This window comes from Lynx canadensis, chromosome B4, assembly GCF_007474595.2.
Source record: "Lynx canadensis isolate LIC74 chromosome B4, mLynCan4.pri.v2, whole genome shotgun sequence".
Classification (NCBI taxonomy): Eukaryota; Metazoa; Chordata; class Mammalia; order Carnivora; family Felidae; genus Lynx; species Lynx canadensis.
This window is the reverse complement of record NC_044309.1, coordinates 86,561,774-87,652,436: the sequence shown is the minus strand read 5'-3', so window position 1 is coordinate 87,652,436 and position 1,090,663 is coordinate 86,561,774. Positions and strand designations below refer to the sequence as shown.

Below are 1,090,663 nucleotides of genomic sequence, written 5' to 3'. Positions count from 1 at the left end.
GACATTCAAGTTTCTAAACCTTCCAAATATTCAAACTTTCTGGAATACATAACATCAGACCTTCTAGAAACTTCACTTCCCCTTCCCCTTCACTTCCTCTACCTTATATATGTAAAGATAGATTGGTCCTATACATAGCATTCTCTAGAGACCATCTCACTTAGGCAAGGAAGCTCATCAATCTCAAGTTATATAATGCACAGCGTGATAGCTAAGGAAGCCTGCAGAGAATACTTAGACATGAAAACTCCTTTGATGCTCAGCTTCCCTAGGCTAACACAGCCTAGTCCAAGTACATTCCTGAATTTAGTACTAAGGGAATAAAACAAGAAACTGTTCCTGGAATATCTCTGAGAATCATGATATCAAGCCCTTATACATAAATGTGTAACTCCAGAGCTCTTGTGTGAGATCCAAACGTGAATATTCTGCTGCCTACTCGACATCCTTACCTGGAAGTCTCATTGGCACCTATACTCCTTCCCAAAAAGAGGTTGATTCTCTTCATACATTATCTTTCTCAATGAGAGAAATTGGTTGCCACTATCCATCTGGTTACCCATATCAGGAAACTAAGAATCAAACTTGACTCTTACCCCTCCCTTATCCTCTACATCTAAGCTGAATCAAACTCTGTTACATTCATCCCCCTTTGTAAATTTCAGTTCATCCATTTTCTCCATTCTCAGGCCATCATCATCTCCCACTGGTTTAAAATAACAATTCCCAGGGGCGCCTGGGTGGCGCAGTCGGTTAAGCGTCCGACTTCAGCCAGGTCACGATCTCACGGTCCGTGAGTTCGAGCCCCGCGTCAGGCTCTGGGCTGATGGCTCGGAGCCTGGAGCCTGTTTCCGATTCTGTGTCTCCCTCTGTCTCTGCCCCTCCCCCGTTCATGCTCTGTTTCTCTCTGTCCCAAAAATAAATAAAAACGTTGAAAAAAAAATAACAATTCCCAATGTATAACCCCTACCTCTCTCTAGTCCATTTTTAATTTATTTTCCACACGTGTCAGAGTCCTCTTTCTAAAATCAAAGTATGAAGCCTTTTATGATTTTCTAATGTTTTGAGATTAAAGCCCAAACTCCTTTACATGGTATACTAGTTAGATTCTTTTAGACACCTCAAACAGTAGGGCTTCAAATAACCCATGTGAAATTAAGAGACCAAGGAATTTCAGCCACAAGAGAGAGCCCTATGGAAATATAGGAAAAGCTTGGTTTCACAGAGCCTAGGATGTAGTTTGGAAAACTAGAAAGCCCTTGGGTGTTCATACTCCTTGACTCATCTCAGCAGCTGTTATGTTGCTTCCTTCTCCCTCATCTGATCCTGCATGTTTCTGCTAATATTTCTCCTGCTTCTACCAACCAGTTGCCTCACTCCTGACTCCACATGTCACCAGAATCCAGTTCTCTCATAGCTTTAGTTTCCTCGTGGCATCTGCTCTTTTCTCCTTTCTCTATGTCCATTTAACTTCTGTTCTCTACCCTTCCAACTACATACTCTCTCTTGATGTGTCACATTCAAATTTTTAAAGAGAAAATATCGAAGTAGTTGAACAATCGAGTATCAATGCTGTATTTCAGTTTCGCTATGCTTTTTGCTGGACTGCCTTCTAGGTCACTGAAAAGAATACAGATCAACTGTCCTTGGAGACAGAACCAGGAGACACCCCTGATTCCAACAGCTGTGGTCAAAGGTGATTGGTTTATGTGGTCAGGGTAAGGAGTTCACATGATACAGAACATGGATAACTACGTTGAAGAAAATATATCAGAGATCTGTTAGTTGGATGAGTTAATATGAAATTTTATCTGCAAATGTATTTGGGTTTTTTTTTTTATGTTTATTTTTGAGAGAGAGAGAGAGACAGAATATGAGCTGGAGAGGGGGCAGAGAGAGGGAGAAACAGAATCCAAAGCAGGCTCCAGGCTCTGAGCTGTCAGCACAGAGCCCAATGCGGGGCTCGAACCCACCAACCGTGAGATCATGACCTGAGCCGAAGTCGGAACTTAGGCTGAGCCACCCAGGCACCCCTATATGCAAATGTATTTGTAAATGCTTTCTTACCCACTTCTTATCAGTAATTATATTCTAAGTATTATGTATAATTTAAACTTTATATTTAGAGATGAAAATATGTTAAACTCATAATTAATAGTTGTTATGAATTAAAATTTTAGACTTATTTCAGTCTTACTCTATTGTCTTTTTTTCCGTCATCATTAATTCTTTATCTCTGAATTACTTTTCCTGAAAGGAATTCAGTTTTACAGTTTTCTCTTTCAAAGAATTTTCCAGAGTCCAGAAATTATTAGTCTTTAATGGCTCTTGGTACATGCTGTCTATGTATTTCTTAAAACATATTTTCAAAGAATCCCTTAACTTTAATTTTCAGAATTAAAAATTATAACTTGCTGGCTGGTCTAAATTACATACTGACTGAAGAACACATGGTTTCTTTACAGAATAAAGAAATGATTACAAAAGACAAATTATAAGTGGAGAACCTATAATTTGCTATTTTAAACACTGTGTTCCTAGATGTAAGAATAAGTTGTTTATATGCTTCTTATGGTTACTCTTTAAATCCTTTTTTTAAAGATGAATTTTTAAAAAAATGTTTTTAATTTTTAAGTGATGTCTACACCCAATGTGGCACTCAAACTTACAACCCTGAGATCAAGAGTCACATGCTCTACCGATGAGCCAGCCAGGTACTCCTCCAAGATTATTTTTAAACACTTTATTTTCTGTCTTTGTTGTAACTGCTTTAAGAACATATTTTATACTTGGTGCATGAGTTTGTTGCCTGTTGCATGGAAGGTCAGCAACAATGTAGTAACAATGAAGGAACAGATTTTTAACAAGACAGCCATCTTTATTAGGAAACTTCTCTTAGCCAGTCCTTCCCAAAACCATCATATCAGTCACGTACCAGAGCGCACCTGAGTACAAATAGTGCAGAAATAGTTCTGCTGTAAAAAAGCAGAAGCAACAGTCCCAGCCAAAAGATGTCCTCCACTCCTGGGATCTCAAAGAATGGTTTAAACAACAAAGGGAGCAGGGAAGAATATACAAATTTTCCAGGTTCTTTCTACATTACAGAAGTACAGATTGAAATACTCCCTTTCAAATTTTCAGAGTCCAGAGGATCACAAACTCCTTCATTCTGTGGTGAAGATTCTCTGGAGATATTTAATATTAACAACAAATTATTTTAGAGGTATTTCCTCTAATAGTTCGGTTATTTTTATATTGCCTTGACGCTTTGTGCTCTATTCTTGCTTTCAGCTTTGTTCCTGAGACCAAAACCACACTGTCCAGTCCTCTACAGCTTTTAAAATCACCTCTCTCACTGCTGGATCTCATGCTGGAAATCACACTGATGGTGGGGGGTTGGAGGGTGCTCAGGCCAGACTCATCATTCATAGTCTTCATTCTTTCCTGGACTTGTTTCTCATACCTGAGTCTGTTTCTCAGGTCAGCCCTACTGCCTGTATTAAGCTGAGTTCCCTGGGAGCAGACCCTATGGAGAGATTTGTGTGTAGTTAATCTATTAAGGATGTGTTCCCAGGAGAAGCCAGTAGAAAGTGGGAGCAGGGAAGTGAAAGAGGCCAATAAGAGAAAACCCCAACCCCTAGGCAAGGGAGATCTCTTAAACACCAGCCACTGGGCAAAAGCTCCCTTAGGTAGTATGGCTTTCCAAATATGTGGAGCAAATTAACCCCAGAAGTCCATGGGCAGCACTTTGGGAGCAACATCATGCTGAAAGTCTTCCAGGTGAACTGGGGAGACCCCACGCCTTCGACCCAGCCCATTCCCAAAGGTGTCGTGGAAGGTTCTTGGTCTTCTCATGAGAAAGAATTCAAGGAGAGCAACACAAGTGGGAAAATTTATTAAAGCAAAAGTACACTCTTGAGATGTGAGAGCAGGTGAGCTGAGAGAGAGAGGGAGAGAGTGAGAGAGAAAGAGAGAGGATTGAGAGACGCATGGCCTGGGATTTGGGTTTTTATCTTTTATTGACAGCTGTTAACTAGGGGGTAAAACATTCATTACTTGAGGCAGAGATGCAGGATTTCGCACCTTTTCTTCCCATGTTGGTCAGGGGCTTCCTGTCATGGCACCCACCATCATGGGCCTTTCTGGTTTGATCCGGCTTCTTGTAGAGTGCTGCCAGGATAGGCCTCTGACTCTTCTGATAGCTGGGTATGACTTCCTTGTTGCTGGCCTCCAGGCATCCTGTTAGAACCTTACTGCCTATTCTGACAAAAGAAGCATAACAGGAGTGTCTGGGTGGCTTAGTCAGTTGAGTGTCCAACTTTTGATTTTGGTTCAGGTCATAATCCCAAGGTCGTGGGACCGAGCCCTGTATCGGGCTCCAAGCTGAGCATGGAGCCTATTTAAGATTCTCTCTCTCTCCCTCTGCTCTTCTCCCCGCACGCCCCCCCCACACCCCCCCCACTGCTCAGCGCTCTCTCTCTCTCTCTCTCTCTCTCTCTCTCTCAATAATAATAATAATAATATCAAGAAGAAGGAGAAGAGGAAGGAGAGGGAGGAGAGGGAGAGGGAGGAAGAGGAGGAGAAGAGGAAGAAGAAAGGAAGAAAAGGAAGACAGGGAGAGGGAGGAGGAGGAGGGAGAGGAGGAGGAGGAGGAGGAGAAGACCAGACAAGCTACACAGAAATGATAGAAGGGGCAGGGATCTGGGCAGAATGCTCACTACACTGTCTTACTGGGCCACTGACAGTCATTGCTTATTGTGGATCAGCTTATTGGTGAGACCCTCTCCCCCTGGCCTTCACCATTGGAGCAGCACTCTCTCTGCAGTGCTCTCTCAGCATCATCTAACCCAGTGGTTCCCAACTGAGGGAGGACAATTTCCCCCCTCCCATCCTGTCATCCTCCCTGCACTGGGACCCCTTGGCAATGAGTGCAGACATTTTAGATTGTCACAACTTGGAGAGGGGATACTAATGGCATCTGGGCCAATGCTAAACATATTACAATGCATGCAGCAGCACCCCCCAACAATGAATTATCCAATTCAAAATGTCAGTAGTACTAAGCTTGCGAACACCAGTCCCAGTAGTTAGATCACTGTTTTGTTCTCCTATGTTTGAAACCCTGGTTTGTAAGCTATCTGGTACCCCCTCAATTCCTTAAGATTATTTTTATAAATCCCCAGACCCCTCCTTGACTGAGAGTTCCTCAATCCAGCTCCATATTATCCCCACCTGCCTGAATCTCAGAATATTGCCTGCTCTTAGGTCCCTGTATCCAAGAGTTTTGTCCGCACACATGGCTGAACATTCAGTCCCTCTGGCTGCATCTTCCTGAAGTCAATGATCCACCCTGAATATTAATGTCAGGGGTTATTTGTTCATCTTTTCTTGGATTTCAAATGCTGCCTCCTCATCTAGATTTCTTACGGCCTCAGTTTAGTTCATTCTCTGGCCGTTTCTTCCTGCTCCTCAAGCTTCTGCTCATTCATCAAATGTTATTCTTCCTGCTTAGCCTTATCTCATTGCAGCTGATACATCTATGTCCAGCTGCTTTGGAGTTAAAAGATATGTCCCATAAAGCCAGTTATAGAGGTAGGAAATCATGTTGGCTTAGCTCCATATCTCCTAACTGGAGAAATCGGGAGACAGAACGTTCGTGCCAAGCAGCATCCAGACTAGGTTTGTCTTATGAGACCTCCTCTGGGTGTGAAGAGAGATAATAGTTATCATTTACGGAACAGCTGTGTGGAAGCCCTGTACTAAATGCATTTACTATCTCATAGGATTTAACCTTTGGAAAAATCCTGTGAATGAAGAATTACTGTTTCTAGTTCATGGATGAGGAAACTCAGTCTCAAAGAGATTAATTCGGTCTCTGAAGGTCCTCTAGCTAGAAAGTAGTGAGTCAGCATTTCAGCTTTTTTGACTGTCACACATGTGCTCCTACTTCATCTGTATTTCAGAAGTGGCATGGGGTCCCTTGAAAAATCTGTTAAAGTTGGAGCCTGTGTCCTCCCTTCACCTGTTTCCTGTGCATGTTGTGACTGGAACCTTCCTTTCAGATTGATTGTTTGCTTAGAAAGAATGAACTTGGGTTTGTCTTAACATTCAGTACATTTCCCTGTGGGGAATAACGTATATCCCGTGTAACTGTAAGGTTATCTTTCTGTCTTACAGTTTCTTCGGTGGACAGGCCTTTGCATTATTCATAGCTATGTTCCTGGCAACTGGAATGTGTATAGTGGGCTTCGTTAACACTTGTTTTAGTTATACGGATTCTTGTCCTCAATCATAGAGGAAGAAAGGTACTGAAAAACATGACAAGAAATCAGGCAAAGAAAAATAAAATGAGGTACTGAGGTGTACATACTGGGCCACCTGTTCCCCTGCTCCTGCAGACAGGACTGGGATCAATCTTGTGGAAGCGAGAACTGCCATGCATCTTTTCCCATGTAGCTTTCCCTGAATAGCTGCATCCTTCCCTCAAAAGATGTTTATTGAGTGAGTTAGTCAATGAGTGCGTGAGTACATGAATGCTGCCAGCAGAATGAGATATCTCGGGGCACCTGGGTGGCTCAGTCGGTTAGGCATCCGACTCTTGATTCTGGCTCAGGTCATGATCGCACAGTTCAGGGGATCAGGCCCCAAGTCAGGCTCTGAGCTAACAGCACAAAGCCTGCTTGGGGTTCTCTCTCTTTTCCTCTCTCTCTGTCCCTCCCCTGCTCACATTCCTTCTCTCTCTCTCTTTCACTCACTTTCTCTCTCAAAATAAATAAACTTTTTTTTTTTTTTAAAGAATGATGGGGTGCCTGGGTGGCTCAGTTGGTTAAGTGCCTGACTTTGGCTCAGGTCATGATCTTGTGGTTTCTGAGTTTGAGCCCCACGTCAAGCCCCACGTCGAGCCTGGAGCCTGCTTCAGATTCTGTGTCTCCTTCTCTCTGCCTCTCCCCAACTCACACTCTGTCTCTCAAGAATAAATAAACATTTTAAAAAAATTTAAGGGCACCTGGGTGGCTCAGTCAATTAAACATCCGACTTCGGCTCAGATCATGATCTCAGGGTCGATGGGTTTGAGCCCCACATCAGGCTCTGTGTTGACAGCTCAGAGCCTGGGGCCTGCTTCAGATCCTCTGTCTCCCTCTCTCTCTTCTCCTCCCCCTCTGTGTTCCCTCTGTCTATCAAAATTAAATAAACATTAAAAAATTTTTTTTTAATTTTTAAAAGAAGAATGAGATTTCTTTCTCCTGATTTTAATACCTCCCCTGTAACAATACCTGGCCACTGTGAAGGCAACAATATGTGGCACATGGTGTGTGCCAGAAATACGTGTCTTAAATCTTTGAAATAAAACTTGAGTAACTACAGGAGTTCTTCTTCAGATCAATGAAAACAGTGTAGATTCTTGACCAAGTCTTGGTTACTTTGCACACAGTAACATATGACTTTCATGACTATGGTGATATGCCCAACATTTCATAAGTCTTTCTTTTAAATAAATTACTGCATTATAAGATTAGTGACTTTATATTTTTAAAATCAGGGTCAGGGGTGAAAGAAACCAGGGAAATAGTTAAGTCCAAATAGCTCCTTGCTTCTCAACTATCAGGAGACTCTGTGAAAGCTAGTGGCCTAGAAAATTACGATACAGTAGACAGGCATCTATGTGGTCTAGGGGCTTCAGTAAGCAACGAATGGCCCATATCACTGAGCATGTTGATTGCACAAGATCCAGAGACACGATAGCCATGCTTTAAAGAGCAGCTTCCTGGTAACATTGGACACAGCCTGAGCACGGCCCAGGCTTGTTTGATTGCATTGCCCCTAACCTCAGACAGCTTGACTTTTGGCTTTCTGAGGGTTATGCCAGAGTGGGGTGAGACCCAGCAGCTTCCTAGGTGCTTGTCTTTAATAGGGAAGCCAGAGAGCGCAGCCAGTGTCAGAAGGAGCATGCTAAATTTCAGGTTTCAAGAAAAGCTAGAAAAAGAATGCAATTGCTATGACTGAGAGAACACTAGGTGCCCCAAAGCAGGAGAGCATGTTGAGGGTACAGAGGGGATCAGACGATCTCCAGGTCAGAGGGAAGAGCCAACCTGCCCAAGCCAGTAAATTACCCAAGATCCTTATGAGCAAGACTCTACTGGTCCTGCCACAGAACAGAGAAGTCCTTCCAAAACGAAAATGGAGAGGGCGGGGGCGGGGAACCATAATGAGCTAAGTGCCAGGAAAGACTACTGCAAAAACCCAACTCGGTACCAGGTTCTGTGTGAAGCCGAAGCTAAGTTGAAAATAGAGCTGACATTATGAGTTTTCAGAATCCTGGAGCTCCCGGGGCACATACAAGTCTTGGGGTGGATCCTTGGAGAGAAACAGGATCTTAGGCAGAAATTTCCAGCATTTGAGGAAAGTCAAAACAAGGAGGAACTCTGGGTCCAGGCATAGTTTTTGGATGGGAGATCCAAGGCCATCTCCTGCCCAGATTGAAGGAAAGGGACACGTACCACATTCTACTACCACTGAGCAGGCTCTGAGGCTGAGGGACATCCAGCAGGGACAGGATGATGAAAAATGAGAGTGATCCTTACAAAAGCATAAGGCATTTTTTCTGGTTTCTTCCACACCCGCCCCATCCCATGTCCACACTCTAGGGAGACTCCACCTCAAACCAGGATGCTCAAGCATGGACCAAGGTCACTTTCCCAACTAAGACAGGGATGTTTTAGAGCGATGGGGTGTTTGGGGTATGTTTTTTCATCAATTAAGCCAGGAATTAATCCTTTCTCCTTTCCAAGGAGGAAAATCTCTGGAAGCAATGTTTGTATACATACCTGGACAAAAATCTAATAGCCCTGATGCTAGCAATCTTCTAAAGAGGATGGTCTCTGTTTATCATGAGCAAGGATTTTTACTGTTCCCTAATTGTTTCTTCTTAATAGCAGTGTTCTGTTGTCAATACTGAGTGGGGGTATATGTCAGGGTATCCCAGGACTTTGGGCATAGGAAATAGAAAGGGTCAACTTTATTTTTTTAAATGTTTTCAGTGTTTTGTTTTTGAGAGGGAGAGAGAGAGACAGAGTATGAGTGAGGGAATGGCAGAGAGAGAGGGAGACACAGAATCTGAAGCAGGTTCCAGGCTCTGAGCTGTCAGCACAGAGCCTGACACGGGGGCTCAAACTCATGAACTGTGAGATCATAAATACAATAAAACATTCAGGAGCATTTCACAGTGCAAAAACAATAAAATCTATCAGAGCTGTCAGAGGACAAAGATGAGTGAGGGAGAAGCCTGGGACTTGAAGAGTCAGTCCCTCGGACCAACATGAAATGTTAATATCCCAAGTAGAAAGTAAATCTTGCCTAAGAGACTGTCACTCAATTTAACAAAAAGTTATGTCGGTCAACATGTGATCCAAGGGGCTTAGAAAGGGGCAAATCATGAGATACGTTATCTAACCCTACACACTTGGGATAGAATAGATAACTCTGGTGTCTACTGAAAAGGTAATGGGGTACCAACTGACCAGGATCATTATTTCACCCAGCATATTCAAGGGTATTGGGGGATAACTAGGAGCTTATTCCAGGGAGAGAGGATTTATTGGGACTACTATGATTGTAGTCTGTTGTCTTTAAATTTGGGATATTTTTAATCCAGTGTCCCTTTTCTTTGCACTACCTGCGGCCATCTTTATCTACTAGAGAGTCAAGGATGTCCCTGAGGCCTTGGGTCACAAAGATATTCTCCTACGTTATTTTCTATTATCTTTAGGAATTTGCTTTTCACATTTAGTCTTGAATATATTTGTGGTCCACATTTAACTATCCTGTCAGGAAGGAAAACAATTTTACTTTTTTCCATTTGGTGATCCAGTTTTCCCAAAACCATCCATTAAAAGTTCGTCCTTTCGCTTCTTTCCAGGTAATAAGTCTCAAATACATGTGGGTCTATCTCTGAACTCTCTATTCTGTTCTAGTGTCTATTTGTCTGTTCTTATACTCTACTCTTCCTTATTTCCATGGCTTTGTAGTGTATCTTAACACCTGTTCCTCCCCATTTGGCTCTTCTTTTACAACTGAAGAAGTTAGGTAACCATGGAGTTTTGTTCATTCAAATAACTTTTAACTGTTGAGTTTCCAAACAAACAACAAAACCAAACAGAACAAAACAAAAACACAGCTTCAATTTTGCTTGAGATTGCATGGAATTTGTGAATTAATCTGGGGAGAGTAGATGCCTTCATAATAATGTTATCTCATTCAACATAGCAAACTTTCTTTCCATTTACTCAAATATTTCCCTATGTCTTAACAGTTTAAAAATATTTTCATAGATAACTTGTCTATCATTTGGTAAATTAAATTCTTACATATATATGTATATATTTTTAAATGTTTATTTATTTTTGAGAGAGAGAGAGAGAGGGAGTGCATGAGTGCATGAGCTGGGGAGGGGCAGAGAGAGAGAGAGAGAGAGAGAGAGAGAGAGAGAGAGAGAGAGAATCCCAAGCAGGGTTCACGTTGTCAGCACAGAGCCCAATGAAGGGCTTGATCACAAACCATGAGGTCATGACTTGAGCTGAAATCAAGAGTCAGATGCTTAACTGACTTAGCCAGGTACTTATATTTTTGTTGTTTATATTATATTTTTGTTGTTTATGTTCTATTTTTCAGTTGATTATTAACTCATAAGTGAAACGTAATTATATATTTTCCAGTTGATTATTAACTCAGAAATGTCAAACCAATTGATACAAATTGATTTGTATCAATTCATCTTATATCTGGTGGTGTTTCTGAATACTCTTTCATGCTGAATAGTTTGGTTGTTGAATGTAAATTTTCTATATACATAATCATATCATTGAGAATCAGTGACAGCTTTATCTTTTCTCCCCCATCCCAATTCTTACATCACTTATTTCTTTTTCTTTTCTTACACAGCTTACTTGGTGCTGTGGAACCATGTAAAATACAGCCAATGAATGTGAGCAACCTTGTGTTTTCCTGATCTCAAAGTGAACACATGTAAATTTTTTCCACTGAGAAAAAGTTTGCTCTAAGTTTTTGGTATTAAACCCTTGTCAAGATAAGGGAGTTTCCTTCTATTTCATGTTTGTTAAGATTTTTAAAAGGGGGTGCCTGGGTGACTCAGTTGGTTAAGCATCCAACTCTTGATCTCAGCCCAGGTCTTTTTTTTTCTTTTTAAGTTTATTTATTTTGAGAGAGAGGGTGTGTGTGCTAGTAGAGGAGGGATAGAGAGAGGGAGAGAGAGAATCCCAAGTAGGCTCTGCACTGCCAGTTCAGAACCCAATATGGGGCTCCATCTCACAAACTGTGAGATCATGACCTGAGCGAAATCAAGCGTCGGATGCATAACCGACTGAGCCACCCAGGCATCCCTCAACTCCTGTCTTGATCTCAGAGTCATGAGTTCAAGTCCCATGTTGGGCTCCACACTACTCATGAAGCCTACTTAAAAAAATAAAAACTAAAAAAAGAAAAAAAACATAAAAAAATCTTAGCATAGGGGCACCTGGGTGGCTCGGTCGGTTAAGTGCCAGACTTCAGCTCAGGTCATGATCTCACAGTTAGTGGGTTTGAGCCCCGCATCGGGCTCTGTGCTGACAGCTCAGAGCCTGGAGCCTGCTTTGGCTTTTAATGTTTTAATAAACATTAAAAAAAATTTTTTTAATCTTAGCATAAATGAAAATCATAAAAATTTTATGAGTTTATCATATGATATTCTGTAGAATATTATGAAGGAATTCTATTGCTAGATTTTTTTTTAATGTTTTTATTTATTTTTGAGAGAGAGAGAGAGAGAGAGACAGAGCATGAGTCGGGGAGGGGCAAAGAGAGAGGGAGACACAGAATCTGAAGCAGGCTCCAGGCTCTGAGCTGTCAGCACAGAGCCCAATGCAGGACTTGAACCCACCAACCGGGAGATCATGACCTGAGCCGAAGTTGGACGCTTAACTGACTGAGCCGCCCAGGCGCCCTGCTAGACTTTTCTGATATGGATTATGCTTACATTCTTAGGATAAACTTGACTATAATGATTTTTTTTATTACATTACACTACACTATTGGACTTAGTTCCCTATTACAGTCATTTCCTGCTTAATGTCATCAGCCCTTTTTGAAAATGAGAGGTTGTAACTGAGAACAAACTGAGGGTTGATGGGGGGTGGGAGGGTGGGGAGGGTGGGTGATGGGTATTGAGGAGGGCACCTTTTGGGATGAGCACTGGGTGTTGTATAGAAACCAATTTGACAATAAATTTCATATTAAAAAAAAGAAAATGAGAGGTTGTGAGTTATTAAATAGTAAAAGTTATAATGCATTTCACATCAACCCTAATTCCAAATAAATTTCCTAAAACAAAGACAACTCATAAAAAGCCTATAAGTAGCAAACAGTACTGTAAATGTACAAAATGCTCAAAACATCCCTTCCTGATAATCTTACGGTTAAGTGGAAGTTGATAAGTAGGACTTTGAAAAAGCTCAGCTGAGGTGTAGTCTTGGCCCTTCCGTCTTTCCTGGAAAGACAGATATGATGGCTGAGCTTTCATGCAGCCACTTTGTGATCTTGAGGGTGGAAACTTCTTGCTAAGAAGGGTGGAGAAAAAAAGCCTGGCTTCTTATGGCTCTGTGCAGCTGGTTTATTAGCCCTTGATTGCTTATTTCCCTGGACTTCAATTATGTGGGAAAATTAACCCTTATGTATCACTATAGATGTGTTTCTGTTACGAGCAGCAACTACCTACCTGATCGAGGTATCTTGTTATTCAGGCCTGTGAGCTCATATTCCTCTGAGGTATCAGTTCCCTGGTCTGATCTTGTGTATTGAAGAGGTCACAGCCTGCTCTCATTGTTACTCTTCCTGGTGAGTTTAAGCTGAGGGGTAGTGAAGGGAGGAAATGGGGATGAGACCCCAGGGCAGAAGGCCCCTGGATGTTGACCACTCCCTCTTTCTGCCACTTCTTTACACAGCTCTTCAGAGACTCTTTCACGTCTTTACAAGAAGCAGCATGGGAAGAAGATGAATTCCTTACACCGCAATACATCCGTTCCAAGGATTAGAAAGGGAGACGATGAGTTTTCAGCCTAATGTTGGAAAAGATGCCAGGCATGCCCACATTCCCTCAGCTCAATCTCAGCACCATCAGCACTACTGCTGGCAGCTGCCATATTGAAAATTTGGCGGGAGCATCTTTGGAAGAAAGCTTGTTTCATGTAATGTCACAGACACAGCACAATCTCTCACCTGCAGATATCTGGTAGGTAACGTTTCAGGCACCGACTTCATAGTCTATGTCCTATTTTTGTATGCCGTCAACCATTTTGCCAACTCTCTTTGAGGTCATTACTCAGATGTTGCTTTCTCCCCGAGCATCCAATTTACAATTGCACACCTTCCAACTCCCCCATCTCCATTCCCTGCTTTATTCTTCCTTCATAGCATCGAACATACACCATATATTTTATTCACCCTGTTTATCATCTGTCTCCTTCACCTGCATAAAGGTTCACTAGCACTGGAGTATTTGTCTGTTTTCCTCACTGCTGTATTTCCAGTGTCTGGCAGATAACAAACATATGCTCAATAATTATTTATTGAATAAATGAATTCCGAGGTGTTACAAGGGTTGCTGCATTCCTTTAGGTCAAAAAACTAAATTATTTTATTCAGAAGCACCTCCCAGTGCCTTAAGCCACCCCTGAACTCCTCAGGCTCATAAGGAATTCCCTTGGTGGAGGATCTGTTTCTTAGTTTGTGTGATGTATCAGTCAGGAGACAAGCAAGCAATGGATGGCACTCCTACAAGGGGTATTTAAGGATTGCTTAACAACAGGGTTATTTACAAAAGTATGGGCAGGTTAAAAGAACCCTTAAGGGAAGGTGAAATACCCACCGTGGGCTAAAAACTATGATGACCTATTATTCCTCTCCACCCTGAAGACACAGGGAGAGGACCAGTTACTGGAATCTAGTGTGAGTAGCTGTAATGTAGCAGATGTCCCACAGCGAGCCTGTAGGAAGTGGGCTGGAAGAATAATGCCTTGCCCTCACTCTCTTCCTTCCTTATTCCCTCCTGCCAGTGCCTCCCATTGGCCAAACCCAACAGGAACTTCAGGGATTCAGAAGCTTGTTGATGTTCAGTATTCATATCTTAGAGTACAGAGAAGGAAGCAAAATAGGGGAGAGTGGATTTAGAAAAGAAAGAGGAAAATACCCAGCACAAATGGTAATGATTCACTGGTCAGGTGCAATCAGCAGCTTTCCTTTCCATAAAAGTCTTTCCTGCTATTGCTAAGCCCCAAACGGATTCCAGGAGCCCAAAGGTGTGTGACCCTGATTGTTTTCATTTGTGTGTCTACTATTCATGAGCATGTCTATCTGGATCTCCTACACTTCAGCACATTCAGTACCTCCATCTACAATCTATGGGATCCACTTGTTCTCAGCAGTAACTGTAGGTAACATGCCCCCTTTGATTAAGTACATGTTTTAACCACAGTCTACCCATTTACCGAGTACACGGGTACCTAATGTACTTTCTCCCTTCACTCCTATGCCAGCAGATACTCATTGCCAATGGCAAAGTTAATAGTATTCTTTATTCTTTTCCTAGCATGGTGAAGCTCTCTAATATCTTTTTCTAATGGAACCAAAGCATCATCTTTCTAATGTTGAAGTAGATTGCTACAGTATACTTGGGGAATTTTACAGAAATTAGGCCTTCCCCAGGATTAAAGAATCAATGTATCCCCCTCCCCCCACCTGCCCCTACAGGTTGTCACCATGTCAGATGGTTCCAACTGTTACATAGGGTGATCTTGCCATCTTAGATGTCTAGGTTTATGGTCACAAACTAGGATTATCCACATTAAGTAACTCACTGTGCCCTGAACTACATACAGCCCCCTTGCTCAGATCACAAATTCAAACCCCTGCCCTGCTAAGGCATCAGATTAAAATTGGCCCTTCTCCCTTTACATCTCTGTCTCTGTGGTCGCTCCCTCAAATCAAAGTGTGATAGGAACTTGGTTCACAAATCTTCCACAGTAAGTATGACTATATTGCTATCATGGTACCTTCCAACTACATGACCACCCTCGGATGCAAACAGTTTTCCTAGGATTTCATAGGTATGTGTGGTAGACAAAAAATTGCCCCCACCCCAAGATGGACCCCCAAGAGTCTAAATCTTAAATCCTGGAACCTGTGAATATATTACCTCACACAGCCAAAGGGACTTTGCCTATGATTGAATGAAGGATCTTCAGATGGAAAAATTGTCCTGGATTATCCAGGTGGGCCCAATGTAATTGCATGGATTCTTGTGAGAGAGATCCAGAATGGTCCAAATCACAAGAGGAGATGTAACAACAGAAGCACGGGTATGTGAGAGAAAAGGAGTGAGGAAAATGTGTAGATGTTATTCTGCTGGCTTTAAAGACAGAGAAAGTGACCATGACCGAGGGATGTACATGAACTTAAGAGCTGGACAAGACAAGGAAACAAAGTGTCCCATAGAGCCTCCAGAAGGGACAGAGCTCTGCTGAAGCCTTGATTTTAGCTAATAAGACCCATTTTTGACTTTGTATCTCCAGAACTTTAAGATAATAAATTTGTCTTGTTTTAAGTCACTGAATTTGTGGTAACTGTATTACAGCAGCAATAGGAAATTAAAACTGGTGGCTTGGAGTAGAATGTTGATGTGGTGGTGTTTTCTGGATATATTTTTTAGGGCAGAGCCAACGGGATTTGCTAACAGATTGGATATGGAGGGCGGGGTGGGGAGGAGCAATAAGAAATCAAGGATGACACCAAGGCTTTTGGCTTCAGCAACTGAGATACATATGTAGTAAGGCAAATAACAACAAGGGAGGGATGGAAACCACAAACTTCTGTACAGTATTTTTCTTTGGGGGTTGGCAGGGGTTGAGATTAGAGAGGAGCCCTCAGGCAGCTTCAAGTATTGATAGTTTAGTTCAGGGACTGGATGGAGGGCTCCACGGTGTTTATTTTATTATTCTTCAAACTTACACATTCATTACATATTCTTTTATAAATATAAAACAATAATGTTTTTTTCTAAAAAGAACAATAAAATCCCAACAGTAGATGAGAGTAGGGGCGACTGGATGACTCAGTCGGTTAAGCTTCTGATTCTGGATTGCAGCTCATGTCATGAACCCACAATATGTGAGATGAAGCCCCACATCGGTCTCTGTGCTAACAGCGCAGAGCCTGCTTGGGATTGTCTCTTTCCCTCTCTCTGCCCTCCGCCCCCCTTAAGGAAAAGAGACTGGATATTTGAATGTGATTGTGTTAGATACACACGTCACCCAGTATATTCGTTTGAATTAAGTATGGCTGTGAGTTGCAGAAATGCCAAGCACAACGGCTTAGCAAGGTTGAACTCATTTTGCCTTCGTGTAAACATAGAAGTCCAAGCTGGAATGGCCATCCCAAGGTAATCCAGAAACTCAGGCTCCTTCCATGTTATTGTACTGCCAGTTTCAGCATGGGGCTTCTTGTAGTTAAGCTAGCTACTCCTGCTCTGATCATTATTGTTTGTATTCTAACTAGGGGGAAGGAGGAGAAAGAAAGGAAGGGCATGCCCCTACTTTAAGGAAATTTGCTAGAATTTTCCATTCATTCATTTGTACTTATAGCCCATTGGCTGGAACTTAACGTCGAATGGCCACACCAGGCTGCAAGTTGAGGTGACGGGCTGAACTAAAACTTTCGGATCTTACTACTAAAGAAGATAAGAAAAACAAATAGTGGGAGACAGTTCTCAGCCTCTGTCATATCCAGTGTGATTCCATGTTTCTTAAAGATAGAGACAACCAGGGGCACCTGGGTGGCTCAGTCGGTTAAGCATCTGACTTCAGCTAAGGTCATGATCTCACAGTTCGTGGGTTCAAGCCCCACCTCGGGCTCTGTGCTGACAGCTCAGGGCCTGGAGCCTGCCTTGGATTCTGTGTTTCCTTCTCTCTCTGCCCCTCCTCTGCTCTCTCTGTCTTTCAAAATAAATAAACTTTAAAAAAATTAAAAAAAAAACGGTAGAGACAGCCAGACTAGAAAGATATATAGCAAAACATTAGTGCTGGCTGTCACTAGTCAATAAAATATTAAACAATTTTTGTCTTCAACATATATTTCTCAAAATTTTTATCTTGAACTTGTATTATTTTTTTAATTTTTAAAAATTTTCATTTTATTTTTTTAATTTTAAAGAGAAAGGGAGAGAGCATGAGCAGGAGAGAGGGGCAGAGGGAGAGAGAGAGAATTCTAAGCAGGCTCCATGCTCAGCAGGAGCCCAGTGTGGATTTGATCCCATGACCCTGGAATCATGACCTGAGCCAAAATGAAGAGTTGTATGTTCAGCCCACCGAGCCACCCAAGCGCCCCAGAACTTGTATGATTTTTGAACATTTAAAATAAAACACTCATGATTAAGAAGAAATTAAATAATAAAAACAAGGAAATTGAGGAGTATTCTCTATACGGGTTGTCTCAAGGAATATTTAGAAAGCACAAATGAAGCCTATGAAAGCCTGCAACAAGGCTAGAGAACAATTTGTTTGTTGTGTGGGAACTCAAAACATCTTTTGTAAAATAAATATTAAACAAAGAGATAAAAAGTAAGATCCCTGGAAACACATAAGAAGCCTAGATTTTTAACACAGTTGAGCTGGATCTGACTTCTGGGAATGCATGGCTCTCTGTTGTAACCACTGTGAGTGCAGAAAGCCAAGATATTAGGCAGCAAGGTGATATCTGTGGCTTAGCTCTTCAATGTCAACTGGATGAATCCTCTTTCTTTTTTTTTAAGTTTTTATTTATTTATTTTGAGAGAGAGAGAGAGAGAGAGAGAGAGAGAGAGAGAGAGAGCAATGGGGGAGGGGCACAAAGAGAGGGAGAGAGAGAGAATCCCAAGCAGACTTCACACTGTAGATGCAGGGCTCGAACCCACAAACCGTGAGATTATGACCTGAGCTGGGATCAAGAGTTGGCTGCTTATCCAAATGAGTCACCAGGTGCTCCTAACCTGGATGTATCCTCTGAATGTCCACAGTCCCTGAACGGTGTGTTTCCCTGGTCAGTCTAATATAACCTCCACTCTAGTCTTCGAAAAAGTCTTAAGCAGGGATGCCTGGGTGGCTCAATTGGTTAAGTGTCCAACTTTGGCTCAGGTCATGATCCTTTGGTTTTGTTGAGTTTAAGGTCCGCATTGGGCTCTGTGTTGGCAGCTCAGAGCCTGGAGACTGCCTGGGATTCTGTGCCTCCCTCTTTCTCTCTTTGCCCCTCCCTTGCTCACACTCTGTCTCTCTCTTTCTCAAAAATAAATAAACATTAAAAAAGAAAAAAAAGGAAAGAAAACATATTAAGCAAAAGCTCAGAGAAGTTAAATAAGCCAGTCCAAGGTTGCCCAGCTGATGAGGCCTGATATCTTGAGAGTAATGTTTTTCCCTCCATTCCTATCTCCAGTTGACATGATCTGCTGAATGTGAAGATAGATTTTTTTTGTTTGGAGGTCTAAGGAGAGGACAAATCTTTGTAGGAAATCAAAACCAAGAGTCATAATCAGAAACTGATTCCAATTTACCAGTTTTAACATGACAATACCCATAGCCATTTTTTACTATGCACCAATTGCATAGCTGAAAAACGAAAAGATCTGGGGCACCTGGGGGGCTCAGTCGGTTAAGTGTCTGACTTCGGCTCAGGTCATGATCTCGAGGTTTTCGAGTCCAGGCCCCGAGTAGGGCTCTGTGCTGACCGCTCAGAGCCTGGAGCTTGTTTCGGATCCTGTGTCTCCTGCTCTTCCTGCCCCTTCCTTGCTCATGCTGTGCCTCTCAAAAATAAATAAACATTAAAATTTTTTTTTAAAAATGAAAAGATCTGACACATCAAATTAGAAGCACTTCTTATTGAACACAGGTTTTGGAAAGACCAAAAGAACTGCAATGACTTGTACAGCTAGACACTCCTGCCCCCTGCTGGCTGGAACTGACTGCAACCAGACTATCTCAGACTAGCTGCTAACAGTAATAATTGAAATCTGTCTACTAATAGACAGGTTTTTCTATTCTATTCTATTCTATTCTATTCTATTCTATTCTATTCTATTCTATTCTATTCTATTCTATCCTATCCTATCCTATCCTATTCTATTAATAGAAGATAGCTAGCTCTTTGTGTACTTTGACCAGAAAATTTCTTAGTTTAATTTCCTTCGGGAGGCATACACACAGAGAGAGAAAGAAAGGGGACAGAGACAGAGAGACAGAAAGAGAAATAAAGGAACAGCATAAATACAGAATACCTTGCATCCTGCCTTCTCCTCTCCTCTCCCCACCTCAAGGCATTGTAATAGTCTGTTCAAGTACTGATTTGTTTCATTATATTGTAAGAAGACAAGAACAATGCTTAAAAAATTTTTTTTTAACGTTCATTCATTTTTGAGAGAGAGAGACAGAGTGCGAGTGGGGGAGGGGCAGAAAGAGAGGGAGACGCAGAATCTGAAGCAGCTCCAGACTCTGAGCTGTCAGCACAGAGCCTGACACGGGGCTTGGGCCCACAGACCATGAGATCATGACCTGAGCTGAAGTCAGGTGCTTAACTGACTGAGCCACCCAGGGCCCCCGATAATGCTTTTTTAATTCAAAATATAACCACAGCCTAAAATACCACCTGGCACACAGCTGCTCACTAAATATTTGCTAAGTGAGTGAGAAGTAGCAAAAGAGAAAATTGGAGAGGGATTGAGAGAGAAGAGGAAAAGAGACAAGACCTATTCTTCCAAGGACTCTTGCCACCTCTATTTCAGAGAAAGATTTATTTCAGGGATATAAATATCACACTTAGTATGTTCCAGGCACATGAAATAGGAATCCAATTAAGGTGGCACACATAGGCATTGATCTAAGCATTTTACAAATATTCTTATGTAGTTCTTATAATAATCCTATCAAATAAACACTCCTACATCCATTTTACAGATAAGGAGACTCAAGCAGGAAGAGGCTAAGTTAAATTTCCCATGGTTAAATAGCTACATGGTGGGCTGGGAATACAGGAAGTGCGGCTCCACATTTCACACTTTTATTTTTTTTTTTTTTATTTTTTTTTTCAACGTTTATTCATTTTTGGGACAGAAAGAGACAGAGCATGAACGGGGGAGGGGCAGAGAGAGAGGGAGACACAGAATCGGAAACAGGCTCCAGGCTCTGAGCCATCAGCCCAGAGCCTGACGCGGGGCTCGAACTCACGGACCGCGAGATCGTGACCTGGCTGAAGTCGGACGCTTAACCGACTGCGCCACCCAGGCGCCCCTGCACATTTCACACTTTTAAATAGCAGCATGGTACTTCTCCAAAGGATGTGAAGAAGAGGGGAGAGAGGAGACAGGGGAGAGAAACACAGCTTCAGCAGTATTGTACCAATATGTTCAGGTAAGTCATCTGCCTGCTGCAATGTAATCAGAGCTGATAACACTATAGCAGAGAACCAACTTCATCAACCTGGTGCTTCTCCCACTTGATCCCTTAAAGGGGCACTACTAGCACAGGTGGGTGAAGTATAGAAGGAGTGGGGTAGAGGACCTGAAACAGATTCAGGGGAAAAATTTCTTAGTAGTTTTCTCTTATAACTTACAAATTCATGGAGTCTTTCCACTTTCAACAATGGGTAGATGGATCATCCAGACAGAAAATCAGTAAGGAAACACTGGACTTAAAACTACACATTAGAAAAACAAAACAAAACAAAATACAACACAACAAAACTACATTAGATCAGATGGACCTAACAGACATTTATAGCACATTCTGTCCAACGGCAGCACAATACACATTCTTCTCAAGCACCCATGAGATATTTTCAAGAATATATCATATACTAGACCACAAAACAAGTCTTAATAGATTTAAGAAGATTGAAATCAGGGGGAACCTGAGTGACGCAGTTGGTTAAGCGTCTGACTCTTGATATCAGCTCAGGTCATGATCTCAGGGTTTGTGAGTTCAAGCCCCATGGTTTGTGAGTTCAGTGCAGAGCCTATTTGGGATTCTCTGTCTCCCTCTCTCTCTGCTCCTCCCCTGTTCATGTTTTCTCTCTCTCTCTCTCAAAAAAAAAAAAAAAAGAAGATTGAGATCATATCAAATATCTTTTCTGACCTTGATGGCATAGAACTAGAAATTAATTATAAGTAGAAAACTAAAAATGTTCAAATATGTGGAGATTAAGCAACATGCTCCTGATCAACCAATGGGACAAAGAAGAAATCAAAGAGGAAAGAAAAAAAAATCTCGAAATGGCAACATAACATTATTAAAATTTGTGTGATGCAGCAAAAGCAGTTCTAAGAGGGAAATTTATAGTAATAAATGCCTTCATTATGAAAAAGAAAGATCTCAAATAAAAAAATCTAACGTTATACCTCAAAGAACTAAAACAGAAAAAGAACTAAGCCCAGTGTTAGTAGAAAAAAGGAAATAAAGATCAGAGTGGTAATACACAAAATAGGGACTAATATGACAAGAGAAAAGATTAACAAAACTAAAAGCTGGTTCTCTGAAAAAAAAAAATTGACAAACCTTTAGCTAGACTCACCAAGAAAAAAGAGAATTCAAATTAAAAAACATCAGAAATGAAAGAGGAGACATTACAACTGTTACTACAGAAATACTGAAGATCATATTACTATAAATAATTGAATGAATTGAATTCAATGAATATTGAATATGACAATTTTTTTTTTAAAATGAATAAATTCCTAGACACATACAGGCTACTGAAACTAAATCATGAAGATATAGAAAATCTAGGGGCGCCTGGGTGGCTCAATTTTTTAAACATCTGACTTCGGCTCAGGTCATGATCTTGAATTTTGTAGGTTTGAACCCTATGTCGGGTTCTGCGCTGACAGCTAAGAGCCTGAAACCTGCTTTGTATTCTGTGTCTCCCTCTCTTTCTGCCCCTTCCCCACTCACGCTCCATCTCTGTCTCTCTCAAAAATAAGTGTGTATTTAAAAAATTTTTTTTAATTTAAAAAGATACAGAAAATGTAAAGAGACCGATTACTAGTAAGGAGATTGAATATAACAGAATGACATAAGTTAGTATTTCCTTATCAGTAAAAACTTTAAATGTAAATGGAATCAACTCTTCAATCAAAAGGACAGAGATTGGCAGGATGGATAAAAACACATGATCCAACTATATGTTGTCTGTAAGAGAGATGCACTTGAGATCCAAAAACATGAACAGGATGAAAGTGAAAGAATGGAAAAAGATATTTGATGCAAATAGTAACTGAAAGAGAGCAGGGTTGGCTACACTAATGTCAGACTTAAAATTTTTTAAAGGCTACAAGAGACAAAGACATTACATACTAGTAAAGGTTCAATACAGCAAGAAGATATAAAAATTATTAAAATTTACACTTTTAATGACAGACCATCAAAATATATGAAGCATATTGTTCTGTAACAGAGTTTTTGAACTTTTCAAAATTGAAACTCTGTATCCACTGAGCAATGACTCACTGATTTTTGAACTAATCTTGAATTTTGGGGATAAATCCCAGATGTACTATTCTTTTTATAAATTGCTGGATTCTTAAGCTAACATTTTGTGTGTGTGTGAGGATTTCTGCATCTATGTTTATTGAACCTGATAGGTCTTAGTATCAAGTTTATGTTGGCCTCATGAAATGAATCCATGAATGTTCCCTTCTTTATTTTCTGGAAGAGTTTTTTTTTTTTTTTTTTTTTTAATAAATTATTATCTTCTCTACTCCCTTTTTATTTATTTTTTTTTCAACGTTTATTTATTTTTGGGACAGAGAGAGACAGAGCATGAACGGGGGAGGGGCAGAGAGAGAGGGAGACACAGAATCAGAAACAGGCTCCAGGCTCTGAGCCATCAGCCCATAGCCTGACGCGGGGCTCAAACTCACGGACCATGAGATCGTAACCTGGCTGAAGTCGGACGCTTAACCGACTGCGCCACCCAGGCGCCCCTCTGGAAGAGTTTTTATAAGATTGGAATTATGTGTTCCTTAAGTATGTGATAGATAGGCAGATATCAGCAGTAAAACTTCAAGGCTTTTTTTGGTCAGATTTTTAAAAAAATTAGAATAAAATTAACAATTTGGCAGGTAAAATTAACATTTTTTTGGGTGTATCATACTATGGGTTCTATGAATTTATGAATTAAATAAGTTTTCCTCTCTCTCAGGGAAATACCTAGAAGTGAGGTTTCTGGGTTCTATGGTTAGTGTATATTTAACTGCATAAAAAACTGCCAGACTGTTAACCAAAGTGTCTACCCCATTTTGCATTCCCACTAGTGATGGATGAGAGTTCCAATTGCTGTACATCCTCACTAAAACTGGCTATTGTCAGTAATTTTTATTTTAGCCATTCCAATTGATCTATAGTGGTGTTAACACTGTGGTTTTAGTTTGCATAAATCATTACAATGGCTTATGTTAAGCATCTTTTCACTTGTTTATATGCCATCTATATATCTTCTCTGGGGAAATGCCTGTTCAAATCTCTTGCAGAATGTCTTTATTTCACCTTTATTGTGATAGATAATTTTGCTACATAGAGAAGTCTGGGTTGAAAGTTCTTTTCTTTTAGCACTTTAAAGATGTCCTTTCATTGTTATTTGGGTTTCATGGCTTCAGATGAGAAATCCAAACTCATCCAAATCATTGTTTTTCCATAGGCAATTTCATTTTTCTCTAGTTCTATTAAGATTTTTTGGAAATATATACGTATATATATTTTAATGTTTATTTATTTTTGAGAGAGAGATCAGGCACCCACATGTGCCTGTGAGTGGGTGAGGGGCAGAGAGGGAGATAGAGGATCCGAAGTGGGCTCCGTGCTGACAGAAGAGAGCCCTACGTGGGGCTCAAACCAACGAACTATGAGGTTTATGACCTGAGCTGAAGTTGGACGCTCAACTGACTGAGCCCCCCAGGTATCCCCTCCAGTGAGTTCTATTATGTTCCAGGATAACGGGGCACCTGGGGGCTCAGTCAGTTAAGCCTCCTACTTCAGCTCAGGTCACGATCTCACAGCTTGTGAGTTCAAGCCCTGCATAAGTCTCTGTGCTGCCAGCTCAGAGCCTGGAGCCTGCTTCTGATTCTGTGTCTCCCTCTCTCTCTGCCCCTACCCACTCACGCTCTCTCTCTTTCTCCTTCAAAAATAAATTAACATTAAAAAAGTTAAAAAAGAAACTTTTTAAAAATTATTATGTTCCAGGATCACATGTTGAATTTAATTCCATGTTGCTATACTGTCTTTTAATCTAGAACAGGTCCTTAGTTTTTTCTTGTTTTATATGACCTTGACATTTTTGAAGAGAACAGGTGTGAGGTAGAAGGGCAGAGATGGAGGGAGAAAGACTAAGCAGACTCCATGCTGTCAGTGGGGAGCCTGACTCAGGGCTTGGAACTCACAAACGGTGAGATCATGACCCGAGCCAAAATCAAGAGTCTCATCCTTAACTAAGCCACCCAGGCACCTTCTATTAAGATTTTTAAAAAATAGTTTTTTAAGTAGTTTTCAGTGGTTTTGTTACAATGTGACTAAATGGTTTTTTCCTTGAGTTTATCTTGTTTGGGTTTTATCACGTTTCCTTTATCTGTAAATTTATGTCTTACTAAGTTTGGGATGTGTGAGGGCATTATTTCTTCAAATAATTTTCCTGGCTCCAATCTTATCTTCTCCTTCTGGGATCCCAATAAAAAGTATGTTAAAAATTTAGAAATATTGTTCCACAGGTCCTTGATGCTCTGTTCTTTTTCTTTCTTTTAAAAGTCCCCCCCTTCACCATGTTCTTCAGACTGTATAATTTATCACTCTTCAGGTTCACTTTTTTTTTCTCTTAGATTGCTATTATGCTATTGAAATCATCCAGTAATTAGATATTTAACTTTTAAAGCCTTTTCATTGTGAAATAATTATAGACTCATAAAAAGTTGCCAAGAAAGTACAGAGAGGCACTATGTATCTTTCACCCTGTTTACCCCAATGACTACATCTTATATAATTATAGTACAATATCAAAATCAAGACATGACATTAGTACAATGTCTGTATATAGTTCTGTATCATTTAATCACATGTGTAGATTTGTGTAATGACCACTGCAGTAAAAATACCAAACTATTGCATCATCGTAAAGACCTCTCTTATGCTTTTTTATAATCATATCACTTCTTGCGCCCACCACCTAACCTCTGAAAAACACTAATTTCCTTCCCATTTCTATAATGTCATTTTGAGAATTTTATATGTATGGAAGCATACAGTATGTGACCTTTAGAAATTGGATTTTTTTCACTCAGTACTATGCCCTTGACATCCAATAAAGTTGTCATATGTATATATGTGTATATATATATATATATGTGTGTGTGTGTGTGTGTGTGTATAAATACATATATAAATATAAATAAACTGATATATCCATATTATGGATAAAGGAAATAAATTATGGATATATAAAGGAAAAGGCCTTTTCCTTTTTATTGCTGAATAGAATTCCATAATATGGATATATCAGTTTATTTAACCATTTACCTATTGGGAGACATTTTGGTTGTTTCTAGTTTGGGCTTATTACAAATAAAGCTATGAACAATCATGTTCAGGTTTTTATGAAGACCTAAGTTTTCATTTCTCTAGAATAAACATCAAGAGTGATTCTGGGTTGCATGATGATTGCATATATGGTTATAAAAGAAAATGTCCAGATATTGACCAGAATGGCTGTACCAGTAACGAATGAGATCCAGTTTTTCTGTATTCTTACCAGCATTTGCAATTTCACTAAGTTTGATTCTTTTATGTTATCTTCTTTTAGTTTTATAGTGTTATGCTTTGCATTTAAATCTATGATTCACTTTGAGTGGATTTTTGTTTGAGGTGTGAGTTTAAGTCTGGGCTTATTCTTTCGCTTATGGCTGTCTCGTTACTCCAGCACCACTGTTGAACATTATCCTCTCTCCACTGAATTGCTTTTGCAACTTGTCAAAGATTGATTGGTTGTCCTTGAGTGACACTATTCTCTCTTCTGTTGCATTGATCTCTGTGTGTTTATCCCTCTGCCAATACTAATCTTATTACTATAGCTGTATGTCTCGAAATCTGTTAGTTTTCTTTCCCTGTGTGAATTGGTCACACATTCCTCATGCTTTGTATGCCAAGTAATTTTGGATTCTATCCTGGAAATTGTGACTGTGATACTATGGAGACTGTGAGTTCTCTTATAATCCTATGGAAGATGTTAACTTTTTTTTTTTTTTCCTTAACCAATCAACCCAGTTTAGGCTCAGACCAAAAGTTCTGTCTTGGTTTCTATGGGCAGTGCTTCCAATCTCAGTTCCTTTTTCAAAGTCTTTTCTATTTTCCTTTCAGACATTCCCACACATCCACCTCTCAGATTTAGTCTGAGAATTGGGCCATGGTTTAAATCTCAGTTCAAGCCACAGTGTTTTGGCTATATTGTTTTGGGTCTGTCCTGCACATGTGTTTCTTAGGGGTTAGTATGAGACTTGAGCAATGGTCTAAATATTAAAGGTTATGATGTTTTAGATTTCTCCTGTTCATGCACAACTCAGAGGTGAATGTTAAGTGTTGTGCTGAGTTAATTAATCACCTTCCATAAATCTCTCCTTTCCAGAATTCCTGTTATACTTTCCAGCCTGCAAGGTTCCCCTTTCACAGTTCATTTAGAAAGGAAAACAAGGCTCCATTGGAGGTTAGCCATCTACATGATTGAGATTTCTTTAAGTGGGCCTGGTCTTAGGAGCATAGCGGTGAGACAAAAGAAACTCAGGAAACCCACCCCTTTATGGATTGCTTTTCCAACTTCTGACTTCCTTCCACAATCCCCTCAGTTTCATGTACTTTTCAGAACCTTCAGGTGGTTGCTCTAGGAATATTCTTGATCTTACTGTAATTCACAAAACAGAAGCTGTAGTGGGCTTCAGTGTCTTGATGGAAACAAAGAGAGATAAATTTCTGTTTTTTAATATACAATTTGTGGCATTTTATTACAGAACCCCAGCAAACTAAAACGGTCTTGCTAATTTACTGCTTTTATTAGACTTTTATTTTATTTTTTTAATGTTTACTTATTTTTGAGAGAAAGACAAAGTGTGAGTGGGGGAGGAGCAGAGAGAGAGGGAGACACAATATCCGAAGTGGGCTCCAGGCTCTGAGCTGTCAGCACAGAGCCCGACGTGGGGCTTGAATTCACCAACGGTGAGATCATGACCTGAGCCAAAGTCGGATATTTACCGACTGAGCCACTCAGGCGCCCCTATTAGACTTTTCAAAAACCAGCTTTTGCCTTGATTTTCTTTTTCTATTTTACCGATTTCTTCTTATTTTAATTTCTTTGCATTAAGTTTGCTCTTCTTTTATGAGTTTCTTGAGAATGTTTAAACAATTTATTTTAAAACTGCTGCTTTTCTAAAATAAGCCTTTTAGGGGCATCTGGGTGGCTCAGTTAAGCGTCTGACTTGATTTTGGCTCAGGTCATGATTTCATGGTTTGTGAGTTTGAGCCCCACATCAGGCTCTGTACTGACAAGTGTCAAACCTGCTTGGGATTCTCGCTCTCTCTGTCTCTCTGCCCCTCCCATGCTCTCTCTCTCAAAAAATAAAATTAAAATTTAAAAATTCTAAAATAAGCATTTTAAGTCATAAATCTCCCTTGAAGAGGTTTTCACTTCACCCCACAAATTCTCATGTAGTTTTCTCCTTTGACCCATTAATTTTCTAGATAGCTTATTATTTATTTCCAATATCATTATCTGGTGGTGAGACAGCATATTTTCTATGACCTCCATCCTTAACAATTGGCTGACTTAATTATGGGCCAGCATTTGGTTTATGTAGACTATTCCACAATGCTTTTGTAGTGTATAGTGCTCTAAAAGTATCATTCATCTTATATTAATGTAGACACACTAAATTTCTTATGCTAAGTGTTTGCATGGTATATCATTTTTCCATTTTTTTTCATTTTCCATCTTTTCACTTAAAACTTGTCTTCATGTTTAAAGTGTGTCTCTTGGGAAAAGCTCATACTTGGATTTTTTTTTTTTTTTGTCTTATCTTACAATTTCTCTGCCTTAGAGAATTTAGCCCATTACATTTAACTTGATTGATATGGTTGGGTTGAAATCTACTATCTTCCTTTGTTTTCTACCTGTTCTTTCTGTTCTTTGTTCCTTTCTTCTCCTTTCCTACCTTTACTTTTTCTGGGCAAGGAGGGGTGACAATAGTATTATTTTTCCATTTTCTCTTTTTGGGGTCTTTGAAAAAGTTTATTTTGAGAGATCAGAGAAAGTAAGAGAGAGAAAGAGAGAGCGAGCGAGCATGCGTGAGCAGGGGAGGGGCAGAGAGGGAGAGAATCCCAAGCAGGCCCCGCACTGCTGGTGCAGAGCTCAGTGTGGGACTCCATCTCCGGAACCGTGAGATCATGACCTGAGCTGAAATTAAGAGTCAGAGGCTTCACTGACTGAACCACCCATGTGCACCCTTCTTTTATTGGCTTTTAGTTAAGCCTCATTTCTTTTTTGTGTGTATGTGGTTGCTCCATGACTTATGTGTACTTAATATATCATGATCTTTTTGCATTAATTCACACATAGATGTAAGAAATTTATAACAATACAATTTCCCACACACTCCACTCATCCTATTGTTATACATATATTTTATTCCCACATTACAAATCTCACTGCACATTATCATTTTGCTTTGAACAACTATTTGATTTTTCTAAGAAAGATAAATTGTTTTATATTTATCCACATATTCTTTTCACCATCTCCAGAACCCTCATTTCTTCCTGTACGTAGACCTGAATTTCCATCTGCAAATTCCTCCAGCATTTCCCTCAATACGCCTTCAGTATAGGTTACTAATGGACAAATTGGTTTTCTCTGAAAATGTTTAATTTGCCTTCACTTTTGAAAGGTATTTTCTTGTGTATCAATCCTAACTTTGACAGTCCCTCCCCACCCCATCCCTTAGCTCCCCAAAGATGTCATCCCATTTTCTCCCAGCCTTCATTATTTCTAATGAAATGGTTACTTGTCACATCATTTCCTAATAATGTGACTTTTTTCCTATGGTGGCTTTTAAGAATTTATTTTTATCTTGGAATTTTAGCAGCTTGACTATTAAGGGTATGCATGTGGTTTTCTTCTTATTTATCCTATTTCATGGCCTAATATATGATATATCCTCGGAAATATTTCATGTGTGCTTGAGAAGAATGTGTGTTGTGTTATCTTTAGACGGAATGTGCTGTAAATGTCTGTTAGGTCCCCGTCTGATCTAATGCATCATTTTGTTTTTTTCTATGTGTGGTTTTAATTCCAGTGTTTCCCTATTGCATTTCTGTCTTAATGAGTCGATTTTTTTATTATCAAATTTGTAATAACTTCAGCCATCTTTCCTCAATTCCATTTTTTTGCTCCATTCTCTGTCTCTTCTGTTTGGTTCTGTCTCGCATGGTTTTTGAGTTCCTGTTAATTAAGTAAAAAACCTTTTATTTTGGATAAATTTTTGACTTATTTTTAAGTTCTGTTCTGCATTAATCCATCCAAAACAGTTTTTGCTTTCAGTTATTATATTCTTTAGTTTTAATATTTCCATTTGGTTATTTTTATAATTTTCATATAGTTCCTGAAATTCTTTATTTCTTATTCATTCTAAACTTTTCCTGTTGATTCTTTATTTTTATTTTCTTCAAATTTTTATTTAAATTCTAGTTAGTTAACATAGAGTGCAATATTGGTTTCAGGAGAATTCAGTGATTCACCACTTACCTAACACCTAGTGGTCTTCACAAGTGTCCTCCTTAATACCCATCACCCATCTACCTCACCTCCCTCCCACCTTCCTCCATCAACCCTCAGTTTGTTCTTTAAGAGTCGTTATGGTTTGTTTCCCTCTCTCTTTATCTCCCCTATGTTCATCTGTTTTGTTTCTTAAATTCCACATGAGTGAAATCATATGGTATTTGTCTTTCTCTTACTTATTTCCTTTAGCATAATATACTCTAGCTCCATCCATCGTGAATGGCAAGATTTTATTTCTTTTGATGGATGAATAATTTTCATTGTGTATATATATCACATCTTTATTATAGTTATTTTAAAGTTCTTGTTTGCTACTTCCAACATCTTGGTTATTTTTGTATCTGTTTCCATTTACCAATTTCTTTATATTTCTGGTGATTGTTAATATGTTATTTTCTATTTAACAACATATGGAGGTAATGTGGTAATGTCAATGCCTCATCAAAGAACATTTTCATGTGTATCTTTGGAATGTATTTTCTCATTCTTTTTTTTTTTTTTTTTTAATGTTTGTTTATCTTGAGAGAGCGAGAGAGTGTGCAAGCAAGGGAGGGGAAGGGAGAGAGAGGGAGAGAAAGAATCCCAAGCAGGCTCCACACTGTCAGCACAAAGTATGACTTGGGCTGGATCTCACGAATCGTGAGATCATGACTTTAGCCGAAATCAAGATTTGGCCTCTCAAAGGGAAACAAAAGCAAAAACGAACTACTGGGACCTCATCAAAATAAAAAGCTTCTGCACAGCAAAGGAAACAATCAGCAAAACTAAAAGGCAACCAACAGAACGGCAGAAGATATTTGCAAATGATATATCAGATGAAGGGTTAGTATCCAAAATCTATAAAGAACTTCTCAAACTCAACACCCAAAAAATCCAGTGAAGAAATGGACATTGAATAGACACTTCTCCAAAGAAGACATCCAGATGGCTAACCGACACATGAAAAAATGCTCCACATCACTCATCATCAGGGAAATACAAACCAAAACCACAATGAGATACCACCTCACACTGGTCAGTGGGGCTAAAATTAACAACTCATTAAACAACAGATGTTGACAAGGATGTGGAGAAATGGGAACCCTCTTGTACTGTCGGTGGGAATGCAAACTGGTGCAGCCGCTCTGGAAAACAGTGTGGAGGTTCCTCATAAAATTAAAAATAGAATTACCCTACGACCCAGCAATAGCACTACTAGGAATTTACCGAAAGGATATAGGAGTGCTGATTTGTAGGGGCACATGTACCCCGATGTTTATAGCAGCACTATCAACAATAGCCAAAGTATGGAAAGAGCCCAAATGTCCATTGATGGATGAATGGATAAAGAAGATGTGGTATATATATACAATGGAGTATTACTCGGCAATCAAAAACAATGAAATCTTGCCATTTGCAACTACATGGATGGAACTGGAGGGTATTATGCTAAGCGAAATTAGTCAGAGAAAGACAAATATCATATGACTTCACTCATATGAGGACTTTTAAGAGACAAAACAGATGAACATAATGGAAGGGAAGCAAAAATAATATAAAAACAGGGAGGGGGACAAAAACATAAGAGACTCTTAAATATGGAGAACAAACTGAGGGTTACTGGAGGGCTTGTGCAAGGGGGGATGGGCTAAATGGGTAAGGGGCATTAAGAAATCTACTCCTGAAATCATTGTTGCACTATATGCTAACTTACATGTAAATTAAAAAAATTAATTAAAAAAAATTAAATTAAAAAATAAAAAAAGATTTGGTCTCTCAACTGACTAAGCCTACCAGGCACCCCTTCCCAATTATTTTTATGATAAATTTTCATGGAATGATTTTGATCCTGACATTTGTCCAAGAACTTGGTTTTTCTGTATTTGAAATTACATTAAGAAAACAACAACAATAACAACGATGTCACAGTTGTGGAAATACAGTCGCAAATGGTTTACTATAGAAGTACCTACTTCATCCCTTAAGTTAACAGTCTAGTTATAGGCAGTGCAGTCAGTATAGTTTTCTTATTCATTATGGGCAGCTTAGGAGGAAGGCAGATCAGGGCAGTCAAAGAAGAGAAGACCTACACAGACACAGAAGGTGAAACTGTAACTTTGAATTTTAGGGTTAAATCCCAACATCACATTTTGACAAACCAAACCACAACTGCAGAGTATGAGCAAACGTCAGAGTCTGGACAGATAACCCATGCCCTTGGAGATACAATATAGTTGTAGAAACAGACAAAAGTTACAAAAGAATGGCTAGGTCAAAATTCAGGTTTACAGAGATACCAGCCAAGTATCGGGGTAGAAACATACAGGCATAAAAGTTTTAAGTGAACAGAAGTGTCTCGGAATCTGTGAAAGGTAAGCGGGCCCCTTGATGGGAGAGGGAAAATATGGCTAGTATCTAAGGTAAGGAGTTATCTCTGCTCTGGTCTTAGGCTGTCTCACTTTGAGGGCAAAAAGGGCTGGTAGGACTACCCTAAACTCTGAAGCTAAGTTTTGAATTAGTTAATAATTTTAGTATGAAAGCAGTTTTCAGAATTCTAACAATTTCACTAGCACTGAAGAAACACCTGGTTTTAGCACCTTTCATCTCATTGTGAGCCTATTAAAATAGCACAAACTGTTAGCACAAATAGTAAACTGTTACTTACTTCTAGAATATACATCAATTAAATCATTTGCCATGTGCTTCAGAAAACATATTTTGAACAAGTTAAGCAATTTAATTTTCCTCCTGAGTCTATTTATCTAGGGTTTGGAGGTTTTGTTAATGAGTTATGTATGCAAGTAATTCTGGTTGGGCTGTTTGATTTTTACACAACTACAACTGGTATCATTAAACAGCTCATCTTTCACATGCCTTTGTACAAAATTGGGAAGATGCAGGATGTTTCAAGTTTACCTAGTTGTTTAAAGGGAATTTTGGGGAATATTTCCGTGAAAATATTTTTATAGTTTAACTCACCCGCAAAAGAAAAAAAAACCCACATAAAACCTCTTTTCCAACCAAACTTGACTATTTTCTCCTTTCTCAACATTTGGTTCCTTTTGTTTTCAAAATTAATTTACTCTGTTGGGAAACTGAGTCTTCATCTTGGCCATCAATAAGAATTTTTGCCTTAAAAGTGAGATCTTTTTAAAATGGGGATTCAAGTCTGAAAACTATTTCACTCCCCAAATTAGTAATTTGCACACCTATTTTTGTGTATTCCAACCAAATAGTTAATGTTTTATTATTCCAGTGTGCTTTGGGTGGTGATGGTGGGGGTGATTAGGAACTTCTAAATAGTAAGAGCAGTAACCACTCAGGCTGATTCATACTATAAAAATTGTGCCCTTTCATGGAGATGGGGTCTCGACACAATGTTTGTGGACGCCATGTTTGTTTAAATGCAGTACCACTTGTCAGGTTGCCTGGAAGCAATTGCTAGGTAAGCCTCTCATCAGCACTTAAGAACTCTGCCTTCTCAGAGGATGGAGGAAGACAGACTTGTTGACTACATTTTCAGTCAATGCAGAGGCAAAAAGAATCTAGATCTTTTTGGTTGTTGTTTATTCTCCTGGAAAACCTTGGACTCTTTTCAAGTAAAATGGACAATCTTAAGACTTAACATGTAATATTGGGCAGAAGGAAACTATTAGCCTAGTCACAGCATGCTTTACTTTGCCATAGAAACCAGATAAGATCTGGGTTGGAAGATACTCTTTACAATACAAAATCTTTATTATTAATTTAAAATTTACAAGTAGTTTTATTTTTAAAAATATAATTTATTGTTGAGTTAGCTAAGATACAGTGTGCTCTTGGCTTCGGGAATAGATTCCCATAATTCATCGCTTACATACAACACCCAGTGCTCACCCCAACAAGTGCCCTCCTCCTCAGTGCTCATCACCCATTTTCCCTCCCCATACTCCGCCCCCCCATCAACCCTCAGTTTGTTCTCTGTATTGTTTGAAACTATTTTTTTCTCCTTCCCTTCCCCAATGGTCCTGTTAAAAGTTTCTCAAATTCCACATTATGAGTGAAAACATTTGTCTTTCTCTGACTTATTTCACTTAGTATAATACCCTCCAGTTCCATCCACATTGTTGCAAATGGCAAGATTTAATTCTTATTGACAAGTAGTATTCCATTGTATATATAAATCATATCTTCTTTATTCATTCATCAGTTGATGGACATTTGGGTTCTTTCCATAATTTGGCTATTGTTGATAGCGCTGCTATAAACATTGGGGTAACAACACATGTTGACAAGGATGTGGAGAAGTGGGAACCGTATTGCACTGTTGGTGGGAATGCAAACTGGAAAGCAGTGTAGAGGTTCCTCAAAAAATTAAAAATAGAATTACCCTACGACCCAGCAATTGCACTATTAGGAATTAATCCCAAAAATATAGGAGTGATGATTCATAGGGGCACATGTGCCTCAATGTTTAAAAACATCTTTAGAAAATACAAACTATAGGGGCACCTGGGTGGCTCAGTAGGTTAAATGTCTGACTTCAGCTCAGGTCATGTACTCACGGTTTGTGGGTTCAAGCCCCGTGTCGGGTTCTGTGCTGACAGTTCAGAGCCTTGGAGCCTGCTTTGGACTGTGTGTGCCTCTCTCTCTGCTCCTCACCTGCTTGCATTCTCTCTCAAAAATAAATAAAAACATTAAAAAAGAAAATATAAACTATAGTTCTTATTTACATTTAATTTTGAATATTCCAAATTTCATAAATGATACTGAATTTAGACTCTCACTGTATTTTTTATGTTTTAGTGTCCACTCGTGAACAAATTTACCTTTAAAATATATATTTTTTAATATGTCAGGGATGAAACAACATCACAATACAATGATGTTTGAGTTTTAAGAAAATTTCATTTGGTAATTACCACACTTAGGAACACTGAACAGGATTCTCCCATCAGATAATTCAGTTTAATGGGGTAAAGAAAGTTATGGCAACTTATGTGTCAGGAAGACTAAGCAGGTGCATGCTGGGACACGTCTTGAAGAACGTGTATGGGAGTTTGCCAGGTAGAAGATAAGGCAAGCCCTGCAAACTAGAATCATATATGGGGAAGCCCAGCATTGTCAAATTGTATGGTATGTTTGAGGAAAGGTAAAGAGTTAAGGGCCAAATTCTCAACCTTTTCCCTTAAACACCAGTTGAACAGGCAATCTGGTTACCTTACTCTTTGCTCTCTTGCTAAAAGCAGCTCATTAGAAACTGAGAATGAATGATAAAGAGAACAATCATTCCTACATGTGGGTACTTTATTAGTAATAAAACCTGCTACATTCTTCACCAAGATCAAGACACAAACTTCACAATTCTGAAAGGTAGGTAATGCAGTGCCAGAAATGGATGGCTCAGGTTGATGGGGAGTTCTGTTTCCTCACAAATAATTAGTAGCCCACTAGTAAACTGTGCATCCTGAGAAAAATCATGTGCTTGCTAAGCAAATATGCAGTTTTGACAGTCTCAGACTTCCTTCTAATCAGACCCCAAGACCTCCTAGGTGGGAGTTCAAGAGCTGATCTAGTTTGTAAACTAAGAGTGAGAGGCAGAGAGTGACATGACTTGCAGGAAAATGGCAGGCCCAGAACTCAAGTGGTTTAATTCCTGAGTCTATGCTCCAAACCAGAGGAGAACTTGAAGTTGGACAGAGGAATAGAATCTGACCTTTTTTCTTTCTTTTCTTTCTTTTTCTTTACTTTCTTCTTTCTTTCTTTCTTTTTTTTTCTTCCTTCCTTCCTTTCCTTTCCTTTCTTTCTTTTCTTCCTTTTTTTTTTTTTTTTAAATGGTGATCACTCTGGCAGAATAAAGAATGAACTGGAGTAAGAAGAGGCTGGTGGCCAGGAGGCATAATCCTGGTGAGTGGATATGATTGTACATTTACATTTTTCAAAACAGGATGCAACATTTTAGTCTGCCATGACATGCAGTTATTTAGTACTGGTTAAATTAAAATAATTATAATTGTTACTAAATATATTCAGACAAAATAAAAGCCATAAACTCTGGAGTTTGGACTATTATCTTTAACTCAAATGATTATAGACAATGATTAATGAAATTGGGGGGAAAACCCAGCACAATCCATGTCTGCCCAAGACAGAGAAAAAGTTCTAAATTTAAAAGCTATGAAATTATGCTCACAAAAAGCTTTAAAAATCATATTGTTAGTATACAACTGGATTCTAGTATCCATGATGAAATTTTTAAAGCTTACCATCACACTGATACTTTTGCTCTTTTACAGGAGTCAGGAGAAGGATTTAAAACAAAAAACAAATTTTAATTTGGCCCATCCCATTAGTTTTTCTTTTGCTAAGAATATATACTTCAACAATAATTTCCCAAGTTGAATTTGAGCCTTCCATTTAAGAAGTCTTTTATGAGTGATGCTACAACATTCTCGTTGTCCATACTACAAAATATGGTCTTATTTTGCACACCTGGAAGTTCACACCTACGTGTCCATTACTTCCTCACAAGAAACTGATATGATTTTATGGTTGAGAAAACTGAAACATCAGCTAATGACTTGTTTAGAGCTAGCTGTGGGGAAATGGTTTCTAAATTTAGAATGTTCCCTACCAAATCTCATGGTATCCCAACAAATATACTAACCAAGTATCTGTAATTACTGATGTTTACTGTTTACATCTGCAGTATCAATCACCTCAACTCACGCATAGACACATGGCTCAAAATGGAATGTAATTCCGAGTTTTTTAAACTAAAGAGTTTAATTTTACTAAAGTCACTCAATATTTAAAAGTTCTACGGGAATCCACCCTCAAAAAAATACACTACAAATAGTTTCTCTATATTTACAATTTATTGTTTTTGTTTCTCTCAATTGAGGGCAATTCTAAAATGATCTGTATTTGTTTGTAGGGTGCTTTGTTTTAAGTTATTTTCAGGACACTGATAATTCACCATTTGATATAATGGAAAGATGGTTTTCACTATAAAGAAAATGAAATACTTTCATTTGCTCATAGGGAGAATTGAAGGTCAGAAGAAAGCAGGCCAGATGAAACAGTGAAGGCACACATGGAAGGCCAGACAAGCAGAATATTTTAGTGGAGTCTAAATTATGTATATTGTATCTAAGACTCAAGGAGCAGAAGAGGAATAAGGAGTTACAATGTCTGTGAACCTACAACGTTCTCTTATAAAGTTTGAAAGAAAGGCAAATACTGTAATAAAAGTTTTAATAAGAGATTTGAGATGTTACAAAATTTAATAATCCTAAAGGTTTAAGAATTAAAAAACAAAGTGATATTTAAGCTTTTAAACAAGTTTGAGAAATTATGTAATTATTGAAAAAAATGTAATAATATACATTATGGGAAAAGACTATTGGGATGGTTCAATACTTTTTACTTTTATGTATGGAGCTTTAACTCCAGCTAGCAATGGACTTGAAGATCACAGTAAATGAAACTATGGTTTGTTTCACCAAACTATATAGAACAAGCTACAAGGTCCTGATAGGAGGAAAATTTTGAGCAAAATGAGTACCACCTTCAACCAGGATTTTCTGCAGTAGAATATAGTTAATTACCAAAACAGTTTGAACATTTAAAATATTTGATTTTGTGCATACTGGAAGATATTGGTCTTATTTTTACAGCATTTCCATTTAAAAGAACAATTACCAAAGAGATAGCTGTATTTTCAGCTGCTTTGTGTAATCACATTTAACATTTCTAGGGAAAAAACAAAAAAACAAAAACCTCAAAATCCATTTGATTTTCTTCCTGTCCTTTGAGACTCTAGTCCAAAATGTTGTCAAGGCTTGATTTTCATGAATGGTTTACCAACTTTCTGGATTCCCTTTATAATGTAGGCTCTTTTCCTCTTATTACCCTGGCAATTTCCAGGCTCTCAAAGGCAGAGTTGGGATATCATTAGACTACGGTATGATGTGGAGTATGTTTCCCAATGCATATATTTGCCAAAAATGATTTTTGTAGTTTTATATTATCCATCAAAATATTCTTTACCCCATCATTACTGAAAATAAATTTTGACTGATAATTTGAATTTTACCATATACATTTTATCTTCCCAATTCTAATATTTAAAAACCTACTCATGTAGCTTATAAAAATTTAAATATACTTTTTAAATGAAAGTTTTGTTGTCTGAGCTATTTGGAAAAATTTTTAATACAGAGTAAATATAAATTGAACATATCAAAAACATACATATCTAATTGAAATGTCCTACAACCTAACATGCTTATAAGAAAATTATATAGATTTCTCATTGGAAAAATCTGGTCACAAAACAATTTACTATAGTTCTGCATCTTAGTATGTAAGTCGTCAAGAACATGCATGTACTCTCCTTCCCACCTCTCTACTACCCTCTGGCCCTTTAAGTGTCATTAAAAGAATTACTGGGGAATTATCCACATAATTATGTTTTCAAGAGAAGTGATTTCAAAGAAAAAGAGAAATTTTATTTTATTGAGTAAAAAATACAAACAAAGGTGTCCACTATTCTTCTTTGCCTCCAGAAATGCAATTACTTTCTTTACAGTCTTACTCCTCTGAGATTTTAGAGGATGTCTGGTCCCATGCCCTAGTATATAAGAATTTTCCACATTTGTACTTTAAAAACTGAGTTAAAGAGAATGTGCTAATGCACACTGCACAAAGATCAGAAGCATACCAAGAAAGGAGGGTGGGAAGCTGGCAGTAATCAAGTGCACTGTCTATAAAGAACATAAAAATAAAAAGCAACTTGAAAGTTGACTTTTTATTTTCACCATACACGACTGTAGTGTCAATTCCTCTGGGGGGTGGAAGGTTCCAACTTGAATATGCCCCATCCCCACCCCTTTGGTAAGCTACTGGGACTCCCTTCATCTTCTCCCATAGTTTCCTGGCTTATTTTAAGATGTCCTCATCTCAATGAAATTAGTTGGTGACAAACTACTATCCATATACAGAATCACTGGCTTTGGTAGTTACTGGGTTTCTTCTTGCCCAAATCAATGCTTTGTGTGGTTTTATAGTGCATTGCCAGGAAAGCAAGGATAAATATAGGACTGCTAAAAGAACAGACTATAGGAGAAAGCAAGATATTTAAGCAAAGTATTAAACTGTTGCTTTTGCTCAGGGATTAAAACTAAACTACAGGTGAAGAAAAAAAGTCATGAAAATCAGGGCTGCATTTGCAGAAATATACAGAAGGGTGTACTTGAGTCAGATAAACAAGGAAAAAAATGCCATATTACACTTAAAATCAGTAATGAGTATACCACATAGTTTACAAAGCACCTTTCCATAAAATACATGATTTCATTTGGGATCTCAACAAGCCTGTGAGGCAGACACTGTCACAAAGTGGGAGGCAGTGCACATATCTGAGGGCAGAATATTGGCTCTATCACACAGTAATTGAATGAACTTGGGAATATCACTTAACTGCTTTGTACCTTGGTTTCTTCAAATGAAAAATGGTGACGATCAATGTCTGTCTCATAGCTACTGTGGGCATGAATGAGATAATACATATAACACTTTAATACACTACCTGGTCTGGAGTAAATGCTCAATGAATACTACCATTGTTATAATTTTACAGATGAAGAAAGATAGTAGGGGAGATTAACTTCAAAGTCATATGACTACCAAGTAGAAAAGCTAACAGAATTCTAGGTTGGCTGCATTATTACCACCTTTATTACCTATGAATATCTACTTTTAATTAGAGCATGGACTAGCCTTTTGCACTGCCTTTTTTTGCAGCTGAAAATGTAATTTGAGTTTGACAAATTCCATGGTATTATTAACATCCTTTTCTATTTTAAAACACCTCTTTTAGTGGGAATAAAAGTTAATCGCAGGCATTAAAAAGGAATGGTCTCGGGGCGCCTGGGTGGCGCAGTCGGTTAAGCGTCCGACTTCAGCCAGGTCACGATCTCGCGGTCCGTGAGTTCGAGCCCCGCGTCGGGCTCTGGGCTGATGGCTCGGAGCCTGGAGCCTGTTTCCGATTCTGTGTCTCCCTCTCTCTCTGCCCCTCCCCTGTTGATGCTCTGTCTCTCTCTGTCCCAAAAATAAATAAACGTTGAAAAAAAAAAATTTAAAAAAAAGGAATGGTCTCTATGGACAGTTAGGGTGGAGACTACAATTTAGGGCTGGAAAAGTTAATTTGGTTTTTCTTTAAACCTCAGAAAAATGGAAAGTCTATTAAGTGGTAGACAGCAGAAAGACTGCAAGCTCTGAGTGGAGGGATGTTTGTTTACTGCTATATCTCAAGACTACAGAATAGTGATTAGTAGGTGCACAAATATATGTTTAATGCATATTTTTAAAAACTCAACTTTAAAACACATCCTTAACAGGATTTGTTTAGCTGTGACATGCTTTCCTTTCTATTTTTTAACTATATGATAACTAAAAAGTCTATCATATAGTCACCTACCCACATAGAATTTTTATCAAGATTCAGAGTAAGAAATAAAAGACTTAAATAAGGCCTTAAATAACTTTATTGAAATCTGTATAAATAAACATGCACATTTCAAATGTAAACTCAAGTGAACTCAAGTGCAGACAAAATTTTAACCTCTGTCATGCAGGAGGTTAGTTTACATTAAAAAAAAAAAGGAGAAAAGAAAGAAAAGAAAAGAAAAAAGGAAAAAAAAACAAAAAACAAAAAACAAACCCAAAGCAGCTTTTAAAATACCAGGATGAAAAACCAGCTTTAATATCAAGGTATAAAGCAAAGCCATGATCAACATACCTCATTTATCCTGGTCAAATGCATTTTTTTCTTTTTTACTTTTAAATGCTAACATAAATAAATAATTTACCAAAATGTGCACTCACAGAGTGAACTTTTATTTACAATACACAATTTATAATCTATTGTATTTGATTAGTTCAAGTGAAGAACATTATACTTTTTGCTTTAATAACAGTGGGACACAAAGCAATTTCTCAGGTAGTCGATATGTGAAATGTGCCCCAGCATTTAGATTTTTCTATTAAAGGCAGTATTGTATGCCAATCGACAATACATTCTTTCAACTAGATCAAAGGGAAAAAGCAGCAAATGAAAAATGTTTCAAATGTTCACACATATTTTTGGCATCCTGGATCCTTGAATGTGGTGAACTAAAAATCAAATTCAAGGTTTGTATACTTTATATACTATACAGGTTCTGACTCTAGAACATGCAAATGCCAATTCTCTTATAACAAGTTACCTTCTGAGAAAAGCTGTAAGGCTATGGTGAATTCCATCAGGAACACACAAAGAAAGTTAACAGACCTACCTTTAAAGCCAATTGTCCATTAATGATTTAAAGGCCAGTATATGAAAAAAAAATTCTCATCTAAGCTTGATGTAATTATTACTATGGACACAGAATACCATAAGTCTGTCCTTATATGTATTATAGCAATTGGAAGGGTTAAAGGTTGCCAAATTACCAAAAAATGGGGTAGAGAAAAACAGCAAAAATTTTAATTTTGGACCAACACCAGATTAAAGATATGCGTTTTAAAGCAAGTCAACAAAATTTGAATACTTAAGGAATAGATCTCAATAGCAGTAAAAAATACTTACATTTAACTGAAAAATGATTTTAGATGGAGTGTGAAATCTAGAACCTGTTTTTCACAGCGGCAGTAATATGAACATAACATTCTGGATTTTTAATGATTCTACAGAAGAAAAGAACTTTTCCAAGATTGTTTCCTGTATCATGATTTGTTTTTTCAATAGGCCCATGTTGATTACCAGGGACAGATTTGAAAATTTGGTTTTCCAAGAATACTACTGCAGTATTTATGCCACATTGATACCGCAGCTAAATATCATAGTAATATATGTGGCAGCCTAATGCACATGAACTAGATTATCCAAAAACTAAGTTCAGCCATAGTTTTCTTGCAGTATTATTAGAGCAAAATAAATGACCAACATCCACAAATTTAACATCTGTCATCAATTAACTCACATCCAAAAAATTAAAGAAAACATAATTCATCAAAACAGCAGCAAACTTAAAAGGGATTTATTTGTGATTTCCTATATATATTTAGCTTGTAATTACAAGACTGTAAATGTATTAAGAGACAATTTCTGTTAAAGTTTTCATTGTGTTTCACTTCAAGTACTGCACAAGTTAAAATCTGATAAAGGATTTACATTCGGTTATCTGAAACTCCCCATCTCAGACTTTTGTTTAATGTGGTGGGTAACCTCATCATCCATACCACCAGCAGGAAAGTCTCTCTTTTATGGCTTCTAGGACTTTCATTAGTTAGTGTGCATACAGTTTTCGTTTTCTATATCATTGTCATTATCATTGCTATCTTCATCACTTTCTAACGGGATGCCTGTGGCAGCTGAAGCACCTTTAGTTTCTCGGTCAAGAGGAAAAAAGCCAGTTCCACTGAAAGTGTCTTGTCTCTGGTAGAACAGTACATATGCTGCTTTAGACTGTTGAAACAAACAAAGGATGTCAAAATGGGCATAAGTCTCAAAGATCATATTAAGCACAGTATGGATTTTTCACCTGGTAACTGATTTTGGAGACAGGGCATAAGTCAAATAGAAAAACTGTACATGGACAAACGGAACTTATTTAAATTGGTTAAATACAAGATCACTTCTATATATAAAGGAAGAAGAGTCACTAGAATGAATATTTTTATTCTTTTAAATTAGCTAAACAGATGAATAAATGCAACTCTATCACAGATTAACCTAGTTACTGCCACATGAAACAGTTCTATGTCTGCTTCCCTCCTGTGTCTAAGGAAAAGGGAAGCTTCTTTCTAATACTCATCCCTTCCCTCTCAGTTTGCTCCGGAGTCCAGCTTTTCCTGCTGCTTTCAGGGTACTGCTCCATTTGTCACCACTGCGTATATTTAGTGATTCCAATTGGACTTCTTGGCATAAAAAACACTCATGTCTCTTCCCATTATAAATCCCTCTCCACTCTACCACCTGCTCCAGCTGCCAGGCTATAGACAGAGCCACCAAATAATATCCATTTTTCACTCTCATGCAAACCCCTATATTCAGCATGATCTGTTGCGCCCATCATTCTACTGAAATTTCAGGCTTTCACTAGGGGCAATAACCGGCTGTAAACAAATTAAATGGATACTGTTTAAAGTTCTTTTATTCAGTCCCGCTGTAGCATTTAATGCTTTACTATTTTTCTTTCCTACATCAAACAATTTTTGGCTTTCATGACACTACTTTACCATAGATCTTCTATCTCCACGGTTGCATCTGACTTTTTTGTGGGCTTAGTAAATCCCAACTTAAAAAAAAAAATCATGTTCTGTCCCCTGCCCACCACTCTTTCTTACTCTGTATCTTCTCACCAGGTGACTCATTCAAACCTATGGCTTCAAGTATAAGACCAACAACGCAAAGTTATAACTTAGGCTGGTACTCACTCCTGAACTCATAATCTCATAAATCCATTTCCCTGTTGTTTATACAATACTACCACAACTTTATTTTTACTTGCTTACTTATTACTACTACCATGCTTTAAATTTAGAAATCTGTATTGCTGAAGTGACATGACAGCCTTGTTTTTGCTGGAGGCTGTAATAGCCTGCTTCTTGTCTCAAATTCCAAATTTAATAATGTTCTATTGCTTAACAATCACCTATGATTCTCACAGTTTTTAAGAAAAGCTTTAAACTGTGAAGAATGTCATTTTCCTTGATCCGACTGCCACGTTTAGCTCTAGCCTAATTTCTGCCCCATATTCCTAACAGGTATTTCCTTTCAGTAATACCACATTGTTTGCTGTTTTGCTAAATACCATGTTTTATCATGCCTCCTTGCTTTTGTAGTACTGTTTTCTTTGCTTCTTTTGTTTAATTTTTCTATTTGTAGTTGCAGACTCAGGTCAAACACCACTTTATTATGCAAACTCCCCTACACTGGTCCTATCTCCTTACACCCCACATCAGCAGAGATAGCTGTCCTTTCTCCTTATAGCCAAGATATTTAATAGTGCTTATGATATAATTGGTAATTTACTTCTCTCTCATCTCTGGACTGTAAGCCTCTTTAAGTTAGAGATAGCGGTCTTTTAATCTTGTTTAGAACTGAGTCCTACATGAAGAAGGTACTCAAATACTTGTTGACTAAATGAAGTATCATCATTGTTAAGATGTAAGGTAACATTAAATACATGTATTGTATAAAAACAAGATATATTGTTTATTTGAAGGCAAGATTAGGGCAGCACTGTCAAAGACATGTTGAAAGAGAATATAGGTAATTTCAGGATGTTCTGGCTGGGAGACTAAAGAGGAAAACACGATTGAAAAGTGACAGATGAGAGCTGAAATTAGAAGTCTAAATATAAACTGGAAATGTAATTAACTTAGGCACATACAGATTTTAAAAATATTAGCGTTCTAGTCTTTCTTTTATGTTATAGCTATAGGGAGATAAGCAACAGTACATAACACACACACACACACACAAACTTAAAATACCTGTAGAGAAACAAGTCAAAATTATTTCATATCTCTTCACCCAATGGTGAATTGAAACTATGCCAATAACAGAGCTCAGAAGTTTATTAATTTACTAAATTGAACAATATAAGTTGAAGACATTTAAGGCATTATGAACTCAAGAAAAAGCTGGTTTCTGCCCTCAACTGAAACTGGGAAATAAAGCAGTCAGTGCTCTGAACACCAAAAGAAAATCTCTACGTGGGAAATATGAGCTCCGTGCTCACAGGAGCAAATACTACATTTCTCACTCTTCATAATATTGTGGTCAAACAGTGAAATTCATAGAAGGCAAACTTTAATAGAAAAATAAACCTTTATCAAGTGAGTGTTAGCTTTCTTCTTAGAATCAACTCATCATCCCTTCACCAATCAATATTTGATAATAAAAATATGCTCTGATGGGAAGCAAAGCAAATGCCAATATTTTGGCTCCAGCTGTAGCTGGTTAACTGATGTAAATGTGAATAGATGTTACTTCCTCATTTTTCTACTATTCAGAAGATATCAAAGTAACAGATACACAAGGTTAATTAAAAAAAAAATCTCTAATTTGTTTTATCTAATCATGTAATTTTGAGTTTACATGTTTAACTGTCATACAGGATAAGACTTTACTTTAAAAATCACAAGTATGGTAAGGAAGACCCTTAAAGGATTTTCTTGTTTTCTATATTAGTACTCTGATTTTAAGTAGTCAATGTCCAAAATATCTGAGCTCATTTCCCAAAGGAATAATTTTAAATTCCAGTTTTCATGTTGAAAAGTACCAGAAAAAATTTCATGTTGCAATTTATGTTTATGTTAGTGGGCAGATTTAGAAGACAAATTTCCATTTAGAGGACAATTTTACATTTCTTTAAATCAGAGCAAGTCTCTCTTAACTATTAGAATGGCTAGAATACAGACTAGAGTGTTCCATTCCATGGGCATCTTTAAAAAAAAATGGATCTTGTAATTTTCAGGAAGTAAAAGACACACTTACCACAATCTGGTCTTCAGATGCAGTTGAGACACTACTGTCATCAAAGTAGTACCATTTTCCATCATCTTTATTTTTTGCGAAAGCAGTATCTAATGAAAAATATAATCACTTCTGTGACTGGAATGATCTATGGTTTCTGGGGGGAACCTGCAAATCTTTACAATCATCTATATAAGGAATACATACTAAAGCTGCACGATAATCATGTACACAAGGCCTATATTTTACACATTCAACTGATTCCATCGATTATAGGTTTTAGCATAATTTCCTAAAATCTAAATACCTAAGATGGTTTTCAAAGAAGTTGAAATCTGTGACTTTTTTTTTTTAATCCCAAGGACAACAGAATAGATCTATTATTTTTTAGTGCACAGAATAACAATATGAATGACAATAAATGAGAATTAACATTTATGTAGTGCTTATTGCGGATCAGGCACAAAGCTCTGTACTTTACATGTATTATCTCATAGAGAAGGTATTATCTTATTCTTTTTCTAGTTTTAGAAATGGGGAAAGTGAAGCATGAAGAGAAATTTAATGTCCAAGGGTAAAGCTGTTAATTGGCTGAGTTAACATTTAAAGCCAGGTCTGTCCCTGACTACAGAGTTTGACATTTCAAACATAATTTAAATTTTGTATTTCAGTTATTTTTATAAATATTTACAAATTTTTTTTTCAATAATACTATCCCAGTAATTTGTAGTTTTTACACCAAAAAACAAAAGTACTAAGCAAGAGAAAAATAAAAAGTGATTAATCTGTAAAATTTTTAAAGATTCGCTTTATCAGGGCACCTGGCTGACTCAGTTGTTTAAGCATCCAACTCTTGATTTCAGCTGAGGTCATGATCTCACAGTTCGTGAGATCAAGCCCCATGTCAGGCTGTGTGCTGACATCACAGAGCTTGCTTGGGATTCTCTCTCTCCCTCTCTGCCCCTCCTTCACTCACACTCTCTGTCTTAAACTTAAAAAAAAGTAAAGATTTGCTTTAAAAGTTAAAAAAAAAATGCTCCCTCTCACATCCTAGGCTTTATATAAACTATCTAATAACCGAGGAAACAAAGTTACAAAATGTCCCCCAAACAATTATCTGCTGTCATAGCTTCTAAAAAGTGACACCTTATAGGCTATATCTTCTGGATAATTCTACACCTCACAAAACAAAATTATTGCTCTTTTGGGTGGATCCTAATGTGGGTTGTAAGTTTGTCAATTGAACTGAATACCAATGCACCCACAAATTAAAAGAAACATATTGCCAGGCTGAATAAAAAGACAAGGTCTAAGAATAAAATGGTTTATAAGAGACAAATCCAACAAAAAGGCACACAGAGTTTGCAAGCCAACTGATACCAAAATAAAAAAAGTCAAATACTGGTAAAAGGAATGAAACAAAAAGAGCTACCCATTTTAAACATAAGTGCAACTAATAGTGCAAAACAACTAATAAAGTAAAAATAGATAAATCAATATTTTAGTTAAGAATCCTGACAAATTCCTCCCAGAAATATAACAAATATATCAAAAATAACCAGAGATAGTAATGATTTGAATACAACTGATAAACAAGTTATTAGAAACATATAGAATTCTATGTCTGAATGAGAAATATATATATTTTTTCAAGCACACAAACATTTAAGAAACAGACCCTGTATTAAGTTAAGGCACATGGAAGCTTTAATAAACTAAGGATTAATATAATACAGGCAATATAACCAATTGTTCTGTAATAAAATTAAGACAAAAGGAGAGCTTTAAAAAAACTATGTTTTGAAAAGCAGACCATATATGAGGTGCCTGGATGGCTCAGTCAGTAAGCATCTGACTCTTGATTCTGGCTCAGGTCATGATCTCATGGTTTCTGAGTTCAAGCCCTGTATCAGGCTCTGTGTTCATGGTGTGGAACCTGCTTGGGATCCTCTCTCACCCTGTCTCTCTGACCCTCCCCTGCTTGTGCTCTTGCTAGCTCTCTCTCTCTCTCAAAATAAATAAACAAACATTAAAAAAGTAAAAAGAAAAGCAGATGATTAAACGACCTTAGACTAACTGGAAATCATAAAGGAAATTAAAAAGATACATAGAATTTAAAGTCAATGAAAATACTACAACTCAAAATTTATGGAATAAAGCAGTATTTAGAGGGAAATTTAGAGCTTTAATTATAGCCTTCAAGAGAGCACGGAAAAAAAGTGAAGCAAAAGGTAATAAAGTATTCAAACCAAAAGTTAAAAAAAGAGGAATGGAGCAAACTCAAAGTAACAAGAAGAAAATATAACAAAGTGGGGCGCCTGGATGGCTCAGTTAAGTGTCCAACTTTGGCACAGGTCATGATCTCGTGATTTGTGGGTTTGAGTGCCTCACTGGGCTCTGTGCTGACAACTCAAGAGCATGAAGCCTGCTTCGGATTCTGTATCTCCCTCTCTGTCCCTCCTCCACTCATGCTCTCCATCTCTCTCAAAATAAATAAAAAAATAAACATTAAAAAAACAAGAAGAAAATATAACAAAGAAATCAGTGAGAAAGAATACATTCACATAACAAAAAGAAAAATTTAATAAAGTGAAAAGCTAATTCTTTGAGTAGATTAATAAGATAGACCTCTGGACCTAGAGAAAAGAACGAAAAAGGGACAAAGACATCGCACAACTGTATTATATATAATGATTCTCAAATAAAGTGGAATACACAGATACATTTTTAGAAAAGTAGAAAATGCCATAATGCATACATCTTGGGGAAAAGAAAAGTGAATAGACTTCAATAATCATGACATAAATAGAAAAAACTATGGCTATGTAAAAACTACATAAAACCAGATGGTTTTACAAGTGAATTCTACTAGACTTTCATGAATAGTTAATTCCTATACTATACTATCTGCTTTAGGATGGAGAAAAAAACTATCCCAGACTGTTTTATTAGGACAGACTGTAATCTTGATTCCAAAGAAAGAATATAAAAAAATTACAAGATCATTTCACTTATGAATGAAATCTTAACCACTCTAAATAAAATTAGTTAACCACATTCAACTGTGAATTTAATCACAATTTTAAGTAAACAAAAATTAATTTCTAAACAAAACAAAACAAAACAAAACTTAAAAGGTTAAGTAGGAATGCAAAGATGGTCCAACAGAAAAATCTATCAGTTGGAGAGTGTGGACTAGTATAACTGTCCTGGAGAGCCATCTGGCAGTACCTAAATACTCTGTAACTCAGCAATCTCACTTCTGGGTATGTTGCTCAAAGAAATTCTCACACAGGGGACCATAAACAACAATTTTTATCAGTCCTGTGGTGTTAGAAAGTTAAACGCAATTTGGATGTGGACCATGAAATGAGCACAGAGATAAAATATGGTAGATCTAAGTCCTAAGTGGTTAGAAGCAATTAACTAAATGGACACAAAGTAACATAGAGATGTCTTATGTGTTAAGAGAAAAATGTAAGATCTGTAACATACTGCACCGACCATGTAAAAACTAACAATGACACATGATTTATAACACATACATCAAGCATTTTAGAAAGGGGAAGGGAAGGAGAATGGAAATGGACATGAGTCCTGACCATGATGTCCCTTTACATTAAAGTGAAAAGTATGATTAACTCAATACTTTACTCCTGATGTTAAAAAAGGTTCAAAAGCTAATTCATTCATTAGTCAAATTTACTGAACAACTACTGTATGTAAGACACATTTTATATTTCCCCTTTAAAAAATTTTTATTTTAGAGAGAGAAAGGACACGAGTGGCGGAAAGACAGAGAGAGAGTCCTAAGCAGGCTTCATGCCCAGTGCACAGCAGGGGGCAGAGATCATGCCCTGAGCCGGTAACAAGAGTCGGACACTTAACCAACTAAGCTACCCTGGCCTACTGCCCCCCCATCCCCGCTTTTTTTTTTAGAGGCTCCAGGTCCCAATGTGGAGCTTGAATTCATGATCCCAGATCAAGAATTACATGCTTTACCAACTGAGCCGCTAAGCACCCCATATTTTCCTTTTTAGTAGTAAATATCTTAAGAAAAAAAGTCTGCAGTTATCAAGCATCATAATTTTAGCAAAATGGTAACTGTCAACTTACAGTGTCCTCCTCCCATCCCTCCATAGTGGTTTGAAACAGCAATCAAATTATAGCGGCAAGGACCTGCATTTGGATTAATTAGGAATTCTGACATATCCAGGTCACTGTTTAACAAAGAGATCAAATTAGTTTTGTTTTCTCTAAATGTCATGAATTCTATTCTCTGTCAATGTTGCTTGACTCTCATTTATATAAAAAATAGCTCTTTCACTAAAGAAATCACTAAGAACCAAAGAACTGTAAAACAAATCACACAAACACACACCCTCTGAGATGTGAACATTTTGGCAAAATTATTCTTAAAAGGTTGGGAACTTCCAAATTCTCTACTGAATGCTGTTATTCAGATTAATGTTTTTGTGCTAATACATTTAACTTTCAGTATACTAGTAAAACAGTCATCACCCTTTGCCATTTGGACCCTTTTAATTTTTTAGATTTTTGAAGTCATTTTTAGTAATTATTTATTTAAGGAAGAATAAAACAATAGTGAAAACAAACTTTCACAGAAATTTTATAATAATGTGGATATATCTAAACCCAATATTTATTCTATTTTCCTGGTTTTGATTATCTATATATCCTGAGTAGGCAACATTCTTTGAAATGCAGCCAACTGTTTGTAATCTGTCATGCACAAAACTGTAACATGACCATTTTATAGCTTATCATTATTCATTTTTGGGTACTTGTGTCATCAAAAAGCAATGATCCTAAATTTCAAATATATCTCTCATAGATTCTAGATTATCATTACTGCTGGTTCTTCTTATACTTACACACTATTAAAATGTTATATTTTTGAAAACTTTGATGATTCATAATTAAGGACAAAATTGCCATTGGTTTCTGATAAAAAGCTGCAAAACATTTTTAACTTTATAATCAACAATCAGAGTAAGCAATCCAAAGAATGTTTTCAATATTACATCATCTATTTACTTCCAGTCATCTAGTACACACACCTGCCTATGGCAGTTGTCTACTTATTAACTGTCTCAAACTTGTGGTGCATAAATATCATAAAATATAGAAGAATACTATCGATTTTCTTTTAGCAAAATGGGAGAGTGCCAAGTTATTGCTGCAAAATGTTATGTGATGAAGTCCTTCCTGGACCACGTGAATGAGAATACACTATTTCATTTTTGTCCTTATGAATGCTCTATTAAATTTAGTGAAAGCTTAAAAAAAAAAAAAAAAGACTACAGAGATGCTGTCTCCAGACTTTTTAAAAAAGTGATGTAATACTCTGGACAATGCGATACATAAACTGAAGTATGACACAACAGGAATGACTGATCACACTACTGTGTCATCTTTTTAAGCAATTACATTATTCTGTTTCACATTATTCCAGTCTTCTTTAAAAAGCATACCAAGGAATAACTGATGATTAATGATGAAATAATTCCTAGGAAAAACAAAATCACTAAGATCCCACAGAGTATCTCAGATATATAAACAGGGCCAACGAACCCGTATGATAACGTAACATAAAATTACTTTTATTTTGTTGTTCAAAAAGGTGTATTTTCTTTTTGTACTTTGAAAAATATCTAAAAAGGAATAAAATTGTTACTGATCCTTACAAACTGCTAGAATGACTCACAAATACTGGATCTGATGCTACCTTATGTTTATAAAAACCTACAGCTGTCCAATGCTGATAAAGCACAATCAAAACTTACTTGATGGGAAAATCAACTAATGTATCCAATTTGTCTCTCATGTATCGACTGTAAGAAAATCGTTTGAGATGTACCACAAGTACTGGAGGCAGGGACCATAAATCCAATTTCTTTGTGGCTTGCTGATGTTCTTTACAATTTGGACAATACCTAAAAATAAAGAGAAATCTTTAAAGCTTGATAGAGGTAATGAAAATAATAATTAAAAAATGCTTGGAAAGTTCTTTTATTCAGTACACCTAATATATACCAGACTGATAAACTCCTTTATCATTTTTATCTTCAAAAAAATCAGATAATGAGATAAATTAGTATGTAAATAGGTATCAAAGAAATGATGAAGGCTAGATTATTTACATTTTAGTATGCTAAAAGAACACAGAACTATGTTGAGAAATAAGCATTAGAAAATCTTAATACTTCTGGGCTCTAATGGAATTAAAGCACCACAAAACGTATGACTTTCCTAAAAAGGTTTCTATCAAAATGGCTGCACAGCAAAAAAATTCTTGGGAAAAAGTAACTAAAATTAATTATCCATAGTAAAACAGCTATTAGAGAGAATACAGTAATGAGATTAGAGCTTAACATTGTAATAATATTTTTAAAGACATTTTAATCACTTTTAACAGACTATTATCATATAAAGAAATGCTTATTATTTAAATTATCAAAGGGAATTTAGTACTTTTTCAACTTGATATATAGCACATACCTTAGTATAAATCCTTAAAACATAATTAGAAACATTTTTTAACTTTGTCTCTTACCAGGGATCTTCAGCACCTAGCTTTTCTTTTGTTGTAAAAAGCTCAATGCAATCTTTTAATTTCACAAAGGGTTTTTTAGGAGGTTTATATTCCACACTTTCATGTTTTTCAAAATCCTAAAGAGAAGTATTTCTTGAGTTAAGAGAACAAATGAAACAAAACTCATTTTAGTGATACCATCTTACTATGAATAGTAATGAAAAACTCCTAAACTTTCTCAGAAGAATTATAAAGCTTTTTTCAGCTGAGATTTACACACGTCTAAAAAACTTATGATTACACACCTACATGGATGATTGAAACTGTTAATAGAAAGCATGTTCGAAACCAACAAGCCTTTTCTAGTCTATAACCAGCAAAATAAACACATCTGGTAGCAGCAAAGAGTGTAACAAAACAGTATGATCAACATGGGAATGAACGATGACTTACCTCAGCGGCATTTTCATCAAAATATCTTTTTTTCAAATCAGGATCCCAATCCAAAGCAAGAAAAGATCTTTCTAAGATGGAAAACATATTTCTCCTTTAAAACTTAATATGCTTTCATGTTAAAATCAACATATTTTAATATTAAGATATATACCAGAATAAACAAATAGCCATCTTTTCTACTTGCACTAGGTGATCAGGATAAATTGCTATTTCCAAGCCATTAAAATATTTAAGCAGTTAAAGAAAAAAGATACAAGACTTAAGAATAAGTCCAACCCCCATTTAATAAACAGTGATGTGTTTAATATACTTAGAAATTAAGACTTTTCATTCAAGATTTTATACAGATAGGTAAAGGTTATTTCCCATGACTGTTGAATTTCATAGTTTTCACCTAAAAAAAAACATGGTTTGCTCAAGTTCAGTGTTCAAGCCATTTTTCACACTTACCATCTAGTCTAAGCTGCCTCTCGTCAAATCTTATATGCCTGGTGTCATCTTTGATGTAGTTGATATCAGTATTGCCTAAATTGTTGAACTGGAATGTAAATAGTCTTTTTTTGTGTCCCGTGAGTTGACTTTTACAAGTTTCCTCAGTACATAATCCATTTTCAGAATCATTATCTCCTCCAACTGAATCTTCAGACTGACTGTTTTCATTCTCGGAGGGAAGTTCTTGATCCTGGCTGGATTCATCATCTGGTTCATCTGTTTCCATCTCACCTAATTTTAGACATTAGAAGTCTTTAAATAAACCCAATGCTACATTTCAAAATTAATATTAACATTATTTTTCCCAGCTTGAAGATATTTTTCAGTTCCTTAATCCCCATCTTCTTTTTTTCTGAGGCAATAATCCAAGTGAAAGGTGTTATAATTTAACAGGAAAGTCTTACTTGGTGAGCCTTCTTCATGTATGCCATTTGGGCCGTTCCCATTAATATTTTGGTCCTTACAGCAGTGTAGGGATCCTTCGGTTTCTTCGGTTTCAGTAGATATTTTGACATATCGGCTTAAATAAAATCAGAAATCAAATTTAAGTTCTATGAAGGTAGAAACCTTAAAAAAACATTTTCCATTCCTTCAGTAAAACACAACTTTTTAATGGAGTAATGCTAGTCTTATACTACATTCAAGGATAAATTCAAACTCGGGATCTAGCACCATAAGTGCAAGTGACTAATCATTTCTGTTTTGGTTGTCTATATAAAAAGAAAGACAGCAATTTGTTACTTCTAGGGTTTTAACATCTTTCTATGTTAAAAGTTTGTGGCAAATAATTTCTTGACTTAAAAAAATTATTATATAAATATCCACATTTAGATGATATGTATTATTGCCAAGATTACTCATAACTCTATAATATGATCTTTATGTATGGGTTCTGGGATTGTAACAATTCAAAGAGGTATGCAAGAAAGAATACTACATATGTCAGTTAAAAATGATAAAAGGGATCAAATGGAAGTCTTGATTATATTATAATTCAAATCAAGGTTTTAGGAAGACAAAAAAGGGGTTGCCTTAAAATACTATCAAGCATGAACGTTTATCCTTTTAAATAAAACCATCAGTAGGAGTTCTTAAACTGGCAATGTGTTTAACAAAACGAAATATCTGAAATTTGTTTTAATTTCACAGTGCTGATATGACAAGTTCCTATTTTCTTCCAACTGTAAACTTCTGGTGTAAAACAGCTAAAAGAATTCACTTTCAAGGTTTGAAATTACCTCAGTAATGTGTTTTACATGATTAAGAGACAAAATTAAACTATAATTTGATTTTTTAAGTTGCTACCTGTTTAAACAAAGTTGAGATAATGTAGGGTTATCAAATTATATTCTGATAGTATGCTGCATATTTTTTATTAACTATTTTATTGTTTTGTCAATGAAGAACTGTCTGACACTTACCACATTCTCAAAAGCAGGAGATTATAGAGTTTATCTTCAGTGTTGTTTCGTGGTACAGCCATAAGAAAAGGCTGACCAAAAAGTGAGGAACCAGTATGGTGGGTATAACTTGAGTGTCTAAATTTTTCTCTTAGGCAAACAGGAATAATCACATGCTCTGTATCTTCTGTCCTATTGATATTAATTTCAAACCTGTAAGGACAAAACTGACCATAAACTCTGAAAACTTTTACGTTATTTCCTCTGAATTTTTCCCAAATAATATTTTGCACAATGAATTTTATACTTACACATAAATATCATCCCGTTCCATAATACTACTAAGGTTTTCATCCATAGCGAATATTCTGTGAAATCTATGATTGTATATATCAGTAACTATCATCTAAAAGGAAATAAATTTCTATTAATCTGGTTTTACATCACTGAAAAACTCAACTCCAACTTACATACTTCAAACCCAGAAACATCTTACCTTATCTGCAGGTACTCCTGACAAAGCAGACAATGCTGTACAAAGATCAAGTATGTTTCCAATTTTGGGGACAACCACTTTGTACTAAAAAACAAAAAAATGATAATGAATTGATTACTTTGGAAAAAATATTCAGTAGTTGGAAATGACCTCATGTGACTTCCTCACATTCGCCTGGTATTTGGCTTACAGTGTCTGTCTCCAATCCTGCCGTCATCCTCGCCACCATTTCTCATTGGGATAATTTATCTTAGCCTTACTGTTTCTTGGCTCTTTGATACAAAGACCCACACTTACTTTCAACTGGAGTTCACTTCTTGCGCCTTGTCATAAACTGGCTTCACCTCTGATATCTTAAACTCTTTTCATACTACTGACTAACCAACCACTACTTAATTTTCCTGGAAATTCATTTTTTCCTATTCTTGGCTTGCATTTAGAGCTCTAGTCCTTTTAATTCTCAATTTTCTCCAAGTTTACCAGCTTCCTACTGTCTTCATACACCTTCCATCCAGATCCCATATGATTGATTCATCACTTCAACTACTCTATTGCAAAACCTTTATTTTGTTATTCAGTTTTATTTTTGCTATACTTTCTTAGAGCTGTTTGGATATGCTGGAGGAACCTGACCAACTTTAGAGACTGGTTTGCTACAAATTCATAGTGCCCAAGTCTCAACAGATCCTTCAACAGTTGCCAGAAATTCTGTACATCTCTTATTTGCTTTTTCTCTCATTTCTCTCAGTTACCATATAATTTACAAATCTCTCAAAAAAAAAAAAAAAAAAAAAGGAAACCAGTCCCTCATTGCTTTCCCTCTAAAAATTCCCCTCTAATTATCTTTCTCCTCTGCTTTCTAAATAACATTGTTAAAAGTAATGTCTACATGGACTATCTTAACTTCCTCACTTCCCATTCACTTATCAATCCATTCATGGCTTTTGTCTTCATCTCTTTATTTAAACTGTAACCAAGGTTGTCAAACCCTGTTAGAGTTTGACCCTAGCCCTCTTCTGAATTCTATATGCTCTCTTTAGAGACTGTGATAATATATCCCAGTCTGCTTTGGCCAGTCCTGATTTAGTCCGCTGTCCTTGTATAATTATTAATAATGGCCCCTTTTATTTTTAAGAGTTCTGGTTTAGGTGATAGATTATAAGGTCATCCTAGCCTTGGGGATCTCATGCTTCTAAGATATTCACTATCATTTTCATAGACCTCACTACCCAATTTCTATCTCAAGAACAGACATCTCTTCTCTAGTCTAGATACATAAACTCAACACCTAATGAAAACTCTACCTAAATTTTCTTCATGCATTTCTTTTTTTTTTTTAATTTTTTTTTTCAACGTTTATTTATTTTTTGGGACAGAGAGAGAGACAGAGCATGAACGGGCGAGGGGCAGAGAGAGAGGGAGACACAGAATCGGAAACAGGCTCCAGGCTCTGAGCCATCAGCCCAGAGCCTGACGCGGGGCTCGAACTCACGGAACGCGAGATCGTGACCTGGCTGAAGTCGGACGCTCAACCGACTGCGCCACCCAGGCGCCCCTCTTCATGCATTTCAGCATGTCCAGGACTACACATGATTTAAGTCATTATTAGGTCAACATATCCAATATTAAAACAGGTTTCTTCCTAAATCTTTCTTCCTATATATCCCATTAAAATAAATAACACCACTATTTCCTCAGTTTTACAACCCAGTAAGCTTGGCATCATCTTTGTATACTTGTAAACATTTTTGTTTCTTATACTCAACTGGTTCTTCAAACTGTCATCCTGACATTAATATTAAGAGTTCAAGCGCTTTTCATTTGTCATCTGATCACTGCAAAAACCTCTTACATGGTCTTAGTACATCTGACCTAAGCTTTTCCAATCCAATCTTTGTACTAGCTTGAATCTTCTTTCTTTAATACAAATCTGTTTAGTAACCTTCGATGGGTGCCCTAGCTTTTAAGATGAAGTCCAACTTCCTATCATGGTGTCAAAATTCTTTGTGAGCACTTACCATATTATCTACTTATAATTTCCAGAAGTGGGACATGTCCTCTTTCACCTTTAGCTCTTTGTATATGCCAATCTCTTGGTCTACAATACCTTTATTTTCAGCTTTCACTTGTTTAAATCCTAATCATCCTTAAGGATTCAACACCGGCATTATTACCAGTTTGGGTATGTCACTCCTTCTATATACTCCTAAAGTACCTTATTACAGCACTTTTCACACTGCATGACAAACTTCTTGGGAACAAGAAACAGGAACACTTTTGTATTTCTAGCACTTTGCAGAATCTTAAGTTCCAATACATAATACATGTTCAATACAATTACTAATAAACTTCTATGACCTAAATCAACTTCGGTGATGGGAAAACTCATCAAGTAGGTTAACTCAGCTAATTTCCCTTTCCTCTCCAGCTGGTTAAAGCACATTGTTAATGATGCTATCATTTTGTATTTGAGTTGTTACAGCCTCCAACTGGGAAAAAACCTCCCAATTCTTCTGTGCTGACCATGACTCCAACCTCTACAAATCTGTACTTTTGGTGAGAAAAAAAATCAAGTGAGAAAAGAGGTATACTAATGAAATTAATATTGCTGGAAAAATAATTTAAAATCCAAATCATGGGAGAATATTCAATACATGCCTCTGGGCTAATGTGTAATTTGAATGCAATCTGTCTCTACGTAATATAGATTATATTATTGGCATGGGAGAATACGGTCTTTAACAAATGTACTGTGGAGGAACAGAGTATATTCTTTTGTTGTGATCAATTTTTACTTGTTTTATGCTGCTCTCTCATTCCACTATACTCTTTGGCATATACTTGTAAACTTACAACTAGAGAGGTAAGGGTGTAGTTTAGCATTGCCATGGTTTCCCTCCATTGAAAAGAATGTTAATTCTATACTTATTAAAGGATGTGATTTTAGAAATGTGAACACATCTCCCCCGGTCAAAAATAAAAGCGGGTCTTTACTGGCCCTCCTTAATATTCTTAGTACTACTGAATGAAATATTGACACGAGGGCATCAGGCTCATTGACTTCAGGAAGGAAACATAAAAGCAGCAGCAAAAGAAATAGGGGGAATTTCTACAACTGAATACATGACTAGTCTCCACCACACTTTAATTACTTTGAATGAAAGGACTGTACTTTTATGATGAACACTTCATTTACTGTGCCCTTGCTGACAGTAAAACCAAACACTTTGACTAAATTAATGGTAAGACTGTAAATGCGTTAAAAGCAAATGTTTCATATCGATTTCATGACATTGTTATTAGCTGAATTGTGTCCCCTTAAAATTTATATGTTGAAGCCCTGACCACCAATGTAATAGCCTTTGGAGATGGGGCTTTTAGAAAGTTTAGATGAGATCAAAAAGGTGGGTGCCCTTACAGATTATGTGCATACATGTGGTCTCTCTATGTAAACACAGTGAGGACAAGACAGAGTCTGCACTAGAAACCAACCATGCTGGCACTCTTGATCGTAAGACTTCTAGCCTCCAGAACCGTTTGCCAAACAGAGCTTTACACTCTCACTAGGCGTCCAACACATATTTGAATGAATAGAATTTTTGAATATTTCTCCATTAGGAATGCATTTCTGCAGTAGAACTCATGGTCTAGCAGAGAAATGATTAAGTAAACCAAAGTTATAGGGAAATTTGGTTAAGTGCGGGAAGAGAATTTTAGGGGAACTGAAGGTAGAAGAGGAACTACTTTTGTTAGGGTGGGTCATGTGTCAGAAAAGGATTAATAAAGGGAGGAAATATAGTGCTTTGCTTCACAAATTTTAAAAATAATCCTATAATACTAAGCAATGGAATCAGGCTGACAACTGATATTAAGGCCTTTTTCAGGGCTCTTGAATTGAATAAACAGTGTTTGATACTCCAAACCGTTAGAAGATTAGAACATTACTGAAGCAAGTATTTATAGCTGAACTAAATTTCTTTAATTTTTTTTTTTAATGTTTACTTATTTTTGAGAGAGAGCATGAGTGGGGGAGGGGCAGAAAAAGAGAGAGAGACACAGAACTCAAAGCAGGTTCCAGGCTCCATGCTATCAACACAGAGCCCAATGCAGGGCCTGAACTCGTGAACGGTGACATCAGGACCTGAGCTGAAGTCGGACGCTTAACCAACTGAGCCAGCCAGGTGCCCCCCCTTTTTTAAAATTTTTGAATTTATTTATTTTTTTTGAGAGAGAGAAGGAGAGGGGTGAAAGGGGAAGGGAGAGAGAGAGAATCTTAAACAGACTCCATGTCCAGTATGGGGCCCGATGTGGTGCTCAATCTCATGACTGTGAGATCATGACTTGAGCCAAAATCAAGAGTTGGACGCTCACCCGACTGAGCCACCCAGGCATCCCAGCCCAACTAAATTTCTATTTCTCCTCCAAGTTGTTAAGATGCCTAAAAATTACAGGTATTTAAATATACCATTATCATAACATGAATCAAAATGTGTACTATTAGTTTTATTTTCAAAAGACACTAGAAAAAAAATTACAATTAACATTAAAGTTGGAAAATAGGGGGCGCCTGGGTGGCGCAGTCGGTTGAGCGTCCGACTTCAGCCAGGTCACGATCTCGCGGTCCGTGAGTTCGAGCCCCGCGTCAGGCTCTGGGCTGGCGGCTCAGAGCCTGGAGCCTGTTTCCGATTCTGTGTCTCCCTCTCTCTCTGCCCCTCCTCTGTTCATGCTCTGTCTCTCTCTGTCCCAAAAATAAATAAACGTTGAAAAAAAAAAATTTTAAAGTTGGAAAATAGGAAAAATATTTATCATAACATTGCAAAATTGAACCTCTCATTTTTTCTTTTGTAAGAAAAAGCCTTTGAGAATTTTATTTTTACAAATAATGATACTTTACACATCCCTCAGCCTTTCACAATTCTAAAAAGGTGTATTAATTTCCAAAGTATTTAGCTTATAAAATCTCTTACATATATAAACTTAATTATTGAATTGTGCTCGAGACACAAGGTCTCAACACTTAAGTTTTTGTTTTGTTTTTTTAATTTGAGAGAGAGAGACAGAGTGCATGCGAGTGTGGAAGAGGGGCAGGATAGAAAGAGACAGAGTCTTAATCAGGCTCCAAGCTTAGTGTGGAGTCTGACATGGGGCTTGATCCCACGACCCTGGGATCATGACCTGAACTGAAATCAAGAGTCAGACACTAGACCAACTGAGCCACATAGGCGCCCCTCGACACTAAGTTTTAATAAAAGCAACAAAGGCAAAGAAAATAATCATGACCTACCTGCATAGGTTTGGTAAGTGGATCCATTCTAACCAAATAAACTTCCAAAGTACGTTCTTTTTTCATGGGCAATGGAAGTGTCAAGTAACAAAAAGGATCAAATGTTACTGAAATCTTAGCACATTCAGGACAAACTAAAGTTGATTTGAAAAGGCCGTGAAATATATCTACTATGATAGAATCATTTCTTTTTAAATGGTTTTCCCAGGCTTCTTCAGCAACTATCTGTAAGAAAAACAGACACATATTACACAGAAATATCACATTATTGTAACAATGGTGACAATGATATTATTAAATTTACCTTATCTGGCCTTCCATCAGCATCTTTTAACTGTATATATGGTTTTTTCCTAATTCGATTCAAATCCTCATGCAGTCCATCTAATAGGAAAGCTAATAGCTCTTGACAGTCCTGCTGCTGGTATCCAGAGAACTGAGGTGCAAAACGTCCTACTTGCGTCTGCAAGAAAAGCAAAAATACAAAATCAGTTACGGGAACAAAATTGATTAAAACAAATATGATTCTCATTATTTATGGATTTTATATTTGTGAATTCACTGACTCTGTTACAATCTATTTGTAACCCTCAAAACAACTTGTGGCACTTTGGCAGTCATTTGCAGATATGGTAACTACAGACACACAAGTTCATACAGATAATTACATATCTAAAAACATTTTTAACTAATCTCTAATGTAGAAATGTTGACCTGAGGAAATAACAAGGAGAAAATATGGTAGAGTTTTGTACAAAGGATTTGGAAATACTCAAACTTATTAAAATTCAATAATATTTCCGGGTCACTAGAAAAAATTACAACGCTCTCCTTTAGTTTCTGTGTATAAAAAAGAGGGTAAATTCCAGAGATAAAAGGAATGTTTGTGTTCATATATAATTTTCCTAGTCTTTGCAGTACTATTTTTTTTATAAGACTGAAAAGAAATGTGAAAGGAAAGTCAGATATCAAGAGCCTGTTTACACATAATTTTAAAAGAGAATAGCTGGCAAAATGAAACTAACTAGAATCCTGGGTAAGGATTGAGAAATAGGTTGTCTAAACTAGCTTGTTCAAAGCTTAGAAAGTTAAGATAAATACAGGAGTATTTTGATTTGTTGTTTTTATGTTTTAGGAACTAGTATACAGTTAATAAAATATTGCTTAGCAGATGTCCTATATGAGCGTCATTTGTGTATATTAAAAAATGGCTGAAAGCTGAGAGCTTCTTATTCTCTTTTAAGTTTAAAATTTCCCATAGATCTCACCTGTAAATAAATAGGAAAACTCTTTTAACTATATAAAACTAAATTTCATTCTTATTTGAATGACAAATTAAAGTTTTACTGGTTGTAAGAAACCACAAAAAAGAATGAACTTAAAAGTGTAAGGATTATATTGAAAGTAATTCATATTTAGCGCTGGTTATATAGACTAGTTTCATTTTAATGATTTTTCAAATTTACAAGGACTCTCAAAATAACCTGAGTGCTTAGACTTCAATGACATGCCCAAATTTAGCCTTTACATTTGTATAAATAAATTTATGTAGGTTTCTCATATATGTACTTATTATAAAGCAACCTGCCTATGCTCTGCTGTCTCTTTCTTGTCATTTTGTACCATAACAGTGTTTTCCAATCTTTATTTCAATATTTCCCTCCCCATCTCCCAGAGATTTTTTAGACATTTTAAAGTAATCGTCCACCACACCTCCCACCCAGAAAATTGAACAGCACTGATATACTGTGTATCTTTCTATTTGTGCTAGGTCCCTATGGAGGGCCATAAGCCAATGTAACAGCTATGATTTTTCAGGGCTTCCCCCAAAGAACACATTTTTGTTCTGGGGGTCATATAGCCCTAATGAAAATGTATTAACCATACTAACCTTAAAGGCTCTTGGCGTGACATAGCTAAATTTTCCAGACCACATTTGTTTGATCAATTCAGCGTAAGATTTAGCTATTTCACCTCTCATTCCTAAGGGATTGTCAAAATTGAGTTCTTCTTGATACTTATCATTGAGGAAATATTCAGTAAGTGGAGGAGTGTTGCTCAAACACTGCAAAGAATAAAACACATTTTCAAGTAAAAGTAACCACAGGTTAAACATGTAAAATGAAGAGAGAAACAAACGGACTTGCCATAATATATAGAGAAAAATTTAAATGATGGCCTCATGAACTAATAAATAACTGGTCAAATGAACACTCAAATGATGCACTCAACTATTCATTTCCCAAATTTCAAATCAATTACTTATAATAAATGAAAATGCTATTATTTGTTGCTGTAAAATCTGCATTAATTTTAACCACAGCAAACTACCTGTTAAATGGGAGAGAAGCTCAGAGTTTTCTTTCCTTCTTTTACTTGATTGGTAGAAATTATGGTTTGTCTACTCATCCCAGGCACCTGCAAATTAGCCTGAGTAGGTAAAAACTGAGATAGAGTGCAAGCAAGAAATTAACTTTAAAGAGGTATTTATTGCTTCCATTGTCAATTCCTTATGAAAGAGCAGCCTTTACATTTTCCATTTGGTCAACCAATTTTAGAAGGGACAGTACAGATTCGCTGAGCCTGAGGAAACTTAACTTTTGTTATGTGAACTCTGGCTAAGTGTGTTCCTACTTCCTCCAGTTCTTCAGTATCATGACAATTCAATTTTCCTTTTTGGCAAGATTAAAACTATGAATTAGTTAATTCTCCATCTCCTTTCTATTCAGAATGAAATAATTTAGGAGTTAAAATAAAATAGATGCCAGAAGTACAGTTTTTCCGTAACACTTTATCTCAAGATAGAATAATTTTAAGTTGATAATACCATATAATTTGAACCCAATGTTATTATTCTTTATTAAGAACCCAATATTACTTTATGAATTAGATGTCTAGAGTCATTAAATAGAATATGTAATGACTGACATATACTTTTCTTTTTTTTTTTTTTTTTTTTTTTTTTTTACTGCAGGAAGACATTTGTCTTGGGAGTCAAAGTTTTTCACAGCTTGCTTACCACTCAGTTAGGTTAATAGTCTGGGATTAAACAGTCTTGGTAGCTATGAAAAGTTCAACCTGCTGGGTTCATGCCAATAACTGGCATGCCATAAACTATGTCTATATACCATGTACTGTTTGACTAAAACTTCAAAATTAAGCATATTTGATTTTTTGAAATAAATTATGATGTTCTGTTTTGTGGTTTCAATTATGAATTAATTTAGGTTTACGTAAGTAACCATAACATCTATTTTGGTATTTTCAATGTAATAAAAATAATACTGCTCAAATTGGTAGTCTAGTACCCATAATAAGGCAAAAGGGAAATTGTTTATAATATCATGGAATTTGTTATTATATAATTAATTCTTAGGCAATGAAAGCAAATAAAAATGTTTAGAGTAGACTATAAAGACCTTAGTGTCATTTACAAGCCATTTTCAGCAGATATCAAATTTTATGTGAGCAAGAGGAAGATAAAGGTAGATTACAATGTAGGAGGCGATTCAGGAAAGGATACTTTCCAACTTCTGAACTCCTTTTACATGTCAACCTCTCAAAATCTTACACAGCTTTTGAGATTCATTCTCTTTTCCTTTTGCATTATATGTTCTTTTAACTATAAACCCAGCACTAGAGGTAGGGTCAGGCAACCCAGAATACACCATGGCTACACTAAATGCCACCACTTAGTGGTATCATCTGATTTAATACAAACAGGATGAACACTATATAGTCAATGAGGCAAAGGGGAGGTCAGACAGCATTTCCAACAATTAACAGTTTTCAAATCCTTGTATTTGATCAGTTCAGGGTTATACTAAGAATATGATATTCTACTAATGTAACACAATTATACAAAGAACCTAATTTATGGTTTTACCAAACTAAGAACCAAGTTGTACAGATGTGAATAATTTTTGAACTTTGTTTTCACTTAATTCTATGTATCCTTATCTTGCAAAGAACTTCCAAATATAATTTAAAATCTGTAGCTTTCCAGTAGCATCCGGAGTGATTTTTCTAAAATTTATATCACTTTCATGCTAAAAATAATAGCAATTTCAGATTGAAATCTCAATTTTTGAGAAGTCTGTCTTTTGCCCGCCTATGTGGCCTCTTATCTTGCTAATACCTTTATGTGACTCTATCCTAGCCTCATTTAATTACTTGAGGTTCCTTGACCTCCATGTATTCTCTCACTCTTAAATTTGCAACATCAATCCATCTATGTGAAATATACCTTCTTTGTTCTATTAACTTCTACTAAACCATCAAGATTCAGGTATCCTGTCTGGGAAGTATTCCTAGATTTCCTTCTAATGTTTCCTTTGGTATGTTTCCATATTGCATAATGCTCACTTGTACTATACCACTTATTTTCTAATATACTGTAACTTTAATTTTTAGTTTATCTGTCTTGCCAAATGGACTGTGACCTTCATGAGAGCAGGAACCATAATATCAATTATATGTATATCTCCAGCACTCAGTATGTGTACAATAAACACACGTTTAATAAAACATGTTTTTGCCTATATATACAAATGTTTTTATCCTTTTGGCTTTTTAAATCCTTTCCTCCAATGTTTGGCACAGAGCAAATTTTTCTTGAATGAATTATTACTTAGGGAGGCAAAAATATATTAGCTGGTAATGGATAATCTCAAAAACTTCATCAAGCACTTCCACCTGATTTAATGGTTTAAATCACTTGGTTTAAATTATATAAACCAAAAGAAGGACAGCACCTATTAAAAACTTGCCCATGCTTTTGTGTGACTCTTGATCTCAGGGTTGTGAGCCTGAGCCCCACAGTAGAGATTATGTAAAATAAATAAACTGAAACATACAAACAAGTAAACACCAAAAAACTTTCCCATCCTTTTAACTTTCATTCAATTCACTATCTACTTTGTAGTGGGTCTCTGCTTGGATTTTTTTTAGTCCTTGATACAGAGACCAATGATTATTTTCAAAGTGACACAAGCCATTTTGAAGATGACTATAATTGAACAATAACAAACTAAAAACAAAACACAGTTTTAATAAGTGCTTGTATTACTTATCAAGATATCATAACCAATATATTTTGAGGTAACCCTTATGTTTAAATTAAAAAAAAAACATTCTATTTGTTAAACATAATTTAAAAAAAATTTAAGTATAGTTGACACACAATGTTACATTAGTTTCAGATATACACCAGAACATACTGTGTTAAGAAACTCACAAGCTACATTTTTCTAAAAATTTATACAAACATATATAAATACAGAAATTCAATAGACAGTTTAAGTGTTCTACTAATGCACATATCATAGTAGTTTAAAAACTGAAACTGATGTCAGACTTTTCTTTCTCATATTGTAAAATACAATACTTTTCTCCCTCACCTTGCAATTATTATTCTGGGAATCATTATATTCTTGGACTAGTATAAAGACCACTTAAAATACTAAAAGTTCTCTTTTAATTTTTGGTATAAATTTCAAGGTATAATTAGAATACAGGTCAAACAACTAAAGTATTTCCATGCCTCAAGTGTTGTCAGTATTCAATGCCATCACCGTGGCAGAAGTAAGAAGGTAGTTTCTTAATATTGGTCATACTGCAGTTTGAGTTATAATTTATACAATTCATTCTATCTTTTAACATGGGGCTATCTTAGAAGAATGAACATCTTTGACAAATACAAGAAAACTGGACATTTGGACTAGTTGCCATTAAATACAATGTTTTAAAGAATAAAGATTTTGGTTAGTTCAATAATAAAAACAATAATAACCATAGTTCTGAAGCATCTCTCTCAAAGATTCCTCTGCTATAACAAGTATCACTTTTCCATCTGATTGGGACTGTCCCAAAACAATTCCTTTCTTAAGACATATACAGACAAGGGAATTTCTCCTTTTAACCTGTAAGATACTTTATTGAGTGACATAATATGGACCTGAAATCACACGTTTTATGCACCTATGTGGATATATTTCTCACTCTCAATGATTCTTGAACTGCAGAACAGAACAAAACTCATCCTTTCCTAACATAAACGGTTTCTCCTAGCAAAACCTGAGAATACAGATATAAATAAATCTATTGTAAAAACAAAAGGGATTACATAAATAGTATTAGTATGTTATTTTATGGCTACTTATGAGTTTTGTGATGTTCTACCAGTCATATGCCATTTTGAGGTTCACCTTTGTTAATTCAGATTTCAACTACCTGACATTGACAGATAACAACACTTCAGTATTTCAAGGAGAGCTACCTCTTACAACTCACCACCAAAAAAACTGAAGTTCAAGTATGAGGTGATGTGACTCATAATAAAACACAGATCTTAAGCCACATTTTACTTATATCAGAATGGTGCCTACAGTGGTTCTTACAATTGGTAGAATTTTATCAAATACTATGTTAAAAATAAAGCAATAAACAGAATGAAGAGAAGGATTCTGTACCAGTAGTCTCAATTCTTAATGTAAAAAGGAGGAAGTAAAAACTTACAGTAATGAACAAGCAAAATTGCTTTAGTTAAAAAACTAAATTTCACATTTAGTAGATGTTAAAGAGTTTTGGCATTCATTAATTTAAATTAGTCTTTGTGATAAAACAACCAGTTGGTTAACTGGAAGGTCAGGACATAAGCTAGTATGAAAAATTGGTTTATCCATGAGGAATGAGAATGCCTGGGTATGTGCAAGCCAGTCATTTTGTGAGCAGACATGACTACTAAGTATCTGTTCCTGAAAGTGGCTCTGTGGTTCTCTACCTGTGCTTACATATGCATTTAAAATAGAAACCCCAAGTAATAAGAGTATTCTTGAATGTGAATTTAAATTAGGAGTCTTAAGACATATTAGTCCTTAGTTTAATGTATTAAGATAGAACCTTAGCCATGTACTTCTTCCTCCCTTTCTTAGAATGTTCTTCCCCTGTAAGAAATTCCTATTCTTTAACACTCATGTCAGTATCTCTTACAACATTTTATCTTGCTCAGCACCTCAAGGAAGAACTAATATTACTTCTTCTGAGCAAACTCTATACCTTGAATTCACTTACACTGCGCTTATTTTGAAAGCAGCCTCCATGTCTATTTCACCTTTGTACCTCAGGGTCTACAGCACAATGCCTGACACATACCTTAATAAAGGTGTGTTGAATGAATGAAAACTTGTATGACGGAAAGACTGGAAGCTGTCCTTACAGAAACTGAGAACAGTGGGAAAACACTAAAGAGACCTGAATTACACCCTGGTATATAACTATAACCTATCTAAAAGTTCTGTAAGTTCAAAAACAAAAGTCCCAGTAATGCCTAGGCAGGCTTTTCTAATGAAGAAAAACAGCTACTGTGAATGCCCCAAGCTATCAGGATAAATCCATATAAGTCAAAGACATGTGAAGGAAAAGTATTTGGAAATATATTTTTATCAAGACTCCTCACTAAATCTTCGACCTAGAATGAGGTATAAAAATTCTGAAGAGAGTTCTTCTAAATAATCGAATGTCTCAATCAGTGGACATTCTGCAATATGGTTCAATGTATATAGAACTTTAACCACTGCCACCATGAAGAACTATTTTTAAAAAGAATGCATATACCATTCAACTATTTTATAAAGTAATAATTCTCTATGAAAAACTCTCTGGTTACAAATTTCCATACATGTAAAATTGGAATATTATGTGAGGTTATGATTTTCTTTCATTATTTAGTTAGCTGGAAAGGCTACAATGCTCTGTACATAAGTTTTCCTTATACACACATGCACAAATCCTATTGCTCTTACATTATTTTCAAAAAGTTCTTCCGTTAAATATGTTCTGATCAATAAGACTGATGTTTCTAGAGTTCTCTGGAAAAAATTAATGACTCATAAGAGTCTCAATTTTGTATTTCACTATAAATTTCTATATCATTTTTTAATTGATGAAGTGAAATAAAGTTCTACTATATAACCAAATCTCAAGTCTGTAATCAACATATTTTAGGAAATGAATAATTAATAGCCATCCCAATAACTTGTAATGAATCTGGAATTTCCCCAGTACCTGGAAAATAGCCAAAGTAATCCCCTTCAAAAAGAGAAAGTTGTCTTTTGTAATGCTGAATATGAACCACTCCCTTTCTGTTCAGGTGCTCCAGAAGCCCAATTTTCAAGTGATCATGTATGCTCACTATTTTAGTAAACCGGTAACTAGAACAGGAAAGAAAACAAACTTAATTTTTGATTACCTAAAGCTCTGAGTTGTGTAACTCATTCTGTAACTGATCAAAATGTAATGCCACTCACACCCTTTAAAAAAAAAGTAGCTATACCTTCAAACTAACCAATACTAAAAATAAAAACCCAATCTAAAATGAGGAAACCATTTTCTTTTCTTATAATTTAAAAAATTACACCTGAAGTGACCTTAGAATAATCCAATATTTTTTTCCTGGATTTTAATATTAGATGGATAAAGAATTTTCAGATTTGCCATGCTATCGTTTTTCACTTTGTCATGACAACAGTATAGACATTCTAAAAAGGTCTGAATTCTGAAGCATTTCTCTAAATACTGGGATATTGGCTCTAGTTCTGTAATGAAACAGTGGATGAGAAAGGAAAGTATGATGTAGATTTTTACAATGAAGAAGTATAAATATAAGCCTGCCCCTTCATCAAGTAAATTTTAAAAATGAGGTATTTTTAAGACACCTGATATTTTATTCTTCGTTACTTTTTCCCTTAGGAAAGGCCAATCTCGTTACATTTGAGAGATCAATTCTGAAGCTTCTCCACATATTTTGGGAAAGCATATACAATCATTCTATTTTGCTTTTCATTTCCAATCTCCCTCCAAGCTTTCTTTAAAAAATAAATTCAGGTAAGTAAAATATAAGTGGGAATAAATTTATTTATTTAAAAAAAACCCCAAAAACCAAAACTTCTGTTTTTCCCTCTCCCAACTAGTCAGAGAAGAGAGAACTGACATACACTCAACTTAAAATATTGGAACTTTACATAAAATAGTTTCAAAGGCTGCATTTTTGAATTGGACAAAGATAATGTTCTAACAATGTATGTTATTAACCTGGTCACTATGCTTAAGACATAAATTTCATTTAAGTTCCTGCTGTCACCCTTTCTTTCAAATTCTATGAAATGTCTTCTTCATACAATACTTAAATTCAATAAAGAATTATTATGAAAGCTCTGGGAAATAGGAGAACTAATGGGGAACATTTTGTGGGCTACCAAAGAAATAGTGTTATTTTTTTCTCTAATCTATAAAATTGAGGAAGGAGAATTCTAAGTTTGTGAAAAGGTCTACCCCGTTACTGGCAGTGAGTAAAGCTTATAACTAGAGATTTCAATGTTAAAAAAGCCATGATTATATAAAGACCATTAATTTTCATACTAAAAGCTATCAGCAGAAACTAGACGGAAGATCTATTTTTAATATAAGTAAATTTGAAAGCTTCTGAGATGATTATACCAACAACAATACTGCAAGTTTCAGGCAGAATGTATTTTAGTGAGGTTTTCAAACTACTCAGCTACAGCATCAATTGTCTAGAAAAAAATTTTTTTTTGGTAAGAGGCTATTTAATGAGTGATTTTATGTTTAATATTATTTATAGGAAGCAAGCTAAAATCAAATGGTTCTAATAATATTAATAAACTTTAGTATAAATTGCATTTATTTTAAAGAACTAAAGCATATGAATTCAATTGTAATATTTAGTATTATTATCTGCTCTACACTGTTAATAATTCAAAACTGGCTCACAATGAAATGAATGCCACTATTTTAGGCAAGCAAGATGAAGGACTTTAGAAAAAGCAATGGTTCTTCATAATTTTGTGTGTGGTTCAGTGCCTTGCACATAATATTCAGTATAGAAACATTTTTGAAAAAATAAGTATCACAAATTTCTGATTCACTGATCTTTTAGTTTCCCTGTGAAGGCATACATGAAAGGATAGCAGAAATTTTTCACGAAGTTTAACTGAATTTTTACATTCTTTAAGGGAAATCACCAAGTCATGTACTTCTCTTCATTATTTCATTACACTAGACCCCAAACTGACAATAAATACTTCAGCTGAGTTGAAAAAGAAGTTTAAGGACCATGTAATAGCATGAACTATGAAGGGTTTCTGATTATTTTCATAATCCAAAAGAACTTTAAATTTATCTAAATAATCACTCAACAGATATTTATTAGGAACAGAAAATTATTATTTGAAGAGTTTCTAGTAATATAAAAATAATGTTCCAAAAGGATTTTTTCCTATCATTCACTGTGCATTCATGGAACTAGTTGCGTGGGACTGGGGGTTGCTCTGCCAGGCTGGGGTTAACATAGCAGTCCGATGCAAGTGCCATCAGACTGGTTACACCGGTGGAACCTAACGCTGTATTATTTCTTGAACTTTATATATAGCTGGGTTTCTGACTTACTCGGTTGCAAGAAGTAAATACATATATTATGTGCTATTATTCTTTTTAAAATTAATGTGCTCTTTTGGAGTTAGCTCCAGAAAGATCATTAATCTGGTCCAGGTGAAGTTCTAAACATTTCTGGTAAATTTTCTAATGCAGTATTTCTCTGTTTATGTGAAAGAACTAGTTTCTTAACAATTTCCAAATCATCATAGACTGAGACTTTTATAAAGTACAGTAAAAATGAACCACTAGAAAAATGAAATAAAAAACGACATACAAAAAAACAAAGCCTCATCTTCTATTATGAGATTTAATAGATATAAAATACCCTGACCAAGTTGCTAGAAAAGTTTGACCACTTATACTTAATTGCTATGCTTATTTGTCAACCATGCTGTCTCATCCATAGACAGACTCTGAGAAATACTGTTCTAATCATTATCTGGCATTATGCTAAACATTGGGGATATAAAAGAAAACCAAAGACAGTCTCTACTTTCATGACTCTCACTGTGTAATAGGTATTTATCCAGAAGAAAGAGAGGAAAGGGGGGAGAGATAGAGATGTGGGAAAGGCAACGAGGGAAAAGGAAGGAGTATACACAAACAAGTTTGATACATAACAAATTCCAAGAACCTTTAGTTTTGGCTTAAGAGGTAGGAAAAGCCCCATTTGGGTTTTATCCTTTAGGTGATGAGAAGCAAGTTTTAAGCAAAGAGATAAATAATTATATTTGCATTTTAAAACAACGACTCTGGAAGCAATGCACTAAATGGAGAGGAAGAGGATAAATGAAGGAATAAAGATAGGAGTTAGAGATATATTTCAACAGGTCACATAAAAGATGCTCAAGTACTCAAATATTGTACTGACAGAAGAGAAGATGGATGGAAGTGACACTAAGAGGTAGTGAAATGAACAGGATCTGGGGAGAGTCTCCAGTTTTTGACTTGGGTTAGTGGGTGGACAGTTGCAACTAAGGGAGTATGAGATAAAAGGATCAGGTTTCTTGGGAGAGTGTTTGGTCTTAGTAGCCAAGGTTAGTTTTAAGTGTAATATTATCTAGGCAGAAATGTCCATCTAATTGTTATATACTGGAAGGAAACTCAGGAGGGAGAATTATAGTGGAGACAGATTTGAGATTTGTCAGTTAAAGTGGATGTCAACATCTCAAAGGTAAAGAGTGACATCTCAAAGATAAAGAGGCTACAAACAACCCTGCAAACAGAAGGTCAAGAATGACTTTATCAAAAGCAATTTTTTGGGGGTGGTATGATGGTCACAGTGATGACATAACAATAGTTGATAACTGCATATTGTTTACCAGGTACCAAGCACTTGTTAAACAATTTATCTTCATTTAATAGATGAAGAAACTAAAAAGTTTCTTATTCAAGATCACACAACCAAGTGGCAGAACTAGGTTTTGAATCCAAGCAGTCAGGTTCCAAAACCTATGCTTGTAACTACTATGCTATGCTGCAGAGGACGACTGAATGGAAGATGAGAAAGTAGGAAGAAAGTACAAACCATTATTTTCAGTTTTCAAGGTTAAGAGTCCTCTTCACTTCTCACTTAGAAGAAAAAAAAAAAGACTTGACGATATATATATATATATATATATATATATATATATATATATGCTGAAAGGAACACAGTGAAAATGTGAGGTAAAAGGTACATAACAAAGATATGATGATTAATGGAACAAGTTTTGGGAAGATAGCAGAGGTCCCAGGAAGATGGTGGTATAATCATGATGACACAGACACTTCAGGTATGGTACAATGAGAATAAGAGGAATCTTAAAATGTTCTAGCTTACTATTAAGAATTTCCTTATAAACAATTAGTAACATTTTGGTTAAAAATTTATAATTTCTTTTCAAAAGTTATTGAAAACTTTTTCTTGTCAAAGTATATAATAATTAGGTCCTGGGCAATTACCGAAGAATCATTCATAATACTTCAATTACATACCAAATCTGTAACAACAACTATATATATCTGTTTATATTTACATATATAAATAGATATATATTTATATTCATATATACATAATGAATATACGTGTGTATATAGATTAGTGCATGTGTGTCAGTGATTCAGTTTATTTTCAAAGCAACATCTCTCTAAATGAAAGCCAGAGACAGACTTTCAATTTTTAATTATACACGACATGGTTATAAAGCAGTGATTTTCTGGTAAACCCTTCAAGTTCAAATGAACATCATCTTTGATGTAATCACTTTAGAAGGCTGTATGTTTTCTTGATACTGTCATTGCTCAAAATATTTTAGGTACTTTTCAATAGAGCTGGCACACATATGAAAAAGCATTAATATCTAGCATACAGTGGGTGCCAATGTGTGTTTCATGTGTGTATACTCAATGAGCTTTTTTGTATGGTAACATAGATTTGTTTTCATTTATTTTTTTAATGTTTATTTTTGAGAGAGTGAGAGAAGGGGAGGTGCAGGGGGGTGGGGGGGGAGGGAGATACAGAAAGAATCTGAAGCAGGCCCCAGGCTCTGAGCTGTCAGCACAGAGGCCAACATGGGGCTCAAACCCATGAACTGTGAGATCCTAACCCGAGCTCAAGTCAGGCGCTGAGTGAGTCACTCAGGCACCCCATGGTATGGTAAAATAGATTTCTAATGTAGGGATTTTTGTGATAGAAAATTATGGGAACAAGCATGAGCTGTAATGTTGTATTTGTACCTTTGGTGATTCAGGGTTATTTTTATGACCAGATGAATAAAAGAGAAGTCATTATGAATAGTGTACTTTATCAAATAAAATCAAGGCCTGACTCAAAAGTCACCTCCTTGGTGAAGCCTCACTTATTTCCCAGGGGCTCATTTTTCTTTGCTTCTGTAACATTTGGCTGATCATGCTTTCTATCATATCACATACTGTGTCTTATTTATTTATACATCTATTTCATTCACAACACCAAGAACTTCTAAGAGCACAGGCAGTCTTTTTCAATTCTATTACTAATGGCTAGAATACTGTTTGGTACCCAGAGACTCAGTGGATGTTTGTTGGATTAGCTAAATAAATTACCCCGATAAAAACAAGACAACTAGTTTAGCTGCTCTTAATTCCTTTGCCCTTTCTCTCTCCAACCCTAGATAAACCCAGTTACTTACTATATGAACCCAGTCATCTACTGTACGCACCATGTAGCTAAACACTGCTAGAGAAAATTTCAAGTGAATAAACCCACACCGTTCTAAATTGATCTCCAGACTCAAATGAGATTTCAATACTGCCAAGCAATCTTACTCTTTCATTCTTAGCAAATAACCTGGTCTCATATTTTTAGGATAATGAAAGTCAACACAAAATCTAGAAACTACTTGTAAACAATCTTCTTTTCTCCTGTTGGCAACAGCAGTGTTTTTACTCCACTCAAATGTTACATTTTAAAGCTTAGTCTTGGGACCTCTTTTTCACAGATGCCCTCATTTAGATGCAACTATACCTGATATTAAATATCATCTATAAGCAGCCATATTTCCACTGCTAACCTAAGCCTCTGGTCTGTATTCCTTGTTAGAATATCCATCTGCCTATAATGTATCTAACTTGGGATGTTTCATGGTTGTCACAAACTGAATATGCCTAAAAAAATTAACTCATATTCTTCTCCCTACCCGAAATTTGCTCCTGCTACTGTGCCTCTCCTCCCATCACTCCAATTTCATTAAATGGCTATAATTATGATGCACAAGCCAGTACCTAGAGACAAACGTGACTTTCTTCACTTTTCATTAACTCGAGTTCCTTCTACATATCAAACATTGTTCTAGGTAACAGAAGTACAGCAGTGACTGAAAGCCCCTGTGTTCATGGAGGATGTATGTGAGAGAGAGGTAGGAGGAGGTAGACAGATATTTGGGTCTATAGCAGTGACTAAAACAAAGGCCCTGAGCTCATGGAGTGTGTGTGTGAGCATGCAACTCTGTGTGTGTGTGTGTGTGTGTGTGTGTGTGTGTGTGTGTGAAGTAGGCGAAGGCAGACAGACAACAAACCCAAATATGTAGAGAGCATATGAGCTGGTCATAGCTGATGTATGGAATGTGAAGAGGGTGGTTACTACTGCATATAAAGTCAGTGTGAAGGTTCTGACTGATAATAAGAGACCTAAGGAAGAGAGAGAACAAGGATATAAGTATCTGGAGGAAGAAATTCGAGGGCTAGGAAATTCTAAGTTCAGAGATCCTGAGGCATGAACATTCTTGGCATCACAAGACTAGGGCTAATAAGGATGGAGAAAAGGGAACATGGAAGAAAGTGGAAGGAAATAAGATAGCATGCAGCCATATCATACAGCACCTTGTATCTGTTTTAAGAACTTCACCTTGGCTGAGTGAAATACGAAAGCATTTAGTATTACAGACAAGGAGTAATGGAAATGCCTTAGGTTTGAACAGGATAGCTTTGGCTGCTCTTTTGAGAAAAGGTCATGAGGATGAAGAATGTAAGCAGATAAATCAGCTAGGAGATAACTGCAATAAATCAGATGAAATTACGGTAGCCTAAGAATCTTTAATGCTTTCATAATACATTAAAATCCAAATTCCCCCTACATGATCTGGCTTTGCCTACTTCTTCAGACTCATTTTATACCACTCCCGTTCAAATATTATTCCACAGGTTACTACTCATCTTTTGGCTCCTCAAACTTGCCTGTCCTAGAGGCTTTGCACACGTTATTGCTCTCCATCTAACTTCAACTCTCACCTAATTCACACCTAATTCATGAGTTCTTTGGTCATAACTCAAATGTTACTTATGGACAGTATGACACCCAAGATCAAGCAGGTATTCTCCAAGTTCTTGTTATTTTCTCAGAGCACCCCATTTTTCTTCTTCATGCTGCTTATCAGAATTCATGATTTATTTAATGTTTATCTTCTCTACTAGACTATGCTCCATGGAAACAAATACAGTTTTGTTCACGTTATAATTAGTGCCTACGAAAGGAACTTAGTAGGCCCTCAATAAATATGTGCTGAGTAAATGAATGGATGAATTCATAAGTATATTTGATTAAAAAGAATTACCCAGCTTGATCACCTACAATACTCTGAAGATAAGGTTCTGAAAAACTTCAGGTTTTTGAAAATCAACTTCATCATCAAAGAAGAGAAATATCAATGATATTAAGAAAAAGGAAAGCAATTCCAAAAGGAGTTTTAAAATGTTTTGAACACTCTATCAAATGAGTAAATGTGTATATAATCTCCTACAAAACTATTTTGATCTGTACAAAAGTAATACTACTTTTGGGGGACCATCTTGTATTAAGGGGACCATATACTTGGCCTAGATAAAAAACATTTTTAATGGCTGTACAATATGTATACTTAAGGCCACTGAACTGGACATTAAAAATGATTAAAATAGTAAATTTTATGTTATGTATATCTGACCACAATTAAGTATTTTTATGCATTTCTTACAAGTTGATTAGTATAGTTTTGACAGATACATTATCTCAGAATGTTTGGAATAACAACTGAGTTTTAACTCACTTATTAACTTGTTCTAGACAAATCACTTAAACTTTCCTTGCCTCAATTTTCTCATCAGTGAAATAAGGATACCTTACGCCCTGACAGACCTCTGTGAAGAGGAAATTAAGAAAGTGACAATGATATAAAAACCTGCATTCTGCAAAGAAGGGTACTGTTTTCAGAGGCTGCAGGTTCTTTACTGGGCTGTTAATTTTTAATATGAGTTTAGGGAAATGAGTAATTTATTTCAAATATTATTATTAAGTAATGGTTTTCAGTAACCAACTCACTGACCCTCTCCCTGCCCCGTATAGCATAGTTTACAAATCACTGTTAAGAATCTATTGATATTACTTAGCAACTGGTTTCCATACATGTATACACTACTAAAGGAATATGTAACTAAGCAATTATTTGTAAAGTGACTAATGAAGTGGTTCATGAGCAATAAGCATAATCACAAACTATTTCTACGCAAAAACTAAAATAGAAAGGTGATTTTAAGATAAAGGACATTAAAAAGAAAAAGAGTCCAGAAGATTAGGGAGATTTTAGTAATAAATATAGCACAGCTTCAGTTGACCAGAGTTTATATGTATACATTAAAACAAATAGACAAAAGATAACAAAACAAGCCCTTAAGAGGGATTTAGAGGGGATTTAGTGTGCCTTTCCTTTTCTTAAGGCTCTATCAGTCCAATATCCTATATTTTCTAGTGACACTATTCCATAATAGCAATTTGGAATTTAGACTATAAGCCTGACATATTTTAGAATCTTCCAACTATAAAGTGTTGAATATTAGTGTATATTTAATAAAGGAGGAAATAGATCTTAGAAAACATTCTGCCATCAAGAAAATCAACTGTTTGATTTTTAGGTGATAGAAGTAAATCTGGAACCACTTCCACTTTGTTTTTTTTTCGGTTTTTATTTTTAGAGGGGAAGAAATTTGTAGTTATTGTTATAAATTATAGATTGACATTTCTTACATTTTCCTTTGATTACAAATAAACATCCTTTTTAAAAAAATGTTTATTTTTGAGAGAGTGAGTGAGCGAGCAGGAGAGGGGCAGAGAGAGAAAGAGAGAGAGAATCTCAAGCAGGCTCCATGCTGTCAGCATGAAGCCTGACGTGGGTCTCAAACTCATGAACTGAGAGATCACGACCTGAGCCAAAATCAAGAGTTAGACGCTCAACTGAGCTACCCAGGCACCCCATAAATACCTTTTTTTTTTTGTCTGTTTATTTCGAGAGAAAGAGAGCACGAGCATGAGCGGATTAGGATCAGAGAGATGAGACAGAGACTCCCAAGTAGGCTCTGTGCTGTCAGGACATAGCCTGGAACAGGGGCTCGATTTCACAAACTGAGATCATGACCTGAGCCAAAATCAAGAGTTGGATGCTTAACTGACTGAGCCACCCAGGTGCCCCTACAAATAAATATCCTTACAACAATTATTAAAATCAGTACAAGAAGGGCACCTGGCTGGCTCACTCCATGGAGCATGTGGACCTTGAAACTGGGATTGTGAGTTTGAGCCCCATGTTGGGTATAGAGTTTACTTAAAAATTAAAAAAAAAAAAAAATCAATACAAGATATTTTAGTCTGATTGTATTAACCACTGCTATAAGGTGTGATCACTGTAAGTAATCCTACCTAGTGAGTATATGTAAATTGGTGTTGATCTTTTTATAGCCAGAATAATGTAGAAACAATTCTGTATTAGAATCAGGTGTAATTATTTACAACTCCTTGAAATCATCCCTCTATTTCTCCACAATCTATACTTAATGTCATTTCCTATTATAGAATTAGGGGCAGATAAAACATTTAAGTCTATATTAATTCAGAAGTTGAAGCATTAATCCTAGAGAAATTTGTATTTTCATTCAGAAAATGTGAAGAGCAGACAAATAAGTTTAATTGCTTCAGTATCTGATTTTAAGAAAGGCATCTTTTCTTAAGGAATCTACTCCTGAAATCATTGTTGCTAGCTAACTCAGATGTAAATTAAAAACTAAAAAAAAAATTTTTTTTAATTTTAAGAAGGCGTGTTTTCATGACAAAAAAATCACTATGAGGCAAGTTACACAGGCTCAAGTCATTCTTTTAAAGATACCATTTCTCCCCCAGTCATGAAAACTATATTCTTACAGAACTATGCTATATATATTCTTCCCCCAAATAAAATGCCTGACAAATCAGGTTTTCCTTTTCCACCCCCTTCTCTTTTTTTTTTCTCCAAGTTTATTTATTTTTTAAGTTTATTTATTTTGAGAGTGAGAGAGAACGTGCAAACAGGGGAGGGGCTGAGCGAGAGAATTCCAAGCAGGCTCTGTGCTAACAGCGGGAACTCAAACTCACGAACCGTGACATCATGACCTGAACTGAAATCAAGAGTCAGACACTTAACTGACTGAGCCACCCGGGTGCATCCCCCTTTCTGTTTCTGAAAGAAGGGGTGACTTCTCTCTTACCCTAGCTCAAACAAAGAGAAAAGTAAAAACATTGGTATCTGTGTTGAGAAAGTGAATGGTTCTAAGTAAGGTCATTTCCATTTTACATCAAAATGGAAAGAAGACCCAAGTGAGCTGCCATTTGATAGATGATTCAACATATTTTTGATGATAGTGCCATGTAATTTTTGGCACATAATATGGGAGGAACTCAAATAACTGATTTTAATTTCCTGGATTAGATACGTCAAGTACAGCATACAGTTAATAATTTTGTAATAACTTTGCATGGTGACAGATGATTATTTTGTAACATATAAAAATATCAAATCATTATGTAGTACACATGAAACTAACATAATATTGTATGCCATTTATCATTTTTTAAAAATCTTCCCTACGAAGAAATATTTGAATTTTTAGCTATATTCTCTGTTTATTAGAAGAAGTCATTTCCTCAAGATCCTCAACTGTTTTTTTTAAATTCTTATGTCTCAGGGGTTAAATGATTCTTTTTTTGATGAAAACATTTCATTTATTTAACTATAAATCTGGCTAAACAAAATTAGCTTCATGTTAAACCGGGCTTCTAAGAATTGGTGTTCCAATTAATGCAAAAAGAATGTCTCAGGGTGAGAGAAGAACAGCATTATACTTCATCATATGCAAAGCTATAAAGTACTACAACACAAAAATAATACCTTCAGTAATATCTTTTCCACTGTTTCACGGTATTACAGGATTTTAGTTTCTTAAAAAAATGTTATTTCTGTGTATTACTCATTCTGTTTATTTGAAAAATAAACTTTAAGCTTTCTATTTAACATTCTTCTGAATTTATTGAATAGATTTTTTCCTAATCCAACAGATAATAATAATAATAAAAAAGTTGACTTTAAAAATGCTTGGAATCACAACTGATTTTACACTATATGACAGAACAGACCCTCGATTATTTTTTTTTCAATGACTTCCTACAGTAAGGAGCCCTATTACTTCCAAGTAAAGAGTTTGAAAACAACCATCTTACGCCATGCTGCCTTCCAGTGGAAAAGACCATATCACTTCCCTGCTTCAAATCCATCTGAAGAGTTGCTTCTTCCAGGAAGCCAATCATGAGCTTCCTAGGCCTTGACAATGAAAAAGACAAGGGTTGGAGTGCTCCTGAATCTACTCAACTGATGCTAATTAAAATTACCTCCAATAATGCAAACTTTTATAACTAAACATTCTCTCAAAGACTTAGGACATTAGAAAACTATTTTGCTAACTTATTTGTACCACTGGGACATGGTGGTATATGCCTACAATCATAACTACTGAGGAGGCTGAGGCCAGGGATAACCTGATCTCAAGAATTTTGAGCTCTCTGAAGACTAAATATGCACAAAGAGTTCTTCATTATTATATTCCTTGCCTATCAGTTTGTGTAGGGAGAGTTAAACACAGTTCAGAAATGGAGCAGATGATAAATACCATTATTAAAATAATACTGAGTGAAAAAGAATTTAAAAATATAATTAATTCTTTCTTCATTCACTAGGTTCAACCCAAGTGGAATAAGACTTGTAGGAAAGGGGAATAAATACAGGGGTTATTGAAGGTAGACTTTTTTCCAGAGTCACTCTGCTTAGCTCCCTGAATTTAAAGAAAGAAAAAAAAAAGAAGATAAAATATTAACCTAATGCCTACTCATTTATGATGTGCCAGTCACTATTCTAAGAGCTTTATATTCAACTCATTTAATCCTCATGAAATTCCTAAGATACAGGTACTATTATTTTCCTCATGAGAAAAATGAGTTGTGGAAATAATGTAAACAGGGCAACACAGCTAATAAATAGGAGAGACATATTTTCAATCCAGACAGTGTAACTCTATAGTCTGTGCTCCTAATCTATATTATTAGTTTTTAATGTGTTCTTTTCTTTTTTTCTTGCTATAATATAGTTTTTAGACTGTTCCTTAGAGTCTTAGAATCCCATGAAAATGCTTCTGGGGCCATTAAGAAAAGAAAGTAAGAGAAAGCAGATGGGACTCCACATCCTTTACCCAAAACAACTTCACTGCATCTGTTTAAAAAGAGGATAGAATTAAACTTTTCATAGTAATAATTAAAAAAAAAAAGATTTTCATAATGAAATACAGAAAGTGTGAAAATCAAATTATCTAGACTATAATCTTCATGAGGTCAGGATTTATGTCCAAAAGTATCTCACATGTTTGATATTCAATAAATATTAACTTAAGAAATTAGAACTATATGGCAGTACTACTCTCATCAAAAAAATTTAATATTCATTCATACCATTACATCAGACAAAATCTTGAATACCAATATAATTAAATAACACTAATAATATTAAATTCATAATAAGATTGGTGCCACTTAGTTTTTAATAAGAAACCAAAAGATTTCATTACCTCAAGGCTACTGATCGCTTAATAAGCATAATCCATTCTCACATAGAAAAAAAAAAGGTACGCTTTCCACTCACATTTTTTAAAATATATCAGTAATTATACTGCTGAGATACTAAAATGTCTATGCATTTTTTAGGATTGGTAAATATAAGAAGTTACACTGAAATTCAAATTATCAGGAGAAATATTGGAATATTTCTGAAGCTCATGAATTGTCTTCAACTTCACAGGTATTATAAGAAAACTGGAAAAAAAGGATAATTGAGGAAATAGTATCTAAAAAAAATACTCAAAAAAATCTACTCTATTAGTTATCTTTTACCCCTTTCATCTGTAGACCTAACAACTTACATACGTGTTCATGAAACAGGGATAAAGGCTACCAACATTTTGTATTCCCTTTAATGGTGAGTTTTCAGGTTGAGAGTGGACACCTAACCAATCAAAAATCACAAAAGCTTTAAGAAAATGAAACTAGTACTAGCTTTTCTAACTGTGGATTTAGATTAAAAGTCAAAAGTAGCAAAAATAAAAACTCATCTTTTTCTCTTACCCAAACTGATGTAGAGATTTTTATTTTAGAGAAAATACAATTTCCAGCCAAGACACAGACATCAAATAATATCCACTGCTTAAAAATTTTAAATCCCTTAAGTTTTCATCAAAAGTTTTTCTTATTTTATGACTAGTACAAGAAAGTAACAAACTATCACCCTAACAAACCTCACCCTCATGAATCTAATTTCAACTGAAATGAAACATGCGAAGGCGATATAACATTAAGAGACGGTCAGCAATAGACCTACCAATTTATTGTAATAACACTGCTTTAAAGTGAGGCAAAAACTAATAGAAGTTTCTGATACCTTAAACATATACAAGAAAGTTCAACAAATGCCAAATCTAGCTCAACATAAGTGGTTAGAAGATTTAATTTTAATACTCATTTTTGAGAAATTATAACCATCTGGAAACAAAACACTAAAGACTGTATCAAAGGCAGAGGTAATTAGAATGTAATAATCCCTTCAAAGGAACTCAGTTTGAATGAAAGCCAGAGCTTTCTCTGAATGATTAGCATGAACATGAACTCGTTCTCTTCTGAGAGACTCAAATTTTTTAGTGCCTATAATGTTAAAATTATTTTCTTAATCCTTATGAGAAAGCATCAGGATTGGTTTTCTACACTAGATTAAAAAGAAAACAAAAAAAATTTCTCAAGTTTTCATCAAGTGTCTAGAACCAAAATAATTTTGGCAGTGCAAGGATAGGAGTTATACAAAAATTATGACCTGGTGACACAAGAACAGGGTTTTCTGGTACTGATGAAACCACCATTTATATAAAACATTTTCCAGAGATGGTATTAAAGATGATGTTCAGAGGTCAGGTAGAGTAGTCCAACAGATACCCAAATAAAATGAGAACCTGTCTGGCCTGTTCCTGTCTCTGCAAGCTCAGCACCCACACACTTTATCTAAATAGCTGTCAGGATAATAATATGTTTTGACTTGTTCTCAGATGATGTTCCCATTCTCCTCTCCCAGAAAAATAAAGGTAAATGTTTTAAAAAATTGCTAGGATCCCAGAAAAATAATTTTGAATAAAAAAATTCACATTAGTTTAGGAAGAGTTTATTAACCTTACACAGTATATGCTTGAACAGAAAGGCTATTTCCTGAGTGGCTCAAATCTAAACCAAGAAATCAGAAATTAAGCATATTTATGTCCCCTATGCATTTCTAAAAGATTTCCAATTCCTGATCTAGAGAATTATGACAATTAAGTTCTAATTTTCCAAGAATGCTGCAAAGGCAATGGTTAATTTAGGAGACAAATTGATTAATGCCAAAGTACAAAAGGATTTATTTAGAAATTTGGGTGGTTAAGAGTCGTATACTATTCTTAGTGAAAAAGAATTGTAATAATGTCCTTAATTAATCCATACTCTATATGTAATCTATATCTTTGTGGGATGACACGTGGGCATAGGAGATTTACTATTAAAGTATGAATAGAGAACAAAAAATTCATATTTAAAAATAAAATTTCAGAATTTGCAAAACAAAAACAAAAAACACCCCAAAACAAAGGACCAAAAGAAAAAAAAAAGATTAAAATTGAAATATCAAAAATAATATACCATTATTTTGGGCTTTTTGAAATACAGAATTCTATCAAAGGGGAATGAAACAACCAGCTCTAATTTTATAAACAGTGAGATATTAAAAAATATATAGATTATTGTCATTACTTCAAAGTCGATCAAAGACATAAACATTTAACAAGTTGGAAGAGGATATAGACAGAGCAGGAAGAAAAGGGGAGTTCCATGGAGAGACAAAGGGAAAAAAGGGGCAGTGATCAATTATATCCCCAAATTAAAAGATCTTTAAGGGAAAGTGATTTGTTAAAATATGTATGCAAAAGGAGGTTCATAGAATTTTCTCATTAAAAAAAAATCTTAATTTCATATTAAGTTTAAAAAAAAAGATTTAAAAATAAATTTATTTAGAGTTAGAGGACTGGTGACCATAAAAGATTCATTCTCTAACATTCCCACAGATGTCCAAAAAAAGCATGAAATTTCTACTGAATATGTAAAGGAGAGATCTCATGTGGTGTTTTTCTTTCTTTCTTTTTTTTTAAGAGTCTAGGTTTTCTGTTTGAAATTATATTTTTGCATGAAGTGATAGTTAATCTTCCACCATGTGGTAATCAGTCATATGCCACCTAATTGAGGAACATGATAATGATACTAGTACTAGAATGAGTGAATCAAATATACATGCTTAAATCTTCCATGAAAACAGAAACTTTCAAAACATATATAATACTTATGTTTTGATATGTAAAAGTCTACTCTTCTTTTATTGCTGATTTCCATGAAACACATGAGTTTCACTTTGGAAAGGACCTACCTGAATAGCTGAGTTCATGAAACACGTATTTCCCAAGTTACTTAGGCCGCAGAGGCCTGGCTGTTCATTGTTTCTGCCAGGTTCTGAATAATCATAGTTCTTATAAGCAGTATATGATGGGAGACAATAATTTGAATTTTTCACACTGGAAGAAAACAAAGAATATTTTTCATAATGCAGCTGATTATAATATAGTTATATGAACACAGTACTTTAAACTTGAGATAGGTGGTCAGTCATTAAATTCTTTATAAAAAAAATTAACTCAGGTACTTTTAAAGATATGAATCTAAATCAAAAGAACCCCTCTAATCAAGATACATCCCATCAACAAAATCACTGCACACTATGCCACACCAACCAATACAAACCACTGTTATATCTTTCTACCCTTGATTAGCCGGAGCAGCTCCACAGCTTGCTCCATTCTTCATTGCTCCATCAAATTTAAAACATTCAGATTTTAAACACCACCCACAGCAATAAATCATCTCATTTATGTCCCTTTTACATCCTGCTACTGTAATTGAATGAGAACAGTAGAAACAGGAGTTGTGCTTTAGTTACAGGTGAGAGAAGAGATTTCCAAGGCCTCTGTGACATCACTGGTCTGATGCACTGAAGATTCTATTTATAGTTTCTATGCTAGACCAGCAAAATCTAGTATTGAAATGCAGAAAAAGCCTGGGCTGATCAAGGCTGCAAAATGAAATGATTCTACGCAAGAACATTCCAGTATTATTTGCCTTTTCTTTCTTCTGGCTTGTTATAATAACGTAGTTTATTCAACTAGATGAATATAACCTTAGGATAATTTAGACTATCAGTAGAATAAATATTAATCTTAAAAACAAAGAGCCAAGTCATCTTCAACGTTAGGGAACCAGGGTAATTTTAGAAAGAACTAAGGAAAGTCAATCAATAAGTTAAATTGTCCTCTTTCTTTTTACATGTAATAAAAAATAATTCTGTGGAAAAGGATGGATTCTTCCTTAATTTTTAATAGGTTATTTTATAAAATATTTACAATGGACACTTCAGATTATTATTCAAAAGCATACTTTCAACCATAATTTTTTTTATTCATTAGAACAAACCTGAATGAGAATCAAGGTCATTGCTAAAAGCAAATGATGATTCAAATAAAAGAATACAGTGTTACAAATAAACATGATGAATCAGTAAACCTGACAATCCCAATTGGCTACACTTTATTCCTGGTATTCTTTTTTAAAAATAATTTTTACTTAAGATTTCAAATACTTTCTATTGTAGCTTCTATATTCTCACTTTTCTATTATAACACTTTAAGTGAACTATACTACTACCTGTTTTAACAAACCCTTTAGTAAAGACAGACACACACACACACACACACACACACACACACACACACACACACACACCCCAACAAGCTAAACAGTTTAAACAAAAGTACCTCAACCAAAAACTAAACATACGATGCTAACCAACTAATACTTTTGCATTTTTAAGAGCATATCCCCCCCCACCAAATAAAAAGACCAACTCCAAGACTCAAAAAAGCAATATAGCCTAAGATTAAAAAAAAAAAAAAAAAAAAGAGGGCCCAAAGAAATGCAACCTTGATTAATTCAAATTCAGAATTTCTAGACTTATAACTATATTTACTTGTTTTAAACTAAAAAAAAGTATAAAACAAAAAACAAGCATCTTTTGGTTTTGTCAGGTCACTAGCCTTATGATTCATATTTTATATGCCCAATAACTAAAAAAGTACAAGACACCTGTTAGCAATTCTTCAGTCAGTAACTGGTGATTGGATTATCAAATCTAACTTCTTCAAGGACATGTAACAAAAAGCTAAATTCTGTTTTTCTGTTAGTCCTATAAGTAGTGCTAAAAATCAAGGTCTCTACATACAAAAATGAAAGGTCTATATTTTCTATACATGCTACATGTTCCAGATATAAAACTATAATAGAATTTGAGCAGAGTATATAGCAAAAGTATGCTCAAATGCATGCTCATGCTTAGACACACACACACACACGAAAAGACTAAAAACACATTTACATACATCTTCCTTAAGTATATATTCAGATATCTATCTCTGCCCACAAGTAACCTGAATGGATGCTGGAAGCTCTCCTCTTCGTAGTGGCAACAGGATGGAATTTGCTAGGATAGGGATTTTTATTTACTGAGAAATGAACAAAAAACTTACTTGCAGAACAATTTTTTGGTTTTGTCTTAAAAAAAAATTTTTTTAACGTTTACTTCTGAGAGAGCGAGAGAGAGACAGAGTGTGAGAAGGAGAGGGGCAGAGAGAGAGAGAGAGAGAGAGACAGACACAGAATCCAAAGCAGGCTCCAGGCTCTGAGCTGTCAGCACGGAGCCCGATGCCGGGCTTGAACCCACAAACCAGGGGATCATGACCTGAGCTGAAGTCCGATGCTTAACCACTGAGCCACCCAGGCACCCCTTTTGTTTTGTCATTTAAAATTTGAATCCTTAAAGGATATCTACATTTTAGACTAAGTGACAGGATAAGTATAATTCTTGCTCAAAAACTGAAACAGTCTAGATGCTCAATGATAGTAATGAAAAGTGATAAATTTAAAATATGTTAATACTATATAGATTAGCCAGTTATAATCCACATGTTATGTGCTTTGTGAATCAAATATTAAAGTCATGGAAAATACCAAAACTAGCAGTTCTTAAACACTTCAACAAAGTCCTGGAAACCTAGGCCTAAAGATAGCCTCTGTTATCTTTCATGACTATTTTTTTCCTAGAGATTGTAAACTAATCCTTATCCTCTAAGGCTATGCTATTTTGCAAAAATAAATATGCCTGTAATCTTAATGGGAATTTTAGTACTTACTATACTATATAAATTCTGTATTATAAATTTATCACCCTAAATGAAGACACTGAAAAAAGTAAGTTGTTTTTTGGTAAAAATGAGCTCTATCTATACAAATTTAAGACTGACTTTTCAATTAGCATTTACACTTGACATTATGAGCATTAAAAATCTATAATTTAATCCTCATAAGTACAATGATACCTATTTTGCAGTTAATGAATGATGCTTTCCAGAAGTAACTTGTAAAGAGCCATATGGCTGGCTAGCTCTGGCAGTCTCCAAAATCAAGTTCTTTTTCACAGTTTAATCTCTTACAGGGAGTCATTTCCATTTCAAATAAAAGAGCTTTAAATGAATTAACATAAAAATAGAAATGTGTTCTGATGTGGAATGCCACGAGTTGGGACAACACACACATTGAAAAGATTTTTTTAAAGGCAGTATTCTATCAAGGCAAATGCAGCAAGACAGAAAAATGCAGTGAACAGAAAGAAACTGGTGCATATTAAAAATGCGGGGCGCCTGGGTGGCGCAGTCGGTTGGGCGTCCGACTTCAGCCAGGTCACGATCTCGCGGTCTGTGAGTTCGAGCCCCGCGTCAGGCTCTGGGCTGATGGCTCAGAGCCTGGAGCCTGTTTCCGATTCTGTGTCTCCCTCTCTCTCTGCCCCTCCCCCGTTCATGCTCTGTCTCTCTGTGTCCCAAAAAAATAAATAAACGTTGAAAAAAAAATTAAAAAAAAAAAATAAAAATGTACTTAAATTATAATTGAGGCACAACCAAATACTGTATGTACCATCAGGCAAAATTACTACATCAGGGTGAACAACTGATTCTTCATAATATTAGTCTTTAGTAAAAGCTTTATTAAGTTTATATGAAATAGTTCCAAGTATACTTTGTTACTATCTTTATGACCAATATCCTTATTTCTCGTAGTGAAAAATTTTATCTTAGTAATGTATCCATTTAATTCAAATCTTGAAACTGTAGATAGTTTCATATAAACTTGTAAGTCATAACTACTGATTTTCATACATACTTTGTTCTTGTAGAATATCTCCACATACTTGAAGTTTCAAAAATGCAATTTATCTAAAAAATGTCATTAGCCTTTTTACATACTTTTAATTAAATGAAGCATGCTATTTCCATATGAAGCCTTAAGCCACTACTTATTTCTACAAGCTGAATGGAAAGAAATTTTGTGAAATAATTTAGATAATTATGACGATATTAATTTAAATTCAAATATTAATTTAAAATAATCAAAATACTAAGTCAAATTAATGTAAAACATTTTTTTCCATTTTATAAATTTTGTTTCACCTAAGAAAAGTAAACTTGACTTTTAAGCGTGGTGGTAACTCATTAGCTATTTGCTATAAAAATTTCCTAATATGAAGGACTATTTTAGTGTCTAAATTAAACAACTATACCTAAAAATATAATCTATCCATGGGAGGAGAATCATTAGTTAATCATATTTTAAACTTAAGAAAATCCTCCAATTCCTCTCAGTATCTTCTGCAGTTAGAGGTTTTAAGATCCGATTGTAACATCATATTTTTACTACAGGAGGGAGATAAGACAAAAACAGAGACTCACCAGACCACATATACTAACTAATAAGACGACTCCAGTCAAAAGGTCAAAATACAGTCTATGCTCAATACAGTCTACATACAATGTTAAAAGTCTCTCCAAAGAATAACTATAAACACATTATACCTGGAACTGCTTCTTTTACAGTAAATGTGTGAGCATCTCCAATTGGCAGAAATACAAGAAGTACTTTAATCTCCTATGAAAAAATTACTTTGATGAATTTAATTAAAAGATACCATATAAAATAATACAAACCAGATTATAAGGGTATTCCCTTTCACTTTTTTGCCTGTGGACATACATTTTTAAACAGAAAAGAGCATACTAAACTGCAATACTGGATAGAGTCTTTGATATTTCACTATTACAATACAATGTAATGTTATTACACTATGGTACGTGTCTTTTTATAAACTACTAAAGGGGATGAATGTTTTAAATCTTGATACTCCAACCACTCCTTGCAAGAATAAGTATAATTACTTAATGTTTCCCAGTGAGACTGAGATGGAAAGAAGTGGATGGAGTTTTTTATGGTTTTAATTTGCACATTTCTAGTTAGTTGTGAATTTGAATATTTAAATGTTTATACATTTTACTTTATCTTATTTAATGTCTATTGATTTTTGAGAGAGAGAGAGAGAGGGAGAGAATGAATGAGAATGAGCAGGGGATGGGCAGAGAGAGAGGGAGACACAGAATCTGAAGCAGGCTCTAGGCTCTTCTGAGCTGTCAGCACAGAGATGGATGTGGGGTTCAAACTCACCAGCAGTGAGACGAACTGAGCTCAAATCGGACGCTCAACCAACTGAGCCACCCAGGCATCTCTAAATGTTTATATATTTTAATTATTTTCCTTTTATTGCCAGCTGCATCACTGCCCAGTTTTCTACTTGTCTTAGAAAATTTCTCACTGATCTTTACAGCTTTGATATGTTAAGAATATTTATCCTCTATTTGTAGCAAGTATTTTTGCCATTTATTTGCCTTTCATTTTTTATATGCCTAACAATTTAAGTCAATTTAATATAAAGTTTTACAAAGAAATTCTCAATCGTGATCCAATTTTCCAAACAACATTTCCTGGAATATCTGCCCATTCCCCATTAGTCTACAATGTTTTCTGATCACATTAAATTCTTTTATGTATAAAGGGCTGTTTCTGGACTGTCTTTTCTATTTCATTGATTTGTAGATGTTATTCTTGGGTCACTACTATGCTGCTTGAAACCTTATATCTTTATAACAGGTTGTCATTATTCAGTAGGGTTAATCCTTTCTCATTTTCCTTTCCAAAATTACTTTGGGTATTCTTACACATTTATAATCTAGATGTACATTAAAATCTTTTTGTCAAGCCCTCTCCCCACCTTAAATATGAATTTTAAGGTCAAATGAATTTAACCTATAAATTCATTTAATGATGTTATTTTAAATATTATTTCACAAATAGCCTTATTCTTTTGAAATTAATTCTTTGGGAAACCAGATGCCCTTTATGAACTGGCCAAACAATGCAAATATTTAACTACATAAATACAGTCAACCTAAAAAATAAACGACAATGTAATGTATATATTCAAAAAATAAAACAAGGATAAAATTGTCTAGATTAAAGGTTTTCCCCTAATTTGACTGAATCACAAACAATAAAAGGTTTCTTTTTATCCTTTTCTAGAAAACAGAAACCAAGCCAGTTTTCAAGGTAATACACTCATGTCAGATGTTATAGTGCAGTCCAAGTGATTTTTAACCTTTTTTCTTATGGCCATACAACACACACTTTCACGCAACTCTTACAAATTCCAAGATTGTGAATATTATTCATGATGGGGCAAAGGAATTGTTTCTCTAAACTTTTTAAAGAAAAAGTGATTGCCTGTTGATGAACGTGAAAATCTGTGTATGCTTTCCAGGTGAGAATCACTGATACACACTTTTAAAAAATACTACATATTGTAGGTCAGTGACATCTGAAATTTACTCTCTTCCTAAAAAATCGAGTTCTAACAGACTTCTACATAAATTTCAATAATTAGCGTTTAAAATGTAAAATTCTGAAAGTACTTTATTTCTTTTTGTGAATTACTATAGTGTATGTATTAAAGAAGTTTATAACTGTGATTTCTTTCTTGTAAAGTTACTCCTAGAAGAAGTGATCCGTAATTTAAAAAAAAAAATCAATTTTAATGCATTAAGACTTTATCCTAAATTTTAGATACAAGAGATTTTTTGCAACCACAATAGGGCGATCGATTAAACAAAGAGTTTTTAAGATTCAGTGCTTACTTTCTGTTGTTGATGTTGTTATAATTATTTGACAGAGATGAAGGAGAGATCTTTGGTAAAGCTGAAAAATTGGATGCACCTGGGGACCTTTAAAAATATGAAAATGTTAAATTAGATAAAAAATGCTGAATTTTGAAATTAATTATGAAATAAAGAAAAGACAGATGACAATGTATGTAGTAAATGAATGCTGGAAAACAGATTCATGAGCAAAATCACTGTATATCCTTTGTTTTTCTATTTCCTATGTACTCTTTCATATAAAAAATAATGGTACAAAAGGGAACTATTTTCAAAAGAAATTTACCAAATTAAATATACAACTTGATATTTATTATTCCTATATATCTACTGACTCAGTACACCCATTTCTGAGTTCAAGTAACCATTTTTAATATTTTACAATCAATAATTTCATTAAATGAGTAGAACTAAAATATTAGTTTTTTAAAGGAAGCACATAAAAGCAATCCAATTTGGGTCCCAGTGGGTACCATGGCATTCTAATTATACACAACAATGATACAGATATCTGAGAATTTAACAATTCTTTAACATCTAAGGCAATAGGGACAGAATAGCATAAAATAATTCAAAACTAAATCCCAAGAAGTAATTTTTGGCCAAAGTTATCTCTGCAAAAACTGAAAGGACATACATCTGACTATATATTACACACCTCATTAATTCAGAATCTTTTTGGAGAAATCTCAATTACTAATGGCTTTTAATCAACCAATATGCTTTAAAGGCATAACTTATAATCACAAATCCATTACACAGGAATGATTACTTTCTTAAAGATTTAATTTCCCTTGTAATTTTGTTAATAATTTTATTTTATGAGGTAACGTCTAGTCTATGAGCTGTAAAAAGCTAACTTTCAGTTCAGCATCTCAGTCATCATAAATTCTAAATTAGTGAGGTCCAAAGTGAGTAGTTTTAAAAAATTATTTTATTTCCTTTACTTAGGTGCTAATGAACAATGAAATGGTCAATGGGCAGGAAAGTATATCTACAGAATCTGTTTGAAGTCTATAAATTTTAGGTGATTTGGATTTCACCTAATCTATATACTTGCAACATATTTTGGAGAATAAATTTTGGGCAAAAAAATGTCTTACACACAAAAATTTTATTTATCTTTTGAGGTTTTGTATATTATGAAATCTCAGTAGAGATTTTTTTCTTATTTTAAAGGTGCTTCTTTTTGTTGATACAGGTTGTATATAGGTAGATTACATTAAGTGAGACTTCTATTTAGAAGCCTTTCTGACAGAAGATCTTACAAGATATTATTTTACCGTGCTTAAGTTAAAAACATAAAACACAATCAGCCAAGTTTTAACATAAAAGAGAGAACACATCTAAAATGTTATTTAATATTTTAAGGTACTAGTTTTTAAATATTAATAGAAATATAGAAGTATCCTGGCACTTTTGCTTTCATGTTAAGAATGCTAAATTAGCGAAGTAAAAAAACCCCCGAGTTTATTAGAGATTGAGTTACAATGAATTAAAGGAAGTTAATTTTTCAAAATGTGATCCATTTACTGCATTTTAGTTTAATTCACTTCAATTTTTCAGAAACAGAAATAAACTGAAATGTTCTCTTAAATTTTACTTGCAATAAAATTTTTGAAAATAAAGATTCATTACTGTATCCAATAAAGTGGCTGAGGCACATATATTTTTTTCCTTTTTCTGCCCATCTCTCCCCTTATTATTCATTAGCAACTCTATCCAAGGATATTATTAGAAGTTTCTATGAAATTCACTGAAACACTCAAAACATTTATTAAGTGACTACTATAAGCCTTGCTCTTGGTAAATACTAGGAATACAAGGAGAGACACAGTTCTTGACCTCAAATAGCTCACAATCTAATGGGAGAAAAAGACACATAAGCAAAGTAACTATAACATAGTGCAAGTCCTGTAACAAATTTCAAAATTATAACAAAATATAAAATTTTGTGGGTAGTAAAATGAAGTGATTCAAAATGATGTGCAGAGTTGGAGGGAAAGGTAGAAACTGGACGTGAGAGTCCTCCAGTAGAAAGAACAGCACATGCAAATGTATGGGACTGTAGAAACCATGATGTGCTTAGGGAAGTATCAATAAATTCAGTTTGGCTTAAAGAACAGGAAACAGGTAGTGACAGGAACAGAAGTTAATAAGGTAGGCATGATAATAAAAGACTTTTATATTCTATGAAGGAATTTATTTTATTTCATTATGCTGGGCACGTTAAAAGTTTGGAAGAATGTGTATCTACACAATCAGATTTGTATTTTAGATAGCTAATTCATGAGAAAAAGAAAGGAGACTGAGAGATCATTTAGGAAACCAGAGGTGATTAATAAAATTAATAAAGGATGGGGCTAAGACTATTGAGTGGGCAAGGGCAACATGTCTTGGATGTTTAGGAAGTGGTTCTCAATGGACCCTTAGAGGGTCGCACAATTCTTTCAGACTGTACATCTATGAAGTCAAAACTATTTTCATAATAACTTCAAGGTGCTATTTAAGTGTTATTTGACCTTTTTCACGGGTGGATATTTGCAATGATAGCACAAAAACAATGGTGGTGAAACTGCTGACACCTTAGCATGAGTTGAGGCAGCAGCACCAAATTATAGTCATTGTATTCTTCACTGCCCCTTGCAGTAGAAAATGGCCATTTTCACTTAAGAATATCCATGTTGAAAAAATAGAAAATACTGATTTTATTAAATCTCGACCCTTAAATACACTTCTTTTTACTATTATGCGACCAACTGGGAAGTTTGCAGAAAGCACAAAGGTTCTATACTGAAGTAACATGGTTGTCATGAAGAAAAAGACTTGCATAATTATTTGAATTTCAAGCAGAACTAGCAACTCTTTTCACAGCAACATTCTTTCACATAAAAGGCTATATGGTAGAACATCTTCTCAAAAATAAATGAAGGGAGCCTATCACTTCAAGGAAAACAAAGTATTTGTTGCCAATGATAACATTCAAGTGATCATATAAAAAACAGAATTTTGTAAAACTTGACTTTGCCACCATGAGGCTTGACAGCTTCCCACTACTTGTAAGATTGGTAATGTTTTAACAAATGTGATTTAAAAATATTGTAGAATGAAATATGTCATTAATTTGGACTGTCTGCATAACTCAATTAGTATTTTCCAACTACATCAAGTTACACATGATAGATATTTCTTAAGTTTATGTATTTATTTAGAGAGAGAGGAGAGAGAGAGAGAGATCATAAGCAGGGGAGGGATGGGGGGAGAGGGGGACAGAGAGAGAGAGAGAGAGAGAGAGAGAGAGAGAATCCTAAACAGGCTCCACAATGTCAGCACAGAGTCAAATGTAGGGCTTGATCTCATGAATTGTGACATCATCACCTGAGCCTCAGATGCTTGACTGAGCCACCCAGGCGCCCCTACACGATAGATTTTTAAAATAACAGTATAAAAAGTTCACTGATAAGATTTCAGTTTCAGATTCCACATTGCGATTAAACTTTGATCATTAAACTACCACTGGTTGAGTTCAGATGTGGTAGCAATTATTTGAAATATTTCTCTCTGTTCTACCTATCTGTGTGAGGCTCAGTATTCTCTATGTACTTCAACCCAAACAATGTATCACAATAAACTGAATGCAGAAGCACATAGAATTTAGTTGTCCTCTATTCAGTCAGATATTAAATAAATTTGCAAAAATGTAAAACAATTCCACTCTTCTCAGTATAATTTTTTTGTTTTGAAAGTTATTTTTCATAAAAATATTACTTATGTAAAGATACAATAGTTTAGTATTATTATTTTTAAATAAATATTGAAAAATTTATTTTTTATTTCTAACCCATATAAAAGAAGTTCTTCGGGTCCTTAATAATTTTTAAGAATGTAAAGGGGTATTAAGATCAAAATATCTGATTTAGGAGGTAGAATGTGCAAAGATTGAAGTTGAAGGAGGAATTCAAGATGGCTCTGAGATGGTACCTGAAGTAGGGAATACAGGACATTGATATAGATTAGGTTGAGGGAATGGGAGAAGGTGGGGTAAAAAAGATTGTAGGTGAATCTTATATGGCGAAACCTATACCACATTTAGAAAAAGTCTGGAATTCAGAAGAGAGTTCTAGGCTAGAAATACAGAATGGGATGTTTGTGTGGGTTTGAGCTGAGGGACAGAATTAGCGTTGTCTATCCACTGATTTTGAGAATCTATTATGGTATGAAAGGAGGGGTCATCCGATGGAAATTTGTGAAGTATCAATGCGTTGAAGTTGTGAGCAGAGCTGCTGCATATAGACAAGCTGTACATTGCACAATTCCAAGGAGGTCCTTTCACAGAGAGATTACAATGTGGAAAATGCCCAAAAACTGTGCAGTACACAACCCACACAAGCAAACATGGCAGTTATGGAAAGGAAGAGCACCAGCCAGCCAGAGAATTGGTTAGAGAAAGTGAAAACACTCTTGAATCATAGACTCAAATTAAGAGAATTTCTTTAGGAGATAGTTAACAAAAAGAAGTATTACAGAAAGGTCAAATAAGATGAAACAAAATGAGAAAAAGTCAAATGAGAACTTTGTTACACTCTTAAATGAGTGGCAAGGAATAATTAAGTACTACCTTAAAAAAATTTTTTTTAGGGGCTCCTGGGTGGCTCAGTCGGTTAAGCGTCCGACTTCGGCTCAGGTCACGAGCTCACGGTCCGTGAGTTCAAGCCCCACGTCAGGCTCTGTGCTGACAGCTCGGAGCCTGGAGCCTGCTTCTGATTCTGTGTCTCCCTCTCTCTCTGACCCTCCCCCATTCATGCTCTGTCTCTCTCTGTCTCAAAAATAAATAAACGTTAAAAAAAAATTAAAAAAAATTTTTTTTAATGTTTATTTATTTTTGAGAGGAAAGAGAGAGAGACAGCATGAGCAGGGGAGGGGCAGAGAGAAAGAGGAAGACACAGAATCAGAAGCAGGCTCCAGGCTCTGAGCTGTCAGCACAGAGCCCAATGTGGGGCTCGAACTCACAGACCATGAGATTGTGACTGGAGCTGAAGTTGGATGCTTAACTGACTGAGCCACCCAGCCACCCTGTAAGTACTAGTTTTTTAAAGTTGACCAACAAAGGAAAAAAAAAAAAATAAAGAATGGTATTTGGAGTAAGTTTACGGTGTTTGTTTTTATTTTTGTTTTTAAAGAAAGGATAGATTTATATTTATAGGCTGGGGGGAAGATGACACTGGAAAAGAAAGAAAAGAATGAATTACTGTTACTTCTTACTATACATGTCTGCAGAGGCAAGGGAAATAAAAGCAAAAATGAACTACCGGGACTTCATCAAGAAAAAAACTTCTGCACAGCGAAGGAAACAATCAACAAAACTAAAAAGTAACTGACAGAATGGAAGATATTTGCAAATGACGCATAAGATAAAGGGTTAATATATAAAATCCATAAAGAACTTATCAAACTCAACACCACCAAAACAAATACTTCAGTTCAGAAATGGGCAAAAGACATGAACACTTCTCCAAAGAAGACATCCAGATGGCTAACAGACACATGAAAAGATGCCCAACATCACTCATCATCAGGGAAATACAAATCAAAACCACAATGAGATACCACCTCATACCTGTCAGAATGGCTAAAATGAACAACTCAAGAAACAACAGATGTTGGTGAGGATTCAGAGAAAGGGGAACCCTTTTGCACTGTTGATGGACTGCAACTGGTGCAGCCACTCTGGAAAACAGTATGGAGAGTCCTCAAAAAATTAAAAACAGAGAGGCGCCTGGGTGGCTCAGTCAGTTAAGCATCCGACTTCGGCTCAGGTCATGATCTCACGGTTTGTGGGTTCGAGCTCTGCATCGGGCTCTGTACTGACAGCTCAGAGCCTGGAGCCTACTTCGCATTCTGTGTCTCCCTCTCTCTCTTCCCCACCCCTACTCTCACTGCATCTCACTCTATCTCTCAAAAATAAATAAAAGTAAAAAAATAAAAATAAAAAAAATAAAAATAGAGCTACCCTACAACCCAGCAATTGCACTACTAGGTATTTATCCAAAGGTTACAAAAATGCTGATTCGAAAGGGCACATGTGCCCTAATGTTTACAGCAGCACTCTCAACCACAGCCAAATTATGGAAAGAGCCCAAATGTCCATTGACTGACAAATGGATAAAGAAGATATGTGTATGTGTGTGTGTATAATGGAATATTACTTGGTGATCAAAAAGAATGAAATCGTTATTTGCAACAATGTGATGGCAATAGTCTATTATGCTAAGTGAAATAAGTCAGTGAGAGAAAGAAATATCATATGATTTCACTCATATGTGGACTTTAAGAAACAAAACAGACGAACTTATAAGGAAGGGAGTATAAGATAAAAACAGGGAGGTGAACCATAAGAGACTCTTAAATACAGAGAACTGAGGTTTGCTAGAGGGGTGTTTGTGGGGGGATGGGCTAAATAGGTGATAGGCATTAAGAAAGGCACTTGTTGGGGATGAGCACGTCTACTCCTAAAACCAATACTACACTGTATGTTAACTTGAATTAAAAAAAATTTTTTTAATGTTTGTTTATTTTTGAGAGAGGGAGTATGAGTAGGGGAGGGGCAGAGAAAAAGGGAGACACAGAATCTGAAGTAGGCTCCAGGCTCTTAGCTATCAGCACAGAACCTGATGTGAATCTCGAACTCCCCAACTGTGAGATCGTGACCTGAGCCGAAGTTGGATGCTTAACTGACTGAGCCACCTAGGAACCCCTAACTAGATTGAATTTAAACAAATAAATTAAAAAAATAAGAATGAATTACTGTTAACTGAGTGTCTACTATATGTGTGGCAGTATGGTAGGCATTTATACATATGTAGAAGGGAGGAGATAGTGAAAGAAAAAGCAAGGTCTAGGAAGCATTGGGATATGCTCTATTTGGGATAAATAGCATTGGTAGAGAGATTGCTCTTAAAAAGCATAATGATCAGAAGAAAGAGAAGGATAGATGTGGTCCACAGGTAAAGCTAAAGTATATCAAGACTTTTAAAATGCCATTATAGACATTACTGATAAATGTTAACAGATCACTTATTTATTCTGATTCCAGCTTCTGACATAAATTATACATAGCCCAATCTAGCTAACATTTGTAGAGTTAATTTAAGGGTTGACTAGCCAGTCTGTGGATTATAACCAGAGCTCTTGAGATCTATTTCTTTGAAGTAATTTAGAAATTACACCGTTCCTCAGCAACCCTGCTCTAGTGGATTTTTAAGGAGAACAGAGAGAAAAAAAAAAGCGCTTAGAATATCACTCATAGATTAGATACTAAGCCAGTAACCTAGTGTTAAACTAACTTTGGCTAATTTGGGCTAGGGTTATAATATAAAATAGGGATCCAAGTCTTAAACAAGACAGAAAACAGTAAAACATCAATTTAACTGAAATTATTTCACGAAGACAGAAATTCAAACTTCATGCCTGACAAATATAGTATCTGAACTGCCCTACTTCAAACTGGAGTTTCAACTAAAAGCATGCAATTCAAGGCTAAGTTGAACTTCTTCCTTCAACAGAAAAATACAACTCGATAAATTACCTGAATATTCTTGATAAATTAACTTAATAATTAAATTACATGAAAACCATGTAATTTAAAAAACCATTTTGAGCAACCAAAATATGGAGATGTTAAGTTTGAACGCTGACATGGCAAAACAATGAAAGATTTTATAGTTATTTTCAAATCTGACATAAAAGAACCCCATGTTGTAAAATCTAACATTGTAAGACAAAAATTATCTTATTAAGAAAAACAAGACCAATTTTAAACTTTCCCCATTTCTTTTAATTTCTTTTTTAGTGTTTATTTATTTTTGAGGGATAGAGCATCAGCAGGGGAGGGGCAGAGAGAGAGGCAGACACAGAATCCGAAGCAGGCTCCAGGCTCCAAGCTGTCAGCAGAGAGCCCGACGTGGGGCTCAAACTCATGATTCATGAGATCATGACCTGAGCTGAAGTCGGCTGCTTAACCCAACTGAGCCACCCAGGCTCCCCTCCCCATTTCTAAAGATAAGTTCTTGGAGAAAAAGAAAAGTTTAAATCTCTCTAAAAATTAAACACTTTTACTGTTGCAAGATACAGATTAATTCAGTTCAACAAGCATTTGCTGTGTGCCTCTCCTACGACAGGCAGGGTATTAGATATTTAAAGATAAATGGAAGAAAGTTTAAGGGAATTTATGTATAAATTGGTTCTCATAACTTTATTTTTGTTCCTTATTTTGACTACCAATGGTACTTACAACATAAAACATTCCACTTAAAAATAAAATTAGTTACTTTCCTTTAGTCATTATGAATCCCAGTACCAAAACTGCAACCCATTTTTTTTCAACTTATTATAGAAACTTCCAAATATATGCAAGTCCTCATGTGCCCAGTATCAGATCTCAGCTTCAAAAATTAACATTCTGCCACTTTTATCTGTATCCTCTCAGCCTCCGTTCCCCATGTTTTTGCTGGACTATTTTAAAGCAAATTCCAGACATTTATAATTTCACCTGTATATATATAATGGAATATTACTCAGCAATAAAGAAGAACGAAAGCGTGCCATTTCTAACAACATGAATGGAGCTAGAGTGTTTTATGCGAAACAAAGAAAGTCACAGAAAGACAAATACTATATGATTTCACTCATATGTGGAATTTAAGAAACAAAACAGATGAACATAAGGGGAAAAAAGAGAGGCAAACCATAAAACAAACTCTTAACTACACAGAACTATAGAGAACAAACTGAGGGTTGCTGGAGGAGAGGTGGGCAGTGATGGATATCAAGGAGGGCACTTGTTGAGATGAACACTGGGTGTTCTATGTAAGTGATCAATCTCTAAATTCTACTCCTGAAGCTAATATTACACTATATGATAACTAACTGTAATTTAAATACAAACTTTAAACAAACAAAAATTTATAGTATAGATCCCTAACCCACAAGAGATACGATACCCGTGCCAGTCCCAATTAAACAGTCAGTTCATGTTCACTTTTTTCTCCCCAGTTGGTTAGTTTGAATCGGGACCCAAATCAGGTCCATATATTTGCAGATCAATTTTGATAACTTCAAAAGCCCTTACTTGCTCCCGCCAGCTAACTTCTCCTCTGGCTTCACCTTACTGTGACTAAGTTTAGTTTACATTTGAGTGATTTCTGTATCTATTCATATAGTTAACATTGACTTATACATGTTACCATAAATTGCTCAAATCTTTTTTGGAACAAACCAGGGAACAAAAAAGAATATATCCAAAAATTATTTGTGAGTACCTGTGATTATTAAGTATCTATACGAGAACTGTAAACTTATTCATTTATGCATGAAATACACTAAATTTTCTAACTTCAATTAATGGCTTTTAAATAACTGGACACTAGGGGGCGCCCAGGTAGCTCAGTTGGGTGAATGATGGACTCTTAAATTTCTGTTCAGGTCATGATCTCGGGGTTCCTGAGTTCGAGCCTCATGCCAAGCTCTGCCCTGGCAGCATGGAGGGGATTCTCTCCCTCTATCTAACCCTCCCTTACTCATGCTGTCTCTCTCTCAAGATAAATAAACAAAACTTTTAAAAATTTAAATAAATAAATATCTGGACACTAGTTAACATAAACTTGACTATGACCATGCTGTTTGGCAAAACTTGGGAGACATGGTATTGGTACTAGATTATATATTATTTTTCCAGAACAGGAAGCTGGTACAGTGTTTAGAGGAAGGAAATATTTATTTAGTCCATGTGCATTTTCAGCATGTCAAAGGAGTGTGTATATATCCACTCAAGGTCTTAATGGGTGTTTTATTAAAATGAGAAACCTCAAAGTACAGTTATGAGGAGTGTATTTATGTGTAGGCACAAGCATTTCCAAAAAGAATTTAGAATTTGGACATCTAAAATAACCAGAAAAAAGCTGCTTATTGATAACCAGCAGCACACAGGAACTTCATTCTAACATCATTATGATGCCTATCTTTAGGTGACAAATACCTAAGAAAGATGTATATATTCAAATAACAAAAAGATTTATATATAGTTTCTCTTGGAACCCTGCCTTTCCAACCAATTTACCCTCTTAGTTATCTTTCTTCTGTCAGTACATTTCATGGTGAGTGATTTGATCTATACCAGCTGTTCCATTTTCTGACTATTCAATTCCTCTTTCCCTATCATCTATTTCTCATTCCCAACATACTGTTTCCACTTGTCAAATACACAGAATCTCTTTTGTTCCCCATCCCTCTCCCCAGTCTCTGCATCACTTAGCAATGCTGACCATTCGCTATCTTCTGAAAGTGTTTCCCCTTGTTCTCTTCGATATAATATGTTCCCAGTTTTCCTAAATGTTCAGGATTACTCTATTTGATCTTTTTGTTTTATATCATTTCTTAGGGACATCCTTTAAAATTCAGTATTTAGTTCTTTACATTTTTTATTAGATAATTCATATATGCTTATATTTCTCACTTCCAGGAATAGAACTCTGCACCTGCAGTTATTACTCTCCAAGCTTTGGTTCCTGATCTTTAACTGCATACTAGGCAGTTTTGTTTGGCTGTTCCATTATCTCAACTTAGAGTCTTGGAAAAAGTCACTGTATGTCTCTTACTGAAGGAGAACAAAATAGGAACAAAATAAAATGATATAAAGCATGCAAGAAAACTTACAAAAATTCAAAACGTCTTAAAAAATGACAACAAACTGCAGATTTTGGAATACTACCCTAGATTTATGGCTCAGAGCTTACATTTTAAATAGAAGACACATTATTAATTTAAAATATGTGAATATAAATGAATGGACAAGGAATTGAAAGCTGGCTTATGAGCCATTCTCTCAACTCCCACAAACTCAAATCATTCAACCCCCTACTCTGTGTTTGAACAAGGTTAAGATTGGTAACAAGTTTGTATGCTTTCATAGAAACTTTGAGGGTGCATTTTCTGTGAATGCTAATAACTATAGCTTGTTTAGTACCCAAACAGAACTGTAATAACCAAATCTGTTTCAAATAAGCAGAACCTATCATGTACAAATACTTAAAAAGTCTCAGTGCAATGTGTTAAAATGAAACCAATACTTTACGTGGTAGGAGTTTCCTAATATTTATTTTAATAATTTTCAGTCAAATAGGTCTATGCACCATTTCTGAATCCATTTATACAGTTAATGTTCTATTATTAAGCAAATTGGGCTTAATCACTCTCTAAAAAGTTCTAAAGAATTATGCACTTTTTGAATGTATTTAAGCGAATACAGATTTGAAAACGATAGTAAACAAAAACAATACTGCAGAGTCACCTAGGTGTTTTTATTATTTATCTTGGGCAAAAAGTAGTATGCAATAGTTTTATTTATAAAATGCTCCCTCTCGCCAAGCAGAGCACTCAGGGACAGAGTGCTGTAAAAAAAACTAATATGGCACCAGATTAAGTTTATACTTAGTGTTTTGGTCACCAATTTGGAATTTGTTAATTAGAACAACACAGATGGCTGAAAGATAAGTTTTCCATTAGAGTATTTTTGGCCTTTCATGCATTATCTAGTTGATTTTGGATTCTTTCTCTGGATGTTTTCTTAGCCCATGAAAACTGCCTTTCACAATCATCAATAACACTTAACTTTTATTCACCCAATACTTAATCAACATGCCTTTTATCAATATTTGTGAGCAATTACTGAAAATACCTGAATTAAATCAGTTTCTTGGGCTGCTCTCACAAGAATTTTATTTCAGTAAAACCGTAAAATTTGGATCTTTTCATTTCTATAATATTAATAATCTCAAAACCATTCTTTGAAATAACTATACCTAAATAAAACCATAGAGAAAAAATTTGCATAATTTTTGAATGAATTCAAAATTTAATAAAGTTGTACTTCAGAAGCTATGGCTAAGGAAAAAAGTATTTTTTTTTTCAACGTTTATTTATTTTTGGGACAGAGAGAGACAGAGCATGAACGGGGGAGGGGCAGAGAGAGAGGGAGACACAGAATCGGAAACAGGCTCCAGGCTCTGAGCCATCAGCCCAGAGCCCGACGCGGGGCTCGAACTCACGGACCGCGAGATCGCGACCTGGCTGAAGTCGGACGCTTAACCGACTGCGCCACCCAGGCGCCCCAAAAAGTATTATGTTTAAACAAACTGGAAAGTAAGGGATCATCTGTTGGTCAGGTTTCTCTTCTTTTTAGGAACTTCTATACTTTTACAATTTATCTACTGTAAAATAATTTTTTAGAAATACAAGATTTAACTAACTATATATCTCCACCTGAATAATTACACTATGTACCTGATGCCAACATCTTTAGAAAATAAATGGTCAAATTTAACAGAACAGAAAACTGTGGGTTAAAACTTCTCTAAGGTATTATTAGAAAAGATTGTGTTTTTAGAGGTTGTAAGAAATCAGCAAATCTAGATGAGAAGTGCAAGTTCTGAAAAAACTAAGCACTTAGTTTTTAAAAAATAACATAAATATGAAGTTGAAAATTTCAAATCACATGCTGGTATCTAGCAGAAAAATCCAGATGGAAAACTCTTGTGTATTTTTTAGGTAGGTTTAGATTTCTAACATGGATTTTGGGTTATTTTAGGGTATATGCATTTTTATAACTGCAGGACTACATATTTTAAACAAAATTATATTTTACCCTTAACATTTCTTAATATTTAGCATTTCTTCTCAATCAAGTAGCATAAAAATTTAGCTTCAGCTGAGGATATACAGGCTCAATTATGATAAAAATGGGCTCAGGACAATTTTAGGACATTCAGAGCACTTTAGTTCCTGTTTTCAGTGGTGTAGTAAAGTCAGACAATTAGATACTAACATGCTTTCTCTCAACAAACATATGCCTACTATAATGGTATTTTCTTGTTCATAAGCAGCACCTAAAATGAAGATTCCTGGGCCCACCATAAAGATTTATCTTCTGCTTATCTGGGGTGAAGACCTTGGAAGCTGCCATCTATGGTGTCCCACACAGTAAATATTAAGAAACATTACCTACAGAATGTCTCAAAGTGTGATCCTTAGACAAACAGCATTAGAATCACCTGTGAGCTAATTAGAAATGTTAAATTCAGGAGCTCCACCCAGCTCTACCAAATCAGAAATTCTGGGGATGGGGCCTAGGAAACCATATTTTAACAAATTTAACAGATGATTCTTCCTTCTATCACCCTATTACAACTTTAATGTTTTCCCCTCGACTTTTGATGCTCTATGTAGGAACCAGGTATGTGGTAAGCAATATGAGCACCAGAAAAATCCAGGTTAGTGATGTTTATTAGAACTAGCATCTTCACACCATCTTGAGGACTAGGAGTTGTCTCCTGCCAGATATAATGGCAATAGAATGTTCTACACATTAATATGCTGAAATTTCTCTTGAGGGCCTAAGATTATAGGCTCTCTGCTGGAGCTGAATTTAAGTTATATGTGCTTATAATGTGACTTCAATGAACACAAAGAATTCCACTTTTTAAAGCTGGCATTTGCCCAGAAAAAACAATGTGCATCCTTACTTATACATATAAAAGAAGTGGTAATTCCTTCATCTTTTTCTTCCTAATCTGTACTCCTATTTTCCTCTATACTAGGTGCTTTCTCTATGCTCTTAAATATTATAATTTTATGTAATATGTTCTGCTTTGTTTTAAATTTATGTAAATGGTACTTAATTAAAATCTCATTTTGTTTTTTCTTTTCTCTCAACTGTATATTTTAAACCTTACCCAGTTTTAAAGATCTTGTCATTGTGTACTTCTACCTGCCGCTCTCGTATTCCACAGCATACCACCACTCGTTTTAGCTAGGCTGCCTCCAAATCCCCACTACCAGCAACAATGCAGCTACAAAGCTTGTATCTTCAGGGACCTGCATAAAAATTCCCCTGAGTGCTGGGTCAGAGGGATTAAACAATTCCTGATTTCGGTGACACCGACTGGTTTATAGAATGGCAGTTCTAAGGTGAACACTCCCACCACTGGTTCATAACGCTTCTCCTACAACCCTTCAAAACTCGGTATTAGCTATCTTTTACATTTTTGTCATTTTGGTGGCTGTTAGGTTGTACCTCGTGCGTCAAGCTTTCTGATTACAAGTGAGTTTGTATATCTCTTCATCTGCCTGTCAGCAATGGAGCTTCCCCTTCTTTAAACTATTCATATCTTTCAGTTATTTTTTAAAAGATTTTTGTTTTGTTTCTGTTAATTTATAAAAGTTCTTTGTACATTAAGGTATTATTCTCATGTAGGTTTTAGATATTAAAAAAACTGACACTTGACTTTTTACTGATTTATGGTTCCTTTAACAGAAATACTTAATTTTGATGTAATCAAACCCACTAATTTTCACATTATGTTCTCTGATTCTTAAAATATAGGTATTTCCTGAAATTTCTTATTAGCTTTAAAGTTTTACATTTCATATTTGAGTATTCCTTCTGGAGTCGGTCTTTGTAAATAATGTGTAAGCTGGTGATCCTGTTTTTCTCCAAACAGCTAGTTTTCCTAATATAATCTAAGCATCTACCTGCTTTAAGCAACCTGTTTCTCATTGACTAGTGGTGCCACTTACCAAGTTCTCATATTTACATGAGCGTTTTGAGCTCATTAATTTATTCCAGTGTATTTGCCTTTCTTTTGTTAGCATCATACTATTTTCATTATTATGGCTTTGTAGTAATTCTCACTATGTAATAGGCTCAGAGCTTCCTTCCTCTTCTTTGTCAAAAGTGACTTAGCTAATCCTGGACCTTTACTGGGATATGTTAATTTTAGAATGAGTTTGTGAAGTTTCTCAAAAAACAAAACAAAACAAAACTCAGGATAGAATTTTTAACAGGAGTCAGTGACAGGATAGATTTCAAGAAACAGGCATCATCAGATTAAAACACATAGTACATGATAATCCTTTGTCTTCTAATAGGTTATTTACCATGAAGGTTTTATGCATTCCTAATTAGGTTAATTTTTGTTATACTATTTTCTGATTGGGTTACTTATGGAGTATATACTAATGATATTTGCAGGGGTCAGGAACCTATGGCTCACAAGCTAACTCCAGTTTGCCACATTTTTCTGTAAATAAAGTTTTACTGGAATACAGCCATAACCGTTTGTTGACATAATGTCTATGGCTGCTTTCAAGCTCTACTGGCAGAGTTATAGTTAAGTCAGAGACCATATGGCTCACAAGCTAAAATATCTAGTTCTTTATTAAAAAGATTGCTGACCTCTGGGTATAAAAAACACATTAATTTTTACAAATTAATCTTAAAGAATCTTGCTGAATTTTCTCAGTTCTAATAGTCTGCTGATGGGTTTTGGGTTTTACATAGATGACTGTATCATATGCAAATAGTGAATTTTTTCTTTCACTTTCAATCTTACTTGGTTTGTGTTCAAAATTTCTCAATATAATTTTTGCTACAGACTTTGGGTATACAGACTTTATTAAGTTAGGAGAATTTCCTTTTATTCTTAGTTTTCTGAGAGTCTTTTCATACACTGATGCTAATTTCAAAAAACACATTTTTTTTTTTGCATTCTAATGAACTATCATTGGGCAATTTAGGACATTCTGTTATATGGTATTAGGCATATTTTATAGTAAATGGATACTAGATCATAGGCTATAGTATAAAATGGATACTATATAATATACAGTAATAGACACTATAATATATATACATTATGTATACGTGTGTATATATATATCATGTATATATACTATATATATGTATAATGTTTTCATGCTTTAACATTTGGGTTCTGTATTAAAATACTGGGTAATTCAGTGAAGAATGGAACTCTTAACTAAGCACATTTCTAGTATAGTACTTTCATTCACCAACACTTTTTATGTTGTTAGGTATTACATACGAGAAATTGTGTTTTCTCTTATAGAAGGACTGCAGCTGTTTAATAAAAATGGTATTGTGTGCTAGCAAATAGGGAAGAAAATATATAGTTTTATCTTTCAAGTGAAAATCAATAATTTTAAGTAGAAAAGATCTCTAAATCCTTAGAACTCATGGTATTTCTTAAGGCACAAGCAACTTTGAAATTTCAAAAATTATTTAAAGCTGTTAACAAATACATAACAATCTAACAATAAGCCAGAAAAAAGCACATTTATCTTGATCTAAAGACTAAAAGTAAATATTCGCAAAGAAAACATTTCTAACTTCTAAGCTTCATCAATCAAGAAATTTACAATTATCTACCATGTGCTTTCAATATCTTCTTATTCTAAGTTCTACCCTTATATTACACCCTACTAAGTGGGAGTAATAATAAAATCTAATTAATATACTTAAGTGGTCTCATAAAAAATTTAAATAAAAAAACTTCACAAGATAAAAAGGACAGAGAGCCACTCATTAAAGATGCATTTTAGTTTTAAAGATAAAAATTAAGTACCAGATCATTCTTCTCTTTTATTTGCGAGATTAACATTTAATAAATTACTTTTAATTTATTTAAGAATCATTATTTTAAGTATTTCAAACTATAAGTTTATAATCCCTTATGGAAATTCTGAAATTTCAAAAGCTGTGAAAATGTTTAAAATATTTCACAATTCACTTGAGGGAAACCTAACCTAAACTGATATTAAACTATTTATAGTCCTTTATCCTACTTAGTGTGAATATTTGCTAAGATTAATGTATTTGGTTAAGAGAGTCCCCTTGGATTCTACAGATATACTAAAATAATAGGCACCATATTATTTCTCAAAGGTTTGAAAAGTCTAAAATTGAAATACAACTGGCACTAAGTGTTTTCGATAATGTAGTATAAAACTGATCATTCTAAAACCTTTACAAATATTTTCTCCCAATCGGTTTGTTGTGTTTTCACTCTGTTTATTGTTTCCCTTACTGTGCATAAACTTTTTAGTTTGATGTAGTCCCATTTCTCTATTGTGTTTGTTGCTTATGCTTTGGTGTCATATTCAAGAAATCACTGCCTGGACAGATGTCATGATGCTTTTCCCCTAAGGTATCTTCTAGGAGTTTTATAGATTCACGTCTTATTTTTAAATCTTTAAACCACATATTTGATAAGGGGATAATATCCAAGATATACAAGGAATTCCTACAATTTCATGGCAAAAAAACAAATAACCAGATTAAAAAGTGGGCCTAGGACTTGCATAAACATTTCTCAAAAAGAAGGCATACAAATAGTCAATAAGTACAGATGCGCAACATCAGTAATTGTTGGGGAAATGCAAATCAAAACCACAATGAGATATTACCTCATACCTATTAGGATGGTTACTATCAAAAGAACAAATGATAACAAGTGCTCACAGTATGTACAGAAATTGAAACACTGGTATAGTGTTGGTAGAAACGTATAATGATACAGCTGCAATGGAAAACAGTACAAAGGTTCCTCAAAAAATTAAAAATAGAAGTACAATCTGATCCAGAAATCTCACTTCTGGGTATATATCCAAAAGAAACAAAATCATCTCAAAGAGATATCTCCATTCCCCTGTTCACTACAGTACAATTCCTAAGATAGGAAAACAACCTGAATGTCTATAGATGGATGAATGGATAAAGAAAATGTGGCATATACTGCAATGAAATATTATCCAGACTTTTTTAAGGAAGTAAGACTGTGTTAAGTAAGGAAATCCTGCCATATATGATAACTTGGATGAACCTGGGGGACATCCTGTTAAGTAAAATAAGCCAATCCCAGAAAGACAAAAACTGCATGATTCCACTTACATGTGGTATCTAAACTTGGTCAAATACTCATAGAAACAGAGAGTACAAGGATGGTTGCCAGGGGCTGGGGGGAAGGGAGAAATGGGAAATTACTGTGCAACAGAAATAAAGTTTCAGTTATACAAGATTAAGAAATTCTAGAGATTTACTACACAACAATGTGACTACAGTTAACAATACTGTACTGTACACTTAAAAAATTTGTTAAGAGGGTAGATCTCAAATTAAGGGTTCTTACCATGTTCAAACAAATGTTAAAACGATTTCTAATTCTTTCATCCTTCCTTCATTTACCATCAAAAGCAATTCTTATACTCCTCTATCTCTACTTGTGCTTTTATATTCTAAAACATTTAAATAAATAAAAATATTAACTTTATGTCAGACTCATTTTGATAGTGTTCTTTAACAGATACTTTTAAAAGAAATCACAAAAAGCTTGAAAAATAGTAAACAAAATGTTTAATAGTGATTTGATGTATTAGACAATGTAACAATATTTATAACATATGTATATTGTACCTTATTCTAAAAGAGATCCGAACTGGAAGGCTTTTTAATTATAGCATATTAATTTAAATGCAAACTTAGAAAACGTCTATAATGGGAATAAAATATTTAAATATAAAGTAGGAATATATACTTGCAATGTACAATTAGGTATCTTCTATCATTCTGGATTTTGTTATCTGAAATCAAAGGCTTTAAGATCATGCAATCAGCCATAAAAAGTGGGAGCACTTACTTAGGAGCAGAAGGACCCCTGGGCCATGTTCCATCTTCATTTTTCTGTTCTATCACTAACACCTGTAAATATGACACAATAAAAGAGTGTTTTTCCTTAACTCTGAAGTTAAGATAGCTTTAGAAGATTAGGTGAATACACTAAGAAACTAAAGTAACTCTGGGATTAAAGGACATAGTAGACAAGGTGAAGAGGTATTTGAATTTTGATTCCAAAGCTGGGCAATATAAATAGAATATAAATTCCTTGAGTTTAGGGAGTATATTTTCTATTTCTTTTCTATTTATAGGTTGTGACATAGTAAGTACCATGCAAAAAAACCCAGATGCTCAATAAAAGGTCAAAGTTGTTAAACATACTGATATATAAACTTAGCTATCATTACGCAAATCCTGGAAAATAGCCCCACAGATAATTCCAAATTACAGATCACACATAATTTATTTGGGGCTTTAAAATTTGTCTTTATTTACGTTATCACTATGTAAATTATAGAATCTTTTAATGTATAAATGATAGAGTCACATTTGTGAGATTCAGACTCAAGTTCTTTATTGCAGCATGGTAAAGGCAGACAGAAATCAATTCTAATAAATGTAAAGTACAGGGCAAGGGAACTATGCTTTATTCTAAAACATGTCAGAATCCTCCCCCTTATCTGCCAGTCTAAAAAGTCTTTCTTCCAGTTTTTGCTATGGGTGAATCTGTGCAAAGAAGAAAAACTAAGCAAAAATAACTAAATTAGCAAAAGAAATATGTGATATATCAATACGTTAATAACCAAATTTCCATGGGAGAACTATAACATAGAAAACATGTCTTCAAGTAAACTCAAGCATTACAAATTGTGAATACATCCTACATAATCACCTTCAACTCTTTTTCTTGAAATTGCGATTTTGTAACCTACTCTACATACTCTCAGTAAAATACTTTTGTGGACTGTATGTTTCAGGCCATTTGTAAGTTGGCATTTGGATCCTAATAATATAAAATGTAAGCCTGTTTCAGAGCACATACAACAAACAATAAAGCATCAATAAAAAAAAAATTAATGGAACCAGGTTGTTGAGAGTATTCTAATTAAAATATAAAAGTTATCTTTAAGTGTTAATACTTCCTACATTCAAGGAACGTGTATGAAGTACATGTGTAGTATATAAAGAATAAGAGCACTCTACCTACTATCCTGATCTCTCCCTGATCATACTTTTCTCCCTTCCTATCATATACAATTTATCACTCTCCTCAATTTTCTGATATCATTCCGATATAATCATATATTCATATATTTTCATAGATTTATAAAACTGAATTTAGTAATTTTTAACTCCTGAAGTTTTTCCTTACTGAAACTTATAACTCTACAGACATCTATATATGAACTACACATAGAGAGAAAACATGTCTTGGCATTACAAATTTGAATATATATATGTTTTGTTTTATATATATATATATATACACACACACACACACACACACACACACATATATATATACACATACACATATGCACACACACACATATATATGTAAGCTTCAGTCATTTGGAAGACTTAAATTAGTTATAAAATGAAAGACTTCAGTTATAAAAATTCCAAAATTATGCATTTAGTTATCATTGTTTATGGTTTGCTTTCCAACGGAAGGTCCTACAACTGAAAAATTAAAGGTGAACCATAATATTTTAATTCCTAATAGTGTGTGTAGTTAAAATTTCATGTTTTACAATCAGATACTAATTTTGAAGGCCATCAGAAATGTTAATGTTCACTCCTTTATTCAAATATATTATTTTCTGAATAAAATTTTGCTCATGGTTAAAACTTTCAAGAAGAAAACTATTTCAGAAATATTTCAAAATTTAATTAAGCTGAATGTGTGCATGCACACGTGCACACACACGCACACACTCTTTTAAGGGAGAGAGATAAGAATCGCCCATTTTGGGAGGCAAACTCTTCAATTATGTATCTTTGTTTCACTTTCTGATGTTTCAGTTTACTTTCAATTTCAGTAAAAATTTAAAAAGTCCAGGACAATGTGAGTTCACTTATCATCAGTCAGAAAATAACTGTTTACAAAATCTGGAAAATTTAAATCATGTTGTTTGAAACATCATTATTTCAAAAGATCAAATGTTCTTAAGGATATTTAAACTTGTTACAATAATTTATCGTCAGCTGCAAGCTGATAAGTGCATTCCCATCAGGAACATCAAATTATTTAAACTGTCTAAGTCTCAGTTTTCTAGTGTACGTGATGGATGGATAACAGCCATTACATGGGTTCGATCCTGGAAAACATTTAAAGAAATGATTCCATGTGTTTCAAATTGAACTCTTGGAGTTCAAGACTTATGGATGGTAACTCAGGAGTCAAAGAGGAAATTGGCCAAGGAGGGGAGTGTTGACTAACCAACAGAGTTCCAAATTCCTTATACCACCTTCAGTCAGGTTAACTCTGCTTTTAATTATAATACTTGTTAGTTTTTGTAAGATTTCCATTAAGACTATAGCTAAAATAAGTCTGAAAATTAATGTTTTTATAGCCCAATACATGACATACAGTAGACTTTTACTAAAAATTAATTTCTTCTGTTCTGAATTTTTTAACTTGGATCAAAATACCAATGTCAATAGTTATTTTTAATAAAACAGAACAAAATAAAACCCTCCATATATCAGAGCACCAGGCTCTGTGTTAGGTACTAAAAATAAAAACAAAAATACATAGACACAAAGTCCAACTAAAACAAGGAACTCATAGTCTAGCTGGGAAGCTCAACATATAAATAAAGTACATAACGAATGACACAAAAGACCTATACATAAATCATTATAAAGTTAAGGGAATAATTTTTTCTCCAAAGTAGAAAACTCCTATACCTGAAATAGATACTGAGAAAAATAGACCAGGAAAGGCTGAAGAGATGACGTGACATTTGAATTGGAATCTGAAGGATGAAAGATTTGATCTGGTTAGACTACATGAAAAAATGGAATGGTTAATTTGACTATTTTGATGTTTAAAAGGACTTTTTGCTGGATGGATGCAGGCATTGGGAAGAAGGGTATAACAGGCAGATGGAATAACACAAATGAAAACACAGGAGTTTGGAATAGGATAGTATGCTTAGAGAACTACAAGCAGTTCAGTTTGGTACTTGTCAGAGTACAAATCACAAGGCAAGGATAATGTAAGATGCTGGAAGACTAGGAAAAAGGTCAAACCTTGACTTGCATGCCGTGTTAAGTTGCCTGGACTTTATTTAATTGTTAAGGAACCAGGAAAGGTTTATAAAAGGGAAACACTGAGGTTTTACATTTCAGAAAGAGTATTCTAACAGAAATATGAAAGACTGAGAGTGGATATGCAAAAGATTGGATGCAGAGGGATCTGTTAAGACACTACTGATAGGGCTGAGAATGGAATAGAGAGATTAATTCAAGAAATATTTAGAGGGTAGAAGCAGTAGGACTTGTTGACTGTGTCTAAACATCTTCATTTTTCAACACATTCATTTCTTTGGATTGTATCATAAAGAAGGACCAAATTGGGGGTTGATACCTTAGCAGAGGTTGGCAAACTACAGTTCACTTAGCTCACTGACTGCTTTTGTAAATGAAGCTTGTTGTTTACATATAGTCCATGACTACTTTGTTACTACAAAGGCAAAGTTGTAGTTGTGATAGAGACCATATGGCCTACTCAGCCAAAAATATTTACTATTTGATTCTTTACAGAAAGTGTGCTGACCTATATTTTTAGCTGTTTTTTGATGGAAAATCATTTCTTTTTAAAAAGTAGGTTATTCTCAAGCTCAAGGAGGGAAGCAAAAGCTATTGCCAATGAACAGCAGGAACAGGGAAGAGATGAGTTAGAAAGAGGAAGCCAGAGAGAGTAGAACCCACTATAGATTGTCAAGATATTCATAAAGTTTGTGACTCCAAAAAGCTTCATGTATAGTATGCTTAAAATAAACAGTACTGCTAAACAATACCTGTCCTTGGTATAAACCAGCATCCTGAATGGTGCTGTCTGGTTTATTCAGTGGTTCAAATGTATTACTCATGTATTTGTTCCACAATCTGGTCTCCTTTTCATCTGGAATATTGAAGATTTTTCTTATTTCTTTTTCAATTGTATCTAGATTTAAGGAGGAAAGATATATAAATATAATACATATTTTAAAATATACCACATAGAGCTAAGTGCTCACCAGCATAAAAATCCTAAATTTAAAATACTGATATAATAGCAAGAATAGGTGAACAAATATGTAGGACATATATAAAGAACAAAAAAGATAAGACCAATGTGTTTTTTTAAAAACAAAATGGTAATTATAATTCTGACAGATAATTACTTGGGAAAACAAAGATCTCACAAGGTAGAAAAATTTAATCATGTAACACTCCAGTATAATTTATATTATACAGGATGAAGTTTAACTTTTTACACATTATAAATTCAATGTATTTTTCTGATGATATGATGGACTCAGAAGAAGTATGAGTCACAGATACTACAGATAGAAAATTTTATTTTTAATTGTAACATAACCAATTTTAGGATAATTTATATTAAACTGAATATAACTTACAGTTTGAATAGTTCACTAAAATTAAACAGAATAAATGGACACAAAGGAAAGTGCCTTCTTGAAGGAATGTCTGTATTAGTAAAAATATCTTGTTTTCATAGTAAAGCCATATATTTTCCTTATTTCTAAATCAATTACGTGAGTAGAAAAAGTATTTTTAACCTGGAGCAGCTTAACCTGCTATACAACAGGAGTCCCCACATATGAGAGTAGAGATGTAATTAAATTTCAGTGCCATACAGTTAAATGAATCTTTAAAATTTTTAAACATGAGAGATTATTAGAAAATAGCATTAAAACTATTGAATTCTGGTCAGTAACTTGCCTACCTTAGACTCATGAAAAGTGTAAAATATCTTATGACATATGAAGAAATATATAATACTTCTGCATTTTAGAGTACCTGGCTAGCTTTGGGAAGAAATTATTTATAAAACACTAAACCTATCAATACATGTTCTCTGAAGAAATATAAAAACCTATACCTATCCTACTTCATTAATTTTAGTCTAATAATATTGTTTATGCTCTACTTAGCTAAAATTCATTAATAGTCTTATAGTCAATCAGATTTTGATTAAGGCTTTAAATAAACAGGAAATCTTACAGTGTATCTGAAAACTTGGCGCAAATTAGCTAGAATATTTAAATAATTACACAAAATAAATATACTAACAGTACTGCTTTCTATTTTGGTGGGTTGGTCTTTTTCCTTTTTGTTCTTTTTATTGAAATATAAATATATAACAGAAAAATTCACAAGTCACCAGTATATAATGATAAATTTCCAAAGTGGATACACCCCGTAACTAGCATCCATATCAAGAAACAGAACATTACCTAGGAAGGAGGGTAGAGGAAGAAGCTGAGGAAGGGAGGTCATTTTCGTCTTTCTATAAAACTAAGTGCTCTTTTTCCTGATTGCATAAATAATTCTTGCTCATTGCAAAAATTCAGGAAATACAAACACCACTGTTAACATTTTGTTATTTCTTCTTTCAGACCTTTATCTGTTAATACACAGATACATAATACAATACATGGAGACACATATGGGAATTTCCTCTTCAATGAGTTCTGCAATCTACTCACATATAGGGGAAGAACATTAAAGACAGAAGAAAGGACTGCAAAGGCCCTGAGATAAGAATGCATTTGGCATGTTTCAGAATACTGTGGTGCAGCAGTGTGGCTGAAGTGAAATGAGCAAGGTGGAAATGGATTATATAGAATCTTGTGAGCTATGAGAATATACTATTTTATCTGAGTCAAGGGTAGGAGACTAGGCTAATGAAGCAATCAAAACCAAGGGAGAAGCAATGTTAAGTGGTCAGAATGAGAACAGATTCTGAAGGAACTGCTTAGAAGATACACTGCTTAGATTACATGCAGGGCATGAAACAAAAGAGAATCTGAATGATTCCAAGGTTTCGAGCCTGAGCAATTGGACGAATACAAGTGGGGACTACTCAGATGGGGAAGAATGACAGGGTAGCAGGTTTTTTGGGGGGAAGGGACAGACTTTAGTTTTGTACATGTTGTATCTTGAGATTCCTATCAGGCAGAAGTGAAGTTAGGGAATGATTAAAACTGGAATTAAGGGAGAGTTTTGGGTAGGAGATATAAATTCAAAAGATATTGATACACAGAAAGTATGTGAAGTCAGGGCACAGAAGGAAATCACCAAAGACATGGGGAAATCCAAGGACTAAGCATGGCAATACCCTGATGTTTTGAGATCAGAAATATGAAGAGGATCTTTTCAGATTCTCTGAGAAGATGCAGGCAGTGAGAACTTGTGCCCTGGAAGCCATGTAAAAAGGAAATATTTGTAAATGGAAAAGTGAGTATGTATATTAATTTTTGCTGGCAGGTTAAGAAAATGGAAGACTGATATTACCATCAGATTTATCAATGTAGAAGTAGAGACCATCATAGCAGCAGTGCCAAGGGATTGGTAGGTCTGACGGTCTGACGCAGCAGAGTCAAGTGAGAATGGGAACAGAGTAAGTGGTATCTAGAAAGCAGGATGCTCACATTGAGATTCACCAGGTGCAGCTACAGATAACGACAATCTAGGGTATAACTAGGGAATTAATGCCTCAAATTGGATACAGATTAAAGGTCACTTGAGAATGTCAAGGTATTGAGAGGGTGTGTAGACTTTTCCACATATGAATCTGACTGTGTCAGGCAGTTAATAAAAAGCATAGAGGTAGAAAAATTATTACCTCATATAATAAAAACAAAATTGTTGTGACAAACATTTCTAGTAAGAATATTTAATAAAGTTAAGCAATTCTATTAATAAATTTTATAGAAACAAAGTACTTTTCAATAAATTTTATAACAAACATTGTTTTTTCCAGTGTATTCGTAAAGAAAAAATAAAAACCAAACTTTATGTTTCTTATTGGAACATTTTCTATATCCAAATATGTCAATTTAAGGAGGAAAATACTCAAAGGCAAGGCATTTTGGCTCTGAATGAGGTAAATTATTTAGATCCTGCCTGTGGCTACTATCATTATTATTATAAGTCAGTGTAAATAGTAGTAGCTGAAAATGAGTTTTGATTTGGCAAAACCAGAAAACAAATACTTCTATTTCTTAATTCTATTTACATAGCATATAGCTGTATTTTATGGACATAAATATTTGGATCATTTTTAATCAAGATGAGACCACAAGGGAAAAATATACATCCCATATTTCCTTATTATCCAAATTTTTTTATCATTTCAAAACTTACTTCCTTTAGAAAAACAAAATCAGCCCAATTAACCCTTGCACAGATTATATAAGGCAATAATTAAAAGATGAGACTGTGTCCAGTTAGAATATTTTCACTTGGAACCAGGGTGATCCTAAGTAAGTCTTTTAACCTTTCTTAGCCCCAACTTCATCATCTATACAATGAAGATAAAGTATTGCTGAAGTTTAAAAAGAAATTTCCTACAAAGTGCCAAAAACATAGTCCCACAACTGCTAACTACTATGATAACTATTTTATCAGGTCTCTAAAATTCCCAGTTTAATTTTAATTTTTGTGAAGGTTTTACAAAATTTCAGTTTTTGTAAAACCTTTTGCTTAGAGAGCAAACTTGCTCAAGTACAGATTACTGAACTTTAAAAACTAAGACCTACAGTAAGAAATCGTGGCCCTATATACACGTGTTGTTTTCTATTGTGATATTTTCTGTTCCATTCTTTTCACTCCCAAACTACTTATACCACCCAGAGTATTGACAAACATGCTCTAATACAGTAAGAAACTTTGGCTGTACAAAAATTCAGGTCACTTACAATTTTAAGGTATATATCCAATGTATGTAGCATTTTAAAGTATTAGTATGTTGATTAAAATCTATACAAATCATAAACTTTTTGAAGCAGATTCTTTACAAATGATTTAACTCCATAAGACAAATTCTTATGTAGTACTTAATATGAGAACTCCACACTGCTTGTACTGAAATCAGAAATTAAACCAGCTGATCTTCATATAATGAGCTTAAAAATATTATTCCGTGAACTAATGTTCTAAAATAAGATTTCTTTTATAAATATTTTTTTAATTTTAATTTTTAAAATGTTTATTTATTTTTGAGAGGGAGAGAGACAGAGCTTGAGCAGGGAAGGGGTAGAGAGAGGAAGACACAGAACCTGAAGCAGGCTCCAGGCTCTGAGCGGTCAGCCTAGGGGCCCGATATGGGGCTCCAACTCATGAACCACGATCACGACCTGAGCCGAAGTCAGATGCTTAATCAACTGGGCCACCCAGGTGCCTCTCTAAAAGTAAGATTTCTGATTGTCCCATATTTATACATAATTTTTCTACAGAAATAAGCTAAGGAGAAAAGGAAATACCAAACTCTAGTTTAAAATAACTAGAAAACATTATCTGTATAGTAGCTTCTCATTTATATTCCAACTAGCTGAACATTTCAGACATTATTTAATTTCAACAGACTACCCTTATTAGACTTTAGAGTCTTACTCTGCATATTTTAATATCGTGATTAATGCAATTTTATATATATTGATAACTTAAAAAAATTTTTTTTGAATGTTTTTATTTTTGAGAGAGAGAGACAGAGCGTGAGTGGGGAGGAGCAGAGAGAGAGGGGAGACACAGAATCCAAAGCAGGGTCCAGGCTCTGAGCTGTCAGCACAGAGCCCAATGCAGGGCTCGAACCCATGAACTGAGAGATCATGACCTGAGCCGAAGTTGGTCGCTTAACTGACTGAGCCACCCAGGTGCCCCTATATTTGATAACTTTCAGTTTTTCATATACAGAAGAAATGTTTTATTTTCCTGAATATGTTCCACAAGTCTAGAAGTTCAAAAGTCAACTAATTGTACATATTAATATAATAAAATGACATTTATATATGGAATTCTTACTATTTTAAGTATTCATTGTATTTTTTTAAAGTTTGATTTTGAGAGAGAGAGAGAGCACATGCACATGCAAGCAAAGGAGGGGCAGAGAGAGAATCTCAAGCAGGCTCTGCACTGCAGCACAGAGCCCGACGCAAGGCTCAATCTCGCAAACCGTAAGATCATGACCTGAGCTAAAATTCAAGAGTCAGATGCTTAACCAACTGAGCCACAGGCACCCCTTAAGCATTCATTTCAGAAAGATGACTTAATGAGTTTACTAAATTGCATCACAAGCTTATAAATGTTCTAGGTAAATAAAGAGGGGGAAAACAGAAAATCCATACATAATATCATATTTGTAAAAACATGAGGATTAACCAAGCACTAGTTATTGAAGAATGGTGTTATTTCATGGAAAATACAGTTTTAAAGGTATGTTCTGCTGTGAAATGGGTAAGTGGTGAAAGTCAAATATACTTGTGAAATTCAGAAATATTTTTATTTGCTTTTAACGAAAGTATACTTAATGACTGGTTTCAACAAAGAAAGCTATACATAAATTTGCAATTTTTTTTTTTTTGGCTGAGAAGTTCTGTTCATTAACTGCTATGTCTCCACTGTCTGTCTACATTTTCCAACAAGATCAATATTACCATTCATCTTGTTTTCCAATAACTTTATTATAAAATAACTACCTTCTATAATTTTTATTTTGAGCTGTGTTCTATGAACTACAATTTTGTTATTAAATCCATAATCATTTATTTAAAAAATATCTTATTCAACATAGTCTGACCTTAAATTAAAATGTGACTTTAAAATACAATAAAAAATTGCATATATTTTAATATGCACTTATATGTGTAGATATATAAATATATTATGATATGTAGATATATATATATATATATATATATATATATATATACACATACACACACACACAGAGGGAGTTGGGTACACTTGAGACTATAATTTCCTAATCCACTCATTGTTAAACAAGAAAAAAATTAACGTATCATAAAAATGCTAACTCTACTAAGCCTACTGCCTTATTTAAGTAGCTACTTAATTGTATTTAAAGTCCAAAGAATAAACAGGAAAAAAGAAAATAAACAGTTGTCATTTTCCATGTTAAGTAACAGTTTCCATGTTACTTACAGTTCTCTAATTTATACTCATGTTACAAACATGATATGTATTTTTTCAAATGCTAAACTAAAACAGTAATTATTTCATTTTTTTAAGTAAAATAACACAAATAATAAAATCATCTAATAATGTAAACTAGATCTAGACATGATAAATGATTCAACTCTAGGCTAAGATTTGTTGCCTCAAGCTTGGAAATCTGTAATGTTTAAGTGTAAACCTAAAAAAGTTATCATCCTAGAAGCATATAAGAAATAGAATTACAGTTAAATTTCTAATAGCAATGGACAGGATGTTGCATACCTATTGTGTCAGCTTTGCTAAATCTTCGAGTTACAACATTGTTCATGTTTCCATTTTCACAGAGCTTCAATTCTGTGAGATATACTTCTACTTTGCAGTGCTTTACAAACATACCCTGTTCAACCACCTAAAAACCAAAGGAAATCAGTTAGCCAAAGCTCAATATATTTCACTGTCTCTAACAGCAATCAATATATATCTCTAAAGAGGCTTTAGAAAAAAACTACGGATCTCCAATGAAAAACATCTATTAAGAACTGTCAATATAAAATAAAAGATACTAGATAGTTTGAAAAGCAAGAAACATATTTGGAAATTTTAATATTTAACAGAATATGAATAATCATTTTAGATATTAACTGGTAGTTTGGAAAGGCATTTACTGATCTATGAAGATATTTTGGTATACTATAAATAACAAATACATTCAATATTTATAATGAGAAAGTTTACCCCAAATGTAAATACAGCTCTGATTAATTATCCAGACCTACTTCTAGCTTTTAGTACTTGAGCTCTAGCAGAAAACCTTTAAATATGATAAGTTTTATAAAATCTCAGCAGCAGCTAACTCTATATGTTAATTCACTCTATATGTTAAATCCTTTAAAATAACTCCAAATTACTGCTGCCAAAATATTCAGCTATGGTCTGTAACTGATACGTTAGTTTTCCATCCTAAGATGACTCTGTTTGACCTTTATATACGCCCTTAGTAATTCTATTCAACAAATGGAAAAAAAAAGCTGCTAAACATGCAAACAACAAAGCAAAAAAGGAGTAAAAAAAAAAATATATATATATATATATTAGGGTCACCTTTTAAATAAGTATATTTCCTTTTGATCTTCTAAAGGTTAACTGTAGGATTTCAGTCATGAATACTGTTTCTGAAAATAGTAATCGGCCTGATATGTGATACATTAGACAAATATGGCAAAAGGGAGGCTCCAAAAGACTGTTGTACTCACAAGCTTAGCATCAGTTCAGTAAAGGACTTACAAATTTGTCTTTCACTTGCAGGGAAGTTGTTTTAGATCAACAAATTCAAATGTAGCTTAGCTAATATTTAATGTCCAATCCAACACTAATTTTTATGATACTCTTTCATTTATATTCTCTTAATTATACTTGTTATATTCATATTTCTAAAACAGGCCAACAGCCTGCATCTCTCCATCTTTTAATTTTACAAACTTACAGTCTCTTAACTAATGAAATTTGTTTTAAATTCCTTTTGCTTATTTATTTTGAGGTTAAGAATGTAACAAAAGATATCATATCATTTAATTTTATAGGATTACTGGTAGCTATATTTAAGAGGAAAAATTAGAAATCAAATATTCCTGTCAATCAGAAATTTCCACTCTGGGACTCTAGTATCTGAGTGAGAATCCTAAAATAGTATTAATACTAACCACTGGCAGGTTGCTAAAACTGAGGTGGCTATAGGCCTCATTTTTAGGAGGGAAAAATGGAATGACCAATAATAGAATAGGGTAATAGGATAACAAAACAGGATAAAATAACAAAAAAGAAAATCCCTCATTATGATTTATATTGAGACATATTTTCTTCTAAATAAGCCTATTCTTTAAAAAATGAGAATTTTAGTAATACCAATAGATATTTTCCTGGAAAGAATCTGGTGATTCAACTATCAGAAACTCATTGTAAACAATGAAAACAAAACACCAAGATTATTTCAAAATCCACTTTATTGGGTTTCAGGATTTTTCTCGTCATTTTTTTTCTTTTCTCCAAAACTATCTTATATTATTAAAACCCTCATCATCAGTACTCAAAATACTGTTATATTTTACTTCCAAAAGTAGTGTAATAAAAAGATGTTCTTTTAAATAAATGTGAGTTTGTCCTCTCAACTGTTTTTATTTGAAAGAACCATACTATATGAATAATTAAAGCTTGAATACAGTAGCTCCACTGCAGAGAAAAATAATTAACATATTTATGTATGTGTTATTACGGTTTTATGTAGATTATTTATTTACATAACATCTTATTTATATTTATTTATATAAAGTCTACTGCCTTATTAAAAATGCACAGAAAATAACCATTTAAAATAATGACTATGAAGACTGTGCAACAGGAAGAAACAGGCTCATAAAAAACAAGGTATAAAGTTATATTTACCTAATTATTATAAACATTAAAATATATATTTGAAATTAAGACTGCAATGTGAATATTCAAAAGCAGTAGTTATGTTTCAGAATTAGAGATAACCACGGAAACATTTTTTTCTAAGTGAATTATGTTATGTTAATATGAATAAGAAGCAAATACAAGATGAAATCTGGCTCCCTGTCCAAAATTTAAAACTTATGGCTAAATAAAAGTAATTCCATTAATTGATATCCACAACAAAGGTAAAATCTCTTTACTAGTGAGGGAAATAAAAATTTATATTGAATTAAAATAAATATAATTTCTATTTGTTCATTTTGCTGTGAATATTAGCATTTTCCCCCCTTTGGAAACAGCAAGTGATTTCTAAGGAAATCTGGTATCTAAAACAAGTTGATAATACGGCCTAATGGACACACTTATTATTTTTGAGGAGTTGGCTGCATTCATTTTTGTAGCACTTACTGAGTACTATGCTTATCCTAGTGGTAAAAACAGACAAGTAGTGAAGTCTAACAAAATTTCAAAATCATAGGTGTTAATACATAAAAAAATCCTACATATGATATTCCATCCACAAATATTTCAGGACTTATTTCTTCAAAAACAAGAAAACAAGGACTCAGGACCATAATACCACATCACACCTAAAAAAAACTTTAAAACTAGGGGCGCCTGGGTGGCTCAGTTGGTTAAGCCTCCAAACTTTGGCTCAGGTCATGAACTCATGGCTCGTGAGTTCGAGCCCCACATTGGGCTTTGTGCTGACAGCCCACAGTCTGGAGCCTGCTTCCAATTCTGTGTTTCCCTCTCTGTCCCTCCTCTACTTAGGCTCTGCTTCACTCTCTCTCTCTCAAAATGAATAAACATTAAAAAAATTAAAAAAAAAAACTTTAAAACGAATCTTTCATATCAAATATCCAGTCAATATTCAAACTGCCCCTACTGTTTCGTTTTTAATATACTGTTTGAATCAGGATCCAAATCAAGTCCATACACAAAAGTCTCTAAAATGTCTTTTAACTGCAAGTTCACCATGCATTTTTTTATTCTTGCAATTTTTAGTAAAACTACTTCATATTCTTGCAATATTCAGTAAAACTACTTCAATGAGATACATTCTAAATAAGATGCATAGTTATCTAGTTGCCCCTCTTTTTGTGATGTTGGTAGGCATTAATTAACCAGTGCTGAGATCAGGGATGGGGAAACTATGACCCCACAGGCTACATCTACATCTGACTTGCTATCTATTTTTGTATAACATTCTACTAGAACACAGTCATGCCCATTCACTTATATATCATCTATGAGTGCAACCAAAACAGCAGAGATGAATACCTTCCAGAGACTACCATGGCTTGCAAATATTTACTATCTGCTCTTTACAGAAAAAGTTTGGTGACACCACCCCCCACCCCAAGCATTATTTTATTTTTGATCAGTCTTGCCCGGACTCATCTTCATTTTACTGATCCAATTTTACTGTTCTTTATGAGCCAACTTTGTTCATTTAATATAGGTTTTTTTCTATTTTATGTTATTGTTTCTTGATTAGGCTTAATTTCCTTTTCATAACTCCTTGAGACAAAAGATTTTGACTTCTTTTCTAATATAAGTATTTAAGTTAGCACATTCTAAGAATGGCTTTAGTCATTCTTTCATGTTGTGTTATTATTATTCAGTTTAAAATGTTTAATTTTACTTTGTATTTCTTCTTTAAGGATTACTTTACAAGTATAATGTTCCATTTCTAGATAGCTAGGAGATTATCTAGTTACCTTTTTGTTACCAACTTCCAAATTCCACTGGGGACAGAAGTCACTGAATAATTTCTAACATTAGAAGTGTATTGGAATTTGCTTGATGGCCCCGCATATGGTCAATTTTGGTAAAAATTCCACTCAGGAAGAATCTGTATTCTGCACTAAGTGCAATGCATGTCAATTAGGTCATGCTGTTTAACCACGTTGTTCAAATCTGCTTCCAAGCTCAATCATGTGGTTGCTGGCAGTTCTCAGAACCTCTCCAGCTGCTGGCAGAGAATTTAACTCCTCATTATGTGAGTGCCTCTATAGGCTGCCTGCATGGCAATATGGCTTCACTCAGAGTGACTGATCCGAGAGAGAGTGAGTGAGTGAGTGAGTGAGCGAACGAGGGAGGGAGGGAGTGACAGAGAGCACACGCGTGAGTGCACACACAAAAGAGCACTTCCCAAGTTAGAAACACCAGTTATCTTTTCTTTTAGAAACTAATCCCAGAAGTGACATACTATCACTTCTGCCATATTTTACTGGTCACACAGACTAACTTTGGTACAACGTGGGAGATTACACAAGAGTATATAAGTAACAGGAGGTGGCAGTCACTGGGAAGCTTTTTGAGGCTGGCTACCATAGTCCACTCTCTGGCTCCCAGTAAGTCACAGTCCCTCCCTACAACATGCAAAATACATTTAATCCCTGCAAAGCCCCCATTAGTATCACCCGATTATAATATCAACTCCAAGTTTAGAAACTTGTCATCTATATCGGATCCAGGTACGGATAAGGCCTTGGATATAGTTTCTTAAACATCTTGGGTATAGTTCCTCTTTATCTATAATCCTGTGAACTACGATATAAGTTTTCTGCCTACCATACACCCTAAATAAAATGGTGGGGCATACAGAAGACAATTTTTTAGATATTCCTGTTAAAAGGGATGGGGATGGGGTAGGGAGAGAAACAAAGGAGTCAACGGTCCATGGAAATTCTGAAATCCACCTGGGCAAATACTTAAAGTTCCTTGATCAGGGCCTGAAAATGACTCTTTACAACATTGTTTGTTTCCTGAATCACACTTTTTTTCATGAAAGTTAGCACATGTGTGCAGTTGAGTAAATTCTTAGTCTGACCTCTGCTTGTAGAAGTCTCAGAGATCAAAGGCCTCTTTGATCTTAACACTGTTTCTGTAGTCCAAGATGGTAGCAGTTCGTGAAAACATCACAGGTCTCCAGTGGATCTCACTGGAGTCTCATTCCATTAGACAAAAGTCACATCCACAAATGTCCTCTAGATATGTCCTATCTTGGGTTTACGCTGAAAGCCTGAAGGGCGATGCTCTTAAGCTTCTTAGAAGCTCCACTGTTCTTAGAAGCCACATATTGAAAGGAAGTGTGAAGTACACCCTGAAATTCTTTAAAGGGCCTTTTGTCTGAACAGTATTGTGAGGTACCACCTTTGACTTCTCTGAGGTCTTAATAAAGAATTTTACAGTTGTACTCTTGGCTTCAACTTTCGTTCATGCTTTCCTGAGAGTGACTTAAGTTTGATCTTTGCTTGGGAACACATCAGAGTTTCAGCATTGTCATCTGGAGAGGCCATCAATCTTCCAAACCAGGAAGTCTTGGCTCCTTTTTAACAGCCCTGTCTTTAGTTTCTCTCTCCCTTCTCACATGTGACTATATGAAGCACAAGAAGAAACCAGGCAGTACTTCCAATATTTTGGCATATCATTCAGCTCATTAGATATTTTTTTACCTTTCAATTTACTGCAGTTGACAAATGCTGCTAAACTTTCTGCTACCTTACAACAAAGATCACTTCTTCTGGGTTCCATTAAGATTTTCCTCACTTTCCTGTGAGTCCTCACTGGCAGCCTCCTCAAAGTCTAAAACTGTGCTATCAATTTATTCAAGACACTTTAAGCTTTCATTAATACTCATAATTTCTTACAGCTTCTATTCCCTGCCTGGTTCTAAAGCCACACCACACTTCAAATTTTGATAAGGCAGCACACTATTTCCAAAACTACCAAAATTAGTTCTTAGTTTTCTTTTATATACTTTTTTGTTTTGTTTTGAGAAAGGGAGAAAGAGAATCCCAAGCAGGCTCCACGCTCAGCGGGAGCCCACTGTAGGACTACCACAACCCCAGGACCACTACCAGAGGAGAAATCAAGAGTCAGACGTTCAACTGACTGAGCCACGCAGGCATCCCAGTTACTAGTTTTCTAGTGCTGCATAATATATCATCCCAAAATTCAGCAACTTAACATTAGTTCACATAGTTTCTGAGGGTCAAGAACCTGGAGCAGCTTAGCTAGGTTGGTCTGCTTGGGGTCTCTTATGAGATTAAGGTCAAGCTGTAGGCTAAGGCTTCAATTATCTGAAAGCTGTAATGACACTGGAGGATTCACTTCTGAGGTCACTCACATGGTTGTTAACAGGTCTCCATTTCTCTCTATTGCCCAGAGATCTCAGTTCCTTACTATATGAGCCGTTCCACAGGCTGCCTGAGTATGCAGTTAAACTTCCCAGAACGAGAAATGACAGAGTGCAAGAGGGTGTGTGCACCCAAGATGGGAGCTGAAGTGTCTTCTATAATCTCATCTTTTCTATTTTAATGAGGTATTATTGAAATGTAACATTAGTTTCAAATGTAAAACAATGATTTGATATTTGTGTATGTTGTGAAACATCACTACAAAAAGTCTAGTCAATGTCTGTCACCCTATATAGTTAGAAACATTTTTCTCTTGTGACAAGAACTTTTAAGATCTACTCTCTTAGCAGCTTTCAAAAATGCAATACAGTACTATTAACTATAGTCACCATGCCACACATTACAACCCCATGACTTACCGATTTTATAACTGGAAGTCTGTACCTTATGGATCCCTTTACCCTAAAATCTAATCTTGAAAGTGACACATCCACTTTAACTTTTGCCATGTTACTGCCACAAGGGACTACCCAAGGATATGGATATAAGGAGGTTGTCTTGGAGGCTACTATCTTAACTTATATACTAATATGATGTATTTTAAGTTTATGTATATATTCATCCTAATAAGATATTACTACCATTTTAAATAGTCTGCCTTAAGATTTATTCACAATATTTACTTTTGTTAATCTACATTTTTTCCTGGGTATCCAAGCTTCCATACGGAATAATTTTCTTACCATTCTGAAAACTGCTTTGTATTTCCTTTAGTGCAGGTCTGCTAGTAACAAATTCTATCAATTTGTTTATCTGAAAATAGCTTTCTTCACTACCCGAAGGATCCTTTTCTGAAGGATCCTTTCCTTGGATACACATTCTAGGTTGGCAGTGATTTTCTTTCATCATGTTGAAGATGGTTATTGTTATTTTTCAGATTTCATTTCTTCTGAGAAATAATTTCTTTGTTTATTCTTACTTTGAAGGTAAATAGACCTCTTTTTTGGCTGTAAGAGGAATATCTTTCTGCTTTTGCTATTGAACATTTTTATTGGGTATGGTTTTGTTTGTATTTTTTTGAGCATGGGTTTGTTTCACAGCATTTGATTCTGTAGCATGTTACCTTCCACTGGTTTTAGAAAATTCTCAGCTATTATCTCCAGCACTACTTCTTAAAATTTTGTTGTTGTTATTTATTTTTGAGAGAGAGTGTGAGCAGTAGAGGAACAGAGAGAGAGGGGGACAGAGGATCCAAAGTGAGCTCCAAACTGACAGCAGTGAGACTGACGCAAAGCTCAAACTCACAAACCACGAGATCATGACCCGAGCCGAAGTGGGACACTCAACTGACTGAGCCACCCAGGTGTCCCACCTCCAATGTTACTTCTATGCTGTTCTGCTTTTTCTCTCCTTCTAAGAGTCCACTTGTATGTATATTAAACTAATGTACTTTGCTCAAAGTGCCTTTGCTTATTTCTGTATATTCCATCATTCAGTGTCTCTAAGCTTCAATCTGTATATATTTTTTTAAAGTTTATTTTGAGAGAGGGAGGAAGCAAGAGCATGAGTGGGGCAGGGCAGAGAGAGAGACAAAGAATGTCAAGCAGGCTCTGTGCTGTCAGCACGGAGCCCGAGGCAGGGCTCAATCTCACAAAATCTGAGATAATGACCTGACAGAAGTCAAGAGTTGGACGCATAACCAATTGAGCCACCCAGGTGCCCCAAGTCTATTTATTTCTACTGATGTTATCAGTTAGTTTACAAATTTTCTCTTTGGTTCTGCTTACTGTTTTACCCAAATACTGATTACTTACTTAATTTTTTTCATATTATTTTAGAATTACAAATTTTATTTGGTTCTTAATAGTTTTAGAATTATATTTAATTCTTAACAGTTTTGAAGTCCTTCAACGGTCTTATTTTTAAACATAATAAGCACAGTATTTATTTATTCATATTTATTTTAGAGGGAGAGTGTACGCATGTATGCACAAGTGATGGAGGGATGGCGGGGGGGTGGAGAATCTCAAGCAGGCTCCACGTCCAACATACAGCTGGACTACGGGCTCGTTGTCATGACCATAAGATCATGACCTGAGATGAAATCAAGAGTCAGACGCTTAAGTGACTGAGTCATCCAGGCTCCCCATAAGCACAGTATTTTAAAATTTCTGTCTGATAATTCCAGGGACAGAGAGAGAGACGGAGAATCCCAAGCAGGCTCCGTACTGTCAGCGCAGGGCCCGATCCCACAAACTATGAGATCATGACCTGAGCCTAAATCAAGAGCCAGACGGTTAACCAACTAGGCCACCAGGCACCCCAAGATTTAATTCTATACCCAAACCACCAATATACACATACAAATTGTTAATATAGCAACTCTGTAGCAGTTCCAAATAAATCCATGTATGGTTTGGTCTACTACAGGTCTATACGCTTGTGTTACCTAATTTGTTTTTTTAATTGTTTCTGGGTTGAAAAAAAAAAAAAGATAAATAATTATATGCTCAGAGATTCTGGTCCCCAAACTCTTCCTTCCTCTCTTCCCCCTCCCTGCCTGATACACTATTAAATACTTGTGTAAGATTGGCAGACCTACTTTAAACATTCGGTATTCTGTTAAATGACAACACCCTTACTTTCATAAATGACTTTTTAGTTCCAAAAAGTAAAAACAATGGGTCTTTTTTTTTTTTTTTTTTTTTTTGACAGAGACTAAGAGAGAGAGATGGAAGGGAAGAGGGAGAGGGACAGAATTTTCAGCAGGCTCCATACCCAGCATGGAACCTGACACAGGGTTCAATCTCACGAATGTAAAATCATGACCTAAGCCGAAATCAAGAGCTAGAGGCTTAACCAACTGAGCCACACAGGTACCCTGATAATGCATCATTTTTAATGTTCCTAAACTCTAACTGTAAAACTTGCAGCATAGTGGTTAAGAAAACAGGCTGCCTAAGTTTTTAAACTGATGTGACTTTCTAAAAGACCCTGAATCTATCTCTGTCCTCATTTCCTCATCTATAAAATGAAGGTAAGAATACGTACCCTACAGAGCTTCCTAAACAAAAATGTGAACTGTTGGAGAAAAATATTTTTATTCAGTTATGCTTAATACATACCTTTCGTGCTATTGGTTCCTGACCTTCCATCAACGTGTACCAGCTGACAAGTTTATTCCAGCCCTCAGTTGGCAACAGTATGTAATCCAATTCATCAATAAGATGTTCCTTAAGTGACTGGGCATCACCATCTGCAAAAGAAAATAGTAAACTTGATACGTAAAAAGAAACAATAGTACATATATCTAATACTATATAGTGTAACTATGATAGATTACTTAAATTCATGGAGACTAATTTAAATATTTAACCAATGAGTTCTGAAGAAAGCTCTGAAGAAATTCACATATAAATCTACATGTTTCAAAATAAACTGTTGCTTTAAAAAGTTTCAATGTGTACCAGTAGTCAATGAACAGCATTTAAAGACATAATTTTTTTATTAAGCTCTTAAAAAAAATACTAAGGTGTAATCTTAAAAAAATACCAAGGGATCTGAAAGAAAAGTGTTTCCCCAATATTTCAAGTAGCAGATATTCCTCACGTGGTAAAAGTGATCATTCTAGCATTAGGTGATGAAGGAAATTCAGAAGCAAATCAATAACCTTTTACAATGACTCCAAAGCATATAGGCTGGGAACCATGATGGAAATCAAAAAAGGGCACCTTGAAAACCAAATCATTACTCCAGAAGGCCCATGATCTACGTTCCTCCCAAAATCTAAAGTAGAGGTAGCTGTTCTGATGTGGTTCTAATTCTATAATCATTTTCAAAATTCTGGTTAAATTGAAAACTTACTGCAGGGCAGACCAGAGATCTAGAAGCAAGAGCATGAGTTACACCTGTATGACAGCTCTAATCTTAGACTCATTTTTTATTATCTGGTCCTGTTACCTGAATTTTCAAAGTGCAGAAACAAACACATATAGTTCATTGAATTACACACAACATAAAGATTTTCTCAATCTGAGCCAGTCTTAAACTAACAAACATGGTAAGCAAAATTGTTGTTAGTAGCAGCTCAGTGAGAACACATATTCTTAATTAGACATTACAATATAAAACAAGAAGCAGGAAAAATTCTGAAAAGATTAAAAGCAAGTTATTTATTCCATCTAGCATCAATCTATGGTCAGAGAATCACACTGAACTTTGAGAAAACTTTCATGTAGAGAAGAAATGGTAAAACTCTAAGTTCTATAATACAAACTTCAATCGCAGATGCAAACTAAGCATTAATTTTTAAAACCTTAGTTGTAATTCTAAATTCTTTATGGAAACTGATCATTTGGAACATATTTTCAGAACCTGCTGAAGGTGAAAGAGACTTACACATTGTAAACACCTCTATGCATCATATCCTATGAGACATACTACAGGAGACAACCATGTTATCTCAGTTCTCAAAGCAATCCTGTAAGATAGGTATCTCCATTTTAGATTAGAAAATATTTTCAGGGAAACTCAGTAACTTTCCCAAGATCATACATACAGAAAACTGCAGGTAGTATGAAAGGTGTTACTATAGAAAACACTGTTAGGTGACTTTTCAAAACAGTATCATGAGGTAGATATCTCCAAATTAATGAGTAAACAGATTCCAGTACTGATTAACTCGCCAAAGGTTACACATACAAATTGGACTCAAACAGACTGGTTTACTTAAACATCCATTTTCTTTCTACTATTGACAGATTGCCCTCCAGAAAACTTAGGAAAAGAAAAGTTTAAAAATTAAGACTTTTAAGCTGTTTTCCACAATAATTCAAGAGTTTGAGTAAATGATTTTACTATGTACCAGAATCAAATAGTAACTTTATATGTAGTGGACAATATTTGTTACTTCTGCAATTACTGACTCATAATTGATACACAATAAATTGCACATATTTAAGGTGAACTATTTGGTCAATTTTGACAGATCAATACAAATGTGAAACCACCACCATGACCAAAATGATGGATAGATTCCTCCCCATTAAAGGATTCCTAAGAGTCCTTTGTAATCTCTACTTTCTGTTTATCTAAGTCTACTGTCCTGTCCCCCAAAAATCACTTACCTGTTTATCCATATTTTGCAACTATAGACTAATGTGCACTTTGTAGTTTTATATGAAAACTGTCTTTTGTTACTACAGGCATTTTCTAGAATCTCATGTAAAAATTATATATAGTGTTTTTGTTTGGCTTTCTTTACACTGCGTAATTATCTTAAGAGCCATCTATGTTTCTACATATTAATACTTCACTGCCAGCACAGAGCCTGACATGGGGCTCAAACTCATGAAACTGTGAGATCATGACCTGCGCCAAAACCCAGAGTTGGACGCTTAACCAACTGAACCACGCAGGCGTCCCTATACTTCATTCCTTTTAATTGTTGAGTAGGATTTCATTATATGGATATACTATAATTTGTTTATCCAGTTAGCTATTGATGGGCATTTGGGGTTGTTTCCGATTTTCTCTATTACAAATAACATTGCTATGCACATCTGTGTATAAGTTTTCATATGGATATATATTCTCATTTCTTTTGGGTAAATATGTAGGAGTGGAATGACTGGTTTCTATGGTAAACATGGGTTTAGGTTTTTAAGAAATTTCCTATTTCCAAAAACAGTGTATAGAAGCTCCACTTATTTCACATCCTTGTCAACACTTGGGTATCATTCTTTTAAATTTTAATCATTTTGATACACGTATCAAACAAACATACACATACACATTTGAAACCTCATTTCTCTAATGACTAATGATGCTGATAATCTATGCAATTATGCAGTTTTTGAAAACTCCATTTTCTTTTGTGAATCATCTGTTCAAATCTTTTGCCTATGTTTTCCACTAGGTTTTGCTGTATTAATATAGTTTCAAGAGTTCTTTATTCTGCATACAAGTCTTTTATCAGTTAGGTGATCTGCAAATACTTCTCCCACACTGTGGTTTGTTTTTTCATTCTTAACATTTATCATTTGAAGAAGATTTTACTACTGAGCACAGGTTTTTTTCTTTTATCAGTTTGCTTTTCGTATCACATTTAAGAAATCTGCCTAACACAATGTCACAAAGATTTTCTCCTATTTTTTACAATTTATATGATCTGTTTTATTTTGTATATAATGCCAGGTATGGATCCAAGTTCAGTTTCTTGTTTTTTTTGTTTTTTTTTTTTTTTTTGCGAACAGATACCTAAAGCTCAAGCTCAAGCAGTATGTTTAAAGACTATCCTTTCTTTACTGAAATCCTCTTACATCTTTGTTTAAAATCAATTGACCACATATGTGTGCATCTACTTTTGGATTCTCTAATCTGTTCAATTGATCCCTGTCTCACACCGTATACGAATATTAACTTAAAATTGATCAAAGTCATAAATGTAACAGCTAAAACTATAAAATTCTTAGAAGACAACATAGGTGTAAATCTTTTATGACCCTGGATTAGGGAATGCATTCTGACACCAAAACCACAACAAGAAAAAAATATAAATTGGATTTAATCAAAATTAAAAACTACTGTGCTTCAAAGACACAAGAAAGTAAAAGACAATTTACAGATTGGGAGACAATTTTTGGAGATCATATATCTGATAAGGGGCTAGTATCCAGAATATATAAGTAACACTGAAAACAGAAAAATAAAAAGCCCAATTAAAAAATAAGAACAGGATCTGAACTAACATTTCTCCAAAAAAGATACATAGACAGCATAGATAAGATACTTAACATCATTACTCACTAGAGAAATACAAATCAAAATCACAATGAGGTATCACTTCACACCCAGCAGGACGGCTATAATAAAAGGACAATGTGTTGGCAAGGATATGTCTGACTCTTGATTTCAGCTCAGGTCATGATCCAAGGTTATGGGATCGGCCCGTGTGAGGCTCCATGCTGAGCATATTTTCTCTCTCTCCCCCTCTGCCTCTCTTGCTGTCTAAAATAAAATAAAAATTAAAAAGATACAATTGGGTTTTTAAATAATCGTCTTATATCCTATAAACCAATCTTATTTATTACTCCTTAGAAACTTTGTTTTTTGTAGATTCAATCAAATTTTCTGGACAACTAGGCATAGTTACCTGTGAATAAAAGCAGATTTATTACTTCTTCCTATACAATCTGTATGCTTTTTACCTCTTTTTCTTGCCTTACTGCACTGGGTGGAACCTCTAAGGTCAGCTGAAGACCTAAATGGACACTCTTGCTTTTTTCATGTTACCTGTAGGTTTTTTGTAGAAGCCCTTTACGAGGCTGAGGACACTTCCTTCATTTTATTCTTTTATCTTACATATTATCTTTAATTTTTTTTTAATGTTTATTTATTTTTGAGTGAGAGAGAGAGACACAATCTGAAGCAGGCTCCAGGCTCTGAGCTGTCAGCACAGAGCCCAATGTGGGGCTTGAACTCACAAAGTGAGATCATGAACTGAGCTGAAGTTGGACGTTTAACCAACTGAGCCACCCTGGAGCCCTGATGTATTATCTTTTAAATATATTTTTCTATATGATACATATATATATAAAATATATATATATATGTATATATGTATGTGTGTATATATATATCTTACACATACATACCCATTTCATTGTTGGACTTTATTTACTAAACTTCTGTTTAGACAACATACGTAGACAAGAGTTTTCTTTGGATGTCTGTAAGATTTTGGTATCAGGGTAATGATGGTTTCATAGCATGAGTTGGAAAGTATTAGCTTCCAATTTTGGAAGAGTTTTGTAAAACAGGTATATATAAATATGTGGTGGAATTCACCAGTGGCACCATTTGGATCTGATGAGTTTTTCTGTGAAAAATTTTAAGCTACAAATTCATTTTCTGTAATTGATACAGGGCTATTCAGGCAATCTATTCTTTTGGAATGAGCTTTGGCAGTTTCACTTTTTTTCATCTGGTTTGTTGAATTTAATGATATAAAGTTCGTAATAATTCTTTATTGCCCTTTTAATAGTTGTTGATTCCGAACTGGTGTTACCTCTCGTGTTCTGATACTGGCAATTGTGTCTTTTCTTTTTTCTCTTTTTTTTTTTTTTTATGTTTGTTTATTTTGAGAGAGATACAGTGTGCATGTGTATACATAAGAGTAGGAGAGGGGCAGTGAGAGAGGGAGACAGAGAATCCTAAGCAGGCTCCTGCTGTCAGCAGAGTCTGACACAGGGCTCAATCTCTCAATTTCACGAACTGTGAGACCATGACCTAAGATGAAATTAAGAGTCAGATGCTAGTCAGAAACTAGATATGGACCCATTTTATTATTTCACAAAGAACGAGTTTATTTTTCCTTTTTTATAATTGACATATCATATTATATTTGTTTTGAGAAGAACCGATTTTTGGTTCATTGATTTTTTTTCTCTATTTTTCTATTCTCTAATTTCTGTTCTGAAATTCTTTCTTCTAAGTTTAATCTGTTCTTTTTTAGTTTCTTAAAAACTGTCGCTGATTTGAGAGTCTCATTTTCTTTACTGATATATTATTTATGTATTATATAATTATATATTAATACAGTCACTCCAGCTTTCTTTGGATTAGTGTTAGCACAGGTATTACTTTTCTATATGCTGTATAGCAAACTAATGCAGCGGCTGAAAACCATAACCCATTTACTATCTCATAGTTCTGTGAGTTAGAAGTTCAGGGGGGCTCAACAGACTTCTCTATTTAGGGTCTCATAAGGCAGAAATCAAGACGTCAGATGGGCTGATCTACTAACTAGAGACTCTGGGGAAGAATTTGCTTCCAAGCTCATTCAGACGGTTGGCAGTATTCAGTTCTTCATGATGCCAGGACTGAGGTGGTCTGTTTCTTTGCTGGCTGTGAGCCAGGGTCTCTCTCTGTTCCTAAAGGATCCCCTGCCTTCCTTCTCACATGGCCCCTTCCATTTTTAACCAGCAATGATGTACTGAGTCATTCTCATGCTTTGAATCTCTGACTTCTACCAGCCAGAGAAAAGTCTCTGCTTTTAAAGAGCACTCGTTGTTAGATTAAACCTGGTGGGATAATCTCCCTTTTGCCATACAACATAAATAATCCTGGGAATGGCATCTCATCCTAATTCACATGCTCTACCCATACTCAAAGGGGAGATGATTATATAAGAGAGAGAGCAGTCACTGGGAGTCAGTCTTAGAATTCTGCTTACCATAACATGCCATACTTTTTCAATTCTTTTAATCCATTTGTACCTTTATATCAAAAGAGGGGTTTCTTATAGACAGTACATAGTTAGGTCTTATTTCTTATCCAATCTCTACCTCTAATTAGGGGTATTTACATTTAATGTGATTATTAATAGAGAAGAGTTTGAATCTACCACGTTGCTAATTTGTTTTGTATGTTCCATTTGCTAATTTTTTCTACTTAAAAATTTTTTAAACATTGATGTTTCTCCTCATTATGCATATTTTTCTGCTTCTTTGCCTACCAGGTAATATATTGTTAGATCCAAGACATTATAAATTTTATCCTGTTGGATGCTGAATATTTCTGAATTTCTCTAAGTACTCTTGCATTTTGTTCTAAGATATAAAGTTTGATGCTTTCAGGATAAAAGGACAGGACGATTAATTTTGCCCTATTACAGTGGCAAAACTGTTCGCAGTATACTCCATGAATTATAAGGCTTCCCACTCTGTTATGAACACTTTATTCTTGGTCCTATATGAGCCCCAATGATTGTTCCCTCTAATTCTTTTGGGCGCTTCTTTCGTTGGCCTTGGGTACCCCCTTCACATACATGAGCTAATCAATACTCAGTTGGAGATATGAGAGAGACTCTGTATATCTCTAGGTCTCTGTCTCTTTTTGCTGGTCATTCCTATCTGGTACTCTAAACTGAAAACTCTGGTGGCCTGGGTCTCCCTGAATCCCAAACTCTTTCCTCAACTGGGGGGGAGTGCCAGGCTCTACATGGGTTTCCTCTTCTGTGCCTTGTTTTGAAAACTGGTATCAATGCAGTAAGCTGAGGCAATCATAGGGCTTACCACATTTGTTTCCTATATCTCAAGGATCACTGTTCTTTGCTGCCTGGTATCCAATGTTTTGAGAACCACTGATTTATATATTTTGTCAAGGTTTTAGTTTGCTCAGGTGGAAGAGTAAATCTAGTCCCTGTTACTCCATCTTGGCCAGAAATGGAAGCTCTGGTACTTGTGTTTTATACCCTTTAAATGTAATGAGAGGTACAGAAAACTGGTAAGTAGCAAGGGTTGGAGAAGATTGATGCAAAAATCCAAGAATGTAAACATTTACTAGTGCTCCCCAACTAAATAAAGAATCATGTGTCCATTAGGAATAATGTAGCACTATAGTGCTTTAAGATAGTGCTTTCTAACTTACATTCTTCATTTAAAGATGTGAATAATAAACATTTCTTACATAATAAATGAAAACAATCTGTCATAATACACAGTAATAACTAATTATGATAGAATAATCTGAGTTCATTAGGTCAAATCTATTATACAAAGAAATTTTTTTTTTTAACATTTATTCATTTTTTTGAGAGACAGAGCATGAGCAGGGGAGGGACAGAGAGAGAGAGAGAGAGAGAGAGAGAGAGAGAGAATCCGAAGCAGGCTCCAGGCTCTGAGCTGTCAGCACAAAGCTTGACACGGGGCTCGAACTCATGAACTGCGAGATCATGACCTGAGCTGAGTTTAACCAACTGAGTCCCAAAGAAATTTCTAATATATCTATTTACATTAACATTTTCCAAATTACGTACATTTACTATAACATATTCAAATGAACACATTTACAACCTAACTGAAGAAAAGAAATAATGACCTTTGAGAAGTCCAGAGTTATCAATGGGTCCAGGATATACATTTTGATCTCCCATCTGGTATTTGTCCCAGCTGTCAAAGCCAACATATTTTTTCCACTGTTTGAACCAGCGACTATCGACTAGGTACCTAAAAAAGAAAAGAAATCAGTAAAGGAACTATAGGAACAGCAAAGAAGCTATTTTTGATACTTCATTTTATACTACAGTATATGCCTACTTCAAAGGATTATTGAGAATAACTGTAACGTGACTCAGTATCTGGAAAAAGAATATTTCATTTGTGTAAACTGTTATTTCTACTGTTCTATAAATATCTACTATTTGAGGACAAGTATTGACATACATGTTAAAAAAAATCCTTAACGGTACCCCTTAAAAAATGCAGTAACTATTCAATAAAATATTTGACAATTGAACCAATTCAAATGGTAATCTTAAGAATCAATCAAAACAAACTTTAAAATATAACATGGTAAACTATAAAGAAACATGAAAATGGTTCTTCTGCAAAAAACTTACAAATACAGTATGTTAATTTTATATATTTTACTCTATGTTTTTGGGGATAAGGAAATGGATTATTAAAAGTTTGCAAGATCGATTATAATAACTATAATAACACCTTTTTTAAAACTATAAAAACAATTAGTTTCTTCACTAACAAAGTTAATAACAATAATACTGTCTCCATCTGTTTTTCATACAGTAGTAAAATCTGCTGGGGCAAGCAGAATTGTTTTTCTTTTTCTTTTTTCTTTTTTGGTGGTTTCCAAAGTGTGGTACCCAAGCACTATAAGCTTTACTTTATTGAAACTGTATTCATCTTATTTTCAAATATCTAGAATTGGCTTCTCATCAGATGGCCAGTGACAGAAGAAGTCAAATAATGGTGTTCTAGCAAAGAAAATATAAAAAAAATCATAAGCGTAAAAAAGTTTACAAATTAATTCTGATTATTTTATATCTACTATGAAATACTGCTTTGCCATGGACTCATAATTATTTTAAATTCTTTACCAGAAATATTTTCCCCACACTTAACTAGGTTTAATCACAAACAAAATCAGGAGTAAAGGTCAACAAGATGTTTAAAGCCCACATGTGTACTAACACAGGTAGCCAAGTTTATTTGGAGACCATCATTATTATGTATCTGTGCTTACCACATGCAGCACTAAGTGTAGGAATGAAATCCTACAGTTATATCTGAAAATATCTGAAGCAAATTCCTAGAGAATATTCATCAGCAGTTTAATTCCCTAAAAATGGGTTTTGTAGAATTATCTATACACTAGTACCCCAAACCTATAGTCAGAACTATGTAACAGAAAGTCCTCAAACTGCAGAACTTGAGACTTATGTGGAGAAAAAGTTCAGAGACTAAGTCCTAAGAAAACCCTGTCTCTAAAATAAATAGATTAGCAATAACTTTACATGTTAAATAATAAAGAAAATTATACTTAATTGTACCTCATTCACTAAACATCTTTTAGAGTGTCTCCTATATCTAAATAAAATTATTCAGATGTTTCACTTGCTTTCTTTGCAAATTAATGTCACACTAAATGGCCTTTCCTCTGTTTCATCTATTTTTTTTAATCATTGTGCCAATTTCATAGTATCTTTATTACTTTAATCTTAATCTTTATTTTTTTAGGGCAAGTTCCCTCAGCTTGCTGATTTTGCAAATTGCCTAAACTAACCTTGGCCATTTGCTCCTCCACATGAATTTTAGAGTCAGTTTACCAAGTTCCACAAAAACTATGATTAAGATTTTGATTGGAATCACACTGAATTTACAGATTAACAGTAATACTATAAATAACAAGCGATTTATAAAACTTACATTAAAACTACTTGGGAAATACTACCAAATTCTATTTATATTTAAAAGATACTTCTAAAAGATGGCATTTTACCTGCCAAAGTATTTAATAAATCCTTTACTGTTATAGTGTAAGTTTGTACTGGGTAGTATTCATCTCATCTTTTGCCATAATATTTCTAGTTCAACTCTCAGATCATGAAGTGACTACTTTCTGTATAATACTACTACTGTAAGAGGATACTCTCCCATTTGATGGATATTTATCTGCTTTCAACACTACTTTCAATTAAAAAGTCCACCATATTTCTATTATAGGCTACCTATATCTTATTTGTGGAATTTTGTGGTAATGAAAGATGAAGGAAATGTAGGAAAAAACAGGAACATCTATTATAGAAATAATATGTAGACTTCTCCACTCTGGAAAAGAGTAAGAAGGTTCCTCAAAAAATTAAAAATAGAAGAACACTACAACCCAGCAATTGCACTACCGGGTATTTATCCAAGGGATACAGGTGTGCTGTTTCAAAGGGGCACATGTACCCCAATGTTCATAGCAGTGCTACTGACAATAGCCAAAGTATGGAAAGAGCCCAAATGTTCATCGATGGATGAGTGGATAAAGAAGATGTGCGTGTGTGTGTGTGTGTATTTATATATATATACACATACATACTTTCTTGTATACACACATACATACATACAATTGAGTATTACTTGGCAATCAAAAAGAATGAAATCTTGCCATCTGCAACTATGTGGATGGAACTGGAGGGTATTATGCTGAGTGAAATTAGTCAGAGAAAGACAAATATCATATGACTTCACTCATATGAGGACTTTAAGAGACAAAACAGATGAACATAAGGGAAGGGACGCAAAAATAATATAAAAACAGGGAGGAGGACAAAACGTTAAGAGCCTCTTAAATATAAACAACAGAGGGTTGCTGGAGGGGTTGTGGGAGGGGGGATGGGCCAATAAGGGGCATTAAGGAATCTACTCCTGAAATCACTGTTGTACTATATGCTAACTCACTTGGATGTAAATTAAAAAATTAATTAATTAAAAAAAAAGGAGGGCACTTATTGGGATGAGCACGGGGTATTAAATGTAAGTGATGAATCACTAAATTCTGTTCCTGAAACCATTATTACACTATATGTTAACTTGGATTTAAAGAAATTGAAAAAAATAAATAGTTCAAAATTTAAAAAAAGTATGTAGACTTCTCAAGTATACTCAAGAAAGATAATAGTATTAGATGAAGTTGACAACTAAAAAAAAAAATATTTCAAGACATATACATAGATTTGTTATACTATAAAAACTTAACCCCTAATCTGCGTATCTGCCAAAATGTAAGACTCCTCAATGTGAACTGATAAAAGCCTACAACAGAATCAGTACCTCTCAACGATTACAAATAAGTGAACAAAGACAGGACTTAGACATTCTCAACAGCACTCATTTTTCTTTTTTTTTTTTTTTAATTTTTTAATGTTTATTTATTTTTGAGAGAGAGAGGAAGAGCATGAGCAGGGGAGGGGCAGAGAAAGGAAGAGACACAGAATTTGAAGCAGGGTCCAGGCTCTGAGTTGTCAGCACAGAGCCCGACATGGGGCTCTAACTCACCAGTCTTGAGATCATGACCTGAGCTGAAGTTGGATGCTTAACTGACTGAGCCACCCAGGTGCCTTTCTCAACAGCACTCTTTTTTTTTTTTTTTTTTTTTTTTTTGGGACAGAGAGAGACAGAGCATGAACAGGGGAGGGGCAGAGAGAGAGGGAGACACAGAATTGGAAACAGGCTCCAGGCTCTGAGCCATCAGCCCAGAGCCCGACGTGGGGCTCGAACTCCCGGACTGCGAGATCGTGACCTGGCTGAAGTCGGACGCCTAACCGACTGCGCCACCCAGGCGCCCCTCAACAGCACTCTTAATCCTTGGTGTGCTATTAGGATCCAGATGGACCAATTTCAGTTTCTGAGGATTTTTTTTTTTTGAATAGCTAGAACCATTTGTAAAGATTGATTTTTTCATGACTTTTATTCTTAGACCGCTAAGAAAGAATAAAACTCATGAAATAATAATCTTTATAAACTGTTATAACTTTGATTTTAAGATGAAGTCTAAAATCCTTAACATTGCCTACTAGGGCTTGCCTGATCTATCTACTCCTGCCTACCTATCTAGTCTCAACTGGTACTAATTTTCTTTGTGCTGAGATCTAACTACAAGAACTTTCTTTCAGTTGCTAGATACTCCATTTTTTGCCTTACAGCTCCATCTGCCTAGAATATTCTCCTATTGCTCCCAACATCTATTTAGTTCCTATCATCTTTCAGATACTCTACATGTCACTTTCTCAGGGAATCCTTCCATAAGCCTTTCCCATTTCCTCTCAGTTTAGATTAGGAAAAACAAGATGGCAATATCAGCCTACTAGTTATCAAGACTCTTTATTAAGTTAAAGAAATTACTTTTAATAACAAAATAATTAACATTTGAGCTTTATTCTTGGGCCAGGTGCATATTTCTAAGCACTTTAATATATTCGTTCATTTATTCCTTTAACTACCCAATAATGTAGGTACTATTATAATTTCATAGGCACACAGAAATAACTTGCCCAAGGTTACAAAGTTAGTGCCAGATCTGTGGGTAAAAAATGTGATCATGGCATAGAAAGAAGCAAAGACACCAATGAAAACAGCACAAAGAAACAAGAATTGGACTCATGTGTATGTGGAACTATGATATATGCCAAAACATGATTATGAATAGTGGGGAAAGATCCGGTTAAATGTGTGGGGGAAAAAATTAGAGCTCTACCTCACATATGCAGTCTGTTCTACTCTAATGTTTGTTTTGAAAACTTGAAAATGTTAAATGTATTTATATACTAAACATGATTAATATATTTGAGGACAATAGCACAAATTTCAGTATATGTGAAAGCACTACTTTAATACACAAGCAGGGCTGGGACTAGGGTAAGGCAGGTAAGATGCCTAGAAACCCTAATAGGAAGCTTTTTCAATTCTGCCCCATAAATGCCTAGACTGCTTTACCATAGTCCTAACACTTAAACACACACAAGGTGACGTAGAAAACTACTCAGCTGCACTGAACGGCTTAGGAATGCACAAAGCACACACACTTCAAACCTTCATGTGTGTTATGAGTCACATTTGCCACATCTGCTGTTAAAACTTCTTGGCAGATTCCAGGGGCGCCTGGCTGGCTCAGTTGGAAGAATATGTGACTCTTGATCTCAGGGTCGTGAGTTCTAGCCCCATGTTGGGTGTAGAGATTACTTAAATAAATAAAATTAAAAAACAAAAACAAAAAATCCCACAACTTCTTGGCAGGTTTCAGAAAACTTTCCTTTCAACTCTCCACAATAACTCACAAGCTGCAACCCTTTAAATCCTACTTCCGCAAGTCAACTTCATCATTTTCAAAAGAAAAATGTCATATTTATTATGGTAGTTCTATATTTCTTAACAATTTAACGTATGTAAAACTGTGCTATCACTTTTATTATATATATATATTTTTAACTTTAACGTTTATTTATTATTGAGAGACAGAGCATGAGCAGGGAATGGGCAGAGAGTTCGGGAGACACAGAATCCAAAGCAGGCTCCAGGCTCTGAGCTGTCAGCACAGAGCCCAACATGGGGCTTGAACCCACAAACCGTGAGATCATAACCTGAGCTGAAGTCGGACTCTCAACCAACTGAGCCACCCAGGCGCACCTATTATGTTTTTTAATGTGTCACTGACAAAAATTTTATGAGTGCTGTGTCCCAGACCCATTTTTCCCATATGCTGTGTTTTTTATTGCATGATTTTACATATTACACAGTGATTTTTAGGAACACATGCCGTGTTACAACAGAACTAACTGTACAAAAATAAGTTATAGTTGGATTAAAAATGTAAATGTGAAAGTAAAAGTATAAAAAAAAAGATAGGAGAAATACCTCATTACCTTAGAATATAGAAGAGTTAAGACAAAAAGCAAAAAAAGACTGATAAACTTGCCAAGGTTAAAATGAAAAGCTACCATTCAACAACAAAGACACCATTAAGTAAAGAGATAACATACAGACTGGGGAAGATACTTATACTCCACATAACCGACCAAGGATTACAATACATGAAAAAGTCTTTCAAGTTAGTAAATAAAAAAAATTCTTTTAACAGAAAAAGGGAAAAAAAAAGCAACTCACAGAAGAGAAAGTCATAATGGCCTCTATACATATGAGAAGATACTCAATTTCATCAGCAATGGAAAAAAAAAAAGAAACTAACACCATACCATATTGTTCTGAACCATATCATGAAGCTGGTGAACACAAGCATGTGCACATGTGTCAACAATATTAAGTTGTGGAGAACATGTAGGGTAACAGGAACTTGTATACTGCCACAGGGGAGTAAACTAGAACCTGCTAATTCCTTCCAACTAGTTTGGATGGTAGTTTGGCAATATCTACTAAAGATGAAGATGTATATACCACACGATCATGTATTGTCATTACTAAGTTTTACCCTACAGAAACTCTGGCACATATTTACAAAAATACAACTGTAAGAATATATACTGCAGCATAATTTGTCAAGAATGAAAAAGGGGGAAAAAACCTAATATCCACTTTTCATACCAAATGTATTACACAAGAATTCTAATGAAAAATACAATTACATGTATTAATAAGGATAAATCTCAAAACTACAATGTTGAACCAAAAAAATAAGACACACGTAACATAACACAAATACATAAAGATAACAGATATGCACACACAGAGCAACTACAGAAAACTTAAAAACATGCCACAAACAGTACATACTATTTAATGATCCATTCATATATTAAAATATATACATAAGATAATTTTAATAATTATAAAACTAAATAAAATATAGAATTTAAAGTAATAACAATAACCTAATTCAGGACAGTGGCTCCCTCTGACAAGGGAGGGAAGGGGATGGGACTAGGGAAACATACACAGGGACATTGAACTGTTTCTATAATGTTTTACTTACTTGCTTATTTATTTATTTTTAAAGTTTATTTATTTTGAAAGAGAGAGCATGTGCATCAACAAGTGGGGGAGGAGTAGAGAGAATCCCAGGCAGGCTCTGCACTGAGGGTGCAGAGCTCAATGCGGGCCTCGACCTCACAAAAGAAGCTGAAGTCAGATGCTTAACCAACTGAGCCACCTGGGTGCCCAATGTTTTATTTTTTTAAACTAAGAGATGTGTACACAAGTGTTTTGTTATATTTTCCTTTATACTCTTCTGTCTTCCTGAAATAGGACATTAAACATGGCTAATATTTTCTATTTAAGATAGAATAACAGTTTATATATACAGTATACATATACACACACAAAAATGGAGTCAAATGTATAGACTGAATAATTTTGAGGTCAAAACTGGTAAGAGTTAAGTGACAGTCAATAAATGAAAAGACATTTCCACCACAAAAATAAGAAAACTATAAATACAACTTGTTTTTTTTTTTAAATTGGGATAGAAATATGTACAACAAAATGTATAAAATGCAGTTTGTTTTACTATTTATTTTTGAAATTGTAGGTTTATGTTATCTCTTATACTAATCTCATATCTTATATGATCTTTTCCAAATAGATAAATTCACATTTGAATTTTAATTAAAAGTTTACATAAGTTTTGGAGAATTTTCTTTGGAAAAAGCATGATTTACTTATTTCTAAATTTATCAAATTATGCTTCTGACACATATTAATGTATTCATTCTCAAGAAATTATTTCCTTTGGTAACTAGAGCAACCAGTAAGTAAGCCAGAAAAGCAGAAATGATTGGGTGATATCTCAAAAGAAAAGAAAAGCACATAAAATATAGAAAGTACAGATTATAACCCTTGATATCTGGGAAGATGATATAAGCAAAACAATCGAAAATCCTAAAATTGACACATATACTGATTTTAAGCTGGTTTAAGTTTTAGTACGAAGTATTACTTTATAGATTTGCAACCATCTAAAATTCATCTAAATACCAATCTACAAATATCCAGAGTCCAAAGTGTAGAAGGGTAATAATAAATTGCTTTGTGATGAATGCACTAATTTAAGTTTCTTGCACAACAGACTCTATACCTTATAGATGAGACCAAAGGTGAAATCTATAGAGTCCTTTTTTAATAATCTGAAGACATCTGGCTGTGCTCCCATATAAAATGCCATGAGGAACATGCACCAAAATATGATCAAAATCACTTTATTTATGATTGAGGCCTCTGGCTGTAGCTTAATCACTACCATTTCCCTCTGTTTCAGTGGGTTACAAGGAACGTCATCATGAGTGTCTCACCCTTGCACTACCCATGATTCTCCACACTAGTACGCTAATATGAAAATATTTTTATCATTATGTTAATATTATCTGGGTTCAAAAATTAGTAAAGAAAATCTCGTGGAGATTAAAGATCTATGGTCTTCAGTCTCTCAAATCCTTCAGAGATAACCCACAATCCTCCAGCATATCTTCAGATAGCCTTCTCTATTTCCAAAAATTTCAACTTTGCCAGTCTAACTCTCTCATCCATTAGGCTGAACAGACAATCTTGCTTCCCTACTTTCTGAGGAAGTTAGATGCCTCTACTTTCTGTCCAACTCTCTCGCTTCACATCTTAATCTTATCTGATTCTGTTACAGTTTGGTGAAGGATGTAACCCTCTTTAAATCCAAGGTAATTATTTTTGATCCTAAGCTTTGGATTTAATTTCCTTCTGCCTTGTTGGAGACTTACCCCATTAAGAACCCCTACTCTCTTGTTTCTCCTTGTATCTTATCTTTTTTTTTTTTTCCCACTCAGCATGTAAAAAGGGCCAATTCTTTCACCCTTTTCCCCCACATCACCTCCCAACTTTTACACTCATTTCCTTCTGTATCTACTTCCATTCTTCTGATTTGTCCTTGCAATCAAGCTTAAGTTTCTACTCCTCAATCCTCACTTACTCTTCACCCTTGTACACGAAGTCTTCCTACCCCAAAGAGCCCTCAAAAAGTTTCTTAAAGGGGCGCCTGGGTGGCGCAGTCGGTTAAGCGTCCGACTTCAGCCAGGTCACGATCTCGCACTCCGTGAGTTCGAGCCCCGCGTCAGGCTCTGGGCTGATGGCTCAGAGCCTGGAGCCTGTTTCCGATTCTGTGTCTCCCTGTCTCTCTGCCCCTCCCCCGTTCATGCTCTGTCTCTCTCTGTCCCAAAAATAAATAAACGTTGAAAAAAAAAATTAAAAAAAAAAGTTTCTTAAAAATTCAAAGGATTCATAGTATTATGTACCTTATCAAGCCTTTCTAAAGTTAAACTATGTGAGGGGCACCTAGGTGGCTCAGTCAGTTAAGCTTCTGACTTTGGCTCAGGTCATGATCTCACGATTTGTGAGTTCGAGCCCTACGTTGGGCTCTGTGCTGACAGCTTAGAGTCTGGAGCCTGCTTTGGATTCTGTCTCGCCTTCTCAAAAATAAGCAAAAAAAATTTTAAGTTAAACTATGTGATATTACCTTTTGTTTTTTGCAACTTTCGCTTCCTCTGCTCAAATGTTACTACTTCACAGAGTTGCTAATTTCTTCTTCACTCACTGTTCATACTCTCCAATGATATTGTACTTCATACCAATGATTCCAAAATCTGCATCCCAGGGCCAGTCCTCACATCCTTAAATCATATTTCCAATTCCTACTAGTCCATGTCAACTTGGTTTTTTCATACATTTCAACGTCCAGTCATTAATCATTTTCACACCTTCATGTTTACTCCTTCACTAAGGGTCCTTTAATAAATGTCATCAATAATTTAATTTTCCAAGCCAGAAACCAGAATACTACCCTGTATTCCTCCTTTCCTTACCCCATAACATCTAGTAACCAAGTAACTTCAGAAAAGTACCTTATTTCTGTACCTCCCCTCCCCTATCATTTTTGAGTGGCATAGATTATTGCAATAGCTGCCCAACCTGTCTTTCCACTTTAAGTTTACTGCTTCCAATTTCCCTTCCATTCTGCTGCCACAGACATTTTAAAGACACAAATATGATCATGTTGCTCATTGCTTAAATCAGAATTCTACCACATAACAAAATATAAAAGCCTTATATTTATAAAAAGTTTTGTATAAAGTGCTTTCATGTTAGTTTATAGTTAGAGTAACCTTTCCTTTCTTTTTTTATTTAGTTGATGGGGAAACCAAAACTCAGAAAATGTGACTTACTAATGAAATACAACTCTACTTGCATACATGAGTAATGGAAGGCCTGTTTTCATTAAGCACTCTAGTTTTCAGACTCTAAAGTTCGATGCTTTTTTTTAATACATTAAACTTGATTACAAGTCCCATTTAATAAAGACCTAAAGACGTATTACATGCTTAGTAAAACCACGTACCATTCCCCTCTTTACGAAACAGTAAGCGTTCTCCTAAAAACTGAAATAGTAGAGGGACATCATAATGTTATTACCAAGCTATAAATAAAAAGTGAAATACTTATTCAAAAGGCATAGTTTAACAACTATTAGCCATTTTACGTATGAAGAAAATAAGTATTTTCAAAGTGGGGCATCTTTGGTAAATGTTAGATCTTAGCCTATCAAGAATTTAGTAGAAAAAGCCTGAGTGTTCACACTACGCCTATATGAGAGTCACACTTTCATGTCAATTAAGGCTACACAAAAAGTGAACACCATCTTTCTTTTAGGAGGTTTTCCAGAATGGTAGGTGAATACTAAATCATGGGTGAATTTTTTTTTCACATCTAATCTCAATTTGTTTTCATGCTTAGTTTTGCTTACAAATCTTCCTACCTCCTGAAATCAGACTGGAATATATATAATTTCTAAATTTAGAAGAGAGAAAGAACTAGGCTATAGAGGGTATTATGTTAGGTGAAATAAGTCAGACTAAGAAAGACAAATACGGTATGATGTCACTTACATGTGGAATCTAAAAAACAAAACATGAATTAAAAAACAAACAAAATGCAGAATCAGACATATAAATTCAGAGAATAAAGTGATGGTTGCCAGAGGGAAGTACTAAGATTAATTCTCTCATTTAATGACATACTATTGATAATATCTGGAGGTTGTGTGATGAGGAAAATGGGTGAAGGTAAGTGGGAGATACAGGCTTCCAGTTACGGAATAAATAAATCCTGGGAATAAAAGGTACAGCAGAGGGAATATAGTCAATAACATCACAATAGTGTTGTATGGTGACAGATGTTAGCCACACTTGTGGTAAGCAGAGCATCATGTATAGAGTTGTCAACCATACTCGAAAGAAAAAGGACTAGTCCAAAATCTTCTAACATTACTTGCTGTGAGATCTTAAAGAGGTTAGTGCTAAAACCTTTAGATTGTTCAACTTAGAAATGGCAATTCATTTATTCACTCAATAAATACTGAACGTCTACTACATATATACTATTCCATATTGAATAGATAGCTAGCAAAATAGCCAAGGTCCCTATATTCACAGAATTCAGAGTCCAGTGGAGGACACTAATTAAGTAATTAACACATGTAGTAAAATACTATAAGTGCTGTGAAGGGAAAGTACTGGAAATTATGAAAATATATAAGGGCTCCCTATTCAGATCAAAGGAAAGCCTCTTTGAAAAAGTAACATTTTAGCATATGAATAGAAGTTATTTCAGAAAGAGTAAGAAAAACAGCTATCTAGACAAGAGGAACAGCATGTGCTAGGACCAGAACTTTGGGAGTCTGGTATGTTGGAGGAACTGACTAAATGATGTTGGAGTTTATAAGGGGGTGGGGAGAGAAATGCTAGTCAAGGCTAGAGATGTAGAATGCACTCAGACTGTACAATGCCTTTAGGGTAATAATAAGGATTTTATCCTAAGTGTAACAGAAAGCCGCTGTAAGATTTTTAGCAGGGAAAAGATATGATCTGATTTACATTTCATGAAGACCACTGGAAATACCTCACAAGATTACTGGGAGGATCAAATACAAATCAAATCTTTAGTGAGTAAAAAACTTACATAAGCTATAAGTACTTCAAAAAGGTCTATATTATATCGTGCTAAATATCTGAATGCGTCAAGAAAAACAAATTGTATTGTGGTCTGGACGGAATAGGTTTCAGTGGCTCCAAAGTAGCCGGGTCAGTTTTAGGACCCAAAATAAAGTTAATTTTAAGACAGTCGTCAAATGCTGAAAACCTACTATAAGAACTAAAATGGCCAAGTTTCTTTCTTCTTCTTCTTATTTCTTTTTTTGGTGGTGGCAGGGTAAAGACAGAATTCTAAAAGTTGTTTAGTGTTTTTATGCATGCTGGAAGCAAATTTAAGGAAAGATATATAGGGGCCAATAAATGAGAAATAGTCTTAGACACAAAGAAGTTTAAAAGCAGTATGGGGCAATGAGGGAATCTCAATAGCTGCATTTAGGAAATCATAGAGCTAATGAATGCATAGTTCTTTCTTTTCTTTTCTCCATTAGTATGTTTATACTTACAACTTTTAGATAAGCAGTTCCTCTTTGTCTAATACTGACATAAATATGTCATTTATTTTCTAAAAAACCCACCTTTTTCTCTGCAACGTATACATAAAATAGTAATTCTTTTACCACTTAGAAAATACACAAATATTTCAGCCTAATTCAACGTAGCACACAATTTCAGAAAAAAACATGTATAACTATTTATGCAGAATTAGCAGAATAAACAATTCTCAATGCTAATTCACTCTAAGATTCATTCTCTAATTTAATGATATACTATTTAGATTACATTTACATAGCAAGAACATAAAACCATTTTTAAGACTAAAGGAGGTATCGATAATATCTAGCATTTTAAGCCATTATAAACCAGATAATGTACAGGCTTTTTAAAAAAGTACCAAACTATAACTCAGGATTTCGTTGTTTCAGTTAAACTTAACCAAAGAAAGCGATGAAGTCCTTTCAAATAAAACAATGGCTTGATTAATCTCTTTATATCTTCATTTTAAATTTCAAGCATGTCCAACCGATTTTCTGCTTTGCACATTAAACTCATCAGTTAGCAAGAACTAATTTTTATGACCTCTTTTTACATCTAAACTAAGATTAAAAAAGGAACTCAGGAAGGAGGCCAAGTAAAATTGTGAAAGTGAAAAGAAAACCCAGAGAATGGAAGAAAATTTTGCAAATCATTTCTCTAATGAGGGATTTGTATCTATAACACATAAATTCTCAAAACTCAGTAATACAAAGACAAATAATCTAATTTAAAAATGGGCAAAGGATCTAGATAAACATTTTGCCAAAGAAGGTATACAAATGGTCAATATCCATATGAAAAGATGTGCAACATCATTAATCATTAGGAAAATGCAAATCAAAACTACAATGAGATACCACTTTATATCCACTAAGATGGCTGTAATCAAAAAAAGACATTAACAAGTGCTGACAATGATGTGGAAAAATTGGAACCCTCATATACTGCTGATGGCAATGTAAAATACGGCATCCACTTTGGAAAAGAGCCTGTCAGTTCCTCAAAAATTAAACATAGACACCCAGCAATTCCACTTCTAGGTCTATACTCAAGAGAAATCAGTTATATCTACCCGAAAACTTGCACATGAACGTTCACAGCAGGATTACTCTTAAGAGTCAAAAATATGAACAACTCAAATTTCATCAACTGATGAAGGAATAAGTTCAATGTGGTATATTATCTATACGATGGAATACTATTCAGTAATAAAAGGAAATGAAGTACTAATACTTCACGGAAGAAGCCAGACACAAATATCACGTATATGATTCCAAAATATCCAAAACAGGCAAATCTATAGAACAAAAAGCACATTAGTAGCTGCCTAGAGCAGGGGGATTTGAGGAGAAACGGGGGGAAGAAGGGAGCTGCTAATAGTTACAGAGGATTTGGGGAGGGGTGATATTCCAATACTAATTAAGGTAATGGTTGCACAATTCTAAGAGAATACTGAAACCCAGTAAAATGTAAGTTTTAAGTGGGCAAACTGTATGATATGTGAATTACATCACAATAAAGCTGTTATTTACTATTAAAAAACGTTTTTAATTTTTTTTTTTTTTTTGAGAAAGAGAGAGTGCAAGTGGTGAAGGGGCTGAGAGAGAGGGAGACACAGAACTGGAAGCATGCTCCAGGTTCTGAGCTGCCAGGAGAGAGCCCAACATGGGCTTGAACTCACGAACCATGAGATCATGACCAGAGCCAAAGTTGGATGCTCAATGGACTGAGCCAACAAGGCACCCGTTTCTTTCTTTTTTCTTTTCTTTTTTCTTTCTTTCTTTCTTTCTTTCTTTCTTTCTTTCTTTCTTTCTTTCTTTCTTTCTTTCTTTCTTTCTTAGAGTGGAAGGGTCATATATGTGGATAGGATTATTAGGGATGATTCTACAGAAATTGGTGCTGAGCTAGGTTTTGAAGAAAGTCAATGTCAAGAATTAGTAAAATGTACTTGAAACAATATGAATGATGTGTAAAGCCCTATGATGCAGAAATCAGTAAGTAATTTGCAGGAAATGGGAAACACCATCAGTACCAAAGCAGAGCTATGTAAGTTAGAAATGAGACTGCTAAGAGACTAGAAAGCTAAACCAAGGAGAGAGCCACAGAATATCCTACAGGTTCCTCAGATGGAAAACAGATGAAAGTGCTATTTTGATATGATAAAGCTATCACTTCCTGATTTTAAAACTTCAAAGTATTCTTCTTTCAAAAAGCTGCTTCCAAAATATGAGTATATGGCTCAGTTTTAAATGAGCATCATGCACTCAGTTTAAAATGTGGGCTTTCGAGTTGACTATCTAGCTTGGGAATCTTTGCTCTACCACTGATCCAAGTGTGACTATGTACATATAACTCTGTACCTCAGTTTCTCTATCTGCAAAATGAGAACAGGTATAAAGCTCTTAACACGGTAAATGAGTGATAATTTTTGTAACCATCACCATAACTGTATGATACATGTAACTATTCAGTTGTACTTCTCCAGAGAATTAAGCTTCTACAGCTTGAAACCCATTCAAATTTATGAATATAAATTTTCCATCTATATCAAACATAAATCTCCTGTGATTAAACTGTTAAACTTGGTCAATCTTTTTAAACATAGTTAAATAATATAAAACAACCCAAATCTTCATATTTCTTTTACTATGATCATTTCACCTCATCATTTTTAATCTTTTTTTTTTGTAACATTTTACTCAAGGAACTTTATGCTCTTTTGACTCGGGTAATTAATTTGGTCTTTAATGCTCCAGGTTTTGATTTAACTGGCTCTCTAAAATTTAGAATAGCCTGAGCCACTCTTGGACTTGCTTGTGAAAGTCTTTGACTTCTTTCACGAAGGAGGTCCTTTCTATGGCTGCTTCTGCTACATGATTTTTCCTAACAGTAAGGAATTATCACATTACTATTTGGGTCTTCTCAAAACTAAAAGGAGAGAAGGGACAGCTAGCTCTCCTCCTCAGGGAGAAGAAAAGGTAGTCATTACCCTCCTTTTCAGGGGGAGGGCTATAAAGAAACCATGCAGAATCTTACTGACGGAAGTAGTAAAAAGTGTTGTAGGCATAACCAAATACAGGTTAATCATACAAAGGTTTTCTGCCTCCTATTAAAATCTCACCTTCTTTTCTTCTTTTTGAAAAAAAATTTTTTTTTCCAACGTTTATTTATTTTTGGGACAGAGAGAGACAGAGCATGAACGGGGGAGGGGCAGAGAGAGAGGGAGACACAGAATCGGAAACAGGCTCCAGGCTCTGAGCCATCAGCCCAGAGCCTGACGCGGGGCTCGAACTCACGGAACGCGAGATCGTGACCTGGCTGAAGTCGGACGCTTAACCAACTGCGCCACCCAGGCGCCCCTTTTTCCTTCTTTTTGAAGAGTTACTCTTCATTAGGCCTTCAGATACGTCATTTAAACTGTATCCAACACTGAGGTTACTTACTACCAGTCTTATTCTATGTTTCTTTAGTAGTTAGTGACTTCTGTGTAAACTGGATGATAAAACTGAAAGGAGCTCCTTCCTTTCCCTTGTTTAAAGAATAGATGGGAAAAGAGTGTGGAGAGATGACTTCGATGGAAAAAATATAAGATATGGAGTATGAATTGCAGTGGAAACTAGGGAAATGAAAATAAAAGGCACAAACTGCACTGAGTCAAGAAGAAAAACAACTGTTTTAGTAACTGTTGAAAAACTCTATAAAGGAGCTAAGGAGGAATAATGATTTAATGAAATACTATTTGCAATATATTTGAGTAGTGACAGCATGAGGACATTCCTAATACTAAAGAGATATTGATAATACCTAGTATTTAAATTATAAACCAGGTATTTAAACCAGCTCTGAACTCTTCAAAGCATCTATAAAACAAGGTAAATAAGAAAACTTACTCTAAGTATAAAGCATTTACAACAGTGAACGACACAGTGTTAGCATTCAATAAATGTTCACTAGTGGTGGCATTACCACCTGTGAACCACATGCAAATCAATTGATTTCTCTGAGCTCAGTTTCCTTACCTATAAGAAAGGAATATAAATACATACTTGATCCTTATTTTAAGGACTAAATCAGATAATGCAAGTAAACACCTTCATTGGTTGTTCTTAACCTTCCCATTATCTCCTTGTTAATATGTCTGATGGCTTCAATTCACTTTTATCAATAATCATGGCTTATTAATGAAGTGATTCTCAAAGTGAGGAATAGAAAAATCACATTAAACTCATATAATAAAATGGATATATCTAATGACTAATATGGCAAAACTGATTGTTCTCTTTGCAGTAATGCTACTTGAACCATCAGTTTTCAGGAAGATGTTAAAGAGGTATCAATATTTTCACTGTCTTAATTCAAAAGTCTTTTGACTTTGAAAATTCATGAAGAGTTGTTTTTGAAAAACAAAATCACTTGGTAAACATGGAACATAAAATACCAAACTTTCATATTTGCATTTCTGGGCTGGGCTGTTCCTATGGATTCATAGTCCAAAAAGGGATCCTTATGTGTTTGTGGTTTACTATAAGCCAACACTTTTAAAATACAGGCAAGGTAACTAAAACAAAAATATCCTACAAGTTCTTCCTGTCTGCTTGATGTGTTATTTCTGTAAAACTGTATGAGAAGGAACCATACAGCCTCTAATAAAATGTTACAATTACTGATAAACAATTTAAATTCAAAGTTTCAACAATAAATCATCTCAATTTCTTTATTTTAAATAAACTTCTGGATCAAAATAACATTTATTCTACATACCGAGTTAATCACCCATTAAACTTTAAATGAATTAAATTTTCAATTTCCAGGAGAAAGACATTACAATTTTTGTAAATACTACATATCTAAACTGAACAGTCGGAAAAGACAAGTTGGCAATAAAATGGTAGAATTCTGCTACTAAATATAAAATAGATTCCATTTAAAAAGAAAACATGTCCTTTTTTTTTTTTTTTTTTTTTCCTTTTTAAAGTGGGACATTTTAAAATGCATCTTCAAAATAAGAGGCAGTATAGTACAGTGATTTTAGGGCCTGAATTAAAGCCCCAGACCACTTGGGTTTAAATCCCAAACTGAAAGGTATTATGCTGAATGAAATAAGTCAGCCAGAGAAGGACAGATATCATATGCTTTTACTCATATGTGGATCTTGAGAACTTTAACAAAAGACCATGGGGGAGAGGAAAGGGGGAAAAATAGTTACAGAGAGGGAGGGAGGCAAACCACAAGAGACTCTTAAATACAGAGAACAAACTGAGGGTGGATGGGGGTGGGGGAGAGGGAAAGTGGGTGATGGGCACTGAGGTGGGCACTTGTTGGGATGAGCACTGGGTGTTGTATATAAGCCAATTTGACAATAAATTATATTTAAAAAAACAAACCCCAAATATATCTCTATGTGAATACTCTGAGCCTAAGATTCCTACAGCACTTTCACATTCTAGTGCCCTAGAATCGTAGCAGAGTAAACAAGTTAACATATGTAAGTACTTAAAACAGTACCTAGCAGGTGGTTTTTAAATGTAATATAGGGGCACCTGGGTAGCTCAATCAGTTAAGCAACCGATTTCAGCTCTGGTCATGATCTCACAGTTAGTGGGTTTGAGCTCTGTGTTGGGATCTGTGCGGACAGCTCAGAGCCTGGAGTCTGTTTCTGGTTCTCTCTGCCCCTCCCCCACTTGTGCTCTGTCTCTCTCTTTCAAAAATAAACATTAAAAAATTTTTTTAAAAATGTAGGGGCACCTGGGTGGCGCAGTCGGTTAAGCATCCGACTTCAGCCAGGTCACGATCTCGCGGTCCCTGAGTTCGAGCCCCGCGTAGGGCTCTGGGCTGATGGCTCAGAGCCTGGAGCCTGTTTCCGATTCTGTGTCTCCCTCTCTCTCTGCCCCTCCCCCGTTCATGCTCTGTCTCTCTCTGTCCCAAAAATAAATAAACGTTGAAAAAAAATGTAATATTATACATCGTGGCCTGACACTAATTTCTTATTATACTTATGTACAAGCAAGATTAATACTTGTCACAAAACTATTTTGTAAAAAGAACATTTAATATTTTACATGTGCTAATGGGGCAAAAAGGATAGGATTTTGGGGGAAAAGCCTAAATGTCACTAAACAGATAAATGAAATCACTGACTAAAAAGCTCTGGATCTTCCTGGCAAATAAGGTACATTAATTTTGGACTAAGAACTTAGAAGTGATTTAAAAACTTATAAGAAGGCTTAAATTAGGAAAAATTCCCTTTCTGGATTTTAAGCAACCAAAATGTAAAAAATATGCTTTAATAATGTCACTATTTCTGCCCTTATTTTCACCAATTTCCCAACACTAAAAAAACAGTTTTGCTTTCTGGTTTCATTTCCTGAAAATGATGTGACATATACCCTAATTTAGTGGTTAACACTTTGGCACAACTAAAATTAACATTTACAGTAATAGTAATGAAAAGAAAATTTTAGCAAGCATGTAGTAAACAATCTGGAGGTTACACTGATTAATAGTGCTCTTCTACATTATAAACTGATTTGTCATTTTTTTTTTTTAATTTTTTTTTTCAACGTTTATTTATTTTTGGGACAGAGAGAGACAGAGCATGAACGGGGGAGGGGCAGAGAGAGAGGGAGACACAGAATCGGAAACAGGCTCCAGGCTCTGAGCCATCAGCCCAGAGCCTGATGCGGGGCTCGAACTCAGGGACCGCGAGATCGTGACCTGGCTGAAGTCGGACGCTTAACCGACTGCGCCACCCAGGCGCCCCAAACTGATTTGTCATTTTAAGGTATTTTCTGTCAGTGTCAAAGTTTCAGAAACATAAGAGACCATATAAAATAAAGCCTCAAAGATTTCTAAGTAAAAATTTCTAACTAAAACTGAATGTCTCCTAATGTGAAAACCTTGATCTGATGGGCCACTCCTTGCCACTGTATTTAAACAAAAATATCATACATATCATGTGCAATGACTCCAAATACAAATTAAAGTTACTCTCTGAAGTATCTTAAACCTACTATAGTTATTAGGGTGTATACAAGAGTGACACACAGGGACACCTGGGTGGCTCAGGTGGTGACTCCTAATTTAGGCTCAGGTCATGATCCCAGTGTCCTGGGATCAAGCCCTGAGTCATGCTCCATGCCTGCTAAAGATTCTCTATCTCCCCCTCCTACCCTCTCTCCCCTGGCTTGCCCACGCTCTCTCTCATTAAAGTAAAATAAAAAAAATGACGCAAAATTTATATTTGTAAGTTAGCTATGCATTACCATAGACTGTACACAAAAGTTAAAATCACACATAAAAATTAGTGAAAACGACTGGTAGAGAAATAAAATTTCATAAAAATGGGGAAATAATGCGATGATTTTGATGATATGTAGTTATCTGTTTATTTACTTATATCTCCAAAGAGAGTAGTCCATAACCCACAAATTGTCTTAGTAAGTCATTTATTTAACTACCTATCCCCCTTGAATAGGTTCCTTTATCCCTAATATACTTAACATGTAACATACTTTAAACAAAATTTCCTCTTCTCTCCATGTCATGAGAAGCCACCAAGTATTTGAAGGTTATCTTTCATTCAATCTAAACAATTTTAGCTTCTTTATCCTTAGTTCTATAGTTACTAAATTCTAACAACCTTGTTCATGGTTTTCTGAATATCTCCTTTGAGCTAAAATACAGATTAAGAAATAGCATTATAAGACCACTTCTTTATTCCTTCTAATGCAGATCAGTGTCACTTTTATACCTCACTTTTTTAAGAGGTATAATTCTGCATCAATTTTGAGTTGTCACTATAAAATCTAGTATCAAAGTTATAAAATTTGTTCTTCCTCATTTCAGACTTGTGCAACTTATTTTTATCTATAGAAAGTCAGTCTGCAGATTAAAAAAATCATTCACTATTTACAAATAAACAGAAACTCTAGTTTTCAAGCAGAATCAAATCTGTACCCCTGCTTAAGTGTTAGTTACCGAGAAGACTACTATGAAACCCGTCCTTATCCAAAAGTGCTCACAAACTACTTAATGAAATTTATTCATTTTAATTCCCTTGACCGTAACATCAAACATTAGTATTAAACTTTTAAGAATAAACTTATGGTAAATCTTCCATTTTTTCTCATTAACCCAGTTTTTCCAAGATGGTTCCACACATATATGAAGACAACGTTCCATCTACATATAATCCATTTCAGTTATAAAATACCAGACTGGATTTGCCCCAATAAGCAAAAATGACTAATCTAAAGATCTTTTAAAAAGACATTAAAAAGAAATAACTTTTTAACGAGTTAAAAATAAGTTTGAAAGAGTCCCAAAAACATGAGCCCAAGTAACAACTAAATTATTAAATATCTTTACCAGTTCTGTAATTATGTGTACATAATCAAATTTGTACTTACCAAATTATTCTCCTTAAAGCTCTGAATCAAACTGAATCTGAACTATTTCCTTTTTTGACAGGTTTCACCTAGTTGCAAATTAACTGCCTTACATATAAACCAAACTGGTTTTTGCAAATCCCCAGTACTATCCTGTTCCTGCATTCTTTTTCCCTTTAACTAAGGAGGGTAATGAATTTGAGAATAAAATTTTTCACATTCTGCTGTTACCTAAAAATACGGGCATCAGTTTCCTTTTCTTTAAAATGAAAGCTTTGAAAAGACGCAAATTTTGGACTTCCCGTATTCTTTTAGATCTTTAAAATGTTTTATAATAACTTTGCCAAAAAGCAAAAATACTTTTATTTGAGAAACATTAAACTTTAAAAAGTTTAATGCCCACAATACACATACTGTTCCTATCACCCTATGGTGTCAACACCACCAATTATTACTCAGTATACCAAAAACACACATTAAAGAGAAGTAATAGCCACATGAATAAGAGGCATATTTAAATTTTAGATTTCTATTTCATGGAAGTCCACATTTATCTTCCTATGAGGTGGTAATTGGCTAGGTGAATCAAGAATTTTTAAGCGTAGGAAGCAAGAATTACCTTCAATAATCCACAGACTAAGGTAAACTTGTGTCTCAGGAAATACCCAATTTCCACACAAGAATAAACATGTTACAAGCACTCCAATATGAACAATAATGACGATTAAATCATCCAAACAGCGTATTTTCTGTTGTACTGCAACAAGTGTATGTTTACACCCTCAGGGATTTTTATCATATAAGCACAGAATGTAGCTTCACAAAGTAGGAAAATAGTACCAAGACTTAGATCAAAGTACTAAAATTCAAGTCCCAAGACTGCCATCTACTAGCTTAACTTGAAAATGTCCTAATACTACAGCATTTTATTAGAAGTAAATGGCGGTGACAAGAAAGTAACTAAAATTTAATGCTATCGCATAAACATAATATTTCAGAGCATTTCATTGAATCAGGACAAAAACCCCATAATGACATTATTATTGCCTATTTTTCATAGATGAAGATACTGAGGTACAACGATTTAAATTAACTTTCCTCAAAGTCACACCACAGGTTAAGTGGTGAAAACAGTGACCTAACTAGGTCTAAATCTTATGTTCCTTCCAATAAGTCATAGAGGAGGTGAAAAAACACTCTAAATTATATACCAGCGATATGGTGACAATGGGACACGAAAATAATGGTTACCACTGTGAAGGGGAACATCATCCTTCTTAATAAACAGAGCACTTGCTCTTCACGCTACACATTCCCGTATCTAAGTTATTCTGAACGCCACTTGCAATGGCCGACAAGTATTAGAATGTATACACACTTCCTTCAGTTGTTTTAAGGATATCCTTCGGTATTTCATAAGTCTGACTATTAGCAAGCGACTTAAGCCTCAAGTGGACTTATCTACTTTTTGCAGGCCTGCGTTATCCTTCAAACGAGGAGAGGGCTGCGCTTCTAAGAGAAATGCTGCCGGTTTCCACCAAGCCTCCCCGAAAGCACAAGACCACGTGGTACTCCTCATTAGCCTAAGGATCTGTACTCCTATCCCTCCTTTTGACAAGGACCTGGAAACTAGGGTTTCTTTCTCTTAAGTGGCGCCCTGACACATGCCACCTGTGTAGTAGGAACCGCAAACATCCTGCAGCCCGCCTCCCGGAAGAATACGAGCAACAGAATAACGAGGAACTTGAATGCCGACAATGCCGGGAAAAGGAAACGACTGGAGGAGGAAAGAGGGTGAGCTCTTGATCAGCCGCGGGACCTAGACCTGTCAAAAATTCGGAGACTTACGCCGAAGGACTGTAACCTATCATTCGGGAAGGCCTGAGGTGGGAGCGGCACTACGGAAGGAAGGAGGACGGAAAGGAAAAGAACTGAGTGAGTCGCCGTCGCCGCTCCTCGCACACCTCTCAGCGCGCCCCGACAAGCCACGAACCCTGGCCCTCATCTCGGGTCCAATCTTTGCCCCAGCATTTCGGGAGCAGCCCAATTCTTGCTGCCCAGCGCGGCGGCCGCCGGACCTGCCCGCACCTGTCACTAGCAAAAGACACCGGCCCGCAGTTCCCGCCCAGTTCTCCCCCATCCTCCCGCAACCACGGCCACCTCAACGCCTTTCTCTCACCAGGTGTCCCCTTTCCGGAGGGAGGTTTTGAGCAGCGTCGCGATGTCAGACCGCTGGATGTCCAGATCCGCCGCTCCGCCTTCCGCCATCTTCTTCCACTAGCGGTAGCGGAGGCGGCAGCGACGGCGGCGGCACGCCCCAGAGCATTGTGGGAATGGCGTCCCGCGGCCCCGCCCAGTCGGCAGGTCGAAACCAAAAGAGACGTAATGGGGGGAGGCACCTCGGGACAAGAGTTGGTCCCGGGGGCGGACCGAGTGCGCCGCCGTGGTCTGCTGCCCCCCATCGGCCCCCGCCCGTTCAGCATCTCGTCTTGGCCTCCTGTGGCCCGGGACCGCCAGGTTTTATGTCTTGTCTGTGGGACCCTGGGTCCTCTGTCTCTAGAGCGGTGCCACCGCCCCGTCCATCCTCGACTTCTGCCTTCCCCTCCCTCTTTCTCACAGACGGCTGAAAACCCTTATTTGCGCATTCAATCACGCTGGAGGGTGGGGTGGGGCGGGGGGCGTGGGGACGGCTAAGATACGGCAGGCAGAGAATTTTAACCATTCTGAGACACCAGTCTTTAGGTTGCTAGTCGCAGAACCTAAGCTCGGTGAAGTTTGGCCCAAACAAAGAGCAATCCGAAACCGAACACTTGGCCTCGATGCCCTTCTTGGACTCCTTCCTGCCCTCCTACTCCTGTTGTAGGTGGAAACCTTTTATAGGCTCTTTGTGACGCCTCCCCAGGCACACCCAGACGCCAAACTGCAGTGAAAAACATGTTCCGATTCCTCGGTGAACAGGGTGTGAAATATGTATCAAATAATGCCAGATACTACAGAAGAAGAAAACGTGCAAGAAAGCCTGTATCTCCGATGTTATAAAGTAACATTTTCTTGACCACACCTTCCCAATGTGTGTATATCTGAAATATGTAGTAATAGCAGCTTTAATTATAGCCAATTATGTTACAAATGGGGAAATCGAGTATCAAAAATCAAATGCCAAGGTCACACGGTAAGTGGACAGGTAAGTTCATAACCGAGGTTCCAAGGCCCACGTGCTATCTGTCCACTAGAGCACACTGATTACCTCTTTTGAAATCCCGACCTGAAATATAAACTGAGCTGCACTGGGTTCGTGTGTGTGTGTGTGTGTGTGTGTGTGTGTGTGTATTTTAAACCTCTGAACACCTAGTGGCTAGCATAGTGCTACCTAACATGTAAGAACCACCTAAATATTTGTTTCAAATGAATTGTGGCAAAACTGCTTGAGTGTTTCCAAGCATGAGGTCCAGAAATTTGACTTTAGGATAATGTAAATGATCTGAAAAGTCTAGAAGATGGATAAGAATTCCTGCATGATCTCCCCTTTCCCATTCTTAATGTCTGCCCTAACTCATTTGGTGGGAATATAATAAAGATGAATGCAGTTATGCTCATAAGAAGTACTGAGCCCTTCCAAATTAACGTAGTGTATACTGGAATTATGATGTGTGTGTATCAGCATCATGATTGCTTATTTTCTTTATAATACTATGTTGCATTATCATGGCATCCTTGATTTGAGAGTCTTCAGACTTTGAAGCTTCCAGTTACTGCTATTTCTTATATTATTTGACTTTCTTTATAAAGGTTAAAAAAAAAGTTTCCCTACCCATGAGTACCATCAAAGGGTCACATTTCCCCCCTCCCCGCCAACCCCTAAAAGACAACAAAGTAATTTTCCAAGGGGAGGCAGCATGATATAGGAATATTGGAGTCATGAATAGGAGTTAAAACCTCACCTCAACCTCTAGCTCCAAAGTACTCAACTTTTCATTTAATCATAAAATTAGGAATAATAATACCTATCTTAAAGGATTTTTATGAAGATTAAATGGAACATTTTTATTGCCTGGGACATAATAGCTAATCAGTAAACACTAATGTTTACCAGTGACAGGATGAATTGTGTAGTATATAAATTATATCTCAATAAAGCTGTTGAAAAAAATTTCACAGACTTTGAAATCAAAACCATGCTATCATTGTATAAACATAGCTTCCATTGATTATTATTTTTATTATTTATTTATTTTTGAGAGACAGAGACAGCATGAACGGTATTTTATAAACATAGCATAATTGAGAAGTGATGCCTCATGCACACTATTCAGTTTTCTTTCAAAGAAAACGCATATTTGAAATATTGAAGCCTATAACCATGCAGCAAAGTAAAATAATCTTTCCATTTGCACCATGTTCAAGGCAATGAGTTAACTGGAACATACATATGTAAGTTAAATGTTAATTTGAATTATACATCAGATTTATGAGGTCATTTTGTAGCCCTAATTAGTTGCCTTTGGAGGCAGGAAAGAAATAACAATTACAGTATTTTATTTAATAAGCACTTATAGAGTTCCAAGACCAGTTCTAAGCACTTTAAAATATTAACTCATTCCTCATAGCAACCCTGTGACATAGGTATTATTATTATTATTTCCATTCTGTAGAGAAGGAATTGAGGCAATTGACAGAACTAAAATTTGAAACCAGTCTAGCTCCAAAATCTAGAAGTTTTGGGTAAGTTTTAATTTTTCTACCAATCTTTACAATCTCTCCCCCTCCCACCCCGCTTTTTATTGAGAAACAACTGACTTGTATCACTGTGTAAGTTTAAGGAGTATAGCATGATGGTTGACTTACACGTATTGTGAAATGATGATCTTAATTATAGCAGTCAACTTTCTAACACCTCAGTTTACTAATTTATGGAAATTCTGCTTGTTTTACTTATGCTTCTATTTTAAATTATGAAGAGAAATAAGATATTATTCATAAACATTGAATTGGTTAAAGTCCACTTCCTTTCTGAATGAGTAGTAATTGATGAGAAATGTAACTTTCTCTTGAATCATACAGATAAATTAATATAAGCCAGGACTTACATTGCTTATTTGGAATCAGTGTCTTGATGTTTCCCTTAGTCAACTTTGTAAGAGTGTACTATTTGCTTGGTGATTATCATTACATCTTCAGACTCTCTGCACTTTTCTTGTCCACTAAAACCTTAACCTAGGGCTTTGAGAAGGGGAGAGGAGTATGCTGAGAACTTAAGAAATGAGGCTTGATACGAACCAAGTGTACCTTACATAAAGGCAGAGTAGGCTTTGAAATTAGAGATACTGTAGGAAAGGTTCCTTGATCTTCTGAATAATTCCCCTCTCTACTCACTGATGTTTATATGATCCCTTTCAGAGAGTTTCTTATACACGCCAATTAAGAGATAGGACTTCAAATGTAAACCTTTGGGAGAGAGTGAGGTTTAAACCTGAGGTTTCAAGTGAGAACTAGTTTTCAGCCTGGGATGCACCAGAGAGAGAAGAAAAAACACTGTGTTTTTAAATAAAGTGGAATGGAAGAAAATACTGAGAAGTCCAAGACAAGTTTTGCCTACTTCACAGTATTGTTTGGTGCTGGCTACATGAGCCTAAGGAAGAATCTTCCAGAATGAGCACATCCCTGAAGAGAACAGTGATTGATACCTTGCTGTCTTTATTTCTCAAGTCTTACTATCTTTAGTCTTCAATAAGCAGTGTTTTCACTTTTTCTTTCTACCTTGTTCTTCCTCTACAGTTATTTCCTCTGATAACTCCCTTTCCCTCCAATTTTATTCACTACTCTAAACCCTTCATTCTTTTCTCTTTTGTACTTTTATAGTTCCCTTCTCCCTTTACTGGCTCTCTAAATAGCTAAAAGGCAGTGGAAAGGCGGGGGAGTAGTGCAAACACCAAAACAGCATGTAGTAAAGTGCTTAATCTGTTAATGATGTTGTGAAACTTGAGATATGAGTAAAAATTGTTAAGTGCCATTATAGTTTTTAAAACTTAAAAAAAAAAGAGTCTCCTTATTTCAGACAAATGTTAGATCCTGATAAAGAGAAAGAAAAAGTAGTGAAATGAGTACACCGTCTTGTACAAAGGGCTAGTATACATGAATTTTGAGTTTGGCTCAGTGCCACTAATTAGCTGGGTAACCCTGGTCAAGTCATTTAATCTCTTTAAACATTAGTTTTCTCATTATAAAATAAGGTGATTAGACTCTTCCAGGACTAAAACTCAAATGCTTTCAAGGGTTAGACTATGTAACTATAAATGGGTGAAGCAAATCTGTTGTAAGATGGTATGAAGTTGTGGGAATTCTAATGAACTGTCTGCTCCAATGAAAGTTATTTAAATTAAAAAAATTAGAAAAAACAAAATGATATCTCCTACCCTAAAAGATCTGGAAAGTCACATTTTAACATCAGCATGAAGTTTAGGAATTTGATTATCTGAGTTGCTGCTTGATATTCTCTTTTTGGAAGCACACACAAAATGCTCTGAAAGCTGACACTACCCTGAAGGTTGATGTCAGTCTACTCCATAGTAGATACTCACTGAATGGTAATAGAACTAAACTGAATGAAATCAATAAACAAATCAGATAGTCTAATCAGTCTAGAATTCTATCATCAACAACAAAAAATCCTTAATACACATAGTACATTCTATGGTTTGTAGGAATTTTTAAATGAAATGTACTTGCATGGTGGGAAACTATTCCAAGAAAGAATTGGGTTATCCTATCCAAGCAAGAGTGATATAGATCGAATCAAGGTTGCTAGTAGGGATAATCTGCCTGTTTTATACTTTGTTATTTATATTTACTGACAGATTTCAAGGTTGATAAAGAACCACTTCATGAAAAAAAAAAAAAAAAAGAAACATTAAACAGCCTCTGAGTCCTTTCCCCAACTTCATAATAATGAATGAACTTTAGAAAGCAAAATTATTTTAGACATGCTGATTTTTTTGTCTTAAAAGACAAGTTAAATCACAACAAAATATTGATCTTTATATACTTGATTGTTTTTACTTTATATCAGTTTTGTGCAAGAGTTTAAAAATGTTTTCTTTTATGCTTATGGATTTTGGAAGTCTACACATCCAAAGTGAAGGAGATAGTTGTGTAATGATCTACTGATTCTGTAACTATATAGATTCCAGAGAGATTAACTTTGTTTTCTCCCATGAGAGGACTGAATTATTCAGATTTTCTATTTGGTCAATCCTTCTCTTCATTTTGGCTTAGATAGCAAAAAGATTTAAACTGCTTACAAAGAGTCTTAGAACAATATAATGGCAGGTCTTAAAGAATGCATCTATGTTCCAGGAGTGATGTAAACATTAAATGAGGCATTTTTCATGATGTTGTCTTCCAGGTATCTCTAAGCAATAGGGCACTACAGACCCTATTAAGGGTCTGTTAGAAGACCTCAATGAGGAAGATAAAACAAGTCTAGTGATTTTATAAAATATTTACCATTGCTTTTTGTTGCTAGCCAGTATACTTCTGTCTAGGCCCTTTCGAACTATGTCAGTTATGGATTTCTAAAATTATTAGTGGCTGAATGCAACTATATAATATGTTTGACATGATTTCTATAGTATGAAGGAAAGGAAACTTTTCCTTTTCATGAGATGTGTAGGAAATAGTAATACACCTCCATACACATTTTAACTTAATGTTTATGGAAATGTTTATAGAATAGAGTGGAAAGATTATACATTTTGGAATTGGAAAGACCTATATGTGAATGGCCCACTCTGCCACTTGCTAGTTCTGTAACACTGAAAACTTTAGTTTCCTCATCTGTAAAATGGGAATAATAGACTTATTTCATAGGATTCAGTAAAATGGTAATGAAATCACGAATGTGAAACTTTAAAAAATTTTTTAATGTTTATTTTATTTTTGAGCGAGAGAGAGACAGAGCGTGAGTTGGGGAGGGACAAAGAGCGAGAGGGAGACACAGAATCTGAAACAGGATTCAGGCTCTGAGCTGTCAATACAGAGCCCGACATGGCGCTTGAACTCGGTAACGGCGAGATCATGACCTGAGCCGAAGTCAGGTGCTTAACTGACTGAGCCACCCAGAAGCCCCTTGAATGTGAAACTCTTAATAGAGCTCAGTGTATAGTACCATTTACACATGAAATATTTGTCCCTCTTTGACTGGGACAGTTTGTCTAGTAAGACAAATGTCTAAACAAGTTCATTAAGATCACAAAGCTGCTATGCAATAATTAAAATGATTAGGCAGTTGTGTTAAAATTAATAGTACCCCGTATCAAAGAAACCTAATCACTAAAGGGGTAAGAAAGATAATATTAAAATTCCAGCTTTACTCACAGTCTTTTCTGTGAAGGTATTCTGAAGGATAAAACAATGTACTTGGAAGCAATATAACAGAAAAATATTACTATTGTTATGAAGTTCTCTAATTACAAAATAGGTACATAACATATCAAAGACATGTGTCACAGGCATCTTACCCACGGACTGACAACACCGAAGGCAGGATAACGGCTCCCCAAAGATGTCAGTGTCCTAATCCCAGAACCTGTGAGTGTGTTACCTTACATGACACAAAGGACTTTGCAGATTTGATTTAGGTTAAGGACCTTGAGATGGGAAAATTATCTTCCATTATCCATTATCCATTAATATAATCCCAAGAATCTTTAAAAGTGGAGAAACTTTCCTGGCTGCGGTCAAAGGTAAATATGACAACAGAGAAATCGCTTTGAAGATGAAATAAAGGGGCCATGAGCTAAGGAATGTGAATGGCTTCTAGAAACGGATGAATTCTCTTCTAAACCCTCCAAAAAGGAACAGTGTTGCCAATGCCTTGATTTCAGTCCTGTGAGACCTGTATTGAACTTCTAACCTATAGAAATATATAAGATTATACATTTATATTATCTCAAATCACTAAGTTATGGTAATTTGTTATAGTAGTAATAGAAAACTAAAGTAGTAGAACAGCCTACCCTAAGGAAGTTGAGACAAAATCATTTTAGACCCAAAAGGACCAATTTGTCTGTCTACCATAGCAGTACACAGATATGTCTTGGATAACAATTATAAGAAATTGGGCTCGATAAGATATATTATCCGAACTACTAGTTGACAAAAGTATGGAAGACATTTTTAGAGATGAGCTCTAAAACTGATACAATACAGTGAGCACCTGGGTGGCTCACTCAGTTAAGTGGCCGATTTGATTTAGGCTCAGGTCATGATCTCGGGATTCACAAGATTGAGCACCGCGTTGGGCTCTGCCCTGACAGTGGGGAGCCTGCTTGGGATTCTCTCCTTCCTAGCTCTCTTCCCCTCTCCACCCCCTCAAAATAAATAAGCATTTAAAAATAATAATAAAACTGATACAATACATAAAATAATAGCCATACCAAAGTGGTCAGCAATTATGAGATTATTTTAACTCTTCAGGTAATGTCACCAAATTCTTAACATCAAATTATAATAAATACCCATCAAAGGTGAGGACCTGGAGCTTATAAATGTGCGGATTACACTTCAACTGGCCAGATATCAGCCAAGGATAGAAAATAGTAGATCCTCAAACAGCTTCTAGACATGTTGCAGTGGAATAATTATTGACTATGCAAAAGAAATGCTATCCAGACTTACTAATAGAGACTGAATCAGTTCAGGGAAGCTAAAGCAGCTGTTAGCCAACTTCATGATTACAATCAGAGGACATTGAGTCAAGCTGACTTATGAGAAATAGAGCTGTAAGTATATATAGAGCTAGATAGTACTTATGACTACTAGCCAAACTACAAATCAATACATATAGCCAAAAGTTTCCTTCCTTCCTCCCTTCTTTCCTTCCTTCCTTCTTTCCTCCCTCCCTCCTTTCCTTCCCCCTTCCTCCCTTACTTCCTTTCTCCTCTCTCTCCTTCAGTTGCTCCCTCCCTTTCTTTCTGCCTGTGTCCTCAGGCATTTATAAAACCTTATGTGGACAGTGGTTCCCTTGTAAGTACTTACTGAATGAAATGTCTTTGTGGGCAGGTTAAAACTAAGAGTAACCCTCAGCTCTACTGACTACTTAAAGTGGTTAATAGGAAATAGAAGTAGATCAAGGTAAGAAGACAAAAACCCTGCTTTTAGTAGGGCAAGGGCTGAGTGCTTTTAAGTAATGCCCTTTAGACTCTATATCCTGTAACTGTTTTTCAATGGCTCATGTAAATGGCATTGTACTGTGAGTTTTCAGCCTTTTCAGAGAAAAATGAATTTCAAACTTTTTTCTCTTGAAGTAAATTAAAGGAAATTAGAAAATTAAAACTTCAGAACTGTCAGCCTTCTAAAATAATTTCCCCCCAAATGCTTCTACTGTTAAAAAGGTTTGCATTTTCTAGCTTTCTATTTTCATGTTGTGCAAATTAATTCAGAAAACAATAAAATTTTATAAAGATGTGAACACTTTTTCCAAGTTTGGAAGAAGTTTAAAACTATGTTAAAGAGAATAAGTCAGTTTTTAAAAATGCAGAAAGATTCTTCAATGGGAAACTGTAGGAAGGAAATTTTTACCAATGTTGAGTCTATTACATATTTGCTATCATGACATCCAAGAAAATTTATGATAAAATCAATTGAGGAATTTTTTTAAAATATTTCCTTAAAAGCTAGAGAAATAGTATTCTCTGATTAAGAATAGACTTGGGCACCCCAAATTAAATTCTAGTGCTCTTTGCCTCAAAAAAGAGAACTCTTAAATTAGGAAGCAGTGTATCTATCTAGCAAGAGAATGCTACTCTTCATCTGAACTTAAGAAAAGGATGATGGAACTCAGTTGGAATTTTCTCTTCCTTTTGGCTGCCTAGAGGTATCACTTATCCAATGGACTGTTAATGGCTGGAGGGTTAAAAAAGGAAATCATCTTAGCCTAAGGTAGTGTTTCTAAGGTAGTGTTTCTAAAAGTGGAATCTCTAGATAAGCTGTATCACAAAGAGTTGAGGTGCATTTTAATATGCGGATTATTCGGCTCAACTCCAGAGCTGAATCAGAATCTCTGGTAGATAAAGTTTAGAATTCTGCATTTTAACAAGTTCACTGGTGATTCTTGTGCCTTCCAAAGTTTGGGAAGCATTAGTCTAAGGAGATAAGTTGGCTTCTTCAATTAATTTTGCCCAGATTCAGGCAGTGGCCTGTGACAAGAGTGAAATTATGTCGTAGCTGCGGGGCTGGATTGTTCATTCTTGATAGAATGATCTCTTCCTAGCCCTCTAGGATTATTTAATCTCAGTAAATTAAATGAACAGCTCTAGTATAACTCACATACTGTAACTATTATCGTTTCAAATAGGTTTTTTTTCTTTTTTAAAATATATTTTCAAGAAGATGTTGGCTTATCTCAGTGGACTGATTTAATATTCAATAATTTCTTCTATTTGATGTCTCTACATTAACCATGTATAGTCCCTATCAGTTAAAACACAATAAACTGTTAAGAATTGTGTATTCAGTTGGTGACAAATATTTTCAGTAAAAATGTAAAAGTAATTAGTTTTTATAGTAAAAGAGAAGTACTGTATAAAAAGACCTAACTTAAGATTTAGGCCATAAATAGTTAAATATAAACATAATACAAATATACTATACCACATAGATATTTATAATTAGAGATCATTTTTAGCAGAGGGAATGAAATACTTGTATAGTGAACCACACATTTTTCTCTATGACAATTTAAATGTGTAATAAGTTACAGATTCTGTACCAAAACCTTGGTAGCTTTACATTTTTAAGGATCGTAGTCTTTGTTACTGCATAAGGATTACAACAGTAGAAACTCTTATTATTAAAAGGTGATTTCATTCTGGAAGCACTGAAAAGAGACTTTTCTATAGGCTGCTGTCATCCCAAAACTTTAGATTCTTCTTGACCTAAGAATCATGTAGGGGATATGTAAAAATGACACATTCTTTAGTACTTTAGTACTTGATTTCTACAGAAAAAAAATGCAACAAAAATGAAAAATGAGCAATTATTCTTTTTATTGCTAAACATTCTCCATTTTATATTGTGGCAGTGGATACCCCACTCCTATCCTACCCACCCTACCTCAAAATGAGCTTAAGTGATCTTTTCTTCCTGGGCCCATTTCTCTTCTCATGAGTACAGCATACTTAGGAGCAGTTTAGGGAACATGACTTCCCTAAAAAGTACTGAATGTTCCTATGTATTGGTTTATGGAACTAACTCCTTCCTTCGGACTCTCCTATTTTAACAGGTAAGAAGGAACATAAAATGAGAACCAAAGGAGTCTTGAATAAAAAACCAGTTATTAGATAACACATAGAGACGATGACAATGTAAACATGGCTTTTAAAATAAGAATAATTAAATATAATTAAGTTTAGGAGCAAAACATCTAGAAAAATATTATTTAGAGATGTACTTTCCTTAATTGGAAACACATGGAATTGAAGGATTTGTGTTAATTACAACAGAGATTTCTTATTTAGAAATTACTGCTGAATAATTTGGGGAATCTCCTTCCTTTATTAATGATATTTAAAACTGTAGTTGAGTGTTTCCCTGTTTAAAGTCAGGACTTTGGGGGCACCTGGGTGGCTCAGTGGCTTAAGCGTCTGACTTCACCACGATCTCACAGCTCACGAGTTCAAGCCCCACGTTGAGCTCTCTGTTCTTAGCGCAGATCAGCACTGTCCAGATCTTTTGTCCCCCCACCCCTCCCCTGCTTGTACTCTCTCTGTGTCTCTCTCAAAATAAATAAAGCAACTTTAAAAAATTAAAAAAGAATAAAGTCAGTCCTTTGGATTTGTTACCCTGATGTCAAATTCAGCCCTAGGAATCTATAATAAATATTGAGGCAAAAACTTGAGGTACATTAGTACCTCAAATAGTAAAATACAAACTCGGAAAGGACAAAGAAAATTCAAGATCAACTATTTGAGAATGAGAAGTAAATATTATTTAAACAATATTTAAAGTGGGCGATATACATGAAGGTCACTCAAGGGAACACTCTAAACAACACTCTAAACAAGTGCGTGCCTCGAAATGACACATGGGGAGGAAACAATCTGTAAAAAGGTCAATTTGTACAGTTGGAACCAAATGATCTTAGAACTTAATGGACCTGTAGCAATCATCTGGTTTAATTTTTACCTTTTCAGTGAGAGAGGTTATGACTTATCAAGATAATAAAGCTAGTGAGTGTAGAGCCAGGACTAGCATCCAAATAAGTGCTTACTTCAATCCCCTTGCTGTAGTATCACAGTAATTCAATAAATCACTGTGTTGGTGCTGGGGATTCTTAAATTTTTTTTTTTCAAGTTCATTTATTTTTGAGAGACAGAGAGAACAGAGTGTGAGCGGGGGAGGGGCAGAGAGCAAGGGAAACAGAATCCAATGCAGGGCTTGAACTCACTGACCCTGAGATCATGACCTGAGCCGAAGTCAGACGCTCAACTGACTGAGCCACCCAGGCGCCGCTCCTTTGCTGGGCATTCCTCATATAATATGACTCGACACTAAATTGGAAACTTACCAACAATGCCAAAAGTCACAATACTCCCTATGTCAGAGATTGCTTACTGTCCCCTAGTATACACATATATATTCTGCTTTTCTTCCATAGCAATAAAAGTTTCAACTGAACACATGGCCACACAAAGAAACTATGGATTTTTTTTTCTTTAAAACACTGACACATAATTCCCATGCTATACATTGGACCCATTTAAAGTACAATGCAATAGTTTTTAGTATATTCACAGAGCTGTACGTCTAACACCAAATCAATTTTAAAATATTGTCATTACCTTCTGCCGAAACCCCATATCCTTTAGCTGTCACTTCAACTCCTCATCCTTCAGCCCTAAGCATCCACGAATCTATTTTCTGTGTTTATAGATTTGCTTATTCTGGACATTTCTCATAAAACCAAACAATATGTGTACCTTTGTGACTGGCCTCTTCGATTTAGCATAATGTTTTCAAGGTTTATCTATGTTGTAGCATGTATTGGTAGTTCATTATTTTATTGCTGAATAATATTCCATTGTATGGATATACACATTAATTTATCCATTCATAGTTGATGGACAATTGGATTTCCTTTTTTGGACTACCATGAATAATGCTGCTATGAACATTCACATATAAGTATTTGTGTGAATGTACGTTTTCATTTTTTTGGGGTAAGTACCTAAAAGTGGGATTGCTGGGTCAAATGGCCACTCAGCATTTAAAGAAAGTCAGACTGTTTTCCAAAGTGGCTGCATCATTTTACATTTGCTACTAGTAATCCAATTTCTGCACATCCTCAGCAATACTTGTTATTATATGTCTTTTTTTGTTATTGACACCCTAGTGGGTGTGAGGTGTTATCTTACTCGGGTTTTGATTTCTATTTATTTATTTTTGAGAGAGAGAGAGAGAGAGAGAGAGAGAGAGAGAGAGAGAACACAAGCAAAGGAGGGGCAGAGAGAGGGAGAAGAGAATCCCAAGCAGGCTCCGTGCTGTGAGGCAGAGCTCCATGTGGGGCTAGAACTCACGAACCTTGAGATCATGACTGGAGTCGAAATCAAGAGTTGGAGGCTTAACTGACTGAGCCACCCAGGTGCCCCTTGATTTCTATTTCTTTAATGGCTAATGATGTGGAGAATCTTTTCATTTGCTTATTGGTCATCTATATATCATCTTTGGAGAAATATCTATCCAGATCGATCCTTTGCCCATTTTTTAGTCAGGTAATTTGTCTTTTTATTATGGAGTTGTAAGTGTTCTTTAAATATTATACATACTAGACCTTTATTGGGTAGATAATTTCCCTCAAATTTCTCCCATCGGTTATCTTTTCACTTTTTTTGTTGGTTCCTCTGAAGCAAGAGTTTTGATTTTTGTCATGTTAAGTTTTATCTGTTTTTTCTCTTTTTTTTCTTATCCTTTTGGTGTTCTAAGAAATTGTTGCTTAACCCAATGTCCTAAAGACTTAAACCTTTCTTTTATTCTTAGATTTTTATAGTTTGTGAACTTACATTTAGTCTCTGGATCCATTTTAAGTTACTTTTTGTATGTGGTATGAGGAAAGGGTCCAATTTAGTTCTTTTTTAAATTTTTTAAAAATTTACTTATTTATTTTTGAGAGAGAGAGAGAAAGAGAGAGAGAGAGAGCATGAACAGGGGAGGGGCAGAGAGGGACAGAGACACAGAATCTGAAGCAGGATCATGGCTCTGAGCTGTCAGCACAGAGCCCAACATGGGGCTTGAACCCATGAGCCGAGCCATGAGATCATGACCTGAGCTGAAGTCAGCCGCTTAACTGACTGAGCCGCCCAGGTGCCCCCCCAATTTAGTTCTTTTACATGTGGATATCTAATTGTCCTATCACCATTTGTTATAACTATTATTCTTTCCCCCTTTTAACTGTCTTGGAACCCTTTTTCTAACTGACCATAACTGTGAAGGCTCAATTCTATTCCATTCATCTCTATGTCTATCCTTATGGCAGTAACACATTGCCTTGATTAATATAGCTCTGTAAAAAGTTGTGAAATTAAGAAGTGTGAGTCCACCAACTTTGTTCTTCTCTCTCAACATTGCTGTGGTTATTCTGAGTCCCTTGAAATTCCCTATGAATAGTAGGATTCACTTTTCAATTCTTATAGAGAAGACAGTTGGGATTTTGATAAATATTGCTCGGAATCTGCAGATCAATTTGGGGATTATCATGTTAACGATATTGTCTTCCAATTTATGAACATGTGATCACATCATGGGCTTTAAGTCTCCCTTGCAAATACATGTGGTTATATTCTAGGTTGTGTTCAATGGGACATGAGCACAAGTGATGTGTGAAACTTCTCATATATGCTCTTTCAAGAAAGGGTCTTGTTTATCATTCCCCCCTTTCCTTTCTTCCTTTCTGCTGGCTGAAAATCAGAGACGTTAGCGGGAGCTAGAGTTACCACCTTTCCCCACATATTGGAAGCCATCTATTGAGGATGGCAGAGCAAAAAGATACAGAGTCTGGTACTCCATCATTAAGCCATTATATCAGCCTTGGACTGTCTATATCGACTTCTAGGTGAGAGAGAAATTTCTATCTTGCTTAAGATACTGTACTTTTGGGTCACTTTGTTACCATAGCTTAACCTTAAAGGAAAAGTCTTTGCTGGAAGAGGGTCTCATTTTCATGTTTTCTTATTGCAGTGCAAATAATATTTTTTAACAGCATAGTAAGTAGTTTATGATTTTCAGAATGCTTTCGTGTATATTCATCTGATTTTATTCCAACTGTAACTTTGTAAAGTGTAAAGATATTTTTGCCTTATGTATGAGGAAAATGGGGTGCAGAGAGGGTAAGTGTCCTCCTCTAATCATAAAGGCATTACATGCAGAGCAATAGAATCTACATTTTCTACTATTTCAGTGCACTTTCACCCCACCATACTGATTTGCTTTTACATAACACCTATATTACATACAAAAAGGAAACATTTATTCATTCACTAATTCAATCAACAAATATTTCTGAATACCTAATACTCACTTTGAGTCCCAAGTCAACCACATAGGACATGCTAGTATGCTCTTAGATAAAATTCCTCAGATACAGAATTCCAAAGTAATATTGAAGTAGATGAACATGGGGGTGGGGGTGGGGAAGTGACAAGCAAACCATGAAACACTCTATAGGGAACAAACTGAGGGTTGCTGGAAAGGAGATGGGCAGAGGGGATGGGTTAAATGGGTGATGAGTATTAAGGAGGACACTTGTGATGAGCAATGGGTGTTGTATGTGGGTAGTGAATCACTAAATTCTACTCCAGAAACTGATATTACACTATATGTTAGCTAACTGGAATTTAAATAAAAACTTGAAAGAAAACAAAGCAAAACAAAAATAAGAGAAAATAAAATAATTAAAGCCAACCCCCCAGACCCCAAGTAATATTTTTAAAAAATATTTTTTAATGTTTATTTTATTTTTGAGAGAGAGTGTGTGTGTGTGTGAGAGAGAGAGAGGGAGAGAGAGCAAGAGCATGAGCGGGGAAGGGCAGAGAGAGGGGGAGATACAGAATCTGAAGTAGGCTACAAGCTCTGAGCTGTCCACACAAAGCCTGATGTGGGGCTCGAACTCATGAACTGTGAGATCATAACCTGAGCCAAAGTCAGATGCTTAACCATCTAAGCCTCCCAGGCACCCCAGACCCCCAAAGTAATATTAAAGTAATCTGCAGTATAATCTATTCTACAGTGATCTTAGTATTTGTTACCTCTGCAGTGTTAACTTTACTTTTCAATTAGACCACTTTAATAGATCTTTATACTTATAATTTATGCTTAGATCACCAGTTATCTGTTTGCAAGTAACTAAGTCAACTTTTTTTTTCAATCAGTCATTCTAGAGAAGCTCTATTATCTTCAAAACACTCATTTATAGAGTTGAAGCAATCTTTTAAATCACAGTGTGGGTGCAGTACCATAAGGCATAAAAGATCTGATGAAATAAACATGATTCTTTTACAAGAATTTGGGAATCTGGAAACTTGTCAACATGGTTTATCTAATCCCTCTTGAACCTATAGAAATGGTAGATATTATATCAAAAATTAATCAAGAATTAAAAAAATTCTCCAGGTATCATAGATAAAAACAAAAACAAGATTTAAAGAATAGTAGGTATAAACTCTCACCAAACATTACTAGGATACGTGTATGGGGAAAGAATACATTCAGAATGTAGAACGTGCTGAATAGAGGCTATTGATCCAAGGATGTTGAAACCCCTCGATATGGGAAATAATCAAATGAACACTTCCCAGTAGAAACATTATTCTATTTTAGGTTTCATGGACTACCATAGAAAAGTATCATATACAGAAGATAACATAAAAATTTACAAGATGCACTAGAAAACAAACTACCATTTAAGTGTCAACATATGCACCAAAAAGAGAAAATTAAAAAACCATAAGTAATGGAAAAATCTGTGTTAAAAATAAGTAAATTTCTTATGGTCGTAAACATAAAAAATAGAAACTAAGGAAAGAACAGTAAAATGTGCAAAAACGAAAAGGCAAATTGAAAAATGAACCAGTTAGACCTTCTATGAATATATAAGATGGTTATTGAAATTAAAATCTAAATGGATAGGGATCTTAGTCACCTTGGGTTGCTATAACAAAAATACCACAGACTGGGTGGCTTAAACAATGGAAATTTCTTACAGTTCTGGAGGCTAGAAGTGTAAGATCGGGGTGTGGACATGATTGTGTTCTGGTGAGAGCCCTTTTTAGGTTTGCAGGTGACTGCCTTCCAGGCAGGGTGCTCACTTGGTGGAGATAGATCTCCTGTTTCCTCCTCTTTTTATAAGGGCATTCATCCCATCATGAGAGAGCCACCTTCATGACCTAATCTAACCCTAATTACTTCCTAAAGGCTTCACCTCTAAATATCATCACATTGGGGATTAGGGCTTCAACATTTGAATTTGGGGGGTGGGGCACAAACATTCAGTCCATAGCATTCTGCCATCGCTCCTTCCCAAATGTATATCCTTACATTGCAAAGTATATTCATTCCATCTGAACATCCCTTAAAGTCTCCATTCTTTCCACCACCAACTCTAAACTCCAAAGGCCAAAGTCTCATGTAGCTATTACCTAAGTCAGATATGGATGAGACTTGAAGTATGATTCATCCCAAGACAAAATTCCTCTCTAGCTGTGAACCTGTGAAACCAGACACGTTGTGTGCTTGCATCTAAAATACAACGGTATTTTAGACATAGGGTAGACAATTCTATTCCAAAAGGGAGAAATCGGGAGAGGAGGGGGTCCCAAGTAAGTCCGAAATCTAGCAAGGCAAATCCCATTTGATCTTAAAGTGGGAGAATAGTCTTCTTTCGTTTGGTGCTCTGCCGTCCAGATCCACTGGGCTGGCAGCTTCATCCCCATGGCTCAGTGGGAAGCTGCAGTCTACCTCACAGCTCGGCCAGTGACTGTGAATCCCCCACAGCTCCTGGCAGCTTCACCCCCATAGTTTGGATTAAGAGCTGTCTGGACTGCTGAATGTGAGTTGGCGACTCTCATGATCTCCGAATCAGCAGCAGCATCATGCTTCCCTTGTCTTGAAGAATGTCACATATTTGTAGCCTAAGACTCAATGGTCTGGGTCCTCTAGGATCTAAGAAACCCAAAAGCCTTCCTTTATTTTGTCCTATCTCTGTTCCTTTCGGTTCAAACTGGCAACGCCCCTGCTGGGGTCATCGATTAGGTCCGTGGTTCACACCCATATTAATCTCTTAATTAAATGGCAAGTCAGCCACACCCTTAACATTCTTTTCCCAACACAGTTTCTCCTATTTGGTATGGATAGGCTGAAAATTTCCACAATATTTAAGATCTGGTCTCTTTTTTGCTCAACAGTTCTATTTTAATTAATTTCTTTTTTGAAATTTACTTTATTCAGGGGGAACCTAGCTTTTCCTTCAGCATTTTGTTTAGAAAACTTCTCAGCTAAATATCCCCTCTCATCACTTGGAAGTTCTACCTTCCACAAAACACTACAACACAAACACAATTCAGCCAAATTCTTTGCCGCTTTTCTCCAGTTTCCTGTGATCTCATCAGATGGCTGGTACCATTCACATTTCTACTACCATTCCATTCAGGATTATTCATGTGTTTTCGAGGAAGACAGAGGCACTCTCTCTTCAGCTCTCTTCTTTTTCTTCCTGAGCTCTCACTAGAATCACCTTCATAGCAATACCAGATTTTTCTAGAACGTGCTTCAAAATTCTTCCAGCTTTTACCCATTACCCAGTTCTAAAACTACTTCCTCATTTTTGGGTATTTGTTGCAGCAGCACCCTACTTCTCAGTACCAAATTCTGTATTCTCCAGAGAAACAAATATACATATATATACATATACATATATACATAGATATACATATATACATATACATACACATACAAATGTGTGTGTGTGTATATATATATATATATATATATATATATATATATATATGTATATATTTATTTATTTATTCATACAATTTATAGAAGCTGAGAAGTTTCACAATCTGCTGTCTGGAAGCTAGAGATCCAGGAAAGCCCCTGGTTTAATTTCTAGTCCAAGTCTGAAGACCTGAGACCTAGCAGAAGGTTCAGATGAGATCAGTCCCAGGCCAAAGACAGGGGAAGACAGATGTTTCTGTCCAAGCAGTCAGTCAGAGAGCCATTTTATGTCTCTTCCTCTTTTTATAGGGCCATTAATTCCATTATGAGGGCCCCACCCTCATAACCTAATTTAATCGTAACTACCTCCCAAAGGCCCACCTCCAAATACCATGGTATGGGGGATTAGGGTTTCAACATATGAATTGGGGTGAGGGTGGGGGTGCCCCTCACCCCCCCAACAAATATTCATAGTAACAGGTTAAGTTACCGATATGATGCAAACGAGGAAACAGTTCATAAATTCTTAATCCGAGAAAATTTCCCTGTATTAATTGGCTTCCGCTTTGTAACCAACCACCCACATACTCAGTGGCATACAACAAATATACTTTCATTTACTTCCCATACATTTACTACCATTAGGATTTGGCAAATCTAGTTTAGACTCAAGTGACCTTGGCTCTAAGCTGCAAGTTGAGCCCAAGTATATTGTACATTTCTGTCATCATAAGGACTTGTGGCTACCTGAGGCATGTTCTTCTGATGGGAAAAGCTGGAGGGCAAGAGAGAAAGTCCAGCCACACAAGCACATTGTAAGCCTTTGGTCCTGTTGTGTTCATTAATATCCCATTGGCCAGAGGATGTTATATGACTAAGCCATAAATCAAATAGTGGGAAAGTATACTCCTGCCTGGAAGAGAAGGGAAGGAATGACTATATGTTGGACAGAGTTTTAAATATACTTTACTACAGTCTGCCCTTTTAGTCACAAATATTCATTCACTAACCATATGTACTCAGTCATTTCAAAACACCCCAAAAATCTCATTCAAGCATGACATTAGGCTCAAAGTCTAGGATCACATGATTTATATAAGGTGTAGAGTGTCTCCTTGTGATTCAAAGCCCTGAATACTTAAAAGATAAGGTATCTGCTCTCACACATTCAATACATGATGGTAGAACAAAGGTAGGATAACTATAGTCAACAGTTATGTTTGACAAGAAGAAGAATGAGATACGTATGGGAGTCACTGGTCCACAGCAATTCTTAAATCTTGCTAGGCAACTATTTCCAAGTCCCTCCACCTTGGGGATGTGGAATATTCCTTGATGAAGTCTTACTTCTGTTTCTTGAAAAACACTTCCCATCTATGCTTCTTCAGGGCACTTTGCTCCTCTGGTGAGGAGGGAGAATTTATCCTTTTCCATCACCCTCCTTAGCCACTTCTGAGGAGGGTTCTTCTTGGTGCCTAAGAGACTCGTGGTCTGTCCCCTGTGTGTAGAACACTGGCGCGCAAGGTTCTTTTTATATCTGAAGACTCTCAGTGACTTTTAGTCCAAGCCTGTGATACTTTCAGTTGTTATGGATTTTCTATATATTTGATGCTAGTCAATGCTACATGCCAAAAGCTACATCCACAATTCTCTTTGAGATATGATCACCTCACTTTATAGCCTTAATTACAGATACTTCCATCAACATTTTGTTAGGCCATATTCTTAATCTTTCTTAGTTCCCTTCCCCCCTCCCCCCACCCCAGCTGAAGAGATCTAGTAGGTAATATGTGTAGTAGACAGTCCACCTAAGCTCATACCTCTGGCTGCATGATGGCTACCTTATGACTAGTTTACAATAAAGGGAACAAGTTGAGGTTTTATTTAGAAATGGTTCAGCTCAGTATGTGGGTATAAGCCAAAAAATGATGGCGTCTGCACTATAGATCCATTCATGAGTGGACTTGAAAGCAAGTAGTGAGGGGAAGTTCTCCCAGTGAACAGAGCTTTGGATGGTACACTTGGTCATCCACTTTGCATGAAAAGACAAGTTTGGTCAGGGTCCTGAAAAGAGAAATATTGTTAGATTGAGCACCAAGAAATTTAAGGAAAAGTTATGTGGCTGGACCTAGAGGAGTGGGTAAAAGTGTCAAGATTTTAGTGTTACCTGTGAACACCAATCATAAAGGATACACCACTACAGGTATTGAACAAACAGACTGAATGACACCAACAGTTGACATCAAATAGCCTCCATCCCCAGAGCCAGAGCAATGAGCACATGAATGCATAACCATAGTGTCTATACAACAGCACCAAAGAATGGGTTCCCTTTTACCAAGGCTGATCTAACCCTTACTGCTACCACATGTGTAACCTGCCAGGAACAGAGACCAATGGTGAGCCTGTGATATGGAATCGACCCCAGAAGAGAAACAAACGGTGGTAAGTTAAATACATTGGATCCTACCCTGGAAGAAGGCAGTGATTCATCTTGATTGGAATTGACATTACAGGTATTATTTTCCTTTCCTGCCAACAGTGCCTCAACCATTTCTACCATCAAAGGACTTACAGAGGGTTTGATCTCATGACATAGGATCTTTCATAAAATATCAAACAAGGAGCTACCATGCCTAGGTCATGCTCACTTCCAGGGGACAATCAGTATGTAATGACTGGTTGATGTGGGATTATAAAGGCTTGACACCTTTGCCTCAGTTTGGAACAACTCTGAGGAGCCATCTAAATTCAGCGGATTGAAGACTTTTTGTAAATGTAGTAGAGCTCACCTTCTTTCTCTGCCCAGTCTTGCTTGCTTCCTTTTCTTTCAGAGGTGTTGATTCTGAGAACATTTTTGTGCAGGCTAATTTCCATGTCAAGCTTTGCTTTCATGGTACTCTGACCTGCAGTACCACCTTTATCTTTTCTGAGGTTTTACTAAAGGATGTTGCAGTTACAGCCTTGATTTTGCCTTTACCCAAGGGTCATGTGTTACTGGTAGCAACCTAGATTTGCCTTCTCTCTTAGGTTGGGATTTCATGATAAATAGTTTCATTTTCAACCCTACAAATTTCAGAATTTCTGGACTCTTAAATTCCTTCTCAATTCTGTTTGTAATCCAGGCAGTTCTTTTTGAGTTCACCTCTTATGTCTCATTTTTTCTTTTAAGTTTTTATTTAAATTCCAGTTAGTTAACATACAGTGTAATATTAGTTTCAGGTGTAGAATTTAGTGATTCAACACTTACATGCAACACCCGGTGTTCATCACAGCTTATCCTTTTTAAATGCAGTGTAGCTAAGCAGCAGCTAGCTTTTTTTTTAATTAACATTCTGCTTTGAAATCACCTCACCCAACTTAATAAGTATATTAAGTACATACTCTGACTTTTGTGTTATCGCAGGTAACAATTTTCCCAAATGTTTTGCTACTACATAAGACTGCTGCCATTTTCCCACTCTCTTATGATAATTGCATCGCTGCCTACTCCCCATTCCCACGGCCAATTCCACATATTTTAAGTTTTTGCTATGGCAGCACTCCACTCTAAATACAAAATTCTATAGGGGCACCTAGGTGGCTCAATCTGTTAAGCATCCGACCTAGGCTCAGGTCATGATCTCAAAGTTCATGGGTTCGAACCCTGCGTCGGGCTCTGTGCTGACTGCCCGGAGCCTGGAGCCTGTTTTGGATTCTGTGTCTCCCCCTATCTCTCTGCCCGTTCCCTACTTGTGCTCTATCTCTTTCTCTCAAAAAATAAATAAACATTAAAAAAATTAAATATAAAATTCCTTATCAGTCAACTTTTTCTGCCTTGCAAAACACCTCAGATCCTAGTGGCATATGATAATATACATATATTTCTTAGTCATGCCCTTGTGGGTTGGCTGAAGTTTAGCTGATCCTGGCAAGCTCAGCTGGCCTGCAACCTGCAGGGTGGACTAAAGTGTGTTCCACATACATCTCATGCTCCTCAAGCCAGAAGACACTTGAGTCACGTTCTCATGCAAAAAGCAGGTGATGGAGAGAGAAGCCCAACTTTGCAAGCTTAAAATCTGTGGCAGAGAAAGCATATTCCTCCTATAGGGAGAGGTAAAGGGAGGGATCATTTGCTAAAAAAAAAATCCTTTAATCTATTTTATTACCAGAATGCAGGATAGAGATAAAAGTATGAAAAATCAGAAAGAATGATTAAGACACGTGGAGAGTGGACAAAACCCAACATATTTCTATTAGGAGTTCCAGAATGAAAAATAAGCAATATTCAAAGTGATAATGCCTACACTTCCCCCTCCCCCTCAAACGACTCAGAAATCTTCAGGTTCAGATTTGGAAATTAAAATGAATTTCATGAAAACAAAATAAAACAAAAAATAATTCTCTATATACACACATACACACACTCTCTATACACGCACATACATACCCATACACACAGAAATTACAATGAGTTTGATGGGAATGATAAAAATAAAAAAAAATCAATGCACATACATGCATACCTATAAGTACGTAGACCCATTTTCATGAACATAAAAATATGGATCTCATAGAAAATCTTAAATACAAAAAAGAAGATTTCTCTGTTAAAGAAATGCCGTTTAGATGGAAACTTGTCAGTTGCAGTATGTGCAAGGAGACATTGGAATAATATCTTCAAAGTGCTGAGGGAAAAATTAAAACCAACTTAAAATTCTGTACTCAGTTAAACTATTCAAGATGAAGGGAAATAAAGAGATTTATAGGAAAGGATTGAATTTACAACATACTGACTTCTCGCAGTTTCTCACACAATGTACTTCAGGAAGATGAAATTTGAACCTAGAAGTAAGAGGAATATAAGGAGCACTGGTGAGCGAGGAAATAAAAACAATACATTAGACTGGCTTGAGGGAGGAGTGTTTTAAAAAGAAGTTGTATGAATGAACCTTAGGACTTCATGCTAAGTGAAAAAGGCCAGTCACAAAAAGACATATATACTATAGGATTCCATGTACACAAGGTGCCTAGAGTGGTCAAATTCATAGAGACAGAAAATGTCCTGGTAGTTGCAAAAGGCGGGGGAAAGCAGGGAATGAGGATTTGCTGTTTAATTAGTATAGAGTTTTAATTTTATAAGATGAAAAGAGTTCTGGAGATTGGGTACATAATGATGTGAATGTACGTAACATTACTGAACTGTACACTTAAAAATGGTTAAGATAGTAGATTTTTGGTGTATATTTTACCACAGTTAAAATAAAAAAAAAAAGAAGTTGAAGCGAAATAATTTTAACAAATACAATAAATGACAGAAGTATAGAAATATCAATTAACTTTAGACCTTTTTAAGACAACTATGTTAAAGATTTAAGAGTCACTATTAAAAAAAAAAAAAAAAGAAAGAAAAAGAATGGAGCGCCTGGGTGGCTGAGTTAGTTGAACATCCGATTCTTGACTTTGGCTCAGGTCATGTTCTCACGGTCTCTCTCCCTCTGTCTCTGTCCCTCCCCCATGCTCTCTTTCTCTCTCTCTTTCTCTCAAAAGAAAAAAAGTAAACATTTAAAAAAAAAGGAAAGGAAAATGAACAATTTCCAAATGAGTAGAAGAGGGGAAAATAATAAAGTAAATTAAGCCAATCCAGTAGAAGGCAGATGAAGACAACAATGATAACAATAATAGCAAATGGGGGGTGGGGGTGGGAGGGGAAGCAATGGAAAGCATAGCATATAGAAAACATAACATATCTACAATAGTAGAAATAAGGTCAAATGCAATTGCAATACATGTGAGTAGACTAATTTGACTTGTTAAAAAACAGGTTCTTATACCTAAAAACAAAAACAAAAAAAGCAGCTTTAAGCTATTTTATCATAAGAGGTACTTAAAACACAAAGACATACAGAAACGTTGAATGTAAAAGGATGAAAAATAACATGGCAGAAAAATATCAAGGAAAGTTGGTTTTGCTGACATATCAAAATCTGTTTTGAGTTATCTTATCATGTTATTAATTAAATATCAATTAATGTGGACTCTGAAGCAAACAAAACAAAACAAAACCTTATTAGAAAAAGACACTGTCAAATGATGAAAAGAATGGCTTATAAGGAAAATGTAACGTCTCGAATCTTTTTGTATCTGAATGCATCACCTCAAAGTATATAACATGGAAAGACTCAAGAATTATATAGAGAAATTGAGAAACTTTTAAAAAGCTTGATAGATCAAGCAAAAATCATTAAAGATATAGAAAATTAGGACAACATAATCAGATTCTTCTGCCCAACTAGAGAATACAGATTATTTCAAACAAGGATAAAACATTCATAAAAATTGCAGTTTGAAGTGGTAAAAAATTTTAAAAATGTATCAAACAATCCATGTTGTAAAGATCTCCATTTCTGTACAAAATTAGAAATCTTTAAGAAAAAAATGGTTGTTCCGAAGTCCTTTGTGTTTGAAAAATGAAACTAAATAGCTCATGGCTAAAATAAATCATAATTGGAAATTATATAAGATTGATAAAGGAATGACAATGAAAATAATTTGGTGCTAAAAGAGAACCAAGGGTGACATTTAAGGTCTTTCATGTATATACAAGAAAAAATGAAAATTAGTGAGCTAAAATTTTATTTTAAGATGTTGGGAAAAATACAACAGAATAAGCCACAGAAGTAAATAAAATAGAAAACAGAAACAAGGGACGCTAGGGTGACTCAGTTGGTTAAGCGCCAACTTCAGCTCAGTTGAAGTTCATGATCTCCCCGTTTGTGAGCCCCTCACTGGGATGTCAGCTGTCAGCACAGAGCCCAATTCAGATCCTCTGTCCTGCTGTCTCTCTGACCCTTCCCTGCTAGCACTCTTTTCTCTCAAAAATAAATAAATATTAAAAAAAAAGAAAAGAAAGAAACAGGAGCGCCTGTGTGGCTCAGTCCGTTGAGCATCCAACTTTGGCTCAGGTCGTGATCTCACGGTTCATGGGTTCGAGCTGCGCATCAGGCTCTGTGCTGACAGCCCAGAGCCTGGCTCCTGCTTCAGGTTCTGTGTCTCCCCCCTCTCTGCCCCTCCCCGGCTCATGTTCTGTCTCTGTCTCTCGAAAATAAACAAACATTAAAAAGAATTAAAAAAAAAAAAAAAGAAACAAAAAGAAGGATCCCCCAAAGCCAAAAGCTGGTCTTTGAAGAGGCAGGGATATTTGATAAAATGAGTAGAATATTGCTCATGCACAGTGACTGTTAAAGATAATGGCTGTGCTGATTGACAGGAGAGTGCTACTGAGCCATCATTTCAGATTTCTGCATTTACCCAGGTTATTTTGTTTTTGCTTGCTCCAGTCCCTGGCATTTAACCACACAATGAAATAGACAATCATTCCATAAGTGGTAGCCTTCACAAGTAACCATGAGTGTATATTGTTGCTTGGTTTAATCGACTGCATAATATTTTTAAAAAATTACATCATCTACTTGATAAACTGAAATGGCTATGGGGCTTCATTCCATCCTAAAGGTACATGATATGCATTTATAAATATGTAATTAGGCAGTTCTTAAAGCCAAATTTGCTAGTGCTACATTGCGTGTCCAGCATCATAAGTACTAAAGCTTCTCCCTGCTGCGCTTCCTATATCAATATTACTAAGTGGAGCAGCTTGACTTTGAAACGTAGTCGCTATACAAAATATGTAATGGAAAACTTGCATCTTGATAGTCCTTTTTATGCAAATCTTCGTAACTAAAGGTGTTTTCATTTTCTCCCTCCCTCGCTCCCTCTCTCTCTCTTTCTTTCTGTCTTAGAAAGAGAGAGTGCAAATGTGGGAAGGGGAGAAAGAGAGTGGGAAAGAGAATCCTAAGCAGGTTCCATGCCCAGCATGGAGCCTTATGTGGGGCTGGAGTCCTTTGTGGGGCTTGATCCCATGACCCTGAGATAGTGACCCTTACTAGTGAGATAGTGAGTCGGACCCTTAACTGACTGAGGCTCTCATTTTCTTAACTTAACATTTTAGTAACTTAACAGGTGCCCCTCATTTTCTCAGTATCTTAACTATCTTAATATTTAAAATCTTAATAACTTAGGTTGAAATCTTAGTAGGTTAGCCTATAGGTTTCAACACAAATTTTATGTTAAACACATATTTCATATCTACTTTTCAGGTTGGAACTCATTTCAAAGTCCTTTTTATAAAACTTATTTTTTAAATGTGTATTTATATTTGAGAGAGAGAGAGACAGAGCGCGAGCAGGGGAGGGGCAGAGAGAGAGGGAGACACAGGATCCCAAGCAGGCTCCAGGCTCTGAGCTGTCAGCACAGAGCCTGATGAGGTGGCTCAAACTCACAAACCATGAGATTATGACCTGAGCTGAAGTCTGATGCTTAACTGACTGAGCCACCCAGGCACCCCTCAAAGTCCTTTTAAACGAATCCAACTTTTGGGCAGAAAGGTGGGAAGAAAATTTTTGATGAGAATTTTACAAGCTGGTTAGTTCCTATTACTTGTAGATTGTGTTCTTATAAGGCATGTAAATTTCAAACTCTGTGAACTTTACTTTGGTCAAAGTACTATATTTTCTCAGAACAAGAAGACTGTGCTTTATAGATGCAGTCACAGACTGTATATGTGTGACATTAAATATTAAAATAGGAAATATTTAAAAAGTGTAGGAAATTACACAAAGTGATAAAACATACACCTGTGAAATGAGCACACAATACTCAATAGTTAACATTTTGTCATATTTGCTTTATCTTTTTATAACATAGTGACTAAAACATTAAGGATAAATTGAAGTCTTTGTTCCCCCAATTCAGTCCAATTTCCTTTCCCCTTTTCCATAAATTTAATGTGTGTCCTTCCATTCAAATTTTATGGTTTTATACACATTATAGTATCAGACAAAATATATAGTATTGTTTTATGTTCTAAACCTTAAATGAATTCATCCTGCATAAATCACTTTTCAACTCCTTTTTTTTCAACAGCATTGTTTTTCATGTATATATATATATATACACACACACACACACACACACACACATGCATATATATATGTATATTTATATAAGTTAGTGCATTGCTTTTACTTGCTGTATAATATTTTGTCCTTCAAATATACCACATTTTATTTATTTATTCTCCTAGTGGACATTTCAATTTGGGCTAATATTTTACTTTTACAAACAAGTCTGAAATGAACATCCGTACATTCATCCCCTTGTAAACACGTATGAGAGTTTCTATAGAGTGTGTATCTAGAAATAGAAATGTTGACATATGCAAAATGTTCATGTTAACATCTATGTGCTTTCTTTACTTCTTGCCAAAGTATTCTACTCAAATAGCTTAAAATTCAGTAGACACTATAAAGAATATATCATAAAAATTAAAGTCTCTTTTTCTACCTTCTCTCATGTTCCTCCCTGGAAGCCACCACTTTCAATTATTTTAAAAGTTGACTTTGGTGTTTACCTCCATTAAACATAATATGCTTATACTGGTATTGCCTGATTATTAATCATAGACATCTATAGTTTTTCTGCTTTGGGACGTAAAGACTTAGTTAATTTATAGCTTCTAACTCCTTCCTTCTATTCTTTTACACATTCTATATCACAATTTTTGATTATTAAATCTCTATCTTGTGTCTGCATCTTTTGACTATGTGAATATTGATCGCTGATGAGTCAGGTGTTTACTATCTTGTTCTTTTTTTTCTTTTTCTGAAGTTGATAATTGCTTTATTTTTCATTTTCATTCATTGAATTTCTTTGGAAATTTGGCTAAACTTTTCCCATGGTTTCAAAATCTCCTTAAAATATATCTCAATATCATCTTCATCAGGTGTGAACTTTAAGTTTATTTGTTCTAATTTCCCTCTTAGAAACATCAACACTGGACATATGTGATGTCCTGCCAGTCTTAATAGGTTGGTGTCTCTCCTTGATGTTCACTGTTGTCTTGGAACTTCCCGTTGTCACTATTTTTGGAATTCTCATTGCTTTACTTGGTCTTCTTTCTGGATCTGGACAGAGAAAAGAGAGGAGAGTGGTCTTATTGCTCAGTATGAACTCTTTCACCACCTTCCCCTATGTCTGATAACCTTCAGACTGGCACCTCTGTATTTCAAGAACAAGCATGTGTTTTCCTATGGGGATGGGGACAGGACAGTTGCTTGGCTTTCTTGAAGATGAAAACTTGGGAGTCTAATTACTAACCGTGTCATCTTACAAACAATCCCTGTGTTATCAGTCCCTTCTCTGCATCACTGCCTCCCATTCCCAAGTCCTTGTAGGGTTCTGAGGGCTAAGGCAGCTTGTTTCCCTTTGCTTTTCCCAGTGTAGGCAAAGGTGTACTTTGTGTTTTTGTTTCTTGTTTTCCTTGTTGCTTGAGGTAATTTTCAAATGGGGAGGCAGTTGGAAACATCTTCCTCGCTTCTGCTATGGTACACTATTTCTTCAGAAGATCCAGAAATTAGACTTCCACCGTCCCACTAACTACCATGGTAGCAGTTGCTGGAACCAAATTAGGAAGTTGACTGACACATCACTAACTTGGAAAAAGATCACCTGCGGGGGGAAAATAACTAGTTAAAATTCCTGTATGTCAGGATAAGGACTTCATAGAGAAATTAAATTGAAAAATTAAGAGTAGTCCCTTTTAAAGATGGCAAAGATATTTTTGAGTCCTCTTTTGGAAAATAATGTCAATACAATAAAGAGAAGAAAACTAGGAAACCCACTCCTTATCTTTGATAAAACTAGAAGACATTTTAAATTCTAAACCACAGTAAATGAAGTCAGAAAGGAAGTGGGCCAGACCTAAGTGCTTACAGTGGAAGTGCACTGTGAGGCAAGTTTGCTGTAGGATATGATTCCAATCTAACTTTTACAAATCTATCTTTCATTGTTTTCTTACACGTACTTCATGTTTAAAACCAAAATGGACCCTTCAGTTTCCTAGAACATATCTGTATTTCATATCTTCTTGGTACACAGAAACCCATGCTTCTTGGTACACAGGAACCCATAGAAAAATGGTTCCAACCTTGGCTTGTGTGTGTTGGATAGAGGTGTGGAGAATTAGATATTTGTCTAGTGATCTAGAGTGCACTCAGGATTTAAACCCATGGATCTAGAATGTCCTTATCACCCCTTTTCTCTTCTGCCCTCAGGCTTCTTTGTAGTAAAATTCTACCCAATATTTCTGCTCATCTCAAGGACAACCTCATCTCTTACTGACCTTGTTCACTCTCCATTTCCCTACCCTGTTATTTCTTTTTCCACTGATCCTTTGTAGCTCTTTATTTATATACTTTTTATGGCACGCACTATATTCTTTCACATGGGAGACTTGTATTTACTATTTGTTTTTGTCATCCCTAGGCTGTAAATCCCTGGAAGAATCTAGTCTCTATTCATATTTACATCGTTCAAAGCATTTAGCACAGGGACTTGCATGTAAGTGGGTACTCAATAAACATTTGTTACATTGAATAATTCAAAACCTTTTGATGAGGTGCTTGTTTTTAACTGAGAAAACTGAGATTGGAAGTCTATGGGATGTGATAATAAGGGTGTAATCAGTAGCAGGTCATATTAGTGAATTCTATGTTTGAGTATATTTGCTATAAAATATTAAAAGTCTGGATAGCTATGATGTTTCTTTTCTTTTGTTATGTTTATTTCTTTTGAGAGGGAGCACAAATGGGGGAGGTGCAGACAGAGAGAAAGAGAGAGAGAGGATCCAAAGCGGGCTCTTCACTGACAGCAGAGAACTCAACGTGGGGCTCGAACTCACAAACCATGAGACCATGACCTGAGCTGAAATCTGACGCTCAAATGACTGAGCCATCTAGGTGCTCCTAGCTATGATGTTTCTAACACAGTAACAGACAAATCTTCAGGAGTTTACATAAGTCTACAATTTCTAATTTCCTATGTCAGAACAACTCTGCAATGAGAGCCACCTTGAATTATTATAGATCTCCACACCCCAATAATTAGAGAGCCAATTAAGTAGAATTTGCTGACTAAAAAATTACACAATATAGGAAACAGGAGATTATACTGCAATATAGCAAAGCAATAGTACTTATTATTCAAACTGCTTGAATAATAACCAGCCTTTGCCTGGTGAGTCCACTCAGGCTGAAGTTAAGATAAAAAAACTTCCTGAATCTAAGAACTATGGTTGGCCTCTACTGGAGAAAGGCTTGGCTGCTATAATGGCTAAGCTTTTCTTTGATTAGCAGTCAAGAAAAATCAGTCTTACGGCATCAAAAGAAAAATAAGGACAGTTATTGTCCAAATAACAATCACTGGTATTCTCCATCATTACTGCTTTCTTAACCATTTTTGGTTCTGGGCCCTCAGCTCTCCATCATCATGTGCTGCAGAGGGAGTGCCTGTGCCCAGAGATGAATCTGTGTTACTTTACTATTTGGTGCTGATGAAGACCACAAAAAAATCAGATATACTTCCTCAAGGAGTTTATATAACATGTGCTGTAAGTAGAAATAATTTTTATGGGACACATTTTGTAATGGATGCTGCTTCCCTGGTCCACCTATTCTATGGTGGATGTCAAAATTTGATTAAAATGGTTAAATGATACCTATTCAATTCACTTTTCTATTTATCATAATTCATAAGAGCTTTATTTCAGGATTTAATGATAACAAAAATAATACTAATAGTGGTGATATATTGTAGTTATTTAAAAGCTTATGCGAGCATTATCATTTTAAACAATGGAATAGGGGTGCTTGGGTGGCTCAGTTGATTCAGCATCTGACTCTTGATTTCGGCTCAGGTCATGATCTGATGGTTCCTGGGATTGAGCCCTGCATCTGGCTCTGTGCTGACAGCGTGGATGTAGCCTTCTTGGGATTCTCTCTCTCTCTCTCTCTCTCTCTCTCTCTCTCTCTCTCTCTCTCTCTCCCCCTTTTCCCCCCACTCATGCATGTGCTCTCTCTCTCTCTCAAAATGAATGAACCTTAAAAAAAAAAACTATGGACTAAGCGACTGCATAGTGAGTAAACTTATATATGCAACTTAAAACTTTTGAAATAATTTCTGTCTTAAATCTTTAGTGTTATTGAGACAAGCATTAGATAACTGTCTCAGTTATCTTTCTTTGTATAACAAACCACTCCAAATTTAGTGGCTTAAAACAACAACCATTTATTTTACTTATGAATCTGCAATTTGGGAGGGTGCAGTGGGGAGACCTCATTTCTACTTCATGCAGTATCATCTGGGCTGCCTTGAGTAACTCAAAGGCAGGAGTTTGGAATCACCCGAAGATGCACTCACTCATATATCTGACAGTTGATACTGGCTGTTGTCTGGTAACTTGGGTGGATCATTTACACATAGCTTCTCTATGTGGCTGCTTGGCCTCCTCACAGCGTGATGGCTAGCTTCAAAAAGAGAGCATTTCAAGAAGGTAAGGTAGAATGCATGTCATTTTTATGGCTTAGCTGTGGAAGTCATATAGTATCACTCCCACCATACTCTGTTGGTTGAAGTAATCACAAGTGTCTACTCAGATTCAAGAGAAGGGCTGTTTCTTGATGACAGGAATGTCAATGTCATCTTGTAATAAGACATGTGTAGAAGTGTGTGAAAGTTTGAAGATGAGGATCAGTGTGGAACACTTGGGGGCCATTAGCATACTAATATGGCCCAGAGAGTAGATGGGATTGCTTTAGAAGAGTATACCAGGTGAAAGTTGTGGATCAAGAATGAATCCCTAAAACACAACAGTATTTTAAGGGGTGGGCTTTGTGAGATGAGACATATTGTGATGCTAACCCTTGGAAAATACACTTTGCCACAGTGAGGATGGAAATTGAAGAAGCCTAAAGAGCTAAATTGCTCTCCACTCTGTAGATTTAACACTCAGAGAGAAGACTCTGGAAGGAGGAGATGACTGCAATTGACACAGTAGGAGAAAAAAGGAAAGACAGGTCAGTTGCTGTGGAAAGAAAAGCTCTAAGAAAATTCCTGAGGTTTTCAAAGGGAATTAGAAAGAGGTTTTGCTATTCTGTTTTGTAAAAATCTACATATTTTTCACTGTCCCTGGAATTGGACTCTTGTTTTTTTATGATAGCAAAGATACATTGGTTTAAAGGAAGCTAAAAGACAGTGCAAGAATGGCCCAGGATACCCAGTCATATTCAGGATATATATAAATACACCAAGAATACACCTACATTAGGAATGCTCTATACTATAGTTCTGCTGATAATTTCCAAATACAACTCATTGCAGATTAGATTTGCGTTTAGATCAATACACATTTAACAGATACTTAAAATGTTCAGACAATGCTAGTTGCCAGGGCTATAAAGATGAATAAAACATAATTTGTCATTCTAAATCTAGTGGGATGACCAGATTTATAGATTAGAAGTTTCGCTTAAAATCCTTAGGGATTGAAGGTTTAACAGGATTCTAGAGTCAATATGCCTAATGCTGGGTAAGCTACGTATCTAAGCCGTAGGTTCATCATCTACAAAATGAGAAGGTAATAGTTCCTGCCACAGTGAGCTAGGTTGGGAGGGTTAAATAAGATAATGCATGTAAGATACTTAGCACAACGCCCAGCACATGGAAAGTGCTGATAAAATGGACGATTATTATATAATATAGTAAAACTAATAAAGGTTAAGATGTACACAAGAGACGTCCATGAGGACATTGAGGATTGGGGTATTTATAGGGCTGAGATAGTCCATACACAGGCTCAGTACCAGTGAAAATGTGGGGCCATTGTTAAAAATTATTATGAATTAAAGAAGGTGACATCAGAGTATTGAACCAGGTGTGGGAACCTTCTAAGACTGGGGCCTCATGAGATGACATAGGTCATATTCCCATGAAGCTGGTTCTGCCCCCATGGTACCTTTGTGAAAGAAAAAGGCACACTTTTGCCATGCCGCTGTTTGCCCCCACCTGTCCCCTCAACCAGGTACTTTAGCGAGGTGTATAAACTGCACAACTGTACAGAGTAGGATTGGACACTTATCCCAACCAAGAGTTTCAGAGTAGGCTTCTTGGAAGATATGATTAGACTGCTGTCTTGAAAGATAAACAAGGTTTAGCCAAAAAGAAGGAAGATACGGAAGATAAACAGAGAGGACAGAGGTAAGAAACATCTTGATATCAGAGCCAAACTACCACACAAATTCTGCACTACCCGAACGTTAATTCAAGGTATGTAATGGGAAAAATAGGTGACAGGAATGTGTTACGAAAGCCTTGTGTCATGGCAAATAGTCTGGGCTTTAACCTGAAGGCAGTGGGGATCCACTGATGGATGTTAAGCATAGGGCCTACGTGTTTGGATCTGGATTTTAGATAGATTGTTAAGGCTTTAACTTAATGGGGGCAAGGCTGGATACAGGAAGAGAAGGTGTTAAGCTGTTGCAATATTCCAGGACCAAAAAAGATGAGGACCTTTACTAAAGCAGCAGTAGCAAGGATGCAGTGGAGGAGTGAGATTTGGAAAACATTTAAGAGGTAAAATCGGTACCACTTGATGATTGATCATGAGTGAAAAGTGAAGAAGAGGGATGATTCTTATATGTATATTTTTGTCTTCAGTAACTTGGTGAATAGTGTAATCATTAATTGATTTTTGGAAATATGAGAGGAAGAATGTTTTTGGGTGGGAAAGTGGGATAAATTTAATCTTAGGTTTCCATTGAAGGGTGTAGGTACCACACAGGTGAACTGATATACAAGTCTGAAGATGGGGGTCAATGCTAAAGATCTGGGGGCCATTAATATACTGGTGGTAGTTAAGGTCACGAGAGTGGGTGGAATTGCTAAGAAAGTATATCAAGAGAAATATGTAGAATCCTAAAACACAACAGCATTTAAAGGATGGGCGTAGGAAGAAGAATTCATGACTATGAATGGGAAGGGTAGGTCATACAGGACAAGAAGAAGTAGGAGAGATTCCGGTTTCAGACACCAAGGGATTAGAGGATTCAAGTAATCAGGAGGACTTGCGGTTTGAAGATGGTGGGATAAGTGGTTGGCATTTGTCTTTCCTTTTGCTAAAAATCATCTAAAAGCAACTAGGAGAATGAGAAAATAAAACAACACAAACCAGGAGACTGCTAAAACTCCAGTGCATAAAATGGGTAGAAATGTTAGCAAATCCTTAGAAATTAAGCAAAGATATTTGTAGGAGGGACCAGAGAGAACACATTATTATGAACGTCTCCCAAAGAGCCAGAAAAGGAAACTTTTCGAAGTCAATAGATATAGCCTGGGGAGCAAAATCTAAGTAATTTGTTTGGGAAAGGTGTACATATTGGTTGTGTGAGACCATTGGTAGGGTAAGTTGCTAGAAGTGAGATTGGATCCAAATGCATGAAACTTGGAAATTTTGATAAATTTTGCCAAGTTGTCCTCCAAAGATTTTAAATTCATTGACACACCAGCTAGCAATGTATAAAAATGCCTGCTTCTCTATGCTTTTCCCAAGAGTGTGTTGTTAAACTTTCTGATCTTTGCCAAGCTTATAGGTATAAATTGGTATTTTGGCATATCTGTATATATGTTTCTCTTCTTGTGAGAAAGTCTGTGCATCTTTTTATATGACCAAGAGCCCATGAAATGTCTTTTTAGATTATTCCCCATTTTCCATATTTTCTTTATAATACTGATTTGGAGAAACTTTTACTCCATAAGGAAAATTAATCATCTCCTCATGATTAAGTTGTAATAATTTCCCCCAACTTTCTTCTTTTAAAGAAAACTTCAGTGGGTTTTCCACATTTTTGTTTCTTTGTTTTTTTGAAATAATTGCAGCCAAACTAATCAGTCTTTTCTTTTACGAGTTTTCAGTTTGGAAACACACTTAGAAATTCCTCCTTTCAGATCAGGATTTTTTCCACATAATTCTTCAAGTTCCTTTATGATTTATTTAAATTTGAGTTTTTGCTTAATTTTGTTTTTTTTTTTATTATAAGATGGGAAACATGAATCCCAATCTCGTTATTCTCTAAAAGGCTGCTCATTGTCCCAACACCACTTATTAAATAATCCATCTTCCTGGTACCTACAGTTGTGGTGAGCATAGTGTAATGTGTACAGCTGTCCAATCACTACTTTTACACCTGAAACTAATGTGACACTGTGTGTCAACACAACACACTGTGTGTCAGTGTGTAACACTGTGTGTCCTTCAATAAAAAGGAATAATAATTTGTTTTTCTCCAGTGACTTGAAACATCTAAATTCTTGCCATATTTGATTTATTTCTGGATATTCTAGTTCATTTCTTCCACCATTGGTCTACGATGATCTTAGTACTTTAATTAATTGGCTGAACTAATTCCCTTTTAATATTTTTTCAGAAATGTATTAGATATTACTTGTTTTTTAATCTTAATTTTAATTTAAAAATTGGGGTAAAATATACACACTATAAAATTTAATATTTTAGCCATTTTTAAGTGTACAGTTCAGTGATATTAAGTACATCCCATTGTTGTGCATCCAGAACGTTTTCATCTTCCCAAACTGAAACTCTGGGCCCATTAAATAACAGCTCTCCATTCCTACCTTCCCCCTAGCAACTACAATTGTACTTTCTGTGTCTATAATTTAACCACTGTCAGTACCACGTATAGGTGGAATCACACAGTATTTGTCTTTTTGTGACTAACCTACTTCAATCAGCACAATGTTCTCAAGGTTCAACATTTTGCAGCATGTTTCAGAATTTTGTTTCTTTATAAGGCTGAATATTTCAGTGTGTGTGTGTGTGTGTGTGTGACATTTTGTTTATTCATCTGTGGTTGGACACTTGGGTTGCTTTTACCTTGTAGCTGTAGTGAATAATGCTGCTGTGAATATGGGTATACAGATATCTGTTCACGTATTTGTTTTCATCTCCTTTGGGAATATCCTCAGAAGTGAAATTGCTGGATCTTACAGTAGCTATGTTCCATTTTCCAGGAACCACTATACTGTTTTCCACAGTGACTGCACTATTTTACATTCTCTTTTCACTCTGTGGATAATGTTCTTTGATGCACAGAAATTTTCATTTTGATCAAATCCAATTTATTTTTTTCCCTTTTGTTGTCTGTGCTTTTGGTGTCATATCCAAGAAATTGCCAAACCTAATGTCATAAAGATTTCCCCAATGTTTTCCTCTAAAAGTCTTGTAATTTTAGCTCTTCTATTTAGGTCTTAACCCATTGTGGGTTAATTTTTCTATGTGGTGTAAGGTGAGGGTCCAACTTCATTTTTGTGTGTGTATGGATATCCAGTTTTCCCAGTACCATTTGTTGAAAAGACGGTCCTTTCCTGATTGAATGGTCTCAGTTCCTTTGTCAAAAATCATTAGATCATATATTACATGTTAAGTTTTGAATATGTAGAGTTTAGAATCAGCTTGCCTAATTAAAAAATCTTAGTATTCTTACTGGAATCACATGAAATTTAAGATCAGCCTAAGGCGAATTTGTATCTTAATAATGTTGAGTCTTCCTAATCAAGAATGTGGTGTACTTTTTCATTTGTTTTGTCTTCTTCAAGTCCGTTAATATTGTTTTAAGATAGTCTTTGTGTAGGTGTCACATACTTTTTTTTTTTTATATATATGAAATTTATTGACAAATTGGTTTCCATACAACACCCAGTGCTCATCCCAAAAGGTGCCCTCCTCAATACCCATCACTCACCCTCCCCTCCCTCCCACCCCCCATCAACCCTCAGTTTGTTCTCAGTTTTTTTTTTTTTTAAATTTTTTTTTCAACGTTTATTTATTTTTGGGACAGAGAGAGACAGAGCATGAACGGGGGAGGGGCAGAGAGAGAGGGAGACACAGAATCGGAAACAGGCTCCAGGCTCTGAGCCGTCAGCACAGAGCCCGACGCGGGGCTCGAACTCACGGACCGCGAGATCGTGACCTGGCTGAAGTCGGACGCTTAACCGACTGCGCCACCCAGGCGCCCCTGTTCTCAGTTTTTAACAGTCTCTTATGCTTTGGTTCTCTCCCACTCTAACCTCTTTTTTTTTTTTTTTTTCCTTCCCCTCCCCCATGGGTTCCTGTTAAGTTTCTCAGGATCCACATAAGAGTGAAACCATATGGTATCTGTCTTTCTCTGTATGGCTTATTTCACTTAGCATCACACTCTCCAGTTCCATCCACGTTGCTACAAAAGGCCATATTTCATTTTTTCTCATTGCCACGTAGTATTCCATTGTGTATATAAACCACAATTTCTTTATCCATTCATCAGTTGATGGACATTTAGGCTCTTTCCTTAATTTGGCTATTGTTGAGAGTGCTGCTATGAACATTGGGGTACAAGTGCCCCTATGCATCAGTACTCCTGTATCCCTTGGGTAAATTCCTAGCAGTGCTATTGCTGGGTCATAGGGTAGGTCTATTTTTAATTTTCTGAGGAACCTCCACACTGCTTTCCAGAGCGGCTGCACCAATTTGCATTCCCACCAACAGTGCAAGAGGGTTCCCGTTTCTCCACATCCTCTCCAGCATCTATAGTCTCCTGATTTGTTCATTTTGGCCACTCTGACTGGCGTGAGGTGATACCTGAGTGTGGTTTTGATTTGTATTTCCCTGATAAGGAGCGACGCTGAACATCCTTTCATGTGCCTGTTGGCCATCTGGATGTCTTCTTTAGAGAAGTGTCTATTCATGTTTTCTGCCCATTTCTTCACTGGGTTATTTGTTTTTCGGGTGTGGAGTTTGGTGAGCTCTTTATAGATTTTAGATACTAGCCCTTTGTCCGATATGTCATTTGCAAATATCTTTTCCCATTCCATTGGTTGCCTTTTAGTTTTGTTGGTTGTTTCCTTTGCTGTGCAGAAGCTTTTTATCTTCATAAGGTCCCAGTAATTAGGTGTCACATACTTTTAATACATTCTCAAGTGTTTTTATGTTTTCTGTTGTTATTATAAGTGAGATCTTTTCTTTGTATCTTTTAACTGGTCACATTGTTTTTATTTTTTTATTTATTTATTTATTTATTTATTTTTTTTTTTCAACGTTTATTTATTTTTAGGACAGAGAGAGACAGAGCATGAACGGGGGAGGGGCAGAGAGAGAGGGAGACACAGAATCGGAAACAGGCTCCAGGCTCCGAGCCATCAGCCCAGAGCCTGACGCGGGGCTCGAACTCACGGACCGCGAGATCGTGACCTGGGTGAAGTCGGACGCTTAACCGACTGCGCCACCCAGGCGCCCCTGGTCACATTGTTTTTATATGAAGACTTTCTGAATTCTTTTGTTTTCAGTTCATGGAGGCAAAATAACATCTTTGAATATTTAAATCATTTTTATGATGAAATGTGTGGGTTACAACTTTTATTTATTTTTCAGCATTATTTTCTTGAGAATGTTCTTCATCTACATTAGCTTTTCCTATTCATTTACTCTGGCAGTATCTTTGTACAGATCGTGTACTGGTTCTTTTTTGACTACTCATCTTGAGGGAAGTCAGTTTTTCTAGGGCAAGGTACCTGTGGATACCTCATGTTGGAGCGGAGCTGGGGCCATACTGAGGCTAAATGAAATTTCCTTATGACTCAGGATTTGCTGGTGTGTGTTTTCAAACCTTTACTTTTCTCTACTCAATGGAGATAGGCATCTATGATCAATGGGGTAGGGGTTCTCACAATGCAATATCTCTGTTCAGCCTTCTGTCACAGACACAGACTGCCTCCTAGAACAAGGCTTGCTTGCTTTGATCCTTATTTAGCCCTACTCCATCAATTTATTGAATTCAGATTCTTTGTTTAACATGGTTTAGAAATTTAATCGAAATATCCTGCAACATTTTGATTTGTAAGTCTTTATATATTTTGGATACTATATTGAAAATATATTTTCTCCTCTCTATAGCTTTCTTTTTTTTTTAATGTTTATTTATTTCAAAAGAGAGAAATAGAGAGTGAGCAGGGGAGGGGCAGAGAGAGAGAGAGAGAGAGAGGGAGAAAGAGAATCCCGAGCAGGCTCTGCACTGTCAGTACTGAGCCAGATGTGGGGCTCAAACCCATGAACTGTGAGATAGTGACCTGAGTGGAAACCAAGAGTCCAATGCTTAGCCAGTTGAGCCACCCAGGGGCCCCTGTAGCTTCCTTTGTTTTGTTTTGTTTTGTTTTGTTTTTTAATTAACCCTTTTATGCTGTCATTTAATTCTTCATTTTAATGTATTAGAATTTTTCAATCTTTTATAGTTATAGTTTTTCTTCATCTTGTTTTAAAAAATTCTTTCTCTAAGGCCATAAACATATTCTGTAACATTATTTTCTAAAATCTTTATCATTTTGTCTTTATATTTGCTTCTCTAATCCTCTTGGAATTGATGTTCATAAATGCAGTGAGGGTGAGGCCCAATGTCATTTTCCTCAATTATCTCAGGTCCGTTTAATAAAAGTCTATCCTCTACCCACCAATCCCTCATGCTACTCCTGTCATATATCAAATGTTCATACATGAATAGATTTTTCTTGGTTTTCTGTCGTTTCTTAATCATTGACCTAATTATTTATCTCTGTGCTACTAACACGCAATCGTCATTATCATATCTTAATAATGAACCTTAGTATTTGTTACCAACTCGGATGCCTACTAAAATAAGCTGGGTGCTCTTTCAATATTTTCAATATTTTTGGACAGTGTATATTAAATAATGCTCATTTAAAACATAATAAGTTTTTTTTTCCAGTAAATTATCTGTGGTCTAAAACTTTATTAAGATAAATTCTTTTTCATACTGGTCTGTTTTGGTCATATTGACTATGAATACTACCTATTTTTAAAAATATATTTTCAGTGTTTTGTGACTATTCACTTCCCTTTGATATCACCTTTATTGTTACACCTTAGAAAATATTTTCACTAATTTCCAAGTCTTTTAAAATAGTGTAGTTAATATCTGGTTATAACATATAATAGTATTACATGTATATCATAGAAAATATAGAAAAATATGATAAGGAAAATAAAAATGACCAATATTTCAGCTACTCAGAGAGGATTATTTTGTTAATATTTTGGTTTCTTTGTTTTCAAACATTTTTTCTCTTACTTCCTCTTTTTCCTTTCTTTCTTAATGGACTTCAGTGTTTATAGCAAGATTTAGATGAAGGACAGAGATTTCCCATATATCCCCTGCTCCTGTACATACATAGCCTCTTTCATTATCAACACCCCCACTAGAGTGGACACTTGTTAGGACTGATGAGCCTACATTGACACATCATCATCATCCAAAGTCCCTAGTCCACATCAGGGTTCACTCTTGGTGTTGTGTATTCTACATGTTTTGACAAATGCATCGTGCAGCCACTATTGCAGTATCATACAGAATAGATCCCCTGGACTGAAAATACTCTGTGCTCTGCCTATTCACCCCTTCCGCCAAGAACCCTTGGCAATCATGATCTTTTCTTTATTTTTTCTTTTACTATCTCCACAGTTTTGCCTTTTTTAAGAATGTCATATAATTGGAATCATACAGTACATGGCCTTTTTAGGTTGGCCTTTTTCACTCAGTAATATCCATTTAAATATCCTCCAGGCCTTTTCATGGCTTGATAGCTCATTTATTTTTAGTGCTGAGTAATATTCCATTATTTATCCACTCACCTACCGAAGGATGTCTTAGTTGCTTTCAAGTTTTGGCAGTTATGAGTCAAGCTTTTATTAACCTCTGCGCTCAGGTTTTTGTGTGGAGATAAGTTTTCAACTCATTTGGATTAGTACCAAGGAGCATAATTGTTGGATTGTATGTTACAAATGTATTTAATTTGGTAAGAAACTGCCAAACGGTCTTTGAAAGTGGCTGTACCGTTTTGCATTCCTGGCAGCAGTGAGTGAGAATTCCTGTTCCTCCACATCCTCGCATGTGGGCATTGTCAGTGTTTTGGACTGGCCATTCTAACACGTGTGTGGTGGTATCTCATTCTTTCAATCAGGTATTTTTCAAAAATCTTTTATCTTTGTTCTTATATTTCATTTCTCCCTTTGTTAATTTGTATTTTTTTCACTAAGTGGGCTCAGTTTTATAATTTCTTTTCAAAATAACTATTAGTGTTTTTCATTGTTGTATCTGTTTTTCTACTTACTTTCCTACGACTCATACTTTGTTCTAGTTCTTTTTTACAAAAAAATTTTTTTAACGTTTATTCATTTTTGAGAGACAGAGAGAGAGCATGAGCAGGGAAGGGGCAGAGAGAGGGAGACACAGAATCCGAGGCAGGCTCCAGGCTCTGAGCCATCAGCACAGAGCCCAACACAGGGCTCGAACTCACAAACTGCAAGATCATGACTTGAGCCAAAGTTGGTCACTCAACCGACTGAGCCACCCAGACGCCCCTAGTTCTAACTTAATCAGCTTTGTTTGTTTTTGTTTTTCTTCTGGGGCAGGGGGCAGTTTGTTAGTGCCTCTAGTTAGCTTTTACCTTTAGTAAAGACACTCTGAAATAATTTTCTTTTTGGTGACATTTCAATAATTAGCTATTTTAAAATATTCCATAATTAAAAAATACTCCATAATTTGTCCTAGATTTTTCTACTTTCCGTAAGTATTTTCAGTTTTCATTTCATATTCTCTCTGATCTGCTCATCAGTTGCTCTAAAAAAAATTCCAAGTCTGTATGTTAGCTTGTTGACATCCCTATGAAAAATGGAGACTTAAAGAAATGAGATTTTGCACTGTTTAAAGTTAATATTTAGAATTATTTATTTATTTTAATAACCCATTCAAAAGGAATACTCACCGTTACAGTTCTGACATGATAGAAGGTGGCAAAGTTTTCATGGACTGGGTGAACTGTGAGGTTATAGTTAGTGATTTAATTATCTTAAGTTTGGTGAACAAATTCAACCCCTCATGAAACATTTTGCTTACAATTTGAAGTGAAAAGTTCTCATTAGCAACTCTCAGATGTTCTAAGTCAACAGTCCTGGGAATTCTACTACTGAAATCAACTTGTGAATATTTTAGAACAACTCTTTGTCCTTGGTATACAGAAATTTAGTTTTATATTGATTTAGATTAAGGGTAGATTTAATTTATTTTGTGGTTACTGTATGTAAATATTCTCTAAACTTCTCCCGTATCTACCAATGCTTTGCATTTCCAAAAGCACTTACGTTAGCAACTTATTTTGTTTTCTATTAAATACAAATAAAATTGTATTTTGTTTATAATTAAATTGGTTTCATTTATAATTTTAACCAAAGCTAATTTTTCATTTTTACACTTCAAATAACCAAATTAATTTTAGTTATGTGTTTGAATTCTTAGAAGTCAACCTAGGTTCTTATTTTCAGAGCTGGATGTGGAGCATGTTTTAATTCATCAATTTATGGAGATAAAATATTAATAAGAAGAACTTCTAAATTGTATTTTTTAAAAATGTGTTTTCTTTAAAACTTTTCTTTTACTATGCTCACCTTGACATATTTATTCTTATTAATTAAAATATAATTTTGTCCTCATCTTTTCTCAATTAGTCCAAATCACAGGTTTCACATATTGCCACTTTAATCCCATCATCTCAAATCTGAAATGCCAAAATGTCTACCTACTTTGCAAGTATGATATTATTGAATGTCCTATGTAAATGTGTAACTGCTTGAAAAAATGTCCTTCAGAATATCTTTGGTAAATAGAAAACGATTCCGATTTAAATGTCCTTTGATATCTACTCTGATTATCATTGCTTTATTGACTTTGTGACTTACAATGAGGAATCAACAAAATATAAAATAGGAAAATAAGTGGCTAGGAACAACTCTTTATCCAAGGATATTCAGAAAATCTATTTGATTCATAGATTTAAGAGTGTACATAGAAAAAGTAGCACTATATTATAGAATATGGAGCAGTATTTGGTACGTTATAGGTAGTAAATACGTTTTTACTAAGTGAATGAATGAAATTCAGACTTTTCACAAGTATGGTTTGGGTTAAAATGTTTAGTTCTTTGCTGAATAGCAAATGGTAGTATTTCTTTTTAAAAAAAAAATTTTTTTTTAATGTTTATTTTTGAGACAGAGCATGAATGGGGGAGGGTCAGAGAGAGGGAGACACAGAATCCAAAGCAGGCTCCAGGCTCTGAGCTGTCAGCACAGAGCCCGACGCGGGGCTCAAACTCACAGACCGTGAGATCATGACCTGAGCTGAAGTCGGACGCTTAACCGACTGAGCCACCCAGGCGCCCCACAAATGGTAGTATTTCTTTGGACTAACCTTATTCCTCACTTTAGTAACTTTGGAAGTGAAATTTTACGCATAGCATTTTAAGGAATGGGAGAGATATGTTAAACATGGGAGGGGAATCTCTTCTACCTTTCCTTTCCTTCCCTCTCTTCCTTTCTTCCACTCTTTGTCTTTATAAATTAGCAATTTAATTCAGATTCACTAAAACAAAAACCCAGAAGTAAAGCTTCTCTTTCCCTTCTCTTATTTTCATCTAATTCAGTAGAATTTTGGTTTGTATTTTTAGGTAGGTTTTTTTTTTTGTTTTTTTTTTTTGTTTTTTTTTTTTTTTGAAAAAGATTCTCAGATGCAGATTTGTTTGCAAGAAGTTTACTGAAGAATGCCCTTGGAATCAATAGGGATCAAGGGAAGTAAGAATGGCAAGATGGAGGGTTAAGCTGTGAGGCAGCTGTGACAATGGCCTTGGCCATCTCCAGGGGAGCTCTGGAATTAGTATACCCCTTCAGAGTTCAACTTTGAAAGGAGTGCTAGACTTTTATACTCTTACACCTAGATTAGTCACTGAAAGTGGGGTGCCCCCAGGAAAAGGGCTTAGTCTTGGGCGAAATGGCTCTCTTGAGCTGACTTAGGAGAAGTCTGACAGAACCCACCTCATAATGATTAGCTCTGGCCCACTGATTACTTGATCTCCCACGGTCAGGCTCTCTGTCGCCACCAAGGTACAGCAGCACTATAGACAGCTTCTCTCTCACACACACCGTCTCCCTCTCAATAGTGTGTAAGTCACTGCTGCAGTTGGCATAGTTTGATCCAGAACCTTAGGGATCTATGCTATGATTTCACTCGAGGGACCCGGCATAAATACCACATGATATCCTTTCTTGTCATTGCCACCTTTAATTCTAAAGGGTCTGTCAGATCATATGGCCCAAGCATTACAACCCGAACCTGTGGCAAGTATCCTTCCTGCTTTGGGTCTCGCTCAGACTTTCATATTACCTGGTAAGTGTGTCAGACTGGTATTTTCTAGTATGTAACATGCTGCTTCTAGAATCCAAAGAGGAATACAAGGCATTATGTTTCCTTTCTTTGTGCAGGAAGATACAAGATGCAATTACTTGTTTCTTGATTTAGAAAGAATGTCATAGAGTATCCCAGATCACTTAACGCCTACATATTACTTACATGGCATTTCCCTGAATCCTTACAGGGTCTAACTTCCACTCTGTAAGGCATGTTATACCAAGGCCCGTTATTTATATGCTACTTCTTGTTTATCCAATCTGATTAGCACAGTACCATCAATACAGGACCAATGCAATGTTCTACCAAATGACCAGGTCAGGTCTCTTCTAACTATGTTATGTCAGAGAGCAAAAGTATTAACCTAGTTATGGGTAAGACTACAAATATACATACATAGCTGCTTCAAGTAAATTCAAACAATTTCTGATCTTTCCAATAGAGATGGAGAAAATGATACTTTCATCAGATCAGTAATGGCATAACAAGCAGCAGAGGCCATGATAATCTGTTCTAGCAGAGAGGCCACATGGGGCCCGCAGTTGCATTTGGGATTACTTTCTAATTGAGGTAATTCTCCAGGATATTTTTTGTAGGGTCCAAGCTAGCTAAGTAAATGATGAGAACCAGCAGCCATGCATCCTTTAGGTTTTTAAGGGGGGCACTGATCTCTGCTACTCCCTCACCCTCCATCCAGGGATAGAATACTTCATAAAAATTTATAATCTTCAGGGAGGGTAAAGTTTCAGACGATTCTACAGTCTAAGGAACCAATATGGGGGTTCTGCAAGTTACCAGGTATATCCATTATAACTATGCATTTAAGAGCAAGAGAGGTGACCACTGGATGGTCTGTGGCTCCACTGTTAGCAGAAACTTGGCCAAGACTCCATTTATTACTTTACTCATATATGCCGGTACTCTAACAGAGGAAACATGATGATGCTTCAGTATCAACTCAAACCCTGTGTCCCAAAGCCCTTGAAATGTTTGAGTATTTTCTTAGCTGAGTAAATGTATTAGGTCAAATCCATCTGGGGAGGGACTAAGGAAATTGTTAACCTATTATCAATAACCCCAAATGTGAACAAGAGGATGGAAACTGCCTTTTGTTGCCTTATTCAGAAACTGGAGGGTATGAGTGTTTTGGGAAAGTTTCAGTCTCCTATGTTCATATACAAAGATATCTTACCTAAAAATAATGATTTAAGTTTATGTCTCTCAAGTGAGAATTCTACAACGTTCTTTCCTTTCTAGACATGTTCCTTTTGTTTTGAATCAGGAGAGTAGGTCTTAGTGCTGAACTTTCCCATCTTCTAGTAAAGGTTTTGACTTTTCACTGTTGAGCAGGATGCTAGCTTGTTATATGTGGCCTTTATTGTGTGAAGGTACATTCCTTCTATAACTCATTTTTTGAGAGTTTTTAATCCTGAAAGGATGTTGAATTTTGTCAAACGCATTTTCTGTTTCTATTAAGATGATCATATGATTTTTACCCTTCATTCTGTTAATGTGGTGCATCACATTTATTGATATTCTTCTGTTGTACCGTCCTTTCACCCCAGGGATAAATCCATCCTGATTATGACATATGACCCATTCAGTGTGCTGTTGAATTCAGTTGGCTTGTATTTTATTGAGGATTTTTGCATCTACATTCATCAGGCATATTGGCCTGTGATTTTCTTCTCTTGTAGTGCCCTCTTTAGCATCAGGGTAATTCTGCCCTCATAAAATGAGCTTAAACTGTTCCCTCCTCTTCAATTTTGTGGAATAACTTGAGAAGGATTGGTAGTAATTCTTCTTCAGTGTTTAGTAGAATTCACTAGTGAAGCCATCTTTTCTCTGTTCTCAGCTGCCCCCAGGTGTTCTAATTACACTCATTGCCTCAACACTCTGGGTGAGGTGAGAAGGTAGTAGGCCTTTGGAGGCAGTGCCCTGAAAGCCTGGGGATGCCTTTTTTCTGAGGGAGAAATTACAGGCTGAGTGGCTCTCTCTCAGCCTGACCTGGGTGGCTTGAGGGAGACACAGATAAGGTGAAACTGTTTCTGTTACCCACTTCAAAGCAAAATTCTTAATTTTATGATCCCCTGGGGTGTTGCAAATTCTCAACAGGATTCTGGAGGTTGCAAAGAAGTATTTTGGCTCAAGAATTGTTGTTTTACCAGTGTCTCTGCTGGGAGACCAGGGCTGGAACTTCCTATTCTATCATCTTGCTGGTATCGCTCAAATGTCTAAATCAGCTCTTCTATTTTATTTTATTTTATTTTATTTTATTTTATTATTATTTTTAAATGTTTATTTATTTTTGAGAGAGAGGGAGGGAGAGAGAGAGAGCACAATCTGGAGAGGGGCAGAAAGAGAGGGAGACAGAGGATCCAAAAGCAGGCTCTGCACTGTCAGCACAGAGCCCATTGTGGGGCTTGAACTCACAAACCGTGAGATCATGACCTGAGCCAAAGTGGGATGTTTAAATGACTGAGTCACCCAGGTGCCCCTTCATTGTATTTTAGAGAACGACAGAGAAAGAGAGAGCGAGCAGAGGAGAGGGGCAGAAGGAGAGAGAGAGAGAGAGAGAGAGAGAGAGAGAGAGAGAGAGAGAGAGAATCTTAAGCAGTTCCATGCTCAGCATGGAGCCTGATGTGGGGCTCCATCCCAAGACCCTGGGATCATGACCTGAGCCGAAACCAATAGTCGGATGCTCAACCCACAGAGTCACCCACGTGTTCTTAAATCAGCTCTTCTTAGCCTGGGGTGCTTGAATGGGTCAGGAATTGCTGGACTCCTTGAAAGAGTTTATGAAAATTTTAGAGAACTATGTGTTTTCATCAGGTTCTCAATGGCTCTCTGAAAAGTGAGGAGGCCAAACGGTGTTTATGTGCTGGTAGTGGTGTCAACTGGGAATTTGGTTCAACTAAGAAGTTGTGTTTAACAGCTTTTTCAGATTTTTTTTTTTTTATCTTGGTTCACATTTCTGGGCATCTACTACCCATTTTAATCACTGTTTCCATGGGATGGGGACAATCTGAGTTCCAAATAACAAAGTTTTGCAAGATATCCCATTTGTTAGTTGTAGCTACCTATAACTGGGATAAAAATAATTGATTTTAAAGGATTTCAGTGGTTGAGAAGCATTTTTATGCTCTAGCTTGGATTATAACTTCTACAAGACCAGAGTATGTGTATTTACGAAGCACACTACCACACACAGGAGTACTTAATAGCAACTTGTACTTTAAGTAATTATCAAACAAATTGAACTTACTTAAATTTTCTTTTCTTTCAAAAATTTTTACTTATTTATTTTTGAGAGAGAGAGAGAGAGAGAGAGAGAGAGAAGGGAGAGAGAGAATCCCAAGCAGGTTCCAAGGCCAGCGTGGAGCCTGACACAGGGCTGAATCTCATGACCATGAGATCATGACCTGAGCCAAAATCAAGAGTGGATGCTCAACCAACTGAGCCCCCCAAGCGCCCCTGAACTTACTTAAATTTTCAAGTAATTACCCTTAAAACTAGGCAGATTATCCATAAGCAGAGGGATTTTTCCTCTGAATTCTAAAGTATGGGTTTAGACCTATTCAATCCCTCCTTTCTTGCTCAAATAGGAGGGATTGAAAACTGTTTGGTATATTAGCAGCTACCCAGTCTAAGTCCAGAAGAGAAAGACAGACATTTATAGTGACTCCTGGATATAAACTGATTAGAGAAATGGGGCAAAATTTGTGGTCTTAAAACTTCCTGGGTTGCTGGTATAAATGCTACAGTTACTTCACATCTTGACTATAATTATTTCCACCAAAGAGAACAAAATACATTACTTGTGGCCTGTGTTTTATAAAATTTCATAGTTGCATTAAAAAAACCCCTAGAATATGAGGCAAATATTTCAAGTAGTAATCATTGTTTGAGCTTATTTTGGGGCATCTTCGGCACCCTCATATTAAGTTTTAATCTTCTGTAAATAATTTTTACCTTGGAATTTACATCTCTTGGACTAAATGAGGTATATTTTTTATTTTCAGAATAATGAAATAGTTAAGAAACTTATTGTAGCAGCACAGTTGCAATTTATATTTTTTTCTCTCAAGGGTTGGATTACACCTTTGGTAATTCAGAATGCTGTGTGAATAAAAAATAATGTTTTCAAATATTTCATTTGTATTAGTACTTTTTTGGAGGGATAGAGCATATTACAATCTCAATGATTCTAACAGTCTTTTAAAGGAAACAGTGAGGTCTGTCAAGGAAAGAACTGAAGCTTAGACAATGTTTATTTATTTATTTATTTATTTATTTATTTATTTATTTAGCTCTATGCCCAATGCAGGGCTTGAATTCATGACCCCAAGATCAAGACCTGAGCTGAGATTAAGAAGATGCATAACTGACCAAGCCACCCAGGCATCCCATAATGTTATTAAGGAGAGAGGAGTAAGGTGACTTTTCCTCTATAGATGTCAGAGGACTTTGGTAGGCTCAGCTATAATACCTTGTCAACTTGCAAAACATCTAATGGTGACAGAGAGGAGTTTTCCTAGAGGATATCCTTGGAGAATTTGAAACTTGATCACAAAAAGAGGGAGACCTTTATTCAAAACCCACAAAGACAAAACTGGAACAGGTACATTGTGAAATAGAGCACTCTGTGAAGCATCTCCTTACAAGTACGTTCTTGGAGAGGCTGTTGAATTTCCATTGCCGAGTAATGAACGTTATTAAAATGAGAAAGAGAATTTGGGTCTGGGATAGTTTGAAGGAAAACTGAGTGCTTTTGGAAATTTCCTTTCCAATCCTATGAGTTGATGATAAGTATAGACTGAATCTCTTTCTACCCACTTTTTCCTGATTTGCTATATGCCTTGAACCACAAAGGGATAATTATAATTATATTATGATTTTTAACAGTATTTATTGCTTGATTACAAGCTTCATAAAATCTGGTGATTTGTTGTGAAGTTAGTGGTTAATAATAAAGTTACTACTAATAAAGCACTGAACTTTGGGAAGAATTTATTTTGAAATGTAAACTGGAAATGTTATCCCTGTAATTGTCCTTTTCACTCACTTGTATTAGCTGTGCTTTGTCAGCAGGAGAGAAAGGACTTACAGGAAAGAAGCCAAGAATTTTGAATAACCCTGGTACATTTATGAGAATGCTTTCTGTCTCACATAAGGAAATAATCAAAATGTGAGAGCCACTGGTCTAATCCATAGCCTTGTACACGTGTGCACGGTGTTAGGGCCAATACTCCAATAGAGATAGGATTTCATAATAGAGGTTGACCCAGAGAACCCAAGCACAAATCCTGAATAATTACAAAAGAAGACCCATTATCATTAAAAATCCTTTTCTTATTATACTCAGAGTTCTATGGCTATATTTTCTAAATTTAAAATTTAATTAATTTTAAAATTAATTAATTAATTTTAAAGAAAGAGAGTGCGTGAGTTGGGGGGGGAGTGGCAGAGGGGGAGAGAGAGAGAATCTTAAGCTGGCTCCATGCTCAGCATGGGACGCAAAGTGGGACTTGATCCTAGGACCCTGGGGTCGTGCCCTGAGCTGAAATCAAGAGTCCGACATTCAACCAACTGAGCCACCCCGGTCGCCCCTCTGCTTTTTAAATTTAAAACAAACATATGCTCTATACCTAATCTGCTTTGTCATTCATGTAATTGGATCAATGAGCTAATACCTTCATTTTGTGATGATGTCATCATCTCTGCTTAATTAGATTGTGCTTTCCAAAGGGGAGGTCTATCTATGTACAATTAAATGTGTAGTGAGTCCACTTAGATGATGATGTTTTAATGTTAGTCCTAATGGATCTCTTGTTGCATGGTGTTCACTTGTGTTTGTCATTACACCTTGGTGGAACTTGATTTCTATAGGTTTCCCATCAGTTGTCTAACTAGAGATTTCACTGAATACCTCTAATATTGGCAATTCCACTAATTCTTTGTGTGGCTCATTACGCTGTCTAATTAACCTCTACATTAAAAAATGTGTGAAACAAAACCTGAATACAACTCCTCTTATTTTTACTGCCTCCTCACATACAATTAAATTTTATTATCTCATTTCCTTTTACTCCTTTATTTTTTCTAGCATTTTGGAACAGGCACATCTTCACTTATGCTATTTAAATTTTTCATTTTTAAAGATTTGTCTCCTCAGTTTCATGCACATCTTTCTGTGGTGGGAGTATCTTCTATATGTATAAACGTTACCGTTCAAAGACTCCAGAACCTCTGTCATGATTTATTTTTGTTGCTATAAAGCAACAGTGTATATACACTATCATGCTTGTTTAGAAACATTAGTATTTGCCTGCAGTTGCGCTGTTTTGACACTGGGTGGCCAAAATGTACAAAAAAATTGAAACTAAAACTTGCCTGGGCAACATTCTGATCCTTTTGGGTGACAGAAATCATTCTCTATCATACTAAAAAGGGAGGAAATTTTGTATAGGGATTCAAAGAGAGCTTGCATGGAGAAATTTCAGAGCTCGAGCTTGAGCTCTCTGGAAATAATTAGATCAGAACAATACGTAGGGTGAAAGGTACGCTGGACTGGAAACTGGGAGACGGAGTTCTTGTTTATGTTCCTGAGTCAATAAAAATCGAATTACAATTCTGGCTGCCCTCACTTTTTACCTGAATTACTTGGACAAGTTATCTAACCTCTGAGCCTTAGTTTATAAATCATAAAATGAGATGATATCTATTTTAGAGAACTATTATGAGAAGAAAGAGAGAAGTTAGTTTTCTTTCTTATTTTTGACGGAAAATTTGTGAACATTGCTCTCTACTTAGTTTCAGTTAAAAATAGTCTTTATTGTGTGGTCATTTAGTTTAGTGGATTTCATCCCCCTTCTCCCCATTCTTAGCCACATTCTGTGAATGAACAAAACTGTGGATTATTAATCTATTTAGTCAGCAAATAATAGAGGGAAATGAGACTTTGAGCTAAAGGTTAGGACGACCCAGCCTCAAGTATGGTACTGAAAATTGACTTTCGTCTTGGTCTGTTCCTCCAGAATGTACCTTTTCTGTGTGAAATCTTTGGTTCCCTGTTGAAGCGACAGTCTGTCTGCTTCCACAACCTTACGTGGGGTAAGTGGGGAGAGGAAAGTGGGTGCAAAGGGGGCGAGAGGCCAAAGGCAATCTAATTAATGCAGTAAACCAGGCAGGAAGAATGAGGTTTAGGAGAAATATCGAATGGCCGTGATTACTACAAGCACGATAAATCAAGAGATGGGCCATCTGGAGCTATAGGCTGTAGGAGGTTGTATCGCTCCTTAAGTGAAGACAGAAGAAAGACCACTCTGGGTAACTGTTACAAAAATCTTATGAAAGAAGACAGCCAATGAATTAAATGAGGAACAGTGGTTAAAGAGCCTGGACTTCTTATTCAAACCAATGGAAACTTTTGTTTCTGATGGAGCAAGAGAACAGTTAGTAAGACAACACCTTCAAAGCCAATGATCCTGCCCTCCAAATTTATGTTGTTGAGACTGGTATGTTCATTATACGGACCACTAATTTCTCATATATCTGGGATTTGTCAGTTTCTTCCCAATCCTCAATCCATGTGAGATGTTCATAATCATTCTATAGCTGTTTACTTGCTTCCTACCTAGTTCCAGAAATCATGAGATCTCAGACTACTGTAATACTAATAGCTCCTTTCTGTGAACAAGTGGTGTCTGTAAAATAGTTTTTTTTTGTGTGTGCTGCTTTATCCATTAGAACTAAAATGTCCAAAAGGCCATTATTCATATAACTTAACATTAAGCTCATTAATAAGTGGGCACAAATTATTAAGTGCAGTCAAGGCATTGCTTTATTCTTCTCCCAATGCCTTGATGTCTCAGGCTATAGACAGCCTTTTGTGATGGTCACTTGGTCCATAAAACTAATATGTCTTTGACTAGTTGAATAGATTTGACTCTTGACTCTCAGATGATCTCTCTATTTTGGACTGCTCTTCTTGGCCACTTCAGCCACATTTCTCCCCTTAGAAATTTCAGGCAATAAGCAGGCAAATTTCACATTTGCTCCCAAACTACTGGGGAAACAAACGTTAGATTCTCCCAAGGCTCTTTTTCTCTCTGGTCTCTGCAGCTCAGCAAGCATCCAGGCAGGCAAAGAAACCAAGAAGGCCCACCTCACCTTATCCCTCCTTGTGGCAGACCTCAGTGATTACAAGGGATGAGGATACCTAGACATTAGAGACCCAGGCAAAACACCAGCATCTAAGTTGTCAAAGGGAAGGGCTCTTACTGAGTTCAACAGGAAGCTAACGCTGGGTTTCTTCCTTACCTAGTTACTCTGGCAACATGGGAAAAAGGTTTATGTGCTTGTAATTTAAATGAGTTGATCATGGGAAGCTAGGGTTCGGAGTCTAGGGCTATTCTTCTTTGATCCTTGATTGAATATAACACTGTGGAGAAGTGGAACTTCCTGTGAACCGTAGGAGCCACTGTAGTTCAGCTGTTGGAGCAAACTGGACTTCGGTTACTATTCTAAAACCAGGCTTAGTCCTCAACTGTGCATGGAAACAGCTGAACGTAGGAAATAGAAACAAGTAGGTGGGACTCTGGAGGTCAGCAGGCCAAGATAGACCTTAAGGAGTGAGTCTGAGATCCTTGTCTCTGGAGATGTGTGTGTGTGTGTGTGTGTGTGTGTGTGTGTGTGTGTATTTGTACAGCAATGAAAAAGGGTAATTTCATAGACCATGTCAGCATTGTTCAAGATTTCCAGAAGTCACTTGAAGATCTAATCTCTAGATGAATGTAATTCATGTGATCAGCACGATGAAAGCATGAAATCATTATTATTGGATATTAAGGTGAGTGTGATCATATGTTATTCCAAAATCTTGTCCATTGACATATGTTCATTACCCATCCATCTATCCATGTCTAAAGCTTCATGAGGTGAAATACAAATGTACTAATGTGGGATAATTTATGAAATTTATAAAAATGAGTCAATTATAACACAATGTAGTGAGTGTGAAGATCTCCATCTTCACACTTCAGATGATTTTCTAGAGGGGCTAACCCTGGTCCTGAGCCATAATGAATGAGTTGTAGTTAACTAGGTGAGATTGTTTATAGATGTGGTAGGGCCAAGGGTTTCAATCAAGCCCATTTGGGAAGTTATTTATGATAGGTATTTTTCTTCTTAACTCTTTGGAACACGTTAAGAAATCAGGAAGTAAACAAAGTCTTTAACCAAAACTGATTTTGTGGGGTCCATTTACCAACAATGAAATAATTACTGCCATGTAAAGGTTGCTAGTGATTTCTAACTAACAAGTCATATTTTATAATACTGTTGATAAATCTTAATTGTCCGTTAAAGCCTTGGGATTGATTCAATGGCTAATGCGGAAAGTACACTAAGTCTTGGAAAATTTGTGCTTTCTAGTGAGAAAGAATTACAGAGGCATGTTCCATTGTATTGGTGAAAGCTGTTGCACAGACTATCTGATAATGAGAGCAAATCTGGAGACTTGATAATCTGGACAAACTTCTCGTTCTTACTCAAGATAGGTGTCCTTTATACTGTGCTGGGAATATTCTGCTTTTCACAGCTCAGTCCACAAGACATCTAGTGGATTAAGCTACCATGCAAAATGCTAACCTTCTGGGATAGCTATTGTACCAGATTGTAAAGATCAAAACAAGTTCTTCCTTTCCCTGTACCAGGTTCTTGAATGTGTTATTATAGCTCTATCCATTACGAGGCTGGCCTGATGAGCTGCTTAGTCAAGGAGACCATAGTAAACACGATGCAAGCCGAGCCTTGGAAGGTGCTTAAGTACTGAGGCTTCCCCTATCCCTACTCTTAGAAGCCTGTGTTAAACAGCCAGGCTGGCCTACTAGATGGTGAGAGACATGTGGCCTAGTTACTCCCTGATACTCCAGGGTATAGTCAGCCGATTGTCAGATAAGGAATGAGGCACTAGACTTTCAGGTCACCACAGATACCTAAGCTGAGTCCAGAGAAACTACCCAGCTGAGCCTAGCTGAGCTCAACCCAAATTGCTAATTCACAGAAATGTGAACTCAATAAATATTTGTTCTTTAAGTCACTACAATTTTGGAGTGGATTATTCCATTTGCTACATATAGGACAGTTTTCCCGCCTCAGTTCTTTCTCACACCACTCCATGGAGTAGTTCTCTTGATTTCTTTTCATGGCGTCTGTCTGCTTATTTGATCTTTGGTGTCTTGATTACCGACCAGAAAGTATTTAAAGAGTATTTATTGTGTTAGGTAGTATGCTAGGTGATGGGGAGTCTAAAAGTTAATAACATATGCATGCCACCTTGGATTATATGGAATGCATCTGGTGCTTCTTCTGTTCACCTAAGTAGACAAAAACACCTAAAAGATGAGTGGGAGAGGCATTATTGGGAAAGATAGAAATAAGGCGGTTAGCGCCAAAGAAACAAAACAAGAGGAGACAAGCAGGAATGAGAGGCTTGTGATATTCCTTTTCCCGTATGTACTGGGAATCAGAACTTTGTGTTCATCTGTTCTAATACTCCCTGTCCCGGGCTGACTACGGAGAGGGGCTGGTGCTAAGTTTTCCTCTCTTTTCCATCACTCCTTTCTGTTCTCATTAATGAAGCCAAGTTCCTTGGCTAAGGCTTTTCCATATCCAAACATCCAAATGATTTTTATTTCTCTGTAACACAGGAGATAGCACGTTTTAGCGGTGGTGCTTGGGAACATAGAGAAAAATCAAGGCCTAGACCAAAACAAACCAAAACCAAAAACTGGCTTTAGATTTAGGTAGATCTGGTTTGAATCCCAGCTCTGCCACTTCATGACAGTGAAATTAAGTCTCAATTTTTTTTCATATGTATAATGGGGGTAATATCGTCTGTTTTAAGGGATGTTGTGAGGACTTGAGATAAAGATTTGAGATAACGTATTAAACCTCTGGCAGAAAGCTTAAAGTGCCCCAAAGTGACATTTTAGTACTCCCTCAGAATATGAAGAGCTACATATTCACCAGTTACAATTGGTGAAGTTCAGCATTCCAAGCAATGATTTTTTTATTGCTTACACAGGAGGGAGTGGACAGTTTAAACAAATAGATGATAAGAAGCATCATCTCAAGATTTCTATTAAACTAGGCATGTATTTGCTATTTTATTTTGGGGAGAAAACAAAAGATTTGGTTTTAAAGTGTAGGAGGTGCTGGAAATAGGAATACCTTGATCTAAAAATCACTAGGAATTATCTGGATACTGACAAATAGTACGAATGTTGTTATAGAATTCCAGTATCATATGACGCTGGATAAGAAATTCTCTTGTATTTTGTAGTTAATTCATACATTTGTTCTCTTTACTTTTTTCATATTTTTATAAAAATACAGGCTTAATTAGGAAAATAAGGATGAAAATGCCATTTTAACAAAAAATAGTTTCAGCAATATGATAAAATTATAGATTTTCCTACAACCACACAGACCTAATGAATTAGAAACTGAAGGATTATGATGTATGCTTTTTATTTCTTGTGGGAACAGAAGGCCATTGTTCTAAAGTGATTTTATAAATGGCTATTCCTCTCAGCACAGGGCCCCGATTTCCACTGCCATTCCTACTTGGATTCCATCCTACTACTTAACGTAGCAGACACAGAATTACTATAAGATTTGCAATAAAACAGTGCCAGTTTTTTCAGAGGAAAACTTTGATCCCTGGGGAAATAAGTAGCCAGGCAAGAGGAACAAAATAAAAATCTTTGGCACATGTGACATGAGTCTTTTGAAAGAGACCGTTTGAGGGTACCTGAAATGGTTGTCATGTGCTAGGCTGATTCAAATGTACCACAGGAAAATTAGCTAAAATAGTAATCCTCACCTGGTTTGGTTTTGGCTCCTTGTCAGTCTAAGGTATTTTCTTATAAGTTCTTTTCTTTCTTTAGGCTTATACTAAATTCAATTATCAAGTTAAAATAGAATCGCTTCAAAAATTCAGAGTGAATGGTGAATGGGAAGGAATTTAATCATAACATAAGTACATATTTTGTAAGTCAGACATGCAGAAACATTGCGAAAGCAAGCCATCAAGTAGCAAGTTCACAACACTTAAATATTAAAGTTACAGATAGAAGCTCGCTTGAATCTGACTGAAGTAACAAAACATAAAATCTGTAGCGCTTTTATTAAAACAACCACGCCAACCTAAATTACTTGACGCCTTTCAGATATAAAATGTTTGAATTACAAAGCATGTTAAAATCACTAACAAGTGAAACATATATTCCATATTTGTTTGTAATATGGTGACTAGTGTTACCTTTATTTTATAGCTGGTGAAGGGAGCATGCGATGCCTAGTTTGTTGATGATTTCAGCAAATCGGAGTTATCAAAGCACAACACTTAGAGCTGGGAGGAATTCAGTCACCTTGGAAGTTACCAGTTAGTTGAATAAGAGGTATAAATGTTGGCTCTAAAACAAGATCTTTGAGACATTCCCAGTTTGTAAGGGACTTGTATGGAAGATTTTGTGGGTCAGCATCTTATTTCTTTGCTTCAGATTTTCTTATCTTTTTCTAAATCTAGTATGGCTACTCATTCGTTTTTTATGATGTTCCAATCGTTACATTAAGTTTTGCTCATCCCAAACTTGATCACAGCGAGCCTAAGAAGACCCTTCATTTGAGTTCATACGCATTCTAAACCAACAGCCAATTTGACCAAACCTGTAAGGACATGACCTTCCAGGCTCTTGCTATTATATTTCTGTAAATATCTCGATGTTCCTTTAGCAAGGACTCTGCTTACATAGGGTGGCAGTGCAAATTTTGTCTCTAAATCCATTAGAGGCTGGAATTTGTAAAAATGCAAAATTCTCAGGAACCAGATGCTGTTTTTTTTTCTTTGTGGAGAAACCGGGAGTCCTACTTACCTCCAGTCAAGCTTTCTCACCCGGTTCTCCCTCTAGAGGGAGACATAGTCCAGCTTTTATACCGATTGCCGCCCTCTCATCCTTTACTGTCTCCTTTCCTGCAGGACCGCAGTTCGCTCTTCGCAGCAGCCGCGGCTGCTAACAGAACAGGCTATTGGCAGGGACCGGAGGGAGGCCACGCCGCCGGGTTCTGCCATCCCACTTTAATGCCTAATTCAACCTGCGGTGTCGGGACCTCTTCTCTCTCCGCGTGGTCCTTGCACCATCCAAGGAGGCCCTCACTCCGTACTCTCAGGACAGCCAGGCTGGTTGGAATAAGGGGTCTGGGTGGACCCAGGGGGTCCTGCCCTTTACGGTGACTTTCTGAAAGACACCACCGGTGTCTCGACAGTACAGCGCCTGGGGTGACAGGCGGGGAGCGGGTTTCGGTTACTAAACCGCTTACTTTTTTTCCGCCTGGTCATCCGGATTTGTTTCCTGGGCCCCCTCCCCCGCCCCTCCTCTCTTCCCTCCCGCCTTTAGCGAAGTGACACGGGCAACACCTGCTCGCTCGTGTTCGATGTTGGAAGTCGCACCTTGTCGGTGGTGACGCCGGCCGCGTGCTGGGGGCAGGGGACAGCGGCGGATTTGCCTTCCTTCCAGCCCACGATGCCCAGGGGGGCAGCGGCGGGGCTGCGTGGGGCTCTGCCCGCAGCACTTCGAGGCGGGATTGAGGGGCTGCAGCTGGCCAGGAGTTGCTGCTAAGTGGCCTGGGCGCAAAGCGTCCGAGAGAGAGGGCACCAGCTGGGACCTGTGTGCTAAGAGCGGGAACAAGGGGCAGCTGATCCGAGGAGGCCGGCGTCTTGAGGGCTGAGGACCGCCGAGCGCAGAGCCGCTCTTTGCTGCCCCGAGCCTCGCCGGCAACTCCACCGCGCTGGAGACCTGGGACCCGCGAGAGCCAGGGAACGGGAGTAGCCTGCCTGCTCTCCTGAAGGTGAATCGTTCCGTCCAATTGCCTTTCCCTCGAGAGCCAAAGGGAGGGCGGGAGAGAGGGACGGAGGATGTGTGAGTGTGTGTGTCTGTGAGAGGGAGAGGCGACGCGAGGCGAGAGGAAAAGTCTACTCGGCGTCGAGAGCAAACGGATCAGAGATGGAATAAGAGCTACTCGCTGCAAGACCGCCTCGATTCTCGCGTTCGGGGGAGCCGAGCGCACCCCACGCACCCGCTGAGGACCGCGGGCGACCGCGGGCGCTGGCCAGGGCTGCGGGGCTCGGGCTTTTGGCTCAGTAAACACGTCTTTTGATTACTTTGACACCGCGGAAGAAAGAGCCGGGAAGAGAGGCGAGGTTCACGCGCGCCACCTTGCACCCGCTTTCAGGGGGACTCCAGTGTGGATGTCAAGAGATTCCTGAGCCCTCTTTGCCATCGCAGGAGGAAACACGCGCGCGCACACACGCGCGCTCAGGGCCACCCTCACACGCCCTCCACGAGCACACCCCACACCAGACGTGGGTTCCCTATGCCCCTGAACGGCGACGGCGGATTGGCATCTTGGAAGCGATGCAAGAGCGATAAGGCTGGCGCGGGCCCGCGGAAGCTGCAGGAGCGTCGCTAGGTGTTGCCGCCACCAGGAAGCCGGGCTGCAGGTAGGTGCGAGCCGCGTCTCCCGCCTCCCCTCCCCGCCGGCGCCGGGGAGCGGGCGGCAGCTGGAGGACCCGGGGGTCGCGGGCCGTAGGGGGCCCGCCCCGGGACGGCGAGGGGTGAGAGCAGGTGCGGGCCGGGCGCCCGGCACCTCCCTCGCGGGCGGTCAGGGTAGGGGCGGGGGTGGAGGGACGCCGAGAGGGGCTCAGAGCACGCGAAGGAGGCTCGGGGAGCGGTGCCCTCCCTCTCTCCTCTGCCCCATTTCTCTTAACACAGCGAGCGGCCCGGCCGAGGGTTGCAGTGGGTTTGATGCCATTCCTCACACAAGCCCATCCCGCCTGGTAACCATTTTGGACTCTTCGTAAGGAGTTGGGGGTCGCGTTCAAGGGAGGATCGGTGGGACGTGTCGGGTCGCCTTTCTGAAATCCCTACTTTCCGTCCACTTCTGATTAGTTAATTCTCGGGCCTGTCTGCAGAGGGTGGGCGTTTCAATGAGGCTATTGATTTTCCCACCTCTAACTCTTTTCATAAAGAATCATCTTGGTAAGTTCTGGAGCCTCGCGTGTTTTAAAGATATTCTTAGATTTGGGAACGGACACTTCATGACTGAATGAAGCAAAGCTTCGGTAAAGGATTCTACAGGACAGCTTTAGGGAAAGGATCGTTTCACCAACAGCGTTCAGAAAAAAAAAAAAAAGAACAGCTTCAAGAAACGATTTTTTAAAATACTTTTCTTTCCTGATAGGTGCCTCCCCAAATCTTGTTAATGGTACATGGCTTTTCTGCCCTGCTGCTTTGCTGTCCCTTCCCCCTTCTGTTCCAAAAGGCCGGGTTCCTACTAAGAGGTGTTTTCTTTAGGCTACTGATCTGCACTTGTCAGTGGGGAACGTGTTATTTCCAGAAACTGCCTTTGCAAAGGAAAGTTTGATATTCGTCGCCCTATTTCTCCTAGAACTGCAGTCTGAGCTATCTCGTCTCTACTTGAAAAGGACGAACTGTAGGCGCTCGCTGAGCCCTCGGGTAGACGCGTCGCTTTTCTACTCAGTATTCCACTTCCTGACCAAGTGTTAAAACAATTGCCTGAAGGGTTTGGAATCAAATGTGTACTTACTGTAGTGGCTAGCTAGCCTCTCTTCCCCTCGTGCTGGCTGACGTTGACTTGTGGCAGTAAGAAAATAAAATATCTTCCTTTTGTGAGTGTAAATCCCCTCTTGAATTGTGCAAAAATCATTCTTGGAAAAAACAACAACAACAACAAACAAACCCTATATGCAATCTTAACTCTGAAAAGTACCCCCGAAGCAGTTAGTGTGTAAGGGTCCTTCACTCAGGACAGGATGAATTTCAATGACTATTGACTGGATGGTAATTATCTGGTTCCTGTCTTCCCAACTAGATTGTTGGAGACATCAATAATCAGACTGTTATCAATTAACACTTTAAAACTGCTCTATTAGGCAATGTAAGTTAAGACAAATGAGTAATTAATTTAAGATTTCTGTGTAAAGTGCTAAATGGCAATAACTACCAAAGGAGATTAAAAACACTTCTAAAACCTTAAAAAAACAAAGCATTAAGATTCCTTGTATTTACTCCAGCCTTTCCATGTTTGCACAAGTGTTCTCAAGACTGGTTGAACCTTTTACAATTTCAGAATTGGTACCTAACCTCCTTAAAAATCATCAGACACATTCATATTTCTCTTTGCCTACTTTATCTGTTTTGGATCTCATCTTGAGTCAATTGTTTGCATGCTGACTTTTTTAGAGTCCTAATTTTTTAAAGCCATCAGTAGTCATTGAGAGGCCATCCGTAACCACACTGGAGCTTATTTGATTATTTTCTTAATTTTCAGTGAAAAGATTGGGTTACATTTGTAGATGTGATGCTATGGGAGCAGTGTCACTACCGATGGAACACTTAGACACCGGTGACTTAAGAGGAAGAGCACAGTTTCAGTGTGGCATTTTTTTGAGACTAAAATCTTGATTCTTTTCTTGCCTTTAATAAAATTGTGTAGTTGAGGATACTTGAACTTACACATTATGCATAGTGCCATGCTGATACCTCTTAAAGAAGAACCAAAAACCTCGATGTAAACCAAACACCTATGATGCTACAAGTTGTGCCAAAGGGGAATCTAAGGTTTCTGAGTATATGTGCTTTTGAATCTGAAAAATGTTAGCTGTTTTAACCAAGAATGAAGATTCATTGAAACGCCCATGGATCTGTGTCAAAAAAGATACATATTGCTTAGACACTGCATTATAGTATTTACTAACCACCAAGTTATAAAATGTGATGACACAGCTGTAAAATGATCTGTTTTTAGACATGGCCACTTTACCTTTTTAAAAATTTATAAAGTGATGAAACTTAGGGGGTGATAAATGATTTTCTAAAAATTATTTTATGTATTATCAAAAATTTTAGTGGTCCTGGATCCAGTATCTCCATTATAGTATTTAATGATGATTCTTTTACAAGGTGTTTTTGGATATTGGTATGTTGAAAGTGCATTTTAGGGTTGATTTATCACTAATTGCAGCTATGGATTAACCTATACACATAGGGTGAGATGTGCCTTTCCAGCATTTTCCAGGCATCATCATGGGTTGTAGTAAAAGGTATTGTTAGATTCTGCCGAAGTTCAGCTGTGGCTCCAAACTGATGACCATTTGCTTCTCTGATGTATTCCCCAAACTAGGAATGTTCCAAAGTGTCATCAGTTACCTCTAATAGATTTGAGAAGATGAAACAACCAGAGTGCAAACAGTTCAGTGTGCTTACTTTTACTTCTCCAGTGTTTTATTAGGGATGCCTCATTAAGTCGTATTATTCTGCAGCTGTTTTGTTCATTGAAGATTCAAGTAAAAATAAGGAACTTTACTGTGCAATGCAGTTTTGTTTTCTTGGTGGAAAACACTAAGTTGAAGTAAAATAAGCATCTAACATAGTCCCCTTTGATCTATGCCTGACATTTACACATGTAATTCATCAACTTGTCATTAGTAGGGCTCCATCAAAACAAAGAGAAGAAATGCATTAACACCGGCTGCTGCTGGGTATGAAGGCCAAACTAACTGAATCAACTTCCTATCTGGTTCCCATGCTTGCACAGTATTTGACATATATCTCTCTTACAAACCATTGTTTTTTTTTTTTTTAATGATACATAATATGGTATATTAGCCATTTTGTTCCAAAATTCTTTGGTTAACTTTATTCTAAACTACTCGGAGAACTATACCACTATACCACTGGAAGAATAGGAATAATTTCACAAGGGGGTTATCATAAGTCTTTTTAGAGAAAAGTTTTGCTTTATATCTGGTTTGCTTAGATCTGGAGCATAGTGTGATACAGGGGAGATGGAAAGGTGGGCCCCGTTCATTTTTTGTTTTTTAGTTGTCATCGACCACTGATTTATTTGGTCATTTTTGGAAAATCTGATTCTATTCGTTTGGCACAGTGATTCACGTGTCCTTGTCAATGAAATATAGCAAGCAATTCTTATTTTCTTATTTTTAACAGAAATTTAAGAAGTGTGGTTAGACTTGTTGGAATGTGAAGAAAAGTAGTATTTAAATATATTTCTCTGTATTATCTATGTAATCTTTATATCTCTGTATGTCCATATACATATATGTGTATTCATTTAATGGCACCCATGTATTATACTGGTTTTGTGTTAAAGAGGAAAGAATGACTTTTTAAAAAGCCTACATTTTTAGGTACATAGTTTTTCACTATTTTACATGATTTGACCTACAGTGTAACTGCATCCATGGTTTCACAAGGTCATTTATAATTGAGTTTTACTATTTGGACCACTGTTGCATGTAGTATGTTTTTCTCTTTAGTTTTTATTTTGGAGGCACTTTTATTTGTTAGGTTACAAATGTTTTTAGTTTTTCTTTTGGAGATATTTTTGTTAGGTTACAAATGCAAACAAACAAACAAACAAACAAACAAACAAACAGCTTTGTCCTTTACGTAGAGTTGCTTGGGTTGTGTTTATTGAGCCTATGACTGGGAATTTCAACACATTTAAAACACTTATATGTTTGTATGTGATCTTTCTTAACTATGCACCTCCACAGTTAAAACAAACCATGCGTTACATTGGAGCATGCTACTCTGGTTTACACATGGTATCTACAAATTTTCTAGAAACATATTGACTCCACATTTGTTCGATTTCCAAAACCCACCCACTTCCCAATGTGTGTACCACATGTATATGTTGGATTTCATCCTATGTTGCAATGATAGGCAAGCTAGTAACTGGAATCCGTGAAATTCTGGCCTATTTTGCCAATTTATCGATACTGCCTTTGGAAAATAGAAGACTTTCAGGTCACTTTTGTGATTCAGATGAAAACAATATATAAGCTATAAGGAGAACATTCTATTTTATTCACAGCGATCCATATGAATGAGGTATGAGCTATAACTAAGGAATCAGTGTGTACATGCTTATAATAAAGCCCTTTTAATCACTTCCTTCAATTTCCTAGATTATTCCATAGGTGCTGTAATTTTGTGATTTCCTCTGAATGGCCAATTAGCAAAGGTATAGCTCCCTTTCCCTGTGCTATGTAGGCATAGCACAAACATACTAATTTAATTCAATTTATATTTATATTTTATACAGTAAATTTTTGAAATTATTCACAGAGTATTTTGGTTAATGGGACAGTGTTGCATTCTGAGCAATTATGGTGGTGGGGCTGAATTTAGTACTTTGGCAAAATGGGGACAAGCCGACAAGTGTCTTGCTTTTTTGTCTCTGTGGGCTATGTAAAACTAACTCTTGACATAAAGCTGGGCAGTGCACAGTAGCTTTTAATGAATGCAAGGTTTGTTTCACTAAATATTTTTGTTTCTTTTTTGTTTTTTTTTTTTTTTGCTGTTATGAACTAGTCGCTGTATAATTGCATGCATGTGAATGTGAATGGGCAACTGTGTTGACCTTTAAAGGTCATGCAAAAATTTTAAACCTTTCAATTTACAGAGTTAATTGCTATGGCCTCCTGTTGCTGCATATAGAGCTTTCTGCTGAGTTTAATAATAGAGAATAACACTTTGGTTTTCTGTGGTGGATTATGCAGCTTCTATAAGGAAATTTATGAAGGTATCTGTAGTAGGCACTATGATGGAAGATTTTTGGAAAAGTGCATTTGTGCTTTGCAGTTAAAGTTTTCAAGTCCAAATGGCCTGGGCTATGAGGATACAAATGCTTTCTGGTACAAAAAAGCTGATCTTTCACAATTATTACCTATAGGTAAGAAGCTGCGCCATGGTTTTATTTGATTTTGGATCAGCATTTCTGTTTTTTAACCTCCTTCTTTGAGATTCCAATGAGAATTGTATTTAAATATTGGAGGAACTAAATATGCTTGCTCTCTTAGGGAAAAGCCTATGAGGAAAAGTAGGTTGGGTTAGTTGTCCCTGTCTTTTTTTCCTGTCTTCATGTTGTTTGTCATTATGGATCACACTAAACAAAAGCAGGCAATTGAAAAAGGCTTATGTGGTCATAGGAATCTTACTAACAAAGCTTCAACCTAGTAATAGAACACAGAGATTTTTGTTAGAATACATTATTCTGGAGGGCAGGCTTTCCACAGCTCTAAAATTTGGTCTCCTTGAACGGTGGAGCTTTGTGTACCAATGCAGTGAATTTGTGACTACTCAAATAAGTCGAGAATTCAGAAATGGCCAATGCAGATCATTTGAGGAAAGCAACATACACACTTATATTTCTTATTTGTATTAGTTTATGGGTAATTCCAAAGGTATTTAAGGTGGGAGAAACTGGTTATTGTTACCATTTCCTTCTTAGTTTAGTTTTACCTTGCTCTAGATGTATGGTGAAAAGCACACTCACATTTGTTGGTGCTGAAGAGTTTGGTAAATTCTTTCTTAGAATGGCCATCAGACATGTGAGTAGCAGTGACCTGGTCTTGCTTTTGTTTGTATTTTCTACAGAAAGGTGAGTCAAATTAGTTATTGCACAGTATACAAAGAGAAAGGAGGTGGAAGATCCACATTTCTTCAGCCAGGCAATCCAAAAGCAAAGAGGAGAGTGAAAGGGCGTTGAAATCTCATACTCCATAAAACAGGCCCCATTTGGGGCAGCTTTAAGTTGAAGGAAAATTTCCAACAATTTTATTTTAGGTTTAGTTCTTGAAATACTGTATCACAGTAGTTTTCTGCTAAGATGCATGTACTTTATTGCAAGCTCTTTTTAGATTGATTGTTGGTATGTTTATAAATATACCAGAATTTGGTCAAAATTTAGACTTTGCTATTTGAAGATACATTTGCTCATCATATCATTTGTTGAGTGGCTAAAATTCATTGGCTTGCATTTTGGTTAGCGGCTAAATTTTGAAAATGACTATTATAAAACCAGTGTAGGGCAGTGGTGAGAGCTCTGGAGATGCTTTTGTAGCCCTCCCATTAAATAACCCATAACCACAAGAAAATCACTTCATTTCTCTGTGCCTCAGTTTCTTAGGAATGTATTTTTTTGACCAAGTTTTCAAGACAATTAAAAGTGGAAAATTTTTTCTTGTGTACAGATCTAATAAACATCATGGTTTTGGAGATACATACAATAGTATTATAGGACATATCTTTTAGTTAGGAAGTCAGACATCTAGCGCTTAATTCCTGGCACGCCAGTAAATGTTCCATAAATGCTTTTCGATAAGTGATCTGTGACAGTTGTCCAGCTTTATAAGACTGGGATGATGATGATGATGGTGATTATGATGATGACCCAAGATTCTAGATGTGGGTACATAGAATTGAATCAGATGAAATCTCATAATTCAGTGTAGCCATTTTGCCTAGTTTACATGACATTGTTTTGTTGCAAAACAAGTTGTGATAGGTCACTAGGCTTAGGCTTGTTAACATGTCTTCTCTCTACTGCTGGTTTTTATAGTCACTGAAATAGAAAGGTTTGTTTGATGAACCCAAATAGAGTTAGGCTAGCAAATCAATCTTCATATACTTATTGGCAATTAAAGGCATTCATTAAAAATCTGTGTATGAATTTTTGAGAATTTATCATTCTTGGGAAAGTTCCTTCATTTATTCAGTAAGTATTTATTGAGCATGCTCTAGGTGCTTGAGGTATGTCAGTAAACAAAGACAAAGGTACTTGCCCTCATAGAATTTACCACTTCTTTTTTTTTTTTAATGTTTGTGTTTATTTTTGAGAGAGAGAGACTGCGATTGGTAGAGGGGCAGAAAAAGTTTCAAGGAATCTGAAGGGGGCTCTGTGCTGACAGCAGTGAGCCAGGTGTGGGGCTCAAACTCAGGAGGTCATGACCTGAGTTGAAGTTGGACCCTCAACCAACTGAGCCGCCCAGGTGCCCAGTTTGCCATTTCAGTATATACAAGTTTTGAAATGAATCTGGAAGAATGATTCAACAATGGATTTTGCTGTGGCTGCTCTTGCTATTAATTCTTGTTTATGACTATGATTCACAGTTTTGAAAAGAAATAGTTAAAATAGCCAAAATGTCAGAATTGGAATGAATTATGTAGAAAAAAATCATAGTATTAATTTAAGGTGAGGTACTGTGTAAGTCAGTGGATTGATTCCAGATCAAAAGGTTTCTGATCCAACTGAAGGTGATATAAGCCATAGCCCCTTTTCCTGAATTACACATATGAAAGAATAAATTCAGATAGGTTGAATGACTTGAGATCAATAAAGGGGTCAAAAATTCAAAAGCCAATAGGGGTCAGGCTGGGAATGTGAATGAGTGAAGCAGACCAAATGGAAGGTAACAAATTGCAAGTGACACGCAACCTCAGCTATAGTGTTGGGGAGACCCTAGGGAGTGTAGGAGGTTCTGGTCAACATCTAAGTGAGACAGCTGAGTCTTTGCCCCGTGCTGGAATGTGGGTCTGGTGTTGCCAGATTTTCTGATTTGTGGAAGAGAATTAGGTGTTTAGATTTTTTTAATGTGAAAGTTCCAGATTTATGAATGTTGGGAATGAATTCAAATTTGAACTGTTGTGTGGGCCAACAGACATATCTGCAGGCCATATGCAGGCTAAGGGGCATGAATGTGCCACTGTTGACAGATGGAGGTGTGGGGACAGCTAGTTAGGAAGATATGCATGTGCCTGCCCTTCTGTCATCTCTACCCATAATCCTCCAACCCCCTGGCATTTGGAGCCAGGGTGGTTTCCAGTTTAGGGCTCAGCTGGAGGAGCTGAATGATAATGAGGAGTGGGTCATTCTAACCTCTGCATTTAGTGTTCTTTCTTCTTATTGACTCATTGTACACTTGATGCTGAGCTCACCTTAAAGTTGGTGGTATCTTGGAGGGCTTAAGGGATGTGCTGGAAATGCAGAAGTTTAAATCTATGCCCAATATTTGGAATGGGCTGTATGGTTCTGTAATGCCTTATTCCTTTAGATCAGTGCTTGTTAAACTTGTATTTGCACACAAATCATGTGGGGGAAATTTGCCAAAATGGAGGTTCTGAGGGGGGGGGGCCTCAGATTTTTAACCAGCTCCCAGGTGAAGCTATTGCTGTTGGCCCATGGACTACACTTTAAGCTTCAAGGCTTTAGAGAGCTTTTTCACCACTGAATTTCATTCCCTGCGTGTAAGAATCTGGGGAGGTCTCCCACTCTTACCTCTCTGACAGGTTTCTCCCCATAGTGAGTAGCCTAAACCTGGCCACTGACTCAAAACCCTTGCCTCAAAGGCTTTCCAATCTGAGTGTAGAATTTATAAGTGTTTGCTTTATTTACTAGTTTTCTATTTAGAGGATATATTTTATCCCAAAGCGTAGATCAGAAACTGTCTGCTTTTCACATACTAATGCAAGTTTGGTTTACTTCTTATAGTTTGAAGAAGTAAATGTATTTATTTCATAACTACAGCATCACGTTATACATGGCTGTATTCTAGCATACAAGGTCAATTTTAGCTCTCCAAATCATTGTTTTTTGGAATTTCAACAGCAGTTGCTTCCTCTTAGGGCTTAAATGTCAAAATTTTGGCCACAATGTCTAGATTTTTGTTCTACTTGAGTGGTCATTATGAGTAGGTGAGAAGAGGGATTTAAAAATGATGGTTTTGTGTGTTTGCTGGGCTTACCACTTTTAACTGAATCTCTTTTTTGTTTTTGCTCTGCTTGACCCTAAATACCTTTCCAGAAGAGGTCTCTTTAGGATTGAAGACATAGTAACTTACTATTTAGGGAGTTTGACTCCTTCATATATTACTAATTTTTCCCCCCTAAAACCATTTTACTAATGCCAGAGGTATCATAGCTCAGGTGTGTGACTATTCTACAGAAGTCTGACCTGGGTCTCATGTCACAGGTTCAGTTCACTGGGTAGACTATTTTGTTGTCAGTTTTATCAATGCCCTGGGAATTCTTAAGTTTCCTTATGCTGGTATATTAATTATAAACTGAGATTAGATTTCAATATGTCAGTCTGAGGGAGAGAAGCAATCTGTTTTCTTGCAAGTTGTATGATTAATATAGTTTACAATAATAATGCTATTATTTCTTACTCAATTTCTTTTAAGGGCTTAGGAGTTTCTATTATATAGAATATCTTTGCTTATAGGTGAGTAATCATGTGAATTTTATTGAGTCTGTTAGACTGTAAGCTCTGTGAGGCAAAACCATGTATATCATGTTTCTGTTGATTCTCAGTGCTTAGCGTAATGTGTAGCACATAATAGGTACTTAATACATTTAATGGGAAGAAGATTAATAGTTCATATTGATAGAATGTCTTTTGTAAGTTTCTTCAATGGGTGAGAAGTATTCTGTGAAGAATTGTCTTTTATCCTGTCTAATTGAGTGCATGTGAGAGAGAAAGGAGAGGGAGGGTCATTTATTTTGACCTATACTTTCCATCTCTAACATGAAAGATATTTTAGCCCTCAAAAAATACATACATTTTAGGCAAATCATAAAGGACAAAAACATGCTGATAGATAATTCCATTCTTTCCACAATTTATTATAACCTGGAGGTTTAGAGACTACGTATGCTTGTGATTCTACTGTTGTATAAATTAAATAATATTTGTCAATGTCAAATTTAAATGTTAATCACATATGGAGTATATTTTGATTGCTCTTGTCAGTGACTTGACTCATCATTCATTAGGGAACTTAAAGCCATTTATTCTTATCTACATAATTACCATTTTTATAATTTATCATGAACCAGATTTACTTTTTTCACCTTCAGGAACACTATTAACTGTGATACCATTGTTCTTGGCTTCAGTGATATTGAAAATTATTGGTATTCTAATTTTAAATGCTATTTAGTATGGATAGTATGCATTCAAATATTTATTGATTTTTATTTTAGTCCTTCTGTGTTAAATAAACTTTCAAATGCTTGCTGCCATGGAGAATTTCACAAAATTAAAACTCTTCCACTATATTTAATTATTAAGGAAACCTTTATATATTATAAAACCAAAAAAGGTCAACTTATTGGATTACTGCAAAATTTAATTTGAATTTTTGCATTGCTTTTATTTTACAAAATTGCACTAAACTGCATATATTAGCATATACTTATGTACATACCTACACACATATAAACTATATACTTAAAAAGTTTCTCAGAACCTGTAAGTGTGATGTCTTTACTCTTGCAAGTATTTTTGGAACTCTTAAATGAGTCAAAAGACAGGATTTAAGTTGAATGGATCTGGTTTTTCCCTGTATTGTCCCTAAACATTCATACTTGTGTAATTAATATACAACCTCTAAGGTTATGGAGCTAGTGCTACTCTGGAACTTACTGAAAAATAGATCTATTCCTTTTCCCCATCCCAATCCCAAATAAGAGATGAGTGAAAAATTTAGGTACTGTATAGTACTGAAAAATTTTCAAAATCAGTAAGTAGAATTAAAATCGAGCTTATTGTACTTTGGTGAATTTTGCTGTGGGGCAAAGTCCATGTTAAACAGTTGACCCTTGCACAACACGGGTTTGAACTGTGTGGGTCCACTTATATGTTTTTTGTTTTGTTTTGTTTTGATAAATACAGTATAGTACTATAAATGCTTTTCCCTATGATTTTCTTGATAATATTTTTTCTCTAGCTTTATTCTAAGAGTAGAGTATATAATATAACATGGAAAATATGCATTAATTGACTGTTTATGTTACAGGTAAGACTTCTGGTCATGGTCAATAGTAGTTAAGTTTTGGGGGGAGTCAGAAGATAGACACAGATTTTTCATCTGTGCCAGGAGTTGGCAAACTTAATTCCCCTGTTGTTAAGTCCAGCTGTACTTCTAGGAAGGGTAGGTGAGCTATGGTTTTCCTTGCCTTGTATCTTCTCCTGGCAGCTGATTACATTCAATCTTCAAGGTGGATTTAAGAGTTTGTGGTTAATGTTTCACTTTGTATTTTGTGAAGTCTGCTTCAAGTTGACTGTGTAGATGGTATGGCGGACTGGAGTGAGATGAAAGAAAGAAGCAGATTGATTAACTAGCAGTCAGAGATTGAGAAGGTGGTAGGGTTAGTTAGCATTTTGTGGGCTATGAAGGAGAAGAATTAGGTAGGGGCCCAGATGACACAAAAGGGAGAAAATAGAGGTCAGAAGGGAAGTTTGTTCTGGCTAGCATTTTTATACAAATAAAAGAGGAAACCCTTGACCTTTGGGGGGGAGGGAAGAGAGAGAGAGAGAGAGAGAGAGAGAGAAAGAAGAAGAGGAAGAAGAAGAAGAAGAAGAAGAAGAAGAAGAAGAAGAAGAAGAAGAAGTAGTTAGACAAAGAATAAATAAAACCATTGTTATTCTTGGGTAGCAAAGAGGTAAAATGGCATTGAACTGAAATAAGACCATAGAGGAGAGAAAAATGGTAGTGCCAAACCAAATTTTCCTCTTGGTCTTGGAAAAACTCTATCAGGAATATGAAATTTCTGTCAAGGCTTTTTATCAAATTAAAAGTCAGAAAGAATGGGTCTAATGTTGACCCTGCCACCAGTTAGTTGTCAACTTCTAAAAAAAGTTAATATGTATTTATCGGTTTTCTTGTTGGTAAATGAAATGGTTAGGTTTAATGATTACTTAACTTCCTCCAAGCTCTATAAGTCAATGATGACCATAGGTCATCCTTTTATGCTTTTGTTTTGTCACATGAATACATCTTAGATGCTGTCCTATCTGCTTCTTTCCTACACTGGAATTCTTGAGGACAAGGAATGTGTCTTATTCTTCACCTTGTACTACCCACACCTAACCTAGAACACATTCAGGCATTTAGTAAGGCATTAATAATAATTTTATTAATTGAGATTTAATTTTTTATTATAAAATTCTGAATTATTTTCATCTTTCATTTCTGTAATAAACAACAAATTTCCAGAGGCATAAGTGACTACATTTGCATTGTTAGTGCTATATTGCTTTATAAAACTCTTTCATGCATGTGATTTCATTTGATTTTGTAAAGTGAGTTAGGGATGAGTGCTATCCTTAATTTTAGGTGAGGAAACTGACAGAGTGGCAAAAATGATACAGCCAGTGGGTGCCAAGAATCTGGTTTGAATTCAAGGCTTAGGTGTTGGGAACAATTTTCCATGGGTCTCTCAAGATGCTAACTTCTCATAATACCTTTTTAAGGATGTTTAAGAAGTGAATAGGCTTGGAAGGTAATGGCAGATTTACTCAATGTCCAACATAATAAATACAGTGTTTCCCTCTAGAGCAAAGGGTAGATCTCTTTGCAGTCCATTATTTGTCCAATACTTGGGTTCCTTAAGTTTGGGGCTCCACAAATCAATGTGTGTGCAGCATCCACATGGGCAGCCTTGCATCACACCTGAGAGATTTGGGGGCAAAGGAAACCAATTAAAATGTGATGTTCATGCTGCTTTGCTGTGTGTGAGAAATAGCCCTCTGTCTCTGACTCAGGAGTCTTAGGTCTTTTGCCAGCATCCATAAAATATGGTAGACTAACTTGTAAGCTTACAAGGAGGGTAAAAATCTCAGACCCTTCACAGTTCTTGACAGTATATCTTTCTGTCACATCAAAGGAAATCCTTTTCTTTGCCCAGTTTATGTCTACTTTTGTAGCTACTCTAAGTAAAACTGTAGCAAAAATGAGTGATCTATTATACTGCCAGGATTTTAGTACTTCTCTACTGGGGTCCCTCTTGAAGCCCACCCTTCTCTTGTAATTAGATTCTTTGGTGGCAGCATAGAAGATAATTTCCATGGAGGGTAGAGGCTAGGAAGCCGGGGAAACCAACTAGAGACCTATTTCAGTGATTGTGATTTCAGTGATTGTGGAAACTGGCAAGAGTTTGAAGAAAAGAGTTGGAATAAAGGAGGAAAAGAAGACATAAATTAGAGGTAGAACCAACTGGTCTTGGAGACTGAATGTGTGGGACAGGGAGAGAAAAGAGACCAGAATAGATTCTAGCTTAGGTGACACATGCTGTTTGTACAGTAGGATCTCAGAGCCAACTGTAGTCTTTATAGATGAAGATAATTGGTTTAATTTTAAGCATTTGTAGTTTGAGGCATCCTTGGGATACTCAAAAGAAAATCCAAATACTCGTAAATTTGGGTCTGGTGTTGAGGACAGAATTATGGTTTAGAGCTAGAGGTTTGGGAGGTCACCAGTGTACATGTAACTGTTGAAACTTTCTAACCGGATGAGGTCTCCAAGAAGAGTGCTTAAAAATCACCAAGAGGAGAGTCCTGGAGAACACTAGGATATAAGAGAATCGTAGCTTTTTTTTTTTTTTAATGTCAGCAGGAAGAGCCACCCTTCTCTCCATTGTTTTCTCTCAGGGATTTTGCTCAGCTTACAGCAAGTAAGCCTCATACATCATGGAATCTACCTTTCCTGCAGTGACCTGCTGCCTAGAGAAGAAAAGAGAGCAATGGAGGAAAGTGGGGAGCATGTCCAGAGTCGCCTGTTTCCATTTTGGCTCTGCTACCCCCTGAGTATCATTGTGTACTGACTGGTTCCCTGCATCGCTGCCATGGACAAGAATGATGGGAGGGGACAAAGACATCTCCCCTGTGGTCATTATTTGCTGTAGAGATCTATAGACATTTTTAACATTTAAAACCTGAGCATTTACAATGACCAGCCATGTGCTAAACACTTTACATGAATTATCTCACTTAATTCACACAGAAATTCCAGAGGAAAGAACTGCAGTTATCCCTATTTTATAAATAAGTGGCTTGACCAAGGCCACACAGATTGTAAGAAGAAATGAGTCTTGAAACACACAGCCTGCCTTCAGAGCTGAGTTTTTAATCATACAACACACATCTCAATCATACTTGTTGGAAAATGAAACTCCTTTTGCTTAATGTGGTGCTGGTCAGAGAATTGTCTTGGTTCAAATGATTTATATTTAGACCTCCTAAGTAGATTCTATTCCTTTAGGTTTAGAATTGTATCATTAAAATTACACTAACATGCATAGCATTCTTTGAATATGCCTCAAATAACCCATAAGTAACTTTCTATGATTCCCTAATTTCATTTGATGAAAAACTTTAAGTAATGAGATACAGTACTGGTGTTCAAGAAAAATTGAAAAATTCATTTATATACTCAAATATTTATTCTTTTGAATTGAAAAACATCCCCCAAAACTCCACCTCTTAAAGAAATGTGAGGTAAAGTATGTCTTTTTCTGGAATTTATATTTTGAGAGAGAGGGAGAGAGTGCACATGTGAGTGGGGGGGAGGGGCAGAGAGGGAGGAAGAAAGAGAATCTCAAGCAGGCTCCATGCTGTCAGCACAGAGCCAGACGTGGGGCTCAGTCTCACAAACTCTGAGATCATGACCTGAGCTGAAATCAAGAGTTGGATGCTTAACCAACTGAGACACCCAGGCGCCCCTGGAATTTAAATTCAGACAGAAATAGCCTACTACGTCTATCTTACAAAAATCTCTCTTGGGCTTTTTGCTGTGTAAGAAATGGGTTTCTTCTGGGTAGGGTGGGAATAGCCTTATGCAGAGTCCCTGGTTGCAGAACTCAGTTGATTCTGTAGAACATCAATATAAGGCTAATTAGATGTTAAATGCTTGCTGAGTATTGAACAATGCAATCTTCTAATTTTCGGATTAATGACAAAGCCTCATGAAAACATTAATTATTTTGGAAGAATTCAGACAATTCCTTTTGGAATAAAACAGAAAATATATCTGTAAATGGACTTGTCCCCCTAATGATATGATAATGCAGGCAGCAGACATTCTATGGTAATATAGAATAATAAGTTCCTATTCTGGAAGGTTATGGGTGTTTTTAATATGATGACAACATCAAAGGAGAAGTACTGTATTACAGCTATGTTGTATTTTCTTTTGACTCTTTGAAGGAAAAGAATGGGGACATACTGGCTCTTTTTTTTTTTTTTAACGAGAAGTATTATGCAATACGTGTGTGTGTGTGTGTATAAAACGTATTTATTTTTAAAATATATATAATATGCTCTTTGTATACTTGAATCACTTTTTTGGGCTGAATTATAGCTGTGGCTTAAAGAATGGGAACAGTAGTTGGTGATAATTTGTCTTAATTGCCAATAAATATCACTATAGATTGTACTCTAAAATTATAAGTAGCAACAAAACTTTCTAGCTGGGGCCAAGAGAAAAGCCCCTTGTTACAGAGAGGATTTAAAATCATAACAAACAACAATATAATTCCACCTGAAGAGCCACTTTGTCGAAGATGACAGGGCAGTTTTATTTCAAATGACTGGGGATATGGCAAAATGAAAATGTGGTATAAAAGGAGCTTACCGTAGACACATGATAACTTTAGAAAAGAAGAAAAATGTGAAGTTTGAGAAAATGATATGATCAGAGCAATGAGTAGACACTTCAAATATTTCTTTTACACATTTTATTATAACATTTACATGTGATTCTGTTCCTCTTCCCCCATAATCTTAGAGTTTTGAACCAGGAGAAAACCTTGGAGTATATATAATCCAAAAGATTCACTTTATAAATTTTTTTTTTCAACGTTTATTTATTTTTTTTGGAACAGAGAGAGACAGAGCATGAACGGGGGAGGGGCAGAGAGAGAGAGGGAGACACAGAATCGGAAACAGGCTCCAGGCTCCGAGCCATCAGCCCAGAGCCCGACGCGGGGCTCGAACTCACGGACCGCGAGATCGTGACCTGGCTGAAGTCGGACGCTTAACCGACTGCGCCACCCAGGCGCCCCAAGATTCACTTTATAAATGAGACCCCACAGTCCAGAAAAGTAGCCAGATGTGCTGAAGGACACAGAAATAGTGGCAGACCTGGGATCCAGGTTTCCTGATTTCCCAGTGGGATGTTTCCACTATAAATAATGTTTGTAAGCGTTTTGTATGATCAGCATTCTGGTAGGAGTTGAAGAGGCACCTAGTCTATCTTGCTTTCTCATACTGATTAGGAAAGTTATATGAACATTAATTAAGGAAAAAAACACCAGGAGTGGCTGGGGGGCTCAGTCAGTGGAGTGTCTGCCTCTTGATTTCCTCTCAGGTCATGGTCTCCTAGTTGTGAGATTGAGCCCTGAGTAGAGCTCTGTGCTGGATGTGGAGTCTGCTTAAGATTCTCTCTCTCCCTCTTCCTCTGCCCTTCCTTGTTCATGCTTGTACTCCTGTGTACTCGCTCTCTTTCTCTCTCTCTCTCTCTCTCTCTCAAAAAAAAAAAAAAAAAAAAGGAATGCTAAAAGCTCAGTCAGTAATTCTAGAGTTTAAATCTTATTTGTCAATGTAGTCATTTTTTAATCATTGTTTATGGAGCACTTACTATGTTTCAGGCACTGTGATATGTGCTGCAGGTACTTAGAATGTAAAACAGAGAGTATCCTTGGAGTTTAGTAGGAGAGTGAACCAATAAATATATACTTATGTATATACACGTGTTTGAAAATTAGGGTAAGTGCTGTATCAGAAAATGGATCTTCAGATATTTAGAAAACTATTGTCTACTGTTGTTATCAGTGGACAGATAGATGTATCTATCTATCTATATATATGGAGAAATATATTGATTCATAATGAGAAAGTTTATAGTATTTAGAGCTGTCCAAAGATAAAGAGTTTTAGAAAGTGGTAAATTTCTAACACTGGGAGTGTTAAGTGCAAGTGGACAGTTCCCTGGAGAGCATTATTTTGTAGGCATTCAAACATTAAGTGGACCCTTTATTGTTATCTTCCTTTGAACATTTTAATGAGTAAATTGTTTATCCAATGGATTTTATTTAGGCTTCATTTTATTTGATCTCTTTGACATTTGTTCTAGATGACTGCTCCCTTCTTTTTCTGCTCAACTCTTCTCCCCTATGGTCTTGTTAAACAGTATTTGTAGGAAGTTACTTCTATGACCATTTCTTTAGAACCTTCTTTGTGGGCTTTTCTTCCTTAGCCTTTCCACAAAATATTGATGTTCCCTGGTCTTTGTCCTTGGCATGTCTCTCTTATCAACATATTCTTATTTCCTTGTTGATCTCATCTTCTCTCATCACTTATCTAGTGCCCTTGTGTTGACAATTGCCAAATCTGGGGCCTGGCAAGACCTTGTTGATCTGACTATCCAATTGTATACTAGACCTTTCCACCTGGATGTCTCAGGAATCTTAAACTCTACACATCTGAGATTCAACTCCTTTTCAATTTCCTCAAAACTCTTCTTCTGTTTTTCTTTGACAATGAGTAATACTTCCTTCTGTCCAAAGACTGAAAGTTGTTTCAGAAAGTGGTGAATTCCAACACTGGTGTTTGTTGTGGATACTAATCATCCATCAGATTATCTAGAACAGAAACTTAGACTCAGGTTTACAAGACACTGGTCTGGAACACAATCCATGACAGAGGGTAGATATGCAGTAGTTGTCAAATAAATTAATCGGTGGAGTTTATGCTTGATATTGATGGCACTGTTTGATTGTTCTCAAGGGAGATTTAACCTTTTGATAAGGAAGGTGGTAGAATAACCTTTTCCACATGCATTCAGCTTAGAACATCTTAAAAGAGAATGATGAGGAGATCCTTTAAGGTCTTTTATAGTTGGGAAATCTTTTTTTCCATGTAAATAGTAAAGACAGGAGACTAATTTATTGAATACTCTACATGGGCCATAAGTTCATATATATATTAGTTCATTTATGCCTCAAAATGACCCAAAGGATTAGTATCAGTATCTTCATCTTCATTTTATAGCTAAATAATTAAGAGTCAAAGAGGTTATTAGGTACCCTGCTTAAGGCCAGTAGGCTTATTAAATGATTGAAATTGAATTTGAACCCAGGTTATTTGAGTTTTAAGTCAAAGGCTTGCTCTAGTTTTCATTTATTTTCTGCTTATATTTTTAACTCACCAAGATCACTGGCATTTTAATTCTCTTTATGGTGAAAATACTTGGCATATTTTTCTAGCTTTGAGTGTGCAATTACGATGTATTAAAGCACCTGCCTTGTGTTTTATACTGAGCATTAAATACAAAGAGGCAGAAGTCAGCCCTTGTCTTGAAAGAACTATTTATTTTCTGTTTTTTAATTTTTTAATTTATATCTAAGTTAATTAGCATATAGTGCAATAATGATTTCAGGAGTAGATTCCAGTGATTCATCCCCTAGGTATAACACCCAGTGCTCATCCCAACAAGTGTGTTCCTTATGCCCCTTACCCATTTAGCCCTTCCCTCCCCCCACACTTCTTTTTTTCCTGCTGGATTGTTCTAGTTACCTGATCTTGGAGAGTCTCTTTGGTATATTGATGAATATATCATTCAAATAATATCAAGATAGTCTTCTACCTGGATGGAGCTATTGGGGCTCTCTTTTGGGCATTTATGCAATTTTGATTTACATCTATTAATGCATCTACCTTATTAAAATATAATTATTTGCTTGCCTTAACCAGTAGATTATGTGATTCTTGAGGGCAGAGACTGATCTTTGTCTATTTCTTGGCATGATACTGTCCCTTAGCAAACGTTTGTTGGAAGATAAGGGGAGAAAGAAAGGAAGGGAGGAAGGAAAGTATCCTTGTTTTCTATCTTCTGGGCCTATAATATTGTCAAGTAAGAATATTAAATTTGTCTGAAATGTTTTCTTCTTCAAAAGAAGGGTTTTACTGCATGATCAATACTGTTTATTTTTTGATAAAGAATTTTGTGATGATTTGCTTCAGTAAGTTTCCAGTTACTTTTAAAATATATAGATATACAGTTACATTCTGAGGTTCTTCCTAAGCCTCCGTGAATTTTAAAAGAATGATAGATATGGGCCTGTGGTCAATTTCTTAGTATTAAAAGATATTTATATGTCCTTTTTTTTAAAAAAAGTTTTATTTATTTTGAGAGCAGCAAAGGTGAGTGGGGAAGGGGCAGAGAGAGAGGAGAGAACTAGAATCCTAAGCAGGCTCCTGACCAGCAGCACGGAGCCCAATGTGGGGCTTGAACTCAGGAACTGGGAGATCCTGACCTGAGCCATGCAGACATACCAATTTATGTATTTATTCTAACTTGATTTCAGTATTATCAATATATAATGCATCAGAAGGAAAGAACAGAAACTTGGGGGGGGTTGTCTTTTCTTGACAATTTATTACCAAGGGAATGTCATGGAGCAGAAATTTCTTGTTACTGCTCCAACGTTGTTCTAGCCACAGCTATAGTTGTCTTACAATACCGTCAAAGTATGGGGCCTGTGTTTCAGGATTTGGAATTGTTCCCTAATGTAAAATTGTAGCAGAGTGGAGCCAAAAAATTATGCAGAGGGGATTTTCTTACTTATGTTCTCTATTCTTTTTTTCTCTCCGAATGCTATAGATCATCTGTGTGGGTCAACCATTGGAAGAAAGGGGATGATTAATAAAATCAGTAACTAAAACTAAAATAATAACAGTAATGATCTGATGTATAGAGAGACTATGTGACACCTTAAGTGTGGTGGGTCATAGCAAAGTGAATAATTCAATGTTACTAGGTTGCATACTACTTACTGGTTCTAAAACATGGGTCAATCAAGAAATGTTACAGCAACCTAAGTGTAAAACTAAGAATAAACAGTTTTGAAAACTCAGAGTATAAAACGTTCTGGGTAGAATAGGTCAACAGCCAAGTCTGTTATCTGATAAAACCCATTTTTCAGTTGGGGTTTATAGCTCTTTGTGTTCTCTATTTAGTAAATCCTATAGAAAAGTAATAAACAAATACATAACTCTAGGAGAGCAAATGTAGAAATGGAAGAACATAAAAGCAGAGTGATCTATCTCAGGAACCTGGCTGACTTGATGTACATGTTGGACAAGTTTCAAAACTAGTATTTCTTTTATGTCTTGGCAACATTTCAGAGGAAGGTGTATCTTGACATGAGCTGCATCACTAGGAAATTTCTTTCCTCAAAGAGATTGTCTAAAGTATCCAGTGTGATGCTAATCGCTTAGTATCAGATTCACCTGCTTAAATATCTTAGACTTATGATGGTGGTAACACTGGACTCTGACACATAGTTTCCTTTGTTTGGCATTTAAAAAAGAGGTACCAATTATTTCAGGCTGTGAGGGTACTATTAAGTTTTGCCCTCTGGTCCTGGAGACTACAAGTTTCTTTTCTGGCTTCCATAAATCACTGGCACAACAAGACGAAGAAGAGGACAGTTATGGTGCTTATAAAGAACTTGGAAAGCCATGTACTATATGCACTTAGAATCTTAATGTATTTTTTAGATATGTGCTTATATTGTAATCCCATTCCTATTATATATCACAGACTCATTTCTATTATACAAGTGCTAATCAGTTATGAGTGGAATGGATTAACAAAAGCATTTATTAAAAGTACATGTCATTTATTTTAAAGTGCCTATTTCTTGTGCTGTTTTCTAAGTCTAATTTGCCACTCTTTTAGTTCGTTATACTCTTTATTACAACCAATATATACTTGTTAAACTGTTACTAAATGCATATTTAAGGCATAGAAAACCCTGTAAAGATAAATAATACAGGTGGTAATAATTTACAAGTGGCTGTGTGCAGGTGTCTGTGTGGTGCATTTGAGAGGTATCTCAGAGTATCTAATAGATCATAGGCTTTGGAATCAGACAAACAAGATTAGCGTTCTGGCTTTATTGCTTACTAGTTGTATGATACTGGCCAAATCACCCAGCTTCCACAAAACCCAGTTTTGTTTCATTTTTACCTCCACCCACTCCTCTACCCCCAGATTAGAAGGTTGAAGATAGCTATCATTTTTTTTCTGAAAATATTTCTGTGTTTTTCTAAAAGATAATGACTTTTTAAAAGTATTTATATATTTTGGATATGAAGTCCTTACCAGATACAGTTTGCAAATATTTTCTCTCTGTAGGCTGCCTTTTTCTTTTGTTGATGTTCCTTTGCTGTATACAGAAGCTTTTTATTTTGATGTAATTCCACTTATTTGTTTTTGCCTTTGTTGTCTTTGCTTTTGGTGTCAAATACATATATAAAAAAACAGTTGTGAAGACGGATATCAAGGAGCTTACTGTCTGTTTTCTTCCAGTTTATGGTTTCAGGTCTTATATTTAAGTCTTTAATACATTTTCAGGTTGGTTTTGGATAAGGCGTAAGATCGAGTTCCAGTTTTGTTCTGCATGTGGCTGTCTAGTTTTCCTTATGCTATTTATTGGCTCCTTTGTTACAAATCACTAGATCATATATGCATGGGTTTGTTTCTGGGCTCTCTATTCTGTTCTCTTGACCTATGTGTCTGTTTTTATACTAATACCATGCTGTTTTGATTATACAACTTTATAGTGTAGCTAGAAATCAGGAAGTATGATGCCTCTAGTTTTGTTCTTCTTTTTAAAGATTGATTAGTCTATTTGGAGTCTTCTGTGGTTTTATATAAACTTTAAGATTATTCTATTTCTGTGAAAAATCCCATTAGGATTTTGACAGGGATTACATTGAATCTGTGGATTGCTCTGGGTAGTATGGACATTTTAACACTATTGGTTCTTCCAACCAGGGAGCATTGAATATCTTTTCACTTATTTGTATCATCTTGAAAATCTTTTATCAATGTCTTATAGTATATGAAACTTTATATAATGTATGTATATGAATGTATATTATTTGTACATGTATACATATAAATGTTTATAGGTATATGTTTACACATATAAAATATATATGTAGCCATATATAAAAATATAAAGAACTCAAACAACAGCAAAGAGATAAACAATCTGATTACAAAGTGGGCAGAGGAACTTGAGTAGACATTTTTCCAAAGAAAGCATACAAAGGGCAAACAGGAACCTGAAAAGGTACTCAACATCACTCATCATCAGGGAAATGCAAATCAAAAGCACAGTGAGATATCCCTTGACATCTGTTAGAATGGCTATCATCAAAAAGATAAGAGATAACAAGAGTTGGAGAGAATATGGAGAAAATGGAACCCTTGTGCACTGTTGGTGGGAATGTAAATTGATACAGTCATGATGGAAAAGAGTATGGAAGTTCCTCAAAAATTGAAAAAAGAACTACCTTATGATCTAGCGGTTCCTTATATCTGAAGAATTTGAAATGACTGTCTTGAAGAGATATCTGCACCTTTATGTTCATTGAGGGATTATTTATAATGGCGAAGACCTGCAAACAACCTACAGGTTCATCAATGAATAAATTAATAATGGGAAATATATATATATATATATATATACACACACACACACACGCACACACACCTACACACATACACAATGTGAAACACACACAGTGGAGTATTATTCAGCCATAAAAAGAAGAAATCCTGCAGTATTTGGCAACATGGATGGAATTTGAGGGCATGGTAGTAAGTAAAATAAGTCAGAGAAAAACTATATGATCACACTTAAAGGTGAAATCTAAAAAAACCAAACTCATGGAAACAAAACACCTCTGGTATTTGCCAGGTGGAGTGTGGACAGTGGGAAGAAATGGGTGGAGGTGATCAAAGATGCAAACTTCAGCTTATGAGATAAATAAGTCCTAGGGATGTAATGTACAGCATAGTGGCTCTAGTTAACAATACTGGATTGTATATTTGAAAATTCGTAAAAGAATAAATCTTAAAAGTTCTCATTGCAAGAAATTTTGTAAAGTGAGATCAATATTATTGTGTTAATCATTAAAACAATGTATACATATGTCAAATCATTATGTTGTACAGTTTATTTTATTACTTTTATTAAGCTTATTTATTTATTTTTGAGAGAGAGAGAGTGAGTGAGCAGGGGAGGGGCAGAGAGAGAGGGAGAGAGAAAGAACCCCAAGCAGGCTCCACATTGTCAGCACAGAGCCTGACGCAGGCCTCCATCCCATGAACCGTAAGATCATGATCTGAGTGAGCCAAAGTCAGATGCTCAACTGACTGAGCCACCCAGGTGCCCTTTGTACAGTTTAAACTAATACATTGTTATACGCCAAAAATTTGGTCACAATTTCATATAATCGCAATAATATACATACATACATACATACATACATACATACATATGTAAGAGAGAGAGAGAGAGAGGAGTGTGATGGATGGATTGATTGATATATAGTTTAAGTCAGGATTCAAAAGAAGTCTATACATTTATTCATTGATGATAGCTCTTGAATATTAAAAAAAATTTTTTTAATGTTTATTTTTGAGAGAGAGACAGAGTGTGAGTGGGGGAGGGGCAGAGAGAGAGGCGGAGACACAGAATCTGAAGTGGGCTCCAGGTTCCGAATGGCAGGAGAAAAGCTTGATTGTTTTTATTTACACATTTTCAGATATATATATTTAGCCTCTTTCAAAGGTGAATGAGTTTTCTAAAAATTAGAATTATGAACTTTATTATCCTGAGGCTCAAATTGCCTTATCTTTGGTCAGTGAGAACCTTTCCAAGTTGTCTCATTAGTGTTTCTAAACAACCCTATTTTCAGTGTAACAAGGTGTGTCAACCTTGTCTTATATTTGCCTGCCATAAACCTGGAACAAGCTATTTTCCTGAAAAGCCCTGGTTCATTTTAGCAGGAAGTGACATTTTGAAGTATAATCTGGGAACAAGCAGTGCCCATTACCGTTGGATTGAAAGCTGTTTCAAAGTTTTTCCAGTGTACTAATACTAGGAAATAGGAACTTTAAGGTAAATTCTATTATAAATTCATAATATCTCCAATTAAAGTTTAGGACTATAGAGTTTTTACGTAATTTCTTTGATTTTTGTCTGTATCTTTTTCTGTGCTGGAAATCCTTGTTACTAATGATGCCAATATAATTGTTCATTTGTTTTATTCAACAACGCACATAGAACGGTGTAAGGATCACAGTACTAATGCTACCACCAACAAATGATTACTGAAAACCTGTAATATTGGTAACTAGCTCCCCTCACTGTGGTTATACTACCAGCTTGATAGACAGACTCATTCTTTCATATTACTTTTAGCTTTTAGAGCTTGTTTTTAAAAATTGAATTCTTATGTAAAATATTTAAATGTAAAAAACAAGGCCTATTCAGAAAAGTTTAACTTTTCTCTCTGTCCTTTCTTCCCGTTGTAGGTCATGGTTTAAAAGTTTTGTTTACCTTAAAAACTAGGTAAATACGTATGTGTATGTACATCCTCCCCTCTTAGATAAAATGGTTGCATAGTCCATACATTTTTTTCTCCAATGATTTTTTTTCCAGTTATTATTTCTGGAAATCATCCCACTGTAGTATGTAGACATTTCTTGGACCTTTTATAGTTGAGTAACACTTTAATGGGTGATGTAACCTAGTTTATTTAGTCAGTTGCTATTGATGGACATTGGGTTTGTCAAAGAAAAATAAGATTTAAATGATTTAAGTAGATACTAAAGACTTCATTCAGCTGCTGTGCATTACCTGAAGACCAAGTAATGCCCTGAGCTGCATCACAACTGGAGTTTTATAGGAATTTTATAGAACTGGAAAAAAGGCATGTCCTTGTGTTACGGTCCTGTGATTTCACCTCTTACTGTGGAGGAACTTGTAACTGGAACATTTGGAGATTGTTTTGGTTCTTCATGCCTCTTGTTTGGGATCATGGGGATAATTCCCTCCTGGAAATTGTAGAACTCTTTTGCAATCCTTGTAGTTTTTCAAGATTTGGGGATGCTGGGGAGGAGTGGGGGTATAAACAAAGGAGAAAGGGGAAAAAAGAGAAAAAAAAAGGAGCAAAGGTTGAGCAAGGGCAACTGGGGTTTGTTTTAATCCATTTATAAATTATTTCTGTTCCTTTGCTCTTATTAAATAGCGCTATAAAAGTGGGCCTTTGTCTTTTTGCCAATATTACTTTGGGATGTATTGCTAAAGTGAAATTGCTGGATTGCAGGTTAAAAGTACATGTAATTTTACCAAATTTCCCTCCCTAGGGTTTATACCATTTTGCATTAACACCAGCAATGTATGAAGTGCCCATTGTTCTACCAAATTGCCGAAAGAACATATTGTCAAATTTTGGGACTTAGGCTAATATGATAGATGAGAACAGGTGTTTCAGTTTAATTTATATTAGAGAAAAAACTTTTTTTTTTTTTTTTAAATTTTTTTTTTTTCAACGTTTATTTATTTTTGGGACAGAGAGAGACAGAGCATGAACGGGGGAGGGGCAGAGAGAGAGGGAGACACAGAATTGGAAACAGGCTCCAGGCTCCGAGCCATCAGCCCAGAGCCCGACGCGGGGCTCGAACCCACGGACCGCGAGATCGTGACCTGGCTGAAGTCGGACGCTTAACCCACTGCGCCACCCAGGCGCCCCGAGAAAAAACTTTTTAAAAGCAAAGGATACATAAAAACAAGAAATAGAATGTGACAAAATCAAAGAAATGCTATTGTAGAGGTGTTTCTTTGTGGAGAGTCAATAGACTTCCCAGGGGAGAATTCATGGTACCAGTCCCCTAAACATTCTGAGAAGTCAGAGTCTAGACAATTTTTGTTAATACTATGGAAGAAAGAGAAAGAGTGACTATAATAAGCTTAAGTAACCACCAATTAAAAAAAAAAACAAAACAAAAACCCAAACCAAAAATAGTCCAGCTAGCAAAGTGTTAAATTTTGAGTCCTTACACAGTAATTTTTGGACAGACTTCCTTAACCTTTTCTTCAAGAAAAATGAAATAGACTTCCTGATTTTCTTCAGTAGTATTATCATTGAGAATGTATTTTAGCCTGAAATATGTGTGGAAGACCATGGTTATAAAACCTTCTGAGAGAGTGCAAGTCTTAGTTTCAGAAGTGTTCATAGTGAGTGACATCACCTCTAAAAATGTATTAGGCTGTTTACATTTAATTTTTGTTCTCCTAAGAGAAAAACAATCACTGTACTTTTGAGCACTGAGTGCCTTTTCTCATTGCCTCAGTCTCAAACATTGAGCAAACACATGTAGTGTTTGTATTTTGCTGAGAAATTGATTGAACATAGTGGATAACAGGGCTGGACAAGATGGCAGAGAGTCTTGGTTACAAGACCAAAGCATTTAGATCCTATCTAGTAGGCATAGTGGACAGATGTGATCTAGGGAACAATGTGATAGAATGTGACTCAGGAGGATCAATTACCCTTGGGTAGTTTTTAAGATGGCTAGAACTAAAAGCACACCTATCATTTAAGAGGTTCTGGGAATGAGGAACTAGACTAATGTGATTTCAGTGGGAAAGGGAAGGAAGGAATAAAGAAAAGACATAGAATGTATGCTGGATTACTTATGAAGGGTGAGGAGACTCAAAGGTGTCTTCTTCTTGGTTTCAAGACTGGAGAATTATGGAACTGTTAATAAACTGTGGACGTTTGGGTTTTGAGCTATTTTTAAGGGGAAGATGATTTTGATTTTGGTCCTGGTAATTTTGACATAACATTAGAACACCTACTGGCAACATCCAGTAGGAAGCTGGAAATCTGGTGCTAGATTTCAAGAAAGACATTAGGGCTGAAGATAAATGTTTTGGAGTTACCAGCACAGAGTACTGGGGAATATGTGTGATGTCTGAAGGAGACAGTACGGAGATTGAAGTGTTCAACTTTGGAAATGCCCATACTTCCAGTACATGAGGAAGGAGGAGAAAGTAAACAGAAGGAATAAATAGAAGAGATAGGAGTTCATTTAGTGTGGTGTCCTTAGGCCAAAGGACAGTGTAGGTGATGGTGTTAAATGTAGCAGAGAGGTTAAAGGAAGGTGAAGGCTGAGAAAAAGGCTATCACATTCTGAAATTATAAGTTGTACAGGATAGAAACTGAGAAGACTTCCTACTAGAGGATAGAAGTAACGCTTAGCCCTTCTCTCTAAGGATAGTTTATATGACAAAATAGCTCATTATAATGGAAAAAAATCATTTCCCTTAAGGTATTGGGGAAGCAGTATTAGACTTGTCAGGGGGCCTGCGTTCCAATTTCAGCTCTACCTCTAGTTAGCTTTGTAACCTTGGGCAGATCAGTGAATTTCTTTGGGCCTCATCTGTGAAATGAACTGCTGGGGCCAGAGAGCGTTGTGTGACTGGTACTATTATGGCCACTACTATGCTGCTGAATTGCCAGCTATTGCTTACTGAGCTCTGTGCAAGACCCTGTACTGACTACTTTATACCTGTTCTTTCATTTAGGTGCTATTTCATGAAAAATGACATGATTTAATCTGAAATGCCTCAGAAGTGCTAACACTTGGAAGCAGCTCTGAATTAACCAAGATTGTGTCTGAAAAACATTCTAGCTGATTAATTTTTCCAATTGATTAATTGCTGGGTGGATTTTTAAAAATAATAATTATCTAAAATCTTGAGCGAATCATGTGTGTATTAATGTCTAAGACCTGAATCCTGTCTAGATTTAAAACTTGTAAATTCTCATGGGAAGTATATTTTTAGGCATATTTCTTCACTAAAGACAGACATGTTCGTTAAGAAGGTAAATGAAATATTTCTTTAGAAAGAACTCAGTGTCTCAATAAAGGCTGGCTGGCTTTTGTCTGCAGGTTTTAGCACAGTGATGTCTTGAGTATAAAAACATATCTTAAGTTCTCTAGGAACAAGATAGGTGAGAGAGAGAGGGAGGGAGGGGTTGAAAAACTAAGTGAAACTTTGGCTGCCCTTCAAAAACCTCAAGTTTACCAAATTGCAGATCAATGGACTCCATTCTTATTAAAACTTCTAAGGGAGAACCCTATACAGAAGGATCCATGATTTAAGCACAGATGTTCTTTGAACCGTACTTGTGAAAAACAAATCAAATACTAGATTTCTTGTTCCACTCTCTTTGATTGCCTGAAATAAGACTATTCATAACATTTTCATTTTCTCTGTTTTCCAAAAATAAATTAGATCTTAGCTCTGATTATAGAAGCCTCTGTTGAGGTGAAAATCCTCTTAATGAAGTCATGGGAAAGAGTTAAAATACAGCTTTCCCCCAACTTCTCCTCACCCCCAATCCATGTGCTTTTAATACACGCATCAAAAGAAGTTGGACTTGTTAATACAAATGGCTGTTGCCTGTATCCATTCGTCACTGTGCCCAGCTTGTTGAAGGTCCGTTGCATTTATGTTAGGCCAGCGAGAGATTTATGTTACTTGGAAAACAAACAGGTATATTTGCCATACTTAAATAAGAGCCACTTTCTGAAAGCATCTGTCTTTGAATGCAGATTTTGCAAATGAAAGAGGACATTCTGTGGGTTCTTACATTTCCGTGACTGCTCCTCTGGGTTTCAACAAATCATCTTTAAATAGGCAAGACACCTCCCTGAAAATGAGAAGGAAGGTCAAAGAAAAACTAGAACCACTGGCCTTAGCCACTGTGAGAGACAGCATAGGAAAAGTGAGAGCAGTGGCTGCTTCTGGCCCAGATGATGAGTTGAGAACAAAGAAATTGTTCTTTTAAACAGTCCTGCCATTTTAATATCAACATCCCAGACTGCTGTTAGGTATTATGGATATAAAACAGATAATTGTGGACAGACAAAAGACCAAGTCCTAAGAGCAATGAAAAGCTGCGACTTGTTTGTATTTTCTTCTAGCGTTTGGAGATTGTTGTCCAGAATCTGGGAGCTCATTTTTACAGAACTATAAAGGAAGCATAGCACTGAACATACTCCTTCATATTTTTCATGAAAGATCCTTGTTAAGTCATAAACTGCTCCCTTCAGAGACAAACTGGGTTGTATTTCAATAGTCTTTTTGAATATTTTAAATCTTTTTCCTGGCATTCAGATATCTGCACTGTTGTCCTAACTTCCGTTACTGGTTTTGTCTTCCAAGCTCCTACCTACCCTTGACATTTTTTACGTGATTAGACGTCTCTGTGTTCTTCAAAAGCTCAGTTTTTCCTTCTGTGCACTTTGTTCATGTTGTGCCTTCTCTTGCAATGCCATCTTCCTTTATTTCTACCTTTCTCTTAGACCTTAAATAAAAGCTCGACTCTTTCTTTCTTTCTTTCTTTCTTTCTTTCTTTCTTTCTTTCTTTCTTTCTTTCTTTGTGTGTGTAATGCCACAGAGACATTCATACAGTAGATACAGAAATCTCTTTATTGACTCAAAATTTCGTTCACATTACAAGATTTCACTATTATATGAGGTCTGAAACCAAGACGGTATATCAGTCAAAGGGACATGTTTGCTGGGAACCAGACAAAAGCTACAATGTATCAGGCATTTCAGTGCCCAGAGGTGATGCAGAATACTGTTGTGGAAATAGAAACCTGTCCTCCCAATTTAGAAAACCTCTGCCCAAACTTAGAAGAGGAAGAGAATCGCTTTATTATTGAAAAATGATTAAACCAGAATGTGAAGTGAATCATAGGCCCTCCAAGAGATGGAAAAGCAGAAATCTCACTCTTGTGTATAGCCAAGAAGACACAAATCGTTATATACCCGCTCTCCAGATAAACAATAACTAGTCTTTATGAGGACTTCATAGCCCTGCTTCTCAAGAATAGTCCATCCAATATTTACCTAGCAATTCAGAGTGTCTCTGTGTGTTAGCTGATTGGTTTCCTTCAGAGGAGAAACAAACTTCTCCTTTATTTATGCTGAGAGAGAGTTTTGCAAATGGTGCTAGGCTCCCGCCAAAGTTAGTGCCCCTGTCTCCCAGTGTCTGTGGGATCTTCCTTGATGTTTACATTGCAGAGAGAGAGGTCCTTGAGAAAGACCTTCCTGGGTCCTGAGCCCAGCAAGAGGCTTAGGTGGCATTTAAAATGATTTACATGTATTTCAAAGAGAGAAAGAAATTAAAATGACAAGTTTTCTAAAGTAAATAAGAAAAAAGACGATGTGGAGGGAAGATGTCTCTTTGCTTATTTTCTTCCTTTTTTTTTTTTTTTAAAAAAAAATGATTCCAAGATTTTTAAAGCATTATATATAGGAGAGTGATCTTCTCATTCGTTGTGCTGCTGTAGATACAAATCCAGACATTCTCCACTCTAAAGTAATTTTCTTTTCCGGTAGTATTTGATGCATCAGAATGCTATTTTTTTTTAATGTGGTAAAATTCACATAACATAAAACATACTGTGTCAACCATTTTTAAGGGTCCAGTTCAGTGATTTTAAGTACGTTCATGTTGTTTAACCATGTCACCACCATCCATCTTCAGAATTCTTTCCATCTTGCAAAACCTAAAACTACATCTATTAAACAATAATTCTGTGACCTCTTCTACTCAACCCCTGGTAAGCCACCAATATACCTTTTTCTATTCTTTTTTGTTTTGTTTTCTTTTTTTTCATACATTGGCTATTGTGAATAATGCTTCAGTGACCATGGGAGTGCAGATGTCTCTTCCAGATAGTAATTAAGCCTCTTATTTTGAATTGATAATTTCTCTTACCGTGCCACCTGAGAGCAACAAGACTCATTAAATTTTTTTTTTAATTTTTTTATTAAAAAGATTTTTTTCGTGTTTATTTTTGAGAGAGAGCACAAGTGGGGGGAGGGGTAGAGAGAGAGAGGGAGGGAGACATAGAATCTGAAGCAGGCTCCAGGTTCTGAGCTGTCAGCACAGACCCGTAGTGGGGCTCAAACTACCGAACCGTGAGATCATGACCTGAGCTGAAGTTGGACGCTTAACCGACTGAGCCACACTGGCACCCCCCAAAAATCTTTTTTGTTTTTATTTACTTTGGAGAGAGAGAGCGTGAGCAGGCGAGGGGCAGAGAGAGAGGGAGATCCAGAATCTGAAGCAGGCTCCGGGCTCTGAGCTGTCAGCACAGAACCCACGAACCGTGGGATCATGAGCTGAGCTGAAGTCAGACAGATAACTGACTGAGTCACCCAGGCACCCTGTTACTCATTTCTGACCCCTCTCACAGGTAAGGACCATAGAATTGGTCAGGGTCAGACCTGCCTCCCTGTTCACAAGTACTTGCAGTTAATCATTACTTTCTGTCATATATTAGATATTTCTCTGCATGTTTCATCTCCTTTGCATGACTTGGAGCCCCTGGATGGCAAGCAGAAAACAATTTCTTATTCTCTAGCTTCTTCATGTTTAGCAATATTTATTCAAAATTTACTGTGACAGATACTGTGGTAAGGATAGGGTAACAACGATGAAGGAGAAACCAGAGACAGCAAGTAATTATGATGCATCTGGCCTTTCAGAGAATTAAGAACAGAATGCTCCGAGGGCTCAAAGGAAGGAATCACCACCTGGAGGATTCTGGAAAGATTCCCTTAGAAGGTGTGATGGTTAATTTCATATGTCAGTGTAAGTGGGCTATGGGGTGCCCAGATTCAGTGCTGTTTCTGGGTGTATCTGGGTGTGTGAGGGTGCTCTAGGTGAGATTAGCATTTGAATCAGTGACTCACAAGAGTGGGGACATCAGCTAACCTTTTGAGAACTAACAGAATAAAAGACAGAGGTAGGAGGAATATGCCCCTTTTTCCTACCTCATTGCCTGAACTGGGACACCTCATCTCATCTCTTTCTCTGCCCTGGGACTGGAGGTTACCTCAATGTCTCCCTTGTTCTCAGGCCTTTGGGTGTAGCCTAATTGTACCACTAGGTGTCAAACAGAGAGTAAATTGTGGGACTTCTTCGCTTCCGTAATCACATGAGCCAATTTCTCATAATCTTTTCTCATATCCTGTTGGTTCTGTTTCTCTGGAGAACACTGACTAATACTGGAAGTGACAATGAACCTTGGTAGAAATCTCTCCTATCAGCTGCCTACATGCACACTCAGACGTACTGACTTTTTCTTGTTACCTAATTGTCTTTTGAGATCATAGAGCTGTTAGGGAGAGAAGAAAGGCCAGGAGAGACATCCTTGGGGTGGAGAGACAACTGAGACAGCTGCACGTCTGGCTTCCCAAGATATTTTTCAAGGACTTCAACTATCGCCTCAACATCAACCACTTTGCCTTTCGGAGCTCTAAAAACACAGGACCTGTTACACAGAGTATTGCAGTACTTAGTTCTTGAACTGAATGGCTTGGGTAAAGGTAGAGGGGTGAGAGAAGAAACTTGAAGTCATGGAACTCCAGGGGCAGGGAACCCAAGGGCGTAGGAACTGGCGTATCATGGGGGAAGCTAAGAGCATCAAACAGTCTTCCGCTAATTGATCACACTGAGCTTAGTTCAAAAGCTGGGACTTGATAGAATACACAGACATATTATTCAGTTTCTGCCATAAAAAATATTTATTGTGGCCTTCTATTAAAACAAATTAGAGTTCTGACACTCAGAGGAGCAGACTGTTCCTTTCAGAATATTTCTTTCTGAGTTACAATTCCTAAATGGGGGAAATGCATCTACAAGATACTTAAGAATTTTATGGTTCTTAGTAATTCACCATAGTCTACTCAGTTTATGGTAGCAGTTCTGCTTTAGTTATAGTTTGAATATTTTTATTAATGACCAATCCATGGAGTACTTGTTTCTTCAGTATCATTAAAAATCCTTTGCTTAGTTATTTTTTCATTTTGTTCTCTCCTGAGCCCACCTTTTGGCGAGTGATTGACTATATCACTGCATGAGCCAGTATTTTAAGGAAACAACTTGAGCATTTAAAAAATGTCATTAAAAAAATGTCATTTAGCCATATCTGACGCGTTTACAGAAACAGAAGAGTCCTTCAGTGCTAGGTCAAGTTACACCATGGGACAGGAAGAAATTATGTCTCTTTTATAATGAGTCTTTTTGACAGCCTGAACTCTAATAGTTTTTTTAGAACTCTACTGAATTAAGGAAGTTTGTTGGCATACCTGTATAATATGTGAAGGTACTACCTTTTACTTCTAAACTGGAGTATTTGAATTCAAGACAAACGTTTCCTTTTTTCTTAAATAAATTGAAGAAGGAATCTAATGCCTCTTATTTTCCAAGGGCTTTTCCTTTTCATTTGTACTGGGTCCTTAGGGTGGGAAGGAAGTACACAAGCTTAAGTGATGGCGACAGTAGAGGACATGAGCATTCTGATTTGCTTTTAACTAGGTACCTCTAACATCCTATCTTGGGACCTAAGGGGGGAGAGAATATCCATTTGCTGGGGTCAGGAGTGGGTGGGGCTGTGGGGTGGGAAATAAACATCCAAGATGGAACCAGCTGTATTTTCACAACTATGTCTAAATAGTTGGGTAGGAAGGAACTGAATCTGAAAAACAGAGACCAGAGACCTAGGTCTAAGATACAAGATGCAGACTTGAGGGGACATAACAGTTTAGTAGTCTTCAATTTAAGGAATCTAGCTTATAGATTTGAGAAGACGTACTTTATTCTTTCCCATGGACAGTTGACAGTATCTGGAAAAATATGTTCTCTTATGCTAATAAGTTGTGAAGAACTCACCAGGAGAATGTTTGGATCACTCTTTTTTTAATTTTAATATTTTAATTTCTTTTTGTCTGTGTCTCTCTGTAGTTTCCTTGAGGTAATTAGAAACCAATAGAAATGTTTTAATGAAGCATTATGTTAAGAATTGTATTTGTGAGGGTGCCTGGGTGGCTCAGTTGGTTGAGTGTACAACTTTGGCTCAGGTCATGATCTCACAGTTCATGGGTTCGATCTCTGTGTCCAGGCTTTGCACTGATAGCACAGATCCTGCTTTGGATTCTGTGTCTCCCTCTCTGCCCCTTCCCCACTAGCATGCTTGCTCTCTCTCTCTCTCTCTCAAAAATAAACATTAAAAAAATTAAGAAAAAAGAATTATATTTGTGATCTGAGATACTACCTATTATGTACACCTCTATGCAGCAGCTTTAGTCCTTTCAAATATTTTGTTATTTTGTCATATTTGTAGATTAAGTATAAATAATAGTTGAATTAATGCAATTCAGCCTATAATTATTTGTGTCACGTTCTGTCGAGATTATACTAAGTATTGAATGCTGCCTGTGTTTTAAACAACTTATTTTGGATAAACCATAAAGGTATTGATTTTTTTTCAGTAAGGTTTATAGGGAACACAATTTAACCTACCAGACCATCAGAGCCACTATATATATAAATTTTTTTTTCACTCAACAGATATTTATGGAGCACTTACTTTGTGATGAACCCTGTTCTAGCTACTGGAGATAGAGCTATAAACAAGACAGACAGTGCCCCCGGCTTTGGTGGAACTTACATTCCAGCCTGGTGGGGATGCATAAGATAAACAAATGAACCAAATAAAGCATATCAGATAATTGCAAATGCCATGAAGAAATGAGAGCAAGGTGATGGTGAGTGACTTTTTCAGGGGAGAATGGCTGAAGGGGGTCAGCTCTTAAGTCAGGAGGTTCAGAGAAGACAGCTTTATGGAGGTAACATTTGAATCAGCAGTGGAACGGTGAGAAGGAGCCAGTAACGTGGAAAATTGAGGAGGTGACAGCAAGTGCCAATGCCCTGAGGTGGTGGGGGTGAATGGGTGTGATTCAGGGAGGCAGAGATGTCATGAGGGAGGGTGGGCTTGACCGCAGACGTCCTGCTGGCCATGGCGTATGCTGTAGGTGTAGGGATAGGAGCAGTAGGTAAGGTGTTTTTCAGGCTTTCCAAACAATTTGCTCCTTGATATGTTACTTTAACATCATGCATGTTCAAATTGCATGTTCATGTCAGTCTGTGCTCCGATATTCACTAAAAATCATGTTACGGTACCAACTGCTTCTTCACAGGGCACTGTAATTATATTGTCACTGAGACAGAATATTTTCCTTATTCTTTCCCGCAATGACTTTTTTCTCAAACCATTTTCTAGGATGTGAAAAAATTAATAGACTTCCTGAAAAAAAAATTCAGTGTCTATCATATGTGCTTGGATAGAGAAGATGAATTATATAAAATTTTATGCTTAAATTTTTTCTTGCGGTTGTCTTTCCTTTTATTTATTTTTTCAAAGGAGAGGGTAGTGCTTCAAGGCATTTTAATTCACAAACTGAATAATTGCTGTTTAGTTTTATCACATGTAAATGAGGGAAAGGCATATATACCCTGTTTTAATTTTTATTTTATTACTATTTTGAATTCCAGTATAGTTACCATACGGTATTGTATTAGTTTCAGGTGTACATTATAGTGATTCAGCAATTCTATACATTACTCAGTGCTCATCATGACAAGGCACTCTTGGTCCCCTTCACCCATTCCCTCACTGACCTCCCTTCTGATAGCCATCAGTTCTCTTATACTTCATTTTTAGACAAAAAATTGGGTCATCAAAGATAAATGATATACTTAAATAAAAAAGAAGTAAAAAACCTTTATACTTTGCCTTAATATCATAGGCTGTATGTTTTTAAGTTAGCACATGTTTTTACATATATTTTTAACGTACAATGTCCCAAATATACAAGGAAAAATACATCCTTCCCGTTTCCTAGGTGTATGTGTTTGAAACCTAATATACTGTATATTAGGTAATATGCCTATCTATAGTTAAAATAAGTATTTTATCTATGTCCATTTTCATGATACTGTATATACATGAAAATAGTATCACATTTATTCAACTTAAATAAATCAACTTTGTTAAGCTTCATGGTCAACAAAACATTTTCAAATATGTTCTCACATGATTCTTAACACCAGATCCGTAAAGAATATTGAGGCAGACCATGCCAGTTACCGATTCATTCCACTCTAATATAACCCCAGTTTTGACTGGACTGGAAACATGTCTAACCTAAAAAATGTACACTTCCTCACCTCTCTTGCTACCTGTGGCATATGACACAATTCTAGCCAACAAACTATAGATGGAAGTCTTCCTGGGATCTGGAGAGCTTTGTCTCTTCCATTAAAGCCTCTGCTCCATTCTCCTCCACACTTGTTTCCTTCCTTCTTCTATCACAGGCAAAATTGTTAGAGTGCTCACACATTTCTGGGGACCAGAGGGAAAGACCAAGGGAACTGTAGTGACCGTGGCATCCTTAAATCACCAAACCAACTCCAGCAACTCTATACTCTTGGACTTGTTGTGTGAGAACAGCCTCCACATGTGTTGGTCTGCATGCAATCCATTATTAATACAAATCAGCCAATGGAATAGAGTGAGACAGAATATAGGATACAGAGTCTGAAGACTTGCATTCAAGTCCCAAAGACTGCCCCTTACGTGATGTGCATTCTTAGTCAAATCACTGAAACTGTTAATGGATTTCTATCACACCATGGAATTAGCGTATTGATGATTGTTTTTCTGAGAGATCTTGTCTAATGAGATTGGAATATTTTCCAGAGCAGGCACTCATCTTCCTTCTTACCTGTTAAAATAATGGGATGTGAAAGGTGAGGGGTCACTGTGCTAAACATAAGCCAGAGGTAACAGCTAAATCAGTTTTTGTTGGGGTCATCACTGCTTTGGACACCCACCTTCGATCTTCAAGCCCCAAATTTCCAGTTTAAATTGTAGAAGTTAGGTATTATAGTCATTCATTAAAACAAAATTATTGAAAGCCAAGCCCTGGGCGAGATGGTGGTACTGAATGATGGATAGGTTCTTACTATAGTATATGCAGTTAGCCTCCCTCCTCTGTTTATCATGCTTGACATCAACATATCACAACACTTGGGCATTTTTGCCCTATAGCAAGGGTTCAACACATTCTTGGAGCTTGATGAAAATTAAAACATGAATATTTTTCTGGAGAACTGGCTCTATTGTTGTAATATAATTTGACACTTCAATGGCTTTTAAATCTATGTCTTTAGAGCCACAATTATGCTGGTGATTTGGGCAAAAGCAATTACCCATGCAAGTAGCCGCAGCTGTGTCCAAATAGCCTGAAATTATTCACTGCCCCCATCAGGGCTCTGTGCTTCACTTCTGTGGGAGAGTGACCCTGAATTTCAGAATAGCATAACACAGATCTTTAAACAGGAGATGAATTACACACAAAGGAGAACATTGTCAGAATGTTTATATCTATCCTTCATATCTGGATTAGACAATTATGGGCTCCAACTTGGCAGAGAACTTGGGACATCTTTATGCTACCAGTGATCAATCAATCAATAAGTAAAATTTCTCAACATTGAATTATTGGTCACATTTTCTATCCTTTGGGTCAAGAGTGAGTTCCTGAGCTTGAGGAGTGTCAGGATGCTTCATCTTCCTGGTGGGTCTCTGTACCCCAAAGCTGCTTTATCTGTATAAGGAACTGACACTAAGTTCAGATTTTCCCTGGTAGTTTACAGCAAATCATATCCACTCTATGTTCTTTTCTCTACATTGTTCACTGTGCATACAAATCAGTAATCTGGGAATGTGAATGTAATTAAAAAATGCTCTCTAATGAGCATGGCAAGAAAAAATCTTCCAGACATCATCTTTTTTTTTTTTTTCTTCTCTGGATACAGTTGACTGCAGTGTAAGATGTTTGCACACTTTCCAAAGCAATATCATTCTGCTGTGTATTATAGGGTAGGCCTGCTGTTCCAGAGGAATGTACTAAATCAGAAATGCCTACTTTATTGAAAATATTTTGCACTACAGCCTTGTATTATGTTTCCTATTGCTCTCCAGAACCATAAACATCTAAAGGCTAACATCACTGTGTTTCACTGGTTCACTGGGTAACTGTATCTGATAACTAAATGAAACACAACTGAAGAATTTATTTCTTGAGTCTTGTTAATATTCCTAACCCCATAAATATACTTTTTTAAATAATAGTCTATTTTAATGTATGGCATAGAAGCCCTGTTGGGCTCATGGGTGTGTAGAAGTAGAGATTTCTATGTACAAGATACTTAAATCTGGAGGAGAAAGAAATGAGCTTATGAACACTTTTCTGAAAATTGGGAAAATGACAGTTGAAATCAGAGCAAACTGGCTAAAGGATCTTCTTTTCTGGGACAATATATAATTGTGTTTGAAATTGTTACTAAAGTCTTATTAGGTACCCAGTCTTTTCTATAGGACACTAAAAAACTATACCCACCTCAGATACTGCAAATGCGCCATATATATTGTCATTCTGGGCAATCTTCTGCATAAAAAAAAGAGAAGACCTTCCTTTCCATAGAAAGCACGTCTTGGGCTTTTTTTCAAGTAACAAAATCTAGGAGCGCTATCTTTCTCCACATAGACTTTCAGCTAAGAATGAAACTGAAGGCGGTGGGTAGGAGGAATGCGCTGATGGGGGGGGGGGGTGGGCAGACACGTGGACTGCTCTCAGCCAGGGGCTCATGGGTGGGCTTCCTGCTGCGTGGTTTTTAGGTGAAAGTACACATGTATCTGGTGTGACTATCTTTTTTTTCTTTTTAAATGATAAGGCCTTTAGCACTTGGATGTGCCCATTTCATTCTAGAAGTGTGTTACTCAGTCCCATCCAGTAGTAAGCACATATATGGGACAATGCATTTAGGTGGGTTCTATATTCTCTGTGCCAAGACTGCCTCTGACTTGATACTGTTGGTTGATTTTGAGGACAATGTGTATGGGGTAGCACTTAATATTTGGGAGTGGATGAGTGAGTTGATCAGAAAAAACCTATTAGGAAAATTAATCTGATGATTATACGATGGATTGGAAGAGAGGTTCAGTCTGTGAGATGATTTAGGAAGCTAAGAGAGAATATCATGTCTGTTACCTGCCCCTCTAGGGAAATGGAAATCAGGGCCTTCTCTTTATGTAATATGCTAATTCAATGTACTTAACTATAATACCATATCTGTTATCAAAATATGAGACTGGATACAAATAACGGTAGATACACAGAAATATCATAAAGATAAGAATAAGAACCACCTAACTGAGGTCTATTTTGAGGAAAGGATCCTGTTTTTATAATCTTTGGCTGTCGACACCTGCCACAGTGCTTGGCACCTGAGTACTCCATTAACATTGGCTGAGTTCCTGGAAAGTCAGGAGATAATTGATAATTGGGTCAGAAAACACCGCATCTTGAATGTGGGTCCTCTCCCTGACGCCATGCCTTTGATTTTTTTTCCTCTGACCCTGTGCCTTTAAACACTGAATATCAGTTTCAGTTTACTAGCAGCTAAAGGCAAACCAAATTACAAGTTCCTGGGTATCTTAAAAAAAAGAAAAAGAAAAAAGAAACCTAGAAGATTTCTCTAGCTCTCAGCTCTAAGGGGAGTTCATTACATGTGTCTTTATATAAGGGACATGGACAGTATCTTCAATAGCAATTTCACACACAGGGCAGAAGTGTTTGTCATATTGTTCTTCCTTAGATCGACCCCTGATAAAGGCTAAGGCATAATAGTAAATTAGAGTTCTGTAAAGGCATTTCTGTGAGCGTTGAAGGAAACTATTTGTGTAGTGGGACACAGAACAGTGAATCTCAAAAATAATGATTGTGTTTTGGCATAGTTACTAACATTCTGTTTTTTATGGTGGTAATTAGTAAAAAGTCCAGTTCCCGCAGGAAGCTTTTATTCTTATTTGATAAGGCAAGAGGATCTGTATTCATTTTCTCTGAAGGGGTTCATAAAGGAAATGTTCATTTTTTCTGGTGACAAAACCATTTTCCCCATACAACACCTTAAGCCTAATATACAAAGCAAATGAAATCTTGTCTACTTGGGTTGGCAACATGTGTGGAACGACAGTGCTGGGAGACCCACACTCCTGAATTTGCCACCACTGGCAAGGCTCCTGCGATGCCTCCATGCAATCCCAGGGTTCTGTAGAACCTGGTTTGAAAACCTCTTTCTAAAAGCTTTAGATGATTGCTTAGATCTGTGTCTTGTGTCTTACTCTCCAACATTTGTAGGACTTGAACTTTATTTTTTTTATTTTTATTTTATTTTATTTATTTTTATTAAAAAAAAATTTTTTTTCAATGTTTATTTATTTTTGGGACAGAGAGAGACAGAGCATGAACGGGGGAGGGGCAGGAGAGAGAGGGAGACACAGAATCGGAAACAGGCTCCAGGCTCTGAGCCATCAGCCCAGAGCCTGACGCGGGGCTCGAACTCATGGACCGCGAGATCGTGACCTGGCTGAAGTTGACGCTCAACCGACTGCGCCACCCAGGCGCCCCAGGACTTGAACTTTAAAGAGCCACTTCCTATTCATGTTGATTCTTAACAAATTATAGTAAAGAAGAAATATTACTGGGATTTATATCAAAAACACATAGTGGATTCACGAATGTTTTTGTTGTGGAATCAAAAGCAAATGTTACATTAACAAATTCTGTAAGTCTGTGCTAAGTCCTAGCTCAGGGTCAGGCTGAGGGCGTGTCTACTCCACCACCAATTTGGCGTGGTCTAGAAAAGAATTCTAAGTGATCCTAAGATAATAATGTCAGGTAATGGGATCATAAGAAATAAAAATTTTGAAAGACTGTTAAGTTGGGATATCTAAAAAAATCCACAGGGGCCCCTGGGTGGCTCTATCGGTTAAGTGTCCGACTTTGGCTCAGGTCATGATCTCGCAGTCTGTGAGTTCGAGCCCTGTGTCGGGCTCTGTGCTGACAGCTCGGAGCCTGGAGCCTGTTTCAGATTCTGTGTCTCCCTCTCTCTCTGACCCTCCCCCATTCATGCTCTGTCTCTGTCTCAAAAATAAGTAAGTGTTAAAAAAAATTAAAAAAAATAAAAATCCACAAACACCTCAAAAATGGGAGCCTGACCTATACATTATAATATATATGATCTTGTGTTGGGGAACGGGTCATACTGGCATTAGAAGGAATGGTTTCTAATTGGTTATATCCAGTAACTAAGAAAAATGTCCCTTTTAATGTTAATCAGGATTGGTGAGATAAGCCCCTCTTGTATCTTCATTGCATACTGCTCATAGTTTAATAAAGGACCCAAACTTTAGCCCAGGTGGAGTCACTTTCAAGATCTCAGCCTCAGTAGAAACAAATTGTTTTAAAACTCCCTGAAGACATTATCAGGTCAGACTCTGTGTTTGATTTTCTAATCTTGTCACATCCTGAAGACTTTCAGTCTTTATCAGATGTATTCTAGAGAACTCTCAGGATCATCGAAAAGGCAGCTTTTTGCTTCCTAAAGCCTTGGACGATGTTTCTACAGGTAACAGGAGGTTGAGTGGCGGTTTTTCTATTGCCTGGGTTCTGGAGACTAGATCTTAAAGCTAGGGGCAGAGAGGTTAAGCCTCCCTTTCTGAAGAAAGCCACCCTGATTGGGAGCCACTTCACTCAGGGTAAGGGTGGAAGCCTTGCTACCTCCAATCATTACCCCCAACACCTACCCCTAATTCCAGTCTGTAAAAGAAGAGGGGGGAGAGGACTGGGGAGACTTGCAGCCGTGCAGAATAGTAGCATCAGGAGTGCAGCGCTGTGATCTTGCATGGGGGAATGATGCCAAGCAGAAGGAGGGTGCTTTGGCTTCTCAAGACGAAATGAGGGAGACTCTAAGAGAGCGCTCTTCTTCGGGACTGCAGGTGCCTGCAAGGCGGTGAAGACAGCGCTGCAGGATAGAGGGTGGATATGGCAAATGACCTGGACTATCGCTGTGCTTATCTCAACAGGAGAAAGGAGAGCTGGAGTGAAATAGGACAGAGAGGAGTCAGAGAGGGGGACTAGCCTGCATTTCCACTCTGTGGCACAGCAAGGAGGAAGTGTCAGTTTGTCATTGGTGTCCTAGATGGCTGGACTGAAGCTGATGGCTTCCACCTTCCCCGCCCCACCCCTGAGTATGAGGGGCATCCCCACAGCCATGGGCTTTGAGGTAGGAACTGAGAGCAGGTCAGCAGACAGCTCAGGCTGGAACTAGATTTCATCATGTCAGGGAACAGTGAGGATACCTGCAAAGTCAGCTAAAGAGGCCACAAGTGGGCCTCCTGAGAGAGTGAAGAGTTGGACACTTCCTCCAGATTGGGCATCTGTGGCCCACCAGTGGTAGCCAGTAATGCCATTCAAGTAAGAGACTTGGGTCCTTTTGACCTGAAAAGGGAGCCACTCAGTAGGGGAGGAGAATGTCCTAGATGGACAGCATGGATGTTCGCTCTATGGTAAAGAAGGAAGACAAAGAAAAAATGTCCTCCACTTCCTTCAGTCCTTTCTACCACAGACTGAGCAATGTTGGGAGAGGGGAAAAGCTTTGAATCCGATAGGAGATGGGAAATCAGACTGCACAAACTATTAAAACCAAAAGGTGGCTAAGAAGTTAGGGAGCCTGCCCAGGATATTGTTAAATGATCTGCTACAGGGAGGGAGGGGCCACTTAGGAGGCTTTGGAGAGGAAAAAAACACACCCAACCTCATGCTTCAACCCCAGTGAGAAGACGCCTTTAAATCAACTGTTACATGTAGTTGATGATTTACTGACACTTCCAGGTTAGACATCAAGGCCAAGTCCATCTGGCTAAGGCATAACTACAAGACCAATTCCTTTGAAGTGAGAACACAGGCCTTCTTCACTAGTCCATCTTGGGAGGATAGCGGCTCAATGAAAAAACAGCCAGCCCGTGAGGAGGTGACATCCTATGGTATCGGGTATCATTAGGGGTCTGCTTGTGGGTCTGGGATGTTGCTTTCGGTGATGCGAAATATCAGGACTGTTTCCTTTCAGGCTAATCTTAATGTGTATTTTAAATTAAAGAGAAAAATCCAGGACACTTAGAGACATAAATCAGTGAAGATTCTTTGTTCTGTATCTAAAACAATGTGACACAACATTTATGTATTCCCACTGGCTCTCCTTGTGTATTTTTTTACGTTTATTTATTTATTTTTGAGAGACAGAGACAGAGCACAAGTAGGGGAGGGGCAGAGAGAGAGAGAAGGAGACACAGAATCTGAAGGAGGCTCCAGGCTCTGAGCTGTCAGCACAGAGCCTGACACAGGGTTCGAACTCACAAACTATAAGATCATGACCTGAGTTGAAGTCGGACATTTAACTGACAGAGTCACCCAGGCGCCCTACCTTGTGCATTTCTTTTTATAATTCTTTTTCTGCAAATGTTCAACCAGATCTTGACCTTTCCTTTTTTTGGTTGGGAGGAGGGATAAGGCCATGCCTTCATTAGGGCTTCAGTGATCTTCGTGGAGTTCCCCTGCACAGACGTGATGGGCAGAAGAATATTCAGTCATGACTGCATGCCTCCGTTGGGGTGTAACCAGGAGCAGGGCTTTTTAGTAGCAATATGAAACATGAAGCTGGCATAATTTTGGATAGAGATGTTTCTTAGAGGAGCTTGGCTAACATCTCCTTCTCTCTATATTGAAATATACCTTCTAGAGAAGGACACATATCTTATTTAAGAACAATAGGCAGCAGTAACATTTTGCTACTTCTATTTCTTTCCCACAGGAAAAAAAAAAACAATCATCCACATGGTAAACGTAAGGGAGTTTTTGAACTTCAAAGGATAATTTGACTAAAGGTCTTGAAGAAACAGATACCATCAAGAGGAGACTGGGTGAATAAGATTGTGGTTGGAGGCAGAGAAAATTGTTACTACATTGCTATAATATGTGTCAGCACTGCTGCTCACAGTGGCTCAGGTTGTACACTGCACTGATCCAGGTAGCTCGTTTCATGTAGATTGGGTGAATGGCATATGTTGGAATTGAGTAATGTGGTAGCTCCAGGGATGTTATACCTTGTACTATTAGCTGTGAGATTTAAACTCTGTATACTGATCACTTGAACTTATTTTATTATTATCTTTTTAAAGTTCATTTATTTATTTCGAGAGGGAGGGAGAGTGCATGTGTGCGTGAGTGTTAGAGAGAAAGAGAGAGAGGGAGGGAGGGGGGAGGGACAAAGAGAGAGGGAGAGAGAATCCCAAGTAGGCTCCATACTGTGATTGCAGAACCCAATTGGGGGCTTGAACTCAGGAACTGTGGGATCATGACTTGAGCCAAAATCAAGAGTCGAATGCTTAACCAACTGAGCCACCCAGGTGCCCCTTGATCACTTGACTTTATAGAAAGTCAGGCATGCCTTTAGCAATAACTGCTATTTTTCAGATGCAATTAGGAGACTTTCTTTAGATGACTAGTCATGTGAGGGAGATCCTTCTGTGAATGGGGCTGAGTATTTTCTGGGAAGTAAAGAAGGCTGCGAGTGTTGGAAGACCATGGAATTATGCCGAGGAGGGCGGGAAGTAACAACACATTGTAGCCGCCTCTGTGTTGAAAAACCTTGTTAGGCACAGTTTTAAACCTAGCCACTTCTTAGGTGTCTTTTAAAGCAAAGGAGTCTGGCAAGGCAGAAATAAAGGGATTGTATAGCATTATGGTCTCTGGCACTGGAATGCCTGGGTTTAAGGTAAGCCTTTATTCACAGTACAACTTTGAGCATGTTCCTTGACCTCTGTGTGCTTCATTTTTCTCCCCTGGAAAATGGGGATACTAGAGGTGCTTATATAATGGGTTGTCATAAGGATTAAAGACGTTGACCCACATGAAGTGGTTAAAACATTATCTGGAAAAGAGTTACAATTCAAAAAATATTAACCACTTAAAAATTATCTCAGACACTCTGCTTTGACAAAAGGTTGGATCTGTTTAATTGGCTTTCTTTGAGAATCCACCTAAATTTAAAGGGGATCCTAATAATTTTATTATAGGCTGTACCTTCTTCTAGCAAGTGTCATAGCGAATTTTATTTGAGGGAGAGCTGAGGAATTTTATTGAGAAGTCTGACTTGGGTAGAGCTTTTCTCCTTCTCAGATGCTATGGAATATTGATCAATATTGGGGAGTTAAATATGGGAGACACTATGAATTTTTGTTGTGGCATATCTATAGTTAGGCTGCAAATTATTCTGGGAACATAACAGCGCTGTGTTCTGAAGCATGATATAATGTAGTCAAAGGAATTTAGGCATTTGGAGAGTGAGAGACAAAGTTGGAATTTCTGGTCTGCTCCTGACCAGCATGTAATTCTGAATATCAACACCGGAGCCACCATTTGCCATATAATGACTTTATCAGTTTTCATATAGTATTTCTAATTCTGCTCACATTCCATTATTGAGACTTTGATTTATTTAACAAATGATAATTGAGGGCCTAGTGTCAGGCAGAGCACTAGGGAAATGGGGACAGCATGAGACTCTGGTAGTTAGTATTTTCCCCATTTTACACATCTGAGAACTGGCTCAGATCAATGAAATAGCTTCTCTAAAATCGCAAGCTTATAACGTGGCAAGTTATTTAATCTTTATGAGCCTCAGTTTGTTATTTTTTTTTTATAAAAAGGAGGGATGATATCTGCCAGTAGCTAGTATATATGGAGATGAAAATGCTTCCCTTGTTGGTTGGATAACACAGGAAGCTGGGCATTTGTGACATTCAATAAGTAGTGGATAACAGAAACAACCGTAATCGGTGAAGGTTAGTTTCAACGCATTTTGTAGGAAGATCTAGTTTAGGAGTCTCCTAAATCACTAGGATCAGTGATGAGCATGACTTTGTCCATCTCTCTTAGTTGACTGAGTGGAGTGTTTATTGAGGTTTGCGTAGGAGTCCCACTTCGGGATCTAGGAAAGGCCTATCTATGCAGAGCTAACTATAGAAGATGAGCATTCAGTTTCCCCTGTTGGGGATATGACTGTCCTCATAATTGCTTTGCATACCTTGTCTCTTACTGTTCACAGTTTAAAAGTTTTCAAAAAGCAAATAACAGTATGAAGCCAAATCAAAAGATGACTGACGAAAAAAGACAAAACCATTAAACTGCGACATACATTCAGATTTAAGCATTGAAATAACAGTCAAAGGGCCAAAGTTCTTTGTTTGAATACAAGTGTGAGGTATATCCCCAAGGCAGGAGCAGAGCTAATGACGATTTCAGGTAAAGCTTCTGAAGGTGGAGGCTGATGAGAGCCCATCCAACAGGGCCAGGAACTGGAACCTTCCAGGCAGGCACCAACCACCTTAAACCACATCAGAGAAAAGCATCCCTATCAGCTGAGGTAAGCCTTCTTGTCTGCGGTGTTCCTGGTCAGGCAGCATGGAACACACAACCCCCAGAACCCAGGCATCATTCTTTCTGACTTTTCCATCTCCAGAGATCCTTACCGGCTTTAAATCTAACTTCTGTGTATGGAATGAAGAACGTTGTTCCTTGTCAAAGGAATCTCCGGTGTCTGTGATTGAGTTGGTGACCTCAAACAATTTATTTAGCCTGAGTCTACTTCTGAAACTGTAAACAGGGATAACAAAACCTACCTCAGAGCAGAGGGTGGTTGTGAGAACTTGGAGGGGCAGCATATATAAAGCAGCCAGCACAGTCCCTGGCCCAGACAAGCTGGTCACAGAAATATGAACAGAGGGTCCTTCCCGGATATCCCTGCCACCAGCGGCCTGTCTGCTCTCTCTACAGTCCAGGTTCTTTTCAGTCCGCCCTATGTGCTGACTTTTTGATCTGATGGGAGTAGTGCCTATGGTTTTCGACCAGGTAGTCTCTCAAACTGTCCTGTTCCTACAGGAAATACCCTATTTCTGACAGCACTAATACATAGTCAGCACTGGGGAAGTTGGTTGTAGTGTGAACTGTGCATCCTCTTAGCTCTGATTAGGGTATCTGCCTAGGAAATGCAGTAGACATTTGTTGTAGGTTGGATTGAGTGGAAGCAGACATTGGGGCAGAGCTTGGTGTGGAAGATATTTATTTGGTATTGACTGCTTGTGAAGGAAGAGAGGAGGAAGCAGGATTGGGTGGATGGAGGCAGGTCCAACAAAGCTTTGTTCCTCTTGGCAGCGAGCTCTGGGAGTAAATATTGTCCCTCATATTTGCCCTGTATTAGCCAGACTGTCTAAGTTTATACTCCCACCTTGCTTGGACACCAGATTTGGGTGGTATCAGAGGGTTTGAGCTCCTGAAAGGTAGTTTGCTTCAGCTTATGGGAAGCTGAAGGAACTGATATCTGAAGCTGTTCTTCCTTGTTGACTGGGACAATGTCCTTCTTTGATTAAAAAAATTTTTTTAATGTTTATTTTTGAGAGAGAGAAGACAGGGTGAGTCGGGGAGAGGCAGAGAGAAGAGAGGGAGACACAGAATCCAGAGCAGGCTCCACGCTCTGAGCTGTCAGCACAGAGCACCATGTGGGGCTTAAACTCACGAACCAAAAGATCATGACCTCAGCCCAGGTCAGACACTTAACTGACTGAGCCACCCAGGCACCCTGAGAAGGTCTTTCTTTGAATGTCTACCATAACATTCTTTAATGACGAAAGACATCATCCCTGTTCAGGTACTCCCTCACAAGACCACTGATAATCTGTAGACATTGATCTGGGGAGGCTGGGATAAAAATTTAATCCTATAACTAAATAAAAGGAAACTGCTAAAATATTTACAGTAAAATGTGCCAAGTTCCCAGGACAAATCTCTTCATAAAACACATTTACCCAAGAGCACATCGTGCTCTGGGGAAATAAGATACACATTGCCGCTCTGGTATTGTCTTTCTAAAGTCTTATATTACAAAATACAAATAAACAATAATAAATGAGAATGTCCTCTCTCCCTCTGCCTTTCCTCCTGCTGCTTAAAAGAAAACAATGATTTATCAAGTACCCATGATGTAGTGGAAAAAATGATTGGATTAGGGGTTAGGAGACTATTTTAGTCCTTGGCTCAGTCATTGTGTGACCCTGGGCAAGTCAGTTTTCAAATTCAAACCTCGGTTATCTTGTTGGTATAATGAGGAAATTGGACTCAATACCTTCCAGCTCTCATATGTTATGACTTTGGGATAAGAAAGCCTGTCCCCAAAGTGTAGCCTCCTTAGTCTTTTTATGACATGGCATGGTTTCAAGCAATGCTTGTTACTGAGATGTATGGCCTTGGTCACATAGCTTACTAACTGGAGAAAGTGTTTCTCTAGTATAGATATTGACTCATGTGTTCCTTCTCCCATCCCCAAGCAAGAGAAGATATTAATGATTTCTTAGAATTGCTGTAGTCTTATATTAAATCAGTGTGTACACTATAAAAAGTAGGCCTAGTCTTCATACTCTATAATAAAACTGTGTACAGTAGCCCCCCCTTTATCTGCGGTATCACTTACCTGCGGTCAACTGTGGTCTGGAAGAAGATGATACTTCTCTGACCTATTGTCAGAAGGTCGGTGGTGGCCTAATGCCATGTCACCATGCCTGTGCCATTTGTTTCACTTTGTCTCCTCATGTAGGCATTTTTTTAATCTTATATCACTCCAAGAAGAGTGACTACAGTACAATAAGATATTTTGAGAGAGACCATAGTCACATAACTTTTTCAATGTTTATTTATTCTGAGAGAATGTGCACGAGGTGGGAGGGGCAGAGAGAGGGAGTGAGAGAATCTCAGGCAGGCTCTGCCCTGTCTACACAGAGACCAATGCGGGGCTTGGTCTCCAGAACCGTGAGATCATGACCTGAACCAAAATGCAGAATTGGATGCTTAATTGACTGACCCACCCAAGCACCCCACATTCACATAAATTTTATTATGGTATATTGTTATAATTGTTCTACATTATTATTAATCTTGTACTGTGCCTAATTTAAAATTGGACTTTACCGTAGGTATGTATATGTAGCAGAAAAAAAAAAACCAAAAAAAAAACAAACAAAAAAAAAAAACACCAAAAAAAACCAAAACACAAAACAGAACAGGGTTTTGTAGTATTTGCAGTTTCAGGAATCCACTGGGGGTCTTGGAATGTATTTCCTGAAGATAAGGGGGACAAAATACTGTATTTTGCTTTTCCAGTAAGAACAACTTACAGCACTGATACTCTAGGGTAGAATGTTTCAGTTTATCTTACTTCTTTGTAAATCTCAGTCCCTAAATGGGGGAAATGAATTCTATGAAATACTTAAGAATTTTATAACACTCTGTAGTTCAGCAAAGAGTACTCATTTTACAGTGTTGGATGCATTAGTTGTGACAGTACCAAGGAATTACAATAATGATTATGCTCTATTAGTTTCTTCAGGAGTATTGAAATACGTTGGTGGACTTACTTGTATTTATTTTATTTTCCCTAAGCCCCCTTTTTAACAAGTGACCGATAAGACCTCTTCCTACATTGGTGTTAAAAGTAACCAGCTTTGGGACAATCTTTCTCTCCATTTACCCACATTTAACAATTTCATAAAATCTTAAGATTTTGTCTTTTATATATCTAGTTTCTCTGTGGGCAAGGATGGAAATTACTTTTTTTTAACCTATTGCTGGTCTTTGGATAGCATGAAATCTATTAATTCTTGTGGAACTCATTATTGAATTAAGGATTCAGTTGGCAAGCCTGTTTAAAATGGGAAGCTCACACCTCTTCTGAAAAAAGGTTATTTTAAATTAAAATGAATGTTTCTGTTTCCATTGTTTTAGATGTCTTAAATGGTGCACTGAACTGAAAAGAGGACGTGAAGCAGACATTTGGTTGTACCAGGGGAAGCCAAACTTTGCTGAACATTGCATATGCACTCAAAAGCTGCATTTAATTGACATGCAGTGGAGTGTATCAAGGCAACCCTCCTATTATAGTGGCTATCATCCAAATAGGCTCTGGGAAACCTTACAATTCAGTGTCTTCTGTTGGTCTGTCAACTGAGACTTGAAGTGCCAGTGACCATTTCGTAATTAATTAATTCATCACATGTTGCTTGTATACCTACTGTGTGCCTGCCATTGTTCTAGGATCTGGAGCTATGACAGTAAACTATTGGGCAAAAATTCCTGCTCTTCTGAAACTTACATTCACAGGGGGCAGAAAATAGAACATAATCAAATAAGTAATGTTAATGGTATATCAAATGATAAGTATATGGGGAAAAATAAAGAAGGGGAGGGGGAAAAGGGATGTTGGGGTAGGAGTTGGTATGCAATCTTAAATGGCACGGTCAGGGAAGACCTCACAGAGGAGACAGTATTTGAAGCAGTCTTAAAAGATGTGTGGGAGTTTGTGATGGGAAATCTAGGGAAGAACACTGCAGGCACAGGGAATGAACAGTACAAAAGTCAAGAAGTACGTCAAAGAGGCCAGTATAACTAGATTGGAGTAATCCATAGGGAGACGTTTCAAAGATCCTGAAGTGAAGTCAGAGAGGCAGGGATGGGACCTGACAGAGTTGGACCTTGTAGGCTTTTGTAAGTCATGTTGTGTTTAATCTGATTCTCTTGGGGAGCCACCATAGCGTTTGAGCGAAGGAGTAATGCTCTGATCTAACTTATACTCTAAAAGGATCCCTTTGGCTGCTGGGTTGAGAATAGAATGTATGGGGGCAAGGATGGGAGCTGGGAAACTGGTGAAGGGTCCATTATAAGAATCCATATGGAGATAATGATGACTCCTACCAGGGGGGTTGTGGTAGAGGTGGTGAGAAAGGGCTGGGATTCTTTTGACTAGATTAAGTATGTGCTTCAAGAAAGCAGTCCTGGGTTCTGTGTTCTAAGCACTGTAGATGACCACACCATGCACTCAGCTGTGGGGAGATACAATATAATAGAATGTGGGCTTTGGAATTAACAGAGTTAGAATCCAAATTCCATCAGCTACTGGCAGTGTGACCTTGGACAGGTTACTTACCTCATGGAGCCACTGTTGTTTTTATTATGATAAGTGTACTCTTTAATCCCCATCACCTATTTCATCCTCCCTCCCACTGCCCTGTAGCTATTACTTTGTTTTCTATAGTTAAGAGTCTGTTTCTTGGTTTGCCTCTCTCACGGAACCACTGTGTTTGAATGTGACTTCTGTGGTCTGAATGTTTGTGTTTCCCCCAAATTCATTATGTTGAAGCTTAACCTCTAAAGAGAGGGTATTAGGAAGTGGGTCTTTTGGAAGGTGATTGAGTCTTGAGAGTGGAGCCCTCATGAGTATGATTAATGTCCTTAGAAAAGAGGCTCCAGAGAGATCCCTTGCCCCTTCCACCACAGTGACAAGTGACATTATGAACAGGAAGAGAGCGCTCGTCAGAACACAGTCATGTTTGATATCTTGATGTGACATGTCTTGATTTGAATGTCTCAATGTTCTGGCACCTTGATCTCAGCCTTCTAGGATCCAGAACTATAAGAAATAAATTTCTGTTGTTTATAAACCACCCAGTGTCTGGTACTTTGTCATAGTGGCTTGAACGGACTAAGATGGAATAGTAACTAACTCCTAGGGTTGTTAAGGAAGATTTACTGCGGTAGGCGCTAATAGCAACTTGTAGAGGGGTTAGCTTACCTAAATGCTTCATAAGTATTAGTTTTCTTCAATTCTTCAATAGTTTAGATATGGTCATTTATGATGCAAATTCAGTAGATCATGGCTTATTTGCTCCTAAACTGTAAGTATATTCCTTTTACTTTTTTGGGCAGTATCTGCTTAGGGCTTCTTCCAGTGCATCTGACCCTCAGGTGGCAGGGGTGAGATATAGGAGATTTTCCTGGCCAAAGAGCTGCAACTGTATTGAAGACAAATTCCTAATAAGATGTTTTTTTTTTTTCTTTAAGTTTCAGTCCCACCTTCATATTTAAGGTGAGGGCCCTCTTCAAAGCAGAGATTTTTTTAGGGAGGGAGAGGGAGAAGGGTTTCCAAGGATAGACTTAAGGGGCTCAGGAAATCCTCTCAGATTTTATGAAAATTTTGTGCATATGCCTATTTTTTTCTGGGAATAAGAAATAAAAGATTATAAGATTTGCAAAGAGACCCACAAAGCCCAATACGTTACCAACCACTGTTCTATAAAACTACCTAGCCAGTGGCTGTGTTCTAAATTACCGCCCCCCCCCCCAAAGAGAAATTGTTGCCTACTCTTGCTAATTCTGTTAACAAATATTTAACCACAAAACACTTTGTGGTTAGAAGATGTTATCCTGGTTTCTTATATTTCTCAGTCTGTCAATATCTTCTGTCTTTGACTCCCCAACCACTGCTAATTATAAACTTCTCTGCCTATAGCTGTTTACAGAAAAAGCTTAGGATGTCTTTATAACTTATGCTTTTTGTCATGAATTACAACGACAGCTTATTTATTCTTACTTCTTCTGTACCAAAAACCTGTGTGGGTAGGAATCCTGTTCTGAAAAGGTTTGTCCTCTGCCATTTATATTTGTTGAATATTGGAATGATAGAGTTTCGTAGACGGGGAAAGCACTTCCCTTCCTTGAAAATTATCGGAGTTGACAGAAGAGTCACAAAGGAGATGAAAACTGCCACATCCTGTCTGATTCTGGGTTTGATTCTGTCTAACCCATTTGTATCCATATTTCCATTAAATGACTTCTAATATTTGTTAGGATCCCTGTATTAAATAAAATAACTTTTAAGATTCTTGGCTCTTCTGAATTAATGAAAAGGAATATACTTTTCCTCCTAATTAAAATCTCTACAATTCAAAAACAAAAACATGCCCACTTGTTAATGAGGAATGACACCACAAACACTGCTGTGTATGCAAGCCATTGAATTTACAAAGTTGAAAAATTGCATGCAAAATAAGGGTCGAGGCAGTGATGAGCCAAATATCACCCATCAGCATTCATCATGGAGCCTCTGGCATGAAAAAGAGCATTCTTCTCCTGAGACACATGGAGAGCAGAGAAAAGTCAATCAGGGTGAAGAAGCCATGCATTCCTTCTACGTATATGTGACTTCTCCTGAGAAATACATTGTTTATCAGTTCACATCACAGAAAAAGTAAATCCTCATTCTTGAGCTACAGACCAGTCAAAAGATAAGCTTTTCTAATAGTACTTTATATGATATTCACTTTATTGTATAATGTAAGCTTTGTTATTAACTTAATTGAGCTGATGATATCCATGAGTGGAAAAATTCAGAGGTGGTAAATCAGCCACTAAATTTGCTTTCTGAAAGGAAAGCTTATTTTGTTATTTAATTTGGTTGTTTTACCACGATATAGAAAATCTGTTTTTCATTAGTATTTTTTGTCCCTAATGTTTATTCTCATTTTCAAATAACCCTTTGCTTTCTATATGTAATGATTTCCAAATCTTTCTCACCTTGTAGGAGTAACACTCTGCTGGCTCTCTGACCTTGTGATGAAGAGATTTTTACTTTTGTTGAGTAGTTGAGTTTCCAAATCATAAATCTGGTGGCAATCTTGTGATGCTTGTCACTGGAGCGCTGAGCAATTTATTGAACTATCCAATCCTTCAGAAGTGGCATTTTGCTTGATAGGACGTTAGAGGAATCAGATTTTGCTAAGAATGTGGCTTTGCTTGGGTCATTGGCAAAACAAACAAACAAACAACAAAAAACAAAACCAAAAAAACACCTGGCTTTTTTTTTTTTTTTTTTTTTTTTTTTTTTTTTTTTTTTGGGCAGAAAGCTCTTGTTCACAACCTCAAACCTAAGTACCAGTCTTATTGGAAGAGGGAATGGAATAGTTTCTGTTGAGCCCCTACTATGTGTCTATGGCTGTGACCAAGATATACTCCTTACCTCCATAGAGCTTACAGTTTACCAGGGAAAAGAAGTAATTAAATAATTATGATAGTACATGTGATTGGTATTATAATAAGGCATTATGGCAGTGGGCATAGCATTTTGGGTCAGAGAAAGCCTTCCGGAAAAGGAGGGTGTTAAGGTAAGACCTGAACAGTAGAAATGAGATGGGTAAAGAATGATGGGATTGGGGGTGAGGGTAGATAGTGTTGCAATTCTGGGATGGAAGAAGATGACTTCTGGCAGAAGGAATAGCATATGCAAAGCATATCTGAGGAATTAAAATGAGTCCAGGTAGCAACAGAATATAGAGTTTGAGTGGTATGAGGTGAGCTGGAGAAGTAGGGACCATTCATTTGACAGTTATGTACTGAAGGTTATGTGCTAGGTGTTGGTAATATCTGCCCCCATCAACTTTACTTTCTAGTGAAAAAGAGACTAGGAAAGCAAGGAAACAAAACCCAAAATTAGCATAGATTTGTGATAAGTGCAGTGAAAGACATTAACAGTGCACGATAGCAAGGTGGACATGGCTGCAGAGTTGTCCCGGATGACGCAGTGGAGGAAGTGACATTTAGATTGAATCATGAAGGACCAGGAAAAGCTAACCATAGGGGGAAGAGAAAGAACATTGCAACAGAGCAAATAATCATCAGGAAAGAGAGGGGGATGTTAGAGGTTTTACAAGGAGGCTAATGTGGTGGTAAAGCATTATCAATCTAGGAGCAAAGTATTGTGAGATGAAGAGGTAACTCTTCTGAGTTTTACAGGTAAGGAATCTGAGAGGCTATTTGCCCAAGGTTATTTCTAGTACTAAATAGTAAAGCTATGAAAATAGTACATGCCTATATACTATATCTTTGTCCAATCATGTTTGTTTACTCACTCAATTAATATATTTTTTTTTAATTTTTTTTCAACGTTTATTTATTTTTGGGACAGAGAGAGACAGAGCATGAACGGGGGAGGGGCAGAGAGAGAGGGAGACACAGAATCCGAAACAGGCTCCAGGCTCTGAGCCATCAGCCCAGAGCCCGACGCGGGGCTCGAACTCACGGACCGCGAGATCGTGACCTGGCTGAAGTCGGACGCTTAACCGACTGCGCCACCCAGGCGCCCCAACACTCAATTAATATTTATTGGCAGTCAGGCATCATGCTATATGTTCCATATTATAAGCGATAAACAAGATTCTTGCCTCCATGGGGCTAGGGTTCCATCTTTTCCCTGAGTTATGTTGCATCCTTGTAGGGCAAGAGGAAGACATAGGGACTTCCATCTGTAAGTAATGGGAAAACAAAGATTAATATGTCTAAGGAATTGAAGGGGAATTGTTTGATTATGTAATTGGAATAAAACTTCCAGGATGATTAAATCTCCATCTCTAATTTTTTCTGTCCTTCTCTTAGTTCTTTACTCTTGCGTAATTCAGTTTTGCCCAGTTCCAGAGTTTGTATGCACATACCACTCTGTCCAAAAGGAGAAAGGGTCCCAGAATTTCCGTCATAAGTCCTAAGCTTTGTGCTGATTGAGTTGATCTTGACAGAACCAGCTTAACCCCAGGTTCCATATTTATTCCTGAACAAATTATCGCGATAAAAATATTCCCAGAAATTCTTAGTAGGGTGTGATGTCAAGTTGTATGTGCATGGTAGCATAAGGAAAAGTGTGCGCAGAAACTTTTGACAAGTGTTGTGTTGTCACAATGAAGGGGGAGTCAAAACTGACATTTAGTGGACAGGGGCTAGGGATTCTAGAGGTACTTTAATGCGTAGGATATGTCTGCACCACAAAGAATTGCATAACTTTTGGATGTGCTTCTGGACTATATATATAGGTAAACAATTTTATATAATTTTACCAATTATGAGTTATTAAATTTAATACACAAGTTATTTGACTTTTCTTTTAAAATGCTTAACACATTTTCAAAGAGGTTGAGTTTACTTTTATTATTTATTTTTATTTTTTATTATTACCTACCTTAGGTAATATTTAGAAAAGAGCCTGGTGTATAATATAAACTGGTAAACATTTATTTAATGAATAAATTAAGACTGTTCCTTTTTTCATTTATTTTAATCTTTGCTGTGTACAATACCATCAAATGGTTTTTCATGCATCAGATATTTTTCCCCCCAAATATCTATAGCTGGAAAGGAATTTGCATTGCTAAAATGTATTTGGCTTTCAAATTTTATTGTAGTCGTTTATCTTTTTAGCTTTCTTGGGTATGGACACTGGACTTGGCAAATTTGAATTGCTATTTTAAGTAATAGTAATAATGATGGGCTCCTGGGTGGCTAAGTCAGTTAAGTGGCCAACTTTAGCTCGGGTCATGATCTCATGGCTCGTGGGTTCGAGCCCTGCGTGGGGCTCTGTGCTGACAGCTCAGAACTTGGAACCTGCTTTGGATTCTGTGTCTCCCTCTCTCTCTCTGCCCCTCCCCCCACTTACACTGTCTCTCTCAAAAGTAAATAAACATTAAAAAAATATAAAGTAATAGTGGTAATGAGAACTAACTTTTTTTTCCTGTTATTAATTACTTATTTAGTAAGTAGAATATTTCAGTTTATTTTAGGTATTCTTTTTTCCCTTTTTTAAAAAATTTTAAATTTTAGTTTGTTAATATACAGTGCAATATTGGTTTCAGGAGTAGAATTCAGTGATTCCTCACTTACATACAACATCCAGTACTCATCACAAGTTCCCTCCAACCATCACCCATCTAGCCATCTCCCCACCCAACTCCATCCATCAGCCTTCAGTTTGTTCTCTATCTTTAAGAGTCTCTTACGGTTTACTTCCCTCACTCTTCACCCCCCTCCCATATTTTCATCTGTTTTGTTTCTTAAATGCCATATAAGAGTGGGATGTCTTTCTCTGAATGACTTATTTCTCTTAGCATGATACATTCTAGCTCCATCCATGTCATTGCAAATGGCAAGATTTTGTTCTTTTTGATGGCTGAGTAATATTTCATTATATATATGTATATATATACACATACACGCATATACATACATACATACATACACACCCCATCTTTATTCATTCATCCATTGATGGACATTTGGGCTCTCTCCATAGTTTGGCTATTGTTAATAATGCTGCTATAAACATTGGGATGCATGTACTCCTTCAAATCTATATTTTTGTATCCTTTAGGTAAATAGCTAATAGTGGAATTGCTGGATTGTAGGGTAGTTCTATTTTTAGTTTTTTCAGGAACCTCCGTACTATTCCCTAGAGCTGCTGCATCAGTTTGAATTCCTGAAAAATTTTGTATAATTATCTGAACCTAGAACTTAGCTGTTTCACATTTAAACATGAAGTGTAGTTTTGGTGGTACTGTTTGAGTATATCTGAGTTTATATTGAGTATATACTGAGTTTTCTAGAAGTATAGCTACTGGGTATATTGTGAGAATATTGTACTTTGTTCAGAATTTTTCTAAGATTTATTGACCCATTTGAAAAAATCTCATCATGGTTGGGATGTTGCCCTGGTATTGGAGTTAATCTGTTTAGTATACCTTATCACCTGCATTTGTAGGTGTCTCATTTCATGCTGGTTTACATATTGGAATACATTCGTTTTATAAATTACTTTAAAAATTCTGCTTGGTTTTATTTTGAAAATTATATTGATTTTTGAAATTATGTATGGAGATAATTATATTTGAGAATTTAATTTTAGTATAGAATGAAGGCATCACAAAATATTATATAAAGGATTATTAGGTTTGATCATGTTGAAGTCACTGGTTTAGACCCATCAGAGACCAGGCCTGGAGTTGGGGGTAGGGTCAATACCTGTACAACCTCATTAATATACACTCATAGAAGTGGATATTGGAGAGATATCCACACTGTCCATTAAATGCTCATTTTATTGTTAAATGTGAGCCTTTTGCAAGATAGAATTGGAGTTTAATATTAAAAAAAAACTGTTTAATCTTTATTTTTGAGAGAAAGAGACAGAGCTGAGCAGGGGAGGGGCAGAGAGAGAGAGGGAGACACAGAATCAGAAGCAGGATACAGACTCTGAGCTGTAGACACAGAGCCTGACGCAGGGCTTGAACTCACAGACGGTGAGATCATGACCTGAGCTGAAGTAGGCCACTTAATCGACTGAGCCACCCAGGTGCCCCTGGAGTTTAATTAAAAAATTTTTTTAAAAAATGTTTTTATTTATTTTTGAGAGAGAGACAGAGTGAGCGGGGGAGAGGCAGAAAAAGAGAGGGAGACACAGAATCCACAGCAGGCTCCAGGCTCTGAGCTGTCCGCACAGAGCCCGTTGTAGGGCTCGAACTCACAGACTGTGAGAACATGACCTGAGCCAAAGTCGGACACTCAACCGACTGAACCACCCAGGTGCCCCATGGAGTTTAATATTTAAAAAAATTTTTTTTTTCAAATTTTATTTATTTTTGGGACAGAGAGAGACAGAGCATGAACGGGGGAGGGGCAGAGAGAGAGGGAGACACAGAATCGGAAACAGGCTCCAGGCTCTGAGCCATCAGCCCAGAGCCCGACGCGGGGCTCGAACTCACGGACCGCGAGATCGTGACCTGGCTGAAGTCGGACGCTTAACCGACTGCGCCACCCAGGCGCCCCTAATATTTTTAATGTTAAATGCATTCTTGGGGAAAATCCAGATTAAGGTGACTTCTCGTTTTGAAGATACGCACCAATTGCTTTAAAAAGCAAGTTCATCTGGGATTAAATGTGATATAAATTTTATTTTACATTGAAGATTTTATCAACATAGATTTCAGATTCTCTCTTGACTTAATTCATCTCTGCGTAGTTACCTCTCATTTGTTTGTTGTTTTAACACACCATTTTCCATTTTACTGTTGTGAACTAAATGCACAATTTCAGCATCTACAAGGGTTCTCAAATGTACAGCCTGACCTGGCCATGAAGTATTTACTAGAAATACTAATTTCTAGTAAAAGAATCATCAGGGAATCAGTAGAAGGATAGAAATGGAAGGCAGCAAGTATAAAACATGAATAACGGTTGGTTTATTTTATATGCTAAATAGTTGAGACAACTCATAGACTAGAGTTATACAAACATATCTGGTTCCTTTTAAACAGGGTTTAAAAACAAACATTTGAAAATCGCCATTTTAGATAGTGGGAGTTTAGATTTTTTTTTCCTACTGCTATAAAATTCACACCCAAGTGAAGATCTTCTATGCTGCCTTGAATTAAATTACAAACCAAAAAGGTATGCCTATTCCTTTGGTGATACAGATTTGGTGCAGTGCGCATATAGCCCTCTAGGGTGTTCGAGGAGCACAATTGAGAGTCATTTGAATTTTAAAGAGGGATTTATGGAGTGCTCCTAGGTCATACTTCTAAAGCTTTTCACTTCTAGGACTTTCTAAGTTCCTATAAAATAATTTTTTTTATATACCAAACCACCTGTAAATATGCAGGACTTAACTACTTGCTCTTGGATAATCTTAAATGCATAGAGAAAGTGCAAATGTTACCACTTTTTTCTTTCTCCTTGTGTATGGATGCGATCCACAGAGTCTTTACAATTTCAGGGGTAGTAGTTGATCTATTTATTTTGTAATTACTTAGCAGAGAATGGCTCTGACCTTTTGCTTTTGTGCCCCAAATTTCTAGCTTCTCCAGTGAACTGCAGTATATGTTTTTGCATTGTTTTGTACGTGACACTTTTTCACAAAGCCCATGAACTATACAGCATTGTCCCTTAGTGAGGTTTTCAGTTTTAACGTATTATTTTATGTCAGCTGGCTTTTTTGGTTTTACATCAACATTGTAATCAGTAGCTAACATTTTGTTAAGCGATTTATTGGTGCTTATCACTTGTCAGGTTTTCAGTTTGCTAACTGCTGACATGATTGTCATTTTCTTGTTCAGAAAATGGTTTTTGCAGTTTAATAAAATGTTACCAAACATGTAATTTTCTCTCCCCTCTCTTTCCTCTTGTTGACCTTGCCTATAAAATAGGTATCTCTTTCTCAAAGAAACATATTGTGTTTGAAAGTCTGAACAATTAAAACATACCAAATATGGGTCAGTAGATTTCAATTGCTACTTACAAAGAAGACCGTTATGTGGAGCATGTCATACATTTATGTGCAGAAATGTTTTTACATGTTTTTATTTAGCTGTGAATGTCCCTAGCACAGTTCCTGCCCCTTAGTGGGTGCTCAGGAAATGTCAGATGAAGCAAAATGAAGAATACATGTAAATGATCACTTTCTAAGTTTAAATAATAAAGAATTCTAACTTTAATTCATTTTCTTGCAACAGTACATCCTGGGGAATGGGTTAGCCAATAAACACGTCATGAACCGGTCTTACTGGATTTATACTATTAGTTTATATATTCATATATTCCTTATTCCTTTGAATTGTGTATTTCATTTCAGCCACTTTAATTTTGAGCTAAGATAATTTTTTTCCTTTGTGTGAGTTTCAGCAACAGCAGGAAAAATTCTGAAGGCCTCCTGATAGCTGTTGCAAACTCTTGATTATAAGGAGTAAAAGAAAAAGCTGAGGAGACATTACGTACAAGGCTACAACTATGGTTGTAAAGTCCCTCAACTCTCTCCCTCCCCAACTTTTACTTGGGATAGTGGAGGCAATTTATCAGAACTCTGTTCTAGTTTATGGTTGAAAATAGCTGCTAAAATGTAAGAAGGTTAAGTTCCTAGAGTATTAGAATTGAATAATGAATAAATACCTTGGATTTATGTTTATCATCTGTTGTAACAAAGAAATGGGGTTTATGGTTGACTTACTATGCTGGTTAATGAAATGTTACTAATGCATAACATAGAGACTACTCATTTATCCAGGATGACTGAGAAATGGATTATTATGTACTTTGGATCTCTAAGGGTTGTTACAAATACTACATCTTCTATAGCAGTGGTTCTCAACTGGGGGCAATTTTGCTCCTTAGGTGACATTTGACAATGTCTGGAGACCTTTCTGATTGTCAGGGTGGCGAGAGGAAGAAGCGCCAACTATCACTGAGTGGGTAAAGTCCAGGGATGCTGCTAAACATCCAGGCAGAAAAACCATCCTCACGACAAAGAATGATGTGGTCCAAGATGTTGGTAGCTTTGAGTTTGAGAAACACTGCTCTGCAGATGAGCACTTTTTATCAAATTATATTCAGCAAAATTGAGCTATAGTACAAGATGGCAGCAAGTATTTTCGATGATTTAGATGATAGTGTCTACAGTGCTTCTGTGTCTTTACTCCTGTATTGGTGAAGTGTACAAGAGTTTATGAGGCTTCCCAGTTGCTAGATGGATAAGGATGTTATGCTGTGGCACAATTATTTGAAGAGGCTCAATTAATTCTTGTGTCATAATAGTTAGTTGGAATTGCAACTTCTTCCTTATAGGGAGGATTATTTACATTTCACATTATAACAGAAGTGAAATATAACTTAACTTTGTTAGTGTGTTTTTAAATTTTTTAAAAAATGTTTTATTTATTTTTGAGAGACAGAGAAGACAGAGTGTGAGCAGGAGAGGGGCAGAGAGAGAGGGAGACACAGAATCCGAAGCAGGCTCCAGGCTTTCAGCTGTCAGCGCAGAGCCCGATGTGGGGCTCGAACTCATGAACCGTGAGATCATTACCTGAGCCAAAATTGGACGCTTAACCATCTGAGCCAACCAGGCACTTGTGTTAATTTGTTCTTAAATGTACTTTAAAAATAATAGGTGATGTGGTCTTGGAGGAATACTTATGTCAACACAGCTGTTGTTAGAATATCCCATGCTTTTATTTTAAGTGTACTGAGGGAAAATAAGAAAGAAAAATTTTCCTCCTACTGTAGGATAAAGTTTATTTCTGTGCACAATTCAAGAAAATGGAAATGAAAACTATGTGTTTCTGGGTAGAAAAACAAAGGAATCTGTTTATTTATTAGTCACTCAATTAAATATTTATTGAGGACTGTCTCATTCACATTCTGGGTCTAACGTGGTAAATAGAACTTTTTATGATGTCGTTTACTGAATTATTTGGAAAATAATAAAAGTTTAAAGCATGAAACTGAAATTAATTTTATGTCTATAGTAGCTTCTTACACATATGGATTCAGATATAATGTATGATATTTACAGCTATCAAGACTTCAATAACAGAAGCGGCCTATTTTGTGACCCTAAGCTTATCCCCTGAACCACTCTGAATATGAGTTCATTAAATACTCACCATCCTTAAGTGGGTTTATGCAATTATTCCTTTTCACTAAGCACACGTTAAACACCTGATATGTACTATGCCATTCTGTCAAGAAGGGACAGAAACATGAATCAGGAATAGTCCCTGCCTTCCTGAGACGCTGCAGGAGGAGGTACTTGGCCAGGGAAGAGAAAGTTGGAGAAACGGGTGTTGAGAATATTGAGTGGGATAGGAGCACTGAGGAGATAGAGTTATGTGAATAGTAATGTGTCATAAGTGGTAAAAGATGATAAAGCATGAAAGGAGCAATTTGTCACTTATACCTGTGTTGACCTCTTTTTTTTTTTTTTCTTTTTTAACCTGGCTTTGATTACTCTTAACCCTTTATGTTGGATACTTTTAACTCTCCACTACATTGAATAATTAGCCTTGGGAAAGGCAGGGTACACACAAGCATAATTTATGTCTGTTTCACAGACTCTGAGTTTCCAAGGAAATGAGTTCTCTAAGCACAAACTCCATGCATTGATTTCATCACACTTCATAACAAGCCTGTGGCTTTCAGGGCCTTTTCTCTGAATAGATTAACATTGAATAAACAATGAAAATTCTTGAGCCTATATATTCTGCAGTTTCTATTTCAAAACAAGTCCGAATTCAACTTTTAAATGTTTTTTGTTTTGTCTTCGTGTGATAAAATTGACCTGAACACACTGCTGAGAGAGAGAGAGAGGAGACAGAAGTGATGCAGGCAACTTAATCTCAACATGTCTAAAATAGAATGCATTGTTTTCCAACATCCTTGTGCTTCTTAATCCCCGTGCATTTTTTCTGTTCTTTTTTTTAATTAAAAAAGTTTATTTATTTTTGAGAGACAGAGAGAGAGAGACAGAGAGAGAGAGAGAGAGAGAGAGAGAGGGCGAGCAGGGGAGGGGCAGAGAGAGACACACACAGAATCTGAAGCAGGCTCCAGGCTCTGAGCTGTCAGCACAGAGCCTGATGCAAGGCTCGAACCCATGAACCGTGAGATCACGACCTGAGCTGAAGTCAGACACTCACCCGACTGAGCCACCCAGGCACCCTGTATTTTTTCTGTTCTTCAGTGTAGCTCCGATGGATTTCATTCATGTCAGTCTTGATACCTTCAGAGTTGTTGTCCACAGCAGTCATACTGATCTATAGAAACCATAAGTATGAAGGGAATAATATAAACAGATAATATTTTTTTAATGCCAGTATAGTTAACATACAGTGTTTTATGAGTTTCAGCATACAGTATAGTGATTCAGCAATTCCATACATTAGCCAGTGTTCATCATGATACGTGTATTCTTAAACCCCCTCACCTATTTTACCCCACCCACCTCCCCTCCTGTAACCATCAGTTTGTTCTCTGTGTTAAAAGTCTGTTTACAAACAAATTTTGTTTCTTAAATTCCATACATGAATGAAATCATATGGTATTTGTCTTTGACTTATTTCACTGAGTGTTCTACTTTTTAACTCCATCCATGTTGTTGTGAATGGTAAGATTTTATTCTTTTTTATGGCTGAATAATATTCCATTGTAGATATATACCTCATCTTCTTTATCCATTCATCAATTGACAGACACTTGTGCTGTTTTCATAATTTGGCTATTTTAATAATTGTGCAATAAACATAGGGGTGCATATATCTTTTTGAGTTAGTGTTTTTGTATTTGTTGGGTAAATATTCAGTAGTGGAGTTACTGGATCATATGGTAATTCCATTTTTAATTTTTTGAACAACCTCCATACTGTTTTCCACAGTGTCTGTACCAGTTTGCTTTCCCAACAGTATATGAGGGTTTCTTTTTCTCCACGTCCTCAGCAACACTGTTGTTTATTGTGCTTTTGATTTTAGCCATTTTGACAGCTGTGAGGTAATACCTAATTGTGGTTTTGATTTTCATTTTCCTGATGATGAATGATGTTGAACATCTTTTCATGTGTTTGTTGGCTATCTGTATGTCTTCTTTGGAGGAATGTCTGCTCATGACTTATACCCATTTAAAAATGCTTATTCATTTTTGAGAGAGAGAAAGAGAGCAAGCATGCAAGCAGAGGAGGGGCAGAGAGAGAAGGGGATAGAGGATCCCAAATGGGCTCTGTGCTGATAGCAGAGAGCCCTATGTGGGGCTTGAACTCCAAACCGCAAGACCGTGACCTGAGTCGAAATCAGACGCTTAACTGACTGAGGCACCCAGGCACCCTTGCTTCTGCCCAATTTAATTGGATTATTGGGGTTTTTTGGTGTTGAGTTGTATAAGTTCTTTATATATGTTGCATACTAACCCTTTATTGGACATGTCATTTGCACATGTCTTCTCCCATTCAGTAGGTTGTCTTTTAGTTTTGTTGACTATTTCCTTTGCTATGCAGAAGCTTTTTATCTTGTAGTCCCAAAGGTTTATTTGCTTTTGTTTCCCTCGACTCAGGGGACCTATCTAGAATGATGTTGTTATGGCTGATGTCAGAGAAATTACTGCCTGTGTTTTCTTTTAGGAGTTTTATGGTTTCCGGTCTCACATTTAGGTCTCTATTCTCTTTTGAGTTTATTTTTTGTGTATGGTGTAAGAAAGTTTCATTCTTTTGCATGTAGCTGTCCAGTTTTCCCAATACCATTTGTTGAAGACACTGTTTTTTCCCCATTGCATATTCTTGCCTCCTTTGTCGGGGAGTAATTGACCATATAATTGTGGGTTTACTTGTAGACTTTCTATTCTTTTCCATTCATCTATGTGTCTGTTTTCTGTGCCAGTACCATAGCGTTTTGTTTCCTACAGTTGTGTAGTATATCTTGAAATCTAGGATTGTGAGGCCTCCAGTTTTGTTCTTCTCTTTCAAGATTGCTTTGGGTATTCGAGGTCTTTTGTGGTGCCATATAAATTGTAATACGTCTTCCAGTTCGATATTAGCAGATAACATTTAATGGAGTGCTTACTCTGTACTTTGGTGTTCTTCTAAGTATTCAGTGTATAGTAAATCCTTCAGGTTTTCACAACAGTATAATATCAGAACTATTCTTATCTTTATCGTATAGATGATAAGTCTTAGGTACAAGAAGACTTTCTATAAGTGACATATCTAGTATGTGGCAAAGCCAGATTTTTACCTGGTGTTCTGATTTGGGATCAATGGGTCACAACAGCCATGCTATGCTCTTCTACTTAAGATTATCAGTGTCCCCTCAGAGCCTACCAAGAAAATCAAACACACTTCTCATTTAATGACTTTTAATTCATTTTTTGCAAAACCTGTTGCTAAATGAAAAACTAAAAGTAAGAAAGAAAAATCCAGTAATTTTAACCCCAAATTAAAAATTATAGTTAATTCCACCTCAAGATAACTAAACAGGTTTCACAGGTAGAAAAAGATAGCAATTCAACACTAAAAGCAGGTTTATGTAAACAATAGAGAACAATTTAAAAGTAAATAAATAGAATCTACATGGAATGAAGGTTTATTTTACTTGTGAAAGGAGGAAGAAGATTGTTGGGAGCAGGTAGTAAATGTTAGAAATAGAGTACAGTGGAAACCCTCTTTGGAAAACACGATCCCCTTTCTTTTTTTAACCAATTCTTTTTTTTTTTTTTTTCTTTACCAGTTCGTGGCCCTTCTTTGGGCTTAAGATTATCCTGCACTCAAGCTTCACTTTATAAGTGATTACACAGGAAAACACCTTCAGGGCAAAATAAAAGTTAAACACAAGAGTACACATAATACAAACGATGTGTGCACGCACACCTGTATTTTCTCTTTCTCTCTCTTTCAAAAAATGTTTTGGGTTCATCCAAATGTGGTACTTAATTAAAATGACTTCCCTGGGGCGCCTGGGTGGCTCAGTTGGTTGAGCGTTGGACTTCAGCTCAGGTCATGATCTCGCAGTCTGTGAGTTCGAGCCCTGCATCAGGCTCTGTGCTGACAGCTCAGAGCCTGGAGCCTGCTTCTGATTCTGTGTCTCCCTCTCTCTCTCTGCCCCCTCCCCCACTCATGCTCTGTCTCTCTCTCGGTGTCAAAAATAAACATTAAAAAATTTTTTTAAATGAATTCCCTAAGATACTTTGACTAAAAACTAGTAAGTCAAGTAAGTTGGTGAGTGTGTCTCCCTAAAACCGTAACTTCAGTATATCATGTCTTACAGTGTATTTATTTAGTGGATTATTGGGAAAAATGTTGCTGTATTAAAAAATTGATTTGGGGCGCCTGGGTGGCGCAGTCGGTTAAGCGTCCGACTTCAGCCAGGTCACGATCTCGCGGTCCATGAGTTCGAGCCCCGCGTCAGGCTCTGGGCTGATGGCTCAGAGCCTGGAGCCTGTTTCCGATTCTGTGTCTCCCTCTCTCTCTGCCCCTCCCCCGTTCATGCTCTGTCTCTCTCTGTCCCAAAAATAAATAAACGTTGAAAAAAAAATAAAAAAAATTGATTTAAAAATGCATAACTTTTCAACAGCTATACAGGTCATTACCCAAAGTCATTATGAAATAAGTTTACAGTTGGCACACGAAGTTCCCTAAGATTCCGCCATTGCATTGCTTCCCGGCCTCATTTTCCCCACTTTGTATCTCATACCTGTCGACACGACTGTGTTGTTTATAGTTATGCATCCATATGATGGTGTCCCATACCTCTGTTTCCTCCGCATGGAGTATCCCCTTCTACACACACACAGTGGATTTGTGGCACAATTGAGGAAACTTTGGAAACCCCAGTCCTTTAAAGGTGGTGGCTAGAAAATCTGCCCAAACTTTACCCTGGAAGGACACATTATCTTAATTATTCTGTTCTGAAAACAAATCTGCCCTCTGCCCTGGAGAGGGAGACACTGTGTCTTCCAAGGGTGTGTGGTATGCAAACATTCTAGAGCAGCTAGTCTGAAACAAAATATTGGTTAATGCCTTTGCAGAAAGTGTAGAAATAAGAGCCATTCTTGGAGAGTTTTCTTCCAGCAATTGTTGTGCTTGGCACATTACATTAAAATTATCCATTTACGTGTCTGGTTAGTGAGTCCATTTAAAGCAGAGATTTAATCGTGTCAATCTTTATATCCCTAATATCCAGCATAGTGCTTATGACAGATTAGAGAATCAATATATGTTTATGAAGTAAATGAATAAATAAAGACCTTTAAAAATCTGGAGAACTTGGGGCTCTAACAAAAGTTTTATTTAAGACAGTCCTTTAAACCACACTGAGAACAACTGAAATTTAAATACCAGGTGGCTCATAGACAACCAGCTGGGTTTCTGTGACCCGTATTCCAATACATTTAAAAGTAATTATTATGTAATGATAATGCCGAGTCTATCACTATTGTGTGCCAAGCATTGAGTTAAACTCTTTATAAATTATCCCTCACTGTATCCTGGTAAGCAACCCAATGAAGCAGTTCTAATATTGGTTGCTAGTGGAAACAGATTCAGCAAAGTAATGTGACTTGTTCAAACTTGCATAGGTGGTCAGTGGTGAAGGTGGGATTTGAACCCTGGTGGTTTGACCCTGGAGGTTGTGCTTTTAAGCACTTAAATTGAACAGCCCCTCACAAGAAAGGAAAAAAAGAGATGTGCATGAATTAGGTTCTCTCAACAGATGCTCTGTTTCCCAAACCAAACTTGGACAGAATAAAAAACATGCCCTATTAACAGGTTCCAGCATGCATTTGGGGAAATAAACTGAACCGTGTTTGTTTTAGCAAGGATGTCTCTCTTGGAAAGGTAATGCTTTGAAGATGATAAGATGAGGTTGGCATCTTTGTCTGATGTTGGGGATGAAGGATCCATGAAGACACTGTTATTGCTAACCTTAAACTAACCTAGGGCTCCAGCAAGGCCAGCTTCATGGGCTTGTGATCCCTGTAGTCAGTTGCATAGGATTCCATATTTACAGGCTGTGCCTAGAAGGGTTTCCTTGGTTGACTTCCTGCTCTGCTGTCACTGTCTTGAAGTTCTTAATACTTTTTGAAAAAGGGGCCCTGCATTTTCATTTTGCACTGGGCATCTCAAATTTTGTAGCTACTCATGGGCTGGAGTCTTGGTTAACCCTTTCTGGCAGCTCATGATAGGACAGTGGAGACAGGAGATACACTGGCAACATCAGAAGAGCTACTGGCAAAGGTCTTTAGTAACCTGAGGTTATGCCAGGATCCGTGCTGGACTCTGTAGAGAAAAGCTCAGGTCCTAGATTTCAAGGCTGTGGAGTATACAATTCTCTGAGTACTTGATGATTTTATAATATCACCCTGGGACTGGTTTAAGATCTTCATTGCAGAAAATCAGTCTAAAGGGAAAAAATATTATAGACCATATTTTCCAGAGTTTTAGAGATCTTAGGTCTAGTTTCATTCTTTTTCCTGGTATGATGGTTTGTTTTAGTACAACTTAACCACTCTCTTTTATAATTAGCACCAAATCAATTAAATGAGAAATAATACTTCCTTCTGACAGAAATCAATATCTACAATTTCCATTTTGATGCATAAATTACATTGCTATTATCTTTATTTATTTAAAAAAATTTTTTTAACCTTTATTTTTTTGAGACAGAGACAGAGCATGAATGGGGGAGGGTCAGAGAGAGGGAGACACAGAATCCGAAACAGGCTCCAGGCTCTGAGCTGTCATCACAGAGCCCAACGCAGGGCTCGAACTCACAGACTGTGAGTGAGATCATGACCTGAGCCGAAGTCGGATGCTCAACCGACTGAGCCACCCAGGCGCCCTGCTATTATCTTTAGTAAATGCAAATGTACTTTGTGATTTTAGGATGTTTGGGGGAGGCGGTGTGACCGTAGGCTCAATATATTCTTTACTATCGGATTTGCTACTATATTTCAGTAATGTTAACAACAGCTTTGATCTGTAGTGCTTTAGGGATACTGCCTGGCCAATGCTGTCTTTTCTTTCTTAGAAACCTTACTGAGAGGCTTTAAATTGGCCTTTGTCCTCTTCATCTGCATTTGCTTCTGACAAACACATGTGTAGTCCAGATCTTTTTTCTTGTGATTATTTTCTTCGGTACAGTTTTATATCCCTGTCTCTTTAATATCTGAGCTCCCCTGCTGAATTCCACCATTCTACTACCAATGAAGATAAACACGGACAAGGAACCCTGATTTGTGTAGTAGTTTCTTAAAAGCCACTTGTCTTGATATATCGTTACTAGTTTATCCAGGTCCTAAATCTCTTCTGTTTTCAAGTGATTGTGTTTTGTTAGATAGTCAATTTAATTTTAGGTAAAACAGGAGAAATTCTGTGGGGGAATGGAGTTCCATAACCTCCAATTCTACAGAATTGTATGTTTTACTCCTGCAGACCCAGCAGAGGGAGCCCAAGGTAATGAACAGAACTTTCTCTGGTGCGGTTTTGATGACTCAGAACTAGTAATTCATAGTCAGATGGTGATTTTTTTTTTTTTTTTTTTTTTTAAGGCAAGGGGGTTAGGATACAGAGTACATGTGTGCGCGTGTGTGGGCCTGTGGGTAGAGAGTAGAAGAAAGAAATAAAATAGAAGGTGCAAGTCAAGTGAATTTTAATATGTACGTGAAATGTGGTTGATGTATTACATCTCAAGCAGGAAAATGGCAAACTTGATGGACTAAAGCATTTGATTTTCAGATCCTGAGAAGCTACTTTAATGCTAAATGTATAAAACTACTTCTTTTTCTTTTTCAATTAGCCGGTTTTCCCCTTAAAACTTTTTAGATTGAATCCTAATACATTCCCATTTCTTGTGATTTTTATATTTGGGGTAATTTCCCAATGAACGCTTTATTTATTTCCTTCTTCATTTCATCAGCTCACTGACCCACACATTGTGTGTGTATCCATGTCTGAGTACAGAAAATCATGGAGGCTGTTTAAGTTTAGCTGAATATTTATTCAATAGATTAATCAATTAGTCTGCCAACTGTCCAAACAACATTTGTTGAACTTTTAGTACAATATGAGGTATGGAGGCTGTGTGTCTGTGGGCATGAGGGGGTGCCGTGCAACCAGGAGAGGGAATCAAAACCTTTTTCTGTTCTCAACAGACTTACATGTAGCCGAGTAAATACATGTTCGGTAAACTGCAAAACATTACATAACCAAATGTTAAGCAGTAGTTCAAAGTGTACATAAAGTAAACTGGACATAAAGTAAGTGTGTGTAGAAGAGATCAACAGATCTTTGAGATAGGTGGGAGAGCCCAGAAAGGCTTCAGGGAGGATATGGCCAGGCCTGAATGATAACCGACTTTGTGCCTGGAAAGAAAAGAGGGGACCGGGCCTTCTTTGGTAGAGAAACAACTTGAGAAAGAATGGTTTATGATGGAGATACAGGTTCATTGTGTGAGGTGATGTTGTTTGTATATTGTGTACTCCTATGGGGTACCATTCACATCAAGCCTGAGGGAATGGTGTTCTTGGAGGTATCCTGTCTCTTATGAATGAGTTCTGGAGTGACAGGTTACATTAAACACTGGTTCTTTGCCCTTTGTATATTATAATCATCAGTAACTCTAATGAGAGGAATCTATAACATGGTGGGTATAGATTAGACTGTGTAATCAGACAGCCTGGATTTGAATAAAAAGAGATGTGTGACCTAGGATAAATTTCTTAACCTTTCTATGCCTTATTTCCCCCTCTTCTATAAAATGGCATGGTAATAATAGTGCCCACGGCGTCAAGTTGTAATGGTTAAATGGGATAGAATGTCATCTGCTTAAAACAGTACCTAGAGTCTAGTGATCCCTGAGTATTTGCTGTTATTATCAAAGAATTAATGTGTTACTGGAACAGAAAGCAAATGTCCTTTCTCAAGTGCAGAACTGTTTCATTAGACTTTCTGTTAAGAAATTTATGGGTCTCACCTAGATTACTTTGTCTTTTGCTGGTTGAGAATCAAGGAGCACATCATGTGTTCAAGATTACGCTGGTTTTGCAGGCTGCTTGGTGGATGTATACCAGCATGGCCTCCCTTGTTTCAATGAAAAACAAAGATGACACTCATTTCAGTAAGTGTCCTCACCTGGGAATTTGGTGGTCCCCTTTGTGCCTGCCATGTCTCCACACTTTGCAGTTGCTTTGAACCACGCACAGAATATAAACTCCATGAGAGCAGGAATTGTGTACCTTGGTCACTGTTCTATCTCCAGTGCCTGGCCTTCACTTTTCTTTTTTTTAAAATGAATGGGTCAATGATTAAATGAAGGCATGATTTTAAAAATGAAACCTCTCCCCTATTACAAAATTTTTGGCAGTCTTATTCCTAGTATAGGTGAAGTAAGCATCACGACAGGATGTCTTGGGGGAAGGCTAATTAAATATCTCTCCTGGTGGTTTATCATTGCCATGAAGGGAACATCACTTATAGTTTAGATCACTTTATAGTTTACAGTGCTTTCTTCATGTAATTTCCTACAGCATTCAGGTGAATTCATTGTTTCTTCCATTTAATAAATTGACCTAGTCTCAGGAGAGTTAAATGACTGATTCAATCTTACATATGAATTACTGTGGACTTTGGACTTGATCAAGTCCTTGGACTACAAGTGCAGAGGGTTTTCTTTAGATGTGTGTGAAACCTGAATTGAGAGCTTCATGATTATCTTCATTCCCTAGGGAATGATGGAGCCTCGACAAATTTCTCATATCTATGTACATAATTTGTGAGATTAGGCTGGGATTGCCATGGAACATGCCCAAAGGGGATGTGATACGAAACAGAACCTTGAGGTAGGAGAAGTAGAGGGCAGAATTAGATTTCCACTTGGATAGGTCACAGAAATCATGATAAGTCCATTGCGACTGGAAGTCCCGGATGGGATGCTCTGGTAGAGGTTTTGAATAAAAGCAGTGGGAGTGTAGCAAAGGTCAAGATAGGGAAGACTGGAAAATAGAGGACTTGGACTAGGCATTAAAAAGCCTAATAACTTTATGTAGAACTTGTCCGGTGCTTGGATCAGGTGGAAACCTAAAGCCAAGTAACTGAGTTGCCTGTAACTGTCTGACTATAAACACTGCTGGAGGTGAGAGTTTGAAAACACTTTATTCTTCAGTTCTTCGTCTTCTCTCTTGGGCTTGGAGAAAAGCCTTTATCAGATGTTGGTAACATTTATCATCTTCTGTGCCAGTGTTTATCTTATGGTCCGAGACGTGCCTGCCAATAGATTTTGCCTAACAAATTACACTCCTGTTGATTACTTCTATTCTGAATTTCCAACATCATGAAATTATGAAGTAGCTTCTTAAAAAATAAATTTTAAAAAATGCCTATTCAATGAGATTGTTGAAACGTACAATGACATATCTTTAGGTGCTTAGTAAATACAAACATAATTGAACTCAATCAACATTTGTGGGCATTTCTATTATATAACTTGTCATAATTGGTCCCATTTTAAATTTATTTATGGCTCCCTGATTATATCATGGAGCAAATTTGTGTTGTTTTTACTCTCTAGTGCACTGCTTTACTCATCATAGATGTTTGTTAAATGGATTAAAAGTTAAACCCTTTTACTTTTACGGAGTAAATTGGTGGAGAAATGGAGAAACAAGAGCTCCTCTGAGATAGTTGATATTTGGCAATTGATTTACTATTTAGCATGCCATTTCTTTATTTGTGAATTAATTTTATACATAGAGCAGGTTTACTCAATTGAATTTTAGAGCAGATTTAAAAATAACTGATATAAAATGACTGTAAAACAAATCATAGTATGAATGCAAAAGTGGAAATGGAAGCTGTTATGAAGCTATGAGTGTTTTTGCCTCTTCCACATTCCTGTGGCTTTCTGTGTGTGGTTTGTGTATGTTTATATGTGTGTTTCAGTTAGTCATGATAGATTTATAACTATGTCTTAAGGAAGGGAATGGGAATGCTTAGTTGTTAGGAAAATCACCTTCCTGTTTCTCTTTTTTTGCTATCATTTTAGTGTATATGAAGGAATTAGCAACGTATTATTTCTACCATGCAAGATTTTCTTTCATTTAGGAAAATATTATGTAAGTAATATCAGAATTTTGGGATAGCTTATTTTAGAATTGTGTAATAGTTTTCTAAAACTGGACATCAAAACCTGAAAATTTCATTAAGGGTCAAGAAAAATGAAATTAGATACTTATCCCACACTGCATAAAAAGATCGACTTCAGATGAAGATTTCAATACCAAAAACAAATCTTTAAACATTTAGTAGAAAATGTAGGTGAATGTGTTTTAGACCTAGCGGTAGGAAAATATTGCTTAAATAATGCATATAACATGTTGATTATAAAAAATGTAATTTTTACTATATTAAGAGTAGAAACTTGAGTTCAAGAGATCATTAAATTGAAAGTCCTATAACAAACTAGGGGGAGTTATTCACAATATACACAACTGTCTAAAGAATGGCGTCAAGAGCACAGAAACATCTCCTACAAATGAATTAGAAAAATGGGCAAAGGTCTTTTTTTAAAAAAATTTTTGGGAGATATGCTTGCATGTGGGGGACGGGTGGAGGGGTTGAAAGAGAGAATCTTAACCATGCTCTGCACCCAACACAGAGCTGGACATGGGGCTTTATCTCATGTTTGTGAGACCATGACCTGAGCTGAAGTCAAGAGTCAGATGCTCAACCAACTGAACCACCCAGGAGCCTCATGGGCAAAAGCTCTTAATAGGTATTTCATAGAAGAGAAACTCTTATGACTAACAAACATGTGAAGAGATGTTCATTACATCACCTCATATCCCTTAGTGATGATGGAAATGCAAATAGAGACAATTATACAATATTGTTTTATACTCTTCTTTTCGCAAAAAATTTAAAAGCCTAGTAATATCAATTGTTGGAGAGAATATAGATCTGGTAGATGTTCATTGCTCGTCAGGGAGCTAATTGGTGCAATCATTTTGGAAAATACTGACATTTTAGGAAAAATTGCAGATTCACACATCCTTTATTCCAGAAATTCCACTACTAGGTATCAAGTGAAACTTGTTTACATGTATAATAGAAAACACGTACAAGGATGTTCATGTCAGTGCTATTTAGGGTATAACCTGGAAATAATCCAAGTGCATATCAGTAGGAGAGTAGATAAATAAATTGTGATGTATATTCACAATATAATATACAGCAGTTGAATGAAGTACAGCGTTTATAAATATGAATGAATCTTAGCAATATAATAGTAAGTTAAAAAACTCAAGTTCTAAAAAATCATTTACAACATACTGTTTTTATAAAGTTAACAACTAAAATATCTCTTAAATACTGGGAGACGTAGTAGTTCTGTATAACAAGGATGTCAAGGGAATTATGAATATGGAATGCAGTATGGTTATTGTCTCAGGAATCGAAAGGGATGTCATATGAGGTGACCACATAGCTGAACATGGGCTATGATTAGAGTGTTGTTGTTTCTTTCAGGTGAGGAGATTCATGGTTCCTACTTATATTATGAAAAATGGTTAAATAAATGAATAAAAGTGGGTCATACAATTATGAATAATAAGAATATGTTATAAGCCAGAGATTATGAGTAATTGAGTAATGCAACTTTGTGCACCAGAGGTACAAAGAGAAAGAAAGGAAATAGTACCCCAAATATGTGAATATTACAGAAATTTAGTATTTAACCATATTTTAGTGTATCATTGTACTAATCTCAATGAGATTAGCCACTTGAATGGTAAGCATTAAATCATCAACCTAAACATATCTGTTAGATGTGGGTCGGGGGGCACCTGGGTGGCTCAATCCATTAAGTGTCTGGCTCTTGATCTCGGCTAGATCATGATCTCACAGTTCGTGGGTTTGAGCCTCACATCAGGCTTTGCTGTAATAAAAAAAAAAAAAAGATACGGGGACCTGGATTGAATTTGCTGGGTCAGTATGTGGAACTTGAGATCTAAATGTCTGCTTTCCTAAAAATACACTTCCTATAATTCACATTTGGTTATATTTAGAAAACAAAATTGGAAGCATCTTAGAATAGCAAAATTAAATCTATTGTGAATTATTGTAAATAAAAATACAATGCAAATATCATGTAGTGTATACCACATCCAAAACACAAGAACTAATCAATAAAAGGGAAAGGAATTTCAGCTTACAAAAATAATGGGCAGTTTTTAGAATTTGGCAATACTATTTTGTAGTGAAACATATATATATTCCCATCTATATTAGCTGCTAGAGCTACCATAGCAAAATACCATATACTGGTTGCATAAACAATGGGAATAAATCTTTTCCCACAGTTCTGGAGGTCAGAAGTCCAAGATCAAGATGTTGGGAGGTTTGGTTTCGAAGCCTCTCTCCTTGGCTTGATGACCAACCTTCTTGCTATATCCTCATATGGTCTTCTTCTCTGGTCATAGGCATCTCTTTTTCTTATAAGGACACCTGTCATATCAGAGTAGGACCCCACCTTATCAGCCACAGTTAAACTTCATCACTACTTCAAAGAAGTTATCTCCAAATGTGGTTACCTTGCAAGGTATTGGAAGTCGGAATTTGAACATACGGATTTTGGGGGAACACAGCTCAACCCATAGCAACATCCTTTTCTTTTTTTTTTTTTTAATTTTTTAACTTTTTTTTAAATTAATTTTTGAGACAGGGAGAGACAGAGCATGAACAGGGGAGGGTCAGAGAGAGGGCAACACAGAATCTGAAACAGGCTCCAGGCTCCGAGCTGTCAGCACAGAGCCCGACGTTGGGCTCGAACTCACGGACCGAGAGATCATGACCTGAGCCGAAGTCGGCTGCTTAACCGACTGAGCCACCCAGGCGCCCCAGCAACATCCTTTTCTGTGACTGTGATTGTTCCAGAGACTGCCTGCTCTTTGCCAGACCCTGTTCTAGGCATTGGAGTACAACAATAAAGCTTATAACTTATGTCTCAAAGTGGACATGAAAAAGCAGCAAGGACCCCAAATTAGAGGAAAAATTTTTATGATATTAAATTTGCAAATGCCATTATCCCCACATCCCTGTCATTTTTTACCAAGGGCTGTAGGCTCCCCCCTTAATTGTTTGGAAGAATTAGCCACTTCAATAAAGAAATCCCTGTCGCTACTGACTCTAGGCATGCCGTTTGTATTTGAGCACAGGATAACAGCTTAAAGAACACCAATAATTAGAAGCTTCTGTCACTGTGCAATTGGTTGTGGACTCATATTTGGAAGACTGTGTTTTCTCTGCCGACAAGATCTTGCTTCATGCTTTAGGTGTGTCATCTCTAAATGTGGTCATCTGGGCCTCTTGCGCCCTAGTGTTAGTTGCTCTAGGGGATGGCTACCTATCTCTTTTGAGGTACTCCTCAGTCCCTCAAAGAGAAGTTTAGGGAAGTCACATAGCACACATTTGAAGTCCCAAGAATAGGTTCCCGTTTTTGTAAAAGATGAACTTTAGTGGTATTGTGTCACATTCCAAAAACTGATAACCTTATTGTGCTTGTTTGACAACACAGGTGGCTTTAAGGCAGGAAATAGATGATGTTGCAGAAATGAAGACAAATGACTTAGACAAGATAGGATTTTTTTTCTCAAAACCTAATAGGTGTCAGCAGTCTAGGGTTGGCATGGTAGTCCTCAGCAGAAGGCCCCCGGGAGCAGTCTTCTCCCCCTATCCTTACCCTGCTACCCCCTGTCCCTGCCCCCAGAAAACCAAGGGAACAGTTTTCAGCATCACAGAAGCCTAGGTATAAATCCCATCCTTGGCCAACACAATCAGTAAGGTTCATTCTGGGCTGCAAGTGCTTGGTTGAAATGGCCCAAGACATTCAGCAAAATATTTAATGACTCCTTTGCCAAGAATAGGCAGAGTTGGGGCAGCATCTGTGAGGTCATAAAGAATCTTGGCTCTTCCCCCCGCTTCCCCCCACCCCAACTCTACTTTGGCCTTCTTCATCACATCAATGTTTCATCCTTGAGCTTGTCAATTTATGTTTAAAAAATGGTCCCAGACATCATATCCTCACATCACTGCCACAAACAGGGAGGCAGGAGAGGAGGGAGGGGGACCTTTTCTTTTTGTGTCTTTCTTTCCTCTTTTTTCTCTTTTTCTTTTCAGAACGAAAGTTTCCTAGAAGCCCCTTAGAAAACTTCTTCTTGCAGCTTAAAAAAAAATCAGATTATTTTAACTAAAAACAAAAACCAAAAATAGTTCACCCGTTTCTCCCATCTGCCACCCTCCACATCTGGCAGTCACCAATCTGTTCTCTGTATCTTTGAGCTTGTTTATAATGTTACAGTGAACATGGGGGTGCATATATCTTTTCAAGTTAGTGTTTTCATTTTCTTTGGATAAATATGCAGAAATGGGATTGCTAGATCATATGGTAGTCCTATTTTTAAGTAAAACATTTTATGGAAGTAGGGTTGACATACAGTGGTTTCTGAGTTTATGGTATACAACATAGTGATTTGACAATCCTGTATTTTACACAATGCTCACCATAAGTGTAGTTACCATCCGTCACCAAACAATGTTATTAAAATATTTTTGACTATATTTCCTATGCCGTACTTTGCAATTCCATGACTTAATTTATTTTAAATTTTTATGCTTGCAGCAAGAATTACTATCAAACTCCAGTCATTAAGCCGGGACCCTTGTGGTGTTAGCGAAAGACTTGCCCCGAATGTAGCATACTCCCTACACTTGTGAGTTCATTGGCCAGCCAGGGCCTCAACTCTGAACTCTAATGACTTATTTATTTTATAACTGGAAGTTTATACCTCTTAATAGCTTCCACCTATTTTGGCTCTTCCCTACCTGCTTCCCATCTGGCAACCACCAGTTTCTGGTGGGTTTTTATTAGATTCCACATGTAAGTGAAATCATATGGTATTTGTCTTGTCTGACTTCTTTCACTTAGCCTAATACTCTGTAGGACCATCCATGTTGTCACAAATAATAAGATCCCATTCCTTTTTATGGCCGAATAATATTTGTCTGTTTATACACCACATCTTTATTCATTCATCTATCAGTAGATTCTTAGGTTACTTCCATATCTTGGCTATCGTAAAGAATCCAATAAATAGAGGAGTGCATATATATTTCTGAATTAATGTTGCTTTTGCTTTTGGTGTCAGACACACAAAAATCATTGCCAAGACCTATGTCAAGAAGTTTACCACCTGGGTTTTCTTCAGGGAGTTTTATGGTTTTTAGGTATTACATTCAAGTCTTTAATCCATTTTGATTTAATTTCTGTCTATGGTGTAGGTTAGTGGTCCACCTTCATTCTTGTGCAGGTTACTTTCCAGTTTTTCCATCACCATTTCTTGATGAGACTGTCTTTTCCTCATTTTATATTCTTGTCTCCTTTGTCATAAATTAATTGACCATATATGAGTAGGTTTATTTCTGGGCTATGCATTCTGTTGCATTGATCTATGTGTTTGTATTTTATGCCAACACAATACTAAATAATGCTTTAATTACATAGCTTTGTAATATCATTTGAAATCAGGGATGTGATGCTTTCAGCTTTGTTCTTTCTTAAGAAAGAAATGGTCTTTTGTGGTTCCATACATATTTTAGGATTGTTATATTTCTTTGAAAAATTCCATTTGGGATACCCTCTAAGTATTGTGAAAGTCTGATCAATTATTTTTATTTGTTTTCATACACAGAAAAAAGAACTCATATTTACTTTTACTTTAAAATGCGGTTGGATATTACTTTCCAAGATTAGCTAATATAGCCTTTCTCTCTCCATTCTATTTTTGTTATTCCTTTGACTTCCCTTTATTTGGGAGGTTAGACCACAGAGGGATGCTGAGAGGAACAGAGTCAAATGATTTTAATGTTGAGGCATCTAGAAGTGAGGGGGCTACTGTGGCTGAGCATGAGGGAACACTGGGCAGTAACCTCCTTGGGCCAGTGACCAAGGACAAGGAAGGAAGCTGGATATCTGAGAAAATACCACTGCAGATCAATGGCATTTGAGGGTCAGATTCACCCCCTACTCTAGAATGTGGTACAGTTAAGCTTCCTCCTCAGGATGGAAATTGGATATAACCTTGGGAAACCAGGACTTTGGGGAGGGCAGGTGAGGGTGTAGATGAGGGGCTACATCTTTAAATTTACTGAGGTGTTTCTGTCACACTGTTACAGAAACATCAATATTAAAAAAGTTGTATTACTTGCCCACCTGAGTTTATGGTCTAGGATTTGGAGCTGACACTGTGTATTCCATATATTTTGGTTTTGTTACAATGGCCTCTGCTAACAAGGACTGAAGAAGATTGAGCTGCAGCGTGGCTTGATCCAAGGCTAGAGACTCATGAACTGTAAAAATCATACACAGCTCTTGTAATATGCTGTCATAAATTGAAAAAAAAATCAGTACAATGTGAAATACTGATCTTCTGCAACAGCATAAAGATGATCTGTTATATAAACTTGGAAAATGGGGGCCTGGGGAGGGAGGCATACACAGTCTTGGTGCAGTAAGAAGGTAACTCTTGTTAGTTTTTAGCTTGATGATGTCTAATCTGGATGAATTCATTACTTTCTCTTTTAGGCTTGAGATTAAAATAAAAATGGAAGCTAGCCAAATTATAGGTGAGGAATTACTCAAAAGGAGGTCAATATTCCAAAAAAAAAATTAAAAAGAAAGGAATTGATAGTTTTAAAAATTGACCTTGCCTCAGTGACCAAAATCACACTGCACTTCAACTAATCCATAATTATCAGCCCATGTTGAGTTGAGTGAGGCCCTTGAATTAGAATATGTCCCAAATAAGAAGTATGACCAAAATTGTTAATAAAAATAAAATTCTTGGAGGAATCTTTTGGGACTGTTAGAGTTATGAATCATACCAATAAAACAACCCATATATTTACAACAGTGATAATTGATATAAATATAGCCCGTAATATTAAGTAGTGGTTAAAATCCTGGACTTTAGATTCAAGTAGATTCTGATTCAAAGGCTGGCTCTACAACTTAGTATCTGTATCAGCCTGGGCAATGCACTTTGCCTTTCTATAAAATGGGAATATAAGCTCAATTCCATAGTATTATTATCGATATTAAATCTGAACACATATTTAATGGGCCTGGTAATGGTAATAATTTATACTGTTATTAAAAGTTTACTACTTGGAGGTTTAGCAGACTGACCCAATATATTCTTTGTTGGTTTAACAACATATCTTTAATTAGTGAGACTTTATGAGTTTTGCATTATCTAAATAATTGTTATTCATTAAAAATGATACTTGACAAAAACTTCCATGTAGCTTTTCCTAATGTATGGCCAAAAAAAAAAGCTATGAAAAGATTATGAATGAAAAAATGATTTTTTAGACAATATTCTTTATGGCTTAGGCAAAATTAAAAAAAATTTTAATGGCCTCTGGTTGATAGTAATGATAATATTATTGTAATAGATACTACAGTAATTTATATTCTATTTAGTAGCATTTTTATTTCAGTCATCCAGGGGAATTTAACAAAATGAAACAGTGAGCTTGTGTATGCTAAATAAGGAAAGAAGGGGTTGTTGTTATGAATTTACACCAAGGAAAATATAAATGCAGAAGAGTTAAGATGTCCAGTAATATGATCCTAATGAACTAATTCTTCTTCCAGGCCTCCTGTTTCCATTTCCTCTGCAGATGCAAGCCTTGCTTAAGAAAATAATTGTAGTTCATTGAGTCAGAATCTTGAAAATGTTGAGGTCTCTAGACTGAAATTAAGAAAACATGGCTTTGAAGATTCTTCAGAAGTCACTACTTGATTTTCATTTTGGACACAGAATTTGGTTTGTCTGGAAAAATCACATGCAAACCAAACTTAGGACTCAGATGGCATTTATTTGATGTTCCCTTTTGCTGCTTGGAAGAAATGGTGTCTTTGTTTTTTGTTCTTTTTTTCCTACTGGCTTTATGAGCTCTCATTGCTCCTCATTCTCAACATTTTTGTAAAGAAAATACTAGAGATATTTTTACACTTTTGCCCAGACTGCAGCATGACCTAAACTTTTGTTTGGCTTTTAATGTTATTAATAACTTTTATTAGCAGTGATGGATAGAGGCTGAATACGAAAGCAAAAATCAGTGCACGAGGAGCATTAAGAAAGCAGAATCCTCCTTGTTAGGGATTTTATCTTGATCTTTGTCAATGAGGGGAGCAGCAGAGGGTGTGATCCTGAGTTCGTAAAGGAAGGGTATCTTTTTTTGAGAGATTTCTCTTGGAGTCAAAAGGTAGAGGTGGTCTCTGAGAAATGGAATACACTGCAGTAAAAGGAAGCTTTTTCAAGCATCTCCATTGCTGCTGCTACTCCTGACAGTGAGGCTATTTTAACTTTTAATTTGCTGAAAGGCAAATAAGGCAGCTGTCTTCACAGTAGGAAGTTCGGGGTGAGTGTTGGAGAAACAGCGTCTCTTTTCATGTAAATTAAAGGAGAACAGACTAAAGAAAAGTTAGCTGTTGCCTTACAGAGTCTCTCTTGGCTAGCAGGCCAGGATGTCCTCTTTAGTGATTCTCTTAGGCTTCCTTTTAATTTGCCGAACACATCAGATCTGAGGGCAGATTTTAGATTTGACAGCACTGAGCATTCCTTCCTTTTTGCCCCTTTCTCCACCTTCCCGAACACCAAAAACCAGAAAACTTTTTGGATGATGTCTGATTTTAGGATTCTGCTTAGTGTTTTCGTTAAACCTTTATTCTTTTCTTTATGATATTCCTTTTTATTGAAGCATTTCTCTAGAGGAATTGAGGCACATGTAGCAAGAACTAAGATTGCACCCATTTTTCATCAAATAGGAGCTGTGTTAGCAACATCTTCAATGGTGCATGTGATCTACTAATGGCTGCAGCCTCTGGATGATTCCTTTTGATGTTGCCCTCTAAAGGTCTCATCAGAAAGCATTACTCTCTGCATTATCCCCTTCTAACTTCTGGTGGTTTTGTTTTATTTGGCTATTGATTGGTATTACACATCCCTCTTAATGCTAACATTAGATGATGCTGTACAAGAGCACTTAGTGGAAAATTACTACATAAAGGTAGAAAGTTCATTAAGTAGTTTGAACTACGTGTCTGGGATACATCATATCAGCCAAATACCTGTTCTGACTATAGGACTGATTGGGAATTTTGCTAAGTTGATTCATTTACCTAATCTCTGCTATACTTTTTGTCATTTGTAGGGTAACATGCATTATTTAAAAGAATGCAAAGCTACCCTTTGTACTCAGTATAATACATTTTTAATGGCTAACGATTGTATAGATAATCTCATGCAGAGGGGCAAAAATGTTTCCCTTTGGTTATCATTATACATTTACTTCTGAACTAATTAAAAATGAAATCATCATCCTTGTCAGAAATGGACAGGAAGACAAAGGGTTATTAAGAGTCTGCTTTTCCCTTGGTGAAATATATTATCAATAATCATTGCAGTCCATAATGCATGTGGTTTGGCATGATGTATTAATTTGCGCTGATTTAATGGTCTAGAAAGCATTTTTGTTTTACCCATTTTGTTGATTTTCTCTTCTGGGGACTTGCAGTAATCACATATCTTCCGTAAATGAGTTTGCATTATGATTATCATACTGAACCTATATGGTGTAAGGTCAAATAAAAATTAAGAGGTTTAATTTTCCCTGTTGAAAATAAGGGAAGAGACTTGTTTTTTCCCTTTTTCCTAGAACACTTCCTTTAGCAAACTTGTAAGTACTTTTTCCTGCCTTTGAAAAGTATATAAATCCTTCTGAAAACCTTACGGACGTTTCCTCACCTCTATGACCCAGGAATATCTTCCTTAAGGACCCAGGAGCCATCCCTCTGCAATGTAAACATTAAGGAAAAAAGTGTTCCTCACTCCTGTTACCTGTGGGAGGGTGGGAATCTCACTTTATTGGGAACCTTGCTGCAAAACTACCTCTGGTCATAAAGATAGGAGGAGTTTCTCCTCTTCTGGATAAAGCCAGTTATCTAACACACATGGTCACCTCAAATACCAGGTAAATTTAAGATGAACTATGTGTGACAAATGGTGCTATCGTGTCCTCTTACTTGAGGACTGGTTATTGTTTATCTTGAAAATATGTAGTGAATTGTATCTGTTTGGCTATATAAAACGGTGAGGTCCCCTTCCATTCTTGCCATTTCTTAGTGGATTTCATGTGAAGCACATTACATTCTGGTTTAATATTAATTTAAAAGTAAAAGTGTTTTTTTTTTCCTCTACTAACTTTGGGAGGAGGATTTCTGAGTTGAGGGAAGATTTAGCTTTAAATTCTGTTTCACCAAAAATGGTCATGGACTATCATAGAAAGTAACACTTTGACCAGCTCATGCCTTTAGTTGTGCTGTGTCTTTCCTTCTTTAATCAGATGTTCAATTCAGAGACAACCCTCTTGGCTGAAACCACTGTGGATTAATCAGTATTATGTAAAAAGAAAACAGGACTGTTCCATTTGCATTTTTTTTTGCAGAAGAACGGCATTCCAAATTCAACCCTGAGAGCTATTGTGAAGATAGAATTAGCTAAGTGGCACGTTTGTCACTTTTTCTTTTAATTATTACTTAATAATTCTCGCAAAAAATCTATTTATAGGATAATGCTATTCTATTACAGTTACCACTATTCATTTTAAATATCACTTGCTTTCAATTATATTGTTAGTAGGATCCTGCAAAATGTTAAACTTGGCATTGCTAACTCAGAGGTGACTTGTGGCACCGGAATGATTTATGCCTGTGGATTGCAGAGATCTAAAAATAGGGCTTGATGTTACATTAATATGTAGTGCAGTACACACAATAGGGTTAGAGGAGGATGGAGTTTCATCCCTAACTCTCAGTTTTCTTGTCTTTGTCTCTGTGTCTGAGCAGCACTGGAATAATTAGACATTGCTCATTTGTCATTTGTATCATTTCCTATCAGTGCATACCATCGTGCCCTGCCAGCTCCCAGGTGCTTCCGAGGAAGCACGTGGTCTGTAAATAGCCATTCTGCACATCTCTGGTCGCTGTCCTAATTTGAAAATCTCCTTCATAAATTGGACCGGACAATAACAGACCATTGCTGCTAGGTTCTGATGGGGTAAGTGTACAACTCTGACCTTAGCATGAGATCAGAAATGAAAGTGACCAGCTGGACATAAAACAAATACCACAGATTCCAAGAAGGTATTTCTGTTAGCAAGGTGAATGCCAGCGGTTCTGGGCAAGCAGCATTTCTCAAGGAATGGCAAATATTTTGGTCAATGTCTCCCCTGGTTTGATGCCTCTGATTTCAGCTGTAATCGAGTGTGAGACGGCAGTGTTGACAGATGCTTGTCTTCAACCTTTCTGAGTAGGAACTCTGATCAGATGAGTGGAAGTCATGTAACAGAGTTTGCACATCTGTTGTCGACAGGACTAGAGGTTGCATGTGCATAAGGATGTGCTGTAGGCAGAGAAATCAAGGCTAGTACCATTCAGAATATATATATGAGCAGTGTAGGAATTGGGTACTTTTTCTTTCCTCATTGGATGAACTGGGGTGGACTGTTGATATAAAGAGACAAGGAGATGGAGCAACCCTGCTCAAGACACCCTCAGAGACTTCTTTAATGACAAACTGTGAAGATTACACATGGGAGCTATAGGTCTGCCAAAATATCATGAGTTCTTACCTTAGTTTTTCTCCACCAGAATATATTTGATCTTTAAGTTGAGGAGGCAGTTGGGTTCAGGGTATATTATTGTCCCATAATGAAGGAATTGCTCAGATTTTGGAGGTAGCTCTGGAGTTCTGTAAAGTCATGGTAATCGTAGAACTGATCTGATACTATTGTTTCATAGGTAGCTTAGCTCTTGGAGTCTACTGGAAACGATCTCAGGGATCATCACATCAGCAATTTTCGCATTCACATAATAGCTTGCATGTTGCTGTGGTGTAACAATGTGGAACACGTTGTACTAGTCACCAGCTGCCAATTTAAATACACACTTGGAAGAGTCATCTATTTTTCAGGGGTATTAACTTGATCTTAATAGATGTTGATGTTTAATTTAATTGTGACCTTTAGTTATACTTTTTAAAGAAAAATGTCTCATGTTTTCACAACACGAGCTGTTGAAAAGTCAAGATACTGTGGCAGATATTTTAAATGGACCCAGAAAAATATTTTAAAAGCAACAGTAGTTTCTACCTGACTCCAGCATATTTTGTTTCAATCCAAATAACAACCTAGTAAATCTTCCCTGATTACCCACTTTGAAGTCAGAGAAAATATAATCGAGAGGAGGACAAAGCACTTGTATAATGAGAGCCGGAAGAACATTTTTCTCTCACATGCTTACAGTTAGTGATACAGCAAGAAGAAACTTGATTCCAGCAGTCTTCTTCAGCTTCTTAACTAGGCAAACTCCTAGTTGTCCTTCACAAATCACTAGAAATGTTGCTTTGTATGTGTGTGAATTTTTTCTTAAGCTTCTGCACTACCCATAGGCAGAGCTGATGACTCTCTTAGCACTTGGTTCAAATTTTGTTAGCACTGCTGGGTGTTCTATCATTTATTTTTATATTTTCCTCCTTCACTTGCCTGTGTGTTCCTTGAGGACAAGGACTATTCCTTACTCATCTCAGTGTCTAATGCTAACCCTAGTGTTAGACCTAGAGTAGGCACTCAATAAATACTTGGTGAAAAATGAAAAAAATGAATGGGCTCTTAATTAGACTTCAGAAATGGTTGATCCTCACTGTGTTGAAGTAGAACTCTCTATGTAGGGTGGTGATGGTGCCTGTCCTCTGATGGATTGTTCTTGTAGAAGTTGCACATGGGGTCCTTCAAACCATTAGCTGTAGATCTCCCTTGGAAGTCACTTGCATTTTGCAGCACTTTGTCTTTCAGGATAAAAGACAGGTCTGGGTTTATAGAAGAACTAACTCAATCTAAGGAAATTTGATAACCAAATATTTCATGATGAATATGCATCTCCAGGTAAATGCAAAAACCTTCAAGTGTAAGTATAAATTTATGATAGGCATGATTATAGATTTGAAATAGGTCACTTCTCACCTTTGGAGTTTATTTAGAAGGCTGGTAATTTGGCATCAGCCACAGCACTGTATCAGCCAAGTCCATTAGTTAAGTATGTTTTGACTCCTATGGATCTCAGACGAGCAGCGTTATTGTCAAAGAACCTAGTCTGTGGCGTGCTGGCTCCTCAAGCTGCCCTTAGGTTTGAGGGAGCTCTTACAGTCCTCAGGGCTTTCCTGGATCTTGGTTTATTCTAGAGCACTGCTGAAAAACAGACTTTGATTCATAGCTATTGTTGGATAATCTGAAGCTAACCTAGGCCATTTCTACATTGTGAGTGTTTGGTGCGTGTGTATCTAAGTGTCTGCATCTATGAATATGGTCTTTGTCAGTTGGGGCTTCCGTAACAAAATATCATAGACTGGCTGGCTTCAGCAGCATACATTTATTCCTCACAGCTCTGGGGCCTGGAAGGCTGAGATGGGGTTTCTAGCATGGTCTGGTTCTTAATAAGAATCCACCTTCTGGTGGTATCTTCTTATGGCAGAGAACAGAGAGAGAGCAAGCTCTTTTGTTTCTTCTCATCAGGGTACTAAACCTATTTGTTAGGGCTCCACCTTCAGGTCCTAACAAGCTCCTAAAGGCCTCACCTTTGAATACTATCACATTGGGGGTTAGGATTTCAACATAGGAATTTTGGGGGGACATTGATATTTAGCACAATCGGCATGTCTTATCACATCCCAGTTAATTAGTATCTGTAGGAAATTGTAGGATGCGGCTTGTCACAGTGATTAAGACCTCTTTTTCTGAAGTATCTCCATCATTTGTGTAACTTTCTAAACCTTATATTCCTTGGTTCCTATGATAGGGGAGTCAAAATAGTACTGACCTTTAGGCCACTCATAATTGGGTTCCATCCCTAAAGAGCATTATTCATATTATGATGTATATGACTGGCACCCCAAAGTTGAAAGAGCAGAATGTGTACAGCCACTACCAGAATACCTGTTTGGTTATGAGAATTAACAAGTCTCTGCACATAGAATGCTTGGCATTCAGGATGTGCACAAGTGATAACCTTCATTGTTACCGGAAGGTTCACACTGTTCCCTTAAGAAGACTGGTTAGGATGAGGTATAGTATCGTTACAACAAACAATATTTTAAAATGATGCTAATGGGCAAGTAAAGGATTCAATTGTCATCTCCATAAATCATTGCTAGAGTCTATATTTAGAAGTCAGATTGTTGGCAAGAAACGCCAAACTGTATAAATGTATAATTATATCGACATTTCATGTATCTGAAGGTGGTTTTCTATCTGCAGTCTTGCTTTCTGAAATGTCAGTTTTTTAGGATATAACTTTTACTAGAAGTAAGGAAATAAAGTGAGGAGGCCTCTGAAACAGTGATTTCAAAGAGCTTCCTACAAAGACACGGAATTGACTTTCTGAGTTCTACCGGAATTTTAATGACTCTTAATAAACCTACAGTTCTTAAACAACCTGGTTATGTTGTTTACCCATCCACAGCAGACTGGAAGACCAAACTTGAAGGGCTGTGGGTGTGTGTGTAAAGCTACTATTATGAGGTGTTAGTGGGATACACAATGACGTAAGTGGAATAATCAAAAGTTTGACCTAGAGGGCTAATAAAGAAAACAAAACAAAATCTCCACATTGATGATTATCTCTGAGACATTAAGAAAATATGTTCCAGTTTTTTGTGCTAAAAGGAAAATTTACCTCTAAAATTCATTCCCATTTTATGATCATTTATTATCTAAGACATGGTCTAAATGAAAAAACTTTGGGTGTCTGGGTGGCTCAGTGGGTTAAGCGGCTAATTCTTGATTTTGGCTCAGGTCATGATCTCTCATGGTCTGTGAGTTCGGGCCCCATGTCAGGTTCTGTGCTGACTCATGAAGCCTGCTTCAGATTCTGTGTCTCCCTTTCTCTCTGCCCCTCCCCTGCTCATGCTCTTTCTCTCTCTCAAATAAAAACATTAATAAAAGTATGTTAAAAAAAAAAGAAAAACTTGGGTAGCTAAGAGAAGACAGTATGACACGGTAAAAACATAGGACTTGGCATTGGACTGGATTCATTCCACATTTGCCACTTATGCTTAAGTGTACTTAATGCTGTGAGTTTCAGCTTGCTTTCTTCTGTATAAGGCAGAGATGATAGTTCCCACCATGCAGGGGTGCTGTGAGGCTCGGATGACATCATATTTGTGATTGAAGTACAGCCAGCAAGGGCCTGGCATGTGCGGCTCAATATATTATTTGCCTCCTTCTTACCAATTTGGCAAAATTTACCTATTTTTTTTATGTTTTATTTTGAGAGATAGAGAGAGACAGACACAAAGTGGGGGGAGGGGAGGAGGTGGGGGAGAGAATCGTAAGCAGGCTCCACACTCAGCACATGGGGTACCATGCTGGGCTTGACCTCACCATCTTGAGATAATGGCCTGAGCTGAAATCAAGCTGATCTTGTAACCTCAAATGGCCTTGGCTGCTTAACTGACTGAGCCATCCAGCACCCCCTAAAATTTATTTATCTAAAACACCCCATTCTCAATGAGGTTTCCCTACATTGCTTTTTCTCTGACTAGAAATTAAATTCATAATGCACATCTCTGACAATAACCGGTCATTGACTTTAGTAATTATAACCTTTGGTCTTGATACTGCAAAAAGCCTGCAGATGGGGAGTCTCTAGCAAAGTGGTAAGGTGGTCTGAATACTTTAAAACTATTTGTTTTATAGTTTGGTGAGGTTTTGGGAATGTTATGACTCTCTAGTATGAAGAAGGAAAGATAAATTTTATTTGTTGCCAGAGCTACTGAAGTTAAGAAGACTGATAACGTTCTTGTGTTAAATGCACTTTTAATATAGTTTGGATAATGTTTCTGGGCTGTGTTACAATTCACTTTTTTTTTTTCATTTACTCTTAGGTGGTTCTTGTCCTTATTATATATCTTATTGATTTGGAGGATGTTCTAGAGACTTACACTATTGATTAGGCAGAGTGTTTCTATATTTTGTGATTTACCAGTTTTTGTTCCTTGTATCATCATTACCAGTAGAATCAAATTGAAAAGACATACAGATCCTTTTCTCTCATAGAAGTTTTAGTCTTTTATGACATGTACTGGATGAAATAATTTTATGAGAGCTGCCTAATTCCTTTAAATTTATCTAAGATACACCATCTGCTTTGTAACCTCAAGTGATCTTATGGTTTATTACATTTATTAAGCAAACATTTAATGTGTAAATATAATTTAATAAGATTCCCACAGCTTTCTAATTAGGCTTTAATTTCTGCCACTAGAATTAAATCCACTAAAATATACTTAGGTCTCTAAGTCCTAGTAATACTTCATAATGTTAACTGATCAAATAGGAATTTGTATTTTGGGTCAATTTTAATATCTTTAAGTCTCTGTTGAATTTTGATATCAGACCACTACATGAAAGAGATGATTCTTAAGGTTTGGGGGGATATTTTTTAAGCCAGGACTAACTCTGTTGCAAGTGACAGAGAACCCCAACTCAAACTTGCTTTAAAAGAATTGATTGGCTAAGTAGCTTCAATAAATATTGGGAGTAGATCTCAGATCCAGAGGAAGTGATGCAAGAAGTAGGACTTTAATGAGTAGAACCAGGGACTCAATGATGGCAGAAGTCTATCTCTGTTTTTTACCCATGTGTCTATTTATTTACATATTTGTTCTGTTTCGAAAGGATTTTTCCATATGGCAGGACACAAGGCCATTGCAGCCCAAGCTTAGCAATGCCAATGGAAAAACAACTTCACTCTCTTCTTATACATTTGTCAGTTTGGGGGAAGATTTCCATTGGCCAGGCTAATCAGATGGTGGTGATGGGAAGGTTTACTAGGCACAGGTAGGTTAACCTCAGTCATTCACTCTTGAACCCTACTGCAAATCTGGCAAGTGTTATAGACTTCTGCAGGAAAATTGCTAAGTACCAATGGCTCTAAGTGTTTGTAATTCTTTCAGGGAGCGGCTTCATGGTGTCTTAGAAGTTTGGACTTCAAATTAAGGCCCCTGTGATAAAATGTTAAGATAATGCAATTCATTGTTGAAATCAAATGTTGGCAAATTGGAAATCAAATGTGAAATCAAATTTTTACTTCTTTAAAAAAAATTTTTTTAATGTTTTTATTTATTTTTGAGACAAAGAGCATGAGCGGGGGAGGGGCAGAGAGAGGTGGAGACACAGAATCTGAAGCAGGCTCCAGGCTCTGAGCTGTCAGCCCAGAGCCCAATGCGGGGCTCGAACTCACGGAGTATGAGGTAGTGACCAGAGCTGAAATCGGATGCCCAACCGACTGAGCCACCCAGGCGCCCCATCGAATTTTTACTTCTAAAATACTAAATTCTTTTTATTAGAGAGAAAAGAGTGTATCTTTGATAGAATTCAAGGTAATATCTCCTTGTAATATGGGGAAATGTAAAGATTTTATTATTGGGGGATTGACTTCCCAAGCTTAAAACATCTTTAAGCTTTAACGACAAAGCAGCTTCCATGAAGAGTGAACACAGCTGAGAAGGGAAGGGCCAGAACTTTTCTCATGCTAGTTATTGGATTTACCACACAGAAGAAAAGAGGGATCTGGGCCTTTAATAACTCAAGCTTTTCCACGAAAATCAGAATAGGGTATAAGTGACTGGTGGAGAAGGAAGAAACTCACCTAATTGAAAGAGATGGAGTCCACCTGGATTATTGCAATGCCCTTGAAACCAGCCTCCTGTCTTCCACTCTTGCCATCTCAGTTTTTTGTTTTTTTTTTTTTTTTAAGTTTTTAATGTTTATTTTTGAGAGAGAAAGGGGACAGAGTGTGAGCTGGCAAGGGGCAGAGAGAGAGAGGGAGGCACAGAATCTGAAGCAGGCTCCAGGTTCTGAGCTGTCAGCACAGAGCCCGACATGGGGCTCCAGCTCAGGAACTGTGAGATCATGACCTGAGCTAAAGTCGGAAGCTTAACCGACTGAGCCACCCAGGTGCCACACCTCTTCCACCCCATTTTTTTTTTTTTTTAATTATTACCACAGAACAGACGGAGCGATCATTCAACATGTAACCAAGCAGATTTGTGAGTACTGTTCATTGACCAATCTCTGTGGTAAAAATATTTAACATGATCTATAAGCTGTGGTCTGGCTCCGCCTCCTTTCCCCACGTGGTCATATGCCAGTTTCACCCCTTTGACTGGCGTTTCTATTCTGCACATGCGCCAAGCTCTTGTGTTTCTTAGTCTTTCCCCACGTTGCGATTTATTCCTTAAACGTCTTCACTTTTGCTTTTTTCCCCCGTAGCTCTCTCCTATTTGTCCTATAGACCTTGATTTAATTATTACTTCTTCAGAAAGGCCTTCTGGAACCTAAGTATATTTGGACTTTGTGGTATTCCCTCAGTAGTATTGTATCGGTGCAAATTGTGAGGATGGATTTGCTGGTTTAATGTGTATCTCCTTTTTACATTATAAGCCCTGTGCGGTCAGGTATTATGTCTGTTTTGTTCACTTGGTGCCCAACACAGTGCTTGGGACGTAATTTTTAATGAATGCTTTTTTAAATAATCAGCGAAGAAACGGGAAGAGAGTAGTGATGCTACCAAGCAGCTGCAGCAGCTGAGTGCAGAGCACAGAAGGAGCAAGGGGGTGATAAACTATAGCAGATACTCCGATGGTGGAGCCAGAGAGACATACACATGCAAAACGCACACTGAACAGCATTGCCGCCTGGGGCGTGGGGCTCTGTGATTGCAGGCACGTGTCCCTTGAGGACACGCATAGGCACGCGTGCCTCCTGCTCAACCGCCCCTGAGCGAATCGGTGTGACGCTGGGGAGGCCTGGCAATCAGGACCGCTTAGCAGCCTGGGGAAAGCTTTGCACGCTGCCTGTGAATGACAAGCTAAGCCATTTCTGCCTGTGTTTCAACACTCGCTCCGCTGGTAGACTTGGCTTCATTTGTAACACTGAGTTATCATTATTGAAATACTGTAAATTGCATTGTACACTTGGGAAGTATTTTCCTTAAAAATAATTTAAAGATCATTTACCTTCTTCTGGGAATACATACAAAAAGGGGGGACAGTTGTAGTTGGGATTATAATCCTTTGTACCAAATACAGTTTACTCTTTAAATGAACTTTATTCCCTGTTTTTTTAAAGGTAATATTTTACATTTTCTTTTCCATGAGTTGATCACATTGTGATGACCTACATGTCTTTTTATCTTAGCTTTAACGAACCCCTCCCCCTCAAAACCCCTTTCCTTTGGGTTCAGGTATAGTTAAGCAGGCCTTCTTCACTTTCCCCTGTTTTCTCGATGATACTTGCATGATTTTAGTGTTTGTAATTTCAGTGGTATGTGGATGCTTGACTTTTGAAGGAGCACATCTCAGTCTGAGCAACATCTTTGGCATCCAGATAGGAGTCCCTGGACCTATCTGTGATGTTGGGCTGTACCTAAAGGTACAAAGAACAGATAAGATCCCCAAAGAAGGGAATCCAAAGTCACACTCTGCTTTTTATGATAATAGCTTCCACAGCTTATCATGGGATGCTGGTTTAATGGTGGTGGGGAATGATCATGTACAAAGGTATTAAGAAAGATATGGCAATGGCAATACAGGGAGACATTTTCCTAATACCAGTCTTTGTAAAGTTTGCTCTTTGAACCAGATCTGTCAGGCTCTTTTTCTTGGGGCTTTGCATAACGGGTTCCTTCTCACCTTTTAGATGTCATTTTTTTTTTTTTAATTTTTTTTTTTTCAACGTTTATTTATTTTTGGGACAGAGAGAGACAGAGCATGAACGGGGGAGGGGCAGAGAGAGAGGGAGACACAGAATCGGAAACAGGCTCCAGGCTCTGAGCCATCAGCCCAGAGCCCGACGCGGGGCTCGAACTCACGGACCGCGAGATCGTGACCTGGCTGAAGTCGGCCGCTTAACCGACTGCGCCACCCAGGCGCCCCTAGATGTCATTTTTAACATCACATCCTTAGAGAGGCTTTCTAGGGTAGGCCAGTTTGCAAAGACTGGTTCATGCTTGAGGATTTGCAAAAAAGAATTCTTGATCTTTGAGTACTGTTAGTGTTCTTGTATATTACTATGAATCGGAAAATAAACAGTGCAAGGGTACATGTGAGTTTAGCAACACAATGGCAAGGAGGAAACAGATTCCTCAACCTCCTGTGTTTTTCAGAGGCACACCCAAAATTTAATAGAATCAGCTGTGACGGATCCTACAGGGCAGAAGGGTTTTTTTGCCTTTTAGCCATTTTTAGGCTAGTGTGAGAGTTGGACATACCAACTTAGGGTGAGGTTCTGCCTTATTAAAAGAATTTCATTTGGGGGCGCCTGGGTGGCTCAGTTGGATAAGTGTTCCAGTTCGGCTCAGGTCATGATCTCATGGATCGGGGATTCAAGACCCACATTGGGCTTTGTGCTGACAGCTCAGAGCCTGGATCCTGCTTCTGATTCTGTGTATCCCTCTCCCTCTCTCTCTCTCTCTCTCTCTTCCCCTCTCCTGCTCATACTCTTTCTCAAAAATAAATAAACATTAAAAAAAATTCATTTGAGCTGTGCCACTCACATGTGGATGCTAGGTCCATAATTTCTTGCTGTGCCATGACATTTGATTTACTGCTGTGATATTTGGCCTTAAAGGGCCTGACCCTGGTCTTCTAGACCTTTCCTAGCCATTCCCTTTATTCTCTACCACAGTGCCATGTTTATTTCCCTTATAAGTCAAATAGCATTTAATTTGTTTGCCTGTTTCATGACCATCTACCCCTCAAGATGTGAGCTCCAGTAGGCTGGCAATTGTAATTCCATCTCTCAGGTGCAGTCCCATGCCTAACCCAGTGCCCCGATACCTAAATACCTTGTATTTCTTCCTCTCGTAGAATCATGCATATGATACTCTTGTGGTTGTAGGTATGATTAGGTAAGAATGTTTTCTACATGTGTGCAAGCCGCACACTTTCAGTATGCCCCTGAGATACCTTAGCAAAGTCTGGCCTACAAGGTCTGAGGCCTGGGATCCGGGGGTAGGTAGGCATGTATAGATGGTACCTTTAAAACCATCCACAGCATTTGGAAACCTGGGCAATTGAGAAAAACCTGTCAATAGCTGTTTTTTTTTTTTATTGTTATTTCTCCTCATTCCTACAAATTTTAATACCTTTGAAACACATGTTCTTCTAATTTGTTGTAGTAATTTGGCCAATATTCTAAGCAATTATATCACCGTAGTTCAGAGAACAGGATCTAGATTGAATTGCCTGTGTTCCTGTCCCGGCTCTACCTCTTTTGATCTGTGTGATTTTTAGTGTTTTTTTTTTTTTTCTTTTTTAACTTTTATCTTAATTCAAGTTAGTTAGCATATGGTGTTATATTAGTTTCAGGGGTGTGGTATAGTCAGTTATTCAGCACTTCCATACATCACCCTGTGCTCATCACAAGTGCACTCCTTCAGGGGCGCCTGGGTGGCGCAGTCGGTTAAGCGTCCGACTTCAGCCAGGTCACGATCTCGCGGACCGTGAGTTCGAGCCCCGCGTCGGGCTCTGGGCTGATGGCTCGGAGCCTGGAACCTGTTTCCGATTCTGTGTCTCCCTCTCTCTCTGCCCCTCCCCCGTTCATGCTCTGTCTCTCTCTGTCCCAAAAATAAATAAACATTGAAAAAAAAATTAAAAAAAAACCAAAAAAAAAACCAACAAAAAAACAAGTGCACTCCTTCATCCCCATCACCTGTTTTACCCATCCCCTCACCCCCACCCACCTCCTTCTGGTAACTATCCGTTCTCTATAATTAAGAGGCTCTTTCTTGATTCGGTGCTCTCTCTTATTTTTTCCTCTTTGCTCATTTGTTTCTTAAATGCCACTTATGAATACTAGAGTGTGTAGCATTATACACTCTAGATCCAACCATGTCATTGCAGATGGCAAGATTTCATTATTTTTTCTGGCTGAGTAATATTCCATTGCATGTATATACCACATCTTCTTTATGTATTCATCAGTTGATGCACGCTTGGGCTGCTTCTGTATCTTGGCTATTGTAAATAATGCTGCAATAAACACAAGTATGCATGGTTTCTAAATCTCTATGCTTTGAGTTTCTTCATTTTAAAAATGAAGCTAACCAGAGGATGTATTTTACAGTAGTCTTGTAAAGATGAAATTTTTATATTAAAAAATTTTTTAATGTTTATTTTTGGGAGAGGAAGAGAAACAGAGCATGAATGGGGGAGGGGCAGAGAGAGGGAGACACAGAATCTGAAGCAGGCTCCAGGCTCTGAGCTATCAGCACAGAGCCCGACATGGGACTTGAACTCATGAACCACGAGATCATGACCTGAGCTGAAGTTGGATGCTTAACCGACTGAGCCACCCAGGCCCCAAGATGCAATTTTTTAATAGGTTCAATGTGTTCAGAGCAGTCTCTAGAAGAGAGTAAACATTCAGTGTTAGTCAAAATAAATTGATAAATCAGGGTTAAAATTCAAGTTTAAATTTGTTCTCTTTCTTTCCTATGTTATGTAGCCATTTGAAATTTTGAAAGGTAAACGAATTTCTTTATAAAATTCTTTTGTGGTAATGCCAGTCATGGGTATTTTTCAAGTTGGGAGACATAACCCTGAGAAAGATGGGGACAGTTGTCTCCTAGGTGCCTAAATTTACAAATACCCATAGCAAGGAATTTTTAAAACACAAAAGTTCCTGAATGTATAATGAACATGATTGATATCTTTGAAAATATTTTCCCCTGGAGGCTGCACACATTTCAACCCTGCTGCAATTACTCAATACATGTTAAAATCTTCTCTTTTGGATTTGCCTTCAGAGCAAATTTACACTCTTTCCAAGGACATCTGCCTTTTTATTTTGTAGTTAAATCTTGTTTTGAGTATTGCTTAATTTTATCATTCATCTGATTTATTGGACTTGACACAAAATGGTTTTGGTTCTTTAATCCACCCTCAGTGAATGAACACGTGCGGCTCTCTGAGGATAATCAAGAGTGCAATTTGTGCTTTGGGAATGTTTTCGAAGGTGGAGTTCTCAAAACGTCGTGAACATATGGCACCATCATTGGAATCTGGTGTTGCCTTATAAGGTTACCACTTTGAGAACAACATGTATTTGGATGTAGAAGTTCTAGCAGTTATTAGTTTTATAGCTAAAATTTGAACTCCCCGGAGGGTCTTTTTGATTCTTTGCTTTCAAGGTACATAACAACTTTCAAGCCAAAATTCATTTGAATGTGTGAATTCTATTAGTTAAAAAAAAAAAAAAAAAGAAAACAACAAAACTCTAGCAATGTCAATTTGCGATCCTTTTTTTCATGGCTGCATTTTATCATTAAATATTTGTCATTCTAATCACACATATTTGAAATCTTCACTTCCATCATTAATACTACCTTGATAAATCCATAACATATACACGGGAGTGGTTTATATTAGAAACATATAAATGCATTCTCTCATTGCTTTCCATCACAACACATTCCTGAAAATGGTTCTATAAAGGAGATAATGTCTTCCCAAAGGAACTACTGTTGGAGATTGTGTTCCTAACAAATGACAAAAAAATCAAATAAATCAGAGATTAGCAATAATGTATTAAAAATGCAAAATTATGGGGCGCCTGGGTGGCTCAGTCGGTTAGGCGTCTGACTTCAGCTCAGGGCACGATCTCGCAGTCCGTGAGTTCGAGCCCCACGTCAGGCTCTGGGCTGATGGCTCAGAGCCTGAAGCCTGCTTCCGATTCTGTGTCTCCCTCTCTCTCTGCCCCTCCCCCATTCATGCTCTGTCTCTCTCTGTCTCAAATAAAAAGTGAAAAAAAAATTTAAAAAATGCAAAATTATAACAGTCAAGCCCTTTATAATAGTCTAATATACTAAAGTAGTATACTAAGTCATATAAAATATCCATAAATATACTGAACATATTGATTATAAAGAAGATATGAATGGACTATAAAGTTTCCATATTGCAAAGAAAATATTGATGTATAAATCTGACTGAAAACTGACTGATAGTAAATGGTTATTATTCATTTAATTATAATGGTTTTAAAAATTGTATGGGATTTGGAGAGAGATGATTTACAGGACTGATGTCTCTGAAACTGTCTAAAGAAATGTAGGGGCGCCTGGGGGGCTCAGTCAGTTGAGCGTCCGACTTTGGCTCAGGTCATGATTTCGCGGTTGTGAGTTTGAGCCCCGTGTCAGGCTCTGTGCTGACAGCTCAGAGCCTGGAGCCTGCTTCGGATTCTGTGTCTCCCTCTCTCTGCCCCTTTCCCGCTCATGTACTGTCTTCCTCTGTCTCTCAGAAAATGAATAAATGTTAAAAAAAAATAAAAAAAATGTAAACATTGTGCCTTTTCTCTCTTAATAGAATATTCCCACAAACAGGCAGATGTGACAAAAAATAAAAAAGATAGCTTTGTCCTTGGAGCCATGTCTTAACCTACTTTTTAGTAGGTTTTCAATACATTTGTTAATGAGATGGATTGATTCACTCAAGTGACATATATGGGACATGTACAGTGTTACAGGCACTGTTCTAGATATTGGGCTACCTAGACGTAGGGGAGTTGAGCAGGAATCAGTAAAAGAGGCTGAGAAGGAGTAGAAAGGAAAACCAGATGAGTGTGATGTTCTGCAAGCTAAGTGAGGAAGATATTTCAAGGAAACTGGGCTGCTTATTTGTGTCAACTAGTATGAGAACGAAAAATACTTAATAGCAACTCTTCAAAAAGCGATTTGGAGTCTCCTAGAGCCAGGTATGAGGTGGTTTTGGAACAGTATTGTGACTGAACTTACACTTTGTCCTCAATTTGACAAATATTTGAATGAATATGTAGGGACTGGGATCACCTAGTTGTGGCTGTTAATTTGGGACCTTCAAATGATTTCTTTGGAAATCTGAGTAATTAGACAAGATGGCAAATAGCTGTATGAGATCTGAATTACCTGCTCAGAGTACCAGTTGATCTGTCACTTAGTTCCACATGGGTGCTTTGGTGATCCTCCTCTTCTCCACCCCCCAGTGATCGGAAGGTTGTAACGTACAGGGCGTAAAAGGCAAGGCCAGTACCTAGAGAGACATTACATAATGGATGTCTATGTGTTTATGTAAGTATATACATTATGTTTAAGAGAGAGACAAATACTTAATATATATCTATTATATGCTAAGCATGTGCCGAGCTCTGTAATGTTGTTTAATGTCATATGGGCATTCACTGCCTTAAATTAAAATGAGAAATATAAATATAAATGCTATAGTTGCTTACAGAACAAATATAAACTGGAATAGTCATAGAAAAGTTGGATAAAATGTGGAGTTTGCACTGGGACTTCCAGCCATGTCTTTGTCTTGGCACCTGAGATAAGAAAAGGATGTATTTACACCTAGCAAAATGTTTGGCACGTAATAAGTAGTTAACAATGCCTGTTTGGTTACTTTTGCTATATTACATATGTGAATATTCAAATCTTTTGTTCAGATTTCCTGAAAGTGGCAAAGCAATAGATAATAGGCATAAATAACTGTATGTATGTAGGAAAAGAATCCAGCTTTGCCAGCTTTATCAAATCTAAATTACTAGAAATCTAGTGTAGGCCCAAATTGGCTATCCTCTAAAGATTTATGAACTGTCCTAACAAAAGTGGCAGATTTCTGGAAGTGACCGAACAACCGAAGAAGAGATAGATTTGCTTATTTGTCTTGATCCAACTGGGAATATTTTCCCTGGAATGTGAAGGTTGCAATTGGGATTATCTATTCTTTAGAAAAAATATTTGTCATGTTCAACAGGGAAGAAAAGGGCATAACTAAATGTGGAAAAGAGAGAAGAGACTAGCTTTTCAGTTGACCTTGAGGCTCCGGCACTAGGATTGATAGTGACTCTATTTCAGCCTTCAATTATTACTCAATTGCCAAAGGAAAACTTCTTATTCACAGTCTTGAGGCAAGCCCTTTCTCTTTCTAAATCAGCAGCTTGCTTAAAGTAATGCCAACTGTTTTGTTTAGAAACCTCGCTGTTCTTCAGACTGTAAAAGCATTCCTCTATTTTCCAAAGTAGAAACGTATTTTATTTGATTTTGCAGTATAATTTTGATAGCTTTGTGGTAAAGTTGGAAAATTTTCCTGTTAGATAATGGATGTGTAAATGACTGCCAGGAGATTTTGTTCAGGGTCCAATTTCCTGTAGCTCCTCACTTATTTGTAGAAAAAGCTTTCAATTCAGTCCATTAATTGAAATTCTTGAATAAATTCCCCAAGAGTTTGACTCTACTGGACTAGAGGTTAGAGACTAGTTTGCAATCATGTGGAAATTTTATCCACTGAAAAGTCAGGATCTGAATGTGAAAGGAAACCAAAGGGGGAGACTCTAACGTTAAGTAAAATGGGGAGTCGCTCCCAGAGCCTGAAGGTAACTGTGTGTGGAACACAATATCCAGGCAGTCTTGAGAGGATTGCTAATATTTAGGTAGCACATAACTCATAAAGTATAATATCCAAATGATATCCAGCTTAATTCACAGTGCAGGATACAATGATGTGTGAGCTTTGATGGATCTATAGTGTGATTAAAGAACTCTGTTGGGGGATAAAGCAAATGGCAAGTGGCAGGACGAAGGATGCTTGCATAGGTGAAAGCCTAATCAGGTATGTTACCTGTAGCCGTTGATCTTCAAAACCTCATAAAACATGGACTTCATCTTCAGTTCCCATGACTCATTAGCAGTTATTTGTTTCAGCACTGTGGTTTTTCAAAGATCATTCAGCTATTTCTGTGGGCCACATATATCTAAAAGCTTGGGCCAGGTCAACAGGAATATAGAATAGATTCAATTGGCCTCAAGGGATTGGTATTCCCCCTCCCCCCCACTAATGTTACAGCTCAATATAGACTCTGGTTAAGTCCTGCTGCTTTTCATATCCTGTTTGGCTCACCTTAAAACTATCAATTGACAAAACCAATGACTGAAATTAAAAACTCATCACTTAAGACCTTGGGCACTGCTAGGGTTCTTTCATTTAGGGTAATACTGGAAATCATAGTATGTAGATGGTTCACAAAACTGAGGCTTAAAATAGCCTGGAAATGATGATGAGGCTTAAAATAGCAGGTGAAGTGTGGTGGTTCCCTTTGAAACAAAACTAATCTTTGCATTTGCTGCTTGACTCTGATCACATTCACTGATAGTCCCCAGTCAATTTCATCTACCATATGATTTCACTCATATGTAGAATTTAAGAAACAAAACTGATGAACATATGGGAGAGGGGGGAAAAAGGGAGAGAGAAGCAAACCATGAGAGACTTTTAAGAGTAGAGAATAAAGTGACGGTTGATGGAGGGAGGTGGGTGATTGATGGGCTAGATGGGTGATGGGTATTAAGGAGGGCACTTGTGATGAGCACCAGGTCACTGGGTGTTGTATGTATGTGGTGAGTCACTGAATTGTTCTCCTGACACCAATATCGCACTGTAGGCTAACTAGAATTTAAATAAAAATTTGAAAAAAAATAACACCATTAGAAATATGTGAGTAAATCTTAATATCACAGCAAGGTTGTAAAAACAACATGAGAATAAATATGTGTGCAAAAAAAGTATATTGGTTTATTTTGTCATAAGAGGTTTTAATGTTAACTAACTGGACTTCAAATATTCATAAAAGAGACTAGTGCTAGTATAACTTTGGTGTTAATTTGTTTTACCATTATCTCAGAGTTGGTTTGAAATCCTATTTTGTCCTTGAGGAAATCTGTTGACCTTGAGAATTAAGAAGAAAACTTTAGAGCATTTTTTTTGTTGTTGTTGCTACTACTTCTCTTTTGGATAAAGGGAAAGAAAGAATACTGTTTCATGAGGTTTGGTGTGTGTGTGTGTGTGTGTGTGTGTGTGTGTGTGTGTGTGAGAGAGAGAGAGAGAGAGAGAGAGAGAGAGAAAGACACAGACATATAGATAACAGGTGTTTTTTCAGTGTACATCAATCTAGATTTTTCTCTCAGAATGCAAAATCATAATAAATCTGACACCCCTTGTGAGTACCTCAGGAACTGACAACTTCAATATACGAACATATTTCTTAACTTGAATTTTACATAGTGCTATCTCCATCACTTGTAATTACTTAGATGCAAGGTATTCCTATGCCTTTGTCTTCCTAAGGAAGCATCTTCCATAGCCTTCCTCACTTTTAATGTGTTTTCTAGCTCATCGCCAGTGCCATTTTCTGGGGAGCAAGCAGTGTCTCTATAGGGCTCCTTTCCCAGAGATGATCCTTGAGAGTCTTTCCTTCTACTCAGTTAGTGCTACAGACCCATTGTTGTTCCCAGCTCAAGAATAAAGCTCATCCTACCATAGTCTTGCCAGGCCAGAGAGCCACATCTGTGATCTTTGTCTGTACATGGGACTGGGGGCACCATGGGAGCTATTCTTCTGTATGCTGCTCCCTTCTGGAAATTGTTTTTTTTTTTTATTTTCTATTATTATTATTATTTTTTCTGCTGAAGTTTTAAGATGCATACTTATCTGCTAAATTGGAATGAAAAGAGAAACGTGGGATTTTTGAATGATCATGGATAAAAAGAATTGAATAAAAACGAATGGGATGTGGAGTTCTAACTGTTCTTTCCTTATTTGATGATGCTATTAATAGACTATCATTGAAACATCAATACCACAAACTTCTGGTTGCTCAAGCTGAAGAGTCATGCTTGATTCTTCTTTTTCCTTTATTCCCCGTAGCTGGGGTAACTGTGGTTTATTGTCCAAACCGGGGTAATGTTGAGAATGAAAGTGCCCTATATGGGGCACTGCAACCATAGACAGAAATCAGTTTTGTCACAGGCGAACAGGGAATGAACGATTACCCTATCCGTGAGTAAATACATAAGATTTGTTAGCTTTGCCTTCAAAACATACATTGAATGAATTCATTTGTCTCCATCCCCACTGCTATGATCTCCAAGCCATCAATGTGTGCTGTTACAACAACTCCTAGTGGATCTGCTTTGATTCTTGCCTTCACAGGTTTCATTTTCTACACAGCAGCCAAAATAATCTTTTCAAACAAACTAGAGCACATAATTCCCTTGTTCCAAAATCTCCCAAAGTTCCAAGTCCTTAGAAGAAAATTCATATGCTCCCCTGGCCTGTAATGCCTTACCTATCTCTTGTAGGTCATCCCATAGCAACATTCCTAGGCCTCATCTCTACTGGGCCTTCTCTGTAGTTCTTCACGTGCAAGGCCCAGGTCTGCCACAGAGACATTGCACTTGCTCTTCTTCTTGCCTGAAATGCTTGCCCACCAGGTCTACCTTTCTGATTCTTTCTTGTCATTCAGATCTCAGAAAATGTCACCTCCTCCGAGTACTCTAACTCATTCTGATGCCATCTTTACCCCTTCTCCAGTCATTGCATCTTGTTATGTTTCTTTATAGCACCTCCCAGTATCTGAAATTACTCTGTTTTTCAAAATCGTGGTAAAATACGCATGTCATAAAATCCACCAGGGTAACCACTTTTGAATGTACAGTTCAGTGGCATTAAGTCCATCGACCTTGTTGTGCAACTCTCTCCAGCATGTTTTTCATCTCCCCAAGGTGAAACCCCACACTCATTAAACAACGTGTCTTGTTTTGTTTCTCCAAAGCCCTGGGACCCCTGTTCTACTTTCTGTCTCGGTTTAAGTTTGACTATTTGAAGTACTTCATGTAAGTGTAATTTCACTTAGCATAGTACCCTAAAGATTTATCTGTGTTGTAGCATATGTCAGAGTTTCTTTTAAGGTTCAGTATTTCATTGTGTGTCTATAAACTACATTTTGTTTATTCATTGATGGATCCTTTTGGCTACTATGAGTAATACTTCTATGAACATGGGCATACAGATACCTTTTTAAATTTTTTTTAAAAGTCTGAGAGAGAGAAAGAGACAGAGAGAGAGAGAGAGAGAGAGAGCCCAAGTGAGGGAGGGACAGGGAGAAGAGAATCCCAAGGAAGCTCCTCTCTGACAGCTCATAGCCCGAGGCAGGGCTCGAACTCATAAACCCATGAGATCATGACCTGAGTCGAGATCAAGAGTTGGACTCTTAATCAACTGAACTACCCAGACACCCCCGTACAGTTACATTTTTGAGACCTTGCTTTGAGATCTTTTGGGTACACACTCAGAAGTTTGAAGTTGGATTGCTGGATTACGTTTTAAAGTTTTTCATGAACTACTGTGTTCATCCTGGCTGCACCATTCCCATCACAGTGAATAGGGTTTTAATTTCTCCATATCTTCACCCCCACTTATTTTCTGGGTGGGTTTTTTTTAATATGTCATTGTAATAAATGTAAAGTGGTATCAATATAGTTTCATTTCCATTTCGCTAATGATTAGTGATGTTGAACCATCTTTTCATATGCTTATTGACTGTGTATCTTTTTTTGGAGCACTATGTATTCAAGTCCTTTGCTCACTTTTAAAATGAGTTTGCTGTTGAGTTATAGGAGTTCTTTATATATTATGGATACTTTCCATATAAGATATATGGCTTACAAATATTTGTTCCTGTTCTCTGAGTTGCTTTTTTACTCCTTTGATGCACAAAAATTTTTAATTTGGAGGAAGTCCAAATTATCAATTTTTTTTGTTACTTGTGCTTTTGATAATACATCCAGGAAATAATTGCCAAATCCAATGTTATTAAGGTTTCTCTCTATGTTTTCTTCTAAGAGTTTTATAGTTTTAGCTCTTTTTAGGTCGTTGATTCATTTAAAATTTTTTTAAATGTTTATATTTATTTTTGAGACAGAGACAGAGCATGAGTGGGGGAGAGGCAGAGAGAGAGGGAGACTCAGAAGCAGACTCCAGGCTCTGGGCTGTCAGCACAGAGCCCAACGTGGGGCTCGAACTCATCAACTGTGAGATCATGACCTGAGCTGAAGTTGGATGCTCAACCGACTGAGCCACCCAGGCGCCCCAGGTCTTTGATTCATTTAAAATAGATTTTTGCATATGGTATATTGTACCTGCTCTTTTTTATTTCTGTGAATCCCATAAAATATAAGCTTAATGAGAAAATGCATCATGCTTGTTTTGCTCTACATTGTATTCCAGCCCTTCCATTAGGGCTTGGCATATAGTAAAATGTGAAATGAATGAACAAAAGGAGATATTCAAGTGAAGTGTTTAAGGTAAATAAACATTCACTTCTCAGAATCATAGAATCTTGTGCCAACATGAGAGCTTATTCAATTTGTGTTAATCACTTTCTAGGTCTGCTTTCTTCTAGCTCTTATTTCTTTGGTCATCCAGCCTAGAAATTATGTTCCTGGAAATGTGGTTTATCAAGTTCAATTTATCTCCATCTGCTAAGAGTGGGATTAAACATAACGTAAGTAGTGTAAGGTAATGTAACATAACAAACATAACATTGAAAAGTCCTCTTTCTTCTGTAGAAGAAATGAGGGCAATGAACTTCAGAATAGATCTTCTTTTTAGTATTTTGAAGTTTCATGTAAGTTTCATGTTAAAGATGCTGTAACTTTGTCTAGTTTCTTTCTTTTACCTGGGAAAGTATAGTCTTGTTTATAATTCTTAGCATGTTATGTGAACAATAATTGAGAAAGCAGGCTTGGAAACTTCAGCATTGCTTTTCTTAATTGATTGGAGGGTAGAGAAGACTCTTCATAATCCCTCCTCTTACCTCAAGAAAATCTGCTTAAACTATTTGTGCAAGAATCTGCTGCTAGAGATAGGGAGGTCTGATGAAAGGAAGACAAATCATAGCTTATTGATGATAGAGGTGCTATAGGGACAGGTTTACCAGGACAGTGGGAAACAGTCTCATCTCAGTCTGGCGTGGGGTAATCCATCCCTCTGATTGCATGTGGAGTGGGGCATGAGGGCCTGAACAGATAGTGAGGAAGCATTTGTCTTGGAGAAGCCTGACTGAGAGGGGTCAGTCAAGGTCAACATCATTGGGATTTTTAGTTCTTAGTGGGAGTAGCAACTGGTGATTTCCTCATGGATCCTAAAGTTTGAGGTTATGTGTGATGAATACAGTGGCTTCTGGGGCAACTCAAACAGGTCGTTGTTGTTGTTGCTGTTGTTGTTGTTGTTGTTCTTCTTCTTTTTTAAGAAAGAAAGAAACTTGGATATTCTTTTAATTCAGTCACTGAAAGAACTGAATTTTGAGCATACTCTCTAGCTCATGTGGCATAGGGAAACAGTTCCTATATCAGGAGAGCCTGAAATGTTTTAACTGATGTCAACCTGTCTTGCTATAACCTTTCTGTCTCACTGATTGTTTTTTTTTGAAATGTAAGTTTTATTTTTTAACTCTACTGATTATGAGGAAAAAAGAAAACAAAATAAATTCTCTGGGTGGGTTTTAGAGTGTTTCTAAAGGGTTCTATCATTCAGATAAGTGTTTGCTATCTCTATTACTGCTTTGTCCAGTCTTTATTTCTAGTCATGAGTGTTTATGATAGTCTAAGCATGAGGCCTGCTACTTAGAAAGGACAATTTCAGCTGAAATAAATAAACCACTGGAGGGAGAACTTGCCTTTGCTACTCTCTTTTCCCTTTTTTGGGGGGAGCAGGATTTCTCCTCTCATAAAAATTATTGCAGACTCATATCCAAACATGGCTCTCAGGTTTTGGCAAACATTTACAACTGTGCATTGGTAAATATGCCAAGAGACCTTCCCCACTTCTTGTGAATATGACTGTGCACGAGTCAGTTCAGCATTTGTATTATGCCTCTACCTTTATACTATGCTTTTATAATTAGAGAAGAGCAAATGGAAAAATGCTAATGACTGTCATAATTGGATTCATTATTTAAACAAGTATTAGATAAGCTATTAGGTGTTTAAGTATTAAGCATATAATTGGGAAGTGGTTTTGTGCTCTCAAAAAGCTTCCATGTAAACTTGGATTTGAAAATTGTAGGAGGAAAAGGAATATAATAGGTGAAGAAAATATTAGAAACATGTAGTGCAGTTGCCAGATGATTTTGTCTCTTTGCATACCGAGTACAGATTTTGATGAAAGGTTGGCTTCTTTGAAAATGTACTGTATACTCATACTTAAGCCATAAATCTCTTGAATTTGGAGTTCAATTTAAAACACCCTGGGAATACTGACACATTTCCTTTTGAATGTATCTTTAGAAACACACACACGCTCAAGCACACACACGGTGATTATAAAATATTCTCTGAGTAACAGCAGTGTGGGCAGAATTTAAATTAGATGGTAAAAAAATAAAAAAGTCACATAAATGCTAATGCTATTAACATAATTTAAATGTTCTAGATATTTTGATGACAGGTAATCTGTTGATACTCTAGTACACTAGATACTCCTACACTAGTTTTTCTACTATCTGGACATTGCTAATGAAAATAACATTTAAACGTAAAAGGCCTATTACTCTCTCATGCTAAAACTTTGCAAGACAAACCAAAGTTCTTTTTTAAGTTTATTTTTATTTATTTTGAGAAAGATACAGAGAGCAAGTAGGGGAGGGGCAGAGAGAGAAGGAGACAGAATCTGAAGCAGCCTCCATGCTGTCAACCCAGAGCCTGACGTGGGGCTCAAACCTGTGAACTGTGAGATCATGACCTGAGCCAAACTCCAGAATTGGACACTTAACTGACTGAGCCACCCAGGTGCCCCCAAACCAGAGTTCTTGATGGTAAAGTTGTGTTTGTAAATGATGTACAAGCCTTTGTAGTCAAATGTGATTTGGGTTTGCAGCTTTAAAAATATTGGTCAGACTCAGATAAACAAAAGCTCAGCCATATTTGATTTTGTTGATGGTGGGGAGGAGAGCAGGTTATTAAAAGTTAGAGGTAATTAAAAATATAAAACCTGCTATCTTTGGTACATACCCCAGAGACATATTTAATTGGACTTTGGGGCGTGTCCAGTAAGCATTTTTGTACTTTCTGAAATTCCTTTACAAATGAAAACTCTCCCCTGATAAGAAGAGAGTTAGAAGGAAGAAGAGATAACTACCATTGAGAAAGCTGTGGACAGTGAAGCAGTGCATTTTCCACCCAAAGAGATGATTCAGATCAGACCTTACCCTAGTCCTATCAGAGCCTGACAAGTTCATATGAGATGAGATTGTTGCCTTGGTTTACAATCTTGATTAACAAAAGAGAACTTTAACATAAAAGATAAATTCCCTGTGCCTGGAATTTAAGAGAAACTCAAAAAAATGTTCATTGAGGCAACAGAGTCTACTAGTAAAGAGCCTTGATTCTAGAACCAGATTCTGAGAATTTAAATTTCAGCTCTATGATCTACTGTGCAGGAGTTTGGGCAAGTTCCTTTTTTTGCTTTAGTTTCCTCAACTGTAAAATGAGAATAATAACAGCACCTACTCTCAAAGGGTTGTTGCAAGGATTAAATGGGAAAAAAATTACTGTAGAACATGGTGGACCCATAGTTACTATTGTGTGTTAATTGTCTTTAGTAAGTGAGTAAATGGCACAAACTATTCTCAGAGGCTGTGTTTTGCAACTTAGAGTGGATATTCTTTAGAATTGGATGGAAATGTTCCACTGTGATGAGTTTATGATTAGTTACTTTTTTGATACATGATGGAGTCTTTGCTTGACTCCATAGCCCCATCAAAAGACTCGATGTGCATCCAGGTGCTCCCTGGAGACCGTCAGAAACCACTCTCCTTGGAAGTAATTTCCAAATTGGATAAGCTTTATAAATGCAGGACTATGCCTTGTGTTGACGCAGCCTCAGCACCCCAGCCTGGAACCTTATGTGGCACACAGCAGTGTTCAATATCTATCGCATGAACAAGTACTGACTGTGTGCTATGCCCTGTACAAAGCAAGATAAACAAGATGTGATGTTTGTACACTGAAAAACAAAAGAAAACAAACAAAAAAAACAACCAAAAAAAAAAAAAACCCTCAGTTGCTTATTAATAAAGATGACAGGGAGTGCCAGTGGAATAGGAAGTGCCTCAGGCCAAATGAGAAGAAAATTGGAATCTGCTCTTGGTTCTGTTCCTAACTTGCTAAGGAAAAAATCATTAAACCTTTCCCCAGACTCAGATTTTTTTTTTTCACCTGTGAAATGAGAGGAGTAACACATGCTGTACCTATCTATTGTACATGGATTTTTTTAATTATAAAATTAATGGGACAATAATTGTGAAGTTACTTGAAAATGTAGGCTGATTTAAAGTTAAAATGAATGCAAAGATATTATTATAATTCAATACATAGAAGTAATATTTAGGAGGAGGTTTCTTTTTGTTGTTGTTTGTGTATTTTTGAGAGAGACAGAGCATGAGAGGGGGGTGGGGGTGCAGAGAGAGGGGGAGACATAGAATCCAAAGCAGGCTTCAGGCTCTGAGCTGTCAGCACAGAGCCCAATACAGGGCTCGAACTCATGAACCGTGAGATTGTGACCTGAGCCCAAGTCAGACACTTATGCAACTGAGCCACCCAGGTGCTCCTAGGAGGAGGTTTTAATGCCAAGAGAAAATAGACCATGCGTCAAAGGATCAGGAGGCTGCTTTTTCATGAACTTGTTGCATAGACAACAAGAGTTCTTCATGGCATTAAAGTTAAGTTGAGACCATCTTCCCTTTTCTGTAACCTTGTACATTTTTTAATATAAACATGTTACATATGAATGTATGGTCATGCAAAATGGAAATCATTGTTTCATAAATTATGAAACTGAAGGCCAGAGACATTCACAGATTTAATAGAGCCACACTAAAAAAAATTATAGATTTTAGAATTTTGTGAAGTTTGTACGTGTGGTAAATCAAAGAAGCCACAACAGTATTACACATTCTTCTTCCTTGTGTCTGTTGCTCCTTCCATTGGTCCTTCCTCTCTCTGCTCAGGGGATAATGTGGTCTAGTGTCTGATTATGTAGTAGAAAGAACTATAATTAGTAGGCAGAATTTTAAGATGGTCCGCAAGATTACAACCCTTGGTATACATTGTCTCCCTTTGAATGTGGGCCTGAACTGTGACTATAATGGGGCTTTAGGAAAAGGAGATTATCCTTGTCGAGCCTGACCTCATCAGGTACATCTTTAAAAGGGACTGCTCTCTTCCTGGAAAATGAGATTTGGAATGAATGGGAATTTGTATTGACACAAGGGACAATCCGTGTTGCTTGCCTTGAAGATGGAGAGGGGGCCTCATGTCGAGGGGTTTGGCTCACCTCTAGGAGTCGAAACCAACCTCCTGCTGATAGTCCACAGGGAATTCGGCACCACGGTCCTCCCACTGCAAGAAACAGAATTCCGCCACAATGACATTGCCTTGGAAGAGGAGAGGAGCTCCAGATGACAACGCCTCTTGGCTCACATTATGATTTCAGCCTGTGAGACCTGAGCAGTGAAACCTGTGTCTTTGCTCTTGGACTTCCGGCCTGTCGAACTGGGAGCTAACAAATTTGTCTTGTTTGAAGGTGTCCAGTTTGTGGTAATTTGTGACGCAGCTATAGAGAATTAATACAGGGAGATTAGGGATTAGCTATTCCGTTCGTGTGTTTCTTGATTTACTTCTTGTGAGCAGCTTCTGAAAAAAAAAAAAAAAGAGTAGGTTGAACCACATTAACTTGAATATCCTAGAATTATTTTAGACAGAAATACTAATTTGAGATCATGGATTCAGTCACAACGTGTTGTTAAACCTTTATCAAGTCACATTGTTGACTCCAACCCCAAGACCTATCAGACATATTGAATAATTTGAATGTAATTGATAAAATACGTTTTTTTTATAAACGTCTACATTTTTTTTTTTTTTTTTTTTTTTTTAATTTTTGTTTCAACGTTTTTTATTTATTTTTGGGACAGAGAGAGACAGAGCATGAACGGGGGAGGGGCAGAGAGAGAGGGAGACACAGCATCGGAAACAGGCTCCAGGCTCCGAGCCATCAGCCCAGAGCCTGACGCGGGGCTCGAACTCACGGAGCGCGAGATCGTGACTTGGCTGAAGTCGGACGCTCAACCGACTGCGCCACCCAGGCGCCCCAACGTCTACATTTTAAATTCATGCTCTGTTTTCTTATGTCATTTTACTCCCTGCCCTCTGGCAGAGACGCTGGTGAGTGATAATGATGAGAAATGCAGCCTTAATTTGCAGATTTGGGAATGTATGTGTGTGTGTGTGTGTGTGTGTGTGTGTGAGAGAGAGAGAGAGAGAGAGAGAGAGAGAGGGGGGGGGAGGGAGGGAGGGAGAGGCAGGGGGAAGGAAGAGGGAGAGGGAGAGAGAGAATTGAGGTTAAACAGATTCAAATGTATATGAGGCCCACAATTTGCCTAGGCTTCTGTTTGTAGACTTATTTGTAGGAAAGGGGCTTGCAAAAGAGATGTTGGTGTATCTTGCTGGAGAACTGAGGTTAAGACAATGGTATCTGCAGATGATACAACATTGGGAATCCATTATGTCTCCATGGGCTACAAAGGACCCTACACAGAGAAAGACTATAGCCAGAACTTGAGTTGTTTTCAAGAAAAAATTGTGAAACATGCACATGGGCTGGGTTGCGTGGATCTCCAAGGGCCAAAGTAAACTAGAGAGGGGGATTTTCATGTTTTCCCCTCTTCTTGTGAGGCTTGGTATTGCCTCTGGCGACATGAAGACCATAGATACTCGTGGATATACCCAGAGGAACACTGACCAAGTTCTGAAGGAAAAGATGGACACCATTCATGGAAAGAGGAAATGCAGGAGAGCTAACAGATTATTTGCCTATGGGGTAGGAAGTAGAGATAGTAAATTTGGAGCATGTTGATTTTGAGGTCCTTGTGTTAGAGAAGAGGTTTTAAAATATGGACTGGGAACTTAGAATGAGGTTGGTATTGAAAATGTAGATTTTGACAATCAGTGTATTGGTGCAAGTTGAATTCATGAATGTGAATTAGATCATGTGGAGGAGTATGTGGGATAATAAGAAAAAGCTCTCGGGACAGACAGGCAATACTGGATAATACTGATGAGTTTGGAAGAGAATTGGAAAGTGATATATCCTAGCAGCTAAGGGAGAAACGGGATTTCACATCTTTATAAAATTTCTTCCACCCTTGGTGATACCTGTTGAATAGCTTTAGAGGGATTTAATGATCTAGTCACTAAAAGAAATTTCTTCTTGGAAATCAACCATGCTCGATATGATCCTCATTTCTTTACCAACAATATCACTTTCCTTTTAACAATCCAGAAGAAGTTACCAAGCGTTTCCTCTTTTGTAATTAAATAATCATTACTTGCTAATTTAAGAAGGAACTTTAGTGTTTAATTTTGTCTCATATAAAAGATAGCTTGTATAATGACTTGGAGCCAAACTCTCAGTGAATATTTCTTTGTCAGTTAATTAAAACAGAACACCAAGTAAAAGCATCTCATTAAACCACATTCATATATTTTGCAGCATCTGAAATCACCAGTGTCAATTTAATTGAAAGAGGTATCTTTAAACTGTTGGTTTTAAGGAGAAACCTAATCAAATCGGTCAACAATAATTTTCTAGGTTGATAATTAATGAATTTAATAATTTATCTCGTGTTGAATAATTCCTTTTATGGTTGATAGATTCATAAATAATTATCTAGGATTTGAAGAATATGCATTATTTTCATTTATATTAAATATCTCAGAAAGCTAATCACTGAAACTAGACTAATATACCAGAGGAATCTAAAATTCATTGAGGCTTTCTTTCTTTCTTTGTTTTTAAAAAAATTTTTAAGGTTTATTTATTTTTAATAGAGAAAGACACAGAGTATGAGCAGGGGAGGAGCAGAGAGGGAGGGAGACACAGAATCCGAAGCAGGGTCCAGGTTCTGAGCTGTCAGCATAGAGCCCGATGCTGGGCTTGAACTCACAAACCACGAGATCATGACCTAAGCCAAAATTGGATGCTTAATCGACTGAGCCACCCAGGAGAAACTTTGAGACTTTATTTCTATTGGAATTCTACCTCTGAGTTCTTTTCTTGACAGGTTTCAGTTTCATGTCGATGTCCCCCCCCCCCCCCCCTTCCCTACCTGACTTTGATGCTGCCTTGAACAGCTTTTTTACATCCTCAGGGCCTTCAAAAGAATGGTCTTATCTGAATACTAGCCTGTGAGGATAGTTATGGGGATAAAAAATAAATTATATCTCTATCCCTTCTGCTTTGTGTGTTGTGTAACAGAACTGCCGGCTAATTTTCTGGAAAAAAGAATTGATACAAGTCCTTGTTTGATTACCTTCTTTTAAGGGTGTAGGAGAAACACTATTTAAATGTGATACAAAATTGGGTGCGGGATTGGGAAGGTTCCTGGCGAATATCCATGGACTTTTGTTTGGTGTCTAACCTTAGCAAAAGAAGAATTGGAAGAGTTGTGAGGAGAATATTAGATTTTACTGAGGGAGATCCCTGGAAAGCTTTAAGGAAAGCTTAGGAAGCAGAAAAAAAATACATAACTATCCCAACTGTCATGTCAATAATAAGACTTTGCTGAAATCCAGTACAGAAAAGTGATTTTTGAAAAAAGTTATACAGATTTTTACCCTGGAAATATTTATTTATTAAAAAAAATCAATTTCTATTTCTAATGCCTTAAATCTCACTGAGTTACCCTGATAACAAAACGTAAAGATAATTTAGAGGCTTTCTCCTCAGAGACTTTAAACTTTAAAATTCTTCATTTTTCTTTTCCTATTTCTCCACATAGGTCTCTTGGATTTTTTCAGAATAATATAGATTATACCAGACATGCTCAGATATATAGAAGTAGGAACGTCTGATCATAGCTAATTTTTTAATATGTTTTTAAATTTTTTTTTTACCATTTTTATTTATCTTTGAGAGGGAGACAAAATGTGAGCAGGGGAGGGGCAGAGAAAGAGACAGAGAGAGGGGGACACAGAATCTGAAGCAGGCTCCAGGATCTGAGCTGTCAGCACAGAGCCTGACGTGGGGCTTGAACTCATGGACCGTGAGATCATGACCTGAGCTGAAGTCAGACGCTTAAACTGACTGAGCCACCCAGGTGTCCCTTAGCTAATTTTTAACATAACGACAGGCAAAATTAACTTCCCTTTTGAATATGCAGCTCAAATTAGCTGAATTTGCCAAGTCAGACATTAGAGATATCATCACAAATTGCTGGTACAACGTAGTTTTGAACGTACAGATTTTGGTATAGTACCTCCTAGGCCAGTTGATAGTTGTTTCTGTTTGGCAAGTCACTTAACCACTCTGAATTTCAGTTTGGGATCTACAAAATAGAAGATGTATAATGAGGAAAAAGTGAGAATGTTTTTGGAAACGTTTTGTAAACCATAAAATTTAAGTTCACAACTATTCAATTAAAATGTTGATTGTCATTAGCAATATAATATCAAAAAGCAATAGTTTCATTTATAGCTTATTGGGTGTTCTTGATGTTTTGGTCCGTACTTCTTAAAGAACTTAATGGATTAATAAACCTGCAGAAGTAAAGACAAAAGCCCCTCTTGGTTATTGACTATAGCACACACACACACACACACACACACACACACACACGTGTGTGTGTGTACATACAAACGTGTGTGCAAAATTTATTAGGGTAGGCTAGCCTGCTACAATAAACAGACGTCAAAATAATGGTTAAGGAAAAGTTTCTAAGTTGATTGTTGTCATCTAACTGGCAGCTTTTCTTCTTACATTTAATTGGGAACAGACTTGAAACAGCCATTGGAGCTATGAGAAGGAGGAGAGCGTCTAATCCGGGTCCACTGATTTCCACTCAGGCAAATAAGGTGGACTTTGCACACATTGCTTCTACCCAGGCCGTTGGCAAGAGCCTGCATATATGGCTGCATTTAAGTGCAAGGGAGCCAGGGGATAAATAATGCCTAGGGTGGCATTCACATCCCACCTAGAACTTCATTGTTTTCAGAAGAACAATGGATAGCTATGCTGTCAGCCATGATGGACACTGCTTTTTCTTTATTACCCTTTTAATAGAACACCTAGAATGTTGGGGCACCTGGGTGGCTCAGTTGGTTAAGTGTCCGACTTAGGCTCAAGTCATGATCTCGTGGTTCATGGGTATGAGCTCTGTGTGGGGCTCTGTGCTAACAGCTCAGAGCCTGGAGCCTGCTTTGGATTCTGTATCTCCCTCACTCTCTGCCCCTCTCCCACTTGGACTTGGTCTCTCTCTTTAAAAAAATCAACATTAAAAAAATTAAAAAAATGTTTTTAAGAATACCTAGAATGTTGAATGGTTTGCATATTAAATACCACCTAAATAGTATGTTTGTGTCTGGTATACATTAAGTCCTCAAGTGATAGTTATTATTACTAATGCTTCATTTATTAACAGTGAAGTAGAATGTTGTTTGTGCAGTGATTGGAATCTGAAAATATAACACATGTCTATCTTTCATGTGTGATGAATTTCCTGTAGTCATTACATATTTAAAAATCATGTAGAGAAAGGATTCTGAATGTGAATATTGCACAGACAAGCTTGCTTAAAGCTATTTGTTGTGAAAATAAATTGGTGATTGACAGATGTGGCTTCAGAAGCAAGAGAGAAATAGAATTTCTTATTTTCAAAGTGCTCAATAACTATGGATTTGTTGTGAAAAAAATGGAAATATATAATGCTTTACTGAAAATGCTTCCAAATTAACAAATTGATTACCATGAATTAAGAATTAGCTCATAAGACACATGACTCCAAACAAATTGCATTAGAGACTCGATTTTGAAGGGTTTAAAAAAAAATCCTTCCTTTTAAATGAATCCTTCAATTTCAGCATTAAGTATGGGAAATTTTACAGTGCCAAAAAGTATACTTAGTGATATATGCTGGGGAACCTCTGTGCCTCTGCTGTAGTGTTGGCTGGAATGTTGTGGTTCCTGCTGGGCTATATTCTGCCTGGGCGCAAGAAGTCTAAAGCACATCGTGGCTTTGACATACATTATCTTCTCGTGTGTGTGTGTGTGTGTGTGTGTGTGTGTGTGTGTGTGTGTGTTTTAGCTCTGGAAAGTAAAGGGTAACAATGCATAAACTTCAATCACTCTTGTGTCTGTCAGTTACTGTACATTTAATGAAAAATAGATGTTACTACAAAGTGCCTTGCTGGCCAAGTCAATCAAACGAAAGCAAGTTTGCACTCACTAACCCAGCCTCAGATTCAGCACTCATAACTTTAAGAATATTTCTTTCATAAACCCGTAAGGTAGTCAAGATAGAGATTCAATTTGCTCCAGCAGTGTGCAGGTGTGATGGTTGGTTCATCCTCTCAGGAACAGTCCATGCACTCTGGCCATTCTGTGGAAGGATTCACTCTTATCTGGAGAGCCACAGCTATAGGAGGATCTCTGTGTCACCTGAGCCCTCCTGTCACTTCATAATGGAAGAAAACTGACATGTTCTGCCTATGTACATGTTATACCTATGGTGTATACCTATTTATACCTATGGTGTAACTAGAAATGTGTCTAGCAAACAAAACAGATGAACATAAGGGAAGGGAAGCAAAAATAATATAAACACAGGGAGGGGGACAAAACATAAGAGACTCTTAAATATGGAGAACAAACAAAAGGTTACTTGGAGGCGTTGTGGGAGGGGGGATGGGCTAAATGGAATCTACTCCTGAAATCATTATTGAACTATAGCTAACTAACTTACATGTAAGTTAAAAAAAAAAAATAGGGGCTCCTGGGTGGCTCAGTTGGTTGAGCGTCCAACTTCAGCTCAGGTCATGATCTCACAGTCCATGAGTTTGAGCCCCGCATCGGGCTCTGTGCTGACAGCTTGGAGCCTGAAGCCCGCTTCAGATTCTGTGTCTCCCCTTCTCTCTGCCCCTCACCCACTCATGCTTTGTCTCTCTCTGTCTCAAAAATAAATAAAAACATTAAAAATAAATAAATAAAAATGCAAAACAACAACAAAAAAGAAATGTATCTAGCAAATTATAAAAATTAGGGAGGCACAATCAGGGATTTTAAAGTTCAACAGACCTAAAGCCACAGCCTGGCTAAATCCCTTACTAACTATGCAATGCTATGCAAGTTACCTTTTCTGAACATGCATTTTCCTGTTTATATAGTAATACCTATCTCAAAGGAGCGATGTAAGGATTAAATGGAAGAAGACAAACTACGAAAAATGTCTAGTACACAGAAATGAAAAATAGAGTAATAGTGAAAATCTTGAGGCAAGAGTGTTTAGGGCAAGATATTTGTAGTATTTTTTCGGTCCCTGTTTTTTGATTGCTTCTGTCCACTGATCTTCATTGCTTATTTTATAACACTCTAAGTGGGATGTGGCATATCTGGTATCAAAAGCAATGTTTTGGATTAGTTTGTTTTAGTCCTTGCCCTATCCTTTGTGCTCTTCTGGTGGGAGAAATTGTCAAGATCTCATTGGCTCCCTTGAAGAACAAGAACATCATTAACATTAGCTCCCTAGACAGAGAGTTGCCACCAAAATTCTTGGGGTGTCAATTTAATCAAGGGAAAGATCAGATTGTTGACCATATTTCCTTTTCTGGTTGTTGCTCCTGGCTGGTATATTTTAAAGCCTATTTTTCAGTGTTTGGTGAGTTTTGTCACATTATTTCTGTCTCTCTGATACACACACACATACAGATTTTCCTGTCCTTATGGGAAGAATTATATCCCTTGAGGATGGCTTGAAAAAAGTTACCGGTTGTATCAGTGTTAGAGATTAAGAAAGTCTCAGCAGTCCATTGCTATTTTTATGTCATTCAATACACCTTTTAAACTCAAATTCCCTAATAATGTTCCAAAAATAAAGCAGCAGAGGCAATAAATACCTTAAAAAGGAAGCTGACCTCTATCTTTGGAATTTCCTCTAGTTCCATGCTGAGAGCTTGTCTTAGATGGCTCATGAAAGAATGAATGAATGAACAAATTAATGTTACTCCCCAGACTAGCAAGCAGGTGTCTAAACGTCTACCTGAAGTAAGGCTACCTTACAACATTATAAGTACTAGAAGAAACTCAACATATATGCATTGGCCATAATAAGCATGCTACTTAATTCAAATAAAATTGTTCCTATTTTAAAATGTTGTCGTAAATCTTTACAATGTTAAGGAAGAATGCAATGGACTTGCACGTTGAGGCCGTAGTGATGTGCATGGTTAGTATTGTGTTGTTCTTACCACATGGAAGTGCTAAAATTCAAACATCCAACATTGGCGATTGAGTCATGAATAGTGATATATTATCAGTTTCCTTTTTTTAAGTACAAGAAACAAGTACTTGGACTCAATGTAAGTGAGGAACGTATTTACAGATTTACTTGGCACTTAGGAACTGCTCAACACATGTTAGCTAGTGTCTTTACACGGTTTAGTGCATTTCTTGTCTGTTGTTCACGATCCCCTGGAAGTTCTTACTATTAAAGTACAATTTGGGTGAACTCCTAGGGCATGTAGCTTCTGAAGCTTCTGAGGTAGTTTTAGCCCAGGAAAAACTGTAGTTCATGATATTCTTAATTTTGGTAATGCACTATTTGTATACAGACTAAAGAATTAGATCTGTCTCTGCTCCTTGGACTCAGTAAGAGCACCGATTGGTCATTTCCAGAAAATAAACAACACAAGACGTTAAAGAAATCTCTGTCTTAATTCTTTCCTGCCCCTATGCCATTATGGATTTTCTGTTATGGTCAGAGATAAACTAAAGTGTATCTGAAAGTCAGAGTTAACAGGCTCCCATGGAGCAATAAGAGTGGTCAGCCTGGAGAGCAAGAGACCAGTATGGAGCCCAGACGCCATTTATTGGTGGTTCCCTTAGATTCCATAAACTAATCTTCTCTGTGGAAATTGTGATATGGAATCCCTGTGTTTCTTTTGTGATTGAGGTTTTCAAGCTGGCTTTGTTCATTTCCAGAGAGTACATGCTTTGTGATGTCCCTACACAAGAAACTTTGAAAACATGAAGAAAATTGGTGACACGCGGGCACCCAGTTTCTGAGTAACCTCCTCCTGTTGGAGCATTGATGCTGGTAGCACTGATGCATTCAATGAGTAGGAATTCGTCATTTCTATGTTTAAATGATTGCTTATGATCATCACTATTTCTGACGGATGCCATGTTGCAGACTGCAGGTTCACATTTTCCAGTGATTCGTAATGATGGTGGAGTAGTATCAAACATCCCCCGTCCTCTATATGAAACCAAAGATAACATTTAACTTGGTGAAGGAGAAATCCTCTAAATTAAAAATTTTGAGCAATATTTGAAGTCCGTGCATTTTTCCATTCTATATTCTCACGGAAAGCGGGCTCATCTGATAATTTGGCGTGATATATGAGCCTCTTGCTTGACTGTTGTAAGACCTATTCCAAGGAGGCAGGTGGAAGACAAGATAATTGCTCTTAGGCTGCCAGCAGGAAAAATAGCTTTGATACGTTTCAGCTTCTCAAAAGAGAGCAGAAGTAAGGTTATAAAAAGAGAATCCCATCTCATCTCTTTCTCAGGCAGCTCCATCCCACAACTTTGTCAGTGCTGAGATGTCTTTGTGGTGGATTTTCCCAGGTGGCCGAGGATGTGCCTTTGGAACTTAAGAGTGGCCACAGGTCTGCTCATATTGGGGCATTTGTAATTTAACATTTCTTGAAAGTTCACTTGGTAGTTTAGTGTCCTTCTTTCGGTTGTCTTTGTAAGGATGCTCATCACAATGTTTCCTGCATTAAAAACAAATAAAATTAGAGAAATCTGTTCTGAGTTGCATCAGTGTTGATATTTTCAAAGTGAAGATGGTAAAGAAGTCTTATTATTTTTATTTTTGGGGAAGCCAAAGGAAAAGGAATTATAGTCCAGTGACTGGAGAATGGGGCCACTGTGGAACGACAAAAAGGAGTTTGTTGCATTGAAGATCTGATACTAATAATCATCCTTTCTATGCAGAAGAACCTGAACAAATCAAAAAGTAAAACCAAGAATTACTAAAATGGAAAGTGATAGGGGTGCCTGGCTGGCTCTGTCAGTGGAGCGTGTGACTCTTGATCTCGGGGTTGTAGGTTCAAGCCCCACGTTGGGTGTAGAGATTACTTAAGAGTAAAATCTTTCAAAAAGGAATGTAATACAGAGACACAGAGTCAAATCAAAGTCATTAAGTGACATAAAAATGCAAATCTTATTGTGAAGTCTAGTGTTTTATTTGCCTTCTGAATGATACTTGGATATTGAGAAGATACTTAGTTCTCAAGAGTTCATTTTGAGACTCTAAGAAGACTAGAATTTTGTCTGATACTTGCATGTTTTTTTTTAAGTTGGACTATTTCAAAAAAGGCTTATCAGACTTTTATTTGTATGGGGAATTCTCCTGTCTTTACTTTTATGTTACTAATTCACAGTTTCCTTTCTCTGTGAAAAAAAAAAAATTCCTGTTCCTGGTCACACAGAAATGACAGGGTTTATCTCCAGATTTTCCTACGTGCACTGGTGCTCTCTGGATTACACTGACATTAATAATTGTAACCTGCTGTTTTCTAAAGTGGTGTGGTTCTGGAGGTTGTTGGTATTTTCATAACTGACATGCAAGAGAAAGCTTGTTGTTTCTTTTATCATTTTGTGGATGATAAGGCTGAGCCAGATGTAAATATTACTTTTGAGATGAAAATCAGAGTTGTACTTCTACCTTCATTAATCATTAACACAGACAAGTTAAATTTTTCATTGGCATACATAACACTTCTTGGATAGTCAGATTTTGTGATTTTTAAAAATTGATTAGCGCTGCAGACCTTTTGTAAACTAGAGGCCAACCAAGAATAAAGACAAAAAAGTTTATAATAAATTATGTTCTGGGCCTGTGCTCAAATACTATGACACACTTTTAGTCTGAAAACTAATTTTACAAGTCTCAGTATGATTTTGAGTTTTCAACTGCGCATTTTCCAACATGGTTACAGTGTTTTATTGGTATAATTAGGTAGGAAAACAAAAGCCTCTTATATTATGTTCAGTGATTGTTTCTTCACAGGACTTTAGTTTCAAACAGGTTGCTGAATATTTGATTTATGTAATTTGGAAATTCCTATTCCTGTTTACTCTGCATACAGAAACTGTTGATGTTTTGACTGCTGTATGTTTTTTCCTGGAAGTGAGTCACATGGCTCAGATTTTTCTGGAAGTGAGGTGTATCCTCTTAATGAGCCCTTTCTCAGTAAAATACATGTGTTGTGTAGTACATTCTGATTTCATGCAAAGCTTGTATTCATTATGAAAATAACTTGCAGAAAATGCTTGTACCATGACTGGTTTTTGGAACTGAACTCTTTGGAGGAAAAACAAGGCCGTGTGATTTGCTAATCTTGAGACACTGCTTTAAGGTATAATGTTAAAATATATGGCATTCAGTTACGTATGTTCAAGACCTTGTATCATTAGTTAAAATAGCACAATTAATATTGACAACTTAGGGAATGTAGACAGCAAAAGCTGGACTTTGTAGTTCATTAGATGATGCAAATTCAAAAGAATCACTGTGAGGATCGTCAGTGGTATTCCTACAGCAATAGTTTTGTAAATTCTTTGGATTACATGGGAACCATGTGCACTTGAAACTTGTTATTGACCACCATTTTGTTTTAGGTTTGCAGATGGATATGTATGTAGCGAACTGATATGTATCTTAATATCATTTATTAGAGATCACATTCAGTTAAATAAGTTATTTTTTCCCAGCACTATACTTTATGTGAAACAAATGGAAAACTTAATGATTATATTGAATGGAAACATATCTTATATTTGGGTAATTATTTTAAGATTTTGCATTGTTGTGGAATCCGCTGGAGAGGCAAATTTGAAAACCAAATTCAACATATTTGGGTGATGTATGTTTTTTGTTTTATTTCTTTTTATTGCTTTGGCTCCCAAGCCAAACCTGGGTTCCCTCATAATGTTGTACTGGCAATTTGTTACTAAGAAAGCATAGGCTGGAGCATTTGGGTAGCTCAGTTAGTTAAGCATCCAACTCTTGATTGCAGCTCAGATCTTGATCTCAGGGTCGTGAGTTCAAGCCCCACACTGGGCTCCATGCTGGAGCCCACTTAAAAAAAATAAAAAATAAATTAAAAAAAAAAAACATTGTAAGTTTGCTGTCTGACAACTATAACTTTTTTTTTTTTATTTTTTTTAATGTTTATGTATTTTTGAGACAGAGACAGAACATGAACGGGGGAGGGTCAGAGAGAGACGGAGACACAGAATCGGAAGCAGGCTCCAGGCTCTGAGCCATCAGCCCAGAGCCTGACGCGGGGCTCGAACTCCCGGACCGTGAGATCGTGACCTGAGCCGAAGTCGGACGCTCAACCGACTGAGCCACCCAGGCGCCCCCACAACTATAATTTTTTAAATTGACCTAAATTATTTTTGTCAGTGTGCAATGGTAAAACATGCCAAAATTGTCTCTATATAAATACATAAAATATAATTTATATATTTTATATTATATAAATTAACAAAACTAAGTTTTCCCCTAGAATTTAAAAAATAACAGTGTTTATGACTGTTAGGTAAAGCTTTCAGTATATTTTAGAAAGATGATGAAATTTATGCCCAGACTCAGGTTTAAAAATTACAACTCTGAGGGGTACCTGGGTGGCTTGGTCAGTTAAGCATCCAACTTGAGCTCAGGTCATGATCTTGCCATTTGTGAGTTCAAGCCTTCATAGGACTCTACGCTGACAGCTCAGAGCCTGGAGCCTGCTTGGGATTCTGTGTCGTCCTTTCTCTCTGCCCCTTCCTCCCTCCCTCCCTCCCTCCCTCCCTCCCTCCCTCCCTCTCTCTCTCTCAAAAATAAACAGTAAAACAATTACACTTCTGACACTTGCTAGCTAATTGCCTTTAAGCAAGTTTTAAAAATTGTCTTTGAGCCTTAGTTTCCCCATCTCTGAAATGTGCATGCCACATAAATTACACAGCTGCTGTTAGGAATGTATTAATATATATTATGCACTTGGCACTGTCTCAGAAATAGAAAAGGGGACAGTAAATAACTCTTATTATATTGTTTTTCTCCAGAGTTGCTTCTCTGTTCTTGTCTTTAAACATTAGGATCATCTGATCTATTTTCTTTGTGAGCCTAGACATCTTTCCTAAGTGTGATGACAAAAAAAAAAAAAAAACTTTGGCCTTTGTATTTGGATTCATTTTGGGATATCTGTATCGTTAATGATGCTTACTTTTTATCCTTCAAGTTTTTTGATTAGAAGAAATCTACAGGTCTCATACCTCTATTAATCGTAGTAAATGATATATCAAAACAACTTATTCCATTTGGGTAATGAAGAATTTGCTACGAGAATAGCATTCATTGGGCAAATAGATAGAAAAATATGATTTGGGTAGCCATTAAGTTGAACACTTCATTGCCTCTGTATCTGCCTTTCTATCAAAGGTGCCTTTTCTAGGGCTGCATACTGAATGAATTTCATTGCTTTAGAAAGATCCCAGGCGTACTGAGTAAAGGTTAACCCAAACAATATATGGAATACACATTTCTGTTTGCTCAGATAAACTTTAGCAGATAAGTGAATAAGCATTTTATGGTAAGATGTGTTCTTGGATTTATTCATTACACGGTGTAGATACATAAATAGCCCAGTTATTATCTCTATTGGCTTAGATTGGCACTGGAAATTGCAGAACTATTTCATGTTAAGATTTGGGGAAAACATTAATAGTAAGATTATAACCAATTTTGTCTTCTACAAAGCATCTCTCATTTATAAGACTAAAACGACTAAATAATACTCATGAAGAAACTAATCTTCTAATGGAGCAAAGTAAATGTACTCTGAAATCACAAAGAACATTTTAAAATTTGCCATTTTGGGTTGAATTAATGGAAAACACTTGCATCACTGAAAAAGAGAATTATCCTGAAGTGATAAAGTACTGTAAGCATAAACCTAGAGACAGAGAAAACAACCCTAACGCATTGTCATTACCAAAGTTTTTATGGAAACAAATACTTCCCTATGGTGACATGGTTTGGTACTATAGATTTGGAATATTATTGTTTCATAAAGCATCTTAATGATATGTAATAGGAACTTAATAATACATATCTTGCAAAGTTATTCTGTATCACAAAGTAAGTGTACCCCAATAAAAAAAAGTTGTTCTAATTTTATTTAGGAAGTTGATGTCCTCTTTTGAAACTTTCTAAAAGCACTTAGAGAATAGTAATTTAATTATAATGATTATTGGAAATCTCCCCTTTTGTGCTGTGCAGAGGCCATTAATAAAACACCTTTCTTCTTCTTCCGAAACCAGCCTCTGTTTGTAAAGAAGTACAAATTCTCTGCTTGAAGTCCACCAGGGAGTGAAGTATGGTGGACAGAATAACGTCTTCTCCTTCCAAAGATGTCTGAGTCCTAATACTCAGAAACTGAATGTGTTACCTTACATGGTTGTCTTATTTTGGGCTGCTGTAACAGAACATCATAAATGAGGGGGCTAATAAACAGCAGAAATTTATTTCTCACAGTTCTGGGGGCTGGAGGTCTGCAGTTAGGGTGCAGACTGGATTCTGGTGAGAGTCCTATTCTGGTTTGTGGAAGGCTGTTTTGCCCTTGTTATCTGTAGATGACAGAGGTCATAAAAGAGTGCTTTCTGGGGCCTCTTTTATAAAAGCAGTAGTCTGGCTCATGACCTAAGTACCTCTCAGAAGCCCCACCTCCTAATATCATGATATTGGAGGTTAAGATTTCAATATAAGAATTTTGGGAACACAAACATTTAGTCTGTAATGATGGGAAAAAGGCTTTAAAGATGTGATCAAAGGTAAGGACACTGAAACGGGGGATTTTACTGGATTATGTAAGTGGGTCCAGCCTATTGCATGGGTCCTTAAGAGTGGATCTTTCCTGCTGGCTCAGAGAGCTGAGAGGGAGGAGGAAAGATTTCAAGTGTGAGAGATACTCCACCCACTGTTGCTGGTTTCGAAAGTAGAGAAGGGGAGTCCATGAGCCAAGAAAGTCACTGGCCTTTACTAACTGGGAAAGGCCATTAGCTGATAGCCACCAAGAAAATGGAGACCTTGGTTTAACAACTATGAGGAACTGAATTTGTCAACAAGCAAGAAATGGAATATCATTAAGAGCCTGCAGAAATGAATGCAGCCTGCCAGCACCTTGAATTTAGTGTGATGAGCCACAGAACTGTAAGAAAATAAATTTTTGCTGTTGTAAACCACTTTGTTTGTGTAATCTGTTAGGATAACAACAGAAAACTAATAGAGGTGGGATCACCTCTGCACTTCATTTCGGCAGATAAAGATAAGGGGGCAGTGGAGTTGGATTTTTTCTTTTCTGTAAAATGGAATAATAATACTTGCTCTAACACGTTGCTCGATGATTTTGAGGACCATGTATGAAAACCATTGCAAACACCAATGGACAATAGCCAGGTCTTTTAACAAATCAGTACAGTTGAGCGAGAATCTTTACCATAAGCTGGTTTTAATCCTTACTAGCTGTGTGGCTTTGGGCAAGTCATTTGAGTTCCAAGTCTTGATTTCTTTACTTGTAAAGAGGTATGATAGTATTCTCTGTTTAATAGTGTTGGATCTTTTTAGATGAAACTTCAGGGTAGAAGGAGGCTGAGTTGGCCTGGGACCTTTATTGGTAGGTCCTTGACTAGCTCTTGACCGCAACTGTAGTATTATTGGGAAACTTGCAGAGCGAGATTCTTTGATGTAATAACTCTTTTTGTCATTATACATTTTTGCTCCAGATCTCTGGCCTTTATAAGTTGGATGCGACTGTGCATGGACCTCCAGCATCCTTCATCTTTCTCATGGAAGGACTAGACTAAAAACAATCCCATTGTACTTCTTGGCCCTTTTCCCCAGGTTCAATATTTTGAAATTGACACTTGCTGTCCTCCTCCTAACATGGTAAGATGAGCAGGGAAAGGTGAACCCAAGGGAAAAAGGCATCACATTTTTTCCCTGAGATTTATAAACTTAAAAAAAAAGTTTTTTTTATCGTTTATTATTATTGAGAGAGACAGAGCATGAGCAGGGGAGGGGCAGAGAGAGAGGGAGACACAGAATCCGAAGCAGGCTCCAGGCTCTGAGCTGTCAGCACAGACCCCGACGCGGGGCTTGAACTCGTGAACTGTGAGATCATGACCTGAGCCAAAGTCGGTCGCTTAACTGACTGAGCCACCCAGGTGCCCCTTTCCCCTGAGATTTAGAGCAGAGATGGCCTAATTGACCCACTCGAAGATGTCCTGAGAGCAGGTGGGGAGAGATCCTCCCTGGCTAGACAGTCTGAGGATGGTCTTTCCATACCTCCTGCATGGTAGCCTTCACAATAAGGCTGAGTCAAGAGAGCATATTCTTAAAAAACAAAACAACAGCAACAAAAAGGAATTCAAAGTATTAAAGAGATACTCCATATACAGAAGAAAAGACCTGTAATGTCAGGTCACCCTGAAAACCACTGTCCTTCTAATTTTTTTTTTTTTATAGCTAGCTAGCTTGCTTGCTTATTTATTTATTTACTTGACATGTAATGTTACATTAGCTATGTTGTACACATAGTGTTTCCACAAATTTATACATTATAGTGTGCTCACCACAAGTGTAGCTACCATCTGTCACCATACAATATTATTATTATTTTTAATGTTCATTTATTTTTGAGAGAGAGTGAGGGAGAGAGTGTGCGTGTGAGTGGGAGACGGGCAGAGAGAGAGGGAGACAGCATCTGAAGCAGGCTCTGCGCTGTCAGTGCAAGGCCCGACCTGGGGCTCAAACCAATGATCTGTAAGATCATGATCTGAGCTGAAGTCAGACACTCAACTGACTGAGCCTCCCAGGCACCTCCAATATTATTTTAATTTTATCTTCTAATGCTCCCCATCCAGATGCAAGAAACTTTAGTTTCTCCTATAATTCAGAGCATGTTGTTTACAGACTTAGTGAGCATTCTAAGATAATAGATGAGATCTTGAAAATGAAGGGTTGGATCCGATTCTAAGTAAAATGGCCAAGGAGGAGAGTTTTGTATTTTACGTTTCTTTTTTTCTGAGCTTCCTCTGGACTTCTTAATGCCATGTCTTTCTCACCCTTACAATAAATAGGTTAATGTCCTCATGCTTTCTAGAATGTCAGTCTCCTGTGGGCAAGGAGTTTTGACACTTATGACACTCATGTATTTCCAAAAGCTGGAGAAAAGTCTAATCTGTTACCTTGTAGGTGCTCAATAAATATTTGTCGAGTGAATGAATGAATGAATGAATGAAGACTTCTTACTTTCTTTGGCACCTGATAGCTTTCCATATTCCTGTGATGCCCCCAGTTTTCAAAATTAGTTCCTCTACCTCATAATGTGGGTAATCTCCTAATGGCCATCAGGTTTAATTATATTTAAAGGTTACACTAAAAATGGAACATTTTTTTTTCTCCCTCACATCTTGTGACTGCCCTTTCACCCCACTGTCCTCACTGTAGGATATATTTAATACTTGTAACATCCCTGGAGGCACCTGCCTACTTCTACTTGATGGCTGCTCTGGACAGAGGACAGGGGACAAAACCTAAGGCCCACCCAAACAGTTTTAGAGACCAGTTAGATCTTTGTGACAGAGTAAACCTGTGAAAACCCATCATACAGAAAGATGAGGCAAGAAAATATACTTGTCTTGATGTTGTTGGGTTTTAAAGGGGGGAAAAAAATCACCCCTGAGAATTTGTAAAAACAATATGGCTCTTGCTTGAGTTGAAATTTGAATTCTTGTTGCTTTTGCGGCCCATAAGAAACCTGAAACTAGAAGCTCTTTTATCATGTTCTTGATTTCCTTTTTCCTTTTTCCTTATCGGTAGAAGCAGAGCTAAATCTTCTCCAGAGGAGGCTTTCTTGTATCTATGCCTCCAAGAATTAAAAAAAAAAAAAAATTAACAAAGACAAGGACTTTCAAGTTGAAACAAGGCCTGATGTGAGAGAGGCAGCTGAACCACAAACAGAATCAGTGCGGACAGACTCTAGCGTGGGCCCTGATCCCTATTCCCTGATATTCACAGCCTTGTGTGGTCTCCTCTCCCCTCCAGTGCGAAGATCTTATAATCAGCTCAGTGGAAAGACAGATTTCCTACACAGGCAGATGCAGAGTTGCCTTTTGAATAGCAAGAAAGGGAGCCAGAGGATGGTGCCATGATAAATGACGAAAAGAAAACAACTATCTCACTATAATTTTATATTCAGCAAACCAGTCTTTCAAGAGGAAGGGTGAACCAAAGAGATTTTCAGGCAATTAAGAGAGAGCTTCCCATCAATATACTCTTCACTAAAGGAAATTCTAAAGCATATACTTAAGAGTGATTCCTTAAAGGAGATCTGAATGCAAGAAAGAATGATGACCAAAGAAAATCGGAAGCTTGTGGTTACTCACTGCATGAATCAGTAACAATAATAACTGATTAGTGTGCTTAAAGTGATAGAACTAAGATATTTGACAGTGGTATATAATTCCCAGTGGAACAATGACATATGACAAGTTCAGGTATCTAAACATTTTTTGAAAGGAGGGTAATACTGATGAATATTAGACTTTACATTTTTGAAAAAAAATTAAATGTTTATTTTTGAGAGAGAGACAGAGACAGAGTGTGAGCAGGGAGGGACAGACGGAGACATAGAATCAGAAGCAGGCTCCACACTCTGAGCTGTCAGCACAGAGCCTGACGTGGGGCTCGAACCCACAAGCCACAAGATCATGACCTGAGCCGAATTCGGACACTGAACCAACTGAGCCACCCAGGCACCCCTAGGCTTTGCATTTTTAAGTAAATATGCATAATAAAATTTCAAGGGTAGGACTCAAAGAAAAGGGAAAGAATACATAATTTCCAAATGAGTTAAATAAAAAAGGAATGAGGAAGAAAATAATTTAAAATAGGCAAGAAAGGAAGAAAACATAGAAATGAGAGAAAAATAGAAAACAGAATATAACATAGTAGGAATAAATCCAAATACAATCATAATTTAGAAAGAAAACACACTTTTAAGAGATAGGAGCAACAGAGTCAAAATCTGTTTTTTTGGAATGACTTAATTAGCAAATACCTAAAAAGATTGGTCAAGTGAAAGAAAAAGCTAGTGTAAAAAATTAAGAATAAAAAAGGGGCACAATTGAGAAATTAACATGATCAGAAAGACATTGTGAGTAATGGAATGGTAATAAAATTGAAAACTTAGCCCAAAGTGGCAAAAAATTTTTAGAAAATTACTTTTCACCCAAACTCAAATAGAAATAGAAAACCTGAAAATTTTTATAAGCATTGAAGAAATTAAATCAGTTAGTAGAAATCTGCCCACAAATAAAATGCCAGGTTCCCATGGCCTTAGAGATACGTTCATCCCGGTATTCAAGGAACAACTAATTCCAATCTTCCACCTTAAACTTTTACAGACAATAGCGATGGAAGGTACAGCACAGTCTTGACATCAAAATCAGAAAAGGACAGTATGAGAAAAGAAAATGGCAGGCCTTTCTCAGGAATGTAAATAGAAATGCTGTACAGAGAATGCTAGTTAAACCTTGTCTTGACGAAGGATTAGACATCTTTCCCCAACCCCTTTAAAAAAATATTTTAAGTTTATTTATTTGTTTTGAAAGAGAGAACCATGGGGGGAGGGGCAGAGAGACAGGAGGACAGAGGATCTAAAGCAGGCTCTGTGCTGACAGCGGGGCCCATGCAGAGCTTGTACTCGTTAACTGTGAGATCACGACCTGGGCCGAAGGTGGTCACTTAACCCACTGAGCCACCCAGGCACCCCTCCCCTCACTGCCTTACTTTTCTTGTGTTTGGTTACTATTCAAGGCCAGTACCACCTGTTTAGCTTGCTAGGGAATGCAGGAGTTAGTGTCTCTGACATAGTTCTTGATTTTCATTTTCTCTGCACGGCCCATGATGTGACCTCAGTGTTATTGGGAGATCCTGGCTAAAGGGTGTGTTCATTCCTGGGGAATTAAGATCTGTATCAGAGCAGACAAAGGTCCAGTCAGCCTGAGAAAGTTCCAGAGTGCTGATGGAGCTCTAGGAGAGAGCGTGTGTCATGAGGGAAGGGAGTTAGGTAGGGGAGCCTGTGGCCCACAAAACCCAGGTTCTGGGAAGTTCAGGACAACTGTTTTCTGCTGATACCCTTTCAGTGACTGGTTAGACCACGTGCTCCTACTGCTACTACTAATTTATTAATTATTATATGCCACGCTGCTGTTTATATATATCAGGTTAACTTTTCTAAGTTAGATTCAGACATTGTGGTCAGTTATGTTTATAGCATGATACCTATACACATTTGTGAAAATTAGAGGGAATATCGGCTACTACAATAGCATATTGCTGAGCTGAAGAAGAGATTTTTCTTTTTTTCAGAGTAACATAATTTAATTACTTTCTAAGAGAGAATGTTTTAAGCTTCCGGAAAGCTAGCAACTAACCACTGTGTAGTTGGTTTTGTGGTAATCAACTTCATATATCTCCCCCACCCTCACTCTCCCAAAAGAGGAGTTAGAAGAGGTGGATGGAGCAATAAAAAGAGAAAAGTTGTATTTCCAGTTTTTAGAAGTCATAACATCAGGAATGAAAATATGGTCTTTAATGCAGAGAATCATTTTACTGTATTTGTTAGAACTTCAGATATTGTGTAAGTATATATTGCTTTCTTGGATTTGCGTGGGAAGTGAACTACATAGATCAATTGTAAGCAGTAGTCAAGAGTTTTACATTTTACTTTTATATTTATATTTATGTGTAATAGTTCTCTCTTTTAAAGGTTTTTGACAGTGACTTATAATAAGAAATAGGTTGTAACTGCAATTCAACATGCACAGAAATACATAATTAAAAAAATGTTTCATGAAAAGATAGTCTTACGATATACTTTAATATTTCTCATGTTTTTGTTTTATTCTGTTCTGTCATTTAGCTAAAACAATGCAGGTTGTAAACCACTAACTTATTTGGAGGCATACTAATAGGTCACAACCTGCAGTTTGAAAAATACTATTTAAAATATAATTAGATTGCTCATTTTTCTTTAGATAGCCGTTGATCTCTATTACTACAGATTATTTAGATATAGTCACTTGAAATCATTTTTCTTTCAATCTTTCTAGTTTGCCATTGAAATGGTGGCAGCATAGTAATTGTAACCTGCAGAACACATAATCATCTTGGATGAGTTTAATTCTGCTGTGAAGTTTGGAATTAATGCCCATGGTAACTGAATGTGGAAATACCTATAGTTACCATTGTAGTAAGTTAACTAAATTGTATGTGGAAAGTTAGATGGAGAGGAGGTTCCCTTCTGTTACAGGCATTTTCAAAATTCTGAAATAAGTGGGTTAATTACTAACTGCTGCTGTGATCTAGAAAAAGCCATTATATGTATGAGATTAAGTTGTTTCTTAATTATATTTAGAAGATAAAAATACTATTTTAAAAAGAAGATTCTGTGTTGAAATCCTAATGTTTCCACGTTTTAAATTGTGACACCATTTTATAATTCTTTGGTTCTGACATCAATAAAATAAATGCAGCTCCAGAATACAAAACAAGGTATTTTAAAATGCCATGAAATGTACCCAAGTGTTATATATTTAGAACACAGGTGTATGGAATAGAATGTTGTTTTATGTAAAGTAGCAGCTTTCACACTTCAGGTATCTGGAAGAGCTTTATAAAACAAAGCATTAAGTGTGAACTGCTCCGTTTTTATTCAAAGTTTATGAGATTCCAGAAGTACCATTATATTGCCTTTGCTTTAAAATGCAATTCGCAGTAAAATACATCTTCCCTTTCTTTTTTAATAAGATTCAGTGGGCTAAAGCTTCAAGCGTCTGGTAGCATGTGTGCATTTCCTCAGGCTGACGACGGTTTGGCGAACTCCCGATTTTGCATGGTCTGAGACTTAGGTTAAGTGTTCTGGAACTTTATTTCTGAAACGTTGCTTTGTGAAAAACACAGTGGGCAAGTCTTCATGTTAAACCTAAGGCACTGATGGTGAAGGGACTGAAAAGGTAAAATAGGAACCTTTTAATATCATGCCCATATTTGAGTTTGTGTGCACGCAGACACCCTTTCCATGTTTGATTTATAGTTGTTAACCACAGAATCTGTCACTGGATGTATTTTTGCTTTTTGGGTTTCTGATCTACTTGATGTGGTTGGCCAAGGACATTGCTTCAGCATCGTGCCTGTAGCGCAGGGGACCCACCTGGCAGCCACTGACTTCACAAGAAGCACACAGCTGTATCATATCCATTGAGTTGTGCTCTGTCTGGTGTGTTTCTCCTGTCCAAACTGTTCAACCTCAATTTTCCTTTCTATGCAGCTCTACATAATTGTCTCTTGTTTGTCATTTGTGAGGTTAAGTCGTAGCAAATGATATAGAACCCAGACAAAACAACATACGCCTAATGGCTAATATCCAACATTTTCTATGTTTTAAGCTCTGTTTATAGTAGGTTACAGATAACTATCTCACATCAACCCTGTGAGATAGGCTCTTATATTATTAATTATGCCATTTTTCAGCACAGCAAACTGAGACCACGTGAGAGGTTAAGTAACATGCCCAGAGTCTCTCAGTTACTAAGCATGAGTCAGACTTTGTGTTAGGGAGTCGCATTCTGTTGTGTGGTACAGCTTCTCAACTTGCAAAGCAGTGGAAAAAGGGAGTCCCCCTTAACATTTTTCTGATACACTGAGTTACTGAAACCTATTTTGTTGGTTTTATGGATGTTTTGCTTTATTTTATGCTGAAATAATATTTTCAGTAAATAAGTATTTCAGATAGGATCATACCAAATAGCTTAAACTACAAAATTTTTAGTTTGCTTATTGATTTTTATTTCAAAGTTGGTTAATTGTTTGTAATACTTATATTAGAATCTTGTATGCTCTGCGTGTTTCGCTCTACAGTAGAGGGTCTTTTTCTATGAAGATCTTTCAAACTCACAGTGAAAGGATAACGAAGAATATCCTGAAAAATATACCAGAAGATTAAATATATGTGTTTAGAGAGGCATCGTATACTGACCAAAGAAATCTACTTTTTCAAAATGTCCTGAAAAAATATTAATCTGGGTTGTTGTAATTTACATGAAACTTAGGGAAAGGAAAATTTATTGCTTAGGGAAAATGTACTGCTTGCTTTTTATATGCATTCATGATTTTGATGTGGAGGACAAGAAATTAACTCTCATTTTGGAAGTCTTTATGGCACCATCAATAATTGGTCTAATGGTTCCAGGAGATTAAATTGTGGATCGTTGTGATGTTTTGGCCCTTTGCTCAATTCAGAAATTTCTGTGCTATAAAAGAAATCACTAGCCTTTCAACATTTCTCCCCATCACTTTTTACTTCTCTTTCTCTCTGTCTTTTCTTTTTTTGAGAGAGAAAGAAGGTGTATGTGGGGGGGGGAGGGGCAAAGGGAGAGGGAGAGAGAGAATCTCAAGCAGGTTCCACACCCAGCACAGAGCATGACAAGGGACTTGATCCCACAACCTGAGCTGAAATGAAGACTTAGATGCTTAACCAACTGAGCCACGTAGGCACCCCACTTTTTACTTCTTAAGCAAGCCAGTGTTCATCTAGGATGCTCATTGCTACTTAGTATGACCCTGTCTGAAATACTTGTTTACTAAAAATATTCAGCATAAAATAAAGCAAAGTATCCATAATACCAACAAAGTAAGTTTCAATCTCTCAGTTTTTTCGAATGAACTGAGTAAAATTGCTCAGTAAACTTAAAAAAAATTCAAGTGATTAACTTTAAAAAATTATCTTAATATTTTGAATCTGTACTCCCTATTTAGCAAGTAATAAACATCATGCTTGGATACAATCATCCTTTGTGACTAATATTCACCAAGTCTGCCAGTTCTCTTAAATCCTACTATTCCATGGTTTTGCTGAGTCAGACCCTGATGTTCTGGAACAGTTAGAATTGAGGCAGAGCAGCTTTGTTTCATTTTAGTGGCACCAGCAGAATCAATTGGCTACACTGAGGACCTATGAGGAGCTTATTCAGTGCCAGGTGCTAGAGGACTGATGAAATGTGTAGGCAGAGGACATGTTAAAATAAAATATTAATATGCAAAAGTATCTAATCGCCAATTGCTTAGACCATACATGTTAAGACAGTCTATCCAGAATGAAGAGAAGGTAAAAGGAGAAGGATATACTGGTAAATCTCAGAGGTACTTGTTGTAACTGAACCCGTGTTCGTGTGCCCCAGTTGCAGCAAAGCCCATCACTGAGACATGGACTGTGTGCAAGGAAAGTCTGAGAGGCAGCCAGATGAGGACAGGAAAGGGCAAGCCTCAACTTCGTCTCCACCTCCCCCAAGGAGAGTCAGGGATTTTTAAAGTCAAGAAAAAAGGGTCTGGGTAAAGGAGAGAGGAACTACTAGGCTCAAAATCAGATAAAAAGAAATTGCTAATGGGGGGGGGGGCGTGTTAATTTCATTTTGTTGTGTTCAAAGAGGAGGTCAGTGGTCGTAACTGGTTCAGGCTGGCTGCTTGATGAACCTCGAGTTCCTGCAGAATAACTAAATTAACGCTCAGTTATGACGGTGTCAGGCAGGAATATTATAGAAACGGTGGCATCAGCACTCTGAGAACGAACAAGATTTTGATAAGAGATGCAGAGGCACTGTTCTGCCCTGTTAACTCTTGGGTTGCTGGTTGCACTATGAAGATGTCATCTCAGTTTTCAAAGTTGAAATTTGGGGGGCGGGGCACCTGGGTGGCTCAGTTGGTTGAACTTCCGATTTCAGCTCAGGCCATGATCTCATGGTTTGTGAGTTTGAACCCCACATCGGGCTCCACGCTGACAGTGCAGAGCCTGTTTCACACCGTCTGTCCCTCTCTCTCAAAAATAAATAAATATTAAAAAAATTGAAATTGGGGTTGGCAAACTATGGCCTGCAGGTCACTTGTGACCCACTGTTGTTGTGAATAAGGTTTTATTGGGGCTTGGCATATTTGTTAGTTCATACATTCTTTATGGCTGCTTACATACTGCAAGGGCAGTGTTAGTAGCTGCCTCAGAGACCATATAGACTGTGAAGCCTAAAATATTTACTACAGGATCCTTTATAGAAAATACTTGCTGACTCCTGGTCTAAATTATATATGAAAATTATTTGCAAGTTCCCTTCAAGGTATTGTAGGTATACGTATAAACTGATGTCATATCACACAGCTTGAGTAGTGTGGTTTGGAATGAAATTATCTTAGAATGTCACATTGAGTAAATTACTTCATCATATGAAAAGATATGTTCATACCTTTGGAAAAATTTATATTTTATTACTATAATTCAATTATTTTAAGAATAGATTTATATTCCTTGGGGTAAAATGAATTTTTATTTTGTATGGAAATTTAATTCTCATTTGGAGATCTTGATCATGACTTAATGAAAATTGGAATGCTAAAATAGCTTTTTATTTTACTTACTGCATTTGATATTTTGTTAATGGGAGTTAGTACAGATTACTTTTCTCGTTTGCAGGACACTTTACAAGATATCAATTAAATATTCCTCTAAATTAGTAGCAGTCTGTGACGCCAATGTGTGATGCCTGTAAGTTTCACGTTACATGACAACTATTAACCTTATAAAATGCATCTAGTGGTTGAAAGAGAAGTTTTAGAATAATTGGTTTATTTTTTTGAAGGTTGGCAGAGAAACATTTTGGAAAGCATGCCAGCTTCTTTATATTTTGGTTTTATTTAATAGTTTTTAAATTTAATTCATTTAAACATTTTTTTTTCTGGCTATGTATGATATAGTTCTAAGGACTAAAGTGTATCTTAGGGCTGAATGGCGTCTGACACATGGCTCATAGTGTAGTATAACTTGACTGCGTGTTTGGTTCTCCTCCTGTTTCTATCTCCTCATGGATAGGTGACAGGTACGCACAGTAACTCACTCACTGTAGTCCCTGAGTCAATAAATTGTGTTGAATCGAAGTATCCATGTAATGAGAAATTGCATATTTAAAAAGTCCTCCTTGAATTCCAAAGTATTCTTACTCTTCTTGCTTTTAGTTAAAATACAATGGAGAAGCAGTTACTTTCACTGTTCCTACTCTTACTTAAAATACAATGGGGGACGTCTGTTTGCCACACTTGATCTCTGGAAGAAGGGATTGTGCTGGATTCCTCTTTTGCGCCCGGCATGCAGCATGGAGTATATACCTGCGAAGCAAGTTATTAGTACGGTGACTGGCATTCCTCATCACACACGAAAATAGGCATTTGCTTCTGGATTCTGATGAAGTCCTTTCACGGGAAGCAGGCAAGAGGAGGAGGAGTAAGGAGTAATCTGTAATGCCTTGCTGGGTTGAAGGTCTGAATAGTCAAGGATTGCTGAATGGATGAATGGAAGAGTGGTAATTAGACTCCTAGCTGTCAGGCAGCACAGAATTGAAATATTAGAGCAATACCAAGAGCTGATTTAGCAAAAAAGTATTTTTTTTCTCCCTCTGGTATAATTTAGCAACAGTAAGGATGCTATTAAGGTATGTTCCTCAGAGAGAGTGAATTTTCAGACTGGGAAATGTTGGCATTTTGGAAATCCTGGAGAACTCTTCTAAACTGAGAGATGAGAAGGGATCCAAGTCAGCTTTTAAAGGGTGCCTAGAGTAGTGGTGTGTTGGTAAAGGTTTAACAACTGCTCTCTATAAGGTGACAAAAACTCTGATTTGTAGTGTTTTCCAGCTTCTGTGGTGTAAATACTCCCACCATGGCTGATTTAAGCTACTGACTTGACATTACTGAAAATGGAGTTGGAAAGAAATACACAAAATTAACTCTCAGGAGCGCTAGCTGGTTCTAGCACACAGCCCTTTAAAGTAACTTTGGCTCTTTGTTGTAGGGATTTACTGCAAGGTTATTAGAAATTATGTGGAGGTGTTTCATGTTATTAACTAAGAAGTATGAATGTGATCATTTGTTTTACATACACGGGTAGATATGAAATTGTGGAAAGTTTGTAACAAAGTGTTGTTCTTTGTATCTTGGTGGGAGAGGCAACTGTAGTTTGCAAAATTTGTGTCTCAGGAAGGTTGGACGGAATGGTTCTAGGCATTTCCTTTGCCATTCAGTAGTGGTGACAAGTAAAGGCATTTCATTATTCTCTTTTCTTTTTTTTTAAAATTTTTTTTCAACGTTTATTTATTTTTGGGACAGAGAGAGACAGCATGAACGGGGGAGGGGCAGAGTGAGAGGGAGACACAGAATCGGAAACAGGCTCCAGGCTCCGAGCCATCAGCCCAGAGCCTGACGCGGGGCTCGAACTCACGGTCCGCGAGATCGTGACCTGGCTGAAGTCGGACGCTTAACCGACTGCGCCACCCAGGCGCCCCTCATTATTCTCTTTTCAAATGAGTGAACTCTCCTAAAGGTACAGGGAAGAGATGGATTTTTGGTGTACACCGACATGAGCCAGCACTGTGTAATTGTCCTAGCCAACACTGATCTGGTTTTGTGAAATCTACACCTTTCCTGAGGATAGTTCACACCTAACTAAATGATCCAGTTTTGATATTCAAGTAGCCGCTTGGAAGGCTTGAGAAGCCTCTTTCTTTTATAGGCAACTGGTAACAGTGCTTCCCTGCAGAACCGTGTCCATCCTGTTTGTGTGCTAGGTACAGCAGTGTGCCTCCATCGTGCAATTACCTGGTAAGAGTCTGACTTATTCTTTCTCTGTGTTGCTAAGATGCCACTCAAAAAAGTTAATAACATATTGACATAATGTACATAAATTTATTTTATGTTGGAAACCTGGTTTTAATATCTTACTTATCCTATATCTGTTGACTTTGTTTCAAAGCTATTTATGACATTTAAGGTATTCTTTGATAGTCTTTATAGAAAAGGGGTTTAGATTAATTTCTTCTTCATATTCTCCCACTTCCTCCTGAACTCAGTGTTGTTTGGCTTCTTTGCCCATTATTCAACTGAAACTGTGTTAGTTAAGTGCCTTCTCTGCTCTCATCATTTTCTTTTCTTTCTTTCTTTTAAAAAAAATGTTTATTTTTATTGAGAGAGACCGGGAGCATGAGCAGTAGAGGGCCAAAGAGGGAGGAGGAGAGAGGATCTGAAGCAGGCTCTGTGCTGACAGCAGTGAGCCCGATGTAGGGCTCGAGCTCATGAACTGGGAGATTATAACCTGAGCCAAAGTCAGGCACTTAAACCAACTGGACCACCCAGGCACCCCTGCTCTCATCATTTTCTGCTTGTTCTCCTTAAGCCCGCATCCAAACTCATGCACCTCTCAGGAAGGCCAGAGGACATAGTCTCATTCCTTTCCATCCTCACTACCACAGATTGAGTTAGGTGCTAGGTACTTCTTGTCTGGGTGGTTGCAAGAAGACGCTTAAGTGTCTCCCCTCCAATCCGTAGTGCTGCCAGACTGCACCATCTAAAATGAAAATCGGATTGGGTTAGGTGACATCTGGCTGCCCTCCTAGGGCAATAATTTGGTGCCCCTTCTGGAAAAGTTCTCTTTATTCTTCCACATTGATTTAGAAGGCTGCCATGAAGGTGCAGCGGTTTGAGTACGGCTGCTGGTGGCTTGCTCAGTAAATCCCGTCTGCTTCCCTAAGCTGCACGTCATTGGAGCTACTTGGATATGTCCAGAGGAGGATATACTCCGCCTCATGAGACTTCACCGAAGTAGTCTCTTATTTAGCCTGTCCTTGAGAGGACTTTGTAAAATGCAATTTTCACCATCTTGATATATTTCTAGTGATAGTTTCTTGGTAATATGAGCAACTGTGTGACTAGTCAGCCTCTTAATGTGGTTTTGTCTGTTATCACATCTTTGGTGATAGATTCCCTTCCTTGCTCTGTGTATATAGTACGTAGTACTCAGCTGTAATATTCACACACTCTAAGTGGGTGCTGGCCCTTACTATGAGAGAACTCTATTATGATAACCGGGTTTACATCTTAGGTTGTGCGAAATGATTTAGTTCTCCATTTTATTAATTCAGCTATTTGGACACTTGGTGTAGTTTACTCCTAATAAGGCTTGTTTATAATAATAAGAATGGGGGCAAAAGTAATAATGAATTTGATATAACAGCATTATGATCAGAGGTTGAGCTGTCAATAAAGGGGTAACTGACAACAAGTGAAGATTCAGAAATTTGGGAAATGTAACCAGAGAAAAGTTAGCTGCTAAGTGAAAGTTTAAGTTTCCAGAATCTTTTGGGTATTGTTACTGTCTTATATCTGCTTTTACCAAAACTATCTGCTGCATATATTGGAGAGATAATTTCCTTGGTTGGAAGCAATCACCAAAAGAAGAATTATTTAAAAAAAAATATGCTTCAGAAATCCATTATCATCACACAGTGTTTACTTTGAAGCAGGAATTGGTGTGGTTGTGTTTATTTTATTTATTTATTTTTCCCTTGTAAAATTTTGGAGACCCACAGATCAAGGACTTGGGAAGAGGTTCTATTCAGGAACTTTCAGAGTGAGGAAGCAGTTATACTAGCTCCATTTTAACCTCTACCTGGGCACATTCTAGTATTCTAGGGAACCCAGAACTATATTATTCTTTTAAAAAATTTAATTGAGTAATAGTTGACATATAATATTAGTTGCAGGTGTATAACATAATGACTCTCCAATTCTCTACATTACGCAGCACTCACCATGGCAAATGTAGTCACCATCTGTCACCGTACGACGTTATTACAATCTTTTTCACTATTTTCCCTTTGCTGTGCTTTTCATCCCTATGACTATTTACTTAATAACTGAGAGTTTATACCTCTTAATCCCTTTTATCTATTTCACCTTTCCCCTTACCTCTTTCCCTCTGGCAACCCCCAGTTTGTTCTTCATATTTATGAGTCTGTTTCTGTTTTGTTTTGAGATTCTACCTACAAGTGAAATCATACGGTATTTGTCTTTCTCTGACTTATTTCACAGCACTATATTATTCTTCAATGACAGTAGGCTAAGGTGGTACTAATAGGTTATTATTTATTGATGTTTTTGAAAATCTCACATAGCAAAAGGACAATTTGCTTCACATTTGTGGGTATGTGTACCTCAAGGAAGGAAAATAATTTATTAATTATCTTTTTAAATTAAGTTTTTTTCTGTTAAACAGAGATTTATAAAATATGCCACTTAACACTTTGGATAAATAAATTTTGAAAATCTATATTGGAAGTTGAATTAATGACACTTATCAGTATTCTGTGATAAAACCAACGCAGAACCGAATTAAATTTATTTTTCATTATTTCTTATTTCCTCTGGTTACCCAAGCATTGGTAGTAGTAATATATGTGTATTACATAGGGCTCTATCATTTAAAAAATGTCACCTACACCATCTAATGGAATCATGACAGTGATTGTAGGATATAAGTTGGGCTGATATATTAAGAAAAAATTGTGGTTTAGAGAGGCTATGGCTAGATGCTACAATTCTGGACCTAATTATTATTACTATTTTACTTTCCCAACTTTTAGATTGTCTTAGTTTTTCTACATGCACTTTTTTTCTAAGGAATAAAAAATAAAAGCATAATTTAAAATTCTTGGGATTTTGCAAATACTGTGTTGGAATATTAACATCTTCTAATGAACAGAGCAGTAATTGGTTACATAACCATTGGATTGAGACAAATCCCTCAGTCCACACAGTGTTAGTTATTCATATATTGATCCTGATGAGTGTTTTTTTCTGATTTAGTAAGGCATAAGCAATTAGAATGAAGTGGGACAAATAACAATTATAGTAACAATACTTACTCAAATCTATATAATATTCTGTACTTCGATAAACTTTTCATTCCTGTAGCAGCTTTTTATATCGGATGTAATTGTTTGGTGTAGGCAGTAAAATAACAGCATTTCCCACTTCATTTAAAAATATTTTTAATCAGTTAGATAATAATGTACCAAAATTCACAAGGAGCATGTTTAAATGTTAACATCTGTTTTCTTTTCCCTTTAACACTTGGAGTGATTTATAACCCAAACTAAATTTGGTTCTGCATATCTTTTCGTGTAGTTGGTTGAGATAGAAGATTGCAGAAGTTTTAGCCTTTATAGTGTCTTTTTTCCTTTAATCTTTGTTTCTGATCAGTGAGCTGAGAGCTGCCTAATTGGATGGCAATAAATCAGCACAGGAACTGACTTATCTTGACTCATTTTTCTAGCTCTGATATCTAACCAGCACGGGAGCAGGTTGAATTTTGGGGTCAAATAGTATGAGAAACACACTTTAATCATTTGGATCCAGTCTTAGTATTTAAAGAGCACATTACAGAAGTGTTGCTTTCTGAATCCATCATTATGGTCATGGGCTACCTTGACCTTTGTATCCCTGTCTGTCTGGGGCACCTTACTTTGCGAGCTAGTTTTCTTTCTTTCTGATTTCACTATTTATTGTGTTTTCCCTCAGATTTCCTTTGGATCCCAGTTCTTATTGTTAAGTTCACTGTTAGCTCTCAGATCCCTTGCTCTGGTGTTTCTTACTGAAGGCAGTTTGTATTCTTTCCTGTCTTTTGTTGACTCTCCACATGCAATACTGGTTTGGGAAGCGCCTTGCTGTTTGCTCTCTGTGTGTTGTGGATGATGAGGTTTCTCTCATACTGTTCTGGTAGCTATTGTAATTTGATTGATTTGGCAAAGGGGAAAGAAAGAAGGAAAAATGTCATATTAGATTCTCACACGTAGTATTTCTTAATTTTTAGAAACAGAAACATTTTTAAAGACCGCGTTAATATCTGGTACCTGTGTATTATGTTGATGCTTTCCAATAGAAGACATGGCAAAAGTCTGTAGAACATAAATTTGAAGGTGAAACAAACAAATAAATAAATAACACCTTTACCCGTAAACAGTTTGTGGTTTTTGAAGATAACTCTTTTTTGGCTGAAATTTCCAGAATCCACATTACTTGGCTTTGAAAGGAAGGGGTAGATAGCTCTGTTTTAATGGCAAACTCTCTGGAGGGTATACCATGTGCCATTGTATGATGAAGTCAAGATTTGTCTTTTATAAGTTCTTCCTAGGAGAGCAAACTTTTTTTTTTATAAGTTGGTCAGATTCCAGCCAAAGGTATATAGTATTTGATGAATAACTAATACAGATAATGAACAGATTACGAGAATGTGTGAGCCCAAGCATGAACAGAGAAGTTGGGAAGGAGGTTATCAGTGTAAAAAATGTTAGAAATGAACAGGGCAACTGGAGCATGAATGAAATCAATTTAATTTGTGGGAACTTGTATTTCCTTAGAATTATATTCTTATTTTCTTACTCTGTATGATTTAGGCTGTGTCCACAGTCAGTAAAGAATATTTGTGCCTCAGATACCTGCCAGATGGGCTAGTTTAAGTTTCTCTGTAAAGAGGCCCATTGCTGTATTGGGTGCATATCTCAGTCTGTTCTTCCCTCTCCATGGAGTGTTGTCTCTGGTATTCCGAGCCTTAAAATGCCAGGAACAACAATTTTCCAAGGGCTCAAGGAACCCAGATGGAAACCCCTTCCTGCCAAATGCAAGAAGAAGCAGAAAGCAGCCTGACCATCCTAGGTCTTGTTCTGTTCTCACATAGTTTGGAAGCTTGAAGAAGCTTGATTGCTTGGCTTCACATTCCTTTGTGCCTGAGAGAGATTTTAAGCCCAGTTGTTGAACCGCTATTTGGATGGTAGTGCCTCAAGAGGATGAAAGATAAAGATAAAAAATGCTAGTTCTCATAGACTTTTCCAGAACGAGTTGGCCCCCAGAATGCCTGGTACATCTAATAATGTCTGCTAGACTATTGATTTCCCAGCAGGTAGGAAGCAGACAGTGGAGGCAGATGAAAGGAGGATGAATCTGAGCTGAATGTCATTGGTCCCCTCCATGTTTAATAGCTCTTCGTATCTGTTGACCTGAGCTGTGATGGTACTTGACAAAATTCAGGCTGTTCAGGCTTTCTCCACTCTTGGGATGTGCACACAATTGGCCTTGTTTTCCTTCCATAATCTGTTTGCCCTCTGCTACCTTTTGGTAGCCCCTCTACCAGGCATAGATTCCTAGAATCCTCATGATCCATTTGTTCTCACCCTTTAATCTTAAATACAGAGCTTTTGTCACTCTAAGTTATATTAAAATGATAGCAACTTTAAAGTATTAAAATTCCCCAATTGTTGCTACTTATACTAGTATTAAGAATTTAAACTAAAAAATTTTGGGCAATTGTTGTGCCTGGGTGGCTTGGTCAATTAAGCATCCGACTCTTGATTTCAGGGTTGTAAGTTCAAATCCCACATTTAAAGAGAAAGTTTTGGGCAATTTAAAGAGGAAGAAATATATAAGGAGGGAAGGAGATTTTTGGAATCTGAGTTTTCCTGTTACTTGAAAGAAAGGAAGGAAAGGAGGGAGGGAGGGAGGGAGGGAGGAAGGAAGGAAGGAAGGAAGGAAGGAAGGAAGGAAGGAAGAAAGAAAGAAAGAAAGAAAGAAAGAAAGAAAGAAAGAAAGATAAAGAAAACCACAACTCCTTAATACTCACTCTCCACCCACCTGCTCTTCTCAGGAGGCAAGGAGCAAGGCTTATTACTTTAGAATCACACTGCTAGTGGATTCTCAAGTACCTCTGCATCTGAAAGTCTGCATTCAAAGATGAAAAAGATTTGGGAATTGTGTAGAACTGTTATAAGTCTCACGAGTAATTAATAGATTTGGATTGGGAGAGGATTATGTTTGCTTTAAAATGTTAGAACAAGTGCCACTTGTTACTTTTTTGTGCTTTGTTTTGTTTATTCTATTATTCTTGTTAATACAGCATAATTGCTTTTAATACAGCATTCAATCTTATGGCAGCCAAGCTTTAAAAAATTTTAATAAAGTGCCCTGCATGTGGTTTTAACCAATGTATGGGGATTTATGGATTTAATATGGGCTGGAACTATCACTTGCTATACACAAAACAACATAGCCCTTTCCACCAAGAACTTAAATTTCTTGCAAGGTGGTTTATGTGTGACACATTTCCAAAAATTATTTGAGGCAAATCAGAACACCAACAAGTAAAATTTAAAGACATAATATGTAATTAATTATTGAGATTCAGTTACCATAATAATTTTGATTAATAGTAAATACTAGTACTCCTAAAAGAAGACAGAACTTAAAACACGCATTGAAATATTAATTAAAATGGAATTTTTTAGATTTTTATTTTAGAAACAAGAAATATTCTACTTGTATACTTATAAATATTCGTTACTACTGTCTTTATCATTTATGGTTAATATCTCTGCTTTTTTTTCAAGGATCTAATTTTTATTTTTTTAAAACAATTGAGATAGGTAGCAATTATGACATTTTAATGTGAGGGCCCTAATAAAAGGAAGGAAGGACAAGGTACTGGCAGTTCTGCATTTGGTTGATCCAAGAAGTGATCACCACAAGAGGTCATGCTCAGAATTGGACTGGATATAGCACACTTAACCTCATAGGGTAGAGTATATGAAAGTCTACTCCACTAGAATAGGACAGGTATTGAGATGATTTATGTGGTTTAATAGAGTTGATGAGATACAGAGCACATTTGTAGCAACAACAAAATACAGTCTCATCATGGAGTTGCAAATGTAAAGTAATATAATGCAGGTACTTAGGAGTCCAGGCAGACGTGTAGGCTGGTGGAACCAAAGAAACCGTTCAAATAATTGCAAGTTTTCAACCACTAGATGAGAATTCAGGGCAAGACTCTATTCCAGTAGGGACACTGGGAAGACAAAGTCTCAAATCTGGAGGAATGCACCCATTATGCCTATTACTGAAAAACGAGTATAGAAATTAGAATTAAATCCAGCTGATCAGAATTGGGGTACAAAAATTTCTAGGGCACCTGAAGTGGATTTGTAGTTAAGGAGACTTCTGTCCATCTGTAAGTTTTGGGTTAGAGTTGTTCATAGTGTTCCTCCAAAAGATCAGGTTTGGCTTAAACACTGGGGGAGAGTTGAGCCTTCAAGTGCTCTTGGTTGTGGGAAGAAAAGAGCTTGGGAGGACATCCCATGAGTTTCTCCCCTGTGCTGTAGGAATTCTCTTCCCGTATGGAACAGATGTTACTCTTAGAGATTTTCCATCGTGATCATTATTTAAAATATGCTTATATAAAGTATTAAGACTACATGGATAAATGAAATACCTCTTGGACATCCGTTATAACTCTGTGATTTTGAGAATAAACATTTAATAATAAAAGGAATGCTCTATCATTGGATTCTTGGATTTTAAGCAATGTTGGATCTTCTTTCAGAATTTAAAGATGAATAAAAAATGGCTTTAAAATGAAGTAGGATAGTCTTTGAGCAGAATCTTTTAGGTCCTGTGAGAAATCTTTATTAAACCATAAAGCTTTACTTAATCTTGAGTGTGATAAGAAAACATGATGTTATTAAAAATACTTAAATTTTATATTTTAATGTACCATATGGTTTGGGTCTCTAGCTGATTCTCCACTCTTTATTAAGGGAAGAATACATAAGCATACACATGATTCTGATAGTAACCTTCAAATTCCACCTTGAGATTTTCTAAAATTAAATTATAACTGAAGTTGTCCACTTGACCAGAAAGACAATTTTACTAATACACATTGGTGGGAAATATATTTTATTTTGGCAGCAATAAATTCTGATTACTTCCAGGTGAGTGGCTTCTTCAGCTCTTCTATGCATACGGCCTTTCAATAAGAGAAATACTTTTTAGCTGTTTCTATGAAGTTAGGAAACTGTAGTTTCCTAAGCCTGCCTTCAGTGCCTGTCTCATTTTAATAATTATTTGGAAATAATTACTGGGAATTCTGGACAGCCAAATGCAAAAGAATGAATTTGACCATTATCTTATACCAGATACAAAAATTAAAATGGATTCAAGTCCTGAATGTAAGACCTACAACTAAAAATCTGCAAGAAGAAAACAAGCAGTATGCTCTTTGACATGGGTCTTCGTGATGGTTTTTTGAATCTGACATCAAATGTAAAGGCAAGAAAATAAACAAGTGAGGTGACATCCAACTAAAAAGCTTCTGCACAGCCAAGAAAATTATCAAAAAAATAAAAAGGCAACCCAAATGGGAGAAAATATTTGCAACTTCTATCTGATAAGGGGTTAATATTCCAAAATATGTAAATAATTCATATAACTTAATAGCAAAAAACCCAATCTTATTAAAACATGGACAGATGATGGGGCGCCTGGGTGGCGCAGTCGGTTAAGCGTCCGACTTCAGCCAGGTCACGATCTCGCCGTCCGTGAGTTTGAGCCCCGCGTCAGGCTCTGGGCTGATGGCTCAGAGCCTGGAGCCTGTTTCCGATTCTGTGTCTCCCTCTCTCTCTGCCCCTCCCCCGTTCATGCTCTGTCTCTCTCTGTCCCAAAAATAAATAAAAACGTTGAAAAAAAAATTAAAAAAAAAAACAACAAAAAACAAACATGGACAGATGATCTGAATAGACATTTTTCCAAAGAAGATATAGAGATGGCCAAGAGGTACATTAGAAGACACTCAACATCATTAATCATCAGGGAAATTCAAATCAAAATCACTGTGAGCTATCACCTCATACCTGTTAGAATGGCTATTATAAAAAGACAGTAAATAACAAGTGTTGGTAAGGATGTGAAAGAAAAAAGGACTTTTATGCACTGTTTTTAGGAATGTACATTGGTGCAGCCACTCTGGAAAACAGTACGGTGTTTCCTAAAAAATAAATAAATAAAAATAAAACTGCTATTTGATTTAGCAAATCTACTTCTGGGTGTTTACCTAAAGAAAATGAAAACACTAATTTGAAAAGATATACACACCTCCATGTTCGTTGCAGCACTATTTACAGTAGCCAAGATAAGGAAACAACATAAGCATCTGTTGATGGAAAAATTGATAAACAAATTGTGGTATATACATAGAATGGAATATTACTCAGCCATAAAAAAGAATGAAATCTTGGTATTTGCAGTACCATGAATGGGTCTTGAGGGAAGTATGCTAAGTGAATTGAATCAGAAAAGCCAAGTACCATATTATTTCTCTTATATGTGGAATCTAAAAAGCAAACAAAACAATCCAAGCTTATAGACTAGAGAGGTGATTGCTAGAAGCCAGGGGATAGAGGCTGGGAAAAATGGGTGAAGAGGATTAAAAGGTTAAAATATATGTATATATTTCCATAAATCCACTTTCATCATATGCTCATTTTAACAATTATTTCATGGAGCCCCACAGTCCACATGGAGCCAGTTATGGTGTAGTGGAAAGACCATGAGTTTTTGTTTTTTTTTTAATTTTAGAGAGCGAGAGAGCACATGTGTGAGTTGGGGAGGGGCAGAGAGAGAGGGAGAGAGGGAGGGAGAATACCAAGAGAACCCTGACGTGGGGCTCGATCTTACAACCCTGGGATCATGACTTGAGCTGAAATCAAGAATCAGATGCTTAACCAACTGAACCACCCAGGCCCCCCAAAGGCTGTGAGTTTGGGAAGCAACAGATATGACTTTGACCCCCAACCTCCTTTTATTTTTTATTAAACCTCTTACCAGCTCTCTGATCTTGGACAGTTTACCTAACACATGGGTTTCCTGACCTGTGAAAGGTGATAAGACACCTTCCTCAGAGGGAATTACAGATATTAAATAAGGAATTCATTAATATAGTGCCTGTATATTACATAATTTCATTTAAAGTTTAGTTCTTTGCTAGCTCCAGTTTCTGATTTAAGCAGTAGAGATAATGCTTACCTCATCAGATGGTCTTCAGAATTGATAATAAAAACATTTTGAATAATAAGGACATATAGGGGTCATTGTTATTCCTTCCTGCTATCAACTGATACTTCAAAACTGTTCTGAGATTGCATAATCACATGGCCAGTGAAAGTTGTTCACCTGACCAGGAAGGTCACTTTATCTATTTATTTAAAAAAATTTTTTTTAATGTTTATTTTTCAGAGAGAGAGAGAGAGACAGAGAGACAGAGCATGAATGGGGGAGGGGCAGAGAGAGAAGAAGACACAGAATCACAAGCAGGCTCTAGGCTCTGAGCTGTCCTCACAGAACCCATTGTGGGGCTTGAACCCCTGAAACATGAGATCATGACCTGAGCTGAAGCCAGACACTTAACTTACTGAGCCACCCAGGTGCCCCAGGAAGGTCACTTTAGAGGGATAACAATTGTTTAGGTAATTTCTGTGAAATTCTTGCTGTTTTTGGTCTGAAATTCAGTTCAACCTCTTTCCCCTTTGGTCTTATGGTACAACACTCCTTTTTCTCCAACCATGGGCTCTTTGCTGCCACTTCCTATTGTTCCTGTAAATATTTGTGCGTTTTTTAGGGCTGCTATATAAAAGTACCAAAGACTGAATGGGTTAAAACAATAGAAATTTATGATCTTACAATTCTAGTCTCTACAGGTCTGAAATCATGATGTTTGTACTGACATGCTGTCTCTGAAGGCTCTGGAGGAGAACCCTTCCTTGCCTTTTTTAGCTCCTAGCAGTCGTTGGAGTTCCTTGGCTGGTGGTTGGATTTTTCCAGTCATATAGCTGTCTTCGCTCTGTGTCTTTTTATGTAGTTGTGTCCCTTTGTGTGTGTCTGTCTCTGTGTTGAAATTTCCCTTTACAAGGACATGGTTCCTACTAGATTAGGGCCTATCTTAATGATCTCATTTTTCCTTGATCACTTCTGTAAAGTCTGTATTTCCAAAAAAACATCACATTCTGAGGTACTGGGGGTTAGAATCTCAGTATATCTTTTTTTTTTTTTTTTTTTTTTATTTCTGACCTCAGCCTCTTTTGGGTCCTCTCTTTCTGTATCCATTCTTGAATTTAATGATAACTGTCACATAATGGAGTGAACATGGTCTTTGAATCAGACCATTTCACATTGGATTGTGGCTATTTCACTTTCTGGTGAGTTCACCAATGTGAGCACCATATTGACAGGGGTCTGTTGAGTGGTATTCTCCTGTTCAGGGTTCTTCCCAGGGAAACACAGGGCCAAGATGGCATAGCAGAGGCTAAATTCACCAGTGAGTTGGCCTTCAGCATTCTTAGTTTACCGACTTAGTATGGGACACTCAGAAACAAGGGGTAAAAGGAATCAGAAAAAAATCACTTGGAGGAATATTACTGAAAATATGGCCCATAGACCAGCATTTGCATCACCTGGGAGATTTTTGGAAATGCAAATCCATGGTCCCCGGGTTCAGATTACTGCTTTAAGAATATATCTGGGTGATTCTTACACACTTTGTAGGTGAAGTACTGAATTTGATTTGGTATGTATAGGATACTGTGGCGACTGGCTATAGCGATGATGGCAGGCTTTATGGGTTGATCACACAAGTGTGTATTCATCACAAGACTGTTTAAGCAACAGGTAGGAGCATTCCCCCTCCTCTTTAACTTCCCTTCCTTTGAGTTCTTAGCAGCATTCCTAGGCATACTAATGGGAAAGATGGCATTGATATTGAGGCAATGTAGCATTAATTTCATCTGAGTTACTTGTAAAAGTCCTATTCTAAGCTCCATTTGGCAACTGATCTTTCTCAACATTGCTTAATGCCCTGCTCTCAACCATCAAGTTTCTGCTTTACAACTTCTTGTCTAGAGTGAGTAAGAACCTAGTGAAAGGCATTTCTCTTTTTAAAGGAAATATGTTATGCATATCATCCTCTTATTATCCTCCCCAAGGGGATGTGTGCAACATAAATGATAAATTAGAGTGACTTATTAGGACTGAAGAACCTATTCTAGTGTCCTTACTCAGCAGTTTTCATGGAATGCTCTATGAGTGGGAAAGTATTTGTTATTTTTGGACAGGTTTAAAATAAAAGAGAACTAATGCAAGATGCCTAAGGTTTAACATATCAAATGAATTTGCCTGTCATTACAGTCCAGTGTACCCAACTGCATTTTGTATTTGTACATTGGTAGTTCTGGTTCTCCATTTTCCTTGCATTTGAGCTCCTGACATCTCGAATCAGATGTGGAGTCTAGAATTTCCTTTGTGGGTCACCTGTGGCAAGAACAGATACTGTTACACTGTTTTTTGCAAATATGCAGACATCTTCTGAGGCCGACTTTGCAAAAGAGTAAAGCAATGACGAGTGGTCAGGTCAGACAACAGGGAGTATAGGAGATAACTGAGTGAGAAGCTTGGGAGTAATCTAATTTCTTCCTGGGAGGTCTATCATGTATAAATAGCTTATCTTAATTCATTTTAATAATTGAGACTTAAGATGCATTCATGGTGGAAAAGATGGGTAAGATAAATATGCATTTCCTTCCTGGGAACCTGGTACTTTCTTGCATAACACTTCCAAGTGATAAAATGAGAAATCTCATTTTTTCTCCTCCTTCGTGTATGTCTTGAGGTTTTTCTTATATAAAAAAAACCGAGAAAACGGATTAAAGTACATGTACGTGTATGTAAATATGCTTGTATTTCCTTATCCAAATTTTATTAAACATCTGTTATATAACTGGATCCGGATTCGAAGGTCATTTTGTTCAGTCTGTTCCAGGAGCCTGTCAGTTCATCTAGGGAAAAATAATTTATGTTGTCAATCTTCTTACCCTTGACTCATTAATAATTATATGACCATTAGTAATTATTGCTCTCATCTATAAGGTAGTTATTCTTAAATTTTGGTGCACACAGAATTGGGTGTGCAGGTTTTCTTGGGGATTGCGTTAAAAGGACTGGGGGTCTGCCCCTATCTCCGGCTAATCTTATTCCATTAGACTGTAGGGGGCCCACACATATGTTTTTGTTGAGGGCAGTGCAGATGAGGTTCATCACAATTCAGGAGCCTCTGCTGCAAGTGCCTAGAAGCAGGAATGATCTATATGTTGATTTGTGGCACGAGTAGATCGAGAATCATAAGGTTTTGTAAAAATCAGGAATTTGCCTGGAAATTTGAGCCAGAACTCCAATAGAGCAATTTAATGATAGCTTTGGCCCTTGGAGACTTCACCAGACTCAGGGGTCAGAGGGATTCTGTGGGCAGTGTTTTTCCATTCTAGTATGCCTAAGGACATTGGCTCTTACTTCTTGGTTATTGGTTTAAATGAAACTCATCCTGCACAGATGGACCATGGTTTGTAAGCACAGATGGAGAAGGAACAGTAAGTTCACTGGCAGAGCCCACATGTGGGAAATAGCAAGAGAGAAAAAGACAAAGGCTGGGGGTGGAGGTGCTAAACGAAATTAACATTCACCTGGTCATTATAGGAAATGTTCCATCCTCTTAAGTTTCTCAGTAAGGGTATACATAGCAAGTCTTTTAGATGCTCATCAAGAGTTACCTTACTTATTGCCATGAAATTGCATAGTAAATACCTTTCAAGCACTTATAAAATAAAAATAGCTAACAATGCAACAGGATTGAAATAACAAGAAACCTCAGTGACAAATTACATGTTTTTCCTACAGAGCAGAAGGAGCTAAGTTAACAAGAGTGGAAATAGTTGACTAACTTTCTGTTCTAACCAATAAAGTTCTCAAGTTAGTACAGCCATGAGACTTCTAAAGAAAAGAATTACTGTTTCTGGTGAAAACTTTGTTTTCTGTATTTGATTTTTGCTTTGGTTTTGATGATTTGGGTTTTTTAGTTTTGTGCTAAAAAATGTATAAGGACATACTCAAAGGAGCATAAATACCATCTATTTACATATGGAGAGATATACAGAATATAGAGAGACTATATTCTTTATTTTATAATATATATCTACAATTTATTCTCCATATTATTTTTTATTTTATTTTATTTTTTTAATATAATTTATTGTCAAATTGGCTTACATACAACACCCAGTGCTCATCCCAGCAAGTGCCCTCCTCAATGTGTCCATACTATTTTTGTCTAAGTCCTACCCCGTCCCTAATATCTGTATTGGAATTCCAATAATCATGGACAAACATTTATTTAGCAAACACTGTGTAGAGCATTACTGCCAGGCTGCCTGGTAAACACAGATGCACAAAAGGCCCCTGAAGCCTAGATGATCCAGCTACATGAAGGGACAGTGGGGAAGTACGTGACCAGTGACCCTGTTTGCACTTCCAGTGAGGCAGCTGACCTACTCAGATTATCCTGGGAGTGACTGACCTACTGTCACCCTAGTCTTCTGTAGGCTTGGAGAACTATGATTTCTCCGGCAGCTGTAGAATTTAACTCCTTTAATTAATGTCTTCTTGCCCTACCCAGATTGTTTGAAAAAATCATTCATTTGCTTTAATTATGCAGTGTTTTTTCATTGCTTTTAGGATAAAGGTCAAACTTAAATCACCTATAAGGCCTTGTGGCAGTGGTTTTTAACCAAGCGCAATTTTGTCCTCAAGGGGACATTTGCCAAAGTCTGGAGACATTTTTGGTTATTGCGGTGGTGGTGGCAGGAGAGAGGTGCTATTGTTATCTAGTGTGTTGAGGCCACACATGCTGCTAAAAGTCCTACAATATGTGGGACAGGTCCCCAACACTAAGAACTATTGACTCCAAATGTCAGTAGCACTGAGGTTCAGAAACCTTGCCTAATGCCATCTGGCCCCCATCTGCTTCACCATCCTAATCTTGGGGCTACCCTACACTTGCTCTCTCTACTCCAGGCATACTGGTTTCCTTTCAGTTCTTTGAGTAGTCTCTGTTGCTTTTTTATTTTTAGGGATTTTTCAGCTCTCCGTACATAGACCTTCTTCCCAGTTATTTGCCTAGTGTGAATTAGCTCCGAATCCTTCAGTACTCAGCTAATAGCACTCCTTAAAGAAGCCTCCCATGCTTCTCCCACTAGCTTAGAATCCCTTATGCTCTTAGAACACCATGTATTCCTGTGCCTTGGACTTTATTAACACTCTAATTAAATACTTTATTGTGTAACTGGTTGTTCACATCTTACCTGCTCCATTACAATGTAATCTTCAGGAGGGCAGGGCCTATTCACAGTTGTATCCCTAGAGACTAGCATAGTGCTTCGTACTTGGTAGTCAATTAATATAAATATATTTGGAATGAGTGAGTCATCAAATAAGATAATGTACCTGACAGTTATTTAGGAAAAGTTAGACCCATTGCTATTTTGACACTTTAGGTGACCTCTTTATTCTAAATCCATAAGGCCTTTTTATATAAACCAATATCTGGTATTAAACATACATGGTTTTGTATAGTAGTTATAGGCTAAGTAGGCTATATTGGCTGTGGCTTTTTGGATGTGATTGTTTTTGATACAATGAGTGCAAGGTCACTCTCCTTTATCACCATTCCTTGTTCTCCATTTTCTGCCCTCTCCAATTACAGCTGACTTTCAATTTCTACTTTATTTTTGCATTGTCTGATTTTTAAAAAATTAATGAATATCACTTTATATTCAGAAAGATGATTAAAATTTTAAAATTCAATTTGGAATTGGACTGGATTCTAAGATTTTATCATCCAATTCCCCAAACTATAATTTTATAGGAGTTTAATAATATTAAGATAACAAACTGCAATTTTGTAGGAGTTTAATAATATTAAGATAACAGATGCATTCTATTGACTATGGAGAAATTTGTGAGAAATTTCACTGAAGATTAACTATGCAATTTGGAGTTGAGGATAAGGGTTTATATTGTGATCCAAACATCCTGCTTGGCTCACTGTCTAGTATATATTCTCAGCCAAATATAGTTAGCATAATTAAGCAGCCTACACAAAACAGAGGTGTTCATCCTCTAGATTTTTCAAATGGAAAACAGACCAGAGATCTTTATTAGGTTGATTAATCTATTTATTACCTGAAACAAATTTGAATGAACATTATAGCTAAAGAGAGTAATAAAAAATTTGAATTACAGACCATTCTCTATGAATATATTCATAGAGCATGAGTTGAGTCTGGCCCTTTCTCATGTCTGTAAGTCTAGTAAACATTTGACTCCTGCTCATGTGTTTTGACTGCCAAGTAAATGATGCCTAACCTTCATCCTGTCCCTACTCAGGGTGTGGTGTGGGGTTCACAGAGGGGGGTGGGTTCATGCTTCCATGGCTTGGGGTTTAAAAAATGTGTGGTTTGTTTTTAGCTGCCCTTGAGTCAAAATGCAACAAGTTGCTGCTCATAATGTCACATACCAGTTATACACCTTTGTGCATTAACTGGATGTGATGATCTGTAAATACAAGAATTTTGATTTACACAGCTTTGTTCCTAACCTCTTTCTATTTTGTGTCATTCAGTTAAATTTTTTTTGATGAATGTTTCAGGTTTAACCCTATGAATTTGTTAGTACTCAACTGTTTCTGACCTACCAAAAATGACATTTTCGTATGGTTTGTTTTAATATAAATAAATGAATGGATGAACTTTGAATTTATTTTTCCATAGAAATGATGTTCTAATTAATAGTGAAACAAATTAGAAATCATACTATTTGTTCAGGTACATAATGGTTCAAATAGATTTTTATAGCCTACCGGGAAAAATTTAGCAATAATTTAAGCCATTGATTCAGTAGGAAAAGGCATGTCAACTACAAAATTCAACTTTATATGAACACTGAGTATATGATGTATTCATAGATTGGTGACCTAAATTATGGGACCTGTAAGAATTTTCTTCATTTCCTGACAGGATCATTGATAGAAGATACTTTGTTAGTCATTTGGTTTAGGACTAGCAATTAGGGATGTGAAGAGAATTAGACGATAATGTCAGTATTACTGGAGTCTGTGTCCTCTTTTTGAGGCACTGAGTCATTAATAGAAACCTTTGTCACTAGGGAACAGGGTCTTTGGGATCTTATAAAATGTAGGAAAAATTTGCAGAATTATAAAAAGCAACCCCCCTTTCTAGGAGCTGATATATGTGTATGGGTTGCTGTTATGAATGAAGGTCATTTTTAGCGTTTGTTTATTTCCTGATGTTAGTGGTTTGGGAATTCTGTAGCTCATGGACTTTTAGCTCTCCAGACACACAAGAATATTTGTGTTTTTGTGAAAAATCTCATGATGTGAGTGGGCATCTGGTTGGTGTTTCATAATGAGACACAGGAAGGGTGCTGTTTCTGCCAAAGGGTGATGTAACTCACCATAATTTCAGCCTTTGAAGAGCAGGGGTAACAGCTTAGCTCAGTCCTGCTCTCTGCATAGGCTGGAATAACTTTCCAGGTGCCAGTATGACATGGCTGTAGGAGTGGTCCATATGTGCATTTCTTTATTGGGAAGATCTTTACTTGGGGAGGAAGAAGAGAGAGCTGAATGAGTTTTTATTAACTCTTTTAATCCCTTGAGGAAATAATAATAATGATAATAGTAATAATAGTAATAAATCCATGAAGATGTGGGAATCATTGTTGAGGGAGAGGATATTCTTAGGTGAGAATGTAGCTTCTTTTTCTATTGTCAATTTTTAGATAAAATAGTGGAATGTGGGAACTTCCCCATACTCCTTTGTTTCTGCTGTCTGATTAATGTTAGCAAGAGAAGCTAACAACACTCCTGATGCTCATAAATATAAGTAGCTCCAGGCAGGTTTGTTGTTTTTGCCTTGTTAAAAAAGCGACCTCAGGATTCTTTATTAATACATCAAGAAGTCTTATATGAGAGTTTGTTGGAAGAAAACACCATGATTTGTATGGAACTTAAGCAATTAAAAAAAATCGGCTAATGAATGATATGATTGCCAGTGGTTATTATCCCAGGTTTCTTGAGGCTTATATTGGTGAGACTAGAAGTAATACTAAAGTTATTATTATTACTGTTATGACAGATGTCATTATTAAAAGCAACATGTTTTTATTACTTACAATCCTGTTTTATTTTCAATTTAATATATTCCTCCAGATTTTCTTCAACTTTTTACTAAAATCCTAGTTAGTTAACATGGATATATGGTAAAATTGATTTCAGGTATAGAATTTAGTGATTCATCACTTACATATAACACCCAGTGCTCATCACAAGTGCCCGCCTTAGTACCCATCACCCATTTAGCCCACCTCCCCCACCTACCCCCACCCCCATAAACCCTCAGTTTGTTCTCTGTAGTTAAGAGTCTCTTACGCTTTGGTTCCCTCCCTCTTTTTTCCCCTTCCCCTATGCTCATCTCTTTTGTTTCTTAAATACCACATATGAGTGAAATTACATGGTATTTGTCTTTCTCTGACTGACTTATTTCACTTAGCATAATAATGCACTCTAGCTCCATCCTCCTCATGGCAAATGGCAAGATACTTATAATCCTTTCATATATTTGATTTGCAAAATAGTTCTCAGAACTGTTGTTAGAGATATTGGCAAAATTTGATGAAATTTTAATGGGCATGTTTTATCAATGCCAATTTGTATTGTGGGATCCAGTGGAGAAATTTTGTGTCGAATGAAATTGAGAAGGGTCATATTACTGAATGAAGTTCTTTCTTGTACCCTCTCTCAGGTGTGTTTCTCCCTCATCATAGCTACATTTGTCTGCTTTGTGTGTTCAACATTATTTGTTAAACCTACCCACAGAGCTGTTTGTAAGTCATCATTCACCACTGATCTCTGGGACTAACACTTGCTTTGCATCTCCAGGTTGGTGTTACACCATCAGTAACTGCTTTCTAACTGCAGTTTCCAGCCAACTTTTCGCTGTCAATCTGATAATAGAAGGCAAAAAAGTCCTAATTAAAATCTTTGCCAATGGTAAGAAGAATTCACTTTTTGTTTCCTAATAATATTCATCATACCACGTCAGCTATATTTTTCTCATCAAATAAGAAATTAGCCTGGAAAATTCATCCTGAAAATACTGGAATGCACTCAAAAGTAAGTAAGATTAGCAGTAAAGTAGGTGACCATAAATATTGGAATTATGTTCCAAATACTACAAAATACATATCGCTGGCATAAATACATATCTCTTTTGTTGAAAGAGAACTTTATAGTATAAATGACTATTAAACTTAGATTCCCCAAATTCTTAAGGTATATATGCATAGGCTGTGTGCATTCTGTAAAATTCACTGTGGATTTGTCTGGCCTTAAGGACTTTCTTGGTAGTCCAGGTCTTTGCTCCTTTACACTGGGTCCACCCATTGATCTTCATCCTCTGCAACATCTCTCTGAAGGTACACATCCCTTCTCCTTTAAGCAAAGACAACCTAACTTTTCTAGTTCATGACTCCTTTGCCCAGGAGCTAAATAGAGTTAACTCTATTTCTCATAAGTAAAATGGGGATGATAATGGTACCTCCTACATAGGGCCATTATGAGGACTGGATATGAACTGAGATGAAGCCCACACTTGCCCTATGCCTTTTGTCTGCATCACTGAGGGTGAAGAGGTAGCCCCAGAACCCATCCCTTCTATCTCTAACACTCACAGCTTTATCTCCACCATCTACCTTGAATCCATTGAGACAAATTTCATGTTCTTAATCTTCAGTCATGACAAGAATTTTATCTCCCAGGTGACCCCCCACCCCTATGTTTCATACTTGAATTATTTCAGCCTTTGTACATCTTCTCTCCTGTCCCTTTTATTTTATTTTATTATTTTATTTTTAACATTTTATTTGTTTTAAATTATTTATTTGATTTTTAATTTGTGTCCAAGTTAGCATATAGTAAAACAATGATTTCAAGAGTAGATTCCTTAATGCCCCTTACCCATCTAGCCCATCTCCCCCTCTCACAACTCCTCCAGCAACCCTCTGTTCTATTTTTTTTTTTTTTACTGTTAAGAAAATTTTCCTTAAGTTTTATTTATTTTTGAGACAGAGACAGATCATGAACAGGGGAGGGTCAGAGAGAGAGGGAGACACAGAATCTGAAACAGGCTTCAGGCTGTTTGTTCTCTATATTTAAAAGTCTCATGTTTTGTCCCCCTCCCTATTTTTGTATTATTTTTGCTGCCCTTCCCTTATGTTCATCTGTTTTGTATCTTAAATTTCTTATATGAGTGAAGTTATATGATATTTGTCTTTCTCTGACTTATTTCACTTAGCATAATACCCTCCAGTTCCATCCACATAGTTGCAAATGTCAAGATTTCATTCTTTTTGCTTGCTGAGTAATACTCCATTGTATATATACTGCATCTTCTTTATCCATTCATCCATTGATGGACATTTGGGCTCTTTCCATACTTTAGCTATCAATAGCGTTGCTATAAACATTTCTCCCATCCCTTTATAACACCCCTCTCAGACTCCTAGAACTCTTCTTTGTGCCTTATAAAGTTTGAGAGCTGTTATCAGTAAAGTCTGCAACAGTGTCAGACTTTTCTCTGAATATTTCTTTTACTTTCTTTTTTTAATGTTTAATTTTGAGAGAGAGACACAGAGGGAGAGCGGGGGAGGGGCAGAGAGAGAGGGAAACACAGAATCCGAAGCAGGCTCCAGGCTCTGAGCTGTCAGCACAGAGCCTGATAAGGTGCTAGAACCCACAAACCCCGAGATCATGATTTGAGTCAAAGTCGGACACTTAACCGACTGAGCCACCCACATGAGCCACCCACCCTCCCCCCCCCTTTCACTTTCTTGTTCTGACATCTGGCTCTGCTTGAGGTTGCTGCTTTCACTGCATGCCTAGCAAGAAGTGGCTGTTTTCCTCTTGTACCTTTTCTTCATACTGCTCGGCCCAAGGGTGAGGAGGCATCTTCCTTGTTCCTCATTGTCATTTTCAGACCATGCTTCTGTCCTCCTCCTAAACTCCTTTAAACTACTCTTCTTCATTTCTCTTGCCTACCAACCACTGGGTGTTTGGTCTTCATTTCTCAGCAGTTTTCTCCCCTAGCTCTCACTTTGTCCCATGCTACCCCATCTTAATTCTCGGCCACTGAAATGTACATATAGATGATTTTTCACTACCCTTGCCTCTCAGCTCCTAGAAGTCTCCTTCTCCGTGATCTTATATTCCAGAGACCTTGTCTTTACCAATAATTGCAACCCTTCCTTGATTCCCAGTTTTAGGCATCCTGCTCTGACTACCACCTTTGAGACCTCAGTGAGAAGTATATGTAGCTCTGAAAGCAGTTAATTTTGAGGCCACTTTTTTTTCAGACATTGCTGTGATACTGCTCCTATGTTTATCTGATTCTCTAGAAACTTCTCTGGAATCCAGGATAGTGTGAGTGAGTGTGTGTGTGTGTGTGCATGCACACACATGGAAAATGGTTAGGGGAAGAGGGGGAGAAAGACCCCTATCTGTGTAGGTTCACCTATGTGGCCATGATCATGAGGGCTGGAGCCTAGTTTTCTCACATGGGCTTATTGTTTATTCCAGAGAGATCTTGACCTATACTTCACTAATGAGGTGATATCGAAGTACGGGGCAATTGCACTTTCTCTTGCCTTTAGAGTCCACATTTTTGTGTTTTGGCTTTTCCCCTCCCTTCCTTCCTTCCTTCCTTCCTTCCTTCCTTCCTTCCTTCCTTCCTTCCTTCCTTCCTTCCGCATTGGGTAAGTGAGGGGGAAGAAGAGTTTATCTTGTCAATTCTGGATGTTCTGCCATATTGTCTGATACTTAGCCACCTTATCATATGAATTTAAGTTCTTCAAGAGGTATGGGACATAGAAACTAAATAATGCATAGTTTACTGGCATTGGCAGCTTTGCAAACGGAAGGTCTGCTAACTATTAGCTGTATGACCTTAGATGAGTTGTTAGCCTCTCAGAGATAAAATGTCATTATCTGCAACTTGGCTATGATAATACCTTCCTAACATGAATAATATTAGTGTTAGAAAGATGCCATACAGTTGAAACTGGCCAGCATATCAGGCCTGTGCTAGATCTTATATGATTTGTTGTTTTTCTTCCTTCTTGTCATCTCAACTGACTACAACAGTGTTGCCAGTGGGTGTTTGTCTAATAGGTTATAAATTCTAACTAAATGGTTTGAGATAACTGGTCTGATTTCAGTTGGAATAGAAATATAAAAGGATTGTTTAAAACCAATTAGTGGAGATTAAAATGTTACTAACCTAATGTTTTTAAAAGTTTATTTATTTATTTTGAGAGAGAGCATGCACATGTGCAAGAGGCAGACAGAGATAATTTCAAGCAGGCTGGATGCTATTAGTGGGAAGCCCGATGTGGGGTCTGAACTCATGAACTGTGAGATCATGACCTGAGTTGAAATCAAGAGTCGGATGTTTAACCGATTGAGCCACCTAGGCACCCCTAATTTTTGATTAAAAAATAAATACATTGGGGTACCTGGGTAGCTCAGTGGGTTAAGCATCTGACTCTTGATTTTGGCTCAGGTCATGATCTCAGGGTTTGTGAGTTCGAGCCCTGTTTCAGGCTCCGTGCTGATAGTGCAGAGCCTGCTTGGGATCCTCTCTCTTTTTCTCTTTCTCCCTCCCCCCCACTGCTGTGCAGGATGGCTCTCTCTCTCAAATAATTAACTTAAAAAATAAAAAACAATTAAATACATTGACAACATTTTCCATTTTTAATGTTGAACATATTATTCAGTCTTTCAAAATACCCATTTTTTATAAATTTTCTTAAAAAATATTTTTTTAATGAGACAGAGAATCCGAAGCAGGCTCCAGGCTCTGAGCTGTCAGCACAGAGCCTGATATGGGGCTTGAACTCAGGAACCGTGAGATCATGACCTGAGCCAAAGTCAGACACTTAACTGACTGAGCCACCCAGGTGCCCCTAAATTTTCTAGTGTGTGTGTGTGTGTGTGTGTGTGTGTGTGTGTGTGTGTGTGTGTGTGTGTGTGTCTGTGTGTCTCTGTATTAATTACAAATGAAATACACATGTTTTAACACGTTTTAAAAGTGAAAATAATTATGCTTGGTAACACGTTATCATAGTACAGATAATAGATGGCAGAGATTCCTGTATTAGAGATGAAGGAGGGGTGAATGGAAGCAAACAGAAACCAGGAAGTAGTTTGGTGTATAGTTTGTCCTTTGGGGTCATTGTACTGGCTGTTATGGCAGAAGTCTCTTTTCCTACTTAATAAACAAAATTGATTTTACTCACATTTGTTCTTGGCTCCCAACTCACAACAGGTGGTCAGTGAGCCTGTTGTTGCCTCTGCAACTGCTGATTGTCAGGAGCTTTGAAAACCTTCTGTTGTGATTAAAGCAATAGTTTAGAAAAACTTGGGAAAGTTAACTGAGTTTACACAATTTGTAAACTTACTTGCAAGCTGACGTGGATTTTAGTGACTCACATGATGCTTTTCTTTTATGCTGTGTTGACATGTTTGGCTATAGAAGACTCTAACATTAGATGTGTATTAAGCGTTCAGGAGCTGGCAGTTGAGAATTATTTCAAAAGTGTCTCTGTTATGAGGGTTTAGGTAGAAGAGGTGTTTTTCCAAGACCTGCTGGCTTTCTCTTCTGGCAGAGGGGAAAGGTTCAGAGGTTAAAGATGGGGAGAGAGAGCATGGGGCTCACTGGAAGGAGCAAATCCCTTGTCTTCCTGCCCCTTCCTTGTCTAGCTCTTCATAGACAGATAAGGTCCTTAAGCCCCGCCCAGCTTGCCATAGTAGAAAGCCAGATTAAGTCCACAAAAAACACATGTGAGCATTTGCCTTTTTATATGTTCCTTGAGACCTTGATATGGTAATAGGTTAGCAGAGAAATATTTGGGGGGATTTGCTCTTATGAAAAATAAAGACACTGGGGACATGATTTTCCTCCATCTATGACGTGGCCTGATGGAATTTGGACCCAAACGGGCAGGTAATAGAGCCTGTCTCTACAGCCCAAGAGGTAGAAAGTAAAGACCTAGCCTGGAGGCTCAAAGTCCTTCAACAAAGAAACAGGATGGACTGATTTGGATAACACAGAGACATGGGATTCTTAGCCTGCTGCTCCTCGGAGATCTGAGCTAGTCTTGTAGTTCTGCAGAGGTGCTTGTCATGGAAAAGCATTAAAGCATGGCTGTTTTGCACATGAATCCTAAAGATGGGTACCTGGATTAAAATCTCCACTTTACTATTTTTGACCTTTAATAAATGGACAAATTAACCCCTGTGTATTTCAGTTTCTTTGTCTCTAAAATGGGAATAGTATTTACTGCATAGAGGATTTAGAATACAAAAATACACAATGAACTGGGGCTGACATATGGCCAAGTACCACATTTGAGGTTGTTTTTTGAGAAGAGGGGAGGTAAAATATACTCTTTATGAAGTAGGGTAACATAGATGTTCTGTGCAAGAAAAATATCATTAGACTGGGGGATTCATATATGAAGAGTGCTATAGAAATACTACCAATCATGGGGCACTGGTGTGGCTCAGTCACTTCTGACTTTTGATCTCAGCTCAGGTCTTGATCCCAGGGTCTTGAGTTCAAGCCCTGTGTTGGGCTCTGCAGCGAAAAGAAAGCTATGAATGTTTCCTTGCTTTGTTCTTTGCAGTGAATTTCACTTTTTAGGACATTTAAAATGTATATCACTTCTCTTGGGGATAATTTAATTTTCTCTAGTAGCTTTTTTTTCAGCCCTACTCTATTGCCTCATGAACAACACTCTAGTTTATTAATTTGTTTGAGTGTAAACATTATCCTCTTAGTTTCTGTTCTGTGTTTAGGGCCATGCCAAAGGCTACCTGCTGCATGTTAATTCTTTATCTTCAAATCACACAAAATGTAATTCAAAATAGTAACTTACATGCAGGTCCTTGGTCCAGCCTAGAAAATTTTCATTTACATATTTTAAATTAGTCTGCTTTCAGTTCAGTGATTTTGTCTAATTTTTTAGTTATAAATATGTGGCCCATGTTTAGCTAAATTTAAAAATTAGGAATAATTATTGTAGAAATAGTACTTTTATATATGCCTTTCTGTGAACCATGGGAGAGCTATTATTCAAAAAGAGAGAATTCCCCTGAAAAAATCTTAGTCTTTGAGCTATTGGTTTTTAAAGGAAAAGACCCTAAAATTATTAAGAAATCAGCTAAGTTAGGAGTATAATTTCAAGCTGTGTTCTGATTTATCTCATGCTGTTTGGTATTGCCACAAGAGTGATGCCGGTATGGCCAAGCGTTTAAATGCAAATTTATAATTCTGAATGCTTTTTTTCATTGAAGGCATTTTTGTTTAGCTTGAAATCCCCAAAAGGCTTACCACAATTTTGAGTATTTTCTGAAATGGAAACCTTTGATAAAAATAGAAGAGTCAGAGAGTACGCTGAATAATATAGCATTATTCAGCAAATTCGTCTCCCAGGCTCTGTGAACCCAAACATAGTTGGACAAAATAACCCCTGTCTGCCAGCCGATGGAGGAATCAGAGCCATTTGTGAGGCCAACGGGGAAGTGTGCAACAGGAAAGGTCAAGCTGAGCTGGAGCTAGAAGATAGAATCAGATCAATAAGTACATCAACCTGTTCTAGTGACAAGGGATGTCTCCAGGCTTTGCCCAGAGTCTGGAAATTCACATTCCCAAGAAGGAAGCAAATCTGTTATGGGTTCACCTCAGTGCAAATTGTGGGGATTCCTGAGAGGGTCCTTTCTCTCTGCTTTGTGTGCCTTCCTTGACTGGCTATACCATCTACTCAGGTAAACCTTGTTGAAATAAATGAGCAATGGAAATGACCCAAATGGAACACCTAAGCAACTATTTTGCCAGTGATTTGTCAGAGATCCGAGAAAGGCAATAGACTAATTTTAAGAATTTTTTTTTATGGTTAGTGTTTAGATTTGACAAGGATGATGTGAATGTCTCTTCCAACGCTTATATTGTTAGTAGAATTTTTTTACCCCTTGTCATGTAAATTATTAGTGCCCCTCTTTGATTGGGTTATTGCATGTACTGAAATATATATGGTATGAAAAATGAGGTAGGGTTTTTTATTTGCCGTGTTACCCGTTAATTTAGAGTTAATTTGTCTAGATTACCTATTTTTCTTGGGTTCCTCTGCAGTACACAGAGTAGGTGCTCAATATTTTTTATTAGAGTTTTTCCTCAGATGAAAATTCTAGTTTGCATTGTAATTAAGATGGAACAACCAATTTTTAATAATTAAAGGTATAAAATGAAATTTGAATTAGGTTACAATCTTTCTCATAAAAACATTTTTCATTATTAGAGGACTTTAAAATGCCATACTTATTATGCTCTAGTAAGTGTGATACAAAGCAAGTTAAAAGGGATTTTTTTTTAACCATAGCAAGAACAAAACAACAGCAATAAAGTGTTCTGGTTAAATTTTATCTCCTCTACTTGAATATGCATGATAAATTTTATGTAGAAACTCTTTCCTACAAGTAAAAACAGTTCACAGTAATGTTTCTTGGATCTATGTCATATTGAGAGAAAGCTGTCAAATACTAGTTTATCAGTGTGTAGAAATCAGAATGGATTCTCACATGGGATATTAATTTCATATAGCTGCAAAGAAAAAAGCCTCAGAGGCTCTGCTCTAATGAAGCAGTAGGCACCGTGGACAGGATCACAGAATCATTTTAGAAGAAATTATGTATGGTGAGATTCCTATCTCTTTCTGGACAACTATTCATTCAACTCTCCATGACTATTCATCTTCGATCAACATAATACAGTCAGGTTCCTTAGACAGTGGGTTTGGGAAGGTGGTATTTTTGGTAGTATATACCAAATCTGTGCAAAAAACTAAGGAGAATGAATGCTGAGATCATGGAGCTGTTGGTTGACTTTCCTAGTGTGGCCAAGGATGATTATACCAAATTATCGTGTGATGAGAGGGGGAGGAAAGCATCTGCATGATACAGAAAATGTCTCCACATCAGAGGCAGGCAGGAGGAATAGGAACAGAGTCTCTTCAAGCTGTCCATGTAAGACAGCTGATCTTGATATTAGAAAATTTTTCATTACATCAGATATAAAAAAGATGCTTTAGAACTAATCAGCACTTCGGACTTCCACAATCTTAACAAATGTCTATTTAACTATCCTATAAACCTTCTCATAAGATAACTGAGGTTAGTCACCCTTTGGCAATAAATATGTTAACACACAGTGAAGAAAAAAATAGGTAAACCTTGGTGGGAAGTTTTTGGGAGATACCTGTAGTTTTCCCTCCCCTGATTTTTTATCTTTCCCTTTTTTCCTCCTGTTGGGTAGCAGGTCAAGTTCAGACTGTAAGGAGTGGAGGTAGTAGAAAAAGCTAGCTATCTAAGGTGAACCGAGGAAGTACGGAGGTACAAAATGCTGTCACCCTCTCACTGCTGTTTTCTAGTATATCTGAAAGCTATGTTGCTGTTTTAGGATATTGAGAGGAAAGTCCACATATGCTTCAGCACCTTTTCAGCAAGAAAATCATGGTTTTTAACTCATGGTCCAGAAGTCTTGGTTTGTCAGTCTTGTATTGTGTTGGTAGTGCTCGAATGAAGTGGTAACTTCCTTGTTTGTCATCCAATTTTGTCTAATTTTCCAATAAAGTGATTAAGTCTATAAAATATACCGTATCCTATAATTACTAAATTTAGATCTGAACTCAAAAGCTACTGTATTTAATATAAGCAAAATACTTAGAGTATGAATCATTTTCTGTACTTTCAGTGTAAAAATGAAGTTAATTGCTTCCTATCCCCAAGAGAGGTTTACCTCTTGTTCATCCATAGTGGGTCACCTATTGACCCCCCACCCCTCCCAACCTTCCCTATGCATTCTTCTCCCTGTTACTAAGCTAGTCATGCCAGTATCAATTCCTTGTAATTTCATCAGTTTTGCTCTTGGGAAACAGGCCCCAAATACCATGTATTAAGCATTGATTTCTCTCTTTCTTAGCTTCATTCTCATCACTAACACTCATTAATTCCTTCCCCCACCCCATCTGTCTCTCTGTTTCTCTTTCTCTCCCCACATGACTAAAACATCTACCTGCCAAATTACTTAGAAGGCAGATGCTTAAATAAGGAGGATTTCAAGGTTCAGGTGTATTTGGCAGTATAATCCTGGGTGGATTGGGCATACGGTGTGTTTCAGGTCTGAGATTGGTCGTGGTTGCTTCCCTCAGTCAGTGATTGGAACCCTGGGGATGGGCACTGTTGACTGGTGTGAACCACTGTTTCCTCAGCACCATTCCTGGTACATGATGGATGCTTAGTGCACTGTCGTAGTAGGTAATGAGTTCATTAGTCAACTACTTGTCTGTCTCACCTCACAAGGGAAGTTAAAGTTATGCTACAAATATTGAACATATTTAGCCAGGAGCAGAAAACATACGTGGTTTGAACCCTAGAAATGTTTTCATCCAGAAAACAGTTAAATCTGGTCACATTATCTTATGTATCCAGCTCAATGAGAATTACTTGTGCACGGGATATAGGTGAGGATTGAATGAGCTAATACATCTAAAGGACTTTACATGTGCTTGGTACATAGTAACATTCATTAAGTACTAGGTGTTATTACTATTATTTTTATTAATAGAGAGAAAATGAGTAAGGATGGTGGTTGCCTGATAAGAATGTTTCTCAGTTCTTCCTAGAGAAAATATTCCTTATATCCCAGTGTTGTGTTTTTTTAGGTAGGAAAAGAAAACACGTTAAATACAATCAGATACATTGCTATCAGAATGACTGTTTTAAAATGTAAGACTGATCATGTCACAGGCCTTCTTTTTTTTTTAATTTTTTTTAATGTTTTATTTATTTTTGACAGGGAGAGAGAGAGCATGAGTGGGGGAGGGTCAGAGAGAGAGGGAGACACAGAATCCAAAGCAGGCTCCAGGCTCTGAGCTGTCAGCACAGAGCCTGACGTAGGGCTCGAACTCACAAACCACAAGATCATGACCTGAGCCGAAGTTGGACGCTCAACCGACTGAGCCACCCAGGCTACCCTCACAGGCTTTCTTAAAACCCTGCAGAGGCCTGCCATTGCCTTCAAAATGAAATTTGAAGTCTTCAGCATGACATATAAGGTTCCTTGTGATTTGCTCTTTTAATTTAATCTAATCTAATTTCATCAGCTTTTTCTTAATCACAGTCCTTTGTTGTAATTTGGGCTCTGTGTCCCAATTTCATGCTCTTACAATATACTGACATTATTTGTAGCCCATTCAGATGCTTAACCTACTGAGCCACTCAGACACCCCTCACATTTTAACTCTTATGTTTGTGTGTGTTGCTCTTTCCCAACATATTCTAAAGTCATATGCCTGTGCCAGTATAGAACTTGGCATGGTGGTCATTTATTAAAAACTAAATAAAATGAAACCTTTTCATATAAATTTCCAGTATCCTATTGAGACTGGCATCACTTTAATCTACAGTGATGTGACTAACTTTCAATGATTCTTGAGGTAGTCTCAGTGTTTAACATTGAAATGAATGTAATTAAAATTGAATACAATTGTCGGTATTAACAAGAAATTGAAAAAAAATTAAAATTGGAAACTTAACTAAGTCAATTATGTATGTTATATCTCAATTTTGTAACTTAGTTTCAAGTTTAGTAGAATTGAAATCTCCAGATGTATTTAAGCCTTTGCTTGGTTTTGTGTGAATAAATGGTGATATCAATAGTGATAGCATATGTGTATTGCTCTTGTTTTCTGGAAAGGCAAAGGAGAGTGATATTACTGAAGATTTTGTGGCAAAATGTAATAGATTTTAATTAATGACCATGTTATTTCCGCAAGTTCACGGGTTTCAAAACTTTACTTTGATGGAATGTAGCTGGAAGAGATAGGAGACATTTTGTAATGTACATTAATTACTGTGTCAAATATTCTGTTATAAAAATTCTCTCAAGCATTTTATACATGCTCAATCCTTACTTACTGTGGGAATACCCAGTACCTTATATCATATATCTCCTTAGTTCTCTGGGGAAATTTCCTGCATTCTCCCACACTATAAGATTTCCAATTGAGATCACTGTTCTGGGTATATTTCACCATAAATGTCTTGGGAAATCTCTCTAGGAATTGAAGGCATCTCATCATGTGCAATGAATAACCAGCTTTTCCATTATTGATCAATCAGTTTCACCAGTTCTGATAATTATAACAGATAGTAATGAGTTTCAATGGCAGTTTAGGTTGTCATCATAAACAGAATGTCAGAATACTGGCTGCTTATCTTCTTTCTTTGAGAGAATTGCATACCAATGATTGGAAATAAGCATGTTGTTCAATTGGTACACATGTTTATAAAATATATGCTGTATTAATGTGAAAAGCAAGAGTAACCATGCTCAGGTGAACTTACTTGGTATTTAACTTGTGCAAAGTCCTTACATGGGGAAAAATAGGTATCTTGCAGTTACCGGACAAAACAATGACGGAGAATGTTAATAGAATACACTCCAGAATAGGGGCATTTCACACTAAGCCCTCACCCTTAGGCCTTTGGGTATCTTCCTTAATTTTAAGCTACAATATATTTTGTTAAATATTCTCTGCAATGCAACCACCTTAATGATAGGAATTGTGTCCTATATCTTTGTGTACTTAGCAGTGCCTGGTACAGTGTCTTGTATATAACAACAGCACATATATTTGTTGAATTAAGTTTTATTTATAAACAGTTCAGACAGTATGTATGAAAAAGTAATGATTGCTAAAATTCTCTCCTAGAATAACTTTTCCAAACATGTGCTATTTCTGTAAACATAAAATAATTAAATGATGGCAATCATTCACTGAGAACCTAGTATTTTTTTTCCACATTAAATGAATTGACTTTCAAAACCATTGTATGTGGTTGGTATTAATCCCTCTCTTCCCTCACCCCCCAGGAAGCTGAGGCTCAGGGAAATAAAATAACTGGAATTTATGTGTAAAATGACAAGAGTATTATTTTGTAGGGTTTGTGAGGATTAACTGGGTTGGATTATAGACCAAACTTCCTGGTGCTTGGTAGACCCTAAGTAATTTAGCTAGTATTACTACGGTTGTGCAGCTAAAAAGTTGTAGAGTTGGGATTACATCACTGATCTGTTTCATTTCAGAGAGCCTATGCTCTTTACATCATTGTGTTTCAACTCGATGGGGAAAATACATGGTGCAATCATTATCCTTCCAATCTTGAGCTCCAGAAGGGCAAAGGAGGAGACTTTTTCTTTAGTATCATCTACTAGTACCCCATACACACAGTAATAAATGTTGACAGCTTGCTGTCTTGGCAATGATACTGTTTCTGGTTTTGCTTTTCACGTGAATGATTGGTACAGTGTTTGATTCTGAGTAGGACTCAGAAGAATGTTGGTGTAGTATTCCTCACCCTTTATGTTGTAAAGTTCCCTCCCCGCCCCAGTAATATACTACCTGCATCTTGATTTTGAGTTTTGTTTCCCCTGTGCCTGTGTAAAGAAGGGACTGAGAATCGTCTGTATTCAGTCAGAGTTAACATTTTCCAATTAGCTTTGCCAGTATTTCTCAGTTTCATTCTGAAGTCATTTCTGGTGGTTGTGCTCTGGGATTTTCAAAGTGTAAGATTTTTCACTTGAAGGGGAAAAATTTCTTTGTGTTATTGGAGGTAAGGGAATTAAAACAAAAATCATTGAGTCTCCTAGCCCTGGAGAACTTTCCTGAAAGGGAATTTGAATAAAAAATGAGCTGTGTCCCTGAGGTTTCTTGCTCGTCATTTAATGATGCATCATTTGTCGAACATAGTTGTCCGTCTTGAAGATCCTGCTGTTGGTGGTGTTTCTCCATACTTGTGCATGTGCAACTCAACAACCAGCAATTCTGTACATGGGAGTGCTTTGTGTGACTGTTTTTTTTTCCCCGTAGGTTTTTTTTTGTGGAAAAATATAAAAAACCTAAAACTTACATTTTAACCATTTTTAAGTGTATGGTTCAGTGGCATTAAGAACATTCACATTGTTGTGTGACCATCACCACGATCTATCTCTAGAACTCTCTCATCCACCCAGACTGAAGTTGTGTGTCCATTAAACAGTAACTCCCCCTTCAGCCCCTAGCAACCGCTATTCTGCATTCTGTCTCTGTGAATTTGACTGCCTGTGTTTCACTTTTATAACTCCATAATTTATTGGTTTAAATTGAGGCCTACTATCTTCTGTTTTTCCTTGTTGTGGTTATTATCTGATTATTGGGATTGATGTTCCACTGCCAGATCTATGTGACGATGTGAACTTAATGCAATTCTCTTGCAATCAATACTCTGTTTTGCTTCTCTATATAGCAACCCCTTAAATTTCATTATCACATGAGGGCAAGAACTGTATCTGTTCTCTTTACCACTATATAATCAGTGTCTGGTACACTGTAGAGAAATATTTATAGAATAAACAAATGCTTCTGATCTTTCTGATTGGGAAAATATTTACTTAAAAATCATTTAAATATCTCTTACTGAGACTTTCTACTATGTAGGAGATCAGCTAAAACAGCAACTCCTATGCTTCTATGATCATGTCTCTAAAAATAAACTGTGGTGGTCTAATCCAAATGATTATGGGCTTATGCCCCTCCAAATCATTCATTTATTCTTTAATTTATTTATCCATCAAGTGTTTATTGAGTACCGGCTATGTTTTATGTGCTGGCTGTGCAGTGGTGCACAAAATGGCCATGATCCTTGAACTCATGGACAGAGTCCTAGTAGAGAGCACTGGCTGTAAAAAGTGAAAACACAAATGATATATTAGTTGTAAATTTTGTGAAGGGTGAAAGCTGGGATGCTATCAGAAAGATCGATGATGGGTGGACAACTTTAAATTGAGGCAAGTGGAGAAATGATAACTATTTTCATGTTTGTGAAGACCTGTGCTCTCATGTAGGAGAACAAGAAAGCTTGTTTGAAAGCCTTAAAGAGGTAGTAGGGTAGACATTCTTAGAATACAGATGTTGGCTAATTATGGAAGAATTTGCTAATAGAGCTCTTCAAAGATGAAATGCATGGCCTTTTTCACATTGTCTGTCCTATCACTGGAGCTAGTTAGGCATAGGTTGTAGAGAGAGTGCCCTCAGACAACTGGTTTCCAAACCCGGTTGACCATCTGAATCACCAGTGTATATGGAAAGGTCCAGCCCAGTGCTTGGTATTTAATGATTATGCTTAGTAAATGCTGCTGAATCTTTGCATTACTCTTTGGTATATTTAATTATGGCAGCCAAGATGAAAAATCAGAAAACTGAAAATGATTTAAATGACTTCAAGCTCACGAACACAAAATTAATTGCTCAGCAGTATTGGTTAACATACTGTCTGGTTAGGTCTGAATGCTGCCAAATATGGTCCATTGTTGTACTAAGTGTACATAGTAACCTTGAGGATGTAGCTTTCTAATTATTTGCCTTTTAGTGCCTAATTGGGAATCAAGATTTGTGATGCCAGTAGGGTCTTTCAAGTTAATGTCTGTTTATAGAACTCAGTGGAATAATATGTATTTTAAAGATTTGGGTAATTTGTTTTATAGTAGCATGCTAAGTTATCAGTCAGCAATCAGATAGATATCAAGTATTTAAGGAACATCTACTGTGTTCCAGGTGCTATTGATGCAAAGTGAATCAAAGGTTGGTAATTTTCATTCTGTGTATGTTGATTAGACCAATTGGGTAGGCCTTATGAGATAGAACCTTTTGCCATTGTATCTAATACTGTAAAAGTGTAATGCTATTTTGGCATTTGATTATGCTATATTTGAAGATGACTTTACATTATCACTTAACTTACAGCTAATTTATCATATTTACATAGTGAGTCTCCCACAGTGCTTAACTGTAGATGGTCAAGATTTGAAGACTGAATAGTTGAGGAAGTAAGATAGGTTATTAGATGAAACGATCTGGCTTCAACACATTCCACTAAAAAGCAATTGCATTATTATTGCAGTTCAGTAAGTGATCCTATACTACTTACAATGCACTTCATTACTCACGCTGTGGTATTGGGCTAGTCACAAGGGTGATTTTAGTAGCATTAAATCTCACAGAGCTACTACACTGTGTCATGATGACATGTGTGGTGTTAAATATCTGGGTGTAGTGTTTGTCTGAAGAATGCGATATTGGAGTTTAAGACTTACTATGAACTCAAGCCGCAAATGGTACCTGTTAGCAATAGGAACTCTCCTTTCTTTTTCTTGTTGAGTGCTTATTACCACACTTTTGAAATGCGTTAACCAGGAAAGTTGTGTTCTACTTGAACCTGCATTAGTTCAAACCTGTTAACATGCTATGATTAGAGATTTGTGGGTGGGTAGCGGCAGGCATCAATTTCTTTTGTGCCGCCCTTGCTATAAATACCACGTATTTGTAAGCTACAAAGCTTCAATTTATCTCCCCAATTTCCACGTAGTAAAATTCTATCTCATTTATAGTCTCATAACCTAATCCTTCTCACATAGCCTACCTCACTGAATTTACCGATCTTTTGTCCATAAACTGCAAATGCTCAATAAGAGGCTAAATTCACATGACAGCATCTGCAGATAATCTAAACGTTCCCTTGTGAACCGGCATGATTTTAAATATGGGACCATGAATGCCTCTTGGGCAAAGAATTGATTTCCACCATGTTAACAAGGAGGGTGTGTAAATGCATGTTGAAGCTCTGAACTCTATTGTTAACTGGGCCAGTTTCAGGATGATGTTGGTCTATAGCATGAGTGCATGTTACCTTATTTACTACAAACTACTGTTCCCTCCATATTTAGATTTAAGCGATTTTTCCCCCTAACCTTGCAATAATCAGGAATATAGGATTTTTTTTCTCTTCTAAATGCATTCTACTGTGGAATATTTAGCTGTGTTAGAGTATCAAAAACATACTGTACTGATTTGCTTTTATTATTGCTAAGGTGAAATTTAAAGTACTGTGTTTTAGATTGAATTATTTCCCATTAAATTTCCAAATATTTGTTTCTATAGAATAAACTTAGGAATAAGACAAAGTCTGAGATGAAATGATTTGGGTACAGTTTCACCATGGTAGAGATTTTTCTACTTTTGTGCTTTGAGAAAATTCAGTAGGAACATAAAGCAGTGAAAGTTTGAAGGTACTAATAAAAATGGGAAATATCTTTTTGACCACAGGCACCGTTGTGCCTCCTCAAAGCTCCTACAGAGGTTAAAATAGCAACAGCAACAACAACACTCTATTATAAACGAACAGTGTGTTTGGTTGGAAATACTGAGATATGAGGGATGAAATGTGTGCCTCTCACTGGTTTCAATATGGTACATACACCTAAAGGAAAATAAAAGTAGGAAAACTAAGAGTTTGCTTACAGAAAGAATGTTATGTTTTTATATCTGCCTTAAGAGAAATGCAGATTTTCACTGCACTAAATATTATATTTAATAATTAACATTTGTTGATGATTTACCCATGTCCTGATGTGCATCAGGTGGTTTGGATTCTCATTATTGTTGCTAAATCACTTTTATTTAATGTCTCCCGGATATGACTAAAAAAATAATTGCCCTTAGAAATTCTAGATTTGCACCAAAGATGCTCGCTGTAGTGTTGACGGTGCAATATGAAATGACTTAGAAACACTAGAAAATTATACACAAATGGATGATTTATTTAACACATGTGTACTGGGAACTCAGCCAAGCATTGCACAAACTTGATAGTTGGTACTAGCTCTGTTTTGCAGATGAGGCAAACTGAGGTTTAAAGAGCTTAGAGGAGTTTCCAGGGTTTTAAAAAACTCTGGTCTACCTAATGTAAGGCCAGAAGCTCATTGGCTATCTTATACAATAGTTTCAAGTTAATGTTTTTGTGTAGATGTTTTGAATTCTGGGGAAAAAAAAAGGAGAGTGTAAAAATTAATGGAGAATGGGTGTTTCTTAGCCGCATTAAAGTATGTTAGATGTGGCGGCCTCAATTGGTCAGTTTCCTTTATGTTTTCATGGCACTGCAAAAGCTGTTTGGGGGAAGTTTTAAAAGTACATTGAATTATTTTAGCATACACTACTTTGTTATTAAGGCATTCCCGCCACTGTTTGAAGAAGAAAATGCAAGGAAGATGAGATTATATGGTTTATAATAGGAAAATTATGACCTAGGAACTAGCAGACAAGAGTTAAGGTTTAAGAGGCCCCTCATATTTTTGACCTCATACATATTGCAAAATTTTCAGAGTATTAGTTTCTTAAATGGTGAAACAAGGAATAAAATTCTCAAAATCTTTTTGAGGGGTGATAAGTGGATGGGATGACATAATGTATCACTTCTCATGGTTTAGTCATTGGAAATAATAAGAGACTTGCACATGGTTATAGTTTTTAATATCTGGAATGGCCAAATGAATGTGTCTGAATTGCCCCATAGGTAATGTTTAGTCTATTTTGATTTTATTTTTTCATTTTATTTAATTAATTAATTTGGTTTTAATTTTATTTTTTAAATTTACATCCAAATTAGTTAGCATATAGTGCTAGCAACACTTTCAGGAGTAGATTCCTTAGTGCCCCTTACCCATTTAGCCCATCCCCCCTCCCACAGCCCCTCCAGTAACACTCTGTTTGTTCTCCATATTTAAGAGTCTCTTAGGTTTTGTCCCCCTCCCTGTGTTTATATTAGTTTTGCTTCCCTTCCCTTATGTTCATCTGTCTTGTCTCTTAAAGTCCTCATATGAGTGAAGTCATATGATAGTTGTCTTTCTCTGACTAATATCACTTAGCATAATACCCTCCAGTTTCGTCCACATAGTTATAAATGGCAAGATTTCATTCTTTTGGATTGCTGAGCAATACTCCATTTTGTGTGTGTGTGTGTGTGTGTGTGTGTGTGTGTGCATATGCACATCTTCTTATTCCATTCATCCATCGATGGACATTTGGGCTCTTTCCGTACTTTGGCTATTGTTGATAGTGCTGCTATAAACATTGGGGTGCATGTGTCCCTTTGGAACAGCACACCTGTATCCCTTGGATAAATACCTAGTAGTGCAATTGCTGGGTCATAGGGTAGTTCTATTTTTAGTTTTTTGAGGAACCTCCATACTGTTTTCCAGAGGGGCTGCACCAGCTTGCATTCCCACCAGGAATGCAAAAAAGAGAACCTCTCTCTCCACATCCTCACCAACATCTGTTGTTGCCTGAGTTGTTAATGTTAGCCATTCTGACAGGTATGAGGTGGTATCTCATTGTGGTTTTGATTTGTATTTCCCTGATGATGAGTGATGTGAGCATTTTTTCTTGTGTCAGTTGGCCATCTGGATGTCTTCTTTGGAGAAGTGTCTATTCATGTCTTTTGCCCATTTCTTCACTGGGTTATTTGTTTTTTGGGTGTTGAGTTTGATAAGTTCTTTATAGATTTTGGATACTAACCCTTAATCTGATATGTCGTTTGCAAATATCTTCTCCCATTCTGTCAGTTGCCTTTTAGTTTTGCTGATTGTTTCCTTTGCTGTGCAGAAGCTTTTAATTTTGATGAGGTCCCAGTAGTTCATTTTTGCTTTTGTTTCCCTTGCCTCCAGAGACGGGTTGAGTAAGAAGTTGTGCAGCCAAGACCAAAGAGGTTTTTGCCTGCTTTCTCCTCAAGGATTTTGATGGTTTCCTGTCTTACATTTAGGTCTTTTGTTGATTTGGGGTTTATTTTTGTGTATGGTGTAAGAAAGTGGTCCAGGTTCATTCTTCTCCATGTTGCTGTCCAGTTTTCCCAGCACCACTTGCTGAAGTGACTGTCTTTCTTCCATTGGATATTCTTCCCTGCTTTATCAAAGATTAGTTGGCCATACGTTTGTGGGTCCATTTCTGGGTTCTCTGTTCTGTTCCATTGATTGGAGGGTCTGTTCTTGTGCCAGTACCATACTGTCTTGATGATTACAGCTTTGTAGTATAGCTTGAAGTCTGGGATTGTGATGCCTCCTGCTTCGGTTTTCTTTTTCAAGATTGCTTTGGCTATTTGGGGTCTTTTCTGGCTCCATACAAATGTTAGGATTATATCTTCTATCTCTGTGAAGAATGCTGGTGTTATTTTGATAGAGATTGCATTGACTATGTAGGTTGCTTTGGGCAGTATCGACATTTTAACAATATTTGTTCTTCCTATCCAGGAGCATGGAATCTTTTTCCATTTTTTGGTGTCTTCTTCAATTTCTTTCATAAGCTTTCTATACTTTTCAGCGTATCAATTTTTCACCTATTTGATTAGGTTTATTCCTTGAATTTTATGGTTTTTGGTGCAATTGTAAATGGGATCGATTCCTTGATTTCTCTTTCTGTTGCTTCATTGTTGGTGTCTCGGAATGCAACTGATTTCTGTGCATTGATTTTATATCCTGCAACTTTGCTGAATTCATGAATCTATTCTATCAGTGTTTTGGTGGGATCTTTTGGGTTTTCCATATAGAGTATCATGTTATCTGCGAAGAGTAGTGGTTTGGCCTCCTCCTGGCCGATTTGGATGTCTTTTATTTCTTTGTGTTGTCTGATTGCAGAGGCTCAGACTTCCAATACTATGTTGAGTAACAGTGGTGAGAGTGAACATCCCTGTCTTGTTCCTGATCTTAGGAAGAAAGCTCTTAGTTGTTCCCCTTTGAGGATGATATTAGCATTGGGTCTTTCATATATGGCTTTTATGATCTCGAGGTATGCTCCTTCTATCCCTACTTTCTTGAGGCTTTTTTATCAAGAAAGGATGTTATATTTTGTCAAATGCTTCCTCTGAATCTATTGAGAGGATCATATGGTTCTTGTCCTTTCTTTTATTGATGTGATGCATCACGTTAATTGTTTTGCAGATGTTGAAGAAGCCCTGCATCCAGGTATAAATCCCAGTTGGTCGTGGTGAATACTTTTTTTAATGTATTGTTGGATTCGGTTGGCTAATATCTTGTTGAGGATTTTTGCATCCATGTTCATGAGGGAAATTTGTCTATAGTTCTCCTTTTTAGTGGGGTGTCTGTCTGGTTTTGGAATCAAGGTAATGCTGGCTTCAAAGAATGAGTTTGGAAGTTTTCCTTCCATTTCTATTTTTTGGAACAGCTTCAAGAGAATAAGTGTTAACTCTTCCTTAAATGTTTGGTAGAATTCCCCTGGAAAGCCATCTGGCCCTGGACTCTTGTTTTTTGGGAGATTTTTGATTACTAATTCGATTTCCTTCCTGGTTATGGGTCTGTTCAAATTTTCTGTTTCTTCCTGTTTCAGTTTTGGTAGTGTATATGTTTCTAGGAATCTGTCCATTTCTTCCAGATTGTGCATTTTATTGGCATATAATTGCTCATAATATTCTGTTAGTATTGTTTGTGTTTCTGCTGTGTTGGTTGTGATCTCTCCTCTTTCATTCTTGACTTTATTTATTTGGGTCCTTTCCTTTTTCTTTTTGATCAAACTGGCTAGTGGTTTATCAATTTTGTTAATTCTTTCCAAGAACCAGCTCCTGGTTTCATTGATCTGTTCTACTGTGGGTTTTTTTTTTTTTTTTTGGTTTCGATAGCATTAATTTCTGCTCTCATCTTCTGTCTTCTGCTGGTTTGGGGTTTTATATGCTGTCTTTTTTCCAGCTGTTTAAGGTGTAATGTTAGGCTGTAAATCTGAGATCTTTCTTCCTTCTTTAGGAAGGCCTGGATTGCTATATACTTTTGTCTCATGACCGCCTTATTGTGTCCCCGAGGTTTTGGGTTGTGGTGTTATCATTTTCATTGGCTTCCATATACTTTTTAATTTCCTCTTTACCTTCTTGGTTAGCCCATTCATTGTTTAGTAGGATATTCTTTAGTCTCCAAGTATTTGTAACCTTTCCAATTTTTTTCGTGTGGTTGATTTAGAGTTTCATAGTGTTGTGGTCTGAAAATATGCACGGCATGATTTTGATCTTTTTGTACTTGTTGAGGGCTGATTTGTGTCCCAGTACGTGGTCTATTCTGGAGAACGTTCCATGTTCATTGGAGAAAAATGTATATTCTTCTGCTTGAGGATGAAAGGTTCTGAATATATCTGTTAAGTCCATCTGGTCCAGTGTGTCATTCAAAGCCATTTTTCCTTTTGATTTTTTGATTAGATGATCTGTCCATTGCTGTGAGTGGGGTGTTGAAGTCCCCTACTACAATGGTATTATTATCAAGGAGTTTCTTAATGTTTGTGATTGATTTATGTATTTGGGCCCACCACATTTGGTGCATAAATGTTTACAACTGTTAGTTCTTCTTGGTGGATATACCCCTTGATTATGATATAATGCCCTTCTTCATCTCTTGATACAGTCTTTATTTCAGAGTTTGGATTGTCTGATGTAAGTATGGCTACTCTGGCTTTCTTTTGTTCACCATTAGCATGATAGATTGTTTTCCATCCCATTACTTTCAATCTGAACGTGTCTTTAGGTCTAAAGTGGGTCTCTTGTAAACAGCATATAGATGGATCTTGTTTGCTTATCCATTCTGTTACCCTGTGTCTTTTGATTGGAGCATTGAGTCCATTGACCTTTAGAGTGAGTACTGAAAGATGAAATTATTGCCATTGTGATGCTTGTAGAGTTGGAGTTCTGGTGATGTTCTCTGGTCCTTTCTAGTTTTTGTTGTTTTTGGTATTTAATTTATTCATTATATATATATATTATTTATATTGTTATATATTATTCTATTTATATTTAAATATATAAATATATATAATATAAATATATATTTATATAATAAATGTTTATATAATAATGTTTATATAATAAATGTTTATATAATAATGTTGCTTTTGGTATTTAATTTATTCATTATATATATTTATTATTTATATTATTATATAAATATATTTATATTTAAATATATAAATATGTAATATAAATTTATATTTATATAAATAATATTTATATTATATATTATTATATATTATATACATTATGTATATATTTATATATATATTTTATTTATAGTTATTTAAATTTTTTATGTTTATTATTTATTTATATTTATTATATATGTATTTATATATTTTTTTTTCATAATTTCTCCCTTCAAAGAGTCCCCCATAAAATATCTTACAGGGCTGGTTTAGTGGTCACAAACTCCTTTAATTTTTGTTTGGGAAACTTTTTATCTATCCTTGTCTTTTGAATGACAGCCTTGCTGGATAAAGAATTCTTGGCTGCATATTTTTCTGATTCAGCACACTGAAAATATCCTGCCACTCCTTTCTGGCCTTCCAAGTTTCTGTGGATAGGTCTGCTGCAAACCTGATCTGTCATCCCTTGTAGGTTAAGGAATTTTTTTCCCTTGCTGCTTTCATGATTCTCTCCTTGCCTGAATATTTTGTGAATTTGACTATGATATGCCTTGTGGATGGTCAGTTTTTGTTGAATCTAATGGGAGTTGTCTGTGCTTCCTGGATTTTGATGTCTGTGCCTTTCCCAGGTTAGGAAAGTTTTCCACTATTATTGCTCACATAACCCTTCAACTCCTATTTCTGTCTCTTCCTCTTCTGGGACCCATATGATTCTGATGTTGTTCCTTTTTAATGAGTCACTGATGTCTCTAATTCTTAAATTGCGCTCTTTTGACTTAATCTCCCTCTTTTTTTTTTTTTGCTTCATTATTCTCCATAAGTTTGTTCTCTAGATCAGTGATTTTCTGTTCTGCCTCATCCATTCTTGCCACTGTGGCATCCATTCATGATTGTAGCTCAGTCATAGCATTTTTTATTTTATCCTGACTGGTTTTTACTTCTTTTATCTCCTGTTTTGACTTTTATTTGAGAACTTTTCATGTTGGTGATGTTATTCTCCAGATCAGAAGTAGTCCCTGCCATGTTATTGCTTCTGTCAGCCCTAAAGGGGCTGGGGGGCTATGCATATTTATATTCCCCATATCTGTTAGTTCATGAAACTCAAGAAATGCCTATTAAATGAATAAATGAAGAGCTATATCTAAGGAACTTGAAGTTTCTCCTTTGTCCTTTGATATCTCTATTAGAAGAATGAGTCCCAGAGGACATGATGATTTCATAATTGAAGGGACTTGCATCACCTTTTGGTCTTATGATGTCCTTAAATTTTAATTTATTTTAAAATAATTTATTACTTTGCAAAATATTACAAAGATCTACAATTATGTGTTCAATATGATTCTACATATGAATAGATAATGGAATTCTTATAGTTTTGTCCTTTTTAAAAAAAAAAAAACTGATTACTTGTGCTACCAGATTTCTCTCCATGTAGGTACTTGGATGGGAGATTTTCATTGAGAAGCATGACTAATAACAAAACTTCAGTGGTTGGAAAAGTTGGTTATTTAAGAAGGAGATCCAAGTATGATTGCAAAGTGGTCCTTTCTGTCAATTTCTGTCATTTGATTTTTCTCTATTCGACCCCACGATTTTCTTTCAAAGGTCAGTTCTTTCATCATGTGCAATATGCGGCCTGAAATGCTGCAATAAAATGGATAGTGTCAGGCATTTTTTCAAAATTCCAAATGATTGCAATCATTTGTCTTGTGTGTAATCCTGGTGCATCTAGATAGACAGCAATGCCAGAAAGTCAGGTAGGATTTTCACACGTGTTAACAATTTTGCCATTTTTGCTAATTCTTTAGTGATGATAAGCATACTTAAAATGTGTTCATCCTAGAGCTTGCCTTTTATATGAGCATATATTTAAGAGAGTAATATTTTTTTAAGATGAATTCTAGGCATATCATTTTTGAATCAGACTTAGATGTTAATAGTGTGTGATAATGTGTTAAAATATTTTATTTGAACAAGGTTTGGCAGTGACCTATTAAAAACAGGTACTAGCTCACACACTTAAAATTGTAGGTTATCTACGTTTTTTTCCCTTTCTCATTCTCAAGAAACCTTACTGTATTATAGCCTTCATTTAAAAGAGTAGAAGCTATGTGAAATATTTACCCTTTAACCACTTATCCATTTCCAGAAATGTTGCATTTTTGTAGCTGTTTTTGGTGTTGTACTTTGTCTTAAAATGCTTGATCAAAAGAAAAAGACAGTGATCCAGAAAAAAGTATTTTACATAACAGTGCATTGAAATCTTTAAACATCTGATGGTGTCCTCAAAATTAATTTAATTGCTTTATTTATAATTTATTCCTTTCACAAAGTTATGAGCATTTCTAAAAATACTCTTCTTAGAACCAGTAGGAAGAGCATAGGGTCTATTTATTTGAGATAATCTTTCTTTACAAAATCACAGGCTAGGGCTCTAGACATCATGAGACCACTCTCTCATTCAAAGTGGAAATGAGCTCTGTAATGTCCCTGATAAGTTCATTTACTTTTTATTCAACAAATATTAATTGATTACCTGCAATTAGCCAGATACTTTCCCAGTCATCGTGAACAGAGCAGGGCGCCAGGTAAGTGAAATCTCTACCTCACAGAGCTTGCCTCCTAGTGGGAAGATAGGGACTATATACAAAGCACAGTGGCTATAATAACAGGAAGGAATAAGTGCTCATGAGAGAAGCAGAGTCAAGGGCTGTGGTCATTTTATACGGGGTAATCAAGGGAATATCTCTTTGATGTGATGACCTTTGTGCAGAGTCCTGTATGTTCCTGTAGGAACAGGCTGTGTGGCTAAATGTATAAAGAACATTACATTCATAGGGGTCAGTAAGTGCAAAGGCCTCAGGGCATGGTGTGTTTAGAAAGGGATCAATGTCGCCATAGCACAGGGAGCAAGTGGGGAGAATGGTCAGGGAGGTGGCCAGGTGACCACCTTAGAGAGTTCCTTATCACTTCCCAGAGTGATGTCATACATCATGGGCAACACCTGTGTCTCAACGCCCCGTAAGGAACATATAGTGTCCATTTAGTCCACAAATCTACCTTAGGAAGTGATAAGTATATATATTTTTAGAGTTTATTTATTTTGAGAGAGAGAGAGAGAGAGAGAGAGAGAGAGAGAGAGAGTGTGCGCATGTGTACATGGGAGGAGCAAACAAAGAGGGAGAGAGAGAATCCCAAGCAGGCTTGGCGCCCAATGCAGGGGCTCCACACAGGGCTTGGTCTCGTGAACCATGAGATCGTGACCTGAGCTGAAATCAAGAGTCAGAGGCTTAACCGACTGAGCCATCCAGGCACCTCAGAAGGTAAGAAATATTATCCTAAGTTTATAGTTGATAGTTTAAGTAATTTGCCTGAATCCAAAGCCCACAAGCTAGGGAGTTGTTTCTCTTGGCTTGTAAACAGATATTTAAAAGGTTTATGGGGGAATTACTGTAGAATAGTGATAGACAATGGGTTGGGAGAAGATATCCTGGCCACCAAATTTGGGGGCTTCCATTCGACAATTTCCTTTGGTGAAATATGATGAATAACAGAAGTGACACCATCTATCTGAGTATGATTTCACTATCACTTCCTAGCTGTAACCTCTGTTAGATTTCAGTTAGTAGTAAGGCAAACATAAAATACTAACACACACACACACACACACACACACGCATACACACACTAATATAATGCTAATAAGATAAATCTTTTCATTCAATTTCAGTTTCTATGCCTTATAGATATATTTTGTTTCCTATTTGAAGTCTTATATCATGATGGCTTTTTTAGAAATAATTTTTAGCCTAGTATATTTTAGATCTTTAGATAATACTAGATAGTCACATAGCTCATAGGATCTCTCTGGTTTAAAGTATGACAATTTTCTTTTTTCTTTCTTTTTTTTTTTTTTTTACCAGCAGAGGGCACACTTCACAACTCTCTTTGCCTTTGTCAACAAAAGCACAGATGAATTAGATTTGTTAAGCTTTCAAAAATGATAAACTTTCAAATTCTCTGTATGTGGTTTATGAAATAAAAACATGAAATAGAAGGAAACTTAGGATCTAGTCAGTACAGGTAAGATCTTACACTGTTTGAAGTCATCTAAGAGAGATTAAAAGTTGTTTTTATAAATCAAGAGAAGAAAAAAATACAATAATAAATGCTGGGTATGAGTCTGAAGAATACTTAAAGAGGGAAAACAGGTTTATTTTTCTGAATAGAGCTATGTATGAAAATATTGAAATACATATTTTAATAAATAGATGATCTAGGGGTAGATTATCGAAGATGTGCTGTGCAGTTGCTTCTTTTCCAGATATGATTTTTCATTGGCAGGTGTGCATATTAGATCGTTAAATGTGATTTGAACCGCTTATGGTTTGCACAGTTTAGGACAGATGACCTGTCTACACCTTATTTTCCTTATTTGTAAAATGCATGTAGTCATGCCTGGCTGAATTATTTATGTGGATTATTGGAAAGAAAGGATGGAGAGAGAGGGAAGCTGCATTGTAGGCCAGCTCTGTGACCTTTGACAAGTTGTTGACCATCTCTGGATGTAGATTGTCTAGTTTGAAGTAGATTATCTATGGTCTAGGTATATGGTCTCTGTAAGAAATTTTATCCTAAAATTTCATGTTAAAACGGCTAGTAAACTGGAGGGTGCCTGGGTGGCTCAGTCAGTTCGACGTCTGACTTCAGCCCAGGTCATGATCTCGCCGTTCAGAGTTTGAGCCCCGTGTCAGCACTGAGCTGTCAGCACAGAGCCTGGACCCTGCTTCAGATTCTGTGCCTCCCTCTCTCTCTGCCTCTCCCCCACTCTCACACACACACTCTTTCTCTCTTACTTTGTCTCTCAAAAATAAACAAACTTGAGAAAAAATGTGAAAAAATGGCTAGTAAACTGGAAAGTGCTATGTAAATATAACTGAATAATAAAGCAGTATGTACCTATATTATTTATTTATTTATTTGCTTACTGTTGTCTCTGTATTTTAAAATTAAATTATATTGTATGTGAATTTCTGGGAATGTATCTGCATTCTGAAGCCACGGTGATCAGTATTTAAGGTCTGAGCGGAAAGAAAGAAAGAAGCAAGTGTTGCATGGAGGCAATATGAACCAAACGAAGGCCCTTAAAAGGCAGCCAGTATGACAGACCATCAAGGAAACATAACCCTTCTTCCCAAGCACCTTCCTTCCCAGTGACAAAGTAATCCTCGGGTTATAAATGCATGAGTTGTGCATTCATTCACTTAATTCACTAACCGAACAATTGTCTTGCTCATCCTGCTTATTCTAAAGACAGTTTACACACTATCACATTTCCCACCAAATTTAGAGACAGTGTTTTGCCCTTTCTCTGCTCATGTCTGAGCAGAGATACAATGCTCCTTTGTCTTTTACAATATACCTGTTTTCAACTTAAGTAAATTTTTAGGTAACTTTTTGTCTCCGCCACCTTCTAGCTCTTGGTTAGCAATCTCAGAAAGACCTACTTTCCTTCACCTTTTTTCTAGTTCTCCTTATATTTCGTTTAGATGAGTTGAAAAGAAAGTATTTGTGGATTAGAAGTATAAGAGCAGTGCTGGTGATCCACTTGTGACAGCCAAGGGGAAATCCTTGGCTTTGAAGTGAAAATAGACGTGGCAAAGACTCCATTTCTAATAACTTTACCAGGGCCTTGAAGTCCCCTTCAGAATTAACATAAAAGTTTCCAACTTTCTTCTCACTTTCTTTAATTAAATATGGCTGCTCTTAAGTGTTGGTATTCAAGATCAAATAATACTTTTTATTACTTTCTTTGCTTTTCAAAAAAGCTTTATTGAGGTATAATTGGTATATAAGAAACTGCACATATTTACTGTATTCAGTTTGATGAGTTTGGACAGATGCAGGTACCCACGATACCATTACCACAATCAGGGTAATAGATGCATAAACTCCCAAAGTTACTTTGCGTTTTGCATTTCTGCTTGTTAATTGATATTGAAATGGTTGAATTCACTGTTACCCATTTATAATATGCAGTATTTTAGGTACTTGTAAATTAAATATGCTTTTGTAGACTGACTTCTGGATCTCCAATTAGAACATTTCTTACCTATGGGGGGAAAATGTAGAAATCAACTTTTGGACTATAGCATATGGTCAATTAGGAGATTTTAATTTATTTTTTGAATCCACTTCCTGCAGAAAGATAGCAAATGAGGAATCTGCAAGTTTATACTGCAGTCTAGTTCTGGTTCTGTTGAAATCCAGCAAGTAACACATAGAGGCATATTTATGTTTTTTATTTAAACATTTATTTGGTATAAATGGTATATGTACTATGTAGTAGGCATTGCTGTAGGTACTTGGTGGGTATAAGTGAATAAGACGGATCAAAACTTTTGACCCTCATGGAGTTTAAATTCTAGTAATGGGGCTGGGCAAGAGAAAGATGATGGGTATAATACATAAACAGATTATATACTATAGTAGACAGTTAAAAGTACAATGGTAAAAAGAAAAATAGAATAGGGTATAGAAAAGTGGGAGTACTAGGCTGGGGGAGGTTTCAGTTTTAAATAAGTTTTCAGGGTAAGCCTCATTCAGAGGCTGAGATTTGAGCAAAACTGAAAGAAGGCAAAGGAGGAAGTCATGTGAATAGATTTAGTTTAAGAGCATTGTAGGCAGAGGAATTAGTCCATGCAGAGGCCCAGAGGGAGGGGCATGTCAGACAGATTTGAGAAGCAGTGAGGGTTCCAGTAGCTGGCCTACAGTGAGGGAACAGAAGAGGAGTAGGAGGGGAAGTCAGAGGTAAGGGGCACAGGTCACAGCTGGGCTTATAAGCCATTGCTTGGACTTGGATTTTACTGTGAATGAGATGGAAACCACTTGAGAGTAGTGAATAGAGGAATGGCATGATTCGATTGACCTTTTTTTAAAGGCTGCTACTGGCTGCTTTATTAAGAATAGACTGATGGTGGATAAGCTGGGGGAACTGTTAGGAGACTAATGTGATAACCCAGGTGAAAGATGATGTGGTGAGAGGGAAATGGAATCAAGGATGTATGTGAGGAAGTGATTGTAATGATTTACCATGGAGTTTTGAGTACGGAGGGTGGAGAGATGTCAGATGGATGGAGGACAGTGAAAATTAGTGGGATCAATGCTCTGCAAGTTCCCAGGAGATTTAAGCTGGAGTGAACTGAGGTACTAGAAGCAATGCTCTTGAAGACAGAAAGTGGCCAGGAAGTGGGAGGCTTGAAATTTTGGAGAATTTGTAGGTAATAAAAAGGTGAAGAATGGGTCTTAGGAGTGAGTGGCTAGGGCAGGGTATAGGACATGATTATTGGAAGAGAGAAATTTGGGAAGATGTCAGGATGTTGAAGGCCTTTCTATGTATGAACTGAAATAGCCAAATATTAAGATAGGAGTTGTGTTGTAGGAAAGTCGTAGTGAACTAGGAGTTAATATTGTCAAGCAGTGAGTGGGAATGACTCTGGTATCAGTGGATGGCACCAACAGTGATTATATCTGATGAGATTCCAAGCTGGGAAATTTTATAGAGGAGAGTAGTGGGGGTGTAAAGAGCAGGATGTGACATGGTACAATGAAAACATCACCAGAGAGGGAGGCTGCAATGAGGAGAAAGGGGGACATCTACCTCACTTGTAGGCTCAGTTGAGTTGTAGGCTCTCAGTGAGAGAAACCAGCACTTGAGCTGTGAGGGGAGTGGGGTGCTCATGTCGTGGAGGAGCCAGGATTTCTGTAAGGGAGAGAGGGTGAAGGCTATAAGTGGGCTACTTTCCCACTGAAAAGAGAAACCAAGACCTGTCTTTTATGATAGAAGTATATGCCTCACAGAAAACTCCTCCTGTTTTTTCTTTTTTATCCCAAGAAATCAAATCTACAAATATTTACTGAATACCTGCAATGTAAAAAGTACTATAGTCTGTGGTCCATGAAAAATGCAGTGAAACATAAGCCATTGCCAGACAATTACAGTGACCTGCCCCACCATATCATCACCAGTCTCTGAAGATTTTTTCCATCGTCTGGACAAAGGGGTCAATTAATATGGGGTTCTACAGAAGAGGGAGAGGTTGGAGGGTTGAGGGTACTCGGGGGTGGTGATAAAACCATCTGGCTCTATTTTTCTGGTACCACTATTCTGTTTATATCACTAGGGGATCTTTTGATTCCAAGTTTTATTCATATTAAAACCTCTTTTAAACATCATCACTCATGAACAGCTAATTATATCTCTCTATAGTGTGTTTTGATATTTACATAGTTTTTAATTTGTTGTAATCATATGTGTTTTTGTTTTACTTTTTACATACAATATGGATCACTATATATTGTGCTGCCTAGGGTATAAAAAAGTCCAGTACATTTATTTCCTGGATGAGGGAGCAGGGAGAAGTTTAGCAATCTTTCAAAGCTAGTTGGAGGAAGCAACAGAATCTCAAAGGTTGTATAGGCCAGTGTAAATGCTGTGATGTTCTTTCCCCTGCCTTTTATACTTTCTGTAGGATATTTATGAATTGTAGGGATATCATTGGGAAGAGGGAGCAGAGCAGTGGAGTACAATGATGTTCATTCTGAGGATTTAAATTTACATAAACACTTTTTATTAGTTGTGATATGATTTATAAGTCATCATTCAGATGACCAAAATATATTTCTTAGATATATATGGTCTTCATCCACAATTAAAAAAAAACTTCAGAGCCATAAACGTGAAATGGGTGTCTTATTATTAATGAAGATGACTTTTAGACCCCGCTCAAGGGCAGGAGCTGGTTGTCAGGAGGACAGACCATGTGATTTGAGAGTTTGGAACTTTTAGTTCCAACTTCTGACCTCAGGGTAGGGGATAGGGGCTGGAGGTTGAATAAAAACAATGGCCAGTGATTTATGGCCATGTCAGTCATGGCTATGTAATGGAGCCTCTGTAAAAATCCCAAGAAACTAGCTTTTTGGTCTTCCTCTTCTTCTTTTTCTTCTTCTTTTTTCTTCTTCAAGACATTACATGCTTAGGGAATCAAAGCACTTCTTTGTGCCACTGGAGTAGGCCCCAACTTCCATGAGGACAGAAGCTCCTTTGTTCAGGATCTCATCCAATGTACTCTTCATCTAGCTGTTGATTTGTATCCTTGATCATATCCTTGAATTAGCTGGCAAACGTAAGTAAATGTCCCTGAGTTCTGTGAGTCCATTTAGCAAACTAACCAAACCTAAAAAGATCACTGCAACCTCCAATTCGTAGCCAGCCAGTCAGAAGCATAGTTAACCAGGACTGAGATTTATGACTGGCATCTGGAGTGGAGGATGGAGGGCGGTGTTTTAAGGCTGAACCCCTAACCTGTGGAATGTGAGGCTGTCTCTGGGTGGGCAGTATCAGGATTGAGTTGAATTCTTATACCTTGCTGGTGTCTGAGAATTGCGAGGTGTCGTGTGTGGTGGGGAAAACTTCTCCTCCCCACATTAAAATTGGGTGTTGGAATCCTGAAAGATCAAGTACTTCAGAGGCCCTCCTGTGTCCCTCCCCCAAAGGTAATCACTATTTCTGACTTCTGTTATTATAGATTCATTCTTCCTGATTTTGTCCTTTATATAAATTGAATCATAGAGTATGAATCTATTTGGGGGTGGTTTCCTTTGTTTCACATGATGCTTGTGAGAGTCACCATTAAAAAAAAATAATATTTGTTTATTTTTGAGACAGAGAGAGACAGAGCATGAGTGGAGGAGGGGTAGAGAGAGAGAGGAAGACACAGAATCTGAAGCAGGCCCCAGGCTCTGAGCTGTCAGCACAGACCCAGACGTGGGGCTCAAACTCATGAGCCGTTAGATCATGACCTGAGCTGAAGTTGAACGCTCAACCAACTGAGCCGCTCAGGAGCCCCGAGAGTCACCATTTTTATCATCAGAGGGGGTAGTTTATTTTCACTGATGTGCAGCATTCCATGATGTGAATATATCTTAATTTATTCTGTATTGAAAGAACATTTAGATTGTTTTATTTTGGTGATATTCCATGTTTTACTGCTTTGAACATCTTTGTACATTTTTTTGAGTACACATATTTATGCATATCTGCTGAATATGTACAACAGTGGAGTTGCTGTATGTGTAGGGAATGTGTATATTCAGTTTTGTAAATACTACCAAACGTTTTGATAAAGCGATTGTACCAATTTTAACTCCCTCCTATAATGGATGCGATTTCCATGTACTCCACATTCTTGCCAACACTTGTTATAGAATCTAGTTCAGAACTACAATGGTCTTATTGAGGTATTGACCTTCTATATATTGGAAATTATAGTAAATGGTGCATGGAATGAAAAAGCAATGTATGATGTACTTTCTTTGAGTTTCCCCTAATGTAGTTGGATAGGTAACACCTGTGAAGAAACCAAAGGATAACATAATTTACAATAAGATAATGAATTACAGGATTAAGCTAGTAACATTAATTGTGACTTTGTTTCGGTTCATAATTTTGGTTTTCTTTTTAAAAAGTACAAGCTAGGAGTGCCTGGGTGCCTCAGTTGGTTGAGCATCGACTCTTGATTTCAGCTCAGGCCATGATCCCTGGATCATGGGATCGAGCCCCATGTTGGGCTGTGTGCTGAGTGTGGAGCCTGCTTAAGATTTTCCCTCTCCCTCTCCCTCTCCCTCTGCCTCTGCCTCTCTCTCTCCCTCTCTCTGTCTCTCCCCCACCCTCCCTCCCTCTGCTCCTTTCCCCTGCTCATGCTCTCTCTCTCCCTCCATCTCTCTCTCTCTCAAAAATAAAAAAAAAAGAAAAAGTATAAACAATAGGAAATGACAGTAATCTTAGTGGAAAAATAAATAATTTGGCTCATCCAAACATTTGATCAAATTTATTTTGGTATCTCTAAAAATATTATTTTTTTGTTTATAAGATTTTTTTCTTTATAAATATATGAAAATTTCTGGGAAATATCTCCTCTATTGGAATATAGATGTAGGGGTGCCTGGTTGGCTCAGTTGGTTAAGAGTCTGACTGATGATTTCAGCTCAGGTCATGATCTCAGGGTTGTGAAATGGAGCCCCAGCATCTGGTTCCATGCTCACTGTGGAGTCTGCTTAAGATTCTTTCTCTCCTGCTTTCTCTGCCCCTCCCTAGCTTGCTCGCTCTCTAAAATAAAGTAAAATAATAAAAGGAAATAGGTGTAAGAACTATTTATGTTGGCCAAGATCCTATCTCTTTCCATAATCTCACAGGTTTGGGAAAGTCTTTTCCCATCATTTCTGAGATATGTCCCCCAGGCCACCTCTCTGCCTTTCTGGTGAACAGAACTCACTCGTTAGATAGCTACATTTGCAAAATTTTTCTTTGTATTTATTAAAATCCTTTGTTCCAGGGACTGTGCTAAATGTTGACATACTTTAGTTCATTTAATCATCTCAATAGTTCTGGGATATAGATGTTAGTATTAGCCTCACTATAGATAAGGAAACAACAAGGTGTTTAAATAACTTGCTTGAGAATTTCATGGCATTCTCTATGGAATTCTATCAATTAGCATGGAACTTGCCACATGAATGGCCTGTTGAATGATTTACCTTTAATGGATGATTGAATGGTCTGATCTTCACTTTCATGGAGCTATATCCACATATCACCTCCATACTTCACCTACTTATGTGATCCTACCAAGACATTTAAGCTCTGTATCCTTTATCTTCTTTAGCAAATTCAGATACTAAATTTGATGAGTCTTCTTGGTGGATTTTATGAGGTTAAATTTGGGTACTACAAGATGACAGCCATTATTTACAACAAATTCAGCTATTGAGGCTATTGAATAAATTGGGAATATCTGGGAAGGTTCTTGAGATGAGAGTCCCGAGGTCACTTTTGAAGAAGGGGACTAGCTTTAGTTCAATAGTAATTTGAATTTGTCATTCAGTTAAGTTGGAGGACAAAATCCCCTGGGATTAAATGGAATTGGTTCTTTTCCTGTTAAGATCCTCTTATGGCAAGGGACTTTTTCAGTCTTCAATAAGATCTCTAGATGAAGAAGTAAGGAAGTATAATATTTGAAACTAGATTTTGTTCATGCAGCTGAGTAAAAGCTGGCTTCTTTGACATGATGCTCTGGTATTATTACAGAACAGGTTAGTACTTGAGTGCTACAAGTAGGAGAAATTTTTCAGGATATGAGAATCTGCCTATGATATGGGAGGTGAATCTCTCACAGTTGTAGATGAGATGAGGATTAGAGAACATCATTTGCATCTTCCCTGGTGGCAGTAGAATTAGCTATTGAGGAGAGATGCTTATTCCCAGCCCTTTCCTCATTTTTCTTCAATTACATCCTTTAGGTGCTGGTTCTGATTTTGTTTTTTTCTAAACTAAGGTACCGTCTGCACAATACAATAGGAGGTAGTATGTGTAGTGGTTAAGAGGACAGAGCCAGACTGCTGGGGTTTGAATTCTGGCTTTCATCTGTGAGGCCTTGGTACAGATATTTAACTTCTTGGGAGCTATTTGTGTAATGGGGCAAATAATAGTACATGCCTAATGTAGCTGTGAGGATTAAATGCTTTTATACATGTAAAACACTTAGAACAGTGTTTTGTATGTACTAAGTACTATGTAAGTGTTGGCCTTTAATATATGAAGTTTTTAAGAGGAAAAAAAATACCTATCTGTGTCATAAAAAGTACTGTTTGCATCTTTATATCTAGATTCAATCTTTTTTATGACTGAGGTATAATTGACATATAGCATTGTATTAGTTGCAGGTGTACAACATAATTGATTATGTATTCCAAAATGATCACTATAGTAGGTCTAGTTAATCTCCATCACCGCACTTAACTACAAAATTTTTTTTTCTTATGATAAAAACTTGTAAGATTTACTCTTTGCAATTTTCAAATATGCCATACAGTATGGTTAAGTATAGTCACCATGCTTCACATTATATCCTCAGGACTTACTCATTAAGTTTGTACCTTTTAGAGTGCTGTCTTTTTAGAGATGTGAGCAAGAAAGGCAGATGAAGTAAATGAACAAGCAAAAGGTGTGTTTTTAAATGAAGTTTTCTGGAAATATCTTTAAAATGTTATGCTAAATTACATTTATTAAGAAATTTATAGATCTGAAATCTTATCATGTCCTTTGAAACCTCAGATTTCCCCTCATACTGATATTCTGAGTGACAGGAATGGGCAATTATGCTTCTAAGGGAAATTGTCACTCCTCTTTTACTTGTGCTATTTTATCCATTAAATTCCTTTTAATTTTGTAATCTTTAGCACAGTGAACCTAAGATTTTCTTTTCCCTTCTGACTTGGATAATTTATACCTGACTGTGATTTCCTGTAGATTGTGACAATGGGGTTGATCTAAGTTTTCTCCTTAAAAGACAAATTTTGCTTTGCTTTGTAACCAATATGAACACTATGTAATATTCCAGTTCAGCTTTATACTTTTATTAAGGATTAATTTAAAATTTTTGGTTAAACATAAATAGCTTTCTGTCATAATATTCATTTGTAAGAAAAACAATGCTTGAGCAGAACAAACATCTTTACTTTTATTTAATTTTAACATTTATTTATTTATTTGAGAGACAGTGCATACATGTGTGCACGCAAGCAGGGGAGGGTCAGAGAGAGGGAGAGACAAAATGCCAAGCAGGCTCTGTGCTGTCAGGGCAGAGCAGAGCCCGTCGTAGGGCTTGATCTCAAGAATTGTGAAATCATGATGTAAGTAGAAATCAAGAGATGGATGCTTGGGGCGCCTGGGTGGCTCAGTAGGGTAAGCGGCTCACTTCAGCTCAGGTCATGATCTCATGGTTCATGAGCTTGAGCCCTGTGTTGGGCTCTGTGTTGACAGCTCAGAGTCTGGAGCCTGCTTTGGATTCTGTCTCCCTCTCTTTCTGACTCTTTGTCTCTCTCTCTTAAAAAAAAAAAAAGAGTTGGACCATCTGAGCCACTGAAGCACCCCTCCCCCCCTTTTTTTAGATGCTTAAGTCATTTGAATGCTTTCTCCCTCCCTCCATGTTGATCTGCTCTCACATCCCCCCCTGGACCACTGTTAAAGCTTTCTGAGTGGGCCCCTGCTTCCACCTCTGCCTCGCATAGTGTCACCACCCAGCAGCTTGCATAATCTCATAGAAATGTAAATGCAATCACACCATTCCCCTTTTTACAGTTGTCCACTGGAGAAATGCTTTCAGAATAAAATTTAACTTCTGTTCCTTGGCCTTCAAGAGCCACCCTGCCTCCTTTCCTGTCCTTCTCCTGCATACTTCAATTCCAGCTGTATTGCCTTCTTGGTCTTCCTTGAACATAACAAATTCATTTCTAACTGCCGGTCTTTGTCCTTACTGTTCCCTTAACCTGGGAGGATTTCCTTCCAATAATCATTCAGATTTCTGCTCAAATACACTTTTTCAGATATTCCTTCTCTGGTCACAGCCTCTAAAAAAAACAAAAACAAAAACAACCCCCCCCCCCTTTTTTTTATAAAGCTTATCACTATCTACCATATTATATATTTACTTGCTGGTTGTTTCTTGCTACTAGAATAAAACCTGTAGAGAATGTGGATTTTGTTATGTCCACTGCTGTATTTTCAGAACCTAGAAGAAAACCTGATTTATAGTGGAAATGGATATTTGGTGTGAGAATGAGTGAATTGTTGAATGAATTATTTTGGCAAATGTGTAGTCCTATAAGCATAATTTATGGTTGTCCTATCTGATTGACATTATGCCATGGTATGAATTCAGAATATTTAGGTCCTCTTGGTAAGACAATGAGAATAGAGAAATAGACTTTGAAGATTGCCTGAAACAGAGATCCAAATAGATACTGAGACAAGGCTTTCAATAGGTAGGTTATTTGGGGAAGTGATCCCAGGACACAGAAGTGGAGCATTTGGAAGAAAGAGAGGGAAGGAGTAATAGCCTGTTCAAGGTGCATTTTTGAGCTGTTTACTGCTATGGGCTGCTATGACTCAGTCCCACTGGGCAGACTTAGAGGAGTGGTATAATTACACCTGAGACACAGAAGAGTGGACTATTTATGGATTAGCTCTGATGTGGTTGAGGGTTGTACCTGTTGTCAGTGCCCACCTCCTCCAGGTTTGCACATATGTTGGAATGGCTGAGTGGTTCTGTAATGTCCCACAAGGCTGCAGTGTGAGTCTCGGTAGAAAGTAGGAGTGAGGGGTTGTTTAGTTAAACCTGCACACAGCTGGTTGCTGAAATGCCAGCTGGGGTAAAAAGGGATGGTGGAGCATAGTAGATGAATCATGAGAGGTTTCTGATACAGTGACCTTCGCTCTTCACCTCTTCATCATCTTAATATGGATTAAATGGGTTCTTCAAACTTCTTAAGGGAAGAGTTGAGGCATTTTTCTTTTTGGTCACTTCCAGTACCTTCATGGTTTGCAGTAGGTATTGAAGAAGTACTTCTTTCCTTGTTGACTGCCTTATTAACATTAGTCCATATTCATTTACTTTTAGTACTATAAAATGAAACAAAATATAGGCGAGTGTATATCTGTTATCTGTGAAATTAAAAAAATCAGTCAACCCATGGATTAATCAAGTGTTCTTTTTTTTTTTTCTGTATTGGGACATGGTTCATATACTGTAAACTTCACCCATTTCACATGTACAGTTTAATGATTTTTGTATATTTGAAGAGTTGTGCAGTCATCACCACAATCCAGCTTAGGACATTTTTATCACCCCAGAAGAAATCTCACGCTTCTGAGCATCCACCCTCTTTTCTTCTCATCTACCTGAAGCCCTAGGCAACTACTCATCTACTTTCTGTTTCTACTAATATACCCATTCTGGATATTTCAGATAGATAGAATCATATATAATTACATGTAATCTTAAATCTTGGACATATTTATTGATATTCAACATATATTTCCTGAGTACTTACTCGAGCCAGGCACTATTCTGGGTATGGGGCGAGGGGGGCATGATGTTAAAAGAGGCAGACCTGGTCCCAGTCTATATTCTAGTAGAAGAGATAGAAACAAAACAAGCCTAAAAAACACATAGAATAATTACTGTGATAAATTTTATGATGAGAGCATAGGACACAAATAGAGAAAACTGACAATGGAAGAGACCCCCTGAATTGTGAGTTCATGAGAAAAACCTCCCTAGGCTGGTGACATTTATGCTGAACTTGAAGGAACTAGTGATATGAAGGTGGGAGAAGGGTGTTTTCTCAGGAGGGAACAGTATGTGTAAAGTCTCTAATATGGGAAAACTTAGCTTATTTGCAGAACTGAAGGGAGACCATTGTGGCTGTAGCATAGTGAACACAGTGATGGGGATTATTCACGTCCATGTGGGGTGGAGACAGGGGAAGGTAACATGATGCAGGCCTTGGAGATCATTATATGAGGTTGGATTTTGTTCTCGGTGTTTGGGAAGCCTCTGAGGGTGTTTCACAGGACAGTGAAGTGAACTGATTGATGTTTAATGTGGTCACTCTTGTGTGGCTCATGCAAAAGACCTGAGGCAGAGACCAGGTAGGAGGCTGTTACGGTGGACGAGGCTAGCAAGGATGATGGCCTGGAAAGGGCTCATTTCAATGGAGATGCAGAGAAGTGACTATGTTCAACATACAATGTAGAACCTAGAGAAAGAGCTGGCCCAGGCCCAAGCCCTAACCATATGTAGAAGTGAGAGATGGAGAAGGAGACAGGGAGACTGAGAAAAATCTCTAGGCAAGTATAATGTATGGGTGTATAATGTATGGAAACGGAGGAGGATGTCAAAAAAGATGGGGACAAAGGAGAATGCATTAAGTTTGGCAAGATCAAGTTTATTGGTGACTTTAGCCAGAACAATACTGATGAAAAGATGGATGGAAATTCACTTAGACTGGACTGAAATGGGGATGTGCATGAGAAGATGGAGGAAGTGTGTGGAGACTTGGAGGAGGAGCAGAGAAGCAAGCAGAGTGATAAGTGAATTAGGTGAGGTGTTTTACTCCCCTCCAGTTGGGATGTATTGAAACATATTTGATTGGTAGAATTACTCAGGAGAGGGTGAGAGACTGGGAGACTGAAGTTGTGGGAGAGAGGTCTGGAGAAGGCAAGATGGGATCCTGAGCGTGACTGGAGACATTGGTCTTTAATAAAAATAGTGGCATTTTTCCCGTTGTAATCAGAGGGAAGAGGAAAAAGCAGGCACAGACAGCTTTGTCTGTTTGAGGTTGTGCTGCTGATAGAGTGCCACTTTGGTGACTTTCTTCACAGTGGAGGTGTACAGACTGAAAAATGGTGAGAATGTTGACCTTAAAGAGAGAGAGCGGGAGGGTGCGTGGTGCAGGTAAACTTATCTGGGCAAGGGCACAGAGCACAGAGGGGACTCCAGCTTTTTGGCCTGAAGTGTTTGTTATAAAATTGTGGGCTGTCAGCCTGTAGAGAGTGGGGTCTGGTTGTAGGAAATGTTCAGTATCACACTAAGAAGTCGAAACTTCACTCTAGGTAGTAGAGAGCTGTTTGTGCAGGGTATCATAGGGTAGGGAGTGATGCGAGGGAAGTGGTGTTTAAGAAAATGAGGGCTGCCTGCATGGCTCAGTCAGTTGTGTATGACCCTTGATTTTGGCTCAGGTCATGATCTCACGGTTCATGGGTTCAAGCCCTGCGTGTGTTTGAGACTGTCAGCCCAAAGCCTACTTGGGATTCTTTCTCTCTTCTCTCTGCCCCTCTCCCACATATGCTCTCTCTCTCTCTCTCTGAAAATAAATAAAAATTAAAAAATAAAGGTGAATCTCTCACTGCCTTCAGTGTAAATAGACAGTGAACAGAATGGAAAGACTCAAGAGGCAAATAAACATCCTGTTAACACACACACTTTAGTGTCTGTGTTAGAAAATTAGTTACAATCTATTTCAGTATCTGTATCTAACAGTGACCAGTTGCAGAATGTCCTCAGTTTACAAATGGGGAAACTGAGGGTTAACAAGATGGCAAAAGGGGTGGCTGTGTGGCTCAGTTGGTTAAGCATCTAACTTTAGCTTGGGTCATGGTCTCATGGTTCGTGAGTTCAAGCCCCATACCAGGCTCAAAGTTGTCAGCAGAGCCTGCTTCAGATCCTCTGTCCCCCACTCTCTCTCTTCCCCTCCCCCGCTCATGTTTTCACTCTCTCAAAATAAATAAACTTAAAAAAAAAACAAGATAACAAAGGAAAATACTGATCTATGAGACTTTCATTAGAGTGAGCAAATGGGCATCTACTCTCTGTGCCCTTATGTTCAATGATAGGAATATTTGAATAGCAACAATGAATTGTGTAGCTTCTGACAGATAACTTGTATTCTTTTACATATTATGTGTATATTCAGGTTAATTCATCATTTAACACTTGTTAGAAACAGTCACCAAAAGAAACAAACAAACAAAACAGTTCCCAAAAAGAAAGAAAAAAAGAAAGAAAAAAAGAATGAAACACACACAATGACCAATGTATGAGGTAGAAAGACATTTTAACAAACTAGGTTCTAAACTAAAGACCTGAATTGTATTTGTTTGGACAGATAAGACTAACACAGACCTACAATTTAGAAAATTATAGAAAGGCTTGCATATTTGAGAGCACTGTAGTACTTCACAAACTTTAAGTGCTTTAATCCTGAAAATGGAGACACTGATATAAATTGGAATGATTCATATGAATGAATGGAAATTATGAAGAGAAGTATTGATTTGTAATATATGGGAGATTTGGAGTTGGAAGAGGGCATTCCAGATACATAAGACTGCCAGTTTAAAGAATAGAAATAATTGTGCAATATTTAGTATGTAGAGGAGCCTAGTGAGAAGACCACAGAGTTGAAACCTCAGTGCTACCACTTTCCAGCTGTGTGATCTGGGATATGAAATACAACCTTCCCATGATTCAGCTTCCTTATCTATGTAACAGGGATAATAAGTTTTTGTGAAGGTTTCACATAGGGTAGGTATTGGGCTTGGCATTCAATGTGGAGGAGCTACTATTTATGGAACAATATATATATATATATATAATATATATATTATAATATAAATATAGAATCTTTATATATATATATATATTATATATATATTATATATATATAAAGATGCATCATTGAGTCTCTTCAATGAATATATGAATTGTTGTAGTTTAGGGGCACAGCAGTTTATAAAACACCCAAGTTGCCATTTTCATGGAGCTTATATTCTTGTGAAGGGATGTGTGTTGGAAGAAAAGGAAGAGCAGTGTGGATGAAGCAGAAAAAGGTGGTTGAGAAGGTGGTGAGGTGGGATGGTTGAGGTCAGAGAAAGCCAAGTCCTACAGGGCTTTGGTGAAGGCATCACAGGAGGCTGTGGTGAAGATACTTGGTTTAAGTGCATGAAATGGGAAAGCAGTGAGATATTTTGAGGGGAGCTGTGACAGTTTGACTTACGTTGAGGGCTCACTCTCGCTTCTGGGTAGGAACAGACTATAGGAATACAAGAGCAAAAGTGTGGAGGCTCCTATAAGAAGTGCAAATGAGAGGCAAAGAGGCCTTTGGGTTGGGTAGCAGTGGAAGCTGTGAGAGCTGGTTGGATATTGTATATATTTCCAGAAAGGAGTTGAAAGGATTTGCCGATAAATTGAATGTAGAGTGTGAGACAGAGTAATCAAGGAAGATTTCTTCTGAATGGAGTCTTCATTTACAAAGATTAGGGAGATGGGAGTATTAGCAACTATGGGAGGAATAACATATGAAAATATGGGAATAACATAAGGGAATAACATAAGGGAATATCATGGGAACAACATATGGGAGTTCAGGACATATTAACTTTGAGAGGTTTTAGTTTTACAAATGGAATGAACTAATAGAGGTTGGATGTGTGTCTGGATTTCAGAGAATAGGAAGGACCTGAAAATATAAATTTGAGAGAAATCTACACTTAGATAATTTTTTAAAGCCATATGACTGGTTGATAGGAACGAGGGAGTTAGTGTCCCTCTGAAGGTCTGAAGATGGAGTCCTGGGTTGTATGAATGCTTAGAGGTCAGAGAGGTGAGAAGGAACCAGCAAAGACTGAAAGGTGATGGAGAAGAATTGAAAGAACAGTCTTCTGGAGGCCAAAATGAAGGAAGTGTTTCAAAAAACAGGAGGTGACCAGTAAAATCAACTTTTGACAAGTAGATGAGAAAGAGAATCCCTGAGAAAAATGACAGCTGGGTTTTACAATGTTTAGGTTATTAGCGACATTGACAAGAGCTGTTCTAGGGAGAAGAGCAGGGAATAAAACCAAATTAGAATAGGTTCAAGAGAGAATGCTACAGGAAATCCAGACAGCAAGTAAAAATAATTCTTTCAAGAAGTTTTGTTGTAAAAGGGAACAAAGAAAATGAAGATCAACAGAGGTTTGTTTGTTTTTTAAGATGGAGGATACAATTTTTATTTATGTTAATGGCAAAGAGCCAATAGAAGGAGAAGTTGATGTCATTGAACTGTAGAATTCATGTTAGAATTTGTGAGAAATGTTTGGATCATGGATAATACAGAGCTTTGAAAGCCAGTGAATAACCTTAAACTCCATATGGTAGGAACATGAAGATTTTGTAGATATTTGAATAGAGAAATTACATAAAAACCTAAATATGTGCCCATAGTTAAATTCATTGATTTTTAAGCATCATTACTTCTGATAACACCCCCTTAAAAATAAAAGATGGTAAAGTCCCAGCAGGATAAACGTCTCATCTTTAGGTGGACTTAAAACGTGCTGTACAACATATACTTTAATACTTTAGCCCATTTAATCCTACCAGCTCTTCTAGAAGGTGGATACTATAATTGACCACATTTTATAGATGAGGAAACCGAGGCGCAAAGATTAAGCAACTTTTCCTAGGCAACAGCTATAAGTAGTAGAGCTAATAATAAGCCAACAATCTGGTTCCAGAATACAGCATAAAGCACCATGTTTGATGTGTCTTTCTCCATGTAGTGTGTTTAAACTGTAAATTTCTTTTGGCCCCATTTATAGTTATTTCATCAGAATCTAAAAAAAGTTTGCTCTTTCCTTCACCTGAATATTCTGCCTCTCTTTTTCCTGTTCTACAAATTATATCTCCTTTGTTATGGCTCACATGTATTATGATACGTATATCACTGTGCATAATTTACATACCGTGTATACACAGCTTCTGTTCATATACATATACACCCCTCGAGGTGGTGGTCAGACACAGATTCAAGCAAATTAGAATGTTTTTAATAATGGTCACTTCATAATTGCATAGTGCTTTATTGTTTCCTAAAAACTACCACATAAACATGTCTACTTAATTATCATTGCAACCCTGTGGTTAGAATAGATATAAATATTGCCTTTAAACAGATGAAAAATCAGAGGCTGTTGGAAACTGGCACAGTGCTTAGCTTAGAGTAGACACTTAATAAATAGTTGAATAAAAGAGTAAATGAACAAATGGTCTAGAGTCATAGTCACAGAGCTTGGAAGAACAGAGCAGTAATAGAAAGCTGGGACTCCTGACTACTAAGCCAGGGCTTTTTCATTATACTGCAGTTGTCTTGAAATTTTTTAATCATTATTTTAAAATAGAATCCTTTGGCTTCCAGGTACTAGCAGTTAAAATATAATCAAAGTGGTGAGATGGGATTCTTTACTAGCCACCTCTCACATTCCAAGCTGGTTTTCAATTGAGACTTGTAGTGATGCTGCAGGTAGCAGACATTTCTTTGGGTCAATATCCAATTAATGTCTCAGCAGATTGCTAATGGAGACTGGATTGTAGGGAGTGCTATTTTGGAGGTGAAATGGGTGAAGGAAAGACGATTCTCAATTACCGAAATCATTAAAATATTGAGGGTGATGATTTACACATCTAGGGTGTGTTAGTTGTTCTGAGTTGGTCACACTCCAGCTTGAGTAATTGGTATCTTTCCCTCTGTGCATACCTCTCTCCATTTATTGTAACAGGCTATGAGGGCAATAAGCTTTCTGGCATCCTATTTGGAGCACTTCTGCAGATTTGCTTCACATGATTAGATCTGCCAGATGCCACGCTTCAAGTACATCTATTCTGGGGGTGGGTAAAGACGTGTGGCTTCTCACATCCATCTTCTGACACAAGCTGTGAGTTGGCTCTGGCTTCTTCTTTCTGAGAAGATGGGCAGTAGTGCTGTCTGGATGAGGAAGGCAGGTGGTGTTTACATGAGGTGGTGCTGAGGGGCTTGGGAAAGAGTTAGTGGGGAGCACTATTTTTACACTCTTGGTTAGACAGGAGTGATTTCACATAGCCAAGGCACTGTTGGAATGTGATGGGCATTTGTCAAAATCAGTGTCATGTACAGTTGTCAAAGTTGTGCTCCGTGGGGAAAAAGCTAATGGGAAGATCCAGGTTTTCAGTGTGTCTTAGACATGAGCCTTTTTTTGGGGGGGGGGGCAGGGATAGCAGTTTATTTTTGTATGGTGTACATTGTTACTGTCATCTTCTACAGATTTCCAGGCACTCTTCCACATTTGATGAGAAGACACATGCAACTATACTTTCAGGTTCCATGCTGTTGCACAAAACCACTGAGCACAGACCTGAGACCCCTGTTACAGCTAGCTCATCTTGGGGTGGGGGGAGCCTCAACATGCAGTGCTACTTTAAACTTGTCATCTTAGGGGTACCTGGGTGGCTCAGTTGGTTATGTGCCCAACTTCTGCTCACATCATGATCTCACAGTTCCTGAGTTCAGGCCCTATGTCGGGCTCTGTGCTGACAACTCAGAGTCTGGAGCCTGCTTCAGATTACCTGTCTCCCTCTCTCTCTCTGCCTCTCCCCACTTGTACTCTGTCTCTTTCTGTGTCTCAAAAATAAGTAAAAGGTTAAAAAAATAAATTTCTAATCTTAAGGAGCACACCAATATGGAACAGTATTAGCTAATAGCATCCTTAACAATTTTTTTTTTTTGCTTAAAAGCATCTGTATTATGTACTATGTAAGAATAGTTTGAACAGCTGAAAATATATTCATTTTTAAGAAAAATATTCGTCCTTTTCATAGACACCTCTGTATCTGCCTATATTGAGGTGGGATTGTTTCCATCGAAATAAGGATGAACGTTATATTCCTAAGTGTCAAAATAAAATGTCTATTCTGCTTGTCTGGCATCAATTAAAAAATGTAGACTCCCACCTCCTGCAGCACTCAGCAGGGAGCTCAGGCTTGCATGGGCAGCCTCCTGCTGAAGCATGTTTAAAACAGTATTTGGAGAAACATTTCAGTTCAAAGGACACACTAACTATTCCATAAAAACTGAATACTCTCTGAACTCTATTGCTGGGGCCAAATCATATCACCAGAATACAACATACCTTAGCTACAACCTTAGTTTTCTGATAGAATGTATTTGTTGAGTACTTTTTAAAAGTTTTTTTTGAGTTTGACTTATTGAGAACAATTAAGTTATGTTCATGACTTTGATCAGAGGCAAAGTTAAGAAACAGCTATTTGAAGAGTATTTCTTAACATTGTAGTGCACAGAGTGGGTGCTTTCAGTAAACAGTTGAATTCATGAATGAATTGAAGACCTTATGTATTCTGCTTCTTAAGGTCCCCTTCCCCCAGGAAGTATCATGTAGAAAACACCTCCAAGGGTTTAGTACCAGCATAGTTTGTCTTTTTTTTCTCCCCCAGAGCTGATCTTTCCATATGTATTCGCATCTTTTGATTTCATTACTTCCTAAATGGTTTCAAATCCATTTTAATTTTTAACTCCAATATTTATATGTTTTAATATTATTACAGAAATTCTCCAGGCTCTTTCCTGGAACATTTTAGAATATCTGTAGTATATTTCATTATCTGCTGCTTGAAATGCTTCAAGTCCTTTTGGGGCATGAGGTGGGCATATATGAAACATGAAAAAGAAAGCAGCAACAAAATAATAAAGAGCCCCAAAAGTATTTTTGAGAAGAAAGGGCTCCTCTCATTGAGGATGAAAGCTTAGTTCAGCCTGGAGCTCAGGGCCATGGTGGCATCCCCATACACACACCCCCAAAGCTTAGGACATCCCTCCAACCTGGCCATAACCCACTGCATTTATCAGAAGCACCACCTCCTCCACCATGGGAGAATACTAATTAAAAGAAGGGTTTCATTGTGGTGATGATTTATAATCTTTGATTTATTTGATGTGATTTAAGCCTTAGGGAAGTTTATTGATTTTAATTTGCTTCAGCAAACATTTGTTGAGAGCCTCGATTAAGTTGAGCACTTTACAAGAACGGTAGGTCTTCCTCTTGAGCTTTCTGAGTACACTGTGTTTGGGGGTAACATTTCTGAGTCTGTTCACTTCTACAACAGAGATTCCTCCTTAGATGTAACAGTGTTATTTTATTTACGGATTTTGATAATTCACTTTAGGTGGCAGAACAATCTGAATAATTCAAGTGCTTTTAGATTGGGCTATTTTGGGTTCAGGTGTTATTGTATTATCAGAAGTACAACTTTCAATAGGGCAACTGTCATTCAGGAAGGGTGCAGACTTTCTTGGGCTCTGTGGTTTAGTCCCTTGCAGGGGATAATATTTCTGGCCTATTTCTAACAGAGGTAATCTGCATTCTGAACAAAGCAAAATACAAATTGCACATGATACCCAAGCTATGCAATAATGGCACACATACCCAGAGAGAAGTACATTAGCATATTTGTTCAGTGATGAGTTGAACAGAACCATTTACTTCTTTGTCCTGGACCTTGATGGATTATTGGTTTGAAAAGAAGGCAGAGATCTATAGATATAGTCCTCATTCTAAAAAAAAAAAAATTAGTGGCACAATTGCTTTCCCATTATTGCTTTTATAATTCAGCTACATGTAAAGAGGAAACTGCAGAGAAGTGCATTATAATTTATGAGTTGTGGACTCTGCTGCACCAAGATTCTTAAAACCAGAATGCAAACTTGTTTTCTTTGAATTTCAAAAAGAAAAAAAAAAAGTATTTTCTCTCCTCACTTTCAAAATAGATGCTTAAAAATTATAGCAAAATTAGGGGCGCCTGGGTGGCGCAGTCGGTTGAGCGTCCGACTTCAGCCAGGTCACGATCTCGCGGTCCGTGAGTTCGAGCCCCGCGTTAGGCTCTGGGCTGACAGCTCAGAGCCTGGAGCCTGTTTCCGATTCTGTGTCTCCCTCTCTCTCTGCCCCTCCCCCGTTCATGCTCTGTCTCTCTCTGTCCCAAAAATAAATAAACGTTGAAAAAAAAAAAGTGTTTATATGATGTCATGTTTTATGTAATTATTCAAATTTAAATGATTTTAGTTTTCAAACATATAAAAGAAAGTTGGTATGCTTTCGACGCTTCTACATCTATAAATATATTTCTTCGGATTAAAAAGAAATGTTTTTTGAGTCTCTTGTATACCCTGTGATCCTAGAAGTCTGAGAGCAATAGCTGTGGAAAGGAAGAAAGTGAACATTACCAACACATGGTTGTTTTACCAGAGAGCTCTTTTCCTGGAAGGACTCCATTTGATTTTTGCTTGAATGAAAACCATATGCTGAAGATCTGATTGCATTTGTGACTTCATTACTATTGACCAACCATATATACACACACTTCTTAAATACTATGTAAGAACACCTTTTATTTTTATTTGATATAATTAACTCTGTTAGGACGGTAGGGTAAGTTTTACCATTGAAGAGGTTTAAGTGACTTTTGTCCCCCAGATCTCATGACCAATATGTGACAGACCTTTTATACAGCTTAGATCATTTGACTTGGGTCTTGTCACTTTTCACTTAGGAAATATGCTGAACATGATACAAAAGATGGTGTGGCATAGGACCCCTTTGTGTGTACTATTTATTCAGTGGTCGCCAGGGGAACCTATTAGATGCCATGAGAAAAATGATATCCCAGAGTGATGGATGCAGGCTAAGTTAGGTGAGAAGTCTTGATAATATGTTGAATGGTCCAGTGCTGTGATTACCAGTGTATGCCCCACTCAAAAACAAACAGAACCAAGAAGTGCACAGACTTGTATCTTGCATCTAAATACAGCAATCAAAAAGATATTTTGTATATAATAACTTGACTTTTTAAGCTGAAAATGAAAAAAAATTCTTTTGGTTGTTCCTAAAAATCATAATTCAGTGGAAATAAGTGCAATTGGTTTCTTTGCCCACATTCAAAAACAGAAGCAACAAAGAGAAAGAGAAACATGTTATTAGAAGGTTAGAGAAATCAAACTTTTGAAGAGGAAGGAGCTGGTGTGTTAAAATGTGATAACTTACTGTCTTTTTCATAAATTCTTAGGTTTTTTCATTACATTAATACTGTGTCCCTGAGCAGGGGAGATTTGTATCTTACAAGTAAATATTAGAAACCTTTGAATTATTTTGACTTCTGTTCAGTTGGGATCATTTCACTTGAGTCTTTCAAAATAACCTCATAGGTGGGGAGTGGGCAAAATAGGAAGAGTTTGTTAAAAGGGCACACAATTTCAATTATAAGGTGAATAAGGGCTGAGGATCTAATATATAACTCGATGACTATAGTTGATAAGACTATATTATATAATTGAAATTTGCTGAGAGGAGAACTTAAATGTTTCTACTCCCCACGCCCCAGTCCCTGACCCAACAAAGTGTAAATAGGTGATGTGGTGGCTCACATTTTCTTGATGGTGTGTGTGTGTGTGTGTGTGTGTGTGTGTGTGTGTGTGTGTGTGTATTTTACAGTGTATATGCTTATTAAGTCATCACCTTGTATACTTTAAATACCTTACAATGTTATTTGTCAATTATACCTGTTAAGTAACAAAATTCACCCAAATAAATTGGAAGATCAATTGACTTTATTAAATGATTCATAAATCAGGCAGCCCCTCATCTAGCAAGTAGGAGTCCATCTAAGGAGTTGTACAAAATGGAAGGTTTTTATAGAAGGAGGGTGGGGGCAAGAAAGTTATCAGCAAAAGAAAAGGATTGTTGTAGGCTAGGCAGCTTTCTAGGGAGAAAAGTAGGATGCTGATGACCTCAGCATCCTAATTTGTAGATGAACTCCTCTTTGTTTGTGGGGTGAAGAGGGCACATGTAGCAGACATATTTGGCATGGATTGACAAATTCCTCACTGACTGGTTAAGACTGCGTATCTGGGGGAAGTTGAAACTGCACTTAGATTATATATTGAGCACTAGTTGGAGAATTTGGTCTAAGTGACAATATTTGGGCCCATTTTTATTTTGTTTTGCTTTTAAAAAATCCTCACCTCCATCCCCCTCCCTTTTTTTTGAGAGAGAGTGAGCAGGGGAGAGGGGCAGAGAGAGAGAGGGAGAGAATCCCAAGCAGGCCCCACACTCATCACAGAGACCCACATGGGGCTAGGTCCCATGACCCTGAGATCATGACCTGAGCTGAAATCAGGAGTCGGACACTTAACCAACTGAGCCACCCAGGCACCCAAGAGTTCTCCACTTTTGATCAGACTCTAAGCTTAAATGAGGGATATGATCAAATATCTAGTCACTAGTGTCACTCTTGGATACCACCTGGAGGTTCCCAGAGGTTATTAATCCTCAGTGTGCCTTAATGTTTTTACTTAACCTCTGTGATAGTCACAGGTCATGTCTTCTAGTTTACATTTAATTCGTTTTTTTTTTTAAATTTTTAAAATTTATTTATTTATTTATTTATTTATTTATTTATTTACATCCAAATTAGTTAGCGTATAATGCAACAATGATTTCAGGAGTACATTCCTTAATGCCCCTTACCCATTTTAGCCCATCCCCCTCCCACAACCCCTCCAGTAATCCTGTTTGTTCTCCATATTTAAGAGTCTCTTATGTTTTGTCCCCCCCCGTTTTTATATTATTTTTGCTTCCCTTCCCTTGTGTTTGTCTGTCCTGTATCTTAAAATCCTCATATGAGTGAAGTCAGATGATATTTGTTTTTCTTTGACTGATTTCGCTTAGCATAATACCCTCTAGATCCATCCATGTAGTTGCAAATGGCAAGCTTTCATTCTTTTTGATTACCGAGTAATACTCCATTGTATTTACATACCACAACTTCTTTATGCATTCGTCCATCAGTGGACATTTGGGCTCTTTGCATACTTTGGTTATTGTTGATAGTGCTGCTGTAAACATTGGGGTGCATGTGTCCCTTCGAAACAGCACACACTACTTGGATAAATACCTAGTACTGCAATTGCTGGGTCATAGGGTAGTTCTATTTTTAGTTTTTTTAGGAACCTCCATACTGTTTTCCAGAGTGGCTGCACCAGCTTGCATTCCCACCAGAAATGCAAAAAAGAGATCCTCTTTCTCCACATCCTCGCAACATCTGTTGTTGCCTGAGTTGTTAATGTTAGCCATCCTGTTATTACCATCCTGACTTACCATCCTGACAGGTATAAGGTAGTATCTCAGCTATAAGGTTTTGATTTGTATTTCCCTGATGATAAGTGATGTGAGCATTTTTTCATGTGTCAGTTGGCCATCTGGATGTCTTCTTTGGAGAAGTTCTATTCATGTCTTTTGCCTATTTCTTCACTGGATTATTTGTGTTTTGGGTGTTGACTTTGGTAAGTTCTTTATAGATTTTATACTAACCCTTAATCTGATATGTCGTTTGCAAATATCTTCTCCCATTCTATCAGTTGCTGTTTAGTTTTGCTGACTGTTTCCTTTGCTGTGCAGAAGCTTTTTATTTTGATGAGGTCCCAGTAGTTCATTTTTGCTTTTGATTCCCTTGCCTCCAGAGAGGTGTTGAGTAAGAAGTTGCTACGGCCAAGATCAAAGAGGTTTTGCCTGCTTTCTCCTCAAGGATTTTGATGGCTTCCTGTCTTACATTTAGGTCTTTTGCCCATTTTGAGTTTATTTTTGTGTATGGTGTAAGAAAGTGGTCCAGGTTCATTCTTCTGCATGTCGCTGTCCAGTTTTCCCAGCACCACTTGCTGAAGTGACTGTCTTTCTTCCATTGGATATTTTTTCCTGCTTTGTCAGAGATCAGTTGGCCATATGTTTGTGGGTCCATTTCTGGGTTCTCTGTTCTGTTCCATTGATTGGAGGGTCTGTTCTTGTGCCAGTACCATACTGTCTTGATGATTACAGCTTTGTAGTATAGCTTGAAGTCTGGGATTGTGATGCCTCCTGCTTCGGTTTTCTTTTTCAAGATTGCTTTAGCTATTTGAGGTCTTTTATGGCTCCATACAAATGTTAGGATTATATGTTCTAGCTCTGTGAAGAATGCTGGTGTTATTTTGGTAGAGATTGCATTGACTATGTAGGTTGCTTTGGGAAGTATTGACATTTTAACAATATTTGTTCTTCCTATCCAGGAGCATGGAATCTTTTTCCATTTTTTGGTGTCTTCTTCAATTTCTTTCATAAGCTTTCTATACTTTTCAGCGTATCGATTTTTCACCTATTTGATTAGGTTTATTCCTTGAATTTTATGGTTTTTGGTGCAATTGTAAATGGGATCGATTCCTTGATTTCTCTTTCTGTTGCTTCATTGTTGATGTCTCGGAATGCAACTGATTTCTGTGCATTGATTTTATATCCTACAACTTTGCTGAATTCATCAATCTATTCTATTACTGTTTTGGTGGGATCTTTTGGGTTTTCCATATAGAGTATCATGTTATCTGCGAAGAGTAGTGGTTTGGCCTCCTCCTGGCCAATTTGGATGTCTTTTATTTCTTTGTGTTGTCTGATTGCAGAGGCTCAGACTTCCAATACTATGTTGAATAACAGTGGTGAGAGTGAACATCCCTGTCTTGTTCCTGATCTTAGGGAGAAAGCTCTTAGTTGTTCCCCTTTGAGGATGATATTAGCATTGGGTCTTTCATATATGGCTTTTATGATCTTGAGGTATGCTCCTTCTATCCCTACTTTCTTGAGGCTTTTTATTAAGAAAGGATGCTGTATTTTGTCAAATGCTTCCTCTGCATCTATTGAGAGGATCATATGGTTCTTGTCCTTTCTTTTATTGATGTGATGCATCACGTTAATTGTTTTGCAGATGTTGAAGAAGCCCTGCATCCCAGGTATAAATCCCAGTTGGTCGTGGTGAATACTTTTTTTAATGTATTGTTGGATTCGGTTGGCTAATATCTTGTTGAGGATTTTTGCATCCATGTTCATGAGGGAAATTCGTCTATAGTTCTCCTTTTTAGTGGGGTGTCTGTCTGGTTTTGGAATCAAGGTAATGCTGGCTTCAAAGAATGAGTTTGGAAGTTTTCCTTCCATTTCTGTTTTTTGGAACAGCTTCAAGAGAATAAGTGTTAACTCTTCCTTAAATGTTTGGTAGAATTCCCCTGGAAAGCCATCTGGCCCTGGACTCTTGTTTTTTGGGAGATTTTTGATTACTGATTCGATTTCCTTCCTGGTTATGGGTCTGTTCAAATTTTCTGTTTCTTCCTGTTTCAGTTTTGGTAGTGTATACGTTTCTAGGAATCTGTCCATTTCTTCCAGATTGTGCATTTTATTGGCATATAATTGCTCATAATATTCTGTTAGTATTGTTTGTGTTTCTGCTGTGTTGGTTGTGATCTCTCCTCTTTCATTCTTGACTTTATTTGGGTCCTTTCCTTTTTCTTTTTGATCAAACTGGCTAGTGGTTTATCAATTTTGTTAATTCTTTCCAAGAACCAGCTCCTGGTTTCATTGATCTGTTCTACTGTGGGGTTTTTTGTTTTTTTTTTTTTTGGTTTCGATAGCATTAATTTCTGCTCTCATCTTCTGTCTTCTGCTGGTTTGGGATTTTATATGCTGTCTTTTTTCCAGCTGTTTAAGGTGTAATGTTAGGTTGTGAATGTGAGAACTTTCTTTCTTCTTTAGGAAGGCCTGGATTGCTATATACTTTTGTCTTATGACTGCCTTTGCTGTGTCCCAAGGTTTTGGGTTGTGGTGTTATCATTTTCATTGGCTTCCATATACTTTTTAATTTCCTCTTTACCTTCTTGGTTAGCCCATTCATTGTTTAGTATGATATTCTTCAGTCTCCAAGTATTTGTTACCTTTCCAAATTTTTTCATGTGGTTGATATCGAGTTTCATAGTGTTGTGGTCTGAAAATATGTACGGCATGATTTTGATCTTTTTGTACTTGTTGAGGGTTGATTTGTGTCCCAGTACGTGGTCTATTCTGGAGAACGTTCCATGTTCACTGGAGAAGAATTATATTCTTCTGCTTGAGGATGAAAGGTTCTGAATATATCTGTTAAGTCCATCTGGTCTAGTGTGTCATTCAAAGCCATTTTTTCCTTTTGAGTTTTTGATTAGATGATCTGTCCATTGCTGTGAGTGGGGTGTTGAAGTCCCCTACTATTATGGTATTATTATCAAGGAGTTTCTTTATGTTTGTGATTGATTTATGTATTTGGGTCTGCCACATTTGGTGCATAAATGTTTACAACTGTTAGTTCTTCTTGGTGGATAGACTTCTTAATTATGATATAATGCCCTTCTTCATGTCTTGATACAGTCTTTATTTTAAAGTCTAGATTGTCAGATATAAATATGGGTACTCAGCTTTCTTTTGTTCACCTTTTTTTTTTTTTTTTAAATTTTTTTTTTCAACGTTTTTATTTATTTTTGGGACAGAGAGAGACAGAGTATGAACGGGGGAGGGGCAGAGAGAGAGGGAGACACAGAATCGGAAACAGGCTCCAGGCTCTGAGCCATCAGCCCAGAGCCTGATGCGGGGCTCGAACTCACGGACCGCGAGATCGTGACCTGGCTGAAGTCGGACGCTTAACCGACTGCGCTACCCAGGCGCCCCTCTTTTGTTCACCTTTAACATGGTAGATGGCTTTCCATTCCCTTACTTTCAATCTGAAGGAGTCTTTAGTCAAGTGGGTCTCTTGTAAACAGCATATAGATGGATCTTGTTTTCCTATCCATTCTGTTACCCTATGTCTTTTGATTGGAGCATTGAGTCCATTGACCTTTAGAGTGAGTACTGAAAGATATGAATATATTGCCATTATGATGCTTGTAGAGTTGGAGTTTCTGGTGGTGTTCTCTGGTCCTTTCTAGTTTTTGTTGCTTTTGGTCTTTCTTTCTTTCTTTCTTTCTTTCTTTCTTTCTTTCTTTCTCTCATCTTTTCTCTCCTCAGAGAGTCCCCCTTAAAATATCTTGCAGGGCTGGTTTAGTGGTCCCAAACTCCTTTAATTTTTTTTGTCTGGGAAACTGTTTATCTCTCCTTCTCCTTTGAATGACAGCCTCGCTAGATAAAGAATTCTTGGCTGCATATTTTTCTGATTCAGCAGATTGAATATATCCTGCCCTCCTTTCTGGTCTGCCAAGTTTTTGTGGATAGGTCTGCTGCAAACCTGATCTGTCTTCCCTTGTAGTTTAAGGAATTTTTTTCCCTTGCTGCTTTCATGATTCTCTCCTTGCCTGAGTATTTGGTGAATTTGAGTATGACCAGTTTGTTTGTTTTTTTTTTGACGGTCAGTTTTTGTTGAATCTAATAGGAGTCCTATGTGCTTCCTGGATTTTGACGTCTGTGCCTTTACCCAGGTTAGGAAAATTTTCTGCTATGATTTGCCCACATAACCCTTCAACTCATATTTCTGTCTCTTCCTCTTCTGGGACCCCTATGATTCTGATATTGTTGCTTTTTAATGAGTCACTGATGTCTCTAATTCTTAAATCATGCTCTTTTCCCTAATCTCCCTCTTCTTTCTCCTTCATTATTCTCTGTGTGTCCTCTATATTGCTGATTCTCTGTTCTGCCTCATCTATGCTTGCCACTGTGACCTCCATTTGAGACTGCAGCTCAGTTATAGCATTTTTCTTTCATCCTGACTAGCTTTTACTTCTTTTATCTCTGCTTAAAGGGATCCTAATCTATTTTCAACTCCAGCTGGTATTCTTATTATCATGATTCTAAATTCTGGTTCAGACATCTTACTTGTACCTGTGTTGGTTAAGTCCCTGGCTGTCATTTATTTTTGCTCTTTTTTTGGGTGAATTCTTCATTTCATCATTTTGAAGGGAGAAAAGGAATTAATGAGGCAAAACAAATAAAATTAAAAAATATGTATAATTAAAGAATTAAATTTTAAGTAAACACACACACACACAAATTGAATAAATGATGCTAGATCTCAGATGTGTTTTGGTCTGGGTGTTGAAAGCAGCTTTATCGATTAGAGAAAAAAGGAGAAAAAAAGGAAATCATTTGAAAATTTGAAAAAATGAATACACTGAAGTATATACTAAAATGAAATGATGGAAGTAAAATAGAATTTGTAAAAATTTGCACCGAAGTAAAAAATAAAGTAGAAAAAAATTAAAGAAAATATATTTAATAAAAATTGAAAATTGAAATGAATTTTTTCTCTTTCTGTATTAAAAAAAAAGAAATGAAAAAGAGAAAAATAAAAAAAAAGAAAGTTGAATAGATGGACTGGCGAACAGACAAATATGACTGAAATTACTTTGTTTTCCCCTAGAAGTCAAAGTATGAAGCACTTTATAGTCCATAAAGTAAGCAGGTGGAGAGATTTGTGTTGCTGAACAGTGAGGTTGGCCCCATTGGGTGGGGCTTAGTGTAATGGCTCTATTCTCCACTAGATGGTGCTGCTTAGCTTAGTGGGGTGAATTGTTCTGGCGCTTGTAGGTGCCTATGTGCATGTGTGGGAGTGGTGAAAATGGAATCACCCGGCCACGGAGTCTCTAGTGTCAGTACTCTGTTCTCCCCAGTCAGCAATCACACACCTGTCCTTTGTCTCTGGCTTCCACCCACTCCCCACGTTTACACAGTCAGTGACCAAGCCCCAGGCAGCACCTCCCTCCTGAGTTTTGTCTCAGATGTGGCTGTTTTTCCCGATCCCTTACTTCTGAGGGACTGTGGCTTTTACCCGTTCTGCCCCTCTGCAGGAGTGTCTCATCGAGCAATGGCCAGGTACCATCTGCTCCCAGGAATGTTTGTGGTCCTGTGCTGCTGCCGATGCCCAGAGACTGTGGCTGGGTGCCAGCCTGCCCCAGAAAAACTTCACAAGATAATGTAGCAGCAGCGTTTCAGGGATTATGGAAAATCACAACACACATCTGGCACCAGGCTTCACCCCCAATAACCTTGTTCCAGCACCAGTGAATGTGGTTGTTCTCCCCAGTCCACTGAGGACTTTCCCTGTGGGGTGGCCACACAGTTTCTACTAGATGTCTTCCCATCAAGGGAACTGCTTCTCCCATGTGGCCTAAAGAACCCTGGACTCTACTCTGCTCCTGGGAATTTGCCCTTTCCACCAGAGCACTGCCAGGTATTGAGCTGTGGAGTTTCAGACTCTGTGCTCCCCCTATTTATAGTCTTAATGGAATTTAAACCCTCTCCTTTCTCCCTTTTTAATTCAGTCACCATGGCTGTTTCCACTTTTCCACTTTCTCTCCAGCTGCTTTTTGGGGGGGGGTGCTTCCTTCACCCCCCCCGCCCCATCTCCATCCTCTCTCCGCACACAAAAGCAGCTTCCTGCCCTCCATGGCTTCTCTCTCCCCCCAGTTCACTTCTCCATGCCGTGTACCTGCTGAATTCTGTGGTTCAGGTTGTGCAGATTATTGTGTTAATCCTCAGATAAGTTTTCTAGGTGTGCAGGATGGTTTAGTGTTGGTCTGTCTGTATTTCATGCACACAAGACACACAAAAAACTTCCATGTTGTTCCCTAATTTGTTGTTGTTTTTTAGACATTTTTGTCTTAGGGAGCTCACTTGTTTGGTGCTTAATGGCTGTAAATACATGTTTAAATTTTTTGAGAGAATACAATGCACCAGGGAGATAGCTATGATTACTGTAAACAAGATGACTCCCAATATTTGAGTGCACTTTAGAGGCATGGTCTCCAAGACCCAAACCAATCAAAATCAAATAAGTCAAAGAAGCACTCCTATGGAAGGAGTCACCCTTTAAAGACAAGCAGTTTGTTCTTATGGAATTGATTTTTAACTTCCCCAGAAGTGTTAATCCAGGCAGAGCAGGTGCTGGTAGACACAGCACAGATACCTCTTTGCCCGACAAAAAAATAATCAAGAGCTCTTTTATTATAAAGGACAACTTTGGCTAGAAAGTTGAAGGGTCTTTGTTGGGCTGCTCTGGCTTTAGCAGCAGATTGTGTAATAATTTTAAGAATTAAGGAGACATTCTTGATCATAGCCTTATTTACATTTATCCCTAATCAGGGAAATTGTGACCTGCCAGAAGAAGTAAGTCCTAAATTGAGAAAGTCTCCTGGCAGGTTTTTTTTTAACTCAACAATGTAAATTTAGGGAGTCAACCAATGAGATGTCTTATTTTGTTTGTGAAAAGTTATGGGCTCAGTTACTTCCTAGACTAAAATAAAACAAGTTACACACACCCCGCCCTAGCAGTGGCCTGGGAAATACAGATGAGGGCACTATTCTTTTAGGCCAATGTCAGTATAAAAAAAAGGAAAAGAAGGAGAAAGTGTTCTATGTTCAGATAAAGTGTTCTATGTTCAGTATGAAATCTTGATCTAGTGTTTTGGACAGAAGCAGTCCAGCTCAATGTCAGCCACTTATCTTCCTCATTAATTTCATTTGGAGATCTCTAGCATCTTCTAGTACAGCATTGTCAGTGGTCAGGAACACTTGGTAAGGTCCCCTTTAATGGCATGAGGGCTGTCTTTCTCTGATAACATTTTATAATACCAAGTTGCCAGGCTGTAGACGATGACCAAAAAGTTCTTTTGAGTTAGGATCTAGAAAGGCTTCTTTAATCCATTGATGACAGGCTTGAGCATGAAATATTAGAGACTTATAATAGCAGGTCATGCTAGCATGAGACAACAGGGGATCAGTAGAAGGCTGTATACTGATAGAATTTTAAGAAGGTTTTTGAGGTTCCTGTGATTTCTCTTGTCAAGTAGGTGCCTTGATCACTGGAGATAGTGGAAAGTGCCCCCCAACTGGGAAATACATTTTTTAACAGTTTTGAGGCCTTCAGCCTTGGGGCAAGAAAGGCTTTAACCCATCCAGATAATATACATAAAATAACGAGAACATAATTGATAACTCATACTAAGTGCAGCTACATGGAGTCTACTTGCAAGTGTTAAAATTTTATAGACGTCTTTATACCAATGTTTATTCATAATTTGAGTCATCTGAAATGTACCGTAGTGGATGAAGGAATGCAAAAACTTAAAAAATGGCGTTTGTTAGGGAATTGGTTTGGGCGTCCCCTAGCCCTGACTGTTTACTGAATATATGACCATTATTTGTCCATATTAATTTTTTTTTCAGAAGCAGATTGTTACCAGGTCACAAGGACATTAGAATGGCAAAAGTCTGGCAAGGAGGAGCCATTTTTGCAGAAGTGAAATGGGCTTTATTTACATTTGTCGTCATCTTACAAGTATAATCTAAAAAAATGTAGTGTTTGTTTGATAATATTTCCTATGTAATTTACTAGTAAATAAGGAATATTTCAGATCAAAAAGGCATTTTTTTTTTCATTTTTTAGAATTTCATTTTGGGAAGCTTGTCAAAAATGTCAAAAAAGGTTTTAAAGTTCTCATCTAAATAGGATCACAGATCATTATGAAACTTAATATTTAAAAGGTTTACAAACTTATAACAGCCTTATCAAAAAGCAGCCCAAAGTCCAAGAAAACTTTGTCTTTTTAGCAGAGAAGATCAAATTTTAATTTTGGAACAGCTTAATTTTGATATTAAAATTTTTAAAAATAAATTTATTTTAATCTTACATTGGCTATATATTAAAAAAAAAAACTTTAAAAAAATTTACCTCTATTTGTTCACAATATTTTTAATTAAGCTTTTAGTTTTAATTCCAGTATAGTTAAATACAGTGTTATATTAGTTTCAGGTGTACAGTATAGTGATTCAACAATTCTATACATTACTCAGTGCTCGTCAGGAGAAGTGTACTCTTAATCCCCTTTACATGTTTCACCCATTCCCTCCCCCACCTCCCCTCTGGTGACCCTCTGTTTGTTCTTTATAATTAAGAATCTGATTTGGGGTGCCTGGGTGGCTCAGTTGGATAAGCCTCTAACTTCGGCTCAGGTCATGATCTAGTGGTTCACAAATTCAAGCCCCACATCAGGCTCTGTGCTGTCGGCTCAGAGCCTGGAGCCTTCTTCAGATTCTGTATCTCCCTCTCTCTCTGACCCTCCCCTGCTCACACTCTCCCTCAAAATAAATAAACATTAACAAAAATTTAAAAAAAAGAGTCTGATTTTTGGTTTGTCTTTTTTCTCCCCCTTTTTGTTCAACAAACCTGATTTTTTTATCTTATGTTTTTTCCTTAAACCAGTCTCATTTTTAGGACAAGATTATTTTTTCCTTAGCAAAAAAAGTACCTCTTCCTCATACCTCTTTTTTATATTTTAAATAACATATTAATTCCTCATACCTCTTTTTTATATGTTAAATAACATATTAATTAGAATTTTTAACCCTTAGGAAACTTGATTCCTAGTGAAAGTCAAGCAGTAAACAATAGTGATGGTCTGTCTCAAGCATTTATTTTTAAATTTGCAAATTTATGAACATATTTTAAAATTTCTAGGAGCATATTCCTTTACCATTTTTTCAAATTACAACATTAACATATACAAATATTTACAGTTTTTCTGTAATAAACCAAAAGTAGATAAACCTATGTTTAGTAATTAATGTTCCATTATTTTCTTTTTTTTTTATATGAAGTTTATTGTCAAATTGGTTTCCATACAACACCCAGTGCTCAACCCAGAAGGTGCCCTCCTCAATACCCATCACCCACCCTTCTCTCCCTCCCACCCCCCATCAACCCTCAGTTTGTTCTCAGTTTTTAAGAGTCTCTTATGCTTTGGCTCTCTTCCAATCTAACCTCTTTTTAATTAGTTTCTTATTTGAAATGATCTAGACATTTAATGAATTTACCTCATTATTGAACTTAGCAAAACTTTTAAGTTTTTAAATTACCAAAAAAAAAAAAAAATGGAGAAGGTATTGTTAGGAAGATTTTCCTCTGTCATTTGAGGTCCTTCTAGTTGGACTAAGAGGTAAATTGACATGAGACACATTTACTGGAGAAAATCAAATTTAGTTTTCTATGTACAATGAATCCACATAGGCGTGAAATTCCAGAGTCTGTCAGGCAACATGAGGCTTACAGGACACCTTGAGTTAAGGAGAGTGGTAGGATCTGGGTATACAAAAGGAAGGGAAACAGTTAGCAGGAAGGTGACAGGAGATCTTCAGGAAAACAAAGGTTCCCATGTTACACAGATAAGTTTCTGAGGTACAGAGGAGTTTCTGTTAACAGTTCTTTTTCTGGTATAGGCAGGCATCTGGGGGAGAGGTAAAGATCTTTTCCTCGATCTGCTGGGTTTTGATTGCCTTTAACTCGAAATAATCTTTATGCTAAAGTGGTCCCTCTTGAGATGGCTTGCTGGTGTCCCCCACACTATTTAGAAAATTGACCTAAAATTTTTAATTTAATCTACTTAACAATTAGGTTTAGATTACTCACAAAAACTTGATTAAACTTTAGATGAAGTCGGTCATTATTTTAAGCTGTTATTTAATTGGTCTTATAAGAGATAGCATAAATTTAGTTGGTTAGTAAACTTAGGTAGAATAAAAGTTTTGCATTTAATGTTGGTAACTCTGAAGACATGTTTAATTAAACCATCAATTTCAAACTTGCCTTTCTATCAAATATTTTTTCAGATATGTGAACTTGAAAAGCATTTTGTTTATTTCTATTAATTTTTTTTTTGAGTTTTAGAATGCCCATTCCTTATAAGTGCTTGTCTTCAACTAAATAAAGCTGTTTTACAAATTAATTTTAGCTATACCTTCCCAAGGTTAGAAACATATTTACAACACAACTCGTATACAGACACACTGTATCTGTCTATGTATGTGTATCACACATTGAATCTGAGTTTGTTTTTGTGGTCTAGATGGCTAAAGCTTTCTTTTACTTGTGGAGAAGACTCTTAAGATTTGTATTTTTCTTTGGCAAGTCAGGTTTTAAAAGGCCTTTGGCCACTGCTTTTACTTCATAAGAATTCCCTCCTTGCAATGGGCATTTTTAAAGAGATGGGCTAGATAAGAAGTTGCTGGAGAAGACCAGGCAGAACACTGAATATTTACATCCTAAAGGCGCAAGGAAAAAAATGCAAGCACGTTCTAGAAGGACTTTTGTTCTCTTAAGGCCAGAATTTTAACAGTACTTATGAGCCTTTTGAGATTAAATGACAGAGGTTTTGAGATTGGTAAAGGGAATGGTGGTTTTTGAATTGTTTTTGGAACTACACTTCTGGTTCTGTGAAGACAATAGATTTGTAAAACAAGGACAGATGGTTTTAATTTCTCACACAATTGGGTTGTTGCTTAAATAATAGCAAAGTACTGACACATCCATCCATCCATCTATGAGAAAGTGTTGTTTTCCTCTGGGCACATTTAGCTTAGTGGAGAAGGCCTAAAATTTCCATCAGGGTCTGAATATCAGCTTTCAATCTGGCCACATTTCTGACTGTAGATTATTAAAAATTTTTGAATCTTGAGGCACCTGTGTGGCTCATTTTGTTAAGCCTCTGACGTTTGGTTTTGGCTCAGGTCAGGACCTCACAGTTCATGAGTTCGAGCCCCACATTGGGCTCTCTGTTGTCAGTGCGGACAGAGTCTGCTTTGGATCCTCTGTCCCGCTGTCTGTCTGCCTCTCTCTCTCTCTCTCTCTCTGTCTCAAAAATAAACATAATTTTTTTTTATTTTAAATACCTTGTCAGCTTTTAGCCAAGGCAAGCAGTAAAGATTTTTGGCAGTATTAAACAACCTTATGAACCCAGGAAACATCCTCAAAGAGGGTGTGAAAAATACTATTTTTACAAGATCTAGAGCTACTCCCAAAGAGGGCCAAAGAAAGAACTGACAGTCTGCATGTCACAGGCGGGCAGAAAGCCAAGCCATATTCTTAGAGTTAAAATGAGATGAGCAAGAAAAAAATTAGTTATTCTCAGGTAAGAAGGGGTTACTAGCCTGTGGGTCTGGATTTGGAAAGGAAAAGATAATGTAAATTTTTATTTCCCTATATTAACTGAGTTCAGGAGATAATCTATTTAAAAAGAAGAAGGAGAAGGAAAAGGAGAAGGAGAAGGAGAAGAAAAAGAAAAAAACCTGTTGGGAATCATCCCTATGTTTAAAAAATATTTTACTGTGGTCCTTGGTTCAGTCTTTGACCAAGGAGTGAAAGATCTCTCTGAAGAGGGTTGCCTATGACCTCAGGTGACTGTATCTGAAAAGATAACTATCTCTTTAGAGTTGAAAGACAGCTCAGAAAAGTAGTAGTATGAATTAGTAGTACTAATTTTGTACTACTACCAAATTAGTAGATTGGGTGTTCCAGTAAAGAAGTGCTGAGGAGGAAGAATTTCCTCTGCCCTTAAAGGTCCTTCTTGCTAGACTAAGAATCAAATTGATATGGGTCAGATTAACAGAAGAAAATCAGATTTAATAGTGTATTTATGGGGAATCCACACGGACATGGAATTCCACAAACAGTGAGGCAAAATTACATGAGTAAGGAGAGGGATGGGGGTCTGAGGATACAAAGGGGAGAAAGACTATTAGCAGAAAGGTGAGAAATCCTTGGGAAACAATGTTGCCCTATATGTATATAAGTTTCTTATGTGAAGAGGAATCTCTGTTAATAGCTCTCTTCCTGGCACAAGCAGGCAGTTGAGGGGGAGGTGAAGAGCTTTTCCTCAATATGCTGGGTTTTGTTTTCTTTTAACTCAAAATATTTATGCCAAAGTGGCCCATCCTGGGGAGGCCTGCCGTTGGCCCCTGTTGAAGAAGACAGGGAAATTACACCAATGTTACTGTCTTTTGTCTTAGATACCTCTTGTGTTTTTAATTTTATGTTAGTCTTTTGTAACAAATCCTTCACTGAGACTAGTTTGGAATCTTAAAGCCTTTTAGAAGCTTCTGTATACCAATGAAAATAGTCACCCCATTCTGTTGACTTAATTTGGGAACCTTTACTTTCAAGAACACTTCTTTTTTAAAAAAATTTTTTTTTCAACGTTTATTTATTTTTGGGACAGAGAGAGACAGAGCATGAACGGGGGAGGGGCAGAAAGAGAGGGAGACACAGAATCGGAAGCAGACTCCAGGCTCCGAGCCGTCAGCCCAGAGCCTGACGCGGGGCTCGAACTCACGGACCGCGAGATCGTGACCTGGCTGAAGTCGGACGCTTAACCGACTGCGCCACCCAGGCGCCCCTCAAGAACACTTCTTAAATGAACAATCTTATTTAATTGGAACAATTCCCATAATGGCCACTGTAATTCTCAGTTACTGTTAATAAAATTTTTCTATCTTGTTAGATACCTGCAATGTCCAGGTCTCTAGTTTTTAGACATAAAATAAACCGCTGTGCTGGAAGGTAGCATGCCAGAATATAAGAATCCCATTAGCTAAGTCTTTGGATTTCTTGGAATCAGTCTAAGACCTAAAAGGGATGGACCTTGGGGTTGGGGATTGTACTTCATTGCATAAAATTTTCTTGAGGTTGGTGGGTGAACTACTGCCAATCTAACCTGTTCCATGACCAGCTCATCCTATCATGGGATCCTTCTTTAGGTGGAGTCTTTAGCAGCCTTCAAAACTCATTTTACACAAAACAAGACAAACATGTACCTTTGTATATTTGCAGTACTGTGTTGTGGCCATAAGAAGGCCCTGTGTGTACCACCTCCAATGCCTGTAGAACCTTACTGAGGTTTTCCACCTGGGGAATTGTGGTTTAAAAGGCTAGGGGCTTGGCTCTAGGCAGACCCTTCTGTCAGTTCAGTCAGACTCTGGGCAAAACTTCATGCTTGACTGGGTTCTGGGCAGAATGTCCATCTCAGTTGACTTCAGGTATAAATGTCTGCCAGCTCAAGCTGACCTGCCCTGTAAAGGAAAGCCAACCAGGTTTGGAGTCCAGTGCCACAAAGAGGCAAGCTTAGACCCCCGAGGAGCTTAACCATAGCCCTCACAAAAGCTGAGAAGTTGCTGAATTCAAAGGGTCTGTGGGTATCACACCCGAGTTTCTCATCTCTCATTGGTGTTGGGCATTCACTTTGGATCTCATTGCTGCCACTAAATCTGTTGAATAATGGAATTCAAGTAAATAGGAAGATCAGTTGGCTTTATTAAACAATTCATGAGCCTGAAAGCACACCATCTAGCAAGTAAGAGTCCATCCAAGGAGTTGTACAAAATGGAAGGTTTTTATAGAAGGAGGGTAGGGGTAAGAAAGTTATTAGAGAAGGAAAAGGATTGTTGTAGGCTGGGCAGCTTTCTGGGGGAAAAATAAGATGCTGATGATCTCATCATGCAGATAATCTCCTCTTTGTTTGTGGGGTGGAGAGGGCCCATGTGGCAGACATATTTGGCATGGGTTGAAAAATTCCTGGCTGCCTGGTTAAGACTACATTTCTGAGGGAAGTTGAAACTGTAATTAAATTATGTATTGAACACCGCTTTGAGATTCGGTCTAAGTGACAATTGGGCCTATGGGTAGTTTTTGCGTTTGTTTGTTTTAACCATACCTCACTACAGCTGGGGGGAAAAAAGGAAAAACAAAAGGGTATAAAATATCCCATTAATTTCATATTGATTACATGATGAAATGATAATATTTTGAATCTATTAGATTGAAAACATTAAAATTAAAAGTAAATAACAATAACCCCATTGTAACTATGCAGAATTCAAAGAACAATTGAATTTTTTTCATAAGAGATTGTTCAGAATAAACCAAAATTGTTTTCCTCCCCTCAAGAGCTTAGGATTACTGCTGCTTAACACTTTGTCATTTATGGTTCCAAGAGCAAAGGTATATATAGGACAAAGAAAACTTCTAGTGAAAATATGAAAAACAGGCTCTTTTATTCACACATATTTAGGCGTTATTATGCAAGTCAAAATAAGCCTTTTATTCCTTCTTAGTCTTGGGGTTTCAGTCCCTAAACTTTCAGTGCAGGAACTCTTCTGTTTTATTGGATTTTTCTGTGTCAGAGAGGATTGTCTGTGGCCAGGAAGGAAATGTGACTTCTGGAGAGTAAATTGCATGATCAGCTCAGGTTTACGTTCTAAGCAAATTTCACCCTCTCCCTCTCTCTCAATTAAAGTCTAGTACAGTATTTAAAACTTCGTTTCTTTCACATTCCTCATGTTTAGTCAAGGAGAGTCTGGCTTATAATATAACATGGCATATTTATTCTTACACCAGTATATATGGACTGAAGCTTTATGTTCTTACTGGCTCACTGAGAGACCAATATCACGATTCTAAGACTTGGTAGATGATGATTTCATTCCATTAGAAAACAAGCATCATGACTTAATGAGGACCTGTTACATAACCACTGAGACATTTCCAAATTGTCAGTTCCTGTACCCATTGTTAAACTATACACGGAATTATGTATATGTGTAAATTTACGCACATCGATTAAATTACTACTGTGATAACTTATTTAAAACCTAAATATGATCCCATGTATAAAATATATAGCTGAAAATGCTCCTTAGAACAATAAAAGTCTGAAGAGTTCTCATGGCTACTTCCTCTTTTGTGGCCTAATTTGAATAGGCCTCTAAAAAACTGAGAGAGCTTTAAAGATAGGTGATGGAAAAAGGCAACCAACTCAGGCTTTTCAGCTCTTTCTCATGCTTGTTAATGTCTTCCCTCAGCTGTTGCTAAATTATTGAACCCTCTCTTTTGTACTTTGTTCAGCATGGCAGAGTGGAAGGGCTGCATGAATTATAAGATGTGAGTGCCACAAATCAGACAGCCTACTTGTCTGTTTCCCCTGCAAGAGTGTAAGCTCCATGAGGCAGGGACTCCGCTCTCTTGTCCATTTTTGGATCTTAGGCATCTATCATAATCTCAATTGATTTGTTTCACAAATATGTGAGTGCCTTCTTTGGGCCAGATACTCTTCTACATGCTGGTGCTAGCACAGTGAAAGAAATAGACAAAATCCTTGCTTTTATGGCATTAATACTGTAGTGGGAAGATATATGTGATAAGTGCTTCGAAGGACAACATTGCTGTGTCTGTGATTGGGGGCATGGCGCTGTATAGAGTGGTTGGGGAAGCCTCTCTGCTCAAGTGACACTTGAGTAAAGCTAGGAATGAGCCATGTGGATATATGGGGATAGAGAGTTCAGGGCACAGTAAATAGAGACTGTAGGATGCTAGTTGTGTTTAAAGAATAACAATAATAAATATAAACAAAAATGAGTCAACCTGAAATAATAGAGGTGCTGGTGGTAGGACTTGAGGCTATTAGCCTTTTCTGTTTAATCATGGCCTTCAAACTTGTTTTCAGCCTTCGAGCAGAATATTGCACTGATTTCCCTGATTCTTAAATTGCAGGGGCTTCCGAATTGTCTCTAAAGTCCTGATGAATAGTCCTAGGGGCCTCGGACCTAGAATTCCACCTCTTTCCAATTTTTCTTACATGGTGATAATAGCAGAAAGTTTCCCAGGCTCAAAATCAGTAGTAGTCTGAATGGGAGTTTTTGCTTGTTTTCTGCCCCAGAGGTGTCATTTAGATCTCACTGGGCATAAATGGGAGAGTGGATTTATGGGAGTTGTGGCTTATTGAAAGGAAAGTAGGGTGGTCCATAGAAAATACACCACATTCTAGCATTGTATAGTTTTTTTTTAGCTTCACTACAGTCTATTCTATGAGCTTTTTAAACTAGGACATATTTTATCTCCTACTCCATCCAAACTGCATTCCAGTTGACTTTTTGCTTTCAAAACCAAGCCTGCCTCTCTTCTTCTTCTCCTCCTCCTCCTCCTCCACCACTTTCGTCAACTAAATTTAAATGGAGTGTGGATTCATAGGGTAGGGAGGAGAATTAGAGAACTTTTAAATATATGAAAAGCCGCCCAGGTTTTTCTCACCCAGTTGCTGGTGGGAATGTAGTCATTTTGGAAAGCAGTCTGGCAGCACGTGGTTAAATGAGCATTTGCTGCATGACTACTCACCCAGGCCTAGGTATACCTTATAGAAAATTCTAAAAAAGGGCACGGAATATGCTTGAGAATCATCTCTCTCACCTGTCTAGTTTTGTGGTGTCGGGAGAATATTTGAGAGTTAGAAGCAACAAAGATGGTCCATAACTTGGGGACTGAGGAAGTAAAATGCAGAAGATGTTTGCTTACTTACTAAGGGCACTTGAAGCTAATAGACTAGATATGAATAGAGCAACATGGACAGACACCAGAGCTCGGATGGATGGTAATAATCTGGTATGAGTTAAGAGAAAACAACCCAAAATGAGATGCAAAGCCTAATACTACTTTTGCCAATTAAACACGCTGATATGAACTTAATATTTTTATAAATATGGGCATGTTTAGGGACTTCAAGCAGTTTGAGAAAGGAGGGATGTTTGGGCAAGGGAGGATAAGGATTAACTGGAAAGGAAGCTAAAGGAGGGCAGAGGCTTTACAGTAATGATAGTGTGCTTTGACCTGAGGAAAATGATGAACTCTTGCATCCGAGGTTCAAGGCCCAGGAAATCATGCTCTCTTGTTTGGAAATTAAATGGTCTTTTCTGCTTCTCATATATTGTGACTTCAGAGATACATTCCTATGGAGAAAAGAGTACTGGAAGTAATTCTAAATAATTCATGAGTATGAAATACACTTTAAAGATAACTTATGTAAAAGAAAGAAAAAACATTTTCTAATTCAGCGTTAGCACTAATGCTTCTAGTTAGTGTGGCATTTAGAGTGCTCTCATAAAATACAGGGTTGGTAAGGCTTGTCTGTGGGGTCTGAGGGTAAGGAGTGAACATAGAGGGCTGTTAATTATTCATTTATAACTGCTCTGTTTCCACAGTGCTTTCTTTGTGAGACTTCTCTTCCAGTCTAGTTCCTCCTAGCTGTGTCTTTGACTAACTGGCCTTTTTGTAGGCCCCTCTACTGTGGTGATGGGGCTGCCTGGGGTTGGGGGTCTGCTGTGAACTTACTTTGTGGCAATACAGCTTTTCTCTTGGAGACTGGTTTTTCTCCTTTTTTTTTTTTTCTTTCTTTCCTCTAATTTTCTTTGTTCTTTTCTTAATTTCCTCCTTAGGAACTCTCTATCCTTTTCCAACTCTGATGTCGCTTTATCCAGTTCAGGATATTTTATGGGCAGTGCTTTAGTGAATTGCTAGAATACATATTACCTCCCTCCTGTACTGTTCCTATGCCCTGGCTATATAAATTCACTTGAATTTTAGCATTTTTAAAGTGGAAAGGGTGAAATTATGCTGCCAACTTTAAGTTCTGAAATGATGATACAGTATATGAATCACCATTTCACTAAATTTTTTCTGTTTGACTTTGTTCCTTTTCTTATTCAGGTGATATAATTTAAAACCCATGACCTTTGAGCTGTTCTTTAGTGGCTTAATTTTAAGGACTTCATTGAAGGTCTCCTTCTTTTGTTTATCCAGTAAGGCATTGATATCTTTTACCATATACCAATTCCACTTAGTTATTGGTTCCTCAAAGGATAATTACTATTTCTCTAATTACGTGGTAAATGCTATGCAGGGACAGGTAGTTAAACAATGTTCTCCACAATTACAAAGTGTGGTGTTTGGAGGAGTTTGTGTGATCAGGATTCATTTTAATGGTAACTCATTTGATACCAAAAGAGAATAACATCAAGTTCCTTGTAGGAAAATGGCAAATGTCATTTCATTTTGCATTATAGCTTATTACAGTTTAGCACCAAAGAAGTAAAGTGTATTCTCCCGTGAAAATGAGTTTCACACACTTCCTGGTTGCTGGAGAACTAGTTCCTCGTTTTTTTTGATTGGGAAGCAGTTGCAAGTGTTCATTTAGGAAATATTGATTATCTCCTTGTGTGCACCTAGTTTGAAAGGCAATGCAAACGAAGGCAAGAATAGGCAAGACTCAGCAAGCATAACTACTGCCAACTTGGGACTTCAGTTCTTACAGTTTCTTCAAGTATGGCATATTGGGGAGGAAAAACTTTACCCTTCAAGGTTCTTCTGGTTGGCCCAAGAATTACATTGACAGGAGACAGATTAACAGGAGAAAATAAAGTTTAATTTTGTATGTACAGAAACCCCACATGCATGAGAGGTTCAAAAACAGAAATATAAAATGGGGTATACTCACGCCAGTCAGAGTGGCCGAAATGAACAAATCAGGAGACTATAGATGCTGGAGAGGATGTGGAGAAACGGGAACCCTCTTGCACTGTTGGTGGGAATGCAAATTGGTGCAGCCGCTCTGGAAAGCAGTGTGGAGGTTCCTCAGAAAATTAAAAATAGACCTACCCTATGACCCAGCAATAGCACTGCTAGGAATTTACCCAAGGGATACAGGAGTACTGATGCATAGGGGCACTTGTACCCCAATGTTCATAGCAGCACTGTCAACAATAGCCAAATTATGGAAAGAGCCTAAATGTCCATCAACTGATGAATGGATAAAGAAATTGTGGTTTATATACACAATGGAATACTACGTGGCAATGAGAAAAAATGAAATATGGCCTTTTGTAGCAACGTGGATGGAACTGGAGAGTGTGATGCTAAGTGAAATAAGCCATACAGAGAAAGACAGATACCATATGGTTTCACTCTTATGTGGATCCTGAGAAACTTAATAGGAACCCATGGGGGAGGGGAAGGAAAAAAAAAAAAAAAAAAAAAAGGACGTTAGAGTGGGAGAGAGCCAAAACATAAGAGACTGTTAAAAACTGAGAACAAACTGAGGGTTGATGGGGGGTGGGAGGGAGGGGAGGGTGGGTGATGGGTATTGAGGAGGGCACCTTTGGGGATGAGCACTGGGTGTTGTATGGAAACCAATTTGTCAATAAATTTCATATATATAAAAAAAATAAATAAATAAAATAAAATTCAGAGGAAAAAAAAAATAAAATGGGGTATATATGCCACTCGGAGCTAAGGAATAGGAGAGGGGCCTGGAGCTTCAAAGGGGAGGAGGGCAATTCACAGGGAAATAAGAACAGTAGATTATTTGCCAACTAGATATTGGTTCTGCCCTACAGATGAGTCACGCAGATAAAATTGATTTCTCGTAATAACCCTAATTCTGGGACAGGTCCCCAATTGCGTTTCTTCTATGTAGTTAAGGGACGGTTAACTGTTTCTTTTGAGCTTGTTAGGTCTTGATAGCCTTCCGCTTAAAATAGTCCACATGCTAAAGTGGCACATTTTGGGGAGATCTGTTCTGAACCCTTTCAGGTACATGGACTACTGACATCACAGTCATTGGTAGAACTGAGCCTAGGAGGGGGTTCTTGTCAAATGTTAGTTTTGGCCCCCTACAGATTCTAATTCAGTAGGTCGAGGTTGAGGCGCTAAAATCTGTGTTTTACCTAGATGGACTCAAATGCTCCCCGGATGAATCCAAAGCCACTAAACATCATGAGGATACCGAGGTCTGATGTGTGAGTGTGTGTGGAGACCTGTGTGGGCTCTTTCTTCTTCATCGTCCCCTCCCAGTACTTCTGTCTAACATATGTGTATGCCAGTTCAACTTTCTTTCTCATAGGCACTCTTCTCCTTTCTTTTCAATTTCAAAGTACACTTCCATTTTTGAAGTTAGTAAGCCCTCCAATAAGAGTATTTGTTACAAAAATATTGTGACTAATACATATATGTCTTGAATGTGAGGTATGATGTACATAGTAAACACATAAGGATACTGGATTCACTAAATTCATTTTAGGATACATTTATAAAAGATGATTGGCCTTTTGAGATCTTTGTGAAGTTTTGCTTTCAAAATAAGGGTTATTTAATAGGACAGTTAGGCAGGTCACATATTTTACATACCTCTTCCCTTTTTCTTTTTATATTATTTTAATGTTTATTTATTTTTGAGAGAGGGGGAGAGAGAGAGAGAGAGAGAGAGAGAGAGTGAGTGTGTGTGTGTGTGTGTGTGTGTGAGAGAGAGAGCAGGGGAGGGGCAGAGAGAGAGGAGACACAGAATCCGAAGGAGGCTTGGAGTTGTCAGCACACAGCCTGATGCAGGGCTCAAACTCATGAACTGTGAGATCATGATCTGAGCCGATAGCAGACGCTTAACCGATTTAGCCACCCATGTGCCCCAATATACCTCATCCCTTTTAAGCTAACAATCTCATGTTGAGAGAAGTAATAATATACTCATTTTCACATGGGAAATTGTGGCATGGAGAAGCTAAGGAGCTTGCCCCAAATCACACAGCTTAGTAAATATTCATTGATAAGTAAAACTTGAGTAATGCTGCTGTGGGGAGGAAGAATAATTTTCCTTTTATTGTTTGACGGGGTTCAGAAAAAGCCTCCTCCAAAATGTGCCACTTTAGCATGTGGACTGTTTTGAGCTAAAGATGATCAGGGCCTAGCAGAGTTAAGAAAAACTTTTACCTCTCCCTTTACCTAACAGAATGTAGACTTAGAAAGAGAGCTATTACAAAGAGATAAATTTTTATACGAATGGCCTGTGTGGCAAGACAAACATCTAATTACCAGATATCTGTTCTTATACTGTGAATCACTCTCCTCCCCTTTGAAGCCTCAAGCCCCTATCCCGTGTCTTAACTCAAGATGGCATTAAGCTTCAATTGCCAGGGTTGTCTTTCGGTCTTAAATTCTTATGGGGACCCCATACCAATGTAATTAAATTTGTTACTCTGTTGTTAACCTGGCTTATGTTAATTTGGTTATTAGCTCAGCCAAAGAATTTTGAAGGGTAGAAGGAATTTTTTCCCTTCCTAGCACCTTCCAGGTTCTTGGCTGAGACATCCCCTGTAATAAAACACAGATTCACAAAAAAGCTAAAAGAAGTTTAACAGCAGGTATACCTCCTATTGACATGGGAGACACTCAGGAAAATTGAGTAACTCCCCCAAATGGCCCAGATAATACCTTAGAAATCATCACTAGCTAAAGACAAAAGATGTTGGAGGGAGGGGAGGCCAGTTATGGTAGGTTACCAGGCAAAGCACAGTAATCAAGGTTATGGTTGCTATGCAGGTATAAATCTATGCCTTCTGTATTGATAATTTTCTGGAGATTTAGACATCCTCTTTTTGGTATGGAAAAGGAGACACCCTAACAAATGGAGATTTTCCTTGTAAATGTCTCTTAAAAAAGGGCAATTTCTCTGTTTTTACAGCTTTTCCTGTGTCTGCTACTTCCTAAAAACAATCATCCTAAAGTAATCTTTGTGCCAAAGAAACATATTCTAAAGTCAAATTCTACTCCCCTTCACGGCTTTTGAGCACCTTAATCATGGACAGCATTGTAGGAATGTTTTTATGATTTTTATAAAAGAAATTCTTAATTAAAAAAAAGGCAAATCTTTAATCTACCATAATTTGTTATGGTTTCCTTCTTTTCTTTTTATATTTTCCACCACCTCCTCCCGTCCCCTCCCGCCCTGAGTCCCAAGATGTGTGAGAACCTATCAGAAGAATGAGGACACCACTATGTTTGCATTGTAAGAGCCTGGCTGGAAGAAAGACTGACGTTCACAGAAGTGGCTGTTGTGCATTGATTTTTCTTGTGGTGAGAGAGACAAAGTGAAAGAATGGCTGCATATGTGAGGAAGTGACAAAGTGTAGACTTAAATGAATGCAACCTCGAGAAAACTAGGCTTTTAAAGAGTGACAATTTTACTTCATTGGCCTACCAACTATAAGATGTAAAAATACAATTTTATTCATTTTAGAGGCCGGGTACAGGGTTACTGAGTGAGTTTTACAAAAGAAGAGGTTTTAGTCAGACAGGTCTTGCTGACAGAAGCACATCCATTGTTTGAGCTTTGCAATGGAAGACGCAACATTCAGTATACACTTGGGTGAATAATGCCCAATAGGAAAGTCATTTTGTTTCATAATTTGCTTAGAGCTCTTTATAATATTTCTAGTGCAGATGTGAAAAGCATAGACCACCTTTCAGGGAATAAGGTAGTTAATATTAACAATAGTTATTTAATATTAACAACTTAGAACCATTTTAAAATTTGGACACAAAATATTTTATTTATCCGAAAATTCTGCAAAAAGAAGTGAAATTCTGATCACATCAATCATTTGATAAAGCTTTGTCAGAAAAGCATGCTTGAGCCTTTCATTTGGTATTAAAGTACATATAGTTTATAGTGCTAATTCATATGAAAAATTCCAAAATGTTTTGTGTGGAGAATTATTTTTAAATTATTTCACTTTCTTTATGTTTGGATCTATTGTGGAGGAAGAATTTCCTCTGCCCTTCAAAGTCCTTCTAAGAATCAAATTTATATGAGACAGATTAACAGGAGAAAATCAAATTTAGTTTTGTATGTACAAGGAATCCACACAGACATGAAATTCCAAGGACAATAAGGCAATGTGAAGCTTACATGAGTTAGAGAGAGGGTTAGGGTCTGAGGATACAAAGGAGAGGAAAACCATTAGCAGGAAGGTGAGAGCTGTTTGGAAAACAATGGTTGCCCTATTAGGTAAGTTTTTTAGGTAAAGAGGAATCTTTGTTAATAGCTCTTTGCTGGTACAGGCAGGCAATTGAGGGGGAGATAAAGAGCTTTTCTTGAATCTGCTGGATTTTGATTGCTTTTCATCCAATATAATGTTCGTGCCAAAGTGGCCCATCTTGGGGTGGTCTGTCCTTAGCCCCTACAAATCACCATAAATATTGCTGATGTTGGGGACAAAAATTTTTTTAATCTGCACTTCAAGTTTCTTCTAGCTGGACTAAGAATAAAATTGACATGAGACAATAACAGAAAAACAAAAGTTTAATAACACGTATACCTACTGTATACATGAGAGAGACCCCAGAAAACTGAGTAACTTCCCAAGATGGCCACAGCCACCCCCTTAAATACTATCTCTAGCTATAGACAAAAGAAGGTGTTGTGGGTGGGGAGTCCATTAGGGGAGGTTACCAAAACACAGTAAATAAGAGTAAGGTTGTTATGCAGATTGAAGTTCATGCCTTTTCCACAGATAACATTTTCTAGAAATTTAGAGTAATTCGCTGAGGAAAACACTAAAAAATGGAGATTTACCATATATATATATATATATATATATATATATATATATATGTATATATGTATATGTGTATATATATATATGTATGTATATATGTATATGTATATATATATATATATATATATATGTAAATGTCTCTTACAAAAGAGTAACTTCTCGAGTTTGAGTATCTCTTGTGTGTGCAGTTTCTTAAAAATAACTGGATTGAATAATCATTATTCAATAACCAATAACAATATTATTCATACTGAATCATCAGTATGCCAAAGAGGCATATTTTGGAGCAGCAAAATTTGCTTCCCTACATCCAGCTTCAAAGTAAAAGCTGATTTAGGTGATTCACGTGTGTTTCTTTTTACTTGCAGGAGAGTCCACTTTAAAGTTGTTTTTACTATGTATATTCTCAGAGTTACATATTTTAAAAGGAAAACTGAGGAATATTAAAAATTTTAAGAGTTTAATTGAATGAAAATAGATCAGGTCCAGCAGTGCCACATCAGAAGTAGTTAGGACTGCTCTACCTATAGGAGCCAAGGAAAAGACACAGAAGGGGTATGGAAGCAAAGAAAGAAGTTATTTTGCCACAGTTTAATGCCTAGTTGGATGTTTGTGATTGGTCATCCTTAGGTTTTGATTCTGTAACTTCGAGACATTGGAAGACTTATATTTTGGTTTGCTTACATGGTTTGGGGCCATCATAGCATTAGAGCCATCTCAGTCTAATGGCTACCTTATTAATGTAACAATAACTCAGGTTGTTGAAAAAAAAAGTGTGTTGGCTTTGAGTGGGCAGCTAGTGAGTCCATTAGTGGCTCACTGAAGAAGTTGAAAAGGCAGATTACATCATCTTTGACTTTTTTGTTTTAAAGAAATTCTTCTAAGCCAATGAAGAGGGAAAAGTGATTTTTAGAGGACTGCCTCTTGATTCCCCCTTGATGTTTCAGGGTAAGAGTACAATTATCTAGAATCATACCTACCTCTGCACTAGGAACTGTGCAGATAATTTAGAAATCTGTTGGTCATCAGGCTTTGGTCTAAGGATTTGCATTTATAACAACTATAAAATCTTCCCAAAATGATTGGCTACATAAATGTTTGCACTTAATTGTATCTTAAACATGTACTATCAATTGGTAGTGTATATCTAGCTCTTACATAGATGAACTGGTGATAACTGAGGCTTTTTACCAGGTAGTCAATTCACACACACACACACACACACACACACACACACACACACACACACATCTTTCCCCTATTTCTGTAGCACTCAGGTTCTTTCACCAAAGGAAACTGCATTGATTAATAATTTAAATACTATTATTCTGTGAGTCTCATAATCACATGTGCTGTAGAGACTGGATTACATTCTGCTGTGAGCATTGTGGAAAAGATGAGCTGTTCCTGGGTGGCATTGCTACTGTAACAGTGTGAGTTGCACTTTTAATTTGTCTTCCCATCTGACAACACATCTAATTATACTTTATAAAACCTGTTTTAAATGATACTTAAACATCCCATTGAAAGATATTTACATAAAAGTGAAGAACTAAGTAACACTTAAAAATTACATCATCAAATTATTTTAATTCAACCTCCTCCTCCATTGCATTTGAAATGTAATAGATGCTTTTTTTCTTCCTGAGCTAATTTTCAAGACAGCCAAAGAATGGCCAGTTACTACTGATTAGAATGGTGGTGAGAAATGAGAGATGACCTTTTCTGACTTTGAAGTTATTCAGTTACTTAATTTACATATCTGAGTATTTGGAAACCTTTTTGTACCACCGAAATTCTTTTTAATTCTCCTAGGTGTATACATTTGGCAAGAGTAGTAAATAGGATAGGAGCATATATGTATTTTTTAATTATATAGAGATGGAAAGAATCATAATCTTTAAATAACAGGTTAGGTTACAACTCCTTTTCTCCATTTGTCTTGCTTAGCTCTTTTCTGTCTTTGTCTTAATTTTCAATATTGTTAACATAATAGCTGGTCTACTTATTAGAGCTTCATTATCTTTACATAACATATGTATTTTTGTTCTTTCTCTATTCTTGGAGAGTTTTAGCAAGAATTTTTATGGTATCAATGAAGTTCTTTTACCAGACATCTAATGATTTTGATTAGTATTACAAACCATCTTGCGATTTAAGGCATTGGATTTCAAACTTGGGTGTACATTTGGGCTCTTTAAAAAACAACTGATGTCTGCCTCTGACTGCTCAATGATTACAGTTTAATTAGTCTGTGGTGCAGCTGGGTCTAGGGATGTTAGGACTCTCACATGATTTTGATGTGCAGCAGAGTTTGATCCTCTCAAGGGGTAATCAGGTTTCCGTTAAGGAGTTCTGTGTTAACACAGTGGTTTCCATATTGTTGGCATGTTGGAATTATCTAGGGGATAGAAAAAAAATGATGCCTATGCTGTACCCTGAGAACTTGTGATTTAATTTCTCTGGGTGGTAGATTGGGATTTAGAATTTTTAAAAATCCCGTGTGATTCCAATTTGAAGACACGTTTGGGAACCATTGTATTAACCGAGAATTTTAGATGATATATTCTAAGGAAATCAGAACTTATATATGTTTTCAACATGTGGTCATCTTGGAGTCTGTGTACTTGATGAAAATAAGATATGAGATATTCTTTGCCCTTGACATTGTGTAAGTGAAAGGTTGGATGTACTTGGAACTCATAAAATGTTTGTGGTGCACTTAAATTTTTTTTAGTGTTTATTTATTGTTCAGAGAGAGAAACAGAGTGTGAGAAGGGAAGGGGCATAGAGAGAGGGAGACACAGAATCCGAAGCAAGCTGTCAGCACAGAGCCCAACATGGGGCTCCAACTTAACAACCATGATGAGATCATGACCTGAGCCAAAGTTGGACGCTTAACCTACTGAGCCACCCAGGCACAAGTGTAGTGCACTTTTTAAAAATTTAATTATTTTTTTAAATTTACATCCAAGTTAGCATATAGTGCAACAATGATTTCAGGAGTAGATTCCTTAATGCCCCTTACCCATTTAGCCCCTCCCACAACCCCTCCAGCAACCCTCTGTTTGTTCTCCATATTTAAGAGTCTCTTCTTTTTTGTTCCCCTCCCTGTTTTTTTTTTTTATTATTTTTGCTTCCCTTCCCTTGTGTTCGTCTGTTTTGTATTTTAAAGTCTTCATATGAGTGAAGTCATATGATAGTCATCTTTCTCTGACTAATTTCGCTTAGCATAATATTTCTAGTTCCATCCATGTAGTTGCAAATTGCAAGATTTCATTCTTTTTGATTGCTGAGTAATACTCCATTGTGTGTGTGTGTGTGTGTGTGTGTGTGTGTGTACACACACACACCACATCTTCTTTATCCATTCATCCATCGATGGACATTTGCGCTCTTTCCATACTTTGGCTATTATTTTTTTTTTTTAAGTTTTTTTTCAACGTTTATTTATTTTTGGGACAGAGAGAGACAGAGCATGAACAGGGGAGGGGCAGAGAGAGAGGGAGACACAGAAACGGAAACAGGCTCCAGGCTCTGAGCCATCAGCCCAGAGCCCGACGCGGGGCTCGAACTCACGGACCGCGAGATCATGACCTGGCTGAAGTCGGACGCTTAACCGACTGCGCCACCCAGGCGCCCCACTTTGGCTATTATTGATAGTGCTGCTATAAACATTGGGTTGCATGTGTCCCTTCAAAACAGCATACTTGTATCCCTTGGACAAATACCTAGTAGTGCTGTAGTGCACTTTTAAATTGTATTTATATGTATGCTCCCAGGTAGAAGAAATGGACAAAAATGCCCTTTACTATTAGTATCTATAATCTATCTTTGACAGATGTATAAAAATATGCATTTTTAAAATGAGTGTTATATATTTGAAAGGGAAAAAACAAATTACTTTCATATAATTCACATGAGTATTTTCATCTGGAGTAATAATATAGTAGGTGTTCTAATTTCTGGTACTAGTATTTGAATGGGGTATTGAGGTCAATGGGAAAAAAATTTTGAAGTATGAGTTACTTGATTTGGGTCACTAGATGTTTGTGTAAGATAAATCCTGTATTCTTAATAATGGGTTGGAGCAGTTGACCCTAGTTTAATGGTTTTGTCCCACTTTCCCTCAGATATTCCTTGTCTGGCACCTTTGTTTTGGCAGCTCGTCTCTGGCTGCCCAGCTTCTCCTCCAGATGATTTACTGCTGCCAATAATATCTATGTCCAATGACAAATTTGTTCTCAGCTACAAGTCATTTGATCTTTAAAAAAAAAAGTCATTTGGCTTCTTCTCCCTCCACTACAGACTCTTTATTCTGTCCTTTTTTTTTTTTTTTTTTTTTTATTCCTAAGACCCTTTTTCTTTTCTAGCTTCCTTAAGTTATCCAAACTTACTACCCTCATACCATACCCACCAGTTAGGGTTTGGCCAAGAAAACAGAATCCACTCTGTGAATGTTAAATGTGAAGGTTCTAATACAGGGACTGAGGATTCATACAACTTTGGAAAGCCTGGGAGAGTGAAATTATCACCCCTGGAGTATATCTCCTGACTGAACAAATTGGAGGTCCTCCCTTCTCAAGTTTTCCTTCTTTATACCTTCTTTATAGACAGTGCTGATTACCATGCCCAGCTGCTTGACCTTTTATTGCATATAACTTCTGTTCCTTTATTCTCTCCCCATGACTTTGAGTAGATTCAATATTATTATATAATTCACCACTCTCTTTATCTGATTCTTACCATTCAAAACCCAGATAACCTTTCTATTTTTTTTCCCCAAGAAGTCACTGATCACCTTTTCCATGTGATTTTTGAATGAGTATTCTATAACCATCGTCTTTGTGTCTTTGATTTTCACTCCATTTTCTGCCCTGCTTTCCATACCCTCCCATTTTCTTTTTATTTCTTCAAGTTTACTAATGACATGTTTTGCTATATCCTAACTTTTTGTCAGTCTCAATTGATATAGAACTTATGGGTCACTAGACATTATGGTTTACCTTCTCATTCTTGAAATTTCTACAGTGAAATACAGATATGCCAGAAATATTCTTTAAGTTAAAAAAAAACCAATATAAAATGAATTATTGAGGATATATTTTTCATCTCCCAAAAGCTTTTTGAATTTTTCCTCATAATTCCTAATAAGATCTTTCTAATCTGGGTGTTCATAATAATTTTTGCAGGAGCTTGCTAACTGGTGATTCTTGTTTCTGTAACCACTTCTTAGTGACTCCTCTCTCCTGATCTGTGGTAGGCACTGAATGCATGTTTGTTAGCTAATTAATGATCCAAAAATAGTGCTTCTGTCATTTTCTCGCAGAGGACCTTAGTTTTTGTTATTGCCAAACTCCTTTGACTGTTGGACTTTAGACTCTGGGCTCGATCTGCCATTTAATTCTTAACACTGTAACTTTTGAGGTAGAAAAAGTTCTTATTGCTATCCTGGTTTATTTTTTACATCTCAGATATGTTAACCCTCTTTTGTTTATTTAATATCTTGCCTGTCCTTTGCAACTAGTTTTTTGTTCTTATCACATTTAATAAATTACAGCTTCTGACATGGTTTTTTTTCTTTTGTGGCCATTATTTCTAACAAATCCAATATTTGGGGAACACAAAAATATTTAGATACAAATTTTATTAGGAAAATATGGCTGTCAAGGTCTTTAACAACCTGACTGTATGTTCCCTCCCATCCTGTCTCTGACCTTCATCTGTATTTGCCCTTTGCTTTAGCCTTATCAGATTTCTTGCCATCCTCTGAAAATGTTGCAACCTAATTTTTCCATGCAACTGTGTTTTTGTTCCCACAATTCCCTCTATATGGAATATCATTTTGTTTCCTTCTTAGCCTTGTGAATTTGTATTCTTCTATAAGGCCTAGTTCGTATGTGTATTGAGTTCTCTGTTGCTTCAAGCTTAGCTAATATCTCCTTCCTTTATGTTGTTATATCATTATTTTTGTACCTTTTAAAAAGTATTTACCACATTATGTTATACATGTTTTCTCTATTAGACTATGAGTTCATTGGAGATCAGGTGTATGTCTTCAAATTTTTTTTTTTTCCCACTCAATACCTGGTAGATCTTTCATTAGAGATGCTTAGGGATACATGCCTCTTATGCATTGCTCTCTTATACCATACATAAAATAAGATTTGGGCAAGCATACCAGATCCTATATTTTTAAAGTGTCTCATGGCCACAAGCTGGGTTAGGATTCTACTCATTAGTCATTGAAGATGTTTGTCTCCAGGCAGCCTTTGTTAAATTATCGTTTTTCATATCCTCAGTATAATCTCACTGATGGATAATAGACTAAAAAGTTAAAAAGAAAAAAAGTTTAAAGTAGATTTTTAAAGGGATCTTGTAATCTAACATTAAAATTGGTTAGCATATGAATATATCTTTATTTAATCACAAGTGTATATTCAGTAGTAAAGCATTTATTGATTACTTATGGTAAAATTATTATACTTGAAACAATAGAGCACAGAAAAGTCGTAAAATTGTTGTTTGGCATGAAGACCTTCCAATTTATTTAGGAGAAAAAGAGAAAATAGTTGCTTAAGTGTTTGCTGTATGACAGTCATTTTGTGTGTGTGTGTGTTTCATATACCTAATTCCTGTTCATACTCACAAGTATATTATTTCATTGTTAAGAAATGTGGCTTAAAGTGGTTAATAAATTCATTCAGGATAACCTAGCTCGTGAATTTGAAATCAGCCAGTTTTATGTGTGTCTAAAGCCAACACTCTGGTCCCACCCTTTACTAGTGATCTCTTTGAATGTTCGTTGAGATATGAATTCTAGGGAAAATTTCTTAATTTCTTTTCTCTATCAGTTTCCTGATATAGTTAAATAAAATAATTATCCTCCTCCCAACTCAACTGCGTAGAATTGTTTTAATGATTGACTAAGATAATATGTGAAAAATAATGAGCCCAGTGATTGGAACAAAGCTCTCAAAAACTGGAAGCCACTATGATCATCATCATGATTTAATCATAGTGCCTTTGAAAAAATAAACAAGGAAAGCAGACCTATATCTGCACAAACACAGCAAGCTCAAGATGCTGCATGTGGGCTTGAAGCAATGACATTGATAGTGAGGCCCATGTTGTGTGTCTCATATTTTTATATAGTGTTTTAAAATGAACCAGTTGCTTTAATGTATATTACTAAGGCATGTTAAATGTTGGGGGCTGAAGTACAAGTTTATTTTATTGACATACATTTGTAGAGTAAGAGAGCTCAAAGAAAGAGGTATTTGGCTTGGAGAATGGAGTGAGTTAGGGAAAATTAAAAATACTGACAGAGTTGTAATGAAAGTGCTGGTAGAGCATTTATAGATAGATAGATAGATAAATGTGTATAGATAAAATAGCATAATGAAAGGACCAGAAATTGGAATGAACAAGTTGTATATGGAGGAAAAAAAATGAGGTTGGCCCTGGACAGATTTTTTTTCTTCTTTTAAATCTCTAGCCATCTCTGCTGCCACCTAGAAGAGTAGCTAATGTAACAAGGAGATAAGGAACATGTTTTAAACATGTTTTAAATGATAATATGTTGCAGTTACATCTATTAAGTGATAAGTACCCATTGATCCAACATGGAGACCTCATTAAACAATAGTTGGCCACAGGGACATTACCAGGGCAGGACCAACATTACAGAAATGTGGGACTGTACACCTGTTGAAAAGATTCACTGCTTGTGTATATATCCTATTTGGACTATTATTTTCTTTATTGGAGAATGTATGACATTGGTGAATAGATCACCTTTATCTTTTCTCCCCATTCATATAATACAATGCAGAAACAGGAGCTCCATAAATCCTGACTGTAAGTGCTTATCAGTTTGCTTTCTTCTGATGTTTTCACTTCTCCTGCCAGTATTCTTGATTGCTTTTCAAGTTTTGAACTGAAATACTGAAAGCATTATTTTGAATGGTTCAAGGAGCTGGTTCAACTTTTACTTGAGTTTCCAGCATTTTGTATTATTATAGATTGAAAGAACTGTATCAGCCTGCCAGTGCTGTTTGATAGAGTGTATGTGGTATGTTGAATGTGTTTCATTCAAAATGATAGAAGGAACAGTGCGGGTGTAGTATGTTTTTTAGAATCAAGTCATTGCACTAGATACATAATGGATGGCTGTTAGATTCTCTTTACCTTATCCTTTACAGTTAAATTATTGCATTCGAGGACTTTGAATTCCCTCTGATACAGGACCTCCATGGAGCATGGATCGTTATTCCCAGTCACTTCTTTGGAGGAAGTCAAGTCCTTGGGTTCTTCTTTGTAACCCCAGTGGGCCTAGCACAGTGTTTATATTTAGCAGGTAATTAATTAGTGTCTCTTGATTGAATTAATTATTGCCTAATTTCAGAAGAGTACATGTGCTGCTCTGAATACTTAACACAATAGAATATATACATAGAAAAAGATACACTCAGATGTCACCTCCTCACTGAAGCCTGACCCACAAGAAAAGATTGAGACACTTTGTATTACAGACCTTCATAATTCTCATTTTTAATTTGGAGCAACTTAAAATTTATTTGTAATAATATATGCATTGTTTCCCCAGGTCAGCTTGGGTATTCTTCTACATGTCTACTGCTCATACATAAACTTGTTTAACAGTAGAATATACACATAGAAAAAGACACCCATAGAAAAGTGATTATTTCATTGACTGGCAAAACATAAGGAATTTTATATTTATTATAGAAGTCTGTCACTCTAGTGTTGTAAATATGTCTCGGCAGTTTAAAACACTTCAAATAAGAAAGAAGGAAGATAGAAGTTATGTTAACAAAGCTTCAAGTGAGAACAAAATGGGCTGTACTCCAAGATTCTTGAAGTGGAATTATACTATGCAATGTGGTTCTACTTTGTTTGGATGCAACTGAGCTGAACTCTCTGATTTGGTTCCATAAATATTTATTGAAAATGTATATGCTCAGCCATAGCCTTGATGTGAATGATTTAAAATATGATTAATATCCACTCATACCCATTAGATTAGAAAAAAAAAGAAACAGAAAATAACGAGTGTTGGTGAGGATGAAGAGAAATTGGAAGTCTTATGCACTGTTGGTGAGAATGTAAAATGGTGCACTTTGCTATGGAAACAGTATGTTGGTTTCTCAAAAAGTTGAAAATAGAATTACCATATGATCTAGCAGTTAAACTTTTTGGCATACATCCAAAAGAATTAAAAGCAAGGTCTTCAGATTTTGTACATTCATGTTTGTAACAGTATTGTTTATAAGTATCAAAAGGTGAAAACAACCCAATTATTCATCCATAGATGAATAGATAAACAAAATGTGGCATATATACATTTGGATGGAATACTATTCAGCCTTAAACAGGAAGAAAATTGTGACATATACTACAACATGACTGAACCTAGAGGAGGATATTATGCTAAGTAAAATAAGCCAGTCACAAAAAAAGGACAAAAACAACAGTTCCAATTAAATGAGGAACCTGGAATTGTTACATTCATGGAGACAGAAAGTAGAAAGGTCATTGCCAGAAGCTGGGGGAAAAACGGAATGGGGATTTACTGTTTAATGGGTATAGAGTTTCAGTTTTGAAAGATGAAAAAGAGTTCTGGAGATGGGTGGTGGTGATATGTGTACAAGAGTGTAAATGTATTTAACACTGATGAGCTGTACATCTTAATTTTATCATCTTAACTTTTATGCTTTATATTTTCATCATCTTAATTAAATTTTATCATCTTAATCATTTTTATGTTTTGTATATTTTACTCCACCCCCTCACACCTACACGATGATTAAGACACAGTTCCTGTCTTCAGTGTTTTACAGTCTCTTTGTGGTGATGAAGTAAATGAAGTTATACTTACTTGAGTGGAATACTAAAGGCTGATTAGGAGTTAGCTTCATGAAGAAGGAAGGCAGAAAGGTAGAGGGCCCTGGGAGAGGCATGTGGAGAAAATAGGTGTTAGGATGGCCAAAGCTTGTGGGTTGTGTAGACCGTGGTATCAGATGAGCCTTGAGAGGGAGGCAAGGTCCATGTTTTTCAGAAGTTCTAGGCCACATTATAGATTTTAGTCTTTAACCCAAATATCCATGTTCATTGAATGCAATTAAGTGTGTCTCTGATTAGGTGTTTTGGGGGTTGCATAACTCCATATTATTCTCAGTTTCCCATAATTAGGGCCACTGATCATCTGCTTGCAGCTTCTGTTTTGTTCTGGCTTCACCGTGCCATTGATGACTGGTTAAGGAGTAATAATTGCATGAGGTTGTCAGAGTATTCTTAGAACCAGTGCATCCCAGAGAATCAGACTTCTTGTTGCTTCTGAGTTTGTCTGATCTTGGATTCTAGCATTTATTGATTTTTTAAATTAGTTTTATTGAGGTAAAATTGACAAAATAAGATATTTACAGTGTAATGATTTGATGTGCATATATGTTTTGAAAGAATTCCTCCCCCACTGAGTTAATTTAACAAGTACACCATCTCACGTATTTACCTTTTTTGTGTGTGTGCATGTGAATATTTCTGCTTCCTTCTCTAAGCAATTTTAATTATGCAATACAGTGTTATCAACTGTAGCAATCAGATTATACATTAATCCCTCAGATCTTATTCATCTTATAACTGAAAGTTTGTATACGTATAAGTGATAGCATGTGAAATTTGTCTTTCTCTGTCTTATTTCACTTAGCATAATGACCTGCAGTTTCAACTATGTTGTTGCAAATAGGATTTTGTCCTTTTTCAAGGTTGAATAATATATGTGTGTGTGTGTGTGTGTGTGTGTGTGTGTGTGTGTGTGTATCACACTTTATTCATCCATCAATGGACATAGGATGTTTCCATATCTTGGCTTTTTTGAATAATGCTCCTCTAAACATGGGAGTACATATAACTCTTCAAGATGTTGATTTCAACCCTTTTGGATATATGCTCAGAAGTGGAGTTGCTGAATCATATGGTATTTCTATGTTTAATTTCTTAAGGAAACTTAATACTGTTTTCTTTAGTGGCTGCATCAATTTATAATTACATCAACAGTGTGCAAGTGTTCCCATTTCTGTGCATCTTTGCTAGCATTTGTTCTCTCTCTCCCTCTCTCTCTTTTATAATAGCCATCCCTACAGGTGTAGGTTGTTATTTCATTGTGGTTTTGATTTGCATTTCCAGATGATTAGTGATGTTGAGTACTTTTTTATTTACCTGTTGGCTATTTGTATATCTTCTTTGGAAAAATGTCTATTCAGGTCCTTTGCCCATTTCATTTTTCTTTTTTCTTTCTTTCTTTCTTTCTTTCTTTCTTTCTTTCTTTCTTTCTTTCTTTCTTCTTTCTTTTTTATTTGGCTATTGAGTTGCATGGATTTCTTATGTATTTTAGGTATTAACCCCTAATTAGATATGTGGTTTGAAAATATCTTCTATTTGGTAGGTTGCCTTTTCATTTTGTTGATGGTTTTAGAAGTTTTGCTGTCCAGAAGCTTTTTAGTTGGGATTTTGTTTCACTTGTTTATTTTTGCTTGGGCTCTCATGTTTAAAATAAACCTTCCTTGCTCTCTGATTGAGTCCTTACCTGGTTACCCTCCCAGTAGATCACTTTTCTCCTAGGGGGGATCTTTTCTTGTCAGTTACCTTCTCCTAAGTAATTGTTTACTTGCATGGATTCTTAGGTATGAACATTGCCTAAATATTCTATTTCTTTGCTAACCTTTTGGAATTTTGGGTTATGGTGTCAATTAACCTTCAAATATCTGTACTAATCTCTTGATGGGAAACTAAAGATGTGTAAAGCATTTTACTTGACAGTCATATATAACCTAGTGGAGGGGCTACAGATAACTGTCTAATACAAATCAAACTATGATGAGTATTGTGATAGTAGTATGTAAGTAAATAATTCTTTGAACACATAAGAAAATTATTTTTGCAGGGGATGGTGGAGAGAAATTAAAGAAGGTGTTATATAGGTATTGCAAATACCATTTGGATTGGGTCCCAAAGGATGAATAGAATTTTGATATATGGAGAAGAGAGGTGTTACTGAAAGAAAAGTCTAACAAACAAAACAAGATGATTAGCATCTGACACTGTCCCAGATACATAGAGTGCCTTACATATTTGTTCAATGATTAATGAATGGATAAAAGCGTGGGATAAGAAAGAGGGAGTAATCAAAGAGATTGTGTGTTGCTAACTTGACTAACTGGATATGTGGTAATGCCAAGACTCAGGATTCTGGGGCAGTGGCAGATTTGGGTAAGGTAGGGGAAGAGAAGGTTATTTAACATATGGTGAATTTGAGGTGTTTGGATGCATCTTGTGAAGGTTACAGCATTCTGATAGCTCAGCTTTAGCTTTCCTTGGGTAGCACCTCATAGAAAGGAGGTTTCTCAGAGGAAAGACAGTGGGAGGGAGATAATTTGGGGGATTTTTATAAAAATCGAGATTAAAATGACTGTCTAAATTAAGATACTGGGAATATATTAGAAGGAGTGATATGATTTTCTAATAAAGAATTTATATAAGGATATAATTAGAAAATAATGAAATGTGAATATAAACCACATATTGACTAAAAAAGAAATAAAACAGGGTGACTGGGTGGCTCAGTCGCTTAAGCTCAGGTCATGATCTCATGGTTTGGGAGTTTGAGCCCCACATCGGGCTCTGTGCTGACAGCTCAGAGTCTGGAGCCTGCTTCAGATTCAGTGTCTCCTTCTCTCTCTGCTCCTCTCCCACTCATGTGCTGTCTCTCTCTCTGTCAAAAATAAAATAAACATTAAAAAAAAAGAAATAAGACAAAAACCAAATAAGCAACAAGAAAAATTCTATGACTCAGGTCCCCATCCAATCATGACTGCATTTTTCAGAATTATAAGCTTGGCTATTTGATTATCTCCTTTTAAGCTCCATGGTGACTAGATCAAACACTATTGTAGGAAAAGAAGACCAGGTAAAGCCTTCTATGTATAAAAAAATAGCTATATCAGGGAGATAACTTATTTTACTTGAGTTTTGTTCTGAATGAAGCTGTGAAGCAAATACTTAAAATACTTTTCAGAGGTTTGGTGTCATAGACTCTGGGTCTAAAGTTCTCTCCTGTCTAGGTAGAGAGCGGGACTCAGGATGAAAGACAAGAGCCCTGAATAAGGGTCCTTGCCCCATTTTTATTAGGATCAGAAGGCTTACAAACATGGCGATGGACGTGCACAAAGGGACAATGAATCTGTGAACATTAACTTTGTACGTGAGGGAAAGGGGGTCTTGAGGATATATGTGGTTAGGGCTTTGGGTTAATACAAAACAAAATCCAGGCACCGGGCAGTTGGGAGGAAGGTTGTTGTTAACAGCAGACATGATGCAGCAGCTCTGTTTATCTTAGCTAGCCTAGGAGATGAGACAGGTAGGGAAAATAGCCTCAGGGTTAACAAGGCACTTTTTCTTTTGTTAACCGTGTCCCCTCTGGGCTGCTTTGCCTGCAGCTCAGTGGTCCATAGTCAAATTCGCCAATTTACCTAACCTGGCCCTATCCTCCTGTGAAAGCAGGTTTTCTGCTTTAGTACTGAACTGGGGGTGTTACCACCCTAAATATCTAATCTTGTTTATTACATATACCTATGTATTGGCACCTTTGCGCCATTCTTATTTTAGGCCTTTGCCTCTCCCTTTCTATTCTGGGGCTCTGCAGCCCCTCTCTATTTTGGGATGCCTTTGCCTCTCCCTATTTCTGGTGCCTTTGTGCCTCCCTATTCTCGGAGTGCCTTTGCACCCCCCTTATTCTTGGGGTGCCAATCTGGTTTACCCAAACTTGAGTGTGAGCATTTTATGATTTTGTATTTCTTCATGCCTTTTTAACCCATTGGTGTAAGCCCTGGGGATTCCTAAGCTTATCCCCCACAGTTTATGTTAAAATATGAAGGTAAACAGAAACTCCTAGAATTTCTGTATTAGCTTTAATGTACATAATCTTTAATAATAATTAATGAATAATGAATGTGACATTTTGTTGGCTTTAATGTAAATTCATATAAGTAGTGAAAGTATTGTAGTTGTAATCAGCAAAATTCAAATTTTGAGTTCTAGTGGAAAGGAAAAAAAAAACACACTAGTTTAGCTTTCTACCAATTAGAGGGATTAAATATTCTGAATTCAAACTGTAGTTGAATGCTATCTCCTGTTGTAGAGAAAGCACTAGGTCTACTTATCTCAAAAACGATAGATAACAAAATACAACCAGATAGATTTGGAGGATCATTCTAAGCAAAGCATTTGATGTTAGAGAAGAGATTAAAACAAACAGGAAAAACTACAAGGACATGAACCTCAAAGAGAACAAAACAGTCACATGGAGCCTGAAATATACTCTATTACATGCATAAGTAAGAGGAACAACTCTCTGAAGTTGGTGCATCCCTGCTTGACCTGACATGCATCCCTGCTTGACCACTCAATACTTTTGTGACCTTGAATGAGATGCTTACCTTTTCAGACTATAACTTCTTTACCTGTAAAATAAGGGAGGAAAGATGCGGCCTGATTGCCAATAATTTATGTAAAAGTGCTATGGAATAGGAGGCATTCTGTCAAGCTAAAAGCTTTCAGAAAACAAAGTGAAGGATTAGCTCTGGAATAAAATTTTGATTAGAAACTATATCATGTCATCACCCCAGATGACCACAGTTCTATAACATTATGATTCAGATGGAGAGTATATATCCAAGTAAAAATTATAGGCCCCAAGTTGATAGCAAATACAGAAAGGAAAAAAAGACGAGTTCCGTTTTCTTTGTTTTCACCAGGTGGTACATGTAAATGTTTAGCAAGGCATTTTTGAGTATAGAAGGGTTTTTCATTGAAATAGAACTAAGTGGCTGTAATTAGAAAAGGCATAATGATAAGTTAAAAAATATGTTAGGTGGAGGGAATGGGCTAAATGGGTGATGGGCATTAAGTAGGGAACTTGTTGGGATGAGCACTGCGTGTTACAAGTAAGTGATGAATCACTCAGCTCTCCTAAAACCAACACTGCACTATGTGTTAACTAACTAGGATTTAAATAAAATTAAATAATTAAAAAACATGTTGAATGGGATCAAGAGATACAAACTCCTAATTATAAATAAATAAGTTACAGGGATAGAAATTACAGCATAAGGAATGTAGTCAGTAACATTGTGATAACATTGTATGGTGACAGATGGTGATTACACTTATCATGATGAACATTGTGTAATGTATAGAATTGTCAGATCACTGTGCTGTATACCTGAAACTAATGTAACATTGTATGTCAACTAAACTTCAACTAAAATAAATAAATAAAAATAAAATAAATAAATAAAAATATGCCCAATGGTCCAATGTGGTGATTTGTGAAAACATGCTGTGATATGATGAAAAGAGGATTCTAGGTCTTGTCTGAGGAACATATCTGATAAATTTAATGACGAATGATTGCACAACTGTGTGACTGTACTAAAACTGACCGAATTCTATGCTTTTAAAAGGTGAAACTTATGTAATTTACATCTTAATAAATTTCTTATCTAAAAAAAGTTGAAAGGTAGTGTAATTGATTCATAGAATTCATTAAATAGCTAAACATTAATTTATAATTGGAGTGTATACTACTTATGATTATGTGGGTAATAGAAAGGAACATATGGGAGGGGGAACTGAGAGACTAGATCCCAGTCCTTATACAATCAGTCTCTGAGCTGTTTAGAGTATGTTTTCTCATCTGACAAATGAGGTTAATAATAATGCATTTCTCAAGGGTAGTATGTAGATAAAATGAATCAATATAAATTTAGTGAGCCATAAAACTCTATTCAACAAATACATTTAGCACCAAAAATATGCTTAGCAGGATGTTAGATGTTAGGAATATAATGATAATTGGACAAAGCTTGTTCACTTCAAGAACACACAGTGTAATGGGCTAGGTACCTTATTGTGCTGTTTTGTTGCCACTTAATTAGATATGTGTGCAGAGTGATCTTGGAGGACAGAGGGAGGAGCATGGATATATTTTAGAGAAAGATTTTGAAACTAGAATCATACTGAAAAGCACCATACAAATTTGAGGTACCAAGATTCACACCCATAGATTTACAATGGTGAGTGGTAAAGAAACTATCAAGTTATTTAAATATGAAATTTAAAGGATGAAATTAAAAAATCAAATCAACAAATTGCAGCACACAAACCAGCCATGTTATTGCATAAAAAGTAATGTACTGAATCTTTTGATAAACTGTTAATTTATGAGATCATTCCAACTGTTTAAAGAAAACACAGAAATGTTTACTTCTAGCTGAAGAAAAAAAATTATAGAAAATGATACATAAAATCAGTTTAGACAGTCCCTATATTTATTGGACATTGTCTTTATTTTTCCACCTCCACACAAAGGCATAATGTTAATGTTAACATGATAGACATAATTTCCAGGTCTGGGGCCCATACTGTTGCTCTGTTTCTTTGTTACTGCTCATTAAAGCATATATATAAAATGTATATTTATATTGAATAAAAACAAATTAAAGAATTAATGTTAGAGTTCGGCAAGTTGGCTAGATGTGCATCACATAAACAAAAGTAATCGGTTTATTTTCTTTATTCTAGGAATAAATACATAGAAATGCTGTCTTATAATCATGATGAAACTATCAAATAGTTAGAAGTAAATTTAACCAGAAGAGTAGCAGACCTATACAAACAAAACGATGACATCTAATTAAAACCATAAAGCAAAATTTGAATAAAGGGATAGATATATCGTGTTATAGGATGGAGAAGTCAATATCATGAAAGTAGTAATTTTCCTAAAGGTTAATGTATATATTTAATGCAATTTCAATGAGAATCAGAGCAGATTAATTATTAAGTGGACAAAATAATCTTAAAGTTCACATGGAAGAACAAATGTTTTAGAACAGCCAATAAAAATGTGAAAAAGAACAGCAAGAAAGTATTTTTCATATCAGATATCAGAGCATACAATAAAGCTTCTGTAGTCAAATCATCATGGGAATAGATGAATAGGTTGGTAGAAAAGCATAGAGAATGATGAATATGTTAAAAGTAAAGAATTAATATTGACAAATGAAATGGCTTTAATTTTTCTGGAAGAGAAGAAAAATGGATCTTTACCCTATGCCATATGCAAAAATAAATTACAGACAGATTAAAATATAAAAAGTTAAAAAGTGAATAAATGATTAAAAAAAATTCAGAGGTTAATGAAACTTCTTAACCAGGACTAATAACCCATTATCTCAAAGAAAAAAAAAATTGTATGTAACCACTTAAAACCTATGGAAAACCTATGTATGGAAACCAAAACATACAATGGATCTGGAAAATACATGTCCCGATTTTAATATTTATATAGATAAGAAAAGTTGTAAAACAAAGGCAAACACATTAGGAAAAATGGGCAAATGTTATGAATATGTGATTCAAAGAACAAATATATATATTTTTTAATGTTTGTTTATTTTTGAGTGAAAGAGACAGAGTATGAGTGGGAGAGGTGTAGAGAGAGAGGGAGACACAGAATTGGAAGCAGGCTCCAGGCTCTGAGCTGTCATCACAGAGCCCAACGTGGGGCTAAAACTCACCAGCAGTGAGATTATGACCTGAGCTGAAGTCGGATGCTTAACTGGCTGAGCCACCCAGGCGCCGCCCCCCACCCCCTGCCTCCCCGCTGTAAAAAAAAAATTTTTTTCTTAACGTTTACACAGAAGAACAAATATAAATTATCAACAAACATATGAAAGGATGCTCAAATTTCTGTTGAGAAATGTAAATGAAAATAAAAATGAGATATAACTTCATAAATATTAGAATGGCAGAAATTAAAGGCTAGTAATGCAAATTATTGGTAGGAATATAGACAAATTTATTTATATATTGCTGATGGATATAGCCTCTTGCAGAGGTCTTCTAGACCTAGAATTGTAGTGTTGGGGAGTTATAGAAATAAAAGCAGGTACATATAGTTAAATGTTTAGTATGATACTTTGTTCTATCAAAAATCTGAAAAGAAAGCACCCAGCAGTAGGGTATATATCCATACTTTGGAATATTATGCAGCCATTAGAGAAGAAAATGCTTGTGTTATACTAGATAATTTTGAGGGATTTCCTTGCAGTATTGTGGAAGAAAAAAATGTTTAATAATATGACTCAGTTTTAATAAAACAAGGCAAGGCAAATTTTATGTATGTATCTGTATATGTAGCTCTGTGCACATATAGGTCTGTGTAGGATTGTATGAGAAAATAGGAAAGGATACACATCAGTGTGGTAACTTATGATAGGTTTAGCTGAGGAGCAAGTGCTATTATGGATGGAGACTGAAGGACATGAACAAAGGATAAGGGGACATGGGAAGATGATTAAAAAGGGAAATGAGAAAAAGAAGGCTGCCCTTTCCAAAAAATGTGAACCACATTTATGCATTTATGTGTGGTTATACATAATTTAAATTCAAAGCGTTGACAAACTTAAGAGGAAATTACCAAAATATGACTGAGAGAAATGGTACTAACGAGTAACTATGTATTTGCCTCTATTTGCAAAAAAAGCCATTTGTAAATTTTAATATTTTTATAACAAATTACTTGTGATTCATTCCACAACTTATGCCATAGCTATGAATCAGTATTCAGAGCAGGGCTTCCCTGTATTTTTCATCTCCTAACACACATAGGAAATGATAACATTTGCTTGGCACAGTGGGATGGTGGGGGAGGCTGTTTGGAGCTTAGTTCTGACTTGCCCAGGGGCTCTGCAGTCCTGTAAGCCATGTACTCTGCTGCCCAGGGGGAGAGGTTTTGCTCCAGAGAACCGGAGAGTTCAAATGTGTGTGTGGCCATTTGGAAAGCTATAATTTCAATTTTGATGATAAGTTATTTTCTCTTTTATTTAACCAGCAATTCTTTTGTTACTTACGGGTTATATTAGCTCATGCTAAGTTTTTAAAAAATGGGTAGCAAATCTTTATATCCTATAGCCCAAATTTCTCCTCCACGTGGAATATTCTCAAAGCAAGCACTGAATGCAGGCTGAAGAAAGAAATGTCAATGGCTCACTCATTCTTAATATTTAATTTTCCTAGAATTATCTTTTGGATTTTATCTTTCCAACTCAACCTAGGATAATTTTGCCGTGAGCACTCTATTGTAATAAGGGAGTCATATTTGTCAAGTGTCTCAGCCAAGATTGCTTTCTTTGTGAATTACAGAAATCCTGACTATATTGCCTTAATTTTTCTCATACAACAAGTCTGGAGGAAGCAGTCCAGAGCTGCATTAACAGTTCCACATTTTCAATATTCTGGACTCCTCCTTTGTATCTCACCATCTTTAGCATGTGGCTTTAATTCGTATGGTCACAATTGGGATTTGTTGTAATCAGGAAAGAAGTGAGGGGAAGAGGCAGTGCCAATATCAGAAAACTGAAAACATTCCCAACACTTTTTCCAGCAGGATTTTTCTTATGAGTTGATGTTCAGAGCCATGTAACATGTCATACCTAGCTGCAAGAGAGATTTGAACTTTCAGCTACATATGTGGTGACAAAGACTCTTTGGCCAAACTCTAGTCAGGGTCCTCTGAGCCTTCTTTTTTGACTAAAACTTAAGTTTGGCCCCCACTCTATCTTTGGCCTGCCCAGCCATGCATTAGAAAAGAATCCTACTAAGTCACTTTAGTGAGAATCTTTCCACCCTTGATATTTGATCACATGCCTTATCCCCCCACCTTGTATAAAATTCTTGGCTTGTCTATAGTGAGAATCAGGTTAGGTCAGTTTCGCAAGAATTCTCTTACCCTTGAAATCTTCTGTCTGCAGTTTTCTCTCCACTGACCCTGTCACTCTGTGTCGTGGCTATAAATCCCCAGCTGTCTTCGCTGTATTTGGAGTTGAGTCTGATCTCTGTCCGCTATTGCAATATCCTTATTGCAACAGTCTTGGATAGAGTCTTCCTTACCATTTTAACAAGTGTCAGAATCATTTTCCTTTAACGATGGTCACTCTGAACAGAAGTAGGACTCTGCTAACCAAGAAGAAGAGAAAAATGGATAATGGAGAAGCAATTAACAGTGTGCCTGCAAACCAAAGGTCTCCTTATTCTAAAAGTTGGTTGTTTCCATTTGAGGAACCAGTGTGAAATGGGGCATAAATCCTTGTGAGTTTGCGACTTGGATTTAACTTTCCCATTTGTTAGTGATACATACCCAAGAATTCAGCAAAATGAACTTGTATAACTTTCTATCTCCATATTTTGTGGAAGTATTGTGAAGTTTAATTAGCTAATGGTTATAAAGTGATTTGATGAAAGTTACTGCAAGTACATAATGCTTTGTTAGATAATGTGTGAGTAATTTCACAAAATCTGGATAACTGTCAAGTAATTAAAGGCAAATGCAATGTGGATGCTGTTATGTGACTTCCATTAGTGTTCATCAGAGGCTGACACACCCATTGAGGAAAGAGCAGATCTCGTACTGTTCTGAAATGGTTTTTGAAAAATCCTTACTCCTCTTTTAAAATCACTTTCACCATCTGCTGGTAAAAGAATTGAGATGGCTGCCTGTGAACTTAGCAATTAAATGTGCTAATACAGTAGCAGGAGAAAATGATTGTCACACCTGTTTTTGCAAAAACAACAACAAACAAAACAAATTCCACTACCGCCCCCACACCAAAAAAACACCATCTGGTTTTCTGTGAAAACAAGACTTCAGATTTAAGGAAAAACAACAACAACAACCCCAATGATGTCTTCAGGTATCATGCATACTGAACATAGAGTTGTTTTATTCCTCTTAATTCTTAGAAATATTGGGGTCTTAGGCAAAGAGTTATCAAACCAGTATTACTGTGTGTTTTCCTTCCTCCTTTTGGGTTTTGAGAAGATGGGAGCAAAACATAATCATGAAAAAGTTGTTTCATTTTACTTTGTCAGTGAAATTCTTAATCCCCCTACCAAAGACAAGGGTTACATATCTGTCTCAGTTTAAGAAATATGAATGAGTATATGAAAATTGACATGTATAAAGCTAATAAAGGGATACATTGCCAAAGAATCCTCTTCTTCTTAGCAGAGGCCTATTTCTGTTCATAGTGACCATCGTTAAAGAAATATGAGACATTATGAGATACATTGCTAAAGAATACACAAGAATCTACGGAGACAGAGTGTTACAAAATGGAGTCGTTGTACCCTGATGAAGGTTTCTGAAAACCTTTAGCAAATGCAGATCAAAAGTTTTTTTGTTTTTTTTGTTTTTTAATCTAGTTGGTATTCACAAATTACTAGGCTACTGGAACCTAGCTTTCTGGTAACTGTTATTCATGTGTTATTGTCTGCCTGCCACTAAATTTCATGTTTCTCTTAATTTAGAAATCATAATTAAGACCAAATTTAAAATTTATACATATTACTGAGCTATGAAATTTCAAAATATATATATATGTTTTTATTTTAGAGCGAGTGAGCACAGTAGGGGAGATGGGCAGGGGGGAAAGAAAGAGAATCATAAGCAGGTTCCACGCTCAGCATGGAGCCTGATGCAGGGCTTAATCCCATGACACTGGGAACACAACCTGAACTGAAATTAAGAGTCAGATGTTCAGCTGACTGAACCACCTTGCTAGGAGCCCGTTGATCTACAAAATTTTAGAATCACTAAAATTGTATCATGAAATTTAGGGCATTATGGGAGCTTCCTGGCACCAGGATAATTGATATAAATAAAATCAACATGTGCTTGATTCATGGTTGAATCTCATCTACCACTCCAATGTCCAGTGTGAGAACTATATAACATTGTAAATTAAGTAATTTGTGAGATTCGTGGATTTCTGAATTAATAACACCTTCCAGAAAAACTCAGCCTTCTTTTTGAGTATGCATCAAATTTAAAATTAATTTGATACACATTTTTATTTAACTTAAATTTTTCTGAAAACATCTATCATATGACAGTAAACATAGGATAATATTGTGCTCTGGTTTTTTGTCTAAATGACAATAGTTAACAGTATATGACCAACCTATCTAGGTTAGCTAACACTTTCTCCAAATGAAGCATTAAATACCAACCAGTAAGTTTATAATCCAGACATTTTATTTTTATTTATGGGGAATTTGACACTATTTATAGTAGAGCTAATATTATTTCCACATACTGTAGTCTAATACCTAAAGACTCTCACAATATTCTTTACCGGAATGATGATATTTGCATATTTAGGAATTTACCCTGGTACCTGGTAAGCTTCTAAGAGTTAAAAATACATGAAGTTTCACGTTAATTTTTTTCTGTGGTTTAATGATTTCCTATAGATCAAATGAACCCTGAAATAGGGCTTTCTATGAGAAAAACCTCCTGAAGTCACAATATCTCTGTAGTAATGTAATAGCTAGAGTTTTATTTATTTATTTATTTTGTCTGTTCTGGTTTCAAATACAACAAATTGCTTAGTGTCATTCATGTACATGAATTTCCCTTTTTTTGCACCAAATTGAGATTACTGTATGTTTAACACTGTAATAAGTAGATCACTCAAATAAAAGTAAGCACCATTTAGGCAAAGTTCCATAAAGGATGCTCATTATCTGTTCCGTCCACTTTACTCCCCAAAGTAATACTGTCTTGTCAACTTGGTCCACCCCACCTATGTGTTTTGAAGCAGTAATACCCCAGGTACTTTTCCTATGTGTGTAAACTTCTCACAGGGTGCTAGTGAATGGGCTGGGTCAGAGAGAGTAATGCCCTGAGGCTGCTCTCTAGGGGAAAGCCTCCGGGGCGGGGGTGGGGTGGGGTGGGGGGAAGCAGCTACCTTCTCTAGGGATGAATTTTAGATACCTCATGGCTGCAGGGAGGGACAGCTGGTCCCAAGGATGGAATGTTAAGGTTATTCTGACCTTGGACCTTAGCAGAGGTGGGATTGGGGCCCCAGGGTTCTGCAAGCCCACCATTGCTACTCCAAGCCCTTTTCTCTCCTGGAAGGCTGCAGATTTAGGGTTGGCACATGTGTAGTTTACTCTCTATTCTAGCCTATGGTGTAGCCTTCCTGCACTGCCTTTGGGCCTCAGGACTTCCGGCACCCAGCCAAGCCTCTGGGCAGAGGCACCCCTGTGCTGTGACTATGTTTGGGGCCAGGAGGCAGGTGTGGGGGTCCATGACCGTTAGGTTTTGTGTTTAGTGGTGTGAGCCAAACTCCTTATTCTTAGAAAAGGTGACTCTGGCTTCTGGGGCACCCAGCTGTTTCTCACCCCAGCGTCCTTCTGCCCACCCCCTACCTCTCAGGAGACTCTGCAAGATTGGACTTCAGGGAACAGTGGTCATGGCCACAGCACCTTCCCAGATTCCACCATTCTCTGAGCCACTGGTGATGCTCAGCCCATCCCAGCCCATTCTCTCCCTGCCACTATGTCAGAACCCCCACATACCCCGCAAAAGTTTATTATGAAGTTAAGCTAGGAGCACTACACACATAGGATAAATGCTAATGACCATTGTCAAATCTATACTGTGAATGAGATGACTCTTATTTTCTGAGCAATTAACTTGAAATTAAATTTATATATTACAAACTCCAAATGCTATATAATATAGTGTTCCACTGACTCACCTTCCTCACCCAAAGAAAAAGGTAAGTATTCTCCCTAGACTGTTGAGTGGACTTTGTAAAACCTTTATTTTTAACACTTTATTAGTTCCTATTAGTGGCTCTGCAGGTGCTATAAGTTCATACTCTAACATCTCCCTTAAACTCATTTCTTTTTTTTTTTTTTTAATTTTTTTTTTCAACATTTATTTATTTTTGGGACAGAGAGAGACAGAGCATGAACGGGGGAGGGGCAGAGAGAGAGGGAGACACAGAATCGGAAACAGGCTCCAGGCTCTGGGCCATCAGCCCAGAGCCTGACGCGGGGCTCGAACTCACAGACCGCAAGATCGTGACCTGGCTGAAGTCGGACGCTTAACCGACTGCGCCACCCAGGTGCCCCTTAAACTCATTTCTAAACCTGTATTTCTTTCTTTTTTTTTTTATAATTTGTTTTAGAGAGGGGGAGAATGCACATGAGTGGGGGAAAGTGGCAGAAAGAGAGGGGGGGGGGAGAGAGAGAGAGAGAGAGAGAGAGAGAGAGAGAGAGAACTTTAAGCAGGCTCCATGCTCAGAATGAGATCGTGGCCCTGGGATCATGACCTGAGCCAAAATCAAGAGTTGGATGCTCAACTGACTGAGCCACCCAGGTGCCCCCTAAACCCATATTTCTAAATAAATTCAGGAAATGGTAGGTTTAAGAAAGGATGTCCTTTTTTAAATACAGTTTTCAAAAAAATTGCCTGTATAGTGATTTATCAATGGAATGCCTTATCTCTGTGTCTGATTTTGTCACACTCTCATCTGTTCTCTCTGTGTCCTTGTGATGTATGACTTTCTGGGGTTTGTCTAACCAGGCCCTGGTGTTTTGCTGGATGAAGTACTTTTGAAGATACTGAGACAGCATTCCTGCCTTCCCCCAACACCCGATTGTATAGAAATCATGAAACTGTTGTGTCATATGTGTTACTAACAAATATCTCCTAGCTGAAGCCACTGATTATTAATCATACACATTTTTTATAAGCTAAACCCCCACAGAAATGTAGCAAATAAATGATGATGGAAGCTGTAAGAAATGTGAATTTCTCAGTGAGTGATTGGCAGTAGTTATTAGTCTCGACAAAAGCTGAATCATAGCTCATAGCTGTATTTCATTTGTTATTATCCTGCAACGTAATTTCACTGAAATTACACCTTTTTTGAGTTACTGTTACTTACCTATTTTCTTGACTTGAAAGCTGGTGCTGACTTGTACCTGTTTTGCAGTGGATTAGTATCTTTTGCATTTAACTTCCTGTTACAAACACCTGTAATTCAACTTGAATAACTATCTGAAAAATAAAGACTAGGTGGATGGTGGTAATACAAAGTTATAGGGCTTTTCTAAGGGGAGTGTCATTTCTTGGAAAGTGCAAACAGTGCCTTTGCCTAGTGCTCAGGAGGTGATGGGTTCTCAGGACGCTGGACTGGCTGAATTTGTATATGTGGCTTCTTTGATCTTCAGAAAAGACTTAAGCTTCATGGAAGAAATGATAAACATGAGAAATGGGATGAAGAGTCACAGTTTGGGTTTGGGTACATTTTTGTGACTCCTTATTTGACTACTAAATTAAGTAAAAATCTAGCGAGGCATTGGTTTTGTCTCACACTGATCCTGATAGTATATGTTCCAGCTAAACTGCTTTCCCTAGGCCCCCAGTTTGCTCTGCTCTTCGAGTACATTAACTCTTCCTTGCCTTTGTTTATTCTGTGTCTTCAGCATAGAACTTTCCCCCTACTGCTTCCATTTGACATAATTCTTCTTGTCCTTCAAGGTCCATCTTAAATATTACCTCCTACATGGATCTCTCTCTTATCTCCTTTACCAGATATGTCCTTTCCCTCTCATTTGGACTCTTAAAATAGTCCAAATTTTAATAAATGCTCCTTATTTATGCATCTCACAAACATGTATATTTTCCCTTATCTACTATTTATTTTAATTCCTATTTCATTCATCCCCATGAAACACTGTAAAGTTCCTGAAAACAAAGACAGTCTATTTTTCCTATTTAAGTGCCCAACTAATAAGAACTTAAAAGTATGGTCATGTAAGTGAAAATTGCATATAGACCCATACATCTAATAGCTCCAGAGATTCCTATACATTATATATATCAGTGTTTGTTTTTTTTTTTTCCAAAATTGATGTTCACTTAAGTAAAGTAACTGGTGAAAGACATAGCCTTGTGCTATTCAGTATAAAATGACACATTTAAAAATTGGTCTAGGTTGTTTTAACAGATCATATCTTTCTGTTTTTATAAAATATTAAAGAGGAGCAATGGTCTAAAAAAGTTGATCTTGGGTCCAAAAATGGGCACTTAATTCTTTATATGGCCACACACATCATCATATATACATAACCATGTATTTAGTCAGAGAGCACGCCTCATTCTGAGACATGCAAATAATTTCGCTTAAAGTTTCATCTATTTCATAAATTTCTGTATGCAGTTTTTCAGGCAATAAAAAGAATCCTAAAGATTAACAAATTGGAAAACCAAACTGTAGATACATGAAGCTTATATATGTAGAGATGAAAAGGTCAGTTGCTTTTTTTCCTTTCTGTAAATAGTAGAGTGCAAGTATTGTGTTTCTGAAAATCTTTCTGTTTCCAGTGGCTACTCCTTGTCAGTTCTTGATGTTTTTATATCGATCCCAGCAAGATAAGTGTTTACTGGAAATTCGGAAAAGAACAAGCCAGTTTGAGTTAATTAAAAGCAAAATTGATGACAAGAACAAGGAATAAAAATATAAACCCTCTGAAAGGTGCATGCAAAGCAAATTGAGGATGGAAAAAAATTGATATAAGTCTTCAATTTTACTTGTTCGTAGTCCTGTTTTTTTCTGTCTGAAAATCTCATAGTTTATTCATTACCTAATGAGTAGAGAAAAGTAATTAATGAAAACACTGTAATATTATTGACTGACAGGTTAGATATTTATTTTTACCCACATGGTCTGTGGTGGAAAATGGGCAGCCCTGATATCTGTCTTGCCTCCACCTGTCTGCCTTCCTGTCAATCATCACTTCGATAGATGGTAGTATTTGCAGACACTTGGGACGAGGCATGTGTGCACATAAAAAGCAGAAAAAAATATGAAATAGAGATGAAAAATATTTCTTTGGCCATCCATTTTTTCCACCACTTATGCATTGGTAACACTAGGAAGAAGTCCAAGTGCTACCCTGGATTTGGCCGTCTTAGGTTATTATAATGCTTAAAGCGCTTTGCAGTCTTTCTCAAGTGTATACTAGTGAAGCCATATTTAACCTTTCCTTTGTATTATGAAGTAAATATTGCAGCTTCTGCAGAAATATTTGAAGCCTTAAACTTTAAGAGCAGCCAGTTTCCGTAATAGGTGCACACAGTGATTAGTTTGGCAGAGGTATGACTTAACTGAGAATTCAGGCATTGGAAATGGAATTACTGATTAATTTTGATCCTGATTATTGACTGATCAGGATTGGAGGATTGTGGCAGAAAGAGGTGGTGATGGATGACAAAATTGGGACAGCAGTTGACATAGCTGGATGATAATCCTAATGATTAACCAACTGGCTTTGCCAGTGTGGTATGGTAGAAAGTGGTCTGGGCCTAATTCTAATTAATACTGTTCTGTGACCTCGAGCAAGTAGCTTAAGTTCTCTGGGTCTTAGTGTCTTTCTTTATACCACAGGGAGGTGTAAATGGTAGCTGGGACCCCTTTTATTTCTAACATTGTGTGAGTTGGGGACTGGGCGTTCAGATTACAGCGGCACGGTGAATTTTGGGAGGAAGACAGTTGGAAGATACTTTGGAGTTCAGGATCCCTTTATTTTAAGCTGCACAATTGGAAGTTATCCCAGTGTCCTGTTTAAGGTTGATTTCCTTATTTCCTTAGCACAATGTTTGACTGTACATAACCTAAACTTATTAACCCATATTTAAAAAAATTTTTTCTTAATGTTTATTTATTTTTGAGAGAGAGAGAGACAAAGTACAAGCCTGGGAGGGGCAGAGAGAGAGGGAGACACAGAATCAGAAGGCTCCAGGCTGTCAGCTCAGAGCCCGACACGGGGCTCAAACCCGCGAACTGTGAGATCATGACCTGAACCGAAGTCGGACGCTTAACCAACTGAGCCACCCAGGCGCCCCTTACTAACCCATATTTTCTTTTAACCCCCACCGTTGCAGTTGATGGGTTTATTTTAACTCCTAGTTGAAGGTGTAGCTTCAACTAATTTTGCTTGGTCATCTGAAAAAAAAACTTCCTTATGTTCAGATTTATTTTTACAGTCTTAGACCTTAAAAGTTAAGGCCAAGCAGTCAGCACCTCATTGTAACTCTAGTTTGTGGCATGCCTTCTCTCCTCATCCCGCCTTCCAGACACTTCACAATTGCAAAATTAAAATCAGTTTAATGCAACAGTCACCTAGAACAGTGACTTATTTACAAAATAAAAAAGCCCCAGGGCCAAACTAAAGATTTATGGAAAGTTGGACTGTCTCTGACAGACAACATATTTTATTCTGTTAGAAAAACCACAAAGTTTCTGACAGGGAAGTAGTAAGAACCAAGTAGCATTTTGTGAGGACTTTTTATTTTTAGCTAGTGTTTTCCTTCTAGTCTTCTTGGGTATACCAGATCTATCATACAGGTACTGAATATAAAGTGTCTCAATTGATATTTCATTAGGAAGAAATAGGGGAGGGGCGCCTGGGTGGCTCTGTCACTTAAGCGTCTGACTCTTGGTTTCGGCTCAGGTCATCATCTCACAGTTTGTGGGTTTGAGCCCCGTGTTGAGCTCTATGCTGACAGCATGGAGACGGCTTGTGATTCTCTCTCTCTCTCTCTCTCTCTCTCTCTCTCTGCCCCTCCCTTGCTCCCCCCTCTCTCTCTTTCTCAAACTTAAAAAAAAGAGGAAATAGGATATAATAAATATTGACATGATTACATATTACTGCCAAGGTTTTCTGTAGCACCAAATCCTATTGAAAGGGTGTCCTTGTCTCACATGAGTCTAAAAGAGTGAGGGCATCATCGTGGATCATCATTCGAAGGGCACCAAAGGTGGCATCACTGACAGTCCTTCTGCAACCCATGAATGAAACTATGGCACAATTTTAGCTGTGTGTATGGATTTCCAGACTTGTTTTGAAATTTGTAGTATATACCTCAATGTCATCTGGAGAAGAAAAAAAGAGAAACTATATTTCCTTTGTTGACACCATCTTTACTTTTCTCTTTCCTTCCATGTCCTTCATTTCCTGTCTTTTGTTTTCCAGACATAAAGTTGCCTAGGCTTTCCCATGTGGTTCTGACTTTCCCCCACTCCTCACTCCCATGGCTTATTTAATTTCCATTGCACATCTAGCGGTTAGTTGTCAAACTGTTGAGCTACGTAAATGTGCACATTTATTGCAGGCATGCACACTCACACTAATTCTTGATTGATGTTATTTTCAGTCTGTAAGGTTTTCTGGGTAGAGAATAGTCCATACTGCTGATATTTCTTCTTTTTAAAATACCAGACTTTTTTTATTTTTACCATTTTGTTAAAAAAAAAACTTTAGGGGCGCCTGGGTGGCGCAGTGGGTTAAGCGTCCGACTTCAGCCAGGTCACGATCTCGCGGTCCGTGAGTTCGAGCCCCGCGTCAGGCTCTGGGCTGATGGCTCAGAGCCTGGAGCCTGTTTCCGATTCTGTGTCTCCCTCTCTCTCTGCCCCTCTCCCGTTCATGCTCTGTCTCTCTCTGTCCCAAAAGTAAATAAACGTTGAAAAAAAAAAATTAAAAAAAAAAAAACAAAAAACTTTAAAGTATGTATTTGCCTGTTAAAAACCAAAAAAAAAACAAAAACGATTTAGCCTGTTCTTGGTAAGATCGTTTTTGTAGGCATCATTTTGTAAACATCACTCTTCCTCTTGTGTTCCATGGAGCCCTTGGGGGAAAATTCATGTATGTGAAGCTGCCTTCTCCTGCACCAAATCTCTTCAGTTTCCTGTTGAGTTGATGGTTCTTCTGACTTCTTTTTTGTTAAGTCAAATTTCAGTAGTTGATCTTCATCTAGTACTATTTTTTCCTCAGCCCTTTCTTTCTCCCTCTGCACCCCAGCCCTTTTGGCATCTAATTTGCGATTTTGGTCTTTGAATACAAAACTCTAGTCTAGCAAAAGCCAGGTGAACATGATTGCTAGATTGTACAGCCAGTAAGAAAGCAGTAGGTTCTAGTCCAAGGAAGCTCCCACCTTTCCTATGGATTAAGAGGGTTGATGGTAGAGAGTTGGTTCAAAACCTGTGTCTCACAATTGCCCTCATATGCGTCTGTGGTCAACATTTACCTCCAGTTGATTTCTCTTGGCTTCCAGGTTTGTAAAAGTTTGTATTAGAAGTCCTTTGCAGTAAGGTTATACTTACTTCAGATCTCAAATATTAGGGACTGCCTAATTTTAAACTTGGCTTTGACACTTACAAGCTGTGTAATTTTGTGTAAGTTACTTAACTTCTTTTGGAACAGGAATAATAATTGAACCCACAGTATGGAGTTGTGAACATGGAAAAAATTAATATATGTAAAATGCTTGCCACAGTATCTGGAAAATAATAACACTCAATAACTGTTAAAGGTTATTATAATGAAGAGTTCTTGTGTAGATTAAATGAAAAATTCTCGTCAGTGTGCCTGGGTACTCAGTCATTCTTAGCATCTTCTCTTCTCTTCTCTTCTCTTCTCTTCTCTTCTCTTCTCTTCTCTTTTTTGGATTACATGGCTGCTTTTCAGGTATTTGAGGTTGCTGTAAGTCTTACAGCTGAATAAATGAGTTTCTCTAAAGTATGCATGTATATATCCTTATATATCTCCACTACCATTATACTTTGTGCACACTTCTTTATTCAACAAGTATTTTTGAGGTTACCATATATCAAGACTTGTGCTAAACTCGTGAGATCCAAAAATGAATGACACTTCCTTGCTTTTAAGTTGAGGAGTCTTGTAGGGCACACAGACATGTAAAGCATAATGTACTAGTACTATCATGTATATGCAGGGAGACAGGGGGAAACTTGACTTTCAGGAATCAGAAAATTCACCTTCTTAGAGCATATTTTGCTGGGGTAGAATTTTGGAAGGGTAGGTAGAAATTGGCCCAGGGAAATAAGGTGGGGCTTTCCAATGAGCAGACAGAATGGAAAGATTACATGCCAATTTTCAGACAGGAAGCATCACATGGTCCCTAGTACATGGTTGTCTTTCAGTTGTTGTGGAGAAGCTTGTAATGAAACAGGTGACAAAATTCTTAATTTTTGCAGTACTTAATTTTGCCTACAACATAATCCATTAGACTAATACTGTCCAATAAAATATAATGGGAGCCAGTATGCAATTCAAAATTTTCTAGTAACCACATTAAAAAAGTAAAGAGAAAGAGTTGAAATTAATTTTAATGACATATTTTATCTACCTAACATATCTAAATATTATCATTTTAACATATAATCAATATAAAAATTATTCATGACATATTTTAAGTTCTTGTTTTGGTACTAAGTCTTAAATTTTGGGTGTGCAATTTAGTGATAGCATTTGTAATTCAGACTCCAAATTTTTCTCTCTTTTTTTTTTAATTCAGACTCCAAATTCTTTAAATGTTTTATTTATTTTTGAGAGAGAGAGTACAAGTTGGGGAAGGGCAGAGAGAGAGCATGAGTCTGGGAGGAGTTGAGAAAAGGTGATAGAGTATCTGAAGCAGGCTTTGCACTGACCGCAGCAAGCTCAATGCAGGGCTCAAACTCATGAACAGAACTGTGAGATCACTACCTGAGGCAAAGTCAGAGGCTCAACCAACTGAGCCACCCAGGTGCCTCTAGATCCCAAATTTTAAACACAAGGAAAACACCATATTTCAATTTCATAAACTTACAATTAAAAAGTTTCATGTACATGTTCAAAACATACACAAAAAAATTTTAATAAGTCATATCTTTTTAATTAAATATTAAATTATATTTAAGTAAAATTAATTAAAAATTCATTTAAAATATGGCTAATGGCTCTTGTCTGGAATGACCTGGCATTAAACTATTTCCCCTTAAATAAATGAACGCAATTTCCCCTAATGTATCTGAATGATAAACTCACAACTGTGGCATTCTAGTAGCTTCATGAAGTAGTTATAGATAAGAGCAGTTTTTCCACAATATTTACCATAAAACCACCATTTATTGAGGGTCTGATCTTGCTTCCATGTGTCTATATCCAAAGATCAGTTCTCATTCATTGTCTTATTTGACCTTTAAGCATCATGTGGTGCAATGATCTCTTGTTTCTCTTGGACATATTTTCCTGGGATTCTTGCCAACATACCCTCCCAGTTTTCCTTTAAGCTAGCTGGTCCTTCTCAATTTCCTTTACTTTTTATATCACTGACCTCTAAATGTTGAAAGGCTTCATATCTTTGTCTTTGGAACTTTTTATCACTCATGTTTTGATACTGTCCAGTCTCATAACTTTAAATATCATCAACATGTTGATGACTACCAAATTTGAATCTTTAGCTCAGACCTTTATTTGAACTCCAGATTCATAGACCTACTCTGATGTCTAGTGTGATGTTTAATACACATCTCCAACATAATGTATCTAAAACTGATTTCCTGATTTCCCACCAGGAAGTTCTGGCAGTCTCCCTATTTTGGTTGATGGCAACTCTATCCTTCTAGTTCCTCTGGACAAGAAACTTGGAGTCATTCTTGCCTTCTCTCATATCCAGTATCCTGTTGGTTTTACTTTCTAAAATATGTCCTATATTTAAATCACTTCTCATCACTTTGTTTCTGCTACTATCCTGGCCTAAATTACCATTGTTCTCAACTAAATAATGACTAACTACATTCCATGTCTCTACTCCTGCTCAGTTCATTACATTCTCAGTGCAGAATCTGGAACATGATACTTTGTATAAACTCCAATGGCTTCCCATGTTAGAATGAAACCTGATAATGGCCTCACAAGGCTACTTGCCTTTCTGATCTGATTTCCTTTCCATCTTCTGGGCTTATTGGCCTTGGGACTGTTTGAGGAACATGAATCAAGCTCTTGTCTCAAGACCTTTGAACTCACTTGGCCCTTATTCCCTTGGCCTACTGTTCTCTTACTCCATTCTGTGCAACTCACTTGTTCACCTTTTCAGACCTTTATTCAAGTGTCACCTTTTCAGGATACCTTTTTTTTAACTGGCAGGCCCGTTGCTAGCTTAACTGGAATCTCTGTGTAAATAAGACAGTGGGTACCCACTCTTGGGTCATGGCTCTCTGTTTCACAGATGGACATTAAGACAGGGAGGTAGACCACGGCATCTAAAGGTACCTCTGGCACCTTGTCATATGTATGATTGTCCCCACTTAAAGCCAGCTTCCTGGAGCCAATTTTGTGCAGAGAAACCCAGGTCCCCTTCCTCCAGGTGGTTTTCGGCCCCTATCAGCCCCTTCTGCTAGGCACTTTGGTGTCATGTTCAAAATGTGCAACGTCATGTCGAGGCCCTGGTGATCACTCTGCCTGCCTCCCATCTCCCTAATCCCTTCTCACTATTTTTCTCCATAGCATCTACCACCATCTAGGAAATGAAAATGGGGCCCCTTATTCAATAAACATTAAGAATTTCAAGATGGCAACAGTAGAAGATTAAGTCAAACAGAGATCCTTTGAGCTCAGGGCTGTGTGAACTTGCACAGGCTGCATGTCCATGGAGCAAGTGCTGCCGTCATCTGACAGACTGTATATTTTACCCATTTATTTGGTTGGTTGTTCTTCTCTTACTTGAATATAAGCTCAGTGGGGCCTGGGGTTCTTCTGTTCCAATCTCTATTATATCTACAGCAACTAGAAAAGATTATCTGTTGAATAAATGAATGTGCTAAGCACAAGGCTATCTGCTTTAAATATATTATCTCTAAAGCCAGTTCTACAGACAGAAAGCCGTGTGAGATAACACTATTAAATCTATTGTCATTTGCCTGCATAGGTGGGGTCAGGTAAGCTGTTCCATTTAGAAAGAGATACTGTGACATTTAGTAACTGCCCCCAGAGTGAACATTTCAGTGCCAGAGAATTGGTCTTTTTCTCTGGGTCCTACTTCAGGTGATAACTTATTTTTTGGTATTCTGTTTTGAGTGGGTGGAGAGAAAGGCCATGCAAGAAGAGGCAGCCACCAGATGTATTTTGCTGCTCCTCTCCAGTCACTGGAAAATCCCCTTGATAATAACATTACATACTTTTATGTATCTCTTAAATTATCCCATTTGCTCCACAAAAAAACGTCTATGAGAAAGAAATTGTACTTTTTCCCACTTTATAGATGTGGAATTTGGAATCCAAATTGCCTAAGATTAATCAACTAGTGAGAAGCAGGTCCCTGCTGGGGACCCTGGGGTTTTCGCTTCTGTTTCTCTTTGTGCTTTGTTCAAGAGTTGATCTTTCAAACAAATGATTCTTTTAATTTATTGCAAATTTTTTCTTGATAAATGCTTACCATTTTTCTATTTCTAAGCAATAAATATGTTGAAGAATCTCATATCTTTCTTGTTTTAGTGTTTATTTATATTTGAGAGACAGAGAGAGAGAGAGACACAGAGACAGAGCACAAGCTGGTGAGGGGCAGAGAGAGAGGGAGACACTGAATCTGAAGCAGGCTCCAGGCTCTGAGCCGTCAGCACAGAGCCCAATGCGGGGCTTGAATTCACAAGCCATGAGATCATGACCTGAATTGAAGTAGGACACTTAACTGACTGAGCCACCCAGGCAACCCTTGTATTTTTCTTAAAGCCATGGTTTTTAATCTTGTGCAAATCCCATAATGAAAGTAAGTATATGTCAAGAATTAGAGTTTCTGATACGTTAGATGGAGTTTAAAATTAGTGTGGCATAGCACATCAGGTACTTGATAAGGTGTTCATAAACTTATAAATAGCTAGATGAATTATTTCATTGATTCAGGGATTAAATGGCAATTTGGTCTGGTGGCTTTTGATGAATTAGAGTATGATGAAGTTTTCTGAAGAACTATGATCTAGGCAGTTGCTTATGATGAATTTCCATCAATTGAGAAACAGATTGTATTTCTGGGAAAGGTAGCTTGAAATATTTCTTATCATTTTAGTACTCGGGTTTCTTGGCATTCACTATTGAATGATTATTTCTGGATAATGTTGTCAGAAACCAGACATTCTAAAAATAAAACACACTCTCCTAGAGTTAACATTTTTTCAAGGTAAGGAATATTAGTAAAACTTAGGACTTTGCATATAGCTGTTTGTAGTTCCATTTTTCATCCTGATTCAGTCGATGGTGTTATACAGTCAATAATTAGTTATTTCATATACTCATGCCGTGCTTAGTTGATGTTTATGAATTCAGCCAAATGCACTCATTTTTTCATAAATCTTATCTGATCGGAGGCATACATACAGGTGTTCTTTAGAAATTAAGTCTATTTCCCCAAAAGGGCTATGTAAATAGAATCACACATTAAGTGTGGTAAGGAAGTGGTTATTTAAAGAGATCCTCTTGAGAAGTGGAGACTCTTGCAAAAATCAATCTATTTTATTTATTTAGATTCTGATCTAGGTGTTTCTCTTATCACTTTCCTGAGTTAGCCATTGGATGCGCAGTGTGATAAATGTCAAGAGTGATGATGTGGAATGTTCTCTCCAGAGAAACTGTTGCTCATCTCCAATATTTGAAAAACAGTTTTTGACATACAGAGAAATGTCTCTGTCAGGTATCATAGCAGCATGAAGAAACATGTGGAGAAGTTGAGGACAGTTATCTCTGCTTTGAGGCAGAATTTTCCCAGGCAAATGAACATCTTTTTGGTAGGTATATATAGGCCCAGGGGTTATTTTGTATCATCTCAGAGTTCAATTTAGCTTGATAAAAAGGTACAGGAAGTAGCTTTTCATTTTCTTATAGTAATTTTGTTCATTGCTGAGGTCATTTCAATTGGTGTTTGGTCTCAAACCTTAATTCCTGAAGAAACATTTGCTTTCCTCCACTACCTACTTCAGTGCCATTGGCGGTTGTGAGCGTTAGGCTTTATTCTTCAGTTCTGAGTCTCCAAGCTCTTTGAGTGGAAGTTTTGTGACATTGGGTCACTGTCAGCTAGCCTCTTGGGACTTTCTAATCAAGCTAGAGGCACTGGCCTTCTTTCTCTGATAGGTGGTACTACTTTACCCTACTCCATGGGTTTCTGGTTAGGGGAGTTCTGGGGAGTCTTGGGCAGTGTGGCAGCAGGAATTAGGGTGGTGAGTTTGTATAGATTTACTTGGGTCCCAAAAATCTCTTTCACTTAGGTTTTGAGATCTGTTACATAAACTAAGGAAAACTATTACGTTTAGAATACATGATGAAAATGAGCATTGGGCAGTTCTTGGCTGTGTCACATTGGAGAAGTGACTTACCTTTTCTGAAGTCAAATTAGATGCTAATTTGTCTGGTGGAACCCTGACTCAAAGCAACAGATGGGATATCCTTTACATGTCCAGTTTTCTCTGTGCTGTTTGTATCACTTACCAGGGATACTGTTCTGTCAAATAATAATGTATTCACACTGTAGGTTTTTTTAAATGAGATTTAGAAATACTATATCCATATGCTTGGCACAGTGACTAGCCTGTAAAGTATTCAATAGTAGGTCATTGTTATTTTTACTGTATCTGCTACTGTTGGAATGGATGCTACTATTATTTTGGATAGTTTTTGACCAATAAAGAGGTAACAAATTTTTCAAACCCTGGGATAAAGTTCTGCACCAGGAACTTTATGTACATTATTTTATTTAATCCTCATGACAAACTAATGAGGTAGCTCTTATCTACCCATTATGTAAATGTGGAAACCACAGCTCAGACCTTTTCAGAATACTTTTGCTAAGGATCTGTAAGAGCGTGAAGTAGGATTTGAAGTTAGTTGTTTGATCCCAAATTCCGCATTTCTTCTTTGATGCCATGAAGTATCTAAGATAAATCTAGAAATGAAGCAAATTTATGTTAGCTTACAAAGATTTCTTCTTGTATGAACACAAGTATCTTCTTTCCCTTGACCTCCATGGATCTTTTTCACTGTGTTTGGGGGACTTGTTTGGGGAACTTGGTAAGAAGCTCAGTGAGGCAAACTCAATTTTCTGTTTTTTTCCATGGTTGCCTTGAATGCAGCTCAGCTTTTATAGTTCCTTAGTCCCAGGAGACAGTAGCTTGTGGCCTAGGGAAGCCTACTAGTATCTAACATTTGATTTGGTGGCTCCATAATGTAGCAAAATGTCTACCACACAGACTAATTTCCAACAGACTCTCATTAAATATTAAGGAGTCGACTCTCTGCCAGGAAGAGGAAGGGTATAGGAAGGTTAACAGAACCACTTGGGTGCACAAAACTTAGAGCTTATTGAATAGAAAAGAAGGGTTGTGGGGGCCTCTTCGGGGGCAGGAGAAGACTTAGGGTGTACATGCTGTCTTTCCTTTCTTTGCTGTACTACTATCTGCTTTCCACTCTCTACTCTAGCTACACCATTTCCCAACCTTGGAAAACAGCTGTTATTCCACTCTGATTAAGAGGTCACCACCACAAAGTTTCTTTATAAAGTTGAAATGCAAGTAGCAAAGAAAAATAACGTGTCATGTGATCGTAGCCCCTTGTCTTTGGCTGCAAAGGGCACCATCCTTGATGCACTCGGCGGACAGCATTTGTGGTACCCCTTCAGAGATCACTCCCCCAATAGGAAAATCTACAAACTATTTTTCTCCCTTTAAAATACCATTTGGGGGCTTCTTGTATATTACATTAGTAATATACATTATTTTATTACTGTAGATAAGGAAGTTCATTTTTTGGTACAAAATTAATTTGAAATGAGTCAGTGATTTTTAATGTTATTTGATGTAGCTGAAGTGAAAAAAGATATGAGGCAAAGGAGGAAATTTAGGCTTAGGTATAACACTTGCAAGGAATGAAAACATTGGTGAAGCAGAATTCTCTCCAAATACATTTTTGTAGGCAAGCAAGAGCCCTATATACAGAGCTTTGATTATATATAGAAATTTCCTGGCACAAACCTAATACAAAAATTGGTTTGCTGCATATTACCTTTTGTGTTCCAGAAGATTTCCCAAAGAAGATAATTCATCTGATAAAGTTGCTCTGTAAGCCCACTGTGCATTTAAAACAAAAGACCTTGTAAGATTACAAAATGACAGTGACCACCAGGGACATATGCAGCTCGAGTCAAACAGCACCTTCCATACTGGAGATTAAAATAGCTCACTTCTCTTTAGTTTTTGAAACTTCTGGGAGAGGCACAACAGATCCAAGATTTTGTGTATTGAGTAGGGTTTCATAAAGGATCACAGGTAAGCTGCAACAAAAATAAACCTTGGGCTTGGGGATTCCTCATTTATGGCTTTCATATAATATGGTAATCACAGAAAGGTATTAAACGGTATCCAGTTTCACAGCAGCTGGACCTTACTATGTGCTCACACAGCATAAGGTCAGGCATTGTGCCCTCTTTATTATATTGATTTGAATTGAACTACTATAATATTTGAATCTAAAATTAAAGTAAGTATTTTGATGTATCAGGTAAACCAAGGTATCTGAGATTTCCAATATAATATAGGTAATATGAGGATTAATTTTGATGTGCACATAGCAGGGATTAATTATGAATGCTGAAAGACAACATATGAAATGGATCAGTTTCTAGTAATTCTAAAATTGAAAAAAAGTGGTAATATACTTTAACCGTAAATATTTTTAAAAATTTTGTTTAAATCCAAGTTAGTTAACATATAGTGTAATAATGATTTCAGAAGTAGAATTTAGTGATTCATCACTTACATGTAACACCAGGTGCTCATCCCAACACATGTCCTCCTTAATGCCCGCCATCCATTTAGCCCATCCTCGCACCCAACACCCCCTCCAGCAACCCTCAGTTTGTTCTGTTTTTAAGAGTGTCTTATGGTTTGTCTCTCTCCCCTCTCTGTTTTTATCTTATTTTTCGTTCCTTTCCCCTATGTTCATCTGTTTTGTTTCTTAAATTACACATATGAGTGAAATCCTGTGATATCTGTCTTTCTCTGACTGACTTATTTAGCTTAGCATAATACACTCTAGTTCCTTATGAGAAACTATACTAATTTATGATAATGATTACACTGATGATGGCATGAGGAACAGGAACATGTTAAACAGCATAATTTCATTAGCCATTTTGACATGTAAAAAAAGGAAATAAATGATCTCTTTTTGGTCTCTCTAGTCATTTTATCAAACCAATCAACTATCCCAAAGCCTAAGTGGGAGATGGATTCTCACTGTATTTATTAAGATGTTGGCACCAAATCACTTCTGCCATGCAATCCTCTTTAGGATTTATCAGCAAGGCTATCATAGGAAGTGCTCTTCCCATGTGGACCATTGTACCTCATGGCACCTGACAAATTGGATTACAGACATTGCCATTTAAGGGCATAAGTTACCCCCTACCTCATGCAGAATGCTATAAGGGAAAACTAAAAATGCTGAAAATATGTTCCAAGGTCCTAGGGAATTTATATCTTGTGGGAAAATAAGTCTTTTGAAGATATCCACTGAATCTAATATCTTAAAGTATTGAGTGTATGAATGTTTTGCTCTACTAGATGGAGGCAGATATAGAACACAATGATTAGGGTCAGGGGCTTTGTACCCAGCAGTTACAATCTTGGTTTTGCTATGAGTAGGTATGAGGTTTCAGCTTTCTTGTCTGCACTGTCGATCTAATAATAGTGTTTCCTCATAAGTTTGCTCTGAAGAGGAATGTGATAATCCATGTCAGCTATTTAACACGGAGGCTATCGCATACTCAGTGTTCAATGCATGTCTCCTGTTATTATTGAAGTGGCTTCATAGCATTCAAGGGATACAAAGATGTAAGCTTCTGTATGTTCCTTTCTCTGAACTTAGTTTAGCTCTTGAGGCTTCATTTTTGCTCTAGGGAAAAAAAAAAAAGATTTAATCTTGCCAACTTGAGGTTATACAGTCACTTCTCATTTAAAACTCAAGTCTGCTTTGAGTGAATAGTCAGATTTGAGGATTTTATATTCCCCTTCTATTCCCTCTTTCTTCCCCCTCTCCCCTCCTTCTGCCCAGAGCTGATTCTAAACTCCAAGGGACTTTTTGAGTGTTTTGGCATCCAGGAAGTATCAAATGGTCTGTTTTGCTTTTCATTTGCCATCTTTTGCTTTGTATTGATGTATCTCCAATTCTCTCTATGTGGAAATTGCATGGAGATTGATCTGGGGGAGCTTGGTGGACTTTCTCTGAAGACTTGGCCCCATCTTGGCTCTTGATACTGAATTGCCCTTCCAGTTCTATTGGCCTGTTGACTCCATAGCCCTTGCAGACTCTGCTTAATGAGCTTATGTTTATCATTAAGATTATTAGTGATTCTAAATCTTCTAGGAGAGTATGCTAGAGATTAGGATAACACAAACTGAATAAAGGTGCTAAGCAACAGCTTGAGGGACCATAAATCTTTTTGGAGTCATTATGGTCAATAAATGATGGAATCTATAAAAGCAATTATTTGATCACCAATTACTGTAGTTGGAATTTAACTTCAAGAGTTCTGTGTCCCAATCCTGTGTTCTTTTCACTGTTTCCATCACCACCTCATTTTTTTTTTTAAAGAGACGCTTTACTTTCAGTTTTAAGGGGAGAGCCTACATTCCACCCACAGTAGGGGTAAGAACATCGTGTTACTCCAGACCTCCTTGATTATACATGAAGGAGTCTAGAGGGAACCACAGGTTCTTTTCCATTCTTTCCAAATGCTCTCAGCCTCACTATCACATTCTACCTTGAGCCCATTTGAACTTGAGCCCATTAGGTTGGCCCTTAATTTCTTTAAAGTTATTCTCCACAAGACTCCAGTCTTCTCCCACCTTGTAATTTGCATCAGCTTTGCCTGTATCCTATTCTGTCTCCTTCTCTTACCCTTCCCCATACCCCAAAACTTTTCCACTGGGCTCATCAAGGTCCATCATGAGCCCAGGCCCCATATTCACATCCTTTGCTCTGAACAGTTCCTTTAACTCACTCTTCAGAGGATCTTGCTTCCCCTGCAGATTATCTCAGGTGGTGACATTTCCCCTCCAGTAGCTCTGTTACTATCAAGGCTGAAGCTGGGGAAGTTCTCCTAGTTATCTATTGCCACTTGTAGATCATTCTCCCTCTGTCCTCCCTGAAACACCCCAGTGCTGAATCCCATGTTGGCAGACTGTTTGATCCTTTACCTCTCACTGTTCTGATCAACTGATCCTTGAATTATTCTTCCATATTTCTTGATAATTTTAACTCATGCCACTGTCCATTACTATTTATATTTTAATTCATGGCAGTTTTAATATGCATATATACATAATCCTTCCAACACTTGACAGGTAAGTTTCTCAAACTCCTCTTCTATAGTCTTGTCCTGCTTCCTACATCAGGATTCAGCCACTGAATCATATGGTGGTTCTCTGGCCTCTGCATTACCAATAACTGTAGCCCACATATAATTTCAATTTCAGCCGTGCTGCTCTCTGGCTACCATTGGTGATCTTTTAATTTAATTTGTTTTCTTATCCTGACATCCTTCTAATATCCTGCATGAATCTTTCAACCCTCCAGGATCTTCAATCCATTAATCCTACCATCTTTTTACCATCATTCAGCTTCTTTATTCTCTTAGCCAATCTTTACCTAATTTTTTTTAAAAAAAATTATTTATTTATTTTGAGAGAGAGCAAGTGTGAGTGAGCATGAGTGGGGGAGGGGAAGAGAGAGAGGAAGAGAGAGGAAGAGAGAGAATCCCAAGCCGACTCCACATTATCAATGCAGAGCTCCATGCAGGGCTCAGTCTCATCACTGTGACATCATGCCCTTAGCCAAAGTCAAGAGTCAGACGCTTAACCAACTCAGCCACCCAGGAGCCCCTCTTTACTTGATTTTAATCTCCCAGTCCATCATTATATTCACTGCCTTGCATACATTCTTGACCCACTTGTTTTTCTTGTGCTTCTCGATACTTTCTTGGAGAAGCACAACTCTCTTTATACCCAACTCCTCTATTTCTATACCTATGTAGCTGATTGATGTTAGAATAAAACCATTTGACTGGTATCACTTTAAATCTGTAACCATATACCTCAAAAGGGTCTGGAATGCTTCTTGGCCAGCATAGTGTCCTTCACTTGTTTTACTCTTCTGCTCTCTGCATGCCCATTTCACTATTTATTCTCTGTCCTCATAGTCCAGAACCTCTTCCTCATCCTCATTCTCATCCTTCCCTAATGGCCTTGCTTCCTGATTTATTGAGGAGGAAAAAAAAAAAAGGATCAACACCGAAGTTCCACTGAGACATTTACCTGCACCGCCTCATCTGCTTTCCTGCTTTGTACTATAGAGCAGTGTTTTTCAACCCTCTGGGCTCAGTGGAATCACCTGGGACTCTTATAAATCTAGTAATGCCTCTATTCTTGCATGGTTAGTTGAGGCCAGGGTGTTATATTTTCAGGACTTCCCGGAGGATATTTTTATTCAGCCAACATTGTGAACCATTGCCACAGATGTATCCGTGTTACTATCTAAAGCGAATTTTTCCATTTGTTCATTGGCTCCTATTTCCTCTCACCTCCCAAGGACATAACACTGGTGATTCTCCCTTCTCTTTCCATTATCAGTTGTTCACCTCCCTAGTAGATTCATTTTCCCTGTATACAAACGTGGTGTTATTTCTCTATTATTTTTTTAAAAAGTTCTTTTTACTGCACTTCCCCATCAGCTCTATTATTTTATATTCCTTTGCAACAAATCTTGCTCTTCTTCCATTCTCTCTGACAGCACATCTCATCTGGTCCGTGTGTCACCACTCCTTGAAACCTGTTCTTACTAAGATAACCAAAGACTTCTCTGTGGCCAATTCTAAGGTTCATTTCTTAGTCCTCATCATCCTTGATTTGTTAACAGCATCTGACATAGTTGATTACACATTTCTTGATACACTTTCTTTATATGACTTACAGGGCATCGTACACTTGATTTTTCTCCTACCTTATTTTCTGTCTTCTTCACTGGTTGCTTCCTTTTCCCTGACCTTACCATGTTGGTGAGGTCTTGGGCTCAGTCTTTAATCCTCTTCTTTTTTCTGTTCATACTCTCCCATAGTCATCATACCTAGATCTATTTCTTTATGCTAGTGGCTCCCAAGCTGGTATTTAGATTCAGATCTCTATCCCTAATTCTTCACTTAGATATGGAGTTGCTTAATCCAGCATTTCCATGGAGGGCTGATACACAGCTGATAGCCTTTTCTGTCTCACATAGTGGAAATTCTATCCTTCCACTGCTCAGTCCCCAAATCTTAGAGTCCTCCTTGAGAACTCTTTTTCTTACACTTATGTTCAGTTACTTAGTAGGTCTTATTGTACCTTCAAATTATATCCAATATCTGATCGCTTCTTGCCACCTGCCCTGTTATCAGGTGGCCTAAATCACTATCATTTTGACCTGGATTAGTGCATAATCTCCAGACTGGCCCCCCTGTTTTCTCCCTTCCCTTAAGGTACATCATAATCAAGCAGCCTGAGTGATCAATTTCACATCTAAGTCAGAGCTTGTCATTCCTCTGCTCAGAACACTCCTGTGGCGCTATTTGTCACACAGAGTAAAAACCAATTCCTCTAATGGCCAAAAAATCCCATAATGATTTGACCACCATTTTGTTTCTAATGACTCTCACTGCTTTCCCTTTCTCCTCTCTTACTCTAATTACACTAGCCTGTAAGCCCACCAGTGTCATTCCTGAGTCTTGACCTTTGCACTTCCAGAGGGAATTTTTGCCCCCAGTATTCACTAAGCTACTCTTCATCTTCTTTAAGTTGTATCCTTTTAGTGAGGGCTTCTCTGGCAACTCTTCACTTGCCCTTTTGTTCATAGCATCTTAACCTTACTATTTAATACTTACTACATAGATAACTTGTTGTTATACTGTTATATTATTAGAGTCTTAGACTATCTTATATAGTATGCTTACTAATGATTTATTGTCAATGGAAAAAATATTCTTTCACAATTCAGTGTCTCATTTAATGTCTAAGTTGGTGCTTATTTGTGTACCAATTATATATTATATTGATACTATAGGTATTTTAATTTTAGTACTTGAAAATGCTTCAAGTACTTCAAAAATTGCCTTTGTGATTATTACCTATTTTTAAATTTTGCATATAATAATTTCATATTGGTAATGAACTAATGGGACCAAGAAATTTTAGCATGAGTCAACATCAAGAAAGTGACGTAGGCAATTGAGGATATTATGCTGATAAGCTAGGCCCAAAATGCATTTGCCTGAATTCAGCAATTGAAACAGACCTTACTGTTTTGAGTTGAGTGATCGATTATCTTTCATTGCCTAACTTCCCCCTTTCTCTCTCTTACTACAGATTTAGACTCAATGATCAAATGAGATAAATGAAGAAATTGCCTGTTATACAATTACAATTAGAGAACACATACAATGATCAGAAAGATTGCATTGGGGAGGTGATGGTTGATCTGAGTGTTTCACAGATGGAAAATATTTAGCTGCTGAGAAAGTCACTTAGAAGGCTTTCTAGCAAAAAGTGCAACATGCCAGAAGGCTTGTATGGGAGAAGTGGCAGTGAGCATGTGGAGGGTAGTGTCTGGGCAAGGGAGAAGGGTTGTCTATGAAAGATACAGTGAATATTAAATTAGCAGGTCTTTTGGTTGGTTCCTCTTTGCCCTATTTCCAAAGATATACAGAGCATCAGAAATAAGGAAGCCAAGAGAGAAATGTGGTCTTGAAAGTGTAAGTAATTCCTTGAGGGGAAGTAAAATCAATATGTTATAATAATGAGAACTAAAAATAATAATTGCTACAAATTACTTAGTGGCCACTATAGGCAGTGTGTTACATACTTTACACTTACTTTCTTATTGAATTTTTATAACAATCCAAACAGATGGAAGCTGTGATTATCATTTTTATTTTGCTAAAGAAGAAATATGTTTGGGATTGGCAAAGTGCAGGTATAAACTCATGTCTTTCTGACTCTAGAGCTCTTAACCATGGCATTGCTATTTCCCAAAGAGCCTGCTCTTGCTAAATATAAAGCCTCCTGGGCCTCACACTAGAGGTACTGAGTTAGAATCTCCAGGAAAGGAGGCAATAGTCTGCATTTTAAACAAGCCTGGCTTAAATAATTTGAGAATCTCTGAACTACCCAGCACTGCTTCTCTACAACTGCATGTATTCATTCATATGATTTGTGAAGCTCTTGAACAAGTTGTCCTTTGTTTACAAAACTTAGTTATTGATTCTCTTCCATGAGGCTAGACTCTGCCTGCCTGCTAGCTAAGGTTTGTTTTTTGTTTTGTTTTTTACTGCATGGCTTCTTGGGCCTTACATCCATGCCTGATGTAGGAATTGTGACTTTAGACCTATACCCAGTTATCATACATTCTTATGTTTTTCAGGCCCCTAGTAGAGGCCCCTAGTAGAGATTGTCCCCCAGTAGATAGAAGTAGCCTGGCCTGCTTTAATAGGCACTGTCCATAAGTACCCACCAGCTCCTTCCCTTTGATCTCCCACCTGCAAAGCTTACTGATCAATGTCACTCTAGAGAGCACAGGTCAATTATGGGTTGGGGGGGGAGGTATTATGGGAGGGTATAGAGTTTAATCAAATAAATGGAGTAAATGCCTAACAAAAAATTTTTTATCACTGTTGTGCTGTGGCTTGTGAGGTAGTGAGCCCTTCTCCAGTGGGCGTAATCAAGCACAATCTGGATGCCTTATTGTCAAGGATACTACACAAGAAACTGGATATAACTCTGACTTTACTATTAAAGAAAACTAAATGTTTAATTTCTGGCAAGAGAAAATTATTAAAAAAATTTTGCTCATTCCTTTCAAAACACTGTCTAGGTTTGGATTTATAGGGACAATTTTATACATTTTCTTACTGTTTTTATTATTTCACAAATGTTTCCTTGTCAAAAGAAAGTTTCCATGCCCAACAACTTCAGATCTCTGCTATTAAAGCAGTCTGCCAGGTTCTCTTGACAATTACTCCTCTTGATTTTGAACACTGATTTTGCTTTCCTTCTCTTATCTTTTGTAGATTTAGATGGCAGGACTGGGGGCTAGGAGATCCACATGACTCAGTCTCCTTGCCTTGTGCAAGTTCTTACTACTCCCAGTCGGGCATTTAGGTTAATTAGACATGAATGACAATGATGTGAGTGAACTTACCATAGTTAATGTAGCTATTAAGAAGACATTTCCATGCAGCATCTGTACATAATTTGGATAAGGAAGCATCAAATGTGAAATGTATCTTTTCTTAATTATTTTTCAAGCAAAAATGGAGAGCATCTTAGATTAATGGGGAGTTTTCACTATGATCCTGTCAATTGGGAGTTAGAGATTTATCATGAACCCACACACCGAATTTACTGTGATACGTGGCTCAGTGTCCCCACTTAGAATTTTTTTCTAAATAAAAGTGGGATGAAAGAAGAAGCCAGAGGTAGGTGAGTTACCAAGCCAAGAAATCAGAGAATAAAAAAAGCAAAAATGTAGAATTGCAACCAAAAGATGGAAAGCAAAACAGATAATAGACTGTCTTCAGGAAAATTTTAAACAACTTCAAATATAACTTAGTCATGCTTTACTGTGGGCTGGTCAGATAACATCTGGAGAGTAAACACAGTAACAATACAAAAAGAACTACCATTTATTAAACTTTTGATTTAAACTTTTAGATACCAAACTAAATATTATACACACTACATCACATTTAATCCTTAAGATCAACCTTTGAGGAATGTAATGAAACATTCTGATCTCTACTATGTGGAAGGTGAGATGAGGAAACAGGAAAGTTAATTAACTTGCTGAAGGCCAAGCACTGGGAAGTTGTAGAGCTGAGGATCTAATACAGATCTATCAGAACTCAAAGCCTATTGTTTTAAAGCTATTATGATATATATTTTCCCTTGATTACGTTTACTTCTGGATCTCATTTTTCAAGATGGACATAGACAAACTGGAACCTGTCCAGAAAAGTGAACTTAGTGGCAAAGGGTTTTTATATCATTTCATTATGAGGAAGGGCTGAAGGCCTTGGGAACAGCTTAGATCAATCAGGAAGAAGGTGATAGCTGTCCTATAGTATTTAAAAATACCCATATGGATGGGGACTGCGACTTCATTTACATGGTGGGAGACAAGGATCTACTGGGAAAATGAGTTTGGTGACGGTGATTTCTAGGATATGTGGGACAGCCACTTGGTGGGGATCTTGTAGAGAGGATTGGATAGTTTGGGCTGTATACATTTATGGTCTCTTCTAAACCTTAAATGATATTAGTCTAGGAAATAGAATTGTAGAGCAGTTGCAAATCACATCCAGCTTATGGCACATCATTTTCTTTAAAAAATTTTTTTTGTAATGTTTATTTATTTTTTAAATACAGAGAGCATGAGCAGGGGAGGGGCAGAGAGAGAGGGAAACACAGAATCCGAAGCAGGCTCCAGGCTCTGAGCTGTTAGCACAGAGCCTGACATGGGGCTTGAACTCACAAGCTGTGAGATCATGACCTGAGCTGAAGTCCGACCCTCAACCGACTGAGCCACCCAGGCGCCCCATGGCACATCATTTTCTTATACTACATATATAAAAGAAGTTTTTTTTTTTAATAGCCTGTCTTTCCAACTGGAAAGCAGCTATTTAGGGAATGAGAGCCTTGCCTAATTCTTTGCCAACTTTAGATCCCTTGCCTGGCATACAATGATGCTGAAATGCTTGTTGAATGAATCTGTGAATGGTATAGGATAATCTTAGAGTAAAGTCTTGAGAACATAATGGCAGGTCCTACAATCTAGCAATGAGAATATTTTTTTAGAAACTTCTTTTGAGGAAAATTCTCTCATGTCTTGTTTTCTTTTAGGTAGCCTTATTGATAAACCAAGAGAGTGTGTAACTGGAGTGGCATTAATCATTTTCATGGGACTGAGAGTGACCCATAGTTTCAAATAAGTAGGCTTTCCAAAGAATGCATTTCCAACCTATGTACACTCACAGTGATTGCTCAAACTCCTACACTTTTGGACCTTTGAGCTATGGGGAGCAGTATGGTGAATGTGATATCCATATTCTGGGCCTCCCCTTTACTTTTGGTGTGAGACTAGCTTTAGACTATTAATAGAAATATATTATCAGATCCAAAGACAGTGATGGCCCATGGCATAATTATGAAGTAAATGGAGTTTGAATTTAATGCCTTGCAGCTGAACTTTTAACATGTCTCTTCTTATACTGCCTCAAATTCTACCCATGGGTCCTCAACCTTAAAGTTAAGGCATCAGGGACAGATGTGAGGAGAGAAAGGTGATTTCCTGGAGTGCCCAAATCTCATCACTCTTCTTGTCTCTAGTAAAGACTGGTCTGGTCCTTACATGGCATGATTATAATTGCTTAGAATAGGTGTAAGGAACAAATTTCTCCATTACAGAATCCTACAGTGTTAGTGCTTTTAGTGGTTCAGTGGCTATCTAATCTAAGTCCAGCAAGGTTAAATGTCCTGCCTCAGGTCAATCGAGGTGGCATACATATGAGTCTTCTTTTTTCAGTCCTGGGCTTCTAGTACTATACCACAGAGCCACTTCCAAAAGTTCTTAGTTAAACATTTGTTTCTTTTGTCACCTTTATTTTGAATACTATGAAATCATGGTTCTTAGGACTCAGATTTTGGAGTCTTTTGAAAGTGTGGGAAGATATTGCATCCAGCTTTTGTCATCTGACTGTCCTTAAGTGTTCTTTCAGGGGTGGGCATAGCTGCCTTAGAGGTATATGTTCTTCTGTGACCAGATTGTGGCTTTCTTGCATGAAGGACATAGGTTCCTGTTATTGTTGACCTCATTGATTTGCTTAAGAATTACATTACTGAGAAAGTGGTGTAGAAAATATTAATGAAAAATGTTACAACTACTTGGAAGTCAGGATTGTGATTCTATCCATTCGGTCTCTGTGATTCACATCCTTCTGACTTCTCTGGTATAAGACAGAAAGGAATGTGACACATAGATTGAGAACAGAATCATAGTCATGCTTTCAAAGTGCTGTCTTCAATAATAAAGCCTCCCAGTTTTTTTCTTTGTTGGATTAGGGTTGCCTCTAGGGACTATAGTGTATAATAATCAGCACATATCCATACAGTATTTTGGGAAATGTTAGAGGCTTTGTATTATAAATGTCAATTGATGATTCAGATTTCTTGGGTCATACAGGGATGGCTACTTTGTGGAGTAATCAGAACCTTTCTCACTTTCCTTTCTTAGCACTCTCTTTCCTTCCATATTTTCTTTCCTCATTCTTTCTTTCTTAGCTTGGTTTTCGTTCTGTGTACTAAAGCCTATGGCCTTAAGACTGCGACAGAAGATTGTTCATGGTTACCTCAGCAATTTCAACAGAATGTCTTAAATTTTTTTCAAATTTGATGCCTTTAGCCAGACATACATCACCTATTACCAGACTTCCTACTACTCTTTATTGTACTACACCAGAACTACATTTATATAACCAGCATAGACTCTATAAGTCCTTGGGTCCCTGATCTCAGGCCTAGAAGATTACTTCCTTTCTGAGCTAGGATGAGGCTCACAAGTTCTTATGTAAGCTAACTAAGCTCAGAATTGAAACCTCTGACTTGTATTCAGGTCTATGTTAATGTTTCTTGAATTTTCTGTGATTCGCCTCTGTTGTATTGTGGTCATTTAAAATATCCTTTTGAAGAGGCAAACATTTCTTTGCTGTTCTAAGAGGAAGTAAAAGAAGAGTTTGTTTCCACACTTAGATGCTGGCATGATGGTGTGGCCGTAGGTAGGGATTCCAGTGAGGACGGTAAAAAAGGGAGCAGAGTGAGGGCATTCGGTTGTCATTTTTCTCTTCTGGATACTGTTTTTCTGTAGCTAAGACTTTGGAGGTTCTGTTTTGTTTTAAGAAGTTTTAAGAAATAAATTGTCTGCATTTCTATTGGTCAGCACTATTCTAGAATGTAAGTTCGGTCATATATATATGTACATATATAAATTTCTTTATAAAAGTTTTATATAAATATGTAAGTTTCTGTTAGTCACTTTAAAAAATAAAAGGGGTGAAGTTAATTTTCACGATGTATCAATGTATTCAAATTAATGTATTAAAAATATTATCATTTCAACATGTGGCAGTAGTCACAATTCACATGCTTGATAACCACTTGTGGCCAGTGGCAATTGCATTGGTCAGCACTGTTCTAGAATGAAAAAGAGCTACATGCATTTTCATCTCCACAAACTTTATCATAAATAACATATTATAGAGAAATGAGCCCTTTGAATCCCAGCTCTGGCTCTTACTATGTGGTGAGTTTAAGGAAATTATCTCTCTGGGCCTTGGATTTCTCATATGTGAAATAGAAAATTAATAACTGTCTAGAGGGTGTGACATTTAAAAGAGATAATGTAGGGGTACCTGGGTGGCTTAGTCGGTTAAGCGTCTGACTTTGGCTTACATTGTGATTTCACAGTTCATGGGTTCAAGCCCCTCATCGAGCTCTGTGCTGACAGCTCAGAACCTAGAGCATGGTCAGCTTCTGTCTCCCTCTCTGCCCGTCTCAGGCTTGCACTCTGTCTGTCTCTCTTAAAAATAAACATTAAAAAAATAAACGAGATAGTGTGTATAAAGTGTTTAGCATACAGGCACTAGGTATATCATAGCTACAAGTATTCTTAGATTCTGGTGAAGAGTTTGCATGATATTCTTAAGTTTCTACTCAATAAGGACTGGGTGAAAACTACTAGCCAGTGAAGACAAGGCGTTAACTTCTGTGTGGCATTGGTTTGGATCTTCTTTGAGATTCTCTGCATCCTCTGCTTTAGCCTGTGCTGTTTGCATTTTGATTGCTCACTTCCCTCTTCAGAGCCTTGCTTGTTGTTTCCTGGATGCTGTTCTGATGTTTCACCTTCAAGTTCTTGACATCTCTCATTCGGGATCCTTGCTGTCAATTCTGATTTTACCCCCCAATTCTATTTGTGACTCACTGTCTAGGCTTGATGCTAGCTTTTTCTGCTTCTCTGGCACCAACCCTGGTTTTATTCTTGCTCTACCTCAGAAAATAAAGTAGGATAGATAACCCTGCTCACTGAATGCCTGAGAAGTGTTGGCCTTCTAAAGATTTGGGGTGATTTTTAGTATCTGTACCTCAGCCTGACAAGGAATGCCTTACGGGATTTAATTTGGTAGCCAAAGCAAACTAATCTGAAGTGGTATTTGAGTGCAAAATGTCAGGATTTAATACAACTTCACTTGGTGGTACATGGAGTTTCCTTGACGTGGGAGTAATGAGTGTAAGGGAAATGGTAGGGTTGTTTATTGTTTAGAATATTTGGAGGACTGGGCCAATCCCAATGCCTCTTTGCTTGATATGTTGCCCAGAGTCTGTGCAAAGTGGGAGTATTGAGTAGAGGATCAGGGAAGGGAGCTTCTTGCTGCTGAGTGATTATAAGAGTGCTAATTATGGTAAATTGCTATTTTTTTTGGTTGCATGTTGGATTATTTTGTTGTGTTTTTAAATGCAAAAATGTAAACTCAAAGAAACTTTCCAATCCAATCCTAAATGAATGGCCCAGAAAACATAACATAGAATAAACACGGCTATTTTCTTTTGAAAATTGCAAGGACAAAGTACAATAAATACAACCTTTGTGAACATCTGCACATGATGTAACTCCTTAGCCATGTGGGGAACTTCTAGGAATATTACTTATTTTTGCAAGTTGGAAGGACAAAGAAACTGTGAGACATCTGATCTTTGAAACAAGTGCCTCCCAAATTAGAGCTGTCCCAGTCATTGGCAGTATCAGGTATTACTCACTTTGAAGAAACACAGATGGTTCAGAGTTGCATGGGGTGAGTTTATTGGTGGTAATGGTGAAGGGGGTGCTAACTATGAGAAGACTGGCTGGTTTCACTTTGCTGCTTGGGGTCTCTGGCTTCACCTAGGTTTAAGAGATAGTGCAGTTCCTGCCTTTTTCCCAGCTTTTCCTGAGGTATGTTCTTTCTTCTTTTAATACATTTCCATTTGTACTACAAATTTCATTAACACTTAGGCGTAACCCTGAGCTAACTGCCCTCTAGTTGTCTTGACCAGGCTATAACATCTTAATTTATTTAGGGCTTCTCAGGGCTGGGTGTAATTTTCCAGTTAAATTGGAAGCTCCTCGAAAACAGGGGCTATTATTTATATCACTTTAACCCCCAGCCCTGCCCAGTGGGCATTTGTTGATTATGTTGATTCCAAGAGTCAATTTCTGGGGCGCATGTTACCCAGTGAGATGAGAGACAGGCAGAGTCGAGGCTTTTCAGCTCCCTGAGAGCTTCAGTTAGTTGTTGTCAGCTACCTGTACTTTTTGGAAGTCAGCATTCTCTACTTAATTATCTAAGCTATGTTCCTAGCATGTATACTGATATGTAATACCAAAGAATAAGGTAAGAGAGAACTTCTTTTCATACCATGGACTGTACCCCTAAATTCCATAAATTCTCTTGACAGTACATGCCTTGTGTCCTGAGGGACTGAAAAAGAAAAGAGTATGGATGGGTCAGCATAACCACCAGACAAGACACACACATACAGAAGAATATTTGTGACTTTTCTCGGGACTTGTTTTGCATTGTATTGAAAATTATTAACACAGTTGAATTCCGAGGTCAGAGGTTTGTCTTCCATATCCTTGTCCTTTCCCATAATCTCCTTTAATATTTTTTTATTGAATAAATGTACCTTCTTTACATATTTAAAAGGCAGTAAGTGTATCAATTATTCTTTTAAGGAATCTAGGAAATTTTCCCTTAAGTAAATTCCTCTCAGTGAATATTCTAAACTTTTCACACTCTATTTAAGACTGCCCTCAAATTTGCTACTTCTGTTTTCTACAGTTTGCCATGACTTTTAATTTATGGAAAACCAGAAGCCTTTAGATGTGACCACTCTCAAATCTACTTTTCCCCATTGTATAAATATGTCAGTGAAGGGTTTCCAATCTCTTTATTATTCTTCGATACATTTGCTATTTAATCCCTTGTCACTGACTCTCTATCCCCCATTGGCTGCCTAACCTTTGCACTCTCCTGGTACTTGGCAGGCCTCCTGTCTTTTGTAGGCTTCTCCTTTGCTTCTCCTTAAACACTGGCATTTCTTTAGGGATTTATCTTCTTCTAGAGCTCTGTTGATGCCATATTCCTTCCTGGTTGATCTCATCATGCTTCTCAGTCCTAACTATCCCTACCTCTTGCCCCAATATGATATGATTCCCAAATGTGTATTTTTAATCTAAACATCTCCTCCTGGGGCTCAGAACCTTATATAAAAATGTCCTGTTGGTCAGCTTTACTGGTGAGAAGGGTCTGTGGGTTACTTAGCCTTGCGTTCCTAGGCACTATTAGCATGCTCTCACATTGCATGATTTTTCTTATATTTTGGTAACATACCTCCATTTTCTCAAACTAGCAAATAGAACCTTGAAAATGTTTTGATTTCAAGGTCAAAATGCTCCTTATAGTTTACGAATTTGTGACTGACTACTTATCCTGTGTAGGGCCTTGGACATCCTTCTCTCCGGATATGTGGACATCCTTCACTGTGTCCATGGGATTGCAAACTCCCATCTCTGGTATCTCTCTCACAGTGAAACACAGGCTCCTTCATGCAAAACTTTCTTCATGAAATTGCACTAATGGATCGCTCTAGGATTAAAAATTACACTTGAGACCTGAGAATAAACTGACTTTGGAGCAGTTTTATCATTTTGGCTTAGGTTTGCAAAGAATGCAACATTGTGATCATACATTGAAATAAAAGGATGGGAAAGACCATGAACTATTAACTTGTTTCCTCCCTCATTCTCACGTATAGGTTTATGTTACTCTGTAAAGAGATTTCCCCAAATTTACATGGAATACATTCAGGTTCTTCAAAACCAGTATCTTCAGTGGACCATCATTTGGTGTCATATCACAAAATATTTTGGGTGTCTGGGCCAGTGGTTCTTGGCAGTCTTGAAGTTCTGGGATATCCTAGTACCACATATCACATGGCTTGAAGCTTTCAAAATCCCTAGAATCCATGACCTTGTGGTAGAGTTTATGACATCCTCAATACTTGCAGATGGATACAGTGACTCCTCTGTATTTCCTAGTTAACATTCAGTGTTTAGAATAGTTATACTTTTTCTTGACAACCTGTCAAAAACCAATTTCATCTGCAGTTATTCTGAATGAGGTAGTATACTTTCTTTCTTAAAAGAAAGATTAAAAGTAGTAAAGGTGTATGTTAACAACATGACTACTGAACTTAGACTTTCTCCACGTCGTCTCAGATGAATTGATAAAGCATTGTAAAAGAGAGATTTGGGGCCTGTGGGTGAGAGAGAGTGTCTGTGTGCCTGATAGCAATAGATAGATGTCAGAGGCATTTTGTTCAGGGACTTAATAAAATGAGTATTTGCCTTTTGGTAATTTTCAAAAGCTATTATCTCCTGTATATGAGAAAGGAATTCTACATTATTCTTTGCTTTCAAAAGTGAGGAGGACAAGAAGCCCTTTTTCTAATTAAAATCTCATTTTATACTAATTTGATATGAAGAAAATTTTCCTAGAGACCTCAGCAGTTTTTAATATATGTAACAGTGATCTGTCTGGTGATACTGAGACTCTCTGGTGATACTAATTCTGTACATTTATTTAGCACTTTGTAGTTTACATATTCATACATGTATATTTCAGACTTGATCCTCAGTGAAAAAATATTAAGACCATATTACCTTTTGAGAGGGTAAGCGAATGATTTATTTTGTTTATTTTATGTCATTGTTATTATAGCTATTTATTACTCCAAATTAGTATCTTGATATGAAGGTAATAGTAATATTGGGCCATTAAACTATAGTTTCAGAAGAACTGACAATTTATTGCTTTTTCATTTGTGGCACTTCTCAAGTCATTTCAAGTTATTAGCACACTTATTAGAAGGCCTAGCACTGGCTTAGGCTTTTGAACAACAAAATAATCTCTTACTCTATGAGAAGATAAGAGACTACCTTTTTAAGATGGGCATAAAATAGGTCCATTACACTATAGAAGTCTCACATACTGCTGAATTAGGTACAGTAATTCTCTGTGAAACAGAATAATACTTCTTGGCTATATTCCTGTATTTAACCAACTAATTGTTATGAAATGGAGAACCAGAAAATGGGGGGAAATACTACCCCACACTCTTGAATCACCAGTGGGTACTAAATGTACAATTTCCTCTAACTTCTTTTTAGGATATAGTTTTTAATGGCAACCTGGTGAATATATGACATTAAAAATTAGGTTGTTTAGTAAATATATCAACACTGTGAATTTTTGTACTTTTTCAGTGAATCAGAGATGAGGCCAATGAAATGCTTACTCAATCTTTAAGCATACAGAAAATATATAATTATAACTATTTTTTAGTATTGTTCATTTATATGTTCAGGCCAATGGTTATAGTGTATTCTTGCCAGTGGAATGGAATGAGTCTAAATTTTCATTTCAAATGTATACTGTCAATGGCTAGAAGGAATCACATAGTCCATGTGTTAATGTAACCTGGTTGAAAATTATAAAAATAGTAAGTTACTTATTGAAGCATTTTCTTTTGTGCTAAGTATGTTGCCTACTTTATCTTGGCTGATCATTAATGGGATTAGTATTTTTCTTGTTTTATCTCAGAGAAAGCTAATGTTCTAAACTATGTCTCTAAATTACCGGATAGGCTTATTTTTGTAGCCTTCATCTAGGATAGCCCCTGGGAGAGTAGGTGCTCAGTGGCTATTTGATGAGGGGAGGACCTGTAATCTGCTCAAGTACAAGCAGTGAGAGGCAGAGCCAAATTTTGAACTTAATCTAAAATCTCCCTACATTCTTACTCTTCTACCCTGCGTCTTGATTCAGTACCTGAGTTTTGGAGGGAGTTTGTCCCACCAGGAAAAAACCGGTAATATTTTTTGTCTAAATGTCCAAATGTTTATGTTGGAGATTGTTTACCTTTCACCTAGTATGGTGGCTGCAAAGCTGGGGACCTCCTTGTGGGTGTTATATCTTTAGAACATCACCATTAATTGCTAGACTGTACTGATGCTCATCAAATTTACATTTTCCTTTACCTTATTAATAATATAGTTGATATGGAAGGATGCTTTGAGGTTTCCACTTCTAACTTCTATGTCAGTTTTATACTGTCCCCAAAGCATGGCTCTGAAGGTATGGAATCTTTAGTAATTTCTGATGATGGATCTTGAAAAGAATAGCAGGACTTGCCAAAAGCTGAGTATTTTTTCTCAAATCACTTAGGCTATTATTATTTCATTGTCTGAAAGGCATAGAATTTAATGAGTATAAATTACAATTGACTTTGTAGAGAAGAGCTTTAGCTCTTCAAGTTCCTCAGAAGTAAAAATAAAAGTGAGGTTTTTGACTTCATAAGTGCAGTTGCATTTTTGACTCAACATGGAATAGCTGATATACAAACTGTAGAAATTTTAAATGACTCTTTCTTAAAATTAGAGAATGGCATGCAAATCAAGCAAGTTCTCCAAAACTATTAAATTTTATGTGAAAATATAAATAATTCAGGGCATTTTTTTGGGGGGATGGCTATTGGGTATTGGAAAGAGAGTCTTTATTAAATTTATGTTTTATATATTTATTTGCTATCTCCTGTGAACCAGTAGCTGCTCTAGACCAAGTAGCTTGGAACATGGTGGTACGCAAGACAAAAGATTCCTCATATGGAACTTAGATGCTAGTGGTAAGAGTCAGAAAATATACAAACAAGTACACAAACACATTATCACTGATAGTAATGTTTGTTGACTGGAAATAAATTGGATGCTCAGCTATAAGGGATAATCAGGAAAGACTATGAAGACTTTGGACAGAAATCTGAAGAAGGAGAGGGATTTCTAGGCTGAGGAACTTGGCAGTATAAAGAGCTTGAGGATTTCGGCACTTTTAGAAAAGAGGTGAGTGGGTCATGGTAAGGAGTTGAGATTTTATTCTGAGTAACATTACATTGGTAAATTGTAAGTGGGCAGTGGTAAGATTTGCATGTAAAAAAAGAAAACGACTCTGTGTGTTATTAGGAGAAAATATTCTATGGTGAAATAGTAGAAGCAGAAAGATCAGATAGGAGGCCATTGCAATAGTGAAGGCTAGACTTGGGAAAGAATGTAGGTGGAAAAAAAATGGATGGATTTAATTTATATTTAAAATGTTGAGCATCGGTTGTGCTGAAATGTTGGAAATGAGAGTGAGGGAAAGAGGAATTACAAGTGACTTCTGAGTATTTCCATTGGCTGGATGGTGGTACAGTGGAGAATGGGAGACGAAGAGTGGGTTGGGGAGAAGGATGGAAATGCATAACTCTACTTTTTAAGGTTGTGATGTCTATAAAGATGTGATCTATATTGGAGATTTGAAACTCTCAACTGAATGTGAAAATCTGGCTCCAGTAAGATGTCAGGGTTGGAGGAAAATTTTGTGAATGAACAGTCAGATCATACCCAAACTGTGGGACTAGATGAGATCATCTGGGGAGAAATTGTAGATAGAGAAGAAGGCTCTGGCAGAGCTCCAGGGCACTGTGATAGCCATTCAGAGGTTATCCAGAAGAGCAAATATTAGCAAAGTGTCCTGAGAATGAGAGCCCAGTAAGGTAGTAGGAGAATCAAGAGTCTGAGGGTGTTGGGTTCCTCACTCCCAGAAGAAGGAGAAATGTTTAAAAAAGAAGGATATGCTCGATTGTGTCTCTGCTACAGAGAGCCCCAGGAAATGAGGACAGTAAAGTTAACAACAGCATAGGAGGTGGTGTCTGTGCTGTTTTTGGAATTGAGCATTGATAATATGCTATGTCCAGCTTTGAACTGAATGGACAGTAAGTCATAGTATTAACATGTTATTTTAAGCTTGTGACAGTTGGTCATTTTTAAAATGTAAAGTTGATGTAATAGATGTTTCCCAAGTTCTATATAGTTTAGCTAGAATCCTTAGATTGAAGCATTATGTAGACAGCTTAGATTTAATAGGGTACTAAGAGGCTAGATTATTCCTATAGTACCATACCAGAAAAATACAGATTCTTTAATGTTAATGCCCTGTGGTTAACAGGTTGAATTTAAAAAGTCTAATTGGCAGAGGTGCAGAGCTGGAAGCCCTGTCCATAGCCATAGCTAGGTGCTATAAAAATCATAAAACTATATCTGATAGAAGATGTACTGCTATTCTAGTCATGTGTAGTAAATAAGAAAAATGTGATGCCTATGCATAAAAGTATTCAAAGAAACAGACCCTATTGTCAGAAATGATATTATGGTAGATCTGTGGTAGGTTGTATAGCTGTATAATCATCATCATTAACTGACATGGTCTAACAATCTAAAATTGTCTCTGGATGCTGTGGGAGACATAATGTAACAGAGTTGTGTGGATCTAAAATGTTTGATCAGGCTGTGCTTTCATTTCAACTTTAAATACCATTCTGTCTTTGCTCATCTGAGGAGAAGAATTCATTTTTATCGGCCAAGTACATGAGCTGTCTTCGAATAGCATCTTAAGGAAATCAAGGCATTTTTCACTGTAATTCCACTGTGTCTTTTTTCTACTCTAGGAGTTCTATATGTTTGTTTTGCCACAGTTAGCAAGTGTTAATAAAACTTAGAGAATGATTTTCAATTACAAAGGTGGAAAACAATCAAAATTATTATAAAAAGTGAAATTAAAGAGTTAAAACCTGGGAAGCAACTTTGGCAAATTGGAATAATTCTACTTAGAAAATATACAAAACACTACTGGCAAAAAAGGATCAGTCAATAGACATATCTAGGCATAGGTTTTATAAAGATCACGGAAAAGTGACCAGCAGCTCTTGAAATCTGACATACTTGTTATAAGTGGACCAGAAACTGGTAATCATATCTACAACTCAAAATTCAGTACTGGGTGGCTAATTTAATGAAAAACTTGATGTGATCTTGGTGTTTTGGTGATAGAAAAAAAGGGATGGTGTTGACTGCTTGCCTGAAAATCCATTAATTGTTCAGAAATTAATGGATATCAATGAAAGTCATGAAGTCAAAAAATATAAGCATCATAGAAAAAGACATTGGCTAAATACAATGTTACATGTCAATTATATCTTAATAATAATAAAAACAATATTTGCCTTCAAATGGGGAAATGCAAATTGAGACCAAAATGGATATCATTTTGTACTCACTAGAGTGTAAAAAATACAGAAACCTTTCAATATCAAAAGTTGGCAAGGATGTAGAGTAATGGAACCTCATCCACTACTGCTATTGGTGATGTAAATTTGGACAGCCACTCTGGAAAACAATTCAGTAGTATCCTGTAAAGTTAAACACATGCATTCCCTGTGGCCACCAATTTCTTTCTCTTGTATAACTCCTAGAGAAACTCTTAGCACAAGTGAACCAGGAGACATGTATAAGATTATTTCTAGTTGTATTATTCACAATGGCAAAAACATAAACTACAAACAACCTAAATGTCCATGAACAAGAAATGGGTGAATGTATTTTGCTAAAACCACACAAGGGATTGTACAACTGTGAAGATGAATGTCCTACAGTTGAATGCAATGACATAAACATATCTTTTGAAATGTAATGTTGAGTGAATGAAGTAAGTTTCAGGATACTATACACAGTATGCTACTATATTTATAAGGCTCAAACCAAGAAAATAGAAATAATACATTGGTACAGGATACATATATATGTGCTAAAATTATTTTTAAAAAAGGAAAGTTATTGGTTACTTTTGCATAAAGAGAAGCAGGAAAGAGCTGGGATGGAGCACAAAGTAGAGTGGTTTAAGAACAGTGATAATGTTTTTGTTCTTAAATTAGTAATGCATAGTAGGTGGTGGTTCACATTTATTTTATTATGCTTTCTAACTATACACACATTACCTGTTTGTGTATGTATCAAATAGTATAGAAAAGTAGTATCTCATGAAATCAGTTATAATGAGAATCCTCTTGACTGACAGTGGAGTACTACCTAGGTTACCATGTTCTTAAGTCTATTGTTATACTCTTACATAACTCTTAGGTAACCTTCCTTTGCTAGTTAAATCACAACTATCTTGATGGCAAACAAAAGAACATAGATAATACAAACAGTTACATTTGTTTTTGAAAGCTGAGCTCGTGTTCTGGGGTCCTTAAGAAGCCAGGATATCTGTTTAGCATTTTGGTTGACAGGGAGTCATGTTGTTCGATGCCTGCTGAACCCTTTCCCTTTCTTCATTCATTCAATTTTAGAAATGCTGGCAAGATCAGAATAAAGAAAATCAAATCACCTGCTGAAAGGCTCACCTGTAAGGTATAGGCAGATAGTACAGAAGTACTAATTAAAACAAGCATATTGAATCTCTGGTAACCTAAGCTCTCTAAGCAGAGGGATTGTCAAGGGAAGAGCTTCCAGCCATTTGAAGTGGCCACATAATATCAGGAACAATGATGTGAATGTGAATCTAAGCACTTGTGAAGTGCTGTGTATTTAACTGAAGAGATAATTGTATGCAAGTCTATGGGATCCCTGGGCAGATGAAAAACGTGGAGTTTGGTAGATTATTAAATATTTCATAATGTTTTTTACATTCATGAAAGTATAATATAATTAGATCTTGGCTTAGTTTGTGCTTTTGACTGCCATTGTTAATTTTTTTCATTCCAAAATTTTATTAACTCCCAACCCCAGAGTCATTACTTTCCGTACACTTCATACTTAGCTTTGGCTAAGTTTAAGGCTTTAATTGCTATAAAAAGAAGTGAGAAGTAAAAGAACTGGCTCCCCATTGTCTCCTCTAGGAGCATAGCTTTTTGGTACCATCCTTTGGCAGTTGTATCTCTTCCCTCCGCTCCCTTTGGCTCTTCCTTTCCCTCCTATTTTCCCTCCCTCCCTTCTCCCTCTCTCTCTACCTCTCTCTGTCTCTCTCCTTTATCTCCCCTTTCTCTTATTGCTGTTTGGATTTGTGGTCTTAGTCTTAAGAAATCCTTACTAACAAGGCAATCCTTCTTTGGGGGGTGGAGTAACTTCTCTCTAAAACCTAACCCTTGAGGAATTTGCATAAACTGTTTTTTTAATACATTAGTTACCAGGTTACATTCTACTTCTTACTAGAGTGCCTGGGCATTCATGCTTTCATTCACTCATTCATCCAGTACACACTGTATTGAGAACCTACCACACAATAGTGCTGTGGTGGACTGTTAGGATATCAAGTTGAAAATAACAGAGTCCCAGCCTCTGAAGTTTTTTTTTTTTTCTGGGTGAAGGAATTACCCTACTTTATGATTTAGAAGTATGTGCCGTCAAATATATGAACTGTTGCGGTTATCTAAAAGAAGGACAGTTGTCATTCTTGGGGATATTGGCCTTTGCGATTTCCTCTCTAATTCTCTTCTGCACTGTATATGTGATGGTTTTGGTACCCTTGAGAAAATCCCAGGTACCAGGTCTTAAATTTATCGCAGCATTATTTGACATAGCCAAGGCATGGAAACAACTGAGTGTCTGTCAGTGGATGAATGAATAAAGAATGGATAAAAATCTATTACATATCATGGATATATACACAATGGAATATTAGTCAGCCGTAAAAAGAGGGAAATCCTGCTTTTTGTGACAACATGGATGAATCTTGAGAGCATTATGCTAAGTGAAATAAGTCAGACAGAGAAAAACAAATATTGTATGATCTCACTTATGTAATATCTCAAAAAGCGGAACTCAAAGAAACAGAGTAGATTGGTGGTTTCCAGGAGCTGGGGGTGGGGGAAATGAGGAAATGCTGGTCAAAGGGTACAGACTTCCAGTTGTAAGATAAGTTTGGGGGATTTAATGTATACCATAGTGACTATAGTTAACAATACCATATTGAATACTTGAAAAATGCTAAGAGAATAAATCTTAAATGTTCTCACCACACACACCAGAAAAGGTAGCTATATTAAGTGATAGAGGTGTTATCTAATCTCACATTGTATTTGTATATTAAATCATCACATTGTATACTTCAGTTTATATAATACTATCTGTTATATTGCAATAAAACTGAAGGAAAAATCTAGCCACAAGAGCCTAGAGAGTCACTGGGCTAATTTTTATGAGATCTGTTTTACTTTTTGAGTGTGTGAATAGGTAAATGAGAAGAGGGAAAGTGTGTGCTTTGTAGGGGAGGGGTGGAAGGATATAGAATGATTGGGTTTTTAAAAAGGAATTAAAATATTTGTCACTAACTTGTTGCTTTAGGGATGGTACCAAGTCATTGAGAATCTCTGATATGTCTTAGTTTTCTCATCTGATTAAAAATATATTTATGATCTCTTTCTATCATCTCATTAAATTCATAATTTCCACTTCCCGTAATCCTCTGGCTGGTCCTCCCTCCCTCCCTCCCTGCATCCATCCATCCATCTTTCTTGACTGCCTTTTGGGTAACAGATGCTCTGCAATTGCAGCATAAAAGGGCTCTGTCTTTATGGAGCTTAGATTTTGTTCTGTCTATACTCCTTGTGTTCATAGAAGGAAACTAAGATAAATACTCCCCAAAGATAGTGAAGGTGGAAATTTTAAATTGTAGTAAACTTGCTGAGAAAGAGGCCTGTTTATCTGGAAAATGTTATCAAAAGATAACAATGTGTTAGTTGGTTTAATAATCAGGATTTTTTTTTCTGTACCCATATTTTCATCAATTCTAAAAGCAGTATCAGTTTGATTTCAAATGCGGGATATGGATAGGAGACACATTCCTTTAAATATTCAAAAGAATACAGGATTGTTTTAGCTGTGAGCTTTGTGTTAAAAATAACAGAAACCATGCATACAATCCTTACTCTGAAATTTCAATAAATCAGGGAATTTTGTTTATCAGACCATCACTCTTTTGTTAATAAGAACATGAAGTGTTATAGGCAAATAATCATGTTCATTTACAAATATCAGGAACTCAGGTAACTGACAAATGACTGCATGATATTTAGAAAAATGTTCTAAAAGTAATATATCTATTTTTAAAATGTCTTCACTGTTTCTCTTTGTGCTCCTCAAAATGCAGCACTCTTTGCTGCTGAGCTGCATTTATAGCTATATCACTGAATACCTGATTTTTATTTTGGAGGAGATCCAATGCAAATATCCACATTAATGCAATACATGCAAAGGTCAGGAGGTCCAAAGTATGGTTCCCACAGCAACTGACCTTTGTTTCTCTGGAGCTTGGCAGTCTTTACTTTCACTTTGTATTAGCAAAACTTTTCTACTTAATGATGTATGGTATGATGCAGTTGTTGCAGGAAATGTTATTTAGGAGTTTCTGGTTTCCATTTAGAAAAACTTCAGGCTCGATGTTATAACAGTTTAGAGGCTATTTTATACTTCCCATATTCAAGAAAAATAATGGCAACCATGGGAAAGTAAAAGTGAACACTTTTTCCTAAACAACTATCTAAGAGTAATTCATTTAGCTATCAAGATATCTTGAAACACGCAACTAATTTTGAGTATGTCTCCGTTTGCATGAGTACATAATAGCTGAGTAATTTTGGACGAACTACAATGTAGGCAACATATTTTATTATACATGAGATATTTTTGTGTACATGTTTATAAGTGGAGTCATTTTATAACATTCGAAACCCTCAGAAACCACACCAAATTTGCTATCTACTTTCTGTTAAAATGGAAGAATAGTTTCTACTACTGTTAAAGGTCAACCTATCCATCATAGTTTGGATATCATTTCCTACCAAGGACTTTCATCCCACCATTTTCCCCTCTCATTTCTGAATCGTCCAGTTCTATCTACCAGGTCATTCCATTGACATACACATCCTAGTGTATCTTCTCCACCCTTTGTCACCGCATTGTTACCACCCTATTTTCTGTATTCACTTCTTCATCTTTCCATCCCACTCCAGTGGGTCTTTTGTTCCTCCACTTCACTGTAGCTGTGGTTTTCAAGGTCATAAAGGCTTGTTTCCATGCTGCCCAGGGTCATGGTTACTAGTTGAATCCATTTTATTCAACACCTGAGCAAGAGCCAAAACTTTAGACTCAGTCAAGCATCACTTTCTTGGGACACCTTTTTTCTCTTATTGCCTTTGACCCCACACTCTCCTTTTGATCCTTCCTTCTAAGTCTCCTTATATATGCTTTGTAAACTCTTCTTCCTCTGATCCACCTCTGCAGGTCAGAGTACACCAGGTCTTGGTCTTCTGTATTTATAATCTCATCCTGAGTTAGGGTTTCCACGTTGAGCAAAAAAAAAAAAATATAGAATAACCAGTTAAATTTGAATTTCAAGTAAATTTTTTAGTGTAATTTTTTCCCATGTAATACACACACACACACACACACACACACACACATCTATCTTTGTATTGCCTGTCTTTCTGTCTATCTGTGCATCCATCCCATAAACTATAGGGATATACTTTAGTATAATTATGTTCCATGCAATATTTGGGACTTACTTATACTAATAAATTATTTATTGTATCTGAAATTCAAATTTCACTAGTATCCTGTATTTCATCTGTAACCATTTTCTGGATGAACTCTTCTGGTTACTTGGTGTTAAATATGATCTGTATGCCCTAGAATTTACCTCTAACTAGTTCCAGGTTTGTGCTCTCAATTTCATAAGTAACATTTGGATATCTGTCTTCTCAAAGTTAATATGTCTGAAAGAGAATTGCCTATTTCTATCCCTTCTCCGTCTTAGTAATGACACCAATATTCTTTTTAGCATCCTCTCATCAGTCTTTGGATGAGTCCCAAGATGTATATGTCTAAAACAAGTATATGTACTTTGCTTTATCTTCACTAATAGCTTCTTCAGTCAGGCCATCATGATAACTTGCCTGGACCATGGCCTTCGCTTCCTAAATGTTCCTCTTGCTTCTAATACATCTACCTCCCACAACTCTTTATCCATGCAAAACAGTTTGTAAAGTGATCCCTAAAAACTGTCTCTCATATCATGTCATTTGCCCTGTTGTTTCAAAGCTCCTAATTCCACTTGACAGTAACTTCTCATTGCACTTTAAATAAACTCAAATTCTTTATCATAACCAACAAGGCTTCCATGATCTGATGCTTGCCAGTACTACTCTTCTGATTCATGTTACCTCCTCCAGCCACACTGCCTTCTCTCTATTTCACTATTTCTGTGTCTTTATTTTTCCCCAGAATATACTTTCTCTTATTTTTTCTTGTGGCTGTTTTCCTTGGCTAATATCATCACTAATATCTTTGTCATTATCTTATCTAATACTACTTTCTAACTTTCACCTATCACTATTTATCACATGACTCTTTTATTCACAGCATTGGTCAATATTTGAAATTTTCACAGTGATTTATTTAGGTATTCATTAATTTTCTCTCTTCTGGATCAATATTTGAAATTTTCACAGTGATTTATTTAGGTATTCATTCATTTTCTCTCTCCTGGAACATAAATTTCACGGAGGGAGGGACCTTGTTTTGTTTTGTTTTGTATTTTTTGCTTGTTTGTTAATTATTTTTATGTACAGTTTGTATGATAATACATAAGTACTCAAGTGTTTGTTGACATTTGAAACAGTGGTTTTCTGCAATAAATGTGAGCTACAATATATCATGAAAGTTCTAGCATATTACCCTTGGATGGATTTGAAGATAGGTATAGAATAAAAATTTTTGCACTGTATTTTCCCCCCCACTGGCACTTATACGTGATGTTGAATTGGATGTGTTGGTGAAAAAAACAGCAATCAACACCAGTGAAAACACTGAAAATGGTTTCATCTGCTGGTATGAGCTGGCTCTGTCCCTGGGGAGAAGCCTGACACATTATAGCCAGTCAGGATCTTGCAATGTATTGTCTTTCAAAGTCAAATTTCAGCCTGTCAAGAGGTGGAGAAAATGATTTGTGACCTGGAGAGATGGTAGATTAATATTTTTGAAAAACTGTGCACTAAACCCCCTGTAGCTACTTGTTTGTTCCACTATTAAGACCTTCCTCCCTCTGGTATAGGAAATGCTTTGCACGCAACAACATCTTTGCTTTGTATAGAGACATTTCCCCTGCCCCAAGATGGGGTTTCCCAGTGAGGTGTAACATTCATTAGCCCCTTTGGACAATGCAGTTGCTGAGACAGACTTGTGTCTGTATCTTACACCTTCATTTCAGTGTCAGACTGCTCTGGATGTCGGGGGGAAGCTGTGATGTATGAAGCAGAAAGAAGATTGATTTTCTACAAGGTACCTTGTACCTGGAGTAATGAGAATGGCAAATTACTTGCTCACTGAGCAAACATGACAGGAATGTCATAGAGTGAATTTATATTTATGCAAACACATTAGGTTCACATAGGTGGGAATTCCACAAAGTGACCTTATCTCTGGAAGATATCCCTCAAAATCATCGCCTTACGCCACACTCAGCAAAAGCTGCGTAATGGCTGCTTAAAAAACAAATACTTCTAATGAATAATGTAATACTCATGGTACAGTAAGAACTAGGATAAATTGTGGTGCCATTTTAAAATGAGAGTCTTCAACTCACAGGCTATTTCTGGTGTTCATCTTGGATTTTGTGGCAGTGGAACATAAAATATCTACTTTAATAGAGTCAAAGAAATGGAGTGATTTATCCTAGTCATTGTGGGCCTTTAGAACCTCTCATTTGGTAATGGAAAAAATCAGTCGTTGATGGGGAAGCAGATAATTTTTCTATGTTTAGACACTCCAATGCATAGAGACCCTAGTGCTTCTCAGAACATTTGAGGCAGACAAAAAAAAAAAAAAAAAAAAAAAAAAAAAAAAAAAAAAAACCAAACCTTGAAAAAGTCTTTAGATGGAAGGAAATGCTGGTAATATTCATTTTAAACATTTCAAGATTTCAATATACCAGTTTACACAATGCCCTTTAAAAAGCACTACTTGGGGTGCCTGGGTGGCTCAGTCAGTTAAGTGGCTGACTTCAGCTCAGGTCATGATCTCCCGGTTCATGAGTTCGAGCGCCGTATCTGGCTCTGTGCTGACAGCTCAGAGCCTGGAGCCTGCTTTGGATTCTGTGTCTTCCTCTCTCTGCCCCCTTCCTGCTCATTATCTGTCTCTCTCTGTCTCTCAGAAAATGAATAAGCATTGAAAAAAAATTTTTTTTAAAACACTGCTAATGCTCTTAGCTATAAATTATTAAAAGAATATTAAAATGACAATAATTTTGTTAGTGAGTTTAAAAGTCTTCTGATTTTAGCAAGTAGTCCTGGATTTATAATAAGTTTTTCTTGTTTGATATTCGTTGATCATTCATTATTCTTTGAGACCCTGGCTTGAGCTTGGTGCTGTGTTAAATGTAAGTTGCACAGAGATCAAAGGCATAATCTGACTTCTCAAGTAGCACATTCCTAGTATCTCAGGTTGTAAATGTAGAGTAAATCTAGAGAAAGTGAACCTTGTTAAGCCTTGGTATGGGGACTGTGCCTTGGGGAACAGAGCAGGACACAGCATTCTAAGAGAAGTGTTACTGATCAGCTTGTGCCCCCTCTGGTCTCCAGAGTAGTGACGGGAATACTCAGTGGGGTCCAGTTAGTCTGGATATTCATAAACAACAAAAGGTGACTTCCTTTAACTTGGTACCTTATGTCACAACAGAACATGCGTATGTTTGTACGTGTCATGCACCATCCTAAGTCTTTCATTTGCGTTAGCTAATAATCATGCTATTCCTATTAGCTAGAATTGAACATTAGCTTCACTTTGCAGATAAGACAAATGGAGAATGAGATGAAATAACTTTGCCAAGGTCACACAGGCAGTTAGCAGTCAAGACCAACCTGCTGTAGACACCTTACGGGGCATCCCGTGACTCTAGGGGAGTTTAACCTACTGAATCTACATTTTGGAATAAGAAATATTCTCTGAAATTTACAACATGACTAGGACATGTTTATAGATAACTACAAATGGTGTAGAATGGAACTTGTATTCATTTCCAGGATGTAGTCACTATGAAGCTGGTAATGCACATTGGCACACTCCGAATTTCTCTTCCTTTAGGTACTTCTAATCCTCTTTTGTGTTCACACTATTCTTGCCTCATGCCATTGTGTGTTGGATTGCTGCATTCTTGCTTAGGGCCCCTAATTTTTATTCTAAGAGTCTTTGTATTCACTTGCTCTTCTAAAGTGCAGTCTCTCACTGAATTTCTAACAAAGATCGCATCCTTTAAAAGCTTTGAAAATGTGAGTTGTTATGTATACTTGTTATGCTCCCTTTGCCTGCTTTCTTTCTTTGTAGGGTGATGCAGTTATGATTACTTCCTTCTAGTTTGGGTGATCTTTTCCATGGGGTGTGTTCTTCTTTAGGATGCAATTAATATTTCAGCTAGCTTTCAGTGGGAAGAGTCCTGATCAGGGCCAGAACTAATGACACACTGCCTGTTTGTTAGAAACATGGATGCCTCCTGGCTTTAATCACTTAGGGACATGCTGGTTTCATCATTTCATCTCCCTGCTTATTGTGCGGGCTACACTAATAATGAAGAGTAGCTAGCACTTCAGTGTTTTCTGTATGTCAGGTGCCAGTCTAAGTGCTTTATGTGTCTTAACTAATTTAATAAGAAGACTAACCCTGTTAAGTGAGAAGAATTATTTTCCACATTTAACAGATAAAGGACTTATACACAGGTAGTAAGCTGTCAAGGCTGACCTAGTGCTTCAAACCTCCCCGCTAAGCAGTTACTGATACATAGGAGGCAAATCCAAATTGTCCTGGGGAATGGCAGAGATGCCTTCGTGGAAAAGTTAATAGTTGATTTCAACATGGCACTGATTTTTACATTTGGTCTTCTCTATGACTCTTCTAATTATTTATTAGATATGGCAGCCCACCCACATAATACTTGTTGAACATTTATTATGAATGAGGCCCTGCTATAAGCCCTTTATATGTGTTATTTAATGAAGTCTTTAAGAAAGGCATCATTGGGGTGCCTGGGTGGCTCAGGCGGTTAAGCCTCTGTCTCTTGATTTCCACTCAGGTAATGATCTCACCGTTCATGAGCTTGAGACCCAAGTTGGGCCCTGTGCTGATAGTGCAGAGCCTGTTTGGGTTCCTCTCTTTGCCCCTCCCTCACTTGTGTGTTCTCTCTTTCTCAAAATAAATAAGCTTAAAAAGAAAAGAAGGGCACCATTATCTTCCCCTATTTCATAGTTGAAGAAATGAAAGTTCTTGCTAATTTTGTCCATTTACCCAAAGTTGGCAAATGTCAAAAGTATGGTTTGATTCCAGGAAGTCACTCCTGAGTTACATACCCACCACTCAGTACGGCCATTGCACTATCAATGTCAAATAAGGTAGTTGTAATTATAGCTGATGCCCAAACCTTACCAGTTCATGAACCATACTATTTTATTCTCTGATATTTTAAATGTCCTGTAAGAGCTAACAGTATAAAATAACAAAAGTGAGGAACCAATCTTTTTTTTTTATGTATATCTCTCTCTTTTTTATTTTATTTTATTTTGGGAGAGAGAGAGCATGTGCATGTGTGCATGGGCATGAGGGATGGGGAGAGGGAGAAGGAGAGGGGGAGGGGAGAGAGAGAGAGAGAATATCTTAAACAGGCTCCATGCTCCATGTGGAGCCTAATGCAAGTCTCAATCTCACATCCATGAGATCATGACCTGAGCCTAAATCAAGAGTTGGGTGTTGAACAACTAAGCCACCCAAGTGCACCTATGTGCATCTCTTTCAATTAGATTATAAGCCCTGAGTGATAAATATCAGCAAGTTGACACAGATGAGGACCACTGGGGCCCATAAGTAGACCTTGCCACTATGAGAGTTTGCTCTTGGAATCAAATCCAGCTTGGGTCTTGAGGGTTGGTCCATTCTGACAGGCAATGCATGGTATATAAGTGATAAGGCAAGGGCAATAAAGCCTGAGAAATCTTATGGAGGGCGGTAGAGATATACACAGACAAATTAGTGTCAGGGAAGACTATCAGGAGAGATCAAAGACTAGAGATAAATTTCAGGGACAGCCTTCCAGGTGGGTAGTAAGAGCAAAGTCCTTACTAAGAGAGGAGGTCAAGCCTGGGAAAATGGCAGAAGTTCAGTTTCTAGAACTGCAGCACCATGAGATAGCTAGAATGACAAATGTGATGTGAGTACCATGGTATTGGGCTGTATCCTCTTAAATTTCTTATTGCAATTGCTAGGGCTGATCCTAATTATTGGAGGAAGGTCTGAGCCTAAAGAAGAGAGAGAGGTTCTGGCTTTGGGAAAATGCTTTTTTGTATATCAGAGGAAGACCTTGCCCATATCCTGTCTCAAATATTAACCAATTATTTGTCATAAATGTGGGGGTTATTTCTAGATGTAGGTGCATTCCATTGGTTGTACTTACTAGGTTCTTTTCTGATTGGTTCTTGAGGAAGAGTGAAGACAGTATTCCTAGATATGTTGTCTGCTTTCCTCAGGACTAAAAAATTTGAAAAGAGAGAAGAATCCTTCATATCAGTATGTTATCTTCTGGTAGAAAGTGGGGATTAAGTCTATTTAGGCATGTCATAACATCAGTGGTCAAATCACTGGTACGGAGGGAGGAGAAGGGTGATGTCCTTAAGCCTACATAGCAGAGAGTCCAAGATTGCTGCTATTGACTATTAGGGACCATTGTGTAGTTGTCAGCATATAATCACCTCCTTAAATATGTTTTCGTATAGTGATCAATTTTACTCTTCACACTTTAAGCTGGAAGGAGTTAATTCAGAATCAGGTGAAGAGCGAAGGTGAACTATGTGGGGGACGCATGCTCCCCAGATAATCCACAAATTGGGAAGTGACCCCCGGTAGATGAACACTTAATTGTATTATCATCTTCCTCTGGTGTTTGTACAGTATGATGTCAGCAGATGGTGTCCGGGGTTCTGTGAATGTGATTGTTGTACAGTTCTTGGTATAGAACTGAAGAAGAGGGTAAAAGGAGCAGTGCTACCCTGCACCCTGGCGTCATGTTGTTCCTCCTTTGTGCAAAGTGGTACTTAATAAGTGAGGACTCTTTCTCTACTCTTCTTCTGGGGTGAAATGTCCACTGGCATTGCTTTAGGTTGATGTAGTAGAAAGAACAGGAGCTTGTAGTCAAAGACCTGGATGTGGGTCCTACAGCTATCCTGTCTGGGTGTGTTCCTTTTGGGCAAGTCACTTTACCTATCTTGGTTTTATTATTTTTGAAATAGATTGTTCCAGATTTAACTCTTATTACTCCATTCCATAGACTTTGGGGTGGAGCCAAAGGAGACTGCTTGCCTTCCCTCCTCCTTGCACGTTCCCAATTCCATATCTTTCCCTACCTGTTCCCTTGACTTGGTATGTCTTTCTTATCATCTCAGCTTATTAAAATTTGACCCATACTTCAAGGTGTAGGTCAGTTACTTCTTACTTCAGAGCCAGTTTTAAAACATATTGAGGACATTCTGGTGTCCGAAATAGTGAGGGTGCTTCACATATGTTATCTAATTCAACTACCAAAGTTGTGGAGTAACTGATATTCAGATAAATCTGTTTAATTTATCCTGACTTTTTTTTTCAGAAGAATTTGTGAAGGCCAAAAAGTTAGTAAAGTTTTATTGTTTTATTTTACAGATAGGAAAGCTGGGTTGAAGTAATTTGCTTTAGTTCATATAACCAGACTTAGGTGAAGACACAATCAGAATCTAACTCAGAATTTTGGCTACTGGCCTGGCATTGTGTTCTTTTTCTCCTCTCTGTCCTATTTGTTAAAATTTTCTATTTGACTTCTAACTTTGGTTTATCTCTCTAAGCCATTACAATCCTTCATTTAATACTTCATGCATTATTCCCTACTTACACTTCTACAAATCTTATTTCTGTTCTATTACGAGTCCTTTGAAGGATGGAAGGCCCTGGGACTTGCTGTTCTTGGTATCACTTAAAGTGCCCTCCATAGGGCCTTGCATAACATAAGCATTTAACAATAGCTATTTTGGATGAATATATGGTATTTCCCCAAGCCAAACTGAGTAAGCAGCTGCATTTCCCTTAAGTTTGCCTGATAGGAAGTGGGTTCATGCTGACTGCTTAATAATGACTGTGTACAGATGATGCATATATAGTAAACAGTACTTTGACTATGTGATTTTAGGCTAAGTGTCTTTCTGAATTTATTTAAGATATGCTATTATATTCTTTTTTTAATGGAAATGAATGGAAAGCAAGCAATGCATTATCAGAGCCTTATTTATAATCCTTTATTAGCCAAATGGGGAATTATTATGTTTACTATGCTGTTGTCAAACCTTAAATTAAGGATTTTCAACTTTAGGGGTGCCTCGGTGGCTCAGTTGGTTAAGTGTCCTACTTCAGTTCATGATCCCAAGTTCCTGGGTGTGAGCCCCACATCAGGCTCTGCGCTGACAGTGTGGAGTCTGCTTGGTAGTCTCTCTCTGCCCCTCCCCCACTCACACTTTTTCTTGCTTTAAAAAATTAAAAAAAAAAATAATTTAAAAAGAATTGACAGTTTTAGCAGAATGTAGGCTCTGTGTGTAAAGATCTTGCCTATGATTTTCACAGCTATATTGCCAGTATTTAGAGTGACAGTAGATGTTTAATAATATTTGTTGAATGGTGGGTGAGGATGTAGTTTTCATTGGGTTATGGACCTTTGACTCTGGATAATATATTATTTAGGTTGCAAGACATTTTCATATAGGTTATCTCTTTTGATCTTCACACCAACCTGATGAGGTAGTGAAGGCAAGTGTTCTTACGTTCATTTAACAAAAAAAGAGGCTTCAAGAGATAAAATGACTCCAGAAATCATCTACCTAACAGTAGCTGGTGACCAAGGCTTGAATCCAAATATTCTTATTGCAAATCAGTCCTTCTGTGTTTTCATGTAGAATGGAATGTTGACTGGGGTGATCACATTAGACACGCTTTTAAGGTGTTTCTGGAAAGTTATATGTAATAAATTGATGTGGCTTTGGCGTCTGAAAGATGGTATCACCAAGAAAACAATGCTAATGATTTTGGTGAAAGAGTCTGAATTTGAGGTAGTTCTGAATTGTCCTTCGAGCCTTAGACGAGGAGGAAAAACTAAGTAAAACCACTTATTTTCCATTTACTTCCTTTGCCTCTAGTTTCTAGTTTGTCTGAACCATAAGCTATTTAAGGCTTCACATTTTTACCAAAATTTTCTAAATATCCTTTTGTACTCTGTAGTTTTTGTTCCTATCAGCTGAAAAGAATCAGCTGACTTCTTGGGTATTCTTATACCTTGTGCTTTATTGTTTTCCTTCAGTGTTTTCTACACGATGCCAAAGTGCAGATGCTGTGATTGCTACTTCTAGCTCAAGACATCTGCTTTTCAGTAGGTCCTTTTCTTTCTTTCATTCCTGATTATAATCTTTATGTGCCACTGCTAAAGTACAGAGTCACATCTTGTCCTTGTAAGAACGAATACTCTGTTTTTAGCCTCTTGATTCTCGCGTGGAATGCAAACTGAGTTTTAAGATACCATTTAAACGGAGCATCTTTAAATCTGAGGACTTTAAAATACTCCTATAAGCTCAGTTGTCTGATTAAAAAAGCATTCATTTGAAGCCTGTAAGTCTAGGTACAATTTTAAATTGGGAATAAATAAGAAGTATAGGGAAAGTTGCTAATTGGTTTAAGGTTATTTTCATCTTTATATGCTCCTTTTTTTTTTCTGATCCAAGTCAAACAGAATTATATAGCCTATTACTGGAAAGTATTTTCTATAACCTACACAGAAAAATAATGGCTTAGATCAAAGGTGCACACTAGCTGCTCAAGGGCTGTATTTGGCATGCAGAGTGTTCTTAAAATGGAATTAATTGAGAACATTGAAAAATTGAGAGATTTCATAAATGGTTCTGGATTTCTGGCTCTTCATAAGAAATGAGGGTATGACAGAACAAAGCTCACATTTCCATGTATCACCAATGGACTGGAGGTGTTTTCTGGAGGTGAAGTAGAGGGTGAGACTGATTCCCCATTTCACTTCCTTACTTTATTGCTCCTGCTGGCCCCATCATAGATCTATATACAGCTAGTAGCCTGCCTCCCTCCCTCCCTCCCTCCCTCCTTTCCTTCCTTCCTTCCTTCCTTCCTTCCTTCCTTCCTTCCTTCCTTCCTTCCTTCCTTCCTCTACTCCTCCACACATCCTCTCCACCCATGAAGGCCCTCTCTCCCTCCATCCAGTATTATATTGGGAAATAGTTCACTAAATTTATTTCCAGACATGGATAATCTGCATCTTTGAGGATTAAAAGATATCTATGGTCAGGGTATCTTTTTTAGAAGCCCCAAAAGGAAATATAGTAGGACTTAAAGTATTCTATTTTAAAGCATAGAAAATGTGCCATTAGTGTCATTATTTTCATTATCGTCATTTTAAATCTTTTTTTTAAATGTTTTTATTTATTTTTCAGAGAGAGAGAGAGACAGACAGACAGACAGACAGATAGACAGAACATGAGCAGGGGAGGGGCAGAGAGAGAGGGAGACACAGAATCCTAAGCAGGCTCCGAGCTGTCAGCACAGAGCCCAACGCAGGGCTCTCACTCACGAACTGTGAGATCATGACCTGAGCCAAAGTCAGATGCTTAGCCAACTGAACCACCCAGGTGCCCTTCATTATCATACTTTCAATGAAAACAGTATTGGATCTGGAAGACCTGGTTTTGAGTTTTGGCTCTGCCGCTTACTAACTTTGACCTTGAACAAGTCATTTAACTTCTCTGTGCTTGTTTCCTCATCTCTGCCAGGTGATTATATCTGCCAGCCTCTTGGTCATGCGTATTGAATGTGATCATGGATGTGAAAGTTCTTAGTACACCATATGGCATATTTCAAGGGTGAGATACTTTATGAGGAAGCAGAGCTAGCATATGGTTTCTCCAAACTTGGAATCTAGTTACAGAGACAGGGCTTACATATAAGATAAAATAACAATTGACAGTATCCTGCCTACAAGGGAAAGAGGTAGTCATTGTTACCAGATGTAAGAAAAAGTACATTATCATGTAGGATAATCAAACTCAAAATTAAGAGGACATATAGTATTTCTTCCATTTATTAATTTATCATAGAGCTTACTGTGTAGATGGAGGTTGCTGCTTTGATTTTTAATTGGTTGCATTTACAGCTGCTTAAGCTATTAACTGAAACCTGAGTATAGTACTTTGCTATATTAAAATCTGATAATGTTCTGCTCTTCCCTCAAAAGGAGCTCATTAAGATATATGAAGTTATGTACAAATACTGAACACAAACAAGGATTGTATATAAAATGCAGTTAGGAAAATGGGTGAATCCTAGTGTCACTCTCTTTCATTATACATTGTGAAGTTGATATGCTTAGAGTTTAATACTGGGTATACATGCTTGTCCAAAAATCTTGGCTAAACAGTTATTCTTAGAGCAAAGTGTGGACCATTGAGAACTTGATTAGAATAGCCTCTTCTTGGACCTCTTATTGTTTTCTTATGAGGATGTAGAATCACATGCCTTTCAACACATAGCTGTTAACTGTCTTTTTCATGGTTTATTTACTTTTATAGATTTTCGTAAGGTTGAAATTTGTTTATATTGGTGCCTTGGGGGAGATGGTTATATGAGGGGAGGTCTTGAGCCTTGCAGTTCACTTATGTCACAGGAGGTTCTATGTGGAGGGGAAGGTCTGTGTTGCAATGGCTTATTGGTAAAGGTGTATCTCTCTTAGGTGAGATGTGCCCTTCTCAGACCACAAACTTTATCCTAACAGGAAACCCTTAAAGATTAACTTTTTTTTTATTATTCTCACTCATTCTTTCGCTCCTTGGCTAACATACAGGAGGACCTGAGGTGTAGTAGATTTTTTCTGTGGCCTCATTTCCCAAGAGAACAGGTACACTAGAGTAAAAGGAAAAAAGTTCTTAACTAGTCCCAGTGCTAACAGAGTAGACAAAAAGAACTGATTTCATGACCATAAATTACTTGCTTTCATAACTATACAACCTTTATTAAAAAGGAAAGGAAGGGACACCTGGGTGGCTTATTCAGTTGATTATTCTGATTCTTAATTTTGGCTCAGGTCATGATACCAAGGTCGTGGAATCGAGACTCATGTCAGGCTTTGTGCTAGGTATGGAGCCTGCTTGAGATCTTCTGTCTCCCTCTGCTCCTACCCAGCTCTCTCTCTCTTTCTCTCTCTCTCTAAAATAAAAAGAGGACATATTTTATTACGAACACTCTATGTGGACCTTAGATACATGTGCAGAGCTGTTTTTATCATACATACAAAATTAAATGCTAGGCTTGTGATTTAGCTACATATGATTGGTAGTTGTCTTTCTTATGCTACTTAACGATCCTCTACCCAACAATTGTGAGATGTAGCCATATCTATATTATTCAGGAGTAGATGCTCGGTGAGTTGTCTAGATACTGTCTGTCTCCCACAATCTGTTCCTAGCCATCATGTGACATAGTGTCATTGCTGCAAGAGGGTGAGAGGAGGTAAATCCAAATTTTCCTAGTTGTTGACATTTTTGCCTGAAGTTTTTCTTTATAGAAGAGATTGAATATGAAATGATGCTTTACGTGGTCTAGTAGTTTTCTTTATAAGTATCATCAATGTACCATTATTTGGTGGTAAACATATGTTTTATATTAAATTGTACAAGCTAGTTTATTTCCAATTAAATGGCTTTATTACATTTTACATTTTAGCTCAATTACACTCACATTTGTTTATAGCTTATTATTTGATATTGTATATTGCTTGTTTCAGGTGGTTCAGTATGAAATCTCTGATCATACCATATAACCGTAGTGCCTTTTGTTTATTTTTAATTTAGGAAGAACACATTTGGATCCCAGAAGCAATAGTCCATAATTAAAAAAAAATCAATAAAAAAAAAGGTATGGATAGGGCTACTGAATATGAAACAGAAGTGCAGAGAAAGAATGTAGCTTAAGGTTAATATTGTGAAGTGCAAAGAGATATGAAATTTAAATCTGATGGATACACTACCCTCAATTGTCTAAAGCCACTGAGAAGGGAGTAAATACCTCAACAGGTCATGTAAGAAGGAAGACATGTGTTCAGTACTGGCTTCCTTATGCCTTGTGGTGCTTATCAGCCAGATTTGGAGATCAGTTGACTGGCTTTTTCTTATTTAATGAAGAATTAATCACAGAAGAATTTTAAATGACTACTATATTACACACGTATTTATAGATTGCTTACTATGTGTCAGGATCTGTGCTTAATACTTTACCATCAATGATCTCATTTGCCTTCCCAACAGCTCTTGGAGGCAGTTATTATCCACATTTTATGGAAGAGGAAATGGATCTTTATGAAATTAAACAGCATGTCTCTAACAGCTCGTACACACCAAGTCTTGACATCCATGTCTGACTTCAAACCTCATGCTCTTAATTGCCATACTTTACTAAATATGCTACATTTTTAGCCAGAATAAACAATTCAGAATCTTCAAAATTGGCCAGCAGAACTGCAGCCAACTTGAAGAAATAGTTTTTAGCCGTGTCTTCTTGCGTCCATATGCATAAAATAGTAAAAAAAAAAACCAAAAAAAAAAAACAAAAAAAAAACCCCACAAAAACCAAGTGAAGATTTCATTATTTAAGTGTTTGTCATCATCTCTAAAATTCTAAGCTTGTTTTTTTCTTTAGATGAGCATGCTTCCATGTAGATGTCAATGTTAGTTTCTTGCTTAAGATGATATAGTTGAAAACTAGGGTAGAGTCATCAGATTTGGCAAGTAGCATTATAGGACACACAGTTAAAATGTCAGTTTCAGATAAAACTGATAGGAGATTATTTTCCAAAATATACACAGAACTTAAACACCCAGTAGCAGAAAAAAAAGATTAAAAAATAGGGGATCTGAATGGATATTTTTCCAAATATCTGTAAATATTTTTGTGTATCAGTTGTATCTCAACCTGTGAAAAAGAGATGAATTCCAACTTAAATTGGCATTCTGTATTTTATCTGACAAATGTTAACTAAGGTTGTCATTCTTGGTATAGCAATTCCGTTAGGTCTAATCTCAAAAGACTGGTGTCTAGTAGATCCTGGAAACTTAATTCTGTTTAATTCTGAAAGTGTTAACTCACCTTTCATCAAACCAGGGTGTATACATGAAAAGGGTGCACCATGTAAAGATTGTTTATCTTATTTATAGCCCACAGTAATGAGACACAATAGTATCTCCTTTATCCAGTATCATGGCACAGAAGTGATGAAAAAAAATGCCGGATAACCAAGAGCTAGCACTCCATTTTAGCCTTTTTCAGTGCACACTATCCTAAAATGCAGCATGTGCTTTTGAGATACATTACAGAGAATGTGGAGCATTATTCATCTGTCTCAATGAGGACCAAGCCAGTGGGCAGAAGATCTGGATTCAAGACCACATTCCCACTTATAACTTGTCTTCAGATTATTCTTGCAGATTCTCATGTGTAATCTGGGGATATTAATACATGCAGAGCTTTGTTCAAAGAGTTATCATGAGGATTCAGTGATACATTAAACAAGCCAATATATTTTAAGCCAGTACATTTAGAGCTGTAGAAACATATGCAGTAATATTAGTAACTTCAGTTAGCATGCTGTGCTCTACTTACCTCTAGGGGCATCTGGGGAGTATTTGTCCTATTTCTTTAACAGGTTTTTTTTTTTTTTTTGAAGTTTTTAAAAAATTTATTTATTTTGAGAGAGAGACGGGGAGAGAGAGAGAGAGAGAGAGAGAGAGAGAGAGAGAGAGAGAACAAGCACACATGAGCAAGTGAGGGAGGGACAGAGAGAGGTAGAGACAGAATCCCAAGCAGGCTCTGTGCTATCAGTGCAGAGCCCAACACAGGGCTCTTATCTCAGGACCCTTGAGTTCATGACCTGAGCCAAGATCAAGAGTCTGAGGCTTAACACACTGAGTCACCCAGGCACCCCATGGAGTATTTTTCCTTATACCTAATGATCCTAGAATGCTGTATATTTATAGATTTGATGTATTCTTTGTTATCCTTGTATCACTATTTATTTTGAAGAACCATCAGAAATCTCTGTTCGTTAGCCCTGCCTCCAGTTTTATCCTGTTGCTTAATATTCTCACCTTTTAATTCTGTAGACTTAGCCCACATCCCTAAAAGTAGGTTTATGTCTTACTTATGATTAGAGAACATGAGGTCTTTTTGTTGCTCAAGGACTTTTTCTATTTCACTCATTCTTAGAATGAAGCTATGCTCCAAATATTAATAATATAAAATAATACAGTTTTGATGTCTACTGTATTCTGGTTTGTGGTAGATGCTTTGTATACATCGTTTTTATTTCTTACAACAGTCCCACCAATATGTAATAGTATCCACGCATTCCATATGTGGGCCTTGAGACTTAAAGCTGTTAATAGACAAATGAATTTATCAAGTTTCCTTAGGTGTTAGAGCCAGTATCTCACTCAAGCAGGTATTTCTGACTTGTAAGCCAATGCTCTGAGAGAAGGACCTTTGAAGAAATAGTAACACCTCTGATCTATCATATATCTTTACTTTTTTATTTAAAAAAATTTTTTTAATGTTTCTTTATTTTTGATAGAAAGAGAACGTGAGCAGGGGAGGGGCAGAGTGAGAGGGAGACACAGAATCTGAAGCAGGCTCCAGGCTCTGAGCTGTCAACACAGAGTTTGACGCGGGGCTCAAACTCACAGATGGTGAGATCATGACCTGAGCCAAAGTTGGATGCTTAACTGACTGAGCCACCCAGGCACCCCTATCATATATCTTTTATTAAGTTCCAACTGTCACATGAATTCTTGTTTGTTAGAGTGGCATTCCTGCTTGAGAATATAGTGACATTCTCATTTTATAGATGGAAAAGGAAGGTACGTGATTCAATTGTAATCACAGATGCACAGCACTGGGGTTCAATTTAGTCATCCTCATTGCAGATATCTTTCTAGGACTTTCATAAACCTCCAGTGATTGACTTATTTTGCCTTCTTTCATTTTTGCCAGTTTGGTGTATTAGAGCTTGGATCCCTAGAATATTGCATGTTTCTGGAGAAATCATTTAAGTGATGATACATTTCTATTTCCTATCATTATGGTCTTCAGGTGGCAAAGGCATTTGTACACAATCAACACTTTGGCTATAGATTGCCAGGCATTAAGCAAAAGTTCTCCCTGGGTTTCTACACCCATGAAAATTGCAGTATTGTGGCAAAATTAATGGAAGTATAAAATTTGGGTGAAGGGAGGAGGCAGTTGTGGTTCTTAAATGGATCTTGTACTTGCTACCAGGCAAGCCTTGGAAACCATTGGAGCTTTTTTGGCAAAACCTCCAGGGTTGACTTAACTGAATAAAATCCCAAGTGTAGATTTATCATGAAACACTAATGTAACAAATAGAATGAAATTTTTAAAGCCATTGTTTTAATTCAGAAAGAGTTGAGAAACTGATTAAGATTCCCAAAACTTTGTTTTGAAGTTACCTAAGGAAATACAAGCTAACTGGGCTAATCATATGAATGGCATATGAAAATGCAACTCTAAACTTTTGATCATATTTACAAGATGGGAAGTCCAGATTCTAATTGTTCAGGAGGGAGGTTTTAATTTAAATGTACTTGGTAAGTAAATTGCAGTAATGAAAATGTGTTGAATCAACCACCCCAGCTTCTGGATGATGTAACACACAGTGTAGGATTACTGGTAGAGTTGCATGATTATCTCTTAGGTTTGTTACTACATATTCTTTTATATGCACAATACTTTAATCTTTAATCTAGATATTACTGTCTGCTTCAAAGATAATTGCTATTTCAGTCAACAACTTGGATATAGTAGATAAAGTCATAGTATTTATCATAAAATGTTCATCAAGCTTGACATTCTTCTTGGATAAAGCCAACAATGTTGTGAAATTTGTGGCTCTACATGTGCTATTCAGTAGGCTTTTTCTAGTTACCTATCAGCAAATGAAGAATCATTTAGTTTTGGAAGATACATTTGTTTCAATATAAAATGAGGAAATTGGAAGTAGTAATAATCATAAAAAACAGTTTTATAACAGCATCGTAATAATAACATAGTTATGGAACATAAAAATGTACAAAAACTTCAGTCTTCAAGTTTATCCTCACTTTGATATCTTTACCTTCTCTCTTCCTTCTCTCCCCTTCCCTTCACTCTGTTCAGATCTCTCTAGCACCACTGTATTTTTACTTGTCTTCTCTGCATGTATCTTAAGAGATTAATCTGGTCTTTGTTTTTATTTCCTTGCCTCCCACTCAGTCCTCTTTTTATTTTATCTCCTATTACTCCACTAATATGTATGTGGTTCTTACCATTAGCATTCCTAGCTGCTGAATATAATAGAAATTTAATTGTTTAAATTAAAAGACACCTGTGGCTTAGTCCATTAAACATCCAACTCTTGATTTTGGTTCAGGTCATGATCTCACAGGCATGAGATGGAGCCCCGCATAGAGCCTGCTTAAGATTCTCTCTCTCCTTCTCCATCTGCCTCCCCCCACCCAACCCAAGCACGTGTGTGTGTTTTCTTTCTTTCTCTAAAAATAAATAATAAAAAAAGAAGTAATTAAAGTTATTCATTAAATAGGATTCATTTCTTTTGATTGTAAAATCAGTATACTCATTCCTTCATTGAACAGCTGTTGATATTCCATGATGTTGGTATTCTTTTTAAATTTTTTTTTCAACGCTTTTTTATTTATTTTTGGGACAGAGAGAGACAGAGCATGAACGGGGGAGGGGCAGAGAGAGAGGGAGACACAGAATCGGAAACAGGCTCCAGGCTCCGAGCCATCAGCCCAGAGCCTGACGTGGGGCTCAAACTCACGGACCGCGAGATCGTGACCTGGCTGAAGTCAGACGCTTAACCGACTGCGCCACCCAGGCGCCCCTTTGATGTTGGTATTCTTTATGCTGGAGCAATGATTACTAGACAGGACCTGCTCTCATGAAAATTATCTTTTAATGGAAAGAAGAATAAAGTAAACCCTAAAGATGTATAAATAAGTGAATAAGGCCACTTCAGATTGTAATAAGTGGAGAAAGAGAACAAGAGAGACTGTGGGGTGGGTTTCTCTGGACTCTGGAAAGTAGGCTGGTCAGGAGCCACTCTGTGGAGGCTATCATAGATAGAAGCTCACTGTACCAAGACCTGGGGGGGAGACTTTAAGGCAGAGCTAGCAGTTAGTGTAAGGTCTAGAACAAGCTTGGTATGAGGGTGTTGGTTTGTACCCTTGGGAGTTTCCTGGGTGAAATCTAAAACTGACTCCCATACATGTGGGGCAAGGAGAAAGTGAAGAAAGAGGCAGGCCCCTCCAGATTGGTAGGTGTCAGGGAAGGGAATACTAAGCAAGGGGACTTACATATGAGGCTTGTCTTGGGTGGCTGCAAGCAGAGTAGATGTCTCCACCCACCCACCAGACTCTTAAAAGTATATATAGAGTCCTGAATGGTGTTCAGTCACGTATACCATTCCAGATGGTGTCAGCAACACCTTCTACTCTCAAGAGTAGGTCTTTGAAACAACTCCCACTCTGTAAATGGTGGGAAGAATGTATCTTCCAAGGATAGGCAAGGGGTGAGAAGCTTCTGATTGCCTGGGTCCAGCTTGGCAGCCAATTATCAGTCATGTCTTCTTGATGAACTTCCCCAGCAAAAGGATAGAGAGAAGGCCAATGTGGCTTCAGTGTAGGCAAGGAAGGGACCAGGAATGTAAGGTGAGGTCAGAGAGGTCTAGCGGGGAGATGATGTTGAACTATCTTTCTGGTAAGAATTTTAGATTTTACTCTGGTTTCAATAGGTAGGTAAATTCTGGGATTTAAAGTAAGGAGTGTGTGTTTAGCAGGGGTGCAGGAGGGTTAGGGGGAGTTAATATGATTGGATTTAAATTTTATAAGACCAGTCTGGTCCCTGTGAGGAGAAAAGGAACTGGTGTTATCAATTGTAGCATTCTGCCTCAAGGGTAAATTCCTGTACTAGATTCGGCTGATAAAGTCCATGCCTACACTGGCATTAGATCAGTGTAGAGGAGAGCCCTAAAAAGACCCTTATGTGTATTGTCTTACATGGCCTTTATTTCTACAGAGCATATTAAGCTCAAGGGGAGCCCAGGTGGATACTAGGCTCCAGCTTTTATCTCCTTTTCCCATGCATCTTCTCCTCTTTAGATCAGCTAAACTTTCTGTTTTTATGGGGAGACGATTTTTCTAGTAGCGTAACAATTTTTCAGTTCTTGCTTATTTACAATTAAACACACTTTTAACATCAGTAGGGAGGCGAAGGGTTTCCCAGTGTTTCAAAGATGAAATCTAAGAGAATATAACTGAAACATGTCATATGAAAGAAAGGAGTAGGAGAAAGTCTGAAGGTTTAATTGTCAGTTTTCTCCTCTGACAACTTTTCAACATCCTCCACTGCCAAGGTTACCCTTACTCAATTATCCCATTTCCCTTGTGCTCCTTGTAAGCTGCTGCTGCTGGAGGAGCAATTTCAAGGTTTCATCCTCTGTGTGTATTTATCCTGCAGTTTCCCGTTTCTTCTTCCTTCAGAGGTTGCTGTTAAAAAACACACTTACATTTTGTCATTTTCGCAGATGAAGGGGACAGTTCTGAAAGTGCGTCTGACCCTTGACTGTGGTGGACACGTTCAAACTGGGGTCTGGTGTTTACACACTGAATGAGAAGTGAATGCCCCCTCTTCTGTGCTCTCACAGAAGGTCAAGAAGAAATGGAGCACTCAGCCTTCTTCCTTCTTGATAACGCTCCTTTGTTGAAAACCCTTCTTCACTCCATTGCACTTCAGTTTGCTCAAACTTGATTGTTCTTTAAAACTCGGTTAGAATAGCACCTGGCTGGCTCAGTCTGGCATCTGCCTCTTGATTTGGGCTCAGGTCCTGATCTCGCGGTTGATGGATATGAGCCCCTCATCTGGTTCTGTGCTGATGGTGCAGAGCTTGCTTGGGATTCTCTCTCTCTCTCTCTCTCTCTCCTTCTCTGCCCCTCATGCACCCTCTTTCTTTCCTTCAAAATAAATAAACTTAAAATCAGAATAAAACACATTCCAGATTGGATTTCTCCTTTTTTCTTCTCTTCCAGATTGCCCTTTCTTGTCTACCCCTCCCCCACCTCTTTCTCACATTCTTCTTTGTTTGTCTTTTCCCAGTTTTACCCTAAAGAAATGACACATACTTGCTTCCTCCTCATGTTGACAGCTACACAATATATTTGGATCTAGGATACCACCAACATTCAACAAAAACTCATTTTCCATTCTAAGCTGACCCTTGGGCCAGACCCTAGCTATTCACAAACGTATGGAGTACAGTCCCTATCTTTAGGAACCTTATATGACAGTGAGGGATGGAGATAAGTAAATGGAAATTATAATAGTGTGGCGCGTGGCTGGTGTGAGTAAGGAAGGATGCTCAACCTGGTCCTGGAAGGACTGCTCATCTGCCCCTTGACCAGTGAATAGAATGTTAGCATTAACAAGAATGGAGGATGGAGTGGATGGCTGTTAGGTTTTAGGTGACGTGGAAGTGAAATTTGGCTGGAAGAAATTGAGGAAATGTAATGGAGTTAAAATACAGACTAGGAGCGTGTGTGGAGAGGGAGATGGGGAGGAAAGCCCTAACATTAAGATTAGGGACATAGTCAAAAAAAATGTTTATCTCTGATTTAGTTTTTTTTTTTTTTAAATATAATTGCTAAGAACTTATTAAGGGTGTTTACTTCTGAACCCAAGGGGATTCTTGTGAAGGTTTTAATCATGTAAAGCATGTCTCATGATCATAGTTATGTATTTGACCACACTCTATTACATTCAGTCAACAATATTAGGCACTTACTGACTGTTAAACACTACAAATTTGGTCATGAAAAAGGCAGACAGAGAGCTTGTCTTCAATTCCAGAGGGTGACAGTGTTGGCAGTAATAAATCTAGCTAAGAGAGAAATTTGGGTAGTGTGAACTGCAGTATTGCAGTAGGAATGAAAATAAGTGTATACATTTAAGAAATACTCAGGAAGTAGTACTGACCGAAGATGATAATTGACTGGAGGGGATGGAGGGGGTGTGAGAGGGAGAAGGAAGTGGTCTTTATACATCTCCACATGTTGCATTGTGTTCCCCTTCCTTTCTTAGTTTGACATCCTGGTGACTTTGTGGGTGTTTCTGTTTCCATATGTCCAGTTACCAGTTTGACCAGCTGTCAGTTCTGTCATCCCATTTGGTGAGTGCACAATGGTATGGAAAATACAAATGGGTCATTGACCTTGTAGCAGAGGCCATTTGCTATGGGAAAGCTATTATCAAGAATTATGCTAAGCAGCTCTTCTTGTCAGATGAGTTTTGCTAAACTGTTCATTCTGTTATATGATATGCAGTACAGTAAGATTGCAGGGATCGGGTGTGGGGGGGGGGAAGGCAGGAGGGCTAAAAAAATTTTAGAAAAAGTATAGAAAAAGTAGATTCTCAGAACAAAACTAGTAGTAAGAGTCCTGAGAGGAAACAAAGGCTACAAAATGGAAGGTGTAGAATGGGTATTTGGTTTACGGAGAGAGAATACAAGACCAGATTATTTCTCCAAGAGGCTTCCTGGGAACACTTGTATCCTGTGTTACTCTGTGGAGAAAGGCTTCTGGAAAATGCTGCACACTCAGATATGCCTCTTACATTTGTTGAATCCCATACACAAACATATATGCCCCCTATGTTTTTCACTAATACTGTATTAACATTCTGTGAAAATTGATGCCTCACAGAATGCCCCAAGGGAAATGCTGGACTAACCAATGAATTGTTTTATTTGATTTAAAAGTTTACTTATTTATTTATTTTGGCAAACTCCATTGTGTTTATATACATACACCTTTTACATAGTTGTAATTTCAGTGTAGTTTTTAGAAAACAGCATGTATTTCCATTGCTATCATTGATTATAGTAATTGTTAACATTTTTGAGTACTTATTATCTTCTGTGTATAGTGTATACACAGTGCATACAACTTCTTCATGCCAAGGAATATTAGCATATATCTATATTAAAATAGATAATAATTCAATTTTAAGGCATTTACCCATATGAAAGACTCCTTTTCAAAATTATACAAAATTATAGCCATCATTGCTACCACTGAATCATATTTTTGGAGATGGAATTTTTGGAAGTAAAGATGTGAGGAAAGAGGTAACTTAGAGAATCCAGAGGAAGAAGAATCAAGCTAGGTCAGAAAGTGACCTCATGAACCTTCCCTAGGAATAATGTAAGAATCTGTAGGTCAAACAAGAATGGAGTTCAATATAGGACCAGAATCTGAGAAGGCACTAAGTGATGGACATATGTTTTATGTCCCTCAGAAATAAATGCAGATGAATTGCATTTTATATCAGTTTCACTCACCCCTGAACAAGGCAGTAATGTAAGGAATTTAGAATTAGGCATTTCTGGGTTTGAATGTTTATTCTATCATTAAATATGAGCTTAGGCAAATTTCTAAATTTCATCTTTGAAATGGCGATGGACATACCAATATCCCAAATTTGTTGTGAAGAACGACTGAAATACTGTCATAGAAAGCTAGAGAAAGTAGGTGCTGAACTTTTATTATAGGTGGCTATTATTTTATTAGAACATCGCTTTCCTGAGTTTTGTGCATTCAACTTGAAAGTGTTTGCTTGGGGGGCACCTGGGTGACTCAGTTAAGTGTCTGACTTTGGCTCAGAACATGATCTCAAGGTTCATGAGTTCGAGCCCCTCATTGGGCTCTGTGCTGACAACTCAGAGTGTGGAGCCTGCTTCAGATTCTGTGTCTCTCTCTCTCTCTGCGCCTCCCCCACTTGTACTCTGTCTATCTCTGTCTCCCAAAAATGAATAAACGTTAAAAAAATAATAAAATGTTTGCTTGGTATTTTTCATCTGCTTTCCATTTCTCTCCTGCTTCTGATAAAGTGCAGAATGGTGGATTCCAACAATATTAAAACATCTGTGTGTCTCTAATGGTAGCACTGTAAGAAGTTGTACCAGGTGACTTTTTTTTTTTTTTAAAGCACATTAGGAATAATAGATTTGAAATGAGTTTATTCTGGGCAGGAATTCATCTCACACATTTTATCTAAACTGTTTACTCTGACCATTTGACTTGGCATTGAAGAAGGAATCTTTTAGGAAAAAAAGTAAGATAAGTCACTTATTTATTCAAACAACTATGCCTTGGATTTTGTGAATAAGTTAATCTATATTTATATGGAGAAAAATGGTAATGTTTCCCAGTTGATTTAGTCTATTGTTAAGTGAATGAAGACTGACTGAGATAGGGCCTCTCTTATCTCTTTCATCATATCAAGGTAGTTTGTTTGGAATACTTTTATTTTTTCTTTTCAGAGTTTATATACAGTAAACAGCTTTCCAAATACAATAAATGCAATTTTCAGGTGTTCAGGTGTCATGAAAGCTTTAAATGTAGCACAATTATAATGGAAAAACAGTGATTTCATATGCTTAGGTTTTTTATTATTGTTTTTTATTTGCAGGATGAGTAAGAGATACTTACAGAAAGCCACAAAAGGAAAGCTGCTCATAATAATATTTATTGTGACCTTGTGGGGGAAAGTTGTGTCCAGTGCAAACCATCATAAAGGTAAGCTCTTCTGATTTTTTTCCCCTCAGCTCTCTGTAGAAAGTGACTTCCTTTAACCCAGACTGTCCTGTTCTCTCTTCACTGGTCTGTTACTTTTACTGGGTATGGGTCCTTCCTGGTCATTCTCTTTAAGTAAAAATGCAGAGAGAGTTATCCTTGATATGGCTTTGTTAGGGGAAGCATGATTGCTTAAATGTTTCTAGGGTTATTGCCATTTCTGCGAAGAGTTCAAAGAGTTCGGAATTTTGGCTCTGCCTTTCTGCCGTCATTTCCATTTTCAAGGTATTGATGTTAAAATGTTTAGTTGACATGTAATAAACATGAATTTCAAATTGCAGTCATCCTGGTAATGAAAGGATCTGTATCTTAATATACATATATAATATATATGTAAATATGTATGTATGTGTATATATATATATATATATGCACATATATATATGTAAATTTCCCCTCAGTGCTTTTTATGGATCATATTTCTTCATGCCAGAGTACCTCTTTCACCACCTTTTGGACTCTATCCCTAGTACGATATTCAGCAGGCTCAATTCAGGACAGAGTGAGAATATTTGTTTTAAACATATGTGTTAAGCCTGACAGCTCAGGACCTTTCTGTTCTCTTTCCTGAGCGTAAGACTCAGTATATGAACAACTACCTTTTCAAAATGAATTAAAATGGGGCTATTTCTGAACTGTCCCTACCATAATCAAGTATTCATAACCTGAATAGTCAATTCAGATTTTTCTGTGAAATATGATTTTACAATTCAATTTTCAGTCCTCTGTAAAGTCTAGAGATGAGCAACCTTTAAATTTTATTTTGAGGGGGAGAGGGAGTTAAGAGTGCCTTGAATTCTGTAACACTTAAATTAGTTTTACACATGTGCACTTCATTAGCATCACATGGAACATTAACACCAGGGAGAGGAGGGATGTGTTGTGAGAGGTATGCCTCTTGGACAAAATCTTTACCCCCATGTTTAAAACCAAAAAGAGACATCTTTCAAAATAAGAGAGTTTTATGAAGCAGCCCTTCATATTTTATAATCCTGTTTTCACCCCACAGTGTGTGTGGCAGTGTATACATATAATATTAATTATATCATGTCTTTTTTAGAATTTCCTTCTTTCTTTAATACAGCATACTGATCCGCAAATCAAACTTTAAATGGTCTTTGATAACTGTTACTAGTGTAAAATTAAAAAGATGGCGAGAAGGACGTTATTCCCCATGCCTCCAATTGGCAACAATGGACCAAATCTAAGGACAAAGTAGTGTTAATTACTCACCTCTTTTTTTTTTTTTTTTTTTTTTTTTGAGAGACAGAGTCAGAGCAGGAACAGGTGAGGGACAGAGAGAGAGGTAGACACAGAATCTGAAGGAGACTCTAGGCTTGAACCCATGAACTGTGAGATCATGACCTGAGCTGAAGTCTGACACCTGACTGAGCCACCCAGGCACCCCAAATACTCACCTTTTAATAAGACTTGCAAACTACTAGGGCCGAACCCCCTGCCTTCATGTAACAGGAGAAGACACACCATTCCTTCTGTGATGGGTGGTCACCCCAGTTCCCCCTCCCAGCCGATAAAAGAAGAATTGAGAGAAGTTGGGTGGAGGACGGTTATAGGAATGGTCGGTGTTACTCTTGTGAAGCAAAGGTTTGTGATAAAGATGCTTTCTCAGCTCAAAGCCAAGTGATAGGATCCATGCAAAATGCCCCTTTTGTTTTAAACTAATTTACATTTAAAATAGTAAGTATGATGTATATGTAAGTCATGTCTATAAAATGAATATGTGGTTCATGCTCACCACCCAGTTGAGAAATGTAGTATTTCTAATACTCTGTGGCTATGTCTGCCACTCTGATTTCATTCCTTTGTCTCTTAGATCCCCAGATAATCACTATTCTTAAATTTTGTGATTATAATTCTTTTGCATTTATTTCTAATTTCACTATGTCTTTACATCTAAATGACATATTCCTTAATTTTGGCTGTTATTGAATTTGCATAATAGTATTATACTGTATTCTTCTGTACTTTGCCCAGTAAGTATTTGTGGCATTAATTATGGGTGATGGCATATAGCTCTGGTTTATTCATTTTTTACTATTGCTCTGTATTTTTTTGTATAAAGTCACCACAATTAATATATTTATATTCTCGTACATGAACATTTGGTATTCTATTTTCTTGCCATTATGAACAATGCTTCTATAATATCTGCATACTTCTGGTGCACATGTGCGAGAGTTTCTCAGAACACATTCTGAGGAACAGAAATGCTGGTTCTCACGGCATGCATATCTTCAGACTTACCGGATGATGCCAAATGGTTTTCCAAAGCGTTAGTGCTAATAAAGTAGGTCAGGGCATATTTTCTTACTATCTTTGTAACCCTCTCTGTGTGTATGTATATCTCCTTTTTCTATGTGACTAGTGCTTAGTGTGTCTTCTCTCTTTTCTTGATTGAGAAAATCAGAATTGGTCAGTTTTATTCATTTTCAAATGATCCTGTCCTTTGTGTATCTTCTTATATGTCATTACTTTCTGCTCTTATCTTTATAGCTTCATTAATTGTATTTATTTTTATTTATATAACAATCACTTAAACTCAGTATAGGGTGGGTATTTGTGGGAAAGTGAAACTTTCTGGAGTTCTCAGTGCTCCAATAAAAAGCCCCAGCCTTCTGAGATATATCACACCTAGAGTTAATTATATAGTTAATTGCTTTGATTCAAAAGAATGATAAAATTCCTCTTGTCCCCTCAAGTGAAATAAATGGTTAACAGCTTGGATTAGGTCCCTAGATTAAGCTCTCAAGGTGTCGGAAAGATTAGGGCCACTACCTTTCTAAGTATGAAACTCAGATCTTGGAGACCCTTGAGGTTTCTTTGACCCTTGGAAAGATGTATTTACATTCAAAAGATTAGAGTGAGAACCTAGGATCCTTTCCAACCCATCTCAAAGCAGCAAAATATTTTTTTTTTTTCCTTTCAGGATGGGAGAGGATGACTGTCTCTCCTGTATATAAGTGATGAAAAGCCCATTCTTCTCTCATTCACCTGTAAAGTATTCAGCTATTTGTGTAGGACGTTTGAGCTGGTTTTCATCATGAGTAAGGCTTGGGGCACAGCAGGCCAATATACTTATTTATTGGGAGGTAATCATAATATCTATATCTGAATCTATATCTGATTCAGAGCACCTTGTATAAACATTCAAGAGAAAAATTAGAAAGCTGAATATTAAAAACTCAACAGCACTATTCTAAGAGCTTTACAGATACTCATTTAATCCTCATAACAATCTCTGAAGTATGAAATATTATTAAACCCACTTTACAGATCAGAAATTAGCAAATGAAGGTTAAATACTTTGTCCTCTAATGGCTAGTTAGTAACTCGGAGGCAGGATTTAAATCTAGGCAGTCTTGCTCCATATAACCATGATATATACCTAGTAGTGAATTTCTTTTTACACTATTTGTGGTTTGGTTGACTTTCTGAATCTGTGGATTGGTGTCTTCCATGAACTTTGAAAATATTTCAGGCATTATCTCATCAAATATTTCTTCTACACCACTATCTCTACTAAACTAGAGCTCTGGTCATGTGTATGTCAGCTTCCTCATAGTGTCCTCTGTGTATCTCAACCTTTGTATTTTCCACCTTTAAGTCTCTCAGTACTATATTCTGGGGTATTTATTCACATCTTCTTGCCAGACTAGTTCTTTGTTCTCCTCAATCTAATCTCTCTTTAATCCATATATTGAGTTTTAGTTTCATCTACTATATGCTATTCAAGATTACTTTTTTTTTCCTTTTGGTGAAATTGACTTTTGATATTGATATATTTTTGTTGTCATTCATGTTTGCATTTCCTCTTTTTATGAATTTTATATAATATATGTTTTGTATATATCATATATGTTTTAAAGTATATATAGTTATATATATTTATATAGACAATATATGTTGTATGTATACAACATATAATATATACAGAATATATTGTATATATAATACATGTTTTATGTATATTATATATATGTTTTATATTTGAGTTGATTCTCTTTTCTAAAATTGTTGTGTCTTTTTCTTGGTGAATCTCACTCATGATATGTATTATAAAGTTTTGTGATTTGAAAAAAAAATTATGAACTAATGTTCATTGAAATCATGTTTGTGAGAATCTTTAAGGCCTGTGCTTAGGATGCATTCTTTCAGATGATTTGCGTATTACCCTATGTCCTAGGTATGGTTCTCCAGAAGCAGAGCCAAGTCAGGAATTCTTGTTTATGTGATTTATTAAAAGAGTGCTCTCAGGAGGAGAGCAAGGGCAGCAGGATAGAGCAGGAAATAAAGGCTAAATACAAATACAGTCTCAGCTGGAGAATAGCCTGGTCAGGTCCTTTGAAGGTGCTCTGAAACATGAATTGCTCCAGAGTTGGCCTCTCCTTGAGATAAGATAGACAGCCTCGTCCACCCTTGTGTCTACTAGTAATTGTCTAGTCAAGTCTGTTGATTGCCTTCCTGGGGAAGTGGCTCTTCTTTTGCAGAGGGTAAACCTCTGAAGAAGGGAAGAGCTGAGAACATTCTGCTAACATTCTGCTCACATTCACAGCAAATGTAGGAAAGGTGCACAGCTGACAAAAAAGAATCTTGGTAACATTGCACCATCTGTATTCCATTACTGTCCATTTTTCATAGCCCTCAGATCCACTTGCTGCTTATATAAGTTCACTTCATCCAGGCAAAGTTTATCAAATTGGTCACAGTTGGTTGCAATTTCTAAGAAAAGGTACTTGATAATACAGTTGGTACCAAGGCCATTACTGATACTCATGATCTGTCCAGCCCCCTAGCCATTTAGGTTTCACTTTCCTTTAGCCAGCACTTCTCATCAGGTAGGCTTGCTTGATGTTTTACCCAGACCTAATCCTGAGGATTCTGAGCCCTGGATTATCATGTTCTTAATGCTATGGTTGTACTTACAAGTTTATAGTTATAACTGACATGAAGATGCCAAAAAATGACCCAGTGAATCATCCGAGAGCCTAACATACTCGTTTCTGTACTTCCTCCTTCCATTCATAGCAACTACCCTCTTCCTCATGGTCATCAGGGTCATTTGCCACATCAATATTATTAACTCCTTTCTTTCTTGTTGGTCTATGTGGTTTACCAGGAAGCAGCTGTAGCTTTGTGTTCAGCTGAACTCCTACTGTTTCCCCTGGTAAAAGTATCTCCTTTCTGGGAACCAGTACTCCTAGACTTATAGAGTCTATCGGTAGTTTTCATAAGAGTATTAAGTTATGGTAATTCCAATGGGATATTTGTTTTACTCAGTAATTTTCATGTACCTAAAATAAGGGCTGAGAATATATCAGTACATAAAAGAGGCAAAAATTTTTGTCTTTATGGAACTTTTGTCCTAGAGGTAGGAAAACAGATAATAAAGAGAAAAATAAAATGGTTTTATCATGTAAGTGCTATGGAAAAAATAAAAGAAGAAAGGTATAAGAAGTGTTCAAGAGGGATTGTAATTTTAAATAAAGCCTTTGGGTAAGACTTAAAGTTTCCACTAGAGCCAGCCACAGAAATATCTAGGGGAAAGGTGTTGCAGGCAAAGCAGCAATAAACATGAATGGTTTCAAGTAGGAGCATGCTTGGAGACAGTGAGGAGGATGATATGCATAGAGGAGAGGATGTAAGAAAGATAGTGGTAGGAGATTAGGCCATTACAGAACAGGCAAATGAAGATGAAAGAATGGAATAAATAACTCTAAAATATCAGTGCCATAGCATTGTGCTCTCAAGAGCAACCAAATGGAGAATTGTGTTACTCTGCTTTCTGAACACGATGTAGGAACACTAGAAATCCAGAGCATTTGGGTTTGAAAAATGAGATATCTAAAAATCAGAAAATGTCACCAACTTAGTAAAATATTCTGAGCTTTGGGAACTAAAAGTCCCTCACACACAGATAAATAAGTTTATTGCTCGAACTGCCGTGGAGATTCAGTCCTGAATTCTCATGATTGTACTGAGCTGGGCACTTTGGGAAGGGATGGTGATTAACTCAGAGCATTGTGACAGCCAGTCAGAAAGCATAAGCAGTATTTCCCCCTTGGAAGCAATTACATTAGGTCCAGCTTCAGATATTAGGGATCAGAGAGGAAACATTTCAGTTTAGGACTCGAAGTTCCCTACAGAAAAATATAGTCATTAATCTTAGGAGGCTAATATATTTTCTAGCCTTTTCTTCCTCTACCCATCATGTTGAAACTAAATCTAAAGAAAATGAGTCATCACAGGATATTTGGGTTGGAAAAAGGATCTGTATTAGTGTAAAAGAAATACACACAGTTGAGTTACATACAAAAAAAAATCAAAATTCCTTAGCTAAGATTTAATATATATTATCCTCATTGTCATACAAAGTAATTACTAATCTGAGTTGAGGCTTTTGATTAAATGGAATTTTTTCCAAAGGAAAAAAAAATTAAAATTCAGATGATTTTTAGTTCAAAGCTTGGAAGAGAGAGCTGTCATTTAATTTTTGTTTTTCGGTAGCTCTTTATTTCTTTGTTGGTTTATTTTCATAGTTTATTTATTTATCTAACCAATGACCCAGTAAACAAAATCTATATTGAAGGCCTGTTAATGTATATTGAGATTGTTAATCTATTTTGAGGATCGAGTTTTAGATCAAGTTCTGGAGATATAAAAGTGAGCAAAATGGTGCAGCGTAGGAAATATAGTCCATAGTATTGTAATAGCATTATATGGTAACAGATGGTAGCTACACTTGTCGTGAGCACAGCATAACATATGAACTTATCAAATCACTGTGTTGTACACCTGAAACTAATGTAACATTATGTTTTGACTATACTTCAATAAAAATAAGAGTGAACAAAATAGACATGACCCACGTGCTATGAAGCTTATAGTCAGAGAAGAAAACATTAATCTGATAATCAGACAAATATTTAATTAAAATGGTATAAGAGTATTATAAAAATAAAATTTCAGGATAAGAGTATCTAAACTGTAAAATGGTGGAGGGTGATCAGGGAAGTCTTTTCTAGAGAAGAGACCTTTGAGCTGAGTTTTGAATGGGGAGTGGGAATTAAGTAGGCACAGGGTGGGGCATCCAGGCCAGAGTAGCAGCCTATGCGAGGTGCTGAGATATGAAGGAACAGAATGCTCTGGAGCTGAGAAGACTGCTGTGTCTGCAGAGAAAATAAGCAAGGAGGTTAGTGGCATTCAGTCAGCTTGGAAAGGTGGCTGGTGTAGTTCCTTTGAGGCCATATTCAGAATGCTGATTTTCTAACAGTTAAAATTGATCCAATTTAGCTATGATATTAATAGATTCTCTTGGGCTGGTTTTCACCTGACTATGATGTATACCAAAGTTTAGGAATTCTGATTTATAATTCAACATCCATTCATGATAAAAACTCTCAACAAAGTGGGTTAAGAGGGCACATAACTCAAATAATAAAGGCCATATGAAAAACCCTCAGCTAACATCATACTCAGTGGTGAAAAACTGAGATCAAGACCAAGACAAGGATGTCCACTCTCACCATTTTTATTGTATACGGTACTTAAAGTCCTAGCCACAGCAATCAGATAAGAAAAAGAAATAAGAAAAAGATAAGAAAAAGAAATAAGAGGCATCTGTATTGGTAAGGAAGCAGTTAAGCTGTCACTATTTGGAGATGACATAACATTATCCCTAGAAAACCCTGAAGACTCCGCCAAAAAACAAAACAAGCCAACAAACACAAATTCTTAGAAGTAATAAATACAGTAAAATTGCAGAATACAAAAATAATGCCCACTAACTGATAGAGTGTCTATACACTAAGAAAGAGAAATTAAGAAAATATTTCCATTTACAACTCCACCAAAAAGAATAAAATACCTAGGAACAGACTTAACAAGGGAGATGAAAGACTTGTACTCTGAAAACTATAAAATATTGATACAATTCAGTGTTGTAAGGATCTTGTTTGTGGAAACAATTGGATTAATGTTCCCATAGAAAGAAAAGTGGCCAGAACATAAAACTGACCTAATTCTGAACTTTTAACAACATATTTAATTATTTTATTTTATTTTCAGAGTAATACATGTTCATTTGAGAAATTTTGGTAATGAAGAGAAATATCAAGAAGACCAATAGGGTTACCTATAATCCTTTCACATGGTAATTATTAGATGTCATTTGGGCGTATTTTCATCTGGCTTAATTTATGAACATATTAAAATGTCTGAGAGCTTGATGTTCATTCATTTATTTATTCACACGTTTATTGACATGGACATAGGTAAGTGAGAGACTGAACTGCCCTGAGCTGGTGATTCTGTTTTAAACGATGAAGACAGAGGTGTTGTCTTCCTGGAGTTTATCCTTCCATGTCCTGATATTTTTCTTCTTTTATTTTAAGATATCTCATACATACAGAATAAAACATGTATGTACACTTGCAAGAATAATTATAAAGTAAACAACTGGGCAACCATCAACCAGGACGAGAAATAGAATATTGTCATCCTCTCACAGCTCCTTATGCCTCACCCTCATTATAACCCCCCCTCTTACAGATGTACTCCTTTCCTGACTTTCTCCCCCTAAACAACAGAACATAATTTTGTGTGATTTTTAATTTCGTAAAAGTGGAATCCTATTATGGACATTTTTTAAGTGTTATTTATTGCTTGCCCTCAAGATTTTCTCTAGAGATTCATCTATGCTGTGACATAGGATTCCACTATATGAATATACTGTTATGGTTTATTTCTTTTATGATTGATGGACATTTGGATCTTTCAAGTTGTTGGTTGTTTTTTAACAACACTGCAATTGACTTTATTGTACATGTATTTTGCTTTACATGTAAAAAATTTCCCCAGGATATATTTCTAAGATAAGAAATTTATGACTCATCTGATAACTGCATATTTAACATTCCCCTCCCCCCACTTTGTATAATTAACAGTAAATGATGTGTATTAACTTATATATCTAAACACCATTCATAAACACAAATCTTATCTGGGGCTTAAGAAAACATAATAATGTACTCTAAATTCCTTTGGTAAATTACTTCTCTCTAGTCTTAGATTTCTTTGGGACTTTTTTTGTTTGTTCGTACTAATATAAAATTTTTGTGCAATAATCATTTACATGTAATATTAATTCATTAAATTTATTAATAAATTTTGTTCATATTCATTTCTTTACATAGTTAACACTAATGACAATTTCTGAGGTCAAAAAGAATGAAACAGGTATGTATCATTCAATGTTCACTCTGGAATGAGTAGATCATACTAAGGTATTTAAAAATAGGGAATTGGCTACAAAAGTATTGAAAGGGTGGGAAAGGAAACAAGGAGGGTGATACTACTCCCCAGACATTGGTAACTGCAGAAAGCCATTCCTGCCTCTAGAGGTGGAAGAGCAAAAAAACAAAAACAAAACAACCCCCCCCTCCCCAAACGCAGTGTTACCCAGAGCTCCTGAATGTATTTGCTGTCGAGGTTGCTGAAACACTGGTACTGCTTTAGGAATCACTTCCAATGCCACTGAGTAGGAAGCCTGCACCAATTCTGATGCTGCCAGACTCCACTAATGCTGCCAAAGCCCACAGGCATCTACATTATCCTTCCTTAGCACTTCTGAAGCCAGAAACAGGAAAAAAAAAAAAATAGATGGCTCTTTGTTCTTCCAGTCTCCCTTTCTTATGAGAACCTTCCTCTGAGAAACAGACTCCAAGATGGAATTCAATGTGCAAGAAATTTATTGGGGGAGACACTTTTGAAGTACAAAGGGGGCAGGAGCAGGAGTATATGGAGGCAAGCCTTCAGAGCATGAGGAAGTTCTGACCCCTGTGCAAGAAGAGAAGAAAAGAAGGAAGGTTGAGGAGGAGGAGCCTCAAACTTCAGCACAGTTTTGAAAACATCTTAGGCAAACTTGGAATCCTTAAGCAAAGGTTACCCTTTGGAGAGAGTCCCATTATGTGCTATAGAATTCTTGTCATGCTCAGCCACTGGTAGCAGCTCAGGGAATGTGTGGCCTTGGTGGGAGCCTATAATGGATCTACAGGTGGGACAGGTGGACGTCATAGGTCGACTATGTTCTTTGCAGTGGGTTCTTTTGAGGGAGATCTAAGCACACACCTTATGGCTGTCATACCTTGATGGACAGTATCTAAATGGCAAGGCAATCTGAGAAATCTAATATCTAAGATCCCATCCCCCTTCAGTACAGAGAGGAACACAGAAAAATGAATGTTGGAAAAGAAAGTGTCAAATATCTACCACAGGAATATTTATATAGGAATGTATATTATATATGCAGGAATAGTTATATTATCAATTTACTCTGTCTTCCCTCGCAGAGGTATATAAAACTTCCCATCTTACCACTCTGAAAATATTGGCTATTAGTTTAAAAAAATCTTTTTTAAATAAAAAGGTCCTTACATAGTTATTCAAGTTTTAGTTAATATTTTTGAGTACTAATGAATGAATACATTTTGAACTCTTCATTTTCTATTATTTGAATTATTCATCGTTTCCTTTGCCAATTCAGTGTTTCTTACTGTTGATCTGTTTGAAAACCTTACATAACTCTTAAAGCTTGATCATGTTCATTGTGTATTTTCAGTTTATATGCTTTCCAAATTTAATGTTGTTTTAAAATAATGTTTATATTTTTCAGAACGTAAAGCATCCTACGCTTGTTGTTGGAGATATTTTGGAAAGTATATAAAAATATAAAGAAATTCTATAACACCTATAATCTTACACATATATCACTATTCTTGAATATTATTCATATAATATCAAGAATATGTTATATCCATAGATTTTTCTTATTATATTGCAAGACTATCTTCATATTTCTTATGAAAATATTTAGCCACACTATATTATTGGGTAGTTAGGCTGTTTATTTTTCTCTGATAAAATAGTTCTTATAATGAACATTTGTATGTTGCTTTTCCCCATATCTGTTAATTACGCTAGATTTTTAGTGATGGAATTATTAGGTCAAATGACTTAAATTTTAAAATATTACTGTGTTTGGACAATGGTATTTTTAACTATAAAATTATTTGTGTTCTTTTTAGAAAAATCTAAAAGAAGCACTGATAAAAATGATCTAATATAGATGTTTATTAATATTTATTATATGTTAAATGTATGCATATTGATATATAGTGTCAAGTTGCTAACATCCCAATTTACGTTACCGTCAGCAGGGAATTTATACATTCTTGTCAACACCGAGATTTATCGTTCTGTTTAATCTTGGTTGAGTTCATCTTGTTTTAATTTGCAATTCTTAATTACTAAAATGATACACATGTTCAATGATATATTGATCACTGATATTTTTATTAATTATCTTTTCATGTATTTTATCTATTATTTTCATTAGAGGACCCTGTTTTTCTTTATAGTTTTATGAAAGCTCTTTGTAAAGAACAAATGCTTTGTGTCATGTGACCGGTAGTTTATATTTTGTCTAGTCACTGTGTTAGCACACACTTTGTGTGAGCCCCCAAGCCCCAGTCTATTTTAATCCATACTTCTTTTACTAACTTGGAGGTAATCTTGCCTCTCTTTTTTTGTTGGGGGGTGGGGGGTGGAATATCTGGATACTTTTAAGACAGTTTCTTTTACCTTAAAATTAAAAAAAATGATTATTGCCAATATATATCTAGGTTTAGTTTCTTTCAATTATGGAGTAAATCTTTCCAAGCTTAGATTTCAGTTTTCAAAGAAAACCTTACTGGGGCACCTGGGTAGCTCAGTCAGTTAAGCGTTGGACTCTTGGTTTCGGCTCAGGTGATGATCTTATGGTTTGTGAGTTTGAGCCCTACATCTGGCTCTGCCCTGATGGTGTGGAGCCTGATGGGGCTTCTCTTGCTCTCTCTCTCTCTCTCTCTCTGCCCCTCCCTTACTCAAGGCACTCTCTCTCCCCAGATAAATAAACTTAACAAACAAACAAATAACAAAAACAAAGAACAAAGAAAACCTTACTTTTACTTTGCATTTAATAATGCTTTTGTCTTTTTGTTCTGTTTTATTTTTTCCCTCCTCTCTGTTTCTAGATCCCCTATTGTTTGTCTCTTTGGCCTCCTGGACTTGTCTTCTTCTAGTCTTATATTTTCTGTCTTTTTGCTTTATGTTTTTTTTTTTTTCTTTGCGGGGGCGGGGGATATTTTCACCTTTATTTGTCTAAACCTGTGTAAAATTTTATATATTTTTTATACTTTTAATTTCTATGTGCTATTTTGTTATCTGATGTTCTCCTGCCCCCCATTTGTAAATACTTCTTGTTACATAGTTTTGCTTCTAATATATATATTTTTTCCCTCCTTTGTTACTTTAGTTTCTGTGTTCCATGCTAGAAGCTTTTCTCAAATAACGGAGAGTTAATCCCAAACTGTCCGCTCTGGAAACTCTGGGCACGTCACTGGGGCTTATAGAATTTGAGATTCAATTTAAGATGATGTAGGGCTTTCATTGGAGGCCCAGCGATGTCAGTACATTTGAGTTTTCCCTTTTGGACTGGCCAGATTTCTTAGAGAAGAATCCTTTAATCTCCTGGCTGAGAATGTCAGAGAGTTGAAAGGTAAGAGCAGCTGGGGTGAGCAGTTATGTCTCACTTCACCATTCTGTAGTTGATTCAGTAGGGTGCCCGTAACCTCTCCTCTCTCTTGGGTTCCCCTGTCCAGACACTACCTGTGTCTCTTCCCAAATAATAAACCTACAAGCTTTTGCCGGGTTGGCAGGTGGACAGCTGCCTAGTGACATAGAATGATGGAGAGTAACTGGAGATTTAATTGCCTCTCAGACAGCGTTCACCAAGGCTCCTAATTATTGCCTTCAATCCCTCACCCTTTCCACACCTATCTGCTGCTTTCAGTCCCCCATTCTCTGATAATTCTGCACTGCGAGCCTAGAGAGTCTCTTTCCTAAGACCAGGAAATTCATTCTAAAATTTTGTTGCCATTGCCTCCTACTTAGATGCGTCTTTCAGTCCACCCTCTTAAATCAGAACACTAATGATGCTTTGAATTTTCTTGTTTCTGTTTTGTTTTCTTTTACATGTTCTTGTTAGGCTCTCTTTTACATCCACATATCTGTTTTCCAGTTCCAAACTTTTACTCCACATTCTGTTGTTGCAACTCATTTGTCATCCTTGCTTTCATCAAGTCCATTTTTCTTGAATTATATGGAAGTACAAAGCAGGACTTTAAGAGAATTTTTTAAATGTCATATATTTTTACATGATGCTGTGAAACTGGTTTTAGAGTTACTATAATCTCTCCCTTTCATTAAAAAATAACATTCTGCAGCCCTTGTTTTTTTCTTCCTATTTTCTCATCTATTCCTATTTTTTGTCCACTGGGTAGTAGGTCTTGAATTTTCTCTCCTCATGTGTATCCTGTTAGAATTCTGCTCTTGGAATGTAAGTAAGACATTCTGAAGTTATGGCCAGTTCAGGTACCTGCCTGGTTTCTTCTTAGTGTTTGAGGTAGCCATTGTGATAGGCACCAGATATATGCAGCTAATTTGGGACTTGGCATGGGCTTTCTTGCTAGAAACACAAGACATTCCCACCTTCTTCTGAAGGCTACTTAGTACCCGTGAAGTCAAGGGAGGGTATCATTATCCTTCTGGTTTCCTTTCTTTTAAAAATTTTTAATCTTTATTTATTTTTGAGAGAGAGAGAGAGAGAGAGAGCGCGCACAAGCAGGGGAGGGACACAGAGAGAGGAAGGTACAGAACCTGAAGCAGGCTGCAGGCTCTGAGCTGTCAGCCCAGAGCCCGAAGCGGGGCTCGAACTCACAAGCCGTGAAATCATGACCTGAGCCGAAGTCGGATACCCAACTGACTGAGCCACCCAGGCGCCCCTGTCCTTCTGGTTTTTGTTTGGTCTCTCAGAACATCTGTTTAATTCGGAATGCTCAGACGGCATCCTCAACAGTATGCTCCCCATTCCACAGTTGGCACTGCTCATTTGCCAGTTGTTCAGGCCAGAGTCTTCGGCAGTATCTTTGACAGCTTTCTTGCTATTTCTCCCCATATCCAATCAGTTGTAAAATCCTGTTAGTTTTCATTCCTAAGAGCCTTTCAGATCTGAATGTTCTCCATCTCCACGGTCTTTGTCTTCTTTGAGCTATTGCAATTCACTTCTCATCCAGTATTTCCTGACTCTAATCTATTATCCACACAACTACTGAAGTGAAATTTAAAAGTAAATGTTTGGTGGGGTACCTGGGTGGATCAGTTGGTTAAGCTTCTGAGTCTTGATTTCTGCTCAGGTCATGATCTCACATTTTGGTTCGTGTGTTCAAGCCCCGCATCAGTCTCTCTGTTGTCAGTGCAGATCCTGCTTTGGATCCTCTGTCTCCCTTTCTCTGTCCCTTCCCTGCTTGTGTGTGCACTGCACGTGTGGTCTCTCTTTCAAAAGTAAACAAACATTTAAAAAAAGTAAATATTTGGTGATTTTACTTTTTAGGAACTTTTTAAAAAAATTTTTTTTTAACGTTTATTTATTTTTGAGACAGAGAGAGACAGAGCATGAATGGGGGAGGGTCAGGGAGAGGGAGACACAGAATCTGAAACAGGCTGCAGGCTCTGAGCTGTCAGCACAGAGCCCAACGCGGGGCTCGAACTCACGGACCGCGAGATCATGACCTGAGCCAAAGTCGGACGCTCAACTGACTGAGCCACCCAGGTACCCCTAGGACCTTGAAGATAAAGTTAAAACTTAGAACACAATTGACAAAGCCCTGTGTGATTTGTCTCTGGTTTTCTTCTTTAGGTACCTTCCCTCTTAGTGTGATCCAAACGCATTCTCTTTTGCAGTTTCTTGAAGGCACTGGGCTCCTTTGTGTGACATTTGCCTCTGTGTGGCTTTTGCATTTTATTGCCTTATTTGTCTACCTAAATGCAAGCTATTATTCACGTCTGTTATCTCCCCCAGAAAACTTTTCATATCCTTCTAGGTTAGTTTCAAAGGGTCACATAGTACCTTGTACCCTTTATATGTCTTATCTTACATTTAATTGATTATTTGTACAATTTATTTGTTAATGCTTACTTTTCCACTTAGCTATAAGCTCTATGAGGATAGATGCAAGTATATTTCATGTTCAGCATTGCCTGTTCCTAACAGTATCTAGCATAACTAAAATGATAACCTGGTCTCCTCTTTTAAATATGCTCTTCATTTAGATTTCATATTTCAAAACATTGAACAGAAATTTACAAATTTACATAATTACAAAAGAATTTAAGAATTTAATACTGATACCAGATATCCTTGTTTTTATTTTATTTTTTATTTTAATGGTGGCAGGTCTATACCCTATGACCCAGCAGTAGCACTGCTAGGAATTTACCCAAGGGATACAGGAGTACTGATGCATAGGGGCACTTGTACCCCAATGTTTATAGCAGCACTCTCAACAATAGCCACATTATGGAAAGAGCCTAAATGTCCATCAACTGATGAATGGATAAAGAAATTGTGGTTTATATACACAATGGAGTACTACATGGCAATGAGAAAGAATGAAATATGGCCCTGTGTAGCAACATGGATGGAACTGGAGAGTGTGATGCTAAGTGAAATAAGCCATACAGAGAAAGACAGATACCATATGGTTTCACTCTTATGTGGATCCTGAGAAACTTAACAGAAACCCATGGGGGAGGGGAAGGAAAAAAAAAGAGGTTAGAGTGGGAGAGAGACAAAGCATAAGAGACTCTTAAAAACTGAGAACAAACTGAGGGTTGATGGGGGGTGGGAGGGAGGGGAGGGTAGGTGATGGGTATTGAAGAGGGCATCTTTTGGGATGAGCACTGGGTGTTGTATGGAAACCAATTTAACAATAAATTTCATATATTAAAAAAAGACTGGATAATATTCCATTGGAAAAAAAATAATGGTGGCAGGTCTAGTGTTTCAGCATTAAGTATAATGTTGACTTTTAAAAAAAAGTTTAAAAATTACATTTAAGAAATCTTTTTCTCTTTTTATTTTAAGTTATTGGGTTTTGGTTTTGGTTCAGAATGTATTTGGAAGTATAGAATTAGAGAAATTCTGAATATTTAAAGTTAAAAAATGGATAATCCTATTATTTCTAGTATGACTTGAAATACATTATTTATTTGGGCTGTGAAAGGAATATTCTTTCACAGTCTCATGCATTCAAGAATTTTTTTTTTATAATAAACCTAAAGTAGAACAGGTCTACTATGAGGAGACTAGATCTTACTATTTCAGGAAATACAATATAGTTTTTTTTGGTATTGGCAGGTTCGATAGTCACTGAATAAAGGTATATATCATTGTTGTGTAGTTGCATGCTTAAAAAAAGATAAACATCATAAAGCATTTATTCTTTTTTTGATTGTGAAAAATTCGTTAGGTGAAAAATATTTAGTTATTTTCGGGCATATACTGGACATTGTGTAGGCATCAAAAAGCATTCCATAAATTATTTGGGGAAACTTAATGTATTCCTATGATTGATTTGCCTTGTGTAGCAACAATCAAAAGAAGTCAAAGACATCTTGAATTAGTTTAACTTAGAATTTGCTAGTCCTTGTTTACTTAGAGGAGTGTTTCTCAATTGTTTTCTCGTTTTTGCACTCTAAGGAGTTTTTAGATTGTTTCCCCCCTAATTGATCCCCACTCTTTTAAGATTTTAATACCACAGGTATACTGTATATCTGATTGTGTGCTGCATATATATCTGTGACTTATAGTTAGGGGGTAAGATTTTTTTCTCATAAATCAATTTTCACCCTTGTTGAAAATGCATGACCCAGAGTTAGTCAATTTTTGTTAGTGTGCTATCTGTTTCACAATACTCTTCTCCTGTCATTAATCATCATTTATCAAAGTCCCCAATAACATATTGACATAATAGACCTTAAGGATTTGGAGGAGCTAATATCACCTAGCAGATCAATAATCTACATTTTAATGAGTTCGTATGACAACATATTTGAGGGAAAAAGTTCTTTCGTATATCATATGATTTATTTTATTCATGTCTTTTTCATGAATGTGATAAGAAAAAATACTGGCCTATTGAAGTACTAAAATTTTTGTTCAGTCACATCAGCCTTCTAACCTTAGTGCTGTGAACACGTTTCTTATCAGATTATCAAACCATACTGTTCTATAATTTTTACAATAATATATGTTATTGGGCCACTGAGAAATATTCTTAGTATTTTCTATAGTTTCTACTTTTTCATATTGTGAATATCATGTCTGTATCACTAACACATTGGATGCCTGGATAATAGGAAGTCATTTACTTAGTAATTTGTCTAGTCATGATATTTGGATGTTAATAAAATAAAATAAACAGGACACAAGACAAGATATTAAATTACCAAACAATGACTACTTAGCTGATCACTCATGATGAACATGTCTACTTTTCCAAATAAATTGTTTATAAGTTCACAATGACTGTGGGAGACTGCATTTGTAGGATAAACAGATTGAGAGACTAATTTTAAAAGGTAATATACATATCTGATGACAGTAGTGAAAAGAGAAAAAAACTTGAGTCAAGAGAATTTAGGGTTTAAGCTGAATTTCCTTGAATAAAACATATCATCTCTGAAATTTTAATTTCTTTATCCATAAAATAGGAATAATAGGTGCTTATTTTTCTATATCCTATACTGGATTGATAGATAAAAAATGATAATGTGTGTGATATTTCTTTTAAAGGGCCGTAAAATGTAAGTTATAGTTTTTACTAGATGTATGATTTAAATTTTACTGATACTTTTATAAGTATTGATTATTTTGAAAGGCATTTCTTGGGAAATAAAATTAAAGTGTAAGTCATATAGGGAACACTTTCTTTCCCTTTTGAATATGGCACATAAAATGATCAGTCCCTTAATTATTTGCATATACATGAAATTAATATGCTTTTGCAAATATATACCTGTGGGAGTATTTTGAGGAAACCGAGTGTTACCTGTTAGTAGAGTGTTACATGTTGTTTTGTAATGTATTTTCAAGTTATAACTAGTTCACTGGAAGATTCATGTTGAGAAAATTAATTGAAAATTTTACTTGAATTGAACCAAACTGCGTTAAAAAAGAAATGAAAATCAACTATAGATAAACGTGACAGCTTCACTAATAGAGGATCCATGGAGAAAATATGTTATTAGGTTATTTGTGTAGTAGTTTTAGCTTATGTGTTTTTTTCTAACTTTGCAAATGTCTTATCTCAGTACAGATGTTACCTAAGTAAAATCACCTTTACTGTTGTATTTGTTTCCTCACAAAAATATGCTGCTCTAACATTGATATGAAACCCTATAGCAAATACTCCTCCAGAATGCTGGTGCCCACTAGACATTTAGATCGAAGACAGATGAAGCACTTTTTTTCTTTGCAATTTATATATTTCTAAAATTTATGTTAAATGAACTTTGTAAATGAGACCATTTAAAAAAAACACTGAAGAAATTTCACCTTTCTAGGTAAATCATATTAACATATAATTATATCCCAACGTATTTCTCTTACACATTTTATATATAATGTGTTTTTTCAAAGTAATTTATACTAATCAACTCTTTGAAAACAATTAAGTTTCAGAAATAAAATCAAATTCTGATTGTCTTTTGTTTTCCCTTCCAAGCATTCGTTCGTTCATTCATTCAGAAACGTGGGTTGAGCATTTATCATATGTCACATACTGCTTAGGCTCCAGGAGATCATCACAATGAATTAGATCATTGTGCTCTCAAGGAACTCATCAACTAAAAGAAAAGCACATTTGTGAAATGAAAGTATGAACACCATGAGTGTTTAATAAAATCTTACCATTCACAGATAAGGACAAAGCATGTTCACATGTATATAATAACAACAGCAGAAGAACTGATAGAGGCAAGTTCATATTAATGTTGAAAAGTGCAAAAAGTACCAAAAAAAGTTACTAAAAAGTGCAAAAATCTGTCAGCCTTAGAGTGTCCATGTAGGTAGGAGATGGCTGATGTGTTAATAGATGAGTAAAGGACTTGTATGGGAGGTAACACGTAGGTGGTGAGAAGGCAGCTAAGGGAAGGATGAGAAATCCATGTGGGAAGTAAGAAGGAAGGGAGACTAAGCTATGATCACAAAACAACTTGTTTGATGAAACACCCCTGGGAGATAAACTTGAGTCTTCGGTTTTTCCCCAGTAACAGCTTGGATTTTTGAAATTGTAGAACTTTTACCACTTTAACTGAACAGTTGTTCTAATCTCTTTGTGTTTTTATGGAGGACATTAAATATCTCTATCAAAATGTGACTGTCATTCTCAGAGCTCTTTGGTCAGGTGATTGTTTTAGGTTGCAGTTGCATTCTCATTTAACCACAAATCAAGTTTTTATTTTAATTGCAATAATATTCAGGTTATATGAACAAAGACTATAGCTTTAATAAGGTGTACCTTTCTATCATAGAAACATTTAAAACCTGTTATTCATTATGGTTTTCTTACTTGAATTTGTTTCGGGGTTATGATTTTATTTTATCAGACTGAAGAGTTCTCAAATAAGTCATAAACTTCTGTGAAGTTGTCTTTTTAATGAAAATGCTGTATCACCTTGGTAGAAGTAGTAGGATGATTCCCACTCATCTTTCAGAAGTAGTTTTTGAACTTGAATCTAATCATTAAGAAAATGCTCTTGGAAGTGAGTATGTATATTTGATCAAAAGAAAAGCCCCAAATCCTAATAACTTGAAGAGAGTATGCTAAGGAATATGAGATATAAAGCCACAATAATATTTACAATGCATTAATAAGTATAGAGAAAAGTCTTTCCATCAGACTTGCAATGGAAATGAGACATGCAAAGACAGAACCTCTGAAGGTACTCTAGGATATTGCTATTGATGATTGGTTCTAGAATTATTTTTCAAGATTCACTTTGTTGTTCTTTAGCTAAAGCTTCATATTTCAAAAAGAGTCTGGACTCCCAATCTGGGCTCTAAATGTATTACTTTATTTCACAATGTAGACTGGTAGCACTTTCAATAATATCATGAAAATGAACAAAAGCTTATTTTATATAAGAATTCTGTGGTCAGTTCAACACAGACATGGCATTGTACTGTTAGTGAAGAAATTATGAACTTATAAAATGAAATTAGGCAACTACCTATTCTGTCAATAGGAACATCCTGGACCCTTACCATATGGTAGGTTGTATTTTTTGTATTTTTATAGAATCTTCTTTTGTGGATCATTCACACGAGTGGTAGTAGCAAAGGGCTTTAGACTTTAGAGTTACCAAATGATTGCTTATGCTTCTTGCACACGCTGGGGAGCTTTAAAATATGAAGTTGTAATTCCAAATGCTGAGATACTCTCTTTGGAAAATAGGTAATCTTTCCAGGGGGATACTGACCTATCTCAACTCTCTAGGGGATTTTTTTTTAATGTTTCAAATCTGGCTTCTCTCAAAGCCCTAATACTGATTCCTCATAGGAAACATTCCTGTGCTAAACAAATTCTTCATAAATCAAAGGTTGATCGTCAAGCCACAGCCTCTCATGCACTGCAGTGTTTCAAGGTCTCTGTATCATTTTTCTCTGGCCTAAAAAGGCAATGAGAAGCTTTGGGCTTGGATATTAGGATCCAGAATTTGCAGGTGACCAAGGTCTTGGGCATATTTGGAGTCTCCATATGCTTTTCCTTTTATCTAGAGATAGTGTCTCTGATTAAACATGGGAACATAGGTAAAAACTATTAATAATGCAAGTGAAAATTTGTGTTACAATTTTTATAGTCTCACTGAATGACTTATGTCACAGTAAAAAAAAACTCCTCTGTTGTTGGTAGTGCTATAACTGCTACAGACATGATCAGGCTGGAGCTCTCTCAGACACCAGAGATTTAAAATACTAACTCAACTAATTGCCTTGGAAACTTCTTAGTTTATTATTTGACTTTCTTCTCTTTATGAAATATCGTTGCTCTCTGTGTCCTCTTTTCCTGGAACCCATCTCTGTCATGTCACACAGACAATTTCATCATGCTTAATTCCTTGTGACTTCAACTCATTTCTGTAGCTGGTCCTCAGCTCAACACAATAGCAACTTTCTTTGACTGGTAGGTAGTCTATTATGTATTATATTAACCTAGAAATGTACACTGTGCATATAGTTCTATGTTCTGTGGTACTGCCAGATGAGCTTGCTTTGTGGATTGTTTGTAAGGAAGGCAACAATATACAATCTAGAGATGAGCAAACTGCCAGTTACTCCTCATAGACATAGATGATTTTCTGTAAACTAATAATGAATTTTCACATGGCTGATAATTGTTCATGAGTTGTGCTCTTTAGCTAATTTCTTGCTTCTCTGTGAACTGTGATTGGTGATATTTTATTAAAGCACAGCGACTTCTTTTAGAAGAACCAAATTATTATTTCTGTTTACTTTCATTTCAAATTAGATCATAATGAAAATCTTTGGGTGTAATGAGCTTTTAAAACCTAGTTCCTGGGGGCGCCTGGGTGGCTCGGTCAGTTGAGCATCCGACTTCGGCTCAGGTCATGATCTCGCGGTCCGTGAGTTCGAGCCCCGCGTCGGGCTCTGGGCTGATGGCTCAGAGCCTGGAGCCTGTTTCCGATTCTGTGTCTCCCTCTCTCTCTGCCCCTCACCCGTTCATGCTCTGTCTCTCTCTGTCCCAAAAATAAAAAAAAAAAAAAAAAAAAAACGTTGGAAAATCTTTGGGTGTAATGAGCTTTTAAAACCTAGTTCCTGGGGGCGCCTGGGTGGCTCGGTCAGTTGAGCATCCGACTTCGGCTCAGGTCATGATCTCGCGGTCCGTGAGTTCGAGCCCCGCGTCGGGCTCTGTGCTGACAGCTCAGAGCCTGGAGCCTGTTTCAGATTCTGTGTCTCCCTCTCTCTGACCCTCCCCCGTTCATGCTCTGTCTCTCTCTGTCTCAAAAATAAATAAACGTTAAAAAAAATTAAAAAAACCTAGTTCCTGTAAAAATGATCCATTTTAACCTAAATCATAAAGACTTAGTAGTATAAATTTCTGTATCTCAAAGAAATAAAAAACATTTGAAAATATGTACAAAATGCTCCTTTTTTTTTTTTTTGGTACTACTGTAACAAAAAAGCAAACTTTTTTTTTTAAATGTTTTTACAAACAAGTGACTCCCTATTCAGTTCTGAATACTGAAACACTGAAACTAGATCAATTTTCAGTTTTGCTACAGATTCTTTGAAATATTTTTCAAAAAACCAAACTATTTTCAAAATATTTTATCGGGAAAGTTAAAATCTTTTTCAAACCAGAGATGTTTCCCATTTAGTGTCAGTCTTAAGCTCAAGGCTAAAGTATTTTTTATTGGCTAAAATGTAGAAACGATTTAAAGTGAAATTCTCAGGAAGTCTCATTTGGCTGTTATAGGGAAGAAATTATTAAATGAATAATGAGAAAGTACAAATTTATAAAACTAACATCTTGTAAAATACCACCTTTCTCAATAATCTACGTTTCTGCATAAAATATTAAATCTTTTAAGAATTATCTCATACAAGCCATGTATACATTGTTATTAACATGAAACATTTTCTCCTCCCAGGAAACTCATTGATCCAGAGTTTCAGGATTGAAAAAGCAGAGGCCCTACATTCTAACCACTAATCAAAGCAGGAATCACTTCTATAACACGCCTGATTAGTCTTCAGCTTTTTAAATCTATTGTCACAGGCTTGCTTCACAACTTCACAAAGTTCACCTACTTTATTTTTTGAACCATTAACTTCTTTTGAAGTTCTGTATCATGTCTTTATATACTTATACATTTGTTTACCAATTTGTGCGATATGTACGCATCTACTTTGAAAATTAGAAGTAATAACATCTGTTGCATAACTGCAACTGAAAATAGGTAATCAGGTATCACATGCCCATTCCTTCTATGTAATTAATGGTCCTTTAAATGTCCCAGACACCTGTCTTCTCTTCTTTAGAATTAAAATCCCCAATTCTTTCAACTAATCTTCAAATCAGACTCTTTCCTTTATAATCTTTTGAGGACTTACCTCTGTGTATCAGAGGTTACTTTAATTATGGACTGGGAACTGTCCAAAGCAGAATAAATGGAAAGTACAGTGTTCTGAATATTTTTCTATTGCTTTTTCTGCAGTTTTTTGGTCAACCTCACTTTTCTGGCTTCCCTCAAATATAATTTTCCCATTTTCTTGAGTCCCAGTGCTTCTTAAATAGCATACAACTTTGTTTTAAGAACAGAGTGTAGTAGGGTAATTCAGCAAACAAAGAAATAATTTCCTTATCTGACTCAGGCACCTCAGATCTGTAGTTACAGAGAGAAAAGACGACTGAAATAACCTTTCCTGATTGCCCTCTTTTCCCTTAGGTGAGGCAAATTTGTTCTGAAGTTAGTCTCAGTTTCCCTGCAAGGTCTAATGATACAAAGGCAGCCATTCCCTTGGTGTCTCTCTGGTTAATCTCAGCCCTCCTCTGTGTGTCTGGTTCCTTCTTCCTTCGATGAATCTGCTCTACTTCTCCATGCCTAGATGGCCACCCATAAACTCTCAAGTTTATACAACATCAGATGCAGGCACATAGTGAATCTGAGCCTGATGTATCACAATATCAAGTGAAAATTTCTGAGAAAGATGCCCTAAATAACTGTGGTTCAAGTTTAAATATGATTTGTGTAGAAAATTTCAAAGGGAAAGAGTGTCTACTTTAATGTTGATTCGCTCTTTGGTTTGCCCCAGTGTTCAGTCTGTGGCTGCTACTATTTTATATTTCTCATTTTTGATGAAATTAAAATATCATATATTTAGGGCTTCTCATTGAGGTTTTTGAAAACTCTAGGAACATCCAAATTTTCTTGACATAGAGTGTATGTTTTAATGTGACTTCAAGAAAGTATTTCACAGAGTCCATTAGGCCTTTGCAGGAGCGTCCTTTGTTTATTTATTTATTTTTTAATATAATTTGTTATCAAATTGGCTGACATACAGCGTATACAGTGTGCTCTTGGTTTTGGGGGTAGATTCCCATGATTCATCGCTTACAAACACCACCCAGTGCCATGAGCATCCTTTAAATGGGCTCATCATAAAAACCTCACAAACCTGAATAAACTCAGATTCCTAACTTGGCCTCTTATTCTTCATACAGATTTATGCAATCCATTGTTTGGAAATTGAAAAGGTCAGGCATTTCAAAGGATTTGTACCTGACATTTTCAAGAACAACAGAGTTCAACTTTTAAAAAATCAAGAACACACTGTGCTGAAATAGCATCTGCCTTTAGAATGAAGGCATTTAGTTGCAGTCAATATTTTGACCTCCCCAAAATAAAGAGTAAGTTCCCCCATGTTGAAGTAGCCTTTTGATTGAGCAAAAATAGACCATGTTTTCTTTTCTTCTTTCCCTCCTATCCTTTGTCCCTCTGTAGTTAGTAAACCCATGTAGTTGGTTGAGAAGATCCATAACCTGTTAAGTGTAATTATTTTCTGTACACCTTTGAACTATGAACAAAAAGGAAAAAAGAAAGATTCCCTATGAATTCCCTACTCTTCCAAACAGCCTCATCCTTAAGTATACTGGTTTGAGACAGGCCCTTCTAAAATAGCCTTCTTTTGGTAAAAAGAAGCCCTATTTTGACTATTCTGAGTTTGGATAAAGGAAGAGCGCCTTTGATGTAGTGTAACACCACTCTTTCAGGAGCTGCTCTCGATATGGTTGTGCACTGTCCATGGCAGATATAGTGCTATGGGCCATGTTTACAATGGGACTCATCTATTGGTACAAGCAGACTGGGGGCTGGCTGACCTGTCACTAGTGTTGATCCTTGCTCCAGCAGGAAACATGGGTATGCATAGTGCCCTGTGTGAATTAGGGACTCCATCAGTCTTTGCTGAATTAAATGGAGGAGGCTTTGTGTCCGTATAAGATATTTTTTATATCTGGGATCTTGACTCTTTCATTTTGATGATTGACCTTGCTTAACATTGATTTCAGGCACCTCTGTGTTTTTCGGCTTCTGAATGCTGGCCTTGCCCTTACCTAAATTCTAAGTTTCCCTCATGATTTCTACTCCTGATCTCTCAAGTGTCTGTCTACCACTGTCCTCATCTTCCCACTATCTTGATATGACATTCTCAGAAGAGAAACAGAAACAAAACCCCGTAGGAAAGAAATACCATTATTTTATTCTGCTCCTTTACTGGGAGGCTGGTCATGTAAATAGTCAATTGTTTGTTCAACTGGTGATCTTGAATATTTAAAAGAGTAAAAGACCTTTAAGAAAAGGAAAAAAAAGCCTGAAAATCTTCCAAAGTATAATATAATAGATACTGAAGACAACAAGCTATGTTGAGAGTTACCTTAGAAACTAGGATAATTCCCTGGCAACTGATACCAAATTGTTTTGCTCTCTACCTGAGATTTTTCAGCTGCCTCATCTGTTGTGTCATCTCTCAACCAGTCCCTTTAGTAAGGCTTCTCTTCCTAGGATCTGTGCAGCTTAATATCTGCTCTTTGGTTGAATGGTGTATCTTGCAAATTAACATGTATATGAAATCAAAGAAAGGTTTGTCAAGGAACAATGGAGGTGGATGTTGAATATATACAACCTTATAACCAAAGTGAATTTAAGAAGTTTTAAAATATGCGAGGTTGATTCCTTGTGTCAGTCAAACTGACTGGTTGTGAAACATGCCAAATAACATTATCACTGATTTATCACACTCTCGATATAAATATCCAGGCACAGTGAAATACAGAACAGAGGCACTTCAGGCACACATATAAAAATAGACTTGAAGCAAATTAAGTCAGAATTAACCTCAAAATGCCCCTGCTTCCCACTTCACAGTGCACCAAATCACAACTGTGTGCTTTGTCAACTCGACTGGTGCAGCCTTGCGTTTGGTTTTGAATTACTGCTGCTCTGGGGGCAGTGAGGACTTGCCACTTCAGCATGATCTCTGTTAGCCTTGCTGTTTCTGGGTCTCTCTGCTTCAGAAGTCCTGAGAGCCTGAGCCCCATGGACAGTCCACATGCTTTCACAGGTGCAGATCTTTGAATCACGATTTCACATCTTTGCATATAAGGCTTTTTTCTGTTTGAAATCTTTTTCCCATGTTGATGCCAACTTTGCCTGGCTAATTCTACCTTGTTCTTCTGGTACTGACTCTGATCCTTCTCTTACCTTCTTAGGCAGCATCTAAGACCATTTTCCTTTATAGAAGTGTCCCTTGATCCCCCCAGACTGGATTGGATACTCGCTTCATTGTATTATAGGACCATATGTTCCTCGGTATCTTAGTACTGACAACATTTCTGTCTTCCTGTCTTCCTGGCCCTATGTCCCTCATTGGACTGTAAGTTTCTAGAGGGCAAATGACTGCCTGTTTTAGGGCCCTAATGGCACAGACCGGTTTTAACATCTGACACAAGCCTGAGTGGATTCTCTGCTCTTGGGCTGTTTTGTCTTCAATGTTAATAGCTTTGATAACACCTTGTTTCCTCCGAGGCAGGGTTTCTTAACCTCAGCACTATTGACATTTGAAGTTAGATAATTATTTGTTGTGGGGGCCTGCCCTATGCACTGTAGGATTTTAGCAATATTCCTGATCTCAATCCATTAGATACAAACAGCCCTCAACCCCAGCTGTGACCACCAAAAGTGTATTCAACCACTCTCCCTGGGAGGTGAGAGGCAGAGTTTTCCTAGTTGAGAATTACTGCTCTCAGGATATTAATCATAATCTGAACAAACTTTCTATTTCTTCAAAATAATTGAAAAATGTACTTTTTATATAATGTTTTCTGGAAAATCCAATGCTTATCCTCCCCACCCCCCCACCCCCCACTGCTGCCCCGCTCCCTGATACACCTGCTATATAATAGATACTCAAAAATGTCTGCTGAAAGTATTTTTAAAATGCTTGGAAAGAACAGATTTTTCAATCATTGAATTGCCCTCTTTTTCTTTGTTTGATTCTCTTTCTGCTTCAGTAGGAACAATGTGAAAATTGCTTGTAGGTTACATCTCAAATCCTATACGTGGCCTACAAGGCCCTGAATGATTCCAACTCTTCCTACCTGACTACTCTCCTCTCAGATGATTTTTATTTCCATTTAGAAGGACTTTTTCATGTGTCAATCTTTTGTCTGCCTTGAGCCTTGGAATGTGTTATCTTCTCTATCTGGAATATACTGCCTCTGTTCCCCTGCTCATGTTAATTAGCATGATTTGGGTTGAAAGTTACAGAAATTCATATTCAACAAACTTTGGAAAAAGGATTTATTGGAGGCATGCTATTGTATCTTGCAAGATTATATGAAGGGCAGGGTGATCAGGCCTTGGGTACAACTGGCACAAGAAACTTAAATGCTGTCTGCATGACCCCTCTGCTGTCCTGTCCTTTCCTCTCTGCTAGAAACTTCATTTTCTCCTCCCACGACTTTCTTTGTCCACATACGAAGAACAGAGCCACAGTGGTGTGCGGAGTCTCCCTCTTGTGTTGACTTCTACCACCTGTGAGGCATTGATTCTCTTCTCTTAGGTTTAGTCCCCAGAATTGGCTTACCTTAGATCAAAGGTCTATGCATACTTTAATCAGCTCAAGCTGTGGGCTAAGCTCATGTAAAACAGACATAGCAGCACAGGGTTCTTTTCCAGATTTTTTGAGCTACCCAGCTAACCCCAATGTCGTCTAGTCAGTCCACTGGCTTATTATTTCCAATCCTTCAGTGCTCATCTCTGATGTCATTTACCCAAAGAACCCTAATTACAAGCCCTTGTAGCACTTTTAACTTCTTCATAATACTTATTAAAATTATAATTACTTTTTTATTGGTATAATTTGTTTGCCATCCCTCCTCCTCAGTAAAATGCAGGCTTCAGGAATGCAGCAACCATGTCGGTTTGTTCTGTGTTATTTTCAACAATTAGCACTAAGTCTTGCTAAAAGTACATGTTTGGTTCATAGTTATTGAATATAGGAATGAATTCCTGGACCAAGTCATAAGATTTCAAACCTAGCAAATCACATATGCAAGTGATGTCTTAGCAAGGAAGTGCTTAAAGTTTCCAAATTAGTCATTTACAGGAGTATTAGTAGATTTCATCTAATGCCTGCTATCTACACCAAGAATATGATTCCCATTCAAATACTATTTAAATACTATTATATACCAGACATGCTTTGCAATTTATGTAACTGTTAAGGTAGCACCAATAGTTAAAATTATGATGTGACTAAAGAGCAACACTCATTTTCATCCTTGTGAGGAGGATGCTAGAGTAGAGGAGGAATCTCATATGGCTATAAGAAGGCATACCACATGACCTTTGAGTCCTCAAAACTTAAATAGTAATAAAAGAAAAAATTAAACTGGCTCTGAGATAGAATACTGGCTGCCATCCCGATCAAATCTGTTGGTTGTTACATCATTCACAAGATATAGATAAGGTAGAGGGAAGTTTAGAGATCAATGATATAGAATGATGGATTTGACTACATGAATATTGGAAACTGTGGTCATTAAAAAACACCACAAATAAAATACATGGAACAGACTTCAACAATATTTATGACATAAAAGGGTAATAGCTTAAATGCATTAAGAATCTTTTACAAATCAATAAAGGAAAAAAAAAACCCTCTGCAAACACTTGTATGGATTAGCAGGAAGTTCACAAAGGAAGGAGTACAAATTCCCAATAAAGATATAAACAAACAGAAATTGGTTCCATTTCACTATTAATTTGCTAAAAGCATAATAGTGGTATATATCTTTACACATACACACACACACACACACACACACACACACACACACACACACTGAGGCCAGCAGTAGTTAGTTAGCCCAATAGCTGGCTTAAGGAGGAAATTGTATAATTTAAAACTGGCAAATATATATACTAATTCACCCAACTGTTACAGAGGCTAAGGCCTTTTCTTTGAGATGGGTCCTCAAGGTAGAATTTTGCCTTATCTTTCCTGTATATAACACATCATCTAAATTTCTAGGTTGGGATTCAAGAATCTAAGGCATTTGCTGAATAATCTGTTTGTAGAATCTTTCCTAATTTTTGAAAAATGTTTTTCAGTAACACCTAGCTCCTCAGAAATATGTTTTTAGTAACTTGTCTTTCTTGAATCTTACCAAAGTTTTTCACATTCATATAGCATCAGTTTTTTACAATAATTAAATTATGTAAGTGCAATGGCATGTACAAGTAATATAAACATGTCTGGGGACACATGCAAAGGATTTTTGGTAAGTAATCAATTTAACCAGTAGAAGTGAATAGCCATTAACTAAGAATATGTACTTTTGGTGTTGGGGAATCCATTAATCAAAGGCTAGGAGTGGATGACACCAAATAATCCAGTATTGTCTAAGTGGAAGTGAGTTAAGACACATCTGCTGTGCTTACCATTATTTCAGTACTGAAGATGCTAAGTGCACTTTTACAGTTGACCTATCTCCTGCTCAACTGTAGGCCCCTTCAGGATGGGTACTCCATCTTGTCCATACCTATGTTTCTTGAGCCTATTAGAGGGTCTAGCACAAAATAGGTGTTTATGCACTTTTAGGTTGGATTAAGGAAGGAACAGAATGTTTGTGCTCTTTCATTCGGTAATATTTCAATTCTATAAATCTGTCTTAACAAAAATTCAGACCTATGCCAAAGATCTATGTTTAAAGGTGTTTATTGAAAGTTGTTTTTTTGACGGTTTATAGGGTTGCTTACTGAAGCATTGTTTGTAATAGTAAAAGATGGAAAATATCCTAAATATCCAAAAATGTAAAAATAAGTTATGGTAATGTTTGATAACCTGTCATACCATTATTAAAAGTGATTTATTTTTTTAAATAATAAAGCCTCTTTTTCAAAGAACATGGAAAATGCTCAAAATTTGCTATATTTTAAGTTACAGTGAAAACTATACATAGCATTATCCTAATTATAAAAAATTATAATAAATAAATTTATATATATCTCAAAGCCTGGAATGAAAAACACATTACTATAACAGTGGCTCAGATTGGGTTGTGTGTGTAATTTTAATTTTCTTTTTGATACCTGTTCACAGGTTTTTATGTATTACTTTATAGTCAGAAGAAGAAAATAAAGTTTGGGGGTAGAACTGATTTTTTTCCTTAGGCAATGAGAGGAAACGAATTAGCCTTCAGTTAGAAATGCAAAGAACGGTCAAGACAGGGTAGCTGAGACAACATAAGCAATTATGGAAGATCATAGTCACACAGAAAGAAAAATTAACAAAGTGACGGAAAAAAAAAAAAAGATTGTATTCCAAAAATTAAGTTTGGAGTGACTAGAACCATGACAGAAATAAATTACACGATTTGATGTAACAAATAATTGCTGTGGCTTCAATAAGTTACACAGTATTATTGATTTTATTGGATAGGAAATGATAGTAAGAGAAATGTCTGTCATTTAATCCAGAAAGAATAAGAACCCAGCCAAATGATAAAATCGATCATTGGTAGGGTTTTAAAACTGGTTATTTCTTGCAGTTTTTTTCCACTTATTTTTATCTGCAGAGTTTGTTCATTGTTTGAAGTTATCTAATTAGGATAGTCCCCCATGAGTTGATGTTTTGCCAGGAAGGAATGTGGGAAAACTTGTACTGACCTCTTAGCAAAACATTGTACAGAGCTCCATATACCAGATCAGTATACAACCGTAAAGAGACATAACCTGCGAGTGTGCTCTGTTGCAAAAGGAGCTGCAGACTGGCCCGAAGGCCCTGTCAGTCTGCCAGATTTCCCTCTGCAGAAGCCAATGTCACTGGGTCAGGCTAAGGTCAACATTGTGAATCAGAGGTGTTCTTCATAGCAGAAATAAGAGCTGATGTGCAGGTAAGGAATCCAGTAGCAAGCCACAGCACCAGACAGCCCAATGCTATTGATTTTACTGACTTCCTGCTCATGCTGCCAAATTCTCATTTCTCTGGAGTAGGAAGAAGCAGCGGATCTCTGTAAACTGGACATATGTCCACAGCTGGGCCCAGCAGCAAAATGATGAAATAAGGCAGAAGCCATATCTAAGCTATGTTGATTCATAGTGTTTGTGAGGATTAATGCATATAAAAGTATTTAGATCAGTGCTTGGCCTATGGAATAAACACAGTGTAAGTGAGAAAAAGGATTAGTAAATTGCAGTAAGAAGGGATAATGGTAAAGGGATAGTCCCTGAGTCTTGAAGGATGAGCAGAATTTTAATGGATTCAGTAGGTGCATTGATTTCCATCCTTGGTTTAGGAACCAACCCTGGCTGTGTAAGAATCACACGGGAAATTTACTAATAATAGGGAATCTCTAGGCTCTACCTAGATGTTGCAACAGGGCTATATCATGTGTATTTTAGACCTCCCCCAATTTTTCTGATGCACAGCCTGGTTTGAGATCATTGAAGTTGGAGCTGTGGGTGGAGAACAACAGCATAATGAAATGCAAGGAAGTGTGGAGGTTTGTGTGATGTTTGTAATGAGTCAGCCCAGTTTATTTGAGGAAGAGAGTTCTGGAATGCTATAGATGAAGATAAATTCAAAAAGGTAGCTTGGGTTATTACATAAAGGATCTTGGGTGCTATGCCAGAGGTATTTGACTTTACTGGCTAGGTGCTAGAGATTCACTGAAGATTGAGGAGAGATTAAGAATGATATTCTTGAAATGAGAGGGAGGCGCAGGAAGATGGCGGCGTAGGAGGACTCTGGGCTCACCGCACGTCCTGCTGATCACTTAGATTCCACCTACACCTGCCTAAATAACCCAGAAAACCGCCAGAGGATTAGCAGAACGGAGTCACCGGACCCAAGTGCAGACGAGAGGCCCACGGAAGAGGGTAGGAAGGGCGGCAAGGCGGTGCGCGCTCCACGGACTGGCGGGAGGGAGCCGGGGCGGAGGGGCGGCTCGCCAGCCAAGCAGAGCCCCCGAGTCCGGCTTGCAAAAGCGGAGGGGCCTGACGGACTGTGTTCCGACAGCAAGCGCGACTTAGCGTCTGGGAGGTCATAAGTTAACAGCTCTGCTCGGAAAGCGGGAAGGCTGGAGGACAAAGGGAGGGTGAGCTGTGGAGCCCCCGGACGACAGAGCTCAGTTTGGCGGGGAACAAAGGCGCTCGCCAGCGCCATCTCCCCCGCCCATCCCCCAGCCAAAATCCCAAAGGGAACCGGTTCCGGCCAGGGAAATTGCTCGCTCCGCTCAAACACCCAACTCTGTGCTTCTGCGGGGCCAAACCTCCGGCAGCGGATCTGACTCCCTCCGGCTGCCACAGGGCCCCTCCTGAAGTGGATCACCTAAGGAGAAGCGAGCTAAGCCTGCCCCCCCTCCCGCCGTGCACCTTGCCTTCCCACCCCAGCTAATACGCCAGATCCCCAGCATCACAAGCCTGGCAGTGTGCAAGTAGCCCAGACGGGCCACGCCACCCCACAGTGAATCCCGCCCCTAGGAGAGGGGAAGAGAAGGCACACACCAGTCCGACTGTGGCCCCAGCGGTGGGCTGGGGGCAGACATCAGGACTGACTGCGGCCCCGCCCACCAACTCCAGTTATACACCACAGCACAGGGGAAGTGCCCTGCAGGTCCTCACCACACCAGGGACTATCCAAAATGACCAAGCGGAAGAATTCCCCTCAGAAGAATCTCCAGGAAATAACAACAGCTAATGAGCTGATCAAAAAGGATTTAAATAATATAACAGAAAGTGAATTTAGAATAATAGTCATAAAATTAATCGCTGGGCTGGAAAACAGTATACAGGACAGCAGAGAATCTCTTGCTACAGAGATCAAGGGACTAAGGAACAGTCACGAGGAGCTGAAAAACGCTTTAAAGGAAATGCAAAACAAAATGCAAACCACCACAGCTCGGATGGAAGAGGCAGAGGAGAGAATAGGTGAACTAGAAGATAAAGTTATGGAAAAAGAGGAAGCTGAGAAAAAGAGAGATAAAAAAATCCAGGAGTATGAGGGGAAAATTAGAGAACTAAGTGATACACTAAAAAGAAATAATATACGCATAATTGGTATTCCAGAGGAGGAAGAGAGAGGGAAAGGTGCTGAAGGGGTACTTGAAGAAATCATAGCTGAGAACTTCCCTGAACTGGGGAAGGAAAAAGGCATTGAAATCCAAGAGGCACAGAGAACTCCCTTCAGACGTAACTTGAATCGATCTTCTGCACGACATATCATAGTGAAACTGGCAAAATACAAGGATAAAGAGAAAATTCTGAAAGCAGCAAGGGGTAAACGTGCCCTCACATATAAAGGGAGACCTATAAGACTCGTGACTGATCTCTCTTTTGAAACTTGGCAGGCCAGAAAGAATTGGCACGAGATTTTCAGGGTGCTAGACAGCAAAAATATGCAGCCGAGAATCCTTTATCCAGCAAGTCTGTCATTTAGAATAGAAGGAGAGATAAAGGTCTTCCCGAACAAACAAAAACTGAAGGAATTTGTCACCACTAAACCAGCCCTACAAGAGATCCTAAGGGGGACCCTGTGAGACAAAGTACCAGAGACATCACTACAAGCATAAAACATACAGACATCACAATGACTCTAAACCCGTATCTTTCTATAATAACACTGAATGTAAACGGATTAAATGCGCCAACCAAAAGACATAGGGTATCAGAATGGATAAAAAAACAAGACCCATCTATTTGCTGTCTACAAGAGACTCATTTTAGACCTGAGGACACCTTTAGATTCAGAGTGAGGGGATGGAGAACTATTTATCATGCTACTGGAAGCCAAAAGAAAGCTGGAGTAGCCATACTTATATCAGACAAACTAGACTTTAAATTAAAGGCTGTAACAAGAGATGAAGAAGGACATTATATAATAGTTACAGGGTCTATCCATCAGGAAGAGCTAACAATTATAAATGTCTATGCGCCGAATACCGGAGCCCCCAAGTATATAAAACAATTACTCATAAACAGAAGCAACCTTATTGATAAGAATGTGGTAATTGCAGGGGACTTTAACACCCCACTTACAGAAATGGATAGATCATCTAGACACACAGTCAATAAAGAAACAAGGGCCCTGAATGAGACATTGGATCAGATGGACTTGACAGATATATTTAGAACTCTGCATCCCAAAGCAACAGAATATACTTTCTTCTCGAGTGCACATGGAACATTCTCCAAGATAGATCATATACTGGGTCACAAAACAGCCCTTCATAAGTTTACAAGAATTGAAATTATACCATGCATACTTTCAGACCACAATGCTATGAAGCTTGAAATCAACCACAGGAAAAAGTCTGGAAAACCTCCAAAAGCGTGGAGGTTAAAGAACACCTTACTAACGAATGAGTGGGTCAACCAGGCAATTAGAGAAGAAATCAAAAAATATATGGAAACAAACGAAAATGAAAATACAACAATCCAAATGCTTTGGGAGGCAGCGAAGGCAGTCTTGAGAGGAAAATACATTGCAATCCAGGCCTATCTCAAGAAACAAGAAAAATCCCAAATACAAAATCTAACAGCACACCTAAAGGAAATAGAAGCAGAACAGCAAAGGCAGCCTAAACCCAGCAGAAGAAGAGAAATAATAAAGATCAGAGCAGAAATAAACAATATAGAATCTAAAAACACTGTAGAGCAGATCAACGAAACCAAGAGTTGGTTTTTTGAAAAAATAAACAAAATTGACAAACCTCTAGCCAGGCTTCTCAAAAAGAAAAGGGAGATGACCCAAGTAGATAAAATCATGAATGAAAATGGAATTATTACAACCAATCCCTCAGAGATACAAACAATTATCAGGGAATACTATGAAAAATTATATGCCAACAAATTGGACAACCTGGAAGAAATGGACAAATTCCTGAACACCCACACTCTTCCAAAACTCAATCAGGAGGAAAGAGAAAGCTTGAACAGACCCATAACCAGCGAAGAAATTGAATCGGTTATCAAAAATCTCCCAACAAATAAGAGTCCAGGACCAGATGGCTTCCCAGGGGAGTTCTACCAGACATTTAAAGCAGAGATAATACCTATCCTTCTCAAGCTATTCCAAGAAATAGAAAGGGAAGGAAAACTTCCAGACTCATTCTATGAAGCCAGTATTACTTTGATTCCTAAACCAGACAGAGACCCAGTAAAAAAAGAGAACTACAGGCCAATATCCCTGATGAATATGGATGCAAAAATTCTCAATAAGATACTAGCAAATCGAATTCAACAGCATATAAAAAGAATTATTCACCATGATCAAGTGGGATTCATTCCTGGGATGCAGGGCTGGTTCAACATTCGCAAATCAATCAACGTGATACATCACATTAACAAAAAAAAAGAGAAGAACCATATGATCCTGTCAATCGATGCAGAAAAGGCCTTTGACAAAATCCAGCACCCTTTCTTAATAAAAACCCTTGAGAAAGTCGGGATAGAAGGAACATACTTAAAGATCATAAAAGCCATTTATGAAAAGCCCACAGCTAACATCATCCTCAACGGGGAAAAACTGAGAGCTTTTTCCCTGAGATCAGGAACACGACAGGGATGCCCACTCTCACCGCTGTTGTTTAACATAGTGCTGGAAGTTCTAGCATCAGCAATCAGACAACAAAAGGAAATCAAAGGCATCCAAATTGGCAAAGATGAAGTCAAGCTTTCGCTTTTTGCAGATGACATGATATTATACGTGGAAAATCCGATAGACTCCACCAAAAGTCTGCTAGAACTGATACATGAATTCAGCAAAGTTTCAGGATACAAAATCAATGTCCAGAAATCAGTTGCATTCTTATACACTAACAATGAAGCAACAGAAAGACAAATAAAGAAAATGATCCCATTCACAATTGCACCAAGAAGCATAAAATACCTAGGAATAAATCTAACCAAAGATGTAAAGGATCTGTATGCTGAAAACTATAGAAAGCTTATGAAGGTAATTGAAGAAGACTTAAAGAAATGGAAAGACATTCCCTGCTCATGGATTGGAAAAATAAATATTGTCAAAATGTCAATACTACCCAAAGCTATCTACACATTCAATGCAATCCCAATCAAAATTGCACCAGCATTCTTCTCAAAATTAGAACAAGCAATCCTAAAATTCATATGGAACCACAAAAGGCCCCGAATAGCCAAAGGAATTTTGAAGAAGAAGACCAAAGCAGGAGGCATCACAATCCCAGACTTTAGCCTCTACTACAAAGCTGTCATCATCAAGACAGCATGGTATTGGCACAAAAACAGACACACAGACCAATGGAATAGAATAGAAACCCCAGAACTAGACCCACAAACGTATGGCCAACTCATCTTTGACAAAGCAGGAAAGAACATCCAATGGAAAAAAGACAGCCTCTTTAACAAATGGTGCGGGGAGAACTGGACAGCAACATGCAGAAGGTTGAAACTAGACCACTTTCTCACACCATTTACAAAAATAAACTCAAAATGGATAAAGGACCTAAATGTGAGACAGGAAACCATCAAAACCTTAGAGGAGAAAGCAGGAAAAGACCTCTCTGACCTCAGCCGTAGCAATCTCTTCCTCGACACATCCCCAAAGGCAAGGGAATTAAAAGCAAAAGTGAATTACTGGGACCTTATGAAGATAAAAAGCTTCTGCACAGCAAAGGAAACAACCAACAAAACTAAAAGGCAACCAACGGAATGGGAAAAGATATTTGCAAATGACATATCGGACAAAGGGCTAGTATCTAAAATCTATAAAGAGCTCACCAAACTCCACACCCGAAAAACAAATAACCCAGTGAAGAAATGGGCAGAAAACATGAATAGACACTTCTCTAAAGAAGACATCCAGATGGCCAACAGGCACATGAAAAGATGTTCAGCGTCGCTCCTTATCAGGGAAATACAAATCAAAACCACACTCAGGTATCACCTCACGCCAGTCAGAGTGGCCAAAATGAACAAATCAGGAGACTATAGATGCTGGAGAGGATGTGGAGAAACGGGAACCCTCTTGCACTGTTGGTGGGAATGCAAATTGGTGCAGCCGCTCTGGAAAGCAGTGTGGAGGTTCCTCAGAAAATTAAAAATAGACCTACCCTATGACCCAGCAATAGCACTGCTAGGAATTTATCCAAGGGATACAGGAGTACTGATGCATAGGGGCACTTGTACCCCAATGTTCATAGCAGCACTCTCAACAATAGCCAAATTATGGAAAGAGCCTAAATGTCCATCAACTGATGAATGGATAAAGAAATTGTGGTTTATATACACAATGGAATACTATGTGGCAATGAGAAAAAATGAAATATGGCCCTTTGTAGCAACGTGGATGGAACTGGAGAGTATAATGCTAAGTGAAATAAGCCATACAGAGAAAGACAGATACCATATGGTTTCACTCTTATGTGGATCCTGAGAAACTTAACAGGAACCCATGGGGGAGGGGAAGGAAAAAAAAAAAAAAAGAGGTTAGAGTGGGAGAGAGCCAAAGCATAAGAGACTGTTAAAAACTGAGAACAAACTGAGGGTTGATGGGGGGTGGGAGGGAGGGGAGGGTGGGTGATGGGTATTGAGGAGGGCACCTTTTGGGATGAGCACTGGGTGTTGTATGGAAACCAATTTGTCAATAAATTTCATAAAAAAAAAAAGAGTTAAAAAAAAAAAAAAAAAGAATGATATTCTTGGTCCTGAGCATCAGGAATATAAATTGGAACACTTTGGGAGGGTGGGCATGAAGAACCATTATGCTTTATCTCATTTTATATTCATGGTCATCAAATTAATTGAGACTTAATTGCAATTAATAATCTCATGGGTGGCTCTTAAACAATAACTATGCCCTGGTCCCAATTCCAGAAGATCTGATACAATTGTTCTGGGGTAGAGTGTCCCCGTCGATAGCAAGTGAAGATTCCCCAGGTGATTCTAATATGCAACCAGGTTTGAGAAGCTCTGCCATAGTCAATTCACTCTTATACTAGTAAAAGCATTTCAAGATTTCTCTTTCTCTCTGAATGCTGTTCATTTTCTTACCTCATGACTTTCAGGTATTGGCTTTGTTCTTTTCTTTTCTTTCTTTCTTTCTTTTTTTTTTTTTTTTTTGAGTAAATAGAAACAATTCCCTATAACCTGAACCTGTAAGTGCATCTTCTTATTCAGTACTCTACTTTCTCTTCTGCCCCTGATCCCTATTTAGGCAAACTTTCTATGTATAAACCCTAGATAAATCCTCTCTTACCTACTCACGGTTACCTTTGGTTTTTCATTTTTCTCCCCTGCATCATCAATTATTTCCTCTCTTTTGGATCATTCTTATTAACATAAAAGCACACTTATTTCTCCAGACCCCATCTCCACTTTCTGCTTCATTTATTTGCTCCATATTGGAGCAAAATTCCTTGAAGGAGTTGTCTGAATGTGCTGTTTCTATATTTTATCTTTCTGTTTTCTCTTTTAACCACTTCAGTCAGGCCTTGGTTCCCATCAGTCCTTTGAATTTGCTCTTGTCAAGGTCACCAAGGATCTTCATGTTGCTAAAACTAATAATATATTCCCAGCACTCACTTTACTGGAAATCACAGCAGATATTGACATGGAGCATACTTTCTTTTAAGATGTTTTCTTTACTTATTTTTCTTGGAGATCCTTTTTTTTTCTTGGTTCTCTTTTAATCTCTTTTGTCATCCTTCTATTTCTTTGAAGAATCCTCATCTTCTCAGCCCTTGGATCTCTTATTTACTTAGACCCCCACGGTGTGGTCAGCCATTTCATGGCTTTGAATACTATTTATACACTCTTGACTTCCAAAATTTTTTTCATTTCTAGCCTCAACTTGTCCCCTTATTTATATAGTCCTAAATCTAACGCTTTAAGTGACATCTCCCATTTATATCTAATGTGCATCTCAAACCTAACTTTTCTAATATCATGTTTTGACTCCCCAACTCTTGCCCTAAATCTACTCGTTTCTCAGTCTTTCCCATTTCCATTCTTCAGTTGCTAAGATAAAACATTGGAATTTACCCAGACACTTCTCTTTTTCTCACATTCAACATTCAATCCATCAGCATATCCTGTTGATATTCTTACCTTTTCACCTGTATAGCTACCATTTGATTTTCCTGAGGCATTCTTAGTTCATGATTGTTAACAGCATTCCCTTTTACTCTCAAAAGCGCCTTAATTTGGATAACGGTCATCTTAGTTACCACCTTAATCCATGTCACTATCATCTATCTCCTGGACTATTGCCAATGACTCTCACTAGTCTCTCATTTCATTCTTTTGTCCTATAGTCTGTTCTCCACATAGTAGCCAATATGACCTTTTCAAAATATAAGCACTCAAGTCACCCTTCAAGCCCTCCAGTACCTTCCATCCTTAGGGTAGGCCAGATTATACTACAGGAATAAACCTCAGCGGTGAGCCCCCCTGTCCCTGCCAAAGACTGTCACTTACATACCATGTCCATTGTGTGTCTGTTTGGGGAAAGGAGTGGTGATCTCTGTTCCCAGTAGTTACTCAGGTATCCAAGCTAATAGAGGCTTTACTTTGAGGTAGTTCAACCACCTGGAATTTGTAGCCTTCTTGATTGTTTAGGCAGGTGAAAAGAGAGGCTAAAGAATCCACATCACATTTTTATTTTCTCAGCTGAAATGTAACCTGGTACTCCCACTCATATTTCATTGGCCACATCTATTCAAAAGGTCTTGTCCAACTGAGAAGTGTATTTTCTGTGGCCCAAAAAGGAGAAGAAAACTAGAGATTCATGAACATATTTAATGTTTCACACATCATTTTACTTAGAATAAAATCCAAAGCCTTTGTGATAGCCAAAAGAGCTCATAGAATCTGCTTCCTGGATAACTCTGGCTACATCTTCTGCCACTGTCCTACTTCTTCACTCTACTCCAGCTATTCCTGCCTTCTTATTATTTTTGAACACTCTGATCACAGACCTCTCCCTGGAATGATCTCTCTCTACGTGTAGGACTGGATCTCTCATTTTATATAGGTCTCTGGTCAAATACATTTTTTTTTTAGTATTTATTTTATTTTTGAGAGGGAGAGTGAGAGCGAGCAGGGGAGATGCAGAGAGAGAGAGGGAGAGAATCCCAAGCAAGCTCCATGCTGTCAGTGCAGAGCCCAATGAGGAGCTGAATCTCACAATCCGCGAGATCATTACCTGAGCCAAAGTCAAGAGTCGGACTCTTAACTGACTGAGCCACCCAGGTGCCCCTCTGATCAAATACATCTTATTAAAAATGTCTTCCTAACTCAACAATAAATTAAAAATAAATAAGGAAATAAAACTAAAAAAAATGTCTTCCAGTACCACTCTATGTAAAAAGTACCTCTCTATCCTTTGTACCCTGCTTTATGTTTCTTCATATTACTTATTTATACTTGTATTATTATATTATTGTATGCCAATTTATTTTCTATTTTTACTAGAATTTATGTACTATCAGAGGAAGGATGTTATCTGTTTGGTGTACAGCTATCTATAGCTGGTCCTACAACAGTGTCTGCCACACATTATAAATATTTATTGAATGAATTAATACATGAAGTGATAATTGAAATCCTAGCAGTAGATGAGCTAATCAAAAGGAGATAGCAGGGAAGAGGGCTGCTTTCTTTCAAGGAGTGCCTTCTTTCAAGAGTGTGCTAGAAGAAATAAATCCACTGAAAAAGATTGAGGTAGGGAGAGAATCAGAATGTGCTAAGTGATGAATGTAAAGATAGGACAGAGATTTAAAGACTGGGTGCTTGCAAGGTTTAACAGAATGAAAAATTTGTAGAGGCATTGGGTTTAGTAAGTAATAAAGCCACATATGTTCTGGTTGTTGCTGCATAACCAGCCATCTCAAATTTAGTGGCAAAAAGACAATTTTGATATGCTCACAGATTCTTTGGGTTAGGAATTTGGACATGGCACAGTGGGAGTGGCTTATTTGGGGTCTCAGCTGGGAAAGCTTGATTGGCTTGGAGTGACTTAAAGACTAGGGCTGGAATCATCTGGAGGCTTTTTTCACATGTCTGGTGCCTGGTCTAGATGGGATTCAGCTAGACTATTGACCAGGGCACCTAAAGGTGACCTTTCCTCTGGCTTGGGCTTATCATAGCTTGATGTCAGGGTTATTTCTGAGATGAACTGTCCAGAGTAGGTACATCTGGTAGATGAGCTTTCCAAGGGAAGCAGTTGTAAGTTGCATGGCCCTTCTGATCCGGTTTAGGAAATCACACAGTGTCGTGCTGCTACATGATGTTGAGTACGAGCAGGTAACTATGACCAGTGCAGATAAGGGAAGATAATTACACTCAAAATTGGGGGTTGGGGTGGGAATTAGATTCCATTTCTTGATTGGCAAGTGACAAGATCACAGTGCAAAAGGAGATGCAGGGAGAGATATTTCATAGCTATCATCTTTGAAAATGCAATTTGCCACAATTGATAACTTTTGATAATCTTATTTATGTATATAGATTTCTCTGCTTGGTGGTAAAAGAAAGAGATGGACTGGATTAGACATAAATGGAATATTTCAAACTTTTTATTTCAAATAATAATAATAATAATAATAATAATAATAATAATATGAAGAGTTTAACCAAAGAGATTAAGTGACCTGAACAAGGGCACACAATTTGGAGGAAAGCCAGTTTCCAGAAAGCAGGACTCAGAAGCCCTCATGCATTCTGTGCTTTCCATTCCATTATAACAGCCTGGAATTCTGTAGGAGTGGGATGGTCCAGAATCTGCTTTGCTCACAGTAGATGTGGATTCAGGGCTCTCCATCTCTGCTTCAACTAGAGCAGCTCTTAGTTGATCAGTTTTATATTGGGGCTCCAGTTGGGATTTTATTTTGAAAAAGGATTTTGCTGCTAAAAAAAAATGAAAACAACAAAGTAGAAGTTGTCAAAGTTCCTTCTATTTCCAACTTTCTATGTTCCTATTTTTGTGTATTGTTCATAAGCTGACATTGACAGCAATTCCAAACATTGAGGACAGGCCAGGGGAAGAAGAAAGTGAAAAGTACCAGTCGTTGCAGATCTGTACATATCATGCTCTGAGCCAGAGTCCTTACAGATGTGATCCCTTTAAATCCTTTCACTCCTGCAAAGTAGGTGTTATTATCCAAAAGGTTCAAATAATTCAGATTGCTTGTCTAGGGTCACTCAATCACTCAAACGGAATTGGTTAGTTTACAAAGACAGTGTTTTTTTTTCTCCTTTTTTCCCCTTTTTTCACAAAAGACTTCATTATCTAGTGATGCATACTGAGAACATACAGAAATCTGCATGCTTCACATGCAGTAGAACAATCTCCACTTTATAATAAGTGAGTGTCAACTGTTTTATGCAATATAAACCTTTAGATTTATGATCACAACTCAGAATTTAATTCTATGAATGTGAAATATGACTTTGGCCTTGGCTTCCCTGGGCCAAGTATGTATGTGCTTCTACCAGACATAAGAATTTTTACATCTAAATAAGTGTTATTCATAGCGATCAGTTGCACTAAATACAAGGCTGGTTTGTTTTGTGTGTGTTTTTCCCCAAAATTTCGCTCTTAAAAGTTTTTGAACTCTATTTTTGTTAGAACACTAACTGAAGTAGGTGGGGGAGCAGGATATTTTGGAGTACCACATTTTTTTCTCAGACTTTCTTCTTTTTATACTTTGTGTTATTTATTTATGGATGGAAGATTACCTAAAGTAATTATAGATTTTTTAATTGTATCAATGCTTATAAACTAATTCTAGAGAAATTGGAATGACAATATAGTCCCTACTATTCTTACTATTTACATTATTATTATTTACATTTCACAAAAACTTGTCAAGAAAATATGTATTTCATAAAGTTATATAGCTAATGTGTTTTTCCCTGATATTTATTAATTACATGCATTTCCCTGTTTAACCCTTTGGGTGTTTTTAATCATTTTCAACATAAAATTAGCAGCTTTCATTATTAGATATAAATTGTTACAGCATTTTACTCTTAGAAAAATACATTTGCATTAGTGACTGAACTTATTACCAGTTTTTAAAGATTTTATCTATTTTGAAGAGAGGCAGAATGCATGCACATATGGTGGAGCGGCAAAGAAAGAAGAAGAGAGAGAGAGAATCCCAGATGGGCTCTGTGCTCCAACCAAATCTGAGGTGGGACTTGACCTCATGACTGTGAAAACATGACCTGAGCCAAAATCGAGAGTCAGATACTCAACTGACTAAGCCACCCAGGTGCCCCCAAATTATTACATATTAAATATTATATATTATGATATACATAGAACAGAAGGAAATTTCCTCCAAGTTACATATTCACATATTAACAATGGATTGAAATGACTTGTCTTTATTTAATACTGTAGAAATGATGGTCATCTACCCATTACATGATCTTTGACCACACACAAGTTCACTGAGGCCAGAAATGGCATCAAAGTAGGCTTTTAACTCCTTGGCAGTCTCAAGGTCATGGCTCAAGTCACATGTGACAGCAGATTTGAGTGTAATACCAAGGCTGAAGCTAAACTTTAGTCTCTCCCTATTGAATGCCCATCTCTTTGTAAAACTGTTAAGTATCAAACAAACAGCTCAGGAACCAAATGTATCCTGAGACCATTTTTTCTTTTAAATAGAACTAATTAATACCCACAAATATCTTACCAATGTGACAAGACATTTGAATAAGTTTAATTTGGAATTATAATTGAGAAAAGAAACAACACTATTAATTTATTCAAGAATATATTCATATTCAGAATCAAACTGTCCATGTGGAGTCATTAGATAGCTATTCAAAAGTTTACATATTACTCAGAGCTCAGTGGAATCACTATTAATTATCTTTAATTAAACTTCTGACATTTAATGTTGAGAGCTACCATTAGTGAGGTCCAAGAGATTTGATTGAAATCAATTTGATTACTTAGACTAAATGCAGTTAATTTTTTTTTTTTTTTTGGAGAACCGTGTATTTGGTTAATTCATGAAATGGTAGCACATGATCTGATTAAAACCAACTTGGTCACAAACAAACTGGCCAAGACAATGCTATTGAAAAATTGGTCACAACAAATAATTTATATACTTGTTTTTCAAAATTGGTTATTTTGGTAAGGCAATTTTTAATTTTATAGTTAGTTATTACTACCAAACATATTACTATGTAGACTTACATAAAGTTAGTTATACTGTAAATCCTATAATTTTGGTAGATCTAGTTTATTTAAAATTTTCTAATAGACTGTACTTTATTAACATGACTAATGAAACTTTAATGTGCCCCATCCACATATGAATTTATGATTGTTTATTGAGGCAACAATTACTGATTAAGAGAATGGATGTGGAAGACTAAATGTGCATTTTAGTTGTATAATTCTTTGGTTTTATGATTCTTGAGTTTCTAGTCAAATGGCAAGTAATGAAATTGGTAATGTTCATTATCAGAGAATAATGACTTTCTAGTCGGAAAAAGATAGATATCATATGTTTCACTTGCATGTGGATTTTGAGAAACTTAATAGAAGACCATGGGGGAAGGGAAGGAGAAAAAACAATAGTTACAAACAGAGAGGGAGGGAGGCAAACCATAAGAGACTCTTAACTACAGAGAACAAACTGAGGGTTGATGGGGGAGTGGGAGAGGGGAAAGTGGGTGATGGGCATTGAAGAGGGCACTTGCTGGGATGAGCACTGGGTGTTGTATGCAAGCGATGAACCACGGAATCTACCCCAAAAACCAAGAGCACACATTACACACTATATGTTAGCCAATTTGTCAATTATATTAAAAAAAAGAAAATAATGACTTTCTTTCATTGATATTTGTTATGTTATCATATGATTGAGTGAAAGCAAAAGTTCCTCAGTTTACCCCTTTCCTCAATGTAGGCTGTCCATGAAACTGAAGTGAATTGAGTGCACACTGCTACAGGTGGACAATAACAGTAGAGGAACTGAGTTCTAGTTGCTACTTGCTTCATTGAGTGCTACTTGTGTCATTAAACTTTCAGATGCCATCACTGAACTAGCAAATAATCCTTACTATATTGTGGCCAGTAAAGGTGGACATGGGCACATTTAATAGAACCAGTTAATGTCTATCTTAATTAATGTCTTTACTTAGAAAAGTAAGAAGTGGATGAAATGGACCATATTGTGAAATAGCAAGTTCTGTTACTGGAAGGTTTCTTACTTAGCAAGAGTTGAACTATTTGTTGAACATGTAGAAACTTATGCATTATGTAGTGATTAAAAATTCTCCAAAGAATGTTCTACAGAATCGCAGTTATAAAATATGTTAATATATTTTGTGTTTAAAGTGTTTCTATGTTCCATTGCTAGGGGAAAAAAGTTAAACATGATCCTTTATTTCAGGAATACTCATATTTTTGATATGCTAATATGCCTTGTGCATCTCAAAGAAGAGAATTAATTTTAAGTGTTTTCCAAACTTTTTTGACTTTGATGCCCTTTATTGTTATCTCATGAGACTACTGCCTATCCAATTAAATACACATCAGGAAACACCAGACTGCATGTTACATAAAGCTCCTTAAAGCTCTAAGATTATTTGACTACAATTGTTTTTCCAAAGTGGAACTGCAAATTTGGAAGGAAAAGAAAATAAGCATGATGTCCAAGAGCAAATAATGATGGAGAACCTCCTATTTCCTCAGTAATACACATTCAGCATAGACATTCCTCAGTAATACACATTCAGGATAGACATTCAGCAACATGACAAGGTCCTAAATAATACTGCTTTAAATACTTTCTTTTATGGGCACAACTTACAAATTGCACACTACTACTGACATCCTTTTGGCTACAATTGAATCTTATAGCTACCTGTAACTGCAACTGTAAACCGAGCTACCTCGGTTTATTCTGGGTGGTTATATGCCCAGCTAAGGATTGGGAAATTCTCTTACTATAAAAGTAGGAGAGTATGGATACTAGAGAAAAACCTGCAGTCTCTGAGCTATCAGAGCAGTTTCTTTTGATGACATAATATTTGTGGTTTTTGAATTAAAAAAAAATTTTGTCATCACAAGTGTACTTTTTAATCCCCATCATCTATTTCACTTGTTCCCCTACACCCCTCCCCTCTAGTAACCCTCAGTTTGTTCTCTATAGTTAAGAGTCTGTTTCTTGGTTTGCTTCTCTCTCTCTCTCTCTCTTTCTCCTTTTCCTTTGCCCATTTGTTGTTTCTTAAATTCCACGTATTAGTGAGACCTTATGGTATCTTTCTCTTATTTCATTTAGCATTATATTCTCTAGATCTATCCATGTTGTTGGGAATGGCAAGATTTTATTCTTTTTTAAGGCTGAATAATATTCCATTGTATACATATACCACATCTTTATCCCTTCATCTCTTGATGGACATTTGGGATCCTTCCATTGTTTGGCTATTGTAAGTAATGCTGCAGTAAACATAGGGTGCATGTATCCCTTTGAATTACTGTTTTTGTATTTTTTGGGTAAATACCCAATAATGCAATTACTGGATCATATGGTAGTTCTGTTTTTAGTGTTTTGAGGAAACTCCATACTGTTTCCAGGGTGGCTGCACCAGTTTGCATCTCCATCAACAACTGTGCAAGAGAGTTCCTTTTTCTCTGCATCCTTACCAACACTTGTTATTTCTTGTGTTTTTAATTTTAGTCATTCTGAGACGTATGAGGCAATATCTCATTGTAGTTATGATTTGTATTTCCCTGATGCTGAGTGATGTTGAGCATTTTTTCATTTGTCTATTGGCCATCTTGATGACATAATATTTGTAAGAAAACATTCCCTCTGAAAATTAAAAGTATATTTCTTTACTGATTTCTGTCATTCCCTTAAGTATATATCTAAAATCCAAGAAAATCTAGCAAAATATAAAATGTTGATAATAAATCTGAGAGAGAAAGAATGTGCAAACACACTGAGAGAAGGAATGAACAAATGAAACTATATGAATGAGATGAGCTAGACCATGTATAATGCATTTTGCTGTGAGTCAAAGCTGAGAGTAACATTTTGCATATAAGGTAAGATTCCCTGGCCATTGGTAAATTCATATGTACTGTTTCAAAAAGCCACATGTGCTTTCTGACTCATAGCCACTCAAATATTCATATATATTTGCTTTATGATGGTGTTAACAGTTCATATTTTACATAAGATAATTTCGAAGCTAAGGACTGTTTCCTAATTTTTTTAAGAATTTCAAAACTTTTTGTCATTCAGTATTTTTTTAAGTTTATTTATTTGTTTTGAGATAGAGCATGTGTGCACGTGGGTTGGGGAGGGGCAGAGAGACAGAGAGAGAGAGAGAGAGAGAGAGTCCCAAGCAGACTCCACACTATCAGCAAAGAACCTGACTCAGGGCTTGAGATCATGACCTGAGTTGAAAGCAAGAGTCAGATGCTTAACTGACTGAACCACCCAGGTGCCCCTGTCATTCATTGTTTTTAAGATTGCACTTTTCTTTTAATTATTTAATGAAAGATCAATTTGCCTATATTTGACATCTATTTTCTCACTAAACACTAAACACAATTTCAAATTTACAAATACATATACGTTTACATTATGTATATATATCATATACATATAAACTCATAGTTATAAGAACCTTTTAATTATATATACTAATATATAAAGTATATATAACTAATAAACATATAAACTAATATGTGTATATTAACTATAAAACTATATATATGTGTATATACAAACTATATATATACATATATATATATATATAAACTAATAAGTAATTATAAGCACCCTCTCTATATAGAATTGCAGTAAATGCTATGGAATATGTGAAAAAGGGTAGCACTTGGTTACTGTGAGGTTGTGTGCTACACATACTTTAAAAATAGAAAACCTAGAAAACAAAATTTTCTAAAACAAAATGCAAATTATAGGACTAGTGGGCATGGTGTTATCTGCTTGTCTGGACCTAACATTCATCATCAAGAAATAACTTGCTTTTCATAGCTGAAAACATAGGTGTTAGAATCTTGCATCTAGCTGTCATTGCGTCAATCTAGGGTGCTGTATTAAGAAATGGAAAGCATGTCAGAAAATTGCTCAATATATGTATGTGTGTATGTGTGGGTGTGTGTGTATGTATACACATATATATGTGTGTATCTATCTATCTATGCACACACATACATACACATACATGCAGTAACTCCATATTCCTCTGAACGTTCACCAATCCTTTCATACTCATCACAGCTGCCATGTGGTCCATTTTTATAGATGTGCCTATCTTATATTACATTCAAAATCAGGACAGATGGTCTACTTTTTTCCTTTAATTTTCCCTAACGGACAACAGAGTTGCTATGTACCAAAGGGCATGTATGTCAAGAATCACCAAATTACATTTAAGATTTTTGTTGTATGTATTTCAGTGGCTTCCTTCAATATAATACTTTTCATCTTTTGAAAATACTCAGATCAGAACTCTTCTTTTGACTGGTAGGCAGACATACCCTGAAAAGCATTTAGGTAACTCCAATCTCCTCCTAATTTTTTGCATGTTCTTATTCAAGATCCTGTTGCTTTGCTACCTTGAAAGCATGTTACACGTAGTTGTTATGTCCTCTTTATTTCTTAACCTGCTTCTTATTCACTGTACACCCAATACTCAAGTGAAACTGCACTTTTATGGGCTTCCTCATTGGCAGACCTCCTTGACTTCTTTCTCACCTCTCGTCTCACTCACTTTTCCCTTTAAGTCCAGCACATACCAGATACACCTGCTCCCTCCACACAAACCAGTCTGCCTCTTATCTCTCTCACATCTTTTAATGATGCTTCTGTTCCTTCTCATGCAGGTTTGAAACTTCAAAGTCATTTTCAATTCGTCTTTCTCTATCATCTGTCTCATGCAATCAGTTGACCAGCTTATTGTAGGGTCCAGGTCCACAATATCTTTCTTTTCTGTCAGGATCTTCTCCATGCCAGCTTGGTTCAAGCCTTCATGATTTTTTAATTGATGCTGACTCCCGTGCTCTTGTTTTTTCCCAATAAACTATGATGTCTTTCAAACCCAAATCACTTGTTCTATGAAAATTCCCCCAATTCTTACCCCTAGGTGCATTCATTTACTGTTTTCTCCCATAGAATGTTCTCTGTCTTATACCTAGCTATTGAAATATTACCCATCCATTCATAACACTCATGGTCATTTAACTGAAGCCATTTTTCCCCCACAAAGATGGTATAGATGAGTTCATATAAGCAATTTTACTTTTCAATAAAATTTTTTTTTCTTCTGTTAAGATATTTGGTATTACAAACAATTTAAACCTTTTCATATTGACAACATATTCTCAAAACTTAGTGCAACAAACTTGTAGTTTCTCTTAGGGAACTAGCCATGTCTTATTCATATCTGTATTCCCCAGAGCACTCTTTACAATTTACACAAGACAGAAGTGCATTAAATATTTGATAAATTAATGAGTGAACCAATTTAAGACTTGTTGCCATCAGTATTAGTAGACCCTAATTGTAAAGAATGGCCAGAGACCTCGTCAGTTACTTTGAGAAATATGTTCCTCATTCATTCTCTAAAATATGCTTTATTCCAGATTTCTGAGAGAATAAAATATAATAACTTTTTTAGAAATACAGTAGCTATATCCATTGCTTTTCTAGAGGAGATAAAATGAGTCATTTTACTTCCTATGTGCATAGCACTAATGAGGACCCTACACAAAATTCAAGCATGAAAAGACCAAGATTAACTTCATAGTTGTACGAGTTACCTATTGGGGCATGAAAAATTGGCACACAATTAGCCGCTTAAAACAACACACATTTATTATCTCATGGTTTTTATAGGTCAGGAGTCTAGACATGGTATGACTTGGTTCTGTGCTTCAGTATTTCACCAGGCTGAAGTCCAGGTGTTGGCTGGGTCTCAGTCTCATCAGAGGCTCAACTGGGTTAGAACTTATTTTCAGGCTTTCTCGGGTTATTGGCCATTCATTTCCTTGCAGTCTAGGACTGAGGCTGCACTCTTTTCTTCTAGAGACTACTAGCAGTTCCCTGCAGCATGAGTTTCTACTTCATGGCAGCTTGCTTCTTCACAGCTGATAAGGAAGAGAGACAGGGGAGTTACTTTGCTGGCAAGACAGTCTTCTATAACATGGTCATGAAGTGACATCCTATCACTTCTGCCATCTTCTCCTGGTTATGAGCAAATCACAGGTCTCACCCATATTTAAAGGGAGGGGAATTTATAAGGGTGTAAATACCAATAATTGGCTATCTTAGGGGCCAACTTAAAGTCTTTCACCACAGTGATGGCATTGGTATATGATTCCTGTTTGTTCATGCATAAATTTTGGTCCAAGCTCTGCTGTAGTTTATTTTAGGAATCTTCCCTGTACCTCTTTTTAAAAATTATTTTTATGTGTGGATTTCCACTGTAAGGATATTAAAATTGAAGGACCTGATAGTTTTTCAGGGGGCAGGAAGACTACCTTTATTTGTTAGTAGTTTCAAGAACTGAAAATATTATAGAGTTCATACTAAGATTCCTAAAAAGGAGTTACATCAACACAGAATGTGATGAGTGGGATAGAACCTGTGAGGTCATCTGATACAACTACTCACTTTACTCACTTGCAAACAGAAGTGCTCAGAGGTTGACTGGTTTGTCCAGGATTGAAGTCAATCTGTGATCTACCTGGGGACCCTGAGCTCTTAGATAGCAGAGGTAATGAGTACTTGCCCTGAAATTATTTCAGTTAAATATAGTTTATGGAGATTGACTTTGATCCAAAGAAACAGGTTTTGGAAGATTTTTTGGTAAACATTTTAAAAAAAGTGTAATAGAGTAAAAACTATACTTATTTTGGTACACAAAAAATAAAATTAAAAGATTCTTTGACACTTTATTATTATTTTTTTATTTTTTGACACTTTGATATTTTATGCATATGCTAGCACTTAGCTTTATATAGAGTAAAAAAATAACTAACATGGTGTTTCCTACAAGTCTCTAACTATAACTCTATAGAGAAACATATGGAATGAATGGTCAAAATTATGAATCATAAATACACGAAACACCTTGACCTGAATCTTGATTATATTCCTGGCTCTTTTTTGGATCCTGGTTAGGCTCTGCCTCTTAGAGTATATATTTGTGTTTCCCTCATTGTGAATCATCAGCTCATTTACTTAATTATATATTAATGCAGCTTAGTATATACTACATCATAGACATTATGCTGGCCCTAGGAATGTCAAGATCAAGAGTTAGTCCTTTTAAGTACTTCATGGTCTAGTGGGGAAGAAGGAAGCATAAACAAAGTTAATACACAGTATGCTCAGAGTGTGGCGATATGAACTAGCCCTGGTATAAGTCCATAGGCAGGAACAGTATCTGTGTCTGAAGAATTCAGGAGACTTTCAGAGAAGTGACATTTAACATCAGGCAGGGATGCACAGTGAACACTCACCTTGTCCTCCCTACTGGTTTCTTAGTTCTCTAGCAATTTTACCTTATCTACATTTGATTCTTCACAGTTGGGTGTTTATTCCAATTTAGAATATTTAGGCGGCATTGAAGTTGTAATAAATTACAGTTGGGGAGGCATGGGGGAAAGCACCTTGTCATTTCCTTTACAACTTGATACTGCTCCCGACTTAATGCTATTCATGACCCCATAGCAAAGGGGTACATGCACTGATGTGCCTAATAAGTAGGTGATTTATTTTAGATCTGTGCTATTACGAGATTTAGAGGTGAGAGAAAAATTTCTCAGTATCTTGAATTCATGTTTTCTCATCATCAGTGAAGAATAAGGTAAACATTTTTACATATAGTAGACACAGATTGGATTAGTATACAAATTAATTATGTCTTTTAGTACAAATGACTCCCTAAGGATAAATGAGAAATTAAATTTGCAAAATAAATTCAAAAAAGAGATTATCCATAAAAATCTATCATAAAATTTATTTTATTTGTTACTTTATAACTGATTTTCAATTATAAAACTATAGATAATTTTCAAATTAATTCATTTAATCACATATAACTGTGATTATCTGAAAAATGGGGCTAACAATCCCAATTTGCCTGTAGATGGGTTGTGAAACTCAAAGAAGATCATGACTAGGAAAGTTCCCTACAAATTAAAAGCTCTAAAGAAATGAAAACCATTCAAAATTCAGAAATGTGAGTTCAGAATTTTCATTTCTTAAATTTTGAGAACAAGTTTGGAAGCATGGCAGAAAATGAGTTAATTAAAAAAATTTTTTCTCTGAATTTAAATCCCATAAAGTTAGTTATACATTGTTATAATTAACATTCTCTTGGAGAGGTGCTGGTGGAATTTTAAGGATGGAGGATAAATATGTTCTTATTAGAGTTCTTGCTTGCAAATTTATGTTAATATGAGTCACAGTCCAAATGACACAGAGTTTCCTAGAACAGCTCTGAAATAACATTTGTTTCTAAGGGTCTCTATTTTCTTCCCCTCTCTACTCCTCCCTCCCTGTCTTTCTTCTTCTTGTTTTTTCCTTCCCTTTCTTTCTTGCAAGCCACTTTATTGAAAGATAACCCTCAGTAGGCTATCTCAAAGTGAAAATTCCAATTTAGGTTTGGGAAGAGAACTCTTATTTAACTGTAGATGTATTTTGGTTTTATTTTTATTTCCTAACTACTTCCTAAATTAGGTATTAAAAAGAACCAGTAAAAACAGATTCCACCTAATAAAAATTTGAGAATCTTCAAGGCATTCACTTATATTCTAACTACTTAATCATCAATATGACTATATCAACATTTTACCCTTTAGCTATAGAAAGTAAGTTAGGAGATATGTTCACCTTCAATACAGCAATTAGTTCAAATTGCAATGAGATGTTTTAGTGAACTCATTTAATTGTGTAGTGCGTATGTGCGTGCGTGCGTGTGTGTAAGTCTCTATCAAATCAAGTGTCAACACTGTAGGTAGTAGGTCTTTAAGAAAAAAAGGAAGTAACTAATCATTGAATGAATGACTAATGTGTGCAGGCAATAAAAAAGCTATTATTGGGGCGCCTGGGTGGCGCAGTTGGTTAAGTGTCCGACTTCAGCCTGGTCACGATCTCTCAGTCCGTGAGTTCGAGCCCCGCATCAGGCTCTGGGCTGATGGCTCAGAGCCTGGAGCCTGTTTCCGATTCTGTGTCTCCCTCTCTCTCTGCCCCTCCCCCGTTCATGCTCTGTCTCTCTCTGTCCCAAAAATAAATAAACGTTGAAAAAAAAATTAAAAAAGCTATTATTTCCCACCAACAAATTAGCAAAGGTACAGATGCCTTCCTAAGGCTTAGTATATAGGTATATCCAGGGCTTGCATCATATTTCAAAACAAAAATAAGAGTCTCCATATAAGCATATATATCACTATATATACACACCCTCATAGAATGTTAGTGCTCAAATTACAAGTTGCCTTGTCCCAGTTCTTCATGTTGTATATGACATCCACAAAAGCCAATGTGTTTCTGAACATTCCTGCTAGAGAAAAAAAAAACTTGGACTAAAATCCATCTCCTTTCCCAAATAGAATTCTTTTCAACTTATTTTCATATTCATTTATTTAGAGCCATTAAATAATCAATGAGTACTTTGTTTAGTAGGACAGAGAGAAAAGGTGGTATAATAAAGCTTGATATCTCCCTCCTTCCCTCCCCCTTCTCCTTCTTCTTTTGTATTACTTACTCTAACGGACACTGTTCTGGCTATTGGAAGTTCCTAAAGCTTACAGTTAGGTAGAGTTCGAGAAAGTCACAAAGGTAGGTAGGTAGGTAGGTAAGATTAATAGATACATATGTAGATAAGATATTATTATTCTTATATTACTGCTTTTTTATATTCGTGCTTATTAGAGTTTAGTGAAAAATCAATTAGGGAATGAATTTAGATGTTATAGTTAACGAAAGCTTATGTTTCCCATATTATTTGGATATATTAAGACAGATTTAAAGTGAGAACACAGTATAATGTTATCTGTTGGTGTCTAGTTATTTCAACTCTCCATGACCACCCCACTGTTTTATAAACTTTTCATATTAAAGTAAATATAATAGATGTACTGCCTATCATTGTATCATCACTGATTCACACAGTAATGTAATCCTTGACCCTGTGAGGGGCGTTAGCAAATATTGGTATGGGAGGAACTAATACAAATGCACTTTTCTTTAAAAATTCAACAATGACTGAGGCACCTGCGTGGCTCAGTCAATTGAGTGACCGACTCTTGATTTCAGCTCCAGTCATGATCTCACAAGTTTGTGGGATCAAGCCCCACATTGGGCTTTGCACTGACAGCAAGGATCCTGCTTGGGATTCTCTCTCTTTTTCTGCCCCTCCCCCTCTTTTGCTAGAAAGAAAGAAAGAAAGAAAGAAAGAAAGAAAGAAAGAAAATGAAAAATTTTAACAACAACTATTAAGACTTGTGCAAACATTCCCCGCCCCCCTGCCCTGTGTTTCTGGGGTACGGTAGAGTGGCTCTTTTCAAGATCAGCTAAACTTTTAACAAAATATGAAGACTCAGTGAAATTTTATTACTCCACAAATTTATCTATGGATTTTTGAACAGAAAAATGTACAATGATTTTGAAACTTAAAACTTTTGGAGAAGAAGTTTTTCTATCCCAGATGTTGGTGCATTTATGAAATTTAATAAAATTTCATGGAAATGTGCACTGAATAATGCCTTCTGGGACATTTGTCAGATTCTCTGTATCGATTCATGAAATGGAAACCAGAGCTGTTCTGAGCTGGTGTCATTACGTAATAGACAGTAAACATGTGTTTTTGACAAGTGAATAGTTAGCAAATTAGGCATCTGGATGGAGTGAAATTTTGGATTCTAAATTGCATAATTCACCCCTGAACATCTGCCAAAGGAAAAAGAGCAAAGATAACATAGAATCTGTGGAAAAATATAAGCTGATAAACAGAGAATGATAATGCAGTATCTAACAAGTTTTTGAGTTCAGATCCTTAGTATGTTTTCCACAACTATGCTATTTCTGTAATTATCCAGAGATATTTGGATTTGCAGTAGCAGTGTTCTAAGGACATGGAATTCAGCTGATTAGGAGAAGAATTCTGCTTATTTTTACATTTTATTACTGGAAAGATTTTACAATTGCTACAAATCCAGTGTGTGCTCTGGACTTGATAGTACTGGATGGGTTAATATGAATTAAAAATATATTCTTTGAAGTAATATTCTCAGGTAATGACAATTTTTCTAGTACATTTGAAAGACTTAGTTTAAAAAAAGTCTTTGAAAACTTTGAAAACTTTTAACTATAAATTTATCAATACTATCCTCCCCATTTCTCTCTTCCAGTCAAAACTATTGTTACTTAGTGCTCTATGAAAACCTACTCCTTGCTGCTGTTCTGTTTTTTACTAGTATAAGTAAATATTAACATCCACCATGTTAATCAGATATGCCGAACACCTTCACAATACAATATATAAGAGAATGTAATTCGTGATAATTGTGGGATGCAGACTAGGTTAGGAAGATGTGATCTGGTTTAGAGGTAATGTACAATAGTAGAAGAAGCAAGAGTTTGAATCCCATCCCAGACTTCTTAAAAAATATGTAAACTTAAACAAGTTACCATCTCTGAATCTGTCTTTTCATTAGTAAAAATGATACCATTATTGGGGGATTAAATGGGATACTGCTTATGGAACGTTTCAATAAAGTGAAAATTAGCACTCAACAATATTATAGTTTCTTCCCTACTTATTTTTTTCTTATGTTGAATAGAATCTTTGGATAGTAGAACTGTAAAGGGACTTAATGATCGCTTAGTTCAAAGACTCTCATGTGCTCCCTGGAGTCTTGTAGGTTGGAAATATCTCAGGGGCCACCATAAAAAAGGGTGATGATACACCACGGAGGCAGGGTTCTGGAATCCCATTCCAACCTGTGTCAGGTCGTGCTCTATTTGGGTGACTTTTTTTTTTATACCTAGATATACAACAACATTTAATAAAATTGTGAAATCCAGTCATTTTAGTCCACTCCACCTCAATTTTACTGGTGAGAAGGACCCAGGGATGTTATATTACGTATCCAAAATGAATAACTGTTTTGGCTCATTACTTATTAAACACAGGTAAAAGAACATGAGCCCTGAAATGTACAATTTTTTAAGGAATGGGGTTTGGCAGATTCTGTTTGTTAAAGAAAAAGAGAGATGTGACAATATAGAACAGAGAGAATGGGCTGAAGATTTAATGACAGGTAAGAAGGATAGAGAAAGTTGGGGCTTCAGAAAAAATTATCAGAGTCAATTGGCTGAAAGTCTCAGTGGAGGAAGATGTGGATTCCATTTTTGTGGTGACGCTGCCAGGCATCCTGATGCTGACTTATGAGGAGGAATGATACAGCCGATGTTGGACGCTTGGGAGGGAGCCTGTTTTGGCTACTTGGCAGCCTTGGGTGTTGCTGAAGGATGATGGGAGCAAGAAGGGAAGGTAACTGAATAGCAGAGGCTCCCCAGAGCCATCATTGTGATTTAAAGTTTCTGAGAATGAAGTTTGGAGCACTGGGAGAAAAAAAATGCCTAGAGGAAGGTAGAGGGTGGTTGAGTAGACCACAGAATTGTGTCAATATGTCATTTTGAGGTAGCTGATTTATGTTTATTTTAGGCATTTTTATATATCACTGTTATTGCTTTCTGCTAAAATTCACTCATTGTGGCCTTTTTATGGCTGCTCTGTGCTACACTAATCTGCATCAGAACTGGGAAGAGTTGCGGAATCAGTCTTTAAAGACCCAGGGCATGCCTAGTTGCCACTTAACACACACACAAAGCATCTTTAAAGCACTAACTTTAAGATGACCTTTGAGTAGGAAAAAATAAAAAGCTCTCCGGGGGAAATATTTGTGTCTAGGAATTGATTCATGTATGTTTAAGGTTTCTAGTAAATCAAAACCATATAAAGCAAATTCATCATCATACATTCTCTATCTCTAGGCCATTTTTTGGCACTTTAGTTTCTTGATGGTGTTATCCTAATGATTATCCCAATATTTGTTATTTTTACTATTATAATAATTACTGTTTTCACTTTGTGACTGGCTTGGCCCTGTCACATGCAGGTAAGAGCGGAAGATATGTTTACCACCATTTATAGATTAGAAAATGAAGCCTCAAGAGTCTGGCTGGCTCAGTCAGGTTACGTGTCAGACTCTTGATTTGGCTCAGGTCATGAACTCACAGTTTGGGAGTCTCAGCCCTGCATCAGGCTCTGTGCTAATGGTGTGGAGCCTGCTTGGGATTCTCTCTCTCCCCCTCTCTCTGCCCTCCCCTGCTCGCTCTCTCTCTCTCTCTCAAAATCAATAAACTTAAAATAAAGAAAATTAAGCCTCAGAAGTTACTTGTCAAAGTCCCCAGTCCTATTGTGTGTGAGATCCGGTTTGAGAATCTTGTCTCCTTACTACAAGTCCACTTTTCATTCACTTTATCAGGATGTCTTCAGGTAGCGTACTCTGTAGCAATACACATCATGCTGCCTGATACATTGCCGTTTGGGTCACTGTGTTTATGCAGTCTCTTCAAGTCGATTGTGAACTATTGGAAAGGGCAAGTCCTTTTATTTCTTTTGGTCCCCCCAACCTTGTAGATAATAAATACTTATTATTTCCTCATAATTTTTCAGTGGCAAACACAATAATATATATCATAATAATAGCTACCTCAGTGCCAGACTGCATGCAAAAAAAGAAAAGGTGTTTTTTCTCCAAGTGTTTAATCATATGGGAGAAGACAATAAGTGTGGCTGCTTCCTGTCATTCAAATCTCAGCTTAAATGAGTCCTCAATAAAGAAGTCTCTGGGGATGCCTGGGTGACTCAGTGGGTTAAGCCTTCGACTTTGGCTCAGGTCATGGTCTCATGCTTCTTAAGTTCGAGCCCTGGGTGGGGCTCTCTCTGTGCTGACAGCATGGAGCCTGGAGCCTGCTTCTTTAATACCTGGTTTACAAGGTCACCTTAGACAATTTCAGCTGGCTTGATGGTAGAAGAGAGAAAGATCATTGAGGATTGTAGAGGAGATTATAATCCCCAGGACTGGAAGTAGCAAACTTCATTTCTACCCTGATTCCACTGACTACAACTTACTCACATGGCCCCACCAAGAGATAAGGGAAGTTGGGAAATGTTGTGTCTAGTCAGACAGCAACTTTCAACTTTTCAGCAACAGCACTGAAATGAGGAAGGGAATACAAGGGAGGTAAGTAGCTATCTCTATCATATTATTTAAACTTTGCTAATATTTAGATGTTATTAGAACAGTCACCTTAAAATAATAGGAACACTTTATATGAAATAATAATTCTTATCTGTTCTTGACTGTGAGCACTCCCTTCCTAATCATATAATTTTACCTGAGGATACATTTAATCTCCTTAAATATACTTATGTGGAAATATGTACATTTTAAAAACAGAGGAGTCATGATCTAAAGTTATATTTTTGGAAAAGAGAGATTCAAAATAACGGTGGTGCCTCCTTAAAACACTTTTTTTCCTGCTAGAGAAAGAGCAGAGCTCATTTTAGGAAGCCAGGTTTAAGTTTGATACACTGGAAATGAGAGGCAGAATTCTTAAAATGTTGGGCAAGGCTTATTTTGAGGAAAAATATTACATGCTCATTTACCAATACTTGTGAAATCTTTAAAAGACAGGAAATCACTATTTATGTATTTTTTGTACAAGGGAAATATTTGATCAGAGGGCAAAGATGATGGGAGAAGAAATGTAGTTCCCAAGAGGACCCTAACATTGTCCTATGATTCCCTTGCCGATGTGGAGGGGTGGCCCATTATGTCTGCAGCAAACACCATGGGAATGGGAAATTGTATGGAAATTACCCCCTGGAAATGCTGGAACTTATGATACTTAAGTCACCTGTGCTTAGAAGTGTTGCAATTTGCCCTTCTGTGGCAGAGTGGCCACCAAAGCCGAGAAGGGCTTGGTGCTTTGTGCTGATGACAGTAGGGTGAAGTAGGTACATACACTTATCCTCAATAGGCGTTCCTACACTCAACAGCAGGTAAAAGTTAAATTTCCTCTAGTGTAAAACACTAAGATGTAAAAATCACATCTTAATGCATTATACTGTCAGTTGAAATCTTGTAGGAGTAATGCTTTTTTTGTTGTTTAATTGAAAAATATTCTAATCATGATTCCTGCTAGTTTCAGGGGTTAGATAATAATTAGTGCATGCACTGTTTTTTAATTTTTTAAATAAAAAGCATAGTTTTATTATGACAAATGCCCTGAGGCTCAGTCAACTATACCTGAACCACATCTGAAAGAGCAGTAGCTCTTTTCTTTCTTTGAAAAAAGAAAAAAAATAACATCAAGAATAGTGACTAATGGGGACACCTGGGTGGCTCAGTACCTTAAGCTTCCAACTTTGGCTCAGGGCGTGATCTCACATGAGTTCCAGCCCCGTGTTGGGATCTGTGCTGACAGCACAGAGCCTGGAACCTGCTTCAGATTCTGTGTCTTCCTCTCTTTCTGCCCCTCCCCGCTCCCTTTCTCTACTTCTCTTTGCCCCTCCCTCTCTCTCTCTCTCTCTCAAAAACAAAACATTAAAAAAATAAATAAAAAAAGAATAGTAACTAGCGTTTATTGATGCTTACTATGTGTAAGACAGTTTGACAAATACTTGTACTATCCCAACTAATCTTATAAGTGCTATTCTAATGCCATTTTAAAGGTAAGGAAATTACTATCATTGTCAGTATTTTAAATATGAAAAAAAACATCGGTTAAATAACTTGCCCCCAATTAGCTCACATGTAAGTATTATGGTTCCAATATGATATCCAGGAAGCCTGACTTTGGAGTTGCTCACTGAACCCTGCTCCCTCTGCCTTTCCATACGTGTGGTCTTATGCACACATGCTTTCAAACTTGAGCCTCTGTGACTCATCTATTTCCTGTAACCACCATTTCTAGATGTCTTTACTAGACTTTCTGTCTTGATATCATAGTTCATTCATTTATGTCTTCATTCAGTAAACATTTACTGATTGCATATTGTGCTGCAGGCACTCTATAGGGATGTGAGGCTGCTGTAAAAAATACTGATTCATTGTTTCCAATCTTTCCCTCCTAGAACCCATTAGCATTACTCCTTCCAGATCAACAGTCGTTCAATGTTGCTTTCATCCTGGAAATTTAAACTTTGCTGCTTAAAGACTTTTTAAAGCATTGATCCAGTCTTAATTACAGGCTAAACAACATGTCCTTTCCTCTCTTTTCTACCTCCATGCTGGCATACATTGCTTTGCTCTTCAATTTACCTAAATCCTAATCATCTTTTAAGGTTTTCCCATGGGGTTGCTATTGCCTGTGAAATAGGGAATGCACACATAAATAATTGTATACTACTTTCTAATTATTATACATTTATACAAAAAAGTATAAAATAGAAAAATAAAACTATACATGTTCCCTGCAAAAATACAACACAGTGTGGAGGAAACCAGCTGCATTCTTCACCCTCATATCCAAGTAACCAGTGTTAATAGTTTGTTGTTCCCTTCTTTCCTCTTCTCCATGTGTTTTGATTATAGAGACTATGTGTTAAGGATGTTTGTTCTAGCACTGTATATTTCTGAATACATAATAGCAAACAATTTAATCTGTTAATTTGTTAACTCTACCAAGATGAAACCATCAGCAGTTTAGGGTAAAATCTCATCCCAGTTTTGGGTTCCATAAATAAATTATTGTCCTATTAAAAACATATTATTAAGTTCTCCTTATTAGTATTTCTGTACTTTCATTTTTTAAAAAAGTTTTAATGTTTATTTATTTTTGAGAGAGAGAAAGAGGGAGACAGAGAATGAGTGGGAGAGGGGCAGAGAGAGAGGGAGACACAGAATTCAAAGCAGGCTCCAGGCTCTGAGCTGTCTGTCAGCATAGAGCCTACGCAGGTCTTGAATTGACGACCTGATCACACGAGATCATGACCTGAGCTGAAGTCAGAAGCTTAACTAACTGAACCACACAGGTACTCCTGTATCTCTGTATTTTTAAGAGGTTAAATTAAATAAGTTGCTATTTCCACATTCTAATGAATATGGTTTCTTATTTCTATGGGCACATATTCATTCTGGAAATTAAAATAATGTTGCCTAGGGCATCTTGATGGACATATCCTGCAGAAAAGAAGTACTTAATATGGCATGAAGTTGTCATAATAATCTCCATCACAATATTAAGTATTAAACAGTGTTGAACATCTGAGCAATAAACTTTGGAAAACTATTAGTAAAAATAAAAATGCACTTTGGAGCATTTTGTTTAAAAATAATAAATATATTCTAAATCTTGCAATATGTAATCTTAATATTCATTGAAGTTTGAGGTTTTGAATTAAAAGTGGATGTTTCCACATACAATCATGAATGAGGTAAGGATAGAATCTTTTCTACCACTGGTGGTAGGTGTCATAAATCTCTGTCGCTATAAGGTAATAATCCTTAAATGCAAACTGAAAGTATATTTTGACATCTGACAACTTATTTATGTAGTGGCTAAATATCATGGCCAAATGTTATATATTAGAAAGAATTTTATCATTATTCTATTCATTTTATTTCTTCAGGCATATTATTATTATTATTATTATTATTATTATTATTTTAGAGTGAGAACATAAGTAGAGGAGAATAGCAGAGGGGGAGAGAGAGAGAGAGAGAGAGAGAGAGAATCTTAAGCAGACTCCAGGCTCAGAACAAAGCTGGATATGGGGCTGAATCCCATGACCCTGGGATCATGACCTGAGCTGAAATCAAGAGTTGAACACTCAACCGACTGAGCCACACACGTGGCCCTCTTTAGACACTATTCTAAATTACTAAATTATCTTTAAAATAAAATTTTAGTCATAATATGTGTTATCACCTATAAATTCAGGATATATACCCTTTTATGGATAGATAAAAATAGAGTTATTAATTTGGTACAAGGAATTATCATATTCATGATTATATGCTAATTTTGCTTTTAGGCTTAATTGGTCACATGTGAAAGTGCATAGTAAGCCTTGTCCTACTGTCTAGTTTACAATGTCAATAAGAATTGTAGAACTAGGAATAGTATAGGTAAATTTCTAAATACCATTGGAATTTTGAAATTTTCTCAATTTGTATCTTGGTTCTTCAAATATGAACTGTATGATCTTAGGTAAGTTATTTAATTTCTATATGTCTCAATTTCCTCATTTGAAAAGTAGGAAAAATAATAGGGATAGGTACAAAAGGTTATTGTAGGTTTAAATGAGATAATGGATATAAAGCTTCAAAATGCTTCAAAGATATTAGGGTTTATTAATTTTTAAAAGACTTCCAGGAATGATGATTCTACAGAGCACATATTTTAGTAGCTCGTTTTATGGAAAATTAACTTGGCTAAATGATTTTGGCCCAAATATGTTCTATAAATGGCACTTAGAATCATTGTCATATAAAATGAAGTCCCTGACTTGATTCTCTGCTCCAAACTTGACCTAATCCATTTCCTGGATAGCATTGGCACAAGTTTATTAGTAAGAACTTTTTGCAGATGACATGGTAATATGTGTAGAAAACTCTAAAAATATCACCAAAAAAACTTTACAACTAATAAATGAATTGAGTAAAGTTGCAAGATCTAAAACTAATATACAGAAATCTGTTGTTTCTATACACTAATAATGAAGTAGCAGAAAGAGAAATTAAGAAAATGATCCTATTTACAATTATATCAAAATGAACAAAACACCTGGGAATAAATTGAACAAAGGAGGTGAAAGATTTGTAGTCTGAAACTGTAAGACATTGATGAAAGAAACTGAAGAAAACACAAATAAATGCAAAAATCTATCATTCTCATGGGTAAAAGAATTCATATTGTTAAAATGTTCATACTTCTCAAAGCAGTCTACAAATTCAGTGCAGTCCTTATCAAAATACCAATATTTTTCAAAGGCCTAGAACAAATAATCTTACATTTTGTATGGAACTACAAACTGCTGAATTCCAAAGGAGTCTGAAAAAGGGCAAAGCTGGAGATATCACAATCCCAGATCTTAAGTGATACCACAAAGCAATAGTAATCAAAACAATATGGTATTAGTACAAAAATAAACATAGAGATCAATGAAACAGAATAGAGAGCCCAGAAATCCATATTTATATAAATCCATATTTTTAATCTACAACAGAGGAGGCAAGAATATACCATAGGAAAGACATTCTCTTCAAAAGATCGTGTTGGGAAAACTGGAAAGCTACATGCAGAAGAATGAAACGGGACCACTTTCTTTCACTATACACAAAAATAATCTCAACTTTGATTTAAGACCTAAATGTGAGCTCGCAAACCATAAAACTCCTAAAAGAAAACATAGGCAATAATCTCCTGAACATCAGCCTTAGCAACATTTTTGTGGATATGTCTCATCAGGAAAGGGAAAAAAAACACAAATTAATGGGACTATATCAAGCTAAAAAGCTTTTACACAGTGAAAAAAACCATCAATAAAGTGTAAAAACAACCTATTGAATGGGAGAAGATATTATTTGTAAATGATATATCCAACAAGAGGTTAATATCCAAAATATATAAAGAACTCCTATAACTCAACACCAAATACTACTGCTACTACTACTACTACTAATAATAATTTGATTAGAAAAAGGGCAAAGGACTTGAAAAGACATTTTTTTTTCAAAGAAGACATACAGATGACCAACAGATACATGAAAAGGTCCTCATCAACACCTACCATCAGGGAAACAGAAATCAAAACCACAATAAGATATCATCTCAAACCAGTCAGAATGGCTAGTATCAAGAAGACGAGAAATAACAAGTGTTGGCAAGGATGTGGAGAAAAGAGAACCCTCATGCACTTTGGTGGGAATGTACACTGGGGAAGCCACTTTGGAAAACAGTATGGAGGTTCCTCAAAAAAATAATAATAAAAATATCATACTATCCAGTAATCCCACTACTGGGTATTTACCCAAAGAAAACAAAAACACTAATTCCAAAGGATACATGCACCCTTATGTTACCTTATGCAGTTACCTTATGTTACTGCAGCATTATTTACAATTGTGAATATATGGAAGCAACCTAAGTGTCTGATAGACAAATGAATAAGAAAGATGTGGCGGGGGGGTGGTGCCTGGGTGGCTTGGTCAGTGAAGTGTCCGACTTTGGCTCAGGTAATGATCTCATGGTTCATGAATTTAAGCCCCACATTGGGTTTTATGCTATCAGCACAGAGCCTGCTTTGGATCCTCCCCCCCCCCCGCCCCTTCCCTGACTGTGTGTGTGTGCTCGCTCAAAAATAAACATTAAAAGAAAGATATGGGGTGTATGTATGTATACATACATACATACATATAATGCATTATTACTCAGCCATAAAATAGAATGAAATCTTGCTAAGTGAAGTAAGTTGGAGAAAGACAAATTCAGTATGATTTCACTCATATACAGAATGTAGAAAAATAAAACAGATGAACAAACAAACAAAACCAGGAACAGACTCGTAAATGCAGAGAAGAAACTGGTGGTTCCTGGGGGTGGGGAGTAGGGGGATGTGTAGAAGAGGTGAAGGGGATTTAGAGATATAAACTTCCAGTTACAAAATCATGAAAAAGGGTATGAAAAGCATAGCATAGGGAATATAGTTAATTACACTGTAATAACTTTTTATTGTGAAAGATGGTGCCTATATTGTCATGGTGAACATTGCATAATGTATAGAATTGTCAAATCACTATATTGTATACCTGAAACGAATACGATATTGTATGTCAACTGTGCTTTAGTAATTAAAGTAGTAACTGGTTGAAGTACCCTTTTCTTGTCTTTCTCTCTTAGAGAAGACCAAGGAGAGTGTGCCTGCTGAGCTAATTCAAGTCTCTCTGAATATGAAGTGGTGAGAAGGGGGCGGCATAAAACATATGGCTTTGTTTATAGCAAGTTTTTGACAGATAGGCATGTGAATGTTTGGAATTAGTGACAAATGTTTTTGAAGATGGACATAATATCTTCTATGTTAGCAACGGTAGTAGTGAATGGAACATTTATGGAACATTTGTGTCAGTTGCTTGTTAAATTACTGAAGGCTTATGAAAGAGAAATATGAGTTACAAGTGTTTACATTTAAAGTATGCAAAGCTATTATATTCTAGTCTTGACTTGGATGGAAAACTGTAGATTGGTTTTCCAGGTCTCAGAAGACTTCACTCTGTCATTTGAAGATGCTGAGTATTTTGAGTAGGAAGCTTTAGACAAATGTACTGAGTTCAGTACTATCTTTCTTTTTCGGGTTACTGAGTGAATAATAAAAATGTGTTTAATAATAATACTGTTCTCCTAGGCTTATAAGTATTGAAAGAGTTAATATATGTAAGATGCATAATATTACACTTTGCACATAGGAGTGATATATAAATCTTAGGTATTGCTTTTCTCATTATTCTGGAGCATGTGCTGTTTGGTATATCTGTGGTTTCTAATGGCAAATCTCTTGAGAACTCATTTAGCTAGCAATGAAGAAGTTATGTTTCATATTTTAAAAATTAATAAAAATATTTATTTAAATAAGTCAATGAGTGATAGTTACACATTAGGAAACTGAGTAAAATCTGGCGTGCCTGGGTGGCTCAGTTGCTTGAACATCGGACTTTGGCTCAGGTCATGATCTCGTGGTTCATGAGTTTGAGCCCTGAATCGGGCTCTGGGCTGACAGCTCAGATTCTGTGTCTCCCTCTCTCTGCCCCTCCGTTACTCATGCTTGCTCTCTCTCTCTCTCTCTCTCTCTCTCTCAAAAATAAACATTAAAAAATTACAAATAAATAAGTAAAAAGAAAATTGAGTGAAATCTTAAAAATATAATTGTGTTTGTGTTCCATTCAAGTATTTATGCCAGTATAGAGGTTATGTATATAATGTGTAAGGGGGATTTAGGATAATTTTGTTATCCATTAAGACATATAATTACTGACACAATTTGTTGATTTTAATCACTGAAAATTCTTTTTTTAAAATTTTTTTTAACATTTATTTATTTTTGAGACAGAGAGAGACAGAGCATGCACGGGGGAGGGTCAGAGAGAGGGAGACACAGAATCTGAAACAGGCTTCAGGCTCTGAGCTGTCAGCACAGAGTCCGTTGCGGGGCTCGAACCCACGGACCGTGAGATCATGACCTGAGCCGAAGTCGGCCGCTTAACCGACTGAGCCACCCAGGCGCCCCTGAAAATTCTTATTTAATGTATGTAGATGGAACAGACCATTAGTACTTAAAGCTGGGCACAAAGTTCATTGCAGAATCTGAATGAAATCTACCCCTATGAAATCAGACATGGCTTTGTGTTACTTGGCAATTAATTTTGTTACTTTTCCACTACTTATTTCTTTTTTATACTCTGAATTCTATTGCATGATAGACTTGCAACTCCAAGGTAGCTTCTCCCTAGTCAGAGACTCTGAATTAACAGAAATTTGGGCCTTAGAGATGAAACAGTAGGCATGCTCATTCTTGAGTCTTGCTAGTCATTTCATATGTCTTTTATTCTTATCAATTTGTTTGTCTTATCATTTGTAATCCATAGATAAAAGTATTGGTCAGATCTATATTCCACAGGAAGAAAAATATTAGTTATTTTATTCATGCTGTGCATTTTTAAAAAACTTTTTTCATTACTACACTGGACTTGTGAGAAAGAAGTTTCAAAAAAAATGTTTTCCTTTGAGTGTAGCTGACACATAATGTTACATTAGTCAGGGGTACAACATAGCGCTTCGACAAGCCTATACATTATGCTGTGCTCACAAGTGTTGCTGCCATCAGTTACCGCACAACGCTAATATACCATTGACTGTACCTTGTATTCCCATGACTTATTCATTCCATAACTGGGAGCCTGTATCTTCCCCTCTCCAGCCCCCCTGCCCTCCTCCCCTTAGCAACTATCAGTGTGTTCTCTGCATTTACACATCTGATTCTGCTTTTTTTAAAAAATTAGGTTTGTTTTAGATTCCATATGCTATCCATTCTTTAAAAAATGGAATATCTATCTATCTATCTATCTATCTATATTTTTTTAATTAAAAAACTGCTATTAAGGGATTTAAGGTTCAAGTTATAACTGTTGGAGTATAGAACACCGCACACATGGAAGTCCCTGACGCTGAAAATCTCCAGCCCAGTGGAGTCCTGTGATGCATTCTTCATAAATGATGTGTAATGTAGTGACCCTTGCTGCCTTACAGTAAGAGGGTGAGAAATGGCATCTCATTAATTTTTACCCTTTTTTGCTCCGTGTGGAGTCTATTTCTGACCCTATAAGTGTTCCCTTGGGGGTCAGGGGAGGAATCTTTTCCATAAGGGACCTCCCCAGCCCTTCTGAAGCATTTGGCACTCTTGTCCATAACCTCAAATCTGTCTTCCATTTCTTTCTCTATCTGGCATTATCCTCTTTCTTCTGTATCTCTGAACATTCCTTCTCTTTTGCTGCTCCTTCTCCCTTTCCCAAATTCTTCCTTCTGAACCCTTGCCACCGCTCATGCCTTCTGTAGTCTTAAAACTTCATAGATTGCACCTTTGTAGCAAACCTCTTCCCATCTCATTTCTCAGGCTAATCAAGTTCCTCAATATTTGCCCGATATTTCCAAGTGCTTGATGAGTTTCTCTCCCAGTACTGGGCTGTTACCACCAATTCATTGTGTTTGAATAAAGCTCTCTCATGTTTTCCTGATTTCAGTTATTGAATCATGGTTTCTCACCTGTAGCTTCCTCCTAATAAGTATAAATTGTGTAAATCTGTCAAATATATCTTCTGAAAGCAAGGTTTTAATTATGAAATTTCTTTCTGCAGCAAACCTTAAATTTGAATACAGAACACATGGGTACAAATATTACCAACTTCCAGCAGTTGTAGTGAAGATCAAAAGAGTCATCAAAAGTACAGGTAGCCAACATTATATCTGGTACACACAATACCGAATCTATCATTCATGATGATGGCTAATGACATCTGATCACCAGTTTTATTTATTCAAGTACATTTTGCTTCCGCTTTTAAATTTTTTTACATTTATTTATTTTTGAGAGACAAAGTGCAAGTGGGGAAGGGGCAGAGAGCAAAGGAGACACAGAATCTGAAGCAGGTTCTAGGCTCTGAGCAAGCTGTCAGCACAGAGCCCGACATGGGGCTCGAACCTACGAATGGTGAGATCATGACCTGAGCCGAAGTTGAATGCTCAACCAACTGAGCCACCCAGGCGCCCCAAGTACATTTTGCTTCTTAAGTGCCACTTAAATTAATTGTATGATGTCTTCTCAGTTGTCGTTTATATAAAAATATCCATTACTTGCTCACCATTCCAAACGATAGTATTTATTTGAGAGCAATGTAATTTACTTGATTGTATGCAATCCTAATCTAGAAGGAATAGAAAGATTCTTTCCTGGAGGGACAGAGAGCTGTATTGGAACCCTCAAACCTCTGTATTTGTCCAGATTCCACCACTTGGGTAAACAACTTTATCCTCTGGATTTTTAATTTTTCACTTCTAAATTAGAGATAGAAATATATTTTTTGATTGTTTACCTCATAAGAGTTCTGATGAGCCTCAGACAGGGGTTCTATCCTAAGAGAGCCTTGGTTCTGTGCCCTGAGAGATCTCTTATGCCTTCCCTCAGTTCTCATGCAAGCCCCTCTCATCACACATTGAAAACGTGATCTAAAATAGGACCAATGTCTTTAATGACAAAAATGCTTGATGACACTTATTATGTGACTTCTCCAAAGTAAAAATAATAATATGCTGCTAAACAGTAAACTATAAACAACACGTTATTAATTTGTTACAAGAAGAAAAATGAGGAACAAACACATACTGAAAGAATCACAAAGGGACTCTATAATACTGTTCTCTAGCCACAAAATACTATTATCTGTTACATGAGTTTGAAAGTGAAAAGTGCATCTTACACATTTGGTAATAAAGCATATGTGCCCATTTGGTGCCAGTTGTATAGAGACTCAGTGGAATTGAAATGAAGGAAGCTGTGTTTTCTATCTGCTTTTGTCTCTTGGCTGAAATCTGTTCTTCTTGCTGGTTTTATATTCTGGGCACTTGGCCCTCAAGGAAAAAGGGAGAATAAACATTGTTGGTGCTGGGCATTTCTCCTGAAAGATCATATAGTCAGTTGTCTTAGCATTCTATAGAACGTTTTAGATATCTTATGTATCCTAGTGGATCTCTGTATCACTGATCTTTAATATCTTTTTATAAAACATTTAACTATACAATATGTAAGTATGATAGAACTTTGCGTTTTGACAATGGGTCTATTATATGTTCACTTCTTGTCCTGTTTCACCCTCTTCCCCCACTGCACATATTCTTATTGTCCTATTTCATGGAACCATTATGCCTTAAGAATGGACCTCAGGTACATAAAGTGGTCAGATTCATAGAGACAGAAAGTAGAATGGTGTTTTCCAGGGTTTGGGATAGAGAGGAATGGGGTAGTTAGTATTTAATAAGTACAGAGTTTTAGTTTGGAAAGATGAAGAAGTTCTGGAGAGGCATGGTGTTGCTGGTGGCACAACAATGTGAATGTGCTCAATTCCAGTGAATAAAACAGTAAATTTTCCATGTATTTTACCACAGTAAAAAACCAAACAAACATGAAACTGATTTTCAAGAGCAGTATTTTTAAAACTGCAAGACGTAAGGCATCAGTTGATCCTGACAGCAATGATCAGCATTTGAACAAATAAAAGGAAGAACAGAAGATAACAACAACAACAACACAACCACCACGTATGCATGCATTGCTTATAAGAGTACGCGTTGCTCAAACTTCCATTTCATGATAATTTACCGAATCGACATTGGTATAGTGATAATAGGCTGTTTACAGCTAATGTTTGGTCTCTTGAGTTAATGCCCTCTTCTGATAGATTGATGCCTCTAACACACTGATTATTAAATATTTGGAAAATCACCTCTGCATGTATTGTGTACTAGACCATGATATAAAATATATTTCTTATTGTGGTTGAGAGTCAAAAAATTGGAAGACAAAAATTTCATTCTAGGGCAAGTCTGATTGGCAGCAAGCTCTTGTATTGACAAGTATAGGGAACTGGTGTCCAGCCCATCCCTGCACCCTTAATTACAGCATCGGCAATAAAGTTCTCTGTTCCTGTGGCCATGGAGGGATCTTGACTTTGTGGAAGATGAGATCACCTATTCAGAGAAACATGCTTTCACCAGTGCTGAAGCACTGATTGAATAAAATGAGCCCATGTAAAGCCAGGAGGGTGAATTCAGATGGCTGAAAACTGGCCAGGTCCTAGAGTTTGTACATGGAGTACTCCATCTGTGGTTTTATGTTGTTGTTGTTGTTGTTGTTGCTTTAATGACTTTTGTGCCCAACTGAGTCTAGGCCAATTTTCCATTGAAATTTGTATAAACTTTTTCCTGACTCAGCAGCTATAAATCCATCCAACTTCCATTGCAGCTCATGGGCAGTGTCCTGGGACTATTTGGGGCTTAATTTCACTAGGTCATTAGTGTATAAACTCCTTAGAGAATTGCTTGCATTTGAGTTTCCCTTGATTTTTTTTTTTCCAAAGAGGAAAAGTCTTCCTTGACAGATGGCTGTTACTGGTGGCTGGCAGGCAGACTGATGGAGGAGAATTTTCTCCTTTGGCATGATGCGGTGGAGCATGCCTGGCAGTGTGGATCTGGCAAACCATTTGTTAGCCTCACTTTTAAAGGCTACCAGAGTTGCTGTTGGTGTGTGATGCTCAGTGAATTCTGCTCAACATTCTACACCCAACTGGACTAAATGGGTTAATTGCTTGGTCGAATCAGCTCTTCTGATGTAACTGGCATAACATCTGTATAGTAAACACTTACCAAGAATTAGTTCCTTGAATTCACAACTGCTCTCCCTGGAATTAGTCTGATTGAGAGAGTTTTGTAACAGCTCTTTGAAAGAGGTATGATTAAGGATGTCCTCTTTGCCTGTATTTCTTGCTAGTTGTTAGATATGTTTCTGCATTTTTATATATGTTAAACTGTGAAGTCAGTAAATTTCAGATTTGCAAAGATTCCCTGCCACTTCCCAAAATTTGGGAAGAAGACGGTGTTTGACAGAATTGTTCACTAAAGGTAAGACAAGATGAATGAAGCCACCATTTTCTCATCTATTCATCACGAACACAAATAGCTGGGCTTAAAACTACTAAACACTCATGACTTTTCAAGTCAAAGCACGCTTCCAAAAAAAGTTTTTTAGATGTTTTATTTATTTTTGAGAGAGACAGAAGGAGAGAGCAAGTAGGAGAGGGGCCGAAAGAGAGGAAGACAGAAGATCCAAAGCAGGTTGCGCACTGACAGCAGAGAGCCTGATGCAGGGCTCGAACTCATGAACTGTGAGATCATGACATGAGCCGAAGTCAGACACTTAACCAACTGGGCCATCCAGGTGCCCATCAAGTCAAAGCACACTTTTAATAATAACTTTCAAATCTTATTTCTTGATCTCTTTTTTTTTTCCATTGGAGTGGGAAATTTTTTTCTCAGATTATGAGAATAATGTTATCATTTTTCTTTGTTTTTTCCTTTTAAAAATCTCTCTTCTGCCCCTCCCAATCATGCTCTAGCTCCCAGTTCCAAGGCAACCACTGACCTGCTTTCTGTCATTATAAATTTTTATTTAATGTTTATTTTCGAGAGAGGGAGAGTGCATGAGCTGGGGAGAGGCAGAGAAAAGGAGATACAGAATCTGAAGCAGGATCCAAGCTCCCAGCTGTTGGCACAGAGCCTGATGTTGGGCTCTTGAACCCACAAACTGTGAGATCATGACCTGAGCCAAAGTCAGATGCTTAGCCGACTGAGCCACCCAGGCGCCCCTGCTTCCTGTCATTATAAATTAGTTAGAATTTTTCTATAACTTTATATAAATGGAATTATATACACTCTTTAAATCGGGCTTTTTTTATCCAGCATAATTATTTGAGAAGCCTCCATGTTGTCATTTGTATCAATAGTTCATTTCTTTTTCATCGCTCAGTAGTATTTTACTGTGTGGTTACACCATAATTTATCCATTCACTTTTTGCTTGCCATTGGTGTTATATCCGGTTTCTGATTAGTGTGTGTATCTGTTATAAACATTTTATTTACAAGTCTTTATATAGACACACGTTTTTATTTCCTTCAGGAAAGTACTCACAGTAGAATGACTGGGTCATGTGGTATGTTTAGCATTGTAAGAAATTGTCAAACTACTTTTCAAGGTGGCTCTTCATTTTGCATTCCTCCTGGGGGGTGTGTGAGACTTCAGCGTCTTCAATTTTGTTCACATTATCACTAATACTTGTTCTAGAGCAGTCATTTTAGCAGTTCTAATAGTGTGTGATGATATTTTCTTGTGGTGTAGTTTAACATTTTCACAATGACTACTGATGTGGAACATCCTTTCATATGCATATTTGTCACTCATCATATTTTCCTGTTATTGAAGTATCCATGTTGCTTATAGCTGGCCAATTTTTCCCGTACCATTTGTTAAAAAGCTGTCTTTTCTCCACTGAATTGCTTTTGTCTTTTTGTTGAAAATCAGTTGATCATATATGTGTGAGTTTAATTCTGGACTATTTTGTTTCACTCACCTGTGTGTCTTAACAGTACTATACATTCTTTTTTTTTTTTTTAATGTTTATTTATTTACTGAGAAAGAGACTGGGAGGGGATAGAGAAAGTGAGAGAGAGAATCCCTAGCAGGCTCTGCAACATCAAGGCAGATCCCAAAGTGGGGCTCAATCCCAAGAACTGTGAGATCATGACCTGATCCGAAATCAAGAGCTGGACGCTAAACTGACTGAGCCACCCAGCTGCCCCTGTACTTTACATTCTTGATTAACATAGCTTTATAAGAAATCTTGAGATCAGGAAACATTAATTCTCCAACTTTGTTTTTATTTTCAAAGTTGCTTTCAATAATCTAGGTCTGTAGATTAATCATTTAATTAAATTGATCAATTAATTAAAATTTCTGTAGTAATTTTAGAAGCTTCTTGTAAATTTCTGCAAATTCTGCTGCGAGGATTTTAGTATTAAGTAGGGTTACAATGAATCTAAGGATCACTGTGGAGAAAACTGACACCTTAACAATATTAAGTGTTTTGACACTTGAACAAGATATATGTCTCCATTGATTTAAATCTTATTTTCTTTCAGAAATGCCTTACAGTTTTTAGAGTATAGGTCTTCCAATTTTTTTCTCAGTTGTTTTCATAATTTTTGATGCTATCTTATGTGCTGTTTAAAGCATTTTGTTTCTTTTTTTAATTTATTTTATGTTTTTAATTTACATCCATATTAGTTAGCATATAGTGCAGTACTGATTTCAGGAGTAGATTCCTTAGTGCCCCTTACCCATTTAGCTCATCCCCCCTCCCACAACCCCACCAGTAACCCTCAGTTTGTTCTCCATGTTTATGACTCTCTTCTGTTTTGTCCCCCTCCCTGTTTTTATATTATTTTTATTTCCCTTCCTTATGTTCATCTGTTTTGTCTCTTAAAGTCCTCATATGAGTGAAGTCATATGATTTTTGTCTTTCCCTGACTGACTAATTTCACTCAACATAATACCCTCCAGTTCCATCCACATAGTTGCAAATGGCAAGATTTCATTCTTTTTGATTGCCGAGTAATACTCCATTGTATATATATAACACTTGTCCTTTATCCATTCATCCATCGATGGACATTTGGGCTCTTTCCATATTTGACTATTGTTGATAGTGCTGCTATAAACATGGGGGTGCATGTGTCCCTTCAAAACAGCACACCTGTATCCCATGGATAAATGCCTAGTAGTGAAATTGCTGGGTCGTAGGGTAGTTCTATTTTTAGTTTTTTGAAGAACCTCCATACTGTTCTCCAGAGTGGCTGCACCAGCTTGCATCCCCACCAACAATGCAAAAGAGATCCTCTTTCTCTGCGTCCTCGCCAACATCTGTTGTTGCCTGAGTTGTTAATGTTAGCCATTCTGACAGGTGTAAGGTGGTATCTCATTGTGGTTTTGATTTGTATTTCCCTGATGATGAGTGATGTGGAGCATTTTTCATGTGTTGCTTGGCCATCTGGATGTCTTCTTTGGAGAAGTGGCTATTCATGTCTTTTGCCCCTTTTTTCACTGGATTGTTTGTTTTTTGGGTGTTGAGTTTGATACGTTTTTTATCTGTTGGTTGCGTTTTAGGCTTGCTGATTGTTTCCTTTGCTGTGAAGAAGCTTTTTATTTTGATGAGTTCCCAGTAGTTCATTTTTGCTTTTGTTTCCCTTGCCTCCGGAGATGTGTTGAGTAAGAAGTTGTACGGCCAAGATCAGAGAGGTTTTTGCCTGCTTTCTCCTCGAGGATTTTGATGGTTTCCTGTCTTACATTTAGGTCTTTTGTCCATTTTGAGTTTATTTTTGTGTATGGTGTAAGAAAGTGGTCTAGGTTCATTCTTCTGCATGTCGCTGTCCAGTTTTCCCAGCACCACTTGCTGAAGTGACTGTCTTTCTTCCATTGGATATTTTTTCCTGCTTTGTCAGAGATTAGTTGGCCATATGTTTGTGGGTCCATTTCTGGGTTCCCTGTTCTGTTCCATTGATCGGAGTGTCTGTTCTTGTCCCAGTACCATACTGTCTTGATGATTACAGCTTTGTGATACAGCTTGAAGTCCGGGATTGTGATGCCTCCAGCTTCGGTTTTCTTTTTCAAGATTGCTTTGGCTGTTCGGGATCTCTTCTGGTTCCATACAAATTTTAGGATTATTTGTTCTAGCTCTGTGAAGAATGCTGGTGTTACTCTGATAGGGATTGCATTGACTATGTAGGTTGCTTTGGGCAGTATCGACATTTTAACAATATTTGTTCTTCCTATCCAGGAACATGGAATCTTTTTCCTTTTTTGTGTGTGTCTTCTTCAATTTCTTTCATAAGCTTTCTATAGTTTTCAGTGTATCGATTTTTCACCTCTTTGGTTAGATTTATTCCCAGGTATTTTATGGGTTTTGGTGCAACTGTAAATGGGATCGATTCCTTGATTTCTCTTTCTGTTGCTTCATTGTTGGTGTCTTGGAATGCAACTGATTTCTGTGCATTGATTTTATATCCTGCAACTTTGCTGAATTCATGAATCAATTCTAGCAGCTTTTTGGTGGAATTTTTTGGGTTTTCCATATAGAATATCATGTCATCTGCGAAGAGTGAAAGTTTGACCTCCTCCTGGCCGATTTGGATGCCTTTTATTTCTTTGTGTTGTCTGATTGCAGAGGCTAAGACTTCCAATACTATGTTGAATAACAGTGGTAAAAGTGGACATCTCTGTCTTGTTCCTGACCTTAGGGGGAAAGCTGTCAGTTTTTCCCCATTGAGGATGATATTAGTGTTGGGTCATTCATATATGGCTTTTATGATCTCAAGGTATGCTCCTTCTATCCCTACTTTCTTGAGGGTTTTTATCAAGAAGTTATGCTGCATTTTGTCAAATGCTTTCTCTGCATCTATTGAGAGGATCATATGGTTCTTGTCCTTTCTTTTATTGATGTGATGAATCACGTTAATTGTTTTGTGGATATTGAACCAGCCCTGCATCCCAGGTATAAATCCCAGTTGATCATGGTGAATAATTTTTTTAATGTATTGTTGGAGCCTGTTGGCTAATATCTTGTTGAGTATTTACATCCATGTTCATCAGGGAAATTGGTCTATAGTTCTCCTTTTTAGTGGGGTCTCTGTCTGGTTTTGGAATCAAGGTAATGCTGGCTTCATAGAAAGAGGTTGGGAGTTTTCCTTCCATTTCTATTTTTTGGAACAGCTTCAAGAGAATAGGTGTTATCTCTTTCTTAAATGTTTCATAGATTTCCTCTGGAAAGCCATCTGGCCCTGCATTCTTGTTTTTTGGGAGATTTTTGATTACTAATTCGATTTCCTTACTGGTTATCGGTCTGTTAAAATTTTCTATTTCTTCCTGTTCCAGTTTTGGTAGTGTATATGTTTCTAAGAATTTTTCCATTTCTTCTAGATTGCCCATTTTATTGGCATATAATTGCTCATAAAACATTTTCAGTTTCTAATTGTTTGTTGCTCATATATATAAGTACAACTTATATTTGTATATTAACGTTATACTCTGTAACCTGATTAAACTCACTCAGTTCTAGTATCTTTTTTCTAGATTCCAGAGGGTTTTCTACATAGGTGATCATATTGTCAGCAAATAGTTTTATTTGTTCCATTCCATTCTGGATGCTTTTATTTCTTTATCTTGTCTGATTGAACTATCCAGAACTTCTAGTAAAATGTTCAGTAGAAGTGGTGAAAATGGGACATCTTTGTCTTGCTACTGATTTTAGAGAGAAAATAATTAATCTTTCACAGTTAAGTATGACAGTTGTAGGTTTTCCATAAATATTCTTTATCAAGGATAGGAAGTTGTCTTCTATTCATAATTTGTTGTGAGATTTTATTATGGATACTGGATTTTGTTAAATACTTGTTCTGTATTTATTGAAATCATTTTTTAGTTTATTAATATGGCAGATTTTTATTTTTCAAATGTTAAACCATGAATTCCTAAGATAAACCCCACTTCATCACTCTATATTATCATTTTTATATATTGTTAGATATTTTTTTTACTAAAATTTTATTTAGAATTCTTGGATCTGTGTTCATGAAGAATAGTTTGTGTGTGTGTATGTGTGTTTTTTTTTTTTTATAGCTTTCTGTCCTTTTTTATAATGTTTTTGCTGGCTTTGTTATCAGGGTAATGAAGGCCTCATAGAATGAGTTGAGAAGTAGTTCCCCTCTTCAGTTTTCTGAAAGAGTTTTGGTAGAATTGGTATTATTTCTTCCTTAAATGTTTTGTAGAATTAATAAGTAAAGCCATCCAGTCATAGAGTTCTCATGGGAAGGTGGTTCATTAAAAATTTAGTTTCTTTGACAGATATGGGCTATTTGGGTTATTCAGTTTTTCTTTTTAATTTTTTTTAACGTTTATTTATTTTTGAGACAAAGAAAGACAGAGCATGAACGGGTGAGGGTCAGGAGAGAGGGATACACAGAATCTGAAACAGACTCCAGGCTCTGAGCGGTCAGCACAGAGCCTGACGCGGGGCTCGAACTCACGGACCGCGAGATCATGACCTGAGCCGAAGTCGGACGCTCAACCGACTGAGCCACCCAGGTGCCCCATATTCAGTTTTTCTTGAGTAAGGTTTGGCAGTTGGTATTTTTTAAGGAGTTTGTCCATTTCATATAAATTGTTAAAATTATTGGTATGAAGTTAATATCTTTATTTTTCCCTTTTTAATATCTATAAAAACAATAGTGTTCTCATTTCTCTCGTTCTTGTTTTGGGTAATTTTCTCCCCCCTCACATTTGTTCCTGATAGCCCAGGGTGGAAGATTATAAATCTTATCAAACTGCTCAAAGAATTAGCTCTTGGTTTTATTGATACGTTCTATTGTTTTTATATTTTCTAGTTCACTAATTTTAATTCTAATCTTTATTATTTCCTTTCTTTTGCTTACTTTGGTCTTAATTTTCCTTTCTTCTTATTGTTCCTTAAGGTGGAAGCTGAGGTCATTGATTTGAGATCCTTATTCTTTTATAATATAGGTGCTTAGTGTTATAAGTTTCCCAGCATCCCATAAAATTTGATAGATTATGTTTTGTTTTAATTTAAAATTCAGTAAAAAACAAGTTTTATTTTCTCTTTTGATATTTTCTTTGACTCATGAGTTATTTAGAAATGTATTTTTTTTCAAATAAATTTGGGTAATTCTAGATAGCTCTCTAATGTTGACTTCTAATTTAATTCAGTTGTGACCAGAAAATTTGCTTGTATTATTTGATTTTTTCAATTGAATTTTTTTTACTGAGATATAATTGTCAGATAACATTATATTATTTCCAGATAAACAACATAATGATTTGATATTTATAGATTGTGCAATGATCATCACAAAGAGCCCAAGTTAACTTTCATTGCTATATGATTATAATCTTTTTCTTTGTGATGAGAACTTTTGTGTATGTGTATGTGTGTTGAGAACTTTTAAGATTTACTTTCTTAGTGACTTTAAAATTTTCAATAGAAAATAGAAAATAGGCCACTCAGGTGCCTCAGTCCATTGAGATCTGACTTCAGCTCAGGTCATGATCTCATGGTTGGTGAGTTCTAGCCCTGCATCAGGCTCGCTGCTGTCAGCACAGACCTCACTTTGGATCCTCTGTCCCCCTCATTCTCTGCCCCTCCTCTACTCATGCACTACCAAAAATAAACATTTAAAAAATACATGCAATAGAGTATTATTAACTATACTAACAAATCTGATTAAAAAGTGAGCTGCGGATCCAAATAGACGTTTTTCCAAAGAAGACATACAGGAGGGCGATAGGTATGTGAAAAAGATGCTCAACATCACTACTCATCAGAGAAATGCACATCAAGACCATAACGAGATACCACCTTAAACACGTGTTACAGTAACTTACCAAAAAGATAAGAGATAAAAGGTATTGCAGAGGATGTAGAGAGATGGGGGGACCTTGTGCACTGTTGATGGGAATGTAAATTGGTACAGCAACTCTGGCAAAAAAAAGTATGGAGTTTCCTTAAAAATTTTAAAAATAGGACTACCCTACAACCCAGTAATTCCACTTCTGGGTATTTATATGAAGAAAATGAAAACACTAACTTAAAAATATATATGCACTCCATGTTTATTGCAGCATTATTTATAATAGCCACAATATGGAAACGACCTTAGTTTTATTAATGGATGAATAGATAAAGCAAATGTGGTATATACGTAGAAAAATGCAATATTATTTAGCCATAAAAAAGAGAATGAAATTTTGCCATTTGTGACAACGTGGGTGGATCTTGAGGGTATTATTCTAAGTGAAATAAGTCAGACAGAGAAAGACAAATACCATATGATTTTGTTTGTAGGTGGAATCTAAAAACAAAACAAAAAGCTCATATATACAGAGAACAGATTGGTGTTGTTTTTAAAGACAGTTTTTTCTAGAGCAGTTTTATGTTTACTGCAAACCGAGAGAGAGATAGAGGAATTTCCATATACTCACTGCCCCCACACTTGCATAGCCTCTCCTATTATCAACACTCCCCAGAACGGTACTTTTCCACCAAGGTTAAATCTACATTGACACATCATAATCATCCAAAGTCCCTAGTGTACCTTCGAGTTCTCTCTTTGTTTTGTACATTTTCTGAATTTGGGCAAATATATAATTGTTAGGGTCAGGCATAAGTCAGGGTAAAGATAAGAGTCAGAGGCTAAAGAATTTTAGCAGTCAAAAGCTTTATCGGGAACTAAGGTCTGGGGCGAGGTTCCGTGACTCAGGGAAAGAGAGAGAGAGGAGTCAGGGAAGTCGCGCCCAGGTGTGGTGGGGTGGGGTTTTTAAGCTGCAGCGGTTCTGGGTTTAGGTCCGGGCGGGCCTTTTTCACGTCAGGTCGTGCTGTCACTCAGTGATTGGTTGATCTCCAATTTGTTCTGGCACGCTACTAGGGGCTTTTCGTTGGGTTGCGCTGGCAAGATGGCCATCCCCTCTACTGTGGTTCCAAGGACATCCTAACATTCCAATCTCTTATTGGTGATAATGGGCGATGGATCTGATCTGGCTGCTTCCTGTGGGTGTAAGGGCGACGTTATGGTATGTGGGGTCTGAGGTTGGAATGCGGGAATATGGCCAGACCACCATCTGGTGAAATGCAACCTGGGAAACTTCATGAATTTGTTTTCATACGAAATGGAGAAAACAAGGTAAGAGCATAAGTATTATACAGATAGCAACTAGTGGGGTGACTATGGGGAGGAGCCAAGTTAGGAGGGGGGTTAGGGGGTCTGAGAATCCTGGGCAGGCAGATAGAGTTTTTTGGATTTCCTTTAGGTGTTCTATATTGGTTTCGACTAAGCCTGATTCATTGAGGTAGTAGCAACATTCCTCTCTCAGGAATAGACATGTTCCCCCTTTTTCTGCTGTCAAGAGATCTAGGGCCCATCGGTTTTGTAGAGTGACCTGTGCTAGGGAGTTGATCTGCCTTTGTAAGGTGGATAGGGAGGTTGCTGAGGCTTCTATTGCAATTGGAAGCCTGTCTGACAGATCCTTGGAGGAGCTAATGGAGTGTATTAGGGAGCTGGTCCCCACCCCAGCGGCCAATAGGGAGGTGGCCGGGGATAGTCCGATCATTAGTGGGAAGAAAACGGCTCGTTTTTGGAGACAGAGTTTGAGGAGTTGATGGAGTTCTTCCTGTCCGTATAGGGTGAGTTGGGGGATGATGGTGACTGGGAGGCAGATAGAGGCGTTTTGGTACTTGTTTATAAGCTGTGCCATTACACCAATAGAATCCCCCTGGGGAGGGGGAGGGATTGTGGCTAGGCATAGGCAAGGGGGAGGGGCAGGTTGGGGAGGCATGAGAAGAGTAGTATGTCGGGTGAGATGTGTTGTATTGAGGGGTCTCAGTGAGGATGGGAACCTGTAGGAAGATTTGACTTCTGGGGTGATTGATGGAGTTAGTGGCATTGGGAAAGGGGGTGGGTAATGGGACGGCTATTACTGGATCCCGCTGGAGGGATGTGCAAAGAAAGCAGTGTGACAGGTTAGTTAAGCTTGAGTGATTAAGCAGGATCACTCCTTGTCTGATTAGTGTAAGCCATGAGAAGGGATGTTGTGTGGGGGTGTCTGTAGTTGGGTGTTGAGCTGGTTTTCTTGGTCTGTGATTGTTTGGGTAAGATCGTTAAGGTTGGAGAGGGAAGGAGCCATTGAGGGTTCCTAGGATCGATAGATGGTTAAAGAGGAGACGGGGTTAGAGTGATCGCTGTTCTGATACAGTTTGCCCCTTGTTCCAGTTTGCCAGCAGATATCCCATGGATCGGGGATAGTAAGGGTAAAGTTGCCATTTCTCAAGCAGAAGCGGCCCGTCTTTGTCCCTGTGAAACAGTATTGGTTGAGCCAGTGTATGTTACAATAGTAATAGGGGCATCCCCCATATTGGGGGGGGAGGTTTGGGAGCATTTGTTGTCGGTTTGGTCATATAAAAAGCAAATGGTGGGGTCATATAAAAAGCAAATGTGCAGAGGCTCAGAGTGTGTTGAAGGAGGGAAATTTAAAGGTAACTTGATTTTGGCACCCAACAAGGGGGCAAGGGGTAGAGGATATGATAGAGGTGTGTCCATTAAGTTTTGGATAGATAAAAAATCCACCTATAGCAGGGCTGTGAGGGTATAAGGGGGAAGATGTTAACAAGGAGTAACAGGGGGAGTATCATCATGATATATAAGTATGGTTAGCAAAAAGGTAAAGAAGAAGATTTCAGCAGGGGAGAAATCGGAGAGAGTTCCCTGAAGCCAACAGTCGGAGACCCAGGAGAGGAATGAGGGGAAGGTGGTAGGGTCGGATGGGTGGAAGAGTTGTAGCTCATGTAGTATTGTGATTGTGAAGGTGGAGAACCGAGGGGAAGGGTCAGTCATGAAGGGGTTTGTCCAGTTAGTTTGAGGGTGAGGGGGCCGGTTGGTTGGGAGGTCCACGACTCTTCTGGTATGGGGAGTAAAGGGGGGGGCCCACTCGAGGTTGGAGGTGTGAACCCACGGGGTGTGGCCCAATAATTTAGCAGCCGTGGGGGTTGCGAGTATGACCATGTAGGGACCCTTCCATCAGGGGGCAAGGGTTGGTTTTTGTCTTACTCAAAGGAGTACCGAGTCTCCTAGGTTTACAGATACTGGGGGAGAGGAGAGATTGGTGGGAGCTGGTAGAATGAGGTCAGCGTGCTGTCGGATCAGGTGGCAGAGCAGGCTAAGGTAAGGAAGATAGGCAGCCAAAGGAGGAGGATCTTTTGGTATGGGTTGGGGTAGCAGGAAGGGTCGCCCATACAGGAGTTCAAATGGGCTGAGGCCTGTGGGTCCTCGGGGAGCGGCTCAGAGTTGGGTGAGTGCTATAGGTAGGAGTTGAGGCCAAGAAAGCTGAGCCTCTATGGAGAGTTTAGTGAGATGGTCTTTTATGAGGCCATTGGCCGTTTCAACCTTACCCGAAGATTGGGGGTGGTATGGTATGTGGTTTCCAAGTAATGTCTAAAGCTTTGGAGACCTGTTGGGTGGCTGCTGAGATGAAAGCAGGCCCATTGTCAGAGTGTATCCTTCTTGGTAGACCAAAGCGAGGGATGATGTCCTCAAGTAGGATCTCAGCCACTGTGGAGGCCCCTTCAGATGAGGTGGGGAAAGCTTCTATTCACCCTGTAAAGGTGTCACTTATAGTAAGGAGATACCGTAATTTTTTGTGTTTTGGTGTGTGAGTAAAATCTATTTGCCAGTCTTTGCCCGGGAGATGGCCCCACATCTGATAAGTGGGGCCTGGGTGCCTAATTCCCCCTTGGGGGATGACTGCGGCGCATGTGGTGGATTGTTGGTGTGTTTTGGTGATCAGTTGTTGTAGGTGGGGATGGTACATAATGGGCTCAAGGAAGTAGAAGGTGGCCTCCAGCCCACTGTGTAGAGTTTTGTGGATTTTTGTTAGTAGGGAAGGGGCTAGGTTATTTGGGAGGGCCAGTCGGGGGCCTAACATGATCCAGCCTGCATTGGTATGGGCATCGGGATGGGCCATGTATTGTTTTTGTTCATCTGGGGTGTAGTTGGGAGTTGTATCGTCGGTGAGGATGCCCATAGGAACTGGGTTGAGAGAGAGCTGTTTTTCTGGCGGTGTTGTCAGCCTTGTGATTTCCTATAGCTATCTCTGTGGTTAGGGGTTGGTGGCCTTTGCAATGGACAATGGCCACCTCTTGTGGGAGTTTGAGGGCCTCAAGAGTTTTGCGATGAGTGGCCTGTTGATGATGGGGGTACCCTTCGTCGTGAGGAATCCTCTTTCTTCCCATAAGTGGGAGTGTGTATGTGCAATAAGGAAAGCGTATTTTGAGTCTGTGTATATTGTGACTCTCTTATTTTTGGACAATTGGAGAGCCCTAGCGAGAGCTGTGAGTTCAGCCTTTTGGGATGTGGTTCCCGTGGGTAGTGTCTGGGCCTCTAGGGTTTGGTTTAATGTAACTACAGCATACGCTGCTCGTCGGTGGCCTTGGGAGTCAACTAGTGAGCTACCATCTATAAATAGGGTGAGACTGGGGGAAGTGAGAGGAAGGTCTTTTAAGTTAGATGGAGGTTTGGAGAGAATGTCTATGAGTTCAGTGCAGGAGTGGAAGGGTGGCTGTGAAGTGTCTTTGGGGTCAATTTGTGGGAGTAGGGTGGCAGGATTGAGTCTGGGGGAGAGTTGGAGAGATATTTCAGGATTTTCAATAAAGAGCAGGTGGAACAATTGTGTGCGTGATGGGGAGAGGAGCGCCAAGGCCTTATGTGTAAGGAGATCAGATGGACGGTGCAATGAGAGTACCGTTAGGGGGCAGTGTAGGGTAAGTTTGAGTGCCTCTTTGGTTAGGGTGGCAGCCGATGCAAGTGCTCTGAGGCAGGGTTGCCACCCCTTGATAGTAGGGTCCAGTTGTTTAGAGAGGTAGGCGACAGCTTGTAACTTGGGGCCACATCGTTGGGCTAGGAGCCCTGTTGCAATTCCAGCCCTTTCATCTGTGTATAAGACGAAAGGCTTTGAAACATTGGCGAGGGAAAGGACTGGTTGAGTGACTAGAGATGTGACCAGCTGTTGGAAGGCCCTTGCTACCGATCCCGGGCTGGAGAGTGGGCCTTGAAGGGTTTCTTTAGCTGCTTTGTATAGGGGGGCTGCGTGTACAGCAAAGCTAGGGATCCAGTGCCTGAAGAAGCCCACTAAACCCAGGAAGGAGAGAATTTCGTCTGCATTAGTAGGTGGGGACAGGGTCTGGAGGGCTTGGAGATGGTCTTGGGTTAGGGCCTTGGTGGTAGGTGTGAGTGAGACTCCCAGGAATGTGACTGTGCTAGTACAGATTTGGGCTTTGTGTGGGGAGACTCGATACCCCAGGTTAGCCAGGAAGTTTAGGATATGGATTGTATCTTGTTTGGTGTGGTTGAAAGAGGTTCCTCATAGTAGAAGATCATCTACGTATTGTAGTAGAGTACAGTGACTAGAGAGTGGGGCTTTGAGGAGATCCCTGGCCAAGGCTTGCCCAAAGAGATGGGGACTATCACGGAACCCCTGGGGAAGTACCGTCCATGTGAGTTGGCAGGCCAAAGAGGTGACTGGATTTTGCCATGTGAAGGCAAAGAGGAATTGGGATTCAGGATGTAGGGGAATAGTGAAAAAGGCATCTTTGAGATCAAACACTGTAAAATGGGTTGTGGACGAGGGAATTTGGGAGAGGAGGGTGTATGGGTTGGGCACTACTGGGTGGATAGGGCTTACTGCTTCATTGATTATTCGGAGGTCTTGTACTAGTCTATATGAGCCATTAGGCTTTTTTACAGGCAAGATCGGGATGTTGCAGGGGGAGTGACATGGGATCAGGAGGCCTTCCTTGAGTAGGCGATCGATGATGGGCTTTAGGCCTAGTCAGTGGGTGTGGGAAATTGGGTATTGGGGTCTAGACAGGAATTGCAATGGAGTTTTGAGTCTAATGAGGACAGGTTGGTGGTGGGTGGCGATCGTCAGGGTGGACATATCCCATATGATTGGGTTTACTGGGAGGTCTGCGTGTGGGTTAAGGTTGTGGTCTGTGTTGTCTGTGGTAACAGTCAGTAGGAGATGAGTGGGGGAGGGAGAGGGGCAGATAGCTGGTAGGTGTATAGAGGCTCCTAATTTATTGAGGATGTCTCAGCCCAACTGGAGGACGGGGCAGGTGGGGATGACTAGGAAGGAGTGGGAGAAGTGGAAGCCATCCAGGCAGCAGGTGGGTACCGGTGCATGGGGGAATGGAGGGGGTGCCATTTATGCCCATGACCGAAACGGAGGACGGTGTGGTGGGGCCGGAATAGCTCAGCAGGATGGAATAGGTAGCTCCCGTGTCCAACAGAAAGGAGATGACTTACCCGCTACCTGGAGTTTTACCCTGGGCTCAGCGTGGGTCACCGAAGTTACTGAGTCTGGGCCTCGTCAGTCATCATCCTCCATCTCCAGCAGTTGGAAGGCAGAGTCCAATCGGGGTGAAGCTTGCCATGTGGAGGTGTTACGAGTCTGTCGTCCCTTGGGTTAGGACAATTGGATTTCCAATGGCCCATTTGTTGGCACAATGGGCATGGACTGGTAGGCTTTTTGGGATGGGGACACTGACGAGACCAATGGCCTTCTTGGCCACATTTAAAGCAAGGCCCCAGAGGGGGCTGTGGTCCAGAGGGCTTTATTGTGGCTGGCCTCAGGGCAGCTACCAAGGCTTGGGTCTGTAATTGTACCTTTTGTTGGAGACGGGCCTATCGCCATTGTTCTTGAGCTTCCTCTCGGCCATTAAAAACTTTAAAAGCCATCTTTACCAGGTCGGCCATAGGGGTTTGAGGACCATCTTTGGCCTTTTTTAGTTTTTTTTGAATATCAGGGGCAGATTGGGATATAAAATAGGTGGCCAATACTGTGGCCCCGGCGGGGGTGGTAGGGTCTAGTCTGGTATACTGGGTAAGTGCCTCTGTGAACCAGCTAAGGAAGGCTGCAGGGTTTTCATTGGGGTCCTGTATTATTTCTTGAAGTTTGTTAAAATTTACTGATTTGTTTGAGGTTGCCCTCATGCCTGCTAGTAGGCACTGGATCATCTGGTCCCGGTGCCGGTGACCATTGCCTGCATGTTGGTAATTCCAATCGGGGTCGGCCACCGGGACAGCATTGGCCCCTACAGGCATAGTGGGGTCGGTCATGTGGGTTTGGTCTGCATGTTCTCTGGCTATGGCCTGGATGCGCTCCCTCTCCTCAGGGGTGAGGCTAGAGGTGAGGATTACATGGATGTCATGCCATGTGAGACTGTAGGCTTGGGCAAGGTATTGGAATTCCTTCATGTATTGGGTGGGGACAGCCAAGAATGACCCTAGCTGCTTTTCAATGGCAGATAAGTCTTGGAGGGAGAAGGGGACGTGAATGCGAACCAGGCCTTCAGGTCCTGCCACCTCACGGAGAGGTAAGATGGCCGCTGGGGTCTGTTCGCTGGGAGGGGCCTGAGCACGAGTTTGGGATGATATGGGAGGTGAGGGCGGGATGGCTGGGGGTTGGGAGTATGGAGGGGGGCGAGGGACCCGTGGGCGTCATGGCTAGATCCTCTAATGGGTCGGAGATCGGGGAAGTTGGTGAGGTGGGGTCGTTGGGGGGTTGTGGGCAGGCAAGGAGCATGCATGCAGAGGGGCAGGAGGAACATAGGTTGGGGCGAGACCTGAGGTCCCAAAAGGCCATGACGTAGGGTATGTCTCCCCATTTTCCCCACTGATGGCAGATATTGTCCAGATCGGTTAAGATTTGGTATTGTAAAGACCCCTCAGGTGGCCATTGAGAATCATTATCTAATTTGTACTGAGGCCAGACTACGGTGCAAAGGCGGATGAGTCGGTTACGACAAAGTTCTCCTTGTAAGCCCAGGAGCTGGAAGTTTTTTTAACAGACATTGGAGGGGGGTAAGAGATCAAGGCAGTTTAGACTCGTTACTCCCCATTGGCATGGCAGGGCGAGGTGCCCCTCACGCTGCAATAAGGGGCCTATTGGCATGTGGGCCTTGCGGCGTGTGGAGGAAAGGAGACTGACTTGCGAGACATCTCTCGTGGGTGTCAGCCATAGTTGGAGGAGGGAAGGAGGGGTCTGTCCTACTTACTGGCTCCTGTAGGCACTTGGGAGTAGGGTGGTTGGCGTCTGGCTTGGCGAGGCAGGGTAAAGATAAGAGTCAGAGGCTAAAAAAAATTTAGCAGTCAAAGGCTTTATCGGGAGCTAAGGTCTGGGGCGAGGTTCCGTGACTCAGGGAGAGAGAGAGAGAGGAGTCAGGGAAGTCGCGCCCAGGTGTGGTGGGGTTTTTAAGTTGCAGCGGTTCCGGGTTTAGGTCCAGGTGGGCCTTTTTCACGTCAGGTCGTGCTGTCACCCAGTGATTGGTTGACCTCCATTCTGGCACGCTACTAGGGGCTTTTCGTTGGGTTGTGCTGGCAAGATGGCCGTCCCCTCCACTGTGGTTCCAAGGACATCCTAACAATAATGACATATGTTTGATATATTTTTAGTTAAAAACATGTTTTATTTTCCCTTTTGATATCTTTTTTTTAATGTTTTAAAATATTTATTTATTTATTAGAAAGAGAGAGAGGAGAGAGAGAGAACAAGCAGAGGAGGGGCAGAGAGAGAGGGAGACACAGAATCTAAAGCAGGCTCCAGGCTTTGGGCTGTCAGCTCAAAGCCCAAGCAGGATGCAAACCCAGGAACCATGAGATAATGACCCGAGCTGAAGTTGGACACTTAACCAACTAAGCCACCCAGGCGCCCCTTTTGATGTCTTCTTTAACCCATGAGTTATTTAAAGGGTGTTACTTTGTTTCCAAATATTTGGGCAATTTTTAGATAGCTCTGTAGTTGACTTCTAATTCCATTCCATGTGGCCAGGTAACATGCTTTCTGTAACTTGATCGTTATATCCTATTGATGAGCTGCTCTCTTTATCCATTAGTATTCTTTTTTAAATCCCTGTTAATATTCTCTGCCCTGAAGTCAACATTATTTGAAATTAATAGTCACAACCAAGTTTTTAGTGTAGTATTTGCATAGTGTCTCTTTTTCTATCCTTTTGTTTTGACCTATTTATGTCTTCATTATTTATAGTTGATTTCTTATAGGCAGGAAATAGTTGTGTCTTGTGGTTTTACCTAATCTCATCATCTCTGCCTCTCAGAGCATTCAGACTATTTTATTTAATGTAAATTATTTGTATGTTTAAGTTTAAATCACTGATCTTGTTCTTTGTTTTCTTCTATCTGCTCTTCATTCCTTTTTTTCCTCACTTCTCTTGGATTAAGTTTTACAATTCTAGCATATCTTATTTGGCTTGTTAATTGTAACTTTCTTATAGTTCTTATTTTGCTTTAGAGTATACAGTACACATCTTTAAGGTAACAGTCTATCTGACAGTAATATTATGCTGCTTCATGTACAGTTTAAAATCTTATAGTAATGTACTTCTATTTCTCCCTCTTTGGTCTCTGTGCTATTGTTGTTATATATTTTATTCCTTCATTTGTTGTATACACCTCAAACCACACTACTATTATTTTTGCTTTAGAAGTCAACTATCTTTTTTTTTTTTTAATTTTTTTTTTCAACGTTTTTTATTTATTTTTGGGACAGAGAGAGACAGAGCATGAACGGGGGAGGGGCAGAGAGAGAGGGAGACACAGAATCGGAAACAGGCTCCAGGCTCTGAGCCATCAGCCCAGAGCCTGACGCGGGGCTCGAACTCACGGACCGCGAGATCGTGACCTGGCTGAAGTCGGACGCTTAACCGACTGCGCCACCCAGGCGCCCCTAGAAGTCAACTATCTTTTTAAGAGAATTGAATTATCAGAAAAAATTACATATTTTCCACATAATACCACATCTAGGATTCTTATTCCTTGGTATAGATCCATTTTTCCACTGGGTATCATTTTCCTTATGTCTAAAGGACTTCCTTTAACATTTCTTGTGGTGTAGGTCTGCTGGTGATGAATTATTCTAATAGTTTTATGTCAAATGATGTGTGTATTCTGCCTTCAGTTTTAAAAGATATTTTTGTTGGGTATAGAATTATGGTGTACAGTTTTTGTCTTTCAGCTGTGAAAAGATGTTGTGCCACTACTTCTCATTTGCATTATTTCTAGTGTGAAATCTGCTAATATCCTCATCTTTGTTCCTTTGTACCTAATGAGACTTTTTCCTCTGGCAACGTTTTTCATTTTGTAAGAATATATTCCTTAATGCAGTTTTTTCATATTTCTTGTGCTTGGTGTTTGGTGAACTTTTTGGATCTGTGAGTTTATATATACTTTTATCAACTTTGGGGGATTTTTATCCATTAGTTCTTATAAATGTTGTAATATTTTTTTCTATCTCCCAACCTCTCTCTCCTTTCTTTCAGAAACTGCAATTAAATATACTTTATACCCACATACTTTACATCTACAACTCCCAGTCCTGTGTGGTCTCTGGCGACTGTTTCTTTGAATCCTTTTGAGTATTTCCCTTGCTTCGGAGAATTTTGTCAGAAGCATGTGGTATCAGTACTCTGCTGAATATTCAAGTTCTCTCTCTGTATAGCTGTCCTCTCTGGTAAACTGCTCTGTGAACTCTAGCTACTTTTTCTCACAACTGTGTCTCCTTAACTCTGGGCATCATGGCATCAGCTAGGCCCCATCTGGGCTTCTCCTCCCTAGTTTTGTTTTGTTGTGTTTTTTAGTTTAATAATTCATCCTATATATGATTCTCATAGGGATCAAACTATTCTTAGAATGGGAATTTGTTTCCTTTGAAGAAAGCATGAAACTAATTCTTTGGTCACCTAAAAATTTTAAAGTAACTTTAATTATGACACAATTAGTATAGGGCTTATAACAAATATCTGGCCATTTAATAAATGAATCATTTCAAATTATATAAAAGTAAGATTTGGCATCTGAAGACCTGAGCTTCAGTCCTGGCTCTATCATTTATAAATGATATGACCTTGAACAAGTTGCTAAACCTCTCTGATCCTCAGTTTCCAAAAGTGTAAGGTGACAGCTTTCCCTGCTGATATGTAGTTATGAAGTTTATATGAGATAAGTTATATGAGAAATAAGATAAGAAATGTATTTTGCACTTTTGGACTCTTCCTAACGTTAATATTTGGGTTTTTAGAGTATCAGTTGAGGAAAAGGATCTCATATAGATCACAATATGCAAAAAAAATACTCATTGAAAATAAATTACATATGAGTAACTATTGCAGAAGCTTATAGATGAAAGTAAACCTTATGCATGCTTTTATCTCAGTGCTACAATAACACATTTGGCAATATGACATATATAGCTTCTAACTTGAAAAGTATCTTTAAGACTTCAATCCTCTTATAAACATATATTTTGGTAAAGCACTTTTTTCCTGTTTTGTGCTCAATTTTTAATTTTCTCACATGTCCAATATCTCTTCTTTTTTATTGATAATTATATCTTATTTCCAATATTTCTTATATAGGATTTTGAGAGGAGCCACGTGTGTGTGTGTGTGTGTGTGTGTGTGTGTGTGTTTGTGTGTGTGGCATTGATTTTTTGCCTGTATCTGTGTCAATATGTTAGAGTCAATAAACAATACAATACAAACTTGCTCATATACTAAAAGTGCGGACATATTATAGTCCTAATTCTTACACAAAGTTCAAGGCTTAATTGATACTTCACGGACTGCAAAATGGCATGAGAGGTGCACTTTTATATTTACAGTTATTATTCCATTGCCAACAAGTAGAAGTAATCTTGGCTTTTGTAGCATAGAAAAACTACACTATAGTAAAATGTTCATTTCCTTTGATTCTTCCTTAAGAGTCAGAAAATGAAATTAAACAAGGAAAGATAAAAGTAAATAATTAAAAGTGAGGGAATTTAAGAAAGACTAAATACATAAAGCTTCCCTTGTACATAACATAAATTTGAAATACAATTTTTTGAAAAATGGGGGGAGATATTTTAAGACATATTGAAGTCCCCATTTAGTTTGATTAGAGTTAGGGATACATTCAAACCTAATTTTGTTCTTTTGACAACAAAAAATTCTTGAACACTGCATACTTATATCTGTAACATATTCTCTCCCCCTGTACTGGACTGTGAGAAATTCTCTCCATAAACTCTCTTCCCAAACTGTGGTTTGGAACCACTTCCAGTAGGATAACATTCTGCCAGTGAAACTCGAGGGTTCTTCTCACTTCTGATCTTTTTGCAGTTGTGGAGTGATGGTGGGGGTCCAGAGCTGATGACCAAGAAAGAATTCTTGAGACATTGGCACAAAAAGGTGATTTTATTAAAGCATGGGGGCAAGACCTGTGGGCAGAAAGAGTGACACTGGGGCTGTAAGGAGTGACTGATTGTGCATTATGGAGTTGGGGGAGGTAGAGGCAGAAGAGAGGTTTCCATAAGGACTTTCATATGCTAAAGAGGACTCCTGACATAAGGATGCTTAGCTGTTGTCAAGCTCTGTTGTTTTTCCCTCTAGCAAAGCATTAACATTAGGACAGTAGGGAGTTCCTAGAGAAATGTTATACTCTGCCTGTCTCAAGTATTTGTCAGTGGGCTGCAGGTTATAAAGAAATTTAGTTTTATCTACATTTTCTTCTTGTTCCCCACATCACTATGGAGGGTAGGGTGACGTTAGGGCTCCAGGAAACTGAGTCTACAGGTTTCTGGAGATAGCCTTTTTTTTCTTGTAAATCATTAAAACAGTTGCAAACTGATGGAGACTGTGTTCTGCATGACTGTGATCTCTATCAGTTAACCATTTGTTTTTCCCTTTCCTTTGTTCTTAGGCACTAGGAGTGCCTGAGGAATATCACACATATCCCACCTTGGGGGATAGGGAGTGTGAGGGGGTGTTAGCTTTTCCTTTGCCCTCAGCTTGTCTTTGGCTCCTTCATCAATCTGAGACACTATGAGGACCAGAGAAGAGTCCTGCCTCACCCCTTTTTGAGGGGACTTCTTTTATAGCACTTAATATACTTGACAGTTCTTTGTTATGTTGATCACTCTTTGAGCAAGAAAAATTACCTCTCAGGCCTTCCCCAGTCACCTAAGCTTCATGACTTAAAGTGGGAGGCAGTCTCTGTTGTGCACTGAATGCTTGTGTCCTCCTTCCCTCCCTTCCTCCCCCAGATTCATAGATTGAAGTTCCTTGCCCTCAAAGTGATGGTATTAGGAGAGAGAGGTAATTAGATCATGAGTGCAGGGCCCAGATGAATGGGATCAGTGCTCATATTGTAAGAGACTGAAGATAGATGACCTCTCTCTCTCAGCCTTGCGAGTACATAGTGAGACGGCAGCTGTCTACAAGCAGGGCAGTGAGCTCTCACCAGACACCAGATCTGTCTCCAGAACTGTGAGAAAACAAGTGTACATTGTTTAAGCCACCCAGTCTATTATATTTTTGTCACAGCAGACCAAACTAAGACATCCTCCTGGACCTCTTACTCAGTATCCTCTTCTCTCTACACTTTTCATATTTTTCTCTATAGAGTGGGCTTATTTCCAAATTACCTAAAAGAATTAGATTATGACCTTTCCTTCTTTCCTATTTTACATCTCTTTTGCAGAAAAGGTCTCAGTCTCACGGGAGGAAGCATGACTATCCAAACAAACTTTGATGACAAAAGTATGTTGTTTTCATAAAGTAGCCATGCTGTTTTTATGCCTTTGGCTTCCATTTAGTTTTCCACTTATACGTGATCTAAAGTGGATTGTCTTGAGTTACTTTAAGAAAAATACCAATATATTAATCTCCTCTGACTAAATGAACTGTTAATACAAGCCTTGAAATGGAACATTAAGCTACATAAATACTTAAAAGGCATACCTCTTACCTTCCTTAATGGCAATGAATTTTCTTTAGAAAATCTAATGTTGAATTTTGCAGTTTTTAGTGAGGTCTTGTTGATTTTGTCTTGGGACTTAAGTCCCAATTAGTCATATTTAAAATAATTTACAATATTAACCATCTATTCCTTTACTAGTTTAAAGAGCAGAGCCTCTTGCCCACTTCCTTTCCGAAGTTGCTTTCTGTTCATGAAGTAATTAATATCATGTCTGGGACAGGAAGTGGAGAACACCTGGTTGGCTTCTTGTCTGGCATATGCTTAGTGTTCATTAATTTTAAGTCATTAGGTTTTTATTGAGCACGTACTTTGTGCCAAATGCAAGACATGTCTGTCTCAGAGGAATCCAGTTCTTACCATAGAATCTGATAACTGCCTCAGCGCATTGGGGGTACAAAAGAGGAGTTGTCACAAGCTCTTAATTTTATTACCAGAAATAAACTTGATTCTGTCATGTATAATTAGGCATGTGAAATCAAAGCTTATTCACAGGAACTTGTCTTAATCAAAATAGGGAGGCATTATTCAACAATTCTCTGTAAAATGAATACTAATTTCTGTATTCCTTATAATATCCTTTTCTGGGTTTGTTTTCACATTTCTGATTGATCTTTCCTGGGCTCCAAGCACTTCAGACTTCCTTGCCTGGGGCTGTCCATCAGGTAGTTAATGATCTGTAAGCAGTATTTTATATAAGTAGTTTTCAAACAACTTACTGACCCTTTGATGTGATAGTATGTTGAAAACTCGATATGTAAAGTAATTTAACATAAATTCTCCAAAAATAAATGTTTTCCTGAAGCTGTAAGATTAAATTCTAAAACTTCCAGGAAAAAAAATTGTATGTCAGCTGTGCTCTTCATTATGAGACAATGAAAGAACTCTTTGGAATGTTCTTAGGGGAAGTAGGTTTCAAGTCTTTGCTAAATATCTTAAATAGGAAATAAATATATTTGCTTCACCTAAGCTCATAAATACTGTGTCACATACAATGGCAACTTTACTTAAAACCTCTTCTAAAGAGTCTCTTGAATTACAGAGGAGTTTAAAACCTGATTAAATAACGAAAGATGGAGAAATCTTTGCAAGGTTTTTTGTTTGTTTGTTTGTTTGTTTTTAGGCCTATAATTTAAGCTTATACCTTTGGGTGGAAACATTTACATGAAAATGTTGACGTTTTCAGTAGTCATTTACACTATTATGTCTAACACAACATTCCCCTTCTTCTCAAATTCCCCCGTTTCCTAAGGGATATCCCAGTTCAGGAGGTATGAGAAAAAAACATCTAGAAGAATTTTATGAGCTTTACTGGTTGGTGATGGCATGAAATCTCATAAATTTCTATTTTTTACTTCTTTTATTAGCAACTCTTCCTGCACAGAAGTAAAAATTGCTGGTCTTCCTGATTTTTAATTGTAATTATTATTATCTTAGCTCAATTATTTTGTCGATTGTAGGTTATTTCATAAATCTATTGAGTTTTTTGTATCAATATATAATTGTGTTACAATATTTTTCCCTAAAAGTTTTATTAACAACTTTATACATATATATATATATATATATATATATATATACACACATATATGTGTGTGTATATATGTGTGTGTGTATATATATATATAGTTTATTTCTAATGTTATTGCTAAGGGCTTTTTTTTTCAATATAGCAATAAATGGAATGGAGGGAGATTGGTAATTTTTGCCTTGTCCGAGGCTATGGTGGTGCGTGTGTGTGCGCGCATGCACACACGTGCATACACACGCTAATTTGACGCATGCTATAGAAAGAAAAGTGAAGAAACAATGTCAGATTTCAAGTACAGTGATATTCTAAAATCGAAGCTACTTTACAAGAAGTCAGAAGTGTTTAATAAAACAAACCCTGAACATCTTCATTAATCAAACCAAGTGTGGCTGCCTGTGTGTGCAGCTGCATGGCAAAAATACCTCAGCCCCCAACTTCTTTTTATCCTAAACCAGTTGGAGGTTGATGAGGCAGACTCTAGGCGAAGCTGTAAATCCTGTGAAATTTCTTTGCCCTCATTTTTTCTGCCTTTTTTCCTCCTCTGCACCACCAGCCCCCTGTCTTTCTATTCTTCTCAGGCTTCCTGCTCCTTAATCCAAACAGGAAAGGCTCTCATAATGACCCATTTATACCTATTGATTGGCTGATTACACCACTACTGAAATGCCTTCACACTGAAGCATTACCTCAACCAGCCTTTTATCTCTGATTGTAGGAGAGGCTGATTCTTTGTTAGAAAAATTTTGTTTTCCTCTGCAAACTGGTGAGGAGATTGTTTTTGGAGAGTAAGGTAGGAGGAGGCCCTTTGGACCCCTGAAATCACAGTTGTTCTAGTCAAGCAAATTTAATTTAGAGTTTATGATGTTTTCAGCTGTCCGAGCAGATGCTCTACAGTAAGCCCTATAGAAGAAAAATTGTATTGGACACTTGTTTAAAAGTGGCAAGGAAGACTTTATTCAAGACTATGGCAAAAGGATGGAAAGAATGAACTCAAAAAAAGGCAGGGGGATTTTTAAATAGTGGGGTGAATTGGTGGAAGAGTATTCAAGGACAATTTGGGGAGACTGGTCAATGTGATTATCTGGGGCCATCTGTGTCTGCTAATTGGTGAATATCAAAGTTAGCCTCCTAACCTGTCACAGAGACTGAGAGACAGAAGCTCTGTCTTCCTTGATGGTTGCATTTCAAAGGAATGTCTCCAGGGTCCTTGAGAAAGATATTCTTGGGTTATAAAATGGGCAAAAGTCTGGGAAAAGATTTACATTTCAAAGAGGCAGAGAAAGAATCTACGAGTGCATATTTTCTAAAGTAAGTTTTGTAAGAAAAGGGAGGTCAGAGATATACAGTCTGGGCAAAGCCTGTCTCAGGTTCAGTCAGGCTGAGGAGAACCGTAAGATCATCTTGGCCATCCACTTTCCACACTCTTCCCCTGTCTAACGCCACCTACAAGCTCTCCAGCCTGCTGAAGAACATTATAAAATGTTTGGTTCTTACTGCATTGACTGTAGTTGACCTGATATCCCTGTATTATTAGTTTCTTGCATTTATGATACATGCTCTGCCCTCACAGAGGTATGTGTGTTAGCATTTATCCTACCTCAACCTTATGTGCCTTCTCTCCCAATTTTAATCTAATTTCTGCCATTTGTTCCATATGCCCTCTGGCTTGGAATCACAAACATTATGTTCTGGGATACTTGACATTGTTTTCGTTTGCATTTAATGATTTTACATATCGTAACTTTCTGTATTTGATGTCCTCAAACACACCTCTGAACACAATGTTATTTATACCTCCAGTTATAAGGTTTTGTCTAAAATCGACATAGTACTGGGCTGCATACCTTCGTGAATAGTGATGTTATCATATTGGGGGTTAATATCTGTAGTCACAAAACAAAGGAAAAGGAGATGTCATAGATGCAGAGCAAGAGGAAACCACCTGTGTTGTATCTGGGAGGCTTCAAGCCCAGCCAATATAATCTAGGCTTTTCAGAGAAAACATGTGGCTGAGTTTTCAGAGTGCAAAAATCCCTATGCCCATGTAGGAAAACCTGTTCCCTACCAATTGACTTTAGTCTCTTCTATGATGAGGGAGTGTGGGGCAAGCTGAGGGCAAAGTACAGGCTAACGGCATTCCCCCTACCCCCCCAGGTGGAATATGTGTGATATTCCTCGGATACTCCTGGCTACCCAAGAACAAAGGAAAGGGGTTTAAGTGCTTGCCTGGTGATGTGGGGAACCAAGGTAAATGAAAAATTAAATTCCCTTCCTGCCCACAGCCCATTGACAAGTCCTTGAAACTGGCAGAGTGACCTCCTTCTAGGAGCTCAGCTGCCTCACTGATGACACTTGGCTAGGGGCCAAAGAGAATCTTAGCTTAACATTATCCCAACCCCCAGGATCCTGTAAGTCTACTTTAATATATAAAACTTCCTTTGGAAACTTCCTTTATCTGAACTCCCCCAAGATATATGCTGGCAATCATACTCCAAGTTTATGGCCTCTGATACAGATCTGAAGGGTCTCATGACTAAGGTTTTACTAAATGATAATAAATGGTGTTTTCCTAACAACAGCTACCCCCTCAAGGTCTTGGAAACCTTGCTTTCAAAATTCCCTAAAGACCTACTCTATCCCTAACCCCCTCCCAAACTGAGTGCATGTAATCAGTTACCCGTCATAACCCCAGTGCAGCTCTTTCTGCCCACGGGTCCTGTCCCCATGCTTTAATAAAATTACCTTTTTTGCACCAAAGACATCTTCAAAAATTCTTTCTTGGCCGACAGCTCCAAACCCCACACCATCACCCCAAAACTTCATCACTAGGATTTTAGTCTCCCCCGCCCCCAACCCCAATGCGAGACTTCATAGGACATAATGACCCAGATCAGCACATTTTCAAAAGCCTGGTTATTTAGGCTAGAATAACACCATAGTTAGCAAGGGCAGGCTTTAGCAGAACAGTTCCGAGGGAGCGTTGGCAGTGATTATATGTTCCAGTTTGCATCCATACAGCTGCAGTTAACACCTATTATTCCAATATAATCATTAATAGCAAATCTATTTACTTTTCAAATGGCTCCTGATGTGGATCATAAATTATATGGTCACTGGAGCTTGTTCACCCCATGTACTGATCCCTTCTGAGGGTCCTCTACCAGCATGTACTGAAGGTGTGTCTCCTTATTCAATCATGCTTTCAGGTGTGCAATTATTGGATTACATTTTCTCATTCTCTCACACATATACACATATTCACATGATGGACACCACTACTCCACGGGAAAAAATGTGCTTTTTAGACTGACTACCTTTTAAGTGTAATTTGAGGAAAAAAATGTCTTAAATGCAACATGATATGAAAAGATACCTGCTCACAGTGAACAAACAGCTTTACATTACGATGTAAAGCACAATTCATTCTCCATTGGGACTCACTGCTTTGTGTTTTCAAAAGACAGAAATGTGGTGGTGACCATTTATTACAGAAAAATTGGCCAAAGCTTTGAAAACATAACTCCCCCCCCCAACCTTTTTAACTAATCACATTTTAAAGCAAGTTACCCTCTCTTGTCAGACTCTGTAAGCAAAGGGGAACTAGTACGATGATTTATTTTCCTTTCTTGGTCTGCAGCTAATTCTAAGAGGCAGATACGAGGTGGATGGTCAACAAGAGGGTTATTCTTCCAGTTTCAAGAGGACTTTGGCATTCATATTTCCCAAAAGCAGAAATTGAAGCTTAGAGCAATTACCTAGTTTGTTCAACACACAGCTAATGAACAAGAGGACTGGGGCTTAACTCCAGGTTGATCTAATTCCACAGCCTGTGTCCTGAACCGGCCCCCTATATTGCCTTTCCCTGTCACAGTTCAATGTTATCTTCTCCATGAGGGCAGGGACTTTGGCTTCCCTGTGTTTGGCAAATCACAGGTGTTTGTAAATATATGAGAGGGAGTCATATATGAGAGGAAGAGGGAATAAGAACAAAAGATGGCATCTGAGGGAGGCACAGTGTTGGATGTGTATGTTCACAAGTCATCATGAGGACGCTCACTGAGAGTCCTGGGTGAGAACCAGGGCAGCACTGGCAGTCGGATATAATGAGGTAACAAGGTTTAAGAGCGGGGGGTTGGCAGCGGAACAGTTTGGCAGTTGAGCAGCTTCCTTGCCCCTCAGAGATAGTGTGGGGCAGCGGTCAAGGTGTGAGCTTCAAATTCAGTTAAGCCTAAGGTAGAGACCTTTAAAATATCTCCAAAAATCCAGTATAGAAGTAACCATTTTACATTCAGGATCCCATTTCATCCTCACAACAGTTTTATGAGGTAGATACTGCTATTCCTATGTTATCACCGAGTCCCTTGAGACTTTGGAGTGAAATAACTTGAGCAAAAATCATGCACAAGAGGTCACCTTTCCAATTTGGGTCTGTCTGACACTAGAGAATGAACTCTCAGGGGGCTTCATGTGAATACCATAACCACCAAGGCAGGATGTTACCATGAACACCAGTGTCCCTCTCACTCCCCATGGATGACACTACCTCCTCCTTGTCCACAGGTGTTAAGCAAAATGTCATTTCTATCAGTGGCAATCATTTACAGAATACTTGCTGTGGCCAAATGCGGTTGCGCGCACTTTAGATACATTAATTAAGTCCTCAGAACAGTGCTATGGGCCGACACTATGGTTGTGCCTTATTTTACAGAAGAGGAAACTGAGATGAAGTTACTTAACCTGTCAAAAATGATGCAGGAAGTAAATGGCAGAGCTGGAATTGGAACCCATATAGCTTGGCTCCAGAATCTGTGTTTTCATAATTACTACTTAACTATGTTATCTACTGACTCTCAAAGAGGTAACTTGCTGAGGACTAGATCCTTACATTAGCTTCACTTAAAACCATTGCCACCTGTGTACCTCTCCTCCTGAAGAATGTTCTCACAAGGATAATAGGAGTCTCTGGATTAGTAATAATGATGGTAATAATAACAGCCAATGATCACTGAGCACTGTCTATGTGCTAGCCTTCCCTATTCTTAATCTTCTCAACAATAATGTGAAGTTAGCTTATTATTCTTGGTGTACAGATGAGGAAACTGAAGCTTGAATGTTACTTTGCTCAGTCACACAGCTACCGACAGCTGTGGAAAAGCTGGCATCTGTCTGATTTTTCCCTTGAACATCCCAGAAGCTCTGCTGCCTCCCACAGAGGGGTGTGTTAGCTTTTGATTCATTAATTAGTTTTGCTGGGTGGTGTCCATTTTAAGCTGCCCAGGAGGGCATGTTATTATACGTGCTCACTTCACCCTCAGGAGAAAAAGGCAAATTATTAAAAGAACAACAGAACACCAGAGACCTCTTCAAGAATTCCTGGGATGCCAGTCAGTATACATTGTACATATTTCACACTATGTCTTGGTGTTTGTTTTTTGTTTGTTTGGGTTTTTCTTTCTTTTTGTTTTGCATCTGTATAAAGCTATACTCCAACACACCTGAGAACTGAATGCTTATGATCATGGCCAAGATTAATATAAATGATATTTAGGAGATACTGTTTAAAAAAAGCAAGATAAGTGGGGGGCATCTGGGTGGCTCAGTCAGTTGAGCATCTGACTTCAGGTCATGATCTCACAGTTTGTGAGTTTGAGCCCCACATTGAGCTTGTTGCTGTCAGCAGAGAGCCTGCTTTGGATCCTCTGTCCCCCTTTCTCTGTCCCTGTCCTGCTTGTGCTCTCTCTCACAAAAATAAGTAAACATTCAAAAAAAAATTAAAAAAAAAGGCAAGGTAAGTGTTTTACAAAGTTTAATATGAGAGGGTGCTTGGGTGGCTCAGTTGGTTAGGCATCCGACTTCAGCTCAGGTCATGATCTCAGGCAGGGTTCATGAGTTTGAGCCCTGCATTGGGTTCTCTGTCCACTTCGGATCATCTGTCTCCCTCTCTCTCAAAAATAAATATTAAAAAAAAGTTTTATATTAGAAATATTTCAATGTAGCATTCTAGATAGTATATGTGGTACGGTTAAATGTACTCATGTAAACAAAACACAAATATGTACCTGTCTATTGTTATTAAGAATGTACATAAAGTTATAGAAATTTAAAATCAGAGATAACATAGAGATCATCTAGTCTAGATCAGGAAACTAAGTGAGGCCAATGTTGCTGACTTGACATGTCAACTTTCAGGCATCTCACAAAATTCAGATTAAGCATCACCTTCTTTAAGAATTATTCCCTCAGGGCACCTGGATGGCTCAGTCAGTCAAGTGTCCGACTTCGGTTTAGGTCATGGTCTCATGGTGTCATGATCTCACGGTTCGTGGGTTTGAGCCCTGCGTCAGGCTCTGTGCTGACAGCTCAGGGCCTGGAGCCCACTTCGGATTCTGTGTCCCTTCTCTCTCTCTGCCCTTCCCCTGCTCACACTCTGTCTCTCTCAAAAATAAATAAACATTAAAAAAAAATTCCCTACTCTTCTTCGCAAATTATTTCCTATTTCGTTTCTCATGCCTGCCCCTCATTGGGTGGGATTGTTTTTTGTTTTTTGTTTTTTTAAAACTCTTAGTACATTCTGTGGCTCCTGGTATCATGGCCCCTTTATCCTTTATTTTCTTATTGTATACATGATGCCCTCCCTCTACGGCCTGCTGAGCTCCATTAAAGCAGGTAGAGTTTTTCCTTTGGTCTGTATTCTGGGGAGACAGCACAATGCCTGGCACTGAGTCAGTGTTGGATGCGTCTTCAGTGTGTGAATGAGTTGGCAGAGCTCTCTTGGTTAGTTAGTAATGGAGTACAAATGAGGATGTAGATTTTTCAACTCACCAACCAGTGATCCTCTCACTATACTTTGCTACTTCTCTATTCTAATTTGAATTTCACATCATTAATGAATTCTAAAGTCATTTTTTAAAAGGACATTTTCAGAAGCTATCAACAACAACAAAAAGCTTAACTGATAGTGTAAATCCTTATCCAGTGAATAGGTAGTATGGCATGTAATTTCTCAAAAAGTTACTGGCATCTTTCTTCTAAAAACTGAAAAAAAGGCTCATCTAGTCTTCCTTAATAATTTGACTTAAGATTTATATCCTTTTGATCTAGAGTGACACTCACAACCTGGATGTTCCATATTGAAATTGCTGAAGTGTAGAGGAAAGATAATCTAAATTTGCTTTTCATGTCAATCACTGGGAACAAAGCAAATCTGTGTGTGAGAACAGATTTTGTTGGAAGGCAAAGATTTTGTTCATTCTTGAGTGATACTGATTTCTTCTGCTTTTAGGTGTCTTGCTGGCTTCAAAGAATACCCCATATGTAGAAAACCTCTTAGTATACTGAAGGGTATAGAATTATGAATCTACAAAATTAGATAAAGGAAACAGTAAAACAGTAAAAGTTTTCCTTCTCTTAGGTGATAATTATTTCCTAAAATTAAAAGACTTTAGTGCCTCTATCCCTCTGATTTGTACATATAGCACACCATAGATTACATTTTTAGAGAGGAGAAGATACTGAGAGATCCTTCTAATTTTGTAGTTGAGGAAACTGAAATCCAAATAATTGAGTTTTCAAAGAATTGTCCTGACCAATTTGGGACCAAAATCAAGGTTTTGGGGGGAAGAACAGAAAGTCCTAATCCTCAGATGAATAAGTTTTCATTGACTACATTGGAGGTTTCTTCTGTTATATACCAATACTATTGGTTGAGATACTTTTAGCTGACTTTACACTTTTTTTTCCCATTACGACATGATACTAAATCATCTGTCATCATAGCCAACTTCCTTATTTTACAGATAACTTGTTACTTCGGGAGATAACTGATTTACCAAAGATTAAATAGTTCATGGTAGTGCTATAAATAGAAACTAGGACTTTCCATCTCCCAATCCAGGGCTCACTGAGTGTATCTCTCCTCCTGAAACCCTACTTGGCTCTCTAATAGAACAAATTAAGCACACATACACACACCACCACAAAATGACAAGGTCAAATGTTTTTACAATTTCTAGTAAGTTCATCTAAGCATGCATTTGGAAAAATGATTCAATTTACTGTTTTTTTTCTCTTTTGAGAACTCATATAGTAAATCATCTATTTATTCATTTATTCATCAAGCATATTGATTTTTCTATTATGGATCTCAAACTGTGCCTCAAGCTGGGGATTCAGAGATGAATAATCATGAATTTGGGTCTCACAATTTAGTAGAGAAAAACAGAGATATAAAAAGTAAATATAGAACACTGTTACAGGTATTGCAGAAAAAGTAAGAAAATGTTATTCAGAGGACAGAGTGGTTCAGTCTACCTGAGGAGTTAACAGCTTCAAAGAGTAGATGTTGTGATGTTCTGAGTTTGAAAGAAGGGGTAGAGGTTTCCTGGAGATAAAAAGTGGGGCAAGGATTCAAGAGTGACAGGTAGCCTGAGCAAAGATATAATAATAAGATTCTAAAAATAGTTTATAGGATTTTAGTGGGGTGTGCAACAAGAGTGCCTATGAAATTGTGGCTGGAGGATGGACCAGTGGAAAAATGCTTGGGCTGTGCCAAGAGTATGAATGTATCCTACAAAAAAAAATTAAGAGCTTAGGAACAGTTTACACTCTGGGCTTAGTTTTAAGATCTACTGTAATATAATGCATATGTTTATGTGTGTGTAGGGGAACAAGTTAGCAAATAGGGAGACCAGTCCTGGCCCCTGATGGTTATGCAAGGAAAAGATGCTAAAGGTGCTTAAGCCAAGTCAGTAGAAGTGAAGTTGTGGAAGGGGTAGAAATTAAGGAGTACAGAGGCAGAATGAGAGGAATGTGGTGAACAGAGATGTGGGGGTTAGGTAATGGAAGTGAGATTGAATGGAAAATTAAGACAGCCGAGTTCTAATTATGGATCTTCCACTCTCTAGCTCTGTGATCTTGCGCTAGGGAATATTATAGATGTTTTCTAAACATCAATTTCCTTTTTGTAAAATGGCAAGGTAGGATTTTATCTCTATTTTTCTTTAAGTCTCTACAAATTGATGGTTCTCTCTTAGATACTTGTATTATATAAATAGAATCAAGGATCTAAGTAAGGTCATCTTAGCCTCTATAATAGTTATAGCTAACATTTATTCTTCATCAAAATATAAGCATCGTTATGAATGTCGACTCAGTGGATCCTCATTACAACCCTTTAAGGTAGATGATATTATAATTACCATTTTACAGATGAGTAGCTGAAGCATAGAGACTTGAAATAAATTTTTTAGATCATATCTTTTTGTTCTCTGTCAGTCCATTCAGGCTGTCTATAGCAAAATACCAGAGACTGGCCTATAAACAAGAGAAATTTATTGCTCACGGTTCTGGAGGCTAGAAGCCCAAGATCAGGGTGCCTGCATGGTAGAGTGAGGACCCTTCTCGGGGATGCTGACTTCACTTTGTACCCTCACATTGCAAAAGGGGTGAGCTAGCTCTCGGGGGCTTCTTTTGTATCAGCAGTAAACTTAATCAACTTCCAAAGGTGTTACCTCTTAATACCATCACCTTGGGCATACCTTTTTTAACATTTGACTTTTGCAGGGAGACAAACATTCAAAACACAGCACTGCTCTTTTGATTCACTGTATAAACTCCCTTAAGAAGCGTTTATGCTCTACCTGACTCTTTCCTATTTCCAATAATAGGAATATTATTGCATATTAGTTAATACTTGCTATTGTAACAGATACACCTCTAAATCTCATTGACTTAACACAGCTTATTTCTTGTGCATGTGAAACCAGTTAGTGTCAGGGGCTGGATCTTTCCTTAATACAGTCATTCAGGGTCACAGGCTGATGGTAACTCTTCAAGGTCACCTTTGGCACTGACATCTATATGAAAGAGGAAGAGGGTTCCTGACAAAGTAGGTTTTTATAGACCTGGTCTTGAAGACCTATAACTTCTGCCTATATTCCATGTGTCACATGCAAGAAAGAATAGAAAATGTAGTCAGTCTAGTTGTATGCCCAGAAGAAAAGAAAAAGAAGGCTTGGTGAACAGTTAGGCACTCTCTTTTGAAGCTGGGACTTGAGCCTAGACCATCTGGCATCAGAATCCTCACCCAGGACTCCTGAGTGGCTCAGTAAGTTAAGCATCTGACTCTTGATTTTGGCTAAGATCATGATCTCACAGTTCTTGGGATTGAGCCCTGCATCAGGCTCTGCACTGACAGCATGGAGCCTGCTTGGGGTTGTTTCTCTCCCTCTCTCTCTCTGCCCCTCCCCTGCTCACACTCTCTGTCTCTTAAAAACAAATATCTAAAACAAAATCCTCACCCAAACCACTGTGCTATATTACCTTTTGGATTTGATTGCTTTCATGGAATTGACAGTAATCAAACTGTTTTGTACATAAAATAATATAAGGATGCAGGTTGACTTTATAGTGCATATTATTCTGTGTAGTTAAGATTTGTGACTTCACACAGATAAGAAATATATTCAAAATATAAATTTCATAAACTCCTTTCTCAGTTTCTCATTAAGTTCAGTGAATTAATAGACTTAATTTATGTTAGTTTGAAGCAGTTAAAAAATCTTTTACTTTGACTTTCATTTTCTGATAGGTCTAATATATTGTACCCATTATAATGAAACTTAGTCATTTCATAAATTCCAAGAATTTCAGAATTGGAAGGAACTTTCAAATTCTAAATTACCACTAAAACTAGTCTGATTTCTTCATTTTGCAGGAGAGGAAAGATACCCAGAGACCTAAATGACCTACTCCACATTACACTCTTCAGAGACAGAGAAATATTCATGAGATCCCAAATATCCCAGCTTTCTTGTGCCTGCTTTTCTACTCATCATGTCATTTTCCTCAAGAAGCTTTTGGGCTGTGCTACCCTCCCTCCCAGAGCCACTCACAGGAATATTATTAATCATAAAAGAACAGCATGACTCTTACAGTTTATAGGAATTGGGGATGTTCTGATTCTTCACATTTTTTAAATGTGTATGTAATTTGGGATTAAGCAGAAAATCTGCTTTTAAACGTTTGACATTAGAAACATTTAAAAAAGCACAACAGGCCATTTTCCTGTCTGAGCAATTCAAGATGGCCTCAGGGTCATGACGTGAAATGTCGAATTTTCATTATGAGGGAAATGTAGAAAGTGGATTGGGCATTTCTTGGATCCTACTTTGAAAAGGTAGACACTTGTCTCCTGCTCTTACAAGTGGGGACAGAGATAATTCTAGCTGATAATTAGCTTTTGTTAATAATAACTTCAGTTAGAAAAAAAGAATTACCCTGGTCAGCACATTTTTGGGTCAAAGAACACAAACATCATGAAATTACCTCGGGAAAAAAAAGAGGTTCATTGAAACTTACTCTCTAAAGTACTTCAGGAATGCAGGAAAATTTTCAGGAAGACCTGAGGAAGGGCAAACACCAAGGCAGCTTGTCGGACTACTCATTCTCTCATCTCTAACCTTGCTTTGGATCTGTGCTTAGTTCCGTTTCTCGTCTGCTTCCTCTGAGTCTCATCACCGTGACACATACACACATCTCTCCGTGGGTCACCTGATTCTGAATGCCAGATGACCTTTGGTGCAAGTGCCCATTTCCATGTGACAGTTTGGTGGCTTTCATTTCAAATTTCCAGCCAGAGGGATTTGATTCGTCCAGTTTCTATTCTTCAGAGCAGGCATTACCAGCAGAAGTTCTGGACAGTTTACAGAGACCACTATTCTGTGAGGTTTGTCTCCCTCAACATCAATTCCCATTTAAAATGTGGATGTAGGGGCGCCTGGGTGGCGCAGTCAGTTAAGCGTCCAACTTCAGCCTGGTCACGATCTCGCGGTCCGTGAGTTCGAGCCCCGCGTCGGGCTCTGGGCTGATGGCTCAGAGCCTGGAGCCTGCTTCCGATTCTGTGTCTCCCTCTCTCTCTGCCCCTCGCCCGTTCATGCTCTGTCTCTCTCTGTCCCAAAAATAAATAAACGTTGAGAAAAAAAAAATTTTTTAAATAAAAAAAAAAAAATAATAAAATAAATAAATAAATAAAATGTGGATGTAGGGGTGCCTAGATGGCTCAGTCAGTTAAGCATCCTCTTGGTTTCAGCTCAGGTCAATGATCTCACAATTTGTGGGATGGAGTCCCATGTAGAGCTCCAAAATGATAATGTGGAGCCTGCTTGGGATTCTCTCTCCCTACCTCTCTGCCCCTCCCCTGCTCATTCACAATTGCTCATGTGTGTGCATTCTCTGTCTCTCAAAAATAAATAAATATTAAAAGAATGTGGATGTAGAAGATGTTCATGATTGAGTTGAGGGGCAACATGTCTAAAATTCTCTCAAGAGTGGATCTTCTTCTGTTCTACCTCTTTCTCTTAAAATAGATTGGTGGACATCCTCTGGTTGAGAGCTTTCTCTTAATAGAAATGGTACCGTTAGTGGGGTTACTATCCTTTAGTGGCAATCTTTTTTCCCCCAATGACTGTTTTTCAGATAAAAACGGAGCAGTTTTAGAAAACAGGCTTTGTAGAAATGTCACCAGCACTTGGCTATTTCCTCCCTGATCATTTTGACTTCATAAATTATGTGAACTTTTGAAATTTCATTGAGCTCTTTAAATAACCATTTCTTTTAATTAGATTGCTTCAGCATGAAAGTCTAAAAATGTGCCCTATTTTCTCCTTCTAATGAATTAAAGTGAGAAATTAGCTGTCTTAAGAAGTTTTTGTTTCAGCACATTTTTTCCATTCAAAGTGATTTACAGCAACCTAAATCCACTAACTAGCTTGCATTTCAGATGTCTATTGGTGCATGTAGGTGATGCTTTATTTCTGCTTAGAAGGTGTAATGCAGACTCTCCGGGGAGCTAGTCAAGCTGGGTAAAACTATTAAATAGGAGTGTACGGAGACAAACAAAATTTTGGAATCAATGAGACAAATCAGAATACAAATAAGAACTGAAATCTAATGGAAAGGAAACCAACTAGGAACAAATTCACAACTTGATGCTAAATTTACTCTGTTCTGTAGCTTACATGTCAAATTAAGTATTTTTTTACATGCATCTCATGTCAACACAATTAGGTATATATATAGATTTTTTGAAATATCAAATTAGAACTTTTAGAAAATGTAGATAATTTTCCCTAGCCGTTGTCTTTGTAACTTATATATGTTCCATCATTTTGTATTCGTTAATTACATTAATAGTAAAAACAAATTTAATTAATATTGCAGTAATGCTGTACAATTTAAAAGCAGTTTCATATAAATTGTCTCATGCGGTCTTCACAAGGACTTTGTGGAGCCATTTTAGAGATGTACGAAGCAGTTCTTTGGTGAATGGATTTGCTTAAGGGCTTACCCAAGTACAGTGTAGGTATAGCAAGACTTGGACTGGGGTATTTGAGCTCCAGAGCCCATGTCCCTTTGAGGCTACCAAGCATCGCTTGTGGGGGAACATGTCCTGTATTCCTCCAGTCATCTGGAACTTGAGATTGTTGATGCGTGTGGAGCATTATAGAAAAGGCACTGTTGGGGCGCCTGGGTGGCGCAGTCGGTTGAGCGTCCGACTTCAGCCAGGTCACGATCTCGCGGTCCGTGAGTTCGAGCCCCGCGTCAGGCTTTGGGCTGATGGCTCAGAGCCTGGAGCCTGTTTCCGATTCTGTGTCTCCCTCTCTCTCTGCCCCTCCCCCATTCATGCTCTGTCTCTCTCTGTCCCAAAAATAAATAAACGTTGAGAAAAGGCACTGTAGGTTAGTGTTTAAGATGATGGTTTCTGAAAGCTGACTGCCTGGATTCTCATCTCTGGTTTTTCTCTTACTAGCTATTTTACTTAATATTTCTGGGGCTCAGCTTCTTCATTTGTAAATTGGAGATAATTTTATCTTCTTCTCCAGTGGTTGTTGTAATGATAAAATGGAATAATGCCTGGCATACCATGAATATTCAATAAATGGTAGCGGTAATCATTATTTTATACATTGTTTTCAGAGTGAACAAATAATTCATATATAGAGAATGTGATATGTGTAGCTCTGTGCTCTTATTAACCTAAGGCCAGCAAACACTACTCAAGGTGAAATGATTTGCATAAATATTATTCTATGGTGTACCAATTTTTCATACCCATACGTTTATAGCTGATTCACAGTTGATGAATAAAATGTGACCATATTAACATATGTATAAACCTACATGTGTGTATGTATATATATATATATATATATATATATGTATATATATGTGTGTGTGTATATATATATATACACATATATAATTATGTGTATGGGCATAATTTTTACAAGGCTTGTATGTGTATATATATATATATATGTATATACATATACATACATAATTATGTGTATGGCCATATAATTTTTAAAAAGCTATGCATGCATACAGAGCAAATGTTATTTCATTCAATTTTTTTCCCCCCTCTGGAGAAATTCCTTTCAGTAGGTAAAAAAGTAGTTGAAAACAACAAACGTTTGCTAAAATTCCTTATAGGACTTCATGCCACAGAATTTACCAGTCACAATAGCCTTAGAAAACTTTCAGGAGTCTTGAGACATGATTTAAGAGGCAGTATCTTTTTTTTTAAAGTTTAGTTTTCTTGAAAGAGAGAGAGTACAAGCAAGTGGGGGAGGGACAGAGAGAGAGAGAGGGAGAGAGAGAATCCCAGGCAGGCTCCTGCACTGTCAGTGCAGAGCCCAGTGTGGGGCTTGAACTCATGAACCATGAGTTCATGGCCTGGGCTGAAGTCAGACACTTAACCGACTGAGCCACCCAGGTGCCCTGTAAGGCAAGGTGAGTTTCTCACCAGGAAACTCAACCTGGATGTCTGTACATTTTCTTTTCTATCTTAAGGTCATGTTCTGGGGGTACTCTAGGTTAATGATCCTATTGTTGAAATGAGACATAGGGTAATAACCTTGGAAGGCAACAATTAGAGCTGTGTAAAACTTGATATCCCTGTTTTCGTAAGAATTAATGTTTCATAAGAGTTATGTGTCTCTAGCATCCTTTTGCAAAAATGTAGGAGGCAACACTTGGTGTTTATGCATCACATCCAGGGAGGAAAAAATAGAATAGAAGAAAGGTGTTTTTTATTTGCTTGTGCCTGACTTGGGAATTGTGACATGAAGAAAATTGTTTGTTCTTTTTTCATTTAAATCTTCTCCAGGGGGTCTTGCATTATTTTAATATGATGCTAACTGTCTGTGAAGCCTATTTTGTTAATTTGGAAAGCCCTAATATTTGATTAGGTTAGTTTATCATGGAGCTCTGTCTGAATCTGTGTAGAGAATTCTAGTAACTGCTGGAATTTCCTACAGTCTCATTAACCTTTTAAGGAAAACCGCGGGAATTAGTTTTATTTTCTTAAATTGCTTGTTTACCATTTATTAAACACGTATCACATGCTGGGCAGTTTAAATGAAAAATTAGTCTTTGTATATAAGAATCTGGTTATCATAAGATGTTAGACATCTAGATAAATAAGAAAACTATGTATATGTATATACCAGCCATGCTTAGATGAACTAAATTCTGCTAGAAGTTTCACTTCCGCATTTTGAGGTGTCTTGTTTCACTTGGCATATTTACCGGCTTGTATGAAAACGTACTGGACCATATTCTTCCTACCCATGCCTTCAAACACTGTGAGTATATTACCCATCCATCCATCCACTTACCTATCATCTATTCTATTTTTAAAAGGTTAATTAACACTCTCTCATTTCTCCACAAAAGAAGCTTTACAACTTCAGTTTTAATAAGAAGAACAAACGCTGAGAGAGATGTTTTTACTCAGTCTCATTTCTCACCAGGAAACTCAACCTGTATGTACATTTTCTTTTTCCTCAATGAAGAGAAAGGTCACGGCAGCAAAGCCCGTGTCTGTCAGGCTTGCTCTTCCTGGTCAGCTTTATTATTAATCTCTTCATATTTAGTACCATGTTCTCTGAGGGGGAGGACATGTCTGTCAGTCTTCCCAGTGCAGTTCCTGCCTTCTCCTCCTCTTCATTATGCTATATGGGCATCATTTTACCTCCTTTCTCCTCAGACAAGAAAGCATAACTTCCTTCACTAGAGTCCTCACATATCAAACCTAGCCAATGTAATTATCCAATCATGGAATAATTCTCTTCAGTCCTTTATATAATATGTAAACACTTCCCTTTATGCATTTTGCATTGACTCAGATAGAAGCTAGAATATGTTTTGAGATATGATGCTTCACTGGTTTATCCTCCAACTAATGCATTCTGAAAAATATATCCTACTAAAAACTCTATGATGTGGTAGAAAGTACTACTATGTCCTCAGGGCGGGCTAAGTTTTGGCACAGTAACCACAACAACCTCAAAATTTTAGAGCCTTCTAACAACTCAAGGCTTATTTCCCACTCAGGTCCATCATGGTTGGTGGGGACTCTGCTTCATGTCTCTTCACTTGGAGACTCAGGTTGATGTAGTTCCCACTGTTAAGAACGTATTTGGTGGCTCGGGCTGGTAGGGAGGAATGTAGTGAATTATACACTAGCTTTTAAAGCGGCCACACAGATGATATCCTTTGCTTTTGCTCATAAGTGACTGCTTTCATTTTACTTGAGCTTTCATTTCATTGGCCAGAGCAAGTCACATCACCACATCTAAAGTTAATGAGGTGGAAAAGTACAATATTACCATGTGTCCAGAAGAGAGAACCAGAAATATTTGGCAGTCAGCACTAATGTTTATTATGACTACCACAACTACTTTATCTTTTTATAGTTCTTATCAGGCAACGTAGAAATGAATTTTGGTACTGGCATTGGGAAGGGGAAACCAGATGCAGAGTTTTTGCCTGTCCATCCCTTTCCAGTGTACAATAAACTCTCCTTATAACAAAGACGGTAAAATGGCTTTTGTGAGTGCTGAAATAGTGCTCCTCTTCTTTCAGGGGAGAGGTCAGTGGCCTGCTGCTCTGTGCTCCTGGTTGCCATTGTACTGTGGAAGGGACCAGAACCCCCACCACCTCAGGCTGTCCCCAGAGCTGTCTCAGCTCAGTGCTGAACAGAGTCACTAATAATCTCCTACCTCCAGCCTGGCTTCCATTCAAAGACTTGTAGGGCTGATCTCATGACCTACATCTCCGTTTTCCTGAATCACTATCAGAAGTCCAAGGATCCCAAATAATGATGACAGAGAGGGTCTTCTCCATTCCGCTCTGAAATCCCAGCCCTTCTTGCATCCTGCCACGTCCTCTGCAGTTTACAGTGTGCACCAGCCAGCTCCCTCAGGCAGTCCTCCTACTCCTTCCCAGTACAATTACTTACCCTCTTTCTCAGATAACTATTGTATATCCTCTTTTTTCTTTTCAAGCAGCTCTCATATTTTATGGCAAAATTAGATGAAATCGGATAAGAAACTGCCTCACGTCCTCACCGCCCAGTCTACTCACACCTACCTGCCTTGGTAGCTACACATCCGACCTTCACTCTTGTTAAAATGGATTATTTTCACATCAATTTATTGTTAACCCCCAAGTGCCCCGAGTCTCAATTCCTTCTGCCTTCTCAAGAACATTCTTTTGTAATTACCCATCTTCTTTCCTATATTGTGCGTTTCTCTACCAGATCGTTCCAGCAAGCAAGCATGCGTTTATGGCATCCATTAAAAAAAAAATTCCCTTGATACCATGTTTCATTCCAACTATTGCTCGCTTCCTTCTTCCCTTAACAGAAAAGCTTCTTTGAAGAAATTTGTATAATTGCACTGTTTTACATCCCATTCTCCAATAAACTTACTTTAATCATGCTTTTATTTTCATCATGCCTCTAAAATGATTTTTACTGTGATCAAATGCTAACAATAGCTAACACAGAGTGCCTACTATAAGGCAGGCAGTGCTCTAAATACTTTATATCCATTAACTCATTTTAGCCTCAAACCAACCCTATAAAGATAGTGCTGTTAGTATCCCTCTTTTAGATAGGAAAAAAAAATGCTATTCAGAGATACTGAATAATTTGCCCAAGGTCACACAGCTTTTCGGAGGAGCTTACATTTGAACCCAGCTACTCTGGTTTTCAAGGCTAGTACATGATATTACTTTTTTAATGGACAGTGATTTCTCTTTGCTTATTGAACCTTTCAGCAGCACTTGACAAAGCTGATCAAGCCCCTCCTTCTTGAAACATTTTGGTTTTTGGTTTTTCATGCTTTCATCCCATGGTCTTTTTCTCTTACCTAATGTGCTGCTCTTTGTCAGTCTTTATTGTTGTCTTCCCCATTTCGGACTGAGGTTTTTTTGACTATTCTTTCCCTTCTCTCACGGCAACTTTTTCATGGTAATTTGGTTTAGTCTGTGGCTTTAAATATCACCTATGAGCCTAGATTTCTTTTTTTTTTTTTTTTTTTTTTTTTTTTTTAAATTTTTTTTTTTTTTTTTTTTTTTTCAATGTTTATTTATTTTTGGGACAGAGAGAGACAGAGCATGAACGGGGGAGGGGCAGAGAGAGAGGGAGACACAGAATCGGAAACAGGCTCCAGGCTCCGAGCCATCAGCCCAGAGCCCGACGCGGGGCTCGAACTCACGGACCGCGAGATCGTGACCTGGCTGAAGTCGGACGCTTAACCGACTGCGCCACCCAGGCGCCCCGAGCCTAGATTTCTTAAGTGTGTATCTGCAGCCCAGATCTCTTCCCTAAGCTCTGCTTCATAAATGCCACTGCCTGATTTACATAGCTACTTGGGTGCCTTGTAATTATCTCAAATTTAACACTGACAATACAGAACTATAGATGTCTTAACCCCACCCAGCTATTGCCAGACCCCCCTATTCCCAGGCTTTCTCTATCTGCCAGAACCACCACTATATATGTATATGGTTCGTGTATAATTAACATACAGTGCTATATTAGTTTCAGGTATACAGTATAATAATTGAACAGTCCTACAGATTGTTCAGTGCTCATCATGATGAATGTACCTTCACCTATTTCAACCCCCCACCCCCCAATCTCCCATCTGGCAAACATCAATTTGCAGGAACACCAATTTACCAACTTCTAATTGTTCAGGACAAGCTGAGGAGGAATCCTAATTCCTCCTTCACTCACAGCTCACATTCAATCCCCTAACTAGTCAGACAGCTCTACAGGGAAATACTCCTAATCTTCCACTTCTCCCCAACTCTGCTGCTATTAGTATAGCCTAAGTCCTATCCTTTATCTTTGAGACTCTTGCAAACTCTTTGTAACTGGTCTCCCTGATCGCACTCTTGCTTTCTTCAGTCCATTATTTAAAGAACAGTCTGAGCAAACTTCTAAAGCATTTATGAGATGGTACCATATCCACCCAGAGTATTTCCCTTGTGAAATCCAGTCCCCACACTGCGGCATCCCAGCCCCCACTTGATCTTCCTACATTTCTGACACAGTTCCATAGGCCTCTCAACTGTTCAGCCACACTGTAGCCTGGGAACACAGCACACATTTCCCCGTTTCAGTTCCCTGTCACTTACTGCTGCTTTTCTTTGGAATGCTCTTCCTTTCCTAGATCTCCATAATAGATGCTTTCTTCTCACGCAGGTCATCATTAGATTAACTCACAGAAGTCTTCTCTGAGACTTACAGAAATATAATTTCCCTCCCTACTCTCACCTTATCCTACAGAAATTCCTTCCAGGAGCTTAAAAATCTAGTATTGGCTTTATGTCCCGCCTTTTCGTTGTTGTAGCCCCAGTACTCAGAAACATACCTCAGGTGTGATATTGACTCATATAAAATCTGATTAAGTGAAGTGCAGTATAGAAAGCAGTATATAGACTTGTATGACATAATGTGAAGCATTCAATAAATTAAAACAAACTGAATCATCCTTAGCTAAGAAAATGTTTTCTAGAGCATAAGAAGAAAGAAGTCTCGCTCTCAAGTTTTTAACTTTCCCACAGATAGCCTTCTGTTTGAATCAAACACCGAGACATCCCCATTTGTATCTTCAGTGGCAGGAAGATCTTTATGACATTGGAAATGGTATCTGCTTCTTGCAAATTCTTTTGAGAATCGCATGTCAAAGCTGTATGTCACACCCAACTTTCTTGGTCTCACATAGAGGGATGATGTTGACAATATGTGTGATTTGTTCTCTCTCACAAGAAAAATCTAAGGAAGGTATCTAACCTGAGTTACAGCACAGTGATACTCATACCCAAGGGGAAGATTAATATAAATATATGATGTACTGATCTCATTTACAAAATGGGCCTCGATATGTTTATAACATTAAACAACTTCAGATGTGCTTTTTATATCGATCACATTTTTTAAATTTCTGAAAGCATAGTGTTTCAACAGATGTTTGATTTTAAATTTGTTATTTTTAGCAGATGAAACTTCTTTATCATTTCACAGTAGGGTTAATACTTTGAAGATGAAATGCTGCAAAAAAAAGTGAGGGCAAACCAGAACCCTAACGTAACGTGATAAGTGAGGTCCAAAATTCTCAAGCACCCAAACCATTCAGTAGCCTTACTTCCAGGTTAACGCCATGGGTCGGGGAAACTTAAAGCTGGTTGGATGGGGCTTCCAGGCTAGATATAAATCCATCCACATTCTGGCGACAGTTGTTGCTATTGGTGGCAGTTGTTCCCTCAGGAGGAACTGAAAGAAATGATTTTCAGGTCTGAAACTGGCTGGGACTTTCAGGAAAATGGCAGCAACTTGAAGAATTCCCAATTAATTCATGCCCAGGGAAACTGGGCAGAAGAATACCTAGAAGATGGGTTCCACCCTGTACTTGCTTCCTGAAAAGAGGTTCCGTTTCTGGCCTTTGCACTCATCCCTAGAAGAACAACATAGCCTTAATCCCTCCTCCCCCACTTTGAGACCAGGTCTGCTCTTAGCCCCACTGCAGGATACCTTGTCTATGGCTTTACTCTTCTTTGTTGGACAGAAAGTCATATGCAAATAAGTATGTTTTTGATGGCACCACATATTGCCTCTGTATTTCAGACTGTTCCAACACCTCATCCTAATCTGGTCACTAATTGTTCCTGCTTCACCAAGCATTTACTGACAGAAATGGTCCTACCACATTTAGAAAAGAAATCAAATCTGCATTATGGAGTCAGCATCATTGTATTTCTAGTTTCATGCATGGTGGGTCCCTTATAGAGCAATATTTAATGCACTTCTAATTAAAAAGGGGCGGGAGTATCCAAAGCTTTCTCAGCGTTGCTTTATCTCTTGTTTTTGTTTGTGCAGCTCACCATGTTAAAACGGGCACTTGTGAGGTGGTGGCACTCCACAGATGCTGTAATAAGAACAAGATAGAAGAGCGATCACAGACGGTCAAGTGTTCCTGCTTCCCCGGACAGGTGGCAGGCACCACGCGAGCAGCTCCATCTTGTGTGGATGGTGCGACTTCTTCCATTGCTTCTTGTGGTTGTATAGCTGGTGACTCATTAGAACTGGAACCCCACTACAATGCTGTTGACTGTGGTCAATCCTGAGGGACCATACCATAAATCATGTGGCTGTACAGAGATTATTTGGGGGGTATTCTGAAATCTGAAATCCTTTGGAAGGAGGTCGAAGACCTTACTCTGTTTTGTAATAAGGCATTATAATGAGGTTCCGACAAGTCCATGTGTTTCTTACTTTGATACCATGAAATACTGCTTTGCCAGTGAAGGGCTTGTGTATGTAAATTAATTGGGAAAGGAAGGATGAAAATAATGGATTAAACAGTATGGTTGCCTAAGAACCCATGGATGGTTCTTAAGAATGAAAAAATAAGCACCATACAAATGAGCAAAGTTGTAGTTGTGGATTAAATTCACATGAAATATTGATTTTTATGTAGATCCATCAAAATATTAATTTCTTTATTGGAGGGTTCACCTAATTACAATAGGAGATAAATCTTTGTATGGGTCTATTTAATTGATATTATCATAGATAATTAAGTACTCATATTAGCATGGTTCATTCCTTGTGATGATGGTTACTGCCCACATTAAAAATATTACATTAATTCTGAGGGTTTCTGGAGGGGTTGTGGGAGGGGGGGATGGGCTAAATGGGAAAGGGGCATTATGGAATCTACTCCTGAAATCATTGTTTCACTATATGCTAACTAATTTGGATGTAAATATTAAAAAATAAAAAATAAAATAAAAAAAAATACAAGAAAAAAAATCCCCCCCAATTACATTAATTCTAATAGCCTCCTAATTTTAGCCTACTTGTGGGAAATATTACACTGATTCTAAAATACTATGAACTGGTAATAGGTTTATTTTTTTATATGTTTAGGTAAATAATTGCACACATATGCCTACAGAAGTCTCTTTCCAATGAAGCCTATATGTTCACATGAAAAAAATCCTTCTACATGTGCCTATAATTAACAATACTATTTGTTAAGAGAGTAGAGTTCAGGTTAAGTGTTCTCACCACAATAAACTAAAATAGAAAATAAAAATTCTTTTAGTCAGAAAATCCAGAAAGATTCAGCCCCTTTGGACAAAAAGAGAAGCATGCCTCAAAACCCAATCTACCCAGTGATGGGGAAAATTGGTGCCCTTTTTTCCTTTTTAAATGTACATTCAGAGAATTAACTAGTCCAAATAGAAAACACTGAATTGGTTTTTCTATCTCCTGTAGCTTCAATAGTGGAACAGAAATGGTGGTGCCATATGCAGCCATGTCTTGAGGGAGAGGAATGTAAAGTTCTTCCGGATCGGAAAGGATGGAGCTGTTCCTCTGGGAATAAAGTGAAAACAACTAGGGTAAGTGGACAGACAGCTTAGGAAAGCAAAAGGTCTCTGAATTTATAGAGCATGGGAAAGTGTAGTAACATGGTTAAGTGATGGTTGTAGAATGAAGAGTTTTCCATACTACATTTCCCGCCCACCCCCTCCATTTTCTTCCTAATTCATTTTCTCATAGCACATTTTTATTTCACTCAGAATAACATCTTCTATAGATTTCCATAAACTGTCATGTTATTTAATAAATTAATGTTATTTGTTCCTTCATGAGATACTTACAGTAATGTGAAATCCCCTGAGGATGCATGTTAAATGCTGGGAAGGTAACCCCAATCCTTAATTCTAATGGACAGTAATTTGAATAAATTCTGGGAAAAAAAAAAAACCCAAAAAAACAAAACCAAAACAAACCTTATTTCAATTTCCCAGTGAAGATTCTTTCAATTTCATGAAAGTAATTATGTTGATCTCCCTGATTTCTGGGTCAGTAAATAGTTTTCTAATGGTTAACTCTGTAATCATTGTAATGAGTTACCTAGAGTAGTTTCTAAATCTCAGGGTCAATATGAAAGGAATACTCTTCAGACAATGATGTATTTCATTTTGCAATGGTTGACTTCTGGGACATGGTAGAGAAGTGAACAATGGTTAGATTTATTCTCTAATTTCCTAATTAGCTCCATGGATATTCTGGACTGGCAGAATTTAAATTCTTTGTAGAATCAGCAAATGAAAGTTCTGTCTTGTTTTGCTTTTTGCTTTGAGGGGAAAGCAGACTATTGATTAGAATTGGATAATTGGAGACAAGGACAGAATAATGATATAAGGTGATACGTTATAAAAAGTAACATAAAACCAGAGACTGGTTAATTTACCATAGTGTTTAATAATAGCAGTTTTTTAAAAAAAACTTGTCTGGACCTATTCAAGAGGATTATTTTTAAAATCCCATGAGATATATAATTCAGTCTGTTGAATAACATGTTTAGTGCATTGACCGTTCACACATACACAAAACTAAGTTTCCAACAGCAAAAATAATAACTTTATAGTTTGTCAAATTATTTATGACTGTATCTGTTGGCTAAATGCTGACACACTTTTACAAAACCCATAGACTGCATGATCAGTTAATTAGAATAACTGTATTATTCAGTCAGTTAGCACATGATATCAACTATATTGATTTGTTAAAAAACATCCTGGCAATATAAAATTTCCTTATAAGTTATTTATAGCATGGAAATATTTCCTTCCTAACACTATTCTTAGTCCAAAATAGCACTCATGGAAATTCACTGAAGATTTGAGATTCTGAAGCAAATTAAAAAAAAAAAAATAGCACTCTACAACTAAACTTAGTTTTTTATTACTTCGGTGGACATGGGGAAGCTAACATTTATTGGATACTTAAAACATATGCCATAAACCGAACAAAGTACCGCATGTGACTGAGCTCATTTAATCCTCTTAACAGCCCAGTGAGGAAGATAATATTATTATCTTCTTTTTACAGATGAGTAAACCAAAGTTTCAGAATCTTCAGTGACTTCCCAAGGTCAGCCAGCTAATTAACAGGGAAGCCAGAGTCCAAACCAAGCAGGCTCATTCCAGAATCTAATCTCTTAAACCGTAGTTGAAACTGGATAATTTAACTTATTCTTAAGTAATAGTGAGGAAAGTTTCCTATCGTTCTATTCATATCAGGTAGACCTTTAACTTTCTGGATCATTGAAATGAAAAGGTCAAGACCATGGGATGGAAATTCTCATAGTAAATTGTTTTACAAGTGGTTGCTTCACTCCCTGCTGGGCTCTAGTCTCAGCAGTCCAAAGGTAAAATTGAGTCTCTGAAATTCTTCAGGTTTAACTGGCTTTCATAATGTAATTAAACAAGTTGGATGACAGGCTAAGAATTTGTGAGTGAGGAAGACCATATCTAGATCCCCCATTTTGTTTTAGTTATAAGGTGTGATGTCACATATAGTGGCTTGAACTTTCTGTTTATATTTCGTCTCTTTTGCCCTGAAGATCTGTTAAAGGGGCACCTCACTGAAGATATTTGAGGGAGGACTCAGGCAACTATTCTCATTTAAAAAGGAAAACTCATCATATATAAGACCAGTGATCTTGAAAGATGGAATTTCTTGAGTACAATCAAAGTAAATTATTATTTTTTTTCTTCAAAAGCAAAAGATGGCTAGTGAGAGTGCAGCTATGTAGACATTTCCAACTAAAGGGATATCATGGCATTCCAAATGGCTAGGCAAAAAGATGTGCAATTTGGAATGTTTTTTGGCTCACAAAAAAATTTGGGTAAATTTCCCTCAGGCCTCAAAAACAAAGTTTCCAAGGTCATCAGGTTATTATTATTCTCTCTCCACTGAAATAGTACCAAAAACATAGGAGATACACATTTTTGAAATAGTTCTGGCACAGTATTACTTTGCACACAGTGGAAGTGTTGCACAGAGAGAGTTTCTGCCATACATAAATAGCAACAGTGTAATTGAGAAGATTCTGATCATCACTTGAGTCACTGGCATTCTTGTTCATGTGCCAGTCTTAGAGAAGGTAGCCATGGCTGTGGGAAGGTAGCCAAGCAGCCACTGAAGCCCTGATTCGGCAGGTCCTGGCCACAAGTGGGGGAAGTCCAAGAAATTAAGCAGGAATAGGTTACAAAGTAACTGAAGAGCTGCTTGCAGCCAAGAGTCATTTGAGTTTCTTACGCAAGATATGTTGGTCATGTGGGATTATCACTGCAAGCAAAATGGCTCGAGAAATGATTAAAATTTGCAATAATGTACACCCTCCCTTTTAATTGCCCATATTCAATCTGGAGTGCTCTGGTAAGCCTAATGTTAGAAAAAAAGCAGTCAGCCAAAAACAGCAATGAGGCTTGCTTAGCCTCCGCAGAGATACAGTGGTACCTTCCAGAATTGACTATAGATTATGGGCTGGGTGAATCCCTCATTTAAGACTAATTTGGAATTTGCCTACTATAAAATGTGAATTATATCCCCCTTCTTATTGTTCTGACCCATTTTCTATTTGTCTTGACAAGGGAGAGAAAAGGCAAATAGCCTTTTTGGAACATCAATATTTTGCATACATGTTCTTCGACACCTCAAACATTTAATATGGAGGGAAAAGAGGATGCAACATTTGTTTCCTGAACCTGATTTCTCATCTTAAAAATGGAAACTTAGGACTGCCTGTGACATCCATAACCACCTATTGTATTACTTTTAAGAACTCCTAAGCTCAAAAGAAGGAAAGGAAAAGTCATGAGAGCCTTTTGATTTCAAACTCACTTTCAAAGATAAATAATAAAGAACTTTTTCAAAGAGTCATTAATAAAAGAATAGTCTTTCCAGTGTGAAAGATCACATAATTATACGCTAATTCTATCATACAAAAGTAGCAGGGGGGAAAGGTGCTATAGAGCTGTAAGATTTGAGGGAAAAAAAAATCTTTGATAACGTTGGATCCTCAGAAAAAAACAGACTATGATTCACTTATTTTCATGTTTTGATATTCTTTCTTTGTGGAACATCTCCTAAAGGAACTCACATTTTGCTTTTAGAATTCAGAGCCCATGGCCTTGGGTATGGGCTCGAAACTCTAAATGCCAATGGTCATGTAGCATTAAGTCTGATTCTTACCTAAAGAAAGATGAACTTCATAATATGCAAGATTTTATATTTTCATTAGAAATATTATCTTTATGAATCATAAATCCTAGGTCTATTTATTTTTCACATAAGAAATTTTCTGGGTGATTTTTAATTGGAATTCTTTCATCTTTACTAATTTACTTAAAGTGCATTACGGAGATAAAAACTCTAGTTTTCTAATGTCTCTGAATATAAGTGGATAAAGCATGATTTTTTTTGTCATATAATGCAATGAAAATCAACAGCTGTTAAGAATTCCCCATGCATAAACATTCTATAGTAATGATGCTCTTATTACAGTCAAAGCCACAAAAGCATATATGCTGGTATTTACTTAGCTTTTATAGTGTACTAGGCACTCTGCTAAGTGGACTGCAGGTATTATCTTAGTTCCCCAACCACAATGAGGGTACAAAGATACATGGTGTGAGCCCTATCAGCCAGAAGTATGCCCTTGAGAAGGGGAATGAAGAGCATACAGTTGCATTATCCTTATATTTGTTATCCATATGCAGTCCACAGACAGCACTGGAATCATGGATGAATATAAGAGTAACATTGTTATAATAATGGGGATAGTGTAAGCCTTTGGGTCAGCTTCGTCATCTGCAAAATAAATGAGAATATTGAGTTAGATTGAATTTCCAGTTCCTCTAACCAGTATTTATTTTTTGGTTCCACGTGCCAAGGAAATTTCTAACTTCCTTTCCTGCTAAATTTATATGACACTAATAACTGGCTAATCTCTGAAGATAGATAGGTATTAGGTTTTTAATCCTTCCCTGTAAGGGAAGAGAGAAACAGCATCTTAGATGCTTTGCTGATGAAAGCCTCAAGTCTTCCTCTTCCAGATGCTGTTGGATTTTATACCAAGAACACTGTTCTTTGTTAGGGGGGTCTGAACAGTGTCCAGAGGCACCATTCCAGCCCCAAGGCAAAACAAAACAAAAAAACATCACACGAGGAAAAGGGTTCATTTCTTCACTTTAACATGGTGCAATTTGTGTGAATACTTCAACCATAGTGCTCTCTCTTGCCTTGCAAATTTAATCACAGACTTAGCATAGTGTAGTTCTTTCCTGATCAACTCTTTTGTAACAGACACATTCACCATTCATTTGTCTTCATCTCACCTCTGGTCAGGCCCTAAATTGCATCCTGGTCCACAGCACAGAGTGCAGTGACCTTTAGGGCTGTTGTTTTCCAATTATTTTGCCGGTACATTTCTACAGTAAGAAATACATCCTACAGTGTGATCCAGAATACACACATTCATACATCCCACACTGAAGTTAAAGTTCTAATTTTTTGGTTTTATTTTCTTCCTACCTATCTCAACCCCATAACTTGATTTTATGACCTGTTAGGATATGCATTTTGAAAACCAGTGCTTTAGGAAGCGGCAACCGGTCGCCACTAACTTGCAGAGATACAGACTACTGATTAAACAGTTTTCAAATCAATCCACCTTTTACATTTTAGTTTTAAATATTTTCATTCAATGTTTTGGGGTCAAAAATATTATCATCTTGTAAAATACAGATTTCATGGGAAAGAATGCATATACTGTGTATATTCATTCATTCAACAAGTATTTATTGTCTATTGTTGTGAGGTGCTATTCACAGCATGGAAAAAAAAAATCCCAGATGGGAATCCGTGCCCTCATAAAGCTTATATTCTAATAGGGTATACTAGTTTTCTATTGCACCCTTAGCAAATGTAGTGACTTACCGTAACATTCATTTATTCTCTGTTGGTAAGACTCGGCACAGCATGGTTCAGTTATTTATCGGCTCTGGGTTTCACAAGGCTGAAATCGCAGGATGTGTTTCATCTTTTCACAGCAGGGCTGTGTTTCTGTCTGGAGGTTCTAGGGAGACTCTGCTTCTAGGCTTATTCAGGATGTTGACAGTATTTGGTTCCTTGTACAAGCAGGAATGAGGTTTCTGTTCTCCTAGTAGTTGTCATTAGGGAGCCTCTCTCACCTCAGTCAGAATGCCTGCTTTCCTCATCACACTCATTCATTTTCAAACCAGCCACTGCATATGGAGTCTTTCTCACACCTTGAATCTCTCTGACCCCCATATGTCTTCTGCCTTACTTTTCTGCTTCTGAGGGCCAGGTATAATTACATTGGCTCCACACAGATAACCCAGATGATCTCCCTATGTTAAGGTCAGCTGTTTAGCAACTTTAGAGAGCTTACAAAGTCCCTTACAAAGTTATTTCAGTAACTAGGGGACAGTAATCTTGGGGGTCCATCTTTAGAATTGTACCTATCATGCAGAGAGAGACAATAAGTAGGTGAAGTAGATAGTATGGTAGATGGTGATAAGTGCCATGGAAGAAAATGGACAGTGCAGAGGAGGAAGTTTGCATATTTCACTGAGGTCCTGGAGGAGGTGAGGGAATGGGGCACATGGCTACCTAGAGGACAGGTTTTCCAGGTAAAGAGAAGAACAGGTACAAAGGACCTGACCTGGGACCTGCTGTGGGAATATCACATTCAAGGGACAGCAGTGGTGCTTGTGTGGCTGGAGTGCAGTGAGCGAGGCTTAAGTTTAGGATTGGAAGGGTAACAGAGGCCTATCACGACTGACTGAAATTTTTGTCCTGAGCACGCAGAATGACGAAGTTGCCAGTAGGGGAGATGGAGACAATTGTAGGCAGAGCATGTCTTATGTTTTGCATTAATACTGCTAAGTCTAGATCCTTTAGTTAATGGAAATAAATACAGTAGAACATCTTGAACTTGGTATGTATTAAGAAGAGTAGGTAAAAAGTATTAGGTAAGAAATACACACATTGAGTGACCTTAATATCACAAAAGATTTAAAATTTCAAATAGTAGGGACATTTGGAAAAGTATATAAGGGACTATATAATTACAATAATAATTTTTTTTAAAGAGATGCAGACAGAAATGGATTAATATACTGAAGGACTTTTCCCCCTCAATTAGATAATGAATCCAAAGGTCGGTAGGAAAACAAGCTAGTGTCCATGTAGCAGCACTGGTAAAAGTAACATTTAAACCTGGTGTTTTAAATTTAAGAGCTGCTTACTTAAGAATAATCTAATAGGGCCAGAAGTGTCTCTCTTGGTATTTCTTTAGAGAGTTATTGGAAATTAATGCAAAGACTTAAAAATACATATCATCAGGGCTATATTTCCAAAATCAGGCCTATAGTTTTACAATTAAAATGAAAAATGGGCAACATATGAATACGTTGAAGTTCCTTTAAGATTTAAATACTTCTATAGTATTTGAGCCAAGTGTTTATTTGTGTTATTCTGAATATTGTGATTATAATCTTAACATTAATTGTGAATGTTCACACATGGTAATAGAATCAAGTTGGGACATGGTACAAGTTCGTTAGCAACTATGAGGTACATCCTTAGGTTCTTGCTTATGTCCTGTGAATTAAGTGGTGAGGACCACATCCCTCTCTCTTATCTGAGGATTAAACTTCTGTGAGGGATACATTTTTAATATGGAAGAGCTTGATGTTTGTTCAGAGGTAACTATCCCTCAGAGAGTCAAGCCTGTTTTTGGTTATCTGTAGTGCCTTAATAAATGAAGAACACTACCTCAAAGGACTTGAATATTCCGTTCTCCTCTCCAAGGCACCCTACCTAGTGGGGGTTCTATGCCTTCTCCTTTTCCCATAGTGGGTGACAGCTCTGTCAAAAACCATAGATAATCTTCACTGTATACATCCCCCATACTTCTTTCTCTTCTCTACTCTTCATACAATTTACATGGAATCTACAACTCTTAATCAGTGATTTCAGATCCAATTTCATTTTCTTACTTTGGCCAACAGGATGAAGATACAGCTGAGAAATAAAAGCTAATTTTCCCACAGGCTCAGAATTTCAAATGCTTTATGACTGGTGCAGAGATTGCATAAGAAAACAAAACTGTGGCCTAATTCCCAGTTCTCTCTAGGATGAGCATGAATCCCGGCTCTCTGCTGAGCAATCCACTTGTGAATAATGTGAGGTGTGCATAATATAAAGAGTGGAGTCAAGCTTCACTCTACTGTGTACCCCCAGAGACCATGTCTGACCATGATAAAGTTCTGGATGCTAACTTTTAGTGGGCTAGGGGAAAAAAAAAAAGGCTTATCTAAAGGATTTTGTGGATAGTTACGTCAGAGAACAGAAGCACTAGGAGTAACATGTTTTAAATTATTTGAAGATCTATCACATAAAAGAAAAACATTAGACTTGTTCTGCATGACCACAAGGAGTACAATTAAGGGCAAGGAATAACTCTAATGGTGTCAGCTCTAGATGATGTTGAATGGGCTGCCTTGGGAAAAAGTAAATTCCATATTTCTGCAAGTCATCAATTTGTGACTTAAAGGATGTGCAGAAATTTAGAGTGGGCTAGTTTACTATCCCACCACCACCACAAAACAGCTTATGCAAAGGCAGGGAGGTATAGAAGATCATGTCTTTCTTTGCTCATGGAATAGAAATCAGTTCATGTGTGTGTGAGGGGAATCATGGCAGGTTGAGTTTTTATCATAATAGTTCTTTAAATGCCATGCTAAATGATTCGATGTTAATCTATAAGAAATGATAAACCACTGAAGAACCTTAATGAAAAGAGAAGAGATGTGGTTTACACTTTAGAAAATCTATTTGTTGGCAATGTGTCACCTGCAAGGAATTGAGAGGAGTAAGGGATGATGGGCCTGAACTAAGATAGGAAAGTGACACACTGAGGGTGTCATAGCCTAAGAAGTAGAATCAATAGGGTTTGGCAATTTTATATAAGAATATAGTGAAAGGAAAATTTCAGAAAGGTCCCTATTCTTGGCCTAACCTATTTGGTGATATTAATTGACAAGGACACAATGAGATGGAGATCGACTGGAAAGTTTGATATACAGCCTTAGAGATGAAGACAGAAGTTTGAGAACAGTTATCCCCTAGATGATGAGGAAATGATTCTGAAGGCTGTCAGAGAAGAAATGTGTTGAGAGAGAAGAGAATCAAAGACATTTTCTCAGGTAATTCACAAGAAGGTCCCTGCTTAGGAACATGAAATGTGGACAGAGTGACTGGAAAACGAAGAGACTGTAGAGTCTTAGAAAACGCAGAAAGAGAGAGTTCCAGGGAGCCAGGGCCATCAATTTATACAACAAATATATAGAACCTACCAGATTATGTGGACTTTAAATTTCTTTCTGAACATGACATTTGCAAGAAATATTAGAAGTTCACGATCTGTTAGTTGAATATGATTTACTCTCATAATCTTAAAATTTGCTTCCTCATTGTATGGTACCATTGACAAACCATTGAAAATACTGTAGAATATACATCTATTTAAAGTAGAATGTAATATAAGAAACATTTTTAAAATAAGAGTATAGCAGAATGACAAGATTAAGATGGCAGAGGAGTAGGGGGCCTTAGGCTTGCCTCATCCCTCAAATACACCTAGATAAATATCAAATCATTTTGAACACCCAAGAAATTGATCCAAGGACTGAGAGTAAAACTGCACAACTAGAGATAGAAAAAAATGGCACATTGTGGAAGACGTGAGTTATGGAGAGTTAATTTGGGGAAGAAAAGAATTGCGAGTGCTGTGGAGGGAAGGGAGCCCTTATCAGAGAGAGAGGAGCAAGAGAGAGGTAAAGAGAGTAAAAGTACATGGGGAAATTGCACAAGAAAAACTTTTTCCCAAAACCACTGACTGGAAAAAGGAGAGGGGCTGAATACTACAAGTTATAAGCAGCAGAGCTGAAAGTCTGAAGTTTTAGAAGTCCACACCATCACCAGGGTCATGCCTGGTGGGCTTGGCAGAGACCTGGAAGCAGGCAGTATGGTCTGAGGATCCCCTGAGCCCCCTGGGGAGAAATAGTTCCCCTGTTTGGAGTACATTTGCGAGTGCTGACATGGCCTCTCCAGGGACAAAAAGAACTGGTGATGTCAACCTGCTGCCCTGTTTCCTAGTATAGGAAGAAAGACACTGGCTGAGGGAAACAAACCTTTGCTGGCTTTGTGTTGTGTTTTACCATAAACTCTGAACTGCTGCACTGAGGTGGGACCACTTTTCTGGGACAAACCAGGAAACAACAAACGTGTAACCAGACCCTCTCCCAGAGGATCAGTGTGGGTCTGCATCGTGGGTCCCCAAGATTTGGAGTTTTGAAACACAACAACACACCTGAGATAAAAAAAACACAAAAAAACAAAAAAACAAAAAAACAAAAAAAAAAAACAGGAGTACTGCGCTGCCTGGCAGGCAGACAGCTCATTGAAGCCAGGGATCTGACGGAAGAGAGGTGAGAGTAGCAGTAAGAGGTAGCAGGCATGAACTCCCTGCTCTAAGGATGAGAGGGCAGGGACACACCATTCTCTCCCCTCCCGCCACCACCATCAGCAGTGACCAACTTTAGTGTGCAACACAGCACCCCCAAGTGGAGGCCAGAGTTGCTTACATCACCCCCCACCCCCGCCGTGCCCTCCACTAGAGCACGAATCAGCACAGCAAGCTCTACCCCCAGAACACCAGCACAGACCCCTCCCATGCATCAAGTTTACTGATCATAGAGTGCTGCAAAGCTTCAGCTCTAGGGGAAATAGATTTTAGCTTCCTGTTTTTAATTTTTTAATTTTTTTAAATTTTTTGTTTCTGGACCTCTTCTTACTATAGCCATTACTCTCAGGAACCCAAATACAACAGGCTTTCTTAACACATATGAAAAACAGTGATGACCCACACAAAATGAGAAGATGGAGGAAGAAGTCATGGCCAAGGATTTAATCAATACAGATACAAAGATGATGTCTGAACCAGAATTTAAAACAACAATCACAAGGATACTAGCTGGGTTTGAGAAAAGCATAGAAGACATTAGAAAATCCCTTACTGCAGAGATAAAAGAGCTAGAGGATGGACAAAGTGGAGGAACAAATGAGTGATATAGAAGATAAAATTATGGAAAATAATGAAGCTAAAAAAAAAAGGAAAGAAAAAAGGAGATTTAATCAAATTATAATAAAAACTTCTCTAATCTGGAGAAGGAAACAGATATCGAAATCCAGGAAGCACAGAGAGCTCCCACTAAATTCAACAAAAGACAGCCATAACCAAGACATATCATAGTCAAACTCACAAAAACACAAACAAGGAAAGGATCCTGAGAGCAGAAAGGGAAAGAGTCCTTAAGCTACAAGGGAAGACAGATCAGGTTCACAGATGTGTCCACAGAAATGTGGCAGGTTTGAACGGAGTGGCGTAACCAAGAATATCCAGCAAGGCTGTCATTCAGAATAGGAGAGATAGAGTTTTCCAGACAAACAAAAACTAAAGGAGTTTGTGACCACTAAACTAGCCCTGCAAGAAATATTAAAGGGGACTCTTTGATGGGGAAAATAAAAGACCAAAATCAATGAAGACTAGAAAGGAACAGAGAACATAACCAGGAACACCAAATTTATAGGTAACACAATAATTGCTATGAATATAAATGGACTAAATGCTCCAATCAAAAGACATAGGGTATCAAACAAACAAACAAAAAAAAAAAACAAGGCCCATCTGTATGTTGCCCACAAGAGACTCATTTTAGAGCTAAAGACATCTGCAGATTGAAAGTGAGGGGATAGAGAACCATCTATCATGTTAATGGATGTAGAAATAAAGCTGGAGTAGCCATACTTATATTAAACAAACTAGATTTTATTTTATTTTATTTTTTTAATTTTTTTTTCAACGTTTATTTATTTTGGGGACAGAGAGAGACAGAGCATGAACGGGGGAGGGGCAGAGAGAGAGGGAGACACAGGATCGGAAACAGGCTCCAGGCTCTGAGCCACCAGCCCAGAGCCTGACGCGGGGCTCGAACTCACGGACCGCGAGATCGTGACCTGGCTGAAGTCGGACGCTTAACCGACTGCGCCACCCAGGTGCCCCATAAACAAACTAGATTTTAAAACAAAGACTATAACAAGAGATGAAGAAGGGAATTTTATCATAATTAAGGGGTCTATCCATCAAGAAGATCTAACAATTGTAAATATTTATGCCCCAAACTTGAACTCCCAAATATATAAATCAATCAATAACAAATGTAAAGAAACTCACTGATAATAAAATAATAGTATGGGGCTTTAATACCCTACTCTTACAGCAATGGAAAGATCATCTAAGCAGAAAATCAACAAGGAAACAATTTGAATGGCAATCTGGACTGAATGGACTTAACAGATATATTCAAAACATTTCATCCTAAATCAGTGGAATACACATTCTTTTTGAGTTAACATGGAACATTATCCAGAGTAGATCACATACTGGGTCACAAAGCAGTCCTCAAAACCACGAAAGGACTGAGATCATACCGTGCATATCTTCAGAACACAATACTATGGAACTTGAAGTCAACACAAGAAAAAATTTAGATCACAAATACATGGAGATTAAAATATCCTATTAAAGAATGAATGGCTAACCAGGAAATTAAAGAAGAAATTTAAAAAATACATGGAAGCAAATGAAAATCAAAACATAACAGTTCAAAACCTTTAGGATGCAGAAAAGGCATCTTAAGAGGGAAGTATATTGCAATACACATCTACTAAAGAAGCAAGAAAAGTCTCAAAAACACAACCTAACCTTATACCTGAAGGAGCTAGAAAAGGAATGGCAAATAAAGCCTAATGTTAGCAGAAGAAGGGAAATATAAAGATTAGAACAGAAATGAATGATATAGAAACAACAATAAAAAACAGATGAATGAAACAGATCAATGAAACTAAGAACTGATTCTTTGAAAGAATGAAACTGATAACCCCAAGCCAGACTTACCAAAAAGAAAAGAGAAAGGACTCAAATAGATAAAATCACAAATGAAAGAGGAGATATCACAACCAACACCACAGAACTACAAACAATTATAAGAAAATATTATGAAAAATTATATGCCAACAAACTGGGAAATCTGGAAGAAATATACAAATTCCTAGAAACATACTAACTACCAAAACTGAAACAAGAAGAAATAATTAGAATAGACGCAGAAGTAAAACTTCTCAGATCAGATTTTTAAATCATTTTAAAGTTTCCTACCAGTTACAAAATATGGAAGAGAGGAGAGGGGGAAAGAAGGATTTTATATATGGGAGGGTAATAGTAACTGATTAAATAAAAAATAGTTTAAGACTGTGGCCATGAAATAATACTGGAGCCTCACAACAGTGTACACATTTATTAATGCTTTTAGCTTATAGAACGCTTTAAAAACATGGGGCACCTGGGTGGCTCAGTTGGTTAAGCATCTGACTTCAGCTCAGGTCATGATCTCGTGGTTTGTGAGTTTGAGCCCCACTTCAGGCTCTGTGCTGACAGCTGGGAGCCTGGAGCCTGCTTCAGATTCTGTCTCTCCCTCTCTATCTGCCCCTCCCCTGCTCATTCTCTCTCTCTCAAAAATACAAATAAACATTAACAAATTTTTTAAAAAATAACACTTTAAAAACAATATATTTTATTTATTTCTCATTTTTTTAACATTTATTTATTTTTGGGAGACAGAGAGAGACAGAGCTGGGAAGGAGCAGAGAGAGAGGGAGACACAGAATCCAAAGGAGGCTCCAGGCTCTGAGCTGTCAGCTGTCAAACCCGTGACCTGTGAGATCATGACCTAAGCCAAAGTTGGATGCTCAACCGACTGAGCCACCCAGGTGCCCCACAATTAATATATTTTAAAGCAAAGTCAGCCATTCAGCTGAAAAGATCTAATACTCAAATTGCCAAATTAAAATAAATAAGTATTTTTATCATTTATATTAAGCTAGGAATTCTATTTCTTGTAACGGTTAATACTGAACTTAATAAAGATGAGAGTTATTTAGCTGTTGGATATACCTTTAACTCTTGTGGTTTAGTATTATTGGGTTTTGCTCTTATATTAAGTAGCAATGTTGGGTTCCCATGATGTATGGTGGGATTAGCCCAAAGTCAATAAAGGACTATTCTGTAGGGTCCTGCTTACTCTTGACTACTTCACCTTTTATTGCTTGTTCTCTTCTGGTGGCACACATATTTTACCTTTACCTTATATCTCCTAGTTTTCTTTTACAGGACTTGGAAAAGAATATGAGTGAGAGAGACAGAATAGACCATACTAGGTAGTGTAAATTCATTTTCTAAGGACGTTTGGAAATAATTGAATACAATCTCTACTTTGCAACTTCAGAATAACTCTTCTGGCAAGAGCTGTTGGAATAATTGTGGGGAGAGTTGATTTGGTCAGACTGTTTCTAGGACTCATATACTGAGATGTTTTTATACTGTCTTGAAAGAAATAAAATTGAATATTCTCAGTAGACACTTTGGCTGACAGAAAAATTTAAACAGGTATCATGATTAGAAATCTCAACCTCCAACTTCAATTACAACATATGACTGATTTGCAAGATTACTGAAGGCAAATATCTGGCAGACAGTCAACCACTGTTTGAGATTAAATTTCACAAATCAACTTGTTTAGAGTACCCTTGCATATGTAACATAGATGTGAACTATCTGCCTCCACATTTTAACATTTAACTATAAGGATTTCTTATAGGAGCTGTAAGGGGATTCCTTATGAACAGGTTTAGAATAAAGGCTGTTAATGTTAATCTTGACAAATTGATATTACACTTATGTGGTGGTTTAAGGAGACCCTAGTCAGTGAAACTATATCACTTTGCTATATGATACCACCGGTATCATAACATGGAAGGAAAGTGTTCCTATCAGTGATCTAAAAAAATCTAGGGTAGAATTATTTTTGGTAGTACCAGTAACCTCTCACTGAGGGTTCAGCCTTTCTGAAGTTACTGAGATTACAGAAAGATGAAGACATTGTCAGGATGGATCAGGTGATTTTTAATTCACCATTTTCCCCAGGAGAGTTGCTCTGGTTGCTGTGCAGTGACGTCAAGGTACCACAAGCCTTATAAACCTAATGTTATCCTTACACTTTTCTTCACTGTGGTTCTCTCAGCCACATCCTCACACATGCACACCAACTGTGTGTCATGACGAATGCTTGCCGAGTATGCTGTGCTCTTCCAGAGTGCTACTAGGTAGATTTTGCTAACATGAGGATAGGGTATTAGTGATGCCATTAATTATTTGGAATAGAAATACTACATTCTCCAGAGCACTTGCCTTCTTTTCTCTTCTTATCTAGTACAAAATGAGAGCTCTATAAACCAAACATAAAAATAGACTAATCCCTATTCAAAATGCAGATGTCAACTACCTCTTAATAGGTTTTATAAGAGGAATGATCTCATTAGGAGTGTCTCTTTCAATGTCCACTAGAGAGAAGTTCAACAAGTATTGTAGTTTTTGCTTAGTCATCAGATAATCTTGTTTATTCACAAGATGGTATGTGAATAAACAAGGAATCATATGTTCAGAAAGTCAAAAGCAACAAATTAGTTTTTCTGACAGTTAATCTTGTGTGTTAATCTGGGTCACAGTATCCAGATATTTGGTCAAACATTATTCTAGATGCTTCTGTGAGGGTGTTCTTAGATGTGATTTACACTTAAATCCGTGAATTTTGAGTAAAGCTGATTATCCTCCATAATGTGGGTGGACCTTATCCATTCAAAATCTTAATTAGAACAAAAGGCTGCCCTCCTGTCCTAATACATTTGGATATTTTATTTGCAACAGTATTAAAAAATAGATAGAAGATATGAAATAGCAATCACATTGATAATAATACCATCTTTGATGAGTTACAACTTTTGCCAGGTACTGTGCTATATCATCTCAACAAAATATTTCTAGTAATTACCACATTGGCATTATAAGTTTTCTTATTCCTTAGTACAGATGAGAAAAAAAGGCCCAGAGAAATTAACTTTCTTAAAGTTATATAATTAGTAAGTGACAAAGGTCAAACACCAATCTGATACCAAAGATTATACACTCTCCAAATAAATATATTGTTCACAAGAAGTATAAAAACTCTAGGTGCCATGTAACCATTATAATGTAAATATATTTTCTCCCAATATTTTCTCAGTTTTGACTAATATTGACATGATTGTCATTTGTTTTTCAAATGTTATGACTGCATAGTTGATATTCTTAGAAGAAATATTGTGAATATTCAACACTGTGTGTGTGTATAATCATCTATATACGATTACAAGGGCTAAAGAACTAGACCCACCACTAAAAGTTAAGACATTTCTATAGTTAGAAGTCAGATAAAATACTGGTAGTAGTTTTCACAGGGTATAATGTGAGGAACTGGCAGCTTTCATGAGGGAAACAATACCAATTCATCAAGATCCATGCGTTATACACATCCATCGGGAAGAACTTTTATGAAAACAAGGAAAAAAAAAACCAAACAAGGTACTTAGTATCTGATGAAGAAAAGACCTTTTGAACTAGCCATGGGCATGCAGAATTATAACCAATGCACCAGTATTCAAGTGAGAATTTTTGGAGACTAGAAATGCATTGTAAATCACTTAAGTAAACTTTTCTCTAGGACTTTCAATTGACAACTGTTGTTTTTGCATAATAGAAGGTCTATACAAAATTTGTAATTGTAATTCAGTGACTTTGTTTTAGGCATCCATATAATAACCCCTTTTGATCAGGTTTCTGACTTGATTTTTTTATTAAAAATTTTTAATGTTTATTTTATTTTTGAAAGAGAGAGAAAGAGAGAGCAAGTGCACACATGAGCAGGGGAGGGGTGGAAAGAGAGGGAGACATAGAATCTGAAACAGGCCCCAGGTTCTGAGCTGTCAGCACAGAGTCCGACTTGGGGCTAGTACTCACAAGCAGTGAGATCATGACCTGTGCCAGGATCGGATGTTCAACCTATTGAGCCACTCAGGTTCCCCTGACTTGATTTCCGTGAATTACAGAATTTTCCAGTGCTGTTTATAAACTCTGTTTCCCTAAAACTGTAGGTATTGTACCTCATTTTAATGTTGTGCTGATAAAGATTAAACAGATATTCAGTTATTAAAATAATATTGAATACCTACTATATGTCAGGGTCTACACTAAATCCTGTGGATATACATATATGAGTAAGACATTGTTTTTGCCCAGGAGATGTTCCAACACATGATCTGATGGGACGGACTCTGTATTAGATTAGCATAAAAAGCAAAAAAAAAAAAAAAAAAAAAGAGCTTCAAACATCTGTAATTTAAAGCAAAGATTTATGTCTTATTCAGGCTAAATTCTCATCATAGAAGGCCTCAAAGTGTCAATTCTGGGTCATTCTCTTTCCATAACTAAGACCAAAGTGCAGACATGGTCTGGCATGTTGTTGTTTTCCAAGGTAGAAGGAAAGATAATTCTGGAGGGGTTTGTACTAGCAATTATGCAATCAGCCCTGAAGCAACAAATCTGACCACAATTCTTGATCAAAACTGTTATGGATATACCCAACTGCAGCAGGTCCAAAAAGTGGAGTTTTTCTCTAGGAGTTCTGGTTCAAGATGGCAACATAGGAAGATCCTTCCGTGGACACACTAAGTCTATATATATGGAAGAGATTTTTAAACAAATCCTCAAGACTGGCTAAATAACTCCTACACGCTGGGCAAACAAGAAAAAAAAAAAACCCACATTAAAGTGGGTAGGACAGACCAGGACACAATCTCACTATCAACCTCATCCCTGGCCTAGCAAACCCACAACTGGGAAAGAATTCCAAGCCTGGAGCTTTTCCCTGAGGAGCAAAGGGTTTGAACCTCACATTGAATACACTAACTTTTAAGAGAGACACACCTGAGAGACAAACTGCCAAGACATCTAGCTTTGAAAAACAACGAAGCTGTTGTTCATAAGACCCACAAGGCTGCAATGAATTGGGAAATGCCTCTTAAAGGGCTTGTGCACTTGGAGTCACCTGCCCCAGGGCCCTGCTGAAAGGTAGCAGATCATGCTCAGACTTTAAGTGAGAGTCTCATTTGCTTATATTAAAGTGTTGGCCTAAGGGGCAGGCATCTCACTTAACATACATATGTAGGACACTGTTGGAATATTTTCTGGGGATGAAGACTGGCTGGCACCATTTTCACACCCTCCCTATGTTTTGCTCCAGCACTCAGTCGCCAACTTTTTTTTTTTTTTTTTTCCTGGCAGGTCCCATCTTTATGCTCCCTCTCTGCTGTGCTCTAGAGCACCGATATCTCCCAGAAAGGATCTTATACACTTGTGTGGAGTCCTGAGTTTTGTGATTGCCACCCAGTGGCCACCTCCAGGTTGCCTGGCTCCAGTTGCTAACAAGGCTTACACATGTAGTACATAGGACTATATTTGCATACTCTAAAATCTGCTAAGGATGTCACTTACAATTAGCCTGAGTCTAGGCGCTGAATCTAGATCCCACCCCTTTTGGGACACATAGATTGTAGCACACCCTTAAACACTGGGAGCTAATAATAGAATAAGCTGCTTGGACAATTACAAAGGTCTGAGACACAACCAAGAGCTATGGCAGTGTTGAGCAATAAGGCGAATCTCCTACATAAGGCCACTCCTTCAAGAGTCTCAGAGGTGGTTGTTTCAGCTAATGCATACATACCAACACAGAGAGTCAAGCAAAGTGAAGAAACAGAGGGGTGTGTTCCAAACAAAGGAATATGATAAAGCTTCAGAAAAAACTTTAATGAAATGGAGATGTTATATAATAGAACATTCAAACTGATAGTATAAAAATACTATTTGGTACAGAGATACCAAACTCAAGAGAAGAACAGATGAAGACATTGAGAACTTCAACAAAGAAATAGAAAACATAAGAAGGTACCAAACAGAAGTCACAGAACTGGAGAATACAATACTGAAGTGAAAAATACACTATTGGGATTCAACAGCAGACTAGAGGAAGCAGAAAACAGAAATCAGTAACTTAAAAACAGGGCAGTGGGACACATCCAATCAGAGTAGCAACAAGAAAAAAAATAATTAAAAAAGTGAAGATAGTTTAAGAGATTGGTGGAACAACATGAAGTGGACTAACATTCACATTATAAGGGTCCCAGAAGGAAAAGACAGAAAGAGAAAGAAGAAAGCCTATTTGAAGAAATAATGCCTGAAAACTTTACTAACTTGGGGAAGGAAACATAATTTTGATTCAGAAAATTTCTAATAAGATGAACTCAAGAATACCTCACCCAAACACATTATAATTAAAATTTAAAAAGTTAAAGGCAAGGAGAGAATCTTAAAAGCAGCAAGAGAAAAGTAACTTGTTATGTACAGAGAATCCCCCCATAAAATTATCAATTTTTCAGCAGAAACGACAAACCAGAGGGAATGGCATGATGTAATAAAAGTGCTAAAAGGAAGAAACAAAAACCAAAACCTGACAACCAAGAACACTCTACCCAACAAAGTTACCATTCAGAATTGAGAAAACAATAAAGTTTTCCAGACAAGGAAAAGCCAAAAGTGTTCATCATCATTAAACTGGCTTTTCAAAAAAAATGTTAAAGGGATTTAAGTTGAAAAGAAAGGGCTCTAATTAGGAACAAGAAAAGTATAGATCTCCCTAGTAAAGGTAAATATAAAGAAAAAGTAGTGCATTAATCACTTACAAAGCTAGGATGAAGGGTAAAAGACAAAGTAATAAGTACAATAATTAGTTAAGGAAAACACACTATGTAAAATATGACATCAAAAACATAAAAAGTGGGATTGGAGAGTAAAAATGTAGAGTTTTAGGGGTGCCTGGGTAGCTCAGGTGATTAAGCATCTGACTCTTTTGTTTGGCTCAGGTCATGATGTCACAGTTTATGAGATGAGCCCCACATTGGGCTCTGTGCCAATAGCATGGGGCCTGATTGGGATTCTCTCTCTCCCTCTCTGCCCTTTCCTCATTTTTGCACACACATGTGCACTCTCTGTCTCTCTCTCTTAAAATACATAAGTAAACTTAAAAAAATGTAGAGCTTTAGATAAGCTTATAATAACTTCAGTACAAACATAAAATAGACCATTACAAATATGTAAGCCTCACAGTAACCACAGAATAAAAACCTTTGGGAGACAAAGAGAAAAAACTTAAACATACAACCCAATAAAGTCACCAAATTATTAAGGAAGAAAGCAAGTGAAGAAGAAAGGAACAGGGAAGAGCTTAAAAAAACAGCCAGAAAACAAGTAACAAAATGGCAGTAAGTCCATACCTACCAATAACTACTTTAATTGTAAATAGGCTATTTCTAAAATCAGAATACAGAATGGTTGAATGAAATAAAAAATAAGACCCATCTGTATATGTCCTAAAAAAGACTCACTTTAGATGTAAGGAGACACATAGACTTAAAGTGGATAGATGGTAAAATATATTCCATGCAAATGGGAACCAAAAAAAACTGAGGTAGCTATACTTATATCAAACAAAATAGACCTTAAAACAGATTGTAATAAGAAACAAAGAAGAGCATTACATACTGATAAAGGGGTTAATCCAATGAAAGGATGTAACATTTGGAAATATTTACACACACAACATAGAAGCACCTAAATATACAAAGGAAAAATTAATAGACCTAAAGAGAGAAATCAACAGCAATCCAATAAATAGGTTTTAATACTCCACTTTTACCAATAGATAGGTCATCCATAGACAATCAATAAAGAAATATCAAACTTAACCTACATGCTAGACCAGATGGACATAACACATATTTACAGAACATTCTATCCAAAAAAAACAGAATACACATTTTCTCAAGTGCACATGGAAGATTCTCCAGGATATATTATATGTTAGACCACATAACAAATCTTAATAAATTTAAGACTATTGAAATCATATCAAGCATATTTTCTGACTACAGTGGAATGAAACTAGAAATTATAAAAATAAAACTGGAAATTCAACAATATGTAGAGATTAAACAACATGCTCTTGAACAACCAATGGGTCAAAAATCAAAATGAAAAGAAATACCTTGAGACAAATAAAAATGGAAATACAGCATACCAAAAACTATGAAACACAGCTAAAGCAAAACCTATGCAACACTTGTAGGAGGGAAGTTCATAGCCATTAATGCCTATGTTAAGAAACAAGGCAGGTCTCAAATAAGCAACCTAACTGTGCACCTTAAGAAATATAAGAAAAATATCAAATGAAGCCCAAAGTTAGAAGAAAAGCAATGGCAAAAAACAATAGAAAAGATCAGTGAAACTAAGATATAGTTCTTTGAAAAGATAAACAAAATTAATAAACCTTTAGCTATCATCACTAAAAAAAGAGAGGACCCAAATAAATAAAATCAGAAATGAAAGAGAAGTTACAATTGAAACCCCAGAAACACAAAGGATAATAACATACTACTATGAACAATTATACACCAATAAATTGGATAACCTAGAATAGATGAACTTTGAAAAACATACAACCTACCAAGACTGAATCATGAAAAAAATGAAAAACATGAACAGACTGATTACTGGTAAGGAGACTGAATCAGTAATCAAAAACTTTCCAATAAACAAAAGTCCAGGACCAGATAGCTTCCCTGATGAATTCTACTAACCATTCAAAGAAGGATTAAATACCAATTATTCTCAAACTCTTCCAAAAAATCAAGGAGCAGGGGATGTTTCCAAACTCATTTTCTGAGGCCAGCATTACTCTGATACCAAGACCAAATGCCACAAGAAAATAAAATTATAGGCTAACATCCCTGATGATCATAGATGCAAAATTCTCAATAAAATTTCAGGCATTATAATTCAACAGTACATTAAAAGGATCATATGCTATGATCAAGAGGGATTTACTCTAGAGAGGCAAAGATGATTCACCATCTGCAAATCAATAAATGTGAATACACTACATTGACAAAATGATGAATAATATTATATGATTATCTCAATAGAGGCAGAAAAAGCTTTTCGACAGAATCAACAACCATTTATGATAGAAACTCTCAACATAGTAAAGGCCACATATGACAAACCCACAGCTAACATCATCCTCAATGGTGACAAGCTGAATGCTTTTTCCCTAAGATTAGAAACAATAAAAGGATGCCCACTCTTGCCACTTATATTTAACATAATATTGGAAATCTTAGGTGGAGTAATTAGGCAAAAACAAATCAAAATTGGAAAGGACGAGGAGGAAACTGTTAGTATACAGATGATATGGTATTATATTTAGAAACTCTAGAGACTACACCAAAGCTCTTAGAATAAATGAATAAAGTTGCAGGATACAAAATGAATATACAAAAATCTGTTGTTTCTATACACTAATAATAAACTTTCAGAAAGAGAAATTAAGAAAAGTATCCCATTATAAAAGAATAAGATACATAGGAATAAATTTAATCAAGGAGGTGAAAGATCTGCACACTTAGAACTATAAGGCATTGATGAAAGAAACTGAAAAAGACACAAATAAATAGAAAGATATACCGTGATCACGGACTGGAAGAATTAGTATTGTTAAAATGCCCATACTACCTAGAGCATTTTATAGATTCAGTGTAATCCCTATCAAAATTCCAATGGCAATTCTGTTTTAGAACAACGAATTCTGAAATTTATATGGAACCACAAAAGACTCTGAATAGCCAAGCAATCTTTAGAGAGAACAAAACTGGAGATATCATGCTTCCTGATTTCAAACTACATTAGAAAGCTATAGTAATTAAAACAGTATGGTAATGGAATGAAAACAGACACATAGATCAGTTGAAGAGAATAGACAGCCCAGAAATAAAAACATGCATATATGGTCAATTAATTTACAAAAGAGGAGCTGAGAATACATAATGGGGAGAGGACCACCTATTCAATAGTTGTATTGGGAAAACTGGATAGCTACCAGCCCAAGAGTGAAACTGGGCCACTATCTTACACCATACACAAAAATTAATTCAAAGTGAATTAAAGACTTGAATGTAAGACCTGAAACAATGCAACTCCTAGAAGAAAACATTAGTAAGCTCCTTGATGTTGGTCTTGCAGATGATTTTTTTAAATCTGACACCCAAAGCAAAAAGAAAAAGAAACAACTGCAACTACCACAAACTAAATATCTTCTGCACAGTAAAGGAAACTGTCAACAAAATGAAAAACCAACCTACAGAATGGGAGAAAATATTTGCAAATCATATATCTGATAAGGGGTTAATATCCAAAATATATAAAGAATACAAACAATAGCCAAAAAATCTGATTAAAACATGTGCAGAAGATCTGAATAGACATTTTTCCAAAGACAGATGGCCAACAGATATGTGAAAAGATGCTCAACATCATTAATCATCAGGAAAATGCACATCAAAAGCACAATGAGATGTCACTTCACACACATTAGAATAGCTACTATCAAAAAAAGAAATAAGTGTTGGTAAGGATATGAAGAAAAGGGAACCTTGTGTACTCTTGGTAGGAATAGACATTGGTATAGTCACCATGGAAACAGTATGGAGTTTCCTCAAAAAATCAAAACTAAAAGTACCATATGAGCCAGTAACCTATTTCTAGGCATGTATCTGAACAAAAATACTAACTTAAGAGATATATGCACCTCCATGTTCTCTGCAGCATTATTTACAGTAGCCAAGACATGGAAGCAACCTAACTGTATATCAATGAATGAATGAACAAAGAAAATGTGTTAAGATGTAGGAATATGGTGGCAGTGTAGGAGGACCTTAGGCTTGCTTCATCCTACGAATACAATTAGATCACTATAAAATCATCCTAAATACCCCAGAAATTGACCTGAAGACTGGCAGAACAAACTCCACAACTAAAGGTAGAGAAGAGGCCATATAAAGGAAGGTGGGAAGGGTGGAGATGTGGTTTGGAAGAGAAACATATAATGGACACTACAGCGGGGAGGGAGCCAGAGACACGGAAAAGGCTGAGAAGCAGACTAACACAGAGGACTATGCAGGGTAAATTAATCCCCATATCAATGGACTTGGAAAGGGAGAGGGCCTGAATTCTGTTACTTCTGGCACCTGTGGTGCTTAAAGCTTGGAGTTTTAAAGGTCAGCAGGCTTGGCTCAGATCGAGCCCAGAGGGCATTGTGCTGATCTTGGAGAGAAGGCAAGCTAACAATCCACAGTATGGAAATAGCATTCTGAAGAGAACCTGGGGCACACAGTGTGGGATTATTTGCTCTTCCCAGAGCATGTACCAGAGAGGCAGTGTTCACAGAGAGACCTCGCTGGGAACAAAGGAACTGACTATTGCCATTTCCTTCCCCTACCCTTCAGCATAAGCACAGGGCCACTTGTGGGAACAAGTGCAGAGCAGGTTCTTGCTAACTAACTAGCTTACACTAAGTCTTGCTTCTCCAGTCTACTGGAACCACCCTTCACAGTCACTTTTGCTTCAGTCAAGCTTCACAGGCCCCCTCCCCCAGAAAACTGACCCCAAACTCCTGCTTACACCACATCTCCCAACATGGGAGGAGTTTTATGGAACCTCAGTTCCAGTGGGGGCGGCAACAGGTCTCATTTCACAAGCAGACCAGAGCACACCTCATTAAAATGAGCCACCTTCAGGACAGGGACCAAACACTGCTCACAATAGGCAAAGAGAGCCTCTGCAGATGACTGGCCTAAAGGATAAAATAGCCAAGACAAAGCAGCAGAGCACATACATCACACATTGAAGACATTCTCAGAAGCAATAGGCCCTGGGGAACAGGGGACACTACATGGCAGGGCACTATAGGACCTCTTCTTCATAATGCCATTATTCCTAAGAAGAGGAGACATAGCTGACTCTCCTAACACACAGAAACAGGCACAGAGACTTGGGCTAAATGAAAAGATGGAGACATTTATTCCATATGAAAAAGTAGACCATGGTTAGAGATCTAAGCAAAACAAATATAAGTCACATGCATAATGGAATATTTAAAGCAATGATCATAAAAATACTCATGGGACTTGAGAAAAAAGTGGAATACATGAATGAGAGCTTTCACACAGACATAAGGAATAACTGAGATAAAAGTCTCAATAAACAATATGAGAAACTTGTGATGGAATGAACATGTTTGATGAAAAAACAGAGGAACGAATTGGTAGCCTAGAAAATAGAGTAACAGAAAGTAATGAAGCTGAAACAAAGAAAAAACAATTATGCAAAATGAGAATAGACTTAGGGAACTCAGTGATGTCATTAAATGTGATAACATTCGTATTATAGGAGTTCCAGAAGAAAAAGAGAGAGAAAAGGTAGCATAACATTTATTTGAAGAGACAATGACTGGAATCCCTAATGTGGGGAAGGAAACAGATATGCAAATCCCGGAGGCACAGAGAACCCCCAACAAAATCAACAAAAGCACATCCACACCAAGATATATTGTAATTAAATTGGAAATACAGTGATAAAGGAAACGTTTTAAAAGTCACAATGTAAAAGAAGACAGTTACATACAAGAGAAGCCCATTAGACTAGCAAGGAATTTTCAGAAGAAACCTTCCAAGTCAGAAGGGAGTGGCATGATATATTCAAAGTGCTGAATGGGAAAAATCTGCAGCAAGAATATTCTATTTAGTAAGACTACCGTTAAGAATAAAAAGAGATATCAGGAGTTTCCCAGACAAACAGAAACTAAAGGAGTTTGTAACCAGTAAACCAGCCTGGTTAGAAATTTTAAAGGGGACTCTTTGAGTGGAAAATAGAGGCCAAAATTGGCAGCACAAAGGTAGGAAACACAAAAGTAGTAAAAATGAATATTTCTGTAAAAATTCAACCAAGGAACTCACAAAAAAGGATGTAAAATATAACATATGCCTAAAATGTGGGGAGGAAAGGAGTAAAGGATGGGTTCAAACTTACACAGGCATCAACTTAATGTAGACTGCTATAGGCAGAAGAAGCTAGACACAACCCTAATAGTAACCATATTAAAAAAAAAAACCTAGTGAGTATGCAAAGTGTAAACAGAAAGAAATCAAAATATATCACTAAAGCAAATCAACAAAACTTAAGACAAAGACAAGAAAGGATCAAAGGAAAGCTCCAAAAACAACCATGAAGCAAGTCACAAAATGTCAATAAATACATATCTACCAATAATTACTTTGAATGTAAACAGACTAAATGCTCCAATCAAAAGACATAGTGTGACAGGATGGATAAAAAAATAAGACCCATCTATATTATGCCTACAAAAGACTCATTTTAGACCTAAAGACACCTGCACATTGAAAGTGAGGGCGATGGAAAAATTTATGATGCAAGTGGATGTCAAAAGAAAGCAGAAATAGCAATACTTATATTGGACAAAAGAGACTATTTTTTTAAAATTAAAAAAAAATTGTAAATGTTTATTTTTAAGAGAGAGAGAGTGACATTGACAGAGCAATAAGCAGGGGAGGGGCAGAGAGAGAGGGAGACACAATCCTAAGCAGCCTCCAGGTTCTGAACTGTCAGCACAGAGCCTGATGTGGGACTCAAACTCATGAAGCACAAGATTATGATCTGAGTTGCAGTTGGCTGCTTAGCTAACTGAGGCACCCAGGCACCCTGACAAAACAGATGTTAAAACAAAGACTGTAACCAGACAAAGAAGAAAGATGCTATATAATAATAATTAGGACAAGCCAAGAAGATATAACAATTATAAATATTTATGCACCCAACATAGTAGCACCCAACATAAAACAATTAATAATAGACATAAAGGAACTAATCAATAATAATACAATAATAGTAGGGGACTTTAAGACCCCACTTACATCATCAGACGAATCATTTAAACAGAAAATAAACGAGACAATGGCTAGGAATGGCACAATGGAACAGATGGATTTAACAGATATATTCAGAACTTTCCATCCTAAAACAGCAGAATACATTCTTTCCAAGTGTACACAGAGCATTCTCCAGAATACATCACATTAGCCCACAAAACCAGATAAAGACACCATTAAAATAGAGAACTACAGGCTAATATCCCTGATCAACATGCAAAACTACTCAACATACTAATAAATTGAGCTCAAAATACATTAAAAAATCATTCACCACAATCAAGTGGGATTTATTCTTAGATTGCAAGGGTGGTTCAGTATTTGCAAATCAATCATTGTGATACCATCACTTCAAGAGAAAGGATATGAATCATATGATCATTTCAATAGACAAAGACAAAGCATTTGACAAAGTACAACATCCATTAATTATAAAAATCCTCAGTAAAGTGGGTTTAGAGGGAATGTACCTCAACATCCTAAAGGCCATAGCTAATATCATCCTTAATGGGGAAAAACAGAGTTTTTCACCTAAGGTCAGGAACAAGACCAGGATGTCCACTCTTAACTACTTTTATTCAACATAATACTAGAAGTCCTAGCCACAGCAATCAGAAAATGAAAAGAAATAAAAATCATCCAAATTGGTAAGGAAGAAGTAAAATTTTACTACTTGTAGATGAGATGACATTATACATAGAAAACCCAAAAGTGTCCACCGAAACACTGCTGGAACTGATAGATGAATTCAGTAAATTTGCAGGATACAAAATGAGTGCATAGAAATTGGTTGCATTTTTATACACCAATAATGAAACAGCAGAAAGAGAAATTAAGCAAACCATCCCATTTAAAATTGCACCAAAGATAATAAGATATTTAGGAATAAACCTAACCAAAGAAGTGAAAGACTTATGGGGCGCCTGGTTGGCTCAGTTGGTTAAGTGTCCCAACTTCGGCTCAGGTCATGATCTTGAGCCCTGTGTTGGGCTCTGTGCTGACAGCTCAGAGTCTGGAGCCTACTTTGGATTCTGTGTCTCTGTCTCTCTCTGCCCCTCCCCCACTTGCACTCTGCCTCTCTCTCTATCTCTCTCTCTCTCAAAAATAAACATTAAAAAAAAGAAGTGAGGGGTGCCTGAGTGGCTCAGTCGGTTAAGTGTCCGTCTTCGGCTCAGGTCATGATCTCACGGTCCGTGAGTTTGAGCCCCACGTCGGGCTCTGTGCTGACAGCTCAGAGCCTGGAGCCTGCTTCAGATTCTGTGTCTCCCTCTCTCTCTGACCCTCCCCCATTCATGCTCTGTCTCTCTCTGTCTCAAAAATAAATAAACATTAAAAAAATTAAAAAAAAACCTTAAAAAATAAAAAACAAAAAAAAAGAAGTGAAAGTTTTGTCCTCTGAAAACTATAAAACACTGATGAAATAAATTGAAGATGACACTAAGAAATGGAAAGACATTCATGCTCATGGATTGGAAGAACAAATATTGCTAAACTGTCTATACTACCCAAGTCAACCTATACATTTAATGAAATCCTCATCAAAATACCAGCAGCATTTTCTGCAGAACTAGAACAAGCAGTCCTAAAATTTGTATAGAATGAAAAAAGCCCTGAATAGCCAGAGCAGCTTTTAAAAAGAAAAGCAATGTTGGAGGCATCACAATTTTGGACTTCAAGTTATATTTCAAAGCTATAGTAATCAAAACAATATGGAACTGGCACAAAAACAGATACATAGATCAATAGAACAGAATGGAAAACCCAGAAGTAAAGCCACCACTATATGGCCAACTAATCTTCAACAAAGAAAGAATTTCCAATAGAAAAAAGTCTCTTCAACAAATGGTTTTGGGAAAACTGTACAGCTACATTCAAAGAATGTAACTGGACCACTTTGTTACACCATTCACAAAAATAAATTCACAATGGATTAAAGACCTAAATGTAAGACCTGAAGACCTAGAAGATAACACAGGCAGCAGCTTCTCTGACATGAGCCACAGCAACTATTTTCTAGATATGTGTCCTGAGGCAAGGGAAATAAAAGCAAAAATAAACTATTAGGACAATATCAAAATAAAAAGTTTCTGTGCAGTGAAGGAAACAATTAACAAAACTAAAAGACAACCTACTCAATGGGAGAAGATATTTGCAAATGACATATCTGATAAAGGGTTAGTATCCAAAATATATAAAGAATTTATAAACCTCAACACTCCCCCCCAAAATAATACAATATAAAAATACACAGAAGACCTGAACAGACATTTTTCCAAAGAAGACATTCAGATGGCCAACAGACACATGAAAAGATGTTCATCATCATTCACTATCAGGGAAATTCAGATCAAAATTATAAGGAGGTATCACCTCACACCTGTCAGAATGGCTAAAATCAACAACAAAAGAACCAACAGGTGTTGGCAAGGATATGGAGAAACGGGAACCCTCTTGCACTGTTGGTGGGAATGCAAACTGGTGCAGCCACTGTGCAAAATAGTATGAAGCTTCCTCAAAAAGTTAAAAACAGAACTTCCCTACAATCCAGCAATTGCACTACTGGGTATTTATCCAAAGAATATAAAAATGCTAATTCAAAGGGATACATGCACACCTGTTCATAGCAGCATTATTTATAATAGCTAAGATATGGAAGCAACCCAAGTATCCATCAAATGATGGATGGATAAAGAAGATGTGGTGTATAAACTAATTTATCATATATATATCATATATATATCTATCATATATATATCATATATCTATATCTATATCATATATCTATATCTATCTATCTATCTATCTATCTATCTATGTATATCATGTAATGACATGTATGGAGCTAGAGTGTATTATGCTAAGTGAAATAAGTCAGAGAAAGACAAATATTATATGATTTCACTCATGTAGAATCTAAGAAACAAATGAGCAAAGGGAAAATATGAGAGAGACAAACCAACAAATAGACTCTTAACTTTAGAGAACAAACTGTATGGTACCAGAGGGGAGGTGGGGGGAGGGGGGTAGATGAAATAGGTAATGGGGATTAAGGAGTTCACATGTTGTAATGAGCACCAGGTGATATATGGAATTGTTGAATTACTACATTGTACCCCTGAAACTAATATAACACTGTATATTAACTAATCAGAATTAAAGACTTAGAAAAAGAGAAAATGTTGTGTGTGTGTGTGTGTGTGTGTGTGTGTGTATCACATACAATGGCATAATTTCAGCCATCTGTAACAACATGGATGGACCTAGAGGGCATTATTTTAAGTGAAATAAGTCAGACATAGACAAATACCATATGATATCTCTTATTTGTGGAATATAAATAAAAGAAAACAAAACAAAAAAACCACAGCACCAAGCTTATAGATACAGTTAATGGATTGGTGGTCATGAAAGGTGGAGGTTGGGGGTGGGCGAAGTGGGTGAAGGGTGTCACAAGGCACAACCTTCCAGTTATAAAATAATTTACTCATTGGGATATTAAATATAGCATGGTGACTATCATTTACAATATTGTATTTCATATTTGAAAGTTGCTAACTGAATAAATCTTAAAAATTCTTACACAAAAAAATTTATGTTAAGTAGATCCTTGTAATTATTTTGCAATGTATATAAATATTGAATCATGTTGTACACCTGAAACTAATGTCAATTATATATCAAAAAAGAATTTAAAATGTTTTTAAAAAGTAGAATATTTTTATATACCTAGAGGATGTTTTCTATGTGTGCAGGTTTGGCACTCTATGTATAAATTTGGAGGTTTTTTTAAAAAACTGTGTGTGTTGTACCTGTCAATGGAAATAGAACAAAATCATACCTGAATCTGAATTTGCTAAGCATTTACTGAACACCTATTTAGTGCCAGTCATTATATTAGGAACTAGATACCAAAGACAAATCTAGTCACAATATTTCTGTTGTATGGAGATCCCAGTTCTTCTGCGCATTGTCTTGTCCCATCTACAATGGAAGTTTGACATATTTTTTCTGACCTACCTCTTCAGGTTATATACCTCATATTATGAGATACCAGATTAGTTAGGAAATGCCAGTCTTTTGAGAAAATCCATAAGGCAAGCAAGTAAATTATAAAGTTGTCATTCTAAATGACATTAGGATGCATTAACAAATTTTTTTTTTTAGTGTTTATTTATTTTTGAGAGATAGAGGGTGGGGGGGAGAGAGAAAGAGAGAGAGGGAGACACAGAATCTGAAGCAGGCTCCAGGCTCTGAGCTGTCAGCCCACAGCCTGACGCAGGGCTTGAACCCACGAACTGCGAGATCATGACCTGAGCTGAAGTCAGATGCTTAACTGACTGAGCCACCCAGGTGCCCCAGATGCATTTTTTTTTTATAAGAACAACAACAGCCATTATTACACTCAAGAATATAACCTGATTCTTTAGTCATACCACATACAGAGAGCTAAGAAACATAGCAGTCAGAAACACATTCTAGAGCTAGTATGCCTAGTGATTTAGTCTAATATATAAGCAAGAAAGTGTTTCTTGGGAAGGGAGTAATATTCTGTTTTTAATTTAACAAGACTTCTGCATGAAAAAAAATTTCTCTGAGACTCCAGAACGTTTCCAAGAGCTGTACTAGCTTTGCCTTAATCACTCACAATGGATGAATTGCCAGGAGCTGTTTGTCTATTTTTACAATGGGTCCTATTTGCCTCGATGAGAAATGGTTGCTGTTTTCTGTTGAGAATGTCTTCAAGGATGGTGTAATGATTAAGAAACTGGTCTCTGGAGTCAGATTACTTGGATTCATTTCCCTAATCTGCCACTTATTAGCTGGTGGCCTTTAACAAGTTACTTAATAGCTGTGTTCCTCAGTTTGCACATCTGTGAGATCGGGACAATAGTATACCCACCACATAGGGTCCCTGTCTGGAATAAATAAGTTAATATTTGTAAAGCACTCAACATAGTTCCTATTTAAGGGTAAGGGCTATATTTACTTGTTAAGTAAAATACATTAAACAATAAAGTTAATAGGTGTATAAAATGAGCCAGCTTTTTCAGAACTCAAACATGAACATTATATTCCAAGTTGTCAATCTGATTAAGCACTAATGTAGAGATATCTCAAGTCTTCCCTTACTGCCTCCATACATATTATACGTGGGCTTTCAAAAGCAAACATTCTTCCAAGGTTGTTCTGTGCACCTATTCTCTTTTGGATTAGCTGCAAACAGATCATGCTGGTAAGGGACCACAAAGAGGAAATATGTGGATTCTAATGTCTGTGATGGTAACAGGATCTGGGCCATTCCAGTTAGCTACCACAGATGGGCCTCATGGAAACTGTTGTGTTTATCAATTGTAAAGGCACCTTTGCTAGGCTTATGCTGCAGGAGCAGATACAGGTTTTCCTTTACAGCCACTAGACCATGGCTCTTCAGCAACATCTCTTCAGGGACTTATCAGAAGCTACCACATGAAGGTGGCATTTTTCCCCCCTGAACACTGCAATTATTGTCATTTACTCAACTGGTATTTCTATATCCATTCGTATATTTCAAAGACCGTCTCACCAAAAAAGTTTCCCTTTATAGTCAAAATGTTTTCTTAACCTGAAAGAAATGTTATGCTAGGGTTTATGTGCTAGGTTTGTGGGTTATTCTTTTCTCTTCTTCACGTTAAGGTTTTTGTATTTGTTTGCCTATGGCAATTTAAGATGAAGTTAGCTTGGAGTAGTTGGTACAGCAGTAAAGGACTGCTTTATTGAATCCTGAGCCACTCTTGCCCATTTTGCTGTTACTAATACAACATTAATGTTCTTACTAAATCACAAAAACAGCAAGTAGAAGCTGATGCTGAAAGTGTTTATAGATATTCAGCAATTAGCAGAAGCTAATAATTCCTATTTATGGAATAACAAATAAAACCTAAGTGATTTTTTTTAACCTCAGTACATTTCCAACAAAATGTGTTATATATAAGTTTCTACTCTTAGAAAATAACAAAAGTTGTGTTAGACCTCATGTGCATAATATACCCTCCTTATAATTTATCCTGACTCTAGCACAACCTTTGAAAATAAAGCAGACTTTGCACAGGAAATTTATAGCTTTGGAAAGGACACAGTATCAGAGAGCCAGAAATACATCCATACTTAATGTCTTATTATAGAATAAGATTTCATATTTTATAATGACAATGGGATACTGAAAATGTTAAGTATACAAACTTATGTTTCTGAAAATATTTATTTCAAGGTACTGTTTATGTTTAAAAGTTAGTATTTATTGTATTCTTATTATAGGTATTCTTTCATTTAATCTTCATAGTAGTATGATGAGACAGGGACAATCTCCATGTATAGGAAAGGAAACAGTTTTTTTGTAGTGAAATAACAGCGCCGCACATTTAAGATACTGAAGTCAGAACCAGCCATGGCTGGAGGATGCTCTTAACCCATGCTCTTAACCATTACTTGTAATTACTGCTTGCCTGATTCTCTGAAAGTCTTAAATTTATTGTTATTTTTTTAATATCAGTAGGTGAACTTTAAATAAACGTAGGACACACCACCTCTTGGCCAACTTTTAATTATTCATGGTCAAGAAAAGAAAAAAAATGAGGGAAATTGAAATTCCCAATGATCACTTTTCAATTTTACTCAAGATTAGAAAGATGCCATTAAAATATTTTTCATTATGGTGCAATAGAAATAACAAAAATATCTAGTAAGCGAACCTCATACTTAAGGGAATATTAGTGTTTTAAAATAGATCCAGATTTTGTAAGAAGCTTCTTTTGACCTCTTTGTTAAAATGAATCTTCTATCTCAAAGGTAATAGTGTGTGCCATGGCTTTAATTTGATTCTGAGTTCATGACCTTGGATTACAATAGTAACTGATAATATTATAGTCAGTCTTTCACATTACAACCTCAATGTCTCATTTTTATGATGGAAAAGTTGAAGAAGTTAGTACAGAGCTATATCTAGGAACCCTTCCTCAATGCCAGCCTTAAAAATTTATTACCAACTTGATGTGATTTAATGGATTTCAGAAATGTTTTATGCTTCAAAAAATGTTCCCTTTTTTGCAACCACAGTGGCTTAAATTCCCATATTAAAGAATCATTCATTCGTAGCTTTAATATTTCAACATTCAGTAGTTGTTTACTAAAATTCAAATTTCCACAGTAAAGATGAGTACTCTATATGAATGAAGATATAATTTATTGCCCATAATAGGACATATTTCCAAGATAAGCTCAACAGAAAGTCAGGACAACAGGTGTAAAGCAGGACTACTCCTCAAACTGGAAAATATATCCCAAGTGTATCCCTACTACTTATTATATGTTCAATTAATATTAGTCAAATAAATTAACGGAAGAAACAGGTATGCAGTACCTATTTTAGTAGGTTTGAAGTCCCAGAATGAGGATCTCAATCCCTAGACTATCACTGCTTAGATGCATCTTCCAGAAGTTTTGCTTAATTTTTCTGAACTTCAGCGTTTTCAACTGTAAATTGGAGATAACAGTCATTAATAACAAGGCCTAATAACTGTAAATAGTAAATGGGGATAATCTCAAAGAATAATTCTGAGGGTTACAAGGGAACATAAATGTGCACCAAGTTGTCTCTTGATTCCAGCAATTATGATCTGAAAGGTGGAGGCAAAGGAAAGGGTGAGGAAGGTTCCAGGTTTCCATGAGGAGAAGGATCAGCTGTCTTTGGCATTCTAGTCTAGACCAGAAAATGGAGTCTGTTGCATTTCACTAAGCAAAAATCAACTCTTTGCCTTCTAAAACACTAGCCTCTAGGGGTGCCTGGTGGTTCAGTCCATTAATTGGTTATTGTTATTTCTACTGTTATTGTTATTTGTTATTTGTTATTTCTACTCTTGATTTAGACTCATGTTTGTGAGATTGAGCCCTACATCAGGCTCCATGCTAGGCGTGGAGCCTGCTTAAGATTCTCTCCCTCCCTCTGCCCCTTCCTCGTTTGCACATACTTGCTATCTCTCTCTTTCAAAAACTAAACAAAACAAAACAAACAAACAAAACCAACCTTCTAGCCTCTATATTTGAAAAAAGAAATAGGGGGAGGGGTGAGGCATCCTAAACTACATAGAGTATATAATCAGTATATAAGAAAGAGAGATTGAATTCACATTAGTTATTTTGGAAGTGAATCAATCATTGTGAAGTTTGTTTACTTTGCTCCATTATAAGAAATTTGTTGGTATTTCATTTGTAACACCATACCTGATGTCAAGTGAGCATGTAATACTTAGGTGTAGGATAATTGTCACCACGGAATATTTCATGAGGAAATTTTCCTGACAGTGTTAAGCAGCAGTATGGAAATTACTCAAGAGAGAATTGCATTTAAAAAAATTAGGATAATTTCTAACTGAAATGTTAACTGTAATGAGTATGCTGGAATCAACCTTGATGTATCTATTTGGACATTTTCCACATCCCAAGTGGTTAGTCTAATACCAATTAAAGCATCACACATTGCTATTATCTTCTTGCATCATTATTTTCATGAATTAATTTTGTTTTAAAAATCAGACCTTTTCCAAATGAGAATAAATTTAAATATCCAAGGTGCAAATGTGAAACCGATGTCAGGACCCATGCATATCTATAATTTCAAATTCTGAAACCACAGAATCATGGGAATAATCCTAAAAAAATAAAAAATGGAGGAACTGACCTTTGGGGTCACCTCATTGTTCCCCTAGCTATTCACAGAGAATCCAAATAGTAGCCCCAGGTGTCCTTCTCCTGAAATTATGTATCACTTTCCTCTTACCTTCATTCATTCATTTTTTCATTTATCCATCCACCCACCCATCCATCATTTCAGTCTTTCATTTGACAAATATTAGGCATTATTTATGTGCCTAGAATGCTGCTTACCACTGAGGAAACAAAATGTATGCTGAATATCTTTTTTTCTACTATATCATAGCTTAGTGCGAGAAACAGAGATTACTATATAATCATAATATGATGAGATATGTCTTATAAAAGATGTATGGACAAAGTGCTGACTGGATGAATCACAAAAGGCTTATGAATTATGAAGTGGTAACATTGCTTCTGAGGTTTGAAAGAAGAGATTTCTGGCAAAGGTAAAAATGTATAAAGATAAGGAGATATGAATGGGCATATCAAGTCCTGTGGGTATTAAATAGTTGGTTATGACTAGAGATGAGCCTGTTTGTCTCTGAAGGGATTGGGAAGATGGAGAGATGAGGGTAGGTGGATTGATATGAAGCTCCTATAAATTTCCTCCAGCTTCATCCTTTATAACAAGTGTCTATGGCAATTCATGACACCGACCCACTTTATGACTGCATTGGCTCTGACCTGTGTGGATAAAATCAAGTACTCATGATGACCCGAACTCAAAAGTTCTGTTATTTCTCAGGCCATCATTTTAGTCTTCCATTTTCCATTCAGGTAGGGAGAGATCTAGGTGTGACGAGGATAAGGGGTTGGTTCTCATTACTCAAATATTCCATTTTTTTTTCAAAATTGGGAGACATCTTTCTACATTATAACATTATTAATTTTTTCTCCTGCTATTGGTTTTAACTATCCTGAACTCTCAAATTTATGTAGGAAATGTTTTACTTCTGGTTCATATTACCAAAACCTTCTATTGTCTGATTCTAAATTGTTAGCCACTCCTTCATAGGATTTTTATTATTTATTATTGTTATTCATGTTATACTCTCAAATATTTGAAATTCAAATAGTAGATGTTTGATATCTCTGGAGTAGCTTGGGAAAGAGATTATAAAGCAAACCTTTGCAAGTCTATATCTGTAAAATGTCATGGATCCCATTCAGACTGTTAATGAGGATTACACAGTTGATCAGCAGAGAATAACAAAGCTGGCTTGTGAATGCCTATGGGTGGCTAGACCTATACATTGGTTAAATGACCTGGCCCCATTTATCAACATTAAATTGTGTACAATTTAGGTTCATGCTTTAGCAAAATCACAAATTACCGTAGACATGGCTGTTCAGGAAAGATCATGAATATTAAATCTTTGAACTGTGATTGAATATTACTACATAATACTATTTGCATAGTTCTCTTACCCTTTTATGTTAAAATGATGGTGTACTAATTTCTATATACTTTCTCCCTTGACTTTAATGAACTTTTTAATTAAGTTTGTGCAGAACGCTTCTCAAAATATTCACAAGAAATTCTTGCTATTTTTGTATCAATTTCTCGTAAAAACTTTTTTATTTTAGGTCCCGTTTATGAGTATCTTTCTGAAATTAAAAAAAAATGTTCTACGAGTTCGTGATCCTCTAGGAGAGATGCAAACCTATCTCCATTGTGAACTTTTATGGACGTAAAAGAAGTTATTGTCTCACTGTCCCTTTACATTTGTTGAAATGTTCCCTTTCTCCCAGGTTTGCTTCCTGTAATAATCTGTTGAACAGTGGAGTACCTGACATGTGTTTGTTCCTTAGGCAAACGTGTAAAACTCTTCAAGTTCGAATGGAGAAGTAGAAAGAGAAGGTTTCTGCTGTGCCTGATGACAATTTTTGATTTTTCCACACTCAAAAATATTCTGGCTCCACGTTGGAGCACTAGTGTGGCGAATCCTAGTGTTGGTCGGATTCTAAGGAAGGGACAGAAGTTTCGTTGAGGAGTAAAGATTCAAAACATCTCCCGAAATGAGCTCTCGTCTTGGTTTATTTCTCACAGAGCAGGTGTGTACACTGTGTTGCAGGATTAACTGTAACCTAATCTTTCTTATAGTTACCATTAGCATTCCAGATGCTCCTGATTTCAGGGTGAAAGATGAACTTGGTATAGCTTTAGGGGTCAGAAAGCAAAGAACTGTCTCAGTATTCAGTAAAGAAAGGCATTGAACTATCTCCTATAGAAATAAGGAGGGGGCATCACTCTTTGAACTATTATGAGGCCCACCAATTAAACAACCCTGCCACAAGGAGGTGAACCTAATATTGTCACCTACAGTGGCCCTGCCATTGACATTGTTTTTCCAAGCAGAGGAAATGGATAATAAAAACTTTGGGTGTACTGGTGGACCTCTGTCAGTGTTCAACCTGCCTATTAATGCAGAAGTTAACATGAAAAGTACTGAGCCCAAATGAAGATAATATTCTTACTTAATGGTCCAATCCTTACATAAATTGCTCTATAATTGAATCAGCTATGTCAAATTAGCATCTAAGCTATTAGAAGTAGCTAAAGATTCATATTTTGATCAACTTTGAGATTTTGAAACTTCTGATATGTGACTATTATTCTTAAAAGAAAAAAAAAAAAGAAACCCAGGGAAGAATATAACTGAGAAAAAAGAAGGGAAGAGGCAAAAGCACCCGACATATTAAACATCACTGACTATATTACCCTGTTTGTCAGAATATACATTCTAGGTTTGGAAGTTACAGACAGCAAATTTTTTTCCAAGATCTGCCACATATGGAAGGATAATTTCTAATGTAATATTATGGAAAAGGACAGGGCTGGGGAGGAGGGCGAATGTGCTACTTCACGCATGGTACCGGCTTGGTACACGTTGCACCAAGTTCTTCTCCAGGTGACAACAACATCTTCTTTACTCAGACAGGTATCTCAAGGAAAGAGCCATTTGTATTTATAACTCAAACCATCCAGGAAGCTCAGAGAAAATGTTGTTCTTGGTAATCTCTAGGCTATCAAGTTTTAGCCCTTCTCCCCTACCCACTTCTCTTAAATTCACCTTTTGAGCACAATTTGGACTGTGTACCTTCTGCCAGCCCTCATATGCAGTGAAGCTGAAACTCTTGAGAAGTGAGATCCTTGAACAGATTTAAAATTTTAAAGTAAGGCTTTATGTCAGAAAGTGGATAAAAACTATCAATTCAAATGACTCCTTCATAAATTAGAGGTGAGTCTAAAAAACGAACCCAGTATCAAATTTATCAGGTAAAGTACCTTCCGATTGAGTTCATAATCTCCACTGTCTCTAAAAATGTGGGAACTCTGCTGGTATATGGAATATTTTTTTAAGTCTATTCAGATTTCCTTCAAGTATTCACAATAATTGTTTTCCTCTTTTAAGGACTTTTGAATGTTTCTGAGAGAAAAATAACTGGATCCCATTATCCTGTTGTCTTTCAGAATTATCTTCATTTTGGGGGTCATTTTCCACCTGGAATAAATACAAGTTGTGTACAGGAGCCAGGAGAAGGAAAGTCTTAAATTTCCTTGATGTCCCAGAGGAATTTATTAACTATCCAAAGAGAAATCAGGCAATGTTTTGTTTTGCTAGCAGTGAATGTCATCCAGGCAGTATCAGTCGACCTGCTTCTGAGGAGATGAATGTGCATAAATGGCAGTGCAAACAGTCATCTGCTTTCATGAGTCACGTAGAAGAGTTCATGGCAGGCGCACTGTACAGCTTTCAAAGTTCCAAGAAATAGGGCAGGTCCATCTGTTCAAAAGATTCATTTCCAGTCAAGATCTTCATTTACACAGCATAGGAAGCTGAAAGCCAGTGACAGATGTTGTGTTTGTGGTAAAAGCTTACTAGTTCTGCATTCTAATATAATGAATAGGCTTCTTAGAAAAATGAACTCTACTCAGTGGTTGTACCACCAGTGAATTTAGGTAATCAGAATAAAGCTTAATCCCATTTGGAATCAGTGCTTCTTAAGAAAAGTCTTAGTAGTTTGGGGATAGAAGGGAATTAGAAGCTCACTTAGTCCGACAGACTGAGCTGACAGATATAAGCCCTGGAGATTCTGAGATTTTTAAGTGGCTTGTCCAGTGTTCTAAGACTAGCAGGTAGTAACACTAGTATAAAACTTTTATCAGAATAAGGCCATGTCTCCTCAGTTATGTTTGGTGCTTTGCTTCTCTCCAGAAGTCTGGTTAGATTATATGCCATCTTCTGCTTCCACACTGGTACCCACATGTGTTATACCTAAATATATCCAGCTAGCTAGGGCAGTGCTCTGTGTTGTCTGAAATGACTCCCAAACATCCAAAGCTGTTAGATTTTTTTGAGAATTTATAGGACAGATAACAAAGTCATTTAGTAGAAATACTGACCCTAGCTGAACTATTATACAGATGGCTTTTGGTGCCTCAAATATTAAATGTTCGGGCCAAGCCAGCACCAGACATTCTTAGGAGGGAAAATTAAACTGTGGCATGAAAATCCAACAGTTTTCATGTCTATAGGAATCACCTCCATTGCCAAGAAAGTAAAATACAGCCTTAGTTTTTTTTTTATAGGTGGGTATAATTATAAAGATGATTCATATGTCATTGCCTTATAGGGCTTCATCAATACCTAAAAGCTGTCTGTTCAGCTTGCTCTTGAATGATTATCCTAGACAGACAGTTGCCTTTCATTTTGTAATACCTCGGTATATAAGGTGCTTTAAGATAGGACAAGTGCATTCATGTACAGTTATGACCAGCTCAATGGCAGCTTTTCTCTAGTTTAAGTGAGAAAACCTGCTTCTGCAGAGTGATGATGTTTTAATTGCACATTCTGTACACAAAAAGTAAGGGAAGAGCTTAATTCATGTACTTGTAAGAGCTACATTAAAAAAATACATTTGCAGTGAAGCAGCAATGATGTTCCATGCAAGGGAAAGTTCATTCAAATCAGCTTTTAGAATTATAAAGGTATCTAGCTTTCCATTTACTCTTATCAAATAAGTTACATTTATTTATCGGAATGTGAGTTTGACATGGTGCCTATTGTGATGTTATTTAAGTAGCTGTATTATGAAGACTGGACATGTGCTCCATTTAAACCTGCCACCTCCTTTTGGAAATATCGCCACATATTTCTTTCTTACTTACTAAATATTTGTTCTGTATGCAAAGTCTCATGCAAAAGACAAAGTAAGAATAAAAAAGAATGGAATTATGTGTCTATAAAGACTAGTGATGTATGATCAGAAATAATCAGGAACAAAAACTAGGAATTCATTGCATTCAGATACCTAGAAGTGTGTGTGTGTGTGTGTGTGTGTGTGTGTGTGTGTGTGTGTGTGTATGAATAATAGTTACCATTTACATAGAGTTTATTATGTCCCTAGCATTGTTCTAAGCACTTGGCCTATTATTTGCTCCTCAGATCATACAACCTTATGATATAGGTCCCTGTTTTACTCAAGGTCACACACTGAGTTATCAGAAGAACTAAGCACTGAACCTAGGAAGCACAGCCTCAGGTACATTCTTTTAAACCGCTCCTCTGTATCATCTCATCTGAAAAGATAGTCTCACTCCCAAAGCAGGCTAAAAGGTCGTGTTCCCCTCTTTATATGACTTTTATGATTAGAAGAATATGAAATGAATAATTGCAAGATCAGTTTCTAGAAGACACGGAAAGTTAACTTGAAATCAATACTTACAGAGAAATAAGCAGTATTGCCCCCTCCAATAGTTATCCTATGTATCATCTTTTGTGTCGTGTTTGGGAATTATGACTACTGCCACCTGTTATAATTTAAAAAGCATCTACCTGGAGACTTTCAAGGGATTGTCTTATTTAACCACAATAGCAAATGTATGAAGCCTGATGATAATACAATTCTCGTATTACATTCCAGGAGACTAAGGCTCAGGGAATTCAAATAACTTCTTCAGCCCCAAAATGTGAGAAATTGCTAAGGCAGAGATCTGAACCTAGGCTGTGTGCCCACGGAGCCCACACTTTGTCATGCCTCTCACCATAGTGTGTTGTCTCCCCCTGACAATGCAGGCGCAAGGCTTGAGTGGGAAAAAAAAAAAAAAGGAATTACAGACTCCATGAATATAATTATTTTAAGAACTTTACAAAATCATCTTTTACACAGGGGACAAGATAGATTCTTGAATTTCCTTTTTAGCCTTTTAATTTATCTTGAAGATAGGCAGAGGATACTTCATAATGTTCAAAACATAAAATAGAAACAGTATAAAATAGTTGACTTCACTTAATTTCACACTTAACTAATGTTATATATGCTATTACCTGGTTTTATTTTCTCTAATTGGTGAACAGATTTAAAGGATGTGATTTTAGCATACGTTTTTGAGAAACCTAATCAGTATTCTATAATAGATTCGTTAGGTTGGGAGAGATAAATTGATGTGTTAAAAAGGGGGTAATTCTTAAAGAATTAATTTGTTTAATGTTAGTAGGTGAGTTTCATCCTGGTGGATCATTATCAAGATAGCTTTGTGCTTGTGACTAGAAAAACTGCCGTTATTATTATTATTAGCCTTTTGCATGTGTTCAACTGTTAAGTAGTTTCTCTTGCTGAATTGGCTGATGTGCAGCACGCACAAATAAGACTTACATAAAAAGAAACAGCTTTGTGAAACAATACCTTTGGAAAGCAAATTCACTGAGGTAGTGATTAAAGCCTATAAAGCTCAAGGCACAACTATAATGACTGTAGGACCATGTCACTCCCTCATACAGTATTTTATATCTATTGCCCTCAGAACCAAAAGACAGTGCATTCATGGTAGCAAATGCTATTTCCTATCCTGTAAGGATGGTTTTCTAACAACCTCCTGCTTTTAGTTACTGGTAACTTGCTGAAAATCTTCTTGACCAGCTAAAACATTTTACTGAAAATCTTCTTGACCACCTAAAACTTTTTACTCCTTGGCCTCTTCCAAAAGATACAGCTTGAGTGAAAAGAGAGCAATATTTGAGTTCTGAAAATAAGGCGATGCTTAATGTAGTGTATAAAAAATTAATTTTAAATGAAAGCAACATTTTTAAATGTTAGATTTTATAAATATTGCTTAAACAACCCTTGCATATCAGGAAGTTCTAGTTTATAGTCTACAAAGGGTAGAATGGCACTTGTTTCCCAACTAGTCTGCCAGAACTTTGACTTGAGTAACTTGCACTTGTTTAAGAAGCACATTAAATTGTGAAGGGTTGACTTGTTTGTGTGTTACATTTTAGACAGTTTCATTTTTAAGTATTATTGGGTCTTGCGTATTAGGCAATTAAAATTTATGATAATGCGCCTATATTCAAAATCATCTTTATGTTTTTAAATCTTTGGTTTTGCCATTTCATTTGGTACAAATCTGGAGGGTATCAAGGAGGGTGCTGATACATTCTCACACAGGTTCATATTTATATTACGTTGAAAAGGACAATTAGCCTTTGTTTGAATTCTGTAGGAATTCTCTAATTTGACTGAATGCCTATTAATGTGACCCTTTCATTGTGCTTTTAGTGCATTAAAAAAAAAAAAAACTTTCATAGTACTACTCCAGAGTTGGCAAAGCTAGGTGTTTTCTTCCTTTCTTTCTCACTCACTCTTACTTTCTTTGTTTTTTGGGTGGGGGGGGGGGGAAGGGGAGAGGTGGTGGAGAGAGAGAGAATCCCAAGCAGGCTTCATGCCCATCATGGAGCTGATGTGAGGCTGGATCTCACAACCATGAGATTATGACCTGAACTGAGATCAAGAGTTGAATGCTCACCTGACTGAACCATCCAGGTGCTCAGAGCTAGGTGTTTTCATAGACATTATACTATTTGATCTGCACAGCAACCTTTTTACATAGGGGAAAACTGAGGGGCCCAGAGGTAGCATGACACATCCACTGTGACTGCTATTATTGACACACTGACCTTATTGTAGAACTCCACAGGCCAAACCACAATTTTTGGATCAGAGTAATCTACAAAAATTAAATCTATAATTTTTTTAAATATTTATTTTTGAGAGTGAAAGAGACAGAGTGTGAGCAGGGGAGCGGCAGAGAGAGAGGGAGACACAGAATCCCAAGCAGGCTCCAGGCTCAGAGCCCAATGGCAGGGCTCGAACCCATGAGGTGTGAGATCATGACCTGAGCTGAAGTTAGATACTTAACCGATTGAGCCACCCAGACACCCCTACAAAGACTGAATCTAAAACAGTCCACTTAAGCCCTATCTTCATCTCATAAAATGTGCTAGGATATTTTTAGGATTAATAACATAGGAGTATTGTGTAAAACTGAGGTGAGAAAAAATCGTTTTAGTCAGGTTTCAGTCTATGCTTATTTAGATCATTCTTTTAGTTGCGTTTAAATTTTCACTTTCTAGCAATAATTTTAGCTGATATAGACAATAAAAATGTATATTTATGATATTCTTAGGATATGGATTGTATATATATATATATATATATACACACACACACACTATATATATATATATATATATATATATATATATGTATATATACACATATATGTCTATGTGTACACATATATGTTTACTGAGATGGAGGAAAAATTTGTTCCAGGTACATAGACCTTTGGTGTTGTACTGTAAACTTGAGTGTCTATTTTTAAAAGAATGTGAAAATAAAGCTTTAATATATAAATAGTTGAGAGAATCACTCCCCAGCTTTATATAACCTAGTAGGTTAAAATGCTTAGCTTGGAATGAAGATAGAAGAATGCATTTACCATACCCATGAAGAGATTACTTGTAACCAGGGCTTGAAATGATGTAGGAGGTCAGGCCACTTGCTCTCATGGATTCACTGTACCATGTCCCTCCAGATGCCTGTGCTGAATCTGTGCTGAGGCTAACCTTTTGGTTTCCTCTCAGTCCCTCTCTTTCTCAATTCCTCTCTTTTCCTGGCACTAGTTTGGAAATATAATCCCTTGTTATGCTTTATAATTCTTCCTACTAAGAGGAGAACCTTCAGAAAAGGCAAGTGGCAATCTTGCTCAGCTAATGGCAGTCAAAGACTCTGGTAAATCAGTGTTTATCAAGAGAGTCTGTCATGAAGTTTCTGTGTTTTTCACAATGATCAGTTATCTCTCCATTAATGTCTGTAGAGACATTTATATTTACTTTCCATGTTGTTCTTAACACTAACACTCAAATTGGGAGCTATTCACAGAACTTTTGTAAAGTGACCAACTAAGTGGAAGACAAACTGATCATGAGATTGCTGCTCTACCTAAGATAGCCCCTGCTCCCAGCATCTCTAGATGTCAGCAGGCCCTTTCTGTGTTTGTATCCTTCCATCCTCAGTTCAGTTCCTTCCATAGTTCCTCTGTGCATGGGAGCATGTAGTTTTAAATATGTAAGCAGATGCTCCTTCCTTGGGAAAGACAGCTGATCAGAGAGACACAAATAAGATGACTGCCTCTATGCAGAAAATACTTTTTTGAATTTTATATCTTCTTTTTGTAGTGTAATTGGAGACTAGCCATGGTAGAGCCATCGCTAGATTATTTTGCTTACTGTTTCTCTTTTTCATAGTTGCTCAAAAAAAAACAACAAAACAAAAAAAAAAGCTTTTCTATAAATGTCTTATGAAAGGATGAGTAATTATGTAATTTAATGGAATAAAACCAAAGTACCCACAGTAATTTCCAAGGATTCACTTTTTGTTATAACTATTGCTTAAAAAGAACAATTATGAAACTCTAAGTACCTTGATATTAGAGTGTGCCTGGAAGTTCACTGACACAGCAGAAATCTGTCTCTTTCTCTATGTCCATCTATCATCCACATCTATGCGTATATAGAAAGATAGAGGTATCAGGAATTCTAGATGTTTATTATGTTGTGAAAAGCCAGTGTGGATCTCCCTCAGTAATATTTATAACAGCATTCATACAACTCTAATCAAATTTTTGAGAATTTTTGACACCTTTAAAACTTGGTAAAACAGGTGCATAATCATTGTTTTTCTCCCCAGGTATTCCTTTTCTCTTCATTAAAGAATTAATTTTTCTGAAACATAATTGAGTCAAATAAACACCCATGTTTTAAACTATTTTAAGAATGGATTTTATGGAGACAAGGCCCAAGGACTGTATGTGGTCTGATTGTACTCCTGTGAACAAAGGCCTTTCTTTACTGAGGCCTAGCATAATGTGTTTATGATCTCTGGATTATGTCTTCCAAGAAGACATATGAAGACATATGAAGATTCCAGAATCATTCTTTGGACTTGAGATGGGTAACAAGACCAGTTAAGATCTTCCTGGTCACAGTTGCAGTCATTTGGATAGTTGTGCAAGTGGCTCTAAAAATATTGTGAGATGATAAATAGAAATGATGTATTTTTATAAGGTGGCAACACCTGAGTATGGTAGCCTTTAAAATTTTAACATTTTATTTGATAAAGTAAATACCACCATTTTGAGTTCTCTATTAATTTCTAATACTAACTTGTGTTTGGAGTTTTAAGATTATAGCCTTGTTATAAAATGATTATATTTTCTTCTTCCTTTGTAGGTAACCCATTAACCAAGGATAAATCAATCAAGTGATCCTCAAGCCTGATTACATTCAACATATGCACAGAAACTTAATTCCTGAGGTGATCTTGAAGGGAGATTTTTATACCGCTCACAAGAGGCACTCCAGAGCTATATTTCCAAGGGATTTCATGGCTCATAATCAGCCTCTTCTTGAAACCAAGACTTTAAAAAAGTCTGACATGAACTTCTATGCCATGAAGATGTCAGATTTGAACTGTGTTCAACTTGTAAAATTGCACTTGCTAAAAGAATTTGAAGTTCCCATCTGAAGAGTTGGTGTTTCCAGGTGATGTCAGAGACACTCACCGTTTGGGTTTTTGGCTTCAAATATGACTGCTTTTCTTGTTTCTGAAAGTTTGCCAAGTGCACCAGCCTTCTGCCATGGATGTGTTCCTGGGTCCGGTCCTGTGTTCACTGGCTAGTGGGAATGCACCCAGCTTTATTGATATTTCCTTTGCAAACTTCTCCTTTGGCATGGTGTAGACTGAGACGATTTTATTTGTATCCTAATCTTGGAGCTCTGAAAGCCTACATGTTTTAACATCTTAAAGTTGCTTTTGTTAAAGGAATGGAAATATATATCCATTGATAATAATTATTGTTGGCAAGTAATAGTTATCTGAATACATCAATCATATAAGAATGTATAGACAAGCTGACATGTTTCCCCAAGGCTAACATTCTACTGAGCTCTCTGTCAGTCAAATAGGTAATAGTTAGAACTGAATTTCCATTTTCATTATATACTATTTTGTACTTCTAGAGTACTCTCCCTTTCAGTTTTTTTTAAGTGGGCTTTTTCTTTCATGTTTGTGTTTACTTTTTTCCTTCACAGAAATCAGCAGTGAGCAGTCAAATATGTAGGTAGCCTTCAGTTTCAAAAAATTGCCAGGGATGCATGTGGATATCTTATTTCTTAGCTTGAGTGTTACTCACTTAGGTTTCTTCTAGTAATTTTTTTTTAACTATACTTTCTATCATTTTAATAGACTGCCCCTTGCTCGCTCCCAATGACTGTTTGAATGCTTATATATTTGTTCAGTCTGTTAATAGAATTACTCATTTTCCTTGGTATCAAATTTATAAATATTTGCTTATAGTTGTCCCATTCAAACAATTTCTTAGGTCAGTTTCTGTCCACATTTTTGTAGTCATTTTAACATTTCTGTTTTTCAGTTCTACAGGAAAGTCTTACAAATATTTATAAAGGCCTTAAACATGTATGTACTTTTTTCCTAAGTTATTACAGAATGTATAATTTTATACTACATTTGTTTCATTTGTTATGTGAAGGAAGAATTGAAATCTCATAGCCATTCTGTAATTGGGATGTAAAGGGAAAGACTTCTTTGCTTAGTCATCTTAGACTAATAGGAAGATACTTCAGAAACTGTCCTATTAGAAGTTCCATTATGTTAGAGAAGATATGAACATCTTTCATATTTTTAAAACTCACTGGCATGGCCAACTAGTTATATGTTGGCTTCCCTGAGGGGGGCTGACATACCTTGGAGAATTTTGGACTGTTAGTTGGTAACAAATTTCAAAGACCAATACATTTCCCAGAATGTCTCTGGGCATAAAAATTAAAAGTGTAAAATCTGTTCAAAATTAAATTTGTAAAGTACACTTTTGGCACTGAATCAAAAAGGACACTGCCCCACAAATCCATGGAATGAAATGACTTCTTCCCTCCCTTTTAATTATACATAAAATGAATTAGATGGTTCTGAGTGGATTTTACAATAGTTCAAGACTGTATGAAATCAGAAAGAAAGAACAGTTGTGCTGGAGTTTTTGCACCAATTATAATATCATTAATTTCTTTGGAACAGAGTTAGAAAACTATTTTATCTTGGAAATTATGAATTCGTCCTAGGTTTGTTTGAAATTGTAGATCATGCTTCTCGTTTTTTTAAATGCATCCTTTAAAACAACACTGGAAATTCTGTATTATATACAAGTGTGACACATGCATATCAATAGAAAAAAATAAATGGAATTTCAATTATACTAACTAGATTATCCCCCATAGATTAATGTTGTGACTATTCAGAAAAGGTAAATAAAATTGGGATATAAAATGGACTCTCTTTCATGAGTTACATTTGGAGAATCTGTTTTCTGATTCTGTTTTATTTAAAAAAACTTTTTTTAATGTTTATTGTTGAGAGGGGGAGGGGCAGAATCTGAGCAGGCTCCAGGTTCTGAGCTGTCAGTACAGAGCCTGATGTGGGGACTGAACTCATGAACCATTATTAGATCATGACCTGAGCCGAAGTCAAATGCTTAACCCAGACTCCCCTTGAGTGTTTTATTTTACAAGTCCTTCTGTTACTGTTCAGGAAAACCTCTGAATTAATGGGGAAGCTGACATAAATTTTTCAACCTCCTTTTGATAAAAACCTATGGCAAATCTTGGTTCCAATAATTGATTTGCTTCTTTGCTAGGAAACAAATGAAACAGATACATTTACACTTGTGCTACTTCCCCACATCTTGAGTATGAGCACAACTGCTGTATGTTTGCTAGTAATACTCAAAGTTATTATTATACAAATTATTAAATAGGCTGTTTATCCTTTGAAATACATTACATATGGAAATATTGATGAAAATATCAGATATGGTTCTAACTCAGCTTCTAAACTTTTTAAAAAACAATTTTTAATAATAGTTTAAAATTCAAAAGCAAGAAAGAACAGAGAACCTCTGCGTACCCTTTCCCCACTGTCCTCCAGTGATACAATCTTACAAAACAAGGAAACTAGCATGGGTATAATACCATTAACTCAAATACAGACCTTATTTAGATTTTACCAGTTTCACAGGCACAGTGTGTGTATATTTGTTTGTGTGTGTGAGGGGGTGGGGGAGAGAGATATTATCCTTTTCAATTAACTTGGCAAATGTTCACTGTGGTGTGGGGTAGAGTCTAAGAATATGGTCAATGAGTGACTGATTTGTAATAACTTTTCCAAATTCTCTGTTTTTAGAATAACATCCTTTAGCTGTATTTTTCTTTACTTTTAGACACCCTTGTTGCCTTAACATAATGGAAACTTCCAGTTTTATTACCAGGCCGTACCACATGTGATTTCAAATTTAGTTTTGACTTAAATGGGTAGGATGAGAACTGAGAGTCTGTATCTAAGGTTGAAATAAAAAGGGAGTTGATCCTGTTTTTTTATTGCCCTCAGCAAGTCCTGTTCTATCACACAACGCTGTACAGTTGGGTTGTGACTTTTGGTAACACACAATAGCTAATAGCACAGTGATTAAATGGAACTTGGATCTTTTTAAAGATTTGATTCTTTTCTCAATTCATAGGTGATATATCCATCTGAAAGAGCCATATATGCAAAAATATCAAATAGTATTTTTCATCATCCTGCCCTTTCTCATTTCGACTTACTTACTTTGAAGTGGGGAGAATTAGAATGATGGCAGACACTTCACTAGGAGAAGCAGAAAAAATAGAGAAATAGTACACTGGCAGCTTCCTGCTCCCCTTACCCACACAGAGAACTCCACGTGGTACTATTTTTATCAAGGTAAGGCCTATGTGTAATAGAATGCTCTTGAAAAAGAGTAGAGGTAGCAGATTTCTTCTTCCTTGTTTTTATTTGCACTGTGTAAAGCTGTGAAAAGTAGCACAGACATTACAAGTATCTGGCATTTAACTGACAGTTACTAAATTCCTACTAGGTCCAAATGTATCTGGCTAGATTACATTTTGGGGTTACCTGGGGTTTAGCCTTTAAAACACTTTTAAAATCAGTACACTAGGTAGTTTTTTCAATGTTCTCCATATGCATGGCACTATGCTAACCTTTGAGAAAGTGAGCACCCAAAAGACTTTTAAGTATTTCACATTTGTTTTTATTTTTTCATATGTTTTCAAAGTATTGCAAATTACTAAATAGGTACTATGTCCTAAATGTTTTTCTGGAAATTCTATTATGCAGAGTGACTGAACAGTATTTATTTATTTACTCACTTACTTATTTATGAACTTTATTCTAGAAGTTAGGTGAGGAGGACAGTGCATGTCCAAAGTGGTGTTTTATAGATTTTAGCAAAAATGTGACAGAATCTTGAGAGATTGTGGACTTGAAGAGAAATGACAGAGGAGTAAAAAAAATCCAGGTAGAGGGAATGAGGGCCTGAACTTGGACTATTATTACACTGAGAAGAATGTGAAACAGTGGATATCAATCCTGGTTGCAATTTAAATTACTTGAGGATACTAACAATGACCCATGTCTGACCCTACTCTCCGATATTCTCTTACTTGGGCTCAGGCTTTAATATTAGGCCATTTTTTTAAAGCTCCCCAGGTAATTCTAATGAGCACTCAGGGTCAAGAACCACTAATGAAGGGTTTTGCCCAAGGTGGGAGTGATGAGTTGGATGACATGATTGCATGAGTGAAAGAGACACTTGGAAGGGGACTCTGGGATGTCCTAAGCTTACTAAGATGGGATAGTTGAGATTCAGTTACGTATGACAGAAAAACCTGGGGAAAAGCAGGCTGAGTGGCTAGTAGAGACAATGAGTTAAATTTTTTAAGCCTATGGAGTTTAAAGTGCCAATGAAACATTCAGAAAGTTCATGTCAGATAAGAACGGAATAGGTTTTATTGGATTTGTAATTATAGATTATTGTTGGTCTTGGTAAGAGCAGTTTCAATGAAGTGTCTATTGTAGAATTGAGCTTTCAGTGGGTTGGAGAGTGAATGAGAGATTTGAAAGTAGAAGTAGCACACACAGACTTCTCTTTCAGTGGGAAATGAAAAGGCAAAGTAGGGTAATGTTTATGGAGAGGAGGTAGAATTCAAAAAGTGCATTTTTTTTAAATGTGGAAGAGATAAATTTGTGTTTATATATTCTGCAAAAGAAGGAGGGAAGATAGTGTGTTATGAAAGAGGTGTTATGGAAGAGGTGTGTTATGAAACTAGAACTGGGGGTGCTTGAGTGGCTCAGTTAAGTGACCAACTCTTGGTTTTGCCTCAGGTCATGATCTCACGGTTCATGGGCTTGAGCCCCACCCCCTCCGTCAGCACAGAGCCCGGTTGTGATTCTCTCTCTCCCTCTCTCTTCTCCTTCCCTGCTCTCTTGTACGCTCTGTCTCAAAATAAATAAACATTAAAAAAAATCCTAGAACTGAAAATACAAAGGAATTGAAGGCAGGAGTGTCCATATCTAGATGGAAATAAAGTCATAATGTGTAAGGAATAAACAGAACCAAATCCCAAAGAAAATCTACTGGCTTGAACAGTAAAGAAGCAATTGGTGCTTAGGTCTTTGGTGACCCCCCCCATAAAACAGTGTCACTAGTATGGTAGACCCTGAGTCAAGTAACTTGGGTTGACTAGTACAAGGGTATCAATTTATACCCAGGCTACTGAGACTTTAGTTAATGACTCTAAGATCCTAAATATATAAGAAATAAATTACCTAAGTGGCAATACTCTTATTTATAATGTGAAAATACGTAATGTCACAGGATTGTTGTGAAGATTCAATGAGTTAATATATGCAAAGTGCAGCATCTAGTGCATAGTATTTAACTAAATGGTGGTGCTTCATTTTTGAAAGAGGTCAGTTCTGTTCACCCTGTAGTCAGTGTAAAAGTTGTGTTGATAGAATATAATATCATATCATATATGATATGAAAAATTTGGGGGCCCGCTGGTATATGGGCAGATGTAGAGGCATTATATTTAAGCCACTTTTTTCAAAACTTGTGTGGCCGCAAAGAAGGTTAAAGAATAACTCGTGGCAGAACAAGCAGAAATATATCTATGTTTTGACACGGACCAGAAACATTCACAGGCTGACTGAAAAAGAAGTAGAGAAGGAGGAATTGATAAAAGAAGATTTACCAATTTATTACCAATTTATTGGTAATAGGTTGGGAATATCAAAGGGACGGTTTAGTGTGAGAAGAATCTGTGTTTCTGCTGTTAGATAAATGAACAAAAATGAGTGAAGCTATTTAAAAGTGCGGTTAAGAGAAATAATGCCTAGGGGCCTCTGGGCTGAGGGAACAGCGGCACATGCAGGTCTCAAATAGATGAGATTTATCTGCTGAGTATACAAGATACAGAGTTTGGTTTGAAATCAGGGGGAAGAGAAAATATTTGAAGCAAACTTTGGTGTTTTTAGATACTCAGAGCTCACAAGACAATAATGTCACAATATAGGGCACCTAATTGGTAGAGATATGTGATTTTCCTTTAGTATAATGCAGTCTGGACAAAGAACAGGTGAAAATAAATAGTTGGGATCATCTTTGGATGAACATAGTCCAAGGTCTAAAAAAAGGCCAGCATCATTTGAGTACTTACTCTGTGACAAGAGTTCTAGGAACTTTATTACTTAAGTTAATATTATTTGAGATACATATTGTTGTTACTGCCATTTTGTAATAAGATAACTGGGGCATGGAGAGGTTAAACAGTTTCCCTAGTGTCACAGTAAGTGGCAAAGCCAGGATTTTAACCTGTGTAGTAGTAAATAGCAGGTTGTCAGTTTACGTGCTATTGGAGTATATGATAGGGCTAGAGGAAGACCCCAGAGGGCAAGTAAAATAAAAGGGAATGATGTTTATAAATTTAGAGAGGAGCAAAGAAACTAGATTTGAAACTGGAGAGCAGTTTTATTAGACATAAGGAATAAGGAGAGATCCATGATTTAACAAATCATTTTGTGCTCTTGTGTGCCAAGAATTGTGTTAGAAGCAATGAATACAATATAAGTATGGTTGGTCCTTGAACAACACAGGTTTGAACTGTGTGGGTCCACTTTTACATGGACTTTTTTAAAGTACAGTACTAGAAATATATTTTGTCTTCCTTTAATTTTCATAGCATTTACTTTTCTCTAGTTTTATTTTAGGAATATGGTATGTAATACATATATCATACAAAATATGTGTTAATTGACTATGTTATTGATAAGACTTCTGATCAACAATAGGCTATTAGTAGTTAAGTTTTAGGAGAGTCCAAAGTTATACAGGAGACTTCAGGTCTAAGCTGGTGACAAAGACATTGAACTCACTTCCTCCATGGACACACCAAATATACAACTACTTATACAGCAATTCCTCCTGAAGAAAAGCTGAAGCCCGACTGAACAGCTTTTGCACAACAGAAGACAGAGAGACCATGTACAAAATAGGAAGAGAGACAGAGACACAGTAACAAAAGGAACCGCCACCCCCAAGGCTGCAAACTGCAGTGTGGAGGGATAGTATTGATGGCCATGAGCAGATTCATTTACCCTGGGGCTCACAAAAAGGCCATGGCTTAAAAGGGAAATTGAAATATAAAGGAACGAGCCCTGGAATCCTGACAAATGGCAGGGTAACAGCTGGTACCCACTTCAGGTCAGCGAGGCTGGCAAGAACCATGGTTTACATTCTCACCCCACCTTGATAGTAGGCTCCAGGTACCATAACTGCCCTGCTGCCTTAGGAAGCCTCAGGCCCCTAGTACATAACAACCCTGCAGGCTCTAAGGGCATAAGAAAAAAAAAAAACAACATATTTTAAAGGAGCAACTACAATATAAAAGATGCAGCACTAGAACTCCACCAAATGGAAGGGGAAAGCTGCTGAAACTCTCTTCAGGTCAGAAACCTATAACAGATGAACAAAAAAATAGGGAGTAAGAATGCCACGCATAACACTATCGAAATTCATCAATCACAAGGAAATGGAAAAAGAGAAGGAACAAAGAACAACAAAACAACCAGAAATAATTAACAAAATGGTAATAGGTACATACTTATCAATAGCTACTTTAAATGTAAATGGTCTAAATATTCCAATCAAAAGACATAGGGTGGCAGAATGAATAAAAAAAAAAAAAACCATAACAAGACCCATCTATATGCTGCCTATAAGAGATTCACTTCAGACCTATAGACACATACAGAATGAAAGTGAAAGGATGAAAAAAGATACTCCATGCAAATGAAACAAACAAACAAACAAAGGCAGAATAGCAATACCTAAAACAGACAATAATTAACTAGTAGGGGACTTTAACACCCCACTTACATCAATAGATACATCATCCAGGCAGAAAATAAGCAAACAAATGAATGACATATTAGGCCAGATATACTTAACAGATATATACAGAACATTCCATCAAAAAACAATAGAACACACATTCTTTCCAAGTGCACATGGAATATTCTCTAGGACAAAGTACGTGTTAGGCCAGAAAACAAGTGTCAATAAATTAAAGAAGACTTAAATAATATCAAGCATCTTTCCCAACCATAACAGTATGAAACAAGAAATCAATTACATGAAAAAAAAAACTGGAAAAAACACAATCACATAAAGGCTAAGCAATATGCTACTAAACAACCAACAGGTCAATGAAAAACTCAGAGAGGAAATAAAAAATACCTGAGACAAATGAAAATGAAACACAATGGTCCGAAGTCTTTGAGATGTAGCAAAAGTAGTTCTAACAGGGAAACTTATAGCAATACATGCCTACTTCAAGAAATAAGAAAAATTAAAAAACAAACAAAAAGAAAAAGAAAAATATCAAATAAGCAATTTAACCTCACATCTAAAGGAACCGGAACAAGAAAAAAAAAAAAAGAAAGAAAACCCAAAGTTAGTATAAAGAAGGAAATAATAAAGATCAGAATGGAAATGAATAAAAACAGAGACAAAAACATAAGAGAAAAGATCAATGAAACCAAGTGCTAATTCTATGAAAGGATAAAATTGACAGTCAATCTTCTCAAGAAAAAAGAGAGAATCCAAACATTTTAAATCAGAAATGAATGGGGTAGCTAGGTGGCTCAGTTGGTTAAGTGTTTGACTTTGGCCAGGTCATGATCTCACAGTTTGTGAGTTCGAGCCCTGCATCCAGCTCTATGCTGACAGCTCAGAGCCTGGAACCTGCTTCAGATTCTGTGTCTTCTCCTCTCTCTGCCCCTCCCATGCTCATGTTCTCTGTCTCTTAATAATAGTAAATAAACGTTAAAATTTTTTAAAAATAAATAAAATCAGAAATGAAAGAGGGAAAATAACATATGATGCCACAGAAACATAAAGAATTATGAGACTACTATGAAAAATCATATGCCAGATAGCTTGGCAAACTAGAAGAAATGGATAGATTCCTAGAAACATACAATCTTCCAAAAATAAATTGGAAGAAATAGAAAACTTAAACAGAATGACTACTAGTAACAAAATTGAATTGGTAATCAATAAAATACTAAAATAAAAAATAGAAGACTGAGACCAGATGGCATCATACATGAATTCTACCAACATCTAAAGAAGACCTATTCTTCTTCTAAAGTTAAGACCTATTCTCAACTATTCCAAAAAATAAAGGATGAACGAAAGCTTCCAAATACATTCTATGCATCCGGCATTACCCTGATACCAAAACCAGATAAAGAAAGACAGACAGACAGACAGACAGAAAGACATAAAGGGAGGAAGGGAGAAGGAAGAAAGAAAGAAAATTACAGACCAATATCCCTAATGACCACAGATGCAAAACTCCTCAATGAAATGTTAGCAAACCTAGTTTAACAATGCATTAAACAATCAAGTGGAATATATTCTGGGGATGCAAAGATGTTTCAGTATTTGCAAATCAATCAATGTGATGGCACCACATTAACAAAATGAAGGATAAAAATCATAGGATCATCTCAAGAGATGCAGAAAAAGCATTTGACAAAATTGAAACATCCATTAATGATAAAAATTCTCAACAAGTGGGTTTAGAGGGAATATACCTCAACATAATATAGGCCTTATATGACAAACCCATAGATAACCTCATACTCAATGATGAAAACCTGAGAGAGTTTTCTCTAAGATCAAGAACAAGACAGGAAAGTCCACTCTCACCACTTTTATTGAATATAGTATTGGAAGTCTGACCCACAGCAATCAGACAAGAAAAGTATATAAAAGACATCCAAACTGGTAAGGTAAAAGTAAAACTGTCACTATTTGCAGATGACATGATACTGTACAGAGAAAACTCTAAAGACTCTACCAAAAACTATTGAAAGTAATAATGAATTTGATAAAGTTGCAGGATACAAAATTAATATACATAAATTTGTTGCATTTCTATACACTAACAGCGAAGTAGCAGAAAAAGAAATTAAGAAAGAATTCCATTTACAATTACCACCATCAACAACAAAAATACCTAAGAATCAACCAAAGACGTAAAATACCTGTACTCTGAAAACTATAAAACATTGATGAAAAAACTGAAGGCAACACAAACAAATGCAAATATCTAACATGTTCATGCACCGGAAGAATTAATACTGTTAAAATGTTCATACTACCCAAAGCTATCTACAGATTCATGCAATCCCCATCAAAATAGCAACATTTTTCACAGAACTAGAACAAATAATACCAAAATTTGTATGGAACCACAAAAAAACCTCAAATAGCCAAAGCAATTTTGAGAAAGAAAAAAAAAACTGGATATATCACAATCTCAGATTATAAGATTTACTACAAAACTATAATTAGCAACACAGTATGGTACTGGTACAAACATAGACACATAGATCAACAGAACAGAAGAGCTCAGAAATAAACCCATTCTTCTATGGTCGGTTAATCTATAACAAAGGAGGCAAGGATATACAATGGGGAAAAGACAATCTCTTCAATAAATGGTACTGGGAACACTGAACCCTGGACAGCTACAATCAAAAGAATGAAACTGGAGTACTTTCTTACATCATCCACAAAAGTAAACTCATAATGGATTAAAGACCTAAATGCGAGACCCGAAACCATAAAACTCCTAATAGAAAACATAGGCAATAATCTTGTCAGCCTTCACATTTTTCTAGACATGTGTCCTTAGGCAAGAAAAAAACAAAAACAAAAACAAATTATTGAGACTATACTAAAATAAAAACTTTTGTGCGTCAAAGAAGACCATCAATAAGACAAAAGGGCAACCCACTAAATGGGAGATATTTTCAAATGATTTATCTGATAAGGGGTTAAATCTAAAAGACAAATGGAAAGATGTTCAACATCATTAATGATCAGGAAAATGCAAATAAAAACCATGATGAAATATTATTTACACCAGTTAGAATGGCTAGTATTTAAAGACAAGAAATAACAAGTGTTATTAATATAGAAACAAAGAAACCCATGTACACTCCTGGTTTGAATGTAAATTGGTGCAGCCACTGAAGTATGGAGGTTCCTCAAAAAATTACAAATAGAAATACCATATGATCCATTAATTACGCTACTGGCTATTTACCCAAAGAAAACAAAAACACTACTTTGAAGTAATATATGCACCTCTATGTTTACTGCAGTATTACTTACAATAGCCAAGATATGGAAGCAACATAAGTGTCCATTGATAGCTTAATGGATCAAGAAGATGTGGTGGGTAGATAACACATGTAAATATATACACACACACACACACACACACACACACACACACAGTGGAATACTGCTTAGCCATAAGAAAGAATGAGACCTTGCCATTTGTGACAACATGGATGACCTAGAGTCTATTATGTGTGAAATAAGTCAGACAGAGAAAGACAAATGCCATATGATTTCACTGACATGTGGACTCTAAAAATTGAAACAAAACAAACAAAAGCAGAAACAGACACATAAACACAAACAACAACCTGGCGATTGCCAGAGGAGAGGGGGTTGGGGGATGGGCAAATGAAGAGGAGTGGGAGGTACAGGCTTCCATTTATAGAATGGACAAGTCACAGGGTGAAAGGTATAGCGCAGGGAAATGGTCAATGGTACTTCAGCAGTGTTGTATGACAGATGGAAGTGACAGATGGAAGCTACACCCCCGAACACAGAATAATGTACAGAGCTGTTGAATCGCTGGTTTGAACCTAACACTAAGGTAACAGTGTGTCAACTATACTTCAATTAGAAAAAAGATTATACATTGATTTTCAGCTGTACATGGGATCAGTGCCTCTAGCTCCTGCATTGTTCAAGGGTCAAATGTAGTAAGCTTTACCTTCTTTTCAAATGATATCCTTCTTGGGAGGGGTAATAAACTGAATTTGAAGATACTTAGCTTAAGAATGTTCAGAAAGATGGCATGAGGCGCTGAGGTCATAGCAGCACTACAAAGAGAACCAGCTGGATGTAAGGTGGCGAAATGAAGAGCAGGGAGATAAAATAGCTTAGAAAGAAGCCTATTCTTTTGATGAGGACAGGTATGTATTAATTACTGGGAACCTCAGCAATGTCTGAGCATGTTATGGAAGAAAGACTACCAAATAGATGGCATTCTATATTGAAGGCTTACCTCTGGTTCATAATTGGAAGTGAGGTTTCCTGTTTTTGTGCCCAACTGTCATGTATCAAGGGAAGATCTGTTAGAGAGGCGTATTCCTATGTAATACACAACTCCACAACACAGAAGCATAAAACAGCAACCCTCAATTATTGCTTCCAAATCTATGGGTCAGCTGGGAAATTGTGCTGGTCACGGCTGGGCTCACACTTGTGACTGCTGGTGGCTATGGATGCACAGGCAGTGTTCAGTTTGGACTGTCACATGTGTTCAAGATTTCCGGATATAGGCCAATATACCATTACCTTAGCTGGAGCAACTTAGTTACTTCCACGTTGTATGTCACCTTTCACGTGCTTTGCCTGTTCTCATGGCAGAGAAAGCAAGGTTCTGAGACAATAAAGATAGATAGGCAAAGGCTTAGGACTGGGACATACTCACTTTGGCTATATTCTATGTCCAAAGCAACTTATAAGGGTAGGTCACATTCTAGGAGTAGAGAAAAAGACTCCACCTTTTGGTGAAAGTTACTGCAAAGACACAATACAAGGCTAGATGCAGGAAAGGATGAAGAATTGGAGCCATTTTTTCAATCACCACTAGTAGCTTCATGATAGTCTTCAATGCAAACTTGACTTGGTTATCTCGGTAATCTTTTCAATCCTAATGGGATTTTGATATACATCAACTTTAAATTCGTCAGTGGCTCCCCACTATCCTGAAATGAAACCTATACTCTATACTCAAACATAAGTGGCATTCCATTATTTGGCCCCTATGTACTTCTTCTTACCTCCTCCCCTATGCAACAAATCCTGTCACACCAAGTCCTTGTATGTACTTCCTAGAACACATCTGCTTCTACAAACACTCATTTTGCCTCTGAAGGATTCTTTCTCAATCTTTCCCTAGCTATTTCCAATCAGCCCTTTCTCATATTTGTAAGTTTAAATTATCAAATTCCATTGCTAATTAATATTTCCACCATAAAATTAAGTGGATGAATATTGAGATGTTATCACAAGACTCATACTGGTAAAACAGTTTTGAGGTAAAGTCTTCCTACAACCCAACTCTCAACAAGGACTTACTCTCAACAAGGACTTAATTCAGGGTTCTACAAAGGGTAGTGTGTATTAAATATTTAATCTTAGTTTTTTCTGTTGATATTTTATAATTTGTATTAAAAAATGTTTTACAGAGATGTTTTGTAGAGTTGCTTGTGAGGTAATTATTTGTGATCCATCCATTCTCAGGTCTTTTTTTTTTTTTTTTGGTAAAATGATTTTGATATGAGACAGAAAAAAATACTTTAGAGCTTTCCTTTACAGTATGTACCTCCATCAAGTCTCCCCTGAACCCCACAGGATGTAGGTGCCTTTTCTACAGGCTCACATTGCTTTCTTTTGCAATGTTCCTTTGTTTGCTGTCTGGCTAACTTCTGGAATCCTAGTCTTTTTCTCTTGTTAATCTTACTGCATAACAGTCTCCAGGATGCAGCAGGCAGCTAAGACATTGCTTATTAAGTGAATCATTGCATGATTTAATGTACACTACATTAAAGGCACATTTAGTAATAACTGAGTTTGCTCTTGTTGATAGACTAACTTGTTCCTTATTCAAAATGCTGAGTATCAGCTGTTAGGAAAGATTCTGGCAAATGGAGCGTGATGGTGATTTGCAGTGCAAATGTCACGTTAATTCTTTTTGTTTTCTGGCTGATAGTTAAATCTCTTGTACTATTCATCAAAAATGTCACAGCTAAACAATCTGAAGGATTAAACCGTTCCTCATAATCTCCATGCTGCTAAATGGCAGAAAGATATTACCTAACCACTGTTGTCAGTCTTTGCTGGTGAGTTCACATAGAAAACACATCCTTCTTTTCTTTTTTTTTTTTTTTTTACTTTGAAGGCATTAAGAAACACACTCAAATCTCAAATTACAATTTAGAAGTTGTTTGTTTTGAAGTACACAATCTGTTGCTGTTGCTCTTTCATTGTCAGTGATTTCAAATATTTTACTAAAATTATCAACAGCAGTGGTCACTGTTGATTTTCACCTTCAGTGCTCTTTTCGTGAATTTCCTTTATGCTTTTATCAAGATAATTTTAGAAGTTTTTAAATTTCATATTGTTTCATAACAACCTAATGATGTATGTTGCCAGCATCCATAAACACTAGTGGAAGCTTAAATATTCTTGTTGCCTTAATTGTTTCTGGTAGCATTCCTAGTGATACTATATGAAACTCATTTGACCCTCCTCATTTCACCTCTGGCTTAACATTAGGCCCCTTTCTTCTATTATGATTCCTATTTAGTTTTAAAAAGTTAAAATGGTCCCTTTTCTGTTTTAAAAGACTCATTATCAGAACCAGTTTAGATGAGAACCATGTGGCAGTTGTGAAAGGGAAAGTATGAGATATCTCTTAGCATCTCTTACAGGTTTACTGAAAAAGAATACTTGCGAATGTATTATAGATAATTACTTCACAAGGAGCTTTTTAAAATCCAATTGCAAGATTTTCTTATTTAAGTCAAAAAATGGAAAGAAAGAGAAAAATCCCAGGCTCAGCTTAAATGCAATGTGCTATTTTGCAGAATATCGAGTCCATCTTGGGAGTTTAACTGTGGGAGGACTTTGTAATAGCACTGTCTTCCTATAACACGATTCCACAGATAGCATTATGATGAATCTCCTGTATGTGTTCATTTAATTTCAGGGGTTGCTGCACTAAACAATAAACCGAATTTGAGAGCCTGAATCCGGATGTATCGTGTCACTTTTTTTCCCAGTCAGTTCAATCAAATGTCATTGTATTCAATTGAATATAGACAGGGTGAATTTCAACTAAGAAAAAATTCAACCTGAGTGACAGATTTTTCTCTTCAAGTTACTTTTGTTTGATTTTATTATTTTTTTTTTCTTATTTCCTGTGAAACCATACAATGAAATGGAAACCAGGATGTCAATTCTACTGTTGCTTGCTGCTTCTGACTCAGGCTTTTGGATCAGCGAAACTAGTTGCTCCATCCATGCCTCAAGCGGTCATACAGGTTAGACACTACAAATCCAGGGAGTACCAGTGACATATATCATTATGTGGATGTCGGTCCTGAGGAGTTGTGCAGTGTCCAGTAGGCACAACCATAAACAGAATCTCTGTTGAGTTTCTCCATCATGAAAGAGATATTGCCTCCTGTTTTGTTTCAAAGGAATACAGAGAATAAGAGTGACAGAGATTTTCAATTCGTGACTTAGGCATTTTTTGAGGGCACTGTAGAGAATATGGGCCCCGAATTGATAAATTGTGACCCTAGGCAAGCAAATGACTTAACCTCTTTGGGCCTCAATTTTCTTACCAGTGAAAGATAAATGATAATATCTGTTTTCTCTGCTGCCCAGAGCTATTGTGAAGATGAAGTGAGAGACTGGTTAATTCTCTGCAAAGTTAAACATGCTAGGAAAATGTGTTCTAATATTATTTTCATTGTGAGAGTGTGCCAGAGAAGACACATGGCATATGATCTTGGTGAAATCTGTATAACATTTTCTATCAGTGAGAGCTATTTACAGTACATTGTTAATTAAAACAAGGGCATATTACACTGTGGTTCTTACAAGGTTTTAATACTGCTACAATTAGAAGGATGTTATCTTTTAAACATTTATAGATTTGAGTAAATAGGGTAGGTGTGTGGCATTCTTACGCTATCCTAAGGACTGAGTAGCACTGTAATTCTCTTACTCCCAATTAGAAATGCTTATTTTTCTTCAAAGACCATGTTCAAGTCAGTTCGCAGCCTCAGTTTAAAGACAAAATGTAAACAATAGCTTAATTATTTACTTTACAAATATTTATTTGTCATATATGGTTTAAGCCTTCTACAAATTTTCACTCCTGTAGTGCTCACAGCCACTTCGTAAAGCAGGTACTATTACTGTCTGCATTTTTCTGATGGGAAATTAAAGCAGCAGAGATTAACTAATTGACATACATCACATAGCTATTAAGTGTGAGAGCAGGATTCAAATCCTAGATGTCTGACTACACAAGTCTGTGGCTCATGAGCGTTGACTTGTTATCAGTCATGGTGTTCCCCTTAGTTGTGTATAGGAAAACACTACAGATCACATGGGTAATGTGCAGAGATGCCTATAATTTCTAGATCAGGTGATTTGAGTGCTGTAAAAATAAGGCTAAGGTTGAAGGCCATATTTTCATGGACAACTTTCCATGTACATCAACACCATTTATTTATCTAGTCCCTGTGGACTAGAAAAAGTAAAAGAAGAAATTGGCAAATATCCAATATTCCCGGTGAGTCATCACATGTTCCCAACTGCTGACCAGATGTCATATTTGAATATTCACACAACTATGATATCGCATGGGATGCTATCACAAGCTGAGGCTTTTCCATGTCCAGTTTAATATTCTTAAACAAATGTCCTATTATTGGGAGTCAAAATTTCCATCAAATGAGAACGAAGTACCATATGGAGGTTTACATGTCTTTTTTAAAAAATTATGTAGCTTGGTCATGTTTTTTAACTGTAGTGTAGCTATGTTAACACTATTATCAAAGGAATCAAAGGAATTCTATGTAACTTGAAATTATTTTGTAACCTAGAATAGGATACGCCTATTATTTGTACCATATTCCAACCATTATTATTCTTTCGATCTTTGGAAATCAAAAGTACGTTTACTATCCCTAGTCTTCCAGCATTTCTCCACTATCTGTGACTAGTCAATGATTTCATTCAAGGGTTTGACAATATAATCTAGGAGTTCTTTCAATAATTTTTTGAGAGACCATCCATATCAAATGAAATCATGTTAAAAGAATCTCCTCCCTCATATATGCACTTGCTACCTTATTTCTAATGTTAATTACCCCTCTACAATAAAGACTAATTCCTTTTGAGAAAGCAGGCAGAAGTAAAACAAATTAAAGAGAGATATTGTATTTTAAAACACACGTACTGCAATATTGGACCCTTGATTTAATTTCATTTGATATTTACTACAGTCATGTGAGAATATACATAATCACTAAATTTACAGAGAACATTGATTCATAGATATAAGTAACTATCTGAGGGCTATAAAACCATTAAGTAAATCATTGAATATCAAATCCAAATCTCCCCAAACTCCAAAGTACATTATACTTTCTATTTTATTTTGCAATTCTCTCTCAACCACCATTTAACATAAGCAACTAGTTAGGACAGAGGGATATGGGTGTTAAGAGAAATTAAAGAGACTTTTAGTTTTATAAGAATTTCCCATATTTCTCAGTTCTTGATTTCCAGTTACTATTTATGCAAGCCTATACTGTAAAGTCTATACTTAAAGTGCTCTCATCTTTTGCACATTTTTTTTTTTTTTTTAGTAATTGGAGCTCCTTATAGAGTTCTCTTTGCAGCTCTACCAATATTTTTAGGTAAATTTTCCTACCCCATTTTCAATTTCTCAGTCACTCGTAAATAAACTTGTTTTCCAATTTATAGGAATCTATCAATATCTTTGACTAACAATTCCTAGAGACAAAATTTGATCCACTTAAAAGCAGTCACAAGTATTTTTACTATATCCAGAACTAATCCATTCACTCAAGACTCCTTTGAATCACATAAAAGTGAAGATTAATTGTATTGTGAGGGTTGCCTTCACTTAGAATCACAGTTATTAAGGTTGAAAACTTATAATGTTTGGCCAGTGGTAATTTATGCCAGTGTATTTTGTTTATTTTATGGATTCTATCTTTATTTTTTTTAATATTTATTTTTTAGAGAGAGAGGGACAGAGTAAAGCCAGGGAGGGGCAGAGAGAGAGGGAGACACAGAATCTGAAGCAGGCTTCAGGCTCTGAGCTGTCAGCACAGAGCCTGATGTGGGGCTTGAACTCATGGGCTGCGAGGTCATGACCTGAGCCAAAGTCAGGTACTTAACCAAATGAGCCACCCAGGCTCCCCTGGATTCTATTTTTAAAAGATAAAATATTAATCAATATAGACTAAGTCATTTTATTTCATTGGATTCTGATTTGGTGCAATGAAGCACATACACGATTTTAATGTAAAATCTGTCATTTCATTAAGATCATTCGTATTTTCTTATATAAGTATATACAATAAAATGTATTAAAATATTTAATCAAATATTAATGCCAGTATAAATAATTAAATAGAGATTTGCTATGTTAGATTAATAGTATCCCAACTTAATCACTTTTAGGAAATCTTTATATGTGAGTATTTCAGGAGATTTAATTTCTTGAACAATGACAATGATGAAAATTTTTCTCTTCACTATTTAGACTTTCTTCCTAAGCAAGATCATCTACACTGATGACTCTTCAAATGTGTGTTTTCAGCCCTGCTCTTGCCCTTGAATTATAAGATCATTAGTCTAACAACCTACAACCAGACATCCTCACTCAGCTGTCTAATTGGTATTTTAAACAGAACATGAGTAACACAGATCATTCTTCCTTCTTTCTTAAGTCTCCTCTAATGTTAAAATCACCATATACTTCGTTTATCATGTTAAACACTTAGTCATCTTTGAATTCTTCTCTCATTTTCTTTCCTCCACATCTATTCCATCAGCAGCACTATTCACTTAACAGCTCCAAATACCTTGAGTCCATTTTTCTTTATCTCTTATTCCATCACCCTGGCCTAATTCACCAGGTGATTTACTTAGGTAAATGAAAAAGTTTCTTAATTGGTCCTACCACTCCTATACAGACCACTGACGATCATCCATTCTGCACACAACAGCCAGAAAAAAACTTTTAAAAGAATAAATCTATCTTTCAAACAAATTGTGCGGGGGCAATTGTACACTCATAGGCAAACAAACCAACAAAAACAGATAAAATAAACAAATAAACAAAAAACACCTCACCTTAAACAAAATTTCATACTTTGTACAAACATTAAAACAATCCTTGGGGCGCCTCAGTGGCTCAGTCAGTTGTGCGTCCGACTTCAACTCAGGTCATGATTTTGCGGTTCGTGAGTTCGAGCCCCGAGATGGGCTCTGTGCTGACAGCTCGGAGCCTGGAGCCTGCTTCGGATTCTGTGTCTCCCTCTCTGTCTGCCCCTCCCCTGCTCGCTCTCTGTCGGTCTCTCTCTCAAAAATAAATAAACATTAAAAAATAAATAAATAAAACAATCCAGATTATGGACTTAAATGTAAAACTTAAAATAATAGAAATGTTTTTTTAAGTGGGAGATATATTTGGGATTTTGATTTAGGTAAAGAAATCTTAGATTTGAGACTAATACATAATCCATTAAGGGAGAAAATTCATAACTGGGACTTCATCAAAATTAAAAACTTTTGCTTTGTGGAAGACAATGTGAAAAGGTTGAAGATACAGACTATAGATTTGGAGAAAATATTTTCAAACCACATACCCAACAGATGAATAGTATCTAGAATATATAAAAACTCTCAAAAGTCAACAATAGAAGTTCTGATTCAATATAGCAACTTAGGAAGATTGTGAATTCACCTCCTGCCATGGATACACCAAGTCTACAGCTACATATGGAACAGTTCCCTTTGAAAGAAATCCAAAAACTAGCTGGACAACTCCTACACATCAGATTAATGAGAAAAAAAAAACACACATCAAAATGGGGAGGAGAGGTTCAGCCATGACCTTACCATAAACACCAGCACAATAACATACAGTCTTGCCATAAAACCAGCACCGTGACAAGTGAGAGGGAACTGAGAAACAGTTCTTAATAGACTTTAGCTTACTCACTTTGACTATTCCTCCAGAGACTAGCACAGAAGTAGGAGGCTGAAACAAAGGAATTATAAAACAGCCAGAATACAATTAACAAAATGGTGATAAGTACATATATATTGATAACTTCTTTAAATGTAAATGGACTAAATTCTATAATCAAAAGACACAGAGTGGCTGAATGGATAAAAAATAGGACCCAACTACATGTGGCCTAGAAGACACTCACACAAAATGAAAGTAATGGGATGTAAAGAAGTATTTTATGCAAACAGACACCAAAAGAAAGTTGGGGTAACTGTATGTATATCAGACAAAAAGTACCTTAAGACAAAGGCTGTAGTAAGAAACAAACAAGGTTTTTAGATAATGATAAATGGGTGAAACCAACATGAGGATATAACATTTATAAAAACTTATGCACCCACTCTAAGAGCACCTAAATATATAAAGCAAATATTAACTGACCAAAAGGTAGAAAAAGATAGCAATCTAATAATACTGGAGGATTTCAATACCCCATTTTCATCAATGGGTAGATCAGCCAGACAGAAAAATCAATAAAGAAACACTGGACTTAAATGACTTGATTGACTAGATAAACTTAGACATTTATAGAATGTCTTGCACACATTCTTCTCAAGGGCACAGGGAACATTCTCCAGTAGAGATCATATGTTAAGTCCTAAACAAGTCTTAATAAATTAAAGAAGACTGAAATCATATCAAGCATCTTCTTCAATCATAATGGTATGACATTAGAAGTTACAAGAAGAAAAGTAGAAAATTAAAAAATATATGGAGATTAAACAACATACTACTGAACAACCAATGGGTCAACAAAAAAATTTAAAAAAATGTTGAGACAAAAGAAAATGGGAATATAATGTACCAAAACTTACGAGATGCAGCAAAAGTGCTAAAAAGGAATTTATAGTGAAAAATGCATACATTAAGAAAAGAGAAAGATTTCAAATAAGCAATCCGAATCTATACATTAAAAAACTAATATAAGAACAAACTAAGTCCAATGTTTGCAAAGGAAGCAAATAACAAATATTAGAGTGAAAATAAATGACATAGAGACTAAAAAGATGATAAAGATTCACTGAAAGAGGTGGTTTTTTTCAAAGATAAAATAACAAACCTTTAGATAGACACATTATAAAAAAGAAGACTGAAATAAAATCAGAAATGAAAGAGAAGACATTAGAAAGGGTAACACAGAAATAAAAATATTGTAAAAGAACTACAATGAGCAATTATATGCCAACAAGTTGGACAACATAGAAGAAAGAGATACATTCCTAAAAACATACAACATGCCCAGAATAAATAAAAAATCTGAAAAGACCAATAACTAGTAAAGAGATTGAATCAGTAACCAAAAACTTCCAGCAACATAAAAGTCTAGGATCAGGTGGCTTCACTATTCAATTCTACCAAACATTTAAAAAAGAATACCAAATTCTCAAACTCTTCCAAAAAATAAAAGAGGAGGAAACACTTCCAAACTCATCTTACCAGGCCAGCATTACCCTGAGATGAAAACCAGAGTAGGATGCCCTAATAAATGAAAATCATAGACCAATATTCCTGGGGACCACAGATGCAAAAATCTTCAACAAAGTAAGAGCAAACCAAATTCAACAATACATTAAAAGGATCATATCACAATCAAATGGAACTTTTCCAGAGACGCAAGATCATTCAACATCCACAAATCAACGTGATATATTAACAAAATTAAAGATAAAAAATCCTATGATCTCAATAGATCAGAAAAAATGTATGACAAAATTCAACATCAATTTGTGATAAAAACTCTCAACAGAGTGGGTATAAAAGGAATGTACCTCAACATAATAAAAATCGTACATGTATGACAAGCCCACAGCTTCCTCAATGATGAAAAGCTGAAAACTTTTCTTCAAAAATCAGGAACCAAAAAAGGCTGCCCACTCTCACCTCTTTTATTCAGTAGAGTACTGAAAGTCTGAGCCAAAGCATCAGAATACAAGAAAAAAAATAAAAGTTATTCAGGTAAAACTGTCTCTATTTGAAAATGATATAATATCATATGTAGAAAAGCCCTAAAAACTTCACCAAAAACTGTTAGAACTAATTAAAATATACAGGAAAGTTGCTGTATACAAATCCATATATAAAAATCTGTCACATTTCTATGCACTAATAATGAATTATCATGAAGAGATATTAAGAAAACATCCCATTAACAATTGCATCAAAAAGAATAAAAAAATCTAGGAATAAATTAACCAAGCAGGTGAAAGAACTGTACAATTAAAACTATAAGACATTGATGAAAGAAACTGAAGGCATAAAAAAAAGATATTCTGTGCTCATGAATTAGAAAAATTAGTATTGTTAAAATGTCCATACCATTCAAAGCTATCTACAGATTCAGTGCAATTCCTATCAAAATTCCAATGGCATTTCCCATGGAAATAGAACAATCCTAAGATTTGTATGGAACCAGAAAAGAATCCAAATAGCCAAAGCAATCTTCAGAAAGAACAGTTGTAGTCACCACGCTTTTCTGATTTCAAACTATGTTACAAACTTACAGTAATCAAAACAGACACATGTATCAATAGAACAGAATAGAGAATTCAGAAATAAATTGATGCATATAGGGTCAATTAAGACAATGAAGCCAAAATTTGGGTAAAGGATGGTTTCTCCAATAAGTGGTGCTGGGAAAACTGGAGAGCCAGAAGCAAAAGAATGAAACTGGACCACTATCTTATACTATAAACAAAAATCAATTCAAAATGAATTAGATTTCAACATAAGATTTGAAACCATAAAACTTCTAGGAGAAAACATGCTTAGTAAACTCCTTGACATAGGCCTTGGCATTGATTTTTTTTTAATTTGCCACCAAAACCAAGGGCAATAAATGTAAAAATAAGTAAATGGGACTACAAAAAAACTAAAAACTTTCTGTACAGCAAAGGAAGCCTTCAATAAAATGACAAGGCAACCTATGGAATGGGAGAAAATATTTACAATTCATGTCTGGTAAGGGGTTAATAACATATACATATTTATATATATAATGTTTATTTTTGAGAGAGACAGACAGACAGAGCATGAGCGAGAGAGGGCCAAAGAGAGAGGGAGACACAGAATACAAACTGTCACCGCAGAGCCTGACATGGGGCTAGAACCCAAGAACTGGGAGATCATGACCTAAGCCAAAGTCAGACACTTAACTGACTGAGCCACCCAGGAACCCCTCCAAAATGTATTTTAAAACAACTCATAGAATTAAATAGCTAAAAAATAAACAATATGATTAAAAAATGGGCAGAGGAACTGAATAGACTTTTGTCTGAGCAGACATACAAATGGATAATAAGAAAAGGTGCTCAGCATCACAAATCATCAGGAAAATCAAGTCAAAACTGCCATGAGATAGCAGTTTTTCCATCTCAAATTCAAATTTGAAAATTTGAAAAATCTTGAAATTTGAAAATTTGAAAGTTCAAATCAACTGCAATGAGGTAACAGGTTATACCTGTTAGAATGAGTGTTATCAAAAAGACAATAGATAACAAGTGTGGGCAAGGATGCAGAATCCATAAAGTCCTTGTATGCTGTTGGTAGAATGTAAATTATGCAGCCACTATGGAAAGCAGTATGGGGTTCCTCAGAAAAATAAAAATAGAACTACCATGTAATCTAGCAACCCCACTTTTCAGTATATATCCAAATGAAACACCATTATCTCAAAAAGGTGTCTGCAACACTGTGTTTGCTATAACATTATTTAAAATATGAAAGACATGGAAACAATAGAAGTAGGGGTGCTTGGGTGGCTCAGTTGATTAAGCATTCAACTCTTGATTTCAGCTCAGGTCATGATTTCATGGTTCTTGAAATCAAGTCCCACATCGAGCCCCATGTCAGGCTCTGCACTAACAGCATGGAGCCTTCTTGGGATTCTTTCTCTCCCTCTCTCTCTCTCTCTGCCCCTCCCCTACTCGTGTTTCTCTTTCTCTCTCCCCCAGAAAAAAAACATTAAAATTTCATTTTAAATAGAAAAGACATGGAAAAATATAAATGTCCATTGACTGATGAATAGACAAAGAAAGTTGGTATATATGCATACAATGAAATATTAGTCAGAGAGGCCCTCTGTCAGCTGGCTGACAGAGTGGCACTACCCTGGAACTGGGACACACCAAAGGGATCCTTTAAGATATCAGGGTCTGAATCTCAGCTGAGTGCCTGGGAAGTGCAGGAGAGTGTGAAGCAGAACAAACAGGCCCACTCATGCCTGCAGGGCACAGTGAGGAGCCAGAGGCCCGTTGTTCGTGTGGCAGAGTGGCTCTGCCATGAAACCAGAGCAAGCGGAGTGGGATCCTTCAAGACATCAGGGTTTGAAAGCCAGCTGACTATCTGAGAGGCATGAGAGACTGTGGAGTGGGACAAACTGGCCTGCTCATACCTGAGCGGCACTAAGAGGACAGCCTGAACAGAATGGTTTGGCACACCTGAACCGGGGCAGTGGGGGGGCGGAGAGACTGGGGTGTCACCATGTTTCTCCCCATCACCAACAAGATAGGGCCTCAGGGAATGGACAGTGGGCCCACCTACATCAAACCATGCCTCTCCATGAGTGGTAACTTGTGTATCAGAGCAAGATTGACACTGAGAGCCCCTCAAGCCCAAAGAAGAGAGCCCCTCCTCCAGACCAGCACAACCACTGGTTGCAAGGCACAATCAGATATCAGTCCAGTGGTTTTGCATTTTCTGATTTGAGATATATACAAATATAAATATAAATATATATTAATATAAATATATAATATACATGAATATTTTAAAAGAATAGGTCTTCACAGCATATCACAATGAAACTGGCAAAGTACAAAGATAAAGAGAATTCTGAAAGCAGCGAGGGACAAATGGGCCTTAACTTACAAGGGTAGATACATAAGGGTAGTAGCAGACATGTCCACTGAAACTTGGCAGGCCAGAAGGAAGTGGCAGGAAATACTCAATGTGATGAATAGGAAAAATATTCAGCCAAGAATCCTTTATCCAGCAAGGCTGTCATTCATAATAGAAGGAGAGATAAAGGCTTTCCCAGACAAACAAAAACTTAAGGTGTTCATGACCATTAAACCAGCCCTGTAAAAGATCCTAAGGGGGACATTGTGAGTGAAATGCTGCAAAGAATACAAAGGACCAGAGACATCACCACAAGCATGAAATCTATAGATAACACAAAGACACTAAATCCATGTCTTTCAATAATAACTCTGAATGTAAATGGATTAAATGCTCCAATCAAAAGATATAGGGTATCAGAACAGATAAAAAAACCAAGATCCATTTATATACTGTCTACAAGAGACTCATTTTAGGCCTGAGGACACCTTCATATTCAAAGTGAGGGGATGGAGAACCATCTATCATGTTACTGGAAGTCAAAGGAAAGCTGGAGTACCCAGACTTATATCAGATAAACTATATTTTAAACTAAAGGCTGTAACAAGAGATGAAGAAGGGAATTTTATCATAATTATGGGGTCTATCCATCAAGAAGAGCTAACAATTGTAAATGTTTATGTCCCCAACTTGAAGGAACCCAAATATATAAATCAATTAATCACAAACATAAGCAATCTTGTTGATAACAGTATGGTAATTGCAGTGGATTTTAATACTCCACTTACAACAATGGACAGATTATCTCTGCAGAAAATCAATAAAGAAACAATGGCCTTGAAAGATGGACTGGACTAGATGGACTTGACAGATATATTCAGAATTTTTCATCTGAAAGTGGCAGAATACACATTCTTCTCGAGTGCACATGGAACATTCTCCAGAATAGATCACATACTGGGTCACAACATGGCCCTCAATAAATATAAAATAACTGACATCATACCATGCATATTTTGAGATCACAATGCTATGAAATTTGAAATAAACCACACACAGAAATTTGGAATACCTCCAAATGCATGGAGGTTAAAGAACATCCTACTAAAGAATGAATGGGTCAACAAGGCAATTAAAGAAGAAATTAAAGAATATATGGAAACAAATGAAAATGAAAACATGACAGTCCAAACCCTTTGGGATGCAGCAAAGGCAGTCTTAAGAGGAAAATACATTGCAATCCAGGCCTATCTCAAGAAACAAGAAAAATCCCAAATACAAAATCTAAAGCACGCTTAAAGGAACTAGAATCAGAACAGCAAAGAAACCCCAAATCTAGCAGAAGAAGAGAAATAATAAAGATTAGAACAGAAATAAATAATAGAGAATCCAAAAAAAAGATCAATGAATCTAAGAGCTGGTTTTTTGAAAAAATAAACAAAATTGATAAATTCCTAGCCAGAGTTCTTAAAAAGAAAAGAGAGAGAACCCAATCATGAATGAAAAAGAATGAAAGAGATCACAACCAACACCACAGAAATACAATTATTAGGGAATACTGTGAAAAATTATATGCAAATAAACCGGGCAACCTGGAGGAAATTGACAAATTCCTAGACACCCACACACTACCAAAACTCAAATGGGAAGAAACAGAAAATTTGAACAGACCCATAACCAGCAAAGAAATTGAATCAGTTATCAAAAATCTCCCAACAAATAAGAGTCCTGGCCCAGAAGGCTTTCAAGGGGAATTCTACCAGACATTTAAAGCAAAGTTATTATCTGGGGTGCCTGAGTGGCTCAGTCAGTTAAGTGTCTGACTTCATTTCAGGTCATGATCTCATGGTTCACGAGTTCAATCCCCGCATTGGGCTCTGTGCAGACAGCTCAGAGTCTGGAGCCTGCTTGAGATTCTGTGATTCCCTCTCTCTCTGACCCTCTCCCCCCTTAATGCTCTGTCCCTCTCTCTCAAAAATAAATAAACATTAGAAACATGTTTAAAAAATAAAGCAAAGTTAATACCTATCCTTCTCAAACTGTTCCAAAAATAGAAACAGAAGGAAAGCTTTGGACTCATTCTATGAAACCAGCATGACCTTGATTCCCAAAGCAAACAGAGACCCTACTAAAAAGGAGAATTACAGGCCAATATCCCTGATGAACACGGATGCAAAAATTCTCAACAAGATACCAGCAAATTGAATTCAACAGTGTATTAAAAGAGTTATTCACTACGATCAAGTGGGATTCATTCCTGGGCTTCAGGACTGGTTCAATATTCACAAAACAAGGTGATATATCACATTAATAGAAGAAAGGATAATAACCATATGATTCCATCAATCAATACAGAAAAAGCATTTGACAAAATACAGCTTATTTTGTCCTTCCTTAATAAAAATCCTCAAGAAAGTCAGGATAGACGGAACATACCTTATCATCATAAAAGCCATATATGAGAAGTTCACAGCTAATATCATCCTCAATGGGGAAAAACTAAGAGCTTTCCCCCTGAGATCAGAAACATGACAGGGATGTCCACTCTCACCACTGTGTTTAACATAGTGTTGGAAGTGCAAGCCTCAGCAATCAGACAACAAAATAAGATAAAAGGCATCAAAATTGGCAAAGAAGTCAAACTTTCACTTTTTGCAGATAACACGATACTCTACATGGAAAACCCCAAAGACTCCACCAAAAAGCTGCCAGAACAGACACATGAATTCAGCAAAGTCACAGGATACAAAATCAATGTACAGAAATCAGTTGCATTTCTATACATAAATAATGAAGCAACAGAAAGATAAATCCAGAAATCAGTCCCATTTATAATTGCACCAAGAACCATAAAATATCTAGGAATAAACTTAACCAAAGATGTAAAATATCTGTATGCTAAAAACTGTAGAAACTTATGAAATAAATTGAAGAAGATACAAAGAAGTAGAAAAGCATTCCATGTTCATAGATTAGAAGAACAAATATTGTTAAAATGTCAATACTACCCAAAGCAATCTACACATTCAATGCAATCCCAATCAAAATTGCACCAGCATTCTTCTCAAAGATAGAACAAGCAATCCTAAACTTTGTATGGAACCACAAAAGACCCAGAATAGCCTAAGTAATGTTGAAAAAGAAAACCAAAGCAGGAGGCCTCACAGTACCAGACTTTAGCCTCTACTACAAATCTGTAATCATCAAGAAAGTATGATATTGGCACAAAAACAGACACAAAGACGAATGGACCAGAATAGAGAAGGGAGAATTGGACCCACAAATGTATGGTCAACTAATCTTTGACAAAGCAGGAAAGAGTATCCAATGGAATAAAGACAGTCTCTTCAGCAAGTGGTGCTGGGAAAACTGGACAGCAACATGCAGAAGAATGAAACTGGACCACTTTCTTACACCATATGCAGAAATAAACTCAAAATGGATGAAAGACCTCAATGTGAGACAGGAAACCATCAAAACCCTGGAGGAGAAAACAGGCAATAACCCCTTGACCTCAGCCCCAGCAATTTCCTGCTCGACCTGTCTCCGAAGGCAACAGAAATGAAAGCAAAAATAAACTATTGGGACCTCATCAAGATAAAACTTCTGCACTGCAAAGGAAACAGTTAACAAAACTAAAAGGCAACTGATGGAATGAGAAAGATATTTGCAAATTATATATCTGATAAAGGGTTAGTATCCGAAATCTATAAAGAACTTACCAAACTCAACACCCAAAAAACTAACAATCGAGTGAAGAAATGGCAGAAGACATGAATAGACACTTTTCCAAAGGAGACATCCAGACGGCCAACAGACACATGGAAAGATGCTCAATATCACTCACCATCAGGGAAATACAAATCAAAACCACATTGAGATACCACCTCACACTGTTCAGAATGGCTAAAATTAACAATTCAGGCAACAATGGATGTTGGTGAGGAAGTGGAGAAACAGGAAGCCTCTTGCACTTTTGGTGGGAATGCAAACTGGTGCAGCCGTTTTGGAAAGCAGTGTGGAGGTTCCTCAAAAAATTAAAAATAGAACTACCCTGCGACCCAGCAATAGCAATGCTAGGAATTTATCCAAAGGATACAGGAGTGCTGATTTATAGGGGCACATATACCCTAATGTTTATAGCAGCACTTTCAACAATAGCCAAATTATGGAAAGAGCCTAAATGTCCATCAACGGATGAATGGATAAGGAAGATGTGGTTTATATACACAATGGAATACTACTTGGCAAGGGGAAAGAATTAAATCTTGCCAGTGGCAGCAACATGGATGGAACTGGAAGGTATTTCATCAGTCAGTGAAAGACAGATATTATATATTTTCACACATATGTGTAACTTAAGAAACTTAACAGACGACCATGGGACAAGGGAAAGGGAAAAAATAGTTTCAAACAGAGAGGGAGGCAAACCATAAGAGACCCTTAAATACAGAGAACAAACTGAGGGTTGATGGTGGGAGAGAGAGGAAAATGAGTGATGGAAATTGAGGAGGGCACCTGTTGGGATGAGCACTGGGTGTTGTATGGAAACAGTAAATCGCGGGAATCTACTCCCAAAACCAAGAACACATTGTATACACTGTATGTTAGATAACTTGAAAATAAATTATGTTTTTAAAAAAGTACAGTAGTATAAGATTAAAATTCTGCTTTATTCTCTGTTAAAGAAGAAATATTTCTCAGTCATAAAGAAGAAGGAAATTCTGCCATTTGTGACAACATGGATGCACCTTGAGGGTATTATGCTATGTGAAATAAGTCTGACAGAGAATGACGAAAACTGTCTGATTTCACTTATATGTGGAACGTAACAAAAATCCAAATTCACAGGTATAGAGAACAGATTAGTGATTGCCCAAAGTGGGGTTTGGGTGGGTGCACTAATGGGTGAAAGTTGCCAAACGTTCAAACTTCCCATTATGAGTTATGTAAATTCTGGGGGTGTAATATACAACATGGCAATTTTAGTTAACAATATAGTATTATATATTTGGACACTACTAAGAGGTAAGAGTAAATATTCAACCTTCTCATCACAAGAAAACAATTATAACTGTGTGTTGACTAAACTTATTGTGATGATCATTTTGCAACATGCACATATATCAAGGCATATTTTTTTGTGCATCTAAAACCAATACTATATTACATCAATTAAATCTAAACAAGCAAATAAACAAAAGATCAGCAATAAAATAAAAGATATAAGAAGAAAATTGGGCAAAAGACATGAATAAATGTTTTACTGAAGAGGATACAGAGATTGCAAAGAAAATATGTTCTAGGTACTAGGGAAATTAAAGCCACAATAAGCCTTCATTACTCATATTTTAATATGGATAGCTAAAATGAAAGGTAGTGGTAAGTAAAAGTGGGGTGTATTTTATCAATGTCAGTATTCTGGTTGTAATATTTACTATAGTTTTTTTCACTATAGTTTTGCAAGATAAGATTGGTAAAATTCAGTAACAGGTCAGGTATCCATTATCTTTATTTCTAATATTGCAAGTGGATCTATAATTCTCTCAATAAAAATTTCTTTTAAAAATGTATAAATCACCCCTCCAAATAAGCCCCACCATAAGTTGACCAGACTTAAATAAAACAGAATAAACTCCATATTCCTTACTAGAGCTGTTCTGTCTGGAAAGGCATCCCTCCAGATTTTCACTTGGTTGTCTTCTTGTCACTCATATATCCTTTCTAACATTTCCTCCTAAACAGACACCTTTCTTATGTACCTTATCTAGAGTAGGTTACACTCTACTCTGTCCATTCACTCTACCATTTAACTTTTTCATTCTCGTTAAAGCTTTCATCAAGATATGATATTACCTAGTTTACTCTTATACCTCTCATTTGATTGAAATGTGAATCCCATGAAGGTAACATCTTGTTTATTTTCTTCAGCATCGTTTCCTTGTATCAAGACAGTGTTTGGCAGGTAGCAGACACTCATATTCATTTATTTAAGTGATGAAGCGGGCAGGCAGGTGAAAGAGAGAGAGAGAGAGAGAGAAGGCTGGAACAGCCACTTGCTTGAATCACAATTTAGAATTATAGTATAGGCCTGAGTGAAGACTGTGTCAATTCCATTAATGTCAAAACACCAAAGACCAAGCTGGGAATTGGCATGTAATCGGTGAAGTAAACATATGTACTCCTAGGTAGCACCACACACACAAAAGTGTGATGAAAGGTAGTACGAATTCCTCAATCCAGGAATTTTCTCAGTAATATTTGTGAATGAGTAAATTGATGAGTGAATATATGTATGTATAAGTGGAATGCAAGAGAAATAAGCCATATAATCACTACCTTTAAGGATCTGGAAGGACAGAGCGGGTGGAGAGTCACTTTTTACTGTATGTCTCTACTACCCTATATCAAAGGTGTTAGGGTCTTCTTCATTTGAATGAGGAAAAAGTAGAGCTATGGATTGGAAAATGTCTTACTGAAACACAGCCAGTTAGTGTGGCACATTCTCACAAGTATTTGGGGGAGCATCAGCCACTCAGAAACATGAAAGGGCTTCATAAATGAGGCAGAGCTAAATGCACCATATGCAAATATCCTAATAATTCCTTTCACAGAGTCCTGGCATTGAGCTGAGGGCAGGGAAGCATCCACTATGGTTTGGACAAGGTAAAGTATGTACTCAAAGTCTGACAGAAAATGTGCCTCATTTCCCATTATCACTTTTGACATGGAGTAAAATAGAATAGCCCAAGATCTGCAGCAAAGAACACAGTAGAACTTGTAAGTGGAGGACGACAGTATTGCTAGCTGCTACCACCGGGAAATCTTGCGCTTTGCCTAGAAATCATGGCAAAGTGACTTGAAAACTATGTCTCCATATGCCGTGGTTGCTGGAATTATTCCTCAGATAGATTCCCTTTTAATTTTTCATATGTGGAAACTCATTAGACACCTACAGGAAGAACATATGGAGGGAAACAATGATTCTATTGGTAGAAAATGCTGTATAACAGTGTATTTATATTCTAAAAGATCTTGCTGCAAACAGCTTACTAAACATAGTAATGACTGCTATTTCATGAAGTAGATAGTAACTTAATTCTCACTGTCTTAAATGCAAGTGAAAACATTCTCAATTGAAATAAAATGTCTGGCCTTTTGGCCAGAGGAACTGTTTTCTCTAATTTTCTTTTTCAGTATTGAAAGTCTAGTTAGTGATTTCAGAAATCTTTTTTTAATGTTTATTTATTTTTGAGAGAAAGAAAGAGAGAGACAGAGCACGAGTGGGGGAGGAGCAGAGAAAGAGGGAGACACAGAATCTAAAGCAGGCTCCAGGCTCTGAGCTGTCAGCACAGAGCCCGATGCGGGGCTCGAACTCACCAGCCGTGAGATCATGACCTGAGCTGAAGTTGGACACTTAACCGACTGAGCCACCCAGGTGCCCCAGTGATTTCAGAAGTCTTAATTATTCTGTGGAAGAGAAGATGCTGTTGAATTTTTTGAAGCTGTGATCTCTCTTTTGATGGAAGAATTGTTACATTAAAAGGACAGAGGTGTTTTAACTTAGTAGTTCAGAGCTTGGAGTATTCAATTAGAAAGACCAGGGTTCCAGTTCAGGCTCCATGGCTTGGCACAAGCTATTTATGGTCTCTGTGTCCTTATTTCTTCATCTATAAAGTAAGGGCAACAGGATCTAACTCTGAAGGTGTAAGAATTTAGTGAATTGATTAATGTCAATCAGGTTCTCCTACTTAAGTTGTCATCATTATCACCATCACTGGGCAGTTTCCCAATGAATACATTTATTTTAAAAATACTTTTATCCTACTAGGCTAAAGGGTAAAAGAAAAGGACATTCAGATAATGGAAAATTGCAACTACCAGAGGGAACAATCCAAATACACATCCAAATTCATACCAGTCAAACTAAAAGTTTTGAAATACAATACATTGTTTTGTTGTTACTGAGGGTTGATTCTAACATTTGTAAGTAAGATTTGTTGCATATTATTGTCATCTATTTATATAGTGTGAATCATGATTTCTGTCAGTTATTCTATCAGGAGACTCTCTTTTTCGGTATGTCATTATTATATAGTAGTCAGCGTCTTTGCAGTGGCACAATTGGTAAAGAAGACCTATTGCAAAATGTAACCCAAGATGCCATCTGATTTTTCCTGTTTGTGAGTTCTGTTCATTAAGCCCTTGGCCTTCCTTCTGTCACTGATGTTAATGGAAAAATGTTATGAGAACAATCTCCTCAGTTGAGACATGAGTGACAAGGAAAAAAAACCCTAGATTTAAAAAAACAAGAATTCATGTAACTTTTTATGACACATTTGCAAATGCCATGTTCCAACAACACTATCTTTCTTGACTTACACAGGGCTTCTTCCAGGGTCCCAGTAAATGGGATGGTGAATTTTGTTTCCTTTTTTAGACTCTATCTTCAGGAAGCTGAGCCAAGTAGAAATCTAGAAATTGTGTATTCAATATCACAAATGTAAGTGGAGATAAGGGATAGACAAGCAGGTTATCTTTTTTGACTCTACACTTTGACCAGATTACCCAAGCATTTCCCCATTTATATATTTTTAATGTTTCTTTATTTTTGAGAGAGATAAAGATAGAGCATCAGTGGGGGAAGAGCAGAGAAAGAGGGAGACAAAGAATCCAAAGCAGGTCCCAGGCTCAGAGCTGTCAGCACAGAGTCTGACGTAGGGATCAAACACATGAACTGTGAGATCATCACCTGAGCCAAAGTCAAACACTTAACCAACTGAGCCACCCAGGCGCCCCAACCCCATTTCTATTTTTTTCAAAGCTTTATAGGGATAGACTTTAGACAAATATACCAGAAAACAAAATTTACTGTTTTCTTCCCTATCAAATAGACTGAAAGAATCTCTGTTTCTAGTGCCTCGCCGTTAGAGGGGTCTTGATAAAATGAGCAAAATAGATTCTTTAATTTTTCAGTCTATTCTGTGGAAAAGATACATACCACCACAGGATTAAATATTAACGTGGAATTTTAAATCAATCCAATAGTGAGAGGGGGCCAACATCGTGGAGAAGTAGGGGGATCCAAACTTCCCTTTTCTCTCAAACAAAGAAGTGTTGAAGTCAAATTACTTTGAATCCCAAGAGTCCCAGAGGAAAAGAGAAGGTCGCGCTTCCAGCGACCCACCAGGACAACCTGATGGGCCAAAGGTGTGTGACTGTGAACTGGGAGAGATAAAACTAACAGAGGGGAGGGATCCACTTCTGCAGAGAAACAAAGGGAAGATAAAGTGCGGCTGGGGAGGCATGGGACTGTATCTGAACAAGAGAAAAACCTCAGAACTGGAGGGAGAAAGATCAGATCTCTAACTGTGGGGCTTGCTCTGGACTGTGGCCTGCTGCCTGGATCATGAGCCTGGGGAGGAGGGGAGCCTGCCCCAGGCGCAGTGGCTAGCTCAGGGGCGCAGTCCGCAGTAGGAGAAATCTATCCCCTCCCTGGAGAGCTATGGGACGGGACAAAGCCTGCCTGTGACCGCCAGAAGGGACCACATATTGGGTGGTGCGGAGCAACGCTTCCCTAGTACTGGGGCGTGCAGAGTGAGAGTCTGAATCAAGCCAAATGCCAGGCACAGGAGTCAGCAGAGCGGGACAAACTGCTTCATTTGCGCCCACAGCACAGTGAGGATGGCTCGAACAGAGTGGTTTAGGACACCGGGTCTGTGGAGAAGAGACTGGGGTGTCACCATTTTTCTCCCCACCACCACCAAGGCAAGGCCTCAGGGATTGGTGTCCAGGACCCGCCTATACCAAACCCCACCCCTCTGCTCCCGGTAACTGCACATTCACTCAAGCCAGATAGACACTGAGGTAACAGACGGCTCCTCCTCCAGACCTGCACTGTTGCATTGCCTGGTTTAATTCTTGGACAATTCTTATTATATAGACACATTCTTCCTTCCTTTTCTCCTTCTTATCTTTTCACTCCTCTAGTCTGGTTACTCTGGTTGTTGGTTTGTTTAAGCAGACATATTTAATCCATTCTCTTGATACATGTTCCACACTTCCTTCTTTATTCTCCATTCTTTCTCTCTGGATTAAGCCATATACTTTCTCTGTCTGGACAACTTTATCTTCTTTTCTTTTTCCCCACCTCCTTCTGAAATTTCTTTTCTCTCTCCCTGGATTAATCCATATAGTTTCTCTGTCTGGATAACTTTATTTTCTTTTTCTCTCTCTCCACATCCTTCTTTATTTTCCATTCTCTCTCTCTGGATTAAGCTGTATAGTCTCTGTGGTCAATTTTTATTCTTTCTTTTTCCCCACCCCTGTCATTTCTCTCCTTATTATGGGATAAAGCCTCTTCCATCAGCGTTGCCTCCATCCTGTTGTTTACTTTGTTTTTGGTATTTTTGTTTGTCTGTTTTCATTTTCTGTTTGTTTTCCTTTCCAGGGCTACTTCAATGAACAAATCAAAGCACACCTAGTGGAGGGTCCAAAATATCACTATGAGTAGGGAGCTAAAGTAACCAAAGTCACAACATAGAGCAAGTAACACTCTCCAAAAAACACCTCCTGAAGGGCCAGGCCCTGGACAGTGTATGACCCCTCTTTAAAATAGTGCTCGCAGGTCCAGGGCACACAACAAGCTTTTAAAGCACCTATGAGACAGAAAACTAGCCAAAATGATGAAACAGAAGAATTCTCCTCAAAAGAAATTCCAGGAAAAAATGACAGCTAAAGAATTGATCAAAATAGATATAAACAATATAACGGAGCAAGAATTTAGAAAAATAGTCCTAAGACTAATGGCTGGGCTTGAAAAAAGCATAGAAGACAGCAGAGAATCTATTGCTGCAGAGATAAAGGAACTAAAAAATAGTAACAATGAATTTTTTAAAAATGGTATAAATGAGGTGCAAAATAAAATAGAGGCGGTCACAGTGAGGACTGAAGAGGCAGAGGGGAGAATAGGTGAATTAGAAGATAAAATTATGGAAAAAGAGGAATCTAAGAAAAAGAGAGATAAAAAAAATGTGGATCATGAGGGGAGAATTAGAAAACTAAGTGATTCAATGAAATGGAACAATATCTGTATCATAGGAGTTCCAGAAGAAGAAGAAGAGAGAGAAAGGGGCTGAAGGTGTACTTGAGCAAATCATAGGTGAGAACTTCCCCAATCTGGAGAAGGAAACAAAAATTGAAATCCAGGAGGCACAGAGAACTCCCTTCAGACATAACTTGAATAGATCTTCTGCATGACATATCACAGTGAAACTTGCAAAGCACAAAGATAAAGAGAGAACTCTGAAAGCAGCTAGGGACAAACGGGCCTTAATGGTAGACACATAAGGGTAGTAGCAGACCTATCTACTGAAACTTGGCAGTCCAGAAAGGAGTGGCAGGAAACTTTCAAGGTGATCAACAGGAAATATAGGCAGCCAAGAATCCTTTATCCAGCAAGCCTGTCATTCAGAACAGAGGGAGAGATAAAGGTCTTCCCAGACAAACAAAAACTGAAGGAATTCATCACTACTAAACCAGCCCTGCAAGAGAGCCTAAGGGGGATTCTGTGAGTGAAATGTTGCAAGGACCACAAAGGACATGAGACATCACTACAAACATGAAACCTACAGATAACACAATGACTCTAAACCTATATCTTTTAATAATAACACTGAATGTAAATTGACTAAGTGCTCCAATTAAAAGACATAGGATATGGGAATGGATAAAAAAAAAAAAAAAAAAAAACAAGACCCATCTATATGCTGTCTACAAGAGACCCATTTTAGACCTGAGGACACCTTCAGACTGAAAGTGTGGGGATGGAGAACCATCTATCATGCTACTGGAAGTCAAAAGAAAGCTGGAGTAGTCACATCAGACAAACTAGATTTTAAACTAAATGCTGTAACAAGAGATGAAAAAGGGCATTATATCATAATTATGGGGTCTATCCATCAAGAAGAGCTAACTATTATAAATGTCTAAACACTGAATTCAGGAGCACCCAAATATATAAAACAATTAATCACAAACATAAGCAATCTTATTTGTAAGAATATGGTAATTGCAAGAGACTTTAATACTCTACTTAAAACATTGGACAGATCATCTAGACAGAAAATCAATAAAGAAATAATGGCCCTGAATGATACACGGGACCAGATGGACCTGACAGATATATTCAGAACTTTTCATCTGAAAGCAGCAGAATACATATTTTTCTAGAATGCACATGGAATGTTCTCCAAGATAGATCACATACTGGGTCACAAAACGTCCCTCAATAAATATAAAAGAATTCAGATTATACTATGCATGCTTCAGATCACAATGCTATGAAACTTGAAATCAACCACAGGAAAAAGTTTGGAACACCTCCAAAAGCATGGAGGTTAAAGAACATCCTACTAAAGAATGAGTGGGCCAACCAGGCAATTAAAAAATAAATTAGAAAAATATATGGAAACAAATGAAAATGAAAACACAACAGCCCAGACCCTTTGGGATGCAGCAAAGGCAGTCCTAAGAGGAAAATACATCACAATCCAGGCCTATCTCAAGAAACAAGAAAAATCCCAAATAAAAAATCTAAAGCACACTTAAGGGAACTAGAAGCAGAACAGCAAAGAAACCCTAAACCCAGCAGAAGAAGAAAAGAAATAATAAAGATCAGAGCAAAAAATAAACAATATAGAATAAAAAAAAAAAAAACCAGTAGAATGGATCAATAAAACTAAGAGTTGGTTTCTTGAAAAAAATAAACAAAATTGCAAAGCCTCCAGCCAGGCTTCTCAAAAAGAAAAGAAAGAGGATCCAAGTAGATAAAATCACAAATTAAAATGGATTTATCACAACCAATCCCTCAGAAATACAAGCAATATCAGAGAATACTATAAAAAATTATATGCCAACAAACTGGAAAACTTGGAAGAAATTAACAAATTCCTAGACACCCACACACTACCAATACTCAAACAGTAAGAAATAGAAAATTTGAACAGAGCCATACCTAGTAAAGAAATTGAATAAGTTACCAAAAATCTCCCAACAAATTAGATTCCTGGACCAGATGGGGAATTCTACCAGACATTGAAAGCAGAGTTAATACCTATCTTTCTCAAGCTGTTCCAAAAAATAGAAGTGGAAGGAAAACTTCTGGACTCATTCTATGAAGCCAGCAGTACTTGATTCCCAAACCAGACAGAGACTCCACAAAAATAGGAGAACTACAGGCCAATATCCCTGATGAACACGGATGCAAAAATTTTCAACAAGATACTAGCAAATCGAATTCAACAACATAGAAAAAGAATTATTCTCCATGATCAAGTGGGATTCATTCCTGGGCTTCAGGGCTTCAGAAGAATGGAACTAGACCACTTTCTTATACCATACACAAAAATAAACTCAAAATGGATGAAAGACCTCAATGTGAGACAGGAAACCATCCAAACCATTCAATATTCACAAATCAATCAATGAGATATATTATGTTAATAAAAGAAAGGATATGAAACATATGATCCTGTCAATCAATACAGAAAAAACATTTGACAAAATACAGCATCCTTTCTTAATAAAAACACTCAAGGGGCGCCTGGGTGGCGCAGTCGGTTAAGCGTCCGACTTCAGCCAGGTCACGATCTCGCGGTCCGTGAGTTTGAGCCCCGCGTCAGGCTCTGGGCTGATGGCTCAGAGCCTGGAGCCTGTTTCCGATTCTGTGTCTCCCTCTCTCTGCCCCTCCCCCGTTCATGCTCTGTCTCTCTCTGTCCCAAAAATAAATAAACGTTTAAAAAAAAAAAAACACTCAAGAAAGTTAGGGTAGAAGGAACATACTTACGCATCATAAAAGCCATATATGAAAAGCCCACAGCTAATATCATCCTCAGTGGGGAAAAACTAAGAAATTTCCTCCTAAGATCAGGAACACGACAGGGATGTCCACTCTCACCACTGTTGTTTAACATAGTGTTGGAAGCCCTAGTATCAGCATTCAGACAATGCTGATTCAGACATTCAGACAATTCAGACAAACAAAATGAAACAAAAGTCATCCAAATTGGTAAAGAAGCCAAACTCACTTTTTGAAGACAACATGATACTCTACATGGAAAACCCTATAGACACCACCAAAAGAATGCTAGAACTGATACATGAATTCAGCAAAGTCACAGGATACAAAATCAACATACAGAAATCAGTTGCTTTTTTATACACCAACAATGAAGCAACAGAAAGAGAAATAAAGAAAATGATCCTGTTTACATTTGCACCAACAATAAAATACTTAGATATAAACCTAACCAAAGATGTAAAAGATCTATATGCTGAAAACTATAGAAAGCTCATGAAGGAAATTGAAGAAGAGACAAAGAAATGGAAAAACATTCCATGCTCATGGATTAGAAGAACAAATATTGTTAAAATGTCAATAGTGCCCAAAGCAATATACACAATCAATGCAATCCCAATCAAAATTGCACCAGCATTCTTCTCAAAGATAAAACAAACAATCCTAAAAATTTGTATGGAACCACAAAAGACCCCAAATAGCCAAAGTAATGGTGAAAAAGAAAACCAAAGCGGGATGCATCACAATCCCAGACTGTAGCCTCTACTACAAAGCTGTAATCATCAAGAAGGTATGGTATTGACACACAAACAGACACAAAGGCCAATGGCACAGAATAGAGAACCCAGAATTCGACCCACAAATATATTGCCAACTAATCTTTGACAAAGCAGGCAAGAGTATCCAATGGAAAACAGTCTATTTACCAAATGGTGCTGGGAGAAGCAGACAACAACATGCAGAAGAATGGAACTAGACCACTTTCTTATACCGTACACAAAAATAAATTCAAAATGGATGAAAGACCTCAATGTGAGACAGGAAACCATCAAAACCCTGGAGGAGAAAACAGGAAACAACCTCTTTCACCTTAGCCACAGCCATTTCTCACTCAACATGTATCCAAAGGCAAGGGAAATGAAAGCAAAAATGAACTATTGGGGCCTCATCAAGATAAAAAGCTTCTGAACTGCAAAGGAAACAATCAACAAAACTAAAAGGCAATCAACAAAATGGGAAGATATTTGCAAATGACATATCAGACAAAGGGCTAGTAACCAAAATCTATAAAAAACTCACCAAACTCCATACCTGGAAAACAAATAATCGAGTGAAGAAATGGGCAGAAGACATAACATGTTTCTGAAGAAGACATCCAGATGCCAACAGACACATGAAATGATGCTCAATGTCACTCATCATCAGGGAAATACAAATCAAAGCCACACTGAGATATCACCTCACACTTGTCAGAGTGGTTAAAATGAGCAAACCGGGAAACTATAGATGGTGGTGAGCATGTGAAGAAATGGGAACCCTCTTACACTGTTGGTGGGAATGCAAACTGGTGCAGCCATTCTGGAAAACAGTATGGAGGTTCCTCAAAAATTAAATATAGAACTACCCTCTGACCCAGAAATCGCACTGCTAGGAATTTACCCAGATGATTACAGGAGTGCTGATGCATAGGGGCAGGTGTACCCCAATGTTTATAGCAGCACTTTCAACAATAGCCAAATTATGGAAAGAACCTAAATGTCCGTCAATGGATGAATGGATAAAGAAGATGCAGTTTATATATACAATGGAATATGACTTGGCAATGAGAAAGAATGAAATCATGCCATTTGCAGCAATGTGGATGGAACTGGAGGGTATTATGCTAAGTGAAATAAGTCAGTCAGAGAAAGGCAGATATCACATGTTTTCACTTATATATGGATTTTGAGAAACTTAATAGAAGACCATGAGAGCAGGGAAGGGGGGTGGAAATTAGAAACAGAGAGGGAGGGAGTATAAGAGACTCTTAAATACAGAGAATAAACTGAGGGTTGATGGGGGCTGGGGGAGAGGGGAAAGTGGGTGATGGGCACTGAGGTGGGCACTTGTTGGGATGAGCACTGGGTGTTGCATGTAAGTCAATTTGACAATAAGTTATATTAAAAAAAAGTCAATCCAATAGTGAACTGATAATCACTGTATTTGCTACCCAGAGACAAGACAATTGGAAGAAACACTGAGGATACTTCATCAGGGATCATGAGTACAAAGAAAGGATGTACATAAAGGAAGGTGGTTTATTTACACACTCCAGGCAAAATGTAAATTTGAATTAATTATTCAGATAGTTTAAACTAAGTAGCAGCTGATTTTATCTTCTGCTTTTCAGGTATCAATCAGCCTGGCAAAGGCAATGTAGTAAGTGTACAAAATCTCACTGAGCACTGCTTTCCTGAGAACAAGGGGATTTATAATTTGGTAATATTCAGGTCAAACAATGCTGAAAGCTGAATTTTATGTTAAATACCTTTTTCTATAAAAGGGTGGTTATACTTAAAATTTATAGCATTGCTATGGGAGCGAAAAGTATAATGCAGAGGTAAAAAATGTCAGGATAACCATCGGCTCCCTCATACTAGAGCAGCATATAGCTATTTTATGGATTTATTGTAATAGTTTTTAAAAGGTCATTTAAATATGAAGACAATTGCCAGGCTTGGCCCTTTAAGAATTTGCTTTCAGCAAAGTACATTAAGACTTATATTAACGGCAATTTCAGGACCAAGCCTAGAGGCCTATAGTTAGGGCCAGACCTATTCGCTATTTTTGCCCTTATAACACCAGCTCAGTGTGGCCTTGTCAATATTCTGCCCAGATGGGCAGCCCCTCCACAGAGCATAAGACGACCCAGGAAACAATATACCTAACTTTTAAAATATAATTCTGATTTTAAAAGTCCTCCTCTGTTTTCTTTGTAAGTGTACTTGTATATCATACTTTGCAGCATTATTTTCAGTTTTGGTAAATAAAAACACCACTGATACATACTGATAAATAAATATTCAAAGTTTAGAAACCAGGAAAATACACGGAACACAAATCTAAAAATGTCATCTCTTGACGCTTCTGGACTTGAAGCACTATAGCAAGTGCCTTGTGGTATTAATTTTTGTTTTCACTGTGCTTTACATGAAGGAAAATAGGAAGTCCAAGTAAAAGGATTTTTTTTTTAAATTTTTTTAACGTTTATTTATTTTTGAGACAGAGAGAGACAGAGCATGAACGGGGGAGGGTCAGAGAGAGGGAGACACAGAATCTGAAACAGGCTCCAGGCTCTGAGCTGTCAGCACAGAGCCCGACACGAGGCTTGAACTCACAGACCGTGAGATCATGACCTGAGCCGAAGTCGGCCGCTCAACCGACTGAGTAAAAGGATTTTTTTAAAAGAAAAATATTCTTATAATCCAACATATGACCATTTTTGAGTGTGTTTATGTGTCTGTAATTGGATAGGAACTGTAAGCATCCTATATCTAGGCAATAAACATTCTATCAGGGAAGAACTATTTTAGACTGAGATTCCTAACTGAAAGATCAGGTGGCCCTGAAGAGTCCAATGAGACATGAGCAGTCATTTCTGGGCCACCGATAACAATGCTTCCTTGTTTGCATATAGAGTCTGTGTGCAGGATTTTTACACATTCCCAATTGGCATGGGGCCTGAATTTACTAAAAGGGTCTCTAACTACTTCCATCAAAACAAGTTATTCTGTAACTATTCCATGAAGCAACTCAGTTTGCCCAGTGGCGTACCATAAGGTACCATGGTACCAAAGGCACCATGATTTCCACCTTTGCATCTTACCTTACATTTCTATCATTTCCAGAAAAATGCAGCAACTGAACAGCTCTTGAACTTAGACTTCAAGGCCTGTTCAAGTTTAATTTAATTTTAAGCAATAATCACCATGCTATTGAAAGTGTGATGGGAAATGTTAATGCATCAAAGCAGGAACACATTGCATTTTATTAAATTTAGAGAAAATCTGTTTGATAGGCAATAAACACTAAGGCTAAGAGTTCTAATTTTTATGAATAGCCCTTATTTTTATTATTGGGTCATACAGTATTTGCTACATGGAATTTAAGTGTCAATGATATTGAGCTGGAAGTTTAATTTCAGTTCAGATCATTAAAATGGGGTCTTTGCCCAAACTAGGTTATAAAATATTCTATATCCTCATGACCCAAAGGAGTCTTCCAAAAAATAACTTTTATTATGTAAAGTTAAGTGCTGCCATTTTCTTGTATGTATAAAAAATAATAATGACGATGTTCAAGAATGAGCCTACATTAGCAATGCCAAAATGGCAATTTGGTACAATTATGTGTTTAATTCAGGAGAAAAAAAAATCTTACTCCAGTGAGCTATACAGTAAAGTGGCATCCTTACCTTTCTAAATCCCTTCTAGTGTTTTTCCCCCTAATATCTACTTGGGCTAGCATGACTCCAAATCTACCAGACTGTTTAGTATACCTGTTTTTCTAATGCCTATTGTGGGGTATTAAATAACAACAAAACAAGACCCAGACTTTAATGAATCCTAGAATTCATATGAAGGGTCAACAGCAATGACTTCATTTATTTTTCATTTGGTGAGTTGTTGTTTTTTTTTTTTTTTTTGTAAAAGATGCCTGTGAGGGACAAAGTGAGGGGTCCCTAAGCGGTTCAGTCTGCTGAGCGTCAGACCCTCAGTTTCAGCTCAGGTCTTGATTTCATGGTTTCGTGGGTTTGAGCCCCATGTCAGGCTCTGCATTGACAGTGCAGAGACTGCTTGGGATTCTCTCTCCCTCTCCCTCTCTGCACCTCCTCCAATCACGCTGTCTCTATCTCTGTCAAAATAAATAAACAAAAATATTTTTAAAAATCATTTAAAAAGATGTCAAAGTGATATCAATAATTTGCATAATACCTAGAGAAACTATGGTTTCACTGTATTTCCCAAAGTATGTATATTTTACTGTAATTGATAGAATATTAAAAATCCAACAAGAATTTTTTGTTGGAAGATTTGCCTCAAAGCTGGAATATTATTTAAATATATGTTGTTTGGCAAAGAGATATAAACTCACTCAGCTCATTCACAATAAAAGCTCCAGTGCCTTAAGCTGCTTTCCTAGTTATAGGAGTGTCAAGGTGACTTCTCTTTCTGTTTCAATTACTCAGCTTTGCCATAGTTTAACTATTACATTGATGGAAGGCTCACACTCCACTTATTTATGGAGGGTGACATTTCAGGAGGGAGAAATCTCCCCCACTGAATTGTGGAAGAAAATGTTACATTAACGGATACAAAAAGGATACCACGAAATAGTGAAATGAGTAGATGCTATTTTGAAAGAAGATTTGGAAATCAGAAAACATCAATTATTCCCAGTAAGTGATGAGTCATTATCAATGACTATTTTTTGCTCAGCTTGCTTTCCACCATTTTGTCAGAGGGGTGCTACAGAAACCTTCGTTTTTACTTTGTCAGCTAGGGACATTTTCCTCATGCCCTTGGAAATAAGCAAGTAATTGGAGCCTTTTAGTTCTGTTTTTGCATGGTGTTTAACGTGAAATACAATAGAGTTTGAGATGACATTTGGAATGGACTAATATATTTTGTTAAATGGCACTTTCAATAAGCTCTCTAAGCTTCATTACCAGTTTCTCAAGCATAGTAAGTCTCAGATGTTTTGACCATCAGTCACCACTGAAACATATAGGAAAACATAATGTTGAAATGCTGGGGAAATGTACATATTTACAGCCAATTTAAATACTAATGAAAGACAATGCAGATGGCAGACCTGGGAAGAGACCTCAACAGTATTAAGTCATAATTTGTAAAGGGGTCAACATTATTCTTAAACTCAAAGTCAATCAAAGGATAAACGATAGTTAGTAACTGTCATATGCTTATTGACTGCTTACCATGTGCCAGGCAAAAGAGCTCATTTAATCCTCAGACAATGCCATGGCATAAACATGACCATCCTTCTACAGATGATGAAACGGAATCCTAGATTGTTTAAATAACTTGGCTGGATTCAAAGCTAAGAAGCAGTGGGTGCATTATCTACTGGCCAGCCTGCAAAATCTCTATGTCTAACCACTGTGTAAGACTAGCTACTTTATTTTCCTTACTGTGTTCTGCATCATGTAAGAGATACTGATATACAAAAGAGGGAGAGAGGCAGGGAGGGAGAGAGAGAGAGAACGAAAGAATGAGAGAATGAAAGAAAGAAAAAAAATACTGGTATATAAATAAAAACTGTGCTGGAAGATTATTTTTTATAGGGATGAAGGAACAGTTCCTTGTCAGTGAAATGAGCTTAAAATCCTAAACCTTAAGAAATACTATGACAGAAGCATCTTAAAATGGTGATCCTGTTTCCATGCAACACTCTGTGGATGCTGCCACTTGCTCATAGCTCACAAGAGTTGTAGAAAACTAGTTTTTGAGAATATCCTTTCCTCTTTATTTAGATGTTGCTGAGATCAATGTGATGGGAAAACCAAAAAAGTGGTTCTTGGACTGTGACTCTCAAATGATCTAGTTGAAAAGTGTCAGGTTAAATGCACTCTGAACTCTCCTGGATAGACTACCCTTCTCAGATCAGATCAGGAAATACTCAGATGGTTGGAATAAACCCCCCTCCCAAATTTCCACTATCTTATTAGTGGGGAAATGATAAAAATGAATAGATCAGAGATACAAAAGCAGTTGGGAGTCGGGCCTTTACATACATGGACAATACTAAATATGGATCCTGGTAACTTCTTGACATGCTTTGCTTTGAGGAAAGAGAGTAGTTTTATGAGCCAAATGGCTGGAACTTGTTGAACAACCTCCCTTTTCCTCCCAAATATTAGGAGTCAATTAGTTTGTCTCCAGACCAGATTACAGCACATTACAAATAAATTTTATTTATTGGTTCATAAAATTTTACTTATTTTCATATGTATGTATGTATGTATGTATGTATGTATGTATGTATTTATATTTGAGAGACAGAGCAAAAGTGTGGGAGAGGGACAGAGCGGGAGAGAGATGCTGAGTGTGGTCTGTGGAATCATGACCTGAGCCAAAACTGAGTTGGATGCTTAATGGACTGAGCCACCCAGGCACATCTAAAAATATTTTTAAATGAAAATTATATATATTTAAGATTGCAGCATGATTTGATATACATAAATATAGCAAAATAATTACTACCATCAAACTAATTAACATAAACTTTTTTTACATGGTTACTATTTTTTTGTGATGAGGGCACCCGGAATCCATTCTCTTAGTAATATTTCTAGTGTTCTGAGCTATTGTCATCATGATCTATATTAGATGTCTAGATGTATTAATTCTATGTAACTCACAATTTTGTACCTTTGATCAATATCTTCTCATTTCCTCCACCCTATTACCCCTGGTCATCACCATTCTACTCTCTGCTTCTATAAGTTATTTTTTTCTTTTCTCTTCTAGTTTTTGATTCCACACATAAGTAATCCCACCTACAGTAATGCCTTTCTCTGACTATTTCACTTAGCAAAATGTCCTCTGGGTTCATCTATGTTGTCACAGATGGTAGTATTTCCTTTTTTTCTCATGGCTGACTAAGATTCCACTGTGTGTGTGTGTGTGTGTGTGTGTGTGTGTGTGTGTGTGACCGTGACCGTGTGCACACATATACATGTATTACACCTTCTTTAGCCATTCATTTGCAGATGGACAAAGGTTATATCCATATTTTAGCTATTGTGAAAAATGCTGCAATGAACATGGGAATACATATACTGATTTCATTACCATTGGTTATATACCCAGAAATGGGATTGCTGGATCATACCTATTTTAAATTTTTTGAAGAATCCTCATACTGTTTGCTATAATGGCCCTATCAATTTACATTCACACCAACAGTTGTAAAAGCAGAAAAGTTCCCTTTTATTCACATCCTTGCAGCACATTTAATTATTGATATTTGGTGTATTGATATTTGGTGTAGTATGTTTCTCAGTGATGTGCTACATATGTGAATAGGTATATTGTACCTATCTATCATTGCTCACTATTCAGAAAGTAGGAAACATCAAAACATCAATAAAGAAAGTTAAAGATGTGGCAAAATGGTGTAAATCCTTAGTAACACAGTAAAGGGAGGGTCTAGAGAAGTCCTGATTTAGATACCCTTTGGTCATGTTGCTGCTTACCTACTCTCCTTATTCTTAACATTTTAACCTCTGCAATTTGAATCCAATCAGATCAATAAGCTTCCCCCCCCCCCCAACAGCCTACGTTTTTCTTTAAATTCAGGGCATTGTAGGGGCACCTGGGTAGCTGAGTCGGTTAAGCGTCCAACTGGGCTCAGGTCATGATCCCACAGTCCGTGAGTTCAAGCCCCGTGTCAGGCTCCGTGCTGACCACTCAGAGCCTGGAGCCTGCTTTGGATTGTGTCTCCCTCTCTCTCTGCCCCTCCCCCATTCATGTTCTGTCTCTCTGTGTCTCTCAAAAATAAATAAAAGCATTAAAAATAAAAAAAAACCTCAGGGCATTGTACAATATGATAAAAAGTGTTAATTAAGGTCATTACACCAACTAGATAACATAAGTTACAAATTATTTATAAAATCACTAATACATGGCAGTCATCCACCCAACCATTTATCTCTCTCAAACCAAAAATAAAATGCACCTGTAGTGCAGACTTGCTATTAAGTCCAATTCTGCTAGCTGTCCAAATTTTGCTATCTACTTCTTCTCATGGAATATGAACAGAAGTGAAATGTGTTCCCTTTGGATGGGGCTTTAAGATAGGCTTCTTCATGCTCTCTTTTTCTTTTTTGCCAGTTATCCTGGCTGGACATTCACTTCTATCACACAGAGGAGAATAATACCCACAGAATGGTAGAGATGTTCTGCTAGCCTGGACCCCAGATAGCTTGACAGAGTGGAGTCTGCCTGCCAGTCTTGCACTATTACAGGAGGGAAGAAAATTTCCATCTTACTTGAATCATTAATATTTGTGTCTCTGGAGATATATTTAGTTTTGACTGTATGTGTTAAATGTCTCCATCCTTAGCCTTTCCTGTAAAGACTCCTGTACAGAGTTTGGTTGTTTTCTAATTCTTTTTTTGTGTCACAAACCAGCCTGCTCATCACATTAATGTGATCACTTCCGTGTGTCAGTCTTGATATCCAAGGCCAGATAATTCTTATGCAGTCTTTAAGTGTATACAATTCAGATTTTAAGGTATGAAGACTTTATCAACTGTATTAAACTACCGGCAGTTGTATTTCCCTGTTTGCTAATGCATAAGTCCATGTGATACTAGAACTACAACAGCTTCGTTTTCCTCAAATCTTTATTCGCTCTGCTGCTGCTAAAGGCCACTTGTTATTTCCCCCTGAACCTTGGTGGGGATTGGCGTGTGAAGGTAATAGGGTTTTATGAGTTATTGACCACTACGGCTTGGGAGTAGGTGGGCCAATAATAACTGAGTCCTATGAAGAATACTACCCTGCCATTATTCATGATTCATACTATATTAACTTCCTTAGTTATACTATTACATTTCTTATTTAATAGGGTCATATTTATATTTGATTATAGATGTTTTGGTTCCCTTTTTCCTTTAAATTTTTCCTCAAAAGCTCTAAGTTATCCATACTACAGGAGAACATGTATGATACTAAAGAAGAATTGATATGGTTTTACATGCTATTAATTAGTATGTGATTATTTTGCCAACAATGGAAAAGAATCAGGCAGATTTTATAAAATTTATAATCATAAATATGGAACAAATAAAATAAAAATTCAAATATTTGAGGGGCACCTGAGTGGCTCAGTTGGTTAAGCACTTGACTCTTGATTTCTGCTCACGTCATGATCTCACGATTCGTGAGATCAAGCCCCGTGTCAGGCTCTACTGTCAGTGCAGATTCTCTCTCTTGGGATTCTCTCTCTCTCTGCCCTTCCCCCATTTGTGCACACATGCATTCTCATTCTTGCTCTCAAAATAAATAAATGAAATTTAAACAATTCAAATATTTGGGTAGATTATCATAAACTTTTGTTATTTTGAAAAGCAATTTTTTTTTAAAAAATTCAACATTCTAAATTCCTGTACCTTTAAAAGTGGTAAAGGAAAATCCACTGCATATGATGAAATTAGTTGAAATACCACTGTGCAAGTGGCAGGTAGGTTAGCTGGAGAGAGCTGAAAGCTCAACATGACTACTCCACAGGGTAGTCAATGGGCAGAACATTTGCATGAAGGGGAAAGAAGGTGACTAAAAGTGAGATGAGTCAATTCCTTGGGTATGTCAGACTATTCACAATATGTGCATCATGGCTTTGGCATCAGGTAAAAGAGGCTGAATGGGAGGTGTCTCACAAACGAGGGAAATAAGAATCCCTTGGTTATCAGTAGGAGGTATGTATGCCTTCACTGCATGAAGGTTAGCTGGGGAAATGAATGTATAAGCCATGTTAAACTAGCTCACAGACACCTTGCAGGAAAGCTAGTGCAAGTAGAAATAATGGCATGATGTGTGTGCCACTGAAATGACATTTTGACTTGCCATAATTAATAAGATTCTGCATTATCATTAGTTTTGTTTGTATCCCAGATAATCCCTAGAGTTCTTACAATTTGGATGATGGTTAGGTATATCAGTTGGACAACTCAGTATCAAATAAGGTCATGTTTACAATTTGTCGTAGGTCTCAAGGCTCAAATACATGATGTATTAACTAACAAAAAAAATCCAGTTTCTTTTTCCTTGGTTTACTTCTTCAAATATTTTCTCTAAACTCCCAAAGATAATCATTAACCTAGGAATGTACTTCTCAACTGTAAATGGTCCTAGAAGTCAGTGATCCACTTGAGATGGAACTCACCAACCCCTGAGTTGGCTGGGAGCAGTGCTGCTGCAGTCAAGTGGTCCTTGCTTCTCTGAGAAATCAGGCCCACAGGGAAGCCAGAAGTCTGCACATGTTGCTGCTAGTTACATGCACAGGTTTAGCAAAGTTAGAGAATGAGCCCGCATTTAATCAAAGTGTGTCCTATAGCCATCTTTGGAGCAAAAAGTGGTGTTATCTCTTGGAGAGTTTGCCCCTTGGTGTTACCCTAAGAAATGCGGCAAATGCTAGGGAGACTGGCACAGTATGGATTCCACTGAACCACAAGCCCTGCCAGAGCCTTGATATCTCTAAACACACCTAGGTCTTGGTGTTGCAGCCAGATGATCACTCTGGGATGTTTTCCTTTATGTAGATTTCCCTCTCCGGAGCCCTGGTATTATTTTGAAGTTTGATCTCAGTGAGATTATTCTAGCTCATCAGAAATATTTTTTTACATTTACAAACTTCAGAGAGGTTCTCCTGTTCTCTTTTTTTCTGGTCAACTTGTCAGCCTCCTAAGAAGAGGACACCTGCCAATACCAACTTTCAAAAAAGAAAAAAAAAAGGGTGCCACTTAGCTCCATTCACAAGCATCCCAGACAGTAACAACTGTCCAGAGATGAGTGATGAGAATGTTAGAAAATAGTATTTAGGTCCAGAATGTAAATGGGAAGCTAAATGTTCTACTATTCTAAATAACTAGGGAATCGGATGAAAAATGCAATGAAAAGGGTTTAATTAAACTTGGAGCTTTGAGTTCCTTGCTTGGATACTGTTAAAAGTCATGTTGGAGCGCCTGGGTGGCTCAGTCATAAAGTGACTAACTTTGGCTCAGGTCATGATCTCAAGGTCTGTGAGTTCGAGCCGCGCATTTGGCCCCGTGCTGACAGCTCAGAGCCTGGAGCCTGCTTTGGATTCTGTGTCTCCCTCTCTCTCTGTCCCTACCCCTCTCTGTCCCTACCCCTCTTTCTCAAAAGTAAACATTAAAAAAATTTTTAAAAAGCTGTATCTGTGTGTCATCATCAATAGGTATTTATGAAATGCCCATTTGAGCAGGACGCTGCAAGGAGTGCAATATGGAGTGAATGAGAGGTCCCCCCAAAGTACTCATAACCTTGTAGAAAATATGTTTATAGTCTAAGTTTTGCTTAAATCCATATTTCTCATCTTACTCATCTTAATATCTCATTCCCCAGTCTAGTTACCACTTCAAGTATTAATTCTTAATCTCCCCCAAAGACCTCTCTGTGGCTTTGCTGTGACTAGGCAGGCAAGAGTAACTGAGAAGGAGCACAGTAAGTTTGCACATTAATTAAGCATGGTATAGGACACAATTTAGAATCCTCGGCAATTCACAATCTTGTGTGTGAATCAGCATTACCATTGTGTATCTCAGAAGGTTCTACCTAAAGTCTAGCGGCTTTCCAGGGAAGTCTGGATATGTATACTTAGGATAGAAAACAGAGAGGGAGATAAGTTTATAATTTCAAAACAAAAAGTAAGGTGATTGTCAGTGATGTTTGGAATGAATTGGGAGCACTGCTGTAATTTCTGTGGCTCACGCAGGTGCAGGGAAATCTGTGTGGTGACATTTCATAAGTTTTGAAACAATGCCGAGCCTGCTCATTTCCATATTAAAGAGTAATAGCCATTGCCTGCTGTGAAGGGAGACATCCTTCCTTTCACCAAGACCCACTGAAAAGTGGCCTCTCCCACTTTTCTCTGCTCCTTCAGGATGTCAGCATCACTCCAGAGAGATTTCTGGTAGCCAGAATGTTGTTTACAAAGTTAGTTTCAGGGACTATAACACATCAAAATTATGTAGTGTTCATCACAGAATCTTTGGGGAAAAAAACAAAGATTTTACAATAAAAGAGGATTTTTCCCCCCACTCAGTGGTTCAAGAATATGGTAGTTTGTGTCTATAGTTCATTTAGATGAATCAGTGGACTGACAAGTAACATAAGTGAAGAAAATAAACATTTTTTTAAAATGGCTTTCATATCAAACAAAGCAAAATATTTTGTCCAAAAGTATAATCTTCATAGTTTTTATCAAAAAGAAAATGACAAAAAGTCTTTGTGAGTTCAAACTTAGTTGAATTGTGTTGTTTGCAAGTGAAATTTCTCTTCGATGTTTGATTCTGCCAATGTCCCCTCTCTCTGAAGTCTAATGTGTGTTACTCATACCACCTATTACACACTCTGTCCTTACAAAATATTGTTTCTATGTGCTAGGTCTCTCTTCTGATGCTACCCTCTACCTCATTCAGATCTGTTCTCACCTAGTTGTCAGAGCAGAAGTGAGTGGGATACCTTTGTTACAAGTCTAGGCCTACCTAATGGCATAATTGATATAACAGCTTTATATCTTCTTTAGAAGCATTTGGATTGGCTACAAAAATAATTTGTAAGGGTGAGAAAAAAGTATCTACACGAGGCCTGTTAGAAAGTGATTTTAGGAAGATTCAGTCACCCTCAAGTCAGACTGGCTCTGCCTACTCTATGCAGATAGGGTAACCAATGATTACGTAGCACTTTTCCTTTAGTTTGCAAAACAACCCTTTTTCTTAATGTGTAAAGCCCCGATTTTAACAACATACCTTTGAATTAAATATTATTAGGTCCATTTTCCTGATGATGATACTAAGAAATAGTGAGGTTTAGAGGTTTGTTTACATGCACAGCAGGGATGGATTCAAAGCCAGATCTTTAGGCTTCAGAATTTATGTTCTCTCCACTATAGCACCATTTTAATACTCTTTATATTAAAAAGTAAACAATTTGATAACCACATTTACTTTTATTACTAGTGACTGACAGTTATTGAGTGGCTGACACATGCCTGGCATTTTCCTAAGCATTTTGCACACTTGAGACTCCTAACATCTCCATGTTATCCTGTTTGGTGGGAGATCTGAGGCCAGAGACCTGTGGGAAATCTCTTTGCCGATGCTGACATGAAGGTCTTCCCACATCTAAGTACTACCTTCCCAAACCTCTTTATTCCTCAGTCTCCAATTCAGGACACACTACTACAGAGCAAGGCCTTAGCAGAATTTATACGGGATTGCAGAAATCCTTGAAATTGTTTCTCTGACGACCAACAATTCTACATGCTTGAGGAGGTGGACTGGAGAGGGGGTGGGGACTGAACAGAATAAGAAAAGAATATCAAATACATGGAAAGGCTGATAATGCATTGGGCCAGTTTTCTTGAGTTTCCTCCTCTTGTTTTATACTTTCACCTTACACATTTTTGAACTACATTACCATTTGGATTATAGCTGTTAGAGTTGTTTGCTTGTTTATGCTAACTTGACTTTTCTAGGCAATACAAAGCAAAGAGCAAAGGACTTCAACTTCATTTCACAATCAAAGTTCAATCACTATCTGGACATTTCTATTGTTAAACTAACTTTTAAATAACCTTCAATCATTGGATGATACAGGAATTTGAAATGAAATGTCTAAGAACACATCATTAGTGACTGTTAATGCAACAGGACTTTGCAAGAAACACATCTGGATACGCTTTGGTAAAATTGTTCAGTTTGCACTTTCCAGCCTGTTCCCTTGCTATAATTATGCCCAAACTGTAGCCATCCATGTGTATCTTGGGAATGCCTGCACATGAGCTGAGTTCATTACAGGTAATTGAAAAGACGGCAATAGTGGTGTAGTGGGGATATCTCTGGTATTTTGTTGTTATTGTTGCTAGAATTCAGATGTGTGTTTCAGGTTTGCCAGTTATTGACCTGTAAGTTCTAAGCTTTGGAAAATGGCCATGCTTTCATCTCTTTTTTACACATTTGTAAAGCAGGAAAAAGGTTGATGTGAAAGTCAAATGCTTTAAATTACATTGTAGTCTTTGACAACTAACTATAAAATATAGATATTTTCATCATTTGGTCTTGAGGTGATAACTATGTGTCATTCGTGCCAGAACTATTCTACTACTGCACAGAAAATATTGCTAATTTATTATAGCAGTCTTTTCAAGGAGTGTATGTGTATTTACGTGCTTATTTACTTACATATTTATATTTAGAGCCCTTCTCAATATAGCTCTCCAGATGGTCACCACCAATTATCCAGAGATGCACACTACATAAACTTTCTCTCTCATTTTATTTTAATTCAGCAAATTTCACTTGTATTTGAAGAAGTTACAATTTATTCATTGAGTCAGAAAACATTTATTAACTACCAGGAAACGTACTGGATTTGACAGAAATATGAATAAAGTATATTTCTGATCTGGGACCTCTCAATCTGGTAGAAGAGCTGGTGTAGAGGTTAGACATGATTGTAGCAGGGTGATTAGTAGTATAATGAAAGAAGCAGAGGAGGAAATGCTTATTTATGCCCCTTGAGGTTAAAGATTTGATTAAAGCAGCCCTCTGGCCTGGATGTGTGATCTTTCAAGAACTGTAGCAACATACTGTCTCTTAAGTGGACAGTAATAAGGAGAGTGTCCAGTGCCATGATGTGATCTGTACTAAGAACAAGAGACCTAGGTCCTTAAATTCCAAGTTTTCTTGAAACCTATACCATGGGACATGTATACTTTAAAGGAATACTTGATAACAAAAGGTGTTAGTATAGTGGCAGGGAGTTTATTCTTTAAAAAAAAAGAGAGAGAGAAATTAAAAAACAAATCAACAAACAAAACTACCATAAAGAAAAAGTCAAATTGCAAACGCAGATTTGGATGGCTGTGGTTCTGGTGAGCTTAATTACCCTTTCCAACAAATAATCAGAGAAATAGGGTCACTAAAGACATAAGGGTTCATCTGTATCTGTAAGAAGACCTCTTATTTTAAGTGGCATATAGCTAGACTCCTTCTAAAAATAATTGGTAGTGGAAGCCTAAAACATGGCCTAAGTTTGTCAGTTGTTAGTTTCAAAAAGAACAAATTAAGCCCAAAGTTAGCAGAAGAAAGGAAATAATAATGTTCAGAGTGGAAATAAATGAAATAGAGACTAATAATTATCAGTGAAAGGGGCGCCTGGGTGGCTCAGTCAGTTAAGCGTCCGACTTCGGCTCAGGTCATGATCTCATGGTTTGTGAGTTCAAGCCCCACATGGGACTCTGTGCTGATGGCTTAGAGTCTGGAGTCTGTTTCGGATTCTGTGTCTCCCTCTCTCTCTGCCCCTCCCCTGCTCCTGCTCTGTCTCTGTCTCTCAAAAATAAATAAATGTTTAAAAAATAAAACAAATAAAAATTATCAGTGAAAATAAAAGCTGGTTTTTCAAAAAGTCAAACAAAATTAATAAAAATTCTGCTAGACAAACTAAGAAAAAAAGAAGACTCAAATAAAATTAGAAAATAAGACATTACAACTGATACCACAAAAATACATAGAATCATAAAAGCCTACCATAAACAATTATATGCCAACAAACTGGGTAACCTAGAAGAAATGATATTCTAGAAACACAAGACACCAACACAGAATCATGAAGAGATAGAAACTATGAATAGATCAATTACTAGTAAGGGGATTGAATAGATAATCAAAAACCTTACCCTACACAAAAGCCCAAAATCAGATGACTTCATTGGTGAATTCCAACAAATAGTAAAGAAGAATTAATGCCAATCCTTCTCAAAGTTTTCCAAAAAACTGATGATCAGGATACACTCTAAACTCATTTTATAAAGTCAGCATTGCTTGATTTCAAAGCCAGACAAGGACATCACAAGAAAAGAAAATCACAGGCCAATATCCCTGCTGAATATGGATGCAAATTTTCAACAAAATATTAGCAAACCAAATCCAACAACATGTGAAATGGTTCATGCACCATACCCAAGTGAGATTTATCCCTCGGATGTGAGAGTGGTTCAAAATACAAGTCAAAAAACATAATCCACCACATCAATAGAATGAAAGATAAAAATCATATGGTCATCTTAATAGATGCATAAAAAGCATCTGATGTAACATAATACTTTTTCATGAAAAAAACCCTCAATAAATTGGATATAGAAGGAATATATCTCAACATATAAATGATCAGTATGACACCTCCACCCCCAGCTAATATTACACTCAGTAGTGAAAGAAAGCTTTCCCTCAAAGATCAGAAACGAGGCAAGCATGTCCACTTTCATGACTGTTATCCAACATAGTACTCTTTAGTCCTAGCTAAAGCAACCAAATCAGTGAAGAAATAAAAGATACCCAAACTGGAAAAGAAAAAGTAAAATTATCTCTGTTTGCAGATGATATAATATTATATATAGAAAATCCTCAAGACTCAACCAAAAAACGTTTGTAACGAATAAATAAATCCAGTAAAATTTTAGGATATAAACTCAACATACAGAAATCAGTTGTGTTTCTTTACAGTAACAATGCAATATCTGAAAAGAACTGAGGTGTACTATCCCATTCACAATAGCATCAAAACAATGAAATACTTAGGAATAAATTTAACCTAGGAAATGAAAGATCTGTATAATGAAAACTACAAGACTTTGATGAAAGAAATTGACAATGACACAAACAATGGAAAGATATCCCATGTTCATAATTCAGAAAAATTGATTTGTTAAAGCACCCATAGTACTCAAAGCTATCTATAGATTTGAGGCAGTCCTAACAGAATTATATGGCATTTTTCAAATAGAAAAAAATCCTAAAACTCGTATGGAACCACAAAAGACCTTGAATAGTCAAAGCAATCCTGAGAAAGAAGAACAAAGCTGGAGGCTTTGAAAGTGGACATGCTTATCTTGTTTCTGATCTTTGAGGGAAAGCTTTCTTTCACTACTGAGTATCATATTTCCTGGTTTTAAACTATACCAGAAAGCTACAGTCATCCAAATAGTATATACTGGCATAAAACCAGACACATAGACCAAAGGAGCAGAAAAGAACCCAGAAATAAACCCCCATATATGCAACAAACTAATATTTGACAAAGGAGCCAAGAACATTCATTGAGGAAAGGACAGTCTCTTCAATAAATGGTGCTGAGAAAACTGAATAACCACATGCAGAAAAATGAAACTGGACCCCCATGTTACATCACTAACAAAAATTAGCCTGAAATAGATTAAACAATTAAGCAAAAGACCTGATATTGTAATACTCCAATAAGAAAACATAGGGAAAAATCTCCTTGACCTTTGTCTTGGCAGTCATTCTTTGGATTTGATGCCAAAAGCACAAGCAACAAAAGCAAAACACAATAAATGGGACTAAGTTAAACTTAAAAGCTTCTGTACAACAAAAGAAACAATCAACAAAATGAAAGGCAGTCTGCAAATTGGGAGAAAATATTTGCAAACCATGTATCAGATAAGTGGTTAATATCCAATACATAAAGAAGTCATACAACCCAGTAAAAACCACATCAAAACCAACAATGACAACAACAATCACCACCTGATTAAAAAATGGGCAGAAGAACCAAATAAGCATTTCCCCAAAGATGACATCCATGGACAACGGGTATATGAAAAAGTGGTGAACATTGCTAATCATCAGGGAAATGTAAATCAAAACCACAATGAAATAGTCCCTCATATCTGTTAGGATGGTTAAGATCAAAAAGAGAAAAGACAAGTGTAAGCATGGATGTGGAGGAAAAAGAAACCCTTGTGTGCTGCTGGTGGGAATGTAAATTGGTGCAGCCACTATGGGAAACAGTTTTGGAGGTTCCTCAAAAAACCACAAATAGAACATGATCCAGCAATGTTTTTCTGGGTATATACCCAAAGCAAATGAAAACAGTATATCAGAAAGATATCTGCACTCCTATGTTTATTGCATCATTGTTCACAATAGCCAAGAATTGGAAACAACCTAAGTGTCTCCCAGTGGATAAATGGATAAAGATATGGCTATTTATATACAATGGAGGGGCGCCTGGGTGGCGCAGTCGGTTAGGCGTCCGACTTCAGCCAGGTCACGATCTCGCGGTCCGGGAGTTCGAGCCCCGCGTCAGGCTCTGGGCTGATGGCTCAGAGCCTGGAGCCTGTTTCCGATTCTGTGTCTCCCTCTCTCTCTGCCCCTCCCCCGTTCATGCTCTGTCTCTCTCTGTCCCAAAAATAAATAAACATTGAAAAAAAATTTTATATACAATGGAATATTGTCCAGACATAATAGAGAAGGAAATTCTGCCATTTGCAACAACATGGATGGACCTTGAGGGCATTATGCTTAGTGAGATAAGCCAAACAGAGAAAGGCAAATAGTGTATGGTATTACTTATATTTGGAATAATAATAATAAAAAAAGCTAAACTTGCAGAAACACGGGATGATGGTTATCAGCAACTGAGAGGTGGGGGAATTGGGAAGATATTATTTAAGGGCACAAACTTGCAAGCAGTAGATAAATAAGTTCTGGAGATCTAAAGCACAGCACAGTGTTTATCATCAATGATATTATATATATTCCTCAAAACTGCTAAGAGGCTGGATCTTAAATGTTCTCACCACACAAAAGAAATGATAATTATGTAATATGATAGAGACGTTAGCTAAAGATAGGGAGGAATCATGTTGCAATAGATAGATGTATTTAATCAACACATTGTACACCTTACATTTACACAATGTTATGCCAATTATATATCAATACAAATGTCCATTAGACAGTAATATATTCGAGACATCAAGAATACAAATATGAGTTACACAGTCTAATGTCAATGTGTTTAATGGGAGAGAGATCATTCAAATAAATAAATAATTGTCAATTTCTATAATTCATTATAATGGACACTGAATGAGGATTTTCCACTGTGATTTTTACATGTCCTTATTCCAACTCCTCCAACACACAGCTGTTCTTCTCACCCTCTTTCGCAAAAGACAATGATCTCTGATGGTGTAATATACCCTCCTACACATTCTTTCAGTAAATCCAAATTGCCCAGTTGCTGCTAACCCGAAGCAAAATTTCTCCCTTTGGGAAAACCATATTTTGACCACTTGTTGGTCAATTGTTTGACCAACTGTTGGGGACATAATCATAAACTAAATCTTCTCCCAACCAGAAAACTTCTCACAAGGATAGTAAAGAAAGTAACCAGTTTTATTATTAACTAATGAGCATTAAACCAGAATGTGATACGTACCATAGGCAATGTGCTAAGAGATTGAAAAAACAGGAAGAAATCACATCCTTTTATATAGGGAAGTAGATACAACCCATTGCATACATTTTCTAAAGATAAATGATAACTGATTCTCAAATAAGAATGTTTGAAAGCACCATGTGTCATATACAGTTCACCCTAAATTTATTCACCTGGTAATTGGGGTGATAATCTGTATTACTTGTTTTAATATCAAGGGAAAATAAATTTCTCATATGTTGTTGGTAGGAGGTAGTTGTGCAACTTGGAGCCAGGCACTTGTTCAAGTTAGGCTCCTACCCTCCCCTAGAAACTGGGGAAAGGGATGCAAACTCTTTTGATTCTTACATTAAAAGGAGATGGCTCCCAGGTCCTTGAGAAAGACATTCGGGGTCATAAAGCTGGCAAGAGGCTTAATAACTTCTAAAAAGATTTATATGCATTTCAAAGGGACCGAAAAGAACTTACAGTAAGTTCTCTAAAATAAATGTTCTAAGGAAAAGGACAGCAGTCTCTTTATTTTCAAAAATTGTCTTATTTTTAATTTATATTTGCCCTTACACTATTCTTAAAATAAGCTGAAAATTATGTAAGCCCTCCTGCTAAAATCCTGTAAAATTACTGCCCTTATTTCTCAAATTAGAAAGATTTCTGAAGCCTTCTCTGCCTAAGCATTTTCAAACAAAGTCTTATGTTAATAATGCCACGATTGATTTTCCTCCATAGTAGCTATCTGGTGGAATCACACTGTCCTTAAAGTATAGCTCGAATTGACTTAATATGTGTTCCATAGATTGCGGTCAATGTCTAGGACAACATTCTTGAAACTATCAGGGGTTCTTATGTTCTTATGGATATAACTGACTTAGCTCTCAAACTCAACAATTAGCTTAGTTTAGAGATCCTCTTTTTAGCAGTCTCCTGCTATGTATCTAGACATCCAAGAGATGGAATTCTGTCCCTTGGTACACAATATGTATTTGGTATTTGGAATGATGCATAGGTTTGTATTAACATCAATGAAATAAGCTTAATATTAATCTTAGGATAATTCTGTTCCTAAATTCCTCTGAAATATTCAAAATTCTAGTTTAAATCTTCTATATATTATATTCTTTTCTCCCCTACCTTCTTTCTTTTTCATTTCTTCCTGACAAATTTCTCTTCATTGTTATTGCAGAACAATTTGATGATCACTTTTGTTGCCCTGAAGGCTGCCCAAAGGAGTTTACCTTTTCTCCCAATGGCTTAAAAATGTGCTTCAAAATAAAGACAATTTTCTCTTTAATAATTCTGATGTCAGCTTTTAAGTTAAATACAACTATATTTATTTATTTGAAAATGTGTTCATAAAAGAGAACAAGGTAAAGCCAAAATAAGTGCAGGAATTAGGTTATAAAGGGAAAATAAGTTTAGGTTGAAACAGGTGTAAGATTAGAGTACAAAATGCACATTTTAAGGTCCTGTATGTTTCTTAGAGGGAGATCAAATATTTCTGTTCTGTGCAAATTTGTCAGGTTCTAACTCAGGGAGAGGTATGTACAAGGTAGCATAGGACTAGGTGGCAAACTAGGGCTATAGGCATGAGATAAGACAAGAATGCTGATTATTTTCGTTGAGATAAAGAAAATATGGGAGCTCATGAAGTGAGAAGCCTGGGAAAGCCATTTACGGGAAAAGACTTGAAATAACAGTGTCCTGGGGTGTAGGTCCAAGGAGCATCAGATAGACCAGACATGGATCAGAAGAAATGGTAAGAAGGGATGGGAGATGAGGCTGGAAAACAAGCTTAGCTCTGGTTATGAAGGTTCTTGGGTGCCTAATAACGTGCTTATTATTTATCCTTGAGTAAGTAGGGGATTAGGGAAGACTTTTTAAAAGTGGAGAGACCTTGGGGCGCCTGGGTGGCGCAGTCGGTTAAGCGTCCGACTTCAGCCAGGTCACGATCTCGCGGTCCGTGAGTTCGAGCCCCGCGTCGGGCTCTGGGCTGATGGCTCAGAGCCTGGAGCCTGTTTCCGATTCTGTGTCTCCCTCTCTCTCTGCCCCTCCCCTGTTCATGCTCTGTCTCTCTCTGTCCCAAAAATAAATAAACGTTGAAAAAAAAAATTAAAAAAAAAAAAAAAGTGGAGAGACCTAAACAGATTTACATTCAAAACGTTTTTTCTTATATTCTACAAATTATGAGTCACTGTCTATAAAATACTTTTGAATTAATTTTTTCTCAACTTGTAGGCAGAATTCATTACTTGCAATAAGAAGGAGGAAGGAATTTGTATGTCATATGTATGTGTGTGTGTATGTGTAACTCCAAGCAGGAGTTGCTGTTATAAACATTGTATTCAGATTAAACAGAAAAAAAAATTACTTTTATTAAAGCTAAGCAGTTTTGGTGACAAACAGAAAGGTGGATCACAGTTTTTGTTGTTGTTGTTGTTTTTCAGTTTAATTTCTATATTAAAAACAAAACATACAGGGTACAAATACCAGGTGTTTGTTTTAAAAGCATAGGCACATTATCTGAGGCACCTGAATGGCTCAGTCAGTTAAGTGTCTGACTTTGGCTCAGGTAATGATCTCACAGTCTGTGGGTTCAAGTCCTGCATGGGGTTCTGTGCTGACAGCTTAGAGCCTGGAACCTGCTTCAGATTCTGTGTCTCCCTCTCTCTCTGACTCCTTCTGCTCTCTCTCTCTCAAAAATAAACATTAAAAAATAAAAAAAAAAGAAAGAAAGCATAGGCACATGATCTTATAATATTTAAATTATTGAGCTTAGGTTTAAGACAATTAATTCACAGGTGACTGGCATTCCAGTTTGTTTTCTGTAATTCTGTAAGAATATATCTTCTCTTCACTAGGAGTCTAAGTTACTAAATATTATTAACATAGCAGATTGAAAGCATTTAGCCATAATAAAGCAAATAGACATCTTCTGAGATACATATTTGAAAAGTTCACAATCTCTTCCAATCATAATTCAATTTTACTAAAAACCCATCAGATAAACTAGAGCATTCAACATATTCTGTTCCCACAAACGGTTAATCTTTTCAGCATCTTTGAAGTGAATCAATGTGATCTTATTCATGATAATAGAAAATACTGCAAGATGTTAACAATTATCACATTCAAGTAAGAAATAGGATGGCATGTGATTATTTGATCTGTTCACATTTTGTAGAAATTCTAGATTAGCTAGAGAAAAAGGTTAGCCAAGAGGAAACTGTGAAATTATTTAATTCAGAAGGGTTTAAAACTTATTTATAATGATGTGATGGGGGTTGGTAAGTGTTATTTGAAGAGATCAAGATGTGATGGGGGAAAAATAGGCTCAAAAGTGACACAGACACAGAAGGAAATTCACTCATACTGACATGTTATTACGTCTGAGATTCACATTTCTAATTCCTGACATACTTTGTTAAATTTGAGCTAATATATCATTAAGAATGTTGTTTTTGTTAGGTAAAGTGAATTTCTTTTTAAAAAAAATTTTTTTTCAACGTTTATTTATTTTTGGGACAGAGAGAGACAGAGCATGAACGGGGGAGGGACAGAGAGAGAGGGAGACACAGAATCGGAAACAGGCTCCAGGCTCTGAGCCATCAGCCCAGAGCCCGACGCGGGGCTGGAACTCACGGACCGCGAGATCGTGACCTGGCTGAAGTCGGACGCTTAACTGACTGCGCCACCCAGGCGCCCCAGGTAAAGTGAATTTCAATAGCATGTAAAGGTAACGATTAATGGTGGGCTAAAAAAAACCCAGGGTTATATCATAATTTACTTTTCTTACTGATTTCTGTTGATAAGGAGACACAATATATTGGGTGAAAGATCCTTAGGTGGCAACTACATCTTTAATCCATCCCAGTAATAATGTAGGCAGTATTCGAACTGATCTTTCTTTAATGTTTACAGTAGCAAAAAACATGAAAATACTATGTTTGTGTAGGTAGCACACCCAATGCGGGCAGTAATCACTATAATTTTGATTATAAATTTGTACTCTTATTGACATATTAACAGTGTAGCCTACAGCATTTTAGGAGCAATGGAGTCAATTGAGATATCTTATAAAGCCTATTTGTGAGACTAAGTGGATATTCTCATAGTGTACACAATGCACTAGTGTAGGGTACTGATGTGCCAAATTATTGGTCCATTTAGCTATTTTGGCCTGGGAGGCTTTGAAACAGCTGAAATCTCAGGATCGTAAGCAAATAACACCTTGCTTTTCCCAAAGGCAAAGAGCAAATATTACGACTATGTTCAACTGTGAGAAGCGTTGAAAGAACAGTTAGGGTGAACATGACGAAAGCTAAGCTAAGAATGGCTTTTCTAGCAAAGACTAATGTAAAGAATCAGAAAGATCAGACTTTGAGTCTTGGCATCCCTAAATTCATGTGGCCTCAGTTTTCTCAAGTGAAAAATGGTGTATAAAACTTCATTTACCTCAACAATTATTTTGAGGATGAGATAACATATGAAAAACCTTTTCTACAACTGCACAGAGCTACACGTGTGTGAATACATGCAGGCGGATGCTTCCAGGGCCACCTACCCTTTAGAGCAAAATAACAGTTGAGTGTTCACCAATGCTTCACAGATGAACAAATATGCATTCGTATATTAGTATTAGAGTACTACCATGGGAAGGTGAGGGGTTTACAATGGGACAGACTTGGATTTAGATCTTGGCTCTTGAGCTAGGAGTCCAATGTTTCTTTTCAACTGTTATAGTATTTTTTGAGCACTGACAGGAAACAGATAATTGAAATAGACTTTTAAGGTTATTTATAATGTTTCTTTCTGTCTACCTACCTATCTACATATGTGTGCCTACACACAATACCTTCTTCATGTGTAAAATGGGGATAATAGTACCTATATGACAGGATTACTTTGATAGTGAAAATCAGAAATAACATGTAATAATGTAAGTACTATGTCACCTACTCTTGGCTCTTTCCTCCGTGTGGTCTTCATCCTGGTCATTTTAGCATAGAGTTTTTCAACCTCAGTACAATGATATATTGAGATGGGTAATTCTTTGTTGTGGAGGGCTGTTCTATGCTTTTCAGTATGTAAAATGTCTCTAGGCATCACCAAATGTCCTCTAGTGGAAAAACTGCCTTCATTTGAGAACTACAGGCTTTTCCAGGCCAAGAAACCATTCCCAAATGGAAGATAATTGACCAGTCCTATGTACTAACTTTAAATGAGTTACAAAGGATGAAGATCTCAAAAGAAGATCCAAAGGTAACACTCCAAAGAGATGCAATCCTGACAGACAATGGTAAAAAAATAGGGGATACCTGAATTCTCTCTGGTCGCTAGTATTGACTAATACTGGACTCTCTCATTATTTTCATATTATTATCATTTTAGTTACATCAGCTAAACTGATGTTGTGATTAATTGATCTCTGAAATTGACTGCATTTAAAAATACCATATATATGGGACAGAGCAGATCACAATAAATTTAGATCCTAAGGAGCTGAGGATATAACACTGTGATTCATATTGCCATATAGAAATAGAGCCATCTATCATAAAGTGGATTTAGTCCTCCTTACTATCTACCTCTAGCATTCTGATGCTGATTATGCAGCAATAAGAACCGTGGCAACCAATTTCCCATTGTGTAGCATTGGTTTCTAAGGCTGAATCAGGATCATCCCCTTCCTAGGTTCCATTAGTAAATTCTTACATACTTTGGTAACTAGAGAATCAAGGAGTGAAGGCAGAGATTTACCTTTGTTCAGCAAAGTGATACCTGATGAATTCCTATGAATCAATACAAGTGGGCTATTTCATTTTATATCTGTTTAGTTTAAGCCTAACAGTAGTTACTTAAAGGCAGCCTAATAACTATGGAGCAGAAAGAAGGGTAATCTGTATTTTCTTTCTACTGACAGTCCTGAGCCAGGTTACTTTTTCCTTATTAAAAGAAACAAGGTAGTATCATCAAGATGGCAGAATAGGTGGTTCCTGACTCCAATCCCACTCACAAAAAGAACAACTAGAAGCTATCCACAGACAACACACAGCGGTGAAAATCCCAGAACCCAGGGGTTAGGTAGAAGCATCTCCTAGGAATGAGGCTGAGAAGAACCACATTAGAAGGGTAACAGAATTGGTTTCATTCTGCATTGCTCCTTCCCCAGGCCAGCACAGTGGCACACAGAGGAGTCCTGCAGCCTAGGATTTCTCCAGTGGGCAAAGAGAGCCCAAGGTAAATATCCTGTTCCACAGAACTGCAGGATGCTTCCCAGGAGGGCCACTTGAGTCTTGCCTCACAGGGACCACTGAAATAATTGGGGTGCTTGGACCATCAGGCATCAGATAGAGATGGAGAAGGGGCCATGGATTAGAGCAACCAATGCATGGATACTGGCAGACCATGTTTCTGATGAAAGTGGTACCCAAGCTGAGACCCCAGCCATGACCCTGCAGGGCCAAGAAAGTCAGGTGGCATTTCTGCCTGGTTTGGATCCCCAGACAAGGGCCTTATCAGACCATTGTATGGCCCTACCTGGATAGGAGAGCAAGTCAGCAGCCCCATTCAACTGGTGAGTATAGATTCCATCCCTGCCCCACCAGAAAGTCTAACCATAGATGCCATGAAACTGCAAAGAACACTGTGGCACACTAGTAGAAGGAAGCAAGTCAGCAGTCCTGCCCAAATGCATAACCTCCAGTTCCATTTGACCAGGAAGCACAAACAGTGATCTGAGTAGCCTTGGAGCTCAGCCTATGGTACAGGCAGGCTGCAGAGCTCCATCTAACAGCTGAACTCAACCTATTGGCCCTGCTCATTTGTTTAGCATAGCCCCTGGTGTCACCCAAACAGGAAGCCTGGATAGTGACCCTGCCTAACCACACGGCACAACCTCCACCCACACCTAACTGTGGGGCACAGCTAGAGGCCCCATCTGACCAGAGAGCCTGGCCTGTGAGCTTGTCCAACAGCAGAGCACAGCCAGCACTTGCCTAATGATGGAGCTCAGCTTGTTGCTCTCTTGATCTTGGAGCACAGCCTGAAGCTCTGTCTGATGTGAATCTCCACCTGAAGCTCTGCCTGAACAACGTCCAGATAGCAGTACTATCCACCCAAGGAGCACAGTCTGAGACCCTATCTGGGCAGGAGTAATTGAAGACCCCAGCTTATAGTACCAACTCACTGCAGACTGCAACCAATGGTACCACCTTGCCAGGGAACACACCCTATGACTGCACCCACCCAGAGATGATTGTGGAGCCCAGCTAGCAGCCCCATTTAAAATAGGAAGTTATAGCTATCAGTAATGACTTTGTGTAGGCAGATTAAATTCTCTAATCAAAAGGATGGCTGAATGGATTAAAAAATCAAGATACAGTAATATGCTGCCTACAAAGGACTCTCTGTAGCTTTAAAATACAGGCATAGATTGAAAGTGAATGGATGGAAAAAGATATTCCAACCACATACTAACTAACACAGGCCAGAGGTAGCTATACAGGATAACTTGGATATACTGCAGGTTTGGTTGCAGACCACTGCAATAAAGTGAGCCAAAGAAATTTTTTGGTTTCCCAGTGCATATAAAAGTTATGTTTATACTATACTATAGTCTATTGACTGTCCAATGGCATTATCTAAGATAACAATGTCTGTACTTTAATTAAAAAACACTTTATTGGTGAAAAATGCTAACCATCATCTGAGCTTTTAGCTAGTCATAATCCCTGATCATAGATAACACAAGAAAATAATGAAAAGATTTGAAATATTGTGAGAATTACCAAAATGTGACACAGAAACACAAAGGAAGCATATGCTATTGGGGAAAAAATGGTGCTGATAAACTTGCTTCATGCACGTTGCCAAGAACCTTCTATTTGAAAAACCACAATATCTGTGAAGTGCAGTAAAGAAAGTGAAATAAAACAAGGTATTCTTATACTTAATTGCAGACAAAATAGACTTTAAGTGAATAATGGTCACAAGAGACAAAAAAGTTCATAATATAATAATAAAAGGGTCAATTCATCAAGAAAACATAAGTATTGTAAATATTTATGCACCCACATTGGATCACCTAAATATATGAAGCAAATACTAACAGAACTAAAGGAGAAATATAAAGCAATACAATAATAGTAGGGGACTTCTGGACCCCCACTCTCAACAAGGGATTGATCATCCAGACAGAAAATCAATATGCAAATATGCATTGAACAACACTATAGACCAAATGTACCTAACAGACATATATAGAACATTGCATCTCACAGCAGCAGAATCAGAATTTCAATGGCACATGCAGCATTATCCAGGACAGATCTTAGGTTAGGCCACAAAACGAGTTTCAACAAATTTGAGAAGTTAGAAATTATATCAAGTATCTTTTCTGACCACAATCATATGAAAATAGAAAGCAATAATAGGAGGAAGACTGGAAAACTTATAAATAGTGGAAATTAAACAACACACTCCTGAAAGCCAATATTTCAAAGAAGAAATAAAAAATAAATATCTTGAAAAAAATGAAAATACAATATACCAAAACTTATGGGCTACAGCAAAAATAGTTCTAAGAGGGAAGTTTATAGTGAAAAATGTCTACATTAAGTAAAAGGAGAGATCTCAAACAACAACATGATATTACACCTGAAGAAACTAGAAAAAGAACAAATGAAGCTCAAAGTTAGCAGAAGGAATGAAATAACAAAGATCAGAGCAGAAATAAATGAAATAGAGACTAAAGACAATTGAAAAGATAAATGAAACTGAAAGCTGATTTTTTCAAAAGATAAACTGGGTGACAAGTTTTTAGCTAGATTCACCTAAAAGGAAAACATCCAAATACAATTAGAAATGAAAGAGACCTTACAACTGATACCACAGAAATACAAAGGATCTTAAGAGACTACTATAAACAACTATATGCCAACAAACTAGACACCCAGAAGAAATGGGTAAATTCCTAGAAACTTATGACTTGATAAAACTGAATCCTAAAGAAATAGAAAATTTGAACAGATCAGTGAGTGAAGAGATTGAATCTATAATCAAAAACCTCACAACACACCAAAATAAAAAACTTTTTCTCAGCAAAAGAAACTATAAACAATGAAAAGGCAACCCACTAAATGAGAAAAGGTATTTCAAAATGAGATAATCAGTAAAGGGTTAATACACAAATTATATAATGAACTTCTACAACTTAACATCAGAAAAACAATCTGATCAAAAGCGGAGAGAGGACCTGAATAGAATTTTTTCTAGAGAAGACATACAGATGGCCAATAGACAAAAGAAAAGATGCTCCATATCATTGATCATCAGGGAAACGCATATCAAAACCACCAATGAGATATCACATTGCACCTGTCAGAATTGCTAGTATCCAAAAGACAAGAAATAGCTATTGGTGAAGATGTGGGGGAAAAGAAACCTTTGTACCTTGTTGGTGGGAATGTAAATTGGTGCAACCACTGTGGAACAGTATATGGAGGTTTCTCAGAAAATCAAAGCTAGAAATACCAAATAACCCATCAATTAATTCCACTACTCTGTATTTACCCAAATAAAATGAAAACACTAAGTGAAAAAGATATATGTACCCTTATGTTTATTGTAGCATTAGTTACAATAGCCAAGATACTGAAGCAACCCTAGTGTGTAATAACAGATGAATAAAGAAGGTGTGGGGTGTATATGAATAAAATGGAATGTTGCTCCACCATAAAAAAGAATGAAATCTTGCCATTTGGAACAACATGGAGGGACCTAGATATACCTAGGGTATTATGCTAAGTGAAATAAGTCAGACAAAAAAAAAGACAAGTATGAAATGATTTCACTTCAATGTGTAATCTAAACAAACAAACAAAAAACAAACAAAAGGGGCGCCTGGGTGGCGCAGTCGGTTGAGCGTCCGACTTCAGCCAGGTCACGATCTCGCGGTCCGTGAGTTCGAGCCCCGCGTCGGGCTCTGGGCTGATGGCTCAGAGCCTGGAGCCTGTTTCCGATGCTGTGTCTCCCTCTCTCTCTGCCCCTCCCCCGTTCATGCTCTGTCTCTCTCTGTCCCAAAAATAAATAAAACGTTGAAAAAAAAAAAAAAAATTTTCAAAAAACAAACAAAAAAATCACAACCAAACAAAGCCAACAGACACTTACATACAGTGAGCAGACTGGTGGTTGCCAGAAGGGAGGTGGGTGGGGGAATGGGAAAAATAGGTGAAGGGGATAAAGGGGTATAAACTTCCAGTTATAAAATAAGTAATGAAGATGAACAGTGCACATTAAGAATAAGTCACTATTGTAATAACGTTGTATGGTGACAGATGGTGACTACACTTTTCATGGTAAGCACTGAGTAATGTATAGAATTTTGGAATCACTCACTGTTGTACACCTGAAACTAATATAACATTGTATGTCAACTATACTTCAATAAAAACAAAACAAAACCCTTCACAACAACAGCCTATAGGACTAGTTGTTTCACTGGTCAATTCTACCAAACATTTAAGGAATTCATGTCAATCCTTTTCAAACTTTTCCAAAAAATTGAAGAGAAGGTGACACTTCCAAACATATTTTAGAAGGCCTGCATTACCCTGATAGCAAGTCCAGATAAGGACACCTACAAGAAAACTATAGACCAGTATCCTTAATGAACATAGATGCAAAAATCCTCAATAAAATATTAGCAGACTGAATTCAACAGCACTTTAAAGGGATCGTACACCATGATCAAGCAGGCTTTATCTATCAGATGCAAGGACAGTTCATTAGCAAATCAGGGGCACCTAGATGGCTCAGTGGGCTAAGCATCAGACTTCAGCTCAGGTCATGAGCTCACGGTTTGTGGGTTCAAACCCCCACATCGGGCTCTGTGCTGACAGCTCAGAGCCTGGAGCCTACTTCAGATTCTGTCCCTTCAGATTTCTCGGCCCCTTCCCACACTCATGCTGTTTCTCTCTCTCTCAAGAATAAACAATAAAAAAAATTGAAAAAACATAAGCAAATCAACAAATGTGATACACCACATGAATAGAATTAAAGATAAAAATCACATGACCTTTTCAATTGATGCAGAGAAAGCATTTGAAACAATATCTTTTCATGGTAAAAATACTCAACAAATTGGGTATAGGTAGAAGAAATTATACCTCAACATAATAAAGACCATATATGACAAACCCACAGTTAACATTATACTCAACAGTGAAAGATTAAAAGCTTTTCTTGTAAGATTGGGAACAAGAAAAGGGTGCCCACTCTCACCAGTCTTATTCAACACAGTACCGGATGTACTAGCCAGAGCAATCGGACAAGACAAAGAAATAAAAGGTATCCAAATCAGAAAAGAAGTAAAATTGTCTGTTTGCAGAGGATATGATTTTATATACAGAAAATCATAAAGATTCCACCCAAAAACTGTTAGAATAAACAAATTTAGTAAAATTGCCTGACATTAAGCTTTTGATTGTCAGTGGATCCCTTTCAAAAGACATCCATCTTAAATAAACATTACCAGCTGTGTGACACAGCAAAACAATCAGACATCCCTGTCTGATCAGACATCCGCCCCCCGCCCCCCCCCCCCCCATGAATTCCCTATTTCAATAACCTAGATAACTCCTCTTGTCCTTTCCCATGCCCTAATTCACACTCTTATGCTTTAAGTTAGCCAATAAAGAATGAACTTGGAAAACTCCAGACACCACACACTTGGACCCTAACACCCTTGGTCCCTTTCCCAGTGACCTCATTGTGTGACCCTGAGGTGAGCAGAACTCTCTTTATGAACTGTGAGTAATAAATCTAGTTTCTCAAATCCTTGATGGTTTTTGAAGTTTGTCCTGCAATCAAAATAAGCATCACAAGGGCTGGTCTCACCACAACACTGGCCCTCACGGGAAGCTTACTACTAATAAGTATGGGCCCAGGTAAGTGCCTTAGGCATTCCTAGTTAATAACACTGTTATTAGTAGGTGGGGACAGACAATTGGCATAGGGTACAGGACTGTGTCCTCCATGCCTTGGGCCAAGTTGAGCTAAAACCCCCAAGGAGGTTCACCAGTTCCTTGATAAGTGCAACCCTCCCCCCCCCACCCTTGGAAGCTTCCTGGGCATTGCTTGATTCCTCTGTATACCAACATGCCAAGGTTCTGGTATTATGATGCTCAGAGGCCTAGCAGCTTTCCCCAAGTATCCTGTGAGTGCTGAGCAAGTAGAGGCAGACCCCAGTCTTGGAGAGGTCAATTGGGACACCCTGGAAGGGAGGTGGCCCCTTAAGAAGAGGGCTCACAGGGATGTCTTCCACAAATTTTCCCAGTAACAACACGGAAGGTCAAAATAACAGGAGAAAACTAGGAAGCAGAAACTGAAACTGAAAATTATACTTTAACTGAAATTCAAACCTTTTAAGATTTTGTGTAGCAGCGAGATAAAGAAGCTGATTGGCTACTACAGGTTTTTGGAACAGGCTCTCAATTGTTACTTATGGCTGCCGAAATGCACCAACTGGCAGGTACCTCTAAAAACCTTAAAATCCATGGTCTCCTGGGTGGCTTAGTCAGTTAAGAATCCAACTTTTTTTTTTTTTTTTAATTTTTTTTTTTTTCAACGTTTATTTATCCTTGGGACAGAGAGAGACAGAGCATGAACGGGCGAGGGGCAGAGAGAGGGAGACACAGAATCGGAAACAGGCTCCAGGCTCTGAGCCATCAGCCCAGAGCCCGACACGGGGCTCGAACTCACGGACCGCGAGATCGTGACCTGGCTGAAGTCGGACGCTTAACCGACTGCGCCACCCAGGCGCCCCAAGAATCCAACTTTTGATTTGGGCTCAAGTCATGATTTCATGGTTCGTGGGATCGAATTCCAAGTTGGGCTCTGTGCTGAGCCTGCTTGGGGTGGTCTCTCCCCCCCTTTCTCTCTGCCCCTCCCTTGCTCTCCTTTTCTCTCTCAAATAAATAAATAAACATTGAAAAAAGAATAGTTTTTTAAAAACAACCTAAAATCCATAACCTTCTTCAAGATGCATCAGGGCTATATGCATGTTTCCTCTGAGACACCACAGATCCTGCACCCCTCAGCTTTCCCCTCGAATGGTGCAATACAAAGAAATATGCTTCATGAGGCTTCCTGCCACCAGGAGAAAAGGTGACAGGGTTATCCAGATGTCTAGCGAGGAGGGAGAAGGAAATAAAGGAGCCCTTGAGCTACTGATATTCATACCAGGGCCCTCCCTCTCCTCACTTGGTATTTATTGCCTGGCACTGTGCCTGTCTTTTCATCACATGACTGTCAAGGCTCACAGTGAATGGAAAACATCAAATAAGGCCAGTCTCCTGCTGTGCAAAATTAGCCTGGTCCAATGGCTTTATCATTTCTATGATCATAGTGACCCAGTCATCCCCTCATCATCTATAAGAGGCTCCATTGGACCAGGTCCAGAGAATTCTTTTTACAAGGTGTTCCCTCCAATTACAAGGTGGCACTACTATATTTTATTTGGGAGTGCCAAAACCATTCAAAAGGTACTGGAGAGTGTTGAGATGGTTGTCAGACAGGGAGGACATTCTCATTCAGAAGTCCAGATACTCCAGGCTCATTTCCCTGTACCCCCTTCTGCTCCAGAGGAATTCCCTTTGAGAAAATTTCCCTCAATGAAAGGGGTCCCTACTTCCTCCTCAGTAAATCCTTGACCTAATTTTGCCACTTATGGGAATACACAGGCAAACTCTACTGGCAGTTATAAAATTTCAGTGTTCCTGGCCAGTTGATCACCAGACCCAGTTTCTAAACTCTAGTCCCTAAAACTCATATTCTCCAGCTATATCTATCTTTCTACTATCTACCCTCTTGCCACACAGCTACTTCTAAACCTTCTGTCCCAAACCCAGTCTCCACTAATTCTTGTGTATCCTTCCCTTATCTCCAGGCATTCAATTAAGCCCCTGCCCTAGGAAATCAGTGGCTCCTTGGGGCTTGTCCCACCTTCTGGGGACAACTACGCCTCTGGTGGTCTATTGGGACAACAAAAATATATAGTCCTTTTTGGTCCTGTTAAACACCAGAACCCAAATCACTATCATTCCAGGTAATCTCTCTACATTTCCAACAGGGAAGGCCTTCAACATAGAGTGCTGTTGGTAAAACAAGCAAAGGTGAACATATCTGTTCTCATGTAACTTTTGTAATCATTTGACTCAAACAGCTTCCTCTGGTGGTTTCCCCCTTGGCTAATTTTTTGTTCCCTTTTATAGACATAGATACACTGAGACTATGCCAAGCCACATGGAACAAGCCCAAGTACTTGGCTTTCTTGGTGGGACTCACCAAATGGATGCCAGTGACTTCCTCTTCCAGTCAATATGGTAAACACCATCCAATACCAACCTAAACAGGGCATTGAAGGCCTGTCATCAAAGATATGCTTGAGATGGGGTCACTAATCTCCCCTTTTAATAGCCACAGTTGGACTGTACTTAAGCCAGTCACTAATAAGTAGTGCCTCACCATTGTCTATAGAAACCTCCATGCTCAGGTTCCCCCCATTAAAACTCCAATTACTAATGTTATAGAATTGATTGAGGACATTCAATGAACCCAAGAAATGTCCTTTGCAGTCACTGACCTAGCTAATATGTTCTAATATGTTCCCACTGTGGAAGAATCCTTGACCCAAAATGGTTCCCAAAATGGACTGAACTCTTGCCCTAAGCCCCTTTAATTCTGCCTGCCTGGCTTAATTCTCATCCCTGGGGCCTTCATACTGCACATACCAACTATTCCACACACCCTAAAATTCCACTTTGATTGTCTCTGGAAATCCTTAAGCTTTTATCCTCCAAGATGATGAATGTTTTACCCTCCAAGATTTTGCCTTTTTTATTTCATCTTCTGACTCACTGTTCACTTGTTGCTATGATTTTTTCATCCTCTCATCACTTGCATCTCAATGGCAATGTGATCCAGGGCAACTAGTTTGATCCCCTCATCACTGAATACTCCCTGGGTCAAATGTCTACCAAGTTAGTGTGAGATCATTTCTTTGGAAACCCTAGCAGTGGTGAGGAGTCTCCAAAAGCAGCCACCTCCATGCCAGCCACTCTGCCTGAATATAGTGTCTATAAAGGTTGGCTAGTGAAAATAATTCCCGTACTAATTACAGGAGGTGGAAATCATCACCCCATGATCAACCAGTGGCACAGTTTGGGTGTCTGCAAGAAGGAAAGAAACTCTCTGACATATTTGGATCCATATTTAAAGAGGATAGCATGGAGAGAAAAGTACAAGTCATGGCTTTAGTCCATGCTACAAGAGGTAACCCAAAGTTTCTCAAAGAGAACCACATTCAGCCATTAGTAACATGCAGGTAGCTCATCCAGAAGGAATCTAACCCAAGCTCATCAACTGTTGGTGCTCTATACAGCTATTGTTATTCTTACTGCTTTGTGCAGTCTGAGTGATGGGTTACTAGAAGACCCCTTGGGCCTAATCTTTACCTAGAAGCAATGTTGGAACACCACCACTCCAGTCCCCAATTGCTCCACAAGGTGGAAAAGAAGGGAATGTTGCAGAGCCCTGATGGAAGAGCTCAGGACAGCATGCCACTGAGCAAAGGGACTAAATCTCTATACATGCAATGGGCCTTCTGGAGGTGATGCTTAAATGACATTCACCTTCACCCCCTACCAAATACATCAAATGTTGCTCATACATAAAACCCATCTGGTTATAGAGACTGTGCCCCTATAATCTTTCAATCATTCTCATGGGTTGGTCCTAGGAATGCCTCAATAGCATCCATAAGATCTGCCTTAGCCCAGGATATAGATATTGCCCCGAATCTTTGTACATCTTGAATGAGTTCCTGAGGGAGTGCAAGGGCAGCACCTCTTCCTATGCTAAATGTGCCACTAACAACTCCAGGGACCTCTTAAAAATCTGTTTCACTAACCACAGTTATGCAGATATGCAGCTCAGTCCTCAGGGAAGCCTCCAAGTTCTATCAGGATACTCTACTCTCAGCCTATGACCAATACTCTAACTAGACAGCCACATTATAGGAGGGTCACCTACCCTCGGTGACCACCACTCCAGAGGATCTCAACCCCAACTGCAACAGACTCATCACTGGAAAGGACATCACCCAAGATGACATCACCCCAACTCAAGAGTTCATGGTTAGAGATGACTATGTCTTAACCCACGTGGTCATCATTGGAAATGACTATTCCCACAACATCATAGATGACACCCAGGGACATATCACTGCATCACAGATATTACTACTAACTCAGATGCCCGCCCTCCCCCGCCCCCCACCCCCTGCCCCAGTTCACTGCAAACTCAGCAAGATACTACAATGGGGACTCAAAGTTTCTGGGAACGATGGGTTAAACACACTGCTCTGATGGAATCAGAGGATCCAGTGGAATATTATTTTCATGAATTTACCTTCTGTTTGCCTACCCAAGCTGTCCGTCAAACTGAGTACCTCTTCCATCAGCCACAGGGCAGCATTGTATCATATCTCCCCACTGTGGCAGGCCAAAATGTTCATTTGGAACCAGACAGCTCCCTTACCTAGACATACGACACATTTAGATCACTCCTCCTTGCCTATACTCTCTCATCTTCAGCTTCTGTATGCTTACATGAGAACACCCAACCAAAACTTCTGCTGTTCTCCTGCTTTCCTCAGTTATACCGCAGGTTTCACTTCATTGACCACATATCTGCTGAACCTGCCTCCAGTACTTCCCTGTGATGCCACAATCCCATACCACAAGTACCCCCCATGTTATCATGACCACTTTCACTACTCTTCCCACTAGACTTTCCACATGGCTGGCAACACGCTTCATAAACACCACCAACATTTATATCCTTTGGGCTGAGAGGGCTGCCCATGCACTGGAAATCAGAGCTTGCTAGACCTGTGATTTGGCCTCTAAATGACAATACCTCATCATAAATTCATACTCTACTGATATACTCAACCTCAGCCAATTCCACTTACCACCACTACCTTTACCCTGAGCTTCCCTTTAGTTATATGCCCCAACTATTTTCTGCCCTACCTGCTCCTTGAAGTTCATCTTGGGATGCCTTTGAGGTCACCTTGGTGATTCTGTGCCCAGGCAAAAACAGCTCTTGGCCCACATAACACTTAAATTATACCACCTGGAATCATATAGCACAGATAGGCAAAGAAGAGGTTCACATTTCTGGTTTTACCACCAGAAGCTCTGATTAATATTTTACACTAGGAATATCCAGTTTTAGGTTTTACTGTAGGCCCACATTGTAAAGACCTCACCTGGCACACTATACGTCCTCGACCATCTGATTGGCTTCCCCTGGGCTACACTCTAATGTACTATTGTCTCACTCAGCTTGCCTCTATAAGTATTCCCCTCAGGTCATAGGCCTCCTGAATTTTCTTCCCTGACTGGCTACTACTAATCCAAAAGAAACATCTTCATTCCCTTATTCCTGGACATTTCAATACTACTAGGATTGACTGGACTTGGGAAAAGTGTAGTGGCCCTAGGCACTCAAAATTGGGTAATTGAGACCAACCAGCAATTACTGACCACTTTAACCCAACATGTAGAGTGACTCCATAGAACCTTGCCTCTTGTGCAATATTCCCAGGAGTCTCTTGCCCAAATGGTTTTAGACAACTATCTGACCCTACTAACTACTGGCCAAGAAACAAAAGGTTTGTGCCCCCTTGGGACTGCTTGTATCGTGTATATCAGCAACTCTAGACACATTCAAACCTGCTTTACCAGATGACCCAAGATTTAAAATATTCTGTAATATTACCCAAATCTCTGAACAGATTCCAGGGTCCCTGAGATCACTGACATATTTTGTGGCTGGACTCTTCTAGTTGGGGGTAATGGCTACAGCCTGGGGACCACTGCTTGTATAATTACTATAGGATTTGTTACTATAATCCTATGCAGATGTTCACACTTTTGGCCGCTACTTGCTCTACCCCTGACTTTTACATATCAGCCACTCTTTAATGCCTCACAGGGTAAAGGGTAGAGTGAGTGAGTGACATTAAGCTTTTTATTGTCAAGCCACCCATCTCAAATGATATCCATCTTGAATACAAACATTGTCAGCTGTGAAACATAGCTACTAACAAAACATCTATGTAAGAAATTAGACTACCTGCACCCATGAAGATTCTTCTTTCAGAAAGTCCAGGAAACGTGGATGCTTTTATGCCACTTTTATGTCTCAAGTTACACAATAAAGAGTGAAACTGCAAATCTCTAGATAATCCACCCGTGGACCCTAATAAAGGCAAAGTGTCTGGTCCATGCTTGCTTGCTTGCTCTTTCTCTCCTTCTTTCCCCTGTGATCTTGCTGTGTGGCTGCTGACATGCTGTTTATCCTGCAGAACCTGTGAGTAATAAACCTTATTCCTCAAAGTTGCCTGATGGTTACTGCTAAAGTGTGTCCTGAAATCATAATAAGAACCACGGGGCTGATCAAGTGGCAACATTGACCCCAGTGCGTAAAATGTCTGAGGGGACTCAGTACAAGTAATAAGGGCAGGCAGGGCAAGTGCCTCAGGCACTTGTAGCTGATAGCAACTCAAAAGGCTGGGAAGGACACTACATCAACTTACAGAAGTCAGTTGCATTTATATACACTAACAACAAAACATCTGAAAAAGAAATAAAGAAAACAATGCCATTTGATTGCATCAAATACAATAAAATACTTAGGAATAAATTTAATCTAAAAGGTAAAAGACCTGTATACTGAAAACTATAAGACTATGATGAAAGAAACTAAAGAAGACACAAATAAATAAGATATATCATGTCATGGATTGAAAGAATTCATATTGTCAAAATGTCCATACTATCCAAAGCTACCTATAGATTCAATGTAACCATTATCAAAATTCCAATGGCATTTTTTACAGAAATGGAAAAAAAAATCCTAAAATTTTTATGGAACCACAAAAGATCCTTATTGTCAAACCAATCCTAGAAAGAACAGCAAAGCCAGAGGCATCACACTTCCTGTTTTTAAACTCTACTACAAAGCTATACTAATCAAAACAGTGTGGCGCAGGCAAAGAAATAGATAAATACCTCAATGGGACAGAATTGAGAGCCCAGGAATGAAGTTCTGCATACAAGGCGAACTAATATTTGACAGGTGATTAATGAATATTCAATGGGGGAAAATATAGGTTCTTCAAAAAATGGTTCTGGGAAAAGTGGATAATCATCTGCAGAAAAATGATGTTGAATCCCTATTTTATACAACCTGCAAAAATTAATTTAAAATGGATTTAAGATTTTAAATATAGACCTGAAACCATAAAACTTCTAGAAAAAAAAAAAAACAGAGGAGAAGCTCCCTGACATTGATCTTGGCAATGATTTTTGGATAGGTCACAAAAAGCACAAGCAATAAAAGCAAAAGCCAGTAAGTGGGACAAAATCAAACTAAAAAGCTTCTGCAGAGCAAAAGAAACAGTCAAAAAAGTTAAAGACAACCTAATTAATGGCAGAAAATATTTACAAATCATTTATCAGATAAGGGGTTAATGGCTAAAACACATAGAATAATAGTACAAAATAATATATTTAAAAAGTAGTGAAATTAGTACATATGTTATTTCTTTAATTTTTTTGAGGAACCTCCATACTCTTTTCCTTAGTGGCTATACCAATTTACATTCCTAGTAACAATGCATAAAAGTTCCTTCTTCTCCAGATCCTTGCCAACATTTGTCATTTCTTTTTTTTTTTTTTTGAGTTTAGCCATTCTGACAGTAATAAGGTGATATCTCATTGTGGTTTTGATTTGCACATCTGTGATTAGTGATATTGAGCATCTTTTCATGTGTTTATTGGCCATCTTTAAGACTAAACTGCTAATTTGAAAAGATATATGCACCCCTATTTTTATTGAAGCATTATTTACAATAGCCAAGATCTTGAAGCAACCCAAGCGTTCACCACTGGATGAATTGATAAAGATGTGGCATGTTTTTAGATGCATACACATACACATGCACACGCACGTGCACATGTGCACACACACACACACACGCACGCACACACACACAGGAACATTATGTAGCCATAGAAAAGGATAAGATCTTGCCATTTGCAACCACATGGATGGACCTGGAAGGTATTTGCTAAGTGAAATAAGTTAGAGAGAGAAATACCATATGATTTCCCTCGTCTGTGGAGTCTAAAAAGCAAATCAAATGCAGAAACAAATAGAAAGCAGAATCAGACCTATCTATACAGAGAACCAATGGGTGCCAGAGAGGAGGGGGTAAGAGGATGGGTTAAATGGGTGAAGAGGAATGGGAGATACAGGCTTCTAGTTATGGGAATAAATTTCACGGGAATAACTGACACAGCATAGGGACCCTAGTCAATGATACTGTCATAGCATTATATGGTGAGAGATGTAGCTACCCTTGTGGTGAGCATAGCATAAGGCATAGAAAAGTTGGATCACTATGTTGTCCACCTGAAACTAATGCTACATGATGTGTCAACTATACTCAAAAATAAATTAATTAAATTAAATTAACAAGCTGGTCCTAATGGGAAATAAAATGTAATAGTAAGCATACGAAGTGACGAAGTATTAGCTAACACTATGGTGGTAATCGTTTTGCAAAATATAAGATTGTCATAACAACATATTGTACATCTTAAACTTACACAATGTTATATGTCAATTATATCTTAATAAAGCTGAGAAAAACATGAACATTCCAAAAGAAAAATTGGTCAGAGTCATTAAGAGATATTTTCCCAAAAGAAGTATGTAAAAAATATTTTATCTTTAGTGAAAGCCAAAGAAAGTAACCAAAAGTACATATAAAGGTTTCTATTCAAAGATATTTTTGTACATTAATAGCTAAAATTTGAAAATAACCTTAATTTTAAAATAACCTAAACTAAGCAATGGTTAAGTAAATTATGGAATATCATTATAGTAGGATGGTATACAAAATTTTAAATTATGTTTTTGAAGAATATTTAATGGTGTTGAAATGTCATGATATAAGTTGTACAAGGAAGGCAAAGGATGAAAACACAAGAATGAAAAGAAACACATCGGAAAGTTAATATTTTGGGTGGTGGGTCATGGGTTATTTTTATTTTTTTTCTTTTCAATATTTATACATAGTTTCTAACTGTCTGAAGTGAGCATATACTAATTTTATAATCAAGAATACATACTAATTTTCAAAAGGTGGAAAAAAAGTGCCTCTACCTGGGCCTGTGGAGACAGACTCAAGTTGAGGAGGCAGACATTGTGGTCTGAAGGTTGGGTCACAAGAGTTTTCATGTGCTTCATCAGAGTTATAGTAATGTTTGTATGACAAAGAATAAAAGAAAATACATTCTGTAGCTGAGAAGTTTTCATAATCAAATGTTGGAGAAAAATAGAAAATAAAAACAATGATATGTGAAAGAAAAATTGATGCGGAGAATCTGGTAAGTTTATTAACACTTAAAAACTCTATCAAGCAACTGAGATATAGGTTTAGGAAAACGACGGATCTGATAAAGAAAAATCAGTAAGGAACTGAAAAACATTATTGATGAAAAAGGAAAATGGCCCGGCAGAATACAAAGTTAATGATAGAGAATCAGGGCTGTCGAGAGATTTTAGAGGGTCCTTAATGCAGGCTAGGAAAAGGTGCTTTATCTTGGCTGATGAATTAGGAAAATAAGCTCCCATCTAAATGACAAAATAAGAACAAGGTACACCTCTGAGTGGTTTCAGCTTCTCTCAGAGCACATGGTTTGACAAATGGAGTATGGGCTAATATTTGGTCACGATGGCACAGCTGTGCACAGTTCTGTGTAGAGGAGAATAAAAATCCTTTTTAAATACAGAAGAAAAAGCAAAATAAAAACAATTTCATAAGAAAATATGATAGATATGCATAGCTTAAGTTGAGAAAACAACAAAGTGAAACAAATGGAACCAGAAGCAGAAATCAACGATAAAAAAAAAAGGAGAAATCTTTCCTGAACTAACAAAAAGAAATGAGTCTTTGTGAAGATTAAAGGAATTTACTATGTTGCAAGAAAAAGTAAATAAAAGAGACATCTTGAAGAAATTTGACATGCAAGAAATCAATCTTCTAAGCACTATGCAGAAAAAAAAAAAGAAAACAAACAACTACCACTAGAAAATAATCATGCCAGTCTCAGAATTTTTCTCGGTAACAGTTTGTGTTTGATGATGGTAGAGAAATATCTATACTCTATATTTAAGGGGAAATGGTAGCAATACAAGGAATATATATTTAGTCAAATTGGCATCAATAGAAATACATTGACAATTTCTCTAGGACAAAAACATATCACTTTTTTCCAAATGTTATACTAGAAGACTCAGAAAAAACAAATTAAGGCCTGATGAAAGGAGAATAACAGAGAGAGGGTAGAAATTATGTTTGATTTTTCTCATCGTTTTAAATTTCCTTCCTAGTACAATGTGGCAAATATTAGGACCTCAATAATTATTTGTTGACTAAAAAGAGGAATAAATGAGTGGCTTTGCAAAACAAAACTCACTATCAAAGTTACTGCTATCAATGTATTAATAAAATTAATGCAATCTATGAATTATTTCTGTAAGTTAAGAACATTAAAAGTATAGCAAATTCCTCTTGACAAAGCCCAGCAGTGAATATGGGAAGACTGGCAAGCGATACCTCAATTTACAAGGGAGGAAGAATTGGAGGAGTGCATTTAAAAATGTTTTGACTTTGAAATTCATTCCTTAAGACACTTATTGAACACATATAAGTTCTTCCCATGTATCAAGCAGATTTGTGTCAGAACATGATTCCTGCTTCTAAAGAACCTACAGTCTAGAACGACACTTTCCAGAAGAGTCACACATGCCTAGTGAGCCCTTGTGATGTACTCTAACATAGGGGTATTCTGCTAAGTCAACTAAGTCAGACGAAGACGAATACCATATAATTTCACTTGTATGTGGAATCTAAAACATGAAACAAATGAACAAAAAGTATAAACAGATGAATTAATAGAGAGAGCAAACTTATAGTTGCCAAAAGGGAGTGGGTTGGGGGGATAGGAAAAATGGGTGAAGGGAAGAGGGAGGTACAGGCTTTTAGTTATGGAATGAATAAGTCATGATGAAAGGGGATGAAAGGTACAGCATAGGGAATATAGCCAATGGTATTGGAATAGCGTTATATGATGACACATGGTAGCTACACTTGTGAGCATAACATAATGCACAGAGTTGTTGCATCCTTATGTTGCACACCTGAAACTAATGTACAGGGTGTCAGCTTTACCTCAATAAAACATGTAAAATATACACTGGATTTCAAGGACATAGTTCAAAGATAAGTATGTAAAACATCTCATTAGTAATTTTCATGTTGATTACATGTTGAAATGATAGCACTTTAGATAATGGGGTTAAATAAAATATACTACTGAATTATTTTTATTTTTTATGTGACTATTAGAACACTTAAAATTACATGTGTTTTGTATTGTATCTCTATGGGGTAGTGCTGGTGTAGGACAGCACTTCTGAAACTACTATTATAAGGAGAACAATTTAAATGTGAGAAAAAGACTTGCCTAGAATAATTTGGTTATCCATTAAACAGAGTTTTTCTTTGATATGTTAAAAAAATTTGTAACTCTACAAGAAAGTTTTGTTAGTCTCTAAAAACTGACTTCTACCAATTCTTTCCCTCCTTGAGGAGAGTATTATTCTTCCCCCAAAGTGGGACTTGTTTCCCCTTGTCTTGACTCTGAGCTGGCCTTAATACCTTTTTGAGCAATGTAATGCATCAGATGTCATTTTCTGCAACTTCTGAGACTAGATAAAGTAGACTTATAGATTCTGCTTGAAATTCTTAGAACAATTTTTCTTGGGATTTTCCATCTTGGAACCCAGCTACCACTGGGTTGGGACAAGCAAAAGCCACATGTTAAAACCTTGTGTAGACACTCCAGTTGGTAGGGTCAGGTCAGTCTCAGCCAACAGTCAGGATCCACAACCAGTTGTCAGAGCCAGTCACCTTGGGCATCCACCATGACTGTGTGTTCTAATGACTAGAATCCTGTCCCACCTGACTGAAACTCAGAGACCCATAGCTGAGCCCACTCAATAGAACTTTGAGAGAATAATGCTAACCTGTTGTTATAAGCCGTTAACATCAGAGGCAGGAGTGGGGGAGGGTTATATCCCAAGCTCTTCTGACCATTAAGACTATTCATTACTATCTCCTAAGTTAGCGTTTCTCAGAATAAACTTATGAAATAGTGATATAGAGAACCAGAGATTTTATATATTTTTCAAACACAGAATATATATTTTATAATAGAACAAGGAAGAACAATAGAAACCATATAGTAAAGGATGGAAATCTAAAGGAAAAGTAGTCAGTATAAAAATAAAAAATAAAAAATAAAATAAAATAAATGAAAAATAAAAAACAAAGTGTGTAAAATGACATTGAACATTTCACTTATAATAAAATTAGGTAAAATAACAATAGATTTTGAATAGACACACCTATTTTTTTAATCAAAAAGAAAAAATGAAAAGGTAAGCAAAATATAAAGTAAAAGCCACTAAAACTAAAACAGGGTGTTAATTTAAAAGCTTACAAAAAAGTAAGGAAAATATATTAAGGCATAACAAAAAAAGTACTTTTATATACCTAAAATTAAATTCCAAAATGAAGTTGTAATAGCCAGAGACTATACTTGAATTTATGTGAATCAAAATATGGAAATAAATTTTATGAATTCAAGGAGAAATGAACAGAAGCTTAAATTACAGTTGGGAAGGTTAACAATCACTATCAATGTTTAAGTGATAGAACATTAAGTGAGAGAACATCTCAGTCATGAGTCATAACATTAATGAACCTGGACTGATAGAAATATATTAAGGTCTATAATCAGAGGCAGAAAATATGTATCCTTGCTAAACACCCCTGTAGGATTCACAAAATATGTTTGCAATATTAAACAAACAAACAAACAAACAAACAATGACTGTTTAGTCATCTTGATTTCACAAAGTAGAAACTTCAGGATTTTCATCTTCAGTTTGGAATAAACAAAGTTAGTAGGTAAAAATAATAACTATGAAAATCACTATCATCTTATATATTAACATCTACTCTGTGGAATAACCACTCTGTGGAAATCACAAAACCTGTAATAATTATTCTATCAACATCAAACAGAAAATAATAAATGAAAAGTAGTTACAAAAAAAATTATGGGATCTTACCAAAGCTGATCTTATGGGTAAATTTATAGCCCAAAATTTTATTTATTTTTTTTACTTAGAAGAAATTTAAGAAAGCAGAAAGTTAAAAGGACATAATAATTATAAATGCAAAGATAAAACATTGTGCAAAAGAGAAGTGCTAATTTTAGATTTTCCTTAGCAAATGTCTATTTTCTGATAAATATCACCTCAAACAAAAATAGGAGAACTATTACATTTAGAGATTTAAAAATTTTTAAATGGTAAAATACTACCTACAGCTATTATTAAAATATTAAATATTTTAAGTAATTTTCTACAAACATAAATAATGAATTGACCTAACATTTATTTTCTTTTATATTTTACAGAATATATATAAGAGGAATTGGGGACACAAGTCTATGTACATAATTTTCACTCATAATTTTTCTATATATAGTACAAACCTGAAAACAATCTAAATGATCAGTTAGGAAATCTATTGGGTACAGCAAAAACTTGGTTAGCCATTAAACAAGGATTTTAGTGTAAGCACATTTATTGTTTATGTAACAACAGTATCGGGGTTAGACTTCTAGTTCAACAATATGGTCAAGGTCCAGGCTCACTTTATCTTTCTGTTCTTCCATTCATAATATATTGGCATTTCACCTTCACTCTCATTACTACATAGTTGCAAGAAAGCTGTCTGGCTTAAAACAAATGTTCAAGAAGGAAGGACAAGCTGAAGCAGAAGCAGCCCTCTCCTCCAATTTATTCATCAAGAAAGCAAAGGCCTTAAGAGAAGTTCTCCTAGCAGTCTCCCTCATGACCCCAGCTTTGTTGCTGCCCACCTTAATCATGAAAGAACTTGTGAAATTGAGTAAATGGCTTTTTCTTCCGACTTTTTAAACGAGATGTGAGCAAAGAAGGAAGAGGCAGGGAAGAAGTATTTGAGTAGCTACCAAAAGTTTTTGTTTTAATGCCCCACATGGAAAAAGAGAGAGAGTGAGAGAGAGAGCGAGCTAGCCAGACTTACCAAGAAAAAAAGAGAACTCAAGTAAAATCAGAAAGGAAAGAGAAGATACCACAGGAATACAAAGGATCATAAGTGCTATGAACAATTACACACCAAGAAATTGGACAGCCTAAAAGAAATGGAGATAGATTCCTAGAAACATGCAGCCTACCAAGACTGAATCATGAAGAAAGAGAAAATTTGAACAGATTGGCGATTAGTAAGAACACTGATTCATTAAAAAATCTATTAAAAAAAAAAAAAGGGAGAGCTTCAGAGCACTTGTGTGGCTCAGTTGGTTAAGTGTCTAAGTCTTGATTTTGGCCTAGGTTATATAGTCTCAGGGTTTGTGAGTTCAAGCCCTGCAAGCACAGAGCCTGCTCGGGATTCTCTGCCTCCCTCTCTCTCTGTCTCTCCCCTGTTCATGCTCTTTCTCTCTCAGAAATAAATAAATAAACATTTAAAAAGTACTCAATAAGATATTGCGCTTGTTTAAATACTGTCATGAAAAACACAAGAGCCAACAAGTTTTAGTGAGGAGAGGAAAAGGGAAGCTTTGTGCCCTGTTGGTAGGAATGTAAATTGGTGCAGTCACCATGGAAAACAGTATGGCAGTTTCTTTTTTTTTTTTTTTTTTAATTTTTTTTTCAACGTTTATTTATTTTTGGGACAGAGAGAGACAGAGCATGAACGGGGGAGGGGCAGAGAGAGAGGGAGACACAGAATCGGAAACAGGCTCCAGGCTCTGAGCCATCAGCCCAGAGCCCGACGCGGGGCTCAAACTCCCGGACCGCGAGATCGTGACCTGGCTGAAGTCGGTCGCTTAACCGACTGCGCCACCCAGGCGCCCCTGGCAGTTTCTTAAAAAATTAAAAATAGAACTACCACATGATCCACTAATTCCACTTCTGGGTATATATCAAAAGGAAATCAAATCACTATTTTGAAGAGATATCTGCACCTCCATGTTCACTGCAACATTATTCACAACAGCTAAGACTTGGAAACAATCTTAAGTATCCATCAACAGATAAACACATAGAGAGACTGTAGTATATATTTACAATTGAATATTATTGGGCCATAAAAAAGAAAGAAATTCTGCCATTTGCAACAACTTGGACAGACCTTGGGGGCATTATGTTAACTGAATTATGTCAGACAGAGAAAGACAAATACCATGGTCTCATATGTTGTATCTAAAAAAAAAAAAAAAAAAAATGAACTCACTGATAGCAGAGAGCAGATTGACAGCTGCCAGAGGCAGGAAGTGAAGGTGCAGGAAATGGGTGAAGGTGATGAAAAGGTACTAACCTCCGGGTTACAAGATAATTAAATTCTGCTACATAATGCACAGCATTACTGAAGTTAAAAATATTGTACTGAATATGTGAAAGTTGCTAAGAGAGTAGATCTTAAAAGTTCTTATCATATAAAAAGAAATAATTATGTGAGGGGATGTATGTTAACTAAATATTCTGTAATATAATGTAATCATTTCCATATATATATATGTATATGTATCAAATCATTATGTTGTACAATTTAACTATAGAATGTTATATGTCAATTATATCTCAATAAAACTGGAAACAAAAATTAAAAATAAACATAATCATTGTTTAAAATTATATGTTTAAAATTAAACATAATCATTGTTTAAATATTATGCAGCCATTAATTTCCATGAATATTTTTTAATTACACAGCAGATAGGCTATGTTAAATAAAATGTAGGCTATGTAAAAATAAAATGTTAGTCATATGCACACACACACACACGCACACATACACACACACACACACACACACACACACACACATGAACACACATGAATTTACAGAAAAATGTGAAAAATATCCTAAAATATTAATGATGGTCCTAGACAGGTGGTGAAATAATGGTCACTTATGTTTTTTCTTTGTTTTCTTATGAGTTTCCTGTATTCAAAAAATATAAACACATGTGATATTCAAAATCGGAGTTTCTTTTCAGAGGAAATTAAGTCCTCTTTCCTACATATAAATTGAATGGAATTTGCTTTTTTTTTGCTCTGTACATACTTTGTGATACATGGAAAACCATAGCCACATTTTCACTTCTTTGGTATAATTTAGGCATTGAAAGTCCAAATCCATCCAGAGCAGCTGGGTGCATGTTCTTAGCATGGTGTGATGACATTTGCTTTGAATGTGCTTGTGTTGTAATGCCAACCTGAGGAATCTAAGCACTAAGCTGCCATTTTGGTAACTTTGGCTTAAAATAGAACTGTGAACAGAAAAATTGTACCGAGAGAGGGAAAAATAAACAAAAATACCCTTCTTATACTGTGGACTGAACTTAATCAATAATGTGGGAAAGAGTGCTTATGATGAAAATTTCTCTGTTATTGCCCCATCACTCTCTATAAACAATCAAAATAGTTGTGGTGGTAGTGAAGGGTGACCAAAGACTAACGTGTACAAGAATTTTGGTGACAATTTCCACATGGATTCTTTTAATTTTTCCCAATAGGACTATTTATGATGGATGTGTGAACCCATGTTTACCATATTATGCCTCAATTTTGGGTTTTATACCAACTCCCTAAATTTTATATTCAGATTGTCCTGTAATTCAATAGTTCCAAAGCTGTATTTTCTGCATTTAAAAATTTTTGTTCATTTTCATGCTAAGAGTTATTTCAACTCAAAGGATAGATAACGTGTGGGCGGCAGGATGCTGCGTCAGGAAAAATCAAATTGAATTCTCAGGATCCACTGAAGGTTCTACTCCTCACCACCTATAAGATAACCTTGAAGTTTGAGGGTGAAGTGGGTTTTTTAAAAAAGTTTATTCATGTATTTATTTATTTTGAGAGAAAAAGAGAGAGAGAGAGTGAGCGGGGGGAGGGGCTGAGATAAAGGGAGACAGAGAGAATCTTAAGCAGCCTCTACACTGTCAGTGCAGAGCCCGACGTGGGGCTTGAACTCACAAACTATGAGAACCCAACCTCAGCTGAAATCAAGAGTAGGATGCTTAAGTGACTGAATCACCCAGGCACCTCAGGGATTTTTTTTTTTTTTTTGGGAGTATACACTCAGATTTGAGAGTGTATGAACTATGGGACAGCAGTTGGGATTATAGCTGGTTTGGAGATTTATTCTGACCTTATTATTGACCCAGTCCATGTAGTTGTTCTGGTAACAATGTTGCCTTTGAAAATCAATGCCATTTTATTTGACAGATTGATTCCTAAGGGTATTTCATTTCTAACCTTAGAGTCTTTTTTGGTTTATGCATATAGCCACATACATATATACACACATGTACAGAAATGTATTCCTATGTACATGCATATATGGGAAATGCAGCCTTTCTTCTCCTACTCATTTCATATCCTATGGTAAATTTTAATTTTGGTTATCTATTAATCTTGGTTTTCTTGACAAAAACTTGAAAGGTCTGATATATTAATGTATTATTGTTGTTATTCTCTAGTATTTCTCAATGTGTTCCAGTTTTGACTATTAAAACATTTCCTCTTTTAAATGAAATGAATCACTCCATTCTTTGAACATTCTTATAAACACTACAATATGACTGAGTGGTTAAGATAAGCAGTACCTTGGATTTTAATTTTTGCAGGAAGCCATGTGGAATAGTTGAGTGAATCTTTATATGAAAGTCAGTACCTGGCTCTTATTATTAGTTTATTTTTAATTATGACATTGCCAACTAACTTGATGGTATAACCTATTCTTGTTTCTAAAAATTTGCAAAAGTTACAAATAAAAGATAAAATAATCTGGTTTTAATTTTTGGACTTCACTGAAGTTGGTTGTTTTTTAGGAATGCATAAGTCTTATGTTTGCCTTGTTACATGCTGATAATAGTAAAATCTTTAAGGGGTCTATAAAATGAAAGCCTTTTTTTTGTCCCTTTCTGATAGGAGTATCACCTAAACCACTTATTATAATTTTACAGGCTAAAAAACCATCATAGATATCTCCAATTATACCATAGGATGATTATATATGAATATATATATATATATATATATATATATATGACCCTAAACCACTTATTATAATTTTACAGGCTAAAAACCATCATAGATATCTCCAATTATACCATAGGATGATTATATATGAATATATATATATATATGACTTTTTTTTTTTTTAATTTTTTTTTTCAACGTTTATTTATTTTTGGGACAGAGAGAGACAGAGCATGAACGGGGGAGGGGCAGAGAGAGAGGGAGACACAGAATCGGAAACAGGCTCCAGGCTCCGAGCCATCAGCCCAGAGCCTGACGCGGGGCTCGAACTCACGGACCGCGAGATCGTGACCTGGCTGAAGTCGGACGCTTAACCGACTGCGCCACCCAGGCGCCCCTATATATGACTTTTAAAATGTATCAATATTATATACCTAAATAATTACAACTTTCAGATATATATGTACTCTGTAAGCATTTGATGGTAACATAGAAAAACCTCTCCTCATGAAGCCACAAAATAAAGATGCAAATAAATTCAAGTGCTTACTTTACAAAATACATGTTTTATGAAGAATCTGTGTAAGTAGTTTAAGATCCCTAGTGACTAAGTTTTAATTAAGCTTTTGTAAAGAGTTTTGTAAAGAGTCAATACAGGAATGAATTGTCAGGTCAGTGGCACAGACTTTCTGATAACTATACTCAGTATTCTCATTAGAATTTGATATTTTGAATATTCCTCCTAATATTTTCATATATTGTATGGAATAAGGAGGTTCTGTCATTGAAATTTCTCTGATTTTACAACTCTGCCACCTGTCTCCTGCACACCCACTCACCTTACTGTTGATTTGCCAAAGATTTTACATCTCTCTTTACTTTCTAGAGAATGATTGATGCATGTACCCTCACAGTTCCTTCTCCTGAAATAAGGGTGAGCAGGTAAAGTTGTACTCCTGTATTTTTCAGTGTGAGTAGGAGGGTATACTTTCCAGAAATACTTTCCGTAAGTTAGAAATATAATGGAGATGTTGGCAACAGTGTGAGAAAGTGAGTTGAGTCTGAACTGAAAACAGGTTTAATGAAGAGATTTATCTAGGACTGATTGAGACCTTTTTACCATCAGTAGGGCATATTTCCATTTCCATGATTTTCATAGGAGTAGTAGAAGGTAACAGGATAGGGCGACCATTGTTGATGCTGGCAGAAATAGTACCCAGGCATACTGGGTATGCTTAAATATTTGTTGAATGTTTACCATGTGCCAGGAATTGTGATTAGCAATAGAAATAATGATTTATAAACTATGGTTCTTGTGCTAAACAATGTAAAAACTTGGTTTAAAAATGCAGGTAAACAATTATACAGCTGTTGTGACCCACAGGATATGGACTATATTTTAAATATGTTCTTTAGCTCCTTCAAACTACTAATGATGTTAAACAGGAAGGTATTTTCAGCTCAGATAACCGTCAAAAAAGTATAATTCCTAGCATCAAGAGCACAACACACCTTCCCATCCAGGCATATTTGACTAAATTTAAAGCCACAACAAGGGCAGGGGATGAGCCTGCTTTGTTCATGGCTACAGCCAAACACAGTGACTTGCACACAGCAGATATTTAATAAGTATTTGTTGAGTAGTATTATTGAGGAAAAGAGATAAGAGGTCTAATTCCCATTTTTAAAAGCTTTTCCTTTACTATTCACAAGATTTTGTAAGGACTCTACATCTGGGTCAGGAGAGCTGGGACACTAGTGCATTGTGGGTACTTGTGTGACAAGATGGAATGAGTTATTTACCCTGGACTGAATATATAAGCTAACCTGTATAAACTTCCTAACATAACAAAAGAGGGTGTTAGTAAGAAATGTAAAGCATGACTTAAATTCTAAGTACTAAGACAAAGCCCAGAGTAAAAGTATGTACCATCAGCCAAGGGAGGTACCCCTGAGCACAGAGAAGATAAGTGTATTTCTCCATGGGCAGACAGAGGGGAAAGAAACCTACACGGTAGGAGATCTGACAGCTAAGAAGTTTCTAGTCACCACTTCCCATATCATGACTTTATCCAAGTAGGTGGGCAGTCTTCATATGAGCTACTCTAAGACAAAGCAGCTTCCCAGATCACTTTGCAAACTGGAATTTGATTCTGAGAGTCTTTTTTATTGCTCATCTACCTAAACATCCAGAGATACTTTGCACCAGTCTTATCACCACTAAGGTTTCCTTGTTTTCCTTCACTGATGCAGAATGTGCTTGATTGAGAAGTTGTATGCCTTTCCTTTTCCTGTTTTCTATCTCCTTTATGCTAGAGAAATAGTAGGAAGAGAATAGTTGCATAAGAAATCTTTGCTCTTGGATTTCTACTAGACATAAGGTATAATTGTTTACTACTAAGGAGGAAAGTAATGGGAAGCTAATTAGAGCTTTGAAATTCAAACCCAATATATAAATGGATAAAACACTTACCAGATGAGTAGCCAAGTTCAAAACACCCAATCCATAAAGGCAATGAGCAGAAATATAGCACTTCAGTCTTTTCCAGGCTTAATAACATAGTGCATTATTCTTAACTAAGATAGTACTAGTTGCTATAATAGGTAAAATCTTTAAATTTCAGTAGGTTATCACTATTTTTCTGTACGATGATATTCAAACAGGTATTCCCAACTGGTGGGTGGTGATTTGAAAACATCATCTTTCTTCTAATGACATTTCCACTTTTAATCAATGCCTCAGAAGGTGGCCCTTGCAGTCATCTCCCTTCTAACCAGTTGGAAGAGAAACAGAGCATGGAGAACCATGTGTGAAGAGGTTTCCATAGATGTGGTTCCTGGCCCATATTCCATTGGTCAGAGCTCAGTCACATGGTCATACTTCATTGCAAAGACAACTAATCTACTCCTGTGCTCAGGACAAAGAGGATATGGTGCACAACCAACTTGTCTCTGCCACAGTTTGGGTACTTATGTAAAACTTCAGCAATTTTAAAAGGTAACATTGAAGATAAAAATCTAGTGATAAGTAAGTAACACGTGTGAATAGGCTTTTAGAAGACAAGAACTTCGTGGAGGCCACAGGAGAAGAAAAGCATAACTTTGACAACACAAGAGGAATTGCAGCTAGAACGGTGCCATATTACCCTAAGGTTTTCACTGTTCCTTAGTGAAGATTAACAGGATTAGTATCATAGCCCCACTGCATGTATAGCTTTAAAAAATGTTTTCATATTGTTTTGCTAAGTGATATATATACAATTATTATTCCACAGTGGGAAACATCACTCTCAACTACATATTTTACTGTCCTTACAAGGCTCAGAATTAAACAACATTTTCAGTTGCTCAGGTATTCTGTTGGGTTAGTATCTAGATAGATGGGATCCACAGGACAATTTCTTTTAATATTGTGGGACTCAGAATAGGAAAATTTGAGCAAGCAGCCTCTTTATAATTCATGCTTTCTTCAAGCCTCCACAGAGGCAGGATTGATTTACTCTCCAAAGAAACAAAACCAAAGATTGTCGACAATAAACTGTGCCAGAGCTTAGTAATGAAAAAGAAGTTGGCATTTATCATGTGAAAAAAGATTGGGTGAGTAGGTGAATAGAGATAAGTGTGGGGGTTGGAAACCAGGTAGCAGCTGAAAGAATACAAGAAATGTCATGAAGTTTGTGAAACTGCATGCCCAGTGAGCTCAAAGAGGGAACTGTAAAAGGTGTGTTATGCAGAGGGCATTACACACTTAATTTCAATTTCCTTAGGGAATCTCCCACTTGGGATGGATGGATGGATATATATAGAGAGAGTACTTTTATTTATATTAATATATAATTATATGTGATACCCCTTGTTTCTTAAATGACTTGGATAGACCCAGTCACAACCCATGCTAGGACTTCAGCAACATGGGTTCAAGGAAAGAATAGAAATTAGAAGAAAGAGTCTTGGTTATAGGTTCTTAATCCTATTTGTGTATTGCAAAAATTCAATGTAGAGTTCTCAGAAGGGTTAGGCTTGATTCAGTCAGGTGTAGTTTTAAATTATAAGAACCAACCTGGAATATATTTGATGCTCAATAACTACTGAATTAAAGAATGACTGAATCTGATGAACAAATCAAAGTAAGATGAGTCCAGATGACAAGATACACTTGAAGCATATTTATGGTCAGACCAGCCCATGTACAAAATTTATCCCTAAGGAAAACATCTAACTAGATTTAGATTGGCAGTCAAAACAGTAAAGCGGACTATGCAGAGAAACTGAGGCAGAAGTCCATCCACTCTATGAAGAGTAAAAATAAGGTTATAATTTAATTTAGTGGATTTCCAAGTTACTGAAATTCACACTAGACACTGGATTTTCAAAGAAACATGAATCACTTCCTTTTACCATCAAGTCTGCTTTGGCCAGGAATAACTCAAGAATCAGACACAGCCAATACTGAAATTAAAAGTTCTTATAGCATCTGGGAAGGACTGTGGATTTAGCCTTTAGTTTCTAGATTGTAAACATCATATGAACATTTAAAGTATCTTTGATTCTCTACTTTGCATTCCATCACCTTTATAACAATACCCAGTGCTAGGTATCCAATAAGTTATGTTAATTTAGTTAGATTTTAAAAATAGAAGTTGATTCAATCTGCGTAAAAGATATATTTTTTAAATAAACAGGTGACAGCATCAGGAACATAGTTTGGAGAGTAAAAAAAAAATGCCAGATATAATATTGTTTGCAAATAAAAGGTGAACATCATGCGATCATTATCACTTAAGACAATGAAAACTTTTCTTTCTATCCAGAAAGTTGAGGGCTAAATCAACTTTTCTAGATAATAAACTGTCTAGTTTCTCCAAAATCTATGTGATTCTACTACAGGAATTTGGCTAGAATCCAAATCACAGACTCTGACCACTGTTTCCAAATTAATATCCAACATAAAATAATGTATTACACTGACATCACTTTTTACTTGTTCCACGTGTTACTGTGCCACCATTCATTTTCCTTATCTCAGTTTTATTCATCTTTAGCTTTTTGCCATTATCCTATCCCTATCCGCTCAAGTTCTAGTCAGTAGTCCATTAAGATATCTTTTGGGTCTTTCCATTCTTCTACATTGTATACGTCACTGTTGGGCTTCAACACCTCTCACCTAAATTCCTATAGCTATCTCCTGGACTGTGGCCACTCTATCACAGTTTGTGTGTGTTTAAAATTTATTTCAAAATTAAAAAAAAAAATAAGCTCAGAGCTAATATACTCAATGGTGAGAGATTGAAAGCAAAAGCTTTTACTCTGATTTTAGAAGTAAGTCAAAAGTGTCCATTCTTGTACTCCTATGCAACATAGAGTTGGAAGTCCAGTCAAGAAAGAAAGAAAAGGCACCAGAATTTGGAAGGAAGAAGTAAAAAGAAAGAAAGTAAAAAAAAAGAAAGAAGTAAAAAAAATCTCTATTTGCAGATGACATGGTTTCATATAGAGAAAATCCTAAAGACTCTACCAAAAACTATTAGATTTAGACAACAAATTTAGTAAGGCCGCAAGATATAAAATCAACATACAAAAATTCATGGTGTTTCTAATGCAGACATTAGTAGTGCTTCAATGCAATCCCTATCAAAGTCTCAGTGGCATTTTGTTCCTGCAGAAACAGAAAAAGGAATTCTAAAACTCACATGGGAATACAAAATACCCTAAATAGGCAAAATAATTCTAAGAGGAACAAAGCTGGAAGCATCATACTTCCTGATTTCAATTATATTACAAAGCTATAGTAATCAAAACAGTAAGATACTGGCATAAAAGCAGACATGAGACCAATGGAACATAATCAAGAGTCCCAAAATAAATGCATTCATATATGATCAACTAATAGTTGAGAAGGGAGCCAAGGATACTCAATGGGGAAGATAGTCCCTTTAATAAATGGTGCTGGGAAAACAATATTCATATGCAAAAGAATGACACCAAACCCCTTACCCACTCACAAAAATTAACTCAAAATGGACTATAGACTTATAATCCAAATGAAGACTTGAAACCATAAAAATCCTATTGGAAAACATAGGGAAAAAACTCTTCGATATGGGCTTAGCAACAATTTTTTAAATATGACACCAAAAGCAAAGGCAACAACATAATTAAAACCAAGCAAGATCACATCAAACTAAAAAGTTTCTGTGCAGCAAAGGATACAATCAACAAAATAGAAAGGTAACCTATGGAACGGAAGAAAATATTTGCAAACCATATTTCTTATAAGGGGTTAATATCCAAAATCTGTAAGAAGTTCATACAACTCAATAGTAAAATTAGAAATTATCCAATTAAAAATGGGCAAAGAATCTCAATAGGCAATTTTCCGAAGAAGATATTCAAATGCCTAGATACATGTAAAGGTGTTTAAGATCACTAATCCTTAGGAAAATGCAAATCAAAATGACATCACCACACTATTAGAACGGCTATCATCAAAAAGAAGAGATGACAAATGCTATCAGGGTTGTGGAGAAAAGGTAACCCTGTGGCTCTGTTAGCAGGAATGTAAATTAATTCAACCACTATGGAATATAGTAGGGAGGTTACTCAAAAAATTAAAATTAGAACTACCATATGACTCAGCAATTTCACTTCTCGGTACATATCCAAAGGAAATGAAATCATCATCCTGGAGAGATATCTGCATCCCCATGTTCAGTGAAGTATTAATTACAAAAGCCAAGACATGAAAGAACCTAAGTGTCCACTGATTGATGAATGGATAAAGAAAATGTGATGTGATATATATATATATGTGTGTGTGTATATATATATATATATACACATATATATATATATATCATAATAAAACTAGAAAAATGCCAAAAAAAATAATTCTCCCAAATATGACTTTTGTATAGGAATTTTGACTTGTAAGTATTGCAGACACTTTCAAAAATTATTTTTATCCATTAGCGTATATTTGAGAGTAAAGAGTTTGGAAGAAGCTATGGATTATTAGAAATGCAGAATATCAGATACAACCCAGATACAGTGCCTCAAAATATGCATATTGACAACATCCTCAAGTAAAACTTATGCATATTAAAGTATCATAAGCACTGCAGGTAGTCTGATTCGCAGTTTGGCTCACATCGGAATCGGTTTTAAAAAAATACAGATACATGTACAAATTATCTCTGTCTTTCACCACAGCTTTACTGAGATATAATTGGCATATAACAGTGTATAAGTTTAAGGTATACAATATGATGATTTGACACACAAATAATTGGGAAATGATTATCACTATAAGGTTAGTTAATATCTTCATTACCTCATATAATTACCATTTTTCTTTTGTGGTGAGAGGATTTAAGATCTATTCTCTCAATGATACTATATTATATACTTGAGAGTGGCTATCTATAGTCACCAAGCTGTACATTAGACTTTCAGAACTTATTCATCTTGTAACTAGAAATCCGTACCCTTTGGCCAAAATCTTCCCATTCCCCACTCCCTTGCTCCTGGAAATCACCATTCTACTATTTTCAAGAGTTTAGCTGCTTTTTAGACACAACACATAGTAAGAATGTACAGTCTTTGTCCATGTCAGACTCACTTTACTGCCATGGAATCCTTCTTGATTATACATCTTAAAACTACTTTTCAAATGCCATTCTCCACATTAAAGATATATGCACATCTTTCTATTTCATCAAATACAAGCTGCTCTGTTTGACTTTGAGTTTTCAATATGACCTTACCCTTCCTATCCATCTTCATTTCCTTCTATTCCCAAACCCACAACCTGTGTGTTTTAAAACATCTTATATTTGTATAGCATCTTAGAGTTTAGAGAAAACTTCAGAAATCTTGTTCTTTTCACAATAAATAAAGTAGGCATGATTATGTCCATTTTATAGAGACCCAAAAAGGCAATGCAATTTTGCCAAGGTCACATGAAATAGCAAATGGCAGCGCTCATTCTTCTACACTATAATATAGCTCCTGATGTTTATCTTTCACGATTATGTTTTTGGTTTTTTCTCTACCTTTCAAAACATTACCCATTTCTCTATGCAGATACCTATAAATATTTTAGCCTACACTTGTCCCTTTGGTGAATTAGTTAAATTAGGTAAATTCCATGTATTTTAATTTTATTTTTAAGGTCAGAATGTTGTGTGAGCCCAGACTATCTTGTTTATGTTTTGAAATCATTAATATATCTTTTATAGTATTGAACCATATTTTGTGATCAATAGTTTTGGTTAAGTTGCGGTGAATTGAACACCATGTCCATGCTTCATTCTGAACTCAGTAACTGATGAAAAGTTGATCCCTGCCCCTGAGGAAATTTTAGTCTATCATGGGTTTGGGGAAATAAAAGGATTACAAAAAATAGCTCTGAATTAAAGGGGATAAGAAGGGTTCTGGGAGAGAAATACATTTCAAATGCTATGGGTATTCAAAGGAAGAAGAGATCCTAGCAGTTAGAGGGATTAAGAAAGGCTTCATGGTTGAAGTTACATTTGAAATAGTCTTTGAAAGATGATTAGCAAAATAAAATGCAATGGTAGATTTGAAATTTTAAATATCTGCAAACATAAAATAGTACTAGAATTAAACACGAGAGTTGAAATTAAAGGGCTCAAGACATTTGGGGGAAAAAAAGGAAATGTTTAGAATTCATTCATTCATTCGACAAGCATATGTTAAAACCAAAAATATGTTCCCCACCTTCAGGGGATGCAGGATCATTAGGAGGAAAAATTCACCAAAGAAATAAGTACAATCCGTTGAAGTAAAGGCTTGAATAGCAGTGCGTACCAAGCATTATGGGAGCACTGGGTGAGAGCCACTATCACTGTGTTCCACACATTTAAAACTAACGCTATGGTGAAAACTAGATGGTGGTGCAGCCATGTTGGTTCATTTGCATTTCAAATCTCCAGACTGGTGGCTTAAATTAATTTATTCTGAGCAAGTTGAATTCTCCAGGCAGACAGGTTGATGTATTGCATTTCATTATTTTGCTAGCATCTCATGTTCTCCCTCAAAGTGGAGGAGGAATTGAGTTCAGAGCTCGGCAGAGCTGTTATCTTAGGCTTGTTAACTTCTTGGATGTAGCCCATGAACATTTATGTTCATGTGAGAGAGGTTATGAAAATATCTGTAAGTGAATTAAGTCAGTGGGGGTTTTCTCTCAGTGAGGACTTTGGAAGTAGGCATTCACGAAAAGGGTCTCCTGTGAAAAACACTGTTTGTAAGAGATGACTGATTTTATTTGAAAGCATAAACAGTGGGTATAATAAAAGAATACAATTATTGAACAATTTTGTCATTTTGTATTATTTAACTGGGGTAATGGAATTCAAATTAAGCTCTGTGCTGATTTTTTTTTTCTGGCAGGTAGACAATATCTGTTTTATATAAATATATGGTAAACTCAGCAAGAGACTCCACTAAATTCTTATTGGTTCTACTGCTAACCGAATTCTATTTTCTTATTGAATATATAAACAATTTCAGGCATATTTCTTCCTTACCTGTAAGCAGTTTATTAAACAGTCTGTACTAGTGAAAACACATTTCATCCTAACTTAACCTCCAAATAATCAAATGCAACCACAAGGACTACTGGGAATAGAAAAATCCTGTGTTTTCTAGTTAGTAACTATGTTAGCAGCCATCATCCCATGAGGATTCCTGCAGACTCAAACTGTCCTTGATGCTATTTTGCCAAGTGACAGCAACTTGTTGTTCTTTTTATGTGCTGTTAGAGATAGGTCTGGACTGAAGCTAGTAATATTAGTGTGGAAGTATGCCTTGACACAAGTTTCATTGTTCAGTATGACCTTGGCATGTTCCCCATTCAGCCAGCTAACTGTACCAACAAGACTTTGAAATGACACAAGACAGGAACCAGAGGATTAAAGCAACACCTGAAAGAAAGCTTTAGAAATAACACCCAAATATTAACTGTCCCTTGCAGAAGCAGCTCCATGAGGTATTCCCTCCCCATATCCTACCTCCTGGTATTATGGAGGTGGTGCAGCCAGATCATTACAAGAAAAATCTTACACTTTGGTTTCACGCTGCTGATTTGTTAAAAGCAGGGGCCTTAGCCAGTGTTCTTTCACAGTGTTTAATGAGCTGGTATGTCTACAATAGGTAGAGAGAAAGGTACAAAATGTACCTGCAAAGTTATATTAGCAACTTATTAGCTCTTTGAAATGACTGTAAGGAGTGCATTGAGGTAAGATCAATGGGATGACACAGTTGGTGCAAGGGTTTTATATGAAAAGCAATTCTGAAACATAATTGCTAATAAAAGATCTATTAATACTGTAAAATACACTAACAGGTTCATTCTAGGAGTATCAAGTAGGTGATAATTAGGAAATTGAAGGTTCAAATGGTATTAGGAACCCCAGTAATGTTCCCTGACTATACTGTAGGATGCCTCATGTCACGTGCTTGGTGATAAATTTCAAGATAAAAATATATTTTGAAGAAGATTTAATATCAACATTTTTCTTCAAATATACTAGATACAGTGTGATTTCAGAACCTCTGCTCTGGTGGCCAGCAAGGTAAAACACTGTGGGGGGGAGATATATAAGGGTATGTGTGTGTCTATGTGAGGCAGTGAACATGTGCACTATAGCATGTGCTTCTGGGTAAAGGTAAGGAGGGTTTTGGAGCAGTGTGATTTCTTTCACACCTCACACTGCTTGTTTTTAGATTGGTTTTCATATTTGGTTTCTTTGAAAGCACTGCAGGAGATTTCTCAGTTTGCCGCATGGCTTGGCAGGGCTAGTATAGTACCGGGATTCTAAGAACATGACTGTAACCTCACAACTTCTCAATAGGTTCAGCCTTTTATGTCTCTCATCTTCTTCTACCCTATGGAGCAAAACTCTGGCTAAGAAAAAGGAAAAAAAGAAAGCAAACAAAACAAAACAGAACGAAATAAATGGAAAACCTAAAGCAAAAGCATGACAGAACAATTGATTAGGCTAACTTTAAACACTTAATACATACATTAAATTGAAAACATCTGCAACTTGGCAACTAAAAGATACCCCTTGAAACCTTTCCTCCCGTGACTTTTCATTTTCTCTTTAAGGTTTATGACCTGTCAATTTCTTGTCTAGTCTCTGGCCCTATTATAGATCATATATTTCCACAGCCAAAGACTTGAAGATTAAGTAAATTCTCCTCAGTATTGTTTCATATACCTCCCGTTGTAGTTACCTTGATTGGTATTTCATATATAATGTAACGATAATTACATACATTTATACATTAAGTTATGAAGGCTAACTTTTCCCAGAGATTATCAGAAATATTAAAAATATAAATAATATTTATACAATTAAATACAATTTATACAATAAATACCATTTATATGATGGTCATTATTTATAGAAGTAAACTAATTTAATCTACCTAACAGCTATGGGATGTATATACAACCACCACCCCCCCCCAATAAAACAGCCTCAGAATGTTTAGGCAGTTCAGTCAAGGTCACTAGCCAATAATCAGCAGAATCAGGGCTTCAACTTGGGTCTCATTTAACTTTATTATTCGATTTATTAGCCTTGTGACTTTTGGACAAGTTACCCTACTTCTCAATGCCTTGTTCCTCATGTATTGAGAAAAAATATTGGTAATAATATAAATTGATTAACTCTATTGGACATATAGTGCTGAATTTCCATTGTTTTTATTCTGACTCCAGAGCTTGTTCTCCATGCAAGGGCTTTTCAAACTTTAATAAGCACTGGAATCATCTCGGATCCTTGTTATACTGCAGGTCAGATCCAGTAGGTCTATGTAGGACCTGAAATTCTACATCTCTGAAATCTCCTAGGAAATGCCAGTGCTGCTAGTCTGCTGGTTGCCTACAGACTTTGTCTCATGTTAAGGGGAGTTACTTTTAGATTGTTCATAGAAACATGATGGAGGCCAAAGTCTCATTTCTCCTTGAGAAGAATTATTTGGTCATGTTATTTTAATAGCATATTTTGTTGAGATATCAGTTTTGTTTTCTTTTGTTTTCTGTGCCTTTTCTGTCTTTACTCTTTTCCCTTCAAGAAGGTAGCCTGGCCCTTTAGCTTTCCTTGCCCCGATGGCCTTTTCAGTGTAGGAAAAAGAACCATGTTGGTGATTTCCTTCATATTAGAACTAAATCAATTTAAAATTTTTTTGATGTTTTTATTTATTTTTGAGAGAGAGCAGAGGAGGGGGAGAGAGAGAGGGAGACACAGAATCTGAAGCAGGCTCCAGGCTCTGAGCTGTCAACACAGAGCCCAATGGGGGGCTCGAACTCATGAACCACAAGATCATGACCTGAGCCAAAGTCGGATGCTTAACTGACTGAGCCACCCAGGCACCCCAGAACTAAATCAATTTCATTCTATTTCCTCTGAAAGCTTAAGCTCATTAGAAAGATTCAGTATCCTTCAGGAACAGAAGTAACTGTCACTAAAGAGAGAGAGGGATGGAAGGAGGAAGAAGAGGGAGAAAGAAGAAAGAAAGAGAAGAAAGGAGAAGAAAGGAAAAAGAAAGGGAAGGAAGGAAAAAGAAGGGGAAAAGAGGAAAAAGAAGGGGAAGAGAGGAGCAAGGAGAAAAAGGAGGAGAAGGAAGACAGAAAGAAAAAGATGGTGTCTTTGAGTATGAGGGTATACAGCTTGGTGAATGTCCAAATGAAGGGTCCTGTGCCCCATTGCTTGGCAGAGCTGAAACAGGTGGCAGACCTACATAGGCCTAGATAACAGTCAGGTCCAGAGATAGTAGGACACTAAGTTTAAACTCTGTTCCTTTTCTAGGAGGATAGGGTGTTAAAGAAAAAGATATTCAATGGATAAAATGGACAAACAAATTGATTTTATCATGATACTATTTTCAGCAATAGAATAAAGAGCACACCAAGTATAGATACCTAACTAGGAGGAAATGAGCAGTAGAGTTTTTAAGAGTAGGTGTGTGGGATGGGAAGCTTAGGTCACCTGTTTTTGCTAACTGGCCTTACCCAAAAGAAAATTAATTCCAGGCAAGTGGTTTTACAACTTGGAGGAAGGCACTCAATGGAAGTTAGTCTCCTACTCTCCCACAAGGACTAGGAGACAGAGACTCTATCTTCCTTGACGATTACATGTCAAAGGGATGGCACCTAGGTCCTTGCAAAGACATTGCTGGGTTGTAAAACTGGTAAAAGGATTTTAAAGATTTACATCATGTGGAAACCAGTGTAAACACTCTCCATATAGCTTGCTGACACCATGTGCCCACCTTCTTGTTCTCCTGATGACTTGTCCCATCTAAACCCCATCTTACTTGGCAGGAGTCCCTCTAAAGCATCCCCTGATGTGTCTTATTCTGTAAGCAGCCCCAACAGAGACTAGTGCCACTCCAACGTGACTCCTGCTTTGGGGAGAAGGGAAGATCACCACACACATCAGTTCCACTATAACCCCAGCAGTGGGATGGAAGCAGACATCTGATCTGATTACAGGTCCCAACAAACAAAAGCCATGAAGGGAACAAAAGAGGGAGAGCATCCTACAGTCAAGTGTGACTGCAGTCCCAGAAAATGGGCTGAGGATAGGCATCTGGTCTGACTTAACTCCAAGTCCAAAGCCCCTTATAGCATTGGGACCAAATCTTGCCCACAACAGGCAAAAAGAGTCATTGCAAATGACTGGACCAAAGGCAAACATGGCTCAGTCACAATAGTAGGGTGCATGCAACACACATAAAAGACATGCCTGAAGTGCCTGGTTCTGGTGAACAGGGGACATTACACTACAGGACACTATAAGACTTTTCTTCATAAGGCCACTACTTTCAAGATCAGGAGATTTGGTTGACTTTCCTAATACATGGAAGCAAACACAGAGTGTAAGACAAAATGAAAAGACAGAGGTATATGTCTCAAATGAAAGAACAGGACAAAACTAAAGCAAAAGAGCTAACTAAAGCAGAGATAAGTAAAATGCATGGTAAAGAAATCAAAGTAATGGTCAAAAGATACTTACTGGACTGGAGGAGTGGAGGACCACAGTGAGACCTTCAACAAAGATATATATAGATATATAGATATATAGATATATATGCATGTATATATGTGTATATATATATGTATATATGTATATATATATATATATACATATACATATACACATATATATATTTATTTATATATATACATATACATATATACATATATACATATATATGTATATGTATATGTATATATGTATATGTATATTTATATATACATATACACACACACACACACACACACACACACATATATATATATATATATATATATATACATTTAAAAGAACAAATCAGAGATGCAGAACTCACTAACTAAAATTAGAAAATATACTAGAGGGAGTAAGTAGTAGACTAGAGGAAGCAGAAGAATGGATTAGTGACCTGGAGGACAGAGTAATGGAAAGCAACCAAGCTGGACAGCAAAAAAAATAACAAAAAAATGAGAATAAGTTGAGGTAACTCACTAGCATCACCAAGCATAATAACATTAATTTTATAGTGAGCCAAGAAGAAGAGAGAGAAAAGAGGGCAGAAAATCTATGTGAAGAAAAAATAATAGTTGAAAACTTTCCTAATTTGGGTAAGGAAACAAATCTAGATCCAGGAGGCACAGAAAACCCCCAACAAAACCAACCTAAGTAAGTCCACATCAACCAACATAATAATTAAAATGGCAAAAAGTAGTGACAATGAAGGAATTTTAAAAGCAGCAAAGGAAAACAGTTACATAAAAGGGAAACTTGGCAGACCAGAAAGGAGTTTCATGGTATACTCAAAGTAGAAAGGAGAAAATGTGCAAATAAGAACACTCAGTAAGGCTATCATTCAGAATAGGAGAAAGAGTCTCCCAGACAAATGTTAAAAGATTTCATCACCACTAAACCAGCCTTATGAGAAACATTAAAGGGAATTCTTTGAGTAGAAAGGAAAGGTTAAAATAAGGAGTAAGAAATTAAAGAAAGGAAAAAAATCACAGGTTAATGCAAACATAACAAAAGTAGATTAATCACTTACAAAAACTAGTACAGAGGTTAAAGCACAAAAACAGTAGATGCAAGTATAACTATAAAAATCAATAAAGATATTCACAAAATAAAAGGATATAATATATGACACCATATACCTAAAACATGGTGGTGGGGCAGTAAAAATTCAGTGCTTTTTGAATGGGTTTAAACTGAAGCTACCATCAACTTAATATAGACTGCTATATGCATAGGATGCTATCTATTAACCTAATGGTAACCACAAATCAAAAACCTGTAAGAGATATGCAAAAAATAAAGACAAAGGAATCTAAGCATATCACTAAAGAAAACCATCAAAGCGCAAGAGAAGAAATCAAGAGAAGAAAGGAAAAAAGAAAAACTACAAAAACAACTATAAAACGAGTTATAAAATGGAAATAAGTACATATCCATCAATAATTACTTTGAATGTAAATGGACTAAATGCTCCAATCAAAAGACATAGGGTAATGGAATGAATAAAAAAGCAAGACCCATTTATATGCTGCCTACAAGAGACTCACTTCAGACCTAAAGACACATACAGACTGAAAGTGAAGGAATGGAAAAATATTTTCATGTCAGAGGAAGCAAAAAGAAAGTTGGGGTAGCAATACTTATATTGGACAAAATAGACTTAAATCAAAGACTGTAACAAGAGATAAAGAAGGACACTACATAATGATAAAGGGAACACTTCAACAAGAGGATATAACAATTGTAAATATATGCGCCCAACTTGAAAGCACTCAAATACATAAAGCAAATATTAACAGACATAAAGAAATCTACAGGAATACAATAATAGTAGGGGATTTTAACAATCCTTTTACATAAATGGAAAGATCATCCAGACAGAAAATCAACAAATAAACAGTGGCTCAAAATGATATATTGGACCAGATAAATCTAAAGATAAATTCAACACATTTCACTGAAAAACAACAGAACACATATTCTTTTCAAGTGAATGTGAAGCATTCTTCAGAAGAGATCACTTGTTGGAGTATAAAATAAGTCTCATCAAATTCAAAAAAACTGAAATCATATCATGCATCATTCCAATCACAACAGTATGAAACTACAAATCATTAACAAGAAAAAAAACTGGAAAGAACACAAATAGTAAGCCTAAATAACATGCTACTAAACAATTATTGGGTCAACGAAGAAATCAAAAAGGAAATTTAAAACATACATGGAGACAAATGAAAATGAAAACATAACAGTCCAAATCTTTGGGACGCAGCAAAAGTTGTTCGAAAGGGAAGATTATAGCATAAAGGCCTACCTCAAGAAGCAAGAAAAATTTCAAATAAATAATCTAACTTCATACATAAAGGAGCTGGAAAAAGAACAAACAAAGCTCAATGCCAGTAAAAAGAAGGAAACAATAAAGATCAAAGCAGAAATAAATAGAGACTAAAAAATACAATAGAAAAGATCAATAAAACTAGGAACTGGTTCCTTGAAAAAATACCAGCAAAATTGATAAACCTTTATCCAGATTCACCGAAACAAACAAACAAACAAGAGAGAGAACTCAAACAAAAAAATCAGAAATGAAGGAGGAGGGGGTGTGGGAGATGCAGGAGAGAAGCATCAAAGGAAAAGACTTCAAAAGGGAGGGGCTGGAGAAGGTGCAAGGCCTCAGGACATGTTTACACAGCTGAACTCGGCTGCTGGAAGGAATGCATAGAGCCATTAACATTGTCCAGGGTTGGATTGTCCTTCACACCTGACCCTTCCTAGTGATATAGAAACCAATTAACTTGAAATTCAACCTTGAAAAGCTAAACCATTAGATTGATTAACACACTTGCTTACCTGACTTTATGCACGTAGTCTTTAGAAATTATGCTAATAAAAAGAAGCTTCATTCTGGAGTTGGAACCTCATTCTGACTGAGTATGAGGACCTTCACTTAACTGCACTTTGTTTGCAGACTCATCTTTTGTGACTCCAGCCATACTCCCTGCAACAAGGGGGGGGGGCCTGAGTGGCTCAGTCAGTTAAGGGTTCAAGTCTTGATTTTGTCTCAGGTTATAATCTCATGGTTCATGAGTTTGAGCCCTACGTCAGGCTCTGTTCTGACAGCGTAGAGCCTGCTTGGGATTCTCTCTCTCTCTCTCTCTCTCTCTCTGCCCCTCCACCCTCTCAAAATAAATAAACTTAAAATAAAAAGAAATGAAGGAGGAGAAATAACAATCAACACTACAGAAATACAAATGATTACAAGAAAATATGAAAAATTAAATGCCAGCAAACTGGATAACCTAGAAGAAATGGATAAATTCCAAAAACATAAAACCCTCCAAAAGGAAGTCAGGAAGAAATAGAAAATCTGAACAGACCAATTACTAGCAATGAAACTGAATCAGTAATTAAAAACAAAACAAAACAAAAGACCTCCCAACAAACAAAAGCCCAAGAGTAGATGGCTTTACAGATGAATTCTACCAAATATTTAAAGAACTAATACTTTCAAACTATTCCAAAAAAGAGAAGTCAAAGAAAAGATTCCAAGTTTATTCTGTGATTCCCACATTACCTTGATACCAAAACCAGATAAAGATATTACAAAAAAAGAAAAGAAAAGAAAAGAAAAGAAAAGAAAAGAAAAGAAAAGAGAAAGAAAGAAAGAAAGAAAGAAAGAAAGAAAGAAAGAAAGAAAGAAAGAAAGAAAGAAAGAAAATACAGGCCAATATCCCAATGAATATAGATATAACAATTAATAAAACAAACCCAAAAATACATTTAAAAAATTGTTCATCAAAATCAAGAGAGATTTATTCCAGGGATGCAAGGGTAGTTCAATATTTGCAATTCAATCAACTTAATACATCACTTTAACAAGAGAAAGGATACGAACCATATGATCATCTCATTAGCTGCAGAAAAAAAAAACATTTCACAAAGTATAACATTCACTCATGAGAAAGAAAAAAGAAAACTCTCAACAAACTAGGTTTAGAGGGAACATACCTCACCATAATAAAGTCCATATATGGAAAAAAACCCAAAAAACACAGCTAACATCTTAGTCAATGGTGAAAAACTGAGAGCTTTCCTTCTGAGATCAGGAACAAAACAAAGATGTCTAGTCTCATTACTTTTATTTAACATAATACTGGAAGTCCTACCCACAGCAATCAGGCAAGAAATAAATGGCACCCAAATTGGTAAGGAAGGAGTAAAACTGTCATTGTTTGCAGATGCCATGATACTATATGTAGAAAATCCTAAAGACTCCACCAAGAAACTATAAAAACTGAGAAATGGATTCAGCAAAGTTGCAGGATAGTAAATTAATATACAGAAATCTGTCGCATTTCCACACACTAATAACAAAGTAGAAGAGAAATTAAGAAAACAATCTCATTTGCAATTTAACAGAAAAAAAAATACCTAGAAATAAACTTAACCGAAGAGGTGAAAGGCCTGTACACTGAAAACTAGAAAGCACCAATGAAAGAAGCTAAAGATACAAGCAAAGGCATGCTCATTGGGAGAACCAGTATTGTTAAAATGTCCATACTACCTAAAACAATCTACAGATTAAATATAATCCCTATCAAAATAACAACAGTATTTTTCATGAAACTGCAACTAATTATCCTAAGATCTGTATGAAATGACAAAGAACTCCAAATAGCCTAAGAACAAAACTAGAGGTATCACAATTCCATATTTCAAGATACAACGCAAAGCTATAGTAATCAAAACAGGATGGTACTGGCTCAAAAATAGATGCATTTATCAATGAAAGAGAATACAGAGCCCAGAAATAAATCCATGCTTTAATGGTCAATTAATATATGACAAAGGAGGCAAGAATACACAATAGGAATAAGACAGTCTCTTTGACAAATGGTGTTGGGAAAACTGGATAGTTACATGCAAAAGAATGAAACCGGACTACTTTCTTCCACTATACACACACAAAAATAAACTCAAAATGTTAAAGATCTAAATGTGAGACCTGAAGCCATAAAATTCCTAGAAGAAAACATAGGCAGTAATCTCTTTGACATTGGCCTTAGCAACAAGGGAAACAAAAACACAAATAAACTAGTAGGACTACATCAAACTAAAAAGCTTTTGCACAGTGAAGGAAACTGTCAACAAAACAAAAAGGCAGCCTACTGAATGGGAGAAGATATTTTCAAATGATATATCTGATAAGGGATTAACTTCCAAAATATATAAAGAACCTCTGCAACTCAATACCAAAAACCCACAAATAAGCCAATTAAAACACAGGCAGAGGACATAGTCATTTTTCCAAAGAAGTCACATAGATGGCCAACAAACACATGAAAAGATGTTCAAGATCACTAACCATCAAGGGAAATGCAAATCAAAACCACAATGAGGTATCACCTCACACCAGTCAGAATGGCTAGCATCAAAAAGACAAGAAATAACAACTGTTGGCAAGGATGTGGAGAAAAAGGAACCTTTGTACACTGTTGAATGTAAATTGGTACAGTCACAGAGGAAAACGGTATGAGGTTCCTCAAAAAATAAAAATAGAATTACCCTATGATTCAGTAATTCCACTACTCAGTATTTACCCAAAGAAAACACTAACTCGACAAATATAGGCACCTGGATGTTTATTGAAACATTATTTACAATAGTCAAGATATAGAAGCAACCCAAGTATCCATCCATAGATGAATGGGTAAAGCAGTCTATAAATACACAATGGAATATTACTCAGCCATAAAAAGAATGAAATTTTGCCATTTGCAATAACACTGTTGGATCTAGAGAGCATAATGCTAAGTGAAATAAGGCACTCTGAGAAAGACAAATGTCATATGATTTCACTCATGTGGAATTTAAGAAACAAATGAACAAAGAAAAAAGAGACAAACAAAAACCAGACACTTAGACATAAAGAATAAACTGGTGGTTTCCAGAGGGGAAGTGGGTGGGGAAGAGTAAAATAGGTGAAAGGGATTAAGAGTACACTTATCTTGATGAGCACTGAATAATGTATAGAAGTGTTAAATCATGATATTGAACACCCAAAACTAATATTACTCTGTATGTTAATTATACTTGAATGAAAAAGGATTTCCATCTTAAAAAAGCAGAGAAAAAAACACAGTTACAAATTTTTGAAGGCAAATACTTTAAGAAAAAGAAAATAAGTGGCTTATAGTGATGACAAAATCTGTCTAAGGTACAGTCAAGCCAAGGGAACGAGAAAGTAGTCTCATTCAAAGGTTGTTGGGCTTGATGAGATTCCCTTTATTTCCTGTCTAAAGCACAATCTAAGACTGTTGCACCTCTTTTCTCCTTCAAAGTCCTGTTACAAGAATCTCTAAATAGCTCTCTTAAACACGACCTAATTCACCAGATCCAATTCACTCACCAAATATTTAGTGGCTGTCCCCGGCTATTTGAAAGATTTTAAGAGGTATGTGTTGTAATCTCCAGGGAGACAACTCCATATGCCAAGAATATTTTAAGAAGTCAAGACAGCATATAAGTACATGTCAAGTTGCTGTGGGACACAGAGGCAGTGCAGGCATTAGGATGTGTTAGTGGGGTTCCTGAAGGAGGCAGTGGCAAAGTTTGGTCTTGTCAGAGGGTCCTCTCAGTGCCTACTCTTCTGTGGTTTTTTTTCTTTTTAATCACTGTATTACATAAGTGAAAGTGACCTTACTCTAGCTTCCAGAATCCCTTTTCTTTTTATTACTTAACCTCTTTGTCTAGGAGTATCATCATCTTATTTAAAACAAAACAAAACAACAACAACAACAACAACAAACAAAAAAACCCACAAATAATTCCTTTGGCTGCCTTTTCTTGAACAAGCCTCTCTCTTCTTCTAGGCTGTCTATAATGTTGCAGACACATTTCCTCCAAATACAGCAACATTGTGAACAGGCAGCAAATGATTGCTTTAGACACAGGAAGCAACATTAGAAGGGAGATAACTGGACACACATTCCTTTGTTTAGAACAGTGTCTTTTACCCAAAGATTCCAAATCGTTAGTAAATTGTAGTTGAATGAACACCACAAATATAAGCACACGGTCCATTTATACAATGATCCTGATGATTTAAGTAGTTTTGGTCAGTGGCATTTGATTCCAGGAGTAGTAAATCATAAGCGCTTTGTATTTTGAGGTGAAAGTGGTTTCTCTATGTTTAAAAAAATTATTTTGGGGCTAATAGAGAAGTCTTCCTCAAAGTCAAATGACATGTAGATTCAAACCTTAAAGCTTTCATCAATGGTATTGGCAATCCTGAGGATACGTAAGGATACCCAGGAGTCAGGGGTGGTAGCCAGCAGGGTCTCTGCTTACCTCTTCTCCAGTACTCTTCAGATATTCAACTTTCATCTCTTTAGCAATGCCCTCAACACTCAACGATTTGAACTTGAAGTTTTCAAAGGTAGAAGTAAGTCTTCCTAGATGTGGTATTATTAGAATTAACTTGCTATTTTTAGCTAACACTTACTCAACTCCTGCTTTCTACTAGTGTTAGAGATCAGCTATTGATATCATTCAGTATGGAGAGGGTTAAGACAATAATCCTAACAGAATTGGTACTAACAGAAGCACAGACTCAATCTCTTGGAAGGTTGGAAGGAGCCCTATGTAGCCGAGTGGCCAGTCAGGATGGTCCAGAGATTAGTCTGAGTTAAAAAAAAAAAAAAAAAAAAAAAAAAAAAAAAAAAAAAAAAAAAGGATGAAGAGAGTGATTTGAAGAATTGTCTGCTCAGCAGGGTGGAGTTACTCAGTGGTTGGTGAGAACCCGAATTTCAAAACTTTTTATTTGGGGACAAAAGTGAAACATATCAATAAGGCCAGTAAGTTGTATATATACCTAAACTCAGCTTGCTGATGAGAAGGATGACTTGGGATAAATATCAATAGAAAGGACTGAAGCATTAATTTTGCTGGATGTGTGTACCTGACAAAGCGTGGGAGTTGCCTAAGCTTGCAATTCTTCAACATTTGCCTTTGTGTTCTCAAGTAGCTCTGTGAAACTTGCCCAGTTGTGCTACCTCGCCTCTTAATGATACTCCGAGCTGGCCTGAGACAATGTTGAAAGCAGGTACTTTGGTTCTAGCCCTGTTGTTCCCTGGGACTCTAGACACTTTTTTTTTTTTTTAAAGATAAAAGGTTAAGATCCATTACCAAATAGCTGCCATTAGCCTCAATAAGCTGTTGATAAGAGATTGAACCCCACCCCTAATAAAGTTATTTTTATTAAGAAGGGAGTGGCACTACTGGAGAGCAAAACTCTGAGAAGCTGTAATATTAGGAACTTGGGTCAGGGACTAAAGTGCAGATGGTGGTCTTGCTCTGTTTTCTTTTAAGACTAACTCCAGTACTGTTTATTTTATACCTATAAAAATTGCGATTGGAGGGGTGCCTTGGTGGCTCAGTTGGTTAAGCACCTGACTCTTGATTTTGGCTCAGGTCACGATCTCATGGTTTGTGAGTTTGAGCCTCCCATCAAGCTCCACACTGGCATTGTGGAACCTGCTTGGGACTCTCTCTCTCTCTCCCTCTCTATGTCCTTCCCCTGCTTTCTCTCTCCTTCTCTCAATAAACTTAAAAAAATTATTTAAAAAGTTGCATTTGGAAGTTAACGTAATCAATGTCTGTGACTTAAAAATTGTTTTGCAACCAAACTCCAGCAATCAAAGTCATCTATTACATTAGAAGGGTTACCCTTCTCCCTGTTTTCCCTTTAGCTTGAAAAAATAAGGAATGACAAATGCTAAAAGGCATTGAGAGATAATGGCTCTGAGCTGGAGAATTTTAAATAGGCTTCCAATTTATCAAAGCTGACTTTTTTCCATTCCTAATAGGTAGGCACCTTTGTGACACAGAATGAAGAGGAAAAGCTCTGTCATAAGCACTCAAGAAAACCTGTGCCCATGGAGGATTTTTTTTTTTCCTTAGGGAAATTCAAAACTTCTGAGTAATAAATTTCCCTGGGAGGATACATCAGTAGCGTTTAACAGCATGCTGGCTGTTAATCCAACCCTTGGAAGATCATTATCCCCCAGGGCTGCCATCACCTTCCATGTGAGCAAGACATTTCGATTGCTGCACTCTTTTAGGTTCGAGAAGACGACCCGAGTTCACAGACTTACTGTGCTTTTCTCAGCTGAGGGCTTCAAAAGCAACGGATATATTAATATACTTTGTAAGCAAGTCTCCAGGAGAGTGTAATATAATGATAACACAATGGCTACTCAGTGTAAAGTCTGCCAATGAGGTGAGACTACTTCCTGGTCTGTGACAACAGAACTACTCAATTTCAAAATGAACTAACTGAATTTTTAAGAAATTTTAATTTATATCTATTTTTGCATTTAAAGTCTCATTTCAGACTTCTGTCTTCACCTTTCAATTATCCTCTCACTTTCACGCTTTTACTTTCTATTTCTGCACAAAATAAGCATTTCTCTCCTACATTTTCTTCAATTCTGTACCTCATTTTCTCTGTTTCCACACCTCTCCCTTAATAGTTCCCAGTTTGGTAAATGGCATGACCTCTTAGCCCAGTTGCTTAGGATTCCAAACTTTGGTGTCATTATGAACTCTCACTTTATGAATCATACCCACTAGCAAACTCTGTCAAGTCAGTTTTCAAATTATATTTGGAATCTAACCACACTTGACCACCTTCACCGTTTCCACATATTCATGTCACTGAATCTCTTACCTAGATTATTGTTAGTTATTGCCTTATAAGTATTTTTCCTATTTCTATCATCATGTCCTACAGTTTATTCTCAAAATAGGAACAAGATCCTTTTAAAACACAAATCGGGCGCATAATGACATTTACTAGTGTATTTCTCTGTTGTGCATTGTATGTCTTTTCTCTGCCAGTCTCCTATCTACAGGAAAGATTACAGTATAATTCTTTTTGAAGCTACCATGGACAAGTGAAAAGAAACTGCGTAAGAATATGGTCTATATCTGTCTTGCCTAGGAAAATGATGTGGAAACGAATGCAGTATTAATCCCCTACACCATTCTAATAATTATGAATTAGCTTAGTTACAACTGACATAATGAAATCTTGTATTAATGCTAATAGACAATTTCAAGGTAAATTGAAAATGTTAAAAAAAAAGGGAAGAACAAGACTTTTTTCTGATATCATACCAATGGATACAGCATTTATTCATGTCTTAACATTCACTAATAGGGTAAAAATAGCAGAAAATGTAGGCACCTATGAAACTCATTTTTTTGACAGAGCTTCATTCAATTTCAAATATTTGATAATTTTAAATAATTGAAATGATTTCAAGTAATTTCAATTTTTTAATTTCAAATAAACTTTTTCTCAGGTGGTTAAAATAAAACCCACTTCCAAGATTTCCAAGTTTAACTTCACACTTATAAATACTATTGCCAGGGAATATTAGACTATGAATCATAGTACTCATCTAATATTTAATGGAAACAAATTAGGGGGAACTTTTTCATATAGATCTAAATTTATCTGCTTTATAATGGTTCTGTCAGAAATAATCTAGGTAAAGAGACTCAACTTCTAAAAAAATCTCATTTTTGTTGTGCTGCCTATTATTCACACATTTTTTTAAAGAACATTTTAGCAAAAGAAATGTCTTGACTATTTTGGAGAAAAATACAGTGGCCATCTTTAAAACCTGTTTTGCCTTTTCTGGCGGTAATGAAGACTATGAGGTAATTTGAGCCTTCCTTTTCCTGTGACATAGGAGGTTTGGGTAGAACCACTTTATTTCAGCATTCTTATCTGATAAAGAATAAATAAAAACACCCAGGGTTCATCTTTGGGAAACTCATTATGGTCACTATCTTCTGGAAGCTTAGGGGTGCTGACATTTTTACTCCCAGCCTGAGAACACTTGCACGGACCTCTCATGCTTCCTTTTAGTAACACATTTTGACAAGAATTATTCCTCTTGTCAAATATATAAACGAGGGATAATTGGAGAAAAGAGAATTTGTGTGGTTGTTCACTGCACTATACGTTATGATGGGTATGACAACTATTATTCTACTTAAGAACCAATTAACTTCACATTTATCTTTATACTGCCACGCATTTTCCCCTTTACTGTGTGATTTTTCATTTTCTCATCTCTACTCTGATACTGTTTTCTCCTAAGGACAACACACATTATACTAAGTGGCTTTTGGGATACTCCCTAGAATCCATCACTGGGTTGAAAACAGGTAATGGTAGCAGTAGTAGTAATAGTATTATTAATAATGAATTAGCTAAATGAATGGATGAATAATGAGTGGAAGGCATAAGGGAAGGTATGCATACCATTTTTCATAGCCCAAAGGGAAGACTGTCTAAAATTTTAATTAGGAATTTCTTTCCTTTTCTTTTTAAACTCTGGCACATAGAGTAAATGCACTCATCAAACTTTCTGGCCAGCCTTTTTTGTTTGCAGAGGGTGTCATTCAGAGCCTGACCCTGTACTTGTTGCTTATGATGCTGAGTAACTAATAAAATGACAGTATCTGTAACCAGGTACATTTTCAAGGGTTAGCTCCACAAGGCAAATAGGTCAGGTCTCTGTCCCCTGTTTTCTGGGGTTGTCAATGAAGGCTTATAGAAGTTAGTGTAAGGTCTCATTCCAGGTGCAGAGAGAGAATATTCTAAACTTGGATTGATTCAAAGAAGCTATTTTTATGCCCAGGAATAAATTTTATCATTCTTCCATTCATTCATTAACAGAAAGTAATGGACAATTAACTGTTACCACACTAGGCTAGACTCCATTCACCACAGTGAACATGGTATTGCACCTCTTAAGGAGTTAGCTCTTTTGATGGGGGGGGGGGACTAGTAATGCATAATAATCACTTAAATTTGATGGTATGAGTTTTTTGAATTATGCCTCCAGAAGAAAGAGTCATGGCTTTGGCGGGGGGGGGGGGGGGGGGGAAGAAGGAGGGAGAGTGAGGGAGAGGAAGGGAGAGAGAGGGAGGAAACAACAACAAAAAACAAACAACTAGGTTTGGAGACTGATTGTAACAACTGTTTGTAGGTTTAAGCAAATTATTTAATCTCTCTGAACTCCTGTCCTGACTGACCAACTTTCAAAGATGGCATGAGGATTAAAAGAAATTAACTATGTAAATCACCAGTACACAGAAGATGGCTAACAATTTTATCCTTGCTGTGAACTCCTTATCTCTTCCTGGACTGGTGTTGGGGGAAAAAAAGGGAAAAAGAGGTTAAAAAATAAAGCAAAGGAAATGGATGTTGCTTACCTTTGAAACAGACACTATTCTCACTAATTTTACCTATGTATGTATGTATGTGTGTATATATACAGTGGTTAAATGAATAATCACGTAAAGTAAAAAAAAAAAAAAAATCCATGGATATGGGGACAAGTTCTTAGAGCTTCAAGATTTACTACTGAGCACTGTCATGTAAGTACAATGCCTACGTTTACATTTGTGTTTATGTTTTCCCCAGATGAAGGCCAAACACATTGTGATGTACCGTATTAAAGAAAGGATTAATGTGGCTCAGGGACTATCAGTAGGAAACTGAGTGATCATGAGACACCAATTAGCATAGCTGACCAAGTACTAAGAACCTGTGGTGTCATACTATATATAAATGTGATCACAAGTATTATAAAGTGATCTATAAAAATTACATTTACTATAATATTTCATTAACTCTGGTAGTACATATGCAATGGATGCTTATGTTCTCAATTCCAATAACTAGTGGATATTATAATTTATAATTAAAATTACTAAAACTGGCATTTGAGATAATGTTTGATGGCTGTGATTTGTAAGGGGTGGCTGTCTGAGTTTTCTGGAATAGCAAACAAAAATGACAATTATTAATGTATTTTTACCAATCATGTTTCTGCAGAGATCCATTTTCTGAATGAATATTAAGTTAAAACTGAGAATTACAGAAGTAGGCATGAGGTTCAATCTTTTAACTATTAAATCCCAACTCTGGCAGTTCCAGTGACATAATTCCAGTGATATAACATCATCCACTGCAGTAAATAAATTTATAATTTTATTTGTTTTGTAGGATTTTTTGTGCTTAATATTTCAATTTATTTCTATTTTACAGTCATTAAGTTCTAGAAATAATATTATTTTATGTCTGGTTTTATGTGCGTATAAATTATAAATCACTTTCAAAAATTAATTTTTAATACCTATAGTCTTTAAGATATTTTGTTTTTTGAAAGTGGTTTGGCATTACTTTAAGTTTTAGAGACATTGAAAAAGATCAATAATAATCAATAGCTAAAAAAAAATGCAATAACCTCCTACCTTTATAAGAATAGGAAGAGGAAGAGGTTTTCAGCATAGCAAATTATTTAAAGATCTCCAAAACAAACTGCAAACATCACTGAGACTATCAGAACTTCTTCAAAGTAATCACCCACGGAAGAGACAGAATTAAAAACCCTGTTTAAACCTGCAAATGTGATTGAATCAGAAACACAAGGATTAACTTCTTAGCATTAGAATCCAGTATTTATAAGCCCTAAAAGCTTGGCTTAATCAAATGTCACTTGGATAGCAGCAATGATAATCTTGTTGCCCAGATGTCTTACCAAGCTTCATGGATAAGAGGAAGAGTTAGAATCAATGGTAAGAAGTGTTTAAAGAAGAAATTATCTCGTCTTTGTAATTCCTGGGCATCTCCACTTCCATTAATACATTCCTTTTAGAGAATATGGACTGTGGGAATTTAAATACTGTCACTTAAGAAGATCAATACCTTTGCCTCAGATATATGATGCCTTAGATTTTTCTAAATCAAGCTAGATGCATTAGCTGAGACTTATCTTACCACCAGCAAGTGACCAGAAGATATTGACAGCAAATTAAAAACGGTCTTTATATAGTACAAGGAAGACAATTGCTTTAAAATCAGGTCCTTTAAATCACCAGTGAAGTTAGAGATTAATGGGTCAAGTTACAGCCACATTCATTTACAAAATGAATGTTTCCTGTTAGACAACTAGAAGCACCAGTGTATTTTTTTTATGTGAGACTTATAAATGAAAAATAGAATATGAAAATTAGACATTATACACATAGGGTAGAAGAAGATCCAATTATATATCTCAGGTTCTTAAGTAAAGGGAAGTTGTAAATTTACATTATTGAGGTATTTGGCAATTAACAAAAAATGTGACCATTTTTGATGTAACCAAGTTCTGACTTGTCTATTGATGTATTTCTTTCAACTAGCCAAAATAAAACACTATATATTCTGCACAACTATAGTTATTTAGTTATTTTGATTATTTCTTAATCTGCTTTATAAAAAGCATTTGAAAGTTTAATTACTTCAATTCCTTTTATCTTTATGCTTTCAAATTTTAATTTTTTAAACTTCTCTATTTGAAGATGGTAAAGGTTTCATGCTATGAAATTCAAGGCCTCAAGGCACATCTGTCTTTCATTTTCTAGCCTTTCCTTACTTCTGTAGATTCAAGCTATTTAACAATTATTTGTCTACCTTTGCTAAGTGTGGTTCTAGGCCTTGGAGAGACAGGAGTGCATAGGAGGGAAGAGACTCCTGCTCTTATTGAATTATATTCCCATGGGGGAAGACAGAAAAAAAAAAATGAAGAAAATAACAAAGCACTGAATGATGTTATAAGGAAAATAGCAGTGGTTCTTACATAAGAGAGTGATGGGAGTAGAGGGCTTACTTTAGACAGGATGGTCAGGTGACATTTGACATCCCTAAATAAGAAAGAGGCAATCATGTGAAATCTCCAAGATGGCCAGGCCCTTTCTTGGCTTGGGAGAGGGCACACTGGTGGACAAGTTCTCTGCGAACCCCTAGACCCCAAACAGAGGGGCTGAGATATTTGTGCCCAGTTTACTCGCAATTTATGATCCAGTAGTTAAAAATAGTTCCATGGGAGTTTTTAAATGGAACAAAATCCTAAGAATATTCTGATAAAACCCTTAATGAAACCAGAAAAGTAGAACAGATGTATTCTTCCTCCCCTCAAAGAAAAAAAAAAGTGTAGATTTTATTCTAAGGGCAATGGGAAGCTACTGCAAAAATTTAACCAAGAGAGTGACATCATTTGCCTTTTTAAGGACCACTGTAGCACAGTTTGAAGATTATATTGGTAGAGTGGTAGACTCTACCAGGGAGGGAGGAAGACAGGGAGACTAGTTAGGAAGCAGATAAAAAATATGATTGATAGCCCACGATGGTGATGATGGAGATAGTGAGAAGGGGGTGAATTCTGGGCTGGCCATTTTACTAGACTTAGGACTTTGTTCAAGCGACAGAAGTTCAAATCTAAGCCTATGAAATGAAAACACTAACGTGTGTTCTGTTTTTCAAAGTTATCATTAAGTAAGATAGAAATGGAAAGAAGTAGGCAAACCGGTTTTGTTTGGGAAGCTGAATTAAAAGCACTTGCTAATGTATGTGTTGTAGGGGTAAGGGAAGAAAAGTTAAGGACTCCACACACACCTTATGAACCAGGCACCAACTAAACTATGCATCATGTCAGATTATGCTCTGCCTTCTCATGTTACCATGGCTTGTGTATGTTGTTCCTGCTACCTAGATCACCTATTCTCTAACTTTCTGCCTGGTTAATACCTACTGATCCTTCAAGTCGTAATTAAAATGTCACTTGCTCTCTAAAACCTCCCCAATCTAAATTAGATATTCCTCTTTGACCTTCTAAAGACTCAGTGCACGCACTACTCTGAAAGCAATTACCATATTGAATTACAATTGTTGATTTACATTCCAGATTCTCCCAACAGTTGAGTGTAGGAGTGTGTGATAGTGAACAGGGACTGTGCCATTCCTCTCTGTACCTCTATTTCTTATGCATCTGACATTTTACCTAGAATATGGTATAAACTTAACATAGTTGTGAGATTTAGTGAATTAACTCACTGTTACCTTCTTCCAATACAGAAGGCTTATGTGTTTGTTGGAGTGGTGGTTGTTAGTACTGCTTGGAAAATTGACCTTTCTTATTTTTCCTTCATTGTGAACATGTTAAAGAATATGAGTATTTTCTTTAGTAATAAATTGTATAAGTAAATGTCTATATCAAAGCAAACATTGCATTGGATAAAGTTAAACAGGCAAGGAAGACTTTATTCAAGATTATGGCAATAGGAGAGAGAGCAGAACACAGTCTGAGCTTAACTTGGCTGAACCAAAGGGTGGGAGAGCTTTTAAAAGCAGAGGAGGGAGGTCCCTTAGACCACCTGTATTTACTAATCAGCGATTACAACACACCACACCTCTGAAAGTAAACTTTCACTTATCTTCATGACAGGAAGTGGCTTTATAACTTGGAGCAAGGTATCCCCAGAAGTTAGGCTCCTATCCTCCCACAAAGACTGGGACATAGGAGTTCTGTTTTTCTTAATTATTTGTTTTCAAAGGAATAGGCCTCAGATTCTTCAGAGAGACATCTCTAGTTTGCAAACCCGGTAAGAAGCTCTTAGGGAGATTTACATCTCAAAGGGGCAGAGAAAGAATTCACAATCTCAAGTTTCCAAGGAAAATTCTATAAGAAAAGGGAGGTCAAATCCTAGAGTCAAGAAACCTGATTAACTTTTCGTCAAGCAATTTTAGTCAAGAGAAAGATTGGGGCTGTCTTGGTCATCCACCAAATTTAAGATTCTATTTACTTTGTTTACTATCAGAGCACAAAGACTATCAGATTATTACTTTAAGATGTAATTCTTAGTATACATGGGATATATCCATTTATCAGATATTAGGAGATACAATAGCCCTTCACTCTTTCAGTGCTATTACAGATTCCCAGTGCTCGGGAGAGGGGTATGATGATGGCTTTATTTTCTGTTAACTGGGCAGGCAGTTCTGATTTATAATTCTCAAATCTATGTGTGCCTGACAGATTTTCTCACAATGTTTCCAAAAGCAGTTGGCACAAGAGTGAGATGGAAGATAGCCTCTGTGACTGCCGGACATTGTGGTAGACTCCATTTGAACGTCAAGCATTTCAAGATCTCGCGGTGGGGTGGGGGGGAGGACTTAATTACTAGATTTGAAGAAGATTCTATTTCTTCTGTTGACAAATTCTTTAATGGTTTTGTCTAAACAAGGTTTCAGGCTCAGTCTTTCTGGTTTTTCAAAATGTAAAATCTCCCTCAGAAATTCAAAGCACACACCTTCTTGTGATGTTAATAAGCAGAGTTTTTATTATGGTGGGGGTGCCTCTTTTGTTGTTGTTCTGATAGTGTTTGTATAGGAAAGTAGTTTGGGAAATGCTGTTTATTTTGAATGTAAAAAATGTGGCATATAGTGAAAGAATATTTGATGAATTCCCTTATCTCTCATTCTCATCTTTATCTGCTGGAGACTCAGCACTTTGCAGCCTCATTTGAAAAACATTTTCATCTCATTACCAAAGCACTGCTGTATCATCATTCTGATACTGGAGGGCCAGATTGTGTGACCTATGGGTGGTCAAGGACTGCAGCACCCAGACTGTCAGGCATAGTTTCTCATCTCATTTCACAAGAAAGACAGTGTTTGAATGACGGATTCAGACTTGATTTTCAGTCTTCTAGTGCATTTTGATACTCTTTCTGACTTTGCCTGCCTAGATGGTCTAGAAGGGAAACTCAGAAAAGCTCCAGACACCAAAGAATCAGACTGGGGGTGGGTAAGGAGAACATGGAAAACACATGTTCACTTCTTTGGCTGGACTCATGCCTTTCTCACATCCTTTTCACCTTAATAAATAAAAATTGTTATTAATTATAACATTGCTGCAGTTGAAGTTGGTGGAAGGAATCCACTCTAGCCTTACTACTCAAAGTGTGGGCCTCAGACCAGTAGCACTGACATCACCTGGGAGTTTGTTAGAAATAGAGTCTTGGGTATCACCCCACACCTAATAAATCAGAAACCCAAGACCTTTGCATGCAAACTGAAGTTTAAGAAGCATTGCATTATAGAATAGACTTCTTTGCCTATTAATAAAATAAATATATCATTGAAAAATTTAAAAAAATACAACAATAGTGCATCAGGATTTCCTGAGCTTTGAGTAGCAGAAAATCAGGCATGCACATGTTTAAACAAATCTGGGGTTACAGAACCAAAGAGTATCCAAATGACAAGGGTAGCCGAACCCATGTCATTGGTAATTTCTGGCTGCTAGAAAGCTTAAGAGTACAAATATTCTGAACTCAAGCCTGTACTTCGGGCAATACAAGGGGTGGGGGGGTGGGAATAGGTATTGGGTAGTAGAACCAACCTATCATATCTTCCACACACGTTGTTTAAAGAAGCATATTCTGACACTATATATGTAAAAGTACCTCCAATCGTCTGCAATTATAAAATGAAATAAGCCCCAGCTTTCATAATACCCAAGTTATAGCCGTGTCAGTCATAGACCTGACAGATATTTTTCTGCCCACAAAGGAAAATTCCAGGGCTGAACCATGTGCCATGACATGTATCAGGTACACTAATCTGCATGCCTCTATATTTGTATCTTTTATCAATATTTCTACCACAACCTCATTAGGTATGTATTATAATTCACCCATTTTACAGAAGAAGCTGAGGAGGGTTGAGCATATTATCCCCGCCTTGCAAAACTAGAAAGAGTCAAGATTTAAACCTGGTATGCTATCTTTTAAATACACAGTTGTAGGGGCGCCTGGGTGGCGCAGTCGGTTAAGCGTCCGACTTCAGCCAGGTCACGATCTCGCGGTCTGTGAGTTCGAGCCCCGCGTCAGGCTCTGGGCTGATGGCTCAGAGCCTGGAGCCTGTTTCCGATTCTGTGTCTCCCTCTCTCTCTGCCCCTCCCCCGTTCATGCTCTGTCTCTCTCTGTCCCAAAAATAAATAAACGTTGAAAAAAAAAAATTTAAATACACAGTTGTATAAGGAGGAATTCAACTTAATGGCAATAAATAAGTGCAATAACAGAAAAGTGTGGAGAACCCTGAGAGTGTATCATAGAGGGACACAGGCCAATTTGTGGTAGGTGGAGAAAGCTTCTCTCAGAAATCCCTACACAGCTGACAATTGGAGGATGCACTGGAATAAGGCAGATGGAGAACTGAAAGAATTTCAGATCGAGGGGAAAGCATGAAGGACAGGAGTGAGAAGGGACATGCTGGGATGAAGAGGTGTGTAGTGGCCAGTGCTAGTGCTGACAAAGAGCCTGTCAGATGGAACTGCTTGGCTCCAGGAGGCACCATTTTCTTTGATTTGAGTGGGAGATACTCTGTGGCTCTTGCCTGGACACAAGAATGAGGGCACATGAGGCCAGGGTCTTACGGATTTTGGATATAAACCTCATTACAAAGGGAAATCTCACAGCTAGAGAATGGAGAATGTGAGGCTCTCCAAACATTCGTGTTTGAAAAAAAAAAAAAAAAATGGAAAAGCAGAGAAGACTGAAAAGGTGTAGCCAATAAGGTGTGAGGTAGGACTAGCTTGTTCCCTCCAAATCAAATTAGCCTTCTTTCCCTCAGTTGTCACTAAAGCGACGGCTGCCCAGAATAAAGGCTGTACGTCCCGGCTCCCCTAGTAAGAATGTGTAGTGGCTTGATTAGTGGCTCTTCCAAAATTCATTGTCTGCCTGAAACCTCACAATGGCACCTTATTTGGAGGAAGAGTCTTTGCAGGTGTGATTCAGCATCTTCAAATGACATCATCCTGCATTTGGAAGATGTGTGGCCCAACTCCAATGACTGGCATGCATTCATTCATTCATTTATTCATTTATTTATATGTTTATTTTGACAGAGAGAGAGAGAGAGAGAGAGAGCGAGCATGAGTGGGGGAGGGGCAGAGAGAGAGGGAGACAAAGAATCCTAAGCAGGCTCCAGGCTCTGAGCTGTCAGCACAGAGACCGACATGGGGTTCAAATTCATGGAACATGAGATCATGACCTGAGTTGAAGTTGAACGCTTAGCTGACTGAGCCAACCAGGCACCACAATGACTGGCATCTTTACAAGAAAAGGAGAGAGCCCAGAGAAACCCAGAGGCAGGTGGAAAGAGAAAGAGGGCAGTATAAAGGCAGAGGCAGGGATTGGAATTATTCTCGCACAAACCAAGAAACACCAGAAGCTAGAAGAAGCTAGGAAGGACTCTTGCCTAGAGCCTTCAGTGAGATCATGGCCCTTCTGACTTTTAACCTCCAAAACTGTGAGAGAATAAAGTTCTTGATTTTCTCCTTGATACTAAATTCACTCTTTGGGTGATTTATTCCAGTTACATGTATATACTTTATTTTTGAATAGGTAATATTTATGTAAAGCATAACATTCTTACAGTATAAAAAAAATCTACAGTATAAGTTTCTCTCCAGCCATTTTTCACAGCCAAAGTGTTCTCATCCCAAGAGTTGACTTCAAACACTTACTTTCATAGATAGTTTATGCACATACAAGAAAATATATGCCTATATATGTATGATGTGTATGCATGTGCTTATATATATACATCTATATTTTTAATAAATATCAGCTTTGGCATATACACTGTTACCCATGTGGCTTTTTTCACTTAAAACATAAATGAAATACTATGCAGTAAGTTAGTTTTGAATCTGTTGAAGATTGTCCATAGGCTAATTAAAAAAAATAACATATATTTATTACTGAGAAACAGAGAGAGACAGGGCATGAGCAGGGAAGGGGCAAAGAGGGGGAGACACAGAATCTGAAGCAGGCTCCAGGCTCTGAGCTGTCAACACAGAGCCTGATGTGGGGCTTGAACTCATGAACCGTGAGATCACGACCTGAGCTGAAGTTGGACACTTAATCGACTGAGCCACCCAGGTGCCCCCATAGACTAAATTCTTAAAAAGGGGAATTGTTAATAGAGTTTTAGTTTTGAAAATCATTTCCAAATGGGCTTCAATATAATTTTTGCCAATTTCAACTTTTAGTAGCAACACATGAGAACACCTGTTTCTCCACATCATTTGTAGCTTAGTGTGTTTTTATTATTAGGTGTTTTACACTGATAAACATTGTGCATTGACACAGCTTTGATCTTTGGCAAATGGATAGGTGAGATGAATGTTAGAAATAATTATGTTTAAAAGTCATTTGAATTTCTATATAATAATAAAGCTGTTTTTCTTATTTTTCTATTGAAATTTTGGTATTTCTCTTACTGAATTATAGGATATTTTTCCTTTAAGAAAATAGCCCTATCACAGATGCTATCACCAAAAAAACCCAGTAGATAACAGAAAGGAAAGGAGAGAAGGAGGTGAGGCTGGTATACAGTTAGTACTTATAAACAGAAATCAACATTTCTTGGGGTGCCTAGGTGGTTCAGTTGTTTAAGCATCTGACTCTTTGTTTCAGCTCAAATCATGATCCCATGGTTCATGAGACTGAGTCCCACGTTAGGCTCTGCACTGACAGTACGGAGTCTGCTTGGGATTTTCTCTCTCCCCCTCTCTCTGTCCCTCTCCCGCTCATGCACGTGCTCTCTCTCTCTCAAAATAAATCAACATTAAAAAGGAAACATTTCTTTCCTATTTTTCTTTTGATTTTATAATTTTATGATGCATACATTTTAATTTTTATTATTTTATTATTCAAGTAGGCTTCTTGCCCAGCATAGAACCCAATGTGGGGCTTATCCTCACCACCCTGAGATCAAGACCTGAGCAGAGATCAAGAGTTGGATGCTTAACCAGCTGAGGCACCCAGATGCCCCATGATGCATACATTTTTAAAAATTATAGCTCATTTATACTAATCATCTCTTTTATGGTTTCTGAGTTTTGTGTTATTCTTAGAAATTACATATTCCTATTATACCTACTCCTTATTATGAAAATTGATAATTAAACGTGAAGAATTAAACATTTTCCTCCACTTGTCAGTGGAAATTGAGACGGGGGGGGGGAGAAAAAACAGTTAATGACAGAAAGGAAAGGAGAGAAGGAGGAAGAAATGTTGGTGTACAGATATTACCTATGAATTGTTCTTCCCCAAATATTTTACCTGGTTCTAATTAAGATTTTAGATCCAACTTTTTACATAAAACATAAGGGAAAGGGAACAAGTTAGCTTAATTCATGAGGAAATAATTAGATAAGCCCAGGAATAATTTAAAACATTCTATTAAGACAACTTGCCCTGATTAAAAAATTAATGTCATTTTAAAAAGTCTGTGCTCTTCCAGATAAAATATTTAAGAGACATAACAATCAAATACATGCTGTCATATGTGATTGGATCCTGTTCCAAATTAAAGAGAAGCTGTATGTATAGCTTGCTGACAAAAATCATAAATTCAAGCTTTTGTTATTTTCAAGTTGTTCCCTAATGTATTAATTGTATTGAAAGAAATTCATGATTTCAGAATAAGCATTACAAGAAATTGATTGCATTTTTTTGAACAACCGCTTTAAAAAAAAAAGTTTATTCATTTATTTTGAGAGAGAGAACCAGAGAGAGAGGGAGAGAGAAAATCTCAAGCAGCCTCCGGGCTGTCAGCATAGAGCTTGACACAGGGCTTGAGCTCATGGAACCATGAGATCATGACCTGAACTGAAATCAAGAGTTGGACATTTAACCAACTAAGCCACCCAGGTGCCCCTGATTGTATTTCCAATTTTGTTAATTGTGACAATGATATTATAGTTATACAGGAGAGTATCATTTTTTGGACAGGACCATAAGTACTTAGTGATGAAGTTTTATCTTCTATAACTCACTTCCAAATGAGCAAAACGCAACATAAAATGATATGACAAAATGTTTACAACTGCTGAATCTAAGTAGTTGGCATATAGGTATTCAGTCAACTTTTAAAAAAGATTTTTGACATGAATTAGTTTTTTATTGCTACTCTAATTTATTATCCCACGGTATGTAGGTGGAAAGACCAGGTAGGGAGTAATTCAACTGAGACCTCTACTTTCAGTACCACAAAATCAAATTTAATTGTCAGCAGAGCTGAGTTCCTTTCTCAAGTTTTGGGGAATGAATTTGCTTCCCAGGGTGTTCAGGTTGTTGGCCAAATACATTCCTTATGGTTGTAGAACTGAACTTAGTTCCCAGTTTCCTTGTGGCTGTCAGCTGGGCTCAGTCTTTCCTTCTAGAAGCTGCCACACTCCTCATGTTTGCTACATAACCACCCCTCAGGAGAGGTGGATCAAATCCCTCTCACACTTTCAATCTCTCCAACTTCTCTTTCTGCCACCTTAGTCTCCATCCAGAGAATGCTCTCTGCTTTGAAGAGCTCATGTGATTAGACTGGGTCTACCTAGATAACCTGCGGCTATCTCTTTAGCTTACAATCCATTACCTCAATTATATCTGCAAAGTCTCCTTAGTCCTATAAAGTCATACAATCACAGGGTCCAAGGTTTAGGGTGTGGACATCTTGGGGGAACTAATCTGCCTGCCACATTACATATTTGAAAATCATTAGAATGAAAATGTAAAAAACATAGAAAGGCTTACTCACTACAAAATAATTTCCACCACCACATTCCATATTATTCCTTTCAGAACTTCTATGGTTTTGTTCTTTATATGTAAGTCTTTAATACATTTATTGTTCATTCCTCTCCCACTTGCAGGTGCCACATAGGAAAGGATAAGACTGCTGTCAGCAGTGTCAACATCACCCATTTCTTTTCTTGCAAATCTCTGTGCTTGAGTTTCAGCCTCAAAGCAGAAAAAGCACTGTCCGCCCCATTAAGAAATCCCTTTTGTTCATGTTTAGTTCAGTTCAAAGGATGAGCGTTTTAATTTCTTTCCTCTATCTGTATTGACTGCCTTAAAAGATTTTTCTTTAATCCAAATCTGACTGTTGTTTTGTGAAAATTCTTGGGCCATATTGTAAAGATAAATGGACTAGAGGCTTCCTTTGGATCCTGCCTTGCTCCTTAGGTCCCTAATTAGCACCTACTGGGAATTTAAAACATAGGAGGGGCAATTCTGGGTGATTAGAAGGCCTATCATCTATCCATAATGCTCTGAAATAACAATTACTGACAGCTGAAGACCTGATGAATGGTATGGAGGAGAAATAAAGTATGAAAGGTGGACAGAGATGTTAATAGAGAAGGAAGGTTTATAGAAGACCAAGATCTCTGTGGATTAGTGTGTGAGCAGCAACAAAGTACTTTTATAAACATGGTAGTAAGCATTGACTTATTTCTGGTAAATGAGAGTGTTCAACTGGACAAAACTCCAGTGAAGAAAGAAGGCTTTTAAAACAGAACATGTGGGGTTGGTGACATATTTAGCTAGATCAGAGCTGAAGTCCAGTCTTACCAAGACTCTTTGTTCTTACCAAGCTGCAGAGTTATGTCATCTACATATTAATTAATACATATTCAAACTGCCACTTTGCAGTGGCAATATGGAAACTCAAACCTTCTACATGCCCCCCCCCCAAATCATTCCAGCCAAGGGTTTACAAATAAATTAGGGGTTTTCCATATAGCCTTGGGGTTTCTGAGCTATGGGACTGACTATAGTTTCTTACAAGATAAAACCCTTCACTCCAAGAGGTACTTCACCTCATTTACAGTTTTGCTTGTTTAGCTCATTTACAGCCAGTGCTAGAGAAGATAAAGAAATTTGGTTGGGTTGCTAAGTTTTAAAGTATTTAACGCATTGATTTTAAAGTATTTAAAGTATTGATTTGGAATCCAGGATTTGGAAAATACATAGTATTTAGCAGAGTCAGAGATTTTATTACAGAAGTAAAAAAATAAAAAAAATAAAAACGTTTGGAGATGGCAGATGCAAGCATTTTTGATTGAAAATGGAGTAGTGTGAGCCAAATTTAGAACAGAAGAAAAATTACTGTCACACATGTGCTTCATAAGACATAATACCATTGGCATATTCAGAAAAATTCTACTATATTGTAGAACAGCTGTGGCTATTCATTAGGCCACTTCATGATATTCTCTTCTTAGCTTGTCAGACCTTTGCATTTGTTTGTAATATGAAATCATTAAAATCCTTTATCAGGCTGCTTAACTCCAATAAAAGTACACACAAAGTACAAATAAAAAGCACAAAAGTCTCCTCTTTTTTTCTCTTTTTTTTTTGTTTCCTTCTTATTCCCATCCAATGGCTAATGTTCTTTTATTTCTCATCCTCATATAGCCTTACTTTTTCAGTTTTGATGAAATTGAAAAACAGTTTTGCATATGGTTTAAAACTGTATCATAAGAAAGAATATGTCTATCCCTGATTTTAAACAATCGTCAAACACTAAACATCATCCCTTTTGAGAAATAGGCCACACTTTCTCTACTCAAATGTCATTTGATTTTGTGTTTTAGTATTTTTGAGTGCTTAATAGGAACTCAAAGTGTGGTTCTCAGTGTAGTTTCCTATTGTTGCTGTAACAAATAATCACACACTTAATGGCTTGAAACAACACACACTGATTATGTTCTGCAGGTGAAAAGTCCAACACAGGTCTCATTGAGCTAAGATTAAGGTGTCAGCAGGGCTGCATTTCTCTCTAGGAGGGTCTAGGAGAAAAAAGCCTCTTTTTCAGCCTTTCACAGCTTCTAGAGACCACCCACATTTCTGGTTTTACAACCCCCTTTCCCCATCTTCAAAGTCAGCAACATTGTATTTCTCTCTCCGTTCTTCCCTGGTCATGGCTCCCTCTGACTACAGATGGGACAGGTCATCTACTTTTAAGGATTTGTGTGATTAGACTGGGCCTACCTGGATAATATAGGCCCTTCTTCCCACCTCAAGGTCCTTTGCCATAATTACATCTGCAATATTTCTTTTTCTGTATAAGGTAAATACATGTACCTTCCAGGGATTAGGAAGTGGTGGAGGATGGGAACTGTTCTTCCTACCACAACCTCCATCAGAATCTCCCGTTTTTCTTGTAATGTGAAAGAAAGAGAATGATTTCTGTGTTGTGTCTGTACTCGGCCTTTACAAGATTGAACACTGGGAATTTTCATGAATTTGTGCTTTTAAGAGCTTCCCAGATTTTTTTTTAATGTTTATTTCTTTTGAAGGGGAGGGGCAGAGAGAGAGAGGAAGCAAGACAATCTCAAGCAGGCTCCTCACTGTCAGCACAGAGCCTAATGTGGGGCTCATTCTCATGAAACATGAGATCATGACCTGAGCCAAAATCAAGAGTCGACTGCTCAACTGAGCCACCCAGGCACCCACCCCAAATATTTTTATTCACATCTTTTTTTTATGTTTGACCATGTCTTACTTGAGCTGCCTTGAGAACAGTGAACAAATGCTCCCTGAGGAATTAGCACTCTGGTATACTAGGCAGTCATGAAACCAAGCCCCAGTTATTGCCAACTCCTGAGTATAACTATGGTATCTTTAAAAGAATCCTAAAATTTTTCAGTCTTTTAATTTAGGATAAAAATGTACCACGTTTAAATAAAATAACACCTACCAGATGCTTTAGCACAATTTTAAACAGTCTACATTGTTTTAAACATGTAAAATGTTATAGATACGGAGAGTTGTCATGCTCTTTAGCTATTTAATTTATAGTCTGGATTTTACCCAGTGGACCATAGTGACTATAAAGCAAACCAAGTGAATGGTAAGTGACTCGCAATATGGAATCAAAAGTAATCCCTGTACTCTAATAGCTGGACACAGAGGGATATATTAAGGGATAAATTTCTTTCAAAAGTTGGAATGTCTTATAGTAATATATGTCATTTATTTCTTTATTGTTGCTTTAATTAGCACAGTTATTATTCAATTAAAATTTAATACTAATGAAATGTGAGCACATTAGCATCTATAAAGTAGTCATCTACTAAGATTTTGATAGTTATATTTTGGGTGAATACCTAACCTGAAGTTTCCAATGACATCAAACCATAATCTTCATTTAGATTGAGGAAATCAAATTTAATTAAAGTATTAAAGTAAAGATAAAACTCTGCTATATACAATATAGTTCTGTAATATTTAATAAGAACATAGGAAGAAGAAAGCCAGGACCCAGTGGGGTGGGGAGGGGGTGGAGCAAAAACAAGAATGAATGTGCTACATGGTTGGTCCTATTGCTAGACAGACCAGGTGGTTCTTAGTGGGATCATCTGAGCTGCTCAGGAAGAGTGCCTCCTAAAGCTTTTCTTTCCTTCATTGAGATATTTATTCAATAAGGCTTTGTTTAACCAGACATTTATTTCATTTCTAGGCTTAAGTTTTGAACTCTTGAGATTTTCTTTGAAAATGCAAACATTCTTTGGAGAGGTACCATACTGAGTATCAAATAGATTAAAATTAAGGAGTTATTTGTCTAGGTTCCTCCAAGTTAAGGGTGCCTGGGAGGAAACAAGTAATCGTTACAAGAATGAGAGAGACGCAGAAAATGGAAGCTAGGCATTCCTAAAAGGTAGTTCACAGTTTTGCCTCTGAGCCCAGAACCAACTTCTGTACATGGGCCAGAAATCCAATGGAAGATATCATCCATCAATATCCATTCTCTTCTTTCAGAGTAAGGGACACTCCCGAAAATGTTAGTGGTAGTAACAGAAACAGACTGAATTTTTCAGCCTCTTCTGTATTTTTGTGTGGCCATGTGACTGTGTTCTTAGCGGGTGAGGGGAAGTGATGTTCCTCAAAGAAAGACAGGTCTTTCTCCTTCCTTTTAATTCTCATAGCTCTGGCCTACTGGCATGCTGGAGCTGGATGGGCCATCTTGGCTATAGGGTGGAATCTGCCTTTTAACAGAGCAAAGAACAGAGGGAGCCTGCATTACTGATGGTCATGGTGCTACACCCCCAGCTCAAAAGTGCCTAATTTACATGAGCAAGAGCTAAGCTTTTTTTCTCAGTTAAGCCACTATTATTTTGGATTTTCTGATGCTACTACTCAGATAAGTACTAATTAAAACAGATTCTTTAATACTTAATAATTCCTTCCACTGCCAGTTTAGGAACAAACAGTACCTAAAGAAGAGTAAGTAGTGGCTGAGCCAGAAGCAAGTGGGCAAGCATGCTAAATAAAAGTAAATATTGTATCTTTTTTTTCTTCCTTTTTAACAACCCATTAATCTGCTCTCTCCTTCTATTGTCTTGCATTCCACTGACTCTTACAAGCCTTTTCATATACCTGCTTCTGTGTAAGTGTTCATTTGCTTATTCACCATTTATTGAACACCTATCAAGCTTTACAGCACTGGGTGATATGAAAAGTGTACAGACAGGTTTCACGGTAAGACATAAATATTATCTAGGTAGCCTTTGTTTTTCTTCAAATTTAGGGCTGAAACTCATCTTAGAAATCAAGAGGTCTAGTGCTCTCAGTTCACAGGTGAGGAAACTGAGATTCAAGGAGACTGTATGTATATTGCACAGCTAGGTGGTGGCAGAATTACTGAAATCTGAGAGCCCAACATTTGTGACCACTGTACCATAGTTTCATTTCATGGTTTCCCATGGAAAGGGGGCTTCCCCTACTTTTGAAGTGACATTTAATTTTGTAATTCAATTAAGGGTAAAGGACTAGCTCTCAAATTTTGCCTTTAATACATTTGAGAGCTCCACATAAATGCTGCCTTCACTAATTATATATTGCTTTCTGATAATATGCATGTGTGTGGGTGGTCCTGGCAATTTTGGAAACCTGCTTTCAGTTTGATATGGAGAAATGGGGCAATACTTTATTATCCAAGTAGTAGCAATTTTAATTGGATTTGTGCAATGGTATGGAAGACATAACCATGTCAGTATAGATGGGTTAAAAACTGAGTTGCCAAAATAGGAAACTAGCTCCACATTTTCCTTCCCATAAAGCCTACAAAATTGAAAGGAATCATTCAAAATGGTAGAAACATCCTGGATTACCTGGGAAGTTTGAATACAGAAATCAGGACAGAAGCAGCTATTTTCATATTTTTCATATTCTATGGCTGTGATTCTCCTGCTCACCTTCCCCCTGCAGTGAGGTTTTAATGAATTGCTATAAAGGGTGAGGTGGTTTGAATCCCAGGAAAGATAAAATCATTGGGCTCCAAGAAAAACAAAACAGATGGCATGCCTTAAAATTTTTGCTTTCATATTTCAATTATTCAAAAATACCTTCTGCAAAGCTGGTGTCTATTTTGTAAAGGGCGTTTACACAGTAAGGAAGTTGCTAAATGAGTTGGGGAAAGCAGGTTAGACTGCTTAAGGCATTTTATTTTTATTACAACAGAAAAATGTTTTAATTAGTTATTTACAGTGTTTCTGACTTGGAATGGGCTGCTTATATGGCAGGAAACAGCTATCTTTCCTTAGTAAATATGGGCTGATTTCTATCCTGTTGTGCTATTTTTAATATTTTAAATAATTAAAGTTTAGATTTTCATCAGGTTTAGAGCAAAAATCTTTATTCACAATCTTTACTATACTTTATACTCTCCTAAATGCCTAGGGCTGGTCTGCAAGCAATTATGAGCATCTCTGCATATTGTGCCAGGTTCTGAGAGTAAAGGTTTCTGATCTTAGGAAAGTCAGAGTCTGATGGGAAGGACATGGGTTACTGGAGGAGGAAGGGGAAGGGACCAGCTCTTCCTAAAGGAGCAGAAAAAGTCTCAGGAAAAAGCCCCTATTTGAGTCAAGAGCTGAAGGATGACTGGAGATTTACAAGGCGGATAAGGTGGGGTTGGAGAGAAAGGTCTAGGCAGAGGAAAAGCAAGAATAAATTCATGGAACCTGAGCAAGTACATGGCATGTTTGGGTTATATTAAATACCTTAGGGTGGCTGGAGAACTGAATGTTTTGAGGAGAGTTTCAGGAAATAAATCAAATAGGTTGTCAAGTGAAAGCCTTCTCTTCTCCACAGAAGCAATTTCATGACTTCATCATGCTCTTCAATCTCCTGGGCTTCCATCCCACCATGCACCACATTCTTGAGTTTCACCTCATAACCTTACTTCACATTTCAGTAGAGAAGCAGAACTCATCGAGTGGGCACTTGTTCATCTTTCCATCACCGAATCTATAAACAGACCTCCACCAATCTCTACTGCCTCCTTTTGTGACAGTGACTCAACAGAAAAAAATGTTGGAGACCAGTTCCTTCCTGTGTATTTTGGATTCTATCCCCTTTTGCCTTCTCATGAAATTTTGTCTGCTGAGATTTTCCTTCTCTGCTTCTCCCTCTCTCTTTCCTTGACTATTCTCATCAGATAATATGTTCTAGTATTTCTGATCTTAAAAACAAACAAAATCAAGCGATCAACACACAAAAATATTCCTTGACCCCACATGCTGCTTCAGTTCTCCTGGTAAAGTAGTGTGTGTGTGCACCAATTATTCCATGTGCTCCCTTAGAATTTCTAACTCTTCTGGGCCATAAGACTAGTTTTGGCCCATGGATTATGATAGGTAACACTAGGTAGCATGTAACACTAAGGGGGCGTACCTTCTTCATAGATCCTTTCCCTGCCATGGTGAACTCAGAAGCCATACGTCCCAAATTAAATAACCACAGGATGGAGGGCAGGGGGTCACTGAACACTGTGTGAGGGAGACATAAACATTTATTGTTTAAAGCCCTATGGTTGGTTTATTAAGAGGCTGCTAGCATAAATTATCCTGATAAAGAGAACTGCCAGTGTATTCTTCCACTCTTTCCACAACCAAACTCCTGCAAAGAGCTTTGCAAGCTCTTTTAATTTTCTTCACATGCATGCCTCTTCCATTTGACTTTTCTCTTGCAAAGGTTACCAATAACCGCCATAACACAGAATAGGATTTTTTTTTTTTGTATTTATCTTACTATTCTTGGCAGGAGGTAATATTCTTGATCACTCCTCTGTGAAACAATCTTTTCTAATGTTCTTTCTAGTCTCTGGCTTTTATTCTCTATGTCCTTTGGTGATTTCTACTCCTTTCCCAATTTCTCAATAGTACAGTTTCCAAGGAACTGGCCTAATGTCCTCTTAAATTGGCTTCCTGCACTCTTTTTCCTGGGTTGTTTACACCATTGCTTACAACTTATGTGGTGGTAACTTCCAGACTTCTCCAAGTCAGATATCTGTTCTGAGGTCTACACTCCTTACTCTTGCAGCCAAATATTTGCCATTTTCGCTAGCATTTCTTACAGGCATCTCAAACTTCATATGCACAAATAAACATGATACACCTTACCCTCCAGCAACCCAACTCCTCTTCTTCTCTTTCCACATAAGACTGCGCAAGATGGAATCCCTGTCAAATTACCAATAGCATTTTTCACAGAATCAGAACAAATAATCCTAACATTTGTATGGAACCAAACAAAAGAACCCCGAGTAGCCAAGTCAATCTTGAGGAAGAACAAAGCTGGAGGTATCACAATCCCAGATTTCAAGATATACTACACAGCTGTAATCATCAAAATAGTATGGTACTGGCACAAACACAGACACATAGATCACTGGAATACACTAGAGGATCCAGAAACAAACCCATGCTCTTATGGTCAATTAATCTACCACAAAGGAGGCAAGAGCATGCAGTGGGGAAAAGTCTTTTCAAGAAGTGGTGCTAAGAAAACTAAACAGCTACATGAAAGAAAATGCACCTGGACTACTTATACCATATAAAAAAATAAAAATAAAAATGGATTAAAGGTCTAAACATGTAGGACATGAAACCATAAAACTCAGAGTCATTCCTGGAAAGTATCTTATGATCGCAAACTTTTGTTGATTCATGGTTCCTTATCTGTCCCATTCGAATACACTTAAAACCTACTGTACCTGGCCTATCTCTGACTGCTTTTCTTCTTCCCAGTCCCATCTCCTAATTCATTACCCATTCAGCAGCTAGACTAATCTTTTAAAGTCTTTATCTAAGGGACTTTTATCTATTTGAGGAGAGGTTATAAATACAAATAAATTTTATAAGGAGGATTATTTCAAATAAAGCAATAAAAAATGAATGAAATACATAGAGATTATATTACTATGATGGTCACAAAGTGCATAGAAAGTATTTAGGTACAAAAATTTATTTAAAGCACCGCCAAAATGACACCTTCTTAAAAGACAAAATTTCACCATTTTCCCAAACTATTACTTTTTTATAAAATGTAGCATAAATTGCATAGTATTTTATTTGGTGAACAAGTTTCCATCTATGATATCACAAATTATGGCAATATAAAAGGGATAATTTGATTTCATGGTGGTATATATTCATTTCTACATCTTCCAGATATTGTTCAAAGTGAATGGTGACCCAAGTTATCCAACTGACACAAGTTGAGTACCAACTGCCATGTAGGTAACTTAATAGTCCCTATTATTATTAAACCAAACAAAAATAGAAATTAATGCATCTTCTAAAGTATGTTCTAATCGCTTTTGGTAGATTTTGACTTTTTAGCACCATGTCTAAGTATATGTGCAATGAAATATTATTCAGCCATAAACAATAAGGACACCCTGCCATTTGAGACAACATGGATGGATCTGGAGGTGAAATAAATCAGACATAAGAACAAAATTCACTGTATAATTTCATTTATTTGTGTGATTAAAAAATATGAACTTATATACAGAGATTATTTATAGTTGTCGGAGGCAGGGGGTGCAAAATGAATGAGGCTACTTAAAAGGTACAAACTTCCAGTTGTAAGGTAGATAAGTTCTGGGGATGTACTATATGGCATGATGACTATAATTAACCATACTGTCTTGTATATTTAAAGATTACTGAGAGTAGACCTGAAAACCTCTCTCACCAGAAAAAAGATTGTTAACTACGTGACTGTTGTTATTATGTTATTAATGTAACTATGTAATTAATGTTAACTGAACTTATTGTAATCATTTCACAATATAAACATGTATCAAATCATTATGTTGTACAACTTGAACTAATAGAGTGTTCTATGTCAAGTTTATCTCAGTAAAAGTGGAAAAAAAATTAATTCCTTTGCCCAAGAGCTAAAAGAACTAAAATGTAGAAACCTAGATGTGTTTTCAAAGGAAAAAGGTGTTAATAAAGAATGCTTGTATGTGTGTTCTCTTCCAGTCTTGCAGTCCAGGTTGCAATTCATGTAAGAACAGACCTCGGAAATAGAAGAAAGGATGAAATATAAAAGCTGCTTTGAGAAACTCTCTCAAATACTAGGGCTTCAAATGCTGTCATCACATCCCATTTGCTTAGCCAGATTATATTTCTGGTTTTTGGTTTTAGGAATACAAATGTAATAACAGACTGTCTTCCTGTGAATGACTCAGGCTGATTAAAGCTGTGAGCAACTTACAGTCAGTGTTATATATTTCTGTTTGATTGCAACTTTCCTCTTTTTTCTTTTTTCAAGTTTTTATTTAAATTCCAGTTTATTAACATATCATGTAATATTAGTTTCAGCTGTAGAATTTAGTGATTGAACACTTACATACATCACCCAGGGCTCATCATGACAAGAGCGCACTCCTTAAACCCCATCACCTATTTCACCCATCCCCCCACCCACCTCCCCTCCATCAACCCTGGGTTGGTTCTCTACAGTTAAGAGTATGTTTCTTGGTTTTCCTCTCTTTCCCTTCCCCCCACCAAGTTCCTTTAGATAGGTCTCCAGAAGCAAGGGAAACAAAAGCAAAAATAAACTATTCGGACATCATCAAAATAAAACACTTCTTTTGCACAGCAAAGAAAACAATTATTCCAACTTTCTAAAAAAACATCTTCATGCTGTTGAATTTTTCCACATTGTTTTTCTGGAACTCCAACCTCAACAATGGTCCTGAGATGGGAGTTTTGAGGTAATGGAGCAGATATAAATAAATTAAATTCATCTACCATGACCAAGAGACAGCTGGGTGGCAGTGATAGAGGCAGTGAGCTCGTTGTCAGTATACCTTGATATAAATTATAGTTTGTGTTACTTATAACCAGTTAAAGCTTATTTTTCTACACCCTCCAAGATCCTGGTTTTTTGTAATATGTAAAATAGGCACAATAATATATACTCCATAGGATTGCTGGGAAGATAAAATGTTTAATTTTTGAAAAATGTTTAGTATTATAGTACCTTTTTACTCATTGGGTTGTCAAAACACATTTTACCAAATCTGGATCAAAACTCACATAACTGATACTATTGAACATTAAAATTTGTATTTTGGAGTTAGAAAACATTTTTTTTAACCAGTCCACTTATTTTTTTAGGAAACCAAAGCCAATTGAATTGACCAACTTCAGATATCAGAGCTAAGGGGAGTCCTAGGGCTAAAACCTTGGTTTCCTGTGAGTAGCCCAGTGGACTTTTTACTGGTGGATCCTACTGTAAGGAAAGTAACAGGGCTCCTGGGTAGCTCAGTCAATTGAGCCTCCGACTTTAGTTCAGGTCATGATCTCGCAGTTCATGAGTTCAAGCCTTGCATCGGGTACTATGCTGACAGCTCTGAGCCTGGAGCCTGCTTCAGATTCTGTGTCTCCCTCTCCCTCTGCCCCTCTCCTGCTCGTGCTCTTTCTCTCTCAAAAATAAATAAACATTAAAAAAAAAGTGGCATGGGTCACTGTGTATAACCAAACATCACATGTTGCAGAACCTGCTTCTGTTCCGAGAACATTTAGTAATTTTATAACAGTGGTGAATAGAGAGTTTGGTTCAGATAAGGCTCTTCTAACTTACAATGATTTCTGATAAGTCACTTCTTAACTCTGAGCAACAGTCTCCATAACATCCCTCTCACATAATTGTTAACTTAGAGTAGGGAAAGTTATGTGAATGCACTTAGCACTGGGTTTGGAACATAGTGTTCAATAAATATTTGTGGAATTTGAACCCATATTGTAAATTCATTTAATATATTCTACCAATCTAGTTAATTCAGAAAAAAAGGAGAAAAAAAACACACTTGTCTCAAATGGTCTTTTCCCCAAATTGTCTAAATAATTCTTTTAACTCTGTAGTTTTTAACGGTTATGGAAGCTTAGCCATGATGAGTTATAATAACAATTAACCTCCTAAGATCACACTTCTGCAACCGAAATTGTATCGTAGCATCTAAGTAGCTGTCACAAGTCTCCTTAATCATTTGTGATTATGGGACTTTATTTTATTCCTAGTTATACATTCTGCTTCCAGCCACAGAAGGCTAGACAGGTGTTTCCTTTTCCCCTAAACCTTAGCCACAAGATAGGCAGGTCTGCTTGCCTATCTTATTTTAAGGCCAACGTGACCTCCAAAGCGGGATTGCTTTTAATTGGATCTATTTATATTCTTTTTCATTTTGGCTGGGGCACTGACCCATGCTAGGAGCACTTCTGTCTAGTGGCCTGCCCCAAATTGATACAGTACTTGACCTGTTACACTCCATTTCCTGAGCTACAATCCTGATAGAGTCTATTTCCATAACCCTCAGAACCCTGACATGACTAGGATGACAGACCTTTTCTTGAACAATTGTGTTCTCCAAAACTAGCTTTCAGTATGACCACTCCATTATTAACAATATACTTTTCGTTAACAATAAAATCATGTTATCCTCCACAGCTGTGTGATTGTAGAGTATTTCCTTATGAAAGTTCTTTAAATTCATGCTGTCATTTCACCCTTAGCCCTGCACAGTGGTGAGTGACTCCAGCTAGAGTTTGGTTTTTCCCTTCCTCAATTGGTAGACATTATACTCATTTTTTTCTTGTGTTCCTTGATAACTTTCTGATTAATAGAAAGATTAATAGAAATTTAGTGAATCCTAAGACTCAGTTTATGTAGTGGCCATACAATTTTATGAATCACTGCTAGATTAAAAGCAGATTTCTGTGCTCTTAAGTGGATTGTGGTAGGTTCATATGTTACAGAAAGATGTCCAATATATGTTGATATCTTGTTAAATGAAAACAAAATTGCAGAATAACATGTTCAGGATAAATCTATGTTTCAGATACATGTGTGTGTGTATGTATATATATACACGTATACACATTATATATATATATATACACATACACATTATATATATAAATATACACATACACATTATATATATACACATTATATATATATATATATATATATATATATACACATTATACGTGTGTGTGTGTGTATATATATATAAAACACTGATTAAGAATATCAATGTAGAGAGACTGAGAAAGACCTGGAAAATAATGTATATACTGTTAACAGTAGTTATTTCTATAGGATGCAGGTAAGGAGGATGTTCCCTTTCTATTTTATACATTTCATAATAGTTTGAACATTTGCAATAAATTACTCTTTTAATAACTTTTTGAAATTAGGATAAAATGAGTTTTAAACATTAAGAATTAATAAAATAAGTTAGAGAAGTTGTAGCGGTCATATATTGTTCCAGAAGGATGGTCTGTTCTTCTGAGCAATACTGTGGAGAAGAGGCATGTTGAAATTCCTTATGAGGGCTTCTGAACATTTAAATTTTATTTTTAAACTAAGCTTACACAACTTCTTACTAGATATCTCTCTTGAGGCAAGGGAAACAAGCAAAAATAAACTACTGGGACTTGATCAAAAATAAATAGCTTCTGCACAGTGAAGGAAACAACCAACAAAACTAAAAGGCAACCTATCAAATTGGGGAACATATTTGTAAATGATATATCTGATAAAGGGTTAGTATTCAAAATCCATAAAGAACTTTTAAAACTCAACACCTCAAAACTTATAATCCAGTTTAAAAAAATGGGCAGGAGATACGAGCAGACATTTTTCCAAAGAAGACATCCAGATGACCAACAAATACATCAAAAGAAGCTCAACATCACTCATAATCAGGGAAATACAAATCAAAACCACAATGAGATCCATCACCTCACAGCACTCAGAATGGCTAAAATTAACAACACAGGAAACAAGTGTTGGCAAGGATATGGAGAAATGGGAACACTCTCACACTGTTGGTGGGAATGCAAACTGGTACAGCCATGATGGAAAACGGTATGGAAGTTCCTCAAAAAGTTAGAAATGATCCAGCAATTGCATTGTCAGGTATTGACCCTGACAAAGAATACAAAACTACTAATTCAAAGGAATACATGCATCTCGATATTTATAGCAGCATTATCAACAACAGCCAAATTTATGGAAAAGAACTCAAATGTCCATTAACTGATGAATGGATAAAGAAGATGTGGAAAATATATACAATGGAATATTAGCCATAAAAAGAAGGAGATCTGGCCGTTTGCAATGACATGGAAGGAGATAGAGAGTATTATGTTAAGTGAAATCAGTCAGTCAGAGGAAGACAAATACCATATGATTTCACTCATATGTGGAATTAAAAAAATAAAACAAATGAACATGGGGGTAAAAAAAATAAAGAGAGAAGAAAACCAAGAAACAGACTGTTAACTATAGAGAACAAACTGATGGTTATCATAGGAGAGGTAGGGGGAGGATGGATTAAATAGGTGATGGAGATTAAGGATTACACTTGTGATGAGCACTGGGTGTTGTAAGTGTTGAATCACTATATTCTACACCTGAAACTAATATACTGGGTGTTAACCGGAATTTAAATAAAAACCTAGAAAAAACTAAGCTTACCTATTATGGGCCCCTCCATCCTTCTATTATAGAAAATAATAATTTTGAACATATGTTTATGCAATTTAAAATATTTAGTGGGCATTAAATATATATTTAATATATTTAGTGGGGCATATTAAAATGTGAATTTTTTACCATACTACAATATAAATGGTTTCTCTACATATACAGGGGGAATAGCAGTAGTTAAATATATGAATCATAGTATAGCTAAAGATACAACATACAAAGTTCCTTCTCTTCATCTGTGGATGTTCATGAGGTATTTTATATAGTTCCACAGTATAGTATTATTACATTGTGTTCTGCCCCAAGTAAATATTTTAGATACATTCACTTTATCTTATTTTATGGGTAGGTATAAGCAGAACCTTTATGTAAGAATCTGTAAAAGAAAATTTTTACACTGGACACCTGTTAAATATGGCAAAACAGATTTTACTTGTATTACTATAGTAGGAGAGAGATTAGATTCTTCAGTATGGAAACAGCTCAACTCCAAACATAGCAAAGATAGCTGGGCATTTACAGCTAATGAGCAGAGTAAGGGGGTCCATGGATGGGAAGTTACAAAGAGGAACTTGATTAGATATCAAGGGTAGGAATATTTTTGCTAAACTGATTTAACAGGATTCTTGTTAAAAATAAAAGCAAGCCAAAAGAATCAGACATGACGGGTGGGAGAATTCTTCATAAAATGAGTTTGCAGGATTCTTTGCTAAAACTGGGTTGGCAAGTACAAGGTGAGACCTGGTCAAGAAGAGGGCTCAGAGGACCCAGACTTAAATTTGGTCAAAGCAGGCTTGTCAGGTCTCATAACTAGTATTCATGTACAAGTCTGTGACCTATTATGATGGATCAGAGCACAGATTTTCCTAGAAAGAGGTACACCAAGGCAAGTTGAGGGAACCCCATGTTTCTTAACCAAGATTTCTACAATTTCCTGCCAACATTAGGACATTTCTACATCACTGCATTGTTTATGGGAGGAAAGCGACGCGTGAGGTTGCTTGGCCCATGAGAGAAGTGCAGAAAACAGGCTCATTCAAGTCCTCCAAATGAGGCCATTATTTTTCCTTTGTGCAGAACAGCATGTGTCAGAGTACTGACTTTGCAGCCAGGTTGCCTGGACTCACTTGTCTCCCACTCTAGTCCCTGCTCTATGACCTCGGGCAAGGTGCTTACTACTTCTAAACCTCTATAATTTTGTTGGTAAAAAGGGATAATAATGGTAACTGTCTCATTATTATGGGTATTAAATGAGCCTAACTATGTAAAAGCCCCATGGCCCTAATAAATCTTCACAAGAAGTAGTTATATTTACACAAATAAAGTGCTTTCAATATTATCTTGCCCACAGTAAGTGTTCAATAATTGTTTGCCCTTCAGTCTGTAATGCTCTTTTTCTTTCTAGCCATTTTTTCTTAGGATCTATTTGGCCTTCTCCAAAACCCCTTACTAGAACTATCTCCACATTGTCTTTAACAAGTCTGAGGTTATTTACTTTACCATTTCCAGTAGTTGCTCCTATTTCTTTTCTATCTGGGAGAAGCTAGAGAGTTTTTACAATGGTCAAAGTATTTTTATTATTTTGAGCAAAGGATGTAGGAGAATTAGGGTCACTATTTAATGATGAGGATATTGGTTTCCAGTAGCATATATATATATATATATATATATATATATATGATGGTCTCAATATACTATTTATATAAATATAACTATAAATAACTATAAATATATATACATATATAAATTGAATAATATCATTTCTCTATTTTAAGTCCTCTGATGCATCTTGTTTGTACTTAGTTAAACTTAAATTCTTTACTATAATGTTTTGTATGATTTGAACTCTATTTTTCACATGAATTCCTTTAGACACCCTCCACACTAGGGCTTTTTACACTTCATTACATGTGCAAATTTCATTTCACCTTGGAGCTTTTGCATGTGCTAGTCTCTCTGCCTGGGATACATTTCCTCCCATTCTTTGTATGGAATGCCCCTTCTCATCCTTTTTGTTTTAGTTAAAATATTACCTTCTCAGAGAGGCTGACCCTAATCACCCTCTATCACTGTCTGTATCAGCCCCTTTTTTGCTTCTCAGATGACACTTATAATTTTAAATTACTTTATTGGTTTGCTTGTTTGTTCATTGTATGTGTCACTGCGATGTAATTTGCAAGATGCAAATTATACTTTTATAAATGATTATCGATGAATTTTCTTATTTTATATTTTACTATTTTCTTGGACATAATGAAAGGTATAACTTTTAGTGTCGTTTTACAAATGAATTTCATAGACTTTAATGTTGATGGGAAAGCTATCATTAAATTAATTTTTAAAACCCGTGGAAATTGTTTTCATTGGATCAACAAATTCCCTGCCTTGCTGTGAACCCATGAAAAAATCTATGCTGTGATCAAGAAGCGAAACTGACTGTTTAGAAAATTACAATGAACCTGTCTATTTTCATCTTCTAGTTTGAAATAAAAGGGGAAAAGTGTTAAATCAAAGTAAACAGAATGTTTACTCTGCTTTCAGTTTTAATAATTAAATGTATTATTCACAGTTAAAGAGTTTCACTGATACACACCTTCCCTCCCTGTTCTACCATGATCCTGTATATAATTTTCCTTTTTATTTTTCCCAAGACCTTCTTATATCTCCCTTACTTATTTTAAATAAATGATCTATGTAAATTTCTTTGCACATTGAACGGCACTTAACCTCTTTGAGGCCTTACAGTTGGTGATGTATATTTGGACTCATTCATAATTCATATTTAGGTCCTGATTATCACGTTTATATTAGGAACTAAATTCCCCATTCTGTGGTGTCATATAGTTATGTGTGCTTAACATTTTTACAAATATTTTCTGAGCATTCCTATGGCCCAAGCACTACCCTAGGTACAGGGTATATGTTGGTGAATTAAAAAGATTCAAATTTTGGACAAATTCAAACTTGCGTTCTTTTCTTTTTATTTAAAATTTTTTTTTACATTTATTTATTTTTGAGAAACAGTGAGACAAAGCGTGAGCAGGGGAGGGGCAGAGAGAGAAAGAGACACAGAATCTGAAGCAGGCTCCAGGCTCTGAGCAAGCGGTCAGCACAGAGCCTGATGCGGGGCTCGAACCCACGAACTGTGATATCATGACCTGAGCCAAAGTCGGACGCTCAACCGCCTGAGCCACCCAGGTGCCCCAAACTTGCGTTCCTTTGACTTAAAGTAACTTAAGGGCCGTGTGTAAGTTAAATGGAATCTCTCCAGTGCTCCAAAGGATATTTTCTGCCTCTGCCCAATCACAGGGCATACAAGAGCTGTCCCTATGACTCCTCTTGTAGTGCAGTGAGTATTCATATTTTCACCTGCCCAACTTTCCTTTTTCTGGTGCAAAAGAACTCATTATTATTAGTTTTTGATCCATGTAGTTTGAACGGGACAGATGCTATGTCCTAGAATGGACCCCGTGACTCAGGCCTCATTGAAGGAAACAGAATAACCCAAATACCCAGTTTGGGAATTAAAAGTAGATGTGTGTGCAAGCCAAGAAGTTGTGTGAATTCAAGAATTTTGCTAAAAGAACTGGAAAATGAGTGCCCTCTTTCCACACTCCTGCTACACTAGTAGAATGTAAAAGAGAGCTGTTGCCAGAGAATGAAGCCAACACAGACTCAAGTTCAGGATAGAGGTCTCTGACTTCATTGCCAGCAGCCTTGCATCCTATTGGGCCCGAAGAAAGGTCTCCTTTGAACTTTTCCCCAATTTAAGATTCTCTTTTTAATTTAAGCAAGAGTTCTTTTTTAATTTTGTAATCAAAAAACTTAGAAAATGATACGTAATTAACTGCAGAATGCATATTGAGCCGTTATCTCTGGAGGAGTGCAAGGAACATGCTCAGAGAAGTTACAGCTCTTTCCTGTGATGATTGCTTGTTAGAACCGGAATGGATCAGCTCAGGACGGAAGATGGAGAGGGCACTGACAAGACAAGTGGCACAAAAAGCCTTGGAAGGCCTAGAAAAAGTTATAATAACAGTTAACTCATTTCTGCGGAGACAGAGAATCAGAAGAGACAGCCTCACTCACATTGACCGGTAGGATGCAAAATTCAAATGTGACACATTCTGCTTTTGTTAATAAAGAGACATTTTAACAGATGCATAACAACATCCAGTGGGCTAGTTATATTGAAGAGGAACCAGACTTGCTATGGATGCCTCAAATATGACAGCTGGGATTAGTGAATGTGAGCCACAGGAAAGAGACTGCAGTTCCAGAAGAAGAGAATTTTCTAACCAAGTTTTCTGAAGAATAAATAGACTGTTTTCACAAGTGAGTATCTTACCTCTGGAGATTTTCATTTATATGCCAGATAACCACCAGGTGTGAATGTTGACAGGCGACTTAAGTATATAAAAGTGGGTTAGACATGAATTCCTTTCTTACCCTTTCCAATCCTGAGATGTAGAGGTTCATTGAAAATGGTAATCCAGCTTGACTTGCCAGTTATTCTCCCTAGATCATTGAAACCTTCCATTCTTCCAGGAAAGAGACATTTAATCACCTGTATTCTGCATCTCTCTCTCTCTCTCTCTCTCTCCATATATATATATATATATATATATATATATATATACACACACACACACATATATATATATATATATATATATATATATATATATAATTTATTGTCAAATTGGTTTCCATACAACACCCAGTACTCATCCCAGCAGGTGCCTTCCTCAATCCCCATCACCCACTTTCCCGTCTCCCCCACCCCTCCATCAACCCTCAGTTTGTTCTCTGTATTTAAGAGTCTCTTATGGTTTGCTTCCTTCCCTATCTATAACTTTTCCCCCCTCCCCCTCCCCCCTGGTCTTCTGTTAAGTTTCTCAGGATTCACATATGAGTGAAAATATATGGTATCTGTCTTTCTCTGCCTGACTTATTTCACTTAGCATAACACTCTCCAGTTCCTTCCACATTGCTACAAAAGGCCAGATTGCATTCTGTCTCATTGCCAAGTAGTAGTCCATTGTATATGTAAACCACATCTTCTTTTTTTTTTTTTTTTTAATTTTTTTTTTCAACGTTTATTTATTTATTTTTGGGACAGAAAGAGACAGAGCATGAACGGGGGAGCGGAAGAGAGAGAGGGAGACACAGAATCGGAAACAGACTCCAGGCTCCGAGCCATCAGCCCAGAGCCTGACGCGGGGCTCGAACTCATGGACCGCGAGATCGTGACCTGGCTGAAGTCGGACGCTTAACCGACTGCGCCACCCAGGCGCCCCAACGCATCTTCTTTATCCATTCATTAGTTGATGGACATTTAGGCTCTTTCCGTAATTTGGCTCTTGTTGAAAGTGCTGCTATAAACATTGGGGTACAAGTGGCCCTATGCATCAGCACTCCTGTATCCCTTGGGTAAATTCCTAGCAGTGCTATTGCTGGGTCATAGGGTAGATCTATTTTTAATATTTTGAGGAACCTCCACACCGTTTTCCAGAGCAGCTGCACCAGTTTGCATTTGCACCAACAGTGCAAGAGGGTTCCGTTTCTCCACATCCTCTCCAGCATCTGTAGTCTCCTGATTTGTTCATTTTAGCCACTCTGACCGGCATGAGGTCGTATCTCAGCGTAGTTTTGATTTGTATTTTCCTGATGAGGAGTGACGTTGAGCATCTTTTCATGTGCCTGTTGGCCATCTGGATGTCTTCTTTAGAAAAGTCTCCATTCATGTATCCTGCCCATTTCTTCACTGGATTATTTGTTTTTTGGGTGTGGAGTTTGGTGAGTTCTTTATAGATTTTGGATACTAGCCCTTTGTCTGATATGTCATTTGGAAATATCTTTTCCCATTCCGTTGGTTGCCTTTTAGTTTTGTTGATTGTTTCCTTTGCTGTGCAGAAGCTTTTTATCTTCATGAGGTTCCAATAGTTCATTTTTGCTTTTAATTCCCTTGACTTTGGGGATGTGTCAAGTAATAAATTGCTACGACTGAGGTCAGAGAGGTCTTTTCCTGCTTTCTCCTCTAGGGTTTTGATGGTTTCCTGTCTCACATTCAGGTCCTTTATCCATTTTGAATTTATTTTTGTGAATGGTGTGAGAAAGTGGTCTAGTTTCATCCTTCTGCATGCTGCTGTCCAGTTCTCCCAGCATCATTTGTTAAAGAGACTGTCTTTTTTCCATTGGATATTCTTTCCTGCTTTGTCAAAGATGAGTTGGCCATACTTTTGTGGGTCCAATTCTGGAGTCTCTATTCTATTCCATTGGTCTATGTGTCTGTTTTTGTGCCAATACCATGCTGTCTTGATGATTACAACTTTGTAGTAGAGGCTAAAGTCTGGGATTGTGATGTCTCCCACTTTGGTTGTCTTCTTCAATATTACTTTGGCTATACGGGGTCTTCTGTGGTTCCATACAAATTTTAGGATTGCTTGTTCTAGCTTTGAGAAGAATGCTGGTGCAATTTTGATTGGGATTGCATTGAATGTGTAAAGTGCTTTGGGTAGCATTGACATTTTAACAATATTTATTCTTCCAATCCATGAGCACGGAATGGTTTTCCATTTCTTTGTATCTTCAATTTCCTTCATAAGCTTTCTATAGTTTTCAGCATAGAGATCTTTTACATATGTGCACCTACAGTTACTTTTTTATACTGAAATGACCAACAAAAAACAAAACAAACAAAATCCTGAAAACTCCTCTATCTCAACTTTACAATAGAGTGGGAATTTGATAATCTTGCAACTATTTTGGTCAATAGAGACTGCTAAACTATAAAATTTGAGTAATTAAGTGACTTAGATTTTTTGATCAATAGAATTAATTATGCGATTAACAAATCCTCATACTCTACCATGTGGATCATTGTTTTTCAATTGCTATGTAGTTTTTAATGTGTAAAACTATTTTATAATTAAAATTCTATATTTAGTTATTAAAAGTAATAAGGACATGCTCTTTTAATTGTGTAATAAAATAAAGGTAGGATTCTTAATACATGCTTCCGTTTTGTGGAGAGAGCACAAGGAGGCAGCATAACACTGCAGTTCAGGGAATAGATTTAGGGGGTAAGAGGGCCTTGGGTTCAAATCTTTGAATAATCATTTTAGAGATAAGTGACTCTGGATAGGTTGATTCTCCCCAGCCTCAGATTATTCATCTGTAAAATTGCAATAATCTGTTTACTACATCTTTCTATACTCCATTTTTCTAATCTCAATTCATATCAACATGCTAGGCATCTTAATTTTATACTGGGTCTCCCTTTCTCTTTCTTAATCTGTTCTCTCTTCTTTAAATCTTATTCTCTTAGGGCTTAGCCTAAATATTTCCTGACCCTTAATTAGTCCAGGTTATATCCCTCATACCAGCTTCAACTATTCCCTTACAATAATTATTTTAATTGTAATTTTGCCATCTGTTCTTGTGATGTTATGATTTTTATCTGTCTTTCTCTCCTGGCTTAATCCTTTCTGTAACATCACATCCTCACACCATGCCTGGCATATCATGGTCAATAAATATTTGCACAAGAATAAAGGACAGTTATAAACATTCAATGAGGGAATGGATGCACATAAAGCACTTAGAAAACACTGTTTTATTTATTATTGAAGGAAGCTGCTATTTCTTAAAGCCTTGCACCACCCTCTCCTTTACTCACCAGAACCTTGTCAAAGCAACTCAAAATGTAAATAACAGCTATAAATTTACTTAAGTAGATATTTATGGAAATTCCTTCACAGAACTTACCAAAATTATAATTATAAAGTTACTTATGTATTTTACTGTCTCTGCCACTAGATGTTAAACCCCTTGAAGACAGGGCTTATCTCTGGCTGATTCCAGCCTGGGACGAGTAAATGTTTGAAATATTTCAAGCAGGAAGTGGCAATATCAGACTTGATGACTTAAAAGATCACTCTCCTGCTGGATGGAGATGAGGTCAATGAGAGTCAAAGTATATGTGGCCAGAGCAGCTGTGAGATTAATGCTGTTTTCTTTGCAAGAAATTGGGGTGGCTCAGACTTGGGCAGATGGTAGCAGAGATACAAAGTCAGAGATAGAATCAAGGAATATTATGGAGGTAGAAAAAAAAGGAGTTGGTGACTTACAAGGTGATAGTAAAAAGGGGAGATATAGCTATTATTATTATTATTATTATTATTAACAAAAATTTCAAGTACTTTTATTTAGATTGTTGGTAGCATATATGTGCTGGGAAGGAAGATGTAACAAAGTAAAAATAATAAAGTGATAAAAACATTTCTCAGTAGAGACATCAGAAATGTGAATCGAATCAGCAGCTGTTTAGACTTTTGGCAATTTTTACCTCATGCAATAAATAGGTTGAGGAAAAAGCCTCAAACTAAAAGAGCAGGGGATACATTAAGGGCAAGTTACTTTGTGCCCCCACCCACCACCCCCAAGTTTTATTGAGATATATTGACAAAATAATAAGATATTTAAAGTATATTAAATGATGATTTGATATCCATATACATTGTGGAAGGGCTCGCCCGAGTTAATTAACACATCCCTCACTTCACATATTTATTCTTTTTTTTTTTTTTTTTGGTGAGAACATTTAAGTTCTACTCTCTTAGCAAATTTCAATGATATAATATAGTGTTATCAACTACAGTTACCATATATACATTCAGTTCTCAGACCTTATTCATCTTACAACTGAAAGCCCGAACTTTGTTTTCTGTGGAGCAGAAAGGGGGTTGTGGAACTGGTCAGTAAACAGTTATTTCCAATCGAAACCAGTGGGATAACGCTCTATTTCTTTCCCTGTGCATGGACAAATGAGACAAGGGGTCAGACCCAGCAGATGTACCTGTGGCCTGCACAGTTAGCGTGGTTGGCATGACCAGGGTGAAAAAGTAAGACCAGTGAGGTAATTGACATTCCTGAGACACGCTGACTTGTACAAAGAAAATACAACTTGGAACCAAGGAAGTGGTAGAGAAAAAGAACTAAAGAAGCCTTGTGTGGGAGCAAGCTCAACTCCATGAGCACAGCACAGGAGAAACTGAGCTCGTTAAAAGTGATACGAACAAAATATGAAGGGATGCAAGTCGGGAAGCAGCGGAAGGACCGACATGCATGGAGCCCCTGTTCTGTGACGGGTGCTAGGCTAGTAGTGTTTGCTTATGCTGTCATGTTTCGTCCTCCTCACATCCCCAGAAGGGGACTTTCATTTCTATTTCCACTTCTCAGAGAAAGAAACAGACTCAGGCTAGTTTCCTCACTGCTTATGTTCACACATTAGTCAGTGGCAGAGCCTGGACCACTTCCCAGGTTTGTCTAACTCCAAAGCTTTTTCTTTTTTTTTTTCTAAAACACATTATGCCACAGAAACCAACTCAGGTTTTTGGGGGAGCAAGGCAGGTAAGAGAAATGAGCAAAACTGGCTGGCGCACGAGACACAGGGGTGAAGGACACAGCAAACGGACAAGCGTATGGTTCATTTACAGGGGACAGTATCCATTTAGCTCCAGGAAGATACTGCTGCATTGAGATGTGGGCTTGGTGTTGTCAGATCTTCAAACTTCATGAGACAAACTGAGAATTTATGTTTTTATGTGAAATCTCTTAATTTGTAGATGCTGCTAATTAATTCAGTATTTCAGAAAGCTGTTGACTATCAAGCAAAACTGTTCTGAAAACTGAATTCAGCCTGGAGATTACAGTGTGGTGACCTTTATGTTACATCCTGCTGTTTGGGGCTCTCTGGGCAGTTAGCACATTAAAACCCTTTGTGACATAATGGCTGGAGATTGTGTAAATACATAGGTAGTCAAAAGGCTCTGGTCACACAGAACCAAAATAATTCATAAATGGAAAAGCAAGTAGAAGACAAAAATAATGCCCCTGTCACTGGAGAGATCCTGGTTAGAATAAGAATAAAGGTAGATAATACACCTCTGTGGGGCTGGCTCACGATAGCTTTTAAGAACCACATGGTAAATATGCAGGAATTGTGTTAGTGTTAAAGCATAGTTAGCTTGAAATTCTCCCACAGTTGTAGGAGAATTTACACCACAGAAATCTGCCAACACTAAAATATTAAAGCATTTTTTCCCCCGAGAGTTGGCTCACCAGCATATCAGTGCCATCACTTACGAAAATGATTGTTTGCTAAATAAAACCACTTACATTTACCTAGGAAATCATTTGACTCACCCCTAATACTCCATCTGTCTCTGAAGTACTAATTTAATAAATCTATTGAGGAATTTGTGTTTGGGTGAGTTCAGCTCATTATTTCATTTCCATGTTGGTGACCCTGTAAAGATGATTTTGTGACTGACACCGTGGGAGCAACTGTAATGAACACTGCATCCTGAACAGGAACCAATTCATTACATGATCAGTTTTAAATAACATCAGCTAACATTTACAGAGAACTTCTACTTGCTAAGGCATTATTCTAAGAGTTCTACAAATTATCAAACTCCATCTAATCAGCCAAGCAAACCTGTATGGGAGAAGTTTTCATGGTATTTTAGTGGTTAGAAAACAGGCTCAGAGAAGTCATACAAGTAATAAATGGTACAGTTGCGATTTGGATCAGGTCCTCTCACCCTAGAGTCTGCCACTGAACACTACATATACACTACAGTATGAAAAATATTAATGGCCTCAAAGCAAATATTCTTGATTGGAATAGCCTGTACAGAGTTATTGATAAGACAGCACAAGAGATAATAAGGGTTAAATAATAAGCACAATCCCTGAGTCACAGTGGGTGATAAATAAATGCAATCTCTTTCCTTAAGACATCTCACAAAATCGTTACTGCACAGAACTGCCGAGTTACATCTCCAAAGACTTGATATATGTATATATATATATATATTTTTTTTTAAATATATATATATTTAAATGTTTACTTATTTTTGAGAGAGCGCAGTGGAGAGAGACAAGGACAGAAGATCTGAAGTGGGCTTTGTGCTGAAAGCAGAGAGCCCAATGTGGGTCTCTAACTCACAAACCGTGAGACTATGACCTGAGCTGAGTAGATGCTTAACCAACTGAGCCACCCAGGTGCCCCAAGACAATATATGTTTTTAAAAATTTTTTTTTTAACATTTATTCATTTTTGAGACATACAGACAGAGCATGAGCAGGGGAGGGACAGAGAGAGAGAGGGAGACACAGAATCCTACGCAGGCTCCAGACTCTGAGCTGTCAGCACAGAGCCTGACGTGGGGCTCAAACCCACAAACTGTGAAATCCTGACCTGAGCCAAAGTCGGATGTTTACCTGACTGAGCCACGTAGACACCCCCAAGACTTAATATATCTTAATAAGAAATAAAAATAAAGCAAATTGTCCATATTTACCTAAAAAACATTTTGGTATTGGCAAACAATCAGAAAACTGAGTTAAGTTCCTTTCTCTTTTTTTTTTTTTTAATTTTTTGTAATGTTTATTTATTTTTGAGAGAGAAAGAAAGAGCATGAGCAGGGAAGGGGCAGAGAGAGAGGGAGTCACAGAATCTGAAACAGGCTCCAGGCTCTGAGCTGTGAACACAGAGCCCGATGCGGGGCTCAAACTCACAAACCGTGTGACATCATGACCTGAGCCAAAGTTGGTTGCTTAACCGAATGAGCCACCAGGTGCCCCAAGTTCCTTTCTAATAAAATATTTTTCCAAAATTGTTATAATTTAAAAGACCCAACACAATACCCTTACAATGTTTCCTGTGCTTTCCACCTTCCCTTTAAAAGACAAAGTAAATTGGGGCTCCTGGGTGGCTCAGTCGGTTGAGCGTCCGACTTCGGCTCAGGTCATGATCTCGCGGTCTGTGGGTTCGAGCCTCGCATCGGGCTCTGTGCTGACAGCTCAGAGCCTGGAGCCTGTTTCAGATTCTATGTCTCCCTCTCTCTCTGTCCCTCCCCTGTTCATGGTCTGTCTCTCTCGGTCTCAAAAATAAATAAACGTTAAAACAAAAAAATTTAAAAAAAAAAAGACAAAGTAAATCATATAAGTTACTGCTCTAAAAAATTAGTACAGTGGGCTGTATGGGATCAAATATTGTAAGTCCCATACATTTTTATGCTTTTACTAATGCAGTTATGTGTTACAGACATTAGAACACACATTGTTTACTGTAATAGGAATTCTGAGAGGTATGGTTTTGTTTACCCTTACTTGTAAAGCTTTTCTGTCACATTGCTATAGGGAGATGTTTAACTTCTCAGTGTCCACAAATATAAACTTCTTTTACACTGATTATCAAATAAATTGCTATAAATTTGTAGTGGTAACATTAATCCTGTACTTATTCAAATTATTTGGGCCCAAGGAAAGACAATTTCTTTCCCTAATTTTTCAGGTAGCCAAAGGCCTTTTTTCCCTTAAAATTGTTATTCCATGTGAAATAAGTTCTTAGAAATTTAATTTTCTTCTAATATCATATTTGTAATCAAGGTTCCAAGATTTAGCCATATTTAAGAAATTAATCTGTTCCTCACAAAGTCATATAGCACTTGATGAAGTTTATAGTTGCAACGTAAATGATCCATATCTACTGAATGCTATGAAAGGGAAACATTGAAATGCCCTATATCTTTCAGAGGGCTTGGGAGATAAGATGGGAAAAGTTATTGAAAAGCAATATAGGGAAGGATTTATAAGTGCTGAGTGTTGTAGAGGGTATAAATCAAGGAGTTGTGAAGATAAGAGAGAGATAACTTCAGGTCAAGTGCTAGGCATACCCATGGCCCCAGTCCTTGAATGAAGAGATAAATCAGGGCCAGACTTAGGAGAATTTATAGAGAGTGAGATTTCAACTGGATCTTGCAAGATGGGTAGGTGCTGGAGATACAGAGGAGAGGAGAAAGAGCCCTCTAGATTGCATAAATTGAGGTATCATGGTAGGGATTATCATTTGATGTATTCAGGGCAACATTTCAGTCTGGCTGGAAAGGATTCCAACTGGGGACGTAAGGCTCTAACCATTTGGACAGGCCATATAAACTATGTTTTCTCTTCCAAAACATGAATGATGCTGGAATTATAGTCACATAGACGTCTGAGCAGAATTATTTATCTGTTCTTAAAGTTGTATTCTTAAAAGAATAGTGGGAAAGCCAGAGCTGCAGTCTGATTGATTCATTCAACAACATATATCGAGTACCTTAGATGTGCCAGGCATCTGTCTGTGCACTGAGACATAAAACAGAGCAAACCATATTCTCTGTTCTTAAGGAGTTCACCATCAAGTGAAAAAATGAATAGGTAAACAAATAATTAGAATAACTTTGATCTATGTGTTTTGTCCAAAGGGCCATGGGGTATGGAGGGAGGAGTGATTCATTTTAAATAAGATGGACTGGATGTCTTCAAAAATGAATTGACATTTGATCTTGACAAAGAGCATTGCCCAGGGAAGGAGAAGATAGTGCAAAAGAATATGAGCCCAAAGGCAGGAAGACCCTGTGTCGTTAAGAGTATACCACCAAGCCTGGGTCAGGCAGAGACACTGTAGCATAGCTCTTCTGTGTGTGCGTGTACACACGTGCTTTTGGGTTGAACTAACTGCAGGGGAGGGACCGTAGAAAGAGGCTTGTGATGGTGTCATGCTGTCTTATGAGAACCTGACTTGGCCCTAAAGGGTAGGGTTAGAGGAGAGCTGTACTCATTCCTGGAAGTGAATAGAGATTGGACACTTCTGTTACATGTCTCTAATCATAAAAGCAATTTATTTGTCTCATATTGGAAAGTGATGCTGTCAGTGGTGTTATTTCCTTCATTGAACTTAAGATTGACTTTATGCTGTTCAGTTACAAGCACAATAAACTCTCCTGTGACCTTGTGCTCTAGTTGCATGCAAACCTCTTTGGCTGCAGTCTGGATATTATTGACAATACATAATGCATTGCTAAGTCTTTGAAAATATGCCACAAGGCTTTGCTCCAAAGAAGTGTATTACATTGCTCTATAGATGACCTTTCATTATTCAGACTCCATTAGAAGACTTGAACGGCTCTATTCTGCTCCCATACCCAGAGGGGTAGTGGTTCTGGGACCCTTCGGAGCATTTTTATGGGCCATTTGAGAAAGCAAGTAAATATTCAGGATTTCTCCTATAGACCCTCAATATTATGTAGAGAAGTGATGCCACATGTGATGGTGAACTGCTCATTCACTCCTTTATGTTTTCAACAAGCATTTATTAAAAGTCTACAGCATATGAGGCACTTTGATTAGCATTAGGAAATCAAAGTTAAATAAGCCCCATGACTTGCTCTCAGGGCCTGAGTGACAAATGGGAATATATCCATGTCTGTCTGTCCATCTATCCATCCTTATCTATCCATTTCTTTCTTTCTTTCTTTCTTTCTATCATCGAGAGAGAGAGAGAGAGAGAGAGAGAGAGAGAGAAAGTGTAAGAATTTGCCATAATAGATCTGGGCAAAATGTTCATGGAGATAGAAGTGGGAGCAATTAACAGAGTCAGCTTTGGAGAGTCAGAGAAGGCTTCCAAGAGGAGGTGATGCTTGAGTTGTTACACATGAACCAGATAAGTTTAGGGGATTGTTGCATGGGGAGCTGCTGGGATGGAGGCTGGGAGGAATACAAGTATCACATCATGAAGAGATTGAATTTTATGGTCAAGAGATTCAGTTTCATATTTAAGACAACCATAACCAAGAAGGATTAAATAGGAAGAAACAGAATGCAACTTGGGTTTTTAGGAAGAGCACTCAAGCAACAGTATAGAGCCTGGGATAGAGGGACTAGAGTATTCAGGTTGCAGTAACCTCAGAGGGCTAATGCAAATGGCCAAAAAAGAGGGGAGGAAGCCAGCAGAAGCGAGAAATATTTTAAGTGTTAAAATGAGCACAATTTGACTAATTAGATATGAAGAACAACAGACAGGGAGATACTTTAGATACTTACATAACTCTTTTAGGTATTTTAACTTCTAAATTGATATTCATTAACGCTGAATGGTTGGACTTCATTTGTACATCTATTCCTAATGAGTAATTAGGACAAAATGTTTTGTTTGGCCCCTCTGCCTTTCCTCTTCTGCTTTTATGGATGTAATTTTTGCAAGCAGTGAAAAATCATGCTCAGTTGTTGAGTGGATGATGGAGAAAGAAAAGGAGAATGGGGATTAAGGAAAGGAGGAACAAAAGGGAGAAAAAGAAGGGGAGAGAAGAGTTTTCTGAGCGGTGGGGCTTCCATGGTTGGCAAAATCACTTATTTAGAAGAAGTTAACAAGTTTTGGTATGGGAGGGATGGGAATGGTGACTGATTAGGTTTGGAGTTAGGTTAATTTAGGTTTCTGACATTCAGCCTACAGCCTGTCTTGTAGGCATTCAGTGTGAGGTTCAGAAAATAAACAGGGGTAATAAGAAGGTGAAAGTTGAAATCATAGAGTGTGATAGACATAAATTTGATAGCTTTTTATAATATATGAATTATATTATATTTTATATATATATAAAAAAATATATATATAAATTATAATATTTTTATTATAATAAGGAATGTGAGAAAATCAAAGACAAAATCTGGGGGATGCCAGTTCTTAAAAGGTAGAACAGAAAAATACAAAATTGTTAGGAAATGAATCAAAAGGGGACACGGATCCTTTTTAAAGAGTTCTGAAAGTTACAAATAAGCCACTGCCAAAGTTCCTGACTTTGAGGTATATACGTTGTAGATAACCTATATCGCAATCAGTAGTGATTAGAGAAGTAATGTTGCTCTCCAGAATTAGAGTAGAAAGTGTTCTTTAAAAATAAGCATAAAACTACCTGATTATAGCCTCTGTAAACGGCAGAACTCCTCTTTAGTTTCTAGCGAAAGGAGAGCTGGCTCAAATAGGTTTATGGAAACAGGGAATTAATTAGCTCGCCTAAGTAAAAATGCTTAGAGTTAGTCCAAACTACACATGCTGTTTTAGGTTAGTTTTCCCTAGAAGAAAACCTAGCAAGTAGACAAAAATTTGAGAGCATGTTGTTTATGACATGATCTCTTGAACACTGTTAGTGGAGCGGGGAATACATAGGCAGGAGGAAAAAAAATTAGGATGCAAAAATGAGCATGTTATTATTGTGGGCAACCTAGACTCCCTCTGGGACGCAGTGTAGACTATACCTAAGAGTTGTTCTACCTAAGAGGTGAAGAGTTACGATATTCATGCCCAGCCTATTCGGTCATTGGTGGAAGGCTCAAAGACACACTGACTTTCAGGCACTTCAGCCTGCCACCAGAGAGAGCCCAAGGACAGTCATAGGTTCTCACAGCTGAAAACTCCCAGCAAGTAAAGGAAGGGATGCAGACTGCAAAGGGAAAGTGAGAATGGGGGAGCACTCAGAGCCTCACCTACAATCCACTCCTGTACTACTTAGATCTACTTTTTCTCTACATTAACATGTTCACTCTGTTACCATTCATTCCTCAAGTTAGCAGCTGTCAATACTAGAATGCCATCATAGTCCTTACTGTGTCCTTACATTTTATGAAAAGAAAAACAAAAAGACATCAAGAAGTTAGTAAAACTAGCACCAGTCATCTAAAGCAATATGCCCAAGTGTGTATAGGCTTTCTCCAAATTTAAAAGGCCTGTGGAACATGGAGATATGGAGTCTCTTTCTTAATGACAGGAAGTAACAGGTACAAGGTGCGATAACGTCCTTTAAATGGGGGGGAGGTCCTAAAGTGACCCAGAACCATGTACCCCTAGCATCTTGGTGATGCAGTGGGCCTCTTGATCTCTTAGAGTTTATCACCTACCTACCCTTTGTTTCACATGTGTTTTACCAGGGTATCCAGAGTACTTGCAGTGTCTGCAGTACTATTTAGCAGTCTGATTGACTTAATATGATTACTAAAGTAGACCAGCATGTTGATTTTTGGAATATCAAGATAATCGATATCTAAGGTGATCAAGGTCCCTTTGGACCATGATGTGACAGAGACCAAGAGAGTTAACATAGCCCCAGAGTAAGACTATCAATGCAGGTATTCCAAATGAATGAGTTCCTATTGTGTTTGTCAAGATTTCAACAGCCAGATGTGGTTTTTGTAGGGGCCACAGTGATGCATTATGGGAACATGATGGGAACAGCCACACTTTCAACATTTAAGTCATTGGGGCCAATCTAGAAGGCTGCATTGCTTTTCACTTTCTATCTTGTTGGGATGGGAAACAGTTTCAGGGGCTTACACTTGGTTGCCCTTTACTAGCATAATCGATCTGACTTCATAGATCCAGAATCTGGTGAACATTCTACCAGGTAGTAAGCGTATCTATCTTATTTTAGGATCTGAGAAGCTGACCACAGAGTAGGAGTATATACACAGCAGATTTGACCTACTGTGAGATAAACTTGGACAAAAACTCCCTTAGTTACCTGACCTCTGTATGCCCCACCCTAAGGGCCCCACCGTAAGGACTATGATGGCATTCTAGTATTGACAACAGCTACTATCCATTATCTGACAACTCTAAAAACATTTCACCTATAAACATTCATCTGTCCTCAGTGGCAGTTACTGATAAGTAGCTTTAGGTAACACTGGGAAATAACTGGAGGAATCACTATTGTATACACTTCCTATGAAACTGCAGGGTCCTTTCTCAAGGGCTACTGGCCTGGCTCTTCAAATGAATGCTCTGTGTTGAAGAACTAGCTCAGGTTTAGAAACTGCATGAAGGATGATATTTTTCCCTTGTGGCAGCTGACTTCAAAGATATGCTGGCCTGATCTTGGTCATTTCGGGTAGTAGTAGTCAAGTAATACCCTCACTGGCTGACCTTCTATCTTGCCCTTAGGAACATTGTGGTATGACTGCCATAACCACAGATCCTTGGGAGTTAAGGCCAGTGGTGGTCATATAGATTTTAATGGCCCATTTTAATAGTTAGATTTACCTTACTTGCCCCAGATGGCTAAGTGCAAGGCTCTGGCCTTTGATATCTCAGAATCCTACATCTCCAAAGACATAAAAGAGCTCAGTTCCAGAGCATCATCTATCATCAGTCTTTGTCAGTGGAGGGCAACCTTCATGGAGCCATCAGTTGTTTCTGGTGCTCCTTCACTAGATTACTCAAGTAACGAAGGAGCATTCTTTAAGCTTTCCTGGGAAAAACGTATCAGTTGTAGAATGGATGGAGTAAATGGAATTTTTTTAAAATGACCATTTCTCTGAGCCCCTTTTTTATTGTGGTAAGAAACTTACCAGGAAGTGAAGTTTAACCATCTTAACAAAATTTGAAATGTACAATATATTGTATTGTTCACTATATGTACTATGTTGTTCTGCAGATCTCTAGAATTCATTCATCTTCCGTAACTAACACTTTATACCCAATGAACAACTCTCCGTTTCCCCTCACTCCAGCCCCGTGCAACCACCATTCTGTTTCTATGAATTTGACCATTTTAGATACCGCATATAAGTGGAATCATGCAGTATTTGTCCTTCTGTGACTGGTTTATTTCACTTAGCATAATGTCCTTAAGGTTCATCCATGTTGTCATATATTACAAAATTTCTTTCTCTACGGCTAAATAATATTCTATTGTATGTATATACCACATTTTCTTTACTCATTTGTCTAACAATAGACATTTAGGTTCTATCCATATGTTAGCTACTGTGCAAAATAGAAAGCTTCTGCACAGTAAATAATCAAGAGAATGAAAAGGCAACCTACAGAAAAGGAGACAATATTTGCAAACTCTATATCGAATAATGGGATACCCCAGATCCATGAGAAACTCTTATAACTCAACAGCAAAAGAAACATAAGTAACCCTAAATAAAAAACAGGCAAAATAACTGAATGGGCATTTCTTCAATGAAGACATAAATGGCCAAGAGGTCTATGAAAAGGTGCTTGACATCATTAATCATCAAGGAAACAAGAATAAAAACCACAGTGAGATACCACCTCATATCTGTTAGGATGGCCATTATGAAAAATATAGTATTGGTGACCACGTGAAGGGATTGAAATCCTTGTATACTGGTGGTGAGAATGTAAAATGGTGCAGTTCTCGTAGAAATCAGTATGGAGATTCCTCAAAAAATTAAAAATAGAACTACCATATGACCCAGCACTCCCACTTCTGAGCATATATCCAAAGTAATTAAAATCAGGATCCTCAAGAATTACCTGCAGTCCCATGTTCATTACAGTATTCTTTGTACATATTGGTCTCCTTTTCCAGTTTTCCACCAAAGCAGTTTCAGTCTCCCTTACTTATTCACTGAAGATTACCAAGCTTCACTATTGTTACCAAGCTTCAAGAAGCCATTTAGCAGAAATAAGGATCAGGTATAGGCTTTCTTTCCAGGATTAAATCTTCAGTCATGAGCATATGCTCTCACATAATTAATTCTACTTTATCTGTATTTACATTACATCCTCCCTAGTCAAGTGTAGTAGCTTCCTATTTCAGCTGTAACAAATTACTACAAATTTAGTGTGTCATAGTTCTGGAGATTGAGTCTAAAATGTGTCCTCAATGGGGCACCTGGGTGTCTGACTTTGGCTCAGGTCATGATCTTGTGGTTCATGAGTTCGAGCCCCACATCAGGCTCTCTGCACACAGCTCAGAGCCTGGAGCCTGCTTCAGATTCTGTGTCTCCCTCCCTTTCTGCCCCTCCCCCACTCGCACTCTGTCTCTCTCAAAAAAATACAAACATTAAAAAAAGTTCTTTTAAATAAAAAAAAATGTGTCCTCAAGGTGTCATCCTTTTGGAGGCTCTAGGAGAGAACACATTTCCTTGTCTTTATCCACTTTACAAAAAACATGTATATTCCTCAGCTTGTGGCCCCATTTTCCAGTTTCCAAGATAGATAATATCTTCTCTCCTCTCTCTGATTTGTTCCCTTTCTTACTTCTTCCCTCTCTGACTCCAAGCTTCCTGCCTCCCTTTCTTAAGGACCTTTGTAATTACACTGGGCCCACCTGGATAATCTAAACTAATCTCCTCATTTTAAAATTCTCAATTTAACCACACCTGCAATGTAAGATAACATATTCACAAGTTCTGGGAATTCGTTCATGGACATCTTTGGGGAGGGTACGAGGACATTATTTCTCCTACCACAACCAGGATCCCTGAGAACAATTCCCAGACATGTTTATCCATTTCTTGCTAATACATATTTGTCTGGTCCTGCAGCTCTTTCTGTAAATAAATAATGCTTGTCTTCCCACAGCACAGATACTATTTTCCTGCTTGACCTTACTAGTGATTTTTCACCCTCCCCCACCAGGGACATTTGGTCAAGTCTGGAAATGTTTTTGCGTTTTGCAACATTGGGGCATTACTAGCATCTGGTGGGTAGAGGCCAGGATGCTGCTAACCGTGCACAGGACAGCCCCCTCCCCAACAAAGAATTATGCTGTTCAAAATGTCATTGTTGAGAGACCGTGGTATAAAACAGTGGCATGGTGGGGGTAGATCCGAAAGAGGACCAGCACAATTTTGTGATGTATCTGCTCAGATGAGGCATTTTAGGAATCACCAAGAAGGAGAGGCTGTTTAACAAAGAGAAAGAGCCACTTCTGTCAGCCAGAGGATTCAGTGTCATCTGTATTTCAAGGATTTCAAGCTCATCTCCTCCCCTTCCCACAAATTCCTGCATCTTAAGACTCAAGGTCTCCTCCTTCCTTTCCTGTCAAGTTTCTGACTATAAAAGAGACATGTCAGGGTTGTGAAGCCAGCTTCTTTGCTAACACAACACTAATATCAAAGCTTGGGGCTAATTTTCAGCACAGCCTTCTCTTTGCCTGCAGGTAATGAGAATCTCCTTTGATAGTTGCCTTATTTTCTTCCTTCAGTGATTTTTTTTTAATTTTAGTAGGCACTCTTTATTTTTTATTTATTTTTCATTGAAGAATAATTAACATACAGTGTTATGTTAGTTTCAGGTATATGACATGGTGATTCAACCATTATACACATTACTCAGCGCTCATCACAGTAAGTGCAACGCCACCCTCAGTCACGAAACAACCTCATTGCAATCTGATTGATTATATTCCCTACACTGTATTTTTCATCCTCATGACTTTTTATTTTGTAACGGAGAGTTTGTACCTCTTAATCCCCATTATCTATTTCAACCATCGCCCAACCCCTTCCCTCTGGCAACCATCAGTTTGTTCTTGTATTTAAGAGTCTCGTTTTTTTGTCTGCTGGTCTCTTTTTTTTTATTATTAATTTGTTTTGTTTCTTAAATTCCATATATGAGTAAAATCATACGGTATTTGTCTTTCTGTGACTGACTTATTTTATATTATACCCTGTAGGCCCATCCATGTTGTTGCAAATGGCAACATTTCATTTTTTTTATAACTGAATAATATTCTATTGTGTCTATACACTACCTCTTTTTATTCATCTATTGATGGACACTTGGGTTGCTTCCATGTCTTGGCTATTGTAAACAATGCTCAATAAACACAGGGGTGCATATATCTTTTTGAATTAGTGTTTTCATTTTCTTTTAAAATTTTTAAGTGTTTATTTTTGAGAGAGACAGAGCACCAGTGGGGGCGGGGGCAGAGGAAGAGGGAGACAGAATTTGAAGCAGGCTCCAGTCTCTGAGCTGTCAGCACAGAGCCCAATGCAGGGCTCAAACTCACAAACCACAAGATCGTGACCTGCACTGAAGTTGGGAGCTTAATCCACTGAGTCACCCAGGCGCCCCAGTGTTTTTATTTTCTTTAGGTAAATACCCGGTAGGGAAACTGGAGCACTTTCTTATGCCATACACAAAAATAAACTCAAAATGAATTAAAGACCTAAATGTAAGACCTGAAACCACAAAACTCCTAGAAGAATATATAGGCAGTAATTTCTCTGACATCAGCTTTAGTAACATTTTTCTAGACGTGTGTCTTCAGGCAAGGAAAACAAAAGCAAAAATAAACTATTGGGACTAGACCAAAATACAAAGCTTTTGCACAGTGAAGGAAATCATCAGCAAAATGACAAAACAACCTAAGGAATGGGAGCAGATATTTGCAAATGATATATCTGATACGGGGTTAACGCCCCAAATTTATAAAGAACTTCTGCAACTCAACACCAAAAATAAAAAATAAAAAACAAATAATGAGAAAACCTGAACAGACATTTTTCCAAAGAAGACATACAAAGAGCCAACAGACACATGTAAAAATACCCACCATCAGTAATCATCAGGGAGATGCGAATCAAAACCACAATGAGATAGCAACTTATACCTATCTTTTTCAGAGTGGCTAGAATTAAAAAAGACTAGAGATAACTAGCAAGTGTTGATGAGGATGTGGAGGAAAAGGAAACCTTCTGCACGGTTGGTGGGAATGCAAAGTGATACAGCCCCTGTTCAAAACAGTATGGAAGTTCCTCAAATAATTCAAAATAGAGATACCATATGATCTAGTACTTCGACTTTTGGCTATAGTAGCAGCAGCCTACCAACTCTATAATGATTATAAGTACCATCACTCCCATGTCGTTCAAAGGCTAGAATATTACAGAAGCCTGTATACTGCCTTCTATTTGTACCCCATCCCATTTTACCATGGGTAAGGTTCTTAATAGTGTTAATCCTATGCCAGGAATTCTCCTATATGACCCAGCTGTGGGGGTTTTGTTGTCAGTTGTCCAGTGAGTAACTCAATTCAAGAATTTCACCTAGAGGGCCTGCTTCCTGAGGCTACTCAGGCATCAACTCTCTTAGGTTGGATTCTCCCGGAAGCAGACTCCAAAAGAAGGTTTTGTGCACGTTTGTACTTTAATTTGGAAGTAATCCAAAAGTGGTAGGGGAATGGGAAAATGAGAGAGGACAGGAAGGAAGCTAAGTGAAGACATGTTAACGGTTTACCTCCATGGAAACCTGAGGTTCAATTCACCTGGAAATATGGCAAGCCAGCCTTGCAGTTATCCTCACTCCAAGGGGTATTTATTCTCCAACTCTTGTCTATCTTTCATTTATGGCTGTTCCTAGGGGCTATAGTTCCCAAGCATTTCTGATCTCCTCTGCCTTCAAGTCAAGCAGGCTGCTGCAGTGAGAGGCCGATCTCAGGCAGAGAGCTACAGTTGCTGGCAGTAGGAAGTCACGGCCATATACAGGAATCATACGTGCTGGAAAGATGAGGGCAGGCACTAACAACATCTGTCACACATGTTTTGTTGTTGAAATTCAGGGCTTCCATCACAACACAAGAAAACATATGAGGTTCTACTTTCCCTGGAATGGTTTCATTCCTTGGCTCTACATGGAGACCAACCACGGCTTCAGGCTTACATTTTTAGCATACATAGCACAGCAGAAGAGTTCACTTGAGAGCTTAAAACTGGTCTCATTGATTCTGACTGGGCAGACTCAGAAGCTCCTCCCGGAGACATCCAGCGTCAACACATATGTGGACTACTGCATTGCCTGAACCGTATGTTCCGTTTCTCAGCTCAGAGAAGGCTTCACGTTACCCTAAAAACACAGTGTGAGAATGGGGAAGGGTTGGTTTCCATAAAACAAAACTTCTAAGAGAAGAAAGCATGGGAGCTGGGCAGCAAAAACAAAAACAAAAAACAAAAAACAAAAAACAAAAAAAAAACTGTATGACGCAGCCCTGTTTCCTAATCGTTTAACAGCATTGATAGAATCTATTTTACTCTAGTCTGGGTTTACCCAGGTGAAGCTGTCAGTCAGCTGCTTTTATCTTAATATGCTTCAAAACTTCCATGATGCATTTTCGATGTCATATTACTATCAATTATGTCACTTATTTTGGCATAGAACATTTTTCAGGCAGAAAGTATTCTATTATCAGTGAGGGGTAACGCATTTAACATGGATTAGGGGATGAGATGAACTAGTCTGAGCAAGGGCCTCATGGTTTGGGATATCTGGAACTGAAAGGAAATCAAGATTTCTCAAGCACCTGCTATTTTCCAGGCTCTGTGCCAGGAACTTTACACACATCATCTCTCTAATCCTCACAACAAGCATATGAGGAGGATGCAGTGATAGCTGTTTACAGATGAGAAAATAAAGGCACATGAGGGCTGACTAATGCGCAAGCTCCTCCAGTTAGTGGGAGGACACAGATTCCAAGCCAGTGGTCTCCATATGCTACGCATGTTGTGACATGGGACGGGAGGCTAGCAACTGTCTGACATAGCCCATAAACAACAACAACAACAAATAGCAGGCATGCAGCTAAAAATACTTCTTTTTGCAGGCAAGTAGGTGTCTCTAGGGGAAACTCTAATATGATCATCTTCATGGGAATAATCTAATCTTCAAAATTAAGGAGAGGGACGTTGGGAGTTATTTCCATTTTTTGGCTACTATGAGAATGTATATTTAGTGTCCTCCAGTCCCATGTTAGGAAAACACTCAGTATTTCCTTTTAAGAAAAGAAATTGTAAACTTTTCCACCCTGAGAGCTTCTGTTGATTTAAGAAATGCGTTCCCCCAAATACTCTTAGCATGTACACATTCATGCACCTTGAAGCATGTAATGCTTATTCTCAGATAACAACACCTGAATCATTATTTGCCTCACTGGACTCCATGTTACTTTGGAACATAATGTGGGAGGATATGGAACATATTTTAACAGATGTGCTGCATCCTTCATATTTTCAGTGTGTATTTGACAAAAAGTTATTAGCTCTTATAATGAAGTGCTTTTTATTGCTGTTTATTTACTTATTTACTTTTGCTATTACAATTTATTGTGTCTTTATCTCATCACACACAGTATTTTTGGACAGGTAAGAAGATCACTGACATGTGACATCAGAAGGACTGTGTACTTGTCCTGGCTAATACAAATAGAAACAGTCCAGTCGCGAAACACCAATAGCAATAATAAAAATACCAAATATTTATTAAGCTCTACCATGTGAAAGAGTTCTCATTATTAATTCAACAAAGATTTATTTAACATTCAATATGTAACAGGTACCTGGGCAGTTTTCTATTCACTGGGCATATAACAGAGAACAAACCAGATGCAGATCCCTGCTGTCATAGCTTACAATGCTGTGTGTGTGTGTGTGTGTGTGTGTGCACGCACACGCACGATGAGGAGAGAGACAACAAACAAAATAAATAAAACATGAATTATATAAAAGGGTAAAAAGTATTATGGAGGTAAATACAATAGGGAGGAGGCTGGGGAGATTGAGTAATCATGCGAGGGTTACAATTTAAAACTGGGTGGCTAGGAAGTTGCAAGGTGACTTGAGGACCTCGAGGAGGTGAAGAAACACTTGGGATGGGGTGGGAGCTATGCCGGTGGAGAGGATGAGTGCAAAGGCCTTGTAGTAGCTGCATGCATGGTGCACTCTGTGACCAGCAGGAAAGCCAGGGTGGCAGGGACAGGTGAGTAAAGGGAAAATGGTTTCAGACTGAGTAAGAGAGGTAAGAAAGGGCCAGATAAGAGTGCTTATTAGGGCACTGTCAGGACTTTGGCTTTGATTTTCAATGAGATAGAAAACAACTGGAGGACTTGAGCTGCAGGATGACATGATTAAATCTATGTTTAAAAAATATCACCTGGGGTGCCTGGCTGGCTTTGTTAAGCATCTGACTCTTGATTTCAGCTCAAGTCATGATCTCATGGTTCATGAGCTCAAGTCATGATCTCATGGTTCATGAGATCAAGCCTGGAGTTGGGATCTGTACTGACAGTGTGGAGTGTCCTTGGGATTCTCTCTTCCCCTCTCTCAACCCCTCCCCCACTCATATTCTCTCTCTTTCTCTCTCTCTCTTAAAATAAGTAAGTAAACTTAAAATATCACCTGAGATACTATGTGAGAATGAATAATAAACTGAGAGAACCAATCAAGAGCCTATTGGAATAACCTGGATGGCAGACTGTGACTTGGCCAGCTGGTGATGTGGAAATAGTAAGAAGTATAATTATCTGCTAAGCACTCATTAGCTAGGGACAGTATCTCATTAGCTAGCTTTATGAATGTGCTAAAAGAATGGAACTAGTCTGAGTGTCAGTTTTCTCATCTTTAAATTGGGAGCATAAAATGAATTTTGTTTCTCAAAATTAGCCTAAGGATGGACAGGTTACAGCTCCAAAGAGAAACATCAAGTTGAACTTGCTGGCTAAACTAAGGGAGATGTGGCAGGATGGATGGCACAGGAGAAAGACCAGTTCCTTGAAAAAGCCAGGGCCTGCTCTGTCTTCTAAAACTGAAAGTCCATATGAAATACAGAGAAACAATCTCAAAAACTAGTTCCAAGATGAGGCACGGGAAACAAGAACTAAAGAACCATCAGAATGACAGAATTACAGAGCAGTGTAATCTGACTGGTGGCTCGGGACAAGCATTTTACACCCTTTTGGGTCAGAGCTATGGGGAAAAAAGCAGAAGGCTCAATCTATTACCCTGGTGTGAGACTTCTTGCAGGAGAAAGGGCAAGTTGGTTGTTTTAACAAACCAGCATGGTTCATTCTGCCACAGTAGCACAGGTGGGAAAGTAATGTTAGCACAAGATACTGATATTTTTATGGAAAATTTTCACCACCTCACCAATGAGGAAAGCTAAGAATCCCAAGAAGATTAAGAAACATGTCCTCAGATATCACAGAGGTCACACCTTCCATTGACCTTCCTCTACATCTTCATCCCTCATATCGAGGTAGGGGATTTTACTCATGAGTTGTGGGGATCTAGCTGGTGGAATTGAGCTATGGAATGAAGGGCGTAGAATCAAATTGAGTCCTGTCTGTACCCCTGCATGGATGTAGCTTGAGAGCTACCTGATAACATGGAATGAATGATTTGAAAGTATAAATATTTTATACATGAATAGCATAATAGTAATTAAATCTATAATCAGGACTATATATCAGAGAAAGCTGTGAAGACAGAAAAAGGCTCGTAACTGGCTCCATCCCACTCACTGCCCAAAGACCTTCGATAAATGCCTGTACACTAGCAAAAACACAGTTTTGCTGAATCCCCCATTTTTCTTTCAAAATTTATCTCACCTAATACCAACCTCCAAGTGTTGATCTTAATAATAGCAAATCCAGCCTTTCAGGGCTCAATTCCATTGTTTTCCTTGACAACACGTACACTTAGTTTCCTCTACACTTATGATTATTACCATGACATTTCCCTTACACACTCCTGCTTTTCTGTTTCTCACATCATGGTCCTGGTATATTACTTTTCCTTATATTACTTATATATTTAGTTTGAAATGCTTATAAGAAATCTGGAAGGAGATGTCAAATAGGTAGTTGAACATATGGGTCAGTGGGTCCCAGATGCAGTCTGAACTGTAACAGTACATCTAAAAATCATAAGAGAATAGACAGTAAGTGGAGCCATGGGAGTAGAATGCATTATCATGCGGAGAGTTGCCCTGAAGAGAAATGTGACTCAGAGAGATCCCTGGGGAAGCCCAACATTTAAAGGTCAGGTAGGGTAGATTCAGTCAACAAAGGTACCTGAAGAGGCATAGTCTTGGAGGTAAAAGACCTCCTGCGAGAGGTCTGTGAGAATAAAGTGTCAAAGAGGCAAAGAGAAAGAATGTAACAAGAAATAAGGAATGGCCATCTAACCACTGCTGATGAGAAGTCAACTGAAGAGTATTTACTGGATTCAGTGGCACTGAAGTCTTAAGGGACATTATATGGGCACTTTTACTGGAGCTGGTAGAGGGGCATAAACTAAAGAGAGAGGTGAGAATCTCACACATCTATATGAGATGATGAACATCAATTAGACTTATTGTGATAGTCATTTCACAATATATCTGTCAGGTCATTAAACCTATGCAGTGATATATGCCAATTATATCTCAATAAAACTAGAAAAAGGGCTGATAGAGTTCTGTTGAAGGAAGATAGATCTTTCACACATGCTTACTTCTACTCCTTACAGAAAACCAACTAAAATGAAAATTAAGGGGATTTAGATAGGTTTTCTATCTACAATGATGAGAATAAGACTGTAACACACTTTAGGAAGCCAGGAAGCAAAGAAATGGTAAGTCACTTATGGAGCATATAAATTTAGAATCTAGGCTCTCATAGAGGGAGATATCAACATCGTTAAAGTTTCAGTACTCCAAAATGACTCAGGACCCTCCATAGAGACTCAGGTCTTAGAGACATCATGTACCACGGAAAGTAAACTGCAGGCATAGAAGTAAACTATGTACCACGGAAGTAAACTGCAGGAAGAAAAGAGAGGGATTTTGAAGATCTGTGTATGGAGTACCTGGGGTTGCTGATCTACTGCCCTGTCAGCATAGCTAGGAGAAACATCCTCCCACATGGCAATCCAGAGGACGTTTCCTCCCAAGAAATCAAATCGAAAAGGCTCAGGACATATGATACAACAGGAGGTCTATGTGTGTGTGTGTGTGTGTGTGTGTGTGTGTGTGTGTGTGTGTACATGCGTTTAAGTGGTAAAGTACAGGACTAAAAACAAACAACTTAAGTGGAAGTTTACACACTGAAGAGTGGGCGTTTCAGGTGATATTCTTTACCTTGCCCCTTACATGGCAGAATCTAGAAACAAACTCTCCTAAAGGGCAGTTAGAGTTGTTGTATTCATTTGTTAGGGCTACATGACAATGTACCACAGACTGGGTGGCTTAAACAACTTAATTTTATCATCTCACAGCTATGGAGGCTAGAAGTCAAGATCAAAGTGTCAGCAGGGTTGGTTTCTTCTGAAGGCTGTAAGGGAAAATCTCTTCAACATCTCTCTCCTAGCTTTTGATATTTTGCCTATAATCTTTGGCATTCCTTGGCTTCCATTGCATGACCTTAATCTCTGCCTTAGTCTTTACATGATGTTCTCTGTGCGTGCATGTGTGCATGTGTGTGTGTGTGTGTGTGTGTGTGTGTGTGTGTGTCTGTGTCTATGACCAAATTTCCCTTTAGAAGGACACCAGTTACATTGGATTAGGGGTCCACCCTACTCCAGCATGACCTTATCTTAATTACATCTGCAACAACCCTATTTCCAGTTAAATTCACATTCTGAAGTAATGGGGATTAGGACTCCAACATATGAATTTTGGGGCCCTACAATTCAACTCCTAGTAGATGTCAAACTTGAACCAACCCAATGTATCTTGGAGTTCCCAAACAGAAAGTTTGGATCGCCCTACAAAGTAGCTGATATTGGAAAACTCTTCCCCAAACACAGTGATTCCATTAGGTCATCAGTGCTTTAAAAATGAATCCATAGCCAAAGAGCAAACAACATGCTTTAGAAATCTCAACCATGAAAGGCAGATCAGAATCAACAAAGAGATGGAAGGATCATGAACAACACAGAGATAATTATGGAGAAAACAAAGTAAGCTTGAAAATACTATAACGTCCTTTGAGAGACAAGGAAAGTTTTTGTGCACCTTAAATAAGAAAAGGGTGAAACTAAGAAAGAAGTATCAGGACCAAGAAATAGCTCTTGCTGATAAAAATATAATGGCAAAATAAATAACAAAATGCTTGGAATATAAGAATGGGAAATTCCCCAGAAATCATAATGTTAGGCTTTAGATGCAGAGGAAAGAGTATAATAACCAGAGTAAGATTTCTGAGAAGATGGGGTGTGGTGGAGGGTAGGGAATGGCAATCCAGAGAGAGAGGGATTATTCTTTTTTAAATTTTTTAATGTTTTATTTATTTTTGATACAGAGAGAGAGAGCATGAGCACGGGAGGGGCAGAAAGAGAGGGAGACACAAAATTCTTAGCAGGCTTCAGGCTCTGAACTGTCAGCACAAAGCCCAATGCCGGGCTCAAACCCATGAACTGTGAGATCATGACCTGAGCCGAAGTTGGACACTTAACCGACTGAACCACCCAGGCACCCCTTATAGAAGGATTATTCTAATTGAAGGGATGTAGGTGTGGAAGAAAGAATGCGGACATATACCTACACTGAGATTTGTTAGTGGGACACTGGGAGAATTTCTATAAAACAGTGTTTATATATTTATGTGAAGCGTGATGATATAGGAGCAGAATCTGTGCAGCCAGACTGGCTGGATTTGAATCCTGGCTCTGCCTCTTACTAGCTATGTGACCTTGGGAAGCTGCTGCTTCTTTTGTGCTTCAGTGTATTTATCTGTAAAATATAACTAATAGTACTTACCTCACATATTAAGTGAGTTTTTGTAAGCAAAACGTTGGAACAGTGCCTGGCATAGGAGCTTTTAAATATATATTAGCTGTCAAGTGCAGATATAGAAAAAAAAACAAACATGATAATTGGATTCATCCAAGAGTTGTGCTGATGATGTTTGGTTTTTCAGGTGGTCCCAGTGAAGGTCACCGCAGCAAGGAAGATCAGCCATAGTGTTTAAACTACAGAGGGAGGGAAGTCAACACACAACGGGGTGCTTTTGGTAGAGAGAAGTTTGAAGTGCCCCTGGGCTGGAGGATGAGTTGGGATTGAGGAGCAGGGAGAGGAATCAGTTGAAAAACCAAGTTGGGAGAGCATAAATTTGTGGCCAGAAGAGGGATGCTGGCCGTAGTGATATTGGGGACAGCACTATTTGGGGATGCTGCCAAGGTCCATGTGACTGAAGAAAAGTGATAGAGAAGGGCTCTGGACATGAAGAATTATGTTAGTTAAAACTCTCCAAGTGACTCAAGAAAATAATAAAGAAAATTTATTGGGTATATTTATGTAGGGATAGTTCATGGAACAAACCCAAGGGCAGTCTGGCACTAAGCCATGCTATAAAAGTAAGTATAAAACATTAATAATTCAAGTGATATCCTGTATCTTTCTGGCTTCTGCTCTATGTATCTGCTTCAATATTCTCTTTCTGCACCCTGGATTTCACCGCCTGGCATGCACATGAACAAAGGAGGCTACTTCACAGGTCCAGGGTTTAAATATTTTCTCTGTTCACCTGAGCAGCCCAATTCTAAATTCTTAGGAGAGAGAATATGATTGGCATAGCTGCGGTCAACTTTCTCTTCTAATCTAATTAGTTGTGCCAGGAATGTACTACATACTGCTAATGACGTCTAGGACTCCTATTCCTAGTACACAAGGGTCCGTTCTTAGGGCAAAAGAGATCTGGATAAGAGTAGATGTCTGTAGAGATGTCTACTGAAGGACTTCAGGAAATTAAGACACCAGCAAGTTGGATGGGGGATCCAATTTTACCCAGGATGATGGCAGATTTGGAAGGAGAGAGACTGGGAGCTAGGTGTTTAATTTGTCTCTAAATGAGTGCGATTCTGCAAGATAGTACTGTGAAGGTTAACATAACATGAATTCTCATTCATCCACTCATTTTTGCAAAACAGTACTTATTCAGTATCTAATAAGGGCTAAGCATTTTCTCAGTCATTGAAGACAGAAGACCAGTATTGCAAACTAGTGAAGACTGACAATTTGGAGGCAGACTTAGGTTCAAATCTCTGCTCCGCTATTTATTAGTTATATGGCCTTAAGCAATTTTTCCCCCTGCTTTTCCTTTTAAAATACAAAGAAAACAATTCCTATCTCTGATTTGTAAGAATTAAATGCTACCCCAGAGGTCTGGGTACTTAGCATAAAAGCAGATGTAGAAAGAACTTCTAAAATGGTAACGTGTTAACATAGCAATGAGTCAAATTGCTTGAGGGTGACAGACCAGTGAAGGAACAGTGAAACATTACTCTAGAACTGTGCTGGCAGATCTTTGGAGCAGAGAGGTGAAAAAGACTTGGGGATGAGGGACCTGGAAAAGCTTCCAGGAGATTTATCCCTGAGTAGTTTTGAGTGAGTTTTCTAAAGGGAGAGAAAGAACTTTTGAAGGCACAGAGTCAGGGGACCACATGCCTCATTCACAAAACGCTGCGTGGTAGGGCATGACTTCAGCAGCAGGCTTATGTTGTTGGTGGTAGTACTGGAAGGGCAAGAGACAAGGCTGGGCTAGAGTGATGCGAGTTACAGACTGTGGGTAGCGGATGTTCAATGTTACAATCTAAAATTAGGACTACATAAGGGGCTTTGCCACAGGAACAGGAGAAGCCCAATTATTAGGTACAGGATGGACAGGGCGGGGTGGGCATCTAAGGAGTTGCCTTGTTACCCTATTCAGTGCACCAGATCAGTATGAACTAGGAAGCAGAGTACTTGCTGCTTAACCTGTAGAGCTGAGCTTGTAAGAGCTCAAGTTTATAAACATAGTATCCGCTTTGCTAGTGCTGATGAAATACACCCACAAAATGGGTCAAATGGCCCAGTAATCCTAGGAGGGGGACGAGGTGCTTAGGCCTGTAATCTGTGGGAACAAAGCCTAACAAATTCATTCCCCCTGCAGCCATCCCTTTTAACAAGAAGGGTGTGCCATAGGCACATAGGAAGAAGCACTGTGTGGGCGCGGGCTGCCTCAGCACTAGGGGCCAGAGCTGGAGGTGCTGATCTGTGAGCTTGCACAACACATCTTTGTCATGTAGCGGCCTCAAACCATGAAAGCACAGAGCCAGGAACAGTTGCTACTCCGTGAATACTTTGCTGAACGAATATTATATTTCATTCAAAGTCTTTCAGGAATATTTCAGAGAAAAATATATGAAAAAAAGTTTCAAGAGGTTTCTTTTGCGTAAGAAGAGTTTCCTAATGACTAAAATTTAGGCACATTAGAGGCTTTCCTATGGAAACCAGAAGATAGGTGAGCTTTATTTTAAGCAATAAATGTGATAGGGAAAAGATGTATAGAAATATATTTTAGCACAGGTAAAGTGCACTGTGTAAGAACTAATTTACAGGAGACCTCCTGAGTCCTTTCACTGATAGTTTTCTGAAACCATTCCTTAATTCATTTGTCTCTCTAGCTCAAGGCAAGATCTTACAGCTACAAAAACCATAGATATGGTAAAATATACTGTCTTAAGAGCTTTGAGAGATTTTTTTTTCTCTTCCCTTTTCTGGGGTTCTCTCTCTCCCCTGTACCTCTGGAAATTTAGTCTAAACCCAGAATCAGGTCTTTTCTTTCATGTTCCTTACCTGATTGCACTCAGTCAGGTCACATACTAGAGAAACCTTTAAAGAGAAGAAAGTTCCATTTTCTGATTGTCTGGGGACACTCAGAATTTAATCTTCAAAGTGCTGATTACCAGTTCCTTGATTTCTCTCTGGGGCCCTAAAAAGACCTAATATAAAGAGATGTTTGGAGGGGTTTTTGTTGTGTTCTTTTTTTTTTTTTTTTTTTTTTTTTTTTTTTTTTGGAGCTTTTGAAAGTGCACTTGAATTTGAAAGTGATGATTAGCAACTTTTAAACTACCTTTCCCCTAAGTTCTTATTTACAAAGCCCAGTTTAGTTTGGTCCCCAAAGCACTGTGATTTAAGGGAAATCTCTTCTCATTCTTTCATATGCCAAAACTATTTTAAAAGAAGTAACCCAAAATGTTCCCTTTCTTTTCCTTTTTTTTTTCTTCTCAGTTTTGTTTCATGCTGCATGGTCACATCTTCTTCCTCTCTTCCTTTTCTGCCCTTTATGGTTCTGGCTCCCCCCAAACCATATCTGGAACAAGATTATTATATCGAGTGATCTCCTTTTATGAGGTTATCTTGTCAGCAGCTTCAGTGGAAGTCGGGCGTGCAAAGATGTGATTTACTACCACTCCCACTGAGTGATTTAATATATTCACACATCTGGAAAAGCAAGGCTATTAGATAGATGGGAAAATGCCTGGGAATGAAAACGCTTGGTTCACTCACTCATGCTGCTGGAATGGAGGTGAAGGAATGGAGCTTGCTCAGTGAGATGAACAGTTTTGGGGATTCAGGCAGGACGTCATAGTACTTGCTGCTGTGTTTGAACACTATATAAAACACTTCACCCTGTACGAAGGGGACTGACTCATCTTTCTTTCTTTTTTTTTAAGTGTATTTATTTATTTTTAAATTTTTATTTGCAAAGAGAGAATGAGAATGAGCGGGGGAGGGGCAGAGAGACAGGCGGACAGAGAATCCAAAGCGGGTTCTGTATTGGCAGCAGAGAGCCTGATGCAGAGCTCGAACCCATGAATTGTGAGATCACGACCTGAGATGAAATGAGATGCTTAACCGACTAAGCCACCTAGCCACCACCCTAAGTTTATTTATTTGGGACACAGAGAGAGAGTGATGCGGGGAGGGGCAGAGAGTCAGGGAACAAGAATCCTTAGCAGGCTCTGCACTGTCAGCACACAGCCCTACTAGGGTCTCAAACTCACATGCAGTAAGAACACGACTAGAGTGGAAATCAAGAGCTGGACGCTTAACTGACTGAGCCACCCAGGTACCCTTGACTCATTGTTCTTAATGTGAAAGCTCCATATACAGAATTGAGGAAAGGAAATGTTAAGTGGAGGGTAATATGAAGAAACTGACTTTGCTCTTCAGAAATGATGAGATAGGGAAGCACAGTGAAAAACAAAAAAACTCATAGGAAATGATGGGTTTGAATAGAAAAAATATGTCTTACCACTCAAATATTTGGTTTCTTTTTTCCTGAAAACTCATTCACTTTCTTTGCTTGTTTAAATAAAATACTGTCGGTCATAGGACAATCACTTATGAGTTTATGTTAGATCTGAGGTGACTTTGCATTTTATGGTCTCCAATGTCAGTGACATTTGAGTCCCTGAGAAAAAATTCTACACTTGGCCCCAGGTAATGAACACTTTCCTTTCCTGTGGAGATCCTGGACCACTCCAGGAAACTTTGAGTCCTATTTTGCAGTATATTTTGAGTCAGAACTTAGAGTTGTTTGACAACTTCGGTTCCAGAATTGCCTCTTTGTGTCCTTGAATAACTGTCTCAGCTTTCCTATAAAACTCTGGCAACATGTAGTCAGTTCATGTATCAACTGCATCAGTCACTGGGGGTGCCTTGGAGGGTGTATTTCATAGTACACTTCCAACCTATGAGTTGGAAGAGGAGACCAGGAGCCCACAGTATCAAACACACTCTACAAGATTTTTATGTACACTAAAGCCTCAGGCCACCAAATAAAGACATGAGGGAAAAGAGCACACATTTCACAGGCACATATGTCTTGTCGCTTTTCCACATGCTTCTGCACATTAGCATTTTAGTTCTTGTGCATGATACAAGCCAATCGCTATTATTTCACAGGGGAAAATGTGGTTCAGCTCTCTCTTCCGAGATCACAAAGCCGGGAAGTGCAACACCTTACTTTAAAACCGGGTTTATCTAGTCTTGCTACAAAGCCTGCGTTCTGTTCTTTCTCTTACAGCACTGATCTCTTCATCGTCAAGGTTGAGCTATGGCCCTGGAACTTTCCCAGGTGGCACTGCCATCTAGTTCTCTGCAATGAAGATAAATAGACACTCATCTTGGCACGGTCTCCTTTTAAGCCACAGCATTTCCTTTAGGGGCATTGCCAGGGGTCTCTTCTAGCTCTTTTTATAAATAGTTCAAACTGAAGACGAACTCAGGATGATTCTACAATAACGATTCACATGTACGTTGCTCTGCCAATCCATCCGTGTGATTGCTTAGTGCCATTACAACAAATAGTGCAACACTACACTGACCTATTGACTCCTAATGTGTTTCAGTTCATAAGATTTGATTCTCCGGTTTCAGGTTTCAGATGGGTAAACCCTATGATAACCAGCATTACTCTTCAGGTTCAATCTGGTTTACAGACTCAGGCACTGTCTCTTGACAAAATGGTTTTTATTCATAAAGGGTACTCACACATCAAGTTACAGTTCATTAAATGTGACATTTGAGGTCTGGCTTTTAAAACACTGAATATCAACCTCTTGGTCAGAACATAATTTCCATTTATGAAAATATTTGGGCAATTAGACTTCAATGGTATTATTTTGACTTCTAGTGTCATTCTGAGAACCATGATAACTCCAAAATTTTATTAGTAAGAAGGTAGAAGGATTAAGGGAAGATGTACATTAGGCGGTTGAATTGTAACGTATACTAAGTATTTCAACTAAGTCACATTGCAAGTCAGGAGGCTCTAACCTAGCCTTTCAAATCCCCTTCTCCTTTTCTGTGTCCTTCCCATATTGACGTCACCGAATCCTGGTGCTTAAATCCTAAAAATTTGGCTTCAAAAAAAAAAAAAAAAAAGAAAAAGAAAAAGAAAAAGATTTCTAAGTATTGCTTAAATATATCATCTCCCCTGTAATCCCCCAAGTGTAGTACAGACCTTCATATTTTCTTCCTATACTTTTGCCATCACCTTTTAATTGGTCTTACACTGGGCTCACCATCTTCAATTCATAATACATGTTTCTTAAAGGGCAATAGTACCTTACTTAAAATCCTTTTATGATTTCCAGTGCCAATGCACCCCTGCCCCCTCTCATTCTTCCACCATTGTCTTCAGCTGCTTTAATGCTTTCCTAACTGGTATCAGCTCTGGCCTCATTCCAGACCTTATGCCACAATGATTTTGAAATCTGATCATGTCAAGTGCTTGCTTAAAATTGATTTACGCTTTTCAGATCAACACAAAGTTCTTTAGTATGGCCTCCTGGTCAGGCATGGTCTGGCACCTGTCCCAGCACCTAACTTCATCTCAAACCAGGTAGCCTCTGGTTCTTTGCTCTCCTACAACACTAGCTGTTTTCAATGATTTCTTCCCACCACCCTGTATCTGGTCACATTGCCTTTTCATGTTCTGCCTCCTTTATACAAAAAGTGTTTCTCTTCCTACTAGTTAACTTTTTCTCCTCTTGAAAATCTTCTATCATCACTGGATGAGCAGGAGTTCCTCTGGCTGGGAGAGCAGCTGCTAGTGGCTGTTGAAACTTCGTACAGTTGATCACAGTCTTGTGAGCTCAGGACTTGTCTGAAACTGCTAGGTTTTGAGCCAGCCCTAAGATTTCATGCTTGGCCAAGAAGCTGACATTGGGTGCCCCAATGTATCTGCTCTTCAGAACCTGAGGGGTTCTCAACCTTGTATCATTCATTGTCATTCTTTCTGGAGAAACGCTAAGATGTGAGGTGACCCTGTAACTATATATTTATATGTAATTGTGAAATACTAAATACACATGCATAAATATTGGAATAGTTGTGAAATAGTGACTATGCATCCCCCCCCACACACACACAAACATGCATATAGTCACACACTATTCCACTGTTTCGAAAAGGCTGAGGACTCATCCTTCTGTGTCTCTTAAGCAGCCACAGTAACAGAAAATGTATTAATTCTTCATGAATCTCTCTAGTCCTCCTCCAGCTTCTTTTTCTAATTATCTTTTATGCGCCAAGCACTGTGATCAATGTTTTACATAGTCTTATACAAGAAAGCCCTGCTTTATAGCTGGTTTGAGCAGGAAGGGGTTTGAATAACACACCCAAGATCACGTGGTTGTTCAGTTGCAGGACCAGATAGAAACCCAAGTTATTTAATTCAAGAGCCACTTCCTTAATCACCACGTTCCTGCTCTTCTAAGGATAGTGTCTGGATTAGCAGCAGCTGTATCAACCCAGAGTTTGTCAGAAATGCAGATTCTCAGTCCTACTCCAGACCTACTAAAATGGAATTTCAAATTTAGCAAGATCCCGCAGTGATTCATACGCACTTTAAAGTTTGAGACATACTGCAAAAATGCTATGGAACTTCTTAATGTTACAGGGAAATTAACTTCCTGTTTTCATTTTCATCTCTGAAGGATTTTATCTTGTGTTGACAGCCTTATATTTATTTCCTTTCACTCACTGTTATAAAATGTAGGAAAAATAGGCTTATTAAGTTCTCTTTGGACAATTGGAAGGTTGTAATTTTAGTTATTGTTTACATTATTTTAAATGTCTGGTAGATCATAATTCAGAAATTACAATCTACTAATACAGAACTTCCTAGGAGACAAATACTTGGAATGTGTTTTGGGAGTTAGAAATTGGGGAAATCAATGGCTGTAAATTATTTTTCAAATAAGATGTTTGATATAAAAACAAGATTAAGCTGTAAGAATCCTTATTCTGGCCTGAAGCTATCTTCTAATGAAATAAAAGTTATTTTTGTCTGGTACTCTCTTTGGGTCTAGAGGGCATTTTCACAAGAAGAAAATAAGTAGGAGGCTGAGGACATGGGGTTGTTCAGTGAGTAGGAAGCACCGGGGGGTCCTCTGATAATTGTGACAGTATCTTCCTCCTAAGGAAATGCTTCTTAGCCTGGCATCATGATGGTGGCTTTCAAAAGGACTAGCATTCTTTACAGTTCGGAGTGCTTGCTGGAGAGTCCAACCTTGACAACCTTGCTCTCTTTAGAGTTTAAGCTGTATGGTCCGGGGCCTTTACTTGCCTTTGCTTTTGTTTGCGTGTGCCCTAAATCAGGTGCTTCTGTAATGATGCTAATTCACTTGGAGATTAGATGAGAATCATCTGTATTGGGGTTTGGGTCTACAACCTGATCTTTAAGGCTAGGGAAGTTGAGCAGGGCTTAAATTTTGGTTCTGACATGCTGTATCACCTTGGGCTATTTAGTTCAACTTTATGAAGCTCAATTTCTATATAGTAAAATAGGCATACCAATGACTGTCAACAACTGTCACCACCACAACAGTGAGGATAAATGGGGATACATCTGAAGCGCTTAGCATGATGTCTGTCACGGAGTACTTATAAGTCAAATTATTTTACCAAAAGATCTTTGTCCCTATTTTGCCAGCCATGACTGAGAGAAAATAGTTTGTGATGTAATTTATTTTGTTGTATAACTTTACGTATATATTTTAACATATACACATATGTGTACACAAATATACATATCTATATCTATCATCTATATATCTGAATCTATATATCTATCTAGTGAAAGCCTACAAAGTTCCTGGTTTCTTGCACTGGAGAACACTCACTGTGGTGTAGCTCTCTTTCTTAAGTGGACTACATCTTTTATTCATGATTTCTTCTGAAGGGAGGCAGTCTGGGCCTATAAAAGAGCCTGGAATTTCAGGCAGATGCAGTGGCTCCTTCATTTGGATCTTGATAAGGTTATGGACAGTGCAGTCCTGGGCAGGTGACAGGGAAGGGTTAATTCTGGAGACGGTGGCCTTCTTTGAAAAATGTTGCCAAGTGGCACAGAAGGCTGAATTAACAACATATTTGAAAACTCGGCCCCTTCTGATAGTGACAGGCTCGGTATTAGAAAATCAGAACGAGAAAAGGAGGAGAGGATGAGAAAGTAATTTCTGACAAAGGGAGATCTGAGTGAACATGAACCCAATAGTAGTTGAGCCGTAAGCGCACAGAGGCATCGTTGTAGTTCATGTCATTAAGTTGCTAGCGTCTTGGAGGGCAGTTTCCTCTGCACACAACTGCAAAATTAAGTACTCCCCTGGGAACAGAGATTCTATGCTAAATAATTACACGTCTCCTTAAAATACATGAAGCAGAACTTTGTGAACTCAAAGGCTAATAAGACAAAAAACACCATTACACACAATTTCAGTTCACTCCCACTTTCTCCTCCCCTGAAGGCCATGACCAAACTGAGCTAGGTTTAGGAACTCTGACTTGTCTCTTGCGTTGACCGTTGTGCCCACTATCTGCAACCCTGCCTACCCTGACCCAGACACCGAGATTGGGCCTCATGCTTCATCTTTTGATGTAGCTAAAGTTGGCCTGCTCTCTACCTGCCTCCAGAAATGGAAATGGAAAGACTAACAACCGCCAAACAGCTTGAGGATACACGGGTTGCACTGCAGCGCAAAAGAGTTTAAAATTGTTAGCTTGGACATCTTTTGTGAAGTTTACGTCTTTCATCTTTTGTAATGGAATAAATGTCTTGTTTCTTTTTAAGAAAATGCGAGATTTAGCAAGCAGCGAGGTAATTTTTTTTTTTTTTTTTTTGTCCAGAGTTTAGATGGGAGTGTCCTGAGTAATACGGAATATTCCGTACTGGAATAACATGCCCTATGACCTTCTTACTTCACCCCAGTAGGTTCCTTCTTCCCTGAGGAAGCTGGGCTGAACACCCCAGGCCCTGGGGACTTTGCACAGGATGGTGGTGAACCCTGCAGGCTTTCCTCCCTCCTCCCTACCCTGCACCTCTTCCCTTTGCTCTCTCCTTCACCCTTTCTCCTAGCATTTCTTTCACTTGGCGCTGTTCAAAATCAAAGCTGTATTTCATTTGAAACACACGAGGTACCATTTTAGCTGATAATGAATATAATGCTATATAATTATACTGCCTTCCTAATTAAGTATCACACAGTCCTATGTGTTGAAAACATATTTATTGCCATTTGTTAAGCCCTTACTAAGAGCCAGGCACCACATATTTTAGGTGTCTCTTCTCATTTCATGCAATGAAGTAAGTATCATCATCCTCATTTTAATTTTTTTAATGTTCATTCATTTTTGAGAGAGAGACAGAGCATTATCAGGGGAGGGTCAGAGAGAAAGGGAGACACAGAATCTCTAGCAGTCTCCAGGCTCCGAACTGTCAGCACAGAGCCCGAGGTGGGGCTCGAACCCACGAACCATGAGGTCATGACCTGAGCTGAAGTTGGATGCCCCCCAGGCACCCCTATCATCCTCATTTTAGTTGAGGAAATTGAAGTACCAAGAGGTTAACAACTTACTAAGGCAAATGGAAAAGGAGACCGAGGAGAGGTAGGTGGATGCTTTTCCACCCAAGTAAGTCTAAGCAGCAACCTGGAATAAACAGAAGTTAGCCAGCAAGGGCAAAGGGTAGACTGGAGTAGAGGGCAAAGCCAGTTTTGCTTTGTAGGAAGTGAGAGAAGGTCAGAATGACAAGTGTATGAGTTTCAAGAAGAAAATGATTCTGAAGGGTCCTATGAGCCATTGATAAGCTGAATTATAGACTAAGGATAAAGAGAAGGCATTGTAAGTTTTTAACCATAGAGAATGACATGGTTAAATTGTCTTTTATAAAGATCAGTCTGATAGTACTGGGAAGAACAGTCAAGGGCAAAGACTGGAGATAAGAAGACTAGTTGGGAAGATGTTTCAGGGAAGGAGGTGAGAAGGGATGGATGTTGAACCTGATTAACATTAATGGTGGAGAGAAATGGAGAAACTGCAGAGTAATTTTAAAATAGAAATGCAGGACCAGAGCCCTAATCTGGGATAGAGTATAGTCTATTTATTAAGAGTATGTGATCTGGGGACAGACTTTTTCAGGACCAAAGCCACCTCCACTACTTATCAGCTTTGTGGCCTTGGTGAAGTCACCAAAGTGTTATATATCTTAGTGTTCTCATTTGTAAAGTGTGGTGTGGCAAGGCTTGCCTGAGCTAACACACATAAAGCACTTAGAACAGTACATAACAATAGCAAGCCCTTAAAACATATTAGCTATCATTTCTTTGTATAGGAATTTAACGCTCTGACACAAAAGTGCCCTCATTCACCAAGCTTGTGTTCAGGGCCTACAATGTCCCAGTGGTTCATTCACTCTTTGGAATTCAGTTTTTTCCTCTGGAAAACGACTGCCTTGGAGAAGTTCTCTGGGTAGCTTCCAGCTGAAATCTGGTTGGACTAATGTTCATTAGCACCGGGACTACCGTGCTGATTAAGTTGCAGTTACGGGAAAAGTGACTCATTTCACTAACCGGGCCTCTGTGTGTCATTTGTCAATCCTCTTCTGTAAGTGGGAAGCAGGGAACAGGAATGTAATTGATTCCACAACTCTGAGTGACTCCCTATTTAACTGTGGAGCAGGAGGATTTACTCTAGAGCATTTAATGACTTAGCAAGAATGTGCCACAGGATAACAAAGTTTACCTGGCTGAATGGAGGTTTGTTTTCTGAGATGTTATCACGGTGCTCTAAACAAAGTGGTGCGAGTCAAAGGCAGAGTGTGAGAAACATAACCAGTCACTGTGTTGGTGCCAGAGGTTCCCAAGAAGAATAAAAAAACAGGTTTCCTATGGCTGGGGATCATTAGTGCAGGCAGACAGGTAGGGCTGAGAAACTTTCAAGTGTTAAAGGTGTTTAAACGGATTCCCTGCCAAGTTGAATAAGGCAAGCCAAAGCTTCAGGGTACTCAACCTCGTGTCTCTTTCTCTTGAGAGGCTGAGAAAAGAACACTTAGAAACTAAAAACTTCACAAGATGTAATATTAGCTCTAACGTGTTGAGCACTTACTCTATACTACGGTTTGGTGCTTCACATTTATGTTCACTCATAGCCCTCATGTCAACCCTTCGAGGTAAAACTATACCTGATACTCAGAAGAGGTAATTAAGGTCCACGAAGCTTGTGTCATTTACCAAGCCCATATGGCTAATTTGTGGCGCAACACAAGATTCATGCCGAAGACAATCTGCCCCCAACGCACTCAGTCTTTCCACCACTATGTGGAAAGTGGTATGTATTTTGTTTAAATCATCAACTATTTTAATTAACCAATTTATCTTTTACCAATATGGACTATAATGTATAACTGTTTGCAGAGGGAAACACAAATGTCTATGAAAAACAAATCACTGATCACCTCAACATTGAATTACGGATAATATTTTTAAGCATTTGTTTCTAAGTCACATGCCATCGTTTCTTTAAGAAATTTTTATTGAGGTAGGATCGACACACAGAAAGCTGTACATACTCTATGCAATTCCATGAGTTTAGGGATAAGTATAGACCTGTGAAACCATCATTACTATCAAGGCCATAAATATATCTGTCACCTCCCCCAACATTCTACCTTCCCCCTTTATTATCATTTTCTTTCACTCATTCATTCACTCGTTTGTGTGTGTGGGGGGGGGCATAAGAACACTTCACATAGATCTAATATATTAGCAAATTTAATATATAACACAGGTAGCTACAGGCATTATGCTGTACGGTAGGTATCTAGAACTATTTGTCTAGCATAACTGAAATGTGTACTCTTTGACCATCACTTCTGTATTTACCCTTACTCCCCAATCTCTGGCCACTACCCATTCTATGTTCTGCTTCTGTGAGTTTCATTATTTTAGATTGCACGTATAGGTGAGACAATACAGTAATTGTCTTTCTGTGTCTGGCTTATTTCACTTAGCATAACATCCTCCAGTTCCATTCATGATGTAGCAATTCTTGATGTACGTATGTTTTAAATGTTACATTTTCTTTGATTTCTTCCATTATATTTAAGGACAGATATCCTTTATTATAAGGAAAACTAACAAATATATTTTTTATTTTTTCTTTCTTTTCAATATATCCCAAATTACTCTTGTTTTAAGGGGGGGGGGTTAAAAAAGATCAGAATAAATTGGATGGGTGATACTTTTCTCAGCACAATGGTGCTCAGAAGTTACTTCCGCCTCAAACAATGAAGAATGTGAAAGCTCAGAAACTGGTGCCTGGCAGGAATCCAAGTGATCAGGAAGATTTGATAAAAATGAGGCACTGCTGGTAGAGGAAGTTGTGGCCACTTGAAGAACCCAGGAGAAGACAACAGTATCTGTGAGATTACTGGTTCCAGGACCAGGACAGTATTCCCCCTGTCTCCGGCACGTGACCAGGGACATCACTAACAGCCCTTAGAAGACTGGTAAATCTGAGATTGTATATAGAGAAAACTCAGCCCTGGGAAACAGCACAAGAAGCACACTAAGATTAGTTACTAGAGAAAGAGAAATACTGAACGTCTTGCAAATGAATGCAGGAAGACAAAAAAGAAAACCCATTTTCTTGAATGGACACAGAGTAGTGTCTTTCTCCCTTTGTTATACTGCACCTATATCCTAATGCAAAGAGTCCTCAGTAGGCAGGAGTTAGAAGTAACAGTAACAGAATGCCAACAGGGTTTTAAGCAGAAATCGTCATGTATTAATATCAAGGACATATGAGGACCACTATTGTCAGCATAATTTTTGAGATTATTTTTATTAGCAACAAATGTAGTCAGTCCAAATTAGGCAGTAGGGGTTCCAAGATCAGGGCACTGCTAAAAACGACTGGGATCAAAAATATAACTTGGTTGCTGGTGCAGCTGCCGTGGAAGGCAGCATGGCGATACTCAAAATATTCAACATGGATTTGCCATATGATCCAGCAATTTCACCCCAGAGAAGAGGGTATACACCCAAAAGAAGTGAAAGCTGGGACATAAACAGGCATTTGCACACCAGTGTTCACAGAAGCATTTTTCACAACAGCCAAAAGTTGGAAGCAACTCAGGTGTCCACCAACAGACAAATGGATAAATGAGATGTGATACAACATAGACGAACCCTGAGAACATTTTGCTGCCAGTCACAGAAGGACAAATATTATATGATTCTATTTATATGAGGAACCTAGATAGTAAAAATCATACAGTCAGAAAGTAGCATGGTGGTGGCTGGGAGGTGGAGACACAGAAATGGGGAGCTGGTGTTTAATGGACACAGCGTTTCAGTTCGGAAAGTTGAAAAAGTTCTGGAGACAGAAATTTGAGTGACGGTTGCACAAAAATGTGAACACAATTAATGACACAGAACTATACACCTACTGGCTACAATGGTAAATTTTATGCTGTTTATATTTTCCCACAAGGAAAAAAAAGTAGATGTACATATTTTAAGCTTAGAAGATTCATCATAGCAATATGTCATATGCACAATGAAATTATTTAGTTTTAGTAAAATAACACAACCTATTAATGATGCAAACTTTGATATTACTAGTTTTATGATTTCATTATTTTTAAAGATTTTATGAATTTAAAATAGCTATTCATATATTAGGTTTATAACTAATTATAGATTTGTATTATAAAGTAATAAACATAACTTGCCATTTGTAGCTAGGAAATTAAGATTGGAGCCTAAGAATTGTTTAAACTGGAAACACTATTTTATTTTTTATTATTTTTTTTTAAATGTTTATTTATTTAATTTGAGAGACAGACAGAGAGCACAAGTGCAGAAGGGGCAGAGAAAGAGAATCCCGAGCAGGTTCCACACTGTCAGTACAGAGCCCAATGCAGGGTTTGATCTCACAAACAGTGAGATCATGACCTGAGCTGAAATCAATTGTCAGACACTTAACCGTCTCAGCCACCCAGGAGCCCCTGTAACCACTATTTTATCATTCTACACATATAAAACCTGATTATACAGACACCTTTGTTAACTATTTAAAAAAAAAAGAGAGACTTCATTTTCTATGCAATTTAAGGTTTACCACTAAATTGAGAGGATCTTTAATTATTTACTGTTTTATTAATTATATATACTTCATCAATTATGATATTTTGGGTCATCTAATTCTGTCCTTTGACTCTCAAATTATATTCAGGGATTTAAGTTGAAATGCCTGATATTTTGGATATAATAGTCCTCTGATTACGATACATTTGCCTGGGAAGATTCTATACTTCACTCACTCAGTCAGGTCCCATGGATGCTGACAGCACTAGTTACCCTAATGGGTCTTCATCAAAAGCTGTCCCACCTGTTGTGAACCCATCTTGCAAAATGTCCTCTCCATAGTGCTTGTGACTGATTTGGCTACAGCAAATTGGTTATTACAAAAGTCTCCTGCAGACTGCACCTAGAATTCTGATTGAGTTAAAGTATATTTGCCCCCCTCTAATTCTTTTCCCTCTTGCAACCTGACCATGAAGTATAAGTAGGTAAACTTACCCAAATGTGTGGGCCACTGTGAGCACTAAAAAGTTTTAGAAAAATGTTCCTGCAGAAGAAGTGATTGAAGTGGTTATTTAGAAGTGAATTTTTTTAGATAGGTTAGTGAAAATGTTGCACATTTCTTTAATAGCTTTATTTTTTACTGATGACATTGGAGTAACACCTACAGTCCAGGAATTACTAAAAACATGTCACAAAAGAGAAGTCCAGATACTGAAGTGTCACTGATCTTCTATGTAGATAGTACATGGACAACTTAAATGCAATAGAAAAAGTAAGTACTGGCTCTCAAATAAGTTAATAGATAATATTAAAAATTCAAATGTGTGTGCTCTTCATCATAATACCTACCCATTGTACCTGGGTTCAAGTCAACCTGTCTTCGGGGAGAGTTTGTTAGGCTGTGATCAATAGCTATAGCCATTTAGTTTAAAACAAATAAACTTTGACCCTCTACTTTAAAAAAAAATTTAACATTTATTAATTTTTGGGAGAGTGAGAGAGAGACAGACAGACAGAATATGAGCAGGGAGGGGCAGAGAGAGAGGGAGACACAGAATCTGAAGCAGGTTCCAGGCTCTGAGCTGTCAGCACAGAGCCCGACGCGGGCCTGAAACCCACGAACTGTGAGATCATGACCTGAGCCAAAGTTGGATGCTTAACTGACTGAACCACCCAGGCGCCCCTGACCCTCTACTTTTTAAGAATTGAATTATAAAATTAGGATTCTCTTGTGTCCATTTAGGTGATTAGCAGGTTTAACATTGCCAATTCAAAATAAAATAGGTGTAAATCCTTAATATATGTTTAAATGTTTGCTTCAAGTCTAATGTCCATTTCTTCCAGTTACTTCCACAGCTATTTATCACTAGACCTCTGTGCTTTGTGTCATTAGCAGTGTTTTTGAATACTGTGCCAGAGGTTATGGATCGTACAAGACAGACATGTTCCAGTGTGTCTTTAAAATGAGATGTCTTGAGACTATTCTGAACCTGCACACGTTAGTGGTTTGGCCCTGTTAGGTTGCTAATACTTCATGGCTAAAGACAGAGAAAGCAGTCTCAGGCATATACTGCTGCACTGTAGAGAAAGAAGACAGCAATTTGGTTTCCTCAAAGATGAATTCTCTCAACCATGGACTGAGCACAAAGAGTTAATTTTAAATATTGTTTTCACAAAATTTAATGAAGATGACTATTAATAAGAGAGCATGTTATCCACTGGCAGGAGAAGAGTAAGAAAACAGGAAACTTTTCCATTGCATGAGTCACTTAGCAGAAGGAAGTGTATTAATGCTTTATTACCTGTGACGAGTTTATCTTTATTAAACCACAAAACCCAGAGTGATAAAGGAAGATCCATTTCAGTATAATGCATTTCCTCCCTCCCTCCCTTCTTTCCTCCCTTCTCTTTTCTTTTTTCTTGTCATTAAAGCAGATTTATCTTTTTAAACCGTATTGTCGCTTTGACTGAGACACTAGTGCTTTGTGGTAACACCACATGTTGCCGCACAAATCAAGACGGACACTAGTTCATGACAGGTGATCTCAAACAACAGAATGGAACAGTATGAAAAGCATCTGCATGGCAGGTAGACGAGGTGAGCTTCTACCGTTATAAGCAAGCCCTCGATCATGTCACTTACTCTTCCTGAGACTAAATGTTATCATCTGTAAAATCGGAATCTTTGTCAGTATTAATAGAAGCACCTATAAAATCTCAAAAGCTATAGTAAATAATGAGCAGTGAGCAAATATTTACTATGCACACTGCATTATTCTGGATACTGTGTACACCTTAACTCATTTACCTTTCACAACACTCTTTCCCTTTAAGTCTCTTGAAATGATTAAAGCAGAGGTTTTTCTATCATCCCATGTATCTTTAAAATGGTATGTGGTTAAGGCTACCAGACAAAATATAGGATGCCTAATTAAGTTTTAATTTCAGATAAACAAGGAGTACTTTTTAGTATGGTCGTGTCCACATACCGCATGTCCCACACTTACACTAAAAAACTATGCTGAAAAATATTCACTGTTTGTATGAAATTCAAATTTAACTGGGTATCTTGTATAATTAATTGCAGAATCTGGTAACCCCCTACATTGTGATTAAACATTTTTTCAGGCAATCTGGATTGTAAGAAGGGCATTTAGTCTCCAACACTAGTTTCTTTTTAAAATTATCTATGTATCTATTTATTTTTATTAAAATATAGTATTTTATTAATTATAGGTGTACAATATGATTCAACTATTTTCTATATTTCTCAGTGATCAAGATAAATGTATTCTTAATCCTCTTATCTGTCAAACCCCAATTTCAACGTAATAAGATGAGACTGTGTTTAGATGTCTAGTGATCAGAGATCAGATAAGGTAGAGAGTAGGGGAACATCACCAAGAGCAAATGGGATCAAGAAGAGGGTTAAGGCACCCTTCCAAAGGTCTTCTATTTTGAATTATCACCTCAGCCTTTTGAGGTAGTTATTTTTCCTACTTTACAGTTGAGTAAAACAAGACAAAGGTAAGTTGTTAAAGATCACACAACCAATAAGTGAAAGGAGCCTGGAACTGAAACCAGGTCTTTTTGACTCTTAAACCTGTGGTATTTATTCTTAATTGCCCTGAGGTTTTCTGCCTTTCAAAGGTAGATAGAGTGGAAGGGTGATTCTTCTTTCTCTGATATAAAGAGAAGGGTAAGACGGTGACTGAAATATTGAGAAAATTTGAGGTGAAGAGGCAGCAAGATGAGGTAGCTCATAATGAACCTTTTTTTTCCATCAAATTATAAAGTAGTATCATTAAAAAAAAAAGCCAAGATGGTAGGGTTAGAAACCAGGCTTAATGAAAATAGAAATGCTTGGAAATAGCCATGTGAATGCTATGCAGAATTCAATTGAGATATTTCATGATCAACTGTTTTTGAGAAACAGCTAGTTGGAAGGCAATTGTTAACCTTCCAGTCAGGGTGAAAGACTTTGCAATTCTATTAGGATTATAAAAAGCTCAGAAGAGGTGCAGCCGTGGTCTATAAGAGGGGAGAAGTGAGAAGGGCTTTAGACAGTGGTCACAAGGGCATCCTTATGGAGATGTCAAAGTAGGCGGTTTGAGAATTAAATAGGGAGGAGCAGGGTTACAGAAAGACAAACATAAAAGGCAGAAGGGAGGGGGCGCCTGGGTGGCGCAGTCGGTTAAGCGTCAGACTTCAGCCAGGTCGCGATCTCGCGGTCCGTGAGTTCGAGCCCCGCGTCAGGCTCTGGGCTGATGGCTGGGAGCCTGGAGCCTGTTTCCGATTCTGTGTCTGTCTCCCTCTCTCTCTGCCCCTCCCCCGTTCATGCTCTGTCTCTCTGTCCCAAAAATAAATAAAAACGTTGGAAAAAAAAATTTAAAAAAAAAAAAGGCAGAAGGGAGAAATAACTGAAGTAAATAATGTGACAACTGATTAAAAATATACCGAGGGCAGATATTTTCTATATGTTGTCTCTGATCATCCAACAACTATATAAGCAGGTATTACGGTCATATGGGAAAAGAAATGTTGTTAAACAATCTGACAGCGTTACGTAGCTATTGATTGTTACAGACAGTCACCTGGGTGCCTGAGTGTGCAAAGCCAATGTCCTTTGAAGAAACTATATAAAGGAGGAACAGATCATACAGTGGAGGAAGGGATGTTTATATTTAATGAATCAATAGAAGGAACAACAAAAGAGATCAGGAATAGAAGAGAATTAAAAGAGCCCATGAACCTATATATGTTAATTAGCTTGAATATGGGTGATGATTTTTTTCCACAATGGATAGATATATCAAATCACTGAATTGTATACCTAATTATTCCTAATTATCAGATATACCTCAGAGAGGGGGTTGGGAGAAAGAGAGAGAGACCACTAACCTCAAGACGTGGAGTGGATTTTTCTAAGAATGAATGCTGGTCAATGGAGTCTACTAATGTGCCTGTATTTCATATATAAGGAATGAGAAGACATGATTTCTTCATTAAAATGTCATTTGAGGGGCGCCTGGGTGGCACAGTCGGTTAAGCGTCCGACTTCAGCCAGGTCACTATCTCGCGGTCCGTGAGTTCGAGCCCCGCGTCAGGCTCTGGGCTGATGGCTCGGAGCCTGGAGCCTGTTTCTGATTCTGTGTCTCCCTCTCTCTCTGCCCCTCCCCCGTTCATGCTCTGTCTCTCTCTGTCCCAAAAATAAATAAACGTTGAAAAAAAAAATTTAAAAAAAAATGTCATTTGGTGGCATTTTAGAGATCAGTTTCAGAGGGTTGATATTAGTCATGTTGCATAAAGTTATGAATTAAAACGTAAGTGAATTAAAATAACAGATGGTTAAGTTTTAATTTTAAGTCACTCTTTCAAGATAACAGAAAAGTGTGAATGTGTTGGGACTCAGCATGCCTAAGTCTGCTGCTTAAAGATTAAGCAAAGTTAAAACAAACAGGCTATTAGTTTCTTACTGCTGCTATAAATTACCACAAACTTAGTGGCTAAAAACAACAGAAATCTATTTTATTACAGTTCTGGAGGTCAGGAGTCCAAAACAGGTCTAAAATTAAGGTGTAAGGATGTCTGTGTTCCTTTTGGAGTTTCAGAGACAATGTTTCCTTGCCTTTCTACCTTCTGGAGGCAGACTGTATTTCTTCGCTTATGTTCCCTTCATCTTCAAAGCGAGCAGCATACAGTCTCATATCTTTCTGTGATTCTGACCCTCCTGCCTCCTTTTTTTTTTTTTTTCAACGTTTATTTATTTTTGGGACAGAGAGAGACAGAGCATGAATGGGGGAGGGGCAGAGAGAGAGAGGGAGGCACAGAATCGGAAACAGGCTCCAGGCTCTGAGCCATCAGCCCAGAGCCCGACGCGGGGCTCGAACTCACGGACCGCGAGATCATGACCCGGCTGAAGTCGGACGCTTAACCGACTGCGCCACCCAGGCGCCCCCCTTCTGCCTCCTTTCTAAGGACCCTGTGATTATATTGGGTGTGCCTAGGTAATACAGTACAATCTCCTCCTTGAAAGACGCTTTTACCATACAAGTAGCATATTCACAGGTTCTGGGAAGTAGGGTGATTAAGTTGTAGATCTCATTGGGGGACGATTATTCTACCTACTGTAGTGTGATTTGTCTGGTGATAACTCCTCTAGGAATAGCGCTCCTTCTTCTGGAACTAGCTGTTCTCATTTCATCCATATGGGCAATAAGGAAACAGTTAAGTTCTTACATGAACTTTCTCCCTTGATTACAGTTAACTAAATTTGAGGCATCTGATCCAAGCTGAGCCACACCCTAGAAACCTAGAAAAAAAAGTCCCTTGAATCTCTCAATGCCGAAACCCCTCAAAAATAAACCTTGAGGGTTTTTTTTTTCCCATGTGCACAGTTTGTAAGTTTGTAATGAGGGAGGATGATGATACTGGTAGGCAGAGCAAAGCAGAGCTGAGGCCCGGGGATAGTTCTGCGGGTGATGGAACTCTTGCTCCTGTGGTTTCTGAGTTCCAGCCTGCTTTTACTGCCCTCACCAAATAAGCTCACTTATTCATTTGGTTTTGTTGGTCAACTCTCTCATGAAGTACTAGAGTTTCTATCCAATTAAATCCCCTGTTTTCTTTAAACTATTCTGAGTTGGGGTTTCTTTGTAACCAACATGTTCTTTATAAATTCAAGAGCTTGAATGCGTAAGGTCTTTTAGAATGGGGGAGTTTGTTTGTAAGATGATGACTGAGATTCACTGCCTGTAGAGAGATTCCTTTTTATTCAGATAAATTTGGTATTGTATATTGTTTCACACCACATTTCTGATTTCCTTTGCCTAACTAAAAATAGGAGTTTTTTTCTTGAAACTCATCCTCATGATCCTTAGACCTCTCCTTCTGCCCTAGTACAAATATAAGGCAAAGTTCTCCTAAATGCTTCACAGAAGGCCATTTTTTCTTTTATTTTTTTTTAAGTAAAATTTGATGGCATAATACATCATGTAGTGCATTAATAATCTTCATGATTTTTAGGATCTATTTATGAAATCACCTCTTTTCCCTACAGGATCTCTTCATCAGTAAAATAGTTCCTTTGCTCAATTCTCTTTTCTTTTTTTTTTTTTTTTTTTTTTTTTTTTTTTTTCAACGTTTATTTATTTTTTGGGGGACAGAGACAGAGCATGAACGGGGGAGGGGCAGAGAGAGAGGGAGACACAGAATCGGAAACAGGCTCCAGGCTCTGAGCCATCAGCCCAGAGCCCGACGCGGGGCTCGAACTCACGGACCGCGAGATCATGACCTGGCTGAAGTCGGACGCTTAACCGACTGCGCCACCCAGGCGCCCCTCAATTCTCTTTTCTTAAAGACTTCTGAGACTTAGATATTTTACAGCTTCTTTTATAATAACAAAGAACAAAACTGCTCTATTTTTAGTAAAAAGATAAGATTTAGATTGAGAGCTCTTTAAAAAATTCTTACAGATTTTTTATTTACATTACACTAATGACAGCCTAGATGCTAAAGCATCCACACAGTCTTTATTGAATTGAGCCCAGTGATATCTAGCAGGAATTGTCAAAAGGTCCTACATTTTCAGTAAATGCTTTTATGGCTATATTAGTTAATGATAGAATTTAATTAAATCCACCCCCCCCAACATTCTATTTGCATAAACAGAAAGATCAGTTGTTACCTGGACAAAAATTGCTGTCTCCACTGTCTCTAAAATTCTTGATGTTCAGAGCTCCTAGGTTCTGGATTTTTCAGGGTCCCTAGCTCAGATCAGCTCTGACTTTTTAAATTCTCATCACATTGACTCATCTATTCATTTTTAAAATATTTGGGAAATACAGACTAAGTGCTAAATGCTGGGGTACAGCAATGAGTAATCTATGATTGAGCTGAGCAGGCAAACCAAGAAACAAGTGCTAGAGAGAAGTGGGTATGAATCTCCTGCAAGATCTGCAACTGTGAGAAAGCTTTAGAAACACTAAGGGAGCCACAGGTTTATTATCATTGAGATGAGGGTCAAGGATCCAGGGAGACTGGGACAACAGACACAATGCCAAACTATATCTTGCCCTTCTAGAGAGCAAACATTCCAATAGTTAATTACATGTGTGAGGACTGGGCAGGATCACTCCCACAGACCTAGCACCTGAGGATCCTTCTGGTTCTTGGACACATGCTCAGTTTTTAATTCATCTTACTGTGTTATCATCTGAAGTGATTCGTGTGTGTGGGGTGGGGGAGGATACTACAGTCAAGCTGTGGCAATTATATGAGCAATTTTCATCAACAAGGGGGTCAAGTCTACAGGGAAATATTATTTGCTGTGGGATCTTTGCAAATTTATGAATTTTTTCTGTTTTCATTCCCCTCACTTGTATGTGAGAGAATTAGTTGCCTCTGTTCATATCCAGGGATACTTATAGCTCCAAGAGGACCTATCTTTAGATTTTTGGCAATATTTCCAGCAGAAAACCCATCTCAAAAGCTGGCCTTAAAAAAAAGAGAGGTATGAAACTGCACGACCAGTATGTATACGTCTCTTTCTCCCATTTCACTCCATTTTGGAGAGTTGCAAGAAGTACTATAATAAAAAGAAAATGTGTTTAGCATCATCTAATCTTGTGTTTCCCAAATTTATCTGGCCAAGGAGTCTTTTTTTTTCCTCCATGTAGAATAACGTGTCAAAATTATAAGGAATCGGCTTCCCACCAATCTCAGTTTGGGATGTCTCTAGTGAGAGGTAGTAACAGGGAGGAACGGATACAAACTGAATACCTATTATGAGGCAGCACAGAATTGTTGATAGGAGCTGGGAACATTAACATGAAAGCAGTGACCCCTGCCCTCATCAAATTTGTAATTTACTAGGTGAAGACTGACATCATGAATCAGATACAAAAACCATTTTAAGTTACAATTGTGATAAAATTCCAATGCAATCAACTTTCTCTTGCTATATATGTGTGGAAACATACAAAGGTATATTTGAATCATTCTATGTGCATGTATTTATGTACAGTCTGGTTTAATTCTTATAGTATCATTAGAAGGCAGATTTTATTATCCTTCTATACTGCTCATTGAGGGGACTGGTCTTCTTAGGGCGCAATTAAACATTTAGATTTATAAGACTATCATAGGCCATATTTGACACCAAATACTCAGAAGGATATACAAGACAGGCACACAGAATGCCAGCAGAGAAGCATCGTACATTTTTGTTGTATGTGACACCACATAGCAGTTCAGCAGACAGCTCAGGTACTAGGAGATAAGATTCAACAGGAGGATGCAAAATGGGTCTGACTTACAAGCTTCATGCTTACAGAAGCCAACAGCGTTTGAACAACTCCACAACCTTGCAAGGAAGATGCTTGTTGCAAGAGTCTTTACAGTTAGGGAAGACCCTATCTATGGCTTCTGTATAAGATATTCATAGTATGTTTACAGACCCTCCCTGTCCAGATGCAATTTACCCCGCAAAAGTCATTTGACTGAAGTCAACACATAGCTGACATTTCATGACATAGGGAAAAGGATTTTGCAAACTCTTTGCCTACAAGGGCAAGGTGAGTAATTTTCCTAAGGTCACGCCTCTGGGAACTAGGAAGCAGTAAGTTTATCAAGGTCTGTTGATTCCCCAAAATCTATCTCTTTCAATTCTTATTGAGTCTGCCACTAGAGAAGGATTTCTCTGGAAAAAAAAAAAAAAAAAAGCAGTAATAGATGAAAGCAAGAATAGAGACAGAAACATTAGCCATGAAAAAGACTAGGGATAATTTCTGCACTAGAACAGGAGGGATGGAGGAGAAGTGAGATTAATATTGAGAAAATTAAGAATTGGTAATGTTTTTTTCAAGATTTATGAGTCTTAGATTGGCAGGGATCAAAATATCCTAGGATCAGTTTTGTTGATGAGTAGGATACTTTCTCTATGTAACACATTCATTTCCAATCAACTTTAGTTAAAGTTAGTTTCCCAACAGAGGAATAAGTGATGCTAATTTAAGATTCGAAGTTATAAACCCCATTACATAAACAGTCGTTCAAAGTTTCCACTTTTCTAGTTTCTTTCCTTTGTGAACCAATACCACAATCCTTTCACATTACCAGTTACAAATATTTGGTAATAAACTATCTCACAACAGAGATTCTTTTGATGTTCAATATGATTTACAATGTTGCTGGACAAAATGAAATATTTGAGCTGATATAATGTGTTTGGTTTAGAGCCAAGGGGAAAGGAAGCACATGCAAACGAAATTTTCCTTTAAAAGGCGCCAATATTATGCAGTCATCTTGAGCCAGTGTAGTGCAGTCTGTTCATTTAGGAGAGTAAGAATCTATTTTGTCAGATTCAGTGCTTTTCTGGGCACCGAGATGGAACATACCACACGGATACTATTGCGTCTGTCAGTGGACTGCACAAAATGCTCATGCTTTTCTCTGTATGTTGTTACCTCAGTGGAGTTTCAGCTGAGGAAATTAAATGTGTGCAGTGGTTTAATAGGAAACAGAGGTGTTTAAAAACGCTGAAATGGGTGGGCTTGAACATGGCTCAGTTCAAAATGGAACTGAGGCAGTTTTCAAAATGGGATTCTTACTCTATTAAGATGCAAATAAACAACGTATTTTTTTTCTGCCTTCTTCCCAGACATTCCAGCCTAGTTATAAAATAATTTTGAACCACATTAGGTCTTGTCATTGTCGAGACATGATTTTTTTGTGTTGAAATTTATTAACAAATTATAAAAGTATCACCTTCTTTCCATTATTTGTAGCAGGAACCTGGTCGGATAAAATTTAAAGACTGATTTTTATCATTACAAATAAACAGAGGAGATTCCTAGAAGAAATATAAACTCCTGGTGAGAAAGAAGTGCAGGCAACAAAAATTTTAAAAGTGGCTTTCTCTGAGAATTGGTAGCACTCAGTCTTCTGGATTAGGCTTTTAGGGGATTCCTTCTTAGATTTTACTGTGTTTCAACTCCCCAAAATTAACTGGAGAAGTGGAGCCTCTCTTTGCTGATTGTACAACTGCATAGCAGCTAAAATTAGTTTCCATTCCTATACTAATTTTTTTAAAAACTCGAGGTGTCCTGTGTGTTATCTGGATGACCCAGTTCAGTTCATTGCAGGTGTTGTATTTTTTTTTTAATGTTTATTTATTTTTGAGAGAAAGAGAAGGTGAGCAGGGAGGGGCAGAGAGAGCTGGAGACACACGATCTGAAGCTGGCTCCGAATTGTCATCACAGAGCCTGAGGTGGGGCTTGAGCTCATGGGCCATGCGATCATGACCTGAGCCAAAGTTGAACGCTTAACCGACTGAGTTACCCAGGCACCCCTCAGGTGTTTTATTCTTGTTTCCTGATGGCTAGAAGCACTGAAGCGGTGTAACTTCTGAGTCTAGGCTTTGCTCACCTTCTCTCAGTCACTCCTGCTCCTCTTTGCTTGAGTCCTAAATTGAAGCAGGGATGCTACCTTTACTGCCCGTAGTGGTGACTGTTTCCTTGTGAGATCCCCACCCATGTTAACTTTCTCATGTTACTATTCTGTTACAGCTCAACAACATTGGTAGATTTTAAAACTGAGTTATTCAACAGTGTACTAGAATAATCTTCCAAAATATATCCCCTAATGTTGTCATAACCATGATGAGAAGGGATCATAAGTAGATGAATCTAGAGCATGGTGCAAAATTTCTTGGACTTGTCTGTTCGTGCATATGGCATCCACCTCAGGTGATTATTTCAGAGTCTGTCTACTTTTTCTCTTTCCCCTCATTGTCCATGTTTCTCTGCATTTTCTACCACTGTGCTGTCCTTCCAAGATCCAAACTGCATTTTTTTTAAAATTACTTCCTTGCTTCTATCTCTAGGAGCCTTTTCCCAGCTTGTTTCACCAGATCCTAGAATGCTCATGAATGCGATGAATAGTCAAAGTCCCAGGAACACTTGACAAGCTGCTAAAAATGTTAATTAAATTGCCTATTCTTCTAGTTGCACATCACAAAACAGGTGGGTGGGTGGTCCTGGAGCAGGTGGGCAGTCTGGGCCATAGATCCTTTTTCAAGTTCCACTTCAACTCCGCTGTTCATTCTTCCTAAGTTATTCTGTCCAAAGCTCCCACAACAAAACTCTTGTCAATGAGTTTTTCAGGGAGAGGAGATGGGCTCTCTTTTTCAGGTTTCACATAAAAATTCACATTATACCCCTGCATCTTTAAGGGATAAGTAAGGTTCTTCTGTTTCTCTGTTACTGAAGCAGAAGAGACAATGGATCATTTTGGCCCTTGTACTGAGTGTGATGGGGAAATTTAGATCCCTTACATTTTCTGGAGGGAAAAAGCTATAAAAACAATGAAACTTTATCTTGGTACTTCTGACTGCCTCTCTTAGCTACTTTGTATCCACTAGGGAGCAAACTGGGTCTCCCTTTCCCTCCTCCTTCTCTCTCTCTGACTCTTACTTGTTTCTTACTCCTACTAAGTCAGGAATAAAATTCTGTTCTGACATATGTCAAAGTTATTCTTTGTATCTGTTATATATCATTGTGTAACAAACTACCCCAAAGCTTAAGGGCACAAAACAATCACTATTTTCTTATGCTCATGGGTTCTATGAATCAGAAGTTTGGAAAGGGTACAGTGAGTATGGTCTGTCTCTATAAAATCTGGGTCATAGTTGTAAAGACCCAGATAGCTGTGAGTAACCTCAATGCCTGGGGGAAGGGGCAGTTGGAATCATATGGAGATTTCTGGATGATTTTCTTGCTTTTTGGGCTTCTTCATGGTACCAAGACTTCAAGGTAGTCAAACTTGGAGCCCAGGTCTCCAAAACCAAGCGTTCCAATGAAACAATGCCAAATTGTATAGTTTTACCTGAATTATCCTCAGAAATCTTTTGGAGTTAGGTCCATCACGGCTATGGCTGTGGCAGTCACAACTCTACCTAAATTCAAGGGGAAGGAGCATAGACCCTCTTGATGGGTGGAATGTTGACGAATTTCTGTGCATGTTTATTTATTTGTTTTGGCCTGCTCTTTCTTGTTCAGATGAGTCAGCCTCCTCCTAGCAACCAGACAAGGCATGAATATACATAAATAGTCTTGAATATGCATGAATATACATAAAAAGTCTTTCCGTTAAATTATTTTCAGAATCATCTATTTTCTCAATATCCACCCAGTTTTATTTGGGCCAACTCTGAGCATCTTGACTTTATCTACTTGTCTACTACTTGGAATTATAAAAGCATTAAGCAGCAGCTTAGGGAAATTATTTCCTGGGAGTTGTTTGCCCCACTAACTGCATTCTAATCTCTCTCCAAAGATCCAGCAGACATGGCTGACTCAACAAGACCCCATCATTTACGGTCTTGTTTTAATACCTTTGCCTCTTTTATGTGGGAGTCTTTTATTTATTTACTTATTTAATTAATTTATTTATATTTTTATTTTTATTTTTTTAAATATGAAATTTATTGTCAAATTGGTTTCCATACAACACCCAGTGCTCATTCCAACAGGTGCCCTCAATACCCATCACCCACTCTCCCCTCCCTCCCACCCGCCATCAACCCTCAGATTGTTCTCAGTTTTTAAGAAGTGGGAATCTTACAGAATTGGTCTTAATAAGACGTAAAAAAGGATAAAAATCATAGGCACACCTCATTTTACTGTGTTTTGATTTTTGCAGATATTGCATTTTTTTTTACAAATTGAATGTTGATGGCAACCCTTTGTTGGTTAAGTCTACTGGTACCATTTTTTTTTCCAACAGCATTTTCCCACATTGTATCTCTGTGCCACATTTTGGTAATTCTGGAAATATTTCAAACTTTTTCATTATTATATTTTATAGTGGTCTGTGATCAGTAATCTTTGGTGTTAGTATTTTAACTGTTTTGGGGCACCACGAGCTGTATGGATATAAAATGGTGAACTTCATCTATCAATATTTTGTGTGTGCTGACTGTTCTACCCACTGGCTATTCCCCCATGTCTCTCTCTTTACTCAAGCCGCCCCCCCCCCCCCGAAATACAACAATATTGAAATTAGGCCAAATAATAACTCTACAATGGCCCCTAAGCACTCAAGTGAAAGGCAGAGTTGCACATCTCTCATTTTAAATCAAAAGCTAAAAATGATTAAGATTGGTGAGGAAGGCATGTAAGAAGCCAAAACAGGCTGAAAGCTAGGCCTCTTGCACGAAACAGCCAAATTGTGAATGCAAAAGGAAAAGTTCTTAAAGGATATAAAAGCCTACTCCAGTAAACACACAAATGATGAATAAGAAAGCAAAACAGCCTTATTGTTGGTATGGAGAAAGTTTGAATAGTCTATATAGGTCAAACCCCAGCCACAACATTCCCTTAAGCTAAAGCCGAATCCAAACTGAGGCCCTAACTCTCCTCAACTCTTTGAAGGCTAAGAGAGGTGGGAAAACTACAGAAGACATGTTTGAAGCTAGCGAAGGATGGTTCATGAGGTTCAAGGAAATAAGTCATTTCCATAATATAAAAGTGTAAGGTAAAGCAGCTAGTGCTGATGTAGTAGCTACAAGAAGTTATTCAGGAGATCAAGCTAAGCTAATTAATGAAAGTGGATACACCAAAGATCAGATTTTCAATGTAGACAAAATAGCCTATTGGAAGAAGATGCCATATAGGACTTTCATAGCTAGAAAGGAGAAGTCAATGCTTGTCTTCAAAGCTTCAAAAGACAGGCTGACTCTCTTTTTAGGGGCTAATGTAGCTGGTGACTTAAGTTGAAGCCAATGCTCATTTACCATTCTCAAAATCCTAGGGCCCTTAAGAATTATGCTAAAATCACTTTGCTTGTGCTGTATAATGGAACAACAAAGCCTAGATGACAGCACATCTGGTTACGACAGTGTTTACTGAATATTTTAAGTCTACTGTTGAGACCTACTACTCAGGAGGAAAGAAGAAAAAAGATACCTTTCCAAATATTACTACTCCCTGAAACATACCTGGTCACTCATGAGCTCTGATGTAGATGTACAATGATGACACTAATGTTGTTTTCATGCCTGTTAACACAACATTATTTCTCCAGCCTCAGGATCAAGGGATAATTTTGACTTTCAAGTCTTACTATTTAAGAAATACATTTCATAAAGCAATAGCTGCCATAGATAGTGATTCCTCTGATGGACCTTGACAAAGTAAATTGAAAACCTTCCGGAAAGGATTTATCATTCTAGATGCCATTAAGAACATTCGTGATTCATGGGAAGAGGTAAAAATATCAACATTAATAAGAGTTTGGAAGAAGTGGAATCTAACCCTCATGAACGACTTTGAGGGGTTCAAGTCCTCAGTGGAGGAAGTCATTGCAAATGTGGTGGAAACAGCAGGAGAACTAGACAGAGAAGTGGAGCCTGAAGATGGGACTGAGTTGTTACAACCTCACGATAAAACTTTCATAAGTGAGCAGATGCTGCTTAGGGATGAACAAAGGAAGTAGTTTCCTAAGATGGAATCTACTCCTGGTGGAGATGTTGTGAAAACGGCTCATGAAAACAAGAGACTTGGAATATTACACCAACTTAGTGGATAAAAAAGCAGCACGATTTGAGAACAATAATTCCAACTTTGAAAATTCTGCTGTAGATAAAATGCTATCAAACATCATCACATGCTACAGAGAAAATGATTATGAAAGGAGAATCAGTCAATGTTGCAAACTTTGTTGTTGTCTTATTTTAAGAAATTGCCACAGCCACCCCAGCCTTCAGCAACCAGCACCCTAGTCAGTCAGCAGCCATCAACACTAAGGCAGGACCCTTATCTTTTATTTTTTACACTAACTTTTAGACTAATTAAATAAAAGGAAAAATATATGCTCACGAATTTTGGAAATAATATGGCACTTTCATGTTATTTCCATGTCGCATTACATTTAGTAAAGCAGCAAGAGGAAATTTTCATCAGAGTACCACAGCAAAATGATTATGACTCTCTGGAAGCTCAGATGATGGTTACCATTTTGTAGCAATATTTTTAAATTAGGGTATGTAAATTGTTTTTTAGACATAATGCCAATACATCCTTAATAAGCCACAGTATAGTATAAACATGACTTTTATATGAACTAGGAAACCAAAAATATTCATTTGACTCACTTTATTGTGATGTTTGCTTTATTGTGGTAGTCTGGAACTGGACCCTCAATATCTCCAAAGTATGCCTGTACTTTGTAAACTATTAGAAATATTACAAACTTAATTTGTCACTCTGGGGAATAAGCTAAGGAATTCCCTGAGCTTGCACTCATGGGTTAACAAGGCATATAGGAATAGAAAAGCCTCAGGATAAAAGCATCCAAAATGAAGTAAACAAGATTAGGTATTCAGGGCTGAAATGCCCCCAACTTAGTACAATAGCAGAAAGTCCTTTCACAGGAAGGAAGGACTAGAATAGGTAAATAGGTAAACAGGGCTATAGATTGCAGCAGGGTGAAGTTGCCCAAATTAGCAAAAGAAAGGTGCCTTGTTGACCCTGGGATAGCATGTTCTGTTTTATCCCCTAGGCTAGCAAAGATAAACAGACAAGGCACCTCATGCCTGCCTTAAACAACAGTCTGCCGCACCAGGACTTTGTTTTGTATTGACCCAAACCCCTGAGACCACATATCTTCAAAACACCCTTTCCCTCTTGCTTATGAGTTAATGTTCATGGTTTCATTGTCTCTTTGTGCACATCCATCATGCTTGTAGGACTTCTGATCCTAATAAAAAAAGGTGTAAGGACCCTTACTCAGGGCTCTTGTCTCCTCCCGGACATTAGCTTCACATTTTAATCCTGTGTCCACTCTATTGCTGGACAAGAGAGAACTCCAGACCCAGGGTCTACGACAATCATACATAGCTACATGTTTGTATGTACTGTGTTCTTAACATATCCTGTGTGAAGGTATTTCTTGTATCAGTTGTGGGAAAATTTCTTTGCCCATATTTTTAGACTGAGCATTGATTGATTTTGTGTATACTGTAATTTAGTAATTTAACAAATTGATGATTCTACAGAAGAAGAAAAGATGGCACTTTTGTTTTATCTTTCATTGTTTACACTAACTTTTAGACTAATTAGACAAAAGGAAAAATATATGCTCATGAATTTTGTAAATAATATAGCACTTCCATATTATTTCTATATGGCATTGCATTTAGTAAAGCAGCAAGAGGAAATGTTCATTAAAGTACAGCAGATAAATATTGTGAATTATGGAATGTGACAGCTATACAAAGTGACTAAATTTTTCAAAATAAAACCAGGATGCATGTGCTGATAATGAAATGTCATATTTAAGGGGCGCCTCAGTGACTCAGTTAAGCATCCGACTTCAGCTCAGGTCATGATCTCATGGTTTGGGGGTTCGAGCCCTACATCAGGCTCTGTGCTGACTGCTCAGAGCCTGGAGCCTGCTTCGGATTCTGTGTCTTCTTCTATCTCTTCCCCTCCCCTGCTCACACTGTCTCTCTCTCTCTATCTATCTCAAAAATAAATGAATGTATAAAAAATTTTTTTAATATCATATTTAGCACTGGGATTGAGCTGTAAGTTTTGGGTTGTATGGTCCACACAGCTATGTAAACACATCACATAATTGTTTAAATATATCTTCAGGCATAATTCAGACTAAGCTAAATTTAATGCATAGCTATATTGATCCTGAGCATAGTGATTAATAATAATACCTAACCATAGTCAGCAGCTTTCTTATGAGAGTTCAAAATTATTCTAGCACAATGCTATTAGTTTCCATTATCTTGGGAGGTAAACAGCAAGATTGATTACACCTGACTATAAAAGACAGACATACAAAGATGTGCTGTAAATTTCTTTTTACCATAAATGAGAAATTTGGAGCAAAAACAGTTTAAAATCCTTTTAAAATACCTATCCAGCAAACATTTTTATTCTTTTATTATATCATTTCGAGGAGGAAAGTAGGGGGTGCTCTCAACTATGCAGGATCCTATTTGTGAGCAGAAGCCAACACAACACTTAATCGTGTTTCTCTATCATTAAGAAACAAGTACTACTGCACTTCTTTATCTATTGAAATACACCCATGACACTAAAGTAAGATGCAATAGATATATTTTATGTATTTTCCCTTGAGCTGTCTATTGGTTCTAGCTAGAGTCTTGGGCCAGCTGACCAGATTGCCAATTGGGTCGGTTGTTAAGTTGTCCATTTACCATGTGCTACTAACAGTTCTTCTGTTTGGCCATATAGAAACAGAGAGTAGAACTGACTGATACTTTTTTCAGAGTCGCTGATCTTGCTTAGACTCAAATTGCCAAGCATGGGACAAAGTTTTCTGTGGGTCCAGGAAAAAAAGGAAACGCTTAAAACACTCTGCTAGGGTGATTTCCCCCATATTCTGTTCACTGCCAAGATTTCTAAGTTGCAGAATGGTATACACTTCATGACATATTCTCTTGAGAGCAAAAGTGTAACCCTTAGGGACTTACGCATCACTTCAGGTGTCATGACTTTGGGGAAAGCAAAGGAGGATATGTTGTACGTAAAGTAGTTAAATCTTTTCCTGAATTAGGATTCAGAATTGCTTTTGCATCACCCTAGGGAGATGCTGCTTGGAGCTTTCTTCTCTTTCACAGTGCTAAAGACTGAATTGAAGCTGGAGGGTGTGTGTGTGTGTGTGTGTGTGTGTGTGTGTGTGTGTGTGTTGAGGGTGTAAGTTGTCTTGTGTATAGACAGTACAATAGCTAATAAAAGGGAAAGAAGATAAATTCAATTAGAAAACCAAGCCTTTTCCTAAGTTTTAATAATTGCTTTACAATTTGATATATTATAAAGACAGTTTTATATACAAGTGTTTTATAGGAACAAGTTATATTAATTATATATATTAATGAATCATATATTTAAATTATTTGTAAATTATGTTTACATGTATCAAATGCATAAAGGCTACGGATGTAGTTCTCTGTAATATTATGCCTGAATTAACTAACTCAGGCTAATGTATTTTAATTAGTACCCCCAACTTATGGTACCTGCTCCTATTGTAAGTTCAGTCTCATTTAAGATGTTAAAATTAAAAAAAAGAATTTTTTGAAATAATACTTTTTTTGGGTTGCTGTGATTGTAGTGTGTGAATTTGATATGCCTACAAAAAAATGAAACAAGATAACGAAAAGAGTAATAGGAAAATCTAAGTCAGTTATAAGAAAAGATGTTTATTAATCAGTCACCCTGGGGACCTAGAACAAGGATATTTGATGAATTGTCACCACCTCTTTTTATATCTTTAATCAATACCCTATTAACTAGTGCTACCTTTTATATATTAAATCTAAGTCAATCAACCTTATTTTGCATTTCATTTTCACCTTCACTAGCCAGAAAATAATGTTATTTGCTTTTTGTAGATGACGTTTTTTATGTACCGTCTACATAAAATCCTCATTAATCACAAAATACATTTCATGTTATAAAAACTCATTAAGGTAATAAATGGAATAATTGGAACCTTTTCAATTTCCCCTTTCAATTCAGCAGAATGGGCCAAAGAGCCCAGAGCGCTGTGTTCTGCATTTTTCATTTGCATCGAGCACTAGTCTCCACAGAAGAACTTTCTGATCTGTCTTTTCATTAGCATTCTCTACAGTTTCAGTCTTTACCAGGGGGCTCCCTTCTGAATAGGCAGTGTGTGACACAGGCCTCTGTTGTTCAGTGAGGTTACCAGGGAACATTTCTGTCTTACAGCATGTGCATGTTTTAAGAAAAGAAAATAATGGGGAATCAGTGATTTAAGTGTGTGATATTTTATAATTAATATTGTTGCCTATCTAAGATGAATTAAATTCTCTCATCCACACGATGAGATAATCTTATTCTCCATTCTTCTCCAAATCAAAGCCTAGTATGCAGTCAGCGGGCTGAGTTATCTTGGATGGTAGAGAGATAGGCTTCTGTGGGGTTGGTAAATGGACACGGGAAGTCTCACTATTTTGCTGAAAAAAAAATTATACATATGTAAAAAATATATACATATTTGCATTTATAAATATAGCTGTTTAATTTTTAAAAATAAAATAATGTGTGATCAGTGACCTAATTTTAATGTGTGCCAAGCAAAACAAATTTTGGGAATACAAAACAAAGCCTTTTTCACATCAAAAAAGTTTTTTTCAGGATGACTATCCCAAATGTTAGTGTATCACAGAACATCCTGAGGATACCTAAGTTTAAGAATTGAATATGTTTTTATTTGGTAAGATAAATAATTGAGTAATTCTGTTTAGTGTGGAGACATTTGCAGAGCAGCTGTACTGTAACAGTTATTGATAATTCCAGGAACTAACCACACAAAAAAGATGGAATACAAGCAGGAGGAAAAATGTTTCATTAATTAGCATTCTTTTTTTAATGTTTGTTTTAGAGAGAAAGAGAGAGAGAGCATGCACACACATGCGGGGCAGGGGCAGAGAGACAGAGGAGCCCAAGTAGGCTCTGCATTGACAGCAGAAAGCCCCATGTGGGGCTTGAACTCATGAACCATGAAATCATGAGCTGAGCCGAAGTCAAACGCTTAACTGATTGAGCCACCCAGGCTCCTCGTTAGCATTTTTATATGCTTAAATCATTCACGGTGTTCCTTTGATAGTCATACTGGTTCAGACATTTGGATGAGCTCTAATATGTCATGGACAGAGACAGAGACCTTGTTTCCAAAGAGGATAAGCTCAGTTGACTTAGTGTAGACAGGCTCTGCTCCAGATTATGCAGTCATGTTGCATGTTCAGGAGGTTTGATGGCACAGTATTGAAGTGGCTAAGGATTCCCACCAGACAATTTCCTGCAATAGGGGTTATGTTGCCTCCGTGGATCTGAAGTAATGTTTTAGTGATGGTCATTGCCCTACACCCTCCAGTGATAGTGAAGGAGAGAGAAAGCAAAATGTCTTTCAATTCAATTATAATTTTATCAAATTCAAAAATAGATGAATAGGTATGCTTGTAATATTAATTAGCATTGCCAAAACCACATTTTACAAAGAAATACACTGGCTCCCAGTTAATGCCTTTAATTTGTTTCCCACATGAAGTGTGAGGCAAAAAAAAAAAAAAAATCCTGAAATAATTGTTACCATAAAGCACATTCTGTTTAAAAGAGCAGTGCTGCTTATAGCAAATTCAAACCTACAAGTAAGCCTTCACTCACCATACCACACACAAAGAAAACGGATATTCTGTCTCCTGCTCTTTCTCACTCTCTTTTCCTGATGGTTTCTAAATTATCTCCAAAGACAATGTTCCTCTGTGCTCACTGAGAAGCACTAGGCCCCTTGTAAAATCTCTTTTTAGAACTATCTTCATGGAAGAGAGCAAAGATAGTATTTGATATACAGAACCTCACTAGTAGACAGCCTCAAGTATGTTTACATGCTTAAGCACAAAGTGAAGGAGACAGTGCTTGGTGGTTCGTGCCAAATAGTAGCACTACAAGGAATCTCTTTGCAGAGGGCCAGTGCTGCCTTAGCAGAGGGGTGAATATTGTGGTTAGATTCAAGACTAAGGTTTTATTTCGGCTTTGTTATTGAGAAAAATTTTTAGTGAATACAGGGTGCAATTATTCAGAAGTGCTATTCCTAAAATATCAATGCTTGGTAAAAAGGGGAAATTTATAGAGATAAATGCCTAGGTACAATTACGCATTTTTTTTTTTTTCCACTAATAGCGGCTTTTCATTGTCTTAAATAGTCATTTCAACTTCTGGTTAAAGATGGCAAATTGAACACTCACATTTACCTTTGTTCTCTGTAAAATTCCATTAAAAATAGCAAAGGGATTTATAGCAGTAGATAATACTACTTCTGTTGAGAGCATTGGAAACTGGAAAATTGTGGTTAAATCTTATCTGATCAGAGGGTGTGATTCTCAAGTACACTGATGGGTGCAAATACCTTAAAGAAAACCTCCCTGGCCGTCTTCTCTTAGCTGGAAGATATATATGTACTTTCAGGCAGATCTGACAAGCCCAACATATGTATATACTGATATCCAGGGTTCTCCAACTAAATGGTCTACGGTGAAGCCTGCAAAAGGGAGACCCTTGACAGGCATAGAGTTTCCAGTCATCTTTTATGTATTTGAGAAATAGATCTGAGCATACAGTTAGAAGTCACAAGATATTTAAAGAAATAATCTATGAATGGCAGAGTCTGAAATTAACAAGTGGAAAAACAAATGATCAGCTTCTCTTTTAACATTACACATATAGGGCTTACCTTACGCCAAGCATTATAAGTTGTTTATGCATATTAGTGATTGATATTCAGAACTCTATCATTTATAATTTTTTTTAGTATTTATTCACTCTGAGAGAAAACAGGCAATGTGAGCAGAGAAGGAGCAGAAAGAGAGGGAGAGAAAATCAGGATGGAGCCTAACGCAGGTCTTGATACTGCAACCCTGGGATCATGACCCAAGCTGAAATCAACAGTCGGATGCTTAACCAACTGAGCCACCGAGGCGCCCCTCATTTATAATTTTTATAGATAAGGAAGCTGAGACACTGAAAGGTTAACTAACTTTCCCAAGGCCACATAGCTAATAAGTACTTTAACACAAGTACTTAATTATTGGATCCCATGCCAATAAACAGTATATTATATTATCTCTCAATATAGAATGAATAGGGACCGGGGGGGAGGGGCCAACAGGGCAGAACAGCATGGAAGTTTTTTGCTTCTCTCGTCCATGAAATGCAGCTAGATCAACACCAAACCATCTTGCACACCTAGAAAATTTATCTGAGGATTAACTCAACAATCTGCATAACTTGAACCACAGAACTCAGCAGGTATATGGCGCAGAGAGGTGAACTAGGGGAGAGAGAAGCCATGGAGGGTAGGGAGCTGTTTTTGTTTATGGATAGAGGACAGAGACAGGGGAGGGGGTGGAGAGTACAGGAAAAACACTCCCCCCAAAAAAAAGCAGCTGGAGAGAAAGAGAAAGAGTGGAAACACCCATAAGGGAATTAACAAGAAAGGGAGGAAGAAGAAAGGAGATAGTTTGGATAGCATTAAGATTCTATGAACAGGGGAGCACAGAGTCTGAAACTCCACAGCTCCATACCTGGCAGAGCTCTGGTGGAAAGGGTGAATCCCCAGGAGCAGACATCAAGGTCTGAAGGGTCCTGAGGCCACACAGGAAGGCGGTTACCCTGCTGAGAGAACAGTTGGTAGAGGCTGTGCAGCCTCCCCACAGGCAAAGTTCCCAGCAGACTCCAGAGAAATGCCATGTTTGCTGGTGTTGGAACAAGGACATTAAGAGGCAGTGAAGCCTGGCGTCAGATGTGTGTTGTGATTTATGATAATTCTTAAAACGCTGCTGCTATATGATCATTTCTGGTGTGGGCTGGCACCCAGCCACAGTCTCCAGGCTTCTGCAGCAGGGCGGTCATGTGAACGTTCCTGGGACCAGACCAGCACCCAACATCACTCCACCAGACCCACCCCCAGAGGGTCTGAGCAGGTCAAAGCAGAAGGGCCCTCAGAAGTGAGGAGTTTGGAAACACAGCCCCAACTGAGATAAAACTCAGGAGGGAGGTGCCGCCTGGCAGGGTGATGACTTGGTTATGGACAGGGTATAAGCAGAGAGTGGATGGAGGCCAGAGACAAAGGAGGGGTGCTTGATTTCTGGTCAGAGAGAGCACAGGTCTCATACCAGAGAATTGGTAGCTAGGTGACATTTTCACCTCTCCCACGCATGCTCATATACACATACACATTCCACAACAACCCACCCCTGTAAGCTAAGCATCACCATCTAGTGGAGAATGGAGCTGTTATGCCAATCCCCATCCAACTGAGTCAACCATGCTCTAGAAGAATACCACAAGTCTCTCAACCTGCTTAGTTTATGGACTATAAAGTGCTTCATAGTTTGACTTCTAGGGGAAACTGGATATAATTTAACTCATATTCCATTCTGTTTGTCAGTCCATCTATTCAGTTTTTTTCTTTTTCTTTTCTTATTCTTGAATACAGAAAGAGAAAAAATTATTTTCCTTTTTTTTAAAAAAGATATTTCTTTAATTTGTCTACTACATTTGTTATTTTTGTAAATTTTTTATTCTATTTTACTTTCATCATTTCATTTTATTCTATTTTATTGTATTCTTTTTTAATTTTCAAGTGTTTTTTTTTCTTTTTCCTTTTTTTTTAATTTTCTTTTCCTTTTTCTTCGGTTTTATCAAGTTTCTTTCAATAACCAGGCCAAAACATACCTAGGATCTAGCATCCTTTGAGTTTTTTGTGTTGTTTCCAATTTTTAATTTTACTCTTTTTCTTCCTCCAAAATGACAAAATGAAGAGATTAATCCCAAAAGAAGGAAGAAGAAGAAATGACAGCCAGGGACTTAACCAACACAGACACAAGCAAGATGTGTGACCCAGAATTTACAATCACAATAATAAGAATACTAGCTGGGGTTGAAAAAAGCATATAATCCCTTTCTGCATTGATAAATAAAATCTAGTCAGGACAAAATTAAAAATACTGTAACTGAGATGCAATCTTGAATGGCTGCCACGGAGGCAAGGATGGATGAAGCACAGCAGCCAATCAGCAATGCAGAGGACAGGCTTATGGAGAATAATAAAGCAGGATAAAGAGGGAAACTGTGGCAAAAGACCACAATATAAAAATTAGAGAACTCAGTGATTTATTAAAAAGGAAGAATATCTGAATCATAGTGGAATAGAAATTCATAGCAAATCATAGTGGAAAACTTTCCTAACCTGGGGAAAGACACAGACATCAAAATCCAGGAAGCACAGAGAACTCCCATTAGATTAAACAAAAACCAACTACCAACGAGGCATATCGTAGTCAAATTCACAAAATACAGACAGGGAAAGAATCATGAAAGCTGCAAGGGAAAAAAAAAAAGTCCTTAACCTACAAGGGAAGACAGATCAAGTTCAGTGTAGACCTATCCACAGAAACTTAGCAGGGCAGAAAAGAGTGGCAGGATATATTCAATGTGCTGAATCAGAAAAATATGCAGCCAAGAATTCTTTATCCAGCAAGGCTGTCATTTAAAAGAGAAGGAGAGATAAAAAGTTTCCCAGACAAACAAAAACTAAAGGAGTTCATGACCACTAAATCAGCCCTGCAAGAAATTTTAAGGGAGACTCTCTGAGGGGAGAAAAGACAAAACAAAACAAAAAAGACCAAAAGCAACAAAGACTAGAAAGGACCAGAGAACACCACCAGAAACTCCAACTCTATAGGCAACCCAATGGCAATAAATTCCTATTTTTCAGTACTCTAAATGTCAATGGACTAAATGCTCCAATCAAAAGACATAGGGGTGCACCTGGGTGACACAGTTTGTTAAGTGTCTGACTTGGGCTCAGGTCATGATATCACAGCTCATGAGTTTGAGTCCTGCATCAGACTCTGCTGATAGCTCAGAGCCTGGAGCCTGCTTGGGATTCTGTGTCTCCCTCTCTCTCTTCCCCTCCCCTGCTCACACTCTGTCCCTGTCTCTATCTCTCTCAAAAACAAACACTAAAAAAAAGACATAGGGTAACAGAATAGATAAGAAAACAAGATCCATCTATATACTGTTTACAAGAGACCCATTTTAGACCTAAAGATACCTTCAGATTTAAGTAAGGGAATGGAGAACCATCTAGCATGCTAAAGGTTGCCAAAAGAAAGCTGGAGTGGCCATACTTGTATCAGACAACCCAGATTTTAAGGACTGTAACACAAGCTGAAGAAGGACATTCTATCATAATTAATAGGTATATCCATCTAGAAGACCTAACAATTGTAAACATCTATGACCCCATGTGGAAGGACCAAAATATATAAATTGATTAATCACAAACATACAGAAACTCAATGATAATGATAATAATAATAATAGTAGGAGACTTAAACACCCCGCTTACAACAATGAACACATCATCTAAACAGGAAATCAACAAGGAAACAATGGCTTTGAATGACACACTGGACTGGATGGACTTAACATATATATTTAGAATATTTCATCCTAAAGCAGCAGAATACACATTCTTCTCAAGTGTACATGGAACGTTCTCCAGACTAGATCACATACTGAGAAACAAATCAGCCCTCAACAAGTAAAAAAGATCAAGATCATACTGTGCATATTTTCAGACCACAATGGTATGAAACTCAAAATCACCCACAAGAAAAAATTTGGAAAGACAACAAATACTTGGAGACTAAAGAACATCCTACTAAAGAATGAATGAACTAATCAAGAAGTTAAAGAGTAAATTAAAAAGTATATGAAAGCCAATGAAAATAATAACAGCAGGGCCCATAACGTCTGGGACTCAGCAAAGGCAGTCATAAGAGGGAAATATATAGCAATCCAGGCTTTCCCAAAGAAGGAAGAAAGGTCTCAGATATACAACCTGACCTTACGCCTTAAAGGGCTGGAAAAAGAACAGCAAATAGGGGTGTCTGGCTGGCTCAATCAGTTGAGCATCCGACTTCAGCTCAGGTCATGACCTCATGGTTCATGAGTTCAAGCCCCAGGTCCGGCTCCGTGCTGACAGCTCAGAGCCTGGAGCCTACTTCCAATTCTGTTTCTCCCTCTCTCTCTCTATCCCTCTCCCCCTCACTCTCTGTCTCTTTCTCTCAAAAATAAACAAACGTTAAAAAAATGTAAAAAAAAAAAAAAAAGAACAAATAAAACTGAAAACCACCAGAAGACAGAAAATAATAGAGATTAGAGCATATATCAATGCTATCAAAATGAAAACAAAAAAAAAAACAAAAAAAACAAACAAACAAAAAAACCAGTAGAACAGATAAGTGAAACCAGGAGTTGCTTCTTTGAAAGATATAACAAATTGATAAAACCCTAGCCAGTTTGATCAAAAGGAAAGGACCCAAATAAATAAAACCAAGAATAAAAGAGGAGAGATCACAACCAACACAGCAGAAATAAAAACAATAATAAGAGAATACTATGAGCAATTATATGCCAATAAATTAGGCCATCTGGAAAAAAAGTGGACAAATTCCTAGAAACATATTAACTGAAACATATTAACATATTAACTGAAACATATTAACTGAAACAAGAAGAAATAGAAAATTTGAAGAGACCCATAACCAGTAAAGAAATAGAATCAGTAATCAAAAATCTCCCAAAAAACAGAGTCCAGGGACTGATGGCTTTCCAGGGAAATTCTACCAAACGTTTATTTATTTATTTTTTATTTTTTTATTTTTTATATATATGAAATTTATTGACAAATTGGTTTCTATACAACACCCAGTGCTCATCCCAAAAGGTGCCCTCCTCAATACCCATCACCCACCCCCTCTCCCTCCCACCCCCCATCAACCCTCAGTTTGTTCTCAGTTTTTATTTATTTTTTTTATTTATTTATTTTTTAAATGTTTTATTTATTTTTGAGAGAGAGAGAGAGACAGAGCATGAGTGGGGGAGGAGCAGAGAGAGAGGGAGACACAGAATCCGAAACAGGCTCCAGGCTCCGAGCTGTCAGCACAGAGCCCGACGCGGGGCTCGAACTCACGGACTGTGAGATCATGACCTGAGCCGAAGCCGGACGCTCAACCGACTGAGCCACCCAGGTGCCCCTGTTCTCAGTTTTTAACAGTCTCTTATGCTTTGGCTCTCTCCCACTCTAACCTCTTTTTTTTTTTTTTTTTTTTCCTTCCCCTCCCCCATGGGTTCCTGTTAAGTTTCTCAGGATCCACATAAGAGTGAAACCATATGGTATCTGTCTTTCTGTGTATGGCTTATTTCACTTAGCATAACACTCTCCAGTTCCATCCACGTTGCTACAAAAGGCCATATTTCATTTTTTCTCATTGCCACGTAGTACTCCATTGTGTATATAAACCACAATTTCTTTATCCATTCATCTGTTGATGGACATTTAGGCTCTTTCCATAATTTGGCTATTGTTGAGAGTGCTGCTATGAACATTGGGGTACAAGTGCCCCTATGCATCAGTACTCCTGTATCCCTTGGATAAATTCCTAGCAGTGCTATTGCTGGGTCATAGGGTAGGTCTATTTTTAATTTTCTGAGGAACCTCCACACTGCTTTCCAGAGCGGCTGCACCAATTTGCATTCCCACCAACAGTGCAAGAGGGTTCCCGTTTCTCCACATCCTCTCCAGCATCTATAGTCTCCTGATTGGTTCATTTTGGCCACTCTGACTGGCGTGAGGTGATACCTGAGTGTGGTTTTGATTTGTATTTCCCTGATAAGGAGCGACGCTGAACATCTTTTCATGTGCCTGTTGGCCATCTGGATGTCTTCTTTAGAGAAGTGTCTATTCATGTTTTCTGCCCATTTCTTCACTGGGTTATTTGTTTTTCGGGTGTGGAGTTTGGTGAGCTCTTTATAGATTTTAGATACTAGCCCTTTGTCCGATATGTCATTTGCAAATATCTTTTCCCATTCCGTTGGTTGCCTTTTAGTTTTGTTGGTTGTTTCCTTTGCTGTGCAGAAGCTTTTTATCTTCATAAGGTCCCAGTAATTCACTTTTGCTTTTAATTCCCTTGCCTTTGGGGATGTGTCGAGTAAGAGATTGCTACGGCTGAGGTCAGAGAGGTCTTTTCCTGCTTTCTCCTCTAAGGTTTTGATGGTTTCCTGTCTCACATTTAGGTCCTTTATCCATTTTGAGTTTATTTTTGTAAATGGTGTGAGAAAGTGGTCTAGTTTCAACCTTCTGCATGTTGCTGTCCAGTTCTCCCCGCACCATTTGTTAAAGAGGCTGTCTTTTTTCCATTGGATGTTCTTTCCTGCTTTGTCAAAGATGAGTTGGCCATACGTTTGTGGGTCTAGTTCTGGGGTTTCTATTCTATTCCATTGGTCTGTGTGTCTGTTTTTGTGCCAATACCATGCTGTCTTGATGATTACAGCTTTGTAGTAGAGGCTGAAGTCTGGGATTGTGATGCCTCCTGCTTTGGTCTTCTTCTTCAAAATTCCTTTGGCTATTCGGGGCCTTTTGTGGTTCCATATGAATTTTAGGATTGCTTGTTCTAGTTTCGAGAAGAATGCTGGTGCAATTTTGATTGGGATTGCATTGAATGTGTAGATAGCTTTGGGTAGTATTGACATTTTGACAATATTTATTTTTCCAATCCATGAGCAGGGAATGTCTTTCCATTTCTTTAAATCTTCTTCAATTACCTTCATAAGTTTTCTATAGTTTTCAGCATACAGATCCTTTACATCTTTGGTTAGATTTATTCCTAGGTATTTTATGCTTCTTGGTGCAATTGTGAATGGGATCAGTTTCTTTATTTGTCTTTCTGTTGCTTCGTTGTTAGTGTATAAGAATGCAACTGATTTCTGTACATTGATTTTGTATCCTGCAACTTTGCTGAATTCATGTATCAGTTCTAGCAGACTTTTGGTGGAGTCTATCGGATTTTCCATGTATAATATCATGTCATCTGCAAAAAGCGAAAGCTTGACTTCATCTTTGCCAATTTGGATGCCTTTGATTTCCTTTTGTTGTCTGATTGCTGATGCTAGAACTTCCAGCACTATGTTAAACAACAGCGGTGAGAGTGGGCATCCCTGTCGTGTTCCTGATCTCAGGGAAAAAGCTCTCAGTTTTTCCCCATTGAGGATGATGTTAGCTGTGGGCTTTTCATAAATGGCTTTTATGATCTTTAAGTATGTTCCTTCTATCCCGACTTTCTCAAGGGTTTTTATTAAGAAAGGGTGCTGGATTTTGTCAAAGGCCTTTTCTGCATCGATTGACAGGATCATATGGTTCTTCTCTTTTTTTTTGTTAATGTGATGTATCACGTTGATTGATTTGCGAATGTTGAACCAGCCCTGCATCCCAGGAATGAATCCCACTTGATCATGGTGAATAATTCTTTTTATATGCTGTTGAATTCGATTTGCTAGTATCTTATTGAGAATTTTTGCATCCATATTCATCAGGGATATTGGCCTGTAGTTCTCTTTTTTTACTGGGTCTCTGTCTGGTTTAGGAATCAAAGTAATACTGGCTTCATAGAATGAGTCTGGAAGTTTTCCTTCCCTTTCTATTTCTTTTATTTCTTGGAATAGCTTGAGAAGGATAGGTATTATCTCTGCTTTAAACGTCTGGTAGAACTCCCCTGGGAAGCCATCTGGTCCTGGACTCTTATTTGTTGGGAGATTTTTGATAACCGATTCAATTTCTTCACTGGTTATGGGTCTGTTCAAGCTTTCTCTTTCCTCCTGATTGAGTTTTGGAAGAGTGTGGGTGTTCAGGAATGTGTCCATTTCTTCCAGGTTGTCCAATTTGTTGGCATATAATTTTTCATAGTATTCCCTGATAATTGTTTGTATCTCTGAGGGATTGGTTGTAATAATTCCATTTTCATTCATGATTTTATCTATTTGGGTCATCTCCCTTTTCTTTTTGAGAAGCCTGGCTAGAGGTTTGTCAATTTTGTTTATTTTTTCAAAAAACCAACTCTTGGTTTCGTTGATCTGCTCTACAGTTTTTTTAGATTCTATATTGTTTATTTCTGCTCTGATCTTTATTATTTGTCTTCTTCTGCTGGGTTTAGGCTGCCTTTGCTGTTCTGCTTCTATTTCCTTTAGGTGTGCTGTTAGATTTTGTATTTGGGATTTTTCTTGTTTCTTGAGATAGGCCTGGATTGCAATGTATTTTCCTCTCAGGACTGCCTTCGCTGCATCCCAAAGCGTTTGGATTGTTGTATTTTCATTTTCGTTTGTTTCCATATATTTTTTAATTTCTTCTCTAATTGCCTGGTTGACCCACTCATTCGTTAGTAGGGTGTTCTTTAACCTCCATGCTTTTGGAGGTTTTCCAGACTTTTTCCTGTGGTTGATTTCAAGCTTCATAGCATTGTGGTCTGAAAGTATGCATGGTATGATTTCAATTCTTGTAAACTTATGAAGGGCTTTTTTGTGACCCAGTATATGATCTATCTTGGAGAATGTTCCATGTGCACTCGAGAAGAAAGTATATTCTGTTGCTTTGGGATGCAGAGTTCTAAATATATCTGTCAATTCCCTCTGATCCAATGTCTCATTCAGGGCCCTTGTTTCTTTATTGACCGTGTGTCTGGATGATCTATCCATTTCTGTAAGTGGGGTGTTAAAGTCCCCTGCAATTACCACATTCTTATCAATAAGGTTGCTTATGTTTATGAGTAATTGTTTTATATATTTGGGGGCTCCGGTATTCGGCGCATAGACATTTATAATTGTTAGCTCTTCCTGATGGATAGACCCTGTAACTATTATATAATGTCCTTCTTCATCTCTTGTTACAGCCTTTAATTTAAAGTCTAGTTTGTCTGATATAAGTATGGCTACTCCAGCTTTCTTTTGGCTTCCAGTAGCATGATAAATAGTTCTCCATCCCCTCACTCTAAATCTAAAGGTGTCCTCAGGTCTAAAATGAGTCTCTTGTAGACAGCAAATAGATGGGTCTTGTTTTTTTATCCATTCTGATACCCTATGTCTTTTGGTTGGCGCATTTAATCCATTTACATTCAGTGTTATTATAGAAAGATACAGGTTTAGAGTCATTGTGATGTCTGTATGTTTTATGCTTGTAGCGATGTCTCTGGTACTTTGTCTCACAGGGTCCCCCTTAGGATCTCTTGTAGGGCTGGTTTAGTGGTGACAAATTCCTTCAGTTTTTGTTTGTTCGGGAAGACCTTTATCTCTCCTTCTATTCTAAATGACAGACTTGCTGGATAAAGGATTCTCGGCTGCATATTTTTTCTGTCTAGCACCCTGAAAATCTCGTGCCAATTCTTTCTGGCCTGCCAAGTTTCAAAAGAGAGATCAGTCACGAGTCTTATAGGTCTCCCTTTATATGTGAGGGCACGTTTACCCCTTGCTGCTTTTAGAATTTTCTCTTTATCCTTGTATTTTGCCAGTTTCACTATGATATGTCGTGCAGAAGATCGATTCAAGTTACGTCTGAAGGGAGTTCTCTGTGCCTCTTGGATTTCAATGCCTTTTTCCTTCCCCAGTTCAGGGAAGTTCTCAGCTATTATTTCTTCAAGTACCCCTTCAGCACCTTTCCCTCTCTCTTCCTCCTCTGGGATACCAATTATGCGTATATTATTTCTTTTTAGTGTATCACTTAGTTCTCTAATTTTCCCCTCATACTCCTGGATTTTTTAATCTCTCTTTTTCTCAGCTTCCTCTTTTTCCATAACTTTATCTTCTAGTTCACCTATTCTCTCCTGTGCCTCTTCCATCCGAGCCGTGGTGGTTTGCATTTTGTTTTGCATTTCATTTAAAGCGTTTTTCAGCTCCTTGTGACTGTTCCTTAGTCCCTTGATCTCTGTAGCAAGAGATTCTCTGCTGTCCTGTATACTGTTTTCCAGCCCAGCGATTAATTTTATGACTATTATTCTAAATTCACTTTCTGTTATATTATTTAAGTCCTTTTTGATCAGCTCATTAGCTGTTGTTATTTCCTGGAGATTCTTCTGAGGGGAATTCTTCCGCTTGGTCATTTTGGATAGTCCCTGGTGTGGTGAGGACCTGCAGGGCACTTCCCCTGTGCTGTGGTGTATAACTGGAGTTGGTGGGCGGGGCCGCAGTCAGTCCTGATGTCTGCCCCCCGCCCACCGCTGGGGCCACAGTCAGACTGGTGTGTGCCTTCTCTTACCCTCTCCTAGGGGCGGGATTCACTGTGGGGTGGCGTGGCCCGTCTGGGCTACTTGCACACTGCCAGGCTTGTGATGCTGGGGATCTGGCGTATTAGCTGGGGTGGGAAGGCAAGGTGCACGGCGGGAGGGGTGGCAGGCTTAGCTCGCTTCTCCTTAGGTGATCCACTTCAGGAGGGGCCCTGTGGCAGCCGGAGGGAGTCAGATCCGCTGCCGGAGGTTTGGCTCCGCAGAAGCACAGAGTTGGGTGTTTGAGCGGAGCGAGCAATTTCCCTGGCCGGAACCGGTTCCCTTTGGGATTTTGGCTGGGGGATGGGCGGGGGAGATGGCGCTGGCGAGCGCCTTTGTTCCCCGCCAAACTGAGCTCTGTCGTCCGGGGGCTCCGCAGCTCACCCTCCCTTTGTCCTCCAGCCTTCCCGCTTTCCGAGCAGAGCTGTTAACTTATGACCTCCCAGACGCTAAGTCGCGCTTGCTGTCGGAACACAGTCCGTCAGGCCCCTCCGCTTTTGCAAGCCGGACTCGGGGCTCTGCTTGGCTGGCGAGCCGCCCCTCCGCCCCGGCTCCCTCCCGCCAGTCCGTGGAGCGCGCACCGCCTCGCCGCCCTTCCTACCCTCTTCCGTGGGCCTCTCGTCTGCCTTGGGTCTGGTGACTCCGTTCTGCTAATCCTCTGGCGGTTTTCTGGGTTGTTTAGGCAGGTGTAAGTGGAATCTAAGTGATCAGCAGGACACGCGGTGAGCCCAGCGTCCTCCTATGCCGCCATCTTCCCTTCACTCTCCTCTACCAAACGTTTAAAGAAGAGTTTACACCTATTCTTTTGAAGACACTCCAAAAAATAGAAATGGAAGGAAATCTTCAAAACTCATTCTATGAAGCTAGCACTATCTTGATTCCAAAACCAAAGATCCCACTTAAAACTGGAACTATAGACTAATATCCCTGTTGAATATGGATGCAAAAATCCTCAACAAGATACTAGCCAACCAGATCCAACAGTACATTAAAAGATTTATTGACCAGGACCAATGAGATTTATACCTGGGATGCAATACTTGTTCAATATCTGCAAAACAATGGATGTGATATATCACATCAATAAAAGAAAGGACAAGAACCACATGATCCTCTCAATAGATGCAGAGAAAACATTTGACAAAATACAGCATCGTTTCTTGATAAAAACCCTCAACAAAGTAGGGATAGAAGGAACATACCTCAAGATTATAAAATCCATATTACGAAAGACCCACTTCTAATATCATCCTCAATGGGGAAAAAATGAGAGCTTTCCCCCTAAGATCAGGAACACAACAGGGATCTGCACTCATGTCACTGTTATGCAACATAGTGTTGGAAGTCCTAGCTTCAGCAATCAGACAACACAAAGGAAGAAAAGGCATCCAAATCAGCCAGGAGGAGGTCAAACTTTCACTCTTCGCAGACACTACATGGAAAACCCAAAAGATTCCATGGCAAAACTACTAGAACTGATCCAGGAATTCAGCAAAGTGGCAGGATATAAAATCAATGCACAGAAATTGGTTGCATTTCTATATACAAGTAATGAAGCAACAGAAAGAGAAATGAAGGATTTGATCCCATTTACAATTGCACCCAAAACCATAAAATACCTAGAAATATACCTAACCAAAGAGGTGAAAAATTTATACACTGAAAACAAGAAAGCTTATGAAAGAAAGTGAAGAAGACACAAAAAAAACGGAAAAACACTCCATGCTCCTGGATTGGAAGAACAGATATTATTAAAATGTCTATACTACCCAAAGCAATCTACATATTCAATGCAATCCCTAACAAAATAACACCAGCATTCTTCACAGAGCTAGAACTAAATTTGATTCCTAAAATTTGTATGGAACCAGAAAAGACCCCGAATAGCCAAAACAATCCTGCAAAAGAAAACCAAAGCTGGAGGCATCACAATCCCGGACTTTAAGCTGTATTACAAAGCTGTAATCAAAAAGACAGTGTGGTACTGGCACAAAAAACATACACTGAGATCAATGGAACAGAATAGAGAACGCAGAATGGACTGACAAATGTATGGCCAACTAATCTTTGACAAAGCAGGAAAGAATATCCAATGGAATAAAGACAGTCTCTTCAGCAAATGGTGTTGGGAAAACTGGACAGCGACATGCAGAAGAATGAACCTGGACCACTTTCTTACACCATACACAAAAATAAACTCAAAATGGATGAAAGACCTAAACGTAAGACAGGAAGCCATCAAAATCCTAGAGGAGAAAGAAAGCAGGCCAAACCTCTTTGACCTCAGTTGCAGCAACTTCTTATTCAACACGTCTCTGGAGGCAAGGGAGAGAAAAGCAAAAATGAACTACTGGGACCTCATCAAAATTAAAAGCTTCTACAGAGTAAAGGAAACAATCAGCAAAACTAAAAGGCAACTGAAGGAATGGGAGAAGATATTTGCAAATGACATATCAGATAAAGGGTTAGTATACAAACTCTATAAAGAACTTATCAAACTCAACACCCAAAAAACAAATAACCCAGTGAAGAAATGGGTAAAAGACATGAATAGACCCTTCTCCAAAGAAGACATCCAGATGGCCAGCAGACACATGAAAAAAATGCTCAATATCCCTCATAATCCGGTAAATACAAATTAAAACCACAATGAGATACCATCTCACATGAGTCAGAATGGCTAAAATTAACAACTCAGGCAACAGATGTAGGCAAGGATGCAGAGTAAGAGGATCTCTTTTGCACTGCTGGTGGGAATGAAACCTGGTGCAGGCACTCTGAAAAACAGTATGGAGTTTCCTCAAAAAGTTAAAAATAGAATTACCCTACAACCCAGCAACTGCATTTCTAGGTATATATCTAAGGGATACAGGTGTGCTGTTTCAAACGGGCACATGCACCCCAATGTTTATAGCAGTGCTATTGACAATAGCCAAGGTATGGATAGAGCCCAAATTTCCATTGACATATGAATGGATAAAGAAGATATTGTTTATATATACAATGGAGTATCACTTGGCAATCAAAAAGAATGAAATCTTGCCATTTGAAAGGATGTGGATGGAACTAGAGGGTATTATGCTAAGCAAAGTCAGTCAGAGAAAGACAAGTATCATATGACTTCACTCATATTTGGAATTTAAAATACAAAACAGATGAACATAAGGGAAGGAAAGCAAAAATAACATAAAAACAGGGAGGAGGATAAAACATAAGAGACTCATAAATACAGAGAACAAACTGAGGGTTGCGAGAGGGGCTATGAGTCAGGGGATGGGCTAAATGAGTAAGTGGCATTAAGGAAGACACTTGCTGAGATAAGCATTGGGTGTTATACATAGGGAATGAATCAGTAGAATCCACTCCTGAAATCATTATTGTACTATATGCTAACTAACTTGGGTGTAAATTAAAAATAAGAAGGAAGGAAGGAAGGAAAAAGGGAGGGAGGGTAATCATGGTGTCATGGGTGTGGGTGGGGAGGGTAGAGTGAAGGCTTAGGTTGGGACCTGGCAGGAAAAAAAAAAAAAAAAGTAGGACTTTTAAAGGAGAAGAAAATATTTAAAATACCATTAATATTTTTGGAGCAATAAGAAAATATTCTGTATCAATTAAATTAGAAAAACTATAAAAAGGAACATTTACATGTAAAAGTGAGCTTGTGAATGTTGAAAATATTACAGAAATGAAAAACTCAAAAAGTAATAAGAAGATAAGCCTGGGGAAGTCTCCAGAAAATAGGACAAAGAGCACAAGATAGGAAAGCAGGAGAGAAAAGGTAACAAGATTAAAGGACCAATCCAGGTTGTCCAATATCAGAATAGTATGATTTGCCAGAGAGAGAAAAAATAGAAAGCAGAGAATAGACAGTCATCAAAGATAACACTCAAGTGAAATATGTAGAAATGAGCATCACTTCCAAGATCGAAAGTGCCCCCTCCAGGTGTACAACGGGCTGGAGGGAACCCCTGGGATGCACGCTATTCTAAAATTTCCAAATAGCACAAATAAGAAGATCTAGTATTTCCACAGTCAGAATGGCATTACATAATGTCAATAAACACACTAGGAATTATGAAGACATTGCTTAGCATTATGAGTCATTCTGATGGAAAATTATTTTCCTATCTAAAATTTTTATTTCCAACTAGGGGAAAATAAGGAATGAAAAATAGAGGGCTTGAAAACAAAAGAGAAGCAAAGGAAATGCCCAAGATATCAGTGACAGAAGTCCCCCCAACCCCCACCCCCCCACCACCGAAAAAACACCCAACAACAATGTGTTAGCTTGCAACCAGGCCAATACAGAACCAATGGTTCTGGAAAAGATTTCTTTAAAAAAAAGAAATTAATGCAATAACAAATTGTTTCAGTGTATTGAAGAGAGTCTTACATATCAGAAGATCTAGGGGGTTAAATTAATAGTAAGTAACTAGAGAGCTAAGCAAATGGAAAAATTCACTTTAGGGAAAACAAAGTATTGTTCAGGAAAATAAAAATAATCATGGTAGAGAACATAGCTCAGCTGTGACTATCACGCATCTAGTAAAACTGAGAATTATTTATCTTAACTAAATTCAGAGATTACAAGACTGGGAAATGTGAATGCGTGTGTGTGTGTGTGTGTGTGTGTGTGTGTGCGCGCGCGCGCGTGCGCACGAAGGGGTGTGCATTACCTACTTACTACTTCACAGTGCCTAGAAATGGAAATAAAATTAAAAAGTATCACTATGAGCAATTACTTAGAGACAAGGAAGCAAATATGAGAAGATTTAGTTAAAATGAATCCTCAGAGAGGAAATGGGGCACACAAAAAATACTACTTTATATTAAACCTTCCTCATAGAATTGACTCCTCAAATTATGGGTATATGTATTTGTGACAAAAATAAAAGCCAAATTAATTTTAAAAATCATGTTGTGATGCTTCAAAGGTGAAAAACACTATTTTTGTCATCAATTTGTGACAAGAAATCCCTAGGCATTTCTACAATTCAGTCACTTGTTGATTTTTCTTGGAATTCATGTAGCTCTTTCTTGCAATTTATTGTCAAAATCCTTGTCAACATTAAATATGTCTCTGGAGCTTCAGGTCGGTGCAATTTTAGAAGTTTTTGCAGTTCCCTCTAGCTGGGCCTGCAGGTACTATTACTCAGAAAGTGACTAGCAGCTATTTTCTTTGACATGCGGATGCTCTAATTTCAAAGAAGCTTCAGCCCCCTTTTCTTCTGGACTTTACTTTGCCTTTAACATAGTTAAGCCAGCCAAGCCGAGAAAGGCTGCATTTCAGGGTGTTGATGACAGTTTGAGTTTCCCTTAAATGGGAAGAACTCTCACCTTCTTTCCTAGTTTCTCTGAGATTTTTTTCCGCTCTCTGCAGATCAAAATGTTAATGGGTTTAGTGTGAACTAAAATTTGAAGTTATTTATTTTCACAGCAATCAAAATTTTTCCTAGTTTTCTTATGGCAGTGCTGAGAACGACAAATGATTTACCTTACCAGAAACAAATCTGTGAAAGAACTAGCTTCTTTTTTCTTTTTTGGTCAATCTTAAGACCAAAATAAAATTACTAAAATGTTAGAAAAACAGACTAAAAATAATCTCAACATCTTAACATGATTTTTAGTTTTACAAATCAACTGCTTGTCTTTTTGAAAAAACTTTTTAATGTTTATTTATTTTTGAGAGAAAGACAGAGTGTGAGTGGGAGAGGGAGAGGGAGAGAGGACACACATACACAGAATCTGAAGCAGGTTCCAGGCTCTGAGCTGTCAGCACAGAGCCCAATGTGGAGGTCGAACTCAGGAGCCTTGAGATCATGACCGAAGTCAGACGCTTAAACAACTAAGCCATCCAGGGGCCCCACAACTGCTTGTCTTTTGAATTTTATGTATTACATAATTACAAACATCGTACAAATTCTTCCTTTCTTTTTATTCTTTTTCCATTTACTTTATATTATAAACTTTGTCTATGTTGGATTTTCTACATAGTCTTTCTTTTCTATGTAGTCTTCAAAATTTTGATTTTAATGTTTGCATAATACTTCTCTCAGGGTTTGCTATGCGTTAATCAAAAAATGTAGGAAGTGTGAGTATGGGGGGCAGTTATAATCTGACAATGCTGTGATGGCTCCTTTATACCTATGGATCTTTTTCTTCCATTCAATTATCTTCATGATAAATTTCCAGAGATGACATTCCTGGGACAATATGAACACTTTATGTACCTGTCACATATTGTTATACTGCTTGCCTAAAGGGTTTTGCCAACTCAAAATTCAAAAAGCATTGTATATCTGTTTATCTCCCTACATAAATAGCTCTGAGTGGAACTCCCCTTCCCACAACTTAGAAGTATTCAATGGCATTTTAATTGATTTTATATGCCTTCTAAGTTTAGCAGTGAGGATGAACCACTTTTGCCTTTACAGTACATATGACTTCCTTAGTTAATAATAATCTATTCATAATTCTTGCCTACCTATCTCCTGGGTTTCTTGATAATTTCCTCATAAATTCAAATGCAATCTATGCTTAAGAAGGTCATTAACTCTTGCCATACATAAACATTTACATTTACCAGGATATGCTTTCCTTCATGATTCAGTTTTGCTGGTTTTCATTATAAAGATGCTTCTGGATTTTTTTTTAAGTTTTTATTTAAATTCCAGTTAATTGAGGCAACATAATTCCAGACTTCAAGTTATATTACAAAACTGTAGTGACCAAGACAGTATGCTGACACAAAAACAGATACATAGATCAATGGAACAGAAAACCCAGAAAGGAATCCCCAACTATAGGGTCAATTAATCTTCTACAAAGCAGGAAAGAGTATCTAACGGAAAAAGACAGGCTCTTCAACAAATGGTGTTGGAAAAACAGTATAGCAACATGGAGAAGAATGAAACTTTACCACTTTCTTACATCATACACAAAAGTAAATTCAAAGTGGATTAAAGATCTAAATGTAAGACAGGGAATCATCAAAACCCTAGAGAACACAGGAAAGAATTTCTTTGACACCGACTGTAGCAACTTCTTACTAGATACGTCTCCTGAGGCAAGGGAAACAAAAGCAAAAATAAACTATTGGGACTTCTTCAAAATAAAAAGCTTCTGCACAGCAAAAACAAAATCAACAAAACTAAAAGGCAACCTACTGAATGGGAGAAGATATTTGCAAATCTGCTAAAGGGTTAGATCCAAAATATATAAAGAACTTATATAACTCAACACCCAAAAAACAAATAAGCCAGTTAAGAAATGGACAGAAGATACAGACATTTTTCCAAAGAAGACATCCAGATGGCTAACAGACCCATGAAAAGATGCTAAACTCACGCATCATCAGGGAAATACAAATCAAAACTACAATGAATTATCACATCACACCAGTCAGAGTCACCAAAATTAACAACACAGGTAACAAGTGTTGGCAAGGATGTGAAGAAAAGGGAACACTCTCACACTGTTCCATGAGAATGCAAACTGGTACAGCCACTATGGAAAACAATATGGAGGTTCCTCAAAAAGTTAAAAACAGAACTATCCTCTGATGCAGCAATTGCACTACTAGGTATTTACACAAAGAATACAAAAATGCTTCTGGAATTTTGAAACTGTCAATCTTTCCTTCATGACTTCTTTATTTTTCCAAAGCTGAGAAAATTACCACTAGTCTACATATCTAAAAATATTTTACTATATTTTTCTGCCAACTTTTCTCTAATTTTATATTTGTATTTAATGTTTGGTGTATAACCAGTAAGAAACTGGGGCACTAGATCCGCTCTTGCCTACAAGTTGGGGAGTGGGCACCACAAGGATATTATTGAAAAGACAGCATCAGTAGAGCTGATTTTTGTGGGGTAGGATATTTATTGCATCAGTTGCAGGTGAACGGAGTCTTATAATATGCATCAATTGATAGAAATATTTATTTAGGTGTGGAGAGAACTTCTCAAACTACTCTCAGTAAAAATATGTAACCCACTCAATCATTAGAGGAATAGCTTTGACCCAAGTGAGAAACCAGAATAACAGCCTGGGCTCCCATGGGCCAAGTACTGAGATATCTAACTTGAGATAATGGGAGACACTGAGTGTTGAGTGGGGAGGAATAGAAGAAATAGAACAGACCTAGCCCAAGCCACTCAGCAAGGGTGATTCAAGGAGCCAAATTCTCACCACCAAGGAAAGCATGAATAACTTGTGCACTTGGAGAACCCAGTGGTCACTGCCATTTCCTTGGCATTTAAAAAAAAAAGTATGTTTCCCTATAACTTATCTGAAGAGGCATACCTTACCATATACGAAAATCTCACAGAATTAGGCTTTCCCTTTTCTGATATAAACAAATTAAAATAAATGCAGAAATAACCAAGATTTAAACAATACCTGAAATGGTTTAAGCCTAGATCATTTTTTGAGATATGAAAATACTCTGCAATGATGCATTTGAAAATAAAGCAGTGTTTGCAGTCATAGATGGTACCAGTTATCAATTTATTACCTCTCAGCTGAAAACCTACCCACTTTCTGCGCTTACTGATACATAAGCTGGACTTTCTCAGGGCTTCTTCATTACCCCGCCCACCACCACTCCCGCAAGCACAACGGTTCACCTTACAGGTAGTGGGTGCTTAAGAGAACAATGGAAGAGGCAGGAGCTTCTCCTCCTCTTTCCCAAGTTTCCAATTATTTCTTGGACTTAGTGAATGGCTTCCTGATGCACGGCTGGCAATAGTCGTCTCTGCTAAGTATACGCAGACTCAGTGGTGTACATGCTCCGCTGGCCTCCCAGCTGGCCGTTGTTGCCCTCCAGCCCCAGTGCACAGCCCTCAGCCGTCTCCTCTGCCATCCAGTGGACCAAGCACCTGCTCTTTTGTGACAGGTCTGGATCTCAGCCTGGTGGCATAGGGCTCGTACGTATTTATTCCTCCTTAGTGAGCTCTCCCTCAGCCTAGAGTTAGTGGTCCTTCCCTATTCTGCTATTCCTGTGCTCTTTAGTTTTCTGTACTCCTTATTAATGTTCTACTCTTAGTTAACAATTCTGTAAACTTCCCTGTTCCAATAACTGCTGCTGTTTCTTAAGTGGTATCTGACTGATTTGTGGGCCCACTCAGTTTTCCTTCATATATAGCTAATAAATCAGTACCCATTAACTCAGTTACAGGTTATTTAAACTTTATGTGCCTAGGTTTCTCTGTTTATAGAAAAATGGCAATTTCATCACACTATTTTGGAAATTACATAGACAAATGCATGGAAAACATTTGATACATTCCTTGGCACACTCTCATTAAACTTTAATTGTTGTTATTGCTATGAACATTATCATTGATGGTTTTAAGTGCCTCATGAATGCTTTCTATTAAGGCCAGTTCATTCTGTTGTTGCATTTCCTTCCTCCCTTCCTTCCCTTGCCCCTTCCTTGGTAAAAAATAAATAAATAAATAAGGTCTATTATCTATATTTTTGACAAATTATAAACTATTTTTCCATTCTTCCCCTTTTCAGTGCTTTTTCCTCCTTTAGCTGTTTAGTGTGAAATTATGTTGACATTTCCCAAGAATGTTTTTATGATCACTTCAATGACCATAAAACTGACCCCTCTTGCAATAGATTCCTAGAATAGTAAGACCACAGGGAGAATTTGCTCCTAACTTTAACCTCTTAGTTTTTCATGAACTCCTCTGTGAACCAGAGCTTGCACATTTAAAAGGACTCTGCTGTTGGCAAAGCAAAAGGGAGCATATTCTTTTGCCCACAGCCATCTTGTGAATGGCTTCCTCAGATCTTTAGAAAGAAACTTACACACTCTGTGATTTCAAATTGCTTTCTCTTTTCTAAGGAGTATTCCTTCTCTATTGTGAAGATTATGAGTTGAAAATGACCATCAACTCTTTGATATATAAACCATGCCCCTAAAAAATTAATAATTTCAATCTTTCTTTCTTTCTTTCTTTCTTTCTTTCTTTCTTTCTTTCTTTCTTTCTTTTACTGGATGGTAAAACATGGTGATAATTTCCCTCTGTACTATTTTGGTAGACTATAAAGAAAATTTTGAATTCACTGAATATTTTTGAGCTTCAATGTACAACAAACATCCAGAAGAAATGCCTTTGAAAAGTTTATAGTTTATGTGACATATTAATCAATCAGCTGTGGTCCTTCAGGGAGAGAAATCATTGACAAAGGTCTTTAGGAACCAGTCTCTCCAATGGAAACAATCACCAGATGTCATGTCTGGAATAGTCTACAATCATTCTTCTGCCAAATTGATCCACACTGTGTTTTCTGGGGATCTTTTCCTGTTTCATAGTTTATGTTTCCTCATTTACTTACATTTTCTTTTTATCATTTCTTGCAGGTTTGTTTATTTTATGTCTCCCTTATTTTCTGTTCAGAATTTTGCAAGTTCCTGCAGCGGTTTTATTCCTTTCATGCAGCATTTTGCATTTAAACACTGTCCCATGAGCAAATATAAAAGAGTCTGTCCCAGGGAGAGAAAAATTCATTATTAATAATACATGGAAGAAATAGATATTTAGGACAGTTTTATAAGCGTAGAGAATTGGCTCTGCTTTAGATGCCAGCATCATGGTTCCAGACCTAAGAACATTAAACCAGTTTGCCATTTAATAAACAGAAGGAATGTGAGTATTTTAAAATACTTTAAGTACTTGAAATGTAAAACTGAAATAACTTGCCATGAAAATTTAATGACTGGGTCCATTTATGAAGTGACACACTTTCTCTCTCCTTTTTTTTCTATTTTCTTGCCTTTTTATCTCCTTCCAATTTCTATTCCTCTTTTTCTTACTTTGCTTCCATGTTTATGTTATGAATAGTACTATATGAAAAAGAGAAAATCTACACAAAGTCATTAAATGGTGTCAGCTTGCATACTTCCACAAAGGTGATGTTTCTTTTGAATTTTAGTTATTACTGTTTATTTGAGGGAGGGAGGAAGGAAGGCCGGAAGGAAGGCCGGAAGGAAGAATGTATGCTATATGCTGTGTCCTATTACTTAGCTGAGGTCTATCTTTAATATTAACTTCATAGAACAACAGCATTAGAGAGACAAGGAGTCAAAACAAACAAAGTATATTCAGATTTGTAGGGTTAATTCACAAATAATCTTTAGATGCTGGTATTTAGCACATCTATACCCACCGTAAACTTCAAGAAATAGTATTTTGGCTATGCACTTTGGGAGATTTGAGTGATTACTACATCACTCACCTTGATTTTAGTGATTTGCTTTCATTATTTTTTTTTCTTTATGTTCTATGTTTGGGGCTCTTAGTACATTTCCCCCTTCACCCAGGAAAGTCTACTCACTTCCTCACATTTCTCTCCCCTTGTTCCTACTTTCTTTCCCCTTGGATTTTTCAGTGTATGAACATTCATTATGGCCCTATAATATTTAATTGAAATGTAAGCAGGTTTATCTTCTGAGGTATGAGCCAAAAAATAAAAATCCTGACAGACTTGTCCATCTGGGATTGGTCTTAATGTAGTATTTCCATATCGGGTCTTTTTTAATTAAAGGAATCAATAGTTCCTGATTTTGGTGTGGTGAGTAGAGATGCAGTGATGGGAATTCTGATTTTAATCAGATCTCCTTCATCTCTACTTTAGATGATAGACATTCTTTGTTTGACTTCAAGGTTATTTTCTCTTTGACTAAAAGAATTGCCAGACTACTTTGCCTTTCTTAATGCTTCCAAGACAGATTTTTTTTAAAAAAGGTAGAGGAAGAAAAGAAAAATATAGGCTACAATTGATTTCTTCTTTGGAAGAGATGTGATACATGAGGTGAGAAGATCTTAGGGTTAATTTTTTTCTCTTACTATATTAGAAAATTATACATATTTTGAAAATAAAAACAACACAGCGCTTTGTCTCCCTTTTATATGCTAATTTTTAGTTACATTTCATGCTAATTTAGAAGAAAACATCCCTGCCATTCATTCCACAACAAATGTTGTCAGACTTTATCAGATTTTTTTGTGTCCTGATAGTCTTTGGAAGCTCAAAATGGGATGTAGGTCCTATGACTTTCATAAGACAGTCTGAGACAAAAGAGTGTAGTCTGGACAAAGGCAACTAGACAAATGTTAACAAAAATATTCCTAATTTCTGTCCCTGCCTTCTCACCAGAATTTGCCAGCTCTGTTCTCTCTTTGTTCGGGTTCTCATGTTAGTGCCTTCTCAGACTTGCTGCTATATTTAAGTATGATTTCAGTGAATTTAGGCCTCAGATTTTACTCCAAGCCCTAGATTAGAGCATGTCGACTCTACTTCCTGTGGTACATGAGATACGTCAGGCTGTTCTTGGCTCTACTAATTCAGTGTGGGCTTGGAAAACTGTGAGGGAGCCCAGTCAAAGACCTGACATAAAATAGGAAGGGAGATGTTGCTTAACATAGTCATTTCCTCTCCATACAAACCTATTAGAAATATGGTTTATGTAAGGCTGCTCTTCTTGCCAAATAGTATACATTTTTAATAATATAATTCTTAATCCAAACACCCTATTTTTTCAATTTTTCCATTCTAGCATCTTCTTTCATTTAGTAAATATTTAGTAAGTTTCTAGTAAATGCCATGCACTGTGTAAAGTGATACATACACAGGGGTGAACTCAATAGGTAAAATTTTCACTTGATTAATGTTTTCTTTTCCTTTTTGTGAGTGCCTCCTTTTAACCTAATTGATGATGATTTGAGAATCAGTGGATATATAGAGCTTTATTCTTCTTCACAACACTGGCCACAGCTATAATTAAATAATTCATTGTATGATTACTAGTTTCATTACTGATTCATTGTATGATTAGAGTTTCATCTCTGTCTCTGGGTAAAATGTTCAGTTTATATAGATAAGACTATATCAGTCTTTATTTCTTCTGAATCCCCATGTGTTAACCCACTGCCTTGAAGACAGTGGGCTTAACAAGTTTATGTTGAATGTCTAGACTAATCCTCAGCCAATCATGAATGAAACCCAAACTAATAATCAGCATAAACACCTGCTAAGGCAATGTTGCTATCCAATGCACTGTACAGATACAGTACCTGGATTTTCTCAGTAGCAGTGTCTAGTCAGGATCAGTTTTAATCTGATAACCGAACAGTAAAATCTTGGCTGATATTCCAACATTAAAATTGTTAAAATTGAGTTCCAGAGAGAACACTGTGAACCAGTTCTTTTGCTTTGAACCCAGTGAACCTTATCACACACAAAACAGATTCGACAGATGTACCTCCTGAGAAGGATAGCATCCCTAACCCAAGGGAAGATAAAGGTTTTCATAACTCATTTTACCATTCAGGATGCTGCATTTTCTGGGGGCAGACAAGGTGTCAAGTGTTGTTTCTACTCTCTGAGGGATCCTGAAAAAGCTGGTTCTGTCTTGTCCTACCAGAGGAGGGCAGAAATTTTATTAACATTGTGGGAGAGATAAGAACAGTCCCCTAAAGATATCCACGTTCTAATCCCTGGAAGTTTTTAATGTGTTGGATAACATGGCAAATGGGAATTAAGGAAGCAGATAGAATTAAGGTTGTTAATCAGCTAACTTAGACATGGGGGAGATTATCCAGTATTACCCAGGTTGGCTCAATGTAATCCTAAGGGTCCTCATTAGAAGAGAGAGGCAGAAGAGAGAGAACCAAAGAGAAGGCAGGGTGGAAAGGACTCAGCTCAACGGTGCTGGCTTTGAAGATGGAGGAATGGGGCCACAAGACAAAGAATGTGGGTGGTCTCTCAAAGCTGAAAAAGGAGAGTAACAAATCCTCCCCTAGAACTACCTGAAGGAACTTAGATCTTCTGATATTTGATTTTTAGCCACTAAGACCCATTTTGGACTTCTGACTTCCGGAACTGTGAGATAATAAATTTGTGTTGTTTCAAGCCACTATGTTTGAGGTAATTTGCTATGACAGCAATAGGAAACTGATATAAGCACATTCTAGCAGGTGCAAGAAAAATGTCATCATGTGGAGGGTATCATGTTATCTGAGGTTGCCTCTGCAAAGAACTACAAATCTCTTTTTTTTAAGGGTCAAACTAGTATAGCAGTCAGACATTCAGCATCTAGGCTTCATATGCACATGCAGCCAGAAGATACTTCTAAACTATAATGTAAAAAATGGACACACACTTATTTTTCAAAATTGGAATTTATGCTCATGTTCAAATTACTACATGTTAATCAATTTGCATCATCTTGCATGTTTTAACTACTTCAGAAAAACGTAGAGGAATTTTACACACAAAAAAGTGGATGTGTAGAAGAGGTGATAAACTGACTCAAAAACATTGAGAGAGAATATATATGCAGAATGGATGGGATTTTGAGTAAGCTATAAATATTACTTCTCTTTAGAAATAGTCTTTAGTGTTATTTTTTAAAGTAAACATTTTCTTTTAGAAATTGTAGCTTTACAGAAAAATTGCAAAGACATTGCTGTTTTTTTCATGCAGAAAAACATAAACATTCTATTCAATAAGCCAAAAGATGTTTAGTGTTGTAGTATCTGCTGTGAGTTTAGGAGGCAAAGAAAAGATCTTCAGAACTCTACGTGTCACAGGAAACAGCTGAATACAAGTAGAATATGACTGACTCTAGCCTTTTGTCTTCCTAATGACACTTCCTGAATATGTTTAACATAGCATTTTCCTTGTAATCTTTTCCTTTTCTGTCTCCCTTAGTGGACTGTGAGCAGCTTGAGAGAAGGCATCATGCCTTATTTATTGTCACCTCTGTGGCACCTAGAAAATGATGCCAAGGTGCATGATATTGATAATACTGGCACTTGCAAGAATGGGAAGACAGACATGGGTGAGAAATCTCACAGAAAGGTTCACAAGGAAAAAGACACTGAGGAGGCTCTTGAAGGAACTGGGTCAACCCTTCAACCTCTGAAGTTCTATAAAGGCAAGAAAGCAGAGTGAGTTTGGGTATTTGCAGGGAAGGCACTGAGGATAAAAAGTATAATGAGAAAAGAGAGTTTATGTCGAAAATACAGAGTTTGCCACAGAGAGCACAAATGTACTTAATATTATTGATACTATTTGAATTACTGAGCATTTCTTGTGCCAAAAAGACCATTTTGCTTGCCCTTTCTGACCCTTTTGAGTCTTGACTTTTTACTTTTCTGCAAGCTCTGCATATTAAATATTTTAGTATATGCTCAAATTGTTAAGTGTATCACAATTCTTTTGGCTTGTCTGCGTTTGGAAGAAAATATTCCTTATTGAAATCCAACTCAGTTATTCAACCAGATCATATTAATTTAGTTGTTTTTTTAAGGTGAATTCTTAAATATTTGGGTAAAATAAAATATTGCTTCAGCATCTCTAAATACCTTAAGGTTATGGGGTGCCTGGGTGGCTCAGTTGGTTGGGCAGCTAACTTCTGCTCAGGTCTTGATCTCACATTTCCTAGGTTTGAGCCCCGTGTTGGGCTCTGTGCTGACAGCTCAGAGGTTGGAGCCTGCTTCAGGTTCTGTGTCTCCCTGTCTCTGCGCCTCCCCCACTCGCACTGTCTCTCTCTCTCTCTCTCTCAAAAATAAATAAACATCAAAAAATTTTCTTATTGCCTTAAGGATAAAAAAAGAAAAGCTCAAATACAAGAAATCATAAAACAAAGATGTTTTGAGGTTCATACAGTAACAGTTAAACTTTGTTACGACTCTAGAGCTATGATTATATCTGTTCTGTCAACAGGCATTTCATTAATGATTACTGAAGATCGACTTTTTATTTTAACATTTGCAAGTATCAAGTGTACAGTAGGGGTAGTAGTGATTTTTTTTACCACTTCCTGGGTTAAAAAAGCAAACAAAGAACAAAAAACAAAAACCATCAAATTCAAATATACATCTTCCTTGGCATAGCACTTATAGATGTATGAAACTATCACACTATTTCCTACATTAAGGTATCTGGCCAGAACTCTTTTTCCCCACCTTGTATACACTAACTGCTGTTCCTCCTTAAATCTCAGCTTAAACATCATTTCTCTGAAACACTACATTCCCCTATCACCAAAAGCTTGAACAACCAAGGAGCCTGTTCTACACCCTGGGCTTAAGTCTACAGTTGCAAACATTACATCCTATGTTATAATTGCTGAATTACTTATATGTATGCTCCAGCGATAGTCATTTTTATATTCTTAGCATCTAGTACATTACCTGGTACACATTAAGCATTCAAAATTGTTGTTAAATGAATGATTGAATAAGCATTTGTTGAATAAATTTTGCTATACTGCAAAAAAATAAAAGAAAAAGAAAAAAGAAAATTCAGACTACTTTCTTGGTTTGGGACATAATACTACTCCAGTGATACCATAGTTGTGTTCTTTGCTTTCAGGTTTTAAAAGTATTTTCCCATAGATATTTATCTTGGAAGTTATCTCAAATACAAAGACATTTTTAAATGCTTATTATATGAAGCATAGTAACTTAATAAGCTATAAATTGAGGAATGTATTATGTTTTATCTAGAAACTTCCCCAAAAGACTTAACAAAACTTGTTATTGACTTCAGTTTGGTGTTCTTTTCCTTCACACACATTGAAAAATTATTGGCATGAGGCAAAATAGAATAAAGAATATAACTAAAAACAAAGAACTTAGAATAAGACATTGCTTACAAATTATAAGGACATGGAATACATTTTGCATTAAGAGCCATCTCCAACCACTAAAGCATGTTTCCAGTCACTGAAGTGTGTTTCATAGTTTCCTGAGTTACTCAGGCTCAAAGTTAAATAGTGTATTTATTTAAGTTTTGTTCAACTAAGGCTGAATCAGATAGCTTATTTCATAGCTGCATAACCCATTCTCAAATTTAAAAAATGTACAAAACTGACAGGAAAACAATGAGAACTTTTCTGACATTCTGAAAGCATATTTGCATAAATAAAAATACATATCTTTTTGGGAAAAAAACTTCTGAATGTAATGAACTACTAATTTTCCCTAAATAAAGTTGCAAATTAAATCAAATCACAATCAAATGTCCACTAAAATTTTCTGGAATTTGACAAAATTTTACCCAAGTTTATATGGCAAAACTCCCATTTGGTAGTATCAAAGAAAAGGAAAATAAAAAGTAATAATATAAGTTTTCAATTATATAATAGATTGTTTTACAAAGCTACAGAAAAGAAAACAGTGTGGTAGCAGTACAGAAGGAGATGGATTGAAACGGGGATTTCATGTAAGATAGAGATAACACTTCAAATTAGTGGGTGAAAAGATAGTGCATTCATTAAATGGTGCTCAGATAACTAATCTTCAGGAAAATACACAAAGTTTTATTTCAACTTCATTCCTTAAAGGAAATACAAGGTAGAGAAATGCTATGTTTACTTTTTATTAAATTTTATATTTCAGGTTTTACTTTATTAAATTCTTTTCTCAAATTGGAAATAAATTTTGCATTCAAACTCTCCTCCTTGTGTGTAGAATTATCAGTTTTAATGGCTTGATCCACATAAAATTTTCCTCGTGCTAATATAATTATACACAAACATATAAACCCATTTAAATTGTATTGTTAGTTTTGCAATTGTTTTTTTTTTTTTTTTAATTTTTTTTTTCAATGTTTATTTATTTTTTGGGACAGAGAGAGAGACAGAGCATGAATGGGGGAGGGGCAGAGAGAGAGGGAGACAGAGAATCGGAAACAGGCTCCAGGCTCTGAGCCATCAGCCCAGAGCCCGACGCGGGGCTCGAACTCACGGACCGGGAGATCGTGACCTGGCTGAAGTCGGACGCTTAACGGACTGCGCCACCCAGGCGCCCCATCAATTGTTTTTATTAAAATGAGGCCATGTAGTGCACATTATATTGTAACTTCTTTTTCCTTTTTAACAGTGTATACTGGGTATTCTTCTATATAAGCAGCTATTAATTAAATAAATACAGTTAAATGTTTAATTTCCTGTTGAATGAACAGATATATTCTTAGGTATTAACTCTTTTATTTCTATGGTAATGATTCCCAAACTGGGCAAGTTCAAAAGGTTCATTCAATTTTAACTTAGTAGCTATTACCAGCCTAGATTCCAAAGTGTTTGTAGCAATTTACACTTCCAACTAGTAGTAAATTAGAACGCACATTTATCCGTGTTCTTACTAGCACTGGACACTGCATCTTAAATTTCTGCCAGTCTGCTGGTTTAAAAATAGTATCTCATTATTACTTTTATTTGCATTTCCCAGGCTATGAATGAACTTGGGAATTCATAGATTCATTGAGTATTTAAATTTCTACTTCTATGAAATTCTCACTCATATCATTTGTTAATTTTTTTAGGTTGTCTTTTTTCCTAAACTACAGACATCTGGTAGTGGTAGGACCATTTATCCATTATCTGTCCCATATTTTACCAGTATTTGTCTCAATCTATCGTGTGTCTTTGTACTTGGTCTATACTATATTTATCACAGCCATTTTATTCATTTGTATCAAGTCAAATATGTCTATATTTTGTCTTATACATGTTGGGTTTATTATTTTTGTAGGAGAATTTTCCTCATTCCAAATTTACACTAATAGTCTCCTAACTTTTCATCTAACATAAGAGAAGCTCTCAGGGAACCAAATAATTGCCTGAACAATTAAATAATTGCCTCACTCCAATTTAAAAAAACCTGAACAAACCAATTAAATTCAAATTCAATTTGTCTTAATTTTATTTTTAATACATTTGAATTCTGTACAACACCCTTATTAGTGATATTATATTTGTGAGCATAATAGTGTTATGACAAATGGCCATAGCACTTCCTCAAAACAAAATAGCATCTTTAGCCTACAAAATAAAATATTTTCAGTAACATTCAGAGTTTCTACCACTTTATAAATTGTTAAATCGACCAATTCTCAAATGCTAATACATAAATATCAGCAATGAATGCCTTGGGATATTAAAAGAGAGGTACAAATAAATATAGAAGAGCTTGCGGAACATTTGTTGAAGAGAACAAGCTTTGAATTCCTGACACGTACTGCTCTGTATATACAAGAAAGTTCTCTAATTTTATACGTGGATATTTAAATATGGGTCCTCTGAGAGCTGCCATTCAGGACTTTCACAGGGCTCATTTTAAATCGAGAGCACCACTGTTATAGCTCTTCTAGATCTAGGTCACAGCTGTTCCCTCAGCCACGATTTGGCTCTTTCTTCACTTTTCATTCTGTACATCTCTTGATTCTTGAGACATTATCTGCTTTAGACAGATAGTGCTAAGCAGAAAGTACTTAACGAATAGGTTCTACTCAACTTCTAAAGACCATGGAGAATATTATTTTCTGCATAGCTAAAACCAATAGTCTATCTGAGGATGTTCAGAGCTCACTAAAAATGTGTATGTCTGAGGATGTTGACATAGCAGAGAATTAGTGGCAGCAGTTGTGATTACACTGACAAGATGCTCACATTTGGTTTGCTGAGGCAGAGACTGGGGTTTTGGCGTGTGGTAATGGTGTGAGAGCTAGAGGTTTAAAACCAGGTAGACAGTGCTGAGTGAATGCATTTTCAGGTTCTGAAGTTCAGTGAGGTTCAGAGTCACAACAGCAAAGTCAACCAGCAGTTAAGCATCCACAAGAAGGCTGAGAAAGCATTAGACTGTAAATCCCCAAAACACTGGAAAAGCTTAAAATACATTATAATGCCTAAAGTTAGAGTAGAAATATAATCTAATTAGTAGAATGCTGAAACAAATAACAACAACCCTGGGATCCAGGAATACACTACTGATGACAGAGGTCATAAATATGGCCACCAAGCAGAATAAAAGGCAAATATTTAAATGATTTTTGTCCAAAGGCAGAAAAGTGCTCTCCTATGTTTATGGGGTGGTGGGGAGAAAGTAGATCGATAGCAAAATGACCTTGCTTAATGGTAACTAACCTGTTTGATTCAATTTAGGAGATAGTAATGGAACTTCTATAATTCCTGGTGGAGAAGAATCCAGCTTACACACATGGCTTCCCTGGAGCCTAGAATCAGGACTAAGGAAATAGCAGTAACTCCGTGGAGGGAGGAATAAATAGATGAACAGCTATCTGCTCATCAGGTAATGATAGTAGTTCCTTAGAAAGTTATTGCATCTGTAGTAAAAATACATCCAATGGCTCCTGCTATAACAGAAATATTTCCAGAGAATATCTGTTTTAAGGATGATGGGGTAAATTTGGCTTTTTTTTTTTCCTTCCTGAGAAATACCCAAAAGCAACAGGAAAAGCACAAAATTAACCAATCCATTTTTGTGAAACCAGGAGACAGCTAAACCCATAAAATACAAACTAACTGGAAGGGTTAACAAAACCTAGGAGTAAGGAGCAGAAGTGGGTAGAGGAGGAGAAAGGATACCAACTTTTCGAGTCTCCAGAGGAACTAGTGCACATGGTTCCCAAAGCTAGAGGGACTCCCTGAGCTGCATGCAAAATCCAAATCCTTTGTTGACAACAGCCTGAGCACGATATTTGCTTGCTCCTATAGCTGAAATTCCCCTGAACTTTGGCGCCTGGGTGACTCAGTGGGTTAACCATCCAACTTCAGCTCAGGTCATGATCTCATGGTTTGTGAGTTTGAGTTTGTGAGCCTGTGTAGGGCTCTGTGCTGACAGCTCAGAGCCTGGAGCCTGCTTCAGATTCTGTCTCCCCTGCCCCGCTCATGCTCTATCAAAAATAAACCTTTAAAAATTTTTAAATAAAAAATAAATAAAAACAAAAAACTAAAAAAAAAAAAAAAGAAATTTCCCTGAACCAAGTCAAATTTCTAAAAGCAAATGAGAAGGGACTTTTTGAGAAATCATACAAGCCCTATCTATGGGATTTCTTCTGTGGCTCTGTCAACAGGAAAAACCTGAGTTTTGGCATTGTGCACAGCACCATAGCAGGGACTAGATAAACACACACACACACACACACACACAAACCATCTTGGGTCATGAGGAAAATTCCAGCTAGCCAGGAACATAACCTTAGCCAATACCCAAATATTTAGTCAGAGCTTACAATGTGCTTTATGAAACCAAAATAAGTTCAAAATATTCTACACACTCAGGTATGATTTTCACACGTCAAATACAAAAATATCTAACATTATGGTAACTTTTAATCTTTTTTTCAAAATACAGATATAGGTTTAGGTCAAGATGTTTTAGTATCTTCAAGTGAATGTAAATATTCACAGATTATGATTAAATACAGATTTTAACATATAAAGAAAAATTATTCTTTGAAAAAACTTATATAGTTAAAAATTCAAGCAAATGACTCCTTACAAAGGATCTTTTGTTATTTATGGAATAAAACTACAGACTGGAGAAAGGAAAATGCTTTTTTTTGTAGCTTGTCTCCATGACCATGTCTCTATTTATTAATAAATGTATAATAAGTACCTATTCTCCACATGTCTGAGGAAACAGAAGAATATAGTGCCACCCTTTGCTTCAAGTAGCTCACAACTTGAGATGTTAAGGTGTTTGCACATACACACATTACTAAAAGCATGACACAAATATCAACATATGATTCCTCACATGGTATATAAACTAAGGGATCACGATGTACTCATATCTTTATCCCCCAAACTCTTCACACCATTTTAGTCTACTTATTGCCCTTTAAAAAACGTTATGCTAGGAAAAGGGATTAGAGTTACCATGTTTCATTAAAGCTAAAACGCCATTTATTTGTTGTAAGGGTACCACAATGTCAGAAATGATAAAATGTAAAAACAACAACAACAACAACAACAAAACGTGCATCTTAGAAATGCAGCATTAAGACTCTTGGGTCCCTGAAACAATCCCTATGTTGATGCGGCGTCCAACCCATAGCAGGTTCTCAGAACACCTGCTGGTCAGAAGAGCTTATCTTCTTTCTAATCTGATTCTACCCACACTTAACTACACTGTCTTCAAGGGTGCCGCTACTGTAACCAACATTTTACCGCAGTCGTTCAGCCATATGGGATGGGGGACTGATTAAAACCTACAGTCCTCTTGACACAGTGTTTAAAAAGAGACCAGATTATTTCTGAATAAGATATATCTTGGTGGGGTTGGTTGGTGGTTTGTTTTGAGAATCTTACAATCCACGCTGAGTGTGGAACCCAACCTAGGGCTCAATCTCAAGCTGTGAGGTCATGACCTGAGCCAAAATCAAGAGTTGGATGCTTAGCCAACTGAGCCACCCAGGAGCCCCAAGATATATCTTGTTTAATATTTATACTTACATTCATAGTTTCTCCTTTAAATAAACACATGCATTTACTCAATGTCTCTTAAAGTGATGAATAATAAAACAGCCAAACTCTCATTTTATAAGTAAATTTTTGATAGATGCAATTTCTTTGCCTTCCCATTGTCTTGAAGTATCATATAATTTAACACTTTCTATCAAATATGTGCTTCAGGGAGATATAAATTATATATATTACTAGGAACTAATGCAAAAGAAGGAAATTGTATAAAGCTTATTTTTTAAATGTCAAAACAAATGGCAAAAATTATTCTAGTTCTAAAACGTTTTATAGTTGGATTTATTTAAAAACTCTGGTAGATAAATTTCCACTTATTTTACTTGAAGGTCAAATTGTTCAATTGCACTATTTATTTATTTAAACTGACAGCCTAGTAATATTTCCCTGAAATCGCATAAAACTCTGGATAACTAATAATGCATTACAATCAAGTGATTTTCTATAACTTTTATGTGCAGCTCATTATTATGAAAATAAATATTTTTAAAAAATGAAATGGATTGAACTCTGATACTAAAAACAGTTTCTCCACATGATTGTACCTACTTATCTTTATTTTTCTCCCCAAATCCAAGGTGACTAATTTGTAACAATGAAATATGAGTAATGGCTTGAGTGTACCATACAGGATCACAGGATTATGTGTGAATGAAATGATAACCTGGTTTGCTTCCACTCCATGATGAGTATGTGGACATTCCAACAAAAATCTCCATTGTTAATATGCCTTTGGGGGGCACCTGGGTGGCTCAGTAGGTTAAGTATCCCACTCTTGATTTTGGCTCAGGTCATAATTTCATGGTTCATGAGATCAAGCCCCAGGACGGGCTCTGTGCTGACATCTCAGAGCCTGCTTGGGATTCTCTCCCTCTCTCTCTGTCCCTTCCCCACTCTCTCTCTTTCTCTTTAAATATGTAAACTTAAAAAATAATATGCCTCTGGGTTCTAGCATATGATGTTTGGGTATTTATACTTTATCTATAATTCTGAAGCAGCACTAAACTGGGACAAGAAAGACAAGCACTTGCTTTGTTGTTAATGGAAACTTAAATAAATCATATTGGTGTGATTTTATTTTAAAATAACTAAGAGGATTTTTTTTAATGTTTATTATTTTTGAGAGAGAGAGAGAGAGAGAGAGAGAGAGAGAGAGAGAGAGAGAATGAGTGGGGGAGGGGCAGAGAGAGAGGGAGACACAGAATCTGAAGCAGGCTCCAGGCTCTGAGCTGTCAACACAGAGCCCGATTCAGGACTCGAACTCACAAGCCGTGAGATCATGACCTAAGCCGAAGTTGGATGCTTAGCCAACTGAGCCACCCAGGTGCCCCGATTTCAAAATAATTTTTATTTGTAACGAATAACTAAGGTTACAATCTCTATGATAGTACTGGGGGAAGAATCAACTCTTTCTAGTTTCTTCTAAGTCTTCTGTCACATAAAGGATCAAAGATGAATAAAAATTAAGCACCCAAGTATCAGTATGGAATCCTGAAAAACTGTAAAAGGCAAAAAGCTCTTCTAGAAGATGCTCACGTATAAGAAGTGATACAAATAACAAATGACATTTTCTACGCTACACATGATCAGTTTTGGCCTGAATACTACTGTGAATGAATTTGGGAGGGCAGAAATTAATATCCTAATTCTATCACTAAAAAACTGAGATTAAGAGAGGTTCTCATTTACATAAGGCCAAGGCATTAGGTTTTATTTTTTAGATAAAATTCAGAACATTTAGCTCAGAATAAATTACTTACATACATATTTCAGTCATGATAGAGGACGCCTGCACAAAAATACTGTAAAATCCTTAAACCCTGTTCTGAAATTTATGATGTCAGATGTCAGAAATAAACAGAAAGGAACCTGGGGGGATTTAGAGGTGAGGTATAGTTAATATTGGTCTTCTGTTTCCATCTTTAGAAGCGGATGAGAGCTAGGTACAGCAGCCAGAGTGATGGACATCAAAATATCACTTTCAATACTGATATCTTAAACTTGGATCTACTTCCAGAATGTATCCAGAATCCAAGCACTTCTCACCACTTCTGCTGCCACCCTGGTGGCATCTTCAGCATCTCTTGTCTTGAGTTATTGTAAGAGTCTCCGACTGGCTTCCCTGCTTTCTTCTTTTCTCCCTTGCTCAATATAGTAGCAAGATCAAGGCTTTTTAAATGCTATCCCTGGCTTCCTCTCTCACTTAAAGTATGAGCACAATATTCTATTATCTTTCTGCTGCTTCCGTATTCACTCTGTCCAGTCAGCTTGGCTTTATGGTTTCTGGGCTGTGCCAGTGCGTTTGTGCCTCAGGGTATGTGCATTTGCTGTTATCAATGCCTGGGATTCCACAATTGCCCACATCACTCAGACTCTTACCGCTCTCAGATCTTCACTCACCCTTTTAGGTAAGGCCCTTCCCTGTCATCGTAATGGAGAAGCTCTGCTTCCTCCTATTTCTGTGCTTTTCCTCCTTACCATTACCACCAGTTAACATACTGTCTTTTTCACTAATTTATCTTGTTCATTATAATTGCCCTGTCTAATTGAAATTCCATGAGGGCAGAAAGATTTTTACCATTTTACTCAGTGTTGTATCCTCAGCACCTAGAACAGCACCAGCCAAATAGAAGCTGCTCAATTAAAATCAGTTGGAAAAGAGATGGTTTTTAATGGGAAGCCACTAAAACTAAAAATACAAGAGTACATGGGGGAAAAGTGAGACAGAAGCTGCAAAATACCTAGGTGTTAGATCCTTGTATGTTAAAGAATGGCATTACTGGTCTTCTGATTTCATTCAGCAAAATTCTCTATGCCATGCCAATCGTCCTGCCATTAGCCAACTCTCCCAAATCCCCATCCTACTTGCTAGACCTTCACCATGAAGCTCACCTCTTCAGATGACAGTCTCCTTTTTTATCTAAACAAAATAATAGCTTCTAACATGAATTGAGCACTTACTATGCAATATAATAATCACTTGATTATTATATATATTGATCACATACATTATCTCAATTAATGCCTTATCAACCAATTTTTCCAAACAAGGAAACCAACTTAAAAGAATCTAAGTAACATTCCTAAGCAATGTGTCTGGGATTTGAACCCATGTTGCCTTTCTTTAGAGCCCCAGCTTATAACAATTCTATTATTCTGCCTCCTAATAGAGGCCATTTGGCAAAACGTTCTTTCTTTCTTTTTTGCAGGCTAATAACACTATCAGTATTCTTGAAGCCCATTCTTCTTCTAAGTCTTTCTTATACTATTGTGTATCTTCAACCTTTCTCTGTACACTGACTCGTTTTATACACAGATCTAAGTGTGTTGTCTCCCATTTAAAAACAAAATAAGAGCAAACAAAAGTACACAAAAACTTGTTTCATCCTGCATCTCCCTATGGTAACAGCCTTTCTTCCCTAACTTCCTTTCATATAAAACATGAACTACATGTCTAAACCGTGTCTGAACTACATCTCTGCCCTTGTCATTAGCACTCCCTCCTCAAGTCACTCCCATTTAGCCCTGCTAACTTTGCACCCAACGTTCCACTGAAACTGTTCACACTTCCTAATTACAAATGAAATGTCATTCCTTTACACGTTCCGCCCCCCACCCCGTATCACTTGTCATTGCTTAAATCTCTCTCCTTTGTGATCTTACCCTCCCTTACATCCTTAGGATTTCAGTCTCTCTGATTCCCTTTCCCCCTTATGACAAGTTATTCTCCACTCCTCCCCAGTTACTGTTCCACCACTTGCCCCCTTAACATAGGGGTCACCAGGGTTCGATCCTCAGCTTGAAACTGCTCTCATTCTATCTAACCCACTCTGGCAATTCTCTCTGTCACCTCCAGAGCTTTAAGTTCAAATTTTACGGCTCCTATTTATGACTTCAAATTTTATGACTGAAATTTATGTGTCCAATATCCCTCACTCAGACTTCTTCCCTTAGGCATCTGTATTTCTCATTGCCTACTGGACAGCATGCACTAGACAGCGAGTGACATCTCGCAATCAACATGTCCAACAAACACATGACTTATCCTGTCCCCTCCTCCAGGCAAAGAATCTACTCTTCCCCTGTGTTCCTGAACCTGAGATTGTCCACCTTCCCCAGTCAGTTGCACAACTTCCAAACAAAAGCTTCAGAGACTGCTTCCTTTTATTCACACCCATGTTAATTAGCTTGACCCCACAACTCATTTCTGCCTCTCAAATATTTCTTTTATCTCTCATTTCCTTTACCTTCCCTTTAAAAAAAAAAAAAACAATTGTGGTAGGATACACATACAATTTACCATCATAACCATTTTAAGTGTATAGTTCAGAGAGGTATTAAGCACATTCACATTGTTGTGCAATTATCACCACTATCACCCCTAGATGCTTGTTATCTTGTTCTCATTCCTCTTAATGCTATTGGCAATGCTTAATTAAAACACGGGCAATCCCTTGATTAATTCTTGCAATATCAGAGACCTCCTTACTGATCTGCTCAATTTCATTCAGACCTTTCCCCCCATTCATCTCTCCTGCATTAAAGTGTGAGAGCAAATTTTCCAGAAACCAACACTGTTCCACCATACTTACTCTCAAATGTTCTCTATCTCATCTCTAGGATAAAGTTCAAATTCCAAAATTGGCCAAATAAAGCCAGTGTAATAAGTCACTTCCTTACTTACCTGGGTAGCTTCATGTGTCACTGACTCCTTACTTCACCCAATGTCACAGCACAAACCCCACACAAGAACATGTGTGCATAGACATGTGCACATTTTATATTCCAGTCATAATGAAATGAAACACTTAGCTAAGTGATTACATCATATTGTGTTTCTTTGCTGCACATGTTTCTACTATGCCTATAATATTTCTTTGAGGCCTGTTTCAAATCCTGGACACACTAATATATGAACAAAATCCAAAGTCAGAAATTTGCTAGTATAAATTTCTATGTTGCTATACATTCTGTTTGCCCTAGAAAGAGTGAGCATCTGTGTTCATAATAGCCTGATTTCAGTCTAAGTTGATGTGCTTCAGCAAACAATAATGAAATTATATTGTTTCCCCTTGTTCTCTGATAACCTTCCCATGTAGTTTTCCTTCCTCTTCTCTAGAATATCAACGAATTTTGCAATGGACCCTCCAATTCCAGACTTTTTCTACTATCATAAATCCTGTCAGTAATTGAATTCACCACCCCATTCTTGCTTGCCAGTAATGGGAGGAGGAGAGGGCTTTATTATTGAGTAAGTGAAGCAAAGACATTTTGAGCAACTGCCCTCCATCCTGTGGAAACCATGATACTGATTCAAACAAATAAACAGGAGACACCAGCACCAGGATCAGAAACAATGATAGATGACTCATGTGTTGCCTCATTACAAATTTACCAGCCTTTCTCTTTCTTGTCTAAGTTTCAGAAGGGCTAGATACAGGACCTTAAATACCTTGCAACTTCTGTTGCAAATGCCTCTGTTATTCACAGAGCAGGAGTGAGCTGTGAATTCTGCTCTTCAATCCACAACTGGTAGTAGTGATTACTTACCTTTCTGTGACAGTACAAGGAACTAATAATTCTAGTTTTAAAAAGGTCTGTAACTAGATTTGAGATGACATATCATAACTCTACCAAAGCGACTGTTATGGTCAATTAGGTGAATAACTATTGCTTTAAAAAGTCATTAAATATTTTTAATGATGGACATTAATAGCTCCTTTGGAGCTGTTAGTTGGATCAATAATTCATATTTTAAAAACACCCGAAGTACATGTTCTTACACTAGATTATTAGGGCTTTCTCAGTCAATATCTCCTGAAGAAATAGATTTACATAGTTAGCAGTTTTGTAAGTAACTCAATATATTCCTATGTCAATCAAATAGGCAATGATAATTAAAATTAGACAACTCATTCCCTCCAAACCTCTCTGATTATGAAAATGGCAAATATGTAGAAACTAAAAAATAACATTCTTATCACTCCATTTTATAAATAATTTTTAATATTTAAAAATATTTCAACACATAAGAATTCACAGTATTGCTGGTGTTTTTATTCAAATATTTCTTAAATTGACCCTTTTAACCATTTGAAGATAAAAGGTAATCACTGAAAAAAGAAACATTTCCTTTATAGGAACTTTCAGGTAAGTTCTTGGTTATATATCATTTTATATAGAAATTCAGTATGATTTTTATGAATAAGAGATGGAATCAAATTAATATTAAATAACTTGGGCAATGTTTATTTTACAGAGTTGCAAAATCCCTTTGCCTCCTTTTACCCCTAGTTCCCATTGGCATATATATTTTATTCTGTGTGTTTCTAAAAATTATGGTCTTTTGGGATTCTGCAAACATTTATTGATTGCCTATTATGTGGAAGACATTGGGCAAATAATTTTTTTCCCTTCAAAAATTATATACTGAATCAGCCTAATAACCTGACAATTTCGGTATTGTCTTTTAAAATTTCCTACTGAAGAAATTTTGGTTCAGAGGGCTTTAAATGACTCTCAGAATCACTGAGAAGATGACGTCAGAACTTGTATTTGGACATTTGGCCCTACGTTGAGTGCTTTACAACTGATCCTAAGCTGCCCATAATTACCCTGTGAATACACAGAAATGTTGATAAAACCCTGGGAATCACTGCTAAGCAGATGAAAAACTGAGGATTCAGAATTACCCCAAGCTCCCTCTTCTTTTTCATTTGACAATGGCATTAATGGAAAAGGTTGACTTGACAGAGATTTTTCAATGCCTATATTGCAAACCTTAGCACAAACCATTTAAGAGCTCCTGCTTATCTACCCTTCCACATGTCCTCATCACCTGTGCCAGTCCTAGTTTTTAACACTGCTCTCCTGCCTTTGAATATACTGGTTTTACATTAATGCAAATGCTCACCTATGTTCTCTCTTCTTCCCTCCCTATTCCCCTTCTTTGTGTGTCTCTTCTCCCTCTCTCCCTTCTGCTCACATAGGCATTCCTTCTCCTTCACCTCTGCTCTTTCTTCTCACTTTCCCCTCTGGTCTCCAGATCTCACTCTCTCTGAGAATCTCACAATTCCTTATTCACTCTTATATAGAACAATCAGCTCAGCTTTATCTTTTATCTTTTATTCGCAAATGTCAACACTCAAATTCATCAAGATCATTAAAACACATTTAAAAGGATATTCCATTTAAAAGGACCAGGCACCTAACAAAGTAGTTTACTGGCATTCTTCTATTATTGAAATAACCCTGGGGTGTCAAGTGACAGATTTCCCCAAGGAAGATGTTGCTGAATGAAATTCTTCCATTCTTGTTATGTAATACTGGTGAAGGTATGAAGAAACACTGGTGGCAACATAAACTAGGATGATATTTCTTGGGGTGACAATCTGTATATACATCTAAGGCTTTAAAAGCTATGTATCTTTTGGCCCACTAAAATTCAATTTTAGGGGCGCCTGGGTGGCGCAGTCGGTTAAGCGTCCGACTTCAGCCAGGTCACGATCTCCCGGTCCGTGAGTTCGAGCCCCGCGTCGGGCTCTGGGCTGATGGCTCAGAGCCTGGAGCCTGTTTCCGATTCTGTGTCTCCCTCTCTCTCTGCCCCTCCCCCATTCATGCTCTGTCTCTCTCTGTCCCAAAAATAAATAAACGTTGAAAAAAAAATTAAAAAAAAAATAAAATTCAATTTTAGTTCTATGTTCTTTTTTTTTTCTTTTCCTGAAATTTATTGTCAAGTTGGTTTCCATACAACACCCAGTGCTCATCCCAACAGGTGCTCTCCTCAATACCCATCACCCACCCCCCATCAACCCTCAGTTTATTCTCAGTTTTTAAGAGCCTCTTATGGTTTGGTTCCCTCCCTCTCCAACTTTTTTTTTTCCTTCCTCTCCCCTGTGGTCTTCTAAGTTTCTCAGGATCCACATAAGAGTGAAACCATATGGTATCTGTCTTTCTCTGTATGACTTATTTCGCTTAGCATAACACTATCCAGTTCCATCCACATTGCTACAAAAGGCCATATTTCATTTTTTCATATTGCCAGGTAGTATTCCATTGTGTATATAAACCACAACTTCTTTATCTATTCATCAGTTGATGGACATTTAGGGTCTTTCCATAATTTGGCTATTGTTGAAAGTGCTACTATAAACATTGGGGTACAAGTGGCCCTATGCATCAGCACTCCTGTATCCCTTGGGTAAATTCCTAGCAGTGCTATTGCTGGGTCATAGGGCAGCTCTATTTTTAATATTTTGAGGAACCTCCACACTGTTTTCCAGAGCGGCTGCACCAGTGTGCATTCCCACCAACAGTGCAAGAGGGTTCCCGTTTCTCCACATCCTCTCCAGCATCTGTAGTCTCCTGATTTGTTCATTTTAGCCACTCCGACTGGCATGAGGTGATATCTCAGTGTAGTTCTATGTTCTAAGAGAATCATCAGACAAATCACATAAGCACATTATCTAGGAAATCACTGGAGCATTGTATACAAGGGAAACTGGAAACAATTATCTGTAGGTAAATGATTAAATTATAGTATAATCTAAAAATATGCTGCATTATAAAAGTAAAAAAAGTATATTTATAATTTTTGATATGAAATATATCTCTATATATTTCATTTCCATGAATTTTTTTTAATCATGTTCCAAAAAGGTAGCTATGATATGGTCCATTTCCTTTTTGGTGTGTTTGTGTGTGCGTAGTATGCACATTAAAAAAATGTTAAGCCTCAAAGAAATGTTAACTGTAGTTATCTTGGTGCTGGTATTAAAAATGCACTCTATTTTTTCTTCTGTGTATCTCTCAATTGCATTAATATATCCAAAGAATTTGTATTAACCTTTGTAATCAGTGAAAAGCTTTAAATGCTCCAATAACATTATAATTGCTTAATTAGTAGCAATGTATAAATCTAAGAGACTCTTTTAAGTGCACTCAAATGAAAGCAGACTTACTCTACAGAGAGATAGCAAACCTATGTCTTAGGATCCACTAAAAACATAGCCTGAGATAAACTATATGAAAGAAAGCCTTTATTTGCAAAGTGATGTGCAAAGTTAAGAGTAGGGGACACTGGAACTGAACAGAAAAGGATAGAGAACACAAGGATGCTTTATCAAGTTGTCTACCCTAGGTGCTCAATCCCATAGCACCTTCTAAAGAACCACAAAAAACAAGTCTTAGAACTGTTTGCCAAGAGGAAAAAAAGGCAAAGCTTCATCCATCTTTCCCAAGTCCTGTAGTCAAGGAAGACCCTGTAGGCATTAACCCTTTCATACTTATGAACTTTGCCTGTGTAAGTGCTGATGGGGTGACCCTTGGTGTCCTGTGATTGGACATCAGAGAAGACCTGGAAGAGTAGGTATGGAGTGAAAGCCTGAGGTGAGACATTGGAAGTAATACTGTGTAAAGCAGAATGAAGACTGTGCAAACCTGGTCACTCCACAGTTGTTCAGTGGACAGGAGGCAGACCTGACAGGATCTGAAGTGGTGCTTGTGTCCTTTACTAAATCCCAAATATCCTGGAGTCCTCTTTAACCTGTTGCTAACCACAAACTCTATAGGACTTAATTTAAGAGGTTTACTGGAAGAACAGTCCTCACTGCTGCAGGTGGTCCAGAGGCTGTAAATAACGTAATTGATTTCCCTTTTCCATTGGTCATTTTCCATTTCCTTCACCGTTGGTTGGCATACTGTCTGATTTAATTGTTTGTCTAGTGGGACAGACCCAAGAGATCTCAGCAAGCAATGTTATGCGACATACTACACCAAGAGATTAGGTATTCTCTAAGTTCAGGTGCTGATGGCAGACGAACTGTGGGTAGTAAAGGTAAACACATAACCATGGTAGGTGTCAGTTTTGATAAGGGTTTATCAATGTCTCTTCTAGGGTTGAAGGGGTCCATGTAAGAAACTTGCTCCCAAGAGGCTGAGTAGTCTCTGAGTAACAATAGCATATTGAAGGCTCATTGTTAGACTTTACTGTTGGAAGTTCAGGCTTTCTTTATGGGCTGTAGCTAGATCAGCCTTCACGAGGGCAAGCCAAAGCTGCTGGCCTCATGCATGGCCTCCTTCTCTGTCACCAAAGTCTTTCTATTCACAGGCCAATTGTGCCAGTATTGCAAGGACTGTGGAAAAAGGATGCTGAGTCATGGTTTGGTTCCCAAAAGGCATGGGGAGGGGGGTTTTGTATTGCCTCTACTGTGTTGTTTGTTCTCTGCTGGTACTGACATGATCTTTCTGTATCAAAGATACACATGCCTCTTTCCAAATTCCAATTTTGCTCTCTTAGACCTTTTAGCCCACCCATCCTTTTGCTACTGCCCAGGGCATCTATCTTCTTTTAGGCCATTTCTTCCAACAAACTGAATGATCAAATATGCTTCTCACAGCTCTGCCACTGGGGGATCTCCCTTCACCATTTAACCATGAGGTCCACTCAGAGAGGGTTCTAGTGTGGCAGCAGTGCCTTTGTGGTAATAACGACACATTGTGCTGAGTGATCTGGGAACCAGACGGGCATTCTCTTAGTCCTGGGGCAGCTGGCAGAACAGTGGGAAAGGAAGATAAATACACTTGCACGGCAGGGGTGAGTTTTGATAAAGATTTTTTTTTTCTCTATCAGTTGGCTATAAGAAATCTTCCATAAGGCCAAATGACTACGTTGAAAAAAAAAAAAAGTGACAGTGCAGCAGGGATGGGTGACAAGGAAATATGGGCTACTTGTTCATGTGATTTACTCACAATTTCTATAATTAGTTGTACCCAATTCTGAGTGTATAGTTTCCACTGTGTAAGGCATTGCTGTTGAGCCCATTGACCATTATGACTTGGTATCGTATGATATGGTATGACAACACCCGGTTGCTAATGTTTTTTTTTTTTTTCTGGTCTCATGATCACTAGTATCGTTGCCAGATGCTCTGTCTTCACTAGAGATGAAGAACATAACAGGAGCAGTTTTTTAAAATAGTTCACAATTCTCTAGAAGAAAATTCATGGCCTTCCTCCAAAATCCTAGGAGTATGTCATGAAATGTTTCTATTCAGCCTTGTCAGAAACTCTACAATATCCCCAACTACTACAGCTGCCTTTATCACTAGCTTATCTGCTAGCCATATTGCCCAAATATCAGGGCAGCAGGCAGCACAGACTGAAACTGCTGCGGAGCCTTCTCTTTCTCTAGACCCCAGTCAAAACTGGCACTCTTCTTGGTCACCTGAGAAAATGGGATCATGTGCTTTTCCTAGGTGTGGTACTACTGCCTCCAAAATTCAGCACCTGGGAAGTGCTTTTTTCTTAGTGGAAGCATTGTCCAAATTGCAACACTTTCTGTGCTTGTATGCTCCAGATTATTGGAGCCTTAAATATTTTACCTGTATGGCAGACCCCTGAGTACATCTAAGATTTACCTCTTATCCTTTGGTATGGATATGTCTTATCAGGCCAACTAGAATGATTCTATATCTGCTCAACAAGTCCTGTTCACATGATAACATCAATTTAGGAAAAGCATGATATTCTAATATCAAGATAATTAAGGGCTATATTATGGGAGAGCAGGAGAATGAATGTGGTCATGGAGCAAAGAGAATCAATGTGTTTTTCTAGGCAATAAACAAGAACTGCTTTTGATTCTGCTTACTGATGGAGATTTAGAAGGGCGCATTGACCAGATCAATAGCTACACACCTAGTAGCATGTGCTTCATTATCCTGTCCAGTAAAGAAACCTCATTTGACATGGTAGTTGTGATGGGAGCTACCACTTGACATGATTATGGAGTTCAACATCACCTGTCATTATCCATTTAGTTTTTGCAGAATCCAACAAATTCACCAACTGAGGATATAATGGGCATTGCCACCCCCAAAACTTTTAAACCTTTGATGGTGGCATTAATTCTCACATTTTCTTTTGAGATGTATTTTTGCTTCTAATTTACCATATTGACAGGTGAGGGAAATTTCAAAGACATAATAAAATGGGCTTCATATTCTTTTCAGGTGAGAGATCACTGTATTCATCGTTACAATGGAACAAGAAAATATTAAGACACGCCTACGTGGATCACTAGCATTCAACTCCTATTCTCTCCTGCCTCCAATGTGTTGAAACAGTACTATGTCCTCCTGATTAGGGTAAATTACCCCCAAAAAGATGACTTCCCATTGAATGTTGGTTCCTAGACACAAGGAATAAAAAGTATCCTGGTGGCCACCGTAGCTTATAGTTCACTGGGATCTCTACTGTGTTCCTTGGCAAGAATGCATCCCCTTTGGAAAATAGGATCTCTAACCCAGCAGAGCCCAGGGTTGTGGGAAGAGTAAATATTAAGTTTCTCAGTGGGTGCCTGAAGATAATGGCACTCCTGCTTCTATCCTTTTGCTCCTGGACCCACGGTTTCTTCCCACTGGGGAAACAGCATACATCCCTGATTTAACGCATAGCCCATATCCTGAAGGAGAGCACACCATCATTTCAGAATGGATGAATTTTTCAGTGGCACTTCAGCTACGCATTTGGAAGGACACTTCAGTGCTTTATGAGGCTGGCTTCTTCTGGATGGTGCAGGATGTGATACAATCATACTTGATCCCATGGTAATGGGCTCACTCCTATACTTTCTTGGCTGTGAAGTACATATCCTGGTTGGGTGTTAGGTTGTATAGGATTACGTATCTATGGATCAGGCATTTCATAAGTCGTCAGACTGTGGCGTTTCTGCTACGACTCTGAGAGCAGTAAAGGTGAGCACATACCTGGAATAGGAAATTATCTCTTTAAGGATGAACTTCTAGGCCTTCCAAACTGATGAGGACCAATTTAATCCATCTTCCACTATACCAAAGGCTCAGTGATGGTTTCTGTTCTTGAAAGATTGGACACTTAGAAGCAGCATCATTAGGTAGATAGACCTTGGTATGTTGGAGTCCCTGCTCTTGGTCCTGTACATAGCCACCACACCTCCCACCAAGGATATTCCCCTTTGTGTACTCATTTTGCCAGTTCTGGGGTGCTTAATGATGAAAGCAGGTTGATCATTTTGTCTGTCTGGTTGTTTAGCACCTCTTCCATTATGGCTACTTTCTAGTTATACAGAAATCTTCCCATGTTTCTTCAAATCCTATTTGTCCATCCATACTCCTCTACACAGACTTCCCTATCACTAATCCTGTCTTTTCCTATCAAGCACCTGTTCAGGTGACTAGACCACAGACCATTTACCAGGGTGATGCATGTTCTCACTTCAGATTTCTTCTTCTTCCACATGAAATGTCCTTTTGCATGTATGAATGCCAAGAGGGTTCTAGTGGGTGTCCTCCATAAAGTATTCTGGGGATGCCTGCGTGGCTCAGCCGGTTACGCATCTGACTTCGGCAAAGGTCATGACCTCACGGTTCATGAGTTTGAGTCCTACACCGGGCTCACTTCTGTCAGTGCAGAACCCATTTCGGATCCTGTGTCTCCCTCTCTCTCTGTCCCTCCCCAGCTCATGCTTTCTCGCTCTCAAAATAAATAAATAAACTTAAAAAAATATTCTGGAATCTCAGGACAGAAAATGAAAAGTACATGGTACAGAGCTGAGTAAAGCTCGTTTTTTATTTCGTATGATCAGAGTTTCCCAAATTTCATATAACTTGTAACTGCTCCAGTGACTGGAATCAAACATGAGGCTAAGAAGATGTGAAGTGACACACAGGAGGTATCCAGACATATTGCATGGAACTGAATTGAACTGAAGTTCTATAATGAAAATGCCTTTCTGAAAGATTATAAAACTTTTGCCATTATTAGCTAAACTTAACTTAAAAATTAACCCCTGCCATGGCTAGTTTAGTTTGCTGAGAAGAAGACTCTATTAATGAAACCTAGGGAAGATACTTGGAGAAGGAAGGAGAGCAGTAGCATGGATGAAAAGGGCCTGTGTGGAAGAGAAAAAAGTAATAGCCTTCATCTATGTTAAGATTATTTTGCCAGATATATCTGTCACTAATTGCAGCCACCCCTTTTTATGCCTCATCTGCTGCTTTTGTGACTGTGGTTAGCATGGGGAGTTGATGATAAAATAGATATAAAAGATATAAAAGCAGTTCTAATAGCAATGAAAGTTTTTATGCCAGGAGCATTTTTTAAACGTTAACAATCAAAGAGAAATGGTTGAGGCCTCCAGGACTGGTTAGCTCATAAACTAACCCTGGAAGAGCCAGGAGTGGCTTATGTTTTTGCTTTATTCAGACGATCATATGATCAATGTGAGAATTTTAGGGTTTTCAGAAAGTTTGAGGTGACTGGTCTTGACAATGACTTCCAGACTTTCCACATTGTAAATGGATCCTGTAAGTGAAATGACAGTTTTCACTGGGTTTGGAGCAAATCTTTCCATCATTTAGCTGTGCTCTGGGATGCCATAATTCCCACATCATTTGGGTCACACTGCTTCATAGAAATTCAGTTAATTAATTGTGATTGATTAGGATTTAAGCATTCAGTAGAATTTGCATTTTTTTTTTTTTTTGGCATTCAGAAACACTACCAGTAATGGTAAATGGGCATCTTAAGTTTTGTAAAAGGAGAAATATCTCAGAGGGACTCAATATTCCAAAAAATGTTTATCTTTACTGGTCCCACACTTATGTCCCTTTATCAGACAAACTCCCCAGTGCAAGTACTGTCAGAGGTTTTTACAGTGTGTTTGAAAGAAAACAGTTCTCAGTGAAGATGATAGCAAATGTTTCTCTGAGACAAGCACACATGCATCAGTAGTCCCTGGACAGAAGCAGGGGTTTTGATGCCCTTTCCTTGTTGTATAAATGGCTTACAGACGTTTGGCACAACGACTGCAAGAAAACATACCTGCCTGACCTCTATGAAGTGACCTTCATTAGTGGCTCTAGCTTTACATGGTACCACATTATCAGCACTGCACTCAGTCAGCTCGCTGCAATGGGGGTTGTTTTCTTCTGAAGGCTGGTATTGCTTCGTGGGGGCACCATGCAGGTGGGGGGCTGTCCTTTCTCCTGCTTGTTTGGTTTCATAGATTTTGTACCATTAGTGGGAACCTGGATCCTGTGGTTCCTCGATTTGTGCTATGAATGAGATAGTCTATTTGAATGCACTTTGCGTTTTGTGAGGGAACCCTCCATAAACAGCCCAACTTTTGTTGCTTGTAGATTCAAGCACTCTCGGTTTTCTTTCTTACTCTTCTGTACACATACCACATGGAGCCAACCAATGTGAAAGTACAGCACGTGGTTATTATTAAGTACAAACAAATAATCTGTATGTTTTACAGTACATTTATATACATGTTTATGTTGGAATTTCTCTATAAGTAAGATCGAGTACAGCATTTCGGGCCATTATAGATTCCATTATCCTCTCAAATCCTGAGCAAGGAAATAGTTCTCTTTTATTACATGGGTCAATTGTGAAACAAATGGAGTCAGTAGGTTTGTTTGTGTAGATGCATTTGATGAGTAGTAGGAAGGTGTTAAATTGAGTTAAATGGAAAGATTACTAGGAAGGGTGGCTCTTTATTGTGACCTTGAGGTTGTTTGCTTTCAGTCATCTTGTTTTGGCGGCACTGCAATAAAGGCCTTTCTGTATACCTAGCTATTCACACGTAAGTAGTGCCACAGACTTAAAGAAAGCATTTCTCTCCTCAGTCATTCCATACTCCAAATGAACAGCATTTTCAACTAAAACTTCCTAAGGAAAAAAAAATTAGAAAAGTGGCTGACTTTTCTCCTTAAATATTATTTTATTCAATGATGTTTTTAAAAAAAAATTTTTAATGTTTATTTACTTTTGAGAGAGAGAGACAGACAGACAGGCACAGAGTGTGAGCAGGGGAAGGGAGAGAGAGAATCCAAAGCAAACTCCAGGCTCCAAGCTGTCAGCACAGAGCCCGATGCAGGGCCTGAACCCCTGAACCATGAGATCATGACCTGAGCCAAAGTCCAACAGTCAACCAACTGAGCCAGCTAGGCACCCCAATGATATGTATTTTTTTTTAAAGAGCATTAAACTCTTTTGCTGCTTTAAGGATAGTTCTCCAAATATTTTGGATGTTCCCCATGAAAAGATGACTTTCAACAGGAGTAATATTTTTTAAAGTTCACATGGGATTTATTAAAAATGAATGTGAGGGGTGTCTGGGTGGCTAAGTGGGTTAAGCGTCCAACCTTGGCTCAGGTCATTATCTCACAGTTTATGGGTTTGAGCCTTATTTTGGGCTCTGTGCTGACAGCTCGGAGCCTGGATCCTGCTTTGGATTCTGTGTCTCCTCTGTCTACAACTTAGTTATGTAGTAGAGGTAGCTTTGGTATATGAGAAAAAATATATTAGTATTATCTTTACTTCTTTTTTTTTTTTCCAACGTTTTTATTTATTTTTGGGACAGAGAGAGACAGAGCATGAACGGGGGAGGGGCAGAGAGAGGGAGACACAGAATCGGAATATCTTTACTTCTTAATAATGCATTCATACTCATGTAATAACAGAAGTACTAAGTATATGCTAAGTTTTTTTTTTCAAAATATCTAAGACATGTTAACAATGAATAGGTCATTGCCACTGATGTTTTCAGAAGGCTACTGACATTCTGATTTTTTTTCAATTTATTAGAAACTGATGTTGAAACAGAAGTTGCTAGATATAGATCATTTCATAATAAACTTGTATCAAAACTAGTCATCAAAGATCTTATAACACAATAATAAGTTATTAAAAAATAGAACTCCTTTATCTGTTGAAATTACTGTGTGATTTCTGTCTCTTTTTTGGACCCTGACTGATATAGGGGTTAAAGAGAATTTAGTGGTAATATAGCAGCTCACAGAACACTTCACTAAGAATGTGATTCAATCATTTCGACTGAGGACTTCTTTAATTTCTTAGTGTAAAGGCACTATTTGGAAATATGACTACATTTTTAAGTGCTTTCAAAGACTAGAGGAACTAGATGTATTTAAACTAGTACAATTGGTTATTTTGCTATGGTTGAAATCTCTTTTTGAAATCTTATTTTCACATTGTCTTTTGCCATATTCCTGTTTTCCCCATCCAATATTTGAAGTAAATCTTGCTTATATTTTATGATTACTTTGCATATTTAGGTATCACTTGCCTTTAACTATAAGAAATACTTTCCAATAAATGCACTTTTTTTCCTTGCTAGGAAGACATATTCCCATTTCCAAAGGTATATTCTTGGTACTATGAAAAACTATCCCCTAATATATATGCTTTGAAAATTTAAGGGTTTTTTTTTCCTAGCAACTATATTAAAAAGTTATTTCTAACTTTTTAATAGGCAGTCAATTGCCTATTTAATATTAAAATTATTTTAACATTAAAAATTGTGAATAGTTTTGCGTTTTTGGGTTTTTTAGTTCATCTTCATAATTTTTTTTTTTTTTTTAACAATACCCCATGACTTAGACTGATTCAACCAAAGAGTAAAGTCAGGCCAAACAGTCTGCTTCGTAAAAAATTAATTCCAAACATATGTGCATCATGTAGACAAAGTCATTAAATGATATACATTCTTTGCTTTGTTTAACCTTGCTCCTTTCACTGCTCTATTTTATTTTCAATACTGGCTTTCAGGATGGGTAGAATATGGTGGTAATAATAGGAGGTCATGTCCACACCTCAGGGAAGCTGCAGATGAGACACTGTCCACATCATAGCACGTAGGGTATCTCTGGCTTCAGTTTCACATCTTCTTTTTCCAACCCATGTGCTTGATCTTCCTGACTGTCCCCCTGCTACCTTATCCCACCACTTAACGTCTGTTTTTGACTCCTCACCCTGGCCTCAGACGGAAATCTGTTTTCAGCTTTTTACTTCTGGATAAAGAGACTATCTCAGAAACATTCTTGCACTCTCTGCAACCTGCAGTCTAGACCTGATGCCACCCCAGTAGCTGGCACGGGATCTTAGAGTGTCAGCTGAAAGAGAAGAGGCTGTTGTTCTAGAGGCTATTTCTTAACAATACTTAAAAAATGATGCAACCGTGTCAACCAAACAAATGCCATGGCACTTGGATAAATTATTCAACTATCCAACTGTGCTGTGGGTCTCTCTGAGTAAATCCAAAGGCATGTTTCAAATATTTATGGTGGTAAACACACAGACTTTCTCTCAGAGACACATGCTCAGTGACACACACTCATTCATTCACAGATGCACACATTGACACAAACTCACAGACATCTGATGCTAATATAAATGCCTCATAAGTCTTCCTTGCTCTTTGCCTGGGGGATTTGGTTTTAAAGCCAGGAAAGTGGCCACAGTTTTTGGCCTGTGAAGATATGGAAGAGATGCCTCAGCAGAAGTCAGAACAGGGGTGGGCTGTTCTTCCATATCAGTGGTTCTCCTCCCTGCCTACACATTAACAGCACATGGAGAGCTTTTAAAAATTAATGTCTAGGCCTACCTCTAGACCAATTAAATTAGATTCTCTGGTGACAGGACTGGATATTAGCAGTGTTTTAGTTAAAAGCTCTCCAGGTGCTATAATTTGCTCCGAAGGTTCAAGACCACTGCTCTATAATCCTGTAACTTGAATTCCATTATGTCCAATTTCATCATCAGGACTGCAGCAGCAGCAATGACTTTCTTTGCTGACTACTGTGTACTACCTTTGCCTTTGCATTCTTTGTGATTGGTCAGCAAATATTATTGAGCACATGCATGTGAGCACCAGCATGTTTTTGGCTCTGAGGATATAGAAATGAATGAAACAAAGACCTGTCTAGTTGAGCAGTGAGAGAAGGTGGACAACAAATAAATAAATACATACATATACATACATGGCATGTTCACTAAGAATCTAGGTTGTCAACATACCATTTAAACATTTTTCAGTGAGTACCACTTAAAAATAATATGTTCCCTCAGTGCCTTTTAATTTTCTGTTTCTCTTTGCCTGCAATGCTCTTTCCACATTCTACACATTCAATGCAATCCCAACCAAAATTGCACAGGCATTCTTCTCAAAGCTAGAACAAACAATCTTAAAATTTGTATGAAACTACAAAAGACCCCGAATAGCCAAAGTAATGTTGAAAAAGAAAACCAAAGCAGGAAGCTTCACAATCCCAGACTTTAGCCTCTACTACAAAGCTGTACTCATCAAGAAAGTATGGTATTGGCACAAAAACAGACACATAGACCAGTGGAATGGAATAGAGAACCCAGAATTGTACCCACAAATGTATGGCCAACCAATCTTTGACAAAGGAGGAAAGAGAATCCAATGGAAAAAAGACAGTCTTTTTGTAAAATGGTGCTGGGAGAACTGGATAGCAACATGTAGAAGAATGAAACTGGACCACTTTCTTACACCATATGCAAAACTAAACTCAAAATGGATGAAACACCTCAATGTGAGCCAGGAAACCATCAAAACCCTAGAGTAGAAAACACACAACAACCTCTTTGACCTCAACTGCAGCAATTTCTTTCTTGACACATCTCCAAAGGGAAGGAAATTAAAAGCAAAATGAACTATTGGGACCTCATCAAAATAAAAGGCTTCTGCACTGCAAAGGAAACAATCAACAAGACTAAATGGCAACTGAAAGAATGGGAGAAGATATTTGCAAATGACATAATGGATAAAGGGTTAGTATTCAAAATCTATTAAGAACTTACCAAAGTCAACACCCCCCCCCCAAAAAAAATAATCCAGTGAAGAAATGGGCAAAAGACATGAATAGACACTTCTCCAAAGAAGACATCCAGATGGCCAACAGGCACATGAAAAGATGCTCAACATCACTCATCATCAGGGAAATACAAATCAAAGCCACACTGAGATACCACCTCACACCAGTCAGAGTGGCTAAAATGAACAACTCAGGACACAACAGATGCTCGTGAGCATGTGGAGAAACAGGAACCCTCTTGCACTGTTGCTGTGAATGCAAACTGGTGCAGCCACTCTGGAAAACAGTGTGGAGGTTCCTCAAAAAATTAAAAATAGAACGACGCTATGACCCAGTAATAGCATTATTAGGAATTTATCCTAAGGATACAGGAGTGCTGATTCATAGGGGCACATGTACCCCAATGTTTATAGCAGCACTTTCAACAATAGTCAAATTATGGAAAGAACTCAAAAGTCCATCAACTGATAAATGGATAAAGAAGATGTGGTTTATATATACAATGGAATACTACTTGACAATGAGAAATAATGAAATCCTGCCACTTGCAACAACATGGATGGAACTGGAGGGTATTATGCTAAGTGAAATAAGTCAGAGAAAGACAGATATCATGTTTCACTCATATGTGGAGCCTGAGAAATTTAACAGAAGATGATGGGGGAAGGGAAGGGGAAAAATAGTTTCAAACAGAGAGGGAGGCAAACCATAAGAGACTCTTAAATACAGAGAACAAACTAAGGGTTGATGGGGGGTGCAGAGGGGAGGGGGAAATGGGTGATGGGCTTCGAGGAGGGCACTTTCAGGATGGACACTGTGTGCTGTTTGTAAGCAATGAATCACAGGAATCTATCTCCAAAACCAAGAGCATACTGTATACATTGTATGTTAGTCAACTTGTCAATAAATTATATTTAAAAAAAAGAAAAAAATTACAGACAGGAAAAGTGGACTACACAAAGTACTTTGTGTTGACTTAAAAGTATTGTGATCACAATGCAGTGATCCTCTAAAAATGTGCTCAAAATATTTACATTTTTTTTCAATATGAAACTTACTGTCAAATTGGTTTGACATACAACACCCAGGGCTCATCCCAACAGGTGCCCTCCTCAATGCCCATCACCCACTTTCCCCTCCCTCCCACCCCCCATCAACCCTCAGTTTATTCCCAGTTTTCAAGAGTCTCTTAGGGTTTGGCTCCCTCCCTCTTTAACTTAAAATTTGAATGTCAGTACATGAAAACTTCTTGTGGGGGACAAATCTCAACAACTACTGATGTAATGATTCATGTGGGCTTTGTTCTTTATCTTCAAATAAAAATTTTATGGTTAAAAAAATGTAGGTTGTCTTTGTAGATAATTTTGCCAATGGTATTTTTCTTTTTTTTTTTTTTAATTTTTTTAATGTTTATTTTTGAGAGAGAGAGAGAGCGAGCGAGCGAGCAGGGGAGGGGCAGAGAGAGAGAGAGGGAGACACAAAATCGAAGCAGACTTCAGGCTCTGAGGTGTCAGCACAGAGCCTGATGTGGGGCTTGAACTCACAGAGTGTAAGATCATGACCTGAGCCAAAGTCAGAGGCTTAACCAACTGAGCCACCCAGGTGCCCCAGCAGTTTTCTTTTTTAAATGAACTTTATTGATGTCTAATTTACATTAATAAAATGAACCCATATTAAATGCATATTTTGATAAACTTTCACAAGTATATATACCCATGTAATCATTACCAAAAAAACACATAGAATGTTCTCTTATGTCCCCTTTTGCTCAAATTCCCATCCTTATCCTAGGCTACCAATGGTCTTAATTCTATCACTTATAGATTCATTTTGTCTTAAAGCTTCATTGAAATGGAATCATACCATATGTACACTTTTGTGTCTTTGGTTGCTTCCAGTAAGTGTATTTATTCTGAAATTCATCCATGTTAATGCATGTATAAATAGCTATTTCTTTTTATTGCTGAGGTTCCCATTGCATAAGTGTACCACAATCTGTTTGTCCATTCACATGTTGATGGACATTTGAGATTTTTTTTTTTTTGGCTATTGTAAATAAAGCTGCTATGACATTTATGTATAAGTTGTTTTGTGTGCGTAAGTTTTATTTTGGGTAAATATGTGGAAGTGAAATTGCTGTGCTGTATAGTAAGTGTATATTTAATCTGATGAATAAATATTAAAGTTCTGTTCAGAATGGTTGTATTGAATCATATTCCCACCAGCAGTGTAGGAATATTCTAGTTGCTTCTTCTCTTGGTCAAGAATTGGAATTGTTAGTGCTTTTAATTTTAACCATTATAATGGATATGAATCTTTTTATCATTGTGAAGTTTTCTAAACTTGTAGAAACCTTAGTGGGCCTCAAGCCTATATTGTCAGTAGAAACAGGTCCTTCACCAATACCATCGTACTACAATTGTCTCATTGATACTGACTGCTTTAAGAATGATATTTCTGAATGCAATCATTACAAGAGTATAGTCAGAAGGAGGATAGTAATAGTCACAGCATTTCTGAGAGTTCAAGAAGAGATGAAGTCACTCTGTTACTTCTCGTTTTTAAGCCCCAGGCAGGTCACTTAACATTTTTGAGATTTTCCTAACCTGTGAACCTGATTGAATACATAGAAAATTGAAGGTGTTTTTCTTCGATGTTACTAATATATATGGCTTACACTTACTGGACAGTTTATATGTACCAGGTATTGTACAAAGCATTTAAAATACAGTGTCTTGTGCCATTCTCAAAACAACTCTTTGAAATGTGGTGTAGGATTATCCTTTTTTCAGACGCTAAAACTGATGCACTAAGAGGTGGCCAACTTGTCAATAAATTGTATTTAAAAAAAGTCATTTAGGGTACAAGTGGTAGAACAGAGCAGAGTTGAAACCTAAAAGTCTAGTTTCATAACTTGGGTACCTAACCACTATATTTACTATCTCAACATCTGACACAATCATTTTATACTTAGGGAAGCAACCACTTTTGTTTAGATGAGTAAAGTCTAGAGAGCCTGAGTAAAGACTGAAAAACAAAATCTACAAAGAAAAGGTCTGACTCATCATACAGTAAAAAATTAGAAGAGCAGTATTGTTGTTTTTATTGTTACACGGAGGTAAATGTCAAAAGAAAAGTCAAGAAGGGAGGAGAGCTGACTGCAAGCATCAAGTGATTGAATGAGAACCTTTCTGGGACTATGAGGGTGAAGAGCCAATGAAACGCCACTGGATAGAAGACCAAAAAGCATGTGAAAGCAATGATGCCGATTTTCTCATGTGAAGTTAACTGGGTTGCTGTTAAATGTATAAACATACATATATCCTCACTTTGTGCAACGTGTAATACTAAGGGCTAGATAAGATTCAGAGTCTTTATTAACAATAGCTTTAAATAAAGCATCTCCATTAATAATAGTTTACGTGACTTTTGCTGCTCGCCAAGAGGATGACCAGGTACCAGATTTACCATTCCACATGAAACACCTAAAAAATTTGAGAACATATGAAACATCTTTTTTCAGGTATCGGCACTCTTCCTGGGTTGAAGAGATTGAGTTGAGAGTCCTGGAAAGGCAGGGTAGTTAGAATTCACATGGCAGACTACAATATTTCATGGAGAATGAGAGAAAAAGAGAGTGTGTTTCAGAGATTTTTCAAAGCGTCTCCCTAGAGTCTTCAGCTGGGCACTGATTAGTACTCGCATGTGAGGACACTACCCAAGGCCATGGAAAGACCCACCTTAAGAGCAGAGGGAACAAACCCTATATGCTCTCATAGGGCCAGGGATAGTTCGTGTTTCCACTTGCCAGAGCATAACAATCTTGAAATTCAAGGTGCATTGTATAGAGTACTCAGAATGGTAGCACCTCAGTAATGAAATAAAATTATCCTTGGACCAAAGACTGCTCTGTTTCTACTGAACAAAACTTAAAAACAAGACTAGAAAGGACAAAACTCTTTCCTCTGAAATTGTATCCCAGAAAACAACTTAAGAATATTTATAGAAATGGGAATGCAAGCTGGTGCAGCCACTCTGGAGAACAGTATGGGAGGTTCCTCAAAAAACTAAAAATAGAACTACCCTACAACCCAGCAATTGCACTACTAGGTGTTTATCCATGGGATACAGGTGTGCTGATTCGAAGGGACACATGCACCCCCATGTTTATAGCAGCACTATCAACAATAGCCAAAGTATCGAAAGAGCCCAAATGTCCATCATTGGATGAATGGATAAAGAAGATGTGGTGTATATATATACAATGGAGTATTACTGGGCAATCAAAAAGAATGAAATCTTGCCATTTGCAACTACATGGATGAAGCTGGAGGGTATTATGCTAAGTGAAATTTGACAGAGAAAGACAAATGTCATATGACTTCACTCATATGAGGACTTTAAGAGACAAAATAGATGAACATAAGGGAAGGGAAACAAAAATAATATAAAAACAGGGAGGGGGACAAAGCATAAGAGACTCATAAATATGGAGAACAAACAGAGCATTACTGGAGGGGGTGTGGGAAGGGGAATGGGTTAAATGGGTAAGGGGCATTAAGGAATCTACTCCTGAAATCATTGTTGCACTATATGCTAACTAATTTGGATATATATTAAAAAAATAAGATTATTTTTTTAAAACAAGAATATTTATAGAAACACAAAATTTCTCGATCCAATAATTAAAAATTCAATCAGGGGCACCTGGGTGGCTCAGTCAGTTAAGTGTCTGACTTCGGCTCAGGTCATGATCTCAGAGGTCATGAGTTCGAGACCCGTGTCAGCTCTGTGCTGACAGCTCAGAGCCTGGAGCCTGTTTCAGATTCTGTGTCTCCCTCTCTCTGCCCCTCTCCTGCTCACATTCTGGTCTCTTTCTCAAAAATAAATCAAACATTAAAAAATTTTTAAAAATTCAAACAAATACTACCAGGTGTGAAAGGACGCAGAAAAACACAACTCATAATGAGGAGAAAAATCAATCACTGGAAAGGACATAGATTATAACATTAGTACATATGGGTGTTAACACAGTTTTATACTACATTCCATATGTTGAAAAAGGTAGAGGAATGATGATTTATATTAAGTAGAAATATGGGCTATACAAAAAAGAAGACCAATACCAAACTTCTGTAGATGAAAACTATGGTTTTCAGAAGAAGAAAAGATGGTTCCATTTGGATAATTAGCAATGGAAACTATCCAAAATGAAATAGAAATTGAGAAAAAAAAGAGGAAAAATTCTGTTTCAGACATTAAACATTTTGCATACATTACCTCATTTAAACTTAACAAAATACTAGGAAGGCACTATTATTTTCCTCATCTTACACAAGAACACACTATAGAAAAAAATAATTAAGTTGTCATGCAAATTCACACAGCAAATGAAATGCCTAAGTCAGTGCCAGAACACATACTCGATGGCAGAGGTCTGTAGCCATACACTCTCCTGAAGGTAGAATCATTCAGGGACAGTTAGTATTAAAATAGTAATTCGAGTTCTGGAAGCTTCATTTACATTTTAGAGCTACTAAACAATATATAAACTCAGTGCAGGATGGTATTGGGGGCTTAGTGTGTGTTTTACCAAGAGCAGCTTTCTACAATGTGTTCTGGGTGATTTCTTCAGTACTATATTCCCATTTGCTAATTCTCTTGACAGCCCAAGAATAGAGTTTTCCTAATTACTTTCTACATCAATAGCTTTATTTTTATTTCTGTGACTTTTTATGGATCCTTTATCATTTCTACTTACAATTAGTTTATATTGTTCCGGATTCTGTATCATTATAGGTCATCATTTCTATTTACTATTAGTTTATATTGTTCTAATTTTAGTTTTATGAGTATCTTATTTTTATGATTATCAGTGCTCCTTTTCCCCTTTTACTTTTTAAAATTCCCACAAAAGATTATTGCATAAGAAATAACAACAATAATGATAATACCTAAATATTCACCTCTACCATTCCGTCTGGAATGATATCCTTCACTTTTGGAAGGCCAGGATATATGTTGGGCACATGGATTATTGCTACCCTGGCTGTATACATGCTTGTAGGTCCTGGTGTGCGCATGCATGAGTTTCTTTAGGGTATATGCCTAGAAATGGATTTGCTGAGCATATGTTATGTACATCTTCAGCTTGACTAGACAATGCCAGTGTCTTCCAAAGTTGTTATGCACTGGTATGTAACAATGTCGGTTAATCCATATCTGCCACAAAACTTAGCATTTTTACACTTTTCAATATTTTCCATTTTGTGAGTGTGAAACAGTGTCTATGTTTTCTGTTTGCAAGTTGTCTTTTATTACCTTTGTATCCCCATATGCTAGAGAAGTTCCACTGAGATTCAGTTGGCAATTATTGGGTATTTATTTGTTGAATGGATGAATGAAGTTCAAGCTGCAGTAGTGGTTCATTAAGAGAATGGAGATGCTGTGAAGAGAAACTGGACACCTGGGCGGTTCAATCAGTTAAGCATCTGACCAGATCAGGTCATGATCTCATAGTTCATGAGTTTGAGCCCCACATTGGGCTCTGGGATGACAGCTCAGACCGTGGAGCCTGCTTTGGATTTTGTGTCTCCATCTTTCTCACTCCTCCCCTGCTCACATTGTGTGTCTCTCAAAAATAAATAAATGTTAAACATTTTTAAAAAAATAAAGAAAAACAGGGAGAAGTATGAAGAGGCTGTTTCTGTGAAGATCAGGTACAATTTAAAAAACAAAATAAACCAAAAACCAGACTGTCAATGAGAGATACAGTAGCCATGTAATTTAAAAAATACCGTATATTACTGCAGTCTCTTCTTTATACTATTGGCTCCCCAAACTCAGTTCTGTGAGGATAAAATTATTTGCTACAACTTCTTTTCTTAATATTAACTATTTTTTCTTCATATTGGACCAAGAAAATCATTGTCCTCATTTGGTATTTTACATTTGACCAGAAAGCATATGTAAGTTGCGTGCATGTGTCTTTTTAGTCATCACTGATATTAAGTCATGGAATTTTTTTATGATTAGACTGCATGCAGAGATAAATGAGTCATTTGTATAAAAAAAAGGAAAAAAAAAAAAAAACCTGTCCTGATGATGAATCACCCATTATTTCAAAAAGAAGATGTAAGCATTGCTAATGCATACTTCAGCGTAAGAACTGTTTCACTATTGAAAAAGGAAGTGCCCTTAGAAGTGGAGACAAATAAAAATAAAAAACTGGAAGCCATAATAAGCTGACCTACTCATTGTAGTTTATAAAGCAAAGCAGAGTTTGATGACTACCAGTGGATTAATAAGTGCCTGTGTAACTGGATGTTTTAATTCACTTAATATATTTAAACTGGCTATATGATATGCTGTATGTTCAAGGAAAAATTGCTCAGACTTTCATTTAATTTGGTTATGCCTGCCTGAACCCTTAAACATTTCACCATGTCATTCAGATTGCCATTTTCATACAGATATTTCTGTTACCTTATTATGGAAATAATGGTTTAAAAATAATGGATATTGTACTTTGCAATGTTGAGAAGGATTCTTCAAACATATTGTGTTTATCTTGAACCAAAATTGTAATCCCTTTTAATATTTTGTGAGAACTCTAGATTTAGAGTGAAGTTTGTGCTTGGCACAAAAAAAAATGATAGAAATTTATTCCACTGAAAGGTATAAATTTGAGAAATTAAAAAAATAGCTTTGTAAGGTTCTTAAATACTTATATTTGTCCATTCGTGTACTTAAAGAGTTGGCATATTAAATTCATTACTGTTGGCAAAGTAAATGTGACTTTTGGAGGATAAGCCATTGGATTAGCAGAGAAATGGGAAAAGAAAGCAGTAGCTTTTATACTGTTAGTTATTCTCATACTTTCTTATTCCCTTCTTAGTATTTCTTTTATGAATATACTAAGTTTCTATCATATTCACAGTTCTGTGCTGTGTTAGGTAGCATTAGTGTTGAATTATGTCCACCCAAAAGTCATATGTTGAAGTATGAACCCTTCAGTAACTCACCATTAGCCTTATTTGAAAATAAGTCACTGCAAATGTCATCAATTAAAGATGAGGTCATGCTGGAATGGGCCTCTAATCCAATATGACTGGTGTCTTTACAAAACGGGGGGACATTTGGACAAAGACATGTACACAGAAAAAAAAATACCCTGTAAAGGATGGAGTTAACGTTGCCACAGCCAAGAAACTCCCAGAAGCTAGGAGAGAGACCTGGAACTCATCTTTCCCTAGCACCTGCAGAGGGAGCATGACTATGCTGACAATTTGGTTTCAGACTTCCAGCCTCCCGAACTATGAAACATTGTTTCTGTTGTTCTAAGCCACCCAGTTGATTGCGCTTTGCTCTGGCAGCCCTTGCAAACTAACACGGAGTGGGGCTGGGGAAGGGGAGGCTGCAATACACAGAATTACAGGTGACCCTTGAACTGCACGTGTCTACTTATCCCTGGGTTTTTTCCTTCAACACAGTATTGTATGTACATTTTCTCTGCCTTGTGGTTTTCTTCATAGCATTTTATTTATTTTACTTTGTTGTAAGAATACAGTATATAATACACACAACATACAAAATATATGTTAATCTATTTATATTTAGTAAGGGTTCTAGTCAACAATAGGCTATTAGTGGTTAAGTTTGGGGGGGTTATTTAAGTTTCATCTCTTTTAAGGAGAAAAAAAACTGTATGATTAATTGAAGAATATAAAGCATGGATAAGTTGCTTAATAGATGGTACAGAGGAAATTCTACAGGATTTTAGAGGAAGGAGAGTATGCATGGAAATTACTTTGCCTCCAGAGAACCCAAGCTAGGTAGATGGGATGATATTGACAATGGCTGTTTTTTTTTTTTTAATTTTTTTTTAACGTTTATTTATTTTTGAGACAGAGACAGAGCATGAACGGGGGAGGGTCACAGAAGAGAGGGAGACACAGAATCTGAAACAGGCTCCAGGCTCTGAGCGGTCAGCACAGAACCCGACGCGGGGCTCAAACCCACGGACCGTGAGATCATGACCTGAGCCGAAGTCGGACGCTTAACCGACCGAGCTACCCAGGCGCCCCTGACAATGGCTGTTTTTATAGTTAGGAATAACTTTGCTCTTCTGAGAAATTAACTCGATTTTCTGGATTTCCTTCATTTTTACTTTCTCAGAGCCAAATATGTAGTCTGCATGAAGCATGTTTATTTGCCTTCACAGCACACATTTTTGGATTTCCTAATTCTTTTAATGTTCATGCCATATTTTTCTTCCTTCTCTCCAGCTTCATGTTCGTTTTACCTTGATGAATTTTTTGTGCCCTCAAGAGCCGCTCTTAAGTCCACCCCCAAATAGGAGGTGAGATTTGGAAACATAAATGAAAGCTACGAATGACATGAAAAGAGGGCAGGAAAATGACAGAAGACATTGCAGAATAGGATGGGGACAGCCTGTGTGATGCTCTAACAGGGGAGCATGACACAAGACTACCAGCGCAAGTATGAAGTGTTTAGGTTAACAACAGCTAAAGTATACACTGGGATTACAATTCTCTCGTCCATGTCCATAACTGATAACCAACACACTTTCTCCCTCTGAGGGCACTGGTGGCTTTAGAATTCTTTTTGACAGAGAAGTAAGATCAACCAGTTTATACACACGATGAAATTTTATCGTCATCTGTGCTGAAAGAGCGAAGGGCTGATTATGGAAATTCTATGGGGTTAGGTTAAGGAGAAAACAGTATATTTAATGAATTCTAGGAGAGTTAATTAATGGAAAAAATAATCAAATTTTGAAATTAACAAAGGCATAAGTTCTCTGAACATTTTGTTTTAACCTGAAACATATAAATGTACATTTATCAATTTTTTGATGCCTATCCAAAACTTCTTTTTCATAATTAAAATGCTACATTATTCTTTTGGTGTAAACCACACCCATAATAAGGCATCTAAGATTTTCAGTTTGAACATAGTTAAAATAGAATTATACACACACTAAATGAATAAAACTGTATATTTATGACACTTTTTCCCCTCATTCTTTTAAAGTTGACAGCCAATAGCAACGTTTTTGAACAGAAATCCCATTTATCAAGTCTTCCCTATTCCTCAAAACAGTTTCTTAGAAACAACATTTTTTTTTTCCTTTTCACACTCATATATTGATTTACATAATAATAAGTTACTTTATGTACTGACACTGACGAGACCAACTGGTAGAACAGACTGGGAACCAACGCTATTGATTTACTGGTAGAAAAAGTAAATAAGAATGCCAGCACGCAGTGTAACAGCTGTGGGTGTTCAGTGTTCTCTGAACATCCGACTTTATAGAGGGAACAAATGGCACTGGTTAATCTGGAAAGTTAAATTAGTAGAGATTTATTAAAAGAGTTTCCACTATTATTTTAAAGGGGCAGAAGTATAAGAGAAGAGGAAATTGGTAAGCAGAAGTTCTGAACAAAATCTATAGTTCAACTGACAGATATGAATTAAGGGCATGCTGTACTGTGTTCTATGCAGTGGAGTTAAATGAGGGAAGGAAATAGTCCTTATTCTGAAGGAATTTATATTTTCAATAAATGTATAACTGTGTAACTGATCAGGTTGTGATGGCTGAGAAGGAAGATAAACCAGAGTAGAGGTGGGGGAGAGGAGTCTTTTGGATAACTTTGCTAGTGGGGGACTGATGAGATTTAAGTAGACACATTCATAAAGTGATGGAGTTATCCATGAGCCTATCTGGAGGATCATCCTTCCACGGGCAGAGATAGGGATTACTTGGCATTTATCACCCACAAGTAAGGAGACACGCTGGGACAGAGAAAAATGAGCAGGTGGGGAGTGAGAAGAAATGGGAGCAGTCATTGAAAAAGCTGGAAACGAGGGTGGAGGATGCAGATCACGAGAGAATACTTGTAGCAAGATGGGAATTCACTGCAGGGATTTTAGCAGACAATACAACGCTCCACTTATAGTTCAAAGGGATCATTCTGGTGCTGTGTAGAATAAACTGGAGATGAAGGCTAGCGATAGTGGAATTCACATTCATAAACTAGACTTTGTTAGGCTGAGATCATCCCAGTTTGATCCCCACTCAGCTCATAGGCATCTTTAGCTTCTCTGCCTGTCTTCTAGAACCTTCCAAACCTGCTTTAATCCTGGTGGATCCTATGCCACTACATGGCCTTCTCAGTCACCGCAATTGTTGATAATATTAACTGAAAATTCATTGCCGACATGTCTCTATCTCTTACTGACTCTATCCAATCAAACACCAAGTCCTGTTCTTTTCTGTCCTTCCATGGTTATGAACTAGTCTAAACTAACCACACCTCAGGCTCCTAACCCATGTCCCAACATCCACTCTTGCCTCACTCTAGAACATTTCCAACTCAGCTACCAAAGTGAAACTTCAATAGTGTAAATCAGAGAGTTTCCTAAAATGCATTTCATTCCTCTGTTTAAAAAACATTTCTCTGAAGGCACCTGGGTGGCTCAGTTGGTTAAGCATTCAACTTTGGCTTAGGTCATGATCCCGCAGTTGATGGGTTCCAGCCCCAGGTTGGGTTCTCTACTGTCAGCTCAGACCCTGCTTCAAATCCTCTGTCTTCCTCTCTCTGCACCGCCCCTGCTCACTCACTCTCTTCCTCTCTCTCCCTCTCAAAAATAAATGCACATCTTTTAATTAAAAAAGACAAAACAAATCAAAACACCTTTGTCCAGCTTCCCATTTCTTGTATAAAGACCAAAAGTTTTAAGTGATCAGCAGGGCCCTTTGCGACCCTTCCCCTGACTACTCACCTACCTCTGAATCCCCATAGCTGACCAACCTTCTCTTCTTGCTCAGTATGTAGCTACTATTTGGGCTTCTTTCCTTTTGTTAACATTGTAAGATCTTCCCTGAATCAGACCATTCTGCTTTAGCATAAAATCATCCGCCTCCCCTAGGATCCTCCTCTTTTTAACTCTCTTATTCTCAGTTTTGTTACTTATTCTCAGTAAACTCAGTTTAGTTTCTTATTCTCAGTTTTGTTACTACGAGACTCCACAGACTTCTTGTGTGGACCTGGGTTGTATCTGTGTGCTTCCCTAACAGGGTGCAGACTGACCTTTGTGGACTATAAATGCTATAAAGATGGGGCTGTATTTCTCTTGTGTCACCAGAATGTCAATGCCTAGAATGTGGTAAGGTGATAAGTACTTAAATGAATGAATATATGAATGCATTTCCCTCTTGTCCTAAATCATCAATGTTTATTAATAATCCTTTATCTCCTTTATGATTACGTCCATGATACTGTTTGGTAGCAAACACTTCTTTCTTCCATGAAGACAACAGACTTTATCTGACCTTATTCTTTCTAAAGGTTTTCAGTACAAAATCAAGTCCTGAATTAAAGAATAGACTGAGAGAAACAATACAAGTATGATAATAATTATCCTACCATGAGTTTTCTTATTCCTTATCAGATTACTGGAGGAGGAAAGGAAGGAGAAAGTCTATTTCTTTAATTGTTTGCTAAAATAGCACCTTCTACTGAGTTTTTTTTTTTTTTTTTACTATGTTATTTAAAATTGCCACCTCCCACGTATCATATTTTAGCCAGTACTAGATCTTTTCCTAATAGTCCTTTCTTTCTTTGGGGTAAAATTCCTAGGGTACTTTGGGCTCCAGCTGACACCATCCCATAGCTTCTGTGTGCATCTAAGCCCTGTTTTTCTACTTCCTTTAATCTCTTTCTCTTCAGACCTCAGAACCAAGCCTCGAACTTTATATATGTCAGACCCTTACTCACACATGAGTTTTAACTACTGATGGTAGGTCAGGAAGAGCATATTTACTTTGCCCCACATCCTTGTGTTTTTTTGTGGCTTCTAGCTAACTTACTTCTTTTTGTCCTAACGCTCACTAGTCACTCACTGCATGGTCAGCACATTGATGCTGGGTGGTTTATGCACCAGATGCCCCATCAGAGCTTAGTCCTGACAGATATTGGTATACTCACTGCATGGTGCCTTTTCTGGCCATTCTTGATGCACCTACATCCTTATACTAACATATAGTGGTATATATTACTTGCTGGATTTCTTGTGTGATCCAGGATGTAGGCTTGGGAAGGTTAGTTGGAGCTGATTATGGAATGTTCACTGATCTATTACAAAGAAATTATGAAGTTGCCTGTCAGTGGACAGTAAGCATCTGGTAGTTCAACAGAAGCAAATGAGGCCCTTGAAACAGGAACAGAGGCAAGAGGCAATCCTACTTGGACGAATCAAGACTATAGCCTTGAGTAGCTTCTGATGGACCACACCTGCATTGTTACACAATTTCTTATTTAGTCATTCCAGCTTAGAGTGATCTCTTCCTCTTCTAAACATCTATTGTTGGTTGTGTTGTTTCAATATTTAATTGTTACTTAAGTTTCCAAAGTTTCCATGGAATTCGGTCTTGCCTCTTCGATTATAATTTTGTTGCAGGTAGAGACACCTGGAGCAAATGAGTACATTTCACCTTACAGCAATCAATAAATACATCCTAAATTGATTCAGTATTCTTCTGCGACAGTAGTGATTAGAGTGCACACTAGGGAGGGTGGTTGGTGGTAGCATCTAAAAAAGACGTCCAGGATTCAAACTGAACACTAGAGTACAGTTCACATGATTTTTTTTCCTATGTGTTTATTTGTATGTGACTGGTAAGAAGGCTGTTGAGGAAATGCCACAAGGTCACTTAGAAAGCAATTCAGGGGCTGGTTGGGGAAGAAGTGATTTAATCATTTTAAAGTGAACTTGATGAGTTCAGTGATTTCCTTAAGCATAATTTATTTTATGATTTTTTTAACCACGCAAGTAGAAAGTGATAAAAGCAGGAGTTTCATTTTATTACTGTGCCTCTCATCATTTCAGAAAAAAAATCTAGGCCACATCTAAATTTAGGATAATATATAAGCGATTCTAACTTGTCCCTCCATAAATCTCTGACCTCTATGTCAACCAAGCTAAGGAATAGAGAACACAGGCTGTTCCATTTCAAATTAAAGAAGTCCTGTCTCATTGAAAGGTTGCAAAGAGGCATTCTGTTTAGTGTACAGGTTTTTAAATGAGAGTTTACCACTCATCCTTCTGGCTTTTTTCCTCATTGATTTTTTTAATGCCAGAAACGCTTTCAAACTTCTGCCAGAAAATGAGTTTCCCTAAAGGACAACAAAGCTCCTTTGAGTAGCAAATACAAGATATTCGACCAAGATGGTATCAGTGTCCATAGAAGCATGCTTTTAATTGGATATATGTGCATTGCCTTTTTACCATTCTTGCCTATTATAATGTTTCTGTGCTCCCAAGTACATTTCTTACAATTTAAAATAGTACCCGAAGAGATTTCATTGCAAAGTGAGCTCCTGCCTTACAGGACACTTCAATTTGTAACCTGAAAAATGGGTACTTATTGATACAAACCTGATAATTCCCATTTCAGCAAACACCTTGACTTCTCTTAAACATGTTTATATTTCCCCCAGCTCCTTAGGTAGTAGCTTTAATCACTGGCCTTGCTGCTTTTTTCTCTATTTATATTCTTTTCCTTAGAGACCTCTTTTTTTTTTTTTTTAATTTTTTTTCAATGTTTATTTATTTTTGGGACAGAGAGAGACAGAGCATGAACGGGGGAGGGGCAGAGAGAGAGGGAGACACAGAATCGGAAACAGGCTCCAGGCTCTGAGCCATCAGCCCAGAGCCCGACGCGGGGCTCGAACTCACGGACCGCGAGATCGTGACCTGGCTGAAGTCAGACGCTTAACCGACTGCGCCACCCAGGCGCCCCCCTTAGAGACCTCTTTTACTTCCAAAGCTTTGATCACTCTTTTATCCATATGGCTCCAAAACCTTCATCGACATCAACTTTCTTCAGTACCCCATACACATAGCTATATTTAGCCAGGAGACATTTCTCAGTATAATCCTATTCGTCTCAGTTTCAAACGTCAACAAAGTCAATATTGTATCTACAATCTTTACTCCCCCTTTTTATTTCCTAATTACTATTGATGATGATGATAATAATAATAATAATAATAATAATAATAATGTGTGCTGTGGATAATGGGGATAATGAGAGAGAGGTAAACTAGAGCCAGCTCAATGTAATCAATCCGACATGCAACAAACAATGGAAGTTCTCAAAGATGTCCAACTTGGCTATTGACCTGTATCAGGAACATAGCCATTCTCTTCATTTGACCAAGAAAGTGGTAATACTCTTCCCCAGTGACATCACTTCTTTTCCTCTCCCCTTTTATCCGAACCCACATGTCACTTATGATTTCAACCATCACTTCTTATATCTTCTAGAAGATGACATTTGCAGTAAAGAAAATCAAGAATTCATCAGATAGTGTTTTTAGCTGAATAAAACTTCTGATAAGCATTCTTTTGAAGAATTAAAGTTCTCCATTACTCTTATATAACACCTCAGAATTGGAGTGCACCGTTCCCTGGGTTTGTATTTCATTTAGAGAGAAATATATCTAGCATTTTCCCATGGAGCTAGGTTTTTAAATAGGGAATATTCCTCAAAAGACATTTGCCAATTCAATCCTTTTAAGACTGAGGACAGAAAGGAAAATTCGTCATATTTTATGATGATTTCAAATTCTAATTATAATAACTGTCTGTGAATTTGTTTGTACCTGCTAGGCACGAGCAAGATGTAGTGGAAAAAGCATGGTGGTTATACTCAGTAGATTTGGCTTTGAAACCTAACTCCACATGAAATCCTAGATCCATCACTTACTTGCAGCATCACCTCAGACAAGTCATTTAACTGTTAATATAAGGTTTCTTTATTTTTTAAGAGGATAGTAATGCCTATTGTATATGTTCATTTTAAAGGTTAGAGGCACTTTATGTAAATAGCCTGAATGCAAAAGATATTCAAGTAAGAGTAGCTATGATTTTCTGAAGTCGTTAGTTTTATTTCCAACCATCAACCCAATTTATTTTTAATGAATAATTCTTAGTGTTCCATTATGAATTTTCAACCTATGGCATACGTGGTATTATCCATTTTTTAAATTCATTTATTCATTCAACCAAAATTTATTGGGCACAAATTTACTGTGTCAGGAACTATGCCAGGAAATGGATGAAAAATATGTAAGTTATTTTCTTAAAGGAGATTCAAGTCTAAGTGGGGAAGCTGGTAAGTAAAATGAATGTTTAGGACAAAAATATGATAAATAATTGAAGTAGCCACAGAGTTACTATATCATTTACAGTAATAGATTTCCCAGAGCTCTTTGGATGTTCTCCTCCTTTTGATTAGCCATGTCTCCTATCAAAGTCCTTATTCCCAAGATTCAAGAGATGCTTTCCATCCTAAATCGTGATCCTTCTGGGCTCTTAAGAAACAGTTGAGAAATTACAACACAAAAAGTTTTGTTTTTTATTAGGGAGTACCATGATTACACAGAGACAAGATCTAGGTATACAGGATATTTATCATCCAGCAAACTGTTGGAAGCTATGTTCTAACTGAAAGATTCATGTGATATATATTCCTAAGTCATCTTTACTAAAATATAATTGGCACAAGTAAATGCACATACTTAAGATGTGCAATTTGATCATTTTTAAATGTGCACATATTCATGAATCCCTTATTAATCTTGATAATGAACATATTAATCATCCTTTAGGTTTCCTTCTGCCCCTTTATGACCACTCCCTGACCCCTCTTCATCCCTAGGCAATCACTGCTCTGCTTTATCGTTTATACATTAACTTGAAATTCTCTAGAATATTATACAAATGGAATTAATAGTATTACTCCTTTCATCTTGATTTTTCACTCAGCTTGGTTTTGAGACTCATCTGTATATTTGTATGTATCAATAGCTCGTTTCTTTTAATAATACCCCATTGTGTAGATACACCACAATTTGGTTACCCATTCTGGGTGGTTTCATTTTTGGTGATTACAAACATATCTGCTATGTTGAGGAAACTGGGTGGCTCAGTTAAGTGTCTGACTCTTGGTTTCAGCTCAGGTCATGATCTTATGATTTGTGGGTTTAAGCTCTGCGTCCAGCTCTGTGCTGACAGTGTAGAGCCTGCTTGGGATATTCTGTCTCTCTCTCGCTCTGTCTCTCTCTCTCTCTCTCCCCCCTCCCACCCCTCCTGTACACTCTCACTCTCATAATAAACTCAAAAATTTGTTATAAATAAATCTGTTATATTCATATTGTATGTCTCTATCTACCTATCTATAGATAAATAAATATAGCTTTGTATGGAAATCTACTTTTCTCTCTTTTGAATAAATACCTATAAAGGACTGCAATATGTAAGATGCTGCTAAATGATTGTATCATTTTACACTTCCATCAGCAGTGTATAAGTGTTCCAGTTCTTCCACATCCTCAACAGCACTTGATATGATCAGGCTTTTTAATATTAGCTATTCTAACAGATATGTGGTGCTGTCTCATGTAGTTTTAATTTTCATTTCCCTAATGGATAATGACATTGAATATCTTTTCAAGTGATTTACCATGTGTTTCTTTGGTGAAGGGTCTTTTAAAATCTTTTGCTCATTTTTTACATGTCTATGTCCTTTGTTACATGATTTGAAACAACTTTCTCCCAAGCTGTGGCAGCTATGTGTCTTTTTTGGAAGGGCAAATTTTCTTAACTTTGAAGTCCCACTTATTGTGTGTGTTATGTGTATGTGCTGTTTTGTTTTTGCCTTTGCTTTTGCTTTTGGTATTTTGTATAAGAGACTATGGCCCGATCCAAGGTCATGAAGATTTTTTTCCTCTATTTTCTTTGAGAAGTTTTATAGTTTTAAATTTTTCTTTTAGATCTATGATCTGTTTTGATTTAATCCTTGTATGTGATGTGTGACATAATAGCCAGAATTTTGAAGACTGTTTCCTAGCCACTATATTTCATGTTATAATATGGTGAACAAATTTGGGGAGTATGGGAAAATGGGAAGGTAGGTAAATATTTAATAAAATCATGATAGAAAAAAATGTAATATGAGTTTGATGACTTGTATGTTAGATCTGATGAATTAAGTGCTTAAATTCAGGTTGGGTAAACCATAGCTTGATAGCAGAAACAAGTATGATCAAAATAAATTAGTAATTTTAGTAGTCTGTCTTTCTTCCTTTTTAGTAGTCTCTTTTTCTTTCTCCCCCCCTGTTTTTTTTTAAAGAGAGCAAGAGAGAGTGTGAGCAGGGAGGAGCAGAGGGAAAAACAGAGAATCTCAAGCAGGCTGGCTGCACACTCATCACAGAACCTGATGTGAGGCTCGATCCCAAAACCTGGGATATGACCTGAGTCAAAATCAAGAGTCAGATGTTCAACTGACTGAGCCAAACAGGTGCCCCATTTTAGTAGTCTTAACAGCAATAATGATAAACCATTTCCCATTTCATGTAACAGATATGCTATTTTGCTATAGTGTTTGCATACTAGACAGTCATTCACAATCTGTTCTCATCTTCTTTTCCAACTTTGCTTTCTAGCATTATTCTTCGTGAAATCTCAATTTCATTAATCTGAAATGGAGTCACGATTTTTCTTTAGCATGCTTTACTTTTTCTTCAAACCCCATGCGTTGAAAGATATGACTGATGTTACTCTAACTCAGACATTCCTAATCACCCTAGTTCATATTTTACCCTATTTTGAAGACATCTGTCTTTAGAGAAGTTACTCTTACCTAGGCAGAGCAAGTTAATACTTCTGTCTATCTAGCACCTTAAGCATATCTCTGTTACAGCACTGTGGGTATCTCAGTTCTTAGCTTCCCTATACCATGGTAGAATGTGGACACTCTTCAAGTAGAGAGGCTATATATTGAGCTCCACTCTTTAAAAGAGAATGTGATAGACAAGAGCTCATTAAGAAAGAACAAGGATGGCGACAAGATTAAAAAACTCAGGTTACAAACAATTAAACCAGCTGAAGAACTCTATTTGCAGAAAGTTTAGGGGAGCTAGGTTATCTGAAGAGCCCTGTGGAAATGGGATCAGAAAACACAGACTCAGAAACTAGTATTAGGGCACTAGATAGATATGAGATACTTCAGGTCACTATTATGAGAAATTTGCTTTTATGCAATTAAAGTTGCTTGAAGTAATGATGTATCTTAAGTGCTTATTCCTGTCAACAGTTTTGTTCAATGTATGTTCTATAATGTTGGCAGGAATGTTCTAGATGAAATTAAAGCATTTGGTGAGTCTAGATCAAAGTCCATCCATTAAACTCTGATTATTTAAATTTGGAACTGTGAACTCTATTCAGACCTCGTCCAAGACTTGCCAATATTTCACAAATGTCCCTTTCCTCTTTTTTTTCCTCATGTTTTCCAGTATATTCCATCTCACTGCCATTAATGGGCCCTAAAGAGAAGAATTCCAGCAATTAATGCTGTTTAGCTTCTTAACAGGTATTGCTACATCCAATTCATGTATTTTCTAATTCATTATTTACAACAGAGAGATGTCTTGAAGACTTCTGCAACATTACACCCTGATCAAAAACCTTCAATGATTATCCTTTACCTATAGTGAATCATGGTCGATGACAGAGTAATTAAGCATGTACTAATTGCTTCCACCATCCATCATCTTGTTCCCAACAATCTTATAATGTATTAGTAATAAATACCCTTATTTTATACCTAGGGAAATTGTCCCCAGGTCATGAAACTACTAATTGATAAAGATGGGAATCCTGGTCTGATCCCAACATTAAATTGTTAAACATTCTTTTCATTTTTACCAAATACCTTATTTTGCCTCTCAGACTGTGTTTGTTCAAACTATTTACCTATCCCATCTCCCACTGCTATTGCCCTCTATTAACTTATCTCAGATAAGTCAGCTTAATATCCCGCAAATATTTCTCACATATTGTTCATTTAAAAGGATAACTTTCTCAGCTTTTCTGAGCTTTAGTTTATTCTTTTATAAAAATAAATATAATACTACCACTTACTTCATAAGATTTTTGTGAGGGATAGATGAAAAAAGCCTTGTATAAAGTCTTTTCATGGGCCAGACCTATGTAAGTTTTCAGCAAACATTAGCTGTTATTATCCCTAACAATGATTGTTACACCTCACACTGACAATTCACAACTGGGAAATGTAAATACATTTTGGAAATATGTAATATAAAATCACCATGCAAATGTGCACTTGAACCTAGAAGGCATTCATAAGTATATTATAACCCACTGTGAAGGGGATCCCTCAATGTAGAGCCACTGAGTTATTGCTACTCTAGCTTGCATAGGTGCCTTCTACAAAAAATCCTTTAGCACTTATTTAAATTAGCCTACATTAAAATACCATTTTTGTATGTTTATTGCTTTATATAGTTTTAACTTATAGATTCACAATATTGTGCATTGAATTTTAAGTACAAACTCAATTTTGAGATCATTTGTCATTTCTTCCATTTATTTTCAAGGCATATTAAAAGAAAACTGATAAATCTTAATATTATGAAAATAAGTGACAAAAGTGTCTAGAAAAATTAGACAAATTTTTAGTAAATATATTCTGAATTAAAGAATGTAAAGGAGTTATCCTCTTTATTTTAACCATTGTTTTAGAGAAACTTCACACTGGGATAAAATGAATGAGAAAAACAGTAACTTATAGTAGAAGCTTTACATTCTTGGATCTTTTATATTTTCTCCATTATGAGTCTTAAACCATGAGGCATTAATTTACAAATAACAGGAAACATAAAGATATATCAACTAGTTACAAAATGCAATGGAGCAAGATGTTGAGATAAAATTGGCCGGAGAATTAAGTGGGAAGAATCAGAAGTAGAAAGATTCAGGCCTTAGAAAGTGCAATCAGAAGACTGTCAAATTTCACTGATATCTTGGTGCAGCTTGGAGATTGATGGATGCTACTAACAATATATCAATGGAAATGTCTGTGGCAATGTTGGATATGTTTTTATCAGTGTGAGAGAGGATGTCTGTAAAGATTGATATAAATATTTTGAAGTCTTCTCTCATTGTTCAAGAGTGCTTTTGATCATCAATTACAGGGCCTATGCTTTATTCTCTTTGTGATTTTTATTCAGAAATGGTATATGAACATGATTTACCTGCTCTTTTTCTATTTTCTATGTGTTCCGGTTTTAGGTTATATTACAGGTGTAAGCATGTGTACACATGTATGTGTGTATTTATGTACAGATAGGTGATACATCTATGTGCATGCATGTACAATATTTGCCTGTTCATATCGGGGTCATTGCCTAAAATTTTTGGTTTCCTTCCAGGTAACTAAAGTCTTTGGTTAGATATATGCAAAATATGTTATTAGCAACAAAATATAGATTATTATCATTCATGTGCTATGTGTTGGGAAAAGATCAATATGTCATACAATACCAAGAATATAATATGCCCACCTGAATACTTAACTAGGAAACAAAATAATAAAACACTTTCAAGTCTTTTTTTTAATAAAGCTATATTCATTAAAAAGAAATAAACAAACTTTCTACATTGGAGGAAATCCTAAAGCAATGCTTAAAACTGTCAAAATCTTGAAGCAATCTGAGTCTATATGCATGGGATTTCATAAATTTATAAATCTACTTTTGGTGGACAGACTCAATTCTAAGAAACATTTATCATTTAAGCTATTTCCATTTGGGCTGACAGTAAATTCTTCCTGTGAGAACTGTTTGGATGGATGAAATGAGCTCTTTTTTTACTCTATATTTAAGTGATGTGCACATGACACAACATATTTTGGATAAAAAATGCCCAAGTTTGGTGGATAAAAATGTGGAAGTAGATTTTCATTCAACCTGATTTCTAATGAAACACAAGATACCTTCCTTCTTAGGACAAGCTGTGTAGCTCTGTTACAGATATAATTTTCCTATACATATTTATTATTAGATGGAAAATATTTCATTTAAAATACTAGTTAAAAATTATAAATATTTTAGCATATTCAATAAACTGACTTAAACAGTATAGCAAAGTTTAAAATAATGAAGGATAAACAACATTAAAATACTTGAAATTTGCTCAATTAATCACCAGAGTTTTAATTAACTCTCTTGTGGGTCAAGTAAGATGCAATACATAGTTCTAAGATACTCTTCAAGTGAAATTAAAATTAGTAGAAATCATACATTTACTCCAAACTGGAATCATAATTCCAGTTTTGCTACACTAAAGACATCAAATGTGAAAAAAAAAGCATGTAGCCAGAATATAGTAAAACTCTTCCAAATAAATAATGCCTAGAAATAATATATGGAAGACAGAAATGAGATGGTATTTCAAAATCAAGTTCTTCAATAATATATTTTTAAGTGAGCCTGAAACAATTTACCAAATTAAAGCAATATTAACTGATTTTGATCATAGCCATCTGGTCTAGGCTGATTACTCTATGGTTACAAAGCTGAGACCTGTCTATTAGCTGAGAGGCACATTTGGAAATCCATTTAGAGTTTCAATGAAAAACATTATCATCAGACTTACAAAGGCAGTAATAACAAATCCAAGCTTCACCTACTCAAAGTAAGCAGAAGAAATAACATAACCAGCAAACCATTAGAATGTGTGCGTATAGATCTTTCTCTTTCCAACTAAAACTTTAAAAAAATGTTTTGGTGGTTTAGTTTTGCTGGTGATAGACTTACTTAGCTTTCGCTGTTCTGAAACAAAAAGTTGTTTTGATTTGTGAAGAATATTTTTCCTGGATAAAAATTCTAGGTTTGAAGTTTTCTTTCTTTTAAGCACATTAGTATTATTCTAACCTTTTTTGTCTTGCCAGTTTCTCAAGAGAAGTTTATGATCATTATTACTTTTGTCCCATTGTACATACTGAGAATTTTTCTCTGGTTTAACATAATTTTATTAGTAATTTGATTATGACATGCTTTAGTATAATTGTATTTTTGGGTCTATGCATTTAAAAGCATAGATCCAAAAAACTTTTCATTAACTTAGGAAAGTTTTCAGCCAAGATTTCTCTACATATTTTTTTTTCTGAGTTCCTCACTACCTCCCAAGTATGTTAAAATGCTTGATATTGCCATTTAGATCATTGAAGCTTTTTAATTTTTTTCAGTCTTTTTCCTCTCTGATTTATTTTGGATAGTTTCTATTGCTGTATCTTCAAGCTCACGGGTCTGCTTCTTCTGCAGTATCTATCTCTTGTGCTAGTAATACCTTGCAGTGAAATGCTTTCAGACATGAAATTTCTCCTCTTGGGAGGTTTCCTTTAGGTGAATTTTTAATTTTTTTCAATTTCTCTTTTCATTGGGTCCCTACTTTTCCTTGCATAACTCCACATGTTTATAATAACTGTTTTAAAGTCCCTGTCTGGACAGCGGCAAAATGGCAGGTAGGTATTTCTGCCACACGTGTCAGCCCCCTTCCCTAACTGTAGGCTCAGAAAACGTCTTCGCAAGAGCCCAGGACTCTGGGTGAGGGATTACAGAAACCGAGCGACCCACAGTAATAAGAAAGGGTTGAGGAGGGTAGCAAAGATGGATTCACACCACCACCCGCAGCAGAGAGACACCTTACCCCCGGCCCCCGCCCCCTCGAACAACAGTAACGTGGACCCCAGACCCCAAGGCCCCCAGAGGGGACGCCCCGCACCATCCTGACTCCCACCGAGTCCCAGAGGACTGCCAGAGGGCTCCCAAGAACGCAGCCCCCACCACCCCATCAAGCGCCTAAGGCTCCAGCGCAGCTTCCACAGCAGGGGCTCCTGAAGAGCCAAGCCCGGGGCCCTCTCTGGCACCTACTGGCTCCAAGGAACCCCGAAGAGGCTCCCATGACACTAGGCCCCGCGATTCTCACGAAACAAACGGCGAGCTCACCTGGCATCCTCTGCTCCGGGCTCCCCCACCGCACCCCACCTCCGCCCCCACTCCTCCCCGCATACCTGTCCACTCCAGCAGCCCCGGTGGTGACCTCGGCCGCAGGCTCCCGGCAGGCCCCAGCGAATCTGGCTCCGGCAACCTTAGGTAACCCCACGGCACAATCCCGGTGGGCTCCTGCCGACTGCCAACTCGCCCCGAAGGGCTACAGCGGCCCTGCACTTCCCCCGCCCCCCCCCCCCCCAGGCGGCTTCCCCGACACGCCGGTGGGCAGGCTCTCCGGCACCAGAAGCCCTTCTTATCTCGGCACCTGAAGGCTCTGACTGCCCCAAGCAGCTTCAGCTGCCCCAGGCCTTGCCGCCCACCTGCGCTAATGCTGCCTAGCATCAGCCTCCACGTGCAGAAAATAGAAAAGATCTAAGAACAGAACCCTTCTGCTAAGTTACCGTTTTTCTCTCTCTCTTTACCCCAAAGGTTGGATTTCTTTAAAACAATTAAAATAAAGATGACTCCTTTATATTCTTAATTCAGAATTTGTGTTTACTAAACATTGTTTTTCTATTTATTTTTAGATATTTTTTGTCATTTATTTTCATAATAATTAAGACTCGTTAGTTTTGTTTTAATATGCCTTATGTCAGAGTATTTCAAAATTGAGTTTTTAGTTAAAATTCAATTACACAATACCGTGAATCTACTACAAGATAAGCTAATGCTGTATTAAGCAATAAACATAATAGGACATTCTTTTAATGTGGGCTAATTGAAATAAATGCCACTCAAAGGATTTTTTGTAGGAGGCACCTATGTAAACTAGACTGGCAATAACTCAGTGGATCTACACTGAGGGTTCCCCTTCACAGTGGGACTACAATGTATTTATGGATGCCTACCAGATTCAAAAGGGCATTTGCACGGTGCTTTCTTAGTTATATGTTTCTAAAGTATATTTACATACATTCCCCATTTGTGAACTGTTACTGGGATGTGTAACAATAAATGATTGTAAGGATGTAAGGATGTTTTTATTGATGATGAATATAAATCTAAGTCTCACTGGAGTATGTAGGAAAATGCAAATAATACTATTTTCTGGTTATGTTAAATTTACCATTCAAAATTTTATAACATAAATATAGAACAGCACTATTTCTTCTCTTGAACTATTTATGCTGCAATGAATGCATTCATAAAATGCAATCTTTTCCAAAGTTGAGAGCACTCTTGACTTCCATACATTGCCATTAAGGGGAAGGATGGGTGTAACAGCAGTGCCATTTGGTCAAGGAATAGCTAACTGTTCCTCACCTAGAACAGCATAAAGTCAACCCAGAAAAGCACAACATCACCATATAGATTAGACTCAAGAGAAGGCATAATCATACAAACTCATTGGTATTGCACAGCAATAGTCTGAAAATTCTTGGAGGTTAGGGGCATGGCTACCCTCTGCTTGACATAAGATCTCATGGATGTGATGAAATACTGTCTCGGGTGCCAAAGGTGATAATAGAACGAATAGGATAAGGGATACCTGCTTCCATCTCACTACCCTCAGGTGCTGAAGATCAGAGGTAGTGGCGCAGGTTGGAAGAGCTGATCAACTAGCCTACACAAGCTTCTCAAGTCCAAGGGTTAGTGGTATTTTGCCATATTAGAGACTATTGAATTCATCTGTGTCCAACATGAGTGAGCATCAAAACAAATCAACATGTATGCACCATTTTGGTGACCCAGTCTCACACAATCTTGTCAGAGAAACACTACATGAGTCATCAGAAGCTATAAGCATGCCAGGGCTCCTTTGTAGAATCACGCAACCTTTAGACAATTCCATACACATGAGTTCTGGAACGCCTTGTGACATTTAATAGATACTATGCATGGGAAGGTTTTGAGGGCCCTGAAAAGCGAGATGGGGATTGGGGCCAACACGAATTCTAGTCAGAGCTCAAGGGAACCCCGCTCATATGTCACTATTAGCTTCAGCTGTCCAAGGCAATGAAGGGGACATTTTTTTTTGAAAAAAATAAAGCAAGGGGGACCCCCTGAATAATGGGACCAGGAGAAGAGCCCTGCCTGTAACTACAGACAACTTCTTTTACTCTAGTACAGAGTTTTTAACTTCAGAACTATTTACTTTTCTAACTGGATAAGATTTTGCTGTGGGTGGCTATCCCAGGCACAGTAGGATGTTTATCAGCATCCTTGACCTCTACTCAGTAGATGGCAGTAGTACCCCTCCCTCCCTAACTGTGACAACCAAACGTGTTTCCAGATATTACCAAAAGTCTTTGAAGAAGTTAAATCATCCCTGATTGAGAACCACCATTTTAGGGTTTGTTTAGTTCTACCCATAAAGTATAACCTTTCTAGTATTTCTACTGAATCTTCTGGGTATTGAAATAACTCTCTCCTTTTTATTGGCCAAGACTGTACTGTCTTCCAACACTGTATTTTTCTGGAAACTGCTTTTCTTAAAATTCCCTGGAATTTTTGTTTGTTTTGTTTTTTTGCAGCAAACCTCATGGAGTTTCCCCATATGCATTTGTGATTTAATATCAGAAGCAGATTGAAGGAAGGCCCTGTGTAGATTTCTTGGGCTCTTTCCTTGTGTAGTTTCCTTCTCTCTGTTAATTTACCCTGCACATTTCATCCCTATCCCTTGCTGAATGCTTATCTCTATTCAATCCTGAATTCGGATCCCATGAATATTTCAAGATATCCCCTCTTGTCAAGGAATCTCTAGGCATAAAAGCTGGACAAACATAGGAGACACCTCATTCTCTCCTGGGTCACAACACTGCCTTACCAGCTGAACAATATCTGAAAATAGTCATTCTACTTGCTGGGCCTGGTATTCTAGTTGTTTATATTAGGAGGGTAAATTCAGTCCCAGTTACTTCATAATAGCTGGGAAGAAGAATCTCTCCCTCAACCTTCTTCTAAAGATAAAATTCTCAACCAGGTTTTTAATGTTTTCATTGTTTATTTCATCACTTCTCACTCTCACCTCAACCTACGCTAATCCGTTTTCCACTTTCATCACTCTGCTGACTGGTTTTGTCTAAGAATATTCCATGGCCTCTACATTCCCAAGCCACCTGGCATTTTTTTCACTTCTCAATTTATCTGACCTCTCAGCAGGGTAAGGCATTTTTGATTACCATCTCTCTCCTTGGGAAAAAAATTAAATTAAATTAAACAAAAGCAAACCTTCCTTCTTTTTGTTTTCAGAGACTGGACCTCCAGCCACTTTGCTGACCACAGTTTTTGCATTCTATTCTTTCCCACCCACCTATTAGAAACCTCACAGCTTCAACCTAGACCCCCCCACTAAGCTCTAGACCAATATATACATTTGATAACTTGACACTGCCCCCAAGAAATCTCAAAGGAATTCCAAAGGTGATATCTCAAATACAAAGCATTTCAGTTCACTTGCTCCAAAACATGATGTTCCTCCTGAGTTCCCTATGTCAATAAATGATACCATCATTCATCCAGCTATGACAAAAAGGATAACCTTGACAACTGCCTCACTTTCGCTCCATGTCATCCATCACCAAGTCCTGTCAGTCAACTGAACCTCCTAAATATTCTATAAACTCATCAACTTCTCTCCCTTCCAACCTTTGATCAAATCAGCTTTATATCTTCTAGTCTATTGCAATACTTTACTAAGTGATCTTTCTTTATTTGCATTGGCTTTTATACAACCTCTTTTCCACACCACAGCCAGAATGATCTCAAAATGGAAGTTACTTTTGACAACAACCACTTCAGTGGGTTGCTTGGTATCCGATTGCCTGGTGTCCAATCTGCCTTTGTTCCTGTGACTCTATAGTCACCTAGCATCACCCTTCATTCTTCTCTACAAGATTTTATTCTTCTTTCCACTCCCTAGGAATATCTTCTCTGTTCTCTGCTATGGACAACCAGTAAGTCCTGTTGATTTGATTTCCATAATGGTGTTTACATATGCCTCGTACATGCTCATGCACATTGGTTAGACTCACATTATCTCCCGTGTAGACTCATATTTGTATATAAATAACTTTGTAATTGATTCTCTTATTTTCACTCTTTACTTACTTTAACTCAACCTAGATTACAAATCAAATAAATCTGAACTGTAGCTTCAATATGCCATTTCCATTGTTCAAAAAGAAAAAAATATATTAACAATTTCCTCTTGTCACTGAAGAAAATACAGACTCTTTATCCTGGTGTTTAAGTTTGAAGCAAATGCTCATTCCTTGGTTACCTTCATCCCATTATACATGTCCTTTGCCTCCAATTACACCTCTCCCAGGTCTGTGGACACACTCAGCCTCCTATGCCATCCTTACCAATCTCGGACTTTAAAGTCCACCCGAAGAAGTGTCAGTAAATCCATTTTATTACAAAACTACAAAACCTACACGGCAAAGTAAGTCCCCCTTTACCATTCTAGGCCCTTTCTTTGTGGCAGTTCTTGTAACACTGTATTGAGTTATTATATAATTAATGACCTTCCTAACTAAACTGTAAAGTTTTGAAGGCTAAAACTAATATTTACTCACCTTTTCATTTCAATGCAGCTAAATAACTGCCACAAAGAATGCATTTAATAAATATTTGAAGAATGAATTCAGTTAGTTAAAGCCATTAGGTGTATATTATTTTAGCTTACTTCTACTCTCTCATCCTTATAATTGGATAGTTAAGAATTAGAACTGACACCTTTTGCTGGTATATACCTATGAAGATATGATAAAATATTTGATGAGGATTCCACCTCAATTCCATGAGGATTCCAAGAAATTCTTTTCAAAAGGATAATTATTACAGTATGGTTTTAAAAGCCCTCATTATTTTTAGTGTTTTAAATATATTCACTCATTTAATCTTAACAATAACCTGATGAAAGAAGCATTATTATCTCTATCATAAATGAGAAAACTGAGATACAGAGACATTAAATAATTTATACATGGCTACAGAATTAATAAGTAATGAATCCAGGATTTGAACCCATTTTAATATTAATGCATTTACTTTAAACCTATATGACTTCTCTCTGTATTAATGTACTTAGAATGAGTAACATTAACTTACTGAGAATGAATAACACTTGTAAAAAAATCCACTCACAGAACCATTTTCTTACCATTGAAATGTTCTCATTTGTATCCTAGTTTGCTTAATTAAATCATAAAGTTGATGCTACATGAATTAACACATACTTTAAGACCACCAATTATATAACAAACACATGTATGCTCTTATATTTTGGTGATTTGATACTGGTCATTCCATGCATATACTATTATGTGCACTTTTCCTATTGATATTTATATTATTCATACAAAGATTAGTTTACAAACTCATTTTGTTTGCTTTAAATACTGTTGCATATTTGTATTGAGCACACACTAAGTTATCATATATTCTGTTGTTGATAACCAACTTTCCGTTAGTTTCATAATTTTTCCTGTGATAATTTGCAAAATAATGAGAAATAAAATAAGTATTGATTTAAAACCAGTAATGACAGAAATTTCACTTCAACAATATATTTAATCATAAAAGGAGAAATGGGCAATCTACAAACCATATGAATTCAACCCTTTAAAGATATATATATATATCCACAATAATGTTATATTGCATATTTCAGATCTTATGTGACTTCATTAAGATGGATCAATGCAAGGACATGGTTCCTACACATGTGAGCTTAGTGGGCTGAAAGGTGGCCCTTCAAAAAGTATGCTCATGTCCTAATCCCTGGGACTCGTCGTTGTTTACCTTATTTGGAAAAACAGACTTTGCCATTATAAATGAAAGATCTAGAGATGAGGAGATCATCCTAGATTATCCAAGTAGGCCCTAAATCCAATAACAAATATCTTTATAAAATAAAGGAAGAAGTAAATTTGAGACAGGTAGAATAGGAGACAGAAAGAAGTTGAGGGGGACAAGGTTATCAGGGAGGCAAGGGTTGGTGCCCATAAGTCAAGGAACACCAACAGCCACCAGAAGCTATATGAAAGCAAAGAATAGATTCTCCCCTAGAGCCAGAGGGAGTGAGGCCCTGCTGACAGCTTGATTTTGAACTTTTGGCCTCCAGAACTATAAGAAAATAAGTGTCTACTAATTAATCCACCAAGTTCATAGTCATTCTTTTTATTTTTATTTTATTTGTTTATTTATTTTAGAGAAAGAGAGCAGAGAGAGACAGAGAATCCTAAGAAGCCTCCATGCTCAGCACAGAGCCCAAAGTACAGCTCAATCCCACGAACCTGGGATCATAACCTGAGCTGAATTCAAGAGTCAGACACTCAACCAGCTGAGCCACCCAGACACCCCTGTAGTCATTCTTTATGGCAGACACAGGAAACTAATCAAAGACTGTCATTTACAAAGTGCTATGCAAAATTAAAGAATGCCTGTATTTGCTATTATGTAATTTTGTCTTTTACTCTCTTATTCTAGACCTCTACATCATGCTCATATACTCTTTCATATAATATTGGATACAAGTCTAAATCACTTCAGTCTATGTGAATGAAGTTTCATCATTCACTAAATGGGTATTTTGGTATTGGTAAGATTCTTTAAAATTTATTTTGAGGTAAGCATTTTACATTTTGCTTGCTTGTTGTTTATTTAGAGAGGAGATAGAAGTGGTCACAACACCTAAACACTAAGTCATCCCTCACTGCCAGCATATTGCCTCTAGGCTAAATGCTCCCAATTACTCTGAGCCTTTCTAATTGGCAATATTTTCCAAATATTTACTCATTATTCTGCTCTTCTTTTACCAATTGATTGGTTCTTTTGAGAGAGCACACTCCAATCCATATTCATAGGCAGACAAGCATTTCAGAACCCATTCTAATTGCTATCTTTGATATGCCCTAAGTTAGACTTAGTTTTTGTATACTATGTAAAATATGTTGTTTGCTGGTTATGTGGATTGACCATGTTTCTTAGTTTTCCCAGTGCTCACTTAAACATAACTATGGGAAAGAGGAAAATCCGCAAAGATAAAAATGGGAGAGAGATCAGTAGATAAGAAACTTTATAAACTTTTGTACAATTAAATGCAGCCAGAGAGAGGAGGAAGGTTTAGAATGGAATGTTCTAACACTGAAGCACATGAGAGGAAAGTTTATTAGACTCACTGAATTACAGAGATGTTCTCACATCAGTGATGCTGCTTAAAACAGAGGGCAGGCGGGGCGCCTGGGTGGCGCAGTCGGTTAAGCGTCCGACTTCAGCCAGGTCACGATCTCGCGGTCTGTGAGTTCGAGCCCCGTGTCAGGCTCTGGGCTGATGGCTCAGAGCCTGGAGCCTGTTTCCGATTCTGTGTCTCCTTCTCTCTCTGCCCCTCCCCCGTTCATGCTCTGTCTCTCTCTGTCCCAAAAATAAATAAACGTTGGGAAAAAAAAAAAAAAAAAAAAAAAAAACAAACAAACAGAGGGCAGGGAAAGTTAAATGACAACATGAAGATTGAAGATTATTTGGAAGTCAATATTTGGGAGAATTAATGTATTTTCTTCCTTCACCTTACTCCCCAAGTGGTAAGACCCAAATGCCTAGAAGCCCCGAACATAAAAATAAAGGAGGCTCTTGACTCAGAGATGCCAAGTAGAGACTTAAGGCAGAATCGGACATATAACATTGAAAATAGAGAATAAAGTAAAACTCTTGATGCTAAATGGTTGACTTCTAAGATCCACATCCTCAATCCTCAAAAGACCAGCATTCTGATATCTATGCTTTCCAGAGTTTCTGGGAGGGAAAATGGCATTTTAAAAGCTCCCCAGAGGGGCGCCTGGGTGGCGCAGTCGGTTAAGCGTCCGACTTCAGCCAGGTCACGATCTCGCGGTCCGTGAGTTCGAGCCCCGCGTCAGGCTCTGGGCTGATGGCTCAGAGCCTGGAGCCTGTTTCCGATTCTGTGTCTCCCTCTCTCTCTGCCCCTCCCCCGTTCATGCTCTGTCTCTCTCTGTCCCAAAAATAAAAAAAATAAACGTTGAAAAAAAAATATTTAAAAAAATAAAAGTTCCCCAGGGAAAAAGCAAACTCTTTTCCCAAACACACTTGATATAGACATTTCTTCCTCTCCCAGAACTTCTAGTTGTTATTGTGTTTACTGTCTTATTATTAAATAAAATGGATGAGTCAATGATTATCAAAAATTTAAGTCAATGATGCAATGGTGATAAAATAAGCAAACAGAAAAATGCGAACTTGGAAGAAACATTATTTGACAACACAAAAGAAAACTTCTGTTTTCTCTATCCCACAAAAATTAAAGAAAACCCAATTCTCATCTACCTCAGAGGTGCACGAAATACTTGCACACACAGAAGATAATACAGTTCTACTTTAATAAATATTTTAATAAATACTTTAATAAAAATAATAAGAACTACCTCCTGGAAGTTTAAACTATAATGGCTAAAATGAAAAAAAAATTCAAACAGAAATATTAGATGAAAAATCAAAAAGTTTCTTAGAAAATAGAATGGAAATATAGCAATTATGAGAGAGAAAAAAAACGATGAGACTCTATGAGGTTAGAACAGAGAAAATGGAACAAAGGTAATTAGCAAATATGGTGGCAAATTTCCCAGAACTGAAAGATGTCAGTCATCTGAATGAATGGACTGATTGAAAGCTCAGCAAAATGAATGAAATACACTCACTATTGAGCACATCAGGGCAGATGAAAATTCTAGGAAGAAAAGCCACATAAAAAAGGGAGAACAGACATCATTATTGTGTTCCTGATAGTTCAAAGGCTGATTGATAATTTTAGCAAAATGAATGATATCACAATATTAAAAGGATAGGGAGAGCTATGGAGTTTAAAGTGAGCCAGATCATCACCTATAATTATAGGATAGCAGTAAATAATGTCTAGACTTAATAAATCAAGAAATATTACAAGTGTATTTGTAGAAATATGGAGGAAAGTACCAGGAAAACAAGCAAAACAGAGTAGAAAGGGACTTCTCCCGAGTACCTGGTCAGAGAACTGCTAATGTCTTTGTATTATAAGTATTTCTGCGCTATTTGATTTGCTATCTAATATGCATATTATTTTATTTTAAAATTTAACTTAAAAATCAGAGGAGGGAAGAATAAGTAACAATAGGAAGATAATGGATTATATGAATAAAATATAAGCATTCAAGATCAGAACTACTTTCTGAGTGATCACAGATTTTTAGGTTTCTTATTCTAATATTGCTTCCTCCAATTTCTCATTTGCTCATCAGGAACAAAACTTGGATGATGAGTCAGATGGTAAGGAATTCAGCAGCAAACAACAGAAAACCAGTCAAGTGTCTTAAATGAAATAGTCACTTTTTTTTCATATGACAGAAAAATCTAATGTTTAAAGGCATTATACGATTTTTGTAAGGGCATTATACTATTGAGGTCACCCAACTGTTATAATGGCTTCCCACTGGAACTTGAAGACAGACCTGTTGAAGAAAGAGAAAGAAGATGTACACTAAGGTTTACATAAGTAGCCTATCAGACACTCTGGTAACAATTTACATATATTACCTCATTTAGTCTTTACATGAATGTGTAAAATATTATTTCTTTATTTTAGAAATGAAAAACTGAGAGCCAAATATATTAGGTAACATATCTAAAGTTATACAGTTAGTAAATGATACAGTCAGTGAAGGAACACCAGACTCTTTTCCCCTAATATCTGACCTTTTACAATTATAATAGCAAGTAGCTCAGATTCTAAGAAGTATAGGGAGGATGTTCCTTCATGGATGCATAAACTTCCATTGTTTTTCCTTCTAAAAAGCAAATATGTAGTGCTTGCTGATTCAGCAGTGAGGAGTGTAGTATAATAGCATATTCAGAATTGTCTGTTCTTCCAGGAGGTCATAACTGAAGAGTAGTGGTAAGTGTCACAGAGAACATCAAAACCACCAACTCCTAAACATTCTGCTGACACATAATGGGTGAATACTGATAAACAATGAAAGTGTGGATATTTTAAGTAAATTTGAAAGTCTGAGTGTAAACTGAGTATAAACTGAAGAATCTGAAGTTCCGGGTAATGCTTTCATCTTTTCCCAGCTGAAGTTCATAATTTTCAGTAGAGGATGGTTTACAAGACAAAACACTGGTTACAAACATATAAATAACGAAAAGACTTAATGTTTAGTGCACATTTGCTTTTATTCTCCTCAACTAAACTCTTTTGTGGTAATACTGTTATCTTCATTTTATATGACAAACTGCAAGTTCTTATAGGATAAAATGGTAAAATTTGACCTTAGGTCTCTAAAGTCAAAGCCAATGCCTTTAAGATGTTATTTTTAAGTAATCTCTACACCCAACATGGGGCTAGAACTTACAGCCTCGAGATCAAGAGTCACATGCTCTTCCAACTGAACCAGCCAGGCACCCCCAAAAGCCAGTGCCTTTAGCCACTTTGCTATTTTATGTCAAAAACTTTCACTTTACTAGACCACAGTGGAAGCTAAGTTTGGTAATATACTGCCAGGATATGAAGGAATGTCTAATAATAATATGGTTGAGAATAAGAACAGAGAGCAAAAATAGTAGCCTCTGTATGATTTTTTCTTTGAACTTACGCAGTTTCTTGTGATCTTAGAATAACAGAGTCTAAAACCCCTAGAAAACTGGTCCATTAAAGGTAAGCATCTCTGTCCCATTTATGGGACTGAAACACAGTATGATAAATAGGGCTAAAGCCAAGGAATACTCCTCTGGCTGATGGCACACGGTCAGTAGGAATGTCCATATAGAGTCAGGGAGCAGAGTAAGTCTCATGGATAGAAAGCAAGGGCTGGATTGAGGTTTCATTATTTGTGAAAGATGATTTAAAAAAAATACTTGCAACTCTCACTGGGCTACAGCTTACTTAAATCTCCATCTTGGGGGATGGGAGGAAGCAGAAACAACCCTATAGCCAGAATCTGGACCAAGCTTCTATGACTGGAGGATTGAGGTAGAGAAATTTTCAAAATTATTAGACCACAAAGGATGAACACTGGAGAGAAAAACAAACCAATAAACACCCATATCAAATCATCCTACAAAGTCATTATTTTGATATCTATGACAAAAATCAACACTAGAACAATAATTACCAACATCGAAAGTCGGGAGAAAGATTTAACCACATAAGAAAAAAAAAAAAAAAAAAAACAGAGCAATCTGAAAGGGACTTAAAAATAAATCTTCCAGGGGTGGTTCAATAGAAAATATCATTAGGTGAAACAAAAAAATTGTCAGAAATAGAATAAGAAAAGAATATGAAGAAGAATCAATTACAATTACTAGAAATGAAATAAAAGTGCTGTAAATGAACAGACAAAATTTGAGCACAAAGAAGATGTAATTTAACTCTGTCATCACTCTACTGAATGAAAGAAAATACAAAATGCCTCCATTTTTGTGTTTTGGTTCTTTAGCACTATAAGTAGCACAGGGAAAGGCATTTTGTTAATAAACCGAAATAAGCAGGAACATCAAGGCCTTGTCATGCAGAATAAAGATAACTAAAAGTTGAGCCCCCAAACTTCTGCCTCTTTTCAATTCCTTATTAAATGAGAGGATGAATAACATAAACTAGTGGTACCTGTAACTTTCTATGATTAACTGACAGAGCTAGGATTTCCCTGTAAATCTTTTCTCCATATATTTGAAAACACTACTTTTTATGAGATATTATAAAGACCAAAAATGTTTTACTGAATTAAGGAAAATAAGCTATCCCCCATGCCTGGGTGTTCTTTGTCCTCTTTATTCCAAAATATTTGCTTGCTTTTATGAAGATAGGATCTTCATCATTACAACAGTGGTAATGGAAGAGAGAGAAGTCTTTGGATAATAATTAGATTGCAGTTTTTTTCCACTTTTTTTCCTTGCTTTTTGAGTGCCTAAACAGTAAACCCTAGTGAATGTATCAATGTATTTCTTGCCACATTTGAAATTATTGTTATTATCTATCCCTGAATTAAATATTTTTTGTTTGCAATATAAAAAATTTTAATTACAATACAAATTATATGGTTTAGCCAAGTAGCAGTAAACGAAGAACTAATTTGTGTTCTTTCTGTACTTATCATTTGTTGACTAATTAGTTTCTCTACAAGACACCAATTGACTGTTATAAATACAAACCTCCTGAGGATATAAAGGTTAATTTTGAAGTGATTACAAATATTCCAGTAACATTATAATTAATAGTTACATTTCCAATGCAGGAATCTTCTAAAGGACCAATTGGTAACCTCTGTAAATTAGTACAGATTGTTGGCATCATTTAGGATGGCTTTGCACTATTCCTTTCAGTCAATTGAGTTTCAGTGTGAGGCAGGATCAAATATTAAAACCATCATTATTCTAAAACCATGACCCTATGAGTGTGCATCTGTGTGTGTGTGTGTGTGTGTGTGTATGCATTTATAAGAGAGACACACACATACTGTGTCTGTGCATACTATTTATTCATTCTCTCAGTCTGAGCCTGAGCTATGATTGGACACATTTTTTTGAAAGTTTTATGGTTTTATTAATACAAACACAATGTGAACACAACTGTCTGTTCATTTTCTTCACTGTGGAGCCTGGCATTGGGATTGGTGACTCTGATGGCCAGCTGGGCTTCTCTTTCCACAATGGCTTTGTGGTTCTTGGAGGAGACATTATGAGCAATCTCTGGACAGTAAGATTTGTTGCACAACAGGAGGACTTCAAGTTCCTTGACTTTGTGGACTTGGAACTTCCAGAAGCCACTGGGCAGCACATGCTTTGTTTTCCTGATGCTCTTGTAACCAGTGTTGGGCATCAAGATCTGGCCCTTGTATCTTCTGTGCACCCTATTGTCAATGCCTCTGTGTTTCCACCAATTACGTTTAATTTTGACATATAGGTCTGACTGGTGCCAGATGAACTTCCTAGTCCTCTTTTTAATTATCTTGGGCTTTGTGAGGGGTCTGAGGGTGGCCATGATGCTGAGGAGGAGATGGCTGCCACCTCCCCAGTCAGTGCTAAGGAAGAGGGCTGGACATCTTTTAAAATGATGTACTAAGTCATGGTGAAGAAGTGCATTTATGTAATGAATATGTATGGCTCTTGGGAGAGAATTTAAACTGTGGAATGAGAGGGTCACACAGCTTCTTTCACAACACATTAATATAAGAATGATTTTGAGAATAAATATGTATCTACTATACAGCTAGGATTCTGACCCCGGCTTCCATGCATTTACAAACAGGTCTGAGGAAGTAAAGGGTGTAAGATATTAAAACTAAGTGCTCTTTTTTCCACTAAAATTTCTGAAAGTCTTTAATTCTAAAATATCACTGATTGGATTTCACTTGATCTTTTCAGTTCTTAACTTGTGGCTATTGTTAAAAGTGTCACACTTAATATTTTTCTAATAATAGGTAAAGTACTGAAATTTGGTACTGATTTAAGTTTTAACTAGTTGAAACTATTTTCACAGTCACCTAATTTTACATATTAATGCACTCTCTTGAGGGGCACCTGGGTGGCTTGGTCAGTTGATTATCTGACTCTTGATTTTGGTTCAGGTTGTGATCCCAGGGTTGTGGGACTGAGCCTCACATCCACACTGAGTGTGGAGACTGCTTAATATTCTCCCTCTCCCTCCCCCCTCCCCCACTCACACCTGTTCTTTCTCTCTCTCTCTTCCTCTGACCCTTCCTGCCCCCTCCCCACCACACACACTTTCTCTCTCTCTCTTTCTCTCTCAAGTTAAAAAAAATACACTCTCTTGAGTGGGAAAGAAAGGAGTAAGTCAACAATTGTTATTAGAAATTTTGCATAATCTATAGCCTACCTTATCACTATCCACTGTTCATATTGATGTATCTTCAATAGAGGCAATGATTATACAATATTGCTGGTCTTTCCAGAAGGATGACTTCTCTTTTCTTCTAAGTTTTAGCAATGGGTAAACTACAAATAAGAGAGAAAAAAGATTGATTATAAACACATGATTTAATTAAACCCCTCCTGGAATGGTCTAACTGGCATCTCAAACCTAGTTAGCCCAAACTGAGTTTTCTGATAAACCACACTGAACCTGCTCTCCCAAAATCCTCCCCATCTTAGTTGTTGGCAACTCTAACCTTCTAAGTGTTCAAGTTCAAAACCTGTGACAGACTGGGTTCAGTCCCATTTCTAATATATCAGGTAATGCTCTTGGCTCTAACTTAAAAATATATCCAAGAATCCAACCACTACTGAAACCCTTGATCAAGCTTCTATCACTCTTACCTAGAGTGTGGCAATAACCTCTTAACAGGGCTCACAATTTATATCTTTGCCCTCCTCTTCTTTACACTCAATAGAGCAGCCGGAGTGACCTTTAAAAATGTAAGTTTGATTATGTTTCTTCTTTGCTCAAAATCTTCTGTGTCTTTCAAATTCATTTAAGAGTAACAACCAAAGCCTTTTTCTTTGACCTACAAGGCCCTACATGATCTTGGCCCTCATTACTTTTTTGAACTCCTCTTCTACTTCTCTCTCTCTCTCTTTTGCTCATCTGCTCCAAACACATGAGATACCTTGCTGTTTTAAACACCATCCAGGCACAGTCCTGTCTGAAGTTACTTTTCTCAAGTGACCACCCTATTTAAAATTGCATCCTGTCTTTCTTTCAACCCAATAATTCATATTCATCTTCTCAGCTTTTATTATTCTCCCTTTGGCATTTAAGCCCAACAGGCTACCTATTTTATTTATCTCATTTGCTTCTGTCTCCTCCCATAAAAAATAAGATTTAAGAGGGAAAGGACTTTTGTTTGTGTTTTTCCCTGTAAATAGTGCCTAGCACAGAGTAAATGTTCAATATTAAAAAAAAAATGTTGCTTTTTTCTCTCATTAGTTATATCCTTGTAGGTTTATGCCTTTTTTAAAAAGTTTATTTATTTATTTTAAGAGGACAGAGACAGCACCAGCAGGGGAGGGGCAGAGAGAGGGAGAGAGGAGAATCCCAAGCAGGCTCAGCGCTGCCAGCGCAGAGCCCAATGCAGGGTTTGAACCCACAAAACCACAAGATCATGACCTGAGCTGAAACCAAGAGTCACACACTAACCACTGAGCCACCCAGGTACCCCTCAATATTTTTTTTAAAAATAAGAAACAGCATCAGGACGCCTGAGTGGCTCGGTCACTTCAATGTCCAACTTTGGCTCAGGTCCTGATCTCGCGGCTCATCAGTTTGAGCTCCGCATTGGGTTCATGAGTTAGAGCCCACTTGAGATCCTCTGTCCCCTTTTCTCTCTGCCCCTCCCCTACTCGTGCTCTCTCTCTCAGAAATAAATATTTAAAAAATTTAAAAAAATAAATGATAAATAGCATCTACCTTACACGTTGGTAAGAATGATGTTAAAATGATTCCCTTAAATGAATAAATAATAGGGACATTGGCTAAATCAGAGCCACTAAATGCATGATACAAGTGAAAGCAGCAATAATACTATCTGTTTTGGCCTCAAAACCAATGAAATATATATATATATATTGTGATTTTAGATAGTAGTGTATTTTTTAATGTTTATCCCTCAATTTCCCATACCTGGTCACTTTATTGACACTATATGTTGAGTCTTAAAAATATTAAAATAGGGGCACCCTGGATGGCTCAGGAGGTTATGTGTCTGACTCTTGGTTTCGGCTCAGGTTGTGACCTCATGGGTTTGTGGTATCGAGCCCTGCATTGGGCTCTGCTGACAGTGCAAAGCCTACTTGGGATTCTCTCTCTGTCCCTCTCCCACTTGTACTCTCTCTCTCTCTCTCTCTCTCTCAAAATAAATAAACATTTAAAAATATATTAAAGTATATTAAAATAAAATTTAATACAATATCAGTGAGATTAGCCAATTTTATTTCTATTGATAGAATACCAACCTTTGATCACTATAATTCTTTATTTCCATGTTTGTAAAATTAATTTTAAAAGTAAGAGCAAAATAGGCAGTTCTTTTTGCTTATTTTCCACCGTAGTGTCTCCTTGTTTGATCAAAATGCGGTTATGTCCCTGAGCCGATGTCACATATTTGAATATGATGTGCCATTTTTACCTCATGGAAAAGTACTATACAGAGAATTCTCCCTCCACCACCACAATCTGAAAACAGAAAATTATGCCACTGTCCTTTCAAGCATTTTGGACGAATGGCCAGTATTCTGTGCAAAGTCCAGCCATCTTGACCTCCCTGAACTCTAACCTTTGTCTGCTCATCTCAGCAAGATCATTGGATTCTGTGTGGATTGCCCCCTCTAAGTTTCCAGAATTGTAATTTTTACTTGATTGTTTCCTTTCTCTTGAGGATCACTGTGTGGCACTGCCATTGTTCAATGTCAAAACCTATTGTTCCTTATGGTGTTTCTTATTATTTATGGGCAGAGAGCTAAAATTCCTGTTATTCCTTCTTGGTTGGGGGTAGAAGTTAATCATTAAGTTATTAAAATACAGGTGACTGTCATCTGCATATAGACACAATAGACATGTGAGTCAACAAGGGTTGGATTTATGAGAAGCCCAAGGGCCAATGGATGTGTTTAGTGCTGGAAAACCCAGGAATCTTTTTCAAAGTGACATATTGAAGAATTATGTGTAGGTTTCCAAACATCAATGTGCATGCCTTTCCTACAGTCTTATACATCTCTTGCCTTCCCTTTCATTACACATCTTTTTTCTTTTGTTTAACAGGGAGCAAATATTAGGCTATGTCATATATAGAAATATAATTGTCACTCTGACCATATATATGTGTAAAATGTGAAAATAATTTGCTGTCTCATATATGTAAAATGGAACCCTACTTTCTTTTTCTTATTCTCTTTTAGTATTAGACTGGATACAGAATAGTGAGGCTTAAGTAATATATTTACAGCACTTTGAAAGCTGTAAAACCGTACATAAATGCAATGGATCCCTTCTGGATTAACTGGGGCTTTGGTGTTTCTTCCAAGCAAGGCAACAGTGTGCCATGCAATTCTTGGCATTAGGAGTAAGCTTGTTCTGTATTTTAGACAATCCAAACACTTATTTCAAAGTATAGCCTCTTCTCCTCCGTCCCCCAGCAAAAGCCATTCCAGTTTCTCAGAATCCCCTGTGACTCGGATGGTCTGTGTAAAGGAAAGGATTCTCTAGTGACTGTTCAGCTTTAGAATCCCATCACAAGGACAGCAGGCATGTCCGCAGTTTACAACTCTTTTATTAATAGCGGGCATGTATGCTTTTTTGTTGACAACTCCAGTATTTAATTCTACTTGTAAAAAATGCCCTGTTTATTGTTTGTTGCCATAACCCTTCTAACAAGCCAACTCCCATTTCGGATACTTTAAGTGAATGTGTTTTCTGGAGTGTATTCCCAGTTGCAAGGGGGAAAATGGTGAAAGCAAGAATAGAAAGAAAGATTGTATTTTGTGCGAATAGAGGAGTCATACTTTCTCTTGTGCTTACAGGTCAGTTGGAAGCAGCAATTATCTTCATTACGTTACAAAACAACTCAGAAGTAAAATTAACCCTAAATACAAGAGGGCCAGACACAGTTTAACAGCAAATCCTGGTGAGGCTAGAAGGGAAAATATACTTTTTCTCAAAGTGGCTACCAGGGGGACATTCACTAATAGGACACCGTAAATGGCCATGCAGTACAATGATTCTTTTTTAACAGAGGGCTGCTTTTCTTGTAGTTCTCAGGCTTTCAGAACTTTTTTCCTTTATTTTAAGGTATGGAGATTCTTAAAAATTTCCATGGACTGAGCATCTCAGAGAAGGTAGTTTTAGCAGAGCATATTCACCGCAGAGGAGAGCAAACCTCCAGCATTTCATTATTATCCAATGTTGATTATTTACTTCTGTGTGTTTGTTTTGGTGACTAATCAGAGCAGGTATCATTAAAGCCACAGAAATCATATTAACATAAACTATAATTAAGTCATTAAAAGCAACCAGTTTATATGTAACAAAGAAGTCAAATCTATATTAAAAAACTACGTTTTGATAGCTCACAACCACTACAGTTATAACTTTCAAAACCCAGAAGACTTTTTCCTCAACCCCTAACAAAATCTTTCTGGAAAACTCTTAGATTCCCTATATAAATTTCACAATTACTTGAAATAGAGTTCACTTGGGCTCTTTACCCCTGGGCTTCATTCATCCCTGGAGAACTCCATGATGGCACTGTGGCCATGTGCTATGCCAGTGATGTGGCCCTGCCTTGGAGTATTTTTCTTCTTGGGCCATCCTGGGCCCTCAGTATGCTAGAGCTTCTCAGAGATCTCTGTTAGATTTGGTAGAAGATGCTGTCTCCACAGCTCTGTGTTTCTCTTTGTCTCTTAGATTCCAAACTAATAGTAGATGTGAAAACAGCTCCCTTGGCTTCTTTTCTAACTAGACTTATGGTTGACAAAATTCTAAGATGTTTCCAGAGATTCCTGCCCTCTGGTGTGCCTGCCCTATATAATCCCCACCCTGTGAGTATGGGTGGGACCTGGGAATAGGATGATGAGGAGATTTTTGCAGAGGTAATTAAAGTCCAAAATCAGTTAATATTGAGTTTGTTAAAGGGAGATCACCCTGAATGGGCCTGAATTAATCTGGTAAGCCAATTAGGAGATTCTAGAAGTCTAAGATTCTCCAAGACTGGTCTGCAAGAAGATCTGGTCTACAAGCCTCCATGAGTTCTACAGCTACAAGAAACTGAATTTTGGCAATAGCAATGTGAGCTTAGAAAAAGATCCCGAGCTTCATTGAGACCCCAGACCCAGCCAACACCTTGATTTCAACCTTATGAGACTCTGAGTAGAAAACTCATTTAAACTGTGCTTGGACCTCTGACCTACAGAAACTGTGAGATAATTAATGGATGTTGTTCAAGCTTCTAAATTTGGTATAATTTGTTATGCAGCAATGGAAAACTAATATACCTCTCTTCATTCATAGGACCTTAAAATCAATCAAAGGGGGGATACTCTCTTAATTTTCCACTTTCTAGACTCCCACTTTCTACCTTCACACACACACACACACACACACACACGCACACAAACACAATTTTCCTTTTTTGTAGCCCAAATTAAAACATTAATGCTCAACAAGCATTATCAAATATCAATTTGGGTCAGGAGACCTAAAGAACCTCACTCCTCCCATGTAAATCTCAGCCAAATCCATACAGGAATGCATGTAAACACAAGCACACACTTCAAGGTAGACTCAACCTGGCTCATCTGTCACATATAGATAAGGAAACTGAAAGTGCTAGTTATTCTGAACAAGAGTTAGTTAGGGGTACTAAGTGCATGCCACTTGTCATGACACTTGTTCTTATGCCAGAAAATTACACTACCATTTTTTCCCCAGTAAGCCTCAACAGAGGCTCAGAATCTTTCTCAGAATCTCAGTCCTATTATCTTCTACTAATTTATTAGAAAAGAAGATATACTATTTATATTAAAGTTAAGGATTTCACATGTATACTCATAAAGAAAGAGTAGTCAGTAATTCCCAGAAAGTATTTGTTACCTCTTTCCTACATTTATTGAACACTGAGTGTGTGATAACGCCATATTAGGCACCAAGAATATCATGATGGATAAGCTATCCAGAATATTTCTGTCCTAGAGGATGCATGCTATTTTATTCAGCTCACATATGAATTATTTAGCACTCAAATATATTTTATTTCACAAAGTGTGAATAACTCCTAATATTTATTCTACTTAGAATGTGAACTGGGATGATGGGTGGCTCAGTCGATTAAGTGACTAACTTTTGATTTCAGTTCAAGTCATGATCTCACAGTTTCTTGAGTTCAATTCCTGCGTGGGCTCTGTGCTGACAGCATGGGAGCCTGCTTGAGATTCTCCTTCTTTCTCTGCCCCTCTCCTTCTTGTACTCTCTCTGTCTCTCTCAAAATAAAAACTAAACTAAAAAAAAAAAAAAAGAATGTGAACTAATAGGAGTCCTTGAGGAATTATGCCCAAATTCCACAGAGTGACTATACATTATCTCTGGTAAGCTATTTGAAAGGGAAACAAGAAGTTTGAAACCAGATGGGTTCTCAAATTCAGTTCTCTGAGTGGTTATATCAGGATTAAACTTTGAGGACCTATATCTCTAGGATAGGTCTCTGGTCCTCAAAATAAATGAAAGCTATAGATATATCATTAAAGTAACATTTGATTTCAAATTGGCAAAATTGAATTAAAAAAGAGGTGAGGTAACCATGTTGATTTCAAACAGCCTGGTTTGCAGAGAGCTGGGATATCTCCACATTCTGGGCTCTATCAAAGAGAAAAAATTAAATAAGGCATCTCATCTGGTAAACTAAAATTAAACAACTTCTTAAAATGCCCTCAGTAACACTAACCAAAGCTCACGAGTGGGGCACCTGGGTGGCTCAGTTGGTTCAGCATCTCACTTTGGCTCAGGTTTATGATCTCCCAGTTTGTGAATTCCAGCTCCACATCTGGCTCTCTGCTGTCAGCTGGGAGCCTGTTTGGGATCCTCTGTCCCTCTTTCTCTCTGCCCCTTCCCCACATGCACGGGCTCATTCTCTCTCTCTGTCTCTCTCTCTCTCTCTGTCAAAAATAGACATTTAAAGAAAACACTAAAGGAAAAAAAAGCTCATGAGCACACTGGAAGGCTTGAGGTGCAAACAAGTGAGAGAGGAAGGGACACACCTGAAGGAAAGCCTTTAACACCAGAGAGAAAGAAGTAATGCAAGTTGATGGAAAGAAAGGCAGGGACACAGAGCAGTAGAGTCTAGATTTTCTCATCCTTTGCACTGCAGACACTCTGGGCTCATAATTCTTGGTTGTGGGGAGCTGCCTGTATGTTCAGGATGTTTAGCAACACCCCTGTCATGTGCCACCAGAGGTAGCAATATCATCCCTCCTATTCTAAGTTGTGACACCTATAAATATCACCAGACATTGCAGATGTTCCCCAAGGCGGGGCCAGATCACCACTGCTGAGAATGCTGCTACAGGTGTATAATGTAGCTGACTAACATGGAAATCCTTGTTGTGGGAAGCAACACTTATGAATGATAGTTCATGATAGTTTTTGGGAAATATTCATTCTTTTCTTCATTGAACAAATATTTGTTGAAAGCCTATTATGTGCTAGGAGGTGTTTTAAGTGATTGGGAATCATCAATCAACAAAAGAGATAAAACTTCCTGGTCTCAATAGACATAATGATTAAGTAAATGAGAAAGTGTATATTAGAAGGGAAGAAGTGCTAAGGAAAAATAAAGCAGGGTAAGGAGGATTAGGAGCATTGGAGTGGGGCAGGGAGTTTGCAGTGTTAAATATGGAGATGACTGGACTCTAAAACTGTTAGATTAGGAAAAACTTGAAGAAAAGAACCATATTATTTTTCTTAATATCCTTTATAGAGCTAATAGAGTGGTACCTAGTAGGGGCACAATGTATTTACTTAATTCATTAAGTGATTATTTATTGAGGCGCAGCTGATTTTTCAGGTGCTAAGCTAAATGCTGAGGATACGATGATGAGCACAAGAGACATGTTTCTTCACTCAGTGCATCTGCATTTATGAGAAAGCTGTCTCAATAAACTGTAGCTTGAAGAATTCTATAAAGAAATGGCATATAAAGTTATGAGACATATATCAGATGGACCTGACCTAATGAATGAGGGAAGGTATTTGTAAGTAAAGGCCTCCATGAAAAGAAATATTTTAGTTAAGTCTGCAACAGGGAAAGAGGTGCAGACAAAAATTGCAAATGGAAAGAGCATATGTGAAGAATCAATGGTGACTGGAACTTGGAGAATAAGGGAGGTATCATGAGATAATATGAGGAATACAAGGTAAACTTCAGCTACATGGTGGAGACCATGCTGTAAATTTACCTCTTTAGGAAAAACATAAAGCCAATGGCATGTTGTAAGTGGGGATGGGGATATGACTCATCGGGGTTACATATTGAAAAAAGGAAATCTAGCTGTAGGATAAATACCTAGTTTGAGGAGCACAAGATGGGATGGAGTGTAAATAAAGACGCATTTTGGCAGAACAAAGAATGACAATTCTTTGGTTTAATGAGTTGGCGGTTGTCCTGTGGAGAAATAGATGGATTCAGAAAATTTTAGAAGGCAAAACATGGTAGGAACTGGTGATCAACTGGATGTGAAGCTTAGGAAAACAACGATGAGTTTTAGTATGAACTACATGTAAGTATACATGTACATATACATATACATATATAATATGTAAGTATACATATTGTATACATGGACTGGGAACTCAAAGGATTGCTATGACTTGAGGATATATATTTTTGACCCTCAATTCAAAAACTGATGAAAGAGATGATGAGAAAAATACTACTATCAGTTTCAATAGTGCCATTTAGAAGGTGGTAAAATAGTCCTTTTAGAAGGATGCCCAAAGGGTTTGTCCCACTTCACCTGGAGAAATGTTTGTGTCAGGCACAAACTAGGCCACGTGGCCTATGGAAGTATATGACTAACAGCATCATGCTCTCTTCAAATGCGGTCTGCGATGGCTTTTGCCAAAGCCAAGGGTAGAGAAGAACCCAGAAGTCTGAACCCACAGTCAGCCTTTGTTGTTGGCACTCCTCAGACTGTGAAGGCAGAACCAGTCTTTTTTATCAAGCCACAAATAGATGAATAACAGTCCTTTATCATATATTAATACCAGTTGAAAACCATATACATAAATGTATTTAGTTTTGAACTACAACTTTGTGTTGTATACACACACACACACACACACATATTACATAAGGGTCAAGATTATTTATTGCATTGTAAGTAGCATACACACTATACTGTTTCAGTGCTTTCGTTTTTTTTTTTTTTGTTCCGTTATTAAATATCTAATTTAGTTCTACTCTTTTCCAGAATGTGAAAATTGTTGGAATTTGACAAGCTTCCCAAAACTAATGGAAATTGTGCCAGGGTTAATAGAGAAATGTTTCACATGTGAAGAAGCTAAGGAAAAAAACTCACAATTTTTAAATAGTTCCCAGGAGGTGGTAAGAGAAGAGAGTTTATGAAGATACATGTGATCACCACATTAAAAAAAAATTATCAATAACAGCTGAGTCACTTATATTTAAAATAACACTTATAAAGACATGACAACCTTATCATAATCTGAATGGCCAAAACCCAAATTGGAAATAAAATGCCAGAGCCTAATATGCACTGAGTACTTAAATAGCTTCACTTCCCTTATGGTGAAATAAGTGAATGAAGGAGAGCTCTGAGTCAAGGAAACAAGCTGAATTGTTATATAACTGACACTTTGACCTCCTCCACACTTGTCTATATATGCAGTAGCTGTATTTTTTTGTGTGTCTTTTCAAAAATGCAGGGCGCCTGGGTGGCTCAGTCAGTTAAGCATCTGACTTCAGCTCAAGTCATGCTCTCGCGGCTTGTGAGTTCGAGCCCTACATCGGGCTCTGTGCTGACAGCTCAGAGCCTGGAGCCTGCTTCAGATTCTGTGTCTCCCTCTCTCTCTGCCCCTCCCATGCTCAGACTCTGTCTCTCTCTCTCTCTCTCTCAAAAATAAATAGACATTAAAAAAATTTAAAAAATGCAGTCATTCTTTTGAAATTCACTTTACATGTTTTAACTAAATATAGTCTTGTGATCTAACTTAGCTGCTTTGTAATCACAAAATATATTTAACAGTATGCCCAAAAGAATATTGTTCCATGACCGTTAGGCATACTTTAACATTTTATACTTAAATTTTTTCCCCTCACCTTCAAATGTTTTCTAATAATAACTTATATACTGCTTTACATTTTTAAAGTACTTATGTGTATATTACCTGTTTTTCTTGAAGACTTTATTTTTCATTATATAATACATTTTCTCTAATAATTTTATGAATTCAAGCCAATCCAATACCAATTACCAATGGATGTTAAGTGGCTCTTGGACATTTGATTAGAAAGTTCCTCTAGAACAAGGATGTTGAAAAGAAAAAAAAAGAAGCTGTAAGAAGAGCTTTGCTCTGCCACAAAGTCAACTGTTATTTAGTTTCTCTGTTAAAACTCTATCTTTCCACACATAATTTAAAACCTTTTGACAAGTGGAACGAGAATAGAAAAATAAAGTAGGTCAGTGGTATGGGAGAGAGGGTCAAGAATGACTTAGGTATACGTGGGGAGTTAGGGTATGAAAATGTTGGCATTTAAAGATCCTTAGGGAAATAATGGACTGTTCTACAGATAAACGATGTTGGGATAATTGGCTATCTATTTGACAAAAAATGCAATTCTGCCTTAAACAAAACAGAATACATTAGAAGTTGATTAGAAATCTAAATTTAATACCATAAAAGGAGAAGACTGTCTCTGGTAGTACATCACACAGAAGTGATAAATGTGTTTTCCTCTAGGGAAGGAGACTGCATGGCTGTGGGTCAGGATGTCAGGGAATTTAATTGTCACTTTATAGCTTTTTGCATGGTTTAAATTATTTACCACTATTTGTACTGTTAAAACAATAAAATAAATACTCTCGGTAATGCCGCTTTGGGAAATTAATCCCATAGAAATAAGACAAACATAAATAACATGAACCTATACAGGTACTAGAAGAAATTTTATAACTGTAGAAATGGATAGGACTTTCTAAGTATACTGTTAATCTCAGAAGTGATACAATATAGGCTGATTCAACCTAATAAAAATGCAGATTTTTTTTTCAGTTGGAAAATATCGTTAGTAAAGTTAAAAATAGAGCAACTCATTGGAAGAAGACCTTTGCAACTTAAATAGAGCTTGCCTTATTACTTGGTAAGGTACACTGAAGAATCTAGAGAATTGATGGTAACCCATGCTTTGGAAACCAGATAATGAGGCCATCTCTTCACACCCAGCATTACGAGTTTGTGGCATTCTTTTTAGGGTATTGGTAACAATGGACTTGTTCCTAATTGCTACAGGGTTCCATGTTTCTCCATTCAAATTTCAAACTCCCCAATATCTCCCATTATGATAGGTTCAGCCTAATGTTGTGTCTCTATCAGTGCTACCCATGAGAATTGCCCATGTGATAATCCAATATGGTAATTATTAACCACTAATGACCTTTGAGTATATGAAATATGGCAAGTATAACTGGGCAGCAGAATTTTAAATTTTATGTAACTTTATTAAATTACATCTACATAGCCATATGTGACTAGTGGTTAGTAAAATGAACAGTGCAACTCTAACTATCAATAGGCAGGATAGCAGTTGATGTACAGTTTTGTAGGACAGATAAATTCAATCAGGAAATTCTCAACAAGGGATATTGCTATGAATTTGGTTTGCTATAGATAGACTTATTTGTACTGAAGGGGGAGATAAAAAATATAATAATTGATACCCTCTGCCAAGTACTCAAATAAATGTTTTATGTGGATTAATTTAACTAATCCTTAAAACACCTATTAGGTAGGAAGTGTTGAGAATAATCTTTGTAAAACTGAGAAATTTAGTGACTTACTCAAGTTTACACAGTTACTAAGAGACGAAGCCATTATTTTAATCCAGGCTGTCTGAGGGATATAGGTCTCTATCTTTGTGCTCTAAACCGCAGCTGTTTTTTAGTAGGCCTGCTTGCAAAGACTTCATTTTGAGACACCTCTTTTCTATTCTTCTGTGCATTTCCTAGATGATCTTAGCTGTGTATTCATACTTAAAAAGTGAGACACAATGATGATGATTGAAACGTCAGTTCCTTCCCTTTTTGGATATGTCTTCATCTTTTTTTCTTTCTTTATACTTTAATTTTAAGAATCTTATCTTGAACATCCTTAGAAAGGTTGAAAGTATCACATTAATGAAAAATGAATACCTCTGAGTGTGGGTATGGAGTACACATTTTATACCACCTCCTGGTAGCGTAACTTTAAAGAAAAACTGGCATTACAATGCTATGGAAACTTCCCCATGTTAGGAAAAGTGCAGAAAACAATGAATTAATTAAAAAATAAATCCCTTAAAGTGCCAAGATATTGCATCTGAATTAATTAAATTAATAAATTAAATAATTTAATTATTTAATTAAATTAATAAATTAAATAATTTAATTATTTAATTAAATTAATAAATTAAATAATTTAATTATTTAATTAAATTAATAAATTAAATTAATAAATTAAATAATTTAATTATTTAATTAAATTAATAAATTAAATAAATTAAATAAATAAATTAAATTAATTAATTAAAAATAAATCCCTTAAAGTGCCAAGATACTGCATCTGGTTAAGCACAGAAATGAAGAGAGTATATTCCTCGTTAGCATCTTACTTTGTAAAACCTGAAATCTTGAAAAAGATTTAAGTAATAACATGTACTTTTAAAACAAAGAAAAAATTAAAAATTAAGCCAAATATGTAACTTAAGGATTTTGAAAGGAAACAAAACAAAACAGCAGAGTAGCCCAAAGAAAGCAAAAGAGTAGAAATAAAAACGTGACACAAATTAGTAACAGAAAATAGATTAGATGGCATCAGTAATTTTAAAAAAAGCTGTCATTTTTAGAGGCTAATGATACAGACAAAGCTCTGGAGACAGTGGTCAGTAGAAAAAAGGCAAGACATAATTTAGCAACAACAATATTGAAAAATAAAGCAACATTTCAGATAGAATAAAAATTTTAAAATACGTAAGAAGTACTATGAATAATTTGAATTTTTAGACAAATAGTCATGATGGCTCAGTCCCTGGCGATGGCAATCTCTAAATAAGTCACCTTTTCCTGTTCTCACTTGATTTGTCTTCATTAATATCTACAGTATTGAACTCCAACTATTACCAGTTTCTATATGATTATTACTTTTTTGAAACCCAGAGATTATTTTATATCTTACTGGGTTTTTATACACACACAAAATGAGTACGTAATTTAATTTTGTAATACCAAAATCTTGCTTTTTTAAATTTTTATTTTTGAGGCTTTCCTTTTTGTGGGTTAGAATGTGATCTCTTTTTGTAAATGTTCTATGTGTGCTTGAAAACAATGTACGTTTTCTGATTGTTGAGTATAGAATTTTATAAATTATCTCAGAGCTTGAACTTAATAGCTGTATTGTTTATATCAGAGGATGGCAACTTTTTTTCTGTAAAGAACCATATAGTAAATGTTTTCAGCTCTTTGGGGCTTAATGGTTTTCATACCTTCTCAACTCTAATTATAACGCTAAAGCATCCACAGACAGCATATGAATGTATGAGGGTGGCTGTATCCAGTAAAGTTTTATTTACAAAAATAGGTGGCAGCAGCTTTTGGCTCACAGTACCTAGTTTGCCAAACTCTGATCTAGATTTAATAATATCTCTCTACCTTGTCAGCTGTATTACAATAAAGTTGAAAAAAAATTTTTTTTTTTAATCTCTCCACCCTACATTTTTGCTTGATATAATTGAGGCTGATTTTTTTTTAGGTGCTTGGCTATATAGCAGGTATACCTTTCTCTCCTACTCTTCCTTTTATAAGCATATAATAACTGTCTTGTCTCTCGTGACGTTTTTTTGCCCTTTTTTTCTTTCAGATTTTAAGATTCCTATTCTGGTGTCATTTGGTTCATTTCAGCCCATTTTTTTTCCTCCTTCTTTTTATTTTCAGTTTTATTATTGTTTCTTATATGTGTCTTAAAAGCAGCATCTGGTTCAATATTATTTTTTATTCTGTCTAGGAGTCTCTAGATCTCAATGGGTGAATTAATCAATAATAGACAGCCAGTAATCACTAATATAAATTAACACTTATTTCTGTCTTTCCGCATATTTTCTACTTACTGTACTGTTTTGTTATTGTTTCTATTTCTGTTTTCCATTGAATAGATGAATTTTTTTTCTGCTGGCTTAAAGTTATATACTCTTGATTTTTATAGTACTTGTCCTTAATTTTAAAAAGCACTGCTTTTTATTTACTGTTATTTACCTTATCTTTCCCCACATCTTCTGGATTTGTTTCCCTTGCCTGTGAACTTCATCCAAAAGTATCTTCATTGTGATCAGTTTATGAGGCTAATCCTCTGACACCATGAGTGTTTGGAAATAATTGTATTATGTCCTGCCTTTCAGATTGTTGTTTGATTGGACATAAAGCTGTAGGTTCAAAGTTCTGTTCCTTTTATTCTTTAAAATTTGCATCCAAAAATGATTATTTTTTAATTAACTAATTAATTAATTAATTTTTGAGAGACAGAGAGAGACAGAGCATGCGTGGGGAGGGGCAGAGAGACCGGGAGACACAGATTCAAAATTACTATTGAGAAATGTCAAAAATTATGATTAATTGTCCCTTCCACTGTATCTTTTACATTTTATTGGAATTTTAAAAAGTAAAATAAAAAATAAATTTTATTATAGCTAATAATTGCCTCATTTTTTTCATATGTTTTGTTCTCTATCTAGTAATAATTTGCTCACATCTCTGTCAGAGGTGTAAAACTCCTTTCCATATGGACAAAATATATTAGACAATCCAACATGTCCCTTTTCCTTCTTAGAGACATCTTTCCTAGACTCCTGCATCTTCTTTTCCTATCTGGACTGGTTCATCAGTAAGCATAAACAACTCTCATTCTTGTGTTTCCCCTTACCCTTTTCCTGCTGATTTTCTTAGACTTACACCTGTGTTGAATTTCTGTAATCTAGATATTGTATCTTTTTTGTTTTACTGATTTTGAGAAACAGTCTCCCCATTAGTTTTCTTTTCTTAAAATGGAAGGTATAGCATAAAATTAGTATGTAGGTAGGGATGTGTGCAGATATCTATATCTATATATACCTATATATCTATATATATCTATATGTGTGTGTGTGTGTGTGTGTGTGTGTGTGTGTTTGTATCTGCGTGTGTGTGGGTGTGTATAAAACTATGACGTCGTACTGATGTTTCCAATGTATATCTAACATCACCACAGGACAACTGATGTTTCCAATGTGTATCTAACATCACCACAGCACATGTTTTAGCCTTCCCTGTTTCCTTATTTATAACTCTTTTCTACAGTAATGAGAAACATGACTCTCATTATGCACTACATTTTTCTTATTTGCTCAAACCTAGAGTATGCATAAAATAGCTTCAAAATTGCTAATCCATATCTCTGCAATAAACAAACCTACCAACTAGAGTACAATATTTGCGTATAGTTCTTTTTTATGATTAGCCTTAGAGAATACAGTCAAAATATTGTTTTCAAGGTTATTTACATTGATTCTCCTCCTGCCCCTTCAATGAGTCATATTATTCATTTACAGTACAGCCAGGTTCATTTGTTTCTGTTTTTATTCCATTTCAGGCTCTGAACCCCATTCCTATTGATTTTATTTATCTGGATGTGTAAAACATTAACATATTGTAAGAGTCAGAAATATATAAAGACATTTACTCAGAGTCGTGTCACTATCCCTCCTAGGGTCCAATCTAATCTGTTTTATTCCCCATTTTTTCCACCCAGTTTCTATGTACACCCCTGCAGACCTTATGAGCCCTTGCCATATGTACTTTATTTCCTCAGTTTCTACTTTATCCCCCTTGTGTTTCTATTTGCACACATGAGCAGATGCATGTATATTTTATCATTTCCCCTTATTTACTGCATTAAACTTGTTTGCCCTTTGCTTTCTTCATGTAATAATAGAACCTGAAATCACTCCCTACCAGTTCATACAGCTGCATGCCAATGTATATTTCCCATATTTTTATTCAACCACTGTCCTATGTGTGGGCATGGTTATGGCTGTGTCCAGTATGTTAGAGTTACATACAGTGCTATAATGAATGTGCTTGTGCATATGTATTTTGAGATAAATTATTAAACATGGATTACAAAGTATGTGGATATGTAATTTTGATTGATTCTGCTAAGTTGTACTCTGAAAAGTTTGCACCAGTTTGCATCCCCACCAGCAACATACAGGAATCTGTGTTTCCCCCCTAAAAGCCTAGACACCAGATTCTGTTGTCAGATTTTTATTGTTTTTGCCAATTTTTGAGATGAGAATCAGACTGAGTTCAGTTTTAGTTCAAATTATGAGTATGAGTAAATACTTAAAGAGCCATTTTATCTGTAATTTGTGGATTATCTGTAAATATCTTTTTCTTTGACTTTTTGGCCATTTCCCCCCTCAATTTTTATTAGTTCTTTATACATTAGTAATATTAGCCCTTCATCTATATGCTGTAAGTATTTTCTCTCCATTTGTCATTTGTCTTGCGACTTTGCTCATGTTGCTCCTCTGTCGTTCATTTGTGGGGAAAAATTATGTAAGGTAATTTATTATCCTTTTCTTATTTTTTTCTCTAGATTTTGAGTTATTGTTATAAAGCCTTACTCTAAACTGAGATTAAGTAGAAATCTACCCACAGTGTCTTCTATCATCATTCTTCAGTATGACTTTAGATTCCTGATTCATTTGAGGTTTATTCATCCGTATAGAGTAAGGTATAGATTTGACTTCATCTTTTTCGCATGCCCGTTCCCCTCCCCCCCCAAGTGGGCCCAGCACCATTTATTATGGCATCCTTCCATGTTTGCTCAGGTATTTGAGTTACCTTTAACATAATACATTTCCTTTACTTGGGTCTATTTGGGGGCTTTCTCTTCTATTCATGTATTTACATGCCAGTGCCAAAATGTCTTAATTACAGAAATTTCTAATATGTCTTAATATCTGATAAAACTAATCTACATTTTTTGAATATTTCCCCGGATATATTTTTTTCAATCATTTATAATATTCAGTCACTCTATCCAAGAAGCAGGGTATGTCTTCCTTTTGGTCTATCTGTACTATCGTGCCTTTCATGAGAGTTGTAAAGTTTTCTTCACACAGTGTTTCTAAAAAATATTTCTTGTTAAGCTAAATATTAACCTAAATACTTAATATTTTTTGATATTGAATATAGGGTGTTCTTTACCATTATGCCTTCTAACTGGTTATTGAGACTTAGAGGTTAACTCTAACTAGTTAGGGAAAAAAAGTTCTTTTTACTGAGGATCTCAAAATATCAGTATGTGAACATTTTCCTTAGGTTTTTGGTGTTCCCCAAAAACTATTCTCCCGTTTCCTGCCAGGAACATGTAACATTGGTTCACAGATATTGGTATTCTGATATTGTAAGAGTGAAAGGAGCTGAGGATTTCATTATCAAAAGGCAGAGTTATACTTAATCCTTCTCTTTTTAAAAACTGTCTCATTCACACTGTCAATTATACCAAATTGCCTAAACAAAGAGCACTCTTGAGGATTTCTGTATCTTTCTTTCTCCACCTCTTCACTCTCCTCCTTCTCTCCCTTCTCGTTCTTATTGTTTTGTTTTAATTTCCAAGATATGTCTTTTTTCCCTATGATTATTTTTTTCTTGGAGTATCATGTCTGTCCATTCTATGTAGTCAATTTCACAGATTAGAAATTCATTTTTCTATTATATCTTAGTTATTGCTTCTTCCATGTTGGTTTTATTTTTTGGCACACTAGGGTTAAAATTTAGCCACAAAGAAAGGAAGAAAGGAAGGAAGGAAAGAAGGAAGAAAAGGAGGAAGGGAGTGAGAGAGGAGGAAGGAGAAAGGGGAAGTATTTTATCTGGCAAACCTAGGTACAACTCTAATTTATAGATTGGTTCTTTCTTTTTATCCTTTATCTTAATAATCCTTTTTTCTTTCTCTTTACATATTCTGACTTTTTTCCAAGTTTTTTTTTTTTTTAACACTTATGTTTCAGTGTTTGGCAGCATCATATCTTCTATGATATGGCAGCGTTCGTATCTTCACACTAATGCCTATAATTATCTTCATTTGTTTCATGAAATTTTTGTATACTTTTAAAGAGCAGTATGTTTTGTCTTCATTTTAGCTAATTTTTTTAGTTCCTTCGATCTTGTTTTTTGTAACTATCTTTTGCATTTTATTCGTTACCTCTTGATCACTTTTGAGCCGAACACAATTTGTAAGGTGTTGTTTTGTTTCCTGCCTTTAAATAGTGTAAGGTATTCCTTTATCCCTCTGAGTTTTCAGAGTAATGCTTTCCTTCCCTTGTGCTCCAGGGTATTTTTGTAAATTATTTTTGTTACAATTTTATAGTTATATATTTATAAAGGATATGATCTATATGTGGTAAATTTATAAGTGAATACAATACATGTAATACTTTTGCTTCTCCTAACTGCCCATTCGAGTGAATGCACATTCATTTTTTTCAGATCAAAATTTGAAAGACACTAGCTTGCCTCATTGCTGGTGTTTTCTGGCCATATATCATGTGCAGATTACAATGAAATATTCTTCTAAAACTTTTAAGATTTCTGATTATGACAGAATTAAATACAGCCTGTGGTTCCTTGAAATACTGGGACACTAAAAATCCATGCCACCCCCGTCCAAGTCTGAGTGTCTTTCCTGAATCTTTAATGAGTATAAGTACACTAATCACCTCGTAAATTACAGGAGAGCTTGTGTCACCAGTCTTCTCTTTCTAAAACCATATTGCAATCTTGAAGAGTGATCTTTACCTATTTAGTTTTTATTTAAATTCTAGTTAGTTAACATACAGCTTAATATTGGTTTCAGATGTACAATATAATGATTCAACACTTCCATGCAACACCCTGTGCTTATCACTGCAGGTGCACTACTTAATACCCATCACCTATTTCACCCACGTGATGAATGAAATCATATGAGATTTATCTTTCTCTGACTGACTTATTTCATTTATCATAATATTCTCCAACTCCATGCATGTCATTGCAAATGGCAAGATTTCATTTCTTGTGGCTGAGCAATATTCCATTATGTATGTACACCACTTCTTCTTTATCCATTCCTCATTCAATGGACACTTGTGCTGCTTCCATCCTTTGGCTAATAGGAGATAATACTGCTATTAAACACCAGGGTGCATGTATCCCTTTGAATTGGTATTTTTCTATTCTTTCGGTAAATACCTAGTACTGCAATTTATGGATCCTAGGGTAGTTGTATTTTAAACGACTGAGGAACTTCCTTCCACACTGTTTTCCAGAGTGGCTGCACCGGTTTGCATTCCCACCAACAGTGCAAGAAGGCTCCTCTTTATCTACATCCTCACTAGTTTCTTGCATTGTTGATTTTAGCCATTCTGACAGGTGTGAGGTGATGGATCTCATTCTACTTTTGATTTGTATTTCCCTAACGGTCAGTGATGAGCATCTTCTCATGTGTCTATTGGCCATCTGTATGTCTTCTCTGGAAAAGTGTCTATGTCTTCTTCCCATTTTTTGATTGGATTTTTTGGTTTTTGGTATTAAATTTTTATAAGTTCTTTATATGTTTTGGATACTAATCTTTTATCAGATATATCATTAACAAATATCTTATCCCATTCTGTACGTTGCCTTTTAGTTTTGTGGATTGTTTCCTTTGCTGTGCAGAGGTTTTTATTTTGATGAGGTCCCAGTAGCTTATATTTTCTTTGTTTCCTTTGTGTCAGGAGACATCTAGAAAGAAGTTGCTATGGCTAATGTCAAAGAGATTACTGCCTGTGTTCTCAAGAATTTTTATGGTTTCAAGTCTCCCATTTAGGTCTCTAATCCATTTTGAATTTATTTTTGTGTATGGTGTAAGAAAGTGGTCCGATTTCATTCTTTTGCATGTTGCTATCCAGTTTTCCCAACATCATTTGTTGAAGAGACTGTCTTTTTCCCATTGGATATTCTTTCCTGCTTTGTCAAAGATTAATTGACATACAGTTGTGGGTCCATTTCTGGGTTTTCTATTCTGTTGCATTGATCTATGTGTCTGTTTTTGTACCAGTACCAAACTGTTTTGATCACTACAGCTTTGTAGTATAATTTAAGTCCAAAATTGTGATGCCTCCAGCTTTGCTTTTCTTTTTCAAGATTGCTTTGGCTATTTGGGGTCTTTCGTGGTTCCATACAAACTTGAGGATCATTTGTTCTAGGTCTGTGAAAAATGCTGGTTCTATTTTGATAGAGATTGCTTTAAATGTGCAGATTTCTTTGGGTAGCATAGACATTTTAATAATATTTGTTCTTCCACTCCAGGAGCATGGAATGTCTTTCCATTTCTTTGTGTCATCTTCACTTTCTTTCTTCAGTGTTTTATAGCTTTCAGAGTGCAGGTCTTTCACCTCTTTGGTTAGGTTTATTCTTAGGTATCTTATTGGTTTTGGTGCAATTGTAGATGGGATGGATTCCTTGATTTCTCTTTGGGCTGCTTCATTATTAGTGTACAAATATGCAACCAATTTCTTTATGTTGGTTTTGTATCCTGTAATTTTGCTGAATTTGTTTATAGTTTATAGCAGTTTTTTGGTGGATCATTTTGGGGTTTTTATAGAGAATACCATGTCTTCTGAAAATAGTGAAAGTTTGACTTCTTCCTTGCTGATTTGGAAGCCTTTCATTTCTTTCTGTTGTCTGATTGCTGTGGCTAGAACTTCCAGCGCTATGTTGAATAAAAGTGGTGAGAGTGGACATCCCTGTCTTGTTCCTGACTTTAGGCAGAAAACTGTCAATTTTTCCCCATTAAGGATGATATTAGCCGTGGGTTTTTCCCATATTGCCTTTATTATGTCTGAAGTATGTTCCCACTAAACCTAGTTTATTGAGGCTTTTTATCATGAACAGATGTTGTACTTTGCCAAATGCTAGTTCTTTGTAGTAATGTGGTGTAGCACATTGATTAATTTGAGAATATTGAACATACTTGCAACCCAGGAGTAAGTCCCACTTGATTGTGATGAGTGATTTATTAATGTTTTGTTGAATTTGGTTTGCTAGTATTTTATTGAGATTTTTGGGTCCATGTTCATCAGGGATATTGGCCTATAATTCTCTTTTTTAGTGCAGTCTTTATCTGTTTTTGGTATCAGGGTAATGCTGGCCTCATAGAATGAATTTGGAAGTGTTCTTTCCTCTTCAATTTGGAATAGTTTGAGAAAAATAGGTACACAATCTTCCGTAAATGTTTGGTAGAATTCACCTGTGAAGCTATCTGGCTCTGGACTTTTGTTTGTTGGGAGATTTTTTATTACTATTTCAGTATTTTTGCTGGTTATTGGCCTGCTCAAGTTTTCTATTTCTTCCTGTTTCACTTTTTGTAGTATATATATATATATATATATATATATATATATATATTTTAAAGAGAAGGACTATCCTGTTTAACGTTTATTTATTTTTGAGACAGAGAGAGACAGAGCATGAACGGGGGAAGAGCAGAGAGAGAGGGAGACACAGAATCGGAAGCAGGCTCCAGGCTCTGAGCCATCAGCCCAGAGCCCCACGCGGGGCTCGAACTCACAGACTGCGAGATCATGACCTGAGCTGAAGTCGGACGCTTAACCGGCTGAGGCACCCAGGCGCCCCTGTAGTTTATATATTTATAGACATTTATCCATTTCTTCCAGTTTGTCTAATTTGTTGGCATATAATTTTCCATAATATTCTCTTATAATTGTTTGTATTTCTGTGGTATTTCTTGCATTTGTGATTTTATTTGAGTTCTTTCTTTTTTGTTTTTTGATAAGTCTGGCTAAATGTTTATCAATTGCATTGATTTTTTTTTCAGAGAACCAGTTTCTGGTTTCATTGATCTCTTCTATTGTGTTTTTTGTTTTGTTTTGTTTTAGTTTCTGTATCATTTATTTCCTCTCTAATATTTATTATTTCCTTCCTTCTGTTTGTTTTGGGTTTTGTTTGTTCTTTTTCTAGCTCCTTTGGGTGTATGGTTAGGTTGTTTATTTGAGATTTTTCTTGATTGTTGAGGTAGTCCTGTATTGTTATATACTCCCTTTTAGGACCACTTTTCCTGCATCCCATAGGTTTTGGACCATTTTGTTTTCTTTTTTATTTTTTCCATGAATTTTTTTGTATGTCTTCTTTGATTTCCTAGTTAACCCATTCATTGTTTAGTAACATGTTGTTTAACCTCCATATATTTATGGTCTTTCCAATTTTCTTCTTGTGATTGACTTCTAGTTTCATAGCATTGTGGCTAAAAAAGATGCATGGTATGATTTAAATCTTTTTGTATTTGTTGAGGCCCATTTGGTGACCTAATATGTGATCTATTCTGCAGAACAGATGTTCCATGTGCACTTTGAAAGAATGTGTATTCTGTTTCAGGATGGAATGTTCTGAATGTATCTGTTAAGTATATCTGGTCCCACGTGCCATTCAAACCCATTGTTTTCTTGTTAATTTTCTGTTTAGATGATATGTCCATTGATGTAAATGGAGTGTTACAATCCCTTATTATTGTGTTGTTATCAATTAGTTCCTTTACCTTTGTTTCAAATTGTTTTATATAGTTGTGTGCTTTCATGTTGGGCACATAAATATTTACATCTGTAATGTCTTCTTGTTAGATTGTCCCCTTTACAATTATATAATGACCTTATTTGTCTTTTTACAGTCTTCACTTTTTTATTTTTTTAAGTGTATTCATTTATTGAGAGAGAGAGAAAAAGAAAACACGAGTGGGGGAGGTACAGAGAGAGAGGCAGAGACAGAATTCTAAGCAGGCTCTGTGCTGTCACTGCAGAGCCCAACATGAGGTTCAGTCTCATGAACCGTGAGATCATATCCCAAGCCAAAACCAAGGGTCAGACACTTAACCCACTGAGTTACCAAAGTGCTCCAACAGTCTTTGTTTTAAAGTCTAGTTTGTCTGACACAAACATTGCCACTTCAGATTTTTTTTTTGACACCCATTTGCATGATGAATATTTTTCTACTTTCAATCTGCAGGTGCCTTTATGTCTAAAGTGAGTCTCTTGTAGGCAGTATATAGATCTGTCAGAAATAACAGAAGAAGGAGTTTATAGGACACAATGATCAGTCTGAAAATTATTTACAATGAGTAAACCAGGGTCTCATGGTTTTATTTTTTAATATTTTAATATTTGAAAAACCCTCCTACATGTTTTCTTATTTTCACATGGTTATAGAGAATAGTTCAAAGAACACAAAAATCATTGTTTATAAAATATTCTCCTGTAGCTAAATATTAAATTTGTAATGTGGTACTGTATATATTCTTGAAAAGCTTATATGAATTTTTCCATCTATGTGGTAAAAAAGGTAAGCTTTTCAGAACTCATGGCACAGTTGCCAATTTGAAAAAAACAGATCCCAACATCAATTTATGGTATATAATATTTTGAATTCTTCACTTGTTTTCTTTAATACACTTTAAAGGTATTAATTTTTAATTAGTTATTTTTAATAGAATAATTGTTTTCATTATAACATTAATACAAGATTTCATTTAAATTAAATTAATCAATTTAATTTAATAACAGAGATAGTTATCTGACTACCCTCCATGGGTTGAAAACAGATGGAGCCAGGACAGGAAGAAAAAGAGCTGATTTTGTGAAGATGTATTTGGATGAACTAAAGAGATGTACATAGTAATTAGTGAGTTAGCAAGCCAAAATCACCAAGAGCAATGACTACGCCTGAAGTGGCCATATAAGCAAGTGTCTGTTTGGTCCCTGGGAGATATGATCAAGGAATAGTAGGAAGCAAGAAAGATATACCCTAGGGAGGAAAGAGAGTAGAGGCATTTTGTGTTGTGAGTGCTGTGTTCCATATGGGTGGGCTGGATCCATGGTAAATTGTGGCATAGGAAAAACAATATGGATTCATTAGGGATATAGCTTTTACAAACATATATGGGAACAGATTAGCTGATCATCTTATAATAAGAGGCAGCCAAATAACTTTTAATGTCAGAAGCCAGGCATGACTTCTTATCAGTAGGTTTCAAGACTGTTTAAAGAACTGCTGCTCAATCTGTTTAGGCCTCTTAACTTAGGGAGAGAGAATTTAACCAGTTTGTGTAGTCCAAAAGGTTCAGTTCAGGGTGAATTTTGCTCCAGAAGGCAAATTTGGCCATGGGGGAAACTCTCATATGGTCAGGGAGAGTCAAGTCCCCTGGCTTATTTGGCTTAGGCACTTCCTGTACTTTATATCTTAAATAGTCAAATCTCTGAACACCTGCTATATATTAAATGGGACCCATGTGACTATAAAATATCCTTAAAGTAGGTTTAGAAAAAAAATTAATATGTTGCAATGAAGATGAATTTTTCTTCAGATATTATAGGATTGATTTTTTTTTTCTTTTTAAATCTTCTAATTATCCTTTTGAGGATCCGTGCTTTGAATTTTTGGAAATGTCTTAATGTAATTACATAAGATTTGATTTTTATAAACTATATTTTGACCATAGTTTTTTTATAGTAAATACTGAGATTGAGAATATTATAACCTGTATTAATAAGTAGATAATTTAATATGTTGCAATGACTTCTGACACAGAACACAAATTTATCTGTGTGAAAATTATACAATTACCTTTTATTTTTATTTTATATTTTATTTTTCTTTTTAAAATTTGTTCATTTATTTTTAGAGAGAGAATACACAGGTAGGAGAGGAGCAGAGATAGAGATAGAGAGAGAGAGAATCCCAAGCAGGCTCTATACTACAGTGCGGAGCCCCACATGGGGCTCGAACCCTCAAAGCATGAGATCATGACCTGAGCTGAAACCAAGAGTCAGAGGCTCAACTGACTGAGCCACCCAGGCACCCCTGTCTTTTATTTTTAAACATTCTATAAAGATGTTGGGATTCAGATAATTTTCTTTGTTATTTATGAAATTATTTTGATAATAGTAGATAATTAATTGTAGGGTAGAAGGTGATATGAAATATATTTTTGCAAATGAAATTTTGCGAGTTAATTTTTTTCATTTTTTCATTTTTTCATTTTTTCTTTCTTTCTTCTTTTTTTTTTTGGAATGTCTTTTATTGCAAACAGGAGTTAGATAATGCACAGGTCTCTCTAGACCGTTAATTACGAGGAGACTTTTTGGTGGATGACTATTTTCAGTGGATAAAAGATAAAGGTATTTTTGTTTACATTTGAGAAATTTCCAGAAAATAAACATACTTCTCCTGACAATTAGGTTGTCAAATAAACCTTATGAACAAATTAGGTTAAAATTAGACTGTTAAAAACTAAATATTCTAATTGTATCCAGAAGTTTAAACTTTAACTCTTACCAGAGTTATTAATTAGCTAAACTGACTAATTATATTTTTTTTTCATTTTTTATCTTATTTTCCCTGCCCATGGACTCTGGGAAAATTCACAGTAAGTAGAAAAGTGGCTATGTGGCACAATTAAAAAAAAAAATAACTGGATACATGTGTTCAAGAATAAAAGTGTGTTTTTGTGAACACATGTAGTAGTTTGTTTACAAAATACGTCTTTGTTCATGGGGTACTTGGGTGGCTCAGTCAGTTCAGTGACAGATTTCGGCTCAGATCATGATCTTTCAGTTCACAACTTTGAGCCCTGTGTTGTGTTCTGTGCTGACAGCTCAGAGCAAGGAGCCTGCTTTGGATTCTTTGTCTCTCTCTCTCTCTCTCTCCTTCTCCCTCTCTCTCTGTCTCTCAAAAATAAATAAACATTAAAAAATATGTTTTTGTTGAAGCCACTCTAGCTTTAAATATCTGATTTTAGAAAAAAGAAGTAAGATTCACTGAGGCACATAGTTTAATATCCGGAATTTACAAAAGCTTCTTTTTCTTCTGTGCTTCATCTCCATTCTGGTAGCAGCAATTCAGTACATATAATTGAACAAAAACAGTTAAAGTATCCTTTCCTTTATATGCAGGGATCTGCTGTGGTACCAGCAGGTCTGTGGTTAGGACGCATGATTACTGTTAGCTTTGGTCTGTGCCCTCCCAAAATAAACTGCATGTAGAAGAGTTTTTGTTTTTGTTACTGTCAGTGATAGTTTTAGGAAAATGGCAAAATCAAATGAGTCGTTCAATGCTAGAGTAGACTGCTTTGAATCATAATTTTATTGTAATAGAAATAAAGGGATAGTAAATGTATGATTAAAAACATTTAAGATACAGAATTATTGTATTATTAGTGCTGACAGGTAAATTAACTCTCAATTACCTATAATGGCAGAGACTGGTTTAGTTAGGCCAGGGTACCAAATCAAGAGCCTGGGTTTTATAGTGTCTTTAACAGCCGCCTTCTATTTGAAAATATGATTAGAAAAATGCAAAACTATTACAACATCTACTAAAAAATTAAAATCAAGGTTCCTCCAAGGATGAAATGTTGTCATCAGTTTAAACAGAGAGGGCTTGGTTATTTATAGTCAGAAATGCAAAAATTTTGATCTACTCAGTGTTCTTTCAGACTTTTTAAATAAAAACAGTAATAGGCATGAATTAGTTCGATTTGGATGCCAACATATTTCTCTCTCCTAAATTATCCTCTGGAGGAAATCCTAAATAAATAAGGAAAGGCCAATAAACAAGAACAAGAATGGTGAGAAAAAAGAGAACAAAGGGATCTAGATCATTTGCAAAATATACAACCTGGCAAACCCTAGGTAAGAGTATTGAGGATTTTATGTTTCAAGCAGGTTAAGGAGAAAAAAACGTTTTCGTTAACAGCAAAGCCGTTACAATGAAGGGAGTCTAGAAAACTCTGAAGAAATTTGAGAAGTGGGTCACTGTGGGAGGCTTTATTTAAAAGTTTTGGAGCACAGAACATATAATTATATAAAATATTAATATGCAATAGTGCATACAGTGTAAATTTCATATTATATATATGTGTATACATAGATATATAATGCATGTTTGAATATTTTTAAATATATAAAAATTAGAAACAAATGGACTTGGCTTTAGTTTTGTGGGACCACAAATACTGGAGATGACTAAGGAAATTCTAGGTTAAATTGTTGATGCAAAAGAATCGGTGACACCAGAATGGTTGTTCTTTAAAACAAATATGATCATATAAGTCACCTTATATATCACTAAGTTATATAACACACATATGTTATATGTGACTAAGTCACCTTAGTCACCTCCTAAGACACCTTTAATATATATCTAATGATTTAATAAGGCACAAAAGATTCATTTTGATTTGGTCTAGACTGAGTTTCACAAGTTCAAATATCTCGTCACTTATTTCAACATATTGTAGGTGCAAAGGGGAAAAATGTATTTACACATTAAAATCATCTGTGGAGATTCAACAATCACTCACAATGCCCCACTGATGAAATCAAAATCTCTGGTAGTGGGACCAATGGCTATTTTCCTCCTTTGCATTATAAGATTAAAAAACAAGGATACTAAAACCTCACCAAAAATGTCTAAGATATTACACAGATTATTATGTCCTTATAACCTCCTGACAGGTCAAATAACAGAAGTCTGTCCATCTCACCCCAGAAACTCTCCCATACGCTATGTCCTAATCATACCTTTTGTATCCCACCAAAGCAGCCACAAGTTGACTTGCATACTAATCACTTCCCTGCATTTCTCTATAGTTTTATCACTCAAGACTGCATTCTACACATGATAATTTGGTCTTGCTCATTTTAAATTTATTTTTTTAATTTATTTTTTAATGCCATCATTCTTTCTTTTCTTTACAATTTACCTGTGAAGAAACTGAGCTACCAGAGACTGCAAAATATTCTAATTCAATAATTCCTCTTTATCTCTTATCAGACTGTCTGGTAATGAAGTTCACATAGGAAATGTAAAATACATGCTTGGTTCTCTCCCTTCAGTCACCAGTTTGCAAGACAAAGAATTGTTTCCCCATCGCGTTCCATCCTCCCTAAAGTAATTTCAGGTACTCATAGATGATTCAAGCATATTTGTTAGGTTTCAACAGATTACATTCCCAATAAGAAAAATGTCAAATTTTCTTATCTTTGGGAAGGAGGAGCTTCTTCAGATTGACTGAGTCCTTCTGACCTGACCCGAGCTTGGCTAACTTCCTTGAAATTTGATATAACAAGATGTTTCAGGCTCCTCTTGTGCATTTCTCTATGTAGGCCTAGAAGATGTTTTTCCAAGAAGACTGGTTATGTTTATTTGTAATACTATTTAGAGAACACAATCCATGCACTAGGGATGCCCAATGCTACCTGGCTGGTTACTGCTTCTAGCCCTCTTTGGTGGACAGAGCTAGTAAATACAGACATACATATATCATATATATTACACGATAAAGTACTTCATAAATCATACTGATTCTTCTAACTCAAATTCCATAATAGGTCATTTTTTATTGACCTTATTTTATATATGTATCTTCTTTCTTTCAAACCAAGAATCATCATTCTTGAGGGCCTAGGAGATATACACTTAGAGTAGCTGTTCATTTACTTTACCCTACCTTGTAATTACAATAGTCTCAGAATAGCAATAAAATAATACCCCCACAAACATAATCTATTCTCTGTGTATATTAGTAACTATACACTATGCTTTCTCCTTTTCAATCTTTTTAATTTTAGTTCTCCAAGTAACTGTATGTTCAATGCTAATCACAAGTCTTTGTGCCAATGTCTGCTTATTTGGCTGCCTAAAGCTTGCTCTCTAGTAGATTCTCAGGAAGTTCTCATGGGAACAATATTCTCTGAATTCTTACATGTTGATAACAGCTTCTCTATACCTTTTATACTTAAAAATCGGTCTCTTTGAATACAAAATTCTTGGCTCACATTTAATTTCTTTGAGTATTTTGAATATATTAAGTCCATTTTCTTCTGGCAAAAAAGCACTGTGGTTGAAAAGCATGATAATAATCTAACTTGCTGAAGTTAATAACTTTAAATGCAGAGAGGTCAGCAACAGCAAGAGCTTTATTCTTTGTACAGGGCTATTAATATAGGAACATGACCCACTATTTTGAATACCTGCAGTGAACTGTGTGCTTTATATGTGATATCTTAATAATGTATTTCCACACTTTCAAGGTGTCTGTATTAAGTCAAATTGATAAAAGAGGCCTTTGATGCTCATGTAAATGTTTTGTCATAAAACTGGGGAACTGGAATTCAAACACAAGTCTGCTTAACACTAATGCCAAGGTCAGCCTACCAGACTATGCTGTTCTTTTGACAGGGTGACGTCATGTTCTGTTTTGCCTGACAGAGTCCCAGTTTACGCCTATTTTCTGGTACAAATTGTTAACAGGAGCCTCCTTCACTCTAAAATTTCCTTTTGCTAGGTAGATTATAGATGTATTCATACCATTTCTTGACCACCCAGTGGCGGATTCAACTTCATGTCCTTTAATAAATACATGAGAGCACACAAACTTTTATATTTTCAATGTCTGCTCTTCATCTCTTGCTGTGTCTACAGATTGTGTTGTACTGCTGAACATCTAGGATTTGCTGGTATACATTGCTACTGAGCTTCTTATAAATTTAAATCTTCCAGAAAATAATGGCAAGGAAAAACCAACCTCTTTTGCTTATGTTAGAAGTGAAAGCCTTTCTTTTTTATGTGGTCCAAGTCCTAGCCTTCTGACTTACCCTTGTGGGAGGAAACTACCTCTTTCAGTATAGAAATCATGAGATTTCTGCTTGTCCAAAAGGTGGTGGGCAAACACCATTTTGCTGTGATACTAAACACTTTATCATTTATGTCCTCCTTGTGGATACTAAATTCTACTGATATAAATGGTGAAACTCGGTACAGGTTGAGCGTCTTATGACATGTGGTCAATCGATTTAAGTTCCCAAGAAAGAGACAAGAGGTCCATGAGGGTCCTCCAGGGAAGCCAGAAACTGCATTAATGCACAGGACCAGGACACAAGGGAGGAAAACACCACCTGAGCTCCCACCCTCTGGAAGCTAATGGCAATTTCAGAAACTTATACGTTGCTGTGGTTTTGTGAAATTGCCATACTAAGTAATGAGAAGAAAATACCCTGAGGAGCTGTTTGTAAGACTGATAACATCAGAATGTATTTGCCTAGAGAGATCGTGTCACAAATCTAAATGGGGTCAAAATAGACATGGGATACCAGAGTCCATTTTCTGAATGTAAGCACTTTGCTGGGTGTGGGCGGCTGGCAACTGGATCTCACTTGTCCGTGGGGATACTGTTGTGTTTATTTTGGACAGTATGTACTGCTCATTTTATGTGTTGTTGTCATATTTTTAGAAGGTGAGAGGTTTATGTTATATAATTATCTAGTTATTTTAATATTAAAGTGGTATACATTCATCCAAATGAATTCAGAATAGAAAGGCACATGTTAAAAGGTGAAACTGCCCCAAATCCATCTCCCCAATTGTGAACCAACTATGTGGACGTAACCACTGTTAATATTTCAAGTGTATCCCTCCAGAGATTTTCTAAGCATATTAATATATTAACATCTGAATTAACAAATTTTAAAAATATGTTTTTCAGCAATTTGCTTGTGTTATGTTTTTTCTTCCCTCCAGTAGAAATTACAGCTACAACAACTCTCCATGCCTGTATAGACACACCTGCTTTGGAATATTTTTTAACAGCTAACCATTATTTCATTGTTTGGATATACTAACATGCATGAAATGAGAATCCTTCCTTTGTGAACTTAGATAATTTCTACTTTTTCACTTTATAAACAGTTCTGTCTTGAATGTCCTCATGTATTCTCTTCACACACTTATGAAAGTACATTGGATAGATACTGCCAATCTGTCCTTCAATATACTCTCCTAGTTATTGTATAGACTACCTGTTTATCAACGTTTATTAGTTTGCGTTGAAATGTGGTATCTGTTCTTGTTCAGTTTGCATTTTTCATTATGAATAAGGTAGACCATGTTTTCTTGTATTTATTGTTCTTAGAGTAATGTGGAATAGCAGATGTTCAAGCTTTGGAACTCCACCTACCATAAAATAGCACTGTGATCCATCCTAATAACTTTCCTATGTCAGCTATGTCAATTAGAGTTGAAATAAATTCTCTTTCCTCAATTTTGGAAAATTATTCTTAGGCTTATAGTCTCCATAAGCAGGAATGACTCTAAGTGGGGTCAAAATATATCTATTCATTTTTTTCCTACCCATTGTCAGACCTAGCTAACATAGTTCTGAGTATATCACAATGCGTAGTGAATACTGTGCTTCATCTTAGGAACCAAGATCATAGTTTTAACTCTGAAAAATACAGAATTAAAATGTCTTAGGATCAAATATGCTTATACTTATGCTCAGGAGGTATACTGTATTTGTATGCCATCTTTACCTCTTATCTACTAAGGACGGAAAAATTATCTCCATAAATTGCCGCAGAAACCATTAAGCTTATGATGATGTTCTAATTCAGCTTCTGCATTCCTGCTTTTTTTAGCCTTTGTGAACTGCACTTTTGTATGCAGTGTACCTACTAGTATTCCCCCCCACTGCCAATTTTTAATTACTTTCTTAGGCCCTTTCTTCCCCCATATTAGAATTCCCAATCCTGAAGATACTGCTGTTTGCTTGGAGTTTCACTGTGTTTAGTTTTTTTTTGCCTGATTGGTACCATTACCTACCAGTTCCCTGTTGCAGCATATGTTCTGTTTGAACACTCAAAGTAGAAGGACCAGAGAACACAAAGCTTCCCATTGTTGCCTAGTTTGTCCTCTAACGAAATAATATTGATAAAAGTTATGACAAGTTACCAACCAAAAAAATTGCAGAAGTATTGACACTTAGAATGCTATGAGCTGTGAAATTGTTTGTCTCCCTGACTTTGCAAAAAATGTATAAAGAAACCATGGTGGAATTTTATTTATATAATATTACTCTGTAGGCCTCTTACATGCATGACCATCTGTCTGAGACTATTTTTTAATAAACTTTTTTCCCTTATTAAAAACAACACATTTTTTAAAATGCACATTTTTCCTTATTTAAAATGTGTTCATTAAAACAAATAAGACTGGGGTGCCTGGGTGACTAAGTCAGGTTAAGTGTCTGACTTTTGGTTTCAGCTCAGGTCACGATGTCATGGTTGGAAAATTTGAGCCCTGCATCAAGCTCTACACTGACAGTGCAGAGCCTGCTTGGGATTCTCTCTCTCCCTCTCTCTCTGCCCCTCCCCACTCATGCTCCCTCTTTTTCTCTCTCTCTGAAAATAAATAAATAACAACTTTTAAGAAACAAATAAGACTACCAATCAAGGTGATTATAATTATATATTTTAAAAATGGAAAATAAAAGCAACTTAAAGAAATACAACTTTGTTGGGGCGCCTGGGTGGCGCAGTCGGTTAAGCGTCCGACATCAGCCAGGTCACGATCTCGCGGTCCGTGAGTTCGAGCCCCGCGTCGGGCTCTGGGCTGATGGCTCGGAGCCTGGAGCCTGTTTCCGATTCTGTGTCTCCCTCTCTCTCTGCCCCTCCCCCGTTCATGCTCCGTCTCTCTCTGTCCCAAAAATAAATAAACGTTGGAAAAAAAAAAAAAAGAAATACAACTTTGTTGATATTTTAGAAAATACTGCATAATTTAACCTGGTGTGTTTTTCCAGATTAAATAGAGAAACTCAGACTAAATTTTGCTCATCACTGTGTACCAACTGAAGAGCACAGTGGCTGACAATGAATTATGCTCTAAAAATATACAGTAAGTGATGGGGTGCCTGGGTGGCTCAGTCACTTAAGGATCCGACTTTGATTCAGGACATGATCTCACAGCTTGTGGGTTCGAGCCCCATGTCAAGCTCTGCACTGACAGCTCAGAGATTGGAACCTGCTTTGGATTCTGTGTCTCCCTCTCTCTCTGCTCCGCCCCCACTTGTTCTCTCTCTCTCTCTCTCTCTCTCTGTCTCTCTGTCTCTCTGTCTCTGTCTCTCTCTCTCTCTCTCATAAATAAATAAACATTAAAAAATATATATACAGTAAGTGACAGAAACTGAATTTTATCAGATGACCCCTTGAAAAGGGTATTTTTTTCTATGGCCCTGCTTTGGTGCAGTAGAGAAACTTTTATTTTTATGCCAATGACCTATAAGAACCTTTTTTACAATTGCTCTATTATGCTACCTTTTTCATTCATTCATTCATTCATTCATTCATTCATTCATTCATCCACATTCAACAAAAACATATTGAGCAGCAATTACTTCAGGCAAGTTCAATTAAAATTTCAAACAAACAATTTGAGCACATAGGTTGCCTAGATTATTTAAAATTTATGTGAAAATGAAAATGGCCAAAATAATTAAGACAGTCTTGAAATGTAAAAGTCCACTTGGAGGACTAACATTCTTATAAAGGCTTATAATAAAGCCACAGTGATTAATAGATCATATTTTCAACACAAAGGTACACAAACAGACTCATGGAATGGAATAGAGTTCAGAAACACACCTGCATGTACTTGGTTGCTTGATTTACGACAAAAGTAGTCAGTAGAGAAGTGGTCTTTTCAATAAACAAATGGCACCGGATCACTTGGATCTCTATACAGGGAAAATAGTGAACTTTAGCTCTCCAGTGTATAAAAATATCAATTCCATATGAATTATAAGATATAAAATGATATATCCTTTGGAAGAAAATCTGGAAGATACTTTTATGTCCTTGTGGATAGACAAAGATGGATAAAGTGACTATGGTGTATTTATACAAAGAGATACTCAACAGCAATGTGAAAGAATGAACCAGTGTTGTATGCAACAACATGGAGAAGAAGTCTCAGAGACACACGAAGCAAAGGAACCCAGGTACAAAAGAGTATATATTTTATCCTTGCATTTACATGCACCTCAGGAATAGGCAACATTTATCTATGATGATAGAAGCCAGAAGAATCATTACCATTAGGTACTAGAGACTGGGAGAGGCATGAGGATAGATTTGGGGTGTTCATAATATTCTATCTGTTGATCTGGAGGATATTATATGGAACCATCCACTTTGTAAAAATTTCCCAAGCAGTGTAGACTCATGCTTTGTGCACTTTTATTTATGTGTTACCAAAAAAAAATCACTTATAGAGTCTTTTATTTTCAGCTTCTGAGTATAGAATGATTATATTTTATGTAATATATATATACACACTGTATATCATAGACTATATATCATATATATCTAATATATTAGACATTATTTTAATATTTAATAACATATATCAATGTTATATATAATACATTATATATCATATTATATATTTATATATAATTTATTATATCTTTATATATCTTTTATCATTTTATCTTATACATGTGTATATTATATATTTTTATATTATATATTTATAGATCTTATATTATTATACTTATTATACATTTATATATTATATTATTATTGTATGCGATATAATCATACATATGTAATCTGTGTCTGCATCACAAATGGGAAGCCTGTTAAAGAAAATATGTTCTATCTTCAGGCATGTGTGGAAGAATGTGCCTGCTATATGACCTTGAGTGCTCTCAGCAACCTATTCCAGACCTGATAAGAACTATGTACTTTTGTGACATAAAGCAGTACAATGTTCAGTCCCAAAGACAAATTTACATCCTTCCCTTAACGTTCCTCTTTAAAGCTATGTTAAACCTAAGCCCTTCACTTGTAATTCTAGGAGCCTCACTTGCTTTCTTTTGGGTGATGCAGCATTGCCTTACCTGACATGCAATAAATTGTTTTTCCTTTGTTTTTTTTCCCCCAGCTCTTGGTATTTTTCCCTCCCAAGTCTTAATATTTTGATTTGATGTTCACACAGTGAGGTTTCAAAAACTTGTTGTTATTTCTGTGAATTGGAGATTTTCCTCAAAGTATTTTTTAGTCACTGGCACAGAGCACCCAGAAATTTTTGTGGCAGAAGGTGAGTTCATAAACTTAAGACTCATACTCATTTGATGAACTTGTTTTTGTTCAGGCACAGTTTGAAGGAAGTAAACATCTTAGCAAAGGGTTTTAATATTGGAAAATATCCAACAGTACCTGCTTACAAACTTAGAATGGCTTTAGTATTATTGCATATGCTACTACTCGTTAATCCAACATGATCAATATGTTAACATATTAATACTTATACCATTATATAATTATTATAAAAAATTTAACATTTTCTTAAATCTCCACACCTTTTGCTTATCATGCCAGGATCATTTAGACACACATACATATATGCACACACAAATATAGTGTAAAAATAATGATATTGCTGATTGTGACTACCTTCCTACTCCAAAATTATGTTATATATTTAAAAATTTGGGAATCCTGCTTATGTAAATTCATATTTTCTATAATTTTGATTTAAATGGCTATATACTTGCTGTTTTTCAAGTGAGTACCAGGAGCCTACACTAACATATTATTTGTTTTTCAAGTGAGTACCAGGAGCCTACACTAACATATTATTTAACCTTAACCAAAGTAACAAAAGATAAGGGGGAAAAAAGTCAAATTGTTGTTTAAATGTTGTAAAACAAATCTGTAACTTAATTTGCATTTTTATAGAACTGATTGATTATTTAAAATATCAACTGATTGATTATTTATTTGGCAATGCCTTACAGCCAACATCTACTGGCTTCTAGTTCATGCCAATTGAGATTAAACATCAATCACAATGGTTTAACTTCACTCCAAATAAAAAGCTTCTGTACAGCAAAGGAAATGATAAAACTAAAAGGCAACCTACGGAATGAGAGAAGATATTTGCAAATGCCATATCTGGTAAAGGGTTAGTATCCAAAATATATAAACAATTTATAAAACTCACCACTCAAAAAATGAATAATCCAATTAAAAAATGGGCAGAAGACATGAATAGACATTTTTCCAAAGAAAACCTAGATGGCCAACAGATATGTGAAAAGGTGCTTAACATCACTCATCATCAGGGAAATACAAATCAAAACTACAATGAGTGATCACCTCACAGCTGTCAGAATGGCTAATGTCAACAACACAGGAAACAACAGGTGTTGGTGAGGATGCAGAGAAAAGGGAACCCTCTAACACTGTTGGTGGAAGTGCAACCTGGTACAGCCACTCTGGAAAACGGTATGGAGTTTCATCAAAAAGGGAAAAATAGATCTACCCTATGATCCATCAATTCCACTACTAGGTATTTACTCAAACGGATATAAGACTACTAATTTGAAGCAATATATGCACCCCAGTGTTTATAGCAGCATTATCAATAATAGCCAAATTATAGAAAGAGACCAAGTGTCTACAAGTCTATTGACTGATGAGTGGATAAAGAAGAGGTGATATGTATATACACACACACACACACACACACACGCGCGCGCGCGCGTGCGCACACACACATATATACATATACATATATATCTACAATGGTTACTCAGCTATAAATAAGAATGAAATCTTGCCGTTTACAATGGAACGGATGGAGCTAGAGAGTATCATGCTAAATGAAATATGAGAAAGAGAAATGCCATATGATTTCACTCATCTGTGGAATTTAAAGAAAACAGACAAATATAGGAGGTTAAAAAAAAAGAGAGGCAAACCAAGAAACAGATTCTTAACTATAGAGAACAAACTGATGGTTGCCAGAGGGGAGGTGGGTTGGAGGATGGGTGAAGCAGGTGATGGGGATTAAGGAGTGCACTTGTTGTGGAGCACCACGTGTTGTAAGTGTTGAATCACTAAATTCTACACCTGAAACTAATATTACACTATATATTAACTAATTAGAATTTTAACAAAAACTTGGGCAACAAAAATAATATACCTTATTATACTGTTGTATCATATAACTAAAACAACTCTTGCTATTGTAGTTGAAGGTCACCTAATTTTATCGCAGTGAAAGAACTGTAAATATCAGTGGTTATTTTTCTGGTTTAAATATTTTCATATCAATTAGCAATATGCAATCAATTATGAAAAATATAGACATATTTAAAGAATCAGTGATTCTATTTTTTAAAACAGAGATTACATATTGGGAATACTTATTTCCTAAAAATAAATATTTGGCCAAAATAATTCTACAAAATTGAATAATTCTACAAAATTGAAAAATTCTTTGGTAATTTCACATAAATATTCCTAATACACCCTCATGGAAATATTCACATCGCATTTTAAGATCCCCCACCTCTTCTAAACCAAATGAAGCTGCTTTGAACCACTGACTAACCTGAAGGCATTTATTGCAAAAGTTATGCTCTTTGCTTTGTTTTATTCCAAATCTCTTGGTTGTATGAAAAATAAATGTACTCTATATAATATAAAGGTTATTTATGTGAATTGTGGACACACTTCAAAAAATGATTAACATATTTAATGTGGTCCATTCCCGTAAGACTGATTAGTCACATTTTCTTTATAACAGAAGTAGAAATTCCTGTTCAAGTTATACAAATCTTTGAGTGCTGAATGACAATTGGCTGTTGGCTACACCTAGACTAGCATACAAGCTGAGTAACTTATAAGCAATTACACTTTGAAATAGCTTTCTACCTCATCCTACCAATGCCAAAGTTAGTTACTCCTATGCTGAGAACTGTAGGAAAAGCTGAGTGGTCTTAAGATACTCTGTGTGATCAAAAGCAAGGAAACAGGAAACAAAATTTGGAAGACCAAGCACAGTTGTCCTCAAAATTCTACTCACAGGAAGAAGCAAACTTTCCTGGTTCTAACTCATAACCCTAACCCCACAAAACATTTCTCTTTCGCATTACTTTAAAAATTCAATGTCATCCTGTAATTATTTGGGGAAAATACAATTAATTAATAATTTATTTATGTTTAAAGGAATCTTCCTGTAAGAATACAAAGAAATCTTACAGTCTGACATAATATCAGTCATGTATACCTTAGTGTGAATTTGCTCTAATCAGATGTTTTCCTTCTAAAATTGATACTGAGTCCACTATATGATCTTAAAGTGGTCACATAGGGGACAGTGATCTCTATTCCTTTTACTTTTATTACCATGTGATTCTCTGCTTCTAACACCAAAAACCTAGGTTTACAATAGTTATGACTAGAGTTAAGCTATATTTTTGAGTTAAAAAGGATAGTCAGAAGGGGGCACCTCCGTGGCTCAGTGGGTTAAGCATCCAACTTCAGCCAGGTCATCATCTCTTGGTTCCTGAGTTTGAGACCTGTGCTGTCAGCTCAGAGCCTGGACCCTGCTTCAGACTCTGTGTCTCCTCTCTCTCTGCCACCCCCCCCTCCCTACTCGTGCTCTCTCTCTCTCTCTCTCTCTCTCTCAAAAAATGAATAGACATTTAAAAAAAATTTTTAAATTTAAAAAAAGATAGAACTTTTAGGAAATATTTCAGTATCTATAGCTTAGCTTTTATGAAACAATATTTTTTTTAATTATCTACAGTTTATTGGAACATAACATTTTTAAGGGGGGGTACCTATAATGTCATAAGTATTTTGTGGGGATACATTCACACATAATAAAACACATTTTCAAAGACGACAATTATCTTCATTGGGTAATAGTAAATATGTTTACCTAATGATTTGATCCTTATTTTAAATGAAAGTTTGAAGGTACTTAAAGAGAAAATTTAGATGCTTATGTTTAATTTATTAATTTGCTTAAAATTCTTAAAAATTTTGTAATAGGCATTAATAATATTTTTAATACATTCTAGATATTTTATTTTAATACTTAATTCTTTATTTTTGGAAAAAGATTATACTTACTCCTATAATTAGGTGTACACTATTTTCAATTCATGTGTAAGAGTTACATTCAAAAGAGCAAAGAGAACAGCTAAAATATCTAGAATGTATTAGTCTAAATCTTTAAATAACCAAATATTGTATCTATAACAATAGAGAACAGCACTGTGCTATAAATCTAAAGTTCTAACAAAACTTATATGAAATATAATAGTACAATAGTTATATATTGTCATTTTTTTAATTCTGTATATTTTATATTCACTGAGTTTCCACACCATCTATTTGATTAAATCTCAACAAAATGCACTTTAAGCACAATGGAGAAATCATTAGTATTGAGACTTTTTTGTCACTTAAATGAGAGAAACCATGAGCTAGTAACCAACTAACCGCTGACCCTAAATTTACACCTACTCTGAAGTGGAATTAATATTTACCTCACCTAATTGTGGATATTGAGGATAAAATAATGTATATGCAATATCTTGTAAATTGTGAAGAACTACTATACAAAAGAAAGGTCTTATTTTCATTGCTATTGTACAATCTCTAAAAAGAGAATCAATGCGTTAAAAATAAAAATTAAACAATACTGTTAAGAGCTGATTAGTTTAAGTTCAAATATGATAAGACTATTATGTTTTAGATATTTTGTAACACTTTTAATTCTACCTCTTTTAAATAAATTATGCACAAATTTAGAAAAAAATAGTAGAAATAATGAAAGGAAAACATAAAGACATCTATCATCACTTTGAGGTAATTTTCAGTTTTTATCAGCAAATTTTTTTCCTTAGAGGTTATTGTTCTGGTTAAAATAGAATTCTTATGCTTAGATGGGTAGCTATTGAAAACAGCATTTTTCTTATTGAGATCTCCATCTAGAAAATGGCAGCACTTCTAGAAATACAACTTTTCTTTTTCTTTTTTTCTTTCCTTTTTTTGCTACTAATTGTGTAGCTGAATAAATTGTTCATGTTAGATTGGAGATGGATGAATAATCTTTGTGGCAATAAGTATATATTTCTGACATAGCCAAACTATAAATACAAGAACATGGGGCATATCACAGCACACAATTCTGTTCTATGCCTAAAAACATGCCATTTTTGTTCTGAAAATATTTTTGGTTTATTTCATATTCTCTGTTTCTCACTATGCCTTCTTTTCCTTTTCACTCTGTGGATCAAATAAATGGGGCAAACTTTTCCTTAATAAGGAGAGTTACTTGACTGCTGGGGCACATGCACCAACACTGACTATATATTAAGTGCTATATGAGCATAGAATCCTGCTGCTAAAGAGTATTCTCATTTTAGCTGTCACTCAGAAGATAAAAAGTCTGACCATATGTTTGATTTATTTGAGAATTTTATAATTCTTACGAATTCTTATGCGGTGAAAGAAAAGCAAGTTACCAGAAGCCTCTCTTATAATAGAAATAATTGCTTTATATCCAAGAAATCATATGGGAAAAATGGGGAAAATTGAATTCTATTATGAATAGCATATGGAATAGAATATATATTTTCTATCATCCTCTGTCTCAAGATTTTTTTCCTACATTACCAAATATTTTCTGAAGAATGTTTGAAATAATAAAGAATTGGAGTTTTCATGTTACTTCTATAAATATGTAAATGTGATTTTTTTATAAATGTGATTTCTAATATTTGGATGTAGTTCAGGCTAAATGTGTATGTCTGCTTATTTAATAAGCAAGAGTAGATTTTATTATGGTACTTTATGTCGACTGCATGAAATGGTAAACTCAAAACAATATTGGCAATGTGATCTGGTATAATCAATAAGAGGCTAAAACATAGCACTTGGGGCAATAATTACTTTCAATAACAAGATGGTCTCCTTAAGTCAGCCAGCATGTTGGAAAACATGAATATAAGTATGACAATCAGTGCTGTAATATTCGAATTGACTCTTCACCTTTATCACAGAATTATTTTTCAAATACAAGAAAGTATACAATCTGTTATGTTAAAAAAATTTTTAGGGGTGCCTGGATGGCTCAGTTGGTTTAGCGACCAACTTTTGGTTTTGGCTCAAGTGATGATCTCATGGTTCGTGAGTAAAGCCCTGTGTCAGGCTCTGTGTTGGACCACGCACTGACAGTAAGGAGCTTACTTCAGAGTCTCTTTCCCTCTCCCTCTCTCTCTGCCCCTCCCCTGCACATACTCTCTCTCTCTGTCTTTCAAAATAAATAAATAAAATAAGACAAACATTTTTTTTATTAAAAAAATTTTTTTAAACGTTTATTTATTTTTGAGACAGAGAGAGACAGAGCATGAACGGGGGAGAGTCAGAGAGACAGGGAGATACAGAATCTGAAGCAAGCTCCAGGCTCTGAGCTGTCAGCACAGAGCCCAACACGGGGCTCGAACTCACAGACTGCTAGATCATGACCTGAGCCAAAGTCAGATGCTTAACGACTGAGCCACCCAGGCGCCCCAATACAAACATTTTTAAACCAGTTTCTAAACAGAAAGAATACTGATTTTCCCTATTTTCTATCCTTTGTAATTATTACTATTACTATGAATATTACAAATTACTACTTGGCAATGAGAAAGAATGAAATTCTGCCCTTTGCAACAATGTGGATGGAACTGGAAGGTATTATGCTAAGTGAAGGAAACTAGCCAGAGAAAGACAGATATATGTTTCACTCATATGTGGAACTTCAGAAACTTAACAGAAGAACATGGGGGAAGGGAAGGGGGAAAATAGTTTCAAACAGAGAGGGAGGCAAACCATAAGAGACTCTTAAATACAGAGAACAAAATGAGGGTTAATGGGGATGGCGGGAGAGAGAGGAAAATGGGTGATGGGCATTGAGGAGGGCACTTGTGATGAGCACTGGGTGTTGTATGGAAACAATGGATCATGGGAATCTACACCCAAAACCAAGAGTACACTGTATACACTGTATGTTAGCTAGCTTGACAATTAATTATATTAAAAGAAAAGAAAAAGAAAAAAAATTACCTTTGATTTTGTTTTGGTAGGGGGGTGTTGGTCCATAGGTCACTGAGATCTATTTTGTAACAAGTTTTCCAGATGACTGTATTACCAGAAAGGTCTGGGAACCTCAAACTAAGAAGTTAATGAATTTATCTCATAGTTTCATGTTGTGTTGCCGTTGGCTAAGAAATGGAGGGAATACAGATTTTTTTTTTAACGTTTTTATTTTTGAGACAGAGAGAGACAGAGCATGAACGGGGGAGGGTCAGAGAGAGGGAGACACAGATCTGAAACAGGCTCCAGGCTCTGAGCTGTCAGCACAGAGCCCGACGTGGGGCTCGAACTCACGGACCGCGAGATGGTGACCTGAGCCGAAGTCGGCCGCCTAACCGACTGAGCCACCCAGGCGCCCCTGGGAATACAGATTTGTGTTTACATGATAACAACACCTGAAAGTCATTTGTGTCTCAACCTTCTAGAAATGTGGTATGCTAATATAATAAATAGTATAATATAAAAAATACTATAAATGATTTAGATTAAAAATGGAACTGAAATGCAAGAACCAAATAAAAGTACTCATGTTGTCCCTTCTGATGGAGATCTCGGTTCTTCCCATTTTGCCTTCCATTCAGGACTTCTAGGATACGTATGGGTATCTAACAATCTCAGGATTTCTGAATTTGTGACATGTCCTGTATGTACAGTTTTGTATTGTTTTACTTGGATACTCTTCTTACTCCACCCTCGGACCCTCATAATAACATTCCAGTGATCTAGAGGTGAAGTAAGGGTCTTCTCTGACAGATGCTGTGGTTGATAATTCATGGCTATAATGACTCAAAGGTTTGCTGTTCGGCCAATGAAGTTTGAGGAGTGATGGTCAGAGATGCTGAGATGAACAGAGTGAAAGCACAAAAGAAATACCAAAAGTCTCAAAGCATAATCTGAAATGTTGAGCTGGGAAAACAGGACTTCCACAATAGTTTCCATATTAACCAATTTAAATGTCACTATTTTAACTTCAATTTATTAGCATTTATTAAAATTAAGAGTTTATTTCCTTAGTCATGCTAGTCACATTTGAAGCACTCAGTAGCTTAACAGTCAACAGACTAATGACTACTTCATTGAACAGCACAGTTATAGACCATTTCCATCAGTGCAAAATGTTCTATTGGACAGCACTGGTGGAAGCTATCCAATTATGCAGAATACAGAGCAGCTAGGATGCTAGCGTGTACTAGAACTATTGCCTTTGTTAATGATATATAGTTTAATTAGAAAATTTAATCGAATTCTTCTGAAAGTTAATAAGAGAAATCTAACACTGAATGTGTTTTAAACTGATGATAATGATGATGATATATTTTTTTAATGTTTATTTATTTTTGAGAGAAAGCACACGTGAGCAGGGGAGATATCTGGAGGGGGACAGAGGATCTGAAGTTGGCTCTGTGCTGACAACAGAGAGCCCAGTGTGGAGCCCAAAATCACAAACCATGATGTCATGACCTGAGTCGAAGTCAGATGCTCAACCAACTGAACCACCCAGGCATCCCGATGATGATGATGATATTAATGATAATAATAATAATAATATGATTACTATATTTCTAATTTTTTTCAGGTTTTAATTACATGACCTATATGGATAAAATAAACCTATTTTATTCACCCACTTAACATGTTTGTAATAATCTTTTTCAGCACTCTATGATGAAATATTCTAGCGTTGAAGAACAGTTGTGTTGAAGAAGTACCCTAAATAGGATGAAAAGCTAGGTTGAACATCAATGTATGCAAAAAGAAATACATGGCAAATGGTAAGAGTAAGAACACTGGAATAACTACATTAACACCAGACAAAACAGACACCATGAGAAAAATAACTACCAATGGAAAAGAGAAATTACATAATAATGAAAGGGACAACTTAGGAGAAAGATACATCACTCAGAATTTTTATGCACCTAAATACAGAGCCTCAACCGCAGGAAACAAATATTTATAGAATTAAAGGAAGAGATAGAAAACTCCACAATCATAGTTGTAGATTTTAATACCCATTTCAGAGCAACTGACCTAACAACCAATGGATCAGGAAAGAAATGAAAGATGTGAAGAACACCATGAACCACTCCGACACAAGTAACACTTAGAGGACAATGCACAGAGGAAGTGCAAAATATACAGCATTTTCATGTGCACAGGGCATTTTTGATGATCACACGAGTCTCAACAAATTTACCAAGGTTAATAAATTACTCAAATAATAAAGAGATTGTTCCATAATCATAAAAGAAATAAACTGGAAATCAAGAGCAATAAGATTTAGAGAAAAATTCAACCCAAAATGGAGAATTTAAAACAAATGCTTCCAAATAATCCATAGCTCAAAGATGAAACTTAAAGGGAAATTTTTAAAAATTCAAAACAAATGATAATTTTAAAAAAACAACGGATCAAACGTTGTGGGATACAGTTAAAGCAGTGCTTAGGAGATCATCTATTGCTTTAGAAGCTTAATTTAGAAAAGAGGATGCGGAAGGAAGGCGACTGTATGGTGGCAATGGTAACTAGACGTGTGGTGGTGGCCACTTTGTATTTACGCAAACGTAGAATTACTATGTTGTACACCTTGTACACCTGAAACTAATATGTTCTATAACAATTTTACTTCAATATAAATCAATCATTCCATCCACCATAGAATAGAATAAAATAAAATCTTTTTTGGTCTAGTAGTTTCAGAACAAAATCAGAGAGTCTGCATGACATATTTTTAAAAAAATAAAAAAATATTTTGGCATCATAAATATCATATGCTTTGGGTTTTTGCGGTAGGTCCTCATCAGTGAATACTGTACAAAACCGAACGCTTCTGGGAAGACCAGCAAATTCTACACTTCAGTATCTTAGATCTTCTGTTTTCCTTTGAGAAAATAGTTTCATATTCTTCCTATTGTAATTGACCTATTCTTTTTCTAATTTTGTTAATGTTTATTTATTTTGAGGGGGGGGCAAAGCATGAATGGGGGAGGGGCAAAGAGAGAGGGAGACAGAGAATCTGAAGCAGGCTCCAGGCTCTGAACTGTTAGCACAGAGCCCAACACAGGGCTCAAACTCATGAACTGTGAGATTATGACCTGAGCTGAAGTCGGGTGCTTAACCAACTGAGCCACCCAAGTGCCTCTGTCCTAATCACTTTCCATCATGCTATTGACAGAAAGAAAGCAAGTTTCAATAACAATGTTTAGTTAACTATGTCTTATATATAATCATAAAAAGTAGAGAGCATTTTTCCTTGTTGAAGATTTGTTTTCTCTGAGCTTCTCATAGCATGCAATAAATAAGAAACTCTAAACAAATATTAGGACTCAATAATAAGAATCATTTTCAAATTTAAAATGGAGATCCACATTATATGTTATACATATTCATCTCTGCCTGTAAAGGATCCTTCACTGTTAAAGAACTCACTTAAAAATTTTTTTAACGTTGATTTTTTGAGACAGAGAGAGACAGAGCATGAACAGGGGAGGGTCAAAGAGAGGGAGACACAGAATCTGAAACAGGCTCCAGGCTCTGAGCTGTCAGCACAGAGCCCAATGCAGGGCTCAAACTCACAGACCACGAGATCATGACCTGAGCCCAAGTCAGAGGCTTAACCGACTGAGCCACCCAGGCTCTCCAGAAATCTCACTTTTAAGAAGTACATTTGTCATCCAAGTATTCCTTACTCTTAACGGTGTCTGGTTTAGGCAAATTATTGCCTTGCTCATTTTCTTAAAATACTAAGATTATAGCCTTTAACAATTTGCCTGTTATTCTTAAGCTTCTGATTTCTGCCTGTTTTTGTTCCCCGATCACCACTATTGATATTTTCCTGCATTTCTTCTCTGCCTTTCCCCTCTTCCCAAATTTAAAGCCTTTGTATTTTCAGCTCTATATATCTCCTCCCTCACAATTAAACAGCTGAAATCTGGGGCGCCTGTATGGCTCAGTCTGTTATGCATCTGACTTTTGACTGGCTCAGGTTGTGATCTCATGGTTTATGAGTTCAAGCAGTATATCTGGCTCTGAGCTGACAATGCGGAACCTGCTTGGGATTCTCTGTCTCTCTCTTCCTCTGCCCCTCCCCTGTTCGCTCTCTATCTCTCTCTCAAAATAAATAAATAAACATTAAAAAAATCAGAGTGGTGTGATAAACGCAAAATAAAATAAAAAAAAAATCAGGACTCTCATACCCATGAGAAGTTATGAGGCTCTATGCGGCGTCTGGGTGGCTCAGTCACTTAAGTGTCCGACTCTTGATTGATTTTGGCTCAGGTCATTATCTCATGGTTTGTGAGTTGGATCCCCATGTTGAGCTCTGTCAGCTCAGAGCCTGCTTGGGGTTCTCTCTCTCTCTTCTCTCTCTCTCTGCCCCTCCTCTGCTCATGGGATCTCTCTTTCTCTCTCAAAATAAATAAATAAACATTAAAAAGAAACCTTGAAATCTCACTCTACCAACAGAACCACTTGTGTCATTCTCTTCTTCCGTGGTTTTGAAACAATAAAGAAACCTGTCTGGTTTCTTTCTGACCCTTTTCTCTTTAACTCCTACACTTCCCCTCTACTTATAAATTTAAGGTATATACATGCCCTTGGCAGTTGTATTTCTTTCATCCTTTTTTAATAGTTACCCTTTCATTTCTGTTCATCTGCCTCAGAATCCAATTTGAAAATGTTCTTAGACAAACATATAAAACAAAATGACCTCCTACTCTGATCTAATTTGCTGATGCTTGTCTTTTGCTAAAGTAGACAGGATCTCGGAATCCTGAGTTGAAAGGCAATTGAAATATTATGTTATCCTGCCAGCTTATCTTCTAAAACAGGAATGGAGGCACGGGACAGATAGGCAAGTTGCTCAAGACTAGAATTCAAGTTTTCCTTCCAGTACATCTAAAATCTTCCTAACTTCCAGAAGCAGCAGGACCAAATATATCTCATCAAAATTATAATAACTACATTCTTTCTTAGAAATGTTTATTTTTTTGAGAAAGAGGGACAGAGCATGAGGAGAGAGGGGCAGAGAGAGAGAGGGAGACACAGAATCTGAAGGAGGCTCCAGGCTCTGAGCTGTCAGCACAGAGCCTGATGTGGAGCTCAAACTCATGGACAGTGAGATCATGACGTAAACTGAAGTCAGATGCTAATCAACTGAGCCACCAAGGCACCCCTATAATAATTAGATTCTGAAGGGAAAAAGGGCATCTGGGCTCAGCTAAAAGACCTCTTGGTTCTACCATGGATTCAGTGGGTAACCACAGGGCACACAGTTGCTCTAAGGGTTAGTTTCTTTATCTCTAAAATGGGCTTTCTGCCAACCTCACTATAAATAAGGTAATGAACGTGAAACTGTTCACATATAAGTTCTCCATAATTCAGCCATCAATGGCACTAACTGGAAACAAGTGATTTCTGATAATGATAGTTAAAATCTCTTGTCGCCTTAATAGTCAAACCTAAAATGATATTTAAATTAACTGGACTGAGTGTACTTGAAAATAACGATAAATTCTTAGATTTCTACTATTGAGCAGAAACCACATGTAATCAAGAGCTAGAAAATAAGTTGAGTTTCTGGAAATAGAAATTTATGTTTGTGTTATTGTTTGTTAAATGGCTGGCTTATGACAATAGTCTGTGATAGGTGGTATGTAACGCTAATTCCAAGAAGGGACATGCAGTGTATATCTACACCAGGGTCATGCTAGAACAGAATTACAACGCCAAGTTATCTGGAGGCAATAGCTGTTATCCTGTGGAAAAGAGCTGTGCAGAGATAAGGCGAAGTCTTAGAAATCACTGTTGAGGGGCGCCTGGGTGGCGCAGTCGGTTAAGCGTCCGACTTCAGCCAGGTCACGATCTCGCGGTCCGTGAGTTCGAGCCCCGCGTCAGGCTCTGGGCTGATGGCTCAGAGCCTGGAGCCTGTTTCCGATTCTGTGTCTCCCTCTCTCTCTGCCCCTCCCCCGTTCATGCTCTGTCTCTCTCTGTCGCAAAAATAAATAAACGTTGAAAAAAAAATTAAAAAAAAAAAAAAAAAAGAAATCACTGTTGATTTCGAAGATGCCCTAGACAATTGTAAGAGTGAATTTGGAAGGATAGGTACGGAGTGATAAGCTGAAGGCAGGGGACTTACAGCAAATGTTAGAGTAGCTGTGGTGCTTCATCTCAAACTCTGTGTCAAATAACATCTCTAAGAACTAAGGACAAATCAAGCCCAGGTCACCTGGGACAGGATAGAACAGAATGATACACCAGCAGAGACCTGACTCCAAAGTCAGGCTAGAAAGGAGATTGTTTACCCTGGAAAGGATTAAGGTAACTGCTGGAAGGAGTAGAAGCATCCTTCTTTCTGTTTGTTTGTAGGGAAATCAAAAACTTCACAGTAAGGAACTTCCTGCAAGTACTGTATAAATTCTGGTAAGCTTGGGGAAACTCCAAGAGCAGAGAGGGGCCAAAGAGGCTTTTCCAGTCTTAGAAGATCCCAGGTACCAGCACTCATTTCCAAACACAAGCAGAGGTGTGGAGAGGGGAAGCACATGGCAGATTTCAGCTGGCATGCCAGCTCATGAGGGCTTTGGTTTAGGCAAACATGTTTGCTCACATGCCATCACTGAAATTCCACAAAGTTCTTTCAACAGGATGGAGCCTTGGCCCTTATGCTCCTTGTGTTTGGGGTAGGTATGCAAGCCAGGGGGACCTCATTGACAGTCAGCTACATAGTAATGTACTGCTTTGCATGAATGATTTTTCATCCTGGAGAAAATAATTTAGAGCAGATAACTGATAACTGGGTCTGGCTTCCTGGGGGCATAGGCCAAAATATCAATAGAACTGCAGTGGAATAATACTTCAAAATACAAATAATGGGCATTTATCTATTTATTTACTTATAAATGCTTATTTAGAGAAAGAGAGAGGGAACGCAGGTGCAAGCGCACACACACGTGTGCAACCAAGGGAGGGGCAAAAAGAGAGGGAGACACAGAATCTGAAGCAGACTCCAGCTCCACACTGAGCATGGCCATGACCTCTATCCCATGAAAGTGAGATAATGACCTGAGCTGAAGTCAAGAGTCGGAGGCTTAAAACACTGAGCCACCCAGGCACCCCCTGGATATTTATTTTTAGTCTTAGCATGTAACACTCCACCAATGGAGTCAAAGGTGTTTTTTTGAGAGATAACATTTAATTACCACAAGGTAGGTAACAAACTATAGAAAGTGAGAAAAACAACAAAAATACTTAAATTATGGCAAAGTAGTCCTGAAGGGCTCATATATACTTTACCATAATAAATTTGAGGGAATGACAAAAGGTATAAAGGGTAATATTCTTGTCCCAAGGGAGATAAAGTCAACCAGTTGGGAGGAGGAAAATGAGTAGAAAAAGAAGAGCAATGGAGAACTCTCTTCATGGGCTCCCTTTTGCTTATTCATTCCAGTGGGATGTGATAGAGATTCCTGTATTTGGGAGATCTTAGTACAGTGAAGGACTCCATACCCAGCTTTGCAGAGTGTAGCTCAAGGAGATTGTAGCACAATAGAGAAGCCTCATATTCAGCAAAGCATCTGAATAGTAGAGTAGCAATGGTTAGCTGAAGCATTTAAGGAAATGGTCCCAATGGATTCCTCACTGCTCTGGTAGAAGGATAATTAACTGCTAAATATCTACGAACCCCCCCCCCACCCCCCCACCCCCGATTTCAGTATGAAAGTGACTAAGAGAAGACTACTGAACATCAAGCAGCCAGGGTCAGGACAAGGAAAACATCTATCACTTAGAGATGTCAAGATGTAGCCGACTTCAGCATATGCTAGCAGGGATGAATGCCAATGATCATGTCATAGAGGTCAAACACAAACCATCAGGAGGAAAATTATACATCACCGGATAGCAGAATAAGAGATACACTCCTTCCCAACCTGCGCTGTGTGCCCAGCAGGCATCTGCATGTCTGTAAGACCCCCTGGGAACTCAAATACATTCTGAGAGAAGAGTCAGCTCACCGCATTTGCTGAGAAGGAATGTGGAATTGATTTATTTTAAATGCAAGTGAAATGTTGAATAACTGCTAATTTCACTGTTTACCTAAACATGAATATATCAATTTTCCTACCATAAGAGGTTACTGAAATCAAAAGTTTCAGCTGAGTTACAGAAAAAGAAACACACTTACTCTCTACTTGATATTTTTGGCTGAAGTGCTTGGGAAATGTGCCGGAAGCAACTGAAGACATGATTGGTGAGAACATAAAATGGTACAATGATTTTGAAAACAATGTGTCAATTTCTTAAAATGTTAAACATGCATCTACCATATGACATAGCCATTCTTCTACTAGGTATTTACTCAAGATAAATGAAGCCTCTATGTACACAAAGATATTTAAACATATTTCTATAGAAGCTTTATTCATGATAGCCAAAACTGGAAAAAAAATCTAAATATATATAAACAGTTAATAAAGATTTTTTGTTACTTTCATAAAATAGAATAGTACTCAGAAATACAAGTAAACAAATCATTGATAATTCAACTTCATAGCTGACTCTTAAAATAATTAGGCTAAGTAAAAGAAGACCAAAAGTGCTCATACTATATGATCCCATTTATTAAAATTCTAATGACTGCAAACTAATCTATAGTGACAGAAACCAGATCAATATCTGCATAAAGACAAGGAATATTTACTGAGGGGTTGCTGATAAGGACAGGAACAAGGAAACTTTTGGGAATGACAGATTTCTTCAGTGTCATTACTATGATTATTATTTTAAGTTAGTATACATTTCACAGAACTGATCGTATTGTTAACTTTAATTTTTTGTAATGTTTTTATTTATTTTTGAAGGAGAGAGAAAGACAGAGCATGCACGGGGGAGGAACAGAGAGAGAGAGAGAGAGAGGGAGACACAGAATCCGAAGCAGGCTCCAGGCTCTGAGCTGTCAGCACACAGCCTGACGTGGGGCTCGAACCCACGAACTGCGAGACCATGACTTGCGAGACCATGACCTGAGCTGAAGTCAGACGCCCAACTGACTGAGCCACCCAGGCACCCCTCATATTGTTAACTCTAAATCAATTATACCTCAGTAAAGCTATCAAAAGTACTGAGGGAGTGTCTGGGTGGCTCAGTCAGTTAAGCATTTGACTCTTGGTTTCAGATCAGGTCATGATCTTGAGGTTCATGGGATTGATCCCGTGTCTGGCTCCATGCTGAGTGTAGAGCTTGCTTGGGATTCTCTCTCCCTCTCTCTCTCTCTCTCTGCCCCTCCCCTGCTCACGCATCCTCTCTCTCTCAAAGTAAATAAATAAACATTAAAAAAAATACTGATAGAAAAGAAAAGACAAAAATGAAATGGAGGCTTTTTTTTTTTTTTTTTTTTTAAGCATCCAAACCATTATGGAAGGGCTTCAGATTTTATCCTTGGGGTAGTGGGAGTGGTAGTTTTTAATTGAGAAAACTGTTTTAGGTGTCTAAGCGAGAGATGATGTTAGCCTCTAGTAGGGAGATGACAGTGAAAATGGAGCAAAGTGAATGTACTTGCAGTAGTGCTTTCTATGTAATTTTATCTTGTCTGCATTTTTTAGAATGGATCTTCGAAAATGACTTGTTCTTTACTTCCTAAGACACAGATATTTGTAAGATTATGTTTTAAATTGTACTTGTTAAATGGCAATTAAATGTAATTTTTCTGGTTGGGAACTGATACAAAAATTATCTTTGAGTCCTCTGAATTATTTATTTTGCTATCTTTGACATACTTATTCATTATTAATATCTCATGATCTCAATGCCAATATTGATTTGGCCTTATTCTAGAATACTGTTATGTTTATGAGTGTCTTTTCTCAGTTATGCTATTTTATAATAATATATGTTGACATTCATTCAATATACCTGATACAATGAAGTAATAATACATTATGAAAATCCATTATTCAGAACTTATTGACGTATTGCACTATATTATTACACACACACACACGTATATTTAATTTCTATGATACAAAAGTTATTAGCAAGGTTTTTCCTAAGTACTAATGTGAATCAATATTTATAAGATTGCAATGATTTTTTTAAATATTATAAATATCTATTTCTACTTTATTATGCATTACAGTCTGACTTGTATGCTCAGATGTATGTTTCCCTAATTTTTCATGTAGTAAAAAATCAGGGAGATGGAGAATATGCCAAGACTTTTTCTCATAAAGAAATGTGTCAAGCATCTCTAAGAATGAGAAAGTGCTTTCTTAGAGACAATTATCCTATTATGCAAATGATAAGAAATTAGAACTCTTGAAATTAAGAATAAGTATAAACTTCCCATTCTCACTGCCTTGAGAAATTAAGATTGGTGTTTTCCTGAACTTTATTTTCAAATGAAACATTCAGAATTATTAGATTAATTTAGATCCTCTTAATCTCTTACACGGTTATGATACAGTTCTGTTATTTTCTTGACTTCTAGTTCTTATTCTCCACTCTGGAACCAGAGAATTCTTCTTAATGTACATGGCAGCTGTGTTCTTCCTATGTAACTATTTTCAATTCATTTTCTCAAAAAAAAAAAAAATCCAAATTCAACATACCTCAACTTGCTGGCCTATCCAGTCTCCTTCCTTGACTCCTTATCATCCATCCTGTCTCAATCTCTACCTTCTGTAGTGGAAGCTGTAACTGTGACCTCAGGTACCCAGCTGGCTCAGGCTTTTTTCCCCCGCCTCCAAGCTTCTAACAAGGTTGCTCTTTCTGCATGAACAGGCTTCTTTTGTTCAGAATGAACTCTGTTAGTTTTCTGTGCCTCTATTTAAAACATACTGGGGCACCAGCGTGGCTCAGTCGGTTAAGAGTTTTACTTAAGCTCAGGTCATAGTCTCAAACAATGGTGAGGTCGAGCCCCACATCGGGTTTCTGCTGTCCGTGCAGAACCTGCCTCAGATTCTGTCCCCGCCGCCGCCCCTCCTCCACTCCTGTGCATGTTCTCTCTCTCTCTCTCGAAAAAGAATAAACATTTAAATAAATGAACAAATAAATAAATAAAACATGCTGCATTCAGGAACCTTCCTTGACCCTTCCCACAAGACTGAGTTGTACTCCCTGAAAACCCTGTTGTAATACTTAATCATACTGCCTTTAAATTGCCTGTTAACATACGAGTCTCTTTTATAGCCTATCATTTCTTTGAAACTGAACTTTGCCTCAATAACCATTTTTGATGTTTACTAAAATACCTAACATGTATCATCTGTTCTAAGTTTTCTCTTTTCACAGTTATTTATTTGTTTCTTCATTATTATTAGTGCTGCTTTTCTTAAATGCCATTTAATCCAATATTATTTTGCCAATGATTTTTTTTTTTTTTTTTTTTTTTGGAGAGAGAAAGAGTGCAAGCAGGGGAGAGGGAAGGGAATGGAAGGGAAGGGAAGGGAAGAGCGAGAGCGAGAGCGAGAGAGAGAGAGAGAGAATATATCTTGCAGGCTCCAAGCTCAGGGAGGAGACTGACCTGGATGGGGGGGGCGCTTGGGCCCAGGACCCTGAGATCATAACCTGAGCTGAAATCAAGAGTCAGATGCTTAAATGACTGAGCCACCTAGGTACTTCTTTTGATTAGTGATTTGACTTGCATAGATTTTGTTGCCTCTTTACTTTCAACTTTCTATATAGTTGTGGTTTGTGTATCTTTTGTTAGGAGTATATATATCTATATTCGTTTCTGTTTCTGCTTTTTTTCCTATTTGTTTTACTTTTTTTTTTTTCACTTTTTTTGTTTTTCAGTTTATTTATTTTTGAGAGACAGAGAGAGAGAGAGAGAGAGCAGGGAGGGGCAGAGAGAAAGGGAGGCACAGAGTCCAAAGCAGGCTGCAGGCCCTGAGCTGTCAGCCCAGAGCACAACGAGCGGCTCAAACTCACCAACCGCCAGACCATGACCTGAGCTGAAGGCGGCACTTAACCAACTGAGCCACCCAGGCGCCCCTTACTTGTTTTTTATTAGTTTAAGGCTCTTAGTTAGTTCTGAGGCTCTTTTTACAAGTGAGTTTAACCTATTTATATTTTTGTTGCTACTCATACATTTTGATTTATTCCATTAATATTATTTTGTGCTTTCGGATTACCACAATTTGTTTGCTTTCTTTCCCTTTTCTGTATCTTGATGAGTTTTTACGTTTCATATATTCTCCTTTCTGTACTGTGATGATATGGAAGCAAAGTATTGTAGCTACATTTTCATATATAAATATTTAATAGACAATGGTTAAGGGTACAAAGTTTCAGATATGTAAAATGAGTAAGTTCTGGAGATCTAGTATATAATATAGATATAATATACCTAATATATATTTATATAAATATAAATAAATATATATATAATAGTATAAGTAATAACTTATATATATATATATAAGTTATCTAAAGAATCCTGAGGTTATTTAGTATCTCTATTCCCTTCCTGACAAATACAGATCATTGTTCCACTTTAGCAACCCAGTGAAAATTTTACTTGCTATTATTGTTTAGAGATTCAATTTTATCCTTTACAAATCACGTATTTTATATTTCAGTAGCAATATTTAATTCAAATATACAAAATATCATACATTATTTGTTGCTCAGGGATTAATCTTTGTCTTAGTAAAATTAATTCTGGAGAATTTTTAACTTTCAGTGAAGGTGTGATGGTGGTAAAATCGCTAATTTTTTTGTCTCCACTATTTTTTATGCTTTTACTCTTAAATGATAATAATAATTATTATTATTGTTATTTGAATAATAATAGTTATTCTGTTCTTGAAATAAGATCACCAACTAATAATAATTATTACAATAATTATATATTAAATAATATAATATAATACATATTATATTATAAAATATAGTTATTATAATTATAAATTTTATATTTAATTTTATATTTAAATTCAAATAAAATTATATTTAAATTTATATTTAAAATTTATATTTAAATTATAAATAAATATATAAAACAATTAATGTAATTATTGTAATTATAATTATTATTAGTTGGTGATTTTATTTGAAGAACAGAATCGATGTAAAAATGTGAACCTGCAAACATCGTGCCCAGAGGTCTTACCAGTCATCACTTTTATGTTCAATAGTCTAAGCTTCCTGTAAACACGATGGGAGAAAGGACAGGTTGTGAATAAAATATTCCTGGGGCACCTGGGTGGCTCAGTGGGTTAAGGGACCAACTTTGGCTCCTGATCTTTTTGTTCGTGAGTTCGAGCCCAGAGGCAGCTCTGTGCTGACAGCTCGGGCCTGGAGCCAGCTTCAGATTCTGTGTCCCCCTTTCTCCTTCTGGCCCTCCCCTGCTCTCTCTCTCTCTCTCTCAAAAACAAATAAACTTTATGAAACTTTCATCTCCCCATTATAAAAAAATATATACTCAAAATATTAGGAATTTTTTTTTTAAGTCAAGATTTCAGATAATGAAAATTGCTTACTGGGATTTTTTTTCTTATATCAAAGTACAAAGGAAACATGCTTTTGTGTCTTCTTTTTAAAATACATCAGAATTCCTTATCCTTAACCATATAAAGTATTTCCTCTTAATTTGTAAAATACTAATCTCAGATCTGAAATATCTTGGAGAATCCTTTAAAAGGAAACTTCAGAAAACATTGTTTAGGGTAATACAACAGTGGACAAAGAAGAGGAAAAGGAGGGAAATAACATTTAAAAGAAAATAGGCCTTTTATCATGTGTTAAAAGTGATGAGCATAAGAAATCCTATAGTTCCTGGAACCAAAAGTTGAAAATGATTGATAATCCTGATTATCCTAATCAAGACCTTTTGTTAGCTTGATATAAAACAATTTTAAACAGAAAATAATTGGAATGACATGATCTGCTCTTAAGGAATGAAACAGAGTTAAGCCACAATGAAATGATTTCAATCGGGGCATTACTTTGATAATAATTTTAAATTGCCTTTGTTGCTGACAAGTTCAAATGAGCCAGTCTGACCAGTTCTTTTCATAGATAGTTCTGAATACAATCAACCATCAGGATTAGAGTAACATTAAAAGGTTCTTTTTCAGGTCTCTACTTAATGATGCTTTAAAAAGCCTAAAGCAGATGATATGATTAGATTTTGTATAGGTATGATAAAAAGTGAATATATATTTTCCATTTGTTAGAGAACAAAAGGAAAGCTAAAACATATTTGGATTGGTACATTTGTACTATATTTGATTTGGTCAAACTATTTAGGTTTTTTACTGATAGTAGTTAGAATTTATTTGCTCTTTAATAGAAAATTTTATTTTTTATAAAAGAGCTAGAAAACCCATGCTGAGAGCCATGTCTTCCAGATTTTATGTTCTTCTTTTCCCAAAGTGCCATAAACTCATATAGAATCTTGTAAGCAACTCATCATTTGACAAGTCATATATTATACTGTCTCTTACCTAAGCTATTTCATCATACTAGTATGTCAGTTTCTTAATTTTGAATACAGAATAAAGAATCAAGTCTGGGAACAGCATGTGGTATATTAAAAAGCTTCTTGAAGCTTAGAAATACAAAATGCATTGCCCAAAGTCAAAAAGACAATCTTTGCCAGATCTGGGACATGAATCCAAATCTTTCTGATGCCATGTGCTTAACTTCTACACTCTGGGGTTTCACAATGTGTCCCTGATTGTCACTTCCACTATATTGCAAAATTTCTCTGAAGTCAGGGTCGGATGTTACTAATCTATCAACCTTCTTAACAGGCACAGAATGCACCTAGCCCAATGCTTACACATTTTTTTGTCCTTTTGCTCTTCTGTGTTTGTGTATTTACTGACAATAACCCCAAACAGCAACAGCAACTGTTGCTAAGCATGCTTATATGATAAAACATCCTAGGGTTGAAATCAATGCAACTGAAGAAGTACAAAGAAGAAAAATCTCTATGATTTTCTCCTGCCTGAATACATCTTGTTGAATAGCCCACTTTTCATTAACTTTCTGTTGCCAACTTGTTTCTCCACTGGGAATGAAAACTGATATGCCGATATGAGTGAAGCTTAAATAATAATTATAATTCCAGTTTATACAACACATTATAATTTATAGACTGCATTGAAATACATTATCTGTTCTATCCTCAATATCTAAAGGGTATACGATGCTATTAATTCTATTCTCATTTTACAAATATGTAAATCAAGTTTCAAGAAGATTAGAAACTTATCAAAGGTTATGTGACTGAAGAATGGCAGTTCCTGGATGAAATCTTTCAGCTCCCATGTCAGAATTCTTTTAATTTCTTTAATTCTTCAGAGGAAATTAAAGGTAACGATTTTTATCTGATATTAATAATGGATATTATATTGAAAACGTTATGAGTTGCCCTAGGTGAAGACATATTACTTTTTATTTAAATATTGTCTTCCTGTTTAAGAGAAACTCAGCTGAGATGAAGTTGACTCTACTCCCTCAAAAGGCTAAATCCTAATCTTGAACTAGATTTTTGAATTGAACTATGTAGTGTATGATAAAACTTTGGTTAACAATTCACGAGAAAAATCTATGGTAGATGGGAGGTATTTGGGGAATAATTCACTCACACCTAAAATCAGACATCCAGAATGAGACAGCTTTTTAAAAATGTTTATTTATTTATTTCGAGAGAGTGTGTGCACACGTGCAAGTGGGGGAGGGGCAGAGAAAGAGGGAGATGGAGAATCCCAAGCAGTCTCCCCACTGTCAGCGCACAGCCCAACACTGGGCTCAATCGCACAAACCATGAGACCATGACCTGAGCCAAAATCAAGAGTCAGATGTTTAACCGACTGAGCCACCCAGGCATCCTGAGACAGCTTCTTTAGAATAATGTTGCATCCATCTTGTGAAGAACTTCCACCCTTTGTAAGGATGAAAGGCCATCTGAACATTCAGGATAAAACTTAGGTTTTCAACAGTGTCTTTGAGTCCTTCAATAAACTAATCCTGTACTAACCTTACCTTAGGTTCTGTCACATGAGATAAGAAATAGTCCTTACTGTTTAAATTAGTTTGTGTCATAATTTCTGTCTAGAAACATATAAACTGATAAAATAAGGTGTTTATTGGGGGGAAAAAAGATGAATTATCCCTATGTACCTAAAAAGTAAAGTTTTAGTTCCTAAAAAGTAAAGTTTCATTTATTTTACATACTATTTTACAGAATATGTACATATGCTCAGCAATATGAATTATTGTTGCTTATTGACTGTAACTTCAATGCTATTTCATTGGCATGAGCTGTTATAAATATTCATATTTTCTCAGCTTTGCCACACAATGACTGTATTTAATTTGAATTGGTCTCTTAAAATACAAAACTTAGTGGGATCCTGGGGCACCTGGGTGGCTCAGTCGGTTGAGCGTCCGACTTCAACTCAGGTCACCATCTCAAGGTCTGTGAGTTCGAGCCCTGCATCGGGCTCTGTGCTGACAGCTCAGAGCCTGGAGGCTCCTTTGGATTCTGTGTCTCCCTCTGTCTCTCTACCCCTCCCCCACTCATGCTCTGTCTCTGTCTCAAAAATGAATAAACATTAAAAAAATTAAAAAAAAAACTTAGTGGGATCCAGAAATGAGATACTAAGGATGTTTTTAAAGGGTATTTATTATTTATGTGGCCAAATATCCATACATAGCCCATATTAGACTGAAAATTATTCCCCTTAAAATATAGTTAATTATGAAAACCCGAGTCTTCCAAAGTGAAAGAAAAAGCACATTTTAAAAATTACAAGTGTTTCAACTCTAGAATTTTGATTTTACAATTTGTTTGGTTTGAATTTGAAAGAGTTATTCACAGTGAAGTCTGCCCTTGACAAGTTTTTTCTTTCCCCCCTGACATACTTGGACTAAATTGAGGTCAATTAGATTGCTAATTAAAATATTTTCTCATTGATTTTTAATGTGTGAGAATGTATGTGGAAGCTAAACCTCTACTAAAGAACTGACAGATGAAGGGGAGTGGGTGGGTAGATAAAAAGAAGTTTTCACTATATTCTGAAAAATTGCATCACTGTGATTACAGAGTGTGGCTTTTAGTTTCACATATAGTCTAGTACTCATTAATGTTGCTGGAGAGAAGCATTTTATTTTCCTATGAAACCTAGTATTTTTTTTAGCCATTACCATCTATTTTTTGTGCCTCTTGGATAATTAATAATTTTCACCTTATGCTTTATTTAATAACAAATCAAAACCAGAATATTTTCAAAGTTTGTGGATATTATTTGGTGTTGCCTTGTGTTATAGCCATTTCATGCCATTTCACCAAATTATTGTGTCCACTTATTCATCTTTTTTGTATTCATTATGATCACTTTAATAAGATCTTTATCTAGGTCTTAACCCATTACTTGGAATTTTTTTCATTATTATCTAGTTCATTGTTTCTTTTGCTGTGCAGGAGGTTTTTAGTTTGACATAGTCCCACTTGTCTATTTTTGCTTTTGTTTCTTTCGCTTTTCATGTTATAACCAAATAACTGTTGCCAAGACCAATGTCAAGAAATATATCCCTGGCGTGCCTGGGTGGCTCAGTGGTTAAGCGTCCATCTCTTGGGTCGGCTCAGGTCACGATCTCATGGTTTCATGGGTTCAAGTCCTGCATCATGCTCTGCTCTGGCAATGTGGAGTCTACTTGGGATACTCTCTCCTTCTACCCCTACCCCACTCATGCTGTCTCTTTCTCAAAATGAGTAAACTTAAAAAGCTTTATATATATATATATATATATATATATATACATACACACACACACAGATGCACACACACACATATATGTATACGTATACATATATATATATATATATATATATATATATATATATATATAAAGAAAGAAAGTTTTTCCCTGTTTCCCCCCACCATCCAGGAGTTTTATGGACTTTTGCACTGTTTGTAGGAATGTACGTTGGTGAAAACACTATAGAAAATAGAATGGTGGTGATGGTTCCTCAAGAAATTACAAAAAGAACCATGATTTGCAATCCCTATCAAAATAACACCAGAATTCTTCACAGAGCTAGAACAAACAATCCTAAAGTTTTTATGGAACCAAAAAAGACCCTGAATAGCCAAAGCAATCCTGAAAAAGAAAACCAAAGCTGGAGCCATCACAATCCTGACCCTCAAGCTGTATTACAAAGCTGTAATCATCAAAACAGTATGATACTGGCACAGAAACAGATACTCAGATCAATGGAACAGAATAGAGAACCCAGAAATGGACCCACAAACATATGGCCAACTATTTTTTGACAAAGCAGCAAAGAATATCCAATGGAATAAAGACAGTATCATCAGCAAATGGTGCTGGGAAAACTGGACAGTGAGATGCAGAAAAATGAACCTGGACCACTTTCTTACACCATACACAAAATAAACTCAAACTTGATGAAAGACCTAAACGTAAGACAGGAAGCCATCAAATTCCTAGAGCAGAAAGGAGGGAAAAACCTCTTTGACTTCGGCCACAGCAACTTCTTACTCAACACATCTTCAGAGGCAAGGGAAACAAAAACAAAAATGAACTATTGGGACCTCATCAAAATAAAAAGCTTCTGCACAGCAAAGGAAACAATCAGTAAAACTAAAAGTCCACTGACAGAATGGGAGAAGATATTTGCAAATGACATATCAGATAAAGGGTTAGCATCCAAAATCTATAAAGAACTTATCAAACTCAACACCCCAAAAAATAATCCAAAGAAGAAATGGGCAAAAGACATGAACAGACACTTCTCCAAAGAAGACATCCAGATGGCCAACCGACACATGAAAAAGTGCTCAACATCACTCATCACCAGGGAAATAGAAATCAAAACCACAATGAGATACCACCTTACACCTGTCAGAATGGCTAACATTAACAACTCAGGCAACAACAGATGTTGGTGAGGATACAGAGAAAGAGGATCTCTTTTGCACTGCTGGTGGGAATGCAAATTGATGCAGCTACTCTGGAAAACAGTATGGAGGTTCCTCAAAAAGTTAAAAATAGAACTACCCTATGACCCAGCAATTTCACTACTAGGTATTTATCCAAGGGATACAGGTGTACTGTTTTGAAAGGGCACATGTACTCCAATGTTTATAGCAGTGCTATCAACAACAGCCAAAGTATGGAAGAAGTCCACTGATGGGTGAATGGATACAGAAGATGTGGTATATATATACAATGGAGTATTATTTGGCAATCAAAAAGAATGAAATCTTGCCACTTGCAACTACATGGATGGAACTAGAGGGTATTATGTTAAGTGAAATTAGTCAGAGAAAGAGAAATATATGACTTCACTCATATGAGGAATTTAAGATACAAAACAGATGAACATAAGGGAAGGGAAGCAAAAAGAATATAAAAAGAGGGAGGGGACAAAACATAAGAGGCTCTTAAATATAGAGAACAGAGGGTTGCTGGAAGCATTGTGAGAGGGGGGATGGGCTGAATGGGTAAGGGGCATTAAGAAATCTACTCCCAAAATCATTGTTGCCCTATATGCTAACTTGGTTGTAAATTTAAAAACAAACAAATAAATAAATGAAAAACAAAAACAACTATGATGGATGGATGTCAAAGGAAAGAGTAGTTAACTTGAAATGTCCCCCAATGGCCAAAGTTAGAAAAATTTAGCAACAAGATAAATTAGTAGTGAATATAACCCAAAGTACAAAACATTTCCATGAGTCCATACTGATCTAAATAAATAATTGAATAAATTAATAAATGGGAAAGAATACACAAATTTTCCATGTAAAGAATCCCAAATAATCTACTCCATATTCTAAGCAGAGCATAATTCCCAACAGTGCAGGGTCAGCTGCACATAGTGACTTCCTTCCACAGAGTACAGTGTGGAAAGTGGAGGGTAGGTATGAGAGCAACCTTAAGTGAAGAACCTTACTATTAGTACCTCAGTCAGGTAATCAAAGTTCACACCAACAGTGATAAATCATGGTGATAGTATGAATTCACGATATGGTTGTGATGAAAATGATAAATTTAACTCAATGATCTTCTTCACCAAAACACATAACCCTAATTTAATCTGAGAGTAACATCATTAAAAAAATAGAACTACCATTTGATTAACAATCCCATTTCTGGAAATATATTGAAAGGAAATGAATTCAGTATTGTGTTCACAATAGCCAAGATATGGAAACAACCTTAGTGCCCATCTATGAAAGAATGGGGAAAGAAAGAAAGAAAGAAAGAAAGAAAGAAAGAAAGAAAGAAACCTACATATATACAATGAAATATTATTTAGCCACAACAAAGCCTGACATTTGTGAAAACAGAGATAGACCTTCAGGACATTATCTTAAATGAAATAAATCAGACGTAGAAAGACAAATACTATATGATCTCACTTATGTGTAGAGTCTAAAAAAGCCTAAGTGATAGAAGTAGAAATTAGAATGGTGGTTTACAGCCACCAGGGGTGTGGGAAATGAGAGGGTATCAGTCAAAGTGTACAAAGTTTCAGTTATAAGATGAATAAGTTATGGGGCTCTACTGAACAACATGGCGATATAGTTAAAAGTACTGCATCATAAACTTAAAGGTTGCTAATGGAGTAGATATTAAATGTTCTCACTCCAAAAATAAAAGATAATTATGTGAGGTGATGGAGGGGTTAATCAGTACTACTGTTGTAATCATTTTGCAATATATAAGTAAATCAATTATCTCACTCTACACCTTAAACTTGTACATTGCTATATGTCAATTACATCTCAAGAAAGCTGGAAAATTATCATTAGTTATTATGTATTTGTACAAAAGCTATATGTTTTGCATATTTTATTATGTGATCTTATTGAACTCTTACTATTCATAATCATTTTTCAGTTGAATCTGAAGTTTTGACAGTTTTGACATATGTCAAAAATAGATGTGATTTATCTACACTGTTAAAACTATCTACATTATTGAATTAAAGTTTCCTATCCAATATTACGGAACATCAGTTCCAATCTTCTTGTCAATGGAGAACTGTACTTCCTTTATTAATGGCATTTTTTTTTTAAGATTTGTTTTAAATTTTTTTTAACGTTTATTTTTGAGACAGAAATAGAGCATGAACGGGGTGGGTCAGAGAGAGAGGCAGACACAGAATCCGAAACAGGCTCCAGGCTCTGAGCTGTCAGCACAGAGCCCGAAGCGGGGTTTCAACTCACTGGCCGTGAGATCATGACCTGAGCTGAAGTTGGACGCTTAGCCAACTGAGCCACCCAGGCGCCCCTATTAATGGCATTTTTTGATCTACTGCATCAATGCCACTACCCTTCTTCACTCTTTTTGGCCCTCTGACTAGTGAAGCTGACTCTGTCAGAACTCTTGGTTGCAAGGAAAAATTAACCATACTGACTTGAGCATGGAAGAGGGTTTGCTATTGGCAGTTACTATGCGTTACTGCCAACATCACCCTCAGATTGTATTACATTTCAAAGCCTAAAGTAGCTTTAAATGGAACTCAGAGACGAATTCAGCCTTTAGTCCTTGCCCACTGCAGCATAAAGTATGTTTGTTTGTCTAGAATCCTCAGAAGTAAATTCGAACAAAAAGGAATGCAATCCAGGGGTTTCAGGCTTAGGCTAGTCTTTTCTGCCTTTCTATCTACCAAAACATTATTGAAGTTATATTATTTTCATATCTTTGTCAATTTCCACTACTAGCACAGAGTTTCTCCTATTTTAAAATTTAGCAGGTCATTTCCTTTGGAGGGTGATTCTGAGGTGTGAGTGGAGTGCAGAGCCAAATATTTATGTGTATACTTAGGTTTCCATGTTTCCCTAGAAATCTTCCTATGCTTTTTAGAAAATAAAAACACTTTTAGCCCTAAGGTGCTGATTTCTCATATTTTGAATGTCTATTAAAATATAGTTTCCCATTTGCTATTAAGTCATTTCATTTATCCTTCTTTTTTAGCTATTGAATATACAGAGGGTTTTGTTTTGTTTGTTTGTTTGTTTGTTTGTTTGTTTGTTTTTTAAGTTTATGGTCTTTTTGCTAGTGGTATAAGCTTAAATTCCATGCTGTCAGACAAATATACGAAAGGCACTTGTTTGGGGCACCTGGGTGGCTCACTCCATTAAGTGTCCGACTTCGGCTTAGGTCATGATCTTGTGGTTTGTGAGTTCAAGCCCTGTGTCCGGCTCTGTGCTAACAGCTTAGAGCCTGGAGCCTTCTTTGGATTCTGTGTCTCCTCCTCTCTCTGCCCTTCCCATGCTCATGCTCTGTCTCTCTCTATCTCTCAATAATAAATAAACGTTAAAAAAAGTTTGAAAGGTACTCGCTTTTAGGCATTATTTTCAGAAATTGTCTCATTCAACAATTTGAAATGTTCTCTCAATACAGAAGCCTCTCAACTCTGAAAAAGCTTTTGGTGCATCATTATATCTATACATTAAGCATTGACTTTTCTTGTTTAGAATGATAACAAAAGACATACTTAATAACAAAATAAAAAAACCAATTTCAACCAATCAATAAAATATAATGATAATTATATATCCTCCCACACTTGTTTCCAGTATCTGGTAGACAAAACTATTGCTTTTCACTTTTCTTTTGACTTATATTAAAAGGTAGTCTTTATAAATTTATAGTAATTTCAACAAAATTGCTATTTTGGCTTTTCTATTAGATCAGTCATATAATGTCAATGAAATATTATGCACGATACGAATCATCATCAGACAAACTCTGTCACTCCATACTACAAAGTTTTGAGGCATGATAGGAGAAATTTTGCAAGGTAATCCACAACTGTGATAAGAAATGGTTTGTATATCTGAATATGCATATGCAAAATAAAAACAAAGCATCATGATTCTTTTTCTCTCATCTTGAGTGAGAAAAATGTGAACTGGATATCATTTGAGGCATTACTTATATACAGTGCATCTGGCCATCACGGCAAAAGTATTCCATTCCATTGTTGCCCTCTTGTTTCCTGAAGGAGACAGAGGCAAACGTATCAGAGACTTCCCTCAGTGAAGGTATCACAGGAAGTATAAAGCACATGCACTTACAAACACATAAGTGAATTTTGTAATTTCTCTGTTACATTTAGATGTGCAAAAATTCTCCTTGGTACCAAATCAAGGTAGTAGTTTTTCATACATTTTAGGGGAGAATTTGAGGAAAACAAATCAGTCTATTTGTAAGTTGTGAAGGCAGATCATCTTGCTATTTCTGACAACCACACCCTGGGCCTGAAGTCTGACTGGTTTGTTGTTTGTCTTTGTTCTTCCTAAACCTTTGAGAAGCTGCCTTTCCTGATTAAGCCTGCAAGTCTTCAGGAGTGTTCCCAGGAGTTCTTTCATTTGTATTTATTATTTTATTTTATTTTATTTTATTTGGCAACACAGTTCATTGAGTTAAAAAAAAACCCGTAGTAAAATTAATTTAAAAAGTTAAGGTTTTAAGACATGGGTAAGAGAACTTGGAATTAATGTACCTGTCTTAAAGTAGCTTGCTGTTGCTTAAATATCTGAATCAAGTGCCTGATATCGGGAAGCTCCTCTGTGTTGTGCGTAGGAGTTTAAGTGTCATCTTATTTCATAAGGCCCACAACAGGGTCTTTAGCTCACTGAAGTATCAGAGGTGTTGTAATAGGACTTGTATCTATAAACTTTAGGTTATAAATATCAAGGTTAATACCCTTGCTTATACTGAAAATTGAGGAAAATGACTAAAAATCTTCTCGCAGCCCAGAAATCTTTTCTACAAAGGTAACAGGGAAAGAAAACACCTTTATTACTGAATACGTGTTAAACTAGAGTGTGAGGAACATCGCCGGCAACCTACTAAGAGACTGCAAAGACCGAAAGAAATCTCATCTATTTATATAGCGAAGGAGACATAATCTGCTACATATATGCTTTCAAAATAAACAATAACTAATCCCCAAGTAGGAAGAATGGACAGCATCATTTGTCATACATACTCCTTTCTAAATTTACCTGGTAATTGGGGTAACCATCGGTGCACCTAATTGGCTTAATCCAAAGGAGAAACAAACTTCCTATGTCATTATGACAAGAGGTGGTTTTGAAACTTTAAAAACCATGCCCACCCAAGTTAGGCTCCTACCCTGTCACAGAAACTGGGATGTAGGGGCACCCTCTTCTATGATGTCACATGATGGTGCTCAGGTCTGAGGAAGTCATACTGGGATTGTGGAACCAACAAAAGTCTACCTGACAAAAGGCCTCTCTAGTTTTCAAAAGCATTTATATACATTTCAAAGAGATGAGAAAATACAATTACAGGTTTTGTAAGGCAAAAGCTGTGAGAAAATGGAGGGGAGGAACATCTCTTTACTAAACTACATTTTTAATTTTTATTTGTCTTAAAGCACTCATTCATCCATTCTATATTCCAAAAAATAAAAGTAATCTTTATTTAAAAATACTTTAAATAAAAATTAAAAAAAAATAAAATAAAAAATGCATGGCCCTACTGTATTCTAGGCATTTTTCCAGGTGCAGAAAGTAAATTGTAAATCCATTTTATTTAATGATAGGAGAGCAACAACGATTAAAATGAAAACAGACTTTAACCTAATATTGGCATTTTTGATAATGCTTATTATGATCTTCAGATTGCCTTTGAATAACTCAATCAGGTTGTACTAAAACAATATATGAAGCTGACATGAAATGAGTCTTTGTGCCTCCTAAAGTTAAAAAAAATGTATATATATATATATATATATATATATAGTCAAATCACTATGTTGTACACTTGAAATTAGTGTAACATTGTGTGTCAACTATACTTCAATAAAAATTTTTTAATATAATAAAAGGAATAGAAATACAGCAGGCAACAATGATTTGTAATACTGGAACTAGGCACTGTTAGAGAGAAATTAAAAACTAAATGAACAGAGCAAAATTTATCAAGCTCAAAAGTAGCAATTTCTGTAGCTCTATGAAGCAAAGCTAGCCATGACATGCAGAACATGACTATCTAATTAACACTACCCCAGCAGGTGCATTTCTTTATGCAATTACATTTTGCTGAACGTACTAAACCTCAGTACTGAGACTCCGCTATATAGATCAAATTATCTTGAAATCTATTACCACATTGTATTTGCAGTGCCATTCTTGAATACATTTTAGTAACTATAAATTAGATTTCATAAAATAAAAATATATTTTCTCAGCATAGAATTCAACATAACATTTATAAAGCACTGGAATCCAAATATATTGTGAGCATTTATGATATCTATCTTCATCGTGTGTGCCTTATGTACTGAACAGTTACCCTCTGTTACTACCTTGTTCAAAATCTATTTACCACTCACATCAAAATACATGGTAATAGGTACATTTTTTAAAATCATTCTTTAAGAAACTAACTTATGCTAATGGGGCAAGTTTAAAAACACACTGACAAGAGTTTGGAAATGCAAAAGCCATCTCATGCCAGAAATCATTACAAATTAAATTTCCCAACTGCCAGAAGAATGTCTATTTTTAGTTAGCTGTGATATCCCAGGACCAAGTAGAGTACCTTAACTAAGAGATTCTCAATAAATATTATTAAATCAAAAAATAAAATATTAAATGTGGAACTGAATGTTTTAAGGGTATCCATAAAATATTTAGGGTTTTGTTAAAGAAAACCTGAAGACAGTTATCATAAATTTACTTATCAAAAGATTAATTCATACAGTAAAATAGACAAAATATATGTGAAAAATAAAACTATCATCTAAGACTAATATTAATGTTTAATCTAACACTTGGATAATACTTTGTATATTTCAAAAGTTACATCAGTTTTCAATATAAATAATTCAATGTTAATCTATATGTTTAATCTTTAAAATTTTTGTAATGTTTATTTTTGAGAGAGAGAGGGCATCGGTGGGGTAGGGGCAGAGAGAGAGGGAGACAGAGAATCTGAAGGAAGCTCTGGGCTGCCAGTGCAAGGCCCAACATGGGGCCCACATCCATGAAACGTGAGATCATGATGTGAGCCAAACAAAGACGCTCAAGTAACTGAGCCACCCAGGTGCTCCTAAATGTTTAATTTTTGACTCACAATACAATACATTATTTTCCAAAAGGTAATTATGACATTGGATATTTATGCTAAAAGGATAGATGATAATATCAGAAATTCTTTGGATCAAGGGTTATAACCTCAAATGTTTAAACTCCTAAAAGTTCAATGGATGAGATTCAGTCAATTTGTGAAATCTGTGAACTTGTAGGTAGTATTTGGAGTGTACGCACATTTTTGGAGAGTAGGGAATGTAAATAACATTCCTAATTTTTTCAAATATTCTATCATTTTTGAAAATTTAAGCATTATTCACTCAGTTCTGTGCTCTTGGTTTGGTCCCCAAACCAGCATAAACAACCTGGTAACATGTTAGAAATGTGACTTATTGGGCCCCACCTCAGATCTAGGGAATAAAAAAAAGTCTGAGGGTGAGGTCATATAACTTGTGTCTTCATAGCCTGCTTTCCAGGTGACTCTGATGCAAACTAACAACGTTTGCCTAACTAGTGGTTGGTGTCCAATCCAATAATTCATTACCCTGGATTCAAATATCAATCACCTGGAGAGTTAAAACAGAAATATCAAATCCCAAAATACAGGGTGAACCCATAAAATCAGAATCCCGAGAGGTGAGAAAGATAAGACCCAGACATTGGTTTTTTTCTTTAACGGTCTCTAGTGGATTTAATGTACAGTAAATGTTGAGAACCATTGGTCTGGTTAAATATCTTTTTTTTTTCTTAATGTTTATTTATTTTTTGAGAGAAAGACCATGCACATGAGCAGAGGGAGGGGCAGAGAGAGAGGGGAGAGAGAGAATCCCAAGCAGGCTCCATGCCACCAGCACAGAGTCTGATGCTGGGCTCAGTCCTGCAAATGCGAGTTCACCACCACAGCCAAAGTCAAGAGTCCAACACCTAACTGACCGAGCCAGCCAAGAGCCAAATATCTTTTATTTTAACAGCTAGCATTTAAATACTACTTTCAAGTTAGCAAAATAATTTTAATCAATGCCCTCCCCTGCCCACCAATATTAGAAGGTTAAGACTATAAATATTCAGATGTCTAAATCTCTAAGTTACAAATCATCTTACTGTTAAAATATATTCTATTTTTCTTCCTTGACAAACATACCTTCATAAAAGAAAAAACCAAAATACATAAATCAACCTATTTTTAAAAAGTTTAATAACATTTGTTGAACAATTACTTTCTGTCAAGAGCCTACAATATTATCACAATTATTGTTTACAACAATTCTTAAGAGTAGATAATAGCTCCATTTAATTTACAAGGAAGTCAAAGCTCAGGAAAAGTTAGGAATTTAAATAAAAATGAAACAGCTACTAACTAAGCCCTAACTGACATGACTGACTTTAGCTCTTCACCTTATCTCCAATCCTCAGTATCAATAAAATAATAGCTCACATTTATCAAGGACAATATGGCAAGTATTGTTAATTATTTTTAGATGCATATTGTTAGCACATAATAATCATAAGGAGGTCATTATTCCCATTTCACATCTGAGAACACTGAGGCAGAGAAGGTAAATGACTTGTTCAAGGTCACACAACTGGTCTTTTTTGAGGTAAAATTTGAATGCTGGCAACCTTAACCCTGAACCTGGGAAGAAATCAATGGAAATCTGTCACTGTAGGAGGTGAGAGTGCTTCAAAAAAAAGACCTGCGTCAAACCCCTAGAGCTGCCAGGGCATTTCCTTCCATCACCTTCTCACACCTGCAGCCTTCCACAGGTGACAAATCCTTTTGAACAAGGCTGCTTGTTTGGCTCTATGTTTGCTTGGTTTTGAGTTGATGTTCTTCTCTTCATATTTAGTTCTGGGCTTTTCTTAGAATAACAAAAGATGCATCAGACTGCTTTGCTAGGCAGTTAAAGTCCAACAAGTTTTTGCTGTTTTAGCCTAATCCTCTCCCAATATGGTTTAGACAGGGCCATTATGACTGCTTCTTCTGTGTTGAATAAAAGATTCACAGGTACTGTCTACTATTTTAGGATCAGCACAGTCAAAGTGAATGTTTTAGGGAGTTGCATGGCACGCTGCATTGTATTTGTCTTTTGTACTAACAAGGGCAGTAGTTACTGGCTTCCAGTTTCTATATCGTGCTGTTAGGAATCTTTATTTGATAGTGATATCTTGTAAAAGAAACATCTATTTTTTGAATAAGAAAATAAGTTAGGCTTTTAATATTTATGTGCATTCTAGGATGCTGCTTTGAAGTTGCTCTGAAGTAACTTAATTTGTCCACCCATTATCAATGCCTATGGGCATGTGAGGTAGAGACAAATGGTGTGGAGTCCCTGCCCTGAGAATTCATGGTCTGGGGGGCTGAGGACTCAGAGAGGCATGGGTGGTGAAAATGCAAAGCCAGAGGTTGGGCCAGGGTGTTCAGGTAATACAGAGCTCATCTCCCTTTCAGATTTGTATTTATCTTCAGCATTTATGCTTCTCCTTCTCCAATATAGATTTGCCTTCTTATTTACATTTTTGTTTGTTTTAAGATTAGTTGCTCTACCCACCCCAATCCTCCATCAAGCACATGTTGACTACTGGTAGGAGGAAGATGTGGGCAGGTAGAGAGGTCAGTGGGGAAAGAAGTGATAGGAATGAAGCACCTGATTCAGCAAAACCAGCTCTAAGTCTCCACCCCTCAGTTTCCTCTTCTGTAAGAGATTATACCCACTTTTGGGGTGTTTTTTCTTTCTCTTTTCAATCTTTCTCAATAAGGCATATTATGTTTGATCTTAGCGTAGGCATCTGTGCTCTCTTTTGATTGTTTTTGCATGGAGTATCTTCTTCTAGCCTTTCACATTCAATCTAACCATATTCTTATATCTAATGTGAATCTCTTATAGACAGCATATAGTTGGATCATGTTTTCATTTTTAATCTCTTCTGCCTTCTCTTTCTTTTGCTAGGAGAGTTTAATCCATTTACATTTAAAGTAATTACTGATAAGGAAAAGTTACTATTGTCATTTTGCTATCTGTTTTCTATATGCTTATAGCTTTCTATTACACATATATACCACATTTTCTTTATTCATTCTTCTGCTGATGGACATTTGGTTTACTTCCACTTTCTTAGCCATTGTGAATAATGATGCAATGAACATGGGTGTGAAAGTATCTCTAAGATCTTGTTTTCAATTATTTTGGCTATATACCCAGAAGTGGGATTGCAGGTCCATATAATATTTCTATTTTTAATATTTTGAGGAAACTCCAGACTGTTTTCTAGAGTGAATATATCACACCTTGCATTCCCAGCAACTGCACCAAATTATCTAATTTCTCCACATCCTTGCCAACATTTGCCATATATATATATGTATGTATTTTATTAGCAGCCATTCCAATAGGCGCATGATAGAATCTCATTGTATTTTGATTTGTATTTCCCTAATGATTAGTGACAATGAACATCTATTCATATACCTGTTGGCCATTTGTTTATCTTCTTTTGTCCTTGAGTTTCTTTCAACGAGCCTTCTAATGAATTCCTCACTTGGACTAAACTTAGTCCACATGGGTAGCTATCTTTGCAATAAAATAAATAAACATTGGCAGTTTCTATCATAATTTTATCATTTGTATTTTACAGTAAAAAGCAGTGAAGTTGGGACTGCAGGTAATGTGAATTATAAAGACTGCTTTTAATCATATTCCTATAATAATTCTTAATTTTCTAACACATGGCATTTAGCAAACTTGATTGGAGATCTTTTTGGTTTTGAAACCTGATGGTGTCCTTAAGCAACTTGGTATCTATGTTATTTTACAGCTTTACAACTTAACCATTTAGAATCATAGTTTCATCTTTTCACTTTTATTACCTTATAATATATAGGATATTTGAAAGAATCAAGACTATTTAAGAAATACACCCCTAAGAGTACATAGATATTCCATAACCAAGAGTTGGTGTTTTTATCATCATCATCATCATCATCACCACCACCACCACTACCATAACCTTTATTATTGTTGCTATTTTGAGAGAAACTACTAATACTTTATTTTGGGAAAAAAATATTAAAATATTTAACCCCATAACCAATTGTTGCTTTTGAAAGGGCATATTTGGAACAGACTGCTTTTTTTTTTTATTTTGGCATACCTTTCCTAGTCAAATCTCCTTGATATACAGTTAAGGCAGCCAACCAATTATTTGCAAAAGAAAGTAAAAACTTAAAGAAAAAAAATCTGTTAAAAGTGGGAAGAAAACATTTACTTATTACAAAGCCGACTGGACTAAAGATTTTGAAAAAACAGAACAATGGACATGGTTTGCTTACGTTTTGAACATTTACAAAACAAAGCACATAAAGTCAGTGGGGAGGGTCATGATGTAATGTTGGATGGGATTTTGTTGCAAAAAAAAAAAAAAGAATGGATAATTTTCTTTCAGAGAGTGTGAGGTCAGGGGGAAATTTCACCACATAGAAGGTTAAGTTTATGTAATCATATCAACAACTGAATTTTGAATTTTTACCATCAAAGAAAGATATTGTATTTTTAAATTGATGTTTGACTGTATTTTTTAAATTTTAAATTCAAGTTAGTTAACATACGGTTTAGTATCGGTTTCAGGAGTAGAATTTAACAATTCATCACTTACATATAACACCCAGTGCTCATCCCAAGTGCCCTCCTTAATGTCCATCACCCATTTAGCCCATCCTCTCACCCACCTCCCCTTCAGAAACCCTCACTTTGTTCTCTGTATTTAAGAGTCTTTTATGGTTTGTCTCCCTGTTTTCATCTTATTTTTTCCTTCCCTTCCCCTGTGTTCATCTGTTTCTTAAATTCCACATGAGTGAAATTGTCTATTTGTCTTTCTTTGACTGAATTGTTTCACTTAGCAAGGGGCTACGCCCCAGCAATTGCACTACTAAGTATTTAACCAAAGGTTAAAATGCTGATTCAAAGGGGCATATGCACCCCAATGTTTATACCAGTGCTATTGATGATAGCCAAATTGGAAAGAACCCAAATGTCCACTGACTGGTGAATGCATAAAGAAAATGTAGTACATATGTACAATGGAATATATATATCATCAATCAAAAAGAATGAGCACATTTTTAAATTAAGTTATGATAAAGACACTAAATAAATAATTTTGACATTACTTAGTTATTTGACTCTGTAAAACAGGCATTATGGCAAAATCAACTACAGGTTAATACTTACAAACACTGAGCCCTTACTGCACGCCAGGCAATCCCTGAAACTGTGTAACTCTTATAATTCCCACAACAACCTCATGGCACAGTAACTATTATTGTTCCTATTCTATAGATGAAAGAAAGTGATACAAAGAGAGTGGAGACATTTGCTAGTAAATGATGGAACTATAAATCAGAGTCTAGCTCAAGACCTGCTCTTAGCCGCTAATCCATATTCTATAGCATTATTTAAGAAACTAAGAATTTTAAATTCAGCTCAATTCATGTTTAGATGGTTTTCCATGACTGTATTCATGGTCTGAGGATGATGGTACAATTACTCAAATAAATAATTTAGATAAATCATTGGTACAATAAGCACCAGTTAAAAAAAAAAAAAAAAAGAAAGACATCTAATATCATTTTCCAAAAGTCAATGTAGAAATACACTCTCTCTCAGATTGTTTCATTTATGTCACAATCTTTTTAATATATCAAGGGCATGAATAAAAGACAAGATGTGTAACTGAAGAAGTTATTAATGCCAAGAAAACTATTAACTCAATTCTCACCAGAGTCCATTCTTCATATTCGTATGGGATTTAGAGATAACTGAAGTAACCTTTGGGCTTTTAAATCACATAATCCCTTCAGTTTTAGAACAACTTGGAAAATCTTACCCACTTGTATTTTGTATTCTTATTAAGTTAAGAAAATATTTATGAAAGCTAAATTTACCCTTTTTTAGAGAGTGAAAGATACACAAAAAAATCTTAGACACATGCTTATAATTTCATACCATCATCTTTCTCTGAAGCCATGATACCTGCTCTTTGTTCCAGGCTCTTTCTCTGCCCCTAGTTCATGGTTGCCTGTGTTTGTAAATCACTCCATTTTATTTATAGTTCCGAAAGTACTTTCTGGCCTCCAAAGTCATTTCTATAGTAGAAACTTGTTCCATCTCTCTGTTTTCCAGCAATAGCTTTTTGAGATAACCACCCAACAGATTTCCAATTGAAAGGAGATCTAGAAACCAAATGTTAGTGCTATTATCAAAATAACCCTCTATAAAATCAACATTCTCAGATTTTAGCAGAGCAGGGCATGCAATGATCACAATAAAGCAGTTATCAGCAAACAAACAAAAACTATTATTTATCTACAGGTGTAGGTAGATATACTTGCCTACAGAAAAATAAAAATCTAGAGCACATTTGGTAATTTTTCTAACAATTTATTAGAATGATTTATTATTTTTTCTACGCTATTATAAAATGGCATTGGTAAATCTCTTAACATTGTGAAAGTTTGTTTATTAGATTCTTCTTTCAGCTTCTGTTGGCTTTTTGAGCAGTTACAGATCCCCTGGAGGGTTAATCAAAGAAGTCTTAACACTTGTAATGGATTTTACATGGGCAGGCAATTGCTAGGAAATGAAAGATATCGGTAAAATACCCTTTTAGAATTAAACTTCTCTTCAAGATACTATCATTTTCCCTGGACACAGGGGTACTATGCTTTTAGGAAGCTTAAAGTTACTTAGTTAAGTGAAAGTAACTACAACTAAATATGTCTTTAGTATATTTGAGGCAATTGATACTAGGGTGTTATCTTGATGCTGTCATACTTTTAAACTTTCTTATAATTATGGGATTTGGTAATCCTTGTTAATATGACACCAAAATCCAGATCAAGATACAGATCAAGGCATTTTGCTTTGGAGTGCAATAGATAGGGAATGCCAACAAATTCTATATTAATTTCTTCATGCAGAAAACTTACTCATCCTGAGCACCTCCTATGAGCCAGACATAGTGCTAAGCACTTTTTAGGTATTAGCAAAACTACCTCTCAATAAATTTATGAGGTAGTTACTATTATGCCTTTTTCCCAGATTAGAAACCTGAGCCTCAAATCCCATAGCTGATAAGTAATAGAAAGGATCATCCTATTTGACTCCATTAGCTAAGCTCTTTGTACTCTAATTCCACAAGTTCAATTATCTTTATCATGCTATCATTTTTTCTTGGATAGTTTTGATTGCCTACTCCATCTCTTCTGGAACTTTTAATCTCTTTTAATAGGTTTGTTCTCTCTCTCTCTCTCCCTGTCTTCTTACCTCTTCCCAACCTTTTCTCTGAAAGTATTTGATTAAATTTCTTTCTCTTCTTTTCTAGACTTCTGTAAATTATTTATATCCCTCCTCATTCTTTTCATTTAACTACTCCACTTATTCAAATTTACTTTTTTCCCCATAGGAAATATCTTTCTTTTCCTTTACTTCAATAGCTCTATAGCTTTCCTTAATATGCCACTCCTTTCCTGTTAAAATAATAGGCTATTCCAAAATAGATAAGCAAATTTATATTATTCTAGCAAAGTGAAAACTACTATATGAGTATCTATGAAAATACTGGCACATGAAATCTCAAAGTACAATTTCTCAGGGACTATATAAGCTCATGGTTTTTCTAGAACTTTGAATTTGTCACAAGATATATTTTTTTAGTCCAGGGGAAATTTTTCAGCTGTGAATGGCCATGAAAGTGTATTGCTGATAAAAGGAGTAGTAGCGCCTTGATTAACTCAGCCATTTAAAGCATCATCTGTCTATCTATTTATTGTTCTATTAATCCAACATTCTATGTGGTTCAGTGAGTCTCAATACGCCCATACTACCACTACTACCACTTATAAAATGATTTGGAAATGCACAGATACTTTTGTTTTTCACATGAGTAATGGGCATAACTGGCATTTAATAAGCAAGATCCAAGGATGCCAGAATTCCCTCAAGATATATCATATTTATTTTCAACTCATATTTCAAAATGTCAGACACCAGAAGAAATTGACTTCTGTTAATATTTAAAATAAAATTTTTATGGGGTGCCTGGGTGGCACAGTCAGTTAAGCGCCTGACTCTTGATCTTGGTTCAGGTCATGATCTCATGATTTGTGAGTTCGAGCCTGGCTTTAGGCTGTGTTCTGATGGCACAGAACCTGCTTGGGAATCTGCCTGTCCCTCTCTCTGCTCCTCCTCAACTGTGCTCGTTCTCTCTCAAAGTTAATAAGTAAATTAAAAAAAAAATTAAATAGAATTTTTAGTTATCTTGGTTATCACTGATATGATCATACTATATTGTAAAAATAAAACAAATACTAAATACATATTTTATAAAAATTATACTTATAGAGCAGGTACAGTTTTACCATATTTTGAAATTTTAAGCAATATTAAAACTTAGAGTCCATTACTAGAATGTTCATAAAACTTTTTTTTTTAAGTAGACTTTGCACCCAGCAGAGAGCCCATTGCACAGGCTGAACTCACCACCCTGAGATCAAAAGCTGATCTGAGATCAAGAGTCAGATGTTCAATTGACTGAGACACCCAGGAGCCCCCATAAAACTCTTTATAAAAAATTTACATTATTATTTAAGACAGAAATTACACATTCCTACAAAGTACTGTAAGCCACACAGTATTAGGGGGAAAAAAAGCTTATCTTGCTAGAATTATTAGAACTGTTTTAGTATCATTACCAAAAAAAAACAAAATCAAATGAAAATTAATGAAAGAAGACAACAACCACTCCATGTTTTTCAGTAGGTAGTGTTAGTAAAGTTAAATATAATTCTTTGAAAAATTATACCCTAATATATGCAGTGGCACTGAGGAAGAGTTTAAATATCTCATCTCACATTAAGAGAGACTTCTAAAGAAAACGGCTTAAAAAGATTTTGTTTGCTATGCCATATTTGGTGACCTGTTTTAAATTAAATCAATGAAATTAAATATCAACATTTAAATATTGCACATATCATATTTTTTAAATCCCCTTAAAAGTTAAAATGATGCCTTTAAAAATTTTAAAAGGAGATAAGACTCATTAAAATGAAGCGAACTGTGAAATTAATAAACATACTTACATATTAAAAAAAGACTTTCTTGTTGAGAGTATTTTCCAACATTGGAAGATAAAAATAGGCTTAAAATGTGTTTCTTTAAAAAAAAAATTTTTTTAATATTTATTTTTGAGAGAGAGAGACAGAGCATGAGCAGGGGAAGAGCAGAGAGAGGGGAGACACAGAATCTGAAGCAGGTTCCAGGCTCTGAGCTGTCAGCACAGAGCCCTACGCAGGGCTGAACTCACAAACCGCAAGATCATGACCTGAGCCAAAGCAGGACGCTCAGCTCAACTGACTGAGCCACCCAGGAGCCCCTTAAAATGTATTTCTAAATGACTTAGAAAAATATATTTCCTCTAATTGGATCATATTAAAAGATACGAGGCATAATCCCATATATCTTTATATTTAAAAATATAAGTGAACTTATAAGACAACGTTGTGTGATTTAACATTTGACATGAATGTAAAGCGTGTTCCTCTACATTTTTATAAATAACTGTAAGAAGGAAGCAAAAACCTTTAACGGCAAAATAAAATTTAATCAAATTACCAAAATATTTGAATTTAAATAAAAATTATATTCCCAAGAAATATCAAGTATTGGCAAGGATTTAGAGAAAAAGAAAGCTTCATGCATTGTTGGTGAAAATGTAAACTGGTGTGGTCACTATGGTAAACAGAATAGCATTTCCTCGGAATATTAAAAATAGAATACCATATAATCCAGTAATTCTACTTCAGGGTATTTACATAAAGAACACAGAAACACTAACTCAAATAGATACATGTACCCCAATGTTTACTGTAGTATTATTTACAATAGCCAAGATGTGGAAGCAAATTAAATGTCCACTGATAGATAAATGGATAAAGAAGATGTCATATGACACATCCATAGAGACAATGGAATATTACTCAACCATAAAAAATGAGATCATGCCATTTGCAACAACATGGATGGACCTAGGAGGTATTATGCTAAATGAAATAAGTCAGATAAAGACCAAAACCGTATGATTTTATGTGTATTTAGAATCTGAAAAATAAACGAACCAATAATTAAAAAAAAACAACAGAGAAACAGAAGTATAAATACATAGGACAAACTGTTGCCACAGTCAAAGGGATTAGGGGGAAGGATGAAATAGGTGAAGAGAATTAAGAGGTACAAATTTCCATTTACAAAATACAGAAAGTCACAGGGATGAAAAGTACAGCATAGGGAATATAGTCGATAAGATGATAACAACTTTGTACGGTGACAGATGGTGACTACACTCATCATGGAGAGTACTCTGTAATGTACAGAACTGCTGAATCACTATATGTTATATACTTGAAACTAACACTGTACTGTCACCTATATTTAAATTAAAAATATAGCTGAAACATTGGCATGAATGAACAAAAGTCATAACTATTTTGTATAGATACATCTGTTTTGTATTACCGTTGTTTCTTTGTAAATAATAAAAACTAGTAGCAAAAAGTTTCACCATTGTAGAAGGACTTGGTGTTCTAGGGTAACCACGGAATTAAAAGATTTCCTTAAGTATTAAAAAAAAAGATGTTATTCCCATTTCTTTTATACACGCTGAATTACTTGTATCATATTCAACTACAAGGTATAAAGGATTTCAGTACAGTAGCGCTGGTAATGTAAGCATCATGCTACTACAATTGTTTATTTGGAGAGATTTGATAGCCCCTTGAATAAACTAAAAATATATCTCTTTCTGTATTTGCTGACATCATTACAAAAACCACCGACATTAGCAACAACAAAATGTTTTTGTGAGCTGAAGTCAGAGGCAGTTAACTCCAAAATGTTGAGAAAAACAGTACCTCACTATTAAAATATTTAATTTCACATTGTCTTTGCCACTTTGGATCCTCTGAACAATTTTGCTGAGTGAAATGAGATAGAATATTACATGCTTACAAAAAATGTTATGGCATGAACAGATACATAACATTGAAGGGTTTCACTGGATTTAAAAAATAAAAGTTGTTTTAAAAATACTCCATAATATCACATATACATTTTAAACGTCATCAGAATGTGTTATAAAAACTACATGTTGAAACTATTTTTAAATTATTTCATGTTATGTTAGCCTAAGTATTTTTTTTTTTAATTTTTTTTTTTCAACGCTTATTTATTTTTGGGACAGAGAGAGACAGAGCATGAACGGGGGAGGGGCAGAGAGAGAGGGAGACACAGAATCGGAAACAGGCTCCAGGCTCCGAGCCATCAGCCCAGAGCCTGACGCGGGGCTCGAACTCACGGACCGCGAGATCGTGACCTGGCTGAAGTCGGACGCTTAACCAACTGCGCCACCCAGGCGCCCCCAGCCTAAGTATTTTTAATGGTATCAAAATGAGGATATATGTTAGGAAAATTACTTGTGAAAATTATTTTGGAGTTGCCTGATGTTTTCAATCTTATCCTAAAGTCTACTGAAAGACTTCTTTCTAGCCATTCACATTACTATTTGTGTGTTCCTTAAGTTTATTTATTTATTTTTTTGAGAAAGCACATACTGTGCATGTGCATGGGAGAGGGGCAGCGAGAGAGGGAGAGAATCCCAAGCTCCCTCTACACGCTAAATACAGAGCCCGATGTGGTATCTGAACCCATGAACCCTGAGATCATGACGAGCTAAAATCAGGAGTCAGACGCTTAACCTACTGAGCCACCCAGGTGCCCCAATTATTAGTTGTTTTTGTTTTAAGTCATTCTGTATTCTACTTAATGAATATTATGGTCTCTGAAGTCCTTAAAATATCAGAGACTGAATTCATGATTTTGATTTCAAGACAGGAGACATGACGGGAAAGAAGATATCTAGGACACTCTCGTTATCCCTTCCCATGTCATAACCTAGGAAATTACTTTCTCACTAGACACGTAAACATGACTCAGCTCATTTGTGAAAATACTTGCTCATTTTCTCCATTTGTGATTCGTCTGTTTTCCTTGGCTAATGTGATCGATTTCAAATATGTATGCTATTTCGTTACTTATCGTTAACGCTTATTCTGGCGTCTTATCTGTTTAATTTTCTTGTATTTATTTTAAGGAAGGTTACTAATCTTACTTTTCTCTTTTTTTTTAATTTTTTTTTATCGTTTATTTTTGAGACAGAGAGAGACAGAGCATGAACGGGGGAGGGTCAGAGAGAGGGAGACACAGAATCTGAAACAGGCTCCAGGCTCTGAGCTGTCAGCACAGAGCCCGAAGCGGGGCTCGAACTCATGGACTGCGAGATCATGACCCGAGCCGAAGTCGGACGCTCAACCAACTGAGCCACCCAGGCGCCCCTAATCTTACTTTTCTTATAGCCATACTTGTTAAATATAAGTAGGTGTAGGCATCTGGCCAATACATTATATCTTCTAGGGGCCCATGTTCAAATATTGATACATTGGAATATACACCATGTTATTATAAATATTATTTTCTCATTTATAGATGTAGGGTATATATTGATTTCTTAAAATTATATGTGTAGATATTATAAGTGAATTTCATTTCAGCTAGTAACATTTCAGCTAGGAACATTACAAAATATCTGTTTTAAAGGCATGTTGCTTTTGATATGACTGAGAAGCTCTGATCTATTATCTGTCCATTATGTCTTCTGCTCAGCCTTAGCATGTAGCCATAATCCGTCTGCACAAGGCCCATTACCGTGTGTTTAAACTTTCTCATTTGGAAGGTGGCCTTCCTGATAAGCTTTCTCTTGGATTATCTTGTCGTATGGGAGAAAAAAAATCACTCAAGGTATAGAAGGACTGGAAGTCATGTGAAAACTTATAGGGCATATTTAAAGGCACTTCAGAATCTGTTCTTTGAAAGGAAGTGCAACATGTCTCACAAAAGAGAACATCATCGAATGGTTTAAAATTTGACCATTTCTATGACACACCTTTAGGCATCAGGCATGTCATATATATTGGGATTATACAAATGGGATATATAGAGCCTTGTGCTCACAGCTTTGGGCTTAGGGAACTGAGTGATTCTGATCACCTGGTTGACATAACTCTCTTCAGGTGAAGGAAGTCAAACTGAGCTTTTCTACTTTCATTTATCTTTACCAGCTGAAGGAATGTGGGCTGTGATGCCAACACTACTTTATTTGAAAATGGTAATACGATTTGGGTGGCTTGGGAAATACCGGAGCCCAATTGCCCCCCTTTTCATTAAAATACCTCTCAGAGAGAGTAGAGAGGAGGAGAATTTGTTTGCATGTGCTAACCAGCCATACAGAGGAGGCAAAAGGGAGCTGTCATCCATCTCAAAGTAACAGTCCTGGCACAGTTCTGTGAAATCGTTTTTAGATCATCTTTATGCCAAGGGGCTTTGTGTTGTTACTTTCTGTCCTTTGTGACCCTCAAATAAAATGGAAACTTTCTATGTTCATGACTTTCTTTTCATGTGGAGCTCATGGGGGCACAGGGTCATCCTACCAATATATTTTTAAGCTTCACACAATTACCCTCAACCCCAGTAAAGCAGAGAACAGCAGGACTGTATTTATGCCCTGTCCCAAAGAAAACCACTGTCTTAGGCAGCCCCACAGGAAACTAAACATTATGCGGTGCTTATAAAATATATGAAGGGACAACACAGGGCTAACATATTTAAACATCCTATTACCACACCTTTGAATATCAGTTCTTCCAGCCTGAATTTTCTGCTCTGAAGTTAAGCTGCATGATTCCTCTGCAGGTTGCTGAAGTGGAAATTATTTCTCTATTTGTCTACTGCCTATTATTTTCCAAACAAAATTATCATCCTGTATTATATAAAATTGAGGAGGGGTGGTTATTAACTTTAACCACAGATCCAAGGACAGTTCACAATATATTGCCACTTTGTTCCACTAACCCACACCATTTAACTTGTTCTAGAGTAAACACAATCACAGATTATGGTACAGTTTTGAGAGAAAATTTTTAGTGTCTAAACTATTGTTATTTATGCTTTATTTTGTTACAATAAAGTGCAATCTTGTTGATTTTTCCAAAAAAAAATGAACACAACAAAAATGATAACTGACACATAATGTAAAAAAATGTTGGAATTATGATTCTTGAAAACCTAATTCTAGAAAACTTAACTTCTCCAGGATATTATAGCAACTATAGTCTTGAGCAAGACAAATAATTTGAACTACACTTTCTGCTCTCCCATTTGTCAGATGTATTTTCTCAGCTCAGCTGTTCTATTAATCTCGTACCTTTCAAGGGAACACTTCACTAGAAGTCCATCATCAAGTCTTATGCAAATAACAGGCCCAATGTGATGCATCAGACGGCTTTTTCACAGTCTTTGAAGCTTGGAGATTACCTTGGAGTCTCCTATGCAGCTGAATATTCTCTCTAACATCTAAAATGACACTGGATCTCTTAATGACTCCAAATCTGCTGGCTTACCCTTTTGGATCAATGTCAGCTGAGGCTTGATTAATTATGCATATGAAGCATCTGGTCAAGAGAACTTTCTACATTCCCCCCAGTACTTGTGCATATCCCTCACAATTAGAGTATCTGAAAGCCTGATGCCGGCAGGTCAGCAGAAAGACTCTGGTGTATGGAGTTTGTGAGAATAAATACAGCAGAGTAGATACGTGACAGTATAGATTTGGAGCCTACGTTGTTTTCAAGCATTTTACTACGTTACCAGAATGAAAATATTATAGTCCTTGATATAATTGAATCACAGTTAAAAATCACTCTTCATTAAAATATATTATTAGATCACTGGATAAACCTGAGTTTCTATTGTATGATCATTTAACAGAGATGGCACATTTTGATTTTCAGTGTTATGTAAACTAAGGATTGAATGTAGCACATGGGTGATCTCTACAGAACTAAAGAAGAGTTCTGAATATATATATATATATATATATATATATATGTTATACACACACACACACATACACACATACAAACACACTAGAGAATATTATTAAGGATACAAACAGTACTGGGGCACCTGGGTGGCTCAGTTGGTTAAGCGTCTGACTTGGGCTCAGGTAATGATCTCGCAGTTCATGGGTTCTGGCCCGGTGTCAGGCTCTGTGCTGACAGCTCAGAGCTTGGAACCTGCTTCAGATTCTGTGTCTCCCTCTGTGTCTGCCACTCCCTTGCTTACACTGTTTCTCTCTACCTCAAAAATAAATAAACATTAAAAAAAAAAGAATACAAACAGTAATTTCGTTTAATTTTTAAGATTTTAAATGTGATTTGAACCTATTTGGTCGTAAATAGATAATACAATGTTTTATACCAACTGGAAGGATGCATTATGGCAAAACTAAGGATTCTGTCTTTAAATGATTGTCCTATGGTGAGAAAAATGAAACAAACCAATGAAAATAGAGAGTGCCTGGCTGGCTCAGTCAGTGGAGCATGTGACACTTGATCTCACAGGGTTGTGGGTTCAAGTCCCACACTGGGCATAGAGATTACTTAAAAATAAAATCTTTAAAAAAACAATGAAAATAAAACACATACAGACATGCATTGTTTCTCTTTCTATCTGTTTTTATGATTTGGAACCAGATTTAAAACAGGAAACTTCATTATAAAGAAACATCATCTTTTGAAAATCAAAATATAACCTAATTACAAAATAATGTTTATTCCCAAAACTTCTGAAAATATAAAAGAAGCACAAATACAAAACCATCAACCATAATGCCAAAGCCAAATGTATCCACCACTAACATGCTGATGTCATTATTCCCAATCTTCTATTCAAGTGTATACACCCATTTTTTAGAAAAACGGAATGATAGGAAAAGTGTTGGCTAATATCCAATTAAATAAGGCCCATTTTTTGCCAAATGGCCTTGCTTTTTGTTAAAAAAATTAAAACATAGTGTTTCATCTCTAATAATCTTAATTTTATTATATCACGTTGTGAAAATCCTTTTGGAAATGTTTTTTTTTTCATTGCATCGACAAAAGAAAGGAAATATTATAAAAATAACTATCATTCATCATTTAGTAAGCACATATTTTTTAAAATTTTTTTAATGTTTATTTATTTCTGAGAGAGAGACAGAGCATGAGTGGGGGAGGGGCAGAGAGAGAGGGAGACACAGATCAGAAGCAGGTTCCAGGCTCCGAGCTGTCAGCACAGAGCCCGACGTGAGGCTCCAACTCACAAGCCATGAGATCATGACCTGAGCCGGTCGGCTGCTCAACCGACTGAGCCACCCAGGTGCCCCTAGTAAGTACATATTTTTGACTACAGTGTCCTGTAATACCCAACAGATTTTTTTTTTAATAAATGTCTTTTTAACTCTAACACTAACTTAATCACCTTTTGTTGCTTTTATCTTTCCCCTGAAATCTTGATATATGCTATTATTGTATTTTTCGTATTAGTGCTTGATTTCTTTCTTTTTCTGCTTCCAAGGTTTTATTTCCCCTTTGTTTTGTTCTTATCCAGCATGCCTTGATCAGTCTTTCAAGTGCAAAGTATTATTTATTTTGCCTTATTGCTATTTTCAAGGAAATTACAATCTGGAAACATCTAGGTATTATGCCTTTCAACTGATTTTAGAACTGTTTGAATGTTGGAAATTTTAAAAATCTTCTACCACTCTGTCAAACTCAACAAATTTGCTAAATCTATCCATATCCTGGGATAACATGTACTTATATCTCTGCTGGCAGTGGACTCATATTTTATCAATTCTTATCATCGTTTTGTACTATAAGTTTTCATCTTGTTTTCTCATCAATTTGTGTGGAAGAAGTGAAAACGTGGCATTGTATAAATCAGTGGAAGAAGTGGGAAGTGAGGGTCAAGTATTAATGTAGTTGAGGATAGGATCCCAAGTCAGAAATAGCAGTACTTTCAATTTTTTTCTTGAATGTTCAATCCCTAACAAAGAATATGCTTTAATTTTATATTCTAAAATGAATTCTTGTGAAACTAATTATGTATATGTTCCCAACACCTCTTTGTTTTGAACATAAATTAGGTTATCGTGTAATTATAAAACTTCATGCCTGAGTTGCCTACACACACACACACACACACACACACACGCACAATTTTAGTCCCTCCACTGTTTGTCTTCACAAAGTTAAAAATCAATGAAAAAACAAGACAGGCTCCTTCTTTCTAATATATTACCAGTCAATCATGAGGTTGCTGTTGTTTTATTAATTCTGCTTAGTCAGTATATCTTGACAGGTTAAAATAAAAGTATGAAAAGTGAAATATAGTACATTGATTTGGACTTGAAAATGTTGCAACCTATAACCACAAATACCATGTTATTTCTCTGAAACTGAGGAGCAAAACCAATGTTATTCATGTAATCTAACAAGCAAAAGGTTCTAGCCCCTATAAACATAATGCTTATGATTTAAAAGAGTTTGTATTTTAGATATGAGGATTTTGGCTGTTGTTTTACTTAGGCATAATTCCGTTTGGCAAAATAGCAAGTAGACAGCTTCCAAAAGCTACTCTTTGTTCCCATATTTCCTATATCTTTACTTTTGCCACTATTTTTTCTATTATCAATTTTTTATACTGGCATTTATACTGTGATATACAGTGCAAAGGAAATTGCTTGAATTAAAATACCTAGGAATTTCACATCAAGGGTAAATTTTAAAGAAGAATAATGCTCCATTATCAGAAGGTTATTTCCACATATTTCCACATGCCTATAAATTAATAGCTCTATGTTTCCATTAAAATAAAAATGCACTTAAAATGGCCCTCTAAATTGTCCTTTTATCCTTAAAGATAACAAATAAATGCAGAAAGGTACATTTATTAGAAGTGTATACTTTAGCCATTGGCTAGTGAGATGTTTCATGTTTAAACCACATAGCCGTGGGGCGCCTGGGTGCTTCAGTCAGTTAAGTGTCCTACTCTTGGTTTCGGCTCAGGTCATGATTTCATGGTTCATGAGTTCAAGCCCTGCGTCAGGCTCTGCACTGACAGCGCAGAGCCGGCTTGGGATTCTCATTCTCTTTCTCTCTCTCTCTCTCTCTCTCTTCAAATAAATCAATAAACATAAAAAAAAATCACATAGCTGTGCTGTGGCTAAGTCTCATAGCATTCAACTTTCCACCTCTGATTTTAGAACATGTAGTCATTAAACTTTCCAAACTTATCAGCAGGACGACAAGATTTGCACACAGTCGGATATGCCAGCTGTAGTTCCTTAAGCCAAGAATCACTATGTTGAAGCACCTTACCCAAACTAAACACACAAAACATCATAAAATTCCCCAGTAATTATTAGCCTGAAGTTTCCAGTTTGAAAAAGAGGATGAATCTAAACTCACGTTGTAACTGTAATTTCCATTTGCTACTTTTACCTCTTAGATGAGGGTGCAAGCTGTGACACGGCAGCTCCAGCAGTCTTACTCCATCAGCCTTACTGAAAGCCATCAAGGTCTCTTGCACTCTTCTGCTCATTTCCTGCAATGATGCAGAGAAATAAGGCCGTTTTTCACTGGCACAATCTTTCTGAGAAAGGAATCTCTTGGGTTAGCCCTACTACCACTAGGGATACATCATGAAGTACTAATAAGTGATACAAATGTATACATGGATGTTTGTTGCAATATGTTCATGAGAGTGAAAAAGATATGTGGAATGTATGTGGAAAACTGACGTTTTCCTTAAAAGAAATAGATACAGGGGAGCCTGGGTGGCTCAGTCAGTTAAGTGTCTGACTCTTGATTTCAGCTCAGATCATGATCTCAGCTCAGGTCATGATCTCATGGTTAGTGAGATCAAGCCCCACATAGGGCTATATTCTAACAGCCCCAAGACTGCTTGGGATTCTCTCTCTCCTTCTCTTTCTGCTCCTCTCCTGCTCTCTCTCTCTCTCTCTGTCAAGATAAAAATAAACATTAAAAAAAGAAATAGAAAAAAAGAAATAGATTTTAATTATCATAAATAATGAAAATCAAAAGATAAATATGGAAAGGGCAGATAAGTAGACATATAAATAATATCTTATATGTATATTTTGAGACTACATTAAATCCTTTTGAATTAAAGTTCCACTGGAACTTTATTTGGCAAAGAGAAATTTTGTGCCACAAAAGATCTATCTTGGGTGAGTGAATGATTCGCAGAAAACTACATAGGATTTATACATGTTTAATCTATACTTTTCACTTAGATGAGCTTCGGTGTTCAAATCAACAATTCTTGGCCTGTTTTATCTGGACATCTCACTACAACTCATCCCAATTTCTTTCTGCTTCTAACAGCTTAATTAAGAGATAATTGACATATCATACAATTTACCATTTAACATATAAAATTTAGGTATTTTTTTTTAGTATTTTCACAGGGCTGTACAATCATCACCATAATGTAATTTAGAACATTTTCAACTGTCTAAAAGAATGGTACCCATTAGCAGTCACTCTTTATTTCCCTTCAATATCTCCCCAGCTAGAGATCAGTGGTTTCTGATCTACATTGGGTACCTACAGATGTGCCTATTCTGGACATTTTATATGAATGGAATCATACGTATGTGGTATTTTTTGTGATTGGCTTTTTTCACTTAGTGTAATGTTTTGGAGTTCCACTCATGCTGTAGCCATGTATCAGAGCTTTGTTTCTTTTTATTGCTGAGTAATATTTCATGGTATGTATGTATCACCTTCTGTTTAACCATTAATCCATTGGTGGACATTTGGATTGTTTCCGCTTTTGGGGTAATACAAATAATGCTACTATGAACATCGGTGTTTGAAGTTTTGTGTACGACTTTTACATTTCTCTTCGACATATACCTACGAGTAGAATTCATTGGTCATCTGGTAAATCAATATTCAACATTTTAAAGAATTGCCGAACTGTTTTCCAAAGTGGATTCACTGTTTAATAGTCCCACCAGCAATACATGAGGGTTCAAATTTCTTTACCTCCTTGCCAACACTTGCTATTGTCTCTCTATTTGATCATAGCCATCTGAGTATTAGTAGTATTTTACTGTGATTTTGATTGCATTTCTCCATGACTAATAATGTCGAATATCTTTTAAACTCTAGACTTGACTATAATCCCCAAGAGACTTTCATAGGATATATCTTTCCCTGCTTCCCTCTATAAATTTCTAGCTGCTTTGATATTTACTCGTGTCCTGGAGCTACATCCTTTTTAAACTGGGTTTCAACAATACCCTTAGGCAAAGTATTCTCCACTGTGCTCCAAATGAAGTCAATCCTCCTCAGGCTGAGCCCTGGAGCTCTTCATTTAAATTGCTTGCCTTGTCTCTTGGGCAGAATCCCTGTGTGCCTGCACCAGGACTGGAGGTAGTGAGTCACTTTTCCTGAAGTGACATTCTCATCCTATGAAAGGTCATGGAAGGAATGTCAAGCCTCTGTCTTCTGCGCTTGTCTTTCCCAGAGTAGAGTAGAGTTTCTACTCTGAGAGCATACTGGGGCAAAGGTAATTGTCCTTTTATTCTCAGCCTTCCCTATCTGAGGAGGGAGCTCTGGCCCTGTTGGCTGTACCTGCCTCGAATAGAGCTTCTAGGATACAGAACTGGAGACATGAGGAACATCAGTGTTCTGCTCTTCCCAGAGTGAAAGCACAGCTCTAGGCTTGGAGCTCAGAGGAGAGGGAACCTATCTTCTTGGCTGCACCCGCACAGAACAGAATGCCCAGAATGGTTATCATAAAATAGATATGTGTGAAGCAGAGGAGGGAACAGATTATGGCTCAAATGTCACAGATTCACACTGGTCCTACTGGGATTAGCATATTTTCCTCAAAAAATGTTTCTCCATTTGCTGTTTCCTCATAGGACAATTTGCAAAGGCTTAAAATATTGTTGTTGTTGTTTTTAAATAATATTCATTGGTTCAGTTGTTATTTTACTGCTGCAGAGAGAGTCTATCAATCTCTTTACTCTGTAATTCTGGAAGTCCTGTCCTCATTCTAATTTTTAACCCAAATATATACTTTTTCACTTCAGCAATAAATGTTCACTCTTCCTTCATTGGTATTCAGATAAAGACAGTTACACAATTGATGCCCAAAATATGTTAGATAAGTCATTAATGGTAGAGATTCAGAACTGAATAGGATTATTTTTACTTCCTATCCCAGAGAGCTTAGAACCATCTGAGACACAGACATGCATGCATACTTTAGAAATGCTAACACCAAACTTCAACATTCCAATGGATAAAATAGGGTGGATATAGACCAAAACCTTTCATAAACCCCAGACTCAAACATGCCAGACCTGCAAGTTAGAGTGAGATACTCCCTAAGAATTATAAAATGAGAAATTAAAGTTTCCCTCCATGAGTTAAGCTAAAAACAAGAAGTATACATTGCAAATAGACAGGAATATACAAAGATACCTTGAACAGAAAATGGATACCTAGACAGAAAACCAGATTTTCAGCATGATTGAATTAGCACATCTATGAAATGCATATGCAGTGAAAAGGAAGCAAAGAAAAACACCAGAAAAGGTGTAACTCTTTGTGATGATAATTTTTATGATAATTATTAGCAAATGGATTCCCTGTATGTTGACAATATCATTTCTTATGTTAACATAACTCTGGGTAAAAAAATGTTTAAGTCACTAGTTTTCATTATTTTCATTCTACTGACAAGAACATATTTATTGTGAAATGGGCAATGTGTACTTCTCAGCCTAATTACTTTAGATATTTGATTCAATTAAACATCTACTTGTGTTTGGTTTATCTGTTCATGAGGGACTTATGATTATGGTCTAGATCTCTATGTGGTTCTAGCTACCAGATATGAGTAACTTTTTCTTGCACATAGATATTCTGTAATACATGCTAATTTAATTTTTGTTTTATAGATTTTTTTTAGGTTTTATGTATCACTCATCAACTGTGGATAATGTGGGCATGCCTTTGAAAGATGAAGGTATATTCATTATGATGATAAAATTAGGTTTCTGTTCACATAGAGTTGCACATTAGATACTGGATTATGATGAATGAACTAAGGTAATTAAGTGCATTCTGCAAAGTCTCTTGGGAAAAAGTGAATGGCTAGAATTCCCCAGAAAACACACTTCTCCACTTGGCACAAGAGAAATGTTTAATACAGCTTTCTCACTTAAAAGTTCTATATGAACTAAATTGAAAATTAGATAATGATCATGACAGTGACTCTTATGTTGAATGCAACTGACTTCTAGTTTCTATGATAACAGTCTTATACCTCTTTCTCTCTTTTCTTTTAATTGATATATAGCTGACACACAATGTTACATTACTTCCAGGTGTACAGCATCCTGATTCCACAAGTCTACCTGTTATGCTATGCTCACCACAAATTAAAATGTCTCTCATCTTACCTCATAAGCTGCAAGAGAGTTAACAATGAGTTGTGGATTCGTTTCGGTAATTGCAAAAATGTAGTATTTTGTTGATTTCTCTGTATGTTTCTGAGAATTTGACATTATTGAAGTTAGCTTCCGTTGAGCTTTCATTTTCTGTTTAAAAGCCCTCCTTGTTCTAAGCTGCTCTGGTTTGGTCCTTAGTGAGAAATGTCAGCATTTTGTAAAGTCTTATGGAAAGTCAATATAAGTTAGCTTTCAGAATCTCACATGTAAGTCAGAGGAAGGTGCCATGAAGGATGCTTCCTGATGTTTACTCTTGTACTCCTGTGAAAACATACAACACATGCAAACTTGAACCCTACCTGCAAATGGAAATACATATACATATATGACACATTCAAACTCACAGAGCCATGGGTATACATTTACAAATAAATGTAACTCAGACTCATAACACTCAGACATGGGCACGTACATTACACACACAAACACAGATGTACATATGGACATGCACAGACACGTATACATATATACACTTACAAACACGAGCACATCTCTAGAAATAAAATCATATACAAAGACAAATACACACTCAGGCACACACATACACTGACACACACACGCACGCAAAACTCATCATGTATATAATGGATACTCTCTAAAAATAATTTAAATAATTTTGAAACACATAATAAAGTTAACATACTGAAATACACTTTAATACTTCAAATTTTCCCATATTAGCATATTAACCGTCACTTAGAGAACACAGCCTCTTGCGAAAGATATTTAGACGTTACAAAGTGATAATTTCATCTCAGAAGCTGAATTCAGTCATTCCAACCTCAATTCCTTAACTGTAGCTTCTTACATACATTCTCTAGGTAATCTTTTCCCTTCCATCCTTCTTTCTGTCACTAAGTTTTATGATAATAGTTTTCTTCATTTTATAACTTTACAATCTCAGAATATATACCTAAATAGTTCATCATTTATTTAAAAATTGAATCTACATTTCAACCCAATAACTCCACATGAGCTTCATTCTATCAGATTATGACTTCATTTGGCAATTCTATAATCAGCTCAAATTTAATATGTTAATTATTAACTATATCATATTTTTATAGGTTAAGAAACCTGTCTCTAAGTCTACCCCAAACCTGTCTCTAAGTCTAGCCCCTACTTGTGAATGGGGCTTTCACTGTGAGGAGCAGGTAAGTAAAACAAGTGAACGTAGAGAAGCTTCTTTCCTTCTGCTAATCACTCTAAAGTGGCCAAGATTTCGCTTCGCTTCGCTTCGCTTCGCTTCTCTTCTCTTCTCTTCTCTTCTCTTCTCTTCTCTTCTCTTCTCTTCTTTCTCCTCTCCTCTCTTCTCTCTTCTCTTTCTTCTCTTCTCTTCTCTTCTCTTCTCTTCTCTTCTCTTCTCTTCTCTTCTCTTCTCTTCTCTTCTCTTCTCTTCCATCTCATATAGAAAAACAAACAAACAAACAAAAAACAGACTCCACCCTGTAGTTTTGATTGCTCTAGACCTCCTAGAATACTAAGAGAGAATTTGGAGGAGAAGATCTGAAGTAGATGGAGAGAGAAAAGTCACAAATTGTTGGGAAACAGTATGGCAAAACTCATTAATAGTCCCCAGTTTGGATGGAGGATTGCTGAAGCACTCTTATGTTATGGAGGTAGGGGGTATCTCTAACTGCCAATCCAGGTGTTAGCTGTATGTGGCAGTTAAATTTAAGTAAAATATAATCTCTGTTATTTTCCATATTCTGTAGGTAAACTATGTCTTTTCCATTGAGTTCCTTGTTGATGTTTATTATCATAATAATCCCTGGCTCCATATTTTGACCCCTTAAATGCTTTCATTTTTACAAGTGTTTATAGAGAGCATGAAAAGAATAGATTTATAAATAAAGATATGCCTGACACTAGAGTGCGTGGGTGGCTCAGTCGGTTAAGCATCCAACTTCTTCTCAGGTCATGATCTCATGGTTCATGAGTTCAAGTCCTGCATCAGGCTCTGTGCTGGCAGTGTAGAGCCTGCTTGGGATCCTGTCTCTCCCTCTCTCTCTCAAAAATAAGTTAATTAATTAAAAAAATATGCCTGACTTTGTTTTTTGAAGCACTACATATACCCAATATGAGTAGAGTTTTTCTCAAAAATGTACCTGTCAATAAAAAATTTGCCTTAGTGTGTATATTTAAAATTTCTACAATGATTGAAAACCTTAGCAATTACTTTATTTTTCCACATATTTCAATGAGAAAGGATCATATATAAAAGAATGTATTAAATGTGTATGTAGAACTTAAATTATAACATAGCAAACACTTATGCATCCACGACTCAGGTTAAGAAGTGGGAAAATGGTGGTAGAATAAAAACCTCCTGTATATAATGGTTGAGTAAGAACAATAACCTTAAGAAAAGCCTTTTTGGAAAAAAGAAATAATTTGAAAACACACAAATGCTGAGGCTCAACAGTTTTACCATGCTAACGAGTGGAAATTATTAAATCTTCCTCTTCTGACAGTGCAGCGGAGTGTGTTGTTATCCTTGATTAATCCATTTAGCAACACTTAGTTTTTCTTTCTGGCAGTAACTATTATTGTTAATGCCTATATACGAAATAGATGTTGTAAATGTTTCTGTGATTTGGATATACCTCCCTTATAAACCATTTCAAATAGAAAAGGAATTAATATAGGGGATTCACTTGAAATTTTTGAAAACTCTGGAGGAACAAAAGAAAAAAACAATGCCTTACCTTGAGATCAGGAAGCTTCTATCAACCCTGGGCTGGAGGGCAAAAAGGGGAGGGTATGTTTATGAAGAAATTACTATTGTCTTGGGCTGAAGATGCAAAACAGGAAGAGAATGCTACCCAGAGAAGAGAAAGCTCCTATCATCCCTGGACTGGAAGCAAGCTCACACTCACTAAAGAAAATGTTGGCAAGTTGTATGGGTGCACCATGTTGTAACTGCTGGAGCTGTCAGCCATTGTAGCTAATGCTCCTGAATTACTGTCACCAACATTGCTAAAATCACAGTGGTAGACTATTAGAATCTGTCTGTTGCTAATGAGAAATTCTGCCTGAGTTTCCAGGCTGCTGACCCACTTCTCAGATTTTGGACTCAGGACTATATCAAAAATCACTTGAATAAATATCCCTCCTGCCATCCGGCCCTGTAAATTTCAGACTTGCCAGCCCCCACAATTGTCTAACCCAATCTTTAAAATACATTCTCCCCCAATTCACTCTCTCTCTCTCTCTCTCTCTCTCTCTCTGTAGATATCTTATTGGTTCTATGTCTCTGAAGAACTCTACCTAATACAATGTTCGTGTTACCAAAAAAGAAATTCTAAATGGATTAAACATTCAGATATAATATTACAAAATTTCCAAACAGTGATACAAATGTAATGGTTCATATATAATAAGTCTTGGTGTGTTTTAACATGGAAAAATAAATCACAAGTGAAAAGATTAATAAATTTGACTTAATTTTTAAAAGAAAAATATTCTGTATAGAAGTAATGATAACCATCATAAAGCTAACAACTAGAAAAAACAAATAAGACCAAAAAATGATGAATATCTTTTATATATCAAGAGCTACTACAAGGTACAATGTACTAATATAAAAAATTATAACATAGAAAAAAAATGCTTAAGGGCATCAACAAACAATCTCCAAAAGTATAAAGATGAATTAATAATAAAGATATGGTTAAAATGGACTGTCATGTAAGCAAATATATGAATTGTTATATTCCCAACATACAGTCTTGTTTGGGTTTCAAACAAATGCCAATTTTTTGAAAAGC

General features: G+C 37.0%; 3 protein-coding genes and 1 non-coding gene across 9 annotated transcripts; 1 reads left to right on the top strand and 3 right to left on the bottom strand.

Annotated features, from left to right (window-relative positions):
- Nucleotides 1-40,412: 40,412 nt before the first annotated feature.
- Nucleotides 40,413-159,993, bottom strand: USP15 (ubiquitin specific peptidase 15). 5 transcript variants are annotated; one of them, XM_030323094.1, is made up of 22 exons: nucleotides 159,845-159,973; nucleotides 136,879-137,006; nucleotides 129,123-129,253; nucleotides 119,642-119,768; nucleotides 113,197-113,342; nucleotides 109,191-109,252; nucleotides 90,625-90,711; nucleotides 83,877-84,021; nucleotides 61,985-62,158; nucleotides 60,398-60,556; nucleotides 60,094-60,318; nucleotides 54,810-54,893; nucleotides 54,625-54,719; nucleotides 54,335-54,526; nucleotides 53,318-53,433; nucleotides 52,872-53,144; nucleotides 52,419-52,489; nucleotides 51,987-52,102; nucleotides 51,217-51,366; nucleotides 49,526-49,629; nucleotides 45,431-45,519; nucleotides 40,413-42,391 (listed from the first exon to the last, which is right to left on the bottom strand). In XM_030323094.1, exons 1-22 carry the CDS (start codon nucleotides 159,931-159,933, stop codon nucleotides 42,209-42,211), a joined length of 2,946 nt encoding a protein of 981 aa, XP_030178954.1. In that variant the 5' UTR covers nucleotides 159,934-159,973; the 3' UTR covers nucleotides 40,413-42,208. The 5 variants fall into 5 exon arrangements, 4 of the variants coding, with proteins under 4 accessions (XP_030178954.1, XP_030178955.1, XP_030178956.1 ...); XM_030323095.1 differs by lacking the exon at nucleotides 90,625-90,711; XM_030323096.1 differs by lacking the exons at nucleotides 83,877-84,021; nucleotides 90,625-90,711; nucleotides 109,191-109,252; ... (3 more) ...; nucleotides 136,879-137,006; nucleotides 159,845-159,973 and adding an exon at nucleotides 68,158-68,263.
- Nucleotides 159,994-217,454: 57,461 nt separating this feature from the next.
- Nucleotides 217,455-700,744, top strand: TAFA2 (TAFA chemokine like family member 2). Of its 2 annotated transcripts, XR_003970434.1 has the most exons (6): nucleotides 217,455-218,445; nucleotides 535,786-535,892; nucleotides 651,409-651,561; nucleotides 652,813-652,937; nucleotides 689,866-690,108; nucleotides 698,631-700,744. XR_003970434.1 is itself a non-coding variant. In XM_030323093.1 (5 exons), exons 2-5 carry the CDS (start codon nucleotides 535,787-535,789, stop codon nucleotides 698,640-698,642), a joined length of 396 nt encoding a protein of 131 aa, XP_030178953.1. In that variant the 5' UTR covers nucleotides 217,455-218,445; nucleotide 535,786; the 3' UTR covers nucleotides 698,643-700,744. The 2 variants fall into 2 exon arrangements, 1 of the variants encoding a protein (XP_030178953.1); XM_030323093.1 differs by lacking the exon at nucleotides 689,866-690,108.
- LOC115519588 lies at nucleotides 295,973-296,124 on the bottom strand. The gene has a single exon (XR_003970585.1). It is a non-coding gene; the product is annotated as a small nucleolar RNA SNORA62/SNORA6 family (small nucleolar RNA).
- A 294,547-nt stretch (nucleotides 700,745-995,291) lies between the features above and the next one.
- Nucleotides 995,292-995,729, bottom strand: LOC115518746 (60S ribosomal protein L32-like). The gene has a single exon (XM_032593790.1). It carries the CDS (start codon nucleotides 995,727-995,729, stop codon nucleotides 995,292-995,294), a length of 438 nt encoding a protein of 145 aa, XP_032449681.1.
- Between the last annotated feature and the right edge of the window lie 94,934 nt (nucleotides 995,730-1,090,663).

Excerpts from the sequence above, each read along its gene's own strand:
- USP15 (XM_030323094.1), bottom strand. The coding sequence starts at position 159,933 with ATGGCGGAAGGCGGAGCGGCGGATCTGGACATCCAGCGGTCTGACATC. Across the intron at positions 137,007-159,844 it reads CTCCGGAAAGGGGACACCTG|GTACCTAGTCGATAGTCGCT; the intron begins GTGAGAGAAAGG and ends TTTCTTTTTTAG. Across the intron at positions 109,253-113,196 it reads CTGGTTTATACCAAGGACAG|GTGTTAGTGATAGAACAGAA; the intron begins GTATTGTTTAGC and ends TCATATTTACAG.
- TAFA2 (XM_030323093.1), top strand. The coding sequence starts at position 535,787 with ATGAGTAAGAGATACTTACAGAAAGCCACAAAAGGAAAGCTGCTCATA. Across the intron at positions 535,893-651,408 it reads CAGTGCAAACCATCATAAAG|CTCACCATGTTAAAACGGGC; the intron begins GTAAGCTCTTCT and ends TTGTTTGTGCAG. Across the intron at positions 651,562-652,812 it reads AGCTCCATCTTGTGTGGATG|CTTCAATAGTGGAACAGAAA; the intron begins GTGCGACTTCTT and ends TATCTCCTGTAG.
- LOC115518746 (XM_032593790.1), bottom strand. The coding sequence starts at position 995,729 with ATGGCCACCCTCAGACCCCTCACAAAGCCCAAGATAATTAAAAAGAGG.